The sequence below is a fragment of the Diorhabda carinulata genome, chromosome 2 (assembly GCF_026250575.1).
Source record: "Diorhabda carinulata isolate Delta chromosome 2, icDioCari1.1, whole genome shotgun sequence".
Taxonomy (NCBI): domain Eukaryota; kingdom Metazoa; phylum Arthropoda; class Insecta; order Coleoptera; family Chrysomelidae; genus Diorhabda; species Diorhabda carinulata.
In genome coordinates, this window is record NC_079461.1 from 21231160 (window position 1) to 22175919 (window position 944760).

At 30.8% G+C, this 944760-nt stretch overlaps 43 protein-coding genes, 1 long non-coding RNA gene and 1 other non-coding gene across 82 annotated transcripts; 24 read left to right on the forward strand and 21 right to left on the reverse strand.

The window, feature by feature from the left end:
* The first annotated feature begins 2689 nt into the window (after window positions 1–2689).
* LOC130890683 (uncharacterized) lies at window positions 2690–10110 on the forward strand. Its single transcript, XM_057794901.1, has 7 exons — window positions 2690–2869; window positions 3887–4033; window positions 4779–4874; window positions 6705–7172; window positions 7386–7716; window positions 7768–8090; window positions 9645–10110. Exons 2-7 carry the CDS (start codon window positions 3890–3892, stop codon window positions 9906–9908), a joined length of 1626 nt encoding a protein of 541 aa, XP_057650884.1. The 5' UTR covers window positions 2690–2869; window positions 3887–3889; the 3' UTR covers window positions 9909–10110.
* On the reverse strand, window positions 10049–15290 carry LOC130890684 (vacuolar fusion protein CCZ1 homolog). Its single transcript, XM_057794902.1, has 8 exons — window positions 15098–15290; window positions 14948–15045; window positions 14799–14892; window positions 14551–14742; window positions 12833–13008; window positions 12493–12782; window positions 12033–12434; window positions 10049–10188 (listed from the first exon to the last, which is right to left on the reverse strand). Exons 1-8 carry the CDS (start codon window positions 15170–15172, stop codon window positions 10130–10132), a joined length of 1386 nt encoding a protein of 461 aa, XP_057650885.1. The 5' UTR covers window positions 15173–15290; the 3' UTR covers window positions 10049–10129.
* Window positions 15291–15769: 479 nt separating this feature from the next.
* On the reverse strand, window positions 15770–36204 carry LOC130903785 (uncharacterized). The gene is made up of 3 exons (XM_057816113.1): window positions 36070–36204; window positions 19380–19685; window positions 15770–16640 (listed from the first exon to the last, which is right to left on the reverse strand). The coding sequence occupies exons 2-3, from the start codon at window positions 19682–19684 to the stop codon at window positions 16526–16528; spliced, it is 420 nt and encodes a 139-aa protein (XP_057672096.1). The 5' UTR covers window position 19685; window positions 36070–36204; the 3' UTR covers window positions 15770–16525.
* Window positions 36205–42247: 6043 nt separating this feature from the next.
* Window positions 42248–65798, forward strand: LOC130903850 (1-phosphatidylinositol 4,5-bisphosphate phosphodiesterase gamma-1). Of its 2 annotated transcripts, none has more exons than XM_057816199.1 (13): window positions 42248–42446; window positions 42753–43140; window positions 43193–43331; window positions 43382–43532; window positions 44084–44400; window positions 44476–44755; window positions 46571–47412; window positions 49429–49606; window positions 60334–60606; window positions 60671–61141; window positions 61211–61485; window positions 63055–63289; window positions 63369–65798. In XM_057816199.1, the coding sequence occupies exons 2-13, from the start codon at window positions 42777–42779 to the stop codon at window positions 63483–63485; spliced, it is 3642 nt and encodes a 1213-aa protein (XP_057672182.1). In that variant the 5' UTR covers window positions 42248–42446; window positions 42753–42776; the 3' UTR covers window positions 63486–65798. The 2 variants fall into 2 exon arrangements, with proteins under 2 accessions (XP_057672182.1, XP_057672181.1); XM_057816198.1 differs by having other exon boundaries at window positions 42251–42446; window positions 42761–43140.
* On the reverse strand, window positions 65715–66633 carry LOC130903851 (uncharacterized). The gene has a single exon (XM_057816200.1). The coding sequence runs from the start codon at window positions 66604–66606 to the stop codon at window positions 65896–65898; it is 711 nt and encodes a 236-aa protein (XP_057672183.1). The 5' UTR covers window positions 66607–66633; the 3' UTR covers window positions 65715–65895.
* A 411-nt stretch (window positions 66634–67044) lies between these two features.
* Window positions 67045–69491, forward strand: LOC130904185 (aurora kinase C-like). The gene is made up of 2 exons (XM_057816806.1): window positions 67045–67754; window positions 68446–69491. Exons 1-2 carry the CDS (start codon window positions 67223–67225, stop codon window positions 68973–68975), a joined length of 1062 nt encoding a protein of 353 aa, XP_057672789.1. The 5' UTR covers window positions 67045–67222; the 3' UTR covers window positions 68976–69491.
* A 950-nt stretch (window positions 69492–70441) lies between these two features.
* On the reverse strand, window positions 70442–71631 carry LOC130903545 (60S ribosomal protein L14). Its single transcript, XM_057815699.1, has 4 exons — window positions 71572–71631; window positions 71302–71403; window positions 70895–71089; window positions 70442–70709 (listed from the first exon to the last, which is right to left on the reverse strand). Exons 1-4 carry the CDS (start codon window positions 71572–71574, stop codon window positions 70500–70502), a joined length of 510 nt encoding a protein of 169 aa, XP_057671682.1. The 5' UTR covers window positions 71575–71631; the 3' UTR covers window positions 70442–70499.
* A 610-nt stretch (window positions 71632–72241) lies between these two features.
* On the forward strand, window positions 72242–75180 carry LOC130904033 (LETM1 domain-containing protein 1). The gene is made up of 4 exons (XM_057816533.1): window positions 72242–72479; window positions 72533–73187; window positions 73240–73405; window positions 74266–75180. Exons 1-4 carry the CDS (start codon window positions 72376–72378, stop codon window positions 74433–74435), a joined length of 1095 nt encoding a protein of 364 aa, XP_057672516.1. The 5' UTR covers window positions 72242–72375; the 3' UTR covers window positions 74436–75180.
* A 1330-nt stretch (window positions 75181–76510) lies between these two features.
* On the reverse strand, window positions 76511–79951 carry LOC130903489 (zinc finger CCCH domain-containing protein 3). Its single transcript, XM_057815609.1, has 5 exons — window positions 79839–79951; window positions 78964–79777; window positions 78038–78190; window positions 77789–77984; window positions 76511–76942 (listed from the first exon to the last, which is right to left on the reverse strand). The coding sequence occupies exons 2-5, from the start codon at window positions 79764–79766 to the stop codon at window positions 76604–76606; spliced, it is 1491 nt and encodes a 496-aa protein (XP_057671592.1). The 5' UTR covers window positions 79767–79777; window positions 79839–79951; the 3' UTR covers window positions 76511–76603.
* A 1043-nt stretch (window positions 79952–80994) lies between these two features.
* LOC130903959 (uncharacterized) lies at window positions 80995–85888 on the forward strand. Of its 2 annotated transcripts, none has more exons than XM_057816419.1 (6): window positions 80995–81064; window positions 82560–82772; window positions 82833–82997; window positions 83051–83258; window positions 83652–83847; window positions 83902–85888. In XM_057816419.1, the coding sequence occupies exons 2-6, from the start codon at window positions 82590–82592 to the stop codon at window positions 84107–84109; spliced, it is 960 nt and encodes a 319-aa protein (XP_057672402.1). In that variant the 5' UTR covers window positions 80995–81064; window positions 82560–82589; the 3' UTR covers window positions 84110–85888. The 2 variants fall into 2 exon arrangements, with proteins under 2 accessions (XP_057672402.1, XP_057672403.1); XM_057816420.1 differs by having other exon boundaries at window positions 83952–85888.
* Window positions 85889–86470: 582 nt separating this feature from the next.
* Window positions 86471–88318, forward strand: LOC130903958 (cytosol aminopeptidase). The gene has a single exon (XM_057816418.1). The coding sequence runs from the start codon at window positions 86608–86610 to the stop codon at window positions 88216–88218; it is 1611 nt and encodes a 536-aa protein (XP_057672401.1). The 5' UTR covers window positions 86471–86607; the 3' UTR covers window positions 88219–88318.
* A 1325-nt stretch (window positions 88319–89643) lies between these two features.
* LOC130903877 (uncharacterized) lies at window positions 89644–94917 on the forward strand. The gene is made up of 7 exons (XM_057816238.1): window positions 89644–89740; window positions 89807–90025; window positions 90519–90697; window positions 91222–91370; window positions 91433–91852; window positions 91907–92079; window positions 94798–94917. The coding sequence occupies exons 1-7, from the start codon at window positions 89717–89719 to the stop codon at window positions 94915–94917; spliced, it is 1284 nt and encodes a 427-aa protein (XP_057672221.1). The 5' UTR covers window positions 89644–89716.
* LOC130903710 (uncharacterized) lies at window positions 92179–94649 on the reverse strand. The gene is made up of 5 exons (XM_057815947.1): window positions 94363–94649; window positions 93967–94307; window positions 93718–93902; window positions 93030–93269; window positions 92179–92306 (listed from the first exon to the last, which is right to left on the reverse strand). Exons 1-5 carry the CDS (start codon window positions 94572–94574, stop codon window positions 92223–92225), a joined length of 1062 nt encoding a protein of 353 aa, XP_057671930.1. The 5' UTR covers window positions 94575–94649; the 3' UTR covers window positions 92179–92222.
* A 2032-nt stretch (window positions 94918–96949) lies between the features above and the next one.
* On the forward strand, window positions 96950–101552 carry LOC130903713 (centromere-associated protein E-like). Its single transcript, XM_057815951.1, has 15 exons — window positions 96950–97213; window positions 97334–97504; window positions 97595–97730; window positions 97785–97927; window positions 97984–98253; window positions 98302–98427; window positions 98865–99074; window positions 99138–99239; window positions 99300–99459; window positions 99521–99636; window positions 99691–99752; window positions 100699–100945; window positions 101055–101099; window positions 101160–101281; window positions 101349–101552. Exons 1-15 carry the CDS (start codon window positions 97010–97012, stop codon window positions 101524–101526), a joined length of 2292 nt encoding a protein of 763 aa, XP_057671934.1. The 5' UTR covers window positions 96950–97009; the 3' UTR covers window positions 101527–101552.
* Window positions 101553–101959: 407 nt separating this feature from the next.
* Window positions 101960–104212, forward strand: LOC130904107 (uncharacterized). The gene is made up of 3 exons (XM_057816671.1): window positions 101960–102398; window positions 102452–102975; window positions 104105–104212. The coding sequence occupies exons 1-3, from the start codon at window positions 101990–101992 to the stop codon at window positions 104189–104191; spliced, it is 1020 nt and encodes a 339-aa protein (XP_057672654.1). The 5' UTR covers window positions 101960–101989; the 3' UTR covers window positions 104192–104212.
* A 448-nt stretch (window positions 104213–104660) lies between these two features.
* Window positions 104661–112056, forward strand: LOC130904108 (uncharacterized). Of its 3 annotated transcripts, XM_057816672.1 has the most exons (6): window positions 104661–104933; window positions 107817–108185; window positions 109689–109797; window positions 109907–110097; window positions 110830–110934; window positions 111800–112056. In XM_057816672.1, the coding sequence occupies exons 1-6, from the start codon at window positions 104885–104887 to the stop codon at window positions 111871–111873; spliced, it is 897 nt and encodes a 298-aa protein (XP_057672655.1). In that variant the 5' UTR covers window positions 104661–104884; the 3' UTR covers window positions 111874–112056. The 3 variants fall into 3 exon arrangements, with proteins under 3 accessions (XP_057672655.1, XP_057672657.1, XP_057672656.1); XM_057816674.1 differs by lacking the exon at window positions 110830–110934 and having other exon boundaries at window positions 104664–104933; window positions 111255–112056; XM_057816673.1 differs by lacking the exon at window positions 110830–110934 and having other exon boundaries at window positions 104665–104933.
* A 963-nt stretch (window positions 112057–113019) lies between these two features.
* LOC130904109 (putative uncharacterized protein DDB_G0271606) lies at window positions 113020–118499 on the reverse strand. Its single transcript, XM_057816675.1, has 3 exons — window positions 118375–118499; window positions 115815–117209; window positions 113020–113340 (listed from the first exon to the last, which is right to left on the reverse strand). Exons 1-3 carry the CDS (start codon window positions 118387–118389, stop codon window positions 113128–113130), a joined length of 1623 nt encoding a protein of 540 aa, XP_057672658.1. The 5' UTR covers window positions 118390–118499; the 3' UTR covers window positions 113020–113127.
* A 4389-nt stretch (window positions 118500–122888) lies between these two features.
* On the reverse strand, window positions 122889–140980 carry LOC130903880 (putative mediator of RNA polymerase II transcription subunit 26). The gene is made up of 6 exons (XM_057816242.1): window positions 140892–140980; window positions 128831–128891; window positions 126342–126434; window positions 125735–125832; window positions 125511–125673; window positions 122889–125456 (listed from the first exon to the last, which is right to left on the reverse strand). The coding sequence occupies exons 2-6, from the start codon at window positions 128846–128848 to the stop codon at window positions 122889–122891; spliced, it is 2940 nt and encodes a 979-aa protein (XP_057672225.1). The 5' UTR covers window positions 128849–128891; window positions 140892–140980.
* Window positions 140981–142819: 1839 nt separating this feature from the next.
* LOC130904110 (pro-resilin-like) lies at window positions 142820–149332 on the forward strand. Its single transcript, XM_057816676.1, has 4 exons — window positions 142820–143061; window positions 145975–146199; window positions 148014–148284; window positions 148352–149332. The coding sequence occupies exons 2-4, from the start codon at window positions 145996–145998 to the stop codon at window positions 148474–148476; spliced, it is 600 nt and encodes a 199-aa protein (XP_057672659.1). The 5' UTR covers window positions 142820–143061; window positions 145975–145995; the 3' UTR covers window positions 148477–149332.
* A 1624-nt stretch (window positions 149333–150956) lies between these two features.
* On the forward strand, window positions 150957–151624 carry LOC130903739 (spliceosome-associated protein CWC15 homolog). Its single transcript, XM_057815988.1, has one exon. It carries the CDS (start codon window positions 150998–151000, stop codon window positions 151622–151624), a length of 627 nt encoding a protein of 208 aa, XP_057671971.1. The 5' UTR covers window positions 150957–150997.
* Window positions 151625–153444: 1820 nt separating this feature from the next.
* LOC130904133 (uncharacterized) lies at window positions 153445–174540 on the reverse strand. The gene is made up of 4 exons (XM_057816721.1): window positions 174356–174540; window positions 154820–155407; window positions 154555–154761; window positions 153445–154498 (listed from the first exon to the last, which is right to left on the reverse strand). Exons 1-4 carry the CDS (start codon window positions 174365–174367, stop codon window positions 153896–153898), a joined length of 1410 nt encoding a protein of 469 aa, XP_057672704.1. The 5' UTR covers window positions 174368–174540; the 3' UTR covers window positions 153445–153895.
* Window positions 156302–157335, reverse strand: LOC130904134 (uncharacterized). Its single transcript, XM_057816722.1, has 3 exons — window positions 157215–157335; window positions 157024–157161; window positions 156302–156713 (listed from the first exon to the last, which is right to left on the reverse strand). The coding sequence occupies exons 2-3, from the start codon at window positions 157142–157144 to the stop codon at window positions 156391–156393; spliced, it is 444 nt and encodes a 147-aa protein (XP_057672705.1). The 5' UTR covers window positions 157145–157161; window positions 157215–157335; the 3' UTR covers window positions 156302–156390.
* On the forward strand, window positions 157477–158761 carry LOC130904135 (uncharacterized). The gene is made up of 2 exons (XR_009060815.1): window positions 157477–158108; window positions 158236–158761. It is a non-coding gene; the product is annotated as an uncharacterized LOC130904135 (long non-coding RNA).
* A 10459-nt stretch (window positions 174541–184999) lies between the features above and the next one.
* LOC130903483 (uncharacterized) lies at window positions 185000–186794 on the forward strand. Of its 2 annotated transcripts, none has more exons than XM_057815599.1 (8): window positions 185000–185216; window positions 185277–185342; window positions 185397–185510; window positions 185616–185663; window positions 185940–185987; window positions 186274–186321; window positions 186375–186458; window positions 186550–186794. In XM_057815599.1, the coding sequence occupies exons 1-8, from the start codon at window positions 185160–185162 to the stop codon at window positions 186616–186618; spliced, it is 534 nt and encodes a 177-aa protein (XP_057671582.1). In that variant the 5' UTR covers window positions 185000–185159; the 3' UTR covers window positions 186619–186794. The 2 variants fall into 2 exon arrangements, with proteins under 2 accessions (XP_057671582.1, XP_057671584.1); XM_057815601.1 differs by having other exon boundaries at window positions 185056–185216; window positions 185409–185510.
* An 89-nt stretch (window positions 186795–186883) lies between these two features.
* On the forward strand, window positions 186884–187989 carry LOC130903484 (uncharacterized). The gene is made up of 3 exons (XM_057815602.1): window positions 186884–186968; window positions 187139–187378; window positions 187439–187989. The coding sequence occupies exons 2-3, from the start codon at window positions 187186–187188 to the stop codon at window positions 187621–187623; spliced, it is 378 nt and encodes a 125-aa protein (XP_057671585.1). The 5' UTR covers window positions 186884–186968; window positions 187139–187185; the 3' UTR covers window positions 187624–187989.
* Window positions 187990–189118: 1129 nt separating this feature from the next.
* On the forward strand, window positions 189119–191044 carry LOC130903882 (uncharacterized). Its single transcript, XM_057816244.1, has 2 exons — window positions 189119–189208; window positions 189683–191044. Exons 1-2 carry the CDS (start codon window positions 189119–189121, stop codon window positions 191042–191044), a joined length of 1452 nt encoding a protein of 483 aa, XP_057672227.1.
* A 3355-nt stretch (window positions 191045–194399) lies between these two features.
* LOC130904235 (cold shock domain-containing protein CG9705) lies at window positions 194400–195173 on the reverse strand. Its single transcript, XM_057816878.1, has 4 exons — window positions 194996–195173; window positions 194817–194939; window positions 194624–194767; window positions 194400–194510 (listed from the first exon to the last, which is right to left on the reverse strand). Exons 1-4 carry the CDS (start codon window positions 195076–195078, stop codon window positions 194480–194482), a joined length of 381 nt encoding a protein of 126 aa, XP_057672861.1. The 5' UTR covers window positions 195079–195173; the 3' UTR covers window positions 194400–194479.
* A 205-nt stretch (window positions 195174–195378) lies between these two features.
* LOC130904237 (eukaryotic translation initiation factor 2 subunit 2) lies at window positions 195379–198811 on the forward strand. Its single transcript, XM_057816883.1, has 5 exons — window positions 195379–195551; window positions 195759–196185; window positions 196552–196891; window positions 196946–197084; window positions 198477–198811. Exons 1-5 carry the CDS (start codon window positions 195534–195536, stop codon window positions 198519–198521), a joined length of 969 nt encoding a protein of 322 aa, XP_057672866.1. The 5' UTR covers window positions 195379–195533; the 3' UTR covers window positions 198522–198811.
* A 37-nt stretch (window positions 198812–198848) lies between these two features.
* LOC130904236 (uncharacterized aarF domain-containing protein kinase 5) lies at window positions 198849–228802 on the reverse strand. 3 transcript variants are annotated; one of them, XM_057816880.1, is made up of 9 exons: window positions 228605–228802; window positions 206236–206424; window positions 205797–206157; window positions 205449–205739; window positions 204340–204505; window positions 203650–203817; window positions 203413–203590; window positions 200365–200529; window positions 198849–198988 (listed from the first exon to the last, which is right to left on the reverse strand). In XM_057816880.1, the coding sequence occupies exons 2-9, from the start codon at window positions 206406–206408 to the stop codon at window positions 198886–198888; spliced, it is 1605 nt and encodes a 534-aa protein (XP_057672863.1). In that variant the 5' UTR covers window positions 206409–206424; window positions 228605–228802; the 3' UTR covers window positions 198849–198885. The 3 variants fall into 3 exon arrangements, with proteins under 3 accessions (XP_057672863.1, XP_057672862.1, XP_057672865.1); XM_057816879.1 differs by lacking the exon at window positions 228605–228802 and adding an exon at window positions 210032–210155; XM_057816882.1 differs by lacking the exon at window positions 228605–228802 and adding an exon at window positions 206644–206791.
* On the forward strand, window positions 206887–227262 carry LOC130904238 (tumor protein p53-inducible nuclear protein 1). Of its 7 annotated transcripts, none has more exons than XM_057816886.1 (3): window positions 206887–207037; window positions 209769–209843; window positions 221268–223152. In XM_057816886.1, the coding sequence occupies exon 3, from the start codon at window positions 221271–221273 to the stop codon at window positions 222084–222086; it is 816 nt and encodes a 271-aa protein (XP_057672869.1). In that variant the 5' UTR covers window positions 206887–207037; window positions 209769–209843; window positions 221268–221270; the 3' UTR covers window positions 222087–223152. The 7 variants fall into 7 exon arrangements, with proteins under 7 accessions (XP_057672869.1, XP_057672870.1, XP_057672872.1 ...); XM_057816887.1 differs by having other exon boundaries at window positions 206932–207183; XM_057816890.1 differs by lacking the exons at window positions 206887–207037; window positions 209769–209843 and adding exons at window positions 218204–218336; window positions 223772–227262 and having other exon boundaries at window positions 221268–221876.
* On the forward strand, window positions 228539–229906 carry LOC130904240 (uncharacterized protein F13E9.13, mitochondrial). Its single transcript, XM_057816891.1, has 5 exons — window positions 228539–228681; window positions 228991–229073; window positions 229134–229274; window positions 229324–229523; window positions 229573–229906. The coding sequence occupies exons 1-5, from the start codon at window positions 228609–228611 to the stop codon at window positions 229886–229888; spliced, it is 813 nt and encodes a 270-aa protein (XP_057672874.1). The 5' UTR covers window positions 228539–228608; the 3' UTR covers window positions 229889–229906.
* Window positions 229907–231144: 1238 nt separating this feature from the next.
* LOC130904241 (FYVE, RhoGEF and PH domain-containing protein 4) lies at window positions 231145–234032 on the reverse strand. The gene is made up of 4 exons (XM_057816892.1): window positions 233236–234032; window positions 232997–233183; window positions 232608–232934; window positions 231145–231671 (listed from the first exon to the last, which is right to left on the reverse strand). The coding sequence occupies exons 1-4, from the start codon at window positions 233863–233865 to the stop codon at window positions 231175–231177; spliced, it is 1641 nt and encodes a 546-aa protein (XP_057672875.1). The 5' UTR covers window positions 233866–234032; the 3' UTR covers window positions 231145–231174.
* A 12034-nt stretch (window positions 234033–246066) lies between these two features.
* LOC130903888 (heterogeneous nuclear ribonucleoprotein C) lies at window positions 246067–459617 on the reverse strand. 2 transcript variants are annotated; one of them, XM_057816251.1, is made up of 11 exons: window positions 459485–459617; window positions 421797–421874; window positions 418129–418201; window positions 383480–383637; window positions 374324–374431; window positions 332131–332209; window positions 298085–298102; window positions 276586–276734; window positions 275878–276003; window positions 275051–275244; window positions 246067–254066 (listed from the first exon to the last, which is right to left on the reverse strand). In XM_057816251.1, the coding sequence occupies exons 3-11, from the start codon at window positions 418182–418184 to the stop codon at window positions 253740–253742; spliced, it is 1215 nt and encodes a 404-aa protein (XP_057672234.1). In that variant the 5' UTR covers window positions 418185–418201; window positions 421797–421874; window positions 459485–459617; the 3' UTR covers window positions 246067–253739. The 2 variants fall into 2 exon arrangements, with proteins under 2 accessions (XP_057672234.1, XP_057672233.1); XM_057816250.1 differs by lacking the exon at window positions 421797–421874.
* An 8322-nt stretch (window positions 459618–467939) lies between these two features.
* On the reverse strand, window positions 467940–641494 carry LOC130903791 (uncharacterized). Of its 4 annotated transcripts, XM_057816119.1 has the most exons (24): window positions 624098–624251; window positions 622010–622131; window positions 614728–615195; window positions 583452–583637; window positions 509614–509876; window positions 509223–509560; window positions 500621–500710; window positions 489646–489763; window positions 489261–489447; window positions 488816–489057; window positions 486554–486809; window positions 480912–481043; window positions 479194–479472; window positions 478815–478942; window positions 478049–478242; window positions 477703–477985; window positions 475815–475964; window positions 475424–475763; window positions 474628–474873; window positions 472783–472929; window positions 472035–472248; window positions 471856–471972; window positions 469668–469892; window positions 467940–469608 (listed from the first exon to the last, which is right to left on the reverse strand). In XM_057816119.1, exons 2-24 carry the CDS (start codon window positions 622028–622030, stop codon window positions 469538–469540), a joined length of 4695 nt encoding a protein of 1564 aa, XP_057672102.1. In that variant the 5' UTR covers window positions 622031–622131; window positions 624098–624251; the 3' UTR covers window positions 467940–469537. The 4 variants fall into 4 exon arrangements, with proteins under 4 accessions (XP_057672102.1, XP_057672100.1, XP_057672101.1 ...); XM_057816117.1 differs by lacking the exons at window positions 622010–622131; window positions 624098–624251 and adding an exon at window positions 641301–641494; XM_057816118.1 differs by lacking the exons at window positions 622010–622131; window positions 624098–624251 and adding an exon at window positions 635782–636570.
* A 1376-nt stretch (window positions 641495–642870) lies between these two features.
* LOC130903291 (uncharacterized) lies at window positions 642871–648977 on the reverse strand. The gene is made up of 3 exons (XM_057815400.1): window positions 648690–648977; window positions 645659–647380; window positions 642871–645238 (listed from the first exon to the last, which is right to left on the reverse strand). Exons 1-3 carry the CDS (start codon window positions 648757–648759, stop codon window positions 643125–643127), a joined length of 3906 nt encoding a protein of 1301 aa, XP_057671383.1. The 5' UTR covers window positions 648760–648977; the 3' UTR covers window positions 642871–643124.
* A 419-nt stretch (window positions 648978–649396) lies between these two features.
* Window positions 649397–650234, forward strand: LOC130903300 (uncharacterized). The gene has a single exon (XM_057815411.1). The coding sequence runs from the start codon at window positions 649503–649505 to the stop codon at window positions 650145–650147; it is 645 nt and encodes a 214-aa protein (XP_057671394.1). The 5' UTR covers window positions 649397–649502; the 3' UTR covers window positions 650148–650234.
* Window positions 650235–652474: 2240 nt separating this feature from the next.
* LOC130890769 (titin) lies at window positions 652475–812361 on the forward strand. 4 transcript variants are annotated; one of them, XM_057795075.1, is made up of 69 exons: window positions 652475–652582; window positions 654284–654447; window positions 655566–655764; window positions 657854–657967; window positions 658819–658993; window positions 659054–659257; window positions 659314–659775; window positions 662589–662953; window positions 663009–663391; window positions 665721–665982; window positions 666109–666402; window positions 666463–666583; window positions 666623–666648; window positions 681488–681610; window positions 682850–683276; window positions 683709–683897; window positions 683954–684210; window positions 684272–684431; window positions 684526–684800; window positions 685359–685715; window positions 688860–689036; window positions 690488–690982; window positions 692350–692622; window positions 692923–693114; window positions 694087–695653; window positions 696926–697089; window positions 697986–698943; window positions 699829–700656; window positions 700717–700923; window positions 701417–701577; window positions 705714–706998; window positions 707192–707599; window positions 710265–710371; window positions 710430–710610; window positions 711605–711682; window positions 717888–718007; window positions 725344–726916; window positions 728115–729709; window positions 730035–731894; window positions 731954–732097; window positions 732357–732758; window positions 732814–734412; window positions 734465–737223; window positions 737284–739171; window positions 739238–739469; window positions 739526–739884; window positions 741825–742167; window positions 742225–743662; window positions 744318–744447; window positions 748711–756735; window positions 756888–758191; window positions 758250–758359; window positions 759508–759737; window positions 759978–760052; window positions 762130–762234; window positions 762294–763414; window positions 764047–764107; window positions 764158–764205; window positions 764659–774384; window positions 774491–792484; window positions 792643–792768; window positions 792835–804867; window positions 804926–805240; window positions 805303–806271; window positions 807198–808577; window positions 809566–809874; window positions 810141–810440; window positions 810496–810801; window positions 811562–812361. In XM_057795075.1, the coding sequence occupies exons 2-69, from the start codon at window positions 654287–654289 to the stop codon at window positions 811750–811752; spliced, it is 80805 nt and encodes a 26934-aa protein (XP_057651058.1). In that variant the 5' UTR covers window positions 652475–652582; window positions 654284–654286; the 3' UTR covers window positions 811753–812361. The 4 variants fall into 4 exon arrangements, with proteins under 4 accessions (XP_057651058.1, XP_057651055.1, XP_057651059.1 ...); XM_057795072.1 differs by lacking the exons at window positions 652475–652582; window positions 654284–654447; window positions 655566–655764; ... (31 more) ...; window positions 711605–711682; window positions 717888–718007 and adding exons at window positions 721014–721421; window positions 810005–810088; XM_057795076.1 differs by lacking the exons at window positions 652475–652582; window positions 654284–654447; window positions 655566–655764; ... (31 more) ...; window positions 711605–711682; window positions 717888–718007 and adding an exon at window positions 721017–721421.
* Window positions 812362–813473: 1112 nt separating this feature from the next.
* LOC130904016 (tumor susceptibility gene 101 protein) lies at window positions 813474–817152 on the reverse strand. Of its 4 annotated transcripts, none has more exons than XM_057816509.1 (7): window positions 816961–817152; window positions 816555–816639; window positions 816270–816499; window positions 815487–815592; window positions 815059–815426; window positions 814863–814996; window positions 813474–813797 (listed from the first exon to the last, which is right to left on the reverse strand). In XM_057816509.1, the coding sequence occupies exons 1-7, from the start codon at window positions 816997–816999 to the stop codon at window positions 813611–813613; spliced, it is 1149 nt and encodes a 382-aa protein (XP_057672492.1). In that variant the 5' UTR covers window positions 817000–817152; the 3' UTR covers window positions 813474–813610. The 4 variants fall into 4 exon arrangements, with proteins under 4 accessions (XP_057672492.1, XP_057672493.1, XP_057672490.1 ...); XM_057816510.1 differs by lacking the exon at window positions 816961–817152 and adding an exon at window positions 816692–816764; XM_057816507.1 differs by having other exon boundaries at window positions 815059–815592.
* An 889-nt stretch (window positions 817153–818041) lies between these two features.
* LOC130904119 (uncharacterized) lies at window positions 818042–822856 on the reverse strand. Its single transcript, XM_057816687.1, has 5 exons — window positions 821865–822856; window positions 821645–821809; window positions 819477–820976; window positions 818593–818670; window positions 818042–818528 (listed from the first exon to the last, which is right to left on the reverse strand). Exons 1-5 carry the CDS (start codon window positions 822423–822425, stop codon window positions 818244–818246), a joined length of 2589 nt encoding a protein of 862 aa, XP_057672670.1. The 5' UTR covers window positions 822426–822856; the 3' UTR covers window positions 818042–818243.
* Window positions 822857–822910: 54 nt separating this feature from the next.
* On the forward strand, window positions 822911–823573 carry LOC130903717 (protein SREK1IP1-like). Its single transcript, XM_057815956.1, has one exon. The coding sequence runs from the start codon at window positions 822972–822974 to the stop codon at window positions 823404–823406; it is 435 nt and encodes a 144-aa protein (XP_057671939.1). The 5' UTR covers window positions 822911–822971; the 3' UTR covers window positions 823407–823573.
* Window positions 823574–824121: 548 nt separating this feature from the next.
* On the reverse strand, window positions 824122–841628 carry LOC130903580 (paramyosin, long form). Of its 2 annotated transcripts, XM_057815768.1 has the most exons (11): window positions 841265–841628; window positions 840322–840378; window positions 838386–838472; window positions 837626–837792; window positions 833561–834432; window positions 833379–833506; window positions 832122–832234; window positions 827184–827508; window positions 826615–826809; window positions 825080–825457; window positions 824122–825019 (listed from the first exon to the last, which is right to left on the reverse strand). In XM_057815768.1, exons 1-11 carry the CDS (start codon window positions 841385–841387, stop codon window positions 824822–824824), a joined length of 2643 nt encoding a protein of 880 aa, XP_057671751.1. In that variant the 5' UTR covers window positions 841388–841628; the 3' UTR covers window positions 824122–824821. The 2 variants fall into 2 exon arrangements, with proteins under 2 accessions (XP_057671751.1, XP_057671752.1); XM_057815769.1 differs by lacking the exons at window positions 832122–832234; window positions 833379–833506; window positions 833561–834432; ... (2 more) ...; window positions 840322–840378; window positions 841265–841628 and adding an exon at window positions 830525–831364.
* Window positions 841629–844815: 3187 nt separating this feature from the next.
* On the forward strand, window positions 844816–844889 carry Trnai-aau (transfer RNA isoleucine (anticodon AAU)). The gene has a single exon. It is a non-coding gene; the product is annotated as a tRNA-Ile (tRNA).
* Window positions 844890–845968: 1079 nt separating this feature from the next.
* On the forward strand, window positions 845969–913738 carry LOC130904129 (FH1/FH2 domain-containing protein 3). 13 transcript variants are annotated; one of them, XM_057816705.1, is made up of 15 exons: window positions 845972–846236; window positions 852229–852303; window positions 866218–866338; window positions 866422–868945; window positions 871475–871502; window positions 886695–886804; window positions 899063–899121; window positions 901479–902375; window positions 904076–904216; window positions 904298–905157; window positions 907342–907938; window positions 909615–909832; window positions 910874–911066; window positions 911123–911399; window positions 912090–913738. In XM_057816705.1, the coding sequence occupies exons 1-15, from the start codon at window positions 846216–846218 to the stop codon at window positions 912143–912145; spliced, it is 6177 nt and encodes a 2058-aa protein (XP_057672688.1). In that variant the 5' UTR covers window positions 845972–846215; the 3' UTR covers window positions 912146–913738. The 13 variants fall into 13 exon arrangements, with proteins under 13 accessions (XP_057672689.1, XP_057672688.1, XP_057672687.1 ...); XM_057816704.1 differs by having other exon boundaries at window positions 912554–913738; XM_057816706.1 differs by lacking the exon at window positions 904076–904216 and having other exon boundaries at window positions 845969–846236; window positions 912554–913738.
* LOC130904131 (glucose dehydrogenase [FAD, quinone]-like) lies at window positions 853734–865233 on the reverse strand. Its single transcript, XM_057816717.1, has 9 exons — window positions 865171–865233; window positions 864959–865112; window positions 862378–862596; window positions 860155–860489; window positions 859691–859982; window positions 859468–859641; window positions 854395–854588; window positions 854122–854338; window positions 853734–854067 (listed from the first exon to the last, which is right to left on the reverse strand). Exons 1-9 carry the CDS (start codon window positions 865174–865176, stop codon window positions 853790–853792), a joined length of 1869 nt encoding a protein of 622 aa, XP_057672700.1. The 5' UTR covers window positions 865177–865233; the 3' UTR covers window positions 853734–853789.
* A 1381-nt stretch (window positions 913739–915119) lies between the features above and the next one.
* LOC130904132 (uncharacterized) lies at window positions 915120–937729 on the reverse strand. Of its 2 annotated transcripts, none has more exons than XM_057816719.1 (3): window positions 937461–937729; window positions 915718–916009; window positions 915120–915614 (listed from the first exon to the last, which is right to left on the reverse strand). In XM_057816719.1, exons 1-3 carry the CDS (start codon window positions 937646–937648, stop codon window positions 915432–915434), a joined length of 663 nt encoding a protein of 220 aa, XP_057672702.1. In that variant the 5' UTR covers window positions 937649–937729; the 3' UTR covers window positions 915120–915431. The 2 variants fall into 2 exon arrangements, with proteins under 2 accessions (XP_057672702.1, XP_057672703.1); XM_057816720.1 differs by having other exon boundaries at window positions 915730–916009; window positions 937461–937703.
* Between the last annotated feature and the right edge of the window lie 7031 nt (window positions 937730–944760).

A 944760-nucleotide genomic window follows, 5' to 3' on the forward strand; every position in this document is an offset into this window, starting at 1 on the left:
CACTGACTTAACGAGTAACTGAATCCAAAAAATATTTAATCTGGGTCTATTTATAAAACGATGACAATTTCAGACTCCAACTGCGTTTAATTTTGTATGCATGGGCCAACGCATCGACCGAATGACTTTCATAGAATGTGAAGGTAATTTTTATCCACAGTATTCGGAAAGTAACATATCTGCGTATTATTTTCTGGTACAATCTTATATCTACCCATACAATATGACAATTATCGAATATTTATTATAATATCCATTGATATTTGTATTGATTTTTACACTGTCATCCATTTTAATAATGAATTAATTCCTTATCGTATGATGATGTTTTTTTTTCACGATTTTCTTTGAACTCTAAAATGTTATGTATAATCATTAGAATCATGCATAAACGACGTGAGTTTTCGTTCACGTGTTGTGGATTTGTTGTCCATAACCTCACAATCTTATCTTCTTTATTCATGTTATACGTTTGCAAGGGTCAAGGCAAAATTTATTGAAACAGAAACTTCCCAATTATTTGCAGTTTCCGAAAGATTTATAAATTTTTTTGTTTCCACAATCGCCCTGTACGTATATAAAAATAAAATATTCTTCTTTTTTAACAATAATTACCTTAATTCTATAATCTAACCTATAAAAAACAATGTCAACGTTAATACAATAAATTGTGAAACTATTTGTAAAAAAGTTGATGTAAATTACTTTCAGTTAAAACAATTATTGATTTTTATCTTAATTCTTCCAATAATTGCTGAAATTTTAAGGCCAATATTTTTTGTTTTTTTTACTACAGAAATTTTACATAGAGGTCAAACGAGTACTTGACCTTGAAAGCTTTTAAAACCAGAATAGGTATCAATGTATTGTAATAATAGGCCAACATTTAAGTGTAGAAAGATTATATTATATAATATAACTAACTTTGTTGCAACCAACAAGTTACACTATTTGTGAGTAACATCCATAATAAGAAGTATATAGTTTAATATGAAAAGAGGCCGAATTAGCTAATAATATATAAAAGAAGACGAGTTATAAAGTCTGGTTTGATCTCTTAATTATATTTATTTAGTTATGTCTACAAATTTGAATAATAATCATAAAATTGCATACCCATGTAATTAACCGATAATGATATTTTTATTTATCGTCAGCTAGAAAAAAATTTTATCTTTAAATAATTATACCAACTATTTAAAGAAGCATTCAATTCATTGACATAGAACTATAAAAAGTCATCATACTTTAGCAGGTGGCGAACCAGGCCCTTATTGGTCAGAGAAGGAAGCTCATACGGTTGGCTTCCAGACAGGGGTGAATTAAGTATATCTTATAGTGATTTAATTATTAAAAAAAGTTTATTATTATGATAAATATTATGATTACTTATATAAATAATGAATAAAGTAGAGAAATAATCTTCTTGTTTTTTTATACATAATATGACACTATTTTATATCTGTACCGAGGTTTTTATTATACTTTGATTGTTTTTAAAGTAAATTCTCACTTTCTTGACTATTTTGAGAGATAATAGTCCAATAAATGTGACAGAATTATGCCTCTGTATATTCAAGATAACATTTTCAGAGTCTAATCTAATTTTTTCCTTTTTTTGGTCAACCACTGTTTTTTTTTTTAATTTGAATAAGTAACATAAAATCACTAAGTTTACATCAGTATTATTCAAATTATATAATAGTTATTTTTTTAGTTATTAATTTTTTGAAACTATTTTGCTTGCACCATCCACCCTGGACTAAAAATTTTGTATATAGAAACCAAATTAACTTTATTCAATATGATCCTGAATCCATCTCTGCTTAGAGTTATGCAACGACCTATAGCAATAAAAATTTTACAAAATTTGTACCTCTAGTACCGAGAGAACCAAAAAAACTAAAAGGGCATTAGATATATTTTGAAATATCAGGTAAATTATTTTGGGAATAGAGTATACAGTGTGGAGCAGCCAAATGGGATATACGTATCAATACTTTTGACATATGACGTATCCCCCACCAACAAAAAAAGAGTCTTATTGTTAGATAAGGAGAGCGTGATGTTCTTTGTGGGTTTTTTGGATCAAGATATAAGAAATCATTTGATTTATTTTCATTCAAGTTGCCAGGAATGAAAAAAGGACCTAAGATATGAATTTTAACAATTCTTCTTTCCATAGCGACTATTATGACGATTTTAGACAACCGTGTAGTGAATAATAATAATAATGATGATAATATCATCAGAAAACAAATCTTCTAATTAAATCATATAGTTATTTATTGGCCACTGTCAGATGACACAACCTGTATATATTTTTTTAAAGAAATGTGCATTATAAATATAAATCAACGTGGCCAAGCGTTTTTTTCAACATGCTCTTTTTTATTCATTTACTAATTCATTCTACACTGTAGAAATGTCGTTTTAGGAAATATTAACGAAATTTATGGGTTTTTAATAACAATGGTTTATCACTTTTTATCTTAAAGAAACTGGAAACAATCCATATTGCTAAAAATTACATAATCTTTATCTAAAATCAAACAAAAATATATTTATGGCAACCATAAAGTTCATAATTTGCTACGTAAAATGTTTACTAACAATTATCACGTTCCTAAATCGTGATAGAAGTGCATCCGACCAATCACAACGAGGATCCGAGGCCCTGCGTTGAAGCCCCGGACACGTTCAACTTTGTTACAAATACAACCGTCTGGCTGGAACGGAACCTGAAAGCCAATTTATTTCATTGTGGTCGCTAGAGGTGAACAGACGTTTAGTACAATTTCGTGATTTTTTCCAAATAATTTCCTCAAAGTTTTATATTTAGTGATACCTTATTACACATTATCAAGTGGTGAGTTAGATTTTATTTTTAATAATTAATATAATTTCCAAAATAAGGTTATTATCATTATAGGAGAAAAAGTTTCTTTTTTATTTAGTTTTAATTATCTAAACTTCAATGAATAATTTATTTTCTGAAAAGCTTCCTCGTAATGTACGTATATAAATCTAAATATAGAATCTAGCGGTATCTGTGATCGAAGTATCTAGAAATATGTGGCCTTAAGTTGGTATCATTGTAGGTTGCGGAAGTTGACGATCGATAATTTATAGGCGGTGAAACAGGTTTCTTTTTTATGAAGGAGATAATTCAGCCTTATAAATTTATGTGAAAGTTTCTATTCTAGCTATTTATAGATGCTAATAATTGATTCGAGAAAGCTCACATACAATGATTCTAATTATTTTTAATTTAAAACAAATTGTTCGAGGTAGTGAATCATACTGATTATATGAGTCAATATTTGATTAGAGAAATTATGCACAGCATCAATTTAGATTTACTATATTAGTAAAGTCAATATATAGAAGGTGTCTCATAAATAATTTTCACATTGTTTATTAAATATTTATATATAAAATTAAGCCAATAATATTCGAACATCTCTTTGGATTTAAATTTTTTAACCATCCTCGTATTTTATTCATTTCATTTTTTTTACATTGGAGAGTATTCACTTAATAATGAAATTTGTAATTACTTTTTGCTGTTTGATTTCTTTTATTTATATGTACATTTTTTCTAATTAATATAATCCAGTCAAAATAGTCACAAATTCTAATTCTTCAATAATTTTATCCAAGATCAAACGTACGAAATTTATAAACGCGATATCTTACGAATGGTGAATGACCTACAACTTTTCTGATCTGCCTGACCTTTAAGAAAAATGGAAAATAGGATTCTTGACATTTAGTTTATAATTGTGTATTAAAAGTCTCCATCAATTTTCGGTCAATCACTTTTAACGTATAAAATGCGTATTGAAATTTCCTTGTGTTATCGGAAAATGCTAATTATTTTCAGAAAATGATGTCCCAAAGTATGCAAGAAGAAGCTAAACTCGATGCCATGCAACGCCATTGGCAATCACTTCGTCGCGGAACCCCTTCTTCAAATATATTATTTGAAGATGTTATTCAGACTGATAATATATTAGCTTTACCGATTCAAGTAAGTATTGTTATATTTTTTTTCATTAATAAAATATGATTTCCCCAATTTTCTACATAAAAAAATCGATTGATCATCAATATTTTATTATTATATTCGCCTCTGTAAAATTTAAATCATACCCTGTATCTATACAACGGCCATATTGGAGTTGAAGTTGAATCATTTTTAACGAATTGACGTTATTAGTTATTTTTATAGCCAACAAAGTAATAAATAAAAAAGTAAATTTGAATAACAATAGACAGGGAAATTATGTTTAGAAAGTTGGTTACACTTCATGCTGTCAAATTTTCAACTAAATACACGTTATTGCTTACATTTATTTATTATTATAAATTCCTTTCATTGAATCCGTTTTATTTAGTGCTTTTGAACACATTTTTTTAATTTTTAAAAAACAGCAACTTTTATATCTATTATATATTGATAAATAAACTTCTATGTGGATTAATGGTTTAGTTATAGATAAATTACTAATCATTTGTACGGCAGGTTTATCTGTATAAATATATTTGCTAACGTAGTAAATTTAGTAATAGTCAGTAGACAGTTATTTATAACTGTGTTTAACAATTTTTTTGTTTAAATATTTTACTCACGATGTTTTCATGGATGTTAAACGGCGAGACATTTCTACAGTTGGCGCCGATTTCCATATCTGCGCGTTAATAATGCGCGGTGGTAACCCAGTGGCGTATACGTATTATATTTCACACTGTTTATCAAGTTTTTTCCATTTCAGAATTCTCATGTTGAAAATCAGATTGGGGCTTGCGCGACAATTCTGAAAAGTTTAAGCTGTGATTTGGATAGTGATTCGGAATTTATCGATATTCATGTGAGTGTTTATTTTTTACTTGACATTTAATAAAAACGTTCCGTGATTTTAACATATATTCCATTAAATCACCCTGTAATTAATTTTTGGTTTTTAAAAATGTGACTATGTAAATTTCTGATGGTTTCTAATTACGCAAAATTAGTTTATGGTTTATTTTAAAATAATTTTTTAACATTTTTCCTCAAATTTAGATTCAACTCTTGTGTTGTTTAAAAATGTATTTGAAATGTCGTATTATGTCATATATTGTTAAAAATTTATCAATGATTTTGAAAATAATATATAATTTGATCACAAATGATTTTTCTATCCATTTTTATCAAATTTAGCACAGATTAAGGTCCCAGATTATTGATAAATGTGTTTTTATAGTTGTTAGGTCACATTTCGTTGTTAATTCTTCTTTGACTTTAAAAGTAATATAAAATTTGTTTGAAATTGTGCTTTTATCGAATTTCCCTCGTATTTTTCATGAATTTAGGTTTGCAACTTAACTAAGAATACATTTTTATAGTGATTAACGTCGTCTTTTGTGGTAAATTCTTCTTTGACTTTAAAAATACTATAAAATTTGTTCGAAAATGTTTTTTTATTGAATTCCATTGTATTTATCACCGATTAAGGCCCCAGATTTTATTGAAAACATTTTTCATGATCATTATGTTGTATTTTGTATTTAATTCTTCTTTGACTTTGAAAATACTATAAAATTTGATCGAAATTCGATAAAAACGTTATCGAATTACCCTCGTATTTTCCACGAATTTACTTTATAATCATAATTTAATTCCAGCCTTTTCTTCTTATTTTGTTTATTAATTCTTCGCGGTCTGTCTCAAGTAATCAGCAAATTTCAATGTTATACAATGGAGTGTTTCACACTGAGTGATATTTGGATAAGAATTTTATATTATTTTGATTCTAATCTATATAAATTCTTATTTAATAAGGACTTTCAGATCTTTTCTCTATCAAACTTAATTTATTAAATAGAGACTCCGATTGATAAAATCTTGTAAACTCTTCTTTGACTTCAAAAATACTATAAAATTTGATCGAAAATGTGGGTTTTCCGAATTTCCCTCGTATTTTCCACGAAATTAGGGATGAAACTTGACTAGAAATACATTTTCTTTGGTTTTGAACGAATTTATTCGTTTTAGTGACAAATTAAGGTCCCAAACTGTCTAGAAATACGTTTTTATAGATTTTCATCTCAAATTCCTCTTTGACTTCAAAAATACTATAAAATTTGATCGAAAATATGGTTTTTATCGTATATTTCACAAATTTTGATCCAGGATCTCTCGAATATAATTTTATAGTCATAGTGTGTCACATTTTGTCGTAAATTCCTCTTTGACTTTAAAAATACTATAAAATTAAATCGAGAATGTATTTTTGATCGCATTTATTCGTTTTTCTCGCAGATTAAAGCCCTTAACTGTTTAGAAATACGTTTTTATAGACATTATGTCATATTTCGTTGCTAACTCCTCCTTGACATTAAAAATACTATAAAATTTGATCGAAAATATGATTTTTATCGATTCTTTCATATCTAGCACAGATCAAGGTCTCAGATTATCAGAAAATAAGTTTTTGTGATCATAGTATGTCACATCATTTTGCAAAATCTTCGACTTTGAAAATACTTTAAAAAACTTTTTGAAAAAGTTCTTTCCATCGATTTTTTAAAATTTTTATGACAGATTATGATCTCAAATATCAGGTTATTTGATTCTCTTTGAATTCAACCGAATATTTAAATAGTAAATATCCAACAATCGTAAAAGTGTTTTTTTATTTATTTTTAAATATTTTCAGGACTGTAACGTTACCCCCAAGTCCCCGTTCCAAATCCCCGAAACCGAGGAACCAATAAAAGGTCCTTTAAAACTAGACGCCTCCTCTTTAGGAGACATACCGGGGCAATACACAATCTGTGCCCTGGAACCCCATCAACTACCAGTCGTCGGGGTATATATCGACCCTCGAGTGGTACCCGGTTTCAAATACCTTGTCAGACCCCTACCCGAAGTCGGTAAACCATCCACGATGAACAAATGCCTTTTCAACGGCAAAGCTTTGACATTAACGTCGATCGGTAGGGGATACGCCAGACGATTCACTTTCGAATCCGATAAATTCATCGGCAACGACAACTATTTCTGGAGCGATAACCGACCGGAAGGTTACGCCTTCGAATTGGAGCTACTCTCCGAAGGCGACAAATTCACTTTCTTCAACCCCAACGGAGAACCCGAAGGCACCGTCGAAGTACTTTCGATCGAGGTGAGAACCTTATATTACTTAAAACTTATTGCGTTTATTTTTTCGATACTCCCCTAATTATATTCCCAAGCGAAAAGAAGAAGAAGACCGGCGGCTCTCCTAAACGTTAAACCATATCACCAAGGGCAAGTTGGTGGGCTTCGTAAGTCTTTTTTAAAGAAAAAATAATTTAATTAAATCGGTTTCGTTTATTCATGGCGCTCATTCTTTCAGGGTCCCCAAACCGAAATTTTTAGCTCGTTTAAAAACGGCCTCGTAGATAAGAGGGCGACCGTTACTTTTACCGGTAAAGTCGAATATTACGAAACCGGCGTTGCCAAACCGGTGCTCCTTTCCGGGACGATTCTGTCTCGAAAATTGAAAAACAAACCGCGCGCCGAGATACTTAAAATCAGTCGCGTGAATATCAGAAGACACAGATATTATTTGTTACCCGGTATACAAAAAATCCATAGGAGATTCACCGTTAGAGGGGACAGTATCAACGATGTTCCCACCAAGTACACCATGACCGGTTTGGAGTCGTACGAGATCCCGGTTGTTGGTAAGCGGATAGTTACGAGGGGGTGTCGTTTTTTAATTCGATTTGTTTCAGGTACTTACGTCGATCCTCGTATAATACCGGGGTTTTTCTATAAAGTGAGACCGAACGATAGGAGGAATCACCTTTTCGGAGGTAGAGCTTTGAGGTTGTTGAGCATAGGGATGGGGTACGCTAAGAGGCTCACTTTCCAGCCGGATTCTCTCGTCGAACCTGATAATTATTTGTGGTCAGATAGTCATCCGGACGGTTTGGGTCTGGAACCCAGGGCGGTGCATAAAGGGATGAAATTCGTTTTGGAATCCGGCGATGTGGTGCTTGGGGAAGCGACAGTTTTTAGGGATGATTTGCCTCAAGTCGAAGAACATATGGAGAGGGTGAGTGAATTTTTTTGTTTTCTATTTTTGTCACTTGAATATTTGTTTTTATGTATTTGGAATTGTTTTGATTTTGTTGAAAATTATTTTATTTATTATAAAATTCTATTGAACATTTTGGTTTTGAGCGAATTTATTCGTTTTTGACACAAATTAAGGTCCCAAACTGTCTAGAAATACGTTTTATAGATATTTCGTTGCAAATTCCTCCTTGACTTTAAAAATACTGTAAAATTTGATTGAAAATGTGGTTTTTCTCGAATTTCCCTCGTATCTTCCACGAATTCAGGAGCGTAGCTAAAGTAGAAATACATTTTTTTTTATTTTTATCGTATTTTTCACAAATTTAGGATCCTGGATTTCTAGATAATTTTATGGTCATAGTATGTCATATCTTGTTGAAAATTTTGTCTTTTACTTCAGAAATACTATAAAATTTAATTTTAGGAATTTTTTCTATCGATTTTTATCATATTTATTACATATTAAGGTCTCAAAATATCTAGAAACATATTTTTATGGTTACAGTAAGTTATAACATGTTGAATATTCTTCTTTGACTTTAAAAATACTATAAAATTTTATCGAAAATATGTTTTTGATCGAATTTATTCGTTTTCGTCGCAGATTGAATTCCTTAACTGTTTAGAAATACGTTTTTATAGTCATTATCTCATATCTTGTTGCTAACTCCTCTCTGACATTAAAAATACTATAAAATTTGATCGAAAATGTGATTTTTATCGAATTTCCATCGTATTTTCCACTAATTCAGGCGTGCAACTTAACTAGAAATACATTTTTATAGTGATTACGTCGTATTTTGTCATAAATTCTTTTTTTACTTTAAAAATACTATAAAATTTCTACGAGAATGTTTTTTTTATCGATTTCCATTGTATTTATGACAGATTAAGGCCCCAGATTATATTGAAAAACATTTTTCATTTAATTCTTCTTTGACTTTAAAAATACTATAAAATTTGTTCAAAAATGTAGTTTGTATCGAATTTCCCTCGTATTTTCCATGAATTTACTTTATCCATATCATCTATATCATCCAGCCTCTTCTTTCTTATTTTTTATTAATTTTTGGCGTTCTGTTTCAAGTAATCAGCAAATTTCAATGTCATACAATGGAATGTTTCGCACTGTTGCCAGACTGAGTGATATTTGGATACGAATTTTATATTATTTTGATTCTAATGTATAAAAATTCTGATTTAATAAGAACTTTTAGGTGTTTGTATTTAAATTAAATGTCATCTTTTCATACATTTTTTCAATTGAATTTAAAAATACTATACTTCATAACTTTTTTTCTTCATAAATTTTTTTCTTTGACTTTAAAAATACTATAAAATTTGAAAATAATAATTTTTTCATAAATTTTTTTGATTTTAACCACATTTTCACTAATATATTGATAAAAATACCTCAAAATGTTTTCTCACAAATACTTTCGTTGACTTTAGAAATACTACAAATTTTTTTAACGTTTTTTTCATTTTCGATACAAATGTTTCAACCACTTCTCTTTTCAATCCATTAAAGATAAAGACTCCTAACGGCGAAGCTGTCCAAAAATACATTTTCATCGACGTGTTATGTCACATCCGTTTAGCCAGAACCGGCGGCGCCTCAACCGAAAACGAAGAACATCTGATGAGGGTGACGGGATTAGCTGTCGTTCGAAAAGAACCGAAAGCTTCCGAAGCGAACGTTATAAGAATAGAAAATATCGGTTTCGATTCGCAATTACTCATTTTATTCGCTAGAACGTACCCCGATCTCACTCTAGTTCCAAAAATTTATTGAATGCAATAAGTCGCTCCCGACCTGGCAACTATGTTTTATATTAAAATTTATTTTGCGCGTGCGTCTCGATGAAGATAAATTTGTTTTTATTTCATGATAGGAAATTTGATGATATACTGTAATGGTTGTTATAAATTAATTGTGACTTTACTTGTATATATATATTTGTTATATTTTTTTTAATAATAAAATATTTAAAACGTATTTTTATAGTGTTTTATTTACATTTGGGGAAAAAATATTCCTTTCAGTTCCGTTTCACATATCCTCCGAACTTCCTCTAAAAAAGAAATTGAATTATAAATCGAAATTTACAAAAAGCAAAAAAAATTCAATTAAAATTGATACCCTTGAAAAATAATAACATTGTAGTATTTTTTATAAACATGGCAACGTAATATTACCCGACGAACTAGTGTGAAGTTAGCTACTTTGTGCAGGTCAGGATCAGAGTTGAAGTTAATTAGAAATAAAACATTTTATTTTCCTGCGCGTTTGAATTAAAAATGATACATAAGTTCGAAAATATTCCATATTCCATACCTTTTTGAAAAAATGGATTTTTTTTCTTTGAAATCTACATTATACAATAAAAAATTGATCAAAAACCAGTTTTTTAAAAAATAACATTGTAGTAATACATGGCAACGTTGTAATGTTACTCGACGCACTAGCGTGAAGTTAGCTACTTTATGCAGGTCAGGATCCAAGTTGGAAACATCAAAGTTAATAAGAAATAATATATTTTATTCATTTTCCTGCGCATTTAAAATAAACGAGACCTAACTTGAAAAATGAAAATTCCGATACTTTTTTGGTCGATAAAAAATTCAAAAACCACAAAATTCCCAATATATTGAAAAAAACATGAATGAACATTTGAATTTCTCCATAGTTTATTGAAAATATCTGGATTTCTATTACAAATAAGTCAAAAGTGATTAGGAACAATTTTTTAGAAAATTTCATTCACTATATTTTTGAATAAAAAAAAAATTATATCTTCATATTTTTGATATATTTTCCAAACTTCATTTCATTCTTCCATATTTATAATAAACGAAAATTTAATCAAAACCGTTTCTTTTTTAAAAAGTTAATATTTTAGTAAATTTTGTAAATATGGCAACGTTGTAAACTTACACGACGAACTAGTGTGAAGTTAGCTACCTTGTGCAGGTCAGGATCCGAACTGAAACCGTTAACTTGGATACGAAATATGGAATTTTCGGGTTTGATATATGTAATATGAAAAATCATTAATTTAAGATAAGTGAAAGAATAAATATTATAAGACATACAATGCAATCAAAATAAAGGTAGAAAATTCATAATCTAACAGAACAAAACTTCACGATTCATGTTTATGATCCATATAACTTGAAATTGACAACGTTGCACTCTCTTCCAACTGATTCATATTACGTCAAGTTTAAAGTTTTCTTAGACAACGCAATCGCAAACAACTGATGGTTGCGACGATGCCGTGTTCATTGTGCGATTTTACAAGTTTAAAATATATGTTTAGCATGTTTACCAACAAATTGAAAGAAGAAATCACACCTTCAAGATTATTTGTCATATTTTATAAAATATAATAATGAAAAGTAGTCAAAAAAGTTGGGAAATTCACATTTATCGATAGTTCATTGCAAATATTTCGATTTCTATTGCGAATACGTTAAAAATGATTAAGGGCAATCCTATAGGAAATTTTATTTTCTACAGTTTACTTAAAAGAAATTTTTTCATATCTTCCCATATATTATTATTTAACTCCCCAATTAATTTTTAACCACGAGCTTGTCAAAATTATATTAAAATAAGATCAAAAAAATTAAATTTGCCTTTTCGTCGCTAAAAAAAGGTGAAAAATTCACATTTTTCGATTTGGATTTTGTATTTTCTAATCTCAAAAAAAAAAACTTCACGATTCACGTTTACGACCAATATGAGTTAAATTGGATCGTTGCCCTCGCTTTCAATTGGTTTCGTGACCGTGGCTGTTTAAAATCTGTCTTTTATTTCGCTTCTCGCGCCATCTCAACCTATTGGTTGCGACGTTGCCTTGTTTATTTTGCGATTTTAAAAATTCAATAAATTGAATCGTAATTTTGTACTTACCACTGATATCAATCAAACTTGCATTCTTCTGTTGTAACGCTATATAAAACTCCCTATTATTCGACACCTTCATAACCACCCAATAATCGTTCATAGTTTTAACAATAGTTTCTCCAGATTGCCCCAAAGATGGCGCATTTGCTTTCATTTCCACAGCAATCTTCATAGATTCTTTTGGACAAGCGATATTCCCACTCTGTTTATTATCCAAATGAACCGTACTTTTATAAGCCAGATTAAGTTTATTGAAATAAATAAATCTTGGAGAGGAATCCGAACAACCAGAAGGAGTTACAACTTGTTTCGAACAATATTCCGCTATATCTGACACTATAGAAATCAATTTCGAATTCAAAAATTCGTCTAGCACTTTAAACAAATCTAACGTCAATTCAATATCTCCTAAAAATTAAAAAAACAACAAAAAAACAGGAATTTCGTTGAAAAAAAAATATTTTACCTTTAATAAAAAGACATATAGTAGCACTTAGTACCCTATAAACGACTAGGTGATAACCTCTAGCTTCCCCACTAGCGAATAAATAAACTTTTGGTACTTTCCCAATAGTTTTTGCTAATTTAAGATTCGAAGGGCCAGTTATGAATCGACCGTGACGTAAAGCCGCGAAAGGAGAAGGGGAATTACGAGGAATCGAACCTCCTTGGAGTTCGGTTTCGATATTAGCGGGAAGAAGATTGTTTATTAAATATTGGTAAACTATTTGCATGTCGGTGGGTTCGACACCGCTCCTGAAATTTAATTATCGTACAAAAAAATTTCACAAATATACGTTACTTACCATATTAAATGATCGTTAAATAGAAACGAAGTATATTTTATAATCCCGTAATTACTTTCTAAACAATTAATGAAACATTGTACTTTCAGAAACGTCTGTTTATCTAATGGTAGATATTGAATACCGGATAATATGTTTAATATATCCGCATTAGCAAGTTTCATATTTTGTATATACTAAAAATAAACTGAATCTATTATTAAAGTCAGAAATCAACTGAAAAAATCGTGTAATATTAATTTCCTATTATCTTTGATATAAAATTAATCTTGGCAACATTGTTATGTTTTATAGCTATTGTATAGACCATTCTAGATCACGTGACTTTGACAAATCGGTTTCTTATCGTAAATATCTTGGGATTCAATTATTGTGATTTTTGTGTTTTTCATTCGTTAATCGCCATTATTTCTAGAAAATTTAAGCTGTGATTTTAAGTGCATTACCACGAGATATCAGATGAAAACCGTTCTAAAGACAATTATTGAAGTATTTGATTAGATTAGGTTAGGTTGTGATGATTTGTTTTGATTATAGGTCTTTTCGTAGAAAATCAGTTTAAATAACGAAAGTAGGTTGAAACTTGAAATTTAATATTAAAACTAATTTTCTATGAAAAGAGACCTAAAATCAGGACGAAATATGAAATCTTCATAGTTAAATAGATAATATACACGAATTTGAATGGGGTTGTCGGCCATTCAGCAAAGATGGCCGAAGAACTGTCAATAACGTCATTCTGAAATGGTGCATTATTCACGATGGTGGTAACAACTTTAACAGAATATTTTAATAGCTTTGTTAGCGACAAATTTAATCGAATTTAAATTAGTTTTGAAATAACAATGATTGATTATGAGGATGTAAAGGATTTTAAGGGCGCGTGAAAATTTACTTCTTATCAATATGAATTAACCAACCAAAATTTCTTGATTGAAAGTGAAAAGTTACGTGTTTTTAGGTTATGTTACTGATGCTATTATTTATTAAAATTGTTTATACTTTCAATTTGTTCTTTATATCTAATTTTATATAAATCGAGTATTCTCTCAAGAAATTGAATAAACTAATGAATTCAAACACTTTCTCGTGTTTTATGCTCATTTAACTATTTTTGTAGTTTTTTAACTTTTTTAAAAAACAAATATTTAACACGTTGACTGCCATATACTTAAAAAAATGATTTAAAACAATTCATCCTCGTGTCTCAAAAAAATGAAAAGTAAATGTATCAAAAGTGTTTATTTCACATTTTCTATTGCCCATTTAAAAATGGCCGACGTGAGGTAAACCAAACACTTTTGCCGGAAGTTTCTGTTTGCGAAGTTTGTTAATATTCTTGAAGGCAAAAGTGGAAGTTATTTTCCAAAAAAGGTTTTTAAAACTTTTTAAATTACTTGAACTACCAGAAAAAAATCTAAAAAGCTAATACCATATACAAGAAAGTTGATTGTTTACCCCACGGCCGTCATTTTGACATAGATCAGATGTTTTCTTATATTACTTAATTGATGCTTGTTTATGTCAAAGCTGCATTGTCATATAGGTAAGAGTTTAATTATAAGAAAAGAAGAAAAACTTATATATTATATAAGTAAAAGGCCAGTTGAAGAAGAATAACCTACATAACCTCAATAATTTACATTTGTCACTTTATTCTTTACAATAATTAACAACTTTTGCTAAATATACGTTAAATAATGGAAGAATGTACTTACGGCTCTGTAAAATAATTCTAAAGTTTTTTTTAAATTCCCTATATCTTTAACACTTTCGAAAGTATTCCAAAATAATCTGTACATAAGATAAGCTTGTTTTAAAATAGATTCATAGACGTTATCTTCGATATCATCCTGTAGATCTTCGGTATCATTTGAACCTTCTTTTGTGGCATAATTTATTTGTAAAGTCTGAAATACATTGAAATACTCAAATATTAAAAAAGATATTTACAAAATTATATTACCATAACCATCCAATAATTCTTTTCTGGTTGATAATACAAATGTCGTGTTCTATTCGTATGTAAAGAACTAACTGGAGAAGATGGTTTGAAGGTTCTGTAATAAAAAAAATTAATTATCCTTTACTATTATTTTATTTTTGAATACATACTCTGTAAATTGTATGATTCCTTCAACCAGACCAACATTTTTAATCTGGATATCCGTATTTTCTGTTATGGGGTAATAATAAAGAATTTTTTTCAATTCCTGAAAGGATTATTATCGAAATAAATAACTAAATTAAGAGTTTTATTCTTACCTCTCCTTCTTTAGTCCCTAATGTAGAATTGAATATAAAGAAATTTTTTAACCCAGCAATTATTTGAGTCACCATTTTAACTAATATTAAAGAAAATAACTAATAGTTTAATAAATATATTCACTCGATTCTAGCACTTCTGAATTTTGAGGTTATATTTACTATTTTGACAGTAGGTGTGTACCAGTATTGATTCTGCTTACAGATTTACTACCAGCTAGACTGTTACCTTAAATGACGAGGTAGAGAGATAATTTGCACAGGGCCGGTATTAGGAAAATTTGATGTTAGCTTTTTTTTAATTAATAAACATTTCGTGGATAGGAAAAAATGGTAATTAAACAAAATAATATATTTAAGCGTTTCTGTTATTAATTAAGTATTTCACTAATAATTAGTTTGGAAATAAAATTATTTTTGAATAACGTTTTAGTATATATCCTAGCAATTGCAAATTTAGAGGTTATATTTATTGTTTTGAGAGTAGGTGTGATCAAGTATTGATACTGCTTACAGGTTTATTATCAGTTATCATAAATTGCACAGGACAGTATTAAGAAAATTCCTTTTTTGTTATTTTGGGAAAATAAAAATTTCTTGGAAAGGTGAAGGTCATAAGTAAAAAAAAAGAATATATTCAAACGTGTCTTTTATTAATCTATTATTTTAAACTTATTTCCTAATAATTAATTCGAAAATAAAAGTATTAGAGGATAACATATTTAATGTACATATTAGCCGGTACAACATTCAAATTCACAGTCAGAAAAAACGTTATATAGCATAAATGTGGAATTTTGTCAACCACAGTTGAGAAATATTGATATATATGGGAAAAAAACTTTAATAAACAAATAATATGGGAAATTATGTAGGATTGTTACGAACTCGCTGGTCCTGTACTTTTAAAACAAGTTTGGCGGATGCGGTGGGCAATTACTGGAAATTTTTTTGTTCTTTGTATTGTTTTTTATATTTTACTCACAGTATTTTTGAAAAACTAGAGACATTATGATAAATGAATAATAAAACATGAAAAAATGTGCATTTTTATTTGTTTTTGTTCGATATATTTTTTAGTTTGAATAGCAGAAAAATGACAAAAAAATATTATTTTTGGTTGGATTGATTTTATGAGAATCTAGCATGTACAAAGAGTTAAAAAACATGTTTTACATGTCCAAAAAATGTTCTATCTCGAAATTATGTTGCGAATAGGTTATATATGATTGCTTCACATGAATTCTCGAAACCAAATCTTAGTTTGAAGTCGTTAAAAATGCCAGCAAATGAATGTTACAGAAAAATATGAAATATTTGGAAAAAGGTCCACAAAAATCAAATTTCAATGCGTTTTCTCAATATTTAGGAAGAAAAACTTCACATTAATGCCCTTTTTTATTGTTAAGTTAATTATATAACGAATAATCAATCCGGTAAAACTATTTCTTGATCTCTTTTGAACTGCTCGTAGCCGTTGTTGGGGTAATCAATGCTCCTTATTGTATTGTCAACTTCTTCTCTGTCACATTCAACGAATAAACTACAATAAAAAAACATTCCATACAGTTAACAGTATGACGTCAATCTTATTAATCAAAATTTCATACATTATTGTTCCGAACTCGTCCACGACATGGACTATGAAGACGGTTCTGTTCGATTATGTTGATAGATTCTAAAATGTACTGCAAATTTCTGAAAATTGTTTTTTATAACTTATTTCCAGTATATTTTACGTTTTTCACTATATCTTATGATTGAATTTGGTTCATTACTTCGTAATTCTCAATTATTCAATCTTTCTGTGTTAAATTCAATAATTGGGTATTAAATTGAAACTGGTTAACATATCAAATATAACGTCTTGCCTAATCTGCAAATTACTTTGAAACCAAACACCAAATTCGATGTTAATTATGGTCACTTGAATGATAATTATGTTTGATAATAATTAATAGTGTCATTTAGTTCGCGGTAATCGTATGTTCTCTAAAATAGGTTTAGACCATTATTAAATTTTAACTGCGGAAAGGTAAAAGCACGAAAATTAAATTTGATAACTTCATAACCTTCAATTGGAGAAACGTATTTCGAATTAAATTACTTTTATATAGAAAAAATACTTGAAATGGAAAAAAAATTGTTTCGAAATTGATAGCTTAGGGAATATTTCATCTATCATTGACAGTACTACGTCCATGTGTAGGGTATGGGAAATCATATTCCAACCGACTAGATAGGCAACAAACAACGCTGTCAACACTGCATTTCGTTGTTGGGTAAATATGTAATGATTGGATTGATTAATGCTTATGTAAAGATTGTCTTAATAAAAATTGAAAAAAAAAACTTTTAAACGTGTGTACCAACACAATCGAAATAATTGAAAACGTCACTTCGAGGGAATTTATTGTTTCCCGAAAAAAATTTTTAGTGGGTATTACTGAGAAATTACGGATTATGAACAGTTATCTTTTCAGTATATTTACTATTGATCATACCTCGTATATAGTAGAAAATCAACACGAATTGCTAAATTCGCCAAAAAAAAGTGTAAACACCAATTTTCTATATTTGTTGTTTTTGATTTTTCGTCTTATTTGTGGTTGTATACTTAATAATTCTTATTCATTAACTGAATTAATATTTTTCGGCATAAAATTTACTATAAATGAGTTTTAAATTAAATAGAAAACGTTAAAATTATTCAAGTGCCTTACTCCCCCCGATAACAATGATGGAATGTTCCTTTCAGACCAATCGACGTGTACACAGTCACCTGGATACTCGGATTGTGAATATTTCCAAGAATCTTTTCTCCCATCTGTATATTGTCTGTTAGATATATTGAACTGGTAAATATTTTTTTCATTTACACTGTATTAAAATGTATGAATACAGCTTGGTTTCATCTATTTTTTTGTTACAATGAACATATCGTGACCTACCCGTTATTATTCTCCGAAATGAAAAAAAAAATCATATCTTCATTTTACCACTTCCGAGAAAGCTCGTCACAAAAAAGATTATAAACGAATAACCCCTAAATAAAACAAAAACTTTTATGATAGCTACACTTCTTTTTTTTTTGGAAAGAGTGTATTGCGAAACAATAATTATTTTTAAGAAAATTGTATTAAAGAAAAACAATTGTTAAATGTGAGAGAAACAGTATTTATACTTTTTTATATACATGCATTTATATAAAACGCCGTTGCCAAACTATAGAAAACATTGTAATTTTAATTACCAACGAAATCATTATTAAACTCGACGTAAGATGAAATCGTATCCATATGACGAATTTATATTTACTAGTATCCTTTAAGTATATTGCTTAAATTTTCAATTAATATGTTTTTTAAATGAATCTTTCTACTGTACCACTTATTCTGTTTTGTTATTTGTAACTAGCAAGTGGCAACACTGCTTCTCCATTTTGTAAAATGACTTTGTTTAATATTCAATTTAGTGTTTTACATTGTCTTAAAGTCGTTTTATTGGTATTATTTGTAAAATATGTCGTTTTCTATTTGTTAATAAATACGACTAAGAAACGCTAACGCCCAGGGAAGTTTTTTAATTTAATTTATTATATGATTCGTGAAAGATTTGAATTTAAATAGTATTACCCTCGTGTGCAATTATATCTCGGTTTTAATAATTTTAAAGCCTCCAAATTAAAAAAAATAATGATAACAGTGTTCATGAACTTTCCATCAAACTAATAATAAAAAAGTTTAAGTATAGTTAGACTTCAATAAAGTTCTTATAAATTCTTCAATATATGTCATTTACTGATAATAGTATTGATGTACATGCGCAATAGTTCTAAAAGTTTATTAAATATTATTTAGTTGTCTCTCTCTCTCTTCGTTCATCTACTGCATTTCTATTACTATCTCTTTTTAATATAAATAAACAATCTATTATAACTATGTCTAGGGATAAAATACATTTCCATTTTACGAGGGTGTGTCAAATAATTACGTTCGCGTGTTTGATTCCGAATCAATTTAAAAACCGTGTACATTTTCAAATTGCTGTTTGGCTCTGATTTTTTTTAGAAACAGGTCCGTATTCGTCGATCACATCGATTTTGTAAAATATTTATTAAACAAATCGATACTAAATTGGTTATAACTCAATCGGAATTGATTATAAGTTTAATTATCGAACATATCTAATGAAAGTACTATACTGGTTGTCCCGTTTAATTATTATACGTTAAAATATAATTTATTATATTATTGTTTTGAAGAAAGTAGACTAAACTGACCATTTTAATTGATTAACATCAATACTCCGTTTCCCATACCCTCTGGCACCAGCGAATTCTGGAAAGCCTCTAAGACACATTCCTCCGTAGCATTCAGAACCTGCTCGTTTTCCGAAACTCCTGGCAACTAGTAGATCCATGTTCTTAAAAGCCCTTTGGGACATTTTTCTCGTTCTTAACAGGTCTCTGGTTCGTTGTGGTACTAAATACCTGTCTTTTAGAGGTAGTGGATCTTGAGTGCTTGCCAATAAGATGTGCCAGATGATCATTAAAGCGCAAAAAATGATGACGTGATGACAAGCCATGCTACAACAAATATCGAAAGATTTTTGAGTGTTAATAGAATGGATATTGAAGTATATAAAAAATAACGGTTCTTTTTATCGCGTTTCGGTGGTATTCCGAGTCGTTTTTCGCTACAGGATGAATTCCGTCGTCCAAAACTGGAAAAAAATATGGTGGACGTACTGAAATGTTTAAACTACCTATAAAATGTTTGAATTTTCGATATTCTATATATTTGTTGAAACGTGAATCGATCTTAATGGAGAATATTATGGAAGAGAATTAAGTTTTGTTCAGTCATAAATTCTTGTTTTCATTCATCTATTTTAAAAAATGAGTAGCAACCCGACCAAAACCGGAAAAAACGTTTCGACATTAGGATATTTGCATTTTTTAAAAAGTTTTTATGTAAAATAATATTAGAAAGTAAAATATTAAGTCACGTAATATGGTGGCCTTACTGAAATGTTTAAACTACCTATAAAATGTTTGAAATTTCGTTTATTTTTTTCTATATATTTATTGACACGTGAATCGATCTTAATGGAGAATATTTTGGAAGAGAATTAAGTTTTGTCCAATCATAAATTCTTGTTTTTATTTATCTATCTTAAAACTTGTTACGATGTACCTAAAATTAGAATTGTTATTTTATATTCTATGTTGAAAGCTTTCGAATGTCTCTGGTAAAACAGGTAAACTCGAGGACGTGTTGAAGGTCATGTTCGTGATTGTTTCTATTAAATAGAATATCTCGATATATAATATATTTAACCTTATCTCAACTGCAATTCCATTCGAGGGTTTCATCCTAAAATAATAATTCCTTCATCGTGCTACCAGACCCTTTTCGAAAATATTGAAATTTAATTATTATTTCAACGATCGAAAGTTTTCTTTCATTAACACGATGTTGTTGGGGCTTTCGGGAATCTGTTTATTATAAAATATAAGTGAGAAGTTTCGATGTTTTGAGGTTATGGCATAAAATTTTTTCTATCAAAATCCTTGATAATGTTTTTCAACCCGAAATGGCCGGACTGTTCGACTATTAGTTTAGGGGCGCTTAACTCTATATTTTGGACTTTTATAACAAGATGTCGTCTATAATATGTAAATTTATAGAATCTATGTCGAAACGTTGTAATTAGAGAAAACTTACCTATACAATTAACTAGGAATTTGAAGGTTTCATTAAAATGATTAGACTCTACGGAGCTCGAACGTGAAAGGTAATTATATAACAAAATCACATCGGAGGGTATTAATCTTTTATTTTCTTCCTTTCCGAGATTAAGGGTAGTGAATTAGAACAGTCCTTAATTAGGTTTTTTCTTTCGGAATTAAAAGTATTCGAAAATAAATAGTGTCAGGTGAAAGTGGTTTTTAATTTCAATGTTGTTGTTTTCGGAAATTTCAAAAATTGGAAAGAAGTTTATCAACTATTAAAAAACATTCATTTTATATAAAAAAACTGCCTCAAAATCTCAACAACCCTAAGAAATATTAGAAAAATATTATTTCTGTGAACTTTAACTTAAAAATTATTCAAACTAAATCGATAAATTTTCAGAATAAATATTTTTATTTTACATTACGATAGATACGACGTAGAACAAAAAGTAGTTAACTTTAAAGCTCTGTATCTCAGAAATTAATTTATAAAGAAGTTTTTCACTAATAAATAGAGCTTAAGTAAAACACTCTATAAGTGACAGTTCGAAAGATATAAGAATTTAGAGCCTCATTTTTTTTGATTTCTCTTCATTTACCACGATGTCAAGGCCGTGTATATCCAAAACCACTTGAAAATTGATAAAGAAAATTGGAGGATTCTTAAAACAAATCCTTCCAAATCGATAGAGCTTGAGTAGAATACTATATACGAGACAGTTCGAAAGATATAAATTAATTTAGAACCTCATGACATTTTTTTTATTTCTTCCAATTTACCACGATTTCAATGCCCTGTATATCCAAAACTACTCGAAAAATGAGAATGAAAATTGGAGGATTCTTAAAACAAATCCTTCCAAATCGATAGAGCTTGAGTAGAACACTCTATATGTGACATTCCGAAAGGTATGAGTAAATTTATAGCCTCATGACATTTCTTTGATTTCTCTTCATTTACCACGATTTCAAGGCCCTGTATATCCAAAACTACTTGAAAAATGAGAATGAAAATCGGAGGATTCTTAAAACAAATCCTTCCAAACCGATAGAGCTTGAGTAGAACACTCTATATGTGACATTCCGAAAGGTATGAGTAAATTTAGAGCCTCATGACATTTCTTTGATTTCTCTTCATTTACCACGATTTCAAGGCCCTGTATATCCAAAACTACTTGAAAAATGAGAATGAAAATCGGAGGATTCTTAAAACAAATCCTTCCAAACCGATAGAGCTTGAGTAGAACACTCTATATGTGACATTCCGAAAGGTATGAGTAAATTTAGAGCCTCATGACATTTCTTTGATTTCTCTTCATTTACCACGATTTCAAGGCCCTGTATATCCAAAACTACTTGAAAAATAAGGATGAAAATTGGAGGATTCTTAAAACAAATCCTTCCAAATCGATAGAGCTTGAGTAGAACAATCTATATGTGACATTCCGAAAGGTATGAGTAAATTTAGAGCCTCATGGCATTTTTTTTTATTTCTCTTCATTTACCACGATGTCAAGGCCGTGTATATCCAAAACCACTTGAAAATTGATAAAGAAAATTGGAGGATTCTTAAAACAAATCCTTCCAAATCGATAGAGCTTGAGTAGAGCACTATATAAGTGACAGTTGTTCGAAAGATATAAATTAATTTAGAGCCTCATGACATTTCTTTGATTTCTCTTCATTTACCACGATTTCAAGGCCCTGTATATCCAAAACTACTTGAGAAATAAGGATGAAAATTGGAGGATTCTTAAAACAAATCCTTCCAAATCGATAGAGCTTGTGTAGAACACTCTATATGTGACATTCCGAAAGGTATGAGTAAATTTAGAGCCTCATGACATTTCTTTGATTTCTCTTCATTTACCACGATTTCAAGGCCCTGTATATCCAAAACTACTTGAAAAATAAGGATGAAAATTGGAGGATTCTTAAAACAAATCCTTCCAAATCGATAGAGCTTGTGTAGAACACTCTATATGTGACATTCCGAAAGGTATGAGTAAATTTAGAGCCTCATGACATTTCTTTGATTTCTCTTCATTTACCACGATTTCAAGGCCCTGTATATCCAAAACTACTTGAAAAATAAGGATGAAAATTGGAGGATTCTTAAAACAAATCCTTCCAAATCGATAGAGCTTGTGTAGAACACTCTATATGTGACATTCCGAAAGGTATGAGTAAATTTAGAGCCTCATGACATTTCTTTGATTTCTCTTCATTTACCACGATTTCAAGGCCCTGTATATCCAAAACTACTTGAAAAATGAGAATGAAAATCGGAGGATTCTTAAAACAAATCCTTCCAAATCGATAGAGCTTGAGTAGAACACTATATAAGTGACAGTTCGAAAGATATAAATTAATTTAGAACCTCATGACATTTTTTTTATTTCTTTCAATTTACCACGATTTCAAGGCCTTGTATATCCAAAACTACTTGAAAAATGCGAATGAAAATCGAAGGATTCTTAAAAAAAATCCTTCCAAATCGATAGGGCTCGGGTAGAACACTCTTGTCTATGTGACAGTTCGAAAAAAATAAGTAAATTTAGAGCGTCATGACACTTTTTCTATTTACGAATCGAAACAAGTAGATAGGAAAAAATTTTTAATATAGAAACCAAGAACATTATAAATAAAAAAAATTTCGTCGATTTCACTATAAACAATAGATCTGATATATCCATATAACTTAAAAGTATGAAAGAGACGTGTCATTCCGCTATTACGTATTCCTAATTTTTAACAGTGTAGTTTGATTTTGGTATTCACAATCAAATTAGTCATAAAACAATCGGAAACTAATTAAGTAACATAATAACACCTAAAAAACGATTAAACTCATTTAGGTGCGTGAAATTAATCTGTAGAAATTCAATTATACCATAATTGTATCTTGTTACATCAATTCGAAATCATATTCAAACAATTTCGTCTGAATATTTATATAAACAATTCCCAAAACTTACATAATAAATTAAATATTTTTTTTAAATAATAATCAGTAATAAAAAAATTGAAACTAGTCTATATTGCTTTAATTAAATTTAATATTTGTTTACGTACATAAAAGAAGTTAATTTGGCAACACTGTTATCTATAACAACTGAAGTGACATATAGTTTTGAGTTAGTTTAGTCTGGGAATTAGTTACGATTAAACTGAAGTCGTTTTAACGTTTTTAAATATATTTTGGAAGGATTTAATGGAAATCATGGAAGTTTTCTAATTATTTAAAGTAATTATAATCAATTTTAAATAAATGTATCGATATATAAATTGAAAATAGAATGTCCATCAAGAAATATTCAATTATGTGAAATGAAGTTCATCGTGGTAGTATTTTATTCAATAATACGTTCCAGAAAGTCCATTAGATCCCACATAAAAGCCGTTTTGGCTGGTATTGCGAACGGTTCTTCAATGTATCGTAATCACTTATCTCTAATAGTAACGTTAAGTGCTGTCAAGACTTATTAAAAATTTTTAACGTACAGTGACATTATCTATATCGTTTTGGTTTAGTTTTGTGGAATATATGACGTTTTGAAGTAAACCGGAAACTGAGTAAGTCATTTTTTTTTCTATAAACTTCCGGCGCGAAATGTCAGCCATCTTGTTGGAAGTTCTAAATTATTTTGTTTACCAAAAAGATTTCTCGTATTATTTCTTCTTCTTATAGAAATTAGTTTAACTTCAGATTATCAACTATAAAATCCTTAATGAAGCTGCCTTAATTTCATATTGATCCGTCTGATTTTATGCATGACTGAAAATCTGTCTAAGCTGAAGGATATAATGAAAGATGGCCATCAAATCTCCAGGGAAGGCTGTAATTATTAGTTGGTAGCAGTTTCTAGATGGAACTTCAAAATTGTTTAATTTGGAAACGATTTAATCAATAAAAAAATTTATATATATGTTATAGAAATTTGAGACGACATGATAGTAAACTCGGTATTTTTTTTTAATTACAACAACCTGAACTAAAATCAACAAAATCACCAACCAATCGAGTCTGAGTTCTGCTTAAGTAAAAATATGATGGCTGACTTCCGCTGGAGCAAAAATATAATGGCCGACTTCCGCTGGAACAGGAATTTCCTAACCTAATCTCTGTACCCGTAATTTTTTTTATGGAACGACACTATTTGTTCAATAATCAACATCGATGGATAATTTTCGTTATTTTTAAGGATAGACCTAATAATTTTCCTTAAACAAACACCGAAACACGTTCTTTCATCAAAATACTAGTACTAATTTTATACATGAAACTCATACGCCTTTTATCTCGTATATTTTCATTAAATTTTAATTATAAACTTCTAGAAACTTTCATGTGTGTCGAGATCAAACGGAAATCGAGAAAATGCAGGTACAATTAAATCAGTTAACCAACTACCAAACGCAACATAACCTCAATTTCCAAGATTCGAATCAATGGTACATACACCGATTATAATTATAACCAGAGTTTATTACTGACAATTTAATTACCTCGACTAAAAAATAATCGATTATTATCATCGATCACTGTGCATTTTTTCGTCGCTGTTTATGATTGTAGTTTAGTCCTTGTGAGATCTGTTTTTGAGTACTGGTCTCTTTGGAAGGGTAGTTGTTGGTTGGTGATTTATAGTGTTTTGTAATTTGAAAAAATTGATAAATAGGAAACTTGGCCTCTTTTGAACAAGAATAAAGTGTTGTTTCATCAAGACAAAGCATGATTTCGATCTAAGCCGTTTCTAAATATATTTTTTCTACTACCGTGCGTAAAGTACGTACTTTAGATACACTTTCGAGTGAGTAAAACTTTACTTTACGCATTAGTACGTTGAGAAACATACTTTAAATAGTATTGCGTAGAAAAACGTATTATTAAGGTCTCTCTAGTATAGTGGTTAGAATACGAGGCTCGCATGCGGGAGGTCCCAGGTTCAAATGTCAAAAGTTGACAGATTTAAATAACAAAAATTCGTCTGTTGTTCTGTTAATCTTTTTTTAATATTGATTAAAATTTTCAAAATATTAATAAATATGTTTAAATAAGTCACGCGTAAGTGCGTAAATGTCTGGTTAAACATGATAAAAAATTTTTATTGTGTATCAAATTTCAAAGCACACACTTTGACGTAATGTTTTACATCTGTTACATCGTATCCTATTCAAACGCTTTTTGAATAACTTTAAATTTCAATATCGATTCGATTCATAGCAACTTAATCCACCATATTACGATATAACTTTAAATCTAATTTAATATAAATCTTATACTATCAAAAAAAATAATAATCTCTTCAAAACTGCGCGAAAAACTCGTCAAGTCTTATTTTTTGTATTAAAAGTTAATTGTTATTGAAGTGTTTTAGTGTAGTGTAGTGTAGTGTGGTCCATTGAACTAAATACGAATCAGTAGATTCAGATTTGAGACGTCCGTTTTGAAGTTGATTTACTTGAACGTCAGTAGACGATATATTTATCACGATATCGATATTGAGAGAGATTCAACAGCTCCAGAGGTTCGGAATAGACTTAAACTAACTTGAAACGACACATGTAAGCTTACAAATAGTACGACGGAGACTGGGGTAGACTGAAATTGTATCAAAGGCTCTCACTCCTGGAAAAATATCGTAGATCTAGACGATCAAGACAGATTGTGGAGACGATGAAGAGTGTGGGGGTGTGATGCCGTTTGTTCCATTTATTGGTGACGAGAGTCCATGGAGCATTAGGGAAGGCGTGCCTAATTCGCCACCAAATCGTTTTTTATGGAAAAGGGGATGATATGCCTGTAGAGTACGTCCAAAATTTGATATCTTCGATGTGTGACAGGGTTAGAGATCTTCGTCGACATGACCTCTTCGTTGTTTGAAAATCTTTGATCATGAAACCATTTTTCAAGTATAAAGAATAATCCGAGGGGGTTAAATCTGGCGAATAGGGTGCGTGAGGTAGCAATTCAAACGTTAATTCATTTAGTTTGGACATTGCAATAAATGATGTGTGAACTGGTGGATTACCTTGATGAAACAAGACTCTATCCTTGTTGAAATACAGCCGTTTTTGCTTGATTTCTTCGCTCAAACGTTCGCATAATACTCGAGGTTGATTTTTAATCGAAATACGTCTATTATTATTTGGAAAAAGTGTTTTTTTTGGTAAAGGTTTGGTCAAATTTAACGTAGCGGCAATTCGAAATGTTCTCCAAAGCAATAAAATCCTATTTTTATCTACAATAAAGGGTGTAATGTGCGATTTTTTCGCTTTTTCCAGATCCTTACCCGAAACATTTTCGTTGAAATTACGCAAATAGTTATTTTATATACCCAAATTATCAAATTTTTATCTAGTTATTAATTTCAAAGCGACGATGCAAATTTCACCATTCAACAATTGAAAACACCCTATTTAACATGCTTCACAAGGAAATCGCATAATTAATTACCTTTCCAAATGGTAGTGAAGGATAATTTCACCCCCCATTAATAACGTGGTTGGTTTCAACACCCCGCAGAGATAGAGACCTTATTTTTTCCATATTCTTTCTTATTTGACAGAATTTAGAATCATTAGAAGACGTTCTGATTAATGGAAGCTTTAAACCCTTTCTCCACTTCGTATCGGGGTTGTTAAATCTCAAGCTTTGTTAATATTGTTTATTTATAAGTATACAGGACCGCACTGCTTGAAATTTTCATATTATTCGAACGCAAATGTTGTTCTAGTGATCCTGGCAAGAATAATACTCTATTTATGAAATTAACTTTCAAGTATTCGTCGTGAATTAATGTGAAAAAGTTTGAAATTAATACCAATTGTTATTTTTTTGAACTCTCGGCTATTTGTTGTATTTTAAGCTAAACACCCTGTATATCGAATTTATTAAAGTTGTGGAATTATCACTTTAACGTAAGAAACATTGGGGAGGGGGGCTTAGGGTTTCTAGTATTTATTTCTGAAGGGTAAATTTGAGGAGGGTGTCTAACGAAAGACGGAGAATCAAAATGTCAAACTTCATAATGACAACGTCTAATTTGACATGTTCACTTCAGTGTTGTCATATTTCAAAACTTAACTAGCAAATCTCGTATTTTTAAGACATTATAAATAATAAAAATCGAAAATTAATTATAGTCACGAAATTCACCCTGTAGCGAATTCGTCCTACGAAAGACGGTGGATCGAAATGTCAAACTTCATAATGACAACGTCAAATTTGACATGTTTACTTCAGTGTTGCCATATTTCAAAACTTAACTAGCAATTATCGTATTTTTTAGAAATTATGAATAATAAAAATCGAAAACTAATTATAATGACGAAATTCACCCTGTAGCGAGTTCGACCAACGAAAAACGGAGAATCAAAATGTCAAACTTCATAATGACAACGTTTAATTTGACATGTTCACTTCAGTGTTGCCATATTTCAAAACTTAACTAGCAATTCTCGTATTTTTAATACATTATAAATAATAAAAATTGAAAACTAATTATAATGACGAAATTCACCCTGTAGCGAGTTCGACCAACGAAAAACGGAGAATCAAAATGTCAAACTTCATAATGACAACGTTTAATTTGACATGTTCACTCCAGTGTTGCCATATTTCAAAACTTAACTAGCAATTCTCGTATTTTTAATACATTATAAATAATAAAAATTGAAAACTAATTATAATGACGAAATTCACCCTGTTGCGAGTTCGACCAACGAAAAACGGAGAATCAAAATGTCAAACTTCATAATGACAACGTTTAATTTGACATGTTCACTTCAGTGTTGCCATATTTCAAAACTTAACTAGCAATTATCGTATTTTTAAGACATTATGAATAATAAAAATCGAAAACTAATTATAATCACGAAATTCACCCTGTAGCGAGTTCGACCAACGAAAAACGGAGAATCAAAATGTCAAACTTCATAATGACAACGTTTAATTTGACATGTTCACTTCAGTGTTGCCATATTTCAAAACTTAACTAGCAATTATCGTATTTTTAAGACATTATGAATAATAAAAATCGAAAACTAATTATAATGACGAAATTCACCCTGTAGCGAGTTCGACCAACGAAAAACGGAGAATCAAAATGTCAAACTTCATAATGACAACGTTTAATTTGACATGTTCACTTCAGTGTTGCCATATTTCAAAACTTAACTAGCAATTCTCGTATTTTTAATACATTATAAATAATAAAAATTGAAAACTAATTATAATGACGAAATTCACCCTGTAGCGAGTTCGACCAACGAAAAACGGAGAATCAAAATGTCAAACTTCATAATGACAACGTTTAATTTGACATGTTCACTTCAGTGTTGCCATATTTCAAAACTTAACTAGCAATTCTAGTATTTTTAATACATTATAAATAATAAAAATTGAAAACTAATTATAATGACGAAATTCACCTTGTAGCGAGTTCGATCAACGAAAAACAGAGAATCAAAATGTCAAACTTCATAATGACAACGTTTAATTTGACATGTTCACTTAAGTGTTGCCATATTTCAAAACTTAACTAGCAATTCTCGTATTTTTAAGACATTATGAATAATAAAAATCGAAAACTAATTATAATCACGAAATTCACCCTGTAGCGAGTTCGTCCAACGAAAGACGGTGGATCGAAATTTCAAACTTCATAATGACAACGTCAAATTTGACATGTTCACTTCAGTGTTACCATATTTCAATACTTAAGTAGCAATTATCGTATTTTTTAGAGATTATAAATAATAAAAATCGAAAACTAATTATAATCACGAAATTCACCCTGTAGCGAGTTCGACCAACGAAAAACGGAGAATCAAAATGTCAAACTTCATAATGACAACGTTTAATTTGACATGTTCACTTCAGTGTTGCCATATTTCAAAACTTAACTAGCAATTCTCGTATTTTTAAGACATTATGAATAATAAAAATCGAAAACTAATTATAATGACGAAATTCACCCTGTAGCGAGTTCGACCAACGAAAAACGGAGAATCAAAATGTCAAACTTCATAATGACAACGTTTAATTTGACATGTTCACTTCAGTGTTGCCATATTTCAAAACTTAACTAGCAATTCTCGTATTTTTAATACATTATAAATAATAAAAATTGAAAACTAATTATAATGACGAAATTCACCCTGTAGCGAGTTCGACCAACGAAAAACGGAGAATCAAAATGTCAAACTTCATAATGACAACGTTTAATTTGACATGTTCACTTCAGTGTTGCCATATTTCAAAACTTAACTAGCAATTCTAGTATTTTTAATACATTATAAATAATAAAAATTGAAAACTAATTATAATGACGAAATTCACCTTGTAGCGAGTTCGATCAACGAAAAACAGAGAATCAAAATGTCAAACTTCATAATGACAACGTTTAATTTGACATGTTCACTTAAGTGTTGCCATATTTCAAAACTTAACTAGCAATTCTCGTATTTTTAAGACATTATGAATAATAAAAATCGAAAACTAATTATAATCACGAAATTCACCCTGTAGCGAGTTCGTCCAACGAAAGACGGTGGATCGAAATGTCAAACTTCATAATGACAACGTCAAATTTGACATGTTCACTTCAGTGTTACCATATTTCAATACTTAAGTAGCAATTATCGTATTTTTTAGAGATTATAAATAATAAAAATCGAAAACTAATTATAATCACGAAATTCACCCTGTAGCGAGTTCGACCAACGAAAAACGGAGAATCAAAATGTCAAACTTCATAATGACAACGTTTAATTTGACATGTTCACTTCAGTGTTGCCATATTTCAAAACTTAACTAGCAAATCTCGTATTTTTAAGACATTATAAATAATAAAAATTGAAAACTAATTATAATGACGAAATTCACCTTGTAGCGAGTTCGATCAACGAAAAACAGAGAATCAAAATGTCAAACTTCATAATGACAACGTTTAATTTGACATGTTCACTTAAGTGTTGCCATATTTCAAAACTTAACTAGCAATTCTCGTATTTTTAAGACATTATGAATAATAAAAATCGAAAACTAATTATAATCACGAAATTCACCCTGTAGCGAGTTCGTCCAACGAAAGACGGTGGATCGAAATGTCAAACTTCATAATGACAACGTCAAATTTGACATGTTCACTTCAGTGTTGCCATATTTCAATACTTAAGTAGCAATTATCGTATTTTTTAGAGATTATAAATAATAAAAATCGAAAACTAATTATAATCACGAAATTCACCCTGTAGCGAGTTCGACCAACGAAAAACGGAGAATCAAAATATCAAACTTCATAATGACAACGTTTAATTTGACATGTTCACTTCAGTGTTGCCATATTTCAAAACTTAACTAGCAATTCTCGTATTTTTAATACATTATAAATAATAAAAATTGAAAACTAATTATAATGACGAAATTCACCCTTTAACGAGTTCAACCAACGAAAAACGGAGGATCTAAATGTCAAACTTCATGATGACAACGTCAAATTTGACATGTTCACTTCAGTGTTGCCTTATTTCAAAACTTAACTAGCAATTATCGTATTTTTTAGAAATTATAAATAATAAAAATTGAATACTAATTATAATGAAAGGATTTTCATTTCAACTTCTTTTTTCGATAGTTTCTGTCTTCTTTTTTATTATATTCATCAACTTTTTTGTATATATAGATTGCTGTTTTGGCTCTGGATATTTCTTTATCATTTTGACAGATCCAAGACTTCTCATCACGAGTTGATTCGACTGTAACTTCTTCCAAAGCAAATCAATGATCTATTTTTATTTCGATGTTCTTTTTTTGATACGAGTTAATTTTCGAATCACTATACATCTCGAATAATATTTTTTTTTTCGTGATATATCCATGAAATCCATAATTGTAACCAATTCATCAACTGATTATAATTACAAATTACGTCACGTATCATTAATCAGCTTATGTAGATATTCCCAACACGATTCCTCCACGTTGTAATAAAGTCTTTGTTCAATAAATATTGAATAATAAGACATTAATTATTGTTTTTGTCTGTTTTTTTCAACCCTCCGATTTACCTAATTGCTATTCAAAGTACAGGAGATTTCGATCAACATTGGAATAAGGAACCAGCCGTTGAAGACAAAACTACAGATCGTATTCACTCGATCGCTTCTCTGGCGACTTCGGCAGCTGTTTTCACAATTTCTTTTTCATTTCATCATCAATCTAAGCATATACAGTTCTTTAAGTTTACGCGATGGTTTCCGAGCTGCACTATGACTTGATGAGGTCTTCTCCAGCTTACCAATTTCGTAGATCTTCCCACCAGTTTCTTTTGGGTCTTTAAATGGATAGAATAGAGTCTTTCCATGGTTAACCAGTAGTTAATGATGATTCCTGCTTTATTCTTTTATGATATCTTCGACAAAACTGTTTTTATGTAAGTTTGGATATTATCCAGCATTTTCTACCAGTTCGTAATTACTTTTCGAGCGACCAAAAAGTCGTCGAGCACGTAGATAAGTTCGTAGATCCTTTGATGTTATTAGATAAGCTTAAAAACTTGCTCGAGTGTTCAAACTTCGTTCATATGTGTGCGGGGCACTCGTAGATGACGTGGTCTGCGGTTTCGTCCACCTCCAAGCACCACCGGCACTCCAGATCGTCCATGATGCCCACTTTGACGAATTTTATTTCGTTTGACATGATTTCTCATTTTGAACCCTTTGAACTTTGAAGCTTAGGAAGAAGTTAGAGCTGACCGTGTTGTATACTTTCCAATCAACCAAACCTGTGGAAGCCTCTAGGTGTGACTTTTTTGGGCCCTTTTAGACATGGGGGTTTGAGATGTTGATAAAATCTTGGAGTTATGATGTTGCAGGATTGTAGTAAGCTCAGACAAGAGGATCCCTGGCTTAAAATTCACGGGAATTAGGTTACAAAGAAAAGGGAGAAAGGCAAACAACAAAAAAACTGTTAAAAGAGTCAAAATAGATTTTTCGATATAAAATTCGCACGTCTGAAGAAGAGACGTTGAGAATATTTGCTACGATGTATCAGAATATTCAGAAGACGTGTTAGAACTTTTCGGAAACTATTTTTACATTTGTATAACAATATACTATAATAGTGTTAATTCTGATTGCTTTAGTTTAAAAAAAAATTAGTATAATGAGTCTTTTAGGTAAATACGTGAAATTACATCTAAAATATTTGTGAAATCCACGACGTTGATGCCGTTTCTTATTAGATAATTTGCGTAATAGCCAAGTCTAGGAAGTTTCAAGAAAGTTCTGTCTTTAGAGATGTTAATACACCATTTTCCACGATGTTTGTTTAATTTCTACTAGACTAGACTATTTAAATTAAAATTATAAGTACAATATAATATTTAATTACGAATTCGTTTTTTTTTGAGGTTATGTAAGGTATATTGAAAATATAGTAACTTTGGGAAAAAAATTGAATTCCTCGTAAATTTAATTAATTATTTTGTTCATTTTCATTAAAGAAAACCGTGTTTAATACTTGCAAGTATTACTAAAATGATAACTTGACCACAGGACCGTAATAAGTTTATATTTACGTATATTTTTCGTAATCGAAATTTACACAAATAATTAACCTTCTAGTATCAGTTTATACCAGATTTAGCCCCCTCGTACTAATTTCTGTAGTTTGGGGGGCTGGATGATTCTTATTTTAAAATGGGTGTCGAAGTTATTTAAACATGTGTTGGGGCAGGTACTTTTGGGAGTATCCTCGTATAAATAAATGCGTTTGCGGATACATTTAGAAACTTTGACAAATTAATAATGCCCGTGGTAATTATCTTACCGAAAGGACCCTGCTCTCTGTCATTAGTTACATCATGTTTGCATGTTCCGAAAGTAGTTTTAGAATGAAATTTTACCACTAAAGGTCTGAACGCTGTTAATATGATTGAATGATATACGTTTAAATTAAAATAGATAAATTACTAATTAATATCAATCAATTTGGCGTAGAAATGGTTCGATTTTGAAATTTTGGGCTGCCTTCTTTTAATTTTTAAAAATTTTGGTGGATAATAAATTAGATTTATAAATTTTGTTGAGGAACTCGATCGATTTTTGAATTTTTGGTGGATGCTGAATTCGGTTTCAAAATTTTGCGAGGCTCCTCCTTTCAATTTTTAGAATTTTGGTGGATATTTAATTAAATTGTTGAAATTTTGGCGAAAAAATCGATGGATTTTTGAAATTTTGTGAAGCTTTATTTTGATTTTTAAAATTTTAGTTATTTAACTTAATTGGATTCTTAAAATTTTGGCGAAGGGTTCGATTGATATTTGAAATTTTGGTGGATGCTTATTCGATCTCAAAATATATGGTGGAAGCTCAGGTCGAATTTAAAATTTTGCGAGAGCCCTTTTAAAATTTTGGTGGATCAGATTTTTGAAATTTTCTGGATGTTCAACTCGATTTTTGAAATTTGGGTGATGCTAAATTCGATTTAAAAATTTTTAGTGCTCAGTTCGATTTTTAAATTTTGAGGAACCTTCTGATTTTTAAAATTTTGGTGGATAATAAATTGGATTTTTTAAATTTTGGCGAAGAAATAAATCGATTTTTGAAATTTTGGTGGATACTTGATAGATTTTTGAACTTTCCTGGATGTTCATCTCAACTTTTGGAGTCTTGTCCAGAAAATCGACCGATTTTTGAAATTTTCTGGATGTTCAACGCGATTTTTGAAATTTTGATGAAAAAATCGATCGATGTTTGAGATTTTCTTGATTTTTGAACTTTTCTGGATTGTCAACTCGATTTGTGAAATTTGGCGAAGAAATCGATCGATTTTTGAAATTTTGGTGGATACTTGATAGATTTTTGAACTTTCCTGGATGTTCATCTCAACTTTTGGAGTCTTGTCCAGAAAATCGACCGATTTTTGAAATTTTCTGCACGTTCAACGCGATTTTTGAAATTTTGGCGAAAAAATCGATCGATGTTTGAGATTTTCTTGATTTTTGAACTTTTCTGGATTGTCAACTCGATTTGTGAAATTTAGCGAAGAAATCGATCGATTTTTGAAATTTTGGTGGTTACTTGATAGATTTTTGAACTTTTCTTGATGTTAATCTCACCTTCTGGAGTTTTGTCGAGAAAATCGATCGATTTTTGAAATTTTGGTGGTTACTTGATAGATTTTTGAACTTTTCTTGATGTTAATCTCACCTTCTGGAGTTTTGTCGAGAAAATCGACCGATTTTTGAAATTTTGGTAGTTACTTGATAGATTTTTGAACTTTTCTTGATGTTAATTTTTGAAATTTTGGCGAAAAAATCGATCGATTTTTGAGATTTTCTGGATGTTTGACTCGATTTTTGAACTTTTCTGGATGGTCAACTCGATTTGTGAAATTTGGCGAAGAAATCGATCGATTTTTGAAATTTTGATGGATACTTGATAGATTTTTGAATATCTTTGAAATATCTATATTTTTGAAATACTTTTCTGGATGGTCTTCTCGATTTATGAAATTTGGCGAAGAAATCGATCGCTTTTTGAAATTTTCCCAGAAAAATCGATGGATTTTTGAAATTTTCAGGATGTTAACTCGATTTTTGAAATTTTACCGAAGAAATCGATCGATTTTTAAAATTTTCTGTTGCTGAAATTTGATTAGATTTTAAAATTTTTGGTGGAAACACAGTTCGATTTTTAAATTTTGCAAGACCCCTTCTTTCAATTATTTAAATTAATTATAATAAAATCAAATAAAATTGAATTAATTGAAATTTTGTTGGATAGTTGATTAAATTTTTGAAATTTTGGCAAAGAAATCTATCGATTTTTTGAATTTTTGGTGGAGGCTCAATTCGATTTCAAAATTATGACAAAACCTAATCTGATTTTTAAAATTCAGTTGGTTGCATTTCGATTTGAATTGTAATCGAATTTTTCAAATGAAAGTCAATTTTCTATAGAGCTACCCCTGTATTCGCATTTTTCCGATTTAAAATGATTTCATTATTAAAAACGTGTAAAAGAGAAAAAAAAAATGAATCAAACAATACTTTAAAATGTTTTATACAGTATTCAACATAAATTCAAACCCATGTTTTCATAATTCGTAATAGAAATTTTATCCAGATTATTATCTAACTCTGTAATTTATAAGAATAACATGAAAAATTTATTTTTATAAACAGATAGATTCAAAATTGTGGGAAAAAACAAAACTTACTTTTAAGTCGAGTTTTCTATCTCGAAAGCGCGCGATTCTTCTCAAATTTATGAACGTTCGCGAGTTGAATCAACCACTTTTAAGTCCACCTCTCTTCTTGAGTGTTGACAGTTCAACAGCTGTTGGAGACTGCAAAAATTTCTTGAAATGTTGCCTAAAGAGTAGAGATCCTCCGCTCTCCAGAGTACATGCGCTCGAAAATCATGGGAAATAATCAGAAGGAGAGACTATTTCGTCGTCCCACATAGTTCCACAGGTTTTATATAATTGCCATTCCTTTAAACGTTATCTACATGAAGGTTAAATTGGACATAACTTTGCTTTTGAGAAGATTACCGATTTATCGATCCATATTTTGTATTTTGATTTGTCGTGCACAAAAAAAATCTAGAGATTATGTAGAAAACCTGGAAATTTGATAGAAAAACCCAGTAATAAGCCAGAAAAACCCAAAAATTAGCTAGAACAACCAATAAACTAGCTAGAAAAATCAAGACATTTATTAAAAAAAAAGGAAATTCACAAGAAAACTCGGATATTTAGTAGAAAAATAAATTAAATTAGCCATAAAAACAAAGAAATTTACTAGAAAAACCAAGAAAATGATTTGATAAACCAGGTAAATAACTAGAAAACCCGGATGTTTAATAGAAAAACCCAGAAATTAGTTAGAAAAATTAAGAAATTCATTTGATACACCACGAAATTAACAAGAAAACCCGGATATTCACTAGAAACACCCAGTAATAACCTAGAAAAACCCAGAAATTAGCTAGAAAACCTATGAAATTAGCTGGAAAACGAAAAAACTTATTGGATAAACTAGGAAATCAACTAGAAAATCCGGATATTTAATAGAAAAACTCAGAAATTAGTTAGAAAAATCAAGAACCTAATTGGATAAACCAAGAAATTAACTACAAAACCCGGATATTCAATAGAAAAACCCAGAAATTTGTTAGAAAAATCAATAAACTGATTGGATAAACTAGGAAATTAACTAGAAAGCCCGGATATTTACTAGATAAACACAGTGATAAGCTAGAAAAACCAAGAAATTAGCTAGAAAAATGAAGAAACTTATTAGATAAACCAGGAAATTAACTAAGAAATTCGGATATTTACTAGAAAAACACAGTGATATTCTAAAAAACCAGAAATTAGCGAGAAAAATGGAGAAACTTATTGAATAAACCAAGAAACTAGCTGGAAAATCCACATTTTTATTAGAAAAACCAAGAAATTTATTGTATTAATCAGGAAATTAACTATAAAATCCGGATATTTACTAGAAAAACCCAGAAATTAGCAAGTTAACCCGGATTCTAGATAGAAACGTAGCTAATCAACGTCGAGAACAATAGAAAATTATCATCAATTTTTGACCAATATGAATGTTCTGAGTACGTTCATTAAAAAAGTCAAACTTTACGATAGCAATGTCGTATTTGACATATTCACATCAGTGTTGCCACATCTGTGAAAAGCAACCTTCGTAGCGTAATATTTTCAAACGTGGCAACGTTTTGTTTAAATGACCCAGTAAATCGGTAGAACTGTCGTTACTGGGCTTAAGAAAATCCTTAATGGATTAAAAAAAAAATACACAGCGTCTCCAAAAAATATTACATATAGAAAGACTAGTTTCTCAAAAATGTTTAAATCTTGATGAAAACGCCTGAAAAAATTCAAATGTTAGTACAGGAAATTTGTCTTTTTCTTGTTCAATTTAATTCTCTATAAAACAAATGTAAGTTTCGATTGTTTTTTTTTCCATTGAAATAGAACATGCATACTTTAAAACTTTGAGAGACAAAATCTAATAAACGATCAATTTGCAAAGAGACGGAAAGCTTTATGTTCCTTCAGCTTTATGAATATTAAAGTTTGATAAAGAAAAAACTACACATACATTTTATAGAATACGACAAAAATCGAATTGAAAAACAATATTTGAATTCAAAATATCGCCACAAAGATTATATTTAATAATTATTTTATTTATTTTATAAGTTCTTTATGTGAAATAATCTCAGAAAGTGAAATATTCAATTGAAAATCGTGAAAATTCCAAATTTTTAACTACATAACAAAACGATTCTCATCGTTTTTTGTCTGTTTGATGAACACGAAGTTATCGTTGTCGGCAACGCAGCGTGGGCTGTTGATACAGTTTTCATAAATTTGAATAAATTTAATTTCACGTCACGAAATATGGCGGCCTTACTGAAATGTTTAAACTACTTACAAAATTCTTGAATTTCCAATACTTTTTTTTCTATAAATATCGATCAAAGAATTGAAAAAAAAACCATAATAAGAGTTGCATATAAAAACTATTCAAAATTATTAATTAATTAATAAACATTTTTCTTAAATTATACGAGGTATATCAACAATGTAAGTTCGCTGCGATCGCCATTAGAGCTCTTGCTATGACGACACGAAATATAGTGGCCTTACTGAAATGTTTAAACTATCTACGAAATTTTTGAATTTCCAATACTTTTTTTTTCTATGAATATCTATCAAAAAATTGAAAAAATAATCATAATAAGAGTTGTATATAAACTATCCAAAATTATTGATTGAGTAATGAACGTTTTTCCTAAATTATACGAGGTATATCAACAATTTAATTTTGCTGAGATCGCAATAAGAGTTCTTGCTATGACGTCACGAAATATGGTGGCCTTACTTGAAATGTTTAAACTACCATCGAAATTCTTGAATTTCCAATACTTTTTTTTCTATAAATATCTATAAAAAAATTGAAAAAAAAAAACATAATAAGAGTTGCATATAAAAACTATTCAAAATTATTAATTAATTAATAAACATTTTTCGTGAATCATACGAGGTATATCAACAATTTAAGTTCGCTGCGATCGCGGCTAGAGTTCTTGCTATGACGTCACTCAATATGGTGGCCTTACTGAAATGTTTAAACTACCTAAGAAATTCTTGAATTTCCAATACTTTTTTTTCTATAAATATCTATTTTCTATCTATCTATCAAAAAATTGAAAAAATAATCATAATAAGAGTTGTATATAAACTATCCAAAATTATTGATTGAGTAATGAACATTTTTTTCAATTATACGAGGTATATCAACAATGTAAGTTCGCTGCGATCGCGGCTAGAGTTCTTGCTATGACGTCACTCAATATGGTGGCCTTACTGAAATGTTTAAACTACCTACGAAATTTTTGAATTATCAATAATCTCAAAAATTATAATCAGTTGTACATAACTGTTTAAAACTATTTTCTTAATCAGTTAAAACACTGTACAAATAACGCTTATCATATATAGAAGAAATAATAATGTCTCTATAAATCGGTCTCATCCGAGTTAATTAATTTCATTTTATCACCGGATATAAAATGGATGAATATCTCTAATTTCTTGAAACGGAGAAAATCTAGAACGTAATCAAACTTATTAGAAAATATTCATCAAGGTCAAGTTGAACAGAACTGGATGGATTTCATAATACCTACAAAACATCGCAATTCGAATGGCTGAGTCAATAACAAGTCAATTTTCTTGTATAATCTACCTAAATAACTAAAATTAATAACTGATATTACGAGGTATATCCACAAGGTAAATTCTGGGACTGGGATTAATGAATCAGCTGTAAAAACTGTTTTTTCCAGTATCGTATTAACAAAAGGGGACAAAAAATATTCTTTAGGTCACAGTGTATATGATACTTCAAATCTATAAATACATTGGACGTGTCAAACTTTGTTTAGGCACTGCCCATTCGTTATTTTTGTGTTGTTTAATGAAAATTTCAAGTTTAGAATAAGTGTAAATTTACGAAAATTCCATAGCAAAAACACTAATTGCAAACTTTTGACCCATATTTATAGATAAAAAATTATTGGAAATTCAAAAATTTCGTAGATAGTTTAAACATTTCAGTAAGGCCACCATATTGAGTAACGTCATAGCAAGAACTCTAATGGCGATCGCAGCGAACTTACATTGTTGATATACCTCGTATAATTAAAGAAAAATGTTCATTAATTAATTAATAATTTTGAATAGTTTATATACAACTCTTATTATGATTTTTTTGTCAATTCTTTGATCGATATTTATAGAAGAAAAAGTATTGTAAATTCAAGAATTTCGTAGGTAGTTTGAACATTTCAGTACGGCCACCATATTTCGCGACGTCATAGCAGAACAGCTGTACTGTAATTTTCTGTGAGTTTTTTCAATTATTTAAAATTTTTATTTCGTATTAATATTCATTGAATACCTCTCTGTATTAAATAAAAATAACGAATTAGTAATATTGGAAGTTTTATTACTAGATTTAACATATTTGCTTTGAATAATTGTAATCATCGGAAAGTGGCCTGAGAAGTTATATTCGTGTAGTTTTATTCCGACCACTTACTTAACCTAATGAAATTTCAAAAAGTGAGAATAATCTAGTTGGATGCAAAAAATAAATAAATACACCCGACGAAAATAATTTATATAATAAACATTCTAGATAACATTCATTTACAAGTATGGCGGTATATCCGACAATTAAATCTTCTTAAAACGTCAAATGTCAAAATATTATTTGACATTGCTACCAACACATACAGGACTCAACAAAAACTCAAAAAATGTATAGTTGTTAGTCTTAGTCTGTATTTTTGTCTTTTAATTCGTCTTTTCATTTGTATTTTGGTTTGTTTTCGTCTCGAACTCGGTCGTTGTTTTGATTTATTTTGACTTTATCTTTTCCTCTGGAGACGATGACTTAGTTACGAAAACACGTGTCATTAATATGAATTATTAAATGGTATTAGTGAATAATGCGTTAATTGTCCATTTATTTTTCCCTAACGACTGAAATTAGGTTTACAAAACACGCGTTAGATATATTTGTAAAAGCATCAGGTATTTCACCCACATTCAATAGCACGCCAATCATATTTCGTTTTCCCCAACAGTTTCACTCGGTCCCCAGCTTTCAAACGAGATTCAACAAACAAAACGTTGGGGAAAAGTCATAGTGGTTGATTAAAATCTTCCCAGCACGTGTTCGAAGAATCTTTTTATTTAATTTAACTTCCGAATGTTGCAAACAACAAATTTTATCACAGTATGAAAGCAAATACATTATATAATGTAGACCAAAGTACATGAAAAAGAAGAAGAATAGTTTAAATGAGATAATCAGCTAATTACTCAAAGGCTAAAACTGTGATAGGAAATAGAAGAAGAAAGTTTTAGATTTATATATATCGGAATATGTAAAAACTGTAAAAAATTTCAGCTCCGTTTTATATTCGAACCACCCACGTATATTAACTTTTCAAAATTATATTTTAATAAAAAAGAAGATATAAATTTTAAACCGACAACTTTTAACAAACATTTGAACACATAATTATTGGAATTGCGAAATAAACAACGTGGAAAATGAACAGTAAAAATTTACATTCATATTGTTTCCAAAATTGAAATAAGTGCCATTGCACAACGGGATTCTTACCTTAAGGGCATGTGACTTCTACAAGTTTGGAATTCTCTATTAGCATTTTTATATGAACGAAATAAAATAATACCTAAAGACGTTTCGGTTTGATTTCAAGTTTTGTGAATCTTTATTTTCGTTTTACATAGTTTCGTTTTATATAAATAAAACAGAAGAAAATAGTTTTGATTTATTGTTTTTCTTTCGCAATAAATAATTTGGTATAGGCAACCAAACATACACCACGTTATTGATTCTATTATATTTAATTTTAAAATATTTATTAATAATAATTTTATTCTACATTTGAGATTATTGATAAAAAATAGTTCTTAACGTACAGGACGTATTTTAAAACGTGATATCAATAAATAAAAGTTATGTCCTTTATATCCTAACAACGTATATGTCAGTTTTTATGGCCTTCAATAGAATTTTCGCTTGATTTATATACAACCTATATTATATAAATTTATTGCGGTTGCAGTGATTCCTTAAAAGAAAGTGGTAAATAACGATTAAAATTTAAAAACAGAAATATAAAATAAATATTTTAATGTAAATGTAGGTAAATTCGTCTCTGTTCTGTAATTACTGTATAAAGTGTTGCATAAACGAACTGATATTTAAAATCATGTCAGTTAAAACAACCTTGGTATGATTTTAAATGTCAATGTTATATTTAGTTGACATTTGACAGCAAAAAGTGAACTAAAATGATTTCGATTTTTTAATATTTTCCCTGTTTTTATTTGAATTTGAAATAAATTACCATTAATTTATAACTTTGTTTTTAAAAAAAATACTAAATGGGTATAAAATTTAATTATTTTCATTTACATATGTGCAATATCACACGTTTATCAACCGAATAAACATGGTAAGTATTATACCTACATTATTTTGATAACATAATCTATTTGTATCCTGCAGATAATTATAAGGCAATTAGAAATTTGTTAATATATTAGATTATTATATTTTTATTTATAATAAATTGTTAAACTTTCCTAATTGACTTGACAAGTTCACTTCCTTTCATAATAGAAAGTTTTATTTGATATTATAGTCGTCGGTAATTTATTGATTAGATAGATGACATCAAAACTAGTGATCCTTACGAGGGAATTCATATTAATTACTCGTATTTTATTATAAAAAAACGTTTAATACAATGATTATTTAGGATTGTAGATTTTAAATAATTACAATGTTCAATCTTCTTAATGGTATATTATCCTCCTCCGGCTCTGGTTATATACCAGAAATGGAGCAGAGGATCAGTCAATTGGAGAGGGGTACTTTGATAACCAAATATTCCTGGAGGAAAAAACCGGAACGTAAAACTTTAGCTATAAGAAGAGAAACTAAACAACTAATTTGGATGAGACCAGCGAGTACTTCGAAACCAGCAATAGACGGCGCGGTTAATCTGATAGAAGTAAAAGAAATAAGAGCCGGAACGGGATCGAAAGATTTTGAAAAATGGCCTGATGAAGCGAATAAAGTACAGAGTAAAAGTTTCGTTGTGTATTACGGAATGGAATTTAAATTAAGAGTATTGAGCGTTGCTGGTAATAAATTAACTTATATCGGTTAAAATTCGACTTATTAATATATTTCCAGCTTTTTCGGAAGCGGAATGTGCCCTTTGGATCACGGGATTGAAATATTTAGTGGAAGATACAATAAAAGCTCCGTATCCGCTACAAATACAAAATTGGTTAAGGAGGGAGTTTTATTTAATGGAATCTCCAAGGGAAACGTAAGTTTATTCAAATAGAATGAATTTTTTTCGTATTATGGCGTTTTTAGTGTAACTTTGAAAGATCTGAAATCGTTTTTTCCTAAAAAAATGCCAAATAAATTGAGGGAGTTGTTCTGTGAGGTAGATACGAGAAGAAGAGGAGAAATTTGCTTCGACGATTTCGCTAATTTATATCAAAAATTAATTTTGGAAGAAGGGGTAAAAATATTTTACTTTTCAATTGTATAAAATAGAAATAGTGGAGTTTTTCCATCACGTGACAATATTCATATAAATCAAATTAAAGTATACAAACAACTCATTGGAAATAATAGCTATGATTAATATTCCAAAGGTCGGACTTTTACTAAATCGTAATTAACCTTTTATAATTGTTTATATTTTATTTATATCGATATACTGGGTGAATGAGGTACATAACTCTCCCAACTCCATCAAAACTCTCTCAATCCCATCAAAACTCTCATAACACCATCAAAACTATCCCTAAAGTGTCCTAAGGTACCCTGGAAGGCAGGAAATTTGTTTAAGGTACATGTTATGAACCGTGGAACAATGACAGTTCTGGAGTTGATTGAAAGTGTCAATGGGTAAGAAACCCTTCCAACCCCATCAAAATTATGGCTAAAGTGTCTAAAGGTATCCTGAAAGGAAGGAAATTGTTCTTGTAGTAGATCTATACGTGTTGGTGTCACGTGATGGAATACCTCCACCTTTTCTACTACTTCGTTTATTAAAAAATGTTGTAGACGGCGAACGAAATATTCGATAAATTATCGGAATATTCGTCGAATTTGAAAACCGTAAGTCTTCAAGAAATGGTAAGTTTTTTCATAAACGAACAAGAAGACGTGCTGGGTAACGACGATAGGGCCGTTAGTCAATTCATATGCGATTTTTTAAGAGATCCTCAACGAGAAGTACACGAACCGTTCCTAACCATCCCTGAATTTGTGGATTATTTATTTTCGAAACAGAATGATCTATGGGATCCCAAAAATAACTCAGTGTATCAATTAATGACAAAACCGTTGTCCCATTATTGGATTTCGTCGTCTCATAACACGTGAGTGCGATTATTTTCCGTAGATGAAATATAGTGTGTAACACGCGCGACGAACGGTTATTGTTTTTTTTTTAGTTATCTAACTGGTGATCAATGGTCTAGTGAATCTTCAGTGGAGGCTTATGTGCGTTGTTTGAGGATGGGGTGTAGGTGTATCGAGTTGGATTGCTGGGACGGTCCGGACGGTTATCCTTTCATTTATCACGGTCATACTTTAACGACTAAAATTAAATTTATAGATGTTATTAAAATTATTAAGGAACACGCTTTCGCTACTTCCGATTATCCTGTTATTTTATCCATTGAGGATAATTGTACTTTGCCCCAACAGAAGAAAATGGCGTCTGCTTTGCAGGTAAGTCGAAATTGTTTCTCTCACTCTGTATATTTTTTTTTGTCGTGTAAGGAATTTTGGTATGTCGCAGTTTTTAGAAGAGCATTGGAAATTCTTGGGAAGTTTATGGAAAATCGTCGCAAGTTTTTTGAAAAACGTCGGGTATGTTTGTATTGTCAGAATTTTTAGAAAAAATGTCTTAAGGTGTTAGAAAAACATTTAAAATTTTGGAGGGAATACCAGAAATCGGAATTTTTGGAAAAAAGTCGCAAGTTTTCAAAAAATGGTCAGAAATTCTCAGAGGAAAGTCGAAATTAATGAAAAATATCAGAATTTTTAGACAAATGTCAGACATTTTTAGGAAAATGTTGGAAATATTTCCAATGACCAGGAATTTTTTAGAAAACAGTCAGAATTCCTTAGAAAAGGATTAAAAATTTTGAGACGAACATCAGAAAAACCTACATTTCATATTATTTGCATTTTTTCACTTAACCTCAAAATATACGAGGAAAATGCAAAAAGTCATTTTTTTCAATTGTTTTTGTAAATTATAGCAAAACTAGACATTTTATCAAAAAATGTGTCGAGTGACAGTTGTAGAATATACAATTCATATTAAGTGCATTTTTTTGTTTAACCTCCAAATATATGAGGATAATGCAAAAATCGTTTTTTTTCAATTGTTTTTGTAAATTATAACAAAACTAGAAATTTTATCGAAAAATGTGTCAAGTAAAAGTGGTAGAGGATTAAAAAATCTGTAATTCATATCGAATGAGTTTTCTCACTTAACCTCAAGATATACGAGGAAAATGCAAAAAGTCGTGTTTTTTTTTCAATTTTTTTGGTAAATTATAGCAAAATTTGGCCTTTTATTGAAAAATGTCTCGAGTAAAAGTTGTAGAGGATCAAAAAATCTACAATTCATATGAACAAAATTTTTTCACATAACACCAATATAAACGTGAAAAATGCAAAAAGTGTTTTTTTTCAATTGTTTTTATAAATTATAGCAAAACTAGACATTTTATCAAAAAATATGTCGGATAAAAGTTGTAGAGCATTTAAAAATCTACAATTCATATCGGATGAATTTTTTCACTTTACTTCAAAATATACAAGGAAAATGCGAAAAGTTTTTTTTTCAATTGATTTTGTAAATTTTATCAAAAATTCTGTCGAATAAAAGTTGTAGAAGATTAAAAAATCTACAATTTATATCGGATGAATTTTCTCATTCAATCTCAAAATATACGAGAAAAATGCAAAAAGTCGTTTTTTTTTTCAATTTTTTTTTGGTAAATTATAGCAAAATTCATTTTATTGAAAAATATCTCGAGTAAAAGTTGTAGAGGATCAAAAAATCTACAATTCATATGAACAACATTTTTTCACATAACACCAATATATACGAGGAAAATGCAAAAAGTCGTTTTTTTTCAATTTTTTTTTTTTGGTAAATTATAGCAAAATTCAATTTATTGAAAAATATCTCGAGTAAAAGTTGTAGAGGATCAAAAAATCTACAATTCATATGAACAACATTTTTTCACATAACACCAATATATACGAGGAAAATGCAAAAAGTCGTTTTTTTTCAATTTTTTTTTTTTGGTAAATTATAGCAAAATTCAATTTATTGAAAAATATCTCGAGTAAAAGTTGTAGAGGATCAAAAAATCTACAATTCATATGAACAACATTTTTTCACATAACACCAAATATATACGAGGAAAATGCAAAAAGTCGTTTTCTTTTTAGTTTTTTGTCCATACCAATGACAACAATAAACAAACCATCTTCCACAGTAACTACCAATTATAATATTTTCAGGAAGTTTTCGGCGATATGCTCCTAACAAAACCGATCGAAAGCCTCGAATCGAAACTACCGTCTCCGTACGCGCTCCGCAAAAAAATAATCCTAAAACACAAAAAATTACCGGACGGTCAAGAGGAAAGTTCATTTCTATTTCGCAACGACTCCAACGACATGGACCTAAGAAATTCCATAAAAAGCGGCACGATGTATTTGAAAGATTGCGTCGACAAGGAATGGAATCCGCATTTTTTCGTGCTGACCCAAAACAAACTCTACTATTTGGACAACCACAAATTCACCGAATCGGAAAAATCCGAAGACGAAGACGAAAACAACGGCGCGTTCCAAAGACCGAAGGGCAACGTACCCAACGAGGAATTGCATTACAGCGAAAAATGGTTCCACGGCAAATTGGAGAAGGGCCGATTGGAGGCCGAGCAATTATTGAAGACCTATTCACATTTGGGGGACGGGACATTTTTGGTGCGGGCGAGCGTCACGTTTCCCGGTGAATTTTGCCTTTCGTTTTGGCGGGACGACAAAGTGAATCATTGCAGGATATTTTCCAAACAGGATAAACAACAGACGAAATATTATTTAATCAAAGCCAAATATTTCGATAGTTTGTATTCGTTGATAACGCATTATCGGACGTGTCCATTGGTTACCGCGGAATTTTCGATAACGTTGCAGGAACCGGTACCGCAACCAAATTTACACGAAAACGAAGAGTGGTACCACAAGAATACGGGAAAGAATCAGGCCGAGGAGATATTGAGGCGGAATAAGACCGAAGGGGCGTTTTTGGTTAGACCTAGCGAAAACGATACCAGTTGTTATACTATTAGTTTTAGGTAAGTACCCCCACTTCTTTCATTATTATTATTATTTCTTAATTTTTCTTTGTTTCTTTTTTCTTTTTTTTTTTTCGATTCATTCTTAATTCTTCTAATTTTCTTTTTAATATTTATTGGCTTTTCTTTTATTCTTTGTATTTTTTATTTATTTTCAATTTTTGTTTTATATTTTAGTCCTTTGTTTTTCTTTTATCTTTATTTTTTTGTTTTTTCTTAGTTTTTCTTCTATTTTTTGTTTTATTATTTCTTTGCTTTTCTTATTTTTTATATTTATTCGTTTTTTCTATTGATTATTCTGTATTTTTACTTGTTTCCTAATTCTTGTTTTGTTCTGTTTCTGTTTCTTACTTCTTTGTATTTTTTATTTATTTTCAATTTTTTTCTGTTTTTTTTATTGGTTCCAAGTTTTAATATTTTTTTTGTTTTTATTTGTATTGTTTCTCAATTTTTCTTTTATTTTTTAATTTTTTTTATCATTCTTCTGCATTTCTTATTTTTTTAATCTATTCATTTTTTTTTGTTTCTTTTTGATTTTTTCTTGTTTTCTATTTCTTTTTTTGTTTTGTTTCTATTTCTTATTTCTTTGTATTTTTATTTATTTGCAATTTTTGTTTCTTTGTTTTTCTTTATTCTTTATATTTTTGTTTTTTTAATCATTTCCTAGTTTTTCTTCTATTTTTTGTTTTTCGTTTTTTATTTTGTATTTTTCCTTGTTTTCAATTTCTTGTTTTGTTCTGTTTCTATTTCTTACTTCTTCGTGTTTTTTATTTATTTTTAATTTTTGTTTCTGTTTTTATTTTCTTTCTTTTTTATCAATTCTTAGTTTTTATTATATTTTTTTTTGTTTTTTTTTGTATCATTTCTTGGCTTTTCTTTTATTTTTTGTGGTTTTTTGTTATCATTCCTTTGCTTTTCTTATTTTTTTAATTTATTCATTTCTTCTTTTGTTTCTCTTTTATTTTTCCTTGTTTTCTTTTTCTGTTTTGTGTGTATTTCTTACTTCTCTGTATTTTTCATTTATTTTCATTTTCATTTTTGTTTCTTTGTTTTTTTTATATTTTTCCATTTTTTTTTGATATTTCTATATTTCTTAGTTTTTCTTATATTTTTTTGTTTATTTTATTATTTCCTAGTTTGACATTTTTTATTCATTTTTCTTCTGTTTTGATTTTCTTGTTTTTTATTTTTCTGATTTCTTTGTTTTCAATTCTTTTTTGTTCCTTTTACTTTTAATTTTTTATTCTTCATTTGATTTCTACTTTTTTTTATATTTTTCTTCTTTTATTTCTTCGAGTTTTTTTTTATTTTTTTTCTTCGAGTTTTTTTTTTATTTTTTTTCTTCGAGTTTTTTTTTATTTTTTCATTATTTTCATATTTGATTTTCATAATTTTTTTCATTATTTTTCTTCTATTTTCTTATTTCGTTGTTCTTCCATTTTTTGTTTTTCTTTATTTCTAAGATTTTTCATTTTATTGTTTTTCTGTTATTTTGTTTTATTTTTTTGTTTTTGTTCCGTCTAAACGCAAATTATAAAAAAATGATAATTTTAGTGAATATTTTTTATCGTTTAACCTCAAAATTTTTGATGATTTTTGATATAAAAAAGTAATATTTTGATTTTTGATTGTTTTTTGGAAAACTATAGTAAAATTAGACATTTATGTCGAACAAATTTTTTTTCTGTAAATTATAGCAAAACTAGACATTTTATAGAAAAATGTGTCAAGTAAAAGTTGTAGAAGATTAAAAAATCTGTAATTCATATCAAATGAATTTTCTCACTTAACCTCAAAATATACGAGGATAATGCAAAAAGTATTTTTTTTTTAGTTTTTTTTTCAACTTTTTAGTAAATTATAGCAAATCTAGACATTTTATCGAAAAATGTATTGAACAAACGTTGTAAAGGATTAAAAAATCTACAATTCCTATAAGTATCATTTTTTCATTTACTCCAAAATATACGAGGACAAAGAGAAAAGTTGTTTTTTTTTGTTAATTCTGCTTTTTAGGGCCGATAAAAAAATAAAACATTGTCGGGTGAAATTAGAGGGAAGATTATACACAATAGGTAACGTCGAATTCGAAAGTTTGGTTTCCCTGATAAATTATTATAAAAGACACCCCCTGTACAGGAAGGTGAAATTAAACGATGCAATTAGCGAAGAAATGGTTAGACGAATGACATTGGTGAGTCGTAATAAAAATTATTTTATTTTCATTTCCCAAATACATGATATTAAATTGCACATAACCGACCTTTACAATAATTTTTTTCCCTTAAATTTAAACTTACATATAAAAAAAATAAAATAAACTTTTCTTTTTTATATTATTTTATTTTTTTTAATAGTTTATATTCTAAATTTAGCAATATAAATAAACAATAATAATTTAACTATACACTAAAAAAAAGATTATTTATTATTAATTTTTATTAAATATTTATTTAATACATAAATTCAGTCTTCGAAATTTTTTTACGAAAATAATAAATTTTTTGAAAGCATCCTGTATATATATATATATATATATATATATATATATATATATATATATATATATATTTTTAATAATTTTAAAAAAAATTGATTCAAATAATCTGTATACTTAAATATTTCAAAAAAATGAGTAAAAATGTAGTTTTCATATACTTTATTTTGGTATTTATAAGAATAAACTCGAAGTATTTTTTCTTTATTTATAATAATTTTCACCCTGTATATAGTAGTCCAATTAAATCGAATAATCAATTGACAGTTTGTTTTAAAATAGATTTGAAAGATTTTTAGTTGAAAAAATGATTAATTCTACTTGCGGGGCGGTAAATAATAATTTGAAAAATATTTTTGAAAATATTAAAAAAAAATCTTGTTCAGTACTTTTTGTACAAAAACTTTTATATTAAATTATTTTCGACAAAAAATCATTTTAAATCATTATAATCATTATTCTGGGAGATACATTAATTATTGAACGATATTATTTCAGAAATAAATAGAAAATTTTTTTTATGTATCGTGAACTATTTTTCGAAAAAAAAATCAGGATTTCTCAAAAATGCGATATTTCTTGAAAAAATGTCAAAAATTAAAGAAAATGCGCCGTTGTTTCACGAAAATCCTGTGAAATTTTTGAAAAACGATCGTTATTTTTTTTGAAAATCACATTGTCTTTTGAAAATCGTCTTGAATTATTGGAAAATGATGGAAATAGAAAAAAAATTAGAAATTCTTAGAAAAACCTTGGAATTTTCAAAAATATAAAATTTTTAATAAAACGTCGGGGATTTTTAGAAACCCATCATACAATTTTACAAAAAAATGGGAAATTTTTAAAAATAGATGAAAATTAAGGAAAATCGCCGAGATTTTTCTTTAACTTACAGAAATTTTCATAAAAACATTCAAAACTAGCAATTTCCAAAAAGATGTCATTAATTTTTCAAAAATGTCAGAAATGTTTTGAAAAGCTTCTGGTTTTTTGGGATAGAACAAGTTCTAAGAAAAAATATGGCAGAAATTGATTTTTTTCAAAAAACGACCGTATTTTTCAAAAATATTGACTTTTGAAAATCGTCAGGAATTTTTAGAAGAAACATCAAATTTTTAAAAATATTTCAGGGATTTTTGAAAAATCGTCAAAACGTTTTGCAAAAATTCAGAAAGAGACGAAAATTGAAGAAAAACGCGATTTTTCGGAAAATATCATTGACCTTTGAAAATTCGGGGATTTTTGAAGACCTGTCAGAAATTTTTGTAAAAATTTAATATTTTTTTCAAACAATTCTCGACGATTTTAAAAGGTCAATGATATTTTTCGAAAAATCTCAGCGTTTTTCTTCAATTTTCGTCTCTCTTCTGAATTTCTGCAAAACTTTTTGACGATTTTTCAAAAATCCCTGAAATCTTTCTAAGAATTTTATGTTTTTCCTAAAAATTCCCGACGATTTTCAAAGGTCAATTAAAATTTTCGAAAAATTTAGCAAAAGCGTCAAAATTTTTCGAAAACCTACAAAAATGTTCATAAACACATAAGAAATTTGGAATTTCTAGAAAAACGCCATTAATTTTTCGAAAATGTCATAAATTTTTTGAAAAGCTTTTGTTTTTTTGGAAAAGAACAAATTCTAAGAAAAAATGTGGCTGAAATTGATATTTTTCAAAAAACGAACGTATTTTTCAAAAAATATCATTGATCTTTGAAAATCGTCGGAATTTTTAGAAAAAACATCAAATTTTTAAAAATATTTCAGGGATTTTTGAAAAATCGTCAAAACGTTTTGCAAAAATTCAGAAAGCGTCAAAAGTTTTTAGAAAATGACAAATTTTGAAAAAAAATTGCAGAAATTAAGAAAATGGTAAATTTTTGAAATTGATATTTCTAAAAAAAATTTTTTCGAATTGATTTTTGAAAATAGTCGTAAAATTGTCTAGAAAATGTCATTAAATTTTGGAAAATATATTATTGAACATTCCTGTTACTTTTTTCTAAAAATTTTCAACGAAAAATCACGACGCTTTTCCTCACTTTCCAAAAATTTTCAACGATTTTCAAAAGTCAATTCCATAAGTTTTTCTATAAATATCCATTCCAAAAAAATGGTTGCGTTTTTCGAAAATTTCAGTGAATTTTCGAAAAAATTTTTTTATTTCTGCAATTTTTTTACAAATTTATCTTTTTCTTAAAATCCAAAAGAAATTAATGACGTTTTTCTGGAAATTCCTTAAAATTTATTCACGTTTATTCAAAATTTTCTATTATTTTCTAAAAATTCTTGTCGCTTTCCAAAAAATTCTGAAACTTTCATCTCTCACTAAAAATTTCACGAAAATCCGACATTTCCATTATACAGGGTGGAGAAGTTTTATCCAACCGCTTCATTTATTGTCTCTAGACTCCCTTAAGGACCTGTACTGATAATTATACGGTAATCTATAATATTGAGGAGGAATTTTTTGATAATAGTCAAATGGTTGATAAACCCAAGGTGATTTAATTAACATTTGGTAATAATAAGGTACCACGAAATTTAATCGACGATTTAAAACATCTTCCGGCCCCTTCGTATACGATGATTCGGTCGAAATTGTAGTCGGAGGTTCGGTACTGGTTAACGAACTGCTACCTAATTGAAAAAAAAAACAAAAACAAAAAACGTGTACAGCGTGTTTTCTTTGTTTTTAGTATACAGGGTGAGTCGTGAGGAATTTTACGATCTACCGACAAGTGTTGGCCTCTATTTTTTTATCAATTTACAGGGTGATTTGTTTGAATGCTAACAAAAAATTCGCTTGTTATTGGATAAATTCCAGGACCGGCTTTGGAAAAATCAATTTAGGGGTTCGTATTCGATATTGCACCCTGTATAATTTTTTTTAAATGCATTGAGTGATTTTGGGAGTGTTTCGAAATGTCGGAATGTTCAGACAAACATCAGATTTTTCGAAAAAGGTCGGAAGGAACGTCGAATTTTTTGGAAAACGATGAGAATTTTTGAAAAGTAACAGAAATTTTGGATAATCGTAATGAGAATTTTTAAAAATATGTCATTAATTTTGTCGGAAAAATTTTTAAAAGTTCCCGGTGTTCTAGAAAAATAAAAGTTTAAAAAAAAAGTCAGAAATTTTTGGTTTCATTTTATGAAATTAATATTTCTAGGAAAAACCTCGGGATTTTTCGAAAACTTGTAGAAAAATTTTCAAAAAATCGTGCAAAGATTTTCGAAAATATCAGAAATGTTTAGAAAAACTCCCGAATCTTTAGAAAAAGATAAATTTCTAAAATAAAAGTCAAAAATTGAAACAATTGCGTCTTTTTTTTCGAAAATCCTCTGAAATTTTTGGTTTTATTTTTTGAAATTGATATTTCTAGGAAAATCGTCGGGATTTTTCAAAAACTTACAAATTTTCAAAAAAACGTGGAAAAAGTGGAGTTTTCACAAAAATTTCCGAAAAATCCCAACGATTTTCCTCAATTTTCGTCTTTTTTACAAAATTTTCTGACGCTTTCCTTTAAATTCCCGATGTTTTACCACAAATGTTTGATATTTTTTGAAAATTCCAAGGTTTTTTTTTATAATTTGCTAAACTTTCCCGTGATTTCAAAATTTCTGACGTTTATATAAAAATTTTCAGACAACGTGAACATTTCTAAAAATTTCTGACGACTTTTCACAAATTCTTATCGTTTTTCCAGAAACTCCTCATGTTTTTTAGAAATTCCCGACGTTTTTCCAAAAATTCTGACATTTTAACAAATTCTGACATTTCCCAAAGAATTTTTGATCATTTTCTAAACGGTGGGTCCTTTTTCCGACCATACAAAGGTACTTACAAAACTCCCGACTTTTTCATAGAAAATTTTCGAAAAAATCTGACGTTAATCCAAAAATCCCGACTATTTCTTCAGAAACTTTTGACATTTCTGACGATTATTATTAAAAAATATATATATTCAAATCCCTAAATTGATTTTTCCAAAGCAGGTCCTGGAATTTATCTAATACCGATTGTATTTTTTGATAGCTTCATGAAAAAACTCAAAAAATCAAACGGTCATTTTAACAAATCACCCTGTAAATTAAAAAAAAATGAAAGCCGACAGTTGTCGGTAGAACGTAAAATTCTTTGCGACTCGTCCTGGTATATATAAACTCGAACCGAACTAACCGTAAAAAGGGAAAATGTTACTCAAGCCGAAACCGGTTTCTTCTGTTGTCGTGGTGACAGCTTCCGTTGTCGTTTCTGCGTTCTTCTTCTCGACATTCTGATAATACAACCCGCCAGGATAATATTGAGGATAATAATAATAAGGATTATAAAAATGTTGTTGGGTGTCTTCTTTGGCGATCGTTTCGGGATACTCCACGGCGGTCGGAAGACTCTTGTGCCAATAGTAAACGGTTTTTCCGTTACTAAGGATCGTTTTTTGTAAAATGACCGGCTCCAATCGGATGTATTTGATCGGCGACGTTGCCGATATCGTCTGTCTGTTATTGACGCTCGGCGCTGTTATGTAAAAACTGCTCGGTCTTGTTGTGGACGGTCTGGTTGTCGGTTTTTGACTTGTGACGTAAATCGGTCGATTTTCTTCGATGTATTCTTCGTAATTTGGTGATTTGTAATGGGGTTTGTTGGGGAAAAGCAATTTGTAAATCTGTTGGCATCTCATGTTCAATTTCGTTGTGTCTTCTGTAGTCGATTTGGCGATGGCTACTTCTTCGTCATCGTCCAAAACATCGTGGAATTCAATTCCGCTTTCTTTTGATTCCAAATTTTGCGCGTATTTCGTTTTTTCCTCTTTGGGTATCGGGGTGTCGTTTAATTTTATGTTGTGCGGTTCTATGATTCCGGTTGACGCGTGCGTGGTAGTGGATATCGGTAATGACATTGAAGTTTTCGTGCATATTGTTAAAATCTGAAAAAAATTTGATTCAATGTTTCATTTTTTACATTAAATTCGTTAAAAAAAACATCGTTATCTACTTTTTTTACAATAATTTGGATATCGATCTTTTTTTTAATATTCTCCGAAAAAAATCGATTATTATTTTGTAAATATATTTTTTCGTCTTATTCTAACCTCTAATTGTTCGTAAATGTTGTATCTTAGTTTTTGAAGTCTCAAATTGGTTAAAAACTGTGATTTTCTTCTTTTTTTTTTTGTAGTTTAAATTTCTGTTACGTCGTTTTTTGCCAAATTTATTTGCTTTCCAATCTTTTTATGACATTAAATCGTCTGTTTCTTCTTTTTTAAGGAGTTTTTATTTCTTCGTTTTAGTCAACGTAATTTGGTTGTAAAACTTTTTCTCACCATAAATCGGTTCTGAATCGTTTATTTCTTTTTTTTTTAATCTTTAAAAGTTTTATTTCTTCTTTTCTGTCAACTTTATCTGGTTATGAAACTTTTAATGTCCGTAAATCGATTTAAAATGGTTCGTTTCTTCTTTTTTAAGGAGTTGGAGCTTTTAGTTCTTCGTTTTTGTCAACGTAATTTGGTTTTAAAACTTTTTGTCACCATAAATCGGTTCTGAATCGTTTATTTCTTTTTTTTTAATCTTTAAAAGTTTTATTTCTTCTTTTCTGTCAACTTTATCTGGTTATGAAACTTTTAATGTCCGTAAATCGATTTAAAATGGTTCGTTTCTTCTTTTTTAAGGAGTTGGAGCTTTTAGTTCTTCGTTTTTGTCAACGTAATTTGGTTTTAAAACTTTTTGTCACCATAAATCGGTTCTGAATCGTTTATTTCTTTTTTTTTTAATCTTTAAAAGTTTTATTTCTTCTTTTCTGTCAACTTTATCTGGTTATGAAACTTTTAATGTCCGTAAATCGATTTAAAATGGTTCGTTTCTTCTTTTTTAAGGAGTTGGAGCTTTTAGTTCTTCGTTTTTGTCAACGTAATTTGGTTTTAAAACTTTTTGTCACCATAAATCGGTTCTGAATCGTTTATTTCTTTTTTTTTAATCTTTAAAACTTTTATTTCTTCTTTTCTGTCAACTTTATCTGGTTATGAAACTTTTAATGTCCGTAAATCGATTTAAAATGGTTCGTTTCTTCTTTTTTAAGGAGTTGGAGCTTTTAGTTCTTCGTTTTTGTCAACGTAATTTGGTTTTCAAACTTTTTCTTACCATAAATCTGTCTGAATCGTTTATTTCTTTTTTTTTCAATAGTTAAAAGTTTTATTTCTTCTTTCCTGTTAACTTTATTTGGTTATGAAACTTATAATGTCCGTGAATCGATTTAAAATGGTTCGTTTCTTCTTTTTTAAGAAGTCCGAAGTTTTATTTCTCCATTTTTGTTAACGTAATTTGGTTTTAAAGTTTTTGTGACCATAAATTGCTTCTAAATCGTTTATTTCTTCTTTTTTTATTAGTTGGTAGTTTCATTTTTCTTTTCTCAACTTGTCAACTTTATTTGGTTATAAAACTTTAAATGACCGTAAATCGGTTGAAATCGGTTTTTTGAGAACGTCAATTGGATAATCTATTTGTATCTTCCATTTCGACAATTAAAATTGATTCTAAAACGTCCATTTCTTCTTTTTCGTAAGCTTCAGTTGATTAAACAACTCGTATCTTACATTTCTTAAACTAGAATTGGTTCTAGAACATCATTTTCTTCTTTTTTTGACATTCCGAAATGGTTATGAATGACGTAATTCATTATTACTGACTTAATTGATCTATAAACGATGTATTTCTTTTTTTTTAAACTAAAGATGATTAAATAACTTGTATCTTCTTTTTTAAGATCTGTATTGGTTATAAAACATCATTTTCTTCTTTTTTTAACGATTTTAAATGGTTATTAAATGTTTGAAATAATTTTTGCTAGCTCGAGTTGAATTTTTCAATTTACAAAATTTTTTGTGACCTCCTCTAATCGGTTGTACATCATCCATTTATTCTTCTTTCCCTTATTTTAAACTGTTATACCAAATTTCGCCACTTTCGTAACCGATTTATTTCTAAATTCTTATTTTATGTTCAATTTCTTCACATTAAATTTTTCAAAATTAAAAAAAAATCATTTTTTTGCAATTACTTTGTCTTTTTCGTATAATTTCTCCCAACGACAATGTTTATTTCGATTTTCCATTACGTACGAAACAATTTGTAACTAAAATGTAACCAATGAAATGATTTACTTACCAAACAAACGAAAAACTTCATCTTATCACTTATAAAATTGACAAATTTAAAGGTACAATTTCACGTTTTGAAAAACAAGTCCCGTACTACCTGTTCCAAGTACCTCGACCGACTCGATTAAAAATCAGTGTCTGTGACTCCCTTCATAGTTTTTTAACCCTAGATTGGAATGTTAACGTTAACGCCCCCCTCTCCTAAACAAACAGATACTTCCAACTGAAGGGTGCATACCTTTAAGACGACAAGGTACTTTTCCAGAGACGGCTCGGTACAAAATTCATCTATAACTTAACCGTCTCTAAAATAGTACCAGAAGGTGATTTGTATCGAAAGGATTTATCCTGTCATAAATTTATGGTTCATCTATTTGATAGCCCTCCGTATATTTTCGTCTAAAAATAATCTTTTCGTTTATTGTCCATTTCTCATAAGTTTTCCACGTGATTTTCAATTTTTTTATTTAAATAATTATTTTCTAAATACGTACTCTCTCACCAGTCTGGCTCTGTCTATTACCCGAGTAGTTGTTCATTAGTTTATATGGGCCGTTTCCGGAAGAATTCCCTTTATATATTAAATTTATTTCATATTCCAACATTTAGTCAGTACAATGCAAATTGATAAAGTCGAGGTTCTTTTTGATATCACCCCGTATATTTTCCTCTAATTACCGATTCGTGAATAAAAAATTGTCTATAAAAAAACATGCTTCACGTGATTTTCAATTTTTTTTATTTAAATAATTATTTCCTAATTTCGTACTCTCTCACTAATCCGGCTCTGTCTATTACCCGAATAAAGTTTATGTTCACCATAAGTTTAATGGACCGTTTCAGGAAAACTTCAACAACATTAATTATTGTAACGTAAATTAATGAAGTTGAGGTTGATCTTTTCGATACCACCCCGTATATTTTTTCTAATTACCAAAAATATGCCATTTTTTACAACTTTTTCAATTTTGAGTTTTTCCTCTTATTTAAATAATCATTTTCTGATTTCTTACTTTCATACTAATCCGGTCCTGTCTATTATTCCAGTAAAGTAGTTCTCTATTTGATAATATGTTATAACTCAAATAACCTGTACTCTTGAGCTGGTTTCCGTGGTTTAATAATTAATCCTACGCTTTCGAACAGGTTTTTTTTATCTTATATTTATCCTGGGAGATTATTCAACGATTTTTTATATTTTTATCGTCGAAATTATGACGGGAAACATGAAAGAAAATGAACTATGCACGAGAAGAATTTATCTCGACGTATAATAGATGAAGCTTAATGAAGATATATATATACAAAGAATCGTTAATATTACAAGTTATTTTCGTTGTATATCAATGAAGAGTAACGATATGATTGAAATAGGTCAAGGTCCAAATAATCATTCAACTGTTACGTAATAATAAAACTTGGCGACGTCTTATAATACCCGTGACGTAGTATAAGCGGGAATAATAAAATTTTATAAATAATTTTCTTATTTGGTCACGAATTATTTTAATTGGGAAACGAATAATTAAATGAATATTTAATCATTAAATGATATTTAATAGGTGATAGTCGCCATCTTGAATTCTAAACGTACTATGTTGCCAAATTTATTGCTATTACAGAAACGATTGGATATGAATACACTAGTACACGGAATTTTTGTTATAAAAAAGTTTTATTGAAATATTTTCATTTATTTATCTTTTTACTCTGAACCTTTTATTTGACACAAAAATATATTGAAATGTTGCATTTGAATACTATCGAGTCGGAGAAATGATGAATTCATATTAGTATACAAGGTGTTTCTAAAATATCGTTTTCAATCATAGATTTTGATTTAAAATTGAACGTATTTAAAAAAAAGTTCTCGGATTTATTATGATTGAATTTTCGTTATTATCATTTCATTTAATTTCTCCATATACAGGATGTTTCAAAAATAGGGAAAATTGTCAAAAGATAGTTTGATTTATTGAATTGTGTCATATTTTCAAAAAAGTCGGAGACTTAATAAATTTTTATTAGTGTACAGACATAATTCGTCTAAAATATTATTTCACTACAATTTCGTACACAGGATGTCCCAAAAATAAAGAGAACTATTAAAAAATCTATTAAATCGGTATTTTCCAAAAATTTTGTGGTGAATTGGAAAAATATCGAGTATTTATCGATTTTAATTAGTATACGGGGTGTTTCTAAAATATTTTTGTTTATATTCATATTTAATTAATCAAAATTAAACGTAATAAAAAAATAATTTTTCTGTTTATTTTCACGATTTTTTCATCATAATTTATTTTATCACTTTAAATATATATATATATATATATATATATATAGGATGTCCCAAAAATAAAAGAAATCTTTGAAAAATCAGTTGATTTGTCGAAAAAAGTGAAATTTTCAAAAAGTTGGTGGTGAATTGGAAAAATATCGAGTAATTATCGATTTTAATTAGTATACAGGGTGTTTCAAAAATATTTTTGCTTATATTTACATTTAATCAATAAAAATTGAACGTAATAAAAAAATTATTTTTCAGTTCATTTTCATGGGTGTTTTATTATAATTTTATTCATTCGCTGCATATACAGGATGTTCCAAAAACACGAAAAGTCTTTCAGAAACCTATTGATTGGTAGATTTAATTTAAATTTCTGAAAATTTAGGTGAGGATTGAAAAAATGTCGATCATTAATTGAATAATATACAGGCTGATTCTTAATTCCATATACAGGGTGTACCAAAAATAAAGGAAATCTTTCAAAAATCTATTGATTTGTCGATTTAAGTGAAATTTTCAAAAAGTTGGTGATAAATTGGAAAAATATCGTGAATTTATCAATTTTAATTAGTATACAGGGTGTTTAAAAAATATTTTTGTTCCTACTTACATTTAATCAATCAAAATTGAACGTACTAAAAAAATTATTTTTCGGTTCATTTTCATAGGGGTTTTATTATAATTTTATTTATTCACTGCATATACAGGATGTTCCAAAAACACGGAAATTCTTTCAAACATCTATTGATTTGTCGATTTAAGTGAAGTTTGCAAAAATTTATTTGTGAATTAGAAAAATGTCGATCATTTATTGAATAATATACAAAGTATTTTTTAACTCTATATACAGGATGTACCAATAATAAAAAAAAATTAATTGATTTGTCGAATTACTTGATATTTTCGAAAAGCTGGTGGTTAATGGGAGAAACGACGATTTTTCATTAGTTTCCGTTAATATACAGGGTATTTTGTATATCAGGAACAAAATTATACGAGTCCGTATGCGGCTCCGTCTTACATGGACCCGAATTCCATCAATACCAACGTAACAGTCAAAGCAATATTCGATTATATGCGTCAACGAGACGACGAACTGAGTTTCTGCAAACACGCGATTATCACAAACGTCAACAAAAATACAAACATGGACGAATGGTGGAAAGGCGATTACGGCGGATTGAAACAACTCTATTTCCCGAAAAATTACGTCAAGGAAATCGATCGCTCGGAAACGCAGGAATCAGACGAAACGGTAAACGAATCACCCCCAATCGATCGACGTCTTTTTTTTCATGTATACGTAAAAAATGTTGCAGTCCGGCGAATCGGCGTTGCAGGGCACCCTCGATATGAACGGAGTGTTCGCGAGCTACGCGAGAAACCCCGGACAACCCATCGAATGGGTGATCAAGATAAGCTCGCCGACGGCGGGTCCGCCCCTGGAATGCGGCGTCCAAACGGAGGAAACGGCCCGCGAGTGGTGTACGGCGATACAATTGGCGTCGCAAATGGCCCGCGATTGGTGTACGGCGATACAATCGGCGTCGCAAACGATGTCTCCGATAAAATCGTCGCACAGCGACGCCGAACGCACCTTCAAAATCGCCAAAGAAATGTCGAATCTGATAATATATTGCCAAGCGACGACTTTCAACGCCGAAAGGACCAAACAACAGGGTTTCGTTTTCTACGAGATGTCCTCCTTTCCGGAAACCAAAGCCGAAAAATTGATGTGCCAACAGATGAAAAAGTTTTTCCTCGAATATCACCAACAGCAATTTTCCAGGGTGAGTTATTATTGAGCGATAGAGCGAGTTGTTGGGAAAAAATTAACGAGCGAAAATTATTGATCGTAGGTTTATCCGAAAGGGCAAAGGATCGATTCTTCGAATTACAATCCGATAAATATATGGAATTGCGGATCGCAAATGGTCGCCTTGAATTTTCAAACTGGTGATAAACCGATGCAATTGAACCAAGCGAAATTTAGGGATAACGGCAATTGCGGTTATCTGTTAAAACCGGAATTTATGTTTCATGACGAATTCGATCCGTACGATAAAAATAGTCTGGTCGGCGTCGAACCCTTGAAAATATCTATCAGACTTATCGCCGGACGACACCTTTGCAGGTAAATTTAACGCTCATAATAAATAACGCCCGTCTCTATTAATCGTTATTCTAATATTATTTTGTTGCAGTTACGCGTCGTTATTTTTATAAACGCCCATCTCTATACCGTTGAAAATAAATAAATAGAGGTGGAAAGTGATAATATTTCGATAATTATTTGTTTATCGTTAAAAAATAACTGTGACAGTTTCACGTAGTTATTTTTATGAATTGCCATCTCTATACCATTGAAAATAAATAAATAGAGATGGAAAGTGAAAATATTTCGATAATTATTTGTTTATCGTTAAAAAAGAACTGTATCGGTTCTAATTCGTTATTTTTATGAATTGCCATTTCTATTAACGTTTATTCTAATAGAAGTTTGAAATTTATCATATTCTTACAGTTCCACGTGATTTATTCGCTGATACATATCACCGATCTCTAATAATAATAGTTTTAAAAAATCGGTTTTTTTACAGTCCTCTGTCTTTATCTTTATGAAAACTCATTTTGACAGAAATGTGAAAATTGTGATTTTGTTACAGTTCCACGTAGTTATTTTTATAAATTGCCATCTCTATACTTTTAAAAATATACAAATAGAGGTCGAAAGTGGAAATATTTCGATAGTTATTTGTTTATCGTTAAAAAATAACTGTAACAGTTTCAATTTGTTATTTTTATGAATGACCATCTCTACTAACGTCTACTCTAATACAGAGTTGACAATTATGATTTTCTTACAGTATCACGTCGTTTATATTTATAACTGCCACCTCTATACTTGTAGAAACGAACTAATAGAGGTGGAAAGTAAAAAAAATTTGATAGTTATTTTGTAACTGTTATAAATGATTTTTTTGCTTATATATAACATCCATCTCTAGCAATGATATATTTAAAAAATTCATTTTATTAAAGTTCTCCGTCGTTATTTTTATAAACGACCACCTCTATACTTTTAAAAACAAACCGATAGAAATGGAAATTTTAAAAGAAATTAATTTATCATTAAAAATATAGGTGAAATGATTCATTTCCAGATAAATTCAATGTTGATACGTAACCCCCATCTCTATTAACAATAATTGTAATAAAGAATTGATAATTTTGATTCTATTAGTTCCACGTCGTTATTTTTATAAACGCCCATCTCTATACTTGCAATAAGAAATAAATAGAGATGGGCAGTAAAAATAATAGGAATTAATTTTCTCGTTAAAAATAATTTATAACAGTTCACGTCATCGTTTTTAAAAACGGCCACCTCTATACTTTTAAAAACATCTTTATAGAGGTGGGCACTAAAAATATTGATACAGTTATTTTTTAATCATTTAGAATAACTATTAAATTATTTATTTGCAATTTCACGTCATTATTTCTATAAACGACCTCTATACTTGTAAAAACAAACAAATAGAGGTGGGCGAATGAATATATTATCAGGTATCCGTTAACGTTACTTTCCAATGAAAATTAAATAACGGTTCCGAGTAGCTATTTTTTTAAACGTCCACCTCTTTACATATAAAAACGGTTAATAGAGGTGGGGCTGTACGAATTAGCGTTACGTTTTCAGGTTAAAAAAGGGAACGGCGACGCCGTTCGTTGAAATCGAAGTAGTCGGAGCCGTATACGATTCCGGCGTTAAATTAGTATCCAAACATATCGTCGATAACGGTTTAAATCCAAAATGGAACGCCGAAATATGCGAATTCATCATAATCAATCCACATTTTGCCATGTTGAGATTTCTCGTACAAGAAGAAGACGTTTTCGGCGAACCTAACTTTATCGGACAAGCCACTTATCCTGTAAGTCAACGTTTCTTAAGTATTCGTCGTCGAATTTATCGCGCGGTTGCCAAATCGTCATTTTTTTTTCGTATTTTAGGTTAATTGTATGAGAACCGGATACAGAAGCGTTTGGTTGAAAAACGCTTACAGCGAAGATTTGGAACTTTCTTCTTTATTAATACATATCAGTATAAAAACCGCCTCCACTAGTTAATTTGTCATCTAAAATATGATACAACGTTGACATATCACGTGCAATTCAGTTTTGCCACCATGAAAACGGTCTAAACAAAAATAGTATACTTGACAACACTGTAATTGGTGAAATAATAACAGTTACTTCATTTACACCCCCGGTATACAAAAATTATTTTTAAGTTTTAAATATCCAATTAAATTATACCTAATATAAAAATATTACGAAAATTTTGTAGGAATTAGCAAATTAGGTATTTTTAAATCACGCCCGGTATATTTACGTTTGTTTTTAAGATAAGACTCAAAAACTTTTTAGTTTAAACCCAAATATAAAAGAGATCTGCATTTTATTTATTATTCATAGTGTTCTGTGAAAATAAAACTGTTATTTTTATAAACCACCACCTCTACATTTATAGAAAGTCAAGTCAATTTTAATTCTGTTCCGCGCGTCAGTTACTATTTATTAATAGCCACCTCTACACAAGTACAAATTGAAGAATAGAGAGGTGAACGATTGAAAATTTTAGTTCATTTCCGTGCGACAGTTCCTTTTTATCAACAGCCATCTCTACATAAATCCAAACTAAATAATAGAGGTGGGCAAATACAAAAAAAATTATTTCTATAAACCGACCACCTCTATATTTAAAGAAACTGATTAATAGAGTTGGAAAAGTGAATATTTTTATGCAGTTCCGTGCAACAGTTACTTTTTCAGCTACCTCTATATAGGTAAATATCAAATTAAAGAGATGGACGAATGATTATTTTAATTCAGTTCCATGCATCGATTAATTTTTAAACTATTTCATCTCTACACATACACAAATTGAATAATAGAGGTGGGCATATACAAATAACTTTTCATTGTGATTTTACATTTCTTTAAACGAATCTCCGAGCTACTTCCAAAATTTACAGTCAAATTATTTTCCTATACCAAATGTGATACAAAGTAGCCTTAAAGTAGTGGGCCTAAAATGCGCATTAGTATTTGAATTTCATAGTGCTTGGCTTTTCCAATAGCCATTTTAGCCAATTAGTAGCCATTTTTGTAAATTGATCAGTTCTTCAATTTCTGAATCAAGTTTTCATCTTTCGAATGGAATTTCCAAATTATACAGCTGATTTTATGTGAATACATAATTATGTAACTAAATTTATTTATAGCTAATAAAAATTTTAACACGTTTACTGCCGGACGTTCCAACTTTGATTTCAAAAACTATTTATCTGGCCATTTATACCCCACGTGATATAAATCTATGTATTCTATCCATACGTACATTTAAATAAGTCAAAAATGGTTTTGTGGTAAATATTTTTTTCAAAAAGAACCAATTTTTTTCTTGTTTTATTCTTTGAAAAAAAAACCTTTAAAACTCCCAAAATTAAATGTTTCGTTTCTTATTATTTTTTATTATATATCTGTTATAGCACCTCAGTGAACGTGTTGAATTTAAATTTTTGATTTCTGAAATAAATTTACAAAATTTCGATAATCGAATCTTCGTTTTGACATACTAACATTCAAAAAATGCCAAAAGTATCAAAATTCGTTTATTGATCACAAAAAGGCAAATAAACTTGTCGTTTTTTTACTTTTAAAACTTCTAATTCATTAAAATTTGTTATAGCACGTCAGTTAACGTGTCATTTGTCATTTCCGTTATAAATTTGGAGAAATAACACAAAATTTTGAAAAGGGAGTATAGTATATAAGTTAATCGAATTTGAGGATTTTATAAAATTTGAAACTTTTTTTTCATATACAAACATTTAAAAAGTACCTAAAGTATCAAAATTCATTTATTGATCACAAAAAGGCGAATAAAGTTGTTTTTTTACTTTTAAAACTTTTTATGCATTAAAATTGTTATAGCAGTCAATTAACTTGTTAAATATGCAATTTTTGAATTCTATAAGAAATCTAGCAAATTATCGAAGATTTTGATGGTTTTATACAATTTAAAATTTTATTTTCATATAAAAGCATATGAAAAGTGCCAAAACTAACGAAATTTATTTATTAATCACAAAAAAGCAAATAAAGTTGTTGTTTTTCCACTAATAAGTGAATATACCACTGAATGTTGTCTTACATATTAATTTAACTTGAATTTTTTTTAGTTTAAAATACAATTGCAAGTCAATTATGATAAAAAAAAACTTTTCTTCATATCCAATGCAGTAATTGGCTTTTATGTTTTCATAATTTATTCAAATATACTGTAGAACTGAATCAATTATCGATGTTATCTTTATTTTTGAGACTACTGTATTTATAATTAAAAAAAACATAGGAAACCATTAAATATTTATTTAACATCATGTTTTATTATCCTTATCATCGACTTTTCAGTTATGTAACTTCAAGTGGAACTCAAACTCGTTTATATACAGGATACAACAAATATTGCACATTAGTCCTCGCTATCGGGGTCCTTTTGAATTCCCATCATAACTGACAAATCTGCAGGCCTTCTAAAGTGATCATCAATTAGTATGATATTTCTGTCTTTTATCCTAAACCTAGCGTCTTTCCACGGTAAAATCCCCTGTAAAGGCAGCTTTTCCAAGTCTCCCACCTCACATGTCATTCTACTATAAGTAAACGGTAAATTTGTAGGAAAAATTAGTATGTACTTCTTCTGTTTGCAGCAATAATATATTCTCAAAGGCATCTTTAAAATTATCAATTGTAATATTACCACCAGTGCGACGAATATCGCCAAGTAGATTTCTAATTCGTTTTGTGTCGATCGAGGGACGTGTTTTTGTTGGCCTAAAAATTTCAATTCTTTCGTCGAAGATTTAATGGAAAACATACAGAAAATCACAACAATTACAATGGATAAACACGTTCCTATTTGAGTGTATAATATATAACGTTCCATTGTGTTCCTGTGGATTAATTTAAAATGATCGGGGATATCATCTAACATCTTCAAATCTTCTTTCGTTGGTTTCCTTAAGATCTTAAAAAAACCCCTTTTTGATGTATTACTATGACTATTCGTCTTCAAAATCGGTAGTTTCGATCCATTAAATGTATGAAGTTTTAAATTTTTCGATGAAAATTTCGTTTTAATACTCCAATTTATTATTTTACGACACATTAAAATTGTAGACATTTTGTATATTTAAATCAATTTTGAGGTTGAGCTTCGTCTTCTTTTTTTTCCTATTCAATCTACCTACGACCAGCTTTATATTAAATTTGACCTTTTTCCTTATAACCTTACAGTACGTAGTAAAACAATCAAAATCTGATTGTTTCATGAATAATCCAAATAAGTTTCGCTAGTTTTCCGAAAGTAAGTTTTTTTTATATCGAACTATCAATTTAAAATATCCATTACGTTCGGAAACTACTAAAAATCACGTTTTGATTATGGAACTTCAATCAATAATCCATCTGATCACAGGTACTGAAAATGATTTTTATCATTTTTAAATTATATTTTTTGATATAAAATGCAAATTTTGTATCTAAATAATCGATATACATTTTTATTTATGTTTTTTAAAATAAATTGTAAAAAAGAAGAAAATTACATAATATATCAACTATTATAGATTGACATTTAAAGAGTGATTGACAGAGTTTATTTGATGTGTGAAGTTAAAAACCGTTGAGTGGATTTTTTAAAACTTTTATCCTGAATATTACCAGGACATTAAACACTGCTGAGAGTGGTACTAAGTGAATATATTCCTCGAAAATTTGTGTCTTGTATTATTTTAAAAATGGCTCACAACCCAACCGTTTTTAAAACGTCTCATAAAGAAAATGAACCAAAAACCATTGTAAAAGTAAATACGAAATATCAGGAAAAAGAGGGAAACGATACTAATAAAAAATTTATAAAAGAAAATTCTGGAAATTCTAAAACAAAAGAAAATATAAAGATTAATGTTCTAAAGGAAAACTCGAATATCAATAACGTTAAAGAAGTCGAAAATAATAATAGACCAACATCGGATGGGACGACTAGCAAAGAAGAAAAACATAAATGGACCTTAGCCGATTTCGACATAGGCAAACCGTTAGGAAAAGGAAAATTCGGCAACGTTTATTTAGCCAGAGAAAAGAAATCCAAATTTCTGGTCGCTCTAAAAGTTCTTTTCAAATCGGCTATCAAAGAATTCAACAACGAGCATCAAGTGCGTAGAGAAATCGAGATTCAAAGTCATTTGAGACATCCGAATATATTAAGAATGTATGGGTATTTTCATGATGATTCCAGAGTTTACCTTATATTGGAATATGCTGCAAATGGTAAGTTTTTTTCATTCAAATTAGTTTCTATCACTTCATTTTTTATATTTACATTTTGTCGGCCTTCTAAAATGTTACCATCATCGCTTAATCTATTCAAATTTTGTTTAATTTCCTGTATTAGTTATTTACTTTTATTGTTATCCCTAAATTCTATTAGTCCTTTTATATTACACATTACAATTTTTTTTTCCATTTGTACTACTAATTTTACTTTTTATACCTTTTCTCTCCATTATAATGTTTTTTTCCATTTGTTGAGCTAATTTTATAACTTTCTGTGCTTCTTTTCTCCATTACAATGTTTTTTCCGTTTGTACTACTAATTTTACTTCTTATACCTTTTTTCTCCATTATAATGGTTTTTCCATTTGTTGAGCTAATTTTATAACTTTCTGTGCTTCTTTTTTCCATTACAATGTTTTTTCCATTTATACTACTAATTTTACTTCTTATACCTTTTCTCTCCATTATAATGGTTTTTTCCATTTGTTGAGCTAATTTTATAACTTTCTGTGCTTCTTTTCTCCATTATAATGTTTTTTTTTCATTTATACTAATAATTTCATATCTTGTTTATGTTTATTTTTTCTATTACAATGGTTTTTCCACTTGATTAGAAGACTGTGATTTGGTTTCATCACTTTTCTATTCCATAAAATTTCAAGGGGAAATTGTTTCCATTTTATAGGAGCGGTATATTCCAAACTGTCATCGAGTCCAAATAAAAGGTTTGCTGAAGAAGTAGCAGCGAAATATATTGAACAAATAGCCGATGCTCTACGCTATTGTCATACGAAAAAAGTTATACACCGAGACATCAAACCGGAAAATCTACTTCTTGGAACGAAAGGAGAAATAAAAATAGCCGATTTCGGTTGGTCGGTACACGCACCATCATCCAGAAGAACCACCCTATGCGGCACGTTAGACTATTTACCCCCAGAAATGGTGACTGGGAAAACCCACAACGAGAAAGTGGATCTTTGGAGTCTCGGTGTGTTGTGTTTCGAATTTCTCACCGGAAAACCGCCGTTCGAGTCTTCGAATTACGACGAAACTTACCGGAGGATAAGCAGGGCTCAATTCGTCGTTCCATCGTATGTATCACCCGAAGCCGGAGATCTCATTAAAAAATTGTTGGTTGTGAAACCAGATTTGAGATTAGAATTGGGGCAAGTGCTCGACCATCCTTGGATATTGAAATATAAAAATAAGTGACACGCATCTGATGATGATAATTTTTGAAAGGAAGCCCCAAAATAATTATTTTTAATGTTTCTCAAGTGTCTACGAAGAAATTATAGTTGGACTGTGAAAATAACGACAAATCACTATGTGTAGTGTGTGATCCGCTTAAAAATAAAAAAAAATATCATTAGAAAACAGTGAAATTATAATACGAGGGTTATACGATAAATAACGAATGTTTTTGATTAAAAAATTTTTTGTGGAATAATTTCGTGATTCGCGTTTTTTCTCATGTTTAATTGACTGATTTTGTGGAAGTGTCAATGGTGAAAATAAAATGGCGACGTTAACAACACCCACTACGGCAATAAACTCATTTACAGTTACGTACAGCCCTCGTAAAATAATCATTTTTTTTTCAAAACTACATCAAACTCGGACGATTTTTTTAGGATTTGGTATATACATAGGAGATTTTGTATTTATATTCTTTTTATGTAAGTTTTTATGAATTGATTTTTTTTAAATAAATAAAATATTTCATTATTGTTTATTCATTTTTTTGAGGTTTTTAGTGGTATGAAAATAAAATAAAAAACGTGTTTTATTGTTCAAGAACCTTTCTGTGTAGGTAAATGTCTCTAAAAGTAAAAAAAAATTAAAAACTAGGAAAGACAGACGTGGTGACCCTTTTTCTGGTAGGTTAACACCAAAAAAGTTTCCCTCATAACTCCCAATCAGTTATAAATGTGTGATATATGATAAATTATATTAGTAGTTCAAATGAACCGTAAAAAAACAATTCATTCTTCACCTATTCAAGTTCAAATGAAAAAAAAACTCATTCAAAGCTCTTATTTGAAATAACTATCAGTTTTGATCATGATTTCTATGATAAATCATAGTAGTAGTTCAAATGAACCCAAAGAAAAAACTATTTTTGTCATACATTCAGAGTCCCCCATAGAAATAAGTTTTCAACAGGATTTATATCATAAATGGTAAAAGTAGATCAAATGAACTAAAAGAAAAAACACATTTTTTGTCATTTATTGAAAATTCTCCACCGGCATAGGTTTTTTCAGTTTGGAAAATGATTTGTACAATAGTAGTTCAAATGAACCAAAAGGAAAATATCACTGCCACATTTTCAAAATCAAAACCTACCTAATTCATTCACATCTTCAAAGTTCTTCACTGAAATGAGTTTCAATTTTGATGATTTGTACGATAAATCGTAATATTCATAGTCCTCCATTGAAATGAGTTTTTAGCAGTTTCAAACATGATTTGCATGATAAATTGTAGTAGTTCGAATGAACCGAAGAAAAACTAATAAATGCTCATAAAGCTCCAAATACCATCAAAATTATAAATTTGATGTCAAATTAAATCAAATAGAGAATGATTCAAATTAAAATTGCCTTTTAAATATCCTTAAATGAATCACACTGTATTTTACACCATAGATTAGGATTAATTCCAAATTTTCCAGTTTAGGAAAAAAATAAAACGAGTGAATTTTTTTTAAACAAATATATTGTCTTAACTTAATCACTTCTTCTTGGGAGCAGTTTTTTCTTTCTTTCCCTTCTTGGGTGGTTTGGGTTTGTCGCCTCCTTTAGCCATCTTCTTTTTACCATAGAGCGTACCGTTTCTGGAAGCAGTTTTCCTCAAACAAAGAAAAGTGGCAGTTCTGATTTTGTTTCTCCTCGATCTAGCTCTACGTAACTTGAAACGATCGAGATCGGTGAGTTGCGCCCTCTACAGTACAATTAAAAACAAGATAAAAACTGGAATTCTTAAAATGTGAAATTGAATGATTAAAATGAGAATCAGTGAAAAAAGTAGCTTCAGATATGTGTCAGTCGGCAATTCCTATCAATAAGGATCATCATGTTAAATTAATTGAAAATATTAAAAAATGAGATGATTTAATTTAAATCTACCTTCTCTTTTGCGGCTACTTTTTTAGCCCAAACAGAATCCGCCCATTTTTCGTTAATTTTAGCATCTGTCCATGCTTTTCTTACAATACGTGTAGATGCTGAAAACGGAAATCTAATACGAAATTTAGTTAAATGTAATTCATTCAATCTAAGTTGTCCTCTTGGTACATTACTCAAAGGGCCATCAACTAAAACCTATCAAGAAATAATTATTATTACTGAAAAAATTGATAACTAACTCATAAATATTAAATTTTAATATAAGTCAGATATTTAAATAGCTTCAGATATGTATCAGTCGGCAATTCCTATCAAAATCGAGGTTCATCATGTAAATTTAACGTAACAAAATTTCTTTTATTGATACACATACAAAACATAACCTCAACATTAAAAATTAAACTCACCCTTGTCTGGTCAATAACGTCCACGATACTGACTAATTTACCCTTATGAGGGCCGTCAGATACAACGGCTACACGGCCGGTTTCCACAAACCTTTGGAAAGGCTGAAAATAAAAAATAATTAATTACACATTGTTATAACTACTTAAGAATAATTCTCAACAAGTTTATATACATCAATTAAAAATTATTTCCGTTTAAAGTTTAAGTAAATTTAATTTATTATGTTGATAATTAGATGAAAAATCAAAAAAATCATTGGTGAACCTTACCATGCTTTACTTGAATTAAAAAGAAAGATGGAGTACAACATTTACAGGAAACAGTTGTTTTGACATAAACTGACAGGGGTATGATCCGTAAAAAATTTCCGGTATATGTTCCACAGACAAAAAATTATATTAAATTAAAAATCTAAGAGTTTTATATAATGAAAAAATATTTATCACATACTTCTTACTACAGCTCTTTATACAAACCAATAACATTATTAATAAAAGCTATTGTTTGTGACGACAATAAATAGTTCAATTCTTTGTTATATTTGTTATTTCTTTAACTAAACATCATTTAAACAGTAATTAAATAGCTCTAAACTATTTATTTTGAATTATACTGTGGACGATGGCAGCAATAGTTACGTTCGTTAATGTTGTTTGCGGAGCAGAGAGCGATTTGTATCACGTGATCATAGATGGAATAGATTGATCGTATTAATTGCCGAACAGTAAAATAACGAAAATATACTTAACCCAAAATAATTGAAATGGATGAATTAATTGACTTTTAAAATGTTTATTTGTTCTATAATAATGGTGAACCAATTGATATGTCAATAGTATGAGAAATCTCTTTAAAGATTCAAAGCAATAAGATGTTACTTAGAGTGTTCATAGATGTATATAGCCGAACGCGAACCGAGTAGTAGAGTGCGGTCTAAAAGAGTTTCAATAAAAAAGAAGAAGAATGAATGTCATTTAAAAAATTTTCAAAATAGTTTACAAAAACAGATTAATAATTAGATTAAAATACTGAATATTACAATATGTAAATAAATTTATTTATAAAATTACAAAATGATAAATATAGCAAGAGTACCTGTTTTAGTAGGTAACTTTAGAAGATCTAGTCGTACTTATCCAATATTAACGCAATCATGGAATATAACCAACTCTCTAAGGTAGGAATTTTTGTTTAAAATTTTTTTTATCACCATAATTATATATTTTTCAGTCATAATTTAGTTAGATTCAATCACAAGAAACCTTTTAAAAGAGATGAAGCGAAAAGATTACATTTTTTTGTGGTTTTGAAATACGTACAGTATGTAAAAAATATCGGCAGGGTATTAGAAAAAAAATTTCCGAAAGCATTAGCCACTTATAGACAGTTCGTTGAAGGTACCAAAGAATTTATTAAAGACACTAAAGAATATCTCAGAGTAGTTAGATACCTTTATAATCCTGAAAAGAATTTCAACAATTTATTAAGGAGAGAAATCGAACTTTATTACCAATTACCGAAAGATATGAAAAGAATCGGTCCGATTTTGGTGTTGTTCATGCTACCGGTTGTCCCATATATATCCCTACCAATATTATACTTGTTCCCAAGGCAATTATTATGTTCACACTTCTGGAGCTTACAACAAAAGGCCGATTTCCAAATTTTGAATCTAAGGGACAGACTCGTTCACAACAGGCCCGTATTTAGGCATTTACAAACCCAAATGGATTTTTTAAAACCCCATCATTTGTATGAACCTTGGAAATCTGTGATAGCAAACATAGGAAGTGGACAACATCCTTCTGTTGAAAATATTGTAGTTTGTAAGACTTTATTTGCTCAAGAGCCGTACTGTCTACTTTATTTAAGCAGGAATCACGTGGTAAATAATTTTTTTGGGAAGGTTTTATGAGTTGAGAGGAATTTTTTTTCAGAAGCATCTGTTGAAGATGCACGGTATGAGAAGTGGATTTTTCTTCAGAAGGAGGCGGTTGGCATATAGGGCCTTTATTTTGAGAGAATTGGATAAGGCTATTAAAAGAGAAGGGGGCGTTAATAATCTGCCGCTTGACGCCCTTAAAAGGGCGTGTTTCATGAGAGGTAATTATATAATAAATTTTTTTTTAACGCCATTATCCATTTTTCTAAGGATTACATTTATTCATTATTAGCATTGTTCATTCACGATAATTTAAAAATTATTTATTTCGATCACAGTAACATAAAATCCTAATAAGGTCCTGTCTACTGCGTTGATTCTGAATTAATTAGGAACTTGTTCGAAATTCCTTCTAGTTCTATTAGATATGTACTGTTGAGGTTCAAACCGCCATCTTTGATTATTGATTAAAACAATGTTGCCAAGATTGACGTATTTTCACATATCATTGGAAATTACTATTAAAAAGGAAATTTTTATAAGAAATATCAATTTTTGAGGCAAAGAAATGTTTTCTAAATCTGTATTGTTCGTTTTTAAATGGTATAAAATGATTAAATTATTAAGATGAAAGCCTCGCGAGTCCCCCTTTTCCATCCACTCAACTACGTCACCAATCTGGCAATATACGAGGGTGGTTCAAATTTAACCGAAATTTTTAAATAAACGCGTGTTAAATTTAGTGTTTCTTGTTTGTTATCGAAAATTATTGAACGAATTGGGTTAGAAAACACTGGATCACTCTCCCTATAGTCCCGAGTTGTCGCTATGTGATTATTTATTTGGTACATTGGAAGATGAACTTTGGGGGCGATTCGAAACCAATGCTGGGGTGGAAAGGCATCCGGAGAGGCGGCAAGAGTGTGACAAAGATTATAAAGAAAAATTGTACAAAAAAATTCGCTCTGTTCTCGGTAATAAAATGTTTTATAGAAAAATTTTGGTTAGGTTAAATGTTTATATTTGAATTACCCTCGTAGTATATTGTGTACGCGAGTGTATTCTTTTATTCAAATTACAGGTTTGAATCCAACGAATTTAAGTAACGAAGAAATGATTAAATGGTTGGGCGATTGGATAAAATTGACCGATTCTGTAGACAAAGATTCTTATTCTTTATTACTACATGCCCCAATTTTATTAGCTTATAATGCCCCATCAAATTGGAAACTCATTTATAAAGATAAATAGAATTTATAAAACAAATAACTACTCGTCTGTGATTATTAGATGTATAACAACAAAATAAATGACAAATATTTTTTTAAAAAGTTGGTTCTTCAAGTAAAAATTGATATTTGACATTATTGATGGTCAATAACATGTTCCCAAGATATAATTTTGTTGTTTTACCGGTTATATTTTCATTTACACCTTGTATAAGAATGCTTTTATTTCAATAACAAATATTTTTATAAACTACATCCGGCAACACAGCATATCTGTATAAGATTTACAACTAACTTCACGTATATTTGAACACGCTTCACATAACAGGGTTGCCAAGCATTCATTCAAATTGTTTTTATTGAAATTAATTAATTTTTTAATATAATAAAAACGAAATGCCATTTTTTCAACGTCATTTAGAAATTAAATATTCTGTTAGTTTTGTTTGCATTTTTATTTATAATGAAGTTTTTATTTTTAAAAAAATGTTTTGTAATACTAATTACTCGTTGTTCCAAAGAATTTTTGTCATTTAGTTAAAGAAAAGTTATCAATAAGTCTGACAACACTGCCATAACTTCGTAATATATTGGTGGCAACTTATAATAGTGGTTTTACGTTGAAAAATGTGACTTTTCTTTTTGTTGACAAAATTATATATGAATTTAGTATTATTTTAATAAAATTACCTATAAATTGTAGATTGTTTTCAATTTAAATGTTTGTTAATTGCTTTTAAAATTCGAAATATATTTTGCTCCACTTACCGTATTTTTATTTAATTTCACAAACGTTATTAATATAAAACACCAAAATGCAGAAAAGTACTTTTTTGTTCCACTGTGGTTATAACACAAACTAATACAACCAAAAAAACGAATTGTTTATATTTTTATTTCACTAATTATTCCTCCTACCAAAGATTGCGTCTTTGCCAGTTTTATCTGCTTGTAAAGCTTTTTCGAAAAAATTAAATTTTTATAATTCAATTTCTTATAAATCGTATGACTAAATTTTTCTATTTTTATAAATGAATTACTATTATATATATATATATATATATATATATATATATATATATATACAATTATTTTTGTAAATATGTCAACGTTGCGATCTTACTTCACGATAATCGGTATCCATTTTAGTCAATGTGATTAAAGCAGCGTTGCAATTAAGATCAAACCGCTTAACTTGTTATGTTTTAATAAAATTTTTTTATCCATTTAATACAATTTTTGTAAATTTTATGCAAATAAGTGAACAATTATCGTAAGTGTTTGTGTTTAGTGCTTAAAAGAAGATCTTGTTATACCAATGACTTCCCAAAAGTATCATCGCAAGGTAAGGCCTAAATTTTGTAACATTTCAATGGACTTCATAATATTTTTTGACAATGTAGAGTATGCCTAATCCAATGTACCCATTTTTATATGTCTTGTCAACCAAAATCTAAAGAAATTTTAGTTCAAAGTACTTTTTTTATGGGAGCCATAGTTGAATTCTTTCATTACAAATTAAATCAGAATAGACAACCGGAAAGTGACGTCACGGCCATCATATTGTTACAATTAACTTTCCGAACAAAGTTTGTTAATCATTTAAAGTTATTTAAAAAGTGTTTTGTGTCAGAAGATATTTTTTTGTAAAATTTATCAAAGAAAATACGAAAAAATCACAAATCGCTAAATATATATACGATCGTAAAGTGAAAGAATGTGATCTCTGACCTGCGCTAACAATGACGGTGAATCAGGTGAACGGCCATATTGTTTCTGTTAGTCAAATTTTACGCGAATTTTTACCACATTTTTTAGTCTTTTTTTATTTTGGCTCATTTTTACAATCACCAACAAGGTGCTTGTAAATTTCACTGGACTAATAATGTTTCGCAATATTTAGCGCGGGAGCATATTTGATTTAATATTTACAACTGTGGCGATCACATGAAGGCTACGTTTACAACGTTGCCGTGTGGTTCAAACGATTTGTCCTTAGATTCTGATCTAATACGAGGTTCATATAATGTTCTTATGGCGTTTTCAATTTTTTTCTTATTTTTTTTTGGTAGAAATGACATTGAAATAAAACAAAAACTTTTTAAGTTAAAAAAAATATTTTTATTAATATTTTTTTCCATAATAAATATTCTAAAAGAAAAAAATAAAAATATTGCCAAGAAATGTTCGTTACGTATCTTCGAAAGATATAAAAGCAGGTAAATCCCCCAATTTCTGTCTAAACTTCAAAACTTTCTGTTCGGATTTTGAAAAATTTTCAATATTCGTTTCCGAATAATACCGAGTCGATTCTTTAGCCGCGTTTTCTTCACGTTTATTTTCGATCGAGACTCGTTCTTCAGCCAACGTGTTTTCTTTATTATTTACAGAAGATTTCTTGGCAAATTTGTCTTTATTGAAAACTGAATATTTTCTTACCAACCTACCGTGCGGGTAACAACACCTAGGTTTCTGGCAAACGCCCTTTTTCTCGTAATCCGGACATAAGAACTGGTGACGTTTGTCACACTGGAACCAATCGGTTATTACATAATCCCCGACACAAATACGACATTTTTAATATACGAAGCGCGAGCAAAAAGTACTGCAATCTTCTTTTTGATAACATTTCGAAGCCCCCTCGTAAGATTATTTTACGTTTTTTCCCTTTTAAACGAAATAATACTTTCACAATGAAAATGACTGTGATGAACGTGAGTAATGAAAAATTTTTTTCTCAAGGTTAAAACCTTAAGTTTATTCGCTTTTTTCAAATCAATAAATGTATTTTGTCAATTTTGGAACGTTTACAGATGCTTGTATACCAAAAAAAAAAATTCATATTTAACACGTTAACTGAAGAGCTATAACGAATTTCATTGAATTAAAGAGTTTTAAAAGTGAAAAAACGACAAGTTTATTCGCTTTTTTCAAATCAATAAATGCGTTTGGTCAAAAAATTTTTAAATTATTTAAAATTATCAAATTTAGTTCATTTTTACAACTCCCTATAAAAATCCTGTGATAATTCACTTCTAAAAACTAAAAATTCAATATTTACATGTTAAATGACAAGCTGCAACGAATCAAATGCTTTTATAAGTGAAAAAATAAAGTTTATTCGCTTTTTTGAAATCAATAAATAAATGTCGTTTTCTGATGCTTGTATATCAAAAAATAGTTTCAAATTGTATAAAATAAATAATTTTAGGCAACTTATACACCCCCTAACAAAATTGTGTAATATTTTTAATCAAAATCCTATTGGAATTAAAAAAATTCCACATTTAACACGTTCACTGATACTTCTTTTTTATTTTCACAGTATTTTTTGTTCATACCTCGTAAAAGATAGTTGATAAAAAAATGACTCACCTCGGCAGCTTTTTTGCAAAATCCTTCCAAAAAATCCCTGCAAATATCCGCTTTGGGATTTATCCTGACGTGTAGATAAGGGCAGATGTCCTTAGAACAGGATCCTTCCAAATAATATTTGCAAGTCGGCATTTTTTCTGGGGATACATTATGCGATAAAAGACATTTCGAATCTATACATGCACCCTGAAGGAACCTATGTAATTTTTTTTTGAAAAAATTGTTTTTTCCATGTATAATTATACGTACTTTGTACATAAGGCTATTTGATCGGGATCATGTTTTCTAGGACATTTTCCTTGTTCGTATCCTTTGCATTTACCTAATTTTCGGTAATAAGGACATGGAATATTACATTTCCTCAATTTTTCGCCGGAAATTTGTTTCTTACTACTGGAATATCTATAATACAATTTATTCAAGTTGATTCTGTCAAAAAAATATTAGTAGTTTTATATTATCGTATTCCCCTCGTTTTTCAATTTCAGAAAATCGTAGAATTCATGCTTTTTTTTAAATATATAGGATTTATGGAAAAATTTTATATGGTTTCACGTTTTAAATTTAATGTTTGCTTGCTAACAATTTTAACCAAAAAAAAACAAACATTTTGGAAAAAAATCATGTAAAAATGTTTGTTTATTAATGAAATTTGATTAACGTTACTTAAAATAACTTTTTTCTTCAATATTTGTATGTAAAATGTACAAATGTAACACGTAACCTAACCTATTAAGTTAGGTTATGTTTATAGTATATATGATTTATTTTCAAAGGAAATCTTCTAATTTTAAGTTATAAAATCATAAAAAATTAACATTTATACTAATTTATCATAATTTGATTGTTTTTTGTTGCTAGATTAGGTAAATAACTATAAAAAACTTATTTTCGCTATAAATTTAAAGATTCGAAAAAAAAATTATTGACATCGCACGATTTTTCGATTTTGGAACCAAAATACGGGGAAATCGCAAATTTGATGGAATCAGATTAATTTTTTCAATTAGTATCAAGCAAAATACGAGGGAATTACAAATATAATCAAATAAAATGATTTTTCAATTCACAAGAATTGAAATATGAGGGAATCACAAACGTAATAAAATGAGATGATTTTTCAATACTCAAGAATCAAAATACGAGGGGATCGCGATAGTAGAAAACCCCCTTACCTTGATACCACTTTGTTTCCACTTTTTCTCTTTTCCGAACTGTATTTAACCTGCGATAATCTCACGATTTTATATTTATTCTTCTTCAAAACTTTTTCTTGTTTATTGAAACTATTCTTCTTGTTTTTTTGAGCCGATGCGGTTTTCTGTAACCTGTTAGGTGTCGTTATATAAAGATTACCCCCTATATTTACTATATTCTTCGCTCTCAATGGTACTTTCTTCGCTATATCGCTAATATCAATATATCTATTGATAAATACGAATTTTGAACCGCCAGAAAATCTCCTGTTATCCAATTTAAATCTAGTTTTCGATTTAAACGTTTTATCAGTCTTATTAGCACTAATTCGCTTCAATTTATACTTGCTGTTGAATAATAATCGATTCTTCTCACCGGATTTATTTAAAACGGAAGATTTGATTATTTTGAATTTTGAATACACAGAAGTTCGTCTCACTCTTTTGGGTACCTCTGTATATCGTTCTTTTAACGGTTTCCTTACTAATTTTGTTTTAGAAGAATAAGTTAACGGTTGTTTTATAAATTCTTGTTTTGTAATTGATAAATTTTGTAGTACTTTAGGATTTACATGAATATTTCCCCTATCTTTAGGTAAATTAATCGTTACGTTGGGATTTACATGAATCTTCCCAGGTATTGGGTATGTGGTTGTACCTGGTCGAAAATTTGGATTGACAAAAACTGTTTTATTAAAATTCGGATTTATTAAAACTTTAGAAGGTGTTACTGTAGGTAGAACATTTTGTTTTACGTATCTATATTTATTATTGACGTTCATTCTTAGGAAATCTAAAAACGTGGTTTACTTATTTAAAAAACTATATAACAATAAGAAATATGTAATACTCACAATTTTATATTCCTAAATCAATATAATTAGCACGAATTACCTTAACAGATGTAACTCATATATTATAATGATAAATATCTTTATATAGATTGACATTTGACATTAATAGACGTCAACCACAGAACTAGTTCGGGAGAACAGAAATGTCATTGTTAATTTCGTTTGCTACAAATTACACAGAAGAGCGCTCATGCTACTTGCTTTATCAGAGCTGTACTAGCCATCTTACTCAAGATTTGGTAATTGTAAAGTAAATTTATTAATAATAAACACTATCCATAGTAATATTTTGCAAAATCATTTCAGTACAATATTAAACAATAAAAATGATATTTTTCACAAAGTAATTTGATTTTAAGTACGATATGCTGTCATTTTTTACATTGGATCGAAATATTGGCAAGGTTAGAGGAGAATACGTTGCCCATTAACTTATTCGATCTATGCGTGACGTCGTTTTTGAAGATAAATATAAAACAAGATATTTTTATAATAAAAAAAATGGAATTCTTAATAGTATATAGGGTGCTTTATTCCAAATTTAATGATATTAAATATATTGTTTTTTTTTCAGAAATTCTATAAAAATTACCTATTCAACATAATATCTTATTTTATGGTTATTCAAAATATATTTTTTGTTTTATGAAAAAAAAATTAAATGAAATTGGTAAAATAGCAATATCAATATGTCAATAAATAAAATTAAAAACACAATCAAGCTTTAACCACAAATGACCCAAATCAAATGCAAACACTTCATTTTTCGCATCGTTTTCAACATGTGACGTAACGGCTTCCATATTACGTCAGTTACCATACCGTTATCGGGCAACCTATCCTCCACTAACTTTGACATATTGATACGTTTTTGAGAATGACATGTACACCATCCTCAATCTTTAGTTCTATATTTCTACTTTAATGTGATAAGAATTAGTATCAGCTTTAATTTATTACTTAATTATTAGTAAACTTTTATTTATTAAATAAAAATAATATATAATTATTGTAGATCAATATTCAAGTGAAGAATAATTATTAATTTACCTTAATAATAATAAAATATGATTCATTTAAACATTTAAATAGAACTTATAGAGAGTTCCCTGTATATTTATAGCACACTACCGCTCCCATTCCGAAACCACTTATCAGTACGCCCGCCGTCGTCAAGCAGATAAATTCGACGCTCCGCGTCGTTCGAAATCTCTACACAATGTTTTGTAAGTTTTTTTTCCCAAATCAAATTTCTGCAAATCAATCAATAATACGCTAAAATAACTGCAAATAGTATTTTCCCTCCATATTTCATCTATACATAATTTATTTTCGTCAAGTGTTGTGTTTATAGTAAGTACATGCAACAAGCAGTAAGAGTGATTAATTTGAAAAAAGAATAGTTCAGGTTTTCATTAATAAAAAATTAATAATAAAATTGTTGCTGTTGGTAAGTTTTTTTGTGTGTTGTTTTGGTTAACTGAAATTTTAGATTCTGATATCTGCTGTTGTTCAAGAGAGTATCGATCTGGGATGCTGTGACCTTGTACTTGGTTATCTCCTTAATTTGCAAGGTCTGAGCTTTCACAGTTGTAAGATAGGTAGACGATAAATATTGAATTTTTCTTATTCATTAACGCATTCTTTGATAAAAAGTTTTGAAAAAAGTATATCCATAATCTATAGTTATAATAAACAATTAAATCCAAACATTTTAATAATTCATTATTATCCCGATTTAAATTTTTTAATGTTGACTGTATTGACTCCCCTACTATTTACAAATGGACTTGACCCATACCTTACGTAAAAAATTTCTTCTATATAAAAACAAAATTCAGTTTTTAGTTTCATATGATTAGCTGAACTTTCTTTTTATTTCACCTCGTAGTATATAAACTACTGGATCTATAATTTCACCGAATTTTATAGACCAACGAAATCTATACGTGTTTGTTTTTTTATCTCTGTATAGTTTATAATGAAATTACTTTTCTATCGACTTGGTAACGGCGTACCTAATAATAAACTCACAAAAACAAATGCGTTAACTCAAGCTTGATACCGAAATTGGTTACTGAATCATTTTTTTTATAATTAAAATGTGAGGTTGAAGGTCATTACCCTGAAATTCGGATGAATTTATATCTTCCATGAGAGTTGAGATCATAGAACTATTCCATAAAATAAATAAAAGAAGAATCTTATAGAATAACAATTATTAAATTTTATGGTGCAAAAATCACAAAATGGTTTTTTTGTAACTTTTTTTCGTAGAGGTTTTGTTGATCTACACGTTAAAAATTAGATGTAATAAATACAAAATCATTAAACTGTATTAAATATTTTTATCAATCTTTTTACATAGATAAAATAATCCTGTTTTTACGGTAGCCAAATACAATGAAGAAAGAGGCCAAGATACATAAATATAAAATATAGTTTGATGATAAATAAATTTAGTAATACAGATCATATACTTTGTAAAAATTGCATAGAAGTCTGCATTGGATACTAATTGTTTTGAATAGTATTAATTACGGTTAAATTATAAATTTTGTAACAATATTATTTATTGTAATAACATTCTATTTTTAAATAACAACGGCAACAATGTAATGACCTAGATATGAAGATTGTTTTCATAGATGGCGTGCCATATTTATAATTTCTATTGAGATTTATCATTTTCGTGGATATTATATTTAAATATATTTTTAGGGCGAAACGAAGTTAAATAATCAAAAAATAATGGCTGTCGAAATTTTAGATAAAGATCATTACGCTATTAGTGCAATAGTTACTGTTACTATGCAAATTATATTTTTCATAATAGCGGCTACTTTTCAAATGGATAAAGTAACGGATTTTGCCGGGGGGATAAATTTCATCATTTTAGCCCTTTTAACTTTTATTTTGGGACAAGGTGAAAGAGTAAGTGGAACTTATTGAACCCCACGAGAATTAGATGGTAGTTTTTCTATATTTTTTTAGAGAAGCTACGACAGTAGACAGTTGATGGTAACAGTTTACGTATGCCTTTGGGGCGCGAGGCTATCTTGTTATTTATTATATAGAATAATGAAAATCGGTAGAGATAAACAATTCGACGATAAGAAAAGTAACAATATTAGATTCGCTATATTTTGGACGTTCCAGGTATAATTATTTTATTTTAAATGTTTTTTGTACCAATTTACAAGTTTTTTCAGGCCATTTGGGTATATATAGTAAGTTTACCGGTGATAATAATAAATTCCCCCAGACATTCTATACCGCAAGCTCCTAAAACTATGACCACATTAGATTCTACAGGGACGGCTTTTTTTCTAGTTGGATTTTTAGCCGAAACTTACGCAGATTTACAGAAATTTTCTTTTAGACAGGACGCCAACAATCAGGGCAAGTGGTGTAACGATGGTGAGTATTCAAATTAGTCCGCGCCATAAAACTTCCTATTCAATATAAATTTCAACAGCGTTGCCAAATGTATATATGTATTTTTACGAGTGAATTGAATTGTCACTACGCTAATAAATACGGGTTCTATATACACTCCGAAGTGCTCTTTCGAACACTCTATTAATGACATTTAGTTTTTCGTGTCATAAAACTTTCTATTCAATATATATTTTAACAACGTTGCCAAACGAAATTTATATGTAAACCCAATAAAAAATTTTATTTCTTACGATATATACTATGATTATAATGATAGAAACGCGTTTTATGTCTACTCCGAATTGTTTTGTCGAGCACTCTATTTATAAACGGAATAAAAATATGGCAGTTAGTAGTGTCATATTTTTTAAGGTTTGTGGCGGCTCTCCAGACATCCCAATTACTTCGGTGAGATAGTTTTGTGGTGGGGGATATTTATAATATCGTTAAACGTACTCGAAGGTGTAGAATGGGTAGCAATAATGTCACCATTATTCACCACAATAATTATATTGTTCCTATCTGGTATTCCTCTTCTAGAAAAGTCTTCCGATGAAAAATATAGAGAGTAAGTATTTGAATAATGATTTTTGGATCTCCCGTGTAGTAAATGATGTTTTAGTATATCAGAATACCGGTACTACAAGGCATCAACGTCTCCTCTAATTCCAGTACCGCCTTCAATATACGTCGAAGTTCCTCAATTTTTAAAATTCCTACTTTGCTGCGAATATCCGATGTATAATTCTCTGGAGGAGAAGAATCAAGTCAAAAGCGTTCATGTAATCAAAGAATCGGCCAGCGCATCTTTGGGGGCTTCCCAGACATAACTATAGCTGCACGCTGGTCATAGACAAACCAGCAATTTGGATAATCAAACGTTCGAAACTAAAGTACAGATAACGGCGTTATGAAATTCGTATTTGGTTGTTGAAGTTTTCGACGTAAATTTAGAAAATTGTTTGAATCATAGAAAAATTTCAAACAGTATCAGTACATATGGAAAATTCAAAGTCTAGTTCTCATTTGCACTCTTTGAGGTTATTATAATATTTATGACCGGAGGTATTTAATTACGCGGGTTAATGACTTGTGATTTCAAGGTCAATATATTAGTTCTTCTAATAATATTCTTTTTTTTTGTGTATCATTCCGATCTTTATCTTTTCAAATAAATTGGGTTAGAATTATTAATTTTTTTATAATTTTCAAAATTTTTACAAGGAAACAAATAGTTTTATATTTTTATCTAAATTTGCCGCTTTATACATCGTTGTTTATGTCGAAATATTTTATTATGAAATTGAAATTTCATGTACGTGTTCGAAACAACGTTGCCAGATCATGAAGACCATAAAATTTCTTAATATGCGGTGATGTAAGTGTCTATACATTTCTAGTGAGGTGATTTGGAAGTCGGCCACATTGTCGTGGTAAATAATGATTCTATTTCGTTTGTGTATAGAAAATTGATTGTTTCGAGTAGTTTTTTCATCGTAACTAATATTTTTGGTGAAAAAAGAAATGAAAATAAAACACCATTACTAATAATAATTTTAATGTAAATACATTAACATTCGTCTACGAAGACAACATGGCGGCTGGTTGTGACGTCATCATGAAATGATAGAGTAAACAGGCATTTAACGCTAGTAAATAGTGAAAAAACTTAAAAAAAAAATAGTAACTAATATTGTTGATAGGTATAGAAATTCTGGAAAATTAATATTAATTTTTTTAAAAATACCAATATACAACTATTTATATTGTGCTTATAGTCCAGGAAAATTATGAAACAAATCGGAATAATTAGTATTTTGGTGCAATAAATGCATTTTGCAGCATAATTTCTTATAAAACGATCGGAAACCCAGAGAAATCGCTTGAAAATCGATTATAGGGGGTTTTCGAGCATGCTGAGTCCAATTTTGACATTAAACTCGCTGGAGACACGGGGGTGGTTCTACGAGGCTCTCAGGGGTTGAATTTCGGAAAACTTCGCGATGTATAAGCTATTTTCTGTATATATAATATATAGATTGAATTTAAATTTTCATAATTTATAATAAAATTTAAGATTGAACATGCATTTTCACCATTTATATCAACCCCGGTGAATTTCAGAACCAGAATTGTACGCACCATGCCCGAAAATCCACGAGAAACGATTTTCCAGCAATTTTTCCGGGTTTAATAATCGTTTTGTAATGGTATTGATTTGTAACTCCCGAACAGTCTCTTATAAACAACCCCTGGAGAATTTCAATGCCAAAATTATATTCACCATGTCCGAAAAACCCCGAGAAACGATTTTCCAGAGATTTTTCCGAGTTTCGAGAAATTATGCAACCGCAAAATGCATTTATTGCACTAGAATGCAATTTCCTAAATTTTTTCGCGACCACTTTATGAAGACAAGGAAAAAAGCCTCGAAATCTACTGTTTACCATGTTTTCTTAATTCTCGTCGATTTCGATCTAATTGTCCTGGACTATTATAAAAGTGCATTATCAAAATCTAACACAAATATACCATATCATGAATATTTCTTCTACAAATTTCATTTAAAAATTGTTATATAAATAAATAAACCAAATTGATATAGTTAACATTTGTTTTATTTAATGTGTGTGTTTATTGGTTTTTTTCGTCAAAAAACTCACTAAATTATTTTAAGCGAGAAATGAAATGGTACAAAGAAACATAAAGAAAGCTTGCAACACCGACTAGATATATCAAATACTGTATATGATAAAGTAGACGTAAATTGTAACGGACGGAAACCAAGCGGTGACGTCACGTCTATGACAGGGATATTTAGAAAATCTTATAAATAAAAATAAACGTTGGATTGGGAATTGTTTATCTTTTATGAAAATAGATTCGAATTATTTTTAAATTCGGTTAATTTTCGAAGAGATTAGCATAAAAAAACGAATAATTGTTTAATATAATTCAAATTATATAAATATAAATTATTTTCTATTATTTAGTTTCTGAAGGTGATACAATTTGTATTACAAAACGGCAACGCTGTAATACGTGTACGTCAAAATTTCATTCCGATCGATTTTCTATTGAAATGTCACTGTCATATAAAATATAAACTTGAAATATAAAAAAGAAGAAGAAAACAATCTTGACTGTGGTGCCTGTTTCTAAGATTTTAAATATCAACGTATCCAAGTGGTACGAAACATTAAAAACAAAACCGAATTACCAAAGAAACAACAAACAAGATCTTTATGTAAACTTTTGACATATAAAATGTTCCAAAAAATTGTAGTAAATTGTGACTAGACAATATCAAGTTTTTTTTTTGTAATCGATGAGAATGTCTCTACCGATCCGTATCCTCAAGAATATAACTAAACCCAGATTCGCGGCCTTGAGAAGAACCTTTGCCGATGATGTCGAAGTCTGCCCTAGAAAAATCGATGATGATCCGTGCAAACCCAGTCGCCATAAAGGTTTAGTATTAGGCTATTACACGAACCCGGACGCGGATTACGACGTCGGAAAATTGACCCCGACCGGAGAACGATACGACCACATGGTATGTCATCGACTCACAGAACTGTTACGATACGCAGGCCCGCCTCCAGGAAAAAGAGAAGTGCGCGTTTTCTACAACATCGACGATGAGTTTTCCATGGTAGCCGTCAGTGGATTGGGACGGGAATGTCAAGGTTACGACGTATTCGAACAAATGGACGAAGGGAAAGAAGCCATTAGAACGTCCGCGGCCACCGGTTGCAAAGCCCTGCAGAAAATGTCGATCAAAAGAGCCTACGTCGAAAGTTACGGACACGCGGAATCGGCCGCTGAAGGAGCTGCCCTCGGAGTTTGGTTATACCAGGAAAAAAAGAATAGAAGATACCAAATATTCATCCCCCAATTGGAATTATACGACGATTGCGATTGGACCGGTTGGCAGATCGGTTTACAGAAAGCCGCGGCTCAAAATCTAGCCCGACAATTGATGGATACCCCAGCTAATATGATGACGCCGACATCGTTCGCTCAAAACGCCGTCGAAGTGTTGTGCAAATCGGGAGTAAACGTGGAAGTTAAAGTGAGAGGATGGGCGGAAACGCAGAAGATGTACGCGTTCTTAGCAGTGGCTCAAGGATCTTGCGAACCGCCGATTTTCCTCGAGCTCAGCTACTACGGAGCTTGCAGAGACGAAAGACCTGTCGTTTTAATCGGTAAAGGAATCACCTACAACAGCGGGGGTTTATGTATAATCCCGTGTAACAAGCAGAGATACATGCGAGGTGATATGGGTGGAGCGGCTAATATTTTAGCCGCTTGCAGAGCCGTCGCTGGTCTACAACTACCGATCAACGTTAGAGCTTTGATTCCTCTATGCGAAAACATGCCGGGATGCGCCGCTATGAGACCTGGTGATATAGTCAAAGCTATGAACGGGAAAAGCATCAAAATTGAATCGACCGATACCGCTGGAAGGTTAGTTCTAGCAGACGCTTTGGTTTACGCTCAAAACTTCTGGCCGCGGTTTATCGTCGACGTCGGTACCATGACCAACGATATGAAGCATTCGTTGGGAGCCGCTGCTACTGGGGTATTCAGCAACTCCGAGGCGCTTTGGGAATACATGTTGGCTTCGTCTATGCACACCGGAGATCGCGTGTGGCGGTTCCCTCTGTGGGATCATTTCACGAAACTGGTGGCCCACCATCACGACGTCGACGTGAAGACTTTCGGAAGGGGGGGTCGTCCCAGATGTGGCGAGGCGTGTAAAGTAGCGGCGTTTTTGAACGAATTCGTGCCGTGTGGTGATTGGATACATCTCGATACCTATGGGGTTATGTTATCCAACGGAAAAGATTTTGCATACCTACGGAAAGGACTTTCCGGACGACCGACTCGTACTCTAGTCGAATTTTTGTCTCAATTAGTTTGTCATCGCGAGTAAATTTTGAAACGTACCAAAAAATAGAGTCTAACGTTTTTACGTGTAGTCCCTTTTTTATTTCTGTCTTTTACAATAACAAATATATATTATATAAAATAAATTTTTTTACATAGTTTTCGCTTATTTATTTATCCCTTTATACTATTTCCTAAAATACTATATTAAAGTAAATAAAAATTCCTCCCTGTATCAAAGTTCAACGACCTGTCAAAAATGTTTTCCAATATGGCGTTTAAAGCAAGCGGAAATATAATCCCATATCAAAATATATTATTTAAAACTTTCTAACGTATATTAAACGATGTTTTGCAACGGAATCCCAATTAATTTTCCATTCAATTCACTTCATATACGTTTTTTACTTAAAAAAAGCCGCAAATATATATTTTAGTTCATTGCGGAAGTCATAGTCATCATGCTTCTATTATTAAATATCTATATTTATTCAACCAATCAAAATCAACTTATTTCGTGATGATAAAACATGTGGCAACGTTGTATTCGTTCATAAACAAACCTAATAACATCAATCAGTTTATGTCAAACGAAGAAGCAGCAAGAATATAATCCCATATAAAAATATATTATTTAAAACTTTCTAAGGTTTATTAAACGATGTTTTGCAACCGAAATCCAATTAATTTTTCATATCATTCACTTTATATATGTTGTTTTTACTTAAAAAAAGTCGCAAATATATCTTTTAGTTCATAGCGGAAGTCATAGTTATCATGCTTCTATTATTAAATATCCATATTTATTCAAACAATCAAAATCAACTTATTTTGTGATGATAAAACGCGCAATCCAATACAAATCAAAGAAATTTCACATAAACGACATGTTGCAATGTTGTATTCGTTCATAAGCAACCTAATATGTAACATCAATCAGTACAAGTCAAACGAACTTAGCTCGGAACTAACTCTGAGTTCAATATTCAAACAAACTTTGGTATTTATACTTTTATTTAAATAATAGTTTTGAATTTAATAAAATGATTAGTAGACTGATAGTATTTTACTGATTTAAATTAGATTGTATAATACAAATAGTACATAGAGACTTTAAACATTATAAATAGGAGCAAGTAAAGCAGGATATTTTAAATAAACTCAAAAAACCTACGACATTTCATAACTTGAAACTGTTTGTTTAATACCTTAACGATTCACGAAGTAACATAAATAGAAGTTACATTGTTGCCAAGTTTCTATATTTACAAAAGACTTTGAATGACTACATTTTTTCATATAGGAAGTGGTAAAATGGAAATAATTGAACTAATTTCTTTAAAATATGAAAAACACAATTTTACAGGAATAAAAAATTAGAAATATATTACTGCATTACGTAAAAATGATTTATTTTATATTTGACATCAAAAACTTTTTTTTGCGTTAAAAAATATGTCAAACTGACAGTTACTTATAAAAATTATGATGTTTTACATTATTTCATGTTTGATTTCGAAAATTGGACACAATAATAAATAAATATGAACGAAGAGAAACTGAATGAGGTTAGGAATTATTCTACTAGAAAATTTCGATATTTTTAAAAAACGTTTATGTTTTTTCATATTTAGTTAACTGATAAAAAAAATCACGGAATACTGAAACATAAAAAATCTTATAATTTATTATCTGCGATTGTGGGACGCACAAAAAAGAAAAAGAAACAAGACGATAATGATTGTGAGTTGAATTGTGTGTCTAGTACTTCTACATTCGGTAGCAATTACGCAGACAAAATGGCATCCGAAGAATTTAAAAGCATAAATTCTGTTGGATCAACAGAATCAGAAGTAAGTATTCTTATTCACTACAAATAACACGTATTTTACCAAAATTATTCAGTCTTATTTGAATTTTTCTCAAAAAACCATAGTTTTTTTGTAATAAAGTAAATTTAACAAACTATCATTAACCACGCCATCTCTTCTATAGGTTACGAACTAAGGATTTGAAGTTTGATTAGGTAGTAATCTGTAAAATTAGTTTTATAAAGTTAAAATAGATCACATCTCTTATTTTTATTTCTAAAACTGTTCATTTTATTTTTATCAATATTACTTTTTTTCCACTATTCATTAAATATATTATAATTTAATCTATACCCATTTGCCTGTGACAGATGCGCCATCTATCAATGAAGGTATAAACAAGCTTGAAACTAAAAAGAGACAGCAGATTACTTTACAGACGGTTAGAAATCGGTCGTAAAAACTATCAGGACCGTCTCTGAGTATTGTACATTATATCTACATAATTTTTTACGATTTTTATAACAAATTTCAGCCCTCATTTGATTCCATGAATAAAACAAAGAATAAGTTCTTCAGTAAATTTTTAGTGAAGCACAGTTCAACTGATATTAGAAAACAAAATTTGTACAATATTGGGGATGACGCGCAAAACGCAAATAAAGAAAAGATAACTGATAGAAAAAGTCATTTAGAATTCCCTGTAACGTTTATGTAAGTGATTTTGATTGCTCACTTTTTCTGTCTTTATAATTCTATCATATTTATCTTATTTCTCCATTGAGTTAATATAAAAGATAGAGGGAGTTTAAGTGGACTTGATAGAAGGAAAAAGCATATCGATATACCATTCTCTATCTCTCCCCCTCTCTTCCAGCTCTAATTTTATTATTTTGAATTTCGAAACTGTTTTGATTATGCCTAATAAGAAAAATATTCCTTCAGAAAATAAATCAATCCGAGGCCTGTATTGATATAATAGTTGAAAATTTCTGTTTTTCATTCCTTTAATGCACAAAATCAACCCTTAAAAGACCCAATTTAGAATCTGCTCCAATTATCTATACAAATAACAAATTTCTTAAAACATATACGAGTATTTTACCCAATAGAGGGGATTCAATTATTATGGTGGCTGGGAATTTGTTTTCCATCCCTTTTGTACCCTTTAAATACCTTATATAACCAATTGCTTCTTTTAAATTCATATATTATTCTATTATTTGGTAACGTTTTAGAAAATTTAAGAAGCCGATCCTGTCCGCTTCATTAATCGAAGGAGTGGTTTCCCTCCAAAATTTAACGTCTCGATTAGAACAAAGCGAAAAATATTTATTAGACGTTTTAAAACGATACGTTAACGACATAACCTTACAAAAAGAATTAAGTGAGTGGGAAATTATGTAATTTTATATTTCTAGTCGGAAATTTTCTTCGATTTATTTTTAGTTGATACTCTTAGTGCTCATTCTAGTTTACACAGAGAAACAGAGAGACTGACCCGCCATCTATCTACGGAGATGTGGTCTAAACAACTAGAAATTGAAAAGGGGCAACAGAATACTTTACAAGACGCTTTGGAATCTGTAATAAAGCAAAATAGACAATTACTTGTCGAATATGAAGGTCTCTACGTAACTTACGAAAAACTTCTTAATAAATTCCAAAATTTCGTCGAGAAAAACGATTCGAACGAAAAAGGATGTGAGCAAGAAATCAAGGAGGTTATGAAACATAACATAGAGTTGATAAACAAAATGGAGAACGTCTGTAAGCAATTCGAGAACCAGCTGATGGATTCTAGAAAACAAAATGAAAGTTTAGGAGATCAATTGTCGAAGGTTTCGGGACAATTACGGGATTTGGAAGGTGAAATTCGTTATTTCGGATAAAAATTTATTGTGTTAGTTGGATAATTTTTAGCGGTTTTTCAAAGGACGAAAAGTGATTACGATTTGGAATTGAAAAATTTCAAATCTAAAGAAAAAATTATGTTAGAAATCAAAAACTCATGTGATATATTTAAAAAAGAAGTGGAGTCGATGAGGAATCAACTGAACGGTTTTCCGTTTGAATTCGACTGGGAAAAGTTTAAGGTAAATCAAATTGTAAAATATTTTTTTATTAATTTAATTTAAATGGAAATTTTAAATTTTTTTTAATCGACACGTTATTTTCGAAAAAATAAAAATGCATTTATTATATTTATATTTATTTACGTATATTTATAAACATATGATTATTTATTTTGTTTTTTACCCATTCCCTTCCTTTTTTTGTACGGCCCTAATCGCTTTCTAACCATCATACCTCGCCACCAAGCCTGAAAAAAATTCATTTCATACTTATGGGGCGGGGAGGGGGATTCGAAAATAATTAAAAACTATCAAAAAAATATTTTTTTGAGATATTTCAAAAACGCGAAAAGATACGAAAAAAAGTTTAAGGCAACATTTGTAGAGAAAAAAATTTGCTACAAAATTATTTCTAATCATTTTTGACGTATTTTCAATAGAAATCGAGATATTTCCAATAAATAATTGGAATTTGTAAAAATTGATAAAAAATTAGAAATTGTGTTTTATTTTGTTTTTAATCATATAATTTCTAGGGTTGGTTTTTGTTTTGACCAAAATTTGATTTTTTTCCAGATTCATATTTTAACGAAAATTTAATTTTCTCAATTTTTTTTTAAATTTACGTGTTCCTAATTTAATAAAATTCATTTATTTAAGCTCACACTTGATTGAATATTATTAAAAACAAAAAAAAAACAACAAAATTCGCATTTTTCTATTTTTTTTTTCAAACTTTTTATACTAAATCAAGTCAACAAGAAGAATTTTATAAAATATTTTACCTCCCCTCGTAATTTTTTGAGATATTTATACGAAAAACAGATTTTTTAAAGTATTTTTTCAATTTATCTTCCCTCCCGCAAAAACCGCAACAGTTTCAACAATAAATCCATGAAACTCAAAATAAAAACGACAAATATGCAAAAATACACGCTTATTATATTATTAAAACACATTTTATTATTTACCTGTATAACCATCGACGCCCATCTTTCAATTTTCGCGCGTTTTTTCTTTATAGATCTCAACTTCTTATATTCCTTCCACTTGGCCATTTCCTCTTGCCTTTTTTCATATTCAGCCATAACTTCTTCGTGTTCTTTAGTCAGAGATTCAAGTGATGCTTTCATTTTGATCATTTCCGATTCCCTTCGTTCAGTTTCGTCGTCATAATATTTTACCCAATAATTTATTTGATCAATCATATCCTTTAGATTTGAAAAAATAGTTTACAATATTGAAAAACAGGAATAATAAAAAAATCGTGAATCTCATTAAGATTGAAACATTTAAAGTGTTGATTGTACAATCTGTCACGGAATCTTTACACTTCCGATATGGAATTAAAATTAATTGTGAATAATGTTATGAAATAGTGTATTTCTATATAGGAAAATATGATATTACTCACTACTTTAAGCATATAAAAGCTCTTAAACACAAATATATTTAATTTTCATGATTTTATTTGAAAATATTTTGATCCAAAAATTGTGTATTGCTTTCTCTATCTATTGTATAGTCTGTGTTTGTTATCTGCACATTTAAGTGCGCAGATGAGATTAGTCATAAAGCGTATATTTGAACAACGTTGGCAGAGTTTATAAATATTATGATGATTTAGGAAAAGTGAATTTTGTGTAAAATATTTCTTACATTTCTGCTTTCTTCAATATACGTGTTAAATTTCAAATGACATTTCATTTCTAGATCAATTTTTTCTCTCATTTCGTTTATGGTATTCATATGAAAAGCTTCATATTCTTTACAAACCATATTGTTTTGTTCAGCTCTTGTTTTCTCCCATTTTTTGTAAAAGGCGATTTCGTACCGGCCGAAAACTACAATTTTATTTAAACAAAAAAAAATTAACACATTACCGAAATATTTCCGATATCATCGTACTTATTTTACTATCGATTTTCAATTTCATATCTTGTATCTGTTCCCAAATTTCGTGAATTTCATTCAATCTCGTATCTCGTTCTCGACTAGTTAATTCCTTTAATTTTTTAATCTCGTTTTCATTTTTTATCTGGCTATCAATTAATTTCTTGTTGTCTTTTTCCATGGCAATTAGCGCCGTTACATATCGTCGTAAAGTTGAATACGTTTCGTATATAGTAAGTTCTTCCGAAGTTTCTCGAAAAACGTTTACTAAACAATTTATATCATTGGCCAATTTATCGTAATTAGTGTCTACGCTCGGTAGACGGACGTCTGCGAGGTTTTCTGCAGTTGAAAATCTATAAATGCCTTTTCGGTTAATTACATACCTCGTTATTTTATTTTTTCAATTACCTCTCACCAACTGTTTTGTATTCGATGACATCGTTATCAAAATATGTTGTATTCCTGTTGTTCAGGTTCTTTAAAATAATTAATTGTGATAAAGTATCTTCGATAACGGTTGTGACTGCCGTGGAATAAAATCTGTTGTTTTTGGAAATCGAATGCACGCGAAACGATTCTGAACCGAAAACTGTTTCTTCGCCATCTCTACTTGAATGCATAACAAAAATACAAAAAAAAATATTTTACAGACGTTCACCTCTAAACGTCGTTCATATTTGATTTATTGATCGAGCTAAGCTACACTATAGTAGGAATCTACTATATCGATAACCTTAAAATAATTTCCTATGCGTGATATTTGACAATTTCCATAAACAAAGATTTGAATTATTTCGGCTTTCACTAGATTTTTGGTTATTTTCATCTACATTACTTTTGTAGAGTAGTGAGGAAGAAAATTTATATTATATTATAGACATCGGACATTTATGTATCAAAAATTTAACGCAAGATGTCGTTTGTCTTAGAAACAAACTTAATATTAAAGAAAAAAATATGTAAGTATGTTCAAAAATTAATTTTCGTTGAACACTTCTATAAAATAATTATTTCTTGTCATATCCATCGATAATTTTATGATTTTCATTTATACCGACAACATCTGTGGTGCTAGGATATACCTATCTCTTTCTAATGTCCTCCAGCTTTACTAAGAGAAAGTGCAGAATCGGATCAGTACTGCGACTACACATTTTACCGAAAAGTAAATTGTTTCGTAATAAAATAGTAAAAATGTACAGAACTCTGTAACTTTCAATATATTTTGCTGATAAATTCAACGCTAATTTTTGTTTAATATGCTCAACACGTGCTTGTGTCGCATTGATTGATTTTTCTATATGATGGTTAGTAAATGTCAGTGCAGAAATTAAAATGTTTTAGGTTAGGTTACAATTCACGCTCTTGACGTTATCGTTCTTCTACAGTTAATTTTTCAATGATTCAATCAGTAAATAATTATTATTATTAAAAAATAAGTAATTCATTAATATATTTTTTTACTCACCAAAAAAAGTGTTGAAATTTTGGTTTTTAAACTTACGTTTTCATAAAAAATTAAGAAAATGGAAATAATGTATTGAAAATTTTGATTTTCCAATTTTCTATAAATAAAAAAAATAACGGAAATATTATATTTCTAATAATCTTAATAATAAGAATAAATTGCTTAAATTATGATGTTGATTTGTTTTTTTTTCTTCTCTTCAAATTGTTTATTTTTGTGTGTACTGCATGAAAAAGACGAAATTCTACGGAAAAATTTTCATGTAAAGTTCTGAAAACAAATTAAGAAATTTATTGTTTTTCGATTTTGTAGTGGCCAAAAAACTGTAGAAATTTTGTTTTTGAAGCTGTTTTAAAAATTTTCGATTTTACATGACCAAACACAACAATTTACAATGATTATTGTTGAATTTCTCTGAGCAAAATTGAATCCTATTTTACAAATTATTTTTATTTTAGTATTTTAACATTATGCTTAGATTTTATGTTTAAGGAAACTTAACATTTAGTTGAAAGATATTTTAGAAAAGGAAAAGTAAGTCCTACCTCTGTTTTATGACCCCGGACACATGGGTTACACAAAGGACTCTTTTTACTTTTCGGAGTAATGCATATATTTTAGTAAAACATCTGTAATTTTACGATTCTTAAGGAGAGGCTTAGACCTCATTGTAAATACTTTATTATTAGTTTTTTAGTCAGTACAAACCGACTCTTTCAAGCGTGAGGACGCTTCTCGAAAACGTAGTCTTTTAAATAAAGACTTAATATATGAATGTTAACCACTGTGTATTTCATTTATAAATATAAAACCTAATAATCACGATTACCTATTCATAACTTTCAACAATTATTATCATAAAAAACAAAAAAATTTTCAAATATTTTGCATTGATTGAGGTGAAACCCATCGATTTTACAATTTCCCAGATGTTATTAAAATTTTGAATTCGTATAAGTTCCGACCCTGTCCTAACACTTTATACATCTTTATCAATAGCGCAACGTAAAACAAGACGGAGTATATAGGCAACTAACATTGATACTTCCGGAATGTCAAACAATGTTGGCGGGAAACAATGTAATATATATACGGTTAATGACTTACGTATAGTTCAAATTCTTGTTTTTTCCTATTAAATCCCAATTGAAGTGGATATCGCTAATACACAATACACTCACAACACGTACCGAAATAACATGTTTTTGTAGTAAAGACTTACTAACAAATATGGCGTAAAAAACACTAAATTATACTTTACGTAAATTATCACTCAAAACGGTGTTATTACAAATTCATTAAACAAATTTTGATCTTAAATTATGTTCATCATTAATTGTAACATAGGTTCAACTTTCAGCATTTTCTCTAACTATAACTAGAGAATATTAAAAGGAAATGGGTATGTATCTATCCCCACAAACAATTATACGCAAGTGACATCTATTAATCACATAATAGTCTTGAGTCACGTATTTCTAAAAATATAATAAAGAAAACTACATTCACCACATTCACTGCATTTATAATAGTTGGATTGATATTTATTAACTTTTAAATGATTATTTTTATTATAGAAAAAGTAAAATGGAGGTAAATTCAAAATTTGTAAGGAGCAAATTTGATAACACCGATGAAAAAAAAATCGATAACGGTGATCACATTTTATCGGAATTAGAAACTGATTTTAAACTTGGTACTGATAAATATGAAAGATTGAAATTTGGTTTTGAAATGGAAAAAAATTGTTTGCTTAGGCAGATTCAGTATTACGAAGAAATGCAAAACAAGGTGATTCATCCATTAAAATAAATTTCTTATAACAAAATCAGACTAAAAATGGCGTCGCAATTAGTTTAAGTCCGTTCGTTTTGGTTAGATAGCGCAGTTATCATCAATTCGTATTTTCAGAGTCAAATTTTGTACAATCAAACCATAACTTACATAAACAACTTATCATCTGAAAATGTTATTTTGAAAAAACAGTTAGACGAAATGAAAAATATCGATATGGAAAATAGATTTTCACAAAAAGAAAATTTTTCGCAAAGAGATATTTTTACTACGGAACAATTTAATCAGGTTAGAATATTCGTAACATACAGGGTTGTCATATTTCGAGTCACATTATTCAAGAATCGTCAGATTACGAAATAGATTATGACATTTTAGATTTTGATCGATAAACAAAATTTGTTAAAACAACAGGAATCGCTATTACAAGAATATCAACAGCAAATAGCTCGTCTTTCAACTGATAATAAAATTTTGTTAGAAAAACTCGACACAGAACGTCAAACTGTCATTTGTAAGTCATTCTTCGTGCTCCGAATAAGATTTTTGTTTCTAAATAAACTTTTAGCGTTGCAGAACGAAAGAAAAATTTATTTAGAGGAAAGATCATTACTGAAAGTAATATTTGAGCACATGAAAAATGAAATAACCCGTCTTCAAAAACTGGAAGAAACTATATCAGATGTCAGCGACGAGGCCAATAAGTTAGCCGTAAGTAATAGATGTCGCTGCATAACTTATAGGTTATAAAGTAGTTTCGTTGTTAGATTGTGGCTGAATATAACAAAGAACTCGGTAAAAAATTAAAAACAGAAATAGAAGAAAAAGATAAAACTATTTTGACCCTTCGTAATACCATCGAACATTTAAACGACATCCAATTGAAAAATACGAAAGAAAAAGTGTCGTTATGTTTCGAACTTTCCGAATTGTCTCAGATAAAAGACAAACTTGACAATCAACTGTCAAATGTCGTTAAGAAAAATGAAGAATTAGACGAGGCCAAGCAAGATATAGTTCGATGTACAAGCAATCAGGTAAGTGAGGTTAGATTAGATTATAAATAGGTTGAGGTTTCGTTTTAGCTCGAAAAATTTGAGAAAGTTCAGAGAAAAGAGAGAATTGCTTTTAAAGAGTTACTTAAGGATATGAAATTAGTAACTAAACAGAGAAATTCGTTGATTAAAGAAAGGGAAATCACAATAAAAGAGGTATAATTATTTTTTAGCTAAAATAAATTATTTCTTAACTGTATCGAATATATTTATGGAAATTTAAATTCAAAACACTCAGTATACAATAGCAAAACTGAATATTGATTATAAATTATTATTATTAGTATAAAACGGGAAAAAATTATAACGTGGCAACAATGTTAAGCAATGTTAAGCAAACTTGTGCCAGTGTTGTATAGCTTTAGATAATTGTATAATCGAGATATCGATTGAATTAGGTTAGACATTTTAAAAAACATAACTTCAAATAATTTGTTTCAAGGATAACGCCCAAATATTATTAAAAGAGAAACTAAATAACGGACATTTTGCAAGTTTCCAGTTTCGCTCGGTTTATTCGCATCTTTACACTAGTGGTCTAGTATAGACCAGGGCTGGATCTACCCAAATAAAATTTCACTTCTACTTTGTAGCTTGATTCAATGAAAAAATTAGTCGATGATTACGCTAAGAAAATTGATTATTTATTATCGATAAAAGAAGAAAATGAATATACATTGATTACTTTGTTAAAAAGACGTGAGGAGGATGATTTGAAGATTTGTAAATTGCAAGATAAATTGAGGTTAGAAACCGGAACTTACGTAGAAAATGTTAAGCAGTTGGAAAAGTTGATTTTCGAGGTGATTTTATATTGAAAATACACCACGCTTGTAACATTTAGATGTTTGATTATTTTATTCTAGCTGAGAAAAGAGAAAACTGATATGGAAGACAGTATTAATTATTTAAAAAACAACACTCAAAAATTATACGATGATCTAAATTCCTCTAGAAGTAACGAAAAAGTATTTTACATCAATTTTTTCCTTCTAATGTTTGGATATAATTTATTTTCGATCCTCTAGGAACTCAAAGATACGTTAAATTCATGTTTAACTGAAAAGAAATTGTTGGAAGAGGCGATTATCAAAAGCGGACATGTTATAGCGAATCTTACAACGGATAAAGATAATTTAACGCAAGAATTACAAAAATCGAATGAATTTTGCGAGAAAATTTTATCCGGTTAGTCAAAATAAATTATTAAATTCAAAATTTGTGTTAAACAACAGATGGTTTTCTTAAGATTTAGAAAAAAATTTAAAAAACACAACCGAAAAAGAAGAATTATTAAAAACCGAATTAGACGAGAAAAAAGAAATGTTGCTGCGAAGCGATATTAAAAACGAGCAGTTGATAAAGGTTAAAAACAAATATTTCCTTTGACAAATTAATAATTAAATTTTTTTTAAATAGGAAGTTATAGACAAAAAAGAACAATTAATACGTTTACAGAATGATTTAGAAAAAATCAAATCGTAAGTTTCACTTTAAAATTATTTATCAAAATAACACATTTTAATTTAACTAAACTAGAACGGACCTGTACTAATAACTCACTAATACGGAATAGAAGAAGAAAGTGCAATTCGTGTTATACTTATTCCCACCGGTGGCGCTGGAACATCGAGAAAAGATTTTAAAAATCCCGTCATTAAATAACCTATTTTAATTGTCAATTGTCAGCCATTGTTTTGTTTCGTCTATATACATTTATTAATTTGTTTCGAATAGACTTTTTTGTGATTTATAGTGATTGTGTTGATTAAAAATTATTTAATACTGATTTATAATCACTTGTAAGAACACATGTAACGATATTTAAATGATTTTTCTTCCCAAAAACGTCCAGGTAAGTTCGTAAATTGATTTTTATTTGAATAAATGACATTATAATCACCAATATCAGTGGAATCAGTTTTAATATCAGATTTGTGTAAATTATTGTTTCTAAGCTTTTTAAGCAATGGAATTAGATAATTCAATTCTATTTGATAGATTGTTGTTATTTTATTGAATAAATAATATGTTAAGATAGTCTTTTATTTCGAAATTCCTGGGTGCAGGACCGGTGTGACAAGATCTTGATGGTACAGAAAGACAGGGCAGGTCTAGGACAAAATGGTTAAACGAGATGGAAGTTGACCTAAGCAGAGTAGGACTTAGAAATTGGTAAAAAAACTGTTAATTGAAATTTGTGAAATAAGCGTGAAAGTGTAGAGATGGATTATGGTCACTGATCTAGCCCAACAAGAGGATCTAAAGAACATTTTTGCGATGCGACATTATTATTATTAATAAGTGGTGTCATTATGAACGTAAAAAAAATAAATTTAAAAATATGAAAATGTATGAAAAATATTCTGTAATTTTCGTAAATAACTCCACAACTAAGAAAATTGTCCCCTTTACTAACGTTTTTAGAGAAAATATACGTTTTCAAGAGAAAATCGATCATTTTTCAACTATAAAATTGAATGTCATCGAATTAACTGAAAAACTTGAGCAGGAAAAAACATCATATGCAGCTTTATCTGACATACATAAAGAAATATCGACCAAGTTTATAGAAAGCGTGAAGAAAAACGTGCAAGAGAAAGAAGCAAGATTAGAAATTGAAAAAAAATTAGAACAAGTTAAAGAACAACTTAAGAGGATTCCAACTGAAAAAGTAAGATGTTAATTGGATTGATTCGTACTAAATTGACAAAGTATTTCAATATTTTGATACCATTAATGTCATTGAAAATGTCAAATTTCGAAATTTTTTATTCTTTTAGGTTGTATATTTGGAAGACAATGTCACCTATCAAGACGAGATCAAAGTAGGATTTAATACCACGAAATATATATTTTTTTCTATATATTTTTTTAATATTTTATAGGTTATAACAGCTGAAAATGAAAAACTCAAAAAAGAATGCCAAGAAAATCAAAATTTAATATTTTCTCTAAGGCGAGATATAGCCCAATATCAACAACAACTTATTGGATTGGAATTTCAAAAGTGAGACTCGTTTTTTAGGGGAAAAAATCATAATTTGAATTTGTTAGGACAAAATTAATTGTTTTAGGTCTGAGGTGACGCTTCGATTACATGAACTTCAAAAAAAATATGAAATTCAGGTGAATTTGTGCGATCAACTTCAAAATATTCAAAAAGTAATTTTAGAAACGATATATAAACTTAAAGAAAATGAATTAATTGATCAAGAACAGTGTAGCAGTTTAATTAATGTAATGAAAATTTAAAAAAAAAATAAAATTTTCCGAAAAAATAATCTGTTTTAATATACACACAAGATAAGACCGAACCTGTACTTAATAATGTGAAGTAGGCAATAATACCAATGTAATTTTGGTTGCATAACTGTTAGATAATACAGTTACAGTTTTATCGAAAGAGTAGCTGAGTTGGCAGGACAGCGTCTAAACGATTTGACATAATTTTTGACTGTATTTTATGGTTATAAAAGAATCGATTCTTTTAAAAGTTATTGAAAATAGTATTGTTTTAAAAGTTTAAAAAATATGCGATCGATTACTAATAACTAGAAAAATAATGCAAAAGTAGTATTATTGCCATTTTATAATTCAAATGAAAATAAGAATGTATCATTTATAATCGATTTTTATAAAAAAAAAATCGATTCGGGATAAGTTCAAGATTACACATCATAACCTTATTAATAACTGTGTTTTTTTTTGAACTGCAATGGATTTCATTTCTTCAGATGTCCTAAATAAATATGAAGATATAATTAATGAAATTAATCAAGAATACGAAAAAAGTAAACAACTCGTTAAAGAACTTGAAAAAGAAAACGACAGTATACTTATACACAAATTAATTAGAACGAAGTCAATAGAAAAACTATCTTTAGTTAAAGTTAGAATATTTAGGGATGTTATTGAATTATTAACACTATATTCCGAAGAAATAAGAGAAAGTGTCAATCAGTTATCAGTAGAAAAACATCGTAAGTTTTATTTTGTGGAAATTTATATTTCAGAAGAATTTTTTAAAAAATTATGCAAAGAAGACTGGTTTATTAATATATCGGTACAAAATAGTAATTTTCGTATCTGTAAATGTATAAAATTGAAAAAAACTACAGTTTGTGGTAAGTTCTTGATACAAAAAAAGTTATTTTTACTATATTTTAGTTATTTTTAGAAATATTACTGGTACCTGATAACGTGATTGAATGTAGCGTGGATGTTGATTTGATAAACATTACAAACGAATGGATTTGCGTGAAATTAGATCATATAGACATTGATATTTCGTACCATTTTCATAAATTTAAACAAAAACTCAAGTATCCTCAAATTGACAATATTTTACAGTTAAATCAACTTTATAACAAAGAATTTGATTCAAAACAGTTGAAAGAATTACCGTTTTTGTCTTATGAGTTAAAATTTAGTGATTTAAATGAGAGAAAACTCATAGAAATGATATTACAAAACGCATATCACAGTTTAGATATCGAATTATTCGCTGACATACAAAATGATAATAAAAAAGATTTCGTTGTTCAAATTCGTGCTTGGTTGAGTAAAATTGAGATTACTTACAACAGAAAAGATACTTTAAGGTTAAAAAGCGATTTTCTCAATTTAGAATTGTTAAAAAAGTATTTTATAAAAACTCTACATAAGGACAGTGAAGGTGAAAGGTTAACTGCACTAGATGAGGTAAGTACCTTTTTTTAATCATGATACTTTTGTTTTTTTTTAGTAAAATATCCCCCAATAGTTTGTTAGTCAAAATATAAGTTAATTATTCAAAATATTTTATTTTTTTTTTAAAGAAATATTCGATTTTGTGATACAATTATTATTTTTTGATATAAAGTAAAAGTTTTTAGACACACTGTATATCAATTATTGGAAATATTCGTAAAAACTAAACTATCTCTATTCCTATGGCTATCTCGACAATAAGACAACACTGCTATATACTAAAGACTTGAATGATGTACAAGTTCTATGATTCTGTGATGTTAAATGATATATGTAATATCAATATGGTGGGTGTTTTTAATTAAATAATTCAAAGTCGATATGGAAATTATTTAATATTTGAGTGATTATTATCTCAAGATATTAATCGAAATATTACAATATACATATACATTAGTTTGTTTATTGTAAGTCGTTTAATTTAAACAAAACATTCATCACACTGTAAAATCTAGATGCAGGACCGTAGTGAGAGGTTCGATAACCAAACTGATTTCATATTTTACTATTTATTGTAGTGTAAACACATTTGTCTAACAAGTCATTATTATTGTTGAGGTGATATTATAAGAAGTAATACTACTACAAAAAAAATTTGACAATCTCTTATGGATACATAACGTAGAACAAAATGGCGGTATAATATTTGTAAGGTTATTCTAAGCATATATAATGATCAATAAAACGCATTTTAATACCCAATTAATACAAAATTTTTTAAGAAAAAAAGAACAATTATCTATTTAGTATAATTTAAAATTTATTTATATAAACCATAGCTTTGTTAAGGGATCTAATTACGAACCTGTACTTAGACGCAAGTGTATTTAGACAATTGTTTTTGATCATTCGCTTAGTTCTAAATATTAATTGAAATTAACTTTTTTCTTAATTTAAAATATTTAATACTCAAATACGCATATTAAAATGTAGTAAAAAAACAAAGGATCAAAATCAAACATTCCTAAATTGGTTACGAAGTGATTTAGAATCGATTCTAGTTTTAAACAAAGTTAATAGCCTGTCAATTATTTCACTCCAGCGCATGCGATCGATTCCTGAACTGACTTATTATTTTTAGGTAAAAAATGATTTGGTAATTAATCCACAAGATGCCATAAATTTGTATATTAAACTCAGAAAGTTATCAGGAAAATTCACTATTTGATAATAAAAATGATTTAAGGACTTTTTGTGTTTTTTTCCTTTTTCCCATCTTTAATATAAATTATTAATTCAAAGTAAAGTAAATAAAATAATCAATAAAATTTAAGGTAAAAAATACAAAATATTGTATAAGACTTGCTTCATTAATGAATAATTGGTGGAAAAATAGTTAAAAAAACTAATCAACTAAAAACTCCGCAAAAAAATTTTTAAAGATACACATCTCATATCAATCTTAAAGCGATGTACTCATCCAGACAATCTGATATTCTTAAACCGATAAGCGGCAACATCGCAATGCATAAGAACAATTATGTATTATATTATCGAATTATTTTTTGATATATACAAGTTCTAAACATAGTAGAATCATCCATAACTTCACAACATATTTTTAACCGTCTATAGTTGATTCACATTAATAATTATCACTTTGTATAGCACAAAAAACTACCTTTATCGAAAGCTGAATAACCCCATACGTGCATTACGCTCCGTTGATTTCCATGTGCCAGCGAAAATTTAAAATTAGAACGCGCGCCAGTCGGGCAGTCCGTTGGTAACTTTGGATTCGGAAGGTTAGAAATAGCGGGAGAAGAAGAGGAAAAAAGCACGACCCCCGCAAACGAACTATTTGTTTTTTACTTAGTGCCGTTGTTTTTGTTTGTTTCCAGTTTTCCTGTACGTAAAAATAATGGAAAAATTACACTGTTGCATGTGGTTATTTATATTTTCTAGTTTTGGTAAGTTTACTAATTTTATATTGGAATAGTTTAGTCTAGCCTTCGGATATTTATACAGGTCGGTAATAACCAAACTTTGTTAATTTCACCATATACTATTAGAAAATTGAGGTTTTGAGTTATATTTTGAAAAATTAAAGGAATTAACGTAAGTTTAATTAAAAAAATTGTTACATATACTAATAATGGCTGTTATAGTTTAAATATTTTCAATAGTTTTTGCTAAAAACAAATTTTTCAATACGAACTGCTGAACATAACCTAAAAATAGAATGGAAATTAAAATTTCTCTATATACAGGGTTACCTTAAAAAAACATCGAATTACTACAAAACGAAAAATTTTATACTTTGTTGAATTCTATATATATTTCTAATTAAATATATAATATTCTCAATAAATATTAGTCTTAATACAAGACCTTGTTTGTTTTATTTAATTTAGTATTTTACGAGGGTTGCACGTAATCAGAACGTGTTGTCATACGAGTGCTATTCAAGTTGTTTCCAGATACATTCATTTTGATAAAAAATTGGAATTAAATTTTCTATGACTTTCGAGGTGGATTAAACCAATAGCAGTAGCAGTTATTATTTGCCTCAAAACATAAGTAGCAACCCTCGTATTTTAAAAATGTATCGAAATAAAACTATAACTAACAAAAATATCCTGTACATAATAAGCGTGCCTCATGTTATACTTAATGCACAAGAAATATGAAGTGAGCAACCCCAACGGTTATGCCCCACTGATTTACAACCATCTGTTGCCTATATTATACACGAAGCAGAACCGAAATCAAAAAATTTCTCCATTTATATTATTTATCATTATTTATTATTCAAACTACTCAATTATTTATAAAATTAGAAAGTTACATGAATTTGATTGATAAAATTTGTATTTATTCTACCTCACTCGTATATTTCAATAAAAAAATATCTGAAATAGATGATATTCAATTTAGATCCGGTCCTGGTTATGTCTAACCGAAACCCCGCCTTATATTTAATCTCTAAGTTAGTCTTCCCACTTTTTAAGACGTGTTATGCCAAACGGCACGTGTCAAAGGAAGTAGAAAGGAATTTCCGGTATTTTAATTTCATATATGGACTTTTGCTGAAACAATTTTAGTAGTTGGTGAAAAAACACCACAGATAACTTTATTATATAATCATTACAAAATATCGAATCAATTGTTTTAAATTTGATTATATATTGTTTCTTAATGCGTATATCCTAATAGTTTCTCATTTGGAACTTATGCAATAATGTATGCAATGTAAATATACAATGAAAAACGAAACCAGGTTCAATATGGTCATTTCCTCGTTAAGGGAAGTATTTAAAATCACAGACGGCGTTGACCTTACACAGAAACGGAAACCGAATTACCCTGACCGGATACGTAGCCATGGCATATGGTTTCAAAACGTATCATATTATAACTATAAATATAACATGCAAGAATTTAATTTCGCTGAAATGCTTGATGGAATTAATATGTGTAATTTTGTTTTATTAGATCCGTTAAACTATAAGATAAAAATTTTATTTTGTCTATCATCAACTAACCTATAAATTTAACTAGTTAACGCAGACTTAAACAGAAAAAGGTAACGCGTTAATAGATTTGTTGAAAGGGTTTCGTATATTGTTGTCACATTGTTTATAAAAAGGTGACGCATTTATAGATTTCATGAAAAAATTTAAATCATTTTCGTAAAAATATATTTATTTATGTTAGATAAACAGTTTTGGCAAACTATTTATCTTCTGAATCTTTTCACTACATGATTTGAATTAGGTCACTATATCTGCATGCCAAAAAACTTCTTTTATGTCTGGCATTCCAATCACTTAATTCAACATTTTATAAACGGCTTAATAAAATAAACCGGTGAATTGATTAATTTTTTACGTTTGTAACAGAAATTTACGAAAAAAAATATATAGGAAGACGTGGCAATGCAGCCAAATTATCGTTGAAAGTAGTAGTATAATTTGAGGTTAGAAATATCAATGTCATAGTTATTTTGAAAAGAATTAGTTTTGGAATTGAAATAAAAGTTTTCAATCTTAAAAATAGTTATATATATATATATATATATATATATATATATATATATATATATATGATATAGCGAATTATATGATTTGAAACAACTTTCGTATTAATAAAAATAAACAAAAATACGGCAAACGTTTGGAAACGATCCAAGTATTTTGAATGTAGTGTGAATTTCTATTTATAACACAAGGGAGGTTCCGTTTTGAATGATATCATCTATAAATTTTTGTACGTGTAGACAACAAATTAAATAATAAAAAATACACGTCTTCCGGCTAACTTTATGTTAAATATTATAAACTCAACTTTAAATGAAACTACCATTCTTCAATAAACATTATTTAGATTAATATATACATATATTTAATAGAATAATAACGGGTACTCCAACCCGCACATATACACGTCGTTTAAGATTCCATTGACATTTTTAGTCATGTGATTTACCGTTTAAAACAATTTTATATTTAATATAAACTATTAAAATTAGATTAACTGTTAATCTAATTTTCGGGAAACGTTTGATAAATAATGAAAGAAATTTTAAAATAACCTTAAATGCGCATATTGAAATATTGAACAGGACCGCATTCAGCAAATGCGAGTGTTGTATAGTATTTATAAATTCCTCAAATATTATTAATTATGTTCTTGCTATGTTCATTCAGGCAGTTAATATGAAAATATTGTCTATTCAATAACGTTTTCTTATTACAGGGTTATTAAAAATATGATGTAATCATAAATTATTTTTTCTTTTACCATTTAAATTCTCTTCTGTCTGTTTGATACAAAAAAATTACGTCTTTTAGCATATTCCAAGATAATAATTAACGAACTATCAGTACCAAAATCCATACCTTTAAACGGTACTATAGAAGTTATAGATCTGGACTGTAAATTTCAAACAATAAATGAATCAGGAATAGAAGTTAAATGGTTTTTTAATGGCGATTACGATCAAATTTATCAGTGGGTACCTGGTTACAATGACAGTCGTACCGCTATGGGTATTTTAAAGGACCGATTAGATCCGAAATATAAAGTAACGAATAACAGCGACACCGAGTACCGGGGGTTCAGAATAACGGATATTGTAAGAGAACTAACTGGGAATTACACGTGTAAAATTAGTGGAGAAACAGATGAGGCTTCGAAAACTAAGCAGATGGTTATTTATTGTAAGTATTCTGTTGGAATTGACATCTAATATGAAAATTTATAGATTATGTTTATAAATTATAGGTTATATTACGTAAAAAATTTGATATATTTCGTTTTAAAGATCGGTACAAAGCGAAACATGTATGATTAATGTATTGACATTTATTTTTGATACGATTTTTATGATCTACAAATTGCTGACGTTGCAGAGATAAGATTTGACTCTAAATGTTTACAAACACAACACGATACTATGTTCATGTCTTGAAGTTGCTTAGATAATGTTTTATTAACGATATGAAAAAATGTAAATTGATATTTTAATGTAAACGTGATAATGAAATTGATATTTTATTGCTAATCTTTTAAAACCTTTGAAATGTATTAGTTTCAAATAGTGCTCCCATTTCTCCAAAATTAATATGAAATTTACCTTAAAACATGATGTAATTCTTTGTTCTTGATTTAAACTAACATTAACTCACTCACAACTCAAAATTATTAGATTTCAATCTCAAATTCTTGGAATGTTTATTATCCCTTATACGTAAATTCCCGCTTTTTTAAGTGCATCTTCAAATTTTCGAATAAAAATAAAAAAATTTCACTTTAAGGATGTTTTTTGTATAAAAAAATGTGATTTTCGTTTCAATTCTTCTTTATTTATTACACTTTTAAATAATATTCATTATCGATTATTGATTTTTATAAACTTAACCTCAAATTACATCCGACTGAAAACTAATAATTATTGTGAATATTGAATGTCCCGTTACAGTGTTGCCATATTTTTTAAACGAATTTCCTTGAACTAAATAACTGAATTTTTTCGTAACAGCGTCGAGTATAGTGAAAAAGAGAATTTGGTATATGTTTGGAGAGGTCCACTCAATTTTTGGTCTATAAAGTCGAAAAATTAATATTTTCCATTTTTTATATTCGATAGGATATAAGTGCAAAAATAAATATTTCAATTTGGAAAATTATAGAAATCATAATATTAATCGTTTTTTTACTTTTATTAATAAAAATAAAAAAGTTTTCCTCATTTCTTTTTATCAAGAACAGCTACGTGGTTCATGGACATTCCCTAGTGGAATAGTGGGGGGCTAATAAACCTGTCGTGCCAATAAAAAACTAATTATGATATAAATTATTGTAATATTTCATAAGAATTTTCTTCAAAATCATCACAGTTAACGATTAATGGAAATTTTAGTTTAAAATCATCCATATTAAATGCAATTGTCGAATTTTGGCAACACTGTTTTGTTTCCTGTATGCGCTCTCGTAATTATATTCCTACCGGTTGTTTGTCTATTTCTTGGCTCGTGCCACAGTCGGTTACCCTTCGTTGAATTTCGACAAAGAAAAACTCTACGCGCAATAAAATATTATTTACAATTCTTTAACCTACATAATGACTGAATAATTTTTAAAAGTTATCTTAATATACAGTATGTTTCATTTCAAAAACACAGTTATTTCTTGTTGATTTATTTATTTTAACCATTTTACAGCACCAGCTAAATCTGGAATTAATTTTGAATTGAATAATAATGAATTTATAATATGTTCTGGGAATGGACTATACCCGGAACCGGAAGTTGATTTTTACATATTACAGGGGTGAGTGTTATTAGATCTTGCAGTAATATTAAAAAAAACTGTCATAACTAATCATATCAGTTTCTTTAGGGTTGAATAAAATGTTCAAAATAATTATTTTTTATTAAAGGAATGGAACAAAAATTGACATAAACGAAGATCAAAATATTGAAGTGGATGAAGATGGTTATTATAATATAAATGCTACGCACGATATAACTGAATATAATCATTCTTCTACAGGGTCTATAACATTTATTTGCAATATCAGTATACCAGGGACGGATTACTTTTTATTCAAGGAAATCGTCAATATTGGTAGTAAGTATATAAACCTGAAACAAAATACACAATTACGTATATTCCAAGTTAAAACAAAAAAACATAATTTCAAATATCGATTCTGTTTGATTTGATTATATATGTGCTGCAATCGATTCTAGTGTAATTGATTATAGAATGGATTTGTATAGAATAGATTTGATTCTATTTCATAATCAATTCTCACAAATTCCATTAATTAATCGATTCTATTGAATTTGATTTAAGGATGAAATTGAATCCGATTATAGACTCGATTTTATCGTATACGCTTAAAGAATCGATTTTACTGTAATCGAATATTAAATTTATTCTACTATAATCTATCATATAATTGAAACTGATCCAATCGATTATTGAATAGATTTTAATAACATCGATAACTGAATCGAATCTGCTGTAATCGATTATAGAATTCAATTCAATTCAATGGTTTCATCGAATATAAAATCGATTCGATCGATTAGCTCTATTACTATCTCTTTTCTTAATTAATGTTCCTTGTCATTATCCGTATATACAGACAGTTGCAAAAGCGTTTACAAATGATTCATCATGACTAACGCCATATTGAAAATAATTCATTAGCATCTTTAATTTGATGAACGTTTCTGCAATTTCTTCTTCACGTCGACATTATAATTATTTTCTAAATGTAACATAGGCAACACTGTACACAGTAATACACTTACTTAAACATCAGAGTTCTTTAATGTTTTCAATATTTTGAAGATGATCATGATCAAACACTGACAAATGTCACGATTGAAGAAGATTTAAATATAACTTTGACAAGGAATGATACCTCAGCGGAAATTATCAGCGATACTCACCGAGGTATATATAAAAAAAAAATCATTTATTTAGTTGTTTTGTCTTTTGCTTTGTTCATTTTAACAGATCCCTTACAGATGGGCGCTTTTTATATACATAAATTTCCAGATACCCCCGGTAGAAATATCAGAATTTATTTAGCATATAGTCAATAGTGGTCCATTATTATCACATTTTCGTTAACGATGATGAAATAATGAAAAAAAATTCCTCATATTCATTGTTTAATTATATTTCATGCCAAAATAATCAAAAATAATAAGAAAATACAAAATACAACGATAATAAGAATATTTATATAACTAGAATTTATTTTAATTTAGCAACCTGGCAACGCAGCAGACAGTGATACCAATTATTTTAACGAATCCTCTTCTTCATAGAATATGAGTTTCATAGGCGTCCTGAATGTTATGATTAGTTAGAATAAAATATAATTTTTGGAGTACTATTCAAATAGAAAATAATATTCTCATTGATGATCCGTGAAAAAAAAAATAAAAGTAAATAACAATTAATTATATAAAATTATCATAATCATTAAATTATTTTTATTTTCTGTTAATTCAACAATGTGAATGTTCGTGAATATTCGTCTACGTCACGATGTGTATCTTATTGTTAATATGTACAGATCCGGCATAGCCTTTGAAATATTTGTTATAGAACTATAAAAGCGTTCATTTTTGTATATGTATTTGAATTTAATCACTAGTTGTAGTGGCATGCTTTAATTGTTATTCAGTAGACATATTTCGGTACATTTGTCAATACTTGCATGATATCTTCGTATATTTTGTATATAATAAAGGAAAGTTCAGTTACTTAAGAACGTCAAGAAGTTGATACAAATGGTTTTTTTTTTCAGATAATTCTGGAATACCCCAATTATCAACGTCGTTACTTGCAATTTTTATAAGTATTTTGGTTTTATTATATTAATTTTATATTTATTATAATTAACTGTTGTGATAAAATTACCAAAAATCGTGTATAAATGTAAATAATAGAAAAAAATTCGAGTCTTAAAACCAAAAATTAGTATAAACATTGTAAATATGTAAAATGCTGGTTATTAATTGTAATTTTTGAATCTAGTCCCTAAATAAACGTTTATTTTATTTATATTGGTATTTTTTCTTCAATATACCCCATTTTTTCTATTTTAATTATCATTATTTTCGAAGATTCAATATTCCTCGTATCAACAACAAAATAGATTTTTTTTTTAATGCCGCGAGTTCGGAAATGATAAGTCCGTCCCATAACATAAGAAACCACCTGAAGTATGTACGAACATTGACAATCAATAAATTCAAAGTTACATCGCTTAGAAACGATTCTAGCATAGAACGAGTGTTGTGGTATAAATATTTTATTCTTGAAGTATTTTTTTAGACGTTTAATTTATTTATGAGTGTTGTGTTTTATTTAAAATAATTTTTAATTGTGCCATTTAAAAGTCATGTTAGTGTAAAAGGAAATTATCCATAGTTACACCGGTGGCGGAAAATTGTAATGACGTAAACTATTCACGAAACTCAAATCCTTTACAAATTCACCGGTGAGTCAAATAAAAAGTATGATAATGTAATTGATTTTTTATAACATTCAGTCGGATCTTCAGAATATTAATTCAAAAATGAATAAATTATGTTTTACAATATGGCGTCTGTTTTGATAAAAAGTTTTTTGTCTGGTAAATGAGATTTAGTTCAAAACAAAATTACTTGAGATGTTTCTTCTTCTCTTACAACTACATTTAATAAAAGCAAACTAATAAGTTGGCAATAATTTGTTTTACGAGGGGCGCAATAAATTTTTTGGTTAAGGTCACTACAATATGAAAAAAAGTTCATAAAATAAAACATTTTATTTCAAACAATAACAAATAATACAATATAATATAAATAAAAAGAATATAAATAGAAATAACATTTGATAATACATTTTTTTTGAGAATTCAGTCAATATTTTTATCGGAACTAATCTAAAATAATATTGCACACATCCCCGCGTTATTTATACAGAGTGTCATATATACTGAGAAGAACAAGAAAAAATAGTCACAGATTGAATCGTGGGGGCTTCTAAAAAGATTGCAAACAGAAATATAAAAAAAATAGTGTGAATTTCGTATTTCACCACGGATTTAACTAAATTGTGTCCAAGAGAAAATTCAATTTCTTCTAAAATTTATTTGTGACTGGCTATATTCTCGTACGTAACTTTGGCGTGATACCCATTATCATCCGCGTAGTATTGGACTTTTTGTCGTCGACCATCCGGTAATAGCACGTGATAACTTCCTTCTGCATTTTTGCCGCTACGTTTTTCTTCGTGTCCAAAATCGCTACCTTCTTTGTCTTTGATTCTGTAGCCGAAAGCGTATTTGGATGCGTATTGCAACTGAAAAAAATATATACCCATTCATTAATTTAAACTAGAAATAATTAGTAATCAAAACGGAAATATAATAATTGAATTTTGAAGACTATTTTTTTTACATCTGGCAACATCGCACTATTATGAAGTCTTTCTAGGAAAGTTAATTCCCCTACCACTCTTATTTCGTCGAGTTTGATGATTTTATGTAGGGATTTTATTTATTTTAGGTATTAGGATGGTCATGGTGAAGATATAGAATTTGTTTTCTATGTATGGGTGGGCTGGGATATTTCTAAGTGAATTATCTTTGCGTGTTTATATATTTTTTCATTTCATTTTCGTATACAGAGTGATGTGACTCATTTTTAAAGGTAATAAATTGATATTTTAGCTATTTCAATAACAATAAACATTAAATATTTATAGAAGATGTTAAAAATGTTATTGTAGATAATATCTACATATTGAGTATTGAATGAATTTAGCACACCAACTTTCAAATACACAAACGAAATTTTTCAAATGTTTACCTACAGTTGTTCAAATATGTTTCACTCTCGCCAAAGAAAACATTTCGATAGCATCATTAAACATTTTTCTTAAAACTTTCAATTATTGATTGTTATAAAGCTGGGTATATTTTTAGTTAAGTATAAATATTGAAAGACTCGATTTCAGTGGTTTAGTGTTGTAATTATTTCGAGACAACAACATTCGAAATTAATTGTACATAAAATAGTTTTCTTTTCGGAAAATAATCGGTGTGATATTTGTTGCAATAAAACGTTATAAAATGAAAAAAAAAACAAATAGGAATCATATGTTAGGTTATAATATTCGTTCAAGGTAAAACACTTTTTAAATACATGTAATTTCACTATATTTAAATATATTTTTTGTTAATAAATATTATTCTCGCATTAATATGTAATTATTGTGAAATAAAACATAGTTTTTGCTTTGTTTTATTATAATTACGGCGACGATGTAAATTTTGGTTTAGTAACTTTTTTCTTTGACATAGAGATGACGCTACTTTCCTAAACTCAACCTAATAATACTATCTTCGAAATATAGATGGTGCTTCTGTATAAACTTATCCTTCATATAATAGATATACGTCTTTTGACTATGAATGTTCAATTAAATTCACTAAATAATAATAAAAATTAATGAAAAATGGTATGATGATTATTTTTAAACCTTATTTATCACATCTAGTTTTCTATAAACATTTATTATTGAATGATACTTTTATTTAAAAATAATCGATGTTTATACGGTTATTTTATCGATAAAATCGATTTTGTACTTTCTTTGTGAAAGTATCATTCGAGAGATAGGTGAAAATAATTTTTATATACTACTAGGAAAATGTAAAATTCTAAGTACAAAAATTTGGCTTTTATGGTAAAATTTTGAAAAAAAAAATGTGTAGTTCAGTTAATTGTTTCATGTTTCTATAATCTTTATTTGTGATATAATTCAATTAACAATATGGTAAACAAAAAAAAATAAGTACGTAATTATAACGAGAAGAGAAAGTATACATAATTTAAAAACTAAATTTAGACACACACTAAATATTGCATTACGTGATCATATTCTTATATTTCATTTTAATAACTTTTATAACGACTCCGAGATTATTTCCTAATAAACAAAAAGAAAACAATAAAAACATCATGTTTCAAAGAACATAAACAACGTATATAAATGACCTAACCATTATGAAGATGATAAATCAAACACTGATGCGCAGCTTAACAATGACAGATATATAGTAATATATTAGCTAAACGAGGATAACAAATAGTATGGATATGAAAATATTGATTCTAGGAATTGAGGTGGGAAGTTAAACTTGAAAATAACAGTTTTGTTTCTTTGTATTGATTCAATATAGGGTTTGTCTTATTATAATTATATATAAGATTATTTTGAAATCAAGTAACTCCTAACCTATACAAATGTTATAATTTAATTTTCATTTTAGATAAAGCATGTTGCACTTTCCTCTCGATTTCGCGAAACGTAGGATATCTATTCGTATATCGTTTATGATTCTTTCTTCTTCTTTTTCTTCTTTTATTAAAAACGGGAGATTTATCGTTATTTATAATAACAACAGGTTTACAACCATGATCGTGATTCGGAGACGGTAAATAATGACTCACCAAAGGTTTATAAAACCGTTTAGAAATATCATAATGGAAATGTTCATCAGTATCTTTTCGAGAATCAAAAATTATATCTTTGTTCGTATCGGGTATAATATAATCGTTCAAATAATACAGGGAATCGTCGAAATTATTAAAAACGAGTCTCTCTGCTTTGGGTTCATCTAATTTACTAACATTTTCAATTTGTGTTTTGTTTACTTTTACAGTTTTAATAATTTCGTAAGTTTCATCATCGTAATATTCGTAATATTCATCATATTCTTCTGTATAATTATTTATATCTCGTTTTACTTTATTATTATTAATACTTACGTCTTCGTTATCTTCTACGGGGTTATTCTTAAATGTTTCTTGTTGTTTTAATATCACGTGCTGGTAGGCTGTCGATGCGGCTTCTTTTTCGTATTTTTCTTCTTCTTTTTGTGCTTTCTTATCGACGTATTTAACTAGAGCTTTGTTTCTATTTAAAATCGCTTTATTTTTTTGATGGATTTGTTGTAAAATTACTTTTTCGGCATTTAGTTGAGCTATAGTTTGATGGAGATGATGTGGGGCGTAATGTTCCATATTTTTATCTTCGTACTGTTGAGGTTTCACCTGGGGTTGTACTAAAACTTGTTTTGGTGGTTGGTTAATATGATCGGGTGCGTTTTCTGGTTCTATAGAAGGAACCGCGGTGGTTAAAGCCGTTTTATAACTAATTTGTTGTATTGTTTGCGTTGGTGATACAACTTGTGGTGGTAGAGGTGTGGAATACACTATTTGGTGATGTACGGGGGTATTTAAAAGAGTAGTATATTCTGTTTGCTTCGGTTGTATTAAACTCAAAGCTTGTGGGTTATCGTATAAACGTTTTTGTACATTTTCGAATATAGCTCTTTGAGCTTGTTCTATAGCTTTATGTTGGGCAGCTACGTGAGCTTGGGCAGCTTGTTGTGCCCTTTCTAAAACGTTTTGCACTTGAAATTTGGACGCTTCTTCGAGTTGCTTTTGTATCCTTTGGAAAGTTTCTTTGGTAACCACTTGGTTTGATTCGGGAGTAAGGGGTTGATTAGATATTTGGATATTTGGGTTTTTTTCTGGGATGGAAGTGAGATCTTTACCGCTGAAGGGCTGCGCTCTTTCAATCACCGGTACGAATGTGTTTTGTTGTAAAAATCTTTGTAAACTTTCCAATTGCATCTGTGGATTTTTTCCTATTAGATCGTTTAAAGAATCTAGATCTTCGTAGGATCTACTTTGGATCTGAACCGCATTTCTTTTAGCTTTTAATTTTAAAATTTGTTTAACCACTTTTGGATCTACGTAAATGACGTGTTTGTCTAACTCAGACCCGCCATCTTGTCTATCGACGTCTTTAATATCCCTTCCATATCTAGATTTAACGTTTAAAACAAATTTTTTATCGTAATTTCTCGGATTCTCCAACGTTTTCAAGTAGGAATCGTCTAAAAATTGTTTATTAGAATTATTTTTTCTAAATTGCGTGAGTTTTTCCAAGTTGATTCTCTGTTGCTGCGCGTATCTCTGTTTTAAATAATCTTGTTGTTTAGTCTGATGGAAATTAAATTTTGTTGGTTCGGTATGTCGAATTATTCTTACGGAATCTTTGTCGTTTGTATTTTCCTCGTTTTCGTCTTCTGTAACTTTAGGATTGTGATTTGGTATAGTATAAATCGAAGCGACGGATGTTAAAAGTAAAATCACCTGAAAAAACATTAAATATTATATACCGAAATCATCAAAATAAATATCGTAATCGTTCAAATTCAACCCTGAAATCATCAAAAATTGATTATAAATATCGTAATCGTTCAAATTCAACCCAAAATAATTAACATTTCATTATAAATATCGTAATCGTTCAAATTCAACCCGAAATCATCAAAATTTCATTATAAATATCGTAATCGTTCAAATTCAACCCGAAATCATCAAAAATCGATTATAAATATCGTAATCGTTCAAATTCAACCCGAAATCAACAAAATATTGATTAAAAAGTTTGTACAGTCAATCAAATTCATTTCGGTATCATCAACAATTGATTAAAAATATCGTAATCGTTCAAATTCAACCCGAAATAATTAACATTTCATTATAAATATCGTAATCGTTCAAATTCAACCCGAAATCATCAAAATTTCATTATAAATATCGTAATCGTTCAAATTCAACCCGAAATCATCAAAAATTGATGATAAATATCGTAATCGTTCAAATTCAACCCGAAATCATCAAAATTTGATTATAAACATCATACAGTTAATCAAATTCATCCCGAAATCATCAAAGTTTCAATATAACTCCATTTCAAACAAAGTTAAAAGGAAATGAGTGATTATTTCCTTCGAATGATCTGTTACTTAAGAAAACCTAAATAATTTTGACAATTCCATCACTATAAGGTACAATTTAGGAGCGAAAACCGAATAACAAGGATTGTAAATAATTATCGTCAATTCGAAGTATAGAGATGGGAGCTTCTAATTACCAAATTGGTTAATACGTAATATAGCAACGAAATTATGAATAAGTATCAACATTTTTTTAAGATCATTCACTTGTGATTTAATTAGAAGTGTCCAATACAAACGCATTTTATTTAATATTTTGTTTCGCTTTTGGAAGCAACGATATGTATAACTTGTTTGTTGAATGTAACGTCAAAATGAAGGTTAATTTGATCGACTGTAACTTTTGAAATATTAGTAGTCCCTAGAGAGGGTAGTCTAGAAAAAATTTAAGAAAAATATGCATTTTATAACTTGATTTATTCTAATTAAATATTATTTTTATATAAATTGAAAATTTAATTTCAAAGTGAAATAAAATTCTACTCATTTATATTTGATTACATTTAAAAGCCTACCTCTATAAATTTCATAATTCCACTATAAACTTTTATAACTAACCAAAAACTTCTACGTCTTCACTAGAACCATTTAGCATTGGCACTGAAGAAATTGAATAGCGGCTTTCATTTCTATACTTCGCCATCTCGATTATGGTTCCTCTTTCTATAACGTATCTTTGTGTTTTAGAGGAAGAGAGAGGATGTGAACTTGTCTCAGACATGTGATTCTTCTAGCCCGCATTTCTCCTTAACACACACTAATTTATTCCACCAAAAATCATATTTATATCAAAATTTATAAATAATTGAAATTTAGATTGAAAAATAAATTGTTATTGGAGAATATTCAGTTAGTTTTCGAAATACCTTTACATAAACTCTTTAAGAGGACATAATCGTGAAACATCGTTAGTCATTTTTCAAGTTTTAGTTATTTATCCCACAATTTTTTATTGGTGGAATTTTTTTGGTTCTGTCTACAGTTGTGATGAGTCTGAAATTTAATACAAACACGCATTTTACGGTTTTTTATTATTTTTATATTTGAGTTGATCTAAATAATTCCGTCACTATTTTTGTTAATTTTTTAACTATTCAACAAGAATTGATAATATAGAAATTTTATCTTATGGATAATTATTAATTTAATGCCAAATCTAATAAATTATTTTATTTTAATATTCTCCCACTAACTTTCTATTTTTTCAAATTTAATAATCGTGATTCAAATATATGCAAATAGATGCACTTGTCCCGATGTCAAGGCCACTTTTATTCATTCGTACATTACAAAAAAAAACGAAATTATTTAACGAACGAAGATTTACATATAACATCTGGTTCATATAGAAGAATTTTACGAATCGCTTCCTTTTGAAACTTTTACTTTTAAACAAAAATTCTCCTTTCCAAAGAAATGAATATTTAGAAAGGATAAAATAGAATATTGGTAGATATCAAACAATTAATTAAAAATAATGTTTCGATGGGTTATTTGTAATGAATCATTACTGACGATTTTAACTTGCTAACTAGCAACGTTGCCAAATAATTAACTCAGTATTCTCATGTTTTATTTTTTATTTCATTGTTATTTTTGAAAGTAACATGTTATACATATCAATCGAATTTGAATTTGAAAGTAAATTAGCGTTAAGAAAAATTAATATTAAAATTTTTTTTCAAACTATCTTTTTCCCACTTATTATTATTACGAAAACAATGAACAATTAACATGAAAGTACACTAGATACATACTACTTTTTATTCCATTATTTGATACACTAAAAAAAATAATTACGTGTTACAAAATTACGTAACGTTAAAGTCATTAATTTGATATTTTTACTACATCCTAATTGAGAGTATTCGCTCTACTGAATTGAAGATTTATTCATTACCAGCATCTTCAATATAATTTTTAATAATCAATCGTTGTAACGTAACATCTCTAACCAGTGTTGCCAATTTTATTTTCTTTAAATCCAACAAGCATCGTAAAATATTTGTACGTAGAACAAATTTTCGACCAAAAAATTGACAGATACTTAATTTTTCAATTATCACTTGAAGAAGACTGTATACCTTAGTATACGACTGAAAAATAATTAAAAATCGTCTTTAAGACATAGCCCAATATCAACAACTAATTTCAAGAGTGTTTCTTCTATATGAACAAAAAATTGATGAATACTTGAATTTGATGAAACAAAAGTAAATTTTTCTTTTGTTTAGAAACGCATACGCTTGAAAAAGATATCAAGTGGGTTAATTTATGCAAATAACTTGAAAAATTAATTTTTAGAATGATATATAACGATAACGGGCCCAGTCCGAACCTGTTCTCACTAAAGTAAAGTATACTACAATACCAATGTAATTTTGGTTGCCTAACTATTAGACCCTTAGACCTTTGAGTTATATGTGGCTAAACAACTAAAATAACAATATGCAAAACTATTATGAAAAATTTCTCACATTTTTAAACTGTTGACAACGCTGTACGATATACAGAGTACAAGTAACATCTGACCGTAGAACTTTCTCGCGTAATAGAAGTGAATTTAGGCTGATATCTATAGAAAACGAAATGTAAATGTTTTTAATATTACCAAGTAAGGACAAAATTCTCATTCCTAACCTAGACCTGAAACAATTTGCAGTAGAAAATGTTATAAATCCCAGAACCGCAGTTTTAAATTTAATCGAATATAATTTTTAGTGATTTTAGAATATATTTTTCTCAAATAATACTTTATATGAGTACATTCTGTTTTATAATAGTGTAACTTGAAGAACAGCCCTTGTATATATCAGTCTTTTGTTCGTTAAACAATTTGTTTTAAATTAATTCATATATTCTTACCTGATGGCGCTCCGATCAACATAATTTCATTATTACAGTAAATAACTCTCATATTTAATATTTTATCTATGGGTGAAGTGACGAACGCATAGCTTACGTCAATGTTGCCAGGTTTTTCGAAACAGTAAGTTATTAGAAAATTTCGAATCTGTTGTTACTCAATGACTTTTGTTGGGTATATGAGGGTTAAAATATGTTTTAGAGAACAAAACTAATGATGGTAAAAGTTATTGTAGTTTGTAACTAATAATACTTTGTTGTATATAATATACGACCATTGACGATTGCTGTATACAAAAGAAGAAAAGCGGCTAAATTATTTCTCAATTTTTATTTTTAAATAATATCATTGAACATTTAAACAAATGTGCAGTTTATAGAGTTATTTATAATAATTAAAAGTTAGTATATTAAAAAAATAATATATTGAGCATTTTGAAAAGAAAATTAAGCAAGCAATTTGTAAATATGAGTTAAAATGACATAAAATTGTGGTGATGAAGTAACGAACTTGATAAATTATATTAACAAGAAATATTTCCACAAATTTATTACTATAAAAATAATTTAGAAACAACAAGAATCACTATTAATAAATATGTACTTAAATAAAAACATCCACACCTTTCCCAAATTTACAACAAACTATCTCAATCTATTGAGGTATCGTTGTATGAGGGTAACCAAAATAATTCACTTACATCTACGTCTTATTAGATATGGCAAGTTTTTTCACTAGGACTTTTCATTCGTTAAAAAAAATTGTTGCTATACTACTGTTACTCATTAATATTAAAAAAAAATTTAGATCGATTTACGTCTTTTTAGTTACTATATTAAAATATGGAGAAAATATTTACAAGAAATATTTTGCTTCCATCAATTATGCAACCAACTATACGGCGGAGTATTATTGACTACATAAACAAAAGGATTTATACAACTATATTTGTATGTGTTTACTATATTTTTATACGTTAATATTATTAAAAATATTTAGTAATTTTGAAATTATCACTAAGAATTTCAAAAATGTACGTGGGATGACAAAGAAAATTTCAATTAATTAAAATATTGATGAACATTGTTTGTATAATGAAGATTTATCTGATATACGTTTACGGAAGATGGAATAAAAAAGAAGAAATATTGAGATGGGAACTTATACTTGTCATGATAGAAATAACGGTTTTTCAATGTGCGTTTATAAAATTTCCGGTTGAAGTAAAAAACATATTTTGTATACAAAAAGTGTTTTGAATAAGCATAAAAATTATGTAAAAGAAAACAATTTGACATGCTACATGATACGAGGGACGAAAAATGATATTTGAATTAATGAAAATTTTCTTAAAAATCGTGTTGATAGTGAAGATTAATTTGATATAACGTTTATGGATTATTGAATAAAAAGAAGAAATATAACTAACAAATATAGAGATGGGAATTTATACTTGTCAATATGGAAATAACAGTTTTTCAATATGCGTTTAGAGAATTCTCGTTTAAAGTGAAAAATTCATTTTGTGTACAAAAATTGTTTTGGATAAGCATGATAATTATAAAAAACAAACAATTGGACATGTTACATGATACGAGGGACGACAAATAATATTTTAATTAATGAATATTTCTATAAAAATTGTGTAGACAGTGAAGATTTATTTGATATAACGTTTAGGAAACATCGAATAAAAAAGAAGAAATATAACTAACACGTATAGAGATGGGAATTTATGCTTGTCATTACAGAAATAACAGTTTTTCAACGGTCATTTAGAATATTTTCGTTTGATGTCAAAAAAAAAGCAAATTCTGAGTACAAAAAATGTTTTGAATGGGGAAAAAAGTTTAAAAAAAGCAATTGGACATGTTACATTATACGAAGGACGAAAAATAATTGAATTAATGAAAATTATCATTATAATCGTGTTGATAGTGAAGATTTATCTGAGATACGTCTACGGAACATCGAATAAAAAAAAAGAAATATGACTAACAAGTATAGAGATGGGAATTTATAAATGTAACTGTAAAATATTTGAATGATGGAATGTTATAAACTAACAAGGAAATAACCGAATTTAAACAATTCGTTCTTATACAGGTTGAATTCTAAATATAGAATACCAATATAGCAACAAATTTCCGTAAAAAACAACAATTATTTCTCATCTTTTTCCACCGGTTGTCCATACTCGTCGATTTCCAAAGACGGAACTAGAGGCGGCATAAATCCATATTCCATTTTAATATTTTTGTCGTTGAAGTTCGATCTAGCGCTTCGGTATTTCCTCGAAACTCCCTCATCTGCTTTCGGTGGCGATAAACCAACATAATTATGGTTATCTTTCCCCTCACCATGATCGCAACTATGACTTAAAGGAGGTAAATATCCTTTATTCAAAACCAAATCTGGTTTGGGCGGCAAATAAAATTTAGGCGCGTAGGTATATGGATTAGGATAATGATAACCGTCCGAATTACTTTCCTCGACGGTTTTTTCTTTATTTAAGTACCTCGTTTGTACTTCGGTATTAATATTCCGTTGAAATTGTTCTAAATTCGTTTTAACTTGATAATTCCATTCATTACGTAAAGGCCAATTCGCGTAAGGTTTTTGTATGTATTTAACCATTTGGTAACGTCTTGGTACTTCTATTCTTATATAATAAGGTTGTGGTACTGGGTAAGGTCTATCGATATACTGCGGTACTGGTTTTTCGACTATTTTTTCAACCGGTACTTGTTTTTCTATATAATGTGGTACTGGAATTTTCTTTTCTATTATACGATCAACAGGTACCGCCACTGGAGTGGGTACAGGTACTTGTATATGTACTGGATACGGTCTATCCACGTATTGCGGTACTTTTTTTTCGACTATCTTTTCTACTGGTACTTGTTTTTCTATGTAATGAGGTACTGGTACTTTTTTTTCTATTATTCTATCGATATGTACCGGTACTCTAACTTCAACAGGATACGGTTGAGGATAAGGTACTCTAACTGCAACAGGATAAGGTCTATCTATATATTTAGTTATTTGTACTGGGACATGTACTGGTTTTTCAACGATTTTTTCTACTGGGTAAGGTTGTGGTACCGCTACGGGTTTTTCGACTATTTTCGTTATATGTATCGGTTTTTCAACAACTTTTTCCACGTGTACTGGTACCGTTACTTGTTTTACAACTGGTACCGGTACTCTTATCGGGTAAGGTTGATTTAGTAGCCCCGATTGTTGTTGAAAAACGACTTGGTGTTGATCTAACTCTACGAATCGATTATCAACTGTTGGATTCGGTAGTTTCTGGATATTAACGTCATTATCAACTTCTGGTTTCGCTGTTGAAGATTGCAATTGCCCGGGAAGGTACAACAACGTTTTACCGAGTTCTAATTCGTTCTTGATACTGATATATCCCGAGGAGGAATCGTATTTTCCCAAGTAGTACGGAATTGTCTTTTGTATTTCAACTTGAACGTTCTGTTTATTTATTTGATAGTTTTCTTCGTCGTTTTTGGTACTTTCTAATCTAGTTGTAACAGGATTAGGTCTTGGAGTTACTACTACAGTTGGTGTAGGTGTAGTTGATTCGAAAGTTGTATATATATCACTGTTGGTACTGCCTATCGTCGATACAAACTGTTCTTTTTCATTAAAAATACTTTCTGTAGTCGATACTAGATTATTTTCTATTTCTGCTGCCACTATTGGTTGTTCTTCAAAATTAGATCTAGTTAGATCTTTAAAAGCAGAACAAGGAGTCGTGGATTTGAAGCTAAAATCTTCTGTAGCAGTACTGGAAACGGCGTTATTGATATCTAAAACATCTTGACCGTTAATCAAATTCTGGGTATTAGTGATCAATTTGTTTGGTTCTTTCGACTGGTATCTAACCCCGAATTGTTGGTAAGTGTTTGTTCGTTCATCGGATTCACGTAATCTCTCATCTTCTTGATGAATCGCTTTAATTTCACCTACAGAACTTGGTGTAGATTGAGGAAAAATCACGTTTTCAATAGGTTGCTGGATATGTTGGACAATTACTTGTTGAGGTTGTGAATAAGCAATTGGTTGTTGGTTATAAACGTAAGATACTTGTTGCTGGTCTTCAATAATCTGCTGAACGATTTGCTGTGGTTGTTGATGGATAATCTGCTGTTGCTCTCGGATAATTTGTTGAGGCAGCTCTTGGACGATCTTCCGCTGTTGTTCTTGAACAATTTGCTGTGGCTGTCTATTAATAACCTGCTGTTGCTCTTGAACAATTTGCTGTGGATATTCATTAATAATCTGCTGTTGTTCTTGAACGATTTGCTGTGGTTGTTCATTAATAATCTGCTGTTGTTCTTGAACGATTTGCTGTGGATATTCATTAATAATCTGCTGTTGTTCTTGAACGATTTGCTGTGGATATTCATTAATAATCTGCTGTTGTTCTTGAACGATTTGTCGTGGTTGTTCATTAATAATCTGCTGTTGTTCTTGAACGATTTGCTGTGGTTGTTCATTAATAATCTGCTGTTTTTCTTGTATAATTTGGTCTGATTGTTGTAGAACGATTTGTTGTTGTTGTTTTATGGGATCGTAGTTTGTTTGTCGACTATTCGATTCTAGTAAAGTGAATTGAGAATTTGGTGGTTGTGTTTTGATCGATTGTATATTTGTACCTTCTTTTTTCAACGGACCGGTATCTGGAAGACCTTCAAGTTGAGGTAGGTTGTTCTGGAAATGATATTAGTTATCTGGTTGAAGATTGATTTGATTAATTGTATTTACCTCTTTGTTTCTTAGTTGTATAACTGCTTCGTGACCAAGGGCGAATTTGGCGTTTGATTTGCTGTGCGGTCCGACGTTGCCATATTCTACAGCTGGGTGGTAGCCCCAATCGTCGGCGAAATACTGAACGTCTTGTCTGGCATCTTTATTTTGAACGAAATACCTGAAATAAACGACAAAAATTATTGTTTATTTTGAAAAATACTGCTCGTATTGAATCATACCTTCCAGAAGCATATATACCGTCTCTTTGTTCTTGTTTTCCTTGTTTTTCTCCTTTATCTCCGATTATATTGTATCCGTATTCGTATTTTGGAGGATTCTATAATAAAAAGTAGTATAAAACAATTTTTTATTAATCTAAATATAAAAAAAAACGATTCTTCACAATCAGATGTCAGTCGGCGTTGTGCTACAGCTACGTAAACATGTCCGCCATTATTGATGTACCCGCCAAAAGTGAATTCATCGGATTATGCGTCGACCCTCGTATTTCAAGATTTTATATAAGTAAACTAATAATTGTCCTTGTACAAATCAACAAATTAATGATTTTTTTATACTTAACGACCTAGACCTGATACTAACTTAATAAATACCAAAACAGAGCTCGTTCGTATTGATATCAATCAATCTAGTCTGATCTACTTTTCCAAAATCTAGAGCAGGTATATACAAAATTCAAGGTAAAATGCGAACCGTATTTTTTAGATTGAATTAAATTGAAAGAACAATTATTCAAAATTTAAAGTTTATAAAGGTTTTTTTAGTTTTGATTTATGTCTCAAAACACTCGATTATGATTTGGTTTTTGAAAAATATGAAACATACCGGATCTGCATCTGTTTTTTGTGGTTCCGCATATCCAGGAGGTTTGACTGTATGCGAATATGCAAATATTAATGTTAAAACAACTAGCGATGGCTGAAACAAAAGAAAAATCCATCAATATATATTATAAAAGTCTTTGTACTGGTTCTAGAACATTCCGCGACATTCCTATATTAAATCACAAAGTTTTTAACTTCGAAATTTATATTGAAAATAATTTAGAAGATGACGAAACATTCTAGAACACAAACTACGTTATGGGTTCGAAATTCCAAGTTAGAATTGAAAATGTAGCACCAGATACAATCATTCCAATGCTTCTTTAACTTCTCGATGTCGTGCTTGTCGAAGGATTTGTCTTTATTTGAGCTGTGGAGCATGTTTAGAATCAGCGGAGGCCAGATCTGGGTTATATGGTGGATGAGGAAACAATTTGAAGAGTGATTAATGCCTTTGGACGTTTAGGACGTGGTTCATTGATTGTAGTTCACTTCTCGATTCCGGAGTGAAGTTATGGATCTATTATCACATATAGATGTAAAAAAATCTGATATATTACGTTTGAACATGACCAAATATTGATCTCGATCATCAACACGTTGTTTTTGATCGATTGTGACCGAACGAGGTACCAAAGCTTTCTCATGGTTAAATATTCATGCCTAATTTTGAGTACACTGTCTTCTGATATCTTTATGGTCTGAGCTATCGCAAGCAATTTCAATTTTCGATTAGATATAACCAATTTGTGGACTTTTTTGATGTTTTTTTTTTTATTAACCACCTAAATTGGTCGACCAGAACGTTCACCACCATCTATGTCTATGTTTAATTTCAGCATATGGTTATTTTCGATAGAATAGAGCCTGGATAACACTTTTGAAACCATTTCTGAGCTTGTACAGTTTTTTTTTCACCAAGAAGCAATAATAAATGGTTGTCACTTCTTTCTGTACACTGCTGTTGGTTTAATCCACATTCAAAGAGATTCTACGATCGTGTCTTTAAACAATTCAATTAACCCTCGTATGACAACGTATCGAGTGTTGCCATATATCCAAATTTGACTAGGAATCTTCTCTAAAGATAATAGAAAATAATTTTTACTAAAATCTAGTTCTCTAATGATACTGGAGTGATTGTTTAATCGATTTTTTTTTATGGAAACGTTTTTTTTATTATTTATTTGATTGTAAAATCGAGATCAGAAATTAATCATTTGGATTATCTAATTAAACGTCTGAAGTAATTAGAAATATAACTTTCGTTTAGTTTAAATTCAATATAGGCATTGTTTTATGTTATAATTGTGTAAACTAACTTTAAACATCAACTAGTGAAAGTTTATTAACAAATAGTCATTAAAACTAAAAAATTATACACTATCGGTTAATAGTTTTCGCCCACCCCGTAATTCATTCATTTAATTTTCAAAATAATACCCCCTAACAAATTTCTTTTTCATATTGTCAAAAAAAAAACGGTCGAAACCGGATCATTTGTTTACTTTATACGAGGGCATGTTAATATTTTGTACGTAAGTGTTTATAATTGTAGTTTAGTCCTAGTTAGATGGATCAAGATGTCTTTTTGTGAATTATAAATCGGGTAAAACCAAGAAATTACCGGTTGAAACTGGTTTATAGATCGCAAGTTCCCATAGTTAATTAAAAATACCTCGACTATATGAATATTGATATATCAAACTCATAATCACCTAACATTGAGCTTGAGCCGTCCCTGGCGGTTAGATAGTAGTGGAGAATCATTTTTTTTTTCGTCAAACAGACCAAAAGGACGTAATCGTCTATTGAAAATTAATAATGTTCGAATCTATAATTTTGAAAATATGATATCAGATTTTGTAACTTTAAAAGCTTATAACTCGGAAACGAGGGGTGGTATGAGAATTTTTTTTCATTTCATCTACTCACTAGTGAATTTTTTGCACCCTGTATATGTGTGGTGTTTGAAATATCGAAATCGATTGTTTTATTTTTTATATATATATCATGCAAACTATGGGGTGGGTAAAACTGTTGGCGGGTAGTGTATATGAAAAGAGTTCTATAGAAAAATAGTTTTTTTGGAAAGTTTATGAAGTATATTACATTTTTCTAACCTTAAATTTTGTTTTAATTTTCTCATAAAAGTCGTTTAACGTATAATTAGTCATATTGTGTATTAATTTTTTTTATTTGGAATTGAAAGCTTATTTTTTAAAAAAATGGTCGTAAATTTTTCATTAAATTTCGTTAAAATATCCGAAGTTGCTGTAGGTCTGGCCCACGTATCATTTTTTGTTCAAAAACTTCTTTAATAACTCCCCGAGTTATTATTATTTTATTTATTTAATAAAAGAAAATATTTCACATCGAATAATTAAATTAATTATAAAAAAAAGGTATAGTAGACGGATATACTTATATTTAAAGAAATTATGTCTTTAATATTTTCGAAAAATTTCGGTAATTTTGATTTCTACTGACCTGCATGCCGTTCAGCATGGCTCTTAATAAATGTCCACCTTGAACTAACAACTATCACAAACTGAAACAAAACAAAAATTTGATACCAACTAAATTTGAAAGAAGTACTACCAAACGGGAATCTTAACACGAATACTGAGATGCATAGACACCGTAGTTCTCTTTAGAACTGATCTCTTTTAGAAATGTATCAGAATTTCATCTGAATCCTTACACAAGTCCTTTCACCTGCCCAGCCCGATTTTGTTGGGTAGCGAGACAATTTACATGCCACGATATATTGGAAAATTGATAATATTGATAAAATTTGGAAGGAACCAAATACAGAGTCGCGGAACTACGTATGAAGACCAAAGTTAGAAACAAAAAATAGTATAATACGAGGGTAAATTAAATTTAAAAATAATACACGTTACTATAAAGTTGATCTTATTTTTATTGGTTTTACTTTGTGGAATTGAAAAAGATCAGCATACAGAATCGAGAAATAACGAATGAAAATGAAAATTGGGGACAAAAAATAGTATAATAAGAGGGTTAAGCTAAATTTAAAAACAATATATGTTATTATAAAGATTGATCTTATTTTTATTGCTTTTACTTTGTGGAATTAAAAAAAGATCGGCACTCAGAATCGAAAAATAACGATTTAAAATGAAAATTAGAAACAAAAAATAATATAATACGAGGGTTGAGCTAAATTTAAAAACAATATACGTTATTATAAAGATTGATCTTATTTTTATTGCTTTTACTTTGTGGAATTGAAAAAGATCAGCATACAGAATCGAGAAATAACGAATGAAAATGAAAATTGGGGACAAAAAATAGTATAATACGAGGGTTAAGCTAAATTTAAAAACAATATATGTTATTATAAAGATTGATCTTATTTTTATTGCTTTTACTTTGTGGAATTAAAAAAAGATCGGCACTCAGAATCGAAAAATAACGATTTAAAATGAAAATTAGAAACAAAAAATAATATAATACGAGGGTTGAGCTAAATTTAAAAACAATATACGTTATTATAAAGATTGATCTTATTTTTATTGCTTTTACTTTGTGGAATTGAAAAAGATCAGCATACAGAGTCGAAAAATACCGAATGAAAATGAAAATTAGGGACAAAAAATAGTATAATACGAGGGTTAAGCTAAATTTAAAAACAATATACGTTATTATAAAGATTGATCTTATTTTTATTGCTCTTACTTTGTGGAATTAAAAAAAGATCGGCACTCAGAATCGAAAAATAACGATTTAAAATGAAAATTAGAAACAAAAAATAATATAATACGAGGGTTGAGCTAAATTTAAAAACAATATACGTTATTATAAAGATTGATCTTATTCTTATTGCTTTTACTTTGTGGAATTGAAATGGATCAGCATAGAGAATCGAGAAATAACGAATGAAAATGAAAATTAGAAACAAAAAATAGTATAATACGAGGGTTAAGCTAAATTTAAAAACAATATATGTTATTATAAAGATTGATCTTATTTTTATTGCTTTTACTTTGTGGAATTAAAAAAAGATCGGCACTCAGAATCGGAAAATAACGAATTAAAATGAAAATTAGAAACAAAAAATAATATAATACGAGGATTAAGCTAAATTTAAAAACAATATACGTTAATATAAAGCTGGATCTTATTTTTATTGCTTTTACTTTGTGGAATTAAAAAAGGATCAGCATACAGAATCGAAAAATACCGAATGAAAATGAAAATTAGAAACAAAAAATAGTATAATACGAGGATTAAGCTAAATTTAAAAACAATATACGTTAATATAAAGCTGGATCTTATTTTTATTGCTTTTACTTTGTGGAATTAAAAAAGGATCAGCATACAGAATCGAAAAATACCGAATGAAAATGAAAATTAGAAACAAAAAATAGTATAATACGAGGATTAAGCTAAATTTAAAAACAATATACGTTAATATAAAGCTGGATCTTATTTTTATTGCTTTTACTTTGTGGAATTGAAAAAGATCAGCATACAGAGTCGAGAAATAACGAATGAAAATGAAAATTAGAAACAAAAAATAATATAATACGAGGGTTAAGCTAAATTTAAAAACAATATATGTTATTATAAAGATTGATCTTATTTTTATTGCTTTTACTTTGTGAAATTGAAAAGGATCCGCATACAGAATCGAAAAATACCGAATGAAAATGGAAATTAGAAACAAAAAATAGTATAATACGAGGATTAAGCTAAATTTAAAAACAATATACGTTAATATAAAGCTGGATCTTATTTTTATTGCTTTTACTTTGTGGAATTGAAAAAGATCAGCATACAGAGTCGAGAAATAACGAATGAAAATGAAAATTAGAAACAAAAAATAATATAATACGAGGGTTAAGCTAAATTTAAAAACAATATATGTTATTATAAAGATTGATCTTATTTTTATTGCTTTTACTTTGTGCAATTAAAAAAGGATCGGTACTCAGAATCGAAAAATAACGATTTAAAATGAAAATTAGAAACAAAAAATAATATAATACGAGGGTTAAGCTAAATTTAAAAACAATATATGTTATTATAAAGATTGATCTTATTTTTATTGCTTTTACTTTGTGGAATTAAAAAAGGATCGGTACTCAGAATCGAAAAATAACGATTTAAAATGAAAATTAGAAACAAAAAATGATATAATACGAGGGTTAAGCTAAATTTAAAAACAATATATGTTATTATAAAGATTGATCTTATTTTTATTGCTTTTACTTTGTGGAATTAAAAAAGGATCGGCACTCAGAATCGAAAAATAACGATTTAAAATGAAAATTAGAAACAAAAAATAGTATAATACGAGGGTTAAGCTAAATTTAAAAACAATATACGTGACTATAAAGTTGATCTTATTCTTATTGCTTTTACTTTGTGAAATTGAAAACGATCAACGTACAGAATCGGAAAATAACGAATTAAAATGAAAATTAGAAACAAAAAATAGTATAATACGAGGATTAAGCTAAATTTAAAAACAATATACGTTAATATAAAGCTGGATCTTATTTTTATTGCTTTTACTTTGTGGAATTAAAAAAGGATCAGCATACAGAATCGAAAAATACCGAATGAAAATGAAAATTAGAAACAAAAAATAGTATAATACGAGGATTAAGCTAAATTTAAAAACAATATACGTTATTATAAAGATTGATCTTATTTTTATTGCTTTTACTTTGTGGAATTGAAAAAGATCAGCATACAGAATCGAGAAATAACGATTGAAAATGGAAATTAGAAACAAAAAATAGTATAATACGAGGGTTGAACTGAATTTAAAAACAATAGACGTTATCATAAACATTGATATTATTATTTTATTTTGCTTTTACTTTGATAAAATTTGTTCACAATTCAAATAAATAATTTTCATAAGTCATTTACGACAACTGACTTTTCAATAATATCAATTATAACCCTTAATATGATGTCATTTTCATTTTATTTTTTCAAATCTTTCATGTAAATATTAGTTTACATATTGATGACATATATATGCTGTGATTAAATGAAAATTACGTAAATATTACTAAACCTTGCATCTTCAAAGGCTAACGGCCTTAACTGCATCTCCATAGAAATTTCTAGTAGAATCATTTCACTTTTGAAGGTTAAAATTCGAGTTGAAGGTTAAAGATGATACGGGCATTCGAAAATAATTTATTACGCTATCGAATAATGCCCTAGGGGGTTTAGAAAAAAAAATTCGAAAATCCTCTAATTTAATACATAAATTTCAATATACGATGTTTATTTTCCATTAATTTTATTTAATATATACAGGAGGTCCAAATGTCACTAGCTATTTATAATTCGAAATGTTTTATTCCACAAAATGAAAATAATTATTAATAACAACAGGGGATATTTGAAAATTATTTAAAGATCATGTCAAATTAATAAATCTCGATTATTTTATAGAAAATAATTTCCCAGATCATCAACATTCTTCCGAAAGATTTATATCGGATTCTCGAATTTCAACGATTACGTAAATCCTAATCGAGAGAAAAAAAATCTTGATAGCAAGCGTTGATTTTCCAATTACCATTAATCATGTGCAAGAGACGTTACGGCCGATTATGGCCCATCAAAGTACCAATGGTATTTTGGTAGGGACGCTTAACATATCAATTCATTAATCAATCACTGCATTTTCAATTTTCTGGTATATAACGCTAAATTATGAGATATGGACAAAGGCACTAGCACCACAGTACACCGGAACGTCCCCGATGTCCTTAGTGTCAAAATGGCGTTTTAGATTTCCGTTTCCGGTAATTGATGTGGATGTTTGGTGGTGAATAACGACCTTGGGGTCATCTTGGGACATATTCTCACCTAGACGATGGTTCCTAGGCTGCATAAACCCCGTATTACGTCTTAATGTACTAGAAAAGCAACTAAACGTTATAGATTTTGTTGAATTGATTCTGGAGATCAAAAATTTTTTCTAATTCTTCTACTAACGTCTTATCTCTTCTATAAATGTAATTTTGAGATAGGGATACAAAGGAAAAGTCCCTAAGGGACTGATCTGGTGAATATAGTGGGTGGTTAAACCATTCGATGTACGGATGCCGTTTCGTTGTTTTGGTATTGTCAGCGCCCGGACTATAAGATCGTCTATATGTTAAACTTCGTAAATATATTATAGATTGAAGAAAAAATTATAATTTACGATAATTTTTTAATGCACACTCGGAGTTTTTGTTTAAAAAATCCAAATTCACTTTTATTAGTTGTTTAATTGGTGGCTAAGAGACTTGACTATAGTTTTAAGTCGTCTTGATATGGTCAGCGGGAGTTTAAAGATTCGATGTCGACGTGGGCGCGCCTTCTACGACTTTCTTTCTCAATATTAAACTCGACCTTGCCACATAGTAGGAACGTTTTAGTCAGATGAGTGCCTCGTCTTGTAAAATTGCAAGAAATAAATGTAGCGTGAAATGGGGGACACAATTTCTAGCACAAACTGAATAAAAATAAAAAAAATGTTATAAGGATATTGGTATTTCTTTTTCCTACAAAAATCGCTTTTATATTTATCGTTTAATTACTTTTTTTCGTTCAATTCATTCATTACCTTTCGTTTTTTATTGTATTTTCAATGTTTAAAACATACAAGGGTCGATCCATTTGTTTTAAAATTTGTCAAATATTTAAATCAAAACATTTTTTTTTAACACTAGAAATTTTTGACCACGATCCGTCCCTGGCCTTCGTTAACACCGTCCCAACACTTATAACGAAAGTCCGTTAACTGGATTTGGTGTTTTTAGGAAATAATTTTGGTAAATTACTTGAGAAAGTTGGAAATAATCACAGGTGTTTATTATATTAATTTACTTCCAAAATTACGTGAGGCACACTCCAAACTTCATAATATATATACCAAAACAGTGATCACCCCTCGTAGATCTGATATCTGATACGACAATTTCAAGTTTACGAATAAATTTTTTTGAAATGAAAAATTCAACTAGATTTGGCAACGTTTTTCATACTTTATAATATATATGTACCTAAATACTGATCACTGATCGTAGATATGATACGACAAATTCAGGTTTATGAATAAATTCGATTGGATTAAAAAATTCGACTAGATTTGGCAACGTTTTCAATACTTTTAATATATATATATATACCTGAATACTGATCAACTCTCGTAGATATGATACGACAAATTCAAGTTTTCGAATAAATTTGATTGAATAAAAAAATTCGACTAGATTTGGCAACGTTTTACATAATTTATAATATATACCAAAAAACTGACCACCCCTCGTAGATATCATACGACAATTTCAAGTTTATGAATAAATTTGATTGAATTAGAAAATTCATTAGATATACCTGAATACTGATCACCCCTCGTAGATATGATACGATAATTTCAAGTTTATGAATAAATTCGATTGAATTAAGAAATTTCACTAGATTTGGCAACGTTGTCCAAACTGATAGAAGAAATAATAGCGTACATAATATTCACGTGAAGAAATGAGGAAATAGAAACTTTTAGATAATTTTTATAATGAGATTAAGATATTAAAATAGATCCTGATATTTCCTGAAATTGTACCAAAGCCTACATAAACGTCGTAAGTTACTAGTATATCCCTTACGTAATACTGGTTATTTTCTGTAATCGCCCTAGTTTTGAACGATAAAAAATATTTTGCATATTGTATCAAAAACTCGATCATGTCCATAAATCTGCTTATAAAAATCAACTATTCAAACTGATCGTATGGTATACTTTGAGGCGACTGAACCAGTTCTAGGTGTAGGAAAATAAAAAAAAAAACTTTCACTCTTAATTACTCTGTCAGACATTTTTATTACATTCTGAGATCTCTTTGGAATTGTCAATATTACATATTATCAGTCACTCTCACCTGTTTGATTTATTTTCATTGTTATTGATCACAAACAACGTCAAATTAATATAACGTGAGATAAACGAGAATTGGCAACCTAGACATTTCGTTACACTAAAATGAAGTTCGATTCTAATAAGAAATACTTCACAATGGTGTTTGTAAGAAAATATTTTTTTCTCATAATAACATTTGAAATTACAATTGATGGAAAATAAAGAAGAAATAATTGTAAACTATAATGAGTTGCACATTTTCCATCTTCGCTGACATCCCGCCATTAATCACAAGACGCCATCAATCGGAAGTGTCTACACAACCTAAATGACACTTCATGTTAATTATTTCAAAGATATGCATGGAATTAAACAAAAATTGGATGTTATATTAGATATATTCTAATTTACGAGGGGAGTTTGAGAAATATGCAAGATTATAATCATGAAAAATACATGAAAATGTATATCTACGAGGTGTAGTGAAAATAAATTGGGAAAGAACACAACTTTGAGGTAAAACTGAATATTTTGGTGGAATAAACAGGGGAAGAAACGTTACCATATGAAAAAAAAATTGTCACCAAACTATAACCTTGTCATTTTAATTTTATTCATGTACACAAGCGAGACGAGAATGTTGGTCTTACGAAATCATAGTTCCAATAAAAAATTTGACAGTAAAAACTCAATCTACATGAAAAAGCTTTCAATTTGACAGGTTCAAACTTATCACCGATTGTCTAAACACATAAATATACAGAGTACCGGTCAAAAGTTTTTGCCCACACCATAATCCATTCCGAAAATTTCAAAATTATACGCTATACAAAAAATTTTTCTTTCGTATTGTCAAAATAATTTCTTGAACCACAACTTTCGTTACGAAGATGTGTCGTTTTTTTTACTAGTGTAAAATACAAAATTTTAACGACTGTGATGTTATATTTTTATAAATACACTGCCTATTGGTTTAGTAGACATTTCTAAATATATGATGTCAAACTGGTTTACTTATTTACAATAATTTTCACTTTCAAAATACTAAAATATAAAGTATCAGCTCACCAACGTTTTAAAAGAGAATTAAATAAATATTATACCGGGTGTGATCAAATAATTTTTTCATATAATTTATATCTGGGTACAAATTTGAATATTGAATGTCGATTTAATTGTTTCCGGCGAATGCCAGGAAACATTAAGAAAGTGAACAAACATATAAACATAATTGAAAGTAAAAGTATTATCGAAAATAATTATCTTATTAAATTTCGTAAGGTAAAATTTATTTTTGGGTGTGTTAATGTAACTAAATTAGTAGATCATCGAAAGTTAAATTTTTTTTATTATTATTCGGATATTAGTACCGAACATAGAATTAAAACTAATTCACCGTTATACTAATTCAATTATTAAAAGTAAAACGGTGGCAACAGTGCGGTTATGTAGAACTGCTCAATCGAACCAGAATGATTCAGAATCCTACTATTAGATATATTATTTATTACGAAAAATGAGAGAAAAATAAGAACAAAAATTGCTGCTAGAAATTTATGTTACGAAAATTTGTATATCTTTTCATTACGTACAACTTCACCATTTGACTTTTGTCCATAGGACTTGTAGTTGTGCGGAAAATCAAGATAAACCGAGATAATTCCTAAATTATTTTTCCTTTCATTACTATCATATTCTCATCCTCTTCCAATAGGTTTCATGCTACTATTATTGTTTTCAATTTTCATATTTTTGACGACTTCTACCCGTTCCAATTTATTTATACTTTAAATGATAGATTTTACATAATACGTGGTCGTATTGAGTGTTGCATAACTAGAAGGTTGAGATATTTATCGTGTAATCTTTATGTTCGCATTATGATGTAGAAGAAAATACTTTAAATTATCATTCGTATTATGAAATGAATGAATATAACTGCTACTTTCATCTACTACAGTCGTTTTTATAGTTATTTATTTTACTTTAACTTACTGCATCTTTAAATTCAGTTTGTTACTGATAATTTGTATTTTTTATACGCTCCTTGTAATAAATAAAACTATTTATGTCCAGCGATACATTAGTACAAGTTTGCAAAAGACAACATTATAGTAAATCTAACTTTCCATCATCTATAAAAGTTCTACATATACATAGAGAGCGTAAATTCGTACACACCCATTTTAATTTACGATCTCAAGTTATGAAATAGTTAAAAGTAAAACTGACCAGTTTATATTATATCTTATAAGCGGTTGACATCTGGTTATGATGGATTTAGTATATTTAGCAATATACTTTTACTTTCGTTTGTTGCAAATTAGGTATTTATTAATTGCCAATGTATTTTGAGCGATTGATATATCGGGAGCAAAAATTAAAAAAAAAAGATTATGAAGTCATTAATTTATGAAAAAAGAACGGTTCATGTATTCCAAAGTTATAAATTATTCACAACAGACGTTAACATCTGACTTGACCTCGTAAATGTCAATTTACAAATTCAAACTAGGCAACAATGGTATCATTTATTTTCGTTCAAATTTACTATTTATTCTATTTTAGATAAAAATTATCTTTTAAATTCTTATTTAAAAGTTTTAACAAAAATTGTATAGCGCACTAAATGTTGTAGTGTTAGTGTTTAAATACTAGATGATAATATCAAATATTCTAATTTTCCAAGGGTCGATTCATAAACTTAATGTTCCGTTCGTCGTTCGTCGTTCATCATCGGTGTTACAGACATTGTTCGCTACCCGTAGATAAAATATTCTTTCTTCTATGTTATAATGTCGAATATTCACATATTTGTTTTTATTTTATGGATGACGAAATCAAATATTTCATTAGTAGAAAATTAAACAAAAAAGGTTATATTGGTTCTTAAAAACTACGGAGATAGATGGACAATTGATCTATATAGATCGCAAGCTTCAACAACGAACTATTAATTAGACTGTACTTAATACGATATTGTATTGTGTGTTGCCTGTACACAAAACCAAATTATAGTAGAATTTTGCATACTAAGTAATGAAGTAATTTGATTTGGTTATCGAATAAACAATAAATAAAAATGTAATTGACGAGTGAAATCAAAGTTCTAAAATTTAATAGACAACTAACTTAATTTGGGATTTGTTTAAGCTGTGATCGATAAGATACGTTTACATGTAATATTATTTGTAGGAAATGAATAGTTGAAAATACTGAAAATTCGATAGTACGTAATATCAAAAAAATATGTTATAGGTTCATAAATGTAAAATAAATATTCTTAATACGTTAGATAACAGATATTATGCAATACGTGGTAGTATTGAGTATTGCCTAACTAGAAGATTACACTACCTTGGTTCGAACTAAGTTGATGTTCATAGTAACAAAGTGGCAACCTTAAATCTTTTGCAACGTTGTCAAATTGATTATAAAATATGGAAACCAACATTAATGGTAGAAAATTATCGATTAATTCATGATTAAATGTCATTATAGTATGAAATATATTCCATTTTTTGTTAATAAAATAAAATACGTGTTAATAAAGACGCCATTTTGAAATATTCAGGAGGAACAAAAATTGATATACATCGTTCTTTGCTTTTTTCTTCTTCTTCTAAAAATATTACATCAGAAAATTTGTATTATGCAGTTCGTATATCTTAAGAAGCATCTTATTCAACTAATTTGGTTAGAAGATATTTTTGTTAAGTGAAACTTTTACCTTATCAAAATCGTAATACAAATGTCGAAATGCAAGTTTGTTTGTTAAATTGTTTATATAATAAACAATGTTGTAACTATCAAAATGGAATGGATAAATTGAGAAAAAAGATAAAAAAACTGGGGAGAGGTATAATCAACATATGAAATATTAGTCAAAGATCTTTATTAAAACTCACATAGGCAACATTGTACTGATGATTAGTATCGATATACTACACTGATGCTGGAGTACACATTATTTATTTTAGATGTTTATTTAGACATATTTAATCACATTTATATTATTTTATGTAGATTTTCAAATTATTTATGAAAATAGGATGAAATATAACCCAGTTTGCTACTTCAAACCGATAATTTTCTAAGTATAGAACAAAAGAGTTTCGTTATAATTAACATGCCCTAGTTTTTCGTAATTAAACTGTATTAAGAGTGAATGATTACATAACCTCAAACGATCGTTCTTGTTATATCGCCATGACTATGGGAAATAATATGGACAATTGAATTGAACGTTTACTACTTTGAATGGAATCAGACTTAAAAGCGATTTAATGTAACAAATTATCGGAATTACATTGCATATTCCATTGAATCATCGATGGATATTAAAAGAAAACAAAATAATTAGGTAACTGTTTTTGTAATCTAATGGCTTCGATTTAGATGAAGAACAGTCTCCATGGGAGAATGAAATATTGCTTCAAAGTTTAATTTTGACTTACTTGTGACAGGTGTTTCGTTCGAAAAGCTGCGTGCGGTTATACAAGGTTATTCATAAATATAATTAGAGAATAAAATTTTTTATAAACAAATAATACTTTTTAAAATCTTCGTTCTACCATTAACATATTTCCTAACGCCCTCTGTTATCAATTCTAATCCACCTCAAAGGAGATTCGCAAAGTTTCCAAATAGAAATTGTGAAAACAAGGAAAGTAATAATTACTCGGTGTATGAAAAAAATAGAATTATATGTATCATAAAGGTGTTTCTACATAAGTTTCTAATAATAAAGTTATGAAAATCGATGTTTATAGCAAATTAACCTATACATAGTCAATAATTAAATCTATTAGTGACGCCATCTTCACTTTGGATAGCGAAGCCAAAGGGTTAATTATAGTGTGGTATTACAGGAAACTGTGATAAAAACAATAGAGATGGGCGTTTCTACTTACAATAAAATATTATTTTCAAACTGATAGAAATGTAAGTGATAAATCTCATTTTCTATTACGATTTTTGTTATTACATGATTGTGAATGTTATGGGGACTTTCTGGTATGAATTTCCCATCAAAGTATGTATGTAATCCGATCAAGATATCATAATATATTTTTCCCACGTTGGAACTACTTCTAATTAGTGCATTTTGTTTCAATTAACGCTAATTCAGTATCTGGATTGGTAAGAGAAAATTATATATCAGTCTTATTAATGATAGTGTTGTAAAAATTTAATTATCATTACACAAGATCACGAAATGGAATTAATATAAGTTTTAATTGATTACACTTAAAAAAAAAATATTTCGTCATAATAATTTTGATATCTATCCTCGTATTGTGAGACATTTAATTTTTATTTGAAACCCAAAATATTTTATTTGTCGTATAAATTATTTAAATTAATATTTTTCAACAATAAGTCTTAAATATTGGACTAGCTACTCGCCAACTTGAGAATGTCTATAAATATATATATATTTTCAATTAAACCATTTTATCAGTGTAACATATGAAAATGTGGAAAAAATATAGACCAAACTTGTACTACTTTCCAAAAATTATTAACATCTCTCCTAGTTGATAATTATATGTTAATTAGGTAATTCTGAAATGCTTGGCGATTCTCAGCTATCTGGTAATTTAAACTTCTTACGAAAATTATTATGAGAATTAGTCTTACCTAATGATCATCATTGTTCTCTAATTCATTCCATTTTACTATTAAATTTTATAAATTATTCGATTTAATCCAGAAAATGAACGATGTCGTCAACACACGCATAAATAGATTATGGAACATTGTTGTCAGATGTTAACGTCTTGACGTAAAAGTATTTACTTCCTGCATTTTCATTTTTTGTCGACATTTACTGTAAAACGAAAATTGATACGACAAAACACATTTTCTAATGTAAATATTATTTTTTTTTCGTGTTTATATTTTTTATATCGGCTGTCTATATCGAATAAATCAAGGTTAGATTTTGCAAATCTGAAATCTTTTGAAATTTTAATTGTGCACGATACAATATAAAATGTCTGTTACATAAATTTTAATTTATTTCTTAAGTCAACTAAATATATCAATATTAAATTTATATTTATAGTACTAATCAAAGTTCTAAATCTTATATTTCGATATTTGAATACCTATATATAAAAATAAACGACTTGAAGATATAAAATGATGATAATTATAGATCACGTTATTTTATGGTTGTTATTTGGTAATTTCAATAATGTTTCCCGGCAATTTCATCTACTACATTGATGCCATAATTTATTACAAAGTCTATTTTAAAATAACCTAATTTTCAACTAATATTAATTCTTAAATAATTATCATCGTGGCGTCTGATCGTAACTCTAGCGACGGTGCCTAATTTAAAACTAGTTTGATATATAAATTCTTATAATTTAAATGCGAGATGTTTCTCGTTTGTAGGAAATTATTAGATTTGTAATAATTAAATATGTATACATGGGAAAACAATTTTTCCTTGACGAAACAAGAATCTACTAAACAGGTTTTTATTAAAATCGGTGAAAATATAGATGTTTCTAATAGAATGTTTTTCCTAAAAGTATGTTTTCCATCATAATGAACATATTTATTCGAAAAAAATGATAAATTTTAAAAAAAAACACGTTTAATAGTTTTTTAATCTCACCCTGTCGAGCTGACCTACAATTTATTTTATGTTACAAAAAAAAATAAAGTTTCAAGACATTAAATTTGGCAACAACAGTGCATACGTTTGTCTATATTCAAGGAGTCGTTTATTTTCGTTAATTATCGAATAATCATCGGAACAGTATCCTATGACGTGAATTGAATATCAAAACAAAGACTATTTCAACTTTTTGTAAAAAATAATTAAATACAAATATACGGTGTACTACATTCTCTATGAATAAGGCTAATTTCTATTTTTCTTGAAGTACGAAACTAATTTTTTTTATCCATTCAAAATATCACAAATTGAAATTGTGTTGATTGTAGACGTATACAGACAAGTCATAAGTTACAGATGCAACGTTGCCTTGCGGAACCTTTGAAATATTATTTCTTGATTGCTATGTACTTTATACATGCAACGAAAAAAAAAATTAAAATTTTGAGAAATATGATAAAAATCAGTTAATTGTGATAAAAAGACCACTTTTTTTATTAGATTTAATATTCCGTTCATGTCTCAAAAACATTCAGATAAGATTATTAGATTAACGTAAACAAATTGTAACTTTTGAAACAATCTTGTAAAAAGAATTTTTATTACCGGCTAGGTACTTTACATAACCGAATATTTATAGTCGAATGTTTCCTTGTTTCGTTACAAATACATTTCTCAAATGTATACGTAGATAATCCTAATTATACTAATTAACTTAATTATATAATTAGCATAAAACAAACATTAAGTGAAACATTCGAATCTTTTGGTAAAGGAAGGTCCATACATGTCCACCTAAATCTTTGTTAGTTCTTAAATATTGACTTATTTAAAATCCCAGAATTGATTATAATTCCAGGAAAAAAGAAGATATGACAACAATGTAAATACTACTATATTAGGGCTTTTCGGAAACTACGATTGAGTTAACCCAATTATAGTCATTCGGAAATTGATTGAAATATGTAATCGGTAGTGCCATTTTGGATTTATTAATAGATACATTTGATGAGTTGACTTATTATTTCGTTTTTGTGATTTTAAAAATAATAATTACGTTTATATGTTTATCTATGATTAATTCTTATGAATTTATTGTGTATAATCTGTGTGTGACTGGATGTATCTGGTGAAGAATAAAACAATTGAATAAAGGTCTGGAAACACAAAAACTAGGTAAATATATAAACATCAAATATCGAAAAAAAAAACTAAAAGAATAAAGATTTTGTAAGTTGCTTTAAGTTTTGAATTTAAAATTTTCACACGACGTTTAGATCCTGATCGTTTTGGGTTAAGATCCGCAATCAGCTGATCGTAGCAGGACCGTATTTTCCAAAGTAACAAAACAAATGAAAAATTTATAAAAGTCGTGATATTCTGTATATCGTAATAAATAGAAAACAAAATACGTAGATAAATTTTATTATTATTACTAAAGAATTTAGTAAACAAATGGTCATTTCCCAGGTATTTGTTAACATGAAACCCATCTAGTGATTTACCGACTGGTAAAAAGGGGGGATATCACGTTTGATGATACAATCTTACTCCAAATAAAAACGGCGTGGGAGGAAACTAGAGTAAAAGTGATTTATTTACAATGGGTTTAGTAAATACGTTCATCCGTATATAAACGAAAATTATTTGGTAAATGGTAGTTATTTAATTTAATCTTCACTTGGAACTGGGTGTTTTATTTTCATCTTCATTTTGATAGGTGTTTGTGCGTAAATTTTTGATTGGATTAGCAAAATGTTTGTAGGAGTGAGTATTTTGTGGGTTTTATCGATTTTTCCAAATTTAGGGTAATGTAAACTACAATCAAAGACGAATAGGATTTGTTTGAGGTTATGTTAGGTGTTGTAATATGTTGGTTTAAATCCGTGATATTTTTTTATAGAAAATTCGAAAAGAAAAATAAATTTTAGAAAAATTTTGAAAAACTGAGGGAGTTTGAAGATTTTTTTCGTAAATTCGAAAAGAAAAAGAAATTTTAGAAAAATTTTGAAAAACTGAGGGAGTTTGAAGATTTTTTTCGTAAATTCGAGTAATTTCTTAACAATTCAATGAATCCTTTAATATTTTCTCGAAAATTTTTTTTCTAAACTCAAATAATTTTCTGGATATTTTTGTAGCATTTTAGAATCTTCAATATTTGGTAAAGTATTGCTATTTTTTCCAAATATCAAGCCCATTTGTATCAATATAATTAATTTTTGGTTATTTTGAGAATATTTGGAACTTTTTTGGAAAATTGATGGTGGTCTGGTTTTTTTTTTGATAAACCGAGCCATTTCTTATAAGTTCGTAAACTTTTTTAATGTTTACTTAAAGTTTTTGCATTATTTTTCTAATATTTTGTGAAGTTCTATACCTTTTTGGAGGATATTTTTGGTAAATTTAAGTATTTTTTTGAAAATCCGATAATTGGATGTTTCTGGAAAGTTCCAGCATTTTCTCGAAAACAAATAGAAGCAATTTCTGGGGAAATATGTCAAATTAGGGTAACTTTCAGCAGTCTCGAAAGTTTAACTAAATTTTTGCGGAAAATTTTATCAACAATTGAACAATTTCTGAGTATTTTGGAAAATTTCAGTATTTTCTTGAAAATTTGATAACTTTATGGAATATTTTACCGAATTCTTAACGTGTATACTTCTGGAAAGTTTCGGTATTTTTTAGAACGTTTTTCGAATTTCTTTTGAAAATTCAAGCAATTTTTTAATGATTTCGAAAAATTTCAAAATTTTTCTGACAATTTCGCAACATAACAATAAAAATTCATTTAATTGTTAAACAATACGATATATTTCAGGAAAATTCAGCATTTCGAAATTTTTTTGAATATTTATTTTCGTTACTAATTCGTCTTAGTAGAACCGTCGATTTTATAAATAAATCATATTTAATGCAATATTCATGATGCCCAAACTCAACTCATAGGTGCAGTTGACCCTGTACATCATTATCAACAACGATCTAATTTTGATTACGCCTCTGGTGAAATACCGAGAGAGACAGAGAGTTCGTTATAGTAATTTTTGTTAGGGGAGATTGGGACATTTTATATAGGATATGGTTTTTTTTTTGGAAATAGCTATGATGGTTGATTTTAACGAGTTCTCAACGTGGATATTTTTGGAAAGTTCTAGTATTTTCTAGAATATTTTTTAACCTTATGTTTTTTGGATCTCTCTTGAAAATCAAGCAATTTTTCAATGATTTCGAAAAATTTCAAAATTTTTCTGATAATTTGGCAACATAACAATAAAGATTCAATTAATTTTCAAACAATACGATATATTTCAGGAAAATTCAACATTCCAAAATTTTTTGAATATTTTACTATTTTCTTTAGTAAAATTCTAGAATTTCATCGAAAAGTTTAGCTATTTTCTGATAATTGTTGGTTTTGGAATATTTAATAATTTTTTTGAAAGTCGGAACCTTATTTTAAAATTTCAAAGGATTCCTGAAAATCCTGATAAATTCGTTAATAATTTCAGTCATTTCTCTAAAAGTTGAAATTATTTATTTTTTTTTTCAAATTTGAGTATTTTCGCAATGTTTTTATAAATTTTTTTATATTTTCGGAAAAATTTCATAACGTATTTTTTTTATTGAGGCTAGGCTCTGAGTAATTCGATACATTTCTGAATATTTTGAAAATTTAAACAGTTTTTTCCAAATTTTGATAACTGTATCGATTATTTTGAAAATTTTGGAGCAATTCCTTACATTTTGATACCTTTTTGGAATATTTCAGCCATTTCACGGAAGTTTCAAATTATATTAAATATTTTTCTGACAAATGTCTGGATACTTTTAGAAAATCTCTTGATTTTCTCGACAATTTGGTAGTTTTAATTTATTTTTTCTAAAAAAATTAAAGGAATTTCTCAGTATTTCGTTTAATTTTTGAAAAATTTCAGCAATTTTGGAAAAATTCGAAATTATATTATTTTTTGACGCAGTTTCTCTATAATTTTCTTATGTTTCTCGAAAATTGAAACATTTTCTTTTATTTATAATTGAGGCAATGGGTAATTAGATTACTTCTGGAAATTTTCACAATTTTTTTCACAGATAAGAAGCGCGTTATTTTTAATGGCGGTAAGTTCGATTGCCAGAAGTGAACCACCTAGTACAAGTTACGGCACTCCTTTGGGATCTCCTATAACAAATTACCGAGGCTCGGGATCAAATTTTGGCGGAGCTGCACCCTTATACAGCGGACAGGGTGATTACAATATTAACAACAACGTTTATAACGGTGGAAATGACCACCAACACGGTTATGACCATGGGGAAGTAAGTTTTTTCTTACTACGAGGGTAGTTATTGATAATTTCGTAAATTAAAATATGTGGGATTTTCTAATGATTATAATTAACGAAAAAAAACTGGAAAATAAATACCAATTCACGATTTAAACATTAAATTCGAATTAGATCATTAAGAAACAGCATGTGTTGTTTAAATTAGTATTTTTTTGATCTTAACACATTTCTAAATGGTTGAATTATGTTAATAATGACTTAGAGTCGTTAATTTATTGAAAATTGGTGTGTAATAAATCGACATCATAAGGAGAAAAACTTTTCAAAAGTATATCTTTTGTTTTAAAACCAATTTTCTATCCACCATGTATATTTTGAAGAATACAAACTTTAAGGTTGTTTTTAACGAAATTTGAACACTTATAGGACACCCTGTATATGTTTATATATTCATTTCATATCAAACTAAAAGTCTTTCTCTGCAGAGAACCGTATCTCGAAAAAAATATTTATAAAAACTCATATTCAGCGTCAGCCATTCTGAATTTTTAAAATTTAGAAACACCAACTTTTTCAAATTTATTTTTTATATATTTCTATGTAATATCGATTTGATTTTATTATTTTTACTATATTTTCCGTGTAAATAAACAAAATTTCAAATTTTTGCTCAATTTTTGAACGATAAATGCTAGAAGAAAACATTTTTTTGGAAATTTGTTTTCATTATGGTATAGAGCTTAAAATTTCCCACAACTCTGATACATAAAATTTTTTTTACGAGCAAAAATAAAATGAAGTACTCTAAATCCATATAAGTTTTGAATTTTTTCTTTAAAAGAAATTAACAATTTGAATATATATTTTCTTTACTAATTCGTCTTTGAACCGTCGATTTTATAAATAAATCATATTTAATGCAATATTCATAATGTCCAAACTCGATTCATAGGTGCAGTTGACCCTGTACATCATTATATACACCGATCTAATTCTGATTACGCTTCTGGTAAAAAACCGAGAGAGACATACAGAGAGATGTTCCTTATAGTAATTTTATTAGGGGAGATTGGGATATTTTCATATAGAATGTTTTCTTTTTGGAAATGCCTATGATATAAGAAAAATTTTCCTCTGCAGGTTTAAGGGGTTAAATATAATAGATTACGTTTTATATACTTATAATAATGGTGAAATAGTTATCGTGAAAAATTGAAATTTGAAGTCTTTGGAATTTAATTTTGTAATTTATTTATATTATATCTCGTATATCATCTTAAAAGAAATAATTATCAATCGCATTCGTACAAAAATCTTGTATAATACCACAAAATAGTTTATAAAATAACTTTAAACATAATTTTTCTATAATGGTAACATTATCCACATTTTTTGGTATATTCGTTTGAATTAGATATGGAAATGCAGTGTCTACTATATTTCAAGTAAGAATTAAATTAAAAAATTAAAGAAGAAAAGATGATGTGATATTATATTGAGTATTAAATTCAGCTGCCCCACTTACCTCTATCAGCTACTTTTGTAAGATCAGAAAGAAATATTAGAAAAAAACACTTTTCAGAAAATTATAAAGGCCAATAGATATAAATCATTAGAACTAATTTTTTTAAGAAAAAAAACGTCTAAATTATTTAGTATTAATAAAAATATTTTAAAAAAATCTAGAATCATGATTAAAAAGGTAATGAATTAAATCAATTGGTTTAGTTATCCGTCCGTTTAATTTTGACAACTTCGAATTATGACCCGTGGTCGCTAATTTTTTATTCGAGGGTTGCTACTGAGATTTAGTTTCTTGTTGTGGATATTATTTACTATTTACAGCCAAAATCTTACGAATACGGATACCAAGTAAAAGACGAATATACCGGTACAAATTACAACAAACAAGAAACCAGCGACGGTAACCAAGTGAGAGGAGAATACAGGGTGGCTCTACCGGATGGTAGAACACAAATCGTCACCTACTGGGCGGACTGGCAGAGCGGTTTCCACGCCGACGTCAAATACGAAGGGGAAGCGCAGTTCCCAGATCAGTACAACAAAGGTGGTTACCAAGGGGTGTCTAATCAATATGGTACACCTTCTTACAACGGTAATTACAACTTAATTTGTACTATAATGTGACGTCAATTTATGTTTCTGTTATTAATCTTGTCTAGGATATAATAATGGTAACGATGCTTCCGCTATTAACAATTTGGCTGGGGGTGGAAACTATAATTACGATTCTTACAGTAATGGTTACAGCAGCAAACCCCCAAGTAACAGCTATGGAACCCCATAATTTAGTTTTTACGTATCACGATTTGTTTAATATAATTTAGTTTTAAAATTTTTTTTTGGAAAGATAGGTTTTTGGAAAAAATTATACTAGTTTACGAAAATATTACACCCCTATTTTTTAACGTTGTATATATCTATTTATGGCGAGTATTTTCTCTCTTCGAAATTCTCAATTTCTCTCGACTTACCCGGTGGATATTTTAGTTTAAAGAAATTTTTAATCATTTTTTTTCTTCAGGATTCATATCGACCAATTTCACCCTGTGTTGTTAAATTTTCCTAACATCTTTAGTACGATATGACAAACAAAAAGAAGAATTTCTGGAAATCTCCCTACAATATCATTTTCTAATCCATAGTCCAACCCTGTATACACAAATGTGACTGTGCGATTTTACATTTCGTGTAAATGACTCTAGAAGAGTGAGACAGAGAGAGAAAAACGACGTGTAGCTTGTTAGGAGAGATGGGTTATTTACTCGAGTTATAATTTGTTTTGAAAAAAATTTTTCATATGAAAAATTTTTCGATACAAAGGTCAGATAGGAGTGAATGGATGATTTTTATACATATATGCGTCCGCTGAACATCGCGCTTGGAATTAAATATGGATTTGAAAAATATTTAATACACGTAAGAAAACCAGTCCAGCCCTGTACTCACTAAAGTGAAGTAGGCTACAATACTTTTATATTATACACGATCTTACACAACTATGTACGACTATATATCTCGTGTCTACACCAGAAAATAAAGAGAGATAGAGAGAAACTAGTTGTTGTGATTTACTAGGGGAGATAGGAACATTTTTATGTGAAATATGGTTTGTTATAGAAAATGTCTCTAATAAATAAAAATTAATTTGTTTATGTAAATTGGAATGTGGTTTATATTGAAAATATCGATTTAAAGAAACGTATTCTAACCAAACTTTCCAAAAAAGAAATTTCAAAGTATTCAAATATTTGTACATATGTTTTTTTTATATTTTTGTACTGAAATATATGAAAAAAAAAACAAAATTTCTTTTTTTTATAGTAATACCTTCACTTTTAGAACAAAATGGTGCTTATCAATATTCCTCTTCCTCTTTTCCTATCCAACGTCACTATTCGATTATTCTTCATATAATCTATAACCAGAAGTGTCTAGAAAGGTCAAATTGGAGGGAAATAAATTTCTACCAGCCCCGGTACATTTTACGTAAAAGTTATTAAAAATTTCTTTCTGTTACGTAACATTTTTTCCCATAGTTTGCAAATTTAAATACAATTCGCACATATAACTGTGGGAATAAGTAATTTAGTCCATATATCACATGACAAAAGGTCTTTGTTATTATTAATTTTCCAATTACCAAACAGCCGTTACGTCTACAGTGTGAGTAAAGAGCAAATGTTTTAAATTTGTCGATTAATACGATGAATTATCGTTTTAAATGAATAATAAATGCATTAATAATGCTTCAAATAAGTCAACTTGATGATGTTACGTCACTTTTTTTCAAACTTCGTCTTCCGTGACATACGTCAAACGTCGTTCCGTCATTTCAGTTGTTCCATGTCATGTGTCAAACGTCAAATCGGTTGTTACACAATGGTTGAATTCACGCGATTGTTCATATCGCATCCAGGATTTCTTCCCAAATTTTGTGTTCCATGTCATATCTCAAACATAAAACGGATACATTCAGTATTTTTTGTTCACTCTCATCACAACATTTTACTTTCTGCTCTTGTTCAATCCGAACTTTTGTGTTCCATGTCATACGTCAAAAGTCAAATGGAACACATTCTGTCATTTTGGTAAATTAACATATAATTCTTTTAATTATTTTGAAAATATTGGGATTTCCACGATTGTTTGTTTCTTATCTTAAATTTTTTCGACTTTAGTGTTCTGTGACATATGTCAAACGTTGCCGAATCGAGTATATTGAGTCATTTCTATTGATATACATACACGATACGTGAATTTTGGCGACTAATCATTTTTATACATCGTTTTTATTCGAAATTAGTGTTCCATGTCATATGTCAAACATAAAACAGATACATTCCGTACTTTAGTCAGCATTGGGCCAAGTTAATGTACATTTTATGTCATTGATCTCACACATTTGATTCTTAGTGATATTTTTTCAGCTTTTGCGTTCCGTGATATACGTCAAACGTTGCCAAATCAGATACAATAATTTGGTTTTATTGAAATACATACAACTGACACAAATTTACTTCAATTTTTTTGTTCTATGTCATGTGTCAAACAGAAATTTATTATTTCTAATTAAAAGTCAGTTTAAATACGTAAATTTCAGTTTTGTATCATTTTTTTACAATCATATTTGATTTTCAGCGATTATTCATTATTTAACTCAATCTTACGTCATTATTTCCACGATCATATTTGTATTTCTATGATTATTCATTTGGCAACCACTTTTTTAATTATTCTTATATTCCCTGTCAAATTTCAAACGTCAATGTATCATTTACATTCTATAGACATTTCAAAGTGATCAAATGACAACAGCAGCCCGTCCGACTTTCGAGCCTGCAAGGGGTGGTCAGGGAAAAAACGAAAAAGATCTTAGCGTCATTTCCAGGCAGTATTCCAGTAGGGATTTGCCGGGTCAAACGAAATTAAAATATAGGGAATACGGACAGGGAACTATCGACGAAATTAGGATCCGAAATTTTAAACGAGAACTAGAAGAACGTGAACGTGGAAAAAATTGCAACAAAAGGTTGAAATTACATCAAGTTCCAGCTGCGAGTTTAGACGCGGACGATCCTCTGGATGAAGAAGATTCCGAATCGAGCGATGACGACGACGACGACGCGGCTTTACTCGCAGAATTGAATAAAATAAAAAAAGAACGAGATGTCGATATCGCGAAAAGAGAAATTAAAAGAAAACAGGAAGAGGAGAGAGTCCGAATGGAAAATATTTTGAGCGGAAATCCCCTATTAACGCATTATTCCATGGGTGCAAATGAGGTGAACCGCAAAGTTAGAAGGAGATGGGATGAAGATGTTGTTTTCAAGAATTGCGCCAAGACAGAACCCGAAAGAAACACGAAAGTTTTTATAAACGACTCCGTGAGATCGGAATTTCATAAAAAATTCATGGAAAAATATATTAAATAATAGATTTATATTATTTTTTTTTTGTAAAATAAATAAAATAATTTAGCATGAGACGTAGACACAATGTCATTGTTTGTTATTTAATCCTAAATTTCCCGTTGATCATAATACAAATCAACTTGAGGAAGCGCAACGTTGCTGAGTTTATAAATTACTTACAATCGTTTCGCGAATCAACGAAAATAAATAGTCCTTGAATTATCATTGATTATTATAAATAAAAACGTAGATAAAATGTAAAAATGGCCTAACTTGGATTACTGTTCATATTGTGAGTGTTAATTAACATTTCATTTTCATTGAATTTAATATCGATCGCGTAATTTTTACGATCTGTCACATTATACTATAACCAGGTAGAGAAAAAATTTCATTTATGCTATATCAACCATTATACGATTAAATTAATTTATTACCGATGAACAAAAGTAATTATCTAACTCCATATTTATTTAAAATAGTAGTTTCCGAATCTATCTGGCAACATTGCTGGCATAAACTGTTAAATTATGACCGTTGCTGATTAACGTCTTTTTACTATGGCGACTGTATGCATGGTACAATTCTAAATTTAATTTTGCACATTTAATTTTTCTTCGTGTTTGGCATCATACTCGGCTATTTTCGTTTTTTTCAATAGTCGAATAAACCAAATGTAATGTGTTGTAGAAAAATAGTAATTTGAAATACCATTAAAGTATCTATATTAAAATCAAAATGCGAACATGAATATTTATCATTATATGTATATTAGAACGTAATATTAATCAGAGTCATCTAGCGGTTGGTTTTTGAAATAATTATCTCATAATAGTAGTTTTCTTCTAGAAGAATGAATTAGTGTTATACTTGATAATTTTGGAATTTGTAAATTTCAATGGATTGGATTCGTAAAACAATATATAATTATAGATAGTTTGAAATACTAGGGTAAAATGAAAATAAAAAAAAAACATAATAATAGAACGTTTTGTCAACGTGAGCGTCATCTAGCGATTGTTTTTTTGAAATAGTTACGTCACAATTGTAGTTTACTTCCCGGGGAACAGTTCCTGTAAGACATCTACACACAGAGGGTTATTTTCCCTACCTTAGAATTGAATTTATCAAATTTTATAATACCTAGAATCTATGGTAGAAAAAATATGTCACAAAGAATAATTTGAAGTGAAAGATTAGAATTAATGATTATATGTGTGAATTTTTAAGTGTGGCTAAATAGTTCGATGGAAATAACTATAAGCAAAATTTGTATTTGTGTGAAGGCAAAAAGATCGCATAATTGGGATTTTTAGAAAAAAGATTCATTCCTTATCTCTATTATTATTATTATACAAGGTGTTACGGAAGATCGTAAAATTGGGATTTTGGAGGTTATGTTATATCTTTATTATTTATAATGCAAAGTGATTCGAAAGGTAGCGAAAAATTGGGATTTTAGACATTAGGTGTATATCCGTATAATTATTTTTATACAAGGTGATACGAAAGATAGTAAAATTTGAATTTTTGAAAAAAATTCACATTTTTATTATTATTATACAGGGTGATATGAAGATCTCAATAAAATTCGAATTTTAGAGGTTAGTTTTACTCCGTTATCATAATTATACAAGGTGATACGAGAGATCGCAAATAATTGGGATTCTAGAAGTTAGATTTATATCCGTATCCTTATTTTTATACAAGGTGATACAAAAGATCTCAAAAAGAATGAGATTTATATCGGTGATAATTATACAAGGTGATACTACTTTCCTATACTTAGTTTTCATAGAAAATATAAATTTTTGGTATTATGGTGATAAATAAAATCACGATTTACAAAAATATTGTTTTATTGTCGAATAAGTACATTTATAATTTAGCCTAAACAAATAGCGTTTAAAAATCAATACTGAAACTAAATTATTGTCATTTTCACGTTTTATATCGCTTCTAACTAAATTTCAATGAGTAGAGGAGCATTTTTGGCAGTGTAGTTTTTTTTATTTCTTGTAGATAACAAAAAATAGTAAAAAATCACGTTTAAGCAGTTTCTGAGTTGTCTATCAACGTCAAAAAGTATTTATTCGTACCTACGTTGCCGATTATCGTACCTTCAATTTCGGACATAACCTCAATTCTAATTATTTACAAATAAAAAAATTCTTATGAAAAGAAACATTATCTCTATAAGGCAGTTTGATTATTTTTAGCATTTTCACTTCCTCAACAGTTTTTCAAAAAAAAATATTGAAAGTTTAAAAAAAAAGTTTCTACGTCATCCGACTAATACGCATAACCTCCACCTGGTGCATACTTTTGTCTATTATCAGGAGGCAAATACTCTGTTCCAGGACCTCTAGGTGGACCTACAGGTGGCCTTATAGGAGTAGGAAAAGAGGGACCTGGAGGTTTACCACTCGGATACCCTGGTCCAGGTCCTGGTGATGGTGAAGGTCTGCTAGGCGAAGGGTAACTAGGTCCCGGTGAAGGGAACGAAGGCTTCGGGACACTAGGTCCTGGTGAAGGGAACGAAGGCTTTGGGTAACTAGGTCCCGGTGAAGGGAACGAAGGTTTTGGGTAACTAGGTCCCGGTGAAGGGAACGAAGGTTTTGGGTAACTAGGACCCGGTGAAGGATACGAAGGTTTCGGGTAATTAGGTGTTGGTGAAGGTCCTGGTGAAGGATAGGAAGGTTTTGGATAACTAGGACCCGGTGAAGGATACGAAGGCTTCGGGTAACTAGGTGTCGGTGAAGGTCCCGGTGAAGGATACGAAGGTTTCGGGTAACTAGGGCCCGGTGATGGTTTCGGGTAACTAGGTCCCGGTGATGGTTTCGGGTAACTTGGTGCCGGGTAAGACGGGTAGTTAGGTGTACCTTCGTATCGGATCTGAAAATTAAAAACGAAATTATCGTAATCTGTCATTTATTTTGCTGGAAATTTACTTTGGCATGAAATCCGGTAGCCCAATCGGCGGTGTACTTGACGACTTGTATCCTACCGTCTGGTAATTGCACTCTGTACTCTCCATTCGTTTGATCGCCATTATTTATAGCGTTATGAGAATAATCATTACCGAATCGCGGTTCTTTCACCTCGTAATTAAATTGAAACGGTTCTGCGGGCTTGTGTGGAAGAAGAAGATGATCGTTCTGTCAAAAAAATAATTGAATTATAATTAAATTCGTATATCTAACATAATGAACTCACTTCTCCATTGCCTGGTATTGGTTGTCCTGGTTTAAACGGCGGTGGTGATCCAGGTCTCGGAGGTGTTCCCGGGGTAGGAAAAGGTCTCGGTCCTGGTGTCGGAGGAGGTCCATAAGTCGGTCTGGGAGGTCCAGTTGGCTTAAAAGGAGGTGGTGTTCCGGGAGGTCTATACGGAGGCGATGTAGGTCTATACGGAGGCGATGTAGGTCTATAAGGAGGTTGAGTACCTGGTGGTCTAAATGGAGGTTGTGTAGGAGGTGGTCCATATGTTGGTTTCGGAGGTCTATACGATGTAGGTCTATAAGGAGGTTGAGTTACAGGTGGTCTGTAAGGTGGTTGCGTAGGCGGTTTAGGAGATGGCGTTGCTGGAGGTCTATAAGGAGGTGAGGTAGGTCTGTAGGGAGGTTGAGTCACTGTGGGTTTGAACGGTGATGGCGTAGGTCGGAGGGTTACTACTGGTGGACGTGTGGTAAATGGTATATTAGGAGTTGGATATTCGTAGCCTTGCTTCGGAGGTAGATAAGCGTTTTGACCTGGTGCTATGGCAGCAAAAGCTGCTGCAGTTAAGCAGCACAGTACTGCCGGAATCTGAAAAATTTAATATCCAATTAACAAATACTTTCGATTCGATCCTGAAAATTACAATTATAACAATTATATACCAAACAACGTTTTATAGATATCATATGTCTGCGAGTTATTTAATGATTTGTATCCTTATTCGACATCCTTGGCCATCATAACAATTTTTTTATATTATTTTGAAGAATTATTTTATTTCACCCGCAGGTTATTATTCTATATAATTTACCGATACACTAGGTTTATAAAAAAAGTAATGACTAATTATTCATTCAGTTAAAAATACGATTTGATTCTGAAAGTTAGAATCATATACCAAACGACGTTTTATTTGATTTATTTGATTATACATCGTATACTTATCGTTAACATTTTAACGATGATGAGTCATGATTTGATGATTAATTCCTATATTCAATATTATTTTCTGTTCTGTTATGACGTAGAAATAAGCTACAACAAACATTCATATAATCCGCTGATTTCTATCCAAATACATTCGATTCGATTCTGAAAATAGCAATCATATACCAAACAACGTTTTATAGATATCATCTGTCTGCGAGTTATTTAATGATTTGTATCCTTATTCGACGTCCTTGACAATCAACAAGTTTTTTATATTATATTGAACAATTATTTGATTTCACCCGCAGGTTATTATTCTATATAATTAACCGATATACGAGGTTTATAAGAAAAGTAACGACTAATTATTCATTCAGGTAAAAATACGATTTGATTCTGAAAATTACAATCGTATACCAAACAACGTTTCATTTGATTATACGTGTCATCTTTTAGCGAGTTATTTACGGGGGTTATCTGAAAAGAAATAAGACTTTCTGTTGTTTGTTTGAAGAATATGAAAAATCTACGATAATTCACAATAAAATACACTTTGTTGGAAAAATTTATTTATTATTATATTCGAGATATTATTTTTTGATGATCGCATGATGCTACTAAAAATTTTTTGTATATTTCAATCATTTCGTCTGAGAATAACATTCGCAGGGATCTTTATGGCCGACCTTGAACAGTATGATCGTATCAGCTACCAATAATAACGCTAGAAGGAAACACGTGACGCCTAACCACGCTCCCATATAATTTTCGACGATTCTACCATTTTTGTCGCATATTATTTCACATTTAACGTGCGTAAAATGGGCTATCAATGAAATGAGACCAAAAATTACGTTTAAGACTATACCGACTAAAAGAAAAATAATTTCGAGGCAATGGGGGGGCTCGTGAATAATCGAATAAACTAAAAATACTGTTATTATCAGCAGGTATCCTCCATAACCTAAAAAACAATTATAATATAAAGATATATTCGATTAAATTCAGGCTATGATAGAAGTTAAGATGTCCATCAATGGTTACCAAAAAAAACTGTAAAAAAATTCAGTTCTGTAACATATTAATACAATTTTTTATAGCAGGTTGAATTTGAATCACCCTCGTAGATATCTCACGTGGAAGTGACGTGAATTGCCTATCGATGTCTCATAAAAAAGACCCTATACTATATTTTTTGTATCACATTTGTAATTTGAGGTTATGAAATATATTCTATGGAACATATAATGGGAAAATAATATTATTTGACTTACAAATGACAAGGCCTTCGAATACCCATCTTCCGTAAAAATTAGTTGCTAATTGTAGAAATATTAGACCCAAAATTAATAATAATATTTCTATGAACCTCCATAAAGTTTTAGCTAAAGCCATTAAGTTTTTAATTCGTCCTGTATAAAAAAATAATTATAATTTGATTATCTATTTCGTTGAATATACTTACTGGAGAAAAGGGCTTTCTAAAAATAATTAATCATTTTGAAATGATGATAACACGAAATTTTTTAATTATCATTAAAAAAATTATTTATCGTTTGACATTTAATGACATTTACAAAATTTTTATCGAATAATAAAAAGCGTTGTGTCCAAATTCTGAACACTTCATTAATTTTTTTGAAAAAAAAAATATCAATATAAAATTCTGCATATTGTAATTATTGTGAACCAAACGACATTTAGTGTCGAATGGGTGTGGTTGTTTCATTATGTAGCATATCACGCTTAGCATCATAAAATTTTTAAACGTTTTAAATTGGCTATTAAAGATCAAATTGATCATTACGCGTTTTGGATTTTATTGATTTAAATCATTTCAATATTGCGAAATTTGTTTTTTATTAATAACGACCTCGATATTACAAAACAAGACTAGGGTTTAAAGTTTTTAAAAACGGTGAGAAATGATAAAAAAAATAGTAGGATGAAACTCATTGTGAAAAGGAGAAGAATATAATAAAATTTGATGTTGAGGGAAGTTATTTAAGGGTGAAAAACAGTTATATTTGCGATTCTTCCAGATAACCTCAAAATTTGTGTACAAATTCAAAGATCCTAGTTTTACGTTTCGTATTGTTATTTCTTAAAAAAATTTGTTTTTTGTTACGAAATTCCGTGGAAACTTTGTATTTGTACTTTGGAGTTAGAAAATATACCGGGTGGGCAACTATTCGCTCCGAGTGTGACTGCAGCGTCACAGTGAATATGACTACGGGAGGCTGTCAGCATGTTTTAAACAGAAAAATTTTGGAATAAAAGTATAATAAATAGTAATAAATTAGTCGTCAAGAATAAATGTGACAATTTAATACTTATCTTGAACAAGCCAAAAACACAAGTGAGTATAATGATAAAATATATAACAGAATGCAGTAAACATATATGAGGTTAAGTTGCTTTAAACTGTTTTTTCAATGGAATAAGTAAATATTTGCTTAATTAATTAATTTTTTCATTATTTTTAGTTGAACCAAAGACATGGATATTATTATAAAAACAGGATTTCAGTCTATCAGCCATGAAATAAACTTTCAACCAGAAACTATAACCAAGGGTAAAAATCTTGTTCTTGCTGGACATGTGAGAGAAGTTGAGGAACATCGATGAAATTTTGACAGTTTTTTAATAGTTTCTGATAATTTAGATACTTGTAACAAAGAAGATGAAAGTACATCTCAAAAATGAAGCTTCACTGGAAATGATCTTGCAAATATTTTAATATAGGTAATAATTTATTTTCTATGATGTATAATGGTGTAAAAGTCAATACAGTATTTTCCTTATTAGTTACTTGAAAAGCAATATTTGTTAAGTGAGTGAAAACTAAAAAGTGTTATTGTGTGTTACAATAATGTCTATTTGAAAGAATTTTATTATTCGTTAATAATTTGTTAGTTATAAACAAGTTTAAAAGAATATAACTGTTTATTACAATAAGTTTAATTATTAATTTTATTAAAAGCTCACAATAAATTTAAAATTTCTTACAAATTTTCGTTTGTATTATCACAAGTACTCAATGAACAATTTTCAATAAAATATTTTTCATCCCTCATTTTCAGGATCTTTTTTATCAGAAATAATTGGAGGCTGTAAATTTACCAAAACACAACAAATATGCAAAATATCATCATTGCAGTGGTACAAATGTTGTGGAATTTTATGCAATATATGATAAGTCCTTCACCGCTGCATAATTCTTTCAACGTGAATCCTAACCCTTGCAACTCTGTATGTCTGTTGAGTTTCTTCACTTGAAAATTCACTTTTCTTCTCTAGAAAAGGTGGCATAACCATTTGCACTTTCTTGCCACTTGCCCCAATCACTGTTCTAATTTCTGGAAAACCTTTGTCAGCCAAAACAATGTCACCATATTCCAATAAATCCATCAACCCTGACTATTGTAAGCTGAGAATCTAATTTCCGTCCTCCAACTACGTCAAATCTTAAGGATATAAAACCTCCAGGAGTAATGCCAATTAGAACTTTGTAGAAATATTGTTGGAATGTAGCTAGGACTCAACTCCTCATCTGATTTTTTACCTCCAATAAAATGGTCACTACAAATATAATCATATGGCTTGGGAACCCACGGTTATCCATCAACGCTAAAAATTATATTTTTTATTAATTTTATCACAGTATTAATTAAACTGTTTGCAAAATAAAATTTTTTCATTGTAATTCATTTTTCTTTTAATCATTACATTTTTATAATATTAAAATTTATTCATTTATAAATTTTAGTTTTACTTTTTTATAACAGAATTCCAGAAAAATGATTTACTTATACCAAACTTAACAATATTACAAAGATTAAAATACTCCGAATTATTATTTTTGATAACAATAAGGTTATGATACTACTTACTTAAACCTTTTAACTGCAGCTATCTACTGATTCCGTTGATTTATTTTGCATGTAGCGGTTGGAAATTTATAAAATTTGCACTTACTTTTTCTGCTAGTACTTTTACAATTCACTACACAACAACTCTGGTGACCCAATTTCGGTTATAATAACCTCCCGTAATGCTCAAAGTGACCACTGCGAACGCTTCAGTCGATTTAATTTCCCCTTCCCTTAACGAATAAACGACCATATTAGAATTACAACTTCGGGGGAAAAATTATAACAAAAGTGGTCTCGAGAAACACGTGGAAATAATTTTCCAAATTTTTAGTCCACAACTATAGGTTGTTTATATTTGGAAATATAAAATTGAGAAAGTAGAATTTTTAAGAAGTGACACTTTATGTACTATAATCGAATTTTTCAACAAATTCTGCGTATTTTTTATTATATAAGTTGTAGTCTATCTCTTTAAATAACATATGGGGGAAAGTGGGAAACTTATATGAATATATGTCTGTAAGTCCGGTTCTGCTTAGAGATATCAATATGCGGCTTTCGCTATTTAAATGTCAATTTAGTTCGATTTTAAAATACGTACTCAAAATTTTGTGCTTCTATTGAAATTTTTCGAGAGAGATTAAAATTTGTGAAATAATCCAGTCAATTTTTGATTCTATTATTTTTTGTTTTTATCTCGAAAACGGTGGCTCGTATGAAAAAAATTATAGATGTATTTTTTATAGATAATTTTAAGATCTACAATTTTTGTCTAGGGTATTTTTATGATAAAACTTACCGTTTGGCTGAAAATCGCGAAAAACTCATTTTTTTTAACCTTTAACCTCAAATAAAAAATTTTCCATACAGGGGAAATATGGAAAACTCTCAAATTCCATTTGTAATTATATTTTGAACGATTTTTCCAATTTTCACTTTTTTCTAAATATATGTAACTTCAATCTTAATTTTTGGTCTATTTTGACCGGACTAAAATAAAAAATGCTGTGATATAATCCGTTCCTGAAATATGACCGACGGTACATAATCTCAAACTTATTTCTTACGATTATAAATACGAATTTTATTTTATTACAAAATTATTATTTATTTCTTTTTCTTTTTTGTTCATTCTGGCCTACAAAATAGAAAGTGAACGGTCAGCGATATAGTAAAATAAGATTGTGTTGAGCATATCCTTCCGTCCATTGTGGCCTGAAACAACCTTAACCTATACATGACAAGCACGATTATTCCAAGCATCCGGTTATCGCATGCAATACTTAGATTGAACTTTATTGAAGTTTATATCGCAATAACCAGTGGATTCCTAGCGTGGGTTTAAAAATAAAAACGCTTCGGGGCTAATATAAAGTAAAACTTCAAAAAAACCTAGAGATTGAATGTATTTTGTAAAATTTGTTCACAAAAATGATTTATTTAATGTTTTCAGGATGAGAAAAAAATATATTGGTAACTGTTCTCTTACAACCCTCGTAAAATTCCAATATAAAATATCTATTATAACATGAATGTCTATAATTTGGTTAGTTTAAAAATGCAACGCCACTGCAGACTGCAAAATCCTTTGTTATTTCACAGATTTTATGTTTATAGTGCATATAGTTTTTTGTTTTAAAATCTTTTAGTAAGAAAATGCAAGTTAACTATATTGAATTCAAGAAATTCTTGTTTTACCCTGTATATCTTATAAACGTTTCCTTTATGGTAATGGACTAAATCCGTAAATTATCCAACCAGATAAAAATTAATGTTCAATAATTGCAACTTTACTATATTAAATTAAATATATTTTTGTTTTACCCTGTATATCTTATAAACGTCTTCTTCTTTATGCTAATATAATTAATACGTAAATTATCCACCCAGATAAAAATTCATGTTCATTAAATGCAGCTTTACTATATTAAATAAATATTTTTCTTTTACCCTGTATATATTATAAACACGTTCTTCTTTTTTGTGGTAATGGACTAAATACGTAAAATATCCTTCCTGGCAACAATCTTTATTATTTAGTTATTTTAACATTAGCACGCCACTGAAAAGGGCGGAATTTGTTATTTCCAGCTTGCACCGTATGTTTTGCTCATTAGAACTAATATCTTTATAGTGCATATAGTTTCCATGTCTTTTAGTAAAAAAATGCAACTTTACTATGTTAAATCAAATATATTTTTCTTTTACCCTGTATATTTTATAAACGCGTTCGTCTTTTTTATGATAACGAACTAAATGCGTAAAATATCCACCCTGGCAAAAATGTATAAACTGTTAATACGAATTTAAAGAAAAATGTGGTTATGTAATATCTAGGCGCCACCAGCGGTCAAAAGCCAGCAAGACAACATATTGACCGTATACTTGATCCTGAATATTGAGTTCGATTGGTGCAATACGAGGAAATTTCTTTAAATTTATGGAGAATTTTCGATAGTTGTATAATAAATTATACGTCGTGTCGTTGGTATTCGAATTATGCAATGAAATTAAAATTTTATTATAAATTTAAATTAACTAAAAATTAATAACAACGGGATTAATAACAAGTCTAAAACAGTTGAAATTTGATTAATTATTAAATCAAAATGAACTGTTTGTAACAGTTTACATCATATAAAAGGTATTAAGACAGATTGCCAAGTTTCTTACTTGTATACCATAGTTTTACATAGATTTTATTATAAAATTATACGAAATGTCAGACACAAAGTGTCCAATATGACTGACATAAGAATATTTTAACGCATGCGCAATTATATATATTATATATATATATATATATATATATATATATATATATATATATATATATATATATATATATATATATATATATATAAATATAAATTCTGACGTTTTCAGGTTGAGGTAGAAATCTTTTTTGACAAGCTTTATGAGACTAACAACGGTAGATTCATTAACAAGTTATTTCCGACAATAATACAAAAAGAAAATTTATGATTCCTGATGATTTATTACAAAAAAAAATATGAAATATTACAGCAATGTTTTGACATCATCGATCATAAATTTTTAACGATTACAACTTCTCTATTAACATACATTATTTAATTAAAAATTATTTACGAGTTTCCTTAAGTGAAAATGAAATAATATATACGACGTTATTTATCAAAAATTGTTTATTTTATAAATTAAGCATAAATAAATAAAATTCTATTGTGTAAATAAATAAATTTTTCATCACCCGGCAACACTGTCGATTACTAATCGACTATCGAACAATTGTTTTATATTATGATTAATAAGAATTTACGATGTTGTCAAACGTAAACATTTTTTTACTGAAATTTTCGTGATATTAACTTTTTATAGCTAATAAATATAGTGTATAGATGTATAGAATAAAATTAAACTATCCATAACTCGAAATGCTAAACTTTTGATACATGCCGACAACACCGCTTTTCCACTCGGTTGATGGCACAGCTGAACAGACATGTACAGCGTTGCCATATTTACCCGATATATCGTTACTTGATTCTCAAGATTTGAAACAATTTTTTATTGAAAATATCATATTTAATACTTCATGAAATGAAAATTAAATTAATCTAAATTTTAACTGATATAAACTAAAGTTATAGGGAGATTCTGATTTTTATTGTTATTATGTTCAGAGAGATACGAAAAATCTGGCAATATTGCGGATGTCTGCTGTTAACAATGTACAATATCGATCAAAAGTTTCTCGATTTCATTAATTAAAATTCAAATTATTATACATATATTGTTAAGAAAAGATCGAAACAATTTTTTGTACTTGACTGTATACGAGGGCATGTTTATATTTTGTGAGTGCGACCGTATAAAATTTATTTGTTAAACTATAAAATGGGTAAAAATTTTTGACCGGTAGTGTACGTCTGGCATTGTTTTATTTTGTTTACGAGGAAAACAGTAGTTGCATAATATTGAATAATGCAAAATGTGCATGACATTAAATTGAAGGCCTGTTTCAATTATTTAATCAACGCATGGTATCTTCGAGGATATTATGCTAAATAGATATTTTAGTTTAATGTATGAATATAAAAAAAATATAGTTATTCACTTACAATGTTGACAAATATAATCATTAAGGGAATTAAACGGAATGTATTATTATAATCAACCTATAAATTTTATGATCGAAAAATTACACACTTCATTTTCTTTTTAAACAACCCTCGTACATACTTCTCATGCACCGAAATAAAATACAAATATTCTACAATTAAGTCGAATTGAATTATTAGGTATTTTAATTTCTTTTTTGAATTACCAAAGTTCATTGAACTATTAGTATATTTTAAATGGCAATTATTTGGAATCGAAGCTGTAATTTTTTAAACGTACTTATAGCCATTTTATATCCAATATTATTCAATCAAACCCATATTCGATTAGGTATTAAAGTAAAAATAATCATTTCCGAAGCTTTCTATTCGTCTAAAGGTGATAATATGATGTTGAAACTTATGATTGTTGTAGTTCAATGTACATTTAATTGCTTAAAACAACTAGAAGTAAATAAAATTTAGATAACGAACATAAACGATGTAGAAATAACCCGCCAATATTTGACATGACATTTCGTGTACCCCACTATACACCAACGCATCTAGTAGGTCCGGTAATCGATTCGAAAATAATCGAGAATGTAGTTACAGTGGTTTCACATGAATTATATCAAGCTACGATTGAAAAATGATAGTCGATTAATCTTTTTATACAGGACACACATTTATATTCGCTTGTTTATACGGAAACAAAACCTATCCACCTTATTCTTCTTTTTTTACATCGTGTCTTAACATAGACAAATACAGAGCATAGAGTGAAACTTCAAAACTTCACTTTGGCCTCATTTTGTATTATTTTTTAACTGTTACACAAGAATTTATTTCCCATTGATATTTGAGTAAGTTTGAAACCTTGTATTTTTAATACCGTGACCCCAGCAACGTCTTGATTTTTTTCAGGATATATCTAGCATTAATCAACACCTTTCCACAGTTTCATCTTCAAACTGCAATTATTTTGGCATGGAAGATTTTTTAAACAAGCATATGTCTTCGATTAATATATGGGCAAGTTTGAAGCATCGTATTTTCAATATCGTGGTCCCAAGCAACGTCTTGATTTTTTTTCAGCATATATCTAACCTAAATCAACCCTTTTCCGGAATTTTAGCTCCAAATTTCAATTATTTTGGCCTGGATGATTTTTTAAACAAGGTTATGTTTACCATTATTATTTGTGTACGTTTGAAGCCTTGTATTTTTAATACCGTGACTCCAAGCAACGTCTTGATTTTTTTCAGCATATATCTAACCTTAACCAACACCTTTCCAGAATTTCAGCTCCATATTTCAATTATTTTGGGCTAGATAAATCTTTGAACAAAACAATTTAAACGTAAAAAATTATAAAAAAAATCTCATTTCGTAATTGGCAGTCAACGTGTTAAAATGTACCATTTGAAGCGATACCCTGTTGAAATTAACATCAGAGTGAATTAGAAGAATGTAGTTTTTTTCCGATAGAGTTAAAGGTACGGCTGAATAATGAATGTAAGCGGATTCAATGTAAAAACAATTCAAACCATATACAGCCACAGATTAATGCGAAGCCCATTTTTATGGGTCACGTCTCCGTCATGAATTACGGCTCAGTCCTCGTGGTATTCTAGTACCACAACAAAGTACTAACGGATTGTTATATAATTACAATAATTTTACTAAAAAAAGAATGGTTTTGATTGAAGTTTAGTTGAAGATAATAAAAAAATACAAATTCTAATTTACGTGAAAAATTAATCAAAAAATATCAGAAATATTTATAGTAAAACCTCACGAAATGCCATAGGAAATTTGAGGTTATCACCATGACAAACATTATTTATTACCATGTGAAGTTTTTACTGTCAAATCAAATTTTGAACAGAAATTTTCATTTTCTTAAAACTGAATACTCCTAGGGGGGAAAACGTGCGTTTTAGGGGAAAAAAATTGTTTTTATGACTGAATCAGTACGTCAAGATGTTTGACAATGACATTTATGACATTTCCTGCTACCTAACCTCGAAATATTACTAACAGTAGAGAGGATTAAGACAAAAAATGTATCGTTTTTTTTTTCAGATGACCCTCGTATTAAAAATAAGATATTACATTGATTTTTAATGATTTCGTGAATATATTTTTTTAACGATTTCATTGAGGGTCGTATAAAACCTAATTAAAAACTATTATTTCAACGAAAACGTCGAACAATAACGAAAAAAAAATGGTTTTGATTGAAGATTGTTAAAAAATAAAAATTCTAATTTACATGAAAAATTAATCAAAAACTTTAAGAAATATTTATAGTAAAACTTCACGAAATGCCAAAGGAAATTTGAGGTTATAACAATGACAAACACTATTCCTTACCATGTGAAGTTTTTACTGTCAAATCACATTTTGAACAGAAATTTTCATTTCCTTAAAACTGAATACTCCTAGAGGTGAAAACGTGCGTTTTAGGGGAAAGAAATTAGTTTTTATGACTGGATTAGTACGTCAACATGTTTGACAATGACATTTATGACATTTACTGCTACCTAACCTCGAAATATTACTAACAGGAGAGAGGATTAAGACAAAAAATGTATCGTTTTTTTTTCAGATGACCCTCGTATTAAAAATGAAATATTACATTGGTTTTTAATAATTTCGAGAATATATTTTTTTAACGATTTCATTGAGGGTCGTATAAAACCTAATTAAAAACTATTATTTCAACAAAAACGTCGAACAATAACGAAAAAAAAAAAAAATTCCATTCGATCTTCTCTTGTAACATTGACATTCCGAAATCAACCTAATTTTTCTTTTGTTAGTCATGTTGCGTAATGGTATTTGAATATTTTGATGTGAGAATGCGAGTTGATGTTGAGGCGGTTTAGCATTGACAGAAATTGTTAATTTTATTTAAACAAATCCTCCCGCACATTTTAAAAGAATGTTCGACCTTAAAGATATTTCTACATACAGAAAATGCATTTCCTTTGTTAACGATTCACAAATTTAACTTTTTGTTTGTTTCCGCGACTTTTTTGTTTGATAATATTGACTTTTCATCAAATCTAACCTCAACATTTTTAAAACAACTCGAGTTACTTCATTTTAAATGTTTATATTAACCGAACCGTCTTTCTTTGGTCATATTGAGTCTATAAATCGATTCTACCGAGCTAAAATTCAGTAGAAATCCAAGGTAAACCAAAAAAAACTGAACACCAACTACAACTGGAGCAAGTTTTCTGGTGGAATGATCATCTTTCCAGGTTAAGAAATGAAACACGACGAGGAAATCAGAAAAGCAAATTCGTGTCGTCAAAAATCGATTGTTGTGCCAGAAAACATCGATGCTGTACGTAAACTGATATTGCAACATCATCATGTGACATACCTTGAGATTGAAACATACTTTGGCTTCAATCTAGTGGTTCGAAAAGATCCAGGATCCAAAAGAACCAGGAAACTAAACAACAATCAACTGTATGGGCCAAATCCAACGAAATTTCTTCGCTTACCAAGCAATTCGAACCAAATGGTCGAAGAGCAACGTAGAACGGTCAATTCTGAATGGAACATCACCATTTTAGAGTCAGAAGTGCATGGAAACCAGTCGCAGAAGACGCCACGACACTGCGAGCTCTCACACATCATTTCAAACAGTTAAAACATCGAATTGATGGATCATCTGCCGTGTTTGGCACCCAATGGTTCCTTCTTATATATAAACTGCGAGGTCAACGGTTTTCTACACCTAAAGAAGTGTTCAAATCACATGATTTTGAGATATCTATCTAATGTTTTCGCGTCATAGTTTGTTCAAACAATCTAGACATTAAAAAAAGCTCCTACGAAGGTAGTGTGGGACATGTGGAATCGCTTAACTAAGACATTGAATCCCGTCAATAAATCTTAACTAACCCATTATGTAAATTAATATATTGTTAACAGATCTTAATGAATTTGATGAGGAATGTATCTCATGTCATCGATTTCCCATTCAATTTTCAAAACTATAAATTCTTAGTGTACTTTGAAAATAAATTTACTTGACGTGGAATTCCCGTACGTAAACAAATTATCTATTTATATTGCTGAAGAAAGCTTAGAAATATTTTAATTTATCGAATATACTAAATACTTAAAACTGATAATAATTTTCAATAATACAAAACTTCCTGACATTTATTTACTGATAATACTTAACGAAGACGCGTTTGAAATTCTTAATTATATTAGTCATATAAACAAGCGGATTAACAAGTTAAATAACCATAAAATCTACTTCTTGTGGGTATCCATCACTTAATTATATAAGATCTTGCAGAAAAATCCGAAAAACTACTTGTAGATCAGAAGAAACAATTTTTGGAATAGGAAAGGCGATGAAGAAGAGGTCCGAGCAGATAAGAATTCCAAAAACTGCTACTGGGATCAGCTAACCCACCAATGGGTCCAGAACCCATCCTTGGTGTAGCCAAAAGCAATGAAGTAGACTCCTGGTATGAGATTTATAGACACCAAACAACTGCTCCAGCTAATTAGACTCCATGGACAACACGGATGATCCGGAGTGCTGCTGGTGCATGGAGAAGACAAAACTGCAGACCACGTCATCTATTAGTGCACAAACCCCATAATCTGCTTAACGTCATCAAATGATTCAAGCCAAAGCTCCTGATTGGATCCTTAAAAGACATCGATCTCTGGAACTATCTGAATGACTATTTACTCACTACGAACTATCAACCAGATGAGTGCCCTCTTCAAGAGTCTAACATGTTTTATGGAATTAAGTCCTGGATCTTGAACGAAGATTAAAAAAGACGTTTTTCATAGATAGACACCACAAAAAGTGCTGTTTACAGATACTTAGATGATATTCTATGACTTTCGAATTGTATTAAACAAATTCGCTTCGATTTTCTTTGATTAAACACCATCTAGAACCACCAGGAAACATCGATGGTGTACGTAAAGATCTTCATGGAGATTGAGGCATATTAAGACATTAGTTTCACTTGGGGTTAGAAGCTTGCGAAATATGTGTGTATACTAATAATTTCAAGTGGTATGTTCATTTTTTAAGCTACTAATCTCTTAATTTTCTTAGCAATTAAAGATTGTCTTGAGATAGATACAGATTTTATTATTAGAAAGTTGGGTAATACCAAGATAAAAATTCATAGTTGTTAATGAGAAATCAGTGATTTATCTCGTCGTAGTCTTAGTTTTTGAAGGTAATCATTGTTGAAGATGGACAATAACGTTCAAAATGACTTGCTAGTATGAATCATCTCTATTAAGAAAAGTTGACGAATTTGATAGTATCTGGAAATTGCACCAGAGTAGTAGCAATCCAAAAACTGGTTCCCATTTAATCTTAAATTGAAAACATCGACTTCAAATCAGAGGAGATTGAGTTTTTGAGCTGATTACTTTCTTTTCTTCAGAAAATTTTGATGTTAAAAAACTTAACTTTGAAATCAATAGTTTAATCGATTATATCTCGTTTAATTTTCAAGCTATGTGAGTTTAAAAAAAAGCGAAATGTTCAGTAAAATAAAAGCTAAATTTTAGTTACAAAAAATTTTTTCGTTGATCCAATAGTTTTTGAGATATTTTGGTAAAATAACGTTTTTTTTAAATCGATAAAAAAATTTCAAATTGAAAAAATTTTTCAAAATACACGTGTTCTAAACTATTCAAACTTTTGGAACGTATTGTTAGGGCTTAAACAAAGATAATTTTACAAGAGCTACGATTAATTTCAATTTTAACTCACATGGTGTCAAATTTACCGACATTTTTTTTTTTTCAAATTCGAGTTACTTAACTTATTTTCGTCATAACTCGCTTAATTTTCATGCTAGACGTTTTTATAAAAGCTCATTTTATAGGCCTGAAAAAGTACTTTAAAAATGTTTATTACAATTTCTTATGAAAAATTGATAGTTTTTCCGTTATTTGAGTTCAAACCTCTGCATGAATTTACGAAAAAGAAAAAATTGTTTTTTCAAATTCGAGTTACTTAACTTATTTTCGTCATAACTCGCTCAATTTTCATGCTAGACGTTTTTATAAAAACTCATTTTAAAGATCTGAAAAAGTACTTTAAAAATGTTTATTACAATTTTTTATGAAGAATTGTTGGTTTTTCCGTTATTTGAGCTCAAACCTCTGCATGAATTTACGAAAAAGAAAAAATTGTTTTTTCAAATTCGAGTTACTTAATTTATTTTCGTCATAACTCGCTCAATTTTCATGCTAGACGTTTTTATAAAAACTCATTTTAAAGATCTGAAAAAGTACTTTAAAAATGTTTATTACAATTTTTTATGAAGAATTGTTGGTTTTTCCGTTATTTGAGCTCAAACCTCTGCATGAATTTACGAAAAAGAAAAAATTGTTTTTTCAAATTCGAGTTACTTAATTTATTTTCGTCATAACTCGCTTAATTTTCATGCTAGACGTTTTTATAAAAGTTCATTTTAAAGGTCTGAAAAAGTACTTAAAAAATGTTTATCACAATTTTTTATGAAGAATGTTTGGTTTTTTCGTTATTTGCGCTCAAACCTCTGCATGAATTTACGAAAAAGAAAAAATTGTTTTTTCAAATTCGAGTTACTTAATTTATTTTCGTCATAACTCGCTCAATTTTCATGCTAGACGTTTTTATAAAAGCTCATTTTAAAGGTCTGAAAAAGTACTTAAAAAATGTTTATTACAATTTTTTATGAAGAATTGTTGGTTTTTCCGTTATTTGAGCTCAAACCTCTGCATGAATTTACGAAAAAGAAAAAATTGTTTTTTCAAATTCGAGTTACTTAATTTATTTTCGTCATAACTCGCTCAATTTTCATGCTAGACGTTTTTATAAAAGCTCATTTTAAAGGTCTGAAAAAGTACTTAAAAAATGTTTATTACAATTTTTTATGAAGAATTGTTGGTTTTTCCGTTATTTGAGCTCAAACCTCTGCATGAATTTACGAAAAAGAAAAAATTGTTTTTTCAAATTCGAGTTACTTAACTTATTTTCGTCATAACTCGCTTAATTTTCATGCTAGACGTTTTTATAAAAGCTCATTTTAAAGGTCTGAAAAAGTACTTAAAAAATGTTTATTACAATTTTTTATGAAGAATTGTTCGTTTTTCCGTTATTTGAGCTCAAACCTCTGCATGAATTTACGAAAAAGAAAAAATTGTTTTTTCAAATTCGAGTTACTTAATTTATTTTCGTCATAACTCGCTCAATTTTCATGCTAGACGTTTTTATAAAAACTCATTTTAAAGGTCTGAAAAGGTACTTAAAAAATGTTTATTACAATTTTTTATGAAGAATTGTTCGTTTTTTCGTTATTTGAGCTCAAACCTCTGCATGAATTTACGAAAAAGAAAAAATTGTTTTATCAAATTCGAGTTACTTAACTTATTTTCGTCATAACTCGCTTAATTTTCATGCTAGACGTTTTTATAAAAACTCATTCAAAGGTCTGAAAAAGTACTTTAAAAATGTTTATCATAATTTTTTATGAAGAATGTTTGGTTTTTCCGTTATTTGAGTTCAAACCTCTGCATAAATTTACGAAAAAGAAAAAATTGGCTTTCAGTGAATATTATTTAAAAAAAATTAATTTAAACTAATTTCATTGTTTTTTTATAAGCTTCAATTTTGATAAGAATAATTTTTTCCAGAAAATGCATAATTTTCGAATATTTCGTAAAAAAATATTGAAAAACGTATATTTTTTTCAATTTTCAATCACGAATAACTCAGAAATTATCGAGTTAAATAAAAAACCTCATTCTACATTTTCTTCATAAAATTCAATTCTCTATCGATTCCCTATGTTATGTTGAAATTTTAAATTTCCATCCCCCAGTAAAGGTGGCATTCACCCCTGGGGTAGAAGCATACATTGACATCAAATCAGGTTTGTTATTTACATCATTTTTGTGTTTCTATCAAAATTTCAAACAAATCCATGAAGGTCTTTAAAATTGCGAGGTAATTTGCTTGATTCCCTGTACTATATTGAAAAGGTGTCTTCGGGGTTGGGGCTTGGTCTGGGGAGGCAATGAAAACCTATTTATTAAGGAAAGGGAGTATTTCCATATAATTACGCATTTTCCGTGCACGCCACTGATCAACAAAAAGATATTGAATGAAATTTAGAAATGAAAGTGTTTATAAGGCAATCCGATGTTTTCTTCTAACAATATATTTTTCTAATTTATCGTTTGGGTTCCCACAAGTCGAGATTTTCAAATAACTCATTAGTGAGGTCGATTTTACATTCGATTGCGACACCATAAAAATGTATCTAATACTGACAAATTGCAGAGAAAGTTTCGAGACTGAAAAATTCGTCTAATGGATTTTATTCTCGTTTTTAATGACAACAATAACAAAAAAAAAACAATGTATGAAATTGATTATAAGTAGTTATAGTCTGTCCTTTTATTCACACGAAAACCCCGACACTGTTTTTCGCTTTCTTAATTGAAAATTGTCGATTTTTTCACTATTTTGAAGGTTCAAACTATATCAAGTTTAAGTATCTGTCAAAAAAAGAACTATTATAAAGAAAGTTTATGTTTTTTTATTACCCTCGTATATATTCACACTTTTAGCGGTTACTACATTGTTGTCGTGTCTAAAAAATTATCTTGAAACCTAATTAACTGTTGCAAATAACAAAAACTATCGGCCGTGAACTATATTTCTCAAATACTATGTTTTTATTTACTTAAGATAGTGGGAACTTAAAGAAATTAGTTTTTTTCTTAACACAAAGTTAATTAGTGAGTAGTTTCAGATAAAAATCACTTATTACTACAAGAACTAATATAAAAAAAAACCTACAGGGTGTGTCTAAAAAGTCGTTTAAAATAAATAAAATAAAAATTACAAATCAATTATCTTTATCGGCAATTTTACAAAAAAAGTTGATGAAAACTGTTAGAAAATATCTCTTTTAGGCTATCACGTGATTTTGAATAACCAACGCATCTTCAGAACCATTTAGAAACCATTTACGTTATAGTACATCACAACTGATGATACTGTTTCAAAATTCCTCGTAGAATACGGTTTAACCCAAAGGTTTTACTTAAATTATACTTGAGGAAGTGAGGAAGACGCTGAACGCTTGGAAACCGAATGAAACTGGTACCATCAGGCCTCTACGTGGATGGATCAAGTCCACCAGGTCTCTACGTGGATGAATCAAATCCACAAGGTCTCTACGTGGATAGATCGAATCCACCAGGCCTCCATTTTACGTTCTAATTATAAAATTTGTTGCAGACCATCGCTAAAACTTTTGTACCAATCATGATCATTGTTTCTGGCGATGTGTTCCGATCCAAATACTTTCACTAACATTCCATGCGTCTTAGTGGCCATTTTGTTGTAATGGTATCAAAACTTGATGTTTCTCGATTACTATTTCTCACAATCCCAACGTTCGATTGCTCGTAGCGGGTTTTCCTTTGATTGCCACGAGGCTTTTTGCTAGGTGAAGCTTCGTAATACGTCTCTGGATAGTTTCGTAAATTATCTTTCGTAAATGATGAAAAATACTCAATAGAAACTAATAAAAAGTAAAAATGAGTCAATGAATGTCGTTTAACGATTTATATTGTAAAAAAAACGTGTATACATACGAGGTGTCTCGAAAGGAAGTTCACATTTCGATTGCTTATTCTGTGATTGAAGCTATTCGAAGAGGTAGAGGGAATTTCGTTTTATTGACATCTTAAAAAAGGTTTCTGCACTCATTTTTACTGTAGAAGTACTCGAAGATTCATTGTTCGGAATTGGTGTCTTCTTCAGATGTAGAAAAACGTTTTGTTGGGTACCAAACAAGGGCTGAACCATCAAAATCACTATACCAATCAGAATTTACCGTTCTATGATACAGAACAACACGTTCTGAGTACTTCACTATTAAAATGTCAAATTTTCTGATGGCGACGTCATATTTGACATATCCTCGTATGAAAAATACGTTTAGAAGTGAAACTTTTGATAAAATTTCATCTATGAAGTAAATAAGAACCGTTTTGAAAAAGAACCTTCCAGAAATACTTCTAGTTAGGTTTTTATTAGTTGGGATAGGTAGATAGAAGTTTTTTTTATCAAACCCCGTATATAAATGATGTTGAATCACCTGATTTGATTTTAAACATGATGATGAACACCTCTGCATTATATATAATGGATATGTGGGACTAACGTGTTATTTATTTTGACCATATTATCGTTAGGTTTCCATAAAAAATTCAATTTAAGGATATAAATAATTGTTAATTTTAATAGGATAGACAACTTCTTTTTTATAAAAAAATATTTTTTTACAAGGTCATTTGGATTAAAATTTAAATTTTAAATAAGTCAATAAGTAGAGAAATTTCTTGGTAGACATTGCCTCGTTATTAAGTTATCAAAACGGCCACCTAGTTTTCCCGATCTAACTGTTTCTATGAAAAGTTTATACATATACCTCAAAGACTTGTAGAAGAATGGAAAAAAATTGAAAACAGAAAAGTTAGTATAAATAGTGCTTTATTTTTTGTAAATTTATGGATTCACCTTGTATACTAATTATCGAGCGTACGAAAAACAAAAATTTTCCTACCTTTATACTCATTTTCCGGCCTTAAAGATTATCCACACAAAGTCCGCAGAACATTAAAAAGAAAAATCACTTTCGAATTGAAATATATCCTTAGACCGGCACTGAAACTTTTATTGAAAAGGATGCTGCAAATTTGAATACTTTTATACTGGTGTCTTCAGTGGGAGGATGGGGAAGAGAAGGGAGACGCATTTTCTTCTTTGCAACATAATATATAATAGTGGATCAAGAATATTTGAAACAAAAGATGTGGTATTTCAATAGAAGAAATGAAAGGTGAATTACTAAGAAAAAATAACCAAAATAACAATAAAAAATCATCGTAGATTGTTCATTAACCTCTACAAAGTCTGTTGATAATTTTTTGGGACTCAAAACGAACGTTTTGCAGGTTATTATGAAAAAAAGGTAACGCTGAATATTAAAAATTGACAAATATCTATAATTAGACAGAGAATTGAAAAACTATAATTTTTAAGATTATTTATCAAAAAAATTATAAGGAAATCTTCAGGAATTATTAATTTACCTTTCATGATACTTTTAAAACATTCATTGAAAACATTCTACGAGATATCCATATGGTTACTATTTGTTATTATAAGAAAGGTAATACTAAATATTAAAAATGTCTAACTAGGCTAAAAGCTTTACAGATAATAAAAAGAAATTATAATGATTATATTTCAAAAAAATGATAATTGAATCATCAAAAATTATCAATTCACCTTTCCTAATAATTTTCCAAACATTCATGGTAAAAATTTTACGATTAATTGATTGATGATTATGTTACTATGTGTTATATAAAAAAAGGTAACGCTAAATGTTGAAACTACTATTATTTCGAACAAAAAGCGGTATAACTTTAAAAAAAACTTAAATTAAATAAAAGGCCCTTTGGAAGTATTGAACTACGGCAAAATAATCAAAATATCAAAGAATGATCAAAAATTACCTTTCCAAAGTTTATAGATGATTTTTAATACATTCGGGATAAACGATTAGCAAGAAATAATTATGTTACTAAGTGATATGTTAAAAAAGGTAACGTCAAATGTTAAATCTTCGAATAAGTATAATAAATAGCTGTACAAAAGGTAACGCCAAATGTTGAGACTATAAATATATACAACTAAAAAATGTAGACTTTCAAAAAAAAAGTAAGGGTTAATTTTGAAGATTACAGTTCAATAAAATTATAATGAAATCATCAAAAATTATTAATTCAACGTTATCTGATACTTTCAAAACATTCATGGCAAAAAATTTACGATTGTTTGATTGATGATTATGTTACTATGCGTTATATAAAAAAAGGTAACGGTAAATGTTAAAATTACAAATATTCAGAACAAAAAGCGGTTTAAATTAAATTAAAAGACCCTTTTAAAGTATTGAAATACGAAAATAATGAAAATATTATCATAGAATGATCAAAAATTATTAATTTATTTTTCCAAAGTTTATAGATGATTTTTAATACAATCGGGACAAACGATTAGAATGAAATAATTATGATACTAAGTGATATGTAAAAAAAGGTAACGTTGAATATTAAAACTTCGACTACTTTGAGATTCGGAAAAAAAAGATTTTGCAAGATATAATTATGTTATTACGTATTAAATGAAAAAAAAAGGTATAGTTAATTCTTAAAACTAGTAATATTCATTACAAGCTGTACAACTTTGGAATTTATAAATAGATAGTTTATATTAAAATTCCTTGTGAAAAAAGGTAGCGCTTATTTAAAATATCATATTAAAAAAAATACAAATATTAAGTTCATAAGGTCAATCCATCTAAAAAAAAAATAATCTTTCTGATATACAGGGTCTTAAAATTAAAAATCACATATCAACAGTGTCGTAATTTATTGAATTTGATACTTTGAAGAAAACATAGACAAATATTTAGCATTTTCGATCATTTTAACGACCCGATTTGTCGAAATAACACTAAATAACATTCACGACTGCTCTTTTATTCTTTCTGAAATCGAATCAAATGTTTTGTCGTCTTTTTAACAAAATATTCTCCATTCTCTTCAAGTTTTTAAAACAGCTAAATTAACTTTTTTAATAGATGCTCGATAATAATTATTTTATAGCTTTGTTGTCTCGTATTACAAAAGAAATAACCTACACTAAAAAAAATTATTATTCATATTTTTATCGTTTGTATCTAGTACGTCCCTGTACGATAAATTCCATTGTTTTCTCAGGAAGGTCAGATTTATTAATTGATTGGTCGATGGTAACGTATTTGTTGAATTATTTATAACATACTAGGTAGGTCTGCGAAGAGTAATATTATTATCGAAAAATTCGTATTGCACTCCAATCAACCTACTGATATTTTTTTTAAATATTAATAATATTTATGTAACGTCAATTTGTGAAGATTATTGCATCATTATATAGTGATACCCATCAATTAGAACTATCCCTGAATTAATTATTGTGACTAAATTAAAACTGATGCATATTGCTATTATTCGTAATGGGGTTCATTGATTTCTATATTTCGTTAATTTTTTGTCGTGGCTATTCGATATTTATCGTGTTCACGCAATACCCACGTGTTATTTTCAAACAAAATTAAGTATATTTTCAGAAAAAAATGTTTTTAGCGTGCAAAATTCATATTCGGTTCGAAATATTCGATTGGAATCATATAAACAAGAGAAAGCTCATGGTGAACAGTCGATTCGTGATATTAGTCCAGTGAAAAACAGTTTTTACTTCAAATTTCCATCGATTTACTTGAATTTTTAACAGTGGGTTGTAAATACCTCAAAAAGTAAAATCTACCCTATGCCGGTTTGTGCTTTTACTCTGAGGGTGGTTTTTTGTTGAAACTAACCGTGGAATTCGATCAAAAAAGTATTCTAAGCACAAATTATTCTACGGGGTTTTCTCGAAAAATCAATTAACTTATTCGTAATTGAAAAAATAATTGATTTTTCAAATTAACTCAAAAACGGTCAATTTTACGAAAAAAATGTATTGAATCTTTTTCAGAGATTTCAAAAAAATCATTCAAATGAGATTATATAGGACTTTTTAATATATAAAATAAAAGAGTTACGACGAAAATAATATTTCATGGAAAAAACGTCATTTCTATCCTTGGTATTTCCACCCTAATTGAAATAAAATATTATAAATTCGAAAATTACTTGAATTCAAATGATAGGATCAAGAAGTTTGAATGGTTTAGAGAGCTCGATTCTGAAAGAAAATTAATTTTAAAAAAAATTATCTTTTATTAAAAATAATTCGAAAAATGTAAAAGATACTTTAAAATTACCACAGAACAAAAAGTTAGTTTTTTTTTAGTAAAAATTTTGATTTTCTTAATTTTTTTCTAACTTCAGAATTAACCGAAATATGACGTTTCAAAGTTTATAGTAGCGTTTGATTGGTACCATTTTGAATCCCTAGATTGTAAAGTTAGGGGTAAATAGAAATCAAATTCTAAAATTTCAGGCAAATCCATATTTTTAACGTTGTTCACTGGACTATAATAATACTGGAATTTCAGTTAATTCTCAAAAATTTCATTTTCACTGTTGCGTCAGAACAACAAATTTATACTTGGGCCTTGAATTACTTGGTATAAATTTAATAAGGAAATTATAGTTTAAATTTTAAGAAACGAAAAATAAAACAATTCTCGTGTTAGGTACTAATTTATTCTGTAAATGTCAAGGTTCAGGTTTAAATCACTTCGATAGGTACTAACTATATTTGTAAGTACTAGTACGAAGATTGTCTAATAAATTTTCAACCTAAAATTCATTTAAACAATGTTTCTCTGGGAAATAAACGTTCGATCTGAAAATTTGTAGTACAACTACATTTTTATGTTAAGAAACACTGGACTACATCATCTTGTTTTTGAACGAAGCTCATTTTCAGTAGATCTAGATTATTCGAATCATCTTTGATTTCCGTGCTCAAGTTTATTTTTCAAAAACAAATATTTAATAATAATTTTGTACTTAATTCATTCTGCAGTTTACACAACTGTATACGTTTAGTCTGAATGTTTTTCGTAAAAAACCCGTATACACAAAACTATAATGATTTAATTTTACCGTCAAATTTGTGTAAAAAAACACAATGTAGAATATTAATCATTAGATTAATTGTAAAATGTCTTTATGTTACAATAATTCAAATATTTCGATATCTTTTCCAAATATGAGGTTATGTTATGTCCCATTTGACTTTCTAGGCGTTTAAAAAGGGTATTAAGCAAAAGAATTCCACTTTTCATCGTTGGATTATTAATATACGTTATCTGAATGATATCAAACTCATCCTATACTTGATAAATAATTTTTTTTATTGAATACACGTTTTTAAGATGACTTGCAGTTCACACACTTTGGAATATATCCTTTAAACAGTCAGAAACCAAGGATGTTCATTAAAATAAGGATTATTTCAATTCAATAAGAACTAAAAATACTATCAATGATAATAATTATAAATAATCAAGTTTTCTTAAAGATACAGGGTCTTCCATATAGTTTTTGTATATATATATATATATATATATATATATATATATATATATATATATATACAGGGTATTTTTAGAGTTATAGCTTAATATCGATTACATTCTCTAAACATTGATAATAGTGAATCGAATGCAGATCTAGTGATTGTCCTGAATCAATATCCTTGAAAATGTAATACACTTTTCCATCTAAATGTCGAGAATCATCTGGAGGTTCGTTCTTAGTGCACCTTCTTTTGACTTATGTAATTCAATATAACAGAAAAAATGACGTGGCGGATTTTTTATTATAACTTTATACGAGGTGCGTTCAGTAAATTAAAGATCGTTTATAAATAGAACTTAATTTATTCATATGTCAATTGAGTACGATTTTAGGCACAGTTGATGAGGATTTTGGTACAGAGAAACATTTTTCATATTGTAATTTTTGCTTTGACAATTAATTTTATTAGAAATAATAAAAAATAGATAATAAAATTCTTTATATGATTCCCATATCCCTCACGAAGGTATTACAAAATTGATTACCGACTGATATCCAACAATTTCAACATAAAATCATTATTACCATCCTTGAAAATGTATTAGAACTATTTTTTGTTCCTCGGCAATGTAATGTAACCTTTAATACTTCTCAATAATTATCATCATTATTTTCAAATAATCTAATGAAAGACATACGTGAAAATTTTACGAAAAATAGCACAGTAAATACGAATATTCCCTCTTCAAGTGAACCTATCGAACAGCCCTCGTAATATTCTTATACCATTCCTGTTAATTGAAACAATGTCTTCAGGTGAATCTATCGAGCAGCCCTCGTATTTTTTTTAACAATTCTTGGTCTAAAATCTAAGGTTAGGAGATAAAAAATATAGTCGTAAAAACGTACGCAATATAAACTAGTTGTTTAAGAATTAAGAATGACTACTATTATATAGGAATTTATGTAACAACTCTTGGCAACGCTGTTATTCTATCATTGATCATGACAATAGTTTTTTATTGATAGAAGTCAAATAGAAGTTCAGTAATACCAATTGCTTAAAAAGAAATTTAACTAAATGCGTTGTAGCCAATGTCAAATTTACTTCATAGATTATTGAAATTATTTATTGTTATTTTAGTATAATTATTTTCGCACTAATCTTTATTGCTAATATTTAAAAAATTATCTCCAATACTAATGTAAGCATTGCGATTTAAAAGTAGTTCTGTGGAACAATTGAAAAAAAGAAGCTGAACTAAATCAGTAGTACAATAACCTGAATGATATAAATTGTTGTACAAATAATCTAGATCTAATTAAATAAAGCATTATATTAATTTTCTTCATTTGGATTTATTATAAATCGTAACAAAACGCAGTTTTTTTACATCTTTGGCGAATTATCTTTATTTGTTCATGTTGTTTTGACATTAACTGTCTTCTGATATTATCTAACCTAACCTAGATTTTGTACCTCCGGTTTTGTCTTAAGATTCCAATGAAAGTCCGAACCTATATCATTAATTATATAGAAGGTTATGGGAATCGTTTTTGATTGTAACAAAAATATAAAAAGCAATTTAGTTGAAAATATTCGTTAGGAATAATAAAGAGATTGAGTACTATGTTAATTTGAATTGCGAGTATTATAAATATAATATAGTATTACGAGATGCATTTTTACTTCATATAATGAAAGTAAAAGTGAATTTTTAGGTGAAGATCTCAATTCTAACCTAAAATATATTGACAATCGGAATGAGAAACTCTATATACTTTACTAAAAATTGTTTTGTGAACCTTGAAAGGTGTCTAACCTTACCATTTTTACGAATTTAATTTAATTTTTTAATAAACTATAATAACCATCTATTATTTTGTCTGTAGTTGGCAATCCTCACAAGATTTATATCCGAAGACATTTCAACTCATAAGAGGTGTTTGCATAAGGTCACGTAAATAATTAGTGTGTTACCATATAGACTGTGACTTCATTATTGGGTGTTATTTGTATAAGTATGCAATCGCGGATATGAAGAACACATTACACGTCTTGAAAATAATTAATCTACCAGAAACATATTATTAAATTTTATTGCTACTAGAAAATATTTAAGATCAATAAGAATTTATTTAAATTGGAATTACATCGTGAATTTGTTAAAAAAAAGTTCGTCTATTAAGGAATATAATCGTTGAAAATAATAAATGATTACTTACAAAATTATTTATCGTTGTTTCTTCTTCTTTTTTATTATAAACATATTAACTTAATTATTTAAACCACTTCACTAATTCTAATTATTTTAAAAACACAACTACTAGTATTAAATTAGTTTTTTAAAACACTGTGAAATTATTTCTATATGTGGAGGGAATATACTACCAAGATTTAGCGCCTTTTTGTTAACGCGCCATTTGACTGCTTACGTACCTTCCAGTAGCGGCGCTGATTATATAATTTCGAAAAAATAGTTATTTTCAAATTAGTATTATGTTTGCTGATGCAATGGTAACCACATTGAAAAACACTTGAGGATAATAATGAAATATTTAATATAAACAAATAAAATAGACAAATTCAAAACGAATAAGATATAATAGTTTTTAGGCCCATAATTCATATTTAATTACATTATAGTAATTAATAATGGTATTGGATTTCAATGGTATATAGTAATTACCCTCTAGCGAACAAATTCCCTCGATGTCGAAGGAAAATCATAAATTTAAATAAAGAAATAAATTTGTTAGAATCGCTTCAGGTGGTTCAGCTTTTTTGTTTATTTAAAAAGCGGGACTAATTGAGAAATACGTAACAGAAACTGAACCAGGGATGATACCATAAGAAAAAAAAAGTTTCAAGGTTATGTACTCGCTTCAATAACGTAACGTAATGTTGATATACCTCGTATATTATTACTATTTAATTAATTGTTTTCGCCGACGTATTAAGATGTATTTTTATTAAAATCAAGTAAAAAAAATCGAATTGTATCATGAAATTTAGGTCGAACGAAATTAGTTGAAAAGTTATTATTATTTCTAAAAATAACAATTATTACTCAATATTGTTATAAACATCAACTACTGAATACAAATTATATTGAATAATCTTCTCATCTCCATTGATTTACATCATTTCGGACAGGTAACCTTTGTTAAAAATAAGAACATACTTTATTATGTTGTAAAATAATTGGATAATTGAGTTTATTGCATAGTTCGCAAATTAATACAGAATAACTAAGGTTCATTTATTTTACATGAATGGTAAATATCAGAAACTGTACGTTCTAATGATATAAATAAATGTACGCTTTCGTAGAAACTAATTAAAATATGTAACGCCACTGTCTCGTTAACCCGAGATGATAAATCAATATTAATATAAAAGTGAAGAAACAACGCGAATAATCGCCTAAAATGGTATCGTTTAAATACACTGATGTCAAACTTTTTGTTTTCATATAAATTTAATATAATCTAATGATATTTCGATTAATGTATTAATAATTTATAGGTTATCTAATAATAATTTTCAAATAGAATAGTTTTGTTTATTGTATGTTCATATCTTGAATATAAAGGAAAATAAATAAAGAATTATAGCTATTTCGATGTATTAATTTCTTACTTTTATAAAAAAAATAGTAGACATGACAACAATGTAGATATATACAAAACTCATTTAGGAACATGACAATTTAAATAGATTTAGATAATTTACTTAGACAATTACTTTCAAACTACGTGAATATTTTACGAAAAGATAAAGACATCGTTTTTTTCTACTAAATAATAAATTAAGAAAACAATATTCTATGACTGTAAATGACATCAGGATGCACAAGTATAATGAATAGGATCATATAGATGATTGATTTCGGTGTTGGCGATGGTGGTTTACCTTGCTTAAAACGAAATTAATATTTCTCGAATGCTGTTAGAAATACCAAACTTCCAGCTAAATTATCGATAATAATTTGTGTTGTAATTAAATGAAATGTATTCGTGATAACTAATAAGACACCGGGGTGTTATATTAATAATTATAAGAACCGTTTGAAGCGTCAAAATAAACTAAATTATCTTATTAATCAAATACCCAAATTCAAAAACTCATGGTCAATCGAGCGATAAATCACAAATTTATTCGACAATTCTATAATACAGGGTGAGTCAAAAGGAATTTTGCATACTTTTACCATATGTAGTGCCCCTCGGGGAGAATATAATGAAGGTACTATACTAGAAACCGATAAATCTTCTTCTTGCGATCCAGCTTTCGACTGGTATTTAACTATAATTAGAAATTCCAGTACTGGCTTTGGAAAGATTTATTCAAGGATTCGTATTTGATATTGCACCCTGTATAATTTGATATTTTCTAAAAATTTCGGTCGTTTTTTTAAAAATATGAATTTCCAAAAATAAATTTTTATTTTTCAAAAATTTCAGTAGATTTTCGAAAAATAACGACGCCATTTCTTTACTTTTGGACATTTATTTTCAGAAATTTGCCTTGTTATGAAAATCCAGAAGCTTTTTTTTACATTTCTGACATTTTCTAAAAATTAATGGCGTTTTTCTAGAAATTCCTCAAAATCTAATTACGCCTGAAAATTTCTGAGGGCTTCTTAAGAAATCTCCACATTTTCAAAAAACTGGTTTTCGAAAAAAATAACAGATTCTATAAAAATTTTTGACATTTTTCTAAAAACTTTTTTTTCTTTTTCTGAAATTTTGACCGTTCACCAAAAATTGAACGTCGTTTTCTTTCGTCATTTATATATTACAAAAATCACTTATAGCAGTAAAAAAGAAATTATACAGTTTGTAATATTCAATACGAATCCCTAATTTAATTTTTCCAAAGCCGGTCCTGGAATTTCTAAGCTTACGCAAGATTTAACACATTTTAGTAGCCTCAATAACGATAAAAATATGCAAAGTTCCTTATAACTCACCCTGTATAATATGGTACTGTTCTATATAGATTAATTTTCATGAACATTTAAAATACGTGATATGTTAATGTGAATATTATGAAATTATTTGTAAGATGGGTTTGTTTCAAGGTCTGCGTTACGTTCGTAATAACTTTGATGCACTAGATTATTAACGCCGGCATTATACAGAGCCCCGACTACTGCTAAGAAGACAAAAGAACCGCGTTTCGTCATTAATAATGTACTCATTGTTTTTCTAATGATGAATCATTAGTATATTAGGTCATTAAATTTGGTATTTATCGAGACGATAACTAAAAGGTGTCCAAAAATTAACGTAAGATTAAAATTTGCCGCCATTTATAAAGTAAAATGTTGACGATCCTAGAAAAAAAACGAATCGACAGCTGACAGTTTAGGGTTAGTAAAAATGGATATAGAACATCATACAAAATAGTCTTTTACTGTGAAGAAAATTAACGAGGGCGTGGTTTCAACACGACGGTGCTACATGAAACATTTCAATTACTGCATGATACGTTTCGGTGATCAGAATTGGTACTTAGTGATTCGGCCTAATTTTATTCAAATCCTGTCCACTTTGGTTGCCTAATAGTAGGCGACGTATGATTTCAATGCTACTCAAGAATCTCTGAAGATACTCGCTAGATGGCAGGTGGAACGAAAGCAGAAGAACGAACACGCATATAAAGAGACATTGTTTTTCTTTGATATAAAACCGTATTGTTTTGTTCAATTAAGAAAAGTATTTTTAGTTTTCTCAAACAAAATAATCGTCTAATCACTACAACAAATTAGTTCTCTTTTTATAGGGTTATTTGAAATCACTAGTCTACGCCAACAATGCCAACAACCAAGCGTGCATTAAAGGAGGAGATTCAAAGTTGCATCAACGAAATTCAGCCACATTTATGCGAATAAGTTTGTAAATCCGTGGAGGCCATTTGTGAGATGTATTATTCCATAAATAACCCGATGTAGTTTATGATTAAAAAAATTAAAAGAATAAAAACTTTTTTTTCTCTTTAATTCAAATAATAGTTCGTTCACTGATTCAATTTTATAGCAGTAGTATATACAACACACAATACACGTAAGAAATACAGGTCACGATATAGGTAACATGCATGACGAGATTTTTTTATGATACAGTTTGTTTGATTTAATTTTTCAAATTAAAACTGCTTTTTGTATCAAATGAGAAACTAGTTTTTTTTATAGCTCAAAAAATTGATATTATTTCGGAATCGGTAAATTTCTGGCAAGTTTGATTTTAAAAAGTTTTAACATCTATTTAAAGTTGATGAAATTATATATTATGAGTTGCCAATCAAAATGCGGGGTATCGAAAACGCCTCAGGTGAGTAAAAAAGCATTTTAAAATAAATTTATTTATATATTTTCTATTATTACATTGTAGTTTGTTAGTGAAGCAGTGATTACTTTGAAATCGTCTCAATTTCACCCAAAAATTTTCGAATCACACGTACGTAACTAATTAATTATCGTACGATAATCTGTATTCGTAATTTTGAATCAGTTAAATTTCCAGGTATCCATTAAAAACATTGATCATGGATACGGCGGGAATGTAAATACTTCATCTAACAGGAGCATAAAATCTAACGCAATTAAAAATCCCCCTTCATTAAAAGTAAGATAGATTATTCAAATATGAAAAAAATCGAAATTAACGAGCACTACTACTAAATTTACATTCATTCGATATAAACACATTGTTTCTTGTAATTTTTTACAGATTATATCAAAAAATACAACAGGTTCAAGATCTTATACAAACTTATCTGTGAGTAGAAGTTATTTTTCTTCTTTTTCGTAAGACGATTTATAAATATTAAAAAATTAATTTAACATACACGTAATTCTTTGTAGCTGCATAACGAACTATAAAAAATCATTTATGTCAATTATATTTCTCTACATTATTACATGTTGTTATATTTACAGAGCTGTACTTGCTCTTTTTTTATATCGGCTTCATAATTAATCTTAAAATCCCTTCATGATGTAAAAATGGTTTGTATACAATCGGATTTTTAAGAAATTCAAATTTGTTTTTTAGAAAAATGATAAAGCAAATCACGTTTCGTCTAATGCTTCATCTACATCAGTAAGTATTTTTCTATTGCGATGAAAATATATCAATTAATCTACAAAGGAAACGTCTATAAAGTACTTAGCTAGGCCAAGAGGGGGAGGTTACCCAAAAGGATTGTAATATGTTGTTTATAGACGCTCCCAAATTGTTTTGTAAAAAAATTAAACCCGTAAATAGAATTTCAACATTTAAAACAAGTCATTTTTCATCCAAGATTCATTTTTTTTTGTGTTATATTAATAAAAATACCATTTTTCTGAAATGTTGTAGACGCTGCTCATTAAAAAATATTTTTTAGACATTTGCTCCATCATTTAACTCGACGAAATCTGCTCCTGATTTGAGAGTAAGTGATAGTAACATTTTATAACTGATTCCAACATTAATTTTGTCCTACAGACCCTTGGCTGTCCCTCGAGTACAGTAAAATCATCAACAACATTTCAAACAACAGTTGGAAAGCAATATTATCCAAATTTCAAAGTGAGTTTAAAATTTTTAGTTATACATACAGATTTATTTGTATTTAATCGATATTTGATTATTTTTTCACGTAATTTTTTACACATTTTAGGCTAATTCAGCATGTAATTGCCCCGGTAACCCGCCAGCTTTACCAAAAATCGTAGTTAAACACTCATAAACAAATAAATTATATTATAAAGTTAGTTCTTGATGTTTTCAGATAATGGTTCCTTATAGAATAATAATATGATTTTAAATCAATGATTGTTTGTCTTATATTTATATTTTAAAATCTACTTCACTTATATACGATTAAATAATCAATATTAAGAATAAAAAAAGTTCGGTCCTGTCTATCTTCTTTTTTTTAACTCAATCTCCTAAATACCAATAGACAAACAAATAATAATTAAAAGATTAGGTGCCTCTTTTCAGTTATAATTTATCTATTGAACTAATGACAATTGACATTATTGACAGCTGCTTGTTTATTTTCATTGTAAAAAAGGTGTGAACTAAGTTGTATACGTAAGTATTTTTATTATTATGTTTAATAATAGATTGTGTTATTATTTGTATATTAATATATTCTTAATGAATATATTTGATTAATTATAATTAACTAATAACCCTCGATTAATTCATAATCTTAATCTGATTTATAAAAATTATAATTAGATAATTTCCAAATATTTCAGATATAATTTGGAAAAGTTTCAACTACAAAAAGTTTAGATGACTTGCCATGTCTTCAATTCTTGATCACAGATACGAATATTTAAACAGCAAATACTTCAAAAAACCCGAATACGGAGATTTCACCCCATTTTATATCACTGTTACAATCTGCTCGATAATTGTACTGATTCTAATATTACTCAACGTTGTATTAGGGTGCTGTTCACGACATTCCGCTTATTGGCAAGACAGATATACAGGTAAACTAATAATGACCTATTTGTGAGTGTGGATGAATATATTAGAAATATTTTTGTTAGGTAATCGTTGGATCGTATCTCTTTGGACGTCTACGCCTCATCAACAACCATCATTAGACTACACAGAACTTCAAGGTATCGAAATTCAAAAACCAATTGTGTATTATTCAGAACATCAACCGGCTACTTCCCCAAAATTGCCTTCACAGTATTTGGAATTGCAAAAACGGGAAAGCGACATTTAAAATGTTTCATTTGTATTGGCCTGCAACTTGCGCACTTACATTGTTTCTTATAGTGGGGGTGATTATGGTGATGTTGAAATGGGGCCCTGTAATATGTAAAACTCGCCATACTGCTTTACCTGATAGAAAAGTTTATCAGTATGGGGTTCGTGCATATGAACAAGAAATTTCTATTGCTTGAATAATGAGTTTAATGTATAACAAGTGCCTTTACAAGGCAGCCTTAGTAATAATAATAAATAATAATTTTATACTATTTTCAATTATAGATCTGATTTTATATTGAATCTCAATTATTATTCCGTCCATTTTAAATTTGTTTTTTCAATTTTTCACTAAAATTTTTTAATAAAGATGTGAATTAAGTATTTTGTTTCATTTTCCCAAGTCCCAATAACAATAATTACAAATTGGTTACCGTTAAAACCTACAGCCGTCCCTGTACTTTCGGCTGAAATTACTACTATATAACATTTTTTTTGTACTGGAAAACTGATAAAAATTCTCGAGTTAAATATTGTGACCTATTTATGTCATATATGTATATATATATATATATATATATATATATAAACTTCTATCATTGTTGCGTCCATAAACATCCCAAACACATACACTATTGCTTCCTTCGAATTATTGCGTCCGAATATCGGACGCAACAATGTCAATCCATGTTTTTGTGGATTTTTGCCAACGTTTGTGAAAAATATTAACAAGAACAGTCAACAAAGGTTCCTACATTTCTATTTCTTTATAAAACTCAACGTCATCTAGTGATCTCTCTATGATTTTATTGGATTTTCTATTTGGAATTGGACGCAATAATATTACTAATATGGATGAAAATGTATATTGTTAGTTCATTGATTTTCCGGCAGAGTACCAAATATTGTATACACACTTAAGTATATATTTTAGAAACGTAATATGTTGTTGCGTCCGAGATATGGCAACACTGCTCTCTATTTTTAGACCCAAAATATTGTGTTTTAACGTTTCTTGTGCTTGTGAGATCGTGTTATTCTAAGACATTGTTGCTTCCAGTGTGCTAATATGACAAGGCGCATTGATAAAATATTCAGTAACTTGAGTTTTGATACTGAAGAAGGTAAGTATTTTTATAATATATATGAAATTATTACATTCGTGATTTTCTTATGACTTTTGTCTTTATAAAAATTTTCAGTTACCTCCAATTACTAATAATTATTGGTATTGTCACTCATTGTCTTTTAGTGAGTAAAAGTGATAGTTTTGAAATTTTGCAATTTAATTTAATTTTGTAGCTACTGAAAAACATGTTGTCATGTGTTAATTTTTCTACAAATATTTTTCAAATTCAAAATAGGTAAAACGCCTTCTCCTTCATTTTGTATTTTGTATTCCCAAACAAAACTAATAATTTCTCCATTATCCAAACGTTTTTTTGCTTTTTATATTTTAGTCAGAACTGAATATTACCTCAAACAAAATATTTGAATATGATAAAATTCAAATGAATACAGAGTCATCTCCATGTACACCGGAAGATCCTTTTAATGCTTCGTCAAGTGAAGATTCTCTATATTGTCCTAGTAGTGACGAAGTAAGTAAAATTTTTTTTCCATTTTCATTAAATTGTGAATATAGGTTTTGGACCTTGCCTGTGAGTAGATAAATATCCAGGCCCATACTGATTTCCCGGAAAACGTTTACTTTGTGTTGGGATTTGAAAGCGTCGAATTCTACTTTGTTAAGGGGTTTTAGAAAAACTAGTATTACTTTTGTTCTTAGTGATTATAAAAAATTGCAGAAATAGTCGATCGAAATTGCGGTGAGGGATCGAAGATAAAACCTTGTATATTATACATGGCATATTCTTGTTTTATAGTACTTTTGTCTGGTAAGAGAATTAGCATACAGCTCGTTCGGCAAACTTCCAGACGCGTACTATAAAACACTTATTATGGCACTAAGAACTTAAATAGCTATTCACTAAATTCTTTCTAGTTTTAGAAATTCTTATACATTTATCACCTAATTGGTTCACGAGATAATTCACGTTACATTTTTTTCGCAGGATAGCTGCTCAGATGTTGATGAGAATCCAGCACCGAAGAAGACTAAGAAACCTAATATAAACAAAAGCTCAACCCAGATGAAGATTACTACTGATTATGTTAATTCGCCCTCTATTGGAGTGTATGATACAGCTAAAGATAACGAATACGATTTAAATGTACCGAATACTTCAAGCAGTAGACAGTTGATTACTATTAAAACGATGGATAAAGACCAAGATTTATGTAACAATTCAAGGTTACCGAGTACTTTAAGTTGTACAAAACCAATTAAAACACCATATAAGAGAAAACCGGATCATTGTTATTATTGCGAAACTAAGGTTCTAAATTTCGGCCGCCATGTGATACGGAACCATTCAAACGAAATAGATGTAGCAAGAATTTTAGCAAAGCCCGTTAAAAGTAAAGAAAGAAAAGAGCTATTCAATGACCTTAGAAGAAAGGGAAATTATTTGGCCGACGGTGGCACTTGTTTTAAGCCTGTTAGGGAGGGTTATGTACCAGAGAGAGATAAAGTACCTTGTAACAACTGTTTAGGATATTTTTCCTCGAAACTTTTATACAGACATAAGAAAAAATGTGTAAAGAGAGATTCTGGTAGCTCTCAAAATAGCAAACAGTTAAAACTATTCCATAATGCCAAAGTAGATCAACGACTGAAAGAGGAATTCCCGCATATGAGAGCGGACAAGTTGTCTTTGGAAGCTCAAAAAGATCCACTTATTTGCGAGTTCGGAGCTAAGTACTTAAAAACGCACCGTGAAAAACATTTTATTTACGTAACATCACGCAAAATGAGAGAACTTTCTAAATTCCTTTTGGAAATAAGAAAGTTGGATCCATCCATAACCACATTCATTTCAGCTTTGAAGCCAAAGTATTTCGACATTTTCGTGGAAGCCACAAAACGAATTGCTAAATATGATTCGGAACGAGATGTTTATCTGTCTCCAACTTTCGCCATGAATATTGTTACGTCTTTGAAACAGTGTTGCGATATTTACACTAAAAATAAAGGTACCACTTTATCTACTGCGGAAATAGAGGCGGACTTGAAAACGTTGATTCGTCTTTTTGAAACTAATTGGAGTTGTGAGATTTCTTCACATGCCAGTTACAACCTTAATCTTAACAAATGGAACAAAGTAACCATTGTACCTCTTGCCAGTGATTTGCGTTTATTAAGGAATCATCTCATCGACTTATCTGGAGAATCTTTAAGAGTCCTAATTAAAGGAGCTGAGGATATGAAATATATCATAGAAGATGATATCGACCATCAGCAATATCAAAAAAAGTCTGATATAATTCAAGCATTTAATAATCTGACATACAAGACAATATCAAAAAAATGTTAGAAGTTAGACACCATTTTGTGACCATGAATAACCCATATCTTTTCGCAATGGCGAATTCAAATTCACATTTGATAGGTTATAAAGTGTTAGCCAAACATGCTAAATTATGTGGAGCACAAAACCCATCATCAATTACGTCAACCCGACTGCGCAAACATCTTGCAACTTTATCGCAATTATTCAACTTATCAGATGGGGAAATAGAACAGTTGGCGACATTTATGGGACACACAAGTGGTGTTCACAGAAATTCCTATCGACTACCCGATGATGTTTATCAAACGGCGAAGATATCTAAACTGTTGATGGTAATGGAAAAAGGCGGAGCAGATCAATATAAAGGAAAATCTATTGATGAAATAAACATTGATATGGAAAAAAATCTTCTAAGTGACCGAGACTCTGATAATGATAGTGACGAGGATGAAAATCCAATAATAAGGGAACTGTTAGATACGTCAAAGCCATCTGCTCAAGATTTTGTTCCAACAAACAACGTTGATGGGAAACCTGTTGCAGGGACTAAAAAGAAAAAAACTCGTAAACTGGTTCCTTGGACAGATGACCAAAAAAAAGTCACACTAAACTATTTTAAAGATCATATTAAAACTAAGAAGCGCCCTAAAAGATTCGAATGTGAAGATCTGAAAACAAAATATGAAAAAATTCTAAACAAAGATTGGCTAAAAATCAAAGTATTTGTTCCAAATTATTATACTAAAAGCAGAAAATAGAGTTTATAGTGCATATAAAGGATTTCTATTATATTTTAAAAAATCAATAAAACTGGTATAAATTTAGCTTCATGATTTATTTGTACTGTTCCCTTTCTGTCCCTAGCTATTGTCTCAATTTCTGTTTTCTCTTTATCAATATCCATATTTTCGATTTGGTCAATCCATTTCCTCCTGGCTATTCTCTTTAAAATACGATCAAAAAGTTGGTAACAATTGACTTTGCACGATTTATGGTTATTGTTGGATTGCGATGTTTCACAAGTATAGTTATCACTTTCCTCTGGAGGTATATTTTAGAGGCATACCTGATCAATCCCCACATGCTTTCCATTTTTTTGAGTCGGAAAAAGTGTATACCAGTAGCTAATTATTAGAGTTATTGCGTATTTTACATTGTCTTTTCCATATTCTTAAACTCAGAGATATATTTCTACAAGGAAACTCTTTTAAGATTATATACATTTCATGTGATATTTAATGATAGTATATTATTGCGTCCTGGCGGTTTGACAACACCGCACGGATGCAGCAATGTATGGTGTAGTCATTATATGGAGCTGACAAAGTTACTTGTTATAAGGAAGCAGCATTGTTGTAGAATGAATGAAAATTTGTATATTTGAAAATTGTGAATATCAATTATCTACATATAGTCCTATCCATCTACTTCATTGGTAAACCAGTATACACAATAAGATCATGGTTAACTCTTGGTTTTCTTGAGGACGCAACAGTGTATGACTTTTGTACGGACGTAATAATGTTTATATTTATATATATATATATATATATATATATATATATATATATATATATATATATATATATATATATCATAGTTCTAATTGATTGATTTGAAAAATTAGAATTTTTATCTAAACATAGAAAATATATGTTAACATTACCTTTAAAATATACTAATTATTTAAAAAAAATTATTGAAATTTATGTTAAGAAACATAAAATGATAAATAATACTTATTTTCATATCAATTTATAGAAATAAGAAAAAAAATGTACCAAATTATCCTCATAGGATAAAATATGTCTGCTCGTTCAATATTCGCTACATGACAGCGCGAGGTTGCCAGATATAATAAATAAAAATGATCGATATTAAAAATAAATTTTGTTCTGCCGGTTAATTTTAAAATAACAATTTTTTGTTTTGAATTAATCCTACAACTTATTTTGATATATTTGGATATATTTCTCATTATAAATTCATTATTTCTATTGAACTTATGAATATGTCATTTTGCAATGACGTTACAACCAGCTGACAAATTGTCTTGTGGGAAAATATCGCGTTATTTTACATTAAAATAATGGTTTTAATTGTTTTTTTTGTCACAACTATTTATTTCATTCAAAAACCGCTAGAAACAATCAATACTGTATAAAAAAATGAGAAATTTTTTGTTTTCACACCACAACAATGTGGCCGACGATTCGAATCATGTTACTGGAAATGACCTATAATAAATGTTGATTATATTTCCATCTGTAACAAAGTAAGGTGTTTAAATCAAAAATTAATCAATTTGTAATGAGAACTATCTTATAGCAGAGTTATAAAAAATGTTTGCTACTTTGGACGAGAATGAAAAAAAAACATCCGAAGCGATTAACGTCAAAACGATCTTGCACGACTGTATATTCCCCTAGCTGATTTTAGAATCAAAAAGTTTTCAATGTTTTTTATGATTGGTTGATGTTAGACATTTGAGCGATGTTGCCGGAACTAAAAAGTAGTATGGAGTTTAAGGGAATATAATTAGAACAAATCTTTGGAATATTAAGAATCAGTTTCTTGTTAAATGAATAGTTTTTAGTAGTAATATATATAAATTTGAATGGAAATTTGGAATAATAAACATCACCAATTAGTCAACATTCTAAAAAATTCATGAATGTCATTTGTTAGCTGACGCTCGTTTGACGTAAAGTCATAGAAAACTATTTACAAGTTTGACATACTGACTTCAGTGTACCGCCATATTGGTATGAGTTTTAGCGGGAGGTTTAAACCGAAAAATTAAATGTGATGTTAATTTAAAAACATTTTGTATCTAATTAGATGTATTTTCTTCATCTTTTTACTCCTTGCGCCTTTTTTAGGTTTTTCTTTATGATTTATCTTGTTTGTCAACACCAACGATTAAAGGTACTTATATTGTTTAAACCACTTTTTAAAAATCTCTCAAATATTCGATTGTAGAGTAAAACAATGTAGCCAAATTGTTTGGAAAATCCACAGTTTTTAGGAAACTGTTGAAAAGTAACTTGATTTACGTTAATTTTCGAGGTTTTTATAGAAAAAATAATAAATTGTTTTGATTAAAAATTTATTAAGGAAAAAAACACAATTCAATTCTTCTGAAATATATATTTACGACATTTACCATCATAATACATTAATTAACTAAAATTACTAACAAAATCACATAGAGGATTAAAAAGTTTGTATATTCTACAAATCTATTATTTTAAAAAATTGTATTACCTCAATTTTGTATATTTATCTATGAAAAATGTGTATAAAATGTATATAATTACAATACTGACTGAAATAAAACAAGGTTAATGATATTTATAATGAATTAAAAGCACAATAGTTAGTTTTGACTGAAAATTTTATTGTCCTCGTAAAAATGAAAAAATTCCATACAAATGTATCATAATCACTATTTCTAGACTATCTTGTACCCCAATTGATGTGAGAAAAACTTAAAAAAACAATCAAAAATTCTTAAATTACTCGAGGATGTTTATTTTAAAATAAAAAAAATTAAATTTACATCAAAGTTTGTAGATATAAAAAGTAGAAAAAGATACCTACAGATTGTCCCATTTTCTGTGTACCTCAGGTTTAAGATCTACAATATGCACGTGAACCGCTTGGAATTTTTCAAATTTCGGCGGTATCGGGCACAATTGAAACTTCACGCGATCCCCTGGTAATGGAACGTATTCATCTTCAATGCTGAAAATATTTTTAATAGTTTTATAAAATAACAGTATTAATGACTTACTCAGAAACGTGTACGAATATATCGCCAGATCCGTCTTCTTGACTTATGAAACCATGTCCTTTCTCACGGCAAAACTCCTTTATCGTCCCATGTAGTGTTTTAGATTTAACAATTCGTTCGGAACTAGAATTTTTCTAATTTACAATTAATTGATTTAATGTTATCACACTTTTACTTACACTGATGGTGTTCTTGTTCTTTTCGTTATTATAGGACTGGGAATTAAATAAGACATTGGTGGTTTTCCGTCACCTCCTGACATACTTTTCAAAAATTATTTATTAAAATAGATAAAACACTATTAAAAACTTGGAAAATAAATTGTATAATAAAATTTGACACAATAGTACGTTGACATAAGTCAGCTGCGTTCAATAAATTATTCGATATTTTCCAAAAGTATAAACTATATAAATTTATATCAATCGAATGTTTTTATAAATATAAAAATATGATTTCAAATTGTGAGATGTTAAATTTTTATATATTTAATATTATGTATTGAAAAAAAACTTGATTTTTAATGTTTTAAGGGGAACGCAGCTGCTTAGTTTTAAATGACATTTACCGGTTTGACATTGACATGTCTTTACCCATGTGGTTTTTTGACAATTTGGCTGATGCAATAAGTTATATTTCTATTTAGTGCATTTTTATAAAATTTTACTCTATATATTAGTGTAAAACAGATATTTGTGTTTATTAGCGTCTATTACAATGTCTGAAGATGATGCAGTAAGTTTTAAAATAAATAATCTATTAATGATTCTATTATAGGCATATGCTGATAAATTAATACCAATATTTAAATAAAATGTTTAAATATAAACTGTACATTTATAATTTTGAAACAGTTATCATTTGTTTTTATTAGAATTCAACTAAATTATCATTCTATTTGGTAATTTAATTGAATCTCCAGAATGTATTTCTCTTATTTAGATTTTCGATTCATCCCTCAAGAAGAAAAAGAAAAAGAAGAAGACTTTCGATATCGACGCTGCTTTAGCAGAAGGTAATAATGAAAACGAACCAGTAAATAACGAAAGTCCCGAAACTGAAGTTCGCGAATCAAAAAATGATGAAGATCAAGATGACGGTAACGTCGATATCGATTTAGATTTCACGAAACAAAAGAAGAAAAAAAAGAAAAAACAACCTTTCGTTACTGAAGATGGTGATGCTGCGAATGAAAATAAAAACGAAACCACCCAGGATGGTGCCGGGGATAACGATGGGGGTATCGATGATTCATTCGATTTGGATATGGATTTCAGTAGAACCAAGAAGAAGAAGAAAACCAAAAGACCAAAGAATTTGGACGATTTGATCGCAGAAGCAGAGGAAAAGGATGAAGATCTCGAAAATGGTAAATACAATTTTTTAATTTTTTTTAACACGTTTACTGACGACTGAAAATAATTTTGTTTCCACGACATTTTTTACGTTAATCAATTAAAATATGAAATTTTTTTTAAAATCCTACATTTTCTATATGTTTTGGTGATACCTTTGTATTTAAATTAGTATTTTTAATGATATAATGCGATTTAAAGAAAATTGTTCTGGCACTCAAATATTTATTTATAAACTTATATTGTTATAATTATTTTTTGTTAACATGCTGCCAATTGGTTGAGTGTGTGGTGGAACCAGGTAAATTTTTTTGTTAAATTTGTATGTGACATGGTTGATTTTTATTAAAAATCGATTTTTTTTGTTTTTCTTTTAACAGTAGACGATAATTCTACTCAATGGGGTAATTCTGATAGGGATTATACTTACGACGAATTATTAAATCGCGCTTTCGAAATAATGAGGGATAAAAATCCCGATATGGCAGCCGGTAAGAAACAAAAATTCGTCATGAGACCACCACAAGTTGTTAAAATCGGCGCTAAAAAAACGTCGTTTGCTAATTTTACGGAAATTTGCAAGATGTTGCATCGTCAACCAAAGCATCTCTTGGATTTCTTGTTGGCTGAATTGGGTACCAGCGGGTCCGTGGACGGTAATAGCCAGTTGATTATTAAAGGAAGGTTCCAGCAGAAACAGATCGAGAATGTGCTTAGGAGGTATTAAAAATCGTCGTGGTGTATGAATCGGTTGTTTATTTATTTAATTTTCAGGTATATTAAAGAATATGTCACCTGTCATACTTGTAGATCTCCAGATACTATTCTACAAAAAGATACGAGATTGTTCTTTTTACAGTGTGAAACTTGTGGTTCGAGGTGCTCTGTAGCTAGTATTAAATCAGGTTTCCAGGTTCGTATATATTTTTTTTATTTTTCGTTGGTAATTTTTATTTGAGGTTTTTTGTTGATATTTTAGAAAATTTTGATGAATTTCGTTGTTTTTTATGGATTTTAAAGTTGATTAATTGTGAAATTGATTTGAAAAATGTCAGGAAAAGAAATTTCTAGTATTTTTCAAGTATTCGTTATTATCTAGTGAAAATTGTATTATCATTACATAACTCAGAGATTTGTATATTTTTCATTTGGGTTTGGTAAAATTCTGGGTGAAAATTGTCTTTTCATTGAAATCCTGGGTTTGCGAATAAAAAATTTGGCAGGAAATGGAATTTTTACAATTTTAATTGTATTTTTTACATACAAATCATTATATTATATATTATCCAAGTCTTGAATGGTTTGAGTCGCCTTTTTGTAATTCATGGATTTTTAAAGTCAATGTTGATAATAAATAATTGTAAATAATGAAGTTTTCACTACTTTTATAGTTTTTCCCACACCTGATAAAGTTTTCCTAAAAATTGTCTTCTTATTAACTAATCTATGTTTTTGAGTCTCATCTTGGAATCCCGGGGTTTTTGAAGTCTATTTCAGTGATAAGTTTGGTAGAAACTGCCATTTTATGGCATGAAATTTGATAAAGTTTCCAACATTTTCATGGTATTTTTCTACATTTGATAAAGTAGTTTGGTCAATTTCACAGCCCGAACATTGAAAATTCCATCGAAATCATTTCATTTGATTGCCTGGGATAAAAATTTGGCCATAAATATCCAATTTAGATCTTTTACATCTTGTAGATTAATGAATTTTGCCTTTCTCATGGAAAACTTTCGAATTAGAAGTAGTTTGGTCAATTTCACAGCCCAAACATTGAAAATTCCATCGAAATCATTCCGTTTTATTGCCTCGTATCAAAATTTGGTCATAAATGTCCAATATAGAGTCTTATACATCTTGTAGTTTGATAAATTGTGCCTTTTTCATGGAAAACATTCAAATTAGAAGTAGTTTGGTCAATTTCACAGCCCGAACATTGAAAATTCCATTGAAATCATTATGTTTGATTGCCAGAGATAAAAATTTGGCCATAAATGTCCAATTTAGATTTTGTACATCTTGTAGACTAATGAATTGTGCCTTTTTCATGGAAAACTTTCTAATTGGAAGTAGTTTGGTCAATTTCACAGTTCCAACATTGAAAATTCCATCGAAATCATTCCGTTTGACTTTTTATACCAAATTTTGAAAACAAATCTCAATTTCATTACCATTCATATCACATATTTCGATAAATAAGATTAATTATTACTAATTTCCAATAATTTCTTCCATTATTTTTGTTTTTCCTCAAATATTTGATATCGATATTATATTATCCTGATAAATTCTTATTTTTTAGGCCGTCACATCGAAACGTGCCGCCATTCGAGCCAAAACAGCATAATCAATGTAGATATTTTAATTATTACAATGTAACACAATTTATTTCTTTTTTTTTTAAGTGTAAAACTGCACTTTGGATAAATAAATAAATAAAACAATAAAAGTGCTGCGGGATACTACAACTAGCAAAAATGTTAAATAAAATTAACAATATTTAAATATATCCAACAATTTTAAGTATATAACATTTTTTTATTCACCGATAATTAAATTTTAATGAATTTTCTTATCTTTTTTTATCATTGAAAAAATTTTATGTAAAAATTGAATTAAAAAAACAGTTTCATTGAATTGGGGTGTTTTTCTGTGGATAAATGAAACGATAAAGTTTTTATTAAACGATTTAATAACAAAATTTTATGTTTTTACAGTATGAATTTTTGAAATAATTCCATATTAGGGGTGAATCCTAATAAATACATAATTTTTAATGTTTTCTTCTTGAACCATCTTCCGATTCTTTGGAATCTTGAAGAAATTAACGTTTTAGTAACAAAATTTTGTTAAATATTTGACAATTTACTATGAATTGTCGGTTTTTTGGATGATTTAGTTCGGGATCTAATAAATTTTTGAAAAATTTTAATTTTGGGAATACCCCGTATACAAATTTGAAAAATAACTGTGAAATCCGTAATTCGAACATTAATTGATGAATTTTAATTGTTATTTTTGAAAAAAAACTTGATTTTTTCAAAAAATTTCAATATTTTCAATTCGAAATAAAGTGAATTTGTAGAAAAGTGTTGATTAACAGAACACCCTGTATATAAAATCAAAATCGAGTGACATTTTTGTGAGTTTTTGCTAATTGAAGGTGTAGATGAGAAATTGTAAAAAAAATCCATTTTTTTGGAAAATTTCAATAATTTTACTTTGAAATGGAGCAAAGTTGTAAAAATACCCAAATTTAGAGAGTACCCTGTATGTGAATTCAAAGGGAAGTGTCATTTTAGTAACTTGTCCATTAATTAATTAAATTGAAGAGAAAGTTTGAGAAAAAACTCAATTTTTTTGGAAAATTTCAATAATTTTGATTCAAAATGAAGCGAAGTTGTAAAAATACCCAAATTTAGAGAGTACCCTGTATATGAATTCAAAAAGAAGTGTCATTTTAGTAACTTATTCACTAATTAAGTGAGATGAAGAGGAATTTTGAGAAAAAATTCAGAGAATTTTGATGATTTCAAAACAAAGCGAAGTTATGAAAAATCACAATTTGTAGAGTACCCTGTATATAAATTGAAAAATAAATGACGTATTCGTAACTTCTCTACTAATTAATCGGGTCGAAGGAAAATTTTGGGCAAAAAACTTATTTTGAAAAAAATTTAATAAACCTATTGAAAATGAAAAATTTATGAAAAGGTACCTTTTCATACAACCATGTATTTAAATTTGAAAATGAGTGTCATATTCGTCAACTTATCCATCAATTGATATTTTGAGAAAAAACTCCTTTTTTTGAAGATTTTGATAACTTTCATTCATAGTATACAGGGAAGTCGTAAAAAAACATACTTTAAAGAATACCTTGTATATAAATTCAAAGTTAATTATTGTCACATTAAACATTTTTTCACTAATTGAAGAAGTTATAAGAAAAAAAATACATTTTTCAAAAAATTTCAGTCGATTTAATTCCAAATCGAAAAATTTGCAAAAAAAATATTCCTGAACTTTTAAAATCATAAATTATTGTGATATTCATATTTTTTTCACTAATTATTGGAATTAAATGGAAAATTAAACGAGTTTCGAATAAAAAGTACAGAGACAGCTTTTGTTACATTTGAACTACTAATATAATTGAATATATATTTTTTTTAATAAAAAAAACTTACTGTAAAACAATTTCGAAGTAAATATAGGCAGGTAAGTGAACAAATTTCTTTCCTATCGTATTATCATCGCCGTATAATGATTTCGTTGCCGTTCTAGCTAAAGTTGTATATCTATCTATGGGATTTCCATGGTGATGTGCTATCGCACGTATTGTGTTCAAATTTCTATAAAAAAAATTCATACCAATATTGGGGAATATCTAATTTCATATTAAATCCAATATTTATAAATATAAATGAAAAATTTACGTTGTTATATTTATTTTTAAATAATCACATTTACATTTAAATAAACACTAAAATTAAATTCAATATCAAATCATAAATATTTTTTAATAAAAAACCGCAATTTCTTAACAAATTTCCATCTACGTTCAAATAAAAGTGGCAACAACGTATTTAACTAGAATATTTGTTCCAATCTGCTAGTCCGGACGTTTCTTGGAACCATTATTTAGCGTTTAACCAATATTTTCGGCGCAATCTCCGGCTATGCTCAGTTCTTGTAACAGTACTTGCTGTCAACCAAGTATCGAAAAGAACGTCCCGGAAACGGAACACAAAACAGAATCATACGTATAACGGTTTTTTGATGGATTGGAACGAATCTATACGAACGACAATTTGATGAAGATTTGAATAGAGGTGGGCAAAAAGACGTTACAACTAGATGAAATATTTTCGAAAGTATAATCAATTTAGCCCTTGTTGACGGCCTCGTTCTATATAAATTAAATAAATTACAAAATGTGATTTATAAACACAGGCGCTCGCGTGTCTTTGAAAACATATCCGGTCATATAATCATGCATTCGTAGTAACAATAACCAAATTTTATCGATGTAATTTCATTTTTAATTTTATCAACGCATAGAGGTACAAAATTCCATGCAAATGAAATGTCAAAATACGAAAAATATTTTGTCGTTATGTGAAATGACATTTCGGATTGGTTCAAAATAGAGCCAGTCAATTAGATCCCCAGCAACAAATGAAAATCAATAATATATTTATTGGTTCAAAATAGACAAATGCAACAAATGAAAATCATTAATATATTTTCCAACGAATGCATCCGCGCGTGCGCCAATGTAAAAAATTTTAAATTCAATTTTATTGAATGGGAGTGTCTTAGAGAGCGGTAGCCGTCTTGAAAATTTCCAGATATTTTGTGAATTTAAATAATTATTGATGATACTCTATTTGTTCGAGTTTTTGTTATTTTATTATAAATAATTAAAAATATCATTAAAGTACATATATCGTACAAATATTTTTTTTTCAGTAATTATTCATTTTAAAATAATATATGGGTACAAAGTAACTTGGAGTAAAGTAATCTGCACCTCTAGACCTTCAAACTCAATAAAATGAATGAATATCATTTTTTATAACAACAAAGCGATGTTGCCACATATTTATCCGTTTTACATTTCACACAATCGACTTTTTAAACTTGAAATATTTTAAAAGCCAAATAAATGATTTAATAATTTTATTAAATTATCAATCTAGAAATAATAGATTGTTAGGGGAGTTGTTTCAGGTTTTCATCCAAATATAATAGAAAAAAAAATATTATTTCGAATGTTATATTGTTCACATCAATAAAATTCCATTCTCTCCCTATAACTGATAAGGCGAGGGTTGGAAGACTGATTAGATAAATACTCTTATCGGTTGCTCACGAAAGGGAATATTTTTGTCACAAAAAGGGTAGATAATGAGGTACCAGCTTAAACTGAAATAATCTGAACATACATTCTAAAAACTGTAAGATGTTTTATATAAAACTTCACATCATATTAGTTTTGTTCGTGGTAGATACTCCTGAACACGTTTTGTTATCAGATTCATGCGCAGTTTGACATTGTGCGTTCGTAGTGCAAATATAGAACGTTCGGAATTTGAAATTCTGCATTTATGTATCACAGATAACTAATTCCGAACCTGTTTTGAATACATCCAATGTATCCTCGGATCTTGACGCGTGCGCGTTCCTTCTAGTTGTTACTATTGTGATATTTACCATAAACTAACCTCTAATATATGAATTTTTACGTACTTATAAACGTAAATAAAAACTCTGTATGAACAGAGCATGTGAACTTAAATCGATTAGAAGATATTCGGAATGTGTTCAAATGAGCTGCCGAGAACATAGTTTTTGTTATATTTCCAAGATACGTAAACGCTTGAAATAAGTAGATTTTGTTTTGTGGGTAAATTATTCAAATTTCATTATGCTACAAGAATTTTTTAAAAAAAATTGGCTGGAAATACTAATTTGAGATCAACTTTGAAGTGTGATTAAGCTTGGCAACATTGCTATGTAATAAATGAAGTCCAAGATGGCTATTATAACCTAAACACTAAACAGTATAATATTTAATAATGAGTGAATGTCGTGGTATTAAAAGTGAATGAGAAAAAGCTAGTTAGAAAAAGTGATTTAAAGTTTTCTTTTTAAGATATAAAGTGATAAAATGACTATTTTGAAGATGCATTTTTATTAAAAGTTTGTAAATTTTCGTTAAAATTACATTTAAAAAACGTCGTGCTTTAAATCACAAGTAAATAAGTAAGAACAAGCAAAAAAATAGTTGAAAAAAGTGATGTGAAGTTTTCTTTTTAAAATATATAGTGCTAAAATGATAAAATAATTATTTTCTTGATAAGTTTTTTATAAAATCTGGCAATTTTCATACGATTTTAACCTTCAAAAATGTCATGTTTTAAACAAGTAAAAAAAGTGGTGTGAAGTTTTCTTAATAAAATATAAAGTGTCTATTTCAATGATAAATTTTTCATGAAAATTTCGTACTTTTCTAACCTTCAGGTTCCTTTCTGATACAAAAAAACAACGTTGCCAAATTATGTTATATTAGTTACTTAGTGCGAAATAAATAAACCGTCAAGAAAAACTATTTTGGATACAAAAAAAATGGAAATTAGAACGAGAAAACCACTTAACGAGGAAAAAGGTAATTAAAACAATTTTTCACATTAAATTAAATAATATATGTTAGATTTAGTTAGTTAACTTACCTTAATACCAATAAAAGTGACCTTGGCATTTCTCTTAGACACACCATGATGTTATCGAACCTATTTTTAGCAAATTCTGTCATTTGTCTTAAATCTTCCTCAGACAAACGGACTTTCAATCGAAACCCTCGCGACCTCAACGGAGATTGTGTTAAAATTTCAGCAAACAATTCAAAATCTGAAAGTTTTGGAAAAAAAAACGAATTTCGACTAAATTTTTGGATATTTTTTTTATACCTTCGACTCCCAACATTTTCGAGAATTTCTCAACATTAACGTGATCACTGAACACGATAGCCCTCCATAAATTACTAAGAGCAAAACAGTCTTCTTTTGAAACCTCTTGGTACAAACCGTGATCTAACAATACCAATTCCGTTTTACCTTTCACTTTCCTCACTAATACTAAAAAGGAACTTTCTGTTTAGAATCGTCCATTTAGCGTTTTCGGTATCGTAAAATCCATTCATCGATATACTAGATGTCAAAAATTAGTACTACCTTACATATAATTGGATTTTTCGATTCCTGATTCGACTTTTTGAGTTTAAATCGAACGATTTTGACTGAAATCTCGAAGAAAAAAATTTTTTTATAGAAAATAGAAATAAATTAATCCAATTATATATAAAACTGGAAGTTTGGTACATTGATAAATGGATTCTGCGACCTCGAAAACGTTAAATGAATGTGTATTATTTTGGTTTATAATGCATCTAAACGAGCAGTTGGTACCAATTCATTCGAGATGACACGACAAAATAATTGACAGTTGATTTGTTTCGTATTTATTCACGATTAAGTTGAAAAAAAATATTAAAATTATAGATAATTTTGAATTTTAAGTTGAAAATTACTTCGGTATTTATGATTCACCCTATATATAGTTAAGTATGGCTGAAATGTTAAAATTAGTTTTGTCCTTACCGTTTCCGGGATGGGGATCGCCGTGAACGAACCCGGTTTGGAATATCTGATGACCGAAAGCTTCAAATAATTTTTTATTTATGTCTGATAGTGAAAAATTTTGTTTTTTCAAATTTTCCATATCGCTAATTCCATAACCGTCGATGAATTCGGTAACTAAAACCCTCTAAAAGCGAAATCACGATTGCAACGTGATATTTTTGTCGAAAAATTAATCAGAAATTGTATACCGAGACCGGTGTGAATGTACTTTCATACTATCGGGAATTTTTGGCTATAGAAAATTGAAAAATTATCAGATTTTGATAATTTTTTTTAATCTTTGTTTTTAAAGATTTCTGAAAAAAAGTAAGGGAATTATCTTATGAGAAGATTTAGAATATTGAACACGCTTTTTTTCATATAATCGTTCTTAATTTGTTCTCAAAGTTTATAATAATGTTTATATTTATTTTTTGTTAAAATACACAAAAAACGTGTATTTTAGGAAAAAAATAGTACGAAAAAGTTTGTTTATTAATTTTTTATAAATAATAATATACGGGAAGATTTTTTATCAGGAAGTATTATTTCGAGATGAAAAAACATGAAAAATATTTTTTTTATAAAATTTTCTCAAATTGTTTGTTTTTTGTTTGAATTAAGAAAAAAAATATAAAAATTACGTTTGATGAAACATAGAAACCGCTGAAAATAATAACATTTCAATTTTTTTAAATTTAAATTGAAGTATTTTTTTTTTCGTAAATCCGCCTGAAAACGAAAGTTTGAAAAAAATTCCATAAAAATCGATTTTCCATGACCAAAAACTCGCAATGACATAAGATAATTAAGTCATTATTACGAGGTGTGTCCATTAAATAACGTAACGTTGATAATTATATGAAATTTCAAAATCTTTTTTTTTCTATTTTTCCCTTTATTTTTACTGCAAAAAAAAAAACTTTACGAACCAAGGCCGCGGCTACACTGGTTTATCTACAGACACAGTAAACATCGCATTCAAAAGAATAGGCTCAAAACAGTTAATCTCGTTACTTAATTGCTACACCTCGTACATAAAAAAAACACCACAAAAACGGAAAATTCCCAACGAATAATTACTTTACCGAACTGGTATAATGCCAAAACACTTTAGGGACATGTATATACGAGAGATGTCGTAAATCTCGCGCGCATCTTTCGGCATTCAATCCTTCATTAATAAAATCGAGTTCTTGTTTCAAAGTTTCCTCCATATCGTCAATTACCCATGAAAAATCGAAAGAAGGATGAAGAAAACCGGCGATCTTCAACAACATTCTAATAGTGTTAATGTCGTTTTTGAAACGTTGTTGAAGATCGATGTATTGGACTTTGACTGCCACCGGGGCGCCTTCATTCGTGACAGCTTTATATACCTTCAAATATATATATATATATATAAAAAATTGTTATAATCTCGATTTCGGACTCACTTGTGCGATACTGGCCGCGGCTATCGGTTCCCTATCGAATTTTTGAAACATTCGTTCGGGTTCTCTTCCGAAATCTTTCAAAAAAATTTCGCGTAATTCTCCTTCGTCCCTCGTCAAACATTTATCCTGTAAGCACTTTAAGGTATCGATATATTCCTTAGGGAGGATGTGACTCATTGAAACTAACCCTTGGCCTAATTTTATGTAAGATCCGCCGTTTGTTAAACAACCTCGTAGAATATTTTCGGCGGATTTTTTATGAATACGACTCATCATCGGTTTGTAATTAGGAGAAGATTCATTTAAACCTATCGTGTATATATAATAATCTAAAGATATCGATAATCCTATTTTTAATGACCTACAAGTGATTTTGTAGAAAGGAAATATTTTAAAATCACATTGTATACTATTAGATTCAAATTAAAAGAAAATTTACCTTAAAAACCGTATTAATCCATTTGCTTGATTCACTATAGCACTTCCATCATTATAATTAGATATAACTGGCACTGAAGTGATTGCTAAACCAATACTTGTATATTTAAACAATTTTCTAGTGTTTTTTTGTAAAAATCCTTTGTATATATAACGTTTCAATGATCTTGACATTGTGTTATATCATCATCTATAATAAAATAATGAAACGAGTTCAAAATAAACAATTATAACCTCAAAAAGTTTTTATATAATTCATATTCTACAATAATTTAAAGTCTTCAAGATAGATGGCGTTAAGAACGTAAAACTATAGATTTAACGGAAGTGAACGACTTCATACGTTCCGTGTTCAATACAAAGATGGCGCCTCAATTTAAATATAATATTTTCCAACATTAATTCTTACATGGATTACTCTGAATTATTAAGCGGCTATGTATATGTAAATATATATTTTGAAACATCACAAATTTTATTATTAGTTTAGACACTATTCGTGATAAATTATATCACCAAACAAAACGATGTACATAAAACACTTGCGTTAGGAAAACAAGCGCAAGTGCCGTATCAAACGAAAATAGAGCTATACGTTCCTTAATAAGAGAAAAAGAGACGGGTATATAGGTGTGATTTCCTTTCCCCGCGTTTTCTAGCAGGGTCATGAGCCCTTTTACCTAACGCTGGTGATTATTCAGCGCCTGCCTTAGGCTGAATGGTGTTGTGCGTCGAAACTCGTCCCGAAAGTTGTAATTTTTGACCCCTTTAGCTGTTGTCTCCATTTAATCAACAACAATAAGGTATTTTTGTAATATTAGTAAGTGAAATAACGGAAGCGCGAATTGACTAGTAGTTGTGTTTATTTCTTTAAGCGATCAGCTGATTTTGACGTTAACACAGAAATTATTTAGTTTAACTATTATCCTATCGTTTTTACATAATTTTCGTGAGTATTATTAATTTTAATTATATTAAATATATATTTTAAAAATTTTTACTTGGTATTGGTTGAAAAACAAATTTTCTTTGTTCTTTATCGTATAGTTTGAAGAAGGCGCTCTACGATCGATGATATAATTTTGCTATAGAAAGAGATATCTAGTGTAATATAATGGGAGTAAGAAAGATGTGAGTTGCGTACGCATTTTATATTAAGCGCTGTTGCCACTTTGTAAAAATTATCTGCTATTTACGTACTATATCTACATTGTAATATGAAATAAGTTTCTTTAATTATCAATATAAATTAGTGTTAGCGTTTATTTTCTCAATTGATTTTATACATTTGTATAATCATTATATTCTCTTTAGTAAAATCACATTTAAAATAATTATAATTCAATAATATATGAATATATCGGAATTTACGACGAAAAAAAAAGTATAACCAGAATTTTTTATCAATACTTAGATTACTTTAGTTTACATATAAATATATAGATTGACTATAAAAATTACTAATTTTTCAAATTATATTACTAGAAAAATAAAATTGTTATTTAAAACTGAATATTTTTTACCTAAATACGGTCCTAAATTATACGTAGACAAGCTTCGACGAGTCACAACAGGTTAAATATTTATGTAAACGAGATTAGCAAGTCGTGATTCTTTTTTTACACTACTTTACATAGATAAGAACCCAGACATTGCTTTGTTAATTTTTTTTCAATATTTCGATGTTTTCTATATTATGTATCACAATACTTCATATGTTGAATATCATTAATAAGAGAATGAAATATGAATCAGTCTAACGTCATTTCTATACGATTCAATCTGTACAGGACGTCCGATTTTAAAATGATGATGGAAATATCATATCGAATTCGTTCTAAAATGAATTGATGTCGATGTTAGTAACCACTAACCCGCATTATTAAAAATGCAAGTTTAAGAGGAAAATATGGGTCCGACAGGAAATAATCGCCATATTTATTACCGGATACTAACGTCTTGTCGGCGATGAACAATATACCAAAGGAAACATCATTTGTTTCATTGTTAACAGGGAAACCAGCTGCTTTTATTACATATAATTTCGCAGGATGTTTGATGTCGTCCTTTGTTTACGATCGGAATAAATTTAACTAGCGAAAAGAATGGAAAATCGACGAAGTTGGAGAGAAAACAAAAAAAATATAACCATCCGTAGAAGTAATAAAAATACCGACTGATTTAGAAAATAATACAACTCAACATAGAAAGTAGCTAGGACTTTTCGACTATAAAACATGGCAACTATGTAAATTATGTTACCATATATAAAGATGACATTATTGAATGTATTAAGTTATAATTGCCACGTTGCCAACTTCAATTCTATTTCAGAAAATGTTACCGAAAAAATTGAGATATTTCAAAATATAAATATTGCGTAATAGAATTATGTTATTGTTATTGTTATTTTAAACAGGTGATTTACCAGGGTCATTCGTTAATACGAATTTGTATATACCAGGTGAACAAATATTTTGAAAAATTTTAAAACAAATCTACACTTGTCGTACACTTCGGTTAGAATGACCTTGAGGAAATTATTTTTATGCATTCAATGGACTTTTGGCGCGTTTACTGTAGCTTAATTGAGGTGATAGGGGCGCTAGGGGTAAATAAATGCGTCGGATAATCCCAAACTTATTAATATGAGATAATATTAAAAAATTGAGTAGGAAGTTGACTCAAACGATTATTATCCATCAAAAACGGTTTGAGGTTGCTTTGAGCCTCGGATAAGTTGTTCCAAAAGATCTTAACGTCAATTTGGAACAATCCATTGATGGTTCTAAACATAGTAAAGAAAACTACGACAATAGTTACATCGAAAAAGGCATTTAAAGCCGAAAATTAAAAAAAAACTAATATTAGAATGAAAAAGTATAATGTGGAAGTAGAAAAAATTATATATAACGACTTTTTGGGTATTTATTTATCGGTATTTATATGCCAGTTGTGACGAAAAAACCGGTGTCATTTAAAAATATATTTTCGTTATTCCAAAATGATTTTACAACATTCTTCTAATCTATATTTGTTTTAATTTGGCCGCTGTTATTTTGTTAACATCTATTTGTGCCAAAAAAACCTACGTGATAAAATTTTTAGCTATAGAATCGTTTTAATAAAATTGGGATCTTATCCAAATCTAAAAATTTAATACTAGTTTTTTTTCACAAAAATGTACTCACGAAAATCATAAAACTCATTGTTGACAACACAACTAACGTTTAAAAACGATTATCATGTAAAAATCAATTAGTTTTGAGGTTAAACTATGAGATTTGTGAAAAAAGTTTTCGACCTCGACCTGTAGATGAGCAGTTATCAAAATAAGATGGAAAATATATTATTTTACTATTTTGTTGTAAATTTTTTGAATATAAAAAATTACGTATGGAGCTAATGTTGAAAATAAAATGTCTTCTTTGTTACATTGAGAATTTTCTATATAACCCTCGTAAATGAACTACTGATATAGCTGTGAACTTCGAAAAAATTATCATGGTAATAGTCTGTTTTTATTCATTCCAGAAACATCACTTTACAACAATTAAAACAACTATTAGAATAAATATTATCATTACTTTTGTCTAGCAACAATAAAAGGTAAGTTATATTAGATATTTCATAATATGACGCCTTGTTTTTACGTCTGATAACTCGTTTATTGAATAGTAGATTTCTTACTTATCGACTTGACGCTAATGGTGTATTAGAAATTCTTATAGTATTAAATTAGAAACTTCCATTTGTCTCTTTACTATGAATAATAAATTATAATGAAAAATACGTACAATAAAATCGCTGATGTAAACACGCCTCCGCTTTGAAGGCCAAGGTTAAATCAATCTAAAACATCATGTTTAACATAGAAACCACGACAGTTCTTGTACACAGCGTTGCCAAAGTTACAAATAGAAAAAATAGATATTCTTTAAAACGGCTGAATATGAAAATATTTGGCAGAACGTTGCAATTACGTGGATTTCAGTTTTATTACGTATTTTTCACTTTTCCAAATATTGTGATTTCGAAAATAGATTCGCAACCGATTACAAAATGTTATTTTTGTCATAAAAATAGTCTAAAACGAAATTTGGATTTGGATACAAAGGAGTATCGAGGTCGTCATATAGGGTGATATGAATATAATTTTTATTTAAAATTTAAAAATAGAAATGGACGATTTCCTACACGAAATAATTATGCATATCGGTTCGATTTTCACGACCCACACTGGATAATTATTACCGGGAAACGAGAATTAGAGGAAATTCAAAAATAGAACCTAATCTTTACGAATTTTCAAATCTAAGTGAACTAAAATGAAATTTTTTTCATTGCTATTAAACTTTCCCCTAATGAATGAATTTTTTTTTCAAAATTATGGCAGCAACACGCAAGAAATAGTGTTAAAAGGGGGGAAAGGGTAGTGTGCTCGAGGGTATTACCAGGTAATGACGTCATTTGTGCTACGCTAACATTAAAATGGCTTCCAAGAAGTGTAGTATTTCAATTAGACTCCGAAATCATATTTATATGTGAATATATAAATTACTACAACGAACCAGAGGTAGTGGCAACGTTGTAATAACAAATATGAGCCGTATCAGTATTTAACGTATGACGAATTCGATTCATTTAATTTCTTTCTTTGTTTAGTTATATTATTGTTTTGAACTTATTATTCATTTAAAAATATATAGAATAAAATTAAAAATAATAAAATTGACATCACGATAATTATAGAATCGCGCCTATTGACCGATCTGTATCACGAATCATGGTAGTGATTAAATATTATCTTTAATAAAATATTCGTTTTAAATTGTTTGTGAAAATTGTTTTATCTATGATTCGTGCTAAATGAATATTTTTATCATGAATACATTTGAATTTAATTGATTATAATTGTAAATATGTCAAAATTATAAATCATTCCTCAAATTTATCTCCAAAAATATTGATTTTATAGAAAAAAGTTTGGAATGAAAATTAAAGCCTATAAAAAGCTCTACAAAAAGCTTATTTACATTTTTTACGTAAATCAATTTTTTTGGTTGATCAAAATTTCTAGTCTCTTCCAAGTTTGTAACCCCCTGTATGTTTACGTAAAAAATGTATATAACCTTTCTTGTAGAGGTTTTAATGATATTCATTTTTTGTTTAAAACTTTTTTTTCTAAAAACAATATTTTCGAAGATATTTATAAATTTGGTTTTTTAGAGGGATAGGGGGTTATAAAACGAAGCTTTATGACTAAAAATCCCCTGAGGGATTATTTTATCTAATTAAAGAGAGGTTTAAGTCTAATCGAGGGTTCATACCATCGGAACTACACCCTGAATGTGTACGAGGGATATCAAGAAATTACGTTTCATTTCATGACACCTTTCTATAAATTTCAAACATTTTGTTGTTTAAAATTGCTACGTTAACAAATTTGATGCAATTTGGGTGCTAAAACTCCTTATAGACCAATAAATGTACAACTAGAGCAGCTCGGACATTTTTGAATGCCTTTATCACATAATTGTTACCTTTATATTTATCAGAAATTATTGTAACACCCCCTATATCGTTCCACATAAAGCTTGGGGTCGTCGAGGGTAGTTATTCAACAAATTCTTCATTCCTTTTTATATCAAATCTTTTTTTTTTATTCTAAAATCAATAGCCCTCGTATAGTAACGAAAATTGCATTTTAAACAAAATATTTTGATCATATTTTACGTAAACATATGAATAACCATTGTATAATAATGAGAATTGCAATTTCAAGAAAACTTTGTTTATCATCTTTCCTTTTTACGTAAAAAATTACAATCACTTTATGTATAGCCCTCGTATTATAATTAAAATCACTTTATGAATAGCCCCTCGTATAATAATTAAAATTACAATAACTTTTATTTCCTTATATTCATCATCCCTCTATAAATAAACATTATTTATAATTCCAAAATGTTACTTTTTGAATAACCCCTCCTATAATAAAGAAAGACAATTGCGGTTTAAATATTCATCGTTTCTTTTCACATAAATCTAATAACGAAATGTATAAATGAAAAGATATTTATTTTAACGAATTGTGTAGGGTAGTGGCTAGAACAACAAGAACACGTTTTTAACCCCTTTTCCCTCCCCCCATGCCTTTTCGTCATAATCCTTGCATTACGAAACGACCTTGAGAAAAGGCGTTGTTATTGAAATTCTGTCACGCCATGTTTCATTTGTGTTTAGAATTGATTTTTGTTTGTAGAAACGCCACGAAAAAAAAACATTTGAGAAAATATTTTATTCAAGGACAAAGCAATAATAATACTTAGATTTAAATAGTAAAACTGTTTCAGAATCTAGTTATCAAAGTCTCACTAATTTTAACAGTGTTGCCAAGCTCGACGTTTTCGATTAGGTGCATGAAATTTTATCTAATCTATAATATGGTCAAACTACGGTTTATTTACATAAAAATCAAGTTACGCGTGATAGTGAAATTAAATTCATAATTTAATTGGTATAATTAACACATAATATGAATATAAAAGTTGACTATTATGCAGTATATATTCAGTTTAATATATAATTTTATATGAACCATATTATTTTGTTTTCAGATATTAAACTTTGGTTGAATGTTTAATGCAACAAGTTAACTGCTGACTATGTCAAATAGTTCGTAATTAACTTCTCCGAATAAATTTTTCTTACATTAAGTCAACTAGGAAAAAATTCTTTACCTTGTTTTTCGAAAATCCTATTTTTTGTATGCTTCTCCGAGATAGCTTTGTATTTAAATTACTATTTATAACGATATAATACGATTAAATCAAATTTTGAAAATTGCCTTGGCGGTCAACGTGTTAAAATCTGTGTGATTAATATTCATTCAGCTTTCAATTTTGTATCAACAGTCCCGTTTGTTGTGTTCCGAAAAGTTACAAAATGTGGCAACGCTGTTGAAACATCGTTAAATTCATTTAACGAGTAAATTTATGGACGAGAAATTGAGAATTTTGCATGCGCGTTACGCATATTAACAAACACCACCGTTATATTGGCCTATTTCGAAGTTGAAAGTGAAGGTTCAAGGTGTCACAATCGCATAGACGTACAGGCTATCTGTACCCAAAGTTTCACACAAAAAACGTAGTCATTTGAATGTCTAAATTATTTTATTAAGCAGTTTTCAAGGTTAAGTTTTTACTATTTTCTTGGTCATTTTATATTCAGAGGTTGGCAATGTGGAATTCTAATTTCCTTGACAACAATTCGTTTACAACGTTGCCGGAATTGATAGAAAAGATTAAAATTGCTTTTTGTTACACTATATAGGTTAGAATAGTAGTTACCACAAATATAAGGATGGATTTAACAACAAAACTGATAACGAGTATAAATTTTTGTAATTAAATAATAAAGATATAAATAAGAAAAAAAAACGTTGTTTGTTATATTGAAAACGTTCAACTTTTGTTTACAGTCATATTTATACAACATATATCTTTAAATAAGTGATATATAATAATACCTAAAAATTTCCAGAATGATTTCGAGCAACTTTGGATACAGTGTTGTCTGGTTAATCGAATTAAAACAAAAAGTAAATTTATTAATACGAACTGTATTATGTCGTATTATCGAAAATAATCCATTGTTTTCGATAATACGATTTATCACTATTTATTATAATTACCACAAGTTAAAAACGTGGCAACATGGGTATGAAAACGATAGAAGTTCTCGAGAACAAAGATACTGTACGTCTAATAACACATAGAGATAGGCGAACTCTCCCGCGTGAATATCAATAAGTTGATTTTACACTCAGAAAAAATGTGTATAACTAGAATATAAAAATTTATGAAGGATAATAATAAGTGTTTAGAGAAGCTCTAGCAAAACAATGAAACTCGTAAACAAAGATCTGAGGTTTATTATTAATCATATAGATACAAGATGGCGATATTAGAATATAAATCGATGAGAATGAAATGATTTAAATACGAATAAAATATTCATAAAGACTGAGATTTTTCTCTTACCGTCACAGGGAGTCAGTACATCTATAAGCAGTGACCCCGTTGGCGATACGCCAATGACATTTCTTACTTTCTTCAATTTATAATAGTCCGGGAGTTAGGATCGAAAAGTGCACATAATATTTCGGTTTCTCGAAGACGGAATATTATAAATAAAAATGTATCAATAAATTCCAAATCATTTTCTGAATCCTCTGATAAATTTTATGCTTTATAATATTAGAGAACTAGATTTCCAAAAAAGTTTTTTACCGCTGAATTTTTGAAAAATTATTGATTGTCAAAAAGTTTATAATTGCTTATCTATGTGCTAAATATAATGAAAATAAAAAAAATCAAGTTGATATTATACGGAAATATAGAGATGTTTCTAGAAAATTACGAGACCGCGTAATATTCTTGATTTTGATTGTTTTTAAACGACCTTCCTGCAAATTGTCGCTACAAAAATAATCACAACATAATGTAAACAGGTTACAAAAACAAAACAAAGAATTAACCTCGTCATAAAAAACATTATGCGAATAGGAAATGTACCTGGCGCATCCGCCAAACTGTAACATCAATTAACATAATAAAACAGGACCGGATTGACGGTCTATATCAATGGGCGAGGTCGTAACAATATATTTTTCAATTTTCATTCATTTCATCAATATTAACAATTTTGACATGTTATTGATACAGAAATACTTATTTGACATAATATCAATGTAATTTTCAAAATTTTATTCCATTTTTATAACTTTTGAGTTATTTTTTTTTTCGAAATTTATAACCTAGACGAGTTTGTTTTTAGTTATTTCGACTTTTAATGGTCATCTTTCTAATTTTTTTTTTCTGAAAATGTCCAGTTTCGTCTATACTCCTTTCTTTCACAATTTGAAACATGATTTTTTTATTCCATCGTTGAAAAAATACAATTAAAATTTTTGAGTTTACGCGGCCGCCATTTTGCAATTATTTGACCAACAATAGATGACTCTTAAGCTTCGGCGGAATTTATTATAGAATCCGAAAAAATCCCCCGGACTATAAGGTTTACTGATAACGACGTCATCAACGGTATCCAGGCTATAGAAACTTAACACTCAACGTTGCCAGATGTATAGTTTTTAATATAAATAAACGAAATTATCTTTACGTGGTCGTATGTAAATAAACAATTTTAATTTTATTTTAAAATCACATTTTATATTTCCCTCGTAAGTTGGAGTTGCGATCTTGATAACAAAATGTTCATAATAAATTTATTGTGCAAAACATCGCGTATTATTTTGTTAAAATTTATTGGGCTGTAATTTATTTCGCAGTCAGTTGAGTTAAAAGCGTATAACGTTCTATTTTGTTTTCTCTTTCGTTGGAACACGTGGATAAAAAACAATTTCATCAGTTGACTGAGTTCCGTTTTCATATACAGTTAGTTGTTTTTTCAGTGACACTTTGTAATTTGTATATTCGTAAAATAAGTGATTGCCACTAAAATGTAGTGTTTTTAATATTATAAACAGTGTTTTTGTGGGATAGAGATAGATTTTTATCTGTAAGTAAAAATTTTCAATATACACGTTGTCCCAATTTTACTACTCCTTTAATATAGTCGAAAAATTTTGTTCAAAACATTATAGGAAATTTTGAAATGAAAGAATCACAATATTTGATCAAAAAATTAATGATTTTAATTATTTGTACAAAATTTAATTAAATATCAATTAAATGATAAATTTTGTACAATAATTGGCATAGATCTTTATGACCCCAAAGAATAACTGTACATATAACGTAATGGGAAAAATCCGCTAACTGCCTGGTTTAGGATCATCATAAAAACTCGTTTGTTCAGCATTTTCGAAATCTCAGAATCCATTTATCGAAGTTCAGGAAATTGGAAATTGATATATTCTTTTTTTTCGGATCAAATTGATACAAAAATACTTGAGAGGCTTGATTAACGTGAAAATTAGAATTACATCTTGTTATTATGCGAAATTGAGAGTCTTAATCAAATTTAGTCAAAAAACAACCACTCGCTTGTCTACAAACCACGACGATTATTGCATTACATTTTTCAAGTAAAATTTGACACTGGAGACAATTGCTGGATAGTAAAAAATCAATTCCACGTTATATCCAACTCCATTTTGTTGTATTTTGACGTATAATAACTGTTTATTTGTTTTTTCCATGTTTACAAACTTTTGACGAGCAGTGTATATACACCTAACACGTATAAGTACAACGCAAAACGTACTATCGTTGTTTTGTGTCATTTAAACACGTGTATATCCAAACAACAAAGTAAATTCTAAATACTGGGAAATAATTACGCGCATTTTCTAAGAAAAAATCTGATAATAGGCTTTTCTTGTACATATACTTTGTATAAAGTGGACATTGCACTATATTAAATCCTTACTCATTATAGATTTGCTTTACCGATTATTTTCATTGTTATAATTTGCATTTTCTTATCTTCAAATATTAGTAGTACGTCTGGCAACGTTGCTTCCTAATACTGCGTATGACACAAACATGTGGAATAAAATAATTTTTGTACAAACATGTATAGACTGCATGACGACTATAGAATTGCGCAGAAATTTTCCATTTTTATCTTATCTAACAATTTGTTAGAAATTTTTGATTTTCAAGTGTTTTCATCCTCTTAAAGTTTATCTATTTTCAGTAATTATTACGAGACGTTTTCCGAAGTCCACGCAGAAGTGGACTTTGTTATATTTAACATCTTTTTATCCAATTTTCTCGTGTTAATTTTAATAATTGCTTGTTAAAAAATTTAATTTGAATTAAATATTGTCGCTTTGGGGTGATTAGGAAACTTGGCAACAACCATCGAAATATGCAAGAAAGTTTCCGATGATGTTTACTCTTGTTCGATGGTTTAGCTTGGATGTAAGAACTTGTTGACAGGCCATCGACTTTTTTTTTATCTGACAATAACAGTGGGTAAATGTAATAAAGTAAATATTATAATAACAATACGTACAGCGACCTTCTATAAGATACTATAAATTGATAACAAAGTAAATTGTCTAAATTTAAGTACATAACGAAATAAAAAAATATTTCATCATATAAATAGGGTGATTCAAAGAAAGTAAACTGTAAAATAATTTGAGTGTCCTTACTTTTATGATTTTTACCGAAACTACTGGCAACATTGTAATTAAATTTTATTCGAATATATTTTAAAGGTTGGCACATTCCATGAATTTGTTTTTATATCCGTAACTCTATTCGTATTCAACATACAGGGGTTTGACGAAAAAAATTTAACTTTAATGATTTTGCCGAAATTACTGGCAACATTGCAAGTAAATTTTATAGGAATACGTTTTGGAAGCTATTATATTCTATGAATTTGTTTTATATTTGTAACGCTATTGGTATTCAAGATACAGGGTGTTGAGAAAAATATAATGATAAACCTTTTTTTGTGATGTTGCCGAAACTATTGTAATGAAATCTCATATAGGGCGATAGTTACACGATTCAACTCAAATAATTATGATCATAACTTTTTTAAGATTAGATTTATTAAACAAAAATCAATTTTACACCAATAAGGTACTCTTGGTAAAGATCGATGCTGCGTACCGTTTTCGGAATATTTTTTTGATAAATCACAAATATCCATCGTTATATCTTGATGTTTTTTATGTAAAATTTTTATAAAAAAAATGTAATGCTCATTCGCAATTCTCATTCGCCTTATAGTAACTTTCTATCGACTCTATATAATACTAATTTAGAAGTTATTTCTTTTCAATATAAGATTCCTTCTTATGACTGGCCTAAAAAATTCTCAGAACTATCTTCAATAATATTCGTAGCTTGTCCATAAAATCGTTAAAAGGTACCCATGGTATACCTGGAAACTACTTTTTGTTCATGATAATAATTATAATAATTTTTACCTGAGGAACAACTTGTCTTATACCAATTTTTAGTGCAAAGTGTAGTTAACCATTAACGACATTAAAAAATAAATATTGTCATGGAAATAAATGAAAAAATTCTATTTTCGTATAATCCTGTAAGTTATAAATCTATATAACTAAAAATAAGTTTCGAAAATATGCAAACAATAATAATAAATAAATAATTTGATTAATAAAATTATGAATATATGGAATATCCCATTATGATTTGAGATTATATAGAATTCTTATTGTTTGTATATATAAATCCGGCAACGTAGCATTCCGAATTTTATCGAACGTCGAGCTATCAACACAAAGCAACGAATAATACGCAGGCGTCGCTGATGAGCCCAGCCAGCTGGTCGAGCAAGGAGGAAACAGCAATCTAAACAAAACAGCTGACGAACGAGTGTATCGGCGATCAGCTGAGACGCTTTAGAGGTTTACAAACATCTTTTTTGTACCAAAATCCCCGTCGTAAATATCATTTTATTGTAAACCATACAAAATTTGTAAAGTGATCTGTGATATTAGGTTATAATCAATATGTGAGTACCTGTTTTTATATTTTATCTATGTTTCAATTAGTATTTGGGTCAGTACAAATAGTTTATTATGAGGATAAAATGGTTTGATGACAAAAAAGTCATCAATATAACTGTTTTAAGAAAATTACATTTTAACTATATACTATTAACCTAAAAATGACAAGTTAATGGTCGATATAATTCTAATTATTGTACGTCCGCTAAGTAGTAATGATAAGGCTATTTTGGATAGTGAAATATACATAGTGGCCCATGAAAAGAAAGTGAAATTTGACTATAAAAAAGAGGGGGTTATAACGAATAAAAAGTCGTTATTGTAGGAAAATGGCGATCTGAATGACGTAATTTCTAAAATCTGCTCAACGGATTTAAAAAGTGTTTCTGCGAATATTTTGTGTTTGTCATTGAAAAGTACAATGACCTATTGACATTGCAAATTTAACTCAGACATTTCCATTATTCAAAAAGATGATTCAGTGTGTTATTCGAAAAATTTAAAAAAATTAGCAATGTAAATCAGTTGAATTTTAAAAATAGTTCTCATTCTTTTTAATTAAAAGTATTTTAGTAAAATATGAACATGATTTTTGCATTATTTAGGTCGACGATTTTTTTAGTAAAAACATATTTTCAACTTTAACATACCATATCTCAAATTGAGAGCAATTTTGATTTTTGTCCTCGTAGATCAATCTCATGAAAGCATTTTAGTGAAACATGGGGATAATATCATCAATATTTTGAACAGGATGATTTTTTTAGACAAAACATAATTATAACTTTGACATCCCATATCTTGAAAATTACAACACATTAAAATTTCCAAAAATGTTTTATATTAATTATTATGTAACGGTTTGTTGATATAAAGAAATTATATACAAATTATAGATAAAATCGTGTTCATTGTAATTTTTGACTTTGAGCCAATTTAAACATTATGCACACAAGTTTGCAAAAGATGATGCAACCTTTTATACGTACACAAAAGACAGACGGTCAGCTGTTAATTCATAAGTAGATAAATTGCAGTTAAATTCGTATACCACAAATAAAATTATATATATGATGTAACTATCTGTATGTGTAAAAATTATTTTTGTTCAGTATTAATGTTACTGCGCTACTAATTAGAAATTTATATAATAATGACAGTAGGTAGAACATTAATTATGTGTTTAAAGTTAATTTCGAGGTCAATTTTGTATATAGTATTGATGTAACCCAGTCAAATTTTTATTGTTATTGTTTTGTTCCATTATATACAAATGTAAAATATAGGATAATATAAGACATACGTATCGCCATCTATTAGACAGTAGCGGTGCTAGAGTTTATAACAGTTTCAATTCATAGCATTAGAATTGATTCCAACTTTATACTTTTAAAACAATTTTTCCAATATTGAGTAAATAATTTTTTTGACAAGAGTTTTTCAAAAGTTGTTATTTTTACAATAACATTTAAAATTAAGGCATAATTTGATAGATACTATAATATAATTGACACTATTCTGTCAGCCAAAATTTAATAGGAGACATTCTTCTTTTTTAATGTATTATATTGCAAACTCTACATATTATTTATGGGGATCGAATAAAAACAATTTGAATTGTTTCTTAAACTGTTTTAAGTAGGGGGACTTTTTTCAATGCTTGTGGATAAGTGATAAGTGATTCGTGATCGAATATAGTTTTTAATGGTTGATAGAATTTTTATATACGGGGCCCGAGCAGAATGATAATTTTTTAGAGCTATTATACATATCTAAATATACAGGTTTTTTTTTATACTAGTTATTGTTTAGTATGGAGTAAAAGTTTAGTACTTTCTTAACGGCTGATTCCACTGTACCTACGGGGGTCGAACAAAAGTAAATTATTGATATTATAGGGAGACTGTACAAAAAGATTAATTCACTTCGTCAGAGTATTAATATACGGGGGTAGAACAAAATTCAATTTCATTTTTTTCATTAGTAATTGCTATCAGTATAGATCTTAAAAATACGGGGTGAAGCAAAAATGAAGGTTAATAGTTATAAACTTACGAGATTGAAAGAAAAGATGCTTTTTTTCTTAACTGTTTTTGATATTGTATACATGGGTTTTGCAAAAATAATTTTTATCATAACAGTAGGTTGTTTTTTGACTATTTGTGCATACGAGGGAGGAACAAGAGTAAGTTTATATCTACAGGGACTCTACAAAAATTATTTTTTTTTTCAAGGATTAATATACGGGGACTGAACAAAAATGATACGGGTAAAGAATAAAAGTAATTTTTTTTGTATTTTTTGCATAAAATTAGATTCATTTTGAATCGTTAATACGGGGGAAGAATAAAAGTAATCTTTTTACAGTAACTGTATACTGGAGAGAAGTTTTTTTTTTAAATATATAGGGTTTGAACAAAAATATACGAAAAGCGAATGTATTTGTTTAAAATAAAAATAAAAATGGGGTATATTTGATTTTTTTTCTCATGTTGTTTCAGACAATGTTTCAAAACTTGGCCAATTATTTGTTAGGCTCCGTAATGAGTCAAGAAAGCGGAGTAACAGCGGAAGGGGTCCAAAACGACGGTACGATAAGGTTAAGATCCGAAGTACAGGAGGACGATTGGGTATTAGTGGACAGAGACAGCGAAGGCAATTCGGACACTTGTTCAGTGGAAAGTTTAGATGACATCGACGAAGAGGTACCCACCGTTATGAAACGGGTTCTAACCAGATCGAGTTCAACGTCGTCTCTATTATGCGCTTCTAATATGGAGGAATCGTGGTTTGTAACACCGCCGCCGTGTTTCACGTCGCAAGGGCCTGTCCATATGGAGACTTCTCCATTGGAGAATCTCCTCATCGAACATCCCAGCATGAGTGTTTACCGCATTCATCCGAGTAGGAGACATTTTACGGTGACTGTACCCGTCAGATCCGCTTCTTCGGCTTCGAGATTAAGTAATGAAGAAGAGGATTTGGAAGTCGAGGACGAGGACGTAGACGGACAGGATATTGCCCTAGTTAATAGGATACCTCGTTTGAATAGATTACAAGTTATGCAACAGCAAGAAAGGCAAAGGTACAAGCACAAAAGGGCGCAAAAGGTGAATATTTTTTTATATTCTTTTTTGGGGTTATTGGAGGATTTTTGGATTGAAAAAAGTCAAATTTTCAAATTAACAAACCAAATTTATGAAAATGAAGACATTAAAATTACGTTCCAAAATAACAGCTTTCGCCCAACTCTATTTTTTTTCTGTTTCAAGGTTGAATCTTTTTTTTTAAATATTTTTAGATTTTTTCAATTATTTTGAAAAATGAATTTTGAAATTAATTAATTTTTTGACGTATAACAGGTATTGCACACTTCTAGTTTTTTTCAGGGGTCACTATTTCGAGAAGTGAATAAAATATTTTTTCCCCGTAGAGGAGAATAATTTGTTGAAAAAACTGAATTTTCAAAATTTGAATGTGAATTTTACGAAAATTTTTTTGTCACGTTATTAAATAACGACAGCCGCCCATCTCTAGTTTAGGTCATTTAAAAAAAATTTGCTACGTTCCATATAACAGTCAATGCCCACCTCTAGTTTTTTCCGTTCTCATTACAAGATTAAAAAAATTTTTCACTAGTTGATTTGATTTTCAAAAATAATTTGATAAAACAACTCAATTTTCATAATTTGAATGCAAATTTTATGGAAAAAAAGGCAATTGAATATGGCTTTTTATCGGTACCTATTCCCAGCAGAAATTAAAATACTTTTTTTCTCAATTTTCAAATACAATTTGAGGAAAAAAACTGAATTTTTAAAATTTTAATTTCATCAAAAGGCGCATGAATAAATGTTTTTCAACGTTATCAAATAACCAGTACCGCCCACCTCTACTTTTCGGCCACTAAATACATAAATTGTTTACTACGTTCCATATAACAGCCACTGTCCACCTCTAGTTATTTTTCGTTCGTAGTTCATTTGATATTTATCAAAAAAAAATATTTTTTTCCAGTTGACGCAATTTTTAAAAAGCTTTTGACAAAATGAAAGAATTTTCAAAAGTTATTAGTTAACCACTACCGTCCGCGTCTATTTTATCAGAAAATAAGATTTTTGTCGCAATCTAAATGACAGCTACTAATTGTCCACCTCTAGTTACTTGAATCATCTATTTCATTAAATGGTACACTCGATTTAAAAAAAAATAACAAATAAGTTTCCAATTCAGAATATTATGTTCCCAAATGACAACTATCCCCCATATCTAGTTTTAAACAATTAAATAATTTTTGTGCTACGTTACCAAAATAACAACTTCTGTCCATCTCTAAATAATTTTTTCGTTATTACTACTAAATGACAACTACTGTCCATCTCTAAATAACTTATTTCGCTTAGTTACCAAATAACATCTACCGCTAACCTCTAGTTTGAGTCAACTAAATTTTTTTCTACGTTCTAGATACCAGTAAGTGCCCACCTCAATTATCTTTACCTTTTCGCTTGAAAGGTTAAATTTTTTATTCTTAAATGAAAATATCGATCACGTTGATAACAAAAAATGTTCATAAAAAGTTGTAAATAAAAAAAATTTAGTTGCTACACTGACCTCGCCGTTAAAAGGAATCCAACCTTGATTATATATGAGTAAATCAAATTACAAAATGTTTTAGTTGAACTTTGATATTACCTAATATGAGAAATCAAACATAAAATATACAATGATGACAGTTTCATTGAAATTATACAATAAACTATCCCTAAACACTCATAAAGTTCACTAAACTAATTTTTACAAGCCAGGATTTTCTTAAAAGTTATGTGGCAACGTCGCGCGTTGAATAGCTGTCGTGACTAGATTTCCAGTTACCGGCAAAACAAAATATTTCAGTTGTTGCCCTTTTTTTCAGTATCTCAATTTGTTTTTGGGGGAAAATTAGTTTTATCTTGTTGAACTATTTTCTGGCACGTCCCATGACCATTTGATCGGTTTGTTATAGGTACAAGTGCAAAAGGCATGTGAAACTATCAAGAGGGGTAATTTGGAGAGGAACAACAAGGCTCGTGAAGTCAATAGTCGTAACCGACGACAAAGACGCGGAGAACGTTCCCAAGGTGCGAGACGTTCTTTCGCAAATAACAATCGCAAATGTTAAAATTTCTAAAATTATTGATCTCTTTTCGCAACATCCGACGATTTTCCAAATGTCAATTTCAAATTTTATTATATTTCTATATGTTACAATTTTGGTGTATCTCGTATATCAATATACAAAAAAGAATCATCCTCTTATGTAAATTATCTTCTTATGATCAACAGTTATACTTCTATATCGCGCCCACCTCTACTATCCCTCACATCTACGCCATGTTAGATTTGAAAAACGCGCAAACGCACAAGTTCAATATTTGAAAATCCCGCGGTAATTATTGAATCTAACCTACTCAGTATAACCAAGTTTAATTTAATAAAAATATATTGTAAGAAATTTAATGAAGATGGAGGATAACGTTTCTTAACGCATAACTGATTTAAATTTACGTAACAGGATGTTAAAAAAAATCATTCTAGGGCTTCTCTAATATGTATCCGTTACGACATAAGGGGAATATTGATTAAAAATCCCTTCGATATTGTAAATATTTTTCTTTATAAGGTCTAGAATGAAATTTAAAAGAAATAAATGAAAAAAGAGCACCATGTTCAGATATTTATTATCTTCGGATGTTGCCGTTAATTTTACGTCTTTCAATATATAATTTAAATCAATCACATTGCAGGTAAGACTCGGTTGAGAATAAGAGATTTGTAGAGGTGTGTTAGAAATAAGTTATTTTGTAACTTGACAGTTTTTTTAGCACATCTCTTCAACAGCCTAAGTAGTGTGGTCGAATATAATGTAGATACAAATATATTTTTATCAATATCATAGTGAGACATTTTGAAAAAATTATTTATTTTTTCGTTTATTTTACGATGTCGTCCAAAAAAACTATTATTACATTTTACTCACACTATATATCATTTTCGGTAAGATTCCTGGAAAAAAACTGATGATGTAATCGTATTTTTCGAAAATAGCAACGTTGGCCAAATTATATCGTCCAATTGAACCTTTTCCAAAAGTGATCTGCCAAAAATGTAAAAATACACTTTTTTTTAATTACAACTATGGTATCTATATTTAAAAAATGAAAAAAAAATCAAAATATAAAAACCGAAAAAAATTTTTTTATTTGGCCAATTTACCGCGCAGATTCGGCTCATATTAACACAAATCCCATCCACGCAATGTCACTGATACAGTACAAATCTAATAATAGGTGAATATCGATGATTTTTTTTAAACGAAAAGGGCACAAAGATTTAGCAATACTACAAAAAATTTTTTTCATTATGATTTTAACGAAATTTTTGTTGTGAGAGAACATTTCGTGTGCCCTTGGTAATAGCAATATGCATGTATTACGTGGAATTTTTATGAAGCATTAAAGTGAAATATTAAAATTACAGTTTTAATTTTTTTTTAAATTAAAAGTATTTTTACTAATTTTCTCAATGAAAATCAACTTACTTATAGTGCTCAATACTTTTATGGAAAAAATTCACATTTCGAGGTTATGTTCTATACACTTCATACCGATTTTTTTTTATTTGGGGATTTTTCATAAACTCACTTACAGTAGCTTGGAATGTTTTCAAAAAACCTTTTTTTCCATTTAAATTGCTTTAAAAACTAAACTTAATTAGTAAAAATTAGTTTCTTCTCATCTAAATTAATCACAAACTAACATATGGAAGTCTATACGCAGTTGCCAGATTGTAAAATTTGTCAGTAACTAATTTTACGTACACATAGAATAACACGTTTAACGACTATTACTTACCATTAAAATAAAGTTTCTATCAGTTTCCCAGTAAAAATACCAATGTACATATCACCATATGAATCACAGCAAATTAAAAAAAAAACGTTTACAAAATAATTTGAAATAACTACAATAAAGTGGCAACGCTGTTGAATATATATTTATTTCTGTTCAGTCAGCGAACGTTCCCGAATAGTTCGAAAAATAACACGACTACACAACAAATGGAAGTCTATACGCAATTGCCAGATTGTAAAATTTTTCAGTAACTGATTTTACGTACACATATCAGCATCATAGAATAATACGCTACACCACCATTAATTACGAATAAAATGAACTACTTCCATAAAAAACCATTAACACATCACCATATGAATCACATATACTGGTAAATCCAAAAAAACGTTTACAACTGACTGCAAACAAATAGATCAAGTGGCAACGCTGCTAAATACACATCAATTTCAGTTGAGTCAGTGAACGTTCCCGAATAGTTCCGAAATAAACCGATTCCACTTCATATGCGAGTCTACGTTGTTGCCATATTGTACATTTTTTCAGTAACTAATATTGAGAATAGTAGTAAAGTAAAGAATAGTACTAAGCGTCATTACCATAAATGAAAATTAGATAATTATTATTCTGCAACTATCCATGACTCACGAACTATTCTAAAACACCACATATACATCATACTACTTTTGAATTACAAAACAAAATAAATACGTCGCTGATTAATTCCAAATATTCGAAACAACGTGACAACGTTGCAAAAGTAAATTATTTTAATTGAAGTAGGTTAGGTTAGGCGAATGTGTCCGAATAACAAGAGTTTATTACAATTGAATTGTGCTTATTTGGAAGGGAAAGAATTAGGGGTGCAGATTTAACATAATGGTGAAGATTAATAATATTTAATACGTATTTTCGCATAAAACATAAACATAACCTAGGAATAAGATTTTTATTAATTATTTAAGTTTGATTGAGCACATATAGTTTAATTGATTTCCGTCGATTTTTTAAATTTTAGATTGCATGTATTTTTTTCATTTTATCTCAATTATAACGTGTATTTCGTTAATTTAGCAAAATAATTGTGTATGCAGAGAAAACTACAAAAAAAATGATAAAATTCGAAATATTTAGAAAATTAAGCTAACACAAAAAAAATATTTTTTTTTGTTTACTATTGCAACTATTTTTATTTATTTTTTATATTACAGAAAGTGTGTTATATACAGGTTGGTTGAGAATGTCTGCATTTTCCTAACGTATACGAGGATTGTCGAAAAGTTATTTTTACCGTACTATAAATTATATGTAAACTTTTCGTACAATCCTGGTAATAAGTAAACGGAAATTAGGATTAAGTTTATTTCAGTATGGTTTGTGTTTAGCTTGATTATATGTGAGCAGACAATTATATGTAAGTTAAAGGAATGTATTATGGAGCACGTCTAGTTGATAGTTATTACTTTGTATGCATAGTGAATGTATAATTGTGAAGCAATATGTGAAAAAAAAACAAAAAAAACACATTTTTCTGGTGTTGATTCTGAAAAAAATATGAAAAGATGATATAAAAAGTTGAAAACAATAAAATTAATTATGTTGATTTATGCGTTTTATTATTTCCCTCAAATAAAAATAGCTGGTTATGATAATATATGTTAATCAACGGAGAAAACACACATTCTGGCAACGTCAAGTTATCTTTCAATAAAAATCGCGGGTTATGATAGTATATGTTGATCAATAGAGAAAACACACAATCTGACAACGTTATTTCCAAAAGAACGTTTATTACTAAACAAAAATCGTTAAAAGCAAGAAAAAGAAGAAATTTTAAAACTTTGTAATTATAACTCGACGAAATAGTACTTCTAAATTATAAGTTTATCTATGGTCACTATGTTACAATTTTCTTCAGCGTTGTCAGCTGTATGCAGATCTAAGGATCTTAGGTATTTCTTGTAAATCTGAAAACTTTGGTTTCAGAATCTACGAATTCTATTCAAATTTGTACAAATTGGCAACATCACGTGACTCAACAACCTAAAGAAGCATATTTTCCGTTAAGTTTGCTTGAAGACAGTGGCGCAATTTTTACAAAACTTTTTTCTCCAGCATTTCCAGCTGCACGTCTTTTTATGTAAATATGCGAATTTTTTCGCTTTTGTAAACCTGAGTACTTTGGTTTCAGAATGTACGTATTTTCTTCAAATTAACATAAACGTTATTTTCTTTATTGTGTAAATTTTTATTAGAAATAGAAAAAATCAATTTTTGGTGGAAAATAACAACAAAAGCAGCGTTAAAATTGGTTAAATCAGTTCAAAATCTAATTGAAATTAGAAAATTAATGAACCGGACTAATTTTTATACGAAATTATCATCATTGCTTTGAAAAAGAAGAATTTCAACGGTTTTGGAAACTGGTTGTTTCTTATAGTTCAAAAAAATGGTATAAAGATTAATTTTTGGTGGAATCAACCAAAATATTATTTATTCAAAATAGTTTGTGGAGTTATTTTATTGTATAGTTTTAAATAGATGAGATATTTTTTCGGTTACAAACTAATCGAATGTAGGATAAAATCAACTTATATTGAGAAAACAGATTTCTATATCTCACCGCAATTCAATTTTTAAATATTTTAAGGAGCTAGTAATGAGTAGTGGAAAAGTCGGATTTAAAATCTATAAAAAGGACCTTTGAATCGTAAAAAATTCTCTTATACTTGGAAATTTCAAAATTTCGCACTTATTTCACTAAAATTCACATCATTAATATACCCCATAAAGGTTATTAGAAACCCTAGAAATATCTATTATAGAATATATTTATGAAAATTTTTTGTCACACCATATATTCCATTTCCACTATCGAACCGGCGATAACATATCAAGATAGGTCAAAAAAAGATCGAAGTTTTAAAAGTTAGGTTAGTACTTACAAGAATGGATAAATTCAGGAAATTATTTCAAAAAAAATGTTCTATTATTGGAATGATCCACGTTGGAGCACTACCAGGTATTTATTTCATTTTAATTCAAAAATAATCACTTTAATTAAAATTCGATGACCAACCAAAAAATAACAATATAAACACGTGTTTAAATCAATATATTTTTTCAGGACTTAGACAACACTCATTACAAAGTAAACAATTTCATTTACACCCTCATTACATATGCAACCTACATTACAAAATTGTTTTAAAAGTTGCATACTACGTGATCAACATTCACTTATGTAACTCAATATACCGCTCTAGTATATTTATGCAACTTACATTACAAAAGCGTTATAGAAGTTGCCTTGTTCACTTTTGTTTTACAGGTTGTCCTAAATATTCCGGTTCGATTAACGATATAGTTAAAAAAGCTTGTTACGAAAGTGAGCTGTATTTAAAACACGGAATGGTAAGAAAATCGAAAAATAATTAAATTCACTGGAAAAAAATTATTTTTTCTCTTATACAGCACGGAATATTAGTAGAAAATATGCACGATATACCTTACGTCCAATCTAAACACTTCGGTCCCGAAGTAACGGCTTCCATGTCGAGAATATGCACCGAATTGAGGAAAATTATACCTCGAACGACACCTTTTGGCATACAGGTAATTAATTTCGGGGAAAAAATTCGATTTCGAATGATTGGTGTTTCAGGTGCTTTCGTGTGGTAATAAAGAAGCTCTAGCGATCGGTAAAGCTTGCGATATGAATTTTATTAGAGCCGAGGGGTACGTTTTTAGCCACGTCGCCGATGAGGGTTTAACAGACGCCAACGCTGGGTTGATATTGCGATATAGAAAAACCATCGGGGGTGAAAATATATTAGTTTTCACTGATATTAAGAAAAAACACAGGTAATATACGACGAAACCGTTTTTTTTATTCATTAAGGGAGGTTTCTAGTTCCCATGCCATCACTGGAGATATTTCTACAGTGGAAACTGCTAAGGCTGCGGAATATTTTCTTTCCGATGGTGTTATCCTTACAGGAGCTGCGACAGGAGAAGCTGCGGATGTTGAAGAGCTGCAGGATGTGAAAAGGGCGGTTCGAGTTCCTGTTTTGATCGGGTCCGGTGTTACGTATGAAAATGTCGAGAATTTCAAATCGGCTGATGGTTTAATTGTCGGTTCTTATTTTAAAAAAGGGGGAAAGTGGGATAATGATGTCGATGGGGATAGGTTGAACAAGTTTATGGGGAAAATATCTTGTTGGGAATAAATTTTTTTTAATGGAAAATTGTTTTTTTTTTAACTTATTTTTGTTGGTTTTTGAAAAAATAATCGTTTAGTACTGAGGGGTCAGGATTCATGATGGTTTATAGTTGAGAACTGGCCTAAAGTTTAAGAGAAATTATCATCATTGCTTTAAAAAAGAATTTCAACGGTTTGGACGATTTTCGATTCGAATAGTTCAAAAAAATCCAATCGGAAGAAAATTTGATCGAGATTAATTTTTGGTGGAATTAACTGAAATATGTTATTAGCGCAAAATTTGTTCGCGATTTTTTTGTTGTGTAGTTTTTATCAGAAATTGTGAAAAAATCAATTTTTTAAGACAAAAAAAAAACGTTTAATTTTTGGTAAAATTTATCAAAATGTATGGACTTTCGATAGTAAAATGCTCAAAATACTTTTGAAACTAATAAAAAAATTTGATTCTACTTTTTTAATACATAATATAGTCAGAAAATGGAGAATTATTAGAAAAAAAATTAAAAAAAATGAAACTTTCAAATTGAATGAGGAACTGGCCTAATTTTTGAAAAAACTTATCATTTTTGACTCGAAAAACAAGAACTTCAATGGTAATAGAAAATATGAAGACAAAAAATCGTGTATAGTTTTTGGTGGAATTTATTAAAATTTATGGACTTTCGATAGTAAAATGCCCAAGATACTTTTTGAAATTGATAACAAAAAAATTGAATCAACTTTTTACATATAAAACATGGTCAGAAAATTGAAAATTATTAAAAAAAAAAGAAACGTTCCGATTCAATAAGAAACTGGCCTAATTTTTGACGAAAATTATCATTTTTGACTCGAAAAATGAGAACTTCAATGGTGGTAGAAAATATTTGTTGCCTTTTATGGGAAAAAATAATAAAAAAACAGTTTAAATATGAAGACGAAAAAATCGTGTTCAATTTTTGGTGGAATTTATCAAAATTTATGGACTTTCGATAGTAAAATGCTCCAGATACGTTTTGAAAAAAAAAAAAAATTTTGTATCAACTTTTTTAATACAAAATATAGTCAGAAAATTGCAAATTATTAAAAAAAATGCGACACAGTAAGAAATTGGCCTAATTTTCAACAAAAATTATCATCAATGGCATAAAAAACCAACGATTTCATCAATTAAAAAAAATACATATACAAAAAAGGCAAAAAAATTAAAATCAGTTAACTTTTTGGTGGAAAGGACAAAAACAAATAGAATTACGATCGCCTAAAAACATTTAATAAAAACAATTCAAATTCCACTATTTACTATCTTAAATATCAATGTTTGAAACCAAACAATTTCTTAATAGAAGTCCCTACGACTCCTAAAAATTTCCCAACTTTGAATCCTGCATCGTCCTGCCGTTTCCCAAACAAAAAAATTTCGTTAGACTTTCCATTAACCGATTCTTCTTCTTTTTTCTGCGACGTTCGACCCATCAAATCTTCTTTTTCATCCCAACTCCGCAATACCGGGGGTAAATAAGAAAAAGGTTCCGGTTTTGAATTCATTAGAGCCCCCGAAATAGGTCTCCTGCTAGAAATTTTTCTTCTTTTTGTCAAAGGTTTACCGGGACTTAAACCAACTTCGTGATATTCGAATAGATCTTTTCTTTTGACGGGTCGTCGCGACGAACTGTCTTTTCTTAAAGTTTTTTTCCCCGTTAAATGTACGTCTATGGCTTCTTTTATGGCTTTTATCCAGCTTTTCGTTTGGCTGAATTGATCGTGGTATAAAATTAGTTCTTCTTCTTGACACGATATCCTCATGCAACCTTTGGAAAAAAAGTCAAAATTTGACAGATATGTTGTTTTATCAATTTTTTTACAACCCCACTCACCCCCAATTTCCTTACTGTCTGATACATCTTTGTCGAAGTCATATGTTTTGCTTTCGTGCCGGTTTAAATGATTTAAAAAAAAAACATAAATTTTGGATAAAATAGACTAAATCTGGTTTATTTTGACATATTTCAACTGATTATGTCATATATTTGTCGTACATACGAGGGAAATTATTAATAAGTTTAGAACAATCCAAAAGGAAATTTAAATTATTTTTTGGTGGATGAACCAAAAAAAAATTCTTTGGTGAAATGAACCGAAATGATTGAAGTTATGTTATTCATTAAATTCTACGTGGATTTGTTAGTTCGAAAACTGGGTTTTTGTGAAAAATTCGTAGAAATCTAAGGAAAAAATGCATCAAAAATTAAAATGAAGAAAAATTTAATATTATCTTTTGGTGGAATAAACCAAAATGAATGAAACTATATTATCCATTAAAATCGATAGAAATTCGATTATTAGTTGGAAAAACGTCCTGAAATACATTTTTTTTCAATAAAAAAAACTTTTTTTTCAATTTAAAGTGAAAATTACCAGTTTTATCATGGAAAACCGTATTTTTGAAAATTTCTGATAAATAAAAAGATAATTTTACAAATTTAGATCAATATTCTATATTATCTATTATCTATTAAAATCGTTAGAAATTCGATTATTAGATGGAAAACAAGAACTGAAGTACATTTTTTTCAATAAAAAATCGTATTTGTATTTAAAGTTAAAATTCCAATTTTCACCAAGAAGAAAACAAGTTTTTGAAAGTTTCAATCAAACAACTGTATATTTCAACTAATTAAACTAAAATTTTGATTCAAATTCATAAGAAATGGTTAAAAAATTAAATAATAGTGAAAAATAATTACCTTTATCCAATATTTCGAAAACTTTACACTTTCCAAGCGGAAATATTCCCACACACTTCATAGAATTAACTTTTAATTCATCTTTCTTCATTTTACCAAACAAAATAATATCATTCATCAAAACTGCGTATAATTTCTCACTGGGGGCATTTTTCGTGCCCATTTTCACTAAAATCCCCTCTTTAGACAACGTTCTACCAGGTTTCACAATATTAGGCTCCCCGCTTTTCAAAAACCTTTGAATTTCCAATAATCTCCGCATATTTTCTTGATCTTCCACGATTTTATTGATATGATCGGCAGCTTCTTCAATTTTTTCTAAACATTCTTAGTAAAAAAATTTTTTTTGATTAAAAACAAAAATTTGGTAAATATCATATTTTGTTTACCAGTTAACTGCTTATGGTCTTTTTCATGGGGTTTGGTTAGTTGTAGCAAATGAGTTAAAAGTAACTTGTATCTCGGTACTCTTTGAATGGGAGTGATTAAAAGGGCTGAGAGCTTATTTTGAACCTCCGGTCTCGATTCTTGATTTTCCATTAATTTAGCAAATTGGGGATTAAGCGATCTTGCATTCTATTTAACAAATAATTTATAAAAATACATCGATTTATTAAAATTCACTCACCTGTAATATATTTAAAATATTTTTAAATTCGCAAGCATACACTGAATACATTTTGAAAAACGGAGCAAATTTGCAAAATGCCTCGGCGACTTTACCTGGATTCTTCTCTAATTCATCCAAAAGTTCCTTATTGACATTATAAATTGGTAAAATGCTACCAAAAACTGTTTGAAATTCGTCATTTTTCAACAATTTATTCATTTCCGTCGGTTTCGAAAAAAAATTAATAATAATTTCCAATTGGTGAACGTATTTTATTTCACTATTAATAATCTCTAATAAAGCTTTTTCTCTTTTGTACCTTCGATTTTCTTCTTCACCCTTAGTTTTTATTTCATCTAGTGCCTCAAACACCGTTTTTCTTGTTTTTGAAGTTAACACATTCCTGTCATGTAATACTTTTCTTAGTTCTTCACTAAATTCGATATGAGCACGAGGAGTTGATGGTTCGATTTCCGTATTTATGTTTATGTTTTCCGGAGATTCATTAGAACGTTTTTCTACACACATATCTATATATGTTTTCGTAAAAACATCGCTGTCTAAATGTTCTAATTTAACACAAGGGGGACTGCCTTTAGGTGGTACAGAGGCTTTGTTTTTCTTTGGAGTTTCAGTATCCGTACTCATCTTACATGTATAAATAATATTGAGACGTAAATATATTTTAAGCAGAAACAAGATTCAAAAAATGAATAATCACCAAACTTAAAGTGCCTCGACTTTTGAATAAACCGTTAAATCGACATTTTTTTAAAACAGTTGACATTACTGTCAAATCTCAATTTCAAATTGACATAAATCAAATTCTTCTTTTCTTTTTTTATAATAACGTAAGAAGGTTTCATAACCACATATTAGAAAAAATAAAAATCTTTAAATAGAATTTTAGAAAAACATTTTCAATGAATTGTATTTTTGCTTTTGACGTAAGAGTTATAGTATAATAAAATGTTTACCTGTCATGAAGTAATTAAGCATTTATACTGAATGCAGTAGAGGAAGAATCTTTCAAATTATTTTTTAAAGCCTGTCAAATATTTTAAAACCAATATAGTTAAGAAAAATACAATTGAAATTGGTTATTGTTGATTGCATTCGAAGATATGTTAATGTTAATATCAATTTAAATAATAATTACAGAACCATAGACAAATACGAGTGTCCTAATGTTTGTCGCTGCATCTTATAACATATATAACCACGAATTTATTATTATATTTATTTATATGAATTATATGAAATAATCATAATAATAATTAGTAACTTTGATTTTTTAAAAATTTAGTTTGAAATATTTCAAGTTTTATACAAAGATATTTATTTTTGATATACATAGACGTATTTCTTTGTGCTTTATAGTTCTGTCAATATTTTCCAATTCATATCGACTCTATATAATATATGATCTGCAATTTCCCATTTTTCGAAATAACCTTCTGCAACAAGTCATAAATTTTTACCTCGCGCTCTTTACTTCGCTTTCGATTCTACATGTACATCAAACGCAAAACACTAAAATTCAAAGTGGTGCCTTGCGCCTGGAAAAGATGGGACTTCCTCCGTTATTAAATAACTTTATAAATGTGAGTTAATTATATATTTTTTCAACGAAACTTCTTGAACTCGTAAATTATTTTATTTTATTGTTATTTAAATTGTAGAAAAATTATTCAAGCATAATTGTAGTCACAATTATTTTCAAAATATCAGACTAGACCTTAGTAAAATGTGACATTAAGAATAAGTATACTTACCTTAAAAATTTAAATACAACTTTCCATTTATTTTACGTTAATTTTGCTTATTATGTAACTATTATAACTGTTAACTGTAATTATATTAAATCGAAACCGTTACAACTATTGGTATTTTATAAATACTATCCCACCTCTATTTTGTTGAGGTCATATTTCATAAATATGACGTCTAATGATAACAAATTTCAATGACCTTTTCTGTCACGACTGGGCGTACGTCTTTTGGCGTCTGTAATAGCATGGGATGGCCCGAATAAGAATAAAAGCACCGAAGCGACATTTTGTATCTAAATGTTAAAGCTCACGCTATTCAGAACCTTGTTACGTGATCTGTAACTTCATGAACAGTTACAGTTTGATCCCATTTGTTTAATATTTCTTGATTCATTAATTTTTAATGTAAAGCTCTCCTCTGGAGACAGAAAGGGTTATCGATTGAAAAAGAAACTCGACTTAATAGAAATGAACAAAAAAATGTGATGTTTATCGAGAAAATTTAATTTTGTAGCAAAGAGAACGAAATTCCAGCTTTTAAATTACTTGACATTATACAGGAAAGTAATAAATAACGTTCTTATTTCATTTCAGTTCATTGCATTACATTTTTTGTCATATTTAACGTAAATAAATTATTTTAAGTGAATAGGAGTGTAATAATATGAATATAATCGACTATAAAGTCAATTAATAATTCACCAATCACCTTGGTTGTCAATTTAAGTTGTAAACTTCATAACAAATCCAATTACAATTTTATATAAAAAAGAAGAAATGAACGGACGGGGCCATATTGGATGGAAATCGACTCAACAAAGGCAACTAATTGAATATAGACTTCCAGCTAAGAAAAGCTTCAACAGAAACGCTTGACAAAGGAGTTTCGTATCGTCAATGTCTCTGTAATAGTCATTAACCCAATGAGAATATAGCCAGAAGGGTTTTCCTAAATTAATGACAAGGTATAGTCGTTTATTTGTACCCTCTAGGTATATTCTTGTTAGCAACTTGTAGATCTCAAAGGATATTGTAATTGTTCGATTGATCTGCTCTTGTAGAGGAGTAGAAATCTAACAATTGTGGTCAAATTGCGTGGACTTGTAATAATATTTGAATATTGGTACTTGCTAAATTGAAAATAAAAACGTACCTCACGTTTCTATACATTATATATGTACGAGATGCTATCAAAAAATAGTGTCAATTCTTTTATTAACAACAAATTGGAAAGACAACTTTATGTAACAGTCATATTCATATAGCATACATTAAAATAGAAATTTAGTTTTAAAATATATTCAACTAAATTAAACGACTGACAAGCGGTTATTCAAATTAACGAATTGTATCAATAAAATGGCGGCCAAATTCATCTAGTCAAAAGTCGAAATTCCTTCCTATCCGTTTTATAGAGAAACATGTCGTTCGATTTACATCTCGAACAATTAATTTTACTTAAGTATATTTGCAGAACATGAAATTTTCGGATTTAATTATTATCGGTCACGCGATCATAATTTATACAAAAAACTGCTAATTAATGCAGAAAGAATACGTTGTCTCGACGGAAATTCATTATGACGAATTATTCTTACGAAACGGATATACGTGTACAATTTTATTTTATTTAAAATCATATAAAGTCAATCAAAAAACATTTTGTATTAAATGATACTAATGAATTTACCATTATACATTACTATACAATCGTGTAATATTGGTTGTCTATTTAACAAAACGCGATATGTGTCATATTTATTCCAAAGCTTTTTGTATAAAATTATTTTAACTAATTTACCTATTTATGGCAAATATTCTAATATACAACCGTGAAATGTTAATTTTATATATATAGCAACACGCGATTTATGTCATATTTTTTTTAAAATAAAATAACATAATGAAATGTATCAATATATGGTATGCATTTCAATATACAATGATGTTATACTGGTTGTCTACATAACAACAAACGATTTGTATTATAAATATACAATCTAGCGCTAAAATTGTCACGTTGTTGTTTTTTCTAATGCTTTCAATGAATGAGATACTTTTTTATTGTAAATTTAATAATTAAGTATCCCGAGTTCCTGTTTCTTCTTATCAGAATTGCTGTTTCGTGTTCACCCATACATGACAGTGTTTACCCAGCAACCAAAACAATGTAATTTAGGTAGTATGTATAAAAATTCAATAATTAAAACATCTTGTAGACTTTTCTGCCCTCTATTAGTAACAACAGAATGAATTGTCTTCTCATCGTGTTATGAAAATAGTATAAATATCTAGTAGCATTTTTCTTTGTGTAGAATCATTGATGTACCACACTGTGTTTATTAAGGGAATCAGCAATATAAACGATATCAAAAACATCCCAAGATAACATCCCGATGAATACGCGGACCATAATGACGTGGAATATAGCGAGGAACGCCATCAAACAAACGTTTAAGGCATTTTCCAGGTAACATTTTTAGTTGCCTCTCGCCAAAGATGAGACCACATAAATTTTTACGATAATGGAACTTGTTCTAGCCGTTCAGATACAAATGTGAAGTTCGTTGCGACTATAAAAAATATGACAGACACAGAGAGTCTGATATAAATGAAAATAGAAATAAAAATTTTAACTACTACTAACTTTTTTATATAATATTCAATAATTTATTGTTTGATATACTATTTATTCAATAAAAATATTCTCCCGTTGTGTTTTGTTTTGGGCACGAATTCTTTTTCTTAGTATATATTCTGGATGAAATATGTTCATAGAAAAATATTACAGTTCGATATATTGCGTTTATTTTTTAAGCAAAGATAATCGATACAATACGTTTATTTTGTTTATTTAAATATAAAAAACTACATATTATTATTAAAAAACATGATTTTATTATTAGAATATACTTAATATTAAATATTTCATATTCGATTTGTTGGTGTAGGGTTAAAATACTAGTTTAAACAAATTTTTAGTCCTAACGACACGAGCTCGAATCCTCCTAGTTTCTATTTTATTTTTTTATATCAATTTTGAAAAATTTAACATTATATTCGTCAAAAAAGGACATAAAATGATTTTTAAATTATGACTATTCTAAAGATATTATTTACTTTATTATAATTATAAAATAAGTTAAAAAAGAAGAATCCTGTTAACGTCAATTTTCATTTGTTTTTAGTAACAAATTATTTTTCTTGGTCTATATTCTCTATCAAATACGTTCATATAAAAATGAGTTCGATACAACCGCTTTTAAAGTTTGATTATACATCGATCTCTTGTACGAAACTTTGAGGGCGTAAATAAATGCGTTTGATTGCGGAAAGAGGAGAAGTACCCGATGCGGACAATGAATAGTGAATACCGGACTGTAGGGGGACAGTTTGAGAGACACTTAACCACAACACAGCAATTCGCTTTGCTTTATTTCCACACGACAAAGTGCAGCCTGCAGATATTTAATCAACTAGCGAAATGTCCGTCTAAATTAGAAACTAAAATTTTTTATCGACGCTTGAAATTGTATGTGATGTGAGAGAAAAAGCTCATTTCTTATATTTATTGTTTAAATATCTTGAAATAATGTTTTTATTCTATAATAACAGTTCACAATTAGCTGTATATACATATCGAGTTTATAACGAAAATTTAATTTAACCTTTTAATGACCTTGACTAATTTACAATCGTGTTATACTGGTTGTCTATATAATAATTTAATTTATATCTATTACTAATGTGTTTGGTAATGGTATCACACTATAGTTATTAAATAAATATAGTTAATATTTCAAAATATTAAGTTGACATCTAATAGAAAAATAATTAATTTCCATAAAAATTTCTCTATATTTACTCTTATTAATATTTAATGTAATGCTAGTTGCCTAGTTACGAATAAAATATTTTTCGTGTTGGACTTTTAAAAATAAAACAGTACGTCAAACCTTACAAGAAGTTAAAAAAGTCTTTTGAGAAAATAAAGACATCAATAAAAAAAACTGTTCAATTTGGAATCTCGCTAATTTATCAAAGTAGAAGCGGCGTTGCCGAATTGGGCCGCAGAATGTAATCCCCCGCGTAAGAAAGATCCATGGGGAAGCCACACACGCGCTACACTAAGAGGATTCCCGGATCCCGAGAGAGAATCCTAGATTTATGTCGAAAGCGTGAAGCGTCCCAATGCAGCTTTATCGCTATATTTTGCTGTTTTCTAGACATGATTATCGGATGCCATTATACTTCATAGATTTCGCGTTGTTTCTCTTATGATACAGGGACTATTCAATAATTTTTATAGGCAGTAATTTATCCTGCGATTTTCGTAAATTCATCATAATGGAAATGTATGTCAGATAAAGATTAAATTTGACGTAAGTATTTCAAAACAAGTAGAGGGTAGTTTATATAGCGAGAGTTTCATTAAGGGTTATCTAGGAGCCGAGATAAGGAAGATTCATAGTCAGAAATATATCGTTAAAACGTAATTAACTTTCTATAGGAAGTGATAGACTATGAATAGAAATATTCATTGATAAGTTTCATCAATAAAAAAATACATTTTGTCACAAAAAACTGATATTGAAATACAATTTGTTACTCAGTGTTATGGAAGTTCCCTCGTATATATTCAATTTGTTCTGTAGCATGTACGAGTTGTCAGTTATATCGAGTTTTATCTTGGGAATAAATTTGAATTTTTGTGATAGAGATTACAGTGACGAGGCTTCAAGTTTTTCTTGTAACAACCGATAAATTGGGTGTATTTATGTTTGTTAACAAGATGTCCTCTTTTTTATTTCAACATGTCATGTTTTTTATTAAACTGAATCGAAAAAAATTATCAATATATATATATATATATATATATATATATATATATATATATATATATATATATGAATAGTTCGTTAAAAGTTGATAATAAAACATGTTGATTTATTCAAATTAGACTTTAATTTAATTAAAAAAATTGATATTTATTATAAAACATGACTTTTCTACTAAAATATAGTATAATGAATATTCCTTATCAAGAAATTGGTGGTGTAGTGTTAAATTAGTCAATTTTAATCGAATCGGTTGAATGGTTGATTCGTGTTCGTTTCCTGGGTTAGGATACAAAAATTTTATTTTTTTTACTATATTTTGATAAATTTTTCGTTTTTTTTAACGATATCTTATCTAAATTTAACAAGTATTTTTCTGTATCACATTATATAAGTAGTAGAATGCGTAGAAATTCATAATTTATGGATCGAATTCTACTTGAAATTCAATAATTAAAATCCTTAAACTTGTGTAAATGTTTGGGACGTGAAGAGGTAAGAGGAAATCCGTATACAGCGACTTTAACAGTCAAACGCTTTGAGAGCTCTTTGAAGAACAACTATTTATCAACTTATGATAGCTTAAGAGTTTGCTACTCCACTTAAATCAGTGACGTACTTACCATTTATGAAAAGAAGGTATGAATCACCACGGGAAACAAACAAAATAATCTAATAATGATTATTTAAGTAATTTCATCATAATTATAAAGTAGGTTAAGAAGAATTGCCATATTAAATCGTTCCAAAATTTGTTCTTCAAAATGAAATACAATATGTAATCATTAAATCACGCGTTTGGTGACTCATTCGTATATAATGTGTTGCATAATTTCCAGGTACATAATGTTTAGTTTAACGTTACGGTCCTGATTGTAGCTGCACGTCGTCATATTCATTGGAAGTTTTCGAGGACGCTTTCGAATAATTATTTTATTAAATTGGGATACGAGGAACAAAAACTCACTGATTAAGGAGAATACTCGACTAAAGGCAAGAGAGAATCGCTTTAATTGGAATAATAAGTAATTAATTGTTATTAAACATTTTAAACAAACAGTTATTTTCTGAAGAGCATCTTGAAAATATATTAAGAGAAATACAATGATTTTGTTCTACAACTTCTTGTGTAAATATTGTTTGGTGAAAATCGGTAGAGTAATTTCCGAAAATGCTATTTTGCACGTGTTTTTTAGGTAAAAAAAGCAAATCTTGAAAAAACGAGGGTGTTACAAAATGATTTTATTTTCCGAAGTATTTCTAGATTTGTTACGCCACTGGACATAGTGTCATGTAATTTGAGATTCTCGTTTATACAGATCAACTACCAACTCGTATTTTATGTCATTTATTGACATTTTTTGGCAGAAATTATTGCAGCATCAATTATTTTAGTCTCAATATATAGGTAAAACTTGAAAATATTTTTAAAGTAGAAAGATGTGACGTGTTTATATTGAAAAAAAAAACTTCGAACGTTGTTTGCATTAAAAAAAAACAATATAATTAGTTTTTATTTGTACTAACGATGAAAAGCTTCATTTTCTAAAATATTTACTGTAGAAATACACTTTCATTTGATATATTCTCATTACAATGCTTGAAAAATTATATAACAAAAACAATAAACAAGTTTCTGGAATGATCTTAACGAAATTAATTATTTATGTAATTTATATGTTTATAAAACAAAAAAAGATAATAGAAATACTTTTAGATGATTCTTAATTATCTTACACAATCATTTACAGTATTATCAAATAATCAAATCTTAGAATTGTTTACTGTTAACAAAAATACCGTTCTACTTCTTTTTCATATTATTTCTGTCAAATGTTTCTTCTACGAATATTCATTTACCCTACAGTTATTAATAACAAGTTTTACTTAATTATTATTGAAATCATATTTTACACAAGTTTTAAATGTAAATTTTACATTTTATTCGATTAGAAATATATCAACTGCATTAGCCTCTCAAGTTTCCATTCAATTACACCCTCGCCGAATATTAAATTACCTTACAAGTATGTATATATCTCAAAGCCGAATGTAATATTAATTAACGCATAACACCTCCTAATCGTATTTCATTTCTAAATGTAATGAGCGAACAAGGCGAGAGAGGGCAGGATCTTGATTAGACCGGAGAGTGTTGAGGTATCCTTCACGGTTTGATTGATGAGACTGCATGTCTGCAACACACATTACGTCCGTCCACTCCGCTAAAATTGCCTCAGTCACTCTGTTTTAACTTTTAATAACTTACATTTACCAAGAGGATCGATCGGGATGAACAGAGATGTTAATTATTATGTGGACATAAATTTTCAAATTATATAAATGTTTAGCAGGTGAATGGGAAACTATTGTTGTCGTTTTTGTTTAAGATAAATATTTATCGTTTATCATATACAGAATTTTTGAATTAGATATATCGTTTTAGTAGAAAAAATTAGGTTAATACCTATCATATAGGTTCAATACTATTAGTTTGCAGTTATATATTACATTGTGACAATTTTGAAAGTATTTAGATATAATAATATATGAATTTCGTATTATATTGATAATATATTCTGAGTAGTTATATAAATAAGTTAAAATCGAAGGGAAACAACAACAGCTCGTTGGTTTACATTAACTTCATGAATCGGATTTAATATGTATCCAACCTAAATTTCCGTGACGTTTTATTTTAAATTTTAATAAATTATAGCACTGGAAGATCGATCTCGAGCTGAAATGCGCTTAGAATAGATGATAGAAATTTGTGAAATATTAAACACAAGTCTCGTATGGAACCATAGGCGTACGTACGAGGTTTGGAAAACTGATTGACTGAAAACCTTCGAAACAGTGGATTCGAACCGTTTTTTGAAGTTGTGTTACCCCAATCTGGACACCAACGACTTTTTCCTGGTTTCTAACCTCAAAGTTTCAGTTACAGGATAAAAATTTTAATCGGACGAGGTAGAGATGACATGTCATCGTGTATACGTTTTACTGTTTTCTTTTTTAAAAATATTTTTCGTAGTTTTGCGTTGTGTAGTTGTTAATTAGCATTAATTATATATAAAAAAAATGTTGTAAGAACTTTTTTTGTTGTATAACTGACCTTTTATTATATTAAACAGACGTGGATGCAAAGAATATACACGAACTAAAATTGTTGTGGTAATGACGGGCCAATCTGTTTGATTGATGACCTAAGTATGTAACACAATGCCTCACCGGAGTTTTGTTTGTAACACTTTGTCTAATAAAGATTTATTATTCCTAAATTAGACGTACTATTGAAAGGTACGCAGGGATACGCCCTTTATCTGGATTATAAATGTTTCATACAAGAATCAACCGAAAGATTTATGATTCTTTATAAAAGTAGAAGTTAATTGTTATATAAATGAATCAACAATCAACACCTTACGGTAAAAAAAATCTGCAATTTGTTATCGTAATCATTGCTTTAGAGATGGAATATACCAGAATTCGATTTGGAACAGTTACAATAACTAGAAACATCAAATAATTTGACAACGATGATAACCAAGAAGTTGAGGTTATGAAGAAAAATCGTAGTGAATATTATCAAAAATTAACCTAATAATTTTATTATTTTGACGAGTTATGCTTAGTGTTTTCGTGTTTGTAATGCGGTATTTAAGGAAAATAACTAATAATATTTTTCATTGGGGCAAACGCAATAAACGCAAACGGACGTGATCGGCTATTTTATCTTTTAAAAGTCAAGTTTACGAATCGGCATTTATTTTTTAACTATCTTAGGTATTTAAGGGGTAATACATAACATCATGGGTCTTATTTTACGTATTGGAATTTCTAATTTCTAATTTCTTGTAGCTTAGTTATATGTCACACTGTATATGAGTGTATTATATTTCGTAGATATCAGGTGACAACTACGACATTCTCATAAAAATATAGTCAATATTTCATGTACGTTAATGTCTATAGTTAAGAATTTATATAAAACAGTTTGAGAATAACTTGTCCATCTCTATCATAGAAAGAACTAATTTGTCGCGTGCCGGCGTTATATTTATGCTGACAGAACATTCATCACCACTCCCGAACTCGCACTGCCTTGCACCGAGGGCTTCTAATTGTGTTTTATGACAACGGCCAACCCACCGATTTTTCTGCTTCATAATCAAAGTTAAAATGCGCAAAGAATTCCAACAGACACATCCTTTCCTTACGAATGCTTTTGTTTGTTTCTAATTGCGTGTTATCAACTACAGAATAGTTGCAGACTTGGCATAAAGGGAAATCGTTATTTCGTTAACTGGAAACAAAGAATAATCGTAGAGTATAAGCAGTTATTCGAAACGTTATTTAGGAACGTAAGTTATTAAGTTGTAACTATCTATTATAACGGTATTAAGAGAGATTTAGAATGTTAAATGACCTTACACTATTAACACATATTTTGTGTCAACTAAAAATAGAAGGTTTTTATTAGAAGGCTCATTATAATGATGGATATCTACATATATTTCTCGTTAATTGTTGTTTTATGTTTGATATTATTGCGGTATCGTTATTTTGTATTATAACGAGACAAGTCATTATGTAAAAAGTAGCTTTGTTTTCGTTTTAGAAATATAAAATACGATTTTTGTATACACACAAACAAATTTATATAAAATCAATATTACTTTTAATTTAAATCAAATATTGGAACAATTTGACAAAATACGAGGTTTATCTGAAAATTTTCCGATCTCAATCTGGGAAATATATTTACATATGTGCTCACACAGAGAGAGAGAGAGATAGAGAGAGAGGGTAATTTTATATTTTCGCGGTTTATTGTTTTTCGGCTCTAGAAAATCGAAAAATCATCCGATTTCGATGAAATTTTTTAAAAACTTCGTTTTTACGTCGTATTGACGAAAAAAATTATGAAAATAAAAAAAATTGGAAACTTATATTGGTTTCAGGGTTTTAAATGTTCAAGAAAATGCACTCAGTCACGTATAATTGTCGATTACTTTTTTCCAAATAATCAAATGAAGTTGTTATATTTTTTTTCATAATCTATACAAAAAACGAACAAATTGGTGAAGAAAAATTATACAAAAATGATGATTTATCATGTTTTTACAATTAAAAATAATAAAAATTTTTCTTAAAATTGGTTTATTGGAGTTGGCCCTGATATATGGCCCTTCTCCTCTGTAGGGATGGGGTTGTTTGTACTGCTCTAGCTAAAAAAAGAAAAAACGAATGACCAGTCGGGATTTCAAGGAGAAGAAAAGAGAGCTGCATCCAAAAATTGGGGTAATTGGGGGCGTGCAGGTATAGCTGCAGCTGCATTACAGGAGAACCACAGTAAACTGCCATCAAAGACGATCGAAAAAGTGTAAAAATATGATTTTATCTAATAGCTATTGAAGAATTTTGTATAAGAACTTTAAGGAGATTTCGGGGACGTCTTCATAAACTGTTACTAGCAGTCGAAGAAGCAGATAGGAGAGTAATACGAGTTTATTTGGCTGCGGAGATGCTTGATTCAATGGTGCCAATCACATAGAAGGATTGAAGGTCGTTTAGACGGCTTGAAGATCATTCAGACAGTTTGAAGATCATTTAGATGGCTTGAAGGTTATTCAGACGACTTGGAGGTTATTCAGATGGCTTGGAGGTCATTTAGACTGTTTGGAGATCATTTAGACGGCTTGGGAATCATTTAAACGTCTTGGAGATCATTCAGACGGCTTGGACATCATTTAAACGGCTTGAAGGCTATTTAGACGGCTTGGAGATCATTCAGACGGCTTGGAGGTCACTTATATGGCTTAGAGGTCACTTGGACAGTTTGGAGGTCATTTAAACGGCTTGGAAGCGGGTAAAAACGTGCTCGTATCAGCTCGACTGAGGACAAGCATTCTAGAGTGCGATAAACTAGAAACAGTTCACTAAATGGTACTTTTTGATAGATTAAGGTAAAAGAGACCGGAATGACCGCGCGTTGGGTGCTACTTTTGCTAATTTGGAACCAAGCTAATTTGGAACCGTTTCAAGCCAAGGTTTCTGTCGTTTAGGGGCTTAATGCAAAATCAGAATTTGTAGTTTTTCGTTTGATTTCGTTTCATTACGAAGACACCGAAACGAAGCTGCTGTCGGAGGTTCCAGTCAGAGCGTTTCGCAGAAGTGAAACTCAATTTTTGAGTCGTTTCATAGGATGGGATGGGAATAAAGAAAAAAACAAATATGATGGAGGACATATATTACCAATAAGATTACTCTTTTTCTTACATAGACGTACATAACATCATTAGCGATTTCTAATCAAATTAAAGCTCTATATTTAACGTTATTCAAAAGGCATACATTATAATCGTACTTTCTTTTCAATGATTGTATCATAAATACACACAATTTACTGACATACATCAAAACTTTCATTCGTTTTTCTTTTCTCTCTAGTTATAAAAATATTAGAAAACTTTTAATAAAACATAAAGAAAGCTTAGAAAAATGATTTAGAACCTAAGAATATTAAAAGCTTTTCTTCGAATCCTTTAACAGCAAAGAAAACGTCCATTTTGAGTAAAAAAAACTATAAAATCAGCAAATAAATAAACAAAAATCCTTTTATGTATATACAATTTTAGTTAGAAATCTATAAAGTCATTTTCTACAAATAAATCATCTCACCGCCTCCAAATCCATTACTAAATAAAAAACTTCGCTGTGTGTTTTAAGAAAACATACCAGAGGATCCAAAATTGACCAAATGAAGATTTCCAAAAGAGAATGTACCCCTTAGCAAATCAGGAATTTATCAGATTGTTTTACAGTCAAGAAAAATGCTTTCGCCTTTTGTTAAAGCCATTAAAGATCTACTTGAAGCAGGAACTGAATGATTATTCATCACTACATTGTACAAGCTTTGCTTCGCAGATGATTTCGTGGCGATTCGAGCTACATATATATCCTTAGAAGAATACAGAACTCGAAATAAATGTAAAAATATCTGATATGTGTATCGGAGCAACAGCAGAAAATATCGACATCAACGACGATACAACAACTAAAACACAGCAAGGAATACAATGAATAGAACATCATGGGATCAAACAAAACATAATCATGCCAATCGAAATGCACTTAGTCACACATTAATCGATGAAATCAAAACCAAATAACTAATCTGGTATGTTCAAATACAAATAAGGTTAAAGAAAATCTGAATGAATCCTGAAGTGGACACCATAAGGGAAAAGGAGAAGAAGAAGACCACGTAGAAGCTGGAGAGAGAACTACAGAAGACGTATCACTATTATTAAGTAACAACGACTGCTATGTTTTGCTTTGATTTCAAAATTAGTTCAAATGAAAACCAAAGCCGCGCGTTCCAAGATTCAAGATCCAAGATGGAGGCAAAACACATAAGATTGAGCAAAATCGAGGGCCCGCCTTTCAGGATTCTCTTAACCATGTTTTGTATAACTTTCCAATTTTCTAATATTCTCTTTTGTTATTTAATCGCATCCATGCGCAGTTAGTGCTTGAGTTAAGTTAAAAGTTATCTTTTTATAATGGCAGTTGTACTTTTGCCAACTTCCTCAGCCAGTAGATCGATTGGAACGACTCCCGGTGGTATAAAAATTAGTTAGGTGTATTACCAACTTATAAGAACTAATAACGGTTTTTTTTACTGTTATTTGTTATTTGAAATGCACCTGGAGGGGTTGACTAAGAATACGTTAAATAATTTGGTCTCGTTTTTTACAATAATTTTCAATATGCAATGATAAAAAAATTAATCTATACAAACATTCACAAATCGTATCATGTTTAAATTATGATTCACCCTATATAATATGATAAAAGAAGCTTGTTAAATGTTTGAATAGATCGTAATAATAAACAATTTCTGATAATAAATAAATGTCTTTGTTTAACGTTTTTCCAAAAAATTTACAAATAAATCTTTGTTTTTTGTATATGTATATGATATGTCCGTTTATTTTTTTTACACAAAAGTATTTACAAGACTAAGATTGTTTTCACTTCAAAAATTAATGTACAAGAAATGTTTTTAAATCCGATACAAATATAATTTTCTACATTGCATCGGTTCAAAAATAAGTTGTATTGAACAAAATATATTTATGTCTCATATATTGTATCAAAAAGTTTCTATTAATTAGCTTCTTATTATACGCGGCTAAGTGCTAATACGTAAACGTTTTTTCAGCATTAATCAACTGAGAACATAGATAAATCACTGCGGAATTAACTGAATTATATCTAGTAGACATTAGATCGTTTAGCATGATGATACTACAAAATTATTGTATTTTTGAGAATGCAAAATTTGAATTAAAAGTGTGTAAAAATCAAATCCTTTATATATCCTCTTGGTTAACCTGGATAATCCTACAAATTTATAAAACAATCTAGAAATTACAAATATGTTTCGTCATTTGATACCCTGGTGGACCTGACAAGGATAATTATACTTATTTATGAAATTATTGTACACATATCTGTCTTTAACAATTAAGGTGGATAAACTGACACATAGATGGTGCTACTAGTATTAAATCCGAAGTTTAAATGACAATCGAGGTCGGTGCACGTAATGGACGTCTTTAAGAGGTTTCAATCGACGAAATCATCGAAAAAGTTTGAGTTTAATAACAAATTGAATCCAAGCAATGCCTGGAGCTGGAAAAAGACATAGCTGTGTCACGAAACATTGAAAATTATGGAAAAATTCGCGTTTGCGTTCATCATATTTTCCAGATCTGGTTCCCAGTGACTTTTCCTGTTCTCAGGCTTCAAGAGGATGGTATTCATCCAGAAAGATTTTCCTATTAGAGATGAGGTTGGAAAGCGTAATTAATCGAAATGATCGATTGGATATGATGAAATTATAGAATGCGGATATGCTTGATCAATATATGGAGACATATTTATATTTTTAATGAATTTATTTGAAGAAATGGTCCAGTGATAGATCTTCATTTTTGAATAAAACGCAGTGATTTGGAAAATGTGCCGAATTTATAATATAATGTCAATATTATATAAAAATCAATGTTATAAATAAAATATATATATATATTTACATGATTTATGTTTTTTATCTAATATTTTCATTTAATATTTGATGAGAATATTTGAATAATATTGTGCAAAAATAATAATAATTATGATTTAAGAAGAAAGAAAAACCTTTGGATCGATATTATATCAAATTTGGTCACTTCATCTATTCCTTATCATTTCATTACTATACTAAACAAATTTTCCATGAAAATCGTATTTTTTTTAAATATCTAGTCCTTGTACAATTTCTGTATTGATATAGATAATTTAAATAATTCAAATATCCCGCTATTTTTATATGACATTCTTGTAAATATGAAGTTAGCTGATCAATAGACAAATTAATAGTTGAGTGGTTATATAGTTTAAAAATGAATCGATTTAGTCGTTATTAAGTTTGTTTTAAAAACAGATTCGTACAAATTTTGAACGTATAACATTTGGACGTTCCTATAATTTCTTAATATAACAAAAAAAGTTGTTTTATTACAAATTTCATAGAGATTGGTTTTTTTAACGTAACCAGTGTTATATTTATTTCTATAATTTGAATTTTATATACTTAAAATAAATAAAATGCAGCAACTGAAAACGAAAATCCGGGATACTTCATTTATTTATATATATGCGCACGTGTTCAATTTTAAGTTTGTCTCGGATTGGTCAGGGAATTTCTCGTCATACAAAATATCCTGTTTAGGATTAGATATTTATAATTATGGTGGTTTTCGAAAACTGTCGACAGATGCTTTGACACACATACATTCATTGGATAAGGGATATGCGGGATACGAACTTACATACATACACCCTTCTACTGAATTTTGACCCTCATCAAATATTAAATAGGGTGAAATGAGAAAGGGTACAAATTAAACCAAAAGGTAAATAAAGTATAGATAGGCCAGTTATTCTAATATGAAAACGCGACGTATTGTTTATATAATACGCGATTTATAATATTTGCATTAATTTATACGGGGTAGGCAAGAAATTATCAAGCAAATTAGTATTAAACACGAACTGTTTCAATAAAGTTGACCAAAGTTACTAAAACGTGATTTTTGTTAGTTTATTTAAAAAAAATGATTTTTTATATTAGTGGACTAAATAAAATACCCCCTAGGATACTTTTAAATAATTTGTAAGGCAAAATAACAATCCTTATATGAGATTTGCTGTTTTTGAATATGACAACACTGATATGAATATGTCAAATCTAACTGTTGACGTGGATGAAACAGAATGAATTTCGTGAAGGTTGTTGTGTCAGAAACATCGTTTTTGAACACTTAAAACATCGAATTGATGAATTCGCCGTGTTTGGAACCCAATGGTTCAAAGAAGAAAACTATTCAATTAGAGCGGTCAATTCTGAATGGTACACCAACATTTTTATGTCAGAAGTTTTCGAAAAAAAAAAAAAAAAAATAAGGGAAACCAATCGCAGGAAATCAATTCAAATGAACAGTTAACACATTGAATCGATGGTTCATCCAGCGTACAGTCCTGGTTTAGCACTCAATGATAAATATTTGGGTTTATTTGTCTATTTCCAAACTCAACTAGCAATTGGTTAGTTTTGAATTGAAAAGATACAGGAAACAATTTAAATTTGATGGATTTATTTATCGCCTAAAATTCTAAAGATTTTTTAAAAGAATTATGTTATAAAGAGATCGAAACTTGGTTTCAAAGCTTGTCTTTTCCTTTTTGTTCGTTTTCTAAACAGAATTTAATAACCAATGGAGAAGCCTTTCGTGATAAATGCGTCATATATTGAGAAATAAAACAGTCAATGATGTCGAAGAAATAACAGAATTAGAAAAATCGTTATTAGAAAATGGAAAAGATAAAAAAAGTGAAAAGATTGAAAAGTGGTTGGGCTTAAAACAGCATATAACTCGATATTGGTACAAGATTCCATAAATTAGGGGTGATCTGAAGTCTTTTCCTTTTTGTTCGTTTTCTAACTAGAATTTAATAACCAATGGAGAAGCCTTTCGTGATAAATGCGTCAAATACTGAGAGATAAAACAGTCAATGATGACGAAGAAATAACAGAATTAGAAAAATCGTTATTAGGAGTTGGAAAAGATAAAAAAGTGAAAAGATTGAAGAGAGGTTGGGCTTAAAACAGCAATCCAGAAGACGTTTAGAGTGATAACTCGATATTGGTACAAGATTCCATAAATTAGGGGTGATCTGAAGTCTTTTCCTTTTTGTTCGTTTTCTAACTAGAATTTAATAAACAATGGAGAAGCCTTTCGAGATAAATGCGTCATATATTGAGAAATGAAACAGTCAATGATGTCGAAGAAATAACAGAATTGGAAAAATCGTTATTAGGAGTCGGAAAAGATAAAAAAGTGAAAAGATTGAAGAGAGGTTGGGCTTAAAACAGCAATCCAGAAGACGTTTAGAGTGATAACTCGATATTGGTACAAGATTCCATAAATTAGGGGTGATCTGAAGTCTTTTCCTTTTTGTTCGTTTTCTAACTAGAATTTAATAAACAATGGAGAAGCCTTTCGAGATAAATGCGTCATATATTGAGAAATGAAACAGTCAATGATGTCGAAGAAATAACAGAATTGGAAAAATCGTTATTAGGAGTCGGAAAAGATAAAAAAGTGAAAAGATTGAAGAGAGGTTGGGCTTAAAACAGCAATCCAGAAGACGTTTAGAGTGATAACTCGATATTGGTACAAGATTCCATAAATTAGGGGTGATCTGAAGTCTTTTCCTTTTTGTTCGTTTTCTAACTAGAATTTAATAAACAATGGAGAAGCCTTTCGAGATAAATGCGTCATATATTGAGAAATGAAACAGTCAATGATGTCGAAGAAATAACAGAATTGGAAAAATCGTTATTAGGAGTCGGAAAAGATAAAAAAGTGAAAAGATTGAAGAGAGGTTGGGCTTAAAACAGCAATCCAGAAGACGTTTAGAGTGATAACTCGATATTGGTACAAGATTCCATAAATTAGGGGTGATCTGAAGTGTTTTCCTTTTTGTTGGTTTTCTAACTAGAATTTAATAACCAATGGAGAAGCCTTTCGTGATAAATGCGTCAAATATTGAGAGATAAAACAGTCAATGATGACGAAGAAATAACAGAATTAGAAAAATCGTTATTAGGAGTTGGAAAAGATAAAAAAGTGAAAAGATTGAAGAGAGGTTGGGCTTAAAACAGCAATCCAGAAGACGTTTAGAGTGATAACTCGATATTGGTACAAGATTCCATAAATTAGGGGTGATCTGAAGTGTTTTCCTTTTTGTTCGTTTTCTAACTAGAATTTAATAACCAATGGAGAAGCCTTTCGTGATAAATGCGTCAAATATTGAGATATAAAACAGTCAATGATGACGAAGAAATAACAGAATTAGAAAAATCGTTATTATAAGTTGGAAAAGCTAAAAAAGGTGAAAAGATTGAAGAGTGATTGGGCTTAAAACAGCAATCCCGAAGACGTTTAGAATGATAACTCGATATTGGTACAAGATTCCAGAGATGGAGGGTGATGAAGTCAAATTCTGGAAGATAAAACTGTAAATGATGTCGAAGAAATAACAGAATTAGAAAAATCGTTATTAGGAGTTGGAAAAGATAAAAAAGTGAAAAGATTGAAGAGAGGTTGGGCTTAAAACAGCAATCCAGAAGACGTTTAGAGTGATAACTCGATATTGGTACAAGATTCCATAAATTAGGGGTGATCTGAAGTGTTTTCCTTTTTGTTCGTTTTCTAACTAGAATTTAATAACCAATGGAGAAGCCTTTCGTGATAAATGCGTCAAATATTGAGAGATAAAACAGTCAATGATGACGAAGAAATAACAGAATTAGAAAAATCGTTATTATAAGTTGGAAAAGCTAAAAAAGGTGAAAAGATTGAAGAGTGATTGGGCTTAAAACAGCAATCCCGAAGACGTTTAGAATGATAACTCGATATTGGTACAAGATTCCAGAGATGGAGGGTGATGAAGTCAAATTCTGGAAGATAAAACTGTAAATGATGTCGAAGAAATAACAGAATTAGAAAAATCGTTATTAGGAGTTGGAAAAGATAAAAAAGTGAAAAGATTGAAGAGAGGTTGGGCTTAAAACAGCAATCCAGAAGACGTTTAGAGTGATAACTCGATATTGGTACAAGATTCCATAAATTAGGGGTGATCTGAAGTCTTTTCCTTTTTGTTCGTTTTCTAACTAGAATTTAATAACCAATGGAGAAGCCTTTCGTGATAAATGCGTCAAATATTGAGAGATAAAACAGTCAATGATGACGAAGAAATAACAGAATTAGAAAAATCGTTATTATAAGTTGGAAAAGCTAAAAAAGGTAAAAAGATTGAAGAGTGGTTGGGCGTAAAACATCAATCCAGAAGAGCTTTAGACTGATAACTCGATTTTGGTACAAGATTCCTGAAATGGAGGGTGACTTGACGTCAAATGCTGGAAGATAAAACTGTAAATGATGCGAAAGAAATAACAGAATTAGTAAAAGTGAAAAAACCTTATTTTGAGTTGTAAATGTGATCCGAAATTAGTAATTTATTGAACCTAGTTTTGATTATAGAGGATAACTTCAGACACAGCTCATACTAAGAGTGCAAAACCGATAAAATTAAAAATAAGTACAAATACTATTGTTTGATAGTAATGGTTTCAAAACAACCATCATTGTTATTTCCTCATGGAAAGATATGTCGTTTTATTGATATGTTTCTGATAAAGCACTGGCCTAATTCATACTCTAATATCGACATAATTATTTAACTTAACCTATAAAACGGTCAACATTAAACGAAAATTAGGGAACTACTAATAAGGTTGCTGTTCTAACTTGGGCGATAGTCTCGTGTGGGGTTTCCATGCGTCTCCGTTCGGAGTATGCGGCGCTACGGCCGCCAGAGGCGGCGGAGTCGAACCCGGTTGAGAAGAAGGCGCCGCACTGACGATACTCAACGCGTGCATAATGCAAGTTTTCGGCGCCGATTGGACGTCCATTAAATCCTCCAATTCTTTATCGTTGGAGTCGGGAGTACCCGTCAGACCGTCGCGGCCGTTTTCTACGAATTCCCCGTCGTGGTCGTCGGTTTCCAAGTCCGCGTTACCGATTTCTTCGTCGCCGGTGTGGGATTTCGAATCCTGAAACAAGAATTTCGTTTGAAATATAATCAATTCATCAATTGATGAACCTCGCCTTCATCTGATTTAAGGAAGATTAGATAAATTGCGTGCTTTGGAAAGTTATAAATAAATAACCGCGAGGTCGAATACCTTTACTTTCACCTCGTGTTTTTCATCCCCCTTTACTCGCCCCATATCTAACAAACCGTATAACGTCGGGGGTAATGGGAAATCTCGCTAGGGGTCCAATTAGTAACATTAAACTAACAGGCAACGGGTACTTTGCATGACAGTTCATGATAAAGAATGAAATAACGGGTTAGACAGGAAGAGGGGTGGTGAATCGATGTTTATTATTCCTAAGGATATCTTAGAACGTATATACAATGTCTAATTTGTTTTTTTTTTCATCCTGAATCAATTTGTTAACTTCCAATTCGAATTAAAGACTTCTTTCGATCAAAATATTCATAGATAAATTAATTGTTCCTAAATTGAGCAATTAGAAGTCAAATCTGAGGAATTTAGTTCTGGTTTACCAATAAAGTTGTTAATTACGAATTTTTACATCAAACTTTTTAAAAAATTACGATTATACTCTATGTTCGATGTTCCTAAAGACATTTTTCAAATCTAACTCTATTTGGACAGAAATATTGGATTAACACAAATAGTTGTGATAAAATATACAAAATTATATTTAAAATGGTTCAAATGTTGTCTAAAAAGTCTAGAAAAAATCGATTTGCCGTCAAAAGTCACTGGCAAAAAATTTGTAGCTTCTATTTCTGATTTCGGTATTTTGAAACCAAAAGTATTAGTTTTATAATGAGTGGTCTGTCGAATGAAAATTAATCTTAATTAATTCGTCGAAATTTGTCGCAAATCGTCGAAATTCGTCGAAATAATAGCCTAATAAAAGATTCCCGGGGTTATCTAACTTAGATATGCAACATATTTCATCATCAATGAAAGTTATAAATCTCTTGGTAACGATGGTAAGCTTTGGAAAGAATTGACTGACTTTTTCTACTAAATCTGGTCTTATCTAAATAGGGTAACCCCTTGAGCATCTTTATCACTTGTAGTGCCCATTTTGATGGTTAACTGATAGTAGTGGTAACCTGTTATAACGTTCAGTTACACCTAATTGACATTATTATAAATAAACATAAAAAGGGTAGTTACGATCGTACTAAATTGTTGGACTTTGAGAAATAGAAACTTTTATATCATTTTGAAAAGAAGATTATAATTTTCAGTTCATTTTTTACCAACAGACCTTTATTTAATTTAAAAATTGAGTTTCAGTTATTTTTTTCGAGCGTAGTTTTATTTTTTAATCCAAAACGTTTCTGAAAATCCCTTGTATTGTGCGAATTATAATTATTTTATAATGAGTACTAGACATGCTCAATTTTGAAAGAAAAACTAGAAATATCCGTGGAGAGAATACATTTGAAGACATGAATTTAATTGTGAAGAGAACATCCCAAGCGATTTTTCAAAATTCGTTCTTAATTGGTTTTGAATTCCACAATAATCATTATTGGAATCGTTCCAATAAGTTTCTATAAGAGAAATTTGATAAAAACTTAGATTCACCACTTGAAACGGCTTCAGTATCTTCGATATTTAAGTTTTATTTTAATGGCTTAGGGACAATAATTTCAGGAATGGAAAAATCAAAAAGCGTTTCTTAATTGGACTGTCAAACTTCATATCTTAACGAGATATAATAAAATCTACTACCACGTGACAAAAATCCACCAAATCTATGAAAATTTTCGTTTCATAGATTATTTTCTGGATCTCGTGGACCCTCTGCAAACTAGAACTGAATCTCGTGGACCCTCTGTAAATAGATCTGAAACTCGTGGACCCTCCACAAATAGATCTAGATCTCGTGGACCCCATGCAAACTAGATCTGAATCTTGTGGACCCTCTGTAAATAGATCTGGATGTCGTGGTCCTTCTGCAAACCAGATTTTTTTCAGTAATTTCGACTATTATGAATGTTCAGACCTATTCGATAATGAATTGAGAAAAATCGCCCGTATGTGGAGAAGGAAAATGTGAGTTGTGAGGTAAAACGATGAGGTTTTCTGGTTTTATTACCAAACAGAATGAAAACATTGAAACAAATATTTGTAAGTGCTTCGAATCATGATTTGATAATTTTTGGTCTATTCTTTGATTATAATTCTAGATCTAGAAGGAATATTTGATCCAATTTTATTGATATTTATCGTCGCACATACGCGGATGATCCAAAAAGTACCTTTTCACTGAAAACGTTCACTATTGACAGCCGTCAAACAAATATTAAGCAACATGGCGTCTTCAAACTTGAAACATGTACTTTTCCAAGTAAATACCGCCATCTGTAAGTCAGGCTAGATACTTCTAGGACCATATTTGTGCGTCTAAATAAGTTATAAGAGAAACCAAACTGAGTTTAATCATTTATGTTTTTGGTAACAAAATATTTGTGGAAACGAATGAGATTTTATGACAGAAATGTACATGCTTGGTTTTGACATGATATAATGGAATTACTGAAATATTCACCTCAATAAATAAATTAATATTGGAGACGAATTCAAATTAATTTCTTATGTTTACTTCGATTTTCATTAGTCGTTTATATTAATACTGGAAATCCAATTGAAATGAGTCATAAAGTTCTTATCATGATATCATCTCAGGATAACCAAATAACCATTAATGATATAATTTTTACGATTATTTCATGTGGATGATTTTAATTACTAATTATAGTACCAATAAAAGCATAAAATGTAAGACTGTATAATTTGTATAAAGAGATTTTATTCAAAATCGATCTTTTTCCATCAAATTCTAGTAGTACCATACTTTTCTATTAACGTTTTCACCCTGTCAATTGCATTTTTCCACGAAATTAATCATGTATGAATGATAAACTATATCGAAATGATGATTATCGAATTTGACACGAGTTGATCTGATCAATACACATGAAAACAAGTTTAATTATGATACACCCTGTATTATCCAACTTATATTTGAGGATTTCAGTTACTAGTTTTGCACACACTTTTCGCCTGTTGAAATTTTCATGAAAAATTTGCGTTTCTGACGTGGAATGTTCATCCAAACGTAAACAATCTTCTGGGACATCTTGAGAACTGTTAAAACACCCAAAAACACATGGACACGATAAATATTCATTTCTTTACATTTGTTCCAATAAATTTTGAGTTTAAATTGTATTTTTTCACAAAATTAATTATGTTTGAATGATAAATTTCATTACATATAACGTCTCTTTGTATCATTTTTTTTCGAAATCGTGCTCTGTATGACGAATTTCATTTACTCACAATTTTTTTTCTTATTTCGTGTTAAATCTGATAGTGGTTGTTGGAGTGTGGAAAAAAATTATTAAATTTCGCTGAAACATTGTAAATATTATGAATGTACAAGAATTAAACACGCACGTGATGTTTTCAGTCATTATTATTTCAGATTTACAAAATTGGTGGAAAGTAAGAAAAATTCGTCCACCACGAGGCGTGGCCACCAAAATTTCTAGTATTGTAAATTCAGAAGAATATCAGAAGCATCAGAGAGTTTTGTTTTGAAATACGTGATCTTCCTCATAAATCACTATATTTATTGGTGAAAACTGTATGAAAATTTGTTGAGTAGTTTTTGAATTAATCACGAATCTATCGAACAACAGGAATGTCATAAAGCTTTGTTTTGTAATATGTGATAGTTTTAGATAATTCATAAAAAAACCTTGACATATTATATATCAAAATCTTCCAATGAATAACTCTATTTATTGGTGAAAACTGCATAGAAATCGTTCAGTAGTTTTTGAATTATTCACGAATATATCGAGCAACAGGAATATCATAAAGCTTTGTTTTGTAATATGTGATAGTTTTAGATAATTCATAAAAAAACCTTAACATATTATATATCAAAATCTTCCCAATGAATAACTCTATTTATTGGTGGAAACTGCATAGAAATCGTTCAGTAGTTTTTGAATTATTCACGAATATATCGAGCAACAGGAATATCATAAAGCTTTGCTTTGTAATATGTGATGATTTTCAATAATTCATGAAAAAACCTTGATATATTATATATCAAAATCTTCCCAATGAATAACTCTATTTATTGGTGGAAACTGCGTGAAAATTCGTTGAGTAGTTTTTGAATTAATCACAAATCTATCGAACAACAGGAATGTCATAAAGCTTTGTTTTGTAATATGTGATGGTTCTAGATAATTCATAGAAAAACCTTGACATATTATATATCAAAATCTTCCCCATGGATAACTCTATTTATTGGTGGAAACTGCATAGAAATCGTTCAGTAGTTTTTGAATTATTCACGAATATATCGAACAACAGGAGTGTTATAAAGCTTTGTTTTGTAATATGTTATGGTTTTTAGATGATTCATAGAAAAACCTTAACATATTATATATCAAAATCTTCCCAATGAATAACTCTATTTATTGGTGGAAACTGCATAGAAATCGTTCAGTAGTTTTTGAATTATTCACGAATATATCGAGCAACAGGAATATCATAAAGCTTTGCTTTGTAATATGTGATGATTTTCGATAATTCATGAAAAAACCTTGATATATTATATATCAAAATCTTCCCAATGAATAACTCTATTTATTGGTGGAAACTGCGTGAAAATTCGTTGAGTAGCTTTTGAATTAATCACAAATCTATCGAATAACAGGAATGTCATAAAGCTTTGTTTTGTAATATGTGATAGTTTTAGATAATTCATAAAAAAACCTTGATATATTATATATCAAAATCTTCCCAATGAATAACTCTATTTATTGGTGGAAACTGCGTGAAAATTCGTTGAGTAGTTTTTGAATTAATCACAAATCTATCGAACAACAGGAATGTCATAAAGCTTTGTTTTGTAATATGTGATGGTTCTAGATAATTCATAGAAAAACCTTGACATATTATATATCAAAATCTTCCCCATGGATAACTCTATTTATTGGTGGAAACTGCATAGAAATCGTTCAGTAGTTTTTGAATTATTCACGAATATATCGAACAACAGGAGTGTTATAAAGCTTTGTTTTGTAATATGTTATGGTTTTTAGATGATTCATAGAAAAACCTTAACATATTATATATCAAAATCTTCCCAATGAATAACTCTATTTATTGGTGGAAACTGCATAGAAATCGTTCAGTAGTTTTTGAATTATTCACGAATATATCGAGCAACAGGAATATCATAAAGCTTTGCTTTGTAATATGTGATGATTTTCAATAATTCATGAAAAAACCTTGATATATTATATATCAAAATCTTCCCAATGAATAACTCTATTTATTGGTGGAAACTGCGTGAAAATTCGTTGAGTAGTTTTTGAATTAATCACAAATCTATCTAACAACAGGAATGTCATAAAGTTTTGTTTTGTAATATGTGATAGTTTTAGATAATTCATAAAAAAACCTTAACATATTATATATCAAAATCTTCCCAATGAATAACTCTATTTATTGGTGGAATCTGCGTGAAAATTCGTTGAGTAGTTTTTGAATTAATCACAAATCTATCTAACAAAAGGAATGTCATAAAGCTTTGTTTTGTAATATGTGATAGTTTTAGATAATTCATAAAAAAACCTTGACATATTATATATCAAAATCTTCCAATGAATAACTCTATTTATTGGTGAAAACTGCGTGAAAATTCGTTGAGTAGTTTTTGAATTAATCACAAATCTATCTAACAACAGGAATGTCATAAAGCTTTGTTTTGTAATATGTGATAGTTTTAGATAATTCATAAAAAAACCTTGACATATTATATATCAAAATCTTCCAATGAATAACTCTATTTATTGGTGAAAACTGCGTGAAAATTCGTTGAGTAGTTTTTGAATTAATCACAAATCTATCTAACAACAGGAATGTCATAAAGCTTTGTTTTGTAATATGTGATAGTTTTAGATAATTCATAAAAAAACCTTAACATATTATATATCAAAATCTTCCCAATGAATAACTCTATTTATTGGTGGAATCTGCGTGAAAATTCGTTGAGTAGTTTTTGAATTAATCACAAATCTATCTAACAACAGGAATGTCATAAAGCTTTGTTTTGTAATATGTGATAGTTTTAGATAATTCATAAAAAAACCTTGACATATTATATATCAAAATCTTCCAATGAATAACTCTATTTATTGGTGAAAACTGCGTGAAAATTCGTTGAGTAGTTTTTGAATTAATCACAAATCTATCTAACAACAGGAATGTCATAAAGCTTTGTTTTGTAATATGTGATAGTTTTAGATAATTCATAAAAAAACCTTAACATATTATATATCAAAATCTTCCCAATGAATAACTCTATTTATTGGTGGAATCTGCGTGAAAATTCGTTGAGTAGTTTTTGAATTAATCACAAATCTATCTAACAACAGGAATGTCATAAAGCTTTGTTTTGTAATATGTGATAGTTTTAGATAATTCATAAAAAAACCTTAACATATTATATATCAAAATCTTCCAATGAATAACTCTATTTATTGGTGGAATCTGCGTGAAAATTCGTTGAGTAGTTTTTGAATTATTCACGAATATATCTAACAACAGGAATGTCATAAAGCTTTGTTTTGTAATATGTGATAGTTTTAGATAATTCATAAAAAAACCTTGACATATTATATATCAAAATCTTCCAATGAATAACTCTATTTATTGGTGAAAACTGCGTGAAAATTCGTTGAGTAGTTTTTGAATTAATCACAAATCTATCTAACAACAGGAATGTCATAAAGCTTTGTTTTGTAATATGTGATAGTTTTAGATAATTCATAAAAAAACCTTAACATATTATATATCAAAATCTTCCCAATGAATAACTCTATTTATTGGTGGAATCTGCGTGAAAATTCGTTGAGTAGTTTTTGAATTAATCACAAATCTATCTAACAAAAGGAATGTCATAAAGCTTTGTTTTGTAATATGTGATAGTTTTAGATAATTCATAAAAAAACCTTGACATATTATATATCAAAATCTTCCAATGAATAACTCTATTTATTGGTGAAAACTGCGTGAAAATTCGTTGAGTAGTTTTTGAATTAATCACAAATCTATCTAACAACAGGAATGTCATAAAGCTTTGTTTTGTAATATGTGATAGTTTTAGATAATTCATAAAAAAACCTTGACATATTATATATCAAAATCTTCCAATGAATAACTCTATTTATTGGTGAAAACTGCGTGAAAATTCGTTGAGTAGTTTTTGAATTAATCACAAATCTATCTAACAACAGGAATGTCATAAAGCTTTGTTTTGTAATATGTGATAGTTTTAGATAATTCATAAAAAAACCTTAACATATTATATATCAAAATCTTCCCAATGAATAACTCTATTTATTGGTGGAATCTGCGTGAAAATTCGTTGAGTAGTTTTTGAATTAATCACAAATCTATCTAACAACAGGAATGTCATAAAGCTTTGTTTTGTAATATGTGATAGTTTTAGATAATTCATAAAAAAACCTTGACATATTATATATCAAAATCTTCCAATGAATAACTCTATTTATTGGTGAAAACTGCGTGAAAATTCGTTGAGTAGTTTTTGAATTAATCACAAATCTATCTAACAACAGGAATGTCATAAAGCTTTGTTTTGTAATATGTGATAGTTTTAGATAATTCATAAAAAAACCTTAACATATTATATATCAAAATCTTCCCAATGAATAACTCTATTTATTGGTGGAATCTGCGTGAAAATTCGTTGAGTAGTTTTTGAATTAATCACAAATCTATCTAACAACAGGAATGTCATAAAGCTTTGTTTTGTAATATGTGATAGTTTTAGATAATTCATAAAAAAACCTTAACATATTATATATCAAAATCTTCCAATGAATAACTCTATTTATTGGTGGAATCTGCGTGAAAATTCGTTGAGTAGTTTTTGAATTATTCACGAATATATCTAACAACAGGAATGTCATAAAGCTTTGTTTTGTAATATGTGATAGTTTTAGATAATTCATAAAAAAACCTTGACATATTATATATCAAAATCTTCCAATGAATAACTCTATTTATTGGTGAAAACTGCGTGAAAATTCGTTGAGTAGTTTTTGAATTAATCACAAATCTATCTAACAACAGGAATGTCATAAAGCTTTGTTTTGTAATATGTGATAGTTTTAGATAATTCATAAAAAAACCTTAACATATTATATATCAAAATCTTCCCAATGAATAACTCTATTTATTGGTGGAATCTGCGTGAAAATTCGTTGAGTAGTTTTTGAATTAATCACAAATCTATCTAACAAAAGGAATGTCATAAAGCTTTGTTTTGTAATATGTGATAGTTTTAGATAATTCATAAAAAAACCTTGACATATTATATATCAAAATCTTCCAATGAATAACTCTATTTATTGGTGAAAACTGCGTGAAAATTCGTTGAGTAGTTTTTGAATTAATCACAAATCTATCTAACAACAGGAATGTCATAAAGCTTTGTTTTGTAATATGTGATAGTTTTAGATAATTCATAAAAAAACCTTGACATATTATATATCAAAATCTTCCAATGAATAACTCTATTTATTGGTGAAAACTGCGTGAAAATTCGTTGAGTAGTTTTTGAATTAATCACAAATCTATCTAACAACAGGAATGTCATAAAGCTTTGTTTTGTAATATGTGATAGTTTTAGATAATTCATAAAAAAACCTTAACATATTATATATCAAAATCTTCCCAATGAATAACTCTATTTATTGGTGGAATCTGCGTGAAAATTCGTTGAGTAGTTTTTGAATTAATCACAAATCTATCTAACAACAGGAATGTCATAAAGCTTTGTTTTGTAATATGTGATAGTTTTAGATAATTCATAAAAAAACCTTGACATATTATATATCAAAATCTTCCAATGAATAACTCTATTTATTGGTGAAAACTGCGTGAAAATTCGTTGAGTAGTTTTTGAATTAATCACAAATCTATCTAACAACAGGAATGTCATAAAGCTTTGTTTTGTAATATGTGATAGTTTTAGATAATTCATAAAAAAACCTTAACATATTATATATCAAAATCTTCCCAATGAATAACTCTATTTATTGGTGGAATCTGCGTGAAAATTCGTTGAGTAGTTTTTGAATTAATCACAAATCTATCTAACAACAGGAATGTCATAAAGCTTTGTTTTGTAATATGTGATAGTTTTAGATAATTCATAAAAAAACCTTAACATATTATATATCAAAATCTTCCAATGAATAACTCTATTTATTGGTGGAATCTGCGTGAAAATTCGTTGAGTAGTTTTTGAATTATTCACGAATATATCTAACAACAGGAATGTCATAAAGCTTTGTTTTGTAATATGTGATAGTTTTAGATAATTCATAAAAAAACCTTGACATATTATATATCAAAATCTTCCAATGAATAACTCTATTTATTGGTGAAAACTGCGTGAAAATTCGTTGAGTAGTTTTTGAATTAATCACAAATCTATCTAACAACAGGAATGTCATAAAGCTTTGTTTTGTAATATGTGATAGTTTTAGATAATTCATAAAAAAACCTTAACATATTATATATCAAAATCTTCCCAATGAATAACTCTATTTATTGGTGGAATCTGCGTGAAAATTCGTTGAGTAGTTTTTGAATTAATCACAAATCTATCTAACAAAAGGAATGTCATAAAGCTTTGTTTTGTAATATGTGATAGTTTTAGATAATTCATAAAAAAACCTTGACATATTATATATCAAAATCTTCCAATGAATAACTCTATTTATTGGTGAAAACTGCGTGAAAATTCGTTGAGTAGTTTTTGAATTAATCACAAATCTATCTAACAACAGGAATGTCATAAAGCTTTGTTTTGTAATATGTGATAGTTTTAGATAATTCATAAAAAAACCTTGACATATTATATATCAAAATCTTCCAATGAATAACTCTATTTATTGGTGAAAACTGCGTGAAAATTCGTTGAGTAGTTTTTGAATTAATCACAAATCTATCTAACAACAGGAATGTCATAAAGCTTTGTTTTGTAATATGTGATAGTTTTAGATAATTCATAAAAAAACCTTAACATATTATATATCAAAATCTTCCCAATGAATAACTCTATTTATTGGTGGAATCTGCGTGAAAATTCGTTGAGTAGTTTTTGAATTAATCACAAATCTATCTAACAACAGGAATGTCATAAAGCTTTGTTTTGTAATATGTGATAGTTTTAGATAATTCATAAAAAAACCTTGACATATTATATATCAAAATCTTCCAATGAATAACTCTATTTATTGGTGAAAACTGCGTGAAAATTCGTTGAGTAGTTTTTGAATTAATCACAAATCTATCTAACAACAGGAATGTCATAAAGCTTTGTTTTGTAATATGTGATAGTTTTAGATAATTCATAAAAAAACCTTAACATATTATATATCAAAATCTTCCCAATGAATAACTCTATTTATTGGTGGAATCTGCGTGAAAATTCGTTGAGTAGTTTTTGAATTAATCACAAATCTATCTAACAACAGGAATGTCATAAAGCTTTGTTTTGTAATATGTGATAGTTTTAGATAATTCATAAAAAAACCTTAACATATTATATATCAAAATCTTCCAATGAATAACTCTATTTATTGGTGGAATCTGCGTGAAAATTCGTTGAGTAGTTTTTGAATTATTCACGAATATATCTAACAACAGGAATGTCATAAAGCTTTGTTTTGTAATATGTGATAGTTTTAGATAATTCATAAAAAAACCTTGACATATTATATATCAAAATCTTCCAATGAATAACTCTATTTATTGGTGAAAACTGCGTGAAAATTCGTTGAGTAGTTTTTGAATTAATCACAAATCTATCTAACAACAGGAATGTCATAAAGCTTTGTTTTGTAATATGTGATAGTTTTAGATAATTCATAAAAAAACCTTAACATATTATATATCAAAATCTTCCCAATGAATAACTCTATTTATTGGTGGAATCTGCGTGAAAATTCGTTGAGTAGTTTTTGAATTATTCACGAATATATCTAACAACAGGAATATCATAAAGCTTTGCTTTGTAATATGTGATGATTTTCGATAATTCATGAAAAAACCTTGATATATTATATATCAAAATCTTCTCCATGAATAACTCTATTTATTGGTGGAAACTGCGTGAAAATTCGTTGAGTAGCTTTTGAATTAATCACAAATCTATCGAACAACAGGAATGTCATAAAGCTTTGTTTTGTAATATGTGATGGTTTTAGATAATTCATAGAAAAACCTTGACATATTATATATCAAAATCTTCCCCATGGATAACTCTATTTATTGGTGAAAACTGTGTGAAAATTCGTGGAGTAGTTTTTGAATTATTCACGAATATATCGAACAACAGGAATGTCATAAAGCTTTGTTTTGTAATATGTTATGGTTTTTAGATGATTCATAGAAAAACCTTGACATATTATATATCAAAATCTTCCCCATGAATCCCTTTATTTATTGGTGAAAACTGCGTGAAAATTCGTTCAGTATTTTTCTAATTAATTATGAATATATCGAATAGAATATGCATCATTTTAATTTGTTTTATAATAATATCGAGGGTTTTCCTTGATTCACATAGAACTTACAAGGAAAAAACCAAAAGTTCTTAAGCTTCCTGACTTTCGAAGATAAACGCGATGTAATACTAAAAATGTCCCATTTTCAATTCCGCGAAACAAGAATTCAAATGTCCACGTCTTAAATAGTGCAATTTAAACAAAGAAAAGAAAAATATTTATGTATGTATGTATATCCTTTCCCTTGTACAAACTCGTCCATCTGAGTAAATGTTTTTATCTACAACTAATCTGTAAATATGACTGGTGGAAGAGCTTTCATGGTGCTTTTCAGAATGTCATAGATAAGCTCGATATACCGCTCTGAAAGCGCCCAATGCAATGTTTAGTCTACGTTTCAAAGAAAACTCATTTCTAGACTTTTGCGAATTCAGAACGGCCGCCGATGTTTGTATCTGGACTCCATTCCCTAACACATGAATACATGATTGAAATTGAGATTTATACCTTTTTCTGACTTAAAAGGATTTCCAATTAGCTCAACTACAGATTTCCCGTATTGGAGGCTCAACTGCTCAACGGATTTATATACGAAATTTCAAATCTTTCAAATAACTTTTAATTGATTTAAAAAGAAGAAAGATTAAATAATTAAATAATCTCAAAAAAAAACTTTTTTTGATACAGCTTTTTTTGTGTTTATGGTAATCTACGAATCGTGGTTATTAAATAACGAGATCTGTAAACAAATCAGTGTAGTGGTGGTCTCCGTTCGTTTAAAAAATTGAAACAACGGATCGTTGAGAAATTTTAGAAAAACTGCAATTGAATCATTCCAAAAACAGTTTTTTTTTGTTAAAATTGATATTCACATGATTAAGTAATTAAAATAACATCAACTTTTACCTATTAGAGACCTTACAGGGAAAAAAATTAAGTAGCATCTAATATGTTGAAAAGTGAGAAATATATTTCCCTGTATCTTTTGTTTATTTTTAAAACCGGCAACAATGGAATGTAATTACCAATAAAATTTTGTTTTTTTCATTCAACTGGAACCGACGTTGGGAATTTACCTCAAAATTTCATTGTTTACACGAAGGAAATTGAAGACCTGATGTCTTTTATAATCTCTTTCGACGCAGACAAAAACCAATTCCTTAATTTAAATAAACATTTCGATGTAATATCGTCACAAAACAGAGATGTTATTGTTTAAACTGTCATCTGCAAGTTAAGGTTTCGAGAGAATTCTTAAGGAATATAAATTAGGAGTCGGTTTTGTCTAGTAGCTCCAATTGGAAAACACAAAGAATTATGGGAATTTGCGAATGATTGTCTAAACGATTATTACATCCCTCGTGCTATTTACGTATCTAAACGTTTACAATGGACATTCACAATTATCCAGAAGTTATACTAATAAGAAAATTCCAGCACCGTACTTGGAAAATACAGGGTATATCATAAGTAAACTTGTTTTAATTGTTTTCATTCAGCAAGTTAGTGAAAGATTTTGACGACTGAAGGACTGGTATAAGAAGTTTACGTATAGGACCAAAACGAAAGAGAAACACTATAATGTGGAGAGTCCTTCCAAAAGGATTGCTTCAGATATCGCTGGAGCATTTCCAGCGACAGAAAGTGATGGTGAATACGATCCTGAATCAAGAGGCTACAACTATCGGCGAAAGAATTTACCAGACGATATGGTGAATCCTTGGATGTCCAAAGTACTTTGTAATTTAGTAAATCTGTGGCTGAGATGATCCCAATGCATCCACAATCAAATCGAATGGTGGAAAGACCATTTGTAGATACGTTAGGACATTAATCATTGGTATTGCCTCCAACAATTGTGAATGAAAATTTTCTTTTCAAGGATTTTTGTTAACATTTGTAGAAATTGGATATTTAATGATATCTAAATAGGAAACTGTGTCATCTGTAGTTGTATATACAATCTCTGGGATAGAAGGTTTGGGTTAAAATATCCAGATAACATCGACCAAAGAGAGACATTAACGAATAGATTAGAGCGTATCGAAATGGGCGCGACTTGTGATTACCTTGCACGAGCCCCTATAATTTATCATACTAGGGAATCATTATTACCGACAGCGTAGCGGCAAAATGCGGTGTGTTTGATAGTTTAGTCAAAGTGAAAATTGCTCAGATATTCGATATACTATGAGTATAAAAGGGCAATCGGTTTAACAGTTAGTGAAAACAAATAGATGGATTTTATGCATATTTGCGACTGTTTATGAATAAATCATTACATCAACAAAAAACTCACCCTTTTCATGGAAATATAATAATGTTTTTCGTATCTTTTTACACCCTTCGTATTCTTGGGTTAATTAATTTATTTACACACTTAACTTCAATAATTTACTTATAATTATCACGAATATTGATTTAAAATTTAACTTATTGCGTTTCAATAATCATTTATATACCTTAAGAAAATTCTAGAAATTATTTAGAAGAAATACTGTCTGCTATTAAAAAAGTTATATACAAATAGACATCAAACGGGTTGAAGAAGAAAGTAGTTGAAAAGAAAATAGTTTTTGTTGAAAAAAAATATTGAAAATTCAAAAATTTTGTAGGTAGTTTAAACATCTCAGTAACAACACCGCCATATTGCGTGACGTACAAGCTATAAAATAAAAACTGAATATATGGTCTGTTGGTTTTTTTCACAATCCTCTGAGATCATTTTAATATAAAAAAGATTGAAATTAAACTTAGTTTAATATTTTATAGAAATTATGCTTTTAATTTTTAACGTGATTATATAATAATTTGGAACTTGAACTAGAAATTATTATATATAGAAAAATACTTTAGTTATACGTAACTAATAAATAAAAACTGTATTATAACAGCACATGCTACGTTGCCAGCAACGATAACCTCGTGATGGTCAAGCAGACAAATGTTTCTATTAATCTTACGACGTCACAGCTGGAAACCAATGAGAATCGTTTTCTTGTGTAGTTTTAGTTAAATATTTAAATATTATTTCTAGTTTGTGACATTATTTGTGACAAAAACTCATAAAATAAATACTTTTTGATAAAATGCTATAATGGAATGGGCAGAAATTTCTTTTTATGATTGAATAGAATGAAATCAAGACAAGACATAGACGACGTAGTCATACAGAGTGTTCCGGGATTTCATACAAAAAATTTTGGAGTAAGTAGACGACGTCTAATTAATGCTGTGACATAATAAAATTTCTTATACGAAACATAAAATGTATAAGAAAACGAAAAATTATAATTGACTTTTCAATACCTATTGAGAAAATTTTTTTTCTAGCTTTTAAAATCGAATTCAATCAATTTTAACTTTTGGAATTTTATAAATCACTTAAACATTTTAATTTTGTGTGGAACGGCATTAACTATGTTTAGTATAATAATAAGTAGTAAATTGAATTTTGGTTGGGTTAGATTAGGTTAGGTTAGGTTAGGTTAGGTTAGGTTAGGTTAGTAGTAAATTGAATGTTATTTAGTTTAGGCTAGATTAGGTTAGGTTAGGTTAAATTAGATTAGGTTAGGTTAGGTTGGTAGTAAATTGAATTTTATTTAGTTTACGTTAGAATAGGTTGAGTTAGGTTAGGTTAGTAGTAAATTGAATTTTGTTTATCGCATCCACAGATTTTTTCAATTAAAATTATGGCGGCTAGAAAATAAACACCATTTACTGTTACGTGAGATATTGATAAACAAACAAAATTCATATTTCAAATAGGAAATAATTCAAAATTTTTCTTGGAAATACAACGCTAATGATATGTACAAAATAATCAAAAATATTTCGAGTGAAAATCGGGATTCACGTAACCAAAGTTGAAATCCTGTTTGAGGTTATGTTAAAAGCTTTCGACCTTCTTTCGTTGCTGCCTCTACTATCCACAAAGTAACTATTTCTATAGAAATTGTTTTACTTTTCATGAATTTGCTGTTTATTTTATTTCGTTGACATTTGACATTTAACAGTGACAGATCGTCATTGCCAACATTAAAACTAGTTTGCTTATCATATTGTAGGTACAAAATAGAAAAAAAATAGATTAAAGTAGCCTTGCATCATTTACTAGTCCCAAAATTATACATTAAACTTTGATATGACATTTGACAAGACTTTTGAATGACATAAATCAATTGATCTGTCAATATTATCCAATTGACAAGGTTAAAAAGCTGTCATTGCTTGTCAATATTTTCATATTAAACATAGGTAGTGAATTTATTTTTTTCGAGCTCGTTTTATCGATTTATTTTGAAATAATGATGAATATGGATTATTTTCCTATTCATACCCATATTTCAATTTTACATTTATGAAAATTTTTATACGTTTTAATAGTTTTTTTACGTCTCTTTTTGTTTGATAGTATCAGCGCGTTTACGCCCTCTTTCGTATTTTGAACAACCGTTAAAAATTTATATTTCCTCTTTTATACGTACTTGGTAATAATTTGTTTTATATTTACAATTTCATGGTAGCACAGGGCTGGTTTAAACTCGATATTTTTTACTACATGTTTCAAAAACTTTTTTACGTTTATTTTATTAAGTTAGGTTAAGTATTTCTGATTATACAAGACAAATTATGAGCTTTTGTACATCGATCTCATAACCTCACTTTAATACACATCGATCTCATAACTTCACTTTAATATATGGATCTCATAACCTCAGTTTAATACATCAAATTCATAACCTCTCTTTAATGTTAATTTTTTTTAAATAGTATTTGACAAACTTGTAAGTAGGATGAAGGAAGATCTGAATATACCTTAGTCAACTACGACAGGTGTATAGATTAGATAAAATCTAGAATAAGAACACCTGGAAATTAAAGTGGCAAATGAAGGAAAAGAAACCAAGTAAAACGACGAAAAAATGTGTCAAATAAAGAAAAGTAGGGAAATTAGTGCAAACAAAGACAAAAATTGTCTTTATCAATCGGTAGAACGTGGATTTTAACCTATCTACTCCACGTTCAGAATTAGTTGAGGGCTCAATACTGTACAACACGAAAAACATGCACAATCATTTGCCAATTTATAGATAGATTGAACTTTGATTATCAGAAATAAGAAAATTTTATTGTATGTTTATGGGAAATTATTTGTTGTTGTATGGTCAAAAGAAAATTGAATTAATTTAGTGGAGAAAATAGATATCTGAGCAAATTGCAATAAAGAACAATATGAAAAATAAAAATTTATATAGCTTCGATGTTAGCGTATCGAGAGTTATGTTTTTTTTTGAAAAAATTCAACCAAATCGATTTCTTAAGCTACAATAAAAAATCGTTATAAGTTTTGCGAATATTGTAAAAATAAATTGAGGCCGGTCCTTTATTGGATGATTAACAGCAATTAACGTCAAAGTGTGTCATGTTTATGGTTTTTTTTATGGGGCAGTACGGTAAGTAGTAAGATAGACATAAATACGTCACATAGTGCCGTTTTATTAATAACAACAAAGAAAATTTGATAAAAAAAGGGATAAAGCATAAACTGTAATTACTATATTGAAAAAAAATCGATTTTCATTTTTTTTTCATTCTTTAACCTTTTATTTGTTCTCTAGAGTATAAGGGATGAAACACATTCGTAACTTTGGTTTTCCCTTTCTTTCACCCTAATGGGAGGCCGAAATTATACCGAAAGTTAATGATCCTGTCGGTTTCAAGTTTGTATTCTAAAATATAACACTCTAGGGTGGAATTAATGTTGATTAACTCCAACCCTTAATTTTTATTCGTATACCTTTTAATGAACTTAATTCTGATAAACACATCTTTAAGAATTTAATCTTTTTTTTTTATTTGGTTTAGCCTGAGCGGGAAACTTATTTTATGAACAGCCCTCGTACTATCAGATGATTTTAAAGATTTTGGAATTTGTTCCAAACAACTATACACGAAGAAAAATGTTATTATTTTATCTTTTATCGGGAAAAGATAAAATAGGTTTTTTGAAATGTTTCTGAGCCGTATTTGATTTTTCAAATTATAAATTATGTTTATGTTTCTAAATGTTCTTGATTTTAGGTCTCTTTTGTTTCAAAATTAGTTTTTTTAATAATTTTTGAAAGATAGATATAATTTAAAAGTCGAAACGTCAAATTTGATCTATCTTCGAAAAATTATCGAAAAAACTAATTTTAAAACAGAAGAGATCTAAAATCATGAACATTTAGAAACATAAACATATTAAAAGGTCTAAGAAATGAGAAATTAAAGAAATTTATCAAAATATGTAGATGAAAAACTGAAATTTATGGTGAAAATTTGATTTTTTTTGAATTTATACGAAAAAAACTGCATTTTGACCAAATCTATACTAACTTTAGTTAGTTTTTCATCTTCTCGCTGAACTATAGTTCGAAAAAACACACTTTAAGCTATCTGCGTTTTATAACTAAAAGAACTGAGTTTGATCTTCTGTTTTTTTTAAACAATAATTCCATTCTAACTCAATTCGATTCTTTACTATTTAGTACAGTTCACTATTCCAAAATGTACAGAAATGTTGACGGTTTCATCTCGATTTTATATGTCTGGATCTGCGGGCTTACGTAGCTCGCTCACTATTTCTATCTTTCTCACTCTAACGCAAAGGATACTAAAAGAAATTTATGTATCCTGATGTACCTAATCAGGATAACTAAAAAATTCGAATCGAATCATTGTATTTTCGTCATTCGTCGATAAACAGAAATTATAACATGAAATAATTCAAAATATAAAATTTATTCATTATATTTTTCCAAATCGTGTTTTTTTGATAAAATCTGCTCATAATCTCCCTTTAAATAAGTAAACCTTCTTAGGCAACTTAGGATTCTGCTTGCTCATCATCTGAACCGGAGATGGCGGTGTAAATTTCTTATGAGATCCCTCCAAAAGTTCCTCTTCTTTTTTCCTAACTTTCTCCCCATCAATATCGAATAAAAGTTGATATAAATCTGGTTTTTTTACAGTATCTTCCTTAATATTATCGATTTTCGATTCATTTCTTATATTAATTACTTGTTTTGAATCATTTTTGTCAACGATACTTCCTGATTTCGATGTATTCGGAGATGTTTTCGATTTCTTCAACAGACTTCTCAAAGTGATCGGTTTATTTTTCGGAATATTATCAGTTTCGTTACATTCCGCTATCGAAATAGAATTTTTCGGGGGAACAGACAAAAACGGAAACTTCTCATTCGATCCTTTCTTCGAAGTATCATTTTTCGTAATTTGATTTTTCTTCCAGTTCATTCCAGAAAAATCGGTTTCTTCGAAAGTTTTCCTCAAAGCAAATCTAGCAGTCGAGGGGGTTTGTAAAGATTTTTTCGACGTATCTGATACATTTTTTTCTTTAATTTTCGAATTAGCTATAATTGTCGATAACGAATCGTTGGAATCTATTGGAGACCAAATTAGATCTCCGGCTTCGTTTTTCCTGTAAGGTTTTTTGTTATTTAACTTTTTAGGAGGTAACCAAATATCCTGACCGTTATCGAAAGATACTGTCATACAAATTAATTTAGTTACGAAATCCCGCATGTAATCAGTATTTTCATCATCCGAATCATCTTCGGATGATATTTCTTCTTGTTTATTCAATTTTGGAGCTGGGAAATTATTCCAGAACTTACTGCATTGTTCGAATTGTTTGTTAGTTAAAACCGGAATCGCTCCGTTGGTTTCAGGTTCTTTAGTTTTGTTCAAGTTGTTTAATCTTGTTTTTAAATCATATTCTGGTATCAACATTCCGTAATTTCCTACCGCTGCATCTTTAGATTGAGTTTCTATTTTTTTATTTTTACATATTTCATGCATCACTCTATGTCTTTCATCTTTTATTTTTTTTAATTGTCTCAAATATCTTTCTCTATCGGCTTTAATTTTTTGAACGTATTTATCTCTTATTGATTTGATTTTTTGTTTTCTTAATGAATGTTCTTTTTCTTTACCTTTCATTTGGAATATTTCCGATTTGAATTCTTCTTTTATTTCTTGTAGTTTTTGTCTATGGTTTTTTCCTACGTATTGCCATTTATTTTCTAGTTCTTCGAATCTTCTTTCGCATTCGCTTTTACCATTTTCTTTTGTCGTATCATCAGAACTGTTGTTACCAGAATTTTTTCCTATACCAATTGTAGATTTAGTCATTATTTTATCTGTTTTTTTCGTTTTTTTACCGTCCGTTTTACGTTTTTTGTTTAATCTATTAGTTCTTTTTAAATTAGTAGGGAAAACTTGATTTTTTCCTATGTGTTGTATGAGTTTTATCAATAAAACATCTTGCATTAAAGAACAAAGTAAAATTTGAACGTTCGGGTCTAAACAAGCGTCTCGTATATTAAAAATCAAATTCGACGTTGCATTTTGTAGATTTTTCAAAGAATAACTATCAAAACTTGTAGAAGGTTCTTCGTGTGTGAATTCATCTGGGAAATTGAAGCTATAATCTTCTTCTTCATTTAAACATACGTTTTCCGAAGATTGATTAGTTGCATTATGATAATTAGTTGAATTATGGATTGCGGTCAAAATTTCAGTTGTTTTATTAAAAGCGTTTTGTACATAACTTGTATCTCCTCGAATAACTTCGAAATAATCATTTTTAATATTTTCTAAACTAGTTCTATCCGTTTCCGAAGGAAATAAACAACATAATAAAGTTAAACCTGTTATAGTAAATAACGAAGCAGCTATTGATAAAATCGTTAAATTTTCCGGAGCTTTCATTTTCTTTTTAGCTTTCGATTTAAGTTTTTTCCAATCCGTTTTCGTTTCTTCTGTTTTATCTTCGACCGGTGATTCTTTATCATTTTTATCATCGGGAATATCAATTAAAACATGTTCTAAATCGGTTTTATCAGCTTTTTCTTGTAATTCGGTCTTGTCAAATTCGTCGATTGCGATATTTTCTATAGAACTGCTTCTAGAACTTTGTTGATCGCTCAAAATTTCCCACGATGTCGTTTCATCGGTATCTAAATCATTTTTTGATGATATATGGTCACTCATTATTTAGATTTTAATATCGGAACAAGAAATTTTGACTTATCGGTATCTAAAAAATAGTTGTGACAGACGTCACGCATTTTTTAACGATATAGTGATAAAAATAAATAATGAAAAAAACTAGTTGTAGCGTATTTATACATAGTAATCAACTATACCAACTGCTACTTTGAAAAAAAAATGTCTAATGTCAAAATTATAAATTCTTCTTCTCTATTTTTGACTGACAGTTCAGTAAGAATTTGACATATAACACAGACAATTCATATGAAAGAAGAAACTTCTTACTTTATCTGGTGTGTTATTATCTCTAGGAGAATTTGTTGGTGGAGAACAGTTTTCCATTGATGGTATACCCAATTCGTATATATTCAACATGTGGGCAGCTTGGGCGTGTACCATGAGATCCCAAGCGTTTTGGAAAGCGTCTTTACATTGAACACATAAGAGAGAAGCCGATGCGTGAGGATCCTCCGGAGATTCTGTAACAATTCAATGAAAACTCAAAGAAAATATTATTTTCTATACACGACGATTGATACTAAAGTTTTAATATGTGAAAAAACTAACAATAAGTTCGCAAAATGATTCCCTAGACCGACCCTGTCTTGCTACTATGGAATCTTAAAAATTCGGTGAATTCGCGCGGTGCTTTTCGTTTGATGTTCATTTGTATATCATTTTTCAGTATTAGGCGGTTTATTTATAGTATTTCTTCTAAATAATACTGCACCACCGACAGTTTTAATTATTCTTCAATGGAGACGTGAGGATTCTGTTTGTTTCAGTAAAGTTATTACGATTAATCTACGGATCATCCTGATTGCGTTCGAGGTACCGCTCGCAAAACTCCAATCTGCGATGGATAACATCCTGGTGGAGAAACATTTATCGTAAAAACGATCGTTTATTTGAAAATATCTCGCACTGCAAATTGGTTTGGCTGCTCAATTAAGGCCAGAGCTACAGATAACGGTCGATTAGAACTCAGCGCGTCGACAACAGAGCCCGTTTTTAAGAATTTCTGGTACGTTTTCCACTCTGTTGAACGATTTGGTTATTTATTTTTGAAAACGCGTCCTTAATTATATAAAGTGAACGAAAACAATACTTACTGGATTTATTTGAATCACATTTGCAGGTGAAACGTAATTTACAGTAGGTCTTTTTGTGTTCGAGGAGTTCTTGGAGTTCGGAAAAAAGTTCTCTGCAGTTACCGCATATCAATATATCTTGATTACCTGAAACAAAGTATACAAATTTGTAAACTACGTGAAAAACTTTTTCTTTTTTTTTGGATTAATGCATTTATTCGATTTTCTGAGAAGGAAAACATTATGATTTGAGTTGGAAGTGAATAAAGAAGATTTTCCACGACGCAATCAACACCCTTATGATTTTATTAGTTTTTATGCATAAGATTTGATTAAAAAACTAGTTGAGAAATTTTGTTAATGTCATCATTTACTTTTTCAATTTCTTTACTAGCACTTTATTTAATTTAATCGTACTAACGTTAATATCACGATATAAAAGAAGAGAAACTGGGGTATGCAAACAGCAAAAAACATTTTTTTTTAATTATACAACTAATTTGGAACTTGTAGTAGGAAATCCTCTAGAGTTCAAACAATGGCCAACAATCCTAATGACCACTTTATATTAATCGCTATCGAATTAAATATTCAAATAACCCCCGTAGTTTGACGTCATAAGCGTGTGTCGCCATTTTATAATGACATCGTTTCTTACGTAATGTCGGATTCCGGCTTTAAATTTTTATTCGTTATAACACATAAACTCATTTTTATAATAATACTTACTATAAACTTTGAGTTGGTCGAGTGGTGGAATAATCGTTGTTTTTTGAGATTGATTTTTACCATTTCTAGTCGTGGTCATCAACCTCTGTCTCTTTATCGGAGGAACCAGTCGAGTGGGTCCGACAGGAAACGCTGTCGAAGCGTAATAACTGAAATAGAAAAATTACCAATCGAAATCAAAATTGTTTTACGGACTTTTAAACACAACAATAAATGATTGAAGAATCGTGAAAAAAACAATTGGTTTTCATATATTGTTTATCAAGAAATGAGTTTTTCTTGGAAACAGTTGGACTGTAGCGCGAAATTAACGGTTAGTTTATAAACTTAGAAACAACTCGTTCTAAATAGTAATTGCAGTCTTTTTTCTCTAAATAGACGTGTACGTATGCGATAAAACCACTTTCTGATAAAAACTTTGGGGCTAGGGAATAGAAAAAAGTCACTAGGACTCATATCTGACGAATACGGTGAGTGGTTAACAAATTTCTGAATTTTAGACATTGTGATCACTCAAGATCGTGAAGGCGCGTTGTCCAGATGGAAAAATATTTTCTTGTCGCACTATTTTCAATTTTCACCCTCACTTTTCGATATTTGAAACTGTCTTTGCCTCTATTTCTTATCTAGACTGTTATTTGTTCCAAAAATGTTTCTAAGACTTATATCTGACGAATACGATGAGTGGTTAACCAATTTCTCACTGTATATAGTTATTTATTCAAGTTTATAAAGTTCAAGAAGACTGTATTAAAGAATAGTTTTGTGCTTATGAGTAAACTCAGATTTTTTTCATCTTCTTCGCTTTTTTTTGGTTTCTTTAAACTGATGACCTCCATTTGTCAATGGTGAATATTAGTTTTGTTTACTCAAAATGAGAATACAACTCCCCGAGGACGCATCTCCAGTTGAATATATTAACGCTAAATAAATAGGGGTTGCTACTTAAGTTTATAGAAATGGCAACACCGATGTGATTATGTCAAATCTGACATTGACATAATGAAGTTTCACGTTTTTAATGTCATACGAGTGGTATTTGAGATGTTTACAGATACTTGAACCATTCATTTTGATCGAGAAATGTCTCGATGAAATCGCTTCGACTTTTGGTGATGAATTTCGTAAAACTCGTCCAAAACATCGATTCTGTATGTAAATTAATATTTTCAAAAGTCATAAAACCATATCTAATTATAGACATTTCTATAATTTTACTTTTATCACTATAACATGTGAAACCATCGAAATGATTCAAAATTTTGCACATTTTCCAATACAAAATTGTATCTTATTTTATACATAATTTTCGTATGGTTATTTTTCAACATTACCTCGTAAGATTTTTTTGTTGGGGGCGGAGATTACATGAAAAACCGTATATAGACATCGGAATGTCATTTAAGAGGTGTTCCGAGACGATTCTTTTCTTTTTTCACGAGATAGTGAGTTATTTACCTTTAGGAACGTCTTTTCCCCATCAGAGGCATCCAGACGAGCTTAGGACAAAAATAAAATTTGCAAAAATACCATATACAGATCTGCAGAGCCGGATTTAGTTAATTCCAATGCAAATAAATAGACGAGATGTTTTATAATTCTTAAATTATGATAGTTTTTTGTTTAAAAATATTTCAGTTACAAACAAATGCGTTGAAAAAGTTATTGAAACTGTTATAGAGGAATTTTTTAATGCTTATTTTAGTTTAATAATATAAATAATTGAATAGAAGTTGTAAGTTGGTTCTGGTTATGAATTTGAGTGGCGAATAAAAGTTTTTTTTTGTGAAATTTCGACAATTTGCTTGAGTAGAAGCAAGAGTAGAAGTATATAGATTGTCCTTTATTACAAAATAAAAAGTAATATATATTTGGATAATTTTTGATGTTTCCAAAATCCGTATCTGTATCAGGCTGCAAAATGTTCCAGTCGATTTTTAGAGAGCTATGAAGATAATTTAACAATCTTCTATTGAAAAATTCGAGACAACTAATTCGAGACGTTGATATTTATTTAGAAATTCCCCAATATTTTGCTACCTTCAAAGTTTTTTCCACACAAAAATCTCTCTTTGTTTTGTTGATGGACATCTTCTACTTTTTACTGTATACAGTCATTTGGAAGGTTGTTTTTTCATATTTTTCTATGGAAATAAATTAATTTTTACTTCCCACTGGGATCGAAAACATTAACAAAATATTAGTATAGAGCAGAGATGTCAAACTCAATTTTGAAGATGGCCTGATATTGAATTTTGAATTCGTAGTTGGGCCAGATTAAAAATGAAAAAAAAAAAATGTGAAGAGTGTTAATTTCATTAAATTTTTCTTTCGAAATACTGTCCAATTGAAGATCTCTATCAACTCCATTTGCAAATGAACTGGTGCTTGTGAAGCTTCAAAATTGAATGGAGAATTCCATTTCATTCATTTTGTGAAAGTCTTCAAATTGAATTTCGTAATTGAATTTTGCAAAAGCTGAGAATATTATTCCAATTTTTTCTGGTTCACTGTGATAACTGATTTAAAATGAAGGAAATGGTCCAAAGCTTGATTTTTCACCTGATTTTCCAACAGCCTCAACTTTATTTCAAAGCCTTGAATGACAATCAGATTTTTACCCTGTAACTTCATATTCAGATCAGTCAAGTATTTATCCATATCTACCAAACAGGCACATTGAAAATTGCCTAAACTGTCGATGATTTAGTCCTCTGCTCTTTATAAAACTTACAATTTTAATTATAGGTTGCGGGACATGGTTAATTTTTAATTGTTTAGATGCCAATGATTCCTGATGAATTATATAATGGAATCCCATAAAATTCCCTGATATTTTATATTTTAATTTAGTTACAACGCCCGAATGTTTACCAGCTATAGCAGGAGCGCCATCTTTAGTGGTACTGCTAAATAAATTCCAGTCGAGTTCATATTCTGCAATCAAATTTTGATCTTGATTTCAAGGCATCTTCGTTCTCTGTATTAGCTTCAGTAAACATCGATTGTTGACCTTGAAGTTTAGATTTTTTCAATGTAACAATCAAATTAAACTCCCAACAAACAGCAACTGCTCGATTACAAATCAAACCTTTCCATTCTATAAAAAATACGCGATTTTCTATTAAACTGAAAAACTCTGCACTCATTAGCAACTTTACGTTTTTGTGACATTATACCAAAATCCAAATGCACAAATCTCCACAATCACTAACGTTTGGCTTTGATTACTCGACTCAATTGACTCACATCGCACCAACGCACTCGTTTTATATGGTTAAGGAAGTTTTTAGTCTAGATTCAAACCGCGTGGAAGATTTAATCGTTCGTAAAAAAATTATTTTTATTATGTACATTACTAACAGAAAAAGACTGGAAAATATAAATTCTAATAGTTGAAATATTGAAGAAATTTGTGTATCGATAATGAATTATGGAAAGAAAATTCAACGTCAAACAATCAACCCTTCGTCACGTCGAGTTCATCCACAGAAATGTGGCTGAATTAAAATTTTATGTAGCTGAAAATAAAGTCGAATTAGAGGCCGTAATGTTGAAGTTTGGGGTGTAAGCAAATATTCCTGGAACCGTTATAACACCAGAAAAGGAGAGCAAGAGTGCATTCTCTGTGGGGACCCTCTTACATATTCATCAGGGGTTATCTGTTGGACAAGCTGCGGTCTGTTCGAAACGATAAAGGAATATTTACTTTACTTACAAACTATAATTAAGCACACCTATATTTGCATGGTAGATTAAATCGGGGAGTTGTCTGATAGCCATTTGCATGAAGTTTTGTTTGTTTTCAGGTGATTGTCACATATTACTCGGATTTCTTTCGATTACGTGACTTTTTAAACTCGATATTTAAACATATACCACACAAATTATAAGTCAGATTATTTGGAAATTCATAACTCGTTGTTTTCAATGTGAATCAAGACAGAAAATTGTTTAATTTCCACTTAAATATCTACATACATCAAATTTGTGCTTTTACAAAAAATTAATGAACAGAAAGACTTTTGAAAATGAAGCTACATATCACATAGTGACACTTTTTAATCCTGAGAAGTTCGTAGAAGTTAAATGATGGTTTCTACATGCTGGTGCACCTCCTCAGGCTTATAAATTAATTAATAGTGAACTAAATGATGTATTTCATGAAAAATGGATCGGGAAAAACAATCCAAAATTACCAGTTTTAAATAAGATAGATTCACTTTTTTGGGGTCATATTAAAAATAAAATGTAAAAAATATCTTCAACAATAAAAATTGACATTAAGAATAGAATAAGAAATGTATTTCAAAATATTTATATAGAATTACTTGTTGATAGAAAATTTATTTGAAAAAATTAATATTTTGATAATAGATTCAGTAAATATTAAAAAAATAATTTATAAAATTTTTACCACTTATTGAATGCTTTATCTGTAATAGATTTTATTACTTTTAATTATTTCTCTTAAATTTTACAGGGTATGTAATTTATTGTGATTTTTACGGATAATTATTTACAGCTTTTTAAATACCCCGTAGAACAAGCTGATTACAAATATACAGTAAAATATAGAGTGTTTTATTCGAAAAAATACAATTTTTGTATGATATAACATTCTGAAATACCCAATTGAATTATAAATAATTTTTAAATACTTAGATTAATAACAACCTTAAAGTACAGTATTGAATCACCCTGTATATAAATATTAAATGCATCATAATAACCAGTATAATTCATTTTATACCAGAGATTAAGTTTACTGTTGGTCATATAGATCCTGGGAATCCTTTTGAATAAGGAATGCGGTCGGGCGCTTTCTTGAGAATGTTTCATTCACAAACTGCAGGAAACAGATTTAATTGTTCACATGCAAAGTAAGCATTTGCGGCATTTAATTTGGTCTCTGTTTGCAAAAGGGGTTTTGCGTAATAAACAATAAAGGAATAGTTGAATTTTCCTACGGGAATAATTGAATTTTTACCATTCCGATTGAGGTACCTTCAAAACATGTGATTTGAACGCATCCACCTCGCGATTTATTTTTATCTATGGGGTTAATTAGAACGATGAAATTAAGCAAAAACGACCGCGTTTAGCTAAGAAGCTACCAGCTCATACATCCATATTATGAAAAAATACATGATTTCCCATTTAGATTAAAAAACTCTGCACTTACTATCAACTTTACTTTTTTTTCACAATCACTACCGTATGGTTTTGATTACTCGACTCAACTGACTCAGAAGAAAGACAATGTACCAGCTCATACATCCATTTTATGAAAAAATACGCGATTTTTCATTTCGATTGAAAAACTCTGCACTTAATATCAACTTTACGTTTTTTTTCACAATCACTACCGTATGGCTTTGATTACTCGACTCAACTGACTCAGAAGAAAGACGATGTACCAGTTCATACATCCATTGGAATATTTCTATATTGATTATCTTCAAATCAAAAGAAGAATATTATCATATTTAATTTAACGCAAAATAAAGTAAAAATTTATCTATTTGGCGTTTATAAACAACTTCCAAACTCCCCCGAGTTTATGCTAACGAACTTCTTATGGTCCATTTTTTTTCTGTACAGCGGTTGCAAGATTTAATTATATTTACTTAGAAAGTGCTTACTGGCGAATTTACATTCTGATTATTGTCTATGTTTGTTTAGCTGATAAACTCCAGTCCGTTGTTGGTAAAACGATTTACGCTCCAGAATTTTTATATTATTTGGTAAACTTTTAAAGTATAATTAATTGAAGGGGAGTTAATGATAGTCTTGAAGTGAATAAATATAAAAACTGAATCGAATTGAGTGAATCTGTTTTTTTTGCACAAAGTCTACATTTCCGTGTACAAATATAAAAACCAATTGGGAGAAATGGACTGAATCCCAGGTGGATCTATTCACTTGAATCTGACACTCAATTTATTCCCTATTTACTTGAAATGTGACAACGCTGTGTATTCAAAACGTCTTGAATATCAATGATGAACCTGTTTGGAACAATCTAGTGGGATATTTGCTATAAGAAAAGGTGAATGTGCCTGGAAATCGAGAAAATTTGATACAAATTTATCTAATTTCGTAAAATATTTATACAGTCATATTCCAAAATATACGAGGATTGTTTACTTCTTGTTTTCCCGTAATCATTTAGTCTATGTTCAAATCTATACACCTCAAATATTTTCAACCCTTCCAAATAATTTTTCTCCTCAAAACTTCAAGTTTAAAGAATGGGAAAGAGTCGATGAAGGTCAGATTTTTTTTTCTTTAATTACCGTCGTTTAAATCAACTTTGTCTCCTGGAGCTGCGATTCACTGTTTTGACTGGTTGGTCATTGTAGAAATACAAAGTTACATACAAGTTTTATCTACAGTTATGAATTTGAACAAACAATTCAATTCATTTTGGTTAAATTTTGTCTACAAAGCTTTGGAATGGGTCATTCCAAAACACTGTTCGGTAAAAAGTAAATTGAAACGGCACTAAACACGCGGATGGGTCAATATACATTATTATTTGATCAGAAGATGGTAAAAACCTCAATCCAACGGCCGTCCAATACAATTTGGGAAAAGAAAATATGAGGTAGAAAATTTTTCAGACTACCCAGGTATATAAGGTATATTTTCGCTCATAATACAACGAAAATACTGTAGAGGAAATACTTAGTGAAGAATTTTATAAATTTTCGACATTTTTATATCATCATTAAACTCATTTTCCAAAATATACTAGGATTATTTGAGAAGTTTCTGAAAAAAAAACAAAAAAGACTTTTTTCCCATAATAATTTAGTCCCTTTCCAAATCAATATACTAAAAACATTTTCAATGCAATTAGAAGTCATTTCGATCATCGACATGTTAAAAATTGCGTTGTTCTGATCTAGAAGTATTTTTTTCCTTAACTACTGTCGTTTAAATCAACATTGTCTTCTGGAGCTGCAATTCACCGTTTTGATTGGTTATTCATTGCAAACAATCCAATCTATTTTGGTTAAATTTTGTCTACAAAGCTTTGGAATGGGTCATTCCGAAGCACTGTTCGATAAAAAGTAAATTGAAACGGCACTAAACACGCGGATGGGTCAATAGACATAATATTTGATCAGAAGATGGTAAAAACCTGAATCCAACGGCCGTCCAATACAATTTGGGAAAAGAACAGTTTGACATAGAAAACTTTTCATACTACCCTTGTAAATAACAACCTTAATGCCTTTTATATGTACAACCGCTCGTCTAAATTGAACAAAATTTGGTAATGAAATAGTTGATAAATTTCAATCTACATTTTTCAATTTTTTATATCGATCCTTTCTGGGCTAATCCTTCACTGAACTAGAGAATCAAATTTCGTCACCAGGATAAAATACGATCCTGTATCCATTGACATTTCTCCACTCTAATCGAATTAATGCTCTCAAATATAATTTATAAGCATTAATCGTTCACCAAATGCTCAAGAATCCAGAAATATCTTTCGTTCCTTTCTATCCTCGAAGAATTTTCCGCAACACAACCATCTCGCCCTTCATCTAATAAGATTATAATGCAATTAAAGTTCAAGAAGTTTTTTTGTTAATTCAATTAACCTCCTGGATAACTTATACTTTTAATTAATTGGAGAAATTCGGCGTGTCCTTCTCAAAACTAAATAATACCTGCACTTTAAAAAACAATCAGACATTCTTTATACGATAATTAGGTTTAAGAATTTTCTTTTCGGTTACCAGTGCACAAAATCATTCAGATACTCTACAGAATTGAGTTGGTTGATACGTTGGATCACTTCAAAAAGATCTAAATCAGAGATATCGCCTTGGAATGCAAGATTTTGCTTAACTCAAAATTTATTAGCAACCCTCGTAGTAGCCGTTATTTTTTCAATCTTTCGAGCCTCTTCTATATGTAACTTTCCAACAACTTAAATCCTTACTAAAATTGACGCAAATCCAATTTCGTAATTTAATTCCAAACCACAATATGATGAAAAATTTTTAGCACAAACCAAATCGAAGATCCTTCCGGAGTTTTTTTTTATTTCGTTCTACTAGTCGTGAAGGAAAAGTTTTTTTTTGTCGATGAAAACTCGTATAAGGAAAACTTTTACTTTTATTTCCCCGAGGATCAAACATAACAAATATAAATGTATCATTACGTCCCTATTATAAAATAACGACGATGTCTTTGATAATAAACAATATTTTTTGTTTAATATTTCTATTTGGCGACATTATAGTAAAGTTTATTGTCGGGTAGTGTATTTATTGATGCTTTTATTCTTGTTGACCAACATATGTGACTGGTATATCGCAAAATAAAGAAATAAAACAACTAAAATCAAGAAAATTTAGTCTACGAGGTCTGGTTATTAATAACGACACTGCGCGCCTAGAGGGCGCTCTAGACGAGTGGGGTATGTAAATATCTTGTCTATGCACGTCCCAAAACAAGTTTCCATCACTGTTATAGTATTTGTACAATAACAGTTTGAAACGAACGTGTTTTTTTCTCGTTAAATTACAAAAAACTCTCACTGAGTGATATAAACTGTTGAAAGAAGCCTATTAAGAACCGAATGAGTTCCAGAAGGTCAGATTTACTATTTGTCTCTGCGAGAACGATTTTGCACCATAACGCAGTATCTGGGAAGCAGTAAGCGCAGTACAACCGCCTTACTTACCAGATTTGGCACAGCGCGACTTTTTTTTTGATTCCGAAGATAAAATCTGCTTTGAAAACGACCTGATTTGAGAAGTATTCGAAAGTAGAATAATGTTTCTTAATAAATCTCGTTATTTAATAATCAGACCTCGTATAAATAAGATATGTATTATACAGAGATGTTTTTATAATTTTTTATGAGTAAAATAGTTAATTATAATTAAAGAAATGATGGTGAAGCTACTTCCGAATCGCTCAACTCAAGATTAAACGAAATTTCGAAAATAAATTCCAAATGAAAAATATCCAAAATACGCAAAATCCAATTTTCTCTTTATATTCCAGTTGACACTACGGTTCGTTTCGAATTTGATACGATAAGGATTTAATGCGACATCGGGCGTTTAAACTGAAACATACATTGGCTTTTATTCGGAATCCTGAAATCAATATGGCTACTGTAACAGACATGCCGTTTATCTAGGGGCAACCATTAATGATGTAGTACAAATCTTATACGTTTCGGATTTATCTTCGTGTCAACACCAGTTGCTACTAACAATACCCATTCGAATCTGACACGACGTCATTCCGCTTTTTCTTTTCCTTTCATTCAGAGACGGATCCTATTCTAATTGTTTTTATTTTCATGCGATTTCGTGCTGAAATGAATTTATTATTAGTAAAAACGTTTAAACTTCAAACGTTCATCAACAGCTGTCTACAAGTTAGAAGAGAAAATAGATTTGATGACATAGAGATGGCGGTAGTTGCTTGGAAAATTACATGTTTCAAGTCTGAAGACGCCATGTTGTTTAGTATTTATTTGACAGCCGTCAATAGTAAACTTGGTCGACCAAATGAGATGACGACTTCAGAAATGTTGAAGAGAATCCACTGGATGATCGTCAATTGAAAGTGCGTTATCTAGTAGATAAATTAGACATTTCAAAAAGTCATGAAGATATTTCCATCGAGTTTTAGGTTTGCATTATAACCATGGATGAAATGTGGGTTTATCACTTCGTATTCTAAACAAAATAACAATCAAAACAATGGATTAAAAATGGTTCGGTGGTCAAAGATTTTCCAACAATAGGTATCAAACTTAAATTTTTGTGTTTTCTTTAAAACGGTCCTTCTGGGACAACTATAATACAACAGGTAGAAGAAAAATAAGCAGACCTGTACGAACTTGGAGAAGAATTACTCAAGAGGCTACAGAAACAGCAAAAAACCGAAGAAGAAGAAGAAGAAATGACATAATCCTTATACCAAAGCTACCGAAGCACCAACATGGAAAAGTGCTTCACTGCTAGCTATATGTTGTTGATGATGACTTTTTGCGTAATTTTTTATCTTTTTATTGGTAATTTGAGGATTTTCTTAATGCAAATACTCCCCTCATAGATCCTTAGCTCAAATGTAAGTGCAGGAAATGTTAGTCAGACACATCTTCATAATTTTCACTTCATCTCATAAAAACTTCCAAGTATCTTTTCCTTTCACCAATAAAATACTAAAGATCTTTACGGATCCGTGGGCTATAGATATTTCCTCTTTCAATTTTCTTTTTGGTATTTGTAAAATTATTATTTACATAAATTATAATCTATATCTATGTTTATTCATCATGTTCATAGAGTTTTTCTCAATCCCAGTTTATGTGTCAATAGGTAAAATAATGATTTTTGAATGATTGAATGACTGACATATTTGATGTTGGTTGTATCTGGAATAAGCTCGTGTTTTAGTCAATATGGCTGACAGCTATAACAAAAACCTAACCTAACATTAACAATAAACTTCATTAAACGTAATTCAGCCCCACATATTTAGTTGATTATTCAATTTCTTTAAAAAACTAAAATTTCTAGGAAATATACCCTACACAAACATTGAAATTATGTTCAATGAACATTTGTTGAAACTAAATCAAATTCATTTTTATTACATTATATCTTATACATGGAATGTTAGACATAATGAAAATATAATTGACAGCTATCGTTAAGGATTTAAATGATTGCTCACGAATCGAATATATTTCTCTTTTCAACTAGTAGTATAGGAAAGAATGTATGTTAATTGTTAGTGACACGTCAAGATGAGAATCAATTCATTCGTGATTTAAATTAGAACAAATTTTTCTAAAACATATTCCCTATGCATACATAGAAATTATGCTCAATAAAAATATGACGAAACTAAATCAAATTCTCTTTTATTACATTATATCCGATACATGGAATGTTAGACATAATGAAATATAAATGACAGCTATCGTTAAGGATTTAAATGATTGCTCACGAATCGAATATGTTTATCTCTTTTTAACTAGTAGTATAAAACAGAATGTATGTTAGTAAAGATAACAATCAATTCATTCGTGATTTAAATTAGAACAAATTTTTCTAAAACATATACCCTATACATACATTGAAACTATGCTTAATAAACAAATGACGAAACTGAATCTAATTCCTTTTGATTACATTATATCCGATATATAAAATGTTAGACATAATGAAAATATAATTGACAGTTAATGTTAAGGATTTGAATGATTGCTCACGAGTCGAATATGTTTATCTCTTTTTAACTAGCATTATAGAAAAGAATGTATGTTAATTGTCAGTGACACTTCAAGATAACAATCAATTCATTCGTGATTTAAATTAGAACAAATTTTTCTTAAACATATACCTTATACAAACATTGAAATTATGCTCAATAAATATTTGTTGAAACTAAATCAAATTCATTTTTATTACATTATATCTTATACATGGAATGTTAGACATAATGAAAATATAATTGACAGCTAATGTTAAGGATTTAAATGATTGCTCACGAATCGAATATGTTTATCTCTTTTTAACTAGTAGTATAGAAAATAATGTATGTTAATTGTTAGTGACACGTCTAGATAAGAATCAATTTTTTCGTGATTTTATATCTTATTGAAGTCAAAAAGAAAATTTAGAAAATCATATAACCAAATAAATGTGAAATTGAGCTTCTAGAAGAGAAAACTTCGGAAAAAAAAACATTTAAAATTCGTAATTTAAATTGACATAGCGAAATTAGATGAAGCGCACTCTACTGGATAATAGAAGTTGGAGAAAAGTTTGAAATAATAAAATTTCAAAGCTTGTTATCAAAGTCGGTGTTTCATTTAAATTTTCTAGATAAGTTTGAGAGCTTCACTAGACCTTTAAAATAATTTTTTTAACCGTTTTCATATGGAAAACAACTTATTGTTACAATATTATTTATTATATCGTTACAAAATTAAAAAAGAAGTGTACTAATTCTAATATTTTCCCAACTTTCTAATACTTATATAACCATTGTTTGCTTGTTGAAAATTAGATTAATCAACTTCAAAATTCAATATTTAAATGAATGCTTTGCTTGTTGACATCTATTAATATGAAAATGAGATTCATTCGAGAATTAGTTGGTATTTTAACTCGCTCAATAATTTTGTTTACCAATCCAAACCTCTAACTAGAATCCTGTGGTTTTAATTATTGTGCCTACAGAAACCAATAGAGAAGTGGGTAAAGATACTAGATGAAATGATTCAATTAGACGTGAATTAAACGTGGTTTGAGCACGTGGTGACAGTGAAGGAAGACAAAACAGTTGAACAGATAGAGGCGCATTCAGATGGAGTTGAAAATCGAGATAACTTGAAAAAGAAAACACTGAATCTCTACATTTATTATAGAATATATAAGGAAGATCCTGATAGTTTTTGAAGTATCATCAATTTTTTTTCAAAAACTTGATGGTAGTGTGGAACTGGTTCAATTTCGAATAGTTTATGTAATATAATCACTTTGACTGGACTATAAGATTGTTCGTGAAATCAACAGGTATAAAGTAGAGTGTGCTGTGAATCAAGATCCCAACTTTTCTTTATTCTGTTATCGTGGCAGATGACTTTTCCACTCCCAGAATTTCAAGTGAAAATGCGTGAAGCGTGACGAAATTTTCAAACTGGCGATGGACTTTTAATGATTTTGATGATGCTAAATCGTTTTTTCTTTATTATCAAAAAATATTTATGTACAATTACCAGTGAATCCGATGTAAATGTAAACGCGTTCTCTTTTCGTATAGTATTTCTTTTTATGATGGATACATCGTCGTAGAAAGACAGTTACTCGATTCCGATACGTTCAATCATACCGCCCCACGACAGCTTACTCATATTCTTCTTTGATTGCTTCTTCGTTTCAGTTCTCAGTTTCCTTATCAAATAATATTTCGCAGAAATGCGATACGAAACCCGAAAGATTAATTTCCATCGGAGGAGCTTCATTAAGGGATTTACCTGATGTTCTTCGTGTCTCACTTAACTTGTGAAATACGAGGTGTGTCGGGATTAAAGTCAGATCGCGATCTTATTAACGAGAGAGGAAAGAAATTTTTTATTTTTCAAATTATACCATAGATAATAAATTTTAATTTGATATAATCGTTAATTATGAAGAAGATATTGATGGATTTCAGATTTCGATATTGATTAATCACGAAAATAAAGTTTATTTGAATAATAAGAATTAAAAGTATTTTTTACTCAAAAAAGTCGTGGTATCATTGGTTTGGAATTCAAAATAAATATCGATTAGTTAGTAAAATATCTGCTGGTAAGTTTTGCTTGCTAAGATAAGTTGTGTGACTGACACAAAGATGGCGCTGCTATTCTCAAATTCATTGTTGCAGCTTTGGTAAAACTATGTGTCAAATTTCAAAACATTTCGATTGGTCAGAAAAGAGTGACAGCTACTTTTGTTATTTTTAAAACAATGGATTCTAAGCTATGTCGTGTGTTAATTTATCATTGGCTTTTGATGAAAAAAATTGTGTACAAGCTCAGCAATGGTTTTAAAAGTGTTATTTGCACTCTGCTTCATCCATCTAACCATCCAAGCATGAATTTAAACCTGTCGAACAGACTCAGATGATGGTGAACGTTGTGGTCGTGACTACCCCAGAAAACATAAAAAAAGTCTACAAATTGGAATTATTTAAGCACAAATTGAGATATCTGAGGCCGTGAAGATATCAGAAGACAGTGTGTTTAAACTTATGTATGAAATTTGATCATGACAAAGATTTTTTTTTAAAAGGGTGCCGTGTTTATTCACAGTCGATCAAAAACAACGTGTTGATGATTCTGAACAGTTTTTGGTCATGTTTACAAGCAATAAATCAGATTTTTTGCGTCAATATGTGACAATTGATCCATCCCTTCACTCCGGGATAAAAACAATCATGGTCTGAGTGGACTGCAGCTGGTGAACCGCGTTCGAAGCGTCCAAAGATACACCAGTCAACTGGGAAGGTTATGGCTTCAGTATTTTGGGATACGCATGGAATATTCTTCATCGACTATCTCCAGAAGGGAGAGATAATCAATACCAAAAACTACATGGAGTTATTGTTGTAGCAGCTTTGGTAAAACTATGTGTGAAATTTCTAAACTTTTCGATTAGTTAGACAAAAGTGGCAGCTACTTTTGTTATTTTTAAAACAATGGATTCTAAACTACGTCGTGTGTTAATTTATCATTGGTTCTTGATGAAAAAAATACTGTACAATCACACCAGTGGTTTTAAAAGTGTTATTTGGACTCTGCTGCATCCATCCAAGCATGAATTTAAACGTGGTCCAACAGATACTGATGATGGTGAAGGTTTTCGTCGTGGTTACTCCAGAAAACATAAAAAAAGTCTACAAATTGGTATTATCTAAAATTGAATTGAGATAGCTCAGACCATAAAGATATCAGAAGACAGTGTGTTCAAAATTAGGCATGAATATTTGATCATGAGAAAGCTTGGGTACTGCGTTCATTCATAATCGATAAAAAACAACGTGTTGATGATTCAGATCAAGATTTGGCCATGTTTTCACGTAGTAAATCAGATTTTTTTCGCCAATATCTGACAATTGATCCATCATTTCACTTCGGAATGAAAATGATTATGATCTGAGTGGGCTGCAGCTGGTGAACCGTGTTCGAAGCGTCCAAAAGTAAACTAGTCAATGGGGAGGTTACGGCTCCAGTATTTTGGAGTTATTAAATGCAAAAATCAAGGAAAAACAGCCTATTATGTCGTAGAAACAATCACTCTTTTACAAAGACGATGCACCGATTCACAAGTCAATGGCAACGATGGTTAAACTGAACTTATCCACCGTATAATCCAGATCTGCTTCGCTGATCTCAAAAAAATGCTTCCCGGTCAGAAATTTAGTTCAAATGAAGAAGAAATTGCTAGAACTGAAGCCTATTTTGAAGCAAAAGACAAATCCTTCTAGTGAAGCGATGAGGAAAATTACATTGATAAAGAAAATCAATTTTTGTTAGTCTTAGGGAAGAAATTAATTTTCAATTACCTTCTATTCCCAGATAATAGTGAATATTAAATTTCTGGAAGCGATTTTATACAAATGAAGATGAAAATTCAGACCAAAATAAGTTCCCTTCATGTAATTTATCAATTTTGTGGATAGGAAAAAGTCGCATAGATTCAGATCGTGTCGAAAAAACTGAGAAGTTATAAAAATTTCGTTTTCTGATTATCCTGACCAAAAGCTAACAATTTACATGGAATTATATGGATATATTGCTCCAGGACTTCTTTTTAAATCCAATATTAACAATTTAGATCTGATATTTCCTTTTAGATCTCAGTATTCCAGTCATACATTTTGGTTTAAAGATCAGGTTTAACAATTTGTTTCTACGGAGTATCTGACCCGACACTGTTTTAATTCGCTTGTTCCTGTTTCCGGTTGAATTCCCATAACTGCTGTTCTGGCGTACGTTTTTTTCTGTCTTTTCAAACCATTGACCTTTCGTAGATGTATGAATAGGGTTCAATTTTCTATTCGCAGTTCCCTTATAACACTCGAAGCTGTCTATTTTTACAACTATGTCGGATATCGCCCTAGGGATACCTCTAAAACATATCAATGAGCTAAATGGTTGAATAAAAATTCGTATCACTTGAATACTTTTGACTATGGAATGGAAAAAGGAAACAAAACCTCGAGGTTTCCAATAGACTAATCGATATACAGATATTACTTAAAAACATGAAGTTGCCATGGAAAACGAATTGGAAAATAGTATATTGAATTTTTTTTAATATTTTGGGGTTCTGGACGTCCCAATTCACTTACTGTACGTGCGAAATGGTTGAGATCCATCTAGTTATTAGTAAATTGATCAATCTATCTTATTTTGATGATTAACATCAAGAAAAAGTCTTTGTAATGTGCCCTCAAAGATTAAAGGGCCAATAATTTCATTGTTAATGGTATCAGTCCAAACGTTCACTTTTTTAGGATTTTGAGTGTGAGCCTCAAGCATCCAGAGTGAGGATTTTCTCTGTTCCAATATCTATATTTTAGTTTGTTAACCATTTCGTTCAAATGAAACGTCGTTTATGAACTGCGCTCTTAAATTCACAAAAATCTTGAGCCTCAAAAATCCAGTGAAGTTTTTCTCTGTTCCAATATCTACATTTCAGTTTGTTGAGCGTTTCGTTCAAAGGAACATCTCAAATTCAAGATTTGTCTGTTTCAATTTCTAGAAATACAACTTTTTTCATCAGTATATTGAACATTCCTACCTGGTTTTTCGATTTGTGCAGTTTCACGAAATTTCTTTTTAATTTTACTAACTGTAGACTGCGAAGCGTGTTGAGCAAGATATTTATTATTAAAAAATTTTACAAATCTCCTTTCGAGTTTCGAGATATTATTATCATAATTGATTATTTCGATACTGCAATTTTCTGCAATAGTCTAAATTGAAGCAAGGAGAAAGAATTGTGTGGATTCAAAATTCAAATATTGGTTTGATTCGGTACGAAAATTGTGCCAAATTATCAGTTTTATCGTTAACTTCATTTTTTATACTTTTTCCACAATTACATCTTTTATAAAGCTTGTTATTTTTGCACAAAAGTTTCAACAAGACTGACACTAAGTCGAGATTCAAAAACAGTTCAAAAATTACTTAAAATCGCGATATATTTAATTACTTTAATATATCGTTCCACCAAAAAAAAGAAATTTCGAAAGTAAATGGTCGGTGCTTATTTGAACTTGAGGTAATACCACTCGAAGAAAATAATTTCGAAAAACATTTATGAAATTATTAATAAATAAAACGAGTATGAGTGAAATTCGGAAAATTTTATTCGTAAAAAACTACTCGTAATACAGATTCATTTTCAGCAATTTTAATGAGAAGATTATGCATCTACAAATTGATAACAGATTTTCCAACAGCTTCATTTCATTTGAATACGGACTTATTCATAATGAATAATTCGCGAATGGATCGTAGAAAGAGAGGAAGGTATTAATTCAACGTTTCGAGCTATTTGGAGCAAAGTAATTGTGAAAAGTAATCTTGTACTATACTAAAATCAAATCGAGCGAAAAAGTATTATCTTGTGAATAATTTTCAACTGAAATCTAAATGGATATGCACTAAATGACTGAACGGTAAGTGCAGGCATCAACTATCTTTTCTTATGTTATGTTTAAATTGCTACTAGAAGCATTTGTGATTGTGTAATTTTTTTCTCCAAATTAAAAGTATTATAACACTAGAAACATTTAGATCGAAATTTCATGATCGAATAACTAATTTTAGATCTAATACATTCGAAACAACACTAGTCTGTTTATCAATGTTGTTCGTGGTATCCATTCTCTACAAGTGATCACACCATCATAGTTTTAGCTTTAACAGTGTACATAAAATAAGTATTTTATCTTTTGTTGTGTCCCTGGTAGTATTAACTCTCCATGGATTTTTTCTTTTGTTCACTTTCTATTAAAAGTTCCTAGTAGTTAAGATGTCGGTTCATTACCCTCTTCTTCATCATCTTTGCTGTGATTTTATCTTTTTCAGTTGCCACCAATTCTTCTTTAGTTATAAACTCTTCTTTTTTTTTGTTTTTCCACCCCTCCAGGTCTCTGTTATATTTACTTGGTTGTTAATTGATATAATTTCTATCTTTAACCTTCTTCCTAGACTTTTTAATAGAAAAGTTTTTCGTTCTTTCTATTTTTTTATTCTAACTAATCTCAAAATTCCTTCCATTTTTCTTTATTCCCAAAAAATGAATTTTCCTATACGATAAGGTCTTCGAATGATGAAAATATCATCCCAGCAAGTGAAATTTAAAAGGTAGGAAATAATAAAAAGTCCCCAGTAACCAGAGCTAGTAAATAAGTCAACCAATTCGTTGAATTGGTGGAAAAACCATTCATTTTTCATGGAATACGCTTTCTTGGAATTTCTACCTTAACTTTATCAAGTACTAGTTACTTCTTTAAAGATAGTCGATGATTAAGACCCACCCATTTATTCAATATCATTTAGTGCATCCAGAAATCGTCTTTATCAGCATCTGAAGTAGTGAATTTCTATTCTGCAGAAGGAACTAGATCTAGACTAGAAGCTTCCAAGATTCAACTTGTGCAGGGAACGATAAATGTAAAAAACTTTGTTGAATGAAATGGAGTTCTTCATAAGATGAATTGAACAAAAAGACTTCATTAAATGTCTTATTTTGAATATTTTTTGAATCCTTACTGATTGGCGCTGTTTCAGAAATACCTTAAACCGAAGTTACTTTTCTTTTAACGTTTCGTACCAGTTAGTTAGTTGTTTGATATTATTAACATCGAGTTGGTAGCAAGAGAATTAACGACTTCGTAACTTCTAATAGACCCAAACAATTTAATTATATTTTCCTCCAACCAAAAACGAGTTATTAAGAAAATTCGACGATTTTCTCATGAATATGAAACGGCAATTTTTCTAATAGTTATAATTAACGAAAGTTTATCATAAATTCATTCGATATATGAATTATTTATAACTTCACAGTAATAAATGATTAATTAATATCACAATTGGTATAAAAAATTCAGTTTTGGTGATGAACAACGATCTGATCTACCTACTCAAGTTGATGATGACAAAATCAAAGTCATAATTGAAGATAATCGTTATAAAACAATTGAAGAAGACTTAAAATGTCTTGGGCTAGTGAAGAGGATTGATATTTGGGTACTTCACGAATTGGAAGAAATTTATTTAACATAAAAAATCAAAATTTATAATAAGAGCTGAAAAACTACTAAAAAAATTTCATGCTGCGAACCAAACAATCAATTCTGGTGTTTATTATCAAAAATCGATGAAACTTAATGAAGTAATAAAAAAAATGTCAGAATTATCAAACCGGAAAGATTTAATATTCCCTTAAGATAATTCAAGGCCTCATACATCTTTGGCAACTCGTGGGACACTATTGGAGCTTAACTGAGACCTCCATACAACCCTGATCTGGAACCATGTAATTATCGTTTATTTAGAAATTCTTTGAATGATCAAACTTTTATAAATGACCTTCCATAACATCTGGTTTAGTTTTTTGCTGATTAGAACCGGGAATTTTATGAGAGCGGTTTTATTTATTTGACCAGAAGGGAAATGATGAAATAAGGGAGATATTTGACATCCAGGATGTAGTGAGTTGGTCGTGAAATCGGCGAAGAAATTGGATTACAAAGGAAGGAAAACCGAGCACCAGGAAAACCACCTGCAAGATGGTATGAGAACTGGTTTTCATCAACCCAGCTGCAGCTAGGCAACTATTGATGCAAACTAAGTCGTAGCATACGATGAAGAAGAAGAAGATGAATAAAACGACAAATGGAGGAAGTTCAAAAACGAATTTTTTGATGATTTTTATTGTCAACTGAGTTTATAAAATGCGATTCGATTTCATAATATATTTTAGAACGTATGTATACAAATTTTTTTCTTTTTATTCACACATCCAAAACGGAGTATTTTAATTAATTTTTACACGGAATTCCGATGTCATACTGCATTAATGCTATGTGAAAATTCACGTGCTGATTTTAATTAGTCGAAAATATCTTTTTTTTTTTAGTCGAGCCTACTAGCTAAAGGATTTTTTTTTATTTTTACAAATTGATAGCCAGACAACTCGTTATAAATTTAACAGTTTCATAAAATTATTTTCGTATTTCTAATTTTGAAATACAAACATTTCATCTACTATTTCTAAATATCCAAATATTTCTGATGTTCAAGATGATTTTCCCTACGCCTCTGTTTCAGATATCTCAAGGTGTTCAGCCATTCAAATATTCCAAAATACATCGCCGCCTTCACGGTCATTTCCAAGTCAATTTACTGACTGAACATCCCGCATTCAGACGCGAAGGAAATTCAATTAACTTTAATGGTTGATCCGTCTACACAAACTTCGCGCTGAGCTGTAAAAAAGCATCTACACCCCTTCGGCTCTAATAATAACCTTGTAATGGATTTTGAATTAGGACCTAGTTGCCGGATGTGTATTTTTTCCCATTTTATTTCCATGCGGGTTTAATACGGCTCGAAGGACCAGCTTAATTAATTCTATACGGAAACTATTTTATAAGATGGTTGAAATTAGTATGCAAAGATTTACTAAATGTAACTATTAAAGCATATCACCCTGTGTATTTTATAGTGAAAATAATAAGCTTAGGATCGTTAATTAACAAATTCTGATAGGATTAAACGTTGTTTCATGGTGATGCGGAGTGCATTTTAAGCTTGCAACTTCACCATACTGCTCATTAGAAGAGATGCAAGTAAATACAATTTATTTCCGAATATGGAAACTTTTGTTTACTGAATTTAATATATTTGGGGGTGTTTATTTGTCTAAATGTAATTTTTTATCTATTTCTCAAAAAGAAGAAGTTCTAAAGGTTTTTCAACGATATTCGCATCGAATTTGATCAGACCCGCGTTATTAGGATACTGGAATCTTTCATGAGCGACTTGGAGCAGGAAATTTGTCAGCAACATTCAGAAATCGTCATTTTAATACAGTTCAAGTGCTACGACAGCTTCGTGAGGTACGAGGAATTTTTATTAGGACTGGTATTGGTCCAAAACATAGTCCATCTTATCCGTATTTGGTTTTCGGGTTATGGAGTGGCCAGCATGCAGTCCTGATCTAAATCCGATAGAAAATTCACTATATTGAACACTAAATCATTTGTTACTTAACTTTCGGTTTGAATTGGAGCTCGATTTATATCGATTTTTTAAGTTTTTCAATCCCCCGTAATTACATGTGATTTACACTATAACAACATCATTTTCGTGAGGTCTATTAATGTTTTTGGGACGTGTCTTTTAGTCGAAAGCTCATTTAAAATCAATAAATAGAACGTGGATGTTTCTATCCAATGGTGAAGATTATTTAGTACTTAATTCTCTCTTTGTATTTTATCATCTCGTTGATGATCTAATCTGGTACTTCTGCATTGTTTAGTTTCAATTTTTTAATGGTATCTTCTATTTTATTGAAAGCTGGTAGTTGTTTTTCTGTGTCTATTTCGTCTATAAAAACTTCTGCTATCAAATTATCATCAAGAGAAAGCTTACTGCTTATCTATACATTGATATTTGCTGATTTCTAAGTATGCCGTTTTTCTTGTTTTCTATCTGATTTTTTCGAAATTTCTTCGTTGGTTTATTGAAAATCTTTGTTAGATCCACGAAATTTCTTGTATTTTCTATCCTGCACTTAATCTCTACGTTTGATGACTAATTTTCACATAAAATGTTTCAAAAAACGAGTGGGTCAGTTAATTTTTTGTAGTTTTTCCTATAAATTTACTTATAATTAACGTTAATTTATGTATTATTTTATGTGAGACTTACCTATCGTAGTAGTAATCCCTGAAACAAATAAGATTTAATTAAATTTATATCACGTTTTGGTTTTGAAATTATAATTTTAAAATTTTGGTGGAAGCACGATTAGGTCATCCACCAAAATTTTAACCACAAAAAATCGCTAATTTACATAAAAAATATTGACATAAACTAGCTTATTTCAAATAAATATCCAAAAGTTAGGGATGGACTTGAATAAAAACGTGACAAACCTAGTATTAAATGAATAGAAGGTATTAAACAAGATATTTGCATTGGCAAAGCTAACCAGACTTTTTGGTAACCTCAATCATGTCTTTAGATCCGAAAATCCTGTTTGTTATAAGGGAAAACTTGGAATAGAAGCTATCATAAACAAAATTCATCAACTGAGCGTATTATATGGCTAGAAGAAAAAGAAATCGGTGGGCCGAAGGAATTTATTGAATAGATGATTCACTTGTAGGAAAGAAACTGTTCAATCCATCTTTTATGATGGATTAAGCTCATGGTGATTCGTAAAAAACTGAGCTTTCGTTGAATAAAAAATGATATTTGAATCGGTTTATTTTTAAGTTAAGAAATCAAACTTTCGGGAGGCTGAAAAAACTGTTTAAATCAAAATATTTCTCTTAAAATGTAAAGAAATTCAATTTACAACAGGAAAAACCGTTAAATTCCAAGTAAAAACTGTTATATAGTTTAAAAGAAGAAAAAAAATCGAAGTTGTACCGTATTTTTGATTTATTTGGTTTCTTAAATCTCGAAATCGCTGGTAATCTCTGTCATCAATTGACTGGTCAAAAATTTTTTCGAAAAATCCCCGATGATTTTTTGTAATGTAGACTCTCAATTTTTAAATATTTTCCAACTTTGCAGTTTTTATCGACCTTGGTAAACCTTGGTCGAAAGCTAGGATAAACTTCAATACATTATCTGTGTTTTTTCCTTTTGTTCCTTGTGATTTACACGATTTTTTTGCAAAACCTATTTCTTGAAATCTGGCCGCTACAATGAAATCGTATAGTTTTTGTTTTGGCCTGAACAGTTATCACTGAACAAAAGGAAACCTCATTAGGGGTTTTTCGTACTACACTCTTAGTACAAATAGCCAATAATGACAGCAGATAACAAGCGAAAGTCCAAAAATCAAACAACAGAATCCATAAAAAAGGGAATTAAAAAAAACTCTTTTGGACTGTTTGAAGAAAAACCGATTCAAAATTTATGGAAAATATGAAATGGATCGTGCTGATTTCGCTTTATATGTTAAAAATTTTCTTTTAAAAACTCCTTTCCAATCAAGAAAAAAGCGTATCAAAGTCAATATAGATAAGTTGAAATATTTTACTGAATATACAATAATTGATTGTTTACTTTTTTTAATCTTTGATCCACGGAAAGATTAATTCCGTGTATAATAACAACTTTTTAATAAAATTATCTTGGAAACTCTCGTACAAAATGAGTTATTTCGGTATCTAATATCTCTCGTGAACCAAATTACTTTCGAAATTGATTGCATGCTTCAAAATTAACATACATCTGGGCTATTCTCACAATAACAATAAAGAGATAGAGACTGAATTAAAACAAACATACAAAACATTAAAAGTTTGTTAAACTGACTGCCATTTTCGAGAAATAAATAATTAACCGAACAGTTTTTATTAGGCGTCACGCCATTAGATCCAAAGTGATAATGGTAATTGAACATAAAATTTAATTCGCCGTATTTACTTTTTTTTATAATCATATTTTATCATAAGCATGAATTCACTTCAATTTAAATTCTTATTTATATGTTTCACTATTTAAAGTTGACTATAACTTCATAAATTTTACTTATAGCTTAAAAAAAAATTTTTTGATAATAGAAATCTAGTTTTTCTTTCTCATGTATACATTTTTCAAAATTTACGTCTGATTTTTGTATTTTTTCATCAATACGAGCCTTATGTGCAGTAAAATTAATACCAAGTACAAAATTTCGTCGTCGAGATTTCATTTATATAAGAAGCGCAGCATTTTTGTATAACTCAGCTGTTGACCTAGCAAAAGGTATAAAATTTTGAAATTGCCTCAAAAAAGCGATTGGTACTTCTCCATTTTCAAATGTTCCTTCGAAATGGACAACTGGATTGGAGTTGTATTGTATAGAAGAATTTCTTTGAGAGGAATTAATAAAAAGTGTCCATTTCAAAGATGTGTAGCAAATCTCGTTGTCTACAGCCATACCATGAACAAAATGTATCAGGAGCTAAGAGATTTTGAATTTTCGGACTCCTCTTTCGACAGGTTCGAATTTTTAACCAAATCATTTAGTTCTGCTCTGGAATAAATTCCTCCTGTGATGGATTGACCTCATTCCAATATGTGGCTGGTAAATCGATCAAAATATTAGGTCTAGATGGAATTTGTAGATCTGGTCCACGTGGTACAAGTCGTATTGCTAAAGAAATGTTGTAGTAAACAAATTTTTAGAACTATATTTGGTAACTTTATAGAAATAACATTTTCTTACAGGGTCCCAAAAGGCATTCACTTGTAATCTATCCTATTTTTACTTTATAGGGTGTGGGGGTGTGAATTTTCCTATTCATTTTACTATTTTCTTTCTATAAATATTTGTAGGGGTTCCATTAAATCATTTAAAATAAAAATTTTGAGGTTAGGAACAAATAATTGGAATATTTCATTGTAGAGAATTTTTTACTCTACATTTTTTGTTACGAAAGTTTTTTTGTGTGTATAAAACCATTTTAAGGTGAAAATTTTGAAGTTAGGAACAAATACCTGGGATACTTTTTTGTAGAGAATTACTCTATATTTGTGGTAACGAAAGTTTTTCAAATTCCTCATAATTCTCGAGTTATTTGCAATTCAAAATATTTTTGAGCGTTCAAACTCAATTTAAGGTGAAAATTTTGAGGTTAGGAACAAATACCTAGAATATTTTTTTGTAGAGAATTTTGTATTCTACATTTTTTGTAACAAATAATTTCTTCGAATTCCTTATATTTTTTGAGTTATTCGCGATTCAAAATATTTTTGATTGTGTAAACCCATTTTAAGGTGAAAATTTTGAGGTTAGGAACAAATATCTCAGGTAGTTTTTTGTAGAGAATTTTGTATTCTACATTTTTTGTTACGTCAGTTTTTTTCGAATTCCTCATAATTTTTAAGTTATTCGCAATTCAAAATATTTTTGAGCGTTCAAACCCATTTTAAGGTGAAAATTTTGAGGTTAAGAACAAATACCTACAATGCTTTTTTTGTAAAGAATTTTTTACTGTACATTTTTTGTAACGGAAGTTTTTTTCGAATTCCTCATAGTTTTCAAATTATTCGCAATTTAAAATATTGTTGAGTGTATTAACACATATTAAGGTAAAAATTTTGAGGTTAGGAACAAATACTCGAGATAATTTTTTGTAGAGAATTTTTCACTCTACATTTTTTGTTCAGAAAGTTTTTTTCGAATTTTCCATAGTTTTCGAGTTATTCACGATGGAAAATTTTGAGGTTAGGAACAAATACCTAGAATAGTTTTTTGTAGAGAATTTTGTATTCTACATTTTTTGTAACGGATAATTTCTTAGAATTCCTTATATTTTTTTAGTTATTCGCGATTCAAAATATTTTTGAGTGTATAAACCCATTTTGATGTGAAAATTTTGAGGTTAGGAAAAAATATCTCAGATAATTTTTTGTAGAGAATTTTGTATTCTACATTTTTTGTTACGTCAGTTTTTTTCGAATTCCTCATAGTTTTTGAGTTATTCGCAATTCAAAATATTTTTGAGCGTTCAAACCCATTTTAAGGTGAAAATTTTAAGGTTAAGAACAAATACCTACAATACTTTTTTGTAGAGAATTTTTTACTCTACATTTTTTGTAACGGAAGTTTTTTTCGAATTCCTCATAGTTTTCATATTATTCGTAATTCAAAATATTTTTGAGTGTATAAACCCATTTTAATGTAAAAATTTTGAGGTTCGGAACAAATACTAGAGATAATTTTTATGACGGAAGTTTTTTTCGAAATCCACATAGTTTTCGAGTTATTCGCAATTTAAAATACTTCTGAGCTTTGAGGATTCCTTGAAATTTTGTTTTATAAGCCAGTTTCTGAGTCTAGTCAAAGGATGGTTTTTCTCAATTAAACTGTATGAATATGGAGTTTTTCTATTTAATTTATATTTTAATTTGAATATTCCCCCTGCTACACTCAATAAATTGACAGTATGAGCAGAAAATTGCATACAGGGAAGCTATTAGTAGATTTTCAATACATTTCGAGCTAATGAATAATTCATTTCGAATATATGGACTTTATGATTGTGAAATTAATATTTAAAAATGATGTATTTGATACTATCCAGATGTATCATACAGTATTTATCATTATTATGTCAAATTTTGAATTTATTCAGTATACAGAGTGGATGAATTATAAAAGGTATTTTTATTGAATATGTTTAGGGGTATCCCCACGTTGTATGAAATATCTCGCGAACCGCGCATTGTACGACAAAAATTGTACAAATCATTATTATAGATAATAATATTTGCTATCTTTTTTATTTGAAACTTTTTTTTGTATAACGCATAGGTTTCCAATGAAATTCAGTTTACCACCATTTTTAATTTATCATTGACCATTAACTAAATATTTAGCAAAAACCATATTGAAAAAAGTTTGGAGCGCTATAATTAAGCACCTATGCGTTATACAAACAAAATTTGAAATAAAAAAGATGGCAAATATTTTTATCTTCAATAATGGTTTCTACAATTTGTGTCGTAGGATGCGCGGATCGGGAGATATTTGATAAAACGTGTTTTTCGAAAACGTTTTTTTCAGAGCCTGACTTATGACTTAGAAATTCAGTTTTTCGAATTTATTAATAACAGTGAAATGAAATTAAAAACATCTGAGTCCATCTTTAACGATATTGGAATTTCGAGGTAAAGAATTGATTTTACATCTTTTAAATGCAATACCAAGATTAGTTATCGTTTCAAACAACGATTTTTTTTGAAAAACGAATATGTATTGTATATATGTGTTATATACTTAATTTTCGGTGTTAAATTTTATGTTTGGTAGACGCCACATCACCCTAAACATCTACCCTTATGTACGAATTCCAAACAAACCCGAATCTTTAGCGGAAAATTAAATATTTGTCGAAAGAACAGTCCAGTTGTTTACCCCTTAGGAAAAGTGAGTAGAACTTGTCTCGGAAGTAACAGGGTAGAAGAATAGGCGTGAATGTATGAAGTGGTTGAAATCAGGGCTGTACTTACATATTTTAAAAAATTGATTTAAAAAAAAATTTGTTTTGGTAATAAATTTCAATTAAAAAAAATACTGCTGCGACCAATTACTTCTTAGATGTGGGGGTTGAAATTTGATATTCCCTCAATTGAATTACCTCGTTTATATACAAATTTTTGAAACTTATTTACCAGATATCGATTTATAATTTATTATAGTTCAATTGTTGGAAATAAATGACATTGTTACTTATTCCGCCTCTGTTATAAAAGCAGCTTTGAAATGTTTTGTTCTACAACGTATTGTATAGAACAAATTACACTTTGATTTGTATTCCGACAAGGTAAATATTTAAACTGCCTCACCTTTAGAATTAAACCATGGAATTAGACTAGGTTGAATCGGTGTTTGCATTGGAATTTATATAAGTGTGTATTGAATTTTTTGTCTCCTTTAATTATGTTATGTCCTTTCATTTTTTTATGTCTCTTTATTAAGCGTTCAAATTGGGCCACTCTGTATTTTTTTGAAGCATTGTTTTTTATGTTTTTTACCAGCTAAAACTGACTTCAAACTTAAATTGTAAGAAAAAGCTTGAACTTAGTATTAGTTCTGTTTATTCCATAACAATAAGCTTTTTAAGTGAGGTAATCACTTTGTTAATTAGCTTAATTAGAATGGTAGAATCTATATTGTTACGAAAATGTTCCCAAAATGGTTTCCTAGGCCGGCCCAGTATAACAACTATGGAATTTTAAAAATTCAGCAAATTGGCGCGGAACTTTTCGTGCGGCGTCTTTCACTTTTTTTATAAATGGCGGAACTTTTTTGTAGCAGGTCGTTTATTCACAGTATTTCTTCTAAATAATTTCAGAAAAGTGACTCATTTTGAAGCTTAGAATCTCCGCCTGTTTTTCGAATTTCTCATAGTTTTTGAGTTAAGCGTAATTCAAAATATATTTAAGCGTTCAAACTCATTTTAAGGTGAAACTTTTGAGGTTACGAACAAATACCTGAGATAACTTCTTGTAGAAAATTTTTTACTGCATATTTGTTATAACTTATATTAAGTTTTTTACAAATTCCTCATAGTTTTCGAGTTATTTGCGATTCAAAATATTTTTTAGTGTATAAACCCATTTTAATGTGAGAATTTTGAGGTTAGGAACAAATACTTGAGATAGTTTTTGTAGAGAATTTTTTACTCTATATTTTTTGGAGCGAAAGTTTTTTTTTTGAATTCCTCATAGTTTTTGAGTTATTCGTAATTCAAAATATTTTTGATTGTGTAAACCCATTTTAAGGTGAAAATTTTGAGGTTAGGAACAAATATCTCATAGTTTTGTGTAGAGAACTTTGTATTCTACATTTTTTGTTACGGCAGTATTTTTCGACTTCATCATAGCTTTCGAGTTATTCGCAATTCAAAATATTTTTGAGCGTTTAAACGCAATTTTAGGTGAAAATTTTGAGGTAAGGAACAAATATTTCACATAGTTTTTTGTAGAGAATTTTTTACTCTACATTTTTTGTATATATTTAAAAAACGAAATCTAGGTATAATAACCAACCAGGACAACCAGATAGTTATGGAAGGTCATGAGAAATACAGGATATGGGAAGACTATGTAGAAAAATTTTTGACGACAATAGACCAGACCAGACCAGAGAACTCGATACGGAAGAATGTCTAACTGGACCTTCTATTACCAAAGAAGAGATAGAAAAGGCTGTACTAGTCGCTAAAAACAATAAAGCAGCTGGTCCAGATGAAATACCATCAGAAATACTGAAACTACTGGACGAAAGAGGCATTAGAGTGCTTCACAAGCTGTTCAACAAGATATATGATACTGGTCATTACCCTGAACAGTGGCTATCTTCAGTTTTTATTCTTATCCCAAAAAAATCGAACGCAAGAAAGTGTGAAGATCATAGGCTAATTAGAATTATATAGAAAATGTGATAATAATATAAGCGACTCGCAATTTGGATTTAGATTGGGGTTAGGTACAAGAGAGGCAATAGTCGCAACACAGGTCCTTGTACAGAACTGCTATGACCAAAGAAAAAATTGTTTGTCTATGCTTCATAGACTACGAAAAAGCTTTCGATAAAATTCAACTTCACAAACTTATGCAGCTCCTTAAAAAATTGGATTTGGACGAAAAGGACATTTGTTATATCGAAAATCTGTACTGGCACCAAAAAGCGCAAGTCAAAGTAAAATGGTCTAACTGAGCAAGTTCGGATTCGCAGAGGAGTACGTCAAGGTTGTATATATTCGCCGCTCCTGTTTAATATATACTCTGAAGCCATCTTTCGAGAGTCACTTGAAGATAGAGACATTGGGATCAAAGTCAATGGAGTCTGGGTCAACAACATACGTTACGCCGATAACACAGATAATATAAATGACCTACAACAACTAATTGATATAGTAGGCGAACATAGCCAAAACATGGGATTACACATCAACATCAAAAAAACTAAATTCATGATTATCATTTGGGAACCGAACACGTTTAGAAAATCTAGAGTAACATAATGGAAAACTTATAGAGCAGGTAGAAAAATTTAAATATCTAGGAACATGGCTCTATGAAGAATGGTCGTCGGACGGTGAAATAAAATGCCGAATTGAACAAGCTCGAAGTACATTCATAAAATTTAAAAATGTATTTACATGTACCGACTTTGATCTTGATCTTAGACTTAGACTTGCGCGGTGCTACTTTTGGTCAGTGCTTCTTTACGGGATGGAGGGTTGGACCCTTAAGGTAGAAAACATCAACAAATTAGAGACATTCGAAATGTGGGTATATCGTAGAATCCTGAAGATACCATGGACTGCCAAAGTGAGGAATGAGGATATTCTCAGGCGTATCAATAAAGACCGTGAACTCTTTAACATCGTGAAGAAACGAAAGATTGCATATCTTGGCCTTATAATGCGAGGCCATAAATATCAATTGCTTCAGCTGATAGTCGAGGGAAAGATTGAAGGTAAGAGAGGATTGGGACGGAAGAGGATGTCATGGTTGCGGAAAGTGATGCAGTGGACGAGTATACAAGATATTCAGACATTAATCCATACCGCTAGAGATAGAGAAGCCATGAAAAATGTGGTCGCGAACATCCATTAATGGATAAGCATTAAAAGAAGGAGATTTTTTGTTATGACAAATTTTTTCGATTTCCTCGTAGTTTTCGAGTTATTCGCGTTTCAAATTTTTTTCGAGTATCAAAATTTCGAGAATCCGGGCACGTAATTTTGTTGAGTCGACTTATACAGAGTCCCAATATAAAAAATCAAAACCCAATTTAATTTAAGGTCATAGCTCAAAAATCGCATAGTTTTTATAAATAGTATACAGTGTGTTAAGTCCAGAAAGTGCTACAATAATGAGAATTCATTAATAGATGCTTAAAGAATTTTTAGAAAATATTTTTCTACGTGAAATGTATGTATCGATACAAACAAGTGGTCGAAACTAGATTTCTCGGTGAAAATAAAACTGTGTAAAACAAATATTTTCCCTACCTTTCATAGTTGATTAATTTGCCAATTCGACACACTCGAAAATCTATTGATAATCAAATATTGAGAATTGAATGATAACCTGGTTATAACAGATGACACCGCAGGCGTGTTGCTTCGTTTGACATTCATTGAAATTGATGGAATTGTTCGACAATTCGAACGAATCAATCATACGAGTCGAATGATTATTCAGGGCATTGTACCTCTTTTCGATAGACGTTGCGAAAAGAAATTAATTTGAACGTTTCGGTGTAAAATTGTAATTTGTCGCATCACTTGACACAGGTGACACATTTCAAAAAAAAAATTTAATGCGGAACACTGAAAAACCATTTAACTTTAATTGCTTCGCATGTGCCGGAATGTGTTTATGGATCATCAATAATTATGTTTATTTAAAAACATCCAGGACTGTAGTTAATAAATCGACTTTAAGAACTCAAAAATAAAACGTTTCTCGTATTTCTATTACTCACGTTTTGAACTTTATTTCGTTCAATTTCTTTGTCGCTCTTAATCCCGACGTTCACAGTCATCCTAGTCTTCAGGATTTTATGATTTAGTATCCATCCTTTTTTCCTCCCAATATCCTACTAAATAACTTCCTCTCCAACATATATTCTGGATTATTTGTTATATTTTCATTCGTGGTCTTTATTGTGTTGTTTTATTTTGATTTCGATCAACCTTGTCCTTTGCGTAGGTTCAACTTAGTTCATATTTATAACCTTCTGGGTTAATAACCACAACAGTCGTTTGGAATTTGGTGATTATGGTTTGCGGGAAAGAATTTCTTTGAAGAGTTTAAAGATGATTAAAAGAAAATCAGTCACTTCCGTAGTGGTTCCGAGGAAATTATAAGATTGATTTTGGCTGGTACTAAACTCTGTTCAAAACACTGCTTGTCGCTGAGGAATGTCTGATATAGATTGTAGCTTAGTTTTTTGGTAAATATTCTTGGAAATCTGTCTGTCTTCTCTCTCATCCCTATTGTCTTCGTACGAACGTGATGGCTACTCAATTTGAGCTAATCTTCAAACTACAAAATATAGCTGTTAGATATTTACTCGGACTAAATATCAGAGCTTTCATCTTCAAATCCGTTTGCCTAAGTCGTAATCATGCTTATCCAAAGAATTAGTTCAGAATTAGTTAACGGTTCAATACTTTACAATGCTAAAAAAATGCACAATCATTTGCCTATTGAAATCAAAGTGTTTTTCCACTTGATAATATTCATCTCCGTGAAGTCCAAGAATCATTTGATGCTTCTGGTCCAATTTCTGATTGTTGCTTTGTAAATTCGAGTATTTGCTCCGGCTAAACGACTTCGAAGGTGCTTGGATCTCATTCGAGTTTTAATTTACATCCAATGTTTGAAGGTAAAAATATTTGGAAAGTTAGAGAAAAAGGAAAGATATACAAACAACTAAAATAACATTCTGACAAGTCTGTTGATTTTAAGGTCAGTTGGATATTAGTTTATACCCCGTATATCTAGAGGTATAATTAATATGTCTAATAGAAGTAGCGCCATCTACTTGATAGCGACATAGCCTCTTATAAAACAATTACAACTCCAATCAAACACTAATTGTAGTAATTGAATTCTGCCGGAAGTTGTAGAAGAGTGCATCCTAAAGTCAAATTTATTTTCCTCGTTAATTCACTTTTACGTTGTAACTTAGTGGAAGCGTCGGCGATGATCACAAGGGAAATTATGTATAGAGGATATCGGGTGAATCTGTCCAGGATTTTCGACAATCGTGTCGAAGTTATCGAAGCGCAGTCTCATCATGTGATTCGGTTTTTGTTCTCTAGGGGTTTAATGAAATTCACTACGTTGTGCATTATTGACCAGACGAATCGGTCCTGTTGATTAAATCATAAATTTTTTTCTGGAATCCATTAGAAATATTACATTATACAGGACCGAAGTTGGCAAAAAACTCAAGTGGAATCAATGGAAATAGAAGATATTGGAGCAAAATCGATGGAAATTGAAAGATATTGATAGGAAATTGAAAAATCTATGGAAATAGGAAGGAATTGATAAGAAAGTGAGCAAAAGCAATAGAAATTGGTGAGAAACTGAAGAATGATTAAGAATCGATGGAAATTGAGAAATATTGATAAGAAATTGGAGCATAACCAACGAAAATTGGAAGATATTGATGGAAAATTAAAGCAAAATCTATGGAATAAGAAGAAATTGATAAGAAAGTGAGGCAAATCAATAGAAATTGGTGAGAAACTGAAGAATGGTTAAGAATCGATAGAAATTGAGAAAAATGGATGAAAAATTAGAGCAAAATTAATGAAAAATGGAAGATATTGATAGAAAATTGAATCAAAATCTATGAAAATAGGAAGAAATTGATGAGAAAGTGAGGCAAATCAATAGAAATTGGCGAAAAACTGAAGAATGGTTAAGAATCGATGGAAATTGAGAAATATTGATTAGAAATTGGAGCAAAACCAATGAAAATCGAAAGATTTTGAGGGAAAATTGATTGAAAATCTATGGAAATAGGAAGGAATTGATAAGAAAGTGAGGCAAATCAATAGAAATTGGTGAGAAACTGAAGAATAGTTAAGAATCGATGAAAATTGAGAAAAATTGATGATAAATTAGAGCAAAATTAATGAAAATTGTAAGATATTGATGAAAAATTGAAGAAAAATCTATGGAAATAGGAAGAAATTGATGAGAAAGTGAGTCAAAAGCAACAGAAATTGGCGAGAAACTGAAGAATGGTGAGGAATCGATGGAAATTGAGAAATATTGATAAGAAACTGAAGTAAAATCAATGGAAATTGAACGAATTTGTAAAAAATTATTGAAGCAAAATTAATCGTTATTGGGAGAGTTTTGGCTACAAAATGGAAGATTTTGATGAGAAATTGGAGGAAAATCCTTGGAATAAATGGAATGGAATCAATGGAAACCGTAGAAAACTTGTAAAAGGAAACATAAAACAATGAAAATTCAGTAGAAAGGAATGAATATCGATATAAATTGGAGGAAATTGAGGGAAATTAATAAAAAACTGAAGTAAAATCGATGGAAATTGGAGAAATTTGATGGAAGCTGGAAAATATTTGGAGGGTTTTGATGAGAAAATGGTAAGCAATGGAAATCGCAAAAACATAAGACATCAATTGGGAATCAAAGAATATGCAGTAGAAAAAAAGTTAAAAATCGAAAAAATCAATGAAAATTGAAGAAAATTAATGAGGAAGTGAAGCCACCGCAATGGAAATTAAATTTATGTGAAAAACAGAAACTGAAATCTGCAACGATATGTTTTATTGATTTGATAAGAAACCGAATCAAAATCAAAATAAATTTAACGAATTAGTGAGAAACTGAAGCAAAATCAATAGAAATTGGAAGAAATTGATGTCAAAGTGAAACAAAATCAACGGAAATTGGAGAAATTGGTAAGAAATTTAATGAAAATCAAAAGAAATTTAACGAATTTATGAGAAACTGAAGTGAAACCGAAAGAAATGGGAAGAAATTGATGTGAAAGTGAAGCAAAATCAATGGAAATTGATTAAATTGTTGAGATATTGGAGCAGAATCAATGGAAATTAAACAATTTGATCAGAAACTGAATCAAAATCATCAGTAATTAAACGATAATTTCTGAGAAACTGAAGCAAAATTAATAGAAATGGGAAGAAATTGATGTGAAAATGAAGTAAAATCAAAGAAAATTTGAGAAATTGAAGCAGAATAAATGGAAGTTGAACAAATTGATCAGAAACTGACTGAAAATCAAAAGAAATTGAATTATTTTTGTGAGAAACTGAAGGAAATCAACCGATATTCGAAAGAATCTGATGAAAAAATGGAGAAAAGTTTAAAGAAAATTAATAAAAAAATGAATAAAATAATAGCGAGCAACGAAAAACGTGGCAAACTCGAGAAAGCAAACAAAAAACAAAGAAAATTTAGCATAAAATAATGAAAATCTCCAAAAATCAAAGAACAATGATAGTAATCGTTCCATAATCTATTATTTACAACAAGTAGTTGTCAATTGTCAAATCAAAATCCTAATAGAACCGATCAATTATTTTATCGTATTTTAATAAAATGTATTCCGGGAAAAAATTCTCGTTTCTGGAACCAATAAAAAATCGAACGCATTAAATAGAACTCCATCTTAATTTCGTCTTTCCACCGAAGTTCCTGTGCTTTCTAACTTCGTCAATTCGTTCATTATTTAGAAGCAACGTTAAAACGGAATAGACATTTCCACAGAAAACCTCCATTGTCCTGTTCCTGTTCGAACAATTATTCTTTAATGGATGCCTCACATTAATAAGGGACTGATATAAAACAATATTAACTTGATGTTAAGTATAAAGTAAAAATCGGTACGAAAAAACAAATTTTTAGAGCAATTTTTCAATACAACCTATTTTCTTAGCTAGGAAAACTGTTTACCTTCAGTCTCTGAAGACGATAACTGAAAACAGTGTGTTCACTAACGGTTCCAGAAACTCCTTTTACATTTCCTAATCTCAAATGATATTTAGATGAATGAAAAATACAATTATCATGGAAAATATTAATATTTTCACCATCTGCTAACTTCTGTATTCACTTCATATGATCCCAACTTATTTTTATTGGGATTTTACGACAATTTTCTATCAAGCTGCTTTCAACAAGTCGTAATATTTGATTTACTATAAATTGCATAACCGTAAATTTAGTAACAACTTTCCTTTTAGAGTTTAACGTTGAAATTGGTAGAAAAAAGTCATTAGATCGTTATACCTTTTATATTTACGTCGTATACTATAGTTGAAAGAGGTCACTGCTCTAGCTATAAAGGTAGAATCACACAAATAATAAAAAAGCGGGATAAAGAATTTAATGGACTATTACGTTAATTTTTGGTCAAAAATTTCGTTTAATATTTGTATTGATACCATACATCTAATGCAGATTACAACTATTTCTAAAAATACTGTTAGAAAATATCGATCAGTTCTAGTTTCTGTGTTTTAGCTATAAAACAGAACAAAACATGTTTTCACTAAGAAAAATTTAACTAATCAGAGACAAAAAATGTTAGTTTTCACATTTCAATACCAGAAAATCTCTCATGTCATAAACTAAAGTCCTAAAGGCAGTCTAAACTATAAAAATTGACTATAGCCAATGTTCTTGTTGAACTAAATTGTCTGAAAAACATATAAAACCGTGAAATTATTTTGTTGACAAACACTAACGAAGAAACTAAAGTTTTTGACAACTAAACAAAAGGCAATACCAAAATTAGGAAACTTATTCAATTTTTTACTTCTAAACTTGAAGCTTCTTTAGAAATATTTAAATCACTAACTCATTTTGAGAGAACGTTTTTGACAATTTTCACACACTTTTAGAATTAGCATCTTTTGGTATGAGTTTGGTTCTCAATGTATTCTTCTAAAGGTTTGGATCTTCATTTAGGTACTGAACTCTTAACAAAACTATATTTAAATATTTATATATTTTTCTGGTAGTTTTCGATAATTTTAAATATTTACAAACACAATTGGGAGCCCAAAATTTCTTATTTTCATCCAAGAGCATTTCAAACTTCTAAAATTAAAATTTCTAAAGAAATTGAACAATTTTGTGAGAAATTGAAGCAAAATCAATAGAAATTGGAAGAAATTGAAGCCAAATCTTTGAAAATTGAAGAAAATTGATGGGAAACCGAATCAAAACTGAAAGAAATTAAACGAATATGTATGACACTGAAGCAAAATAAATAGGAATTGGAAGTAATTGATGTGGAAGTGAAGTAAAATCAATGGAAATTTGGGAAATTGAAGCAAAATCAATGGAAATTCAAGAAAATTGATGAGAAACTGAATCAAAATCAAAAGAAATTGGACAAGTTTGTGAGAAACTGAAGCAAAATCAATAGAAATTGGAAGAAAGTGATGTGAAAGTGAAGCAAAATCAATGGAAATTTGGGAAATTGAAGCAAAATCAATGGAAATTCAAGAAAATTGATGAGAAACTGAATGAATATCAAAACAAATTGAACGAGTTTGTGAGAAACTGAAGCAAACTCAATAGAAATTGGAAGAAATTGATGTGAAAGTGAAGCAAAATCAATGGAAATTTGGGAAATTGAAGTAGAATCAATGGAAATTCAAGAAAATTGATGAGAAACTGAATCAAAATCAAAAGAAATTGGACAAGTTTGTGAGAAACTGAAGCAAAATCAATAGAAATTGGAAGAAAGTGATGTGAAAGTGAAGCAAAATCAATGGAAATTTGGGAAATTGAAGTAGAATCAATGGAAATTCAAGAAAATTGATGAGAAACTGAATCAAAATCAAAAGAAATTGGACAAGTTTGTTAAAAACTGTAGCAAAATCAATAGAAATTGGAAGAAAGTGATGTGAAAGTGAAGCAAAATCAATGGAAATTTGGGAAATTGAAGCAAAATCAATGGAAATTCAAGAAAATTGATGAGAAACTGAATCAAAATCAAAAGAAATTGGACAAGTTTGTGAGAAACTGAAGCAAAATCAATAGAAATTGGAAGAAAGTGATGTGAAAGTGAAGCAAAATCAATGGAAATTTGGGAAATTGAAGCAAAATCAATGGAAATTCAAGAAAATTGATGAGAAACTGAATCAAAATCAAAAGAAATTGGACAAGTTTGTGAGAAACTGAAGCAAAATCAATAGAAATTGGAAGAAAGTGATGTGAAAGTGAAGCAAAATCAATGGAAATTTGGGAAATTGAAGCAGAATCAATGGAAATTCAAGAAAATTGATGAGAAACTGAATCAAAATCAAAAGAAATTGGACAAGTTTGTGAGAAACTGAAGCAAAATCAATAGAAATTGGAAGAAAGTGGTGTGAAAGTGAAGCTAAATCAATGGAAATTTGGGAAATTGAAGCAGAATAAATGGAAATTCAAGAAAATTGATGAGAAACTGAATCAAAATCAAAAGAAATTGGACAAGTTTGTGAGAAACTGAAGCAAAATAAATAGGAATTGGAAGTAATTGATGTGGAAGTGAAGTAAAATCAATGGAAAATTGGGAAATTGAAGCAGAATCAATGGAAATTGAACGAATTTGTGGGAAACTGAAGCAAAATCAATTTAAATTGGTAGAAATTGATGTGAAAGTGAAGCAAAATCAATGAAAATTGATGAAATTGTTGAGAAATTGCAGTAGAATCAATGTAAATTGAAGAAAATTGAAGAGAAATTAATGCAAAATCAATAGAAATTTCTTTTCTACAATATTTAAATAACGTATATACCAAATATGATCAAGTTTGTTTAAATAGCGTCTCTTTGTACTACTCTTGATGTTAAAACTTTAGATATTACTATAAACAAAAGTTATTGTAGATGTTTTCGATATTTTGAGGTTAGGTTTAACAAAAACAGGTAATCAGTAACCATTTTTGGTGTATTTAATTCAAATTTTCCAGCGAATTCATTGTAGAAGCGGCAGAAACTTTATAACTTTGATTTATTACCGAATATAATAATCCTCGACTGGATATAATTTAAAATTTATAATGGTTTTTAGTACATCCTTAAACGTAGGTAAATCAAGTTAGACGCTTTAATAATTGGTCTCAAACTATGACGATACCAGAGCCATCTGAGCAATTACACAGGTTCGAATCAAATCTGCTTTCACGTTAAGAGGTAGTTTGAAGTAAAACGGATTAGAGTAAGGGCGTTTAATTTCGAGTCCATCGTTCAATTTCGCACAAAACCCGATATCTTCTTATTAAATGAAACTCAATATTCTCTTTGTATGCTTGCGAAAATTTCTCACGTTATAAGGTGATTGTCCATTATCGATTTCCATTAATTTATATAACAAATAACACTTTAATTTTTTAAAAAACTTGTTCAATATAAATATTGATATTTCAATTTTAAACGATTGCTCTAGCACCAAGATTATGTCCAGAACAGAATATGACAAAAGGAAATTCAAATACGTTAAAAAAATCAAAAAGTTTTCTTATTAGACATAAAAACAGTTTATTACATGCTTAGACAAGTCTTTGAGTTTAATAGTTCGGGAGATATTCATAAATTTGTGCAGTTGTAATATTTTTTTGAATTTTTGATTTTGAAAAATGTTATCGAAGTTTGTCGCCCTGTATCTTGGAAACTAATAGAGATAGATAGATGAAATTTGCAAGATTGAAGTAAGATTGAAAGTAATGAAGTTAAATATGTCAAATTTGTACAAATTATGGAATATTTTTTTCTTAAAAGATTGATTGCAAATATAAATTATTGAGTCCAATAGTTCGGGAAATATTCATAAATATATGTAGTTGTAATATTTTTTTCAATTTTTGATTAGAAGTAATGTTATCGAAGTTTGTCACCCTATATCTTTGAAACAAATGGAGATAGATAGGTGAAATTTGCACGATTTGTGAAGTAATTTCACCACAAAGATTTAATGCAAACATAAAACATTGGGTTCAATAGTAGAGGAAATATTCAAAAATATTGGTAAATGAGATATTTGTTTGAATTTTCGATTTAGAAAAATGTTATCGAAGTTTGTCACCCTGTATCTTGGAAACTAATTAGGTCAGATATGTAGAATTTGTACTATTTTTAGAGAATTTCTTCTTAAAAAGATTGATTGCAAATATAAATCATTGAATCTAATAGTTCGGGAGATATTCACAATTATGAGTAGTTGTAATATTTTTTTGAATTTTTTATTTGAAATAATGTAATCGAAGTTTGTCGCCCTGTATCTTGAAAACTAATAGAGATAGTTCGATGAAATTTGCACGATTTGTAGAATATTATCTCCTTAAAATATTGATTGTAACCATAAATTATTGAGTCCAATAGTTCGGGAAATATTCATAAATATATGTAGTTGTAATATTTTTTTTTTAATTTTTGATAGAAATAATGTTATCGAAGTTTGTTACCTTGTATCTTCGAAACTAATGGAGATATATAGGTGAAATTTGCACGATTTGTGAAGTAATTTTACTACAAAGATTTAATGCAATCATAAAACATTGGGTTCAATAGTAGAGAAAATATTCAATATTAATGTCCCGAGTGCATGTCAAAATGTCGATAATTTAATTTTCTCGAGTGCGCGAATGCGCACAAGAGGAAATTATGAGACAATTTGACATGTACGAGAGGGCATTTTGGCAGACTATTTCCTGAGAAAAATTTAATTTAAAATAAACTTAATTCTGTGTTTAAAATTTGTTATTCTTTAAATTATACCGTAGTTGACGATCATCATATTGGCATTGAATTGGTATCTACGCTTTAATAATTGGTAACTTATTGACAACAGTTTTGTTCGTGAAAAAATATTTCAAAATGAGTTTACATCCTAGATGAAAATTTGGCACTAGTGCAAATTATCGATAATTTGCACTAGTGCAGTATTATCGCTGAAACATAAAATATTACAGCTTTTTGGTTGGCTTAAATTTTTCGAAGGAAATAGTCAAAGTTATTGGTAAATGAGATATTTGTTTGAATTTTCGATTTAGAAAAATGTTATCGAAGTTTGTCACCCTGTATCTTGAAAACTAATTAGGTTAGATATGTGAAATTTGTACTATTTTTAGAGTATTTATTCTTAAAAAGATTGATTGTAACTGTAAAATATTGAGTCTAATAGTTCAGGAGGTATATTTATAAATATGTGTAGTTGAAATATTTTTTTGAATTTTTGATTTGGAAAAATATTATCGAAGTTTGTCACCCTGTATCTTGGAAACTGATAAATTTGAATATGAAAATTATACATAAAAACTTTGGTTTATTACATGCTTAAACAAGTCTTTGCATGCATCACAAAAAAATAGTCAGAGCCCAAGTTATTCCATCCATTGTTCTTTGGACCTGGTTCAACTGAAAAGTTTTTTGCAGTAGATGCATGTTGCATCATCCTCTTCATAAGAGTGATCACCAGAAGGTTCAAGTTCTTCTTTTTCGTTTAAAATTCTTCCAACTCATTTACATACGAAAATACGGTTAAAACTTTTGAAGTTTATTTCTTAACAGTCTTAGAACTTCCATAGAAATGGACTTGGGATGTATTTCCTCTAGAATGTTATTTGAAGTACCAGGTTTGTTAAGAGAATCAAAGTTTTTTTGAGAGGGAATGTTCTGTTCAACGATGTCACAAAACTAGACGCGAAAACTGTAGACTTGAATCTACTAACAGCATTTCCAACAATCGCAGTTTCATTATATGTTTTTTCATGAAGAAATATGAAAAATTGATAACGTTCTTCATGGATAGGAATTCAACCAGTTGGACCACAACATGATTTTTCTTTACAAACTGTAAAGCCTTAATCTTTGTGACTACTTAAGTACCTGGAGAAGAACCAGTACTTTAGTAGGGGAAAAGAGCTGCTGACACAAACCATATCAGTAATATGGAACATTCTACATCGATAATTCCAGTCTTTGATGTTGGATTTCTTGATATAACAACACGAAACCATCTTCTGCTAGCTTTTTTCCTTTCCTGAATTGATTAGCCATAGCACTACGTTCAGCAAATTAATAGGTGATATGTCAAGCTAAAAATATTGGGTTCTAATTCAAGAATCTGATCTAATTGACACTCTTTTCCATTTCGTGATTCAGTGACTTTCCGAAGCTTCCTAAATTCTTTTTCCTTTGACGATCCTGTACGTTCTTGATGGAGCCTCCAGAAGGTTACTTGCAGTCTTCTCTATTGCTTTTTGCATATCAGTTGCCCACGGTTGGCGATTTCTTCACCATGAGCCTCGACCACCCAGTTATTGCCCTCGATTCTCTTTCTTTTTCATTTGTACCCTCAGTATTTTTCAGAGCAATTCACCCTTCCACCCTCAAGATTCACCACCAAATAGTACAGTCTAATCATCGTTTTGTACAATGGTAGTTTTGCTAGCCACGTCTCCACGTCTTTGATCAATCATAGAGGAAAGTTGTGTCTTTATCCAGTTTGTTTGATTCTTAGTTTCTATACTACAAATTTTTTGATAAAAAAGTTTCTCTCTGTCTATTTCTATTAGGCGTTATCCCATATATTATCACCTCTTCCAAAAGAAGAGAAGAATACTTTGAACATATAGGAGAGACGATGAAGTCTTAGGACTAGGACGTTGGAATGTATAAAGTGAAGCACCGTCTTCAAAAGTGTGTTTTTTTCTATCTAATTTATGAAATGAAAAACGGTTAATCGGTTGATAAGATATTTCGAATAAACGGTGAATTTATTTTAACAAAAGTATCAAATTGACCTCAGGGTTAAGTTTTTTCATACATTAAACGACGTTGGCGGCGAAACGTATTAATATCCAGGTGTAGACAATTCTGTCCGTCGTTACTCGGAAACGATTCTCGGCTTTGCATAAATCTGCCGGAGGTGAAAGTTGGTGTGGAAATGACATCTTATATAATCCCGCTAAGACGAAAGAGAAGACTGGAAGTAAATTTATATTAAATTATGAAATCTGTAAAGCGGATTCTAGGGAGATATTTCAATTTTGTGTAAAAACTTAGTTGATATCCTGTAAGCATCCGAACACACGTTGGAATTTCTATTTATACGATTCATAAAATATTTTGTTGAATAGAAAACGTCGATTACAGAGATGGCGATGGAAGAATTCTTTAATGTAATCCACAATCGATTGTCAGTGAATTACTAACAAATGCACTACAGTTAACAATCGGTAACTTTTACAGGGACAATCTGTATAATATGAAGATAGCAAAAATCAATTTTCCAATCGATTTTTTATCGAAAAGGTACTGTTTATTTAACTCGATAGAATTTATGGTTTAGTTTGAAATCGTTCGCCATAAAGAGACATTCTGAAGAAAATTATCATAAATTGTGATTATTAATCTTAAGGTAGATTAATGTAGATCATTATCTTTGTTTATAAAAGATCTTTCAACTATAAAGTTATTAGTTTTATTGGGTGATCCAAAAACAAATATTTCAACGGTCGTCGACATCTTCAGAAGCTGCGGTCAGTTTGATTGATATTTAAATATATAATTAAATTTTTGGGCTGTTGTGCAGTCGTTGGTTGACACAAAAAGTTAACATCCTCAGAAGCTACGATTAGTACTGTTCATAGCTTTTGAAGATTCCAACTGGTTGAATTAAGAATAAAAAACATAAAAACCGTATGTATATTGAAATGTAGCAGCAGAAATTTTACATAGTTCAAATTTTTCTTATCAAAATGAGGTAATAATAAATCTAAAACACCTTGGTAGAATTTCTTAGAATCTACTGATATTTCTAGACCTTTTTCGCAAAAAAAACTTTTTAAATAACAACGAAAAAATAAAAGTACTGAAATCTGAAAGAAGTCTTGATAATGAAATTATTTTCTCTCTGAGATTCAAGAGAGACAAAACCAGTTATTTCTCGTTTAAGTAAGAATTTTTATTCTCCAATACGAAGGTTGGAAGTAACGGTAGAATATTATTTCATATTAATGTGCGAGAAAAAGCTTTCAGACATCGCTATAGATATTTACAAATATAAAAAGTTTTAATATTTTTTTAAGTTTGTCACCCTGTATCTTGGAAATCAATGAAGTTAGATATGTGAAATTTGTACAATTTGTAGAGTATTTCTTCCTAAAAAGATTGATTGTAAATAAAAAACATTGAGTATAACAGTTCGGAAGATATTCATAAATATGTGTAGTTGTAATATTTTTGCTAATTTTTGATTTACAAAAATGTTACTGAAGTTCATCATCCTGTATCTTAGAAACTAATGAAATTAGATACGCAAAATTTGTACGATTTGTAGAGTATTACTTCTTAAAAAGATCAATTGCAACGATAAAACATTGAGTCTAATAGCTCTGGAGATATCCGTAATTATGTGTAGTTGTAATATTTTTTTCAACTTTTTATTTGAAAAAATAGTATCGAGGTTTGTCACCCTGTATCTTGGAAACTAATAAAGTTAGATATATGAAATTTTCACAATTTTCTGAGTATTTCTTCTTAAAAAGACTAATTGTAACCATAAAACATTGAGTCTAATAGTTCGGAAGATAACCATAAATATGAGTAGTTGTGATATTTTTTAGCATCTTTGATTTGAAAAAATGTTATCGAAGTTTGTCACCCTGTAACTTGGAAACTAATGAAGTTGGATAAGAGAAATTTGTACGATTTATAGAGTATATTTTTTCAATAGATTGATTGCAACCATAAAACATTGAGTTTGATAGTTTGGGAGATTTCCATAAATATGATTAGTTGTAATATTTTTTTGAATCTTTGATTTGGAAAAATATTATCGAAATTTGCCACCCTATATTTTGGAAAATAATAGAGTTAGATATGTGAAATTTGTACGATTTGCAGAGTATTTCTTCTTCAAAAGATAAATTGTAACCATGAAATACTGAGTCTAATAGTTTGGGAGATATTCATAAATATGTGTAGCGATATTTTTTTTAATTTTTGGTTTGAAAAAATTTTATCGAGGTTTGTCGCCTTATATCTTGGAAATTAATAGAGTTAGAGAGATGAAATTTGCAAGATTTGTAGAGTTGTTTCACTGAAAAGATTTTATGCAATCATAAAATATTGGGTTCAATAGTACAGGAAATATTAGAAAATAATTGTAACTAGGACATTTTTTTGAATTTTCGATTTAAAAAAATGTTATTGAAGTTAATCACCCTGTATCTTAGAAACCAAATAAGTTGGATATATGAAATTTGAACGATTCCTAGAGGTTTTCTTCCTAAAAAGATTGATTGCAACCATGAAACAGTGAAACTGATAGTTCGGGAGATATTCATAAATATGAGTAGTTGTAATACTTTTTTAAATTTTTGATTTGAAAATATATATCGAAGTTTATCACCCTGTATCTTGGAAATTATTAGAGTTAGATAGATGAAATTTGCACTATTTGTCTAAAAAGATTGATTGCAAATAAAAAACATTGCGTTCAATACTTCAAGAAGTATTAACACTAATAATTATACTGTTTGACGCGCATTTTTTTACCTAAGTCTCCCGAAACTAAAGATAAATTATAGAAAATAGAAAAAATAAGTTAAAAATCGCGTATTCAAACGACGTAAACACTCTAACTAGAATAATGAGATAAGAAATAATAGGATTTGATATCAGACTGATTTTCCTTCTTTTCGCGAAGCCACATTAATTTTTACTCTACGCTTGCTTCAAATTGTGAGTTCTCATAACTTCGATTCCCTCGTCGCAGATAATTTATTTGGTATTATTAAAGACCGAGAATACCTAATCATTTTCCACGATTTTATTCTTTTTCAATACGGTAAAATTGTTTCTGGAGCTTCGTCGATTGTCTAAGTGAGTGCAGCGAATCTGCATTACGGAAAATAAGAAATTTCTACCTCAAAAATAAGTAATACAACATTTATATTAACTACAGGGTGAAACACCAATCGATTTCCTGATCTTAATTTAAGAATTATTGTACAAAATTGTCAAAAATAATTTTGTATGTTTCTACGTTTCACCAATTTGGATTCTATAGGAGCAATTTGTTAAAAATATATTAAATTGAATGAAATTTAAGAATAAAATGGTGATTTTAGACCTTTTTCTCGTTGTTTATTTCATTTGTAGTGTTGTCATTAACATCAATTTATTTTCATTGAGTCTTTATCATTTCTATGAAGACTCGAGGGTTCTGCAATTTTGTCAAAGCTTGTTTTCTAAAACCAAAATCGTTTTAGTATGTAAATAGTTGTTTAGACTTGTTTAGACCATCCACTGTGTATCTTCTTTGGGATGACGTTAAATTATTTATAAATATTGATATAGAAAATATAGAAAAAGTTTAATGATTTTGAAATGCCTCAAAATAATCATTCTAATCTCATATTTCCAGAAATTCAATATTTTTGATAATAAACATAGTTGCCGGTATAAAAAATTATTATTTTAGCATCCCTATTCAATGTAAGATAAACTATATTAGGTTACTAGGCTAAATGAGTTGTAGAGGCATCAATGTATGCACGCAACAAGTGGCAACGAAGCTTTTAGTTATTTAACCGCTTCAAAAGTCGTAAAGAAGTTTCTATTGTAAAAGGTCGCCTCTGGTGATTTTCCCTTTATATTATCGGCTTTGAATCTACTTTTTTTTGAAAATAAAAGCATCACAAAAGACAGGTGGTTGTCCCACGTTGAAAAATGACTTGAAATATATATTTTTATCACCTAAACAAAATAATTCACTACATTCTACGATTCAGGTGACATTCCTGCAATCAAAGCAAATTTTAAAGCTTCACAATATCGTAATTTCTCTTGCTTTTATAGTCCAGCAATAACAATAAAACAACCACGATTTTTATGCTTTTTAGGGTTGAAAAGTTATGAATCTAGCCCACTGTTATCAGTAAATCATCAAACGATAGAAAACAGAAAATTAATCTACTTAAAAATGTGCACAGCAAGTTTCTGGAAGAAAAAACTGCGCTTCCAAGAGATATGACAGATTCATCGAACCTTCACTGATGTTAAAGTGCAACAAGGTCTTATAGAAAAGCGAGGAATGGCTATGAGTAGCTGGACAGTCCAATAAAGCTAATATTGAGCTAAAAAGGCCCCTAATCTCACTGATTCGATAGAGAATCTGTTCTCAGACTTAAGCCGAATGTGCTGGCGTGGTAGTGGTTGACGAAAACGATTATACAGAAGACACTGAGGTAGATTCCCGCATAAAAGAAAACGTGGCGGTTTTCAGCGGAGATTCCTAGATGGTTTTAGTAGACAATTCAATGGAAATGAGGAGTTTGTTTTCATTGAAACAGTAAATCGAGCCGGCCCACCGATAGATAGAGAAATATTGAGTTAAAAAGGTCACGAATCTCACTGATTCGCTAGAGAATCTGGTCTAAGACTTAAGAGGAATGTGTTTGCAAGGTAGTGGTCGAAGAAAACGATTATACAGAAGACACTGAGGTAGATTCCCGAATAAAAGAGAACGTGGTGGCTCATGGTGGAGATTCCTAGAAGGTTTTAGTGGACAATTCAATGGAATTGAAGAGTTGGTTCTCATTGAAACAGTAAATCGAGTTAATCCGTCCACTGATAAATAGATAAATATTGCGCTAAAAAGGCTCCGAATCTCACTGATTCGCTAGAAAATCTGTTCTCAGACTTAAGCGGAATGTGTTTGCGTGGTAGTGGTCGAAGAAAACGATTATACAGAAGACACTGAGGTAGATTCCCGAATAAAAGAAAACGTGGCGGTTTTCAGCGGAGATTCCTAGATGGTTTTAGTAGACAATTCAATGGAAATGAGGAGTTTGTTTTCATTGAAACAGTAAATCGAGCCGGCCCACCGATAGATAGAGAAATATTGAGTTAAAAAGGTCACGAATCTCACTAATTCGCTAGAGAATCTGGTCTAAGACTTAAGAGGAATGTATTTGCAAGGTAGTGATCGAAGAAAACGATTATGCAGAAGACACTGAGGTAGATTCCCGAATAAAAGAAAACGTGGCGGCTTTCGGTGGAGATTCCTAGATAGTTTTAGTAGATAATTTAATGGAATTGAAGAGTTGGGTTTCATGAAACAGGAAATCGAGTCGGTCCACTGATAAATAGAGAAATATTGCGCTAAAATGGCCCCGAATCTCACTGATTCGCTATAAAATCTGTTCTCAGACCTAAGCGGAATGTGTTTGCGTGGTAGTGGTCGAAGAAAATGATTATACAGAAAACACGGAGGAAGATGCCCGCATAAAAGAAAACGTGGAGGATTTCAGTGGAGATTGGTTTTCAATGAAACAGGAAATCGAGTGAAAGGATTAACGACCCACTGATAGATAGAGAAATATCAGGTAATCATGTCGTTTCCTACACTAGTTTCATCGGCGGAAACTTCGTGCAGGACAATGTACATACTGCAGGTTATGTACAGTTAAGAGAAAAGTTTGGGTTAGAAATTAACTCAACAACATAGAGTCGAACTAAAACTAATGTCTTTGGTGGTAAAATCAGAAATAGAATGTAAACGAGTGTTTTGACTGCTTAATCGTTTAATATTTTAATAAATATTGTAAATTTAACTCCATAAGTAACTAAATAAAAAAGCGAAAATCTTTATCATATAATACAAAAAGCAGTGTATCATTGTCAAAAGAGTAGATCGGGTAGCCAGACATATAGTTTGCGACGTGGTTATTTTCCTTCTCAATTTTCTTTTTCTAGTCGGCAATTTTATAAAGGCGAAAAATGGATGAGTTCCGGTAAAGCGCGGTCTTATCTCCATTAGGTTCAAGGGGCAAGTGATGAAGGTAACGAGAAAGTCGAAAGATAATGAGACGTGATATTTCGAAATTTACTTTCGTATCTAAAGGAAAATAACATATGTCGTAGATAAATCATGATTTTTCTTTTTTTTATTGCTCCTTTCATTCACACGATTTTCGAAACGAAAACGGCAATTAATCGTAGATAGTTACAGGGTTATTCATAATAATTATAAACATCGTTTTATGGAAAAAAATTATTCAAATGAAGTGACAACAGTGAGAACTGTCGTAATTTAATATATTTTAAAGAAGATAGATTGAAGATGAGAAGAAAACATAACAAAGAATAAGATAAAAAGAAGCTGAGACATATATTGGTGATTCAAACGCAGAACTGATTATCTGTATTCGTTTCTGATTTATCTGTTTACAAAATGCGTCAATAAACACCAATAAGATGTTTTCATGAGGAAAAATAAAGTTACAGAAAGAAATAGGGCGATATATCTATTGTTCATTGACTTACAGAAAGCTTACGATGAAGTAACTATTAAGAAATTGAAGGAAATACTTCATAAAACAACAATAAATCATAATAATGACTAATTAGATAGCTAAGAAAAGTAAATGAGTGTAGAAGAGACAGTTATAGAAAGGATACATCTGGTATGGTACTAGGTGGTTTACAGGATGATATAAGAAAGATTATCAATGAAAGTGATGAAGTAGATACCACCGGAAAACGTTCTATCTAGAATACAAGGTGTCCAACGACGAGTTAAAGCTTTGACAAAATACTAAAATCATGAATTCGTCTGTAATTTTGTTATTTTAAATATAACACCCAGTATATTGATACATTTTTGAAATCTACGTAAAATTTTAGTATACTTTTGTCTAAAAACTTTTTTCTGAAAAATGCGTAATTTTTGGAGTTATTAATTTTTTTGTTTTTTATGGTTGCAGGCACTTATAAATTATTTTTTTACGAGGATACCTTTAAAGATATGAAAATGACTTTTATTCGGTTGCTTTTAACAAAATCAGACGTATTCGAATCTATGTTGAAAAATTTTAAATTTTTTACGGGGTGTGTATAAATAGTGTTCAAAGTTTAACTAGTAAATATCAAATTTTTACATAGAACAATCCGGTTTTTCTATTTTAATGCAGGGCTAAAAAATAATGCCTGTAAATAGCAGCAAATCAAGTACAAGTTCTTGTAACAACTTCGTCGCATAATGACAGTTAAATAAGTGTCATTTATTACAAACCCTACTAAAAGTATACATAAAAAATTGAAACTTATTAAATACAATTCAAAACCTCAAATATCTCGGAAACGACTAAAAGTTGGAATATGATTAATATATAAAATTTGATTTGATTTTTTTACAGACCTTGACAAGATAAAGAAAAATACTTTTATTTCTTAGTGCTGTATCTTTAAAAAATTATAGAAAACATTCAATATCTGGATAACGGTAAGGTTTAGGTATAGGGATATATACCTGAATTTGACTTATTTTTTACCCCTCAATGCATTAAAGTAGAAAAAACTGCGTGGTTCTATTTAAAAAAATTAAGAAAATTGATATTTATGAAGATGAACTTTGAATACTTTTTATACACATCCTGTACAAAATAAAACATTTTTCAACATAGATTCAAATACGTCTCACCTTGCTTAAAACAACCGAATAGAAACCATTTTCATATCTTTAAGGGTATATTCGTAAAAAAATAATTTATAAGGATCTGCAATGGTCAATTTTTTTACAAAAAAATTAACTCAAAAAGTATGCATTTTTCGAAAAAAAGTATACTGAAATTTTACGTAATCTTCAAAAATGTATTAATATACAGAGTGTTCTATTTAAAATAACAAAGTTACAGTTTTACCGGAAGTCAGCCAAATTGGAAAATATTTTTGTTAAAAAGATCGTATCCAAAAACTTGAACGTAGACATTTTCATGATTTTACTGTAAGTATTTTGTCATATACAGATAGTTTTAATTCGTCGTGGGGCACCCTGTGAATGAATGAATGAATCAAACTACACATGCTTGTATAAAAAATTTAATATTTTCGAAATTATTTGAAATATCGATTTATTTTTGACATATTTGGGAGAAATATACGGGGTTAAAACTGAAGTATATTTTTTTTAAATAACACTATATAGATATAACGTATTGCAATTGTGGAATGGCAACATTGTAATATAAGAAAATTGAAAAAAACGTTAATAGTCTCATAGAAAACATAAAATACATCGTCGCGAACATACAGAGTAAGTTTTACGAAATGAACTGAATGCATTGAAATAGAAAAAACCGGGTGGTTTTATTGAAAAAAAATAAAAAAATTTTATATTTATGAAATTAAATTTTATATACACCCCCCGTAACAAGTGAAAAATTTTACAACATAGATTTAAATACGTTTAATCTTACTAAAAGTAATCGAATAAAAATCATTTTCAAAATTTTTTACAAAAAAATTAATAACTCAAAAAGTATGCATTTTTCGAATAAAATTATACCAAAATATTACGTAGATTTAAAAAATGTATTAATATATAGGGTGTTATATTTAAAATAACAAATTTACAGTCGACTTCATGATGTTACTATAAGTATTTTACCATATACAGATAGTTTTAATTTGTCGTGGGACACCCTGTATATATATGAAGTAATAAGAATGTAAAAGAACAATAAGAAATATAAAGTGAAGATTTATTTTTGTTAAAATGATTTTTAAAATACCGTAAAAGAACTCAAAACGTTTTAATACATTTTACAACTATCCAAAAAAGGACCAAATTATTAATATTTTTTCAGTTTTTTTCAATTTTCTAACTTTTAAACTTTCATATCTGCTAAAAAAAGTTTTGATAACCAGTCAGTAACAATTTTTAGTTACTGAAAATTCAGGATTTTAGTTTAATTCATAACGAAATTAAAGAAGAGTTTTCAAAAACGTGGAAAAAGATTTTGAACAAATAGTATATCATATAGAATTGAAAGTATTGATGATAAATGAAAGAAAATTTATTTAAAATTGTGTAAAACGAATAATTTCTTTTCAGCTGAATCAGATCAACATCTGCAGTCAATCTTGTAAAAGATTTCGAGTGGATGTTTCCAATTTAGCGAACGGATATTTCAGGGTGTGTTTCCGAATAGAAAGAAAAAAAAATAAGAATGTCGATGCGACACCTCGACTCGTACGAAACTAATGTGGATGGCTTTCCTTTGTGAAATTGTCCCCGAATTAGAAACGTGCTACTTTGATAGCTTTCACTCAGTCAGGATAATGGTGCTCAAGTTATTTTCTATTCTTTCCCAGAAAATGCAATCTAACCACTAAATAAGTACGAGCGAAGACAGACAACAACCAGAACTGTCAATAATTAATCATTAAATATTGAAATAATTAAAAAATTTACCCAAGATGGTTGATATTCGAAAAGGATTCGAGGAAACTAACTTTTTCATATATAAAATTTCCTAATTCAACATCAAAATTTCACTCTTATCTTATATTTTGACATTTTGATAATATAACCTCAAAACCGTCGACATTATTTTACTTTGACAGTACTTTTAGTTTGTATGGTTTATGAGGTCATATTTTTATTTGTAGTAAATTCAAAACATTCTAAAAAACATTTTGTAACAGTGTTTGAAGAAATTAGACATTTGGAACCAACTACAACTTTTGGTTCTGTCATAATGTAGTCTGTGGGATTTCCTTTGACCAGGAACGATTTGCGGACCGATATTAAATGATTTCGTGAGTAGGTTTTTTGAAATAAATAAAGTTATTAAATAAAATATGAATCGAAATCAAGTAAAATCATATTTCAACGTTTTTGGATGTTTCCAACGGATGAAACCGATCTCCAAATGAATAATCGTCCTGGAGAAGTCGTGAGTCGAGGTAAACCTTAAAATCTGTTTCAAACATCTACGAAAACCTCCAAAACGAGTAACTAACTTTCTTAAAATTTTCAAGTTGTGTCAATTAGAACTAGGCTCATACATACCAATTATATTGTCTCTAAATTGTAGTTATTATGACCGAATTACAGACGATTTGATCCGGAAACTAATTAGAAATTCAGTTCCAAATAAATTGCATTCTATTTGGTAATCTGTTGTCCAACCGGCACGTCTGTTAGTTGTATTAGAAGTTCAAGTCTCGCATTTAGTTAATCACTACGTTAATAATTAGGATATTTAATTGGACATGTCCTAAATTGGGATACTACATTTCTAGTTTCGGAAATCGATTAGATGGAAATGATCGTTGATCTAGGTCAACGTTCAACAAGATATTTGAAGGATTTAAATCGAATATTATAATTTGATGGTTGTTGAAAAGTTACTAGAAGTTTTATATGCTTTATTCTTTATCCATTCTGTTTTACTTTCTTTTTTACTCTTTATATTTTTTTTCTTAATATCTTCAACTCGATGTTTCTTTCTTTGGATTGATTCGGATGCTGCTTTCAGATTTATCAACGTTGTGTAGAATATCTGCTTGTCCATAACGTCTTTCTATTATATTATCCATGATTTGTCTTCCTTTACTGAATACTGTTTGTTCTTTTTCCAATTTTTCACTCCGCTTATTTTCTTTTTATTTTTTCTTTCTTTCACTTTTGCAATCATGTATTTTTGATCTGCTTCATTAATATTAAGAAAATGCACAAATCAGCAATCACACTTGATAATGATATAAACATCGTTAACAGTTTACACATCAATTCATTAGTTTTGGTTCATAAATTCAGCTACTGCGTTTGACGCTGTTCATTACCAATTCCAAATGGGTCTATTTTGATTTCATTTGTGAAAAATTGGGACTTATACATTTAGTTACATAACCCTGTTTTATCCTAACCTTTTTTAGTTTTTTCTCCGTTGTGTATTTGCTACAAGTAGTTTAGTTTTGCTTTTTGAAGCACGAAGCATCATTCAAAACTGATCTGTTTCTTTTATAAGCAATTGATAACGTTTAAATAGTTGTTGGAGGTCAAATATTTACTACAAAATATCTAGAGATGGTGCATGAAGATTAACACCAAATCATTTTGTTGTAAAAAATTTTATTACTTTAATTTCTATATACAAGGACTGTAATTTCTTTTTATAAAATTTCGTTTGTAATAAAACCGAGTTTCGTGTTGACTTTTCTCTTACAGGTTTAGAATTTTCTCTCTTTTCATTGGAGATGAATCGAAATCGATGAAACCCTTGGAATTATTTACAAAATTGAGAAAACAATTTGAGATATCGTCTTGATCAAAGTCGATAGTCGAGTTCAAATAAAGAAATTATTGGAATCGAAGTTTTCCAAGTTTAAATGAAAATAGTTTTCTCAATACTTCCAGATGTGCTATTATTTATTATTTATTCAAGTAATTATAGAATTAGTTTATGAAAAAATCTATTTTTTGGAGGAATTCTTCAATAAACCTCATGGCTCAACGATTACGAATACCTTTTCTTAAACCTCCGGTTGAAACGGGAAATCAAGTATGCAATTTCAAGTCTCGTTGTGAGCCCTTTTAACGCCCTTAATCCCAGTCTTAATAGGGGATTTACCGTTTCGGCGTGTGATGCCGATGTCGCTGCGGTGATCTCAATACCTTTCGCCTTTTTATTTTTTCAAAGCCGACGATTTTAGTAATTTGCATATCTATGTACAAACCCCAGGATTTTCTCTAATATATATATATATATATATATATATATATATATATATATATATATATATATATATATATATATATCAAAATAAATAATAGTCCTTCGATTTGGATACCAAATTTCATAATCAACAGTGAGAAATACTTTGAAAAGCGTTATTACAAATTGAGAAGTGATTCTACGTTCAAAAATAGATGATGAAATTAATATTAACTTTATATATATTACTAAATGAGCAAACAAACAAAAAACTCACGAATCCTCTACATCATCCGTTTCAAAAATGACTAGAAAAGACAAAAGTCTACTTCTCTGTTTTCTTAGACATAGCACCGGCATTTGACAAAGTTTAACATGAAGGGCTCAAATATAAACTGGATAAACTCGTTGTCTAACCAATATGCAAAACTTTTAGATTTCTATATAAAAAAAACGATCAAAAAAAGCAAGAAGACGCTTATTCGGACTTAAAGGAAATCAATGAGGGTGTACCACAACGTCCTTTACCGACATCCCTTAAATATAAACGACGACACAGCTATTTTGATCGTAGGCAATTTTTCTAATATCTAGTTTCGTTTTTTTTTCCATTAAATTATCGTTTTATTTCACATTTAGTTATCGTTCTTTTTATCTCCCATCTCTATTCCTTTAACTAAGCACTACAGCGTAATGTTCGTGTCAGTCGACGAATCTATTTTAATATAATAATATTTCAGTAAATAACGGCAAAAATATGGTATCACCTCAGAATTACATGGAGCATGGATTTGCTTAAAATTTTAGAATTAAGTTGTATTTACACTTCACTTCAAAATATACCCTATGCCAATACGTGAAAATTATTGTAAGGGGTTAAAACAACCCTTTATTGTCAAAAATAAACGTTAGTAGGATAAATATAAAGATCGTATAATATTTTAGGATACTATTTGAATTTATCAACCCTTAATCCATGTATTTCCACCTATATTATGAACAATTCATTTAATAAAGACTTTTTTTTTTAATTAAAAAATAGTTCTTGATCTTGTAATTTATATTCAATTAAAGTAAATTGTGAATTCTATGGCAATTAGGGTAGCAATATCAGGGTTTAAATGACGTTTTTTTCATGAAATAAACTTATTTTCGCTAATTTTTTATTCAAATCTTCGTTCAAGATCCAGGATTTAACTCCATAAAACAGGATGGAAAAAATGTAGTAAATCAAAATTCTTCGTTCATAATTATACCCAGATATACATTCTGTTCTTTATTTTAACTTTCTCTCTCGATTCTAAGGTTATTAATGTTGATTTCTCTTTATTTAATTATTTTTTTATGTTTATTCAAACGAAACATGAATTTTTGTATCTTCACCTGTATATAAAACATGTTTGGTTGAGTTAGTAAATTCTTTTTTAAAATCTTTGCGCTTCTTCTAAATGTTTAAAAATATTCACAAAAACGTTTTAATTTTTTGTAATAAATTTATTTTAGTGACTTAACTGTCTAAATTATTTTTTGGATTCGTGTTTGGAATTCACTGAAATGACACACAGACACCGATTGATATCCCTTGCATGCGAACAGGGCATTTTCAAAGTGAATAGAATACTAATAATAGATTATTTTTTTTTCAATACCACCGAAAACTTCAAATCAAATAAAAAGTTTTCTTTAATCAATAAGAAACTTCCTATAAAAAATGACATTTTTCCACGCCATACTAAATTATTTAATATACTTTAGCTTTTTTAATACTTTTTGATGATTTTTAGTGAAATATGACACATAAATTGATAGAAATTATAAAAGATTTTGAATACTGAATCGAGTTGCATACAGTATCTTGAAAATCGTTGAGTCTAATTAAGAATACATCTCAAAATCTATTCAGTAAATCAATTGGTGAGTTTCAATCTTCAATTCTTTATACAACAAAACAACAAAATTTTAAATGCTTTCATCCCACTTATTTTCTTTTTTAGAAACTCAAAAATCTAGTTTTGAGATCTCGTTTTGAGTCTATTAGTACCAAATAATTGATTTTCGTTATTTTGTTTGTTTTCTACGAATTTTTATTGTTTCTACATATGATATTTATTTAATTAATTGAAAATAAAAAGTTACACAATCATATTTATCAATTATTTTCTGTTTTCGAAATTTTTTGTGTACCTGAATAATATTTAGTCAAATACTTACCAATCATTTCCTGTTTTGGCAATATTTTGTCGTTTCCTACCAGTTTGATGGGGTTTTGGTTCAGCCACCATATTTACATCTGTAAATAAATATGTTTTTTTAATTTTTATAAACCCCTAATATATTTTATTGTTTCTACCCTAATCTGACCAGGTGGTTTTCCCACTAGTCGGAGAGGAAATGTACTCCTAAAACAAATAAAAATTCTTATTTCCGACGAGTTAAAAATACCTTGAAGTACCGTGATTTACAAAGTGAAAAAATATTCATCCACCAGGAGGTTTGACTATAGAAAAAGGTTCAGGGAGGCCATGAAAAAATAAAAACCCCCAAAGATAATCGAATTTTATTGATCAACGACTAAGGAGCTGCCTTTTGGTAAATCTATAATGATATTTTAATGAGAAAAGTTGGCCTTTTTGGAAGGGCGGTTTTAATTATTATCTCTGTATGTTCTTTAAATCTTAATTATCAAAATCGATCGTATTATATATGATTTGATTAACGAAAATGAAATATTTGTATATGCCGCGATTATTTTCGGAAATGACGTATAAAAAACTAATTTCGTATCAAAAAAGCTTGTTCAATTATCCCGAAAAATAACATCATACACAATTTACGAAATATTCCTTTTCAAAGTTACTTCAAAATTCCTTTTATACACCTAAAGGCCCGGAAATTACAATTATTCGTTTCGGGTCTTTTCAATTTCAACCCCCTAATTGTCATCCGAATTTATATATTCCTTTCAACGGATGTGGTGGTGGAGAAAGAACTCCCTAATCCGAGTGATCCCCTTTTAAACATTAGTCCAAAAGAACGTTAGATTTTGGACCAAAGTTATCAATTTATAACGATTTAGAAAACAGTGGTGGAGGCGATTCCAAAAAATTTTTAATACAGATAATTTAGAAGCAAAAACTAACAAAAACATCTAGTATTTCGCTACTGCCTGACGAAGATTTTGATATTAAAATTGGTATAGTTGGAATAATATTAATAGAAATTTTCATTTGAAGTCTCCGGCACTGATTCCGGGTAACGTGTCGGCCGTTAACCGGGAAAGTCTGATGAGAACCCAAAGGCGATTTCAGCATCCCTACACGAGTCCTGCATTAACGAAAGAAGCCTACGAAAAGTGGTCGACTCGAACTCGACAGCCCAGTCGTTCATATTGACGTTATTTTATATGAACAAAATACGTGTGTAAAGGCTCCAAATTCGTTCCCAGTTTCCCTTCTATTCGGATATTTTCCACATGAAAGAATAGATATTTATCTACACTGGAAAAAAAGTTATAAGAAGAAATATTATTTGCCTATATGTAAATATTATTAACATTAACAAAATAAATGTTTGTGAATTAATTCGAAAATAACTAAATTGACGAAGATAGTTTTTATCGTATAATATAACAAAAAATTGGGAAATTTTGCATCAAACAATAACAAAATAAATTTTTTATCTAGTTATGTATGTTGATTCACCTACGAATACTCATTATTGTAAATATTGGTAATTAGTTTTTGAATATCTCTTCCCACATTTCTGAGAAAATACCTCATGTAAGGAAAAGTATGGTGATAATATTTAAGTGACAGATTTTAGGTCTATTACCAATCGCAAACTATATATTTTATTATAAAATATTTTAGAAAATTTTCATAGTTTGAGAAAGCTAATGAAAATAGTTTCAGAAATGTACAAATTGAAAAGTAATTCTTAATATAGAAATAAAACTACTAATACTCATAACTTTCTAATACTATTCGCTTTTAGTTTGGCCACGAATCTTGAATAAACACAGAACTCAAATTATATTTGACAGTTTTTTAATAATATCTGCTTCCTCTCGATTGAAATGAATTTTTTTCATTATATGTTGCGAAGAAAATTGGAAAAAAAATAGTAAATAGACCTTGTCTTAATCTCTTGTTGATTTTCGAATGATTTTCGCTTTTAGTTTGGCCATGAATCTTGATTAAACACAGAACTCAAATTATATTTGACAGTTTTTTAATAATATCTGCTTCCTCTCGATTAAAATGAATTTTTTTCATTATGTGTTGCGAAGAAAATTGGAAAAAAAATAGTAAATAGACCTTGTCTTAATCTCTTGTTGATTTTCGAATGATTTTCGCTTTTAGTTTGGCCATGAATCTTGATTAAATACAGAACTCAAATTTTCTTTGACAGTTTTTTAATAATATCTGCTTCCCCTCGATTAAAATGAATTTTTTTCATTATGTGTTGCGAAGAAAATTGGAAAAAAAATAGTAAATAGACCTTGTCTTAATCTCTTGTTGATTTTCGAATGATTTTCGCTTTTAGTTTGGCCATGAATCTTGATTAAATACAGAACTCAAATTATCTTTGACAGTTTTTTAATAATATCTGCTTCCCCTCGATTGAAATGGATTTTTTCATTATGTGTTGCGAAGAAAATTAGAAAAAAAATAGTAAATAGACCTTGTCTTAATCTCTTGTTGATTTTCGAATGATTTTCGCTTTTAGTTTGGCCATGAATCTTGATTAAATACAGAACTCAAATTATCTTTGACAGTTTTTTAATAATATCTGCTTCCCCTCGATTAAAATGAATTTTTTTCATTATGTGTTGCGAAGAAAATTGGAAAAAAAAATAGTAAATAGATCTTGTCTTAATCTCTTGTTGATTTTCGAATGATTTTCGCTTTTAGTTTGGCCATGAATCTTGATTAAATACAGAACTCAAATTATCTTTGACAGTTTTTTAATAATATCTGCTTCCCCTCGATTGAAATGAATTTTTTCATTATGTGTTGCGAAGAAAATTAGAAAAAAAAATAGTAAATAGACCTTGTCTTAATCTCTTGTTGATTTTCGAATGATTTTCGCTTTTAGTTTGGCCATGAATCTTGATTAAATACAGAACTCAAATTATCTTTGACAGTTTTTTTAATAATATCTGCTTCCCCTCGATTAAAATGAATTTTTTTCATTATGTGTTGCGAAGAAAATTAGAAAAAAAAATAGTCATTAGACCTTGTCTTAATCTCTTGTTGATTTTCGAATGATTTTCGCTTTTAGTTTGGCCAAGAATCTTGATTAAATACAGAACTCAAATTATCTTTGACAGTTTTTTAATAATATCTGCTTCCCCTCGATTGAAATGAATTTTTTCATTATGTGTTGCGAAGAAAATTAGAAAAAAAATAGTAAATAGACCTTGTCTTAATCTCTTGTTGATTTTCGAATGATTTTCGCTTTTAGTTTGGCCATGAATCTTGATTAAATACAGAACTCAAATTATCTTTGACAGTTTTTTAATAATATCTGCTTCCCCTCGATTGAAATGGATTTTTTCATTATGTGTTGCGAAGAAAATTAGAAAAAAAATAGTAAATAGACCTTGTCTTAATCTCTTGTTGATTTTCGAATGATTTTCGCTTTTAGTTTGGCCATGAATCTTGATTAAATACAGAACTCAAATTATCTTTGACAGTTTTTTAATAATATCTGCTTCCCCTCGATTAAAATGAATTTTTTTCATTATGTGTTGCGAAGAAAATTGGAAAAAAAATAGTAAATAGACCTTGTCTTAATCTCTTGTTGATTTTCGAATGATTTTCGCTTTTAGTTTGGCCATGAATCTTGATTAAATACAGAACTCAAATTATCTTTGACAGTTTTTTAATAATATCTGCTTCCTCTCGATTGAAATGAATTTTTTTCATTATATGTTGCGAAGAAAATTAGAAAAAAAATAGTAAATAGACCTTGTCTTAATCTCTTGTTGATTTTCGAATGATTTTCGCTTTTAGTTTGGCCATGAATCTTGATTAAATACAGAACTCAAATTATCTTTGACAGTTTTTTAATAATATCTGCTTCCCCTCGATTAAAATGAATTTCTTTCATTATATGTTGCGAAGAAAATTAGAAAAAAAATAGTAAATAGACCTTGTCTTAATCTCTTGTTGATTTTCGAATGATTTTCGCTTTTAGTTTGGCCATGAATCTTGATTAAACACAGAACTCAAATTATATTTGACAGTTTTTTAATAATATCTGCTTCCTCTCGATTGAAATGAATTTTCTTTATTATTTGTTGCTAAAACATTTGGAAAAAAATAGTAAATGGACCTTGTCTTAATCTCTTGTTGATTTTCGAATGATTTTCGCTTTTAGTTTGGCCATGAATCTTGAGTAAATACAGAACTCAAATTATATTTGAAAGTTTTTTAATAATATCTGCTTCCCCTCGATTAAAATGAATTTCTTTCATTATATGTTGCGAAGAAAATTAGAAAAAAAATAGTAAATAGACCTTGTCTTAATCTCTTGTTGATTTTCGAATGATTTTCGCTTTTAGTTTGGCCATGAATCTTGATTAAACACAGAACTCAAATTATATTTGACAGTTTTTTAATAATATCTGCTTCCTCTCGATTGAAATGAATTTTCTTTATTATTTGTTTCTAAAACATTTGGAAAAAAATAGTAAATGGACCTTGTCTTATTCTCTTGTTGATTTTCGAATGATTTTCGCTTTTGATTTGGCCATGAATCTTGATTAAATACAGAACTCAAATTATCTTTGACAGTTTTTGGATAATATCTGCTTCCCCTCGATTGAAATGAATTTTTTTCATTATGTGTTGCGAAGAAAATTAGGAAAAAAATAGTAAATAGACCTTGTCTTAATCTCTTGTTGATTTTCGAATGATTTTTGCTTTTAGTTTGGTCATGAATCTTGATTAAATACAGAACTCAAATTATCTTTGACAGTTTTTTAATAATATCTGCTTCCCCTCGATTGAAATGAATTTTTTCATTATGTGTTGCGAAGAAAATTAGAAAAAAAATAGTAAATAGACCTTGTCTTAATCTCTTGTTGATTTTCGAATGATTTTCGCTTTTAGTTTGGCCATGAATCTTGATTAAACACAGAACTCAAATTATATTTGACAGTTTTTTAATAATATCTGCTTCCTCTCGATTGAAATGAATTTTCTTTATTATTTGTTGCTAAAACATTTGGAAAAAAATAGTAAATGGACCTTGTCTTATTCTCTTGTTGATTTTCGAATGATTTTCGCTTTTAGTTTGGCCATGAATCTTGATTAAATACAGAACTCAAATTATCTTTGACAGTTTTTGGATAATATCTGCTTCCCCTCGATTGAAATGAATTTTTTTCATTATGTGTTGCGAAGAAAATTAGAAAAAAAATAGTAAATAGACCTTGTCTTAATCTCTTGTTGATTTTCGAATGATTTTCGCTTTTAGTTTGGCCATGAATCTTGATTAAACACAGAACTCAAATTATATTTGACAGTTTTTTAATAATATCTGCTTCCTCTCGATTGAAATGAATTTTCTTTATTATTTGTTGCTAAAACATTTGGAAAAAAATAGTAAATGGACCTTGTCTTATTCTCTTGTTGATTTTCGAATGATTTTCGCTTTTAGTTTGGCCATGAATCTTGATTAAATACAGAACTCAAATTATCTTTGACAGTTTTTTAATAATATCTGCTTCCCCTCGATTAAAATGAATTTTTTTCATTTTGTGTTGCGAAGAAAATTAGAAAAAAAATAGTAAATAGACCTTGTCTTAATCTCTTGTTGATTTTCGAATGATTTTCGCTTTTAGTTTGGCCATGAATCTTGATTAAATACAGAACTCAAATTATATTTGACAGTTTTTTAATAATATCTGCTTCCTCTCGATTGAAATGAATTTTCTTTATTATTTGTTGCTAAAACATTTGGAAAAAAATAGTAAATGGACCTTGTCTTATTCTCTTGTTGATTTTCGAATGATTTTCGCTTTTGATTTGGCCATGAATCTTGATTAAATACAGAACTCAAATTATCTTTGACAGTTTTTGGATAATATCTGCTTCCCCTCGATTGAAATGAATTTTTTTCATTATGTGTTGCGAAGAAAATTAGAAAAAAAATAGTAAATAGACCTTGTCTTAATCTCTTGTTGATTTTCGAATGATTTTTGCTTTTAGTTTGGCCATGAATCTTGATTAAATACAGAACTCAAATTATCTTTGACAGTTTTTTAATAATATCTGCTTCCCCTCGATTGAAATGAATTTTTTCATTATGTGTTGCGAAGAAAATTAGAAAAAAAATAGTAAATAGACCTTGTCTTAATCTCTTGTTGATTTTCGAATGATTTTCGCTTTTAGTTTGGCCATGAATCTTGATTAAATACAGAACTCAAATTATATTTGACAGTTTTTTAATAATATCTGCTTCCTCTCGATTGAAATGAATTTTCTTTATTATTTGTTGCTAAAACATTTGGAGAAAAATAGTAAATGGACCTTGTCTTAATCTCTTGTTGATTTTCGAATGATTTTTGCTTTTAGTTTGGCCATGAATCTTGATTAAATACAGAACTCAAATTATCTTTGACAGTTTTTTAATAATATCTGCTTCCCCTCGATTGAAATGAATTTTTTCATTATGTGTTGCGAAGAAAATTAGAAAAAAAATAGTAAATAGACCTTGTCTTAATCTCTTGTTGATTTTCGAATGATTTTTGCTTTTAGTTTGGCCATGAATCTTGATTAAATACAGAACTCAAATTATCTTTGACAGTTTTTTAATAATATCTGCTTCCCCTCGATTGAAATGAATTTTTTCATTATGTGTTGCGAAGAAAATTAGAAAAAAAATAGTAAATAGACCTTGTCTTAATCTCTTGTTGATTTTCGAATGATTTTCGCTTTTAGTTTGGCCATGAATCTTGATTAAATACAGAACTCAAATTATATTTGACAGTTTTTTAATAATATCTGCTTCCCCTCGATTGAAATGAATTTTTTCATTATGTGTTGCGAAGAAAATTAGAAAAAAAATAGTAAATAGACCTTGTCTTAATCTCTTGTTGATTTTCGAATGATTTTCGCTTTTAGTTTGGCCATGAATCTTGATTAAACACAGAACTCAAATTATATTTGACAGTTTTTTAATAATATCTGCTTCCTCTCGATTGAAATGAATTTTCTTTATTATTTGTTGCTAAAACATTTGGAAAAAAATAGTAAATGGACCTTGTCTTATTCTCTTGTTGATTTTCGAATGATTTTCGCTTTTAGTTTGGCCATGAATCTTGATTAAATACAGAACTCAAATTATCTTAGACAGTTTTTGGATAATATCTGCTTCCCCTCGATTGAAATGAATTTTTTTCATTATGTGTTGCGAAGAAAATTAGAAAAAAAATAGTAAATAGACCTTGTCTTAATCTCTTGTTGATTTTCGAATGATTTTCGCTTTTAGTTTGGCCATGAATCTTGATTAAACACAGAACTCAAATTATATTTGACAGTTTTTCAATAATATCTGCTTCCTCTCGATTGAAATGAATTTTCTTTATTATTTGTTGCTAAAACATTTGGAAAAAAATAGTAAATGGACCTTGTCTTATTCTCTTGTTGATTTTCGAATGATTTTCGCTTTTAGTTTGGCCATGAATCTTGATTAAATACAGAACTCAAATTATCTTTGACAGTTTTTGGATAATATCTGCTTCCCCTCGATTGAAATGAATTTTTTTCATTATGTGTTGCGAAGAAAATTAGAAAAAAAATAGTAAATAGACCTTGTCTTAATCTCTTGTTGATTTTCGCTTTTAGTTTGGCCATGAATCTTGAGTAAATACAGAACTCAAATTATATTTGACAGTTTTTTAATAATATCTGCTTCCCCTCGATTAAAATGAATTTTTCTCATTATGTGTTGCGAAGAAAATTAGAAAAAAAGAATAGTAAATAGACCTTGTCTTAATCTCTTGTTGATTTTCGAATGATTTTCGCTTTTAGTTTGGCCATGAATCTTGAGTAAATACAGAACTCAAATTATATTTGACAGTTTTTGGATAATATCTGCTTCCCCTCGATTAAAATGAATTTTTTTCATTATATGTTGCGAAGAAAATTAGAAAAAAAATAGTAAATAGACCTTGTCTTAATATCTTGTTGATTTTCGAATGATTTTCGCTTTTAGTTTGGCCATGAATCTTGATTAAATACAGAACTCAAATTATCTTTGACAGTTTTTTAATAATATCTGCTTCCCCTCGATTAAAATGAATTTTTTTCATTATGTGTTGCGAAGAAAATTGGAAAAAAAAATAGTAAATAGACCTTGTCTTAATCTCTTGTTGATTTTCGAATGATTTTCGCTTTTAGTTTGGCCATGAATCTTGATTAAATACAGAACTCAAATTATATTTGACAGTTTTTTAATAATATCTGCTTCCTCTCGATTGAAATGAATTTTCTTTATTATTTGTTGCTAAAACATTTGGAAAAAAATAGTAAATGGACCTTGTCTTATTCTCTTGTTGATTTTCGAATGATTTTCGCTTTTAGTTTGGCCATGAATCTTGATTAAATACAGAACTCAAATTATCTTTGACAGTTTTTTAATAAAATCTGCTTCCCCTCGATTGAAATGAATTTTTTCATTATGTGTTGCGAACAAAATTAGAAAAAAAATAGTAAATAGACCTTGTCTTAATCTCTTGTTGATTTTCGAATGATTTTCGCTTTTAGTTTGGCCATGAATCTTGAGTAAATACAGAACTCAAATTATATTTGACAGTTTTTTAATAATATCTGCTTCCTCTCGATTGAAATGAATTTTCTTTATTATTTGTTGCTAAAACATTTGGAAAAAAATAGTAAATGGACCTTGTCTTATTCTCTTGTTGATTTTCGAATGATTTTCGCTTTTAGTTTGGCCATGAATCTTGATTAAATACAGAACTCAAATTATCTTTGACAGTTTTTGGATAATATCTGCTTCCCCTCGATTGAAATGAATTTTTTTCATTATGTGTTGCGAAGAAAATTAGAAAAAAAATAGTAAATAGACCTTGTCTTAATCTCTTGTTGATTTTCGAATGATTTTCGCTTTTAGTTTGGCCATGAATCTTGATTAAATACAGAACTCAAATTATCTTTGACAGTTTTTGGATAATATCTGCTTCCCCTCGATTGAAATGAATTTTTTTCATTATGTGTTGCGAAGAAAATTAGAAAAAAAATAGTAAATAGACCTTGTCTCAATCTCTTGTTGATTTTCGAATGATTTTCGCTTTTAGTTTGGCCATGAATCTTGATTAAATACAGAACTCAAATTATCTTTGACAGTTTTTTAATAATATCTGCTTCCCCTCGATTAAAATGAATTTTTTTCATTATGTGTTGCGAAGAAAATTAGAAAAAAAATAGTGAATAGACCTTGTCTTAATCTCTTGTTGATTTTCGAATGATTTTCGCTTTTAGTTTGGCCATGAATCTTGAGTAAATACAGAACTCCAATTATATTTGACAGTTTTTTAATAATATCTGCTTCCCCTGGATTAAAATGAATTTTTCTCATTATGTGTTGCGAAGAAAATTAGAAAAAAAAAATAGTAAATAGACCTTGTCTTAATCTCTTGTTGATTTTCGAATGATTTTCGCTTTTAGTTTGGCCATGAATCTTGAGTAAATACAGAACTCAAATTATCTTTGACAGTTTTTGGATAATATCTGCTTCCCCTCGATTGAAATGAATTTTTTTCATTATGTGTTGCGAAGAAAATTAGAAAAAAAATAGTAAATAGACCTTGTCTTAATCTCTTGTTGATTTTCGAATGATTTTCGCTTTTAGTTTGGCCATGAATCTTGATTAAACACAGAACTCAAATTATATTTGACAGTTTTTTAATAATATCTGCTTCCTCTCGATTGAAATGAATTTTCTTTATTATTTGTTGCTAAAACATTTGGAAAAAAATAGTAAATGGACCTTGTCTTATTCTCTTGTTGATTTTCGAATGATTTTCGCTTTTAGTTTGGCCATGAATCTTGATTAAATACAGAACTCAAATTATCTTGGACAGTTTTTGGATAATATCTGCTTCCCCTCGATTGAAATGAATTTTTCTCATTATGTGTTGCGAAGAAAATTAGAAAAAAAAAATAGTAAATAGACCTTGTCTTAATCTCTTGTTGATTTTCGAATGATTTTCGCTTTTAGTTTGGCCATGAATCTTGAGTAAATACAGAACTCAAATTATATTTGACAGTTTTTTAATAATATCTGCTTCCCCTCGATTAAAATGAATTTTTCTCATTATGTGTTGCGAAGAAAATTAGAAAAAAAAAATAGTAAATAGACCTTGTCTTAATCTCTTGTTGATTTTCGAATGATTTTCGCTTTTAGTTTGGCCATGAATCTTGATTAAACACAGAACTCAAATTATATTTGACAGTTTTTTAATAATATCTGCTTCCTCTCGATTGAAATGAATTTTCTTTATTATTTGTTAATTTTCGAATGATTTTCGCTTTCAGTTTGGCCATGAATCTTGATTAAATACAGAACTCAAATTATATTTGACAGTTTTTTAATAATATCTGCTTCCTCTCGATTGAAATGAATTTTCTTTATTATTTGTTGCTAAAACATTTGGAAAAAAATAGTAAATGGACCTTGTCTTATTCTCTTGTTGATTTTCGAATGATTTTCGCTTTTAATTTGGCCATGAATCTTGATTAAATACAGAACTCAAATTATCTTTGACAGTTTTTGGATAATATCTGCTTCCCCTCGATTGAAATGAATTTTTTTCATTATGTGTTGCGAAGAAAATTAGAAAAAAAATAGTAAATAGACCTTGTCTTAATCTCTTGTTGATTTTCGAATGATTTTCGCTTTTAGTTTGGCCATGAATCTTGAGTAAATACAGAACTCAAATTATATTTGACAGTTTTTTAATAATATCTGCTTCCTCTCGATTGAAATGAATTTTCTTTATTATTTGTTGCTAAAACATTTGGAAAAAAATAGTAAATGGACCTTGTCTTATTCTCTTGTTGATTTTCGAATGATTTTCGCTTTTAGTTTGGCCATGAATCTTGATTAAATACAGAACTCAAATTATCTTTGACAGTTTTTGGATAATATCTGCTTCCCCTCGATTGAAATGAATTTTTTTCATTATGTGTTGCGAAGAAAATTAGAAAAAAAATAGTAAATAGACCTTGTCTTAATCTCTTGTTGATTTTCGAATGATTTTCGCTTTTAGTTTGGCCATGAATCTTGATTAAATACAGAACTCAAATTATCTTTGACAGTTTTTGGATAATATCTGCTTCCCCTCGAATGAAATGAATTTTTTTCATTATGTGTTGCGAAGAAAATTAGAAAAAAAATAGTAAATAGACCTTGTCTTAATCTCTTGTTGATTTTCGAATGATTTTCGCTTTTAGTTTGGCCATGAATCTTGATTAAACACAGAACTCAAATTATATTTGACAGTTTTTTAATAATATCTGCTTCCTCTCGATTGAAATGAATTTTCTTTATTATTTGTTGCTAAAACATTTGGAAAAAAATAGTAAATGGACCTTGTCTTATTCTCTTGTTGATTTTCGAATGATTTTCGCTTTTAGTTTGGCCATGAATCTTGATTAAATACAGAACTCAAATTATCTTTGACAGTTTTTGGATAATATCTGCTTCCCCTCGATTGAAATGAATTTTTTTCATTATGTGTTGCGAAGAAAATTAGAAAAAAAATAGTAAATAGACCTTGTCTTAATCTCTTGTTGATTTTCGAATGATTTTCGCTTTTAGTTTGGCCATGAATCTTGAGTAAATACAGAACTCAAATTATATTTGACAGTTTTTTAATAATATCTGCTTCCCCTCGATTAAAATGAATTTTTCTCATTATGTGTTGCGAAGAAAATTAGAAAAAAAAAATAGTAAATAGACCTTGTCTTAATCTCTTGTTGATTTTCGAATGATTTTCGCTTTTAGTTTGGCCATGAATCTTGAGTAAATACAGAACTCAAATTATCTTTGACAGTTTTTGGATAATATCTGCTTCCCCTCGATTGAAATGAATTTTTTTCATTATGTGTTGCGAAGAAAATTAGAAAAAAAATAGTAAATAGACCTTGTCTTAATCTCTTGTTGATTTTCGAATGATTTTCGCTTTTAGTTTGGCCATGAATCTTGATTAAACACAGAACTCAAATTATATTTGACAGTTTTTCAATAATATCTGCTTCCTCTCGATTGAAATGAATTTTCTTTATTATTTGTTGCTAAAACATTTGGAAAAAAATAGTAAATGGACCTTGTCTTATTCTCTTGTTGATTTTCGAATGATTTTCGCTTTTAGTTTGGCCATGAATCTTGATTAAATACAGAACTCAAATTATCTTTGACAGTTTTTGGATAATATCTGCTTCCCCTCGATTGAAATGAATTTTTCTCATTATGTGTTGCGAAGAAAATTAGAAAAAAAAAATAGTAAATAGACCTTGTCTTAATCTCTTGTTGATTTTCGAATGATTTTCGCTTTTAGTTTGGCCATGAATCTTGAGTAAATACAGAACTCAAATTATATTTGACAGTTTTTTAATAATATCTGCTTCCCCTCGATTAAAATGAATTTTTCTCATTATGTGTTGCGAAGAAAATTAGAAAAAAAAAATAGTAAATAGACCTTGTCTTAATCTCTTGTTGATTTTCGAATGATTTTCGCTTTTAGTTTGGCCATGAATCTTGAGTAAATACAGAACTCAAATTATATTTGACAGTTTTTTAATAATATCTGCTTCCCCTCGATTAAAATGAATTTTTCTCATTATGTGTTGCGAAGAAAATTAGAAAAAAAAAATAGTAAATAGACCTTGTCTTAATCTCTTGTTGATTTTCGAATGATTTTCGCTTTTAGTTTGGCCATGAATCTTGATTAAACACAGAACTCAAATTATATTTGACAGTTTTTCAATAATATCTGCTTCCTCTCGATTGAAATGAATTTTCTTTATTATTTGTTGCTAAAACATTTGGAAAAAAATAGTAAATGGACCTTGTCTTATTCTCTTGTTGATTTTCGAATGATTTTCGCTTTTAGTTTGGCCATGAATCTTGATTAAATACAGAACTCAAATTATCTTTGACAGTTTTTGGATAATATCTGCTTCCCCTCGATTGAAATGAATTTTTTTCATTATGTGTTGCGAAGAAAATTAGAAAAAAAATAGTAAATAGACCTTGTCTTAATCTCTTGTTGATTTTCGAATGATTTTCGCTTTTAGTTTGGCCATGAATCTTGATTAAATACAGAACTCAAATTATCTTTGACAGTTTTTGGATAATATCTGCTTCCCCTCGATTGAAATGAATTTTTTTCATTATGTGTTGCGAAGAAAATTAGAAAAAAAATAGTAAATAGACCTAGTCTTAATCTCTTGTTGATTTTCGAATGATTTTCGCTTTTAGTTTGGCCATGAATCTTGATTAAACACAGAACTCAAATTATATTTGACAGTTTCTTAATAATATCTGCTTCCTCTCGATTGAAATGAATTTTCTTTATTATTTGTTGCTAAAACATTTGGAAAAAAATAGTAAATGGACCTTGTCTTATTCTCTTGTTGATTTTCGAATGATTTTCGCTTTTAGTTTGGCCATGAATCTTGATTAAATACAGAACTCAAATTATCTTTGACAGTTTTTGGATAATATCTGCTTCCCCTCGATTGAAATGAATTTTTCTCATTATGTGTTGCGAAGAAAATTAGAAAAAAAAAATATTAAATAGACCTTGTCTTAATCTCTTGTTGATTTTCGAATGATTTTCGCTTTTAGTTTGGCCATGAATCTTGAGTAAATACAGAACTCAAATTATATTTGACAGTTTTTTAATAATATCTGCTTCCTCTCGATTGAAATGAATTTTCTTTATTATTTGTTGCTAAAACATTTGGAAAAAAATAGTAAATGGACCTTGTCTTATTCTCTTGTTGATTTTCGAATGATTTTCGCTTTTAGTTTGGCCATGAATCTTGATTAAATACAGAACTCAAATTATCTTTGACAGTTTTTGGATAATATCTGCTTCCCCTCGATTGAAATGAATTTTTCTCATTATGTGTTGCGAAGAAAATTAGAAAAAAAATAGTAAATAGACCTTGTCTTAATCTCTTGTTGATTTTCGAATGATTTTCGCTTTTAGTTTGGCCATGAATCTTGAGTAAATACAGAACTCAAATTATATTTGACAGTTTTTTAATAATATCTGCTTCCCCTCGATTGAAATGAATTTTTTTCATTATATGTTGCGAAGAAAATTAGAAAAAAAATAGTAAATAGACCTTGTCTTAATCTCTTGTTGATTTTCGAATGATTTTCGCTTTTAGTTTGGCCATGAATCTTGATTAAATACAGAACTCAAATTATCTTTGACAGTTTTTTAATAATATCTGCTTCCCCTCGATTAAAATGAATTTTTCTCATTATGTGTTGCGAAGAAAATTAGAAAAGAAAAATAGTAAATAGACCTTGTCTTAATCTCTTGTTGATTTTCGAATGATTTTCGCTTTTAGTTTGGCCATGAATCTTGATTAAATACAGAACTCAAATTATCTTTGACAGTTTTTTAATAATATCTGCTTCCCCTCGATTAAAATGAATTTTTCTCATTATGTGTTGCGAAGAAAATTAGAAAAAAAATAGTAAATAGACCTTGTCTTAATCTCTTGTTGATTTTCGAATGATTTTCGCTTTTAGTTTGGCCATGAATCTTGATTAAATACAGAACTCAAATTATCTTTGACAGTTTTTTAATAATATCTGCTTTCCCTCGATTGAAATGAATTTTTTTCATTATATGTTGCGAAGAAAATTAGAAAAAAAATAGTAAATAGACCTTGTCTTAATCTCTTGTTGATTTTCGAATGATTTTCGCTTTTAGTTTGGCCATGAATCTTGATTAAATACAGAACTCAAATTATCTTTGACAGTTTTTTAATAATATCTGCTTCCCCTCGATTAAAATGAATTTTTTTCATTATGTGTTGCGAAGAAAATTGGAAAAAAAATAGTAAATAGACCTTGTCTTAATCTCTTGTTGATTTTCGAATGATTTTCGCTTTTAGTTTGGCCATGAATCTTGATTAAATACAGAACTCAAATTATCTTTGACAGTTTTTTAATAATATCTGCTTCCCCTCGATTGAAATGAATTTTTTCATTATGTGTTGCGAAGAAAATTGGAAAAAAAATAGTAAATAGACCTTGTCTTAATCTCTTGTTGATTTTCGAATGATTTTCGCTTTTAGTTTGGCCATGAATCTTGATTAAATACAGAACTCAAATTATCTTTGACAGTTTTTTAATAATATCTGCTTCCCCTCGATTGAAATGAATTTTTTTCATTATGTGTTGCGAAGAAAATTAGAAAAAAAAATAGTAAATAGACCTTGTCTTAATCTCTTGTTGATTTTCGAATGATTTTCGCTTTTAGTTTGGCCATGAATCTTGATTAAATACAGAACTCAAATTATCTTTGACAGTTTTTTAATAATATCTGCTTCCCCTCGATTGAAATGAATTTTTTCATTATGTGTTGCGAAGAAAATTGGAAAAAAAATAGTAAATAGACCTTGTCTTAATCTCTTGTTGATTTTCGAATGATTTTCGCTATTAGTTTGGCCATGAATCTTGATTAAACACAGAACTCAAATTATATTTGACAGTTTTTTAATAATATCTGCTTCCTCTCGATTGAAATGATTTTTTTTTCATTATATGTTGCGAAGAAAATTAGAAAAAAAAATAGTAAATAGACCTTGTCTTAATCTCTTGTTGATTTTCGAATGATTTTCGCTTTTAGTTTGGCCATGAATCTTGATTAAATACAGAACTCAAATTATCTTTGACAGTTTTTTAATAATATCTGCTTCCCCTCGATTGAAATGAATTTTTTCATTATGTGTTGCGAAGAAAATTAGAAAAAAAATAGTAAATAGACCTTGTCTTAATCTCTTGTTGATTTTCGAATGATTTTCGCTTTTAGTTTGGCCATGAATCTTGATTAAACACAGAACTCAAATTATATTTGACAGTTTTTTAATAATATCTGCTTCCTCTCGATTGAAATGAATTTTCTTTATTATTTGTTGCTAAAACATTTGGAAAAAAATAGTAAATGGACCTTGTCTTAATCTCTTGTTGATTTTCGAATGATTTTCGCTTTTAGTTTGGCCATGAATCTTGAGTAAATACAGAACTCAAATTATATTTGAAAGTTTTTTAATAATATCTGCTTCCCCTCGATTAAAATGAATTTCTTTCATTATATGTTGCGAAGAAAATTAGAAAAAAAATAGTAAATAGACCTTGTCTTAATCTCTTGTTGATTTTCGAATGATTTTCGCTTTTAGTTTGGCCATGAATCTTGAGTAAATACAGAACTCAAATTTTATTTGACAGTTTTTTAATAATATCTGCTTCCCCTCGATTAAAATGAATTTTTCTCATTATGTGTTGCGAAGAAAATTAGAAAAAAAAATAGTAAATAGACCTTGTCTTAATCTCTTGTTGATTTTCGAATGATTTTCGCTTTTAGTTTGGCCATGAATCTTGATTAAATACAGAACTCAAATTATCTTTGACAGTTTTTTAATAATATCTGCTTCCCCTCGATTGAAATGAATTTTTTTCATTATGTGTTGCGAAGAAAATTAGAAAAAAAAATAGTAAATAGACCTTGTCTTAATCTCTTGTTGATTTTCGAATGATTTTCGCTTTTAGTTTGGCCATGAATCTTGATTAAATACAGAACTCAAATTATCTTTGACAGTTTTTTAATAATATCTGCTTCCCCTCGATTGAAATGAATTTTTTCATTATGTGTTGCGAAGAAAATTGGAAAAAAAATAGTAAATAGACCTTGTCTTAATCTCTTGTTGATTTTCGAATGATTTTCGCTATTAGTTTGGCCATGAATCTTGATTAAACACAGAACTCAAATTATATTTGACAGTTTTTTAATAATATCTGCTTCCTCTCGATTGAAATGATTTTTTTTTCATTATATGTTGCGAAGAAAATTAGAAAAAAAAATAGTAAATAGACCTTGTCTTAATCTCTTGTTGATTTTCGAATGATTTTCGCTTTTAGTTTGGCCATGAATCTTGATTAAATACAGAACTCAAATTATCTTTGACAGTTTTTTAATAATATCTGCTTCCCCTCGATTGAAATGAATTCTTTCATTATGTGTTGCGAAGAAAATTAGAAAAAAAATAGTAAATAGACCTTGTCTTAATCTCTTGTTGATTTTCGAATGATTTTCGCTTTTAGTTTGGCCATGAATCTTGATTAAACACAGAACTCAAATTATATTTGACAGTTTTTTAATAATATCTGCTTCCTCTCGATTGAAATGAATTTTCTTTATTATTTGTTGCTAAAACATTTGGAAAAAAATAGTAAATGGACCTTGTCTTAATCTCTTGTTGATTTTCGAATGATTTTCGCTTTTAGTTTGGCCATGAATCTTGAGTAAATACAGAACTCAAATTATATTTGAAAGTTTTTTAATAATATCTGCTTCCCCTCGATTAAAATGAATTTCTTTCATTATATGTTGCGAAGAAAATTAGAAAAAAAATAGTAAATAGACCTTGTCTTAATCTCTTGTTGATTTTCGAATGATTTTCGCTTTTAGTTTGGCCATGAATCTTGAGTAAATACAGAACTCAAATTTTATTTGACAGTTTTTTAATAATATCTGCTTCCCCTCGATTAAAATGAATTTTTCTCATTATGTGTTGCGAAGAAAATTAGAAAAAAAATAGTAAATAGACCTTGTCTTAATCTCTTGTTGATTATCGAATGATTTTCGCTTTTAGTTTGGCCATGAATCTTGATTAAATACATAACTCAAATTATCTTTGACAGTTTTTTAATAATATCTGCTTCCCCACGATTAAAATGAATTTTTTTCATTATGTGTTGCGAAGAAAATTAAAAAAAAATAGTAAATAGACCTTGTCTTAATCTCTTGTTGATTTTCGAATGATTTTCGCTTTTAGTTTGGCCATGAATCTTGAGTAAATACAGAACTCAAATTATATTTGACAGTTTTTTAATAATATCTGCTTCCCCTCGATTAAAATGAATTTTTCTCATTATGTGTTGCGAAGAAAATTAGAAAAAAAAAATAGTAAATAGACCTTGTCTTAATCTCTTGTTGATTTTCGAATGATTTTCGCTTTTAGTTTGGCCATGAATCTTGAGTAAATACAGAACTCAAATTATATTTGACAGTTTTTTAATAATATCTGCTTCCCCTCGATTAAAATGAATTTTTTTCATTATGTGTTGCGAAGAAAATTAGAAAAAAAATAGTAAATGGACCTTGTCTTAATCTCTTGTTGATTTTCGAATGATTTTCGCTTTTAGTTTGGCCATGAATCTTGATTAAATACAGAACTCAAATTATCTTTGACAGTTTTTGGATAATATCTGCTTCCCCTCGATTGAAATGAATTTTTCTCATTATGTGTTGCGAAGAAAATTAGAAAAAAAAAATAGTAAATAGACCTTGTCTTAATCTCTTGTTGATTTTCGAATGATTTTCGCTTTTAGTTTGGCCATGAATCTTGAGTAAATACAGAACTCAAATTATATTTGACAGTTTTTTAATAATATCTGCTTCCCCTCGATTAAAATGAATTTTTCTCATTATGTGTTGCGAAGAAAATTAGAAAAAAAAAAATAGTAAATAGACCTTGTCTTAATCTCTTGTTGATTTTCGAATGATTTTCGCTTTTAGTTTGGCCATGAATCTTGAGTAAATACAGAACTCAAATTATATTTGACAGTTTTTTAATAATATCTGCTTCCCCTCGATTAAAATGAATTTTTTTCATTATGTGTTGCGAAGAAAATTAGAAAAAAAATAGTAAATGGACCTTGTCTTAATCTCTTGTTGATTTTCGAATGATTTTCGCTTTTAGTTTGGCCATGAATCTTGAGTAAATACAGAACTCAAATTATATTTGACAGTTTTTTAATAATATCTGCTTCCCCTCGATTAAAATGAATTTTTCTCATTATGTGTTGCGAAGAAAATTAGAAAAAAAATAGTAAATGGACCTTGTCTTAATCTCTTGTTGATTTTCGAATGATTTTCGCTTTTAGTTTGGCCATGAATCTTGAGTAAATACAGAACTCAAATTATATTTGACAGTTTTTTAATAATATCTGCTTCCCCTCGATTAAAATGAATTTTTTTCATTATGTGTTGCGAAGAAAATTAGAAAAAAAATAGTAAATGGACCTTGTCTTAATCTCTTGTTGATTTTCGAATGATTTTCGCTTTTAGTTTGGCCATGAATCTTGAGTAAATACAGAACTCAAATTATATTTGACAGTTTTTTAATAATATCTGCTTCCTCTCGATTGAAATGAATTTTTCTCATTATGTGTTGCGAAGAAAATTAGAAAAAAAATAGTAAATGGACCTTGTCTTAATCTCTTGTTGATTTTCGAATGATTTTCGCTTCTAGTTTGGCCATGAATCTTGAGTAAATACAGAACTCAAATTATATTTGACAGTTTTTTAATAATATCTGCTTCCCCTCGATTAAAATGAATTTTTTTCATTATGTGTTGCGAAGAAAATTAGAAAAAAAATTGTAAATGGACCTTGTCTTAATCTCTTGTTGATTTTCGAATGATTTTCGCTTTTAGTTTGGCCATGAATCTTGAGTAAATACAGAACTCAAATTATCTTTGACAGTTTTTTAATAATATCTGCTTCCCCTCGATTAAAATGAATTTTTCTCATTATGTGTTGCGAAGAAAATTAGAAAAAAAATAGTAAATAGACCTTGTCTTAATCTCTTGTTGATTTTCGAATGATTTTCGCTTTTAGTTTGGCCATGAATCTTGAGTAAATACAGAACTCAAATTATATTTGACAGTTTTTTAATAATATCTGCTTCCCCTCGATTAAAATGAATTTTTTTCATTATGTGTTGCGAAGAAAATTAGAAAAAAAATAGTAAATAGACCTTGTCTTAATTTCTTGTTTATTTTCGAATGATTTTCGCTTTTAGTTTGGCCATGAATCTTGATTAAATACAGAACTCAAATTATATTTGACAGTTTTTTAATAATATCTGCTTCCTCTCGATTGAAATGAATTTTTTTCATTATATGTTGCGAAGAAAATTAGAAAAAAAATAGTAAATAGACCTTGTCTTAATCTCTTGTTGATTTTTGAATGATTTTCGCTTTTAGTTTGGCCATGAATCTTGATTAAATACAGAACTCAAATTATCTTTGACAGTTTTTTAATAATATCTGCTTCCCCTCGATTGAAATGAATTTTTTTCATTATGTGTTGCGAAGAAAATTAGAAAAAAAATAGTAAATAGACCTTGTCTTAATCTCTTGTTGATTTTCGAATGATTTTCGCTTTTAGTTTGGCCATGAATCTTGATTAAACACGGAACTCAAATTATATTTGACAGTTTTTTAATAATATCAGCTTCCTCTCGATTGAAATGAATTTTTTTTATTATATGTTGCGAAGAAAATTAGAAAAAAAATAGTAAATAGACCTTGTCTTAATCTCTTGTTGATTTTCGAATGATTTTCGTTTTTAGTTTGGCCATGAATCTTGAGTAAATACAGAACTCAAATTATCTTTGACAGTTTTTGGATAATATCTGCTTCCCCTCGATTGAAATGAATTTTTTTCATTATGTGTTGCGAAGAAAATTAGAAAAAAAATAGTAAATAGACCTTGTCTTAATCTCTTGTTGATTTTCGAATGATTTTCGCTTTTAGTTTGGCCATGAATCTTGATTAAACACGGAACTCAAATTATATTTGACAGTTTTTTAATAATATCTGCTTCCTCTCGATTGAAATGAATTTTTTTCATTATATGTTGCGAAGAAAATTAGAAAAAAAATAGTAAATAGACCTTGTCTTAATCTCTTGTTGATTTTCGAATGATTTTCGCTTTTAGTTTGGCCATGAATCTTGAGTAAATACAGAACTCAAATTATATTTGACAGTTTTTTAATAATATCTGATTCCCCTCGATTAAAATGAATTTTTTTCATTATGTGTTGCGAAGAAAATTAGAAAAAAAATAGTAAATAGACCTTGTCTTAATCTCTTGTTGATTTTCGAATGATTTTTGCTTTTAGTTTGGCAACGAATCTTCTCCACGACTAAAATGAATTTTAAGGTTGTCGTTTTAACCAATTGTTGTTAAATCACCCATTCCTAGATCGGAGATCTTTCCATCTTCATAAAAACATCAAAACATCGTCAGTAAAACCTTTTTTTTAAGATATAGATCAGTTGACAAAAAATACTGGAAAGTATATACAGAAAAACATAGAATAAAAAAGAATAATAACATAATTGGAAATAAGAATTATCTCCTCCATAATAAGTATCAAGATACAAGGCAAAATCATATAAATGCGTTTTAGGAAAAAAATTAACCGAATCTAGAACGAATCAAATTTATGCCACAACTAAGAAAATAACATATTTCGAATTGACAGATAAAAATACTTCTAATTTATCTATGGGGACTACCAGTTTTGATCTCAAGCTTTTTGATGTGTGGCGTTAACACACTAAACTGGATCTAAAGCGTTCGATATATCCAATTTTCCCTATATTTCAGTTAATACGTTGAAGATACAGTCCAAGAAATCTATGTTAGCAGATTAAATATATTTTTTACCACTACTTTTGGTATTTTCAAAGTAAAAAACGATGCATATTTTGATTTCGGCTTAAATTAAATATTTCAATCTATTACAAACTTGGAAATCTTGAATTTTCTAAAAAAAGTAACACGGTTGTGTATGAATTTCTATTTATTTGTAAATTTGCATCCAATTTCCTGGTTCTTTGTCAAGATTTTCTCGTCTCTTAATTGAATTCTAAAGTCTTCATTATAAAGGTAAAGAATCTCGTATTTACATTTGATACATCTAGAAAATGAAGTAACATGAAACAGTAAAATCAATAGGTTTATTAATAAAACTATTGTTGAAATAAAAATTTGATAAACAACTAAATTCTACAAGAATTTGAATCATTTAATTCTACGTATCGTTTTCGTATCATTTTTCTTGGTGTATGTAGGTGTGTCTGAAGGGGTTTTCGACTTTCCTCTCGAGTGATTTTCCTGTGGGAACGACTCAACTAGTGGGGTTATGTTTATTATCATCATATCCCCACGTTTGCTCATTTTTACATCGCTGTAGTTTATACTTATTATTATAATTCAAAATATAACTGTTTCAATTTATATGGACGCTTCTTTTCGAACATCCCTTTTATCAAAAAGTATTTAGTACGTGCACTTAGTGAAGACGTGTTAAAACGGCTATTAGATTCGTTGTTTGAAACGGATTCAAAAAGCTTTCATTAGTTAAAAACCGAGGAAACTTTTTGCCATTTGAAAACCGTTAAAAGATATGATGCAACGTATAAAAAATGCGTTAATGCAGACATAGAATATATTTAACGTTAACTAGTTACGAGGGATCTACTCTAAATACTCATAATTGGGTTTATCTAATCTAATCATTCCAAAACATGTTTTTTCAACGCTTTAACTGCTTCTTCAGGTGTAGGAAAACGTCGCAATTTATCTGCGGGAATAGGAAAAACTCATTTGGGTTCAAGAACTGATTCGATCTACTATAAATATTCATAATTGGGTTTATCGTTGTTCAAAATATTCTTCATCAAGATCAATACGTTGCATGCATTCGAACCATTCCAAAACATGTTTTTTCAACGGGTTAACTGCTTTTTCAGTAGAAAAACATCGCAATTTATCTGCGGGAATAGAAAGAAATCATTGGGTACCAAACATCAATTCGATGTCTTAACTGTTCAAAAACTGTTTTGTGAGAATTCGCGACGTCGTGGTGGAGAAAGATTTGTCTTCTACGATTGGTACCATTCAAAATTAAACTTTATGCAAGATCCAAAGTCTTTTGAAACTTTTGTTCACCATTCAATTGCACCATTTCATTTGAGCGATTGTTTTCGAACGACCTTCACGAAATTCATCCTGTAGCGAAGTCCGACCGCGATTGAATAAGGAAAACCATCAAAACCCGTTGATTCAAGATGGTGCTTCAAAATTTATATGAAATCATAGCTCAAAATTTGAGTAATAACATTTTGAGCTCATTTAATTGATGATTATAACTAACAAGACGTCATAAAATACAATAAACTATTCTAATTTCAGTATGTATTATATACGAATATAACAGAATTATTCAAAGATTTATCACATGAAATGTATCATTAATTTATTATTACCTTGCGCTCTTGTAATTCACACTCCAAAATGTGGTTGGGTTAATCCAAACATAGGAGTGTATGAATTATAGAATAGCTCGAAATAAGACAGAATGATCGCAATTCTGTTAATGTATCTCGCTTATTTATTGAAACTGCATCCTAAGATGCCGTTCCACCAAAAGACATTCCCTGTAGTCACTGACATATAACATATATTCTATGTTTAGGTTAGTTAATGAGGTTTATTATCTTTTCTACTGCTTCTACTAGTTTATTTTTTAATTTAATATAATGTACTTGCAAAGGAATAAACTTCTTTATATGATTAAAGTTTGTTCAAAGTCAGTTGAACATGATGTAAAATGTTTTTTGGTTCTAATAACAAATTTCTATGAAAGGAACTAATAAAATAAATCTTTGGTTTTGTACATGCGACTTTTTAGTTTTCTATTCAAAATTTTGGCAACTGCGAATAAAATAGAAAGTCGTAAAAGACATTTTCCAGTAATTTATGTTCAAATTTTTGCGAAATGCTGAAGATTTGATTTTATTTCGATTGGCAAATGATTGTGCATTTTTTTCACATCGTACACATCGATATGAAACATACGCATGTTTAAGAAATCCTATCTCTCAAAATAATGAGTGTATTGAGCTGAAATTCTAGAGAAATTTTAATTAAGATAAGATTCAACTGGAAAAAAATCTACAACTCGCTAGCTTAACCATTATCGGAAATACGTATCAACAAATATCGATATGAAACATATGCATGTTTAAAAAATTATATCTCTCAAAATGATGAGTGCATTGAGCTGAAATTATAGAGAAATCTTAATTAAGATAAGATTCAACTGGAAAAAAATCTACAACTCGCTAACTCAACCATTATTGGAAATACTTATCAACAAATATCGATATGAAATTTACGCATGTTTCAAAAATCGTATCTCTCGAAATAATGGCATTGAGTTGAAATTCCACAGAAGTCTTAATTTAGTTAAGATTCAACTGGAGAAAAATCAACAACTTGCTAGCTCAACCAATAACAAAAATACGTTTTGTATATGCAACGTTTTCGTTTTCTATTCAAAATTTTGACATCTGCGATTAAAATAGAAAATAATACAAGTCGTAAAAGGCATTTTCCAATAATTTGTGTTCAAATTTTTGCGAAATGCTGAAGATTCGATTTTATTCCAATTGTCAAATGATTGTGCATTTTTTTCGCATCGTACAGGATTGAGCCTTCTAAAACAGAGGAAAATGGATTCAAAAGAAGTCTTAGTCTGTTTTGAAGTTTGCAGATTCGTTCTAATTGAGTCGTACCAAAAGTACTCCAAGAGGAGAGGGCCTATTGCAAAAGATACTCCAAAAAGGCATTATAAAAATGGAATAGTTTGGTTTCTTGGAAATTTAAATTACTGTTACTTTTCTTTGCAAATCTACCGCATTTCCTATATGAATTGTGGACCAGTTCGTTCTCTATTGGGCCCTATTTCTTGCCCTCAAAATTATTGAATTTCAAATAGATCAATACAAAGGGTGGGTTAATCATGCATCCTCCATCGATGATTTTTGTTGTGCTAATCGCTTTCATTTTATGAACTAGCCGAGCTAGTTCTTTCAACAGTTTGCTAAAATTTCAGCTTACTTTATTCACTAAAGTCTCTAGGTTTAAGAGGTTTAAGTCTAGGTTTCTGATTTACTTTGATTTGGATACGACAAGTCTATTAGTAGATCCACGTTCCCTAACTAAATCTAACTATTAATCATGAGTGACGTACAACAAATGATTTGACTCTTAATTTTCTATAATCTAGAAGTATTTTGTATAAAACTAAACATTTTCCTTTCATACAACAGTTAAAATAAGCTCATTGCATCGTTTTCACGACAATCCTACTGACTGCGCCAAATATATATGAACTAGTCGATTAATTCGAGGAAATTTAGTAGCAATAAACATCACGTGAATCGCTTTTATTCAGCTAACTAATTTCAGTTATTATTTTTCAGATTTTCGAAAATTATTGGATATAAATACGATATTCCTTTCCAGGAAGCCTCTGATATATTCTGTATACAATAGAGATCTGATGTTGACAGCTGTCATAATTATTTATCGATGTTATATCCAAATCACCATCAGATAACTGATCTTTATGGCGAATTAAATTCATGGGTATTACATAAGTCGATAGACCGATTATTTTCACCATTTGTTGACTATTAGTGATGATTCACCATACAGATAATATATAGGAGTGTGTAAAATATTTCGAAACATACAACGCGGATTAAAGATTCATTTATTCTAGTAACTTAAAATCTGAAGGTGGTTCTTTAAATATTACTAGATAAATTGGCAGAACTGTTTTAAATCTATTTATACGTTCTGAAATTCCTTTGTAGTACTTCACAAATTCTGAATCATATTATCTAAATCCTGTTCGCCACCTGCTCTAATTTATTTGGAAATATTTCATACATGTGTTTGAAAATTCCTGGCATGGATTCAATGCGGCATGAAAATATATGAGATCAGGTAAATGCGGTAAACATATAAAAGAAAATTATACGCATACTAATTATGTCAACTTTTTCGTAATAAGATTGTGGGGACGGAAAATTTGTACAAATTGTTTGTTTTAATTATGAATACTTTACGTTATGAAACAGTGGTTACTAAATTATAATTTTACACATTTTATATAACCAAATTAGCACCTAGTGGACTCGTTTTTCTAATTTTTGTTTTGGTATATGAGAAAAAGCAAGAAACATTATATTAACAGCGTAGAAGGCATTTTCAGGTAATTTGTGTTAAAAATTTTTCGAAATTCTAGAGAATATTTGATTTTAGTTCAATTGGAAAATAATTGTGCATTTTTTTCGCATCATACAGGATTGAGCCTTCTAAAACAGAGCCAAATGCATTCAGAATATAATTAAGGAAGGGAGAGTCAACTAATTCGAGTCCGAAGTTTTTATGTCTTCTGAATTTACATCTTATATGAAAAAATGAGAAAAAAAAGATTAAATGACATTTTATTAAAATGGTTTCTTTTCTATCATGCGTGTACGTGTACTTATAGCGACTTAAGGTGTTTTATGGGGTTTTCTTGCTAGAATTAGTCATATTTGCTGTAAATATTCCTGCAGTCTTATAAAATGAATAAAAAAGGTTCCAGAAAACTTTTTCTCTAGTTCATTTAGTTTTTCTAGAGCTTCACATTGAATCAAGATAAAAAACTTCTTAATTTTTTTCTCATATTGATTTGGCTACACACATTCAAATAATTATAAATATCGTATGATAAATTTTTATGGGTTTGGAACATTTAAGAACATCATCTTTTGATTTTTGTCAATTTTTTTTGTGTGTTCATTCTTGCATGATATTTATTTAGCTGTGTAATAAGTTCTAGATGTTGACAAATTGTTAATTAGCAGTTATTAACGACTTTAATACTAACTAATTTTTTTGGTTATCGAATTCAGAAAAATAAATGAACACTCAAAGTCAAAATTAAATAAATACTAGTAAATTATTTGTTTTAGATGAACTTATGAATCAATTTTAGTATAAAAACTGTCTAATATTTTTCTTCAAATCAACCCATCGATAAAAAAGAAGGTAATAAATTCAAAAGGCGAACAGAAAGTTTATAAAATGTGTCAGAAGATTCTGACGAATTGTTTGATCTTGTTATGAAAATATTTCGTAAAACACATGAATACAAATCAGATTTTTATTTATATATATAAATAAAACTGTAAATTATATTATATATCAACTGAATTTAAAAATGTGAATCGTTATAATCAATAATTTCTCGTGACAGTTTAGCAAGTTGACTGAGAATGTTTATAATGATTTCTAGTAATTTGGCAGATGTGAAATGTTCCCTATTACGTCTCTGTTTACTTTCAAGTACGAAAAATCTAGAAGAAAACGAACTTTTATGAACAATATCAAGATCTGAAGAAAGAATGAAGAAATAATCAAACAATTAACAATATCCGTCGGTGTGTATTTCTATTGAAAAAAACTGAACATTAAATAATAAAATTAAGCAGAAAACTCAAAATTATTGAGAAATATGTATAAAGATTCTAAAGTAACAAAATGTAGTTCAAAAATGAAGAAAATTGGCACCCAAATATTCTTAATAGCAACCAATCGAACAAAAATTTAAACTTGGAAGTTTTAGTTAAAAAAAGTTAAAAATTTTGGAAATCATTATCGATGACGAGTCATATTTTACTTTTGACAAGAGTGAAATTGTGAAAAATGAGATTTATTGTGTATTTCGAAGGATACAAAAATTTTAATTCAGTGTTTATTAGCTATTATATAAAAAGTACTTTTAGAAATCGTATTTTCCATGTAGAGAAAACGAAATTAAATATTTTATGTTGATAAATTTCTTTATTATCGACAATATGTACAAAATTATGACTTCGATATTTCAGCGTTTATCTTATAGAATCGCAAAGGTCCGTATCAACCGAAAAACCAATTAACAACGCCCATCCATAACCAGTCCAATATAACTGTTCTCGCACAACATACAACTAAAAATATTACATTTACACTTACATTGGATACCGTATATCTTAGTTACATGTACTAGTTTGCAATTTCATGCCCAGCTGCTTTTCGAATTAGAAGACGAAGGCAATTATACTTTGATTGCTGTACAGTCGGAAAGAAGAAAATATTTCTTGATATAAATGTTTCGTTGATGTTTAAACTACGCCCGATTTATTCCTTATCCACATTGTGTCTACAACTTCATGATACTGTCTTAAATTATTTACAGCCATACAAGATGCCACAAAAGTAGTGCAGCATAGAATTTGGTCATATTTTCTTAACACTGCAGTGAATTTTGTACTAGGCTTAACTGTTTTTTAGATATTTCTTTTTTGCACTTCATCACGTACAATCGATTGTTCAAAATTATAAAAATAGAAGTTGTTTCACTGAAAATGTTCCAATTCAAAAACTAGTTATATTGTAGACACAACTCAGGTTAAACACCACCAAATATTGCTCAGAACCATCATCGATTTTCTCAAAATAACAGAAGTTGTTTCACTGAAAATGCTTCAAGTCAAAAACTGATTATATGGCAGACACAACTCAGGTTAAACACCACCAAATATTGCTCAGAATTATCATCGATTATTTATACTAACATAAGTTGTTTCACTGGAAATGCTTCAATTCAAAAACTAATTATGTGGTAGAAATAACTCAGGTTAATCATCAAAAAATATTGCTCAGAATCATCTCCATTTTCTTCAAAATAACAGAAGTTGTTTCACTGAAAAAACTTCAATTCAAAAACTGATTATATGGCAGACACAATTCAGTTTAAACACCACCAAATATTGATCAGAATCATCATCGATTTTTCATACTAACAGAAGTTGTTTCACTGAAAATGCTTCAAGTCAAAAACTGATTATGTGGCAGACACAATTCAGTTTAAACACGACCAAATATTGCTCAGAATCATCATCGATTTTTCATACTAACAGAAGTTGTTTCACTGAAAATGCTTCAAGTCAAAAACTGATTATATGACAGACACAATTCAGTTTAAACACCACCAAATATTGCTCAGAATCATCATCGATTTTTCATACTAACAGAAGTTGTTTCACTGAAAATGCTTAAAGTCAAAAACTGATTATATGACAGACACAATTCAGTTTAAACACCACCAAATATTGCTCAGAATCATCATCGATTTTTCATACTAACAGAAGTTGTTTCACTGAAAATGCTTAAAGTCAAAAACTGATTATATGACAGACACAATTCAGTTTAAACACCACCAAATATTGCTCAGAATCATCATCGATTTTTCATACTAACAGAAGTTATTTCACTGAAAATGCTTAAAGTCAAAAACTGATTATATGACAGACACAATTCAGTTTAAACACCACCAAATATTGCTCAGAATCATCATCGATTTTTCATACTAACAGAAGTTGTTTCACTGAAAATGCTTCAAGTCAAAAACTGATTATATGACAGACACAATTCAGTTTAAACACCACCAAATATTGCTCAGAATCATCATCGATTTTTCATACTAACAGAAGTTGTTTTTCTGAAAATGCTTTAAGTCAAAAACTAATGATAGTGTAGAAATAACTTATGTTAAACACCACCAAGCATTGCTGAGAATCTTCATTTATTTTTCAAATTATTGCATTCATAATGATCGATTATTTTATAGATAAATAAACTAAATTAATTGATGTGTTTTTTATGTGAATTAAGGATGGAAAAGGATTTCTTATTATAAATTTCCCATTGCTTATAATAGTAATTATAAGGCAGGAAACAAAAACTTGATGTTCAAATATTCGCAAAAAATTTATTCAGGACCAGAACTTCTGGATTTATGAAGATGCAACTTTTCGACTTACATGTTTCTTCACTTTGGAAGTTCTAAAATGAGATGTCGCTTAAAATTTCACTTCATTTGAATGATATGAAAGTTTTTAAATCAGTTACTCGCCGCATAATTTTTTACTAACGGAAAAAGAATAGGGAAATATCACTTTTCAGCTACGTCAAACTTTTTTTTCAACTTAACTTGTACAATGAAGCGAATATATATCAGATATTCCGAGAATTTTTAGTGAGTTTCCTTCCGCAGTTTGTATAATTTTCATTTCTTAAAAGGCTTCTTAACATAAAAAATGTTTTTACCTCATTTAAGACGGTATTTTTGAAAAAAGAAAAAACCAACAAACAGCGATTATTATAAAGCGATATGGGAACGGGAATTTGATTTTAGAATAGCCTCAACCTCCACAGTATTCACCAAATTTGCACCACATCGATTTTTTCTTATTTTCAGACTACAAGGAAATGATTGTTGGGCAGAAATTTTGTTCAAATGAAGAGGTTATCGCTGCTATAGCTTATTTTGAGATCATATAATACAGAAATAGTATCCATTAGATTTTAAACAGATTATCTTTATTATAATAAGAATATTTTAGTACTTTACACGTTTTATAACCTCAATTTATATGAATTATAATCACATAATCAATTAGACGTGAAATTTCGGAAAAAAAGGCTGTTAACGATTTATAGTTGTCATATTTTAAAACACCATAGATTCTTTTAACTTATTTTATATAATGATTCGTAGATTTTGATTTAAAACGCATTTAGTTTCAAGCTTGCTTCGAGCAAATCATCATTCATGGTTTCAATAGACTCTGGATACATTCCTAGAGACAAAGTCTGGTAGATATTGTGGCTAGGGATCGTATAAGGCCTTAAAAAGGAGAATCCAAAGAAGGATCGTTCCATCTGCAGACAAGGTCACGGCGTCGTTTTATTTTTAGGATAATTTACATTGACTACCTTGGAGAAGGAAAAACTATCAACTGCGAGTTTTTTGTGAACTTATTGAAACGTTTGAGTGAAGAAATGAAGCATTTGGTTAACAAGAAAGTGTTGATTCGTTAACACCAATATTTCCTTTATTTCAATGACCAAAATTGATGAATTAAACTTTGAATTGCTACCCAATCCACTAGAGTCGGATTATTTTCTGTTACCAGACTCGTAATGAATAAGTAATATCGGATATTTTGAGGAAATTGACAATTTTTATAATAACAAATGTATATCGAAAATCACTATAGAAAGTGTATGGAGCTGAAAGAAAATTGTGTCTTTGTCGGATCATTTTAGTAAATTCCAAAACTATTATAAACGAAAATGACATAAAAATCGATTCATTTCTTAATAATAAAACATCTAATTGATAATACTGAATTTTTTAAACCGATAAAGTGTTAAAAACCACTTTGAAGTTTTAAATTCACTCGGATAATCGATAAATAACATATCTGACTGTATTCCTATTTCTAGCCGCAATTTATAACGTTTTGGCACGTGAGTTGACTTGAAAATACATCAATTATTTCGATTTAGCAATCTCGCCGATTTTATGTAGTGAGGATTTAAAGATTGATCGTCCGAACATCAAAACGATATAAATTTATATGGGAGCGATTTACAGGTTATATTGATTTAATATTATGTTGATACCATTTGGATCTGACGGGAATATATAAAAAGATTACGGATCTGTTAAAAGTTCATCTTCATTTACAAAATCATTAATAGATTATCACCAAGAAGGTAACTTGAGGAATGTTGTATTTGAATGGTTTCTTCTACGAGATTTGAATAAGTATACAGTTCGATTAGAAATTTTTGATTATGTTTTAGTATCTCCTGTAAGGATTTTTAATAAATAATTACAATTTATTGTAATTTTCTTCAGAATATTTCTTTCTGACGAACGATGTACAACGGTCTAAATATCTCTTAAACCAATAAATTTTTTCAAGTTATACAAAGAGTACCTTTTTATTGCAAAATCTATTGAAAAATTCATTTTCGCCATTTTTAGATTGTACAGGTTATCCCTGTAAAAGTTAAGGATTATTAACTACACGTATACGTAATCATTCATTAAAAATTCATTATGTACGAATGTAGTATTTAGAAAATGTTACATTTTGCATCAAATACTGTAACACTTTGTATATTTTGTATCTTAGATTCATATTTTATAAACATAGAACTCAAATTCAGTTTCTAAATCAAGAAAATTTGGTATCTTTCATCAGAAAGTTTTTTTCTTAGTTACATCGCTCGTAGAACTTTTCTGGACAGTTTATTTTCGTAAATTTCTCATAAAAAAATAATAATTCATGATAAATTACAGTTTCCAAAAGTCCACAAAATGTGTATAATTATTGATCTTTTCCGGAAATAAATGAAACTGCGTGTTAGAGTATTCACCTTGTAATGAACAGTCGCTTTTGTGCACTTCATTGTGGTAAAAGAGAAGAAAGCACAATAAACATCGACTAAGCTGCGCTAAAGCTTAAACCCACTCAATGAACCGCAGGGTTTTGGACTCGCACCTGCCCTTTGTTTTTGTTATTTATACATATAAACAGCTAATAATATTATAGAGACACAATTCGAAATTAAACATTGAGATTACGTGGAATTCAACGTAGAAACGTCTAAATATATAAATCAATATCGTTATTTTAGATGTGGATGTTTTGTTTCGAGATACGAATGAAATTAGCCGCGAATTGATGTTACTAACTTGTCACTTGTCACGTGTTTTTAGGTTAAATGCGAAACTGTCAAATTGGAAATATTTGAAGGTAGAGTTTTGTTTCTCTCAAAAAGCTTTTATATTTTTTTTGTTATAGATTCAACGTTCTTCTTCTTATTTGACAGTATTACAACGTTGTCAGTCCACAATTGTAGATACTATAAATTTATACAGTGTTAATTCGAAAAATAAAGTTTGTTTTTAATTTAACCCTGTATATTTGTCACAAATATGAAACTGAAGGAAACCAATATGGAAAGTTATTTAGACACGCGTTTTTTAAATTGGTTTGTGTGAAAATAAATAGATGTCTCGAATAGTTTCCGAAATATAATATTTTTTGTAAATTTTGCAAAAATTGCTAGATTTGATATAATAAATTTAAAATAGAATTTTTTAGCGAAATGATGCAAAAATCTTTGGGACATTATGTATTTTAGTCTAAAAAATATAAAAATCATATTACTTTTCAAATAAAATGTATATATTTTCGAAAAATACAATTTTCACGAATCTTCCTCAATTTTCCGTATATTATAATTTTTTTTCGAGAATCTGATGTCTTTTTTCAATCCCTCGTATAAAATAATCCCTTTCTTTATTTCAATTCAACAAAACAAAAAAAATTTCTATATTCAGACCTAAAAGGCCCCCTTAGAAATCTAAACTTTTTTTCATAATTTATAAGTTTATTTCATATATCTCACTCTGTATATGCGCGACGAAATTTTTTATATTTCCTATGATACTAGCAACGTTTTCTTTTTTGATTTTCTGGTATTACAACGTTGCCATTCCATAACTACAATAAGTTATATTTATATAGTGTTATTTTTCAAAAAAAAATATACTTCAGCTTTAACCCTGTATATTTGTCACAAATATTAAACTGAAGTAATCCAATATACTTAGACATTTAGGTTGACGTTTTCGCAATTGATTCATGTCAAAAATAAATCGATATTTCAAATAATTTCGAAAATATTAAATTTTTTATACAAGCATGTATAGTTTGATTCATTATATACAGGTTATGTACAGGATGTCTCACGACGAGTTGAAACTATCTGTATATGGTAAAATACTTACAGTAAAATTATGAAAATTTCTACGTTTTGGTTTTCGGATACGATCTTTTTAACTAAAATATTTTCCAACATTTTTGAAATCTACATAAAATTTTAGTATACTTTTGTCTTAAAACTGTTTTCGAAATATGCATACTTTTTGAGTTATTGATTTTTTTGTAAGAAATGTTGAACCTTGCAGACCCTTATAAACTATTTTTTTACGAAAATACCCTTAAAGATATGAAAACGGTTTGTCTTTGATTGTTTTGATCAAGGTGACACGTATTTGAATCTATGTTGAAAAATGTTTTATTTTGTACAGGGTGTGTATAAAAAGTTCATCTTCATAAATATCAAATTTTTTCATTTTTTTAAATAGAACTACCCGGTTTTTTCTATTTTACCCTTTTCTAGATATTAAATGTTTTCCGTAAATTTTTTTGTATTTTGCATATACAGATAGTTTTAATTTATCGTGAGATGGGACACCCTGTATAGGATAATAAAGATGATTTATTTCACGAGAATAATATGTGTGTGATTAACAGCGTCATATTAAATATTTTAGAGCATATTCACATCCTTTTTTATCCCAAAAAACACTCTAATTTGATCCCAAGCAAAGTTCTACCGCACATTAATAAATCCGGTTTGTTCGCAAGAAAACAAGCGGTCAACGATGTCTCAACTGAAATAAATCTTTGACTCTTTCCACCGACATCTCGAACTGACTGTGATTGAATGGGGGTCATAACTAAACGTTTGTTACAAAGTGCAGCAATTTGGACGGAGACAAGCATTGACAGCGGTTGACCTGCAAATTCGACGGGCAGGAGTTCCAGTGACAACCGTTGCTATGAATACTGATGCTGCTCCGTTTCCACTCAGGCCCTCATCATGTTCTCAACCTTTCAACCACAACCCATATCACAGTCGATTTGTAACTTTGCAAACGGAAAATACGTCTCGTGAGTTTCCATCTGTCGCAAGAGATTTTTGAAAAATTTATCGTCCACTGTAACTATCAATTGATGTCTCGTTTTCTCTTTACAATGTTTTTTTAAAATATTTTCAGAGTGCATTAACAGAAGAATATTTTTAAGGGATTAATTAGGGATGATTCAAACTAACAACCACCTTGGAATTGAGACGATACATAACCTTAAAATTAGATCGAAATGTACATTATTTTTCATCAAATCCTGAATAAGTTTCTTCGTAAACTATTTGCGATACAAATCCAAGTTGAACCGGCTTCTAAACTTAGATTAGTTCGTAGTTCACTCTTCTGGGATATCTCGTGCGATGTCTAGTGAAATGGGAACCGTTTCGATCTAAAAACTATACGTAATTTCAAGTAAACAAGTTGCTAAATCAATACTTTTTTTGATATAACAAATAATAGTGATTTAGTAAATGTAAACAATGAATTTTCTACCTAATTGAACTAATAATCGTCAAAATATCTTTTAACTACCAATAAAAACTTTTTATAGCTTTTGTTTTAAAGTCTATGCACAGAAAATAATCGAAGAGGGCTAAATCTATTGAATAGGAAGCATTAAGTTGTAATTCAAACTCTAATTCAATCATTTTGGATCTTGCAATAACGGATGATTAAGCTGGTGCATTATCTTGATGAAACAGCAAATTATTCTTAGCTTCTTCTTGTTTGCAGATGGAACGATCTTTGGAACCGGTTCTACCTTTTCAGTTCATTGTTTCAATTGTTCCATTCATGTCTAGCTAGCGTATTTTCAGTCGACGATCATCCAGTATCATTTTGTAGATATCCTTCAACAACAACTGGAATCGTCACCTCGTTTGGTCTACCACTTCGATGCTGGTCTTTGCAGCCTCATTCAAACTCCTCTACCAAATAATTTACTGATTATAACGAAGGATTAATCTCACTTAGAATAGATTCTAGTTCAGTTTTTATATTGATTGTGCTAAGATCTACACATTTAATGGAAACGTTCACTATTGATAGCTGTCAAACAAATACTAAACAAAATGGCGTCTTCAAACTTGAAATATACGCTTTACACTTTCTAATCCAGTGGCATCTCTAGGTCAATTCACGTACTTCTGGAACCATCATCGTACGTAACGATGTATGAAAATATTTGTATTATATCTTGAGTTCAATAACTGTATATGAAAAACGTAATGCAGGATTCGTTTGACTCTTTAATTACAAATTTCCATCATCTTGTACGTTCTACTTAACTTGAATATAAACCTGATACAAGAAACTGTTGATTTCAAATCTTTTCACGACATTGATTTCGAATTAGGCGGCTATTCATTCGATTAGAATTCAATATTTAAATTACGAGCATCGAAGTGATAGTTTCAGACAGCATTCAATATAGAACATCGTATAGAGATGGGAAATAACACGTGTTGTAAAGATGAGATGTGAGAAATGAATTTAATAACGTTATAACTTCCTCTCGCCAGAAGCATGTTAAGCAATCCTGCAGCCTATAGCTTCTACAAGAGCTATCCCGTGAATATTCGATTATCATGCTGGAAATTGATGGATAAGAGGAAAAAAATAAAGGATCTATAATATATAATAATTAATAAGGATTTTAAGGAAAGGATTTTAATCTATGAAATAGAAAGAGCTGTTAAAATCTACAAGAACAGCTCTACAGACTTTGAGACAATGAAATCACGTGTTGTATTGAACACTTTTGGATTCGTGATGCTAGTTTCTACTGGGTATATGTAAACTATGGAATTGAAAGGTATTATAAAGAAGATGGCGATTTGAACAAGAATAAATGAAAACATAACGAAGAAGATGATAAGATTGAAGCAACACTCGATGTAGAAGACGTTTGTATAGATCACTGATACAACAACTGGTGCACAACACAGTGAATTATTTAATTATAAATTGACAAAGTAGAACTTAGTCTAGGTTATAAATTGTTAGAAATAAATATAAAATGGTTAACTAATCTTTTTATTGTTAGTATTATCATGTATAATGTCTTTAAAATCATTTATAGGATTATTTTAATAGGATGCAGCAGTTAAATATTGCGTTTTTAAATTAATGAACCTAACCTAAGATGTAAAGATATTTATGTAAACGTAGACCATAGAAAAAAGTGTTTTTTTCAACAGAGATTCATTCTTTGATATGTTTACTCGAATTTTAAAATCAATATTTGATATTTACAGTACTATTTTTAGTTTTAAATTGAAATTGTAAGAAATGAATCAATAAATCAATAATCAATCAATAAATATATTAAATAAAAAATATTTAAGGGTGCGTTTTTCATGCTACGACATTTAATATTCAAGTTTTGACATGTGGTACCACTGATGTGAATATGTCAAAATTGACGTTGACGTTTTTAATGGTGAACGTGTTGAAATACGATTTGAGATACTTGAAACGTTCATCGTTAAAAAATGGAATTAGATCATGAATTTTTTCGTGTGATTATAATTTTCGAAGTGATTCAAACCAACAGCAGTATACTGATAAACTTAGAGATGAAGCACCATCTGCAGTGCAGTTATATTCTTTAAAATTCCTTCTCTAATGATTCATTTTTGATAGTGATAAAAATATGATTAACAATTCCGTTATTATCTGTATAACAAGTTTTTAAATTCGTTAGAATTCAATTATAGGATTATTTTAATAGGATGCAGCAGTTAAATATTGCGTTTTTAAATTAATGAACCTATCCTAAGATCTAAAGATATTTATTTGAACGTAGACTAAAGAAAAAAATGTTTTTTTCAACAGGAATTCATTCATTGATATGTTAAGTCGAATTTTAAAATCAGTATTTGATATTTAGAGTACTATTTTAAGTTTTAAATTGAAGTTATGAGAAATGAATCAATAGGTGATTGAAATATATTAAATAAAATCTATTTTATACTTTTCCTGAAACTATACACAATAAAAGCTGCACGAAAATTCTAGAAATCTAATTCCTTTTTCTGTTTTTTTTCTTTGATTCGCTACATGCCATCAATCGTTATTGTCCAGGTCAGTTAAAACTTTCTTCCTGCTCAATCAAGATAAATTTGATTTGACTTTATCAGGTATATATATAGGTGATTTTCCGGTTCTTTTTTGCAATTAATGAATTATCTTTAATTGAATTAATTTCGATAATTTATTAGTCTAATTCACCAAAAACTGTTTTCCATGTTACGACGTTCACTATTCAAGTTTTGACATGTGGCACCACTGACGTGAATATGTCAAAATGGACGTTGACGTTTTTAATGGTGAACGTGTTGATATACGATTTATTAGATACCTGAAACGTTCATCGTTAAAAAAAGGAATTAAGATCATGAATTTTTTTGTGGGATTATAATTTAAACTAACAGTCAGACTTTGATTGTGATGAAACTATGATTAACAATCCGGTTATTATCTGTATAACAAGCTTTTTTTTGATTTACTATTTCATGTTTTTTCTCAACATTCATCTCATCTTTCTATCAACTCCAAAGAAAAATTAATTATACTCTAGTTCATCCAAAATTTTTACCTGTTTAGTATACTTTATACAGTTTCTAGTTTGTTAAAAAAGTTCAAACGGTTTTTGTTGCAAGAAAGGATACTTGACAAGCGAGTAAGTTGGGTAAAAAGTTTTAAATTGAAAGATAATTAATCGATACACTTAGTTTACATTTTTAATACATAGTTTTTGTTATAAAACTGATTAACAAAGTTTCACCTGCTTCATTTACAAAAATAAACATACGAAAAAGCTTGTATCGAAATAAAAAAACGAAAAAATCATAATGAAAAGTGGTAGTAGCCTAATTTGGTTCTAGGGTTCATTAAAACAACTAGTTACCACGTATATTTTAATAATAATCAATTATTTACTAGCTTACAATAAATCGATAGATAAGTTCTCGATTTATACAACAAAATAATGTCAGTACTTTAAATTAATTATAAAAACAATAAATGAATTAATTAACTGTGTTAGATACTTCTTGCAATAAGCTTTACACAACACTCACAATTACTTTATTCAACGCGCGTTTCGATAACCAAATTATCGTCCTCAGAGACTGAAGGTGAGTTTACCTTCAATTGTTTGGAAATTAGTATAAAATTATCATCGATACAAATGAAAAAGATTAAAAAATTAGTATAAACTGTTTCGTTGGAGACTAGAAGCATTAGAGGAGGTACTAATCCATGTCATAAGCCTTCTAAAAATCTATAAATATAATATGAAGGCTTAAATTTCGCGCATAGGTTTATCCCTGATCGTCTTAATGGTAAATATCCTTTCATGGTACTCGTTCAGTCTGTTTCTCACAATTCTAGTTACAATTTTGTAATTTTATCTCCCTTTCATCTATAAGGAATTTATTCGTTCCAAATTTTCTGTATTATTCTTCATATTCTTTTCTGTATATCTTCCACGCCGAATTTTATAATTTAAGCTTATTATTTCTTGTATTCTTATGCTTATGGTTCTTCAAATTTTCTATCTATTCTTAATCACTTAATTCCTATATCTTCTTCTTTTTTAGGCTCTTCTTCTTGAATAGTTGAATTCCTTTAAAGTATTGAGTCCCTTTTTTAACTTCTTCATGTGAATGTATATAAAATCTTCCCTAGTTGTCCCTGATATGAAAAACTTAGTAATTTTTGTTTGTTTAATTCAATATTTTAAAGTTTTTACTTTCTTTTTAGTATCCCTCCAGATTTCTGAATGTTTTCTAGCGGCTTCTGCCGATTTTGTTTCCAGTAAACTTTATCGTACTAAATACCTTTACATAAAAATTCTTTTACATAGAAAATATTGTTAAAAACTCTCAAAAAGTCACCTGGTACATTTTATTACACATAATAACATATCTGTCACATCTCAAATATCTTTAAAAAAATAATTTTCGTAATAATTTAAGACCGTATCTTGAGCTTGTTAAATTAACTACAAAAACCACAAATTAGATACCTCCTCCTGTTGTAAAGATGGTATAGCTAGAGGTTTATGAATTGTGAATGATGTTGGGGTGTTTTTACCGGAAAAAAATACGACCCGTCACTGAAAAAGCAACGATATTAATAGAGGCATTAACACGAATAGAAAATTTGACATCAATCCGAAACTTATTCAGTGAAAATGTGTTATGGTGCTTGTTTTAGATATGAGTTTATCATTTGTATAAAACGACTCTTAAGGTTCCAGAGGAGCTGCATATCATTAACTACAATCAAATTATTTACAGAGCAATTCTCTCGAAAGGATCCAGAGATACACTCTCGCTCAATACAGAAAGTAGAACTATTTGCAGTTGATAAATTTATCCAGTCAAACATCGTGATATCATAAGGTCTAAACTTAGGAATGTCTAGCCCAGTTAATCTCAACTGAAAACGATTTGTTTAGCAGATTCAGTTTCAGATTCTCCAGAATTCCAGCTCAATTTATATGATGAAGATTTTTGACAGTTAGTTTCATCTCATATTTTTATCTTTGATATTATAGCTTCAGTAACTGTTTTTACAGGACAAAAATTGACGAATCTAAGCCTTGTACAGGATTAGAATCTGTTGCGGAGTAAATAACTTTTTGGTTTTAAAAGGAACACCAAGTTTTTGTGAAGCTGTCTCAGTTAATTTAGCTCTGGATGTTCTGCTTGCATACTCATCACCCAATTAGCGAATTTGCGGTGAAGGTGATAGTTTATATAAAGTCTTGACCAAATCCTGAGCTGCAGTGCTAGTTTTCTTTCTAAAATATTCCACGGATCCGTTGAAGGGTTTATCATCGTATACTTTTATATCTTTCTTCAGGAAACAACGACTTATCTTCTTGGAACCATGATTGTTTTTAAGGATTCTTTATCTTCCTGTCGTATTGATCTAGAACATCTGTATATTATAGCTTCAGTAACTGTTTTTACAGGTCAAAAATTGACGAATATTCTTGATATACTTGAGAATCCAATTATTTTCAGGTAATAATCATTTTCCCGAATCTTATTATTCATAATTATTGAGTAATTTATAATTCAATTCTTGATTAAATACTGTGTAAGTGTACATACAGGAGTTTATTCCCCGAAACTTTGAAGTTATTGAATTGTTACTTCACGTTCCCAATGGGCTGGTGTTATTTCCCTGCAAACTAACAGTATTCCAGCTCTTATAATTCCCTTATTGCAACCCTTGGAGAAATGTGCATTCGAAAGTGGGAAACTATGTGCTACAGCTCATAAACTTTGAGTATAATAATTCGGTTTCGGTTCGTACAATTTTTCAAAGAAGTTTTTTTATTGAAATCACTCTAATTACAATTGATTACCACATAATTAGGGTTAATTAGTTAGATAAAAACTTTAGGAGGGACAAAAATTAAACAAAATAAAAAGGAAAGGAAAATAATAGCAAAAGCAGCTAATATAAACGATAAATCATAAAGAAAAAAAAATTGAAAACGAGGAGTGATCCACCAAAAAAAAAAAAGGATTTACAACGCTAAAAGCCATAATCCAAAGGATTGAAATACTTGATGATGTTGTTACAAGATGGTGGAAGATTGCAGGCAAGAGGATTCAACAGAGCTTCTGTATTAGTTGGGATTTTATCCAAGAAAACGAATGCAACAGAGCTTTTTAAATAATTTGGTGCCTGGATGAATTTATATGAGAAATTTGTAGAGTTTTCTAAAGCTTCAGAGCGGTCACTTATACTTCATTTGTTAAATCGAGTCAAATGACGCACAAATTGAGCTAAATCTATATGTTTTATATAGTTAAGTGATTCAAAGTGGCCCTTATCAGAATCGCGCTCCATTATCAACTATTTATTACTATAAACTCTAACTTCAATAAGTTTATCATCATTATAAATTGTTTGTATTTCATATTTATTTCATTTTTATAGATTGTCAACATTAACACTATTAAGATATTATTTTTAATTATTTATCTTATATTGATATGACTGTAATCAATCGTAAATATATTTATGTACTGATTTAATTTATTTATAATTATTATTACATAATATGAGAATTAGTATTTAAGGAGGTTTGTACACTAATACTGTGTTTGATTATTGAAACCAAATGTAACTTTTTCAACGACAACCGGATTCATGTCAAGACTTAATTAACCGTAGGGTCCAAAAATGTTCACTGTCTCGATAAAAAAGTGAAGTTTTTGATTTTTTTTCGAAATACTACAAATTTTCATAATTTTTAATTTTGATATGATATAATTTTTCTATCGACAGTGTTTCTGATAGTAAAACATCGATATTTGTTTGGATTTTATAACATTTCAATCTACTTACATTAACAAGATGAAACGATAAAATTATAATCAAATTTCGGTCGTATTTTATCAATTTAAAGGGCTGTAAGTTCACTGTAGAGTTATTATCGGTATTAATTATGAAGAAAGCAAACATAGGCAGTTGGGAAAAATAAATATTCGGTACCAGGTACACCTCGACGCCAGGAATTCTGATTTTACAGTGCTAAGTATCTAATTATCCCGGATTATATACATGGTTGACATACATACTGTATAATCATGTTGATTTAATAGGTTACACATAATATGGTGACTAATGTTTGTTCAACATGAAGATAAATTTCTAATATTTCATCGAAATTTATTTCTAATTAAAAATACAAGAAAAATCAGCATGGTATTCGTAATTTTCAACGTTTTCTTTTCTATTTAGATATTATTTTTATAGTTCTTGTAACTTACCTAATATTTGACTAAGTACGGTTCTGCCATCTTCTCCTAAACAGGCACTCCGAGCATCAAAAGGATTTGTGAACTGGACGAAAGCGTATCCTTTGTGCATTGATATACCTGAAAAGAAAACTGGATTTTCAATAAAATTCCATATATAAAATCAACCAAGTTAATATCAAATCTCTTGCTGAATAATCTAACTGAAAAACATAACCTCAATTACTAAATTTTACTCAAATAAATTAGTCAGAGCTGTAGCAATTAACTAACAGAATAGTTTTGATGCCAACCACGTCAGAAATTGTTCTTAAATAAAAAAAAATTAAAACATTTTGCTTTAAATATCTTGCAAACTTTTTATTTGCTGATGGAACAATCTTTGACTTTTTTGGAACCAGTATGATAGATCCACGTTTCAACGTTGGATGGAAACATATTCACGATGTTGTTTTGGTTCCATTGTGAACAAATGCGACATCAATCTTGTATACAACATTCTCATGTCCAAATTTCCAGTTTATACACGATGTATTGCACTTTTTGAAATGCCTACTATGTCTGCTAGGATCTTCACTTAAGTGGACCATCATCCAGTACTACTTTCAACATTTCTGGAGTCATCACCTCATTTGGTTGACCACTGCGATGCGATAGGAAATTTGTGAGATCTACGAAACCAGTTGAATCATGTCACCAAAAAAATCTGGTTGCAAATGTTGATTACTCCGTGGATTGTTATTTAGAAATAAGGATTCAAATGGGGAAGAGCAAGAAGCTTCTCTGTAGCCGCCATCTGAGTTTGTAGTTGAGAAAACGTTTGCTCAAATAATATGAATTTTCAGACCTTTTGTATGGTTTAGAAGCTTGGATCATTTTAAGCATTTTGCGAGTGAAAACCGGCCTTATAGAGCCTACCGTAGAATGTGACTAATATTGATATATTGAGAAGGACGTAGAGATACTTAAAAGGATCCATAGTTTTTTTTGTTTGCCAAATTATAAAAGTCCCTCATATCCTATAGCTCATAATTCATATGACCTATTCAACTTTCGAAAATGAATTGGTACGTAGAAAAAAAATTAGAGTAGAGGTGGGATTTTTGTTCATTTACTTACTTTGAATTATATCAAATCATTTCCCAAATTTTCATTGTTATAAAAACTTCATCGATATTTTTTGTGCTGAATCGTATTTTATATATTCTGAAAATGATACTTAATTGTGAAACTTATTATATCTAATTTAAACGATAAAATGATATTTTATATTTTCAATTATTATAAGTGGTTTTAAGTGAATCCATTTTCCGTTTGGTGCAGCAATTCAATTAACTTTTCATCGTATAAGATGGAAGTTTTTCGTTACGTACAAATATGGACCGAATTATTTGGAAATTCATACCTCAAACTTCGGAAAAGTTATAATTCGACGAAAATCAGCGATTAAAAATTCCACCAATCAAATGACTTTGACTTTAGTACGTAGATTCAATCCCCACAATCAGAAATTTGAAAAAAAAAGTACAAAAAATAAAAATTAACATCCACAAATCCATGTATCAAATATAGTGGATTTTGGTTTAAGAAACTAGACTCAGATTTTGATCGCTTCAAGGTGAATCAATGGTTATTTCCATAATCTCCACATTTGATTTCTTTTCGTTTTATGTATACTATAGTTGAATACTGTGCTAGCTCTTCTATGGATTGAGATCGTTCTAACAGTGTTCAGCAAACTGTAATCGTGGTCTTTGATATACTGGGATGAGCTGAGGTTCAAATATAGACTGCATCATATCTTGTTGATAAAGTTAAGACGTGGTTTATTTTCCAACTAGTACATAAAACTTCTTTCCATCACTTTAGACGTGGATTATACCATTAGCAGTATGCCGATCAATTCGCTTCGACATTTGGTGATGAAGAAACATCTGGGGCCATCGTGTTTTACGAATTCAGTCGTGGTCGATCTTCGCTTCGGGATGAATTTCGTGGGGGTCGTCGGAAATCGGTTTTTGTACCAGAAATCATCGATACCGTTCCATAACCATGGTTGAAACGTCCAGGCAAGGTCCAAAGACTGTCCCATCTACAGGAAAGGTCCAAAGACCGTTCCATCTGCAGGCAAGGTTCAAAGTCCGTTCCATCTGCAGACAAATTTCAGAGACCGTTCCATTTGGAGGCAAGGTCCAAAGACCGTTCCATCTGGGGGCAAGGCCATGAAGTTCGTTTTTTGGGATGATTTTCATTGAATAACTTGAAAAAGAACAAGAGAAAATAATACTCTATCAATCCCTGGAAAGCAATCGATACTTTCCAAAAAATCAATACATTTAAATAATAGTAATATGGAAAAAAATCTAAATAATAAATTTTTAACGTGAAACCGCGATCATTTCCTTGATAAATCTCGAGATAAAATATCTGGAGTTGTTGAAAATCGAACTCTTGGTCCTCGAAATGGCAATCATATTAGAAATGAGGAATGGATGAAATCTCAAGTCAATTTATTGGCTACCCATCCAGAATCTAATCAAGGGAATTGGGTTAGTGATACGAAATTACGCGGCTAGCTCAGAACAAATATGATGGGACATTTGATTCCTTGTATATTAGATAGGAATTGTGTTAAGGAATAGATACAAAACAAATCTTTATTTTTTTTATAAGATTTTAGCAAAAATGTGAAATAGTTTTTCATCTCTCAATATTTCAAACAACGCAATTCGACACTAGTACTGTGTTAATATAAATTACTTTTAATATTCAGAGCTTTACGAACAAATAATAGTCGAAGGGGTTCAGATTAGGGCTATATAATAGGTGTTCAATTTCTTTGAAGCCACATATTGTACTGATTTGTATCATATTGCTACGAACACGTTTGATGTTTATTTGTACATAATTTTTTCATTAGCAGACGGTTTATTTACAGTATTTCTTCTAAGGAAAGTCTATTCATTTATTTCTTTTGTTTTTGTTTGTTCTAGAACTTTGTAGAATGATCCATATAACTTTTGTTTTGGGAATGCCTATCTTCAGGCGCCATTAATTTAATGTTTTCTATGATATAACCATCACAGGACCTTTAGCACGTGGATTATCTTCGTCCTCGTGAACAGCCTCCAATGTTTTTTATTTTCCTGGCTAATACCATCTCCTTTGAAGAACGTGATGTTAACATCGCCAATAGCTCGCGGTTATAGGAGGGATTTGTACTGACTAGTTTCGACGTTCCTACGTCTCATCAGAGTGGTTTAACAACCCTCGTTCGTACGTGAGACCCGATATTTAAATACATGTACCAAATACAATGTTCTTCGATGTTGTCTTCAGTTCGGGCCTCAAACTCGAAATAAAGTTGTTAAACCATTTTGATTACACTTAATAACGTATATATGTTTATATTTTTGTATAAACTAATAAGAAAATTTAAATTAAGTGTGGTTCTGTGGTAATTTTCGATATCGGTGTCTTGGGGTTGCCGAAACTCGTTTGATGTTTATTTGTATATAATTTTTCTAATAGCAGGCGGTTTATTTACAGTATTTCTTTCAAATAAGTCTATTTATTTATTTCTTATACTAAAGATGTGCATCCAGAGTTTAATTCTCGTTTCTTTGTAGGTTATATCGTTATCAATATATGGAGCAGTTTTATTTCTTGTTGTTTTTGTCTAAAAATTCGATTTTATTTTACAACAAGGTTTTTATTTCTTAGTAGCCGAGCTTCGATGTTATTTATCATTTCAATTTCTGGTTTTTACTGTCTTCGAGTATGTGGAAACAATTTTTCTGATATAATTCTCCAGATAATCTCATCAATTGAAGTTTGATACTTTCTGTAAAAACGAGTTTTTTTGTTATATAGTTAATTGCAAAAGTATCCCCTTATCCGTCATTTTAATATTTCATGTTTCGTTTCATATGTTGATACAGCTGACGTTTGTTATATCAAAATTACAATACTCTTGTCCGCCAATTAAAAACTCAGTCTACATACTAAATTATTAATATGCTCTGTATTCGACGTTATGGTCCTGAATACGCCATACAATTTAGACGAGTATCAACATGCATATTTTAGGGTTCGAGAGGGGACAATGGCTCTCAAAAATTCAACGTAAATGTCAGTCGAAAGGGGACCTTCTAAATCAACCAAAGCGTACGAGATTTATAATTAGAAAGGATCTAAAAACGACATATTTTAATTATACATATAATTGTCGTTTGCTAATTACTCAGAATCATTATTGTCTGTCGTTGCTACAAAAAAAAACTGTTACTGCAGAATATTCGTCGTATTCTCACTAAAAAACTCTTGAAAACCGAGAAAATTCAATGTTTTCAACAGAGAAAACGTAAATTCATTTTTGCATCTCCTGTATATATTAATGTAATTGAAAAAACTGTACTTATAACAACCAAATAGATCTAGAAGAATCTAGAAGAATATCAATAAAAGATGCCCAACAAGACTGTTGCTGTAAAACCTCTATGTTTGTCTTATAATACGGACAGAGAAGTATTCTGATCCGGAGTTCCAAGCTGAGGTTGCGATTTGCCAAAAGTGTACTCATACCGTTCAGAGTTTTTCTTGATCTGATTTCGAGGTTTAGGTCGCATTGCTGGTGGCCAGGTTTCTTAGAGATGACATTTGTTCAATGGTGTCAACTTATTGCAACGTTTGAGCGAAGAAATCAAACAGAAACTACAGCATTTCGTTAAGGAGTGTTGTTCCATGCATCAGATCATACATTTTTTATTGCACTAGTCAAATTAAAGTTTAAATCACCACCTTATGCGTCCTATTTACCAGATTTAACCACCACAGATTATTTTCTGTTCACAAATTCGTATATTAGCAAGTTTCTCGTATTCTACTTCGGTTTTTATCGTTTAAAAAAATAGATTAGGAAGGCTCCGTGATGTTGAAAAATGACACAAGGCGAAAATAAGGTTATCATTTTATAATGTCTGTCGCCTATCTAAAGAAATTTAATGCACACTTTAATATGGAAACTCAATTAGGATTGATTTATGGACAGCTATATCGAAATCTTGTACCTTATTATAATTCAGTACAGCGAAGATAGAATTTGAGGAAATGTATCCTGATAGATATCGCGGGGGTTATTCTCGACTATATTAACTTTTCATAAGGTTAAAGATTAAATTTCAGGGAAAATTTCATCGATTTTATACGCTCAACTCAAAGAGAAACTCGTTTCGTTTATTTTGTATGTTATCACATAAATAAACGAATAAATTTATATTATTTAAATAATATTATGACATCGTATTTTCCTGTGAATTGTTATTTAAAACTGGAATTTCTCCCTTTCGCAATTTCTTATATTTCGCTTAATTTTCGTCGGCCATTATGTTTCACGCCCCATTCAACCTAATTAACTCTAAAATCTGATTAAGTTTTCTGCAGTCCAAAGTAATTGTTCAAATTTTTAGTCAGCTTAAAGACAAAGTGTGAAGACTAAATTAGAAATTGTTTGAATAATTTGACGTGTATCTAAAACTGCACAGAACGAATTACTTACTTTTCTAAAAACCTAAAATTTTATTGATTTTTCAAAGGTTTTCGATTATGTTAATCATTAACAATCAAAAAATTGCAGTTGAAGTCGCATGGTCTAAGCCACATATAATAGAATGTGGAGTGCCACAAGGTTCAGTTTTAATCCCTATTCATATATTTTTCAAAGGCTGTCGATTGTGTTAATCATCAACAATCAAAAAATTGCAGCTGAAAACCTCTCGCATGGTCTAAGTCATATCTAATAAATGTGGAGTGCCACAAGGCTCAATTTTAAGCCCATATCTAGTAACCTAATCACCATGAAATCCTGGTGCGATTCTAATTTTTTCTATCTCGACGTTCTAAAACCAAAATTTTATCATATAAAAACATGTTGGACCCACCATTGAAGTCGTTGAATCTGTAAAACTCGTATTGTGACCAATTCCTTGAAATAGGAACTACATATTGTCGCCTTATCTAAAAAATTAATTTTCTTATGCTTTACGCCGAGATCAGTTTCCAAAAAACCGAATTTATCCATCTCCTTAACAGTCTATTAAGGCCTTATAGAGTCGCGTCTCCGATATGCCCTTCCCTTTTGGGGTATGTGTGGTGCGACTCAATTGGAGCGATTCTTCAAACTACAAAAAGGAGCTGTTAGATATTTACTCGGAGGCAGCAAGGACTTCTTTAAAAGGTTAAAAATCTCTGAATCCGTTTAACTAATTTGTAAACACGCTTCTCCAAAGAATTAGTTGAAGGCTCGATAGTTTACAATGCGAAAAAAATGCACAATCATTTGCCATCTGAAATCAAATCAGCAAGTCCGCAATAATTTGAGGGCATATTTACTAAAGAGTGCTTTCTATTTGTGATTCATTATGGTTTTCTTTCGTATATTGAAATTTTATTTTAATTGTATCTTTATTTAGTTATTTTTATGTTTGTTCTTTTAGTTTTTAAGAGCTTTAGTCTACAAACTAGTATCTCTCTCAACCTAAATGTATACGTCTGTTTTGTCGATTATGAAAAGGTATTTGATAAAGTGTAACAAAAACAATTAATAGAAATTTTGGAAAGAGAAATCTGTGGTAGAAATAGATTTTAGATCTTTTTTTGTATTATTTCTGTTCATATTTTTATGACAAATAAATGTCAAAGCTTCGATAAGTACCAGGTGATTTGTTTAAATCATTTTTATAAATTTAACTACAACCAATCTTAGTTATTTATCTCTATAAACATATTGTATATCCCGGATTAGCGAGTTAACATTAGAAAAACCAACAAATTTCTGTTAGTTTTGGAAGCTATAAAAAAAAAACAAAAACATGCTAGTCTCAGCTCGGTCTTAAAATACACCGTACGAACCCTCGATTAATTTCAATGAAAGTCTCTTGGAAAATTTATGGAGTACTGCAATTTTTCAAATAGATCGATTGTTGGTGGGTTTTAATAGTTATAAATAATTTATTGCGTCGTTTTGAAAAACCAGTTTGTAGTTTACCCCTTCTGATTTTTTGTATTACAACGTTGCCATTCTTAAATTGTAAAAACTATTAATTTATATAATGTGAATTCACCCCACATTAATTAACATAAAATAGAATGAAGCTTAAATAGATGTTTTCTCAATTAATTCATGCAGGAAATGAATCGATATCTCGAATGGTTTCAGAAATATGGAATTTTTTACGCAAGCATGTCAAATTTTTTAAAAAAATTCTAGATTTTTTGACATAATGGTTGAAAATATACTTTTAGAACAGAAATATTGAAAAAAATCGGACAATATTGAGAATTTTGGTTGAAAAATTGAAAAATTAATGTTATTTCCAAAGATAACATCCATAGTTTTCCAACAAACCTGATTTCCATGAATTTTCCCCATATAATGATTTATTTTCTGAGCAAACTCTTCGTAAGAAATAATCCATTTGAAATTTTGTTTCATAACTCACTTTGTCCAAGAATTACCGGAAGTACCTGGCCCAACAAAGAAAACACAAAAATTTTGGAAAAAAATTTATTTATTTCCAAAAAAAGGGTTTTAATCGACAAAATCTAACATTTATAGGTTGATTCTTCTTTTTAAAAATTCTTTGATCTCTTTTATTGACGCTAATTTCCTGTTTGTCTGAGAATAACTTTAACATCTACAAACTTAAAAAAAAATGAGAATAAATTGTAATCTATCAAATTTTTGAAAAAAAATTATTTATCTTTGAAAAAAGGGTTATAATCGTCAAAATTCAAAAGAATCTCGATCTTTGACGTTCGGCGATCGAGGTCACAAACTTGGATTATTGATTAGACCAACAAGTTTACAAAAAAACAAACCTACAAGATTTGACGCATGCTGTAATGTAGTAAGCTACTGGACTACAACCAAAACTGATTATTTTATTCTAATCCCATTATAGAAATAGAACCCATTGGAAAGATTCCATCTAATTAGTCGAGTCGCACTAACATTGTAGAAGTGGGAAGTGAGAACCAGGCATGAAAATTAATATAACAAAAACAAAAGTAAACGGCTTAACGAGATTTCCAAACCCAGAACTGAGCAAAAGATATTGATAAATGTAACTATCTTGGCATAAAGACATATGTACACCTTGACCTAAAAGTAAAAACCTATTATGGCACATCAGAATACATCAGAAGACATTAGAAGACATCAGAAGACATCAGAAGACATCAGAAGACATCAGAAGACACCAGAAGACATCAGAAGACATCAGAAGACATCAGAAGACATCAGAAGACATCAGAAGACATCAGAAGACATCAGAAGACATCAGAAGACATCAGAAGACATAAGAAGACATCAGAAGACATCAGAAGACATCAAAAGACATCATAATACATCAGAAGATATCAGAAGATATCAGAAGATATCAGAAGATATCAGAAGATATCAGAAGACATCAGAAGACATCAGAAGACATCAGTTCTCTTGCAAGGAGCAGATACTTGGACATTAAAAGTAGATACCATGAACAGTCAGTAAGATGTAGACAGTTATGAACAGTTACCATTTTTAGATACATCATTAATTGAGAATTGTGATCAGCTAGAATTTGTATTATTTAGGAAAAACACCGCTAGGTGTAGGTACATGCCTAGTGATTATTTACATTGTAGCAAATATAAAACGTCCAGTCTCCATTTACAAACGTCCAGTTTCCATTTCCAAACGCCCAGTCTCAATTTCCAAACGCCAGTCACCATTTCCAAACGTCCAGTCTCCATTTTTAAACGTCCAGTCTCCATTTCCAAACGCCCAGTCTCCATTTACAAATGTCCAGTGTCCATTTACAAACGTCGAGTCTCCATTTCCAAACGTCGAGTCTCCATTTCCAAACGTCGAGACTCCATTTCCAAACGCCAGTCTCCATTTCCAAACGTCGAGTCTCCATTTCCAAACGCCCAGTCTCCATTTCCAAACGTCCAGTCTCCATTTACAAATGTCCGGTCTCCATTTACAAACGTCCAGTCTCCGTTTCCAAACGTCCAGTCTCCAATTCCAAACGTCCTGTCTGGGTTAATTCATTATGATGACGCGAAACCACTAGGTCCAAAATCGAAATGAAAAACATAGAAAAATCGTATCAAATTCCTACTTACCAGCTAGACGCCCATATCGTTGAAACATCCTCTCAACATCAGTTTTTGAACATTGGAAAGTATTTAAATTTCCCACGAATAACCGTGAATTTACCGCTTGTGGGTCTTGCGAATTTGTTTGATTTCCAACTTTGCTTAACTTCATCTTCGTTGACTGTCTATAACAAATAGAAAGTATAATTAACGTACAATTTACCAAGAATGCGCCAACTCCTGAGGAGAATATTTCAGGTAAATGAAAAGGTAGTCCGAGTACCTAATACAACTCGTGACGATTCTTAATCCGTCGAGAAAAGGATGCGCCACCTCCGGACGGGGATATTTCAGGTAAACGAAAAGGTAGAACGAATTTGCGGGAAGCTTAATTTGTAAAATTCCATAATAATGCATACTTTCAATTGATTTAAATTCTACCCCCAATACTACAATCACCCTTTGTCAAATGAAAATAATAAATTCGTTGCTACGTTCTTCATTCTCAAACCAGATAACGTGGTATGGATGTTTGTGAAAAGATACATTTAATGTTTTGAAGCAAATTACTTGTGATTAATAATTTCGAATTAAAAAAAAACCAAAAACCAACCAATGTCAGACTTCTTTGTTGTTGATTAGTAGAAGGGTGTAAAGTAAAGTTTAGGTTCCTTTCATAATTAGAATCCCGAGCTGCATAATCATCCGTCACGAGTTGTCTAATATTCAAGACAACCACGATCACGCGCTGGCACATTGTAACAGAAATTGGAATTTTATGGCAGACATTAAGATCACGAGTTGGATTACGCACCTGGAAATTTGCCTAAATATTCCAATGTTTCTAATAATCAATCTGATATTTATTATTTTGAAAAAAGGAGATATTTAAAAAAAAAACTGCTTATTAAAATAAAAAAAGAATATTTTCGTTTACAAATCGGTCTTTAATTAGTAGAACAGCCATCTGTTGATCTTGATCTTTTCCAGAAGAAGATTTCAGGACAATATAGTCTTGATTTTCCTCACATCACTTTTCATTGAATTTTCTTCACTTATTCAAAGTTTTCTATCCATCTATTCCTTTTTTTAAATACATTATAAACATGTGACCATTTTTTGCCTCAAATTTATCATTTATAGGTTTTCTTCTTTTCTAAAGTTATTTGATCTCTATTATTGACGTTTATTCCCTGTTTTTCCAGTTTTCCAAGAAATCTAGTTTCCATGAATTTTTCTCCCATAATAATTTATTTTCTGAGCAAATTACATATTTCTCGAACTCCTCGTAGGATATAATCCATTTAAAATTTGAAATTTTGTTTCATAAATTGCTTTGTACAAGAATAGTTCCAGAAGTACCTGGCCCAACAAAAAAAAACACAAAAATTTTGGAAGAACATTTATACATCTTTCAAAAAAGGGTTTTAATTGCCAAATTTTAAAAAAGCTCGATTTTTGACAAATGTTACCATTTTTTGCTTCAAATCTATCATTTATAGGTGAATTCTTCTTCTTTTTAAAAGTTTTTTATCTCTATTATTGACGTTAATTCCCTATTTGTCCAGTTTTTCAAAAAATTTTCCTTCTATAATAATTTATTTTCTGAGTAAATTACCTATTTCTCGAACTTCTTGAAGGAAATAATTCATTTGAAATTTTGTTTAAAAACTCGCTTTGTACAAGGATGATTTCCAGAAGTACCTGGCCCAACAAAGAAAATATTAAGATTTTAAAAAAGGGTTTTAATCGCCAAAATTTGAATGTTCGATTTTTGACAAATTTGACGATTTTTTGCCACTAATTTATCATTTATAGGTTAATTCTTCTTCTTTTTTAAGATTCTTTAATCTATTTTATTGACGTTAATTCCCTATTTGTCTAAGAATATCTTTAACATTTACAAATTTGAAAAAAAAATGAAAATAAATTGGAAACACAAAAATTTTGAAAAAAAACTTATTTATGTTTCAAAAAAGGGTTTTAATCGCCAAAATTTTAAAAAAAGCTCGATTTGTGACAAGTGTGACCATTTTTTGACACAAATCTATCATTTATAGGTTAATTCTTCTTCTTTTTTTAAATTATTTGATCTCTTTTATTGATGTTAATTTCCTGTTTGTCTACGAATAATATTAACATCCACAAATTTAAAAAAAATGGGAATAAACTAGAAATATGATAAAAATTAAACCACGGTACCAAAAAAACAACGGTAAAGAATTTAAGAGAGTTGTTGGAAGAATGAGAAGGTGGAGAAAGAAGAAGAGAACTCTCAAAGACGGTAGTTGAGACAGGAACTAGAAATCGAAAATAAATACTGAAGTCGAGGGTCTAAAAAATATTTATAGCTCAAATATATGTATTCATAGTTTTTTCATAATGTATTTTCTTCATTTTAGAACTAGAATCATTATAAAATGACAGGAAAAAATTGATATTTCGACTTATTTCTAAAATATAACTAACAATTAGAATAAATGAATGAATTTAACATTTTTTTCCGTAGTTTTTTCACATTTCACTATTTTTTCATTATACGTGAAGTAAAACGAAAATTTTTTGAATGTTGACCAACGAATAAAATTCTAAATATTATTTTTTCGCATACGTGTCTGTCCCGACATTTATTTTGTTTATTTTCTTCCCAAAACAAACAAAATTTGTAATTCAATACAAACATTGAAAAATCAGATGCTTCGATAATTTCGGAATGTATGCAACACCGAAATTACTATGCAAATCTAAATATTTTATTCAAATCGACTGTACGAGGTCTGACTATTAACTAACGAGACTGGTTACAAAAAAAAGGTTTTATTAAAAAAATTATTCTACATTCGAAAGCCCCTCGCCATACACTTTTCTATACGTTTTTTCCATTGATCCAAGCAGTGCTGGAAGTCTTCTTTGGTGGAGGTCTTTAGGAGCAAGGCAAATCAAAGCAGATCTTTTTCTAATCTCGGCAGTCTCAGCAATCATCCGGGTGGTCATACGACGATCTGCACGCACGATTTATTTGATTTTGGTCACTGTTTCCAGAGTTGAAATAGTCACAAGTCGACCTGGAGCTCTGGTCATCTTCAAACCACTCAAAAACACGCGCAAGAGATAGAGGATTGTCTCCGTAGGCCTCTTGCAACAATTTATTGCAGTCAGTCGAAGTTTTTTTCAATTTAATGAGACAACAAGCAAAAATTAATGAAATATTACAATTTCAATGTCATCTTCAACTCAAAGGAATATTCGATGCATTCATCATGTTTTATTTGTGTGTTTTACCCTGTAAATGCATCAAATTTCAACAATTTCCGATTCTGAATTACAATCACCGTGAAATAAAAGTTTGAAATTCATTTTACCGCGTTCGCATTTTCAATACCAGATTATTATTGGCAATACCGCATATATATTCATTTTGATTATAATCAAATCCCATTCATATGCATATCAAGTAGACAAAACGTGTATGTCCAGATTTTTTTTCATAAATTATTGAAATCCTAATAAACATGAACGATGATGTATGAATATGGCGGTTTAAATAATATCCCAGTAGCTGTATCAACCCCTCAGGATTATCCACCCCTCGGATTCGAGATCTATAACTGTTTCATCACATTTTCTACCAATTTAGCACTTTCTAATAATCTTAAATTACTTCTAACCTCCTTCAAACAACTTTAGGTTAAGAAATTGACAATTGATTACAAATATTATTATAAAAACAAGAAATATTTTAAAAAAACATAAGTTATCAGATGATATTAACGAAGAAGCAAACAATAACATTAAATATGTCGTTAATAAAAATGAAGAAATACAAAATATTATACAAAAAATATATGCTGTAATTGAAGAATATTGATTTTGGTACTAAGACATAATACATATCATCTTTTGTAATTAATTGTCCACAAGAAAGTGGATTAGAAGAAGAGACCAAGGAGCGCAGCCTGCGCCAAGTAAAGAAGATGAAATTAACCTTGTTAATAACTAAAGTTTGCAACGGATAAGGCAATGAAAGACGAAGAAGATTTCTGTCTTGTCTTTTCTTGCTATTTATCCAGTTTAACTTGATAACTTGGACATAATCCTTCGATTTCTCTTTCATTTGCTTTAATACGCTTTGCTGTTTTTATCATTAGTCGTAGGTCATCCAGATATGCTAGACATTGCTGTTAATTTCTTATATAACTTTTTTCTAGTGGAATAATTTATTTTATAGTCTTTATTTTACACTGTGTTTTTTGGATCTTGTTTAATTTACTTTTACATCGCTTCCTATATTTTTTTCTATTGATGGTATCGTAGATCGGTTTGTAATCGATGAATAGCAAATGCAGAATTAGATTTTGTCTATAAGCATTCTATTAAAGTTAGTTTTTTATCTCTTTGCTTTAAATCCTCTTTCGTGTTAATCTAAATTTTCTCTGTGGTGGTATTCGTGTTCAGATATGGAATTACTGCTTAAGGAATAAACTCTAGTATCAAATGATAGGTCTACATAAAAATTATCATTCTAGTTTATTATTCATATATTCAATATGAAAAAAATGTTTTTGTTGTTAAAAAAAGTATCAAAAAGTTAAATAAAACAATAAGGGAAGTTGTAGAGACAGATTTTCAGCATTGAATTCATGAACGGAATAAAAAACGTAATAGTCCGGTCAATTTAGACATTTAGAACTACAAAATTCAGATTAAGCTGAAAATCAGTGAAATTGTTTAAAATACAATTAAATTTGAATATTTCCCATCATTTCTGTGCATGGAAAACATTTTATTCAAGGTAAAATGTCGAAAAAATGAGCTTTTCGGAATATTCAGCAAAACGGTGAGTTTTTTTATAAAAATACCTCAGACAAAAATTATAGACCATAAAATTATTTACAAAAAACGTATTGGTACTTTTTTTCCTACAAGCCACTATTTCTGAGATATAATGATTCAAAGTTGTAAAAATTGTCGTATTTAATCATATCGCCATTTTCAGCAGTAAAATTTTCTTACAATATTGAAATAAACCGAGATTTGTTGTGAGTATTTGTAAGAAATTTCTGTTGACTGATGAGAACTGTCATAATTTTATCAAATAAATTATCAATTGACGAAGATGTTATTATAGCCATTAAATACGACAGTAAATATGAAACATTATAAATTTCACAACTTTTTGAATCGTTATATCTCAGAAACGGTGACTCGTAGAAAAAAAAGTATTGATACGTTTTTTATAAATAATTTTATGATCTACAATTTTTGTCTGAGGTATTTTCATGATAAAACTTTCCATTTTGCGGATATCGCCAAAAACTAATTTTTTCACATTTGACCTTTAATAAAATTTTTTTGGTCCAATTTGACCGGACTAATAAAGAAATATGAGTATATATTCTCGAATAAATGTAGCTAGTTCCATATAGTGAAGAACTTCATGTAGATTATATGAAAAGAACGTTAATTCTTTATTTTTTGACGTATTAAAAACGCGGAACATCTGTTGAGAGAGCTGCAGCTTCATTCTATTACCAATATGCACAACGGGCATAATTATATTTTTAATTACATTTCGCTTCATCCACATACTTAGCGAGTCATCTCATTATTAAAAACAAAACGAACGAGCATCATCGCACATTCTCAATAATATTTTCTAGGGATATGATCTCGTTGTATTATACCGAGTACGGTGTATCAATGTTGAAAAAATCCACCCTATTGTTCGAAATGAAACATGTCGGATGTACATGATACGAATGCTGACGAGTTTCTAAATTAGTAACCTATTTATGTTCATTGTAGTTTGATTCGTTCGAAATTCGACGTTGAATGCTCAATTTTTATCAGGGGTGTTTCAAAATATGGAAAAAACCGTTTTTTTTTCGATTCAAACCCTGGTTATTTGCAAGCAGAAATTTCCGATACTGTTTACTAGTATAACTATAACAAATGGTTTAAAAAAACTAGTGTAATTATTGCAAAATTGTATATTAAGACAATAAACAACAAAGCAAAATGTTTGTTTTACCTTTAAACAACGTCATACATTCAGTAAAAACTTTTGCAACATTATTTGGTCATTTTTCATCAGTTCAATCGCCAGATTACTAAGGTTTTGATTTTCGACATTTCGACAATGAAATAATCACCTACAATCTTTTATATAAACCAAATAGACGTCCTAGATAAAACACTTACTTGGATCAATCACCTCGACAAGGTAATTGGTTATATGGTAAGCTTGTTTGGTATTCTGGATAAACCAAATCATCAAACCCATGATCACCAATGCAACGCTTGTTTGGTGGTTGAAAACTGTACAAACAGCTTAGAAATAACTTGGTCTTGATATTGTCAATCTACTGAACCTCCAACCTCTTCAACTCATAATGAAGACTTTTACAGGCTAATCCAGACAGTAAAACTAAAGCCAGGAAATCTTATAAGTCTCCTAAAGAATCTAGAGCTAAAGAGCTAGAAAGTTATGACAAACCATTGGACCAAATGCATAATATATTGGACAAGATCAATGAAAATCTTCTGTAAGCTATCTGGTACCCAGACGGTTGGATGGAGCTGTATTAGGCATTGCTAGATCAAAAAGAAAGCTCTTCATATATCTGGGAATATAAATCACCATTTTCCAGGTAAAGTTGCTAGTAATAATCAAACGTACTTAGGAGTAATTGAATAAAAACTTTTCTATAAAGTACATATACCAAACAACCTTGAAGGTCCTGAAAATTATCCTGAAAACTAGTATGAGAGGTTGAACAAACTCTAGAAGGATAAGTCAATTAGTTCCTAGGGTATATCATGAAATGAGAGAAAAACCTTGCCAAAAAAGGACGACGACTCCATATTTGGACCAGAACTTACTATGGCCTCACGAGACGTTATATCAATAAGTAATTAAGCGAATGGTGGAAAAATCAGATGGAACCTTATTGAAGAAATACTCCAGGACTAAGACAATCCAAAAGATTCATAATCACACCTTCATATCAGCTAGAACTTCTCGTGATGATCAGAAACGATATGAAACTGGTGGTCAGTCTACGTGGAATACCACCTTAAGAAGATGGGCATGGTAGAAGACGAAAATTACAGATATTATGAACAAGCCGTGGATAAAAAAAATTTAAATAAGGCCGTATTAGTTTGACTGACGTATTCGTCACCAGATCTGACTCCCAGTGACTTATTCTCGTTTTTTAATCTGCAGAAGAGAGATTTTCATTAGACTTGAACGTAATCGTTTAAATAAATTTTGAGTAGAAAGACATCAAATATAATTTCGAAGAGTTATATCACTAAGTGTAGAGATTAAAAATAAAAATGATAATAAAAAAATAATCTGTCTCTTTATTGGGCTGGAAACTTTTCAGATAACCTTTGTACAATACATAGCTCTGGAAAATTTATTAGAATTCATGGTATTTATTCCTAGCGCTTTCACCTTCATCGCGGTAAGTGTAAAAACATTTTTTTTTATTATTACTCTTTTATTTTATTACTCTACATTTTCAAAGGATAATCCTACTGTACTTTTTTGATAATTCAGTGAGTGGTATCATATTTATAACATATTTGATCAATATCTTACGATTTTATAATTGGCGCAGTCAATAGGATATAGAATTCGTTACTTTTTGTTGTGATAAAGAATATTAAGTCGTACGCCCATGTCTTCAAACTTGGCTGAATCATTGTTTCTAATGCTACGAGCAGCAGAAATGTACTAATATTCGGTGTTTGGATTAGGCGTCTGGATGTAATGAATTGCACTGAATTATGGTATGCAGTGATTGTGACGGCTTAATTGATTGTGACCAAGTAGATTGTATGCAATGATATAGACTTACGACAACACATTCGTAACCTATTGATTAGCTAGTCGCTATAGGGTTAAATCGAAATGTCGACAAATGGAAATTGTTTATCGAAAGTGGTTTTGGGCATTCGATATAATTTGTAACGTTTATCTCGCGGTTACCATTTAGGAATTGTTTCTACACGACCATCTGACTGTTATCACGAAATTCAATCGAACGGAACCGATGTGATATAAATGATCTTTTGAATCTGCCTCATCTTGATCTAAATCATTAATTTTGATATTCCTTTTTGAAAGCTTTTGTTATAATTCCAAATAATGTATCTTAATCTGAACATATACCAAACAATGAGACGTATTACAAGATGGATGACAGTTCACGTAAAAAACGAAGCTGATGGAAACGAATATGGACAAGATTTCCCATTGGGATCGATACAAACGAAATTGGAAGTATTCAGGAGTAATTTTGGATATGAAAATTTATTTCTAGTGACACATACATAACTCCAAAAGTGATCGAGAGCTCTTTGAGCCGAATATTAACGAACCAGAGTCGAAGAAACGAAAGCTGCTGATAGCAACGACTCACCAAATTCTTCTATATGCATCAAACGTCTAATAAAACACCCCAAGAATAAATGAAAACAAGGTGCACTGGGAAATGCCAGCTCCTACCGAACTGTTTCTGCTCAGGTTGTCCTAGTGGTGGTGATCATCCCGTGGACCTTCTGGCTTTCGAGACTAAGAAGATATACAGAAGCAGCTCAGATATAAGACAACAGAATACGAAAACCATTGAAAGTACTAGAACCTCTATATTATTTAGCTTCTAAAGGGACTTGGATATTTCCGATGGTGTCTCCACAAGACACGACTCAGATGATACCAAACACACGTTCTTCATGTTTAACCACTGGAAGGGTTTGAGAAAGGAAGTAGGCAGTTTAAGCCCTGATGATATCATCCAGGTGATGAAAGATTTCTTAGGCAAAAAAATAACCATAGTTAATTCTTCGAGTAGGAAATTACTAAGAACCAAGATGGTAGATACTAGATTTTAAAACTGAAAAACGAACTCAATAGATTTGTTGTTTTAGGGTATAAATTCAATGAGGACGCTAATAGGATAATTGTCAAGGGAGGCTATGTTATTGAAGATCTTATGAGTAGCCCAAAAAGGATGAGAGAATTTTTTATTATAAGATTATTAAGTTTTTAAATAATATAAAGAAAACATCTACAAATAGCTCTGTTCAAGAAGAAACTGATTTTGTAATTTTATTCAAAAACTAAAGCCCGCGCATTTAAAATTGAAACAAATTGCGGTGAACTAAATAAATGGAAATCCAGGAATCGAAACATCGAAATGAAAACCTCTTAAAAGACATCAGAATTCAGAACGAGTAGGATTTGTAGTTTGTTGTCGAGTACAGTTTCTTTTGTTTCGATAAGTTGGCAAATCTGAAACGATCTGTTTGAATTTTAGTTATTCACATTTAGTAGTACGTAAATTTCTTTTGGAAAATTCATATTTCGATGTAGAAAGTTATATTATTTAGAATATATTTGGAAACCATGAATAGCGAACTAACAGTTAACTTAACGGGACTTTTCTTTTTTTATATATACTGACGATTTTATTTTTTAGAACCGAAACAATCAATATAACACACAATTTATTATTGGATTATGAATTAATTTCGTTCCTAGTTTATTAAATATTTTTTTTAATCCCTTATAAGTTGTTTATTATCGTCAATTTTCCGCAAGTGTACTTCAAAAACCATTCCCGTTATTACTTTTAATTATATGAAATTTTGGAATCTATTTAACACGTGTCAATTTTTGATAAAAAGTACAGCAATCACTTTGTTTTATATCAATTTTTTATTTGCACATACTCAAACGGTTTATTCTTTTTGTGAATTGTGATAATTTCTCTACATCTTGGTATACTTATTTTTGTTTGTGAAGAGCTATTTGAAGAAAAATCCAGAACATTCTAAAGATCAAATTACGTAAACAACTGTCAGCATTTTATTAGTGTAAATATGAATAATGAATCTATTCATTCAATGAAACTTGTTAATTCGATCGTGAAATTAATTAAGTTCATTCGTTTGTAAAATAGTAAATTGTGTTTTTTGTAACAATAAAGTTTCTTTTCAAAAAAGATTTTCAAAAGTAAAATTTTTAACTTTCTTTATTACTTTTAACTATATAAAATTTTGGAATCTATTTAACAAGTGTCAATTTTTGATAAAAAGCACAGCAACGTCTTTATTTTATGTCAACTTTTATGTTTGTTGGGGGATGGCTTCATTTGCCTGGGATCTTATCTGCTAGGTTTAGCGTATCCAGGTGTTTGTTAGACGACGGATCTTCGTTTTTTTTTGTTTTGAATCGTGTACTTCAAAAAAGATCTGATCAAATTAAACAAGTCAAAGATCAATTTTTTCACGTATTGGTACAGCAGGCTGAAGATCAATGAATATGGAAGGACATTCATGATTTAGGAAAAGAGATGTTTGTTGGGGGATGGCTTTAATTGCCTGGGATCTTCGTCTTCTATTTTAAAATCTGCACGACTCATTATCTGCTATGTTCAGAGTCTCCAGGTGTTTGTTAGACGACGGATCTTCGTTTTTTTTTTGTTTTTGGTTTTGAATCGTGTACTTCAAAAAAGATTTGCTCAAATTAGACAAGTCAAAGATAAATTTTTTCACGTATTGGTACAGCAGGCTGAAGATCAATGAATATGGAAGGACATTCATGATTTAGGAAAAGAGATGTTTGTTGGGGGATGGCTTCAATTGCCTGGGATCTTCGTCTTCTATTTTAAAATCTGCACGACTCATTATCTGCTATGTTCAGAGTCTCCAGGTGTTTGTTAGACGACGGATCTTCGTTTTTTTTTTGTTTTTGGTTTTGAATCTTGTACTTCAAAAAAGATCTGATCAAATTAAACAAGTCAAAGATCAATTTTTTCACGTATTGGTACAGTAGGCTGAAGATCAATGAATATGGAAGGACATTCATGATTTAGGAAAAGAGATGTTTGTTGGGGGATGGCTTCATTTGCCTGGGATCTTATCTGCTAGGTTTAGCGTCTCCAGGTGTTTGTTAGACGACGGATCTTCGTTTTTTTTGTTTTTGAATCGTGTACTTCAAAAAAGATTTGATCAAATTAAACAAGTCAAAGATCAATTTATTCACGTATTGGTACAGCAGGCTGAAGATCAATGAATATGGAAGGAAATTCATGATTTAGGAAAAGAGATGTTTGTTGGGGAATGGCTTCAATTGCCTGGGATCTTCGTCTTCTATTTTAACATCTGCACGACTCATTATCTGCTAGGTTCAGAGTCTCCAGGTGTTTGTTGGACGACGGATCTTCGTTTTTTTTTTGTTTTTGTTTTTGAATCGTGTACTTCAAAAAAGATTTGCTCAAATTAGACAAGTCAAAGATAAATTTTTTCACGTATTGGTACAGCAGGGTGAAGATCAATGAATATGGAAGGACATTCATGATTTAGGAAAAGAGATGTTTGTTGGGGGATGGCTTCATTTGCCTGGGATCTTATCTGCTAGGTTTAGCGTCTCCAGGTGTTTGTTAGACGACGGATCTTCGTTTTTTTTTGTTTTTGAATCGTGTACTTCAAAAAAGATTTGATCAAATTAAACAAGTCAAAGATCAATTTTTTCACGTATTGGTACAGCAGGCTGAAGATCAATGAATATGGAAGGACATTCATGATTTAGGAAAAGAGATGTTTGTTGGGGGATGGCTTCAATTGCCTGGGATCTTCGTCTTCTATTTTAACATCTGCACGACTCATTATCTGCTAGATTTATCGTCTTCAAGTGTTTGTTAGACGACGGATCTTCGTTTTTTTTTTGTTTTTGGTTTTGAATCGTGTACTTCAAAAAAGATCTGATCAAATTAAACAAGTCAAAGATCAATTTAATCACGTATTGGTACAGCAGGCTGAAGATCAATGAATATGGAAGGAAATTCATGATTTAGGAAAAGAGATGTTTGTTGGGGAATGGCTTCAATTGCCTGGGATCTTCGTCTTTTATTTTAACATCTGCACGACTCATTATCTGCTAGGTTCAGAGTCTCCAGGTGTTTGTTGGACGACGGATCTTCGTTTTTTTTTTGTTTTTGTTTTTGAATCGTGTACTTCAAAAAAGATTTGCTCAGATTAGACAAGTCAAAAGTAAATTTTTTCACGTATTGGTACAGCAGGGTGAAGATCAATGAATATGGAAGGACATTCATGATTTAGGAAAAGAGATGTTTGTTGGGGGATGGCTTCAATTGCCTGGGATCTTTGTCTTCTATTTTAACATTTGCACGACTCATTATCTGCTAGGTTCAGAGTCTCCAGGTGTTTGTTAGACGACGGATCTCCGTTTTTGGTTTTGAATCGTGTACTTCAAAAAAGATCTGATCAAATTAAACAAGTCAAAGATCAATTTTTTCACGTATTGGTACATCAGGCTGAAGATCAATGAATATGGAAGGACATTTATGATTTAGGGAACGAGATGTTTGTTGGAGGATGGCTTCAATTGCCTGGGATCTTCGTCTTCTATTTTAACATTTGCACGACTCATTATCTGCTAGGTTCAGAGTCTCCAGGTGTTTGTTAGACAACGGATCTTCGTTTTTTTTTTTTTTGTTTTTGAATCGTGTATTTTAAAAAAGATCTGATCAAATTAAACAAGTCAAAGATCAATTTTTTCACGTATTGGTACAGCAGGCTGAAGATCAATGAATATGGAAGGACATTCATAATTTAGGAAAAGAGATGTTTGTTGGGGGATGGCTTCAATTGCCTGGGATCTTCGTCTTCTATTTTAACATCTGCACTACTCATTATCTGCTATGTTCAGAGTCTCCAGGTGTTTGTTAGACGACGGATCTTCGTTTTTTTTTGTTTTTGGTTTTGAATCGTGTACTTCAAAAAAGATCTGATCAAATTAAACAAGTCAAAGATCAATTTATTCACGTATTGGTACAGCAGGCTGAAGATCTATGAATATGGAAGGACATTTATGATTTAGGGAACGAGATGTTTGTTGGGGGATGACTTCAATTGCCTGGGATCTTCGTCTTCTATTTTAAAATCTGCACGACTCATTATCTGCTATGTTCAGAGTCTCCAGGTGTTTGTTAGACGACGGATCTTCGTTTTTTTTTGTTTTTGGTTTTGAATCGTGTATTTCAAAAAAGATTTGATCAAATTAGACAAGTCAAAGATAAATTTTTTCACGTATTGGTACAGCAGGCTGAAGATCAATGAATATGGAAGGACATTCATGATTTAGGAAAAGAGATGTTTGTTGGGGGATGGCTTCAATTGCCTGGGATCTTTGTCTTCTATTTTAACATTTGCACGACTCATTATCTGCTAGGTTCAGAGTCTCCAGGTGTTTGTTAGACGACGGATCTTCGTTTTTTTTTTGTTTTTGGTTTTGAATCGTGTACTTCAAAAAAGATTTGCTCAAATTAGACAAGTCAAAGATAAATTTTTTCACGTATTGGTACAGCAGGCTGAAGATCAATGAATATGGAAGGACATTCATGATTTAGGAAAAGAGATGTTTGTTGGGGGATGGCTTCAATTGCCTGGGATCTTCGTCTTCTATTTTAAAATCTGCACGACTCATTATCTGCTATGTTCAGAGTCTCCAGGTGTTTGTTAGACGACGGATCTTCGTTTTTTTTTGTTTTTGGTTTTGAATCGTGTATTTCAAAAAAGATTTGATCAAATTAGACAAGTCAAAGATAAATTTTTTCACGTATTGGTACAGCAGGCTGAAGATCAATGAATATGGAAGGACATTCATGATTTAGGAAAAGAGATGTTTGTTGGGGGATGGCTTCAATTGCCTGGGATCTTTGTCTTCTATTTTAACATTTGCACGACTCATTATCTGCTAGGTTCAGAGTCTCCAGGTGTTTGTTAGACGACGGATCTTCGTTTATTTTTGTTTTTGTTTTTGAATCGCGTACTTCAAACAAGATCTGATCAAATTAAACAAGTCAAAGATCAATTTTTTCACGTATTGGTACAGCAGGCTGAAGATCAATGAATATGGAATGACATTCATGATTTAGGAAATGAGATGTTTGTTGGGGGATGGCTTCAATTGCCTGGGATCTTCGTCTTCTATTTTAACATCTGCACGACTCATTATCTGCTATGTTCAGAGTCTCCAGGTGTTTGTTAGACGACGGATCTTCGTTTTTTTTTGTTTTTGGTTTTGAATCGTGTACTTCAAAAAAGATCTGATCAAATTAAACAAGTCAAAGATCAATTTATTCACGTATTGGTACAGCAGGCTGAAGATCAATGAATATGGAAGGACATTTATGATTTAGGGAACGAGATGTTTGTTGGAGGATGGTTTCAATTGCCTGGGATCTTCGTCTTTTATTTTAACATCTGCACGACTCATTATCTGCTAGATTTATCGTCTTCAAGTGTTTGTTAGACGACGGATCTTCGTTTTTTTTTGTTTTTGGTTTTGAATCGTGTACTTCAAAAAAGATCTGATCAAATTAAACAAGTCAAAGATCAATTTTTTCACGTATTGGTACATCAGGCTGAAGATCAATGAATATGGAAGGACATTCATGATTTAGGAAATGAGATGTTTGTTGGGGGATGGCTTCAATTGCCTGGGATCTTCGTCTTCTATTTTAACATCTGCACGACTCATTATCTGCTATGTTCAGAGTCTCCAGGTGTTAGTTAAGACGACGGATCTTCATTATTATTTTTGTTTTGTTTTTCTACCCGTAATATTATAAAAAAAGTAACAAATATTCTAGTATACATCTTAAATATTCCAAATCGACATATTGAATATGACAAATTAGCTAAACACATGAGACATAGGGGCAGTAATTGATATCATTGGGGTATTACATAGAATACTGCATTGCTGGAATGGATAGGAATCAATTAACATTATACTAATCAGTGTGATATTGTCGTGTTGAATTTTGGATGGGGTTGTTGCGCATACAAACTAGTTTAGGTCATAAATCAAACGCAGTGTGTCAGTTGAATTCGACAATTTGGCACGTGGTTAATTATTTTGACATTTAGAAGGCTTTATTTGAATATTATAATGAATGAAAGCATTTAATTTTGATGTTTTTTGTTTAACATAAAAAAAACGTTATATCATAACTAAAAAAAAGTTAAAATTGTTTAGCTTTAGAGCGCAGTTTATATAAGTAATATCCCACCTCGTGTTCGAACTTTAACCATTGAAAGTTTCCAGCTAGTAAGCGATTTATTCTGTTCACTAAATCGGATAAAAGTGTAAAAAGTGCAAAGAAAGATCAGCCCTAAATACCATCACCGTATGACGCGCTAACAGCTTATAAGATCGTTTCATCGGAGGTTAAGCGTACCAATTTTCTCATTCAATTGACTGGCAACATCGACTACAATTTTGGTTTTGACGATAAAACTCCCATTAAAGCTTCTCCTTCCATCTTGCCGTGCCTACTCGTCCGCGAGACTAAATCTAATTTGTTACTGTATCGTGATTCGCATAGTTGATAATATTTTTTCAAATATCGTGGCCAAACTGAGATAACTTCAAATTGAATAATTGATTTTCTATGGATCGATATTGGAAAAGAAATAATAAGAAAACTACTTATTTTTGCATCTTTCATAATTGTTTTTACACATTTAGTATATTTAATGATAACATTTTTGAGTCTAAATTTGTTCATCAAGATGATGCTTTCCAGATATCAATTATCCTCATAAATTATCAGTTAAGACCCTCAGGTTTCCATTACCTGCTTGGTTGGAATTCCTGGAATAATCTTTTTGATTTAAATAGTTCGGTAAAATGGGTCATTTACATACATACGAGGATGATTCGAGAAGTAACAAAGAAAATACAAAAATTTCGGAGAAAAATATATTTATTTTTCTAATCCTAGCTACATAGACTTTTCCCTGTGATTTTCGAAACCTTTTTTATAATAAACATCATCAAGATCCTCAAAATTGTCATTGACTATCGATAATTTGATCACCGAGAGATTTTCTCAAGTCTGGGAATAGGAAATAATCCAAGGGGGCTGAATCTAGTGAATAGAAAGCTGGAGATTGCAATTTGAACTTTAATTCGTTAATTTTGGATTTTGCAATAGCAGATGATTGAGCTGGTGCATTATCTTGATGAAAAACAACCTTTTTCTAATCCAAATACGGTCATAGTTTTTCTTTTTTCAAGATAGAAGATGAAAATTGTCCCACACGCATCCCAGAACACGTTTTTGCCTCCTTGGGAGCTGGTTCTCTCCTCCAAATCCATCGTTTTGATTGTTTTTTGAAGTTATGGACCATTGGAGGTCTCGAATTCAAGTACCACATGAATCTGCTATTCTTTTATAGTCTGTGGATTTTAAGCTCCCTAAATTTTCTCCTCCAGTTGATTCTACCCAGAATTGTCCTCTTCTTATTGCTTATCTTTTGAACACCGAGAGATTTTCTCAAGTCTTTGGAGACAGAACATGATCTAAGAGGGCTGAATCCAGTGAATAGCGTGCTGTATATTGCAATTCAAACTTTAATTTATTAATTTTGGATCTAGCAATAACGGATGATTGAGCTGGTGCATTAACTTGATGAAAAACAAGTTTTTTCTTATCCAAATACGGCCATTTTTTGCTTAAATTCTTGATAGTTTTTCCTTTTTCAATGAAAATTATCCCACACACATCCCAAAACACGTTTTTGCCTTCTTTGGAGCTGGTTCTCTCCTCCAAATACATCGTTTTGAATGTTTTTTGAGAGGTGGACGCATTGGAGGTCTTGAATTCAAAAGAGTACCACATTAATCTGCTCTTCTTTTATGGTGCTGTGGATTTTAAGCTCCCTAAATTTTTCCCTCCAGTTGATCCTCCCCAAATAGTCCTCTTCTAATTGCTTATCTTTTGACCGCCGAAAGATTTTCTCAAGTCTTTGGACGAAAATGATCTAAGAGGGCCGAATCTAGTGAATTGCGTGCTGGAGATTGCAATCCAAACTTTAATTTATTAATTTTGGATCCAGCAATAACGGATGATTGAGCTGGTGCATTAACTTGATGAAAAACAAATTTTTCTGATCCAAATACAGCCATTTTTGATTAAATTCTTGATAGTTTTTCCGTTTTCAATGAAAATTATCCCACACGCATCCCAAAACACGTTTTTGTCTTCTTTGGAGCTGGTTCTCTTATCCAAATCCAATGTTTTGATTCTTATTTCTAATTGCTTATCTTTAGAAGGTTGATGGCATCTTCTACAACGTCTGCTACCTCTTAACGAGGCTCTACGCCCTAAATTGGTTTCAGAATTTGATGAAGAAAGACTACAGAGCAGGGAAAGCCAATATATTAATGGAGATCAACTACGATTTATATTAAGTCTTGCTTGCATTGCATATAACCTCAAATAATTTGACAAACATAAGATTTAATAACAATTTGTAAAGTTCACTGACATATTTTTACCTAAAGCACTTTGATTAAGATTTCCAGACGTTCCCTAGTTTATTTTGAGTATTGTAAACAGGAAAAATTAGATTTAGAAACATGATTCTTTTTGTACTAGATTATTCCAATCAATTTCTTTGGAACGATTGATATATTTTTGAATCTAATGGATGGTTTTCTTATAGCCCCAAGAAGAGATTAAGTTTAACAAAATGATGATGAAGATGAGCCACGACATAATGGAATTTATTAGAAGGGCTAAATTACACAAATTAGATAGATTTTTAATCATATTATTTTCCCTGTTTACTTTTTAAAAATATTTAAGTTGGATAATGAAAATAATTCCAAGAAATATCATGGTTTAATTAGATTCTGTTGATTAGTTGAATATACAAAAATTTTACAGCCTTCTACAATGTTTTTACTATGAACCACCCCTGGTTATCAGTTTTATAATCAAATCACTAATAATAATACTATAAATTATAATTTTTACATATTTGAAAATAACTAAATAATTATTTTAGATATACAGTTTCAAAGTATCTAACAGGCTTTGTTCAGGTGAATTGGAAGTTGTTCCTCATACATAAAATATAATTTGGGAGCTTCCTTAAGGTAATTTTCCGAAATACACGACATAATAATCAAAGGGAAAATGAGAAAATGTAAGACAGCGTTTCGGAAGCAACAATCTTATTGCTAAAACTAAATATGCAGATTGTGACTTGAATTTCAATTGGATGCTAAGCTGATTGTGATAACGAACAACTTCTATTTAGTTTATGATCCCTGTAAGGTATATATGGAGATAATAGATGATGTACCACCCCAAATAATATTAACAGTTTTTTCATCTACTAATTTCGCGAGGTATATACGACATTTTCAATTTTTTAATGAATGCTACTTCAGTTGTAAGACAATCAACATTTTGATTGGTCATGAACGTTTTTGTTTGAACTGATGTGTGTATTTGGGAATCGATTGGTTTCTCTTGATTTTTCGGAACACTTTTGACAAAAAAACTTTGGTGTACCAATCAGAATTGACCGATCTACGTTGCTCTAAAGCAACGGACATTAATTTGCTTCGAACTGCAAATCCAACTCAAATCTCTGTGCCAGACCATGTAATATCTAATGTATGTGGAAGAAACTAATGTAGAATTCTGTCTTTTTGCAATATCAGTTCACCAAAGCGTCGATGACAGATTTTGAACGATCCTCAAGGAATTCATCCTGTCGCGAATAATCACGAATGAATACAGAAAACGGAAGACGGTGATTGGAGATGAGCAAAATGAATGTTTCGAGTATCTGTCAAACGTCAAACTTGACACTTGACACTATGATATATTGACATATTCATAGTAGCAACCCTCGTAATCAGTATGAAATCTTCAAAATTCAAATAATGATAGCGAAAAATTGTAATTTAACATGTTATCAGAGAAAAATAATATTGCGGTTATAGTAATTTTTCATATTATTACCGTAATTTCATCCACAACTCTTTGTTCGAACATAGATATAATAGCAAGTCATTAACTTGAATGTTTCCTTTGGATAATGGCTTTTTTCATATTAAATTATGATAGATGGTCTAAAAGTTACATAAATTTGTTTTTAAATTCCACACAACAATGATGGGTTGTTGCTTAATTAGTTATTTTTTGATTAATCAAAGAAAATATTTCTTTGAAATCCTACTGGATATATACACTGCCCCATAAAAAAACGTTCTTGAATACTGACAGAACTCACCAGGTATTTAATTAATACGTCAAAAATTATTTTTATTATTGTTTAAAACGTGTTTTCCAACTTTTTTTCCTTTTAATTTAATTCAACTTTAGTTTCGATTTTATCTAAGACTGCGTGCTTTATAACCAAATAAAAATGACCGAAACTTGATCCTGGTGGTTATTTCTTCACGTGTTGTATACTATAATTTTTCTATTTCACCTCAATAATTTCGTTCTATCATTATATGGTGAATATATGGATAAAATCGTTTCCTTTTTCTTATAATCACATTTAACAATATAATTTTCGCTCCAATCTCGTAATTTTTCATTTATTCACATCTTCCTTCTCTAAATTTCCACCTCTAGCCGGGATAATAGTGAAATTGGTTGTTCGAAATATCCCCGTCTCGCTACCAGGTTTCATTATACAATTTACTTGGTCTAATACCGAAAATATTCTCGAAGGCAATCGAGACTTGTAGCTTTCCACACTACCGTACCTTCATATCATTCAATCAAGTAATGTAGCTGGAAATATGGGGGTTTGTTTCAGAGTCGGAAAATTAGGTTTCGTTGCGAAAAAGAAAATTGTCTCGAGCGAGATATTTTTCAGAACCACGCGTATAATGAAACTGTAGGTAACGGCATTTGACTTTAAAATATCTGGATTCTTATGCGATCTCTTATACGAGATATAAATGCGCGACGTTGTCGGTTATCAAAAAATTTCCCTATCTATACTATTATTCATACATTATTGGAATTTTTGATAAATAAACTTTTCTACTATTAATACCAAATATAGAGACCTTACTAATCGAATACATCCAGTATAATAAACAAAATATTAAGAGAAACGTTGCTTGAAACATTACATAACATAACTTAGATTTTGGATAGCAAAAATTTGACCATTCGACCTATTTCGGTTCTTATCAAAATATGATTTGACTTTCATAACTCATTATAATATTTAATAGATCATTTACAATATGAATATGAAAATAAAAAACTGTTTTAACCTCAAAAAAATAATTTAATAATCAAAAATATATATTATTGATGAAGCTTCAATCTATTTTTCAAATACTAAGATGTCTGTCGTATGTAAACAGCATCACAATCATTAGTTTAATGAAATATTTCGATAATGCCCTATAGTAATTGAAATAATTCGATGGGAAAGTCCTTAGAAATGTTTTACATTTTAATATTTGATATGAATTGAAGTTTAAATACCTTGAATTGACTTACATTTCGTTTTTTGGTAAACCAGCAATATAAAAAAAGAATGTAATATTTATATAGAGTTTGCTTAATATTTTCGTTTACTAATTTTGCTAAAACACTTGATATGAATCCCCCCATAGCACAACCATCAATTTGTTCTAATATTTTATTCCCAAATTTGAAAAATGTACACCTTTGTATATATCTTCAAATTTTTTTATCAATATATCTTTATTAATTGTACTAGAAATATTTGTTTATAAGAAAACTATATTTAAAATAATACGAGGGGATAAATCTGGCGATAGGATGTATGAGATAACAATTCAAACTTTGATTGGTCAATTTTGGCTATTGCGATGACGTATGTATGTTTTTGCTTGATTGTTTCGTTACAATAATAATCGTCGTTGATTTTTGTTATTTTTTAATAATAATCAAACAACATTGTCTCACGTATATCCCAAAAAACCAGCACCATGACCTTACCAGTTCTCCCTTTTCAGTCCTTGATAATTCTTTTGTGGATTTTTTCCATTCTTTTACCCAAATTCACTGAAAATCTTTACTAACAATGGGTGCCTAGCAAATACTAAACAACGCTGCGTCTTTAAACTGCATAGATTGTGACTTTTCTAGTACAGCAACTACCGCCATCTCTAGTCCAGGACCGGTACTTCTTGGAACATCTTTGTATTATTTCGTTTTTGTATAAATATGTAGAGTCCAGTTGAACTTTTTTGTAAATTGTCTTATAATTTTATCATTATTATCATCCGATATAATTTATTTTAAAAATTGTGTTCGTATATTAAATAAATTCTTTCCAGTTGAATTATCTTTATCCATGGATTGTTTTTTTAATGAAAGATCACATTTTTTTCTTTGCTTTTTCAGAACTACATTTTTGTAACTGTTAACTTAGTAATTTACTCACAAAAATGATGCATAAATGTCAAATTGTACTATTTTTGATCCACATAACTTGTCATTAACCTGCGATGTATATAAAAGTAATTAAATGACTCATTAACTCAAAAATAAACTCGAAATTAGTTCCTGCTCTAGATTTTCATCGAGGAAAAACCAAAGTGGTTTAAATTACTTCAGCATCCATATTTAAAAGGAGTGTCACTCTTCAATATGACACTCAAATTGATACAATATTGAAAAAATTTATTTGTCGAAATTCCATAGACAATGTTAAAGATTGTAAATTCGGCAACCGCGCTTCACGCGTCCGGGACGTTCAATTAGGCTTTACAGCGGAGGTGGGTTTCATTGCGGTTTAATATTTTGTCATTGAAAATTTATTTTCCGTCGTAGTTTGCGGCATTTTTTCATTATTTCGAGAGGGCTGTCTTACGAGACCCCAGAGCAAATTTTTGATCTTTTAAATAACAATTTTTCGGGAAAGGGGCCGCTTTTAATCTACTTAATACTGATTTATGTGGTGGAAAATAAGGACTCATAACCTGATGATATAAATTCGGGGTAGTAATTTATTTTTTTAAGTAAAGAGATAACCTATAGGGTGGAACAATTTTTTTTAACTTCAAACTTTCACCAATACGTTATTCGCTATTCGTTAGCCTTTATCTCTACTAAATAAACTTATTATATCCATATACAGTATGATTCAATAAATAATGTCATTGTTTCACAGACAAAACCTTGAATAAATTGTATAGTATACTAGGTGTGGTTAATAAGTTAAAAATTAATAACTGTCAGATGTTTAGCCTGGAGCTGTCAGATGTCATAATTCCATCAGATACACAAAACTTTTCAATCGAATTGACCTTTGTTTGCGGTAATTGTTATTATCTAATATTAACAAAATTTGAATACCAAAATTAGTTGTAAGACATTTTTTATTATTAAACTTTCTCCAGAAAACTTACCAAAATTTCTATTATAGACATTATTTTCTTGATTATATTTTAATTGCAGCAATATTTGTATGAAAACTATCGTTATTAATACTCAATTCATCAAATATTTAAAAGTAATTTCCTCTTAATGATATTGTTTAATATTGATTTCGAGTTGGGACGTGGTTAATAATACTTTCCACGGTACTTTCAATCTCCTATTCAATGTCAAGCTATTGATAAAACTTGATAATTTACAAAATCAGTAAATACATTTCCCTCTTTATTTTCCAATCGTATATTTAATATTCTCTATGATTAAATATCAAGAAAAACAGTCAAATATACATTTGACCCACAATTTGTGTGGGGTGAGCAAAAACTTTTGAGCGGTAACTTAGATCCTTTAGAACTAATTTTTTCACTCAATTCTGATCCATGATCATCGTCCTACTTATTTCGTGGGGTCTTTTCCTCACTTCCCATGACATATTTCAGCGTTTTCAATTTGTATTTCTGACCATTTTCATTCGAGTAGATTCCTTCTGATTGGTTTACCAATTTTTTCCTGAAAATCTTCCTTATTTTTTATAGAAGCTCAAAGCTTCTATATTAATTTTTTTCTAAAAAATATTTTATTATATTTTAGTTTGTATCAATATTTGAAACTTGGTCAATCGAATGTCATTTCGATCTATTAGTGAACTGGAACTGGAAATCCATTTAATCCATTTTTTATTCTATTGGTATGAATTGCCATCAGGCTATTTGTATCTAACTCATCGTTAAATTCATAAGTATAGCTTAGTAATATAATGTTGTATATGACAGAAAATCTAATTGTATGACTTTGGCTCCCGATTCGTTTATTTTAAGAATGTATTTATACTCTAAACAATGAATCTGGAGCCCTCGAAATTCTAGAAAATAGTTAGAAAAGACAATGCAATGGATATTAACTGATTCAGTAACTTGATGGATAGACTACAGGTTTTAAAGGACTTTCTGATCTAACAGCTTAAAAATTTCCTGCAAATTATATGAAAAATTAAATTGAATGTACGAGAAATTGATTAAGAAGACTTAAGTGTTAACCAGAACTACTTATTTGAAGCAGTATCAACCATAATATAGCTGGAAGACTTGTCGACTAGTCGAATTTGGTTGATCATCAAATGAAAAGTCAAAAAAAATATGTGTGACTGATACAAGGAACTTGGGCTTAAAATCTCCTTTAAATTTTCAAATTACGACAATTGTTTAGACAGAAAATGCCCTTAATTTGTCATCATCCATTTTTTTTTTGAAAAAAAAAAGGTTATGATTATCTAAATGTTTTATTTCTACGTAAGTACTGCATATTTCTCAATTGCAGGATGTTCAAGGACTTCGAAAGTGAGTAGATGACGTTAAAATAATAATATAACTTTTTAATTTCCGAGTTTAAAAGGCGTTTAAAGCTGCGAAATTCATTTATAAGTATATTTTATAAATTATAAATCCGAATATTTCGAATTTTTGATAGATGATTACGTTTGTACATTTAATATGTTTAAAGGAATAAATAATTTTACATTATCATCTGTAGGACAGGGACGGCTTATGCCCAACGTTTAACAATCTGTAACTTTTACAGGGAAGGTTCAACTCGATGAAATTTATGGTTTAGGAGATTTGTTCGTTCGCCATAAAGAGGCATTCTGAAGAAAATTATCATAAATTGATAATATAAATATTAACAGTTTTTATTAACTGTTTTTTCAATCAAATATATTATATACACTGACAAAAATCGTTTGTTATTTCTGATGATAAATTGTGTTTGGATTTGCGAGGCGTTGTCATATTTTTCTATCTCGACATATTTTCAAAATCCCACGTTGTATATTTATTATAGATTAAAAATAACAATGTTGATATAACGTGTAGAAGCTTCGTTAAACACAGTTTACATGAATAACCGTCCACCTTAATTATTCAGAACATAAAAATCGGTTCCGTTATATTTTATAATTAATAGTGTTAATGTGAGGTCGCTGTCAAAAAAAAGGCAATTAGAATTTATTTTTATACGTGTATTTTGACTGAATTTCGAAACAAAACAAAAATCGACATCGTGAGCGAAAATATCGACTCAAGTTTTAGCTTTACGAAAAGAAAACAATGAAAAAAGATTATAACTAACAGTAAATATGATATAAGTTGAAGTTCGTCAAAATAATAATTTGTTTTAACTTATTATGAACCTATTAATATTTTATTTACTGTTTTCTGTAAATCACACCAGCGATGTGCTGATAATGAATCGGTTATCTCTTTCAACTAAAATTAGGCAACTTACAATGATGCATAGTGTCAAGTGTGTTGCATATCTAATAATAAATATGAATAAAACTAATACTGAATCTGAATTTAGCTTAATTATGACTTAAATAATTGTCTCAAATAATTTTTTTTATATATTTCGAATTTTATTTGATAATATTAGTAAATTTTCTGTTAATGTAAAATTTTTTGACATATAACGTCATCAGGTAATATTTTAGATATTGATACAAGATTTAGCGGGTATCTGACAATACAAATAATACAAAATTTGTAATAATTGCATGACAGTCAACTGTATCTGTGGAAATAAACTAGTAAATCAATAAATTTGAAGATAGTAAGCAGCCGAAGCTACACTAGAAGTGATTCTAAATCTTCCATCTCTTCTTATAGTACTAAAAACCTTGTCCCTAAATAACGACCAAACCTAGAAGATACTTCAGGATGTTTGATTTTGAGAAAAATTTTCTTTCTAAGCTATAGAAGACGAAAACACCATAAAAGAAATGAACAGAATCTAAAGCAGCACAAAACTGGAAAAGGATTGTATTAGCCCAGAACCAAATACTCTGAAAGCATGGCCCTTAAGCTCCATTATCTAAAAGTCCAAATTCGTTTGTGATTGCCGAGAAATGGATTCCAGGTCGCACCAAATTGGACACTTCAAGACGCTAGATGAAATAGAAGATTTGTGGCAGCTGCACCATTCCACATTCTCTATTTTCAACTGGAATTAAGGGATCAGCTGTGAAAACTGGGGTTTTCCTGTAGAATTAGACTAAAAATCGGGAATATCTTCTAAATTGCCAGTTTCATTAAATTTCTTCGCACTTTGAGACAATATAGAATTATGAAGAATTCTGTCAGGATATACATCATTAAATAAATCGACGGTATCTTTTACGTTTACTAAATTCTGAAATGGTTAATAAAATTTCAAATATTTCATGTTATTTTTAAACAGTAATCCATAAATGAGATTCGTGGTATTCGGATTCATTGTAAAAACTATCTTAGGTTAAATAATGGCAATAGCTTCTGTATCTGTTTGAAGTGATACGTCACTAAATATTTATTTTAACCCTACGTCTTATCCTAAACTAATTCTATAGAGAGAATATATGTCATATTCCTAAAAATGAGATGGAAACAAATCCGAATAGGAAAATTCCATTTTGAATTTTACATGTTTCATGAATAAAACACGTGTTTGTTATTTTTCCTGTTACAATAGTCAATTTCCGGTTAATCGCCTAGTTCGTGTAATCTAGTTAGAAATGGCATGTACTAGACTGTATGAATTTGAACACGTGATATTCGTATAAGGGTTAGTTTTATGCAGCGTAAACGCATTTATAAGATTTTTACGAATATTTAAAATTATATCACGTAGTACTCTAAAATAGTTTTACGTTACAGCTAAAATAAAGACTTTTGTATCTTATTTTTTACTTTTCCATCTTGGAACGAAGGAAGTTAACTACACAGGATGATGAAAACAGCCCTAATGAACTTTTATAGTGTTAAATACAAATAATTTACACCCCTTAAAAATTTTAACACAATTTCTAATATTGCGATTAAGAAAACAATTCCAAAAAAGGCCTTAAAGTTTTTTATTTTACATTGAGACGAATTTTTTCGACGTCAAGACCTTGCCTGTAGATGGAACGGTCTTTGGCTTCTTTGGAGACGAATCTCCCTTTTCAGTCCATTGTTTCCATTGTTTTTTTTTGTTTCCAATGTTTCATACTACCTCTTTGTGAATCTTCTTCAACATTTCTAGAGCCTTCGACTCATTTGGTCGGCCCCTGCGATGCTGGTTTTCGATGGTCGTACGGCCTTGGTTAAAATCTGCTACCCAATATGAGAAGTCTCATGTCGCCATTTTTAGGCCAAGCCAAGTATTTCTGGAACCATCCTAGTATGTTCATTCCAATTATATTTCATACAGGGTGCTTTAAACCTCGCCGTCAACATAAACATTTTAATTCATCTATCAGTTGTAACATCCTGTATTTTATTACATTTTCCACTGTATATGTTGGTTTATTCCTTTAATATCAACTTTCCCTTCCTATAAATCCAACTAAATTCAAGATATTCCATTATGTTAATTGTTGTTAATTATTTTATCGTCAATCTAAAGTTTAAAACACCCTGTATGGAATATTAATGAGTTGAACATGTAAAATAAAAAAGTCGACGTTGCCACAACGTTGTATTTGTACAAAACATCATCGTAAACCAACAATTTTATAATTCGTGTAACTTATAATACTTGAAATCAAAACTTTTCGCTCAACATCCTGTGTATATCAAAAAAACGATCGAAATACGCATGTCCACTTAAGGAACACGTTGTAAAACCGTAGTAAATCTCCCCCAAGGTGTAACGCTATTCAATACCGGAAGACTTGATTAGAAGGTACACGATACGGGTGACATTATACACATCGAGATACAAGTGGAGCCATGTATGTACCCCCACCGTAAATTGCCTAGTGTCAATCACCAATGAATGATATAATTAGAACACAATCAATCATCAAGTAGCTCTCGCAATTATGGACGTGCTGTTTTGATCAATTACCAGCTACTGCTATTAAAAATAACTAATAGTTTGACATTATGTTAGTTAAACTTTTAACGAGTCTTAACTATATAAGAATAATTAGGTTATTTATTAAATTATGTCAAATCGTGAACAAAAAAAAATAGAAAGACGCTTTTAGAAATAGAATATAAAAATATAAAAGTACATAGAATATTAAATCCATGAAGAATGAGGAAATTGTGTGAAAATTGTGTCAACTGTCATCAGTTAAATGTCACTTGTATAATATGTCAGCAGTCATCTGTCATACGCTCTTCAATACTAAAAAAGTATATTACAAAACACGACGAAAATAAACCAGAGCCATTGCACTGGTACCTGTGTGCAAATAAGGGTTTTAGTGCCCCTTAAGGGATTTTGGATAAGGTTTTTTTGAAGGTAGGTGAGTAGGTGATTGAAATTGAAATTTATTTGAAATATCGAAATATATTGAAATAATTTTCAACTTTCAAAGCTACGAATACAGGTAATATCAGAAAAATTCTTAGTGAAATGTTTATATTTGAATTAAAGATTAAAAACTTGCCATGGGTAATGAAAGCTTTCGATTTCTTTTATATAATCTTCAATTATCTAATTTTACGTCTCCAAATATCTTCTGCAATCTTCTATTCTATTTCTATTTCCACTCGATTCTTCATTTTCTTCTTCATTGTTTAAGTTTATGATGAATAGACCTGGTGATCATACAATTATTTCATACGCTCTGATTTTGATTAACCAAAAAAGATTTTTTGCTCTTGGTATTTTCATAGTCGTTTTTTCAGTTATAAAATCAACGAATAGAAGATATTGTCGTAGGTTTAGTCTATTAATGCTGCTCTGTATCATTTTAAACGTTAATATGTAGTAGCTCTGTTCTGAAAGCTTCTTGGTATTCTCTTCTATAATGTTCGTATATGGTCTCATTTCCTTCTCCATAAATTAGACACAGATAGTTCACATTTTCTATTTTATGCTACAATCTGTTTATCAACCATATTTTATAATTGCTGTTTGTATTTAATGTAATTATTTTCTTCTACTGTTCGAGTTTCTTCTTTATCGATTTGATCTCCATCTTTCCAGCTCATCTTTTGTATCTTCTTCTCTACAATGATTTTAGTTAGAGAAACGTTTTGTATTGACCTTTTGCTAGTTATTTTATCGGTTGATCTTCATATTTTTCATTATACAATATACATATATGGAACGCCATATCACTACAAATTACATTGTGATTGCTTTTGTAGCGATTTTTCCCTGGAATTTCGTGAGCATCAAAGCACCAACCGTGGACTGCAGTTATCAGTATTGCTCAAAGCGAACTAATTACTTGGGAAAACAAATAGTCGGCGTTTCCCTTTTATTTAGTCAACATAATTTGATAATGTGCAAGCTAGTCATTAAAGAAAATTGAGATCGAAGAGAAATTTGATAAAATCAACGTGAAATATAATACAAATATAAATCCATTCATATTCAGATCTTATTGCCATTTTTCTAAACTATTTCATCCATTTTCTTCATCTCTGTACTATGTAGTTAAATATCTAAACTACCAATTCCTTCTTCTGTTTTCCTCTGGTGTGTTCTCGTTAAACTCGTTGTTTTTATTTTTATATTTCAATTCAATTAATATGCTATATGTTATTTTTTTTTGTGGATTTGAAGCTGAAGAAATTACTGTCTATATAGTTTTTGAACCATAACGTATTATATCAGTTAGTACCAATCATAAAACTTTCAAGAGCTTCGATTTATCTTTCGAATTTCCAGATGATCTGCACCAAAAGTACTGGTGGTAAAAAATATATACAGGAAGAACCCAATATCTCACATTTTATAGTAGGGTATTTTTGATCCAAAAAAATTTGAAACGTATATGGAATATTCTAAAAGACAATACTTTTACAGACCAACGACCATGATGTTGGATTTTCTGCATTCGAAGCGAATTCGTTTCGTACTATTAATCAATATTATGGCGATTTATTTTACAATTATTTTGGAACTTAGTCTCATCAGTGCACAATATTCGTGAAAATATTTCAGGATTGTCGTGCCAAAGTTAGAACTTTCTATACAAAATAAATTTTTAATTTCCGTTTGAGTGAAACAACCTTATAGACGTTTAAAGAAAAATTCTCCCACTTTTTAACATATATCCGAACAGAAAAAGATATTGACATACGTTTTTTGTAATTTTAGTTTAATTTTTAAATATTTAATCAAAATTTTATGTTTTTATTTAAAATTGTTAAGAGTAATCACGATATTTGAAATATAAGAAACATCGCCCTCTAGCTTTCACGTTGTTAATTTAATTGCTTTTAATTTATATGTTTTGTATTGATAGGTAAAAGCATTTTCGAACAACATTAAATTTATGAAAATCGGTTGAGTAAAACCGAACTTACAAGCATTTTTTTCAGAACATGTTTCCCACTCTCCCCCATCTCTTATTTGGAGATATATACTAAACCTCGTGAAACAAAAAAAGCGCAGAATTTGTAGAAGAATCGATTATAAAACATAAAATGACACTTAATTGAGTGAATTTTAAAAAATTTTGAATTTTATTTCATATTTTCAAATACGTTCTCTATTGGGGGATCTAAATTTTTGAAAATAAGGTGCGGTCGTTTTTATTTACCTACCCTGTACATCAAGAACAGAACCATGCAGTTTTATGGTATTTTGAACGATTCAAATAAACAAATTAGGATTTCTGGTGAAGTTAAGTAAAATCGAACTTACAAGCATTTTTTTCAGAACATGTTTCCCACTCTCCCCCATCTCTTATTTGGAGATATATACTAAGCCTTGTGAAACAAAAAATGCACAGAATTTGTAGAAGAATCGATTATAGTACATAAAATGACACTTAATTAAGTGAATTATAAAAAATTTTGAGTTTTGAAAATAAGGTATCTCGTATATCAAGAACTGAACCATGCAGTTTTATAGTATTTTGCATGATTCAAATATTCACGTTTTGTTGCATAGAAAGAAGTGTATTAATATGAACTTCTGAATCAGTGAAAAAGAAAGTTCTATATACGTTTTTTTTTTCTCTCAACGCCCGGACTGAATTGGCCCTATCTATCTCGCAATTACCGACTCTTGGAATGGTATTAAATTCCACCGAATCAATTTAAACAAAAGGCTATCGAGGACGTCGACTTTTTCGACTTTTATCATTGTTCGAACAGGATATCTCCAGTATTCCAATTCGAACTCTGATATTTAAAAATCGAGATTATTATAGCCATTCATCACGGATATCGCGCTGGTAGGGAGTATTTTTTTCTTGTAATTTGTTTTAATACCGATTAAGAGTGTCGGGGAACTTTTTTTTATCCAGATCAATGATTTTTAATTTCGAATATTGCCGAGATATTAATTTTTCGACTTATCCGATATTGGATCACACAGATAACTGATAAATAATGACGGATCGTTAATTTTGCACCTTCTGGTACACCATAAATAACGCTAGCTCATTTTTACATAACGATTAAGTTTAATATCTCCTTGTATATTCCAAATATGTGGATTTCTCCCACAACAACTCAATTCCTTTGAGGTCAATTGACTGTGGTGGCCAAATTATTATTTTTGGTGTATTCTAACTTTCGAATTATTTTAAAAACTCTTTACACAGCTTCAAGGAATTCTTGGGAACTTTTTTATGTTAAAGGATAGATTTCTGCTTGTCAAGGGCTGGTCAGAATGTACTACATTTTCCTCTAATATATTCTATAGCCTTCTTTCTTTCGAATCCCTTCAACTATCACCATGTCTGGTCGTCTTTAGTCCAAAACATGCCCAAACCATCACTAAGCCTGCGCAACTTCTTAATTTTATCACTACAATCCTTCCAAAAGCTCCAGTTTCACTTGATATCATTTTCAAAACTTCCAAGGTATTTGGTCCAAAAAGTTTGTTCTTAAGTCTCAGTTAAACATCTCAAATTTTCACTCAACACTTTATTAAATTGTCTCCAACTCTGCATATCAATTTTTGGATTCTTTAGCTAACTGAAACTTCTTAATTTTATCACTACAATCCTTCCAAAAGCACCAGTTTCAATTGATCTCATTTTCAAAACTTCCAAGGTATTTGGTCCAAAAAGTTTGTTCTTAAGTCTCAGTTAAACATCTCAAATTTTCATTCAACACTTTATTGAATTGTCCCCAACTCTGCATATCAATTTTTGGATTCCTTAGCCAACTGAAACTTCTTAATTTTATCACTACAATCCTTCCAAAAGCACCAGTTTCAATTGATCTCATTTTCAAAACTTCCAAGGTATTTGGTCCAAAAAGTTTGTTCTTAAGTCTCAGTTAAACATCTCAAATTTTCATTCAACACTTTATTGAATTGTCCCCAACTCTGCATATCAATTTTTGGATTCCTTAGCCAACTGAAACTTCTTAATTTTATCACTACAATCCTTCCAAAAGCACCAGTTTCAATTGATCTCATTTTCAAAACTTCCAAGGTATTTGGTCCAAAAAGTTTGTTCTTAAGTCTCAGTTAAACATCTCAAATTTTCACTCAACACTTTATTGAATTGTCCCCAACTCTGCATATCAATTTTTGGATTCCTTAGCCAACTGAAACTTCTTAATTTTATCACTACAATCCTTCCAAAAGCACCAGTTTCAATTGATCTCATTTTCAAAACTTCCAAGGTATTTGGTCCAAAAAGTTTGTTCTTAAGTCTCAGTTAAACATCTCAAATTTTCACTCAACACTTTATTGAATTGTCCCCAACTCTGCATATCAATTTTTGGATTCTTTAGCTAACTGAAACTTCTTAATTTTATCACTACAATCCTTCCAAAAGCACCAGTTTCACTTGATCTCATTTTCAAAACTTCCAAGGTATTTGGTCCAAAAAGTTTGTTCTTAAGTCTCAGTTAAACATCTCAAATTTTCACTCAACACTTTATTAAATTGTCTCCAACTCTGCATATCAATTTTTGGATTCTTTAGCTAACTGAAACTTCTTAATTTTATCACTACAATCCTTCCAAAAGCACCAGTTTCAATTGATCTCATTTTCAAAACTTCCAAGGTATTTGGTCCAAAAAGTTTGTTCTTAAGTCTCAGTTAAACATCTCAAATTTTCATTCAACACTTTATTGAATTGTCCCCAACTCTGCATATCAATTTTTGGATTCCTTAGCCAACTGAAACTTCTTAATTTTATCACTACAATCCTTCCAAAAGCACCAGTTTCAATTGATCTCATTTTCAAAACTTCCAAGGTATTTGGTCCAAAAAGTTTGTTCTTAAGTCTCAGTTAAACATCTCAAATTTTCATTCAACACTTTATTGAATTGTCCCCAACTCTGCATATCAATTTTTGGATTCCTTAGCCAACTGAAACTTCTTAATTTTATCACTACAATCCTTCCAAAAGCACCAGTTTCAATTGATCTCATTTTCAAAACTTCCAAGGTATTTGGTCCAAAAAGTTTGTTCTTAAGTCTCAGTTAAACATCTCAAATTTTCACTCAACACTTTATTGAATTGTCCCCAACTCTGCATATCAATTTTTGGATTCCTTAGCCAACTGAAACTTCTTAATTTTATCACTACAATCCTTCCAAAAGCACCAGTTTCAATTGATCTCATTTTCAAAACTTCCAAGGTATTTGGTCCAAAAAGTTTGTTCTTAAGTCTCAGTTAAACATCTCAAATTTTCACTCAACACTTTATTGAATTGTCCCCAACTCTGCATATCAATTTTTGGATTCTTTAGCTAACTGAAACTTCTTAATTTTATCACTACAATCCTTCCAAAAGCACCAGTTTCACTTGATCTCATTTTCAAAACTTCCAAGGTATTTGGTCCAAAAAGTTTGTTCTTAAGTCTCAGTTAAACATCTCAAATTTTCACTCAACACTTTATTAAATTGTCTCCAACTCTGCATATCAATTTTTGGATTCTTTAGCTAACTGAAACTTCTTAATTTTATCACTACAATCCTTCCAAAAGCACCAGTTTCAATTGATCTCATTTTCAAAACTTCCAAGGTATTTGGTCCAAAAAGTTTGTTCTTAAGTCTCAGTTAAACATCTCAAATTTTCATTCAACACTTTATTGAATTGTCCCCAACTCTGCATATCAATTTTTGGATTCCTTAGCCAACTGAAACTTCTTAATTTTATCACTACAATCCTTCCAAAAGCACCAGTTTCACTTGATCTCATTTTCAAAACTTCCAAGGTATTTGGTCCAAAAAGTTTGTTCTTAAGTCTCAGTTAAACATCTCAAATTTTCACTCAACACTTTATTGAATTGTCCCCAACTCTGCATATCAATTTTTGGATTCCTTAGCCAACTGAAACTTCTTAATTTTATCACTACAATCCTTCCAAAAGCACCAGTTTCAATTGATCTCATTTTCAAAACTTCCAAGGTATTTGGTCCAAAAAGTTTGTTCTTAAGTCTCAGTTAAACATCTCAAATTTTCACTCAACACTTTATTGAATTGTCCCCAGCTCTGCATATCAATTTTTGGATTCTTTAGCTAACTGAAACTTCTTAATTTTATCACTACAATCCTTCCAAAAGCACCAGTTTCACTTGATCTCATTTTCAAAACTTCCAAGGTATTTGGTCCAAAAAGTTTGTTCTTAAGTCTCAGTTAAACATCTCAAATTTTCATTCAACACTTTATTGAATTGTCCCCAACTCTGCATATCAATTTTTGGATTCCTTAGCCAACTGAAACTTCTTAATTTTATCACTACAATCCTTCCAAAAGCACCAGTTTCACTTGATCTCATTTTCAAAACTTCCAAGGTATTTGGTCCAAAAAGTTTGTTCTTAAGTCTCAGTTAAACATCTCAAATTTTCATTCAACACTTTATTGAATTGTCCCCAACTCTGCATATCAATTTTTGGATTCTTTAGCCAACTGAAACTTCTTAATTTTATCACTACAATCCTTCCAAAAGCACCAGTTTCAATTGATCTCATTTTCAAAACTTCCAAGGTATTTGGTCCAAAAAGTTTGTTCTTAAGTCTCAGTTAAACATCTCAAATTTTCACTCAACACTTTATTAAATTGTCCCCAACTCTGCATATCAATTTTTGGATTCCTTAGCCAACTGAAACTTTTCAATTTTATCACTACAATCTTTCCAAAAGCTCCAGTTCCATTAGATCTCATTTGGTCCAAAAAGTTTGTTCTTAAGTCTCAGTTAAACATCTCAAATTTTCACTAAACACTTTATTAAAGTGTCTCCAACTTTTCAAATCAATTTTTGGATTCTTTAGCCAACTGAAATTTTATCACTACCTTCCAAAAACTTCAGCGCCAAAGCTCCTGATGGTTATAGGGTGGGCAAAACTGTTTGATGGGTAGTGTATATCTTTAATTTACAGGGTGAATTAATCAAATAGTTTAGTTTTCTTTGGTTGGATGAGATAAAGCAATTTGCTAACAAATCCTTCAACCAATTTTTTTATGGTTATTCAAAAATTATCATAAAATGATCACTTACTTTTGATTGGCCTTTTTTGGGGCTGCAGATATTTTGTTAAGTTCCAGAATATCCATCCATGTGATTCTCAAATCTGCAACAAACAACAGCTAGTTAAAGATGGTGTTTTCTTGTGAGAATATATTATTTATTCGAGTTCTTCGTGCCTTTATTAAAGTTTATACTAAAGACAATAAATCAATATGTGCTAAAACAATGGATTAATTTTCTTGTAGACCCCAGGACACTCTATGGAAATCCATTGATGATTCTATTTTCGAATTAGGTCTATCTATAGCTGGAGCTATATATTCTGGCGTGAATTCGACCTTTGTGGCTATACCGCACTTTTATTGCCCTTTGTTATCGAAGATAATTCCTTTATAATGCAAAATTTCTGAACAACTTTGAATATAATGAAGTTATAAACATATGGAGTTGTTTGAAGTTCTTACTTAATAGAGTTTCTCTGGAGTTGGATATGGAAGAGGGAACTAAAAACATATTATACAGAAAATGTGAATGAATGTGATTTGGTTTTTTGAAAAAAAATACCCTCGTTAACATCGAGAGAAAGCGCAAGGGTTTTCTTAATAGAAAATTATGAAAATATTTAGCAAACTGCCAATTTTCTTGCAGAAAATGTTATAGAAATATATGGATAATAGATTTTTCTATAAAATTACCTTTTGAATTAATATCTAGAAAAAAATGGAAAAGTATTAGAATAAAACTAAGAAAAATGTTTTGAGAATTGAAATTTATTCATTTGAAAAATTTTTATTACGAAAAACTTTTTGTTCATTTGAACTGGAATCAGGAAAAAATTCATTGTGAAAAACCTAAAAATGTTACAAAATAGAAACTTGAATAAATGATTGTTTTAAATTGAAATTTGAACAAAATATGGATATGACGTTCAAAAAATATGAAAATTTCAAACTACGCGACTCTTTCAATGAAAAATATGTTATGAGAGTGTTTTAAAAACTAAGAAAAGTTGATTTTGGAAAGAAATACCCCCTTGGAATTAAAAAATCCCAACAAATGTTTCGAAAATATCGGGAAAATAGGGAAAATTTGATAAATTAATCCCTTTTATCGAGATTTCCAAGAAAAACTCTCTAAAATTGAAACATTAGGAAAATCGCTTCAATTCGAATGGAATTTGAAGAAAAAATATGTTCAATGATTTTTTCCTTATACAAAAACAATGTTTTCATAGAATTTATATTCAATAGTGCCCTTATTTCAGATTACAGATTTTTTTAATGAGCATAAGTCATAACTTGATTAAATTTGAAGCCTTGTATTTCCAAACCCATGACTTCAAGCATATTTTTAATTTTTTTCCTCATACAAATAACTTTTAGAAATAATTGTCTAAAATTTGAGCTCAATATTTTGAATATTTCAACCTAATTCAATATTTGAAACGAGCATTAGTTTTAAATTGAAACCTGAGCAACTTTGAAGCTTTATATCTCTAAAACGATTACTCTAAGCAACTTTTTAATTAATTTTCTCACATAAATACCTCTTAAAAACATCAATTTGAAATTTGAACTCAATATTACAATTGTTTGAGCCTAATTCATTATTTGAAACGAGCATTAGTTTTAAATTGAAACCTGAGCAACTTTGCTCAGCTTTATATCTCCAAAACCATGATCTCAAGCAACTTGTCAATTTTTTCCTTATACAAATAACTTTTAAGAATAATTATCTTAAATTTGAGCCCAATATTTCAATTATTTCAACCTAATTTATTATTTGTGAAAACTTGTGCAACTTTGAAGCCTTATATCTCTAAAACAATTACTCCAAGCATATTTTTGATTTCTTTCCTTATGTATATTTCTCTTAACAAGATCAATTTGAAATTTGAACTCAATATTACAATTATTTACTTTTTGAAACGAGCGTATGTTTTAAATTGAAATTTGAGCAACTTTGAAGCCTTATATTTCAAAAATCATGACTCGAAGCAACATCCTGATCATTCTTCTCATGAAAAGGTCCTTTAAGAACACATTCTTGTAATTTAAGCGTAAAGCTTTTACTTGTATGACTACCAGTAGAACAAAAAGTGACTTAGAATGATCTAAATATTCTCGATTCTGCTTATAAAAAAATTCCTATTTCAATTAGTCTGCTATTCACTGTATATTTGAATCATGAATCGTAATAATTGCATACATTTGAATCCATTTTTTGTCGGTTGCATCGGAATATTGTGCATGTGCGAAATAATACCAACTGATAAAAATTCCTCATCCACCCTATAAGAAATATTGCGATGGCGTTAATAAATTAGGGTTAAAGTGCTAACAAGACGAAAAAAGGGATTTTTTAATAAGACACGCAACAATATGTTAATAAATCGACTCGAATTTCCATACCTATTACTCCGGTAAGACAGCCATCAAAAATTTACAATTCAAATTACAATTGAAATTAATAAAATGAGTCTAAGACCATTTGTCTTGTAGAATAAAGACACGGGAATTGTTTGAAACCGAAATGAAATATTGACCAGTTTTTTTAGAAATACAAACAATCTAGAATATTCTACGAAAGCTAATACACTCAATTTCTTATAAGTTTTTAACCAAATCGAATGAAGAAGAATTTTCTCGAGAATATCATTGAAGAATATCTTGCTAGTTGGCTACGTTTGATTCGAAGAAACTCCAAGAAGTTGTTGCAAGACTTTGAATCAAATCCCCGTCGAATGATTAACAATTTATACTGTACATAATCACAAAACCGAAATTTTCCTGTCTCCCAGTGAAAAACTAAGAAACGCGTTTTCAGCAAGAAGAAATCAAAAAAGATTTTCAAATGTAAAAGTTACAGATTTAAATCCAATTAAAATATTTGATTGAAGAAAATAATTATTGTTTACCTTTATTTCAATTTCTAATACAACCTAACCTAACTTTACGAAAATAATTAAATTCTCATTTTATGTATTGACTTTTCGTGAAAGTAATAATGAAAATGTCATTATTAGAAAAGCGATAGACGAGAAAGTTTTTATATATATCAAATTTTTCAAAAAATCCCTGAGAATAACATAAATAAATATTTTCATTTCTCAACTATTTACTATGTTTTTGAACATTATTAAATGAAACTAGGAAAGTTTTAACCTAGTTTTTGAACTGCCTAGGATATTAATAATCCTTCATGGATGAAAATATCCACTTCACTTAATGACCCCAATAATTTCACCAAGAATTTAATGAATTCAATCACTTTTTGTCATGATCCGTTTCCAAATCTTAATAATTCTTCACGCCTGTATAATTAATGACACAGATATTCATTTGGTATCAATAAGATCACATTAAATATGTTTTAGAATCTATAGGAATGAACATTAAATCAATTACCACTTTAATAAACATTTCGTTTCAAAGTGGCTCTTTTCCAAATTGCCTAAAATCAGTTTCCGCTCGTTTTTTGCATTATAATTCTGTTTCTTCATTTTCGTCGTCTTCCATTTCATTTTCTTCGTCTGCACTTACTCTAACAGAATAATTTTGAATATTTGTGTATAATTATTGCCTGCAAACTGCAGTGGATTTTATTTAAGCTACGTTGGCCAAGCAAATGTGTCTTCAAAAAATTCCACGGGATTATGGAAGACGACGTAGATGTCTGCAAATTTGTTTACTATGTACCTGGTAACACCTCAGTAATCTCGAAAGCCTCCAGGATATATATTCTTGATAAATTTCATAAAGAATGTCCACGAGATTCTAGAAGACGAAGTAGATGTCTGTCAATTTGTTTACTATGTACCTGGTAGCACCAGATACCTCGCAGCATATGTCTGTCGACCTCAGAAATCTGCAAAGCCTCCAGGATGTATATATTTGATCAACTTTATAACAAATTTCGACGGGATTCTACAAATCGATGCACTTTATTGCATCTTGATCTGTCGTCGTACTGTCCAAGGTTTTGCCCCTTTTAGTGCTTATTTTCCATTCGCTTTAAACCTTTCGGTGGCGCTTGTTGATTAATTGCTGCACAGTTCTGTACCTTAAAGGGATAACTAGCTGTTAATTCATCATATTTTTAATCTAAAATAGACATTGTAAACGAATTACATGAATTGGCTAATGAAAATATCAATTTTCAAAGTTATACGCGTGGTAATTGATACAAATATATCAACTGGGGGGGTGAGTACTTCGCATTTAATCCTTATAAAGCAACATGTTTAATTACATTCTCGAAACAAAACGCGAAGGGTTTGTAAGACAAAAGCGACACATTATATAGGCAGCGAAAACAAAACATGCCGACAGCTATCTATGAGGAGGCGAAGGAAACAGGCTTGTCATAACTTACCGTTTATATACATTCATTGCAAGTGTTTTGAAATATTTCATCGAGTTTCAAGAACGTGACCTACGAGGACTCGAAATAATATAGTCGTGGTGTTAAGAGATCTCGATTTTAGAATTTAATTTACATATAACTTCAGAGGGAAACTTGAAATATGTTTCACTGGATTACTCTGGACTATTCTATTTAAATTACACTGTTTATATCAAATTTAAACCTACATGGTGTACCACGACGAGTTAAAAATATCTGTATATGACAAAATCATGAAGTCGACTGTAACTTTGTTATTTTAAATAGAACACCCTGTATATTAATATATTTTTGAAACCTATGTAAAATTTTGGTATAATTTTGTCTAAAAAAATATGTTGAAAAATGTATACTTTTTGAGTTATTAATTTTTTTGTAAAAAATTTCAATCCTTGCAGACCCTTATAAATTATTTTTAATTATTTTTTTACGAGAACACCCTTAAAGATATAAAAATGGTTATCATTCGGTTGCTTTTAGCAAGCTTAGATGTATTTAAATCTATATGAAAAAATTTTTCATTTTATATAGGGTGTGTATAAAAAGCGCTCAAAATTTAACTTCATAAATATTAATATTTAAACAGAGCCACCCGTTTTTTTCTATTTTAATACGTTCAGGGGTAACAAATAAGGCCTGTAAATAGCAGCAAATAAAGTATATATTCTTGTAGAACCGAAAGTCGGCCATCTTTGAAAATATTTTAGTTAAAAAGATCGTATCCCAAAACCCAAAAGTATAAATATTTTGCCATATACAGATAGTTTTATATGGGACACTCTGTATACTAGAATCCCAAATAATAATATGTGAATGAAAAAATAATGAGTGGTTAGTTGTTTTTCTGATAGCGTATAAAGTAAAAAAAATCACAGCTAAAGTTAGACTTCTAATTCCCCAAGGGGGAGAGACTCGACGGGGGTCTAAGTTAGACATGACAAGGAATAGGGGTCCATAATCGTAAACTGGACTCTATGAGTAAGTTCATTTTTTCAATATAAACAGATGATATCTCAAGAATCTCAGCGAAATTACTTGTATAGTCTATATTGACTTGCCCATGCCGCGCCGGCCGCCGAAGAGTCCGCAACATTGAATGAAAAATATGAAATGAGATCCACCGCGTACAGTACGTTAGCTTCAACGTCTAAAAGCATCGATGACAGCTTGAAGTATCTCACTACTTATAAAAAAAACTGAAAAACCAAACACCATTGGAGAACAGTTAATTTTACTTGATTTCAAAGAGATTTTAGAAACACACTGAAAATAATTCCTTTGAGTAACAACACTGTATAAAGATGTATTGACTCTTTGACTCAATTTTAGAGTTTCCGAAAGGTGTAGATTCCTTCATAAAGTTGATGTTGAACCTCTCGATTTGTTTGGTACTAACAGCAATCAAATTTTCCGGAAAAAATCCACCATATTATGAAGTTGAATGTTCCATAAAGTTTGTGAAAGAAACTAGTAGAATTTTCACCATAAACAAAAAAAATCTGATGTAAATTGTCATTTTTAATAAAGTGGAAAGCTATTATTGAAACGATCTCACATATCCTGCGGGGTGAATTCAAATGCGACGTTGAGGGAAAAATTCGTAGCCCAGACATCATATAAACCCACTATTTTGTCTTTATTCTTGTTTCTGCAAATGGGGAAATCGTTATGGAAACCAACAGAAGCTAATGTCGAGTATAATCGACTAAAACATCCATGGACTTTCTCATTTCTCAATGGTATCTGTCCAGGCCAGTCCAAGCACTGAATATCCAGTTTTTTCTGTAGTCGGAAAAAGTTTTTTATACTGAGGTACCTTTGACAAGGGCCAATGTTAGCTGAAAGATTTTACTAGCGTCTTTTCGACATGTTTTTTAAAGCTGAGTTTCGTTTCCTTGGACATTCCCTGGCGTTATCTCTAGTTTCAAGCTAGTTTCCTTCGATTGCAGTGGTGTATTAGCCCGGTTGTTTTTATACTAATAAGGCGATGTCGTCTGCAAAGCTAATTAGGAAGTAATTCCTTATAGCATCCTTATTTTAAAGAGTCCATCATACAAGATGTTCCTAGGACTGATCTTTATCGAACCCGACTACTTACATTGAAGATCCTTGGCTAATTTCATTTTTTATTCATCGCATTTAGCCTTATTTTGAGAATTTTTTTATTACATTGCTCAATGAATCAATTATTTAGACTCTACGTACCGATTTGAAAAAGATTTCGACTCATTTTACAAAAAAAAAAATGAAGATTGAATTATTATAAACATAAATTTAAAAAAATATATATATCACATTGCATATATTTGGGACAATCTTTATATCAAACTGCAACGATACTAAAAATTTGAATTAGAATAATCAACCCAAACTGATTGTGACTAAATGTATGAATTTCAAGATTCGAGATCATAATAATTGAGTATGCTTCTGCCAGGTAAAAAAAAACGTATATTAATAAAGTTCTGAAAATAAAATAGGTGAGAAAATTAGACTAAATTATTTTTGGACTACAATATAAATAGTTCACGAACTAACTGTGGCTGTGGTTGTCTCATAATCTTGTTTCATATTTTTAATCCGCGTTTATAATAATAAAATTAGTCTGCGTAAATATTTTCTTAATGATTTTATAGTTTTTTCTGCTTGTTTTGTATTCGAAAATGGAAAACAGATATTATAACTTGTTCTACATTGTAACAAGTCAAAGTACTAACAGAATTTTGTAATTTTTAAATGAATATTATCAAGTTTTTTAGATTTTCACTAAATATCATGATTTTCCAGTTTCGTCGTTGAAATTTGAATAACCAATTTCTGATAAATCGTTTATGATGGTATCTATCATATTCTGTGTAGACAATTTAGGTTCTGATAACTTCTAAACTACTCCTCGTATCCCGTATTTTTCAACCATCATTTTTTTTATCTTTTTCTTTGGTTAACTGTGATTTAATACACAAAATGCATAGAACAAATTGTAAATTTTGCATTCTACGAATTCATCAGCACAAGTCGTTTTGATCCATGTCGAAAGTCATATGTCAAATGTCAAACTTTATGAGGGCAATGTCAGATTTAACGTATTCAGTGTTGCCGTATCTCAGAATTGTAATCAAAATTAGTATTTAGACATTTGAAAAGACTAAATTCGTTGCTTCTTCTCTCCTTGTATCGCTAAAAATCCTGATTTTTCTCAAAAAAATCGAAATAGTTTATGGTACAAATTTAATTAATCTCTTTTCTGATTGAAAAAGCAACAAAACAATTTATACAGAGTGATAAGAAATTGAATTTCAACCAAATTCAAAGAAATCTGTATTACAGACAGTTTAGTTGATAACTGCAAGCAAAAATCAATCAAAATTCTTATCATTTTCGCATTTTGTGTAGAAAAATCAACATCAACATAAAATAATTCAGTTCGGGGTAAAAATTTTTGTTAATTTTGCAAATACAAGATCTAATGGTGAAGGGCTAGTTATTTAAATCTGGAACACCTTCAAATATTTCGTAATTTTATTTTCCTATTAAGTTGATTATAATAAATAGATATTCAAAACACGTTATCCAATTTCTAAAGTCAATTTTTTATGGAAGAAAAAACTTTAAAATCCCTATTTACACGGATCTAAATAGAAAAATATCGAGTACAGATAATTTTTCTTAGTGTACGCTAATTCCCCCACCGATTGTTTACGTTTCGTGTCTAGAACAACTAAAGTCAGAGAAAATAACAACCGTAAAACGAAGATGGACGATAAACAGAAACCTTACGGATAGCGAAGCGAAGTAATTAATATGCACATCATTGCGTGCAACCCTAAGGGCAAAATACTTTGAAGGAAGTTGTACTACGAAACGTGCATATGCTAAATTGATACGTTATCATGTAGATACATTGCAGTTCCTTGTTTTTTGCGATAACTACAAGAACAACTACGAAGATATAGAGAATTTATAAAAGGTTAACAACCAAAAAAAGTAGATCAGAATTGAAAGGCATTTGTCAGGTAGTCCGCAATGTTTGTAAGCAGAAATATGAACCTCCAGAATTCATGGAATGTTATGTAGTAGTCAGCTCTGCTGGAAACTTTGACCTTGAAGGCTCAAATGATCAAAAAACTTGGAATTCGGCTCTATAGACGCATTCTGAAGATACTATGGACTGACAGAACCACCAACGACGAAGTACTAAGATGCATTGGTCGCTAACAATTATTAAACAGAAATCTAAACCTTCACATCAAAATAGGATTCATGGAATGTTATGTGTGGTCAGTATTACTGGAAACTTGGACCTTGGAAGCTCAAATGATCAAAAGACTTAAGGCATTTGAGACGTGGCTCTATAGACGCATCCTGAAGATACTCTGGACACAAAAGAAAGCTGTTAACAATTATTAAACAGAAATCTAAATCTCCAGAATTCATGGAATGTTATGTGTGGTCAGTATTACTGGAAACTTGGACCTTGGAAGCTCAAATGATCAAAAGACTTGAGGCATTTGAGACGTGGCTCTATAGACGCATCCTGAAGATACTCTGGACGCAAAAGAAAGCTGTTGACAATTATTAAGATAAGAAAAACATCTTACATAAAAATGTGTCATGTTGCGATGGAAAGAAACGCATTTAAAAACATTGTCGTCAACTTCCAATGAGAAAACGACATGAGAAGAAGAAGAAGACGAAAAAATAGGAAAAAAAAGGAAAATTGAATGATCTAGAAATCATTGGTAACAAGCTCAACATAAAATAAAAGCCTAAAAACTGGATATTTTTAAAGTTATTAGTACAAATATAAAAAAAAATTAATGATAGATTTTGTGTTTGAAAAGAAAAGACAATATATGATTTTCTATTAGTATTTCGATTACCTTCTATTAGATAAGTATTTTTTCGCTACCCTTGTACAAGGAAACAATTATATCTGTACTAAACTAGAAAGCTAAAGAAAGGATCAAAGGATTCGTTGATTATAGAATACGAAACGTTAATCAACACTTCTGGAAAATTAAAAAAAAAAAGTTTTCTTGATGAAACAACACTTTTTTTTAGTCAAATACGGCCGTTCTTGCTCAATTCCTTGGTTCATTATTTCATTCAACTTAATTTTTGTGAAACGGTACCAAAAACTTGATGGAAACATCTTCGTAAAGGTGTTTTTAATCCTTTGTACATCAATTTTACATACAACATACCATGTCTAAATTTCTAGTTTATGTACGATGTACCGTACTTTTTTAAATGTCTACTAAGTCTTCTAGCTCGGGAATTTCCAGTCGACGATTATCCAGTGGATTTAATTCAACATTTCCGGAGTCGTGTCCTCATTTGATGGACCACTGGTCTTCACAGAACGTACGGTCTCATTTAAACTGTGCTACCCAATATTTTACTATTGATAACGAAGGAAAAGACTCTAGAATCTAGCTCAGCTTTTATATTGGTTGGTTTAAAGTCTTTCAAATAAAAGTATTCTATCAAATAACGATGAATGGCTGCCAAGCAAATACTAAACAACTTGATGTCTTCAAAGTTGAGGTATATACTGTAAAGATTCTGTACTTTTTCAAGCAACTACCGCCATCTCTAGGTTAGGCTAGGTAATTCTGAGATCTGTATGTTTAGTTCCATTTGGATTCGACTTGAATATTTTGCAATAATGAAGAAATTTTTTCAAAAAATGTTGTACAATACAGCAGCTTTGTTTGTGGGTTAAAAATTGCTTATATTTTTGAAGCTTCTGGATCTTTTTAGTCCTTATTGCATGGATATAAATAGGATGAAATAAATTCTTTTTTATGTTTCTCACGTTGATAATTTATTTTAAATTAATGACCTATATTTCGGGATTGTTTTAAATATATAAATAACTCGCAAATGAGGTCAAATATTCAAAAAGTGGTAGCAACGAATTTACATTAACAAATAAATTATCATTAAAATTATATTCGTTTTATGAGGTATATTGGATTTTGTGAAATGCCGTTTTCATGAATAAGTTAATAGCACTTTACCAAACCGGAAACATTCGAACAATTTTTCATATAAATTGCGAAATATTAAACAACAGAATTCGCAAAACTAAATATGTTCAATTCAACGAACAGTGGACGGAATTCTTCAATATACAAGTTAATTGCCAAACAATTATGTCCCATAAAAAGCCCATTATTTTGTGGTAATAATGGTTATAAATCAATGTTGCTATTCGACTGAAATATTCCCTTTGAACAGCATGTTTGTACACCGCAATTCGTGATGGGATGTACAATTATTTTCGTTTTTTTTTCTATGAGGTTTTCGTTTGGTTACTGTCGGTAAAATTTGTCAACACAATCTAATAAAAACAGTTTTTTATAACCACCTTTTGATCTTTTAGAAGCCTGCAAAACCACTGCACCTGATCATGTTTTTTCTTACAAATATACTTATAATGCAGGTCATAAGATAGTGACAAAACTTTTTTTAAGTCGAAAACAGAAGAACATCTCGACACTTAGATGAGGCAAAACTTCTTGTATGAAGATGCTCGACTCAATATAGAAGTGAAGCGATCCAGAGTTGACCAGAAACTTGGACTACTTACAGCATAACTCTGTTTTAATGATACTACGATGTCAAATGCTCTCCCAAGCTATGCAACATTCCAGTTTTTGCAAAACCTTCTCCTTAGGCAGATCTGACTCACCGAGTTCGCTTGCAAACGCTCTGAATTTCAATTCATCGGAATCCGTTACTTTGGAGAAGTGCAAATTTGTGGAATAAGCTACCAAGGCACGTATTTTCCTACTATTACAACCTACACCACTCGAATTACTAAATTGTGAAAGGAATTAGCCTCTGGTACGTGATAAGAGACAACTCATTGCGAACTGAATGGTAAAGAATCTATCTAGGTTCGCATTACAACTAATTTTCAGAATCAGTGAATCATTTAAAAGTATAGATACAAAACGACATTATTTATATAGTGTATATACTTTTAGTAGTGTGTCTGGTTCACAGTCGATTATGAGGTTAGATAAGCCTGCATAGATCATCATTATTTCATATTTTACATAAATATTTGAGTCTACACCCTTACAAATTTCAATTAGTGAAAAAATTGAAGCCTTAGGATATTGGTTAGAAGCTTGACTTGATTGAGCACTTTCCAACGTTTACCAACATGTAAGTTTCGATTGAAACTCATTTTCATCAGTAGGATGAAGCGATTTCTCGAATAAAAATAAATATTTGCCACGAATTTTTCTTGTCAAATTGATTCCCAGGCATAAGTTAGCATTCACGCAGTCCCGATTTAACATCTATGGATTTTAAGGTATATGGACTTTCCAAGCAATATTTTCCAATTTGTATGAAATTTTCTCAATAAACTCGTAATTTTTCTAAAAATTGTTGTGAAATTTCATTTGAGGCACCTTGTATTGGGTAATAAAAAGAAACTAACAAAAACCAAAAAGCAATTTATCAACAAAAATGTACACTGCACCGTTTTGAAGAGGCAGCTAATGAAAATAGATGTGGTATATCTTCCAAATGAATAACTATTTACGAAAAAGAGTTTTATTAAAAAAATTAGTGTACATTCGAATGTTCTCCTTCAATATACTTCCATCCCCTCGTCACACACCTTTCAATAAGTTTTTTCCATTGATCCAAGTAGTACTGGAAGTCTTCTTTGGTGATGGTCATCAGGAGCTCTGCCGTTTTTTGGTTTACGAGCTTCCATCGACTCAAATCGGATCCCTTTCAAAGCAGATCTTTTTCTAACCTTCCAAGGAAACTTGAGCAGACCATTTGATGCAACAGCTTTCAGTTAGAAGTCAGATTTTTTGGCACTTCAGACAGACTTGTATCATGTGTAATTCCTGGTGTGAAATTTTTCTATTCGTTTTTTTATCGGCGTTCACAGCTTCGGCAAATATCCGGATGGTAATTCGACGGTCTGCACGCACAATTTGGTTAACTTTGGTCACTGTTTCCGGAGTTGAAATAGTTATAGGGTGATTTGGGCTTTCTCGGAGCTCACTAAAGCACTTAAACCACTCAAAAACACGCTCTCGAGAGAAAATGTTTCTTGCAACAATTTATTGCATCCAGTCGGAGTTTTTTTTTTAAATTTAATGAACAAGCACATACACCACGCAACTTTTAGCGCTGTTATACAAGTTTGGTAGAAAATTGTTTAGCTTGTAAAATAAAACTAATAAATCGTATATAGACCATTCATGAACATACATTTTTTTCGTTGTTCTACACGTTCTAAATACCAAAACAAATCCAAAAACATTTATATTTTCAGAAAAAACAACAGTCGTTCGGTATAACGTTTTTTTGAAGTATGTTTTCTGCGAATAGTATGCAAATAATTCGATAATGTCATGGGGGAAACAACAGTTTATTCAGCGAAATGACTAAGTCTCTTTTATATCCTCACTGGGGTGCAAATAATTTGGTAATTTACATGCCGCAAACTGTAGACGTCACGACATATACATTACGATTGTAAATAAAGTAATTTCACATGTATAATCAAAAAAATTCTACGTGAAATAAAATGATAAATACGAAAAGATGTTTTGATGACATTCTAATTCATTTATCTCCATGAAATTCGCAATTTTTGAGTATATAAAGGGCCTAAATTACAAGTTGAGTATGCTAGATCTTCTATACTATACAACTGCCAGTTTCGATGATGATACTGCCGTTTAGGCCGTTGGAAAATACCAGAATAAGCTAAAATATGTAATTACAAACATCCATAGACATAATACCTACAATTTTAACGAAAACTGTTTATGTAGAAATTAGACTTTAACCAAAATCGTCATTAACTGAATTTATGCGTCATGGATGAAACTTGAATCCATTATTTCACATGCGAAGCAAAAAAAATCTAAATAACGAAGTAAAAAGTGAGAATTGGTTCCAAAGAAGACAAAGATTGTTCCATCTGTAAGCTAGGTCTTGGCATCGATTTTTTAGGATGCGCGAGTTTGAATTGCACCCTACTCGCCAGATCCATATCCCTCCGATTATTTTCTGTTCCCAATTCGAAAGAATAGCTCGGCGGTCAAAGATTTTCCAGCAACGAAGAGGTGATGCCGGCAGATATTGATTATTTTGAAAAGCTTCACTGGGATTATCCTCGTACTTCAATATTTACAATGCAAGTAAATTTGAACTTTGGAAAATTCTTTTCAAAAATTAATATTGGAACACTATTATACAAATTTTTAAGATATGTTCAATATTTTTATATTATAAGGTTCAATCTAATGATTTTTCATTTTCCGTCTATTTCCGAATACAATCAATTCGATAAACCGGATAAAACTAATCAATACACGTTCCATCAGAAAGTTTTGAAGATCTCCAGTAGAACAATAATCAAATCCTGTGCTAAGCTATTTAGATTCGATCAATTTTAGAAAACAATCATGTCAATTCCAAAAAAAAAACTGACACTCACACTCGCGGTTTTTCGATTGCTGTATATACCTAAAAAGGCTAAAGGTTCATATCCCGCTCATAAGCGGGATTAAGTCATTCCATTTGTGCCCCTGCCTAATCAGGGCTGGAACAGCGGACAGTAGCGGCACGCCAGGATGCATCTATATCAAAAAATTATAGAAAAAAAAAATCAGTTCATCGTCATTTTTTAAATTGTATAGCCTTGTCTAATAATATATCATATTAAATATGCTAAAAGGGAATTTGACCAATTGATTTATTGCTACAAGCTTAATTATCCAAAAAAATAAGCAGGATAATCAAAAAATCCTTTTTTTTTTGTTTAATTTATTCATATAACTAATTTTGTAGCATTTTTACAACAGTTTATATCTCTTGAAATTGACAATTTACAGATTCACATACACTCTGTTATAGTATATTTCTATTCAAAGTCCAGGAAATATAATCTAAAAATAATCTTTACGCATTTTTTATATAAACTTTGGAAATGGATTTAAGCTTTTTAATCTCTTTCCCTTAAAATAACCCCCTGAGTAATGAAACTTGAACATTGACAGTTTATTTTTCAACTAATCTAGACAAACCTTTTGTTAAATTAAAGCTTTTTCTACACCCTATCAATTTTTCTAACAACATTTTAAAAAATTCATTGAATATGCTGTATAAGGAACTTTATAATTTAGTGTAAATGAGAATGGAGTGTCATGTGGTAAAGAATGAGAATCAATGTGTTTATGACGTCATAATTAAGTCCAAATTCCAAATTTCCTTCGCGTTATTTTTGAAATGTTGAAGATAACGTTCAAAACTTAATTTTGTGAACATTTTGAGAAAAAAATTCTTCGTCTGCAGCTTTCTCTATGTGAATATTACCTACTTGTCAAGCAAACACAGCCACTAGGAGGGCTACTCAACTCCAAAATACAGAATCCAAATAACGGATTTCAACATGAGAGCTGCCCCAGGAGGTCCACGGGGATTACACCCATCATCACTTGGACAGTTTGTGCAGAGACAGTCCGTTAGGAGCTGGCGATATTCAACACTTCTTGTCTCTGCATCATCGTCATCGATTTCCAATGTTTCTTCATCTTCAAGGCCTCTGATCAGGCAGGAAAACCATCAGCAACCTTCGTTTATTCGCCCGTGGTTCACTAATTAAGACTTGGCCGTCTTCTGTAGTGAGGCCAAAAAGACATCTTCATATCTAAAGTTACTTCGTATCTAGACAATCTTATCTCTATTCGTTTTCCTCTAAGAAACATGGTCTACAGTTTACATCATCCTGAAGAACTAAAAAGCTGGTTCCTGTTTCCATATAAATCCGTAAAACAAAACGAATAGATTAGAACAAATTTCAGTTTGGTTATATTTTAAAACATAAAAATTCAGTGTTTTCATATGTTAGAACATCAGCTCCTTTTTATTCAAATCTGTTCTACCTACTCCTTCCTTCTTACGTAAAATCCAATCACCAGACTATAAATTCACTACGACAACAGGGAATTCGGTTGAGGGCTACAACCATCCCGGATTTATATATATGTAGATAAATCTCAGCCTTATTTTTAGGTGTTTTCAGTTTTTCAGAGAACGAATACCACTTTCTGAGGAAGAGTTTTCGTCGCGGAATTTGAGGTTATAAGGTTTTCAAATTGTATTATCGAGATTTCTATTACCTCACACCACACAACAACACAAAAAAATGTTAGATTCCTATTTACAATCCTTGAATCGATTAGTATCCTTGTTAACATGATTATTATGCTTTATATAAATTTGTTCGTTAAGGTTAAGGTACTTTGGAATATTGGAGGTGGAACTAGCATAGAGAATCAAATAATTTTAACCCCAAAGGAAGACTTTCGCTCCTGTTAACATTTATTAAATTATTAAATGTGTGAAATGCGCGGTTGTCAAGATTCTAAACGTAATGAAGATAGACTGATATTTAATTAACAGTGTTGATGTAATAACATTGACAAGTGACAAGTACGAATCACGTATTACTAATTTTCTTTTATGTCATCTTTTTTTTTGTAAAAACTACCATAGTTTACCAAGGTGTTGAAAATAAATGAATATTGTGTTTAAATGGCAACCGGTTTTCTCTCGGTTTATTTTCCTTTGTACCAGTGTCTGGGATTCATTTCCATTTATTTTCCTCAACTTTCCAGAACATCTACGGTGCATATAATTGTAATTACGAACTTTAGTTCTTATTTACAAATTTACAATTAGGTTTTTAATATGAAATGAGTTTAGAAAAGTTGAAAATATCGGTTGGAAGTTCGTCTTGGAATTTCTTAAAATTATATCGAGGTTATGGAAACTATATGGCTGCCAAATAAATACTAAGCAACATGGCGTCTTCAAACTTCAAACATATGTGGTATTTTTCAAGCAGCTACCGTCATCTCTAAGTCAAACCTGGTACATCACTGGAACCATCTTCGTAAAAACATATCCATTTTGATTTTTGGCTTTTCTTTATTATTTTTCGATATAAAATTCGTTCCATTTCAAAGAATTTTATATAAAATTGATAAATAGAAGACAAAAAATTTTTCTTTGGTTTATTTCTATAATTTATACAGTATTATTGTGTGTTATTGATAAACAATCTACTCTAACTTTTTACATGATATTTCAATAATTTGGATGATTATTTATGTATCGCACTTACATAATATAACGAAAATATTTTAATTAAGTATTAGTCGACAATTATAAGTTTAGAATTATTTTACAAATTACTCTGCGAAACATGCCAAGGCAGGTGTATGAATAATTAGCTATTTTCATTTTGACTTCACCTCGCTATGTATTTGAGTGGGTATTTGTATTTTAACATCTACTTATAATTGAATATAACCTATATTATAAAACGGGATATACATCTCGAAATCCTCCAGCTTGTTAATCGAATCGTCTTCAATATCCAGCCTTCCACGCTGTAAAAAACCGCCGACCAAACTTAGCACGAACCTCAGTCGTAGGTTAAAATCAAAATCGGGACAAATAAGTACATCAAGTACACCAAGAAAGCTTATTAGGCTTTTTCAATAGTACATTTCATTTGTTTGTCTTCAATATAGTTAATCCACGTCCCAATAACTTTGATTCCCATTTCTATATCCTCTAGGACCTCTTGGAAACGTTTTCAATGCATCGGATGCCTTTCTGATCTATAACGAGCTTTTTAAGGAGCTGCATTAGTTTGTGGTACTGTACGCGATCGAATGCCTTTTCATAATCTATGAAACAGAGGCAAACGTCCTTTCTGATAGATAATATGTCGAATCATAGGGGTCGTAGTTTTCGAAATCTCTTGGTCGATTAGAGAAACTTGCAGAGTAGATCCCAGATCCCGGCAAGAAGCTGAGGAACAAACACGATTCACGGTGCATCTTCTACCTGGTAATCAAAGTCTCCGCGACCAATTGGCTATGACCAAGATAGTAACCAGTTGAATTGGATTGGCGTGTCAATATTTCAAAACACGGGGTTCCTATATTGATTTGCAGTTATTCACCCCATAATATGTTACGTCCGCGATATCGGTCCTGTCCGTCTATAATGAAATTATAAAATTCGGTGATGTGTTTGATGTAGTTTTTACAAACCGCGTTTGATCCTTGTTTAGATTGGTTCTAAGAATGTCTGTTTATTCATTGTTTTATTTATTTTTTGAGAATTTATTTTGGGATATATAGTTTACTTTACTTTTTTGATGAATAATACATATGGTAATTCTTTTTGAATATACGAATACAATCAGCACACATTAACGAAAAAAAATCTATTTTATTATTCTCTTTATATTCAATCATTTTTCATTTTTAATTTCGTTGAAATCTGACAATTTTGATGGAGAAACGAATCATGAGATTATTTAATTACGAACCCTCAACTACAGTAAGATTAATCTTCTAAGTTTATTAAAAATGCACGTGAAACTACGGGACTGAAAAATTTTACTTTTAACTGCGTTTTACAGAAAGCAATCCCCATCATATAATTAAAACAAGAAGTCAGTATTTCGAAAAAGGGGAAGTTTATTGTGAAATTACGAAACGGATTCGGAAAAATTTTACTGCGAGTGTTCAAATTGATCTTCCAAAAATGTGGTCCTTGAGAAAGTCCTACAGGAAAAAATAACAAAATGTGAGGTTATTTCGGACCACTAAACGAATTAAAACGTGAGGATTCTAGTAATACGGATTCTAGTAATACGGATACGTTCAGCTTGAAGATTGCTGCAAACGACCACAAAATGGAATGCTGTTCGTCCAGAACACGGCGCGTCGGTAACAGAACCCGTTTTTAAGAAATTCCTCTACGTCTTCCACATAATTGCGTTCGTGCGCAGATACGACATAATTCATTCTTGAAGCGTGATCCCTAATGGAAAAGAGAAATCCTTAAACAAATTGAATGTAAATTTAACGAAAAAAGAAGACACGTATCTTAGATATACGCAAATCAAGGCGAGTGATTTATTTTTAAGTTATTTAGGTCTACAGGAAGAAATGTAAATGTTAAATCCTTCCGTGTTTAGGGCAAATATACCACCAGTAAACACACCGAGGCTGTTCAAACACAGGATGTGCAAGTATAGTGTTCGAAGATATATTTGTGGCCTCCTGCAGTCGTAATATATCGATAAAACTTACCACCACAGAACCGTATCTAGGATATTATTTTGTGAATATTTCACGATAATTAATTTTCAAAAATTAACTTCCATAATGGTAATTTATACAAGTACATGAAGTAGCACTTTTTTTAACGATTGGGGGAAAAGGTGATGGCAATTTCATTAATGAAAAAAAGACATTTTATGCGAATCTCTTGACAATGTATTAGATTTTTTAATTTGACATATTTATTCACTTAAATCAAAATTATCGTTTATAATTAAGGTTGGTTTTAGTTTTGAATAGCTGGACCATAGTGTGGAGGATCAAATTTTTTAGACATTTACGTTTATAAACTTGATTTTCCGTTTGCCGTTGACTTTCCACGGGGGACGTTTGCCGTTTGACTTCATTGGCCCTGTTTCGACTATCCATTAGCCGTTTGACATCTATAGATTCTATCTACAAATTTGATTTTCCGTTTGTCGTTTGACATCTATAGATTCTATCCAAAAATTTGACTTTCCGTTTGCCGTTGCCTTTCCACGGGTGACGTTTGCTGTTTGACTTCATTGACCCTGTTTTGACTATCCGTTAGTCGTTTGACATCTATAGATTCTATCTACAAATTTGATTTTCCGTTTGTCGTTTGACATCTATAGATTCTATCCACAAATTTGACTTTCCGTTAACCGTTTGATGTCTATAGATTCTATCCAAATATTTGACTTTCCGTATGCCGTTGTCTTTCCACGGGTGACGTTTGCTATTTGACTTCATTGACCCTGTTTTGATTTTCCGTTTGTCGTTGCCGTTTGCGGGTGACGTTTACCGTTTGACTTTATTGACCCTGTTTTGACTATCCGTTAGTCGTTTGACATCTATAGATTCTATCCACAATTTATTCAATTTAGTGCAAACGTCAACGATAACGGGAAACACAAAATCAAATTTATGAATCGGCCTTTATTCTGGTACCGTTTCAAGTGTTATATTTTTTTAGATAATGTTATTTGGATTTTTCCATCGAAAAAATTTAACGTTTCTATAATTTCTTCTTCTTTTCAATCTATTAATATATTTAATTCGTTAATTCGTTCTAATACATTAGCCTGATAAGAATTCTCGTTGTGCGGACGCCATTTTATTACCAATAAGAAGTTGCGTGACCGATAGGGGCGGTGGAATCTATTCGTTTGTCCATTAAGACAAATTGTACCTCATCTGATAATAATTTTAAGTAGTAGTAGTAGTTACAAACTAACTTGGAGTTTGATACATTACAAAAATTATACATTCGATCTTGAAATCATCTATTATCCACTCTATTCAGGAAATCAGCTTATTCCCCATATATTTCCGCTCATAATTCTACAGAATTGAAGAATTTGAATAATAAACAAAAATTAAAATAACGTCGTCGTTTAATAGAAATCTCTCTCGTATTAGTGGAACTTTAAGGTTAGGAAACAGGAAAATGTCACTAGGAGTCAAATCAAGCGAATACGGTGGCTTATTGTAGAGTTAAGTTGGTCCGAATATGTGCTGATTGAAATCTGGGGATTGCGATAGGTCTTGATTTCAATACCGGCTATAAAATTTTCATTTCTATTACAATGTGCCAACGCTTGATTGTGGTTGTCTTGAATATTAGATAACCCGTACTGGGAGATTATGCAGCTCGGGTTTTTAAATATTAAATGAATCCAAAACGCTTTATATCCTTCAACTGAACAGCTCCAAAAAATTTTGTAACTTTTTTGTAATTTTATTATCATTTCAGCATTAGAAACTCTTCCAGAACATTTTGAAACATTCTCCGCCATTCCAATACGACCTTTTTGATAGTTTTTTTTTCCTTTTCTAAGGTTGAAAATAACAATTTTTAACTATTATGAATACGATTTCTATCGAAATTCAATAGTAGCTGCAAATTGTATTTTTCGCAGTTTGAATCTAAATAACTTTACATATTTAGAAAAACACGAAAACTCAAGTAGCAGCCCTCGTATATTCATGTTTTTTATTAAGCAATATAAGCATGTAGTGATTAATATGGGTGATTAATGAACATTATTCATCGAAATGTTTATTAAAAGATAAGCGTACAAAGCTTTATACTGCCCAGTATATTTTTTAAGTTAAAACGTTTTTGTTGAAAGGGTTCGTTAATCAGAACGAGTTACACCACAATAGGGGTAGAAAGAAGGATAAGCTAACCTCATTTATATGCTTATCGTTCTTATACACAATTTTGACGATATAAAGATAAGTTACTTGCTAACGAAATAAATTCACAACTATTATATCTGTTTCTAATTTTTCTAACCTCATTTTTGACAATTTAACTATCTTATTTGACCCTGAAACTACCTATATAATCTTATATTTCACTGTCGAATGATTTCACGTGAAGAAAATTATGCTTTTTCACCTTTCCATGGTCTCAATATAATATATTTACTTTGAAATCAAAATCGAGTCACCAATTAATTGATTTAGTTTTTTCTTATGTAACACATTGAATAGAGAAACGTACAGCAAAAATATTCACGGCTCTATCACTAAATTGAGCCGTTCAAATAAATTTCGTCTTCTTCAAGTTAAAATTGTCTACGAGTTGCTAAAACGAGGTCCAATCGTAGAAGGATTACTATCAGCAGTTTTGGAAGAAAGCTGACGATGATTTTAATACAAAAATTGATGAAAATATAACCTGGAAATAAGTAGAAATGATAAACTAGGCAACTGACTGATCTAGAATGATCAATTTTGAATGCTAGGGGAAACCAACCGAAGAAGATAAACCAGATATCAGCTCAAACAAAAACGAATTGGAGGGTCCTTGTTTGGCAACCAAAGATTTCTTCAGACTCTTGCAGATCATAAAATTAAATTACGAGGTGAAAGTTTTTGTACATCTAAAGAAGCGGTTGATGCACAAACCGCTTATCATATCTCTCATATATAGAGTGTCCTATCCTCAATAACATAATCCGGATGCCCATTCTACGGAATCGTGACGAACTTGCAATTATTTAAGCAATCTTTTATTTGAACAAATACTCGTTATGTTGATATCAAAAGCAATGAAAACAAGACAGAATGTACTGGTACCATCCTCTTTCAGAATGTTACCAATCAAGGAAGGAAAAAAGGGTCCTCAAGATAACAACAGCTGAAGATTTCTACATGTTGATTAGATATCAAACTTTTGGAACATCTCGAAAGTATTCCATTGAATTTAAGTCAGCACTGCACGATGGCTACTGTGCACGGACATTCCACCAATCTCCTGTTTTTTCGACAGATCCTCATCCTCTTAAGTTCGCAGTTTCCGCTCCCTTGAGTTCTTTGGAAGATTCTGGGATGTCTTTTTAGAGATTAGGCTGTTAGGTTAGGTTCCTTGTCCTGTCATTTTCTTATCAGGTAGTGCATAGTTTCGTTCTGTTTGTGTGGTGCTCGTGACTGGTTTGTTTTCCGTCTTCTTTGAGAGTTTCGAGCACCACCTTTCAGTTTGTAGGGTGCTTTCCTCCACAGTTACAAAATTTGGTGTTTTTCCGTTCTGTTTAGGATGCAGCCGGTGCTCTGTATAGATCCGTCATCACAAACACACTTATTTTGTTGATGATGATGAATTTTCTGTTGTGGTTATCGTTTTTTAAGTAAAGCTCGTTAGTTGCCATATTCTTTTTGGTCTTAATCCATTTTCCATCAGCTCTATCTGTATTTCCAATGTGGAGGTTGTGCATGGATATTTGAGGTTATCTCCAGCTTTATTTGTAAACAAAACTCGGGTGTAGTCGGGGATTTAGAACAATAAGTGATATAATTAGTCAAAAAATAAAACTGTGGTTTAATTTTGTAGGGGACTTTATATTTGTAACTATATTATTTGAATCCTAGGCCGTTGCAATTTAAATTATACAACCAGTTGGTATTAAGCTCTCGGTATTTCGAAATACCGTACAATCATCATAATGTGCTGAAATAAAGCGTTGAACGCCATAAACTGTAATAACTTTGACACCGCGTTTTGTTCAAGTGATTTGTTGCTGTGGAATTTCTACTACGTTTAGAAAATATTTCTGGTACTTTTTCATTACTATATCAAAAATTAGGATTTATTCCTCTTTTGTATACTGTCGCGGTTTGTTTCATTATTCTTCACTTCTTTATATTTGATTATTTTCATGAACCGCGATCGTTTTTGTTTTGATTCTATACACTTGCGATGTTTGAGTACAAAAATTGAATTAATAAACATAGTTTTATTGAACGGAATTGTCGAAATAAGTATCCACGAGATCAATCACATGTTTAAACTCAAGCACTGCAGAGGACGTGAATCCTACCTTAGGGCTAATCCTAATTCAACCATATTCTACTTTTCTTTGAGATTGTTAATTATACTATACTAGAAAGAATGGAGGATTTATAAGGAAAATTTAGACTTACATTCTTTGAAGTCAGTTCTTCCTTTTCAGTCGTTTGTTTTGATTATTTTTTTGTTTCATTGCCAAACGTTTGATGGAAGCTGTTTTTGTTCCATTTTGAGCAAACGCGGCATCCATCTTGTCCACAGCTTTCTCATGTATCAGTTAATACTAGATAATCGACGTTCATTCAGTACTTTGTGGATATTCTTCTACATTTCTGAAGTCGTCACTTCATGTGTTTTAAACCAAAGTAAAATCAAGTTCAGCTTTTATTTTGTAATTGTTATTTGTACTAATGCCTTTCATTACGATGAATGTTAACATACACAATGAAAACGTTCACTATTGACAGCTGTCAAACAAATATTAAACAACATGGCGTCTTCAAACTTGAAACATGTACTTTTCCAAACAACTACCGCCATCTCTAGATTGAACTAGATATTTCTGGTATTATCTTCGTATCAGATAAAAAGTAAGGAATAAAATCTTCGGTTATTATTATTTTTTCATTTTATATCGTTAAAATCCTCCAGGTAAACAATATTTACTATCTTATTAAGATGTAATGTTTATTATAATGTAGTGCTTGAATTGATTCTATTCCAAACACAATAAATAACGTCCCATCGATCTCGTAGTCTAAATAACGTCAAATTGGCATACGGTAATTATATTATTTAACAAATGGAAATCTAAATTTCGTATTTGACATGTTAGCGTGTAGATTTTAATGACTCGATAAGATCATCATAGCATGCAACTGAAAGCTATCAGTTGTATTAAAATTATTGATTGTTGCCTACGAATATATTTAATGGAAATTCAACAATTAATAAACGATGATATCAAATAGAAAAGCACGAATTAATAGTGTCATTTATATGAATATTGTCCAATTATAATTGCATGGAATGAGTGAAGTCAGACAATGTAATCACGAGTGATTTTTTTGGAGAGGAAAACTAGAAAATCCAAATCCAAATCAATCGGTATTATTTCGCTGCTACTGATATATAATAATAAACCTTGTATCTTGAGTTGAATTTTTTTGTAAAAGAGAATTTGAAAATCACAAGTTAGAAACAAAATAACTTGTAAAACAAGTAACGCCAGTACGTGACACAATATGAGTTTTAGATATGTATTCACTGAAGACATTATCTGTCTTTTCTCACACTAACATCGTCGTAGATTCTAAAACAGCTCAATTCTTTTTGTTATTATAACGTCCTCCAATATAGAGAATCAGTGGTGTATCCTGACAGCTTCTTCGTCCTATTCTTGTCCTCTACTGTCTCTTGACATGTGTAGAAACGTGTAACGGACAATACTCGCGTCATTTTTAACAAAAATTTATTGAATGATGATGGCAGTTGTTATGTGATGATCGAAGAACGTCCTGTAGCTGTAAAAAAGCAGTTTTAGAATGCATCAACTATAAGAGGTCGTGCAACAACGTTAAAACTCAGATAGATCACAGGAAAACTAGACAGGACTGACCATTAACATAGCAGTTCATATCTTCACCGATTGTTGAAACAATTAAAGAAAATGTGGACAAGATGATAATCAGTATGTAACATCTGTTTCTCCGAATATGAAATTTAAAGTTTTCTCTATCCACTCAGTTATTTTCACTCTTCAATCCATTGAGATTCATCGACCTGCTTCTTTACTTTCCAAATTAATCCTTTTTATACTTTATATAAAAAATTAATGGTATTGATGATTCCTATTATCCAGAAACGCCTTTTTTTAAAAAACAAACTTTTGAAAAAATTTGTGGGCAATCTAAAAACGCTAAATTTAAGAGAAATTTCCATTGTACGTCTATGGATTTTAGAAACGTCGTACAATATTCCTACTTCCTCGTTGATCCATTGTGTATCATCCACACATTCTTTACACTGTGAAAAATTTGTCAGATACAAGTTGAATGAATCGCATTCGAAGAAAGTTTAATGGGCCAGGAAAGTTCGACGTAGTTCACAAAGAAGTATCAGCATCAAGTTTTTCAATATCTTTTTATTTAAAAAAAGTGTAAGGAAGAAATTTTCATATTGCTAACACGTTTTTAAGTATCCTCGATTTTAATCAAATGAATTCGAAAGTCTAATATCAAAATAGAATATCTGGGCTACTACATGCAAAAAAGATAATTGAAACTGAAGAAATAAGATGGAAGATACGTAATGAAAGAAGTAACGAGGATGGTACTGATAAAGAACTGAATATTTGATTTAAAAATAAAATATTTACCATTTAATCCTGATTCCTTCAAAGCTTATCAGATGTAAAGCTTGCTGGAGTTGAATCAAACCACAATCGTTGCTGTTATTTTCTATCGAGTGTTTTTTGTTTCGACATCTCTATTTTTCTCTTCAGCTCCTTCTCGATTTTTCTTATCTTATTTTAGTTCAAATTTCCTTTATATTTTTATTCCTTATTCTGTCATTTCATGTTTTATTCTTTATTTTTCTTAGAAAGCTCTTTTTAGTCCTCTGAATTAGATTTTTTGTTTAATCAATCCAATATTTGTATGACAAATATGATTTGTAGCGTTTGTTATTTCTTTTTGTTTTCTAAATACTTGATACTGAATCGACAGGTTTTATTATAAACATGATTTTCAGAAGAAAGTCACATATCAATCGAAAATATTTTTTCTACCAAAACAGATAACAGAGTACGAATTGAATCATAATTTTTAGAATCAACGAATCATTCAAAAGTATATATACACATAAAAAATAATCTATTAGGAGTCCGAATGTTACTGAATCGAATAATGGTAAAAAATTATTTACAGTATGTTTGCATTAAACTTAATACCAAATATTTTTGCACAACTGAATAGGAAACATATTCTTGGGGGTATGTTCAATACGAAAACTGGGAATATTTAAAAAAACATAGTTTTAGATATGGAATAATAAATAAAAGTTAAACAGTAAAGAACATTAATCGTTTGATAAATTAGGGAGAAAGTTATTCCCAGGTATGATTTTACTGTGGTAACATAAACAAGAAAAAACAAAAAATAGTCTCAACAATTTTTAATTTTAAATATTCTTTAGCTCTATGAGTAACTTTTATTCTAGATTTCAAGTTAAGCAACTCATTTTTCTTTGTATTTAATTTTACTGAAATTATATTCTCTTGTTATATTAAGTACAGTCCTGTGTAATTCTTAATGATGGGTTTTTAAGCAAATTATGGTTTTATAAAGTTTTACAAGGCTTCTAACACCATAAATAATGACGATGATGCTTTTCATGAGTGAATTTGGTTTATAAAGATTTTTCTAATATTAATAGTAGGTATAAAGGTATGAAAAATTAAAAAACGAAGAATTTCAACGCGAAAAAATCAGTTAAATAATTTAGATAATATAGTATTGTATATACCAAAACGACTTTCTACTTTTCCACGTAAAACCTCTGCCCTATTTTCAACCAGCGCCTCTGATCGAACTCTAAAGGGCTTTAATAGTCAAGTTTGGCATGCTTCGCGTCACCTCACAATAGAAGCCCTAAATTCTTCTAAAGTCGAAATCCAAATAAAGTTCTTATGAGGTTTCAAATCTGATGTGTCTTTACGACAAAAAGGGATTTTATGTTTCTCGTTTCCAGTGGTTTTCGATGTCGAACTTTCTGAAGATGATAAAATTCTTTAACATATTATATTTTATGCATTTCGAGACGGAAACGCTTTAAATATTCTAAAGAATAAAATTTCTGCAATAAGATATGTATCTTAATTCTATTTAGTCACGATCTAGTTATTTGTCCGATATATTTCGTTCTTTTTGTTTGAATATGATTATTATATCTAAATTGTACTTCGTAGAAAATCCACGGGATTAAGAAACAAACAAAAAAACGCTTCGCATCGAGATTTTATAAAGGCTGTACAATAATTAGATTTCAGTCAAGGGTAAATCCCGGTAGCAATAAGGAACGTCCTACAAGCAGTGTAAACGAGAAGGAGGGGCAGTAACTTGACGTTACGCGACCGAAGGATAAAACCAGGAGTTATACCACCCCGGAGAATTCGAAGTTAATTTGCTTCTAGTTGATGACGTCCCATTGGAGTTGTCACTTTTTCAAACTCTCAGTTATACTTATTGGCGATCGAATGTAGGACCTAATTTGATATTTAGAATAAATATTCAATTATAATTGACAAATAATTTGGAGATTCAAACATTGTTTAGTATTTATGTAGATGAATATTACCAAACACGTATCTTTGTACATTTTTTTTTGTGTGATAATTTAGGCTTTTTCCGCGACCTTCATATTGTCTTCTATATCTTCACAACAATCAATTAGTGTCACTTTCCCTCATCCTGATATAATCCTTTCAACTAATCTAACACGTGACATACATTCAGACTAATATTTATTTCCCTAATACATCAAATTTGGGTATATCAATTACCTTACAATTGATTATTATTCTTTATAAATGCCATCGCTTATTGATGATACCGATAAAGGTGACAAGCGTTTCCTTTCTCTTGATTTATGTTCTGGAAGTTTCTTTATCAAAATTTTGTTTATTCGTCGACTATACCTAACAATATGTGTAAAGGTGTTTTGTTACCGTTGAGCTGCAAATGAATTTTTTATGATTAATTGATTCGTTGATCCAATCGTAAATTGATTTGTTGATACGACGACTGGTTCGTTGATTGATTTGTTGAATATCTGATTGTTTCGTAGATTCGTTAATTTCATGATTGATTCGTCGATCGATTCGTTCATTAACCGATCGATTCATTGATCTACTAATTGATTTAAGGATTTACCAATCGATTATTTGATTTGATTTGATATTTGATTCGTTTATTCCTCAATCGATTCGTTCTTTAACCGATCGATTCGTTGATCTACTAATTAATTCGTGGATTTACCAATCGATTATTTGATTTCCTGATTGATTAGTCGATATACCAATCGATTCTCTAGCTTTTCGATTTATTCTTCAATTTTTTTAACTGATTAATTTGTTGATCTACTAATTGATGCGTCGATGGACTGATCGATTTTCTGATGTTTTCTATAGTCAATTGATTAATTCGTCGATTCCTTGATTGATTCGTCGATCGATTCGTTCATTAACCGATTGATTCGTTGATCTACTAATTGATCAATGTATTTACCAAACGATTCTGAAATTAGCTATCGGTTTATATCGTTTGGTGTAAATATCAACTAACATAAACAATAAATTTTGATATAATCACCAATAAAATCATTTATTTTTCGTCAAAACTAATTACTTAAATTGATTTTTATATAGAAATGATCGTTGACTCTGGTATGTAATTCAAACCTTAAGTGTCTTTATATAACAAGCAATTACTTAACTCAATTCTTATATACCTGCAACATAATATTTATAAGTGATTAGTATAAAGATGAATGAAAAATCAATTCTCATTATTACCATGAACTCATATTATTGTTACAAATTAATGAATAAAATTAAAAAAGTGTTTGAAATGTTTTTTTCGATGATTTCCGAAACACAACGAAAACAATGCTTTTCAGAACGCTTTAGGAACTTCCTACTTTTATCTTTAAAAGAGCGTTTTATTGATACAATTTGACCGACTTTCACCGTTTATTGGCAAAATTCTAATGAACTATTTTGAGTCGATTGCACGTAGTTTCTGATATAGTACTTTGTGAGGTTAGATTTCTCATTACATAGAAATCAGCACGTTGTTTTCCATAACATTTTCTAAAACTATCATGCATTAGGAACTTATTCCTACTTTTATCTTCAAAAGACAGTTTTATTGATACAATTTGACTGTCTTTTGCCGTTTATTGAAAAAATTCTATGAACTATTTTGAGTCGATTGCACTTAGTTTCTGATATAGTACTTTGTGAGGTTAGATTTTTCATAACATAGTATTCAGCACGTTGTTTTCCATAATATTTTTCAAAACTTTCATGCATTAGGAACTTATTCCTACTTTTATCTTTAAAAGACAGTTTCATTGATACAATTTGACTGTCTTTTAGTGTTTATTGACAAAATTCTATGAACTATTTTGAGTCGATTGCACTTAGTTTATGGTATAGTACTTTGTAAGGTTAGATTTCTCATTACATAGTATCCAGCACATTGTTTTCTATAACATTTTCCAACACTTATGCATAAGAAATTTATTCCTACTTTTATCTTCAAAAGAGCGTTCTATTGATACATTTTAACTGTCATATATTGTCTATCAAAAAAACGATGTTTTTTCAAAATGAAAAATCCGTTTAAGAAATATAAGAACGGGAGGATTTTCATTTTCAGATTAAACTTTTAATTAAACGTACATTTTTTACGGAATCTCTTGTTGTAGGTATTAAACGTGACAATATAATAACTTCAAAAACCCATAACTGGTTCATATTTGAATTTTAATTTCCGGCATTGGAATTAAATTCATTCAACAGGCATTGTTTCGGGCGTTAAGTTCAAGTTATCATTTACAAACGTACCTGATATTTTTTAAATCGTTTTCGGGATTTATTATTATACAGGGTAATTCGTAATTATGGATTATTCTGACCAAAAATAAACAAATAAATTATTCTTGTGTAATTAGAGACAGGAAGTTTGGGATTGGTATCAGAAAGTGCATTTGTTTTATAGTTCTTAAAGATATATTTTTGATTTATGCATCAGTTTATCACTCCAGAATTGGGAGATGCACACTGAAATATATAATAGCCTCTAACGTTAGTGCTGGAGTTGTCTGTTCCTGACAGCTGCAACTGAAAAATACTATAAATCATGTTGAAGTTTTGCCACTAAGGCGACATTAGAAAAGCAACATCTCGAGTAAAATGTGTTTCTTTTTTAATAAGTATACACTTTGATGATATAACGATGAATCGAGTCAGATGCAAGATATACTAACAAAAAAACGTGTCGTTGTATGTATAATATTTATTAAACAAATTTTATACGAGTTACCAAAGATTTATGAGGCCTTGAATTATCATAATGGAATATTAAACCTTTCCGAATATTAATTTTGGCAGTTTTTCTTTGATTACTTCATCCAGTTTCATCTATATTCGATAATAAACACCAGAATTGATCATTTGGTTACTTGGAAGCAGCTCAATAAACACAACACCTTTGGAATCCCACTAAACTAACAGCATGAGATTTTTTTAGTGGTTTTTCAGTTTTTATGGTTAGTCCAAACAACTAAAACAAATGTTATGGAAGGTCATCGTCATTTGTAAAAGTTGGACCATTCAAAGAATTCTGTAAACTTCTAAATAAACGGTAATCACATGGTTCCAGATCAGGGTTGTACTGAGGTCTCACCCAAGCTCCACGAGTGACCAAAGATGTATTGAGTTTGTTATTAACAAAGGAGTAAGACAAGGCTATGGACAACAATATTTAACTTAACATAAGACTACATAATGAGGAAAATATATGAAGGGCATTGAAGTTTAAGCGGTAAACAAATAATTATTTACCCAGATAATAAAATACTTGATGATACTCCTAAACGAAACTACAGAAGAAAAATTGATGGATGTAAAGCAATGTCAAAGGGCAAAGGTTGAAGTTGGCGAGTAAAAGTATTAGTACAAGTGAAAAAGATGAAAAAAAGAAGAAAAGAGAAGATGAACTTGACAGTAGTGGTAATGTGGAAGGAACCTGGTGTAAATTGGCGAAGCTAAAGGATCATACTAAACGGAAAAAGATTAAATTTATCCATAATTTGAAAACACTTCAAGGTATATTGATATTCGTTTTTTATAATCAAATTTAACAACAAGATTCCTTCTTGAACTGCTAGGAAGTTTTCTGTTATTTTATCTATATGATAATATTAAAAAACATACAATTACTAAATGATATATTAGATATAATGTAGGCAATTCCGAAGCCTATTTTCCAGAAATATCAATCAATGTCTCAAATAAAAAACCCAAAAGAACCAAAACAAATATATATCGAAGGCATCGTATGTGTAGTTGGTAATACATTACAATCCACACCTAATATAAAGATCGGTCGATTCTAACCTAACAAATAACGAGTGTGAACGATCCCTGAGTTCATGGGGTTCTTTTAAGGGGTGTTGCTACAAATTGGAGCTGGTATAAGATATATGTGGTTTTCTTGCAGATGCCATTAAAGAACGCATAGGCGGAACTTACCAAAAGGGAAAACATCAATTATCGTACAAATAATTGGGTTTAACTAAACTTCTTACGTAATATATCAATTGATTTTCAATAGAATTTAAATTATGGTCAACCTCGTATAATGAGTTTTTTTATACAAAACACGTTTACAAAAGAAAAATTAATGTTTAATAGTGGGATGAAACTGATTGGAAAAGCAGAATAATATAATGAAAATTGAAGGAAAGATCATTTACTGTCGTTCTGAGGTCGGAAAGGAGAAGGGGGTTAGATTTTTAAGGTGAAAAACGATTCTCCTTCCTATGGAAAAAGTTGGATGACAAAGGTGTTGGTTATTAAAATGTATGTATACACAATTTTATTACACAACATCAAAATTTATATGGAAGATTCAAAAAATTAGATTTTTCGTATATAATTTTTATTTTTTATGAAAAACAACTTGGTAAAAACTAACATTGTTATGTCCCAAATACACTGTGATTTATTCGATTTGAGATATTTATTTTTTAACTTCATATTGACCCTAATTTTCAATCGAAAATTCTCCCGTCAAAATATTATCCTTTTTTCCAAAATCATTGGGATTTTTGTTTGTTGAAATCTCCACTTTCTGATGGTGAAAGAAAATTTACCATTGTAATGGTGAGTTTTTTCAAAAAAGGTAAAAATAATGAGTCGTATCCGAATTTTTTATTTATACAATTTATTTGTTAAAATTTAACTGTCTAATTATATGATTAACTATAGAATAATTTTAATAAATATCTGAAAATTATACATAATAATTCGAAAAATTTTTTTTGTTATTTTTGCCTTTTTTGCATGTTTTTTACACCATTGAAAAGTGGAGATTCCAACGAACTAATAACTCATCGATTTAAAAAAAACTGATATTTTGATACGAGAATTTTAGATTGAAAATTGGGGTATTTTTGAGCAGTAAAAATAACATTAAAAAATAAATATTTCAAATTGAATAGATTACAATGTGTTCGGGACATAAAAAGGTGAGTTCTCACCAAGTTTCTTGGCAAAAGATTGTTTTTTGTGGAAGATAAAAATGAAAGACCAAAAAACTTGATATTTTTCACAAGAAATTTGAGGTTTTATGAAAAACTAAAAATACAAAAATGGTAGATTTTTCTATTACTTACAACTTTCGAGATAAACCGTTTTTCATTTTTAAAAACCCACCCCTTTTCCCTTTTCGACTTCAGATAGCTCGTAAATAAGTTTTCCTCTATTTTTTTTTATTCTCCTCTTTTTTTAACGGGTTTCATCCTACGATTATTTTTCTTACACTATTTATCATTTTGAAAAACTTGTCTGTGGTCTAATAAAAAACAAAATTTTGTGCTACATTTTCTACAATGATTTTTTCACTTTGTTTTATCTGTTTAAGTTATTCCTTCACGACATTTAATCTGATTCAAATGAGAATTTCTACTGGATTTATATTAATAAAGAAGTCTTGTTAAATAAATCAAAGAAGTGTGTTCAGTTACTTTCAAAATTCTAAAACATATTCAATACCATGAAAATCTTTTTCTTCTAACATTCTTAAAGATAAAATTCATTGAGATTCCCACTTGTTTGAGAAGATAGATAAATAATCTACCCCCTACTAAGAAAGCACCACCCACGGTTTTTCCTTTTTATAAAAGAACGAAATTTGTAAACAAGAATAATTGGCCAATATTTGAGCACACATGGTGAATATAATCGACATTTTTATTAATTTTATGATACTGGTAAAACGTATTTCGAAAAACTAATAATAAAACTATGAAACATAGAAAATTACGTGTTATTCATGTGGCATTATTACTTTTAAAAAACATTGCATATACACCACATATATAAAAGTAATTTTTTGTTTTGAAAAAGTTGATACTCAACTATCTAAATTTCAGTTTTGTTCATTTATCCAATTACTACCCAAAAACTAATACATGGAATTAGTTATAGCAGAAGTTGACATTGATAGAGAAGATGATAAAACAAAAAGAGAAATATAAATAAATTAGACAGGCAAAGAGAAGACAAAACAAAATTGTGGTATACAGAACTTGTAGATCAGTTCAAACAAAACGTTTTTGAATAGTCAAACCATCGAACTACATCTGATCGAAATACCCTGTGATTTAACCCAGATTGCCCTCACATCTTACAGTCAATTTGATCTGAAATCAACCGGAAATGAATTACTTGTCTTTTGTCGTTGCTGACGTGTTTGTTTTTAAATGAACTGTCTTTCTGAGAAATCCAATCGACAGTATGTCGTCTTATAATTTAACCCACACTATATCTATATTAACACTTTTTTAAGAAATGATTCTCACGCAACAAATAATTAACAAGTTATTAGATAATCTAGTTATATCTAGTTTCGTTTGGATCGAACGGTTTGATGATCTATTAAAAAATGAGGAATGGAATGGAAGAACGAAACTAGGGAATGTGAATAAAACTTCGAAAAATCAATTTCGTATTACATTTTTGAAATATTAGGTGCGAACACGTATACAATTACCATTGAACAAAAAATATGCCCCGGGGTCTCAGCAAATCTGATCCAATCGTTCGGAAATTTGAATTTATTTATCGAACCGAAAACGCTGCAGCATTTATGATCATAATGGACACTTGAAATAGAAAAAAAAAGTATTATACTCCTTCTTTTCGATATTAGTATGAAAATATCTATAGTATAACAAACAAAAAATGAAATTAATCAGCTATATTATCTATTTTTTTAATTTCGAAGCTTCTTCCAGTATTTATGCAATTTCAATGTTTCTATTGTTAATTCTTTCATTTTTGCTAATTTCTTCCCTTTTGAAACCAATATTTTTCAGTAAAATCGAGTTTTACTTTCTTTTTTCTGTCAGTTTCTTGATTTGGAACAAAATTTTGAAACAAAACTCACTATCAATATTGTTCTTCAACGTTTTGAAATGATTCCGAGAAGTAAAGGCATCCAAACCTAGAGGATGATTTACAACCACAAAAAACAAACTGCAGATGATGTTGTACTCATAAAGAAGATCTAGAAATGATGTACTATTTAAAAAGAAATTAAAAAATTATGGACTCCGTATAAATGGACAAAAGATCAAATATAAGGATATGGAAGAGGATTTGAATAACTTTTAAACCAATTAAAAGTGACGACAGGGTGAAACAAGAAGTGTAGAATTGGTAAAGTCTAGGAATTCGAATATTTGGAAGTGACAGTGACAAAGGAAACAGATGGAATTAGGAAAAAATAACAAAAAACTGACGAGAGGAAACAAAACGTTTGAAGAGAAGATATTTCAAAAACCGCTGTTGCTATGCTATCGTAGTTTGGAGATACCACGTGTTTAGGATTTTCTTGGGCAGCCATTAATTATGAACGTTTCCATTGAATTTGTAAACCTCGAAAAAAATTTGCATATTTTCATTTTAAATGCTTTATGAAGAATTAGAACTAACGCATATATCAAAAAACTACATGGTCAATCTCAAATGGTATATGTGGTCAAATTAAAAAGGCTAAAAAACAGAATGGACGAAGATAATTGGGTGAAAAGATCCGTATTAGTGGAGAAAAGATCGAGATGAAGCTACCATGGAAAATGTAGATAGAAACATGTAAATAACATCTAGAAAGAATAAAAAAATGATGCTAGTTACGTTTTTTAAAATGAGAATTTAATTTGAGTACAAGGTGGAATTCCAGGTTAAACTTCTTGCATATTTTTGTAAATTAATAAGCTTGTTGTTGCCAGAACGTCAATCTCAATTTTAGTTATTAAAATATTAAGTACGACATAATTTATTTTCAAAAATAACGATCTAAATAACATCCTGCAATGAGTAATATCGAAACAGATGTATTGAGATGAATTGAAAATAATATAAGAGTGAATAATATTGGTTATTACTCATGCGGATACAACAAAGACACGAGACAAAGAAACATAAAACAACAAAAAAGAAATGTGTGGTGTAACGGCAGTTGTCAGCAAAAATTTTGATTATTAAACAAATCTCATAAGTTTAAAAATCATATTCAATAAACTATACATCTAGCGCTAGTTAAAAGACATAGCAATTATGAAAATTCCGAAGGCAGTAAACGCGATTTTCAACCAAAGTCAAAACACATTTGGGGCAATTACAAGATTTGTTGTGGTTGCCTTTATAAAACAAAGAAAAAGAAAAATTTAAATCCTAGGTACCTGAAGATTTATATCTGATAGAGGTTGGTACTTTAGTAAATTATGACGCACTCTTTGAGTGATCGATGTAACGAAATCTTGTTTTTGAAACATTGAAGAATAGATCGAATTAGCAGCAATACGAATCGAAAAACAAAATACAACGATGGTAAAAATCGAAACAACATTTTCAGATTTGATTCCTTGAAACGAAATCAATGTTCTTAAAAAGGTAGATTTTTAAATGCCATAAGAAACGCCCAGCCGCATGTACTTTTACCGGGAAATCAAAATTTCCGAAAACAAGTGTCTCCTTTATATTATCCAGAAGTTTCAAAAATTTTTAGTGCTGGGATTTATGACGTTCTATTTTAAATCATTATTTCTTTCATTTATTTTTCATTTTAAACTAGTCGTATTTAGAATTTGAAGTAAATATTTGCTACTCTTGAAACTACAATTGTTCGGTTTTTTCTTCCCCTTCACAACTTGTTATTTACATTGTCATCGTCAACTTTGATACAAATCTAAATTCTTAATGAACAATATTATCTTAATGATGTTATTGAAATTAAGAACGTTTACGTGAAGTTTTTTATATTCTTTTTTTTGAGATAATATATAAAATAGTTGAATAATCCCAATGATATCAAAATATGAAAAATCAACCAACGATTATTGGAATATATTGAATTTGTATTTTCCGTAACGCAAATATTAGGAATTGTAGTAATTTAATCATTGAACTGTAAATTCATGTAAAACGTTAAAAATTTCGTAATAAAAAATTTATTTTCATTCCATATATATTAATTGAACTACCATTATTTTATTTACATTTTATTAAATCATTTCAATACTTTACGAAAAATATTTCAACAACAATTTACTTTCTAGAACTATATTAAAGTCAAGTTATAAAATCAAACAAGCACATTCAGAATTATTCAAATTTTCTTTATGGTAACTATTGGTTACTTGTAGATGAAAAAGAAGAATACGAGATGAAAATTGTGGTTGAAATGATGAAGTGACTGTTGAAATTGAAGCTTATCAGACCCGCCGCTAGCTGTTGGAACGCCCCCGTGCAATACCGATTCCACTGCCTTCAGCGATTCCGCGATCCTTCTACGATTTACGTGACTTTTCATTATAGTAAAACTTGAATTATATTTCATAAATTTGATTACAAAACATGTTGATGTAAGTTAAAAAAGGACTGGTCGTCCTAGACCTCATCATTTGATCGAGTTTAATAACTTACTAGCTGCAAAAATCCAATCGAACGTAATGGTATGAGAAAATGAGGTAAAATAGTATGGAAAATATAGAAAAGTCATGAGTATTTTATAAATTTGATAACAGAACATGTTGAAGTAAGTTAAAAAAGAACTGGTCGTCCTAGACCTCATCATTTGATCGAGTTTAATAACTTACTAGCTGCAAAAATCCAATCGAACGTAGTGGTATGAGAAAATGAGGTAAAATAGTATAGAAAATATAGAAAAGTCATGAGTATTTTATAAATTTGATAACAGAACATGTTGATGTAAGTTAAAAAAGGACTGGTCGTCCTAGACCTCATCATTTGATCGAGTTTAATAACTTACTAGCTGCAAAAATCCAATCGAACGTAGTGGTATGAGAAAATAAGGTAAAATAGTATAGAAAATATAGAAAAGTCATGAGTATTTTATAAATTTGATAACAGAACATGTTGAAGTAAGTTAAAAAAAGACTGGTCGTCCTAGACCTCATCATTTGATCGAGTTTAATAACTTACTAGCTGCAAAAATCCAATCGAACGTAGTGGTATGAGAAAATGAGGTATAATAGTATAGAAAATATAGAAAAGTCATGAGTATTTTATAAATTTGATAACAGAACATGTTGATGTAAGTTAAAAAAGGACTGGTCATCTTAGACCTCATCATTTGATCGAATTTGATAACTTACTTGCTGCAAAAATCCACTCGAACGTAGTGGTATGAGAAAATGAGGTAAAATAGTATGGAAAATATAGAAAAGTCATGAGTATTTTATAAATTTGATAACAGAACATGTTGATGTAAGTTAAAAAAGGACTGGTCGTCCTAGACCTCATCATTTGATCGAGTTTAATAACTTACTAGCTGCAAAAATCCAATCGAACGTAGTGGTATGAGAAAATGAGGTATAATAGTATAGAAAATATAGAAAAGTCATGAGTATTTTATAAATTTGATAACAGAACATGTTGATGTAAGTTAAAAAAGGACTGGTCGTCCTAGACCTCATCATTTGATCGAATTTGATAACTTACTTGCTGCAAAAATCCACTCGAACGTAGTGGTATGAGAAAATGAGGTAAAATAGTATGGAAAATATAGAAAAGTCATGAGTATTTTATAAATTTGATAACAGAACATGTTGAAGTAAGTTAAAAAAGAACTGGTCGTCCTAGACCTCATCATTTGATCGAATTTGATAACTTACTAGCTGCAAAAATCCAATCGAACGTAATGGTAAATATAGAAAAATCATGCATTTTTTGAAATTCTTTGTAAAAAATTTATCTCCATCTCCAAGAAACTGAGTATTTCAAACTAATCAAAGCTAATTGATTATTTATTTTCGTACTTTTTTGGCAATTTCCTGTATTAACAATTCATGCTTCTAAACTCTCAAAGATAATAAACAAGACAAACAACATGTGTATAGGTTCAAGAACTCATATAAACATGGAAAAAATTGATATACTATTATTTTAAAGGCTTTAGCTCAACCAATATGAACTAGATTCTACTCTGGGTGAGACTGATCCGTTATCAAAAGTAAAACGAAGCCGTTCGACCTGCGATGACCAAAATGGTAGTGGTCGATCAAATGAGCTGACGATTCCAAAAATATTGAAGAAAATCTACAATGTAGCTCTGTGGTGATTAAAGATTATCCAACAATGAAGAGGTGATGTCGGTTAATGACTATTTTGAGAAGCTTGACTCATTAAACATCATTGGGAAAAGTTTATGGAGCTTTGTTTGTTATACCAGGTACTTTGGTACCAATTCCCTAAAACTTTCCATGGAAACTTCCATTTCTAGATATATTTTATCTTCGTTAACAGTGTGGATTTGATTTATTAATTTTTCTAAAACTATTAAAAAATTCGATCATTTCGTCATATATTTATTTTATTATAACAATGATTGTTTTAAGATTTTCCGAGAACGATTTTTGAACCCCCACAATCCATACATATTCCTCAAACTTGTTGCTTATTTAATACCAGGGAAAAATCGAAATAAATTGCTTCCAAACAATAGGAACTAATTTCGTTTTCCGGAAATTACGACTGAGGAGATTCTAAACTAATTCCATGGAATTGGTGCTACTTCAACTGCCAACAGAAGAAAAGATAAATACTACAAGTTCGCTTTTAATTATTCATTAGTCGAAATATAAGCAAGTTCGTTTGTAGCTTATATTAGAGCTCATTAAACCTCTATAACAAGACAAATACCTAAGTAGGTCTTGTCTTGGACTTTCCAGAAGTGTCTACTGCAATTTACTGCGAAATACGGTAGACAGAAGCATGTTTTCAAAGCCGTGTAATTATTTCGGTTACAAGAAATAACATAGTAAAGTGGATGTCGAATATAACAGGAATTTTCTAGTATTAGAAGACACAGAAAAAAAAATCAATTACTAGAGCGCGTATTTTTATATTATTATAAATATTGAGAATTTTAAAATATAAAAAAATGCACTAAAACCGTAATTTTCTTTTTTAAAATTAAAAACGCTTTAGACGTAAACAATTTCGTATTTTTATTTTTGTGTTATTAAATTCATCGGGATATTAAACGGCAGGACTTTATCCCAAAGAGTAAGGATGTCAATTTAGTTCACCAAATATTGACTGTAAAATTGTAAGGGACTAACACTGTCTTACGAGGATATTTTTCACAAAAACGGGACACTATTATTTACACTGTTAAATTCATTTCCATAGAATATAAGAAATATTTAAAGTTTTGCTACAGTTTAGAGATATGGCAACGCTGATATTAATATGTTAAGTCTAACAATTGACATTTTTAATTGTCAACGTATTGTCGTACGAGAATTGATGGGAACATTCCTTGTTTAGCACTTTCTCTGATCCCAGCTCGAAATTAAACTTGATAATAAACGCTTCCAAAAACTCTTTTTTACAAAGAAACATGGTTTCTAGTGCCTGATCGTGTTTTTTTGTGATTGATTCCAAACATGTTTGATGGAAAGATAGTTGAAGGATATTTTGATTTTGTCTATTAAGTCTCTGACATTATCAACAAGAAAACTAAACAAACAAAACACTTGTAGCAATAAAAAAATATTTTCTCAGGATAAAGTAGTTATTTGAATTAATGGTGACTCTGGATCTTCCAGTTCCTCGTCTAAAATCCTGTGGAACCCATTAACGTAATGACCTTTTCAGATACTTTTACTATCTTTAGTGTCTTAGTAATCACATAGCACCAAATAACTTTTCGACTGTAAATTTTCTCTAAATAGATTTTAGTTTATGGAAAACTGATTTTAACTGTGTAGATAGAAGCTATAAAGAATCGCTTGTTTCTTTTTAATCCAATAAAAAGGTGACCTACTATGACTCTTTTTATAAGACAAACATTCTTTTTGAAAGTCTTCGGAAAATGAAATATAGTTTCAATTTAATAGCATTCTTCTTCTGACAGCGGAAAGGTTTTTAAAAAATAGTTTTAAACAAATTGTTTCGAAAGTTTTCCTTTTCGTTTAACTGGAACAGTCATTTATTACCAAACGCACTCAAAATTAAATCTGATCCTTATTATTTTTGAAAATATTGATATAGTGCAGGAGAAAAAGGAAATAGTAAAAACAAGCAAATAAAATCAAAGTAGCAAATGACAATTGTAAAAAAAGTTGAAGTTAAGCTTTAACCCTGACAAAAATTTGGACAAAATTATACCATGAATGAAGTTTGAATTGCAATTTCATACATCCTATTCGCCAGATCTAATCCCCTAGGATTATTCTCATTTAATAATGATTCTTATTATAAAAAGGATATTAAACTATATTTTTTTGTTTTCTTTGTTGGGCTAAGTACTTCTGCAACCACCATCGTAGACTTTGCGAGACAAATTTGTCCAAATAACTTCAATTTGACGGTTATATGTCGTTATTTTGTTTTGGTACGAATGGTATCCTTGAATCTGACCAAAAAGTTTGTCTTCTACTAATTTAATTGTTAATATACCTTTCAAAATCTACAGTTTTCGTTTTTTCTCGACCCCATAAAAGTTTTTTCTCTATTTCGAAAACGTTGACTCTGTCTTTTGCTTTCTCAACAGTTTTTTTTGTTGTTCGTCTCGTAAAAATATACATATAAAAGTTTCTTATTACTTCCAAATTATGAATAAGACTTTATGGTAAAACATACGTTATTACCATATGAAAAAACTTTCTTTCTCTTCATTTTTAATGGGGTAATTATTTACTAGTTCGACAGTGATTATTTAGAGACATTTGTAAAACCAAATTGGGTATCATCATGATTTAGAAGGATTAGTAGATACGCTCTATCAAATGGGTTTAGAGGCTCAATTTATCAACTCACATTTGGATTTTATTAAACATTCATAATTCATTTATTTACCTTAAAAAACACCTGCAAGGTTAAACTGATCCGTTCAATCTCACTGTAAGATCTGTTTGAAATAAACCCAATCCATCAAATATATTTCTAAGTTATGTTTTCAAAATATCTTGATCTAATTTTATATTGAAATAATAAATTTAAGAATATATATATATTTCAAAATTAAAACAATAATTAAAGATGTTGTTTATTGTACTAATGTTTTAAACAGAATTCAATTGATTTCGGTTTGTTTATAATTTAGAAAATTAGTAAAATTAGTGAAAAATATCTCTCATCATTTAAGAGTTAAATTAAATATTGTTGATAACTTACTCATTATAATCTTTTTTTTTTCGAACTTACCCTTGTTTTTAAAAATTTCCCTTGTTTTTAAGAAAAAACTGATCACGCAAAAAAGTCCACAACACGTACCGGCGTAAGTACATACGTCTAAGTTATTTTTTATCAGCGATCGACGCTGAACGACGCGATGCGACAAACTAAAGAAAAGCGTCTCGACGTCGAGTAGTAAACATTGGCGCATCGCGACAGTCAATCGGTACAACTCGACCTTTTCCGATTTTATTCGCGGAAAATTCTGTTTTTCCGACTTACGGGAGGTGTAGGTATTGTATAATAGGGTAAAAAGGCGCATAAAGAAATATTGTTGGACGTACTTTGACCTTTATTATATTCGGGTCGAATTTCGATTGAAAAATTCGTTTTTTCAATGAAAAATATGATGAATTATTCAATATATTCTAATTTCTCGATTATTTGATGTAGTTTTGTTTATTTAATTAACAGCTAAAAATCTGAAGGCCAGGGGCGGGTCATGCCCAATGGTTAACAATCCGTAACTCTTAAAGAGACAACCTGTATAATTTTAACTCGATAAAATTTATGGTTTAGGAGATATATAGATTTTTATATCGTTCGTCATAAATAAAATTGAAAATTGCAAGCCCTACTACCTAAATAACGTAAAAAATCATCTAAATAACATTTTTTCTAATAGGTAGATCAGTCCATTTGCATGAAGACCACGTTCCCCTGATTTAAGTACAATAGACTAATTTCTTAGGAAATCTTAGAAGCTTGATATAGTATAAGCAACACCGATAAACACATAGAACGAGATAATCGATGAAATAAACATCCATTGTGACGCAGATTCTTGGTGGAAAGCTCTTCCAAGTTCAAAAAAATATCCACTGTAAACTACAGAAGTTGGTAGAAAATTTTAGTGACAGGCTTTTAGGATAGGGTTTTAATACCAACTGTTAGTATTTTATGATAATTTTCTTCAGAATGTCTCTTTATGGCGAACGATCTAAAAATCTAAATATCTTCTAAACCTTGAATTTTATCGAGTCAAGGAATTTTTGTAAAAAATCTATTTTTGTTATGTATAGATTGTAAAAGAATTTTTTACGTCACAACATTATTTTCATGTAGAGTTCATTGCCTAAAACAAACTTATCAGATATATACATAACTTAATGAAAAATAGATTGAATGAAGAATCTGTTTGTTGGAGGAGAATTTTTTGTAAAATCTGGAATCAAAAATATATATAGAACGAAATTTAATCTGTTTCATTTTGATTGATTTATCAACAATAAAAAATTGGAGATTACTAGGAAAAATGAGACAATTTAGTCCCAATTCGTATACGATTTGAGAAAAAAAATAAATCCTGCACTTTTAATTGTACAACTATTAATATAATGTATAGAATTTTTTTTTCTTCTTAAAATAACTTAAAAATTTCTAGACTAAAGAAACTTGTTTGTATTTGAGAACGAAAAAAATCAAAAACTAATCAAAGTGTTTATAAATTATTTATAGTAAATCGAATTCGTATTTTCATAGTAGCTCCCCATACATAATTTGATAAAAAATAGATTGAATGAAGAATCTGTTTGTTGGAGGAGAATTTTTTGTAAAATCTGGAATCAAAAATATAAATAGAACGAAATTTAATCTGTTTCATTTTGATTGATTTATCAACAATAAAAAATTGGAGATTACTAGGAAAAATGAGACAAATTAGTCCCAATTCGTATACGATTTGGGAAAAAACTAAAATTTTTAGGTTAAAGAAGTTGATCAGAAAGTTTATAAATTTTTATAGTAAATCGAATTCGTATTTTCATAGTAGCCGCTAGGAATTTCTAGGAACATGTTTGTTTGCCCGCAGATAATTACCGTAAATCCGCAAAAGCGAGAAAAGACTATATTTCACCCTGTGACACAACACCGGGGTGCGATTTCTGTAGAATTCGAATACCTTCCAAATAAATCGTAAGTGAAAAATATGTTGTCCTGCAAATCGAATTTCTATTGAAAACAATAAATTTTCAAGAGGTAGACAGGTTTGTAGAAAGCAGTAAAGAGAAGCGTAGTATATTTATGGGACATATGTGTAAGTGGTGAAAAAAAATTCGGGCGTAAAATCAAAATTAATAGTTTTCTTTATCTTATTACTCGAAATTATAAACAACAAAATTGATCGTGACAAAGAAAACGGGACGTAGAACCCAAAAAAACCATAATCTCTCTTTTTCACGTACTAGCCAAAATTATCCACTCCCTTAATTGAACATGTACATTTATCTCAAAAATTAAAGGGTGCATTTAATCTCTATACGTAAATTAGTCGCTAAGTTCATTATTTAAAAGCAATTACTTAATCATGCGATACAGAATGTATCCACAAGTTCACCTTCTGGTTTGTACCGTTTAAAAAAACTTATGGAACATATACGTCATTTTGGAATCGTGAAAAAACTGGTGGAGGTCCTCCATCTTATAACTTAATCTACGATTCACCTTATATTTTCTACGTACCATCTTCGGTGGATAGAAATCGAACTTAATCCTTCCTGGTTATCACATTCCAATAGTATAAGGCAACTTCCATTTGTCGAAACCTTGTCTTTGGAGACTTTTCACGCCAAAACGATTCAATGATTTTTTTCGGAATCATTCATTTCATATTTATGAATGAAAATTCTCACAAAAACCCATTCGTTTCCCCAACTCCTGTTTCGTTTTTTGAAATTTTTACCTATTGAAGTAACTTTGTACATAATAAATCATTTCCAAACTAAAGTTTGCGATCTGGTATTTGTAGCATCAATGTTCCCATAGAAATTTTCCCGATAATATCTCTGAAGTAAGTTTATGAAGTTTCTGGAGCTCATATTTATGAGAAGACTTTAACTTCCTACCGGTAAAAAGACGCAGTCGGTGAAAACTTTCGAATCCGTAGGTTTTCCCTAAAAACTTGTACAAATAGATGTCGTTTGTATATGCTGTTTCTTAAACTACACTTTGCACATGATGGAGTTCAAAATATATCGAAATTCGTAAAAATTTTAATTTTACATCTCTATATTTCATAGTCCAGGAAAGATGGAAAATTTTTGATTTCTCTAAACTCAGTTTGCAAGCACAGCTTCAAGAATTGATATTTCTGTCATTTTTGGTCGTACGAGAAAATTTTAGGTTTCAAAAATAAAGAACCATATTTAGAAAAAAGATTTTATTTTACAAAAATTTGATTCTATTTATAAGGTAAGTAACAAAATCGATTTGATATTATAGGAAAAGATAGAAGAGATGTTTCTAAAAAAAGTCATTACTTTCAAATTTTGAAAATTTGATCTCGAAAACTGATTTTATTTTTTTATATATTTTTAAACGTTATAGATTTTATGGAAATTTGTAATAAACAACAAGAAACACCACAAAGCTTAATAAGAAAAGTAACAGAATCAAAAAGAAATGAGAAAAGAAGAAGAAGAAAACCCACGAAAACATGACTACAAAAAGTGGTACAAAAATAACGATGAAATATATATATGAAATCAGTTTACATTTCCATTCAAAATCAACCAGTTGACACCTGCAGCTATAAATATACGGATAATTATATATTCGTTATAAAATTTATCTTCAAATTGAATCAACTCACTCATAATATATCTCAAATGAAATAACTCATTTTATTAAAGGTTCTTAGACTAAATTAAACAACTTAACTCAATTAGAACTCGAGATATCAAATAAGGAAACCATAGGGAAAAGAATTATGTTTGTCCCAAAAAAAAAACATTAAAATTTTGAAAAAAAATATATTTATTTTCCAACGTAATCTCCTTTTAGCTCCATACACTTTTCACAGCGATTGTAAATAAGTTTGATACCTTTTTTATAATAAGAATCGCCAAGCTTCTCAAAATAACTAAGGACAGCCACTTCTTCATTGTCGGAAAGTCTTTGACTACCAAGAAAATAATCCGATGGGGCTAAATCTGACGATTCAAACTCTAATTCATATCTTATCTAATTGCGGTCGTTTTTACTAGATTTCTTCTTTCTTTCTTCTTGATTTTTCCTTTCTCAAGATAATTATCCTACGTAAATCCCAAAAAAAACCGACGCCATGAATTTACATACAGATGTAACGGTATTTACATTCTCTGGAGCCAGTTCTGCTTTTTCAGTAAATTATTTTGATTGTTTTTTTGTTTCGATGTGAAGTGATTGACCCACGATTAAGAAAAATCGCTAAAATTTTGCTTTATTTCTGTGGATAAAAGCTCGATGGAAACATCTTCAAGACGCTGTTTTGTTCCTTTGTAAAGCAAACGCGGCACCAATCTTGTACATAGTTTTCTCATGTCCAAATTTCCTTTTTGAAATGTCTACTAAGTCTACCAGCTCGTGCACTTCCAGCCGACGATGATCCAGTGGATTTACTTCAACATTTCTGGAGTCGTGACCTCATTTGATCGACCACTGCGTTGCTGGTCTTCACAGAACGTACGGTCTTGTTTAAACTTTGCTACCCAATATTTTCCTGTTGATAACGAAAGGTTAAAGCTTTTCAAATAAAAGCATTGTATAAACAAACGTCTTAAGATACGAAATTTATGATGAATTATATAAATATCAGTTAATTATTATTATCTGGTAACTATTAATAATAATTCCAAGCAACGCGGTGAAAAACAGTAACGAAGACATCACCCCAAGTACTTGGCAATAATTTTCTCTCGAGATACCGTACAATTTTTCATTTTATTCCACCAGGTATAAAGAAAATTCACCCTAATTGAACGAAATAAGCCGAAAAACGTTCAGTTATCCGTATTCATATCTGCGAAACGGTCCATGAACACATCCCATCCAGATATTTTAATGCATAGTTAAGTAAGACGGAAATGTAGAAGCGTTTCTCTCCAAAGACCAATACGACCGAGGATATATATATATACACATTCCTATTTTGAATTTCGCCCGGCTGCGACGCAATATATGCATGCAAACTCATCTTTATATTGCGGCTGGAACATCTGTTCTATCTACCTCTTTATTATTTACAGATGCCACTTTTCCCTCATTGAGTGTTATTGAAAACATAGAGTCGTTTCTCGTTTCTATCATAGAACTAGAGGATACTATAAAAGAGTTAGAGTCGTCGCGAATTTCCCGAATTTTATAATTAACCGGACAGTATCGGCTTCACGGTCCGTGTCGTGGACGAATTCGTAACAATATGCACAAAAATTTTAAACAAAACAAATATTAACCAACAATAACTTTCGTTACTTCAGTATTTCATTTCACACGCTTCCAGGTGTAGTACTCTGGAGCTCTGTAGTTTTCACACTTCGAGAAAATGTAAATAGCGATTTCGTTCTCATAATCTATGTCTTCGGGCGCTTGTTAAAGCGACAGTTCCCCGACGATGTCCATGATTCGACTCATCTCTTTGGAAGTCTCCCTGTTGATCTTTCGGTAGCTGACTTCTTGATCCTCCCCCATATACAATCGACGTTTATCTTTTTATTCAATAATATCATCACAATAAAATGGAACGAAAAATTTGTTATATATAAATAACATAAAATTAATATTAATAGTTTACAGGCACTTAGTACGGTCCTGTGTATATAACTTGTATATGCTTGAGTTTGGTGAGTCATTTTGTATATTCCAGAATCATTTCCAGTCCGAATTGTTCAATTCGCTGGTTTTACAGAAAACATCGACTCGTTTTCTTTTGTATTGGCGTTGAAGAGATGGATTACGTATTCAAAATATCGTTTCATCTTTGAAAATATGAAATATTTGTGTCCAAATAAAAATACGAATGATACACGTTTATAGAATTTCTAACCTAAGAAAATATAAAAAAGATATATATGTTCAGTTTTAAATAGATTTTGTCAATATTCGTAAATACAACAGCGGGTTTCAAACGTAATATAAACGTGAGTATATGAGAGATACAACTAGAGCATGATAAATGTACATCAATCAAATTCGAAAATTTATTTTTTTCACAAGTTTTTAATGTGATGGTAAATAAAGTTATTCAAGTGTCTACTAACAGCGCCATCTGAACCACAAATTTGAAAGGTTAATTTTTCTGATGCGTACACAGGAAACTGTAAAAATAATATTTACATTGAGGTACTAACAAGCAGGTATAGAGATGGAAATTACTTCTCACAACTCTACCAGTTTTTAATTTCTATTTGTGATTCTACAACTATTTCGATTTATTTTCATAATAAATAAACGCAGTATTGAGTAAACAAAATTCTTGAATCAAATACTTGGTGAATAATGTAGATTTGAAAGGGAAATAATTTCGTAAGCTCCTCGACGTTGATATTAATTCTCTTTTATTTATATAAAGGAGAATTCTGGTTTCATTTTCTTTGAATATCTGAACGAACTCGAAGGTTTCTTTTGTACATTAGTGGCTTTTTGTGAGGTTGCAATTGCCTTTTGAGGAAAGATTAATTGTCGTACATTTTCTTGGGTTAATACCATCTAAGAAGAAACAATGAAAATGTATTTTTAGTATTACTTCTCGTAATTGCATCTTTTAGTGACGCAATTATGATTATGATTGGTACTTTGACGATATAAATTTTACCGTCAATAGTTTTTTTTAATATAACAATGGGACGTTGTGAGATTCATTTTCCATCTCTATTAACTACATGAAGTAGATTTTTTTTATATATCGCGTTTAGCCGTTTACCTTCATGTTAAAATTTATTGCGTTGATATAACTGCACTTTACGTTGAAACTTTGCTAATTTATTGTAACTGGAAAATATGTTAGAGCTTAATTAAACGTGGAATGTTTTGGGAAAGTATTCCTGTCTAGAATTTTACTAAAATTCAAACTATAATGCAGTTTCTAGTTTTATGGTTTAGTTTCGTTGAAATTAAGAACTTCTAACTTCTAGACAATACGAAATCTTGGAGAAAATAGATCTATTGGTGGAAAACTTTGAAGACGGCGAGAGTTTTAATTATAGTTTCTTTGAATAAACGTACGAAATAAACTTTAATTGATCATTACTAATTCTTCCCATATGGGTACAACAAATAATATAATTTTAAGTTAACAATACAAATAGCCATAAATATATAGAACAAAATCATAAAATGATACCAAATACTGTAGAAAATATTCACATCAAATTCTCGATTTGTTACTGCAACCGCCATCTAGCGGTACTGTTAATAAATGATTTTTAATTACGACTTTTAGCAGGAATCTGTATAAATATAAACATAGAATTTTTTGTTGTCTAGTATAAAACATTTGTAGAAAAAACTACGTATATTCATTATTATTATTATTAATGCTTAAAAACAAATAAAGCTAAAACATTGTAAAAAATAAATTATTTAATACTACTTGTGTCATCTAGTGATATTATTTATAACTGATAAATAGTAGAAATTGGTCATAATTTCATGCAAGAAGAAATCTATATAAAATTGAATTCATCACGTATTGACATTTTCTAAAATTTTAGATTAAATAAATTTTGATAATCAGATTATAATTGATATTTTTCTGTTACTTGGAGGACAATAACATAAAACTATTCGATACTACTTTCGCCATCTAGCATTTTCGATTATAAACAATTAGTGATAATTGTTTCGTTACAGAAATCTGTAAGAAAATTAATTAATATTAGTTTCCACTAGAGACAATAGAAAGCTCAACACAATAATTATCTTTATAATATAAAAATATTGACTAATTACTAAATTATTATATTCTTGACTTCATTTCGTGTCCTAATTACAAACCACCTATTTTATAGACGTTTCATACAAACGGCACAAGGTTGAATATTTTTTGTAATTAAAGTGTAAGTGAAATCATCGCTAGTGTATTAGGTGTGGATTATATCCGAAAAATTGGTAAACGTGTGGCATCCATCTTGTATGTGGTCAAATAAATCATTATTTTTATATTTTCTTTTAGTTTTCATTTTATATTATAAGTAATTGATGTATAATCACATAAATTTGTAAAATTTTGTCAAATCTAATATACTGTATTAATCTCCATAGGAAAAACTTCAGATGGAGAAGCCAAGTTCGGAAAATGATGAAAAATAACGTAACTGAAGCTACTTATTTTTTCAAACTCATTGTACTATCTTTGAATTAAGAATATGTTTCTCTATACATTTTTAAAATTTGTTAATGAATTTTACTTTGTTTAACTATCCTTGAATTCAGAAATTGAGCCTCTGAATTTTCTCATAAATATAATTCCTGACCAACCATAATAACGTACACATAACCTAACATTTGATTAAAATTGTGACAAGCGACTGCGATCGTAGCGTTCTCGTGGAAAATAAAGGAAATGACTTACCTTACTTTACAAATATACCTCGTATATACGACTATGTATAAATTCCTTTGTAAGAAGGATTGGGAAAATGGCATGTAAGGTTAAAAACAAATACACAAATTTCCTTTTTACATTATATTTATATATTCCATTATTTTTTGAATATGACTACACAGTATATTATAAAAAAATCCATGCATTTACAAAAATTCGTTTAAATCTATTTTTTGTATTAGTGATCAGGTATTAATGACTGAAAATATTGTATATATATGTACAAAGCACGTGATCAATTCCCTGAATCTATGGTGTTTTATTTAAGTTTTAGCAGCAATATCAGTAACAAAACAAAAATTAATGGAAACATTTGAAAAAAAGAGTCAATCTTTGCTTATCAAAATAAAAATGAAAGAAGAATAAAGTTAATGGCTTGTTTTGTATACGAAATATGACCATAAATAAGAAGAAGAATTGTTTGTTGTCAATATCAAAGAAGTACTGATTCTCTAAACGTGCCAGTATCAATGATATACTGCTAGATAGTATAAAACTGATAACATTATTTAAGTACGCATTAACAAATAATTTTTGAAGGTTAAAATGACTTTTTGTCACTAAAACGATGTTATTATATGACAAACTTTGTTTATTCTAAGAATAACACCGATTTAGGCCATCATTCAACTCCTAAATATTATTTGTCGAATTTTCAGTATAAAATAATAAATAAAATATTCAATGATAATAAAATATGTTTTATTTTTTTATAAAGGTACTCTATTATTCACTACATGTATATGCAGACCAAGTAAGGTAATTTAAAATTCCTAGTCAATGTAATTTTTAAATATCAATACGTTTCCGAAACTCTACTTACTAGAAACGAGATTATAAAAAATTTCACTGTATTATTATTTCACAATATTATATAATCACTATATAACACATTATAATTCAATTTTGTTAAAAAAATTCATTATTGTGAATGAAATTCAATGAATTGATATTATTTCAACATTTTCTGTTAAGTATTCTACATTTATAATGTTTGGTCTCGATTACTATTAGCTTTCAACCAGTTTTCGTGAGTCGTGAGTCAAACATCAACGTGGTTGTAAGTTTATAGAGATAAAAACCAATCTAATAGTGTAAGAAGAAATGCAGCTGTCTTCAAGTAACTAAGAAAACTGGTATGCTTTAGTTCAGAACCGGCTTTATGATTTTTAAGAATAGAAAAATATTAAATTGAATAAATATTATTTTTGACTGAAATAAATTGGGAAGTGAGAACTTTATAATACCTCATATGTGGTCTACAATCTATAAAATACAAATAATAATTTCAGAAGTGAAATCTAATGCATTTTAATATTTAAAAAATTTCAATTCATGCAATAGATTCTACTATATATGTTTTATTACATCTATATACTTGCTAGAAATTGAAATATTTTCAACAACAAACTTTTTTTAATATTAAAAATTTGTTTTTGAGTGGTTTCAATTATCTGCGAGAGGATTTTGGGACCGATATGGAGCCGAAATAATTTGAGGAACATAAAATTTAGTAATATTTACAAATATAAATTAAATTTATCAATCTATAAAATGATTTATGTTTAAAATGAAAAAAATACTTAATGATAATTAGAAATATAACCTGGCACATGGTGTGTGTTGACTTAAAACAGCCAAAACGAGAAATTTTCTTAATGTTCTTAAAGGCCTGTCGGTGCTTGTTCAGAAAATTCGTCAGAACCCATAGACATATCCGCTATGATGCCACTTTCTATAAATATATAAAAATATTTATTTTTTGATATATTAAATTCTTGTAGTGATGCTTACCTACAGAACATTGGCTATTCAATGTGGAAGATTTGTTAAAACTCTGTGATCCTTCACAATTTTCAAAACCTAATGGAGCCGGTCCTGTTGGAGTTCCAGCTGATCCTCCAGAACTTGTACTACTCGACGAAATACTCGACATTGATATGACTGATTGTGGTCGTGCCACTGGACGACAATTTTCAGCCATAGAACCGGCGATGGAATTACGAAAACGAGGAACAGCTGCAAAATAAAGAAAATGCATTTAATTGAATGGGAAAAAGCGAGGATGAAAAGCTATGACAACAAATAGCTTTTGATTGAATCAGTCGCTTAAAATGTGAATCAGTACAATGACAATGATAAATTTATTAGAAAACATTTTTTTTAATAGGAAAAGAATACCACAAATAGTTAGCATAGTTTTGAAAAATTACAAATTATTACACACAAAAAAAATGTTTTGGTTGAAAAAAATGTGTAATGTATCATATACGGGGGATGTTACTTAAGTTCTGAGATATGGCAACACTAATTTGTCAAATCTGCCATTGTCATAATAAAAATTTGATATTTTTAATAGTGAACGTACTCAGAACGTGTTGTAATACCAGTAAGAAATTCCTGTAGACTGATTTATAGTTTACAGCAAAATTTTCCAACAAAAGATCCCCTTTTTAAGCTGCTTTTCATATATAGTTCACAGGCCCCCTTTTTTAGCTACATCAAATTTAATAACTAAAATGACAGTATGCATCTATCTGTTACGAATTCCACTAATTTAGACCGTGAAGCTTGTTCTGTTCGGTTATGTCAATACATCTAAAACTTGGCGAAGGCACCCGGTAATTATTTTCAAAGTTTTGAATTGTTTTTTATAACCTTTTCACAACAGTATGTTATGACCGTTTATATAGAATTAATTTCTAAAGAGGCCTTTTCGTTTGTTCTTATTCTAGAATCCGAATTATCGAGAAATCCGTTGTGTATAAATAGGCCATTGTTTATCAGCCAGTTATAAGTGAATAAACTGATGTTATCTCGAACGCATCGGGATAGAAAAGTTTAAATAAATTATATAAGTTAGTGAGTAGAGACGTTTTATTGGATTTTAGTGATCGTGAATAGTTAAGTGTTTAGATAAATTAAATTTATACGTTTACTCCACTGTTAAAAATATATTAGGAAAAAAAAACATAATACATCTCCTAAGCATGGAATTTTTAATTTTAAAGAAGATTTGACAATAATTTAAAATTACAAAACGTTCCATATTTCTTATAAAAATATGAAGACTAATTTGATGACTGGATAAAGAAAAAAGTAAAATCGAGTGGTCCACGTTATCGCCAGATTTGATTTCATGTGAGTACTTAAAAATAAACTACCTCACAAATAATCAATAAAGAAAATTTAGAATAAAAAAGAATAAAATGTGAATTTATTTGTGGTTAAAAAGAATTTTTTGGAAACATATGTTTTAAACACATTTTGAAGATGAATAATATAATTTTTTCGAGTTTTTAAATAACAAACTCAATTTTGTGGTATCGTATTATTTTAAAATAATAAAATAATTTTTTGTATAACCTGTTACCTCCTAAATCCAGCTCTGGATCTAGTTCAAAGACTTCATAGCTTGATACCTTTTAGACTATACAGTTACACCATGGAATTGGAAAACCACTAACTAATTTTCATTTTATTGAAATTGAAAAGCGTTTTCAATGTTTTTAATGCTCGGAAAAGCTTTTACAAGCATTGACAATAATTTTAATTACTTTAAAAGTATCAGATATAATGTAAATTTAATAGTTTCTAAAAAAGAAGAAGAATTTGAGGTTGACGTTAATCCGAATAGATGTGTAAGATTCACGCAGAAGAATTAAATGATCTTTGACAATTGAAAAAAAAAGCTCAAAGTTTAAAAATCAACATTTATTTGGAAACATTCATGGTAAGTAAATAGAAAAATATAATTTTTAATAAACAAAATAATGAATAATAATAATCGTGTCGATGATTTGAGAATTTGAAGCAATTTAAATATAAATATGGGAATTGTAACATTTACAAGTTTTTGATTGATTTTTTTTCGGTTTAAAATTCAAATATTTGAAAGTTTGTGGAAGAGGTTTCGATATTTGTAAATTTAAATTGCTTAAAAGTTTGGTATTTTTCCGAAATAAAAATGTATCAGACTTACTTCGACTGAGTTGAGCAAAACTAATAGATCTGTCGTTGATTTGGTTGTCGCTGGGTCTTATGTCCAAACAAGGTTTATTTCCTATACCCATCGAGGACATTTCTGCCATCCTGACAGCTGAAACATTGAAACAAAAACATTTAAAAAATAATTAATGTTAATTTATCTGTTATATTTACCTCTATTTTTGATAGCTTGTCGCCATAATAATTGCGATAATTCTTCAGTCCATATTTTTTTCACTTCTTCAGTCATCGATTGAAGAGTGAACGTATCGTTGGGTTTTCTTTTTCTAAACCAAATTTCGAATTTCGTCGGACTCTCACCTATTTTTGCAGTCAATCCGATATCAGTCATTTTAATACTATTTTTGTATATGTATAAGTCGAGATTCTGAAACGATTATTTGAAAAAAAAAATCGGTTAAGCCCTGTTTCTACTTGCGGATTTTTTGCCGTACTGTATATCGTTTTTTGTATTATGCAAAATAAAATGTTAAAATTCGATATGTTTAACTGATTTCAAGTAAAAATTTTGTCTATGTAACTATATAAAATATGCAATTATCGTTGTTTTAAAGTGACAAAAATACGAAATTAAAATACATTAATTAATGAAATGAATAAATTTTGCAAAATCATCAAAACATATTTCAAAAATCCACTTTATATACCTTACAGTTTGAAATTTATTCCAAAGATTTTAATTTTTATTTATTATATCTAATATTACGTTAAGCGGAGTTTGCGCCGGACGGTTAAAAATCGCACAGTTTATTAAAACATCAATTTAATTTGTGAAAATGTTTTTAAAATATTAGTATACACGCCAGTTTTTTTGTTTTCAAAAACTTTGCACCTAAATAATAGATAAGTTAAAGCCCGTTTTACATATGTTCGATTAAAAATCGTAGTGAAAATACTTTACCTTACGATCTGGAAATCTTCTGGCTTTACTGAATAGTATTAAATCTTCGAAGAGGAAAACTTGTCTAAGCGACTTTTTGCCACTTTTACCTTCCCAAACCAGGAATTCGTTTTGTCTGAGGAGTCGACCTTGTTCCTTTAAATTCACCTACAAAAACAAAACAAAACTAGAGTGATCGATAATAACTGCGAGTAATATTTTAACCAGAATTTGGAAGAAAATTGATAAATCCTTGCGTTTTTATTACCAATTCCTCAGTTTTTATTACAAATGTCTCGGTTTTTGTTGCAACATTTTCAGTTTTTAATGCAAAACCCTATTTTTTATGCAAATACTTCAGTTTTAATTTCAGTTTTTACAGCAAAAACCTCATTATTTATGCAATTACTTCAATTTTTATTGTAGAAACGTCAGTTTTCATTAGAACTTCCTCAGTTTCTATTACAAAATCCTACATTTTATATAAATACGTTAGTTTTTATTGCAATTCCTCAGTTTTTCTGCAAATACCTCAGTTCTTATCACGAAAACCTCATTTCTCATTCAATTACTTCAGTTTTTATTAGAAAAATCTCAATTTTTATTGCAATTTCCTTAGTTTCTATAGCAAAAAAATTATTATGCAAATACCTCAGTTTTTACCTGAGTTTTTATTGGTAAAACCTCATTTTCTATTGACATCTTTCAATTTCTATCGCAGATCCTTGTTTTCATTCCAAATATCTTATTTTTCACAGCAAAATCTCCCTTTTCAAGCAAATACCTCACTTTTTATCACGAAAATCTATTTTTTTATTGCAAAAACCCCAGTTTTCACATCAAAAACCTCTTTTTTAAGCAAATACCTTAGTTTTTATCACAAACCTCCATTTTTTATTGCAAAAATCTCATTTTTCAGAGCAAAAACTCCTTTTTCAAGCAAATACCTCACTTTTTATCGCGAAAATAAATTTTTCTCATTGCAAAAACTTCAGTTTACACAGCAGAAACCTCTTTTTAAAAAAAATACCTCAGTTTTTATTAGGAAAACCCCATTTCTTATGTAAAAACTTCAGTTTTTATCGCAAAAACCTCAGTTTTCACAGCAAAAATTCTTTTTTTGAGCAAATACCTCAGTTTTTAACAAGAAAATCCCTTTTATTATGTGAAAACTTCAGTTTTTATTGAATAAATCACAATTTTTATAGCAAATATCTCAGTTTCCACAGAAAAACCTTTTCTTTAAGCAAATACCTCACTTTTTATTGCGAAAATACATTTATTTATTGCAAAAACTTCAGTTTACATAGCAGAAACCTCTTATTAAAGAAAATACCTCAGTTTTTATTAGGAAAACCCCGTTTCTTATGTAAAAACTTCAGTTTTTAACGCAAAAACCACAGTTTTTACACCAAAAATTCTTTTTTTGGACAAATATCTCAGTTTCCACAGAAAAACCTTTTCTTTAAGCAAATATCTCAATTTTAATCACGAAAATCCGTTTTTTATTGCAAAAACTTCAGTTCACACAGCAAAAACTCCTTTTTTAAGCAAATACCTCAGTTTTTATCACGAAATTCCAATTTTTTATGCAGAAACCTCAATGCTCACAGCAAATACCTCTTCTTTAAGCAATAACCTCAGAAAATCCCATTTTATATACAAATACCTTAATTTTAACTTCAGTTTTTATTGCCAAAACCTCATTTTGTATGGAAATCGTTCAGTTTCTATTGCAAATCTCTGTTTTTTCACATCCCTCAACATTTTTAACAAATTTTCATAAAAAAGAAAGACAGTTAGCAATAATTTTCCACCCCCAAAATGAAAATGAAGTTAAAAAAGTTGAGTTAAGCATTGACTTACATCGCATTCCCTTATGGAATCCATGGCCAAGAGATCATTACCGTGCCTCAATTGGAACCTAACCATTTCTTCAGCTAATTTCAAGTCTTCCATCTCTTGCAATACCCTATCGGACGAACCTAACGTAGGCGGCGGACAAGCTTTCATCATCTGTTGAAGTAACAAAGCGTATTTGCCCATCCTTTGCACCGGTTTCAATAAGTAACTGGCCAAATCCATTTTATCACCTAATTCTAATTGTTTACTCTACAACATATTTTTTTAAATTATTATCAGGATTGAAATCATAATAAAATGCATAAAAAGGTATGTAAGAAACAGCGATTTCTTTAGTATAACCAAGACAGAGAAATCTGAGAATATTATGCTAGAACGGAATCCATTTTCAAACGATTTTTGGTAATTTTCCGTAGCGGATTGGTCGCCCTGTATAACAATTACTCTTACTACTCACGCGCCCTCTGTTTCTCAATCTAAATACTAAAATAACAGGTCTGGATTTTAAATACATTGTACTTTCTAAGGAGTGTCAATTGTCAAACATGAATCAGTACTACCAATCGACCATCTACGTTACGGTGTAATTTCCCTAGATGTCTATTTTTAATAATTGTTCTTCAAATGAAGTTTTATAAGACGATAACTTGGTTATGGAAACGCGCGTCAGATAGTGTAGTTGTGAGTGTTGGTGTAGTGTACACAATATGTTCATTATGATTGTCATGAACGGTGCCAGAAATGCCAATTTAGTAGTTAAGTTTTGAAAAATGGATTATGAGAAATTCCCTGAATTTACCTTGAAAAAAGACGATCCGTATTCGGACATCAACGAATCCGATTTCGGTTTATTTTTATTATACAGAGCGTATAAATAAAACCTTTTATCGTATTTTAGGAATATTTGTCCTACTTGTAAAGGATTATTAATACATTCCTCTAATTCATTTAGAAAATGTTGACTATGGAATTCATATATTTTCTCGACGTTGCCAAACACCGTGTTTCTTTGTCCACGAAGTGCTTGCGGAATATCGTCTCTTTGTAACTCGGATATGTAATTTACTATTACGTAATCCAATGATTTTACGTAGTCTCTTTCGGTTTCTATCATTTCTTTAATGATGTAACTCAAAGTCCTGGAAAAAAAATGTGTTAAAATATTTTATGGATACTAAATTTGTTCTTACTTTTGAGTTTTTGCGTCCATGTTGTGATATAAAGCATCCGAGGGCAAATCTAGAGTTGAGGAGTGACAATAAAGATGGTTGTTGGCTGAAACTGGAGGTACTTTTCGTCTTTCTTCGGAAAAATGGTCTTCTTCTATATCATCCGTCATACTGAGAGGATTAAAAATTTTTTTTTCGTTATGATTTTTCTTTTTAATAGAAAATCAGTTTAAAATAACGATTTATTTCGATATTTATCAAAATATGATTTTCTATCAAAAGCTGAGACTCAAAATTAGGGCAAATCATCACGAAAAACATAAAAATGTCCAAGAAATAAATAGTGGGAATTTATTTAACAATTTCGAAATAATAAATAGAAAAAATAGGCATCATATTCCATTAGTATAAAAATTAATTTTATATAAAATAATCGTTTGAAATCTCAGTAATGCAATAAACCTGACAACATGGTAAATTCATTTTTTATTAGGTAGCGATCTAAATTACAAATATTTGATCTTCGACTCGTTGCAGTACCGGCTCGACTCAAAATTCTATACGTTTTCAATTCATATCTACGTCACCAGTTTATTTAACTAAAAATAATCTGCTTCTCTACAGAAAATTTACTATAATTTCCTGTTTTATAGTTGATTTTATCTGTTGTATAAAACCTGTCAAAATGTACAGCTTTTTTGTTGCTTCTAGCACTGTTTCCGAGGATGATCCCAGAAAATATCTTGTAATCTCCTTCAATGCATTTAGGTGTCGTGCTAGGCTTCAGTTTCTGTCAATAGCCAAATCTGGACTATACGGTAGATGAAGAAACAGTTAGAAGTGTAGTTCGTTCAATTTAACATGCATATCCCAAAATACTGAAGCCATAACCTTCCCAACTGACTGTTGTGTCTTTGGACGTGGTTCGCCAGCTGCAGTTCGCTTAGATGACGATCGTTTTGATTCCGGAGTGAAGTGATGGAAAATTTGATTTATTACTTGTAAACATGTCCAATCACTGCTTTTAATCATCGACACGTTCAAACGCGACACCCATTTTAAAAAAAGTTTTCTCATAATCAAATCTTCATTCATCTTTTTACTGATTAATCGAATTGTCACGAAATTTCACACACAGTTTTTTGAAAGTTGGTACTTCATAAACGTCATATGGTTTTGACAATGTCAGCGCCATCTGAGTGCCCGTCATACGATTTATTGAGTAACGTAGTTTTTAGTTTGTTACATTTCAATATCTCTCATTTAAGTTTCATAATACCCGCTATTTTTAACATAACCTATAAGAAACTGTCATTATTTGTAGAATGAGTTACGACGTTGCCAAGTTTAATTCATAATTTGTATATCACAATCTTCGAGTAATTACGTCAGCAATGATTTTTTTAGATAAAAACATTTTTAAGGGTTTATGTTGTTTTTAAAAATGTATTGCGGATATTTTTAAATATTTAAGATTCAGTACAACAATGCAAAAATAATTTTTAAAAACTCGTTCAATCATATAGACGGTGAAGCAGGTCCTATTCGAAGAAAATTGTGGTAGAAATTTTTTGTGACCTATTCACATTCTGTTCTTTATAGAAACATTTCTAAGAAGATCTGTTTGTTTGTTAGCAATAAATTAGAAACTTCCACCGATTTAAGATGCTAGAATTCCATGATATTATATAAACCGATGTTCAAAAGTTGTAGGAGTTAATGAAGAATTAATGAACACATAAACTCAACGGTTTATTTAAATAAATTAGATGTGAAGTGTAAAGTTTAGTGTTTAGTTTAGTGTAAAATATTAGTGTATAAATGAAGATATACCGTGTGTATAGATGAATCTCAGCTGATTTAAAATTGTGTAAGTAAATAAAAAAATTATATTAAGTAAATAATGAACCTTTTTATGAATCCTTCGCTTCCTTCTTCGATGATACTATACTGTTGATTTTCTGTATTATCCTGATTGGATCCCGTACTAGAACTACCAGCGCTACATAGAGCGCAACTTTCCTTATAATATTGACACGAGCAAATCCACTGCAATTTTTTTTGTTTATATAAAATCTCATCACCAACTGAGTTTTCTGCAGTAGACACACCACTGTCGCATCTATTACAATCATTATGTTCGGAATCGATTTTTTCTAGAAGATTTTCTACACTTTCTTCTTTAATACCACCTATAATTATACGAGGAATGCTCAATAATATAATTTAAAATAATCGAATAATGATAATATCACCTAAAGTTCCGCTATTTTTTCTTTCTAGTGATTCTTTAGAGCTGCAAGGACAATTTTGTAATGTTTGAATATATTTCTTCTTCAGTTTATAAGATACCGTATTTTCCGTGTCAGATTCGCAACAATTACACATTTCACCAGCAGCATGGTGGTTACAATGATAGATGAAAGCCAGAGAACTCACCGATCTTCTCCTGAAAATAATTTATTTCGCCATTAACCAATTACGTTTAAAAACTATCAATAAACTATGATAGGATGATCCCAGAAGTATCAAACATGGAAAAAAATTGGTATACTTTTATTTTAAAGGCTTTAGCTTAACCAGTATGAACTAGATACTACTTTGGAGAGACTGTTTCTTCGTTATCAATGGTAAAATATTGTACAGCGTAGTTTAGACGAGACCGTACGACCTACGAAGGCCTGGATGAGAGACAACTCTAGAAATGTTGAAGAAAATGGATAATTTTCGACTGAAATTGGACTGAAGAGGAAGAAACGGCTCTAAAGAAAACGAAGATCGTTTCCTTTGTAGGCAAAGTCATGGCGTCGAGTTTTTTGAGATGCGATTTACATTAACTATCTTGAAAAAGAGAAAACTATCAACGGCGAGTAATATGCAACGTTTGAGTAAAGAAATCAAGCAAAAACTGCGGCATTTGGTAAAGGAGATTACGTTGAAAAATCATTTTTTACAAATTTGTTGAGTTTTATTTTTGGGTCGGATATTTCTAGGACCATTTCGTATGAATGAAAAACTAACCTGATATGCGTGTTTTGATGCTTGACTGGTGTACTTGAAGCACTTATTTCCGAAGGATAATAAGAGAGATTTATATCTTCATCTTTATCATGAGGTTGGTTATAATTGCTATTCATAAACTGCGATTTCTATATAAAAAATTAATTATTAGAAAATACATACGAGACGTGACGATTAAATCTCGTTTTGTTTCGTTAAAAAAGTTTCGTCTCGCAAAATCATGTTTTGCACGAGAATTGCTCGCAGTTTTTTATGTTTATGTATCAAAACAATTTTCATTTTAACTTTTGTGACATTCCTGTGCGAGATTTCAGACGAGATTTTAAACGAAAATGTGAAAAATCTAAAACAAAACGAGATTATATACACACAAACTCACCTGACATAACTGTATCAATTTTTCATTCCCGGAATTATGTGCTAATTTAAAAAATTCCTCCTGTTCCTTACTATCATCGTCTAAAATATCCTGACAGGATTCTAGCAATAAAAAACACCTGGAAGTATCTTCTATAGTTTCTCGTCCTTCTTCTAGTTTTTCTCTAAACGCTTTCATCAGGAAATGCAAATTATTCGACGTTTCTTTTAGTTGTTGCCCTTTGGCATCCGTTATAATTTTGCATTCTTCGTAAAGGTCGTTGGACTTTTCGATTTGCCTCTGAAAGTTTCGTTAAAATAGAAAAATTCGCGTAAACAAAATGATAAGACGGAAATTAGAATCAGAATTGAGCGGACTCAAAACAAGACTAAGAATGTACTGCTCAGACTTTGACTGTAAGTTGATGGTTAATGATGGAAATTTGAGTAGAGTTGAATTTATAATTGAATTATCTATAATCTCTAGGAGTCGGCAATATATGACAATAAACGATTAGGATTCATGAAAAAATAACATGTCGAAAGGGAAAAATACACGATTTTGTTAATTTTATTTAATTTCAAAAGAATTCGAAACAATTGATAGAAAACTGATTGAAAATGAACAAAGAGAAAAACAAAATTATGGTAGTAGCGAATGTAAAAGACAAAATTGAAATTTTGAGGTTACAGTTTTGTTTTTCACCTCGATTTCTATACCAAAACGAGACCCCCAATGAAATTCGGAGCCATTGTAAATGGATATTGGGCAATCGTTAAAATATTTTGAGCCCAATCCACTTATAGACGCTCCTCAGGAAATTACGGCTCCAAATTCAATATTTAGCGATTCCTGGACTTCTCCTATAGTGGGGGGAAAAGTAGTGACTCAAAATTCCGGAAAAACAAAATTTTGAACTCGAAAAAAAAGTTTTACTATCTCAAGTACAAAAATTGGTGAAAAAATAATAAATTGCATATTTTTGAAATGATCAAAATCGAATATCTTAGATTTGATTTGAAAGTTACCCTACAATGGAATCCGGGACACACCGGAGTGAAGTTGGTAATTTCGCTAAAGCATGGGTGGAAAAGCCCTTCATGGGACCTGAATCTTTCTGTAATATTAGCTAAAAAACATTAGAAAAAGCATTTTAGAATATGGTAGATTGTGTAACTTCAATAGACACCTGAAGACTCTAGATTCAGCAGAAAATGGGACGTGAAGATTTTGTTGCACAGAAGACGAAATCTCTATCCACATTCTTCGAACACTAATCCTACATTCTGGTGGGTTCTCCGGTATCGTGGTAAGAGAAGCGAACACGATAAATCCTTTGAGTGCCCCATTACATCATCTTCCACATTTTCCATGTTGAACCAACACCAAATGCGCCAACCATCACTGAAGAAGAAGACGCCGATCTTCCATTTTTCAATTTTTACTAAGGTTTTATCTTCATATTCCAATTTTTTCAGTATACCTCAAATTTTTGGACTTTTGGACTTAAATATTTATCTTACTTAGACAAAGTTTCTTGGGTTAAACGCTATTAACGACAGTCTAAAATAATTTTGTCTCGTCATCCAACAGATGACTCTTTGTAGTATGGTTAACTTATGTTAAGACATTAGTATTAGTTTTAGATAGTTTTCAACTCGAAAACGGTTTAGTGTTTATTGTAATAATAAATAAAGCTTTTTATCGCGGAACATTTTATAGGTAAGTTGTTGACTTACCCATGCGTTGAAGAAAAACTTTTCGAAATCGTTCGCGACGTTTTTTACCGCAGCAGCGTCTACTGCGGAACGTAAAAGCACCATAAGATTGTTAAGTGTTTCTTCCCCAATTTGTTTCGTCCATGACATTAGCTGCAATGAAACGTTGGTACTAAATAATTGATAATTATTGGTCTAAATATATTAATTGAATGTTTATTATTTGTATAAATTTAGATAAAGATTAGATGGTTTGTTTTCGTAGACGATATTCTTTATGACGCGCGTTTCGTTAATCGAGTTAACGTCTTCAGAGACTAAAATATTGATGTACTTGTAGGAAACAGTATTTTTAAATTTAGTACAAACAGCTTAAGAGGTTTGAACTTTTAACATATATCTAAGTTAAATACGCATCTACTCGAGACTTAATGTTGACTTAACATTATATATTATGAGTAATTACATGTTTGAGTCAACAAGTGACATTTCGTTTGTGTTTACAATTGTATTTACATTATATTAAACTATAGACATAGACGTACTTACGAAATTTTTTTCAAAAGGATATGGATTATTCATAATCAGATGATTAAACGATAGTAGAATATCATTTATGAGACGTTTCAAAAATTATTTTTTTGACATTAAAATACGTTAGAACACAAATTCGAATCATTTTTGAGATGAATAATTACGTGACTTTTTCAGGTTATTACTAATCAAGTAGAAATTTTTTGTTTTTCGAAACTATTTACGGTGAGTCAATCCGTATAAATGATTTTTCAATAGTTCAATCGAATTGTGAACGAGACATTCTGTATAACCGAGAATGTCGATGTTTTCAATTAATTGACAGTGGGACATCGTCTATAATTGATATTTCTTCAGATTCTCCGATGTCTCTAGGTAATTGACAATGGGACATCCCATATAATTGATAATTTGAACGAATTCCTCAAAATTTCAAACTTTTTGTCAGTGAGACAACCCTTATAATTGATAATATTCCAAATTTTTTGGTCTTCGGTATAAGATGATATTTTTAATAATTCAAACTAATTGTGAATGAAACACCTGTACTCTTCAGATTATTCGATGTCTACTTGATTGACAGCCGGACATCCTCTATAATTGATAATTGCTGAGATTATTCAATATTTAAGCCTTTTTGATTGAAAATACTCCAATTTTTTATTATCTAGAGCTGTTAGACAAAAAAACTTTATTTTTATTTAATTGTGAATGAGACATTCTGTATAATCGATAATTCATCGGATTATTCAATATTTCAAACCATTTGTTTATGAAACAACCCTTAAGGTTGGAAATTCCTCGGATTTTCAACGTTTCAAAATGTTTGTCTAAGGTACATTCCTTATGAATGATATTTCTTCAGATTCTTTGATATTTCGACCTAATTGTGAATGAGACATCCTGTATAATCGATAATTCATCGGATTATTCAATATTTCAAACCATTTGTCTATGAAACAACCCTTAAGGTTGGAAATTCCTCGGATTTTCAACGTTTCAAAATGTTTGTCTAAGGTACATTCCTTATGAAAGATATTTCTTCAGATTCTTTGATATTTCGACCTAATTGTGAATGAGACATCCTGTATAATCGATAATTCATCGGATTATTCAATATTTCAAACCATTTGTCTATGAAACAACCCTTAAGGTTGGAAATTCCTCGGATTTTCAACGTTTCAAAATGTTTGTCTAAGGTACATTCCTTATGAAAGATATTTCTTCAGATTCTTTGATATTTCGACCTAATTGTGAATGAGACATCCTGTATAATCGATAATTCTTCAGATTATTCAATATTTCAAACCATTTGTCTATGAAACAACCCTTAAGGTTGGAAATTCCTCGGATTTTCAACGTTTCAAAATGTTTGTCTAAGGTACATTCCTTATTAATGATATTTCTTCAGATTCTTTGATATTTCGACCTAATTGTGAATGAGACATCCTGTATAATCAATAATTCTTCAGATTATTCAATATTTCAAACCATTTGTCTATGAAACAACCCTTAAGGTTGGAAATTCCTCGGATTTTCAACGTTTCAAAATGTTTGTCTAAGGTACATTCCTTATGAATGATATTTCTTCAGATTCTTTGATATTTCGACCTAATTGTGAATGAGACATCCTGTATAATCGATAATTCTTCAGATTATTCAATATTTCAAACCATTTGTCTATGAAACAACCCTTAAGGTTGGAAATTCCTCGGATTTTCAACGTTTCAAAATGTTTGTCTAAGGTACATTCCTTATGAATGATATTTCTTCAGATTCTTTGATATTTCGACCTAATTGTGAATGAGACATCCTGTATAATCGATAATTCATCGGATTATTCAATATTTCAAACCATTTGTCTATGAAACAACCCTTAAGGTTGGAAATTCCTCGGATTTTCAACGTTTCAAAATGTTTGTCTAAGGTACATTCCTTATGAAAGATATTTCTTCAGATTCTTTGATATTTCGACCTAATTGTGAATGAGACATCCTGTATAATCGATAATTCATCGGATTATTCAATATTTCAAACCATTTGTCTATGAAACAACCCTTAAGGTTGGAAATTCCTCGGATTTTCAACGTTTCAAAATGTTTTCTAAGGTACATTCCTTATGAATGATATTTCTTCAGATTCTTTGATATTTCGACCTAATTGTGAATGAGACATCCTGTATAATCGATAATTCTTCAGATTATTCAATATTTCAAACCATTTGTCTATGAAACAACCCTTAAGGTTGGAAATTCCTCGGATTTTCAACGTTTCAAAATGTTTGTCTAAGGTACATTCCTTATGAATGATATTTCTTCAGATTCTTTGATATTTCGACCTAATTGTGAATGAGACATCCTGTATAATCGATAATTCTTCAGATTATTCAATATTTCAAACCATTTGTCTATGAAACAACCCTTAAGGTTGGAAATTCCTCGGATTTTCAACGTTTCAAAATGTTTGTCTAAGGTACATTCCTTATGAATGATATTTCTTCAGATTCTTTGATATTTCGACCTAATTGTGAATGAGACATCCTGTATAATCGATAATTCTTCAGATTATTCAATATTTCAAACCATTTGTCTATGAAACAACCCTTAAGGTTGGAAATTCCTCGGATTTTCAACGTTTCAAAATGTTTGTCTAAGGTACATTCCTTATGAAAGATATTTCTTCAGATTCTTTGATATTTCGACCTAATTGTGAATGAGACATCCTGTATAATCGATAATTCATCGGATTATTCAATATTTCAAACCATTTGTCTATGAAACAACCCTTAAGGTTGGAAATTCCTCGGATTTTCAACGTTTCAAAATGTTTTCTAAGGTACATTCCTTATGAATGATATTTCTTCAGATTCTTTGATATTTCGACCTAATTGTGAATGAGACATCCTGTATAATCGATAATTCTTCAGATTATTCAATATTTCAAACCATTTGTCTATGAAACAACCCTTAAGGTTGGAAATTTCTCAGATTTTCAACGTTTTAAAATGTTTGTGAAAGGTACATTCTTTATGAATAATATTTCTTCAGATTCTTTGATATTTCGACCTAATTGTGAATGAGACATCCTGTATAATCGATAATTCTTCAGATTATTCAATATTTCAAACCATTTCTTAATGAAACAACCCTTAAGATTGGAAATTCCTCAGATTTTCAACGTTTCAAAATGTTTGTCTAAGGTACATTCCTTATGAATGATATTTCTTCAGATTCTTTGATATTTCGACCTAATTGTGAATGAGACATCCTGTATAATCGATAATTCTTCAGATTATTCAATATTTCAAACCATTTCTTAATGAAACAACCCTTAAGATTGGAAATTCCTCACATTTTCAACGTTTCAAAATGTTTGTCAAACGTACATCCCTTACGAATGATATTTCTTCATATTCTTTGATATTTCAACGTAATTGTGAAAAAGACATCGTGTATATTCGATAATTTTTCAGATTATTCAATATTTCAAACCATTTGTCAATAAAAAAACCCTCATGATTAAAAATTTCTCAGATTTTCAACGTTTTAAAATGTTTGTGAAAGGTACATTCTTTATGAATGATATTTCTTCAGATTCTTTGATATTTCGACCTAATTGTGAATGAGACATCCTGTATAATCGATAATTCTTCTGATCTTCAATATTTCAAACTGATTTTCAACTGATTTTTAAACGAAATTTCACCGTTTAATTCAAAAATAGGTTATATTTTCAATTTTTGATGGGATTATTTTAAAACAATCATATTTTGGAATTATCTAACATAACCTCAACTAATCTACAAATTTACGTACTAAAATATGGGTAATAATAAGATATAAATTCAAAGTAATATAATTTAATGATGATTATCAAGATTGTTAATAATTTATTAGGCTATTAATATAAATATAACTGCTGCTTTACTTCCTATAGAAATAATTATATTGTTTTAACGGCCACCCACAAAGCACAAAACCACCTCTAGCTGTTATTTCACTTGCGAAAAAGGTCGACTTGAAACAAGATCCTCTTACAGTGATAGCCATCAATCACGATTTTGATGAATATAGTGTTTATTTGATTATTAAGACGATTTACTTAATCCCGACCACTTTGCAACAAACCTCACCTCATCGACTTTCTATTACACATTTTTTGTGTGAGAGAATAAAAATATGTCGCGGAATATTGGTTATTTTCTTCTTCTCAGACGATTTGAAAGAAGACTTCATCTATCTTTTGAGCATAAAACGAATGTAAGACACGTCAAATGTCAAAATAACATACAAAGAAGTATGCTAAAGAAAGTATCAGCAAAAAGAAAAGAAATTGATGAAAATGTTTAAGAAAGGAACAGGAAATTATAAATTTGAAGTACAAAAATTTAAATATGATTACAAGCAACCAGCAATCGGAAATAGAAGAAAACATATTAGCAAATAATCATGCCAACACGAAGATGTTAAAAAAACTAACAAACAAAACACTAATAACGAAAAGAGAAGAAGGGTTGTACCTGTAAAAAACAGAATAAGAAACAAAGAACGGAAAGAAAGGTCCAAATCTACATCTTAAAATGTATCTAGAAAGTTTTATACGGCCACAAAGGATATTCACTTTAAAAGAAAAAGGAAAAGTCGTGCTGGTTCATTGAAAATGAGTTATAGTATTAATAAAACTGAGACATCCTGTATCACAACTTTTATACGAAGGCTGCTACTTTCACTTTTGGTGATGAAATATCATCTCGAACCAATTTGGCATAAAAACATCGATGCCAGCAAATTCTTTCCAACAAATCATTCTCTTAGTCTCGAAACTTAAATAGCAACCCTCGTATTTTACAATTTTGAATAATGGATAAACGAACTTCTGATTTACAAACTGGAAGCACGACAATTTCTATCATGAAACATTCTCAGGTTTTTTTTGTTATTTTCATGTCATGCAACACGCTGACACGAATCCACATGGACACAATAAGGAAGTACATAAACTTTTATAGTATCTGGTTAAACGATCTTGTCTTCTAACTAATTTGCAGCACTATATCCTTTAGACTACATCAATTTGATGCGTTTTATTTAGTATAAAAACTCATAGTTCCTTATAATGTATCAACTTACCTCGTCAGCTTCATCTTGCAACGTCCTGAACTTAGCAAGTTCCTTCATTTTATCTATTCTCTCCTGTTTCAGTTGTTCCAATTTCTTTATTACTTTCTCCACGGCGTTAAATGATTCCCCAGCAAATTTTCTTCCTCTTTGGACGTCTTTGCTTCCAGATAACCACTGACTTCTTTCTACTAAACTACTCAAAGTTTTTCTACCTTCTCGTTTTAATTTATTCACCAATTCGAATTCTAGAGCTTTCGTGATTTGACTAAACAAAGTATCAGATTATAATAATTAAATAAAAAATGTCTGTTGTATGATGCATATTTGGTATAAACAATTGTATGACTAAATATTTGTTGGAAGTAGTGGTAATGACAGTACATTCTTTCAGAATGAAAACGCCGATGATATAATTTGTTTTTGTAAAATAATTTTCTATAATAAAAAATACAAAAGAATTCGTTAAAGAGCTTGAATTTTGCATCACACTGTTTTCTCTATATACTTTGAACCATCTAAAATCATTTCCAGTTAGACAGTAAGTTCTAATTAACAGGGGAAATTATAACCAATGCTATTGAGGAGCTGTCGCCTCAACAAACACCTGAGGACGCTAAACCTACCAGATAATGTGACGTGCAGATTTTGCTTTACATTCTCTTGAAATATTAATCACTAAGAAACTCCAGAGTACTACACCTGGAAGCGTATGAAATAGAAGATTAAGATCTTTGGAAATTGAAGTTATACCACATTCTAGACTTTTTAAAAGGAATTAGATTGATGGATCAGCTGTAAACACTTGTGAACTCATCTTGTGAACAATCTATTCTCTGGTATTGCCAAAACAAGAGCCGTTTCAGCATCAGTAAACAATTTATGTCAATATTGACATATCTTCCATTCCAAGTCGTCTAAATGGTCTGAAGCGGTGCAATCATTAACCAATCTAGGCCCTGAAGAGAAGCAGTTGCTATATCAGGGCCAAATTCAATAAATCCCCTCCAATCCAAAACGAATTTCTCTCTCTTTGGGTAGAATTCAAACTTGATTATGATTCGACTCGTATAATGTATGAAATTACTGTTGAATCTTATAGTTTGTCAATTTATATTTTACGTAGTATTAGAAGTTTTTCCAGGTGGTCATTCACTGTTTTTTTTTGCTTCAAAATCTAATACATAGTTACATAAATTGTAGTTTCCATTTTTGAACATTTTTATTATTTATATCAAGAAAAGACAAAAAGGATCAAACTAAAGTAGAAATTGTGAAGGTTTTTCATTACTCGATGGATACTCGATCGATTTTTATTGATAAAAGAAAACAGAACGTAGAAAAATCGTAGATTGAATCACTTGATGGAAAACCTCCTCTTTCTACTTTAGATCAATTCAAATTGAAAAATGATTGAATTGTTTTCACAAATTTCATACTTTTCTTAACTAACATTAGATCTGTGGTATTTCTAAGTTTCATAATACAGGACGAAGATTAAGGTGTGTTCGTAGTATGCACTTGAATGTAACCGTATTTGATTTACGTCATAAATCAACAGATATTGTCTTCAAATCAATGTTACTAATAAGGAACTCCTTGAAATCATCCTAGAATGTTGGTAATACTTCATTATTCAAACTGTCTTATCTGTACATTTAATTGGTGATGAATTTATCATAAAATGTTATTTATTTAACATAATTACTGATATACAATGTGTTCAATCAACTTCGCTTCATATTTATATGTAGTTACGATACTATTTGATACAAAAAACAAAACAGTTCTTTCCGCTTGTAAAAATAGTTTCACGCGACCTTGAAACGCGACAATTTTTGAAGCTGAATTAACCTTAAACCGGAAACAACAACAATTAAGTGAGTGGTTTCCAAGGCTGTATGTGGTATGAGGTATTGTCGTGAAAAATCACGACTCACTTCATCAGACGTCTTTTCGGCAATATCTGTCGAGCACAGACAGTGCAAACCACCTTTCATCGAGGCTGTATCTCATTGGGAATCTTACTTTTGGTAAAACCCTTGTAGTTATGCTCGGTTTATTAATTTACGATTCGCAGATGGTATAAATTCAATTCAAGACTATTTATATTATTAATCATGATATGGTTTAAATTTAAAACTGTTGGAAACGTTTTTAGACACACCTTTGGGTTGAAAAACAGGTCGTGACCTATCTTATTATATTAATTTATAAGGCGTGGCTACCGGAAGGACGATGCGCGGTTGTTGCATAAAAATATTCCTAACTTACCGATATTGATGATTCAAAAACCTTCTCGTTACTTGATTAGGCACTTTGTCGTTTTGCAGTAAAGATAAAGTCGTCAATAAATTTTTTCCAGCTGTTTTACAATCTATCAAAAAAGGTTCTAATTGTTTATAAAACTCCACCCATTCTAATTGGTCATGGGTGCAGATACCACCGCAACTTGCTGGAGATTGATCTTTCGTTATGTATTTATCTAGAGATGATTCTTCTGTCAATATGACAGCCTGGAAATGGTAATAACGGTTTGTTAAGCACCTAGTGACTTCAAGAATAATTATATATTAAATTGTGATGGAAAAAACTTGTTTGTGGTCTAGATCTGGTTGATCGATCGAACATAATTTTATCTATAGGAATAAGTGCACTCAGTATACGAGGAGAATAAAAAAAATAAACTTCTCAGTAAGTATGAAAATTATGGACATACCTGACATTGACTTGTCAATTTTTTTACTTCTTTAATGCCTTTAGTACCTGGAATCCATATAAGGAATTTGTTTATATTCAAATTACCTATAAGGCATACAGTTTTATCTAACAATTCCAATATTTTGTGGTTTTTTTCGTTTTCTGCTAATAAAAGTATAGTAAAACCTTTTTCTTTAATGTCGGTTCTGAAACAAATAAAATAATTTCAATTAATCATATGTTAAGTAAGGAAATGTTTTATTAATTCTTATTCAAAAGTGAAAAATCAATTAATTTCGCTCGTTTTGTGTTTATAGTCACAAACATATAAAGTAATTGGCGCTGTCAATAGGATTAACCTTCAAAGATATAACAATTTTCTATTACAAAACAATAATACTCACGGTGGAATTGAAAAATAGTATAACAACAATTTTGCTATTTCATATTTGTTCAATCCAGCTCTAGATATACATTCTGCGTAGCACAAGATTATAGGTCTACCATCGACATCGGTAGTTCCTAAAACAAACAAATAGATTCATGAAAAATTTTTTATTGAAACATATAAATTCTTTATTCGATATTCAAATGGTATGTTGATTAGTTAAATAATGTTTGAGCCTTAAAACAAATCATATTATCTCTGAAAATTGTACCAGGTAATCCTTTTGTGGTGAAATTATACACTAAGGTGTACTAACTCTAATATATTTCCGAGCTTTCTAATATTTATGTATTTATCGTCTGGGAATACAACACTTTGGTGTTTAATTTTGCCACAATCCCACAACGTTTTCGCTCTTTATCTAGCTGGGAATATGAATTATTCAAAATTTGATTTTAGTATATTTACTATCGAGGTAAGTATAAAATTTGATGGTTTAGAAGTGGTTACAGAGATATGTAGAAAGACCCCAGGTCTGAAACAAAAGTATTTTATAAAGTTTAGAAATTCAGACGAGAAAAGCACATTCAGTGCTCAAAGTTCTATTTTTTATTTCTATTCTATTCTATTTTTCAATTTTTGAATAAACTATTTTGGAAACAAACACCAGTGATAAAATGATTTAGATTTAAATTTAAAAACAACAATTAGCAAAACAGAATTCGATGGAATTAATTTAGCATGCAGATGTTCTGAAAATAAATTTCTATCTATAATTAAAATCAATTATTCACAGCATCTGCCTATCGTGAAACAAATATTAAAAATTATAAAAAGAATCGTTTATAATGTTCAAAACGTTATTTTCTAAGTTTGTTTATCTAATGGACCGAATAAAGTACAAATTAGCTTATTGCGGGTGTAGAGAAAGTTAATACTTCGTATTATGAATAGACCGAGATCTGAGGTTGTGAAATTGCATTATTCTGACAAAATAATACCATATTTTATATTATTAAACAGTAATACAAATCGAAATACTGTAAATACTGAAAGCACAAACGATAGACAACTGTCAGTTGTTTAACTACTCTTTCGATTGCGATGCCTGCCGTGTCTGTAGACAAACCAGTATAGCCGTTGCGGTAGTTTGTATACAAGCAACGTATTGTGTGAAATTTCAAATGAAAATTCGAAAACCTGCATCTGTAACTCATAATTGATTAATACAAGTATATGCTAATGAATTTTTGTCGCGTTTTTCAATGGTTTGAGCGTTATCAAGATGGCCGAGACGTTGTTGAAGATACTTCACGTTCAGGTCGCCCTTTCACGTCTAAAATGGATAAATATATCGAAAAAACCTTGCGACTTATTAAAAGAAACAAGTTTTTTTTATTTGATAGTTACACCTGGTATTTATTTGCGCATGCTTTATGAAAATTATTAGTCCGCTTCGTTATTGTCGCCTGTCGAAGCATCTAGATAAAGTTCCTCGAATATATCAGTACATCAATATTGATGAAAAAACCTGAGAATATTTAAATTAACAGATAAAACTGACAAAATTGTTAACAAACATGAAAAATCTTCATTACGTGCTGTTAATATAAAATATTTGTTTCGTAGTCAAAAAAACTGATTAAATTTCGTGGAAACTAAAGTGAAATGAATCTAATTTATCGGATATCAAATATTAAAACTTCGACATTGAGTTTCTAAATATCTTTTTAATTAAAATAAACTATTAGAAACAGAAACTACATATCTTTCAAATATTTGAGGGGTTTTATTATTTCCAGAAATTACAACATAATCTTCCAACGTAAACTTTTAGATTTTATAACGTTAAATGGAAGTACTGGGGTAACTGACGCCATCTATTAGATAGTAGACGAATTATAACATGTGTCATGGTAAATAAGCATTAAATAAATTCAAAGATGGTAAAAACCGTTCCATCTGCAGGTAAAGTCATGGTAACGGATAATTTTGTTGATGTTTGATTTTCACTATTTTGACCATCTAAGCTTCCCGTGTTTCAATAGTTGTGTGAATCAATGGTAAAACACCTTTATGGGCAATTTTTCGAAAAAATTAACGTTTTTCATTCCCGTAGCATCAAATTGAAATCACAAAAATGTTTATAAAATTATAATAACCGGCCTAATTCATGTTGTTACAACTAATTACAACTTTTGTTGATCTTAATTACTTTTGTTAAATAGGTTAATCGACGAGAGATGATCGTATACAATTTTTTCACCTGACGTTTTGCAGAAAACGGACTTAACTATCACATTATTTGATATAAAATGGCATTTCACAAGAAAAAAATGTAACTTGAAAGGATATTTTAAAATATATTGAGATCAAGAGAATTTTTTCATTAAAAAATGTTGTGAAAGTATTAGGTTTAAGTTAAAGTAAAACTTTTTGGCATTAGAGACCGATTTAACCATAAATAAATTTAAAATAAGCACGATGCATAACTTCTTAGTAACTAATGAAATTTCCCTTTCGTGATATGAAAAGAAAAGGTTATAAAAATTCATGATTCTATTTTAATTAATATCCTTGGTCCGTGACAACCATTTAAAACCCCAAAACAAATACCAGGGGGCCAGCACTTACAGGACTCATCATCATCGGTAAGTAATTTTCAATGAATGTTCATTTTTATTATCATAGCTTATCTATTTGACGTGTGCTGTCTCCTTAGCTGTAGGTATTAAGAGGATAAGCCACGTGCTGAAATTTGATTATATAAATCATCCATTTTCCATGATCCAGTATCAATATTGCTTCTTTAGTATATTTAAGTTGTCTTTAAGATAAAAAAGTGACATTTTTCAGTACTACTTAAGTTCAATATTACATTCAGGATCAACTACAACATCTTGGTGTTGTTTATCGTGGATTTTCCCCAAAATTTAGTTTATGGTAACTAATCTGTTAAAGCAAATCATTAGTAAGGCAAATTCAGATCGTAGAGGTGTAGGGGGTTGCAAAACGTTCAGGAATAATTGAAAGATTGGTGGTCAACTATTAATGGCTGTAAACCATAAACTACATGATACAAATTTGATAGATATATGTTGAAAGAAGCAGTTTTGCCCTTAAATCTGGATCCCTCCCTGTTAAAACAACAATGCGACATCGTGTTGTGATGCTTTAGACATTTTCATCGGTAGACTATGTACAAAGTAACCGAGAAGTTAATACAGTACGTCCCCAATGAAATCTTGTTATTTCATTCATATAATTTAGCGACATTCTGTAAATTTGGCATCGAAAGTAAGTTCGCGAAAGCGCCAAGCTGAAGCGGCGCGGCCGTTTCTAACAAGTTAACAATAATATCACGATTTGAGGGGCGTGCCGCACGATGATACCCAATTCGAGAAATTATCTTAGCTTTGGTATTGTCGATCTGACAACAGACATATTAGCCTACTTAAGGCTATGATCGGTCAATGAGAATATTCCAAATAAGGACGGTTCGACTAGAGTAAGCCACGTTTTTCGTATATATGAGGATTTCTAGTCATTTCGAGACGTTAATTTTTTTATTAAAATCTTTGTCGAAGTAGATTTAATTTGAATGAAAAATCACCATAAAAATAAATCTGGTGGAAACGAGTAGCGGAGAAAAATGCATGCATGAGGTTTAATTTCATCAGTACGTACTTCTAATAAATAGAAAAATCTTTCTTCTAAACTTAAATCACCTTAGATGGATCATAATCTCGTTAATGTCTTATTTCTTCACTTGGATTATTATTTTGTGCTTTGCAATGAACCAGTAATCATTGATGACAAGATTTTGGTCACAATTACAATGAAATGAAAGAAAATACTTGAAGCTTTTGAGCTCCCAGCTCACTCCATGCTATAGATAGTGATTTAGAACCATCAAACTCAGGTCAAAACCAATCACAATTATTTTCACAAACCAGACTTTGAATTTCCAAAAGACTTTACTGAATTACTGGGGTCTAGGTTGGAGAAAGAAAAGTCGTGAAGGTGTACTGTTGATCAACAAGGAATTGTTGATCAAGTTGAAGAGTCTTAAAGCTGTTTTTTCACATAATGGCACTTGAAGGAAGACTATGCAAATCTAGAGGAATTACTGTTTTGTGAGAAGTTTTACCACCCGTTTCCATCAAATTAGAATTCATGAAATAATTTTGAACAAAGAAGGAAATTGTTTTAAATATTTTTTTAGAATATTCTTCTTTAGAATCATCTTTGTAGTGCCACAGATTAAGAGTTTAATAGATAAATTTGTACAGGAAACAATAAAGATCAAAACTATGTTGAAATGTGATGAAAATATTCAGGGTTGTCTTATCAGCGTGAAAATTCACCTTTCACATTCCCATTTGGACTTCTCGGAAAATTTGACGTAAATGAAGAGAAAGTGAGAGATTTTATCGAGATATTAGAAAAAGATACCAGGAACACAGAAATGATAGTCGATTACTGTTGTAGAGAATTTCCTTCGATTGAATATGACAGTAAAACATCCAACAGAAGTTTTCTTTAAGAAAATGTCTTTAACTGTTTTTGTATGGACATTTCGTAATTTTTCCTTTAATACATCATAAAATCAGTTTATAAATGACTAATGAATCCTTAATTATTAATTTTATTTGAAATGTATAAAAATGACAGTTCAATTATATTCAATTTGTCTTTTTAAAGTACGTTCCATCAAGTTAGTTGTCAAACGCGAAGTATTTTCCTCAATATCTCAAAAGTTGCTGTCAGGCAAGAAGAATTAGTTATAGTTTGGAGAGGTTAATGCATAATTCAACAACAATATTTTCTCTTTTACTGTCACCATTCAAAGACCACACGTTCTTTCGATAACGGCCCGATGGCTGTATAAACGGCGTAAATTGGATAGTTTATGTATAGACACTTGCACTGAGTTCCTGATAACTAGAAGCTATACAGGATGTAACTACTTAAAAATATATTATAATTTTGTTTATTTGTCGATTGTAAAAACAACATAATAACCTCTAAGTCCTCTTGGACGTAGTTGGAATACAAAATCGGCTCATGGAAATCAATATCAAAATAAAAAAGATAAAAGAAAGTATAATCGCGAAGGGATTGAACGCGTATCGGAATTTAACTATCTGGGAACTGGGTTATGTTTAAACTGGTCATCAGACGTAAAAGTCAAGTGCAGGATAGAAAAAACAAGAAGCTCATTCATGAAAACGTATTTACGACCTCTGACTTTCACCTTAAACTCAGAATAATGCATGAAAGTTAACACCATGAACAGATGGGATGCATTTGAGATCTACCGAATAATTTTGAGAGTTTAAGAGGAACCAAAGAAGAAATTTAGAGATACCTTTATAGAAAAAATATAGAGGCTTCATAATAACAGACATTTATAGCATCAGAGATAGAATAAAATGGTCAGAAATGATCGTAAAAATCAATTAATTGTTAGCAAAAGAAGAAGAAGATTTCTGGTGACTGTTTAAAGATAGTAAGTTTTGAAAACAAGATATAAACAGTTAAATCTACATTGAAATATGTAAAAAATGATTCCCAAACTGATCCAGGTACACCTCCAATGGTTAACGGGAATTGACAGGACTGATCAAGATTTTCTTGAAAATAAGTTCATGGTTATTGTTGTCGTTAATTATCCTGGAATGTCCAGATTTTTTCTTTTCGTTGGAACTTTCCAATAACCTTCAAAATTACTCGTAGAACGTTCATTAAATCGTGGTGTGAATTGATAGCAGACTTGTACCATGAAATCGGCAGATTTTGTATGAGCCAAATTAATACTAAGCTTGGGTATGACAGCGAGCACACAGAGACATCTTTGTTTCCGTTTCAGTACCTTTTATTTCTGTCTATACGTTTATTTATTTATAGATGGAGCTACCTCAGTCCCAATAATAGATTAATGGTGATATAAATAACATAAATATCTTAAAAATTATTATTTATAGCAACACCCTGTACTTGACAAATTGTTTTTATTGAATTTACGTGTTTGTGTGAATGTTTTGTTAACTGTTATCTATGTTTTATTGACGTTTAATAATGTAATTTTCTAATCATATGTGTGCGAGTGCCCGAAGGTGATATAATTGAAATGTGTTCACGTATGAGGGTTTACAAGAGAAAATATTAATTATAATAACATTCTAACGTCAAAAACAATGAATTGTGACATAGTAGGAAGGAAAGTTCTTTTTAATTAATACTAATAACTGATAATAATGTTTAAGTTGCTGTAATATTGAAATTTCGTGATTAGAATATACATTATACATTAATTGGGTTTATTTTTTCGTTCAGAATAACGTTAAATATTATTTGTTTCTGGATTGAGTGCGAGGAAAGTCTTTCTGATGCTAATGGATTGAATTCCGCTCTTTTGGTAACTTTTAACTTCAACACAGTTTCAGTTTTTTCTCTAATAGTTCCCTATACCTTCTCATTTGATAATAAGTACAATTTGTAGCTTTTCTTCAAATTTAATTAAGAAAATTTACAAATAATGTTAGAGCCAAATATCTCGGGTTTATAAATGCTGTACGTAGGAAAAATTTTTCTCAGTGTAAATCTCGATACAAATATTCGGAGACGTAGATCGAAATGATATTTTGAGAAATAGAAATTAACATTCAAGACCTGAGAATAATTAGAAACCCCTACTGGAACCTTAGAATCGAAGAAAATAATAAGAATAGGATCAGTATTATGTTCATTTTGTACTCAGAGCGGATATTATATGAAACAAGACTAAAAGATCTCATAGAACAAGATGAGGATATATCGGATCAACAAGGGGTGGATGAATGTCTTGCTTAACATCCGTCCGTGGATTTAACCAAGGGTGGATACTTAACAGAACCGGGTTTTGTTTTGCGCGCGTTTGTTTGTGTGTGTCATCTTTCAATTTTATGTTTGTGGTACTTCTTTCTTGAAATTTAGTAGTATCTAGTTCTTAAAAAGCTTGAAATTCATGTTTTCTTTATATATTTAATGTCGTTGAGACGTTAGTTGTTGTCTAGTCGTTTCATGATGGGTTTTTCTATAAGAATCTCGCTTTTTTACTTCTCCTAATCACCCCAGAGTCTGTTTAAATTCGAAAAGAAAATATGAAATAATTTTTTCCCAATTCTAATAGTTTATTTTGTAGTTTATCAATGTTTAAGTTCGTTAAATTGCAATTATCAAACATTCAAGCACGTTTAGTAGTTTTCTCACGGTTTACGAACCTTCCGCGACCTTTACTAATTTACATAGGCTTCTGTAATGTTAACAATACATTAGTGGTAACCAAGAAGAAGTGACATTTTTTTTATTTAATTATATAATGAGAAATACGAAGTGAAGCGAAAAAATTAAATGCCTCGATTTCCCCCACGTTTAAGATGGATCTGGTCAATCGGTTACAGGTGTGGATGACCTACGACCCTTGGAGGCTTCCGCATAGCTGTCATTAAATATTTACTTACCATCCCTGCATGAGAATTCTAGGTTAAGTAAGTCATGTATCTCGTTTTCTCAAGTTTGAATTATTGATACTCGATGCACGCAAATATCTTACTTGATTATTTAATAATTAGAGGTTAATATTGTTAATAACCTATGTATAAATTAGTTATAACTTGAAAATAGAAAGAAATGTCGTGTTTTCTTATATCTACACTTTAATACAGGTCTTGCATATCAAGTATTTTCTTTATAAGGACGATTGTTTATAAAAAAATAATTTAAAAGTTTTGTTATTACATAATAGAAACCTTCTATACCAATTATTATCCATTCAGTGACAATAGAAGAACTTAATGGACGTCAAAACGATCGGATCTATTAGTTTGATGACATTGGGATTGCCCAGTCTTCCAACTGAAAATGTACTACGACGAGGGATTTCTTGAAGGACGTAAAATGTAGTGTAACGTAAAAAAATTGGATTTATTCATCAAAGCAGTCTTTTGCTTCAAGATAGTCTTCAGTTTCTGCAATTGCTTCTTCATTTGAGCCGAATTTGTTAACAGCGAGCACTAGAGGTCAGATCTGGACTATACAGTAGATAAGGCAGCGTAATTCATTCAATTCAACCATGGGTGCAATGTCTTGGTGAAACAGTGGTTTTTCTTCGACATATGAGGCCGTTTTTCCTTGATTTTTCTATTCAAACTGTCTGTCTCTCCCTTTTAGAGATATTTTATGATTAATATTTCGCGTGCATCCCAAAATAATGAAGCCATAGCCTTCCCAACTGACTATTGTGCCTTTGAACGTGGTTCACCGGTTGCAGTCCACTCAGATGATGCTCGGAGTGAAGTGATGGATCCATATTCCATCCATTGTCACATAATCGAAGCAATAAATCTGATTCATTATTTTTTTGATGTTTCCTGGAGTAACCACCTCAATTGATCGACCAGAACGTTCACCACGTTTGAATTCAGGTTCTTCTCGATGAAGCAGAGTCCTGATGATTCTTTTGAAGCCATTGCTAAGCTTGTACAGTATTTTTTTCATTAATAAGCGAAATTGTTCCGAAAACAATAATGTGTGTCACTTTTTCTGACTGATCGACTAATCATGGAATTTAGCACATAGTCTTTTGACAGTTGGTACTTCATAAACGTCATATAGTTTTGACGATGGCAGCGCCATCTGTGTGTCTGTCATAGTCATATTTCGAGAGGTGAATATTTTCGCTTTGTAGAAGCTTTTGCCTTGGTGGTTGATAACGGTTGTGATTTATCCAAATTTCAACCAGAATCTCAAAAGTGCCTCTTGTAAATTCAAAAAATATCTAACTAATAAAAGACTTTTTGAATACAATGAATGAAGAAGGTGAAGAATTCAAATATCTTAGGGTAAAAAGAAAATTTTTTAACCGTATTTGAAAGTTGATGGGGGATATTAATTTTAGAGAAAAATTTCATAATAATTTGGAAACTAAGTCGTGTTATAGAAGGATTTTCGGATAAGGATATGGATACAAATTACAAAGATTAATGAATTTTAACATTCCTACCCTCTGTATTAATGTTTCTTTCGAAAAAAAATATATTTTTTTAAGATTCACGTTTTTTAGTGTATTATTAAGAAACGTCATAGCTTGTACTTGTAGAAACAACTAGGTTCTATTCACCATTCAACTAGTAGTCTTTTGAATAGCTGATTAATCACGACAAGTAACTTTAATGTAATTTTTATACTTCCTGTAACATTCTCAACTACAAACAACTGTCGCCGTGAAAATTTTGAATCAAGATTTCAAATAAATGACCGACGATATGTCCAGAATTTTAATAGATTTAGTACCAAAAGAGATTATTTAACTAACCAAAAAGTTTACCATAAGAATCGTACAAGTTTCTAGTTTTGGGGGAAATTGGAAAGCGTTAATGGTTTCTAAGCTGATTCTGGAACATTTCAAGACACTTAAACTGCTGACCAAACAGATAAACTTGAAGAAAGTGAAACGGAACTTGCAGATTGAGCTGTAGGAGAGAGAGAAAAACATAGAGCTCCAGTAATATAGCTGAAGATAGTTCAAAACTACTATAGTTGCAACAAACTTTTCAGACTAGGCTGAGGAAATACCTCAGCTAAATAAAACGACGGTTACAACTCTAGAAGGTCTTAACAATATGACCAGCGATGTTCTGAAGAGCAATGAAAACCAAGGAAGAGGGTACCTGAACTATTTGGATGCACTTTTCCATTTTTAACTTTTTTCAAAAAGCTTTTTAAATATTTTTGTTTGAAAATGTTATTGTCAAGCAATTGAAGTTGCTTCTGATCACTTTCTACCAAGCAAATCAGGATTAGGATGATGACATCAATTACTTTTATAAATCACTTTATATTTGGTTAATATTTTCACAATTAAATGATCTAACCCCACCAAACCAAGCTCATTTCTTGTTGTATGAGCTAGGTGTGGTTCCAGACCCTAATCCTGGAGACTGTGCAGAATATATTCCCTATGGAATTGCAAAAAGTCTATGCTAGAATCTAAACAACTATGTAATAAACATCCTTGGATTATACAAATATTTATAACCCAGAAAAAAATAGGGAAATCTTTCCCATCTTACGAATTGGTCCATCAAATCGATTCCTCCCTTATAAAATAGAGTTATTTGAATGGAGGACCTTGTGAAATCATTAATAATTCGTTAATATTTCTTAACAAAATTATTGTTTATACTGTAGAGGTAGTTTTCTAAATTTTTTTATTTTTACGTAATTTCCGTATTCGCATACTACATGAAGACATAGAACGACCTGTACCTACCTACTCCACGTCCAGAATTAGTTGAGGGCTCAATACTTTACAACGCAAAAAGTGCACAATCATTTGCCAATTGAAATCGAATCTATAACATCTTTTTTCGTATTTCACAATAACTTGAAGGTATATCTACTGGAAGTAGTGCTTTCTACTATGTAAAAGACTTATTTTTTCTAAATGAAATCAAGTAGGTAAAAAGATAGTGTCCCAAAACTTTCACTATAAGTCACATGATATTGTCAACCGAACAAACAATTCGTTGTATAATATTTTTATACATCTGATTGTTTTTTATACAAATTTCATTGTAAATAAACAAGATAAGGTATGTTTTTTCGATTTACCTTGTATACGAACTTAAACGTAATGTTATACTTTGAAAGCACGCGTGTTTTCATTTATTTGTATTACAGAATTTTTCTTTTTATAACGGTATTCGTGTTAATACGTTAAATTATCATTTATATTACTTTCCCTTGGAATTAACATTTAAATTGGATAATATTATTTTATGTAACGCTGTTAAATGTAATCACACGTTTATTGTTTAAAAAAAAATCGAATTGGATTAATAAAATCACTTCAGTAGGTCAAAAACTTTATTTATTTTATTTTATCATTAAACGCCTGCGAAATCACAAGATCTAATACCTAGTGAATTCCACGAAAATATACGTACCTGGTAGATTTATCCCGGACATTAAAAGTTTATCTGGTAGTTCACTTATACGTTTAGGCCTAGCTATTTCCACTTTTTTATTAAGTGCGCCTGAAACAAAAAAAATGTTCAATCAGTTTCGATACATCTGTTACCACAGAACAAATACGCATGCGTCTAAAATTAGCGACTGTCAACGTTTTTGCCCGAAATCTAATCTTTGGAATGCGATATTTACTGATATAGACAAATCAGTGTAGCGGTGGCGTTACCGTAAAAATGATCGTTGGGAAAGTTTGAGCGTTCGGGTTTCACGTCAAATATCGATGAAAATATCGAAAAAATCGGTAAGTATTCGAATAAATAGCAATTGACAAATAAATTTTACATTACATAAATTTCAAAATGCGAAAATTTTCTGCAAAATAATTGCCTGACATCTGCACTGTGCGTTAAGAGGCTCAATTTAGAATACAAGCTGACTAGAAATCATACATGAAGTAAAATAGAAGTCAAGATGGCAGCACTTAATGTCAAAAACAGTGCCGCCAACCACCGTAGTCTCCACTACAAAAATAACTGTAGAATCAGGATTCTTCAACAAGATTCACATGAATCGCCGTAGGAATAGAATCCATTTTCTTCAACGAACGATATATAATATTAAAAATCTGTGTGTGGAAAGTTCTAAGTGGTTTCCAAATTATCTAGAACGATAAAAACATCTGGTATCACTAAAACTTTTAGCACTTTTTCGAATTCGTTCATAAGATGAATCGTTTAGTTGATTTCTCAATGGATTTTTAAAGCTTTTGAAGCATAAAAGAACGTGTTTCTCATATATATACGAGGAGGATTCTAGAAGTATCTGACCCAACAAAGAAAACACTAAAATTTTGGAGAAACATATAATTATATTTCAATGTAATCTACTTTTAGCTCCATACGCGTTTGAATAAGTTCCTTAACATTTTAATAATAAGAATCGTTCATTTCCTCAAAATAGTCGATCGTTTTTTCAAGTCTATGAAAAGAGAATAATGAGGTGGCAATTCAAATTTAAATTGCGGCGGTTTTTGCTTGATTTCTTCGCTCAAACGTTGCAATAATTTCGCATAATAATCGCCGTTGATGGTTTTTCTTTTTTAGAGATACTCAATGAGAATTATCCTCCCAAAAAACTGACAGATGGAACAGTCTTTGCGTTCTTTTCCCTGTTTCATTTATTGTTTTGATTGTTCTTGTTTCTGATGTGAAGTGATGGACCCACGTTTTCATTCATGGTTATAAAACCGGTCAAAAACTTTGCTTCATTATTGTGAAAAATTGTGTACTTTCTAATACAGTAGTACCAGGTAAGGTACTTCTGGAAACATATTCGTACGTTTATAAAACTGCTCACAACGCACGTGTTTATAGCAATGAAGATATTATTGGCTAGAAATTTATAATAGCCTCAAAATTAGCACTGAGTGAAATTAAAACGTTGCTCAATTCTATGTCAGATTTTTCCGCTTGAAAACCCTTGAAAATCACTCTTGTCGTTGATATAATTGAAGATGAAAGATTTATGAAATAGAAAAGTTTAATTAAAAAAACGAGAATTATCCCTAGTTTCTAAAGTGTAAATTTATATTTGTTTGGATAAAACTGATAGTTTTACCCTGAATTTAAACATTTGTAGTTTTTTATAATTCGAATATTTCTAAAAACTGTTAATCGAACCTGTTTCTTAGTGAAATAATGATACCTCAAAGTAGGTCACACCTACCTCTTATCAAACTATTTTATTTCCAGTTTGAAGGAATGCCGTGTAGGTAGTGAAAACCCGGTGGTAGGCTTTAGATATAATTATTAAACAACGTATGCAGGTGCACGATATGGTGAAATGGCAAATGCAAGAGGCGTTGGTTGATTTCGAAGACAAAAACGTATCAAAACTGAAGTTTATTAGATTATTTCTAGCACTGCTTTTGTTTCTTCATAATCTAGATGAAAAAAATTGAGATTTAGTACAAAATGAATAAATAAAAAAATTTTTTTTCACGTAATTATAAATTATTTCCTATATTTTCTTCAATAGCCGTATTAAAAAAATTCTGACTTGATTATTCGATCGCCTACTTGGAAATTACTTCAAAATTATATAACCAGTAGTACAACATTATTTTCGATGCTAAAATATGCACATGGTTTAACCGTGACCTACAAACGAATAAAAAGAAGAAGAAACACGTGGCGACCTTGCGAAATTTGTTTTACAACATAATTTTTACCTCAAAAAGTCAAAAAGAATGTTTTGAAATTTTAAACTATAAAAAGTTCTATTCATAACAAATAATAAAGGAAATTAACAAACAAAACGACAATTCATCAATTCTATAAACAAACCTAACTATATGTCATTCATTGTTTTTTCATAAAGCATCAATGGGTTTTTATAGGGTTTTATGTTCTATTGAAAATGCTCGATATATATATGAATGAATACTAAATCCGATAGAAAAAGTTTTTACGAGATTATTGACCTGTAGTATGAATGCTACTGAATGTTTTATACAGGTTAGTTCAAATTTAATATAAGTTTCAATACGATGATTTTCATCGTCAAATTACTGATTTTTATGGTGAAATCATATGATTACTGGAATGGTATAGAATGGATTAGGGCCGTACAAAAACGAAATGGGAAATCTTCAATGGTAATTACGTATACTCTGGGTTTTAAAAATCAAATCGAAACTGCAATCAATGGAACGACATCTTTCATCATTCAGAAATAATTTCTAATCAAAAAATTCTTATGCAGTGTATTTTTTGATCAATTTTTTGAATCTTGATTAATGCTTCAAAGTACTATAGGACTTTACAAAAACGGTGCTTTGATACTAATAAAAATTATGCGGAAAGTAGAATGGATAAATTATTTTTGCTATACAAATCACGAATTGCTAAATATTAAAGAAAAAATGAAATCGATGAGGAGTTTTCTATGTGCGGAAATGACGGAAAAATTCATTTCTGGACGTGTAATGAACGATATTTTTTATTATACGAGGATGGTTCCAGAAGTATCTGGCGGTAGTTGTTTGGAAAATACCGCTGTATTAGAAAAGACACAATTATACTTAGATTCAAAACGCAGTTCAAAGAACATGAATTCGAAGACAAAGACACGACCATTGCGCCGAAGGCAATTCCGTAAGGACATATTTAGATAGATAACCATTCATGGAAAGAGTTATTAAACATTCTGAAAGTAAGATAATTCCTTAATCATTCCATATCTAGTAACGATTTAATCAACTCATGTTATGTACTAAATAAATCTAAAAGAATATTTATTAAATTCTCTTAAAACATTTAATACCAATTATTTTTTGTTGTAGTTCGTTTTGATGTAATTTCAAAGTTCTTCCGTTTATTTCAATGTTCCATTTCACAAATATCACTTATTTGAACAAACTAAGTCATTTGTCACCAGAGGCAAGTAACTCAGTAGTACAGCCGTTAGTTCAACTATCAGTTCTACCATAATTGTATGGTCTCCATATATTTATTCATTACCATTATGTGTTAACTGTACCATACAAGCGTACATATTAAAAATATTATTCTTAGATCGAGATGTTACTTATTTTTATATACAACTTGTCCTAAGAATCTCTATACCACATTTGAATCAACTGAATAGACTTGTCAACGTATATTAATAATTTTTTTTGTTATTGAAACAAAAAAATCTCAATATAGCGTAGATAATGACGTGACCTCCGGAATTTTCTTCTATATATCGGTGCTTCGCTGTTAATTACAATGAAAACCAACTCGATTTCAGCTTCTCACCCAAACCATCTAAAAACCACCTTCAAAAGACATAACACTGCTCGAAACTTTCTCCAAGTCTTCTGTCTTGTTCTGGTCTGGTCTTGTTCAATTTTCTTGGTATTGACTTCTCACGAGTGTATCATAAGTATTAGAATGAGACTATACTAGTCGACTGGCTCCAATGATTCAATCCATATCAAAAAAATAGAGAAAAAAACGGTTCCCAAATAACTACCGTCTAATTGCTTTGGTCTCGGTCATTGCTAAGGTCACGGAGAAACTCTCAAACATACCTTGACAATGCTGGACTCAATACAGAAGAGAGCAGATGGTTTATAGGCGACCCAGAAACTTGGAGAGCTTAGAACTACAGTTTTTTTTGCTACTTGACAGGCAGACGTGGTTTAAGAATATCGAGTTTGCCTGCAGACGCTCAGAACTTCAATTTATCAGCTACCACGGTACGTTCTTGCCGAGCACTACAACCTAAAGATGTTCAAGATCAATATCCGCAAGTATCTCGAGTGTGAAAGAGTTAATTTGCTTTTTATATATAAAAAAAAACAGCGCCTACCGATTAGGATAAAGTCAACGAGATAAATATTAAAACATTTTATTAAAGAAAACCCAAAAAATGGTCATAGATTAGATAGCCAACTGTGGATAACAACATAGTGAAAGATAATTCAAGAGGTGATAAAAGCATTAAGAAAAATCAAGAGAGTTAACATTGGAGATGACAGATAGAGAAATCAGGATCTAGTGGGATTGATAAACGTAAATAAAATCGGAGAAAACATGTGAAAACCCTTCTAAATTATATTATGTGTACAAACAGAAGGCTACAACAAATGGCAAGTTATTAATCCACTATTCGACATTTAATTTCATTGATTTGAAAATATTTTTTTACTCCAACTAATATCTAAGCTAACGACCTGTAGTATAAATGCTTAGGAAAACAAATTCGACCTACTTCCACGATACCTGTCACTGTGTTAAGATTTTTTTCATTTCCTTCTTCGAATGTTGTTACTAGACAGTTTTAGTTTAAATAATTTACGTAAGAATCCCACGTGAATCTATTAATAATAGTCCAGGAGCAGGCGATTTGAAATGAGGCTCGATACATTTTTTACATGAAAGGAACCCACCTCATCTACTAAATAATTTACTGCCCTCAATAATTCACTTAAAAAATTGAAGTTTACTTCATTGTTTATAACCTTCAGCGATCCTCTTTATCTCTTCTTCGATTGCGCGTGCCGAATCTCTAGAAAGAGTATGGCTCCGCAGAGATCTAGAAGAGATATCTGTTGCTTCTGCTGGTACCTGTCAACTTCGTAGGTGGATACTAATATCATTATCATCTGGTGATGTCTCGTTCAGTATGTATCCCGATTTCAATCAGTTTTTTTCCTTTTCCGCGGACTTTGATCTTCCTTTCGTTCAGTAATTTCGTAAGGTCCGTCGTTCGATAGGTGTTAGTCGTAGGAGATCAAAATCCCGACGTGTAGCTTCTTGGTTTTCTATCCGGGCTCTCGGGTAAATACAGGGGTTGCCCGAATAGCCTCACCTCACTCCAGAATGGTCTACGGATTTGAGGTGGCTGGGAAAAACTCACATAAGCGTTTATATCAAACCTTTCTGACGTTTGTTCATCGATAGGGACCTGGTTGGGTCGGTCTTCGAGAAAGCCAAACCTTGTCTAGTGCGATTACTCCATAACTTTAGCCCAAACGTTGGTGATAGACCAGGAGATTCCTCTGATGATGTTAACAATCTCAAGATGTCTCTAAATTTGGTGCCTTCTCCATGACCTCTTTTATATGATAGAGAAAACATTTTGCAAAGCGGATTTGTTATTTTTTAATACGATTGGTGGTATTCCAACAAAACAATTAACTTTTTGTTTATTGTGGATTTATAAGACTGTGAAGTTTTTAAAACTTGTGCGCGTATAAAATGTTATTATTAAACAAAAAATTATGTAAAATATATTCGCAATTAAGTAAATTTTCATAATAATAGAGTCGAGCATTCGCTCACTTAGATAGACATCAAGTTGTCGTTGCGCTATGTAAATAAACAATCTACCTAAAGAGTCATTTACATTTATAATAATTCGTTGTTAGTTCGGTTGCAGGAATTGAAAACCCGTCTATAATTACCAAGTGGGTTGACAACTCATTATAGATCACGTGACGACATAAAATGATTCAATTTCGTAAATGTACGTTGGCGTCTTCTTACTGTTGCATAATTTCTTCTTGTTTTGAGACTTGATATGCATTCAGGACACGATGTGATCGTACGTTCACTTTTTGATAAATTATTGTGTATTTCGAAATGATAATATAATTAAACAGGACAAAAATGTTTACAACAACGTCTACTAGCTCGTGCATTTCCAATCGACGATTATCCGGTGGATTTTCTTCAACATTTCAGGAGTCGTCACCTCATTTGGGCGACCAGTTTTCAAGCATCTACCGCCATCTCTAGGTCAGGCTAGTTACTACTGGATCCTCATAAATACTAGATACATCTACAACATTCTAGTTAATAAACTATCTAGAGATCCATATTCCATACGGTTTACAGATATTTTGAAATCTTTTCTCAATTAACTATTTTGATTCTTACATTTTCGATTGGACCGTCGTTGACTGGACTATAATGCAACCATTTTATTTTCTATGTTGTTAAAATTATCATTAAGACGTAGATATTTGATACCCAGATGTAAATTGAGGTTCAAAGAATTTTTTTAACAATTTAATAATAATGAATTGTAGAATCCAATTGAACTTTATATCACGAGAGTTGTTTTTACGAAATATAATATTAGCAATACAAAATATTTATCGTTTTATGAACCGTTTGAGATCTAATCTCAATTTTATTATGTTTTATTGGCACTACAATAACATGACAGAAGACTACAACTTCCTGAAAAAGTTCTACTACATACTGAATAGAATCACTTTCAATTCCTGCAGGTGATAATTAAAAATGATGAATGCAGCTTTCTTGGTTGTTTCAAGATCAATTTCCACTCTTGCGATAAAAGAAAAATGAAAATCCGATACAGTAGCGTAGAGAAGAAGAAATTTTTATATCTTAACATACAGTGTTGCCAACACAAATAATTCTGTGTGAAGTGTAGTGAAGTTGAAGGAAAAACAGTTTGAGAGGACGTAGGGTCGACTATAATCCAACGGTGAAGAAAATAAGACTAAAAAGATCTGTCCAACGGCGACAATGGAAAGAATCCTAGATTGGACTCAGAAGGCACTTGGAGTAAGACACTCCATAGAAAGAGCCTTACTCCAGTCGTTTCCAAGGTGAAATTATAACAAGTGGAAGGTGGATATATGTTAAAAATTTATTTTAAAGTATGGAAAATCCAAAAGAAAACGTGAAACGTAATATATAATGAAGCAAAATCAAGATTTGAATAAATGAGAACGGCCAGACAATTCAGGATATCTATCGGTGTGTGTTAAGACAGATATTTCGATTGAAAGAAAATCAGAAGCTTTGGTTGAGGTGACTCATGGAAAAAATCATGGTCATTTTGCGAAAATTGGGCAAAAAAGTCAAAAACGATAAGGAGTATGGATTCTAAAGGTTGTAAACAAATTAGAGATGAAGAATTAAAAAATACTATTTGAGCAATCTCTGACAAAAGTCAGACTCAGTTTTTTATAGTTGCGAGCTGACTACAGGGTTCCCAACTTAGGGGTTTTTTTCAAATTTAAAGGGGAAATGTGGGATGGAATTTTTAAGGGATGGTGGATCGTCCAATCATTCACAAAAATATTAAAATCAAACAATGTCAATATGTATGATTTTAAAAAATCAGAATCCGAAAAAGGTGATTGGTTACTTGAACTTTTTGATAATTTATAAAAAAAAGAGTTTGAAAAAAAAAATTTCATTATTTTTGATATTATTTATGTAAAAATATTTAATTTTTTATTTCATAAAAAATGAAATGAAATGTTTTAGTGATTCTGGGAATTTTATGGATTTTTGATTGTAGATTTAGTGAGATAAATTATTGAGAGTTGGTAACACTGTCTAACTAGGTACTGATTCAGTTATTAAAATGTCACCCATATCAATCTAACTCTAGTATTAGTTTTGATAAATTTGTAATTATGTATAATTTGAATTTGTTAATAAAAAAGTAAATTTCGACGAGACAACTCATTTTCCAAAAAATATCTTCTTAGGTATTCAATTGATATTCATTTGAAGCTACTTTTATAATAATTCACTACTCTAAATTGTTAATCAAAATATAAAAAAGTACTACTACGTCACTGAACATCAATAAATTACATATTTCGTATACGATTTCCAGCCTCCAGTTGATTGGTTAATTGAAATGTTTGCCTAAATCATTCAAACGAGAATTAAAAAAAAACTACAAACTATAGTGAAATAATTGCAGTACAATCTTCCCATTCAAAAAGAAATAAATTAATTCAATGTTACATTTAAACGAAAGTGGAAAAATATTAGTCGTGTATAAACCTAAGAGTTCATTCCACCAAAAATAACTTTTTATCTACTTCCATTTTGTCTATGTAGCAGATTTCAACACTTGTCAGTTGTTGATAATTTTCGATTGGATTAGACGAAAATATGTTTGTTGAAAATATTATACAGGGTACAAACCAGGTTTATGCGATTTTAAATCATGGAAGTTATATCAGATATTTGATTTAGAAAAACTCATATTAATAATGGGGAGTTTCAAAGAAGGAATGGGATAAAGATTTACCTGATTTGATAGATTCCTTATCATCATCTTCGTCACTATCGATATGCGGTATCGAACCGACGAATTCAAACATGGGACTCGTCTGTATCGAGGAATCTTTCTTCGTTAGTTTATTGTCTGATAACTTACACGAACACTGACACGAACACGATATAACATCATCCTCCTGTCTATCCAGAGGCACGTACTGGTGACATTGAGGACAAGGAAAAGTTAAATCGTCCAAAGGCACTCGTTCGATGGCGTGCTCGACGGAAACTAATAAATTTTGTAGCATTTCCGGTAATTCGTTACCATCGTAATCGTCATAGGAATGTATCTCGAGATCCGCTATGGATCTGGAACAAATAACATCGAAAACATCTTCTCGGATCTTATTTGTTATACGTACCTGAGGTTTGAACACATTATGTCATCTAATGATTGCGTTGGATCTTTAAATTGAGCTATTGAATACCAGTGAAGTTGATGTTGTTGTCGCCAGAAAAGGACAACTTCCAAACCTGGTGATGAGGTTTTTTTTCGAACACAAACGTAACAGTCTTTATTTCTCACATTTGATTGGTCCAGTTGGCCTAAATGGAGGACTACACCCGATTTTCCGACGCATAAAGGCCATCCAGTTGGGGTAGATGATGTGCAAGAATGATCATACTGTAACAAAAGATTTCTTCGTCAATATTTCATCATTCTTTTTTTTTTAATGGCAAAAATAGTTGACTGAAGATACTAGATTCATTGGTAGTACATCGCTAAGAAATAGAATCCTTACTGGTGATCCAACATCAACAAGAGCTCAGAGAAATGCGAGGCGTGGTGTTAAATAAAGACTAACTAATCCTAATTAACCTCAATTCACAGAGCAGCACGTCTACGCTTATTGGAAAGCTTATGAGGCTTTGTCTTTTCAGACCAAAACAGAACGTATCATAAAAAAACGTAGCATTTGGAGAAGGTTTGTAGATGGTTTGAGCAGGAATTTTTATGGTTTTATCAGCGAGCATTTCTTCTTAATGCAGGACAATGCCCGTCTACGTAGTGGCCAGCAATTGTAGTCGTATTTAGAAGATACAATTTTCAGTAAAAATTAGACAAAGATAAACTAGGAACGAAAATATTTGAAAAAATGCTAGGATGGTAAAAACTTTGAAAAGAAGATTCTGGAAGTACTGGATGTTAAGAATTGGAAGAAAATAGTAATATATTGAAAATAATGAAGAATAATAATACAGGAACTGAAAAATTACGCTAATGTATAGTAGAAATAAGTAAAAAGTAAATACGGATTAATTTATAGTGAAAATATTTATTTTGAAATGGTCTTAACTGAATTAAACTGCCAGTTTTGCAAAAATCGTTTCGTATCGAACATTCTAGATCAGTTATTAATAACAAATGACAAATTACTAAAAAACGTCAGTCTCAGTTCAGAATTTGCCCGAGATGACTCCTAAAAGCTCGCAACATAAGTTTTGGATACTCATAGAAATATATAAAGTGAGGCGATGGGGATTCTTTCCAAAAAAGATCGATTTTTTAATCGATTCGAATCGTAACCTGATAAATCGATTCTAAAAAATCGCGTTTACTGGGATCCACGCGGCGTCGCTTGCCAACATGGTACCGGCACTTAAAAACAGATGATCCCACGATTTTTTTTGTTATTACCAGTAAAACATAGAATCATACTTTAGTAGCACGATAAATGCGATAAATAATTATTCGTTTAAGCCATGAGGAAACTAAGAAAAAATTGATTGTCGATTTTCGAGTCTGTAATATTGATTGAACGAATCTATTCAGTAAAGCATTTCGATTTAAGACATCGGTTTATTTGGTTAGAGGAATCGATTCTACCATTAATCGATTTCAAATCGCTTTTTTTCGTGTGGCCTCGTGGAAGGTCTAGATCGGGATTCACAAGCTCTCTCAAAGTATAGGACGGACTTAGTTTCGTGTTTGTTTTGAAAAGACGACAATTTTCAAGAAGAATAACCGTCCTGTATAAAATTTATATTCGTAAGATCATTTTTATAGATGGGATAGGTTAACCAATCGAGAGTAAATTCTACTTTTGGAATAATATACGTTTATTACCAAACATGGTTGTTAAACATAAACATCTCATCAACAAATATTTGCATGAATTCCTAGTAAATCTAATTATTTCTCTACTTTCTACGATTACAGAAAGAAAATCCACGAGATATACTCGATGGCCTTATATGAAAATGAAAAATAGACGAGATCGTGTTTCCTATACGTTTGACCAAAGGTGAAACATAAAAAAATATATTTTTTAATATTTTTTCAAGGTGTTCTTTGTCTATTATGTAGTTATAAATATCTCAAGTTGCAGTCGTTTATAGTTGACACGGAATATGGATAGCAAGTTGATTCACATTTGATTTCAATGGGGAAAAAATGTCACTTTCTATGTTTTACCTAGTTCAACAAGATTAAACTGCTTTCCACCTACAACAAGATGTTATTCATGAATGTAAATAGAGTGTTAAAGATCTACAGAACAGATTACGATATAATAAAAAAGAAAAAAATTATTAGAAAATTGTTTATATAGTAAAAACAAACTTTACGATTATCAGAAAAAAATATAAATCAAGATTGTTTACGATATTTTTGTAGTTTTAAGAGTTGAAAGTGAATCCGCCAAAAACGAATTATATAGTACTTTATTAATTATTTTATTATAATAAACGTACACGTTCTATTTAATAAGACATTATTCATACAAATATTTGATCTAAAAGATAATTTACAACATTCAGTTCATTAATTCAATTTTCATATACATCAGGTGAAACATAAGACATTAAATTATTCTTTATAGGTTAGTTTTTGGTAAATTTTTGTAAATTTTTTTTATAAATTCCGCGTCGTCAAATCAATAATGTCCAAAGAAATTTCAAGTTTGTAATGAATTCAGTGGAAATGATTCAAAGCTCGGCCTATTTCTTAAACCGACATTTACAAATTAAATCTTAAATTCATTAAGAGATCCTACGAATGCATGTAAAGGCATGAATAGTTACAAGTCAAGTTGAGTCATAATTTTAGAAGATTACAGACAATTTGCCGGTATACTAGAGGCATTTTGTCCATATAATCATTCCACCAAAGATAAAATAGATATCTGTTAATAAGTTATTTGACAGAACAATGTTTTTCTAACCTTTCTTCACTGGTTTTACATAATGATTTTCCTTTTGCTTCAACTATGATCCAGTTAACCAGACAATGATCTGATTGTTCGGAAACTAACACGTTCGAGGTAATTTTAAAGCGCTAAAATTGATGATATAGATGATGGACCTCATTGTGGCCAAGGAGAAGATGCCGAGAAAGATTTGGAATAACGTAATAGAGGAAGACACTTAATATAGAGAACTCCCGGAACCGAAAGAAATAGAAAATAATAACAAAAACTATAAAGGAAACCAAAATAGAAAACGAGGAGTAATCCATCTCAAAAAAGAATTTTAAATCGCTAAAAGTGATAATATAGATGATGATATAGATGATGGACCTCATTGTGGCCAAGGAGAAGATGCCGAGAAAGGTTTGGAGAAACGAAATAGAGAAAGACACTCAATATAGAGAACTGAAGGGCAAAATCCCGGAGCCGAATAAGATAGAAAATAATAACAAAAACTATAAAAAAAACAAAAACAGAAAACGAGGAGTAATCCACCTCAAAAAAGGATTTTAAAGCGTTAAAAGTGATGATATAGATAATGATAATGATGGACCTCATTGTGGCCAAGGTGAAGAGGCCGAGAAAGATTTGGAATAACGTAATAGAGGAAGACTCTTAATATAGAGAACTCCCGGAACCGAAAGAAATAGAAAATAATAACAAAAACTATAAAGGAAACCAAAATAGAAAACGAGGAGTAATCCATCTCAAAAAAGAATTTTAAATCGCTAAAAGTGATAATATAGATGATGATATAGATGATGGACCTCATTGTGGCCAAGGAGAAGATGCCGAGAAAGGTTTGGAGAAACGAAATAGAGAAAGACACTCAATATAGAGAACTGAAGGGCAAAATCCCGGAGCCGAATAAGATAGAAAATAATAACAAAAACTATAAAGAAAACAAAAACAGAAAACGAGGAGTAATCCACCTCAAAAAAGGATTTTAAAGCGTTAAAAGTGATGATATAGATAATGATAATGATGGACCTCATTGTGGCCAAGCTGAAGAGGCCGAGAAAGACTTGGAATAACGTAATAGAGGAAGACTCTTAATATAGAGAACTCCCGGAACCGAAAGAAATAGAAAATAATAACAAAAACTATAAAGGAAACCAAAATAGAAAACGAGGAGTAATCCATCTCAAAAAAGAATTTTAAATCGCTAAAAGTGATAATATAGATGATGATATAGATGATGGACCTCATTGTGGCCAAGGAGAAGATGCCGAGAAAGGTTTGGAGAAACGAAATAGAGAAAGACACTCAATATAGAGAACTGAAGGGCAAAATCCCGGAGCCGAATAAGATAGAAAATAATAACAAAAACTATAAAGAAAACAAAAACAGAAAACGAGGAGTAATCCACCTCAAAAAAGGATTTTAAAGCGTTAAAAGTGATGATATAGATAATGATAATGATGGACCTCATTGTGGCCAAGGTGAAGAGGCCGAGAAAGATTTGGAATAACGTAATAGAGGAAGACTCTTAATATAGAGAACTCCCGGAACCGAAAGAAATAGAAAATAATAACAAAAACTATAAAGGAAACCAAAATAGAAAACGAGGAGTAATCCATCTCAAAAAAGAATTTTAAATCGCTAAAAGTGATAATATAGATGATGATATAGATGATGGACCTCATTGTGGCCAAGGAGAAGATGCCGAGAAAGGTTTGGAGAAACGAAATAGAGAAAGACACTCAATATAGAGAACTGAAGGGCAAAATCCCGGAGCCGAATAAGATAGAAAATAATAACAAAAACTATAAAGAAAACAAAAACAGAAAACGAGGAGTAATCCACCTCAAAAAAGGATTTTAAAGCGTTAAAAGTGATGATATAGATAATGATAATGATGGACCTCATTGTGGCCAAGCTGAAGAGGCCGAGAAAGACTTGGAATAACGTAATAGAGGAAGACTCTTAATATAGAGAACTCCCGGAACCGAAAGAAATAGAAAATAATAACAAAAACTATAAAGGAAACCAAAATAGAAAACGAGGAGTAATCCATCTCAAAAAAGAATTTTAAATCGCTAAAAGTGATAATATAGATGATGATATAGATGATGGACCTCATTGTGGCCAAGGAGAAGATGCCGAGAAAGGTTTGGAGAAACGAAATAGAGAAAGACACTCAATATAGAGAACTGAAGGGCAAAATCCCGGAGCCGAATAAGATAGAAAATAATAACAAAAACTATAAAGAAAACAAAAACAGAAAACGAGGAGTAATCCACCTCAAAAAAGGATTTTAAAGCGTTAAAAGTGATGATATAGATAATGATAATGATGGACCTCATTGTGGCCAAGGTGAAGAGGCCGAGAAAGATTTGGAATAACGTAATAGAGGAAGACTCTTAATATAGAGAACTCCCGGAACCGAAAGAAATAGAAAATAATAACAAAAACTATAAAGGAAACCAAAATAGAAAACGAGGAGTAATCCATCTCAAAAAAGAATTTTAAATCGCTAAAAGTGATAATATAGATGATGATATAGATGATGGACCTCATTGTGGCCAAGGAGAAGATGCCGAGAAAGGTTTGGAGAAACGAAATAGAGAAAGACACTCAATATAGAGAACTGAAGGGCAAAATCCCGGAGCCGAATAAGATAGAAAATAATAACAAAAACTATAAAGAAAACAAAAACAGAAAACGAGGAGTAATCCACCTCAAAAAAGGATTTTAAAGCGTTAAAAGTGATGATATAGATAATGATAATGATGGACCTCATTGTGGCCAAGCTGAAGAGGCCGAGAAAGACTTGGAATAACGTAATAGAGGAAGACTCTTAATATAGAGAACTCCCGGAACCGAAAGAAATAGAAAATAATAACAAAAACTATAAAGGAAACCAAAATAGAAAACGAGGAGTAATCCATCTCAAAAAAGAATTTTAAATCGCTAAAAGTGATAATATAGATGATGATATAGATGATGGACCTCATTGTGGCCAAGGAGAAGATGCCGAGAAAGGTTTGGAGAAACGAAATAGAGAAAGACACTCAATATAGAGAACTGAAGGGCAAAATCCCGGAGCCGAATAAGATAGAAAATAATAACAAAAACTATAAAGAAAACAAAAACAGAAAACGAGGAGTAATCCACCTCAAAAAAGGATTTTAAAGCGTTAAAAGTGATGATATAGATAATGATAATGATGGACCTCATTGTGGCCAAGGTGAAGAGGCCGAGAAAGATTTGGAATAACGTAATAGAGGAAGACTCTTAATATAGAGAACTCCCGGAACCGAAAGAAATAGAAAATAATAACAAAAACTATAAAGGAAACCAAAATAGAAAACGAGGAGTAATCCATCTCAAAAAAGAATTTTAAATCGCTAAAAGTGATAATATAGATGATGATATAGATGATGGACCTCATTGTGGCCAAGGAGAAGATGCCGAGAAAGGTTTGGAGAAACGAAATAGAGAAAGACACTCAATATAGAGAACTGAAGGGCAAAATCCCGGAGCCGAATAAGATAGAAAATAATAACAAAAACTATAAAGAAAACAAAAACAGAAAACGAGGAGTAATCCACCTCAAAAAAGGATTTTAAAGCGTTAAAAGTGATGATATAGATAATGATAATGATGGACCTCATTGTGGCCAAGCTGAAGAGGCCGAGAAAGACTTGGAATAACGTAATAGAGGAAGACTCTTAATATAGAGAACTCCCGGAACCGAAAGAAATAGAAAATAATAACAAAAACTATAAAGGAAACCAAAATAGAAAACGAGGAGTAATCCATCTCAAAAAAGAATTTTAAATCGCTAAAAGTGATAATATAGATGATGATATAGATGATGGACCTCATTGTGGCCAAGGAGAAGATGCCGAGAAAGGTTTGGAGAAACGAAATAGAGAAAGACACTCAATATAGAGAACTGAAGGGCAAAATCCCGGAGCCGAATAAGATAGAAAATAATAACAAAAACTATAAAGAAAACAAAAACAGAAAACGAGGAGTAATCCACCTCAAAAAAGGATTTTAAAGCGTTAAAAGTGATGATATAGATAATGATAATGATGGACCTCATTGTGGCCAAGCTGAAGAGGCCGAGAAAGACTTGGAATAACGTAATAGAGGAAGACTCTTAATATAGAGAACTCCCGGAATCGAAAGAAATAGAAAATAATAACAAAAACTATAAAGGAAACCAAAATAGAAAACGAGGAGTAATCCATCTCAAAAAAGAATTTTAAATCGCTAAAAGTGATAATATAGATGATGATATAGATGATGGACCTCATTGTGGCCAAGGAGAAGATGCCGAGAAAGGTTTGGAGAAACGAAATAGAGAAAGACACTCAATATAGAGAACTGAAGGGCAAAATCCCGGAGCCGAATAAGATAGAAAATAATAACAAAAACTATAAAGAAAACAAAAACAGAAAACGAGGAGTAATCCACCTCAAAAAAGGATTTTAAAGCGTTAAAAGTGATGATATAGATAATGATAATGATGGACCTCATTGTGGCCAAGCTGAAGAGGCCGAGAAAGACTTGGAATAACGTAATAGAGGAAGACTCTTAATATAGAGAACTCCCGGAACCGAAAGAAATAGAAAATAATAACAAAAACTATAAAGGAAACCAAAATAGAAAACGAGGAGTAATCCATCTCAAAAAAGAATTTTAAATCGCTAAAAGTGATAATATAGATGATGATATAGATGATGGACCTCATTGTGGCCAAGGAGAAGATGCCGAGAAAGGTTTGGAGAAACGAAATAGAGAAAGACACTCAATATAGAGAACTGAAGGGCAAAATCCCGGAGCCGAATAAGATAGAAAATAATAACAAAAACTATAAAAAAAACAAAAACAGAAAACGAGGAGTAATCCACCTCAAAAAAGGATTTTAAAGCGTTAAAAGTGATGATATAGATAATGATAATGATGGACCTCATTGTGGCCAAGGTGAAGAGGCCGAGAAAGATTTGGAATAACGTAATAGAGGAAGACTCTTAATATAGAGAACTCCCGGAACCGAAAGAAATAGAAAATAATAACAAAAACTATAAAGGAAACCAAAATAGAAAACGAGGAGTAATCCATCTCAAAAAAGAATTTTAAATCGCTAAAAGTGATAATATAGATGATGATATAGATGATGGACCTCATTGTGGCCAAGGAGAAGATGCCGAGAAAGGTTTGGAGAAACGAAATAGAGAAAGACACTCAATATAGAGAACTGAAGGGCAAAATCCCGGAGCCGAATAAGATAGAAAATAATAACAAAAACTATAAAGAAAACAAAAACAGAAAACGAGGAGTAATCCACCTCAAAAAAGGATTTTAAAGCGTTAAAAGTGATGATATAGATAATGATAATGATGGACCTCATTGTGGCCAAGCTGAAGAGGCCGAGAAAGACTTGGAATAACGTAATAGAGGAAGACTCTTAATATAGAGAACTCCCGGAACCGAAAGAAATAGAAAATAATAACAAAAACTATAAAGGAAACCAAAATAGAAAACGAGGAGTAATCCATCTCAAAAAAGAATTTTAAATCGCTAAAAGTGATAATATAGATGATGATATAGATGATGGACCTCATTGTGGCCAAGGAGAAGATGCCGAGAAAGGTTTGGAGAAACGAAATAGAGAAAGACACTCAATATAGAGAACTGAAGGGCAAAATCCCGGAGCCGAATAAGATAGAAAATAATAACAAAAACTATAAAGAAAACAAAAACAGAAAACGAGGAGTAATCCACCTCAAAAAAGGATTTTAAAGCGTTAAAAGTGATGATATAGATAATGATAATGATGGACCTCATTGTGGCCAAGGTGAAGAGGCCGAGAAAGATTTGGAATAACGTAATAGAGGAAGACTCTTAATATAGAGAACTCCCGGAACCGAAAGAAATAGAAAATAATAACAAAAACTATAAAGGAAACCAAAATAGAAAACGAGGAGTAATCCATCTCAAAAAAGAATTTTAAATCGCTAAAAGTGATAATATAGATGATGATATAGATGATGGACCTCATTGTGGCCAAGGAGAAGATGCCGAGAAAGGTTTGGAGAAACGAAATAGAGAAAGACACTCAATATAGAGAACTGAAGGGCAAAATCCCGGACCGAATAAGATAGAAAATAATAACAAAAACTATAAAGAAAACAAAAACAGAAAACGAGGAGTAATCCACCTCAAAAAAGGATTTTAAAGCGTTAAAAGTGATGATATAGATAATGATAATGATGGACCTCATTGTGGCCAAGCTGAAGAGGCCGAGAAAGACTTGGAATAACGTAATAGAGGAAGACTCTTAATATAGAGAACTCCCGGAACCGAAAGAAATAGAAAATAATAACAAAAACTATAAAGGAAACCAAAATAGAAAACGAGGAGTAATCCATCTCAAAAAAGAATTTTAAATCGCTAAAAGTGATAATATAGATGATGATATAGATGATGGACCTCATTGTGGCCAAGGAGAAGATGCCGAGAAAGGTTTGGAGAAACGAAATAGAGAAAGACACTCAATATAGAGAACTGAAGGGCAAAATCCCGGAGCCGAATAAGATAGAAAATAATAACAAAAACTATAAAGAAAACAAAAACAGAAAACGAGGAGTAATCCACCTCAAAAAAGGATTTTAAAGCGTTAAAAGTGATGATATAGATAATGATAATGATGGACCTCATTGTGGCCAAGGTGAAGAGGCCGAGAAAGATTTGGAATAACGTAATAGAGGAAGACTCTTAATATAGAGAACTCCCGGAACCGAAAGAAATAGAAAATAATAACAAAAACTATAAAGGAAACCAAAATAGAAAACGAGGAGTAATCCATCTCAAAAAAGAATTTTAAATCGCTAAAAGTGATAATATAGATGATGATATAGATGATGGACCTCATTGTGGCCAAGGAGAAGATGCCGAGAAAGGTTTGGAGAAACGAAATAGAGAAAGACACTCAATATAGAGAACTGAAGGGCAAAATCCCGGAGCCGAATAAGATAGAAAATAATAACAAAAACTATAAAGAAAACAAAAACAGAAAACGAGGAGTAATCCACCTCAAAAAAGGATTTTAAAGCGTTAAAAGTGATGATATAGATAATGATAATGATGGACCTCATTGTGGCCAAGCTGAAGAGGCCGAGAAAGACTTGGAATAACGTAATAGAGGAAGACTCTTAATATAGAGAACTCCCGGAACCGAAAGAAATAGAAAATAATAACAAAAACTATAAAGGAAACCAAAATAGAAAACGAGGAGTAATCCATCTCAAAAAAGAATTTTAAATCGCTAAAAGTGATAATATAGATGATGATATAGATGATGGACCTCATTGTGGCCAAGGAGAAGATGCCGAGAAAGGTTTGGAGAAACGAAATAGAGAAAGACACTCAATATAGAGAACTGAAGGGCAAAATCCCGGAGCCGAATAAGATAGAAAATAATAACAAAAAATATAAAGAAAACAAAAACAGAAAACGAGGAGTAATCCACCTCAAAAAGGATTTTAAAGCATTAAAAGTAATGATATAGATGATGATTAGGATAGTTTTTGTACTTATTAAGTTATTTATTCTTCTTAAATGGATGCAAAGGTTACTGAGGTTTGTGGTGTTCATCATTTGGGCGTTTCAGCTTGAAAATAGCTTGAAAATCCGTCAGTCTTTATTAACTGCTCAGTAACATTTGGAATCTATTATACAACTAAATAAATATCATTGAAGAGTTAACGCTTAAAGAAGTTTTTGTTTAATGTTTTAAATTTGAAATTTCAACAGAAAATTGAGCGCGATGTTCGAAAAATTTGATCTAAATCTTGTTTTGGGCTAGGATCCTCAATCAGTGATCTACCTGAACTTAGATTATAATTTCCGATAAGTCCTCTAGTTAATTAATTGTTTTTTCTATTTTTTTTCATTTTTTTAGGCCTGGAAAGATTAGATTATGAAGATATGGTTAATATAAAAGAAATGTCATACATAATAACGTATTTTTTGTATACAATAAATAAAATAATTATATTCCGACAAGGTTATAAGATCTTGACGTTATGTGTATAATATCACCTTCAAATTTTCGTGGAAATGTAATATAAATGGATGATAGATCAATTATTATGCAAAAAAATGTATACCACACCGGGGTTTTTATTCATAACTCTCATTAAGATAATAATACATATATATATATATATATATATATATATATATATATATATATATATATTATGTGGAGAGGTTTAAAACGAGAAGTGATAAATCATCATTGTGAAAATTCTAACAAAAACAAGTCTCATGGAACGAGTTTGACATCCCATGGTTAGGGTGGTAATAAAACATCTCTTGTTGAGATTTCTTCAATAAAAAACAGTGACAGAACGAAGATAAAATAGGGAACTTTAAACCTTTTTATATACCAAACATATTTTTTACTACAACTAAGAGATGTACATTTTTTTGAGGGGTTTAATGGTAGTCATCGGATTGAAAACCCTTTTAATTGGAGTTATGTACTATTATCAATCTACACCCCTAACTTAACTTAACCTAACCCCTTTGCAATTGGTGGATTTGAGTGAATAGATGAATTGTTCGACAATAAACTGCGACTCGACTTTTTAACATCAATGATAACGTGTTCGTAGACGCGCATACCTTGAGCAAATCCGGGAATGTTTTCACAACGAAGTTCGTACTAAAAATAAGCGAACCCTACGTTGTCGGTCACCCCGACCACCAAAGAAACTCGACGTGCCTCTAGGAAAATATCAAATCTCCATCTTATCTAGCATCACGACCACGTGATTCCAGATTATTCTGAATATGAAGTAGCTGCAGGTCCGTCCAAAAACCCCACGGATCCGACTGAGGTTGAAGAATTTATACTTTCCAGCTAAGCTGAAGGAATCCACCACCGGCGATGGTTATCACCCACTCGATCAAACTGCTCGTGCTGTTTATAGATCATTGGAGATCACTTCCTGGACGGTTTTGGCTGGTCTCTCTCACAATTTATTTTGTCTGTAAAATTCAGGCTAATTCTTATCATTTCGAATCTCGATAAGAACTTTGTGTAATGTCGGAAATTCTTGTCTAAAGAATAACACAAAGTTCAAAGTTTTCCTTTCAAACGATTTTCTATTCGAAATTTTGTTTTTTTTTGTAACTTTACGTTTGGAATTCGCAGCATTTCTTTTCTTTAATAGTAAATCGTAGATTTCCAAACACTGCGTCATCAACACTTTCACATAAATGGTTTTCCGTAAATGATTTGGAACAATTGAAGTGTCTAACTTCAATCTTCAATGCAGAGGGTTTTTAACCAGTCTAAACTTTTTATTTCACGCAAAACTGTAGAAAATATTCATAGAGATGGAAATTTGTGGTTTGGAAAAATATTTCAGTGTACAAATAAACTTCTAGTTATACCGAGAATGAAGATAAAGTCGTCTGTAAAAATTTTCGAAGTATACGTATATTTTTTTTTTCGAACTATGTCATAAAGTTTTATTTATTACCACTCTAAATGTATGTGTAATAATACAAGGGAATAGCTCGAGTCTATATGCAAAAATGACATTGTTATTAATTTTTATTATTATTTTATTACTTCTACGAACTACAATCGTTAAGCAATATTGAATTACATTGATAAAACCGCCTCCAATGGAATTTACAACGACATATCCTTTTATTAGGCATACAATAAGTTTCTAAAAAAATCGAGAATGTTTTTAATAGAAAGAATTATTTGTAATAAATAAGCTCTGATTGTTAATGAAACTAATTTTTTTGTTAACGCTACTAAAAGTAATAGCAAAAATCATAATATCGTCAAATGCTGTGTTAAACCTTAGTTTTAAGGTTTTCATCATCAAGAAACTGGAGTTTTTGTTAAATCAAAGAAATTGGACGACCCAGATAAAGCGAAAACATAATTAAAATACTATTTTCTTCAAATTATTGACCAACTAGTACCAGAAAAATTACTGATGAAGTAGATATTAGTACCAGAACTGTTTGGAATATTCTTAGAGATAATTAATTCCCAAACTATTTCACGAATTCGTTAAAGAGTTTTCTTCACTCCCTGATAACTAACAGATAAACTATTGTCTAACTTTTTGAGTACCTCGTTTCTGGAATGACTAACTGTCTTCTCAACTTGTAACCATCATCGTTCTCAAGGATTCTTTTTAAACGTTTCTCTTCAAAACAAGGTTTTCCTTGGATGAATCATTTCTAGATGAGGACTATTCTCCTGATCTTCTTTTATCCTTGTGGGTAATTATTCTTCGTTGATCATTGTTGTTCTTAAAATTACTGGCACCGACTCTTGATACGACTCTAGGGATCCTTAAACTGCATCAACCACTTAAGTGCTGCATGGTCAGCGCAGATGAGAAACTTCCTTCCATAAAGATACTGGTGGAAGTGTTTCATGGACAAGATCACATAAGAGCAGATGTAAATCCATTTGCAACAGTTGTACTAAGGCTCCAACAGTCCAAGATTATTTTATAATGGAAAAACTCCACCATCGACTCTGAATATGGCTCTCGGGATCCTTAAACTGCATCAACCACTCAAGTGCTGTATGGTCAGTGCAAATGAGAAACTTTCTTCCATAAAGATACTGGTGGAAGTGTTTCATGGACAAGATCACATAAGAGCTGATGTAAATCCATTTGCAACAGTTGTACCAAGGTTCCAACAGTCCAAGATTATTTTATAATAGAAAAACTCCACCATCGACTCTGGATATGGCTCTCGGGATCCTTAAACTGCATCAACCACTTGAGTGCTGTATGGTCAGTGCAAATGAGAAACTTTCTTCCATAAAGATACTGGTGGAAGTGTTCCATGGACAAGATCACATAAGCGCAGATGTAAATCCATTTGCAACAGTTGTACCAAGGTTCCAACAGTCCAAGATTATTTTATAATAGAAAAACTCCACCATCGACTCTGGATATGGCTCTCGGGATCCTTAAACTGCATCAACCACTTGAGTGCTGTATGGTCAGTGCAAATGAGAAACTTTCTTCCATAAAGATACTGGTGGAAGTGCTCCATGGACAAGATCACATAAGCGCAGATGTAAATCCATTTGCAACAGTTGTATCAAGGTTCCAACACTCTAAGATTATTGTGTAATGGAAACACTCCACTACCGACTCTTGATAGGCCCCTAGGGATCCTTAAACTGCATCAACCGCTTGAGTGCTGCATGGTCATCGCAGCTGGGCAACTTCCATGGACAAGATCACATAAAAGCAGATGTAAATCCATTCGCAACAGTTGTATCAATATTCCAACACTCCAAGATTATTTTATAACGAAAAAAAAAGAAAGAGTTATTCAGAGTATGATCTTCAGTTGCAGTTTTATCTAGAGCCTTAAAACTCGTCTTCATATTCAATATTTCTTGTACTTTATAGACATTTTAGGGGTCAGTTACCAATATGGAATGCTCAGTAATCTTTAATACAACAGTTAAGAATAAATTAATAATTATTTTGATTCATCGAGTGCATTATCTTTACAATAAATTCACGATTAAGATATTGCGTTAGAAGGAAATTCCGTTTACATATGACAAACTTAGCTACGTATATAGAAAGGTCCAAAGTGCATGAGAATGTGCCTCGAGCCGCGAAGGCATCACACCTTTTATAAACAGATTCACTTAATCAATATCCAAAAGCCACCACACAGGTAATCGTCGCTGACCTTAGGTAAATACTTACGTATATAAAGATTGTAAAAGGATATAAAAGGGCTATGTGGTAGGTCTTGTCTGTAGGATAACTCATCTTTTATATCTTATTATTATTTTTAAGTCAGAGGTAATCAGATAAACCTATAATTTATAAGGAAGTTTCATATTTGATACATCAACCAAATAATCTGTTGATTGATAACTCAAGGTTGAGGCATCTGTATATTTATAATCGATTATTTAAAAAAATGTAGTCACTATTATTAGATAAACTAGAGAATGAAATCATAACGATCCATAATCTGTTTAGTCTAATAATCATTCATAAAACAATGACAGTAAGTTCTAATTGCTTCTATAACCACTAGATTTTCCAGATTCAGCTTTTAGCGACCTTTGGAGTGGACTAGAAATAATGTGATTGAGTTCAAAACAGCAAAAACAGCATCTACATATGAAATATCAACATAACCCCCAGGTTTATTTATCCTTGGAGGATATAGTCCAGTCAACAACGATAAAAATATGCTATAATCTCAGAATTCCATCAAGACGCATATCAAGATTAACAAATTATTGTAAAAAGTGCCAAAATTTATGGTAGATATTGCTTTTTAAGATATATACTGTCTACTGTTGAAATTTCAAGCAGATCGATGCGTTTTGATGGAGGTAAAATCTAACAGGTATTTATCAGAGCTGTCTAATACTATCCCACCTAGAGCAGTATTTTTGTAGATCTATTCGACAAGCAGACTTGACTCTTAAGCATCGCAGTTCGTTTGCAGATGATCGGAAAGTCAATTTATTAAGAGTCCTCCTTTTTGGAAAGGTGCGAACATGTAGAATCAACTATCAAGACATGTCAAAATCTACAGAAGTTCAAGATCTAATCGAAATTTGACATAGTCTTTTGACAGTTGGTACTTCATAAACGTCATATGGATTCGACAATGGCAACGACATCTGTGAGCCAAACGACAAAATAAACGTTCGTTTCCAGTTATTTTTTAGTATTTTTAATTCAAAATAAACTTTTTTGAATAATATAGAGAAAATATGCAAATTCCCTGACCATTGAAAGTGGGTGTCGACGAATTAAACGGTAATTTTCGATTTTGTTTAAGAATTTTTAAACAACCATAGTAATTACGTCAAAGCCATGGTGTATTATTTACTTTCGATTCATACCATACCACAGAATTATGGCATTAGTAACAGTTAGTATGGTAAACGAAAGAAGTAAATAAGATGCTATTGAGGAAATGCTCATTATACAGGATGTATAAAAAATACATTCGATAAATACGGAATTAGATTCATGAAAACTAGAACATCTATCGGAGAAAACGAAATGAGGTAAACGCTGAAGAAAATTGAAGGAATATTATCAAAAGATATGGACTGAGACATGTGTGAAGTCGAAAAAGAATCAAGCTCAGAGAAGTGGAAATAATCTATACAACAAAAAGAAAATTAATATAGCGGTGATAAAATCATAGAGTTCACAAACTAAAACATTTTGAATCTCTTGAAAATCGATCTGGACTTACGAAGGTTGCAACTTTAATTTTGACAAATACAAACAGTTACAATTGGATATGGCTTTTATTGCTAGGGCTTTGAAAAACGTTGACCCCGCAATTTATGTTTAATTTGTGAAAATAAGGAAAAAACTTTAGGTGTGAAACGAGACGAAATTAGAAGTTTTGACTGTTCAAAAACGTAGTTTGAACTGATGTTTGAGAGCTCGCATTGTAGCGGTGGAAAACGATTCGATTCCGTGATTTTCACGAAAACTTCTGGTATATAAATACTGCAATGTCGGAAGCCCTAAGAAGTCCAATTAAACGGTGACGAGAATGATGAGGAAGAAATAATTTATAATAAATATTGTATAGCGTGGAAATTATTATTTTTCTTTCAAGTAAAAATCTGTCACAGATTACAAAGTCCGTGTACAAAATATTTTCTAAACTCACGTTGCAGGGTCAAGAATTCTTATATCTATCGACATTTTCTATGTTTGCAATTATCTAGTGTCTACATTGTCTTCCTAAGACACGTTCACGTCGCTAATTATTCAAAAAGAGAAGGTAGAAATGTCCAGGACCGTACTAATACACTATAATTTTCTCGTTTTATTATATTCTTCAATCATTTCATCATTTTCATTATCATACCAAATCATGTTAGATGATTATTTTTTCATTTGATTCGTTTTTTCTTACAAATTCGCCAAGTAAAACTCAGTTTTTATTTCCACTTATAATATCTAATAGTTTTCCTCTTTCTTCAACTGTTTTTACTATCTTATCCAAGGGTTGGTAGAGAAAGACAACTGCAGAGGAAATATCGGATAAACTACTTCGCAAATGTCCTACCAATTTCATCAAAAGTTTTAAGTACCTTGAATTAGTAGAACTAAAACCTTGTGAAGTGACTGAAAACTCAAAACGACTTCCCAAATAATCTTCAACCTTATTTATAATCAGCAAAATTTTTTTCTGATATTCGTTTTTATCGTAAAAAATCTTCAACTCTTCTACACGAATTTTCCTTTTGGGTTTGTGCGTTTTGTTATTTTTTTCTAGAACTATCTGCTTCCATATTTTATTCTTTTTATTAATTATTAATCTTTTCACGACTTTAAATCTCTTCAACTCTGTCCAAAATCTTAAATTATATTCGTCTATAAATTCTGCGTTTTGAAGCGGTTCCACGTTTAAACTACCAGAAAAAGTCGTCCAAGAACGTCTAAAACCACAGACAATATTGATAGTGTGAAGAAATCAGTACAAGAAAATCCGCATGTGTCTACTTGGAAACGATTGGCGGCTTTAAACTTGTCACGACGAAGTTTACAGCGAATTTTAAAGCTGGATCTCAAACTGCATCCTTATAAGTTCCAGTTAACACAGGAATTAAAATGTACCGATTTAAATGAAAGATCATAAACCACTGCGTAGTCCGAAAGTAATTTTTGGTCCTTTCTTCTTTGAAGACTCCAGAACTTGCGAGAATAGCGAATTCGTGAACTTGGTTCCAACAAGCGGCGGAGCTGCTGTGAGACAGATGTTTCCTGCAAGACTAATTTCCAAAAGAGGTGATATTCCTTGGCCCCCACGTAGCTCTGACTTGACGCCTCTTGATTTTTTGCCAGCAATCAGCCCAGATTTATTGACAAGAGTTTTTACAAATATGCGTTCGCGTTTAGAGAGTACCGTCTTCGAGAGGGCCGTCATTTAGATGATGTTATTTTCGAAAAAAATAACTTCATTTAATTATTTATTGTTTTAGCTTATACTCAATAAATGCACGTTTTATTGCGCTATTGAAATTAATTTTTTTTTTATTATGAAATGGTAATCTTTGTAAACGAGTCCGATCCATGTTAGAATAATCTAAAGAAGTTTATATTTGGAAAACATTTGCGATTCTACTGACCCACATTTTACCCATTATGGTCAATAGAAGAGATTCTGTTCTCAACTCGCTAAGAAATTAGTTTATCAGGAAACTGTCGTTGGAGTTAATCGAAGATAGTGTAGAAAATTATTATCATCATTACATTCTTCAAAATAAATACACGTAATGAAATTTCATGCATTATTATAATTGTTTTTTTTTTGTTGTATTTGCAACTATTATGTCAAAAATACAAAAGTTTCAAAAAATATTTGACGTACGTGTTTAAAAAATTGTATATTTCGAAAATCATTCGAGATATCGATTCGTTTTTGACACGTATCGATTGAGACAAAAACTCTGGTTCTTAAAAGTCTGTTTTCCAAACAAAATTTTTATTTTTCGACACTCTATATCAATTCAGAACTACTTTATTGGCCGCGGTTTCCATTTTTCCTAATATAAATACTTAAACTAGTCCCCCAGGGAGTTTTTCTTCAGTGAATCATAGACTAGTCCAAGGAAAAGCTTCAATTTTTCTCTTAGTTAGTTATTACCATGTTATCAGCTCGTAGAGGCTACGAGGATGATCCCAGAAGTATTTGGACTGACCTAGAAATGGTGGTAGTTTTAAAAAATACCACAGTAATAAAAAGTTTAGTATTTATTTGATGAACGTTTTTAGTGAAATTGTAAACATCGTTATGTTATGTCGTCATCGTTATGTGTACATTGCTTATTAACCGGAAATTTTGTCACGAGGAAGCTGTGTCAACCGTGAAATAACTGGAAAATCTAGAACCATCGTTGGTCTTCTGATTTTTTAGCTGTAACTTGGTTTTCCCGTGTTTTCATTAAACCAAATCGATTTTTCAAGCTCCTCTAAATTCAGTGTATACTATTTACAATGTCGTGATGACCGAGGGGATCTAGTAATCGTGAGAAGAGATATTCCTCTGGTAATAAGTACCCCATCAAATTACGAAATTAAGATTTATGTGATACGTTTTCCAAAGATACAATAGATTGCTACTATACACGAATAGATAGGGGAAATTAAGCGTTTTCTTTCCATTCTAATTTCGCAATGAAAGAGCTTACGTAAATTCTTAAACTATAAGTATCTTTTTAGCTATTATCCTTTGTAAGTTTCAAACGGAATTAATGTCCAGCGAAGGAAATAATTATGACATTTTTGACGCCTCTGGGTGTCACAAACCAGTTGCACTAGTATCAGAAACATTTAGTACGAGGGATTAGTACGAATTTCTCTTCTATAATATCCCAAAAGCTTGTTTTGAGACTGCTGTAGATGTTTAGAAAACACTAATAGAAGATATTGAATACAAACTAACCTAATCTAAACGTTATCAATAATAGAAACCATATTAAATCTGTTAAGTTTTGAATTTATTTCATTAATAACGGCAACGCTGCATTTTTCGTCAACATTGACCGTTGATTATTTGTAAAGAAAACCCGATTTCTAGCAGCATGTTTGTCGCTATATCATTTGTTACAAGTGGTGTTTCTTTCCATCAATCAAAGGGAAAAGCAGATTGATAGCTTGATATTAAACTTGTCTCGAGTCTTGATGCGTCAAATGCCTTCTTCAAATGTTTAATATAAATCTTTCAAGGTCAAATAACATCCAAATGGATTATCAATTTGTGTTTTAATGGTTTTTTTCTTACGTAAAACTAGTATAGAAGATCAACTGATTTCTTGGGAACGATTCGATACAAGAAATATTATATTCGATGTAAAACACAAGAAAACAGAGCGAAAAGATAGTGGCTACTATAAGGGGTCTCAAATATGTCGATAAATAGAAATAAATACACTTTAGTTACTCTAAAATCTTCTACAATGAGTTTTTATATAAAATACACACGTGTTGAAGAATTTCAGTCAAACAAACTTCCCATTGAAAATTCTGAATATAAAAAATGATAAAATCTTTGTTCACATTTTATCGTATCCCCTGTACTATCTTTAGCTGGTTATATTCTTAGTTTTCGCAGATGCTATCTTCAGCAGGTGTTAAATTCCTTTTAGATAGTAGAGAATTATGAGATGCACTTTTTTTTTGAAAAATTTATCGACTAGAAAGAAAAAGAGTCCATGAAGATGATATACATTATTGAGTTATATTTCTTGTGTCTATCATTAGAATAAACGATAGAGAATCGTTTAAGAGTACTGCTTGTAAGTAATAAATATCATAAAAGGTTTCTAGAAATGTTAATCAATGTATGAATGAGATATTTACTCATATCCCCTGTATATTAACATTTAAATGTGTGTCAATTGAATTATGAATCAATTGAAATGAGATTTTTTTGTACGACCATGATTCAGCTACTGCAAAATAATAGAAATCTCTCTTGTCGATGTTGTCAAGTCCATTTTTGTCTTTTTTTAATTCCCAAAGAGACGTTGTTTATTTATGGATATTAAAAGTGATTTCTCGACTTGTTTGGGAAGGAAATTTATGGTTCAAGGCTAAACGTTTGATACAAAAAAACTCCCAGAGGAGACTATATTATTTTCATTTTTAAATTCTTCATCGAGTTTTCAGCAAATAAATATGTTATTTAGAGACTTTGAATCAACCTCAATAAAAACCTCTAAAGATACTACATAATACATCATCTGTACAAATCTGTACTTTCTACCAAAAACATGAAAGAGATAAATGTAAGCTTGGGGTAGTATTGATAAGGGTTGAATTAGAAGATACACAAGAAACAGAGTAAATGTTTATTCAGGCAACCAATTCATTATGATGCAACGGTACTGTTTGGGATACCAGCGCAAAAGAAAATGAGCGAACCATACACAAAAACTGAATTTTCTAGAAAATCAAGACATGGAAAGTTCAAGCTTTTACTGGTTTTAAGTCTTAGAAAGCTGATGCTTCCTTTCTGAAGGTTGTAAAGTACCATATGGAGCACTACCATCAGGTTATGATAAGATATAAATGACGTGGATGGATAGGTTAGTTTAGATCCGAGATTTCCAAAGAGTTCACCAGAGGAGACTCGATGGAAGATCTATGTGAGAAAACAATTCATTTTAAAACAGTTTTGACAGATTTATTCGAAAAATTTAATTTTTCCCGCTAGGAATTCTGCAAAAGCTTCTAATTTCGTCTTCCTCGTCCTATCTTGTCGAAAGAAGATCTAATCTTTAATTTTTTTCGTGATTGGGAAATTTGTAAGTAATGTAGTTGCAGGCGTCCAACTGATCCAAAATTTTAAAAGTGGTCTGTGAAACAAACAGTTTGGTAACCGATGGTTTAGTTTGAAGACTGCAGAAAAAAATACAACGTTGTACTATATATTACTTGATTGCTGTGGCATGAATAGCACTTCGAATTGGTTAATCATCCACCGTATTCGACAGATCTGGCTCCCATATACGGTTTTCTGTTTCCAAACTTCGAAGATTTATCAAACGCATACGTTTTTAATAAATAGGCAAATACTAATCTGAAAAGTTTCAAATGACGACAAGGACTTTCAGATATATTAATTTAAATTTGATTATTATTAATTGTCAATTATAGATCGGAGTTAACAAAGAAAATTAACCCTGACAAAATTGATCTGAAAGATTTAAGACATAAACAACCAAATTCACAGACATGATCAAGTTCTAGCTAAAAAATTTTTATCTATGTGTAGTTTGATCTGGCAAAAACCGTAGAAACTCAAAAAAAACTTCGTCTGACGTTTTTGAACTAGTATTGGTTGTTCTGAGTGAAAACCTACCATGTAAAAAAAGATTTCCATTCAAGGAAAGATTATGTATCGGGAAAAGTCGTTGCAATAATTAACTACATATTTGAGAAAATTCACTTGAAATGCGATATCGATATGAAGGAAACTGTAAAAATAATTAATTTTTGATTTTGCTATATTGAGAAATATCCATTCATAAAGAAAACTCTCCAATACTCATTTTGATGAGGATGATATTTCTGATGATGACAACGTGAATTCTAAAAGCAAAAACAGTGAACTGAGTGATCCACATAACTTGGTTTGAAGTTTTGAAAATACTTTGATAGTTTTCATATGAAAGTCTATTCAAAGAAAGTAATTCTTTGAACATTCATTATAAAATATGAAAATAATTGAGTAATCTTATGAATTTAATTTCCGTAGAAGCCTCAAGCAATATTCTATTCATAGCTACTGAAAATAGAGTTGTAAGTAACTATCTTTAAAGATATAAATAACTCTTGTTTAATAGATTGAAGTCACTGATGAATATTTTTCCCCTTATAAACGAGGAGGGTTCCATGAAGTACTTGCCCTGATCTAGAGATGGCGGTAGTTGCTCGAAAACTACCACTGTCTGTACAGCATATGTGTGAAGTTTGAAGACGCCATGTTGTTTAGTATTTGTTTGGCAGCTATCTTGGTTGTTCATTGTTCATTGTAACTGTTATAATTTTTATTGATAAACTAGTTCCATCTCTATTTCGTTTGTAATAAATACTTTTTTCGATACGTGAATTATAAACAAAAAAATTTTGCTTTCATCTTGGGAAAAAAACTTATTTAAATATTAGAATTTGGCAAATTGCTTGGGTGGGGCTTGGTACAGATATTGTGAGATTAATTTCACTAAAAACAATTTACTTGTAATATAAAATAAATTAAAAAAAAATAAATAGGAAAAGACTATAACTGATTTTAACAACGATTGTATACGTCATAGTTTTGGGCGGTAGTAAATTCGGCCAGAGATATTTGGGATGCATGTAAACTCGGCCAGATTTAAGAGTGCTATTTTAAAACCAAAAAAAAATATCTAATAGGTTTATATTTTCAAAACCGTACATGTTTATACCAATATTTGCAATGTTTATATACGATAAAAGAAATATTCTAAAATAAAAAACAAAATCTTTACATAATGATCGATTTTACGAACTTAAATTCGATTATTTCCATAATTGTCAAGTTTGTCAATCCAAGTTGGTGAAATCCTACTTTCCACATTACAACTAACCTCAAATAAGCCCGTCTGTTTTATATTTTTTTATCGTTTTAATGACTTTTACAAATAAATATAAAATTAAATACCTGTACGTGTTCTAATGTAGTAAAACATTCAATTCTAAATAAATGTAGGGCAGTCGACGACTACTAGGGTATCGTGTAGATAAGACTTTATGACAATATTTGTATTTTCTGCACTGTTTACCATGTTATCATTTAGTTATCACTACTTGTATAATTACGTTTCTAATTTATTTAAATTCATTGTTTCATCTATTTAGTTCTGTTCACTATGACTATTTATTATAAACTAACTAATTTCGCTAAACATGCTCGATATATATATACGATATTTTGAGAATTCTGGAACGTGAACAAAAAAAAACAAACTTCAAACGAATTCCGCTGTTTATCAAACATGCAGCGATTGCGCAAAATTTTAGACTCTCATTATAACCGGACAGAGCCGGCTTTATGTCGTGGACGAGTTATTCGTATAAAGTTTCGATACAATCGTGAAAAAAGTGTATAAGAACGGCGTTCAGTTTTCTATCTAACCTAGAGACGGAGTCACTTTTTTTAGAAGCACCCTGTATACTAATATGTTTGTATTAATGCGCAAATATTTCATTTCTTTGAAGAAATATCCTTAACGAATATTTATTAACGTACAGACATTCCTAAGAAATGACGAGTAAAAAAAATTTGTACGTTATTGCAATGCGCATAAGTTCACGATTTAACAACAACAAAAAATCGGTGTCAAGTTACTTTACGATGAATGTCTGCCATTCATATTATAACAATAATGAAATCTAATAAAATGAAGGCGGGTTCTGGTTAAACACCGTCAACTTTGACAAACACACATAAACTCTAATTGCGTATAATAAAAGCTTCAGTTACAACATTTTCTAGAAGCGGCGTTGCCACAACAACCACAATTTACATTAGTTTAGGTATTGAAACTCGAGTGCTATTTTCAGATTTTCAGATTCATTAAAAATGTTCCCGAAATTTGAAGCTATAACAAGAAATATTCAATTATAAATTCACAAGAACTTCCAATGTCAATTTGAATGGTTTCTCTAAATATGACGATTAAAAAGTTATAATAGAACCCCGTCAATTTAATTCATAATTATCTACAACAAATTATATTTTTCTACTTGTTTTTCTCTACTAATGAAAACAATATCTTCGATTCAATTGCAGTTACAGGGTAAGTCACATTTGGCGGATTTGGCAACGCAGCGGATCGCAGTGAGCTTCGAGCTTCTGGAGGAATAGGGCGCTTGGTGCGCGTCTCTCTAGATCTCTAGACATTTGAAGACTCTGTACAACATTAGATCTTATCTCGATTCAACAGCTTTTTGAATAGCTGTTTTTGCTTTGAGCAATCAAAAATGATTCAATGATTCAGATATCTCCAGTGCTATTTCACGATAATTATGCAATATTCTTTATATTTACGATCATCAATTTGATTTGCTTCACTTGCACAGTAAATTAACTCTTATGGTTGTTATACACGTAACGGTTCACCGGAGATAAGAGCAAACGAATGTGTGACAGACAAAGCTGTACAAATAACCGATCCAGTTCTGTGTTTGACATATGTCAATACCAGGTGTTCTGTATTTCAATCCAAATTCCAAATTTTTTACTGTTCTACGAGTTTATGCCATCGTTTTCCAAAAAAAAAATTTTTTTTTCGTTATTATTATAATATTGAATCATTGTTTGATTATAAAAACGTGACAACATCGTTATGGGTCATGTGGTATAGTTTAGTTTGCAAGGTTACAGTCATCACGAATATCGTGGGTGCTCTGTCGGTCTGTAGGCGCAACTGCTGTTGATATCTCTACAAAAAAAAATGTAAGAAACAATGCAAAATAAACATTCCACAAAGTAATATATGGATTTGTTGAACAGTTTCAACCCGATGGTCGAAACGTAATGCATAAGTTTCAAAAGATATCTTAAACCGAAACTCATTCAAAGATCTTTACAAGGTTTTCTGTTCGTTTTTTTGTATATTGCCACGTCCTATAACCAAATTTTCGCCCGGCTAATTGGTCCAGTTCTCAAGAAAAACTAACGAAGAAATTTTTAGGAAGATACAAAAAGAAAGTGAATTGCTGGACACGATAAAACGTTTACCTGGGATATGTAATTAGAAGTGAGAGGTATTATTAGCTTCAACTCTTGATAGAAACAAAGATAGAGGGATGAAGTTGATTATGCAGAAAGAGGAAGTCGAAGTTCCACAACTGGACAAGGATAAATACCATCCATTAATGACTAGCAAAAGAAGAAGATTCAGTCTGTTTACAGTCCTCCTAATGAAATATTTAGGTTCAAAGATGGAGGACCTTGTGAGCTCTTTCCATTCACATTATTGTTTTTCCTTATGAAAAGAATCGTTCGTTAGTCAATGAGGAATAAATTATTTGTAGTTGTAAATAGTACCATCAGCTTCAACTCTTGATAAAAACAAAGATAGAAGGATGTAGCTTATTGAGCAAAAAGAGGAAGTCAAGGCTCCACAATTGGACAAGTATAAGCAACATTTGTTAATGACTAAAAAAAGAAGAAGAAGATTCAGCTTGTTTACTGTCCTCCTAATGGAATATTTAGGTTCAAAAATGGAAGACCTTTTGAGCTCTTTCCAGTCAAATACTTGTTTTTCCTTGTTAAAAGAATCGTTCTTTAGTCAATGAAGAGTAAATTATTTGTTTTATATTATTTGAAATATATAAAAATTGTTATCTTCTAATAAAAATTATCTGCGTCTCCGCTACTGTCCTCAATAAACTACTTGTCTATTTCAAGTTAACTTGGAGCATTAGAAATTAGTCGGTGTACTTATAAGGATATAGTTGTCCAAAAAAAAGGAACATGCGCAAGTACGTTGAGTTTTGCCGAACGTTTCCGTGTCAAACCATGTGGATTTCTGGTTTACATTGCTGATGCTTCTGACAGATATAAAGCCGAGATGATTCATGGTATCGTTTCTCATTAATACGGCACAACTGCCACACTTTATATAAGACGTACGTTAAGTTTAATGATAGTCTCGAGTAATGAGAATTTTTGAAATAAATATACTGATAACGGGAGCTTTAAACGTCAATTATAACGGATGCTTGTATCAAATTTTCTATAAAAATCTTTATTCTTTTTATTGTTTTCGGTATTTATTTCGTTATATTTTTGGAAATTTCTGCATGGAAACGCGATTAATTTGAAATTTTTACCGTGACTTTTGGTTTTATATAAAATCGTGAAATTTGGATTTATGTGGATTTCTAATTCGCTTTATGAGAAATTTTTAGTAAAAATTACGCTCTGTGAGATTTTTAGCATGAAATTTGGATTTATATAGAATTTTCAGCACAAAATATTGCAATACGTGATATTTTGAGCATTTAACTTTGATTTATGAGATATTTTCAGCAAAAAATTAGGCTCTGTGTGATTTTTAGCACGAAATTTGGATTTATGTGGATTTTTAAGCACTAAATTTCGATTTATATTGAATATTCAGCAAGAAATTCCGATGTGTGTGATATTTTGAGCATTTTATTTCGCTTTATGAGAAATCTTTAGTCAAAATTACGCTCTGGGAGATTTTTAGCATGAAATTTGGATTTATATAGAATTTTCAGCACAAAATATTGCAATACGTGATATTTTGAGCATTTAACTTTGATTTATGAGATATTTTCAGCAAAAAATTAGGCTCTGTGTGATTTTTAGCACGAAATTTGGATTTATGTGGATTTTTAAGCACTAAATTTCGATTTATATTGAATATTCAGCAAGAAATTCCGATGTGTGTGATATTTTGAGCATTTTATTTCGCTTTATGAGAAATCTTTAGTCAAAATTACGCTCTGGGAGATTTTTAGCATGAAATTTGGATTTATATAGAATTTTCAGCACAAAATATAGCAATACGTGATATTTTGAGAATTTAACTTTGATTTATGAGATATTTTCAGCAAAAAATTACGTTCTGTGTGATTTGTAGCACGAAATTTGGATTTATGTGGATTTTTAAGCACTAAATTTCGATTTATATTGAATATTCAGCAAGAAATTCCGATGTGTGTGATATTTTGAGCATTTTATTTCGCTTTATGAGAAATCTTTAGTCAAAATTACGCTCTGGGAGATTTTTAGCATGAAATTTAGATTTATATAGAATTTTTAGCAAAAAATATTGCAATACGTGATTTTTGAGCATTTAATTTTGATTTATGAAATATTTTCAGCAAAAAATTACGATCTGTGTGATTTGTAGCATGAAATTTGGATTTCTTTTGACCAATGGAGTTTTTAGTACAAAATAATTTCGGTTTATATGATATTTTCGGCACGGAATACCAATTAGTATAATGTTTTCAGGATTTTCAGCATCAATTTCATCCTATAGGGAATTTTCAGCAAAAAATTCGCTCTATGTAATATTTCAGCATGAAATTTCGATCTACGTGTATTGTTTGGCATGGAATTCTGATTTCAAGATATTTTTCAGTGAGAAATTTCGATTTGTGTAACATTTTCAGCACTACTTTCATCATATGAGGAATTTTCAGAACAAAAATACTCTCTATATGGTATTTCAGGATAAATTTTTCGTCTACGTGAAATTTTTAGCACAAAATATCGATTTATATGGCACGACATATCAATTTGTGTAATATTTTGAAATTTTGATTTTTCGGCATGGGATTTCGCTTTATATGAAAGAAGTCATCGTGAAAGTACGAACCTGACTGTTTAAAAAGCGCACGCAAACCGAAATTTGATCAAGGTCAAGGATTATGTTTGAAATTTCGCCTCTGGGCGGCTACCATTCGAACACCTTAAAGAGAAAATATTATTCATAATAATGTCCATCACAAAATTACTGACGATTCGGTGTGAGCGCATCATTTAACATTGAATTTTAAATGAAACAGAATCTTTCACAAGGAAAAACTTGATTCCTGCTCACATCATGGTGAAAAATCATTAGAGTCGACAGCTCGATTCGGAAATTTTCTGCTTGACGATTCCGAGATGTTAATCGATTTGCTATAATCGTGTACATCGAAAGACGGAAGTTTTCACTTTTAATATGTTTACTAGTGCAGTACTACAGGCTGAAGTACTAGCTCCAGTGATACATTGTGTACTTGTCTCTCAATAGCGACAGATGTAACTCATTGGTTTTGCCGTAGGTAAAAACTGAAATCATATCGAAGTTAAAAGAATGTGGAAAGTAACTATCTGAGTTTTTTGAAGAGATAGCCGCGAAAAAATAACAAATTTCGATTTCTGTAAATTTTCATCAACATTTTGCTTGAAGGTATATAATTCCAATTTATATCATATTTTTATCATGACGTTTCGTTTTACATCATATTTTCAAAAATTTTTAAAATATTAGTGAAATTTCTGGGATAAAATTTCGGTGTTTATAATATTTTTAACACTAATTTTGTTTTATAGTAAATTTTTAGCACGAAATTTCGATTTATGTCGAATTCTCAGATTGAAATTTCAATTTGTGCAATATTTTCAGGCCTAATTTCGTTAAATAATAAATTTTCAGTATTAAATTTTGCATACTGGAATATTTTCAGCTATTTATTTCGAATTATGGAAAAATTTAAGCACGATATTTCGGTGTACTTTACATTTTCAGCACTAAATGCCGATTTATGTCAGAATCTCAGAATTAAATTTTGTTTTTGTGTGATATTTTCAACACTAATTTCGTTATGTGTGAAATTTTCAGCAGTTAATTTTGATTTATAGGTAATTTTCAGCATGAATTATTGATTTTTGTTCAATTTTCAGCACTAATGTCAACAAATGTGAAATTTTAGCATGGAAACTTGATTCATGTGAAATAATCAGCACAAAGTTCCGATTTATGTCAAATTTTCAGCATGAAATTTTGATTTGTGTTCAATTTTCAGCACGAAATTATGATCTGTGTAAAATTTTTAACGGCATTTTTCGATTTATGTTAAATTCTCAGCATGGAATTTTGATTTGTATTTAATTTTAAGCACTAATTTCATTAAATGTGGAATTTTCAGCACGACATTATGATTTACGTTAAATTTTCAGCACGATTTTTCGATTTATGTCAAATTATCAGCATGGAATTTTGATTTGTGTGATATTTTCAGCACTAATTTCATGAAATGTAAAATACTCAGCACGAGGATCATGTTTAAAGTGAAATATTCAGCACGATTTTTCTATTCATGTCAAATTCTCAACACGAAATTTTGGTTGGTGTTAAATACTTAACACTAATTTCATAAAATGTGGAATTTTTGCACAAAATCTTGTTTAAAGTGAAATTTTTAGCATGATTTTTCGATTTATGCTAATTCTCAGCACGAAATTTTGATTTATGTCAAATGATCAGCACTAATTTCATGAAATGTGAAATTTTTAGCACGAATTTCTGTTAAAAGTGGAATTTTTAGCACGATTTTTCTATTTATGCCTCAGCTCTAATTCCAATTAATATTTTCAGCATATTTCGACTCAGGATGTTTTTGGCAATAAATTTCGATTCATATAGAATTATCAGTTTCAATTTGGGATTATCTAGGTTTCCAGCATAAAATTTTTGTTTTCTGTGAAATTTTCAGCCCCAAAATTTAGATTGATATAATATTTTCAACATTAATTTCGACAGTATTATTTTTAGCATGATATTTCGAGCTATGTTCAAGTTTTGGCACGGAATTTCGATTTTTGCGATACTTTCAGCATTAATTTTGGTTTATTCTACTATACACATCAAAATTCTCTTTTCACAACAAAGTACCAACTTATGCACAATTTTAAGTGAGAAATTTCGTTTTACGTAATATTTCCATAACTTCTCTGATTTTTCTGTCAAAAATACAAATATATTCTTTATTAAAGCCAGAAAGGCAATAAAAAATTGTGACATAATCTCAAAAATGATTTTTTTTTTAATTCAAGAAACAAATTAAAAGTAACAACAATTTACAACACTCCAATAGATTCGTTCTGATATTAATATAATATAGTTGCCAGACTTATTATATTAGAATAGAAATCAGTTGAATAATCTAATTATATGTTTGAAGACTATAATTAAAATGTACTTTTTTAAACACGAAAAAGAAGAAGATATAGCAAAGTTATCTTGAATGTGGCTAATATTAATAATACGTTTCATTTAGCACCGTACCAAATCGCTATACTATTACTGGAATTTGGATTTTAATTACAGAGGGCGCCGCATACTTAATAAGTCGTTTTAAGTTAGTACAACGTTGCCGCGCTTAAAAAAAGATAATGAAAACGAGGAAATGTAAAATTATCTTTATATCTAATTAAGTGCACATATTTGTTTATGCCGAAATATGAGTTTGATATATTTTTGAATATATAATAATTATATTTTTGATTTAGACATGACATTTTTCTAATCATAAACTCGTTTAAAAAATCACTCAGACTAAAATAAGTGAAATATTGGGATCAAATTTTAAAGAAGTGTTTTTAAAGAACGTTTGTGAAAGAAAAAAAATCAGGAACGCACTTCGGATCATGGTTTCCAAAATAAGAGGCTTTAAACTTGTTCAAGTTTTAAGAAAAACATATGAACGTATGAAAATTCATTTAGGTTGTAATAATTCAGACGTACTCAAAAAGAATCTTTGTATACGAAAAAAAAAATTGAAAATCTGTTTAGAATCATAGTTTTTGAAATTCAAGATTTCAAAGTCGTTCAAGTTTTATGAAAAATATATGAACGTTTAAAAATTCATTTATGCTGTAATAATTCAGATATTGAGCTCAAATTTTAGAGACGTATTTAAAAAAGAATCTTTGTACAGGGAAAAAAATGTAAACTCTGTTTAGAATCATAGTTTTTGAGATACAAGGCTTCAAAGTCGTTCAAGTTCTATGAAAAACATGTGAACGTTTAAAAATTCATTTAGGCTGTGTAATAATTCAGATATTGAGCTCAAATTATAGTAATGTATTCATAAAGAATCTTTGTATAACTAGAAAAATCAAGTCTTTGCTTAAGATCATAGTTTTTGAAATACAAGTCTTCAAAGTCGTTCAAGTTTTATGAAAAACATATGATTGTTCAAAAATTCATTCGGGCTGTAATAATTCAGATATTGAGCTCAAATTATAGTAATGTATTCATAAAGAATCTTTGTATAACTAGAAAAATCAAGTCTTTGCTTAAGATCATAGTTTTTGAAATACAAGTCTTCAAAGTCGTTCAAGTTTTATGAAAAACATATGATTGTTCAAAAATTCATTCGGGCTGTAATAATTCAGATATTGAGCTCAAATTATAGTAATGTATTCATAAAGAATCTTTGTATAACTAGAAAAATCAAGTCTTTGCTTAAGATCATAGTTTTTGAAATACAAGTCTTCAAAGTCGTTCAAGTTTTATGAAAAACATATGATTGTTCAAAAATTCATTCGGGCTGTAATAATTCAGATATTGAGCTCAAATTCTAGTGAAGTACTCTAAAATAATTTTTGTATAAGAAAAAAAATTGAGACTTCGCTTAGGATCATAGTTTTTGAAATACGAGGCTTCAAAGTTGTTCAAGAGTTAAATTTACTGCATGTACAAGTTTTATCATTACATAATACAATAAATTACGTTTCAATTCACCTTGTATGATAAAATTTTATTTAATTTCAAACGAGTTATTTGCAATAAATGTTCATATATGTATAAACGTAAACATGCAGTGGTAATGACAGAAACGGCCTTCATATTATACCACCCACTAGTTCATGTTAATTACTTACATACGTAAAGTGCATCGAGGATGTTTCAGTTTCCTTTTTATCTTTTTCTTGTCTAGTTCCACTTAATTCATTTTAATAATAATTAAAATCACATGAACTAACATAGTTTTAACTAATACTCATTTTATTGATTCGTTCAACGTTTCCATCATAAGTCAATGTTTATGTCGCTTCATTTGAAATTGTTTAATTATATGAGAATATCCAGAAGAAAAAATAAATTTCCAGGTTTTTTTTCTTATTTTCTTTTATTTTCTCTTTAATCTACGATAGCATCTTGAAAGATTTATTATTTCATTGGCTGATAATGTAAATTTTTTTCAGTACGTGAATGTTGTGAATAAATTACTTTCGAAAAGCTCAGTACCGATATTCACTATTTAAATCTAACAAACACATTGTGTATGTTTGTGTAAAGTCTGATTTAATATTATTACTTTCAGCGAAACAGGTCCTGGAAAGTGTTAAATAAAAACTTGTTTCACTGGGGTGAACACACAAAGAAATAAACAGTGAAAGAGTATAGAAAAATGACCCAATAAAAAAATACTTTTATCGATTTTATTGAGATTATTCCAAATCTAGTTTTATTGTAACATATACTTGTTTAAAAAATCATTCGAGTCGAAATAATTGGAATATTGAGCTCAAATTTTGAAAAGATCTTCATGAAAGACCTATAAATGAGAAAAAAAATCAAGATCCTGCTAACAGTAATGGTTTCGAAAATATGAGGTTTTAAAGTTGGTCAAGTTTTAATGAAAAACATATATTCATTCAAAAAATCACTCGAGTCGAAATAATTGAAATATTGAGCTCAAATTTTGAAGAGATGTTTTTAAAAGACCTTCAAATAAAAAAAAAACAGGATCCTGCTCACTGTAATAGTTTTGAAAACACGAGGTTTCAAAATTGGTCAAGTTTTAATGAAAAACATATATTAATTCAAAAAATCACTCGAGTCGAAATAATTGGAATATTGAGCTCAAATTTTGAAAAGATCTTCATGAAAGACCTATAAATGAGAAAAAAAAATCAAGATCCTGTTAACAGTAATGGTTTCGAAAATATGAGGTTTTAAAGTTGGTCAAGTTTTAATGAAAAACGTATATTCATTCAAAAAATCACTCGAGTCGAAATAATTGAAATATTGAGCTCAAATTTTGAAGAGATGTTTTTAAAAGACCTTCAAATAAAAAAAAACAGGATCCTGCTCACTGTAATAGTTTTGAAAACACGAGGTTTCAAAATTGGTCAAGTTTTAATGAAAAACATATATTAATTCAAAAAATCACTCGAGTCGAAATAATTGAAATATTGAGTTCAAATTTTGAAGAGATCTTCATGAAAGACCTATAAATGAGAAAAAAAAATCAAGATCCTGTTAACAGTAATGGTTTCGAAAATATGAGGTTTTAAAGTTGGTCAAGTTTTAATGAAAAACGTATATTCATTCAAAAAATCACTCGAGTCGAAATAATTGAAATATTGAGCTCAAATTTTGAAGAGATGTTTTTAAAAGACCTTCAAATAAAAAAAAACAGGATCCTGCTCACTGTAATAGTTTTGAAAACACGAGGTTTCAAAATTGGTCAAGTTTTAATGAAAAACATATATTAATTCAAAAAATCACTCGAGTCGAAATAATTGAAATATTGAGTTCAAATTTTGAAGAGATCTTCATGAAAGACCTATAAATGAGAAAAAAAAATCAAGATCCTGTTAACAGTAATGGTTTCGAAAATATGAGGTTTTAAAGTTGGTCAAGTTTTAATGAAAAACGTATATTCATTCAAAAAATCACTCGAGTCGAAATAATTGAAATATTGAGCTCAAATTTTGAAGAGATGTTTTTAAAAGACCTTCAAATAAAAAAAAACAGGATCCTGCTCACTGTAATAGTTTTGAAAACACCAGGTTTCAAAATTGGTCAAGTTTTAATGAAAAACATATATTCATTCAAAAAATCACTCGAATCGAAATAATTGAAATATTGAGTTCAAATTTTGAAGAGATCTTCTCAGAAACTTCCAATTTGAAGACAAGAATCAGATTGTTGCTTACTCTTATGGTTTTCGAAATACAAAGCCTCAAAAGTGTTCGAATTTCAATTAAAAACCTATGTTCATTTTAAAAATCCCTCTAGCTAAAATAGTAAAAATATTGAGCTCAAATTTCAGAATGGTATTCTTAAGGAATATTTGTACCAGGAAAAAATCCTAACGGTGCCTACTGAAATGGTTTTTGAAGTATGAGGCTTCAAAGTTGATCAAGTTTCAATGTTCGCTTAGAAAAAAAACTCTCATGCTTTAATTATAGAAATACAAACAAATAACTATAAATAAACAACGTTTTTTTAGAAAGTGAAAAAATATAATAAATGAAGTAGCGTTCTTAATGCCGTAGTCATTTATGCAAACTAGCAATTATGAAACGGTGTCAAAGAGATTATATTTATTATCACGAATAAAACTTGAAATTACACATGATTCTTGTTCGGATTTCATTATTTTACGACGTAAATCGTGCCAGTACAAATGTATTCATTCATTTAATGAAATAATAACAATAAAATTTAATATCGAAAACAAAACTAAAAGCAAAACATTCACCAATACGCAAACTATGTAGATATCTAGATATGTCACACTGAACCGGCTCTAATCTATAGTCCACCCTGTAGATGTGTCTTCGGATTCGGAAAAAGGAACATTCACCGGAAATTATGATTAGTAAGCAATGAAAATGTCTGCGGATCAATATTGGTTAATTATACGATTTGTTTTACTTTCAACTTACCGAATTGTTTTACAAACTGTAAATACCTGTCTAAAATAAATAATTATGTCTGTATATAAGAAAAAATTGCGCATTTCGAGTAGTAAATTTATGTATTAATTGAAGGTTTTGTACATTGGAAGTGTGTCATTGAATCATATTGATAATAACCAAACTGATGTTACATCTAGAAGGTAAAACAGTAAACAGTAAAAATACTATTAAAAAAAGTATTAAAATTTGGAAAAAATAACAAAAGAGATCAATGAAATAATTTTTTGAGATATTCAGATGTTGTAGCATTAAATAATAAACTGAAATTGAAATTAATCAGCTATAACATCGTATTGGATTTTGACTTTTTCGATTTTTGTATTCGTCCGGTTGGGTATTTGAATTTGTCATTATAGACAGTCTTTACGAAAAAATTTGTTATATTTATTTGCAGACTGTTTTTATTAGAAATAAGTCGTCATATTCCTTATTTGCCATTTTCAAAAAGAATCTGTCATTTCTCTTTAGAGACTGTCATTTTTAGAAATAAATTGTTATTTGCGGTCAGAGACTATTTGTTTCAAAAATAGGAGCTGCTTTTTTTGAAATAATCTGTCAATTTGCTTTAGAGACTGTCTTTTTGAAACCAAATCGTTATTTGACTTTAGGCATTGGCAGTTGCCTTTAGAGACTATTTTTTTCTAGAAATGAACAGTAATTAGTCGTTAGAAGCTATATTTCCAAAAAGCAATCTGTAATTTGTCTTTAGAGACTGTGTTTAATAAAAAATGTCTCATATTTATTTATAGGGTCTGCTTTAGAAATTTATCGGCATATGTCTTATTTTTTATTTGTCATTGGAAGCTGTCTTTTTAAAAAAAATCTGTCAATTTTCTTTAGAGACTGCGTTTTTGTGAAATAAACTGTAATTTGCGTTCAGAGACTATTTTTTTCAAAAATAGGAGCCGTTTTTTGTGAAAACAATTTGTCAATTATCTTTAGAGATTGTTTTTTTCATAAGTAAACTATTAATTGCTTTAAAAAGTGGTCTTTTTTAAAGCCTAAACATTATTTGATTTTAGGAACTGTCTTTTATAGAAATCAACCAACAGTTGCCGTCAGATAATATTCCTTTCAAAAATAGGAGCTGTGTTTTTTTGAAAACAATCTGTCCAATTATCTTTAGAATGTCTTTTTCATAATTAAACTATAAATTGCTTTAAGAAGCGGTCTTTTTTGCAATCAAAGCGTCATTTGACTTTAGGGACTATTTTTTTCTAGAAATAAACAGTAGTTAGTCATTAGAAGCCGTCTTTTTCAAAAAGAATCTTTCATTTCTCTTCAGACACTGTTTTTTTGAAAAATAAGCAAACAGTTTTTTCAGATACTGTTTAATAGAAATAAATCCACTGTCTTTTTCACAAGATAACGGCTTTTTTTTAAATGTACTGTCAATTTTCTTTAGAGACTGTTTTTTTTACAATCAAACGGCTATTCGCCTTTGAAGCTGTCTTTTTGGAGGCAGTTTTCACCCCTAAAATATAAAAAGCATCATTCGGTACAGATACATTTTGATAAGGGAGTGAGTAGAGTTAAAGTCCCGAAATTTTTAAGACGCTGCTTTGGCTGGTGGAGCTACAGAAAACTCGAAATCATATATTTTTCACTTTATGTTTCAAGATTTGCAATAATATAATTTTCCAATATTGAATCATCGTTTTTTCCTACACAGAATAGAAAAGATTCAGGTTACACACAACTAAAATTCGAAACTATGTTCTGATAATTTTTTTTAAAGTTTTTAGAAGCATCTGGCATAGTTTAAAAACGATTTGAGACACTGTAAACTTCATGTACGATATGTATTATATCGCCCACAATCCCCAGCATCAGAATAACTCGAATTTCGTTTTTATTCTAGTATCTACCCAGATATGGGTCTTGTTGTTAGCTTGTTTACAACGCAAATTGAAAACATAGTAAATTGTAGCACGTGGGTAAAAACATTCATAATTTTTTTTTTCGATATGTATCAAACATTTGTAATATAATAGAGTTAAGTAATCCAAAACAACCGTTTTCACAGCGGCGCATCATCTTCAATTATTTATTTATTATTATGAACTCTAACCTCATTAAGTTATCGTTACTATAAATTGTCTGTATTGACTATTTCTGTCAGTTTTATAGATTCAACTTCAACCCCATTAAGGTATCGTCTACGAACCATAAATATGTTTATCTAATTTTGTGATTATTATTGTATAAGATAAGAACTAATATATAAAGAAGTGTGTAAAACTAATATTTTGTTCATTCAATTTGATATTCGTCAGTCAGATTTGTGTAACTAATTGCAACTTTAAATTATTAAATCCTTAGTTTGCTAAATAAATTGTTGCTAAAAAAGCAAATCGGTGAATTGAGTTATTTAATTATAGTACTGAAAATTAGTTAACGTATTTTGTGTTTTGTACTACAGAAAAGTCCATAACCTTAAAAAAATCTAGTTCACGTGAATTCTCATGATACTGCGTCGATGTATTTGTAGTTTCTAGGTTTGGTTATAAACGTCGACTGAATCGTTTTTTTACCAAGCTTTTGGTGGAGTTTTTCGCTATTAGTTCAGTCCATATAAAGATGGATACTCATACCTAACTGTTTTTCTATAGAGGCGCCAGTACGACCAGTCTCTCTCAACATTCTTCCTATCAAGAATCGCTGTTATATACAATGCATTCGTTTAAATAATACACATACTGTATGATATTAGAAAATTTCCCACGTTGAACAAAACCCACAAAACAATATATTTTTTATTTCTTGTTGTTTGGTTGTCTAACAGTCACAGATAACACCAGTCCGTTAGCTCTGATGGTATAAAGAAATTTGCTAATTCCTTTTACGGTGATATGGGTAATACCATCATTATCTTATTCAATCGAGATAACTATCTATATTGCTTTATAATCGCGTACCGCGGGTACTTCTGTTTCCGATACGGTACGATCAAATACAACGGTTATTTAAAATAGATAAAATTAGAGGTGGGAACTAGAACATTCATATAAATTCCAAAAAAAAAAATATGTGTTTCTATGATTTTATTAGTGTTTCAAATAAATTGTGAACATCCAGATGGGTGTACTAGTAACCTCTAGAACGAGCGGTACGATTTTTATAGGGTGATTCGAACCAAAACCTAGATTTATGTAGTTAATTTAGTTTTTTGTCTTTAGAAAATAGAAAAATCATCCGATTTCGATGATTTTTTTCTTAAAATCTTCGTTTTATGGAGGATTTACGAAAAAAGTTATTGGAATAGAAAAAATAAAAATTTATATTGGTTTCGGGGCTTTAAATGTTCATGAAAAACCACTCAATCACGTAAAATTGTTAATAACTTTTTTCCAAATAATCAAATGAAGATGTTATAATTTTTTTTCATAATTTACACAATAAAACGAATAAATTAAGAGATAAATTTGTACAAAAAAGTTGATTTATCATGTTTTTACAATTAAAAATAATAACAATTTTTCTTAAAATTGACTTTTTCTCACATATAATCGTATGTACCTTCTTTATTAAGTAATCATTAAAGTTGTATGAACAAAAATATTCTTAAAATCACTTATTATAATCAAATGTACAATATTAAAAATTAATTTTGAAAAATTGCAAATATTCACCATTAAAAAAATGGTATCTTACTAAGGTTGATTGAAAAAATGAATAAACAGACATTTTCAATTTTTTGTTTCTTAAGTAGATTAAAAAAATACATAAACTGCGTTTAATGCTTTGTAATGAAGTTTTGAATGATTATATACGAAGAAATACGTTTCTAATCACATTCAAATGTATAAAAATGTATGAAAAGTCCAGGTAAGATATTTCCCATATTTTTTTCATAAATCCGTCGTGAAAACGAAGATTTAAAAAAAATTAATCGAAATTGGATGATTTTTCTATTTTCTAGAGCCAAAAAAAGAGGTGGCCACGAAATTATAAAATTACCTTAGTCTTGACCAGCATCTCAAGACTTATTTTCACAGAATTTCTATCAAATAGTTCAATACGAGTTATTGCATAAATTCACTTTTTGAATTTTAGAATAACTTCAAAAGTTAAAGAAAAAAATATTCAATCAAAGTTTTAGAACTTCTAATTTTATACAAAAAAGATAATAGGATATGTTTGACTATTGCTGATATTTACAAAGCTATGGTGGTTGAAGCCCAAGGGATGATATTTTAGCTTGAAATTTTTTCCGAACAAAAAACTATTAGTACTTGTAAAAACGTATAGAAAATGATGAAATTCTTTGTTATAATTTAAAACAATTTCTACGAAATCAAAATTCATTATTTTTTTGGAAATTTTCAGCGAAATATCAGTGATACTAACTGATCCAACAGACCGTACTGCCTCAATCGATAAATAAAAAATCTAAACTTTTCTATAAAATAAAATAAAATAAAACAAATAAAAAAAATTCTCGATATAAGTGAAGTTTCATTATTATTTTCGACTGATTACACATTTGTAAGTTTTCAATTTGATATTGACATACACATACAGTTATTATATAGTCTTTTAATCACTTTAAAGCTTTCTACGTATTTTCGACACGCAAACACGCGATGTATGAATTGTCCATGCGCGAAACTCAAAGTTAATTCCGCAAACTTCCAACGACTAGCCTTGCGATTTATTTATGGTTATTACAAAGCCCAGACGTATCGGATATTGTAGACGTTTAAAATCGAATGGTAAATCCGTTGGAATCATCGATATACGCGGGATCGTATTTTCCAATTAACCAAATCGGTCCAGCCGTTCTTAAGTTTTATAAAATCTGCTTTGAAAAGGATCCCTTTTTCGTAACCAGTCTTGTTACCTAGCCAGACCTCGTATTGCAGAAAAATCACTTTCTGTTTATATTTTTTATTTATAAATTTAACAAAAAATGATTTATTAAACTGGAAGATTTGTGTTCTCGACATCACCCTATATAATCGAGATTACGAGACCCGTTCGGTCGCATTCTTCAGACAAGGAATCTTCAGTTCGAATTTTTCGAAACACTGATTCATTCAGCGAAAATTTTGCGACCCTATACCTTACTTTCAAACAAGTAATTTATATATTATTTAAAAAGATATTTCGAAGTTTGTTAAACCCTTTTATTGTTAGTTTCGAATCCTAGTAAAAAGCCGGTTCATTCCTTATATGATAAATAAAGTACATAACACGTATAAAGTTGATGCTTCCGCTATTCGTAGTCGACAAATGTATGAATCATATTAAACGTGACAGTTTATCAGATTCCTACAACTAATTATTTTATATGATAAAAAAACGGAATACTGTTTATAGTAATGCATTAAAACAAATTAGAAAATTTCTATCAGTTACAGTTAGGAAATAATACACATGGAATTGTTAAGAATTTGAAATGTTTTGCCTCGTTTATTTACTTGTCGAATAGGAATTAATATACACTACTGTACAAAAAGTTTGTCCACTTCATTCGAAACGATATCTTCGGTGTTTATGATTGTAGTTTAGTCCCAGTGTAATTTAGACTTAAACATCGTTGTTATTGATGTTAGGTCCATATTTAATCTCGAGGAGACTTGGGGATGGTTTGAGGATGGTTTGCATTCCTCAAAGTTTGTGTGTTTGACAGAATTGGAAAGGAAGAATGTATTGAAATTAATAATTTGGCCGCCACAGCCATGTTCATTCGGCTTGTGAACCTTCAACACCGATGTGAAAATAAACGGAATCGTTGCTGTTTTCAGTCAAAAAATAAAAATAATATTTGGAACGTAGACAAAACAACGAACCACATTTACATACGAGATCTTTTACCTAACCATTTTTTTTAATTGGAAAAAAAAGTGAAAAATTTGAAGTTGTGCTATTCAACACTTTGTTTAAATTGCAATGGGTCGTATATCTCTTCGGAGACGTAAATTGTTGGCGGCTTAGTCGTACCACATGGCCGTAACGAATTTGAAATAACCTGCCTCCATAGACGTACTCAACTATATTAACAGAAAAGTATATTTCATTAAAAAACTGATTTCTGATGAAAGTAAACTATATAAATATGAAGTATACGAAAATTGTTAGCAGAAAACTTTATTCGCTACGGTGATTATAAGTTTACGTCCTAGAACAGTCGAAGAAACCGAAAAATAGTTCCGTAAATACTATATTGAAAATTTGAATGTCATTTGAATTGAATCTTGTCGATTCACAATCCATTGAAGCCGATTGATATCGATATTCACTTGATTGATGTCTATTGACGTAGGTTGATATTCATTCACCTTCAAATTCATTTTTTTGAATGCAATTGGCATCTACTTTTGTCAGATTTTGTCGATTCACAATCCATTGCAGTCGATTGAGATCGATCGTGACTCGATGTTGATTGTTGTCTCACGTTAATTCATGTTTTTTGAGTGCAATTTGCATCTACTTTTGTCAGATTTTGTCGATTCACAATTCATTGCAGTCAATTGAAATTGATTGTCACTTGATTGATGTCTATTAACGTGGATTGATATTCATTCACGTTACAATTCATGTCTTTTGAGTGCAATTGGCATCTACTTTTGTCAGATTTTGTCGATTCACAATCCACTGATGCCGATTGAGATCGATTGTGACTCGATGTTGATTCCTGTCAATTGATATCGATTCACGTTTCTTCTCATGGAATTATTATGTGTTTTTGAAAACCGGGACCGAATCCACGAGCTCCAATACCTTACAAAGCTTATTAAAAACATGTAGCTCTAGCATAATAAAAATAATCAATTACTTTTTACTTTTTTAATGAAAATAAATAAATCACTTGATAGGGCGACCTTCGTTGATAACTTCTAAGACTAATATGGTTCTAATTGAGAGGAAATCGTTGCCATTTGAATAAAAGCGTTTCACTTTTCTCGGCGCCGATAAAGAAATTTACTGAGAAAGCTAGAAAATATATTAACCTCACTTTAAACAACATAAGAATTGTTGAATAATGATTCCAAATACACTGTCACAATAAAAAAATTAATCAAATCTAATTTTTCATAATTTAATTTTTTTGTATAACGATTTAGAAATTAGTTTCCATTTTCCAAAGTCCTACAAATCCTTATCAGCAGTATCTCTATAGTGCAGCTGGTATTTTATAAATATCCTTATCTACTGATTTCATGGTTATTTTTGTTATTATTGTATACGATGAGATTTAGTATTTAAGGCAGTTTGTACACTGATTCTGGGTTCTTAATAATATTTATCGATCACGTTATTAAGATTATTGATTATATTCCTTGTATTACAAACTATTTACAAACCGGTTTAAATACAAAAAGTCTATTGTTGAAAAAAGCTTTGATAATTATATTTATGATCATTACAATAATAATATAAAATGAAAGTAATTAATTACTTTAATGGAACTTCAAGTGTGTAAGAGACACTTGGAATCGCTTAGCTATGACGTTGGTTCCCATAAGGAGCGGTCAGGGTGGAATAAATCTTAACGAATAGAATAACTTAAAGTTAGGTATGTTATTTTTAATATTCTTCACATTCACATTAATATAAGATAAAAATTAGGTAATCCGAGATGATACGTTAATGGAGGGGGAAATAAAGGACACTTTGTATCACTTAACACAAGAGATTGTATCTCTGTCTAGGTTACATTCGTGCAATGTTGCCTTATACTCAGAAAATTAAATTTTCCTGTGTAATGTATGTCAATTTCGTCTAGATACGACCCTGTATTAACATATACTTAGTAATAAAGATTCTTGTATGCAGAGTAGTCTTTGATAAAAGATCCTTATCTCAAATAAAGAACTTTTCCGAACTTGTTTACGTGTTAGAAAATATTTATATAATAAGTTACTGAGTTGAAGGAATTCTAAACACAAATTTACGTTGTGAAGACAGAGTCCATTGTATTTTGTCACGATAATGAATGAAGTCTCTTTGTAATGTTTGTTAGTTGTTTCCGTTTATCGTAAAATTCCTCGATGCAACATTCAAACAATGTGACGACATTGCGCTAGTAATATTTTAAAAATTACATATTTAATTTATGATAAATATTTGATCATTAAATCTTGCAACACGATTTTTTCATTATTTCACAATAGAAATATGACAATTCACTGCAAAAAAAACCGAACAGAAACATATAACTTTAATATATCTCTCTCAGTTCCACAATTATCAATAACTACCTTTTTTATGTTTGTTCATAATATCACTATCGTTGTATACTAGTTACGTCCCGTGGGCTACCGGATTTGTAAAGGGCTATAGGGTATACAACCCTATCGGTTAGCCATTAAACCAATAAACATTTTGCTTCGTGCAATTTCGCTCAACTTTTTTGAGTGCCCAAATCAGAAGACGCAAGTTCGAGATATGAAGTTCCTCGAGAGGTTGCGCTAGAGTTTGTGTATTTGCGTTTCGAACTTCGTTGAAGCTTCGGAACGAGTAGTAAATAGGTTAGAAATGATCTAATTGGAGACTTCACGATTGACCAATTCCATTAAAAGAAATTTCATCAATCTGCTGGAAAATAATTCGTAAAATCAAACCAAATTTTTGACGCTATTTTTTGAGACCGTAAAGACATTCTTCCATGATTCACAGAAACGAATATTTGATTCATCTAGCTTATAGCCCTGAGTTAGTACCTCAAGACTTTTATCTGCTTCTTAAGCTCATGCCTCGAAATCATTTACTAGAAATTTCATTTTACTAGGATGGTTCCAGAAGTACCTGAGTTGACCTAGAGATGGTGATAGTTGCTTGAAAAAGTACACAATCTATATAATATATGTTTCAAGTTTGTTGTTTAGTATTTTTCAGACAGCCAACAATACTGAACGTTTGCAATGAATTTTTAATGGAAAAAATTGGTCATCGTTATAGTGATAAAAAATTTTTATTTGAAAAACGTAAGCTCAACCAATATGGAAGCTGGGCTAAATCCTACTCTTGGGAAAGACTGTTCCTTCAATATGAACAATAAAATATTGAGTAGGAAAGATTAAATGGGGTCGTACGACTTATTTTATAATATTTTCTGTATTAACCCAACTGTTTTTTCATGAATGTATGAATGGTAGATGTTTCTTCTGTTCTAAACATGTTTTATTGTGTTTTATTGTGTGTCTAATATAATCATCGGTTTCTATAAAAGTATTAATTCTTATAAACATAATTTAGTTAGAACAAAATTAATTTTTGTCTACTTTCTTATGTATAGATGTTACCAGTACTATTTTTTTTTTCTTCAGAGTTTCAAAATGGTTTATTCAAAATCTATCTTATAATTTCTTCTTTTATTTCGTTAATTACTATTTTCAAATCTTCTTAGAATACAATTTAATCATGAAGTTATCATGATTCTTCAAAGAATATTAATTCGAGACTCATAAATCCCATGTAATCGATATTATTTATATAATATGCTACATTCTATGAATAGATAAATATGTTCGATAAATATAAACGACAATAAGTTTATTTGCCAACCGGAACAACGCTTGTCTAGATAACACAATATTAAATTACAGGTTTGCATATTGAAAATATTTATAGGAAAATATAAGGAGATTAAATAGACTGAGGTGGAGTCATAAATCACGCTGGCAATACTCGATAGGTTAGTAGTAATAAAATTAAATCATTCTACTGAACATATATTAACTTTCAGGCTCTGTGGATTCACCTTTTGAGCTTCCTTTGTACTTCCCAATCTATCACATCTTCCCATGATATGCTTTATATAGACCATCTAATTGCTTGCTTCTAATCTATTACCGTTCAGATCTCTTCTTTATATAAATCCAAACCATTTAACCTTTAGATCTTTTATCACAGTTGTTATATCGTCTTTTTTTCTCCCCGTTCTTGATCTTGTCATTTAACAACTTCCTTATGTATCCTTCATTTTGACAGGTCCTATTAAGATCTTCTATCTAATACTATTCAAGTCTGGGAATGGAAAATAATCCGAGAAAGCTGGTGCTAGTCTTCTTAACCAAATGCGGCCGTTTTTGCTTGATTTATTTGCTCAAACGTTGCAATAAGTTGATGGTTTTTCCTTTTTTAAGATAGATAGATAGATGAAAATTATCCCACGTGGAACCCAAAAAAACCGACGCCGTGACTTTGTCTGCAGATGCAACGGTCTTGGACCCACAACTATTGATGGCTGTCAAATAAATACTAAGCTTGGAGTCTTCAAACTTGAAACATACGCGTTGTAGTTTTCAAGCAACTACCGCCATCTCCAGATCAGATCAAGTACTTCTCGGATCAACGATCTTAAAACTGTATGTGCACCGAATTTGGCCAAGAAAATATTTCATTTATAATCGTTATTGAAATAGGGAGTCGATATGGTCGACAAAACGTTCTACTAGATTTTTATGGTTTTATGAATAATTGTTAATTTTTGCTAAAACTGTAAACATGAGTTTGAAAGTTCGTTAAACTCTAACCTTGGCGGATTCATAAGAAAGCACGATTTTTTTATATTTCATGAATAATGCAAGCATCGTTTTAGATACTAATCTACTCGTTGTTTCAACAACACTAGTTTATTTACTTATATTTTTTATAACGCGAGATTTATCAAATAATAATGTCGGTGCTTCTACAAGAATTATTTGTTTTATATACTTCATCTGTTGATATAACACGTAGAAAAGGATGTGTTTCATTCTAAATAGACCATTTGTGAGTCTCGGAATTAGAAGAATGAACAAAAATGCAAAGAAAAAGCGACTAGAAACATAGTGAATGATACCAGGGCGGAAGCAAGTCTTTGTGGAAAGAAAAGCAAAGATAAGAAACAGAGGAACTAGCATATATCGAATGACAGACAATAGACTAAAAATGATTGGAAATCGGAATAGAGGATGACCATAAACAAACTTAGCCCAACCGATATTATACTCTAGGTGAGATAAATCCTTCGTTAACAACGGTAAAATATTTGGTAGCAGAGTTTAAACGACCTGCATCGTAGTTGTCGATCAAATGAGGTGAAAACTTTGAAAATGGTGAAGAAAATTCAGAAAACTGAAAAGGGAAAGACAGTTCCATCTGGAGGCAAGGTCATAACGTAGGTTTCTTTAGTATAATTTTCGTTGTCTAGGAAGAAAATGTTGTTTCTTCAAAGCAATACACCAGATCACACACACAAAGTTTAAATTGCTACCTCATCCACCTTATTCGTCAAATTTAACCCCCTCAAATTATTTTTTGTCCCCAGACTCGGTGGTCAGCCACTGGTAATGTGGTTATCGAAATGGGTTTCTTCTTTTACCACTAGATCTTACCTAAAAGCTTCTTCAAATTGTTTTAATAAGTTTTTTTGGTTGTTTTTACATGTATATAGGAAGCTTATTTCTCAAAAAATTTCAAAATTTAGATTTTATATCCCATATTGTTCAAAATGACGGTAATAATTTATGAATATTATTATTTTTATTACTTTTATTCATTCGCAAGCTATACTAATCACCTACGTTTGTTTGTATATCTGCAACATTGATTTTGAATATTTTCTTAATGAACAACTGCCATTTTTGGTTTTTGTATTTAATAACTTGACCTTTATTCTGCCGAAATTTAAATTGCAAATATTTTTTATTGTATATTCATTTTGTTTTTTCTCTATTGTTGTATTTTCGACCGTATAAATTGCTCTAATTGAATTTCATTGTATTTTTCATTTAGAACGTTTTTTTTATCAAACAATCCACTATTCATATGAATGGAACTTTATTAGTAAAACCAATGAACAAATTATTTATATAATAATACATTTCATTGTTATTGAATTAATGAAAACAGCCCAGCTGCTCTATTCTGAACCTGCGCAATTAAAAATCTTACCTTCGTTTTTTCTCTTCTCTTCAAGAATATTCAACGTACTATTTTACGAAAACGATGTCAATTCATCTAATAATGTTAACAAAGACCCTCGTCACAAATAGAAATGAAAAAACTGGATTTAAATCAAAAAATTTTGGGAAGATTTATCAAAAGAAATTAAGGGAAGGCATAGATACCACAGACCAAGTATTCGCCCTAAAACAACTACAATTTGTAACTAAGACACAATCAAATAGAAATATTAAGTAAAGAAAATTAAGCTAACAATATAATGAAAACTTTGAAACTACGAGATATAAACGTTAATTAGTCGCCATGGATCAAAATCAAATGAGATAGAGATCATATATAAGAAATATAGATGTTAAAACTAACAGGATTAGATATAAAACAAAACGTATAAATACTTAAATGGTTAAAAGAATAGTTATGGCAGTATAGCAGATAATAACAACAACAAAATTGAATGAAATGGTTATGAAAAATAGTTTGAACAAGTGATAATACATCGTACCAAGTCGCTATCGATGGACACGATTCAGGAAGGTTTGAGGTCAAGGTTTATGTGTCCTGTAAACTCAGGTAAACACCCGACAGATAACCATCGTTAATTCCGATCTTGGAAACATTCTGGTGTGGAATAGAAACAATTTAATTGAGTTTAATAACCATGTTTTTAGATAGAAGGTTCTATCTGGACATTAATTCTGATGTCTATTGGGTATTGAGGTTGGGAGAAACTTGACCCGGCATAACCACGTAGCTAAATTAGCTATGGTAGTTTCAGAAATACCGACAAGCTCTGTAACAGCTTCTAATCTTCTAGATTCGTCAAACTTTCGAACATTGCTCGCAAGTTTGAAGCTGTAAGTACCATTTATTTATATACTTTAACTACCAATTCCTGCGAAGAAATCTTTTGAAATCTTGACATTTATATGGGTGGGTGTACATGTTAGTTGTAACGATTTAATCTTATGTCTCAATATATGACTAATGAATCATTTATTTTACCACTGTTTTGTTTAAAATTTTAATTAACTGCTGGGCATGAAATTTCCAGTACGTATCTGACCTAAGAAGGAAACGCCTTGTTCCTATTTTATGTATTGAGGAGTCCGAGCTACTAATATTCTCACGGTCTCGTTGAAACTCATAATTTCCGAATGAATATTACCTTACAACCATTTATAGTGTTAATTAAACTATTACCATTAAGATATAGTTTAACAAATGTCAATATCGAAATCGGAATCACGACATTAATAAATATATTTATAGAAATGTCTTTTAACTAAAATAGAACGATGATATTTGTCGAAATCCATACAGTATCATATCAGAATACGAGGTATATCTATAAAGTAAGTTAAAAAAATAATGATTACACAGTTTATTTACGCAGTTTATCGAACGTTGGTAGCGCGTCCAAAATCAGTGCATGGCCGAAGAAAAACTCGTCGTTCGTGATAAAGCGCTTGCGCTATCCCAGCTTGCTTTGCGCAAAAAGAAAAGAAAATCGCGTAGTAGAGTTCTTTCTTGTTAGAAGTTATTTATTTTCTTTACTACCGTCATAAGTAAACTCCATTTTCATAGCACCGGATAAACTCTTGAATTTCGCTACAATCTTCTAGCGACATGTTTGAACGTGCGCGAACGCCTCCTAACCTAACCTAACCGAGCCTTGCGAACGAACTTAATGATTAGTCCGCGATCGACAACGATTTATCGAATAGATTTTGAATGGCGACTGCAGACGAATTTCTGGGGGGATTGTTTGCCTACGGTTGCTGCTGGTTGTTGATTCACGCCTTTTTTGATATATGCAGACATAACAGACTTTGATATACATTTCTTCAGAATTCTTTTTAGATTTGGGTGCTATTCAATTGTGGTTGGTGTAAAAGGCATTCCGGATTGAAATAAAGAAATAAATGTCATTCATTCAATATATCGCCAAGTGTAGTAAGAAAATTCTTGATGATTCAACACGACACTTTTTGATACTAATCGACGGCGGTTGTTTATACCAGACATGTGCATCGATTGTCTGACTTTTTGGTGAGAAATCAATGAATCAATTTAGAGCAATACAGCAATAAAATCCCCTTAAATATTGTATAACGTCTATAGTATGAATTCCATTATTAGATTTTATTTTTTGTATTGAAATTGATTTATTAATATGATCGATAAATCCAATAAAGACACGGTTCATTTATTTTTAAAGGTATAGAAGCATTAAATCGGATAAAAAGCAGAAAAGAACTAAAAAAACGTATCTAATTGGATTAAATAAATGTCTTGGTAAATTCCATAACCGAACTGAAGTTTTTGAACTTCTTCAAATAAGTTTAATGACTTGATTTATTATTATCACGTAAAAAAAGTTCTAGGGTATAAATCATTAGATCTTAATCAAGTATAGGTCCAACAAAAAAAACAGAAATTAGTCCGAGGCAGATAAATCTGGCCAATAGGGTGTATGAGGTTTAAACTGTGATGTGTGTGAGTAGGTGCATTGTCTCGATGAAACGAACCAAATGCGGCCGTTTTTGCATAAACGCTGATATAAGTTCACCATTGATAGTTTTTAAACATAGTCAATGTGAATTATCCCACGCCAATCCCAAAAAACTAACGCCATGACTTTGCCTACAGATGGAACGATCTTTACTTTTTACTGAGATGGTTTTCCCTTTTCATTCCGTTGTTTTGATAAATCTTTTATCTCGCAATTAGTCTAACAACCCTCGTAAAACAGAGCTTAAAATCTCTAAAAGTGCATCTCTATTCATAGCACATTTCTATAAATATGGCACGAGAGGTCGTTATACCAGAAAATGGAAGGCATTTACTATGATTTTAATATTTTAGGCACGCGAGAAATACTAAAAGAAATGTTTTTCAATGTTATTTGTTAATATTTGAACATAAATCATTTCCACCCCAACAAAAAAGATTTTAATGTATACCACACCCTTAATATTTGCAAGTGCCTATTCAATTACACCCTTATCAAATGAAATCAAATAATCCGCTATGTTTATTTCACCGTGGAAAAATAAACAATCCAAAATATAGGCAAACAGCCCCAAATTTGAATTGCAACCATTTCATATGTACGAGGGCTTTAGCTAGGGACAGATGTTAGACGTTTTACCAGCTGTTTCATATTATACAGTAGAAATTATAAGAAAAATACCGTTGTTGTTAAAAATTTCTGTAGCATACGAGGTCTGGTTATTAAATAATAAGACTGGTTACGAAAAAGGGAAATTTATTCTACATTCGAATGCCCTCCTCCCCTTACCATAGACCTTTCCATTGATCGAAGCAGTCTTCTTTGGTGATCGCCTTTAGGAGCTTCCATCGACTCCCTTTCAAAACAGATCTTTTTCTAACCTCCCAATGAAATCTGAGCATTCCCGTTAACAGATGTGTTATTCCTCGTGTAAAATTTTTCTAGCCGTTTCTTCATCGGCGTTTACAGCTTCGTCAATCATCCGGATGCTAATTTGACGATTAGCACGCACAATTTGGTAATTTTGGTCACTGTTTCCGAAAAGACAGAAAGTATGATAAATGATTATAATTAGTATATTATTAGAGTATTATAGCATGAAAGTAAAATCTAAAACACCCAAAAAAATTTAATTAAACATCTTGTATTTATTGAAATACTGTTGGGAAAAATAACAAACCATGAAGTATCCAAAAAATAAAAATAAATTTCTAAGTACGTCTCTGGTTCAGTTAAGTTCAATGTTTTGATAATTCTTGGCAAAGCAGGCCGCGCAGAAGACGCGTACGTCAATGTCATTGTCATTGGATGTACTGGTACAAATCGCAATTTCGACAAAAAATAATAAAACGAAGAGTTTACATAATTGAAGTAAATAGCCGAGACGTTTTAGTGTTTATCGTAGAAAATCATTTGAAATGTTTTGATTTTCAAACTTATTTATTATTACAGAAATATAAGTATAAATACGAGGGATGGAAGGTAGTTAGGCCTGACGCTTTTCTTTCCTTAATCCCTTTTGGAAGTTAGTCTTGAATTAGTATCTTTATTGAACAATCGTTTGAATCAAATCCATTTCTAGTCCAATTTACAAATTTTATATCGCGCATTTTTGTGCAGTTGATAGCTCTGTCAACACTTTAGAAGTACATGACTACTTCTTCGTTATCAATAAGGTAGCAGAGTTTAAACGAGGCCGAATGTCCCTCGGAGTGGTTGACCAAAAGAGAGAGAGAGAGAGAGAGAGAGAGAGAGAGAGAGAGAGAGAGAGAGACGACGACTAAGAAATTTTGCAGAAAATCTAGTGGATGAAAGTGCGCGATCTAGCAGGCATAGTAGGCATTTCAAAAAGTGCGGTACATTACATTTTAACTGAAAATTTTATTATGATAAACCTGTGCGCAAGATGGGAGTCGCGCCGCGAAGTTGTTTCCATCCAGTATTCCACAGAAATGCACCAGAAACGGAATAACAATGGACTGGAAAGGCAGAACCGGCTTCAAAGAAGACAAATACGGTTCATCTACAGTTAAAGTCATGGCGTCGGTTTTTTGGGATAAACCATCAACGGCGAGTATTCTGTGATCTTATTGTAAAGTTTGAGCGAAGAATCTAGAAAAAACAACCGCTTTTGATTGAGAAGAAAATGATTTTCCAACAACGAAGTGATATCGGCAGTTAATGGCTATTTTTAGAAGCTTAACTTATTGAGCATCGTTGGGAAAAATTTATGAATATATTCTTTACCCTTTACCAAATTTTTGTGTTTTCTACTTCTGGGATCATCCTCGTATACAATTTTATTCAAGAAATACCTGACGGGATAGAAATAAGCGAATCAATGAGATGAAATGCGGGTGGTCCGCCATATGTCGATAAATTCATAATTAATGGGCATACGTAGAATATTCCATTTCCATGACTGGACTGTATGCTAAATTGGTGTATAATTATATTAGGATAACAGGATAAATTAATATTATAATCGTCTAAATATTTCTATGAGAAATCAGTATGAATTATTAATTTGAACGCATGGTATATAATTGTAAATATTGATGTAAGGAAAAAACGACTTGAAACCTTGAAATAAATCCTTATAGATACAGGATTTGAATTAAACGAAAATATCATTTCTTTTATAGGAAGAAATGGCAAGAATCATGCTTTGAATTGTTCCTTTTGGTGGAATTTCTAAAAAAAGTACTCACGGTAATAAGTTGGAATGAAAGAATAAAAAATTTATAAATTAATTAAAAGCTTGGATGTATATCCTTACAAGGATGAATATTTTTATAGACAATTATCATTTGTTGTTTCCTGTTTATTGTTAAATCGTAATACTAATAATTAATATAAAGAAAAAGAGACTCAATGAATTCCACTGTATATTTATATAGAAAAAATCATTTCCTGATTTATATCAATTTCCCATCAATTCTATTATTGAACACAAATTATTACAAAAATTATTAATAATATGTCTACTACAAATAGTTATTTATTCCACCAAAAGTTAAAAAAAATCAAAGTATACATTTTCAAATATTACTATCCTTAACTAGTACTCTCAAAATTATTTGTATAGCATTATGACCGATTTTAACATTTCAGAAAAGGTAATTTATAGATTTATAGATAATCTTATATCGCCAATAACATTAGAAAAATGGGATGAGTACTTCTCTAAATTGTTTACAGAAACAAGACCAGAGTTCAAAAATCAAAGACAGGACAATATAAACATCATCACATCTCCGCTTAGAATTACAATTAAAGAAGTAAAAGACGTTTGTCAGTCACTAAAGAATCGAAAATCTCCAGGCCCGGGTCAAATAGCACCAGAGTTAATTAAAAATGGAACTGAAAAACTTTTTTCTCATCTGCAAATGCTTTTCTAGAAGTGTATAAATGGTGAAGCGCTACCCCAAGAGTGGAAAACATCTTATATGACTACCGTATATAAAAAAGGGGGCAGAGAAAATTGCGACAACTACCGGGGACTTACAGTGCTGTGTACAATATCCAGAATTTATGGAAAAATCTAAAAAAATAAAATCGAACAGGAATATTGCAACATGGAGGCAGAAGAACAGGCAGGCTTCAGAGCGGGGAGGTCGACTATTGATCATTTATTTACGATTTCGCAAATAATTGAAAAGAAAACCGCCAAAAATCGAGAACTCCACCTTTTGTATGTTGACCTTAAAAAAGCATATGACAGCGTACCGCAAACAAAACTATGGGATGCCTTGGAAAGAACAAATATAAATGCGGCCCTAATAAAAGCAGTACAAAAGCTTTATGAAAACAGTAAATCACAAGTAAAAATAGGAAACAAGGTCTCAAAAGGATTCTCCATCAATAAGGGGTTAAAACAAGGATGCTGTCTGTCGCCCACACTCTTCAAGATATACCTGGAACACGCACTAGCACACTGGAAAAGGAAATGTAAGAACATGGGCATTCCACTATTCGATTCCACACTATATACCCTGTGTTTTGCAGATGACCAAATAATCTTGGCACAGGACTACGAAGACTTAGAATATATGACAAGAAAGCTAGTAGAGGAATACAGGAAATGGGGTCTAGAAGTAAATTTTAGTAAAACGGAATATATGTGTATTGGAGGAGAACAACAAAATTTAATACTTGAAGAAACACAACAAAAAATAAGTTATTGTACAAAATACAAATACCTAGGCATGATCATCACTAATGATGGAAGATTAGATGAAGCAATAACACAAAGAAATAACCAAGGAAGACAAGCAATAAGACAACTAAATAGTGTATTGTGGGACAAACAAATATCCAAGGAAAACAAACATCGAATATACAATAGTATAATAAAAAGTATAACAACATATAGTAGCGAAATCTGGCCTCTAAAAGAAAAAACAGTCAAAATGCTTGAAGCCACAGAAATGGATTATTGGAGACGCGCGGCAGGAATATCAAGACTGGAAAAAATAAGAAACGACAGAATCAGGGAGATCATGAAAGTGCAACATACGATTACGGAAGACATTAGGGTGAATCAGTTAAGATGGTACGGACATGTCCAAAGAATGCCTGAAGACCGCATACCCAAACAAATTTTAAATTGGACACCACAAGGAAGAAGAAAAAGAGGAAGACCAAGATTAAGCTGGAGAGAAGGTATCGAGAAGGATATTCGAGAGAGAGGATTGGAAGAAGATCTTTGGGAAGATCGAGAAAAATGGAAACTGGGAATCGGAAGACGGCGAAGAACGTTTTAACCCGATTAATATATATAGAAAAGGTAATGAGTTTGGCCAAAATGAAAGTTAAACATACAAAAATGAAAATAAAGGCTAACCAAAGATTATCAAAATGTAACCAGTCCAATACAGGATTGAAACAAGAAAATATTTTATCCACTAAGCTGTTCAATATAAACAATAAAAACAGAAGAAGAGCTTAAGGAAACGTTTAGAGCCTTTGAAACGGTAGAGACAGTGAATATACGATTCAACGAAAATAACACCTCAAAGAAAAGGAACAGTCAAAAATTTTCGAATACGTTTGAATGAAGACAAAGATTAATGAGCTAGAGTAAGTTTGAAGTTATGTATATCTTGGGGTGGTTATCAAAGATAACGGTGATGAGGAAGGAAACAATTTGGACCACTAAATCTCCAAGAAGACGAAGCTACATCTTTAAAAAACAATAATAAGATCAACAAAGAGCTACGGACCGAAATTTGAGTTCTTACTAAAGCAAAGGATGGAAATTAATATTTATAGTAATGGAAAAGGATACTAGTGGGTAGAAAAATGAAGAAACGGAATTAAGCAAAATAAAAATATTCGAATGAATACAGTAACTGGGTTATGTCAGATTTTAGAACCACAAAAAATGATGGATATGATGAAATGTTAGATGCTGATGACATTTTTTCTAGAATTTTGTGAATAGCAGAAATCGGCAAGATAGAGAAAAGCAGTTTCGATCATTTTATTGGCTTTGGTATTATAGAAAATTTATATTATAGAAAACATTTTCCAAAAAAACAAATATTTGTGTTCATAAATTTGTTGAAGGCGAAGAAAAGTTTGGAAAAATCTAATAAAATGGTAGAAGACAGAGAAGACGACATAGACAACCAATTTTTCTTTTGAGGCTTTTTTGCTAAAAACCCATACCTGCATAGACAATTATAGTTCTGATATGAAAAAAATTGGATTGGAACTGTATAAACTTGAGATAATTATAAACAATTTTTGTTTTCTTTGAAGTCGGAAAATTTCTAATAAATCCTCTTATTGGTATAACAATAAATAATTATAAAGTATATAAATAATATTTATTACTAATGATATGTATATATAGATATATTTGTTTATCAACAATATTGGTGATTGATGACTGTCTGTAAGTTTCTACAACAAAAAGATATTAAAAACAAGTTTCGTCGAACATGTTGTTTGTTTCATAAATTGGATGACATGCAATACATTAGATAATGTTTCCGTTGAAGTTACAGTTACATTTTTTTCTAATTTCGTAATAGTTGGATATGTCCGATTCGAGAAAAAAGATTAACAAGTCGATCGATGATTCATTTAACGACGAAAAAATTATTTGCGTAGGTGTAGTGTCAGTGACATCGAATAATAATTTGAACTACAACTGAAAATCGTTATTGGGGGTTGTAATGCGATAAATCGACAATAAATATCACAAGGTTACCAAAATACATTAATTTTGGACGATCTTCCAGTAAATGCTCTACCACCCAGTATTTTAATGTTTATAATGAAGGATTAATCACATCCAGAGTAAAATCTAGTTCACTAAAACTATTTTATCCCATGACCAATTTTTTCAATGTTTACAAATTCACTGAAAAACGTTCATTATCGATGGGTGCCAAACAAATATTAAAACAACTTCCGCCATCTCTAGGTCAGGTCGAGTACTTCTGGAATCACCCTCGTATTATTTTCACAAAAGCAAAGAATTAGATCCAGAACTGTGTTTCGAAAAAGTTCAATATCTTGTAGTTGTTCTTCAGTAATTATTATATTATAACCGCTTAAATATAGAACCTTTTGACTGCGTCTCGTAGTTAACAATTTTTTTTGATAGAATTATTATCGTTTTATTCGTTGTCAAATACATCTCACTATGACCGTATTGTACAATTTTTTATTTATTTGTGTATTCTATGAATCTTATAAAGCAAAGTTTCGATTTTGCTATACCTTCCTCAGATCCTTAAATGGTAGGGTTGTTTAAGAACGTGTCGGGTAAAAAGTGCGAGTGAAACATTGACAAATGGCTGATACAATCGAAAATATGCGAAACAATTCAATGCAGGTACGTCGAGGAAGGTCAACGACGTTTTATCCATAGTGGTATTGCCTTGATGGAGTTATTTTTAATACCAACACATTCTTTTATTTTCGAAAAAAAAAGGTAGCGCAACAACCAATTATTTGATTCATGTAATGATTATTTCCGTTTGCAAAGATGAAAAATACACTCCCACTGACTTACCCATGGGGATTTTATTTTTAGTGTAATTGGAAATCCAAATTTACTAGATTTTTTTGAAATTAATACAAATCTGAAGCTAAATTTATTAGATACAGAATGTATCCGGAGTTTAAAACAAAAATAAACTTTTTATAATTTGTCGTTTTGTCAAGAATTTCTATTTAAAACAATTTTTAATATTTGTATTATGCTGTAAAACATGATTGAGCAATAAAATATATTTTGTACGGGATTTTTTATAAAAAAAATTAGTATAATTCAATGCAGTCAATCCAGACGTAATTATAGACCCTTAGAATGAATTCAGAAACATTTAGTAAACTTATGAGGTTATTTTTAAATGTTGGGGTGTGAATATTAATAAAATTCGTATTTTTCTATCAACAAATTGCGTTAAAATTAGAAAAAAATCATAAACCTGCGTGAATATTTTTATTTCCGTTTGCAAAGATGAAAACTACACCCCCATTGACTTACCCATGGGGATTTTATTTTTAGTGTAATGGGAAATTCAAAATTACGATATGTTTTTGAAATTAATACAAATCTGAAACTGTAGATTTATTTCGAGATAAAAACTTTTTTAACTATCATTTCGACAATCAAAAAGTTTTAAACAGATACAGAATGTATACGAAATTTAAAACGAAAATAAACTTTTCACAATCTGTCATTTTGTCGATAATTTGTTTTTAAAACAGTTCTTAATATTTATATTATGTTGTAAGACATAATTTAGCAATTAAATATATTTTTTATAGGATTTTTTATAAAAAAATTAGTATAATTCAATGTAGTTAATCCAGACGTAATTATAAACCCTTAGAATTAATTTAAAAACATTTAGTGAATTTACGAGGTTATTTTTAAATGTTGAGGTGTGAATATTTACAAAATTTATATATTTCTATTAACAAATCACGTTAAAATTAGAAAAAAGTCATAAACCTGCGTGAGTATTTTTATTTCCGTTTTGCAATGATGAAAAATACACTTCCTCTGACATACCCATGGGGATTTTATTTTTAGTTTGATGGGAAATCCAAAATTACGAAATTTTTTGAAATTAATACAAATCTGAAACTGTAGATTTATTTCGAGATAAAAATTTTTTTTACTATCATTTTGACAATCAAAAAGTTGTGAATAGATACAGAATGTATCCGGAATTCAAAACAAAAATAAACTTTTTATAATTTTTCATTTTGTCAATAATTTTTATTTAAAACAATTTTTAATATTTGTATTATGCTGTAAAACATGATTGAGCAATAAAATATATTTTGTACGGGATTTTTTATAAAAAAAATTAGTATAATTCAATGTAGTTAATCCAGACGTAATTATAAACCCTTAGAATTAATTTAAAAACATTTGGTGAATTTACGAGGTTATTTTTATATGTTGAGGTGTGAATATATACAAAATTCGTATTTTTCTATTAACAAATTGCGTCAAAATTTGAAAAAAATCATAAACCTGCGTGAATATTTTTATTTCCTTTTGCAAAGATGAAAACCACACCCCCATTGACTTACCCATGGGGATTTTATTTTTAGTGTAATAGGAAATTCAAAATTACGATATGTTTTTGAAATTAATACAAATCTGAAACTGTAGATTTATTTCGAGATAAAAACTTTTTTAACTATCATTTCGACAATCAAAAAGTTTTAAACAGATACAGAATGTATCCGGAATTCAAAACAAAAATAAACTTTTTATAATCTGTCATTTTAGCAATCATTTTTTTTCGAAACGATTTTTAATATTTTTATTATGCTGTAAAACATGATTGAGCAATAAAATATATTTTGTACGGGATTTTTATACAAAAAAAAGAGTATAATTCAATGCAGTCAATCCAGACGTAATTATAAACCCTTAGAATGAATACAGAAACATTTAGTAAACTTACGAGGCTATTTTTAAATGTTGGGGTGTGAATATTTACAAAATTTGTATATTTCTATCAAAAAATTGCGTTAAAATTAAATATTTTTATTTCGAGTTTGTAATATATATATATATATAACAATATTCGTTTACTAAAAATTACCTCAATTATATTCAAGTATCCATTATATATTTTATCAAATAATGATGATCACAAATTGGGATGACACCAGACGGAATCACTACAAGACGCGGCACAACAAAAATCACCGTCCCGAGAGCTGAAAAAATATTCAAAAACTACCTTCACGAATTGGGAAAACCACAACGGAAGAGCCGGATGGAACGTCGATTAACCGCGACCAACGGAGTTGTTGTTATTCCAACGTGTGGATGAATAGTAAATGGATAGACCTCGAACGGATGGGATCAAAGATTAGTTTGTGAATGTGAATGTACTACGGCGCGACGAACTGCTTTGAGAGCCCCCACAACACGCTCGTATCCCCGGTATCGAACAGTCGGTAGACGCTGTATTATTAAAAAAAAATTACTGATGATGATACTCGTTTCGAACGAAATTTTGAAACATATACTTCAAACTGTATAAAAAATTTTGTATGGGGATGAGAAGTAAATGAAAAACGAATTTTTTAACATGAATAGTAAGTAGATATTGATCTATAAACCTTTACCTAGGAGGTAGGAAAAATACGATTTGAAATTAGATAGTTGAATAGCAATAAACATTATTTTATAAAGTGTTGAATAATTTACGAGGATATAAAGCAACAATACAAACGCAGAGGAAGATATAATAGATTAATTGCAAAAAAAACCACGAGAAAAATGGGAAAACAACAAAAGAAGTGCTGGAAAAAGCAATTTATTATTTGAAGAACGAAAAGTCCCCGGCGATGATGAAATAACATCTGAAATGTGTTATTTCAAATATGCGCTATAGAATGCAATTAATAATGCAAAAAAAAAGTAACAGTAAGTAAAGTAAAGTAAAAGTAAGCGATTTGTGGTAACTATAGAGGAAGGAATTTGATAAATATGGTGATGAAAATATAATGGAAAAAAAGCTGAGATGCATCGTAGAAACGATACTTCACAAAGTATACAAAACCACATTTTTACACTAAAAGAAATACTAAACAAAATATTGATAGTATTTTTCATTTATCGATGTGGAGAAGGCGTTAGATACGGTTCAAAAAGTATAGGAAAGAAATCTTAAGAAAATTAAGACACATCTATAACAAAAAAAAGGATCAAGATGAGGAAAAAAATGTTGTTCATTAAAAATTTCAGATTATACATTTGCTGATGATAAAGAAAATGAATAGAAAGAAAACGAAGGTGATGACAATAAACAAAATGCGGGAGAATTGAAAATGTGGATTCATAGATAAGAAAAAGTGTCAAATCCAAAATGGAAGTATTTGGAACTAGATTTTGATCAATCCTAACATATGGTTACGAATCATGGGTGCTAAACCAACAAGCTATAGACAAGAAATATTTGAGTAAAGAAAAAAATGACAAAAAAAGATAAAATTAGAGATTGTAGTGAAATTAAAAAAAGACAATTGAGCTGGTGGGGATATCCACAGAGAACAAGTAATTCAAGATAAGTAAAAAACGTTTAGGAAACCAAAATATAACAAAAAACAAATAGAGTCCTGTGGTGATAAGACAAGTTTTGAAGACAAAACCCACATGATAAGAAGCATTGATAGCTATGAATAACAAGTTATTAAATAAGGGTGGAAGGGAATATTTTCCAGATTATTTAGGGATTGAAGTGGAGTGAAGTGAAGTGTAGACGATATACATAACTTTACACAGAAAGGCATAATTCAATTAATAGAAACAATAAACGATTTCAATTACAGAACGCAGTTAAAGAAGGACGTTAAACGGTCAATTGACAATAATTTAATTGTTGTTAAATTAACTTAATGCAATTGGTGTTATTGCCCGGCTGATGCCTTCAACCAACCGATTAAACCAGCTTCTGATTTATCAAAATAGAATGTGTAAATGGAAATTAGACCGATCTCTACGTATGAAATAATATGAGAAATGATATCTGGTTTAAAACGATCTAGACCTTAGAAATGATTATTTAAACGAATAAATTTTATGGTAAATAAAAAGGTTTTTTGCTTATACAATCATATTAAATCACAAGAAATGACTTTTCGAATGTTGTACTATATTTTTTACTACAAGTACAAACAAAGTTTATATTTATAGTATTGGTGCAGTTATTTAACTTTACAAGTCATCTAACGATAAGAAATTAGTAAGTTAAGACGAATTAGAAGCAGTAATTGAAGATAATACTAGATTTTTCTTCAATATACACCTCTCCCCTCGCCATACACCTTTCCATAAGTTTTTTCCATTGATTGAAGCGGTGCTGGAAGTCTTCTTTAGTGAGCGCCTTTAAGAGCTTCCAACGACTCAAATCGGGACCCTTGCAAAGCAGATCTTTCTCTAACCTTTCAAGGAAATATGATCAGACCCGTTGATGCAAAGGCTTTTGGTTAGAAGTCAGATTTGTTGGCACCAGCTTTGCCCTGAATTTTTCGTGTGTAAAATTATTCTAACAGTTTGTTTATCGGCGTTTACAGTCTCGGTGATAATCCGGATGCTAATTCGACGATTTGCTCGCACAATTTGGGTGTTTTTGGTTACCGTTTTCGGAGTTGAAACAGTCACAGGGCGATCTAGGCGCTGCTCATATTCAGTGCTTTCACGGCTTTCACTAAAGCACTTAACCACTCAAAAACACGAGTACGAAATAGAAAATTGTCCCCATAGACTTGCAACAATTTATAGCACTCAGTCGCGTGTTTTTCTCAATTTAACGAAAAATTTGGAATTAATATGTTGCTCATGGTTTTCCTCGTGGACAGTTTATATCCTCAACTTCGTTTATTAAGTTAGTACACAAAATATTTACCGTTATTTGAATCAATTTTAATGTTTTGTTTGGTTGAATTTAGAACTATTCATTATTATACCAAACACATAGAAGTAATTTGACTTTCAATGATTGAAAAAAGTCTTTACTTCTCTTAAATCTTTTGTTGTAATAAAAATATTTTATTTTTCATACTTTTTATCGTTTAGTTTTTTATCGTTGATGATTCTTTTCCACTTTCTTCATAGTCTATTCTGTTCAAAAGTGAAATGCCTTCAATTCACCTAAATTAATCAATCCCTGACAATGCAGCTTTCCATTTTTATTCATTAGCCGTACTTCTTAAATACAGGATGTTTCCTAAGTAATCTTAAATATTTGGTGTTCCGTCACTCCATTTTGAGACGAAAAGTTCTCAGAAACATATGTGATATACTGAGTTTTGGATATTGTACATTAGACGACCCAGAAATATAAAAACTCTACAACTGGAAAGCAGAAACTTGGTCCCCTAGGTCACCTGGAGACAATCCTCTCGATTTTTGTGTGAAGATATCTATAAGTGGTGTGAATCACTCGATATTAAACTTGGTTGTGTCTTAGAACGTATTTCCAACGAATTTAGAATCTATCTTGAATCAACACTCATAACAAGTTTCGAAAAATAACGTTAACGAACAGTTAATTGATTGAAGTGAAGGGAAACCATCAAAACAAATCATTCAAAGGGTTGCAGTTGTTTCCATTAACGAGTTTTCATCTCAGTTGTCCCTTTAGGGGAAATTAAACTATCTAGAAACAGAGGCGGTACATAAGGAATCAATGAGGATTAAATAATTAATGTTAAAAGAGAAAATAAGAAAATATCTATTCCTTTCATAGCTTATTTCAATTCCAATTTTACTTTTCCTAGATACAATCTACTAAGTAGTGTATGTTTTTTTCCGGCTCGAAGGACCAGACAACGTAATGTTATAGTAGCAGCATACAGTGTGTTAAAAATTAGATAAAAAGAAGGAAATTTATGGGAAAACTATAATTATTGAAATGTTTATAAGAAAAAACGTGTGGAACTTCTTAGAAAGTGTTAGTATTATTGTCTGCAGGCATAGGCGTCCGTCATAAAATATAACAAGACATTTATCGAGGTCAAAGTTAAACGAAAGCAAAACATCCATTCACTCATTTTTTTTATAGAAGTTATCACGTGTATGGGTTCAAATTAGTCGGCATGTGAAAGTATTTTTTTTAGTAATTAAGCTAAAGTTAAATAAGATCAATAATTTATATGAGTATGGTACCATATCCATGTAAATCTTTCTTTTTCTCCTCATTAATTTAGAACGGTTGGGAAAAAGTTGCTCAAGAACGTGGTTTGCATTATAAAAATCAACGGAAAGTAGTAAAGAAAATATTTTTCACCATTTATGTCCACCTTATTTTATTATAAATAAGAGATTGTTTGATATTTGTTAATAAGACCTACTTATTTTCAATAAAAACACTTTCTTAAACTCCGAACACTGTTTTTAGACATACGTATTACAGTAAAACATGGTGAATCTTTGTAAATTTTCCTCGTTGACCATTTTGGCTCGCTCTTCAACTTCACAAATAACAAATAATCGGTCGGGACCAGGTCAGGGGCTATATAGTGAAGCAAACGCAAGTCCCGGCTGCCTATGTAAGTCTAAGTATCAAAATGAGTTTCAAAACATTGTAGTCATCACTTTCTGGACGCTTTTCGTGACCATAACTTGTTTAGGGCGTTAAAATTGATTGGGATACACTTTCTTTTGTATTGTGAAGAACTCCAAGCACCCATTTTGCATTTGTAATATTTAAACGCTCATGAAGGATAATTAGAACAATTGTTTTGCAATTTCTTTTGCTTTAAAGTGCCGGTTCCTTAGAAAAATTCAATTTTCTTTGGAGTAATCACCCTCACATAAATTAATTTCTAATGAAACAACCAATAGTGGAAAATGATGGACACATGTCACTGTGGATAGCCTTCATTCTGTTTTTAATATCATATAACACGAAAGCCAATTAGAGAAATTTTTCAAAAAAAATGTATTTAAGAATGAAGCTTAAACGTTGATGATAATTCAGTGTCAAATATGTCGTTTATTCACTTTCAAAATTGTTGGAACAACACCACTAATTTACGTTATAATATATATTAATATTGTCAAAAACTGATTTAACATATGGCAACAATGTAGTAAAATAACTACTAATAATGTCGGTTGAATGAAACAAACGGAATACCACATCATCAAATTAACAATGTTGCTTTCATTAACGCCCTCGTCTTCGTCATTTTTGAATGGTCGATTAGGGTATTGTCTGTCATAAGATTGTTCGTCTCGGGCCACAGACCTTGTGTACCCTTCGCCCTTAAATCCATTTATAATCAGAGTCTAAATTCGAAGCGATAAATAGATTCTGATCAATAGCATCCGTTCGAAAGAGATTTGATTGCAAAAATTCGTCATTTTCGTTAATTATATTATTTTCATAAGAATTTTGAATGTTATTATAAGCAAATTTATCCCATAAATGAAATAGAAAGTGAGGCGGGTATATTATATAGAGAAAAAAATGATGTATTTAAGCTATATACGACAACAAAAGAAGATACCTACCTAATTTAGAAGTAGCTCAATCAATTCCACTAAAAAAATATTTTTAAATAAATATATAGATGTCAAGTGCTTGAACAAGCCTCAAAAAATAATCATTTTCACGTGCAAATCATTACCTTTGGTACATAAAGAAGAGAAAATAAACATTAAGGATTTAGAAGGGAGTACATAATCAATTCCAATGAAATTAACGTCAATAGTGTCCTAAATAAGAAGAAATTGCTAAAAAAACGTCCATATCAACCAAGATTTGTTAAAATTTTCTTGATCTATTGATTATGATGCGAATATTTGCCAAAAATCACAAAACAATCACAAAACTTTGGCTTTTACTCGAAGACAAACATGGGACAAAAAATTAGATGGTTTCAAAAAGGAATTCATGATCATTAAGATTATAAAAATGATATTTAGTTGTTTTTTATCATGAAATGAGTTTGTGGCAATCAGAAGCATTCCCAAAATCAACAATCAATTTGAACATAATTAATTCTAATGAAACTAAAGTCAATAGTTTCCTAAATAAGAAGAAATTGCTAAAAAAGACGACCTAGATTTTTTAAAATTTCCTCAATCTATTGATTATGATGCAAATATTTGCCGAAAAATCACAAAACTTTGGCTTTTATTCGAAAATAAATATGGGACAAACAATTAGATCGTTTAAAAAATGAATTCATGATCATCAAGATTGTAAAATTGACATTTAGTCGATTCTTATCATGAAATAAATTTGTGGTAATCAGAAGCATTCCCAAAATAAACAATCATCTTAAGCATAATTGTTTCCAATGAATTAACGTCTTCATAAAAATCGCAGTAGAATTTTTGGTGGAATTGTTAGGTGCGAAGTAATCATATAAAGTTTTGGAGATGGAAAACGTGACCAAAAACCAAAATCCAATATAATCGAGGTGTTCCAATTTCTCATATTAACTGGATAGCGTAGGTCAGTTTTCTCTTTTGTTTAAAACGATATTAAAAAAAATAATTTAATGTGTTTTTCGTGAATTTATACATCATTTATTAACTTTCGATTTTGTTTATTAGAACTGAAATGACAATGGAAAATTTCGTTTTCATTGGCTATTAAATAAATTTGTGAAAATCACTAATATTCAAAATTGAATATTGAACAAATGATTAGATCGTTTCGAAGAACTCATAGATGTTAATATTGTTAAAATATTCGTGAAATTAATGAAATTAATCACTATAAGGCCTAAAAGCATCATTTAATTTCGCAAATGATTAAATCTGATAATTTAAATTTCGACAAGAACCCAGGTTATAGAAAATAATTATTTATTTCACTCTAGTTTCATATTAATTTACTGTGTCTGATACATTTGTTGAAAATTGAGAAATTTTAAACGAAATTAAACATTGGACAAATGATTCTATGACTTTAAAGGAGAATTTATGATCAGTATTATTGTTAAAGTGTTAGTGAATCGATATTTAATATGAAATAAGTTTATGGCAATCAGTATCATTTCCAAAATCAAATTAACGTCGATAATTTCCAAAATAAGAAAAAATTGCTGTAAAAATCGTTTATATTTTTTTTATTTATTGATCAAAATGCAATAATTTGCCAAAAAATCAAAAACACTTCCGAATTTACCCGAAAGAAACATTAGACAAACAATTAGATCGTTTCAAAAAAGAATTCATGATCATTCATATTGTAAATGTGATATTTAGTCGATCTTTATCATGAAATAAGTTTGTGGCAATCAGAAGCATTTCCAAAATTAACAATTATCCTAAATATAATTAATTTCAATAAAACTAACGTCAATAATTTCCTAAATCTGAAGAAATTGCTGTAAAAATCGTTTAGTATTATTATTCATCTCATGCATAATCAATTCTATTGAGATTAACGTCAATAATAATATAAATAAGAGAAAAATTGTTTTGGAAATTGTTCATATCGGCCTAGAATTGTTGAAATATTGTTAATTCACTCACAATAATCAAATGATTTAATAAAAGTTGAAAAAATTTAGGTTATACTCAAAAATTAAACATCAGACAAACAATTAGATCGTTTCAAAGAAGAATTTATGATCATTAATATTGTAAAATAACAAAATCATTCCCAATAATTTCTTAAAAAAGAAGAATTTATTATGAAGATCGTCCGAATCGGTCTAGAATTGTTGAAATATTGTTATTATTTTCACAATAATCGAATTATTCACTAAAAATTATAGAATTTTGGATTTTGAGCGAAATTAAACATTGGACAAACAGTTAGTTCGTTCAAAAGGAGAATTAATAATCATTAATGTTTTAAAATTGAATATTTAACTTGATATATGATTAAATCCAATGAAATAAACGTATACCGTCTCCCAAATAAAATAAATTTGTTATTAAAATTTTTTCTCGTTAAAATATTGTTTATGAACCAATTGTAGTCTTGTTATATACAAATTAAACATTAACAAACGATTAGTACTTTTAAATTGTTTGTGATATGATATTCATAAATTTGAGGTCCAAAATAAGCTTTTAACTTTTATAAGTAAGTCTTTCCATCACTATAATTTAATATTATCTGATAAACTGAATTAAATTACTTTCATCAACCTTGTAAAAGAAGTTACCACTCTCGATGGATATTATAAATATGTGTTCATATATGATTCCGCCTGTTTCTAATACGCAGACCAACTCATAAATTATTACTCCGAGGTAGCAATTAATTCTATGATTCATTTCTTAATTTTACAAGGAAAACGAAGGCGTATAGAAATAGTTTTCTAAATAGTTGCAAAATTCGTTTCGCATTCATAAATTACACTATTTTCTCAGCTGCCAGTCTTCCTGACTTAGTGTACACAATCTATACAATAAATCTTTCAAGTTTGAAGAAGTTGTTTGGTATTTGTTTGGCAGCCATCAATACTGAACGTTTCCATGGACTTAGCCCAACCAATATAAAAGCTGAACTAGATTCTATTCTTGGTGAGACTGATCCTTCGTTATCAACAGTGGAATATCGAGGAGCATAGTTTAAACGAGACTGTACGAATTGAGATGATCAACAACTCACTGGTTGACCAAATGAGGTCACAACTCGGAAATGTTGAAGAACATGTACAAAACTAGCAGACGTAGTAGGCATTTCATATTAACTTAAAATTGGACATGGATGCCGCGTTTGTTCCCAATAAAACAAAAGAAGATGCTTCCATTAAAAGTTTGCATACAAATAAAGTCCATGGAACCATCACTTCACACCCAAAACAATGAAATGAAATCGAAGAACCGGCTTCAGAGAAGGTAAAGACTATTACATCTGCAGGTAATATCATAGCGTCGGTTTTCATTGATTTCCATTGATTATCTTGAAAAAGGAAAAACTATCAGAAGCGAATATTATGTGAAATGTTTGGTTAGGTTAGGTTAGGTTGCAATGTTTGGGCGAGGAAAATAAGCAGAACGCATGCACCCTATTCGCCAGATTTAGCCCCTGCAATTTTTTTTCACAAGAGCAGTACTTCAAAGTGGGTTTAATTAATTATTTCATCCAATCTATGACTATTTATACAGAAATTTCGTCGAATGTGGAGGAGATTTTACTACAGAAATTTTAAAATGAAAATTCTGCTTAATGAATCAAAATAGGAAAAAATATGCTCGTTATACTAATGTAGATGTGATCTTTTATCGCTGTTGCCAATTAAATTCATTTCATTACTTATTTATAATTGATAATGAGCTTAACGACAAAAAAAGTGTGGGAATATTTTTGTAGATTTTAACGGAATTATTGCACGCACTGAATTCCAATTACCATGAGAATTTTATTAAGAAAAAATGAGATTTAGATCATAATTATGAGTTTCACTATCGTTTCATATATTAGTGAGGTAATTTTTAAATTTCGTCATTAATATTAGCAAAATTGAGCACTTGGGTATTTCAATTTCTCATTTTTCGGAAAATCAGAGAATAAGTTTCGCGATTTTATTCATGTTCATGACTGTCAATGAAGAAAGTGATGATAAGAAATTGGATATTATGTTCAAATATCAATTTTTTGAAATATTCTACATCGAAGCTTCGGCTTCCCAGCCCTTATCACACATTTTTTTACTCAATATCACCCACAACTCTTCAATAGGGAGAGTTTGGGGAGTATTTGGGGGATCGGTATCATACAAATGATATATCGTAAGCCTCAATACAATCTCTGGTTATTCTGAAGCTCCTAAAATATTATTTCCTCATTGGGATGATTTGTATTAATAAATTCAATCAATTTTGAAAGCTATGGCATACCAGACCAAAATTTAATCCTCAAATTTCTTTTTGGACGTCAATGGGATAATTTTCTATGTCATCTATGCAGAATCCATCATTGTCGTTAATTTAGAAGAGTTAATCTTCGAGTTAAAGTTCCTAATTTGTCTTCACCTTATTCTACCAATCGATTTTACTGATTATTAGTCAAAATTTTAGACAGCACACTTTTTGGAATGTTTGAACATGATAGTACATCACTTATTTTCATATAAAAGGTCAAAACTACAATATGATCTGCTATTTAAATGTATTCACAATTTCAGTTTTTGACATATATGCTTATTTTTTGGATATCTAGCTTGTAGTACATAACCATGTTTAAATTTGACAAAAATTAAAATGTTAGTCATTCATCTCAAATTGAGATATTAGTTATTTAGAATTGAATTGTAGCCAACAAATTTTTTCGAAAACTTTTGCTAGATACGTTATTTGAAGAAACCTCATGGAAGAGGATTTCTATGATGGGAATGTGATCCAATTACTTAGAAGATGTTTTGTTATCTGATATCAGCACAATTACACTTCATAGTCATTTCAATCGTGAAAATTACCGCTAAATGATATCGTAGGTCCTTATTCCATTGATGGTAACTTGAATGAAGGTAAGAACTGCTTTAAAATAATATGCTGATTTCGACAAACTCATTACCTGATCCGGAATACCTGCAAGTTCCTTAAAAAATAGTATGGTTCAAGCAATATTAATTATGATGCAAAGATTTGCCAAAAAATCACAAAATTTTGGCTTTTACTCGAAAATAAACATTGGACAAACAATTAGATCGTTTCAAAAAGGAATTCATGATCATTAAGATTGTAAAAGTGATAGTATCATGAAATAAGCGTGGCAATCAGAAGCATTCCCAAAATTAACATTTATCCCAAATACAATTAATTTCAATAAAAATAACGTCAATAATTTCCTAAATCTTAAGAAATTGATGTAAAAATCCTTCATATCGACATAGATTTGCTGGAATATTCTTAATTTATTGATTATGATCAAAGATTTGGCAAAAAATCACGAAATTTTGACATTTACTAGTAAATAAACATGGGACAAATAATTAGATAGTTTCAAAGAGGATTCTATGATCATGAATATTGTAAAAGTATCATAGCATAAGTTCCCGGCAATCAGAATAATTCCCAGAATTAACATTTATTTCATACATAATCAATTCTCTTGAGATTAATATATAATAACCTAAATAAGAAAAAAATTGTTTTGAAAATTGTTCATATCGGTCTAGAATTGTTGAAATATTGTTAATTTGCTCTCAATAAACAAGTGATTTAATAAAAATTGAAGAAATTTGGGTTTTTCTCAAAATTAAACATGTTAATTGTGAAAATTGCCGTTAAATTATATCGTAGGTACTTATTCAATTGATGGTAACTTGAATGAAGATAAATATTTAGAACTACTCCAAAATATTATACCGATTTCAAGAAATTCATATCCTGATCCGGAATACCTACAAGCTCCTTCGAAAATAATATGTTTCAAGCAAAATGGACTATTGCTTTATTTCCAAATCAAAGTCTGAGAGTATTGATCTAAGTTTATGTAAAATGGCCAACAGATTACCTGATCTGACGCTATTAGACCTCTTTTTGTGGAGATATGTCAAAAATATTGTATGCTGTGATGTTTTCTGTATTTATTCACATTTTTTCTATTCGTGAGGCGATTTAATAAACACCGTCTCTCACGTTCTTAATTAATTTACACATTATACACTTCACTAATTCATTCTATTCACTACGACTATTTATTTAGAATTAAACAACTCCTTATATATACTAAATAGAATTCTACTAACTTCTAGAACAAAACAAAAAGAAACACAACTTTCCTAGAAATTATTTTAAAGAAATACTGTAAATAAACCGCCTGCAATGTTAAAGACCCATTTTTCGAACTTGTTCGTAATAATATACGTTTGAAGATAAATATAGGATATTGTACATGAACTTTACTTAAAAATAAAAAAAAAATAATAGACAACGAATATATTCAGTAATATATATTTCCACGTCCCAGCATCACGGGTGGTCAAAAACGTAGGAGTCTCATTAGGTAAATTTCCTAGAAAACTTCATCTACCCTTGTATGTAAGTCGTTTAGAAAAAACTGTCGGCTTTACCTATATCGCATAGATAAATCTTCTCAGCGAGCTTATAGTGCCTAACATTGTTTTTCTGTTCAGGAGATTGAAGCACTTACCTCACCTGTGAGAAAATCAAAATTTCAAATCTATCACACGCGGCGTAATGTTCCGATAAGATCTATGCATAGGATACAAGTTTTAGGGTAGGTTTAGGTAAACAAAGGAAATGGCAGGTAGCCGGGGTGGATTATAGGGTTGGTTGTGTGTATTTTGTCAATTTAACTTTCACAAATAATATATTTGATTGCCATTTACATTATTTTATTCAGAAAATATTAATTTATTTTCTAACCCGGCTCGAAGGACCATTAAAACTTCAATAATAGTGAGAAATAGAAGAATATTTTAATAAATATGGAAATTAGATCCTAAAGAAAACCGTCGCAATTCAAAAAAAAACCTAAATTCAAATCTATTTGTCAAGAAAAAGGTATAAAACAGAATATATAGTTCAAAAAAATAGGGTCGCAGTATCATTGATAAAGATTAATAATAAAAAATATTTTCACGTATTTCAATTAATATCTTTATTGAAACCTAAAAAATGTTTTTACGAAAAAATCGAGCACAAAAAGACATAGGAGTGCCTATTAATTGATATTCTGCAGGCGACTTCAATCTTCATGAGCAACATCTACCTGTCAAGTAAGTCTTGCAGATATTGCTCTAGGTGGGATGATGTTAAGCAACTCGCAAGAACATCTGCCGTGGTAGTATCGATACAACAGGTCTCCTACAACTTATTTCTATGCTCTAAGCTGCCCAAGGTCATCTTTGAATCGCCTATAAGTCTTCTGTATGGAGTGGAGAATCTATTCTTGGGAGCCTAGCTCCAAATGCAACTATACTCCAAGGATGAACGCATGTAGGCCTTGTAGAGGATTAGAAGCTGTTGCGGTGTATATAGTTATTTAGTCTTAAAGAGGGATACAAATTTTTGTAAGAATACCTTAGCTAATTCGGTCACGATACTATAAAGACATATTACTACTAATTTTAGCTACAGACAAGCAAATTTGCGGTGTTTTATATGCAAGCAGCTTCAAATTCTAAGCTGCAGTGCCAGCCTGTATTAGACTCAATTAAATTGGTTCCAGCCCTACTCTAGCTTATTTTCAAGATCGGTAAAATCACAGGGAGCCAATTCTGGTGAAAACGTTTCGTGTTTTGGTAAAAAACAAGTCAAAATCATGCTGGAATGTAACATCGTTTTAATCCCTAAGTTGTCTACCAACAAATCTAATCACGGCTCATTTTTCAACCCCCATTTGGTATTTTTAGTACAATTACAACGTCATATTCATAAATCCACGTTTCGTGACCACTTATGAAGCGTTTGATGAATGTAGTCTTCAGCTATGTTGTTTTTGTGAAAGATTTAGATATTTGGGTACAAGTCTAGTATCGATACACTTCAAACTCGAAATATCAACTATTCTCGGTTACTTCAGAATTGAGATTCATTTTTATTGTTACCAACAAGTCCACGACATCGTGCGAAAAACCGATACTGTTCGGTTATAATGGAAGAGTTCAAAGTGCGTGACGGTTTTTATATTTCTTTTTCACAAACAATTGAAATTTTCTTCTACTTGAACCGGCCCTGTTATTACATATTATACTTGACGAACCCATATTACCACACAAATATTAATTGAAATAAGTCGGAAAACATCGATATATTATTTGGTGTCTCATCCCGCTGCGTTTTTGAATCTAAACGCGTCCATAATTAAACATTTACAATATTTTTTTTTTCAAAAGCGTATTGGTCATCGACGTAGGAGTATTTTTTTAATAAGAGATTTTGTCGTTAATTGCCGTTTGTTACTAATTGAACATTCAGTAGGTTGTAAACTAATCTGAGTGTTGAGAAATTTTGAATGAGATACGATACACCAGACATGATTATTACCCATCGGTTAATACCGTTTTATTTTCCGAACGTAATTTAACTTTTGGGCGTTAGAATTGATATAAATGAGAAAGTTTTAAAAATATATTGATTACAAATTTAATAATTATTCCCACGACATAATTATGAAACTTGATATTCGTGTATAAACATAAAAAAGTCAATTTACATCAATTAAGAAGTGAATAATTTGAAGAAAAGATTATTAAGAACGAGGAAACTGATAATTGAACTCTAGCAATCATTAATTCTGTCATTGTCATCGTCGTATCCTCGGGTCCAAGTGCATTTTTACCTGTAGCTGAGTGCCTTGGTTCGTGCCATTACAAGGTGAAACTAGATGCTGGACGTGTGCTGAAGCGGTTCAACTGAAACACAGACAGGTGAAAGAAACGACAATCGTCCATTTCCAATTGCGTTTGGCCTCAAAGTCTTCCTCAAATCTCTACTCTTGAGTGTCATGGTTTAGTTCAATTTCCGTTCCAGGGGCAGCCAGCAACCCAAGAAGAACAGCCTGCTGTCTACGACGCTAGATTCAGGCTACCTCAAAGACGATATCCAATGAAGATATTTCGTTCAATCTTCATATTATCGATGCAGATCTTTTGTGTCTAAAGTTATTGTAGCATTCCTGAATCTAATCAATCATTCTGTCACTGTCATATTATTATTAATCGATTTGGTTTGGATAGGTTAGGTTAGGTTAGGTTTCAACAAGTACCTGATCAGCGTCCAATCGTTAAGAGTATTTGGCAACAATATGTTCACATGAAGATGATTTTTACTAAAACTTAAAATTTTTTGAGTGCAAGCTTTAAAAATATATTGTAATTCTACAATCGTTTTCTTCGTGTTAATAAAAATAATTGGTATAACTACTATAATCCGAAGAATCTAGGAAACTAATTGTGAGACCTCAAAATTTTCTACTTAATTAGCGCCGCACCTTGATGAAATGTCAGTAGTTGTAAATCCGTCAAGGTATCAGGAAATGTCCAATTTGTAATAATTCGTGTTTTTTTTTTATTAAGCACACTAAGCATTTATTTTGGATGGATTTACGATGTAAATTAATTCAGTTCAACAAAAAACTGTCTTCGTGGCGTTTCTAAATACAAATTATATCAAAAATAATGGATTGAAAAATTCGTAAACACATAGATGGCGCCACTATTAACAAATTGATTCATATAAAAGACTAATTCAGCATTTTGAATAGATCTACTTTGGTTAATATGAGAAAATAAAATAGGAATAAGGATTTCCGTATGATACAAAACATGTTTTTTATTGAAATAATATTATTAAATAAATCCAGGATTGACTTGATAATTCAGACTTTGCCTCAACAAAGTCATCTGTTAAGAATTGTGGTTATGTCATCGTAAAATGAAGCTTATTGAAATAGCTGAGATCATAAAGATATTAGCAATATAGTGAATTTATATTTGGATATACGAGTGCTGTTAAAAAATAACAATGAATTAATTAATCTAAGCAATGTTTGGAGCTGTTCGATCTGAATAAGACTCAATAATTTCACACCAATATCCAATTGACAGTTGACACGTGACGAACCACCTCTAAACGTTGACGCTAAAGATTAATCGTACTATGAAAACGGTATTAAAAATTTTTGTGACCGCTCTAACCTTTACATCGTCTACAGAAGCAACTAGATTGAAGTATAGAATCAAAATCTATCTAAAGAAAAGATTTTTCCTATTATAGTCTACGATATTTTGAAATCAAAGATCGATTTGTCCATCTTTGATCTTCCAGAACTACATGCGGTGGCACTCTCGTAGATAATTATCAAAATAATAGGCGTGAAAATAATAATATAGAAGATTTTTAATATACCTTGATATATCTGAGCAGTTTTTCAGCTTGAACGCAAAATTCTCCTTCGAACTTCTGCAGGCAACCATGATATTCACATACGAGTACGTCACGTGCTTGCCTGATCAAACATTTTCGGGAATGTTCGTAATTTCTGTACAAATTCCCGAAATATTTGTCAACCAAAGTTTCCACGTCACTTTTTATCTGAAACAAATAAATCGAAATTATAATTCAAGCTAGATAATAAGTAAGTACTGTTTGGATAACCATCTTGCTTTAGAAACTATTGATTATGCAGCTATTCATATATCCGACCCTCTTGAAACTATAATTTTTCATACATATACGAAGTTTATTGTCATTCTATTAAATATACAAAAAAATTAGCTACTTAATGTTAAAAGAGAACGTGTAATCTCTAGTTAAACATTAGTATACAAATTCTCAATACAAGTTTCAAATCGGAAGGCTTGAATTTAGTTCCTATTAAAGAGCTAAAACATGATCTAATCTTCTACTTGGCAGCATAGCGTATAAGACAAAGATTTTTCCAAAATTTTTTGGTATATCTTTTTCGTTACAGGATTGAATTTATATTTTTCGTTTACGAATATATTAGAAATTTAATTGATTGATTGATATAATCAGGAAAAACTAAAAAAAAAAATAATAATTTTTATGTAATTAGCTGAGACAACACTATAGTTGACAGTTGGTAAATCTTGTTTTGACATTTTTGACAGTTTAGATACGTTCTGAAGTGCGAAATATTTAACAAAACCACTTCAATATCAATGTATCACTTTACTTTATAAGAACATGTGACGAACATGTTTTTTTTCAATAAACAAGTATATGTTACGTTGTTGACAGTTGGTATATCTGTCGCTATAATGTTTTGACATTTTTGATGGTATAGGTACGTTCTGAAGTGCGAAATATTGAGCATAACCTCATTAATATCAAATTTTTACTTTATAAGGTCATATGAAGTATATTTTTTTATAAACGATTATATTTTAAGTTGTTCACAGTTTGTATATATGTCATTGAAATATTTTGACATTTCTGGCAATATAAGTACGTTCTCAAGTGCGAAATGTTGACCTTAACCTCATTTATATCAATTTATTACCTCACGTCATAATATCATATGAAGTAACATTTTTTTATAAACAAGTATTTTTTAATTTCTTGACAGTTGGTATATCTGTCGCTATAATGCTTTGACATTTTTGACAATATAAAAACGTTCCAAAGTGTAAAATGTTAATCTAAGTCTAATTTGATTTGTAGACAGTTAAAACATCTACCACTATCCCGCTTGGACATTTTGACAAATTATTACTTTAATTTCTTATTTCTTGGACCTTTTGACCTATAAGATCATTTGAAGTAAAACTTTTTGTTGATCGTACCCTCATTTATATCAATCTATCATCTTACTTTATAAAATCATGTGAAGTAACTGTTTTTTTTTTCTATAAACAAGTATATTTTAATTTATTGACAGTTGGTATATCTGTGTTTTGAAATTTTTGACAGTATAGATACGTTCTGACGTGCGAAATATTGATTATGATTATAACCTCGTTAATACCAATTTATTACTTTGCTTTGAAAAATAAGGAGAAGTAACAGTTTTTTTTGATAAACAAATGTATTTTGAATAATATATCCATCGTTATGTCAAACGGTTATTAAAATTTATTTAGTATTTTCATAATATGGAGGTTAGTGGGTTATACCAGACGCGTGAATACCATAAAGGTGTCGTTTAGGTATGTGGGTAAGAAGAAGACATTGTTTCGTCTTTTACGACTCTTTTAAATAATTAATTAAGCTTTAGTATGAAATTTTATTTATTACCGGATGATAAACGAAACGAAGAATGAAGAATTAGTCATTCTAACAGTGTTTTTATTGAAACGTTTGACAGGTTGTTCCAACAATGAGATAATAACACGAAATTTTTATTTATTTGTTTAGCGTTGAAAGAGAACATTTATCATTACGGACAACAATGAGCATTATGTTTGGATTGATGAAATGAACATCCATCGCCTTAAATTAATACAAAAATTCGAAACCAACAACCTAGATAGATATTCACCCACATTAGGTGGGCTGAGAATTTCGTATATTGGCATATAGATGGTGCTAGTACTATTAAATCAATATGATTTTCAATTAGCCCTTATCTTCAAAAGACACGTGTATAATTTGATAGTGTAGCCAAAGCAACAATTTTTATTTTCGAAAAATAATTATGACCAGTGTTTCAAGCCGTTGCAACTCAATAAACCCGAATTTTTGTATTGATATCTGACCATAGATGAAACATGGCTCTTTCATTTCACACAAGAGTCCAATCAATAGTCAATCAAGTCGACTACACGTGATAAACCGACTCCAAAGCGTTGAAAGACTCTAAAGTTAGCGTTCAAGGTTATGGCATTTGCATTTTGGTATGCGCCTGGTATAAAATTCATCAATTATATCAAAAAACAGGTTCTTAGCAACTTATCCTGATCTCAGACTACTACGAGCACTTGTTCGAGATCAATTTAGAATCGATTCGGAATCAGTTGGTAATTTAGGATCACTGTAGTGCGCATGCTTGGTTATAAACTTATTTAGGATCTTAGGATTAGTTTATCTATCAATCGTGTCGTTTCTCGTTCATTTTGAATTTCATTTTACTACAAACAACAACTTAATAACAAAGAACACGTGAAAAAACCAGCTGTGATCCGCAAACTATTAATACAAATTCAGAACTCAGTATTATACTTATCATAACCTAAAAATCGAGTGTGATGTTTTTGAGTATTCGATTTATTTATAATTATTTTGTAGATATTAAATAATTGATGCATTCCAGGAGCTCTTGAGTCACACCTATGGAGATTGGCCACATGGCATAGCTACGAAAATGAAACACAACAGATGCAAAACGCATCGGTCATCGACAGCTGATTATGAACAATACTCCTACGTATACGTACCTAAATTAGTTAATTTATGGACAAAGACAGGACCGTCGTCAAAACTAATTAAAATCATATACGTGGAATATACAAAAAGTAAACTGAAACATTTAATGATATTCAAATTATTCCAATTCTATCAAGAGAATTATTTTATTCTTGCTCTTTTTTTTTGGAAAACTTTGACGTTCCAATATCTTCAAATCTGTCATAGTAAAAGTGATATTTCTAGGAGCAACTAAGAGCGATAATTTTGTAAAAAGTGGTGTGATAAATTTGGGCACACGTCTGGAGAAAAAACTATGACACATATAGGTAACTGCGACTTAGATATAGGACGTTCATCCCGGTCGTTTTCCTTTTTATTTTTTACTTTTTTACTCGGTTCCAAATATGGTCTCTTTCACGTTGGAACCTTTGTAAGTGTGAAGAGATAACCCGTCACCGATAACATGATCTACATGGGGCTGATGTTCGACAGAATTATCATTATTGTTAAACTGGCACCACCTGTGATATGCATCCAATGAAAACTGACATTAGTATTCCTTTTATAGACCTTGTTGTTGATTTTTATTCCATTGCAATATATCTGGGCTTCCCATGGGAGCTAGATGTCGTGTTGAACCTGTGACCTCATTAGCATTCAGTAGTCAAACATGTATTTAGTCAGATTTAGCTTTTAGAAGCTCGATCTCTTCTACAAGTAGTTCATATTTGCTTTGCCTATGAACCAGGAGTAGATAGCCAAGCAAGAACTGAAAAACTCCTCGAGTTTAGATTAGAATCCACTGAAATATATATAGAAGCTGCCAAATTAACATTTAGTTTAGTGGGAAATGTTTTCATTTGATTTTTTGATAAACAAGGATACCGATAACTACCTGTGTCAACTAGTCCTTCAGTAAATGCTACAGTTTTCGAAAGGTGAGCAGGAGATGCAGCAGGAATCGTGTCGGTTAAAACTACTGAAGTTTCTTTGATCTTCGACAGTAATAAAACTTCCGAAAGGCGGCAGCAGTTGCGAGCTCGTATTCGAATGGTACTTGAGGTAACATTAGAATTATGTGAGTTAGAAATAGCAGCATTGATTTAAAAAAAGAGAAAAACTTTTAGTCTTGATATACAGATGCTTCGAGGTCTTAATGGCATCTTCGTAGCTTCAATAATCAAATATAGTTGAGCTAACTCAATTGATAAGATATTAAGTTTGTTTTGAGAGCTTTTCACTTCGGTATTCTCAAAGAAATTATCGAAAATGCGTAGAATCATACTCTATATACAGGTGTTGTAGTTCTAATAGTTTTTCCATGTTAATCGGTTTATTAAATTGCAATAAACACCCTCGGCATTAAAAGCTTTCATAAACTGAGAACTAAATTACTAATATACCTGACGGCAACATTGAAAAAAAAGTTTTTGATTATGTATTAAGTTCAAAATCTATATAATAACCTGATAATTTCTTTCTATTTTCATATCACTGTCTAATAAATTATAAAGTGACATTTTATACTTTTCCTATTCATAATTGAGCAAGTGCACGAAGAAGATGTGCATAAAATAATAGACGAACGTCTTTTATAACTTCCGCTACACCAGAAATAAATGATAATGTTTATTAATCACGAACACGCGCGTATTAAGAACTTTTCGGTTCTTGATTACGTTAATTATTACAAAAGATTGTTTCTATTTTCAAATTACATACACACATTATAAAAATAGGTCTTTAATTATGTGGAGTGGAAACCAAAATGAAATATATTTGAAATAGACAACGGGATTTGTTTAGATCCAAGTTTAAAGGTTGCAGGCGTTGACAAGTTGTACTGGTCAGAGCACTTTGCTTTTTATTACCCGGAGGAACGTCAAGACAAACCGTGAAGAAGTGAACAATCGTAGATTCGCAGTTAAAACTATAGATGATGAGCTGTCAAATCACAGTTAAAAAAAATGATGACTCCAGTTGTACTAAATTGGATGGTATACAAATGCCTGGATGAGGTGGTGTCTTTGGTTTCTTGGCGAGGTTTTCTGCTTTGTCTGCGCCCATATCACCTTTAGTAGCTGGTTCGTTATTCCTTGAAGGGAAAGTGCACCTAGACTGGAGGAAAGTTGTGGAGTGTATACAATCATATGTATGGGAAAACAAAATCGACAAAAACAACCATCTGAGCCGTATCGAATTCTTGGAATCATCCTTTAGGTACCTCCCTGTATGAATTATTCAAAAATTTGTAAACTCGAGATGAAGAAATTGTAAGAAATCGCACAGAAAGCATAAAGGACTGAGTTCTGTGAGGATTGGTTGGAACCAGAGGCAAGTAAAGACTTTTTCAACTGAGGTATTAGTAGTTTAAATCTCAAAGCAAGGAATTGGAAGTTAAAAGGAAAGCCGAGGACAATTCGATCCAATGTGATGAAAAATTTTGATAGTTTTCTTTGATTCTAGTGGTATTGTTCACAAGAAATTTGTCTTTTCCGACCACAGAGTGAACTAGGTTGAAGTTTTGAAAGTTCTGTGATCTGAATTAGACCCGATTTAGCACATGGGGACAAAATCCAAATAATGACGAGTGAGTTATATTATATCTAATATTTTCTGTATTAAATCAATCTTTAATGCCTTGTAGACGATTCATGTTTCACTATAGACGTTGCAAACGGGATCTTTATGAATTCAAATTTATCTTTGCTTATATTAAAACTGAAATAATTGTAGATGAACTAATTAATACTATTAAGAATTTATTGTGATACTTTTTTTTCAAAATCGTGACGAATTTCCCAATTTAAACCCCCATTCTACTCATCCTTTCATCTTTAATGGATAAACGTAGTTAAAAAAAATCCCACCCAGCACAACAGGAAATCAGATCTCATACAACACAAAGTTACCAATTGAGAGGAAAAAAAAGGTTCAAATAAAACGTTTTTCTCCCTTGTAATTACCTCCCCATTGTTCGACGATATACCCTCATGATGGTCTAGATTTCCCTTATGCAACGTTAACTAACCATCACTTTGTCTAATAGGCGTTACCGGCTTGAAAAAACTACATAATTTACTATTTACCCGCATTGGCGTACGTGAAGGACTACAATTAATGATAAGGCTGCTCGATATGATGCAACGTGGTGCAAGACGCGATATTTTTTTATCAAAACCATGCGCAGATCAATTTCAACTGATTGTTTCATGTCGTTTTAGAGTCATTTTCATTGCTTGCAAGTTGCAATTCTAAAAAACAGTTCAGGTCTTTTTTTATATAAACAGTAAGCCCAAATATCTAAATCTACACTCAAGTAGTTCCGAATGGTGATTGCCATATAGAAATTCACGTGGATATTGACTTCTGTAGGTTGTAGTTTTCGTCAAAGACGGTTCTTGGTAGCTGATTCCACAGCTTTGCACTTCTCCAAAGAAAGTAATCCCGATAAATTGATATCCAGTGCGTCTGTAGGGGAATTCGGGAATTCGATGTTCACGAACCACGTATACCTGTCGAGGAGGTTTAGCTTTAAGTGGAATTATATTGGACAGCTCGGAAGAGCATTTGCCGTGGTGGTAAAACAGAGTCTAAACGTCCCTCTTTTCTGTATTGAATCGAGTAAGCTGGGGAGCCAAGCTCCAAATATAGGAAGTAATTAGCTTTGTTGTCTTTACTTCTTATTTTTGTTAATCTGCCTTCGCTAATTCACCCACGTGACTCAACCTCAATACCCAACAATTGAATTTGCGGTGACGGTGATGCTTTATGTCCAAACATGTGAAAATCTTGAGATGCAGTACCAGTTTTCTTTGTAAAAACAGCAGCTTGTGTATTTGCTGCATTAAATTCAATCAGATTGTTTAGATCTTCTATGAGCATTGGATGTTAGTCAATTATAAAAATCCTTTGGATCTTCTAAAGATATCGCCATCTAAAATCTTCCAAATTCGAGCGAAATGGTGAGTAGATGTTTGTAAACTATTTGCACTTCTAAAAACTATTTAATTATTAAAAAAAATGGTTCATAATATCAGATTAATCCCTATAGAAAACGTTTAAAAGTTATGGAGACTATTATGATTTTTATAACGTTCGTTCAATAATCTCTTAGAGTTTTGACACAAAAAAAATCATAATACATTTAACTTTGATTTTTTTTGGTAAAAATGTTTTTTTAAAGTACCTAGCGGGGTTATTAATTACTTAATAGCGATTAAAAACATTCCATGTTCATTAAAACTTGCGTTTTATATATAAATCAATTATTTCTAGTCTTTTCACATTAAATAATATACTAATTCGTAGGGTTTGGTCTTTTTCAGTTTTGGTCTAAACGAAATTTGGATTTGTGTTTGTTTAAAAATCATTCAATCTTCCCTTCAAGTATTTGACATCCCCCAAATTTTTGGTTATTGAACTGTAGCTACAATTTATCGCAATATTTTATTCTTCATATTTCTACAGTTGATAATAAAATATTTTTACGACACTGTCTCTTGATAGAATCCCAAAATTACTACACAAACCCATAAATTTATATATCTAGTAAATATTAATATCGTAGATCTGTAAGTAAATACATAAATTCAAGTTAAATAATACCCAAGAGTATTTAAATTATGTTTTATTAAAATTTCCTGCATGAGTTGTATTTCTTTATTTGATTTTCCACAATAAATTTTGAAAAGGGTTCATATGCGTGTTTATAAACTATTTACAAAGACGATTTATGTAATTATATATTCATCGATTCATGCGCCATATTTAGTTGAGGCGCTAGCTGCAGAGAGGGTCCTTAGGGATCGGTTAATCCTTTTAAACCTGAAACTTGGGTCATACGAGGACATTCCCATAAGTACCTGACATGACTTAGAGATGGCGGTAGTTGCTTGAGAAAAAAACCACGTTTAGTATTTCAATAGTGAACGTTTTCAGTGAATTTGTAAACAGAAACAACCGCTTTGCATCAAGAGGTTGATCAAATCACAATCAATTGGTAATCAGAGCTTCGTATGGTTATAAAACAATATTTTGAGGATTGAAGCTCTTAAAAATGGACACACAGATATGCACAAAAAGAAACCTTATTGATCTGGTGGAAGAATTTAACCAGAAAATCCAAGGGAATAGACGCTGTGAGGTTTCGACAAGAAGTTTTACTCGTGGGATCATTCTGTTTTAAGATAGTTCTCATCAAGTTGCAGCTGATCAAACACATAATATAACTCGAAAATTTGGTTAAAATGAAGTAGATTATTTTCTCTATAATTTCGAAAAGTGATGTCAAAACGAATTTGAACCAATTGTTATTAAAATAAACGACGTTAATTATTTATATACGGTTTTATTTCAAAATGGTGTTTACTTCAAAAACACGCCTTCTAGAAACGTAACTTCCGTTTATGCTCATGCTCTATCTACCTATCATTCGTTTAATTACAATGTTGTCAAGTTTTCCAAAAAAAAACTGATTTTTTCGATAATTGATGACACTTTATTCGGTTATGCACTGTATCTATATTACGATTACATATATTAAACGTTATTAGATGTTGTGTACAGGATGGGCATCGAGTATATGACTAAACTGCTGTTTAATCAAGCCCTTAGGTACTGTTCTGGTCCAAATAATAGCAGCGATCGTCTATCGTGAGAAAGCACTTTTTTATATCTGGAATAATGCTCGAGACACTGCACATGACACACCTTTAATAACAAACAATAATAATTGAAATGCAAACACACATAAATATGAAACGATAGAAGATTTAATAGAATTATTCGAATGAGGAATTCAATTTATTCGATATAACCTAAAAAAATCGTAATCTCTTCCTATTTTAGTATAGTTTAGTAACAAAATGAGCCACTACACTGAAAAAACAGTATCTATAAGTAGGCAATAGAATATGTAATAAATATATGAAGTTTGATTGGAATTATTTGAATGAAGAATGTAATTTCTTCGATATAACCTTAAAAAATCGTAATCTTTTTCTATTTTAGTATAGTTTAGAAACAAAATAAGCCACTACACTAAGAAAACAGTGTCTAGAAATAGTCAATAGAAAATGTAATGAATATATGAAGTTTGATTAGATTTATTTGAATGAGGGATTCAATATCTTCAATATAACCTAAAAAATGATAATCTCTTTCTAATTTAGTACAGTTTAGTAACAAAATAAGCCACTACACTGAGAAAACAGTATCTTTAAGAAGGCAATAGAAAATGCATTAAATATATGTAATTTGATTAGAATTTTTTGAATGAAAAATTCAATTCCTTTGATATAACCTAAAAAAAGGATAATTTCTTCCTATTCTACTATAATTTGGTAACAAAATGAGCCACTACACTGAGCAAACAGTATCTAGAAATAAGCAATAGAATATGCAATAAATATATAATATTTTATTAGACTTACTTGAATGAGGAACTCAATTTCTTCGCTAGAACCTAACTAAATGATAATTTCGTCCTATTTTAGTACAGTACAAGAAGTGAACCACTACACTAAAAAAACAAAATCGAAATATTAATTGAAGAAGGATTTATAGAATAGGAAAAAAATTTATTAATGTCATGAAATTGATGGACCTTAAAAGATTTGTAGGAACTGTAATATAAATAAAATCTTTCAGATTTTAATGCACTGGATTGAAAAATGATAAATTAGATTGCATCAGATTGCACAATATTATTTAAATTGAACGTATGAGAGAAGCTATTAATTATAATCAAAGCAATGTCCAAACAAGGTCCCATTATTAACAGATATCGATCAAATCGGAAAAGATACCACGCCCTTACCAAAACATTAATAATAACAAAATTATGGGACCTGCACTCAATAATGGTGTACTGAACACCTTCTTATAGTCGATATTTTTAACAGAACCGTAATTATTTGGGAAATAATCGAGTACATTGATTATTTTTAAAAATATTATCACTTTACCATAGTTATTATCCCGAAATAGGCCACTAAATATATTAGATAGTCCACAGTTTTTTCTTGGGTATATTTGGTATGTCCTAGTCAAAGACGAAAAGATTTAAGATTCTCTTCATTTCAATTTGGGATAGGATCCATAGAAAGTCTCATCTTTGGTAATGTAAAGCTCTTTTTTAATAAACCAAAGAGTGTTTTGAATAACTAAGGAATTTGTTATGATGAGGACATTGATTTGATAGCTGCTCCTACGTCTACTATCCATTAAAAAGCATTTCTATATATTTCTTATTAGTTTTGGTAAGTTTCCAGAACCTGGATAAACTTGTATTATAATATATAATATTATATCTTATATTTTTCGATTTTTTCAAATATTTTCTTAGTCGCGTAGAGCCTTTAAAAGTACTAAGGGCCGTTGTACTAACCAAGCACCTTTAAGCTGTGAGGCTAAGTGTTCAAACAAAACATTTGAACATTCTGTATCGTTCGTGATGGAGATTGCATCTTAAATCTCAGAAGACCAGTTACCAGAAGTTTAAATAGAGCAGTTAATTGTGAACTGTCTCTATCCGCCTCCTCAGAAGTTGTTTTATAAGCAGACTACTCAGGATCGTAATAGCTACACCGATAATGGGTTCTAGGATCATTGATTGTTTTAATGATCCTAATCTGGCGAGCCCTAGATCTTCGATAGACCCAAAGTAACTGGACCTCTATTTTGAAGATCTTATTTATATTTTTTTCTGTATAATTAAATTAAAAATTTGATGGTTGAATATCTACATTAAACTAATTGTCTCTGGTCTCGTTAGATCTATTATATAAGAAAGAAAAATTATTGATTTGGTTTTAATTATTACTTTTCACACAAATTCATAAGTATAGCGAAAGTTTTGAACTGATTCACAAAAAATATTCATGTATATTCACGATTAAATTCGTGGTAAAAACAATACATTTCAAAATCTAGATTTCCATAATGCTAGTTCGAGCTTTTTATTTTTATTTTAGTCGAAATTTCGCTTGTTCGCTTGGGGGGAACTTAAAAGAATGTTTATGCGGTATTATTGGGGTCAAATTTATTACTTACCTCATTTCGTGACATGATGGAAGTGAGGCAATTACCTGTAATCGTTACGGAAAATTATACCTACCGGGTGAGACATTTAGATTGAAAGAATAATTTTTGGTTATCAAAATAAATGAGAGGATTTCTTATCTACATTTTTTGTAAATGTAGTAGTTTTGAGAAAATTTTGAATAGGTGAAAGATGACGAGATACCTGTGCGAAATCTTGGTGGAGGTACGACAAGAATGGATTCTTCGTCATGATACCACGACAGCGATTTTCTTTGAAAAATTAACTTGAAACGTTCAACAGAACTCGAAGAACTGTAAGGCTTGTCCTCGCATTTGTAAGTGCTAAGACACAACATTAATCAGGCTCCTGTGGAAACGATTGAGTCTATTCACCAGCAGAAGAAAGTGGTTCTAAAGATGTTAACATTGTCAAATTTACAGGCTTGCTACAAGAAGTGTAAATAGTTCAGGAGGAAAAGTCTGTGGCTCTCCAATGTACTTATTTTGAAGGAATGACTGTTTGAAATGTATTAATTAATACTTATTGTAAATACAACGTTCATAACCAGAGCTGTTTATACATTTTCCAGTTTTGTTGTAGCAATTAATTAATTGTCGTCTTTGTAGCTTTCTAAAATTTCTTCTGGTTGTAATTTTGGAAGAATTTGAATAATGAAATTTAATAATTCTCTTGATTATATATTAGTTCTTTCTGTTGTTGTTTTTTGTATTTTTATATTCATTGAAATCTGTACATTTTCATCTAATTTCTCATTCATATATTGTGTAAACTTAATGGTAAAACTTTTACTTCTAAATGCTACGAAATTTAAGATGCTTTGGGTTTATTGGTAATTTCTATAGGTACAAACTTTGTTTTTCGGTTTTTATATGTTTATTTCACCAGGTATTTCATCTTCATTCTATGCCGATAACCGAATCCCGTGCACTTGACCTGTCTCGAAATTATATAACAACGAAATGAAAACCATTAATTATATATTGAGTACTTGTCACATAAATTTTAGGTACGCTAAATTCGGAGTTAAACAGAGTTGTATTAAGGACATTAAAAAAAAATATTGACTTTTCTATCATTTAATTAGAACTTTCACTAATAGACCGATTTTAAGATATCTCTCGGATTTACAACGTCAATTTTGATATGTTAAACAATGATATTAACTTCCTACAATTAGTTATTGATCTTGATGGTCATTGTGAAACAAATCAATCTCTAGTTGAAGGAGAAAGGAGATTCGTTCCATATATTTTAAAGGATTAACAGTATTTTACATATTATTTATTTTTAGTGTATAATATGTACGATCCCCAAGGATTTTGTCTAGCAATTATTTCGTAAAATTATGACATTATATTGTGTATTCATAACCAGTAGGTTAACGCCACCCCTTTTCGGGGGTAGAAGCTAATAAATGCAAACTAACCTCTTTGATCTAGTTAATATGTTTTTAGATACAAAAATGCATGTTTTCGAACATTTTCTTAAATAACTTAAAAACCATGCATTTTCTGAAAAAAATAAATTAGTGCAAAGTTAAAGTGAATAAGTTATTGATTATTTTGCTTTCTTTATAATTTTCATAGCTGCAATATTTACCGAGATATGCGTTGTTAAAAAAACTTTCAATTCGCAGTTAAAAATTTTTAGATTAAATAACGGAAAAACGCTCAACTTTTTTCAAAAAACTAGTCAATACGTTTTTAGATACAAAAATGCATGTTTTCGAACATTTTCTTAAATAACTTAAAAACCATGCATTTTACGAAAAAAATAAATTAGTGTAAAGTGAAAGTGAATAAGTTATTGGTTAATTTTTTTTATTATTTTCATAGCTGCAATATTTACCGAGATATGCGTTGTTGAAAAAACTTTCAATTCGCAGTTAAAAATTTTTAGGTTAAATAACGGAAAAACGCTCAACTTTTTTCAAAAAACTAGTCAATACATTTTTAGATACAAAAATGCAAGTTTTCGAACATTTTCTTAAATAACTTAAAAACCATGCATTTTCTGAAAAAAATAAATTAGTGCAAAGTTAAAGTGAATAAGTTATTGATTATTTTGCTTTCTTTATAATTTTCATAGCTGCAATATTTACCGAGATATGCGTTGTTAAAAAAACTTTCAATTCGCAGTTAAAACTTTTTAGGTTAAATAACGGGAAAACTATCAATTTTTTATAAAAAACTTTTTGAAATCTTTGAAATGAACTACAACAAGTCTTTGGCATAAAATAGTGCTTCAATATTTGTTTGCCAAAAATGTTCAAAAGAATTAAAGAAACAAAAACGTTTTTGAACATTTAAAAACATCGAATTGATAAGTCATCACCATATTTTGTAGGTATCTCAATCAAATCCAAAAGTGTATTGATCTTAATGGAGAATATTTTGAAAAACATATCCAATCATAAATATTTGTGATCTCAAAACTTAAGTATCAACCCTCGTATTATAAATAATAAGCACTAATTCGTCATTCATCAAAGCATCTGTTTTTTTTTTTCAACAACAAATATTATAGCTTTCCAGTTTCCGACAGAGGGAGCTACACTCAACAATCGAATGTAATTTGACTCCGATCAAGTGTGCGAATCACCCTCTTCTTTTTTATGTACGTAGGGAACACACTAATCGGTTATATGAACTTCCGGTTGAATGTAAATATTATAATGGCCTTAATGTGAGGGATGTTCAGTAACTAATACAGTTAGTGGTTAGATATAGTTCATTCTTCAATTTAGAGAATCGTATTTTGTTGAAAGACAACTTTAGCACCTATAAATATGTTTCAGAACGAGTCGACAAGACAATAATCAGAATATAATTAATTTTATCTAAGAAAATGAATCTCACTGTGTTTATTTAGTTTTATTGTCTTAAAAAATACACTGAAAAAAAGTGGCTAGCCAAAGGACCTGTCATAAACAGAAGTCAATTCCAGTGGACAATTTTGGGATTGTGAAGATTTAATTTACCTAGAAATCAATCCAGATGGTTGAGTTATCAATATAGTGGACAACTGAAGTTACGTAGGGTAATTTTGATGGTATTGAACTTACTGAACATTTGATTGAAACTACAGGTTATACGTTGAATAATGGGACTTTCTTTTTGTAACAAAACAGCTGTAAATAATAATTATAAAGTACATATAATATATTTAACAGTTATGAATCATATTACGATGTTAAAATGCTTCTGATCCTTAAAAGTGTCCTTTTTTAGTGTTCGTAACGACAAGAAATAATCTAGGATAAGATAAACGAATTAACTGCTACAATGGTTGACAGAAGTGTCATATTCATAGTAGCGAATATATAAAAAATTAATAATTGAAATGATACAATCGAAAATTATTATTACTTTCTTTTTTTTGGGTCCAATGACATAATTTCGGACAAGAACTACAAATTTCACTTATCCTTGTGATCAATTATTTCCCATCGATTGCGCTGACAGTATTTTCTATACAATTTGCTTCGTAAATTTTAATTGTTTATTTTTTTTAATTAGGGACGCACTTGAGTGAAACACTCGTTAATTAGGATTGGTGGAATAGTGACATATTTGTAGATTGGTTATAAAGATAAACAAAAATGAGATGCATTGATGAAAGGTGATCAAAACCAGATTTTTTTCGTCGTCACTTTCAAATATATTAGAAAACTTTTCTCGAAATATTTTGCATATTTTTTTACGGTAATTTATTCATTCGAAACATCTGCATTGTTTACATCTAACGATGTATTCTTTAACACTTCAATTAGGATCTAGTGGCCACAGTTGTCTTTTTGTATGGGTTCTAACAGTTCAATACACTAAAGTGTATTTTTAGTTTTTTTTTTTATTCTGTTTTCATTAATTTTTTCGGTTGTTAGTACATTCTTGGATTGTGTGGTTCGATACATATAACATTACTCAATAAGTCGTGTGTTTGACACACAGATGGCGCTTCCAATGTCAAATCCAACTTTCATAAAACTATGTGTCAAATTTCATAAAATTTCGATAGTCCGAAGTCCGAAAAAAATAACAGCAATTTAAGTGAAGCTACTTTTGTTATTTTCAAAACAATTTCGTGTGTTACTTTATATTGTTTCTTTATGAAAACAAATATTGTAAAAGCTCAGCAATGGCTTCAAAAGTGTTATCCAAACATCATTTGAGTGAACTACAGCCGATAAAAAACCACGTCCAAAGACACAAAAGTCAGCTGAGATGAAGCAACTGCTGAAACTGTAGCCTACTTTGAGGCAAAAGACAAATCCTTCTACAAGCATGATTGTATTAGTTTCAAGGGGATTATATTGATGAATAACATCTTTTTTTTGCAAAAAATGTGTTTTTCTTAGTTATTCTTAGACTTATTTAGTGATGGTTATCATTGGGCATCTACCATTTCTCGTCATATTTTGAATTATGATTTGTGGATGATTTGTATATTAGACTTTTTCTAGTGTTGGCATTTTTATATTTTAATTCGAATTTCGCGCTCTAGAAAGGGAATTTTGAGAGGTTAGGTTGGTAACACCGATCGATACTTTCGTCAAACAGATGTAAACACAATAAAAATAAAGATCATTTTGAAAAAGTTTTTTTTGAATTTACATTTTGAGTTTACACTAGAGAGTTTTTAGATTTGCTTATATGTAAACTTTATTGTTAAATTTGCACATTTCCTTTTTATTTAATCTATCTAAGCAGTTTTATGTTGGCGCTAAATTTCGCGAGAACTAAATTACAAGACGTTTTATTCTTTCTCGTTCCAGCTGGATAATTTTATCATTTCCAGGGAGAGAAGATTAAATTTCAGACTATAAAAGGGATCGTTATTCACATTTGACTTTTTTATTCCAGTGTAGTAATTTGGATGTATTCGGACAAATTTAGTTTAAAAAATGATCTGTTTTTATCACTAATATAATATAGGCTTTGATTTCCATTGACTTTCATATCGATTTTTAAAAATTTCACTTTCTCTTCTTCTCATTTTTCATTCAGTATATAATTTTCTATAATACATTAAATTATCTTAATATGTACATTAGGTCGATTGCGACCATTAAATTTTGATGTTTTAGATACCGTTTAAGATAACTTACGAATTTGATAACGTGGATATAATAACAAGTAGAGATGACAAAACTTGTATCGGGTTAATACCGTTATTAAACTATGAAATTAAATGGTTTTTTGCTAATTTCCACTTTTTAATCGAAAAATAGTACGCATATTTTGCAATTTCACAAAATCCATCAAGGATCAGCATTAATAAAGAGTTGAGGAAACACGAATAGCAAATTGAAAAATAATAAATACATAAAACAGAAAGCTAATAAAGAGTGCATAGGAAGCGAGAATAGCCTAGAGGAAAGACTAGAAATCATCAAAATATACTAGAAAAAAAGAAGGAATATGAAAATAGTATAAAATATTTATAAACGTGGTACAACCTTAACTAAAAGTCTTGTTAGCAAGAATAACATAGAATAGGACTACTAAGCATAATAATAAACGTCTAGGAAACAAATCTACAAAACAGTTGAGAAGGTCACAACGACAGAACATAAAGAGCGTCTAAAATCTGAAAACAGCATATAAGAAGTTCAGGAAGCATGGGCGACAAAAAAAATGATTCTAGAAAGCGAAAGCAGCATATAAAAAGTGTCTAGAATCTGAAAACAGCATATAAGAAGTCCAGGAAGCAAGAACGACAAAAAAATGATTCTAGAAAGCTAAAACAGCATATAAAAAGTGTTTAATATCTGAAAACAGTATATAAGAAGTCCAGGAAGCAAGGACGACAAAAAAAATGATTCTAGAAAGCGAAAGCAGCATTTAAAAAGTGTCTAGGATTTGAAACCAGCATATAAGAAGTCCAAGAAGCAAGGTTGACAAAAAAATGATTCTAGAAAGCGAAAGCAGCATATAAAAAGTGTCTAGGATCTGAAAACAGCATATAAGAAGTCCAGGAAGCAAGAACGATAAAAAAATGATTCTAGAAAGCTAAAACAGCATATAAAAAGTATTTAAGATCTGAAAACAGTATATAAGAAGTCCAAGAAGCAAGGACGACAAAAAAATGATTCTAGAAAGCGAAAGCAGCATTTAAAAAGGGTTTAAGATCTGAAAACAGCATATAAGAAGTCCAGAAAGCAGGGACGACAAAAAAAATTATTCTAGAAAGCGAAAACAGCATATAAAAGTCCAGGAAGCAAGGACGACAAAAAAAAATATTCTAGAAAGCGAAAACAGCATATAAAAAGTCCAGGAAGCAAGGATGACAAAAAAATTATTCTAGAAAGCGAAAACAGCATATGAAAGTCCAGGAAGCAAGGACGACAAAAAAATTATTCTAGAAAGCGAAAACAGCATATAAAAAGTCCAGGAAGCAAGGACGACAAAAAAATGATTCTAGAAAGCCAAAACAACATATAAAAAGTGTCTAAAATCTGGAAACAGTATAAAAAAATTCAAAAAGCGAGGACATGAAAAGCAAAAATTGCATATAAAATATGAATTTATAAAGCGAATTCCTCATATAAAAAAAGTCTGGGATTAGAAAACAGTATATAAAATGTCTGGGACACAACGACGATATAAAAAATAATTTTATAAAACGAGGAAAGTATATAAAATATGTCGAGAAAACGAGAACGTCAATGAAAAGTAACTAGGAAACAAGAACGGAATATAAAATGAGTTTAGCGGCTAAGTTCTAAAAACATATCAAATGTCCAGGAAGTAAGAAAGACACACAAAATGATTCTAGAAAGTAAGTACGACATATAAAAGTACCTAGGATCTGAAAACGTTATATAAAAATCCAGAAGGCATGGATGACGTATAAAATGGATGTAGAAAGCGAATCCTGCTCATAAAAAGTGTCATAACAGCACAGTAGAAAGTCAAAAGTCAAAAATACCTACTTATATCAAAATTCTTCTAAAAACGGCGAAAAAAATAAATATCTTACGTTTAAAAGACATACTATGTTATAAAAGCTTCCCATCTCTAATAAAAATTGTTGGCTTGACTTAAATATGGGTATAAGAAAAAAATTCAATGTCTCTAAGGCAAATTATAATCTGAATCTCGGATGAAAATAGAAGTATCTGAATTAAGAACACTTTCTTTTTGACAAAGCTAGACGAAAATGAGAGCTGAGGATGTTTTTGACAAATGATTAACCGTCTTCTAGCAACAGATTTTAAGAATAATTAATTGAATTATTCGTACCAAAGCTAATTAATTGTGAAATCTTTCGAATAACGAATATACTTATTTTTGATCGTTTCGTACATTTTATATGAAATAATTTATGTCTAATTCGTTGACAGTAATCACGAATACAAACAATATATGTTTAACTTAACGAATCTAAGTAAAAGTAGGAAGTGTTGGTATAAAGACAAAACCGTTTTGACCCGCTCGAACTTCTTATCATAATTAACTTGTTCCAATCAGCAAGTCGACTTCATCATAGGTTAAATTTCGTTCGTATCGTTTACGTAATTCCCATTTTAAAATTTTTTGTCAAATATTAATAATGATGTGTTCAAACGATAGGCCAGTATGAAATAATCTAATAGCAAGAGGCCGAAAAAAACAAATATTTGTTCAAAAAAACACTCGAGATGAAATAATTGGAATATTGAGCTCAAATTTTGGAGAGATGTTTTCAAAAGAATATTAAATGAAAAAAAAAATAACATTTTGCTTACATTAATGGTTTTGAAAATACGAGGTCTCAAAGTTTGTCAAGTGTTAATGAAAAACATATATTCATTTAAAGAATCACTCGAGTCGAATTAATCGAAACATTGAGCTAAAATTTTTAATAGATGTTTTTAGAAGACCTTTAAATGAGAAAAAAAAATTAGGATCTTGCTTACATCAATGGTTTTGAAAATACGAGGTTTAAAACTCTGTCAAGTTTTAATGAAAAACATATATTCATTAAAAAAATCCCTCGAGACGAAATAATTGAAATATTGAGTTCAAATTCTGACGAGATGTTTTCAAAACACCTTTAATTGAGAAAAAAATTCAGGATCCTGTTTACAGCAATGGTTTTGAAAATACAAGATTCCAAAGTTGTTCAAGTTTTAACGAAAAATATATATTCATTCAAAAACTCACTCGAGTCGAAATAATTGAAATATTGAGCTCAAATTCCGGAGAAATCTTCTCAGAGGATTCCCAAATGAAGAAAAGAACCAGAATGTTGCTTACTCTCATGGTTTTGAAAATACAATGCTTCAAAATTGTCCGAATTTTAATTAAGAATATATATCCGCTTTAAAAATCCCTCTTGCTAAAATAGTTGAAATATTGAGCTCAAATTTAAAAACTGTATTCTTAAGGAACATTTATACCATGAAAAAAATCAAAACGTTGTCTACTGAAATGAATTTTGAAATATAAGGCTTCAAAGTTGTTCAAGTTTTAATGTTCGTTTAAAAAAAAGTTTGGCGACTATAATACAAACTAGAATGTATAGCTTTGTATATAATCATGTTCTACACTTTTCAAATTATAAATCACCAGAATATTTTTGCAAATACTTCAACTATACTTTTGATACGAGACTCTAAATCGTAAAAACCGAAAATTTTCCATAATCTTTGATTGTTGGTGAGATTTCTGACTCATTTTATGTTCTCGTTTATTTATCATTCAACGAGACTAACTGAATATTTATTTCTCTTTAATATTCTTATAACAATCTAAATAATCTATGAACGCATTGTTTCCTTGCAAATGAAACTCGCGATCGTGATGCTTATTACACAACCATTAAACAACGGTGGTCGTAATTTGTTAATAATTAAAAAGAAACATTACTTTATACTGACAGACGTTTAGTATGAATCATGTAATAGAAAAACTAGGTTATGTTCAATTAATTCAAATAAAATTAAATGATTTGAATACCGAGATTGAAAGTGAAGTGTTTTGGTCTCTGAAGAAGGTAATTTTATTGTAGAAACTCGCGTCAGATAGTGGAAAGGTGTAATGGTATTAATAATAGATCGAAATAAATATCTTCGATGGTATCAGGAAGAAATTAATAATTGTTTTACTGATTTGACGGTTTATTCTCAAAATGTTCTCAAAATATCCAACAACATTCAAGAAAATACTCATAAACGTAAAAAAAACTAAAAAATAAAGTGAAAATATCATTGATGATGATAATACAACTGGATTTGATTAAAGGGCAGGTGAATTATGGATTTGTTTCAAATTGTTTTGAACAATTTTTGTTTTTTAGAAGTTTTCATGTGATTTGAGTTTTTTAAGCTAGTTTTTGAGTGAATTTGAATTGGAAAAATGATTTTTTCGAGGAATAATGTTTATTCAGTAAAGATAAATATATATATAAACGAGTTATGTAAGAATGAAATGAAAACAAGAGATTTTTTTCATATATAAATTTGTGAAACTCATTTTTGGTGAAAAATAAATATATTGTACTAACTTGTATTCAAATTTGATAATCACTTATTCGGGTCGAATGAAAAATAGCCATTTTTTTACTGTATAAATTTTGAAAATACACTTTTTGCCTAAATTAAAAAAATTCGGTTTTGTGGCCAGATTAAATTTAGAAAAATAATTTTTAGTTCAGAATAAGTATTTTGAAGCCAAATCCCATAAGAAAATAAGATAAAACCTTTATCCATTTCATCTTTCTATTCTACTTCAATTTTTTTGGCAGACTAAATAAATTTTATTGAATAATTCAATTTTTGTCGAAATACAGACCAATTTTTGTTCAAAATAAATAAGTAAAAACCATTTGCCTCCAATCAACATCCATTTTTGTCCTAAATGCCAAAAATGGATAATTTTTTTCAATAATAAATGAGAAAAAGCCATTTTCTTACAGTGTAAGTACTAAAAAACCATTTTTTATGCAAATCACAGATATAAGGTTAATTTTTGCTCAAAATAAATAACAAAAAGTCATTTGCTCCAAGTCCAAATCCTTTTTTCGTTCAAAATGCAACAAGTGGATCAATTTTGTTTCAAAATAAATGAAAAAAAAACATTTTTTTCAGTGTAAGTTAGAAAAAAAATTTTTTGATGCAAATCACAGATATTAGGTTAATTTTTGCTCAAAATAAATAACAAAAAGTAATTTGCTCCAAGTCCAAATCCTTTTTTCGTTCAAAATGCAACAAGTGGATCAATTTTTTCCAAAAATAAATATGAAGAGGCCATTTCCTTCCAGTATAAGTTCGAAAAAACCATTTTTTATGCAAATCACAGATAGTAGGCTAATTTTTGTTCAAAATAAATAACAAAAAGTCATTTGCTCCAAGTCCAAATCCTTTTTTCGTTCAAAATGCAACAAGTGGATCAATTTTTATCAAAAAAATGAAGGAACCTTAATCTGAAAAAATCATTTTCAGTTCGAATTTGATTCAGAAAAACTAATTTTGCTCCATAATAAATATATTGAAGCATTTTTGACCAATTTAAATAAGGAAAAGTTTTCACTACTCCCTTGGTTTGATAAAACCATATCTTGTCCAAATTAATTATCATTAAACACTTTCATCAACACTAAATTAATTAAAACTAATTCTTGTCGAAACTGAATTCTAAAGATAATTTTCTGTCAAAGTTAAAATATGAAAACTATTTATTCTGCTCCCTAAATTCCTAATTCAATTTTCAGTTCAAAATAAATGTAGAAAAGCCTTTCTTGTTCAAATTAAATATCGAAGGGAGATTTTTTTTTAAACTTAATTTATAAATGTCATTATGTATCCGAAATAAATTTGTAACATAAATTTTTAACTAAAAATCAATAGATTAAGAGAATTTAAAACCAAATAAAATAAAAAAGAACCATATTCATACAATTAAAAGTTTTTCGAGCAGTATATGTCGAAACTTAAACACGTACCACAATAAAATAAAATCAGTTATTTTTGTATACTAATTGTTTTGTATAAATATTTTCAATTGAATGTATCATAATCAGAAGATTCTGCATATTTTTAAATAAATATTGTAAAAAAATATGAATAACACAATTTTAGTTAATTTTATTCGATTCAAAACATCAAGGTTATCAATGATTCTTTCGTGACAGATCTCACTTCTCATTTTTCCAATTTATAAACCCAAAATAATCCATTTTTTGAGTTGCAGAACGTCTATTTCAATCGGTGGTAAATCTCCATTACCAACAATCATATTTGCCTACAAAAAAATTCCAAATAAAACGTGCGCATTCACAATATCACAACTCTACATGATTCATATAGGGTGGTTCAATAAAAGGTTATCCCGTCTCTAGGATAGATATAAAACTGAAAAATATTTGGGGTTTATTCGGTAAAAAAATTTCGTAAAGTCATTCGTATTCAAGATACAGGACGTTGAAGGAAAAAAATTTTATAAAAATTTTTTACGATTTTGTAGCTGATACATCCAATGTTTTTATATTTAACACTCATAGAGGGCGCTAGCTACACGGTTTTTACCAAGTAATATTGAACATAACTTTTTTAATATTAGATTTATTAAGAAAAATTTCATGTGAATTTAAACATCATTTAATTTTACATTCTTTTCGGAATATCAACGACCCAAATATTTTTCTATCTATCCTAGAGACGATATTTCTTTTATTTGAAACACCCTGTATATTTATACAACTAATATAACTGTTATTTAAATTAAACAAAAATTTCAGTGTTAAATAATTTCGCTAAGACGCTCTCGATATTTCAAAAACAAATATTTATTTTCCATCGCAGTAAACGATGGTTTCTAATGGTTTGTTCAATTTATGGTAATTCCATCGATATTTGTTCCTCTGGTGTTAATCGAGTTCAATGGTATCGGAGATGGGACACGTTATATGAAAACTATTTAACAGCATCTTCCTGGTTATACAATGTCGTTACAAAATAAGTGACACAATCTAACAAACTTCTACTAGATGTTAAATGATATCCGTGTCGTTTTTTGGGATGGTTATCAATTGAGATCAATACACTTCTCCATTCCGATTGAGGTACCTCCAAAACATGTGATTTGAACGCATCTTCACGTATATCAAATAACAATAGACGTCAATTGTCTTCAATGGAGCTTTTATTCGTGTTTTATACTAATGTACTATTAGGAATGTAGCATCTGGATTGGTCTTAGAAAGTTAAAATTAGAATCTAGATTATGGTCTTTAAGATAATTCAATCATAACCTCAAACTTTCAACTCGAAACGGTTTAAATTGATATGGGATTAACAAAAACGATGTTTTATTCGAATTTATCGGACACCCTCTATATCATGATACTTTCTACGATATAAATTGTACAATTTCAAACTTATTAAGTAATAAAATTTATAGAAAATGATAAAATAAAGTGTTGAACGGTGTTGATGTATCACGTACATCATTAATAATATTTTTTTCTCGTTTATCAGTTACCAATAATCTCGTTCAGAATGCAACTGTTTTGATAAACAACCGTACATAATATGATCATTATCTGTTTCACTTATGTATGTAATTTCAAAAGAAATATACCGTATGTTATACGAACCAATGCTAATAGACCAAGAAAAGTGTGTTTAATATTATTGATTCGTAGATTTTTTAATTGAAAAATTGGTGGTACATTGAGTGATTAATTGAATACAAATATGAACGTTTTAAAAGAAAGTTTCGAAATTAATATGAAAGGAATTAAGTGAATTTTATAATAAATATTACAATAACTTCCTTGTAATATACAGGGTGTCCCACGACGAGTTAAAACTATGACAAAATACTAAAATCATGAAGTCGACTGTAACTTTGTTATTTTAAATAAACACCCTGTATATTAATACATTTTTGAAATTTGCGTTAAATTTTAGTAAACTTTTGTCACATACATTTTTTCGAAAAATGCGTAGTTTTTGAGTTATTAATTTTTTTGTAAAAAATTTGACAGTTGCAGACCCTTATTAATTATCTTTTTACGAGGACACCCTTATTGATATGAAAATGATTTTTATTCGGTTACTTTTAACAAGGTCGGACGTATTTGAATCTACGTTGAAAAATTTTTCATTTTATACAGGGTGTGTATAAAAAGTATTCAAAATTTAACTTGATAAATATCAATATTTTTATTTTTTTAAATAGAACCACTCGTTTTTGTCTATTTTAATGCATTCAGGGGTAAAAAATAAGGCAAATTCATATATTTCCCTATACCCAAATCTTACAATTATCCAGATATTAAATGTTTTCTGTCATTTTTAAAGATACACAACCAAATCAAATTTAGCAAAGCCTCGGTTGAGATGGCCTTCATTACTTTAAGATAATTATTTTTTATGATTTCAACGAACTTGTGAAACGTTCTTTGAAGTGGATTTTTGCATTTTGAAAATAGAAAGAAATGACAGCCAAATCTGGAGAATATGATGGTTGATCCTTGATTCTCAAATTTTAGTTCTGTATTTTAACCTTTTTTATATTATAACATTGCCATCTATTGGAAAATTGATTTGACATAACTACAAAGAAATTATTTCTCGAAATATCTAGAATTTATATAAAAACTGTTAATTTGTTATTTTTGAAACAAGAAACGTTACAGATTTGTTAACATTCCCATTTGGAGACTCAGAGGTATTATTATTTTTTGTACGTGTTTTCTCAGTCTATGACTAGTACTTTGATGACAAAATCGATTGTAGTCTAAGTACCACACCTGAATACGTTCTGTTTTGTTACCAAGAATAAATATATCCAACGGAGTGAAATTTTTCACAATAATGATTTAAAGGAATGCTATATTATAACACTTTCTGTTTCCTTTAAAAAAATATTTACTTCAAATAGAATTCTAGAAATATTTTGTGAAAAATACGTTTTGAAGTAGACAATCGGATATGGCTTTATTGCTCATCAATTCGATGATTTGACTGTTCAAAAACTGATGTGTGAGAGCTCGCATAGTCGTAGTGGAAACGACGTTTCCCTGATCTTGTCGAACACATTTCCAGTTATTCAGAAAAAACCTGCAACCATTTGCTTACTACTTTTTTTTGGATTTAGCTCGTTTTGACAAACATTGAGTATATTATCGTTTAGTTTTGGGTTCATATGCTTAGATTCATGAGTCTTCGTCTGTCACGATCTTATATAAGACGTCTTTTGAGCAACCGCAATTGGATTTGTTCAGCATTTCTATGCATCAATGGAAACGAGATTTTTTTGAGCGAATGTCAAATTATGCGGTATCCAACGCGAACAAATCGATGGCCGAGAAGGGTTTCATCAACAAAAGTCGATACGATTTGATTGGCACATAATTTTTGATCAAGAAGAATGTCTCAAGTATCTATAAACTACTCAAATAGCACACGTATAATAACTCGTTCTAAGTACGTTCACCATTTTAGTTTATGATGTCAATGTCAGATTTGACATATTCACTTCAGTGTTGCAATATCACAAAACTTGAGTAGCAATCCTCACATGACAAATACGAGGTTAGAATATGTTTTTCGAATAATATCTTCAACGTACGATTGGGACAAACTATATGTATCCAGCTTATAAAAGTGTGTCAATTTTTTCGATTTAAGTACCACGCATAAACTATTGTTTCTAATTATCTATCCACCATCTTTGTTGTTTTGGTGTAAACTAAATGAGATATTAATCTTTCCACAGGTAGATACAAACACTTTCACACATACTGTGTTATTAAAACTTCATTTTAAATCTACTAAAAATGTGAAAAATTCATTTTAAATTACTACCATAACTAAAAAAGTCTCCGCCATGTACTTATGAGTCAATCAACACCCTTTGAGAGTGTCTTCTTTGATATCAGGTATTTTTTATATTAAAAATGATCATGAAATCAAAATAATAAATCACAAATTGATTTGCGACACTAATTTATATTAAATTAGACTTTTATGTTTTTCTGAGGTCGAATACCCTTCCCTGAGGTATTGTTACGTTGAGAAGATGAGACAAAACTTTTCTAAAGCAGGCAATTTGATCTATTGTAATAAACTTTCTGTTTTGATGAATTTATTAACTTGTTCACAACTAATTTGAATGCAGTATTGATGCTTAACGGAAAAAAACTTCCTTGAATATCTTCACTTTTGCTTGGACTACGCAAAGCACACTCCGGGCTATACAAATAATCCTTTAGTGTACATGGACATGACATTTTCTTCACCAAAATCCAGCGGCGAAATGATTACAGATGGAATATTTGTTGATCTACAAATACAGCAACTCATGAAAGAAAAGAGCGTGATTTGTTCCAGGAAATGTTCTACAAACATTCAAAGAAACATAAAACGAAATATTACATCAAGTACCATCAGGACATTTCTTTAATTGAGAAGCGCATTAATGGATTTCTCTATTCCTTGCGACGTGAATTAAGGACTGTATCTCGTGTAGACCAGACAAACCAGGACATTTTCCTTGTTCTGATCGTTCTAAGTTCCTCGATCTTGCCTTCAATTAACAGTTCATAGTTCATAGTTACATTGAGGGCAGCTAAGAAGCCGCTTAGCACATAAGCCTCTTGATAATTATTTATCATGCAGCTGGGAGACTTGTCCAAGTAGTAGAACACTCTAAGATGCACCACCGACACTCCGGATCGTCTGTGATGTTCATGGTGTAGATATGGCGTCTTAGATAGCAATCAGTCACAAAATCCATCTAAGTGTACCAGGGGTCTCTATTCATCTCTACCAATCCCGCCAACCAACACCAAGGTGGGTTCTGGATTCATCGCAGTCTGGCTAGTGAGTTCGCCTTACCGTGGTCTTTGTTGTCCGAGTTACCGAGCACCAAAACTCACCAGATTTTGTAAGACTTTCTTGTAATCAAGCGCTAGCTTAGAGCATATTTTTCCAGCTGTTACAGCTTATATTGGCTTATTATGGAGCGTCCTTTGCAGAAGCCTGATCCGGCCAAGACATTCCTCTTGAAACCGTATTAATAATTAACAGTTGCAGGAATTGATGTTAAAAAAAATTTTTTGGTCAGTGTATTAGTTTTTTTTTATTATAATTGAAAGATGATTTTGGAGTTGGTATGAAGATTTAATGAAAAAGTATTATAATATTAACAGAAAACGTATATCAAATGACGGAAGTCTAAATAAAACTCGAGGCTAAGTAACAAAGACATTATTATTTAGTCTATGAATTGTGCCATTTTTCAATGCCTTCGTGACTAAAACCTTACTTTTACTAACAAACCTATAGAAAATAATTTACCGTTGGTTACAAAGAGATAATTTTAAATACGAGGCATCTAAGTACGCAATTAAAAGTAGAAGGTCTTCCATCACGTGACTAATACATCACCAACGATATTCATATGAATCAAATCAAAATTTCTCATGTCTCAGTTGATTATAAACGAGGTAAAGGAAGTTAGACAACATAGTAAACAAAAAAATTAAAATAGTTTGTTATGCTTATGACGCAGATAATTTACAAAGGCTACTTACTGCATAGGTTTGAAGAAATAGCGAAAGCTTCCGTGAAAAAAACTAAATCTTTTGCAGTATCTAGAGAACCGAGATTTAAACTCGCAATATACGATCAGAGTGTAGACCAAGTGATGTTATTCAAATATTTGGAAGCGAAAACTAAAGAATTAATATCAGGATATCAAGATACTTGAGAGATGTAATTGGGCGGGATAAATATATGACTACCAGGAGCACAGTCACATTATACAAGATCTGTTTGAGACCATAAATGACATACGCGATAAAATCAGTGAAGACTAACAACATAACTAAGAACTACTGATCGCGGAATCAATAGCGGGATACACATTAAGAGAAATGATGAAATAACGGAAATATTTGATAACCAGGATGTAGTGAGATGGGCGAGAAATAGACGAAAGGAATAGAGAGAGACCACGTGGACTGAAGATCAGATGACAGGTTGGTGAAGATTTGAAAAGAAGAGAAACCAAATACATCCTGACCATCTACAAAATAGTATGGAGCTGGTCTTCCTCATCCCAGCTGCAGCTAGGCAACCATTGATGCAAACATAGGATGTAGAAGGGGTTAATTCCTGAGTATTTATTAATAATTTTACATTGACTACCTTTAAATTAAAAGTTTTTATAAATTGCGAGACGAGCAACAGACGAGTCCAACAAAGTAGTATTCCAACCGCGGCGTACACAACATTTTTTAGACGACGCATATTTTTGATTTTTTTGCAGTGTACCTTTTGTTTTGTTTCTTCAGGAAATTGATGAGTTTTGGATATTTGTTGATATGAACATGTTGTTTTATTGCGAGAATACTTTTAATCATCGAGAATGTAGACCATGAAGTAGAACTTTTCCAGATTTTAGATTTTTCTGAAAAATAAGCGAGCACTACGTTTTCCGTTGGGTTTTTCGCCTTTTTCTGATGACACCACTTCATAAAGAGCTCCTACTGTTTTTCGTACCTTGCACGAGATTTATCCGGCAACGAATTAATAACGGCTGCATTGCTTTCGATTTTCATTTAATTTTTCTCATCTTCATTCATTGTTATTCAATAATTTAGACAAAACAAATAATTTCAGAAAATTTAATGTTACGCAAAATCATCGAAGTGAAACTGTCAACTGTCAACAATGAAGTTGTTTACTCCAGAGCGTCCTGAAAGTGTTTTGCAGTACGGAACTGTCACTTTCACTACATGGAACACTCAAAACGCAACTTTCGGTATGTAAATTAATACAGAACGAATAACTTTCAGATGGCGTCGTCTAAAATATTGGTTTGTGGTACTGAAGATATAATATATGATAGAGATCTTAGAGCGCCTGCGTACGACTTTTTTGCTAAAAAGTATATGAGTTCTGCCTACTTGTTATTGGGTTAAAAACTGTTTTTTTTTCGCATCAAATCCCGGAACGCCCATAAAAGGTTGTTGCTGATAGGCGTATCTTGAATTTCAACGATATCAAAAGCGCCGACATTATCATTATTTCTAATAAACAATGATCCTTTTAATTCAATAAGACTGTATTTATTACTATACAGGTAGTTCACAATAGCATAACCATATTGTGTCACCAAATAAAGCTATCTTAGATTTTAACGAGTTCATCTGTACATACTTTAGAAACCACCATCTTGAACAAATAATTCTAATAAGTCCATTCAATTTTTTTGAATTGATGAAAATTATAACGACATTGAATATACAGAGTGTTCATATTTCACTTGTGAATTAAGTAATCAACAGCTGGTGCATCATGGACTGTTGTACGTCCTCAACAAGAGGATTTTTTAAGAAGATTAAAAACATTAGTAAGAAGTCGAAGTATCTAAAAAAAATTTACTGGTGCAAAAAACCAGCATCTTTTTTTGCATAAACACAGAATATACCAGTTGAGGATTTATTTTTTATGTCATTAATTGCACTGGAAAGCTTTGTTGAAACTGAGTTTGACGATGAAGACCAAGTTCCAATACGAAAATGGTCGATTGAATGTTAGATTTTTATCCAAGAGAAAGATGAATTGTTAACGAATTTTTTCGGAATAGTTAGAATCGGAATCATATGAATCCCATGGTGAAAAAACCAATTATAAAACTTGTAGGAAATAATTAACAATTTAAATTTGGGAAATTCGATTCCTCTCTGTATAATTTCTGATCGGCTCGTTTAAATAAATATCTTTACGATCTATTAACTCCGTTGTCGTCGATTTCCTTCAGCTATAACTCGAATTTAAAATTGGTTACGGCCCTTTGGCCACGAATTTAATATAGTTGATGATATTAAGAAGTAGTGAAAGTGGACTCGTGCTGTTGACAACGTTTACCGAACTTCCTGGCTTCCAATGAACTGTGACCTATACACCATTTATAAGAAATAGGAAAAGCACGAATAAGCTACAAAAATCCTTGAAAAGAAGTAAGGACGATGGAATTTAGCGTGAATCTATGAATAAAATCGTTTCTTATTTAGTGTACTTCATAATGTCAACAGGTTTAATTGAATAAATCGAAACACTTACTACGAAATTGAAAATTGAGAAAATAAGGATTTTGTTGGTGAACAATGGAAATGTTTTATGAAACTAACATGAATTAAGACATCTGAAATTCAATTATACAAGAAAAATATATATTTTAAATACATTATATTCTAATCCAGGAAGGACTTTTAAAGAAATAGTCTTCGACTGGTCTGTTACGAGTCGTAGAGAACATTCGGAATCATGAAAATTACTGAAGCAATTCGAGAATGCCTCTCCAAGACTCAAGTGTGTGAATGAATCCAAAAAGGTCGAGAAGTGGTTGCAAACAGAGCCTCAGCCTAGTATGGGAGTATACAGTGACCAATGGGGCATTAGCCTAGGTAATATGGTACAAATAAATGATGAACGTCTCGGTTAACCAAGACCTCTGAATTTCAAACACTAATTCAATCGCTGACAAGTTTGTGCGCGTTTCTTGCAGCGGTATGAAAAAGAAGTAAATAATTTATTACCACGAAGATTTATCACTCGTTAGCTTTAGGTGAACTATTATATTATGTAGAGTGAACGTACGTCTATAGAATTGATGAATAAAGATGAAAACTCGGCAGTTGAAGCGAAGGTTACATATCAGTAAGAAAGATGTTGTGTACCGAGTTTTGGGACATGAAAGACATTTTCTTACTGAATAACGAACTTCAAACGCGTAGTTTTATGATAACCACATAAAAAACTTATTTACAGATCAAAACGTCGCGATATTCCAACTCAAATTCCAACAAATTGGATTAGAAAAGCCTCAAACACCCTCTCTGTGAAATTGAAAAATATTATAGCGAAATTCCGGTTTACATTTGAACTAACTTCGTTGTTTTTCTAGATACTAACCTAACCTAACCTGAAAAACATGGTAAAACTTGTTTATAGATCAAAACGTCGCGATATTCCAACTTCAATTCCAACGAATTGGGTTAGAAAACCCTCGAACACCCTCTCTATGAGATTGTGAAAAATTATAGCAAAATTCCGGTTTATATTTGAACTACTCCCGTTGTTTTTCTAGATATTGCCTGGTTCATATAAGAAAGACTATCACCATATGACAAAATGGTCATGGAGTTGCGGTTTTTGCCTTCCGATTGATAGTCTTTAGTGACGACTTCCAACCTCTATATTATCACGATTACGTAATGATAATGGAATATTAAAGAATCACTTACCTTTGGAAAGTTCTCTTCAATTCGGTTTTCCTTCGTTTCCCGTTCACCGTCCTCCAGTTTTTGAAATTCCTTCAAAAACGGGGAGGTAACTTTAGAGCCTTCATCGATTTTGGGTCCCCTAACTTCAACGACATTAGCTACTTGAAACGAACTACTGCAATCTTTTATATTCAAACAAACTTGAACGTCTTCAAATAAATCTTCGATTTCATTAACTTGAGGTTCTTTGATTTCTATGTACCAAGACGAGTTATTTGCACTGCAAACTGACGAAACGTCTAAACTCGCATATTTACCACTACCCAATGCGTTTTTACATTTTTTCAAGTAGTTTTTTACGCGTTTCGTTTTACTTTGCCGGATTTCCGAGGATTTTAAAGAATCTCTTTCGTCTTTTGATATATCTTCGGGGGACGGTTTCCATGACTCCTCGTCATAGGTAACGGCCTTTGTTACCGTTGGCGTTACCTGGAAATTTAAAATGAAAAGTGAATATCATCACAAAACGATTTTCTATTCAAACAAATTCGCAGATGACAATATATCTAGTGCGGTCCATCAGATAAGGAAAAGAAAGTCATAAATAAACAAAAACTGTGATTATTTTTCAATTTATTTATTCTCATATTATTTCAGAACGTCTGACAATAAAAATATGACGCATCTTTATAAGTTTCGTACTAAAACTTCAACTTCACGAGCAATTAATAGTCACAAGAAATCAGATTAAGGATATGTGGTGGGTGTTTAATCTTTGTGAAGCTCATTCGTGTTCAATAACCTTGGAAAACCAAACAGTGTTGACTGAAGCACTGACATGAAGCAAGTCTATACCTCGGCTGATTCTTAAAGGCCTTTCTTCAATAATTTTTTGACGCAACTACCTTGGTATAATATTATTATTGAAGAAACATATATTTGGGTTAACTATCACATATTTTAGAAGACTTGCTCACCAAATTGCTGAGGAATATGGAAAGCATACGAAACTGATATTTATGAGCAAATAATTAACACTATCAGCTGAATGCCAACAAAACATTGAATGTTGATGACAACGGATTCCAAACAATGCGAAATAAGCCCCAAAAAGTTCCAGGTGGCAAAGAAAAAAGCAAGCTCAAGCATTAACCAGCTGTGAAAGATGTTATAATACAACAATAATCGTTGGTTAATTTATTCCAGCCTTGATAATATTCAAAGAGCTCCAGCTGGAAGCTTGGTAACCGTGAACTTTTCTATCAATGGTTGAAACATTTTGCTTTTGTTGTCAAGCCTAGAAAGAAAGATAAGGTCTTGCTCTTGCTCGATAGGCATACTACACACATCAGAACCAAAAAGATCCAAAATATTGTAGCCATCACTTTTTTGGGTGCTTTGCCACTCCATGGAATTTCTTTTCACATCTTCTTGGTATTCGTGGTAAAGATCTACTCGACTCTACTGCTACGGCACTGCGTTGAGACTTCGAAACATTCACCTTTCACAGAGTTTTGTCATATTTAAATGCTTACATATACTACTTGTTTGGAAATCATCATCATCATCTTTTAATGCTCCTCGTCCTCGGCGAAACAATTTTCTCAAGATGCTATAAACAGATTTCGTTTTGTTTTTGAATTGCTCAATTTGTGTCATTTTTCAAGACAATTTAACTGAGTGGTTGTTTGGATAAAATTGAAACTTTGTTTGAAGCTCGTTGAGAACTACTAGGTACTTGTGTACTACAGATTTAAAAAAGAGATTGATTACTTCGAAAGAATCTTTAAGTTTCAAAGGAATCTTTTGTTTCAAGTGAAATCAGACCTAGTATAAATGAAATGAAAAACAGACAATGGGATAAACTAAACAATATGAAGTTCCAATAATAAACAAAAAGTTTCACGTTTCAACAAGAATATGAGCTTGTTTAGTATTAGTTAGAGACGATCAGAAACTTATCGATTGTAAAATATTAGAGGTAAATTTAAAACCTATGGGATTAAACTATGGACGAAATTGCTTTATTTCAGAGGTCACAGATTAATAAAAAATTATCTACCAATTTTCACAAATATAACAAAGTTTTTGTTGAAGTTTAATCGTTTAAGAAAGTTTATTAAACAAAAATAGTTTTCGTTAACGTTGCGTAGAAATAAATAGAAACGGTCGAATACAAAAAAAATTATACGATAACTTGGGAGGAAAAAAGAAAAAATTGGTAGGGAATTCAATAATGAAAATAACAAAAACGATTAATGTTAAACTGTAGTTTAAACTACTTCCAGACTGTTGATTATATTTAAAACGAAATTTATCAGTTGACGCCAACTATAAAAGGAAAAAAATCATTTAGACCGACCTTTGATGTCCAAAATTCTTTTCCTTTTTGTATTCCAAAGCATAAAGTACGAAATCTTCCGCTAGAGCTAAATTGGAAACATGCGTATAATAAAATTACTTTCACTGACACTTAGCTAGCAAAAATTTCTTCTATTCAACAATAATCTACTGATAGATCGCTTTCAAAAACATTGTTTCTAATAATTATTACAATAATAGAGATAAAAGATAATTTCATAATGTTATAGTCCAGAGGAATTCTTTAATAAACCAAAACCTTATAACAAAATAGTAAAATAAATTATAATAAATAATAAAATTTACTATGAAATGATATTTTATACAAAAAAATCACTTAATTAGAATTGAATATGTGGATTCCGACAACTTAAATTCATTAACTCCGTATTCGAGAAACGTTTTGTAGTTTATCTCTTAAACAGCACGAACTTTGAGTGACGTTGATCCTATTAATGTCACTGTGTAGAAGCGTATAAAAAGATCACTTTCGTTCGTAAACGCGAAGAAATTAAATTAGGTAACAGTTGATTTTGCTTTGTTACCAGTGACGTGTCGCAGATACCTCCAAATTTCAATAATTCAACTAGAAAAGATACAATTTGGTTACAGAAGTGTTTTGAGAGAGCAAATAAAAACAAATATTTGTACAACTCAAATAACACACGTTCAGAGTCATATCAGTATCGCCATGTTTTAAAACTTAAATAGCAACCCTTGTATACTAAAAGTGAAAGACTACAGTTAGACATTGTATTTTCTAAAGTCTGTTCTTCTATTTTCTAATAACAATTTTTTAGTCTATTCATCACATATAGTACAGATTATAGTCTATTTCAAAATCTACACTGTACCAAAAATTATTTTTTCCCTCGGCGTGGATGCTACTTTTTCTCAGGAACGAACAATTTTTCATCAAAAATAAGTGCGGAAAACTGACTAATTATAAGCAACTTTTGTTTTATAAAGGTTTTCTTAAAGTCAATACTTTTTGATTTAATCGCAAGTGAAATTGACAGAAAACCACTTCGTTTTCGATATTTTTTTTAGGAATTACTGGAAATGTAAAAACGGAATTAATGTTTGTTGAAAGTCAATTGATATTTTTAAAATATATTTACAATAACCAAAAAATAATACATTTTTTAAAAAAACATTTGCTTTTATTTCTTATAAAAGTTTCTAGCGAGTTTTGAAGATATTAATTTCGATTAATATTTTTTCGTTGGAAAAAATCTCACCCTCGTTTCCACCCCATTTGAAAAAAACAGTTATAAAAACTCAAAAACTATTAAGGATACTCAAAATTAAGTCAGATATAGACATTTAAATTTTTGTGCTTTCGCGTGAACTACCTTAAAAAAATTCTTATTGACATGAACTACATAGCTTTTTAAAGGACTTGATGATTCAATCTAATCTATAATTAGTAATAAAAATGTGGCTATTAATATTTGAGATAAATTACTAATTTTGTATTAAATTAGGTAATTCGGAGACTGAAATTTAATACTTGGATGGTTCCAGAAGTATCCGGCCTGACCTAGAGATGGTGGTAGTTGCTTGGAAAATACCACTGTATTAGAAAGTATTGAATTTATCGAACATCCTGGTTTTTTCCAAAATTTTCATCAGTTACTTCTAAGACGTTCATAGTAGATTTCTAAATAGTTCGTGAACATTAGGGTGCTATATCCAGACAATTCACCCTGTTACTATAAGTCTTAAGCAGTTTCTAGCTTCCAGAATGATTCTAGCATCATCATAACTACCCTATTCACTAATTGTATCATCCCCAAAATCAGAATCGTGTTAAAAAAGTACGAAAGCGAATTACTTTCAAGATTATCTTTTTTTAATTATGTAATTCAAATTAGGGTGATAATTTTACATAGTTTTCCAATAACTTTGATCTAATAATTTTGCGATTAAAAATTATATTAAGTTTAAAAAATCTACGGCACTGATTTTAAGTATAACATAACCTCGAATCTCTCTTAACTTTTCATGAATCTGTTGTTGAAACACGATATTATATTACAAAAAAAACGGTTAATCCTAATGATTATTAAATAAACATAATTACAACTTTATTAAAATTCAATTAATTTTTTTTCTTTACAATATGACAGCTGTTAATACATTATAACGTTGACAGATATCGATGTTTATATATCCATTTAACGTAAAATATAATGAAGGTTTCTAATTTCGTTATAACGGTCAATCAGACGCTGCGACGCGTCGCTTCTATACCAAAGCGTAACATAATTTATTAAAGAACTGAAATTTAATTTGAAAATCTGTATGGAAAATTCTGATTATTTTATTTGGATTAGATCCAATTTCAAATTTAGTATTGTGTACTTATTTGCTTATTTCGATGTCAAAATTTGACAACGTCATATCCTTAACCTCACTTTTAATCTTAGATCACAAAACTCACTAAAGAACACGCTGTCAAGCTTATGCAGATTGCTGCTAAAAACTCTAGACACTGAAAAAGAAGATGAATTGTACTGAGTTTTGAAGTCAAAAATGAGAATAATCTGAGCTTTGATGTAAATGGAAACCAGTAAACAGAATGTTTGAAATAAAAACTTTATAAGCAATTTTCAGGAACATCTTATATTTGTACGAAAGTTCCCACAAGCAGAAAAACTTGTTTTAAGGTATAGAATACTACGATTTTAAAAAATGTGTTTATGATTGTTTGAAAATCGAAAATGTTGATTTTCTAATCTTTTTTTTGCGTATCTTTTTCAACAAGAAAACAGAAACAATTAAATTTTCTGTTTTTACAGATTCTACTGAACAATCATCTAATGTTGACGTAATACAGAGTGTTCCAAATAAAAATAACACTGCAACATGGAAAAAAAATTTGTCATACGATATATCGTTTCTGAGTTATATGCCTGCAAAGTTGCGAAATCAATACTTATATACGTGTGGTTAACAATCCGTAACTTTTGCAGGGACAATCTGTACAATCTAAAAATAGTAAAAATAGATTTTTCATTCGATTTTTCAACAAAAAAATACTCTTTGTTCAACTCGATAAAATTTTTGTAATTTGTTAGAGCATTCCAAGATTTTGCTTTATAGTCGATCATTTCATCTACTCACTCCCGAATTTTTTGACCGAAACACCCTGTATATTCAAGTAGAACCGTAAAAATTGTATGATATAGAACATTATAACTTCACAAGTACGGTAATTAAATGTGAATATAAATTCCATATACCATTTATGGTTAGATAATAGACAGGCGTTGCTGCATGGTAAATTCACTTACATACTTATAATTTGTTAATAGAAAAAAAAATAAGAAGATATTTTTGTCTAATTATATACGGTGAATCTAATAAAAATTGAGTAATAGATATTTATATATAAATTATTAGGGATCTTCGAAATTACAGTTAAAAATATAATTCGATTACTGATTGTCAATGTGCTGATTTTAAAAATATCAAGAGATTTCTCATATCAGCTCTATTTTTTGAAAATCCAGCTAAAAAGAAGAAGAAACCGGGTGGTTCTATTTAAAAATATAAAGAAATTTGATATTTATGAAGTTAAATTTTGAACACCTTTTATACACACACTGTATAAAATGAAAAATTTTTCAACATAGATTCAAGAACGTCTGACCTTGCTAAAAGCAAACGTATAAAATCCATTTTCATATATTTAAGGGTGTCCTCATAAAAAAATAATTTAGAAGTGTTTGCAACGGTCAAATATTTTACAAAAAAATTAATTACTCAAAAAGTATGCAGTTTTCGAAAAAAGTTTTCAGACAAAAGTATACTAAAATATTACGTAAATTTCAAATATGTATTAATATACAGGTTGTTCTATTTAAAATAACAAAGTTATAGTCGGACATCTTTGAATTAAAAAGATTGTATCCGAAAACCCAAATGTAGAAATTTTCATGATTTTACTATAAGTATTTTGCTATATACAGATAGTTTTAACTCGTCGTGGGGCACCCTGTATATATAATGGATATTAATTCCCCTAACCAGCCCGAAAGGCACATTATGCATACTGGCCGATGTTGCCAGCTTGTATTTAAGCTTGTAAATAAGCATAGATAAATATATAATAAATTCAGCACGTGGTGAAAAAACTTTACCAGAATCATTTTAAATAGTATTTTCAAGAAATTTGTCAACACTGTTTATATAGTATTTTTACGCCGCAGTATCCCTAAGTTATCTAATAAGGGGAGTAAGTGAATGAAAATTCATTCGCGTCATTACGTGTGCACAAAGAAAATGATTGATTATACGCATTTTCTTTTATGGCATTTCGATATATCATCGACGATTTCGTACAAAGAAAAACATTGTCTGATTAGAAAATTCGAAGTAGATCTAGTGAAAATTTGAAAATCGAATCAAAACAAAAAAAATTGAAAAGACAGAACCCGCTCCAAATAAGGCACTTGCAGAAACTTGGTATTTAATTTTCTGTTTCATCCCAGACTCATAGAAAAATGTTTGTTTACAGTAAAACATTGAAATACTGCAATTTGAAAAAATGCAATCATATATTCAGTCCTTTCGACGATATCTCTGGATTTATTTTTGACATAAATCCTGATTGTTAGGGGTGAATCAACTCTAATAATTCACATGGAATTTAGAGTTTATACTTAATCATAACATGCAAATAAATCGATAATTTGATGTTTATTTCAGAAGAAATTTTATCATTTCTCTTTTATTTCAGTAGGGAAAATTAATTTTAGTTTTTTGTTTATTTTATCTCAAGTAAAACCTCACATCTGTGCATATATCGTATTACATGCAACAACATGTTAAATATGGTTTAGGGAAGTTTGATTGATGCAAAAATAAATATGTCGTATTTTTCTTTAATTATATAACATTCACGGGGTGATCAATTTATGAATTATTGACTTACCTTACGAGTTCTTTTAATCATTTTGGTACTGCTTCAAGTATGTAGTTGAGAAACATTGATAAAATGATATAAGAGATATCTGCTTTCATTTTGATTTCTTTTAAGTTATGTCTGCATCAAAACTATGACAAATATATGAAAATTAGTTAATATAAAATTGAAATTATAATAGTGAAAGTTTTAAACACGAATCCAAAATTTATCTATGGAAGTTTAATTCTATTAAAAACCCAGCGTCGTCCTCCGAACAAAAACTTTTTATTTCATAATTTATTAACGTTAGAAACACGAAATATTGATTGAGAAAAGAATTTTTAGTATGCTGAAACCAATAAAAAATTGAATCATGGGTCCTCAAAACTAAAACTACAAGCTGTTTGGTTTGGTACAACGATCTGAAAAGCTATGGTTTATTCTTCAAGTGTGGGTAGCAATTTTCTCAATTATAAATAATAAAACTAAAGATTTTTGTGAGATAAATAACATCAACGATGAATTTAAATCTTGTTAAATTATATGCAGATCTAATTATGTAAAAGAAACCGGTCTAACTGAAGAAAATATAGAACTCGAGTTTCCTTTGGAAATAACATTGGTAGAAACAATTTTTTGGAAAGGGAAATTAAGAATAAATGTAAAATGAATCTATTCACATATCTCACAGAAGTTTAGCAAATTATGAAGAATTTATGAATGGGTTTGAAAGCTTCAACTGAGAAAGTTCGTCTATTAATAATTGGTGATGATAAACATGATGTTTTTTTTTAAATTGGTATAACAACTGATAGTTGTTTTTTGTTGTTTTAGTATCAATAAAGCTGCAAATAATTGAAATTCTTTATCAAAAAGTTCTGTTCTTCAATCTTTGATGATGTGCACCAAAAAGTTTGTACGGAAAAAGTTGTAGCCGCTGCATTGAAGAACATCCAAGTTTGCTGCAATTGGGATTGTGCCCTTCCAAATATTGAGGAACCATCTTGACAAACTTCCCAAATCTAGCTTGTACAGAAGAAAATCTCCATCAAAGATTTTTATATTCATTTAAATGCGTATGTGGATTACAAGAATTGAAAACAGTTCGAAGAAACCACAAAATTTATTTACTCGAAGAAATTCGATTATTTTCTTTGAGGTTATGTCAAGTTACTTATTTATATAGATGAATCGAATGCAAAAAACGAAGATTTAGTTTGTTCAAGTGAATATTCTAGATATAAATAAGAAGGTTAAACTAAAATAATGTCTAACTATATGAGATGATAAATCTTTTTATTGTTATTGCTTTCAGAGAAGTAAAATTTGTTCTACGAATGGACTATAATTCGATATAAGTCGAGTGTAGTAGAGGTGAATACTACGCGTAAAAAAATGATTAATACAAAATATACACTAAGAAAAAGTATGTATTGATGAAAAACTATTAGAATTCGAAGTAAAGTTTTCTATAATGAAGAATATATACGATGCTTGTAAGAATTTGTTACAAAAATATTTGATGGGAAAACTGAAACGAAATTGAGTAGAATAAGGAATATTTCATGTAGAAATAGTCATATAGAGTCGAAAATAAGCGGGTATATAATGAATATATTCTTGAAACTATACGTTGTTGAACAAAAACGAGTGAAATCCGTGGTATTGAATGACCTACCTGCAAATAACCCGGTCAAACAACGCTGTTGGATCGATAATTTAATAATAGTACAGTATAACACGCAAACTAGAAAAAAATTTTGATACAACAAACACGAGTACGATTTTATTTCTATTAACAAATCGAGTAGATCCATTAGAAATTAATTTAGGGTATTATAAAATGAAAAAAAAAACTGAAAAACAGATAAATTATTTATTGTAGAAATGTTTAAGAGCTTTAAAGTCTTTAAATCGTTCTAGCCTGGAATTGTATACGACGAATTTGTGATAGCTACCCGAAAACCCCAAATTATCCCAAAGAAAGATGTATAAGCGATTATTTCAACTGAAGAAATTGATTCAACTTCCCTTAGTAACCCTACTCGAAATGCAACTTCTTTTCCACTAACTTATTGATGTAAAATTACGAAAATTATTAGAAAAGCTTCTCACATTGTCTAAATGAAAACAAATATCTCTCCGCACGTCATTAGAAATTTAATCACACGCGCGTAAGGTCCAATTGTATATAGGAAATGTCAAAATCGGGTGGGAAATTCACACTAACATTTTACACGCACTGCGTAGACCGAAAGACGTCGCGAACAAACATCGTATCGACGTTAAGCGTCGGAACGCGCCGGCGTTGGTATCCGGGCAACCGAGTGAATGAAATTTTGTTTACGCTCGAAATACAATGCCGAACATAAAATTCGTTTGGTGACTGCTTGAATAAAAAAGATTTGTGGGAATCTTCAAACTGCAATGACTTCTTCAAAAGATTAAAAATTCATCTTTGAATCCGTTTGTCTAATTCCAAAACACGATTCTCCAGGAACACGGAGCACGACCTCTACCTATCAACTCCACGGCTCAATATTTTACAATGCGAAAAAAATGCACAATCATTTGCCAACTGAAATCAAATTACAATTACCAATTTGAGGGCATATTTACTGGAAAGTGCCTCTGTAAATTCAGTATGTCTCGAAGCTCTTTAGAATGTCTATAAGCCGATAGATGTCTCTGTAAACGTCTCCCCATCTCATGCCCAACATGGTCAATGGGATTTAAAAATTCACGATGTTCAAGGGAAAGTAGCGGTCCAGTAGATCTTCTCGGGAAGATAATCCAGCAATTGAAGTACTGTCCTAACTATCCAGACTTTTTGCGTATGATCTCGAAGGGAAACTGCCGAGACCGTTCGGTTTTTCAAAGCACCAGAAACGAGAAAGCGGTCTCTCTAGCTGTATAGGAATATGAAGAGAACAACGAATTGGTTTCTAAAGATATAAAGGCACTAGATTTAATAAAGATAAACTCTAGTTAATATTGGTTAGTCATGGATCGATGGTAGAGGATCATGAGATCACGATCATTCGTGACACTGTGAAATCATCTCATTTTTGACCTTCTTCTTCTTTTCCTCGTATTGTCTTCCATGTCCAAACCATTCGAGTCTTGGTTTTCCTTTCTCAAGCCTCCCAAAATGCTTAAAAATTAATTAATTAACTCATATATCATAAGATGATTCAAAAATACAAAGTAATTAACATTTTTTTCTAAAATTTTTATTTACTTGAACAAATATTCAAAACAGAGAATTCTGGCAGGAAATTATTTCGAAATTTGCTTGATTTTTTAAGAAATTTCGCTATTCCCGATGAGAATGTTCTGACTTGGAATTTTTCGCCGAATCATTCATCACAATTTCAATCAAATATACCAAAAAAAAAATGTCCGCTTGTTCATATTTTATAACACGTACGTTATTTAAAGAAGCGAATGAAATTCTTGAGAATGCTAACGATGACAGGATCTTAATGTAACGGTTCACGATTGATTTTTTTTTTTTTTCGACTTTCAATTATAATCGTTAGACATATACAATGAAAGTGAAATGCTTGTCTGGTCGCTGAATTGTGTAACAATTGACGAAAGATGCATGGAACTGATCAGAACTGACATACAAATCGATGTCACTAACAGTTGTTAGTTGTTAGTATTGTTTTTGGAGATAATTTTTTAATACACAGCCGATATTAGATGAAACTCCATTTATTTAATCCACATTTTGATATAAAAAAGGGTTTGAAAAAATACTATGATTTTTAATTTGGAGCTAAGTACAATCTATTCCGTCAAATATCAATTTTTATATACTAGCGTATGATAATCCTCCAAATCTAGTAAAATCTAGTGAAATTTCTGGGATAAATATTACATTACGCAACGCCGAAATCTTAACGAGCTTACGTTTTTTATATAAATTTATTATTTCATCATTTTTCCTAGAAAACTGGATAAAAATAACAGTTGGCATCACTGCAATCTTGAAAAATGTTTTCAATTCTGCTGGATAAAAACAAAGTTAGGCAACCCCGCAATATTAATAAACATAAACTAATAATTTTCATGATTTCTATAAGGAAATAAACACGTTTTGCAAAACTGCATCTAAAAAATGTTATCCAAATCTTATATTTCCTCAAAGATATATTTGGCATCACTGAAATCTAAAAAATGTGTCCAGTTCTGCTGGATAAAAACTAAATTAGGCAAACCCCGCAATATTAGTGAACATAAATTAATAATTTTCATGATTTCTGTACGGAAATAAATACGTTTGAGAAAACTGCATCTAAAAAATGTTATCCAGGTCCTGGCCCTGATCCCAACTTTGTTCAGTTCAACATTCAATTAACAAAAAACAAATTTATAGTCGAAGAGCTGGTAGAAAAATTTGAGTAGATTCTAGAACCAGTATGAAACTATGTGTAAGTTTTCTGTAATTACGTTCAAACACAAAATCGAAGACCTGGCTAGTGATGAAGCAAGCTACAAGACGTAAAAAAGCTAAGATGCATCAATAACATTTGAAATATGAAAAAAAAAACCTCTTCTTTTTCAGTCCTCAAATCATTTATAAAATTCTGAACCCGTTCGTAATCAATACTGAATTGATTATGAATTGATTCGGAATATATATATATATTACTTGTAACTCGCGTTGTAAGCAAATAATATTGCTCTGTGTATTTGTTTCTACAAATTTTGTAATAAAATTTCATATATTTTCGTATTTTCATCACATAATCATTTGTTTTTTAATCAAATTACATTTCTCCGTCACGCTTCTTCTTCTTCTGTCTTATAATAGACTCGAATTTCAACAATAACTTCATCGATTTATCATATTTCTTCACTTTTCAAAAATATAAAAATTTCCACGTAACTTTACTTAATATATATTCTTTTAGACACCGTCTCTGTAGCTAGTTGTACCCATGAATATTTCATACTAGGTAGTTAATTGTCAGTTAAGATCTGAAGATATATATCTGATGCATTATTTATATTTATACGCCTTTTGAATAATATTACAAACATATAAAAGATACTGACGATCAGCTTCTTGATCCATTGTTAATTTGAACGCAAATAGAACAAAGCAATCGAAAAACTAACCATTTCATAAACTCCTGGATAAAATTACCCAACCATTAAATCAAACTATTGACTTAAAATTGAAATTTCGTCACTTGTTAGTTTAGTTGTAGTCAAGATCATTAAAAACGTGATTCAAACTGAAAATTGAAGATTCGTGACTATTTCAAAATCGTCAAATGGAATGAAGGCTTGTAGAATATGTTATCACTCTTTAATTTGACTGTTTGGATTCGATGACTTTAGAACCTCTTCCTACAGATGTTCTATAAGGAGCAATTTGTTGTGGTTGGAAACGATCTTGGTTCTATATGAATATAAGCACCAAAAGGTGTTACATGATCGATAGTAACATTCGTAAATCTCGTACTTATAAGAACTTGGTACCTCCGGCTGTTAAACCATATTCTTCACCAAAAAATTTTATACTAACCTACCAAAGATGCTTTAAGCTCGCCTTCATTAAACACGCTCATATCTAAAGAGAACAAATATTAGAATTGTTAATTTTTGATCTAAATTATTAAACCTTTGCATGTTTTTAATCCATTTGTCGAAGCATTTTTTTCCATAACGATGGAGGTATCTCCAAAATATTTGATTTGAACACATCCATCGCTTCTTTAGGTGTAGAAAAACGATAATCTCGAAATTCACTTTCGATCTACGAGAATATGAAGAAATCCCACCAATTCGATGTTCTGACTGTTCAAAAATATGTTTGAATTGATGTGTGGAAGCTCGCATTATCGTGTTGGAGAATGATTCGTCTTCTGCGATTGGTTTCACTGATTTTTTCAAACGAAGGCAGGTGTACCATCCAGAATTGACCTTTATACGTTGTTATATTGTAACGATGGCGAAATATCCAGTAATCTCGTGAAAACAGGTTGGATTTGGTCTTTTGAAGCACAGCACCAATCGCCACGAACTTCTTTTTTAATTTTTAAGCACAACAGCCCATTTTGGGTGACCTTGGACACGAAATTCATCCAGTACGACGACGATTGAATACGGAAAACCAACGAGAGGGTGATTCATCAAAATGTCAATTTTTATGATGGCGATGTCAGAATATATTTTGTGTGAGTTTCAAGACTGGTATCTCCCCTTCTATTCCATTCTTCTGTTGATGTTTTTTTTTGTTTAAATTTCTTTTCCAACATATTCGAATGCAGTTTATTTGAATGACATTATATTATATAATAAAAGAAAATCACAAAGACCTTTACTTAGTTAAATTAACAGGTGAAAGCTACTCACCGTTCTTCGTTCGAAACAAAAATATCAAAATGATAATTTGGTTTACCAAAGAAGGTCATCTAGTGTCTATATACTATAAAATAAATTGCAATCTAACGAAGATGCACCTCAGAGGCATTGTTAAGCATTTTTTGAAAGTGATAGAGAACAAAACAAGGTAGCAATTATTGATAATTTATCGAAGACCAAAATTGGAAGTCATTCTACACATTCCAACGGTACTGTCTTATAAAATTTTTTACTACGTACGTTGTGTGTAATTAAAATTTGAAAATGCGCTGTTTTGTTACTTTCGTTGAACTTACAATTCTATGAATATACATATTCAACTATTTCAAGGTCCATTTTCTCTCTATTTCTTTCGAAATGATATCATCTGACATTATTCATGAATTATTTTATTGTTACCATTATTTGATGAAAATTTTGCAACATACTGGGCGTTTCAGAATAAATCGGCGCACCTTATTATTATTATTACAAATAAATACCCTTTGACATGACACCGCTAAAACAGATTATAAAATCTATGATGTATTATTATGTGGTATTTTCTACGAGATACCATTCGCCAAGTATTATATCATTTAATATACTGATAATTCTTTCTTGGAAATACATTCTAATACAGAGATAAACCGAGAAATTTATTCAAAAAAAGTATTCGAAAAAATGGTAACTGTAATGAAAAGTTTCAAATTATTCTGCAATTCCTGTTTGAAGGTCGGGAAGGGTGCGTGGTCCTAATACAGTCCTTGAAAAACCCCAATCACAAGATGTTAGGTCACCTAATCGTGCGGGCCACTCAACCAATCCTCTTCTGCCTATTTGCCATTTGCCCACGTAAATCTTCGAGCTTTCTAGCAGCTTAAGCCCGCCACATGACCCCCAAAAAAGTATAGACCCACGAGATATCCCTGATGGAAACCCACAAATACATCCCAGGCAGATTTAATTCTTCTCCAATGAAGACTCGATTGTGTATGTGTTTCAGCATTCGTCGTAAAGATATTTGGAGTTTTCTTTATGACCGCACCGATCGTCTAGGCGGCGCGTCTGCAACAGAGCCCCTTTTTAAGAATCTCTGATACGTATTTTATACTGTTGAACGATTTGGTAGCCGCAAGTTTGGGAAATTGTTGATGTATTACGAACATGCTTCGTTTTAATCTCTTTCCACGGGGTTTCAACAACTTTGTAGAAATCTATATAAGCGATATCAAATTAACTAATGTTATATGAACTATATTCTAACAAACTAAAAATGAAAAGTAAGTATAAAAAAAATTCAAAGGATTGAACCTTTGTAAAATTATAAAATTTGTCCATTATATGTAGAAAAAAACGTCGTCGTGGCTAATTTAGGTTAGGTTTCAAATTTTACTCACTAAAAGCAGTAAAAGGAATATAGAATCATGTATAGACGTACAAGAACGTTTTGTCGTTAATCCTTCTACATTTTTCGATGGAAAAAGAACTCGGTGAACATCTAATACTTTGTTTAAACAAAACGATTTTCTGTAAACGTAATTTTTTCTCTCAACTTTCATAATAAAGATATTTATTAGCAGGAACTCGCGGAAAACATTTTTTTACTTTACTTAACACATTCCATGTACTTGAAACTCATTATTTTTATATTTATTCTTTCATATTTCTCAGAAATATGCTAGAAAACTCTTAATTTTAATGTAAACAATGAATATAATTGAATTTAACTATTACTACTGCCACCTAGTGTATGATAGAATAAGTAGCCGCTACTGTTTTACTAGACATCCACAATAAACATTTGATCTAGGAAACTTTTCTTACATTCACCACTTGGATGTAATTAGAATTTAGACAATATAGATGGCGTGTGTTATTAAATTAATTATGACTATAATAAATTTAGTAATATTAGGAATGAAGTGAAAAATGATTTACACTGAATTAAAAAATTAATTTTACATTATGAAATTTTAAAACAAAATCCGGTATAATAGAATCATAGTGTTTATTTTAATATACTTATAACGTAATTTCAACGATAAAGTACCTCTTACATATAACTGAATTTTTATTGTTGTGTAATCGTCCTTGAAACAAATACTGTTAGATAAATATATGTATATGAATTTCATTCAATACAATAAGTACAAATTTAGTATTAAAAATAATTGTTAGTCAAATTGTGTAGGCTTTGATTTATATATGAATCATCGAATATAAAAAATAATTGTAGGAAGATAATATAATATATAGAGAATTATAATCATCCATTTTGTTATTATTATTAAATATATTCAATTTACAGCTTGAGACATCTGTTGACTAATTTTATAAACAAGTTATTAATGAATAAAATGTCATTATTAAAGTATTTTGCATTACCACATTCTAGGATCATTTTTAGGGCTACCCACACAGTGGCGGTACTTTGTTTAAACAAATAAAGGAGTGCCTAGCCTCTTAAACAGTTTCGTGCTTTTTATTTAGGAATAATGTCAATTTTATTAAGGTGCGCACATCATTACTTAAATACCGTGAAGGACGAAAGGATATTACTAATTATTGCGTTAAATTGTTTGATTTTTTCGTTAACGATTTTAAAGAGGTTAGATAAAAGTGGGTTAGAAAATTTGGTCACTAAGTCGTAACGAATTTGGAAATAGTAAAGTCTTAATCAATTCGTTGTACCGGGTGTTAATCGGTACTACAAGAATTTGCCCACCCTATAAAACAGTTTAAGATTTAATTTTTGTAATAATTTTGATAAATAATCGTCGTTTGGTTCTATTCGTTTTCTAGAATATTCCAAAACATCCTCAAATTATCACCGAGCCTAACTCGGGTTTTACAGAAAGATCCGCATCGTTATCATTTAACTTGGCAACAAGGCTTCTTCTTCTCTTAGATGACTTAGCTTTTGTAGTAATTTCTTGTTTCGATCAATAATAAATGAAACAGTCTTTTATGCTCCTAATTCCACCTCTAATTCACACTTTGAACCTGATTCTTTTATGTCGAAATCTATCGTCATTAAACTAATTTAATAATAAAAACAATGTTTCTTATTAAACATATGTTTGTCAATACAATATACAGTTGTATAAAAAAGTGTGATAATATTTGAAATACAATAAACGCTTTCATATAAATTAGACGTAAGTTCCTATCAATTAGAAAAATAAAAAGCGAAGTTTCTAGAATATATCGAGGCTAACATGTTTATATTGTTCACTGTTGCATTTATTAATTAATTGGATATAATTCTACCTACTTTCCTGAGTTTTTTTAATAAAATTATAAAGTAATGAGTGCGTGCAATACTCATTAATAATATAAACAAATAAGTTTTTTTAAATAAATTACGAAACAACTAAAAAGAAAAGGGTGAAAACCTGGACTATTTTTGAATTAAACCACGTCGAAAATCCTCCATAGCTTTAAAATTTCTATTATAACAATGAAGAATTACAAAAAAATATCGAATATTCTTTATTAGTCTTGAAACCTAATAAATGATTGGGAATCTGAAAAGACCAAAGTTTTATCTCTGACCATCGAGCAATTATTTCAAATCTGGGAAAAGAAAACGACGAATAGGATGCATGAGATACCGATTCAAACTTTTGATAGTTTCTCCTCTTTAAAGAACCCAACGTCATGACCTTGCATGCAGATAGAACGGTTTTTGCCTTCTTTGAAACCGGTTCCCCCTTTTCAGTGAATTCTTTTAATTATTTTTTGTTTCGAGTGTGAAGTAAAGAGTTTATTATTTGAAAAATAGCCAAACACTCGATGAAAACATCTTCACTACACTGTTTTTGTTCCATTGTAAGCAAACGCGGCACCCATCTTGTACACAACTTTCTCATATCCAAATTTTCAATTAATATGTCTGCTAGATCGCACATTTTCAGTCGATGATCATCCAGTACTGCTTTGTGAATTTTCTTCAGCATTTCTGTAGTCTATAGGTCATAAGGCCTAATTTAAACTCTAATTCAGCTTCTATATTTGCAAATTCACTGAAAACGTTCACTATTGATGGCTGTCAAACAAATACTAAGCAACATGGCGTCTTCAAACATATGTGTGGAATTTTTCAAGCAGCTACCGCCATCTCTAAGTCAGTCCAGGTACCTGGTATTATTACCATTGTTATTATTGATGTTACAACATATATAACTAAAATAAATCTTCGTTTTAACCACTTATCAAATTACTCAACTTTTTTTTTCTGTTTTTAAATATTTTGTAACTTAATATTCAACGTAATCTTAACTGGGATTGAGGTTTTCACTTTCTATAGTGTCGTTTATACAATAAGAAACAAAACAAACGTCCGCTATTATAATTTTGTGTGAATAAAACGTCTATTAATAATTTTTAAAGCGGAAAATTGTTTCTTATTACAACACTTTCATTATTGTTTATTTCCCACAATGAGAAATAGTTGGGTTTTTAAGATGATATTTATTTGCTATTATGATTCAGGAAGAATGTCATTCTGTTATAAATGAATTCTTTTGTGTAAATAACAACTCTAGGCGATGACAAGAAGGCTTATTAATGTAATTTATTTGTATATTATTCGGGAAAGTTGAAATTTCATGAACTATCATAACGTATAGTCGAATCAAATTCGACAGATGGCGTTTGACCATAGAAAAAATCACTAGTCACTACAGATCTGGATAATCTATCATAGAACTTCCCAAATATTATTTAAGAAGAAGAAAACTAGGTCTTGAACCTCACAGGAATCAGCTACTGGTAATTCTCCACTCCACAGGTCATTGACAGGCAGATTTACAAGCAAAACTGTCATGTTAATAGTCAAATTGCTGAGCTAAAGGGCTCTATTTCACTTGGGACGAGATGCAAGTGATGAAAGAAAAAGAGATGAAATATCTGCAACATTTCAACGACAAAGCAGACTGTCTAATAAACGTTGTTATTATCTTGTACTTTCTAGTTCTGTGGTTTTTTCAAGGAACTACCGTCATCTCTAAATCAGATAAAGTACTTTTGGGACTATCCACGTATATTTTATTGAATTTTTAAACAAATAATATCTAAGGTTTCCACTTTCTGTACCATCTTTTACCATTCTATATTACATCTCATTTTCTTCTTCTAATTCGTAGCTTTCAGTACCTTCAAGTTTCCATACCAGGGGTTTCAAAATAAAGCTCAACTTCATGTTACTTATTGCAGCTGAACTGGAAATCTTCAATGGTTATAACCAAAGCACTTAGTTCCAGCAGTAACTAACAGATATCTGACACGAGTTCCGTCAAATTTTTTATGGCAAATTGATCTTCAGAAGATGTGACATAAGTTAGCGTCCACGTAGTCTCGATTTGACATCTATGAAGTTTATCCTGTAAGGTTATGTCACGTATTAAATCTGTATTGTAGAAACTATCTTACTAACCTTGTATATTATCTCATTTCGGAATCATTAATGTCGAAATAGGATATTAAGAAATTAATGACACACTAATTTAGATTCGGTCATAAGCCCACCTCAACGTATCCATTAGCCTGTTTTTGTTTACGATTTAGGAGTGCCGAAAGTAAACTATTCACATAGATATAAAATAAGCGGAGGAAGATTTTGTATTGTGAATAGGGACGATGAAGTTTGTAATAAAAAATTAATCGATTTTCTTAATAAATTATCCAGAAAAATTTTTGCTCTAATAGAAATCAATTAATGAAGTTATCTGATTGATTACAATCAATCAGTACAATATTATTATTCGATTTTGACGTTTCAAAATGTCACGATTTCATATTTTCGCGGTCTACTCGTTTTTTGGATTTAGAACATCGAAAAATCATCCGATTTCGATGATTTTTTTTGAATCTTCGTTTTTACTGTGGTTTTACGAAAAAAGTTATAGGATTAGGAAAAAATGAAAGCTTATATTGGTTTCAGGGCTTTAAATATTCATAAAAACGTATTCACGTATAATTGTTGATAACATTTTTACAAATTGTCAAATGAAGTTGTTATATTTTTTTTTTCATAATCTACACAAAAAACGAAAAGATTGTTAAGAAAAATTATACAAAAATGTTGATTTATCATATTTTTACAATTAAAAATAATAACAATTTTTCTTAAAATTGACCTTTTCTCACATACAATCATTTCTACCTTTTTTATTAAGTAATAATTAAAATTATATGAACTAAAACATTCTTAAAATCACTTATTATGATCAAGTGTAGAATATTAAAAGTTAACTTTGAAAAATTGAAAATTTCCACCATTAAAAAAATGGTATCTTACTAATGTTGACTGTTAGAGATGAAAAATAAATAAACACATATTTTTTTTCAAAAATATTGTTTTTTTTTGTTTAGATTAACAAGAAAAAAATACATAAACTGAGTTTGATACTTTGTAAAAAAGTTATGAACGATTATATGCGAAGAAATGCATTTATGATCACATTTAAAGTCATAAAACTATAAGAAATCTCCAGGTGTAATATTTCCCATATTTTTTTTCTATAAATCCGCCGTAAAAATTAAAAAATTCATCGATTTTTCGATTTTCTAGATCCAAAAAACGAGGGGACGGCGAAAATAAAATATAATACGTCTGGATTTTCACTTTACTATTTTCTTTTGAGTAATTTGTTTTTATTTCATATTTTTTATATAATTAGCAAAAAATTTTCCCTATGATTAAGCTTGATAAATACTCAAAAGCTTAATCATCTGTTTAGGTCAATAATAATTTGTACAGTAGGTCATTTGAACAAAAATTCATTCGAACGAATAATTTTTATTAAAACAGTCACTTATTGTTATCGATTTGCATCCTTGTCACGTTTATTTTTAGCAAAAAAAAACGTATTAGCACTTTTATTATAAAAAGGACAATTTACTAAACAACAAACCCATTGTTTGACGGGAATATACACATCAGATACCCATCAAAAATTGCATATAAAGACGTACTTCCGTTCGTATCAAAAAAACAATTCACAAACGCCCAATTAAATCGAAAACGTAACTTAATCCAAATAAATAGCGATGGGAAACTGGTTTCTGCATAATAAGATAAGGAAGTTGCAATAAGGAAATATGTTATACAGGAAAGTTGAAAAAAGTAATTTACAGATGAAAAATATATAAAAAGAATGGAGAATATTTTGAAAAACAAATAAACTCATATCAAATTATATAAAAATATTTGTCTACCTGTATACTTTAGTAGTACTTCGTTCTAATATTGATTATAATGTGTTATTATTATTATATTCTTAACAACAATATAATGACAAATGATATAAACATAAATTATTGATTAATTATTAAGATTGTGTAACAGTATAACGAAAATTAGTACTGAGGTTTCAAATTAACAATTGCTTATAATAAAATTATAATTGTTATTAAGCAAATAAATAAATTACCGTTGATCCAGCTAGCCCCAACCGAATTTTTGAATATTTGTTCATTACGACTCTCCAAATGACGTAAGCCATGATTGGTGAATCCACAAAAGGGGGACACTCGAAAAAACACATCCAAAACAAATTGAAGGCCGCCGACTCGCACTAATTAAATTCCTATGTTTCTTAGTAACATTTATGGTGTTTGGTACATGAAAAGTACATTATAACGAAGTGTGATTGTTAAATAAATATAATAGTATCAATTTATTTGATTTTTCGTAGTTCAAAACACGATTCTACTTTTTTACAATTTTCAAATACTTTTCATACGTATTGAATTTTGTTTTCGAAAAAAAAGAAATAGATTTTAAATTATATCAAAAACACAAAATGGTTGTTAGCGATAATTAAAATAATATTAATTTGTGTATATTTAGAATTATTAAAAAATTAAATCTACTAGAAAAATGTGGAGATATTTGTACTAGTTTTTGATATTTTTTGAAATGTTTATGAAAACTAAATGAATTAAAATCTAGTGCTAAGTACACCCTAATAAATCACTTAAAAAACACATATTTTAATTGTCCCACACTTGAATTATGATCCAAAAAATAGCACACATCAAAGTATAAAACTAAAAGTATTATATTCGGTCAGGTGGAAGTTTAAACACTTTTGATTTAAAAGAAAAATGTGGTGGCGAATTTCACAACTAAGTTAACGCGATGTACGCGTACAACTGTACACCGCACGTGATTTTTTAAGACTCGTCGCTGAATTGCGAGCGAGAAAATGTTATAATGGAAAGTGATAGGAAGGAAAGCTTGTATAAAAACATAGACGTGGAGAAAAGACTGAAACGAAACGTTTTTTCATAGTTTTATAAACAAAAAATTATATATACGATACCAATTACGTATTGTACTAATTATAGCAATAAAAAATAGTATACAAGGTAATTAAAATTGCTGCTAGGGTATGTTATACAACTTATCAAAATATTTAAAAAAAACTATACCTCTTCATTACTGGAAAATATTTGACCGCCGAGCTATTTTTTAATGTCTAGGAACAGAAAATAATCTGAGGGGACTAAATCTAGCGAATAGGATGCATGAGGTAGCAATTCAAACTTTAATCAATTTCCTCTTCTTTTAAGTCCCATGTGGCCTTTTTTGCTCGATTTTTTTGCTCAAACGTTGCAATAAGTTTGTTTAATACAAGTCGTTGATAGTTTTTCCTTTATCAATGAAAATTATGCCACGCGTATCCAAGAAACCGACGTCATGACTTTGCCTGCAGATGGGACGATCTTTGCTTTCAGTTGACGATCATCCAGTACCACTTTGTTGATTTTCTGGAGTCGTCACCTCATTTTGTGAATGCTGGTCTTCGCAGGTCGTAAGACCTGGTTTAAACTCTGTTAATAATGATAACGAAGAAGCAGAGCAGAGAAACCGACCCAAAGAAGAATCTAGTTCAGTTTGTTTATTGATTGGGCTAAATCCTTTCAAATAACGATGACCAATGTTCACTATTGATGGCTTCCAAACAAATACTAAGCAACGTGAGGTCTTCAAACTTGAAACATGATGTATTGAATTGTGTTATTTCTAATATTTTTCATGCAACTCCTGTCATCTCTAGGTAAGGCCAGGTATTGTTATGAGTCATAGAGAAGCAACGGAAACACCTGTAGGACTGCGAAATTCACTTGGATTTTAAGAGAAACGCTTTTCCTGTCCAATAGACTTCAATAATAAATATACTGTCAATTTGAACCTTTGAAGAGGCCAAGGTTTACTAACGTTGTTCAAAATGAAGTCTATTGGGAGGTCATAGTTTCCGTTTAAGCTTTAGCTCAAATGACTTCCGTACAAGTTGTAAAAATGGGGAAGAATTTAAAACTTTCAAAGTATTTAGTTCGGCTATGGAATTGCAGAAGTTTCTCATCTGGGATAAAACATGTAGCTAGTTGATCTAGTTGGTTTAAAAGCAAAGAACTCCACTAGAATCTTTGTTCTCCGTAAAACTCGTTACGTTACTAAGCAATTTCATTTTTGTTTCTACTATGGAAAATCCGAGAAAAAAAATTTGTACTCCGCTTATGACAGTTAAAATTGTTGTCACGGAAAATAGAGGGTTGTTTTAATTTATTAATCATTTAACGTATTCCGTCTAGGTAGGTGTGTCTTTTATAGTTCACTACGTTTACCATGTCAGTTAACAAAATGTGGGAATGACCTTAAAAAAAAAGAGGAAAAGATATAAATAAAATTATTTCATTAACTTTTTCATTTAGTTTTAACAAAATTGATATTATATGAACTAAAAAAAACATTTTTTGTATCTAAAATAAATACAAAACATTCATATGACAACAACGTTTCATAAAAACGAATTGGCGCAGTTAATAGGATGTGTCTTATATGCAATTTTCAACTACCTAGATAAAACGTGAACAATTTGATCTCTTATGAAAATATTTTTATATACGACAATTTATTAATTATATTTTTATAGAAAAAACTACTTTACTTAATGAAAATTGTCATTCAGTTCAATAATGAATTCATAAACATTTTTTGTACACATCTCAAGTACATATTTGAATTGATGTCACTTCCTCGGAATGTAAAATGTGTTATCTCAAAATAATTGAGGGCAAATAAACCTAGAACAATTGCTTAATCTGTTTGACTAATTAACCTATACATGTTGTCCCTTTTTTCCAATCAACGGTATTTTTAATTCAATTTCCGCTAATCCAAATTGAGTAAAAAGACAATGGCTGCATACTGACATAGATGTTAACTTCAATTAACAAAATTTGTCACACATTTCATTGTTATAATCTTATAAAATGTTTTTGTCTGAGAATATCTCAAATACGTGAGAGTAATTTAGAAGGGTTGGTATTGAATTTCTTAAAAAAACCATTTTCGTTGTAAAACGATTTAAAAATAAAAAAGATGTAAAAAGAAAATTTGCTGAACGAATTTACAGCATCAACGACATGAAGCTTTAGCACACTCGTCTAACTAAGGCAATTAAAGTGGTGGGATATACTAACAATAAAAAGTCACTTTCTCTTATTTCAAAGTAGATTTGCGAAATATGGATTACCAACAACGAAAGGAAACATTGAAAAAATTATATCGAGAGACATTAAGTCGTAAATTTTGTTATGGAAGGCATCTCATTAATTAAATTCGTTATATTAGTTTCTGAAGGTGAAGGTTGGCTTGTACAGAATGTTCCTCGTATTAAAGAATACTTTATTGTTTTATTCGGGTTTAAAGAAAAAAAACTTTAACATCAATTTTGTTAATTATGATTAAGGGTTGAAGGCTCAATTTAAAATTAATATAATTAATTCCACTAATGTCATGGGACTCCATCTTTAAGTCCCTGATCAATTGAGGAAAATTAAATTCAATTTAGAACACGAAGTCGTTGTGATGAATGATTACGTTTCTTTTCAATTTTCGATAGTGAGAATATTTCTTTATTTTTTTTAAACAGACTTCCAAGGTAAACTAACAGATTTTGAAATTTGCATTTACGTCTATATTTCAAGGTGAAGAACGCGAAAAAAAGTGTACAGACAGATAAAACTACCAAATATTTGTTATTGTTGAATAAGCTTTAGAATTATTTTGACTGACGTCAACAACTACTGATATAAATTAATTTATACAGGACGTACAATTCTAGATATAAGATTCGTAACATCGAATCCAAAAATTTCTGTGTCAGAAACCCACTGGGCGGTCCCTTCCCTTAAAACCCAAGAGGAAACTTCCCTATCACCCTTTTCTCATGCTAACGACCTCCCCGAAAATTGGAATCTTTTCTATATTAGAGCAAAACCGTCTCTTATAAAAATCATAAACAAATCAACAAGCTTTTGTCTATATGTAATTTCTGGTTATACATTCCGACGTCTCACGATTGAGGATGAAGTAAATAATTTTTTGAGAACATTCTAAGGCTATAATGGTTACAAAAGGGCGTCAAATCGCTTTTTCCTTTCGTTCTTTCTATAAGAAAATCCACAATTTTGTATTTATCCTTATTACGTTGTTCATAAATCTTAAATTTGTATGATTCTCTATAGTTTTTTGCCCCATCAACATCTTAAGCTTGTTTTTTCAAATCTTATATTAGAAAATTGTAATAAAAATAATATTAATTCCAGTTATAGTTATATCGTAACAGTCATATTATATGCAAATAACATTGAGGAGTCATTTCGTTTTCATTATATTTTTTTTTTAATATAATCCGGATTAGAAAGTACACACGTAACTTCCATACACAATAAAGAAGACGAAATAATGTGTAATAATATGCAAATACCATTCATCAACATTTAAACGAAATTAAACTAAATATTGATGATTTCTTTGTCGAAAATAAATCCAGAGGAAACAGTATAAGATGTGGGAATCGTCGATGATATTAGAACCAATTAACTATTGTAGAGTGATCATGTAAAATGAATGTTAGACAACAGAATACCTGGTAGGTTATAAAGTGAATACCATAAGAAAAAAGGAAGACCACGTAGAAGCTAGAGAGAAATCGTAGGTAAGGAAATGCAGGTGGGAAAATTAACATGACCTAAATATATTAAAGAATACAATGAAGTGCGGTGAAGGGGTTCGTAACCTTTTGTACGAGTTGAATGAGTCACTCAAATTGGCCTTGTTCTACTACCCTACGAACTTAATCCGATAATTCATTGAAACAATACTTTCATGACCTGTAATTTTATCATTAGTGCGTATCTCTTGCATTTGATAAGAATCGGTACAAGAAAAAAGGAGGGACTGTATTAATTACGATTTATTGGTAATTTAACTGATTAAAAAGTTGAATATGACATTTTTATTTCCTATATACTTAGTTAAGAGAAATTTCGTATTCCCATTTGATAAAGATCGACTGCTTAGCATATTTTAAAGTTTTGAAAATACCAAAAGCAAATAGATAAATAGATATTCCACATATACAAAAATCATGACAAATAATCACGAAAAACATATAAAAATGTATAAGAAGTGAAAATTATGAAAATATATGGAGCTACAAGTATTAGCCTTTCAAAGAAATCGATGAAATTCCAGTTTTATCTAGAAAACTTCGCTGTTTCATTGGAACTAAAATGTTTGTTAATAACACTAAGTAACCTTTGACGACATAGTCAGACAGGGTGGAAAAACACGCCCTTCAAACAAAACTATTGATTATTTCCCTCCAGCGACAGGAGGTGTTTCAATTTTATAAGTTAAAAAATATTTAAAAATAAAATTCATATTAAAAAAATATGTTTACGTTATATTTGACAAGTTATTTATTCTGCCGCTTGTTTGACTAATTTTATTTTGTATCCATTGGTAAATCGATAATCAATACTTTCCACAATTGTATATTATCATCATAAGTTGTATTAAACACGGTTATGTTGTAAAAAAACTCAAGGTCAACAAATATAAGAAACGATTTGAGAAAATTGCTTCTGTACTTACCTCATATGAATATTTGTAAACTCCACTTATTTTCGATATAGCGTCCAAAGTTTCTGCAGTAGCTTCAGCACAATCTCCACAATACATTATTATAAACAAAACGTGAATTTATTGAAGAAAAATTTATAAAAATCGATACCGTATTGACAATATTTAGAGTGAGAAATGAAACTCTGAAATCATTCGGAAAATGTGTAAAAGTAAACGTAGGCCAGCTCTTGAGTTGAAAAATTTCAAGCTATAACTTTTTTTATAAGTATTACATAACATTTCATATGAATATTAGATGTTATAATTAATTGTTTTTTCTTTTTTTATAACGATAAGAAACCGTATGAAAATGAAAAGTATATTTAATTAAAATCTGGTTTAAGTATAATAAACTGGTCTATTAAAAATTGGCAATCGTTTTTAGCATGAAGGGTGTGCAGATCATACGTAAAAATAGATTAAACGAATGCCGGGAATAAACAATGATGTACATAATTTTATGTTGATTCTATTTCAAGCAAATTGTAACTAAAATACGTTAAAATAGATAAAAATGAAAAGTTAAAGTTTATTATCACATCTGGCTTTGTTCCGTAAATTTGAATTTTATTTTTTATTATCAAAACTAACGATATTAATTAAATTATTAACATAAATTTCACAATCAAATAGTATGGTTATAATACCTACTAAATATGCAACCTTCACTTCGGCATATGAAAGTTATTAAAAATTCATGACTTACATTGCCATCTGGTAAGCAGTAGTAAAATTTATAATAAAGATATAATAATTACGACGTGAATTGAAGCTATTACTTTTAGGATGTTGTTTATAGATACTACTACCAAAAAAAAATGTTTTCATTCATATAAAAGAGATTTTGGATGAAAAAGGGGATATGAAAACATAAACTTGTAGTTCTATTCAATAGAGGATAAACCTTTCATAAATATTTGATAGGAAACTGTCATTGTCTATAATATAGAAATTTTCCCTATTTACCTTACCTTACTATAACTAATATTCAGCAGATGGGGCTATAAATCTTTGGTAGGAAACTGTCATGGTTATAATGGATTCTATGAAGTAGAAACCTTCCCTATTTATCTTATTTTACTCTAGCTAGATGGCAATATAAACGCTTAATAAATTTTTGATAGGAAACTATTATTTGGAGATATAAAATTCCATTATGTAAGAACCTTTACTTCCTAACTTACCTTAGTAAAACTAATATACAACATTGGAGGCTATAAACGTTGAATTTTTCTAATTTTTTAATTGTTAGATCGTTTTATACATACTTCGTGATAATTTGTCTCGATTTCATTGAAGTTTTCTATAACATAGAATACATTATAACAATTACAGTTTTATATAAAAGGTTTATATCTCCATCTTTTGAACAATAGTTACAGTAAGGTAAATAGGCAAGATTTCTACATTGCAATGATAGTTTCCTATAAAATATTTGTTAAAGGTTTATAGTTTTCTCTGTTGAATATTAGTTTTAGTGAAGGTTTCTATAAGAGGATTTTCGCGTATTTTTGAAAGTTATCCATAAAAACAAATAATGTAGTATATAAAAACGTTTTATTTTTATAATGAATTAACAATAACATTAAAATTAATCAAAACGAATATTCTATACCTCTGTATTAACTTGTTTTAATTGACTTTATAATATAAGAAAATTTTTAAACGTTCAAAAATAAATTGCATATACGAGGGTTGCTCAAAAAGTTATACTATAACTTGTTAAAATAAAGAATATCAATTATATGAAATTTCAAATAAATTTCGATGTTTCACAATGAAAAGAAGAAAATTTCATTCCTTTTTACTTATTCGTATTAACCTCAAAAACCATATAGGTATTCTTCTCGACATATTATCTTGTATCTGCCTACATCTATTTCTAAAATGCCTATATTGCGCTTGCAGTTGCCTATAAACCAATACCAACAATACAGGAATGGCAAATAACTCGTTACTGAATAGATAAAACCAACAGGCTAAAGAAAACATAACCAGATCTGTTATATAATCGAAAAAATTATGAACTTTGATTTCCGCTTCGGCTGTTAATTCCACTTGTCGTTGCTGGCGTAAAAATTCAGGATAATTTTCATCCATTGATCCTAATCCTTCGGAAGTTTGAGTCATGATTTCTTTTAGTTTGGGAGGTCGTATCCTGACAGGAGATTTTTCGATACAGCGAGACGATTTTATATCATCCTTATTGATTCGAGATTTGGGATAAGGCGAAGGAGTTTTTCTCTTTTCCGGTTTATTTAAAGGAGATGTGGATGATTTTCTCATTGGGGATCTATTAGACGGAGAAAACGGTCTATTCTTCTTTTCCTTATTAGGAGAAAATGGTCTATAACTCGATGAGGATTTCACCTCCTCTGGTTTTATTGATTCTTGTTTCTCTACTGGATTTTCGCTATTTTGACTAATTGTAGGATGTGTTTGAATAAATGTTGATTCTTCTTTTGTAGGAGTTGTAACTTTAGATGTATTAGAACTAATATAACCACTTTCCGCTGAAGAAGTCGATGAAAAAACTGTATTTTTATTGTTTAAATCAGACGAAACGTTTTTGTAAGAAGGATAATTATCATGATAATTACGAGGATTTTCACTACTGATTTGTGTTAGTTTATTATCTTCAATATTCTGTAATGAATCTTTACTCTTCTGTAAAGATTCCCTACTACGTGTTAAAGATTTTCTTCTATTACCATAATTTTTAACGATATCGCTGTAGTGATCTACGACTACCTTAGATTCCTCGGCGTCTTTCTGTTTTTCCGCTAATCTATCTGGTATTACTATACTGGCTGCTGTTATACCAGATATAGTAGCTGCTGCTGATATTGTTTGCATTAAAAAAGAAGGTTTCGACGAGGGTAAGTTATATATAGTTTCCGGTATAACTCCTTCTGTAGAATCTTCTTGTGGTATTAGAGAAAATGATCGTTTTCTAGATGGTTCTTTTTGATTTGATTTTTCGAAAAGATCGATTTGTGGTAATAAAGAAAACGCTCGTTTCCTCGGACTACTCGGTCTATTTTCTTTTTTATCATTTGGGGTAAGGGAAGACGATCGAGATCTAGAAGTTTCTTCTGGTATCGTTTTTTGTAATAAAGGAAAATTAATCGTTGAATTTGTAGTGATGTTCGGAGGTATAGGGGAACTTGATCTTCTTAATTTAGGCGATGTTGATGGAGATTGCGTATCTTCTTGTTCTTTTTTCTTTAAAATCGGTTTCGGTACGAAATCAGGACTGGGAGGTTCTTTTCTCTTTGTTAATATTTCGAAAGGTTCTTCTTTGCTAAAAGACATCGATCTTAGTCCCCTAGGATGATAAGTTTGTTCTTCTTCATCTGTTGAATAACAATTTTTATTATCGTCTTCTTCATTTGAGGATTCTTCTGTACTAGAAACATAATCATCGGCCCATTTTTCTACATCGGCTATATTTATTTTACGTTTTTCTCTAGATTGATTTCCCGACCTGATTTTTTCGAAAATTTCTTCTTCTATTTCTTCAGATTTAGATCTTTTATTATTGAATTTGCCGAATTCTTCAGAATTTTTCAAACTATGTCTTCTTGTCCAAAATTGTTGCGCACTTCCGCCTGATAATCTTCTTTTTATTCTCTCTATTTCCGGTTGATCTTTCGAATTGATTTGTATTTTTGGTATTTCTATGTTAAGTCCTTTCATATCGGCAGATATTCTTCTTCTTTCTAATTCCCTCTCTTCGGCTTTAGCTGCTTCGTACAATCTCTTCATGGCTCTTTCATGTAAAAGTTCCGTAGAACTAGCAGACGATTTTATCGGATTGAATATTGGAGCTTCGTTACCTAATTCGGGGGCGGATAATGACATTGGAGGCGGCATCGTATCGTCATCCAAATCGAAATCTGTCTGACCTACAATTATAATCAACCATCATTAAATCAGCACAGTTTTTCTGAAAAAATGTTTCGTTAACTAAACAAAGAAATATTTAAATGAAGATTGAAGATAAGAATAAAACCTCTGAATTCTGTAATTTATGGCTATAATATTTTTTAAATCGAAATATGTGAAAATTCACGTTTGTGGAACATAAAGAGCTTTGGGAGGCAGTACAAAGTTCACAGAAAGACGCTGATACTTCTGAAAAGCATAGTAATAATTGACGAATTGAATCGATTGACATTGCAGAAAGTCTTTTCTATAAATTTTTTTGTCAACACCAACCGCTAAAGAAGCATGAGGAAAGCTATAACACGCTTGACATTGACCCTTCATTTTATTATGAATTTACAAATTACAATTTTGGAAAGATGGAAAAAAATATAATTTACCTTTTTGGTTTTCATCAGGATAGAGAACCAACATAAATTCCGAGCTACCTGTGAAGTTATCGCTATTGTCTCTTGGTAATTTGTCTTTAGTACTTGAAGGATTTTGTTCAGTTTCAGGAGGCTCTATACGAACTTTAAATACCGCATGATCTGTAGGACTTGCAGTTTTAGTAGAAATATCAGGTTGATTCGACTCTGGCGAAAGTTCTTTTCTTACTTTGATACCTGGACTTCCGTAGGCTAAATCTCGTGTTAAGCTATCAGATCTTTCGAAAATTTCCTTATTTAATTTAGTTTCAAGTTCTCTTTTATTATTAAGGTTGTTTAAATCTTTTTTGGTAGGTAGTGGAGAAGCCTCCGGAGTTTTCGAAGGACTTTTCACTTTTGTACGTATAGGACGTTTTGGAGGTTCGTCTTCCTGTATTAATGGTAAATTATCCATCCTTGTAGCAGATCTATTTTTTCTTTTAACCATTGGAGGTTCCTCTATTTCCCTAGGTTGACTTCTACTGCGAGCTGACGGTTCCAATATCCCTCTTTTTTTATCTGGTATAAAAATAACTTCTGATTCTTCGCTTGGTTCGCTGACTCCGTAAGGACTTTCGGCTTTAACTCTGAATTTATACTCGCTTCCTTCTATTAAATCACCTAGCATAGTAGTAACCTGTCTACTAGTTGCGGCTTTGAGCCATACGTCCCAACCTAGGCGGTAATATTCAACTATATAATTGCCTATCTTACAACCACCGTCATCATTGGGAACGCTCCAAGTGAGGGTAACGGATCTACCAAGCGCCATCAATACTCTGGCTTTACCGGGAGGTGAAGGTTTATCTGTTACAGTTACTAGAAACGATTGAGTATGTTCTCCTAGTTTATTAACAGCTTTCACTAAATATTCGCCTCTGTCTTCGCGTTTTGCGTCGGTTATTTTTAATATCGTTGAGTTATCCACGTACTCCATTTCGTATCGATCATTATTCTTAATAGATTCTCCGTTATGGCTCCAAAATACCAAAGGAGTCGGTCGTCCGGCGACTGAAACTTTCAGTCTGATCAATTCACCTATTTCGAAAAGTAAACCTTCTTCGTATTGTCGCGGAAGGCGTACGCTAGGTGGAGCTTGCACTACAAGCTTAGCTTTGGAAGCTACGTGACCCGCGCGGTTCGTAGCAGTACATTTAATTTCCCCTTCGTCCGATAGAGAGCATTGGTGTATTGTTAAAACGCTCCTATCTGATTCGGTGAGTATGCGAATTCTTCTACTACTAAATATTTCAAAGGCGTCTTTATACCAACAAACTTTCGGAGGCGGTTGTCCTAAGAAATGAACGACAAATTCCGCTTTTTCGTTTTCTAAAGCATCAGTGTCATTCAGTTCTTGCGTTATTCTAGGAGCTGTAACAGCTGACCGTTGCAAAGTTACGGTTATCGGTTCGGATAGTTCGCTCGGATCAGAAATTCCTACGGCGTTTTCAGCTGTCACGCGAAATTGGTACCGCCATCCCGGTTCCAGTCCACTTATTGTTAGCTCGTTGGTTTGTACTAATAATGGGGTAGCTCGGACCCAATGTGGGGATCCAGCTCGTCGATGTTCTACTAAATAACCGGATATGGGTGAACCTCCATCGCTGATTGGTTTTATCCATCGGATAGTCACCAGATCCGGAGTTGGTTCTACGTCGGTGACGAGAAATGGTTTTCCAGGAGCGTAAGGACGCGCTGAAATATAAATAACAAAGAAGAAGAATGGAATATGAGCAGTAGAGATGATGGAGCTTCCAGAAGTTATTGGAATTTATTTAAAAAAAAGTTATATAAATTCGGATATATGCTTGATGTGCTTACTTATCGATATAACTAATTTTTACTTTGTTATTTTGATTAGTTAGCAAAGAAAACAAACATATTGCCAAATTTCTGACGTTAATTTATACATTTTCGCTGGGTGAAATCCTACACATATACTGAAAATCAGTAGCGTAGCTAGACGTGGATGAAATCACAAGTCACTAAATTTACTTTCTGAAGAGGATCTCGTAGTGGGACTACTTTCGAAGATCGTACATTTGGAAATGAAAGAAAAAGGGCATTGATGATATCTACGATTTAACCATGCCTCTCTTAGTTCTGCTATGATTCTAACTCCTTTCGAATAAGATCAAGAACATTGTTAACAGGCCAAAAAATATATTATTTCTGATCTGATCTCGTTTTTTAAATACTTTTGCCAATTTATAATCGTAAACCCATAAACCCAATTTTCAATGATCTCATGTAACAAACATTCAGTAGAAAATCATTATATGGGTTATATAACATCAATAAAAATTATTTTAGTTGTTTTAATATACCAGTAATTCCAATAATACCCATAATAAAATACGTTATTCTGAATGTTTAGTCATAAAATCTCTTATTAAGAATATTCAAATGATTCCAAACATTCGTTAAATTTAAAAATATAATACTAGATTATTGATTTTCATAATTTCATAATCTCAATTGTACTAACATGAGATAAAATACTTCAATTGTCTTTTAAGTATTAAATTATCAAAAATTTCAACACACGAAATAGCATAAAAAGACCTATTTGTTAGGCAACCCACAATACTGCAACGTATTGTGTGGTGCTTAATATTTCTGTTCAATAAGTAACAAACTTAAACAAATTATTGGATATTTTGTCAAATATATTTTTTATAATTAAGACACATTAATTTTGTTTATGGATTTGTTTTTTGCCAAAAGGAGTGAGAAACTGATAAAAATAAGTCATCGTGAACTATACGAAATGAAAAATCAACTATAAATATAAGAAATTGTATTGACATTATAATTTACTTCTGTAAACTGAATATTTGTTATAATATCAACAAAATTCCACCGCACTGCCGATATATAAGTAAGATAAAAATATAACAGCAAAGTGTCCAAAAATAGCGCTTACACTTCTCATTCCGCGATCGAAAAACAATATATTTCGAAAACTATACTCGGGAAACCAGAAAAAATAGAAAAATCTTACCAGCAGCTTTCCAATGCACTTGTTTTTTGTGTCTTTGTCGAGGATGGGGTTTGATGTGAGCATTCCCCATAGCCACTAATACATATCACGACACCATTGTTACAAATACATCAGGTTCATTCGGTAGGTATATTTAGAATTAGAGTGCCAACTTTCGTAGACTGAAACGATTGGCGAACATACATTTGTGATTTAAACAGCCACAACAACGGGCGTATCCACCAACTTTATTATTATATATATGTATTTATCATTTGAAGACGGACAATAAGATTTCAAAACACATAAAAGAAAGCACGAAGGAGATGTTGGAGGGAGATTGGTCGAAGTTTATTTCGTTTTAAAAAAGATATGACTCACTTTTTGGACATGAGAATTGATTAACTGAAAACAAGGTGGCTTTATCTAATACTAATGTATATAGACAACGTAATAATAATACGTAATAATTATGAGTATTCTTGTTGTCTGCCTGTTACTTGGGTCTTACAGATACTGATCTAGGTGAGATTTATTTGAATTTATTTACTCTACAACTGATATTGAAAGAATTTTCATCAAATCTTTATTAATAATAATTGTTTTTATTATCAATAAATTGTACCCTAAAAAATAAGTTCAACCGTCGCCGCTGTTTAATTTTAAATATGGCCGAAAATCAACGTCACAAATAGAAGAACAAAAAAAGGCTAGTTACCTAGCAACGACTATTTAATTTGAAGATCTGTCATTCGAATAATCTCCTGAAAAGCAGAGCTCCATATTATAACATCTTTTGCAATATTTAAGAAGAATTTTGTCTCGTTTGTAACGATGAAGTGTCTTTTCATCATTTCTTTATGTATTTATTACGGAATAGGAGTTCTAAGTGGCCAAGAAAATACGACGGAAAATCCTGATTCTCTTCAAGCCGAAATACACGAAATCCTACAACTAATACCGAGAGAAAAAGTAACTGAAATTGCTAAGAATCATTTAGTAAGCGACGACGGATTCAAAGCAGCGATAAAATTCATGAAAAGTGATGATTGGAATGAAAATGTGGAAATTATAAGAGGAAAACCGGAATGGATACGTTTCAAATCATTTTTCTCGACGATCGGTTTTCCTGTCGATACATTAATATTTTGTATGGAATCATTTTTGAAAATGGTGACGGTACCCGAAGTTCCAGAGGATACGCCAAAAAATTTGACATCTTTCATGATTGACGTTGAAAAAGTCGTCCCACTCACCGATATCATCATGAAGCTCTACGAAAAACAACGAGATAACAAAAAATTCAACAAAATACTGGAAAAATTAAAAACGCCGGAGACGAAAATTATTGTTGAAGACGTCGTGCGTTTACCAGAAGTTAAAAAAATGTTGACGGATATGAAAGATATGGGACTCGATTTAGGGGATTTATTTTCAATGTTTTATTTTTTCATGGGTTGGGGTGAGTTCAAAATGTAACTTGATTGATACGTTGAATTTGTTCTTTTTGATGTTTGAATTTGTATCTGTTTGATATTTGAATAAAATAAAAATGTTTAAGTAAAATTAGTAGTTTAATTTAAAAAAAAATTATTAAGGATATGTTTACATCGATTCAGTGACAGCTGTCAACTTATGTGTATATTGCGTTGCATAACTAAGTTTACGAAGATAATACTATAGAACAAAACTTGTTTTATGTTCCGTAGGTAATAGAAGTATGAAGTGTTGCATATCTACGGTTTAGAATATTTAATTGTTTTATTCGATGGTTCAGAAACTATCCTATATATTAAAATAATTGATGATTTCCATTCCGAATCCGTTCAGGCGTTCTACCCAACCGATTTACTTAATTTTTTTTCAATGAAAGGTATTGATGCACAGATCAACCATCGGATTTCATCTAATTTTCACCATTCTCAAGTTATACTCAAATGCGATTTCCCCCTGTACTTTACTTATGGGAGTTTTTCACATACACACGTTCTATCCTCAATATCTCAGGTTCTATTCAAGATAGAGACTTCGTTTTGGATTAAAAACACTCGCTGAAACACCCTCTTTCTTTTGAGTTTTTGAACACTTGAGTTGGAGAGGAGCTAGGCGCGGACATTCAATGTGGAGTTATGGATTTTTGTACGTTTTTGGCAATTTTTCTACATTTAAAGGTCTATATCTCAGGTTCTAATATAGCTACAGAGTTCGTTCTTTTCTATTATAATGATTTCTGATACTTATTTAATGGATTCGATGCGAGCGAAGCCGCGGCTAAAAGCTAGTAACTCTTAAATATTAATGATTCATATGTATTATTGGTTGCATAACACTGAAAAATCTATTTTAATGTTATGGATTCATTCATTTATGTGAATAGAAGAAAAATTACAATATGGATGTGAAAGATTATTTTAAAAAATTAATTCAAATAATATATTCACGTTTTTTATCAATATGAATACGTTAATTTAGTATATAAACCAAACAATGATAAAAAACCTGTTAAATAAATTGGCTAAAGAGGATGTGCTCGATTTTAATTATTGGTGTTATCCCTACTGCTGTGAGAGTATATCCCCAGGCAGTACCAACGGTACCTCGACACAGTCCATTATAATTTTACACTGCTCATACAAATTGTATCATCAAATCAGATAAATTTGTGTTGGGCAGTGATATTTTGCATTTTCAAGATGAAAGTAGAATAAATTACCTTGACCTGTCTGATGACATTGTTTCATTGGATTTTACGTTATTCTATAATGTGAAATGTCGATGACGGTGACGAAACGAAATTAGTTGAGGTTATTGTGGAATGATAATAAACTAAAAATTATTTATTCAATCGTAACTAGGTTTCATAAATTGTATAAATTTATAACCGCGAAAAATGTAATTAGATTTTGTTGCTTGTATTATTTGGAATGTTCATAATTTCAGTGTGGTTGTTACGATATAAAATTCTAATTTTCGACCATCAGCTAATTAAAGAATTGAATAAACCCAGAAGTTTATTGTGGGAGCAACGAACTTTGTAGTGGGCAAACTTGTATCTTGATAGCACCTAATAAATATGCTTATTACAATATTTAAGTCATAATTTTTCTACTTAAGTGGGAATATGTGATGTTTCAAGTATTCGGAATAATAGAAAAAATTTGTATATATATACGAGGTGTACGAAGGACACTTTTCAACGTATACAAATATGTAATCAAAACCAAAATTATCGTGTCTGCCCTGACACACTCTCATTGTCCGGGCTTTACTATACAGAGTTGCCAAACATATACAGTTGTAGATGAAACTGAGGAAATAAAAAAATATTAAAAACTCACTTTGTATCATTTATTTATATATAAATAAATAAAAAATTATTACTCATTTCTCGGACTTTAAACTCATAATTTATAATGTACTAAAACTTTTTTTCTGTAAAAATCAAGTACAATACTTATTTTTGTTAATTTAGAATGAGTTGCCGACTAAATACGTAGAGTATTACTATCTATATATTAAAAATCTAATAGCAGTCCATCCGGCTGGTCTATCCGGTCGATTTCCTTCATTTTTTTCGACTCCTCGCTATTTATATCTAGATTCGTCACCATGCATTCAAAGTCACTCGAATTTGTATGTAAAATTTAAAATATTCATAATTCAAGTTTGAGTGTATGACTTAAAGTACTTCTACGATGTAGAAAATGAGATTTATAATATTTGGTTGACCCTGTACCACATATTAGTGGCAACAGCGCATCCGGATTCAAGGAGACAACTTTTCCAGCATTACTATGGCAGTACCACGACGGTACCATTGGGAGTACCACGTGCTTCAAGGTGCGTCGAGAATTCGATTTTAGTAGGTACTCGGTCAGTATGTGATTCGTTTCAAAAGTGGATCCGGAGTTGAGGTACTACTAATTATATCTTAATAAATTTTCGTTTATTTAAAACATTTATTGCAAAAACAAAATTCTCCATATTTTTTTTAATTATGTTGTAAGTTAACTATGATACAGGGTAGTATAAAAAAGTAATAAGGTACTAAGATTGAGAAACTTATTTTATTCAGATTATTATTCAGAAATAAAATTTGTCTTTGCTCTTTGCGGAACTTTTCGGGCTTCTATCGATTTCCCTATCTTGCTGTAATCTTCTTTTCTGTTAATATGCTCCCAGAGGTACAGTCTCTCACACACAGAAGAACCTAGGTCTTACTAAAGATGTATTCGCCTCTATTTTAGCAAATATTTTCCACCACTTCATCCGGAACTCATTAGAGTTACTAACTGAAGGTATTTACGGGGATGGTCTCCTGGAAAGAAGGAACCGGCTCCAAAGAAGGCAAAGATCGTTCCATCTGCAGACAAAGTTCTGAAAACAGTCCTGAAACCTACCGTGTGACTAGATTGTGTTCGCTAGATAAAATTTAAGAATCAACACACATAACTTGACACGTTCATTCTGTTTTGATGACAGATATTCTTCGATGTTGATTAGAATTAGTAATAATACAATTTTCATCTAGAATATATCTACTTCCTTTAAAGATAGTTTGTAATTTGTTTACCGTATGATTCTTTTAAAAAAATTTCGATTTACTTTATGTATACACCTCGTATGTTTTGTTACTACATGATTATTGTTCAAAGATTTGTCACGCAATCCATGATTGACATTATTGAACATGTCACTCCTATATAATAAACTTTTATTTAATATTTATAATAACCTTGTAATTTAATATTGAACATAATATAAAATTATTCAGTTACCAACCAAAAATATAAATTATTATATTTTATTAGATTAATTTAATTTCTTAGTCGTCATTCGGCATAAGTTACGAAGTTAAAAAACTATATTTAACATCTGAAATGTTATGAAAAGAAAAAACGTATCTAGGAACATTTTGGAACATAGATCTTTCGAATTGAATACAATGTTTAAACTACACCACACCAACACTCACAAATACTCTATTTGACGCGCGTTTTGACAACAAAGTTATCGTCTTCATAGCCTGAGGGTAAACTAAAATCTAATAACTTGATTTACCTGTTTTATACTGACTTTTCACACCAATAAACTTTCTAACGGCAAAAAATAATTACAGCGGGAAAACTTCCTTCAAATTCATTCTTTAACTACTAAACCATAGAGGTGTTCAGTATGAATATCAATAACTGTTCAACTTAATAGATCTATTGATCCTTTTTCTATATTGTGAAAGTTGCGTCCAAGTTTATTAATCGTATACGAGGTATTTTAAAAAATATGAAATTTGATAAGTACTTACCTCCATTTATTGAACTTTACCCAACTTCTATCAATAATTATGGAGTCTCAATGGACGTTTAGATTTACAATAATGCTTTTATTCCAATGGTACTCTATAACTTTTACCATTTATATAGCGAAAAAGAGAGTTTGTTAAATTTCTAAGGTACAATTCATCACGACTCTTAATCGTAGATGGATCCCAGTCACCCCTTGCATGAATAATTTTGAGAAACTTACGAATTTATTATATAAAAGTTTTCTTTTGGTACGCGAAGCAAGTACCACGAAGAAATTAACATATTTAATAATAAATAATGCATTTTTTGTAGGCTATGGAAAGTAGATATGATGTTTCATGTCTCGACGGAAAACAAGTAATAATACCTGGAGGACGTGACAAGGAAGGGCATTCTTTAATTTTAATAACCATCCCATCAGACTCTCCTCAAATAGATGCCGTACCGCCGCTTCAGTACTTACTTTCTCTATTCAGGTGAGAACGAGGTTGTACAGTGTCGTATTTATATTCATTTCACTGTTTATTTTTTGTTTTTCTTTAATACGTTTACTTAAGATGAAGAGAAACTATCTTCAACGTGAAATTCGTGCTCTAAACTTACGATGTACACTAGTTTTTATCAATACCCACAACACATGAAAATAATATCGATTGCTTTTATTATTTCAGTGCACAACTTTGGCATTTTTTGTTATAATGTCGAAAAATAAAAATTGATTTGAACATTTCTTCTGGTTTTTCTGGTGGAATCCACACTAGAATCATTTTAAAATGACCCCCCCATTGAAAATAAATTAATTTTCAATCTTTCAACATTTCTATGATCAATAAAGTATTTTTATAAATAATGTTTGCATGTTTTAACCTGTTAACTCTCATACATACCAGTGATCGAAATCAGGACCACATACTTCAATCCTAACCTTAACCATGCAAATTAAAATAATCTGATCAGTACTTATCACGAAAGAAAGTATTTGAGGCAATTCTGACGAAAACTATAAGATACACCTGATCAGGACCTCATCAGTGATCTGCGTTACATCGTCATCAAGTCTTTGCCAGGTTATCTTGACCTGATAAGGTCTTTATCGAGTCCTCACAAAAAATTCTAGTGGGGAAGCTAAGGTTTGGCGACTATGACATTCAAATCATTGCTTTCTTTAATTTGAATTCTTTCAAATGTTTAAGATCGTTGTCATTTTGTCTAATTTTTTTTAAAATCTTTTTTATAGCCTCCTCTCTTTAAAATCACTTTTCTTAGACCCAAAATACTCAAACTTTGACTCATCACCTCATAAAACTCTCAAGTAACTTTAGCCCACTGCAAGTTCTTAATTTTATTTTGACGTTTTTGTCATTGCCAACTTCACCAATTCAACTTTTCTTTGTGGAAGTACTCAAAGATAGATCATTACATTTATTGATCTGAGCTGGTATCTTTGAGTTATAGATCACGTTTACTGATCAATACAATTCGTTTATCTTCAGTGGTTGTGGTTTATCGAGACCGCCCTGAACGTTTTCTATCGCCAAAGCTCCTGGTGGATGAATAAACTTTCGATTTGTAGTGTATATAAAATTTGTTACAGTAAAACCAGTCGAGCGCGGGGTCTAACGGTGATCATTGACGCTAGAAAAGGATCTTGGAAGATTGCAAGGTCATGTATTCGGCAAGTCAATGCAATATTTACTCCGGAAGAACTATCGAAATTAATCGTGATAAGACCTGATGCCTTTTGGGACAAACAAAGAGTGGAAAATTGTACAAATTCATCAAACGACAAACAGGTAAAATGATTCTTCGTCTAGATATATTTCGACTCAATAAGGGCATAATAAATTGTTAAGGAGGTGGATAAGTTCAGTTCTATGTTCGATAAGTTTTATCTACGACTTTGAGGTTAGGTTAAGTTAGGTTAGAAAGTAACATAATTCTTTGTTATTTCATTTTCAATATAAGTTGTATTGGGCTTAACTCATAGTAGTAGAAACTAATCTGGGCTTTTATCCATCGAATGATTGGTAAATTATAGTCCACATTATCTATGGTATAGAGCGATATCCTAAACAGATCCTGGCTCGATTTTTAAACATATTCAGCATGCTACTAATGAATCCTGATGAGTTTCTACAAATAGTGTAGATAAATATTTTTGTTACTACGATATTAATAATGAATTAATCTTAAGAATATTTTAATGTACTTCAACAAACAGTTTTTTATAATTCAGTATTTAATTACAATATCAAATTGCACTTTATGCATTTTGATATCGAATTACAGATTAGACTAACCGACAACAAAGAGTGTGAAAAAAAAATCGATGTTGATACGAGAATTTATTTAAAAAACAAATTGTTTCAATATACTTTCAAGGTTATAATTGAATGCGTTGTATTATGCAATTAATCAATGATACATTTTTTTATTTCAAACGAGGTTCATTATACGTATTGGAATTACGAAGCGCCTGGCCAAACAAAGAAAACAAAAAAATTTTTATAATTATAATCATTATTGGAAAACCTTTGACTACTGAGCAGTCTTGATGAAACAACACTTTCTTTCTTAGTCAAACGTTTTTTCGCTGAAATGATATTCGCCGTTGAGAGTTTTTCCTTTTTAAAGATTCAAAATTATCCCAAAAAACCAACGTCATGATCTTAACTGGAGATGGAACGGTCTTCGTCTTCTTCGGCGGAAAATTATATAAAACTTAAATGCAATATTAAACTGTTTAATCATCCAATGAAATACTTTTTTGACATTAATATACTCGAAAAGCGTAAAGGAATATCAAAAGCCCATGCTGAAAAAGGCTACAATTAAATAAATTGATTTTCCATCAAGAAATCTTCCTCTATATTTTATGTATTTTTTCACAACTTTCGCACATTTCTTCACGCGATGCTCGACCAAAATTACCGACGTTCCTATCAAGGTTTTCTCTCAAAAGTTCAATCGGATTGAGATCCGGTCTCTAAGGAGGCCAAACCGTATTTATTTACACCCCTTTTGCCTTGTACAGTATAGTTGGGAACTATGCTTGGGATCATTGACATGGTTGTATGACCGCTAGTCTTAATGTTACTTAGAATTTCCTGGGTCAGGTATCATGCAGTCAGATGTGGACGGATTATCGTTTTATTGCAGGAAGTTATTCGTAAAAATCTCTACCTTTATTGAGTATTTTAAAAAATTGTTATATCTCCAATTAATCGTAAACCCGAAAGTACGAAATTTCATTCTAAAAATTTGTTTGTACTATTTCTTTTTCATAATTCCGTTAATTTTAATCAAGTCGCTAGTTCTATGTATAGAAAAGCAAGACTAGACGATAATTGAACAATTACCATGCTTGATTGTTGGGCCTGGGTACTTCGTCGAACGTAAATTCTTCTTTTTGAAACGCTAAACCTTTGGTAGCTGGTAATACCAATGATATTATCTTCACTTGACGAGATGACCATTCTCACGTTCGAGTTTGCCTTTATATCACGTGGTTTTACTATATTAAGACGTCTTCACCGCAGAAACCACAAGTTTTGACTAATTGAAATTGTTTCTGAGCAAACCCATGTAACCTCAGGTAAAAATTAGTCGAAGGTACGTGTTTTTAGAAGCTGAATAATCTTTATGATAGGAAACGGAATTTGGAAACGATCTATGTTTATTGTCCAATAACTTGGAAGTAAATAAAATAATGTTTTCTTCAGTTATTCGATATTAACAATACACTATGAAGGTGTGTATTTCTATTATTTATCTCATGGGGTTTCGTCACAATTGATAAATAATTATGTTTGAACGTGCTGCAACCAGTAGTGTATATACGAGTTACAAAAAGTAGACTAATCAATTAGATATTTTTTTCAGGTTTTCTATATTCCGAGATCCCGTTTGTGCAAGTTTGTGGACTTATCTCAACTTCCCACTGAACTAGGTGGCAACTTTTTTTATAATCACGACAAGTGGATCGACAATAGACAGGTACGGATTCAGGACAAACATTTTTAATACTTATTAGAAATATTTAAAGATAATAAATTTTTAAATCACACTGTCTGCCCCTAAAACTGTCTGCCCCTAAAACTGTCTGCCCCTAAAAATGTTTAGAACCCCCAAACCCACCTCAGATTTCTTTATACAATGTAATTTGATCAGTATCATGATATCATTGATTCAAAACATCGTGTTTGAAAGTTTTTACGTCTCAAATAGTGAATCGAATAGTTTAGAAAGTCACTGGCATTTTTTAAATAAATGAAATAGTTTTGTTCAAATCAAAGTAAGTTTATACGACCCCTAAAAATGTTTAAAACCCCTAAACCCCTCTCAGATTTCTTTATACAATGTAATTTGATCAGTATCATGATATCATTGATTTAAAACATCGTGTTTGTAAGTTTTTACAGTTCAAAAAGTGAATTGAATGGTTTAGAAAGTCACTGGCATTTTATAAATAAATGAAATGGTTTTTTTCGAATCAAAGTAAGTTTATGCAGCTCCTAAAAATGGTTAAAACCCCCAAACCCCCTCAGATTTCTCTATACAATGTAATATCAGTATCATGATATCAGTAATTCAAAACATAATTTTTTAAAGTCTTTACTTCATTGACTATCCAAGTTGTTAATTCTTGATTATTTCATAGAATAATCGTCTTCTTTTATGAAATGTCATGTAAAAATGTCAATAGAGTTGAGATCCAGTCTTCTGGCTGGCCAAGACGTTCCCAGAGGTGAATAATTTTGTAAGAAGTGCAAAGAATAATTGTTTACTTTATTAAAGTGATTTCATTAGCTAGTGAATACTTTTGAAAGTTAATTGGTACATTTTAGAAAGTTGAGGAGTTTTATGGAGACTGTGATGTAACTCTCAAAGAACTAGATGAACTTTACCAGTATGTATTGGCAAGTAAACTGCTACGAGCTAGTCAAGTCCAAGAGGCTATGAATACGAGCTCAGATATGGCAGAATCGACTAAAATGTTAGTTTTTAATGCAACTGAAACTGGTAAAAATATTATATTGAAAAAATTAATTCTTTATAAATATATTTTGTTCTAAATTCTAGGTAAAGAACTCGTGGAGAATATCGAATATAATAATAGAACAAGAAAATTAGCTTCCGAGCCTGTGGATTGTACAACCCCACAAGACACATTGGATACTATGAAAAAAATAGACGAAATTATTAACGATATTAAAAAGAAACAAGAACAAATAGAAGAAGCGTGGATTCAGATGCAAAAAGTTTATACTGATACCAAAGATTTAGGTAAATATTCCTTAGAAATTTGCTGAGGATTTTATATTATTTTTCCAAATTTTTAGGTTGCTTAGAAGAAAATATCGCGAAGGTGATAAATTGGATTCTTGGACCGGCCGAAGATCTCCTCAACTCTCACCAAAAAGTAGGTTACGACGTCGCTTCCGCCGAAGAACTTCGAAGAGAACACGAAAGAATTGAATTGGAATGTTGGGAAACTTACGGCACTTACGCGGAATTAATACACAAGATCGATAATTTTGCTAACGTCGAAACATTGACCGCTCAACATAGAGATTTGATATCCCAAAAGGATTTCATGGATTTTGTTTGTAAAAGTTTTGCGATGCGATTAGAGCGGCGACGGAATGTTCTTATAACTTCTTTGAGATTTTATAGGTTGGTTTCGGAATATTTTGATAAAACGGCGGAAGTTTTTGATAATTTAGTTATGGGGACAAAAATTACAGAATTCGAAGTTGCCGGTGAGAAGTTAAAGATGTTGGAGAAGAGCCAAGAGTATTTAGGTAAATACATAATAGTATGTCACAAATTGACTTTCTATATATTAATATTAGATAAACAAATTTTTACACAGTTTCTGGAATATCTTCGTCAGTTCTTGAAATGTGGCCCAGAAATATTGTTCGATGTGTAATTAAATGTGTTAAGGCCAAATTATGGAGAAAAAGGATAATTAATCTTAAGAAATTGTTTTCTTGTGCAAAATTTTTAGTATTATAGTTTAGAGTTACCATTATTTTTAATGAAATATTGGAGGAAGTTCCCAAAACCAGTCAATCAATAAGTTATGTCAAATCACAGTATCCAAAATTTTGAAATTTACGTTGCCTAATTACACTTATATGCCAGAATTACCATTTTTTGTGACTAAATTTCGGAAAATAACGAAAAAACTAACATTTAAATGTTTTTCCAGTGGAAAATTTCGAAAATTATATGAATTATAATCTAAAATTACCATTTTTGACTAAATATTGAAGACAATATCAAAAACCAGTCATTTTAAAGTTTTATCAAAGCACAGTATCCAAAATTTTGAAATCTACGTCGTCTAATTACACTTATATGCCAGAATTACCATTTTTTGTGACTAAATTTCGGAAAATAACGAAAAAACTAACATTTAAATGTTTTTCCGGTGGAAAATTTCGAAAATTATATGAATTATAATCTAAAATTACCATTTTTGATTAAATATTGAAGACAATATCAAAAACCAGTCATTTTAAAGTTTTATCAAAGCACAGTATCCAAAATTTTGAAATCAACGTCGTCTAATTACACTTACATGCCAGATTTACCATTTTTTGTGACTAAATTTCGGAAAATAACGAAAAAACTAACATTTAAATGTTTTTCCAGTGGAAAATTTCGAAAATTATATGAATTATTATCTAAAATTACCATTTTTGACTAAATATTGAAGACAATATCAAAAACCAGTCATTTTAAAGTTTTATCAAAGCACAGTATCCAAAATTTTGAAATCTACGTCGTCTAATTACACTTATATGCTAGATTTACCATTTTTTTTGATTAAATTTCGGAAAATAACGAAAAAACTAAGATTTAAATGTTTTTCCAGTGGAAAATTTCGAAAATTATATGAATTATAATCAAAAATTACCATTTTTGACTAAATATTGAAGGCAATAACAAAAACCAGTCATTTTAAAGTTTTATCAAAGCACAGTATCCAAAATTTTGAAATCTACGTCGTCTAATTACACTTATATGCCAGAATTACCATTTTTTGTGACTAAATTTCGGAAAATAACGAAAAAACTAACATTTAAATGTTTTTCCGGTGGAAAATTTCGAAAATTATATGAATTATAATCTAAAATTACCATTTTTGATTAAATATTGAAGACAATATCAAAAACCAGTCATTTTAAAGTTTTATCAAAGCACAGTATCCAAAATTTTGAAATCAACGTCGTCTAATTACACTTACATGCCAGATTTACCATTTTTTGTGACTAAATTTCGGAAAATAACGAAAAAACTAACATTTAAATGTTTTTCCAGGGGAAAATTTCGAAAATTATATGAATTATTATCTAAAATTACCATTTTTGACTAAATATTGAAGACAATATCAAAAACCAGTCATTTTAAAGTTTTATCAAAGCACAGTATCCAAAATTTTGAAATCTACGTCGTCTAATTACACTTATATGCTAGATTTACCATTTTTTTTGATTAAATTTCGGAAAATAACGAAAAAACTAAGATTTAAATGTTTTTCCAGTGGAAAATTTCGAAAATTATATGAATTATAATCAAAAATTACCATTTTTGACTAAATATTGAAGGCAATAACAAAAACCAGTCATTTTAAAGTTTTATCAAAGCACAGTATCCAAAATTTTGAAATCTACGTCGTCTAATTACACTTATATGCCAGAATTACCATTTTTTGTGACTAAATTTCGGAAAATAACGAAAAAACTAACATTTAAATGTTTTTCCAGCGGAAAATTTCGAAAATTATATGAATTATTATCTAAAATTACCATTTTTGACTAAATATTGAAGACAATATCAAAAACCAGTCATTTTAAAATTTTATCAAAGTACAGTATCCAAAATTTTAAAATCTACGTCATTTAATTAACCTTTTAGGAATAAATTTCCAAAAAAGTATCATTTAAATAATTTTTCAATACCTATCTCTTAAACTCAAATAGAATTACCTTTTTTTGACGTATTCTCGAAAAAATTATGGAAAATCTGACGACATAAGCAATGTAATGTTTTTCAAAATTATATGAATTTTAGTCTAGAGTTACAATTTTTTGAAAAAAAAATCGATAATCAGTTACTTGAGAATTTTTTAAAGAAAAATTTTGTTATCTACGTCGTAACATCACTATTTTTAGGATAAAGTTAAAATAAATATCAAACAAAGATGCTCTAGTACAAAATTTTTGTAATTATAAGATTTGTAAACTAGAACTGTCATTTTAGAATAAAAAATAGAAATATCGAAATCAAGTCACATAGACTTTTTACTAACACACAATCTCATGAACTACATTATATAATTACCCTTTTTTGATGAACCTTCCAAATTCTTCTACTTTTTTCCACAATATTCGAAGCTATATAAATAATAAATTGAACTTACCATTTTTTGATTGAATATTGGAACGAAATAGCATCCAATAAGATTTTTTAAAACGTCAAACTCTCAGAAGTATTCGAAATAATTGAAAGCTTGATGTTTCTTAAAACAATTCTTATTTTTTTCACTTGTATAACTCGAAATTCGTCCACGAAAAGCATAGATTATATGGAAATTTAAATGTAGATCAAGTGGAATCAGAAGTTCGCAAAGAAGGCGAAAAACTATCAGACCTACTTTCAATGCCAGTTAAAGACTGCCTCGGTCGCGATATACCCGTCGATTATTCCGAAGACATCGTAAATATAAAAGACGTCTTGGACGCAACAACTGCGCGTAAAAACATTTTCACGGATAGCGTCGAATTACAAAAATTAACCCTCAAGCAAGTAACGCATATCGACGATTACGAAAAGGACACAGTTCAAGCTATAATGTGGTTGGAAGAGTTGTTGAGGGTGATGTTGAGGTACCATAATCACGTGGGTTGTACCGTTTACGAAATACAGAAACAAAAAGAAGAACACCTTTTATTTCAAGAAACAGCAAAAGTAAATTTTATATTAATAAAAATCAGTCATTCCACTGATTTATATTTATTTATAGGGCACATACAATTACGGATATCAATTACTTAATGCTTCCTTGATTTTACGACAATCCTGTAAACTTCCTTTAGACGATCACGCTAATTTATATCAACGTTTAAAAACCTCCTGGCAGAAATTATTTTCGATTAGTCAAGAGCAAATGACGAGGTTACGGGTGTCTGCTGTGTTCCATCGTTCCGTTGAAGAACAGTGCAACCAGTTAAGAGATTTAAGGGAAGACGTTGCCACGATTCCGTTGATGGAACTAGCGAAAAAGAAGAACTTGGTTGAGTATTACTTTGGTAAAAGGGAGAAGATTATGGTGGAGGTAGGAAGGATGGTTAGGTTGGGGAAGATGTTGAGGAATCGGTTACAAGAAAATTTGTGTTCCGATGAACAGTAAGTTGTTTTTATATCATTTAATCTTTATGAATCGTAATACATCTTCAGTTTGTATGAATTTCTCTACTAAATAAGTTTGCAAAGACGAAATTGCTTGGGAATTTTTGAAACATGAATAGTGAAGTTGAATTTTCAAGTTTTTTTATGTAAGTTAGTTAATTTTTTTTTTAAATTCTAAGAAAATCGATAAGTCGCTTAGAGGTTTTCCTAGTGGGTAATTTACGGATTTATATGATTTATTTTTTGAAAATTTACAATTTGAACTAAATTATGTTCCAAAATTACCATTTTTTTGAATGAATATTGAAGAAAATATTGAAAATATGTCTTTAAAAGTTTTTGAAAGCTCAGTATCCAAAATTGCAACAACTACGATGTGGAGTTACCTTTTTTATCTCTTTTTAAGAAAAAATCGTTGATGAAAAGGTTTTTCCGGTACCAAATTTTTAAAATTATACAAATTATAGTCTATACTTACCATTTTTTGATTGAATATCAAGGAAAGTATAAAAAACCAGTCATTTAAAGGTTATTTCAAGTTACATTATCCAAAACTTTAAGAACTACGTATTAGAGTTACCATTTTTTTATCTAGTTTCAAGAGAAAAAATAAAAATCGTTGATGAACTGGTTTTTTAAGTACACAATTTTTTAAAATTATATAACTTATAGTCTAAACTTACAATTTTTTTTAAATATCAAAAAAAGCATGAGAAACAAGTCATTTGAAAATTATTTCAAGTCACAGTATCCAAAATTTTAAGAACTACGTAATAAAGTTACCATTTTAGGATCTAATTTCAAAAAAAAACATAAAAATCGTCGATGAATTTTTCAATTCAATTTTCAAATTTATGTGAAGTATAGTCTATTCTCATCATTTTTTTATTAAATATTGCAAAAATTATGCAAAACCAGTCATTTTAAAATTATTTCAAGTCACAGTATTCAAAATTTTAAGAACTACGTAATAGAGTTACAATTTTTTGATCTAGTGTCAAGAAAAGAACTAAAAATTGTTTATGAAACGGTTTCTTAGGCATTCAATTTTCAAATTTATATAAATTATAGTCTTTACTTACTATTTTTTGATTAAATATCAAAAAAGCATGCAAAACCAATCATTTGAAAATTATTTCAAGTCACAGTATCCAAAATTTTATGAACTACGTAATAGAGTTACCATTTTTTGATCTAGTTTCAAAAAAAAACATAAAAATCATTGATGAAACGGTTTTTTAGGTATCAGTTGTCAAAATTGTACAAATTATAGTTTATACTTACCACTTTTTTATTAAATATCAAGGAAAGAATATAAAATAGAAAATTTTAAAAGCTATATCGTAGTATGTATCCAAACATTATCAAAATTATATTTTAGGATTCCCATTTTTTCATTAAATTATAGAAATATATAAAAAAATCTAACGAAATGTTTGTCCTATAGAAAAGTAGTCATAAAAAAGATTTATCAAAGAATAGTTTCCGAAAAAATATCATTTAAATGTTTTCTAATTTAAATTTTTTCAAAATTCTGTGACTTATATAAAATAGAAATTTAATAACTTGAAAAAAATTACAAAAAACTATCATAATTCTATCACGTGAACGTTTTACGAAGGCAAAAAATCCAAAAGTTCATGAATTATTCATACAATTTTTTTCTTCGAAATATAAAGTTATTCAAGTACAAAAAAAATGAATACTGTCGATTCATTTCGAAATTTACTTATAAACTATCTTCCATCATTATAAATCACTCCCTATAATCATATTTTTCTCCAAAAATTTCAATATCATCGACAGAGAATTTTCTTTGCATTGTACGAGGAATATCTCAACAATTCCTAACCCTAGACGTCGAAAATCCCATCCCGAAATTAAGATATTTCTAAAGAAAGTGCACTTCGAGTTCATCTACTTTTGAAATCTAATTTTGAAATACGTATTGGTGGGGAAACTAAATGTGGCAGTGGTAGTGAGACCGGCCCAAGTTCCACATCCGAATAAAAACTGTAAGTAAAAAAAATTATTTCACCTCTGATTTCCTTTGAATATCATTTTATGAATCACACCTTGGTTATCATCGCTGTTTTCCGTTTCAAAATCACACAAATCGTTTTTTTTTTTCAGTAAAGGTTGAAATTATTTTTAGAAAAAAATTTAACTACAAGGTTAACGCTGTTTCTAAACCGATTATTTGGTACAAACTTTATCAAAATCAATTCTTAAAGGATAATAAAAAATATTTATGTGCTCAATAATTGTTTAAGTATACCATGAAATCAAAGAAAAGTTCAAAACAAATTAGGAAAATTCATTTCAGGTCGTTGTGCTCTTTATCTTCGAGTTCCGAAGAAGATCTTTCAGATTCCGTAACGAAGAATGAAATAGCCGTCGAAGCGATCTCAGAACGACTTTCAGAAATTGGTACTTTGACCGAAGAACTCGATTCGGCCTTACAAAGCGCCCAACAAGACTGTTTAGTATTCACGACTTCTATATCAACGTCGACGTCTTCTTTAAGCGAACATACTTCACTTGAAACTTTGCGAAAAGAAATGGAGAACTCACCACATCTTCCAGAGGTAAAATTTAGTAAACAAAAATTTCTATTTATTCCTATTCACCATCTTGAACATCTTCTTGACCATCTTGAAAACTCCAACACACTTAGATCATTTCAATAATAGGTTGTTTGTTGTTTACTACAGAAACCGCCTAAACTTGAAGATGTCAAATCCGACGAAGAATTCCTAACCGCTTCTGACAGTACTCTTCAACATTCGAGATCTTCTTCGTACAACACCGCATCGGAATGCGAGAATCGCTACTCTCCTTGGTGGGAACACGGTAAAGAAGATCTCGGTAAAGATATAACCAAAGAAAAAATGGTATTGGCGGTGGGATTACCCGAGCTTCCTCTCGCTAAGGAAGTTCTTAAATCATCACCGGAAGTTCCTGCAGGAAAAATCGTTAGAGAAGTCACCGAAACCACCCACTTGAAGGTATACTAATCAAAATACGATTATTTAGCAGATTATTAAATTTTTTTGGATTTTGTTTAGGTTCAACAATCTCATAGTCTCGGCGTATCTTCTTTCGTGCTTACTTCGGAAACAGTCAAAGATAATGAACCGGGAACGTGTGTTAGAAGAGAGGAGATGATAAAAATAACAAACGAAGATGGTGAAGTGATAGATCAAATCGAAACTAAGATGAATGAAGGAGATTTGGATAAGAGGTTGAAGGAGGTAGGGGAATGTGATGCTGAAGCATGGAAAAATTATCATAACGCTACTAAATATGCCATTAAAGGTTTATACTGCTAATTATTAACTATAGCACATTGTTTTTTAGAGTTAGATCATACTCATTTCTAATCTAACCTAACGTAAATACGCCGTATCGCTTAGTTTTTACTATACCGATGTATTCACTACGACATCAAATTATTTACTAACTAATACTGCTAGAGAATCGTTTATATATACTATAATTATTTTCTAGTATGCTCGACATTTCTAATTTGCCGTAAAATGAAGTCTTTTTAGAAATTTTTGACAATTCGATTTATTAAAGGACAACTCTGAACTTGATCTTGATATATGTCATTCGGGGCATGTTTATGTAAGCTCATGCCTCCATTTCTATGCTCACTGCTCCCATTTTTGTTGCGAGTACAAAATTAACTCAACCTAAAATTTGAAAATTTTGTCTTTTAGGATCCAACTCTCTTATGATCTTGACGTTGATTAGGTTTGGTTAGTTTAGTACCTACTAGACCTGAAGGTATAGAAAATTTGGAAAGTTTTGGATAGAAAAAAATATGAAGGATGCTTAGAATGACCCCAGAAGGGACATATTTCAAGGTCATAGGAGAGTTGTGCCCTAAAAGATAGAATTTCCAAATTTCTCTTTAGAAACATAATGTGAAGAATCCGCAAAAAACTTCACAAAATTAGCCACTATATTGAAAGAATGTGATTAATAGGCACGTTCGCCAAATTTTAACATTGATTAATATAATTGAACAGGACCGGCATCACGGTTTATTTTAGTGGATGATTGGTAACATTATTTCAAGTGGGCGAAAAAGGAAAAATCGATTATTTGTTTAATTTTTTTCTATTTGTATGTTTTGCTGTATATATTAAGAAAAAAATAGTGAAACTCCATTCGATTATTGTAGAAAGTTATTATCAAATCTAAGTGAATGAGCTCGGTCACTAATATGAGTTTTAATTTTTTCATTTTCTTAATTTTTTCATTAAATCCGCCGTGAAAATCGAGAGTTTTGAAAAAACTCATTGAAATCTGAGGATTTTTTCATTATCTAGACCTAAAAAAAGGGGACTACGATTACGTCATCTTATTTTTTTGAGAAAACTAAGTGATTTTTTTTATTTTTTTTTTTAAACATTTTGCTCAAACAATTATTATTTTTCTATATTTATTCGAATTATTTAAAAAATGTCTAATAAAATGACTGATTATTTAAACATATATTGATTGTTTATATTTATTTTTTTGTAATACAAAACTTTATAAATTATTTATAATAAATTAACAAAAATATAATACTAATAATTATTATGCTTTTATTGTTTTTTTTTTAAAAAAATTGCTAACGCATGTGTTTTATTTACTAATAAATTTTGTTGTTTTATCTTATATTAACGATAAAAAGATACAGTGTAAATCAAAAGTCTTGAAACAATCAGCTAATATGAGAAGTGAATCAATATTTAAAAATTAATTAAATTCGAATATGCATACATTTAAAAATAAATAATTGACAAATATTTTATCTTATTAAGGGGGGAAAATGGAAATTAACGAAAAAATTAACTAGAAACTAGACATTTGATATTCTTATAAATAATATAATATATAATAAATCGAAATCAATTTTGACGTATTTATATTTTATTATTTTTATAATTATCATATTTTTTTGTTTTTTAAACGTACCTTACTAATCTATTAATATATTAGCTTTCATTAGTTTCGAATAATGTTTTTTTTTAAACCAGAATTTGAAACAAAAAGTATCTCATAATTTTTTTTATGGTTTTTATTTCGATAATAATTCAATAAAAGTGATTTTTGAACGCCCAATATATTGTAAAGACATGTTAAACGATTAAAAAAAGTTTTTTCGATGTTTATTAACCAATTATTTTATTAGTTATTTTCAAAAAATTGTTTGTTTCCACCAAAATTTTCAGAAAATATAATTTTCATACTTTGGAAAATCGTGTTTTCAAACATTTTTCTATAAAGAAGTTAAAAGAACTTGTTTTAACCTCTACCAATTTATTTTATTAATAATTTTTTTTAATATGATTAATTTTTAGTAGAAAAAAAATATTCCTCAGGCATAGAAAAAATGCGGAAAATTACTTTTGATTGATTGAATAAAAATGAATATATCTCTCAAAATTAATTTGGAAGTATAATCAAATACAAAAAAGGTTTAAAAAATTGATGTAATTGAAAAAATATTAATTTTTGTCTTTTGGATACACTGTCTCTTATCGTGAGTTAATAATTATTATATTTTGTGTTATTGTTTTTATTTTATTTTATTAAATAAAATTGTTTTCGTACGTTTGTGCTTTTTATTTGCTCACTAACAACAAATTACATCCAAATAAATAAATATTACAGCATACAGGGAAATTGTACGCCTCCCTATTCTACCTACTCGTTTTCCAGAATAGCTCTGCCTTTCATAGTCTATTCAATCCTTTCTTTCCAGGTCCTTGGGGGTTTTCCTCGTCTTCTTCTATTCTGATACATCAATACTTTCTTTGGCCATCTTTATTCTCTCTGAAGTCGTGGATACTCGACCCGCTCTTCGTCGTATATCATTTCGTGTATGTTCTGTTCTGGACACCCTGCAGGATCTTTACAATCTCTATTGTTTCTTCCTGTCTCTCCATCACAGCTTCAGGCTTCACTATAACTTTGTATATTGTTATTTTTTTGTTTAGATTAATAATTGGTAAAGAAATACCAAAGTAGTGAGTTGGTTTTTTGTACTTCTGGTACTCTATTTGTTATATCGTGTTTTCTTGGGTCTCTTCGAGTGCTTTCTACCGGCAGATCTTCTGTTTTTTTGACATATTCGTATGCAAACCTCTATTTAAATTCTCCACCATATACTCAGAGCTTCCTGAATGTATATTGGTGATAAACTGCAGCCATGTCTCAAACTTTTGGAATGCGAGAAGATTCTATTAAAGTTCTATTCAAATTACATTTTTTTTCTTAATTTATAATTTGAAAAGTACGACAAAGAATCTGACTGGAACGTTTAACTTTTCTTAACTCAAAGGCAAATGTCCATAGCTCTTCACTGTGTTTTAATGATCTGGAACCTATCAAATGGAAATTAGTTTTTATGACAACTGGAAACGGGTTTTAACTCTGATGTAATCACTCGTAGCTATTCCAATATCTTCGTCAAGAGTTTTATCAGATATTCTATATGTTTTTTCATCCCCAGAAGTTCTAATAAAGTATTTTCATGGAAACTTTTATTATATAAAATAAATCGCATATTTACAAAAATTTCAATATTTCATTGTCTTATTATATATACGAGCATATGGCAACGCTGTAATTTATTTGATAATAATAAACAAGACAACTTCTTATAGATTGAAAATTTTGATTTTGAAAAGATGATAAAATGATAAAATACGAAAATAATTAAGAAATTGAATTAGTTTTATTATATACTCAAACCGAAAACTTTTTTTTTCAACAATGAACAGTTTTATGAGCTAAAAATACTTTTCATACTTTCTGGTTTGAATTATATTTATGAGTTTTACTGATTACGACGATTAAAATTAGAATAACGTCATAACAAATTTCAAAATTAGCAGCAAGAATATTTCTATCGATACACTCGACATATCATTAAAAATATGTTTAAATACTAACTGAAATTAATTAAAAATTATCGTTTTTATATAAACAAATTATATTAAACATCTTAATTTGAGGAGTATATAACAAATTTGAAACGTGAGCAAGAAAATTGAATCAAATCCTTCTCCCAGCGATGTTCAATAAGTTCTATACGATTTTTATAATAAGAATCATCAAGCTCCTCAAAATAGCCATTAACTGCCGTAATCACCTTTTCATTCTTGTCAAACGAGCTATTTTTTCAAGTCTGGGAACAGAGATAATCCGAGGGGGCTAAATCTGGCGAATAGGGTGCAATTCAAACCATTGCATCAACTGAGGTTTGAACTGATGCATTTTCTTGGTAAAACAAGACTTTTTTCTTAGTCAAATGCGATAGTTTTTGCTTGATTTCTTCTCTCAAACCTTACAAAAAGTTCGTGTGTCTATTTGTTTGATCACGAGTGTATATTTTTAGGTTAGTTTTCGGGAAATATGAATGTTGTATAGTTTATGGCTGTCTTTAAGCACTTGAAAATAATTCTTGAATTCTGAAAAACATTGAGATTATTATCGTTTTTTCATTTACGTAATATCTCATTTCGTTTATGTGTAGGTTATCGTTTAAATGACAGGTGTGTGTATTTATAGTCTGTGGTATTTCGTGAATCACAAAATGGTGAAAACAAGCAAACCACAATGGGTTCAATTTATATAAAAATGTGTGAAATATCAACTAAAATTAATTACCGAATGTAAATAAGCACGTAGAAAGAAAATTATGATGTATGATGATGTCTTTTATTAAATTTAATGTTAGATATTGAAATAAGATATATCACAATTGCGTCACCGTATGTGGGCGATTGTATTAAATTCTTGATAATTTTTGAATGAACATTCACGGATTCTAAAGATTTTAGTGAAAATAATATATAAAATAAAATTTTTTCCGAATCTGAATAAATCTAATGAGAACCAGATCGAAATAATGACATCATCCAACCTCTTTTTCAAGTTTAAGAAAACTAGCCAACTAAAAATATTTGAGGATAGCAGTGTTGCCATATTCAATTTTTACCACTTTCGTGATTAGCTATAAAAAGAAAATTGAGTTGGTGTGTATTAAAAATAAACAATTATACAAAAATCTTTCAATAAAGTTCTATCCCCAATTTTAGGGAAATACAAAGAAATATTGAGACCACAGTGTTGCCTTATGAAATTTTGTACCACATCTACGGAATTCTATGATAAAATAAAAAATATTGAAATTAGACTGTTATCAAATAAATTTTGCACCACATCCATTTATTGATTAATTGAACAGATAAAAATATATTGCGATGTTGCCAAATAGAATAATTCATACTCTTAAGAAAATTTCACGACTTGTTATAATAAATGTAAAGGTATCGAAACTAGTTTCCTCTAGATCCATTAAAATGAAGCCCTAATACTTTTTAGGATATTCCAATGTTGCCAAATCCATCTAGGTATATTTTACGACTAATTAATATGAACTAGATATATAACAACTTTCTATACAATTACATATCGAAATTGCGATGTTGCCAACGTTATTTTCCCCCAAATATGAAGAAATTAAAAATTGATTATATAAAAGCATAGGTTTTTAATAAACGCAGTTTCCTTTAAATCTAGAAAAATGTATCGACTTTATTTACAGTTATATTTGGAAATTGTGCTGTTGCCAAATGATTTTTCTCCAAATCTACAGAAATTTAAAGACAAAACATTTTTTTATTGTCAATACGTCAATTTTTCTCAGATTAAGGGAGATGCCTCCCTAAATAATTACAGATATTACATATGAAGATTGTGGTGTTGCCAAACGTAGTATTTTATATCTATAGAAATACTGTCTAAAAAATGAAGAAAAAGCTGATAATTACCAATTATTAGTGATTGTTTGTATTTCGATCATTTAAACAATCATTTACGATTCTAATTATGAATGAAAATAAAAAGTTGTTTTTCTATAATGGAAATTGAATGTTTGAGCTGGAAATTATTTTCCGATAATGTACAGCATGGTTAAAAAGTGACCTGAATCAAAATAATAATCGATATAACGAAATATATCATGATATAGTTAATTTAGGATCTCATTGTATAAAATAAGGTCGGTCTGCAGACCAAATAGCAGAGAAAACAAGAGAAACAGCATGACCATCAACGCGAGATGGTACATATTGTTATTAGAGTGGAAGGAGGTCGCGTATCAAAAATTGAAGTCTGAACGCAGTGTGTTCCGAGGCTCCGTGTTAGAGACATTAAACGAAATCGAACCGAAAACCGAACACATAATTTTAAAAAGAAAATACGCATTATTTAAACACTTGCCAAAACGCTTTCCCGATTTTTTTTCTCGTGATAAAAGTGACAGAAGCCGCTATTTTTATAATCTATTGGTGTTATGAGTTAGTGAAGGTTTTTAGATTGAAAAAAAAAATAATAAAGGATTTAAAGATGGATGCTGCTATGGGACCGGTTGAGAATGGAACCAGATACGAAGATATACCATCGAGTTCGATAGCTAAAACTACAACGATCAGTACGATTGCAGTACAAAGCGGAAAAACTAGGATTGTTATAGCTTTATTACATGTAGGTTTTTTTTAAATATAGTGAAATAATTATATATATTATAATAATTCAATTATTTGCGCTTTAATTTAGGAAATATTTTTTCATGTGTAGTTGCTTTCCAACTTTCAGAAAACGTTTAATTGACCGTGTTAAACGAAATATTAATCTCTGAAAAAGCTCCTACAACGTCCTTTACATTATAAGCAGTTTCCAATACTGATCAAAACACAAAATTTCATTCAGGTTGCTTGTTCTTCATGAACTGCTTTAATCTAGATCTAACCCACACTATTTTTCGTATATTTTGACGGTTACGGAAGTTCATCTCCAACCATACCAACGCTGAAACTTCTAAGTTTTGATTTTTGTTCTAATTGTTGCTTTTCTGAATTATTTGAGTGTCGATTTTCTCTATGTTTGAACTACATTATTTTAGAATGATGCTTACATATTTCTTATCTAACTGACTCCCAGTATTCGCTTTAACCGAAGCTTCTCTCTTCTTTTTTGGCAATTTTTTTTGCTTCTCAGTCGGATATTTGCCTTTCTTTCGAATCAAATTTTTGAATCTTGATTTTGTTCAAAAAACTGGGCAATTGTTTCAGATCGTTCGTTCTTTTTTAGATTTTCCAGACTTGAAAGTAAATGTTTATACTTGGGACATTTTAAACCTGCCAAATTATTTGCTAAGCTGTCTAAAAATGTGCGTATTTTTTGTCCCCACACTTTTAATATAACAAATTTATGGAAATTATACGAAATATTATTTAAAAAGTATATACTAAAAGTTTTATTAAAATCTAATAGTCAGTAGGTGGTTATACTTATATTTTTTTTAACAAACCTCGTACAAGTTTTAATTCATATTTTTTTCGTGAAAAACGATTTTCTAAAAGTGCTTCAGAGCTCTGGAAATGTATGGATATCAATTGAATTCCTATATCAAGTTATATTTGTATTTTTTTATATTTTCACTATAAACACGAATTTACGCAATTTAATACATCAAAATAACTTTCTATGTCTATTTTTGGTTACGTCCAGGTCCCTACTTAATCCTTTTATAGAGAAAAATAAGAAACTGGTAGTATGAAATGAAAATTAGCGTTCAAGGCAAACACCCATATCTGTTCATCTAGTTTCAATAATTTTCTCTTTACATTAGAATTTTAGTTTCATTATACTAACGAAGAAAGCTTTGAACAACAATTCATTATGACATTTCATTCCAAACTACCCCATTAACTGTAAAATCTGTAAAAAAAATCGGTTCTGAAAATGATTTGATACCATTCCATTAAAGTTTTTTTAAATTTAAAAGTCATGATAGTTCTAAGGCCTCGATATTTTCTCAAATTCACGAGTGTTGGTACTGATACAGACCAGCTTCACAATTGGATATCTTTAGGAATCACTTCAATAAAAAAAATTGTAAAAGAGATTTAGGACTGATAATGGGAACTCTTAGTGTCGCTAGATGTCACAGGTAGCTATCCCAAGTTGATTTAACGTTTGGGAACGTTAGAGCAACAAATTATGAGCCAGATCCCCAAGGTGACCTCTCAAATGAAATTATCCAAAATTCTACAATTCGAGTATAACTTTGGAGCTATAGTTCAAGATCTATAATATTACAACTCTCTGTTTTATTGAAATAATTATAATAATTTTGAGAGTTATGTAAAAAAAATTATTACTAATAAAGTCAATAACCTCAACTACATTATCTCTTGCATAATTTAAAAATAAACATTTACCAAGATTTACTTATCATTTTAGTCCTCATTTTCAACTTTCTGTTCATTTGCAAGTACATTAAACTGTTTTTGGTTGCAATTTTGATTACCTAATGACACTTTCACTTGACCTTAGATTATTACAACAGTTTGATTTAAAAAAAATCAATTATCGAAGAAGCAGTTTGAAATGAAGTTAAATTAATATTATAACTAAATAAAGCAAAACAGTTTTGAAGATTTGGACATTTTTATAGAATGGAGAGCAATAGATTGACAAAAGAATTTGACAAACTGGAGAAATGGAAACGAGAACGTCCAAATAAATCTTTGAAAAAAACTCGAAATACAAAAAAAAAGCAAATATTTGTGTGGAAATATAAAAACAAATACACCCTATACCCATAAAGTATATACACGGTTTTAGTAGTGGGATTGTGGCAAAATTAAACACCAAAGTGTACTAACTGTCATATATTTCAAGCTTTCTTATACTTATTAATTCATCATCTGGGAATCATTTGGTTAAAAATTGCGACATTTTAAAATTTCGTTGTTAATTAATCGATTTCAAAACTAGAAAATCACATTTTTCAATATTTCTTTTCGAAATACAGAAAAAAAAATGACGTAATAAATTGGGTTATATCTGCGGTTGAAGGATCAAATAAAAAATTGCATATTATTGAGAAAATATTTCACAGAACCCCGTATAAACTGTTTCGACATACCGTTGAGTTTTAAAACTGTTATTAGCATAGTTTCGGTTATGGTAGTAAAGGTGTTAACACACCTTGACCGCTCTTTGTTATTTTTTCACAGTCTGCAGAACATCCATACCAACAACCGATTACTTATTCTTTTTTTTACCAACGAAATATTCAAATCTTATGTTAGACAACGCATTTAATTTACTAATAATGATGCAATTCTAAATATTTAACTAGAAAATCTTATATTCTCGAATAATAACAGAAAAAGTATTTAAATAAAACAGGATATTGATTAAAACAACTGAGTAGCTGTTTAATAATTGAAAATAATCGAAAAATAGATCCTATGGATGTAGATGACGTTCAAAAAAGTCCATGTTCACGTTTCTTGGACATACGATAAAATTTGACCTGTACGTCCAAACACTTGTTGTTAACCTAGACTCGAATTGATTTCAATATTCTCATTGTGCGGATTTTTAAGAAAGAAAAAGTCACAAGGAGTTTAATCTGGTTACTACGATAGCTGAACGATGTGTTTAACCAAAATATCGTTGTAAAACTTGTTGAAACGTCACGCCGCATTATCGCAATCACAAAATGCCTCTGGTATTGACTGAATTCTTGGGGAACTACAACACTTAAGATCCTTAAATCTGTTGATGATAAGTACTGTTGTCGTATAGACATTGATGGTCACAACAGTAAATTTGTTAACTGAATCATTCAATGACATAAATACTGTTTTAACGGAGAGAGTGATGTTCCAAGAAAAATTAGAGAACAAGATAGTGGAAAGGTTCCCAAGTTGTTTACGGACGCTAAGCATGTTGCAGGTATGATTTAGTGACACCAGCTTGTAGCTTGGTACTATTTCTATAAGTTCCCGGCCCACTGAGCTGTCTACAACGTTCATTCTTGTTTTTGGTAGTCGTGAAATATTAGCTTCTCACTCCAGGTGCGAATTACGCTTCGTGATTTGTTTTTTTGTGTGCCGGTGGACATTCATTTCCAACTGTGTGAGACTACCCTCTATTCCTGAAATGGAAAAGCACTTGCGAGACGCGTATTTCACAAGCAACCAAGAATAGGTCTTGAGCTAGCTTCACCACGCGGCAGCAGACCTCTACGAGTCATCATAAAGAATATGTAAATGTCGAAAAGCAGAGGGAAGTCTAAGCTTTCTAAACGTATGTTATCCAATGCAATAAACATGTTTTTCGTTGTAAAAATTAGCTGGAAACCTCATTTTTTGGACAAGCCTCATATTACAAAAAATTGTAGAGTTGTGGAGGCAAAATGGTTCAATCAGATCAACTAAATATTAATGATCTAATGAATGAAGGTTTTATATAAGAAAATAACTTAGAGGGTCTTTATTGATTCCTCTGAAACTGATTAGAATATTATTCATATGAATCTTGTAGATTCAAGACTTTTAAAACAGTTGATGAAGACATTGCTTGAAGATGAACCACATATTTCGAAAGCTAAACTGAAAGAAGAGTTTGCGTGTAATTTAAGTTTTGGGGAATCAAACAGATTGTAAAAACAATTTAGGGTATGTAATTGAGTACAAGGGTGAGTATTTTCATTACCATAGGTGATGAAACAAACGATAATTGAATTTTCCGTTCATCAAATAGATATTAGTTTTATTTAGAGGCCAATAATTGAATAAAATTTCAATTTATTGAATGATGGCATTTACTAATTGTTTTATTAGAATTATTATTGGAAACACCGACTGTTTAATTCTATATTAAATTGCTAGATACAAATAAAAAAGTGTCTTCGAAATAGGAAATTGAAGAAATGTATGATTATATAGAGTTGCTAATAGCTTAAAAATAGTTTACATACCATATACTCGTTATTTTTTATAGTTAGCAATATAAAAAATTTTTTTAAGTCAAGGTAGACAAGTGTAATTATATTCCACTATAATCTGTTTCGTTTTCAACTTTTCCTATACGTTTTAATATATAATATGAACGTTGTTACTTAAGTCGAGTCTGCAGGAACCTGCTAGTAACTTATTAATAATAATTAATTGTAATAATAATCTGGACTTAACTCACCAATTTTTTTTTTCTATTTAATTTTCCAGTTTAAATAATCGATTTTAAAATGTCTTTAGAAATTTTCTATATTATGATCATATTCGTTGTCAAACTTTCTTTTTTGTAGGTTATTTATTTACTTAAACGTATGTACACATTCAAAGTATTTATTTAAATATATTTTCTTATTCATTTGTCACTATTCCGATGTATTCACGATTATATTAAATATCGACTCTCTATTTATATACTATAATAACATTCTAGAATCTTCGATTTCCGAGAATCTCTAGTTTGAGTAAACAAAATAGAGGTCTTCTCAGAAATTATCTATAAAAATAATCGTATAATGGTTAGTTTAGCTATCATGTAGTAACAAGGCCTGCTTGCCTGCTTCACGGTCTATATCAATCGGCATTATCAGTAAACGGTTTTGTTTATTACATTGAAATAGTTAGGTGGAGGTAGGAGGTGGATTAGATCAGTAACACATTTCAGGTGACTTAACTGCAATAATGATAGACGAATGGGTAGGCGGTTGATCATAATGCAACTAAAGTTTTTTCCTCAACAATTAAATTCCTACTGGTTAGTATAGGTGTTACAATATAGGAAATTTGAGTTTTTTACGTTGATACGTTTTGAGGTCTCAAAACTTTAGAATCAACCATAGTATATCTTTCATTTTGGTTAGAAAAAAAAATTGTGGGTAACAAAATTTTAGTGAAATTAATGCCCTAATCATGATAAAACCAAATTTTCATACCTTATTATATTGTTTATGCAGCTAAAAGGAGATATTGATAAACTTTTGGATTAATTTTTCAAAAATTGAATTGAGTTATATACAGTATAAAATTTCCTACAAATTTTGATGATTTTTTTGTACGATCAAAAACGAAAGAGATACAAGACTGAAATTTTGAGAACCTCAAGTCTGTATTACTTACAAAATAACATGTAAATCAATTGTATCCAAATGTGAGCCAAACAATAATATTTTGGTAAATCGTTTCGATTTAGACGACAAATAAGGAAAATATGTCAAAGGAAATCGTATAATCCGGAAACAAATATTTGTTTCAAATGAAAATAGAACAAGCTTTGCATTTCCAGCAAAATTTTTTACGATCTACAAACTCCACCTACCGAATTTGAATTTCGATATACAGATTTCAGAAGCCGGTTAATCTAGTTAGTTATACGAGTAAAAATAAATTTGAGATAATGTTTAGAAGTGAACAAATAAACGAATTTAAAAATAACGTGAACTATCACATGTAATCCGTTTGGGAAAGCATACGCTCTTACCACATAGTATAAAATATAATCTTCGTAAAATTGGTTCCAATATTGAAAAGCCATTTAACCAAAAATACCTCATATCATATTAATGATTAATTGGATAATTTGGCATGTACATAAATTGATAATTTATATCTCATTATTATTTTAAAAGGGTTATGTTTTGAATTTTAAATTTTATTAAAATAATATTTCAGCGTAATTCTTGTTTAATTAATTCTCTGATGATGAATATATAGTTATTCGAAACCTTCGAATATATATTAAAAATAATATATTCCATTATTGATTGCCATAAACCTTGTAGATTCAATATATGTTAAGTCTTATAAAACAATTCGTAAAGACTTTTCTTGAAGATGAACCACGAAAAAAGAATGAGTAAAGTTAAAGCGGTGAGTCTCCTGTGAAATCTGAAATTTCGTTTCATAACTTCAAACACGTGTACTTACGAAGATTGTGAGATCCATAAAAGGCGATAAAACAGTTTGCTAAGAGTGAAATCAATTGTCATCGCCCAAGGCAAGCCGTGGAATTAATTTTATAATAAACCAAAGCAAAATATTACGACACTTTGTATTCGATTCTGAGATTCAAGGTGAAATATTGAGACAAGTATGTTTATATTCTATTCTATCAAGGTTTTATTGTGACAGATTTATAATTGACCATAATGACGATCACATACTTTTTTTATATTAAAAATATTACATCAATATAACACCAATCTAAAATATTTTTTTCGTTAAATACTGGATTTGGATTTGGAATGTCTATTTTACTTTAACCACCAAGAAGAAAAAATGAATGTTGGACAAGAGATAATAAAAAAAAGGCACAAACAAAGGTGATAAAACACTGGAATGAGTCCATTGTTAAACCTGTTTCTCCAAAAGAAGTTTCTACGGAAATTGTAATTAACTTAAACCCTAAGAAAGTCCCTCGATTTGACCTCATCATTGAAGAAATACTGAATCAACTTCCACGCAAAGTTTTAGTCAAATTAACCAACTTTATTTATGATTAATTTTAATTATGATACCTAAGCAAGGTAAATGTGTTGTTACATCCTACCAGACTGTCTCTTTGTAGCTTTATTGTCTGTTTTTTCGGAATTGTACGAAAAAAACCATCGAATTAAGTTAATCAAATCACATAAATAATCGAAAACTTCTTGAAGGGAAACCTAGTGTGTTCTGTTACTTAACTAAACGTGGCTAAGGCTTCTGATGAAGTCTGTCATAAGGGGCTAAATTACAAATTACTTCCACGATAATATTTAGAACTATTTTGACCATTTTGGCCTTCGGAGAAGTCCACGAAGAAGCTAATATGAATGAATGGAGAATCCACGTTCAAGAGATAAATATATTAAATATAAAAATATGTACTAGCTTCTAAGAAGGAACTCCAAATTGTCCACACAATTAGCAAATGATAATTATTATATATTATAAGTAGAAAAAAAATCGGAATGAACGCGATTTGAACCTGGGACCTTCCGCCTTGTAGTCTAACCTCTACGAAGAACTTAATAACTTTTTTTATTCACTACTGTTTAAAGTATGTTTCTTAACATACTCATGCGTAAAGTATAGTTTTACACACTCTGAATTACGTATTTTACGCAAGGTAGTGTGAAAAGAAATTTGCTTGGGCAATATATACAGTGAGATAGCGCAAAGTATAATCTGAGTATTATAAACACGTCAGATCATCTGCTATTTTTAGTAAACGTTTCTTTATGACTGGAAATAATTCACATATCGAATATTTTGTATACCTCATTTAAATAATAGTGATTTTTATCAATTGAATAAAAGATTTGTTAATAAACAAGTTAATTAATAAACTCAAATAAATCAGACTGAAACGAATTTACGAAAATGGAAATGTTATAAATATTTATACAACGAAATAGTAGTTCAATGAAACTAACAATAATTTTATCGATAGACGTTTGTTTTTTGATTTGAGTAAACGTTGTAATGTATTTATTTGAATTATAGATTAAATTTATATCTAATTTGAACGCTACTAAATTCTAAAATGTAGTATTGTAGTGTACATCTAGGAGTATATGAATGATTTTTTTTTAAATTAATAATTCGTTAACAAAAAAAAACCAACACTACGAATAGTGAATAGTGACACAACTTATCATTATTTAATGATATTAATGAATGTCTACCTACCAGTTTATTATAATATAATCAAAATATCACGTACTTTTGGTGTATGCGCAGAATTTATTAACATTCTAACGTCTCAATACTTGATGATCGTAATGAAATAATGCTTAGACTGTGTAGATATAAAGTTTTTCATAAATTCTGTTCGATTCAAAACTTTTTAAAAAAATCTTGTTTGTACTTTTTGATTAAATATTTATTTTTTTTATTGACACTCTTAATTATGACGTACTGTAAACATTACGGGATAAATCATTACTTTGTTTATATATGCACTTTTCAAGAAAAAACTTTATTCAGGATAAAATATACAGGGATTTGTGAAAATAAGTATTTAATAAATATCCTCAAGGACATTAAAAATGATAGTAGGAGGTAGTTCAGGAAAATGTAAGTCTCTTTTCTATCAAATCCCATACAAATTGAATGGAATTTGAAAATCGAGAGATATCACCTTCTAACTGGAAGGAAGTAATGTTCTTGAAATATATTTTAAATTATTATTACATGCTTATCAGATGTTTTAAGTTTTCCATTTTTGTTTTAGTGCGGAGATTGGATCAGTTTGAAAATTTTGGAAATCACACCTGAGTTAACAACATTAGGAAACACTTTGGATGAAGCTCTCGAATTACAAAAAGCACATGATGAAGTTCTTCGACAACTACAGGTAAGAAATATAATTCGAATACTTCATTTGATATATGATTCAATCAGAAATATATTGAAATTTTCATTTTTTTTTTTCTATAATTTTAGTGGATTTGATTATATTTTAATAAGAAGATTCTATCATCATAAATTTCGTATCACTGCTGTTTAAAAATAACAGTTACATCTCTAATATTCATAACAGTATTTTTAAAATTAGATCTAAATTTAATTTGTTGTAAATGCCTCTATTAAATCGCCGGTTTTAGAACTTAGGAAATTGGAACACAGTTACTTTCTCTGTTATAACAAACAACGTACTTTCTGTATACATATTCGTGTTGAAAGAAATTTGAAAAAGAAAATTCTGTAGCTGTAGATTTTTATTTGTATAACATACCAAAACAATATTTTAGTTAAGGGGATGATGAAACAATACTTACTTGATAGTTTTGTTGATAGTTTTTCCTTTATGAATTAAAATTATCCCGTGCGCATCCACAAAAACCGACGCCATCACTTTACCTGTAGATGGAACGGCCTGTGGAGGCACCCATCTTGTGCACAATCTTTTCATGTTCAAATTTCCAGTTAATATAGGATGTTCATGCAACTACCGCCATCTCTAGGTCAAGCCAAGTACTCCTCGTATAATAAAAAAGAAGTGTCAACACTATTTTTTCTGTTCATTCTATTTTTTGTTATATTTGAAATAGAATGAGATGAATTCGTAACATATTCTAAAAATTCAAGGTCGATAATTATTTTTTTCATATAAACAACTTTTATTATTCATTCAGACATCTTCAAATGACAAATTTGAATTTGAAATACAGAAAAAAAATAATGTTAAAGGTCAAACACTGTTAACAATGACATAACGTGTTTATTTATATTTGAATACGAATATTTAAAACATACAGAGTGGTCAAAGGAAATCCATATCGTAGAACTATGAAAAACTATTGTAATATAATACAGTTCATAAAAAAAATTGCTGTTCAGATGTAGGTCGAGAAGTTACCAGAGTTGCCAAACTGTATTTTTTGTCGTCAACTTCACCACAATAATTTTCCAGAATATCTATGGGAATATATATGTTATATTGGACAAACAAATAGTTAGTTCTGAAAACGATTTATTGACCATGTGTAGCTTTAGTTAATAGAATAAAAAATAACAGAAAATCACTGATATCTAGTGACATACTACAGGTTGATTTTTTTTATGTATCGTCATAAATATTTTATTTTCCCAGAATAAACAGAGTCCAGTGGAGGAACTGCTCCGACAGGCGGATCAACTCATCGCTACCCAAAAACCACGAGCAGAAGTTTATGCCGCTATGGCGGAATCCCTCGGCAGAGCTTGGAAAGACATAAATTCCACTCTCGAAATCAGAAAATTCATCCTAGATCTAAACGTTTTGTATCATAAGAGAGCTGAAGATTTTTTCCATAAATCGGATGCCTTGGACGCCTCGTGTAAAGATAAAACAGTTCCAATAGAAATTGAAACCGTAAAAGTATTCCTAACATCGATACACGATCAAAGAAGAACCATTTTGGAATCTCTAATGGCTGCGTTGCAAGCGGGAAATTCTTTATTGGGAAAACTGAAGGAACTTGGAGCCGAAGGAACACTTGATTCCAGACCAAATCGAATTCGAAGCTCTGTTAAAAGAGGTAATTTTTTCAATTAAATATAATTTTTCGCTTTTTATGGTTTAAATGATTTGTTGATCTATTTTTATAATATCGTGATGTTGGTCCTATATTTACAAATCATATAACCGTTATCGATCCAGTCATGAACTAATTGTGTTAAATTCAAGTTCGTGTTGACATTTGAACCTTCTAGTAGTCGAAAAAATGTTGATTGCATGCCAAAAGATTGAAGCAGATTAAAAACAATAATATCATTTCAATTTACGTCTGATTTTAAAGTATATAATAAGTTTTTACCCCTCGATTCATCATTAGAGACGATCTTTCCAAATTTTGAAAAGCCTTCTTGAAAAAATTACAAAAATTATTGTTATATTCATTGATAAGATTCTGTACAATAAACATAGATGGCTTGGCACGTGAGTAAAGTTTTCAGTTCCTTCTTTTCAGCTATATCCCAAGTACAAGGATGGCTAGATGATTTACATTTGAGAAGACAAGTTCTAGAAGGGACTTTCAACGAAAGGAAGACCCAGTTAGAACAATGTTTAGCTTTAGCGATTCTTGCAACTGATTTAAGGGAATTGGAGGAAACTGTACAACATCGAAGAGATCTACTAGCTAATAGCAATCAATATGGTAAGCGTCTTATCAGAATTCCAGATTATTTAGTCTAATACTAGTATCGTTTCTAGGAGATTCTTCATCTAGTGCGGAGCTATTTCTCCATGAACACATGAAATTACTTCCGGAAGCTAAACAGCTTCAAGAAAGAGCTTTGAAAATCACCAAAGCCACCGAACAATTAGTAGCATCAGGATGTTTCGCTGGCGAAGAAGCTTCGCAACAATCTTACGCCGTACTGTCTTCTACATCTGATTATTTGACAGACCTTCAGACAAGAGAATCGTTGTTGGAGAGGGTTAAATCTTTCTTCAGGACAGCACAAACAGTAAGTCGAAGAAATTTGTTAAATATATTAAATATATTTGTTATAAAATAATAAATTTTAGGTTTTAACGAAATTGAATCAGTTGGAAATTCAATTAACAGCAACAGAACTTCCGAAAACATCTCCGCAATTGGTACAACTTCACGAACAATGTTCGAAAGCGATAGAGGACGCTACTGGGGCTCCCATAACCGAAGGATATGCCATTTTAGACATTGCAGGTGTGAAGACTTGTGTATTAAAAACCTATAGAGGCTATCAATTAAAACAAAGTTGTCCACGTGATTAATTTAATCATTTTTTTTTCATTTTCAGGACGTGGTACTGCCGGTACTGAAGGTATACAACGTATGGTAGAAGAATTGGAAAACAAGAAAATAATCCTTGAAGGATTATGTACTGCACATAAGGAGGAAAATATTAGAGTGAACGCTGCTTTGAATAACTTTTTGGAAAAACACAACGAAATCTATACGTGGTTGTTAACCATAGCGGAGGCTTTTCTTAAAGGACACAGAGATATGGGAAGCGATTTACCATTAGCTAGCGATTTTTACGAGTTACATAATCAGTTGCTTAACGATTTACAGGTATGGAAAAATTAATCAACAGTTCTAAATATTGGCAAATCCACCAATGGACCTAGAAAATTTCATTGATATTGCTATTAAATCTTTCAAGGATCTGTTAGCACTTAAATATGTGCGAAATTTGATTAGTGACTTGATTTTTAACCAGATACGATCATATAAGATTCTAGCTTCGCTTTATAGGCTTCAATAATGATCCGGAGTGCCGTCTGTGCAAAAAGGGGTAAGAAACTGTATACCAAGTCTTATGTGAATCACAAGGGCGTGGTTTGAGCACTTAAGAAGCCTCACACCTTTATTAATGACGTCAAAAGGTTAAATAAAGCGTTTGAACACCTGTACAAAGGACTTCGGTAATGACAACGAGTTTATTAGACAGTTATATTTATTGAAAGTTATGTATAATGGGGATATTTGTTTTCTTTTTTCCATTCCTCTCACTGGTGGCTTAAAGACATTTCCTAATGTCTATAATGAGAAGTAAAGCACCATGATATATTCCAAAGTCTATTTTTTATTTATGGGTTTTCAATTTGCTGTAATTTTGTTTTGTTTCAGATCAAAGGTAACGAAATCAACACGCTTCTACTAACACTACCCCCTATTTTAGAATACTTGGAAGATAATCAGAGAAAAGACGTGGACTTTAAAGTCGAACAACTCCACGAAAGGTGGATGAAGTTGAAGAATATCTTGGAAATAAGAATGGAATTGGCGAATATATACGTCAAATTCCATAAGGAAGCGGATATAGTTAATAAAGAAATGGACAAATTGGATAATCTCCTTGTTCAAAATAAAGATAATGTAGACGACGAAACGATGCGAAAGTTGGAGGAGAAGTTCGAGAGTATAGTGCCTTTTTACGAGTGCGCAAAAAATACTGGACTCACTTTTATAAATCAAGCAAAATCGGTGAGTTTTTTTTCTATAAAATTAATTAAAAATCTAAATCTCGAATGGATTCATAAGGAAACTCCCTACTTCAAATTGAAACTTCTCTTGCCAACTACTTTTTCTCTTGTTTCTAACCCTCCACAAGTACAGAAAACTCTTCCACAGAACTAATAGGAGAGGAAGAAGACTACACGTGAAAAACTCGATGCGCAATTCGATGAAGACCTGTTAGATGAAACTTTCCCAAAAAACAGATCATAGGTCTCGAGTTAACTCATAAGAAAACACTCTCAGACATGGTTACTTCAGAAGCAAGTGCTGGCAAGGGTTCATAGTCATCGAAACTACACCTTCACCAGAAGAAAAGATCTCCAGGTAATTTCATGCTGCAAGTGCTGACAAGGCTATATAACCATAGAGCTAAACCTTTACAAGAAGAAAGGACCTTCCGGAATCTCCTACAGAACTGTCTTTAGAAGTGCTGACAAGGGAGTATACCCTTCACGAGCAGGGACGACTTGGACGAGAAGAAGGAGATTACACATGGAAAAGGGGATGCCAAATTCGACAATAGGTCTCATCAAAAAAGTCTGTTTGCTCTAAATCATGTCATATAAGAGATCAGATATCTTGAATTCAACAATAACTGAATTTCATCTCGAAAAAAAGCGATACACGATTGGTGGAAAGACATGATTCGATGAAGATAGTTGAAGATGACTCAAAACAGATCTTTCTCAGGTTTTGAGAAACGTCACCAACGTCATAGATATACTGGTTTAAACCAAGAAAATTCTGAAAGTCTTCCGGAAATTGCTACTGGTTATATTGTAAACTGTAATAACTTGCTTTCCTATCAATTATGTCCTGTTAAAAACTATCTTTCCATATCTGTTAACAGCTTGGAAAAATTTTTCTCTATCTTAAGAAGACTGCAGAGCTAGTTTATAAACATTCCATCTGAAAATAAGTTTAACGAACTGGTTTCACTTTCTATTCATATTGTTGATGACGTGCTTGATAAAATTTCAAGTGCACCAAATATTCTGTATTTTGGGCACTGTGATTGGTAAAAAAAATCGTCTATATCGAATTTAGTACGGACACACTATTCATGTTTGAATAAGTGGTTAATATATAATGTCGATAATAATTTTAGTTTTTTTGAGCTTCAATTAATTTTTTTATTTGATACGGCGATGCGCTCGTACTAAAATCGGCTGGAGAATCGCATTTCGTTACCGATCATCGCTATTTTTAGATTAAAGTGTCTTCCAGTAACCAGCAACTGTTCAAAATAAATCAAAACAGAAATAGCTGTCGTCTTTCTAATATTCCAAAATTATTTTATGTGTCATATGTATTTCTACTAACCAAAAGGAAGATACTATAACCTGTTGTTTCAATATTTACCCAATATTAAAATATATATAGTGGAATTTATAACTTTTGGAAAAATGGACACAGTAAAATAAATTTACATACCTTGCGATTGCATCACAAGTTTATTAATCTTTTTGTAATTAAATTTGCTACTAAAACAGAAATCGACGTGGTTATTAGTTAATTGGCGCAGTCAATAGGATAATCTATTTGAAAATGAGATTAATAAACGAAATGCTTGGACTTGGAATAGTAAAATCTACGGAGATTTCTTCCAATTCAATTAAGTTATCTTATGAAGGAGTTGCCGATTAGTAACATCCTTTTAATTTGTTGAATATATCGACTAAGTAACTTGATTCCATCAAAAATTTATCGTCTCGAAACGTTTCAGTTTTTTATGGTTCCTCTGTGCCATAGAACTGCCAATTTTTATAACGGATCATGTCATTCGTCCAGTAACTTTACAGATCTGTTTTGTTTTACAAATGTTTGTATACTTTAAAATGTTTCACACATCGTACGAATAACATCAGTGTAAATTTTTTTTCTTTTTGCTTTATTAATATAAATACGAAAAAGTCGAATCGTTAAATTTTGAAAAAAATCTCCAAACATACTTTTTACTATAAATCAAAGTTAGTTCAGTTCTTACTTATTTTTTTCGCAGAATATCTCTAGAAACGAAGCTTCCAAACTTCAATTGGTTCTATTATGATCAATTCAATCCTAGTAAATCCACATTTATATATTTTTAATGAAAATTTATTAATGATTTTGTATAATATCAATTATTTGGCGCAGTCAGTAGGATAATATGTAAAATTATCTTTAGTTGGCTACATTTATCGAGGTTTTAGTGAAACCCCAATCAGAATGTTTCATAAATTATTTAATATATCAATTTAGTGTTAAATGGTTTTGATTTATTTTGAGCTCTCTTTATTAAATCGATGTCTTGCACTTTATACAAAATTGTTTTTAGAAACAATCTATTTAGAATATTAAAATAGTATTTTTAGAATAAAAAAGTATGTTTGTATTGCAATTCCACACCAACACGATCCGACGATTTGTTTTAAAATGAAAAATTTTCATGAATGTTGCCAAGAAAATGTTGTATTACAAAACATATCAGAATTCATTAATAAATCGCTGGTAAGAAAAAAAATTTTGTAAAATCATTTGTAGATCAAATATAAAATGATGGCCATTGCTTTTTGAGTCTTATCGGCTTCTGTTAATAGATGGCGTACTACATTTATATGATTTTCGAGTTTGTTGTTTCTTCAATGATGTCCTCAATGAAGAACTAGCTTGAAGTCTATTCGTTTTCTGCATCCTAATATATACGAGTGACACGAATTTAAAGAAGGTAGTAAGAAATAAGTACTAAACTTCGACGTTTCACGATTCAGGATAGAATAGATGGAATAATTAAGCAATTTTGCGGAAAAAACCACAGGATGACTCTATAAAAGTGAATCATTTGATTCGAACGACCCTCGTATTATTTGATCCTACGAAAAACATAAATTTGAATGAGAAAAATGCAGACTACGTAATCTATATGTAAATAATAATCAAACACGCTGTATCTTTAAAATCAGACGTCAGAATTTGAATTTCAGCGAAAAAAAAGTATAGTCAATTTTATTTACCCACTCTGTATATACAATGCATAATTACCAACATATCAAACAAATAACGTGTCTGAGCATTCGAAAAAGATAAATGCACGCCATTTCTCTAAATCTAATTCTAATTTTATATTTCCAGATATCCGAACCACATCTCGACACTCAACGGGCATGTCTGTGCGTTGAGTCCATTCTTGAGAGACTGTCAGGAAGGCAGTTAGTCGTAACTAGAAACTGGCAGACTTTCCACACCGAGGTGGTGGAGAAACGCGAACTTCTGGTGCGCCTCGAATTGACCATGGAGGAAAGCTCCAAGGTTAGTAATTTTTTTTTAACACACACCTGTGTTTACAGTGACACCTGTGAGATTCGGAGTGGGGACGTCAATAATACAATGTGAAGTGAAGAAATTTTGAAAATTTTTTTCTAGTTTTTTGGATTTTAGTTATTGAATTCTTGATGATCTGTTAGTTTCAGTGTTTGCGATTCTCAGATTTATAAATAAAATTTTTTTTATTCTTTTTGAAACATATATTTTGGGAGGTCTCCAAATATTGACAGTTGAGATAATTAAGTGAAAATTATTTTTACGAAAAAATATGTTTAGAAATTTTAAAATTTTAAAATTAAATCTCGCCTCAGTATTTTTTTGTTAGTCCGTGAGTGATGACACTTTTTTCACTAAAAGAAATCGTTTCAATCATCATCAGTGTAAGAAAAATTTTTTTTCAAATATTGATTCCAATATTGATCTCAAACTTTGCGTTTCTTATTTAATAGAATCAAAATTTTGGCATGAAATCTGTGGCAATATAATTATTTTGGAAATAACTACGTGGGAGTCATGAAAATTATTATTTGACATCGTTTGTTGAAATAAAATCAGTTGGATACGAATTTTATTTTTAGAACCACGATGCAGAAATCAAATTTCTTTATCCTTTTTGTTAAAATAAATGAAATTTTCTAGCTTCTGCAATAAAACTGTATACTTAGAGTTATACAGAATGTCCCACAGAAAATTTACAAACCGTACATCAATCTTAGCTATATAGCTTCTCAAAAAAAAGTTTTACGAAAATTTATATATTTTGATATAAATTATATGAATTGATACTTGATGTACAGCATCTATATTTTATACTTCCCACGAAGATTTTTTTTTCTTACACAATCATTATTTAGTTTTTTTTACAGTGCTCAAATTATAAAGCATGCATTTAATAGATCTTCTTGCTTTTTTAATAATTTTTATTTTCATATATTTTTTATTGAAACGATATTTTTGGAGCCAGACAACAATTAGAGATATTTTGGTGAGTCTACTACTAAATTTTTTCTGTAAAAATATATACAGGATGTTTCTAGATTCATACGACAACATTCAGGAGGTGATTGCTCGTGTAAAATTAAGATGGGTCTTTCCTACAACAAAATTTCCTCACCACCCTCAAAAGATGGTGACTATAATTCAGTTTTTATTAATTTTTTTTTCTAATATTTGAAAATTTCAGTAATGCTCACTTTTTTTCATATTTAAAGTTGACTGAGGAAATTTTATTATGGAAAAGACCTTAATTTCATAAGAGCAATCACCTCAGTAGATGTTTTAAGCTGGTCTGGGGACGAAAGTGACGAATACGGACTAAGTCGTAGTATCCTTATCATCCGTCTAACCGCAGACTGCGATAACCGTCCTCAGACCAGTTTTATAGCATGAATTTAGAAACACATCGTATATTAAAGATTATTCTTCGTCAATTTCAGACAATCAGCTTAGTCTCCAAACTAGACGACAAACTATACCCTGTGATAACCACCGACTCCAATAAACCAAAGCAAATAGCCGATTTCATCGAAGATAAATTATCGATACTCATCCCCGAGGTGCGAAAATCTCAAGCAGACGTTAACGAAAAGATTAAAACAACAGAAGCTCTAATTCAACAAACTCAAAATAAAGACGAAACTAATTTATCCGTTAAGAAGAAACTGGACGAAATTAATCAGAAACTTCAGGATGCGGCGTCGGATTATCAAGTACTGTCTCAAGTTCTAATAGGATACTTTAGAAATTTGGAAGAAATCGAAAAGAAAGTTGAAGTATATAACGCAGAATTGGAAAAAACTGTTTACCCTAAAGATGTTACCACTGTCGGTAGGTTCTTACAGGAACACGAGGTTTTAAAACAAACTATAACTGAAAGATTGAGATTCGCTCAAGCCGAATGTGACCAGGTCGCCGAAAGGATCAGGAAACAGGTGAGACACGCTTAATGCAAATAGACATCGTACGACTCTTGTATTAATTGGGGTCTTTATGGGGTGTTCGTCCTTTTAAAGAACTTCCGTTGATGCATGTCTCAAAGCTCATCTGTTGGCTGAATCACCTAGAGGTCTAGCTTGGTTAATGATGTTTATATCTTCCTACTGAGCCTCTGTTGGCTTAATGATTATTTGGAATCTCGTACTACCTTTGGCTCAAATAAAACTTGTAGTAGAAGCTTATAGAATGTGGTTATTCTCTTCAGGAGTTTTTGATGACTTCGCTATTGATGGTTCTATCCTAGATTATTCTGTTAAATCTCATACTACCTTGTGGTTTGAGAAGGGATGTAATACGGTTGTAGAATGTCTGAAACCTCTCAAAGAACATGTTCTGGCTTAAATATTGATGGTTATATATGGGTGATTCCGTTCTAACTGTGATATTCAATGTCCTGTATTGTTTTTTTGTACTAGTCATTAATTAATAATCAATTAATAAAAATTTTGTGTTAATTGAATAATTCTTAAGATATTTAAACATTATTTTTATACAATATAACTTGCCACTTAAAGAAAACTTATACTACATCACTTGAATGTCAGTACCGTGTCATGTCCATTCCTAGAATTTACCGATAAATTATTAATTTTTTTTGTCGTAACAAATGATTTAAACTAATCACCTTATAAATTCTAATGTTTATGATCAAACTGAGGAAAATTGATGCACTTGTTGTTTAATATCTTAAGTTACCATGTCAGTACCGTGGATAAATGAGTCAGTACCGTGGAACTCAAAATCCGACATTTGTGTCTTGCTCGTGATACTTTGAAGTTGTAGTAAATTCCTCTTAGAGTTTTATTTTTACAGTAAAATAGATGAATAATATGCATAAAAAAGTTAGAAAAGTTAAATTTTAAAATCTTGAAATTTTGAATACAAAAAATCACAGTTAGAACGGAATCACCCATATTCCTGTGGAGCTTTTTTTAGCTTGGTGATGCTTTTGAATATCGTACTACCTTGGGTTTAAATAAATCTTGTAGTAGAAGAATAATGAATTTTCCAATCCTCTTAAAGGGGATGTTCTGACTCGATTATGGATGTGTATATTTTTCTATAGAGTCTCTATTGGCTATTAAATATTGTACTACCTAAAAGGAACGTAGTGGAAGCATATAGAATGTATCTATTCTCTTCAAGAGCTTTTATTAATGTTTCTATCCTTTTGAAGATGTTTCGATGTCTTGGTGATTCTTTACAACCCTCTACTAGCTTTATATCTAAGTAAAAAGGTATTGAACAGTTATGTTTATTTCCTCTTTTTACTTTGTATTTTATGTAAATTTATAAATTTCAGGAGCCCGAAACAGCTGCCGAACACGACATCAACAAACTTAAACATGTTTTAGAGCTCAATACATCGCAATTTGAAGATCAGTGGAGACAGAGACAAGATTCTTTGTTAGCCCATCGACAAATATCATCGTTCGACCACGATCTTATGAAAATTAATGATAGCATAGATGATTTAGACAGGCAGATGAAAAATATTACGGGGCAATACGGAGAAACGGTATCAAGTGCTAAAGCCACGTCACAAGCTTTTGGAAATTTGGAGGAAACTATTCAGGTTAGGAAAAGAAATTGCATCTGATAAATAACAATTTTATCAATTTTTATAAAATATTGATCTGGTGTTAGGTAGTGGGTTTTGGTATAGTAAAAAACCATATTGTGACTCGAAACTTTTTCATGTTCCCTTTTTATGTGTAAATATCAATTTTATTACAAAATTGGATCATTGATTGATTGTTTTTAATTAAAATATTCACAGTTGCAAATCTAGATGAATGTTATCCATTATTGCTCACCCTATATTTTTTAAATTTAAATTAAAATGTTTTATTTCAATTTTATATCACTGTTTCAGACTTTAGAACAAAGAATTCAATCTTTCATTAAATCTAGTGACAAATTAATATCTGAAAATCATAAGGAATCACCACACGTCCAAAATGAAATATCCGCTCTGCAAGATAAATGGAATAACTTGAAAAATCAAATGAAAACAATTAGGAACCTCATAGATACCAGCATTAGATACTTCCAGTTTGTAGAAGGGGTAAATTGAAATCATATTTCGTTATTTATTATGGTAAAATACATCAAATAAATGTTTAAAGTTGAATGTCGAGATGCAGCTCATGGAAATGCTTAGGGAATAAATCTGGCAACAGCTGCTTGGAACTCTGAACTTTTTTGAGGTTATGCTGGAAATAAAAATTATTGTAGAATTTTTGATTTGTATCTTTTATATTCAAGTAAATCTTGTAATGGCTGATATAACCTACAATCTGGCAACAGCTGATAAAACCTACAAACCTCACTATTTCTCGTTGATCAGATAATGATAAACAATAAATTGATTATTTAAATTGGTAATCGTATTACAAAAATAGGCCAGGCATATTAAATCGAATGATAGCACAAAATAAGACAGTTGAGTGTGAAATTTTTGTCAATTTCTTAGAAAATACTGGATTTATAATTGTTGAGACTAGAAAGAGCTTTATTTGAACCAATTTCAATGAATTTAAATGTTTTTATGCGAAAATCAAAATAAAAATCCAAAAAAATCGTTTGTTTTGCTGCCTACGAATTTTGAGGTTAAGTTGAAAATTGACAATAACAATTGTAGTACTTTCGATTTTTTATCTCATTTTTTTTTTGTATGACAAATAGTGAAGCCGTGAATCTCAATGAGTCGTGTGACTAGCAAACAGATGGCGCTGCTAATGTCAAATCCATATGACCTAAATGAAGTACCAACTATACAAAAGACTGTGTATAAAATTTCATGTCATTTGGATTAGTCAGAGAAAAGTGACAACTATTTAAATGAAGCTGCTTTTGTTATTTTCAAAATAATGGGTTCAGAGCAGTATTTGATTATGTTTACACGAAAAAAATCAGATTTTTTGCATAAGTTTTTCATAACGCAGCGTTGCCGGATTTCCAAACAATTTCAGTAGTAAAATATGACATAAAAATTTTTTAAAGCATATTTTAATACAAGTTTTTGTTATTAATATAGGCCGACGAATGGTTTAGAGAAGGCAGTAAACTTTTAGTAACCATAGCAAGAAAATCAACAGCAATAAAGAAGCCTGAAGAAGCTGAAGAACTACTTAGCGAAATCTCCCAGTTTCTTACGCCTGGAGAAGAAAAACAAAACGAAAGAATAAAAAATATATTGGAATTAGCAGTGAAATTATACGGTCAAGATCAATCTAAATACGCACCGGTGTTAAAAGGGAACAAAGAAATGCTAGAATCCTTCAAATCTATTATAAAAGAGCTTAACACGTTAGCCGATAATTTACGACAAGCAGAAGAAGAACGCCAGAGAGCGGAAAGAGAGAAAGCAGAAGCTGAATTGGCGGAACAAGCCAGACAACAAGCCGAAGCTCAACGTAAAGAAGAAGAAAGATTAGCAGAACAAGCAAGAAAAACGGAAGAAGCTAGATTAGCCGAAGAACGAAGAAAAGCAGAAGAAGCTAGACTAGCGAATGAGGCTAGAATAGCTAAAGAAAAAATAGAAGCGGAAGAACGAAGACTAGCCGATGAAAAACGGAAAATTGAAGAAGCAAAAATAGCCGAACAAGCTAGACTAGCCGAAGAGAGACGACAAGCTGAGGAAGCTAAACGCGCAGAAGAAGAAAGATTAGCAGAAGAAAGACGAAAACTTCTAGAAGAAAAACAAAGATTACAACAAGCTAAAATAGAAGAAGAAGCTAGAAGAGCCGAGGAAGCTAAATTAGCCGAAGCTAGAAGATCCGAAGAATCTAGATTAGCCGAAGAAAAATGTAAACTCGAAGAAATTAAACTGAAACAACAAGAAGAAGCGGAAAGATTACGATTAGAAGAAGAACGACAAAAAGCCGAACAAGCTAAAATATCGGAACTGAAGAAACATACTTTAGAAATAACTGAAATTACCGACGTACATAAAATAGAGATACAAAACGCCGCTAATAAACGAATACCATCACCAATACCTATTGTAGAAGATGCTAGTGAAGCTCCTATTTTCGTTTCACCTCTCAGCGATGCGGTAATCGAAGAAGGAAATAAATTCACTTTCATGTGTAGAGTTACAGGTCATCCGACTCCAATAGTCCATTGGTACAAAGCAGGACTTTCAATACAAAATAACCCAGATTATAGAACCTCCTTTCAAAATGGTTTGTGCACTTTAACAATAGAAGAAACCTTCGCGGAAGACTCGGCGAGGTATACGTGTAGAGCAACGAATCAAGCAGGAGAAGACGAAACTTCGGCGGTATTATCTGTGAAAGAAAACGAACCTGAAGAAGTACTAGCCGCACCGTCTTTCGTCAAATTACTTCAACCTTCAGTAGCTAAAGAAGGTACGACATTTCAATTCGAATGTCAAGTGGACGGGAATCCTCTACCAACTGTTCAATGGTACAAAAACTCTGATTGTATCGATAATTTTCCTGAGTTTGGTATTACTTATAATAACGGAAATGCTATATTGAAATTCGAGAAAGTGGGATTGGACGATAAAGCCGAATATACCTGCAAGGCTTCTAATCAACTGGGTACTGCTCAAAGTACCGCCAATTTAATGATTACACGTAAGTGAATACATATTTTATTACTTTTTTTAATTCTTGTAGTATTGATAGTAGTATTGATGCGAAGGTTGCTTTTGATATCTTTGAAGCCTCAACAATCTCACGCAATTTCAATTTACGATTGGATATAACCAATTTGTGGTTTTTTTTATGTTTTCTGGGGAACCACAACTAGAATGTTCACCATCATCGTTGTCTGTACGACCAGAGTGCAAATAACACTTTTGAAGCCATTTCTGAGCTTATACAGTATTTTTTTATCAAGAAATAATGATAAATAACACTCGAAATTGATTTTAAAATAACAAAAGTAGCTTCATCAAATGGCTGTCACTTTTTTCTGACTGATCGACTAATCATGGAATTTAGCACATAATCTTTTGACAGATGTTACTTCGTAAACGTCATATGGATTCGACAATGATAACGCCATCTATGTGTCGGTCACATTATTTCTTGGGTGATGATTTATATTTAACTTTTCTTAACAACTTTTTAGTTTGGATTTCGTTTTTAATAATGGAAAAAATGACCTGTGCTATAAAATCGTATATCCGAATGGTTTTTTTTCCAAAAAAAAAACGAAAAGTTGAATAACCCCAGCTTAATTTTTGGCAGAAATCATTGTGACCATATTTAAAAATAAACAAGCAATAGGAAATGGCATCGAAATTTTGAGGGATTTCTACTAATAGCCGTTTAATTCTATTTTTAAAATGGATTGTTGACCTTACAATAATTATCTTCCTAAAGATCTAGATTCAAAAGAAAATTATGTAGTTACAAGATTCATAAACAACGATTTACGAGGTGCGTTCAAAGAACATAAATTATTAATCGAAACTTTGTATTTTTGTTTAAAAAAATGAGAGAGAATGAATAAATTGTAAGTTATATGTTACAATCACTAGTATATTATAGTTTAACAACGTTGCCGGACTTTAAAAGTATTATTGAAATCGAGGAAAAGTAAAACATTTGCATATTTAAGGAAAAAAAGTAATTAATTATCATGATAAGTATTTACAAATAAATTATTAATTCACTATTTTGCAATAGCTTTTGATAAATATTTACTCATATACAAATAATTATTCAAAAATACGTTTTTTCTGATTCAAATTAGCATTAGTATTTTGAAATATGAACATATAAACTAACCCTCGTATCAACTCCATAATTTTTTCGATTAGTTTTTGACTTAAAATTGAAGTCTATTTATAAATAATGGATTTATTATGGATTAATGATTATATTTATTTTAAATTGAAGCGTCTGAACCTGCTGAAGCTCCAATATTTATTACCCCATTGTCGAACGTAATGGCGAGGGCAGGTCAGAAGATAAAATTGGAATGTGAAATTTCGGGATTGCCCCCACCAATTCTAACTTGGTCACACAACGGGAAAACAGTCAAAGAAACTCGTGAAATTAAAGTAAGTACTATACTTCTTTTTTTCTTTTTTTTAAGACGTTTATTTTTAAAAAGATTCTTATCAAAAAAATTTATATTTAACGTGTATTATTTATCTGTGTGTGATTTGGGTCGTTAGTTTTTTTGGCAATGTTCGTTTGAAATGCATTTTAAAATAGTGAGGTTTATTTTTAAGAGTCCTCGTTGCATATTCAACCATTTTCTTTGGTTTTCATTATAGTTAAGATAAGTTTCAGTTACTTCTAATGTTTTATTAAATAATAAAACTTATTTAGGGTAAGTTTTATCACTAAAAAAATTTTATTACATTCTTTTCTTCACATTTATTTCATTATTAAAAACTTTTTGATGCCATGCTTGTACAAGGATTTTGACTTAAAATAGGCTTCAGTTTCATCAATTCTTGGTAATTTTAACTGAATCGATTTTTGCAGTGCCAGTATCATCATTTGATTTATCATCTTTGTTTTTCTTCGTCAGCTCCTTCTCCTTTTTCCTATAGTTTTTGACTCTGTACCAAGTTATTCAAAAGTTGTGACTCTTGACCATTTAATTTCTTTTACTGTAAGTCCAACTTTGTTTCCATTGTTTCATTAATTATTATTCTATCCAAATTTTTGTTAGTGCTTCCATCTTTCTGTTATTTTCTGTTATAATTACGATGTCGTCTGCATATAGTAAGCCTTCTAAGACTAAGTCTATCTTCTTGTTTTATTCTTTTTTCCATCATAAAACCTTCTCATTTTTGCTTGTCCTTCTTCTTATCACATTTCTCAATATTAAAATATCATTTATCATTTGTCCTCCTTCACTGGATATTGTTTGTTGTTCTCCAACTTTCTTTTCTTTTTATTTTGAGAAATCTAATTCTTTTCTTAAAACGTGTGCATTTTGCAGTTACAGCAAGAAGGTAACAAAGCAATTCTGTTAGTACTAGAAGCATTCCCAAAAGATGCTGGTACTTACTCGATAATCGCCAAAAATTTAGCCGGAGAAGCTACTAGTACCTGCAGCGTTTCCGTTAAAGGTCGTTTACCAACAGAAACCTCAGATTCCGAAATAGCAAGTGACATGGAACCAATAAAACCTTCAGTGCAACTACCTCTCACCGATACCAATGCTAAAGAAGGCACCAGAGTACGACTAGATTGTGTAATAGTGGGCCAACCAGAACCAGAAGTAATATGGTACCACGACGATCAACCCGTTAAAGAATCCCAAGACTTTCAGCTACTTTTTCAAGGCGATCGCTGTTCCTTGATTATTCTAGAAGTACTTCCAGAAGACGCTGGTGAATATAAAGTGGTCGCGTTGAATTCGGCTGGCGAGGCTTCTAGTAAATGCACGTTGAGCGTAACTGAATCAGATACAGAGAAACTACAAGAAGAAAAATCAGGAACGGCGCCGAAATTTTCAAAATTATTAACGGACGTGTTAGTTTCCGAAGGAGACAAAGTTATTCTAGAAGGAAATGTAAACGGCGAACCGAAACCCGAAATAAAATGGTTGCTAAATAATTTACCGATAACCGATGTTGAGCATTTTATTTTCACTTACGACGACGAAGGAAATGTTAGGCTAGAAATTGATAACGTCAAACCAGAAGATAAAGGAGTGTATACTGTGAAAGCTTCGAATTCTGTAGGGGAAGCAAAATGTTTTGCTCAGTTGATAGTGAAATCGTTTAAACCAACGGATACAGTGCAACACGAAGAACAGAAGCAACCTCCAGATTTTAAGGAAGGATTCAGCGATAGGAGCGTCGTGGAAGAAAGTTCCACAAAATTCGAATGTATCGTCGTGGGAAAACCCACACCGAAAGTAAAATGGTTGTTTAATGGCGAACAAATATCAGGTAAATTAATAGTAAATTAACATTTACATAATATAAAGATTGATAACAACCATGTTTTGTCAAAAGGAGATATACAAACTCAACCATAAATATTTCATTCACTATGATAAATCTTCATTCTGCTTTGCAATTTTGTCTAAAAGTCTTTTTTTACCCAACTATCAACCAGATTTAGCATCATGTGACTCCTAACTTAACACCAGTACTAATACCACTTTTATTTGGTATAGAGAAGAGGTCAGTTCTTGAAGCAAAAGAAGAAGCTTGGGTTCAAACTGGAATAATTTCCGAAACACGCAAGTTTTTTTTTTCATATGTTCATAGGCATTTCCAGCCAGCAAATCCAATAGATTTCTAACATCGATAAAGTAGAAAGCAGTGACAAAACAAAGGATTATGGTTCCAGACATCCAATTTTAAGTGGTAAACAATGACCGCCAATCATAGGACGATAAAGATCTACTTCGAGCTCCAAATACATCTTAGTGGTATACAGATGATTAGAAGATCGATTGGGCTACTTCGTAAACTCTCCACACTAACCAGATAAATATAAAGCATGGCATGTCCCTATCAAAAACGAAATAATCCTTAAGTAGCTATTAAGCCATCAGAGTATACCAGGCCATGAGAAAGCAGATAGCTTCATCTAGTACCTTCTTAAAACGATTGGAGAAGACGAAAACTGCGGATAAGCCATCTACTTGCCTATTTCAACATAATTATTAGGTACCTCGAAGGAATTGAAAGTAGGACAAAAAACCTTGATCCCTACACATACCCCCAGTTTTTTCCAGTTAAGAGTTTTGATTTTCTGATCTTTTGCTTGCAAAATTTGTCTCTTTTATTATCGGATAAACTCTTAATTCATAATTAAATTTCCAGGCAAAGATTTTTTGATATCAACTTCTGGTAATAGACAAGTTTTATCCATTCCAAACGCCAAACAACAACATTCCGGTACCGTAACCTGCGTCGCGGAAAACGAAGTTGGTAAAGCTACTTGCATAGCAAATTTACAAGTACAACCAGCTGGTTCCATTTCTCAACAAGAAAATCAATTAGAATTACGTCCTATCTTACCTCTATCCACCGAAAAGACCCAACATACAGAAACTTCGTATAGAATCAGTAGAGAAGTGGTGACTCAATCTGCAACGTCTCACACAAGCAAAATAATATCAACCAATTCGGAAATGACTCAACCGTATATCGAGGAACATCGTGTCTCGTCTCAAAAAGCTCAAACGTTCAAACAAATAAATCAAGAAGCTCCGGATGTGAGGGAATGTCAAAAAACGGAGGAGTATCACAAAATTGGAGATCAACCGCCGGTGTTTCACGAAAAAACTTCGACTACTTTCGCTATAGGGAACGCTCAAAAACATATAACGTCAAATCAAGAACTAATTCAAAAAACTCCGTCTAAAATCAGACCTCCTAAATTTATTTCGCCGGTTATTGGTAAAATAGTGGATCAAGATGTGGATGTTATTCTCGAGGGGATTTTAGATGGTCAACCGACTCCTCAAATAAAATGGACTAGGAATGGCGAAGATATCAAAGAAGATAACAGACTAACTACTACTTGGTATTTAAATAAAACCACTTTGGAGATTAAGAATGTTAATGTACAAGATGCCGGAAGATACTCGTGTACAGCTATCAACGAAGCCGGTACTGCTGTTAGTACCGCAGATTTAGTGGTTAGAAGTAAGTAATTTTCTTTTTTAAAAACAAACGAGAATAATTATTTTTGTAATTTCTTTCCAGAAACTATTTTCCCTCCAGTTTTTGGTCGTCGTCTTCAAGCTCAGGTTATAAAAAAAGGTGATAGGGTCGTAATGGAAGTCGAAGTGACCGGTACCCCAGAACCAACCGTTACTTGGTATAAAGATGGGAACCTCATCGGCGATTCTACGAAAACTGGTTATAAAATAAAATCGATGGGACAAAACCATACCCTTACTATTGGTAAAGGTAAGTAAACTGCCATTCCATATTAATACGTATGGTAGCAATTTCTTAGATTACATGGTCCAAATTTCGTGGTTTCTGGTTCACAAAGTAGAAAATTATTCACACTGTCACTTTTTCTGAGTACAAATAACTCTGATGTATATTGGAGTTCAGTGACATAATCAATCAATCAAAATTCGTCTAGTCCTTTAACTACTAATTCGGAGCTTTGTTCTGATCATCATAAGATTCTGATTATTGCTTTCCCTACCCTTTTAACACCTTCTGGTGTCATTATATTAAATTTCCAAAAAGGTTGCTTCTTATCCAGTATGTTTCCAGTTCCTTATCCATCCGGGGTTTGTGATACTCATTGGTAAACTGTTATTGAAGTTACAGGTTTTTCTGTACCATAATAATTGAGAAAATTATGTCTTGTATCCACCACCATATTTAGTAGTCCATGTGTGATTTGTACTAATTTTCTAGTTTGTATTATAACGTTTCATTTTAGCTGAAATGAGCGATTCCGGTCGATTTATGGTACGAGCTGTAAACTCTGGAGGAGAAGCTCAAAGTATAGCAGATATAGCTGTTATCGAACCAGCTCCAGATAGTATGGTAGAAGTTGTTAAAACCGTCGTTTTTGAAGATATAAAGAAACATGAAACACTCGTAAGTAACAAAATTTAATATCATTAATTAATTTATAATATTAATCGATGAAAGTTTCGAATTTATCAGGTTATGTGATTTTTTTCTAAACGCAGGCTTCAGCTGCAGATCAAATATCAACCGTAGAATCCAAACCCGTACCTTTGAAATTAATTTCGAATCAACTATCTCAATCTACGTCCGCTAAATCTGAAGTAACATCTACTACTGAGAATATATTATCACAAGAGAAACAAATTATTAAATTAGAGCATAAAATCCCTGACATACCGATGCCAAAACAAATAATATCTAAAGTAGAAAATAATTTGAGTGAAAAACAACACGAAATTGAAATAAATCGTCCAGCTAGTTTACCTAAACAAGAAGAAATCGTACAAGAAAAGAAAATTGATGTGCAAGAAGGAATTGAAACTAGTTCTATATCTACACAATCGTCTCTACAATTTTTTGTTAAAAAAATCAAAGAAGGAGAAACTCCGATACATATACAAAAAGAGCTACCGCAACCCGAACCTATTAAACAAGATATTTATAAAAAATTCGAATCTACGTCTCCAGTACCTACGAAATCTGAAACAATTCGTCACGAATATCAGTCTTATACATCGACTCAAAGTATACAGCCTCAAGATTCATTGATAACCAATAGTGGAGTTATAAAAGAATTGAAATTAGAACCTGAACCACCAGCGGAAATATGTTACGCACCCAAACCACAATCTTACAAAAAACAAGAAGTATCCGAACGAATAAAAAAGATATCAGAAAATCAAAAAGAACTTTCTCCGCACGAGGTACCAACAGGAGCCGTTAGAATCTTCCCGTCAACTCAAAAAATAAACGAACAATCTTCATACCAAACGACTTCTTCATCGTATAGTCGTACTTTTGAAAGTACCGCTAGTAAATCAACCGAAGAATCTTCTTGGGTAACCGAAAGACCAAAATCAACTACTTCAAGTTACACACCTTATGAAAAACATTCACTTGGTAGACCTCTATCAGCTCAAGGAGAACCATCGCAAGAGGGTTTGATAATGGAGAAGCAATGGGCGCATAAATTTTCGGAAACCCATCAAGAAAAATCTTGGCCACCACAACAAGAAGATATTAAATTTCGACCTTCTTGGTCGGTTGAAAGCACGTTAGAAAAAAAATGGACGCCAAAAGTAGAACCACAAACACCTAAGCAACATTATATAGCGGAAGTTAGTAATTTGGGAAGTATAGTTGATAATAAACAAATCCATTCCGAATCTATGAGCAAATCTGAATATATAGTAGAAGAAAACAACGTAAAACCTTCGGAAATAATTAAATCCTGGCCACCAACTGAAACTAAAACTTTCACTACAATAGATTCTCTACCGATAAGACCTGTTTCCGTACAAGATATAACCGACGAAGTATATTTAGAGCCTGGTCCTCCACCAGAGATAGCTTACGCCCCCCCTGCTAAACCTACAATACCACAAAGAAAAGAATGGGTTGCTCCACCTCCTAAGGAAGTACCCAAGGAATGGGCGGCTCCCAAACTACCTGTCAAACATTGGGTAGCCCCACCTCCGCCTTTGCCCCCCAAACAGGTAATACCACAAGCACCTCCTGTTCCTGCGAAGCCTCTTAAGCATGCCGAGCAGCCAAAGAAAATCTCGCTTAACGATTTCACGCCTTTTGAAAAGTTTCCTGATTTAGAACCTTTTCCGTACAAACCCGAACCTCAGAGGCCCAAGCCACCTAGAATAGGCCCTCCTCCTACCCCATCGAAGTTCGTTAAAGGCAAATTTACCGATAGCGACTACGAAAGTGATTTCGAAAGCGCGAAAATTTCCGCCAAATGGAAACCGGCTATGAGCGATAACGAAGAACCTAGTTATCGTAAAGTCGCCGCTCCCAAAGTGAATTTCACGAGATCGCGGTCTCAAGAACCCGAAGTTTTACCACCGTCGAAATTCGAACAGCCGCCGGTGAGTCAAGGACCACCTCGACCGGAAGTGAACGTAGACGAATTCAAACAAGTGAAGAAATTATCAAGACACGTTAGAGATTCGAAAAGAATTGCAATTCAAGCTCCTCAACCCGTTCACGTTCCCGCCCTAGTGAAAAAACCCGATTCTCCCAAATCCAAGCAAAAACAATTCGTAGATGGATACATGGCCGATACGGAGTACTGTAAGGACGAATATACACAGCTTTTAAAAACAAGTGAATATGCTACAGAAACCCAAAAGTTTGTGCAAAAACCTAGGGTTGTTAAGAAGACCCAAACTTTCCAGAAGGTTCGCTTGAATTTTTGTGTGGTTTATGTGTTTATCCTAGATCCTCGACTAATCACATTTTCGTATTTGCATGGTTTTTTTTTCGTCCATATGGGACATTTTGCTTCAACTATCTAGATTTTTTTGTATGGACGCTTCATACGATTGTTTTCCATTTTTTTCCAAGTAAATAATGTTTTCATGTAACTAAAAACGAATTATAAGATGGTATCCATGGAGAAATTACCTTATATTGGAGCACAATTAATTGAAAATAAAGTGAAAAACATCATTTACTTAAAGCTTTCACGTTTTGTTTTCGTTTGGTACACCATAGACTAATTTTTTTGAAACAAAGTTATTTAAAACATTCGCTTTTGAGACACCTACTCAAATATAACGATAAATTTGATATTCTGCTTTGTTTGATTTATTCATTTCTGAATTTTTTTTACTGAAAAATCTACTAAATCGTTCAAATCTTGTCATAATATTCTATGCTTTTCATATCCCAACTTGTATTTTGGATAATTTCATTTATATTTTAATCCTCTACTTCAATTTCCTTCTCATATCAATTTTCGCCATTGATATAGGAAAAAAACTAAAATTTTCCAAAGTCCGTAATTTTTCTAGCGATCTTAACTTTTTGAAACACTCTGGCAACGTCGCATCTTTGATCGCAACTGTCAAAATTTAATTCTCAGTTATACATACAATTCTAATTGCTATAGTTAAAATTATGCCAGTCAGTACTTATTTGTAGAACTGGTAAAAAATTCTCTATTCGATACGTGTAGTTTTAATAGATATTATTTCAAATTGCGCATGTATGAAATCATTTATTATATATTTCGTTCTTCGTAAATGTTGGAAATTAATAGTATATATGCAACCAGACAAACTACATTTGCTTAATATTGATATTATTTTGTATATATGAGCGGGATTTGTATACAAACATATTTTTCAAGAATCTTAATTATTTAGCTTTCCTCTTTGGAATTCTGGATCAAATTTATGTGAAATTTTGACAGATGACATTAGAAACAAAGCGGAAATGAACAAAATAAAAGTTATCGACTTCTAAAATGTCAATTTTAACGTAAAACTACCCTCATACATTATAAATACAATATGGTGGTTGTAGTCATTTGCCGTTTATTTTGTTTGAAAGAAAATAAAGATACTTTATTTAGTTTAACGTGAATTGCCATCTCTCGGATGTTTTCCGAGATTCTTAGTCGCCTAGTATTAGGCAATCAGAAATGGACTTTATTGGAATTAATTAACTACGAGGGTGAATCCCTAAGTACGGAAACACAATGTTATTCATAATATGAAATATTGGATTGTGTAGTCTTTCAATTAACGGTTTATTTAAGCCAATAAAAATTAATATTCGGATTTAAATAAAATTTTTGAAGTTTCAATTTAAAAAATTTCTTTGAATCATCTCGTGCGTGAAATAAAACACAAAGTTGGAAATTGACAGTACATATGCAACCAGACATACTTAATTTATTTGCGTATGCGCAATTTGGACGATTTTTTATTGAATTTCGACAATTTTTATTGTAAATAACAACATTCACAATATATTTACTTTTTTTTTGTCAAATATTGATATAATTTTGTATATACAAGGGCGATTTTTCATTAGAAAAAAGTTTCTTTTTTAGCTACCACCAAGGTGTTTTTTGAATTAATGATTAATGTAAAATTTAGACGGATGACACTAGAAACGAAACGTAAATGACTTATGGACTCCTAAAATATCATTTTTGGCTCGTAAATTGTTATTTACAATATAAAATATTTTATAGTGAATTTATTGTACGTCAAAGTTTTGAAAAAATTATTTTTTGTATATAGGAACTAGTGACTACGCCAATCGTAACAAGTCAGGTGAAATATGAAACTTTTCCTTACAAACCGGAACCAGAAAAAGCGAAAACGAAAGTACCACCGCCACCGAGTCCATCGAGATTCGTCAAAGGTGAGTTCCGGGAAAGTGACTACGAAAGCGATTACGAAAAAAAGATTCCCGCAATATGGGGTTCTAATCAAGAACCATCTTTCAAACCGGTCCACCCGATTCTAACCCCGACTAAACAGCATGGTCAACAGTACGGACACACCCCTACCCCACCCACCGAGTTTGAACGACCGCCCCAAGATTTTTCACCCGCTCGACCCAAATTTGAACCTATCAAACCTGAAATAAAACCAGCGCAGAAGAACGTTGTTTATAAACCTAAACCTATATCGGCGACTTCTGCAGAATATATAAAGAAAGATATCGTATTACAACCTGGCACTCCTCCTGAAATCGCTTACGCCCCTGCTCCGAAAAAAACGCAGTATTACAAATCTACAGTTAGCGCCCCCTATACTAACGCTATTCAACAAGAAACTTCCAACGTAGTTCATTTCAACGAATCAACTGAAAATTGTCACAGAACGATGAGCGTACAACAAACACATAAAATCATCAAATTCGGCGATAAATATAAAAAAGAAGAAAAATTAGAACCGTTTCCTTTCCAACCTGAACCGGAACGTAATAGAAGATCGACCAGCGTCCCTCCACCTCCAACTCCGACAAAATTCATACCGGGAGAATTCAGAGAAAGCGATTACGAAAGCGAAGTAGAGAATACGAAAATAAAACAAAAATGGACGCCGCGCGGCGGCGAAGATAGGAATCAATATAGGAGAGTTAGAGCCCCGGCGGCTGTTAGATCTTCTAGCGTTCCAGCACCAAAAGATCGCGTACTAAGTCCGATGGACTTTGATACGCCACCAACTAAATTAGATTATACAGACAGCGCTAGTAGAAAACACTACGATTCCGTTTATAGAAAATTCACAGAAAATAATAATACGAATTTAGTAAAGAGGAGTTATTCCCACGAACCTGGACTCAAACCTGGATCTCCTCCCGAGTATGGATACGCTACTGATCAAAGAATAGTTAAGCAAACAGCCACTAAAGTCGCTTCTCAACACATGGACAGCATGACTCAAGCTTTCAAATCGAAAACTCAAAAATTCGTTACTGACATTATGGAGGATGTAAATAAACAGAAAACTTTGAAAAATGGATCTGATGGGGAAGCGCAAGTATATAGGGAGGAATCTAGGGCCGCCCAATACGGTAAGTACTTACTATATAGTTACGTTTGGTGAAGGGAAACTTTAATCCTTTGTCTTAAGTCAAATTGGTTGAGTCCAGTAAATATCGATGATTAAATATTATTTATTCGACTATAAACGTCTTAGAGGTAAGTAGATTCCTTGTCAAATTGTCTCTAGTCCTTGCATGAATATTTGTATATGTTTTTGCCCAGGAACAAAACACGTAGACCCAGATACCGGCCTAATTTACTTCAAGTACGATTTCGGTTACGAATTCGGCATAATCTTACCAGGTGAAGGTGGTAAACAAGGTGGGGTGGTACCCGCGCCGAAGAAGACAGTCATCGAACCACCTAAAAGAACCAAGGACATCGAATTGCCGGTTTACCACGAAAAAACGACTCCTAATCTCAATTCTTCGACGCAATTTAAACCGAAAAAATTTAATAAGTCCGGGAAATGGGAACCGACTTCGGAAAGCGAGATGTCGGATTACGAGAGAGATGGTAAAGGAGCGAATTTGTTGCAAGGTTCGAGATGGGAACCGTCTTCATGTAGTCCCGCATCTTTGTCACCTAGTTTACCTAGCACGTCACCAGCTTTTAATAATACTTTCGCAGGTACTAAGTGTCGCATGATACAGCAATGTGGAAAATTATATATATATATATATATATATATATATATATATATATATATATATATATATATATATATATATATATATATATATATATCAACAACAAACAGAATTAGGTATTAATAGTTGATTATATCTTTCATAAGCAAGAATCTTCAGTTTCAACTAAGTTCTCAACAATTTCCAATTTAAATCTCTTTTGATTTGTAGACTTTCCCAACATTTTCACCAATTCAACTCGAGGTTCAATTCCATTTCTATATAGGTTTATATTCAGAATTGAGAAGATTGCTAGTAAAGTTTTGAGATATGACAACACCGATATGAATATGTCAAATCTGACGTTTCTTCAATGAAGTTTGACATTTTTAATGGCGAACGTTGTCTCGACTTTTGGTGATGAAGCACCATTTGGTGAAGATCGTCCAAAATATGTTGTTGTACCAGAAAACATCGATGCTGTTCGTAAATTGATATTTTTTTTAACAGTTTAACCAAATTTCATCATTTGCCCTCAAATTTATTTAGTGAAATGAGTATGGCCACAGACATAGCCTAAAAATAGACCAAGGAAGGAACCTAAAAATTGGGAGATAAAAGTTCGGCAACATTAATTTTTTGCTAACACGAATTAACTTATAACGAAATTTTTGGATCAGAATCTCTTATACTATGTACTCAATTTCTTTGCTGTTTATTACATTCTCTTCAACACTTTTTTTCGTGATTAGTTTGTGACTAATTCTGCAATGTCGTCACACAACTTTGAGATACTTAAATATCTTAAAAAACTTATTCAAAATACTGAAAAATACTACAGTTTCCTAAGATACCTTCATCATATAAAACCGTGCCAACTAAATTTCGTAAAAAAAACTTTTTTGAAAAATGTTTCTTGAATGTAAACAGGAGTATATCTGCCAAGTTTTAATGAAATAGGCGCCGAAATTATTCAAAAAGAAGATGATTTGACACCAAATATCATATAGGTTATTTGATAACATAACCTCAAAAATTCCTTGTGGTATAAACTAACCTTAACGCCTATTTATTAGGCATTTTTTCGCGAAAGATCTTTTGACTTATTTGTAAATTTGTTTCTGCTCAATTTCCAGACTCTAATATAAGTAATTATTAGTTAAATTTAAAGACAGACAACGTTGAAAACAGTTTAGTGAATCGGACTTAAATGTCAATCTTCAAAAATATAAATATAAATATTATTCGTTAATTGATGACCTATACGTACCAGCAATTGAAATCTTGATGTTTCCAAGTATTTTGAAGCAATAACTTTGGATGTAAAAGGTTGCGGATTAAATTATTATCAGGTTCAAAATAAGGTTCATATTTTTAGTGTTGATTGAGCCTGTTTAGAGCGCTTAAACCATTCTTCTCTTACACAAGAAAGTTCATGTTTTATACAAATATATAATTTTCCACAATGCAGTTTCTAATGCTTCATTTTTTCTTCAATTAATGATAATAACAATATAATCCCCATATTTTCATCTCCATTTTTACAAAATTATATGAGTGTGAAAGTGAAAGTATCAGTGTGAATGTCTAGTTCAGTTTCTCGGATGTGTCTCCTCTTCAGAGGAGATATAATCCAATATTCGTCGAGGCTTAAGCCAGGAAAGTAGTTGTTTTCTCCTTTGAAGGAAGGCAGAATATATTTTCGAAATAATTTTCAGAGGTGAATAGTAGAAATCATTTTTTTTGCATAAGCTGGACATAGGTCTGAACATTGAATGTCTATTAATTTCAGAGAAAACTAGTTTCACTTTAGAACGATTATTTTCTAGGTCAAGTACAGTGGCAGCTTCTTCAAGACCTTCAATAGAAATATCCTCTGTCATGGATAAATAAAATGATTTTTTTTAAGGCTTATCGTCATTGGAACCAAAATTTATATGCAATTTCGAAATCGGGAACTACATTTTGAAAAACGTGTACATTTGATTGATTTTTCGCTATCCTTAGATGGGCACCAAAGAAATATTCTTCTTTCTTATTAATAATTTGTCCTTCTAAATGTGTCATAGTTGCGAACACTTCAGTAGCGCTGATTTCAGTTTATGAAGAAGTATATTTGGTTATATCATGTTTGCACAAGATCAGAATGAAATTTTAAAATCTTTTCAAGGACTGGGCTTAATGCCAATCATCTAGTTCTTTCCTTCCTTACTCTTTTAAACTTTCAAGATTGATGAAATTGAATTCGATTAGGTATAAGTCGTAGAGCTTCGATGACGTTAAACATTTTCTGATTTTTGTACTTCAAAAATTAACATATGGATCATTTGTAGCAGCTTATTTGCTTAAAATTCATTTGCTGTGGAATATTTGCAAAAATATGTATTTAGAAACAGTTTTCTTTAAATATTTTTGCCTATATTCATGAAAGTTTTGTTTTTAATATTCTATATAATGTACATTCTTATATTGAATGAATTTTATAAAAATAAAAACAAAACTATCATTAAATTAATTGCTTATCAAAAGTTATTATTCATACATTTTTTATAAATAGAATTACAACGTTTCGGAATATATTTAGTCATCACAAAATACGAAACATATAAAAAATATATGAATAAATGATATTTATTCATTAATAATTATAACAAATCGAATTATAGTACCGGGAAGACCTCAAACACCACCAAGTTGTCCCAGCACTCCAGGCAGTATTCATGGTAAACACATTTTGAATCCATCCCAAGCTAGAGCTCCAATGTTTATAACGGTAATCCGCCATTTATAATTTAAATCAAATAAATTATTTTCACTTATTGTGTTTTTAGCCTCTTCGGGATATCGCCGTTGTAGCCGGTCAAGCCGCCAAATTCGAGTGCATCGTTCAATCAGAACCACAACCCAACATTCTCTGGTCGAAAAACGGACGAATCATCCAAGATTCGAGGGATTATCAACTTCATTTCAGGAATGGAGTTTGTAGATTGACTATATCGCAAGCTTATCCTGGTAAGTTGATATCTGTAGGAGGTTTCTTCTCTTTAACCTTCAAATCTACTTCCAAATTAACTTCGTATTGATCAAAGACTTTGTTTCCTTATTTCTTTCTAGCTTTAGGTGTAATAGATTGCTCTAGGTATGAAGATATATAATGTGGACTGTAAGAAATTAGTAGGACTCATTTAAAAACTTTTCAAAGTAGCATCTTTCCTCATCTGCACACGGCTGATAACGAGTTTTCTGCCTCCAGGAACTCTTGGTCTACAATTCTATTCAACTCAAACGTCACAAGCTGTTGGACCGCCTCCACCGAGTCGTGATGCTTCCCTTCGAACGTCGAGAATAGATAAAAGTCTGACGGATCCAAGAAGATCTTAGCAGATCCCTTTCCAGGTGTAACAACCTCCAACAACCTTAAGTTTTCTGTCACCTTATCGGCTTTTGCCATTTAGGAACACTCGATCTAGACATGGAAGTATCTCCGTGGGCCTCTACTCCTACTCCTCCTCCAATCATGCATCGGAATGATCGGAAAAGATCGAGTTTCTACTATAAACAGTTATTGCTAAATTTTATATGAAAAGGGTCAGTTCAGAGATCAACGATTCTTGGAAACCCCACCATAACAACACAGACTACAGCCCCCATATACTTCTTTATGTTTTCTTTGCTAAGAAGATCGCTGAAAGGGCAATATTTGGAGTTTCCTGATAACTCTGGAGCAATTAGGATGAGGGACCATCTCATTGAAACCTTCCAGGAAGGGAAGCCTAAGCTGCGTAGGAATTTCGATTAGAAAAGTGTATTTTGATGTAGGAGGATCGTATTTAGGCTTTGATTTTCACTCTTCAGACATACCTTGCAGATAATTACCTAGTAGTATCTTTTCTACAATTAATAATGATTCGTATGATTTAGTAGAGCCTTAATCAAATATTATTATACCTAATTCAACGTTGCCAGTTTGAAAATTGAAATTTCTTAACGTTGTTTTGTCTTCCAGAGGACGCGGGAGTGTACGCTTGTACTGCTACTAATCCAGTAGGTACTGCCAATACGACAGCTACTCTAGAAGTACCAGGTGAGCGCAGATCGCAATATATAAAGTAGATGGTGGTGGTATCTTAACATGGTTGTTAATTATTTCACACTGCCGTTTAAGCAGTCCTAAACTAGTCAGAAAGTGCCTTAAACATGTTGCCAAAAATGTATCGATAGTGTTTTAAATAGAAAAAAAAGTGTTTGTTTTTGTGGTTATTATCGATTTTTTTCTTTCAAAATTCTTGTTTCACTAAACAATAATTTAAAAAAAATGTATGTTTAAATATTTATTACGTTCAACTATAAATTATTTTATTTATTGTGTCTGTTATTTTTCATTATTAAAGCTTTTCCGCATTTACATTTTTTAATTATAACTTTGCACCTTTCCTTTCCTTTTATCTTTGGTGCTTCGTTGGGGTATTATGGTGAGTTTTTGATTGTAAATAAAAATTAACGCAAAAATTTCAACCACCTGCACGTCCTGTAATGACCTTCTAGCACAGAATTTCATTCATAATTACAAAGGAAATAAATTTATTTAAAAGAATAAAAGTCGAACGAAAATTCAGTTGCAGCTTCCATGAAACAAAATTGGTAGACCATATCATTAAAAAAAGCAAACAAATCAACTTGAAAGTGAAAGATTCATACTGGTGATATATGGTAAGGATCTCTGAGGTTGCGCAAATATCTTAACAGAAACATGGTTAATTATAAAAACCACAAGACTGTAGAAGACTAAAAAAATTATCCAGCATACCTACAAATAAAGAAGACTTGTCGTTTGAGAAGACATCATTTCGGAAGCTATATCGTCATCTAAAAGAGTTGTATTTGTGTTGATTGCTGATAAATCATAAAAGAAAATAAATAAAAGTATTAATTTTGTATATACCCGAAAGAAAATGAATATATAGTAAACACAACTGAAGAAAAAATGTAAAAACGATATGGGATTGATCTCAAATTTGTAACATAATTTCAAAAAAGTATATTAAAGAAAATGAGACAAAATATAACATTTACATTGCGCTGAAGGATACGTCCAACCGTTTTCCTAAGCAACCAGCAGAGAAAGACCTGATTCATCAAAGAAAACGCTTTTCCCAACAAGTTCGGTACCCATTTTATAATAAGAATCGTCAATCTCCTCAAAATAGCTGTTTACTGCCGACATTACCTCTTTATTTGACCACCGAGTCTCTTTTTCTAAATCCGGGAACAGAAAATAATCCGAGGGAATTAAATCTGGTGAATAGGGTGCATGAGGTAACAATTCATTAATTTTGACGATTGCAATAACGGATAATTGAGCTGGTGCAAACCTTACAAAAAGTTCGCATAATACTCGCCGTTGATGGTTTTTCCTTTTCCAAGATAATCAATGAAAATTATCCCAAAAAACCGACGTCATAACCTCGCCTGCAGATGAAACAGTCTTTGTCTTCTTCGGAGCCGGTTCTTCCTTTTCATTTTATTCTTTTAATTGCTCTTTTATTTCAATTGTAAAGTGATGGACCCACGTTTCATCCATGGTTATGAAACGACGCAAAAAATGAATTTTCATCAACCTTTCTGGAGTCGTCACTTTATTTGGTCGACAACTGCGATCCTGGTTTTCGACCTCGTTTAAAATTCAAGCAACTACCGCCATATCTAGGCCAAGCTAGGTATCATCCTCGAAGGCATACATCTGGATGGGATATTGAGTTTCAAGAAGCATATATTATCCAAGGTAGAACAGCTAGGGCTCAAATTGCAAGAAATGTACTGGATAATAACGATTATTATACTAAAATCAGTTCTTTATATACAAATCCGTTTTAAAACTTATAGCATCTTGTTTGGGGCTTAGCCAGTAACTAAAACCCAAAAAAAGTGATAGAACCGGTCCATGGTACGTCCCTAATTGAATAATAGAGTGATTAATTGAAGTTTCCAAACAACAAAGAAGAAATCAGCAAATTCGAAAAAAGTTCATAGTATAGGCTTGTTTTCTAGTGAACTGTATAGTACCCGTGATGAAGCTTTTCAAGTCCACTTAACTTCCAGATTCTAAACTTTTTAGATGAACTTTTGTATTAGTTGGTAAGCTTTTAAAAGGGAAGTTTTCATTGGATATACTCCAAAAAATATGAAATTTACCAATGCTATAATTTGAACTTAACAATGACATCTGAAATCAGAATAATACAAAACTAATAAGTAAATTTTTGATAGTATTAGTACAATTTAGAGTCTTAATATAGAGGCTTTCTCATGTATAAATGCTTTGTTTAGTAAATTTAATGAAATCCCTTAGGAAATTAGTACAAATAGATTCACAAACAGTTCTAACGTACGTTAGATCTGGTAAAAACTAGCGAATGAAGATTCTGTGGGTGGGCTAGCTCACCAGCGCAATTACTGAGGTCCTCTAGAGTTTTAGGATTGAAAAGCGAGCTCTCGATGTTGGATGCACTGTAGAGCAATGCACCAGATAACATCAAAGCCTTTTAAGTTTCACGTTTTCATCTTAATGGCATAAAAACAATGAAATCTTTATTTATATGAGAAAATTTGAGATTATAATGATCTACGTGCCGGGCGGAGCGATTCTGAAACTAATGATAACTACTAGAGTAGAGGATTTAAGGTTTGCTATAGGTTATTTATCTTTTTTCGTGTCTATGGACTTCTGGATTACGATACCAAAGTTCACAATTAAAAACGTTTAAGTATTTAGTATATTGCATAAAATACGAGTACTACATTTTGATTTTTATCGAATTGAAACCTCATTTGGCAAACGAGATTTTATAAATCCAAATGAGACTGTAAATAAATTCAACTGATTGCAGACTAACAAACAAAAGTTTCTATAATACCCGATTGACACAATTCACAACAAATTCCTCGCGAATTTTTCATGTGCAATAAAAACTGGCACTCTGGTTACGAAAAAATATCAGTTTCGTCCAATGAGAGCGCATGGAAATCATCGAACCCCCACGTACCGTGGAATCGTGCCCAACAGCGTTCGAAAATAGATTTTCGTGTGTGAGATATTCGGTTCTGATTACACTTGCTTATTATTATAAGATGAATTTTTTGTGATTCAACTCGACAGAAATTCTTTTATTATATTTATATCATATGTACAAGGAGTGCCGGTTTTAACACCATCAACGCTCTGGGCGCCTCTTGATTATTATTCAAATTTATACGAAAAATTAATTAACTATTTCTTTAAAAAAAATTTGGTAATTGTCCAGATTAGGTTACACCCTCCGATTTCGTTAAAATTTTAGTGTGTTATAAAGAAAGTTACGCTAAACAAAAATATGTAGGGTGGTCGACAATAAATAAAATAGATATACAAACTGTATGTAGAATCATCGCTTATTTTATTTATTGTCGACCACCAGGTACTTTTTTCCGTTTAAAGAATTTAAAGAAACCTAACCCAACCTACATACTTCTCTTCAAAATGAAATCCAATCACAAGTTGGGGTTGCTGTTATCGAAAACTTTTCCATGGTTTTATCTTGATGTGGTTGTCGACAAAAATAAAATAAGCGATGATTCTACATACAGTTTGTATATCTATTTTATTTATTGTCGACCACCTCATCAAGAAAAAATCATGGAAGAATTTTCGATAACAGCAGCCCCTGCTTGTGATTGTATTTCATTTTGTAGAAAAGTATGTAGGTTAGGTTTCTTTGGATTCTTTAAACGGAAAAAAGTACCTGAAGGGATGATTTCTGCGCCTTATATATTACATCTTCTTGAACAGCGTAATTATCTTTATAACATACTAAAATTTCAACGAAATCGGTGTAACCTAATCATCATCATCATCGATGTTTTCAATAATTTCTATCTAAATTGTAATATTGTCCCTTGTAGATAGATTTCTATCAGCTCAAATTTGGAGCAAATTCTCTCTTCACTAGCAATGAAACATTTGAGTGTAGTGGGTTAAGATTCATAACAAAAATAGTAACAACACAGCTAAATCCAATAACATTCAAACAACCTTCTTTATCTGATCTAGAAGTTTACATTTAATTTCAATTGGAGATTACCACAGATTTTGATATAGTTAAGGTTTTCCGGAATCTGTTTTGCATTGTTCAAAAAAATAACAAAACTTTGCTTACTTATTCAATGATTTGAATGATTGAACGTACTCAAACGATTGTTATTTGAACTGTTTACAAATATTTTCTATAAATGAAACTAACACCAGTGCGTTAATCAACTCGATTTTTGGTGATGAAGCTGAAAAAATTCAATCTAGTTGATTCGAAAGAACGACAATCGACTGTATGGATCTTTGAAGACCAAATCCAATGAAAGTTGTTCGAGCAGGAAGCACTTTAAAGCAAATGGTCGCCACAGTTTTATTTGAGCAACTCAGAACGGTCAATTTTGAATGGTACACCAGCAGAAATTTTCGAAAACGACAATCTCACATAAGTTGAATCAAAAACGTGTATGAACAGACAAAACAACGAATTGATAAATGATAAATTGCGAAGTCATCTGAAGAAACAGTTGATGCGTTCTAATCACATGTTTTGGAGGTACCTCAATAGTTAAAATTAGCTCAAACGCATCTCTAAAGTCTATTGATATTAATGGAGAATAAACCATACGTCCACTTTTTAATGAAGATTCTCTATATCCATTTTGGTACTATATTTTCTTCATTACCCTATGCATGATACGTAGATCCACGGAGAAAATGCAGAAATCTAATAATGGAAAGGGAATTTCCACTTTGTGAATAATCCCTTTACTGGAAATAAGACTTAGATCTATTGGTGAAAAAAGCAAGTTTAGTTTAATGTCTTTTATAACAGTGACATTAATTTTTTCATCAGCATCTTTATTCTTAAATAAAAGTTTCTTTTCCTAGTTTTTAATTTGATTAAACCATAATTTATTATTAGTAGAAGGTTTTTTTTTAGTATACATTCAAGAAACAAAATAATATCATCCTAGTTTCTTTATAATAACATCTATGATGTCCCCATTACCTAATTTTTTAACACCTGGGTGAAATTTTCAAACTAAAAATAAAGTTGTGATTTTTATTTAATACACGATTGATTTTGTTAGCTTTTCATAATTTCTAAAAGCGTTGCATGTCTCAAATAAAACTGAAATCATCACTTGGCCACAATTTGAACCAGATGTTGCCAAGTTTAATTTAGACACCATGACAAATTGTTTTATCGAATTTTTTGCAGTTTATCGTTTGAATTCTACTTAAAAATCATTACGAAGTAATTAAAGGATTGTATGTAACAGTTTGAACAAAAATTAAGTAGTCATTAACAAAAAAAAAATAAAATTAAGTTGTAGGATTCAACCAGTCTTGAATAGAATAAACTTGGAAGATTATTATTACGTAACTAAAGGGATGTTTTTCTTTATTTACTTCTGTAACTATAGTGAAAAAACGGTTAAAACATGTAGAGGTAGTTTATACTTTCCCAATTAATGAAATTCTAGATCTAATTAAATATCAGCGATCGATATAGCGAAATCACAGAGTTGCCAAGTCTAGTAATACCTAAAGCTGAGGATATTCATTTAAACAAGTATAATTGTGTATTTACAACGTCGCCAATTGCAATTTCACCCAGATTCGAGTAATATTAAGAAGTATATCCCAATTACATAGATGGGAGATTTGGTTCTACCTAAGACTGCAAATATTCGATAATGTATTTGCAGCATTGCCAGTCGCAGTTTTTCGCAAATTTTAAAGCTTCATATTATCTAATAATATTATGTTTCTAGATTGGAAATAATAGCATATTATGCGACACTTAAAGTAGGAAGAAATATCTCGCTGTGTTTATAGATTAATAAAAAGCGTTTGACTAGATATAAGCGAAATAGAGTTTTAAGAAATAGAAATCGTGCTAATTTCAAATAATATTCTCTTAAATTGAATCAACTTGGCTCAAAAATAGATTTCGAAATGCACGTTTCACATGAAAAATATTCAACGTGGGCGTTTGGATACGTGGGAGTGATAAATAACAAGATTTTTCGAAAAAAATGTCTAACGGTGTTTATAACTTTTGTTTTAACTTTATCTCGTATATAATCTGTCCTTGTCAAGGACATTGAAACAATTCCTTTCTTCTAACAGCCGATGAAATAATAAAAAATTAAATTTTATTGTATCAAACCTTCTATTAATTATTTTTTATTCAATTAAATCTAATAATTTTTTACAGGTGTTCCTTCTCATATGTACGGTACATATAGACAATTTACTACTGTCAGAAGGAATATTTCTCCTGATTTGGAATTATATAAACGTCCGGTATCTCCTGGCAACTTACCGTTTCCCATTGGTAAGTCTTCTGGTCTTCACTGTCTTCTAGAAAATTATAACTAAGACAATATTTATGTATATACATATAATAATACTAATATATGATATGAATATAATATATATATACGTTTATTTTGTACATAGAAACTATTTCTACTAATAAATGATTTATTTAGAATTGTTATATGTCTTTACAACTTGAAAATAACCTAACTCTTCTGCAAAATTAGTAGATTCTTACTAATCTATCCATATAAATATGGTATTAAACAGACCAAGGCTCTCTTTACACACACACACACACACTGTATTAGTACATAATTTAATCCTTTCACGTATTTAGACTTTTCAAAAACGTTTCACTTGTTATTAAATTAGATAAACTGGAGTCTGAAGACAATGAATTTTCCTTGCCAAGACTGTTTACCAGTCAGATAGCTCTGTACCACGCGGCTTACCCTTTTTAGCTTCAATAAACTTAAGTATATGTATGATTTATTGATTATGAAAAGGCATTTGATCTAGTGAAACAAACAACAATACGTCGTCTACATAATGCAAAATATTTGGCAAAATAAGTCCAAGAAAAAGTTCTAATACTTCATAATTTTCTTTTTTTTTGTTATTACTAATTAGTACCAAAAAGTCTAAGCACCCTGTACATATATACTGAATTTTTTTCTGAAATATATCCGTAGTTTCTTAATTATTATGTTGATTGTAATTTAATAAATAGATATCAAATTATTTCATGCAATCAATGATGGGTAATCAGATAGAACTGTCTCTGTTTCGAAAATTTTATTACCAACTGTTTTTTGTTGTAAATTATTCATACTAAATCTTATTGCTCGGAAAAATCATAATTTTCTCAGTATCATAACATATGTTCATTTTTTTTAACCTTTTAGGCTTTATTTGATTCCGTAAGCTTTTAAATTTACATAGTTGTAGGTAAAATTGAAATTGGCACTGCTGCAATTGTTAAATATTAATTTGTATTATATATGGATCTTGATACACTATAACCGTGATCTATATCTATACATCTAATTTTGATATTTCATTATCTCAAATGGAAAATAAACCTCCCAGCGATATCGAAGACTGAAATTTACTTAGATTTGGAAAAAATCCTACTGACAACGTTGTAAACACCTGATATTGTTGTATCATCGAATCTCCTAGTTCTGGGAATAATTAGGTCTTGCAGGTCTGTGATTTTGATATGGTTTTGTATATTGAACCCTGGAATTTATTCAGATATTGGTAAAACTGCAACTAGTAATGCTGCAAACACCAGATTTTCTTATTTCATTAAAAATTTCCAGCTCTAGGAAGAACCAAACTTTGCAACTTTGTAATCTCGATATATTTTTTCATATTGAAGGTCGACATTTACTTAGATTTGAGAAAAACTGCGACTGACAACGTTGTAAACACATGACATTCTTGTATCATCGAACCTCCCTTGTTCGGGGGATAATTAGGTCTTGCAGGTCTGTTATTTAGGTGTGGTTTTGTATATTTAACTCTGGAATTTATTCAGCTACTGGTAAAACTGTAACTGGCAACGCTGTAAGCACCAAATTTTCTTGTTTCATTGAATATCTCCAATTCTGGGGATAACCAAATCTGCAACTTTGTAATCACGATACATTTCTTCTTATCAAAGACTGAAATTTACTCAGATTTGGAAAAATATCCTACTGACAACGTTGTAAACACCAAATATTGTTGTATCATCGAATCTCCTAGTTCTGGGAATAATTAGGTCTTGCAGGTCTGTGATTTTGATATGGTTTTGTATATTGAACCCTGGAATTTATTCAGATATTGGTAAAACTGCAACTAGTAATGCTGCAAACACCAGATTTTCTTATTTCATTAAAAATTTCCAGCTCTAGGAAGAACCAAACTTTGCAACTTTGTAATCTCGATATATTTTTTCATATTGAAGGTCGACATTTACTTAGATTTGAGAAAAACTGCGACTGACAACGTTGTAAACACATGACATTCTTGTATCATCGAACCTCCCTTGTTCGGGGGATAATTAGGTCTTGCAGGTCTGTTATTTGGGTGTGGTTTTGTATATTTAACTCTGGAATTTATTCAGCTAGTGGTAAAACTGTAACTGGCAACGCTGTAAGCACCAAATTTTCTTGTTTCATTGAATATCTCCAATTCTGGGGATAACCAAACCTGCAACTTTGTAATCACGATACATTTCTTCTTATCAAAGACTGAAATTTACTCAGATTTGGAAAAATATCCTACTGACAACATTGTAAACACCAAATATTCTTGTATCATCGAATCTCCTAATTCTGGGAATAATTAGGTGTTTCAGGTCTGTGATTTTGATACGGTTTTGTATATTGAACCCTGGAATTTATTCAGATATTGGTAAAACTGCAACTGACAACGCTGCAAACACCAGATTTTCTTGTTTCATTGAATATTTCCAGCTCTAGGAAGAACCAAACTTTGCAAATTTGTAATCTCGATATATTTTTTTATTTGAAGAGGCGAATATTCCTTTTTATTTTGAAAGAGTAGTCTACATAATGATAAAACTTAGAGCTGGATAGAAAATTACACTCACTCAATGATTATGGAAGGTTTCCATGAAAATATGGTCTAGAAATTTCGCCAATATAATTTAAAATTAACCTGTGAGTAAAGGTGACAGATAATAATTATAAAGTAGGTTTTACTGAGTCACAACAGAAGCATAAGTTACTTCGAATAGATCGGATCGCATGTCAACAAAATATTAGAGATGGGAAACGTTTCTTCAATCATTTGAAACCGATATTTTTTCCCGATAAATAAATTTCAATATGTAGATGGAATTAAATGTCGAAATAACGTAATTTATTATTGCATCGATTTGAAAAAATATCACTCGGAATTACTCACATGGAAGTAAGAGTATCAGAAGTAACTATTCCGAATTTTCTTCAGCCGTTCCCATCTCTACTACAAATATAATGCTCTAGGGGCTATTTTAAGACGCTTGCAGCGTTTTAGGCTCCCCCACCAGAAGGTTTCAGAGGCGTCCAAGGCGGGAGACGTTTCCAAAGTTATTCTTCGCTCGCAATTAGCAAACGACCGACGTCTTGGTATAGATATCGGGTATGATGACTTAAAACTTCTGCTAACTGAGCCCGTGGAAGGCAAACGATTAATATAAAAAAGACTAGTAATTTTATCCCAGTTGTGATTTTTATGTGTTAAAATTTTTGTGATTCTTTTTCCTCCGATTTGTGTGATTTTGTGGTGAAAAAATAAATGAATAGAATGAATCGACAACAGCAAGTTTCGCAGACTCAACAGAGTCAAACGCAACAGAGTCAAACTCAGCACACGCAAAAGGTGACTAGAACTGAACAACATATTACCCGGCAGGTCACCGGACATGTTTCAGGTTAGAATTATTTTTTTTCTTGTAAAAAAATATCAATTCAAACTGTCGCTTCAAATGAATAACTGGCTTAACCTAATTGTTATAAGGTTTTAGAAATTTCTATGGTTTTAAGGCTTGCACGTAACTTGCTTTAATTGCAAAAATATGAATCGTGATTGGATTTTTTGATATTTGAATCTGTACAAGTCAAAATAAATGAAATATATGGTATATAAAAAAAATTAGCAAGCAGCTTTGTCTATCAAACAAATGTATTTGCAAAGTGTTTTAGTCTCTTTCGTTAAATTCGATTTCATTAGAATTCAAACTGTTAAGATGCAGGTCAAAATATTTCAAATGAAAACCGTTATAAAAATATTAAAAAACGATAATTACGTTTTGAAGATAATAATTAGATGTATCACCTGAAGAAATCGATCAAAGTGTAAATTCTAGCTGACGTAGAGTCTAAAGTTGAAGACAGATGCTTAAAAAAATAACCAAAAATGTACAAAAAATTGACGGTTATATTTTATTATTTATGACCACTCTTTTCATAATATTGGTGGGAACCGAAACGTCTGCTTAGTTGTTTGATACATTTTTTGAAAAGTTTTTGTTCAATTCCTTTCAAAATGAATAAAGTTTTAATTGCTTTCATGATACTAAAAGCTTCCTATACATTTATTTTGAAAGGATAAATTATTTATATAAATAATTTTCAACTGACGGATTTATTAGAATTATATCCATTTGGATCTGTGTGGGTGTTTTCTGGCATCAAACCAAATAATTTATTTTGTAAAAATTTTGATTAAAAAAATCGATATAAACTAGAATTTTGATTCTGGTGACAACGTTTCTAAAATTGATGAGTTTTTGAAACAACAATAATCCATTTCTTTCTTTCATTGTAAGTTCTAGAAGTTTATACAAAATAAAAATAATTTTCAATCCATATAAATAAAATTTTGACTTCTACTTTCTTGACGTAACTTCAGATTCCAAAATGACCTATTCTAATAACAATCTAGATTTTGACCCCTCTAAACCCTTAAAATAAACATATTGTATCTAAAAAGCGTGTTTATTACTTCTCCCCGACTTACAGGGTGTTTTATTCAAAAGTTTTTTACCAAATACTACAAAACAATTTATTAATTATTATATAATTTACGTATATGATTGTTACTTAGAAAAAATATTTCTAACTACAATTAGAGACTTTGGGGTAAGTAACTGATTTAACCACATTACAGTTGTTTTTAAAGAAAAAAAGAAGAAAAAACAAATCTAAGAAGTCAGTAGAAGTAAATAACTATCAGGGATAAATATTTAGATAAATTTTGAAAAGGGTTTTTGAAGAATTTGTGAAAAATAAATATGTATGAATGTATATCGCGTCGGTTATGAACCGAGCACTCTGTATTTTAAAACATCGCCGTCGATGATTGGCTTGGTAAAAATAGTTGCTCCCGAAATGGCAACCTGAAACGCGATCCAACGGGCTAAAATAGTATCGGTATAATGTTTGTAGACATTCTCTCGTTGTCATTTTCTAAAAAATGCCTTCGTAATAAACTGAATTCCAATCGGTTAAAAATATGGATTATTTAAACTTTTTTACACTAAAAAATCAATCTATATAGAACAAAAGCAGCTATAAATGAAACAAAATTACATAATACTCACATGAGTTTTATTGAAAAACTCATAATCATGTAATATTGAGAGTGTTTTATAAGTACAAACGGTTTCTAATATTAAATTTGTCTTGACACTGGTCAAGAAAATTGAATTTTTGTCACAACAAATTCTGAATAATCCACCAAACAATAATATATCAATGAAAAAAAAATTGACGCATCAGATTTATCTATAGCATCAAGACATATATTTTCATAAACACTACCAAAATCATTTGTTTCTTAATGTACAATAAATATCTATGATTTTCGTGAATGTACGGCTTCTGGTAGATCCCTTTTTGATCTCCAACAGTAGTCTTAACGTTTCTGGACTTCTTTTTTCTTGTTAGAGCTTTTCTATTAAGGAAATATCCTGATGAAACCACCCAGGCAATAAAAGCTTCTCGATGAAGTATTTCCAAAACATTTCCAGGCCACTTTTTCCAAATAATTCAGCTTTCACTCAAAGTTTGTATCCTCAATTTTATCGCTGAGTTTGGAAAATGATTTATATGTAACGGTGATGAAAGTATATCCTCAGGGTTAACTAAAGGATCATTTTTGAATATTTTTCTGCCCTGGAGTAAGCGATCCACTACTTTTTTTATCTCTCCTGTCCCTTTAGCAAATGAAACATCAAACAAAAGAGTACTGACTTTGAATATCTGCAAACATGTTCACTGTATTTAATTTTTTCAAGAAGTAACTCCATGTTCTCGTAAGTCTCTTTCATATCAGAACCATGGGCACCATGAAGGACATTTGTTTCCGTTGTATAGCTTCCAAGCTAGTTCTTGAGGAATCAATGAACAATCGCCAGTAACTTGGATAATATCCAAAATTAAATCTGCTTCAGATAAGTAAGTACCAGGAAAAAGTAAATTCCAGTCGATCAATCTAGACTCTAAAAGCTCTCCACTCATTCTCCTCAGATACCTTATTGGGTTAACCAAGAACAATTTCTGGACTAGGATTAGAATCCAGACTTTTTGCTTAATTTGGAAGCTTCAGCACAGACAGTTTGGCGAATGCTGGAGTGTGTTTGGATTTGGTTGTGGCGGCTTTAGTTTAAAACAAACAAAAGTAACAATCAATTACATGATCTTTTGAATACATTCAAATCCAAAAGGCGAATATTTACGTAACTTTTAACAAAAAAAGTTTTTGTATTCGAGAATCCTTTAGATCTTGATCTTACTTGCAAAAAAACGTCGTACAGCGTTTTCAGCATTTCCTTTGAATTTAAATCTTTCCCCACGCTAAATTTTCTTGTCGGATCTGAATAAATAGTAATCTAGCAGTGAAAAGTTAAACCTCATACATTTCGAAGAACCCTGAACTTTTAGAATTGCGCCAAACTTTTCTCTCTTGTCTTACCACTGATTTTCCATGTGCAAATTGTTAGGTCAAATCTGTCAAATAACAATCCGACCACTATTAGACGTTTCGGTCGAATCTTGATTGGTCTGTATGGTACTATTTGGCAAGTACTACCTCACGCGAACGATCTTCTAGGTCCATTCAAATATTCATGGTGATTTCTATTTAACCCCTCATATTGTGGTCTCCTCATATGCTTCTGAAGAAATTATGGTTTGGATGCGCAGTCCTAGTTACATTTATTCCATTTTGTGTTTCGAAATTAAAAAACTTGATTATACTATCTTGTTATCTCATATTGAGCTTTTTTGGTTCCTTATATCACTTTTTTGATTATGATTAGAGATATCTTCTTGAAAATCTGTACCAGAAGCTGGGGGATGAAAGGTTTCGAAACATTCAAGACTCTTCCTCCTTTGAATTTGATTTATTCTTGATAGAATTTTTGTTTTCTCAAGTCAAGTTTTTCCAAAATATATTTCATTAAGGTCAATATGGTTTTGCGTGCGTTTGAACCAATTACCGAAGAATTTTTTCAATTACGATTAAAGTACCTCCAGAACACATGATTTGAACGCATCAAAAGCTTCTTCATGCATAGAAAAACGTTGAGTAAGACAGATGACCCATCAATTCGATATTTTGACTGTTTATTGTCGTGGTGGAGAATGATTCGTCTTCTGCGATTGGTTAACTGATTTTTTCAAACACAGTAAAGACTGATGTACCATTCAGAATTGACCGGTCTATGTTGCCAGTTCACCATTTTTGATTCATGTTGAGAGATCCATACAATCGATTATTGTTCAGTTTCAGCTTCATATTCATAGACCCTCGTATTTATTTCTAAAACTGTATAAATCGTGTTGTTTCAGGTGGTCAGATGTCCCAACAACAAATCCAGCAAATTCCCGGCTTCGGCCCTAACGCTCAACCTCCGGTGTTCGAGAAGGTGTTCAGCAACGCCAGATTCGCCCAAGGAGGAAAAGCTACGTTCGAAGGTAGAGTAACGGGAAAACCGCAACCAACAGTAACCTGGACGAGAAACGGAGCACCTCTACTTAGTACTCAAAAACATCGATTAACATATAATGAATCTACCGGGGATATTATCTTCGAAATAAATAATATCGGACCCGGAGATGAAGGAGAATATGTTTGTAATGCTAAAAATCAGTACGGCGCCGCTATTTGTTCGGTTTATATATCTCCAGAAGGTATGCAGATACCTCAAAGACAAGCGTTTTCTAAATTTGATCAAACGACCAGTTATACCAATGGTACTACTACTACGATAACTGAAGATTTCAAAATTGACACTTTCGAATATAGAATTTTGAGAGAAATTTCGTTTAGAGAATCTATAACGAGAAGATCTAGTTACGAAAAAGATTCCCAAATATCGACGACGATCGAAAGGTCTTTGGGACCCCCAGCACCTCCGCAGTTTGCACAAAAGCCGCGAAATTCCAAATTACTCGAAGGTTCTGATGCGGTTTTCAGCTCGAAACTATCAGCTAATCCAAGACCTCGAATTACTTGGTTTAAAAACGGACAAAGAATCACCGATTCTCAAAAATACGAAACTAGTTTTACGAATAATCAAGCTTCTTTACGAGTTAAACAAGCTACATCCGACGATACAGGTCATTACACCCTACTAGCCGAAAATCCTCAAGGGTGCGTTGTTTCTTCAGCATATTTAGCCATTGAACCAGTAACGACACAAGAAGGTCTAATCCACGAATCGACTTTCAAACAACAACAAATCGAAATAGATCAAACAGATTCTAGTAAAACGTTAGCACCAAACTTCGTAAGAGTCTGCAACGACAGAGATGTAACCGAAGGAAAAATGACTAGGTTCGATTGTAGAGTAACCGGTCGTCCTTATCCGGAAGTTACTTGGTTCATCAACGGTAAACAAGTAGTAGATGACCACAATCATAAGATATTAGTAAACGAATCCGGTAATCACGCTCTTATGATCACAACAGTTAGTAGAAACGACTCCGGTGTTGTAACTTGCGTAGCTAGAAACAAAACTGGAGAAACCTCCTTCCAATGTAACCTCAACGTTATCGAAAAAGAACAAGTAGTAGCACCTAAATTCGTCGAAAGATTCACAACTGTTAACGTAGCCGAAGGAGAACCGGTAATATTGAATGCTAGAGCCGTCGGTACACCCACACCACGTATCACTTGGCAGAAGGATGGTATACTGCTAGTAAACAGTCCCGACGTTAGGATCGCGACTGACGGTGGAGCTTCCTCTTTGGACATACCGAGAGCAAAAGCTTCAGATGCTGGTTGGTATCAATGTACTGCCCAAAATGTCGCCGGCTCCACCGCTACTCGCGCTAGATTATTCGTACAAGTACCGCAGAGTACGACGCCCGAACCAAGACGCCTACATCTTCCTAGGCCCACGAAAGTCATCGAACCTGAGTAAGTAATCATTTCATTCCTGTATAACTGTCCCAAAACTAAATAAATACATCAAAATGTCATTTTTCCCTTAGAAAATGTTTCGTAACTTATTTTTGATAATATTTACTGATTACTAACGGTAAACTAGTAAAAAAAGTCGTCGTAATCTTGGCGAGAGAGATTACAGTTCATACCAAATGTTTTATCATCTTTCTAATGTTTTATTTTCCATATAAATTTCATTTTATGAAGTTAGAAAGTGCCATTACTTTTCTTCGTGTTTCTTTATGAATCTAATAGCAAAAATAATGTTCTTACTATTTACTCAAATTACATCGCAGTCAAATTTTGACTTCATTTCCTGCAACAGTTTGAACCAAAATTGCAATGTTTTGACAAGCTTTTGACCTAAACCTCAAAATAAGATCCACAAAATGTTACTCATGGTCTGTGCTATTCCACAATAGATAAAAGTAAGAAGAGGATTGAGCAAAAATAGGCTTCACAATAACAAAAATTCATACCAACAGAGACAGGATAAAATGGTCAGATGTGATCGCGAACAACCAGTATTGATTTGGAGTTCCAAAAAGGAATTGATGGTCAAATTGAGTTTTGAATTGCTCGCGCTTCGGCCATAATCTGTTCAAATTTCAAAAAATACTCCTAGAAACTAAATATCATTTAATTAACGCTGAAATTGCAGCCGATTTTCATGCTAAAGAGAATACAAAAAGAAAGATGTTCGAGTCAAAATGTTCATTCGCCGCCACTTCAATTTCCTCGTCGCTGAATCTTTCATCTCTTAACCCGGCCTTCAGATTTGCGAACTAAAAAAGTCCGACGGGGCAAGATCGGGGTGTTTAATGGCCTTGATCCACGTTCGTGGCTTTGTAAAGCGCAGATGTACAGATAGGAACTTTATAGTAAGCTAAAGCATCCACCTAGTACTCTTGTAGGATCTTTAAACCTTTGCAATTTCTTTTGTTTTTGCTACTAGATCGGTGATTTATCAATAGATGTAACTAAAAAAGGAAGCAGTTTCTTCTTTTCACTTTTAGAATAACGATAATTTAAGTAGTTTTGAAACTAATTAAGAAATCTTTCTGGAATATCTATCCCCTAGATCTGCTTGTATTATCTCATGATTAAACCAATGGAAATTTGATTATTAGGAATGTAATATTTAGGTATGATGATGATTTTTCTTTTTCAGACCCGAACCTGGCCCAGAAGTGATTTATCTTCGCCACGTTGAACGATCTCGTCCTCAAGCAGCACCCGGCGATGAGGATCGCGTATATCCTCCGCCTCAATTTATCATTCCTTTAAGGGATGCAGTTCAGTTTGAGGGGGGAAAAATCCACTTCGAAGCTAGAATTGAACCAGTTGGAGATCCGACGATGCGCGTAGAATGGTTTTTGAATGGAAAACCTTTAGCAGCTAGTAGTAGAACAACGTCGATATTTCGCTTTGGTTTTATAGCTTTAGATATAATTAGCTTAATAATGAACGACAGCGGCGAATATGTTTGTCGAGTAACCAGCGCAACGGGATGCGTAGAATCCCGCGCGATGCTTAGCATTAACCCCAGGGCTTCTATTGAACAAAGTAGTCAGCACCCTGATAGCTTACAATATATCCAGCACTTGGAAGACTATTCAAAATATCAAAGAATGGACAGTTTAGAGGAAAGAACAAATCAAAAGCCTCATTTCATCCGTCCACTCCAAAATCTAGGAGAATTGCAGGAAGGTAGAAACGCTCATTTCGAAGCTCAACTAACTCCAGTAAGCGATCCGACTATGAAAGTGGAGTGGTACAAAGATGGCCGACCTATTACCGCCAGTTCACGAATTACCACCATCTTCAACTTCGGTTACGTTTCTCTCAATATAATGCACCTACGGGCCGAAGATGCAGGATCGTACACTGTGCGGGCAGTAAATCATTTAGGAGAAGCTATCAGTACAGCAAATATAAACGTTTATTCAAAATCTTCAGTCACCGGTGATCTGGGAATACCAGAACAACAAAAATACATCGAAGAAGTCGAGAGATTAGAAGCTTATCAACAACAACAACATCAAAAGTACGTTCTGGAATCACCCGAAAGTACTCAAGCGCCAGTATTCAAGACACCTATCAAGGATCAAAACGAAATACGGGAAGGAGGATTCGCACATTTTGAAGCTCGCTTAGAACCGGTGGGAGATTCTACTCTCAAAGTCGAGTGGTTCAAGGATAATCATCCTTTAGAGGCCAGTTCGAGAATAACTACCTTCTTCAATTTCGGTTACGTAGCATTAACTATTAAAGATGTAACAATACACGATGTAGGTCATTATACATGTCGCGCGTACAACGCTATAGGACAAGCTACGACTACAGCTCAACTTAGCGTCGTAAGTAAAAAAGATATTAGCTTCGATTCCCAACACCCAAGTGGTTTGGAAAAAATCCAACACTTGGAAGATTCCACTCGATACAATCGAACTTCCAAAGAGGAAGTACAAGTTACACAAAAACCTAGGTTTTTGGGACCACTAAAAGGCACAAATAGAATCGTTGAAGGACAACGCGGACATTTCGAAGCTAGAGTAGAACCTCAAAGTGATACCACGCTGAAAATTGAATGGTACTTCAACGGTAAACCAATACAACCAGCAAACAGAATACAAACTTATTACGATTTCGGATACGTCGCTTTAGATATTTTAAGTGTAAGAGAAGAAGACGCGGGAACGTACACAGTTGTCGCCAGAAACGCTCTAGGAGAAGCCCAATTATCAGCCAGCATGACAGTTGAAAGTAAGTATTCATATCTAATTATCGTCATCATTTATAAGACCATAAACCTGTCTTAACCTAGATCTTTTTGCTCGGTTTTGAACATATTAGATTCAAATATAATTGTCCCTGGAATTTTTCGTTTAGAGTGACCCAAACAACAATCGATGTTTGATTAAAACATGATCACCAAGCGTCTTTGCTTCTATTGCCTAAAATAAACATTCTTTTGCTCGCAAAATCCTATTGGTGAATTCTTTTCGTCATAATCAACTGTCAGTAAAACCGACAATCTTTTATATTCAATATTTTTATGATAAAATATGAATTGTATTTATTTTTATAGCGAGATCCAGTATAGATACAAGAAGTATGCATCGCGGTGCTTACGACAAAACCAAACATATCGAAGAATCTAAATTCGTCGAACCTCAATACCAAATAGAAGAACTATGTAAATCGAAACCGGTCTTCGTAGTACCTCTATCGGATCCAGCTCCGGTATCTGAAGGTAAAAACATTCATCTCGAATGTCGATTAGAACCGATGGGCGATCCGACGATGAGAGTAGAATGGTACTGCAACGGAAGACCAGTCACCGTCGGTTCTAGATTTAGAACGTACAACGACTTCGGATTTGTTGCTTTAGACATTATCCACGCGAACGCCGCCGATTCCGGAGAATATACAGTACGAGCCGTTAATCAATTAGGTTCAGCGCATACTTCATCTTGCGTTAGAGTTATTTCCTCATCGTCAGATATAATAACCGATTCACAACATGAGCAATCCCTCGAACAAATTCAACATCTAGAAGATTCTTCGCGCTATCGTAAACACATAGCTGAAGATGTGACTGTTTTACAAGCTCCGCAGTTTACTAGATCGTTACATAATATCGAAACCGTCGAAGGTACTAATGTACATATGGAATGTCGTCTTCAACCAGTCGGTGATCCTACTATGAGGGTTGAATGGTTCGTAAACGGCGTACCGGTAAAAACTGGTCACCGATTCAGACCGGCTTACGATTTCGATTACGTCGCTTTAGATCTTTTGAGCGTATATCCCGTAGATTCCGGTGTATATACTTGTCAAGCTAGAAATCAATTAGGAGAAGCGGTGACGTCGTGCTCAGTGAAAGTAATCGCGAAAAAAGATTTATTATTCGAATCGCAGCATCCGGCGGGTCTAGAAAAAATCCAGTATCTAGAAGATTCCTCTAGATACAAAAGAACCGAGTTCGTTGACGAACAAGTTACGGTTAAACCGAAATTCGTAACCAAACCGAAGAATTTGGAAAATATGACCGAAGGTAAACACGCTCATTTCGAATGTAAAATCGAACCGGTAACCGATCCGAATTTGAAAGTCGAATGGTTTAAAAACGGTCGTCCGGTAACGGTGGGCCACCGTTTTAGACCAATTCACGATTTTGGTTACGTAGCTCTCGATGTTGTCGATCTTATATCTGAAGATTCCGGAACTTATACGTGTCGAGCAACAAATCTAGTCGGAACCGATGAAGTTAACTGCGTCTTACGATGTAGACCTTCGGGACAGATAATCACTTCTACTCAAAACGAAACTGGATTGCAACAAATTCAACACCTAGAAGATCGTTCTAGATACCATAGAAAAGAAGAAGTCGAAGAATTAACAACACAAGCTCCTATATTCACGACGTCCTTAAAAAATATCGATATCAGGGAAGGACAAAGAGCTCATTTTGAATGTAGATTGATTCCAGTATCCGATCCTACTATGAAAGTCGAATGGTTCCATAACGGAAAACCGTTGAAATCTGGTTCCAGATTCACCGAAACCAATAATTTCGGCTTCGTAGCTTTAGATATCCTTTATACTTATCCGGAAGATTCAGGAACGTATACTTGTAGAGCTACAAACGCTTTAGGAGAAGCTGTAACTTCTGCCATTTGTAACGTCCAATCTAAAAAATCAATTTATTTGGAATCAGTACACGAAGGAGCTTTGGAACGCATCACGGAGCTAGAAGATTCCTCGAGGTATCAAAGAAAAACTGTACAAGAAGAAACAATCAGTCAAGCGCCTTGCTTCACTATGCCGATAAAAGATTTAAAAGTAGCAGAAAATCAAGCAGCTCATTTCGAAGCTAGATTAATTCCAGTAGGAGATTCTCGTTTGAAAGTCGAATGGTTACGAAATGGAGTGCCTATACAAGCTTGTAAGTACTAAATATTAGTCGGATTAATTTTTTTTTTCAATATATCGTTTTATTTATAGCAAATCGTTTAACCACGATGCACGATTTTGGTTACGTCGCTCTTAATATGAAATACGTCAATCCGGAAGATTCTGGAACATATACTTGCAGAGCTGTAAACGATTTAGGTGAAGCAGTTACATCAGCAACATTGTTTGTTCAATGTAAGTTATTTTTTCTTAGATCTTCTTGTGTTTGTAATGATTTGTTCCTATTTCCAAAGCTTCAATCTGCCAATTCCAAAGATAATAAAAGTTGAAACAACAAATATAAAAAGAAACAGATTGAGGCCTCGGAATCAACTGAAATGTGATTTACAGAATCGGATCACTTCTTATTAGTAAAAGCTTATTCTTTTCTTGATAATGGCTTCGAAATGGGAGCCGAAATTTTCAAAATTATAAATATAATTTCGTTTTATAGCTAAGGCTTCTCTTCAACTCGAATCTCAACACGAAGGAGCTTTAACAAAATTACGTCAACTAGAAGATTCTAGTAGATACCAAAGACGTGAAGAAGAAGAAATATCAATCACTACCGCACCGATTTTCACTACCAAATTAAACGGTCCAGCCGAAATCTTCGAAGGACAAAGTGCCCATTACGAATGTAGAATAGAACCGTACATGGATACCGATCTCAAAGTAGAATGGTTCCATAATGATAAACCTTTAACAACTGGTCATAGATTTAGAACAGCTTACGATTTCGGTTTCGCCAGTCTCGATATATTGACAGCTTACGCTGAAGATACCGGTGAATATACTTGTAGAGCTACAAATCGTATCGGGCAAGCTAGTTCTTCAGTCGTAACAACCGTTAAATGTAAGTTAAAACGTTTCAACAATTAGATATCTATTTAATTCTAACATATTTTCAGCTAAATCATCAATTATTAGAGATACTCAACACGAAGGAGCTCTCCAAAAAATTCAACATCTAGAAGACGATTCAAAATATAAACGCATATCACACGAAGATGCTATCGTTTTAGAGAAACCACAATTCGGTAGAGGATTAAAAACAATCGAAAATTTACCAGAAGGAGCTACCGCTCATTTAGAAGCTACTTTAACTCCAGTAAACGATCCGACTATGCGAGTTGAATGGTTCTGTAACGGAAGACCGATACAAACTGGTCACAGATTCAAAACTACTTACGATTTCGGTTACGTAGCTTTAGATATTTTGTACGCTTACGCAGAAGATACCGGTACTTATATGTGTAAAGCTAAAAACGCCGTGGGAGAAGCAGTAACAACCGCCGGTGTATCAGTAACAGCAAAATCCGGTCTCTATTTAGAAACTCTCGATGAAAAACGTTTATCTAAGATAAGACAACTCGAAAGCTACGAAAGACCAAAGAAAGAAGAAATCGAAACCGCTCCACAAAAACCGGTATTCCTAACTCCATTGATAAGTCTGGAGAATCTCAAAGAAAGCGAACATGCTCATTTAGAATGTAGAGTAGAGCCTGTGAACGATCCTAACCTAAAAATTGAATGGTACGTAAACGGTGTAAAATTACGAGCTGGACATCGATTCAGAACAACGCACGATTTTGGATACGTAGCTTTAGATATTTTGTATACTTACGCCGAAGACAGCGGTACTTATATGTGCAAAGCTACTAATTTAGTAGGGGAAGCGGTAAATACGTGTACGATTAAATGTGGAAGTAGAAAAAGTATTATATTCGATACTCAACATCCGGAAGGCTTAGAAAAAATTAGGGAATTGGAAGCGCAAGGACACCACGCTCGTTTAGAGATAGAAGAACCCACACCCACACCTCCTACTTTCGTAACGGAATTAAGAGGAACTACGGAAATTTACGAAGGACAAACGGCTCATTTCGAAGCCCAAGTTCAACCAATTCACGATCCAAATTTGAGAATTGAATTCTACCATAACGGTAAACCATTACCTTCAGCTTCCAGATTCCATATTACTTTCGATTTCGGATATATAGCTCTCGATATCGGTCACGCCGTACCCGAAGACGCCGGTGAATATTCCGTTAAAGCTATCAACAATCTAGGTCAATGCGTTTCTTCTATAAACCTCAAAGTAATCGCTAAAAGTAATATTATATTAGAATCACAAAGACCCGAAGGTTTAGAAAAAATTAGACAACTCGAAGAACATACACCTTATAAACGTCCAGAAACCGAAGAACCCGTCACTAGACAAAGACCTGTCTTTACACAACCACTTCAAAACATCGATTTTATTCAAGAAGGACAAACGGCTCATTTCGAATGTCGTTTGATTCCCGTAGGAGATCCAACATTAAAAGTAGAATGGTTCAGAAACGAACAACCGTTAGAAGATAGTTCTCGTATAACTAAAATCCACGATTTCGGTTTCGTCTCCCTCGATATCACACATATAAGAGCTGAAGACGAAGGTGTATATATTTGCAGAGCTACAAATCCACTCGGAGAAGCCGTTACGACTGCATCTATGAAAATTAGAAGTAAGTGAAACATATAATAAATATTAAATCTAATAACGAATTTATATTTTAGCTGAAGCCAGCATCCTGTTGGATACTCAACATCCCGAAGCTCAAAAGAGAATAGCTCTTCTCGAACAACCGCAAGCTCCTAAACCGGAAGAACCCGAACGTCAATTCGAAAAACCGATATTTACTCAATTACTCACCGGTCCTTCCGAACTCTGGGAAGGACAACACGCTCATTTTGAAGCTAGAGTCGTACCGGTTGGCGACGCCGATTTAAAATTCGAATGGTACGTCAATGGAGTAGAACTCAAACTAGGATCGCGATTCAAAGAAACCCACGATTTCGGATTTGTTACTTTGGATATTATGTCTACGGTAAAAGAAGATTCCGGAGTTTATATGTGTAAGGCTATCAATAAATCAGGAGAAGCAGTTTCTTCTATATCTATGAAAGTTAAACCTCGATCTAATATCGTCGGTGAACCTTTGCAACCCGACGCTTGGCAAAAGATTCAACTCAAAGAAGCCGAAATGAATAAAGTACCAGAAATGTTTGTCGATACTACACCTCAACAACCACCAGTTTTTACTACGCATTTACAGAGTTACGATAAACTCGTAGAAGGACAACACGTTTATTTGGAAGCGCAAGTAGAACCAAGAGCAGATCCTAATTTACGAATCGAATGGTTTAAGAACGGAATATCTTTAGCTACCGGTACTAGATTACGTAGTACTTTCGATTTTGGTTTAGTTACTTTATCTATTAACGGATTAAGAGAAGACGATTCGGCTATATATACTTGTAAAGCGACTAATAAACTCGGAGAAGCTATTTCGACGTGTTCGTTAAAGATCGAAGACAGACATTGGTTATTAGGACAAACTTTACATCCCGATGCTATTCCCAAATTAGAAGCACTCGAAAAACATCCCGAAGTTAAAAAAGATACTCCCGAACCAGTATACGAACTTCCTATTTTCATAAGTCATTTAAACAACGTCGAATGTATGGAAGGAGATAACGTACATTTTGAATGTAATGTGGAACCTTCAAAAGATCCAACTCTTAAAATAGAATGGTTCGTAAATGGAAAACCTCTTCCGTCTGGTGCCAAATATAAATCGACTTACGATTTTGGTTACGTAGCTTTAGACATAATTCATTCTTATGAATCCGATTCCGGAATATATACTTGTAAAGCTACCAACAGCAAAGGATCAGCTACAACTTCCGGATCATTACGTTGTATTCCCAAACAGAACATCTATTTAGATACTCAACATCCTCAAGGCAAAGCCGGACTCGAAGCTGTACAAGACGTCGAAGAAGCCATCGCCGGCAAATATAGAAGACAAACATCAGCACCGGAAAAAGATTACGGTAAACCCGTTTGGGTTATTCCTCTTAATCCCGAATTTAAACTCACAGAAGGACAACCTTTGCATCTCGAAGGTACAGTAGAACCCAAAGAAGATCCTAACATGAAAATCGAATGGTTCTTTAACGGAAAATCCATCGAACACGGTAGCAGATTTAAATTCACGCAAGAATTCGGTTTCGTTACATTAGATGTCACCGATGTTTACGAAAGAGATCAAGGTATCTACACTTGCAAAGCTTCCAATAAAAACGGCGAAGCTTTTACTTCAACTACAATATACTGTACCAGCAAATCTAATCTAATCGAACGCACTCAACATCCTAAAGGACAAGAAGGTCTTGAGAAGATACAAGATTTGGAGGATTCGCTTCATAGACCGGATATGCCGAAAGCTGAACTCGAAGAAGGACACGCTCCGGTCTTCACTTCCGAATTTACCAACCTCACTAATCTTAAAGAAGGAGAAATAGCCCATTTCGAAGCTGGTTTAACTCCAGTAGGTGATCAAACTATGAAAGTCGAATGGTTTTATAATGGTAAAACTATCGAAGCTTCCCATAGATTTAGGACCGTACATGCTTTCGGTATGGTCGTATTAGAAATTCTCGGAACTAAAATTGAAGATTCCGGTACATACACTTGCGTAGCTACTAATAAATGGGGTAAAGCCGAACAAAGCGTCACCTTACAATGTACGGAGAAAATTTCCGGGCAAAAACCGGTATTTACAACTCATATCAAAGATATTGTCGGTCTCAAAGACGGCCAATCGGCTCATTTCGAATGTACTTTGATCCCAGTTAACGATCCGGATCTTAAAGTAGAATGGTACCATAACGGACAACCAATTTTAGATAAAAACAGAATAAAAACCGTATCCGATTTCGGTTTCGTCGTAATGGATATATCTTATATTCAAGACCACGATTCTGGCGAATACGTTTGTAGAGCTTATAATAAATACGGCGAAGATTTCACTAAAGCTACGATATCAGCTCGTGGAAGAGCTGGCGTATTCACCGATACCCTACAACCGGAATCTCTAGCTAAAATTAGAGAATTAGAAAGTTTACAAGGTCAACAAGCTCAAGCTCCGTCTACACCAGTTACCGAACCACCCAAATTCGTCACTCAAATACAAGACGTTACGAAATTGGTCGAAGGACAAAGCGCGCACTTCGAAGCTCGTCTTACTCCAGTTACCGATCCGGATCTTGTAGTAGAATGGTACTATAATGGTAAGAAACTACCTCACGGTCATAGATACCGTACCTTCCACGATTTCGGTATCGTTATTCTTGATATTCTATATTGTTACGAAGAAAATTCTGGAGAATACGAATGCAGAGCGTACAATAAATACGGTCAAGATTCCACTAAGGCTTATTTGAAATGCGTATCGAAGACGAATTTGATCTTGGACTCGCAACTCCCGCGGGTAAATTTACTAATAAATTATTCTTACTTTGAAATTTATTATAAATAATTGTTTTTTCAGGGCATGGAAGGTGGTCTAGAAAAAATACAAACTTTAGAAGACTCGATGATACGAACTAAAGAAGAAAGAGAAGACACAAAGATTGGTAAAGCGCCTGTTTTCACCGTTCCATTGTCGAATATCGACAGTCTCCGAGAAGGAGAAAACGCTCATTTCGAAGCTAGACTTATACCAACGGACGATCCTAAACTCAAAGTTGAATGGTTCTGGAATGGTAAACCTCTCCGAACAGGTTCGAGATTCCGTACTTTTTGCGATTTCGGTTTCGTAATACTCGAAATCTCGCCGGTTTACCCCGAAGATTCCGGAGAATATTCTTGTAGAGCTTTCAACGAATACGGCGAAGCGGTAACTACAGCATCAATGAAAGTATCCGGTAAAAGGAGCATCATACTTGAATCACAATTACCTAAAGGTATGGAAGGTACTATAGATAAAATTGCCGAATTAGAAGGATTAGGAGCCGCGCCTGCTCAATTAACACCAGACGACGATACCGGTAAACCACCGGAATTTATAACTTCTCCTTCGGATTTGATATTAAACGAAAACGGTTTAGCTCATTTCGAATGTAGATTGATACCCGTAAACGATCAAAGTATGAGAGTGGAATGGTTCCATAACGGAAAACCGCTCTGGTCGGGATCTAGAATTAAAACAATCAACGATTTCGGTTTCGTAATTTTAGAAGTATCAGGCGTATATCAAAGAGATTCCGGTTTATACACTTGTAAAGCAACAAATCGCCATGGAGAAGCTACAGTTTCATGTCAATTACAAGTGAAAGGACGACAAGGTATCATCATGGAACCGCAATTACCTTCAAATTTCCGTACAGGAACCGAAAGTATACAGAGATTAGAAGAACAACTTCATAAAAAAGAAGAATTATTATCAGAAGAAGAACAACCTAATCCGCCGAGATTTACAGTTGAAATTAAAGATAATGTTGATGTACCCGAAGGTGGTCCTATTCATTTCGATTGTCGAGTCGAACCAGTAAACGATTCTACTATGAGAATCGATTGGTTCCATAACGGAAGACCGTTCGCGACAGGTTCTAGAGTACATCAAATCAACGATTTCGGATTTATATCTTTAGATATAGATTATTCGTATACCAGAGACGCTGGTGAATATATTTGTAGAGCTACTAATAAATGGGGAACGGCTACAACTAAAGCTACAGTTACTACTAAAACAAAAAAGAATATCGATACAGAAAGTCAACTTCCATCCGGTATGAGCGCCGAAAAACTTAAAGAACTCGAAAAGGGACCGGTTTCTCAAGCTCCAGATAAAGAAAAAACTTACTCTCCACCGAAATTCATCACGCAAATCGAATCCTCCACAGTCGAAGAAGCCGAATCGGTACATTTCGAATGTAGAGTCGAACCAAAAGATGATCCTAAACTTAGAATAGAATGGTATAGAAACGGTAAATTATTACCATCAGGACATCGTTATAGAACAATTTTCGATCTGGGTTTCATATCACTTGATATCCTTTACGTTTATTCCGAAGATTCCGGCGAATACGTTTGTAGAGCTGTCAATGATTACGGAGAAGATTTTACTAAAGCCAGCGTTTCTTGTAAAAAACTACCGAATATCATCTTACAGAATCAAGTACCGAAAGGTATGAAAAAATCCGAGACTCTTATGCAAATGGAAGCGGCAATTAAAAAGTATACTTCAGAAATCTATCTAACAGAAGACGATTTGTATGATGTAGAAAAGAAACAACCTCCGAGATTCGTAACGCAAATCAAAGATCAAACTGAATTAGTAGAAATGCAAACTACTAAATTCGAATGTCAATTAGCACCTGTCGGAGATCCTAATATGAAAGTAGAATGGTTCCTCAACGGAAAACCTCTACCACATAGTAAGTATCTTATATCATGTTTCGTTTTAAAAAATCTCAAAATGGTTTGATTTTTTTAATTTCCAGAAAATAGATTTACCCCTATTTACGATTTCGGTTACGTCGCTATGAATTTCGGTTGGGTTTATCCCGAAGATAGCGGAGAATATTTATGTAGAGCTACGAATTTGTATGGCATGGACGAAACTAGAGCTATAATTAAAACAACCGGTAAACCTGGAATAATTTACGATTCGCAATTACCGAAAGGAATGAAGAGTATTGAAAAAATTAGAGAACTCGAAGCCGCTTGGCAAATGTAATTTCAATTTAGACAATAAATTAATCCAATATTCAAATAATTTGTTATTACAGTGTACCAGAAGAAGCACCCGAGGACGCTAAACCGCGTCAAGCGCCGGTATTCGTCAGCAAACCCGAACCAGTTACAGTCGAAGAAGGAGAATGGGCGAGATTCTGTTGCAGAGTCACCGGTCATCCTCGTCCTCGTGTTATGTGGTTAATTAACGGTCATACTGTAGTTAATGGTTCACGCTACAAGCTTACTTACGACGGAATGTACCATATGGATATACCGAAAACCCGCCAGTACGATACTGGTAAGGTCGAGGTGATCGCTCGTAGTTCGGTTGGCGAAGCCATCGCCGAAACTGAACTAAAAATCATACCAAGACATGACGACTACCGCGGAGTTCTTAAGAATTCACCGAGACGTAAGTTGTTCGAGAAATTGATACACAAGCTATATACTCACATGCACAGGGTGTTTAATAAAAAAGTTAAAGTTTCGTGATCAAATTGTGCTGAAAATGGATACTTGATCGTTAAATTTTAACTGTTTACTATTAAAACATCCTATATATATATATACGATGCACATTACAATTAACAACTACAAAAGGCATAGATCGCATTTTCGCACAATACACTAACTTTTCTGAAACATTTTCTTTTCTTTCCTTCACCTCGTTTCCTTTCCTTTCAAATTTCTTCGTTAAGCCATAAATCGCTTTGAAGCACAGGATAAAAGCTTACGCCGATGAAGGTTTTCGGACAGGTATGCATTAGATGTTGTGCTTTAGTTCTTTTATGTGCCATTAAACGCTTATACTTCAAGATAATTTCGTTTGAACCGAAAGTCTCAGTTTTAAATTTTCTTCATTTTTGCATTTGTTTTATTTCACATCGTATCCCGTTTATAACATTCCAAATAGGAAAATAAGTAAAAAAATAAAATCTCAACCAAGTTTAGTGTTCGTTTCTTTGTAAATCATCCCTTGGTAGCTAATTCTACAGTCTGGCACTTCTCTAAAGAAAAGAGTCTCGATAAATTGACGTTCTAGTGGTCTGTAGACGAACTAGGCATTTATAAACCACGTCTGTCTGTCATATAGATCTAGTAGAAGCTGTTCTAGGCGGGATTATGCTAGACAGCTCGAAACAGCTGTGATAATATCAGTAAAACAGATTGATATCAGCGACCTTTCTTCTAGGCTCTAAGCTGTCCAAGTTTCTGGTTAAGCTATAAATCGAATCACCTCCTTCTGTATCGAGTCAAGCTTCCTTAGGATATGCTTGGAAGTCGAACTCCAAATAAGCGAGCAATATTTCGAATCTGAGACTTGTAGACCATTAGAAGCTGTTGCTTAGTACATAACTTTTTAGTCTCAAAGAAGAAAACAAGTTTTTGTGGAGCAACCAAATGATCTTATTTCATAATCAGATATGACCAAATCCTGAGCTGCAGTCCCAGGTACAGATCGCGTTATACAGATTATGGTCTGTTGTTAGAAACAGATCTAGAGGCTAGCAAAGTCATCGGGGATTCTAGTTGGTTCAGTCCGCGAAAAAATCTTCAGCTTCATACCTCTCGTCGTTAGTTCTGCTGCAACCAGCTGATCTGAAGGCTCAAGGTTCTCTTCCCTATCGAAGGGAGTCCAAAATTATATTTGAATAAAGTAAGTCGTATCCAGGATATCCAAAGTGAACCTTGGATGTTGTTAAATTCATCTTTGTTTCTATTAAAACCAGAATATGAGGTTTCTTCAACTGCATATGTTAGTTTACAACGTTTATATTTGCGTTAAGACTCGGTATATTGCAGAAATATATTTTTTGTTTGATAAATCCTCCAGACAAGCCTCCATTCCATATGGACGTAGCAAAGGAAAATGACATAAGCAACTAAACTTGTTGAGATTTTGTCTGTTTTCAGAATTTTGTCATTGTGCATATTGTAGGTATTACATTATAAAATTGGGGAATATAAACAATGTAAAAGTTATGATGATTGACCATATTTGTTGTATTAAAACATCAAGAGAGAACCGGAATCGATCATTTATGATGTGGGTCCTCATTAAGATAGTGTACTATAAATCTTAATACATACAATAAACGTTGAATTTAAAAACCTAAAAATGATTAACATACATCGATGTATCATTCAAATTTTATAATGTTTTACCTTTATTAAACTATTTTAGTGTATGTACAGTGTTAAAATTTGTCGTTATATAGAGTAATTTATAAATTTTTTATACATTCTCATAAGAGCTGATATTAAATTAATTGGTGATTACAAAAATAAATTACTCTATGTTATTTTCAAAAAAATTTGCTGGTGACGCTCATATTTATTATGATTTGTTAGCTTGGTACGATCTGGAGCTAGCCGATTATCAAAAAGAACGTACCGAAACCGAACTCGAACGAGTGTTTGATGAGCGCAACACTACTTTAAGAGAAACTGGTATGAATGTTACTGGAATTCACGTGCAATCCAAAGAATATTCAGAACCAGATACAGAATGGCAAAAAAGTATAAAAGACAAAAAAAGCAAAGAATATTACAGCAAATTACAAGAACTTGAAAATCAACAAGTATCTAAAGAAATTAGACTACGCGAGCAATCTCATCAATTCGCTATACCGGGAGAAAAGATTGTAAGCAGTACTGTCACCAGAGGAATGGCACAACAATATGAAGAAAATTTGTAAGTATATAATTAATACGATTAGATATGAAAAAAATAATTTCTGTTTTTTTATAGGGAAGAAAAACCTTCTTATGACGTTAATTTAGCACCGATTCCTCGTCTACCTAAACCCGAGCAACCTAAACAAGTACCGCATAAAGATATGGTCAGATTAAGAAAAACCGATAAAGGTCAAGAATTCATACAACAAGAAGTTGAAATCGATTCGAAAAAAGGAGCTTATCCACCGGAACCTACGGAATCCGGTGTACACGGAAGAGAAATTCACGTATCAAAACAAAAACAAACGCAAAAAGAAGTAAAAGGAGATACCGAAATCACGAGACATATCACAGCCACCGAAACAACCGACGTTGAACATAAAGGTAAAACTACCGAAAGAGTGGTACAAGGACAAGTATTACCAACAAACCCTCCGGTATTTACTAAAAAGATACAACCGGTGAGAGCGTTCGAAAACGATTCGGCTAAATTCGAAGTCGAATTCGATGGGGATCCGTTACCAAAAATAACCTGGTACAGAGAAAACTTCCCTATAACAAGCTCCCCCGATCTAAAAATTTACACCTTCAGTACTAAATCTATTCTACAACTAAGACAAGTATTTATGGAAGATTCGGGGGTGTTCAGCGTTGTAGCCGAAAATCGTGGCGGTACTGCTAAATGTAGTGCTAACTTGGTAGTACAAGAAAGACGTAGACATGGTACTCGCGGCGCTATTCCCCCAAGTTTCACCACGACAATTCAAAGTACCAGAACCAATATTGGACAGTTGGTGAGATTCGACGCTAAAATAGACGGTACCAAACCCATCGATGTCTATTGGTTGAAAAACGGGAAGAAAATCGTTTCAGATATAAGATACAAAACTTTGGAAGAAGACGAGGTATATACTCTATTGATTATTGAAGTAGTACCTGAAGACGCCGGAAAATACGAATGTGTGGCTATTAATAATTCAGGCGAAGCTCGATGCGAAGCTGAATGTATAATAACAACTCCATCATCAGCTCAAAAACCTTCCAAACCAACAACTCCAGGTTCCGAGAAAGCCCCTACGGTTATAGAACCACTCAAAGATCAAACAATAAAAGAAGGCCAAGCCGTAATGTTTAGATGCAAAATATCAGCTAAACCGACTGCGACTATCAAATGGCAAAAGGCGGACAAAGTTATCAAACCCTCCAAATACTTCCAAATGACCAAAGAAGGAGATTTTTGTATGCTAAAGATTTCCGAAGCCTTCCCCGAAGACGAAGGAATCTATAAATGCGTAGCTGAAAATCCAGCCGGTCTTGTATCAACTCAGGGAAAATTAAAAGTCGTAGTACCCGAAACTCAAGAAGTTGCTCCATCTTTGTCCCCCATGAAAGATATAACCGTACTCGAAGGTAGTCCAGCTCAATTTAAAACTACCATTTCTGGTAAACCTAAGCCTACTATCCAATGGTTGAGAGAAGGTTTCCTCATACCTGAATCGCCAGATTTTCAGGTAAGAAATCCTATCTAAACTACAGATTATTTTTTCATTCTGTTTTGCTCATTTTATCATGGTACTTAGTAAAAAAAAATAGAGTAACGGTAAAGAAATTCCTGTAGATATTGGAACCTCTTTAGGTTGTACTATTAGGAAAACATGTGTCTTAATAGCTGCTGTCAAACTTGCAACTACAAAAGATGATTTTTTCACCAGATCAGATGTGGGTAACCATGATTGGGTATTTCAGATGAAAAGAGCGGGGAGAGATATAAAATTGTGTATTTTTTTAAAGTAGACAAGCCTAAGGAAGAGACTGTCAGTGATTCTTGTAGAAGGAACGAAAAGAGAAAGAAGTTTTAAAGTATTTTGAAGGTCATTAATTTTTTGTGGATCAGAAAAATGTTCTACTGTAGACATTTTCGTATCTAAACCAAACTACATCTCCTTACTAGTTTTCTAATATGACTATTAGTTCTAGTAGAAAATGAAAGAGGTCCTAGTTAAACAATATCTTGTCAAGGATTATTGTTGACTATTGTTGCTATACAAAATTTTAAGTAAAATGAAACTAAAAATATCTTTCGATTATCTCTGCGCTGCTATTCTGAATATTTTCAAAATAAACAGCTTCGAAAATTTCATTTTGTTAATTGAAATATCTTTGTAGATGATTCAAGAAGGAAATAATGCCGTTTTATTGATATCTTCGACGTACGAAGAAGACACAGGAATTTTCACTTGCAGAGCAACTTCGTCGGCAGGTCAAGTTGAACAATCCGCTAAACTAATAGTCAAAAGTAAGAAATGATTGCTATAAAATATAAATTGTTAAATTTTGATTCATATAGTTGTTATTAGTGATTACAGCTTTGAGCTGCTCTATTTTTTTTACAAAATAATAATTAATCAAAAGCGATTTTCATGAAAAGTTATTGATTGATCATTATAAATATCGTTTTGTTTTTAACAATGAACAGTGGATTGAGAGGAAAAAAATTCCAAAAAGTTAGGTTAATAGCAATGGTGACGTCAAATGTTGTTCAAGTTCCACGTGATATGTTTGAGGAAAGATTATATTTATATATATATATATATATACACGCAGCTTTGGCTCTAATACGCTGAAAGCTGGCTTAAGTTTTAAAATTTCATGTATAAATGCCGTAATTTATTTAATAAAATGCTATTATTAAAAAAACGAGTTTCAAGTAACCTGTATAATAATTAGTGTCTCTTTATCAATTATTTTCCCTAATACATATACGACAACAAATTATTGATTCTACACAAAATTAAAAAAACTTATTTTCATTGGTATTTTTATTAATTTGATAAAAAAAACAATAAATATAGTGGCAGTGTATAGGGTTGTGTTAAGTGTATACCCTGTATATTAGGGTGATTTATTTTCGAAAAAAATTTTTTCGTTGCTCAAACTAAATATTAATCTACGTATAGAAAAAAAATCGCACCAAATTTGAGCTCTAATTACCATTTTTTATTTTTTAGACCCTTTAATATATTAATATTTCTACATGTTTTTAATTTTAGATCTCTTCTGTTTTAAAATTAGTTTTTTTTTATAATTTTTGATCAAAATATTTTGATAAAGACTGAAGTTAAATCGAAAAGTCAATTTTTTATCAATATATCAAAAATTATTAAAAAAAACTAATTTTAAAACAGAAGATACGTAAAATTAAAAACATTTAGAAGTATTAAAATCAATTTTTGGTACTTACGATTTAAATATAAAGTTTTACCATTCAAAATATTGGAATTTGTGAAACCATTGATGATATTTATACTGACCACACTGTTTAAACTACACCAACACTCACAATTACACTGTCTGAAGTTTTGGATAACCAAGTTATTGTCTTCAGAGACTGAACTCGCGTCAGACAGTATAATTATGTATAAGTATAAAATACATGCAAAAAAATTTTTTTTTAAATTTCTTTTCACTTTTCACAACAATGGAAATCAGTTTGATCAACTTTGTGGAGAATTTTGTACTCTTCGAAATCATTTTTTTGAGGGGTAACTCGCACTGGTTGAACAAATGTAATTCAACGACTACAAAAAGTATAAAATTTTCCACAAGGTCCATCAAACTATTTTGTATTATCATAAAAAAAGTGGTTTTAGAAATAAAAATTTCCTACATGCATTTTAAACGGTGAAACTTTATATTTAAATACTAAAAATTGATATTTAAAGCCCATACTTGCAGATTTTGTTTTTCTATATATAGATTAATATTTGTTTTAGAAAATGATTCACCCTCCTGTATATACGATTTCAATATGCTTCAAAATGAAATAAAACAAATTTTTGTTTAAATTTTTTTATTAAACGATAACTATAAGTCCGTCGTAACGTATAAAATCTGTCAGTCACAACATTAATCATAAAATTCTAAATCCGTTTGGAAGAAATAGAAATTTTGTAAAACTAGTGGGGCCGTGTGCACGATGACACATAATGAAACTATTTTCGAACTGTACGTTATGTGCGTTCTAAATTTGGAGACCCCACCGAGATCTTTGCACCTTGCTAGATGTTATTACACCTTAAAAATATAACAGAGTAATTTGAAATACAACCAATTTTTTTTCCTAGTAAATTTTACGATGATAATTTTTATATCCTATGAATCACTCTCACTACGATAATTGGCGGTTTTCCAGAAAGAAATTCTACAATAAGTTCGTATTTTATTCGTTAGTGAAATACAGAAAGAAAATCAGTGAACAATCAATTTTTTATATACAATAAGCTGGAATTTGATCAATATTTTACATACACCAACAAGTCTAGCCTGTTCAATACGAGCCACATAAAATTATAGATGTAATTTCAAGAGTTTTAAATAAACAATTCGTTTTATTATAATTGAAAGTATATTTAACCCTTTATATTAATCTATAATATTATGTGGCGACGAAATTATTTCACAAACACAAAAAAACCACACGTAAATCACTTCCACTAAGTTTACGCGCCAATACTAAAAACACGACTGCAACTTAACCGAAAATACGTCTGACCGTTGGATATGACACACAGCGTGGTGGGGGTCGCCGAGTGACGTGTGCAACGTTTTCAATTTAGTTTTTAAATTTCAATTGTACTTTTTTTGAGTCACTATGCTAAAAATAACGTCAAAGAGTAGGCCAAACTTGGTCATACAAAAATAAATATACGCGGGAGATGATGAATTATATTTAGTAATCGCTTCCACGAGAAAATTAACTTTAAAATGTTTATCTTTAAATACACCCATGGTTATTACATCATAGAGAGTTATGACTATAAAATTTTGATACGAAATAAAAATAGATTTCGGGAGATTTCATCTATTTTATCTCACAAATAAATTAAATTAGAAATTAAAGATAAATTTAAACAATTTCGAATAACGTACCGACGATTATCACAACATATATGACAACATTGTAATAACTATATTTAAAGCGCGGTAAAAAAATTATAACTAAATTTATACAGGGTGCTTCTAAATTCATGCGAGATATTTCAGTTTCTTTTATATGCCCCCCCTAGTTTTAGCAGAGCTTTTTAGTACAATTTATGACATTAAAAATGTTTCATCACAAAATGGCACTTTTCCAACTCGTCTACAGGGAAACACCACTCGCATGGTTGTCTTCTTGCAAACCAAGTTTCTAAAGCTGAAGTCGTCGTCGTTGAATCTTTAAAATTATCAGGTGGACAACTCTTTAGACAGAGTATATAACAATAGACTAAATTTTTTGCAAATAATATTTTTTTTATTGAAAATTCATTATAAAAATTAATCACATTATAATGATATTGTGTCTAAGATAAAATCTTTCACGTGGTTTTTAAAATAGGAAGTTTATTTTAAAAATTTCGATTTATTCTGATATAAAATTAATCCGAGTGAATATAAATTATAAAGAAAAATTTTACAACCCAGCCAATTTTCATTTATGACTATTGGCACTACACGTAAACCGCCTCTGCAAGACACACAGTTTTGATTAATGATTCATAATTTTCAATGACATCAGGACTCATTTATCTTGAATATTGTGCAAACTACTGTTTCCATATTGTTTGTTTTATCCGAAAAATAATACGAGTGCCAAGAATTTATTTTACCTGTCGAGGGATTTTTCAAGGTCGCGAAAAGTTTGACACGATTTTTAATAATAGAATTTCAAGTTTTTTGATATCTCGTGAACAAAAAAGCGACTCAGACTCCTGCGATTAGAGGTCAGAGCGAGAAGTGGTTAGTCAATTTTCTGTTACCAGAGTTGACTGTCGTGTCCAAAGTAAAAAGAAGAATCAAGGCATTTAACCTTGAGGTCTCAAATTAATCCCCAGCTCGGGCTCGCCTACGATATGTTAGAGATTGACGAAGAGTTGGTGAAAAAATCGCGCAGTCTTAAATAAAATACAAGACAATGCCCGTCCATATAAATCGATTGGATGCTGTTGTTAGATCAAGGGATATATTGTTGGGTTAATTCCAAATAAATTATAATTTTGAAGAATTAACAATTCTTTTTCGTTTTAACTTTTTATTTTACCAAAAAACTCAATAACAACATAGATAACTCATTATAAAGCTAGGACCAATGGCTATGAGATGGTGATTGTACGACTCGAATCAATTTTTTTCCTCGCGAATGTATATTTAGTTTATTATAATAATTAGTAGTTACATCACTTGGCAATTGGTCAAAATGTGAGAAAAAACCATATGTGAGACTTCACCAATATCTGGAAATTAGGATAACATAAATAATACACTGCGAAAAATTGTTTTATGTATACACAATACAACGAGATTTAAATAAAATATTTCTGTCGTTTATATTTTTATTATTTAATTTTAGTTGAAAATAAAAAGAATAGAAACCTTTTTTTCGTACTTATTATGTTTTATATTATTATTTCTATAATATATACGAGGTCAGGTTAAAAAATTCTTTTTCTTTCTTATAAAATTATTATAATTTTTGTACTTAGGATATTTTCTACATTAGTATGACCAAATAACTTTTCAGAACGCGTAGGAACGTATCGAAAAACATCAAAAACCGAAATAATAGATCGTGACGACAAACAAACATACATTAAGGATGGAATTGGTGGAGGTCCGGGAACGAATTCACAAAAAGCAACATTAGGTTCGAAAGGAGGCTCGCAACAACTGCAAGAAGATATTGAATTACCAGTAGGCGATGAATCATTGCCTTGGAGACAAAAAAGAGTGCGAAAAACTTACAGGAAAGATTCAACGAGTCTTCAAAGAATTGAAGAACAACAAAAATCACAGGTTCAACCATGGACACAACAACAGATAATTCTAAAGAAAACTAAAATAGAAAAGAAAGATATTGAAAGAGAAAAATTAGAGGATGTTACTTTGAAGCCTCTTAAACAACCTTATACAGAAACTGAGGATGAGACTATGTTAGAATTCGAAACAGAACAAATTACACAAGAAAAAGGTTTGTCTAAGAAAGATTGGCGTAAAGAAAGAAGACCAGAACAACATATACAACAACACCTTGAAACTGAGGATACTACTAAATTGAAAATTATAGAACAAGAACTAATCGAGACTGATCAAAAACTACAACAAAAAGATTGGCGTAAGCAAAGAACTCGAATAGAAAAACAATTCCATGAAGAAGACAAAACTTTGTTAAAATTAGATGAAAATATTACTGAACAACAACAACAGACTGCTGAATTCAAAGACTGGAGAAAGAAAAAAATAACTGAAGATATTCCACATAAAAAGCAGGAAGAAGTTAAAAGAGAAATAGAAAAACCAGTACAAGAACCGATACCTTGGAATAAACAAGAAATAGTATTGAAAAAGACACCGAGACAACAAAAAGAAATTCCAAAAGAAACATTAGAAGAAGTTTCTCTAAAACCGTTAAAGGTCGGATCTGTAACTGAAACACAACCAGATGAAGATGAAACGAGGAAACCTAAACAAGAAATAGAATCAACTCAGATTGTTGAAGATACATCTGTTTTAAGAATAGATGAGAATCAGAACGTGATTGAAAGTCAACAATTAGAAGCACGTGTTTGGAGACAACGCAAGAAACCAGAAACTGAAGAACGACCAAAACCTAAGATGCCATGGAATAAACAAGAGATTAAATTGAAGAAAACGCATAGGGAACACAGAGAAATCGTTAAAGAGAGAATAGAAGATGAGAAAACTGAAATTCCGCAATATAAAGTAACAGAAGAAGTATCCACATTTGAGGAAGGTGAAGAAGAAATTGTACCATGGAAAAAACATGCTCTCGCTATTAAACGTACTAAGATAGAAAAGAAAGAACAAGTAAAAGATATCGTGGAAGAAGTCGAGCTCAAACCTTTCAAAAAACATCACGTTGAAGAAAAAACTCTAATTAAAGATACGGAAGTAGAATCTCAAGAGATTCCAAAGGAACAAGATGTACCTGATACGAAATCATGGCGAAAACCAAAACAACCACTCAAGCCTAGTGTGGAAGAAGAACAGCAAGTTGTACCAGAAACCCAACAGCTCGAAAAGAAACTTACAGAGATATATAAAGTAAAAGAAGATGACATTGATTTGCAAAAACCAAAAGAAGAAGAAGTTCCATGGAACAAACAAGCTATTACTTTGAAGCGAACGAAAAAGGAACGCAAGGAAATTGTTAAAGATGAGATAGAGAAAGTAGAGTTGAAACCATTCAAGAAACAGCATATAGAAGAAGAAGTTATTATAAAAGACGTGGAAGAGGAGAAAGAAGAAGATAAAGGACAGAAAGTTGTCAAGAAGATTAAAAAAGACAAAATATTAAGAGATGATAGAATCGAAATTGAGGAACAAAAGATAACCGAGCAAGTTCCAAAGGAAGAAACTGTGAAAACAGATATAGCAAAGGTGGAAGATGTTCCTGAAATCCAACAGCCCGATACAAAATCTTGGCGCAAGCCTAGACAACCTCTGAAGCCAGAAGTAGAGCAGCAACAACCAGTTGTTCCTGAAGAAGAAAAACTTGAGGAAGTTCCAAAAGAGATATTCAAAGTAATAGAAGAAGATATTGATTTGCAAAAACCAAAAGAAGAAGTAGTTCCATGGAACAAACAAGCTATTACTTTGAAACGAACTAAAAAGGAACGAAAGGAAATTGTTAAAGATGAGTTGGGGAAAGTAGAGTTGAAACCATTCAAGAAACAGCATATAGAAGAAGAAGTTATTATAAAAGACGTGGAAGAGGAGAAAGAAGAAGATAAAGGACAGAAAGTTGTCAAGAAGATTAAAAAAGACAAAATATTAAGAGATGATAGAATCGAAATTGAGGAACAAAAGATAACCGAGCAAGTTCCAAAGGAAGAAACTGTGAAAACAGATATAGCAAAGGTGGAAGATGTTCCTGAAATCCAACAGCCCGATACAAAATCTTGGCGCAAGCCTAGACAACCTCTGAAGCCAGAAGTAGAGCAGCAACAACCAGTTGTTCCTGAAGAAGAAAAACTTGAGGAAGTTCCAAAAGAGATATTCAAAGTAATAGAAGAAGATATTGATTTGCAAAAACCAAAAGAAGAAGTAGTTCCGTGGAACAAACAAGCTATTGCTTTAAAGCGAACTAAGAAGGAACGAAAGGAAGTTGTTAAAGATGAGATAGAGAAAGTAGAGTTGAAACCATTCAAGAAGCAGCATATAGAAGAAGAAGTTATTATAAAAGACGTGGAAGAGGAGAAAGAAGAAGATAAACGAAAGAAAGTTGACAAGAAAATTGAAAAAGACAAAATTGTAAGAGATGATAGAATCGAAATTGAAGAACAAAAGATAAGCGAGAAAGTTCCAAAGAAAGAAACTGTGAAAACAGATATAGCAAAGGTGGAAGATGTTCCTGAAATCCAACAGCCCGATACAAAATCTTGGCGCAAGCCTAGACAACCTCTAAAACCAGAAGTAGAACAGCAACAACCAGTTGTTCCTGAAGAAGAAAAACTTGAGGAAGTGCCTAAAGACATATACAAAGTAAAAGAAGAAGATATTGATTTGCAAAAACCAAAAGAAGAAGTAGTTCCATGGAACAAACAAGCTATCACTTTGAAACGAACTAAAAAGGAACGAAAGGAAATTGTTAAAGATGAGTTAGAGAAAGTAGAGTTGAAACCATTCAAGAAGCAGCATATAGAAGAAAAAGTTATTATAAAAGACGTGGAAGAGGAGAAAGAAGAAGATAAAGGACAGAAAGTTGTCAAGAAGATTAAAAAAGACAAAATAGTAAGAGATGATAGAATCGAAATTGAGGAACAAAAGATAACCGAGCAAGTTCCAAAGGAAGAAACTGTGAAAACAGATATAGCAAAGTTGGAAGATGTTCCTGAAATCCAACAGCCTGATAAAAAATCTTGGCGCAAGCCTAGACAACCTCTGAAGCCAGAGGTAGAGCAGCAAAAACCGATTGTTCCTGAAGAGGAACAGGCTGAGGAAGTTCCAAAAGAGATATTCAAAGTAATAGAAGAAGATATTGATTTGCAAAAACCAAAAGAAGAAGTAGTTCCGTGGAACAAACAAGCTATTACTTTAAAGCGAACTAAGAAGGAACGAAAGGAAATTGTTAAAGATGAGATAGAGAAAGTAGAGTTGAAACCATTCAAGAAGCAGCATATAGAAGAAGAAGTTATTATAAAAGACGTGGAAGAGGAGAAAGAAGAAGATAAAGGACAGAAAGTTGTCAAGAAGATTAAAAAAGACAAAATATTAAGAGATGATAGAATCGAAATTGAGGAACAAAAGATAACCGAGCAAGTTCCAAAGGAAGAAACTGTGAAAACAGATATAGCAAAGGTGGAAGATGTTCCTGAAATCCAACAGCCCGATACAAAATCTTGGCGCAAGCCTAGACAACCTCTGAAGCCAGAAGTAGAGCAGCAACAACCAGTTGTTCCTGAAGAAGAAAAACTTGAGGAAGTTCCAAAAGAGATATTCAAAGTAATAGAAGAAGATATTGATTTGCAAAAACCAAAAGAAGAAGTAGTTCCATGGAACAAACAAGCTATTACTTTGAAACGAACTAAAAAGGAACGAAAGGAAATTGTTAAAGATGAGTTGGGGAAAGTAGAGTTGAAACCATTCAAGAAACAGCATATAGAAGAAGAAGTTATGATAAAAGACGTGGAAGAGGAGAAAGAAGAAGATAAAGGACAGAAAGTTGTCAAGAAGATTAAAAAAGACAAAATAGTAAGAGATGATAGAATCGAAATTGAGGAACAAAAGATAACCGAGCAAGTTCCAAAGGAAGAAACTGTGAAAACAGATATAGCAAAGTTGGAAGATGTTCCAAAGGAAGAAACTGTGAAAATAGATATGGCAAAAGTGGACGATGTTCCTGAAATTCAACAGCCTGATATAAAATCTTGGCGCAAGCACAGACAACCTTTGAAGCCAGAAGTAGAGCAGCAACAACCAGATATTCCTGAAGAAGAAAAACTTGGAGAAGTTCCAAAAGAGATATTCAAAGTAATAGAAGAAGATATTGATTTGCAAAAAACAAAAGAAGAAGTAGTTCCATGGAACAAACAAGCTATTACTTTGAAACGAACTAAAAAGGAACGAAAGGAAATTGTTAAAGATGAGTTGGAGAAAGTAGAGTTGAAACCATTCAAGAAACAGCATATAGAAGAAGAAATTATTATAAAAGACGTGGAAGAGGAGAAAGAAGAAGATAAAAGAAAGAAAGTTGCCAAGAAGATTGAAAAAGACAAAATAGTAAGAGATGATAGAATCGAAATTGAAGAACAAAAGATAACTGAGCAAGTTCCAAAGGAAGAAACTGTGAAAATAGACATGGCAAAAGTGGACGATGTTCCTGAAATTCAACAGCCTGATATAAAATCTTGGCGCAAGCCTAGACAACCTCTGAAGCCAGAAGTAGAGCAGCAACAACCAGATGTTCCTGAAGAAGAAAAACTTGAGGAAGTTCCAAAAGAGATATTCAAAATAATAGAAGAAGATATTGATTTGCAAAAACCAAAAGAAGAAGTAGTTCCATGGAACAAACAAGCTATTACTTTGAAACGAACTAAAAAGGAACGAAAGGAAATTGTTAAAGATGAGTTGGAGAAAGTAGAGTTGAAACCATTCAAGAAACAGCATATAGAAGAAGAAGTTATTATAAAAGACGTGGAAGAGGAGAAAGAAGAAGATAATCGAAAGAAAGTTGACAAGAAGATTGAAAAAGACAAAATTGTAAGAGATGATAGAATCGAAATTGAAGAACAAAAGATAACTGAGCAAGTTCCAAAGGAAGAAACTGTGAAAATAGATATGGCAAAAGTGGACGATGTTCCTGAAATTCAACAGCCTGATATAAAATCTTGGCGCAAGCCCAGACAACCTCTGAAGCCAGAAGTAGAGCAGCAACAACCAGATGTTCCTGAAGAAGAAAAACTTGAGGAAGTTCCAAAAGAGATATTCAAAGTAATAGAAGAAGATATTGATTTGCAAAAACCAAAAGAAGAAGTAGTTCCATGGAACAAACAAGCTATTACTTTGAAGCGAACGAAAAAGGAACGAAAGGAAATTGTTAAAGATGAGTTAGAGAAAGTAGAGCTGAAACCATTCAAGAAAGAGGAAATCGAAGAGAAAGATGTGATAAAAGATGTAGAAGAAGAAAAGGGAGATGTTGATTCGAAAAAACGGAAGAAGAGTATCAAAAACGTTAGAGAAGACAAAAAATTGAAAGATGAAAGAATTGAAATTGAAGAACAAGATCAAGAAGTGCAATTTCCTAAAGAAGAGATAGTCGAAACCAAATTAGCAGAGGTGGAAGAGGTTCCCGAAACCAAGCAACCTGAAACAAAATCATGGCGTAAACCGAAACAACCAATTAAAGGCGAAGACGCCCAGGAACAAGTACTCAAGCCCGAAGAAACTCAACAGCCAGAAGAAACAGTTAAAGATATATATAAGGTACACGAGGAAGAAATTATCATACAAAAAACTGAGGAAGAAATTATTCCTTGGAATAAAGAAGCTGTAAAACTCAAGCCAACACAAGTACAAAAGAAAGAACAAGTCAAAGAAGATTTAGAGAAAGTAGAACTTAGACCTTTGAAGAAAAAGACCTTGGAAGGTAAAATAATTTCATCATCCTCAGAAGAAGAGGAAGAAGAAGAGATACATATCGATAAATCCAAGCGAAAGATAAGAAAGAAGAAAAGAAAGGTAAAACCAGAGAAAACTGCAATTCCTGATGAAAAGGCAGTCGAACAACCAAAAGATGAAGAAGAAGAGAGAGATCAAGAAGAAAAAATACCAGATTCGATTATAATAGAAACAGTTACAGAAGTTGAAGATACTATAGTATTAAAAGTAGAAGATAAAGAAAAGCTTAAACCTAAAGTTGCTAAAAAATACGATCAAGAAGAAATAAAACCAGAAGAAGTAAAACTGAAACCAGTTAAGCGTCCCGAAACTAAGACTGAAGAAGAAACTGAAATTGAAAAAGTCAGTTTGAAACCAATCCCCAAAGAAGAAACTATAATAGAAGAGAAAACGACAAGAAAAATTAAACCCAAGAAGCCAACAAAATATGAAGAACTGCCAGAAATTGAGGATAACGATAAATACATTCCTGAAGTCCCGGATAAAGTCGATTTCGACAAAAAACCAATGGAGGAACAAGAAACGCAGAGTATCCCATGGCAACGACAAGAAAAACCGAAGAAGGATGTCCCAGAAGAAGAAAAAATTACAATTAAAATTGGAAAAGGAAAAATACCTAAAAAAGAGGAAACAAAAGAAGAGGTTAATTTGAAACCAGTTAAGAAAACTCCACAAGAAGTCCAAAAAATAACGGAAATCACGACACCAAAGAAAATACCAAAAACTGATGTGGAATCTAAAGATTTAGGAGAAATTAACTTAGAGATACCTTCAAAAACTGAAGAAGAGAAGATTGACGTCGTAATAATGCAACCGGTGGCACCATCGGATGAAATTCGAGAAGCAGAACCCATACCTGAAGAAACGACAGCTCCTTGGAGGAGAACACCAAAAGAAAAGCCGAAAGAAATCGAGGAATCCAAAGATTGGCCTAAAGGTAAAAGAAAACCTATTCCAGAGGAAGAAAAAGAAGATATTAAACTCAAACCCATTTACAAAGATAAATCTGCTCTGCCAGAATATAAAATTGAAATGGAGGATGTAAAACGAGAAACTCCAACAGAAGTTGAAATAGAAGAGGTCGAAGATCAAATATCAATAAAGCCAATCGCAAAGAAAACCAAGAAAGAGAAGCAGAAAACAAAATCAAAAATACCGGAAACAGAAAAACCGGAATTATCACAAATAGAAGAAATGATAGATTATCAAACTCCAGAAGTTGAGGAACAACTACAACTAAAACCGGAAAAAGTAGAAGAAGTTCCCATAGAAGACACCAAAGTAGTCATGTCTACGACTGAAATAAAACTAAAAGAAAAGAAAGTAGTATCCAAGACGCCCGAAGAAATTGTGCAACAGCCTACGGAAGAGAAAGATCAAGAAGAATTCCAGAAAGATATTACCGTAAAAATATCATCTAAAAAAATCAAAAAAGACAAACCAAAGATGGTTTCATTTGATGATAGTCAACCTATTCCAGAATTAGAGATAATTTCTCAAAAAAGGATAACAGAAACAATCGATAAATTACCAGTAGAAAATCTAACTGACGATGTAGAAATTAAAGAAAAGACAACGCAAAAAACAGTAATGGAAAAAACTATCGGAAGGAGAGCCAAAAAGAAGACCGTTGCTCCCAGATTTATCCAAAGAGTTGAACCTGTGGTTGCGGAAGAAGGTAAACCAGCAATTATAACCTGTAAAGTTGAAGGTACTCCATTCCCCGAAATAACATGGTACAAAAACGAAAAAATATTCCAAGCTAACGAAAGAGCTTTCGTTAATATCGTTGAAGATACAGTCACCTTGGAGTTTGCGAAAGTAGAACCTCAAGATGTTGCTATTTATTCTTGCAAAGCTACAAATTCGGCTGGTGCAGCAACATCTACAGCTAACCTTGTCATTTTAGGTACAAAATAATTTGTAGTGTGGCTTTGAATCAAAATAAGAATTAATTATAAAATCGCCTGTGTTGCCTTTAACAATCGCTGCTCTCTTTAAAAATTTCGCTTTTTATACCTTGCTTTTAATTATGTATTTATTTTTGATTAATTCTTGTAGAAAAAGAAGAAACTGGCGAAGCTCCTCATTTCGTACAACCTCTACAACCTCAAATAGTTAAAGAAACGGACGTAGCTAGAATGGAATGCATAGTAACCGGTCATCCAACACCAAAAGTATCTTGGTTCAAAGAAGGAAAACCCATCAAATCGAGTCCTGAACATAAAATTGCTTTTAATCCCGAAACTGGTTCGGCTACGTTAGAAATTTTAAAACCGACACCTTTAGATGAAAGAGTCTACAGTGTTAAAGCCAAAAATAAATTTGGTAGCGCCGAATGTAGGGCCAATTTAGTTATTTCTAAATCGTTAGCAGTAACACAACCGATCGTTATGCATGCACCGAAGATAACAAAACCTGTAGAAGCAGTATTAGCTCGATCCGATGAAGATATAGTTTTGGAATCTAGTTTCGAAGGTACTCCAACACCAGAAATTACTTGGTTAAGAAACGGTACGGAAATCAAACCAAGTCTAGATTATAAAATCGAAACTACTGATAATACCACAAAACTTATAATAAAGAAAACAGTGAACAAGAAACAGAAAGGTGGAAAATACGAGGTTCGAGCGAAAAATGAAAGGGGCGAAGCCAGATCTTCCGGTTCCGTACAAATCGTCGAACAAACATACGACGCACAACCGCCGAGATTCACAGAAGTTATCAAACCTCAAAAAGCTACATTCGGGGAAGTCGTTATACTAGAAGCTAAAGTTGAAGCTATTCCAGACGCCACGTTCCAATGGTTCCACGAAACTACACCCATAGAAACGTCAGAAGCTACGCGTATATTCACAAAAGACAACAAATCAGTTCTACTAATTTCCGAAATCACCCCACAATACGCAGGATCGATTACTTGCAGAGCTGAAAACGTAGTAGGTTCCGTAACTTGTTCAGCGACAATATCAATAATCGAAAATACAGATTTCGAAGAAACAACCGAATTGGTGTATCCAAGATTCGTCAAAAGACTTTCTCCTATTAGAGTTATGGACGGAGATCGAGTGGAATTCAGTTGTGTAGTTACAGGTAAACCCACACCGAAAGTCGAATGGTTCCATAAGAACTTACCAGTTAAAGAAGCTAAAGACGTTACAATCTACCAAGATACCGAAGGAGTTTGTACTCTAGCTATTACTGAAGTTTTTCCGGAAAACGCTGGTGAATATACTTGTCTAGCCGTTAACCGAGAAGGAGAAGCTATTTGTAAAGCTTCTTTAATTGTCGAAGCTTACGAGTACGTTCCTGATTCTGAATTAGGACAAATGACTGGATCCGAAGAAGACCTTTTAGCCGATAAGGTAAAATAAACTATTCCTTTAACTATTTTTGCAAAATAATTAATTTTATATTTCGTAGACTATAAGTGAAACTGACTACTTCCCATCGGACAGCGACGTAGAATGTGCTCCAAAGATAATCAAAAAGTTGCCGCAAGTGATTCAAGCTAAAGATGGAGAAATAACCAGGTACGACACTTATTTTATTATTTTCCATAGATCGGGGATCAGATCAAGAGTTTATAATATCTGCGAAGCGCATTTATGTTCAGTTACCTTGGAAAGCGATGGATTTGAGTATTGCCATGAAGCAACTTGGTTGATTTTGCAGCCCCTTCTAATTAAAATGTTCATATAGGATCCTTAGAATACTTGTTTTGGAAAGACCTCTCTATACTCAAGGTTCTTTTGCTGTTAGGCGGTTATCTAAAAAAATCTGTTCTACCAATTTAATGATTTCTGGAGTAGTCACCTTCACAGGACCTCCAACGCATGTGATGATTCCAATCTTCAGCGAGGTGTTAATCCTTCTTTAGCTAAAACTGAATTTGTGATATTTTTCAAATCAAAACAACAACTCGAAGCAGCAAGTTGAAACTTGTCTTAAGGTTGCTGAGACTTGTCACTAACGCTTGCGATTAATGCGTGATGCCAAAAACTCATTCTATAACAGATATACTGGAAGATTCAGTAACATCCACATTTATATGGTTGATTGTGCATAGACGAAGAAATTATGGTCTAAATAAAATTAAATTAGAAATATTATGAGAAAGAAACATTTTTTAAACAATCTACGGAAGGAGAATGTACAGAGAGACAATCGTGGAAGTTGGAGAAGAAAAAGTGTAGAAAGAAATCCGTTCATGCGATTTTAATCCTTTGAGCTATAAATTTTGGTCATATCTGAAGGAAAAGAACGATTTAGTGTAGTTGCTTTATATTCTTATTCCTTATAACCTAACTTTCTTCTAGTGATTTTTCGTTTAATTTTAATATCTTTATCATTGTTTTATACCAGGAACAATTATTACTTCGTTATTTTCAACTCAAAACACTCTGATATATAGTATTGACTTTTTAAATCTGACCTTACAAAAGTTATGTTCAATACTACATGGTACGAACCGTGTGACTAGCGCCCTCTATGAGCGTCATATATGAAAACAATTACAATGTTGTCAATAGCTTAGACAAAATCGTATTATGTGCGTATAAATTTTTTTCTACCTATCCTAAAGATCTTTTTTGAAACATCCATATATATATATATATATATATATATATATATATATATATATATATATATATATATATATTGCATTCATTCGTTGTAGATTTGAGGTACAAGCTACTGGTAAACCAAAGCCCGAAGGAAAATGGTTGAAGCACGGAGAAGAAATAATTCCTTCTAACGAATTCATTATCGAAAACTTCGATGATGGTACTTCGGTTTTAACAATTTCTGAAGTATTTCCTGATGATACCGGAGATATAGTTTACGAAGCTACAAATCCACTCGGTGTAGCCGTTACTACAACTGAATTAGTCGTAGAAACAGTCGAAGGTAAAACTTTTTTCTAATTCTTAGATAATGAATAATATTTTTTATTTCAGCGATTGTGGCTTCGAACCTATTTCCTTTTAAATTCCCCCAGGTTTTTCCACATATGTTTAACACGACACCGATTTTACTGAACGTATTATTCACATCCTTATAAAACATTTTGATCTTTATATACAATACGGCCAAAATATCTCAAAATCTAATAATTTCCAATAACTTAATATCGATATATTTCAACAGGTATTGTAGGTACAAAGGAATACCGTAAACCGGAATGGGTAACACATATGGAAGAATTATCCGCGGCCCTTAAAGGTAATAAACACAAATACACCAGCTTGCAGCATGCTATTTCATCAGAATTATCAGCTGATAGCTTAGAAAACATACCAAAGCAAGGTAAGGTTGAACAACGCCGAGAAAACGAAGAAACTAGACAACATTTTTACTTAAAAGAAATACATTTAACCGAAGCTTCATCGCATATTTCAATTCAAAGCGAACCCACTGCTGCGTTACAGAGAACCAACAATTTTATCTCTACAGCAATGAGCGATTATCTAAATTCCCACAGACATTCCCTTAGTTCTATTATGGAACTCATAAATTCAACTGGTACGTACGACGCCGAAGAATATTTCGAAGCGGAAGCTGCTTCTTCCGATAAAGATGTACTAGAACCCGATAATCAATCGGAACCTTTCTATATACTGTCACCTATAGAAGAAAAAAGCGAACCGTCAACTAGAAGCAGTAGTTTGAAGGGAAGTAACGGTTCCGAAAAAAGACGATACGAATCGTTTAGTAAATACTCAAGCTCTTGTAACGTTATATCTTCAGAACCTATGGACGGTAAATATTTGCCAGAAAAATATCAAACATTCCCGAGGGTTAATAAAGAAAATTATTCAAAAGACGAAGAAGACTACGAAATAGTAGATAATAGTACTATGTATCCCTTGGAACCTAGAGAGATAGATCCAAGCGCGTTCTTCCAATTACATACCGCTGACAGTCAAGAAGAATTACAAGAATTTTTGTTATTAGAAAGCGAGTGTATGGGAGATAATGATAAAGGATTAGCTTCCGCTTTCCTTTCTTCGAATTACGAACATTCCAAAGGTAACATCTAACCCCTGATGTGTGTGACGTGATACTAATTTTATGTTTGTTGTTGTTTGTATTTGTGCATCTTGTTTAGACCAGTAGAATACCTTCCAGCATGGCGAGACAATGAACATTTGAAAAAAAAAACAGGTAATCAATAGTCTAAATTAGTTTAACTTTATTCCTTTGAGTTGGATATTCTTCTTTATTATCTAAAACTCTAGATGACTCTCGATCTCGTTTTGTTCACCCTATCATCTTGAAATGAATTGCAATCTAAGGGCCGGGAATTTACCAATAAATTAGCAAAGACTTTTTAAATTGAGGCTTACCACTTCGGGCAGTAGAAAGCTTGTCGTTCAGTGGTCTCTTTTCCTTTCTTAAAGAAACTACAAGAGTTGTAGGAAGTTTTTACGATGATATTCAGATGGAACAGTGTCCAAAAACTCTAGTTAGCTCATCTAACTGTTATTTACTCCAGGTGTACATCAGATATCAAAGATATCTGTCCCATACTAGCTTTGACTCAATTTTATAAAAATCAAGTAGTCAAATGGCTGCTCTGCTCTAATATCTATCAGATGAAGAGAAGTTGTAAGTCATTTAGGATATCGAGTTTGATCCAAGTTGTTCATATTTCATTTTTGAGCCATTTTGAGTTTGGAAGATATGGCATCTATGGACACCCTACATTTCTTTAAAATGCTGATATCCCCCAGTCAAGCCGCTGGGGACTTTTTTGTCCGCTGTATTCAATCACTTTCTACAAAGATAATATAAAAGAAGTTTCAACTCGTAGTGCTGCCGTGGGACGCGTTGCAGCTTATCTAGGATTGTTTTTCTAATGTTTCATAGTAATTTGTACATTCAGTCCATCATTTATGGCTTACTGCTTGGAGGTGTTGCATCCATGTCAGTCTGACTCAAGAGATAAATCGACCTCGTCTATTCCGAGGGCTTTTTCTCCTAGTAAATAAAACTAGGATGATCTTCGAGAGGTTTATGTCCAGACCATCATTGGCTATATCATCATAATATGCAAATTATTTCTTTTTAATTGTGTAACTTCGAAGAAAATCCAACTTACAAAATCTGATTTTGCATTCAAAATAATTAGCCCAAAATTTTGTGCAATACTTAAATGTTATTATTGAAGAAATGTTACCCTTAAATTAATAATATGAGTTTGAAAATATTTCCTTCTCCATTATTAATAAGTTATGTAGTTAACATTATCTTAAAAAAAGTTCTATAATCAAATGACTAAAGCTTTCGAATTTTTTAGCTGCGCAAAGTCCCCCGACGTTTATTAAAGAAATCACCAACATTTTCACAACTGAAGCAGAAACCATCAAATTCGAATGTTTCATTTCTGGGACACCTCAACCAGGTGAAAATATCAAAAAAAGATATAGGAGAATCAAATGATTCTGATAATTTTTATTTCAGATGTGATATGGTATCACAACGACAAAATCATTCGGAATACTGACCGTATCAAAGTGAAGATTGAAGATAATACAACGAGTGTAAATATTACAGACGTACAACTTGAAGATATGGGAACATACGTTTGTAAAGCAATAAGCGAAATAGGAGAAGCCGTTACCAAAGCTACCTTAAACGTACAAGAAATACCAGAATATAAAAAAGAACAAATCAAAATACGAAAAGCAAAAGAACAAGAAGAAAAAGTTAAGAAAGAACGCGTTAAGATTGAAAAGAAGAAAGACATACGTAAACGCGTAACAACAACAATAACAGATGAAGAAAAACCAATAGATGTAACTGAAATACAAGCAATCGAATCAATTGAAGAAATACCAGAAGCTGAAAAACCAGCTAAAGCTAAACCTATATTAGACATTAAAGAACCTCTTAAAACAGAAGCTATTGCTACAGCTAAAAAGATTGATGATCAAGAAACAGAGGAAATACCAAAAGAAAAAGCTACAGAATTACTATCGCCGGCAGAAGCGACTTACGCCGAAGAAATACTTACCGAAGAAATTATTAAAGATATTGAAAAGATTTTTCCGAGAACATCTAAAGCTACAAGAACCGTTCAGTCTGGTGTAACCGAATTAGTTGATATAACAGAAGTTAATTTGGAACAAATTATCGAACGTTGTGAAAAGATTATTCGTAAAAGCGAGCTTAAAATGGCTAAAGAAGTTTCGGAAATGCTCAAATTTATAAAACCTAAAGAATTTGGACCGGGAGAAAATCCGTTACGAGAAATAGCAGAAATCGGCTATTTACTAAAAAACGGTATTACCGTCAAAGAAATAACAGTCCTCTACGAAGAAGACAGATTCCCCTCTTTGAAATCACCGCAAGCCCAATCCGCCATGGTGAACGTCGTCGAACGTAAAGGATACGGACCGTTGGTATCCGAAGTTTTAACTGAAGAGAGTACCGTTGACGAAACTGTACTTGCTGCTACTGTAGGTTTCAGAGCGTTCATGAAAATGGTGGAAGCTAACTACGTCACTATTGAAGAAGTCATAACTAGTTTTACTCCTCAGGATTTCCTTCAACGGTTATGGGAAACTGCAGAAGTAACTGAGGTAAATCTAATGCTTTTCAAATATTTCATTCGGATTGTTAATTCCTTTGGTTAAGTCATTGTTGATTTGCTTGCTCAATTGAATTTTGATGTTTGAGAGCTCGTATTGTCGTGGTGGAAAACGATTGGTTTCCTTGATTTTTTCGAACCACTCAAAATTGACCGTTCTACCTTGCTCTAATAGAAAGATGACGATATGTCCAGTTATTTGAGGTTCTGCGATCGAATAGTTTGTTTCTTTGAAGCATTGGGTTCCAAACAAGGACTGCACGGCGAATGACCCATCATTTCGATGCTTAGACTGTTCAAAAACGTTTTCTTTTGAATTGATTTGTGAGAGTTCACATTGTCTTTGTTGATGATTCATCTTCTGCGATAGGTTCCCTGATTTTTTCATCGAAGGTAGTTGTACCACTCAAAATTGACCGTTTTTTCTTCCTCTACTCGATAGATGTCGATATGTCCAGTTACTTGAGGTTCTGCAATAGAATAGTTTGTGTCTTTCAACCATTGGGTTCCAAACAAAGACTGCACGGCGAATTACTCATCAATTCGATGTTTAGACTGTTCAAAAACGTTTTCTTTTGAATTGATTTGTGAGATTTCATATCTTATAGACGTCGTTTGTTTCAGGTTACTTCCAAGACAGTTACAGAAATTGTTACAATTGGAGAAGAAGTTGAAATAATTGAAGGTGAGTTTATATTAAAAACGAAATCGAAAACTTGAGAAATTTAATTTCAGATTCAAGAATAACAAGAAAGGATAGGATAGAGAAGAAAGATATTGAAGGTGAGATAACTTGATTTATATGTTTTTGGTTATTGTTATATTTCGAAAATTTTTTAATTACACTAGTAGTTAGTAAGTGCTTCTGGTGTAAATCGGGTCGCATATCTACATATTTTTAAAAAAATTTTGTGCATAGAATAGTGAAAAATGCTAACGCAAGCCTATAGAAATAATTTTTCTTCCAAAAAAGAATCAGCTTTTGCGTAGTGTCGTAGGAAGTGTAGATAAAGTGAAGCATGGCTTTAAATAGTGTTAACAGCTCAGCTAAGGTGAGTTCTATATTAACGTTCACAACAAAATTACTCTTAGATCATAATTTAGCATAACATCTTCACCAATCGCCACAAACAATTAGGCTATAGCTTAAGCTTAAGCCTATACGCAGCACATAACAATAAATATTGATAAGTTATCGCACAAAAACACGAAAACTATCATAATACACTTTCACAGAAACCGTTGAAGAAGAAGAAGATACAGAAAAAGTCATTAAACGTCGACTACCAGAGAAAAAACATTCAGTAGAAATCACCGAGATCACTGAAATAGAAGAAGAACAACCTACTGTAGAAGAAGTGACAAATGAAAATGTTGAGGAAAATCGTGACGTTAAGAAAAAAATAATTAGAATTAAAAGACAAAAACGAAAAGACGATGATAAAGAAGAAGTAGAAATCGAGGAAATTATCGATTTAAAGAAACCAACTGCTAAAAAAGATCTAAAACAAGAAGAAGAAATAGAAATAGAAGAAATTATAGACGAAACTAAAGATATTAAAAAGAAAATAAAGATGTATAAACCTAGAACTAGTGAATTCGGTATGGACGAAGAAGATTTAGGACCTCTAGAAGATATCGAACTACCATCTCATACACAATTACCTTTAAATACTTCGAAAGTCGTTTCAGAAGCTGTTACAACGGGAGCTTTAGCTCACTTAAATGAAATCGTAACTGATTCCAAAGCAGATGTTGAAGTTCTTCCACATTCAGCAATTGAGCAAAAAGAAGTTTTAATAAACGAAAGCGGAAAGAAATATGACAAAGTTACAGATTTATCTGCAAATGCCCAGACTAGTATAGACAACGTCGAAGCTTTACAAATATCAGAGCAAACATCTCATGATATACCAAAACAATTTGAAGGTACTTTCAAACCTTCGAGCTCCAGTGCTAAAGAAATTATACAACCTCATGAGACCGTACAAGTTGAAGAAGTGACTTTAGGTGACACTTCCACGACGTACGATGAACATTTTGTACCTGATAACAAAGCTACAATGTCTATACTACCACAAGAAGCTAAGACTATTTCAGAAACAGAAGTTTCTTTAAAAGAGACTGAATTTACTCCAGCTTCCGTTGAAAATGTTAAACCTCTTGAGATAAATATGTCTGCTGTTTATTCTGAAGCTACAAGTACTAGCGAAGTAGCCCAAACTGATGAAGACGTTGAAAAGCTTCAAGCTACTGTGGATCTTGTACCACATGTTGCGATTTTGGAACAAACAGTTCTCGCAGAAGAAAAAGAAAGATTTGGTGAGGATTTCCATCCTGGTACTTCATTAGCAACTAAATCGATAGATTCTGTGGAAGCTTTTGAAGTAACTGAAACTACTATTCAAAGCTCTACAGGTGATCATATCCCACAGAAAACACCAAATTTGATCAATGCTGAAAAGAGTTTACAGCCTCATGAAACTGTACAAGTAGAAGAAGTGACTTTGGGTGACACTTCCACGACGTACGATGAACATTTTGTTCCTGACAACAAAGCTACAATGTCGATACTTCCACAAGAAGCTAAGACTATTTCAGAAACAGAAGTTTCTTTAAAAGAGACTGAATTTACTCCAGCTTCCGTTGAAAATGTTAAACCTCTTGAGATAAATATGTCTGCTGTTTATTCTGAAGCTACAAGTACAAGCGAAGTAGCTCAAACTGATGAAGACGTTGAAAAGCTTCAAGCTACTGTGGATCTTGTACCACACGTTGCGATTTTGGAACAAACAGTTCTCGCAGAAGAAAAAGAAAGATTTGGTGAGGATTTCCATCCTGGTACTTCATTAGCAACTAAATCGATAGATTCTGTGGAAGCTTTTGAAGTAACTGAAACTACTATTCAAAGCTCTACAGGTGATCATATCCCACAGAAAACACCAAATTTGATCAATGCTGAAAAGAGTTTACAGCCTCATGAAACTGTACAAGTAGAAGAAGTGACTTTGGGTGACACTTCCACGACGTACGATGAACATTTTGTTCCTGACAACAAAGCTACAATGTCTATACTTCCACAAGAAGCTAAGACTATTTCAGAAACAGAAGTTTCTTTAAAAGAGACTGAATTTACTCCAGCTTCCGTTGAAAATGTTAAACCTCTTGAGATAAATATGTCTGCTGTTTATTCTGAAGCTACAAGTACAAGCGAAGTAGCTCAAACTGATGAAGACGTTGAAAAACTTCAAGCTACTGTGGATCTTGTACCGCACATTGCGATTTTGGAACAAACAGTTCTTGCAGAAGAAAAAGAAAGATTTGGTGAGGATTTCCATCCTAGTACTTCATTAGCAACTAAATCGATAGATTCTGTGGAAGCTTTTGAAGTAACTGAAACTACTATCCAAAGCTCTACAGGTGATCATATCCCACAGAAAACACCAAATTTGATCAATGCTGAAAAGAGTTTACAGCCTCATGAAACTGTACAAGTAGAAGAAGTGACTTTGGGTGACACTTCCACGACGTACGATGAACATTTTGTTCCTGACAACAAAGCTACAATGTCGATACTTCCACAAGAAGCTAAGACCATTTCAGAAACAGAAGTTTCTTTAAAAGAGACTGAATTTACTCCAGCTTCCGTTGAAAATGTTAAACCTCTTGAGATAAATATGTCTGCTGTTTATTCTGAAGCTACAAGTACAAGCGAAGTAGCTCAAACTGATGAAGACGTTGAAAAGCTTCAAGCTACTGTGGATCTTGTACCACACGTTGCGATTTTGGAACAAACAGTTCTTGCCGAAGAAAAAGAAAGATTTGGTGAGGATTTCCATCCTAGTACTTCATTAGCAACTAAATCGATAGATTCTGTGGAAGCTTTTGAAGTAACTGAAACTACTATCCAAAGCTCTACAGGTGATCATATCCCACAGAAAACACCAAATTCGATCAATGCTGAAAAGAGTTTACAGCCTCATGAAACTGTACAAGTAGAAGAAGTGACTTTGGGTGACACTTCCACGACGTACGATGAACATTTTGTTCCTGACAACAAAGCTACTATGTCTATACTTCCACAAGAAGCTAAGACTATTTCAGAAACAGAAGTTTCTTTAAAAGAGACTGAATTTACTCCAGCTTCCGTTGAAAATGTTAAACCTCTTGAGATAAATATGTCTGCTGTTTATTCTGAAGCTACAAGTACAAGCGAAGTAGCCCAAACTGATGGAGACGTTGAAAAACTTCAAGCTACTGTGGATCTTGTACCGCACGTTGCGATTTTGGAACAAACAGTTCTTGCAGAAGAAAAAGAAAGATCTGGTAAAGATTTCCAGCCTAGTACTTCACTTGCTACTAGATCAATAGATGCTGTAGAAGCTTTCGAAATAACTGAAACTAATGTTCAAAACTCTATAGGTGACTATATAACTCAAACATCGCCTAATTTATCAAGCGCCTCAACAGAATTTATATCCAAAGAAAGTTTAGTTATCCAAGAAAATTATTTAGGAGATGTACCTGCTGATTTACAACAAAAAGAAGCAGCACACGGATTAGCAAACATAAATATTATACCTCAAGAAGCTACACATATTTCGGAAGTATTGATTTCTCAAAAAGAAGTTGAACTCGAAGATTTCACAAGACCCAAAGAAGTTCATGCAGATACAGGGTTTTCTACTAAAGAAGGTATTAACGTCGAGGAAGTCCAACAAGGTATGGCAGAAGCGGGCTTAAGTTTAGAAAAACCAAAAGCTGTAACACCAAAATACAATTTCGATGCGAGAGAAGCTCTAACAGTAGAAGAAGTTTTAGCTGAAGATAAACCCGGTAAACATTTTCCAGAAGCCTTCGTAGCTACTGAAATAGCTTCAAAAAGTTTCATTACGCAAAAATCTTTATCGCAACATCAAACTATTGCTCCCGAATTAGAAGGAGAATATATCCCTGGAAGACTTCCTCCAGGACAATTAGCTCAGATTAATATATCTAGCGGTGAAGGAATAATTGTATCACAAACAGAAATATCTGAAAAAGAAAAAGTGCTAGAAAAGTTTCAACAAGGTGAAACTGCTGAAGCTACAGAAGATATTTTGTTTTCCGAAGGAATCGTGGTTACCACAACAGACTGTCAGCAACCTCAACAGCAGATTTTAGAAGAAACTATCGATTATAAAAAGAGTACCATTGAATTATCACCTTTAGAAGCTTTGGTATCACAAGATACGTTTTTCAACGAGATGGAGAAACATTACGAAGAAGAAAAACCTTCTTTCAAAACAGCTGATACTTCATTTAATTTGATAGAGATTCCTAGCAACACAATGACTACAGTTGAGGAATCAGAAAATGAATTACCAGTATACTCCCAACCAACAAAAGTACTTCCAGTTTCTTCGTTTTCCCCCAACCAATCTCTTACAATTGAAGAAATAGAAACTAACGAACTACCAGATAGTTTTAAAGATTATCCTAAATTTACAACTGATGTAGCTTCTTTAGATATAGAAACTCAAGAAGCAACTCACGTAACTGAAACTAACGTTATAGAAACTGATACGACATACGAAGTAACTCAAAAAGAAAGTTATAATATAGAAACATCTTTAACTGGACCGTTACAGGAAGTGGAAATAACCGAATCGCAATTATTAGAAATGGAAAAACATCTAAAGAAATTTGAGCTTCCAGATACTCAAAAAGTAAAACAAGTTCCCACTACGCTTTTACCTACTGGAGTGACTGAAGAAATAATAGCAGATGATAGTATAGAGAGTCTCAAATTGATTAAAAATATTGAGAGTACTGCAGAATTTTCGCAATCGTTACATAATGAAATTGTAGTAAGTGAAGCACAAATAACAGAAGATGTGGAAAAAATTGAAGACGTTAAAACAGATTCAAAACAAGCAACACAAACAATACTTCCTCAAGAAGCTTTGAACGTAATAGAAACTACTTCAGAAGACAAAGAAAAGCAGTATTCACCAGACGAAACACCATCAGGAGTTCAAGCTACTTTAGATATATCCGCACAACAAGTAGCAAGTAATATTTTAACAGAAATACAAGAATCATTAAATACTTTTAAAATTGAAGCAGTTCAAGAAGCTACAGCTAACCCAGAACAAGAAACTCTAAGCACAATAGAGATTACCCAGCATGAAACAGCGGAAAAAGAAGAAGAATATTTAGAAAAGAAACCAGAAAGTAAAAATATAGTAGTAGAAATAAGCGATGTACTTAAAGGAGTTAATGTATCACAAGTAGTATTGAACGAAAAAGAAGATTTATATGAAGAACATCCTAAACCACTACAAGTTTTAGCTTCTAAAGCTTTAGAATTTCAAAACGTTTTCGTAACATCCGAAATTGAAAGTGTAGTACACGCTGATTTAATAGAAGAACAAGAAATACCAACAGGTAAAGCTAAAAAGTTCACGAAACCTTTTAACGAACTTATCGTAACAGAAACTAATGTAACAGACGTTGAACACAAACTTCCAAAAGATCATATACCTTATTCGAAAAAAGCTAACGTAGATATACTTCCAGGACAAGCGTTATTTGTAACTGAAACTGTAGTAGATCAAAAAGAAGAAGACTTAAAAGTACCACAAGTTGAAACTACTTCAGCTTCTGTTAATATTGATGAACAAAATTTAGCAGTAAAAGAACAAGTTATAGCAAATGCAGTACCAGGAGATTTCACGCAAGAAGTACCAGTAACTTTCAATGCTGCTACTACACAAGATCTAACAGTCTCTTTAATACAAACAGAAATAACAATTGGAGAAAAAGAAGAAGATAAACCAGACGATATAGTACCTGATAAGAAACGAGCAAATGTAGAAATATCAGAAACTGTGAGTTTAAATATAACAGAAATAACTACAGACGATAAAGAAAATGTTTTATCTGAAACGAAAGTTCCAGATGGAGTAGAAGGTACTTCATCCGTAGTACCGTTCGTAAGTGCTATTACTGAACAAATTTTATCAAACGAAAATATATCAAAATTCGAAGATAAGTCGTTCGATACTGTAAATGCTTCTTCTGATTTATTACCAATCGATAGCTTGACTACAACAGAAGCTATTACATACGAAACTGAAGGTTATTTATCTGAAATACAACCAAGTACTAAACAAGCTCAAAGTGATTATCAACAAGCAGAAGGTTTATCAGTTACAACTGTATTAACTGAAATGAAAGAACAACCTTTAGATGAAGAAAAAGTTGACGTAAAATCTGTAGGTTCAACTTTGATACCACAAGATACTATACAAATACAAGAAGTACTTATACAAGATAATATTAAAGATTTTAAAGACGATGATATTATTTCATACTCGGCTACTACAGTGCAATCAGAAAATCAAAGTATTATAAATACAGAAACTATAATTAATGAAAAGGAAGATGCTTTTAACGAAAGTACAAAACCTTCTAAATATACAGCAGATATTAACTTCGAAAACTTGACAGTTTCCCAAACGACTGAAGTAGTACCATCAGAAACTGAAACCGATTATCAAATACAAGAAAATATTCCTAAAAAACCATCAACTTCTTTAATAGATATGCAACCAGTAGCCGAAACTACAATTATACAAATAGAAGAATCTACGGATACCGTTAAAAAAGATGAAATACTTTCAACTACAGCCGATATTGAGCAAACAACTATTGAAGCAGTTGTACAAACTAAACCTTTAGTACAAGAATCTGAAACGTATTTTGAAAAATTCGATATACCTTCCAAAAATGCAGATATATCTTTTATAGCTGATCAAAGTTTAACAGTAATACAAACTGTTAGTAACGAAGCTGAAACTGTATTAAAACCTGATATTCAACCAGATGTATTAACAGCATCGACTGATTTAGAATCTCATACAATTCCTCTAACAACTGAATATAAAATAATGGATACAATAAGTGATATAAACATCGATAAACCTATTGAAGTTAGTGCTAATACAGAATTTGATACTTTATCAACTGCAGTAAAATATGAAACTATAACATCTGAAGTTGAAAGTACTGCTCCTGAAGATCAAAAGCCAAAATCTCAAGAAGTTTCAATTTCTATAGATGAAGGAAAATCTATTACAGTAGAAAGCGTTATAGTACAAGAAAACGAAATAGAATTTTCACCAATGGAAATCGATACTAAAGTAGCTGATTCTAATTTAACAGATACTAAAATTATAGCTTCACAATCACAACCTTTAACTGAATACGATTTAGAAGATCTTACTATCGAAACTTTAGAATCAATAAATGCTATAGAAACTAATTTACCACACGATCATATAACTATATCGGAACAATTAATTATAGATAATGAAGAGGAATTTTCAAAAGAAACAAGAGAAGCTGAATTTTCCGCTACAGTTAGTTTCGAAGCTAAAACATCTGTTACAACTAATGAAGAAATATTAGGTCAAAAAGAAGGTGTACTAAAGCCATTCGTTTTACCAGAAACCAAACAAGCTCAATCAGAAATCGATGTTGTACATAAAATTGTACAACAGAATGTTAGTAATATAATAGAAAGTACTGGGATATATAAAGAAGTTAGTACAGAAGAAGTTGTCGCTAAAGAAAACGAAGAAGTATTAAATCCTTTGATTATCACAGAAAATTTATCTCAAGAAAGCGAAACTGAATTTACAGGGCAATTTAAACCTTTCACGAGCGAAGCTAATGTTGGTTTACAAGAAAAATCTCATGGAATCACTATAACTGAGTTGATAGTACAAGATAAAGAAGATAATTTAGATAGTTTCCGTACTAAACCTAGTCAAATAGCTAATCTAGAAATTGATACTATTACTGTACCACAAACATCCGAAATATATTTAGAAGATACTTTTAAAAAATTAATAACTACAAAAGAAGATTCTATAAACGCGAATATTGAAACGATACCACATCAAGAATTAGTGGAAACTCATCATCAAGTACAAGAAAAGGAAGGAGAATACGAAACTATTGAAACATCTAAAAGACAAGCTGAATCTAAAATAGACATAGAAAGTGCTTTATCTGCTACACAAGTTATACCTGCAGAAGTAGAAGGTACTTTTGATAAATTCCAACAACCAGAATCGGTTTCAGCAGTACAATCTATTTTAGAAAATAGAAGTGCAGAAATAACTGAGGTTTTAACACATTCGCAAACAGAAGAAGTTAAACCCGAATCGATACTAAAAGAAACAGCAACATCTAAATTTAGTCCTTCTGAATCTATTAGTCAAAGTCAACCAATTGTAGTTGAAAGTATAGATAAATTTAATGATATAATGAAACCGAATGAAACAACAGCAGAAGAAAAACTCGATATCCTATCAGAATTGATTATAAGCGAAACGCATTCAGAAGCAGTAGCGACAGAATTTGATAAAACTACGAAAATCACAACAAGCAAAGCCGAGAAACAAATAGATACAAGAAAACATCTCGAATCTTCAGAAGTGTTTACTACAGAAAATATTTCAGATCTTCGCACACAAGATTTACCAGAATCCGTGGTGCAGATTCAGAGAGATACAATTGAAGGTATTATAACAACAGAAAACGTTGTACATGAAACTGAAAAAGAATTCAACGATGTACTAATAGTTGATTTGAAAACCGCTAATAAAACTATCACACCTGTAGATAGCGTAGGGGTTTCAGAAGTAATAACCAGGGAATCGGAAATACCTTTACCACAAGAAGAAATAATAGAAAGAAAATCAGAAATAACTGTAGTACCAATAAAATCATTAACGCAAACAGAAATAATAGCAGGAGATACGACAAATAAATTCCATGAAGTTCCTATTTTACAAGAAAATGTTGTAGTCACTCAAGATCAACAAGAAACTGTTCTAATATCTGAAAAACTTGTACAAGAATCCGAGAAACCTTTCGAGGAAGATAAAGTTGAAAATAAAACGGTAACAGTAGATTTTGTACCAGAAAAACACGTTTCCATAAGTGAAATAATAGCAACGGAATTAGAAGATATTTTCGTTAAGAAACCAGTTGAAATATCATCTGCTGAGAAAACGGTGGTACCACAAGAAGCTACGGAAATAACAGAAATACGTTCGGATCAAAATATAAGTGATTTAACTATAACTAAAGAAGAAGAAAAATTCGCTTCAAAAGATTTGATCGTTTTGAATCAAATCAACGTAACGGAAACGATATTAACGGAAAAAGAAATAGATTTTGAACAGATTAAAAAAGAAGAAGTATCAAATGCTGATATTAATTTAGAAAAACCTGGAAAAACAGCTGAAGTTTCACAAATATTAACCAACCAAATTGAAGAACCTTTAGGAGAAGAAAAATATAATAAACAGCACGCTTCTACGGATATTATCGAACATACTTCTATAGTGGAGAGAAATGTCGAATCATTGGATAGTTTAAGAGAATTAACACCACGAAAACAAGAATTTCCTCGTCACGCTTCGACTCAACAAGATATTTTACATGGAGTTACAGAAACGACGGTACAAAGTCAATCAAATACAGAAATTATAACAACGCTAATACCGGATTCGAAAATCGCTAACGAGATTTTAACACTTCAAGAAGGTATAACGGTCACGGAAATAATAACCCACGGTCAAACTGGTGAAGAAATATTGGAAACGTCAGCTACGGAAACAACAGCGAGCGAAGATATACTTCAAAAAGTGTCTCTTATCAATGAAGAAGTGATGAGTCTTCAATCGCACGATATATTAAATCCGGATTCTACTATACCGCATAAAGGGCAGATGAAGTACGCGGATTTTCCTCAACATGAAATTATTATAAGCGATCAAGTAATTTCGGAAGGTTTAGAATTATTAGAAAATGTACAAGCCACAACAAAGAAAGTCAAAGTTGTTATGGAGGATTTGACTCCGAGTGTAGAGATAAGTGAAGTTTTGCTGCACGAATTAGAGGGTAAGTTATCACACCCATTAATAGGTGAACCATATCATACACAAAACACATTAACACTATCCTTTTTTGAAACATTTTCGTACTATATACACGATACGAATTACAGGAACACTGGAAGTACCAGCATTACATAAAACACAAGCCAGACATACACGAACAAGTACTCAGGATAATATGGCAGAGCACGTACAGACAAACATTCAACACCATACAAACACAGAAGAAACGAAAGAGATTATTACAACGTTTAGGTCAACACCCGATGGTACTGATAATATAGCAATAGTTGAGAGAAAGACGACGATTAGGAGTAAGCATGAAGAAGATAGTGGTAGTGTTGTTATACAAGAGATTTTAGATGAAATCATGCCTTCTGTTGAACATAAAGCGACGGGTTATGATATAACTGAAATTGATATCCAAGAGGGAAATGATGAGAAACCCGAAACGACAGTAACCGTCGAAGAATTACAGGCACCGGAAGAGACTGTGCCTGAAAAACCAACGTTTGTTGTCGAGGAACTGCCTGAAGAAGTTCAGGAATCTGTAGTAACTGTTGGCGGTAAGAGAAAGAAGAAAGTGATCAAGACACGGGTGATTAAAAAGGTTAAAGATGGCAAAGAAGAGAAAACCGAAATAGTAACTGTCGAAGAAGAGGGCAAGAAACCCGAAACGACAGTAACCGTCGAAGAATTACAAGCACCAGAAGAAACTGTGCCTAAAAAACCAACGTTTGTTGTCGAGGAATTGCCTGAAGAAGTTCTGGAATCTGTAGTAACTGTTGACGGCAAGAGAAAGAAGAAAGTGATCAAGAAACGGGTGATTAAAAAGGTTAAAGATGGCAAAGAAGAGAAAACGGAAATAGTAACTGTAGAAGAAGAGGGCAAGGAACCCGAAACGACAGTAACCGTCGAAGAATTACCGGCACCAGAAGAAACTATGCCAGAAAAACCAACGTTTGTTGTCGAGGAACTGCCTGAAGAAGTTCAGGAATCTGTAGTAACTGTTGACGGCAAGAGAAAGAAGAAAGTGATTAAGAAGCGGGTGATAAAAAAGGTTAAAGATGGCAAAGAAGAGAAAACCGAAATAGTAACTGTCGAAGAAGAGGGCAAGAAACCCGAAACGACAGTAACCGTCGAAGAATTACAAGCACCAGAAGAAACTGTGCCTGAAAAACCAACGTTTGTTGTGGAGGAATTGCCTGAAGAAGTTCAGGAATCTGTAGTAACTGTTGACGGCAAAAGAAAGAAGAAAGTGATTAAAAAGCGGGTGATCAAAAAGGTTAAAGATGGCGAAGAAGAGAAAACCGAAATAGTAACTGTCGAAGAAGAGGGCAAGGAACCCGAAACGACAGTAACCGTCGAAGAATTACCGGCACCAGAAGAAACTATGCCAGAAAAACCAACGTTTGTTGTCGAGGAACTGCCTGAAGAAGTTCAGGAATCTGTAGTAACTGTTGACGGCAAGAGAAAGAAGAAAGTGATCAAGAAACGGGTGATTAAAAAAGTTAAAGATGGCAGAGAAGAGAAAACCGAAATAGTAACTGTCGAAGAAGAGGGCAAGAAACCCGAAACGACAGTAACCGTCGAAGAATTACAAGCACCAGAAGAAACTGTGCCTGAAAAACCAACGTTTGTTGTCGAGGAATTGCCTGAAGAAGTTCAGGAATCTGTAGTAACTGTTGACGGCAAGAGAAAGAAGAAAGTGATCAAGAAACGGGTGATTAAAAAGGTTAAAGATGACAAAGAAGAGAAAACCGAAATAGTAACTGTAGAAGAAGAGGGCAAGGAACCCGAAACGACAGTAACCGTCGAAGAATTACCGGCACCAGAAGAATCTATGCCAGAAAAACCAACGTTTGTTGTCGAGGAACTGCCTGAAGAAGTTCAGGAATCTGTAGTAACTGTTGACGGCAAGAGAAAGAAGAAAGTGATTAAGAAGCGGGTGATTAGAAAGGTTAAAGATGGCAAAGAAGAGAAAACCGAAATAGTAACTGTCGAAGAAGAGGGCAAGAAACCCGAAACGACAGTAACCGTCGAAGAATTACAAGCACCAGAAGAAACTGTGCCTGAAAAACCAACGTTTGTTGTCGAGGAACTGCCTGAAGAAGTTCAGGAATCTGTAGTAACTGTTGACGGCAAGAGAAAGAAGAAAGTGATCAAGAAACGGGTGATTAAAAAGGTTAAAGATGGCAGAGAAGAGAAAACCGAAATAGTAACTGTCGAAGAAGAGGGCAAAAAACCCGAAACGACAGTAACCGTCGAAGAATTACCGGCACCAGAAGAATCTATGCCAGAAAAACCAACGTTTGTTGTCGAGGAACTGCCTGAAGAAGTTCTGGAATCTGTAGTAACTGTTGACGGCAAGAGAAAGAAGAAAGTGATCAAGAAACGGGTGATTAAAAAGGTTAAAGATGGCAAAGAAGAGAAAACCGAAATAGTAACTGTAGAAGAGGGCAAGGAACCCGAAACGACAGTAACCGTCGAAGAATTACCGGCACCAGAAGAAACTATGCCAGAAAAACCAACGTTTGTTGTCGAGGAACTGCCTGAAGAAGTTCAGGAATCTGTAGTAACTGTTGACGGCAAAAGAAAGAAGAAAGTGATCAAGAAACGGGTGATTAAAAAGGTTAAAGATGGCAAAGAAGAGAAAACCGAAATAGTAACTGTCGAAGAAGAGGGCAAGAAACCCGAAACGACAGTAACCGTTGAAGAATTACAGGCACCGGAAGAGACTGTGCCTGAAAAACCAACATTTGTTGTCGAGGAACTGCCTGAAGAAGTTCAGGAATCTGTAGTAACTGTTGACGGCAAGAGAAAGAAGAAAGTGATTAAAAAGCGGGTGATTAGAAAGGTTAGAGATGGCAAAGAAGAGAAAACCGAAATAGTAACTGTGGAAGAAGAGGGCAAGAAACCCGAAACGACAGTAACCGTCGAAGAATTACAGGCACAGGAAGAATCTGTCCCTGAAAAACCAACGTTTGTTGTCAAGGAATTGCCTGAAGAAGTTCTGGAATCTGTAGTAACTGTTGACGGCAAGAGAAAGAAGAAAGTGATCAAGAAACGGGTGATTAAAAAGGTTAAAGATGGCAAAGAAGAGAAAACGGAAATAGTAACTGTAGAAGAAGAGGGCAAGGAACCCGAAACGACAGTAACCGTCGAAGAATTACCGGCACCAGAAGAAACTATGCCAGAAAAACCAACGTTTGTTGTCGAGGAACTGCCTGAAGAAGTTCAGGAATCTGTAGTAACTGTTGACGGCAAGAGAAAGAAGAGAGTGATTAAGAAGCGGGTGATTAAAAAGGTTAAAGATGGCAAAGAAGAGAAAACCGAAATAGTAACTGTCGAAGAAGAGGGCAAGAAACCCGAAACGACAGTAACCGTCAAAGAATCACAAGCACCAGAAGAAACTGTGCCTGAAAAACCAACGTTTGTTGTCGAGGAATTGCCTGAAGAAGTTCAGGAATCTGTAGTAACTGTTGACGGCAGAAGAAAGAAGAAAGTGATTAAAAAGCGGGTTATCAAAAAGGTTAAAGATGGCAAAGAAGAGAAAACCGAAATAGTAACTGTCGAAGAAGAGGGCAAGAAACCCAAAACGACAGTAATCGTCGAAGAATTACAAGCACCAGAAGAAACTGTGCCTGAAAAACCAACGTTTGTTGTCGAGGAATTGCCTGAAGAAGTTCAGGAATCTGTAGTAACTGTTGACGGCAAGAGAAAGAAGAAAGTGATCAAGAAACGGGTGATTAAAAAGGTTAAAGATGGCAAAGAAGAGAAAACCGAAATAGTAACTGTCGAAGAAGAGGGCAAGAAACCCGAAACGACAGTAACCGTCGAAGAATTACAGGCACCGGAAGAGACTGTACCTGAAAAACCAACGTTTGTTGTCGAGGAATTGCCTGAAGAAGTTCTGGAATCTGTAGTAACTGTTGACGGCAAGAGAAAGAAGAAAGTGATCAAGAAACGGGTGATTAAAAAGGTTAAAGATGGCAAGGAAGAGAAAACGGAAATAGTAACTGTAGAAGAAGAGGGCAAGGAACCCGAAACGACAGTAACCGTCGAAGAATTACCGGCACCAGAAGAAACTATGCCAGAAAAACCAACGTTTGTTGTCGAGGAACTGCCTGAAGAAGTTCAGGAATCTGTAGTAACTGTTGACGGCAAGAGAAAGAAGAAAGTGATTAAGAAGCGGGTGATTAAAAAGGTTAAAGATGGCAAAGAAGAGAAAACCGAAATAGTAACTGTCGAAGAAGAGGGCAAGAAACCCGAAACGACAGTAACCGTCGAAGAATTACAAGCACCAGAAGAAACTGTGCCTGAAAAACCAACGTTTGTTGTCGAGGAATTGCCTGAAGAAGTTCAGGAATCTGTAGTAACTGTTGACGGCAAAAGAAAGAAGAAAGTGATTAAAAAGCGGGTGATCAAAAAGGTTAAAGATGGCAAAGAAGAGAAAACCGAAATAGTAACTGTCGAAGAAGAGGGCAAGAAACCCGAAACGACAGTAATCGTCGAAGAATTACAAGCACCAGAAGAAACTGTGCCTGAAAAACCAACGTTTGTTGTCGAGGAATTGCCTGAAGAAGTTCAGGAATCTGTAGTAACTGTTGACGGCAAGAGAAAGAAGAAAGTGATCAAGAAACGGGTGATTAAAAAGGTTAAAGATGGCAAAGAAGAGAAAACCGAAATAGTAACTGTCGAAGAAGAGGGCAAGAAACCCGAAACGACAGTAACCGTCGAAGAATTACAGGCACCGGAAGAGACTGTACCTGAAAAACCAACGTTTGTTGTCGAGGAATTGCCTGAAGAAGTTCAGGAATCTGTAGTAACTGTTGACGGCAAGAGAAAGAAGAAAGTGGTTAAGAAGCGGGTGATTAGAAAGGTTGAAGATGGCAAAGAAGAGAAAACCGAAATAGTAACTGTCGAAGAAGAGGGCAAGAAACCCGAAACGACAGTGACGGTCGAAGAATTACAGGCACCGGAAGAGACTCTGCCTGAAAAACCAACGATTGTTGTCGAGGAATTGCCTGAAGAAGTTCAGGAATCTGTAGTAACTGTTGACGGCAAGAGAAAGAAGAAAGTGATTAAGAAGCGGGTGATTAAAAAGGTTAAAGATGGCAAAGAAGAGAAAACCGAAATAGTAACTGTCGAAGAAGAGGGCAAGAAACCCGAAACGACAGTAACCGTCGAAGAATTACAGGCACCGGAAGAGACTGTGCCTGAAAAACCAACATTTGTTGTCGAGGAACTACCTGAAGAAGTTGAGGAATCTGTAGTAACTGTTGACGGCAAGAGAAAAAAGAAAGTGATTAAAAAGCGGGTGATTAAAAAGGTTAGAGATGGTAAAGAAGAGAAAACCGAAATAGTAACTGTGGAAGAAGAGGGCAAGAAACCCGAAACGACAGTAACCGTCGAAGAATTACAGGCACCGGAAGAGACTGTGCCTGAAAAACCAACGTTTGTTGTCGAGGAACTGCCTGAAGAAGTTCTGGAATCTGTGGTAACTGTTGACGGCAAGAGAAATAAGAAAGTAATCAAGAAGCGGGTGATTAAAAAGGTTAAAGATGGCAAAGAAGAGAAAACCGAAATAGTAACTGTCGAAGAAGAGGGCAAGAAACCCGAAACGACAGTAACCGTCGAAGAATTACAGGCACCGGAAGAGACTGTACCTGAAAAACCAACGTTTGTTGTCGAGGAATTGCCTGAAGAAGTTCTGGAATCTGTAGTAACTGTTGACGGCAAGAGAAAGAAGAAAGTGATCAAGAAACGGGTGATTAAAAAGGTTAAAGATGGCAAAGAAGAGAAAACGGAAATAGTAACTGTAGAAGAAGAGGGCAAGGAACCCGAAACGACAGTAACCGTCGAAGAATTACCGGCACCAGAAGAAACTATGCCAGAAAAACCAACGTTTGTTGTCGAGGAACTGCCTGAAGAAGTTCAGGAATCTGTAGTAACTGTTGACGGCAAGAGAAAGAAGAAAGTGATTAAGAAGCGGGTGATTAAAAAGGTTAAAGATGGCAAAGAAGAGAAAACCGAAATAGTAACTGTCGAAGAAGAGGGCAAGAAACCCGAAACGACAGTGACGGTCGAAGAATTACAGGCACCGGAAGAGACTCTGCCTGAAAAACCAACGATTGTTGTCGAGGAATTGCCTGAAGAAGTTCAGGAATCTGTAGTAACTGTTGACGGCACGAGAAAGAAGAAAGTGATCAAGAAACGGGTGATTAAAAAGGTTAAAGATGGCAAAGAAGAGAAAACCGAAATAGTAACTGTCGAAGAAGAGGGCAAGAAACCCGAAACGACAGTAACCGTCGAAGAATTACAGGCACCGGAAGAAACTGTGCCTGAAAAACCAACGTTTGTTGTCGAGGAATTGCCTAAAGAAGTTCAGGAATCTGTAGTAACTGTTGACGGCAAGAGAAAGAAGAAAGTGGTTAAGAAGCGGGTGATTAGAAAGGTTGAAGATGGCAAAGAAGAGAAAACCGAAATAGTAACTGTCGAAGAAGAGGGCAAGAAACCCGAAACGACAGTGACGGTCGAAGAATTACAGGCACCGGAAGAGACTCTGCCTGAAAAACCAACGATTGTTGTCGAGGAATTGCCTGAAGAAGTTCAGGAATCTGTAGTAACTGTTGACGGCACGAGAAAGAAGAAAGTGATCAAGAAACGGGTGATTAAAAAGGTTAAAGATGGCAAAGAAGAGAAAACCGAAATAGTAACTGTCGAAGAAGAGGGCAAGAAACCCGAAACGACAGTAACCGTCGAAGAATTACAGGCACCGGAAGAAACTGTGCCTGAAAAACCAACGTTTGTTGTCGAGGAATTGCCTGAAGAAGTTCAGGAATCTGTAGTAACTGTTGACGGCAAGAGAAAGAAGAAAGTGATCAAGAAACGGGTGATTAAAAAGGTTAAAGATGGCAAAGAAGAGAAAACCGAAATAGTAACTGTCGAAGAAGAGGGCAAGAAACCCGAAACGACAGTAACCGTCGAAGAATTACAGGCACCGGAAGAGACTGTGCCTGAAAAACCAACATTTGTTGTCGAGGAACTGCCTGAAGAAGTTCAGGAATCTGTAGTAACTGTTGACGGCAAGAGCAAAAAGAAAGTGATTAAAAAGCGGGTGATTAAAAAGGTTAGAGATGGTAAAGAAGAGAAAACCGAAATAGTAACTGTGGAAGAAGAGGGCAAGAAACCCAAAACGACAGTAACCGTCGAAGAATTACAGGCACCGGAAGAAACTGTGCCTGAAAAACCAACGTTTGTTGTCGAGGAACTGCCTGAAGAAGTTCTGGAATCTGTAGTTACTGTTGACGGCAAGAGAAAAAAGAAAGTAATCAAGAAGCGGGTGATTAAAAAGGTTAAAGATGGCAAAGAAGAGAAAACCGAAATAGTAACTGTCGAAGAAGAGGGCAAGAAATCCGAAACGACAGTAACCGTCGAAGAATTACAGGCACCAGAAGAAACTGTGCTAAAAAAACCAACGTTTGTTGTCGAGGAATTGCCTGAAGAAGTTCAGGAATCTGTAGTAACTGTTGACGGCCAGAGAAAAAAGAAAATAATCAAGAAACGGGTGATTAAAAAGGTTAAAGATGGCAAAGAAGAGAAAACCGAAATAGTAACTGTCGAAGAAGAGGGCAAGAAACCCGAAACGACAGTAACCGTCGAAGAATTACCGGCACCAGAAGAAACTATGCCAGAAAAACCAACGTTTGTTGTCGAGGAACTGCCTGAAGAAGTTCAGGAATCTGTAGTAACTGTTGACGGCAAGAGAAAGAAGAGAGTGATTAAGAAGCGGGTGATTAAAAAGGTTAAAGATGGTAAAGAAGAGAAAACCGAAATAATAACTGTCGAAGAAGAGGGCAAGAAACCCGAAACGACAGTAACCGTCGAAGAATTACAGGCACCGGAAGAAACTGTGCCTGAAAAACCAACGTTTGTTGTCGAGGAATTGCCTGAAGAAATTCAGGAATCTGTAGTAACTGTTGACGGCAAGAGAAAGAAGAAAGTGATCAAGAAACGGGTGATTAAAAAGGTTAAAGATGGCAAAGAAGAGAAAACCGAAATAGTAACTGTCGAAGAAGAGGGCAAGAAACCCGAAACGACAGTAACCGTCGAAGAATTACAGGCACCGGAAGAGACTGTGCCTGAAAAACCAACATTTGTTGTCGAGGAACTGCCTGAAGAAGTTCAGGAATCTGTAGTAACTGTTGACGGCAAGAGCAAAAAGAAAGTGATTAAAAAGCGGGTGATTAAAAAGGTTAGAGATGGTAAAGAAGAGAAAACCGAAATAGTAACTGTGGAAGAAGAGGGCAAGAAACCCGAAACGACAGTAACCGTCGAAGAATTACAGGCACCGGAAGAAACTGTGCCTGAAAAACCAACGTTTGTTGTCGAGGAACTGCCTGAAGAAGTTCTGGAATCTGTAGTAACTGTTGACGGCAAGAGAAAAAAGAAAGTAATCAAGAAGCGGGTGATTAAAAAGGTTAAAGATGGCAAAGAAGAGAAAACCGAAATAGTAACTGTCGAAGAAGAGGGCAAGAAACCCGAAACGACAGTAACCGTCGAAGAATTACAGGCACCGGAAGAAACTGTGCCAAAAAAACCAACGTTTGTTGTCGGGGAATTGCCTGAAGAAGTTCAGGAATCTGTAGTAACTGTTGACGGCCAGAGAAAAAAGAAAATAATCAAGAAACGGGTGATTAAAAAGGTTAAAGATGGCAAAGATGAGAAAACCGAAATAGTAACTGTGGAAGAAGAAGGTAAAAAACCTGAGACAACGGTAACTATGGAGGAGCTGGAATTACCGGATAAGATAATGTCAAAACAATCCAAATGTATAATTAAGGAATTGCCTGTTGAAATACAAACTCTTGATTCGATAACTAAAGATGGAAAGAAGAAGAAGAAAACTATTAAAAAACGAAAAATTAATAAGCAACAAGATGCAAAAATGGAGATCACTGAAATTTTGACAGTAGAAGAAGAAGGAAAAAGGCCGAAAACAATTGTTAACGTAGAAGTTATCGATATATCCGATAAATGTGTTGAAGACGAAGAACCGTACCAGATTATCGAAGAACTTCCTGAGGAAGTTAATATCATCGATATCGTTGATATAGATGGCAAGAAGAGGAAAAGAACAATAAGGAAACGTACTCTATTGAAGGAACAAGATGGTAAAACAGAAAAAACGGAAATTGCAACTATTGAAGAAGAAGGAAGGAAGCCAGAAATAAGAGTGACTGTAGAAGAGTTAGGAGCTCTCGAAACAAAATACTTATTCGTTCCTAGTTTATTTGAAGATAAAAGTGATTTCACAGATCAAGAGATACTCAATATTTTGAGGATAGAAATGATTAAGAAGTATTTGGGACATCCATTACCTCAAATGCCGACAGAATTAAACGTCTCGTTGGGAAAGTGTACGGTTGTGTTCGAATATCCTGAAGTCACAAATACAAGGACATTGGAAAACGGAAAGGAGGAGATTATTAAGCAGAGAGTATTGAAAAAGAAGCTTGGTCGTAAACAAGAAGTGATAAACATATATTCGCAGCAACAAACTGATAATATACCTGAAATGACTGTTGAAATTCTCGAATTACCTCAAACCGAAGAAACTCAACACCCAAGTGCCGCTCTTATAGAACTTCCCGAAGATATCACAATCATAGAGGCTAAACCTCAAGGAAAAAAACCGTATAAGAGAACAATTACCAAAAGAAAACTGCTCAAGAAGATTGGACGGCGAATAGAGGCAACAGAAATAATAACTATTCAAGAAGGCAATCAGATGCCGCAAAAAACAGTGAATGTCTATGAGTATACTGTTGATGATAGTGACATATCTGAAGATACGAAAGTTGGTGAGAAGAAGAGGAACAAACGTATTATGAAAAAACAGAAAGAAAGAAAACAAGAAAAGACAGAAATTGTTACTGTCGAAGAAGAAGGCAAAAGACCAGAGACAACAGTTACTGTGGAAGAGCTCGAAGCTCCTGAAGAGGCAGTGCCTGAACAACCAGCTTATGTAGTTGAAGAACTTCCAGAAGAAGTACAAGTCATGGAAGTGTTGACCAAAGAAGGGGACAAAAAGAAGAAGATCATAAAGAAACGCGTCATCAAAAAACAGAAAGACGGAAAACAAGAAAAGACAGAAATTGTTACTGTCGAAGAAGAAGGCAAGAAACCAGAGACAACAGTTACTGTGGAAGAGCTCGAGGCTCCTGAAGAGGCAGTGCCTGAGCAACCAGCTTATGTAGTTGAAGAACTTCCAGAAGAAGTACAAGTCATGGAAGTGGTGACAAAAGAAGGAGACAAAAAGAAGAAGGTCATAAAGAAACGCGTCATCAAAAAACAAAAAGACGGAAAACAAGAAAAGACAGAAATTGTTACTGTCGAAGAAGAAGGCAAAAGACCAGAGACAACAGTTACTGTGGAAGAGCTCGAGGCTGCTGAAGAGACTACGCCTGAACAATCAACTTCCGTTGTTGAAGAGCTTCCAGAAGAAGTACAAGTCATGGAAGTGGTGACCAAAGAAGGGGACAAAAAGAAGAAGGTCATAAAGAAACGCGTCATCAAAAAACAGAAAGACGGAAAACAAGAAAAGACAGAAATTGTTACTGTCGAAGAAGAAGGTAAAAAACCAGAGACAACAGTTACTGTGGAAGAGCTCGAGACTCCTGAAGAGGCAGTGCCTGAACAACCAGCTTATGTAGTCGAAGAACTTCCAGAAGATGTACAAGTCACAGAAGTGGTGACTAAAGAAGGAGATAAGAAGAAAAAGGTTATCAAGAAACGTGTCATCAAAAAACAAAAAGACGGAAAACAAGAAAAGACCGAAATTGTTACTGTCGAAGAAGAAGGCAAGAAACCAGAGACAACAGTTACTGTGGAAGAGCTCGAAGCTCCTGAAGAGGCAGTGTCTGAACAACCAGCTTATGTAGTTGAAGAACTTCCAGAAGAAGTACAAGTCATGGAAGTGGTGACAAAAGAAGGCGACAAAAAGAAGAAGGTCATAAAGAAACGCGTCATCAAAAAACAGAGAGACGGAAAACAAGAAAAGACAGAAATTGTTACTGTCGAAGAAGAAGGCAAAAGACCAGAGACAACAGTTACTGTGGAAGAGCTCGAGGCTGCTGAAGAGACTACGCCTGAACAATCAACTTCCGTTGTTGAAGAGCTTCCAGAAGAAGTACAAGTCATGGAAGTGGTGACCAAAGAAGGGGACAAAAAGAAGAAGGTCATAAAGAAACGCGTCATCAAAAAACAGAAAGACGGAAAACAAGAAAAGACAGAAATTGTTACTGTCGAAGAAGAAGGTAAAAAACCAGAGACAACAGTTACTGTGGAAGAGCTCGAGACTCCTGAAGAGGCAGTGCCTGAACAACCAGCTTATGTAGTCGAAGAACTTCCAGAAGATGTACAAGTCACAGAAGTGGTGACTAAAGAAGGAGATAAGAAGAAAAAGGTTATCAAGAAACGTGTCATCAAAAAACAAAAAGACGGAAAACAAGAAAAGACCGAAATTGTTACTGTCGAAGAAGAAGGCAAGAAACCAGAGACAACAGTTACTGTGGAGGAGCTCGGGGCTCCTGAAGAGACTACGCCTGAACAATCATCTTTCGTTGTTGAAGAGCTTCCAGAAGAAGTACAAGTCATGGAAGTGGTGACCAAAGAAGGGGTCAAAAAGAAGAAGGTCATAAAGAAACGCGACGTCAAAAAACAGAAAGACGGAAAACAAGAAAAGACAGAAATTGTTACTGTTGAAGAAGAAGGCAAGAAACCAGAGACAACAGTTACTGTGGAAGAGCTCGAAGCTCCTGAAGAGGCAGTGCCTGAACAACCAGCTTATGTAGTTGAAGAACTTCCAGAGGAAGTACAAGTCACAGAAGTGGTAACCAAAGAAGGCGACAAGAAAAAGAAGGTCATAAAGAAACGCGTCATCAAAAAACAGAAAGACGGAAAACAAGAAAAGACCGAAATTGTTACTGTCGAAGAAGAAGGCAAGAAACCAGAGACAACAGTTACTGTGGAGGAGCTCGAGGCTCCTGAAGAGACTACGCCTGAACAATCAACTTTCGTTGTTGAAGAGCTTCCAGAAGAAGTACAAGTCATGGAAGTGGTGACCAAAGAAGGGGACAAAAAGAAGAAAGTCATAAAGAAACGCGTCATCAAAAAACAGAAAGACGGAAAACAAGAAAAGACAGAAATTGTTACTGTCGAAGAAGAAGGCAAGAAACCAGAGACAACAGTTACTGTGGAAGAGCTCGAAGCTCCTGAAGAGGCAGTGTCTGAACAACCAGCTTATGTAGTTGAAGAACTTCCAGAAGAAGTACAAGTCATGGAAGTGGTGACAAAAGAAGGCGACAAAAAGAAGAAGGTCATAAAGAAACGCGTCATCAAAAAACAGAGAGACGGAAAACAAGAAAAGACAGAAATTGTTACTGTCGAAGAAGAAGGCAAAAGACCAGAGACAACAGTTACTGTGGAAGAGTTCGAGGCTGCTGAAGAGACTATGCCTGAACAATCAACTTACGTTGTTGAAGAGCTCCCAGAAGAAGTACAAGTCATGGAAGTGGTGACCAAAGAAGGGGACAAAAAGAAGAAGGTCATAAAGAAACGCGTCATCAAAAAACAGAAAGACGGAAAACAAGAAAAGACAGAAATTGTTACTGTCGAAGAAGAAGGCAAGAAACCGGAGACAACAGTTACTGTGGAAGAATCAGTATTAGAAGACACTGAGCAGCCTCAAATTAAGACTACTACAGAAGATGACAAAAAAACTAAACTTAGAAAAGAAATGTCTGTTCTGATGCCGATACAACGCAAAGAAATAAAGCCACAGAAAGCGCAAGTGGTCGATAGCAAGGATATTCCTGTTTTTTCCAAAATCCAACTGCGAAAACACAAATCCATCCAAAAGAAAGACGACAAAGTGAAACTTCCTAAATTTCTACTTAAAAGTAGAATCAAATTTGACGACTTTCCTCCATATCAAGAAAGGGAACAGCTACCACGGATATCCATTCTCGAACCTGTATACCGAGACAATGGAATTTTGTCTCGTAACGTGAGAGAAGCTGAAAAAATAAAGAAACCGAAAAGAAGGAAATTGAGAGACAAAGACTATGATGCAGCTGCATTGGAAAAACTGGATCTTGATGTAGATAATTTGAAGAAGAGCGAACTTGAAAAATTAGATGATATGTATAAACAGGATCGAGTATTTAAGAAGAAACCATCACCAGATGATCAGCCTAGAAAACTTGTTATCAAAAAAGGAAAAATTCCACAATTAGAAGAAGAGCTGGAAGTAGTAAAATTGAAGCCAATTCTTAGTAAAAAAGTCGAGGATGATACCTATGAAGTAAAAGAAGAAAATATGCCTAGACCCCATGAATCGAAAACTTTGAAAGGAGATGATGATACCAACAATCTTAGATTTGACTCAATGGAATTTGAAAGAGAAAAGAAAGATGCAGGTGTACCAGACGTCAAGATTGATGACACACAAATAAAAGACCATATAGAGGAAGATCAACATAAGATACCGAGGAAGAAAAAGATTAAAGGTGAACCAGAAACAGATGAAACAACCATCGATAAAGGAATTCCCAAACCTCGACACAAATCAGATGAAGATGACTTGTCGTTGAAATATAAACAAAAACCAAAACCAGATGAAATTCCCGAAAATATAGCACTTAAACCTTTCAAAAAAGGAGGAGCGACCGACATTATGAAACCCGAAGTTTTTGATGTGTTTCAGCCATCTCAATACGTGGTGGAATATATACCTGACGATGAAATATTGGAAACTGTTACACCCGAAGCAATAAAACGGAAAATAATCACTAGAAAACGTATAGATAAAAAGCCGAAAGACAAAAAGCAAGAGAGAACTGATATCACTACTATAGAGGAGGAAAGTAAAGAGCCAGAGAAGACAGTTACTGTGGAAGAGCTCGAGGCTCCTGAAGAAACAGTGCCTGAACAACCAACTTACGTTGTTGAAGAACTTCCAGAGGAAGTACAAGTCACAGAAGTGGTGACAAAAGAAGGCGACAAAAAGAAGAAGGTCATAAAGAAACGCGTCATTAAAAAACAGAAAGACGGAAAACAAGAGAAGACAGAAATTGTTACTGTCGAAGAAGAAGGCAAGAAACCAGAGACAACAGTTACTGTGGAAGAGCTCGAAGCTCCTGAAGAGGCAGTGTCTGAACAACCAGCTTATGTAGTTGAAGAACTTCCAGAAGAAGTACAAGTCATGGAAGTGGTGACAAAAGAAGGCGACAAAAAGAAGAAGGTCATAAAGAAACGCGTCATCAAAAAACAGAGAGACGGAAAACAAGAAAAGACAGAAATTGTTACTGTCGAAGAAGAAGGCAAAAGACCAGAGACAACAGTTACTGTGGAAGAGCTCGAGGCTGCTGAAGAGACTATGCCTGAACAATCAACTTACGTTGTTGAAGAGCTCCCAGAAGAAGTACAAGTCATGGAAGTGGTGACCAAAGAAGGGGACAAAAAGAAGAAGGTCATAAAGAAACGCGTCATCAAAAAACAGAAAGACGGAAAACAAGAAAAGACAGAAATTGTTACTGTCGAAGAAGAAGGCAAGAAACCGGAGACAACAGTTACTGTGGAAGAGCTCGAAGGTCCTGAAGAGGCAGTGCCTGAACAACCAGCTTATGTAGTTGAAGAACTTCCAGAAGAAGCACAAGTCATGGAAGTGGTGACAAAAGAAGGGGACAAAAAGAAGAAGGTCATAAAGAAACGCGTCATCAAAAAACAGAAAGACGGAAAACAAGAAAAGACAGAAATTGTTACTGTCGAAGAAGAAGGCAAGAAACCAGAGACAACAGTTACTGTGGAAGAGCTCGAGGCTGCTGAAGAGACTATGCCTGAACAATCAACTTACGTTGTTGAAGAGCTCCCAGAAGAAGTACAAGTCATGGAAGTGGTGACCAAAGAAGGGGACAAAAAGAAGAAGGTCATAAAGAAACGCGTCATCAAAAAACAGAAAGACGGAAAACAAGAAAAGACAGAAATTGTTACTGTCGAAGAAGAAGGCAAGAAACCGGAGACAACAGTTACTGTGGAAGAGCTCGAAGCTCCTGAAGAGGCAGTGCCTGAACAACCAGCTTATGTAGTTGAAGAACTTCCAGAAGAAGTACAAGTCATGGAAGTGGTGACAAAAGAAGGGGACAAAAAGAAGAAGGTCATAAAGAAACGCGTCATCAAAAAACAGAAAGACGGAAAACAAGAAAAGACAGAAATTGTTACTGTCGAAGAAGAAGGCAAGAAACCAGAGACAACAGTTACTGTGGAAGAGCTCGAAGCTCCTGAAGAGGCAGTGCCTGAACAACCAACTTACGTTGTTGAAGAACTTCCAGAGGAAGTACAAGTCACAGAAGTGGTAACCAAAGAAGGCGACAAAAAGAAGAAGGTCATAAAGAAACGCGTCATCAAAAAACAGAAAGACGGAAAACAAGAAAAGACAGAAATTATTACTGTCGAAGAAGAAGGCAAGAAACCAGAGACAACAGTTACTGTGGAAGAGCTCGAAGCTCCTGAAGAGGCAGTGCCTGAAGAACCAACTTACGTTGTTGAAGAACTTCCAGAGGAAGTACAAGTCACAGAAGTGGTAACCAAAGAAGGCGACAAAAAGAAGAAGGTCATAAAGAAACGCGTCATCAAAAAACAGAAAGACGGAAAACAAGAAAAGACAGAAATTGTTACTGTCGAAGAAGAAGGCAAGAAACCAGAGACAACAGTTACTGTGGAAGAGCTCGAAGCTCCTGAAGAGGCAGTGCCTGAACAACCAGCTTATGTAGTCGAAGAACTTCCAGAGGAAGTACAAGTCACAGAAGTGGTAACCAAAGAAGGCGACAAGAAAAAGAAGGTCATAAAGAAACGCGTCATCAAAAAACAGAAAGACGGAAAACAAGAAAAGACAGAAATTGTTACAGTCGAAGAAGAAGGTAAAAAACCAGAGACAACAGTTACTGTGGAAGAGCTCGAGGCTCCTGAAGAGGCAGTGCCTGAACAATCAACTTACGTTGTTGAAGAACTTCCAGAGGAAGTACAAGTCACAGAAGTGGTAACCAAAGAAGGCGACAATAAAAAGAATGTCATAAAGAAACGCGTCATCAAAAAACAGAAAGACGGAAAACAAGAAAAGACCGAAATTTTTACTGTCGAAGAAGAAGGCAAGAAACCACAGACAACAGTTACTGTGGAAGAGCTCGAGGCTCTCGAAGAAACAGTGCCTGAACAACCAACTTACGTTGTTGAAGAACTTCCAGAGGAAGTACAAGTCACAGAAGTGGTAACCAAAGAAGGCGACAAAAAGAAGAAGGTCATAAAGAAACGCGTCATCAAAAAACAGAAAGACGGAAAACAAGAAAAGACAGAAATTGTTACTGTCGAAGAAGAAGGCAAGAAACCAGAGACAACAGTTACTGTGGAAGAGCTCGAAGCTCCTGAAGAGGCAGTGCCTGAACAACCAGCTTATGTAGTCGAAGAACTTCCAGAGGAAGTACAAGTCACAGAAGTGGTAACCAAAGAAGGCGACAAGAAAAAGAAGGTCATAAAGAAACGCGTCATCAAAAAACAGAAAGACGGAAAACAAGAGAAAACAGAAATTGTTACTGTCGAAGAAGAAGGCAAGAAACCAGAGACAACAGTTACTGTGGAAGAGCTCGAGGCTTCCGAAGAGACAATGCCTGAACAACCAACTTACGTTGTTGAAGAACTTCCAGAGGAAGTACAAGTCACAGAAGTTGTAACCAAAGAAGGCGACAAAAAGAAGAAGGTCATAAAGAAACGCGTCATCAAAAAACAGAGAGACGGAAAACAAGAAAAGACCGAAATTGTTACTGTCGAAGAAGAAGGCAAAAGACCAGAGACAACAGTTACTGTGGAAGAGCTCGAGGCTCCCGAAGAGACAGTGCCTGAACAACCAACTTACGTTGTTGAAGAACTTCCAGAGGAAGTACAAGTCACAGAAGTTGTAACCAAAGAAGGCGACAAGAAAAAGAAGGTCATAAAGAAACGCGTCATCAAAAAACAGAAAGACGGAAAACAAGAAAAGACAGAAATTGTTACTGTCGAAGAAGAAGGCAAGAAACCAGAGACAACAGTTACTGTGGAAGAGCTCGAGGCTCCCGAAGAGACAGTGCCTGAACAACCAACTTACGTTGTTGAAGAACTTCCAGAAGATGTACAAGTCACAGAAGTGGTGACTAAAGAAGGAGATAAGAAGAAAAAGGTTATTAAGAAACGCGTCATCACAAAACAGAAAGACGGAAAACAAGAAAAGACAGAAATTATTACTGTCGAAGAAGAAGGCAAGAAACCAGAGACAACAGTTACTGTAGAAGAACTGAAGGTTCCTGAAGAACCAGTCCAGCCAGAAAAAATTCTCTTCGTCCCTTCCTTACATGAAGCAAAAAGTGATTTCACTGATGAAGAGATATTGAATATTTTGAAAATAGAGTTAATTAAAAAGCATCTATCTCATCCTCTGCCTCAAATGCCTTTGGAACTCAACGTTACACTTGGAAAATGTGCAGTTGTGTTTGAATATCCCGAAGAAATCATCAAACGATATTCAGAAACCGGTGATGAAGAAATCATAAGAAAGAGACCTTTAAAGAAACCGAAAGGTCGGAAACAAGAAATAATAGAGATTTTTACCGAAGATAAAAATAATGAAGAATCTGTAAGATCTGTACAAATCACTGAAGCTCCTAAAAAGGAAGAATCACGTCATCCGATAGCTGCTCTCATTGAATTGCCTGAAGATATTAGTGTTATTGAAATCAGTACCGCGGGTAAGAAACCTTCGAAGAAAATAACAAAAAAGAGAACGTTATTGAAAAAACTAGGCCCCAAAATAGAAGCCACAGAAATCGTTACAGTTTTTGAAGAAAACAAAGAACCTCAACAAAACGTTTATATACATGAATACAACGAAGTCACTTCTCCATTGGAGCCTGAACTAATAATACCAGAAACTTTAACACCAAAAATCACATCACTCACTCCAAAACAAATTACTGAAGTTTACACATCTGAAAATACACAGGATGTAGGAGTAGGTAAGCTGACATTCAATTTTCATTTAAAAGAACAAATAGTGGTTTGATCAGAACTATTTACATGTTAAATAAGGTTTTTTCTTTGCTATTAAGTCTGACGTCAAAAAACCACTACTAGTTCTTGTTGAAACATGAATTACTGATTACTTATATTTTAGAAACTCCATCTATTGAATCAGGAAAAGCTCAAATAGTACGTGAAATTCAAGAATCAGTAGTCATAGAAACGGTACAGACTCAAAAACCAATCGATGAAATTCCTGAAATAGAAAAATCAATAGAAGGTAAGTTGTAGGAGATCATGTCGAAAATTTCAATTCTTCATTAATAAATATATTTCCTCAATATAGTTACAGAAAAGACAGAGATAAAAGAAGCAATAGAAATGTTTGAAGAAGAGACCCCGAAGAAAAGAATCGTCAAAAAGAAAATAGTCAAGAAACCAAAAAGTGACACACTTGGTTCCACAGAAATCCTTTTTGTAGAAGAAGAAGAAATAGAACCTCAAAACTCATCAGTTATTTCTGAAGATATTGAAGAATTACCAGAAGACGTGCAAGTTATCGAATCTATTGAAGATGGTGTCCCGAAGAAAACTATATTGAAGAAACGAGTCATTAAAAAAATAAAAAAAGGTAAACAAGAGACCCTAGAAATACTAACAGTACAAGAGGAAGGTAAAGAACCTCAAACATCCGTATCAGTATACGAAGAAGATGACAAACCTAAAGAAGAAATTACGTACGTAGAGGAACTACCAGAAGAAGTTAAAATCATGGAAACCGTCGATGAAGGAAAAGTAAAAACAACGAAAGTAACTAAACGTGTTATTAGAAAACAAAAAGGTAAAAAGCAAGAAACAACAGAAATTTTAACCGTTGAAGAAGATGGCAAAATGCTAGAACCTACAGTTACTATTACTGAAATTGAACAACGAGAAGAAGAACTACAATCAACAAAACCAACAACGCAAGAAGCAACAATTGTAGAAGAATTGCCCGTAACAATAACCGTTGCTGAAATTGACACTAAGGAAGGTCCAAAGACGAAAATAATCAAAAAGAAAGTTTTTAGAAAACAAAAAGGCGACAAGAAAGAGTTAACTCAAATCGTAACTGTAACAGAAGAAGGAAAAGAGCCACAAACATCTATAATGATCAGCGAAGAACCCATCGAAGAAGAAACAACGAAACCAATTATTGTAGAGCTACCCGAAGAAGTAACAGTAACCGAAACTATCGAAGATGGAGTTCCAAGAAAAACTGTAACCAAAAAACGTACGATAAAGAAACAAAAAGATGATAAACAAGAAGTAACAGAAATACTAACTGTCCAAGAAGAAGATAAAAAACCTGAAACCACCATAACAGTAGTGGAATTACCTGAAATTATCGAGGAAGTTCCGAAAGAACAGGGTATTGAAAAACAGATAAAAAAGAAGATTATAAAGAAACAAAAAGACGATAAAGAAATTAAAGTAGTAGAAGAAGAAGAAGAAGCTAAAGTCCCACAAGAAACAGTTATCGTTGAAGATGTTAAAGAAACGAAAACTATAAAGAAAAAGATTAAAAAGAAACCCAAAGAAACCGAACCAAAATTAATAACGGAAGACAATATTTTGATAGTTCCCACATTATCTCAGAAAGAAACAACCGAAGGGGTTGAGGAAATGATTCAAATCGAACTTCTGAAGAAAGCGTTAGCTTTACCGACAGTGGAAGTTGCCCATAGGGAAAACGAAGTTGTTGTTATCGGCAAACCCGAAGTATTACAAGAACTACCCGAACACGTTCAAATTATAGAAATAGAAGATGAAAATGGTAAACCTCTGACGAAAACTGTAAGGAAAAGAATTTTGAAAAAGAAAAAAGATGACAAAACCGAAATAACAGAAATACGTACAATAGAAGTAGAAGGAAAGCAACCACAGACGTCAATTGTAATAGAAGAAGTTGTTGAGGAAGAGCAACCACAAGATATGCCAACTACCGTAGTTATTGAGATGCCAGAAGAAGTTGAAACTAAAATAGAGGATGATAAAAAAGTGACAATCAAAAAGAAAATACTGAAAAAACGTAAGGGTCATGACAAAGAAGAAGTAACGGAAATTATAACTAGAGAAGAAGAAGGTGAAAAACCACAAACCTCGGTGGTAATTCAAGAAATTATCGTACCAGAAGAAGATTTAACTATCGACGAATCTGAATATGTAATAGAACTTCCCGAAGACGTAAAAATAATAGAAAAACTAACACCAACAGGTATCGAAAAAAGTACTGTCAAACATAGAACCATAAAACATCGTAAAGGAAACAAATTACATACTACAAATATTGTTACAAAAGAGGAAGAAGGTAAAGAACCCCAAACCTCAGTTGTAATTGATGAGGAAGACGTATTTGAAGAAATTCCTTCACATACGTTCGTAATACCTGAAATAGTTATAGAAGAACTTCCTTCGGAAGTAAAAATAATCGAACAAACAGATAAACAAGGTAAACCAAATAAACAAGTAGTCGAAAAGAGAACGCTGAAGAAACGAAAAGGTAGCAAAGATGAGATAATCAAAATAGAAATAGTACAAGAAGAAGATAAAAAACCTCAGGGATCAGTAACTATAGAAGAAATTGATGTAACAGAAGAAGTATCTTCTTTACCATCTTATATTGAAGAAAGTCCCGAAGAAGTTACAGTTATCGAACATATAGATAAACATGGCGTACCTAAAAAACAAATTTCTAAAAAGAAAGTTATTAAAAAAATAACAGGAAATAAAGAAGAAACTACTGAAATTTTCACGGTAACAGAAGAGGGTAAACTTCCTAAAACTACAGTTATTGTAGAAGAACACGAATTATCGTCGGAACAACTTTTAACGATACCTTCAGTAACAAGTTGCATACCATCTTACATAGAAGAGCTACCAGAAGAAGTAGTTATAACTAAAAGTGAAGTACATGAAGGAGAACCAACGAAAAAGATAATAAAAAGAAGATTCAAAAAACCTAAAGCTACAAAAGACGAAATAATAGAAATCCTTTGTATAGAAGAAGAAGGAAAAGAACCACAATATAGTATAGTGTTAGAGGAAGAACAAGAAATAGCGGAAATACCTAAAGTAAAGAAAATTAAAAAGAAGAAACCTAAAGAAGAGAAACTACTAGAAGAACAAATGGTAGAAGTAGAAGAGGTAACAAAAGAAGATTCTTCAATTATCGAAATAGAAGATCAAGATGAAGAAGAAGATCAATTGAAGAAACCGAAAATTAAAAAGGTGAAAAAGAAAAAACCTTCAGGAGCACAACCGATAGAAGACACCCCATCAGAAGAGATATCTGAGGAAAAGAAACCCAAGAAACTTAGAAGGGAACTATCGGTACTTATGCCTATAGAAAGGAAAGAAATTCAAGCACAAAAAGTTAAAGTAGTAGAATCGAAAGACGTTCCATTATTTGGGGATATCAAATTGAAAAAACCAAAAATAGTACAAAGAAAGGAGGATAAAGTTAAAAAACCGAAATTCCTATTGAAAAGTAGAATAGATTTTATTCGGTTTCCACCTGAAACGGAATCGGAACGTTTACCGAGAATATCGATATTAGAACCTGTTTATAGAGATAATGGAGTTTTATCACGTAATGTTAAAGAAGCTGAAAAGGTACCGAAAACAAAGAAAAGAAGACTTAGAGATAAGGACGTTGATATGAAAAATCTAGAAAAATTAGATCTGGAACTTGATGAACTGAAAAAGAAAGAATTAGAAAAAGTCGATGACATATTCAAATATGAAGCTAAACCAAAATCAAAACCGGTTTCCGAAGAAGAACCTAAACAAATTATTAAAAAGAAAGGTAAAATACCAGAAAAAGAAGACGTTGATGAACAAGTTAAATTAAAAGCAGTACCAGAGAAACCTACTGAAAAAGAAGAATATTCTGAAAAACCAGTTATTAAGAAAGTTCCATCTGGAGATAAACCTAAAGTGAAAGAAGAAGAAGACACGCGCGACAAATTGAAATTTGAACCTTACGACATAGAAAGAGAAAATGTCGAATTAGAAAAACCAGAGCGTATTGAAGAAGAAAAAGATACAATCGAACAACCAACACCAGAAATGAAGAAAGTACCTAAGAAGAAGAAAGTTAAAATTCCTCCAGAAACAGAAGAAATCACTCTTATAAAAGGAACACCAAAACAAAAAGAAGAACCTGACGAAAGTGATATAAATCTTAAATATAAACAGAAACCTAAACCTGAACCTATACCTGAAGATATAACTCTAAAACCATTCAAAAAAGACGAAGAAAAAGAAGAAATGAAACCGGATATCGATGATACTTTGAAACTTCCTCAAATTCCTATTGTAGAAGAAGAAGAAATAATCGAAACCGTTAAACAGAAAGAACCTACCAAGAAAAAAGTCAAAAAGATTAAACCAAAAACGATAGAACCTTCAGTTGAAGAAATTAAAATACCAGATGAAGAAAAAGACGAAGAAATTGACGAAACCGAAACTGTTCTAGAAGAAACAGTGGATGAAATATTACCAGACAAGGAAGAAATACCAATAGAAGAAGGAATAACTGAAAAAGGAAAAATTAAAAAGAAAACGATTATTAAGAAAAAGAAGGTAAAGGAAACAGATAAAGCAGCAGATGAAATTCCAGAGGATGTGAAACCGTTAGAAAAAGAGGAAATGAAACCTGATACTGATGATACATCGAAACTTCCCCAAATTCCTTCTGTAGAAGAAAAAGAAATAATCGACACTGTGGAACAAAAAGAGCCCACTAAGAAAAAAGTTAAAAAGATTAGACCAAATTCGAAAGAACCTTCAGCTGAAGAAATTAAATCACCTGAAGAGTTGCCGGTAGAAGAAAAAGTCGAGGAATTTCCGATAGAAGAAATTAAAGAAGTTGAAACTGAAACTCTCGTGGAAGATACAGTGGATGAAGTCTTACCACAAGACGAAGACAAAGGAACTACTGAAAAAGAGAAAATTAAAAAGAAAACAATAATCAAGAAAAAGAAGGTGGAAGAAGCAAACAAGGCAGCAGATTCAGTACCAGAGGAAGTAAAACCTTTAGAAAAAGACGAAAAACCAGAAAAATTACAACTCAAAGTTGAAATCACTCCAACCAAAGTACAACATTCGGTTGTAACAACTCTCGATGAACCAGTAAAACTTGGGGAAATTAAATTGAAGAAACCCAAAATACCCACAAAAATAGAACCAAAAACCACCAAGGTACCTAAATTTTTACTTAAAAGTAGGATAGTCCACGTACCCTTCCCGCCTGAGCACGAGGCTCAAACTATCCCCATAATCAAAGAACTTCCTCCTGTATATAGAGATAATGGAGTTTTATCGAGAAATATCAAAGACGCTGAAAAGGTTCCAAAGAAAAAACGTATAAAAGTTAAAGATATAGAACGAGAAATAAAATCGTTGGAAGAATTAGATAAAGATTTTGAAGAATCTAAAAAACAACTTGAAAAGGTAGACGAAGAATATAAAACGCCTAAAAAACCAAAAGATAAGCCTGAAATTACCGAAGAAGAACCGAAAAAGATTCAAATCGGAAAAGGAAAATTACCAGAGGAAAAACAACAAGAAGAACCGATAAAACTTAAGAAAATAACTAAAAAACCTTCCGAAGAAGAAACCCCAGAAGTAATAAAAGTTCCTAAAGCTACAGAAGATAAACCTGCTTCCAAAGTTGTAGACGATAAAGAATCTCCTAATTTGGAACCATTTATACCCAAAGATTTTGATAAAGAGGATACAGAATTAGAAAAGTATATTCCACGAGCATTCGAAGAAGAAACTGATCAGAAATTACCCGAAACTGTTCCTAAGAAACCGAAAAAACCAAAGAAAAAACCAGAACCTGAAACTGAAGAACATCAACTGGAAATGGGTAAAGGTAAACCAAAAGATGTAGAAGATGTACCAGAAATTGACAAAAAATATAAACAGAAACCAAAGCCCGAAGAAAGCCCAGACAAAATTACACTCAAACCATTTAAGAAAGAAGATGATAACGAAATTTATACAGTAACTGTAGAAGAACCCAAAGAACCACTCAAATCCGCAGTAGAATACATAGAAGCAGAAGAAGAGGAAGATGTTATAACAAAGAAAAAGGTTATAAGAAAAATCAAAAAACCAAAATCAAAATCTAAAGATGAAGTTCCAAATGAAAAAGATAAGTCGATAGAACCTTTTATGCTTGAAGAAGAAAAAGTAGATGATACAAAGCAGCAAATTCCTACAGAAGATAAGTCTACAGTAGAAGAAGAGGAAGAAAAATTGAAACCTGAACAGCAGGATATAGAAAAATACGAAATACCGATTTCTCAACTTGAAGAGGATAAAATTGATGAGCTAAAAGTAGAGGAAGAGCCTCGTAAAGTGAAAAAAGCTAAAGTTAAGAAACCAAAAGTTGAAGCAGTTGACGAAGCAATTCCTGAAAAGCCTGTACGCGTCTCGATTGAACGTATACCTGTACAAAAGGCACAAATACCATCTATCAGTGAAATAATTCCAGAGTTTGCCGAAATAAAACTAAAGAAACCTAAAGCGGTTAAACAAGATATAAAACCTAAGAAAATTGTACCGAAAGTTTTACTGAAGAGTAGAATAGATTACGTAGATTTCCCACCTTTGAATGAGAAAGAATGCAAACCAATAATCACTGAATTAGAGCCGGTTTATAGAGAAAATGGAGTTTTATCTAGAAATGTAGAAGAAGCGAAAAAGGTTAAACCTAAAAAGAAGAAAGTAGTGAGAGTGAAGGAATTAGAAAAATTAGATAAAGAATTTGAAGAGCTAAAGAAAGCGGAACCGGAACAAGTAGATGAAGCTTATAGAAAGAAACCCAAGGTCATTAAGAAACCTGTTAAACCAGTTCTTATGAAAATTGTTAGAATCGAAGTTATAGCACAGAAACCAAAAATAATAGAAATAAAAGAAGAACCTATCAATCTCGCCGATATTAAACTGAAAAAATCTAAAGCTCCCCAGAAAAAAGAAGAAAAGAGTGTAACTATTCCGAAACTTAAATTGAAAAGCAGAATAAACTGGATCGATTTCCCACCTCTATCAGAAATATTACAGAAACTTCAGATAACTGAATTAAACGCTGTAAGGGAAAATGGCATACTTTCCCGTAATATAGAAGAAGCGAAGAAATTGAAGAAAATAAAACGTAAAGTGAAACCAAAAGAAGAAGAACCCGAAAAAATCGAATTGGAAAAAGTGGATTTGGAAATAGAAAAACCGGAAAAACCTGCACCGAAAGAACCAGAAGAACCGGCGAAATTCACACGAACTCCCAAAGAACCTGCTGCATACGAAGAAGAACCTTCAGTTACAATTAAAATAGGTAAAGGAAAAGTACCAGATGCTCCTGAAATTCCAGATGAGAATATCACTCTGAAGAAAACGCCTGGAAAGCCTAAACCGGAAGAAGAGACCGAAAAAGAAAAACCAAAACCAAAGCCGAAAGATGAAGAAAAAATACCAGATAAATTAGAACCAAAAGAAATTAAAGACAAAATAGATTTCGAACCGTTCGATATAGATCGAAACGATATAGAAAAAGAAGAATACGTACCACCGGAAGAAGAAAAGGATGAAGAAGAAAAACCTCCAAAAGGTAAAACAAAATATGTTAAAAAGAAGAAGACCAAACCACTTCCAGAAACTGAAGAATTTTTATTACAAAAAGGTATACCTAAACAACCCGAAGAGGAACAACCGGAAGAAGTTAAATTCAGAATTCCTAAAAAAGATAAACCTGAAGATACTCCCGAAGGAATAAAATTAAAACCATTCAAAAAACAGGACGACCAAGAAGTGTTGTATATAAAAGAAGAAATTCCAGATAAGCCTACTCAAACCGTTATTTATATTAAAGATGACGAAGACGAAGAAAGTGATATTGATATAAATTTAGACAAAATTAAAAAGAAAGTTATTAAAAAGAAACGTACTAAAAAACCAGAACCTTCTATTTCAAGCGAAGAAAAACCGCAAGAAGAATCACCAGAAGAAAAGATAAGCAAAGAAATACCTATAGTAGTTCCCATTGATACTGAAACTACTTCAGTTGAAGAGAAGATCGAAAAACCAGAACAAGAAAAACCAATCGTTCCAATAGAAAAACAAGAAGACGAAAAGAAAGATGTTGTATCAGAAACTCCAAAAGAACCTGAAAAATTAGATGAAATTAAACTTAAAAAACCAAAACCGAAGCCGAAAGTAGTTGAAAAACCAAAAGAAAAGAAAGAATTGAAACCAAGGTTGAAGAGTAGAATAAATTACATGGATTATCCACCGACTTTACATACTCTAAAAATAACAGAGCTCAATACAATAAGAGGCACTGGAGAGATATCAAGAAACGTAAAAGAAGCGGAAAAAACGTTGAAAACCAAGAGGCGTAAACTCAAAGAAGTAGAAAAAGAACCTACAGATCTAGAAAAATTGGACTTGGAATTTGAAGAACTGAAGAAAAATAAACCAGAAACAGTAGACGATATATATCGGTATGAAAAGAAAGAAAAGGAAACACCACAAGAACCTGAAGTAACTTTACCTCTAAAGAAACAAAAAGGGAAAATCCCTAAAGAAGAAGAACAATCAGAAGAAGTTAAACTTAAACGTAAACCTTCCAAAGAAGAAGAAACTCTACAAGAAGAAACGGTTAAAGAGGAAAAACCACAACCGGAAGAAAGTAAAGTGAGTGAAAAGAAACCAGAAACACTTATTGAAAAAATACCTTTCGAACCATACGATATCGATAGGAAGTCTCCAGAAAAAGAAGATTTAGATCTTCCAGAAATCGACAAAGCTAAGCCGGAAAAACCTAAAAAGAAGAAATCTAAACAAAAACCAGAAGATAAGGACAAACCCGGTGAAGAGCTCGAACAAATCGTTCTCGTCAAAGGAAAACCAAAAGAAACTAGTCCAGAAAAGGAAGCCGATATTAAATTCAGAATACCTGAAAAAGAGGAACCTGAGTCTAAAGAAGAAATAATCCAAGAAGTTGAAATTAGTAAAAAACCCGAAGATAGCAGAGTAGAGGAAGAAACTGAGAATGATATCATTATTCCTGGTACTAAAACTGTTGAAGAAACAGAAATAATAGAAACCGAAAAAGTATCAATAAAATTGAAGAAAAAACCGAAGAATAAACCTGAAGAAACCCCTACAGTCGAAGAAGAAGTGCCGGAATCGCCTAAAGTGGAAGAACCACAAGAAGAAACAGAAATTCAATACAAACCTGAAGGTGAAATCAAAAAGGAAGATGAAAAAGAGAATGAAATCCTCCTAAAGCCTAAGAGGGAAGAGACTGAAGATGTTACAATCAAGAAACAACGAACGAAACCTAAAAAGAAAACTGCGGATGAAGCAGAAATAACCATTAAAAAACTCGTTCCTCTTCCTCAGGGTGAAACTAAAGAAGATGAAACCGTAGAAGTAGAAATTTTAATCAAACCGAAACCAGAAGTTCAACCAGAAACTGTAGAAGAGGTTGAAGCTGAAGTTGTACTTAAACCTAAACTTGACGAAAAGGAAGAGGTCACGATAAAAAAACCGAAGCTCAAACCTAAAAAAGAAGATGAAGGAAGCGATGAAATTGTAGTTAAGAAACTTGCTCCTAAAGAAGAAGTAACAGAAGAAACTAGTGTCGAATCTGAAGTCATAATAAAGCCCAAACCGAAAGTAGAAGAAGCACCAGAAACAATTGAAGAGGTTGAGGCAGAAATAACAATTAAACCCAAACCTGACGAAGAACAAGACAAAGAAGAGGTTACTATTAAGAAGCCCAAGACTAAACCAAAGAAAAAAGATGAAAGCGAAGATAAGATTACTGTTAAAAAATTCGTTCCAGTACCAAAAGAAGAAGAGGTTCCTACTGTCGAATCTGAGGTTATAATTAAGCCCAAGCCGAAAGTAGAAGAAGCACCAGAAGCAGTTGAAGAGATTGAAACAGTAGTAACGATAAAACCCAAACCTGACGAAGAACAGGACAAAGAAGAGGTTACTATTAAGAAACCCAAGACTAAGCCTAAGAAAAAAGATGAGGGAGAAGATAAGATTACTGTTAAAAAATTCGTTCCAGGACCCAAAGACGAAGAAGAAGAGGTTCCTACTGTCGAATCTGAAGTTATAATTAAGCCCAAGCCTAAAGTAAAAGAAGCACAAGAAGTTGTTGAAGAGGTTGAAACAGAAATAACTTTACAACCCAAACCAGACGAAGAACAAGACAAAGAAGAGGTTACTATTAAGAAGCCCAGGACTAAACCAAAGAAAGAAGATGAAGGCGAAGATAAGATTACTGTTAAAAAATTCGTTCCAGGACCCAAAGACGAAGAAGAAGAGGTTCCTACTGTCGAATCTGAGGTCATAATAAAGTCCAAACCCAAAGTAGACGAAACACCAGAAACTATTGAAGAGGTTGAGGCAGAAATAACGATAAAAACCACACCTGAGGAAGAAAAGAGCACAGAAGAGGTTACTATCAAGAAGCCCAAGACTAAACCAAAGAAAAAAGATGAAAGCGAAGATAAGATTACTGTTAAAAAATTCGTTCCAGTACCAAAAGAAGAAGAAGAGGTTCCTACTGTCGAATCTGAGGTTATAATTAAGCCCAAGCCGAAAGTAGAAGAAGCACCAGAAGCAGTTGAAGAGGTCGAAGCAGAAGTAACGATAAAACCCAAACCTGACGAAGAACAGGACAAAGAAGAGGTTACTATTAAGAAACCCAAGACTAAGCCTAAGAAAAAAGATGAGGGAGAAGATAAAATAACTGTCAAAAAGTTTATTCCAGTACCCAAAGACGAAGAAGAAGAGGTTCCTACTGTCGAATCTGAAGTTATAATTAAGCCCAAGCCTAGAGTAAAAGAAGCACCAGAAGTTGTTGAAGAGGTTGAAGCAGAAATAACTTTACAACCCAAACCAGACGAAGAACAAGACAAAGAAGAGGTTACTATTAAGAAGCCCAAGACTAAACCAAAAAAAGAAGATGAAGGCGAAGATAAGATTACTGTTAAAAAATTCGTTCCAGGACCCAAAGACGAAGAAGAAGAGGTTCCTACTGTCGAATCTGAGGTCATAATAAAGCCCAAGCCCAAAGTAGACGAAACTCGAGAAACTATAGAAGAGGTTGAGGCAGAAATAACGATAAAACCCAAACCTGAGGAAGAAAATAGCACAGAAGGGGTTACTATTAAGAAGCCTAAGACCAAGCCTAAGAAAGAAGATGAAGACAAAGATGAACTAACGATCAAAAAGTATGTCCCTGAGCCGCAGCCTGAAGGTGAGGAAGAGGTAAAAGTACAAATCAAAAAACCAAAATCTAAGAAGAAAAGTAAACCTGTAATAGAGGAGGAAGCAGAAATAACGATTGAGGTAAAACCAACAGTAGAAGAAGACACTGAAATTACAATACAAAAAACAAAAGATACGCCCAAATTTAAAGACGAAGAAGAAGATGCTATCACGATTAAAAAGCATGTGCCTGTGACAGAAGATGAAGTTACAGTACCGAAACAAGTATCAGATGACGAAGAGGCCGAGCTAAAATTGAAACCTGCAAAGAAAACTCCCGTAGGCGAAGAAAAAGACGAAATTACAATTAAAAAATACAAAATCGTCGATGACAAACCATTAGAAGAAACAGATGAAAGAACTGAAGTAATCATCAAGAAGAAACCGAAAGAGAAGTTACCTGAACAGGAAGATACCGAAGCCGAAATTACTATGAAACCTAAAGAAGAGCCGGAAAATGTCGAAGAAAACGTGGATATAAAGGTTAAGAAACCAGTACGAAAAACACCTTCCGTTGAAGAACAATCTGATGAATTAACTGTTCAAAGATTGAAACCAGTCAGGAAACCATCTCAACCGGAAGTTCCAGATATAGCAGAAATAGAAACTGTTACATTTAGACCAAAAACAACGAAAACAAAAGAAGACGTCGAAACGGAATTCAAAATATCCCTCGACGAATACGCAGAAGAAGAAATATCTCTATCGACAAAAGTGAAATTGAAGAAACAAAAACCACTAACATATTCCGAAGAAACAACTGAAGATACTGTTAAAATCACGCAAGAAATTGAAGACGAAGGACCGACTATTGAAGAAATAATCGATGAACCTGAAGAAGAAGTTCCCGAAGACGATGATATCTCGGAAAGTTTCCATATCTCTTTCAAACGAAGACCTTCCAGGAAATACTCGGTCGTGGAAGAAAATGAAGAAGAAGTCAGTTTCAAAACACCAATCAAACAAGTCGATTATGAAGAAGAGGGCGAGGGCAGTTTCACAATTAAACCAAAAAGAAAGGAATCTGTAATATTCGACGAAGGTAATTTCAATACTCATACATTTTATTTATTTAATTATTTATTGATTTTTCCAAATAGAAGCAGTTTCTCTAAGCATAACGAAAGAAAAAGAAGTAGTTGAAGAGGTCATACACGAAGAAGAAGTTGAAGTAGGAGACGTTTATTATTCAATCACCATCTACGACGCTGAAGCCGATCAGGCAATCGATATGGTAGAAGGTGAAAAGGTTTACGTTATCGAAAACCCAGATTCGGATTGGTGGTTAGTGAAGAAACATTTGACAGAAGAAACCGGATGGGTTCCTGCTAAAATACTGATGAAAGAAGAACAATATCAGCAATACGTACAGAGAAAATTAAACGAGAAAATTGATAAACTCCCCGTGTTTGAAAGTAAGTACTGATCAAAAATTTCCGAAAATACCCCGTGACATCCTTTATGTTCTTATTTTCAGAGCCTAAATCGAAAGAAAAGGCTTCAGCCCCCAAATTTATCAAGAAGCTTGAACCAATCATAACTCCGGACGGATACACCGTACAATTTGAATGTAAAGTAGAAGGATTCCCTCGACCACAAGTGACTTGGTTCAGACAAACTCATATAATCAAAACAACTCAAGATTTCCAAATGTATTACGACGACGATAACGTAGCTACACTTATAATAAGAGAAGTATTCCCGGAAGACGCCGGAACTTTCACTTGCGTGGCTAAAAATTCCGCCGGTTTCGCTTCCAGTACCACAGAATTAATCGTCGAAGGACCTTTATCATCTCACGCTTCAGATTTAACTTCTATATCGCGAAAAAGTTTATCTCGTACTTCCTCTTTCGCTGATATACTCGAAGGTGTTCCGCCTACTTTTGCCAAGAAACCTAAACCACAATGTATACCAGAAGAAACAGACGTCGAAGTAGAAAGTACCCTAGTCGGTGTACCGGAACCTGAAATCAAATGGTACTGCAACGGCAAGAAATTATCAACAAAGAAAAACATTATAATTGTAACTACATCGGAAACTTATACTTACAAAACTATTTTGAAGATCAAAAAAGTGGAAAAGAAGCAAGAAGGAAGATACAAGATTGTAGCGAAGAATAGAGAAGGTGAAGCTTCCGTAGAATTCACTCTTAAAGTTACAACGAAGAGCAAAGAACCTCCTGAATTATTATCGCCGTTGGAATCACTTACCGTAAGAAAAGGAGAACCGGTAAAACTGTCAACTGTCATATCTGGTAATCCAGAACCAACTATCGAGTGGTTTAAAGATGGTAAACCGTTGAGTAAACCGTTATACAAAAAATACGATAATACCTACACCGTTAATATTACAAAAAGTACTTTATCAGATACTGGTAAATACACAGTTAGAGCCACGAATTCTTTAGGTTATGTAGAAACCACTGCGAGTGTTACCGTTGAAGGTAAATTATTTTGTTTTCATCTGTATTATTATAACTGCTTCTGCTTAATTATTGAATATTTTGTAGTTTCTCCGCTATGCTTTAGTATTTGGATAAGGAATCAAAGGAAGAATTCGAAAATCGATGCTTTTGCTTTGTAGGCTTCGTCTAATAAACCATCTGCAAGTAAATGAAGAAGATCTGCCTGCAATTTTGAGCTTTAGATTACCAAAGAATGCTTCTATAGTTGGCTGCTATATTTACATTATTTCTAAATAAATTATTTTTTTTTTAATAATTAACATTAATTTTCCAAACTGCACTGTGTATTTATCTAACAAAGATTATTTATGGAAAAAATACCTCGTAGTGAAGTGCAGGATGTTGTATTTTCAAATAAAACAACCTTTTAAGTGATTTAAATTGATTATTGATGCTGTCGAATGTTTTTTACGTATCTATAAAAATGAGGTAAAATTATTGATTTATTTTCACTTTTTCTGATTGAATTATGATTATAAAATGTATCATTGCTTAAAATTCGTAATTTCATATTGTCCCCATATATTAAAATGTTCATATTCTAAACTTATTAATATTATAAATTATTTTTTTACGTTTAATAACAAAAAATCATTTTTTTATTCACAACAATACTTAAAAAATAGTCTTAACATCGATAGATAATCATAACCTAACCTAACCTGTACATGTGGTCCTTCGAGCCGGATGTTAACAAGGTTTTTCTAGATTTCTAAAAATTTCAAAAATAGAGAATCTGGAAATATCTAAAGTGTTCTAGACAGGCATGAAACGTCAGATTATTGATTAGTACGACCTTGGTGTTTCTTTATATGACCTAAATCCATTCTTATCAGTATATTACGCTTTTGTAGCTTATTATGGAACTTGTTTTGAAGATAATAATATTTTAATTATAATTACAGATTATCCTGAAGACCAGGAACCACCGTTGTTCGTTGAACGTTTCGAAGAACAAACAGTACCGCAGAAATCTCCTCTCACATTAAAAGCCAAAGTGACAGGCCAACCAATCCCCGAAGTTTATTGGTTACGTAATAATGAACCGTTGGAACCATCCGATAGAATTAAAATATTATTCGATGGAGAAAACGTAGAATTGAAAATAAACGAAACCAATTCGGAATTAGATTCAGGAGACTATAAATGCGTAGCTGTGAATAATGCAGGAAAAGCTTCTCATGGCGCTAAAATATCCATCGAGGTAGATACAGTTAAATTTACAAAAGAACTTGAAGAAATTTACGAAACCGTAGAAAGAAAAACGTTAGAAATGGAATGTGAAACTTCCCATTCGGTTAGGACGAAATGGTGGTTTAACAACACAGAAATTAGTGGAATGGATCACCGCGTCGTTTCCCAAGATGGTCGTACTCATAAATTAATAATTAAAAATATCAATAAAAACGATGAAGGTACTTATAAATGTACGGTTAAAAATCAAAAAACTGAAACAAAAGTAAAAGTAGAACAATGTAAATTAGAGTTCGTTAAGAAACTTCAAGATTTAGAAATAACCGAAAAAGACACGGCGGTATTAGAAGTCGAAATAACTTCAGACAGTGCTAATGTCGAATGGTTCAAAGATGGTACACCTTTAAAAGAAACTGACGATAAATACGATACAGAAAAACTCGGCGGTGTAAGAAGACTTTTAATCAGAACCACGTCCATTCACGACGAAGGTGAATATAGTTGTAAACTAGTCGACGAAGAATGCAAAGCGGATGTAACAGTAATTGAATTACCACCGGAAATAATCACACCTCTCAAAGACCAAGTGGTCAATAAGGGAGACAAAACCGTTTTCGAAATCGAACTTTCTAAAGGCGACGCTTTAGCAAGATGGTACAAAGACGGTAAAGAAATACAATTCTCCGAACACGTTCAACTTTCTATAGACGGTAAAAGACAAAAATTGAAAATATACAAAACAGAAACAGAAGACGAAGGTAATTATTCCTGCGAATTGGGTACGCAATCATCAAAAGCTAAACTCACCGTACAAGTACCGACTTGTACGTTTATCAGACCTCTACCAGAAGTTACGATTGTACCAATCAACACCGATGCCGAATTCGAAGTAGAACTTTCTAAAGAAGACGTAGAAGTTACTTGGTACAGAAAATCAGAACGTATTGAAAAATCCTCAAGATATTCCATCATTAAAGAAGGTAGAATAAGAAGATTGATTGTACGTAAGACTACTTTCGAAGACGAATATGAATATACATGTACCGTGGATAAATATCAACTTAGAACTTCTTCAAAATTGAAAATCGGAGGTAAGTTTAAAATAAAAACGGACAAAACGTTTTTTATAAATTATAACTGACTGTTTAAATATTTTATCAATACATTAAAGTCGACACTTAATTTGGTACTTCAAATTTTGTTCTTGGCTTCATCTCCAACCTAAGTTACTTTAAGGTTTTTTCGATGATGGAATCGGGGGCGTTCATAATAGTTCCATGAGCTTTATTCTGAAACCTTCGAAGGTTTTTAATATTAAATTAACTTGCAGAACCTTAGAACTGGATACCACAGGTCCGTATGGGTTTAATCTACCAATCAGGTAGCTCAATTTTTCTGAATTTAATACTAAGTTGTTTCCCCTTTATCATGTTAATCCCCTATCTACGTTAGGCTTGAATTTCTACTTTGATTGGTGTGCAAAAATTGCTGTGTCATCAACAAATTTTGCTACTTCTGTTTTCCTCATATTTGGTAGATCAGAAACATAAATTAAATAGAGTCTAGGTCCAAGTATATTTTCTTGTAGTACTGAATTGACTGGGTGTAATCCCGTATGTTTATCTTGCTAAATATTTCATGAATACATTAGAGTCGACACTTAATTTGGTACTTCAACTTAATATTTTGTTCTTGATTTCATCTCCAACGTAAGTTACTTCAAAGTTTTTTCGATGATGGAATCGGGGGCGTTCATAATAGTTTTAAGAGGTTTACTCTGAAACCTTCGGAGGTTTTTAATGTTAAATTAACTTAGTAGTACCTTATGTTTATCTTGCCTTGCAAAGAAATGTATATCCTCCAAATATGAATTTAATATCAGAGGTTTGGCTGATGTTTAGAAACGTTCCTGAGACAAAAATTATTCGTTGGTCTGATATAACAGGTATGAGTCATTTGAGGATTATCTAGTATCATTATCCCTATCAAATTATTTCTTTTGAAGGTCTACCATAAATTTAAAAAGACCATAAAAAAGTCTTCCCTAAATAAACCTCTTTATATGACGTTTATTTCTAGATAAACCGTCTCCACCGAGAGGACCTCTGGAAATATCTGGAATGACAGATACTTCTTTTACCATCCAATGGCAACCATCGGAAGACGATGGTGGTTCACCTATAATAGAATACATTGTTGAAATGAAGGAGGCTAAACCTAAAACGGTTTTCAAAAAACTTGGGGCTACAAAAGGAGAAATTACCAACTTCCCTATCAACTATTTGGATAAAGGACATGGCTACAATTTCAAAATTACAGCTAGAAATGCTATAGGTGTTAGTGAACCTTATTTACCAGAAGATACGATAATAGCCGGATCCAGAATAAGTAAGTTTTTTTATAATTTTTTTACTAACAATGCTTATAATTTATCTATAAAAAAAAGCTTCTCTCTACTTAGACGCTTTTTATCTTTAACGCTTTGTTGCTTTAACACTTTGCTTTGCTTCAAATGCAGGAATTAACTATCAGTTTGATAAAACTGACGAAACGCTGTACTGCTTACTAGGAATATTCCCGCCGACTAAATTAGAACATAGAAGTAAGTACTTCAACTTATCAATGATTTTTTTTTCAAAACACGTTTTTTCTAGCACCTCCATCGCCTCCTACTAACCTCAAGATTAAAAACTTGACAAGTAGAAGTGCTACGCTTACCTGGGAACCACCAGAGAATAACGGCGGTACCGAAATCACTGGTTACGTCGTGGAAAAGAAACTAGAATACATGCCTAAATGGGAAAAAGTATTCACTTTAGAAGCTTTTTCTTTAGAATATACTTTCGAAAATCTAAAAGAGAAGAGCGATTACATATTCAGGGTGTACGCTGAAAATTGCGTCGGACTTAGCCCTCCAGCTAATTCGGAAGTTGTACAAATGCGAACACTTGCCAGTAAGTTAATCGACGAAGAAACTAGAAACAATTTAATTATCTAATTTTATTACAGCTGTGCCTTCGCCTCCTACTCCGCCGTTGGAAATTAGAACAATTGGTCCTAACGCTATAGTAGTAGAATGGGGTATACCAGAATCAGATGGAGGTTCTCCTCTTCTTGGTTATAACGTCGCTATCAGAGACACGAAGAAAACGATGTGGATGGAAATCGGACGTGTACCGAAGGGCGTACAAAAATTCACTATAAGAGATTTGCAAGAAGATCACGAATATATGATCAGGATATTTGCCAAGAATGAAATTGGACTCAGTGAACCTCTTGAATCTGATGAACCCTTCAAAGTACTACCGTCTGGAGGTAAATAATTGTTTCTAATAAATAAATCTTGTTTAATATCGCGTGCTTACTAAAATTTAGTTCTACAGTACAGTGCTGTTTTTCGCCCAACTCCTGGTGTTGTTTTTCAAATTTTTCTCGTAAGCTTTTCCCTCTTTTTCATTCTTCTCTCCTTCTATATATCTTTTTTGTTGCTCTTTCTTCATTCATTGGCTCCAGATATACTAGCCACTATATTCGCCTGATCTAGGTAGTCAATCATTAAAAAATACCATCAATCGCCACTAGTTGGTATCTCTAATATTCTCCTGTATTCAATCTTCTACTGATAGATCAACATTTTGTAGTTTTTTTCTGTATATTTATAAGAATTGAAGCCTCGGGATGCTAGTCAGAGGCTTGACTTCGTTGGCTTTCTAACGTGTATTATCTGATGAAACGGACATGGTTCCAGCAGGACGAAGCAACGATCTACTTGCAAGACGGGCTCGACAGAAATGAAATAAAGACACTTGGCATGAGACAAGCAAGACACATGTAGATAGACCTTCTGCGTCTCACGTCAAACAATTACTGCAACTCTGAATGACCTGCGCTCAAAGGAGCACGGTTTAGAGACTTGGACAAGTCTAATTATATCAAAGGGTTCTCCTGAGCGACTTTTCAAAGGACATCGACTTTTGATAACGACAAATGGGGCACGACGGGTCTTTCTGAAAGCTTATGTGCTCAACGGCTAAGCAACTAAGCACAATTACCAAAAAATATATTTTTTTTTTAGATACGGATCAAGAAGACTTCAAGGAAGCGACAGATAGAGAACCCACATCGTACAGCACTGAAACCTCGACTTCTTGGTTGAGAGATAACAGCATGGACGCGGATATTCATTCTTATTCCAAAGGGACTTTATTAAAGAAAGACGAATATTTCTTCCGCATTTGGTGCTACGCTACGAAATTATTTAAATAAGAAAAAGAAGAAGACTTAATTTGCTGTAACAAGATGTATATATTCACTCATATTAAGACTATTTTTAGATTTTTGATACTGATGATGACTTTGTATAAAAAAAAATCTTAAATATATTCGCGTTGATATCTAAAAACTGAAAAGGGTTTCAATATTATTCGATTAAATATATTTAAATTGATAATTAATAATAAAGTGTAAACCCTTTTGAGTTTTTGTTAAACGAGCTGCAATGTTTCTAAAAAATTGAAATCAACTCGAATGTATTTAAGGATCACTTAGGATACTGTGATACTGAAAATGATTCTGCGAAAAAAAGCAGTGAGCCTATTTACGACTATTTTTTTTTGTTGTATAAATATTTATCCCTATAAAAGAATTTTTGATTTAAAATTTTATGGGCAGTTGTTTTTGTTTGGTTATTATATTAATAATGTTTATATTGTTTATGCTGTGCACTATTCGAGTTTAATATTTCATTGTTAATTTTTTTAATTCTTGTCAAGATATTGACGTCGTCGTTAAATATGAGAGAAAATATAGGTGCAATTATTAACGATATTATCGACGATTTCAATATATTGTTAGGAATAAACGAAATTTTAAAAACATGTCTTTTATTGTACTCATCTCCCATATCCCATAAAAAATTCAAAAACACGAATTTGAATTGTATATCAAGAGATCTACAATCGATTATATATCAGTTAATCACTTCGTTCGAATAAAATCTTGTTCAAAATTATTCTTCTTCAATTATTAGCATCTTACTGTATCGTGTGAACTACAAGTACCAAAAATCTGAAATAACAGTAAGAGCTGAGTTACGACCAGGAAATATAGTGCAGATCATGTTGGAAGCAGATTTTAAATGGAAAGCTGTTGAGAGTATGGTGGAAAAAATTCTAAAAAGAAAGGAACAGGACAGTAGACAAAGATGTCCAAACACACAGCAACATTAGAAGATAATAGATAGACCCGAACTCCTCATCCCTGCATGCAGCAGGGGAAGGGAGACGTAGGGAGCAAAACAGAAAAGAAAGAAATAACAAGAAAGGCAGCTCATCACTATGAATAAATATTTGTTAATGGTGCCATAATGACTAATGAGCGGAGTTCAGATAAAAGCGACTAACAGAGGTCATACAATCCGTCAGAGCCCCACCGCAACGCAGGAACCCGCAGTGGAGGTGAAAGTTTCCCAGCAAAACTATTTGCTGTGGAAGTGCGATAAGTCGTTTTTTTAGAAAGAAGTACCAAAAATCGTTATTCGAAATCATCTGTCAATGAGTTCGATTAAAATTGATTCACGAAAACAATCGTCTGTCAATTCGCTGCATTCGAATGAAATCAGTTCACGAAATCGCTCTTCCATCGGTTTTATATTTAATTCGCTATGGCAAATACATGAAATCGAAAAATAATCGATCTTTTCCTTTTTATTTATTAACTAAAATCGAAAGAAATCAATCTATAGAAAAAGTTATTTGTCAATGTTTCATTTCGTTTGCTATCACGGATACAGCAAAGCTAAAGTTCTGTGGACGCGCCGGGATTTTATTTTTTATGACCTTTTTATCTTTTAGTCGACCGTTTTTATAAAGGCTTCGATAACATATTGAAACAGGACCGGCTTCGCGATTTATGTCAGTGGACAGGTTCGTAACAATAGAAATTTTGTTAGAAAAGGAAAGAGGCGTATGAAATAAAAACATACGAAGGAATAGAAACCAATTTATTTGCGATTATATATGCGTAAAACAGTGTACAAATGAATAAAAACTTTAATTTCTTTATAACATTCAAATTAAGAATTATATGAGTAAAAACATTAAATATATGGCTTTAGAACAGTTTTTCATATTGATAAACCAGCTTTTTGACGACATTTTTGCATAAGAGCTCGAAGCATGAATTGTTTTCTCGACAAGCTCCTTACTTGTCTCAAAAATACGTCCAAATCTATGACGCCGCACCTCAGAGCTTCCCCCATGTAATAAATCGTATCTTCTAGTGCCGCCTCTTCTGCAAATGCTGTCAACAACCTAGAATTTTTTTACCAACAAAAATATTGAGTCATGGGCGTTATTATTAGCAGGAATATGTTCCAGTAATGATAGAAATGCGTAGGAATGTTGTAATGTACTAAAATGGGGCATACGAGAAAAATAACGCATCATATATTGATTCTCGTATTTTCAATGTACCAAAATACAAAATAATCGCAAATCGAACATGCCAACTCACACTCCTCAAGAAAAAACATGAAAAGGTAATAACCATGAAGCCATAAAAGCCCTGACTGTTTGCAGATATTTCGCAGTGAGAAATTGGGGATGTAGCTCGAATATCTTGCTTTGAATTGACCAAACATCACATATGAGGCAGTGGTTTGAGGTACTACAACTAGTCTGAACACCACGAGGAACGAAATCATGAACAAAACGTGCGCTAGAAGTGATTCTTCCACCTCTATGTCACTCTAAAGGATTTAATAATGAAAAACGACCAAAGGAAAATGATGAACTTGGGACACGCATCAGGACGAAATACCGAGCTTTGAGAAAAAAGATTTACCACAAAATTTAGCTGTAGAAGCAATCGAGATGAAAACACTGTAAGATAAATGATAAATACCATCAAATGGTATGAAAATGGTTCCGAAATAGCAGATTTTATTGTATATAACAGATTTGTCCGGAGGTTTCCATGATAGCACCATGAAATCCAAAAATTTATAATGGTTTCCATGAGATTATGGAAAAAACTTGTCTCCAATAACAAATTTTTCAACACGTTCACTGCCTGGCACTTTAATAGTATCATCAACAAGATTATGTCGCTCCAAATATCATAAGAGTAGTTTTTCTGAACAATTTGAAACGTGGAAGATATGATATTAAACAGCCATCATAATTTCCAGATTTTGGACTACTCGATTTTTTGAAAAATTGAAAAAAAAAAGCGAAAAACAACGTTAAATCCTCTTACGATAATGTGAACCTGGAAATAAATGAGATTTTTTCGAGAGAGACTTGAGGATATACATTTTGTTTTCAAAATTGGAGGTTGTAAATAAAAAATTTCTATATCACGATATTAAAACTCACTGTTTATATAAAGGAGCTGTAGTCGTAACGGCATCATCGACGTCTATCGACTCTTGGTTACTTATTCTTTCGATCGCCTTATCCAATTCCTGTTCCTTATCTTGCAACATTGTAATATTTTTATCCAAATCATTCTAAAAAGTAAATCTCCTAAATACAAGCCCTAAATTCCGAAAAAAAACAACCGATAAAAAACCTTTTCTTTTTCCAAACGACTAAGTATATTATCCAACTTGACTTTCCCTTGTTTCAATTCCTCTTGGGTACGCTTCAAAGTCTCCAATTCGGCCTGATTCTGCTGGAACTGCTCCTTCATCCTCCTCAACAATCTTTCCTCCAAAGCAGTCAATAATGACTCCCTTATATGTTCTTCTTTTATAGTACCTGTACCCGGTTGAGGTACTGAGCCTCCGAAATTATTATTATTTGGAAAAGGGAAAGGATAATTCAGATGTCTAACGGGTTGCGGGGGATAAGGAGGACAATTGTAACCCGCAGATAGGCCGTAAACAGGAGCAGGATTCGGAGGCATATTATAACCTCCAACCGGTTGGGGCATAAACGCTAAAAGAATGAAATGTTCCATAAAAAAATTTTTTATTGAATTTCGTATTAAATACTCACGATTTGACGGGGGGTAAACGTTGTCTTTGACTTTAGCGAAAACAGGGGGATGATCGCCGAAGGTAACTATTAGAACTTGAATTAAACCTAACAAATCTGACTCGTTCTGGGAAGAAGAAGATTTAAGTTTACATATAATTTGCGAATTTTGATTGATTAAGGTCGACGCATGCGTAACGGTGACCGGTGTAATTACCGCGTGAAAATACCATTATTTCAAAATGTACATAATGATGATTTTATTAAAAACTGATCGATGTTATAAAAAATAACCATTACGTCAACCAAACAATAAAAGATTGAATACCAAAAGATCTCCAATTAATATTCTTTATTGAAACAAATATTTTGTAAAAAAAACAAGTAATGTCGACTACAGATGTTATTATCGCGTAAAATCACCTTTATTTCAAATTATACGTCAACATAACTAATACTGTACGAAAAATTAAGAAAATTTAAATGATTTTATAATGAAATTCAAACGAATAATGACCATTCGAAGATTTGCGGTACCGGACCGGTATAGTTGTGTGTGAATCGACCTTACACCATATATTATAACTATTCTTAAAGTATTTTCATTTCAAAAATGAAATAGACGTGATTTTTATTACAATTAAAGAGTTTTATTTTTAACTAAAACAAAAAAAAATACAAAACCAAAGATCTTATAAAATTGAAATGAATTATCAACATAAATCAATCAATATTAAATAAAAACTGAAATATTCGAAAGAAATTAATGTGAAATAAAAAAGATTATAATAAAATAGTACTTACTGGTACCCAATCATGTAAATAAGGTAAATATATTTTCCCACTTTGATCTACAAACATGGATACTTTTATGGACATATCCATAGTGGGTTTCACATAACATATGGGAGCGTTTAAGGGATGAGTGTCCATTAACCAAATGCATATGGGTATATTGTATAAGTTACCTTTGTATCGCACTGGAATGGTACCGCTCAAATTTACAAGTTCCATTCTAACACCATCATTAAAAACTTAAATTAAATTTAAAACAATACATTTACGATAAACAACTATAAATACACTCACTGTAAGTGTTTTGTTCTGGATGTAAACCTTTATATTGTTGATTAACACTCATTATTTCCCTGTAAGCCAGATCAGGATTGTGATACTAAAAAAACATGAAATTAAATTTGAAAGAAACTTTATACTATTATATTCACATTTTTTTTCATATATTTCAATAGTTTTGACATATTCGTATTATTCAATAGACATATCCTAAGAATGAAAGTTAATAAGCAAAGTATAAAATCATCATATTTATAAATTTAATATCTTATCTTTATTCTATATATATATAATCTAATTGTTCTATGTTACTATCATTTTATCTGTATTTTTAATGATATAATCGAAAAATCTAAATGAAATTAACATTATTATTAGTGATTATCAAGACGTTAATTATCAATAAGAAAAGTTGTCTTACAACTGATAACCAGCTCCTTAATCTGTCAGTATCCACCATTTTAAATAATAGAATATATTAATTCAACTTTACTCAACGAGATATATTCACTTTAGTAATAATCAAAGCTACGTAAAAACAAACAAAATTTACACTTATTACTTAAATAAGAATATTATTGGAATGACATTTCATGAATAAATTCTTCTTTTCGTATAACATAAATTGGCCTTTTACTTGTGCATTTTTGAAGCAACCTATCAATGAAAAAATTTATTATTTTCCTAACAATTTTTAATTTTTAATTTAAAACAATACTCGTAGAGAAATAATTATATTGTTATTTGCATCATAATTCGATATTTTTGTTGAATACATAATAACATCTTTATATATTGCTACGAATATTACAGATGTTCATTAATGGTATTTAAAATTATTAAGTATCATATTCAAACAATATTTAGAATATCGATTGAAAATTTCATTAAAATATCTCATTTAAGTGCTAAAATACGTTTAAGTTTTTATAGAGGTGGGAATATGTGCTCATACTATTTAGAAAATAGATAAAACTGTCATAAAAATATTTTTTTATGTAATATTACGGTGGAGGCCAAAAAATTGAGTAAAGAAGAACTTCTCAATCTATCAATTGTCATTATTTAAAGGAAATTAAAAAGATGGTGTATATTGATTTTATTAGGGAGTAGTACGAAGGTTTTATATCAAAATTAATTAAGAATTAAGTACCTAGCATATTTAATTTCGTCATTTTGTCGACCTTGTTACTTCTGATTCATAAATTTATGTTTGTATATGACTTAAAAATTGACAAATTCTTATAATATTCTTGTAAGTTCCTTTTTTCATTCTACCCCACTAATTATGCATTTATGTTTCAAATTTGTTTTGTTGTAATAAAATGTTTGGATAATTGAAATCAACCAATAAAATACAAGAATTAACTATATACTGACATACTTTTTATATCTCACTAATGCCATATTTATGTGTCAAGTATCGCTACTGCTTTTTTCATATTAAGCTGTCACTGACGGTGTGTAGTAATCAAAGGTAAGAAAAATAAAAACCCAAAGAAGAAAATACAAAAATATATTTGAGCATTTACAAGTTTTATAAAAATCGTTTCAAGTGAAATTGTAATAATATGAAGATTTGAAGAAATGAAAATATTGTTGGAAAAACAAAACAGTAAATAATAGTTGAAAACAATAACTGTAAATAAATATTTGCGACCTAAAAATCGTATATTTTTGATAAAGATCCGGCTGAAAGGAAATTTATTTTATGAGATATTTTTTAAATGGGAATTTTTTATTCTGACTGATACAATCTAAAACCCAAGTTTCTTTAACGCAAATAACTGCGTCGTATTCAACATATTCTCCTATAATGATCCTAGCGCATCGAGGAACGGCAGTTATTCTTCCTTTACATAACTGAATAAGTTCACGTAAATCCGAACATCTCGGTATACTGCCTTTGGCAACATACATAGGTCCGTAATCACGGAATATATCCATTGTGTAAGAGGGACCGAAGGCTTGACGTTGAATACGATTTTTCTGAATAAAAAAAAAGATACGAGTTGTATTCGAATGTTATGAAAATTATTTCATAATAAATTACCTGCACTGCAGGCGAGAAATCGGTTTCTTCGAAATCTTCTTCTGGAAGCCATTTACCGGATTCCAACGAAGAAAATAACTGTAATTTAATTCGATATTTTATGAAAAAATTGTGCCAAATTACTTTCACAACTAAAATTCACGCGTACCGTTTATTATTAAAAATAATTTCTATATTGCTTGTTAGACATAAACCGTAAAAGTTTTTTCTTCTTTTTCTAATAATTGATCATAAATGAAAACGTTGATTTATCTATGGTTATGTAGAAATAAGTTAGGTTCTTAACATGTTCGAATTCTATAGTTGACAGATTGTTCAGAAACTAATTTTGGTACACTAGAAAATATTTTCGATGATATTTCAATATTAGATTCGAATTCATTTTAACTTGAAATAAAATAAAATTTTTCGTAAATTTTCATAATAAATCGTTTGAAATTTAATTATATAATTATTTTATAACAAAATTTATGTCAAATTATTTTAACAAGAACCAAAAATAGTTTCTCCTATATCAAATGTAATTTCTAAATCGCTAAACCACCACAGAACTGGAAAAGTCTCTTCTTCTTTTTCTTTTATTAGTAATAATTCATGTCGTTTTTCAACATTCCCGAATTCTAGGGTTGCCAAATTGTTTATAAATTAATTTTAGTAAACGAGAAATTATTTTTGATGATAATGAAGATACGTTATTTATTTCGATATCAAAGGGAAGTTTTATCAAAAATATATTGAAAGCGAATCAAATAATTATTTTTTTTACACTTTTTTGTATGTTTTAATTTATAAATCGTCGGATTTTAGTTTTTTTTTACCTAAAATCAAGATGATTTATCTAGAAAAAGGAAATAAAATGTGTTATACAGAGAATAAAAACTTACCCATTCTTTTTTTAAAATCCAACAACCCATAGCGAGTGCTTTCAACATATTTATCGTCCTTTTAGGTTCCCCAGCCACTAAATGGGTGGTTTTTTCCGAAACTTCATCTTCAACATCGAAACCCCCAATTTTTTTAACGATTTGTAAAAATATTTGAACTTCAGATTTATGCATCTTAGTACAAACTATACTCGGTTTTTTCAAAACGTCTATTTTCAATTTCCTCTTCGCGCTTTGGGGTTGAAATTCCAATGTACTCCTTCTATTAATCGATGGGGTTACTGGGGTGTTTTTCATATTGATCAATCTTACGGATCGTCTTCTCGGCGTTTCTTTATCAATTTGTTTATTTAAAATTTCCTTTTTTAATCCCACTTGTTCATCTTCATCGCTATCACGTTTTTTATCAGCGGGTTTTTGAATTTCTATCGAATTTATTATATTTTCTTCGTTTTTTTCAACGAGATCTTTATTTTTTTGAAAAAGCGTTATCGGTTTGATGAACACTCCGCTTCTACTTTTCGGTTTTCTCGCTTTTCTTTTTTCTTCTCGTTCTTTTTCGTCGTCTACGACTAATTCTCGAAAATCCGTAGGGGTGTACAATTTTCTGAATTTTTTCTTATTTTGCGAATCGGGGGATAGGTTTTTACCTAAATCTATCGAACTTTTACTTCGTTTTAATTGCTTAGACGGACTTTTATTAAAAATGGCAACGTTCATGGTTTGTCTTCTCGTTTTAATTTCATTTTGATCTTTGTTTGGAGAAGTAATTTTCATTTTACTCATAGGTGTTTTGTTTTTTATGATTTTTAAATCGTTTTCCTCGGAACTATCTCGTAATTTATCCAAAACGTCGTTAATTACGTTCGGAGGGAGAGGACTGAAAGATATTTCGAATGTTTCACTGTTGAAACTAGTTTTTATTCCGTTTTTCGATTTGTCTGAAATACGTAACGAAGACATACAGGTACCGGTGGATTCAGTTGGTTTTTCCATATTTGTACCATAAACTACGTCGTCTTTATTAAAAATACGAAGAGTCCTTGGTGTTAAATTCATAACTGCATCATCAGTTATCAATTCATTTTTATTAAATATACGAGAACTTTTTGGTTTATCTGTATTCGAATTACTGAGTGTTTTTCTCTTATAAAAATCATCATTTTTCGATTTATTATTAGGAGAACGGTTTTCTTTACTACTTTCTCCAAGTACGTTAGTCAAATCCATATCTTCGTCGAAATTTCCCATTTTTCTTCTACTAATGAAAACTTCACTGTTATTTTCGGAAAAATCTCCATCTATGATTGGATTTGTATCAGAATCATCATCAAATATATAACTATCTGTAGGAGAACCTGTTTTATTGGTTCTTGTAATGTGGTTTGTGAAGGTTTTGCGTCTATCAACGAGAGATGTCGTTGACGGTACTAAAGTACCAGTCTGTTTAGTCCTTTGGTATTCCTCGCGAATTATTTCCTCATAGTCTTTTTGGATTTGCTAGTAAAAACAATTGTAATTTTAAAGTAACGCGAAAAATTCTCCGATTTCGATGAATTTGTTATTAAAAACTTTGTTTTCATGGAGAATTTATAATATATACACTGAGAAAATAGTTCAAATCCCACATTTTGACACTAAGTTAGTTAAATTTAATATCGCACATAAATATTATAAAAGGATAACTTTTTTCAATTTGTTTTTTTGTATAATATTGAGAAAAAAATAAAAATTTCATTCAATTACATGTGAAAATACTATAAAAAATTATATGTGGATTTGTATGGAAATTTAAGCCTCTGAAACTATTAAAAGTTTTCATTGTTATTATTTTTGTAAATCAAAGACAAAAACAAAATTTTTTTTAACATCTAATGAAATCTGATGATTTTTCGACTTTATAGAATCAAAAAACGAATAGTGCGTTGTTTTAAACGCATTCCTTTTAATCAGGTGCGTTCTTTTAAGTATTCATTCATTTTAACAATTCATTAAAATCTGATGTTTTTTTCGATTTTATAGAACCAAAATCGAAAAGATCGCGATAATATGAAATTAGCTATTAATACACTAAGAAAACAGTTCAAATCTGAAATTTGTTCTCAATAAATAAAAACAGCATTAAATTAACAAAATTCTACACAAATTTAAACGAAATATCTACTTACAGAACAAAGAATCGATACATTATGATCATAATTTGTAGTTCCAAAAGCAGGATATTTTTTCTCAGGTACTTTGGTACCGCTGGTTTTACAAGCTTCCAACCAAAGTACTGATACCAAATGTACTTTCATTAAATTTGCTTTTTGGTACGTACTAAATTGTCCTTCCTAAAATATTCACTTCAAAAACAGCATAATATATTAAAGAAATAAAAAAACTAACCTTAAATATTACATGTGTAACGTCTTTTGTAAATTTTTCTCTAACGACGGCTCCCATACAACGTAAATGTGATTTTACGGCTTCTGAACGATCTCGTACGCCACTTTTTACCTCTACAAACGCTATAACGCCATCTAAAATCTTATCGAAAGGCACCGAAGAATTTACTTTAGACGATGTGGATTGTCTAGATGTTGGTCTACTGCTATCGCTATCCGAAGTACTATCAGAAGTTTGAGGATTTCTTAATCGCTCTAATACTCGTCTTCTGTGTAAAGCTGTGGGGCTTTCGCACGGTTTTTTCAACGATTTATAGAAAGGACTTCTTTGGTTTTTTAGTTCTAACTTTTTTTTATAAGCATCTATTTTATCTCTTTCCGATGTTATTATGTTTAATATTAATTCTCTTTTTGAAGGATCGCTCATAAGATTTTTAAAAAATTCATCACTTATCTGACATGCATTGATACTTCCAATTAATTCTGAACCGTTATTATTCGACGTGCTCTTGTTTTTATGAGATTTAGGAGTTAAACAGTCTTTGTTCACTTGTTCATTCATTTTGCAAGTATTTTCTAATCGTTTCGTTTAAAAATTTTCAAAACAAATTAAACTATATGCACAGTAACAACAAACATCTAAATGACATTATGTCATTATTTAGGTTAAACTACAGAATTATGTTTAGAACATCAAGTTGTAAGGAATGAGGTTCATTCATAATTTTTTTATTAATATAGAATCAAGGTAGTTTTATATACACATATTTGTTGATACATTATTCCAATTATATTGCTGTAGAAGCAATAATATAAAAATCACTACTACAACGAAATTTTCACTATTTTAGTTTGTCTATGGATATACTTACAAAGTACATATTGGAAATATTCCGTATACATGAAATTTATAAATAATAAATGTACTTTTTCGTTGTTATAGTTTCCAATTTCATTGTTATAACGATACGTTCTGTTAAAAACTATCAAACTAATGGATAGAAAAGAAGACTATTATTAGTGACAGCTGTCAATAGTAGAAGAAGTTGTACTTAACCAAGTTTATCGAATATTTTTGAATTGAAATTTCTTAATTTTAATATACGTAATGAATGAATACGGTTCTAGATTATTACCACCTGCTAAAGAAACTAGTACTCGTGCTGCGTGTAAAAAATGTGGCTACGCTGGTCATTTAACATATCAGTGTCGAAATTTTATCAAAGTAGACCCAAATAAGGAAATAGTTTTGGATGTAAGTAGCACTAGTAGTGAATCAGACATGGATTACTTGACTCCCCTTACAGAACTTAGAGAGAAAGAATTGAAGGAGAAATTAAAAAATACTAAAAAGAAAAAGAAACACAAGAAAAAAAGTAAAAAAAGAAAAAATTATACATCGAGTGACGACGAGGAGGAAGATGTTTCTAGTAGCAGCGATGTTGACAAGAAAAAGAAGAGACATAAACTCAAAAAAGAGAAGAAGCACAAAAAGATTAAGAAGAAAGAAAAAGACACTGATTCCGAATCTAATAGTGATTAGATAAATTGTGATTGTTTTAGATGTATTTTTTTATCATAAACGTAATTTTAATAATAGTGAATTAATTAAAATCTGTTTGGTTTTTAAAATAGGTAATTTTGCCCAAATTTCCATCAACAGTTGTCTTCATATGCTATTAAATGTGCTTAATAAACTATTTTAATAATTATTGTCATTTATTATAAGTTATAACTTTCAGAATGAGAATAATTTGAATTGGAAATTTGTATAAAAGTAGGTAAATTTAACATCTTGCTATTTTTAATAATGAAGCTAGAAAGTATACAATGGTCTATAATAAACATATATATATTAGGGTTTTTGATAATTTCACCCTTTAAGGATGAAAGAGCAGTATAGGGGTGATAGATTGGATAAAAATTGCTATCAAAGTTATTGTTTGTTGTTATTGTTTTCTTAAAATTTGTCGTGGCTTCTAGGCAAATTAGTTTTAAAATTAAACGTTACCAGAATGTCTGTGTTGTCTTTCCTTTATCGTACATTTAGAAAAAAAGACATTCTAATTGAAATAACTGAAAAAATATGAACAGGAATTAATTTTTAGAATATAAATGCTACTTTTATTAGATATTTAACTTCAAGTAGATTTTCCAGTGGTTCTAATTTTGAATACCATTTTTTTTTTTGTAAAAAGCAATCACTCGAGATCTTGAACTGTAGGGTGTAGTGCTCGGGAAACACATTAAAAAAACGATTTGTTTATAAGCAATTTATTTCCTATACGTTACATTCAAAAACTTATAAATTACAATCCAATTAACCCCTGTAAGTACCTCTAACAGGAGCCCACATTTAAGTATAATTAAAATTTTACAATGTGAAACCTACAAATTTCTTTTTCTATAGGACACTTTCACGCGATTTATAAACACCATAATGAATCGGTGATTACATTGAAATATGTACGTTTCAATATATTTCAAAGAGAGTACGTATTATTTACTTATGTGCACGAAAAGAGAAACAAAAAAAATATATTTTGGTACGATTTCCACCGCGTCACAATCCAGAAAACACGTATATGTCGATGCCATAGCCGTATTACAAAAAGGCGCGTTGGGTATTAAAAAACGTCGCTGTAACGTAGTTTAGTTCCAATTATATCCGTAAATAGCGCTGCATCATAATCGACAACGAAGTGAAGTTTATTCGTTATAATTATATTGTTGATAATTGAGTTAGATATTAAATTTTGTGGAACGTATCTTTCATACATTACAGCGGCGTTTTTCATTTCCAATTTTGAGGTAAAACTAGCAGTGGCTACTACTCCAGTTGAAGTTTTGATATTATTTTATTTAAGTAGCAATTCTGATGTATGTGTATAATAATTTAAATAAAATATTGAAAGGCTGTTGTAGGCAGTCTATTAGTAGCTATAGTGTGTAGAATGGTTAGATTTCGGAAGTTGCTCGTTGCTCTTGTACCAAATAGACTTGAGAGCCGGGTACGGTGCTGGTGGTGACGAAAGTGCGGTGTTTGGCGCGGATTAAGTTGAGACTACTTTCGGCGGTTTCGGCGCGGTCTTCGGCTGCTTCCAATTCCCTTTGGAAACGGCGCACGCGAGTTATACTTTGACTAGATACACCCTCCTACAAAAAAAAATTATTCAACTTTTTTTCTTCTTAAACCTAAAGTTTTTTGGTACTTACGACTTCCTGAAGTTGTCTCTTGAATATGGTAATTTTCGAATTGGCTTTATCTAAACTTTCTTGTAAGAGGGCAATATTCTTTTGGTCTTCTTCGCATTGGATCATAACCTCCTTAACAGTACGTTCTTTTTTACGTAAGATTTTGATGGTTTCGGCGTGACGTCTCTTTTCTTCGTCTAATTCAGCTTCGATGTCTCTAATACGTGCTTCCAGTTTGCTAATTATACGTTTTCCTCCTACGATCGCGTTCGCTTCGACTTCTTCTAATCTTACAGACAGGTTCTTTACTTCAATTTCAAGACTCTTCTTTATAGCTTCGATCTTTACAACGCGTTCTTGTTCTTCATGAAGGATTTCGACGGTGTGTTTCAATTCGGCCTATAAATAACAACAATTTTTGGTAATTATCTAAATTCAGTTAAAATTTGGGTATTTTATAGAGAAAATTACGCTGTATATCAAAATTAACGATTCCGTTTTTCGAAGAAGAAAACAACTACTTTCCTGGCTATTGCGTTGACGAATATTGAATTACATCTCCTCTGATGAGCGTGATATCGATAATTCTTTTTCGTCGATATTAATATCACCAATAGCTCGCAATTGCAAGAAGAGGTCGTAACTATTGATTAGTTTCGACGTTATTACGTATAATCAGAGTGGCTTAACAACCCTTGTTTGGTCTTGAACTCAAACTGAAGACGTCAAAGAGTGTCGCTAATTGGTTCGGGTAGTTAAACATTCCCTAGCGAACGCCAACTGGCGCCATCTTCATTTAAAGCTTATTAAACCACTCTGATCGAGTGTTATAACATCGAAACTAGAAGTTACAAAACCTTCCTTGCAGCTGAAAGTCATTGGGGATGTTAAGAAGGGATATAATTCAATATTCGTCGAAGCATTAGTCAGGAAAGTAGTTCTTTTCTCTTTTGAAGAACGGCAGAACAAATTTTCGAAATTTTAAATTAAATATTTTAGAGGTGATAGTAGGAATCGTTTATTTTGATGTATATATGCTTCTAAAAGTTTTTGATTTTAGGTCTCTTCTGTTTTACAATAAGTTTTTTTAAATTCGAGACGATTTCGAAACATATATATATATATATATATATATATATATATATATATATATATATATATATATATACATGTATTAATTAAAAAGAATTATTTGCCAGCTGGTTAATGGCAAGGAAGGATTTATAATCTGTAACCACTGACTAGTTTCGACGTTATCACGTCTCATCAGAGAGGTATAACAACCCTCGTTTATTTTGTGTGATTGTATTAGGATAGTGTATAAAAATAGTACAAAATTTCAACACCCCTTCCCTCCCCCAAACCCTTCCACTCCTTTCGATGATTAATTTCCAAATAATATTTAATAAAATCCAACGATGGTTTCATAAAAATCGATAGTTAAAATTATTTGATTATTCAAACGAAAAAAGTATCCGAAGGGATGATTTCCGCGCCCTAATCTAGTTAATCACCCAATTTTATATAAAAAATATATAAATTAGAATTGAATTTACCTGCACGCGTTGGTAACGTTCGTCGGATATACGAAGTTCTTTGTTGATTTCTTCGTAGTCCGAAATAACGACCGATAATTCTTGTTCGATTTTGCTCTTAGCGGAAGCTAGATTGACATTGATTGTAGTGAGTTCGTTGACACGAGTTCCAGCTTCTTCAGCAAGTTGTTCAGCTTGTCTCTTACCACGAAGAGCCTAAAATAAATAACAAACTTAATATCTATCATTCAATATCATCATCATGCTGTTTAATCTCTTGGATTACTATTGACGTTTTCGGTGATTACCTACTTCCCGTGTTCTTTTGTTAGTCCTGGATTCGTTCATTACCTTTCTCCATTATTTTCGCATTTGGTTTTCCAGTCTACTATTCTTATAATTCTGGTATCATCTTCAATTGTATTAACTCCTTCACCATTTCTGTAGATTTCCTTCTTAAGATGCATCCTGCCCAATTTAGTGGCTTTATATACCTTATTATATTTTCTTCACATTCTTCTTCTACTTCTTAATTTTTCTTCAATCTTTCCATTTCCTATAATATGTGTGATGTCATTTAATATACTTACACTTTCATAATTGCTCCTGATTTCTTCAGATTCAGCTGTGAGTGCTTGAACTCTCCTTTGAGACACGCTGAGTTGATCCAAAGTAACTTGTAATTGACGTTGGATTTCATCGTAATGAGCTTGTAATTCGGTTAGCTGTAGAGATTGTTTCTTGATGGTCTTTTGGAGATCTATGTTTAATTTATTGGCGGAGTCCAAGGACATTTCTAATTCCGTTATTTGGATTTGAAGTTTCTTCTTGATGCGAGTTACTTCGGTCTTGAGTCTAGTCTCGGCTTCGACGACGCGGGCATTAAGCTGTTCGATTTCGATGCTGGTAGCCTTACTAAAACCAAAAACGAATAATTTATAACGAAAATTTTGAGTTTACGAAATACATTTCTATCTGAAATAGTGTTTATTAGAAAAAAATCGAATAGTAAAAACATTACGTTGTATTTTAACATTAAGAAGTACTATTTTTAAATTAAAAAAAAAATATTAGATTTACATAACTAATCAGACAATGCAGTCTAATTATAATTGTTCGATGTTAAGTTCAACTCGTGCGAGATTGTCTTGCCAATTTTATTTATATAACATTGTCCTCTATACAATGATTCGAATTAGATATTCATTTTTTAAACAAGATAAAAGAAATTCGAAAACATATATATTTAGTTTTTGTTTATATTCCTTCGAAATTTTTCATTCAATTTTCAATAACTCACCTTCAATTGAACTCATTAAGGATATTAGAAGGTCGAATAAAAACAATACGAAGGGCAGACTCCCAACAAGGGTGTTGAAATTCTTATAAAAATTCGTTATTTTAAATTTCCCTATTTTGAATTTTGAGCTAAACATATTTATCAACATTTCCAATAATTTCACGCCATAAGGGTGCAAAAATAACATTAAGGCAAGGAATTGCTTGGAAATAATTATCGATAATCATAAACGGGAAGGGACTGCTAAGCAATCTGAAAGTGTAATGAAAATGGGGACTGAGCTTTTCCTGAAAAATACCCCATAAAACTCAAAAGAGTCACCAAAGTTCATTTATTAAACGTCGTGTTATTGTAAATATAAAGGGCGAGAAACAAATAAAGTTCTGTATGAAAATACCGTAAATTTCAATTTGAAAATTGGAAATTTGTATAAAAGTTCACCAAATGCAAATATTCCTATTTTGAATTTCGTCTAGGAAGTATACAACAGTTTAAAATCAGTGTTTTTGTTCATTTCATCCCTGAAGGGAGAAAAAAGAAAATGGATATGAATGGCTATGGACAAGGCTGCTAATCAAGCTGAAGCTATAAGAAGACGCAGATACAGCTTTTTCTGAAAACAGCTCTACAAAACAGATAAAGAACGACGTGTTTTTGATAATTCCTCCCCCTGAAGGGAGAAAGAACAAAATGGAGTGAGGAATTGGATAAGAATGGCTGTGGACAAGGCTGCTAATCAAGCTGAAGCTATAAGAAGACGCAGATAGAGCTTTTTCTGAAAACAGCTCTACAAAACAGATAAAGAACGACGTGTTTTTGATAATTCCTCCCCCTGAAGGGAGAAAGAACAAAATGGAGTGAGGAATTGGATAAGAATGGCTGTGGACAAGGCTGCTAATCAAGCTGAAGCTATAAGAAGACGCAGATAAAGCTTTTTCTGAAAACAGCTCTACAAAACAGATAAAGAACGACGTGTTTTTGATAATTCCTCCCCCTGAAGGGAGAAAGAACAAAATGGAGTGAGGAATTGGATAAGAATGGCTGTGGACAAGGCTGCTAATCAAGCTGAAGCTATAAGAAGACGCAGATAGAGCTTTTTCTGAAAACGGCTCTACAAAACAGATAAGGAACGACGTGTTTTTGATAATTCCTCCCCCTGAAGGGCGAAAGAACAAAATGGGTTGAGGAATTGGATAATAATGGCTGTGGACACGGCTGCTAATCAAGCTGAAGCTATAAGAAGACGCAGATAGAGCTTTTTCTGAAAACAGCTCTACAAAACAGATAAAGAACGACGTGTTTTTGATAATTCCTCCCCCTGAAGGGAGAAAGAACAAAATGGAGTGAGGAATTGGATAAGAATGGCTGTGGACAAGGCTGCTAATCAAGCTGAAGCTATAAGAAGACGCAGATAGAGCTTTTTCTGAAAACGGCTCTACAAAACAGATAAGGAACGACGTGTTTTTGATAATTCCTCCCCCTGAAGGGCGATAGAACAAAATGGGTTGAGGAATTGGATAATAATGGCTGTGGACAAGGCTGCTAATCAAGCTGAAGCTATAAGAAGACGCAGATAGAGCTTTTTCTGAAAACAGCTCTACAAAACAGATAAAGAACGACGTGTTTTTGATAATTCCACCCCCTAAAGAGAGAAAGAACAGAATGGGGGTGAGGAAAAATCCCCCTTCTCGCGATAGATAAAGTGAGAAACGTTTTGGTCAATGTTTCATGGAGATTACTGGAAATAACAGCAAAGTTTGAAAGAATAGTTAAATTCCACATTGTATATATAAAGGGTGGTGAAAAGTGGTTGAAGTTTTGTCTGAAAGACTTACGATCGATTTATAAACTTGACATGCCGTTTACAGTTGCCTTTTACCGAATTTTATTTTTTTTCCTCGTAGCAACTTTCGTAGAAATTGAAAAGAGCCGTCAACAGTCATCCTGGTGAATTTGAAAGATTGTTGTTTACCTCATGACTTTATTTTTTTGTGGCAATTGAAATTATCGCAAAATTTTTGACTACTTTTTATTAGTTCCATTTCGAACCTTATTGTCCATAATTATCTACTGGATTACAAACAAAAACAAAAAAGCAGTACACAGTCAAAAAGAGTAACAAAATTTTTAGGTTAACGGAAGTAACGTCAAGTTTATAAATAGGATGTAGAATTATCTAGAAACGTCAAACGGCAACGGCAAACGTCAAGTTTATGAAGCGGCCTTCAAGATTGATACTTTCAGACATATAGAGTAAGCCCAGCATTGACGACTTATTGAAAATCTTCGCCAACTTTATTAGTACTAAATCAACCCTTATAAGTGTAAAATAGGGGTTAGAAGTTTATATTTCTAGAAACTTATAATTTAATTGTTACCTATTTATAGAAATGAACAATATATTCGGAAAATGGAAATAAATTATCTAAAAAAGTAAAGTTTGAGGTTATTTCGTACTAAAAACGCATTCGATGTAAATTAGTTCCAAGTATGTTCTTTTTGACCGTTTAAAAAACTGTAAAATATTTAAAGTAAGAAAAAAATAAACTTGATAAAATTCGTTTACGCAAAACGAACATCTACTTACATTTATTTTCAATTAACTATAAAAACAAACACCACATTTTTCACCTTTTATCCTGATAAAAATGCGCAGATCGTCTATCGAAGTCCTTCAGCTCGACGCTTAGATTTTCGAGAGGTTCCTTAAAACTTTCCTCCAATTGGGATTGAATCCTTTCATCCATGAATTTAACGTGACTTCTCATCGTTAATTTTTTAACGAATTTCCCGCTAGACGATACATGACTAGATTTTTGAATATCTTCATCCAGCGCTTCAGCAATAGCTTTATTACTTTGAGATAACAGCTGTTGTTCTATTTGTTTAGCAGATCTACCTCTCAAAAACTTCTGGGAGGCTTTTAATTCTCTCTCCAAATCCCTGTCTTTATCGGGATTGAACATTTCCAAATCTTCGTACATTCTATCTTTGATTCTTCTAATATCTCTCAACATAGTTTTCTTTTTTCTGGTGTCGGTTTTTACTTTTTGCGTGATAGTAGCCGCAGACACTGACTTTTGTAACACAAAACTAGAACTAGCACTCGATTTGAAATCTCTCAATTTCGTCTTGGCACTAGCTTCCGTTTGTCGAGAAATTCTCGATAGATCTTCTTGCGAATATGATTTTATTTTCAAGGGATCGAATTGTTCCAAGCCCAGTTCGTCCGTCCACGGAAGGTGGGGCATAATCACTTTCCTTCCCCTACTTTTATCTTCTATAAAATCCACCATTGGTTGATAGAAATTGATGCCGACGCCATAGTTGTAATCGTAAGCGGAAGTTTTAGGACGCCATTTGCTACTCGATACCGCCATTTTTGATGCTTAATTAACAACTGAATATTTTTATTGATGCCTCTGTGTTTTTATATATTTTGATTATCTATTAGTTATGCCAACTAATCGAATATTGGCAGTTCACGGTTGTATATATTTAGAATGTAAATAAATCAAATGCATTCCGATTCAGTGATCATTTAAATGCAGAATTATTAGATTACTATTTATATATCAATTAGTAGTGGCTTCTAAACCAACGATACGTAAACTTTTTCGATGTAATGTGTAATATATTTTATATACTTCTATAGTTCCTTTCAATTAATTCAAAACTAATGTCAAGTAGATTTTTTTGTTATTTATAGCGACTATTTCTTAAAAATGGTTTTTTGTTATGCAGACAGTGGAAATAATAAGGTAAAATTATCACGAACAGCTGCTTACACTCAACTAACAATTATGCTGGTATTAAAAACACGAGTTAGACGGTTTGAACACATCTTCTAAATAAATAATCATAGAAAAACTCTGCGCTGTTGGACCTGGTATTTTCAAATGCAATCGGGTAGATAATGAATAAAAATAAACTTTTTGAATAAATTTAGCCCCAGGAAGACACCGATGGTGTCCGCCATCCTTCGAATTTCTTTCTAATACACGCATTTTACTATTCCAGCTCCAAATATTCCATCGCCAGCTCCTTCGGTGGTTTTAAAACCATCTGTATAACATTTAACGTTATTTATTTTGAAAATTTGAATTATTTTTTTCCTTTTCCCAACCCTTACTCTTTCTTAACACTGCCAAAAAGTTATTTTAGATGCCATATAAACAAACTAAGAAAGTTTTTGAGATTCATTACATAATTAATGATATTAACTTACCGAATAGCTTCAATTTCTTCATCTTTTTCCTGTAGACGTTTTTCGGCTTCATGACGGAATTGAGCGAGCTCAGCAGATAGACGTTGAGCACGTTGTTCTTCAGCTTTACGTCCCTGAAAATTAACAAGTTACTTTCTACCATGGACACAAGAAAGTATTCCTAAATATTAAAAAATGGTTTAGATATTTGGGAGGCATATAAAGGGGGAGACAACAATTATAGAGGAAAAAAATAAACAATCGGAAAGAGATTTTAAAGTGACGTGAGTTGGATTTAGGAGAAGCAAAAGCGTTCATTAAAAAAGAAATAATGTTTAGAAATATGACAAGATTTAAATTAGTATACATTGCATTTATTGGCGTAGAAAAAGCTTTTGATAAAATCTCACGAACGAAAATATGGAATGACATGGAAATAAAAGATGTTAACGGCGAATTATTGAAATGCGTGTATAAAGAAACAAAAAATAAGGTAATAAGTAGACATATGATATACCAGAGATGTTTAGAACACAAGAAGGAATGTGATAAAGCACATGGATAACACAGAACCAGTTTTTGGAAAGTATAATGTCACGAAAACGAAAAAAAAAAGGAAAAACCATGAACAATAATGTAAAACACGCTGGAAAAATGGTAACTTTTTAAAAGGAGAAAGTTGAATAGAAAAATTAACACCCCTATAAAATAAAAAAGGATCATACTTTTAAAAATTTCACGATTTCTTGAAATTATTGTAGATTTATATCTTTATAATGATGCTTCTCAAAAATATATTAACAAATAAAATACGAAATATCATAAGTTATTAACAATTGTTTCAATATAAGGTGTCTCAAAAAAAGTCCATCTTTGTATTTGCATGAACGTAGCCATTCAGAGGGACGCAGGAGATATGTCAATCGATACCCCGGATTTTGGGAATTTAGTCACTAGTTAGTGCTGCGTGGTGGATTGACATAGACTTCATGTAGTCCCAATTTAATACCTATGGACTTTTTCCTGTTACATCAAATCTAAAGCTCAAATCTACGACGGACTTTCCATCCATCCCTCATCAAATAGCAACCATCACGAGGATCGCGATGTACTTTATGAGAAATAAATTCCCAAGCAATATATTCCGATATGTAAAAAATTTTTTTCAATAAACCTATTCGTTTCCCCAGAATGTTAACTTTCTTTTGAGACACCTTGCACAAGAAATTTTATCAATTTAGTTGTCCTATCGAAAATATTAGTTAGATTAATACTTACAGCTTCAGCTTCTTTGTAAGCTGCAGTCAGCTCATCGCGTTCGTTTTCTAAACGACGAACCTCCAAGTCGAGTTCATGTAGACGACGAGTAAGCTCGCTGATGGTATTTTTGGAATCAGAAAGGTCATCTTGAATAAAAAAAAGTTTAGTGAATATATAATTAATAAATATTTAATACTGACCGCATAATTTTTTGTTTTCTCTAGCGAGCTGGTCCTTTTGTTCGCGAGTCTTGTCCAATTCGTGTACGACGCGTTGAAGTTCGGTGACCTTGTTACGAAGATCGCGTTGACTCTGTTCGTACAATTGAACGGTTTCATCGAGACGCGTTTTTAAATCGATGTTGATTCTCTCGAGTTGTTCGACGCGTTTCTGGAGTTCTCTAGCCGTGTTATTAGCTTTCTCCAAATCGATAATGAGTACCTCGACTTCGGATTGTAGACGAGATTTTTGTTTTTCGAGATTGTTAACTTTAACCAACAGAGATTCGATGTGTTCTTCTTGTTCTTGGATTCTGGCGTTGAATTTACGACGGAGTTCTTCGACTTCTTCGGCGCGAGCGGCGACTTCGGTCTCATATTTCGATTTGTAAACTTGAACTTCACCTTGGGATTTAACTAATTGACGTTCTAGATCGAGACGGGCTTCGCTTTCTTCTTCAAGTTGTACGCGGACTGATTCGAGCTCGATTTCGACCTGGTGGAGATTGGCTTCCAGAAGGGAACGTCTTCTCTCGTCATCCTCAGCTCGGCGGCGGGCATCCTCTAATTGACCGGCGAGCTGCGACTTGAGATAGAGAGCGTTTTCTATATTAACTTTAAGATCTTGGACTTCTTTGGTTAATTCGATGTTTTCTTGGGAAAGGCGAGTTTTGTGGGAAGTTATATCAACGATGGTACGATTCAATTCTTCGATTCTGATGTTTAGTTCGTTGACGGTTACTTCTAATTTTTCAACTTGCTTGATAGCAATTAGGCGTTCTTTGGTGACGCTTTCAACTTGAGCTAGAAGTTGATAGATTTCAGTTTGGAATTTGCTTTTTTCTTTTTCGGCCCTGGAAGAGTTATATTTTCATTATCAACCCCAAAAAAAATGATCTAATTCGGCATTGAGATACAATTTGAAAATATCGAAAGCAAAACTATTAATTTTAATTAAATGTAAAGAAATATTAGTAGATGAAATGACTGGGCTCAAATTAAGGGTGTAATGGTAAGTGGTAAAACTAATTTTGCTGTTAGTTCATCTTCTTTTTTCATCCCTTCATTTATTATAATTTTTTCTATGGTTTTTTTATCGTAATTTCTATTAGTTTCATCAACTTGAATGAGATTTTTACATTCCAAACAACTTTTCAGTTTTTTTCTTTTAGTTTCTTTCGATCTGCTTGACATTTATGACTATAATTTGTTCGAAATTGATTGTCTTTACGTACTTGGACAATAAATTTTCGAATAATTAAAACTAATGTCGAAATTGATTATTACAGCTTACCATAGTTGTTGAATGATACAAAGTTATAAATAGCTATTCCGTTTAATGGTTTATTTTCTTGAATATTTCTCTCATTTCAACATTTGAAATTTATTTTTAACCTACGAAAATATGTACGAGTATGAATTTGCTCCAAATTCTTGCCGTAGGTATATACGTACAAATTATAAACGTTTATTTTTAGATCGAAAACTAGATGCTTTTTCGCGTTGGCAATTTAACTGTTTCCATCGCTAATTTACAGTTGGATTATAGAAAACTTTACACAGGTGGGTTTAAATCGAAAAAAGAAGCTCTGGTTTTTCATAATATATATTTCATATCGTCGTCGAAACTCATTCCAACCGAAAGGGATTTTGAAAGCTTAAAACTGTACTATAAACAATCATCATTAATCAGGGGAAAACCATGAAGAATTTGATGTAGATGAAAATAGACGCATAAGCCTAGAATTGCATCACCAGATTGAAAAAACTGAAGATTATTTTAACATATGAAGATCCTCTGAACCGATTAGAATCAAAATCATCCCATACAAAGATTCTAACAACTTGATTATCACGATTATTAGAAAAAACGATGATGACGATGAAGGAGAAGATTATAACCAAGACTTTCTTGGAGCGAACTTCCTAGTGGCTACAACGATTTCATATAACATAGCATTGCAGCTTGATCTGCAAATTCGCACCCATGTATTCTAGTGTGAGATGGTATCCAAATTAAAGTGATGATAGTACCAGAACAAAATGGCCAATAGAGTCATGATTATATTTTTCTAATGGAGTTTATTGATTTGATCAAATCTGTGCATGCAATTGATTATATGTCTTCAGAAGATAGATAATTAACTATTGGAGGATCTGATATAACTCGTAGATGCTAGCGAAAGATGGTAAACGATGTGGTTTGATTATTTGATGCATCAGTATACATAATTTTATTGTAGTGAGTGGTACTGATAAAATTTAGAAATCGTCGTTTCGGTTTATTCATGATTAGGGATGTTTTAAATTTTGGATGCTGCTTTTTCCAACGAGGACAAAATGAAATAAGAATAGGGGTTGTTTCAGATAGTTTGACATTACGAGTTTTCCAATACTCAATTTTACATATACAAGTATACACAAAACTTCGTTTTTGATTTTTTTTCGTAAATGTGAAATTGACCAAAACAAAGTGAGTTATTCAAAAGTTTTTTCATTGATTGCACTAAGAAATAATAAATTCACTGAAAAGTCATGTAGAAAATATCACAAATAAAAAAAAAGTTGATATAAATACGAAGAATTTGTTTAATCTTCATTCCAAAGGGTTTCCCTTGAAATAACAAAAGAAAATTAACTTGTAAATCATTTTTATCACTGCATTAAATTTTTTTTTTCAACTTTTTCACTTCCCAATGATATTTTTTTCCAAACTAATTAGAAATTAATCGTAAAAATTTAATTAATTAACTATTAACGATTCATAATCATATAATAGGATGTTATACTTTTAATTTAAAGATTCCGTTCATTATTAAATGATAAAAATTACGGAAAATGCGATAACGCTTTTGAAAAAAATTGTTGCGGAAAACGTCCTCGTCCATGGCATATACAGAACGTTGTGTTTGAGCGAGACAAATAAGGCTAGGATACGTGTGAGGTTATTTTTATCGGCGCCGAGCTTGTCGTTTAAAACGGTTCCAACTCAAACTATTATCTAATCTTAAAAAAAATATTTTGTATCATCGAATCTGATTAGTTTCTAGTCGTATTTATATTCGAGAGAAATCTTAATCTACATACTACCTAATTTCAAAGTTTGATTTAAAGATTTAGATTGTTAAAACGACGCCCCATTTTTATACAATAAATTGGTAAAAAACTAATATAACGAAGGTGTTCAAATAATTGATAATATTTGTAATGATAAATATTCAAAATTTAATCAATTCTCGAAGTACAAAATATTTACGGAATGTCCCACAGTTTAAAAGAATCACATACTACTTAATTTTTGAAGAATGACAATGTAAACATGTCAAATCTGACATTGTCATGATTAAATTTGACATTTTTAACGGCGAACGCACTCAGAACATCTTGTAATACAAATACTTTTCGTTTAATGATTTTCTATGACTTTCGACGTGGATTAAACCAATGGCAATGTCGATCAAGTCGCTTCGAATTTTATAATGGAGCTACATTTTCTAAAAGTCATCCAAAATAGATTGCTGTGCCCATAAACATCGATGCTGACCGTAAACTTATATATATGGGAGATTGAGGTAAACTTTAGCATTAGTTTCAATCGTCTACATTCAATATTGCATGATCATTTGGTTTTCAAAAAGATTCGGTCGCAAAATTTAACAAAATCTCAAAAAGAAGCATGTGCCAATTGGTACAAGGAAATGCTGAAAAAAATTCAATCTAGTTACTTTGAAAGACGTCTAAAAGACGTTTTATTTGAGCAATAAAGGTCAATTCTGAATGGTACACCAGAAGAAGTTTTTGAAAACTGCGAGCTGCAGACTTCCTGCCTCGATAATTTGAAACGAAACTGTTTGAAGAAGGTTATATGTGATTGGTTTAAGGACAGAAAGGAGTGTACCAGATCCACGCTCCAATCCAACGATCATCATCAACCATTAATTTTATCTCAAATTGTTATTAATTCTTAGATTCAGAGTACTTCTAATAGAGTTAAAATTAAAGGAATTTTGAAAATGTTTAATTAATATATTTTGTATTTTGGCTCACCTAGTTTTAGCTTTAGCGTAAGAATCAATTTGTTCTTGGAAATCGACGACGATTTCTTGATGTTTCTTCTTCAAAATGGCGGCCGTTTCCTCGGATTCCAAGTGTACGTCTTCCAAAAGCTTACGAAGCTTCAATAATTCTGTGTCGCGTTTTTTGTTGATTTCAAACTACGTCAATTGAAAATTAAAATTATAATAGTGAAATTTGCGTCAAAAATATATAAATAATTGCGTAAATAATGATACAAGGATAGAAAATAATGGTTTTATGATAAAACACAACTACTACATATAAATTTTTCAGCATAAACACAGAAATGAAAGATTTCCATCATCAAACAAACGATAAACTAAAAAGAAACGCAAAAATAGTATCAGATACTTGGAGCTTTTGCAAAACAATAGATTAAATCTTATTAGCATGTAATAAAATTCAAAACTAAGACGAAATTGCTTTTTGTTTGTTTCTTCAGCTCTTAAATGTCTGTCCAGAGTAAAATAAAAATTAATTCGGAGATAAATCAATGCGTTGGAAGTTTCCTCAATCTATTCAATGCAGTAAATATTCAAAAACTCAAAATTTATAAGACTCGAACGCAAATGGTAGAGAAAGCTGGGTTTTCACAAGAAAACAAAATAAAATTACAAACAATTGGCATAAAGAACTAAAAAAAATGAGAGGAAGGTACAAATTTCGAATTATATCTATAACCTCCAGGAAAAAATAATCGTTTTATAAATACCAAGGTAAACTAGCTTACCTGACTTTCCGCACCACCTTCAGCTTCTTCTAAACGTTCAGTTAACTGGATTACCTGTACGCTGAGATCGGCCTTTTCTCTTTCGATCTGAGAAAAAAAATATAAGATTTTAAGCACTATAAATAAAGAACGAAACGTCAATGTTAGCAAATTCTTGTATCTTATTCTGCTATACTATTCAGTTGATTATCCTTGGATTACAATCTGATCTGGGTAACCAACTAAGAAAGAAAATAAGGTAAATATGCCTTCAAATTATTGCGAATTTGATTTCAATTGGCAAGTGATTGTGCATTTTTTTGCATTGTAAAATATTGAGCCTAATTTTGAACGTGAAGCGGGTAGGTTCCTAAATGGATAACCTTGCAACGATCTTTCTGAAATTGGAGAACCTGTTTACGAATTAGGCAAACGGATTCAAAGATAAATAAGGAAGAAAGAGTGAGATTTTGGTTTGGTTAACGCTATCTGTATATAGATTCTTGTGGAAACTACTGGTTCTAATGGACCAAGGTGCATCCACGATGTTTCCTAGTACCTTATTCTGCAATATTTCAATGATTTGGACACTGTTTTGGTCTAGCACAACCCCATATTTCAATATAATACTAATAGATTGTGTAATTACATACATTTTTTTATAAATGTCTTCAATTTTTTATTTCTTACATCTTTTTTATATGTTTATGTTTCTAAATCGTAAATTTTACGTCTCTGTTGGTTTCAAATTAGTTGTTTTTGATAATTTCAAATCATATTTTGGTGAAAACTGAAAGTAATCGACTGTCTTTCAAAAATTATAAAAAAAACTAATTTTAAATCAGAAGAGACCTAAAATTAAGAAGATTTAGAAACATAAACACTTATCAATATTTGAATCAAACTTAGTATTTTGTTGGTGAGTTTACAACTATAAATTTGGATCCATTTATTTTAATTTTTCACTTATTTGTCCATTTGCCTATTTCATTGATTGATACCTAAATCTACAGCTTCTTCATGTCTATTTCCTGCTGGAAATATAGCAGAGTTAATTAGAGTATCATTTTCTAATTTAGGCATGTAATTAATGTACAAAAGGTCATTAAACACATCCCTGTAGCGCTTCTAAATTCATTTTCTCGAGCTACGCTTTAATCCTGAAATATAGAGATATCAAAAAACTTTATGTACATCTTCATTTCATGTTCCAATTCTTTGTCTTAAACTTTACCGAATGCTTGTGACACATCAATAAATATTATGTTTTCTTTTGGTGACTTTTATGACACAATTTGATGGACCTGATGGATTTTAAAGTTGCTTTTTCTTATCTCGAACTGAATTATTTCGAGATATAAGCAAAAATTCAATGAAAAACTATTTTTCCGATTCAAAATCGTGTAACGAGATTGAAGATTCTATCACAACAAAACAAATAACTAATTAAACAAATTGGAGAAAATAATAACCCCGATTCACTTTTCTAAAATACATTTTTTATGAAAATAATGATAATATTTTAAAAATTTTTATTACTTTTTGCACGTTATTTTTCTTAAACTTATAATATAAATGAATCGTTTAATAAATTAAAAATAAAAGTAACCTAATTGAGTCACAATTCTAAAATAAGAAAGTGAGTAATCTATTTGTGAATTGGTGGACTAAAAATAAAATTTTTCTGAAAATTATATGAAATAAATCGAATTGAACAGTACAAAACATCGATTTTAGTGAAAATGATAAGAAACTAATATCGAAAACTATTTTTTATATCATCTTGGGTTTGAAATAAACAAAAAAATTGTAGTTTCAACTTGGTTTGATATATTTTTTACTATTTATACACAACAACACATCAAGTAACGAATTTTTCATTTAGAATCTTCAATAATAAACGAAATATGGTTTGTGCATGAACATTTAAAATTATTACTATTGAATATTTACTTACTCTAGCTCTAAGTTCTCTTTCAATTTCGAGGTCATCCTGAAGGAGACGGATTTTATCCTGTGAAACAAAAAATTATCATTAAGGTATCCCATTTATAATTTTGGTGGAGGTTTACCGCGCGTTCGCCATAATTTTAAATTTTTTTCAACTTTTGGCGGACGAATCGATTAAATTCGTTTTTGCCATTTAAATTTAATGTTTCAAAAAACGAATTTCGATGTTTTTTATGTAATACAAGCCAAATAATTATATTTATAACTCACGTCGAAATTTCGACTTGAAAATTTGCCAAATTGTATTATTTGAAATAATAATTTAAGTTAATTCGCAATTTTGGAATTATTATAATGGTAATATGTAATTAGAGGTTACTTAGAATTAGAATTTTTTTTAGCGCAAATCTTTTTTATATCAAGATTTATATGAAAACTAGATTGAAATCGTGTATTTTTGGAAAAAAAAGATCTAGTAAATATATGGTATTAATACAAAAGTGATTTATGCAAATTTGAATCTAAAAACAATTGTTGAAGAAAATTTTTCATTTATTTTAACGTTATTTGAACATTGAACATTCTCAAGTTTATAAAATTGTACTTGGAAATTCGTTCATTGAGATATGGCAACGTGGTAAAAAGTTAGTTAAAAATAGGTGCTTAAAATATAGGAATTTTCTGGAAAAATTCCACATTATCAAATTTTAAATATCAAAAAAATCGTACGTAATACAAATTTTATAAAAGCAACCTTTTCACTATAAAAACTTTTTACAAAATTTTTGTATAGAAATTCTAATTTTTGACCACTCACAAAAATTACCGATCAAAAGGCTAATCCAAAAAATCACTTTTTTACAAAAAATCCACTTCACAAATATCACAAATTGGCTAAAAAAATTATCACATCGTTGCAACATGATCCCGATGACGATTTTTATTTTTACCTCAAGCCTAGAAAGAGCTGTCAAGTCCGCGCTGTATTCGATGCTGACATCGGCGGCACCACCTGCAGTTCCTGAGGAACGATACGAGTATTTGGAGGTCCTCGCCACTGAGGAAGAAGCCATTTTATCAATATTAAATTCTTTTCAACTATTTGGTATTTGATCGAGTCGAGTATGCACTGACCGTCGAAAATTTCAGAGGTGAAACCCGCGTGCCTTCGCCGCCTGAAAGTGGTGGCTGAGTCGTTCGTATTTGAGCGTCGGGACGGCCGTCGTCGGAATAAAGTCAGGCGTCTCGAACGGCACATGCGTTTTGGAATAGATACGCGAACGACTTTGCGCACCGGCGGTGACTCATGTTTTTTCTGGGTTATTTTCGACGATTTTTTTATGCATTTTACGTGCATTTTGGTACTCAAACTATTATGTTAGACTCAACCGGTGGAATTTACGAAAAAATTTCATACACAACGTACTCTAGAAGTTCACAAGACGATTTAAAATATAAATAAGTATTTTAGATACATTAAATCATCTTATAAAATTTCAACGACTTACGTTGTAGGAAAAAATAACCTAAAAGATATCTACCCTAATGCTAATGAATACCACCCTTATTTAACGTATTTCGACGTACTCACAGATTGTTTTCATACTATCTACCCTCCATAATTCTTAATTTTTGATGTCAAAATTTTATTTAAATCTGATGTATTAGTCATATGAAAAAAACTGTTTTGATTGTTTACTAAACATTATTTTTTACGTGGAAAAGCAATTAGAGGGATTTCATATGACTTTTATGAAGTAGTAAATGAAACACTTCACTCCCGAATCAAAACCATCATCATCAGAATGGACTGCAGTTGGTGAACCAGGTACGAAGCGTCCAAATGCAAAGTAGTCAACTGGGAAGGTTATGACTTCAGTATTTTAAAATGCGCATGGAATATTCAGAAAAAAAACACCAATTACATTTCGAATTGCTCCATCATCCACCGTATAGATCATCCAGATCCAGTTGTTGGATCATTTGAATACAAAAATCAAGGAAAAACGACTGTTTCACCACTTCACTAATGCACCGATTCACAAATCGATGGGAACGATAGTTGAATTGGACAAATTACTTCCTGATCCACCGTATAGTCCAGATCTGGCCCTCAATGACTACTGATCTCAAAAAAATACTCGTCAATAAAAAATTCCGCTCAAATGAAGAATAAATTAATGAATCTGAAGACTATTCTGAAGCAAAAGACAAATCTTTTTACAAGCACGGAGATTAAATTGATGAATAAAATCGATTTTTGGTTAGTTAGTCAAGCGACTATATTAAGAAACGTTGCAGACTTTTAATTATAATAAAATTTATATTCTGGTTTAAATTTCTATTGTTTCTATACGAGAATTTTTATTACTCGCTATCCGAATAAAAGTTATATATAAATTTTTAACGATGTTGCCTATTTTGATACATTCCAACAAAAACAAAAATAAAAACCACGAAAATATTCGAAAACCAATTGTAAAATTCACATCGCTGATACGCTGATAAATAAATAGACGCGACAACACCGCGGAATTTGTTTTATGACAGCTACGCTGAGAGGTGCTTAGCTCAAGTTACCTGTAGTGGGGGGCATCCTTTTATAGACACGCGCGTTAACTCCGGTAAATAACGATGTGGAGGTGCTCACTCCAACGATGTTGCCACATTGTTAACCTTCTCCGGAAATAAATAAAATCATATGAATAATATTTTGAATTAGCGATAAACTTAACGCGTGATTAAAATCAAGTAGCAACAGAAATATTTTGTTTATTATACTTTACTGTATTTACCTGAGCTGGATCTTTTTGATTATTTTTTTATTTTAAATTTGGCTTGGTGGAAAGCGATTCTAGATGAATGAAGAGGAAATAGCAGAGGCGGAACCGAAAAACTCTGGATTGACTGTGTAGAATATAAAGAAGATTGAGTCGAAAATTGTGTATAAATAAAAATAAATAACATGGCAACATTGCACTACCTGGTGAAATAATTCTTTTCGCCGACCCAACAGTTTTATATTTTGATATACGTTCGTAATAAGATTCCATTCCATTTCTGATTTCTGGAAATAACTGCGGCAGAGCATTCACCTGATGTGTAATTTTGGATTTTTGTTATTTCATTTGTACGTTTAATTGTATTTGATTTTATTTAATGCCAATATGATTTCTAAATCGATGAAAATAATTATAAAGAGAAACTCGAAAAGCATACTACGAAAAAAATATAATTCAAATCATTAGTCACGACATGATTCCGAAGCTACTAACCTTTCTATTTTTATCAGTCGTTACCTACTTTAAATTTTAATGATTTTGCCAAAGGATTCAGACTGGAAAATACAAAGGTAGTCATGTTTTTGTCTTAAATTACTCAAAATAATCTGTCATTTAATTATTAGTAAAAATATCAAAAGATATTTTTGAAAATATAACCAAACAAAACGCCAATAGATAAATAAAAAGTACAGAGAAAGCTGGAAACAGTCTCCCATAGAAAAAAGCTTATATATAAACAAAGAAATTTCGTTTTCACGTGGTAAATGAGATTTACAGACACGTGTACGATCTAGAAAGTCTGTTTTCTTATTTGGTTAAGAGAAGAAAATAATAGAATTATGGAAGAAGCACGCACGAGGAATGCTAAAAGAAGACGAAGAATTTAGATTTGACGTTTAGATGATACGTTGTTATGGGTTGCCTACCCAATAGTTTTGACTTTTTTGTATTAATTGTTAATTGCTTAAAAAAATGTTTAAGAAGTGAAAATAGTTTTTAGTTCATTCCTAGAACTACATTTTGGAAGTGGAAGCAGTTATGTCATATAATACAGATAATTTAATTCAATATTCGTAGCTGAATATAGACATGAAAGTATTTGTTTTGTCTTTCGTAAAATGATTCGAGAAAGTGTTATTTTCTAAATTAAATTCCCATCTCTACACAGATTAATCATATTCAAAATGGACAATCCCATTTTAATAAATGTAGATACAGGGTAGATAAAAACGGATAAAAAAATTAAACTGTACAGCTGCTAAATTGATTTTTTAATACCTCCTTTCATAATTCGTCGTTTTCTCGTAGCTAAAAACCAATTTTGAACCTGGATAGATGCCAACGCCCACTCTATTTTCAAATATTTAGGTTATGACTCAAATACTTTTGTCCTCTACGAGTACAGACGAATTTTCATTATAAACAAATGATAAATAATATTCACTATTATTCTATATATATCGAAAATAAACTACATAACAAAATAATTTTCTTTAAATTTTTCTTTTTAAAGTTTTTATGTGTTTTTCGTGATGATTTATCTTGATTTTAGGTCTTTTTTCTTATAAAATCAGTTGAAAATAATCGGTAATCGGTTTTTCTGTTACTATGTCAAAGTAATTTCTTTTTATTATTGCTTTAATATTTATAAATATTTTTTTTGGTTCATTATACGCAACTTTATATACAAATATAGCTGCAGGCATAGTTTATTTAACGGCCCATTAGCTCAGTTGGTTAGAGCGTCGTGCTAATAACGCGAAGGTCGCGGGTTCGATCCCCCCATGGGCCATTTTTTTTATTATGAAAAATAAAACTCTTCTATACTATAAATTATAACAAAAAAATATCGAGGGTAATATGAAAAACGTTTGTTCGATTTACTAAATCACCCATCATTGCTGAATCTCATTGTCCTTAATACCATCTTTATTTTACTGATATCTTGAAACCAAGCGATTTATAGGAATCCAAAATTCAAAATCTATATTTTGTGATTTGAATTTATATTTTTGTACAAAAGACCCCTTAAAACACGAATAATCTATTAAAATCCACCTGTCTTCTAAGGTTAATTGTTAAATTTCTTTGCATTTCAATCCTCGTTTTTAAACATTAATTATAAATGACAATATTACTTTGTATCTATAAAGTATTTTCTTATCATATTCCTTATTATATTCAAGTAATATTCTAACTTATTAAAAGCTAATTAAAAAAAATTTACATATATATTTGATAATCCACGTAGTTTATTATTTTTCTAATTTCCTGTATTAAAAGTAATATATATTATGCAACATACAATATATAGGCTTATCAAAAAGGGTTGCATACGTAGTAGGTTATGTATTGAGTATTGTATACCCGACAGAAACACTAGAATTGAAAAACAAAACTCAAAATAATCTATGCAACACACAATAATTTACTGTAGAAAGATTTGCAGATATAGTAGGTAGTCAAAAGAAGAACTAGATACGAATTATTTCAGACAAAATATCATTATACGAGTAGTATGATAAAATAATTATATTATTTATATTTTCTTTTGCGCTTTAGTCTAGTATAGTAAAGTTTTCGATTGAAATAATCGATATTATTATGAATTGTTTCGTACTGTATTATTGATGAATATTGTTGGATATAATTGAGAAAAAAATCAGTTTGAATACTAATTACATACAGGTATATTTAGAATCATGTTTGTATCAAAAGTATAGATGTTAATAATAATAAGAATTATCATTAAATAGTCTGAAGTAATTCAAAAATTAATTCTTTAAATAGTCCTATCGTGAATGGCCGGATTTTTTCGTCGACGTTCGACGCCTAGGCGCCCAAGACGCTGAGCGTCGAAATCACAAAAATACTCAGACACTCAAACAGTAGATAGAATAATGCACAAACTATACGGAATGTTCATATATACTTTGTCTTTCGAATTTAATAAAAAATTAGTAAAAACATGGATGAAAAACTAGTTAAATTTAGTTAGTATTAGAGCATTATCATTTTTTTTTAATTGAATATATACAGGGTGATTTTAGAACGATTTTAGTAATTTAGTGCTATAGTGTGATTTGATGAAGTGGTTCATTTTACTAGTTTTTGAATTATGAGTGGCTACAGATCATATGTAAGTTTTTATTTTTATACAACAAATATCAAATTCCCTTTTTTATTATAAATTATAATTTAGATACGTATTTCGAGCAATGGCAAATACGTATTCTTCCATTTTGTAATAAGTAACATAACCTATATTCAATTTTTAGAGTTATATTTTTATAAGGTTATGTTTAAGGAGTTTTATTATCAAAAATGAGTTTTAATGATAGACAATAAATATATTTTTAGAAACGCTTATTTAGATTAGACGAACCAGATCGGCGTTAAATTTTTATTGGCAATAAATAGGCATACATTGAACAAACAAATGGAGAACAACAAAAAACATTTATGCATAATCGTTTTATGTTTATGTATTATTAAATATATAAACACAAAATTTAGAATATCGAAACCAAAATAACATTTATTCCCAATTAATTTTTGCAACGATTTGAACGAGCCTGAAACGTTGATGCCACTACACAAAACAAAACAAAACTATCAACAGAGGAAGTTGTCTATTCATGTTTTCCTTTTTAACATAGACGAAGAAATATGTGAAAACAAGCAATACGTCCAAGACGCCAAAATAATATGTTCCGGAAATATACAGAATCCACCTGAATTGAAAGATTTGTCTTATAGGTAGAACTCGTTAACCATTATTTTTTTTTAGTTTTTAGCATATATTTATAGTATTTGAGGATTTCAATTTTTGATAATCAAGGTTAAATTGATAGTTGCGATAAAAGAGGGACGACAAAAACCACCAGGTCAGTTAGTACCAAGACTTTGCTTCTTGGGTTCTGAAGAGAGGTTGTTTATTAAGCCAGGAGGTTTTATGTATCGAAATTATTGGCATACTTGAACAGAAGAAAGACATTTTTAATGAAATTGAACGTTTTGAATGCTTGCGAGCAATACAATCGACTCTAGATTTCTTTTTATGTTCTCAGCTCTCAAGGTCAACCAACTCGGCTTTTAATTCTATTCAAATGCTTGTTCAAACAAAGCCTTTTATACCCACTTCAGGTCCAGATATTTCGTCAGTCTAATTAAAGTTTCCTTTGGCAACTCGTTGATGGTTTGATGCTTAGGTCGAAGTTGATTAGCTGGTCAATGTTAACTGCCTTAAGTCTTTTGATTGTCCACCACTCGCGTTTCTATGAGCTCTTGTTGGACACCAGTAAAGGTTATGTGCTGGTGATCAATTTTTTTTACTTTCGATTTCAGGAATGTCGTCTGTCGATTTTTTTGCTCACCGGTGTACTTCTAGAAGCGCTTTATGTAGAACAATTGGAAAAAAATATAATTTACGAGTTAAACATATGTATTAATGTAATAAAATTAGATCGAGTCCGGATAATGTTCGTGTGTGAAACTAGCACATGTTATTGCTCGCTAATTTGTGTTCTCGATCTAAATTTTGTAGTTGGGTCAATGTATTAACGTAATAAAAGAAATCATATAATACCGTTTGCCAAAAATTACACCCGGAAGGAAAATTATATGGGAAACGATTTTGAAATTGATATTTCAAGCTTGAAGGGGTCTTTACACTCATACACGCATTACTTAAAATTTTTAAATCGTCTTCTTTCAATCAACAAAAACAAGATTTACTTCCTTGAGTATAATTTACACCCTACTATTTATTTCGTTGCCTTATTAGGAACAATAAAAATTATAAGTCACGCCATCTGAGCTATAAATTGCAAACTAAAAAAATCAATTCAGACCAAATCGCACAGAAAGTTGTAAAATGATATAGAGGTGGGAAACGTATTCGTTTATAAATAACAGTTTCTTAAGTCAAATCTGTTAATAAACTAGTGTTATTCACTAGTAAAATAGGAACTTTTATACAACTATGCGATTCAAATATTATCTTCTTAATAATGATCGATGTTTCATAATGTCGCCATATGTTTTACCGAAATATTATGAAATAAAAAACTCAACGATTTCATAACATTAAATGGGAAGCACTAAAAATAACGAAAGAACCTCCGATTAAAAGAAATTGTTAACTACTGTTGACTATTTTATAGACTGCTTGAGTGCTGGAAATAGAACATATCTTCTTTATGTTGACTCAATTCACTCAAACACGGTTTGGATTCTTTTAGAAGTGAGATTGATATACGGAAGTTAACGATTTGTTTTATGGAATATCTCTAAATTTAATTCCTTTTTTTTTTAATGACAGTCACTAAAGTATCGAGTTTCAAAACCTTGGAATATATCGTAGAAATATAACCAAAAATCTGAATATTATTAAGTCTTTTTTGAATGAAAACATTTATTTATTACTAAAAGTAACTATAAACATTATTATATTAGTCCCATCTTTAAACTATCATTGTTAATGTTATTATCAATTATATTCGCTGAAATTACGAAGTGACTGACATCTATTAATTTTTTTTTTCAAACTTCAATGGAAGAATAACAACAAAGCCAAAATATGAACTAATTTTGTTGTTTTATGAACATTAATATATCTATTTAAAGTGTTTTTTTGATATAAAAAACAATCACACATCATTCGAAAACATTAAAAACGCGAAAAAGTTAATAATATCATTCAGATTAATTGTTATCTCATGAAAGTAGATTTGATGTCTGTTGACACAAATTTTCAATGTTTTTTAAATTTGTTTCTTCCAGGCCCCATAATACTTTAAAAACCACTTCTCTCTTTGTGATCTGCTTCTCCAATATATTCCATAATGTTAAACAAGGTTACTTGAATTTGAAATTGAATTGAATTGAAATTACAGATATAAACAAAATCCAACTAAAACCACATAAAAAAAACCAAAGAGCAAACACCCTTGTAGAAGACTAAATCCGCGCCATCTAGGGACACGTGGTTTTCGTCCATATGAAATTCTTTATACGCCATACGTATTTTATTACTTTTCTGTCCTAAATCAACTACTGGATGCTTCAAAATATTCGGTAGTATCACCGCATAAAAAACATAAATATAAAATTATTTACTACTTAAATTACCCCGAAAATATAGGCAATATACAATACTTAGAAGTATTTTATACATATAACATTAGGGTGTGACTATAACTATTATAAATTTTTAGATGATTTATTTTTTTCGAGAACAATAAATTTCATCAACTGTTATCGATATATAAAAATAATCAAATTTGTTATATAACTTTCCATTGTTCAAGCCAAGAAATACAAATAAAAGTTAAATTTAGAAACAATATTTCCAAACTAATTTTTTCTACTATTCAACTAATTCATTCCAAGCTAATTTAAAATTAAAATATCTAAGGATACGCGAAGCCTCATTCCTTTAGCAGATTAAAAGACAATAAAATTTGTTGAGGCGTTGCTTCTTTAATAGGGGACCGAACCTAAAATTGACACCGGAAACGTTCAACAGGAAGTAACTAATATAAATAAAGTCTGAATGTCTATTGGCATTTATAAAGGTGTTTTATATAAGTCCAATCTGTTGGGGTGTCAACAATTTTAAGTCACACATGTCCTACTATAAATATTTAGATAATAAGGGCGTAAAAAGAATTTCTATGAGATGAACGAAATTTGAATTTTCGTGTATAAATCAAATGGAAAATTCCAGATGACTTCTGGTTCTTGTAACTTCACGTGCCAATTTTATTTCTCATTGTACCTTTACAGCCAATTTCTATTTCGAGGGATATCAAAGCAAACATTCTGTTTACCTTTTATTCCTATTAGGCAACTTCAATATACTAAAAATAACTTTTACCGTTTGGATTCATCAAATATATGACATTAAATAGGTAGTGGCTACTCTTCTGTTGACGCGTTATTTATACGACGATAATTATAGTCCGTTCGTCCAGGAGAAGCAATAATTTTAAAAGAGATTGAAAACACTAGAAATAAATTAAATATTAATAAAATAAACTTAATTAAAGATAAATGAAAGATGTAAAAAAGCATGATAATATGGAAATGAAATTCAAGACTATTAGAATATGGAATTAAATTAAATTTGAGTCAATGAACTTGAAAAAAAATTTTTCTCAAAACGAAACTTAGGGGAAAAGTATCATTTCAATATACTCCTTTTTTTAATTTATTATCATTGCTTCAAATATCTACAATTTTGTTGATTAACTAATATAAACGTGGTTTAATTTATAAAGATTGTCTTACTTGTTAAGTGAGGGAGTGCATCTGTTTGTATATCCGAGGATAGTTCCAGAGGTAGAAAGAACAAAGAAAATTTTGAAAAAAAATATATTTTTTCACCTCCATACACTTTACACAGCGATATTCAATAAATTTGATATTCTCAAAATAACAATAAACTGCAGACATCATTGTAGGAAAATATTTGACCACTGAGTTATTTTTTCAGGTCTGGGAAGAGAAAATAATCCGTCAGGGCTAAATCTGTCGAATAGGGTAGCAATACTAACTTTAATTCATTAATTTTGTGCATTGCAATAATGGATGATTGAGCTGGTGGATTGTTTTTTGCTTGATTTCTTTGCTCAAACGTTGACAGAAGTTTGTTTGATACACGTCGTTGAAAATTTTTAATTTTTCACGATAGTCAATGGAAATTATCCCATGAGCATTACAAAAAGCCGACGCCAAGACTCTGCTAGCTGATGGTGCGGTTTTCGCCTTCTTTGGAGCCGATTCTCTTTTATAATTCCATTGTTTTTGATTGTTATTTTGTTTTTGGTGTGATGAACCCACGTCTCATTGTTATAAACCGCCTTTATTTACGTTCATGTTCACTATTGATGGCTGCCAAACAAATACTAAACAAAGTGGCGTCTTCAAACTGTGTACTTCCTAATCCAGTGGTCTTTTTCAAGCAATTACCGCCATCTTTAGGTCAGACCAGGTACTTCTAAAACCATCTACGTACATACGAAAATCCTCATCCTTTTGGAAAGTTTGCACTTCTCTATATCTAAACCTAGTGCACTTTGCACTTAGGTAGATTCATTCATTAAATTTCTGTTGGTCATAGATTCGTATGAGTAACAAGTGCCTAAATTTCTTTTTCTACCGTTTTGTCTATTGTCTTGTAGCCGATTTCACAGAAGTGTTCAAGTCTTCAAAATGTTTTTATTTAAGCGCTGTTTCATATCTCTTCATTGTCGGTCGCGGAACCCTGTGGAGGAAACTGCGTTTTTCTTTCTCGTCTCACAAAATTTCATTCAGACAAATTTCTAAATAATTTTGTATCCGAGTTTCGGTCATATTAATTGAAGTGAATACTAACAGTATGAATGAAGCTTCGAAGGTTTTTCTAATTACAAAACAGATAAAAATAAGATATTTACATTAAATAACGAGACTTTTGATGTCAATTAACGTGAAAATCGCATTATTAGTTCGAATTTAATATACGAGGGACAGTTTGATTGATCAAATCCGTTGGTATTGTTAATCGAAAGGTCTTCAGCTTTCACTGTTCACCAACTACTAGGAATAGCTTTTGCTAATAAAAAACACTCGATATATGACAATAATCGTTTTTAATCATGTCTTATTGATCGTTTACACAAATATGAGTAAACGTTTCGTGATTCTAGTTCGATAATACGAACGATCTGCCTCTTCAACTTCAAATCGTTTCTTGTCTACTACTTTTAGAACAGACCTTGTATTAATATTATATAGATATTGTGACATTTTATTATTGACGTGTTTAATATACAGGTAATTTACTTTGTTATCGGTGTAATTTTAGATCAGATTTGTTATATTTCCTTGATTAAATTATAAATTTGAATGGACGATGCCTCAACGACCTTGCGTTGAGGTATCTGGCGTACGTGGCTGCAAAAACAAAAATAATACTCCCACGAATTACGTACATCTAGTGAAACTGTGTTGGTGTTTCACTGAATATCCCGTTTTCTATTTTAAAATTTCAAAATTTGTACCAACGCAATATCCGAGAACTAAATAAAAAAATTTGGTATACACGAGTTTGAATACTCTTCGTTCTTATTGACATTTTTTTTTAGAGTCCATGGAATATCAAAACAACTTCTGGTACGAATTATTCTGGTAAAAACGAAATCGCCGTTGGTATTCCCAAGGTACGTACGAATAAAATTTTCAGAATTTTCTGATCTAGTCACGTAGATGATAGAGGAAATGATTTATCGTTGTGAAAATTTGGAAAATATTGAAATAAATTTAATAAAATTCCAAGGTCGCAGTAGTAGTTTATTAGGTTATCGAAAGTACGTGTTCAGCATTGAATAATTTACGAAAATTTGAAATAATTAAATATTAAATCAAATTTTACGGTATCATTTAAATTATATTAAAAAAATCTGTTAATAGTTTCTGGTGATTATTAATATTGCATAAACTTTTTAAACATTTAAAAGATCTGAAGCCTTGCATCATCTTTAATCTTCATTTTGTTATCAAAACGTGATCCATTACCAATAGATGTTTACAAAACACCATGTTGTTCAATATTCCAATATTGAACGTTTTCAGTGAATTTGTGAAAAAGTTCTTAGTCCTTAGTCCTTAGCTGAACTATATTCTACTCTGGGTGAGACTGTTCCTTCGTTATCAACAGTAAAATATTGTACAGCAAAGTTTAAACGAGACTTTACGACCTTCGAAGATCACGATGAGGTAACAACTCCAGAAACTCCACAAAGGGGTACCGGATGATCGTCGTGGGTGCAGCGTTTGTTCACAATGGAACAAAAACAGCGTTGTCATCCATAACCATGGATGTAACGTCGGTCCATCATTTCACATTCAAGACAAAGGAATGAAAAGGGAAAACAGGTTCCAAAGAAGACAAAGATCGTTCCATTTGGCGGACAAGGTCATGGCGGGTATTTTGCGAACTTATTTCATTGTTTGAACGAAAAGATCGAGCAAAAACGGTCGCAATTGCTACCTCGTGCACCCTTTGCTGAGCCAATACATCCAGGAAAAAAAAACTGCCAAGATACCTCAATTATATACAAGAATGAACGAAAATAATGAGATGTAAACTTTTATTCAAAACACTTCGTGGAGCGCTTATTTGACACACGAAAATATTTACGAAGAACTAGAAGATATATTGAAAAAAGCTTTTATCCCAATTTTACAAAGTTTTTTTGTTGTTCTTATTACAAGATGTTTTTGATCCAATGCGATTTAAGAACTACATCAAACAGAGTTTATTGAATTATATGTTGAAGATAGTTCCTCAACGATACGGAAAAAATTGATGGAATGCGAGAAAAACGCGAGAAAATTGACATTCCTGGAGCAAAATGTGTAAATAAACTAAAAAAATCACGACGTGTTGAAGCGTGTCTCAACGAAATTAATCATTGATAAATTGAAAAATCAGCTACAGAAATTAAAATACAGTTAAAGAAATGAATAAGACAGTGTTGCGAGATATGTATTAAGAGCTCTACGAGAAGCTCTTTTAGAAATTCTCGCTGAAATTATAAAGGAGATTATGGGTTTCGAAAACTTGATAGTTTTGGTACAAAGAAAGCAATATAATTCTAATTATTGTATAATTGGGAAATACATTTTTGTTAATTGTAGTAATTCTTACAAATTCCATGAAGATTTGATCAAATCAGCACCTTTTTCCCCAATCGCATACGCCATAGCGACTGTATGAGACGCTGGTGGTGTTGGTATGATACTATTATCAATAACTCGTAATTTTTTAATTCCGTGAACTTTTAATTTATGATTAACTACTGTTTCTGGATCTGATTTAGGTCCCATTTTACAAGTTGCCACTTGATGATAGTAGCTCGCTATTAAAGTTCTTAACGCGCATTCCCAATAATCGTCAGAATCAAATTTGTAATGCTCGCAACCTAGAAATTTGATGATATGTAGAAATTATCTATTTTTCCCAAAAAAAAACTCACCAGGAACTGGTGTAACCACCATTTTAGCTCCAAGTTTCTGCATAGAAGGCATACTGTTTATCCTTTCTATTTCCCTGATACCTTGTATCAAAGTTTTAATGTCGTCGTTATCGGGATCAGAGAAATAATTAGAATACAATAAAGGTGCACCTTCTGGATCTTTTTTATTCAATTCAATCCATCCAAACGATTTCGGATATATCAATGTTGGTATGACCTACAATCGAACTAATAATTTATGAATTTAAGAAAAACAAGTGAAAATTGAATCACCTGATAAACGTTTTTTCCTATTAACGGTCCAAAAAGTATGTCGAAAGTTTCTGAGGGTATATTAAAGATTTTTCTAAAGGCAATACCGAAATCGGTGCTGAAGCTTATTGCAAGCATTAATAATTCTATATTAGGAATATCAGTAAGATTTTTTGTAGTATTCGTATTTATGTAAGCGATAGCTTCACAACCACCTAGAAATCATCAAAATCATCTTATATAAAATACAACATGGCTAAGTACTACCCCACAAATATGTACAACTACAAGTTAATAATCACTCAATAAGTTGTGAAAAAACATATTTTTTTCATAAAAATCGATTTTATTCATCAATTTAATCTCCTTCAGTTTCGTCAATTGCTTCTTCATTTGAGCGGAATTTCTTACTTTCTTCCGAACGTTTTTTTGAGATCAACTAATAGCCAGTAGTCACTAGGGGACAGATCTGGATTAGACAGTGGATAAAGAAGCAATTCGTTCAATTCAACAATCGTTGCCAACGCCTTGTGAATCGGTGCATTAGTCTTTATGAAACAGTAGTTTTATATTCGTGATTTCTCGATTTTTGCATTCAAATGTTCCAACAACTCTATGTAGTATTCTCTATTGATTGTGTCTCCCTTTTGGAGATAATCGATGAAGAATATTCCATGCGCATCTCAAAATACTGAAGCTATAACCTTCCCAGCTGACTGTTGGGCGTTTGGACGCTTCGGATGTGGTTCACCGACTGTAGTCCACTCAAATGATGATCGTTTTGATTCCTGACTGAAATGATGTATCCATGTTTCATCCTTTGTCTCATATCGTGCAAAAAATCTGTTGCTCTGAATCACTAACACGTTGTTGTGTTTGATAGAATGTTAGTTAACGTGTCATCCATTTTGAAAAATGCGTTTTCATGGTCAAATGTTCATGAAAAATTGTAAATAAACTGCCTTCTGATATCTTTAGTGCCTCAGTTATCTTACGAAATTTCAATTTAGGATTAGATATAACCAATTGGTGGATTTTTTTGATGTTTTCTGGAGTGACCACCCTAAAAGGACGACCAGAACGTTCATCACTATCGGTGTCTATTTTCGATGGAATCCAAATAACACTTTTGAAGCCATTGCTGAGCTTGTACAGATTTTTTCTTCATTAAGTAGTAATGATAAATTAACATACGAAATAGTTTTGACTCCATTGTTTTGAAAATAGCAAAAGTAGCTTCACTTAAATGGATGTTACTTTTTTCTTTTTTCTGCCTAATCGAATTTGGATTATCTAGTTTAAGTATAAAAATAAATTTATCCTTTGTATCTGAGTATGGGAAAATCCAATATTCATGAATTTTCCTCAACTCGCTTTGTATTATCACGAAAAAGCTGTTGTATTTTGTATTCTTTTCCGATTACAACGTTGTTATTGCAGAACTGTAGATACTATAAGTTTATATTTTTTTAATTTACAAAAAAATTTACTTAAGCCCTGTATATTTTTTGAAAATATGAAACTGAAGGAATTCAATATATGCAGTCACTTATATACACGTTTTCTCAATTGATTCATGTCAAAAACAAATCGACATCTCAACTGGTTTCAGAAATATACAATTTTTTTACAAGCATGTCATTTTTTTTAAATTCTGGATTTTCCTGTATATTTTTTGAAAATATGGAACTGAAGGAATTCGATATATGCAGTTACCTATATACACGTTTTCTCAATTGATTCATGTCAAAAACAAATCGACATCTCGACTGGTTTCAGAAATATACAATTTTTTTACAAGCATGTCATTTTTTTTAAATTCTGGATTTTCCTGTATATTTTTTGAAAATATGGAACTGAAGGAATTCGATATATGCAGTTACCTATATACACGTTTTCTCAATTGATTCATGTCAAAAACAAATCGACATCTCGACTGGTTTCAGAAATATACAATTTTTTACAAGCATGTCATTTTTTTTAAATTCTGGATTTTCCTGTATATTTTTTGAAAATATGGAACTGAAGGAATTCAATATATGCAGTCACTTATATACACGTTTTCTCAATTGATTCATGTCAAAAACAAATCGACATCTCGACTGGTTTCAGAAATATACAATTTTTTTACAAGCATGTCATTTTTTTTAAATTCTGGATTTTCCTGTATATTTTTTGAAAATATGGAACTGAAGGAATTCGATATATGCAGTTACCTATATACACGTTTTCTCAATTGATTCATGTCAAAAACAAATCGACATCTCGACTGGTTTCAGAAATATACAATTTTTTACAAGCATGTCATTTTTTTTAAATTCTGGATTTTCCTGTATATTTTTTGAAAATATGGAACTGAAGGAATTCGATATATGCAGTTACCTATATACACGTTTTCTCAATTGATTCATGTCAAAAACAAATCGACATCTCGACTGGTTTCAGAAATATACAATTTTTTACAAGCATGTCATTTTTTTTAAATTCTGGATTTTCCTGTATATTTTTTGAAAATATGGAACTGAAGGAATTCAATATATGCAGTCACTTATATACACGTTTTCTCAATTGATTCATGTCAAAAACAAATCGACATCTCGACTGGTTTCAGAAATATACAATTTTTTTACAAGCATGTCATTTTTTTTAAATTCTGGATTTTCCTGTATATTTTTTGAAAATATGGAACTGAAGGAATTCGATATATGCAGTTACCTATATACACGTTTTCTCAATTGATTCATGTCAAAAACAAATCGACATCTCGACTGGTTTCAGAAATATACAATTTTTTACAAGCATGTCATTTTTTTTAAATTCTGGATTTTCCTGTATATTTTTTGAAAATATGGAACTGAAGGAATTCAATATATGCAGTCACTTATATACACGTTTTCTCAATTGATTCATGTCAAAAACAAATCGACATCTCGACTGGTTTCAGAAATATACAATTTTTTTACAAGCATGTCATTTTTTTTAAATTCTGGATTTTCCTGTATATTTTTTGAAAATATGGAACTGAAGGAATTCGATATATGCAGTTACCTATATACACGTTTTCTCAATTGATTCATGTCAAAAACAAATCGACATCTCGACTGGTTTCAGAAATATACAATTTTTTACAAGCATGTCATTTTTTTTAAATTCTGGATTTTCCTGTATATTTTTTGAAAATATGGAACTGAAGGAATTCGATATATGCAGTCACTTATATACACGTTTTCTCAATTGATTCATGTCAAAAACAAATCGACATCTCGACTGGTTTCAGAAATATACAATTTTTTTACAAGCATGTCATTTTTTTTAAATTCTGGATTTTCCTGTATATTTTTTGAAAATATGGAACTGAAGGAATTCGATATATGCAGTCACTTATATACACGTTTTCTCAATTGATTCATGTCAAAAACAAATCGACATCTCGACTGGTTTCAGAAATATACAATTTTTTTACAAGCATGTCATTTTTTTTAAATTCTGGATTTTCCTGTATATTTTTTGAAAATATGGAACTGAAGGAATTCGATATATGCAGTTACCTATATACACGTTTTCTCAATTGATTCATGTCAAAAACAAATCGACATCTCGACTGGTTTCAGAAATATACAATTTTTTACAAGCATGTCATTTTTTTTAAATTCTGGATTTTCCTGTATATTTTTTGAAAATATGGAACTGAAGGAATTCGATATATGCAGTTACCTATATACACGTTTTCTCAATTGATTCATGTCAAAAACAAATCGACATCTCGACTGGTTTCAGAAATATACAATTTTTTTACAAGCATGTCATTTTTTTTAAATTCTGGATTTTCCTGTATATTTTTTGAAAATATGGAACTGAAGGAATTCGATATATGCAGTCACTTATATACACGTTTTCTCAATTGATTCATGTCAAAAACAAATCGACATCTCGACTGGTTTCAGAAATATACAATTTTTTTACAAGCATGTCATTTTTTTTAAATTCTGGATTTTCCTGTATATTTTTTGAAAATATGGAACTGAAGGAATTCGATATATGCAGTCACTTATATACACGTTTTCTCAATTGATTCATGTCAAAAACAAATCGACATCTCGACTGGTTTCAGAAATATACAATTTTTTTACAAGCATGTCATTTTTTTTAAATTCTGGATTTTCCTGTATATTTTTTGAAAATATGGAACTGAAGGAATTCGATATATGCAGTCACTTATATACACGTTTTCTCAATTGATTCATGTCAAAAACAAATCGACATCTCGACTGGTTTCAGAAATATACAATTTTTTTACAAGCATGTCATTTTTTTTAAATTCTGGATTTTCCTGTATATTTTTTGAAAATATGGAACTGAAGGAATTCGATATATGCAGTCACTTATATACACGTTTTCTCAATTGATTCATGTCAAAAACAAATCGACATCTCGACTGGTTTCAGAAATATACAATTTTTTACAAGCATGTCATTTTTTTTAAATTCTGGATTTTCCTGTATATTTTTTGAAAATATGGAACTGAAGGAATTCGATATATGCAGTTACCTATATACACGTTTTCTCAATTGATTCATGTCAAAAACAAATCGACATCTCGACTGGTTTCAGAAATATACAATTTTTTACAAGCATGTCATTTTTTTTAAATTCTGGATTTTCCTGTATATTTTTTGAAAATATGGAACTGAAGGAATTCAATATATGCAGTCACTTATATACACGTTTTCTCAATTGATTCATATCGAAAACAATTGGATATTTTGAATGGTTTCGGAAATATAGAATTTTTTAATAAGCATGTCAAATTCTTTCTAGCTTTTTTCACATAATAGTTGAAAATACACCGTTACGCCAAAAGTTTACAAAAATTCTTGAAATATCACGTATTTTTGACCGCAAACTCCAAAAATCATATCAGTTCCAAGATCAAATGAATAGTTTCCCGAAAAAATTTTACTTTCATGAATTTTCCGCCTATAATAATTTTTTTTCGAGAAAATGACTGGACCGAATACCACATTTGTCCACAAGCTGTAGAATATATTTTTGCACAAGTAAAAAATCGAAAGAATGATGAATAATTTTACCAACCTAAATTAGTAAATGGTCCTGTCCCTTTCGAGTATTCAATGTAGGATTTAGGATTCACGAGAATTGGTATGAGATCAATAACAGCATTGCTGTTCAGCTCATAAATAACAGCAGGAAAAGCTGCGTGATCATACATTTTCTTACCAACTGGTAAGTCTTTTATTAATGGTATACCTGAAAATATTGATTAAGTGATTTGATCATATGAATTTTCCTTACCAACCGATTTCTTCCAAATGATCTTTTGGTCCTATTCCAGATAGCATCAATAATTGGGGAGAATTGAATACCCCCGCTGATAAAATAACCTCTTTTTCCACAAAAACTTCGTGTTTTTCACCGTTATGTAAATATTCTACACCGAAAACCGTTTTTGTATATTTATTCATCAGAATTTTCGTAACTTTGGAATTCGTTTGGATCACCAAATTTTTTCTATTCCTTATCGGTCTAAGATAAGCTTTTTCAGCACTGCAACGTGCACCGTCTCTTATAGTACCTTGCACATAAGACACCTGAAATATTTTAACGTGTCCACGTGCATTTTGATTGTCAAAAATGAAAAATATTCTTCAGGGGATTGAAAAAAAATGTTCTTCTATCTTTAATATGGGAAAAATAGTTGGTAATTTATTTAAAAGTTGAAAAAAATTCTTTCTCAATCTATAGAAAATACTTTTGGCTTACCCCGATTTGTTTTCTACCGTTATAATCAACATAATCGTAATCAGCTTCTATACAAGCATTAACAAAGTGATGAACAGATTTTGTTCTATAAGGAATATCACTAACTGTTAAAGGTCCTCCTTCTCCTCTATATTGTGAATCCTTCACTTCAACACGGGCGTCTTCAAGTTTCTTTAAATAAGATAACATGTCTTTGTAAGACCATCCAGGGTTGCCTAGATCAGCCCAAGTATCAAAATCTTTAGGATTTCCTCTGATAAACAACATATAGTTTATTATACTACTACCGCCGAGCGCTTTCCCGTGGAATAATTCCATATTTTTATCGATACATCCTAGATAACGAATAACATTAAGGTTTAACTAATTATGTCGTTTCATAATCGAATATGGCATAAACATGAATAGAGGAAAGCTAAACCTCCGTCTTCTACAACTTCCCGAAAAGTAGGATCAAATAAAAACATTAGCAAAACTTAATTTTCGACAAATTTAGTTCCCAATCGTAACCTAATGTTAGAAAGAAAAAGCATATTTGGGACATGAGATCAGAATGGGTAGAGACCCGCAGAAGTAGCGGCATTTAGAAAGCTAAGACATTTATTCGAGTGAAAATATACCGGCAGTGTTTGATCAATGCGTCAGTATGGGCAGAGGCGATATAAAATCAGATACGAAGAACTGCGTCAAAGAACAGAAGTTAATAATGCAATTGTAGCTGAGATAGTATGTCGTGAGATTTTCCGGTAATAAATGAACGAATAAATGGCGTCCCATGGATGAAGCATCTAAAAACAGGAGCCGATGGTATGGACGGATGATTTAAATAGGATATCTTCCAACTGGATTCACGATGCCCAAGATAGATCAAATTAGTCTATCTTATTCACCGAATCTGATTGATATCTTCTTGATAATATCAGTTATTATCAGTACTTAATGAGATCTCACGGAATACACTGTGCGCAAGATGGGTGCCTCGTTTGCTTACAATGGAGTGTTTGGCAATGTTTCACAAAAATGAAGCCAAATTTTTTCGCCATTACTTCACACCCGAAACAAAAACAATGGACTGAAAAGGAAGAACCGAAGAAAAAGGCAAAGATCGTTCCATCTGCAGGCTAGGTCTTGGCGTCGGTTTTTTAGGATATGCATGGTATTATTTCCATTAACTATTTTTGAAAAAGGAGAAACTACCAACAGCAAGTATTATTGAAACGTTTGAACGAAGAAATCAAGCAAAAACGGCTGTATTTGGCTAAGAAAATGTGTTGATTTATCAAGACAATAAACCAGTTCAAAAATCAGTTGATGCAATGGTTAAAACTGATGAATTAAAGTTTGAAACGCTACCTCATACATCCTATTAGCCAGATTTACCTCGGTGGTCAAAGATTTTCCAACAATGTAAAGGTGAAGTCTGCAGTTAATGACTACTTCGGGGAGCTTAACGAATCTTTGTTATTATAAACGGTATCGAACTTATTGAACGTCGCTGGGAGAAGTGTATGGAGCTAAAAAGAGAAAATATATTTTTCTCCAAAATTTTCACGTTTTCTTCGTTGGACCAGGTAATTCTGGGACCATCATTGTATACGATTAATGCCTCTACATATTTGTTCGTGTTTGGAAACTAAAGTTGTTGCAAGGAAACTACGTGAAATTAAAGGGAGAGACGTGCGTTTTTTTTAGCATATCGTCAATTTTTGTCTTTATTATTTTCAAAAACCTGATTATGTAGAAACTGGGCTCTAATTTCTACAAAATTTCAACTTTTTTATGTAAAAAACAAGCACAACAGAGTAAATCCTTCAACACTCGAGATTTTGAACTTACTATAGGTTGTAGTGCTAGAGAAAGATGTGCTTTAGTAGCTGAATCCACATTTTTGCATTTCTCCAAAGAAATGAATCGTGATCAATAGAAAATCTGAGCGTCTGTAGGCTAATTCGATATTGTTGAGCCAAGTCTTTCGAGTAGATCTTTAGAAAATTGCTCTAGGTGGAATTAGACAGCTCGAAAGAGCATTTGCCGCGGTAGTACCAGTACCTAAAACCTAGTCAAATCGGCAACGTTATATAAAAGAACATTGATTCCACCCATTCTATAACACCGATTTAGCTCTCATTTCACCAATTTTGACTGAAAAGCTTTGAAGAATGATTCCATTAGATGTAAAATATAAATTCCAGCTTTTCTTTATTTGAATCAATGTGATATTACCTTTACAGAATCCTTCTTGTGGTACCGATTTGTAACCATAATTATAAGATGTAAATTCTAGAAATCCTGCTACGAATGGTACGTCCGTTATAAAACTAGGTTCTTCACCAGCTTCTAATAAGAGTACATTCACATCAGGATTTTCTGTTAATCTATTAGCTACGACTGATCCTGAAGGACTTGCTCCAACTATTATAAAATCGAATTTGACATTTTCTCCTAAAAATTATATTATAAATGCATTTTTTATACTATTTGCTGTGAAAATTTAATCATAATATTCGAAAACAATAATGTCATTAAAAACTATAATTAAATTAAGCACGTGGTAATCTATAGAACTATTATAACCACGTTCAACAAGATAAAGTTTGCAATATATTTAACATAAAAACTCCAACTCCTGTTAAGATGTGAACAATAAGAAATATATTTAAAAATAGAACAAAATACTGAAAAAATAAGACAAATAACAAATGATCTGAGCAAAATAATGAGATTGGTAACATTGAGTACGATATGGCAACGTCTTGTCTACTAGTTTATGCTAGATCAGATTCTCCATCCTTTCCATTTCCTCAGTTATCCATACGACTTATGTGCTCATTCCATTCTTTCTTTCTTGATAGAAGCCATTCGTTGACACAATCTTCTGATGCTCTCACTTCTTTTCCTTTCGATTTTTCCGGCTATCCTGCGTAGCACTTCAATCTCTGCTGTTTTCATCATTCTTTTGGTTTTCGGTTTAACCTGTGTCGCCATTAACGAGCTCAGAATGAACAACACTTTCTACGACCATAAAGAACTTCACAAAGCCACATTCCAAAATATCCGATGCAAATACTGGACTTAAGAACTTTGAATTCGGCCAACGTGGACATTGATCTGCTACTGGGGAAATTAAGAATGAAAATAAACAAACTTAAAGAGAGGAAAGAAGAACAAAAAGTAGAAAAAACCAATATTGAACTGCTGTGGGAACTCTCCGCCAGGAGACTTTACCAAGAAAGATTAAAAGATAAAAACAACATTAACTCAATCAAGTCAGAGGAAAGCGTTAACTCCATTAAAGTTATCAAAATTCTAATGTCGAATTAGAGAGACACAATTTATGTTTGTTAGTACAATAAATTTTGAAATTTGCATTATTGGAGATGATAATATAATGTCGGGTTTTGAAAAATTTCTCTTTTTATTTATTTTATTTCCGATTATTTATCTTGAGCACTAAGCAAAGCTAGGACATTATATTCAAAAGTGTAAAAACCGTATTATGAAAACCATTTCACAAATCTTTAACCAAATTGTTCAACAATGGTTTGAGCTCCATAAAGAGATTCCTTTAAGACTCCAATTAGCTGGATTTAAGCTCCATAAAGAGACCCGTTTCAGACTCCACTTAGTTGGGTTTAAGTTTCATAAAGAGACTCGACTCCTTTCTGAATCAAATTAGTTGAATATAAGCTGCAGAAAGAGACTCGTTTCAGACTCCAATTAGTTGGTTTTTGGCTCCATAAAGAGACTCCTTTCTGACTCCAATTCGTTGGGTTTAAGCTCCATAAAGAGTCTCCTTTCTGACTCCAATTAGTTGGGTTTAAGTTTCATAAAGAGACTCGACTAATTTCACACTCCAATTAGTTGGGATTAAGTTCCATAAAGAGACTCGTTTTAGACTCCAATAAGTTGGACTTTAGCTCCATAAAGAGACTCGACTCCTTTCTCACTCCAATTAGTTGGGTTTAGTTCCATAAAGAGACTCGTTTTAGACTCCAATTAGTTGGGTTTAAGTTTCATAAAAAGACTCGACTCCTTTCTGAATCAAATTAGTTGAATATAAGCTCCATAAAGAGACTCGTTTCAGACTCCAATTAGTTGGTTTTTGGCTCCATAAAGAGACTCCTTTCTGACTCCAATTCGTTGGGTTTAAGCTCCATAAAGAGTCTCCTTTCTGACTCCAATTAGTTGGGTTTAAGTTTCATAAAGAGACTCGACTAATTTCACACTCCAATTAGTTGGGATTAAGTTCCATAAAGAGACTCGTTTTAGACTCCAATAAGTTGGACTTTAGCTCCATAAAGAGACTCGACTCCTTTCTGACTCCAATTAGTTGGGTTTAGTTCCATAAAGAGACTGGTTTTAGACTCCAATTAATTGGGTTTAAGTTTCATAAAAAGACTCGACTCCTTTCTGAATCAAATTAGTTGAATATAAGCTCCATAAAGAGACTCCTTTCAGACTCCAATTAGTTGGGTTTTAGCTCCATAAAGAGAATCGTCTCAGACTCCAATTAGTTGAGTGAATTTTGATAGTAGGAAAGAAATTAATTATCGAAGAGTCTTCTAAAACCTAATACAGACTGATGACTGATCGATTCATCGAACTAATTAAGAAAATGTGAAAAAGTAACAACCGCTTTTGATGATGATAGTTACCTGGTACTTACAGCTCGTAGAAATCTTATTACCTGAATAATCTTGGAAGGAAGACTTTGTAATACCAGAGGTTTTTCGTTATCCACTTTTTATCCTTTTAAAAAATGTAATTAAATTTGTTCCAACTTATTATTAAAAATATTACTTACTAATACTCGATTGTTGATATTGAGGAAAAAGTAGCGGTTGAATTCTGGTAAGTTCCAATAGAAAATTCACTATTTCTGCTAATAAAAGATAAATACGACAATCTACACTTGATATTATGAGAAATAGAATTCCAATAGGTATAAATTTTGAAGTCTGGAAAAGAAAATTTCATTATGTGAAACAATTTTCTAAATTTTATATACAAACTTACCTTCATAACTTATAAATATGAATATTCGACAATTAAATTTATGCATTTGAATATAATTGTACCAATTTGTGAAAACAATAAAAGCCTTACATTAGCGTACACACAAAAAAATTACTTGATCAATAATTTATTTATTCGTATTACTAAGCTGTTCCTAGAAGTACCTCACCTAACCTAGAGATGACAGAGCAGAATTTAAACGAGCCCTACAAGGACCAGCATCGCAGTTATCGATAAAATAAAGTGACGACTCCAGAAAATTTGGACATGAGAAAGCTGTGTGCAGGATGGATACCGCGTTTGCTCACAATGAAACAAAAACAGCATCGTGGAGATGTTTTCATAGAGTGTTTGGCAATGTTTCATAAGGTAGACCATGGACTGAAGAGGGAGGACCAGGTGCAAAGAAGGCAAAGATCGTTCCATCTGCATGGCATCGGTTTTTTGGGATGTGAGTGGGATTATTTCCATTAACTATCCTTGAAAAGGGAGAAACTATCAACGGCGAGTATTATGAAATGTTTGAGCGTAGAAATCAAGCAAAAACGATCGCATTTGGATAAAAAGAAAGTGTTATTCATCAATACAATGCACCAGCTCACAGGTCCGTTATTTCAAAAGCCAAAATTAATGAAAACTTCATAAAGAGACTTCTTTAACTAAGATTCAGATTGGAAAAACCCAAAAAATTTTAATTTACAATTAGAATACGATGATTTGCCTCTTCTCAATTCATTCGATGGGGTCAACAGTTTACATCGATACTCCAATACATTTAATGGAAGTATTTTCAGATTCTCTTCTGAATAATTGAAAACGATCACTAGATAGAGTTTTCTTTACTCACGAATCTGCTGATCCTTCAATGAAATCCGTAGATCTTTCAAAAATTAATAAATCGTCTTTTTTTTCTTTGGTGTATTCCCCATCAATGTTTATCATGATCTAACTGTTTTCTAGGCTAGGATAATCATGCAATTTATCTTTTTTGAAATTTTAACGAAAACGTATTTGATTACGATCTATTTTATTTATTTTAATTTGCAGTATGACTCATCGTTGGGTAGAGCCAGATCTGATACCAAAAAAACCGAAGATGAAAAAAGTAGAATCGGTTCCAGGTATAATTCTTTCTCTACCGGATACCGGGACAACATACCATCTACAGGTAAATATTATATAATTTAAAATATGATTAAACATGCCAATGAATATTTTTTTAATTATTATAATACGTAATTTGATTTTTAGGTTATTCGGGAACCACAAGAGCGAAACCTTTATTGGATAAAAAAGATTCCAGTCATCCTCCAATAACCTACAGACCAATAACAAGAACCGGTTCCCGATCACGCGATCCAAGTCCAGTAGAAAAATCTGAAAAAAGCTCAACATCTTCATCGGGATATAATTATAATAAATTATATTCTAAACCGATACAGAGATCTGTAAGTAGAGAACGTACTGAATCAATTGGTTCGACATCTATAATACCAAAATTTGTCGGAAGAACATCTTTAACTAAAGAAGAATCGCCCAGATATGCGGGAAGAACGTCTGTTAATAAAGAAGACGTATCTAAATATTCCGGACGATCTTCTTTATCTAAAGAAGAACCAATTTCTTCTTCTAGATATAAAATAGGAGATAGAACGTCCCCAAGAGAAGATCTGTCTTCTTCTGGTTCACAAAAATATATAAACAGTAGATTCCTACCAAAAAATAGCGTCGAAAAAAGTTATACGGCATATTCTAGACCTTCTACAACAAGAACAAACGAATCTAGTAGAAAAAATAGAGAATTACTCAACGTATTACATATACAACAAGAACAAGAAAGACTCAGTAGATCTCCTAGTAGATGTTCTTCACTAACAACAGAAGATATTTCACCAAAAAAAGATATTAAAAAAGAAATCGAAATGGTAACGATAACAGTTATTACCAGATCAACTTCCCCAACACAAATGTCTCAACCTAATAATTTTTTACGTAGTAGAAGATTGGAAATTGCTAAAACAGTTGAAAAACAAATAACTCGACCTAAAAAACCGATTCATACCATGGTCGATAAAGAAATACAATCAGATCGATTGGACGATTCAACGAAAATGTCAAGATTCGTTGGAGCTTCCCGTATATCTTCAACACCTTGGTCTTCATTTTTAGATATGAAATTTTCCAGTCCAAATTCGAAACCGAAAAATTCTACTAACGATTGTGAAAGTCCGAAAAGTTTATCAAGAGAAAGTTCTTCGAAAAGCATCCAACATTCCTGCGTCAAACACGACAAATCCAAAGAAAGTAAATCGTCAAAGTCTAAATTGCCTTTCAAACAAAAACAGCTACCACCTCAAATACCGAAAAGTGAAAACTCTTCTAAAACGAATTCTTTACATTCCTCCAATCCAGCGAATAAAGATTTCAGAAAATCGGTTTTAAATATGAATCCCGAAGGAAGATCCAATAAGAAAATCGGCAGACGTAGTCATTCCGCAAGTTCAGCAGATTCCGACGTTGCCGATCCCGACGCAACCGACGTGTCCGAAAATCTAGCAACTTGCAAATCGTATCATTCAAAAATATCCGAAGGAAAATCGAATCGGAGATCTCCAAGTTCGGAAGCGAGCGTTAGCGCTACTACCAGTGGTAGCGAAGAAGATATAAAAAGCAAAAAGGATAATAAGAAATTAAGAAGTGGAGGATCTTCAAGAACGTCCGTTAACGTCTCTTCAGCCGATGAATTATCTTCCGATAAATCCCCAAAACCTCCTCAAAGTCCTCGTATTAAAGATACGAAAAATGAAGCTGAAGCTAAATCTTTCCTAATGAGAGCTCTAGCTCCAGTTACTAGTTTATTTAAAACAAAACAAACAGGATCACCGGAAAAAATTGTCTGTCCAGTAGAAGAAGATAATAACGAAAACCAAATAAATACAAATGTCACTAAATTACCAGCGAAAATAATTATCCATAGAGTAGAATCTGGAGAATTACCTTGGTGGTTACAAGAAACTAACGAAGCGACTAAATCCGAACAAAAACAATCAGAAGAGTCTAATAATACAAAAAAATTAATTTCTATTGAACACGTCGAATCCGGTGAGCTTCCTTGGTGGTTGGACGAAAACGGTGAGATACCAGAAGGTATTGAAACTTACCCCAATTGGGTACAAGAAGACGGTACCACTCAAGACGGTAGAGTCATTTATAAAAAAAGAAACAACGAATCCGACGAGAGTTCTTGGTGGCTTACCAGTACCGAAAAAACGGATTCCAACAAAAATAATCCCTTGGATAGCGAGTATTTAGATCAACATAAATTGAGACATATAGATTCGGGTGAACGCGCTTGGTGGTTGAACAGTTCGGAAAACGTTTCCGAATTGGTAGAAGGAGTCCAAAAAGATGAATCGAAATATGCAGTTCGTCATCGAGATACCGAAGAAACGCCGTGGTGGTTGGACGATCAAGATCAAAGTAACGAACCTCCTTTGGGCGATAGAGCGAGTCCGGAAGGACTAGAGATGCCGAAGGATTCGGAAGGACGGCAAAGTCCTTACGATAACGTACCTGGTAGTTACACTAAAATCGAAATTCCTCGACTGTTTATTTCAAAACATACTAATATCGATGAAGTACTAGGAGGTAGTACGCAAGTTTGGAACCCTTATTTGGATAAAATATATGGATATGGGAATGATGCGGAAACGACACGTGCTGAGGGTTGTTTCCTAGGGAAACAGACCGTGGGAAATGTCCAAACCGGTAAAATGTATGTACTAACATCGATTTATATGATTTTCCATAATTTTTTATCTTAATTTTCTGTTTCTTTGTTGATTTACTATATTTTTATCGTTTTCTTCGTTTATTGATCGATTTATTTAATTTAATTGTTAATTATCACTTTTTCTACGATTTTTTTATTTAATTATACCTATTTTCACTCATTCATCATTTATTTATCTATTTTCTAACGTATTGTCCGTTTTATTCATTTTCTATAAATTTTTTCCATTATTTTATTCTTAATTAGATTTTTTCCTGTATCCATTGATTTATTCAACTTAAAACAAAATTTATTTATTTATTCACTTTTCAATTATTTATCAATTCCATTATCTTTTCGTTGAATTATTCATTCTACATTATAATTTTCTTCTTATTCATTATTTATGCAATTTCAATTTATTCAATTTCTGCTTATTCATAATTCATTCGATTTTTTTACTAATTCAATATTTATTCATTCGAGTTATTCATTATTTTATTTACTATTTATTCGAATTTTTTAAATTTATTCAACGTTTTATATGTCATTTATTAAATTTTTCAATATATCCAATGTTTTATTCATAACTTAATCAATATTAATATTTATTGACTGTTTTATTCATTATTCATTCGATTCTGACAGTTAGTCATCGTTTTATTCACGATTTATTCGGATTTTTCAAATTTAATCGTCGTTTTATGTGTCATTTATTCAAGTTTTCAATATTTTCAATGTTTTATTCATTACTTATTAAATGCTGATATTTATTCATTGTTTTATTGATTATTCATTCGATTCTGACAGTTAGTCATCGTTTTATTCACGATTTATTCGGATTTTTCAAATTTAATCGTCGTTTTATGTGTCATTTATTCAATTTTTCAATATATTCATTGTTTTATTCAATACTTGCCGATATTTATTGACTGTTTTATTCATTATTCATTCGATTCTGATAGTTATTCATCGTTTTATTCATGATTTATTCGAATTTTTCGAATTTATTCTTCGTTTCATGTGTCATTTTTTCAATTTTTCAATATATTCTTTGTTCTATTCATTACTTGCTGATATTTATTGACTGTTTTAATCATTATTTATTCGATTCTGATAGTTATTCATCGTTTTATTCAAGATTTATTTGAATTTTTTAAATTTATTCCTCGTTTTATGTGTCATTTATTGAATTTTTCAATATGTTCAATGTTTTATTCATTACTTATTAAATGCTGATATTTATTCATTGTTTTATTCATTATTCACTCGATTCTGACAGTTAGTCATCGTTTTATTCACGATTTATTCGGATTTCTTAAATTTAATCGTCGTTTTATTTGTCATTTATTCAATTTTTTAATATATTCATTGTTCTATTCATTACTTGCTGATATTTATTGACTGTTTTAATCATTATTTATTCGATTCTGATAGTTATGCATCGTTTTATTCAAGATTTATTTGAATTTTTTAAATTTATTCATCGTTTTATGTGTCATTTATTGAATTTTTCAATATGTTCAATGTTTTATTCATTACTTATTAAATACTGATATTTATTCATTATTCATTAGATTCTGACATTTATTCATCGTTTTATTCATGATTTATTCGAATTTTTCAAATTTATTCCTCGTTTTATGTGTCATTTATTGAATTTTTCAATATGTTCAATGTTTTATTCATTACTTATTAAATGCTGATATTTATTCATTATTCATTAGATTCTGACATTTATTCATCGTTTTATTCATGATTTATTCGAATTTTTCAAATTTATTCCTCGTTTTATGTGTCATTTATTGAATTTTTCAAGATGTTCAATGTTTTATTCATTACTTATTAAATACTGATATTTATTCATTATTCATTACATTCTGACATTTATTCATCGTTTTATTCACGATTTATTCGGATTTCTTAAATTTAATCGTCGTTTTATTTGTCATTTATTCAATTTTTTAATATATTCATTGTTCTATTCATTACTTGCTGATATTTATTGACTGTTTTAATCATTATTTATTCGATTCTGATAGTTATGCATCGTTTCATTCAAGATTTATTTGAATTTTTTAAATTTATTCATCGTTTTATGTGTCATTTAGCGAATTTTTCAATATGTTCAATGTTTTGTTCATTACTTATTAAATACTGATATTTATTCATTATTCATTAGATTCTGACATTTATTCATCGTTTTATTCATGATTTTTTCGGATTTTATAATTTATTCATTTATTCAAGTGTTATTTATTGTAATTTCCATGATTCTTCCATGATTTACGTATGTTCTATATATTTATTCATTCATTTTTCATTAGATTTCCTGTTTATTCCTTCACTTTTTGATTATTATTCAACTAATTCTTCATTGGATCATATCATCTAACGATTTATTTAGTTCGATCGGTTGTGGTTTCAAATACTTGATTTACTTTTCAGTTTTCCCAATTTCTCTTCCTTATTTTATCAACTTGTTCAAAATCATGTTCAAAATAGCATTCTAACGATTTTTTTCCATTTCAGAGAATATGAACAATCCCAACAAGTTAAGGTAAGTTTTGTTTTACATCTTATAAATCGAATAAACAAATTTCGTAACTTCAGAACCTCACTGTATTATTAGTAAACAAAAATGTTTTCTGTCAAAAATCTTTAGCTACAATGAAATGATGTGATATACCATTAACAGTTTTTATTTATTGAATCAATTTATGTTCAAAGTCAAGGACGATTACGACATTTAAAAAAACTTCAAATCCTCTTTAATAGTATTAAGAGGATATTACGTAAACGTATTAAAAAATTAACAGGATTCAACTACTGTTAATCAACTTAAATTGAAAATACGACAGGCTTCTACTGGAGAATTGTCGTTTTCGCAATGGAAAGTAATTTTTGAAAGTTATTTATTTATATATAAAAGAAAGTTGTTTTTGGTAATTTTATCCCAACTATTTTTACTTCAAAACTCTACCTGTATTATCATTAAGAGGCTTTACACACGATGTTGCTAGTACAGCTTGTTGAATTTAGACCAGACGTTGAACCAAAGAGAGTACATAATTATGACAAAAAATAATCAACATCTTTTATTTGACTAACCATATTTTCCATAAACGAATTAATTATATTAGGATACTTCACGAAAGGATCCTTTAGGTCGCACTATACATCACTTTATACAAGATGTTGCCTGTTTAGATCCCTTGAATTCGGACCTAACCTAACTGAACACACTGTTTACACTACACTACACCAATACTCACAATTACACTGTCTGACGCGTGTTTCGTTAGCCAAGTCTCTGAAGACGTAAACTTGGTTATCAACGGTTCCGAAAATTTGTATATTTCATATAGAAATTGTTGGAACTAGATTTCATTATCTTTATTGACAATAATTAAAATTAAACTCAATACATCACACATTATATCGTTTAATTATGAAACAAAAATTATCATCCAACTTTGTTGGAAAAGTTTTGACATAATTTATACATACGTAGGCGCTTTTCAACGACCTACCTAATTTTTTCCCGACAGTCCAGTGTGTATCTGCGCTGCTCGCTGAAATTGCCGGTGTGTATACAAACCGCCAACCAACCTTACCAAACCGTACCAAAGAAACAGTCTCGTCGTGGTTGTCTTGTAAATAGGACGTTGGACCCTAAATTAAAAAAAAAACCAACAGGTAGTCGGGTACATTTTTTTCTCTCTAATCGACAAAAAAAACAGTGATACCAGTGAATTTTTTTTAATATTCTCATCCTTTTAGTGTTGATTGTGTTTTGTTTATTTAAAAAATAATCTTAAAGAATTATCGATGTTTGGATTTTGGATAGCAACGAATTTGAGGTTATGTATTCACTGATCAATTAATAGTTTTGAAATAAAGTTTTAAAGAAAAATGGATCACATAAAATAAAAAATTGAACTTTAACTACATTGTAAATAAATGAAACTATACAATGAAATAAAACAACCACAATTTCGATGAGATACACCATCTTAGTTTGATTACAATAATAATTTGATGTCCCTTTTTTTATTTTCTGATTCCGTTCATATTTATGGGACTGTATTACACAGATCATTGATATTATATAAAGAAATTAATGTGACATCGGCCATTCCACTTCAGCAATCAGCTGATTTGAAATTTAAAATTTAACGAATTCAGTAACCTGTTTGGTTAGGAGCTACGCCGAACAAAGAATACACCTACCGATATTATACACCTTTCAACTTGTTTTGTAAGCTGAGAATAAAATTGGCTTTGTATCGTTATCATAAAGTGAAATTTTCTTACAACATTTTCTATACCAGGATAACTCAAAATATTACGTTATGATATTTAGGCAATTTCAAGAAATTATTTACAATAATAAATTCAAATTGATAATAGTTTGCCACAAAGATTAATATATTATACTATTCTTATACAAATATTAATTATTAAATTTTCTCAGTATAGTCGAAATATTCATTTTCAAAAAGTAATAAATTAATTGAATTTCATAGAGGCTTTATTTTATTATCAGATATATGGCAACATCGCGTAAATTAGCTGGTCGGGTTGCTGCCATATTTGGAAATAATTAATTTTTATGATGGGAAAAGTAAAAGTTTATTTACTATTACTCAATGTCATAACATTAAACTTTAAAATGGTTTTACAAAATGTAATCAATATCATCGATATTACTTATTATCTTGAAACAAAATATTGAGTAATTTTATTTTTAAAAGATAACGTCATCGAATCAAACTGAAATACATCATTACAAATATCCTTTGAAAAATTAGTGACATTTTTATTTAATTCAATAAAAGAACATGTCCTAATATCAATAGAATTAACATTTTATTAATATTTTAATAATAAATCACGCTTTTATACACATTTACTCGATAATAACAATTTAAAAGTTTGTGAATACGAGGATTGTTCGAAAAGTTTCCAATCCGAACATAGACAAAATGATGGGTTTCTAACGGCTACTGTATGGACAACTGTCCATGTTTCACAATGACTAAAATTAATAAATTAATTTTTTTAACCTGGTATTGTTTACTCTGTATTGACTAAACCTAAAAATTTAGTTTCTAAAAAAAGTAATTTTCATTAAACGAGTGGGTTGTAGCAATATTTTGGAGAAAATTAGACGGAAACTATAATTAGAAAGAGTTGGATATATGTACTGGCCTAATTATCTTATTTTTATGTTTGGTTGACGTCTTTACAGACAACCCTCGTACTATTAAGTACTTGGCGAAGAAACAAAAAGTTTAACTGACAAAAAACCGGCTTAGTTTCTTGGAAATGTTTATATTTCAACTATTCTGAGGTAAATGACTTATGTTAATGTTTTTTTAATGTAAATTAAATAACTTCATGTGAATATTATGTTTTCAATTATTTATTTTGAAACGTGCAAAATGTTTGATTCATAAGAAATGGCAGATAGGTATTTACCAAGGAATATCCTTATTATATAAAAACCGGATTCAATATTGTTATTTATTGTTAAAGAATGCTATGAATTTTTTTCTATAACTTATGTCTCAAATACATATCAGTACCAGAAAAGGTGTTCGTAAAATTATTCTAGAACGGAAGTGACTTGAATTTACTTCTTCTCTTTCGTTACCTTTATTATTTTTTGTGACAGTCATCATTCAGTTGTCATAATATTAGAAACTAAATAAATTGTTTGAATCAATAAAAATAAAACAGCTGTTAGTATATTAACGACATAAATCCTAATGCAAATCGCTTCTGTATATTTTAACTTTCATTAAAATCAGTTACAACAAAAAGTTTCTCGTTTATCCCATAGCTATAAAAATCTAAACGTTAACAAAATAAAAAAGAAGAAACATTCTGTTCACGATATTGCTCTAGAAAGAGAAAGTAGATCATTTATTTGAAATATGCTAATAAACTCTTTACGTACAAGGTAATCAGATTTAACATAATTTATACTACGACTAGCACAGGCACGGAACGCAAATATTTTCTAAATAAATGTTGTAAAAATTATTGAAAGAAAAGAAACTCACTAAAGAAGATAGAATGACAACGATTTCTCTATCTTCTGAGGTTCAAGCTCGGTTCTGTGCAATCTCAAGCATGCGCAGTATAGATAAAGTATCTCGAACGAGATATATATGAAGAAACTAGTCAAAGTTGAAGGTTATACTATAAAAAATCTATAAATCTGATACTTTAGCTTTCCAGAAATATAAGAAAAATCATTTGTTTATAAATACGTTCTTGACATTAATTTTAAGACGTTTCTAATTATCATTTAATGTTTATTATCGAAGAAACATTATTCTTATTATGAATCTTCATAAACAGTTTATGAATTAGAAATGCAGATGAAGTAAGTATAAAAAAACAGTTTGAAGGTTCTTTTAACACTATGTATATACGGGGTGTCAATTTGAAATGCTTTTCAAAATTTAATATCGATCCATTTACGAGGATTTTAGCTTTAACAACATGATTAATATTTCCAAATGAGTTTTTTTTATTTGTTTTAAACTTCGTAAAATAATAATTATGGTAATTTTTCGGGATTCCATTGTGTTAATTAAAAATCGTTTAGGTCTATCAATCATAATGTCAAATTAAGTTATTAAATTACCTTTCGTAATATACAGGATGTTAGTGAAACACTGTTTTACATCAACATTTTCATCATCATCATCGTCTAGGCCTGATTTTTTTCTCATTATCAGGGTTGCTACTTGAATTTCGAGATGCATAAATAAAAATTTCATAATTAGATACGGTTTTATTGTTTTTTTTTATATACTTTTGTTTGCATTTGAAGCAACTCGGATTGAGGTACCTCCAAAATAATCTAATCTTCGTCGAAAGTCAGAAAATTTTTCAAATTTCACTCGTATGACAACACGTTGTGACTACGTTTTTCAGTTAAGGGCTTATTAGTTTTTGGAATCAATCAATAAAGCTGTTTAAAAGTTATTTCAAAAAAACCACATTTGAATTGATATTTTTGGGGATTTCTTAAAATCTACTGATCCAAATCGGTTCAAATTTTACTCAAAATCTGAGTTTGGTCAAGCCCTTTCGAATGGTTTACAACCGCGTTGGAATCGGTCGAGCTACTCAAAAGTTCAAGGTCACATACAACCAACTCGAATAACGTGATGAAGCCAATAACTTCCCGATTTTTAAAAATTTTCAATTCTCTTAGCGGAAAATTTTCGGTTTTCTTTCTGGCGGTGGTTTTTTGAGGTTAAGAGCTGATAAATTTTTGAAATCGTTCAGTAGAGCCGTTTAAAAATTATTTCAAAAGGACCACATTTAAAAATCGATTTTGTTGCTTATTCTTTAGGCTCATTTGAACTTTGTTCAATGTAGCATTTTCTCTATATTTTTTGATAGAGCTTCTAATTTCAACTTTTTCAACCAATTTTTTGACCCGTAATTGTTTTTATACATTTAGGTAATAACGCAAGATTCATTTTTCTTAAAATCTGTTTTATCCAAAATCCAAAATGAAAAACGACTTCTTTGGATTCATTTCCAAAAATAGTGATTGTTACAAACACAAATAAATAAAATAAATATTGGAATAAATTTTTTAGATACTAAATACCAATATTTTACGATGATGGGTTAATAAATACTCGACTTTTTGAACATAAACTTCTGCTTTTGAAAATTTAACGGAATCCCCTAACATTTTGTTACTTCCTAATAAAAAAATTTCAAAAAGTCTCTTATTTATTAACCTTCCCTCGTATATTATTAAACAGAAAATTTTGACTATGAATTGAAAAGAAAAAAAAAACTTTTTTATCGTGTGGACATTTTTGTGATGTGCTTTTTGCCGCATTATGGCTCTGACATGTCGAGTTCAATATTTGAACGACATCGACCCATTTTCTTATACTACCAATTTTCCGGATCCGGCGAGACCGCCCCTTCATACATTCAGTCTTACGTTGCCGCTCATCAATCAATTAGCGGCCATACATCGATTGCTCAAATCACCTCACAGGGTAAGTTAAACTTTTAACAAATTTTTTTTCGTAACATATTTTTGGTAGACACTGTATAAATTCAACGATATTGACATATGGTATGTCACTTATAATAACTGCAGTGGTATACACGTTTTTCGAAAAAAAAAAATTAAATAAAGATATATCCGAAACAAAAATATAAATATCTATAATTTACAAACTTTTTCACGAATGTGCATAAAATTTAATGTTTTCTAAATATAACGTATGTAGGTTTTTGGGCACATTTATCTCGTAAATTGTATGATGAAGGATTCCAGCTAGACGAACAAGTCACTGAGTGGAAAACAAAAAGTTTACTTCCACCACTATTTTTGAAATCAAAATCAATTTTATAACACATTATACTTCACATTTTGATTTCAATGTGACGTCACTTTGTACTAGGGAGATGGCGCGTGCCTGTTTCGTGAATATCGGTATAACACTCTTTATCTCTCTCTACTCTATGCTGATTGGATAAATTTTCTAGTGGTAGGGAATTCATAACCGAATTCTATTTACATATACGCTCTGTATATCTCTCTCTCTTTATATTAATTCTAAGGTAGACATGCGTAGAATACGTAAAAGAGTAGGTACTGAATTAATTATAAGCACGAAACAATGTATGATAATTTAAACAACTCTAATATAAGATACGTGAGTTGTCTGTAGATAAGTTTATCGATATTTTAGACCAAAATAAATCGATTCAATAGTAAATCATCGCTCTCAATGAACACATGACTATAAATTATATTTTTAAGTCACCATGTGGGTGCAAACGAAAAACGAACCCAAAAAATGATAAAAGTTTGAAAATAAATAGCAAATTAAACTCCTAAAAAAAATTTTAACTCAAAAAATGTTAGCGAAAAACTTGAAATGGAATATCGATTATGGATTATTGTAAACTAGAAAAATAATACTTTAAAGCGGGTACTACACGATGCGGACAACGTTTACTCCCAATATTCACCTTTCAACGTACGGTTGAACTTTGGACGAATTCTGTAACCTTATTTAAAGAAATGCAAACTTGGTAAAGAAGTTATCATGCAACAGCGTGTGTGGTTGTACCGACTTTCCATAGCCAACGTTAGAAGCAAAACATTCGTCGAATGACATGCGTACTAAGACCACACGATGAGTCCAATCATACCAGCGTCCAACGTTGGAAGCCGGTCTTTCTGGACTTGTTTCTCATGTTTCTGATGTTTCTGGTCTTGTTTTTAATGTTTCTGGCTTGTTTCCGATGTTTCTGACCTTGTTTCCGTTCTTTCTGGCCGTGTTTCTGATGTTTCTGGGCTTGTTTTTGTTGTTTATGATGTTTCAGGCCTTGTTTTTGATGGCTTTGGCCTTGTTTCTGATGCTTCTGGCCTTGTTTTTGATGGCTTTGGCCTTGTTTCTGATGTTTCTAGCCTCGTTTTTGATGGTTTTGGCCTTGTTCCCGGTGTTTCTGATGTTTCTGGCCTTGTTTCTGATGTTTTTGGACTTGTTTTTGATGTTTCTGGCTTTATTTATGATGTTTTTGATGGTTTTGGCCTTATTTCTGTTTCTATATATATACTTGTATTTTTTTCTGTTTTGCCTGACAGAGTTTTAAAGATTTTGAACGTATGAATTCATGAAAACTATAATTACCTTCATACGGAAACTTGATACTAAATTTCGGTAGCGGATACGAAAATTTAGAAGTTTTATTTTCGGTATTATAAAAATAATTTAGTTCAAAAATAGGGAAAACGGTCTACATGTTATAAATGTATCCATATTTTATGTAAACGTTGTCATTTACATAAATACCGCTTGTCTGACCTATAAAACTAAAAGTACACTCAGTTACCTGTTCAAGAACGAGATTTATTTCAGTAGGATGCCATTATTAAGATCTTGTGAATTAACCGATCCGGTTTTTGACCTAATCAATGTTCTAGTCACGATAATTTTTAATACTAGAAAGGAAGTACAAGTAGAACAATCGATTGTACTAACTTCATTCATAAAGTATGCGTACAGTTTTTGTGTGGGAACAAACGACGCTGAAATTTGCGTTGACAAAGATGGCGACCTCTCTTAGTCGGAGTATAGTTATAAAGAATATGTCAATGTCAATAAACTACAAACCTTATTATTTCAACAAATCTGTCAAATACAATTGTTGACATTTGGGGAACGTTCACAAACGCTTTTACACCCTTTAGCGTGTTCGGAACAAGCAAGATGTGAAGGTAAACACGGCGGACATCGACGTTCAAGTTGTGTTAGCTGTTTGTCTCGACATATATCTAAATAAAATATAAATAAAAAGAAAGGGAACGGAACGTAAACATACGCTAACATCTGTATTTGTTGCAAGTACATTCATCTTGACTTGCCAAGCATTTAAACGTTTCATACGAGATTCGACGCCATTAAAAAAATTGACATGCGCGGATTTTGTAGTACAGCTGTCAACGTCAACAACTTACGCACTTGGAACACGAAGTAGAAGTCAATCACGAAACAGATATCGAAGATGGAGCTAGATATATTATGAAAAAGAAGAAGAAGAAGACGAGCTAATACCTAGGAAATGATAATTTAAAATTTGTTGTTGCTAACAAAAGCCGTAACTGAAATTAAAACGATAAAAACCAATGAGGACGATGAGGACGTGAACCTAGAAGTAGAATGAAAAATCAGGATATTAGAAAAGAACTAGGAATTCAGGATGTGGTTCGAGGAAGTGAACCTAAGAGATGAATTCAGGATGTGAGGTGAGAACGAAAACGAGGTTGTGGAAATAATGTCAAAAGAAAACATTTGGGCAAAAAACAGGCGGAGCTCATTGGACAGACCAATTGAAAGAAGCTGGAGGTTAAGAGAAGGTTGAATGTTGAATGAATGAAGTTTTCTAATGTTTCTGATCTCGTTTTTGATGTTCCTAGCCTCATTTCTGATGTTTCTGGTCTTGTTTTTGATGTTCCTAGCCCCGTTTCCGATGTTTCTGGCCTCGTATTTGATATTCTGCCCCCTTTTTTGATATTCTGGCCTCGTTTTTAATCTTCCTAGTCTTGTTTCTCATGGTGTGGCCTCATTTTTTATGTCTCTGGCCTCGTTTCTGATATTTCTGGTCTCGTTTTTGATATTCCTATCCTCGTTTCTGATGTTTCTGGTCTCGTTTCTAATGTTTCTGATCTCGTTTTTGATGTTCCTAGCCTCGTTTCCGATGTTTCTGGCCTCGTTTCTGATATTACTTGCCTTATTTTGATATTTCTGGCCTCGTTTTTGATGTTCTGGTCTCGTTTTTATCTTCCTAGTCTTGTTTCTCATGGTCTGGCCTCGTTTTTGATGTTACTAGCCTTGTTTCTGATGTTTCTGGCCTTGTTTCTGATATTACTTGCCTTATTTGGATGTTTCTGGCCTCGTTTTTTATAGTTTTTTATAGTCTTGTGTCTCGTGGTCTGGCCTCGTTTCTGAATTCAGGATGTGGTGAGGTGGGTTAAAGACCGAAAACAGGCGGAGCTCATTGAATAGACCAATTTATAAAGAATCTGGACATGATCCTACTGAAAGAAAAATTAAAAAAAAATTCGATTATGTTCAATTTGAAATTACAATAATAGATAATAGAAAGTTGGTTGTTTTCATGTTTTATATAAAAAAATTCTGTAGGTATAATTATTATTTCATTGGAAAGTTATTTAAGGGAAAGTTATTTTCAAAAAAATATGTATGATCTTTATCTAAAATGCATTAAGACCTTCTAAAAATAAAAAAATTCAATCCGGTTTTTGTTGTTAAGATATTTAACAATAACATGGTAATATATTGATGTTAATACCATATAATTAATGCGGTAAACGATTTCAAATTTTTATCAAAAAAAAAATATAATTCAAAGAGGACAATTTCTCTTTAAGAAAATATGGCAATACGAAATCGACATCTGTTCATAATGTTATTGATAAAAATCGATTTTAAAAGCAAGAACAAAAAAATTTTACGTGCTAGAATATATAAAATAATTTACCAATGAAATTACTAATAAAAGCAAAAAAAAACAGTCAATATTCGGTGTGAAAATAAACTGAGGTTCGCCGTCTCTGAAGACGATAATTTACTTATCGAAACAGTATAATTGTGAGTGTTGGTGTAGTGGTAGATTATTCATGATGCCTATCAATTTAGATTTTAATTTTTTCCAATGAAATGTATTAAGAATACGTCTGAACCTAATTTTATATAGGAACCAAATTGCAATTATTAACGAGAACGAACAGGTGCATCAAGAAAACATATTTTTTCACGGACTGTCGAATGTATGTTTATAAATAGAATTTGGTGACTTCAAAAAGTAAAAGGGTCGATGTCCGGTATAATAGACCAGTCAAATTATTACAAAAATAAAAATAAAAAACTACACGTAGACGGAATATTTTATTACAATAAGTTAAATAATCGAAAAAGAACAAGAAATATAAAAAAATCGTCAGAAAAGTAGTAAATTCAAGAATTAGGAATATTGGTCAGTTATAAAAGGTAACAAATCAAACACTAATACACTATATTACAGAGTTCCCAACTCCAAAAAATTTATCTCCATAAAACTCTAATCAAAAACACCTTAAATCATTTTCTTCAAATTTGATTTTTCTTCCAGTGTCTATACTACGAGGTCTGGCTATTAAATAACGAGACTGGTTACGTAAAGTTGACCAGAACCGAAAATACTTTTTCGTTTTATTGTCTGTACTATACGATCGGATCCATAGGTGCACCTATCTAAACTAAATTTGAAAATAGCACATGACTAATTTTAATTATAAATTTCCAAGCTTTGACGCAACCGTTTTGTCAATATTTCTATAAAAATATCACAAAATAAACAATAAGATTTAACGTAAAATATTATACACTGAAAAAAAAAGTAATGTGATAAAAAAACGATGAAACTATATAATAATTCGAATAATACCTTTATCAACAAAAATAAATACTTGAGAAACCGAATTGAACGTCTTCAAGAAAACTTTTCGGGAATCGTAATCGGGATATTCATTGGTGAAAACCAAGAATTTATTTATAACCAATTGTAACCTAAAAACCGATCGTTAGTTTATAATCTATGTCCGCCATTTTTCGCGTAGGACAGACACGTATTAACCAGATTTTGAAAGTAGATTTATGTAAAAATAGATGTAATAGTATATTTTGTGGCCAGATTTAGCGATCTATATATTTGTAATCTGAACAAAACTTTTTTCTATAAAGATATTTTCTATTCAGTTTACTTAAAATAGATATCTTAGTAACTTATACATAAAAAAACCATAGATTTATTTGTCCCTTATTTTAAAATTATATTTATTTGCTTTACGCACAAAATGGTCGAGACGTTAAAATCACGTGACTTTGAATAACCTATAGTTCAACGTAGCTTGGTTTTCACAGGTACGAGACCAGTAGCATTGTTTACTAAAAGCACTCAAATGAAATTACTTATTTTTGTTATCTTTTAAATCACAAAGAAATATTTTTTTATATTATCTGATGAACTTCATTTTCATTGTTTGTGAATTCCACAAAAAACTACAATAATTTCGATATACCTACATATTCTAGTAAAGATGAACATAACCACACTTTATTTGTACTTATATAAAACAGTTGAATAATCGATTTAATAAAATCAAACGACTTTTAATAGTTTATTGTCCTTTAAAATAATTATAAGTATAATGGTTATATAATGAAAATTTAATATTTTATAGAAGGTTATTGCTCTCAGCTTCCAAAATATCTAATTGTCTTTACGTTCTAACGTCGTTTCGTTCGTAATATTATGGGAAGAGAGGTAAAGGAAGTGAAACGTGAGTTTAATATCAAATATTGATACACAAATATTTTTGTCACGGTTTACTCCAGTTGTATTACGAAATATACAGTCGGACGATGTTCAACAAACTATTCTTCACACTAAGGGGTCTCAAACAAAGAATATTATACTGTTACTGTAGAGATGGGATGGAATTTGTGAACAGTTATTTTCACTGTTCGAAAATGTAGTATATAATAAATATTTTCTGTATCATCATTGTTTTAAAACTAATTTTAAACGCTATGAATATATTAAAATAGATATTTTTATCACGGTATAATATTTATTTACTTTTTTGTGAAGAAAATACGAAGCAAAAAGACACGCTTTACTTTTTATATTATGTTTTAACCCACGACATCGAAATAATACGGGTCGTCGAGCAGACAACAATGAATACATAATATCTCGAATCTATTAAAATTTTTACGGCGATTTAAACAAAACCATCAACATAATATCGTGGAGAATACTTTTTTTGTTGTTGTCCGAAGGGTTTCCCTGAGTCCTACCTTTCTATAATTATTTCTCCAATACCAACGCGTGGGAACGTCATGCTGAGTGAATCCACTAAAGAAAAAATGAATAAATGCAAATGAAGAAAATAATTATTTCATTTCCGTTGAACAGGAATTTAGTTTCTTAGTTAAAAATTACAGTCTATATTGATAAAATTTAAAAAATAGTAGCAAAAGAACGTGTTGACATTTTTTAATACTCTGACGTTACTTTTCTGCTAGCGCCATCTTTATCTCAACTAACCTGCATAAGCATTCTAGTTAGATGCGCTGTTGCCAGACTAATTAGTATAATGTGTGAGATTTGAACAAACCGTATTCTCATAATAAAATCAATTGTTTATATTATAGAGGTACTGTGGGATTTGAAATGGTATCTATTCTCAATTTATGTATACACTATGTCCCGGATGTGATAGATTAAACTACATTTGATTAGGTTAAATAATAATTTTTATCATAATTTTTCTTTAAAATAACTATTTGAAAAATGTTTCACTGAATGATCGATTTTTTTCCGTACGCCTATGTACTGGACCGATGTGAATAAGTCGAAGTCAACGGTCTCCTGAAGGACATTGAGGTTAGGTGAAAGTGGTAAGCCGCATTAACTCTTTAAAGAGTACATTCAATATCAAACTATATTGTAATATTTCAAAGAAATTTAAACGCTTTATTAACTCGAATCGAATCAGAACGATGATCACGTGCAAAGAGGTGTCGCACAAAAATATTTTTAATAAGAATCTCATTTTAATTTTTTCTATTCGACTTTTTTTACCATTAACACCTTTTGAAATTGGATCTTGTTGGACCACGGTTGTTACAGGTGTGAAAAAAAATGAACTCGACCCGTTTATAAATTGGACATTATCGAAATTTCATTTGTACGCCACTGATTTTCTAGTGGATAAATAATTTAATATTAAATAGGAAGAGACCTAAAATCAAGACTATTTAGAAACATAAACGTATCAAAAGGTCTAAGAAATTTAAATAATTTAATATACCCGACACTGGTGAATCTCGTACCCACCCCGAAGGTATTTAATTCGAAGCATAAAAGTAGTTAATGGAGAATTTTCTTTAGTAAATATTTCACTCTCAACTATAAATTCACCATTTGATTTTATTTGTTATTGCTCAGTACTCTCCTTCGAAATATTCCACCAAAAATAAAAAACTGATTCTTATTCGTAGTACTTATTACAACGATAATAATTCCTAATAATAATTTTAATGTTTATAAAGCTTTAATCTTCATTTTTTTGCCCTGGGTGTCACTACAAAGATATTTTTGAACTACTTATATATGTATATATAATTGTTTTAACAATTTCCTTTTGGTGGAATTAATCTGTCAGTCTCTTTACTGTTTACTGTTCCCTATCTTAGTTTAAGACCAATTAACGCTTCAGGGGTTTATATAATTGTACTCTCAGTGGTTGTAAGAGATAAGAAGAATTCAAGATACATTGTTTTGCCTTTTTGTTTAGATTTTTTTTCTTCATAGTCTTATCTCTGAGAACCACAAACAACTATGTTGATAGGATGGAAACTATTTTATTCAAATCAAGTTTTATATATACGAATATAGACTCTAAGAATATCGTATTTAGGAGCTATTTTGTGTTATAATATGAAATTATGGCAATAGGTCGCCAGCTAGATTCAAATAGTCACAATTTAATCGAATTGATCTACAGATTTTTTGCTAAAGACTTTTCTAAAGTCATATAGTCAAAAACTCACATTACCAAAATATCTTTATATATTTTCATTACATTTATTACCAGTATATCCTATTCCTTTTGGTTTTTCGAATGAATTATGGCAACAGTACGCAAAAATTACTCTAGGGTGACACAGTCACAAATTCACAATACTGAAATATTTTTCAATATTTTCATATTATAATTATTAGAATTATTTAACGTTAAATTAATATTAACAATAAGAATGTTCATGTCAAGTTAGAGAACGTTTTTATTTTCGTTTTAGAATGTATATTTAGTACAATCTATTTTCAAACAGTCACAAACTTACAGAAATGAATTACCTTGAAATACATTTGTTAGGATTGAAACTCATTCTCTCTGGATACAATAAAAATGTTTATCTCCTATTTATGATCCGAAATTGTGTCAATCAAATTATGTTTTCAACAAACTAGAAGTGAATCAATCAAATGACACATTCTCATACACAATAACTCTTTAATCGATTAAATTCTTAGAACATAAATCAAATATCTATTTATGGTAGCAGTAAATCAGTGGTTTATAACAATCATGTAAGATTTGACATGTAATTGTTTTTACATCACAAAGTAATAAACAATCAAATGTAAGCGCCCTATTTCGAATCCGAATTTAAATGATGTTACGAGGGTCATCCGCTAAGAACTACAGTTATTAGATTAATATTTGTTTGAACTTGTAAATCATTTTTACAATCATCGTATTTTTTAAAATATTTTCACTAATATTCAGATTAGTTCTTAACTAGATTTTTGATACGTTATTTTCTAGACTCATATTTCACAGTTTTCTCGCGGAGAAGTTTTTATGGTAATAATTACAAATAAATATTGTCAAGCCCACGTCATGCGGCGAGAAGTAGTCGACAACGGCCAACATTACCATAATATGTTACGTGACGTCGTAAATATTACAGAATTACGACATCCATTAATATTTCGAACGGTTTCGTTGAATTATACCGAATCTAAAGATGCTATGCAAATTTAGTTAGGTTAGGTTGGATTGTCACTATTGAGATTGAATAATGATTGCTATTTGCGTTGAATAATTTGAATAATTGACAGTAATATGAAATAGGTATTTATTTTATTTCCGTTTAATTGCTGGTATCATTACTATAGTCCATAGTGCCGTTATCGAAATATAAATATCCTATTTAGGATCATAATTATAAACGTCAAAGGTGAAAAAGTTTTAGTTCTATGACCCAGAACTATTACGTCATAAATATCAAACACCATCGACAAATTATTTTATTGACAGAACCACACTTTTCCTTTATAACATATAATTATTAACGTATTTTTCTAAAAGTATTAATTAATTATAAATATTTGTCGGTTATCTGTTTATAAATACATAAAAGGCATATCCACGTCTGACGTTTGAAAAGAAGAATTTTAAATACAACATGAATCAATGTAAATGGAAAAAGAGTATAAAAAGTGTATCCCTCTTTATAATTTATGTATGTGCGCTCATGTACGAAATAACTATAAATACAAAATTTATTGAACTATTCATGAAAAATAATAAGGATTTATTCTGTTACAGTTGGATGATGCGGCACTTCAGTTGTACAAAGATGGCGATTATGGATCTTATCTTGACCTCGAGGCCTCTATCAGCGAACAACAAGAAGAATTTGAGGGTTTTCAATCAAAGTAAGTCGACTATATATTCAAAAAAATAGATAAATAATATCAATTGAGGATATCTAATTTGTTAATAGTTTCCAGTACGTTTATTTATTCCGATTAAACCTGAGAAATGGGGTCACGAAAGGTTAAATTAGGTTTCTTCCTGTGTTGTATTTTTCAGTTGTCTGTCCGGATACTGTTACATTGATGAGTTTCTGGTTTCAAAACCGGCTACAACATACATATAAATCATCGTACATAAAAATATGTGGAACTAAAAAATTATACGTTCTCAACTGCATACTACATACTACATATGCATGTATTATCAAAATCTATTTATTTACATCAATAAAGTTGAACCGTAGGCAACTAATAATGCGTTCAACCGTATTGGTGGTTGCATACTAATCGGTAATAGTATATCTTATAAAATCTATTTATTAACAATTTTATAGTACAAGTTGATGGGTTTTATAATAGAAAGCAAATCTTTTACGAGTTTAACATGAGATAAATTAGCTTGTGAGTAAATTTAAACTGTTGTAGAATATAATTTGAGTAATCGGGTTGAATCATTTCAAATAAGCACAGTTTATTTGCCAAATGATATAACCTTGGAATGATTCTTGGCAATTTGACAAAATTTATTGTTTTGAATATACAGGGGTTTTTGCAAAATTTTGTAATTTGATATCGATGATGTTTCAAAACAATTTTTTATGAAAAATTTTTAAGAAAAGTGGAAAAATGATTTAAATTAGTCACAGTACGAGGGCCGTTTGATGTTACTTTACAATGACAGAGTTAATAGTCAATTTTTTATTTTTAATATATAGGGGTCTACAAAATTTTGTAATTTGATATCGATTATGTTACAATACATTATGAAATGAAAAATTTTTAACTAAAAGTGGAAAAATGATTTGAATTAGTCATAGTTCGAGAGCCGTTTACCATAGAAAAGTTAATTGTCATTTTTTTGTTATGAATATACAGGGATAAGTGATTTTACTGGTCAAATCCAAAGAAATAAAAAAATGGGCAATAATAATTTGATTTCGTTGATATTTAGCATTTTGTCTTTGTTAATTTCTGTATATAGGATTTTATATTATATCTCCAGGGCGATAAAAGTGACCTCGACAAACAGGTGGAAATTATTTTTAGTAAATTTTTTGATAATTTACCCAATTAAGGGATATGTTATATACGATAATCGAATTATTTAACAAATTCTGCACATTTTTCATTTTAGAATTTTTGATCTACCATTTGAAATAAGAGGTGGGGGAGAGTGGGAATCTTGTTACGAAAAAAATGCTTGTAAGTCCGGTTCTGCTCAGTCGATTTTTATAAACTCGATGTTGAAAATCTTTTATCCACTAATAAAAAATATAGAAATACTAAGCAATTTAATTAGTATCGTGAGTGCTATAAGGCGTTGTTTCAACAAATTTCCCACTCATCCCCATCTCTTATTTAAAGATATTGACTAAGCAATGTAAAATGAAAAATATGCAGAATTCGATTATTGTACATAAAGTGCCACTTAATTGGATAAATTTTGAAAAATTTTGCTTTTAAATTTTATATTTTCGAAAACTTTATCTAGTGGGTGGACCGCGAATGCTGAAATTAATTTCCATGTGTTTCTCGAAGCAATTTTTGTTATTATTTTTTCCCTTAAGCTGTAATATAATCCGTTTCAAAGATACGGCGTCCAGCGAGAGAAATATACGTGGGAAATCAAAAAAATTAACCAGACAAAAGTTACGAAACGTTAGGAAACAAGAAATGGCGGCAGATTAGACAGCAACGATGGATTGTTAAACTTTTATTAAAAATTATTATCGTAAAACACCTGCTACAAGTATTTGGCTCAGCTTTTATTATAATGTAAAATTGGCATCGACGGAAAACTTATTTTTGAATTTCGAGAACAGATATATTTTCAGTTTTTGATTTTAGTTCGAACGAAACAAACGACTCGATCATATTAATTCTGATATGTGAATTTTTTACCAAAAAAAAAACAAAAACGTTTGAAAAATGGGATACCTCACGTACGACGTTTTTGACCCCTCCAGGTACCTATATTTACATTGTTAATTAAGTAAATGATAATTCTAAATATGTAAATATGTTTATTTTCAATTTTTTTTCATACATATATTTTCAAAAATCAATATGTTGATCTTCTAGTTTATTGAGATGATTCAAATACGGAATTATTTTTCTTGACATTAAAAATGATAAATACCAGATTTATTATTAATTAAATAACTTTATACACGTAATATGCATTAATCCTTTGTATAATTTAAGAATCAATTAACGTCCTTGTTATAAAAATAATCAATTGTTTATAAACGTTGTCCCAAAGTAACCATTCAAAAACATCGAATTCAAAGGGGACACATTTTATAAAAATACTTTTAAACGCCATTTAAAAATTTATATTGCAAGGAAAGTTGAATGATACCTCTTTCGAAAGTTATTTGTATAAATAGTCCTGACATCGTCAGGAAAGATTAAACGAGCTGAGGATCCAGTTAGTCGTGAAATGTCAATAAAGTGTTTTCGTTAAATGGCTGCCAAACAAATACTAAACAACATGGCGTCTTCAAATTTGAAACTGTATAGACAGTAGTAGGTTTCAAGAAACTACCGCCATCTCTAAGTCAGGCCAGGATCATTCTCGTAAATGTGATTATAAAAAAATAATTTATTTCAATAATTTAAACAACATTAATCGTATTTCAGTCGGGTTAATCTATCTTTTCCGATCCACTCAGTATATTCATTGTTTATAAAAATTAATTCCTATATTGAGAGAAATATTAAAAATCGTACAGTATTTCGAAGAAACCAAAAAATATAAAAAGAAATCTACAAAATATATTTTTATGGATGATACTGAAACTAGAAATTTGTATACATGCTGTATATATAGTTATAATTTAAAAAAAAACGAAACGTAAATAAGAATTTTAACTAGAGAACAATAAAAACATCCTTGACCTCTAAAAAATGAAAATGTTTATCTTGTGGTATTGTCCGAATTGTCATTATTTAACATGTGAATCAGGTTATGAGAAAAATTCAAGGCGGTGAATGTTAGAACTGAGAAATATCTTGAATTAGATAGTTTACCACAAGAAACAGACAAAAATTAAACATTTTTTCTTTTTTATTCTCAACTTTAAAACCGCATATAGCAGAACAGCAATTAGTAGTAATTTTTCGAAATGTATTTACGAGAAAAAGTTTTATTTTCAAATATCACGTTCACCTTAATTTCAGTTTATTAATGGATGTCTCTAATTAAACGTGTGTCGCCGGTACACAAAAAGTACGCATACGATGTTTGTAGACAAACCAGAGTAGCATTATTGACACTTTGATTGCGATTTAAATATGACACAAACTATTTAAGTCCGTTATAGCTGCGATATAATGGAACGTTTTATATAACCAGTCTCGTTATTTATTAGCCGCACCTCGTATACGAAAATTATTATTTACAATTTAAAAAATGCGAAGGAAGGTGTGCTGCTCCGGTTCACAACGTTTTATCGTTTTCTCAGCCTCTGTCTGTTGTCTGCAACATAACCAAACTCACCGTAAATGTGGGTTCGCTAAATGTGTCACTATGCATGCATCTCAGCAAACCGTGGTCAGTGATACAGCGTTGCCGCGTACATAGATTTATCATTGAAATATATGAAATGTGTATAGTACTCTTTATTTTAAAATGATAGACGATTACAAAATGAAACGTCATTAAAGAGATTGTAAAAAATAAATTATAAAAATCTTATTATAACAAAATTTGTTATTAGTTTTTGGTATATAATAATTGATGAAATCCAAAAAATCTTTTAAATTGAAGTAAATGTTTAAAAATGGTTGTCAACCCTTTTCTTTTTTTCGACATATTAAAATCAAAATTACAAAATATGAAAAAAATATAACAACCATAAATTCCTTAATATGTTTCCGAAATCTCGACCAGTTATTCTGAAACTTGTTGCAATGATAGTTGATTAAAAATCTCCACAGGTTTGAAACCTCAAAAACTCCCCAATCCCTCCAAAATCACCCCTGAATTGTCCGAAGTTACCCTAGGGATAAGTGAATTGGTTTTGGAAAATAATTAATTGTGAAACTAGACACTATGATAGTTCAAATCAAGCTGATTGAAAGTCTCAATCGATACGAAATTCCATAACCCCCTAAAACTAATATAACCCTCCTAAAACTACCCCTAAATTGTTCGAAGTTACCATGGGAGTAAATAAATTGGTTTTGGACGATAATTAATTGTGAAACTAGACACAATGATAGTGCAAATCAAGCTGATTGAAAGTTTCAATCGACACGAAATTCCATAACCCCCTAAAACTAATATAACCCTCCTAAAACTGCCCCTAAATTGTTCGAAGTTACCATGGGAGTAAATAAATTGGTTTTGGACGATAATTGTGAAACTAGACACAATGATAGTGCAAATCAAGCTGATTGAAAGTTTCAATAGACACGAAATTCCATAACCCCCTAAAACTAACACAACCCTACTAAAACTACCCCTAAATTGTTCGAAGTTACCATGGGAGTAAATAAATTGGTTTTGGACGATAATTAATTGTGAAACTTGACACAATGATAGTGCAAATCAAGCTGATTGAAAGTTTCAATCGACACGAAATTCCATAACCCACTAAAACTAACATAACCCTCCTAAAACTACCCCTGAATTGTTCGAAGTTACCATGGGAGTAAATAAATTGATTTTGGACGATAATTGTGAAACTAGTCACAATTATAGTTCAAAGCAAGCTGATTGAAAATCTAAATGGACATGTAACCTCAAATCACATCCCCCCAACCCCGTCAAAACTATCTTTAAGATTTTTGAATAGTTTTCTTTGAATTATCACTGTGCCAAGTTTGAAAATAAATAGCCGACACTTCTCCTCTTAAGATGCTCTCGGACCCTTCGAGGGTAGTTTTGGGTGGAGACAAACTATCATTGGGGGGGATTGGGGTTTCGAACCCATTCGAAACTACTTGCGCCTAGTTTCAGAATCCCAATTTCTATAAAGATCGAGTGGGGTCTTTTTGATTTTTGGTCTAAATTTTATCGTAAATATAAAAATATTACGTTTTCGATTTTTTATAATCAAATAATAAATATGAAACATGTGGCAACACCGGCTTGAAATCTAATTTCCATTCACGAACCGATCAGATTGTCGGTACTGGATCTCAAGCAGAGTGTACCCCATTCACTTGATCCGCAGTCTCAGCTGTTTGACTTACAGTGAGCTTCGTTTTTTTTTTTATTTTCATCTAATTAAATAGTGTCTGTTTGATTTTAAGTTATTTGACGCTATGTGAGTGGATACAATCGCGGGTGGATTTCTAATAGTGGTCGTTCGTAAAAGGGGATGGTGGTTAACAACTGGTTTGTTCCAATAATATTTTTAGGGTTGAGGTGAAGGGTTATATTTGAGCCTAATTTTATATAAAAAAAACAGATACATAATATAGTTATTTGAACCGAATTCGTCATTTTCTTACTGTGTACTATTTCTAATATATTTCCGAGCTTTCTAATACTTATCTATTTATCATCGAGGAATTAATTTGTTAAGAAATGCGGTGTTTTAAATGTTATTTCTTTTAAAAAAATTATTGAATTCATAACATCTAAAAATCAATATTCAAATCGACGTTCGATATCGAAAATGTTTTTAAATTTGTTTAAATAGAAACTATTGAATATTTTTTGATATTTAGGATGAAGTAATTTTTAAACTTTTGATTTATACGTTCCATTCAAAAATTGACATGACAATGATGAATTATTTTTACTTTTTTATTGTGTCGTTTTTGACGTTTTGGGCGTGCGCCAACCACCATAAAATTTCAACTATGATCGTGGTTGTCATGAAGATTAGACAACTCGTTACGGAAGATTACGCAGCTCGGGATTTTGTTTGTAAAATGAAGAATATTTGCCAAATTTTGGTAATATCTGTTTTTCAAATTGAAAATCATCAATTACCAGCAATAGTAATAGAAAGCGGCTTGATAGGGGGTGAATAATGAAGAACGGAGCAACTAATTTATTATTTTAATTTGACAAAGGGTGGTGGCATTGTTGGGGGTAGAATTTTAACCAATTGCAAGTGTGTAATACGTAGTCGGACTACCTTTTCGTTTACCTGAAATATTCCTGACCCGAGTTGGCGCATTCTCATCTCAAATAACTAAAATGTTTCTTCTCAATAAAATAATTAGATAATTTTGAAAATATACCAGAGACATGTGTTACAACTACCAAATAAATTCGTTGCATAACTTCAAATCGACATAATGTATTAATAACATTTTTTTTAATCCTTTTGAATATTTATAACGTGATTTAACAAGTGAAACCCGCAGCAAATTCTGTTTTCGACACTTAGATAACTGTATCAAGGAAGATAAATGAAAACCAAAAAAAATAAGGTTACCAGAATCCTATTAGGGCTTCTAATATTGATCTAAATCTGCTTCTAACTGCCGAATGTGAACTTCTACAACTACAGAACCAGATAAGAAGAACTGAGAAGATGATTCTCTTAGATTTCTAAACCAAAAATAGTGGTTGAAAGACCGCTGGGTTCTACTTTGGGGCGAGATAGGGAAGTTTGAACGAGGTCGTACGACCTGCGAAGACCAGTGGTCGACCAAATGAGGTGAAGACTCCAGAAATTTTGAAAAAATTAGGTAAATCGCATATTAACTGAAAATTTGGACGCTGCGAGCTATATGGGTGTCGCGTTTGCTTATAATCGAACGGAAACAGCATCGTGAAGTGTTATGAAACGTGGATTCAGCAATTCACACCTGAAACAAAAAAAAAACAATCAAAACAATAGTCTGAAAAGGGAAAATCGGCTTCAAATAAGACAAAGACCGTTTCATTTACAGGTAGAGTCATGGCGTCAGTTTGAGCGAAGAAATTAAACAAATCGGCTAAGAAGAAAATGTTGTTTTATGAAGACAATACACCAGCTTACACATTCATTATTGCAATGGACAAAATTAATTACATAAAGTTTGAATTGATACCTCGTACACCTTATTGGCTAGATTTAACCCCCTCGGATTATTTGATCATTTATGAAGAGGTATTCCGAAGAGCTTATTATAAAAATGGTATCTCTGAGAAAAAAATATAATTTTTTCTGATGCGACAATCAACAATTTTCGAATCACCCAGGAGAGCTGATATCACCTCCAGAGGGTCAAAACTGTATCAAGAAGATGTCGACGAATAACTACGTCAAATTTATGTGGACTCTAGAAGATTTTGATTAAAATTAAAAGGTTTAGAAAAGTTACAAGTTAACAAAATCTTCTCTAACAAGCCATTTACGGTACAGGGAGACTTTCAATTAGAAAGAAATCAACCTCAAGACGAAAATTATCACTCAAAATGTTTAATGATCAAGATGCGAAGATTAAGATGAAACTCCACTGCACGTATTGTTCGACTGTTCTCTTTTTTGGGGTGTTTGAGTGCACATCCTATAGGAGAACGCATCGAAATTAAGGAGAAATTTATATATGTAGTGTTTTATGTTTGTCTTATGAATTTTCATTTGAAAATTACTGAGCGTCTGGTTCATTGGGAATCGAATTTTAAATCGATGTAACTGTTGATTTCACGCAAATATTTGTTTTGTTATTAATATGTATTCTTACATAAAAATATTTAACAATAAATCAACACTTTCACGGCTAATTGATTGGAATATTCCAACGATCTAACGCGCGTTAGTTAAAATATTCATAGGCGCCAGAAAATAAATTTCTAAATATCTTGGAATGCGGATTTTTTACGTAATTGACATTTTATAAATACCTTTAGAACGATATATTCCGAGAATAACTACCCTAAACTGATCTAATTAATTGGAAGATTTTGTGAAGGGTTTTGCCTCGTCTATAAGTTTGAGCGGCAAACAATTTTTGATCCAACTCAAGTTGGATCAAAACAACTATTGTGTTTATGTTCTTTCAAGCCTGGTGCGGCTCTAGCTGCAACAGATTTCCATCTTCTATTTCATCCTTTCCCAAATGTAACTCACATCCAGATAATGTGTCCTGTATATAACAGAATCTGCATATTGCATCCTCTACGAATCCTACGGGGTACTGGTATACACTAAGATATTAAGACGTTTAGATACACTGTTAATTAATTTAATTTAATATAATCAGTATTCAAGTATTAATTTATGTTTTCCCTGTATATTTACTTGAGATTCTATCATGTATCAAGAATAAACAAATCAAAAATTGGGATATAAATAAAACGAAATCATGCAAATCGAAATTAATTCTTATTTTTGCTGAATTATTTTGAAACTTTATCCACTTATAATTCAAAAACGAAGGCTGCTGATACAAATCATCAAAAATTTAGCCTCTTTGCAATAGTGATTTGTCTTTGTAAACTTCGTACGTGAATCGAAATAGAATATTAGCTATCAAAATTGTCATTATTTGCTAAATAATCAATTTTTAATATTTGAAATTATCGATCCAATGAATTTGATTTGTTTGTAGTTGCAGGTTAAGAAAGGCCCTGATTGGGTTGAGATTTTTTATCAATTACAGCTTAGATGAGTCCTTCCAGTTGTCTTTTTGTCTCATTTACTAGATAATCCACGAAAATATTATATTATTTTAATTAGTAAAATTAGGAAAATCTAATAATTTTGTGTTTATTTAAATAATTTTTATAATAGAAATTTACAAAAATGCCAAAATATGGGTTGGGTAACATGATTGCATTTATGATTTCTTCTTCTTTTGCCCGTTCATCCTCATCGTTTTCATCAAGTAAAATACAGGACCGTATTTAGAAAAACATCTTCTGAAATTTTGAATATTGTAAAAAAATTCTATCGGATCATTGCTTATAAGTATGTATCAATTTTTTGTTAGTTTATTTCTTTCAACTCATTCTGTTTTTTCTAATTTTTTGTAAACTTATTATTATAAAAAAGTGCCACAAGCAAATAAACTTTTAATTTACTTTTATGTGATCTAAATCATATATTAAACTTTATATTTATCCTCAATAACCCACTTAATTATTATTTCTTATATATTTGCGAAAAAATTTTGGTCTAAATACGTCCCTGTGCCCTAACAGACCGGCTGCGGTCACTAGGTTACCTATGCCTTCGAGCTCTTCTTTTTCTTCTTTCTTCCATCAGATACGCATACAATTCGATACAGTGTATATGCATGGACGTCAAACAGGTGTTCTTCTTCTAGGCCAGCCCGAAATATTTGATACATTCGAAAAGAAACTACATTCTGTATTAATTCAAGATCTATGAAATACATGATACTTAACATACGTTTAAAATATTTTTCTTGACTGGCCTATTTTAGAGGTCCAAATTTTTCTTTTATCATTATTACTAATGAGGTTCCATCCCCAAACATTTGCACCTTTGATAGATCTTCATCTTCTCTAATAAAAACTTATTTAAGAAACTTCACAGGCCAGAAAAAACTGAACAGTTTAGTACGAATTGATTACCAATTTAGATGAATTTCAATCGACGATCATCCAGTGGATTTTCTCCAACATTTCTAAAGTTATCACCTCATTTGGTCGACTACTACGAATCTGGTCCTCGCAGGTCCTACCTCCTCGTTTATACCCAATAGTTTATAAAGAAGAAGCATCTAGTTCAGCTTTTATAATAGTTGATCTAAGACGATGATGATCAATTTTTTCCATGATTATAAATTCTTTATTGATACTTTAAATTCCGTACAAAATACGAGGATTATTAATAAAAGAGCTGCTGAAGCTAGGAACGCTTTTAGATGGGATTTGGCGACGTTCATCATTGTCTTGGTAGCCGTGGAAGATTGAAACTTCCATTAGTAATGCAGAACTGGATAGGATGCTGTCTTACAGCCCAGATTTATCCCCCGGTGATTACCATCTCTTTCCAGTATTAGAGAAACTCTTGGAAGGAATGTTTTCCACAACCGAAGTCTAAGTTTTCCAAACATGTACTATTCAATACCAATAAACGTGTTTTTCGTTGTGAAAATTCGTTTAGAACCTCGTACTATCTATTTATTGGTTGATTTGAGTATTAATAAAAGTAAATATGGCATTGATAGATCCTGAAAAACCCTTTGACTGGCTCAAATATATACCCTTCTCTAAATTTAATTCTGTAGCGAATATGAACGACGAATCTTCAGATCTTGATAAACACGAAGATGTAAATAAACTTCGATACTATAAGGAATCATCCCACAATCTTCTATCCCAATGGTTGCACGAATTAGAGACGAGATCGTCTCTATTTTGGTTACGATATTTAGGCGGCGACGAAGATGAAGATAAGCGTGCGAATTCACTGGGTTCAACTTGTAGTAGTTTTAGTGATACCGATGCTGATATAGTCGAAGAAAACGATGAGGATTTTTATAGTGACGTGTTCGCTTTGCAACCGTGTAGAAGCATCGCGCATCGTGAACCTGATTTATTAGTTGCTCTATCGGAAAATTGCACTCTGGGCCCCGTGTGCTATTTTTGCAGGTGAGACGAAATCCTCTTAAATGACATGACCTCTAATAGTGTGTAGTCTTTGTCATATTTTCATTGGTTTTATCGACGAGAGTTAATGCATGGAAAGAGCGTGCAGAACATGTTCGTGTATCCCAGATGAATAAAACCCAACAATTAATGTATTATTAAATATTGAGGCTTTCTTCGACTTTGTATATAGTATTAAAGCATAAAGTTCAAGGTTTTTTATGGAGGAAAATATGTAGCCTTGTTAGGATTTATTATTTGAAAAAAAAAAATAGCTGCTAGCAACATAACTAAGTACCTATAAGAACTCGACGTTTCAATGTTCCCATTTTGAAATCATGAGAACTGCTTTGTTATCATAAATATTAATTTCTCTTGTTATTGTTTCATTTTATAAACGGAATTACTTCAATTTTTTCTATTTCTATTATATTTCAAACATAAATCGATAAATTTATTATCGATTATTTTTTTTTTCTAAATAATATTTAGGTTACAAAAATTAGATATGGTTCATTACAAATTTCGTTTTTGTTCAAGGTCAATTTCGTGTGTTTTTATGTCACGATTATTTGTTTCAAAATTTTTTTGATCTTTTGTTCTACTTTTGTTTATATTATCAACAGGCGTGAGCTATGGACATGAAATTCCCAATGAATCTATGGTATAAGTGAGAAATCGATTCATCTTTTGCTTTTTTTTTGTTTCCCCTGTAACACACTTCAAATATTGCATCTGAAAAACTGTTTTATGATTTCAAAACCAAACCAATATAAAAACCACTAAAACAGTACAAGTTAAAACATCTAAAATATCTTTATCTTTATCTATACGACAGAAAGACACATCGTAAGCTTCTATTTTCATCAGATATATGTCTTCCGAAGAACCAAAAGAAGGTATCTAACGCTCTGGGAATAAACTAAAGACAACAACGATTCTTCGTAGCAAAATAAACCTTTAAGGAATTGCTTTCCAAAGGATAAAACGTTTTGCTTTGTTCTGGAACGAAATAAATACATTCTTGAATTAAAAATCGACAAATGGTTGCAAAAACTATATATTATAATGGATATAATTCAACAGACCAGATCTAAAATTGCGGGAAAGAAAAACTCAGCTTATATTTATTCTGGTTTCTTTTGAACAAAAATCAATTCTTTTTGCATAACAACATAGCAACATCACGATAAAACCAGTACAACTATTGACACGGCGATGGATCAAAGCACTCGAGCTTCAACAGCAAATCCTCTGAACACAAATAGTAACAAAATCTATATTTAGACATTTGGAATTGAAACTGGATCTCTCCAAATGCAATTGATCGCTTTAAAAAGTGAAGCTTTGTGAAGGTGAAAATATACAGAGTAGAAAATCAAATTAGAAGAGTTAGAGATCCAGAAATCATGGAATAGTCTTCCAAATTGTTGCAGTGAGGTGAAGAAGTTGTCATTAGGATTGCTAAGTATCTTCGTATCGATATATTCGTGCGAGCAAGCGTTTGAAACTTGAAACAAGTTATGAACAAAACATTTTGTAGATCTTTAAAAACTTGTTGTACTAAAGGGATTAGAGCTCGAATTATCAACTTATAATATGGAAATTTTGTTGTTTCAATACCCAATTAACTATTTTTGTTTCAGTAAAAAGAATTCGATAGTTCTTAGGACGCAGCTGTCTGTCAGAGTTCACACAATTATTGGTGAGTATTTTTTGAAATTTCAATAATTTTCAACAACTGTCTGCTAACATTTAATTATTAGAACGGTAAGAAGTATTAATTTATAATTTTTTCTGTATGTTTACCTGAGATTCTACCATGTATCAAAGATGAATAACCAAAAATATAACGTTCACGAAATCATTGAATGATGCTGAATGGTTTTGAAACTTTATCCACTTATAATTCAAAAACGAAGGCTTGTAAAACAAAAATTACATCGTGTCGATACAGATCATCAAAAATTTAGCAAACGACTTTGTAGAAACACCTCTAATCTCGATCAAATTTCAAAAAAAATTAGATCACGAAGCGAAAGTTTCGGATTTGTTAAAGAAAACTAATTATTGGAAATGACCGGAAACTACAATTGATGGTCACGACGTTTTGTATTTCGATGGGAAATTCATTTTTATGATCGTTTAACTATCCCATTAAATTTGAATGGCTTTATAACTTATTCAAATCGTATCTTAAAATCGATTTAACAATAATTGATTATGTCTTTATGACTTATCTTAATTGTTGAAGAAATCCTCTTTCAAAGGGCTTTACATTTTAGTGTTTAACGTTTCCAGCAGACAACGCCTATTTTGAAGAGAAAAAGGGCAACTAGAACCTTCTAACGTCATTAGGCTATCTGCAAGACTTAGAATCGCGTTCGTGTTAAGCTGGGCACCCCAAAGATGACGTTGCCTCCTCTTTCATGTACCAGCTGCAATCTAGGTCTTCTATAATGCCCATAGTGTGGAGAAAGAGAGCAAAAAGTGTCCGTAGCTCATAGACGCTTTGGCTTGAACAGTTTAACATCATTAGGTAATCTGTGAGGCTTGCCTAAGTGTTAGAATCGCGTTCATGTGAAGCTGGACACTCCAAAGATGACGTTGCCTCCTCTTTCATGTACCAGCTGCATTGTAGGTCTTCTATAATACCCATAGTATCGAGAAAGAGAGCAAAAAGTGTCCGTACCTCATAGACACTATGGCTTGAACAGTTTAACATCATTAGGCAAGCTGTGAGGCTTGCCTAAGCATTGGAAACGCATTCGTGTGAAGCTGGACACTCCAACGATGACGTTGCCTCCTCTTTCATGTATCAACTGCACTCTGGTTGTTCTATAATTCTCCACGTATCTCGTTCATGTGAATCTGGGAACTCACAGATTACGTGGTTCCCTTTTTCCAGGTACCTGCGGTACTTTATGCTCTTCATAATGCCCATAGTGTGGAGCAAGAAGACAACTTAAAATGTTTAGAGTTCATAGATGCTGCGGCTTGAACCAGTGGAATTTCGCGTCTATTTAAGAGAAGCAATTGCTTAGTAAGAGCCAAAACGATTATCTGTAGCTGGTATTATGCAAGGTGTTTCATTAAATCTCTTAGATCCTGTCTTCCAAACAAACCGTTGATAAACTTTAACTACACTATGGATGGGTTCTTGTATTAATTTCTTACACCCCAGCATACAATTTCGAAGGTCATAGCTCGATGGAAAATCTGCTGTTTCCATCACAGCAAATACGTAAGCTTAGAAGACGGTTCCATGTTTTCCGAGCGAGGAAGTTTCGTTTATTTTAAGGTGCCCTTCGTAAAAACCTACTCCGGTCAAGCCAGCTAATCTGGATTCATCTGTGTATATCCAGAATATTAGCTGATCCGGTCTGCAGTTTTTTAAGGATGTTCAGGTGGTATGCCTTTATTTATAGACATACATATATAGTTGTTCTATGACATTATTTCATTTAAAATCTACATGAATGAATAGTTTTGGGCGTGGAAAGGGATAAACGATAGTTTTGATTTGCGATTGAGGCTAAAGTCTTTTTATCGGCCATAATATGATAGGAAGTTTGGACTAGCAGAATGCTCCAGAAAGTTATATATATAGGGAAAGGATCTGATTAACTTCAACCAATTGAAAGTTATGATAGGAACTTTAGATTTGATAAGATCCAGGAGATCGAATACCCTAGGAGATTAAAACATATTTCAAGAGCCACCAAGTTAGGAATCACAAGACAAGGATGCTGTATGGCAGTGAATGTTGGATCTTGATTATGTAATAAACATATGGAAGTGAAAGGTTTTTCTGTTGGAAAGGTTATGTAACCTCAAAGGCTGAAGATAGTTGGACAAAATCGTGGTTAAAGGAAGAAAAACGATGTAGAGAAGACTTAAAAAGAATAGGAATAGAGAATTGGTGTAAAGCATCCTGGAACTAGTAAATACATGAAGGGATGCCTATAAGACTTGTTGAGCTTATAATTTTTACTTTTTTGTCAAATATTCTATTGGCGCGAGTATAAATCGAATCGCCAATTGAGTGTTTTTTCTTTTTAGAAAAACTGCTGACGTCTGAAGGGCGCGAACTCCGAAGAGCTCTGTTTTCGTTAAAACAAATTTTCCAAGAGGATAAAGATCTCGTACACGAATTCGTACAAAACGACGGGTTATCATGTTTGATAAAAGTAGGTTCGGAAGCGGATCAGAATTACCAGAATTATATATTGAGAGCTTTAGGTCAAGTTATGCTTTACGTTGACGGAATGAACGGCGTTATGGAACACAACCAAACCATCCAATGGCTCTACAGTCTCATATCTTCTAAATTCCGATTGGTAGTTAAAACAGCGCTGAAACTCCTGCTCGTATTCGTCGAATATACAGAATCGAATTGTATGTTATTGATAAAAGCTATACGTTCAGTTGATTATTCGCAAGGTGTTTTTCCCTATCACAATATAATGAAATTGTTGAAAGATTTCGAATCTGCCGATACGGAACTTTTGATCTACGCCATGACGCTTATAAACAAAATCCTCGGTGGAGTCCCCGATCAAGATACTTATTACGATCAAAGCGACGCGCTCGAAGAACAAGATTTGGAATCTGTGATTCAGAGATACATGTCGAAACCAGGTACAGATTTAGATCTGTTGCAACAGTTTCAAATTTACGAAGCGGTACTGCAATACGAAGACGGCGACGAAACCACCACACCGATCAGACATTTAGACGAGAGCTTAAGAAAAACGATAAGGAATAGAAAATCGGTTGTAGAATCGGCGGAAAGGAGAAAAAGTAGAAGACATTCCACGGGAAATACACCAGGAATGATTAGGAATAATTTGATACTTCAAACTAATAGGGAAGATGAAGATGACGAATCGTCGAGTTCCCAGAGCTCTGGGATAAACAATACGCAACTCAATGGTAGCTATAAGGATAATAATAAAGGTAAGGATCATTTTTATTATTTTAACTTTTTTGTTTTTGTGTTTGTACATAAAATAATAGTTTTTTACCTGAAATTATAGAGGGGGGATTAGAAAGGTGATTCATCATCATCTATCAGCCATCTTCCATCCACTGCTGGATATAGGCCTCCTCTAGTTTAAACCATCTATCTCTATCTTGAGCTGTATGTATCCAATTTCCTACAATTTTCTTTACATCGTCACTCCATCTTGTTGGCGGCCTGCCTCTACTTCTCTTATCCATTCTTGGGCTCCACTCCAATATTCTTTTCGTCCTTCTATTATCCGTTGATAGGTGATTACGAGTATTATAATCATCGTTTTTGTCTAAAATATCTCTATATGGCATTTTGGACATCATTATTGAACATCGAAGATTTGTACTCTGGATCCAATTGTTCAAAAAAAATTTACACGTAAAGTTTGTCCAGGTTTCATCACTTTATTCTCCACCAAAGATCCAAAGTGCCTTTTGGGGATGTTAATCCGGTTTCACAGTACTTCGTGGTTATTTAGTTAAAGAGAGCTACTGCCTTTTGCGTCTTGGATCAATTTTTAATCTCCAATTATCAAAAAACTGTTCTGTAAAGTGCTTTTAAAGCAATACGTTGCTTGCAAAAGACTTTGTATTTTCCCAATCGATTATGGGTGTTCCAAACACACGTTTTGTTTATTTTTCTGCAATAGCTCTTTGATGGTGGATCAAGACTTTCTCGATGGTCTCGAGAGGATTTGTTTCAAGTTCTGCAATTAGCACGAAACCTTTGAGAATATCAAAAAGCATAAAAAATGAACATTGGAAAGGGTTAATAATCAATGGACGAAGAGTAAATAGAGTAGGTGAAGAAGACAATGAAGATGGAAAAGATCAGAAAAATAAAAGCTCAAAACCAATAAAAAAATAGTTAAAAGATGTTTAAACTGGTACGGACTCGTAAAGAAAAGGAAACAAAAAGATATAGGAAAGGAAAATCCAGGAAAACTAAGATTCTACAAGTAGCACAGAAAGGAGGAAAAAGGGGAAAGCAATACACACCAATTGAATGAAAAAAATCGATAAAAGGAGAATGAAAACTAATACCCCAAAATTCTGAATCTCGAAAAGGCGTAAAAGAAAAGAAGAAGTGAACAGTGATTGCTAGAAAAAAAATGAAGAATAAGTTGGAATGGTGACGAAGAAAAACTAGTTGGATTCTTTGGGATTTTTCCAGGTGGAGGTTTCCTTTCATGGGGCATTGTATATCTATCTACCAACCATCGAGGATTAAAATAATTTGGAGGAATGGAGGATAAACAGCAAAAGAAAATAGTTCGACGAATTCAACTTGAGTGGGCTATAGAAAAATCGCGATTCCATACACCCACAAGGGTAGGAAGAGGATTAAATGAGTAAAAATTGAAAAAAAAATGTTTTTGGCACGCTTTCGAAATATACAATAAGCTGATGACTGATAATAAAATATCGATGAGCTCAGAAACTTAAATTTTGGGTTCCCTAATAATAATAATAAAAAAAATGTCTTTTCATATTAAAGTTTTTGTAATTTGGTAGATTCGAGATAAATACGAATTATTCTAACATTGTGTGTGTTGATTTCCACTATTTTTAAATTAAGGCGTTTTTTTGCTTGTTTGAACCAATGTAAATAACTGCTGCATAAAAAGTTTTGCTTTGCTTAGCTTACGAAGCTGGCGTGACCCCAGCTTTAAAACGTCGCCGAGAAAGAGCCGAAAGACAAAGAAGTTTCATGAAAGAACAAGAATCGACGGGATTCTTCAGGAATTGTCTTTTACACGAAGGAAAAAACGAAAACGAAAACGGTAGGTGCCGGCTTATCAGCAAATTTTCTTCCCAAATACAACAACAATAAATCTTCTATTGAATCCACGTATTATTTTCAGGAAATTACCAATTTCAACAACGCATATCCAACGGGACTTCTATAATGCGTAATTCGAGTAGGAAAGATTTAACACCTTTAATGAACGCCGTTAATAAATTAGATTCCGATGAAAAACAACCGTGGATTTATTCCGTGATCCAAAATCAAGAAAAATTAGACGAAATCGAAAACGGAAACGACAACGAACGAAACGTCTTACTCCAATTGAAACGCGAAAACACGGTCAAAGATATAACGCAAAAATTAGCGAATCAAAACATACTCAACAGTCCTTCGGAAGAAAAAATAAACAGGATCGGAGATATGTCGGGATTGATATCGAAGGCTAAGGAAGGTCTGGCGAAAAGTAAATCGAAAATTGAAATAATCAAGAGTCCGACTAACGAAAATCTCGCTAAAACCGAAGCGAAAAAATCAGAAAACGAACTTCGTTGGGAGGAATTAACGGCGAGCCTCAACAGATCGTTAAATTTATGCGATATGGATTTCACCGATCTGGGTAGCGACGACGAAGTGGATATATTAGCCCCGGTTACTGTATCCAACGGAATACCCCCACCGCCCCCTCCTCTTAAAGATATATGCACCGCACCGCCTCCACCTCCTAGGGTAGCGCCACTGGCACCGGCCCCGCCGACGTTCAATCTCCAAAGGACTTGTAAAACGGCCGAAACGAAAATACCCATCAAGAAAAATAAGAAAACCGTCAAATTGTTTTGGAAAGAAGTCAGGGATGATCCGATTACGCATTTGAAATTGAAAACCGGTTTCATATGGGATGAACTGTCGCCGGTTAATGTGGATACTCAAAAACTGGAACACCTTTTCGAGTCTAGGGCGAAGGATCTTATCACTAAAGTGAGCTATTTTCATTATTTTTACTATTTCTAATTACTCTAATCAAAATAAAATATTAGTAATAATGAATCACACTGTATATAATGATTTAACTCTAATTTTTACTTTTTGCATTTTTTTGTTAATAAATCGTGTTGACTTTAGGTTACTTTTAAATGAAAATTAAGTTGTTGAAAAAATTAAAAATATTAACGTTTACAAATTTTTTTTGGTGGATACGAAATAGATCGAAACGTCAAACGTTCAAACTAAAAAAAACTATTATTGTAAATGATTTAGTTTTGTTCGCAACTAGTGCAAAATGCGAAATTTTTCTGTGAGTATTTCAAAAAAATTGAGAAAGAAAGAAAAACAGGTTTTTATATATATTTTTTCTTTTTCTTTGGTGATCTTCGCTACGCATGTGCGGGTTTTAGGAGGTGAGTGTTTTTTTCCATATCTTGGTGATGGACCCCTCTCTATTTTTATCCATATTCCACCCTCAATATTTCTAGAAAAATCCTACTTTCAAAATTAGTTAAGCTTATTTATTAAATTTGAATCAACACACTGTATATCATCGCTTTGTTTGGTACATCGAATATTTCATGATTCTTACCCGGCTCGAAGGACCAAACAACGTAACTGTGTAGTTAGTTATACAGCGTGTTCTATACGAATATCACCAACGGTTTTAAAACTTACGCATTATATACAAAGCATGAAAATATGGCTGCTATATTTTCCCCCATTTTCTTTTTCTCTTCTTCTTTTTACGTGAAAGCATGTATATTATAACCGGAGATAAAATATGATTTAATATTTGTCCCAACTTTTCTTAATAACTTTCTATAAACCTCTAAATTTGACTCTAAATTGGAATAAGTAGTTATTGCATGAAATACGAGGTATGATTGAAAAAATACGATCAATTAGCAACGAATACTGTCCTTGGTTAGCAGTGAATTCACCTCAATGTTTAATCCACGGCTCTAAGCATTTATGAATGAAAAATATCCAAAGTTCTGTCTTGTCTTTGTTTTTAATGACAATAATTTCTTTCGCGGTTTGGACTTTGCGAATCTGGTTAGGTATATTTTCAGTTTAGGAAATAATCCAGTATCTCCAGATAAAATTCCTCTTAGAACCAGTTTTGATTATTCTAAGCCTTCCGGAATCGTAAAAATCCATTACCATGACCCTGTACTTTGTTGTTTATTGACAGATCAAAATTTCCTTAGGAATTCTCAATTTTGGTTTTAAATTCGTAGTAATAGACAAATTTTGACATTTCCTCGGTACTTCGCTTCAAAACATGAAGCTATGAAGTCTTCTAATATGAATAAATGCAGAATTAATGATTGCCACTTGACAATTCATTCATCGTATTTTTTAAATCACATCTAGTATACATTTCAAGCCAAAAACACAACATTAAAATCCCTACAATACCGTTAACCCTAATATTTATTAACTAGAAAAAATAAACAACATCGAGCGAAAAAAAAAACGACTCAGGCGACACCCCTGCAATCGCAAGTCACTGGCAAAAAAACTGAACACAAAATGCCCAGAATCAGCTAGAACTTCCATCAAAAACACGGTTCCGGAAGAAAAAGTTGAAAATTTCGTTAATTGTCACCAGAAACGCGAGTGGTTGGACAATCAGAAGAAGACTTAAGGCAGTTAATCTTGAGTCAAAAAGGCCAGCTACTAATCTCAAAACAAGCAACACGTCTAATTTTCCTGAGAACACGTTAATTGGAATGACGAACTTCTCAGATTAAAGCAGACGTGTCTACAGAAGATCTGAAAAAGCTTCGCGCAGTTTTACATAAAAGAAAACGTTGCTTTTGGGTTTTTTTATTGTTTAAAGGTCCTTTTCGTTCGTTATTTTTAATTCACCAATCAATAACAATATAAACCCCTCACATTATAAAACTAATCGTAAGATTAAAAGCTGAAACCCACTAGCAACACGCCACGCTACACCACGCCACGTATCGAATATGTGTGTATATGTCGTATGAGAATTTTGCATCGTGCTACGTGTGGCGGTTGATTGTGTACGCAAAGAAATGAATGAAATCGTTACGTGGCGTGGCGTGTTGCTACAAATTTTTTGCTAGAGACTTTTGACCGGGATTGTGCGCCTTGAGTCGTTTTTTTTGCTCGCGAGTGTATTTATATGAAAAAATTCTGTAGAAACAACAAGAAATGAACAAAAACAAAGAAATAATCGTACTGGATCCGAAACGTTCGAACGCTATAAACATCGGCATGACGAAACTCCCGCCGCCTCGTTCGATAAAAACCGCCATATTAAAAATGGACGCGACGATCATGAACCGCGAAGGCATCGAAAAACTCCTCACGATGTTACCGACAGAAGAAGAACGAACCAAAATCCAAGAAGCTCAAGCCGCTAATCCGGAAATTCCTCTAGGTAGCGCCGAACAATTTCTGCTTACGCTCGCCTCCATTTCCGAATTACCGGCCAGATTGAAACTTTGGGCTTTCAAATTAGATTTCGAAAATTCCGAAAGGGAAATCGCCGAACCTCTGATGGATCTCAAACAGGGTTTCGAAGTATTGAAGGTGAATAAAACGTTCAGGGGGATATTGAGCACACTATTATCCGTCGGGAATTTCTTGAACGGGAACGAAGTGAAGGGATTTCAGATCGAGTACCTCGCCAAAGTACCTGAAGTTAAGGATACAGTTCATAAACATTCTCTGCTGCATCATCTTTGTCATATCGTTATGGAGAAATTTCCGGACGCCACTGATTTGTATTCGGAGGTAAGTTTTATTTTTTTTAGTGTATATTCGTGTTACGAGCTCGCCTACTGACGTAGACTGTGAAGCCGGTACTGTTCTAGTAAATAGAAACTAGATTTTGGCGGATGCGGAATTTCTCGCAAGGATCTTTTATATTCGGCGGCGATTTCTTTTTATAATTTATGTACAGGATGTATTATGAACTTTTTAGTCCAGGCTACAAAGGTTTTTACCTAAAATTTCGACAGTATGTAGTGAATACATTAAAAAGTGAAATCTACCCTACGCCGATGTGTATTTTTGCCTTAGGGGTGAATTCTACCCCTACTAGGGGGTGAAAATTTTTATGTAATAACCGCGCAAAGTCATAGAAGACCAATTTTTAAGCAAAAAATGCAATTAGGATTTTTTTCGGAAAATCAATAATTTTCTAGTTATGCGCAATTGAAAAATTTTTCTTGAAAAAAATCAATTTTTTATGAATAACTCAAATACTTTCGATTTTATCAGAAAAAGTATGATAAACAAAATTGAAGCTTATAAAAACACAAAGAGATTGATTTTTTTAAATTTGCTTTAGGCATAATGCAAACCCAGTTATGATTTATTGAAGATTGAATATTTTTATCAAATGAAAATTTTTCAAAATTCAACGTCGATTAACGGAAAAAAATCAACTTTTCGAGATAATCGCATATAATCTTTTTCAATTTACTTTTAAAAAGCTTTAAAATGAGAGATACTAGAACTATCTAGCAGAAAAACTAAGAAAGTTATGGCCGAAATTAAATCGATTTATATTTTTTTGTAGAAAAAAATCTCAATTTCACCCTTAGCAATAGTACCCAAATTGCAATAAAAATTTAACCCAGTGATTATTTCCTTTATTTACATACTAATAACGATATTTGGAAGTTTGAACGATTAAGAATACATAATTTCGAAAAAAAAATATAATTAAAGTCGACAAATATTTTCGAAATTTCTAAAAATTTGTTCCATTTTTTCAAATTTCCTGAAACACTAGAGGATATACATAAAAATTAATAAGAATCAAAAAGTTGGCATTTTTTTTAACAAATATTTTGCTTTTTATAAAATTTTTGTAACTTCTAGAATAACCTAACCTAACCTAACCTAACCTAGAATAACCTTACAAATCATACCCTAACGTATGACTGATCCCATTTTTGAACCCTTTAAACGTTGCACTTTAAAAAATATGAGGGCCAAGGAAATTTGAAACGTTTACAAACTTATAGGTTACAAAATTCCCTATAAATCTACGTTTTGAGCAACTAATTTTTTGAAAAATTAACAGGCCAAAAAATTAAATACACTTTTTTTTTTTAAATTTTGGAGCAAAAAAATGTCAATTTGAAAAGAGTCACGAAATAAATAAATAATATTTTCTCAATTTCATATTAACCGGGGGTGTTTTATGAGGGATGACATACTTTTTTCAAACCTTGAAAGTATCTTTCTACTCATTAAATCCTCATATTTATAATTTTATTAATATTTTTCCATGAGGGGTAGTTTTCACCCCTAAGAGTAATAAGCACATATCAATTCCAATTTTTTAAGCAAATTTACTTTAGTAGCCTGGACTATTTCGTTTGTTCATATTCTAGAAATGGAATTATCGAGAAATCCATTTTGTATAAATAGACGCTTGTTTATCTTATTCTGTTTAGATTGGTGCAATTACCAGGGCTTCCAAAATCGATTTCGACGAACTTGCTTTAAATATCCAAAGACTCGAATCGGACTGTAAAGCCTCATGGGACCACCTGAAATTAATTGCTAAACACGACGGATCCACCATGATGAAAGTGAAAATGTCTGATTTTTTATCAGATTGTGCTGAAAGGATTATTCTATTGGGAATCGTACACAGACGAATCATCAACAGGTAAACTTTCATTTTTCTATTATATTGCCACTAGATTTACTAAACATTAAATAGTGTTAGATAATGATATTTCATTTTAAACAGTTTAATCTTAATTTCTATAAATGAATACTTGGAGGTGATACCCATCTTATTTTGTCCTTTGTTAATTTAAAACCTACTTGTGGTGGCCTCTATCTGTCAAATCGAGAACTTATTAATCGATGTTTTATCCGAAATCAGTTTGGTCTAGGTCTAGAAGTAGATATCTATTTGATTTTTGTTTTCCAGTAATAATGTAGATGGCAGCATTAACATTTTATGTCAAATATCCTCAAAATTATTTTATTTAGTATATTAAAAAACGGAACTATTTTGAAATTTTAAAAATTCATTTAGATCTCTAAATATATTTCTTCGCCATCTATTGGCACTAAAAAAAATAGAGACTAAGATATATTCGATTCATATTGTTATTTACTAATAGAAGATGGCGCTGCTGGTAGTTGAATTTAATTTTAAACTACAAGAAGTGTACAAAAGTTTTGATAATAATCTAATAGGAAAAATGAATTTAATATTCCATTTTTTTTTATTTTTCTCTGAATTTGTGATCTTTTTATTCTATTAAAAAAATATACAGGGTGCTTACATTAATCAAAAATAAATTGATTGTATTTTGGGTTTTAATTATTTATCATCATTTTTTTATACTAAATACCTACACTTACATCAAATTCAAAAAAAATATAGCAAATGGCGTTATTATTGTTTCAATGAAATTCTAATCTACAGGAAGTGTCCGAAAATTTTGCCAATTATAAGAAACAAAATGAATTATTTTGATGTTTCGAATTTTTAAATTAATATTTTTTGTTATCATTGCGATTGTTATACGTACAGAGTGATATTCTTTCACGATACATCCTTATCTCGAGTTACAATAATCATTTTCTACGGCCGAAAGTATACACTTCAAGTTTTTCTGGTTTTAACCCGGCTCGAAGGACCATATAACGTAGTGATAGTATAACAAATGGTTCCAGAAATGATTTTTTTTAGATTCCACAAGTTTTTACTTTGGTTAGGGATACCGATACATCAAATTTCCGACACCAAACCAAACGAGTTTTGTAGAATCGTATCTGAGTTCGCTTTAGAATACCGAACGACTCGAGAACGAGTACTTCAGCAACTAGAAAAGAAAGCTAATCACAGAGAGAGAAACAAGACCAGAGGAAAAATGATTACGGACGTAAGTTGAGAAAAAAAATAATAATCAATTTTTATTTAATTTTTCTTTGTTATTAGGTTGGTAAATTTAGGTCGAAAGAAGATAGAGCCGACGCGGAATTAAGACAACTATTAGGTAGCGATATGTCGGACGTAGAAAGTCTACAAGGTACTTTACCTTGGAGGAGAACTCGCAAAGACGGCAACAGATCTTTTTTGAGTCCTGGTAACGGTAATTTGACTGATGGAGACGACGAACTTATCGAAACGTTGGTGAAAACCGCAACCAAAGCTCCTTCGACGAGAACAGCGCCTAGAGAAAGGAAAAGAACCAGGCATGCCGACAGAAAATCTCGTAAGTAGATCTAATTCCGTTTCAATTCAAATTTTTCATTTTTCAAATTCAAATAAATTTTAATAAATCACTATTCTTTTATAATTGTAATTTAAATTGATTATTCACTATTATAAGTCATGATACATTAATTGTATTCGTAAAATTTAAAAATAAACGTGGCAACGTTGTAACCGTATTATGTACGAACGCAGTGATGTGAGTAGAGTGAATCGCTGTTACTTAAAACTGTTATATTGAAGAGTTGAATTTATTTTTTTAGTTCTTAGATCTTTCAATTTATTTTTTTGGTAAAACGTCTTAAGCTGCTCCATCATTAGCAAATACAGTTTCTGTACTGAACTGTCAGTCTGTATCGTGTGCCTAGAGAAAAAATTAGGCTTCGAAGTTTGGAGAACCCTGATTAATTTTTTTTAAATACTTGCAGATTTATAAAACTAAATATAAGAAGACCAGAATATTTTGAGGTTATGTTTAATTAAATATATTACAGTACGTCCCACAAATTTAACGATCACTAGTATATGAATAGACCTTTTGTATACAATGAAGTTACTGTTAAGCAAGGTTGCCAAACGAAACAATTTCTAAAAAATAATTGTGATTATTCAAAAAGAAAAGCATTTATATGATTTAAACTGAAATAAATGAATATGAATATTATTAACGTTAAATTTATTCTGTATACAGTAAAAAGGTCTAGAACTAGAGAAAATAACCCGTTTGGTAGCAGAGATTCTCCTTGATATAATCGACTTTGGTATGTGGGTGTGACGTTTTTTTTTTTTCAAAAAAATCTATAAACTTAATGCATCTTTATAACGTTTCACTAACTTTTTGACGTTGTCTGTATGTTTACTAATGTTGTTGTGTTTATTTGCATCATAGTATACAGAGTGATTCATGAGAATTTTCGAAATATATAATTTAACTATTTTCATAATATGTTTCACTTTATGAATCACTCTATACAGGGTGTCCCGCATACGAACCTTAAAATGTCATTTTTTTATCTATTATTATTCAAAAAGAAATCTAATAACCAAAAGTTGAAGTCAACGTGAAATGTCTGCTTTTCTTATACGTGACACCCAGTATATTTTGAATTTAGTACTAAATTATGATCGTTCCTATTAAGAAATTCTCTTGTTTAGTTCGCAGAACGCTGAAAAACGGTTTATCCGAAGAAGAGAAAAATCATCTGTCAGCTTTCATTAAAGGATATTAAAAAAAAAATTAAAGAAATCAGTTGAAAATCAAAAAGTGCTGTGTCCTATTGAAAAATTTTCATGAATTCACCATTGAAACGGGCTAGTTCCACAATACGAATCGAAATTACAGAGAAAAAATTTCACGATGGTAGTTCAAAATTATAATTTTGACAGTTTTCTATATATATCTACAAAACAAACTTTCGTAAAAATGTCGGGTGGTTTGAGCGTGATTTAACTTGTCAATGCTATTTCGCTCTTGTAGTTTTTCTTCTTTTTTAATCTTTAGTTTCGTCACTGGTTAAATAAATGACGTAAGCGGTGTAATGGCGTAGTTAATGTGAATTACTACCGTTATAGCTTTTTTTTAAATATACATCAATAGTTTTTGCGCAAACTGTATTATTATTTAAAACAATAGTTGTGGAACTATCTTTACAACATCTGTTAATAAGTTGTAAACATTTTTTTATACTGAATTTGTTATGTGATACTATTATGGCTGCTCACTCATCTCGTTGTTTTTTTTTACTATTATTTATGTGTACTTAGGTAGATATTTTTTTTAGTTTATTACGATTTAGCTTCTTATTTATTATTTTTTTATAAGGGACGAGAAACAGCTGTTAACACTTTTTTTTAATAACAGAAAGCGTTGCTTCTAGTCTTCAATTATCACCTTCAAAACGAGATTTTACTTTCTGGCTTCGTTATTTGAAATGCTTTTTTATGTGTGGTAGGTAAATAAGCGTTCATAAAAATTAAACAAAATTGATCATAGTTTTTTTTGTTATTAATTTAGAAAATCCAACAAAATCCAGAAGGTAAAATCGATCTGAATAGAAAAAATTACTCACTAATCAGAAAATTATTTCATTATCCATGGATGATTATCGTAATTATCGCAAGGATTATTCATAACTTCCTTTATCCTTATTTTGATTGTAAGGAGATTTAATGGCATGAAAAATGTACAGTAATTAGTATTTTCGATAAAAAAACATCCGCCTCTTTTATTATAGGTTCGTTTTTTATCTTATTTCTTTTTTTTTAATGCTGTGTTTTATGTTATTTTCGATTTAGTATGTACTTGTTCAAAATGTATAATAAAATCAGTTTTTGTTAAAACTTTTTTGTTTTCAATTCACTTTCCCTGTATATTCATTCAACTTCAGTAATCAATGTATAAAAATTTTCATGAGGTAAGTGACGAAATTTTTTTCCATTTTGAGCTGACAATCATATGACGAGGCGTCATCTGGTGTCACGGAAGTTGTTCATCTGTAAAGATAGACGATACTTTAAACTTTATACTTTGTATAAATGGTTGCATACTTTTAGGAATTATACCTACATTTTAAGTAAAATTTCCATTTCCAAGTAAAATATTCAATAAACAATATTGAATTTTAATCTTCTTTCTGGCTGTAGATTTCACTTCTTCTTTGATTAACTTTTACTTCGTGTTCCAATTAAAGAGATTTTTTTGTTTATATGATCACTGCTAGCGTTGTAGTAGGATACAGGTATGGTATACGAGATTAAATAAAAGAATTTTAGGTAAAAAGATTTATTTGCTTACAAACCATGTACCTATAACAACATTTTGTGTAAAGTTGATTAAAAAAATTACAACGTGGCTGTTATATAAAATACACAACTAGATTTGAAGATAGACAATACTTTAAGCAAGCCGAGGTATAAATAGTTACATATTTTAAGAACATATTACTTTTGCTTACATGTCTACTGCTGTAATCAATAGAATCAATTGAATAATTGATTGCTAAACGACAACTATAAATTATTTAAAAAAAGGAGAATTTGAATGTTATGTGTGAAATTTATAAATTATTAATAACAACAGCGTTGAACCGAATGAAATATTGATGAAGAACTTCGGAAAATTGTCAGACTACCGAACTATAAATTGAATGATTTTTGATTCTATAGATACGATAAAAAAGAGCTTCAAACTAGAATATCTCAAAATTTACGCTTTAATTTTCTATTATATCATAGTCACGATAATAATTTATACTAACCTGATAAAAATTATAACGTGGCAACTATGTAAAATACACAACTAGATATGAAGATAGACAATACATTAAGCAAGCCGAGGTATAAATGATTGCATATGTTAAGGATACATTACTATATGTCTATCAGAATCGTAGGATAATTTTTCGTATACAGGCTGAAATTAAATAGTCTTAGTTAAAAAGATTTATTTGTTTATAAATCTCGGTAAAACTATAAGTCCTATGGAAAAAAGTTTAGGCAATAAAAAGATGTACATATTTACACTTTTTTCACATAACCTAAAAATAAACGTGAAAAATTCAAAAACCACAAAATTTAGGCATTTTTAAAAAAGTTGATGGATTTTTCTATTTTCTGATGGTATTTTCTTTGGAAAATTTTCTCTGAAAAGGCAAAAAAGTTACGCGTCTCCTGCTAGAGTTGGAGTAGAACAATTTCTGGTATACAGGGTAAAATAAAAGAATTTTAGGTAAAAAGATTTATTTGTCTACAAACCACGTACCTATAACAACATTTTGTGTAAAATCGTATAAAAACAGTTTCCTACAATTATTCTTTTGAACAAATATATACGAGATAAATAATTAATTACGTAACAACAACCTTGAATTAGTCAAAAAATAAGAACAATAACGTCAATTGAATAAAATAATTCTGGAAAATAATCAAACTGCTACAACTGTAAATTGAGATGGTTTTGGTTTAGTAAGTACGGAATTTTAACAAAAAATATAAAAATATCGATAATAATCAACTAAATAAACAAAATAAAAATTTATAATTCATCGTGTTTCGGACCCGAAAATTCGGCATGCGAAATAAAACCATTTTTATCTTGATCCTCGTGTTGGAATATCTCCTCGACTAATTTATCGTGATCCGCCAGCATGTTCTTCACTTCTTCGCTAGGTACTTCACCTTCGGCCGCAACCATTTGTTTTTTGAGATATTCGCTTACCTAAAACCAACAAACGGTTAGACCGTTCGAAACATCGAGTCCGGCTTTGTTATTTAAAATAAAAAAAAACAACCAGACTCTACTAAACGAAACTTATATTTACAAATTCTCTTACTTCCTCTCGACTTAGCTGATTGTCTTTGTCGGCGTCGATTTCTTTGAAAACGTTCGCGTTAGCCGGCTTAGCATCGCCGATGTGGATCAATTCTACTTCGAATATCAAAGTCGCTTTACCAGGGATCACGTTACCGGCACCTTTATCACCGTATCCTAGTTGCGGAGGGATGGTGAGTTTACGTTTTTCCCCTACGCACATATCCGTTAAACCTTGATCCCAGCCTTTGATCACTTGACCTACGCCTAGTTGAAAAGAGAAAGGTTGATCCCTATCCAAACTGGAACAGAAAATATTTCACTCGACTATTGGTTAAAAAATACTTTTTACAGTTTGAAACCAAAAATTTTCGTGTACATTATTTATCAATAGTACTTATAATAGGGTGAAATGGGGCTCAAAAATATTAATAGAAAAGGCTTCAAATCTTAGATTAAGAATACCCTAAACACACATTCTATAAAATATAAAGGTTTCCTTGTAAAGCGTTGCTAATTTGTCTTTTCTTCCAAAACAAATCATGAAAAAATTAATTAAAATCCCTTAACAATAAATACGAGGGTTGTTACTTAAGTTTTGTTAGTATATACTCAGAACTTGTTGTTATACGAATTGTTTAAGATACTTGAAACATTAATTTTTGTGTGCGATGATTTTCGACGTGGATTAAACCAACAGCAATATGCCCATCAACTCGCTTCGACTTTTGGTGATGAAGCACCATCGTAAACCAACGTGTTTTGCTGGTTTCCCGAATTCAATCGTGGTCGCAATTCGCTATAGGATGGATTTTGTGGTCGTCCAAAATCAGCTGTTTTGCCAAACAACATCGATGCTATGGCTTCCATTCCCATACATTCAATATTGTACGAACATTTGGCTGTCGAAAAGATTTTTTCGCGTTGTATACCGCTTAATTTGACAAAAAAAAAATAGTGCAAAGAAACAAACAATCGACTGTATCGGTCTTTCGAGATGAACCAAATCCAACAAAAGTTCCTCGCAGTAAATGGATACCAGATCCAGCAAGTATTTGAAAATAAAAACGATTTTGAACAATCAAAATATCGAATTGATATATTGTACAGTCCTTATTTGGTACCCGATGATTTGTTATTTTCGCAGATCAAAAATAAAATGCGATTTCAAAGTTTTACTAGAACTGAAAAAACAGTTGATGGCTTCAACAATAATAAGTTTCGAAAATGGAAGTTATCCATTAGAATTTTCGAAATACGTTGATGGTAAGCAAAATATAATTCAAAAAGTTAATTAGCAACATCGACATAGCTAAGAGAAGAAGATTAAAATCATTCATGGGATATTACGTATTTAGTCCTGACGATAATGAAGACTTTCGTACAATTGGTTTACATTTGATAACATCGCTTTCAACTATCAAATACTAAGTGTAGAAATCTGTGAAGGATTTGAATAGTGTAGGTTCCTCGATGGCAGATGGCGAAAACGTCGAATCCCATACAAATACATGGGCCAGTCAAGGTGCTTTTAATCGGTAGTAATTGATAATAAGAATTACAATGTGAGGGTGGTGATATATAAGTAAAATAATAAACTTAAGGTGATAAAAAAAATGGAGACGCCGCTGTTTTTAATAGTAGAAAGCTAGTATAGATAAAAATAGTCATCCTCTTATCTAATCTAGAATTAACGATGAGTGAGTCAATTAACTCCTAAAAGTACCACGGAAAATCCTACTATATAATTAAAAAGAAAGTTTGGATATTGTACATTTAAACCGAACTATTAAATTAAAAAAAAAATAATAATAATTAATGAAAAAATAATGTATTTACCGTTCGCTACATTATCGACTTTAAACGCAGTGGAGTTTATGTTAAGAAAGTTTTGGTATGCATGAGTTTCTGAATATTTTAAGACTGTTGTTTTATAAAAACAGTACCGTGCGAAAACATTTTCTAAATACCCTCTAAATTGATACAATTAACTTAGAGCTGCTATGAGGCAATAGGAATGGATGAAAAACAAAGAGACATGGTATATGCCTGAAAATTCATTTATAACTTGGATCGTATATTGTAACTCCTATTAACACGGTATGATTTCGTTGTTTTTAACCCCGGAAGATTCTACAGTTCGCCAGATAGCAATTACGAGGCCCCCTCATCATTAAAACTAGTAAAATAAATGACGTCCCAGTGTTTGCAGCTGATATGTTAATTCCACTCCTTTTAGAAAGTCCCAGAGATCTTCGTCTTCAATTTCAGGTGTAGTTTTTGAAGAAGTTTGTTTTCCAATACTTTCTGTAGCTGATTCCTCAGAAGGGTTCAAGTTAAAAGATTGTCTGACTACTTTAGTAAGTCCGTCAGCAATTTCGTTTCCCTCCACTCCGGAATCCACTACATTCTTCTTTTCTAGCTCCTCTAACTTGTCAAAGTATTCCCGAACTAGTTTGGAGCTTATAGCTCTAATAGTTGCTTGGACTGGACACGTTTATCAAATGCTTGGTGTGTTGTTTAGACTTTTAGAGCGCTTGGTTGTGTGTCTGTAGATTTTTCTTCCTAGTTCTGTCTGCTGTTTCAATTTGATAGCATTTCTAATAATTTTTCGTATGGTGTTTGATTAGAGTTTAATGAATTTTCCGTCAAAGCTCAAATTATTTCATATTTCATCTCGAGGCACGTCCCAGTTTTGGTGATCTTTGGAACATATTCAAACCAGTCTTTGTACCTTCAAGAATTTGTTCCTCGTGGAGTTCGGACAAGGTGTAGTACCCCAAACTAGTGCCCCATACATTCATTAACAGCAAGATCTTCGTTTACATGGTTATCTCTTTCTAATATTTGTTCCAGAGGAGTTTACTATCTAGTATCTGTTCCAGATATTTCCCTTTTGTTTTCCATTAAATAGTTTGCATGTCTAGTATTATCCATTTAATTATATAGTTATTGAGTATCACTAAATACGTAGGTAACCAAATTTCGATGAATTTCAGTCCAGGTTCTTCTATTTTCCAATTAATTTTTTTTTTGATTTTAAGAGTACCGCCTCTGAAGGTAAAAAGGAGTTTTTTTATGTCGCTAAATTTCCCGTGTCGGTTTTCCCTATACTATCGTTACGCACCGAGCATCGCGCTTAAATATTGAACGATTTTTTTTTGAAAACAAAATGCCTTATCTTCAGCTGTTACTTACTTTCTTAATTTTGAAAAGTTTTGTCGCTTCTAGTAAATCCTTAAGGGAACGCTAACCTTATAATTTGGAAGCAAAGGGAGTCGAAAATTTGCAAACTTGATGAAAATAAATCACCTACTAGTATAACAAAAAAAAATTATGAAGTAAAATATCACATTATTTCAAAATAACATTTTTTCGTTTCAAATTTGGTCCTTAAAACATGTCGTTTCCTAAGTATGTTACACGCGATATTATTTATGAAAACATCAGTTTTTCTGAGTGATGTGTGAGGATAATGATAAAGTCAGTAATATATTTCATATCATAAAAACCGTAAAGAATAAAAAAAAATAAGTAGAAATGCTCAACATCCTGAAAATGTAGTGTATATCTAGCAATTTCCTCTCGACATGAATAAATATCACGCCATGCATATTACAAAAGAAAAGCGCAACCCCGTAAACTTACTTGACAATGTAATAAAAAATAGGGGTATAAAATGTTTCTTTAAAAGTATAAAAACAAAAAACAAAACGTTAAAAATATAATTTTAAGTATTTTTGTACTTAGAAAGTGGTAGTTCACAGACAAATTGGAGGATCAATAAGAAAGACATGACAAAGCTAAACATAGAAAGTTATAGAAGGAAATAAAAATTGACAGAAGCGATATTCCTTGTATAGCTCCATCCAGACTCTTCATTAGGTACTTATCTCGATTTTTCTGGCGCTTGAGGACAATAAATATAATTTTGGCCCAAGCGACAATCACAAAAAACATTTAAATACGAATTGTATACAATATTTTTTCTATTAGCGAAAATTTTATCAAAATAAGTAGACTTGAACCTTGGACTGCTCGCATGTGAACCAATATGCTACGGAGACCTTAATAATACGTTTTTTACCCCCTCGAAAGTGTGTCTAAAATACGTACTCTAAACATGGTAGTAGAAAAAATATTTTTGTATTGGGTCCCTACTAAGGGATATATGGGAAAAAAAGCTTTTAAATCCGTTTCCTGTCAATTGCCTCTAGGAAGCCCTTCGCGAACCTGGAGCACTCAGAAATAAGGAAATTATATGCTTTCTAGACACTAGGACAACGAGGAGTAGATTTTGATAAAATGATGAAGAAAATAAATAAAGGCAAGAGATACAGAGGAAAAACATATATTAGGATTAACGTTAACCAGTGAAGATTTTCGATTTTTGCAAAAATAAAAAAACAGGGGCATCAATAGAAAATTTCGAAAGCAAATGGAAGATGAAAGAGATGAATTTGAAGTTATTTTCGATAATACAATTACATAGACTACTGTTTCTCGTTTTATTCATAACAAAAAGTGGAAAAACATATATTAGGTCTAACATCAACCAGTAGAAATTCGATTTCTTAAAAAAGGATGTTCATTGTTTCAAAAAACCATTCCAAATCTGGCATTTATTAATCGAACGTCTCGATTCCTTGACCAGGATTCAAATCACTTCTGATTCTCATGAAATTTTCCGATAAAATCCTTGAAAACGATTTTTAATTATTCTAGAATCATTAAAAGCAACAAAGGGATCATAGAAAACGACAAGATCATTTTGACGTTAGTCCTAATAGCACTTTGTCGACTAAATAGAATGACATGCATGATCTAAAAAATAAGTTTTTTAGAACGGATTATTCTGCATATAGATTTTCATTTATCGAATACTGTTTCCAAATACAGTGTAAAAATGTTTCCCAGAAGTACCAGGTCCAACAAAACAACACTTTCTCTTAGTTAAAAGTGGCCGTTGAAAGTTTTTCTTTTTTCAAGATAATCAATGAAAATTATCCCAATAAACAGACTCTATAACCTTGCTTACAGATGGAACTGGTTCTTCCTGTGAAACATTGCCAAGCACTAGATGGAAATATCTTCACGACGCTGTTTTTGAAATGTATATTATGTCTGCTAGCTCATACACTTTCAGTCGACGATCATCTAGTACCGCTTTGTGAAATTTCTTCAACATTCTTGGAGTTGTGACCTTATTTGGTCGACCACTACGAACCTAGTCCTCGCAGGTTCTAACAGCTCGTTCAAACTCTGCTATCCAATATTTTACTGTTGTTAACGAAGGAGCAATCTCATCCAGAGTAGAATCTAGTTCGGTTTGTATATTGATTGGGATAAAACCTTTTAAATAAATGTATCACATAACGATGTCCAATTTTTTCCATGTTTACAAATTCACTGATTGATGGCTGCCAGACAAATACCAAACAACGTCTTCAAACTTGAAACATATGCTGTGTAGAATGTTTACTTTCTAATAGAGTGGTAGTTATTAATCCATCTCTAGGTCAAGAAAGTTGAGTTAATATTTTAGCTAAAGAAGTAAAGTTACGGGTAATAAATTTTTAAAATAAAATTGAAGTTCTATTTCTTCTTAATTTATTATATTAGTTTGACGCAGTTTTCCCACAATTTTATCTTAATAAATATGAGTTACGACTATCTGCAGTATATCAACAACTTTCTAAAACAACATAACCGTTAAGACATACAAAAAAACATAAAAAATTCACTTGAGATTAAAGATAATCAAATAAATGGATCTACGTTAAAAATCAATGTTACGAAATTGTAAATATGAATAACTAAATAGGTAAATGATATTTGATAAGTTGATGGAGACGTATTATAAACCTGTTTAAAAAAAGTGTGAAATGAATGGAAGCTTCAAAAAAATAAGGTAATTACCAAAAATGATATAAATAACAATCTAAGGTAATTCGAATAGTATCAATAAATAATAAAAGCGATAATTACTGAGAAAAATGTGTGGAAAAAACGCATATATGGATCTTTACAAAAAATTGTAGGATCAAGTAGTCCCAGAAATCGAAAATTACCAATAATTAGAATTATTTTCTTCCAGTTCTACTTTCTGAAATAGATTTATGAATCCAAAAAAACCGCAGTTTCTCTTGAATATAAAAAGATATAATATTTTATACAAACAAAAAACGGATCCGTTCCTAATACTAATTCGAACCTCTATATATTTTTTTTTTCAATTTAACACCCATAAATGCATTTAGAATTCATACAATCTGGTCAACAGTGACCAATGAAGATTTCAATTCTAACTTAATTTAATAGAGTTTGAAATTCAAAACTGAGGTATAATCATCAACGTTCCTTAAGTTCTGTAGTATAAATTGCACTAAAGTTTAACTAACTCGAAGGGTTTGATGCTCTAAAGTCTTCTTTCTAACCCAGTATTATCAAGAAGCTGGTTATCCTCGATATTAACATAATGACGGCTAATTTCTTAATGATCTGGTCAACAGTGTCCATTCCCAGTATTGCGAATATACCAAGGAACTTTTACTTTATTCCTCAGTGCTTGTTTTTGGAATCTTAGAATGATTACTAAGTTGTTTGTTTTGGTTCATTCCCATAGTTGAATAATGGAGTGGAATTTATTCTAATTAGCCAGTATATTTCAATCCAATCTCTTTTCAACATGAACTTTCCATCTAAAGTAATAGTGTGCAATTAGAACCATTAATTTTCCATCTCCTCGTCCATAGATGTGCTGTACAGCCTTTTGTAACATGTTGGTTGGTTCTTTATGGCTCTTTGGCAGTGTCGTCGGATATGGTATGTCTAGAACACTTTCTTGTGGTATTCCAACCTTAATTTCTTCAATATTGAAATATGTTTCTTCTTGATTGATTCTAAATTATCTTTCCGATGTATGTGAATGGAAGATATCTGAATATTGTTTTGGTACTAAAAGTTTTGATGGCTGTCAGTCAAACCTTGTCAAACGCTTGTGCTACATCAAGATATATATTAACACAATTGTTTTCTCTATAATATTGGTCATTCTTTGGACTTGGTCGATTGTTGATAAGACATAACAGAAAATAATGAGATTTTGTTTCATAATTTCTCCAGTAATTTGGTGAAAACTTGGAGATTGTTTTGGATTCATTTTAGTTATTAATAAACTCCATATCTAACCCTTCTACAATCTGGCAGGTGGTATTTTCATTATTGGTCTTTTTAAAAGTCGTCTGTTAATTCTTTTAAGTAATCGATTCTTATTTAAATTTGAATTTCGTAGATACACAAATTTTTAATAAATTGAGAATCTTAACGATATACAAACATAAACGTGGATAATTGTTATGAAATGGAAGCGAATTTTCATCTTTAAACAAATTTTGTTCATCCGATAAATTGATATATTGAATATACATCATTACGTAATGTTGAATAATCGTAATGATGATCATAATAATTCTGTTGCAGTGTTTACAAACGATATGAGTGTGCTATGAACTGTTAAATCGTTAGAAATATAGTTTTTATAAAGTACGTCCACTTCCATATGGAATAAAACCAATAATCGTTGCCCCACTCGACCCAACGTACATAAAACTTAATAAGATACGTCGATTCCCAAAGTTTTTAAGATATATCTTGATATGGTAAAAATTTATTTATGAATTATATAACCAAGGTGATCTTGTGAAAGTGCACTACTATATTTAAATATTTAAAACCGCGACTCTATACCATATTCTGAAAGGTTCCCAAGGGAAACGTTCATTTTCTTTTTTTAACGAAAACATTGAGCTGGCTCGATGTAACCTAAAAATTCAACTATGTCTACTATATAGATAAAATTTACTTGTAATATAATACTGTTTTTATAAAAAAATATTCTAAATACGATTTTATTAAGTAAAACGTGAAAAAATTATGTGTGATAAGTTAATAATAAATAACTAGGAAACACAAAAGAAGAGCTTTCACTGCTGTTTAATAGATGGCGGCATGTGGTTCATGATGGCCACCCCCAAATGATTGGTATATTAGGCATTATTATAATAATCGTGGTTTTGGAAATAAGAGGTTTTCAATTTGCTCAAGTATCATTGTATAACGAAAAAAAATCAGAACATTGCTAATAGTTGTGGTTTCGGAAATTCGAGGCTATAAAGTTGCTCGAGTATAAATGAAAAACATAGGCTCGTTTGAAAAATCACTCAGGCTCTAATAATTGGAATATTGAGCTGAAATTCGAACGAGATGTTCTTAAAGGTTCATTGTATAACGAGAAAAATCAGAACATTGCTAATAGCCGTGGTTTCGGAAATTCGAGGCTCTAAAGTTGCTCGAGTATAAATGAAAAACATAGGCTCGTTTGAAAAATCACTCAAACTCTAATAATTGGAATATTGAACTGAAATTTGAAAAAGATTTTCTTGAAGGATCATTGTATAACGAAAAAAATCAGAACATTGCTAATAGTCGTGGTTTCGGAAATACGAGGTTCTAAAGTTGCTCGAGTATAAATGAAAAACATTTACTCGTTTGAAAAATCACTCGGGCTCTAATAATTGCTGAAATATTAAGCTGAAATATGAACAAAATGTTTTGAAGGATACTTGTATAATGAAAAAAATCAGGACATTGTTAATAGTCGTGGTTTCGGGAATACGAGGCTCTAAAATTGCTCAAGTATAGATGAAAAACATATTCTAGTTTGAAAAATCACTCAGACTCTAATAATTGGAATATTGAACGGAAATTTGAAAGAGATGTTCTTGAAGGATAATTGTATAACGAGAAAAATCAGAGCATTGCTAATAGTTGTGGTTTCGGAAATACGAGGTTCTAAAGTTGCTCGAGTATAAATGAAAAACATTTACTCGTTTGAAAAATCACTCGGGCTCTAATAATTGCTGAAATATTAAGCTGAAATATGAACAAAATGTTTTGAAGGATACTTGTATAATGAAAAAAATCAGGACATTGTTAATAGTCGTGGTTTCGGGAATACGAGGCTCTAAAGTTGCTCGATCTCCATATTTGAAATATAATTGTCATGATAGATATAAAAGTGTTGCTGCTACCGTTTGATAGGTATCGCCATCATTTTATGATTTAACTTAATTTATGTATCGATGTATGTTTTGAATTAAATTAATTTATACCAAGCTTTATATGAAACTTGAAATAAGCCCTGCAAGGCTACCGTGGGACGTGACTTTGCTAATTTGCAATGTAGAATAATGTTATCAGATTAAATAAACTAAAATTTACTCCGCGACTTGCACCCTACTTTCAATTATGGTGGTTAGAGGTAACGAGAATAATCTGTGTATTATGAAAAAGTGTCAATGTTAAATGAGGGTTGCGCCACGTTAGGTTCAGGGAGAATTTTACAATAATTATGATAGGTTATATCTTATTTTATACAATGCAGGTCGTTGAAATTTTTAATAATGTACTGTTTGAATCAAATTTTTGCTACATTCAAACCCTCGGTCTACATCAAAGCAATTTTTTGAACTGTTTAATGTCTTTTCTTTATTGGTAATCACTTTTTTATAGTATTACGATTAATTATAAGAAAAACTGATCCAAAAATTGTTTTGTTACTGTTTACTGAATCAACAATCGTTTTCGTTTTAACATACACACGAATTAAAAATAAACAATTTTCAACGTTGTACGTGTATAAACTGATTAACATTAATATAAATAATAATTATATTGTTATTAACATAGTGTAATTTTAGGAAATTGTAGTTGGCAGGTCATCGTTTTCACAAAAGAACGGTTAAAAGAAACTTAACGAAGAGAAAGTATTGTAAGTTAAACTGTTTGGTATTCATCACTTGTCTGTTGTAAAATTTGCCGCAGTTACGAAAAACGGTATATATATATATATATATATATATATATATATATATATATATATATATAAGCTAGAAAGAATACTTTTGTCGAAGCAAAATGTTTTTTTTCAAATGAATTAAACGAGGTTAGTAATGCAATTATCAGACTGCGGCTTGAACAAATTTTTACATTAAAAATACGAGGGAAATTATTTATGTGATGAATAATAATGAACAAATGTTTGTGCCACAATCACCTCTCTTCCCCGTTTATGCCACAATTACTTTTTTTCTCTATTTGTTTCAGAGGTGCGTTTCTTCACTGTTTGTGCCACAATTACTTTTCAACTCCTTTTGTTCCAGGGGCGCGTTTCTTCACTGTTTGCGCCACAATTACTTTTCAACTCTGTTTGTTCCAGAGGCAAGTTTCTTCACTGTTTGTGCCAAGAACTTTTCTATAAGGAATAAGACGGACTACTCGCAATGCATTTACACAATCCAATTTTGTGATGTCGCCAGCAAGCTTTCATTTTGGTGACATCAAGCTCATATATAAAGTTCAATTAATATTTCTTCAATGTTTTTAGTCGATATATTCATTTGAAATTTCGTTTCTTAGCTATGGTTAACAATTTTCGATAGCTAAACTAGGGCAAATTTACTTTGGACTTTTGGTTGGTCAATTCAATTTTAATTATTTTGCAACAACAGCAAGAGCTTCTTTCTTAAGTATAACTGGTTTTGAGTGTTTTTAGATCATTAGTATAGCATATACCCGTTTCTAATATGTCCAAAAAAGTCTACATTCGAATGATGTAATGTTTTAAATGGGACAATCGGTATACTACATCTTACATTGCTGTAAAGCTTAAATATCGTTTGGTAGTATGAGACCTCATTGTTATTCCTTTTCCTTATAAGTAGTATAAGTAGAAAGACTTTAATATGCAAATTTAACGTTACCCGTGGAAGTTTCCCTTCAAAATTACCACGATATCTTTTTATGACATAAACAAAAAAGAAAACAAGTAGCAGTTATTTTTTCTCAAACCTCGTAGATACATAAATAAATAAAACGTCGAAATATACTCGGTATATGACAACCATTATTTATATTATCCAAAATACATGCCGGAATCTGCGAGTGGAGTCTCGAACCTTAACAACTTCAAACTGCAAATTTTATTACGAACCGTCTCTGAAATACACTCCTACCCGCGATTTATAATTTAACTCGAACCAATAAACATAAAGTGGTCGGCAGCTGTTTTTTAGAAACCTGAAGAAAAATCCTTTATGGCCTTAGTGACTCCTAAAACTTTGATTTGTTCGAAACGGAGAACGGAATACGAAACAAAATGTTTCATCCCCAATTTCAATTACTACTTACATACAAAATTTTTAATTACTCTCTATTTTAAACTCTGTTGTTGTTTCTTTTTGTCTGAGGTAACTTTCTATCTGACAGACAACATTCAGAATAGGTTGCAGCCTATTAAAGTGATTTTTTTGCTGGTACCTTTCTGGCAACACTGTTTTTGACAGATCACGCGTTAATCGTGTCTTGTGTCATTGTCAAACTTGTTCAGTTTGGTCTATAATTTAATCATGAATCAACTTACGAACGAACAACGCTTACAAATTACTGAATTTTACCATCAAAGGATCGAAGGATTTTGGTGTAAAACCTAATAAGATAAGGCTGGTGCAAGAATCGACTCTACACCATCTCCCACAACGTCTAACATTTGGTGAATGACCGCTGGCAAATTTGGAGGGAGATCCACTTTTTGATCGAAAAATTGTGTTCAGCGACGAAGCTCATGGATACGTCAACAAGTAAAATTGCCGCATCTGGAGTGAAGACAAGCCAGAAGCATTGCAAGAGCTACCAATGCATCCCGAAAAAGTCACTGTTTGGTTATGGGGCGGAACGTTACTGTGAATAGCGAGTGATGATTGACGATTTTTTTTGTCCAAAATGGAAGAATTGGACATTCCTGACATGTGGTTTAAACAAAACGGCGCCACATGTTACATGGTACGCGATACAATTGCCAAATTGAGAGCCACCTTCGGTGAACAGTTCATCTCACGTTTGGGGCCCATAAATTGGTCGCCTAGGTCGTGATTTAACGTCTTTGGATTATTTCTTGTGGAGTCATGTCTACAGGGATAAACCAGCAATGATTGACGCACTTGAAGCCAATATTGAAGTATTTATTCGTGAAATACCGGCCGATATATTGGAGAGAGTATGCCAAAATTGGAACCAAAATTTACATGAAATCATCTTCAAACATTAAATTATACTGATCGTTCTATCGATTCCAATAAAGATTCCATCAATTTTTTCAGTTGATTGCGTTGTGAATATGTCAAATCTGTCAGTGTCATCATTGTCAGCTCTTTTGAGTCTGTGTAGTGACAGAAATCTGTGGATAATGAGATAAATCCGGTCGAGGTGTCCACTGCGAGTTTATTATTTCCAATATCTAACAACTCCTTCGGAATTCTTTGATATTTTTCACATTCCTCCAAGTAAAACTAGATAAAGTTTAATACTAACATCCACTTTAATTTACGACTAAATATATAACCCTCGTAGTACGAAATTTGTTATAAATATATTCATGGTTTGAGTCAGGTTCGGCGATGATGGTGTCAGAGAGATCAAGTACCGATTTACACCGACCAAGGGAATTCCCTGTAGTCGTACGTAAAGTATAACTCCCGAGGGAAATATGGCCGATCTGTCAAACGTTTCAAAGCGAGGTCTCTATTAGATCGGTATCTGAATAATCCCTTTAATTAGGTACCTAATAAGGGAGACTTACTGGAAATGAACGAAACCTACAACACTGACTAACGAATTATTGTCGATTTAGCAGTTTATCGCCGTTGCTAGTCGATAAAACTGCTTTCAACACTGTTTAATCATAATCGAATTATTTATTCAATGACTGAATTTAATGTATGTACTCGTAAAATTGACATATATGTTAGCTATTGAATTTGATATATACATTGAAATAATATCCAGTGGGAATTTATGATCAAAAAGTTATTGAAATTGACAATTATTGTTTGTAGATGAAAAATAACGTTTTTCCATATATCGATTTCTATTATTACAGCCAAACAAACAGAAATCTTATCACCAAAAATAGAGATAAGAGATACCCTACTGCAAACTGAATAATGAATTTGTAGAATCAGAAAAAATAAAAAAAAAATGTGTAAAAGACTTTTTCCGCTAAATATTTACTAGTGCTATGAGTAACTTTCATCAAAAAGTGCTTATTCTAATTTTTAAGTGTGAACCAACAAATTTATCTTTGTATTTAATTTTACTGAAATTATATTCGCTCGTTATACAGCTCCTTAATAATGTTTATTGTTGTCTATGTTTATAAATCGAGTATTGTTCGAATAGATAATCGCCGAAGCAGGAAACGCCTCCAGGTTCTTCGACGTGAACAGCGGAGTACCACAAGGATCAGTGCAACTCCGTGGAACATCTTATACGATGGACTCTTTAAAGTTATCCTAGTTAAAATTGCAGACGATGTCGCTTTATCACAAAACAACACTCTAAATGAAGCTGGCTTCAAAGCAAACGCCTAAAGATAGTGCCAGATAAAAACAAAAGCTATCTTGTTGAGACATGAAAGGAAAATTGGGCAAATATGGTTTAGTGTACAAGACATGATTGTTAGGTCTACTAAAACAGTAAAATATCTAGGCGTAAATAATAGGGGTAAAGGGATGGCTCCTATGAAGTGAAATGGGGCGATGGACCCACCAAATCATTCCTATTATCGAAGTCTGGGTGAACTGGAAGCAAGAGGAAACTGACTACTTCTTAACACAAGCAATCACAGGCCATGGACGGTTTATACCAGGCGAGGATCATCATACATTCCTGAAAGCACCTACTGCAGGAAGATGATGCGGAGTTTACGCTCTTCCACCGCTCCAGATGGGAAGAAATTTGTATGCTCAAAAACGTGGAAGAAGTTTGAATATTGCTAACATGATGGAATGCTTGTTAGGATCAGAGAAGTCCTGGAAGTACTCATGAAACGATACAAGCTATAATAAAAACCAAACAGAAAGATAGAAGGAACTAGACATAACTTGCAAGAGTGGCGATACGACTGAAAAGTGCGGGAGCTCATGGGGGGTTTTAGAGGGGTAAAAGTGCGACACTATCTGATGACACCCGGGTGTCGATGAGAATTTTCCTTTCTACAGAGAAAAATGTCTTAAAATGGATATGGGATCATTTCAACCCTTGTAGATTAAAGGGTAAATTCAATCAGCTGTTTAACTTTAACAAAAGGAGTAATGTCTCTAGAAATTCTGTGTAAACAACACTTTTCGAACGTGTTGGTTTGGAGTATTGGTAATTTCTGATGACGAAATTTGGCAAAGAAACAGTATTATTGATGACAGGATCTGAATCATCTAAATCATTGTTATGAAGATATTTATCAAGAAAATTGACGGAGTTTTTTTGTTTTTGTTAGTTTTTATGTCTACAAATCTTCTCCAAAAAAGGGGACACCACATAACGTACTAATAGAACATTGGAGGGTGAAGATTTGATGGTGTGCGTTTTTGCTATTCGAAAATCTTGTAATGGTAAATTCCATGTGGAAAATCATCTTCTCGCGATTTTAATTGCGTATATTTGTTTTGAGCGGCTTCATTTTTGCGTGAAAGGCTTTTCCGCGCGGTTTTAACGTAATAGAGCGGCTCAAAAATCGCTTCTCGCTCCGACTAACATACAGACGTTTTTAACTGTAATTCAAATACCACGCTACTTGGCTTTTAATTAAATCCGGTAACTTGTTCCATAACCATTTAAAAATATCGGGAACGAGAGAAAACATTGAACATTCCAGCATAAACATATTTTCTTCTTTATGCTAAATAGTTGGAAACGAATGGAAGTTTTTAAATGTTTATATAGAAAATCTTGAGGGATAACTTTCAAAATTATATTTATAAATATTAATAGTTCGAAAAATGTATCTGTTGGTTACATTGATAATATCGGTGGTAAAATGAAATTATTATGGTAAGTTCACACGATTTGAAACAACCACGAGCAATAAGACTTGGATGCATCGCTCGCTCCAAACCAAACACTTCGTTTACAATCTTATGTTTGTGTAGACGCTTATCGAGGTTTGTTATAACATCAACTTTAATGGATTATGATGGATATTTTGCTTATTTTTCCTCAAAACTACTCTGTAGATATACCCACTTATTGGCGAAGTGAAATTCTTGATTTTTTTAACGTTTTCGTATTCAACATGTTGAGGATGTAAAGGAATTCTAATACATTTTACCCTTCCGATACAAAAACGCTCTGAAATATTCAGAATACAGATCTTTCTGCAGAAATGTTATACACTTGGAATGAATAAAACAGATCATTCATACATACGAGCAGAGTAAAGCCAAACCGCACATACTACGTTCCATCAGGATTCTTTCGCATCGCGAAATCGTTTACAAAAATTTTCGTGGTCGCCCATGCGACATCGAAATAAGAAGAAGAAAAGATGCAAATTGTACAGGATCTGTTGTGTGTCGTGCTTGCATCTGTGAGGCTTTTGAATATTGTAAATGGTAAGCTCATATGTAGAGAATTATTCAAAGGAAAATTCGTATGTTTACGAAAAAATGGCTAAAAAAGGAATAAATCCTTTCAAAGTTGGTAATGTACTAAAAGTTTTCCGCGACAATCCTGATCTGGACAACCCTCAAATTAACTACAGTTGCAAATTATAAATCGCCATTTAATTTTACTCAATGTCCAAACAATAAATATTTGTAACAAATAAAAATTACTGTGGGTATGTAAATAATATAAATTGTGTATTTGAAAATATGTAAATTCAAAAAAAAGGAACCGTGGGAAAAATTTTGTACAAAACTCGTCGGAAAGTGATAGATACAAACGGGTAAATTCCTCACTTGACTTGCAGCGTCGTACGCATTCCCACTCGTAATAGTTCTTCAAATATCATTTGAATATTGTAAAAACCCTTGCTGACAATTTTGTTTGATCTACCATAGGCGTAGATACCTCATTTTATAAATTTATTATTTTTATGTATACTTTTAAAAATAGTTATATTTTATGCGAGAAAGTATTAGTTAAAAAGCATTCGAATCATTATAAATCATGTAATTAATTGTAGTCCTACTTGGAATTTGGGAAAAGTAATTTTCATACTTTGTTAACTTGTTAAAACTGAATATTAAATTATAAAACGTGAATAAACGAGTAAAATGTATCTGCTTGTAAAAGCGTTTTGGTTTAAACAGGATACCAGACGTTAACTGATCTCTTTTTGTATCCCATTCGTTTTTTTTCCTGGAAAACGAAATTTCAAAGTAAAAACCATAAAGGAAAATAAGTTATTTGTAAATAAAATAAAAGAAAAAAAACATTTCAATTCCAAAGTATCTTTATAAATAATTATAGTAGTCGTTTGAACTAGAGTCATCAATTGTTTGAATTATGAAAGGTTGTTAAGAACATGATCCATTCAAACAGCAATTTTTACTATTGTCAACCCAACTGAAAGTAACTACATCGTAACTGTCAAACCATGTTTCATTTAGATTAATTAAATTCTCTTAGTCCTACGTAAAAAATCTTGAGTAGCTTTGTTAACTGATTACAGTTTCTTACATGTTTTTCAAAAGAACGCCATATTTCTATTTATTTGAAGAAATTTAGGAACAAATATTACCAAGCGACGCCACTGCTTATCGCAGACTGTCTGACAGTAATAATTGTGTACATACGCTTTCCGATAGCTTCGGCCAATAGTAAACAGTGGAGATGATGAGTCCACATGGACTGACGGTTTGTTAGATAGAATTTTATACGGGAAATGAAGATTATTTCTTAATTTGGTATGAGTGTCGTGCGTTTTTATTGAAATATTGATTATTTTTCGCGTAACTGCAATTAGAAGATCTATATCTTAGTATCTTAATTTACTTTGATTATCTAATACACGCAGCTGAGTTGGTGATGAAAATTGAACACTTGAGACGTTTATGATGTTTATTCTTCATTATGGATGGATTTTTGCATAATGAATAGTTTTGTAGTACAACCAAACCCTTTTTCTACACCTATGACTATATTCACACATAACTTTACTTTGAAACGTCTTTCGATAGTTCCGTTGACCTTAGGGCATGATAAATTCCGAGTTCTTTAATTTTAATCTTTACATTGAGGTCAGGTAGAGTTCACGGTGGAATAAATTGCAGGTTTTCCATAAAAGATACGTGAAAATTTTTTATACATAATCTGAAGTATATAAAAAGGCGTATTTGGTAAAAATGGAATATTTTTAAAATAAATATCTCGATAATTGGAAAGATCTTTTAATTAGATTATTGCTTCTATTGGCATAGTATGTTTGAACAAAAATACCGCCTCAAATCCAAGTAATTGGAAATCGTAGAAGAGATCAAAACTTCAACTTGAATCAACAGTAAAAAGATTTGAGGTAGATTAGATTCCAGTTATAAGTTTTTGCCATTTTACCAAATTTTCACTTTGATGATATTTTTTTTTAAATAAGCAATTATATAGAGTGATTGAATAAAAAAACTCTTCTAATAACGTCTATAAATTAACCTGTATCGTATACTAGATTTGATGTTATAAGATTTCTGTAAATTCGAATTTTTCCATCTCATTCTAGAAAATAATCGCTAGGCTCATTATTATACAAAGAAATATAACTGGAAGATACTTTTGAGATAATTTATCACTAAAAATTACATCAGATGCATGCACAAGCGACCGCGATGTCATATATTCACGGGGTATTGTAAAAACTTCGTGGATAATATATAAAAAGATAAATAAAATTCCAGCTGTTATGTTTTTAAAATAAGAGACGGACTTGAAATACGAAAAGAGACGAAAAGATTATAGAAAAATGTTAAGGTAAAAAAACCCAAACAGAATCTTCGAGGGTCGTTTGCAAAGTAAAAAATGATTACGCATCCAGTTGCACATGGACACTCTTTTTCGATCTCTCACTACCATAAACGTCTCTGCTGATGGAGAACGATCTAGTTTAATGGATGAAGCAAACAGTTAAAGACCGGGACAGCATCAGCTCGATATATTCGCCTTTCAGCAACTGCGATGGTCGAAATTTGTTTAGAAGAGGAAAATTAAGAAAACTCCAGACATTTCATGGACAACACAGATTTTGGGTATGGTCTTACTTATTATCGTCCTGATTCATTACAGATATACAATCCTACGTCCTGCAGACGTTAAACGAATAGTCTGCACGTTAGGTGTGAACTACGGTGTTCAAACTCGTCATTATTGTGGTGTGTTTCGGCCTTTACGAGGGATTCACGTAAAGCAAATGTTATTAGATGATTTGATAGTCAGAATTTTTGATAACGGGATCCAAAAGCAAATGGTGTCACCTTTTGGTTATGGTCTTAAGTTCGAGAAAGTGTCTCATTACATCAAGCGCGAAAAATCCGCTCGGGGAAGCTTTTAAAGTGATTTATAGATCTAGAAATAGCGTTTTATCGAGTGAAAAAAATAGATTTTACTTTTAGAAAAAGTAGATGCTGATTAATGTTAAATTAAGAGTAGGGCATTTGAAAAAACACGGTCTAATATTACCTAGTGGTTTTTAAAATGTCGGGAAACGAAGGAAAAGGTTAGTTTGTGGATTTTCGAATAATGGTTAAATGAAGGTTCGTTTTAATTTGCGCTAGTACACATAAATATCTCAAAAGCCGGTCCTTATATAAAGGTATAATTTGTTTTATGTTTATCCCTTGGAAGTTTATATTCTTCTTTACGGTGCGATTATAACGTTTCCATACTATAAACATTTATATTTGCCAAAAGAAATATTTCAATCTGTCAAGTCGACTCAACAACTCGTTGGTGGAGGATTTGTGGAATGCCACGAAGAAAATCCACTAGAATTTGCTACGTTTTTCAGGCCACTGTTCTCACAGTTTTCATTTCCAAACGTTTAATTAAACATTCTTTTGGATATGAATACATTATTATACTTAAAAAATATATCTATTGGTTTTAGGTTTTAATTGTCTACCCTGTAGATTTCACGATGATGCGTAAATTGTAAAATGTAATAATGAATAGAAAGATGCTTCCTATGTACGTCAAATGAATGTTTATCAATACTCATCAATTTGACTTTCTCTCACATAATACGAAGTCAATTAACTTCATAAATGGATAATGAAATGACATGTATTGTATGTATATGATATAATGAATAAAGAAAGTTATTTCTAATACAGGATGTCCCAAAATAAGCGAGTTGTTAGCTTCGAAAAATGTTTACAGAAATATTATCTGAAAAACATCGGACAACACTCTCGACAGCTCTTGTCGCTTCTATGAAGAATCAAAGGAAACCTCCAAACACTTTTATTCTGAGTGTGAGGTAACTCATAAACAAAAACTACGGCACTCATACCAAATTAAGAAATAAAAAATAATGTTTACTTCTCGTATAAACGTCAGTCCACGTGGACTCATCATCTCCACTGTTTACACAATTTCTTCAAAATATTCCCACTAGAAAGTCTGCGATAATCATTGGTGTGGCTTGGTGAGATTCATTTAATTCATAAATTTATTTAAATGAATAGAAATATGGCGTGCTTAAGACTATGAGCGAAGAAAGACAATGAAATTACACAGGGTAGTGCAAATAAGGCCAGATATGAATTTCATTTTCCAGGAAAAAAAGGAAGTCTGGTATCCTGTTTAAACCAAACGCCTTTACAGATAGATACATTTTACTCGTCTATTTACGTTTTATAATTTGATATCCAGTTGAAGCAAGTTAAGTAGTTCCAAGTAGGACTACAATTAGTTTTAGTAGATTTTCATTTGTGATATATAAATACAAATATGATTCAAGTAAGTTATGTAGACTATATGATCAATCATAGAGATTAGAATTATTATGACATTGATTGAACTGATGACGAAAATAAGAAAATTTGATTATACGACTTTGTATTTTGCAATGTGAACCGAGAAATTCAAGAAACTTCCGTAACGAAACTCCACTCGGGACTTATATACGTTTCGGTTACGTACTTTATTCTACCTTAATTAAAGTTTTGAAACATAAAGACAAAAGTTGCTGCCGTGTTTGTTTCTATTTAAGAATTACATGAAAACCATTTCATTAATTAACATTTTTATTCCCGAGGGAAGGATTAGCAAGACGAAAACAAATAATATAAAAACACGTTAAAAGAATTAATACAAGAGTTTAGTTTTCTGTTCTTAATTGAATCAAACGACGAAATCACCATATATACGGGTTGTCCCAAGTTACATCACCGATACGATAATTAAAAAATAAAAATGAGACGTTGTGGATTGGTTTTTCGCCCTACAAGCGGCCATTTTACAGATTAACAAACCCATCAAGGCGAAAATGTACTTCATCCATTTAACAAACTTTTTTCCCTGTGCTTCGATGTTATGTCAATTGAATTTTGTAAGCATGGAGACGCAGATCTTTAGTGCGTATACGTATACGTATACAACAAATTGGTTCGGCTCGTATTTTGTTTCCCGGAATGTTTTAAATAATTGCCTTATATTTGACGAAATTGATCATATTTTGTATAAAATATCCTGCGGTCGCCAAGATTTCAATATTTTTTAATGAAGACACGTTGATATATCATGTAACGCTTCATTATTACTAACCCTAATCTGTCAGCTGTCAACTGTCAACAAATGCGGAAATCTTAGGTTTTAAGCGGTCCTCATCGATTGTGAAAAAGTTTTATGACAAATTTATAGTCCCGATATCGTAAAGTCAAAGCTCTAACCGTTGTTTTTAATAATAATAGACAATTAAAACGGTGTAATATTTCAACTATAACTTGACTTTCTCGATTCGTTTGGTCCTCTCTATTCTATCTCAAGATCTGAATATCAAGTTAAATAATTTATTCATCAATTTCGAGAATGGTATTTTCTTTATTTATGAAAAATGTAGAATAAAACCTCGCGTCCCTTTCGTATAATACGTTAAAACGAACGTTTATAAATTGATATAACCGACACCAATCTAGTAATATATGTCAAGTTAACAATGACGAACGAGGTATATTATTACTCGTATATTATATATAAGAGGTTGTTGGGAGGGTTAAGTTAAAGTGAATTTATCACAGGATAGGAAAAAAAATCGAAATCACTACAGGAAACTAGATTATGTTATTTGATAGACATCGTATTTTTTTTTCAAAGATAAAAAGCTGTTGTAGCAAGTAATATAACATATGGTTTACCTTTTTTTTATTAATTTTTGTTTCAAACAAAGTGTTGTTTTTATCAAATTTCTTGATTGGTTTATTTGATGACGTTATATAACTTTTCTTTTTCTCAGTGTAATCAATAAACTATTTATTTCAAATATATTAACTCAAACCACTATTGAAAAGAACGTAATTATTAGCAAGATGCGTACAATATATGACAGTAGAAAAATGAACAAAGTTTTTTCAAAGTTTGTATGTATTTTCGACTTAGAGAAAGAACTTGAAGATGTTGTTTAAGTTTTATTCTTTTACTTCAAGACATTAATTACGTGAAACACGTTGCGAAGCATCATTAATATTAATAATTATTATAAAGATATACAATATTTAAAAAAAAAACTTTAAAATAAAATATAACAACCTTTTACCGCGTTAAATATAGGTTAAGTCAACTTCTCACATAAAAAATTTAATAAACAAAAACTATTATTTTCAATATAATTGTTACTGAATGAATCTTCGAATAATTTATAAACTTTACCTTGAATCGAATTTGGTACCATCCGTCAAAGTACCCGTGTAGTGCATGGTCAACATATCGCCAGTTTTAGATTTATTTTCACACATTTCCGGTTTATACAACACTTCAACTTTGAGATCATTATCGCAGTATGCTACAGCGAAAAATACGACTAGAAATACACTGATTGATATCGTGAAAGAAAACATTTTTTTCTTATCCAAACACAACAAAGTTGCGAACTTAACTGAACCATCCGATTTAAAGAAGTTCCGACAGATAGCAATGAAAATTAGATATCTACTGTCACAAATTTACTAGCAGTGGTGTCAGTTTTCATTGTAAATCATCCAAATTTTATCAAAGTGTTATTATCTTTTTAAAAATATATATTAATACATACAAAAGTTGTGCTATGTTCGATAAAAAAATATTCTCAAATATTAGAAAATACTAATTTTAAAATTTGATAATGTATGAAAATACAGCTATCAATTAAAAAATAGAAAAACTATAATTAGGTTCATACTATATTAGTTGAGTGTTGATTGAAATATTTGAAAAGTTTGGATTCGATATAAAATGATCTATTTATTATCGAATAAACTTCACGAAAATTCTGATTGTATAGAAGATCTGGCAACTTAAATTATTTTATGACTATCTGAATACAGCAGTCGCCACGAGTATGAAAGCATGCCACGCTGCAGCTCTGACGTTGGCAATAGTTATCTCTTTCCAGCACACAAGTAAATGCGAATAGTGGAAATGAAGAAGCCACAGGTCTACGCCTGGTTGGTTAAAAAATACACGTGACTAATTCCACATTAAATACGTGAAACGTCTACCGAAACTTTAACCTGTTAATTGATCAGTTATTGAATGAGTTCATTGTTTACTTACCAGATGTAGACAAGAATAAAAAAATAAAAGAGGACAAAAGTAATTGTAATAACAGTGGTTTTTTAATGTAAATTCCGGATAAATATACAAAAAAATTGTAGCAACAACCTTAGTTGAATTATATAATTACATAATATGTTTAATCAATTAATTCGCTATGACCAATCTATTTTTTATATAAAATAATACAACTTTGTTTATAGTATAATAATTGACGTCTACAAACATTTTTTGTTAGGTTAGGTTTGTTAATTTTTGATTTAATGTTGCTATGTCGTGTAGTTTAATGTAAAAAAAACTTTTATTTTTAGTTTTGGAACTTGAATATAACTGTGAATTAGCATGAAAAACATTAATATACACGCAATTATTTCAGAAGTATAATATAATACAATAATAGGGTACGAATTCATTAAAAAATGCTTCGATGCCAATTATTTCATGTTTACGGAAAATCTGTTGTTTTCAATGAGATTTATTTATATGAAAAGTCCTTGGAGCAATTTTTCCCCTCATCAAATACCTTGTTGAATGAACTCTCTTCGAAATGTCACGGGATTATATCTATACCTGTAGGGAAGAAAGCGAATATGAAACGGGATTATAACCTATGTTACGTGCCTCTTTATCAGTTTTGAACGGTATACAGTTTGTCCCAGTAATATTTTTGGGGGTATTTAGAGTAATAAAATGTTTTTCGAGTCACTAAGCAATAGTGATTGTGGATAAAGTATAATACACGTTCCTAATAAATATTTTAAATCGACTAATGATGTCACCTCAAATAGCAATAATCTCAAAATGGTTAGCGTAACATTGAATGAATTAAAGAAAACTGAACGAGTCACATGGTGCATGATCATATACGGAAAACCACAGGTCTGTATTGGAAACAATTATAGAAATAATGATAGAATAAAAAATATATAGGTATGCATATGTAAAAAATGTTACAAATAAATATTAAAAAATTATGCTGTTTTTTTTTGGTAATTCGACTTATAGACTTATAAAAATGATTCAATCCGTTTTAGAGAGCTAATTGATTCTTTGTACTCTTCTTTCCTGTTTTACCCATATACTGCAGGATAGTTATATGTCAGAAATGATGAATTTTTGATATGATTCTTAGGCTAATTTGGAACGATTTATAGCGAAGCTCACGTTCTATTTATTTTTAAAAATATATAACTTCATTATTTGAAAATTTCCGACCATGTTTACTATTCTGACGAGGAGGCAACTCGCAGAGTGACGAAATTAAAAATTCTGTATCAATTTTTTAACAATATTTTCGTAGTCCGTTCCTGTACTTCTCAGCCTACAATGGATTATAGTTATGCTTTCGTTTTATTTTACCTGCTGACTCATTTTCTGTGGAAGAATGGTTTTAGAGAAAAGAGTTTTTTTGTGATAACTGGTGAATTGTATTATAAGTTCATATAAGTGTAATGATTAGAAAATGTAGTTTAATGATTCGTTAATACGTTCATAGGTAGGAAATTATATCAAATTTTATCTACTAACCAACTGATAATTCAATTTTGTAATTTTCAAACCCATGTTCGTAGAAAAATGGTTATGGATATAATTTTTTACGAATCCTCGTATATTCATACGTATTCACAATTGTGTTTTTTTACTTTTCAATTTAATTTCATTTTCGATTCGCCATTTTCGAAAATCTAACAGTTTCTATATGTTGCAAAATACGAGTTCGAACTTTCAAATCTTTTTTTTTGTTCTCAAAATCTAAGAATTAAATGTATAACTATCTACATTCCCCCGTATATAAATATATCTTTTCCCACTATTTGACCAATACCTTCATCACTTCTTTTATCATATTGTCCCAATTCTCTTTTTATCTATAATTACTCAACTATGTTATGATAAGTATTTTTTTTTATCTTCATGAAACAATATATTTCTTTTCAAAGTTCATAGAAATTTATAAATCAATATAATTTCAATAGAATCTTACCAATCACATTTAGAATTTACTTCTTTGATGTTTTTAATAAATTTCAATCATATTTACGTCTGAAATATATACTCTACATATACATTCATATATTATATACCGATTACTAAAGTCAGTACATATTCTCAAAACATCCTCTGTCCTATATTATCCCTTCCTTCCCACATGATTCCCGATCTCGATATCTGACTCCTGAACTAGAAACCTGCCTGGACTTTTAAATAACCAACAGATCATGGTCGTTATTAAATTTTACATGAACATAGTGATACGATAAATTAGAAGCTACTGCTTCACGTTTCCAATACATTTTAAAGTTGTATACGGGGTTCATTCAATTGAATCGAAAAAGTCATACGATTACAGTTTTTTTGACACAATATCATAATTCGATTATTCTAGTACGCCACCTGTTGGTATATGTTGATATTATGAATTGATAAGGCAGTTAACTTAAATTTTCCGTCATCTATATTTAAACAATTATAACCTAAACTCGTACTCAAAATTTTAAACCAAAACGATCTTATATTAATAAAATTCAATAATTTAGTATACTCCTCGTATACGTAGGTAGAGAAAATAGGTCTGAGAATGTGAATGTATCACTTCTACGATTATTGGTAGGTAATGTGGTGTACATTATTTTTTATTTTGCGAGTATCCAGAAAAATATGAACACGTTATATTATTATACGATTTTTCTTATAATATTATTCACATCTAGCCAGTAATTTATTTCTAATTATGTAATAAACAAAAGTATTGATAAGATAGAGGATCAATATTCCATGAATTACTTTGAATTCATTCGGTTATATACATATATGTATTATTGGTTGCATATGCAAAATTAATTGATATATTATTTCTTCTTCTTTATTCAATAGCTGCAGATTAATAATAGTTCATTTATATTCTTAACTGAAGAATAGCACATTATGTTACAAGGAGTATTGTTGAGCCCAGATTGTTGCACTACCGATGCGTTTGCATCAAATCAACATAAAATTAAATAAAAATTGAATGACAGTTCCTGTCTACTTGGTTACAAAGCCCATAATAAGACGTTGCTCTAGTTTCTCACTATTTTGTTACTAGTACAATAATGAGCGTTCATTATTTTTCTAGTTAAAGTAGGTTATTTCAACGAATTGTGTTGCCAAAAATAATATAGATAATATTAGAGGCTTGAAGAAAAAACGAATTTTAGTGATATTCAATTGTTTTACTTATGTGTATTATTGGTTGCCTATGCAAAATTGATTTGTTATTTCTAGTGCATAATCATTATTACCCTCAATTAATCATGGAATTTAGTATTTTTATCCTTATTTAATATATATGATTTTTGATTATAATATTCCAATTGTTAATACGGCCCTCAGGGGGTCGCACTGCGACTACGGGTGTGGCAAGCCCGAGGTACCCTAGCTAGAGATCCACCCCACTCCCAAGGTGGACTCTTCCCAAAAAACCCCACTATTCCTAGAAGATTTTCCTCCTCCGACGCTATTAGTTTACGAGGGCTAGGGGGCTTCCTACCTTTTTTCCTGTATCCCGGATTGGTTCTGCGTTGTAGTCTGCTGGGAGTGCATCGCCCTGCTTTCGGTTCGTCACCGAAGTAGCTGCTGATGCTGATGTGAGCTAGTCTCTGCCGAGGTGGATGATGGCGCGGGATCGGAAGCCAGCCACTACGGGCCCTGATCAGGTAGTATGTATTGAATGTGGAAGTCGGAAGTTCACATCGCCCCGGGCGAGTCTGGTCCGTCTGTGTGTTCCGGGACTGGCTAAGCGAGGATTGGGCCTCAGTGAACTGGGGTAGGCGACAGCCGAGGGTACACCCGTTCTCAATCAACTCGACCCGCCCCCTTACATACGAAGCGCTGGTGACAAGAAATAAATGGATAGCTATAGTTCAAACGACGAAAAAACTGCATTGTCTTTAGAAGACAAAGGACAAAATGAAGGAGATATGACCCCAACAGGGTATCACTGGATGTTTACTACAGACCCTAGTGTTAGGAGATCCTCATTGGCAAGAACACCACCAATGAATCGCAAAGATTCAACTGCCTCTGCCACGGATGATGTTTTTGCTAGCCTAGAGACAAACTCTGGCACACGTCAAGATGACAAGACTGGGAGCCACAGTAACACGGCGTACGAAGCAAGTAGCGACAACAGTCACGATGGACTGGCAAAAAATACCAGTCCAGACAAAAAGAAACGAAAGCGAGACTCACATGGAAAGCATATCCCGGATGATACTAGCCAAGAGATGACTGCTGCTATGACCGCCTTGGGTAGTCTTAATAAAAAAGTCGACGAATTAAAAAATGAAGTCAAAGTGAGTACAAAGACAAAAACTGAAATCAAGGCAATAACGAGAGAGCTCGTAAGCATAATGGCAACCCTGAACAGAAGAATGGATGTTTTAAACATCAGACACACGCAGATGGTGCGAAACAACACTGAGCAATCATCGCCAGGTAAGAGCAAAACTGCTAATAATTTAGCTAAACCAGAGGACAATAATCCTAGCTACGCAAGACAAAGTATAGGAGTCCAAGCTGATGAAACCGACATAAGACGAGAGTTACTCGATCTTACAAATGAAATACGTACCAGGGTTGAGACGCAAATAACAGCAAGAAAAGGATGGACAGGGCTAGAAGAGGTAATACATCTCGAGTGGCCAGAAAGCTGCTACCAAAGCACCGTTGTTACAGAGCTGGGATCGCTTAGAGAGCTTCGAGGAGACCTGGTAATAGTAGCAGACCCTGATGTAACCTTGACCACCACTACGGAAAGCGACCTAAAATGCAACTTTCCGGAAATAACAAGCCTTATGTGCGAAGAACTTGAGGAAGGGTGTATTGAATATGTGAGGACGAACACCGAGGTCATACTCAGCAAAGGCAAAAATGGAGCAAGGTCAAGAACCATGTACATGCTGCCGTACAAGGTCAACCCAGAAGGGAAAAACGACATGGGTCAACTATATCAGTTGCTAGGCAAACTGCAAGCAGAGGTTCAAAACCATGGAGTGACGGAAATTCAAGTAGTAGCCTTCGGCAAAATTGATAAAATCTACCTTAGAAAGTGCGCAGAAGGTATCTTCAGAGGATCTGAGGTCAAAGTGCAAGTTATTATACCTAGAGATCCAAGCCGACTAGCACCTAAGTCAAGTAAGGGAGGACCAGCGACGACAACAGAGAAGATTATAATCAAATCTGAAGGAAAGCAATATGCTGACATACTCCGTTCGATCAAGAGTAGTGTGAACATAGATGAGATGGGTGTTAAGGTAAAAGGCATTAAGAAAACCGCTAAGGGTGATGTCCTTATGGAGATACTTGGAGAAAAAAATCAAGTAACCGCCCTCAGACAAGCTATAATGGACAAGGATAAAGATACCCAGGTAGAAATTAAAAGAGATGAAGACATTATTCATATCTCGGACATAGACGGAGATATGAACGCAAAACAGATAGAGCAAGATGTCAGGAAAAGCGTAGCAAACGCAAAAGAAGATGACGTCCGAGTGCTCTCTTGCAGACCAAACCAGAGGGGAAACCAAACTGCTACACTTGCGGTCAAAAGAAGAGTGGCCAGCGAATTACTCAAAATGGATACTGTGAGAATAGGGTGGGCACCGTGCCAGGTCCGAGCAAGGGTCAAAATCACCAGGTGTTACAAATGTTTGGAGTTTGGCCACCGCACCAATGAATGCAAAGGAACCGATAACTCGAAGATGTGCCTTAAATGCGGCAAAGATAACCACAAGGCCAAAGACTGTACTAACAAAAGCTATTGCCTAACATGCAAAAAAGACGGTCACAGAGCTGACCAGACTGCTTGCCCTTACTACCTTAAGCTTGTAAAGGAAAAATCAAAAGCAATTAGTGACACCAGACGCAGGCTCAGCACTGCACGCGGTCAAAACTTTAGTGTTCAATATTAAAATACTTCAAGCCAACGTTGGACGTGCCTATACAGCCCAAGACATGGCGTATGCCACCGCAGTTCAGCAAGGTATTGATATTATGGTAACTGGGGAACCGAACAAAAAAAGGACCAAAGAAGCAAACTGGATCAAGGACAGCAGGCATAATGTGGGGGTCCTACTTCTGAATAAAAAGCTTAGCGTAATAAACCACGTAGTCGGAGATGGTCACGTAATTATCAAACTCAAAGATCTTGAGCTGATATGTTGCTATATATCCCCAAACATCAGCATGGAAGACTACAAAACTGAGGTGGACAGTATAATGGAGCACATAACGAACAACAGTGATGCCATTATTCTGGGAGACCTAAATGCCAAGTCCCCAATGTGGGGATCACCTGTAACCGATGAAAAGGGTCAATACTGGGTGGAATGGATCAACGCTCGCGATTTGGTGGTTCTGAATACTGGAAATGAGCCCA

Coding starts and splice junctions, on each gene's coding strand:
- LOC130890683 (XM_057794901.1), top strand. CDS start 3,890: ATGATGTCCCAAAGTATGCAAGAAGAAGCTAAACTCGATGCCATGCAA. Junction 4,034..4,778: donor TATTAGCTTTACCGATTCAA/GTAAGTATTGTT, acceptor TTTCCATTTCAG/AATTCTCATGTTGAAAATCA. Junction 7,173..7,385: donor TCGAAGTACTTTCGATCGAG/GTGAGAACCTTA, acceptor TCATTCTTTCAG/GGTCCCCAAACCGAAATTTT.
- LOC130890684 (XM_057794902.1), bottom strand. CDS start 15,172: ATGGTGACTCAAATAATTGCTGGGTTAAAAAATTTCTTTATATTCAAT. Junction 14,893..14,947: donor GGAATCATACAATTTACAGA/GTATGTATTCAA, acceptor TTTTTATTACAG/AACCTTCAAACCATCTTCTC. Junction 12,783..12,832: donor TTTAACGATCATTTAATATG/GTAAGTAACGTA, acceptor ATTAAATTTCAG/GAGCGGTGTCGAACCCACCG.
- LOC130903785 (XM_057816113.1), bottom strand. CDS start 19,684: ATGGCTTGTCATCACGTCATCATTTTTTGCGCTTTAATGATCATCTGG. Junction 16,641..19,379: donor GATGTTAATCAATTAAAATG/GTCAGTTTAGTC, acceptor TTTTTATTGTAG/TTTATTCGTTGAATGTGACA.
- LOC130903850 (XM_057816199.1), top strand. CDS start 42,777: ATGTTCAATCTTCTTAATGGTATATTATCCTCCTCCGGCTCTGGTTAT. Junction 44,401..44,475: donor ATTTCGTCGTCTCATAACAC/GTGAGTGCGATT, acceptor TTTTTTTTTTAG/TTATCTAACTGGTGATCAAT. Junction 61,142..61,210: donor ACCAACAGCAATTTTCCAGG/GTGAGTTATTAT, acceptor TATTGATCGTAG/GTTTATCCGAAAGGGCAAAG.
- LOC130903851 (XM_057816200.1), bottom strand. CDS start 66,606: ATGTCTACAATTTTAATGTGTCGTAAAATAATAAATTGGAGTATTAAA.
- LOC130904185 (XM_057816806.1), top strand. CDS start 67,223: ATGGCTCACAACCCAACCGTTTTTAAAACGTCTCATAAAGAAAATGAA. Junction 67,755..68,445: donor ATTGGAATATGCTGCAAATG/GTAAGTTTTTTT, acceptor TCCATTTTATAG/GAGCGGTATATTCCAAACTG.
- LOC130903545 (XM_057815699.1), bottom strand. Junction 71,090..71,301: donor ACGTTATTGACCAGACAAGG/GTGAGTTTAATT, acceptor ATTTCTTGATAG/GTTTTAGTTGATGGCCCTTT. Junction 70,710..70,894: donor AAGTAGCCGCAAAAGAGAAG/GTAGATTTAAAT, acceptor ATTGTACTGTAG/AGGGCGCAACTCACCGATCT.
- LOC130904033 (XM_057816533.1), top strand. CDS start 72,376: ATGATAAATATAGCAAGAGTACCTGTTTTAGTAGGTAACTTTAGAAGA. Junction 73,188..73,239: donor ATTTAAGCAGGAATCACGTG/GTAAATAATTTT, acceptor ATTTTTTTTCAG/AAGCATCTGTTGAAGATGCA. Junction 73,406..74,265: donor AAGGGCGTGTTTCATGAGAG/GTAATTATATAA, acceptor TTCAAATTACAG/GTTTGAATCCAACGAATTTA.
- LOC130903489 (XM_057815609.1), bottom strand. CDS start 79,766: ATGAACGTCAATAATAAATATAGATACGTAAAACAAAATGTTCTACCT. Junction 78,191..78,963: donor GGAAACAAAGTGGTATCAAG/GTAAGGGGGTTT, acceptor ATTGTATTATAG/ATATTCCAGTAGTAAGAAAC. Junction 76,943..77,788: donor TTTGCAAAAAAGCTGCCGAG/GTGAGTCATTTT, acceptor GATTGGTTCCAG/TGTGACAAACGTCACCAGTT.
- LOC130903959 (XM_057816419.1), top strand. CDS start 82,590: ATGGCTGTCGAAATTTTAGATAAAGATCATTACGCTATTAGTGCAATA. Junction 82,773..82,832: donor TTTTGGGACAAGGTGAAAGA/GTAAGTGGAACT, acceptor ATATTTTTTTAG/AGAAGCTACGACAGTAGACA. Junction 83,259..83,651: donor GGGCAAGTGGTGTAACGATG/GTGAGTATTCAA, acceptor ATATTTTTTAAG/GTTTGTGGCGGCTCTCCAGA.
- LOC130903958 (XM_057816418.1), top strand. CDS start 86,608: ATGAGAATGTCTCTACCGATCCGTATCCTCAAGAATATAACTAAACCC.
- LOC130903877 (XM_057816238.1), top strand. CDS start 89,717: ATGAACGAAGAGAAACTGAATGAG. Junction 90,698..91,221: donor GAATTCCCTGTAACGTTTAT/GTAAGTGATTTT, acceptor GTAACGTTTTAG/AAAATTTAAGAAGCCGATCC. Junction 91,371..91,432: donor AACCTTACAAAAAGAATTAA/GTGAGTGGGAAA, acceptor ATTTATTTTTAG/TTGATACTCTTAGTGCTCAT.
- LOC130903710 (XM_057815947.1), bottom strand. CDS start 94,574: ATGCATTCAAGTAGAGATGGCGAAGAAACAGTTTTCGGTTCAGAATCG. Junction 94,308..94,362: donor TACAAAACAGTTGGTGAGAG/GTAATTGAAAAA, acceptor AGGCATTTATAG/ATTTTCAACTGCAGAAAACC. Junction 93,903..93,966: donor GAAAATCGATAGTAAAATAA/GTACGATGATAT, acceptor ATAAAATTGTAG/TTTTCGGCCGGTACGAAATC.
- LOC130903713 (XM_057815951.1), top strand. CDS start 97,010: ATGGAGGTAAATTCAAAATTTGTAAGGAGCAAATTTGATAACACCGAT. Junction 97,928..97,983: donor ACGAGGCCAATAAGTTAGCC/GTAAGTAATAGA, acceptor TTTCGTTGTTAG/ATTGTGGCTGAATATAACAA. Junction 99,753..100,698: donor GATTTAGAAAAAATCAAATC/GTAAGTTTCACT, acceptor TAACGTTTTTAG/AGAAAATATACGTTTTCAAG.
- LOC130904107 (XM_057816671.1), top strand. CDS start 101,990: ATGGATTTCATTTCTTCAGATGTCCTAAATAAATATGAAGATATAATT. Junction 102,399..102,451: donor GAAAAAAACTACAGTTTGTG/GTAAGTTCTTGA, acceptor AGTTATTTTTAG/AAATATTACTGGTACCTGAT. Junction 102,976..104,104: donor GGTTAACTGCACTAGATGAG/GTAAGTACCTTT, acceptor TATTATTTTTAG/GTAAAAAATGATTTGGTAAT.
- LOC130904108 (XM_057816672.1), top strand. CDS start 104,885: ATGGAAAAATTACACTGTTGCATGTGGTTATTTATATTTTCTAGTTTT. Junction 108,186..109,688: donor TAAGCAGATGGTTATTTATT/GTAAGTATTCTG, acceptor ACCATTTTACAG/CACCAGCTAAATCTGGAATT. Junction 110,098..110,829: donor GGAAATCGTCAATATTGGTA/GTAAGTATATAA, acceptor AATATTTTGAAG/ATGATCATGATCAAACACTG.
- LOC130904109 (XM_057816675.1), bottom strand. Junction 113,341..115,814: donor CCGTAGAAGATAACGAAGAC/GTAAGTATTAAT, acceptor TATTTTTTTCAG/TTGCAATACGCATCCAAATA.
- LOC130903880 (XM_057816242.1), bottom strand. Junction 125,674..125,734: donor GGTATATATGCTTCTGGAAG/GTATGATTCAAT, acceptor CGTTTATTTCAG/GTATTTCGTTCAAAATAAAG. Junction 125,457..125,510: donor TACAACTAAGAAACAAAGAG/GTAAATACAATT, acceptor TATCATTTCCAG/AACAACCTACCTCAACTTGA.
- LOC130904110 (XM_057816676.1), top strand. CDS start 145,996: ATGGCGGTAAGTTCGATTGCCAGAAGTGAACCACCTAGTACAAGTTAC. Junction 146,200..148,013: donor ACGGTTATGACCATGGGGAA/GTAAGTTTTTTC, acceptor TACTATTTACAG/CCAAAATCTTACGAATACGG. Junction 148,285..148,351: donor TGGTACACCTTCTTACAACG/GTAATTACAACT, acceptor AATCTTGTCTAG/GATATAATAATGGTAACGAT.
- LOC130903739 (XM_057815988.1), top strand. CDS start 150,998: ATGACAACAGCAGCCCGTCCGACTTTCGAGCCTGCAAGGGGTGGTCAG.
- LOC130904134 (XM_057816722.1), bottom strand. CDS start 157,144: ATGGCTTTAGCTAAAACTTTATGGAGGTTCATAGAAATATTATTATTA. Junction 156,714..157,023: donor ATTCGAAGGCCTTGTCATTT/GTAAGTCAAATA, acceptor ATTGTTTTTTAG/GTTATGGAGGATACCTGCTG.
- LOC130904133 (XM_057816721.1), bottom strand. Junction 154,762..154,819: donor CAATACCAGGCAATGGAGAA/GTGAGTTCATTA, acceptor TTTTTTTGACAG/AACGATCATCTTCTTCTTCC. Junction 154,499..154,554: donor CTACCGGATTTCATGCCAAA/GTAAATTTCCAG, acceptor TTTAATTTTCAG/ATCCGATACGAAGGTACACC.
- LOC130903483 (XM_057815599.1), top strand. CDS start 185,160: ATGAAATTATATATTATGAGTTGCCAATCAAAATGCGGGGTATCGAAA. Junction 185,217..185,276: donor GGGTATCGAAAACGCCTCAG/GTGAGTAAAAAA, acceptor ATTACATTGTAG/TTTGTTAGTGAAGCAGTGAT. Junction 185,343..185,396: donor CAAAAATTTTCGAATCACAC/GTACGTAACTAA, acceptor ATTTTGAATCAG/TTAAATTTCCAGGTATCCAT.
- LOC130903484 (XM_057815602.1), top strand. CDS start 187,186: ATGTCTTCAATTCTTGATCACAGATACGAATATTTAAACAGCAAATAC. Junction 187,379..187,438: donor TTGGCAAGACAGATATACAG/GTAAACTAATAA, acceptor TATTTTTGTTAG/GTAATCGTTGGATCGTATCT.
- LOC130903882 (XM_057816244.1), top strand. CDS start 189,119: ATGAATACAGAGTCATCTCCATGTACACCGGAAGATCCTTTTAATGCT. Junction 189,209..189,682: donor ATTGTCCTAGTAGTGACGAA/GTAAGTAAAATT, acceptor TTTTTTTCGCAG/GATAGCTGCTCAGATGTTGA.
- LOC130904235 (XM_057816878.1), bottom strand. CDS start 195,078: ATGTCAGGAGGTGACGGAAAACCACCAATGTCTTATTTAATTCCCAGT. Junction 194,940..194,995: donor AGAACAAGAACACCATCAGT/GTAAGTAAAAGT, acceptor GAAAAATTCTAG/TTCCGAACGAATTGTTAAAT. Junction 194,768..194,816: donor ATATTCGTACACGTTTCTGA/GTAAGTCATTAA, acceptor AAATATTTTCAG/CATTGAAGATGAATACGTTC.
- LOC130904237 (XM_057816883.1), top strand. Junction 196,186..196,551: donor GGATGAAGATCTCGAAAATG/GTAAATACAATT, acceptor TTCTTTTAACAG/TAGACGATAATTCTACTCAA. Junction 197,085..198,476: donor GTATTAAATCAGGTTTCCAG/GTTCGTATATAT, acceptor CTTATTTTTTAG/GCCGTCACATCGAAACGTGC.
- LOC130904236 (XM_057816880.1), bottom strand. CDS start 206,408: ATGTCAAGATCATTGAAACGTTATATATACAAAGGATTTTTACAAAAA. Junction 205,740..205,796: donor CCGCGGCCAGTATCGCACAA/GTGAGTCCGAAA, acceptor ATATATTTGAAG/GTATATAAAGCTGTCACGAA. Junction 203,591..203,649: donor GAAAATGTTGGGAGTCGAAG/GTATAAAAAAAA, acceptor CAAAACTTTCAG/ATTTTGAATTGTTTGCTGAA.
- LOC130904238 (XM_057816884.1), top strand. CDS start 218,298: ATGGAAATAAATGAAAAAATTCTATTTTCGTATAATCCT. Junction 218,337..221,267: donor TTCTATTTTCGTATAATCCT/GTAAGTTATAAA, acceptor ATGTTGTTTCAG/ACAATGTTTCAAAACTTGGC.
- LOC130904240 (XM_057816891.1), top strand. CDS start 228,609: ATGGATAAATTCAGGAAATTATTTCAAAAAAAATGTTCTATTATTGGA. Junction 229,275..229,323: donor CGACACCTTTTGGCATACAG/GTAATTAATTTC, acceptor TTGGTGTTTCAG/GTGCTTTCGTGTGGTAATAA. Junction 229,524..229,572: donor GATATTAAGAAAAAACACAG/GTAATATACGAC, acceptor GGAGGTTTCTAG/TTCCCATGCCATCACTGGAG.
- LOC130904241 (XM_057816892.1), bottom strand. CDS start 233,865: ATGAGTACGGATACTGAAACTCCAAAGAAAAACAAAGCCTCTGTACCA. Junction 232,935..232,996: donor AGACCATAAGCAGTTAACTG/GTAAACAAAATA, acceptor TTTTTTACTAAG/AATGTTTAGAAAAAATTGAA. Junction 231,672..232,607: donor TTTCGAAATATTGGATAAAG/GTAATTATTTTT, acceptor TTTTTTCCAAAG/GTTGCATGAGGATATCGTGT.
- LOC130903888 (XM_057816250.1), bottom strand. CDS start 418,184: ATGGATATTCTGGAACTTAACAAAATATCTGCAGCCCCAAAAAAGGCC. Junction 374,432..383,479: donor ACGATATGGGCGTCTAGCTG/GTAAGTAGGAAT, acceptor TTTTCTTTTCAG/GTATATCAATGCACAAAGGA. Junction 276,004..276,585: donor CGACCAACTCAAAGTTTATA/GTAAGTATTATT, acceptor ACTTTGTTTCAG/GTAATCAAGATATATTGATA.
- LOC130903791 (XM_057816118.1), bottom strand. CDS start 635,895: ATGTGTTTTTTCGAGTGTCCCCCTTTTGTGGATTCACCAATCATGGCT. Junction 481,044..486,553: donor TGCAAGATGAAGCTGACGAG/GTAAGTTGATAC, acceptor GTTTCATTGCAG/CTAATGTCATGGACGAAACA. Junction 474,874..475,423: donor ACGGATCGTCTTTTTTCAAG/GTAAATTCAGGG, acceptor AATATGTTGTAG/AGTAAACAATTAGAATTAGG.
- LOC130903291 (XM_057815400.1), bottom strand. CDS start 648,759: ATGGGGAATGCTCACATCAAACCCCATCCTCGACAAAGACACAAAAAA. Junction 647,381..648,689: donor AGTGCATTGGAAAGCTGCTG/GTAAGATTTTTC, acceptor TTTATATTTCAG/CGCGTCCTTACGCTCCTGGA. Junction 645,239..645,658: donor TCCTGATGAAAACCAAAAAG/GTAAATTATATT, acceptor TTATAATTGTAG/GTCAGACAGATTTCGATTTG.
- LOC130903300 (XM_057815411.1), top strand. CDS start 649,503: ATGAAGTGTCTTTTCATCATTTCTTTATGTATTTATTACGGAATAGGA.
- LOC130890769 (XM_057795075.1), top strand. CDS start 654,287: ATGGAAAGTAGATATGATGTTTCATGTCTCGACGGAAAACAAGTAATA. Junction 683,277..683,708: donor TCGAAGCTCTGTTAAAAGAG/GTAATTTTTTCA, acceptor CCTTCTTTTCAG/CTATATCCCAAGTACAAGGA. Junction 792,485..792,642: donor TACACAGGATGTAGGAGTAG/GTAAGCTGACAT, acceptor CTTATATTTTAG/AAACTCCATCTATTGAATCA.
- LOC130904016 (XM_057816507.1), bottom strand. CDS start 816,999: ATGGTGGATACTGACAGATTAAGGAGCTGGTTATCAGTT. Junction 816,500..816,554: donor TCCAGAACAAAACACTTACA/GTGAGTGTATTT, acceptor ATTTAATTTAAG/TTTTTAATGATGGTGTTAGA. Junction 815,593..816,269: donor ATTTACATGATTGGGTACCA/GTAAGTACTATT, acceptor TCTTCTTCCCAG/AACGAGTCAGATTTGTTAGG.
- LOC130904119 (XM_057816687.1), bottom strand. CDS start 822,425: ATGAATGAACAAGTGAACAAAGACTGTTTAACTCCTAAATCTCATAAA. Junction 818,671..819,476: donor GGATTTTAAAAAAAGAATGG/GTAAGTTTTTAT, acceptor ATTAAATTACAG/TTATTTTCTTCGTTGGAATC. Junction 818,529..818,592: donor ATTTCTCGCCTGCAGTGCAG/GTAATTTATTAT, acceptor TTTTTTATTCAG/AAAAATCGTATTCAACGTCA.
- LOC130903717 (XM_057815956.1), top strand. CDS start 822,972: ATGAATGAATACGGTTCTAGATTATTACCACCTGCTAAAGAAACTAGT.
- LOC130903580 (XM_057815768.1), bottom strand. CDS start 841,387: ATGGCTTCTTCCTCAGTGGCGAGGACCTCCAAATACTCGTATCGTTCC. Junction 832,235..833,378: donor CTTACAAAGAAGCTGAAGCT/GTAAGTATTAAT, acceptor GTTAATTTTCAG/GGACGTAAAGCTGAAGAACA. Junction 825,020..825,079: donor AGAGACAACTTCAGGAAGTC/GTAAGTACCAAA, acceptor TTTTTTTTGTAG/GAGGGTGTATCTAGTCAAAG.
- LOC130904129 (XM_057816704.1), top strand. CDS start 846,216: ATGAGTGGCTACAGATCATAT. Junction 904,217..904,297: donor AAAAAACGAAAACGAAAACG/GTAGGTGCCGGC, acceptor TATTATTTTCAG/GAAATTACCAATTTCAACAA. Junction 905,158..907,341: donor CGAAGGATCTTATCACTAAA/GTGAGCTATTTT, acceptor AAAATTCTGTAG/AAACAACAAGAAATGAACAA.
- LOC130904131 (XM_057816717.1), bottom strand. Junction 859,983..860,154: donor ACGGTAGAAAACAAATCGGG/GTAAGCCAAAAG, acceptor AAAATATTTCAG/GTGTCTTATGTGCAAGGTAC. Junction 854,589..859,467: donor AGGACCATTTACTAATTTAG/GTTGGTAAAATT, acceptor GATGATTTCTAG/GTGGTTGTGAAGCTATCGCT.
- LOC130904132 (XM_057816719.1), bottom strand. CDS start 937,648: ATGTTTTCTTTCACGATATCAATCAGTGTATTTCTAGTCGTATTTTTC. Junction 916,010..937,460: donor GGTACCAAATTCGATTCAAG/GTAAAGTTTATA, acceptor TTTCTGTTCCAG/TTTGGATAGGGATCAACCTT. Junction 915,615..915,717: donor GAGAGGAAGTAAGAGAATTT/GTAAATATAAGT, acceptor TGTTGGTTTTAG/GTAAGCGAATATCTCAAAAA.